We start from the raw sequence: 1,144,470 nt of genomic DNA, 5'->3' as shown, positions 1-1,144,470 counted from the left end.
CCTCCCCTCCTCCAGCAGACAGGGATAGAAGTTCTCTCTCTGCAGGATGCCACCAGTGCCAGAACCAGCATGTGTGGGACACAGAAGGAGGCCAAGCCGTCACATCCCTCTCCTGCCCACAGGCTCCTTGCTTGACTGGCACCTTCCCATGCTTGCTTATACCCATTACGTGGGTGTAGCAATGCTCCCCTGGGACATCCGTGCCCGCTGTCTATGCAACAGATGGCACATTGCACAGATCAATGCACATTGCCATTGTCTGAACCGAGACCTTCAGTGTTGGCTCAGAGATTAGGGCTACGTTTCATGCACAGGGTCTCCTGGGATGACTGCCCTTGTAACTTTTCCTTGTAACTTTTCTTCACAGGTGGGCCAGCTGCGAGCACAGCACATCCATCACCTCCCATGCCATCCTCCTGATTCCACGAGATCTGCCAGAGGAAGAGAACCTGCGAGAATCTGAGACAGGAACAGGCGGCCTGCCTCCACTCCCTCATCTAGGAGCTTGACGATGAGCTCCAGGAGGGGGCCACTGACCAGGAGGAGCACTGGGCTGACCAGGAGCAGCAGAAGGCCTCCTGAGACCAGCTGGTGAGCCAGCATGAGGCCATGTGCTCCTCCCTCACCGTGGTGATGGAGTGCATGGAGCGGGTCACCAGCCACCTCTCCTAATCTCCCCCTGCCCAGGGTTCCCCTTCCCTCCGGCTTCTCTTCCAGCCCTACCAGGGGCCACTAGGGCCCCCCAAAATGGGGCAGTGGGACCTCGAGGACAGCCAAAGCTTCTAGAGCTGAATGGGACAGGTTCTACTCACAGCCCCATCCATGAGCCCTCCTCCTCGCCTCTCTCCCCTACCCCATTCCAGGTTCTTTCTAGGAATGAAAGAATAGTGTAGTCAATTAACCGATTATCCAATAAGCAAAAGCTTATCAGTTAATGCTATAGACCACATGCATTCCTCCCTGCCTTGCTAATACATTTTTTAGCAGGCTCAGTCCTGTCTCACACCGGGTCCGGGACCTACCCCCACTGCAACTCTGTATTTAAAGGATGTTAGGAGAGCTCAGTTCTGGCTCTTGCTGGGTCAGGGAGCTCAGATGCCCCCTAGACAGTGGCTCCTACCTGTGGAAATCCTTAATCAGATAAGGAGGGGAGGGGGAAGAGGACTTGGATGAAATAATTAGCAAGATCATGCAAGCCAGTGCTACACAGTACTGTAAAAAGAGGGCCTGGAGAATGAATATTGCAGACTATATGGAAAAGAACATAGACAGAAAAAAGGTGCAGGAAAATGAAAGGAAGGTGCAGCCATTCTTGTGGGTGTGGGAGAGGAGAATAAAAAAAAAAGTCAGCTACCACAGTAGCATTTACTTCAAAAGGGGGAACTATACAACAAAAAAGCTAGTAAAAGAGAAAAACAATGGTTCTTTATGGCTGGAACATTCTGATGGGGGTTGCTTTGACACATTTGGTGCCGAGGGTGGTCTTGTCAGTGCTGATCTCTTTAGAGACATTATAGTCTTTTGTCCTTATCCCTGGTAGGCAGTGCTGTTGCTTCCAAGCCTCTACCCATTGGGTCTTCAGGTGCTATTGCAGAAACCGTTATAGAGGACCCCTCATGCCTATAGTACCATAGTTTGGAGCTGTCCATGCTATTGGCACGAAGGGGACCAAGCATGCTGGGGATCTCCTCTGGCTCATGAAGTACTCTGTTAGAGGGCTTAGAACCCTTTTTCTAGAGGATTTATGGTAGGAGTCAACTGACTTTTTCTGCAATTTCACTCCTCTGGAGGTTGAAGTCTCTGGGAACTATCTGCATCCTTGAGGGGCGTTAGAACTGGGATCAGTCAGAAGCTTAAATATACTTTCTATGAGGAAGTTTTACCTTCAGCTTCCAGTTCTTATGCAATCTCACCTTTAGCTGTGGGCAGAAGGTGCACTTGTGAAGACTATGTGGCTCGCCAAAGCACCACATGCAACAAGAAGTATTGGAATTGCCTCCTTTCAGGAGCGGCACCTCTTGAAGCCGAGGAAACCAGGCATGCCTTTGTGAGGGTAATCCTCCCAACAAAAGGTGGGAAACAGTGAAAGAAGCACTTGATGTTTTAAAAAACTGGAAAACAAAACCTTTAAACTACAAAAGAAATGGAAATTTTAAGAATAGCTACTACTTCTACTGAATACGGTCACTGTAGAAAAGGAAGAACCTGCTGCTCATTCTGTTCAAGGCCACAAGCAGTCAAGAAGGAACAGAGGCAAACCATGAGGGAGAGTGCATGTTGGGCCAAATGGACACTGCCCCAATGTTCTCTGATGAAAAGTGAAGGTGCCTAGATACAATGGATGCTATCAAAGAAATACTTGTTCATACATTGGTCAATCAACCTGTGGAATACATCTCTAAGATATATTTTGAAGTACAAAAGTGTATCTGGGTTAAAAAAGAATAGGATACATTCATGGAAGATTGGTCCATCAATGGCTATAGGCCAAGGACAATAGGGACACAACCTGATACTCAGGATCTTCCTAATCTCTGACAGACAGATGCTGGAACTGGATGAGAGAGAATGGATCACTCAGTAGTTTATCTGCTCTTTACATTCCCTCAGAAGCATCTGGCTTCTAGCACATCTATTGGAAGACAGGATACTAGTCTAGATGAACCATTAATCTGAACCAATATGGGCACTCTTACATAGAACATACTGGGACTTCCTGGGCAGTAAACACAGATCATAGAATCATATAATCATAGGACTGGAAGGGCCCTCGAGAGGTCATCGAGTCCAGCCCCCCGCCCTCAATGCAGGACCAAGCTCCATCTACACCATCCCTGACAGATGTCTATCTAACCTGTTCTTAAATATCTCCAGAGAGGGAGATTCCACCACCTCCCTTGGCAATTTATTCCAATATTTGACCACCCTGACAGTTAGGAATTTTTTCCTAATGTCCAATCTAAACCTCCCCTGCTGCACTTTAAGCCCATTACTCCTTGTCCTGTCCTCAGAAACCAAGAGGAAGAAATTTTCTCCTTCCTCCTTGTGACACCCTTTTAGATATTTGAAAACCGCTATCATGTCCCCCCTTAATCTTCTTTTTTCCAAACTAAACAAGCCCAGTTCATGAAGCCTGGCTTCATAGGTCATGTTCTCTAGACCTTTAATCATTCTTGTCGCTCTTCTCTGTACCCTTTCCAATTTCTCCACATCTTTCTTGAAATGTGGCGCCCAGAACTGGACAAAGTACTCCAGCTGAGGCCTAACTAGTGCAGAGTAGAGCAGCAGAATGACTTCACGAGTTTTGCTTACAACACACCTGTTGATACAACCTAGAATCATATTTGCTTTTTTTGCAACAGCATCACACTGTTGACTCATATTCAACTTGTGGTCCACTATGACCTCTAGATCCCTTTCCGCCATGCTCCTTCCTAGACAGTCGCTTCCCATCTTGTATGTATGGAACTGATTGTTCCTTCCTAAGTGGAGCACTTTGCATTTCTCTTTATTAAACTTCATCCTGTTTACCTCTGACCATTTCTCTGACTTGCAAAGGTCATTTTGAATTATGTCCCTATCCTCCAAAGAAGTGGCAACCCCACCCAGTTTGGTATCATCTGCAAACTTAATAAGCGTACTCTCTATCCCAATATCTACGTCATTGATGAAGATATTGAACAGTACGGGTCCCAAAACAGACCCTTGCGGAACTCCACTTGTTATCCCTTTCCAGCAGGATTTAGCACCGTTAACAACAACTCTCTGACTACGGTTATTCAGCCAATTATGCATCCACCTTATCGTGGCCCTATCTAAGTTATATTTGCCTAGTTTATCAATAAGAATATCATGCGAGACCGTATCAAATGCCTTACTAAAGTCTAGGTATATGACATCCACCGCTTCTCCCTTATCCACAAGGCTCGTTATCCTACCAAAGAAAGCTATCAGATTAGTTTCGCATTACTTGTTCTTCACAAACCCATGCTGGCTATTCCTTATCACTTTATTACCTTCCAAGTGTTTGCATATGATTTCCTTAATTACCTGCTCCATTATCTTCCCTGGGACAGACGTTAAACTGACCGGTCTGTAGTTTCCTGGGTTGTTCTTATTCCCCTTTTTATAGATGGGCACAATATTTGCCCTTTTCCAGTCTTCTGGAATCTCCCGTCTTCCATGATTTTTCAAAGATCATAGCTAAAGGCTCAGATACCTCCTCTATCAGCTCCTTGAGTATCCTGGGATGCATTTCATCAGGACCTGGTGACTTGCTGACATCTAACTTTCCTAAGTGATTTTTAACTTGTTCTTTGTGTATCCTATCTTCTAAACTTACCCTCTCTCTGCTTGTATTCACTGTGTTAGGCACACCTCCAGGCTTCTCGGTGAAGACCGAAACAAAGAAGTCATTGAGCATCTCTGCCATTTCCAAGTTTCCTGTTACTGCTTCTCCCTCCTCACTAAGCAGTGGGCCTACCCTGTCCTTGGTCTTCCTCTTGCTTTTAATGTATTTATAAAAGGTCTTCTTGTTTCCCTTTATGCCTGTAGCTAGTTTGATCTCATTTTGTGCCTTTGCCTTTCTAATCTTGCCCCTGCATTCCCGTGTTGCTTGCCTATATTCATCCTTTGTTATTTGTCCAAGTTTCCATTTTTTATATGACTCCTTTTTTATTTTGAGATCATGCAAGATCTCCTTGTTAAGCCAAGCTGGTCTTTTGCCATATTTTCTATCTTTCCTACACAGCAGAATTGTTTGCTTTTGGGCCCTTAACAACGTCCCTTTGAAATACTTCCAACTCTCCTCAGTTGTTTTTCCCTTCAGTCTTGCTTCCCATGGGACCTTACCTACATGTTCTCTGAGCTTATCAAAATCTGCCTTCCTGAAATCCATTACCTCAATTGTGCTGGTCTCCCTTCTACCTTTCCTTAAGATCATGAACTCTATTATTTCATGATCACTGTCCCCCATACTGTCTTCCACTTTCAAGTTCTCAACTAGTTCCTCCCTATTTGTTAAAATCAAATCCAGAACAGCTTCTCCTCTGGTAGCTTTTTCAACCTTCTGAAACAGAAAGTTGTCTCCAATGCAGTCCAGAAACTTATTGGATAGCCTGTGCCCCGCTGTGTTAGTTTCCCAACATATGTCTGGATAGTTGAAGTCCTCCATCACCACCAAATCTTGGGCTTTGGATAGTTTTTTTAATTGTTTAAAAAAGGCCTCATCCACCTCTTCCACCTGGCTAGGTGGCCTGTAGTAGACTCCTAGCATGACATCACCCTCATTTTTTACCCCTTTTAGCTTAACCCAGAGACTCTCTACACAGCTATCTCCTATGTTCATCTCCACTTCAGTCCAAGTGTGTACATTTTTAATATACAAGGCAACCCCTCCTCCCTTTTTCCCTGTCTGTCCTTCCTGAGCAAGCCGTACCCTTCCATACCAACATTCCAATCATGCGTCCCATCCCACCAGGTTTCTGTAATACCAATGATATCATAGTTGTATTTATTTGTTAGCAATTCCAGTTCTTTCTGCTTATTACCCATACTTCTCGCATTTGTATATAGGCATCTAAGATACTGATTTGATCTTACCTCCCTGTTGTGCCCTGACCCTTCTTTCTCCTTGCCATTATAGGCCATAGTCCCCCCCATTTCCAACCCATCTCCCAGTCCCGCACATTCAGCACTTACCTGTGGGCTTTGCTCACCTGTCCCCGTCAAACCTAGTTTAAAGCCCTCCTCACAAGGTTAGCCAGTCTGTGTCCAAACAAGGCCTTCCCGCTCCTGGAAAGGTGAACACCATCTCTGCCAAGCAGTCCTTCCTGGAAGAGCACCCCGTGGTCAAGGAAGCCGAAGCCCTCCTGGCGACAGCATCTTCACAGTCAGGCATTCACCTCCAGGATGCACCTCTCTCTGCCCGGGCCCCTACCTTTGATAGGAAGGATCGAAGAGAATACCACCTGCGCCCCAAACTCCCTCACCTGTACTCCCAAAGCCCTGTAGTCACGCAAATTGTTACTGCAATGCTGCAAATTGTTGTGGACATACAGTTTCTAGAATCACACACTTGCCTCCCTTGGCAGTCCATAGAGAACTCCACTATAGCACTTCTTTACACCTCTTATCAACAGTCCACCCTCTAACATTCCACATTGGGGGAGACTAGGACAGCCACAGGTTTACATCCACTGATCTGCGAAAGCTGTGTGTAGCTAAAAGGGACTTAAATGTTCTTTCCTCTTTTAAAAATCTGGGCCATTAATTTATACGTTTTTAATGTTTTTGCTTTTAAAATTAGTTTTCTTTACAATGGTTTTGTTATAAAATTCTATTACTTGAAAAACAATTCATCTTTATTAGTTCACAACATGTGCTGCAGAGTGCCTGGCTGTACAAAATCCACCCACTCACTTGTTATTGTACATTGTGACACAACTCATAGGATCAATGATAAAAATAGTGTAATAATAATAAATGCATAGCAAGCAAAACAAAATTAATTAATGTGCTGTCAGTGTTATAGTCATAGTTAAGCACTAAGTACCATATAATTCCTAACAAGCTCCAAAACAGCAGGGCCAGCACAGTACAACACATTACTGTGTCTTGCTTTTGAAGTGCTCTTTCAGATCTCCTTGAACTGCATAGCTCCACATTGTGCCCTTGTTAGAGTTCTTCTCTCTGGGTGTTCATACTAAGCACACAGCCACTCCACTTCTACTCTGGTAGAAGCTTTTCCCTCTTTGCTTCATAGATACTTTGCAGGACGGAGCAGGCAGATATAACCATTGGAATCTCAGAGGGAAAATCCCAATCTTGTGAGTAAATGGGATCAGTGCGACTTTACTTTAACAAAACCATATTCAGTTGTCACTCTGCACTTGCTGAGCTGGTAATTGACTCTTTGTTTGGCGTGTCGAGGTAGCCAGTGTACAGCATCATGAGCTAGGAAAACAGGGAGTAGGTTGGATCTCTTAGAATTACTAGTGGCATTTCAGCATTGTTAATATTAATCTAATCTACCATCATTAATGGTAAATGGTGAGGAAACAAAGTCCTTGCTTGTAACTTTATGAACAGTCCTGTGTTTTTAAAAATGAGAGCTTCATGAACCTTCCCTGACTCACCCACACTGATGTCAGTGAAGCATCCCTGGTTGTCCGCCAATGTTTGTATAACAATAGAAAAATAGACATTCCCATTGATGGCAAATTAGGGATATTCATGTTATCACTCCAACACAGTTCAGGAACACTGTCGCAAATCCATCCACTATGTCTTGCATGTTGCAGAGAAGCACAGTCCTGCATAGCAGGACATGATTGATGGTACTGCACACTTACATTACAACAGCCCACACAATTAAGAGCTCCAGTTAACTCTGCAGTGAAGACATACTCACAGAAGTAGCACTGATTTATCTTAAATTGGTTTAATTAAACCCATGCAACTTGTGTGGGGGCTTTCATACCAGTTTCAAACTTGTTATTTCAGTCTAGTGTGGGCCTGTAAGTTTACTAAAGCAAGGTAAAAAAATATAAACCAATTTTAAACTGGTTTAAGTAAATTGATATAAAAATCGCTCCTTTATTTAAAACAGTACAATGATGTATACAAACCAAGCCTAAAAGAGGATGTTGTGGGCACTGACAATAAGAGGCACATAGTCAAGTAAAAGTCTCCAAATGATGTCTGTCTGAAAATCTGACAGCAGGGAACCAAATGCTGTAAGCTTGTAAATTACGAAGGTATTATCTCTAGCCAGCTGCACCATATAAATGCACTTTTTATACTAAGTGTGTTTGGGCATGTGTTCCCTGTGGTATTGTATGTTATGGGATCTGATCTCTATATTCTTGCCATCCAAATATTTATTACAGCACACATTCTTTATGTGGTTGTCTTGATCCCAAATATGAACTGACCATAGACTGCAGTAAAAATAAGCACATTCATTTTAAAGATAAATTTCATGAGCTAGCCATAGTAAATAATGCATGAATCAGGCCTCTGTTTGGTGGGTTATGTTTTATGATGATAGATAGGTAGATAGATAGATTAAATAACTATGTATTTGAGAAAGTTTGTGAGCGAGCGAGTCTGTCTGTTTGTTCAAGAACTTCTAAATGGTAAGAGCTAGGACCACCAAATTTGGTATGTGGCTTCCTCTTATAACTTCAAGCAAGTTAAGAGTTTGGTTGTATGCATATGGCAGGAGGAGAGGGGCCTGAAGCTGCCCTCCCCTTCCACCTCTCTGATTCATATGGAGATGCATAAAAAGAATTCCCCCTCTCCAATGCAAATGGGAACACGAAAAAACATACAGAAGAGAGACAGAATCACCAGGAAGTTGAAAGAGGCTGACTGTGGATGCACCCTCCCCCCATGTGGGACTGCCCTGCCCCAAACGTCCAACCCCTCACGGACCCTATAGGGAGGGCGGGGGGTGCTGCAGCTCCCTCCTCCCATTCATATGGGAACATTGTTGGCTGTTCCCCTTCATCAGGGATCTTGGGGAAAGAGCATAGTTTGCTTTATTCCTCAATCTGGCTGGCGAGTGCGGGGAGCAGATGAACCTGGACCTGCACCAGCTGGGGAACATTCACCCATCCCCAGCTGTGCCCACTGAAGCCATGGCCATGGTGAGGTGCTTCTCACTTAACCCTTAGCAGCTGAGGTAAGAAAGTGCTGGGTTGTCCTTGTTCCATAGGGTATGTCTAGAGAGCAGTGCTATTTTGGAATATGTCCAGTATCCCATAATAGCATTTTCTGCATCTTAGCAATGAGCCCGTTATTTCAAAATATATTCAAAATAACGAGCTTGCTAGTCCAACATCCTGATAGCTGCCCAGGATATCTTTCATCCTGAACCTCTCATTCAGAGCCCCACGCCAGAGAAATAATTTAAATGAAAAAAAAATTAATTGATGTAAGGACCCAAACAATGCCAGGTAAATCTTCGTGTGTGTGTGTGTGTGTGGGTATGGGTATGTCTACACTACAGAGTTAGTTCGAACTAACTTTCATAGGCGCTACACTAGCGCTCCGCTAGTTCGAACTTAATTCGAACTAGCGGAGCGCTTAGTTCAAACTAGGAAAACCTCATTCTACGAGGATTAAGCCTAGTTCGAACTAGCTAGTTCGAATTAAGGGGTGTGTAGCCCCTTAATTCGAACTAGTGGGAGGCTAGCCCTCCCCAGGTTTCCCTGGTGGCCACTCTGGCCAACACCAGGGAAACTCCTCTGCCCCATCCCGGCCCCGGCCCCCTTAAAGGGGCACAGGCTGGCTACGGTGCCCATGCCAGGTGCAAGCCTGCCAGCACCCAGCCAGCAAACCCTGCACCTGGAACGGCTCGAGCCACCCACCCGATGCCCCCCAGCCCTCCTCCTCTTCCCGGGACCAGGCTGGCGGCTCCCGGGAGCTTGCCCGGGACCGCAAGAGGCGGGCACCTGCCTGGTCTAGAGCGGACATCGTGGACCTCGTCCACGATCTCTGCACTAGGCACAGGAAAGTGGCCGTCTAGGGCAGGAGAGCTGCCATCCTGGCCACCCAGGAGCAGGTGTGCATGAAAATCAAGGGGGTCCACTGAGACCCCCGCCCCTGAGCCCTGAGCTTACAATGGCCATCCTGGGTCAGCCCAAAGGTCCATCTAGCCCTGTAGCCTGTCTGCCGACAGTGGCCAACCCTAGGGACCCTGGAGGGGATGGACCGAAGACAGTGACCAAGCCATTTGTCTTGTGCCATCCCTCTCCAGCCTTCCACAAACCTTGGGCAGGGACACCACTCCTACCCCCTGGCTAATAGCACTCCATGGACCCAACCTCCATGACTTGATCTCACGTCCCTTTAAACTCTGTTCTAGTTGTAGCCTTCACAGCCTCCTGCAGCAAGGAGTTCCACAGGTTGACTCTGTGCTTTGTGAAGAACAACTTTCTGTTACTAGTTTGAAGCCTGCTACCCATTCCTTTCCTTTGGTGTCCTCTAGTCCTTCTTTATGGGAACTAATGAAGAACTTTTCTGTATGCACCCTCTCCACCCAACTCCTGCTTTTAGAGACCTCTATCCTGTCCCCCCCTCCGTCTCCTCTTTTCTAAGCTGAAAAGTCCCAGTCTCTTTAGTCTCTCTTTATATGGGACCTGTTCCCAACCTCTGATCATTGTAGTTGCCCTCCCCTCTCCCAGCCTCTCTCTTCCCCTCTCCCACCTCCTTTTCCCAGTCTCCCCTAGTTTTGTTTAATAAAGACAGATTCCATTTTGGAAGACACGTTATCTTTATTTTGTACATCAAGAAGAGGGGCTAGGGAAGGGTAAGTGGAAGGAGGTGAGGGCGGAATGGGGTACGAGCCCCCGATGGGGAGGACTGGGCTGGCTCTGTGGGCTTCTGGGGGTGGAAGCTCTCCTGCAGTCCCCCAATTGCCCCCTCTCCCCAGATGGCAGCCTGCGGCAAGTGCAGCCGGGCTGATGGCCGAGTGCTGTGATGTGCCCAGTGTGGGTACTCCGGGCACTCTAAGCCAGGACGGCTTTGCAAGCGGGGCACCCCTGAGAACTGTCTGTCCGGGGTGGGGGTCGGGACCCTTTAAGCACAGCCCTCGGCTAGCCTGAGAAAGCATCTCCACGCTCTAAGTCCTCCTCTGATGCCTGCCGGCACTGCTTCCGGCCATCCTTAAGCCCGGTTCAGGGTCCACTTAATGTGGACATGCTAGTTCGAATTAGCAAAACTCTAATTCGAACTAGTTTTTAGTTCTAGACGCGTTAGTTCGGATTAGCTTAGTTCGAATTAGCGCTGTAGTGTAGACGTACCCATAGTGAATGGTAGTGGAAATGGGGCAGGTTTAGAAGTTAAAATAGGAAAATAAGTTAAATTCTTAGAAAAGTTAGATGCCTTCAAGACACCAGGGCCTGATGAAATATATTCTAAACTACTCAAGGAGCTAATAGAGGAGGTATCTAAGCCTTTAGCTAACATCTTTGAAACATCATCACAGGGAGAGATTTAACTCCAGTGGCAGGGAAGATAATGGAGCAAGTAATTAAGAAATTCATCTGCAAACATCTGGAAGTTAATAAAGTGATAGGCAATAGCCAGCATGGATTTGTAAAGAACAAAACATGCCAAACCGATCTGATAGCTTTTTTTGATAGGATAACAAGTCTTGTGGATAAGGGGGAAGTGGTGGACGTCATATACTTGGACTTCAGTAAGGCATTTGACACAGTCTCACATGACCTTCTTATCAATAAACTAGGGAAATGAAACCTAGATTGCACTGCTATAAGGAAGATGCATAACTGGTGGACAACCATTCTCAGATAGTAGTTATTAACAGTTCACAATCATTCTGCAAGGGCACAACAAATGGGCTTCTGCAGGGTTCTTTTTTGGGACTGGATATGTGCAGTATCCTCATCAATGATTTAGATGATGGCATAGAGAGGATGATTGTTAAGTTTGCAGATGCTTTGGAGGATAGGGTCATAACTCAAAATGATCTAGACAAACTGGAGAAATGGTCTGAGGTAAACAGGATGAAGTTTAATAAGGACAAATACAAAGCACTCTACTTAGGAAGGAACAATCGGTTTCACTCAGAATGGGAAGTGACTGTCTAGGAAGGAGTACTGCTGAAAGGGATTTAGGGGTTATAGTGGACAACAAGTTAAACATGAGTCAGCAGTGTGACACTGTTGCAAAAAAAGCAAACATTATTCTTGGATGCATTAACATGAGTCTTGTGAGCAAGATATGATAAATAATTTTTCTGCTCTACTGTGCACTGATTAGGCCTCAGTTGGAGTATTGTGTCCTGTTCTGGGCACCACATTTCAAGAAAGATGTGGAAAAATTTGAGAAGGTCCAGAGAAGAGCAACAAGAATGATTAAAGGTTTAGAAAGCATAACCTGAAAGAATTGGGCTTGTTTAGGTTAGAAAAAAGAGGACTGAGAGGGGACATGATAACTGTTTTCAAGTATCTAAAAGGGTGTTACAAAGAGGAGGGAGATGATCTAGACAGTGCTGCCGTGAGGGCAGGGGACTGGACTTGGAACCTCTTGAGGTCCCTTCCAGTTCTATGATTCTATTATGCACCCACCTTAGAGTAGCTCCATTTCGGTTGTATTTCCCCAGTTTGTTAATGAGAAGGACATGTGAGACTATATCAAAAGCCTTAATAAAGTCTAGCTACACTACATCTGCCACTCACCCCTTCCACAAAGCTTGTTGCCCTGTCAATGAAAGCTGTTAGGTTGGTTTGACAGGATTTGTTCTTGATAAATCCATGGTGACTATTACCTATTATCTTATTATCTTTTAGATATTTGCAAATTGATGGTTGAATTATTTGTTCCATTACCTTTCCTGGTACAGAAGTTAAACTCACTGGTCTGTAATTCCCGGGGTTGTCCTTATTTCCCTTTTTGTAGATGGGTACCATATTTGTCCTTTTTGGAATTTCTTCTGTCTTCCATGACTTTTCAAAGATAATAGCTAATGGCTCAGATATCTCCTCAATCAGCATCTTGAGTATTCTAGGTTACAATTCATCAGGCCCTTGTAACTTGAAGGCATCTATCTTGCCTAAGTAAGTTTAACTCTTCTATTTTATTTCCTGAACCTACCGCATTTTCCCTGGTATTCACTATGGGCTCGTTTAGACTACATTCGTCTGTCAAAAGAGGAATGTAAATGAGCCCGATTGAAAGTGCAAATGAAGCACAGATTTAAATATCCCGTGCTTCATTTGCATATTCGTGTCTGATCGCTGTTTCGAAAAAAGGTTTTTTGAAAGTGAAACCACAGCCTAGACATCGTTCTTTCAGAAAAAAAAAACCCTTTTCAAAAGAACCCGTAATCCTTATTTTTTCAGGAATACGGGCTCTTTCAAAAAAGGGGTTTTTTTTTTTCGAAAGAACCGCATATAGACTGTGTGAAGTATCCTGGAAAAGCTCTGCAGTGTAGACATACCCATATATCTGTATTATTCTGCTGGGGGTCTGTTGGGGAGACCAGAGCTTCTGACTCAGCAGAACAGGGTGGTAGAGCATCCCAGATGCTATCCTGTCACCATCAATCTCCTTGCTGAAAACCAAAACCGAGAAGTCATTAAGCACCTCTGTCATTTCCAAGTTTCCTGTTATTGTTTTTCCCTCTTCACTGAGCAATGGGCCTACCCTGTCCTTGGTCTTCCTCTTGCTCCTAATATACTTGTAGAACATCTTCTTCTTACCCTTTATGCCCCTAGCTAAGTTTAGCTCGTTTTGTGCCTTTTGCCTTTCTAATCTTGCCCCTGCATACCTGAGTTGTTATATTTGTCCTTTGTAATTTGCCCTAGTTTCCACTTTGTATATGACTCCTTTATGATTTTTAGATTATGCAAGATCTCCTGGTTAAGCCAAGGTGGTCTTTTGCCATACTTTCTATCTTTCCTGCACAGCGGAATAGCCTGCTTTGGGGCCCTTAATAATGTCCCTTTGAAAAACTGCCAACTCTCTTCAGTTGTTTTTCCTCTTAGTCTTGCTTCCCATTGGACCTTACCTAATAGCTCTCTGAGTTTACTAAAATCTGCCTTCTTGAAATCCATTGTCTCTATTTTGCTGTTCTCCTTTCTGCCATTCCTTAGAACCATGATTTCATGGTCATTTTCACCCAAGCTTCCTTCCACTTTCAAATTTTCAACAGGATAGATAACCATTCACAGAGAGTACAGGCAGTCCCCGAGTTACGCAGATCCGACTTATGTTGGATCCGCAGTTATGAACGGGGCTTTTCTCGCCCCGGAGGACGGGAGCGGCGGGACGCCCAGATGCGCCGCGGTCCTGCCGCCCGCGTCCTCCGGGGTGAGAAAAGCTGTTCCACGTCTCCCTGGTCTGCTGGGGGGGAGCTGTCTGCGGCTGTCCCACTGCCGGCGTCCTCCGAGGCTTTGCTCCACGTCTCCCTGGTCTGCTGGGGGGAGCTCCCCCCAGCAGACTAGGGAGACGTGGAGCAAAGCCGTGGAGGATGTGGGCGGGACCACCCCCCCAGCTAGTGCGCCCCCCCCCCCAGAAGACCAGGCTTTTCTCCCCGACGACGACTGGGGTAGAGCAGCTGGGGCGCTGCTGGGTTGGTCCCGCAGCGCCGCTTCTCGGCGCTACTGGACCAACCCGGCAGCACCCCAGCTGCTCTGCCCCAGGTGTCCCCAAGTCAGCCGCTGCTGAAACTGACCAGAGGCTGACTTCAGGAAGCCCGAGGCAGAGTTGCTCTGCCCCGGGCTTCCTGGAATCAGCCGCTGATCAGTTTCAGCAGCGGCTGACTTGGGGGCACCTGGGGTAGAGCAGCTGGGGTGGTGCCAGATTGATCCCCACAGCGCTGAGGTGTGGCGCTGCGGGGACCTACCCGGCAGCGCCCCAGCTGCTTTGTCCCAGGCATCCAAATTCAGCCGCTGTTGAAACTGATCAGCGGCTGATTCCAGGAAGCCCAGGGCAGAGCAACTCTGCCTTGGGCTTCCTGTAGTCAGCTGCTGGTCAGTTTCAGCAGCGGCTGAATCTGGACGCCAGTTCCGACTTACAGACAAATTCAACTTAAGAACAAACCTACAGTCCCTATCTTGTACGTAACCCGGGGACTGCCTGTAGTAATCAATGGTTCACAGTCATGCTGGAATATTTTAAGTGGGGTTCCATAGGGATCACTTCTGGGTCCAGTTCTCTTCAATCTTCAGTTCTTCATCAATGATTTAGATAATGTCTTAGCACAATTATAAAGTTTGTGAAGGAGGGGTTTCAACTGGTAAGTAGTTAGAAGTGCTTTGGAGGATAGGATTATAATTTAAAATGATCTGGGCAAACTTGAAAAATGAACTGACACAGATAAGATGAAATTCAATAAGGACAAATGCAAAGTACTCCATTTAGGTATCTTCAGAGGGGTAGCCGAGTTAGTCTGTAACTGAAAAAAACTTAAAAACAACAAATAGTCTTGCAGCACCTTAAAGACTAACAAAACATGTATATGGTATCAGGAGCTTTTGTGGGCACAACCCACTTCTTTAGATAAATGGACATGTGAAGAAGTGGGTTGTGCCCATGAAAGCTCATGATACCATTCACATGATTGGAATGTTGGTATGGAAGGGTACAGCTTGCTCAGGAAGGATAGACAGGGAAAAAATGGAGGCGGTGTTGCCTTATATATTAAAAATGTACACACTTGGATGGAGGCAGAGATGGACATAGGAAATGGAAGTGTTGAGAGTCTCTGGGTTAGGCTAAAAGGGGTAAAAGAAAAGGGTGATGTCATGCTAGGAGTCTACTACAGGCCACCTAGCCAGGTGGAAGAGGTGGATGAGACTTTTTTTAAACAACTAAAAAAATCATCCAAAGCCCAAGATTTGGTGGTGATGGGGGACTTCAACTATCCAGATATATGCTGGGAAAATAACACAGTGGGGCACAAACTATCCAATAAGTTCTTGGACTGCATTGGAGACAACTTTTTATTTCAGAAGGTTGAAAAAGCTACTGGATGGAAGCTGTTCTAGATTTGATTTTAACAAATAGGGAGGAACTGGATGAGAATTTGAAAGTGGAAGGCAGCTTGGGTGAAAGTGATCATGAAATCATAGAGTTCGCAATTCTAAGGAAGAGAAGAAGGGAGAACAGCAAAATAGAGACAATGGATTTCGGGAAGGCGGATTTTGGTAAGCTCAGAGAGCTGATAGGTAAGGTCCTATGGGAATCAAGACTGAGGGGAAAAACAACTGAGGAGAGTTGGCAGTTTTTCAAAGGGACATTATTAAGGGTCCAAAAGCAAGCTATTCAGCTGCATTGGAAAGATAGAAAATATGGCAAAAGACCGCCTTGGCTTAACCACGATATCTTGCGTGATCTAAAAATAAAAAAGGAGGCATATAAAAAATGGAAACTAGGACAAATTACAAAGGATGAATACAGGCAAACAACACAGGAATGCAGGGGCAAGATTAGAAAGGCAAAGGCACAAAATTAGCTCAAACTAGCTACAGGAATAAAGGGAAACAAGAAGACTTTTTATAAATACATTAGAAGCACAAGGAAAACCAAGGACACCCTGCTCAGTGACGAGGGTGAAACAATAACAGGAAACTTGGAAATGGCAGTGATGCTTAATGACTCCTTTGTTTTGGTCTTCACCGAGAAGTCTAAAGAAATGCCTAAGATAGTGAATGCTAGTGGGTACGTTTAGAAGATAAAATAAAAAAAGAACAAGTTAAAAATCACCTAGAAAAGTTAGATGCCTGCAAGTCACCAGGGCCTGATGAAATTCACCCTATTAATATTCAAGGAGCTGATAGAAGAGGTATCTGAGCTTATAGCTATCATCTTTGGAAAATCATGGGAGACAGGAGAGATTCCAGAAGACTGGAAAAGGGCAAATATAGTGCCCATCTATAAAAAGGGAAACAAGAACAACCCGGGAAACTACGGACCAGTTAATTTAACTTCTGTGCCAGGGAAGATAATGGAGCAAGTAATTAAGGAAATAATCTGCAAACATTTGGAAGGTAGTAAGGTGATAGGGAACAGCCAGCATGGATTTGTAAAGAACAAATCATGTCAAAAAAATCAGATATCTTTCTTTGATAGGATAACAAGTCTTTTGGATAAGGGAGAAGTGGTGGATATGGTATACCTGGACTTCAGTAAGGCATTTGATATGGTCTTGCATGATATTCTTATCAATAAACTAGGCAAATACAACTTACATGGGGCTACTATAAGATGGGTGCATAACTGGCTGGACAACCATACTCAGAGAGTAGTTATTAATGGTTCACAATCCTGCTGGAAAGCTATAACAAGTAAGGTTCCGCAGTGGTCTGTTTTGGGACCGACTCAGTTCAATATCTTCATCGACAATTTAGATATTGGCATAGAAAGTACGCTTATTAAGTTTGCAGATGATACCAAGCTGGGAGGGGTTGTGACTGCTTTGGAGGATAGGGTCATAATTCAAAATGATCTGGACTAATTGGAGAAATGGTCTGAGGTAAACAGAATGAGGTTTAATAAAGACAAATGCAAAGTGCTCCACTTAGGAAGGAACAATCAGTGTCACACATACAGAATGGGAAGTGACTGTCTAGGAAGGGGTACGGCAGAAAGGGATCTAGGGGTTATAGTGGACCACAAGCTAAATATGAGTCAACAGTGTGATGCTATTGCAAAAAAAGCAATCATGATTCTTGGATGCATTAACAGGAGTCTTGTGAGCAAGATATGATAAATAATTCTTCTGCTCTACTGTGCACTGATTAGGCCTCAATTGGAGTATTGTGTCCTGTTCTGGGCACCACATTTCATCTATGCCTTTGAGGATAGAAGAAGAAGCAATAGGCTTAAACTGCAGCATGGGAGGTTTAGGTTGGACATTAGGAAAAAGTTCCTGTCAGGGTGGTCAAACACTGGAATAAATTAACCAGGGAGGTTGTGGAATCTCCATCTCTGGAGATATTTAAGAGAAGGTTAGATAAATGTCTATCAGGGATGATCTAGTCAGTACTTGATCCTGCCATGAGGGAAAGGGACTGGACTCGATGACTTCTTGAGGTCCCTTCCAGTCCTAATATTCTACGATTCTATGTTTTGTTAGTCTTTAAGGTGCTGCTAGACTATTTGTTGTTTTTTAAGTTTTTCCATTTAGGAAGGTCAATCAGTCACACATATGCAATGTGGGAAATGACTGCCTAGAAGGAGTACTATGGAAAAGGATGTAGGAGGTCATATTAGACCATAAGCTAAATATGTGTCAATAGTATAACTCTGTTAAAAAAAGAGCAAACATTATTCTGCGATGAGTAGGAGGGTTGTTAGCAAGATATGAGAAGTAATTATTTTGCTCTACTCTGTAATGTTTAGGCATCAGATAGAGTATTGTGTCCGTTTCAGGAAAGATGTGGATAAATTGGAGTAAGTCCAGAGAAGAGCAACAGAAGTGATCCAAGGTCTGGGAAACATGACCTAAGAGGCAAGGTTGAAAAAATGGTTTTGTTCAGTCTGGAAAAAAAAAAAGACTGAGAAGGGACATGATAGCCAAAGACATAAAGAATACATAAATATCTATTATAAGAAGGAGGGAACAAATTGTTGTTCTTCTTAACCTCCGAGGATAGGCTTTACTTGCAGCAGGGTTGGACATTAGGAAAAGCTTCCTAACCGTCAAAGTAGTTAAGCACTGAAATAAATTGCCTAGAGAGGTTGTGGAATTTCCATTATTAGAGAGTCATAAGAGTAAGCCAGACAAACACCTGTCAGGAATGGTCTAGATCAGAGCGGCGAAAACTACAGCCCATGATCCACATCTGGCCCATCAGACCCTTCAGTCTGGCCTCAGAACCTCCGCTGTGGAGCGGGGTCAGGGCTGTCTTATCAGGAGGAGTCAACCTAACTCCTGGGAAGTGTGGTGAGCAGGGGTAACCAGCTCCCAAGTCTTTCCCCTTCTATTCTCCCTCCCCCACAGCCACAGGTCCCTCAGTGTCTGGGCAGCACTGTCACTACACTGCTGGACAACACAGTCACGGGATGAGGAGAAGGTGGGTTGGATAGGGATGGAGGATGGGCTACACCTGGCTTTTTGTAGAGGCACTGCCTTCTCCAGGCCTACCCAGACCTCCATACAATTTCCATACCCAGTGTGACCATTAGGACAAAAAGTTTGCCTGGTCTAGATTATATTTAGTCCTGCCACGAGTGCTGGGGATTGGACTAGACAACCTCTTGAAGTCCACTGTGGTCCTATGATTTTGACTCATTAAATTAAATCTGACATTTGGATCCAATGCTTTGAAAAGGGTTTCATTCTTAAATGCAGTACACTAGGTTTATTGTACCAACCATCATCAAAAATTGCTTTGCTTAACATGCGTTCTCCATTGCAAAGTCAAAATAGTCATCCAGAACAAAGATGTTCATCCAAATGAAGATGCTCATCCAGAAGTTTAACATGAGCAACCTTTTGCAGTTGTTAGCATGTCAACAAAGTCTTTTTGGTGTGCCTACTCAGAACACCTACCACACTGATGAGAAATTTGCAACAATTTAAGAGATTGGTTACAGTTTGCTACAAAACTTCTAAAGAATTTCAAGCCAGGTGATGACTCACAAAGTGACACAAAAACTGATTGATGATGATGATGAAGAAGACAGGAATGGTGCTTTTGAACTCTTTGGGAAGTATAATTTCTGTGCCTGAAGCCAAGAACATGATTAAAGGCACAAAAACATTTGCCACTCAAAAATGCAACAACCAATTTTTAGAGCTGTTCAATGACCCAGAAAAAGTGACAGACATGTTTCGATTGTCATAGAGACAGATGAGAATTAATGACTATTTTGATAAATACGAGCTCCGGTAGACTGAAACCAGATATTTTTGATAACAGAAGTAATTATTTAAAAAGTATTTTGGATTCAGTCTAGAAAATAAGCATTTGTATCAGCACGCTGAGTTCCCTTTTTGGAATTGCATAAACATAGATAGCACTACTGTATTAATAAATACAAGAGATTTTAAATACAGTACTTCCATAACATTTTGCTTTAGCTTCACTAAAGAGAGGATTCAAACAAGATCTCCCCCAAGATGTACAATGGAATTAAGCAGTTGATTCTTCTGAAATGTTTATTAAAAACTAGCCTACTCTGCTGCCAGTTTCTGAAGAAAATCATGACAAAATAGATGGACTATCACAGGCAAATAGTCAACATTGGGCTAAAGAGAAATGTGGATGATAAGCTGAATATTCTGAAACCTATTTCCATAGTATTGGACAAACTGCAGAAAGATTACTGCTATATTGTTGATGCTGTTGAAATATGGAAAGAATGTCAAGAGATGATAAAGGAAGAAATATCCCGCAATAAAAATAAACTGTAGGCAATAAAGAAGTGCATGGATGATGCATTTACTTCGCCTGGTTTTCTTGCTAGCATTTTCAAACCAAATACCATTGTAGATGCTTAATTGCTGAAAAAACTGCTGCTGTGTTATGAGGTCTACTAATTTGAAAAGTTTGACGAACAGGATAAGTAAAATAGGAGACAGTTGTCTCATTTTCAAGAGACTATGGCAAATAGTAACTCAGTTCTAGTTATTTTCATTAGACATATTTGAAAATTTCTAAAGCTGACCTGAAATCAGTTTAATTAACCAACTACAATCAATCCCTCTGTTTCTTTACGAAATCATTTACTTGGAAATGCAAAACACATTTCATAAGAGAAGTTTAGATGTCAAAACATTTAAGGTTGTTTTGTTTTAAAAAAATGAATTTTACATGTTGTTTTGTGAGTTTAATTACATCCAGTAGACATCCTAAAACAGCTTTACACAAAGCACAAGCAAAAGGTTAATCATGTAGAAAATAAGTCATATATCAATCACCATTTTCTAACATACTAAAATGTATAACTATTAAGAATCTGAAAGTATTAATCTATATTATTTCTTAAATAAATGTACATAGTTATATTTACCCTTCTGCTAGCTATAAGATGTACTAAATTTAGCATAAAGGCTCTATTTAGTTGTAAATTAACATGTTTTAATAGTTAAAATCAATGACTTTAACTTTGATTAAAACTGATGATTTAACTCAAAACTTTTCATTGGTGATTTCAATTGCCTTGATTTAAATTATTCCACCCTGTTTTAAGAGAACTATTTTTTCTCTGAGTGATTTTTTAAAGTTCTATGGAATAGGAACATATTTCCACTGTTGCTTAATAGATTTCATATTAAGCTTTCTCTATTTCCTTCAGTCACATCAGAAGGGTTTAAAAAAAGAGCACAGTATAGATTGCTGATGTGGAATTGGTCTTATGGTTTATTTATTAAAGCCAGCTAAATATTTAGATAACCACTGCAGTCAGAGTACAACTGATCTGAGGCTAGCATAGATCTATAACATTTCTTTTTTATAATTTTATTTTAGCTAGTTACGGGTTTCTGTTATTCATTACTTTAATATGCTGATGGTAATGAATTCAATGATATGGTGTTCATAAACTGTTTATGCATTCAAAATGTAGATTGTTTCTTGTGTAAATTGGGAAAAGAACACTTTTAGTATTGTTCATACAAGTTTTTTATTCTTCATGGCAAGTGTGGCAATTTTGGTTTCTACTATGAATAATTAATGAATAGTAATGACTAGAGAAACATTTTCTGTTGGTGGATTTGAGATATATATATATATATATACATATATATATATATAATTAATTAATTATATGAAATACAAAGAAGCCAAAGAGGTTATGCATGAAAATAATTGCTATTTTTATTCTAAATATATAGAAACATGTATTATTCAATACAGCAATTAGCTTTCTATCCATATGTGCAATGTTGAAAGTAAACCAGAGGCCTGTTGTTCAGTTTCAGTGCTGCAATAAATATTTGAATTATTTCTTGCTATTGGTAATTGCTGAGAATATAACATTTTTTCTGGTAAATAACTGTTTACAAACTGATCCTGATAAAATGTGTTCAATATTCTAAAGTATTTCCTAAATACTTTAGACAAATAAATGCCAGCAAAGGTGATTTGCGAACTTATTCATTTCAACCAATTTGCTGTTTGTGGTGTCTGAGTGCGGTCACCTAATCACACAGGAGTGTTTCTGCCCATCATTGGGTGAATTAAGTTAATAAACAATGGCAAATTATTATTTATTATTTGTTTTAGTATACCAGCTAAGACCCCATTGTGGTAGGTGCTGAGAGTAATCAGAACAAAGAAGATATTCCTAGCCCCAGTAAGTTTACAATCCAAATCTTAGACAGGAGACAAGAGGGATATAGACCAGTGGTCCCCAACCTTTTGGATTTGCCGGGTGCCCGGGGGCGGGGCCGCTCATGCGCCGCACATCTGGAGGCGGGGCTGTACATGTGCCACGTGCCCGGGGCCGGCACCACACATGTGCTGTGTGGCCGGGGGCAGGGCCACTCATGCGCCATGCGCCCAGGGCTGGCACCACTCATGCGCCGTGCGCCAGGGACGGGGCCAGCCCAGATCGTTCGGCGGGCACACATAAATGCCCCAGCAAATGCCATGGTGCCCACGGGCACCACGTTGGGGATCATTGATATAGACAAACTTAAAAGGTAGTACAAGGAAACAATGAGACAGTATTGGTCAGCTCAATAGAAAGTCATCTCAGCATACCAGTATCCTAGATTTGTCAAGGTTTCTGTAGGCCTCACAGAAAACAAATAGGCCTGTGGAATAAAATCTTACAGGAACCAACAACCATCACAACCTGCTCACTTTCTGTACCCACTCCAAATCACATTTTTGTGACCTTGCCTTATATAATGTAGACACAGAGAATATGCACATAAATGCCCAAAACAACCTAAAAACCCAAAGCACTCTGCTGCACACATAACTTTCCTTCTGGGGAGATGATGAGAGCAAAAACAAATCACATCTGACAGATATTAGTGATGTTACTTTAATGTACCACTAGAAAGTGTTCAGATCCCATAACTGTGTTATATGAACATATACAGACTAGAATACAAATACTGAATAACAAATAACCAAACAATTTCTAGCAAGAAATTCTGGCTGAATAATTCGAAAGATAGCTACATTTAATGTTTATTATACAGCTAAATCGTCTATTCTTCCATGTACAGTACGGCCAAATTTCACTGTGAAAAGAAGCTGGTTTAAAAAACAGTTCTAAAAAGTTGCAAACTAAGTGTCAGCATCAAGAATACAACCACATTTCTAAATTAGTGTCTATCACACAAAGACATAAAGCTTCCCAGTCAAGCCACTGAATAGCTATGTCGTTACCCCAAGTGAAAAAATTTGGCTCATGACAAGGCTTTTCATTCTTATAATGCTTGTACTTGCATTGATCTCAAGACACTTTATAAAGATAGACAAGAGCATCTTTAGCCCAGTTTCATATTTTGCTTATTTACACGTATTTGAAGCTAAGTGACAGGGTCATCCCTAACAATGCTGGTGTCCTACACAGCCCAGCACCTGCACACACACCCATAGGGGGCTGTTTCATGGGGGGGCAGACCTGGCCCCTCTCTGGGGAGCAGTGAAGGCAGAAGCCGTGGGGCACAGAAACACTGCAAAGCAGGGAGGCTCACCTGCAGCCTCAGAGAAGCAGGCAGAAGGCATGGGTGGTGGTAGGCGGCGTGAACTTGTAGGCTGGAGGACTGAGGAGCAGTGGATGTCTGTGCCTCCAGCTGCAGAGAAGTGGTGGTTTCCCGCAGAAGGGGAAGTGTCACTTTTCTCTGGCAAGTAGTGCCACCACCCGCCACTCCTGGCTCCTCCATTCTGTAAGCTCACGCTGGTTGCCAATGCCTGGTAAGTGCATAACCCACAGGGAGTTGGCTGGACAGGGGATGGGACTGGCCACTGGAGCTAATATGAGCATGCAGCTGATAGAGCACTGCAAAATTTGGGGCAATTTGGTGCCTCAAATTTTGTGATGCCCTACACATCTGAGTAGTTTACATTCTGGTACAGACAGCTGTACTCAGTGGGGGTATGTCTACACTACCACCGTAGTTCGAAGTAGGGTGGTAGTATAGACATACCCTGGGCAACAAGGAAAGTGGCCTAACAGATACAATATGGTCTATCACCTTGAGGTCAGGATTCTGTTCTTGGCTCATGATGTCATCTTTTGGCAGGTCACTGATAGTCTTTGTTCTTCAGCTATCCCATCTGGAAAATGGTCCTATGCTTGCGGTGCACAATCATTTTTGATGGGCGGGCGGCACTCCAAGAATTTGGTAAGTGGTTAAGGGCTGCATTCTTCTATGACATTAATGGAGAATGTGGTGTCTGAAATGGAGGTTGAGTGTGGAAGGGAGCTCAGGGTAGGGGAATGGGAGTGTGGGGGAAAGAGGAGTGTGGGGTCTGGGAGGGAGTTTGGGTAAAGGACAGGATTGTGTCTTAGGGCAGGAGATTGCGGTGCAGGAGATGCAGGTTCCAGGAGGGATGCAGGTTCTGGTAGTGAGTATGGGTGCTGGAGAGGATTCATACTAGGGGGAGGAACCTAGAAGGGGCTGCAGGGGCGGGGGCAGTTGTGAGCAGGGGCTGGGATGCAGGAGGGGATGCAGAGTATTTGGATTGTGATCTGATGCTGAGAGTTGGGTTGCAGGATGGGTGGGGTGTCAGGTGCAGGCTGTGACTGAAAGGCGCTTATCCTAAGCAGCTCCCAGCCAGCAGACCAATGGGACCCTTGGGCAGGCTCCCTGCCTGCTACACCCCCACATACAAAGCCATCTCTAACATTAGTGACTAAACACACTTCTGTGCTCACCATCACAGCACTTTTTCAGATTGCACAGGGATAAAGACCTGACCAAAGAAAAGGAGAGAGCTGTGAGTTGGTTTGAGGGGTAATGATTCCTATTGATGGATTGTATTAATTACAATTTCCACTTGTCTCATCCAGAGATAGGGCAAATAAAGTAGAGAAGGCAAAAGAGGAGGAGAAGAAGAGACATAAAAGAGGGGAAAAGAGAAGGAAAATAGAAATAACAGGAAGTTGAAAAGAAAGGATCAAGGGAGTATAAAGAGAAATGGAAAGGAAACAATAAATGGAGAAGAGAAACCATGGATTAAGAAGTACTTATAGACAACAGAAGAGGGAAAAAAAGAAGCAAAAGAAATAGGATGGTGGAGAAAAAAGAAGAGAAAATTAGGAGAAAAATCCTCCGGAAATCATGTGGAAGGGAAAAACAATAAAGAAGTAAAAAATGATAGAAACAAGATAAGAAGCACTAATGAAGCCAATTTATTATTCAGAAGTACTGGAGCTTTTGGGGATTAGAGACACTCAAGCACCTGAGAAAGAAGGATGTAATGACACTTTGGTTTCTGCTTTAGAAAAAATGTCCTGGGAACAGTGCCCTGGACTTAAACCATAAGGAGTCATCTTTGGTCACAAGATGCCAGTGTGTAAGTATCTTCTTCCCATAACTCAAATTCTTCGCCTGAACAAAATAACTAGTAAGAAATGAAAGAGGAGACCCTGGGTTCAATTCCCAATAGCAAAATATATTCAGTAACTGATTCCTTTAGATATATATAAAAAGCAGATTGTTGATTTAATATCTCCAAAACCTTCACCTCCATACAGCTGTAAATTAGTGTTTGTCTACTAAAAGTACATTAGTGTAGTCGCTATTGGTAAGGCTTATAATTGAAAATCAAAATTCTGTGATAGACAGCCAACTGTATGTACATTGTTTTGGAAAACAAACCAATATATTTAACAAAGTTGCCATTTACACCCACTTCTGTATCTCAATTGATTGTCTCATCCCTGTATTACATTCCTGTTGTCATTCATCAGCATGGAAGCACCATTCTTACAAATCTGCTGTTGCTCTGCCCTTGCCTACTAGTTTCTGGGTTTGTAGAAGGGAAAGCAGAAACACAGTCATATGGACATTAGCAGAGGAGGGAGGGAGGGAGGGAGGGAGTGGGTGGGCATGCAGGTATAGTGTTTCCTTGTAGGTTGAAGCTGCCAGTGTCTGGGAGGCTGTACATTCTTTCTTCCCCCTCCCAAAGAAGGGGAGTTCTCAGGGCCAGCACATGCTCATTCCTTCCCTAGCCACAAAAATTGAGAGGGGCACTCAGTAGCAGATTTTGATAGTTTCTGTTGTGTTGGGGTTTTGTGATTAAGGATGTAAGTAGATAAAATTCATGTCTGCATAATCAAGGAGATCAACTACTAATAGGTATTAGTTATTCAGTAAAGTGTTTAGAAGATTAAAATTATACTTTCATAGATTATAAAGCCAAAAGGGACTATTGTGATAATCTTGTCTCACTTCCTATATAGCACAGATCATAAAACATCCCTGAATTAGTTTATTTTTATACTGGTGATCCCTCCCCGACATTAGCTCTCATAGTAGATTTTCTGATTTTAAGCTAGTACCCTGCTGACAAGCAGGTATGTTATTGCCCACAGTGGCTACGTCTACACTGCAGTGCTATTTTGGGATACTGGAGGTATTCCATGTCTTTTGAGCATGCTCATTATTTCAAAATATAACAGGCTCGCTATTCCAACTTCCCTGTAAACCTCTTTCCATGAGGAGTAAGGAACATTTCGGAATAGCAATTTATTTAAAAATAAGTGCTGTGTAGACAGCACCAAATTTCAAAATGTGTAGCTTATTTCAAGCTCCAGGTGAAGTGTAGACACTCCCAGAGTGATGAAGGGGAAGTTCTCAATCTCCTTTGATGGTGCTAATGTAAAGGCCAGCACAGATTGTGTTCCAGAGTGCCTTCCTCATTCTGTAGTTCTGCAGCCAAAAGTTGGTTTTCCCAAGCCTCAAGAACAACTCGTTTCCCTTAGTCCGTAACCCTGGTGGTGCGGGCTGCTTGCCTCAACCTCTGCCATACTTGTACTGCTACACTGCAGCTGCCTCCTGATGGCTTTTCAAAAGCTTCAGCAGAAACTTTTCTTCTGGGAGCTGTGCCAGAAAGTGTGAGCTAGCCCTAGGAGGGCAGTGAAACTGCAACAGTTCAGAATATAAATCACAGTACTGCAGACTTTTAGCATTCAAAAAAAACCACCACAACTCAGGCCACCAAAATTATAAGATAAGCCTAAAAATAATGAGTTTTCCAAAATAACAAATGCTGGTTTTGTTTGCTGTTTTTTTAGTCTTTAGAGAAAGCCAACCTCACAACCCAAAGTCTATGTAATAATTTCAAGGTCAAAATTCGATCTGAAATGTACATTAAAATATATCAGCCTCAGTCGGTCTTGTGATGACCCTCCCCCTCTGTGACTAAAGAGGGAGTAGGGCCGATTTTATGAGAGAGAAAAGGCCTTAAAAGCCAAAGACTCAGTGAGCAGGGGACCACAAACAGGTAAGTTTGTGAGAGGGAGTCCTAAATCTGACCATGGATGAGAGTATTCATATGGAGACATCCAAGGCTGAGGAAGCTATCCAGCTACGAAGGACTGCTGTCATAGCACTGGGGGAGGAGGATTTGTCATAGGGAGGACTCTGGCCGCTGATTACTTGTGGCAGCAGGCAGTGCACCACCCCTAGTCTTAACTCACACAACAAATGGTGGAGAACCATTATGCTACCTTGGCAAAGAGAGGTGAAGCATGGCTCCCTAAGGTGGTGGAGGAGAAGCCATGTACTCTGAAGACTAGGAGGTTTGCAGCCAGCACTCTCAGGAGGAAACATAGGGTAGTGGTAGTTGGAGACCTTCTGAGGGGAACAAAGGCATCCATCTGTCCCCTTGTCATGGCATCCTGGGAGGTATGTTGTCTGCCAGGGTCCATATCTGAGACAATACAAAGGAATTGTTGAGGATCATCTGGTCCTCTATTACCCCATGATAATCATCCACATGGGCATAAATGATACTGTAAAGTATGACATTCAGCAGATTGGAAGTGACTACAGGGTTCTGGGACTATTGGTGAAGAAGTTCTGAGCTCAGTGGTGTTCTTTTTGATCTTCTGGTCAAGAGTAGAGGCCAGGCAGAGACAGATGCATCCCGGAGGTGAATGCCTGACTGCAAAGATGGTATTGCCAAGAGGGCTTTGGTTTCCCTGACTATGGGATCCTGTTCCAAGTAGGGATGTTAAATACTGGGTGACTGACTAATCAAACAGTCAATGCATTTTGCATCGACTATTTGATTAGTTGATAGGGCACCTTTGCCTTTGAAGTGTAGCTACTGCTTGGTTGAAGGAATGAGGTGACCAAAGCCCAAATGTAAGTCAAAATCATGAAGACCTGGGAGAAGAGTCAGAAATTGGGGGGAGCATGCACTGTATAAAGGAGCAACAAAGCAAACCTGGGGGAGGGATTCAAATCAGTATCTTAGACATATGCATACTAATGCAAATGGCATGAGGAATAAAACGACTTCAATCTCACTGAGACTTGGTGGAATAATAGGAATGATTGAAATATTGGTATAGGAATATTTAGGCTCAGGAAGGACAGGCAGGGAAAAAAGAGAAGAGGTGTTGCCTTATATACTAAAAAGAGTATACACTTAGGCTTCGTCTAGACTGGCCGCTTGATTTTGCGCAAAAAGCACTGACGTTCTACTGTCCGAAATCTACTTGCGTAAATGCTTTGACGTTCCCGTTCGGGCAAAAGCCCTTTTCCGGAAATGTTTTTGCGCAAGAGGGCCAGTGTAGACAGCTAAAAGCTGTTTTGCGCAAAAAAGCCTTGATGGCAAAAATGGCGATCGGGGCTTTCTTGCGGAAAAGAGCATCTAGATTGGCATGGACGCTTTTCCACAAAAAGTGCTTTTGCGGAAAAGCGTCCGTGCCAATCTAGACGCTCTTTTCCGCAAATGCTTTTAACAGAAAAACTTTTCAGTTAAAAGCATTTGTGGAAAATCATGCCAGTCTCGACGTAGCCGTAGGGTACATCTACGCTGCAAGCTTCTTTCAGAATAAGCTATTCCGGAAGATATCTTCTGGAAAACCTTAGTTTGAAATAGAGTGTCCACCCTACTGGGAAGCCTCAAAATTAGGTCGAAGCAGGTTGCCTTAATGTGGATGCATTATCTCGATTTAGAGCCCCAGGAGGCACTGATGAGGAATAACTTTAGAATGGCCCCGGTGAGGAACTATTTCGACATAGCAGCAGTAGAACGTCCACATGAAAAAGTTTTTTCAGAAGAGGTGTTATTCCTTGTGGAATGGGGTTTACCAACATCGGAAAAAGCCCTCCATTATTTCAATTTTCTTTCAAGATAACGCAATTGCTGTGTGGATGCTAGTATTGTTTTTCCGGAATAACAGCCATTATTCCAGAAAAACAGTGCAGTGTAAACACACCATTAGACTGAGGCTGAGATGGAAAAAAGAGACAGGCTTGTTGAAAGTCTTTGGGCAAAGATAAAAGGGATACAAACCAAAAGTGATATCATGGCAGGGGTCTACTATAGAACATGTAACCAGGAAGAGGTGGATGAAGATTTTTTTAAAGAACAAAATCATCCAAAGCACAGATCCTGGTGGTGATGGGGGGCTTCAACTACCCAGACATCTGTTGGGAAAATAAAATGGTAGGGCATGGATTATCCAACAAGTTCTTGGAATGTATTAGAGACATTTTTTGTAACAAAAGGTAGACAAAGTTACTAGGGAAGAGGCTCTTCTAGATTTGATTTTCACAAATAGGGAGGATCTGTGTGAGAATTTGAAAGTGGAAGGCAGCCTGAGTGAAAGTAATAATGAAATAGTACAGTTCATAATTCTAAAAAATAGTAGAAAGAACAGCAAAATAAAGACCGTGGACTTCAAGAAAGCTGGTGTTGGTGACTGCAGGGGAGAGGCAGTGCAGACTCCTGCTGCTGACACAAGTTCCATAACCCCATTAGTCCCCTAGGCTGCCTCAGCTGTGGCAAGAGGCAGAGTTTGGTGAAGCAAGTGCAGAGCAAGGGTGAAGGCAGAGCAGGGGTGGGGAAAGGTGGGGATTGAGGCAGAAGGGGTTGTCCTGGCCACTCCCTGGGTTGCGGGCAGGGGGGGAAGGGGCACGCCATTGCCAATGTCCTCCATCTCTTGTCACCACTCACATCTGACCAGGAGAAACCTATATGTTGTGCTGCTAATCAGCTGGGTGGCATTAGAATCTCATCTGAGCGGCTGCACAAGCACACAGCTTACAGGTAACAGGTGAGGGGGTGTAGATCCTAGCTGGGGCCAGTAACCAACAGTTCAGGGTTAGGAGAGAGCTGCAAGCTGGGGCAAGGGTGTTGCAGGTATGTATGTGGGGGGGGGGGCAGGCTCCAGAAGGGATGTTAAGACTTTGGGCTGGGGCAGCAGATTGGGGTTCATGCGTGGGTTAAGGGTGCAAGGTCCTGGTGACACTTAGTACGGCTCTCAGTAAGCTCCCGCCAGCTCCTTGCATCCCGTAGGTGCACGGGTAGCCCGGAGGAGGCTCTGAGTGCTGCCCTCACGCCTGCAGGTATCGCTCCCGCATCCCCCACTGGTTGCAGTTCTCAGCCAATGGGAGCTGCAGAGACGGCACTAGGGGCAGAAGCAGGACACGGAGCCTCCCGGGCCACCCCTGAACCCTGAGGCCGCAGGGCCCTGCTGGTCACTTTTGGGAGCCACACGGCGCTAGGGCAGGCAGGGAGCCTGCGTCAGCCCTGGGCCCCGCTGCGCCCTTTTTGTCCGGACCCTCTCGCCGAAATCCGGACGCGCGGCACCACGACCCGGGCCCTGAGCCGCAGCCGGGAGCCCCGCCCGCCGCGGAGCTGGGGCCCGGCGGGGATCACCCAGAGCCCGACGTGCTTCCCGCTTCGAGAGCCGAAGAACGCGGCGCCGGAGCCCCCTCTCCTCATTGGCAGCTGCCGCAGTGACGTGCACCTCGCAGCCATGCGCCTTGAGGGTGTTTAGCGGTTTCCATAGTAACTGGCCGAGCCCCGCCCCTTTAAATAGCTCCTCCCCGCGCAGGGCGGCGTTGGCGCTGTTGCCGGAAGTGAAGATGGCGGCGGCCTCTTCGGAGCTGCTCACGGGCTGGTGCCTCTTCGGCCTTTCGCTGCTGGTAGGCGGAGGCGGCGCGGCTCCATTGGAGCCATTCCCCGGGCTGTCCGGCCGAGGCTCCGTGCGGCTCCTCCCTCCCCTCCCCCCCCTCCGTGCAGTCTCTGGGGCAAAGGGCCGAGCGCTCCCCGCCTCCGCCCTGCTCGGGGGCTGTGTAGTGTCCGGGCTAATGGACTCCCCCAGTCTCTTCCCTCCTTGCTGCTTGTGGGGTAACTAACGGGGTGTCGGCCCCTCCCCCATGGGGGTAACGGAGGCGGTGCACATCCCCTTCGCGTCTGCGGCTACAGGCTGGGCTCCTACACCTCTCTTCCTGGAGTCTCGGGATAGCTGGTCGAGCAGTGGCCACCTACCAGCAATAGATCAGGATCTACCCCTAGATCTTGGAGCCTCTGACAGTTGATCCTACCTGGTTTGGCCAGGAAGCTCTCATACTGCTTCTGTTTGCTGTGCAAGGTGTGGGAGGGATGAAGGGGGTGCTGATGTCAGGGTGTCTGCCCCCACTTCTGAACCTACTTCCACACAGAAGGAGATGGAGAGAGCTTGGCAAGGCAAATCTCAGCCTGACAAACACACACTGTCCTTCGCTCCCATCTCCTGACATAACAGAAATGTGGGTGGTGGTGGTTACTTCTGTTACTGCCTGTGAAGTGTGTTGTTTTTGGTTTCTGACTGGTCTGTGCATTTCATAATTTTCATTTCTCTCTTATGCTTAAATTTAATTATTTGATTAGTGAGTTCCAAAAATGACTAACCTGATGTGGCTGGAGTAATTTATCCACATAGTAACTGCTGCTCCTGGAAGTGGCTGGCATGTCCCTGCAGCTCCTGAGAGAGGTGGAGCAGGGGGTCTCCACATGTTCTCCTTGCCTGTAGACACCACTCCTGCTGCTCCCATTGCTCAATAATGGGAAACTGTGGCCAGTAGAAGCTGTGGGCTCAGTGCTTGTATATGAGGGGCTGCACATGGCACCATGGAGCCATTGCTGTACATGCCAGCTGCTTTCAGGAGTGATGCAGGATCAGCCTGAAAAGCAGCCTGCGGTAGTGTAGTTGCAGACCATACCATAAGGCACTGTCTTGAGGTTTGACAGTAGTCCTAGTTCCAGCACATCCTAACTTCTGAATGCCTGACTTAGCTTATCCTACTGTTGCTTGTCTTGGGTGTAATTTCATACCTTTTTTTAAAGGAGAAACTGGAACCATATTGGCCATCAGTTTATCAGTCGGGTTTTGACTCCTAGGTCCTGCCACACAGGCCTTTGACACTTGAAATAATAGAGTGAACGGTAGCCATGTTATTAGGCTGCCCTCCTTTGAAGTAGAGAGAAAAAACTAGCCATCGTTACTAGGTTGTTAGCATTTGATTGTCTTGGCTGATGACTTATGAATTTGCCACTTGCCAGAAAAACAATTTTAATTTGTTTTTTTCATGAATCTGAATAGGATGGAAAGGCTCACCTAGACTATTCTAGAGTATCGAAAGAGTAAATGCAAATTCCGCAGGTTAATGTTTCTAGTTAAAGATAGTGTTCCTCCTGTAGTTTAAATAATAGATCACTACTAAATACTGTTGAAAATACAGCATCTGTCTGCCCACCAGTATACAATCACATGGTGAGTGTATGTGTGTGAGAGGATCTCAGTAATGCAAGAGTGAGATATGAGATGTTATCAATCTTACTACCATAAATACTATACATGGCTGTTGAAGGGGGGTGGTAGAGGTTGCTTTGTGATTGTGGGTGTGGTGTGTGCCATATTTTTTTGCATTTCAAAGAGGGAAATCCAACCTGTACCAGATGTTAATCATGTTTAATACATAGCCAGAAGATGCTGTCATGATGAGAGCAATCAAGTATCTATACAGAGTAGAAATACATTTTAACTTGAATGATATTTGATATTTTTGCTCAGTTGATTCTCTTTTGTATTTCAGGCTATTCTGGCTTTCTGCTGGGTTTATGTGCGCAAATACCAGAGTCGTCGAGAAAGTGAAGTAATTTCTACCATAACAGCTATTTTTGCATTGGCAATTGCACTTATCACATCAGCACTTCTGCCAGTGGACATTTTTCTGGTTTCATATATGAAAAATCAAAATGGCACATTTAAGGTATGGTCTACTTGCAAATCTTATTGAATGCCAATATCTGGTCCCATAATTGTTTTATCATATGTTTTCTCCTCTCCCTTTTCATTATCTCTTCATTCTGAGTTATTAAACTATAGAACTAATGTTTTAGCAATTATGTTTCATTGCTGGAATTTTTTGTCTTGAAAGAACCATTAGTATTATAAACTAATGGGCCTTGTCATTTATTCCTAAAATAGACTTTATCCTCATAACCTGGTAATGTAAACCTGCTGTTCTCTCATAAAATATGAATATTGAAAACTCTTTTATAACATATACAAGAATTATCTTGTGTGTGGGGGGGGGGGGGAGGAGGGGTTGTTCATTTAATCCTGCATTAACAGAAATGAGGAGAGACTTCTAAAATACAGAAAATATTTATAGTATGAACTATCTTGTCATCTTTATATAAGGTTATAAATATACCCAAAGAACAGAACAAGATGCATCTGTTCTAATGAGCTCTGAATCCCAAGGTCTGCTCTACACTTAAACATTAGATCAATTTGCCTACCCTGAAAATTTTGTCTACCCTGTGAAACTTATCTTCCATGGGTGTCATTGTTAAATTGAACTAACCATTGATAGATGTGGTTAGGTTGATGGAAGAATTCAGTAAAACTTACACAAGTTCCTTCCATTGATGTAAGAAACGTTATCTTGATGGTGCTACAACTGCACAAATGTATCAAGAAACATTTTAAAGTTTTATTCTTAAATTAAAAAATAGGATTAAAATAAAACTATCTTTTTGCTTGCTGATTTCGTAATTTACTTTTTAATTGACAGTTTTAATTGTGACTTAAATCACTTCCCTGCTGCTACAAAGATTGCTTATGTACATTGCCTTACCATGGCTGTCCACACATTTGTGTTTAATCTCAAACACATGCACTTGCATGCATTAGGAACAATCAGATTGAAGGTTAAGTCAGACGCTTTACACACTTAAAGGGTGGATTATTTGCATCCATGCTACTGTTTCTTGGTGAATCAGATACAATGCGTAATGTTCAGATTTTAAACTGGATGAACCTTAAGATTTTTCTTGTCAATGTGAAAAATCTTCCACCTTTGAGCATATGGATTTTTATTTTTATTAAGAATCAACAAACTTTTCTTCTGCTTTGCATCTTCTTCAAGCGTGTTCCTGTAGCCTCTAACTTGAATAGGGAAACTACTTCCTCATTATGTATGTTTCTGTTCCTGTCAGTTTAGTCACACTATGCATCTTCTAAAGTCTACAACAAAATGTGCAAAAGTGTGGTGTTACAGCATCTGAAGTTATGGTTTGATTATATGAAAAGCAGATTTTCATATAATACTGTAAGTCTGTCATAAAACTTAAACCAGTTCAAAGTGTCGGACTCTTTGTCACTTAAGTATCATTTTATTGTAAAACTGGCTTTTTTCCCCCCCCCCTGGAATTAGCAGCTCAAACTGTACCGTGTCATATCATTGGTTTAATAATTTTTGGTTTAGATAAACTAGTCCTTATTTCTGCGCTGCTGTTGGTGGATGTTCTGACTTCAGAGCTAGATTCTTGGCCAGCAGTTACTGCTCTCCAGACTGCTACAGTTCAGCACTATGAGATTTCAGATTTAAATATCTGAAATATGAAATTGAGGATATCTTTAAAATTTTGACTGAAAATGACCAAAATGGACCGTGAATTGGGTAGGGCCCTAATCCAAGAACAAAGAAATTTTCAAGGAAATGGAAATAATACACACATTTATTAGCAATCAAAAACTTTTACTATTCATATAATATTCCCTACATACTTTTCTTCCTGTATGTAACTTGCATTTTAAAAATAATTAACAATTGACAAAGCAAACTTTCTGTTACGTCCTGCTGTTGGTACATTTCACGTGGCTGCTGCTGTTCCTGTTGCTCCTCTTTAGCAACTGCTACATATGAAGTTTATTTGGTACACAGATATCAAACTCTACTTTGTCTCTTTTTGAAAAAAAAGTGGCATGCAATTCTGTTGCAGTCGTCTTAATTCCTGGCATCACTCTTTCAGGGTTTTTCAATAGCTTTAACTGATGGCTAAGAGTAGTGCTTTGTGGCTAAATCAATGCCAGGCTAATGAGCTGCTTGCTATTGTGTCCCTATGACTGTATGTCTAAAGACAATATGAAATACTACTTTTGACACGACCTTTTTTCAGAGCAAAGAAGTTTCACTGTGACCATATGTTTAAGTTAACACCATCTCCCATAAAGTCTACATAATTAAAAGGACTGCATTCATTTTTAATACTTGCTATGGGGGGGGGGGGGGGGGGTAGAACCCCTCCTACCATGTATGAGAACTCTTCTGTCAAAATTATTTCCTTATTCTCTTCATATAAATCTGTTCCAAAATCCTGTCTCTGAAGTGTTGCTTAGAAATGGCTACTGTAGCGTGGGTTGAGCACAAGCTAAATCTTTTTCCACCTAAATTCTCCATTTTATTGCCTCCCTGAGAAGCACTTAACATAGGAATGTGCTCTTCTTAATCTTCCAGAACCCATATCTGCTAAGCTTTGCAGCATATGTGAAAGTTTCTTATTTTCTTCCATCTTGGGAAGAGAATGGATAGAAATATAATGGGTAATCAGATCCTGCTCCAAACTTGGTTATGATTGTGAGGCAATGAACTTCACAAAGTTTTTGTCTTACTGTGAACTTGATGATTCATAAAGGGTATACAATATGGAATAGATGTTTATTTGACAAATAGGTGTCAGGAATAGACTTGCACTTGGAGAGCAGTTTAAGTTGCTGGAGTACACTATTTGTTTTTTTTCCTGTTACTAACTCGGCTACCCCTCTGAAGCTTATCTACTCATTGTCTTTCTTCTTCCTCCCCTCCCCCTTTTTTTTCTTTTTTTTTTTCCTTCTCCTCTTCTCCCTTTCCCCTTCCCTTATTTATTTTTTGTATCTGGACTTCTAGCATTCCTGTCATCTGAAGAAGTGGGCTGTGCCCATGAAAGCTTATGATACCATCTCCATGTTTTGTTAGTCTTTAAGGTGCTACTAGTCTATTTAAGTTTTTCCTGTTACTTAATCTTCAGAGGGGTAGCCAAGTTAGTCTGTATGTCATCTCTGGGCCAAGAGAGACTAATACACAGACACTCTTAATTATTTTAAAAAACCTACTAGATTTACTTGGGTCCTAAACTCAATTATGTACTTTAAAAAAAATGCTTCATTGCTGTAGGGTGCAGCTGAGGATGAGGGGTTCAGTATGCAGGCTGCCCTGGGTGGAGAGGACAACCTGAGTTGTCTTTCACTGCAGCAGCTTGGGGCCAGATGAGAAGCCATGGAGATATGCTTCTCATGGAGATGGACCTTTTGGTCTGACCCAGTATGGCTGTTTTTATGGCCTTTGCTGCTCCAGCAGGCACAGTTGGGGCAAGATGTATGTCTGGGGAGCACAGGGAGCAGATGAACCTGGACGGAGTTAGGAATGCAGCAAGTTGTACATTTCCCCTTGCTCCCTGATGAAGTGAAGCAGCCAGCAGTGTTCCCATATGACTCGTGGGAAGGGGAGTGCTTCAGCCCATTTTGCCTTTCTTAAAGTGTGCTTGGGGAAATTGAGGCTCTGGGAGTAGTCATGGCATAGGGTGTAATGCACTCTCAACCAGCCCCCTTTACCTGCCTGGTGATTCTGTCTCTTTTTTTCTGTATGGTTTTCTGAGACCGTGTCTTTCTAGACACAGCCCATTTTCCTGGCACAACCTAACCTTTGCCTTGCTTTAAGTTATGATAAAAGGAAGCTCCATACCAAATAGACCCTATCAGGAGCACTACCACAGATTGAAGAGGGTGGTGTGGGGCTTACAGCTCCCCTGTGTTTTGCCTCCCTGCTCCCAGTTGTAGATGCAGGGGTAGCACCCATTTGGGCTTCATGGTTCCCTGAGTGGGGAGCATACAGGCAGCAGCTAAGTGGGGAGCCTGAGACAACTGTGCTCAAGCAGCATAGCTTCCTTGTCTCTTTTATGGATCCGGCATGAAGCATGAAATTGACAAGACAGCCAATGTGAATAACTCTGTGTCCATACAGACACCAGTTCACCATAACTACACCAACATAAGTGTTTCTCATGGAGGTAAAGTTATGTCAGTGTAGCAGGACACTAATGGTACAAGGCTGTAGTGTACCCACTTACATAATTTGGTCTGAGAGCTGCCTTACATTGACCTAACTATTGCGTGTAGGCCAGGTTGGAATGTAAGAAGTTAGCATACACCTGCCTACATGATCAACCTACTATGACTTCTTAAGCAGGCTTTGAATCCACCTAATACAGTGCTTCTCAAATGCCTGTACTGGTGGTGATCCCTTTCACACATCCAGCCTATGGAATGATCCCCACTTATCAATTAAAAAATATTTAACACCATTTAAGTGCTGGAGGCAAAGCTTGGTTTGGAGGTGGAGGCTTTCAGCTTGCATCCCCAGAGGAGTCATGATCCCCAGTTAGAAAATCCCTGACCTATTATTTATATATTCAGCATCTTATTTGGAAAGTTTTTTTTAATGTACATACCTCATTTGGACATACTCTCTCAAGACTGAACAATAATAAACCCTAGTAGCCAGTGCAGTGGGGGCTGTCTGTTCATATGTATTTCTTCCAAAATTACTTGTCATATTTGTATGGTAATAGTGCAAGTATACTATGGTAATAACTATCAGATCTATTTAAATGCTCTTTATTAAGTTTTCAATCATAAATAACTTGTTTTATTGATATTTGTCTTTAATTTTGATCCAAGAGTTGTTCCATGCTGGCTATTATAGATGACATTCTTGCATTTAAATATTATGAAACTGAATGATCAAAACAAATACAACCTCCTAGTTATTAATATCAGTGCTTCAGTAATTAAGAATAATTACACAGCCTTTTTACCACACCCATGCTGTTTTTATTCAGAATGATACATCTGAGTCTTAATTCATACACTTCTGGAAGAAAAATTGACTAACTTCATGTAAACCACCAAGAACAAAATCTCATGTTTCCTAGTTTAAACGTTTGACAATAGGAACTTATTTGCAAACTAAAAAATGTTCTATATAGATTGCAAGAATAGCTGTTGTGAAATAAGTATTGCATAATTTTTCTCTTCAATCTTACTAGGAGTGGGCTGATGCTAATGTTACAAGACAAATTGAGGACACAGTACTATATGGATATTACAGTGAGTATTTTTGAAACAATTTCTAAAATTAGGATTTTCTTCGAGTCTGGATTATGCATTTATACTTTCCAATAAAAGTATTGTATTGTAAGATTTTTAGGACACTATAATTAGTGATGTAAGCAGCTAGTCAACTAGCGTCAGCTATCCTGGTAAACTTTTGCTTTTTGGATAGTCGACTAGTCACTTCCCTCCCCACCTCTCTCCTGCTGCTTCTATCACAAAGAGGCAGCAAGGAGGGAGAAAAACAGGGGGTAATGGAAGGAGCCGGCTTAAAAGCTGGTTTCCCCCAGCTCCATGGGAGGGGGCAGGAGCACAGTGGCCACCAACTTGGAAATGTAGAAGAGTCCCCACTGGGGCTTTTGTACATTTCAAAGCGTAAGTGCCCACATGGACCCCAGGGTCAGTTGGATGCCTCGCTGGCTCTGGGCTCCATAAAGCATTTAAATCTTTGAAATGTACTAGCGCCCCTACTGGGGCTCTTGTACATTTGAAACGTGTAATGGGGTAGTTTTTATCAACTAATCAGATAGTCAATGAGATTCCACTGACTATTTGATTTAGTCAATTAATTGAAATTTAACATCCCTAGTTATAACTCAGCATGAGTTTTCATATTCTGTCTACAATAAAAGCTTTTAATACATTTAAATAAATCAATGCTTAAAACTTGGCTAATGTGTTTGGGCATGCAGACATATACTACACGGTTTACACTATGGTTAATAGACATTAATGAGTTCCTTAGGGAATTTCTTGCCCTACTCTTGTCACCTTTTTAACATGTAGCAGGGTATGTTGAGGTTTTCTCCATTAAGGTAATGAAAGGTATTGCTACTGTACCTAACTCAGTGCAATTTTCTTTAAATTGTAATACTTATGGTAGGTAAGACCATTCATTGTTCAGACACTGCATGAGGACTATATTCACACTAGTAAATGAGCTTAATGGAACATACAGGTAATTAGCCTAAGCAAAACAAAAGGAAGAAAACCAGATTAGAGTAACTTCCAATTCACTTCAAAAATGTGGTTTTCTGTGGCTTTTAAACTATTTTTTTCTAGAAAGTGTTGAACCCATCTCTGCAATCTGTCCATTCTAAATAAAACATTATTTGTAATAGAGGATACTAACAGAAATACCTGGCATAAAAGGTGTGATGAATGAACTATGTCAGTTACATTAACATAGCATATTTTATTGAAAACATTTCTTAAAAGTAATATATCAGAGAAAAGTAAACATAGCTAGTGATGTGCTTACAAAATGATAAATCCCATAGTGATAGAAATGTAGCCGTGTTAGTCTGGGGTAGTTGAAGCAAAATGCAGGACAATGTAGCACTTTAAAGACTAACAAGATGGTTTATTAGATGATGAGCTTTCATGGGCCAGACCCACTTCCTCAGATCAGGTTGACCTGAGGAAGTGGGTCTGGCCCACAAAAGCTCATCATCTAATAAACCATCTTGTTAGTCTTTAAAGTGCTACATTGTCCTGCATAAATCCCATAGGATCTCTTTTCTCAATCCCCACAAATCAGGAAGGCCCATCTTCTCTAAAGACTCTATGCAAATCAATGCCTGCAGCCTCCTTGCCAGAAACCCTGACAAATGGAGGGGATGTCTCCTGGGCTCTACAGCAGCATCAAATCACTGCTCCCCAAGTAGCCACTCCCCCAGTGCCTTCAGTGCATGCTCCATGGGGCAACCTGAATGGACTTCCTAGCGGCAGCTGGACCGGTTGCATTGATAAGACAAAGTGAAATGCCTTCAGACCAGATGCAGTTAGTGATATCTAGATGATCAGAACATGCAGCACCTGAACATACCTATACTAATGAGAGAAGGCTGTTCTGAGTGTACTGTGTCCTCCTCAAAGTCCACTGTGCTCAAAACCTTCTCCTCCTATTCACCTCCTCTTTGTACTGTGAGCTGAATCCTGCAAAGTGCATAATGCCCATGGCACTTGCTGATAATGCACACAGCCCTGCTAGGAGAATGCATGCAGCCCAAAGGAGGGCGAGTGATGGGATGGCTTGTTTGGGTGTGTGGGGAGGGAAGCAACTTTAGTTTCCAGAAGGGGTTCAGTCGGAGCCCAGCTGCGTGAAGATGTTGAGAGGCTGTGATAGCTGGAGGCTTCTCTCAGCCACAATTAGCAAGGCTAGACCCCAGCCAGCATTAGCCATATTTGGGTCTGTCTTGGAGACCAGCTGGTGCACTAGTATAGGGGAGGTTTCTGATTCTTTGCTTCACTGTAGCCTCTCCTCCATGGGCTTTCCCTTGATGGTGCTGCAGGTGCCCACATGCTTTATCCTCTAGGATCTCATAGTTGCAGTTTGTGACGTGCTTAACAGAAGAGTCCAACAAATGTCTATGATCAGGTGCTACTAAAAGCTAATTATCAGAGGGCCCAGTTGGGACTCTGGGGGAACCGGGGGAACTGATTTTGAGATATAGCCAATGCAGTTACTGAAGTTAAGAAATCAGTAGTATCTGTTCAAAATTTGGTGTTTCTAGCTCTTACCGTTTTGGAGATCTGTCAGAATTATCAGTGGGCGTAATTGGGGCTCTGGGGAAACAGATTTCGAGATATAACCAATCCTGATTTCCTAACTTAAATAACTGTAGTATCTCTGCAAAATTTGTCACATGATTAATGTTTTAATCACACTATTAATACCTCATTAAATATTTGTGAATGTTTTCTACATTTTCAAATGCATTTCATTTATAACACAATGCAAAGTGTACGTTGCTTACTTTATTTTTGGTTTCAGATATTTGCTTGGTAACCAAAAAATAGTATTTTAATTCATCTAATGCAAGTACTATAGTTCAATCTCATCATCAAAGTTGAACTTAAAATGTAGAATTATGTACAAATCCCCTTTTTAAATGAAATATAAAACTTCAGAGCTTTCAAGTCCATTCAGTCCTACTTCTTGTGTCTTAGTGATGGGCTGCACAAGTTTGTTTACATTTATGGGAGATATCGTCCACTTCCATATTTACAATGTTGCTAAAAAAGTGACAAGGGGCCTTCACATGGTACTTCTGTAGGTGGCACAGCATAGCATGTACATTCCAGATATGCTAAATATTTCTATGCATCTTCATGCTTTGGCCACCATTCCAGAGGACATGCTTCCATGCTGATGACACTCACTTCAAAAAATTGTGTCAATTAATTTGACTGAACTACTTGGAGAGAGAACATGTACATATCCAGCTTTTGTTACCAGTATTCTTCCATATGTTTCATGTTATATTGGTCTCAGATAATGACTCAGCACATGTTTTAAGAATAGTTTTACTGCAGATTTCACAAAATACAAAAGGCACCAGTGTGAGACTTCTAAACGATAGCTAGCACTCAATCCAAGGTGACACAATCTAAAGTGCTTTCCAAAATTTGAGAGGGACAAACGCGTAGCACATCCTTTCAGAAGTCTTAAGAGCAACACTCTGATGTGGGAACTACAGAATTGGAAACAGCAAAAAGGAAATGAATCTTCTGCTGGTAGCATCTGATTCAGATGACAAAAAAGTAATATTCATCGGTCCACAGTGCTTTGGATCATTATCGAGCAGAGCCTGTCATCAGCGTGGACATGTCCCCTATAGAATGGTGGTTGAAGTTTGATGGGACATTTAGCGCATCTGGCACTTAAGATTCATATTTTGCAAGGCCAGCTAATACAGTACCATCTGAATGTCTGGTCTCACTTTTCAGGTGATGCTATAAATAAGCAGGCAGCATTATCTCCTACAATTTGTAACTAAACTCGTTTCTCTCCTTAGCTGAACAAGGACTGAGTAGACTTGCAATGCAAATATTTGTAACTAAAAAATAATGTGAGCAGTGCAACCTTTATATTATTGAAATCAATTAGGGCTGTCAATTGACGTGTTAACGCCTGCGATTAATGAAGGACTCTACAAAATGATCATGTGGTAGGAGCATGAATATGTTGAATTATGTAATACATTTTAATGATGAATAATACATATTGAAGGCTAAACACATTCAGGAAAAGGGAAACTTTTTTGTGATACGGGAAAAAATGTGTGGTCTTTTAAACCCGCCCCCCCCACCCCCCCAAAAGAAGACCTACTTAATTTGAATTTCTCTTCTGGAGGAGAGAATACTCTTGAAGCAATGTTGGCATAAATTGTGCTAGATGTACCTGGTAACTGTATTATCATACTCTGCTTTAAAGTGGAACCTAAAGACCTAAAGCATGTGTATAGTGCCTTTCAAATTTGAAAGTACAGACATTCATTCATGTTTTGGAACAAGGGGCCTATTTTACAGTGAAGATTCCAGAAAAAATTAAAATGCCTAGTCCCAAGCTGCAGTCCTAGAATTCATCTGACTTACTAAATGCTGTCTTTATTGTGGCTTGTATTGATAGTACTGCTACAAAAGCGGCAATCAACATTTATTTAAAAATACGTCATCCCCTGTGTTGGTTTGTCATTACTCTGTACCTGATTTAGTGTCAAGGTTGCACTGGAGTTTGCTTTCTTGGCTGCATCTTCCTACTGGGTCAGTAATTACATTTTCTCCTCAAACAGTGATGTATTCTGATTCCTGAGGGTACTATAAAATATGAGAAATATCTTTATGAAGAAATGTTCTTGCATTTTGGCCTATTAATTCTTTGTATCAGAATTTCACCAATAACCATAGGAAGAGGGACCACTTGAGAATATTACTAACTTAAAATGTTACCAAACTTTCATCCTGGTGACTATAGGTACGTGTCAAGTTCCTTTTAACTATATATATTCTGGGGTTGTATTATCAATTCTTTTCAGTAATGGGTATAAATAGGAAAAAAATGTTCAACTAAATAGATGTGAACATTTTTTTAAAAAAAAACATGTGTGGCTTGGAAGAGAGCCCTCACTGCTGATATTACCATTAGATTGGGAATTGGATTGAAGTTCTGCATAGGGCCAAATGGAAAACAAGAATTGTTCTGCATAAAATTTCAGTATTTTGGTTTTGTTCCATGTGGGGATGAAATACAGCTTTTGAAACCTTTTACCAAAACATTTACCTTCCCAAATAGCTAGTAGCTTAGTGCTTTAAGCTGACTGAAAGCCTGGACTTAAACTTGGGTCTCCCACATCCCAGATGAGCAGCCTAACATACTGCAATATTTTTGGTTTTATGCTTGGGATTTGTTTGGTTTTGATAAGAAATTCTATCCTGGTCCTGAGAATGCTTCATACAGTTTCAATTTTTAAACAGTTGGTATCTTTCAACAAAAGAAATAATTGAAAATTTCCCAAAAGCTTTAGTGCACAGCATTGAACCCAAAGGTGCTAGACCTCAGCAAAAAAGTTCTTAAAAGTATATTAGGGTGGTAACTTTGCCTACCCACTCAGGTTGGATTGTCTAGACTTGAGACACGCAAGGGCTTTTTGGATTCACTTCATCTGCTCTTGATACTTGCATAAAAGAGGACTTCTTCTTTTAAATGGCTAAATTATTCATGTTGTTCCTCCCTAAACTGAGACTCTCTGGTCTATGGAACAGCCATGGTCCAGATGTTGCCAGACCAGAGAGCCCAGGGGCAGGGAAGCCAGTGGTGGGTAGAGAGCTCAGGCAATGTGGGGAGTACAGCGCCAGAGGGCTTAAGCAGCATGGTGAATCTGTAATGCAGCTGCGAGCCCTGCGGCAGAGGACCTTCCTGTTCAGGGAGCTCTAGTGGAGTAGCCAGAGATCCTGTGGGAGGTACTCAGGCAGTGCAGGGAATTCCATGGCACGGGGAGCTCTGGTGGGTTGTACAGAACTGCTCCCTGTAGTGATGTCTTACTTAGGGTTGTACCAGTAGCCCATCTACAGGGAACAGGTCTGTATGAGGCACTGGTGGTGCATGCAGGAAGAGCGGCAGGGGCTCAGGTGGTGTGGGGAGTCCTGCAGTGCATGGGGGTGCCCCATGACAGGGTTCTGGCAGCATAAAGGAGCCCTCATCTATTGTGGAGAGCTCTAGTGGTGTATCCAGGAGCCCTATGGCAGGGGATCAGGTGGTACAGAGAGCCCTGTGGTAGATCTAGGAACCCTGTAGCAGGGGGCTCAGGCAGCATGCGGAGCTCTGGTGGCACGGCTAGGAGTGCAGCAGGGGCTTAGGCAGCTCACTTGGGAGTTCCAGGGCTGAGGGGTTTAGCCTGGGTTGGCAGCACAGTTGGCTGAAGCCAGTGGGGCAGGCTGGAGCCAGAAGCGGAGTCCACTGGTGCCTGGGAGATCAGTGACAGGGGACTTCCCCTGGTTGGCAAATTCCCTTGTTTGGGACCTACCAGGCCCCAAGGGTGCCAGACCACAAATGTCCAACCTGTGATGGTATAATGTCAGGTACTGCAGGTATGTTGCATTCCCCCTAACAATTCTTGTGGTCTTAGTTAAGTTTTCATTAAATTCTCTGGACAAATAAGTGTTGAGGGAGATCTTAGTAATTTGCTCTATGAGGAAATGATTTGATTAACTGTGTACAGTTGTTGGATTCTCTGAATTGATGATTCTCAAACTTATTTGATTTGGCCACACTTCTGTGTCAACAATCATTTACTTTCCTAACCCTTGGTGTGTATATATAACGTTATCCAACTCTGAAGGCAAAGGAGAAAGCAGCTGCTCCTTCTGGCCAGGCTGCTTGCTCTGGAGACTGCACTGAGCCAGCAGTGGCATGGAAGTAAGGATGACAATGTGAAAAGTCATATTTATCACTTCTCACTGCAGACTTACCACCTCATTGAAACACTAAGCTCTGAGCTTCTGCTGCTGCCATCTCTGGACTGACAGCAGGAGATGGAACAGGGGAAAAGGAGAGCTTGAGTTGAGGTGGCGAGGCTCCGTCTATCCTCTATCCCTAATTCCTAGGTGTATGTGGCCTTTCTGCATGAGCCCCTACTGCCTAGGGCAGACCAACAGAGCTCCTAAAATAAAGTGAAAGCACATAGTTTGAGCATCCCTCCCCATAGTTTGAGAAATTATGCTCTAGTGTTTTCATTTGCCTCCTTGGGGTGCATCTACATAGCACTCTTACTTTGAAATAAGCTACATAATTTGAGGTAATTTTGAAATAGCTTACTTCAAAATGTCCATTAACCCTCGTACAATGAGGTTTACAGGGATGTTGGAATAGCGAGCCCATTATATTTTGATAACGGGTTTGCTCTTAAGATGCGGAATATCTATTTCAGGATACCAGAAGGATCTCAAAATATCTCTACAGTGTAGACATAGCCTTACTGAGTAGTAAGACCTAACAGACCTAAAAATGTTAGACTAAATTGAATGCACATTAATTTCACAAGGAAACAATATTGTGTGGGATACATTGTTTGTTTTTGACGAGTTTTTTCAGACAGGAAAGCAAAAATTCCACATTTACAGCTATTGGACTATAATAAAGGGATGTAAAACCATAGTTCATTTAGTGGTATACATAGAATGGGAGACTTCAAACTGTATAATAGATTTTCATTGATTAATTTTGAAGAAATAATGCTTCATTCTCAGCAAAAAATAAGTGTGAAAAACAATATTAAAAGAATTTTAAAGGGTAATTTGAGGAAAGTTCAGCACCACTAAAAATGGAGGCTGAGCTACTTTTTCAAAAAGTTGTGATAGCTTTAGCTTAAATATCATGTGTTTGAGGTATCAACTTGATTACACTTAATTTAATATACTGTTCACATTTTTAATGCCATAACACAGTTCTGCCTCCAGATGGTGGTAGAGGTTTATGTATTGAACTAACAGTATTGGTCTGCCTTTTGCTATTTTGCATTTAGTCAGTTTGATAAGGAATTAGGAAATAATACATGTTTTATACTGTATCCAACAATAATACATAGTTTCTAAGTAATTTTTAGCAAAATTTATGCACACACTATAAAAGTATAGATAGTCAAATTGTTTGACCATTACCCTGATGTGCAGTCAAGAGCACCAGAAAAGGTAATAGCCTTTATAAGACTCACAACATTCTTGAATAGACTTTCACAAAACGCAGTTTAACAAATGAGTGTATGCCTGTTAATCTGTGTCCTGTTGTGGTGGTTTCCCAATAAATGCCTGGGTAGCTGAAATCCCCTGTCACCACCAAGTCCTATGCTTTGGACCTTTTTTTAACAATTAAAAACAATCCCCATCCATCTGTTCCTGATTAGAGGGTCTGTAGTAGACCACATGCCCTGATCTCATTCATGGTATTTTATCCATGTCCTTAGCCAGAGATGTTTAATAAGTCTGTCTCCTAATTCTATCTGAACCTCAGTCCAAATATATACCGTTTAATATGTAAAGTAACACCACTCCCCTGTTTTCCCTGCTAGCCCTTCCTGACCAATATTCCAGTCATGCATATTCTCAAAGTAGCAGAGGGGACCATAGAAATATTTAATTCATGAGAATTCAATATTTTGTCTTTAAACATTTCTCCTTCTTTCTTTATGTCCCTAAAGAAAATTACAGGTACTTATGTAATATGAACATTTTTGAAGCATGTTGTAAGCAAATATAATTGTATAAAAACATTTCCTTCAGTATAGAATCCCTATGTCCTCCAGGTTATTGATCTCCAAAGTCAAATGAAAGGCCAGCAGTTTCTGAAACTGTAGTCTTTCTGAAAGACTAAATAAAACTTTCAGCAACTGAATTCTCTACAGTTGGGTCAGAATTGCAGCTTGAAAGAGTAATGGCCTTCAGACATAATGGAGAGGAAAGACAGTCAGGTTAACTCCTCAAGAAAACAGTAATCCATATTCAATCAAGGACTACTAAATTATTGCTTTATAATCCTAGTCCCCATTTGCTACCATGTTAAAGGAAAATAGTTTTACAACCTTTTCCTATCTAGCAACGAAGAAAGGGAAGAGTATTCTAGACTAGAAGCTGAAAATGTATGTCATAGCTTTCAAGGTCCCTTCAGGTTCACTCTTAATTACAACAAAATGACATTCAGAGTATTTTTTCACTCAGTCTTACCAAGTGAAGCCAAGGACTGTTTGTTCAGTGAACATTGATTGTATTCCATTACTTTGGGGTTGGCATAAATTTAATGAGGAAAATGTGTTTATGGTAAACATGACATATTAATTGCATTTACAAAAGAGTCTATTGATCAACTTGTTATGCTGATTGGCTGCCAGTTGTCAATTGAATAAGTGGCGATGTAAAAATCATTGTCCTGTCTTGTATTACAGAATGAATAAATGTCCTATAGTAAAAAAAATTTAGTGAGGACCAAAAAGGTGCCGCACAAGTGAAACAACAAAGTAAATGAAGCAGTTAGAGGCCCTCTTTGAAAAGTGGAAGTTTAAATCCTGTAGAGGAAATAGGAAAAATAACAAACTCTGGCATGTGAAGTATTACATTATAAGTAGGAGAGTTTAAAAATTTAGATAGCCAAAGGCTCGGTAATGGCACAATATTTTGCTTACATCAGAAGCAGGAGGTTTGTTAAAAAAATCCGTGGGGCTACTGGCCAACAGAGATGCAAAAGGATCACCCAAAGAAGAAAAAGGCCATTGTGGAGAAACTAAATCAATTCTTAATGTTGGTTCTTGCAGCTTGGAGTCATTGTGGATAGATCTCTGAAAATATCCACTCATATGCAGCTGCATTTAAAAAGGTAAACCACCATGGGAGTCATCAAGGAAGGGATATATATATAAAAAGCAGACTATCATGTTACTTTTCTATATCCATGGTATGTACACATTTTTTGAATACCATGTGCAGATGCGGCATCCCGATTTCAAAAAAGGTTTATTGGCATTGGGAAAGGTACAGTAATGGGCAACAAAAAACTATTAGGGGTTTGGAATGGCTGCCATCTGAGATGAATAGGACTGGAACTTTTCAGCTTAGAAAAGACATGACTGAGGAGATATGATAGTTGCATAAAATCATGTCTGGTGTTAAGATAGAGTAAGCACTTTATTTGCTATCTCAACACAAAAACTAGGTCACCAAACAAAATTAACAGGGAGCAAGAAGGAAGTATTTCTTCACTCAGTGCACTGTCAATGTGGGGAACTTTGCTGGAAGAGGTTGTGAAGACCAGTTTAGAAAGGAATGTGTCCTTCATGAATTTATCTAGTTCATCAATGGCTATTAACCAGGTTGGGAAGGGATGCAATCCAAGTTTGAGTATCTCACCTCTGTTTGTAAGAAGCTGAAAATAGTCAACCCCGGATGGTCTGTTCTGCTCATTCCTGCCGAAGCAGCTGACATTGGCCACTATTGAAAAACAAGATATTGATCCACATGGTGCATTGCTTAAATTCTGTGAATAGAGGTGAGATTTGAGATTCTTTGGTCTGTGCTTCCTAATCAAGAGAAGTTGTACAGTTATTGGCTGGAAGTACTCTATTTAATATTAAGCTAGCCTCTTTTGCCTACTTTGAGCTATTCAACTCAATCACCACACTTAATGTAAAACTTACAAAATTAGGTCATTGTGATTAAATTTGTGGTTGTTGAAACACTATGTATGATAAGAACATAAGAACGGCCGTACTGGGTCAGACCAAAGGTCCATCTAGCCCAGTATTCTGTCTGCTGACAGTGGCCAGCACCAGGTGCCCCAGAGAGGGTGGACCGAAGACAATGATCAAGCGATTTGTCTTCTGCCATCCCTCTCCAGCCTCTGACAAACACAGGCCAAGGACACCATTTTATCCCCTGGCTAATAGCCTTTTATGGACCTAACCTCCATGAAATTATCTAGCTTCTCTTTAAACTCTATTATAGTCCTTGCCTTCACAGCCTCCTCTGGCAAGGAGTTCCACAGGTTGACTACACGCTGTGTGAAGAAGAACTTTCTTGTATTGGTTTTAAACCTGCTCCCCATTAATTTCATTTGGTGTCCTCTAGTTCTTCTATTTAGGGAACTAATAAATAACTTGTCTTTATCGGCCCTCTCCACACCACTCATAATTTTATATACCTCTATCATATCCTCCCCAGTCTCCTCTTTTCTAAACTGAAAAGTCCCAGTCGCTATAACCTCTCCCCATATAGGACCCATTCCAAACCCCTAATCATTTTAGTTGCCCTTTTCTGATGTGTGTTTTCTCACTTAAGTTAGGCAGTAGCAGAAGATTCGCTTGGCTGTTATATACCTCTTTTGGCACATAGAATAGACATCCATCTTGGTTCCTCTCATGGTATCAATATCAGTCATCAGAAATTACTAGTTGCTTTTCCAAATTTAGGCCACAAAGTCTTCGATTCTACATGCTGTCTGATAGTGTTACCAGGAACAAATACTTGGAAGTCCCCTTGCTTCTGCAAGAGGTAGTATGGGAATGTTTAGGTTCTTAAATTCATCAGTTGCACCTTTTAAAATTCCGTCTTGTTTGACTTTGACTTCAACTCTGTAAACCTTCTGTAAAAGTGTACCACCTTTGTGTATTGGACATAACCCCTCCATTATAACCATCTTATTCTCTACTGGTGTAACATAGACAATCCTGGCAAAATGCAGTCTTGTGCTTTGAGACAAGTCAAATTTACAGATGTTAATGTGCCATAAGTTTTGATACTGTAAATAATTCATTTAACAGCCACGTTTCTGTATCGTATTTCAGATCTTTATCCTGAGACCTTTGAAGATGCTGAAATGTGGTCATAGATGCAAATCTGATCCATGTGTAATTTTTTTCTTCAGATAAAGAATTTTCTGGCCTCAGACTAACCAGATAGGCAGGCCGTTTGCTTCAGTTTCATTAGAGGTGTGAATGCTTTGGTTTTTATCACACTTGATCTTAAATCTCCTAGATTATGCAGTTTTTCACAGTTCTTCCAACATTAGTGATAATTAGTCAGTCTATCCAAGTAAACTAGTACCATCCACATACCCAAGATCATCTAAAACCAAAGTTTTAAATTTTACGTCATGTTTTAGCTTTAATGAGACTTGTCATCTGATAATCATTAGAATAAATAACATAGGTGAGAGAATGTACTCAAATTCTACTGAAAACCAGTGTAATATGACCATTAATACGAACACAAACTTTTCTACTATACACTTTCTCCACTAGGCACCCAGTCCTCAAGTCTCCCTACCTCCACGGTGTTAAAGGGTGCATTGAGAGAAAAGGAATAATCTGTTTAATATGAAGCCTTCTTTAACTTGAACACTTCATATTTGTTTAGGTGCCAAAAAGCATTGTGAGATCGAATCACTGCTGTTCTGAAATGTCTTAAGTGATAATGTCTACAAAGAAATAACAACTTTTAGTATTGTAAGTTTGTGAATCACTTATAACAAAACCACGAGAATTTTTTAAAAAGTGTATTAGGACAGATGCCTGGACTTCATCCATACCAAAGATAGTATTTTTAAACCTCAGATTATGCTGATTAGATGCTCAGGCTGTTGAACTTCTCTATAGATGGAATGTAGAGTGGGTGTGGGCTCTTTGTTTTGTTTTCCTTTTTAATACTGGAACAAGTCAAAGCAACTTACACAGGCATAATAATAAAAAACATTGGGACAGTCTGAGGAGTCTGAATTCGTTGAAAGAAGGTTTAAATGTTTAGCATAAAATTTAATTTGGTTATTCTTGCCTCATTAAATTCTTTAGTCTTACTGGCTAACTAAAATACTTTTGACATGTTTACAGTGCAAATATTTGTAGTCAGAAATATGAAGTGAGCACTGCACACTTTATATTGTGTTGTAGTAGTGTAGTAATCCAGGTATTTGAAGATAGGGTTGCCAGATGGTTTAACAACAAAAACTGAACACCCCCTCCAAAAAAAAGCACTGGGGAAAAAATTCTGTCCGGGGGAGGGAGGGAGGAGACCAAAGTTATTAACTCCCTTCCTCCCCCCTCCCCCCCAAAAAAAGTGTCAAGCAAGTTGTACCATTCTTCAGTTTAGGACCACACAATAACCACCAATGCACCCACCTTCCCCAGTCTCCCCATCCCAATGCACACACCCCTGCCTCAGAGCATCCCGCCCCGAGCATCCCGCCATCCCAGTGCACTCCCCCTCCACCTGAAGCAGGCATCCCCAGCCTTGGGAAGCCCCCACTCCAATCAAATCTCTCCCCTCCTGCCCCCTGCAGATCCAGGCACAGAGGAATAATCTGACTTTTAAAGTGTCTGCTCCTCCCACCTGGCCTGGCTGCCTCATCTCGCATTGTAGAGAGGGAGCCATTGCGTGGCCAGTTCCTGATCTCTGCTGGTCACGTGGGCCAGAGCAGCATGCACTCCGCTCCCACCCCAACCCAGTCCCCCCTAGCGAGGCGCCCGGCAATTATCCCCTCCTACTCCCCCTTCATTTGGCGCACTCCTCACTCCCCCACCCCTGCCAGATGAAAATTGTCCCCACTGGGCTTCTGTCCCAGGGAAACAGGAAATACCAGACATTGCACATGTCTGGTATTTCCTATGTTTTTACCAGATGGAGCCCACAAATACTGGACTGTCTGGGTGAAAACCGGATGCCTTGCAACCCGACTTGAAAATGTAGGTAACAATCCAAAATTTAATAAATTTAAATTGGTATTCTATTGTTTAACATTGTGATTAATCATAATTTGTTCTGAGTTAATTGCATGAATTTTGATCCAAATGTATTAAGGCACTAGTGGATTTTGCAGTATAGTGATGTAAAGCATTCAGATTTTTAGAAGTAGGACATCGGGGTGGGGAACCTCAGGCCAGATGCATCCAGGCTTGCCTGTATCCAGACCCCAAAGCTTAGGGCTCTCCCCCAGTGTTGAGGAGCCTGTGATAGTGCTCCAGCCCTCCTCCTCTCCCTCCCCCTCCCCAGTGGGGCTGGATCATACAAAATTTACTAGCTTGACCTGCCCTTCCGTCCCCTAACCCCCAGGCTCTGCCTCGTGAGCAGAATGTGGAGTGTCTGTCACCTTCTCAGGCTGGGGCCACATCAGTGAAGGCTTGTTTTTGCTTTTCACTTGTGTATAGCCCATGACTGAATTTTTATTTTTTCCTCTGTGGGTCAGAAGCACCCAACCCTAAAAAGGTTCATCAGTTCTGCTTTAAATGTATGGTACTCATGATCATTCTTCAATTTTGAAGGTAGCCTGGGAAACAAGGAGCAGATTACAGCTGGTCCCAGAGTTGTGAATGGTCGAGTTACGACCGTTTGCATTTACGACCAAAGCTCCCATGGAGTGGTCGTAAAGGCGGTCCAAGAGTTATGAATGCAACCCGTGCTTACGAACAGTGCAGTCGTTATGTAACTCAGTGGTGTCTGAGTTACTAACAAATCGAATTGCGACCAAGTATTTGGTGCATAATTCGTTCTTAACTCGTGGAGAGGCTGTAACAGGCACTGAGTTAACACTGAGAAACTGCTGGAATAGTTCTTTTCTGTAAGATTTTTGCCCTGTTTGTGTTTGTGCTTCTGACCAATGAAAGTTTAAACAGATTACCAACAATTACCTATTTTTAAATGTTTTGTTATGATTTAATATATTAACATCTATTCAGAAATTCTACTTTTAATGTTATAAAACTCAACCTTGAGGGCATTACAGGGTACAACATTTATTTTCATAATGCCAATACACTTAAATCTTTTTTTAGAGTGTTATGAGGGCTAATTCTGACTTGTGTATTTCTTTTGTATTAAGTTTTGGTTAAGGTAGCTATGTTCAGCTTTCTCCACTTCACACTAAATTTAAACATATGTGTAAGTTGCATGCAATTTTTTATGCTGCATGGTGCTTTGAAGAGACAAACCCAGCTCATTTCTAATGAAGAAAATGATCTAGTGTCAGAATAGCTTGTCAAGGGGAAACTGTGTACAATAATCAATATTTTAAAACCTAGAATACTCCAGCAGAATTACATTGCATAGTACTTTATTCTTAAAGACATTAAAAGCACATCAGATTGATTTTATTAGTTTGGTCAAAATACAGGCAGTCCCTGGGTTACGTACAAGATAGGGACTGTAGGTTTGTTCTTAAGTTGCAATTGTATGTAAGTCGGAACTGGTACATATTGTAGGGGAAACTCTAGCCAAACATTTCTCCAGAGCTCAGTTTTATTCTCCCACACCTCACTTCCCTCAGTCCTTTATTCTCAAGCTGAGGTGTCTGCTGAGAAAAGCTGCTCCTCGTCTCCCTGGTCTGCTGGGGGGGCACTGAACAGCCTTATCTTTTTCTAGCTTCATGTTTGAGAAGAGTTTTCTTAAACTAAATTTGGTCATTCTCAGTCTGTGAATCCAAGATGAAGGCTATTTTCAATGTCACCAACCTCTAGACCTCCAACCTGGCTTCTTGACAATACTACCAGAGACCCAAGTAAAATCCAAGAGTTTGTGGTCTAAATTTGGAAAAGGGAGTAGTAGTTTCTGGTGACCAATTTGATGCCTTTAGAGGAACCTGATATATAAGAAATGCTTATTTCCCATCATGTACCTGGATAATAATGTAGAAGAAAAATTGCCTGAGATTTTTCAAGAAGTACTCATACATAGGGCTTACTTCAGCAGTGTCCTAGAGAAAAGCCTGTCTCTTCATGCCCAGAAGTCATTGGTAGTCTGCTTGGAATTAGGCTCTAGACTTGCTTTTACATATGGCCCTTCAGCTCCACCATAACTACTAAACCCCATTGTTTTAAGACTATTCAAATTAACTGGCTAATCGAATAGTCGATGCAGTTTGCATTGACTATTTGATTAGTCGATAAGCCTCCGCCTTTGAAGAGTAGCAACAGAGCTGTTGCTATGCTTAAAAGGCGAAAGTGCTGTGGGGAGTATAGGACCAGCAGGGGTCTCTCTTAGTGGGGGAGTCCCCAGCTGACCCTGGGCTCTGCGGTGCTGCTGCTTTGAAATGCCCCCATTCCACTTTTGCTGCCTCCCTCTGCTAGAGGAAGAAAGGAGTGTGTGTGGCGGAGACGGGGTGGGGGGAACTAGAACTAGTCGACTATCTGATAAACATTTGCTTATTGGATGGAGGATTAGTCAACATCCCAAATTAAAAATTTCCTTCAGCTTTTGATGAAGGAAATGGTCTAGTGATTGTGGGCTGTACCTTGTTGGGAGTGGGGAGGAGGGAACAATGTAGATAAATCTATGCAACATTGTGCAAATAAACTGCAAGTTAATTTAAAGTAAGTTGATTAAGATGACCATCCAAAACACTCTTCACTAAGCAAGCTGTCAGTTTTCCAGACACAGCATTTTCTTGGGCTGAGATGAATTTCTATTTCACTTGTAAATCCAATTAGCATTACATTTCTTAGAATGAATATGAGTAGTATGAAGGGTTTAGCTTAAATGGCCTATCTTAAATTTTGTCATTTTATATTCAGATGTGCTAATATTTACTCTAATCAGAGTGCTGCTCATTACTTCATTTTTGAGAACATTTAGAATTTTGTGCACAGGAATTGCACATTGCATTCTATACATTTAGTGAAGGAGAGAAGAGAAGACTGTAAGGAGGCAATCTGAGTGAAGACAACTTTCAGAGAACTTTATTTCATAAACTTAATATTGTTTCACGTACTTTGTAAACGAATGAACTCTGCTATTTAATCTTCCCCTTGTCATCTTATATATATTGTGCTCTTCTCTGTTCATTCCTACTCGGTCGCTATCACGACTGAAAGTGTTCGGGTGGGTGGGTCTCAGCTGGTCACAACTTTGAAGTATAAGGCATGCTGCAGCGGTAAGGGTGTGTCATTAGAACATCTTCCTGACAATTAGAGGAAAGCTCAACTTTTCCTACGGATGCCGGGAATCTGGTAATTAGCGATAGCTCCCCTCTCTGAGATGAATGGCACATCTCTTCCTTGTCTTCCTAACTGTGTGAAAAGTGAGCCAGCAACTAATTTTAATTTTTTGGCTATTGGTGGATTTTTCCTTCACCCTTTACTCCTCCCCCTTTGTTGGAAGGGCTCAGTCTCAGTGATAGAATTTATTTTGTGGTTTCAAGTGTTGAGGCATGAAAGGGTCCTGGCTATTGAAATACTTTGTTCTACAGCTTTCTTCCCTAATAATGCCTGACAGCTTATTGGCAATAATATTAATTGATGGTTGGAGTCCAACTTATTTGTACATGAAACATAGATTCAATAATTATTGATGGCTTATTGTGTAGAAAAAAATCATGACATATCTCTAAAGATCACATGACTGACAACATATGTAGGAATAATAGCAGAGATAATTTGATCACATAATTGCATGTCATTTGAAAAATTGCATTACCAGTTATGCCTTACTGTTGAAACTTGACAGGTTCATCTTAATGGTTGATGCATAGTAAATGTTTTATCTGACCAGCAAAGAAATAGACTCACTGCAATCATGCCTCACTTGCCCTAGAGAGAGAGAGAGAGAGAGACTCACAATGACACCTTTTTTTAGTTGATGAGAGGAAATGGTGATCTAAGATTTTGATTATTCTACCAGTTAACTTTTAGCTTTTGCTATGTAACAATTAAGTCAAAACAACTTAATCCTTCTGCTTTTTTTCCCCTCAGCTTTGTATTCCATCATACTGTTCTCTGTGTTTTTGTGGATCCCTTTTGTTTATTTCTATTACGAGGAGAAGGATGAGGATGATACCAACACATGCTCAGTAAGTTCAGTTATGCTACACCTAGCTTTGTCTCTTCTTAAGGTATGAATTCAGTAGTCAAATAAGAATGAAGTTTAACAGCTGCCCTATTTCAACTGTTCAAAGCAACATTGTTGAACCATTATGTGATCTTAATTTTAAACAAAAACCTACATTGATGTTCTAACATTCGAGTCTAATTTGAATAAACTGATGTTTACTTTTGTTATAAAGAAACTCAGCAGACTGCTTTAGAGTAAGTTTACTTTCAGAGATATGAGTTGCAATATGAATACTTAGCTTAATATTAAGCTATTCATGACATGCCCTCTTTAATGCTCCATTGTAGGAGTCAGTTTTTAGCAGAATCTGGCAGGAGTAGTTTTCTTGATTCCCAACACTCCCTTTACTCAGAGTGTAAATACTATTGTGATGGGGCGCAGTAGCAGAAATCCCCTTGGGATTATTCCCCAGTGTGTTGTTGATGCCACTGACTCCTGTCTTGTTGCTCTCTGCTCTCCACCACCCTCTTCTGATGGCCAGATCATCTGGTCTCCCTCTTCTTGCTCCTTCCTGACAAGGCACAGAGTTGGAGTAAATGCCCTCTGCAGAGCAATACAGCACTGAACCACTTCAGCTCTGAAAGGGTGCAATTCAGAGTCCCAGCACCCAGGAAACCAACCTCCAAAAGGGATTAGAATGCCTAAATCAGTCTGTCTGTGTGTAAAACTGTTATACCACAACTGAAAGCTCAAAGTCAGCACTTTTTATCAGTGAAAGGTATGCACAGTAGTTGCTCCCCCCCAGGTAACTATTTACACTGGGCCTGATAGTAAACATTTTTATTAATTACAAACAGTAGGATTTCAATAGCTGCAAGTGAAAACAAACAGATCAAAGTAAGTCTCTAAATTAAAATGAATAGGGAATGCATAGGTAGTTCTAATTCACTATGAAACTTGTTGCATGCAAATTCTTACCCTAAACAGCTGTTCTTATTTCACATAAAAAGCTTCAAATCAAATTTGATCTTTTACTCTGACTTTGGTCTCCAGCTCTTGAAGGTTCTGTTTAGGGATGATAAATTTTGTTGAATCGACTAGTCGATGGAATTTCCATTGACTAGTTGATGCGTCAATAAGGGGAAAAACTTCAGAGTCACAGTGGGGTTAGCTCTTAGCTCCTAGACTAACCAAACTTTCTCTCCAGGGTGGGAATCCTTTATTTTTACATTTTATGCGCCCCTTCCATGGAAAAATATCAAGTTCAAAATGGATTTCAGTACCAGGTGATACGGTCACACGTCTTTCTAGCACCAACTGCTGCTTGGGATTACAGGATTAACAAGGCTGTTTTCAAGTTGAGTTGATCACCGAGCCATTAGGCTTCAGGAACGTCAGTAATGGCTCTCAATAGCATAACTAAAATTATAAACAACTTCACAGTTCATATTTGTAACTTCACAAACAAGAATGATACATGCACAAATTAGGATATACAGATCCAGCACATTGTAATAGACTATGTACTTCATGTAACCTAAAACATCTGAGTTATGCATATTTATATTCACAAGCAAATTTTTCATAAAGCATGGGGGTGGAGAAGACCATCACAACTGTACCCTATAACAATCTCAGGTTTTTTGGGGGGGAACCCTGTTCTTGACTGGACTCTGAAGTAAAGTACATGAACGCAAAGCCATTGTTATCAGAAAACTAGCAACTACTTCTTAGGAGGGACATTTATCTTTCGTCATGTAACAAGAGTGCCATTAAATGAAAACAAGCAGCAGTGCTGTCCTGAAATTGTAACTTATTCTGTTTACCACGTTAAGAGAATAATTAATTTAATGAAATTGTCAAAATCGAATTCCACATAGTAGCACTACAGAGTTCAGATTAGGGCATGTTACAGATATATGTATGCTTGTATTTGTCACTCTACAAGCAGACTGCAGAAGAAAGTTGTGATTACTTAGTATTGTGCCTTTATCTGTTGACTAACACACCCAAGATGTTCAAGAAAATTAAAAGCCAGAGCAGCTTGCCCAAGCATACATTGTGTGATAGCTTCATTTTAAGAGGTAATAAAAGTATATGAAATACCTATCAACTAGTTAGAGCTAAGGCAGCAGTTGGCATAATTCTAGTTTTTTGTTAAACAGTATCATTTTTATAGAAAACATGTCCCAATAAATAGCCTATTATGTGCTGTATTGGTTAACCTAGAAATAGGCAGATGTTTTTATTATATTCAATATATTAATACTGTTAATTTTGAATGCAGCAGGTTCAAACTGCACTCAAGTACACTTTGGGATTCCTCATGGTTTGCACAGTTCTTCTTATAATTGGGTAAGTTTGTGTATTGAAATGAAGGTAAAGGAAAAAAAAATTGTATTAATGAACAACTGAAGCGGTTAAGTGAAAAATAGATAAAAGAAAAATCCCTGTAACAATTCTTATACCCAGAATCGCTAGAGCAAAACTAGGGTAGGTTATAATAACATCACACCCATAACTGTTTTTTCCTGTTTGGTTTTTTAATTCTTCATGTGCAGCTCTAGAGGAGAGACTTGTAAATCCCTGTGTCTTGGGTATCCCTAACATTAGAATCCATTTTTATACTTGAGGAAAACTATACAGTGTGTCATATTGCTTGCTTTATTTTGATGCATATACATAAGAGGCAGAATTAAAGTTATGCATGCAGCTTTAACTTTGGATTTTTTACTTTTCATGCTTTACTCTTTATATTTGTATGAAATACACTTATTAGTCTGTTATATCTTAATATAAACTTCAGCCCACATAATGCATATCTTAACTTTCTGATTTCTTTAGTCTGTGAAACTAGTTTGTACATTATTGCTTCCTGATTTAGGGCGTTGTACATAAGTTGGCTGAGGGTTTTTTATGCTTTCTGAATGGGGTCTAATAGTTCAGTAGAGGTTTATATTTATGTACATACATACTTGACTTTGAAGGATTTTTTTAGTTTTAGTTTGGAATATATTACTCACTCAAGGGAATAAGATTTTTTTTTTCTTTATAAATAGCGTTCTGCAGAAATTTAAGCATTATTTCATGTCCTGCTTCAGATTTAATTAGGTGTATATCCATACTTGATGAGAAAACATGCCTAGGTATATGAATTAGCTAGTGTTTAAATTAGGGCTGTCAATCAGTTAACTCATATGATTAACTCAAAAATTAATAGTGAATAATTGTACTGTTAATAGAATATAAAAATTGAAATCAAAGTTTGGATGTTTTTTTAAATTTTGAAATGTTTTCTATTGCAGCAGTATTAATTAAATATTTCAATTACTTGCACTGTAGAATTGATAAACAAAAGACATAGTAGCTTTCAATGTACCTCATACAAATATTGTAGTGCTTTATTATGAAAGTTGAGCTTACAAATATAGATTTGGGTACAGAAAATAACCACATTCAAAAATAATGATGTACAACTTTAGAGCTTGCAAGTCTACTCAGTCTTATTTCCTGTTCAGTAAATCGCTCAGACAAAAACTGAGTTATGTGTACAGGAGATAATTCTGTCTGCTTGTTGAAAATGCCACTGAAAGTGAAAACAGGTTTTTACATAGCATTTTTGCAGCTGGAGTCGCAAGGTGTTTGTTCCAGTTGTGCTGAAGATTCGCCTGTCTTTGTGCTTCAAACACCATTCCAGAGGACATGACTGGTTCTGCTTGATGATGATTCAGAGCAGACCATCGTGTGTATATTTTTACCATCTGAGTCAGACGCTACCAGCAGAAGGTTGGTTGGGTGTTGTGTTTTTGTGGTTTGAGTTCTTAGTTTCCACATTGGAGTGTTGCTTTTTTAAGACTTCTTAAAGCATACTCCACACCTTGTCCCCCTCCTATTTTGAAAGGCACATCAGATTCTTAAACCTTGGGTAAAGTGCTGTTGCTGTTTTTAGAAGTCTCAGTGGTAGCTTCTTTGTGTTTTGCCACATCTACAGTAAGTGTTCTTGAAATGAACATGTGCTGGGTCATCACATGACTGCTGCAACATGAAATATATGGCAAAATGCAGATAAAACAGAGCCAGAGACATATAGTTCTCTCCTAACTAGTTCAGGCACAAATCTAATTAATGCATTAATTTTTAATGTCATCAGCATGGAAACATGTTCCCTGCAATGGTGTCAGAAATATAAAGAGGTAATGAATATTTAGCATATATGGCATATAAATACCTTGCCGTGCCGGCTTCAAGGTGACATGCAAATTCTCCATATCCTGGCCACTTTCAGGTGAAATTGAACAGGTGGGCAGCATTGTCTCTCTTAGAAATGCAAACAAAATTGCTTTTCTTAGTTATTGGCTGAACAAGAAGTAGGACTGAGTGGACTTCTATGTGCTAAAGTTTTTACTGGTTTGTTTGAATGCAATTAACAATCTACATCTGTGAAAATGCAATTTAGAGTGCACTGTAGTACTTTTTATAAAGAACACTGAAATATTTCATTTTTACAGTAGAATTATGTAGTGAGTAATCTACACTTTTCTGTGTAATAGGAACTTGTATTTGAAAATGTGGAACTATACAAGATTAATTGAACTTAAATGTTCTTGAATTGTTTAACAGTGAAACTTTTAAAAACTGAATGTTGCAAGTAATTTGAGTTAATCACATGAGTTAATTGGAATTAATCAGTGGCCCTATTCATGATTGCTCCATGCCTGTACCTACTTACTTTACCTGCATGCCTAAATTTTAAAGCCTATTCCTAGATGACAGTTAATGATTTGTTGAGGCATCCCTACAGAATAATATCTCAGTACTCTATAGTATAAAATATAATTTAAGGCTTTACTGTAATGCTTATAGCCAAAAGTTCATTATCATTTTATCAGGTGTAAAGTACTAAAAGGGAATTTAGAATAGTCTGAGTAGAATTTGTATAATTTCTACTCAGCGTATTTTACGTTTCCTTTCAGTGTAATTTTTAAAAATCTTACGTATATAGTTTTAATATTAGTCTCTAAACAAAATGTTTAAGTTGAATTTCAGTAGCTTCTAGAATTGTCAAAGACTACAATTCAATTTTGATCTTCAAACATGAAAGATTTAAACTACTTCTTTATATAAACTTGAAATTAGAACTGATTACAGCAGTGTCAAGTGTACCCTTCAGTTTTCTTCCAAGCTTTGCTTCTCTTGTGCACTTATTACTCCTGTGGGAATTCTGTGCCACTTCACACGTGCAGATTTTATGTTCTCTGCAAATTTATTTGCTTCTCTGTGGAAAAATGACTTCATTGGAGAAATCTCTCTACCCAATCTCTGATCCAGGCACACAGTCCAAGTCAGTGTCTTCACTGCCAAGTTCTCCTCATGCCAAAACTGCAAAGAGGAGTTTATCAGTGCCACATGGAGACCTCAGCCTAAAGAAACGATCTGCCTCATTGGCTCAACATTTGACGCACTGAGCATCTCTGGCACCTCATGTACCATGGCTTTGTCCAGCACCTGCTTTGGCACCAAGCCGAATGGGTCTAAACCACCTGCTTCAAAGTCTGCACTGGCAACTCTTCCACAAACTTTGGCAATGATGGTCACTGCCCACTCACCAGCTGACTATTATAACAGCACTAATCACACCAGTACCACTGATGGCACCATTGCAACTAGCAACACCAACCACCTTCGCACCAATACCATTTATGTGCCATGCTGACCTAACGGTGACCTTGACATCAATTGCTACTCTTCAGCACTGACCTCTCTGAGCTTTGGCATAGCAATATTTGGCAGTCACATTTTTCCAGTGGTGAGGGTGATGGTGTCCAGGATGTATTTTCACCGCACCGTGCTTCTTGTTAGAAACCCATCTCCACAGCCATAGTTGACTCCTAGAGCATATTATTATAGGGAGATGCCACGATGGTATGAACACACAGGGTTGCCACAAACAATGCCACATTCTGACCATTGGACTTACTGGAGCCCAAGGAGGTGTTATAGGAGACCTCACAGCATGCAATCCAGTCTTCAAATAGGTCAGTTCCTATATGTCCCCTTCCCCTGCCACACTGCTTCTCCTGTTCATCAGCTGGAAGCCACAGAGGAACAGCAGATGGAAGTTCTGAAGGACCTGGTCCTGATGTCTCTCGTCCAACTAATTCCTTGTCTTTGCCAGAAGAGGCAGTCCTGCCCCCCACCAACACCATCAACGGCTGACTTTTCATATTTTCAGGAATTGTTTAAGCGGGTGGCAACAGAGCTTAAGATCACCATGGCAGGGTTGTCAAAGACTCAACATAAATTAACTGGCATACTACAAGCATCACCCTCCATCAAGATAGTGCTTCCTTTCAGTGCTGCTATTATGGATCCTTTCAATACAGTATGTCAGACCCTAGCCTTCATGCCACCTACATGCCAGAGGTCAGATAGAAAGTACTACAACCTATGTATAGGCTCTGAATTTCTCTTTACTCATTCTACCCCTGATTTCCTTGTGGTCGAAGCAGTGCACCAGCATGCCAAATATTGCTTCCATTCCATCCCACCGGACTAGGACAGCAAAAGGCTAGACCACTTTGGTCGTAAGGTGTATCCATCTTCCAATTCAGCATCTCTAATTACTCAGACCTTACCACCAAATAAGGCAACACAAATGACTCCAACTTCCAGCTGTGGATAGTGGTCCCTGTAAACTTAAATACTGGTTCTTTGCACAGACGGGCTCCAGCCTGCTCCCCCGAGCAGAAAGAAGCTGTGCTGGCATCCCATAGAGCAGCCTCTGTCCACAGTGAGCCTGGGCCCACTGAAGACAGAGGCTGCTTTGCAGCAATGTCCCCTCTCCCCCTGCCCCTCACTGCTGCCTCTAAGAGGCAGTGGGGGAGGGGGTAGTAAGCGGCTCCACTGATTCAGTCTTATGCCAAGCCACCTTAAAGCTGACTCCCCATGGCACTGGGTCCTCCCCTCCCCCTTGCTGCCTTTAATATCCCTACTAGGGATATCCTGTCTTAAATGTATAGACAGGATGAATCCACTGGCTGCTGAGGGCCACCAGTTGTTAATCCAACATCCTATAACCAACATTAGAGCTGTGTCTTTCTCAACAGTGACGGATTAGTCACCATCTGCCTCCCCTAACTCTTGCCAAGGAAGAATGCAAGTTGGACATAACTGGAAGAATATTGATTTGACTTTCTTGGCATAGGGTACCCAATTACATAACTATATAATATCCCACTACCTTTTGGAATGCCATGAGTCATGGAATGCCATGGGCTTCGTTCCAGAGGAGCAAAAGCAAACTGCAAAAAAAGAGGATCGAATCTTGACCAAGAGCTGCCTGTGATTCTTGTGGCTCAAGTGGTGATTATGGCTGTGGAGTGAGTCTTTTCCAAGATACTTCTAGTTGTGATTTGATGTCAAGCCAGATAATCCTAAGGCAAGATTGAAGATCTTCCGCTTTGAGTGTATTCGGCAATAAAGCCGGCAAGGTCTGGAATTTTAGTCTGACACAGATCTCCTCCGTATATCCCTCTTCTTCTGGCATTAGAGGGAAACACACTCAGCATTAGTAGTCAGGTCAAACCACAGCTGTGATAGTAGCCCATGATAGTAGCAGTCCCGGCTCGCATCAAGTCCCAGATCTACCCCTGCTGCATCGCTGTAGTTTGAATGTAGTAGAAGCCAGGCATGCAGGCAGCCAATTTCCTACTACATTCAAACTGCAGAGAAGCAGAAGGGGTTGATCTGGGACTTGGTGCAAGCTGGGACCGCTTCATTCTAGCTTGTGCTGGCTCCCACACTGTGCCTCTGCCTTTTAAATCTAGTATGAGTTGGGAGGCTCTGCATATATTTAAAAGGCAGAACTGTAGCGCTGCTGTCCCTCTGCCTCTCTTGCTGCCTCCCCACGCCCCCCCGAACTGTGGAGATGGTGCTGGGATGAACTGACTTTTAAGTGGGTCCCCCCCAGCACTGGCTACTGCTCCCTTCTCTGATATAAAGGTGGGGGCAGAAGGAGGAGAGTGGGAAATGCTAGTAGTCAACTAATTGACTACAGTTTAACAACTCTACCCCAAAGTGGTAAGACTTGTGACAGTCATGGAGCAGTTTTTATAGGGTTGCTTGGTTGCTTTTAGATGGTCTGGCTAATCACTAGGAGTGGGGAAAAAACTGTTAGGATTTGCTGTACCAGAGGGGTGGGGCTTTGAGAAAAGGAAAATGCTGGGAGAAGGAAAACTGTTCCCTCTGACATTAATTGTATCTCAAATGTGTATATGAAACGCATTTTGGTGTATATGTAACCCACACACCTAGATTTATAATCAACACTGAACATCCCTTGCCCCCCCACCCCCAAAAAAAATGCCACAATAGCTTTTAGAGCTTTTGGATCACTCCTAAAATTGTATTTACTGGTTTGTCCAATAATATCTGGGATTATTCCAGTTATAAGCAGATTCCTTGTAGTTTAGCCATATTGTTTGAACTTACTTATAGTTAACAGTTTTTAATCTCCTTTTCCTCTGCCCTAGAACAGAAAAGATGAACTTGGAAAGGGTGTATTGATATACTTTTCTCAAATATATCTTCCTTTATGTGCTTATTTTTGTAGTAATGCTATTCCAGGTTATCTGAGTAAACAGTTGCACTACAGCACAATCCATATAATATTAGTATCTAGATAGTTTCACTGAAGGGGTTGAGGTGGAGAGAAATATTTTGCAGCATTTCTTTGTTTTGAAAAATGTCATCCACTCCATATATAATTGTATGATTTATCAAAGTAGCAACTCAAAACTTTCCATATTAAAGTAAAACTCAATTGGTCCAGCATCCAATGCTCCAGCACTCCTGATGGTCCGGCACCATTGGGAACCCGGAAGTGCTCTGGGCTGCCGAACAATTGGAGCTTCTCTGTGCCCAGCTTCCCTGATTCAGCCGCTGCTGAAACTGACCAGCAGGTGAATTGGGGACGCCTGGGGCAAAGCCGGACTATCGGAAGGGGGGGGCTATGAGGGGTCTGGGTGACATCCCCCCACCCCAAGACACCTCATAGCCCCCTCTTCCGATAGTCCAGCATATCTGATAATCCAGCACCCCCTGGGTACTAAAGGCGATGGATTATCGGAAGTTTATTGTACTTCGTTAGGTTTATCTTTTTTAGGTAAGGAGGTGGTCTCAATCTTGGTTGGGCCACGCACATATTGTGTGTTTGCCAACAATGCTGGAGTACAATAATGGAGGTTAGAATTACACAATGCTTGAATTTCTTATGAGATCTCTTGGTGTGAGGAAACATGTTCTTGGGCCATAGAGCCAGCTAAATGATAGAGCATGACACTTTAACTTCAAGAATAAATTGGAAACAGCTGGACTTTTTAAACTAGTTTTTTTCAGACTTGTTGAGTAACTATTGTGCAAATTAGCATTAAATATTCAAATTAGACAGATATATAATGGAGATAGTTTAGCTTAGTTTAGCAGGCATTTTCTACAGCAGTATAAAAAGGGTGTTGCACAGCACTAACATGGAATAGATAACTGAAGTGCTTAAGTCCCACTCTTAACTGTGCAGATGGCCAGTGCTGCTACAGCTGATAACATGTCTTCCATTATTTTCTATGCATGAAGAACCCAGAGCTGTACACTGAAATAAACTACCTGTCTAGAATCTCTATCTTAACTGAAGAGAGGGCTATTAAATACATAACTTACAGGCAGAATATTTGTAACGTTGGAAACTATGCAAAAGTAGAGCTAGTATGAAGGGAATATGAATTGAAATGGAAAATTGCTTGGGAAGAAAATATTCTCTGTGTATATATGCATGTATAATATATAATGTATGAAAATCCCAGCTTGCTGCAGATTTTTCTGTGGGGGTAGATGGAGCTGCCTATGGAATTTCAAAAGCTGTAATGACTATTTAAAAATAAAGTAACTTATTTTCTTGTTACAGTGCCTTTGTTCCATTGGCGATTCCTCAGAAGAGAAATTCCACTGAGTGGGAGAAAGTGAAATTTCTGTTTGAGGAACTTGGAAGCAGTCGTAAGTTCTTTCAAGAAGTTTGTGTTTTGAGCTAGGCATGAAACAGTTAATTATACTTCTCTTACAGAGTTATTTTTACACTAACGTCTCTCTAGACATCCTTGTTACCCATGTAAAGATTCAGTTATTTTCTTTCTCTCTTACAAAGACCTACTAAGAAATTGTTTAAGATCTTAAATTATATTCTGAATATGGTCTTAACATCACACAGAATTATAACCAAGTATTTGAAAACCTTGCACTATTAGGGCCTGGAATTAGTTTTCCTTCTATATTTTGCAGCAGACAGTATCACACTCTTTTGCAGAATAGGGAGGTGATATCAAATTTGCTTGATGGGGGCCAGATATACCTCAAATTCCATAACCCTGGTCTACAATAGGGGATAAGTTCAAATTAAGATAAGCAACTTTAGCTATGTTAATGCATAGCTTAAGTTGAAGTATCTTAACTTGAATTTTGGCGCTGTTCACACTGTGGGAAGTAGGAGAGCACAGTCTCCCTTCAACTTCTCTTACTCGTCCTAGAAGCAGGACTACTGGCATCAAAGGAAGTGCCCTTTTATGCTAATTTTAACTGTCTTCACTAGACTTGCTAATTCAAACCACAGAAGATCAACTGCAGCTGCTTCAATCTTACCTGTAGTGTAGACATGGCCGTAGTGTAGAAGGCTGCTTGAGTTTGCCTCTTCTCCAATGAAGAAGACATTTGAGGGATATTAAGGAGGAGCAGCAGGGATCTGTATAAAGAATAGAATAGTCTATTCTTAGAAGACTATGATGACAATATTAAAAAAAATTGAATGGTGTTGACAATTTCTAAAATCTAATTTAACACAGGTAATAAAGTAGCATAATTGTGATTACTGAAGAGGGGAATTAAACTACTCAATCCTTAATGTTTTAAGGAAAAATTGTATATGAAAACGTGATAGACTACCGTTCAGCACTAAGCAGTAGGCAAAGGGTGCTGAGAAGCATTGAAAATAGAATAATTCTGAGGAATACAAAATGATATTAGAGACACTTTTACTTTTTTTTTAATTCAAAGCTCTTGGTAATGTTACTCGCAAGGTGATGTCAAGAAATGAATAGAGCCATGGCTGTTCAATCACTCTCACTTAAAACTATATTTTACTTAAGTCCCAAGCACTTACATGCATCTACAACTAGTTATTAAAACACCCGCCTCCCCCAAATCCCAGATACCTCCATAAGATCCTGGGTAAATATGCCTTAAGGAGATCACTGCAGATATCCAATGGCTGGCCAGTCATTGGGAGAGGAACTAGAGGTGGTCAAATGTCCATCAAGCACAGATTTCTTCCTTTATATCCAATTTGCCCCACTGCCCTACCATCCCTGCAGAATTCCCTGCTGCTGGCCATTCACCTGGACTCTGGTCCTGTAACATCCCTGCCCACACCATGCATGTTGCCAGATCAGAGAGTCCCGGTTTATGGCATTTTAACCTGTACAGTAATTCCTCACTTAACACGTGCCCATTTAACACGTTTTCACGATAGCATGATTTTTTTTTTAGGGAACATTTTTCAAACATGACCTCATCCCCGCAATAACATGACTTTCCCTGGCAGCTGTGTAAGGCTTCCCCTGCCTCTCTGCAAAGCGCAGAGGTTTGCCACTCACAACGCCATTCCCCCGTGATCCCCTCCGGCCGAATGCAAGGCATCTGGCCAGAGGGGATCACCAGGGAACTGTGCGGTGAGTGACAAACCTCTTCTGCTTTGTAAGGAGGCAGGGGAAGCCCCAGGCAGCTGCCGGTGACTGGCCAGCTGGGGAAACCCAGCCTCCAGCTGCAAGCCCCTTCGCCTGTCCTTCCCTTCCCTTCTCCAGAACCAAACACCTCCCCTCCCTGTTATAACCCAGTCCCCTTTCTCCCCCAACCTTATGTCCCAGTCCCAGCTGCTAACCAGTGCAGGCTGGAGCTGCCAGTGCACATGTGCTTGAAATGCAACCCCTACCTTTTCCATTATTGTCAATGGGAAAATTGACCCCGCATAACACACTTTCACTTAGCACGATCTTTTTCTGAAACGTATCTACTGTGTTAAATGAGGAATTACTGTATTAGCATTTTTAAACGTCTAGGCTTGGGAATTTGGTATACAACCTATTAAGTCAAACTTTTAAGGCTTAGCATCCTCACTAGTAACTATTCTGTAGTCATCGTATTAATACAAGCCAGAATAGATTCCAGCTTGTTCTTATAATTATATTTGCTGTGTGGGGCGAATAGGAATAAGAACTTAGATTAGTCAAGCAGTTTTGTTAGACTAAATCAAAGAAAATTTGATGCTTAGCCAATAAAGAATAGTGTTGGTTCTTAGTATGTTCCCATTGGATGAAGGCGACTGTATATCATCAGTAAGAAGGTGTTGTTTTTACAGTCTCTGTGCTTTTAAACTGTTGGTCTTGCATCATAGAAATCGCCAAACCTTCAATGGAATTTCAACTCTTGTAATAGAATTTTTCTGTTAAGTTACAGATGATTGCTTTCTGTCAAAACACAGAATTAGAAAACCTAGAATGATAGCTTGCAAACCAAAGAACATGGAGTTGTGAAAGTGCTACTAGCAGTTGTGAAGTGATTTTTTTTAAAGGATTTGCATTTACACTGAAATGAAATGCATCAATCATCATTCTAATATGCTAGTTTTCAGATTTGAGTGGTGGAGAATTACAAATAAACAAATTGCATTTCTTGCAGAAGGGATCCATAAAAATGGCCAAAAAAACACCTTTGGGTGTGTACATTTTATATTTAGGGTGTTTTTATACTGGGAAAATTATCTGTTGCTGACAACAAATGAATCTGAACAAGTATTGAATGTTTAAGTGTGTAGCTGTTACTACTGTAGTATCATAAAAATAAACTTTTAAAATCTAAAATAGAATACTTAAAATTATATCCAACTTTGATATTCCAGAAAAATAACTGAAGTGGTTATAATGCTGCTGGCTGACTTGACACTGAATCCTACCCTCAGAAAAATAATTTTATATGAAAGTGAATTATTTGTTTAGGAAAATGTGGCATATTTTCTTTGTTCTATACAAGGCCCTGTTAAATCAGTTTTGTAATGCACTGTGGGGAAGTAGAACTGGTGAACAGCCCTTTCTTGGTGCCCAAGAGTTCTGGCAGCCCTCATCCACAGACAAGCTTGGTGAGGAAGTGATTTCCCATTGCTTGACTCCTATGCTAGTACTTCAGCTTTGAGACTTATTTCTTAGCTTAGTCTGTGCATCTCAACAGAGGATCAGTGTGAGCATATGTGAGGGAGATTCCTCTGAATACCTCAGAGATCACCCTAGGGAGGGAGAGTTCTAGAGCTAGATGAAGGGAAGATAAAGCTTGGTTTCCTTACCAGATACAGAGTGACAGCAGTTCCAATAAAATGGAGAGGCTTGATTACTGTATTGCCTTTTTAAATAAGGTGCATTTCTTTTATAAAGTGAGATTAAATATGCAGTGACAATCAGTGGGCCAACTGTTAATGAGGTTGGGCAATATGTACTTGGAATCCAAGGGCTTAGATGGGGCTGGATAAAGGCTACATTGAAAGGGACTGGCAGGCAGTCATGTGGCTTTGGCAAGGTATTGTCTCTCAAGAATCCACTTATGTTCTCATATTCTGTGGGATTTTACAGTAAATATAGGTATTGTTTATATGCATATATTGCCACCTTTAAATAACTTGCTCTGACATTTATGTATTAAGGCAGTCTACGTTAAAAGATTTAATTAATGGAAATAATTGAGTTGAAAAGTGTCATAATAACGTTGTAAGAACAGAGCTATAATCCAAATTCTTGCGTGTCGCATTAATCTTTCACTAACCTTGCACTACAAATAATCAACCAAAATCTATGTAAATGCCCACAACATAACCTAGCTTCTTGCCACCATATTAGTCAGTGGATCCCCTCTCCAAATATCTGGAAGGAAGAGCTTTTCATCATACCTAGAAATTATTTCTGGATGGCAAAGGACCTTGAGTGGAAGCAAAAGTTAAAAGAACCCTCTCAAGGAACACCCTGCCCCCAAAACCTCCCTTCTTAAATGTGGGCTGCCATCTTTGAGTAAGTGTCTGATAGTAGTAGTGTGAGGTGAAAGGCAATCTTTCAGAAAACCAGGTTCTTAAAATACGGTCCGCATCTAGTTTAAAACTAATACTGAACTCCATCCAGAGGCTGATAGTCCACCCGTTCCTATTGTGAGGTAATAGTAACGTGGCATTTACATGACTTACAAATTTTACTGCAGACAATGGCTGCTACATTTATGAAAACTTCAGCTTCTGAGTGATCCCCAGAAATAGCCCCACCTACTTCTGTAGACTAATCTAATCTTGGTTTAGGTATATATGCATAATTGTGACCGGACTTGGCTTCACTTTTTCTAAGGCCCAAAGGAGAAGAATTCAAGTCATAGCTGCTACATGGGCATAGCAAGATAAAGAGTAGGAGGGAGGAATTTAATCTGTAAGGAAACTGAACAGCATGGTGCTTTCAAGCATTGTTATGTATCCTTGTTCTTGGTTTTTCTGTGGAGTTACGTTGGAAGAGGGGATTAGTTGAGAAGAAAAATGAAAGGTAAGGGGAAGGAAATGTGAAGGGATAAAGAAAGGAGCATAGACATCAGATAAAACAAGGTTCAAGTAAAAAAACTGAGGGAGCAAATTGATTATTAGAGGGGAAAATGTCCAGATTAAAAGCTTTCAAAAACTAGTGGATGCAAATGACATCTGAGTCTTCAGGCTTCTGCTTTCAACTAATATTGTCTGCTCTAACTGGTTCAGTTTCTGTCTGGCTCCTCCAGTAATGTTTTTAGTTCCTGAGATCAGATGTCTGGGGATGAGGTGAGGTCACGTGGGTCATGGAGGTGCCCCCAGAATAGGAGACTTCTCTGCACAATTCTAGTTCTTGGCTGGGGGGGGAGGGGGCATTGGCCTCGATTGGGTTTTAGTATTCCCTTCTAACCAATGGTACAGTTATACTTCCGTTTTGCTGAAGTTTCTACTAGGGCTTGATAGCTTGAAGTTGGAAGACTATTAAACTGCACTGTTCTTGATGGATAATTAAATCAGAGCACTTGTACTTACATTTTGTTTCAACAAACACTTTGCAGGCACATTGTGGTTTTTAGACTCTTGTGGCTTAGCATATCTTGTTAACCAAATGTGCATTCTTTTGTGGAATTAATATAATGGGTTTATGTATAAGCAAAAAATCTAAAGAAAAATCACAAACTTACTATGCAACAGAAGATAACTTTGATACTTATGAAATAGAATTCCTGGGTTTTTTTCAGGTTTTGTTTTTGCATAGGAAAGAATATTGAATTGCAGTTTTCACCCCTGTCCAGCCTAGGTAGAGAACAAGAATATTTAAACATAGACAGTCATGGCTTTCTGCACTCAGGTATGTAGTCCTGGAACTAAAGAAGAAATAATACCCTTGCTTGAGTGTGCCATTCAGAAGTGTGACTTTAGGTAACTGATGAAAGACTAAACTTATAGAGACTGTGCCTGACACCATAGTTTTTTTACTTGTAATTTTTTTTACCCTTTATTAGAAAAATTAATATGGCAGATGAAATAGTGCGTCTTATGTTTGTAGATTGGCTTAAGTTTTTGATGGGACATGTTCAAATAAAATTACTTCCATTTTTCACTGAAGGAAAAGAAATGAAACTTTTTGTTCTCAGTCATGCCAAAATAGTAATTGGAATTGAAAATAGTAATGTAGTGGTTTGGGCTGTTGGCATGGATTTAATGAATGGCTCTTATCTGATGTACAAAGTTGTTAGAGTTCTAGTTGGTATGTATTTTAAAAGAATCACAGATGTTGCTGGACCAGAGAGCCCTGGCACCTGGGAATGCAAGCCAGTCAGGTAGTTCAGCACAGGAAAGCCCACCATCAGGGCAGAGAGCCCTGGCCAGGCAGGGCAGCAGTCTTTTTCCATAAGAATATAAATTACTAATTCAAAAATAGTTATTTTCTAACATAGTATCTTCAGTCAACTTCTCTGTGTACTGTTTTTTTCTCCAGCATTGACTAATACAGCCTTGTCTCACTTATCCACTGAAAACATCATGCTGTAGATCATTTTGACCGTATCATGCCTCTTTGTATCCTTCCATTGGCTTCCCCTGTCTAGAACATCAAGCACTACTTGTTCATCTTTATTAAAGGACTTCATGGATTAATATCTGTGCTACCTTTTTATACACTGTTACCATGTTAAAACTTCTTTCTCCCTTTCAGTGATACCTCACTCATTTGTTCAATTTTCAAATTGCCATTCTTTCTCCTATGTTTTATGTATAATATGGTTTTTTCATATGCTTTACTTGGATTTATATGCCTATGTATTGGTAATTAAACTAACATAACATTGTTTTAACTAATTGTTATGGTTGGCTAACCTTTTAAATCAATCTAGTTTAATGAAGACATTTTTTAACTTTAGGAAAGCAATCCATTTTTCATTCAGGATCATGTCTCGTATATCCATTTTTAGCAGGTTTTTCTCTGCTTTTCTATTACAGATGGTTTGGCTGCTCTATCATTTTCCATTAGTTCCTTGACCTTGATTGGAATGTTGGCAGCTGTTACGTACACAGTAAGTCTCCATCTTCTGTACACACCTTTAATTCTGCCTTGTGTTACTATTTGTTGATATGGACTTGCAATTTTCATGATTTACTAGTCTCAGGAAGAAATATTTTCTTATTCAAGGCAAATCTAGAAGATACTAGTGGGTTATAAGAGGCTGCTTGTTACTTAGTTCCACAGCATTATAGTTCAAGCAAGTACAGGATGAACCTCCCTGGTCTGGCACCTTCGGGTCCTGACCAGTCTCGAATGAGGGAACTTGATGGATCAGGGGAGTTCCCTGCCACTGGTCTCCCAGGATACTGCCTCTTCCTCTGGCTGGCTCTGCTCCAGACCCACTTCCACTGGGCTCCAGCCCTGCTGCAACAGGCACTCGGCACGCTGCCACCATCTGGTTGGGGCTCTCTGGGGATGGAGCTCCCTAGCCACCATGGCCCCGCTTCTGCCTCACTCGAGGCTTCTCAGGGACTGGGCTCAACAGATGCCTTACTTTTGTCCCTTCTCCCCCCCCCCCAAGTGCTTCCCAGGGACTAGGCCAGTGGTCCCCGCGGGCATCATGACTCCCACAAGGGCATTTATGTGCGCCCGCCTAGTCGGGCTCGTGACACGGGATGTCCGGCAGAGGACGAGCCTCACGCTCTGCGGGGCCAAACTCGCGCTATGACGGGGCGTGGGAAAGCACCGGCGGCGGGAGAACCTTCCGGGGAGCACCACAGGGAAGCCGCAGGAGCAGAGCGGCCGGTCCGGAGCGGTGAAATGGCCGCGGTGTGGGGTCTGGTGCCAGCCCAGGCGCACTTGGCATGGGTGACACAGCAGGATGACGTCACCCACCGATGTGGCGCCTGCCACACAAAGTTTGGGGACCACTGGACTAAGCTCTGCCGCTGCCCTGCTGCTGTGGAACTCTGCCAGTGTTTCCCAGGAACAGGACTCTGGCTGCCCCCTGCTGCTGTTGCCCCACTTATTGGGGCTCCCTGGGGATGGAGCTCACCGGTCCCACTGCTGCCTCGCCCAGCCGGGGCTCCCCGAAGCTGGGGCTCAGTGGTGGCCCTGCTGCTGCTGTGCCAGGAATGGGGCTTGCTGGTCCCGCAGCTGCCCTGCCTGGCCAGGCTCTCCAGAGATGGGGCTCACTGCTCTGATGGTCGGGTTTCCCTCTGCTGAACTCCCTGACTGACTCGCATTCCTGGGTGCCGGGGCGCTCTGGTCCAGCAACATCCATGATCCTGCTGGACCACAGATGTTGCTGTACCAAAGTGTCCTGGATTTAAGAAGTTCAACCTGTACAATTATCAGACAATACTGTCAATCTTATACTGAAAGTCAGACAAGAATAACTCAAGCGCTTTTAATACACCTTTTAATCCACTTAATATAACATTTGTATGAAGTAGGGCTAAATGATTCCCTCTTGGAGGGAAACCCAAGGATGGGCTACCAAAAATCAGAATAACCTCTTCTATATTATGTGAGCAGGCCACTAACCTGCCTTTTCTCCTCAGTAGACTTTCTGGGCTTTCCCCTTTTCACTGCAGATGAAAGGATGCAAAAAAGAAAATAGAATTCTAGAACACCAAACTAAATTTTAAAGTCCGTTCAATAATACTATATAGAATGTAGTCAACACAACTTTATTGATAGAAGGTGCTAATTTATTTTCTTAATATTGGTAACTGAAATACTTTTCTTGGCATTCTAGCCAAAATTGAGTTTTGCAGAAAAATTTCACTCACTTTTTAATACATGTTTCCAAGCATCTGTACTAGAGAATTGAGTTATGCATGTCAGTGCGAAGAAGTGCACCTTTTTATAGCAGTAGTGGTATTTCAAATAGAGTGAATTGTTTTCATGGGTAATGTGTCAAGGCTATCTTTTTCTTTCTTTTACATATCAAAGTAATTCTTTCATCCACATTTCCAACTGTTAATTCAAATATTTGAGAAGAGTTTTGTATAGATTCCTTCAGTTTTCAGTATATTATAAAGGAGTTGCTGCTGCTAGTTTTTGCGCACTTATTAAAGGCATATTCATGAGATTACTGTTGCAGTTCTGTGTAAACTAAGTTTTGCGCTCTTAATCTAGCTTCTTGATTGCAGCCCAATATTTGGTTCATTATTGGTTTTGCTACCTTTCCCCATTCTGGATGCAACCAAGCAGTTCATCTGATCAGAGACTGGATTTCTTGGCTGCAGCCCCCCTGGTAATTAGCTGCAGTAACTAGCTGAATTGGTTTGTCACCCATAAGTCTTTCATTTTGGGAGCCTTTGACAGTGTCTGAGAGACTCAGCTTTTTTAAAACAAAACATTATTTATTTCTTCACCCAAAGGAAAATGGCACACAGAGCAAAAGGCAAAAAACAAACACGTGCATTGTTCTTTTATGTACATCTTAATCTGTTCTTGTAAACCTCTTCCTTCACTTCATCTCTGGGCTTGGTGCATCAGACTGTCCTCCTGTAGTTTCCACTTCTCCCTTCGTGTTAATCAACATGCTCACCAGCCGTTTGCCTTCCATTCCTGCCTATCCTAGCATCTTTTCGGTTTTTTCTACACCCTTTGATCATAAGGTTGGTGGGAGAGTAAATGTTGCCAGCCTATGGCAGGTGCCAGACTGGTGGTTATTTTCCACATAATACATTGCCCATTGTTTATCATTGGCATTCTCTGTGGTAGACCCTTTTATTTGCCTGTTCATCTTTTTCCAGATTTTTGTGGTGTGTTGAATTGATTTGCATGTAAAAGTCTATTTCAGCCAGCAGTCAATTAACACTGCCTCTACAGACTATCCTTGTAATACTTCATGTGCCAACAGAAAATTATGCAACTTTTCATATTTAATTTAGGTTAATTTGGGAATATTGACAATGAACTAAAAGCAAGACATTTTGCTAGTTTTTAATCCAGTCTGCATTTTATTACCAAGATAGGCCTTTGAGGACTTTATTTGACCCTCTTCTACTTCTATGAACATGTCTTTCCCAAGTTCAGGAGAGAAATAGCAGTGGCACGCCTCAAATTTTTAAGAACATTTCAGTTGTGTTCATAGTGACAGTTACTAAATACTTAGATTCAAGGAGTCCTAATGTAGATAATTCTGGATTATACTGCCCACATGGAAAGTAAAGATTCTTAACTTCCATCAGATGTTGGCCTAGACACATTTAAGTCCTCTAAAATTGACATGCTTAAATTTTTCAGGTGTGTGCATGGTAGGAGTAGTAACCTAAAGTTACCCAAACTTAGCCCACAGGTTCCAGATCTATAAGCCCACCCCAAAATTTCTAGATTTAAGTGAGTTTTTTATGGTGCCTCTGGTGGCTGGATATGGAGCCTCGGAGTCCCTTCTGGTCCTGTCTCGCTCTCTGTTTCCATTTGTTTTTTATTAATCTCATTCTCAGGCCTTCAGATTGTGGAGGCCAAAAAGAAAATCTCACACCACTCCCCCCCCCTCAATAAATACTGGGGGGGGAGGGGCCTTGCTTCCTTTGAAGAATACAATATAGTCATCCCTGGAGATGCACATCAGACCTGAATTGGTACTCTGAGGGAAGGGGGGCGGGGGAGAAAAACTGTTCTCAAATACTTGGCTGTTTGGTCTGTCTTGCTCAGAATCCAACTGTTTTGATTGCCATATTCAGGATTGGGATAGAATTTTCCCCAAGTTAGATTGTTTGGGGCTTTAAGAGTTTTTTGTCTTCCTCTTCCTTAAAACACTGGTAGTTTACGAGGATTATCTAGGTATTTCTCATTATATCAGTTCCCTGCCATTACAGGCATTGGGGCACATTGGCCCCTTCTGTTCTCTGTACTTGGCACTCAGTAATTTAGACCTCTGAGCATTATGTTACTTAAGTTACATCAGTTACTGCTGTATTACTTAGTGGTACGTGATGTGCAGAAGGTCTTAGTAGATGACTATGTGACTTCTTCGGTCATTGAACTGATTGAGACCTCCTCTTGGTGGATGATTATTTTTATTAGTGAGGTGCTGGATGTCATTTTCAATGCAGGTTGAACTGCTCTAGTCTGTCACACTCTGGTCTGGAAATATCCATGGTCTGGCATGATTTTAGTTTGTCAGATGCCCACTTAAAATGGGTGTGGTCAAGTTTTCCATGATTCCATAAAACTTTACAGCCACCAGTGCTGGCTTTCAGTGTTCTGTGCTGTAATTTAGCTCTAATTTACCCCTAAATGTTTCCTACGAACCCAGCAAGCAGTAGGAGTGTAGGTAATTGACCTCCCATGAATTGGCAAATTCTCTGGTTTGGCACCAGTCTGGTTCCGAGATTGTCAGACTAGAGAGGTTCAGTTTGTAGTATCCAGTTCTGCACCTGACTGCCTTACAACCTTCTTTCTCCATCCCAGTTCTGGGATCTCTCTCACTTTGCATGGTACTTTTGTGAATTCCTTTCTCAAAGGACACTCCAAAGCACCGCTAAGGACAAGGCTTTTATTCCCTCTATTCCTGATGCCTAACAGGAGCAACAATCTGTAGGTCCCTTCTGGAATTCAAAACCTGAATAGGTCCCTAAGGATTGAGGTTAATGATCACTGTCCCTTCTTTCCATAACACATTACACTAGAAGTCAGAGTAGATTATAAGGCCAGAAGGAATCACTGATAAAAGAACTTCTTATCCCAGGGAGATTGTCATGCAGTTTAAAGGATGCTTACATTTATGTGGCACTGATGCACAGTTCATGTGCTTTATGGGCAAAAGATCTAGTCAAGCTTTCCTTCATTTTGAATTTCCATAAGCCCTTGAACTATGACACAGAGTACCTCAGTCTGGTGGCTGCATATCTCAAATGTCTATCTGTATCTAGATTTAAAGGTTCATCTTCATCTGAGTGGTTGTCGGTTACATTCAGCCCATTGCCTTTCTCCCAGAAGAGAAGTTTGAAAAATAAAGGGTCCCTGATTACTCTCCATGATCAATATGTACACCCACACATTTTTCCTATAACTGATAGATGAGTACACACTCTTTTCTGAAAGGCCTGACTAAACATTCAGTGTTTACTAGCAAAGGATACTGACTATCCTTTCTCAAGTGCTCCAGCTTGCTTTGATGAGAAAACTGGGATATTTTCATTCAGAGGCATATGCTTGGGGAGGGAGGAGAGCTGCTCTGTCTGGATGATGCTTACTTGGTAACCAGTTAACCCTTTACATTTCCTAATGGAGATGTACTCTCTATACCATAATGTGTTCTGGATCTGTGCCCAAGTAGCTCCTTGCTTTTCATGAACCTCATATCGGACTGATTTCAGTTCAGAGCTGAAGGGAAAACAGTAATTAGCTTAAGCATCCACCCTACCATATTGGGCAGCTATAATGACATTCACCATCATATTGAGGTACTCTGAAAGAATATCTGAGCTTGTATTGGATAGAAGTATTCTACCTCCCAAGAATAAGAAATGCCCTCGTACTGTTCCGGGGGGAGATCGGACAGAACTCCATGGGACAAGTTGCCTTTTAGGCGTTTTCTCCATTCCCTCGGAGTCAAAGTCCTATTAAAAGTGATTTCTGATTGCTCCCACCTGGCCCAGGCAGAATGGCATCTTTACCTGTCACAGATGACAGTGTCCACTGATCACTTCTTGCAATTATGCCATACCTGCTATAACAGGATAAGGAATGCACACCCCATCCCAACCTGTGGATTCTGACACACAGCCTGTTTCCTTCATGGTGCCAATACATAGACATTTTGCTGTGAAAAGGACAGGAGGGGTTACATACTAAGAAAGGAGCCACTCATACTTAACTACCACAGTGGAAAAGATTTCAAATCTGGCATCAGCCCAAAGGCCTCACGCTGGATGTGACCACAATACAGGCAGTCCTAGATTTCATGTTGCTATTCAAATTGAATATCCGCTTACTAAAGTTTCACTTAGCAGCAGTTGCAGCCTTCTACCAGCAGGTAGAACGATGCTCATTTTTTTCCATCTGACCACAAAGAGGTTTCTCTACAGCATAGCAAATCTCTCTTCCCAACCCAGACTTCCATCTTCTCAATGGGATGTCAACCTGGTGTTAAAAGAATTGACTAGACTGCCATTTGAGTGCATGGCCACTTGTTCATGAACTCACCTTTCAATGAGGACATTGCCATTACATCAACAAGATAGGTAGGGCAAATAGCTGTCCTATTGACATATCCCTTTTGCTGTGTTCTTCCCTGGCAAATCACTTAAATAACATTTAAGGTTCACTTCCAATAAGACTTCTGATTTTTCATATAAATCCATTTATTCAACTACCAATCTTTTATCTCAGACATCAGGGTAATAGGAAGCAATCTTTCATACATTCTACATGAGGAAAGTCTTGCTTGGCTTGTGAGATTGTTTGAGATTCTTCTGTTGCAGATGGTAAAAAAGGTTACAGCTATTTCAATTCAGATTCTCCAGATGGGTCACAAACTATATCAGGCTCTGTTATCAGATGTGTAATGTAGAACTCCCATCTTCAACCTAGTCATTAGCACAACTCAGAGTGTAGAAGTAGGTTATGTTGACAAAGAAGAGTCTCTGCCAGCATTACTTATTTTAGTTGCCAAATTGGTGTAAGCTATATTGACAAAATGTTAACTGGATTAACTTAGTTTATTTTCCTTGCTTATATTTTAGCTATTTTAGAATAGATTTTCATACAATTTCTTTGTAATGACAATAGCAACAGTGAAACTAAAGCCTTTTGTTTATTGATTTTTTTATTAGTTTCTTCCCATGCAAATATATCATATTAGAAACTACTTATCGAGTGCAATCTTGTGCTCAAATACCATTTGTATATGTATGTACAGGTTGGACCTCCCTGGTCCGGCACCCTGGGGATTTCACTGGTCCCATGAAGGATTTTGCCAGATCAAGTAAGGCCATTTCTGGCCCTGGTCACAACCTTACTCCTCCTGGCCCAGCTGCTGGATCCCCCTATTCCCTGGTCCCGCCAGTAGCCCACTGATGTGAGGCACCTGGTCCTACCACCACTGCCATGGCAGCTTGCAGGCCCACCTCCAGGACTCCCAGCCTGTAGCCTATCAAGTTACTTGCCTATCCTACTAATAATATGTTTTGTGTTAACTATTACCTAATAAACCTAAATTAAGAGCTATAATGCAAAAAATCTTGCTGAAGGCTGCTCTGCAGCACAATGTGCTCTGCCTGCCCAGTGCCTCAGACTGGAGCAACTGGGGCGTGTGAGACACATCTACCTGGCCAGAGGGTAACACTCAGAGTGGGAGGCAGGCATTGCAAAGCTGCTCTCAGCGTTTCCACAGGCCCTTTGTGTTAGCTTGACTGATGTCTGGGTTCATTTGTAATACACTAGGACTTATGTCTGCCATAGCAGTTTGTGAACACCCACTAAATACTAGCACAGCAGCACTCCCACCTTGGAAGGGCTTTGCTATTGACCCGCCTTGGCTGGGGCCAGGGCATGTTTGTAACTAAGTCTAGCAAGAGCCCCAAATTAGTGGTCTTGGTGCTTGTACCTGTCTCTGTGCGTATGCTGCTTGCCCTCCCTCTGCCCCCTAAGCCAGCCACAAGCCTCTCTCTCCCTGCATCCTCCCCCAGTCAACCACAAACCTGTTGGTGCCATGCACTGACTGGGCTGTGTGGCAGTCCAGATGCCATTAGGCATAGGAGCAGCATGGGTGCAGTACAGCCCAGGCCAATGTTTGACTGGTGAATCGGGTTCCCTTGTGGTGCAGTGGTTCCTGCTCGAAAGTATAACAAAATGGCTCAGCCTCTGAATGCACTTTCCAATGAGTGCCATATCAGCATTACAGCTAATTAGAGGGCAGGGTTGCACTTGAATGAAAAAACACACATAAGCTCACAGTTCAGGTGAAGTAATATGGGGCTATATTTTATCTTTTATCCATGCTGTAACTGGCCACTTGCAAGATCAGCAGAAGCTAAGGTTAGCAGATTTCCATGCTTGAGACATGGTCTTACCCAGATACAGATCATAGCTTATTTATGGTTTCCTGGAACTTAAGTCTGGGACCTTTCACCTACATAGGATGGAAGGAAAAATACCCTCAAACTTAGCAGGTGCATCACTATATAAAAATCCCAAAATAATTAGTTCAGGCTGAGTCGAGTAATGAGGACACAGGATGTGATAGATGACCACAAAAGCCCATGGTAATGTATTGACTTATATGATAAGTTGAGAACAATGATACACTGACCTATAGGAAAAGAACACTTCAACATTAGAAACATCCCCTAATGAATGTGCATCAAACATGTTATCACATAGTTTCAAAGTAGGACCCCAGGTGAGAGGGGAGAAGATGTAGTCCTTGGAAGGGCCAGTATGATGGATTCTGGTTATGGGAATGGTAAAGATAATGAGAGATGATAGGCTATCACCTAAGATTGTTCTAGAAGGAATGATGTAAGTATATGATATGGATATACATTCCCTATCTGATGAAATTGAGGGGTTTGTGTCTGTGCTAACTGTATTAATAAACTACATTTGTAAATATACAAGAGTTTGTATAGTGTGAGTGTTGCAACTGTGCACATCAGGGTTCCCAGTCATAGGATGATTTAATCCTGATCCTGGGACACCAAACCTGTCAACCCTATTGGTGGGAAATTAAAAATTTAAACGTAATCTTAGATTAGGCAACAAGCTCCACCGTGGCTGACCGGGCCCCACCAGTCCTTCTGCCGCAGCCTGTGGTCCTGATCCAGGGGCTCCCAGCCCACCTGGCTGACGACTGCCCCATCACTGGTGCTCCATTTGGGCAGACCCTGGCCTGCCAGCAGCCCATTGGCACTCCTACCACAGGCTCATCAGGGCTTCAGGCTACTGGCCCCCCCCCTGCAGCTATCCTGCCTGGGCTCTTGGCCCCTGCAAGGCTCTTGCATTTGGCCTTCCATGAGGACTTTCTGGTCCAACAACCAGAGAGTCCCAGTTTAGAGTGTTTCAATCTGTACTTAAAGTTTTTTTCCGTGCCTTAATTAGAGAAACGTCTGTAGAAAATAAAATAGTTAGTCTTTGCAGTTTACGAGAGAACATGTAACTTGCACTGGAATCCTTAATAAATTCAGACTGGCAAAATTAAATAAAGGGTCAGGGACTTTGTGGAAGAGTACATTAGTAAAGCTGTCTTCTTACATTAAGGTCAGAAGTATTAGAAGTAAAATGGTTTGTCTTAACTCAGTTTCCAGTAGACATCTCCATGCTAAACCATTCTATTTTACTTGTGAGATACTCTAAACCTTCTGAGGGTAGTTGGTGACTCTCATGATTGGTACGGCAGGGAGCCAACCCCCCATCTTTATGGTCCACCTTATCCCTCCTATGAAGGAGTGGTTGGTGAAGTCCCAGTAATGGATCTGTTGAAGGGACATGGATGGGGTAAAGAGGGTGGCGGGGTAGTTAGTAAAAGCAGTCATTCCCCTCTTCCCCCCCCCCCCATTTAACCCTCCTTTGTTTTCTCCAATAATTATCTGTATGGGTTACCTGCAGCGTAGTTCTAGACACTTAATAAAGTTGTGGCCTGATCAAACCTATATCAAATGTCTCCTATCCTCCTTGCAGCATAGCCACACTATTTTACTTTTGTCTTTCCTCTTCTCCATGTCCACAACAACTATTTCTCAATCTTATAAGTGTTTTGTCTTTAGTTATAGTTAGCCAAAATAATGTTCAGATGTGCACTGAGAAAGGGGAAGGGTTTATTTGAAAATGGATTTGATATCTGATTATATGGAGTATTCCATTTAACATTTTCTCTTTGAGCTAATGACACAATTAGAGAATGAATGGTTTACGAGTAAAAGTTACTTTGGGTGTAAAGCACAAATTGATGCAGATATAATGAACTGAAATTATTTTAATATATTAAATTCTTAGATCTCAAATCTGTTCTTAGAATAGATGTGTAACATTTAAAATGCAAGTACTTCATAAAAACTATACAAAGGATTTTTAACTGATTCAGATTATGGCTCCATGTTTATTCCTCCAAAGTTGAATTTGACATGTCTAGCAGTTAAAGTGTCAAATTATGGTGCTAAGTCTCCTGGGAAAATGAATATACCCAGAGGTGGGGAACTTTTTTCGGGTTGGGGGCGTCATGCAAGTGAGAAGCAAAAAAACACAAACACACTCACTGACATGGCGGCCACTGACTGAGAAGCAGAAAGATGCTCCCCACGTTCCTCTTGCATGCCAGAGTCTAGGTATGGTTGCCAGGTGTCCAGTTTTGAACTGGATAGTCCAGTATATGAGCTTTTTGTTCAGGAAACAAATTGAAAAATATAAATGTCCAGTATTTTCTAAATAAGATGTAATATAGATTGTGATGTAATGTCAAGTGTTTGGTTTTTTTTGTTGAAACTATCTGGCAACCCTAAATCTAGGGAGGCCCAGGCTAACATTTTTTTGTGTGTGCCCCAGCCCGACAGAGTTCCCCAATACGGGGGGGAGGGGGGCAGCCCTGAATCTCAGGGGGCCAGATCTGGGGAAACTCGGGATCCTCACCTGTTCCTCACTCTTACTTTAACTCTAGGCTTTCTCAGTTCTGTCATACTAGCAGATAACTGGTGCCTAGCCTCATGCTTTGAATCGTATTTAATTTATTCCCATAATAGCATTTACATGTTTTTCTCCATTGTACTTCAAAAGCTCAGTTCGAGTTGCATTCTTAGCAGAAGTATAAAATATAAGCTTCCCAGGTTGTCTTTTATGTTTGGAACTGGAATAATTTTGTAACTAATACCTGCAATTCCAATATTGATAAAAGGATATCCATACAATGAAAGCATATAACAATTAAAATGTTATTGCCTTGTACTTTCTAAGAACTGATAAAATAAATGTAATCTTCATTGGGAGTGGCTCTTGTGTATGGTTTTTGGTTTTTTTTAGAATTCTACCTACTAAAGACTTTCCTCTTATGTTGTGAATTAATACTGTAGCATTACATTTTACTTTAAAAGTTTTTGGTAATTTGAACTAATGGTCCTCGTAGGGCTTTAGAATTCCATGATCTTGATTTATGCTGTCAACTTTAACTTGCTGTAAACATGGAGACTAATAATAAAATGATAAATTACAACTGGAATGCTTTGTTTGAAGCTGTTTTCACAGATGATATAGTTTGCATCTATACTTTCATTAATGTGCTCTGCATTGAAATGATTTTATATAGCCTCAGGTGTATTAATACAATAGTTGTAGTCAACTTTAAGTTGCTGTTTGATTTAAGGCAGAATAATATATTACTCATACTATGATAGGCAGATTAATTTGAGTGATATTTTGTGCATCTCATTTAGCATGTCCTTGAAAGATGAATATAATTAGTTTTATAATTTTTCCAAAACATTGAGCAAGAATTATTTGATGTTCTTTGCATCTTCTGTATGTAACTTACAAAATGACTGTTTCTCATGTCTTGAAAGGGAAAAAAAAAAGCATTACAAACCCTGAAATAGGTGTGGTTATGGGGTTTTTGTCTAGAAAGCTTCAATTATTGGTAAACTTGAACAATCACATTTTTTTTGTCCATAGTGCAACTTATTTTCAAATGCAAAGAATCATGTATTAATCTTTCACCCACTGAAATAAATCCTTTTATAAGTTTGCTGACTTTTTGAAGATCACTAGTTAACTTTCAGATTCATCTTTGTATTTCACAGTATGCAGTTATTAGGGAAACTACTTAAGAATATTAACATTAAAGATGACCAGATGATCATGGAATACCTTAATTCTCTAATTTTAAAATCACAGTCACTTCTTGGTAAACTAAAAGTTGAAAAGTGATCTTTAATTTTGGTGACTTGTCACTAATTTGGTTACCTTGTGTTAGCAAAGTACAATACTTAAGTTCATGGGTGCTTTAGAGTTTAATATGAAGGAAAACTAAAATTACGTCAAATCTGAGGCAAGGCAGTAACCTATATTCAATGTTCCTCTCTAATAAATTCTAATTTTGCTGCCAAGTTCCTGAATAGTGTGTTGCCAAGATAATGAGCTTTCGTGGATAAAACCCACTTCATCAAATGAGCTGGAGTAGAAAAAACAGACTCCAAGACACTCTATTTTTTAATTAGATCTAGAACTAAAAACAGTAAAAGCAATTTCCTGTCAATTGCGGGACCCGTGTTACTGATGCTAACTAAATGGGCAGGGTGTCCCCCATTAATGGACACATATACCCATTGAAGGAGACCCGTTTCAACAATTTCCACCTTGCTATCCACATCAGCCTGGGCCAGTCTATGCAAGAGACCCACTTCCTTAACACTACAGTAAAAATAAATGATGGTTGCAAAACCATCCTATACTGGAAGCCTACTGATCACTATTCTTACCTATGTTCCTCTAGCTTCCAACAAGGACACACCCCATGATCCATTGTCTACAGCTGAGCCCTAACATACAGCTGGATTTGCTCTAATCCCACAAACACCTACAGACTGCACTTGAAAGAGAATCCTCTGAACTGTTCTTCATGCTAAAATTCGACACTTTACACCTAAGTCTGAACAAAGGATCTAGTTATCTTACCCATTACAAAGATAGCTTCCCCAATTATCACCTCTAATATCATTAGCTCACAGACATTTACCTTCTTTTCCCCCCCCCCCCCCCCATCCCCCTTCTGTTCTGAAATTTGATTTGTCCTTTTCATGTGTTTATTTTTTTAATTGTATCCTTTGGTATATGGTTGTAACAATTTTCTTCCACTATTTGATCTGAGGAAGTGGGTCTGACCCACGAAAGCTCATCATCTAACAAGATGGTTTATTAGTCTTTAAAGTGCTACATAGTCCTGTATTTTGTTTCAATGACACCAGACTAACACTGTTACATTTCTATCAGGATCTTTATCAAGCATTCTTAAAATTTAAATACTGACCTGGGGAAGAGAGGAAACAGATTGCCAGAGCCAGACAGATATCCAGAAGTTAACTACTTTAAAATAGGCCTAACAAGGAAAATAACACACCACCTACAGCCACCCTACTTAAACTCCTCCAGCACATCATTGACAAGCTATAATCTATCTTGGAAAATGATCCCTCACTCACAGGCACTGGGAGACAGGCCAATCCTTTCCTACAGCCAACCCCCAATCTGAAGCAAATCCTTTTCAGCAATTACACATCACACCATAGATACGCTCACTCAACAAACTAACCCCATTGCCAACTCTGTCCACATATCTACACAAGTGACACCATCAGCGGTCCAAACTACATAAGCCACAACATCAGGGGGCTCATACAACTACACCTCCTCTAATGATATATGCCATCAAGTGCTAGCAATGATCTCTGCAATAAAGGATAAATGGACACAAGTAAGACATAAAGAATGGTAACACCCATAAACATGTAGGGGAACACTTTAATCTACCTTTACACTCAGCCATGGGGATTTAAAAGTAGCTATTCTTCTACAAAAGAATTTCATTTGCCTATTAGAGACTGCCGAATTAAAATTCATCTGTAAGTTTGACACTGCTACCTTGGGCTTGAATAAAGACGCTCACTGGTTGAATGCACTACAAAGCCAATTTCCCCTGCCTTTGATATATACGTTTTTACATCAAAAGCTATAATGGTACACATCCAGTCCAATGAATTAGCTTCATTAACACGGGTCCTATAGTTGACAGGTAACTGCTTTTGCTGTTATATCTTGGATTTTGTTATTTCCACTTCGACTCATCTGAAGTAAGTTTTACCCATGAAAGCTGATGATCCTATAAACTTAAGTCCCTCTAAGGTGCTACAGGACTACTCATTTTTAAGCTTACAGACTAACATGGCTTCTGAGACTTTTTAACTCAAGTTTTTACTGTTTCATGCTTTTCTGCAGTTATACCTTGTTAGTGTTTCCTCATTGCTTTCCACTGGTGCTTCATACTTCTCATGCTGCCTGTCATTGCTTGAGGAAGTGCTTGAGAACCTACTGGGCAGCTGTGACCATTAGGCGCCTCAGTCATAAGATTTACTATTCCACCCCCTGGAGGATGCTGGTGTCCCTCTTTCTTCCTTTCTCCTCTTGAACCTTCCCCCTTAGAAACTATTACAGATTGACAGATTTAATCCAGTGTCCATGGTGAAATGATTGATATAAATCATGATTTAACTCACCAAGTAGAAAGCCTAGGTTTAAATCATTGTTTTAATCAACTTTTCTGTTTGTACATCAGTTTATTTTCTAAAGATGCAGTCTTATTGAGTCATACAACCATTAAAACATGTTGATTTACAGCTAAATAGAACCTTTTCACTAGATTTGATAGAACTTTTTGCAATGTAGGAGAGAGCACCAAACTCTTTAAGCAATTACATGACTTAATATTTTAAGATTCTTATTGTTTTTCGTACATTAGAAAATTGTGTATATTGCTTATTTACTTTATACTCATAACTTTAATCAAGATGTAGTAAGATAAAAACTAGAATTTAAATACTGAATAGTATATAAAATTATTTGCTGAAACCACCATAAATGTTTTGGATACATACACTTCTGTTATCAAAAGATGTTTCACATTTACAGCTAAATGATTGATTTACTTATGGACCATAGGGATTAGGGTAGTTAGCACATTAAAGATTATTTCAGGTCAGCCTGGAAAAATTTTCAAATATGGTAGAGTGAATGTGACTGGAGCAAAGTTCCTACTCACTGAAGTCTTTTGAAAATGAGACAGTCTCCTAAGTTACTTTGGTTGTCCTTGGAACTTTTAAAACTAGTAAATCTCATTCCTTCCTTTCTCTTTGTATTTATAGTCTGGAAGCAACAAGTTTTCTTTTTTCCAGTACTCAGTTTCTCAACTTTGAGTAATTCAATGAAAGAAAATGTTTGTTTTTTTCCCTGTTCCAGTAAAAGAGGCTACTGCTGTCACAAGCTGGTTTAGGATTTCAGCAGTGTGCTAAACTAGGGATTTTACCTAGTGATTTGAACCAGCTCAATTGTGTATTCTTTTTATCACACCAGTTTGTAGACAGCTACCTATGCAAGTTGCTGTAGGAGACCTTGGGGGAGGGTGGGTGGGGGTGTGTGTGTGTGTGTGTGTGTGTGTGTGTGTGTGTGTGGAGACTTAATGTGTCGGTAGTAAATGAGGGGTATGTACTGTAGTGAGGCATTGTGTCTGAGGTGATTGTGTATTCATGATTGTGTTGAAGGTGAAGAACTAATAGCAATCTCCCTCTGTACAATGAAATGCACATGCAGACTAGATGTACACTAAGTGTGGTTATTGGTTGATTGAGACTGTCTATTAAATGAGTCTGACTCTTGAATCATTCCTTGCAGAATTGTGTAATTGGGTAGCAAATTGCAAGACAGAAGGTTTTAGAGTTAAGGCAGGAGACTGGTACCCAGGAGGATGAGGTTCTATACATGACTCCATCATAGAATTCTTATTTAATGTAGGTTAGTCTCTTAAACTAGAGTTCACAGTTGTGAGCTGAGTGTGCTCCCCCTGACAGCTAAGAACTCACTTGGAAATTTCTGTGCTTTCATAATAAGAGCTCTTAGGATTTTCAGAAATACGAACCCTGGTCCTCACTGTCGAGTGCGACAATCAGTGGACACTGGTGACAATTTGTCTAAATCATTCTTCTGTAAATGTGGCCAATACTTTGTTTTGGGGTACTATTGTTATAATGATGTAATGTTTGTGAGGCACTCAGAAAATCCTATTGTGCTCATCACCGTAATATCGATCAGGAAAAAATATATTCAGTCCAACATTTGTATTGTGTGCCATAAGCAAGATAGGAAGCCCCGTATATCGAGTGAGGAGGAAAAATTTTTCAACAATTGCTTCACTTACCAGCACTAAAAGTCTGAGAGGGGTAGCTGTGTTAATCTGTAGCTTAATTTAAAAGGATGAGTGGTCCTGTAGCACCTTAGACTAACAAATGTATATGGTGGTATGAGCTTACATGGGCACAACACTCTTCATATCAGTGGAGCAAAAAGGTTACTGAGGACTGTTAATCCTGTGTCCCGAGAGAGGCATGGGTTGTGTGGAAAAATGTAGCTTTGTAACTACTAATTGTGCACATGCACAGTGCAGAAAGTGATAGAATTCACATTACACAGGTGATCTTAATTCTGCTCTTCTCCAACATGTGCATGCTTGGGTTTTAAGGTTGTGGGGGTGGTGCTGGTGGTGGGTTATTTTAACAATTGCATAACTGTAAGGAATAATGGAGGGAATCAATCATTAGCAATGGCAGTGATCCTTTGCATTGGTTGTCAATAAGATTGCAGCCTAGAAGCTTCAGATACATGTTTAAAAACCTCTGTCATTGAAACTTAAACCCTGTTAATTTAATATTGTTGTAATTCTATATCTGGACCTGTTGCTAAGAGATGTCACAAGCTGTTATTGGGTTACCCCACCATTTTCTTGATATCTGTAGCATCCTGGGAATTGAGATTTCTAAGTTCTGTTCTAGATTCTTGAAAGTAGTATGGTCTGCCAGCTAGGCGATGAAACTCAAGCCAGGTCTACACTAGACCTGGCAGCTCAGCTTAAAGTACAGAACTCTAGCTACATAGTATATGTAGCTGCAGTTGGTTTACCTTAAGCTAAGCTTGATGACATCCTCACTGCGGCAGGCCAACCTGAGCAAACGCATCCATGGGCTTCCTTTACTTCTCTCAATAGGCATGCTAGCTGTCAGTGGAAGTACCCTCTGAAATTAGATTTAGCGAGTCTTAACTATTTTTGCTAAATCAAACCCTGGAATATTGATCATGATGGCATTGATCTTCTATGTAGTCAAGACAAGCCCTAAGTTAGTTTCGGTACTTTTTGGTTTTAGTGATTTACATGATCATGGTATAGCTATCTGAATGAGACTTCAGTCTGCCATATTAGGAATCACCTTCTATTCCTGTCTAAGAGATTATCTTCACATTTTAAATTAATTCATGGAAGAGGACAAATTATATTTGTGAATATCCAAAGTTAGAGATGAAACCTGTGTACTTCATAACTCTTACATGAGAGAGAACACTTCCTATTTTCTAGGATGTAGCTCCATTAAATAGTTTAATGAGTAGTTGATGCCTGAGTAGGATTTGTTTCCTTAGTGTCCCATCTGGAGTGTTAGTTCTGCCTTTCAGATGGTATGATGCTGAAGGTTCAGTGTGGCTTAAGTGTGTGCACTGTGAGATCACAGCAGAACCCTTGAAATAATAAACAAGTATAAAACTAGTAGTAAAGTTCACAAATGAACAGCAGTCTTTTGAGTAAATCTGGTAGAATTTCCACAGACACTTAATCACCTCTTTGACCTCTGGACTACTCATCTTCAGTTCTGATCTATATGAACATTCTAGTTGATAAATCAGACTTCTTTTAAAAACTTGTACAAGACTACCCGATTTTTTTATTTGAAAATACAGTTAGTGGAAAAAGAGAATTGTTTCTTTTGAAAAGTTTTAAAAATCATCCTATTGCAGCAGAAATTTTTGATGGTTCATGTACACTGGTCTTATTTTAAAGACATCACAGTTATGAGTAGCTGTAAATAAAGGGTTTTATTGGAAAGTGGTAGGCATCATTTCTTTTCTAGCTTGAGAAGAAAGTGTGGAAAAGTGGGAGCTGCATTATGCTACAACAAGTCATTGGGCAAGAGAAAAAATATTTTTGCAGCGTTTCTACTCTACTTTCTCGGTCACTTTAGATTATAAGCTCTCTAGGCAGAGATGTCTGACTCTCTCCAGTGTGAGGTAGGGAGGGCACTGGCTCCCGCCCCCCCGCCCCATTGCTCATTCTGATAATGGGAGCAAGGGGGGGATACATGATTAACAGATAAGTCTTATCAGTTAATCGCGTAGCTAGCCACACGTTGACATCCCTACTACACACTTGAGTTCGGAATGTACTAAACTTAAAAAAAAAAAAAGTTTGACTTTAAAATGTGTATCTGCTTTAGAAGAAAAATTTTGAATATATACATTTTGACTGTAGAATTCTGTTTTACATGTGGGCTACAAGGTGGCCCAACATATTTATATCAAAAGTGTATACATCTGCGACAAAAACACGTAAACTTGTTAACAGATGTAATACTATTCACATGTTTAAAACATATTTTTAATTTTCTCAGACTTACTTCGCTATTTTTGAAAACTGTTTGTTCATCAAAGTTTGTTTTATGTCTATACTTCAAGGTTATTTTTAACGAATATTCCCTGCTGCACTTCTCCATTTCAGCTTATACTTAGCCACTTTATGTGTAATTTCACTAGAGGGCAGTACTATGCAAAAAAAGCAATGTTAAGCACTATTTCTTTCTGACAAATCTTTTTCACAAGAATAAGAATATCACATTTTTCTAAAACAAAGTTAAGAAAACTAGTATTTAAAAGCTGCAGTCAGTTTGCTTTATGGAACCTGAACATTCATAAAGACTGACTTCTCATATAGAAATTACATTTGAAATTAAAGCTTTTTTTAAAAAAATTGGCATTTTTAACTCCCTTATAACAATTACAATACTGCTGCAAAGTAGTGGGGAAAGTTTCATTTGTGTCATCAGTTAGATTGCAATAATAAGAAATAGCTGCATAAATTCTGTCCTACTGTACTTTAATACTGGATATACAGCCAGAAGAGAATTTTACTGTTTAAATGTGGCACTTTAATTGATAAATCAAAACATTCTCAAATGGTAGCTGCCAGTAAGTGGCTAAAATGCCAAATTTAATTAATTTTAAATGCATTTAACTATAAATGGTTAGTATTTCTGATAAAATACATAACAGGCTTGGTGCAATAGTTGTTAAATGACTTTTAATCCATTTAACTACAGGCATTAGTTCTCCAAAGACACTTTTGCTATAATTGATTCACACAGCTTTTTGTCTGCTCTCTGCATTTCTCCTCTTTGCAAGCTCTGAGTTCTGATATGTTACACTGCCTCACTTGTGGCTGATGTGTGCACTGGCTTTTTTGAGTCAAACTGCAGCTTACACCAAATATAATTTTCCTCCTCTTTTAAACCCTTCATTTGTTTTTGTTTTTCAGTCATTCCACTCATGTTAAGGGCAGTGATTATCTTTTTGTACATGTGTGTACAGTATAGGGTTGTCCTAGTGTAATTGATTAACCAATAAGCAAAAGCTTATAGGTTAATGCTATAGACTACATGCATTTCCCTTCCTTCCCCTTGCCAGTAAATGTTTAGCAGGCTGTCAAGCAGTACGGCTCAGTTCCAGCTCACACCAGATCTAGAAGCACAAACTTCTACCCCCACCTCTCAGACAGGGTCTACTGCCACCTTGCACTGCTACCTCTCTATCAGAGGCAGCAGCACAGGATGACAGCCAGTCCATGAGGGGAGCTGGCTTTTAAACTGGCTCTCCTCGCAGACCAGCTCCCGCCTGGCACCTCACACTGCTACCTCTGATACAGAGGTGGCAGCATAGAGTGGCAGGGGGCTACTCAGGAGTGGGGCCAGAATAGTCAACTAACTGATAAGAATTCATGAGGTTACTTGACTATTCAATTAACAGATATTTAACATCCCTAGTACAGTGCCTAATATGATGGCATTGTGATCTTGTGATCTAAACCTATCAAGCTTCCAGCTTTCTGCAGACTTCAAGGTTTTCAGACTTAGATGTGATGGAATCCCCCTGGCTATCTTATCAAACCTCATGGAGATGATAGTCAAAGACCTGCTGCATGTAATGAGGGATAACTTGGTTCTTCAACAGGTGTACACAGCTACTTCTCTCTCTTCCCTCCTTTTTGTTGTCCTACTCAGTCCAGTGTTTCTCCACTGTTTGGCCACCAAGAGTGGTTCTTCTAGACATAGCCTCCTTGGCAGTGATGTGGTCCAGAGAAAACTGTATCCTCTACCCACTTTTGAGAAGTAAATGAGAAGTAAATGGAGGAGTAGGGCAACTAGTGAGTTCCCCTCTTTTCTGGAGGTAGTAGGATTGAGCTTCAGTCCTGGGAAGGCAGGTGGCAGACTCCAGACCAAGGTTTTGGCCCTAGTCCCCAGATTGACCTTGGGGCTTGGTGATCTGTCTCCAGGGTCCCAGGCAAATAGCAATAGATTCCAGCCCTTAGCTTGCCCCCACTACCATGGACCCTACTGCCCCAAGTTCTCCATCTGCATCTTCCTGCATCATCCTGGGGCCCTCAGTGCCTCCCTCTCCAGTTCCCCGTTCAGAGATTAATTTGTCCCTGAGGCTTGCCAGGTCTGAGTAGTCTGCTTTGAAAAGTGATATTTGTATCTGTTAATACCACTTTTTACAGCAGACTTAGTAGCTAGCTGGAGGCTGTGAAAAATGATATTAACGTACAAGTATCACTTCTCATAGCAGCAGACTTACTACCTAGAAAGTCTAAAAAAGTAACCAGAAAAGAAAAGGAAACAGCAAAAAAGACAAAGTGCAAAGCACCTTTTTTGTGTTTTTGTTTGTCTTCTAAAAAATAGAGGTGATCTGTATTTCTGCATATTTTTTTCATAGGGCTAATTACTTTTTTTTTAGGATGCCATGAGCAAGAGTTGGTGGACGCAATCTGAAGCCACTAAAAATGTTGGGAGAAACCTTGCCCTAAAGAGGAGCACAGCAAGTTGGCATAGTTGATAAGCAGGGGTCAGGTAGGGAATAGGACCAGCACATACCATCCAGCGAGGTATTTGGAGGTGTGGGGGTGGGGCGTGATTAATGTTGGGCCTATATCGCAAACAGAATAAATGTGGCAAGATTGTGGAGGAGAGTCTCAAAAGGGTATAGAGTTTATTGGGCGTGTTAGATGGAGCAGAATTATATGGGAAAACGGGGGGGAAGTACATTTTTGAAGGAGTAGAATGAATGTGTGTGGGGGGAGGGGGTTGTTTGGAGGCATTGTAGAAGGGGAATATAGAATTACTTGGGTTGAGAATTGATTTTGGGTGGGAAGAGGGATAGAGGGAATGGTGGTGGAAGTAAAGGAATCTCTCCCATCTAAAATTCAGTCTCTTCTTTGTGGGGAATTTTTCTTCAGAACAGTTGAAAAGAGCTAAATGGGGAACAGAAGAGAGCATCCCACAACCTCACCCAAGGGGAGAGACGTCAGCAAGAATTTTTCTATTAACACAAATTGGAATTACAGTGGAGTCCGGATTATCTGACTCCTGGTAATCCGACACTCCACTTTATCTGACCCTGCAGCTCCCGGGGACAAAGTCCCCGGGAGCTGTAGGGTCAGATACAGCGTGGGCGGGGACAATGGCCCCGCTTGCTGCCACGTCGCTCTCTTGGAGCAGCTGCTGCTGCTCCTGCCCGGGACAACGGGGCAGCGAGAGGGGGCGTTCTCCGGCTCCTGCCAGGGCTGCTTCTTTCCCAGCCGTGGTGGCAGCAGCAGCAGCTGTCCCCATGCTCTCTAGGAGCAGTTGATGGGGCTCCTGCCAGGGCCGTGTCTTCCTCAGTAGCAGCGCATCAGCTGCTCCTAGAGAGCAGGGGGACAGCTGCTGCTGCTGCCGCCAATGCTGGGGAGGAAGCGGCCCTGGCAGCAGCAGCTGTCCCCGTGCTCTCTAGGAGCAGCTGATGGGGCTCCTGCCGGGGCCGTGTCTTCCCCGGCAGCAGTCCCTATCATCCGACATATTCGGTAATCTGACCATGTGTCAGTTCCATTTACATTGGATGATAGGGACTCTACTGTATTGTACTTTGTGATGGTGCAGTCTTCCAGCTTCTCTCCCTTAGTGTGACCGTAGGGACCCCAGTCATATTTGGAGCAGTGAGAATGAAGTTGATATGTACTTCCCAAAACACAGGTTGTCAGATGAGCTACAAAGTTGTATATAGTCACCAATGACTTTTATCCATTATTGATTTATGTAAATTTGAGTCTGAGTTTAGGTTAGCTGAAGCTGACTCTCTTTCTGATCGGAATACTCTAGACATTGCTATAAAATGTGAGGCTCGTACAGGCGTTTCATGCTTTGCTTGACTTTTTGGCAGACATTCACTTTTCAACTCCATTTTTTGTCTTGTGTACCTTTATTTGGTCCTCTTATCTCCTTTTTCTGTATTGTAATAGAAGCATTGTGGTTTTAAGATGCGCATTGAGTGTGAATGCAAGATATCCCTTCTGGATGGGCACAATTACTATGTTTCACCTCTCGGCAGACTGTGGAACATCTGAATGCAGCATCTGTTGTAGGATGACACACCTTTAGTTTGCAATTACTGGATAATCCCTTTGGACTTTTTCAGCATATACTGAGATCAGATTTAGATTTCACAATCTGTTTCAGGGCCGAGTACCCCAACTTTCCTAATTACAACTTCTATGTATAGTTGTAGTGCCGTTGTTTGTTCTGTTGGGTATGATGCAGAGTGATATTTAATTTCTTAACTGTACTTATGCCCTCTTATGTCCCCAAATCTTTGTTTCAAAGGATAACATTTATATCTTCACAAAGCCAGATTATCTGAGCTTTCTGTGGGATGATTACGGGATTTTGGTTGAGAGGATGGAATTCACTTGCCAGCTTGCAGGTATTCTATATGCTAGAGTGTTGCTGCTCTACAGCCCTTAAACTGGTCTTATTGGGGGTGTCTACTCTCCTTCCTGTGCACAGACCACTGGGAACACTAATCACAGATATGTCCTTTCCCTAACTTTCTCACTATGCATCTATTTGTTCTGAGACTAATGTGGCACATCTTTCCAAACCATAAAGGTGTGGACCCTACTTTAATGAGTAGTGTGCCCACTGTCACCATATCCATCATATGAAATGAAGGGACTTAAGCAAGTTGTCTGTACAATAAGGTTGCCGTCTCTCTTAAAACCAAAGTAAGGAATTTTTACAAGAAAATGTTGACTTGAAATTATTTCAGAAAGTGATAATAGCTATTTGCATTACTACCCTCATTTGCAATTTGGGGCTTCTGGGTTCATTTCATTATGACTCTGTTTCCTGATAAACTGACAAAACAACCACTTATTTGGTTCACATATCTTATCCATATCTAATTTATGCCTGCTCTTTACTGGGAAAGTGTTAAACAACTTGAAGATGAGCTTGTGAAATTCTGAAGCCTTGTACAATATGCATAAATCTAAATAAGGGGATAAATTACTCCTGATTGATTTGGAAGAATAAATAATGTTCCAACCCTATGGTGAGAACAGAGGCAAGGGCAAAACTAAATGCACCTGAACCCAAAGAAGCAAAAGAAAAGGGTATTTTGAGGAAAAGGGTGCTTCTAGACATCCATGGTGGAGCCATCTCATGAACAACTGTTATCCTTCTGTATGTTATTTGAAACTTAGTTATTTTTCTATGAATAAATGTTACTATTTTTGGTGAACCTCTGAGATTGCCAATACAAATCAATTTGAAGGAGATTCTCTATGGATAATAAGCCATCTTGTTAGTTTTTAAAGTGCTACATAGTCCTGTCTTTTGTTTCAGCTAGACCAGACTAACATGGCTCCATCTATGTATGGTATTCATGTGGACTGGGGGAAGGAAGCTTGTGTGGAACAACTCAATACGAAAATGTTGAGTTGCAATTATATTTGAAAATCAGCCTAAAAGACCTTTGTGGTTTACAAAGGACAGTGTGGTTTTTTTTTTTTTTGTTCTTTGAATCTGGCACACTGAATTACCACCTGAATGACCAAGAGAAGGACAATACTGGCAAAAGGGACAAAAATCTACAGCTGATCACCACTGGCGTGAGGAGTCCGATAAAAGAACCTCAATTAATTATGCAATTTATTAGCATAAGTAAGCTTAGATTCTTGTCTGTCTTGCCAATATTGCTAAAAATATTGTTAGAAACATGCCTGCTTTCTTCTGTACAGTATTTTATTAAATGTTTTTACATGGGTTGTCTTAAAGTAAACTTTTATAATCACTTGTCATACAATTTGAGACCTCAGTTATTTCCTGTTTTGTCTGAGAGTATCGTCTGATTGTAGATGCAAGTTTTGTTCTCCCTGGTAGTCTCTGAAAAGAAACTTCCTTACCCTGGAAATTTTACAAGCTAAGTCAGGACAAGAGAAGAACTTGTAGTTATTTTTAACTTTGTGGGTAAAGGAGAACATGTGTTTGCAGTAAGATACTATGGCTGATGAAGTTAGTGTTGCGTGTTTACTGAATGTTTTGCAATTATTTGAGGGGAGAGACATTTAGTTCGGGGGGGGGGGAACATTAGCATTTATATTGTATTAAAATTAAGAGAAATACAAATATACTAGTTTTAAACAAATTGATTATGGCAAGAGTTTATATTGTGTGCGTGGGGGGGGGGGGCAGAAGTGCGGAGTTGGGATAAAGATCCCTTAGCTGTGTCCTTATTGTAGGACGTAGGGATAACAAACTGAACTTTCAGACAAAGCATGAATGGCTTATAACCCACGAGGGGTTACAGAGATGATCAGAATATGAAGACCTTCTAGGTGTTAAGCATGGTTACTCCTCTCCCTGCCACTTCCTCTCCTCCCCTGGATGGTCAGACTTTTATCCCTGAACAATAGCTTCTTTACTATAAAACTTTCATAGAATCATAGGACTGGAAGGGACCTCGAGAGGTCATCGAGTCCAGCCCCCCGCCCTCAAGGCAGGACCAAGCTCCGTCTACACCATCCCTGACAGATGTCTATCTAACCTGTTCTTAAATATTTCCAGAGAGGAAGATTCCTCCACCTCCCTTGGCAATTTATTCCAATATTTGACCACCCTGACAGGAATTTTTTCCTAATGTCCAATCTAAACCTTCCTTGCTGCACTTTAAACCCATTACTCCTTGTCCTGTCCTCAGAAACCAAGAGGAACAAATTTTCTCCTTCCTCCTTGTGACACCCTTTTAGATATTTGAAAACCGCTATCATGTCCCCCCTTAATCTTCTTTTTTTCCAAACTAAACAAGCCCAGTTCATGAAGCCTGGCTTCATAGGTCATGTTCTCTAGACCTTTAATCATTCTTGTCGCTCTTCTCTTTACCCTTTCCAATTTCTCCACATCTTTCTTGAAATGTGGCGCCCAGAACTGGACACAGTACTCCAGCTGAGGCCTAACTGGTACAGAGTAGAGCGGCAGAATGACTTCACGAGTTTTGCTTACAACACACCTGTTGATACAACCTAGAATCATATTTGCTTTTTTTGCAACAGCATCACACTGTTGACTCCTATTCAACTTGTGGTCCACTATGATCCCTAGATCCCTTTCCGCCATACTCCTTCCTAGACAGTCGCTTCCCATTTTGTATGTATGGAACTGATTGTTCCTTCCTAAGTGGAGCACTTTGCGTTTCTCTTTATTAAACTTCATCCTGTTTACCTCTGACCATTTCTCTAACTTGCTACGGTCATTTTGAATTATGTCCCTATCCTCCAAAGAAGTTGCAACCCCACCCAGTTTGGTATCATCTGCAAACTTAATAAGCGTACTCTCTATCCCAATATCTACATCATTGATGAAGATATTGAACAGTACAGGTCCCAAAACAGACCCTTGTGGAACTCCAAGTCTTTGACCCTAAAGACTAGGGATATTAGTGTATAATTGGTTAAACAATTAACTGATAAACCTGGGCTCATCAGGTGATCCAAATGACTACCCCTTCTTTGCTACTGCTGTATTTTAAGCTGTCTCTCCCAAGCACCAGACCCTGTGGAGCTGCCTCTGCTCCCTGCACTCCCACGTTGCTGCCTCTCTGACAAGGGCAGGCAGGAGCCAGTACACATAGGAAGCTGGCTCCCTGTGCATATTGGCTTCTGTGGAGCTGCTTGTCCCCCTCTCCCACGCTGTTGCCTGTGAGAGGCAGCAACATAGGGTGGGGGGGGCAAGCGGGATGCCAGAGCAGCCCTGGTTTGTGAGGAGTACAGACTCCCCGTGGACAGAAGTGCTGTTGTAGAGCAGCCTCTGTCTGCAGCAGGTCTGGGCTCGCTGTGCATGGAGGCTGCTCCATGGGATGGCAGATCAACCTCTGTCTGTGGGGAGCTTGGGCTTCCCACGGACAGAGGCAGCTACTGTCCCACACTGCTGCCTTTGTATCAGGGGCAGCAGGTGGGAACTGGTTTTAAACCAGCTTCCCTTGTGGACTGGCTCCTGCCTGCGATCTCATGCTGTTGCTTCTGATACAAACCAGCAGTGCACAGTGCCAGGGGGCTCCATGGGAGTGGGACCGGGAGTGCACTGGCTGCTGGCCCCATCCCCAGGGACCATCAGATAATTGTGAAACGGCTAAGATTTAGTGTGGTTAAAGACAGAAAATGAATATTATCTGTGTTGAGACGTAAATTAAGTGGGTGTGCCTTTGCAGTCAGTATATAGTGATAGTAATTGGTTAACATTTGTAGTGTTATTGGAAATAGTCAAAAGGTGCTACTGCAGATGGTTTTATTAACACATGTATAAGCCATCTTTGTGGGGGAAGGAGGAGGAGAGGTTTGTCAACTGTGATGTCTTTTTAAATTCTGAGCAAAGTACTTTTATTAGCCTGTTCTAGTTGCTAAGAATCCTTTTGTAACATGTAGCTTCTGCCTACAGGTTCTATGAATGCAAGTAAAAAAATATGTGATGTGATGCTAGTGGAATTGTCAGATCAGGCTGATTAACATTATTCTACAATTTAGTTAAATGTATTTGCTATGCTTAAGGACATGGTTGGGTTCATCCATTTTGCCTTTAAAAATGCATTTAACATTTTGTAACATGTCACTCAGAACAGAAGTCACTCGGGTTCCTTGAAGCCTGGCATATTAACTCAAATTAGTTTTGAAACCAAAGTGTTCAGTGCTAATAAGTTGCTCTTGGAAAAACTTCAGTGTTGTGAAATTAGGTTCCTTTTGGTTAGACTTTTTGAAGTTAGTTCTGAATCTGGCTATTTTCCCAACTACTCAGTGAAATCTGGAATGACTTAAGTTGTGAAGGTTTTAACAAACTAAGCAAACCTCTTTCTGTCCCTGCAGCGACATGTTGAAATAGAAATATTGCTAGCCTTCCGGCTATCTAATGTTAACACAATATAAGTTAACCACAGGAAGAATAGGCTTTGAAATTGGCTTGTATGAGAGCCTGCGGGGACCTCTCCTGATTTGTCACAACTATTTTGCCTTCTGGCTTTTTACATGTGTTGATGTATGTACATTTATATGTCAAATCTTGTCTCCTAGCGGGCAACTACATTTACAGCAGTGCGTTGAGTATAGACATAGCACACCCACCTAGAACTTCTATGAATAATACTGTCTATACAGTGATGCATGGCTTAGGGGAGCAGCATTATCTGAACCCCCATATTTATGCCCTACACAACTCTGTCAAAGCAGTGCTTTGCAAATTTACAGTGTTTTTAAAATTGTAGTGTTCCTATGCAGCAGTGAATATCTCCAGCATGTAACTACATACTGCAGCGAAAAAAGTGGACGCAGCCTGCCTTTCATTATATTATGTGACTACACATGTGGTGCCTGGATTTTTCCATGCCGCTGTAAGTGTAGACGTAGAACTAACGTGCAAACCATTACCTCCGTAGATAACACTGCCTTGTAGCATGTTGAAAACTCTAGAAAATGAGCCATGTTAAGTCTAGCTAGTACACAGTGGTTCCAAGCCTTGGTTAAAATTCCAGTCTAGGAGATTGTCACATCACTTCTTTCAAGAATAAGATAGTAGCTAAATTACTGGGATAGCATTAATATCACCTGAATACCACTGTAAACTAAGTACAATGAAACCTTTGTTATCAGGCACTCTGTTAACCAGAAAACTTTGTTAACTGTCATTGCCCCCAATCACAATTCTGTCATATCTCCAGGCCTAGCTTGGTTTCCCATGATTGGCTTAACAATTTTTTATTTAAGAAGTACTAATCTTTAACTCAGAATAGAAATGAGAGACCAACTGTCTCACTACAAAACTACCAATATTAAAAACTTGAGTTTTACTATTATTGTCCATTGGTTTTTCCTAGGTTGATGGGATCCTCAGGTAACAGTAATGCCCTAATCCCCGAGCATGCCGGATTACACAGGTTTTACTGGTTATGATAATTTGTAGTTTTCATATGTACATATGACAGCTGCTCGATCACTCCTTATTGGCTCAACAATTCTTACATGGAGAAAAATGACTTTCTTTTGAAGTCAGAAGGCATTCTGAAATACATACCGTATATCTAGTCATAAGATGGTTTTTTATTGTAAAATCAGATATTTCCTTTTCAGACTTGAGATAAGCAAAAAATTTTGTCTGCCCACTTAGAAAGAAAATAAATCTGTATTTAAAGAAATAATTAACATAATAGAATCTCTAAGTTGTGAGTATCAGTACATCATATTTCTGGATTATCTACCTTTAGTTCAGGCTTTTATTTTTACAAGTAACAGAAATGGGCAACTACCAAAAGGGACTGTTCCTTGTTTTATTTTGGTTTGTTTTTGCACTTTTATAATTCTATTTTATCCTAATATTTCAATGAACGTTAGTTAAACCCCATATCCTTTTGGGGTAGAAAGGGAATTCCTGTTCTGGTGATACCATATTTTGGTAATAGGATTTGGAAAATGTAATTTATGACAGGAAACAGGATAACCGCTTGAGATCATAGTGAATTCTCAGTTAAGTGGATAGTACTGATATAAATATGTAGTGTTAATTTTTAAAGTGGTTCTGCTGCTTCCTCTGATTAATAGGGAGACCAGAACAATATAAACTGTCTTCTACATCCTGTTGGAAGGACTGTTTTCTATGTTTCTTTAATCTTTAACATATTGAATTCCACTGAAAAAAATAAATGAATGGTGAGGAAAAGGAGGACCTGGAGTTTTATGAATGTGACATGCAGAACAGCTGAGAGAACATTTATAGCAAATGTTTTAAATTTATTTTGTGTATTTGTTTTAGGCTTATGGTATGTCTGCTTTGCCTCTAAACTTGATAAAAGGAACTCGAAGTCCTGTTTATGAACGTTTGGAGAACACTGAAGATATTGAAGAAGTAGAACAACATATACTAAGGATTAAATCAAAGGTTTGGTGTTTGTTACCTAGCATTTAAAACTCCTTCTGTTTATGTTATTCCTGTTGCTCTGCACTTTTTTGGTTTAATGTTTGGATTGTTGCTCATTTGTACAATAACGGGGACAGAAGTAAATATTCTCCATACTTACAAAGTTAGATTCTCCCAATTTCCTATTCCTCTTAGTCCTTCCATTTTTTTGGATTTTGTTGGGTCAAACATCCTGTACTGTAGCAGACAATGGACTGTTAAACTTTTGCGCTAATGGAGGCCTCTCTTCACAGGAAGTAACCTAACAAAAATGACCTTGAAAGTTGCTAAAAAAATAAGTCAAATTGTGTTGATCAAAGAACAAAATAAATATTATAGAACAAATGAAGTATAAACTAAATACAGGCAGTCCCCGAGTTACGTGGATCTGACTTATGTCGGATCCGCAGTTACGAACGGGGCAGTTTCTCTGGTCTCCAGCAGACCAGGGAGAGGAAGCAAAGCGGCGGAGCACGCGGGCAGCGGACAGCCCAGACGTGTCTGGGCTGTCCGCTACCCGCGTGTTCCGTCACTTTGCTCCCCGTCCCCCTGGTCTGCAGACCAGGGAGAGGGGGAGCAAAGCAGAGCAAAGCCGCGGAGCCCGAGGGCAGCAGGACAGCCATGGCGCGTCTGGGCTGTCCTGCTGCCCCCGTGCTCTGCGGCTTTGCTCCGGACGCCTGTGGTACAGCAGCTGGGGCGCTGCCGGTTGGTCCCGTAGCGCCGCTCTGGGTGCTACTGGACCAACCCGGCAGCTACCAGCTGCTCTGCCCCGGGCGTTCTGATTCAGCCACTGCTGGTCAGTTTCAGCAGCGGCTGAATCTGGACGCCAGTTCCGACTTACATACAGATTCAACTTAAGAACAAACCTACAGTCCCTATCTTGTACGTAACCCGGGGACTGCCTGTATATACTAATTATCAATTGTGTTTTCTGGATGGAGTGCTATAAAACTTTTTGTAGGAAAATAGAACTTTGTAGGAAAATAGAACTCTGTAACCCTCTCCACCACTGTGCCTCTAAAAGAGGCACTATTTTGTTATAGTGTAGTTTACTGTGAATCCATATTCCTTGATATTTATTGATGGCTGGGATTTTTCCTCTAGTTTTGCTTAATTAAAAATTTTGGTTCCTTCCCATTATATTTTACATGAAACTGTGTAGATAATGATATCCAATGAGAATGCTGAAAATTAACACTTGTAGCAGCAAACAGGTATGTGGTCTTATGCACAGACTTGATTTTTATTTTACTTTTTTTGGTAAGACCAAATCTTGTCGTGTAGACTTTGCCAAAACAGTGTCAGTGATGTAATCTCAAAAATAAAATAAAATACATGATTCAGTGGACATAGAAGTTGAACTGTCGTTTCCCCTACAAGTGATCTTTCTAGGTCAGAGCTGAGGTATGTTGGTGGAACAGTTCTGAATACTATCTCTTACACATAACCTAATAGGTTGAGATCTCCTTTTTAAGAGCACTAAATTTCCTTTTAAAGACACTTGGTTTAAATTTCTTAGCAGAAAATTATGAATTGTGAAGAAAATTATAAGAGATGTTGCAAATCATTTTTAAGGTTTCCATTATTTTAAAAATCTGTGAATGGAAAAATACTTTTCATACAAAAATTAAAATGTATGTTTATAGTGGCATATTCATTTAAGTTTTGCCTTAAGCTATAATTGTAGTAAGACACTGGCTATCTGATGTTAAAATGAGCCTTCTGGTTGAATCATATGTTACCGAATATTTTTTTGTAGCATATTCCTTAAGGTATGCATGCAACTCATTACTGTGTAGTCTCAAGTAAAAAAAAAAAAAACTGTATATTTAGCTTAGTTAGCTCCTTCAGTGTATTACATATACTCAAATAGGTAGAATAAACCTGTTTGTTTTTTTTGAAGATGAAAGGAGTGAAATATTTTCCAGAATGTTAGATAATTCTGAATTTTGTGCCTGTGCTGCTCTAGAATGTATCTGTAAAGGTGTGAAATATAACTGACTTTATATTGACTAGAATAAAAAATGGAGAGATGGAAAGTATTAAGAATAGAAATGGGCTAGATTGAAATTACTCTTTTAAAAACTAGATTTCAGTATGGTACACAATTCTGACTTCATTAAGCTGCCAGGACTTGTTATTCAAATGCTAAATTTTATTATTCTTTCAGACATATGTTCACCAACTGTTTTCATTGTTTTCACACTTCAATTTTTGATTATCAGTGTAAAGATGGTCGGCCTTTACCAACAAAGGACAGACGGACCTTACATCAACTTGAAGAGAGGCTAAGGACACTTCGAAGGAGAGAGAGACATCTAGAATTTATTGAGAAAAGCTGCTGGACAAAGTTCTGCGGAGCCATGCGCCCTCTAAAAGTAAAAAGCAAAACATCTTTCATTTTATACCTTCTTCACTGTAGAATTTCTGGCATTTTCTTTGCCATTTTACTGCCCTGATGTAAGACTATTCTATGAAATAAGTCTGGTAACATTAGATATTTTTTCCCCTTTTTTCCAAATGTCTTCTGAAAACATGATAAAATGACTTGAAGCCTCTTATGTGGCTGTTATACATATCAGTTTGTCTGAAGCGATAGCCTGTTACTTTTAATCAGTAAATTGCTTTCTTGAAAGATATCATGTATATATTTAACTAAAAATAGCTTACATCACTAATTGGATAAGCATGCCTTCATTATCTCTAAGGGTATTCTGATATAGAAACTAGTAGTTGTACTTAGTTTTGTGAGCCTTATATGTAGGTATTATATTGGCTAATGTGAAAATAAGACACTGTTAACAGTTAGGAGTGATTACAAAGTCAGTATTGGATTACTTAAGTAGTATTATGAACTAGTTATGGGTCTGATTTGGATATGTATATTATCAACTTCAAGGTCAACTCGTTGTTTAGTATATAAACATTTCTGCCTATAATAAGGGTTGTAAATACATAAATATGTGCACTATGTAAATTAATTACCAGTAATGTGTATCTCAAATTACTGATATTTAATCTTTAGACTCTTATGTTGATTAACATGAAGAAATCGTCATCAGTGTTTTTATTCAAGCATAAAGACCAGGTACATATGGAATCCCTAGCATATTAGAAACCTCCTAAATTAAGAGTTTCAGACATCAGCTGCAAAGAGAACAGTGTCCTCGCAACAAGATATTATGGCTCATGATGCCAAGAAGCAAGGAAGAAAAGAACTGAGTCAGTGCCTCGATGTTTCAGTCTTTGTCAGTTTTCTTGCTGGATGTGTGGATTCCATTTGTCGTCTTTCCTTCTAATTATCTCTTCCCCCTAGGCCTGAAGACATCAGAAAAACAGACGTTACAACAAAGTCCCTTACTAGCCCCATATGAGAATTCCATGTATCTAGAGCCCTATCAAACGTACGGCCATTCAAAATGCATCCCAGACTGTGAAATCTGGTTTCCTATTGTGAGCTTTTACTATTCTGGACAGATTTTATAGGGGAGAACAGTGTTTCTTAAATTGGGGATCCTAACCCAAAAGGGAATTGCAGAGGACTGGGGGGTGTCTCATGGAGCCCAGATATTTCAGGGGTATGGCAAAAAACTAAAATAAATTAAGACTAGAAAGGCAGTGTTTTTCCCTCCTAATGTGTCAAGCTTTCATGTCACATACCCAGACTAAGGCATCAGACAAAAGCATAACAGAGAAATGGGAACTAGATAGTCATCGAAGTTTTCTTTAATCTGTACTCCTGGAGAAAATTTTTTTTCAGACGTACTTGTTGGTAGGTATTTTGAAATAAAATACCAAAATAATTGTATTTTGACAAATATGCAGAATTTTAACATTATTTTTGCAGAATTTGTAATTTTGACACAGGAATAATCATAATGAGCACACCCATTTATCTCTAATACAAAATCCTCAATTGAGCTTGTATCAAACTAGAGCTATTAAAAGTCATAGAAAACTAAGAGGTCACAGTGTCAAAAATAAGAGTGAACTTTGCTGATGTCCATTTGTTGTATCTCTTAGCAAACTAAAGATATGTACTGATTTTATTGTGGAAACCTTTTTGATAGATGGGACAGACTCAAACCATTCTACTTCGCTTTTTCTTTCTTATAAGCGTTTTCTATAAAGTTTAGGTATAATTTGATATTATGAAGGTATCGTCTAGGGAAAATAATTTAAACATGAGTGGATTCCTTTGTTTGTCTGGATTACTTAAAGATGGAGGCTCCAAAATAGTATTTGTTTCCAGTTTAATAGATGTTACTCAGTGAAAAGAACTATTCTGTACTAAATATTTGATTTGTATTTGAGTGTGGATAAGTTAGTGATTTTAAAAATGATTTTTTATATAAATCAGATTTTTTATTAAAGTTTTTTATCCTTAAAAAGGATATCTAAAGATATTTTGAGCTATAATGTATCTTAATTAAAACTATCTCATAATGGAATAGGGATTATACATTCTAAGTCTACTATGGGGCAATATATTAATGTAATGATCAGGAATATTTTTGTAAATGAGTTCCAATAATTCATGGATTAGGGACCCATTTTATCTAATGGCAGCAGGTCATAAGAGACCCAGTTCAGGAATATTTTAATGAAGTTCCTCTACCCATGGGTAAGATTGGCATGCGTGCCAAATGCAAACAGTGCAGCAAAGAAATGCGAGGCCTGGTTGTCCAAATAAACAACATTATGATAAGTAGTCCTTCTCAGGAGGAAGCTGTGTTGAAGATTTTGAAAGTGATGTGTCTACAGGATCTTTAGGTTGGTAAGCTTTATTTCATATTTCTTAAGGATTGCTTGTCTTCTCTATCGACTCTTCTTGAATTCTCATGTTTAAGCCAAAAAAAGTTGTTGTTCTATGGTTCTATTTACTATTTATGATACTTGATACAGTTGTGATAAAAATAAATAGATGAAATAGTAAAAGGAATATCTGCCTATTTCACTTTCAAAATAGTACTGTGTGTCAATAAAATAGTTTATTCGGCATAGGCAAAGAAGCAGGGATTTAAATAGTCCCCACTTCATTCAAATAAAAATGGCCGCCACGCTGTGCTGACGCTCAACTGATCCAGCACAGCAGGGCAGTCTAGACGCACTGTGGTTGACAAGAGAAGCCTTTGTCAACCACTCCGGTAAACCTCATTTTCGTGCAGATATTCTCAGTACTCCGTATGAGGGTCAAACATTAACTTCTGAAGAGGAGTTGGCTTTGACACAGGCATCCAGCAATCATACCTCCATAATGCCAGCTATAATAAACTTCAGAACTAAGGGCAAACCATTCAACAGGAGAAACCTAAAATATTGGCTTCAGCAGCTAACTCATTTTCACCTTTATTTTTCTGTTTGTTATAATCTGGGGGGGGGGGGGGCAACTTTGCTGCTTTTTCAGGTCCCATACGATTTTTCAATTTGGAATAGATTAGTCAAAAGGAAGAAAATATTATTTCTATACCAGCAGAGGCAACTACTGCTGTTAAAAGTACAATTATCGCTTCATCAGCTTCTGGATCTAAATGCTTAAGTGACTTCCACCAGTTCACTAAGTGTGACTTTCTTTCCAACACCATCAGCAAAGTAGGGGAAACGACAGTTCAAGGTAGGGATGCCAAAATAAATGCTTCACAAACATCCTCAAGATAAGATATGGCCCTGACACTGACAGACAACAGCCCAAGATAGGCATGACTAAACACTCATAACCCCCCCCCCACACACACACCTTTTTCCGGTGTCATATAGTAAGTGGAGTCCAACCCTGACTGCCACACCACCTGTAATGTCCATGGCTCAAGGATCAGATTCCTGAATTAGGAAAGGACTAACAAAGTAAAACCTGTGAAAGATCATTTGACACTGAAGGACCACCACCATCTGGATAAACCATTGTAAAACAGCATCTAGTTACTTAAATATCTGTAGATTTAGCAAGCATAAACTAGATTGTTTAGTAGAGGAAACTCGTAAGAGCTTTGCAATCATACTAATGAAGGTTTACAATACAGCAGAAAGACAAGTTAACAGATTTCTCCTACCCTAAGGAAACTGGACTGTTTGCCTTTTTCTTATGGTAAATCACGGTCTTCCTCCATTCCAGAACTGTTGTGTTCACATCCTGAACTGAAGGGACCGTTTACTTTGGTTTTGCTCTTAAGACCTTTGGGAGGAAATGACTATATTTGATAAATCTCTCAAGAAACCCCAGAGTGTCAGATAATATCCTAGACTGGCTGTGATCTTATTTTGGATTTTCAGGATGTTTCCCCATTAACGAATAATATTTTATACCACAGAAAATAGATTTTACAATTTATGCCTGGGGTAGGCAATAATTTAAGGGGGACCACTTCACAAATTTCAGAGTGGTTGAAGGCCACCCCAGAAGGGGCAGGGTCTGGGTGGAAGGGTGGGGTTGGGAGATAGCCTACCCCGAGTCTTGCTTGCCCTGGGGTTCCTGCCCCCTGAGTTCTGGATAATGGAAGGGGCAGAACCTGGAGCAGATTGGACAACGCTGGAGGCTAGCCTAGGATGGGGTGTTGTCTGGGGTGGAGGCTGGAAATTCACACTAAAGGGCTTACAGTTCCAGCCCCCACTGTTAATCCGTTTCCTGGGAGCTGCAAGCCAGCAGCCCTTTTAATTGCTGCTATTTAAAGGGTTCCTGGCTCACAGCTCCAGGTGATGGTGAGGAAATGCATTAGTGGTGAAGGCAGGAGTGGACATGGACTGGATTAAAGTGCTAGACAGACCAGATCCAGCCCACTGACAACCTCTTGCCCAGCCCGGATTTAAACCCAATTTCTGAACTGTGTTCAATGGATGGTACCGAAATTAATTTCATCACACTGTCTCCAGATGTTTCGGCTGGCGCACATAAATGCTCCGGCTTGCGCCATGGCGCCCATGGGCACCGTGTTGGGGGCCACTGATTTAGAAGCTTTTGGTAGTGTCCTATAGGGATATAAGCAACTAGTTGAGTAGCTGACTACCCAATAACCCTAGCCTAGGCTTACCAGGTAGTAGAGTCACTACTTGACTGTTTCACCCACCCCCTTGGTGCCTCTTAAGAACACAAGAATAGCCATATGGTCCATCCAGCCCAGTACCCTGTCTGCCAACAGTGGCCAATGCCAGGTGTCCCAGAGGAAATGAATCAAACAGGTAATGATCAAGCGATCTCTCTCCTGCCATCCATCTCCACCCTCTGACAGAGGCTAGGGACACCATTCCTTACCCATACTGGCTAATAGCCATTGCTGGACTTAACCTCCATGGACTTATCTAGTTCTCTTTTAAACCCTGTTATAGTCCTAGCCTTCACAACATCCTCAGGCAAGGAGTTCCACAAATAGACTATACACTGTGTGAAGAACTTCTTCTTTTTATTTGTGTTAAACCTGCTGCCATTAGTTTCATTTGGTGGCCCTTAGTTCTTATATTATGGGAACAAGTATATAACTTTTCCTTATTCACTTTCTCCATACCACTCATGATTTTATAGATCTCTATCCTATCCTCCCTTAGTCTTCTCTTTTCCAAGCTGAAAAGTCCCAGTGTCTTCAATCTCTCTTCATATGGGACCTGTTCCAAACCCCTTATCATTTTACTTGCCTTTCTCTGAACCTTTTCTAATACCAGTATATCTTTTTTGAGATGAGGAGACCACATCTGTTCGCAGTATTCAAGATGTGGGCGTACAATGTATTTATATAAGGGCAATAAGATGTTCTCATTGTATTTTCTGTTCCATTTTTAATGATGCCTAATATTCTGTTTGCTTTTTTGACCACCACTGCACACTGCGTGGACGTCTTTAGAGAACTACCCATGATGACGCCAAGATCTTTCCTGATTAGTTTAGCTAAATTAGCCCCCATCATATATGTATAGCTGGGGTTATTTTTTCCAATGTGTGTTACTTTACATTTATCCACATAAAATTTCATTTGCCATTTTGTTGCCCAGTCACTTAGTTTGGTGAGATCTTTTTGAAGTTCTTCAGTCTGCTTTGGTCTTAGCTACCTTGAGCAGTTTAGTGTTGTCTGCAAACTTTGCCACCTCACTGTCTATCCCTTTCTCCAGATCATTTATGAATAAGTTGAATAGGATTGGTCCTAGGACTGACACTTGGGGAACACCACTTGTTACCCATCTCCATTCTCAAAATTTACCATTAATTCCTACCCTTTGTTTCCTGTATTTTAACCAGTTCTCAGTCTATGAAAGGGTCTTCCTTCTTATCCCATAACTTAATTTACATAAGAGCCTTTGGTGAGGGATCTTGTCAAAAGCTTTCTGGAAATCTAAGTACACTATATCGCTTGGATCCCTCTTGTCCACATGTTTGTTGACCCCTTCAGAGAACTCTAATAGATTAGTAAGACATGATTTCTCTTTACAGAAACCATGTTGACTTTTGCCCAACAAATTATGTTCTATGTGTCTGAATTTTATTCTTTACTATTGTTTCAGCTCATTTGCCCGGTACTGACGTTAGACTTACCGGTCTATAACTGCCGGGATTGCCTCTAGAGCCCTCTTTAAATATTGGCATTAGATTAGTTGTCTTCCAGTCACTGCGTAGAGGAGCTGATTTAAAGGATAGGTTACATACCATAGTTAATAGTTCCGCAATTTCACATTTGAGTTTTCAGAACTCTTGGGTGACTGCTGTCTGGTCCCGGTGACTTGTTACAGTTAAAATGATCAATTAATTCCAAAACATCCTCTAATGACACTTCAATCTGTGACAAGTCCTCTAGATTTGTCACCGACAAAGGACGGGTCAGGCATGGGAATCTCCCTAACATCCTCAGCCATGAAGACTGAAGCAAAGAATTAATTTAGTTTCTCTCCAATGACTTTATCGTCTTTAAGTGCTCCTTTTGTATTTGAATCTTAAAAGCTGATTTCTTTTGGCCAATGCCAGGTGCTCCAGAGGGAATGACCAGAACAGGTAATGGAAGTGATCCCTTTTCTGTCATCTATTTCCAGCACCTGACAGAGGCTAGGGACACTATTTCTGCCCACTTTGGCTAAAGTATTGATGGACCTAATTTTCATGAATTTATCTAGTTTTTTTTTTAACCCTTTTAAAGTCCTGGTCTTTACAACATCCTCTAGCATGGAGTTTTACTGATTGATTGTGCGCTGAGTGAAGAAAAACGTCCTTTTGTCTCTTTTAAACCTTCTTTCTATTAATGTCATTTGGTGACTCCTACTTATGTTACAGAAACAAGTACATTTTTCCGTATTCACTTTCTCCATACCCATCTTGATTTTATAGACCTTTATCCTATCCCATCTCCCACCCTTTTCTTCCACTCCCCCCCTCCTCTTTTCTAAGTTAAAAAAATCCATCTTTTTAGTCTCTCTTCATATAGATATAGATGATGATGATATAAGGTGATCCCATCTGTATTCAATATTCAAGATGTGGGCATACCATGGAGATATACACAGGCAATAAAATATGCATACAGTCAGTTTTTCGTTGAGGAGTCTTTGGACTTTCATTTGATGCACTGCCGATGGAAGTCTTTGGATGTTGTATGGCCATCTGTGTGACTTGAATGCTTTGTATGTTTTACCTAGGACTGAGTGCACTAAGTGATGGTTAGTCCTCCAATCATTGACTTCTCTCATGACAGAAGATTGAACATCTTAAATGCATTAGGATCTCTGCCAACTCTTGCATTAAAGCCCCTTAAAATGATTGTTTTATCTGTTCTGGAATGGATAGCAGAATTTTATCAAGGTCTATGTAGAAAGGTTTTTTTCTGTTCAGCGGCAGGTATTGATGCATATGCGTTCATGATGGTGGCAAATGACTTACTGACCAGTTGGATGCAGAGGTCTTAAGTTGCTCATTGATACTAATGGGGAGTGCCGTCACATGGCTGATTCCAAAGCCAGCACCATGTATTTTCCTGTGTCTTCTGGAAAGTAAAACCTGCAAGTAAGTGTAATTGCTGACCTCTTGCCTCGAGTGGCATTTGCACTTCTTGTCTTGCTGAGAGCAGTGATGTTGATGATGTACCTTGGAAAGTTCTTTAGCAAAATTGCTGTTCTGCATTTTGGTTTTTCAATTTTTGTCTGGTATAGAGCAAACATTTCAAGTTGCAAGAAATATTTTTGTTTTTCAACTGCATTGGGAGTGATCCCTAGGGATGTGATTATCCAGTTAGGCTATTCCACCATACTCATGCTTAGGGCATCTTTTCTAGTACTTCCCTATATGAACAGAGGGGCCTGAAAAGGCCTGTTCATTCATGACTGCAGATGGTGAACATGTCCTCCCCCCTCCCCCCATCCCACTCCAGGGGTACATGATGACCATCCTGCTGTCACTGCCTGCCTGTGCATCTGTGGCTAGGGACTTCTGTTGATCACTGCACTTGTCCCCATCACCATTTGCCTAGCTCCACAGGTCTTCCATGGGTTAGAAATAAAGTGGTTTTTTTCCTTCTGAGAAGGTCTGCTCATGAGTAGTTTAATGTGGGGTGGCTATTGCACACTAGCAGACATACATTGGCAGAAGAGGCACCTGTATACAGTGGCAAGGAGGTCCAAGGATGCTTCCCTGTTCTTCATCCACCTTTAAAGCTGTTTAGAGGTGCTCCTCCTTCATCCATTTGTTCAGATTTTATATTGGGTTGTGTTGGACTGCACTTTGTCTGGTACTTCACCTTTGACACTACTGCCAGGGGTGACTCTGCCCAGGTATACAGACTCCCCGATGGCATCACTTAGTCATAGACTTATCTCAACCATGTCAAGGTGGCAACCCTAGGAGAGTTCAGTATGGCTTGCATAAGATGAGTAGTGTTGTCTCTAAGAATGTTAAAAGCCAAGTTATAGGCACAAAGTATACCAAACAAAACCAAAATACATTTTCTCCTCCTCCTCCTCCCCCACCTGCCCCCCCCCTCAAAAAAAGCTGAATTAAAACAATATACCTTTCATTCTGCCCTAGCTTGATGCAAAACCTGAGCTCCAGGATATAATCTAGTGGAGATAGAAGTAAGGATTTGAAAGTTCCTCTTCTGAAGGGAATCTTCTACTGGTCTTAAAATGTATCCATAAATGCATCAATAGCAACACAGCTGACCTTTCCTATTGGAGTGGTGTATAGGCTAAGGGGCAATTTTTCAGATAACTAGATTCTTTTAAAATCACAAAATTCACATTAAGCTACATTATTTTCATAATGTGACTTAAGTACTTCTGCATGAATTTTATTTTTCAGAGTTTTACAAAAGTTTCAACGAGTATGTATCTTCCTTGGTCAGATAACATTAGTATTTTTGTAAAGTGGTTGGCAAATTCTAGCGTAAGAAACCCTTTACAACTGTTGCTTTCTTTGTATCTGTGATGTGATATGTAAATCTTGAAAATGAGTCCACAGTAGGCCTGTCAGCCCTACTTTGCTACATCTGAAGTAAGCAACAAACTTGGAGTGGGTAGGTTAAGTGTAGAGAGCTGCTCACTGAGGGGCTGAGAGGGGAGTGCAGAAACCCAGCTGTTAGTCTCCAAGGGGCCTGGCTGGGGCAGGAACTACTTGACATTTCTGCCTGCCAGTGACTCAGTGCGGGAAGGTAGGCTTTATGTGGGACCATTTGATTTGTCACTAGTGATGTATCTGCTTCAAGAGCTGTACCTGAAGGGGATTACAGCTAAATAAGATTTTTTTGTTTCCTTATGCAGAAGTGGGAATATAGTGGTGGCTTCTCCAAAGACCATAAGTTTACCAGGTCATATTTCATGAGTATAAAGGTGAGATGTTTTCTATCAATTGAACAAAGGGGCAGGCATTTGTATGGCTCTATTGAAGTAAATGTGATGAATAAGTTGTTAGAGAAAGGAGCATGATGTAATTAACTAAGAAAGAGATGGAAATAGTGAAGCATTCTTACTATAGCTAAGTTAGACTAGTTGATAAAATAATTCCAATAGTTTCATTATTTTGTGATTTAAAGGCCTGTTATAGGATTATAAACTGTTTAGAAGTATCTTAAAAGGGAATTTTGTTTTATGTATGTCATTCTCTTGGGAACCTCTAGAGCTTTGACAGCTCCCCCCCATCATCAGGATCATTGAATTGTGTGGTGGTGGTGGTTATTCCAGAATGTGCTTGCTTTGTAGAAGCAAACACCATATGCAAGCCTGCCAGAGGATCAGAACAGTCCTAATCAAGATGGTCCCTAATGTTTTATTTTTCCTGCATGGCATAGCTCTTTTTTTACTGAAAGACCTGATCTAGGAGCAGGTCTCTTCTGTGAAAGCCCTGTAACCATTAGATTATCAAGCTAGTCTGACTTAGTTCCTACAAGTCTGTCAGCAAAAGGATGGGTGGATGGGAGAGTCTAAGTAACTTAGGTCTTTAAAATTATTTCAAGAAAATTCATTTTATCTAAATATAGATTAATCATCATGTGGGTTGTAAAATGGGTAAAAATTAACTTAAGTTTTTCTGTAGAGCATAATTATAATTGAGTTTTCACCAGTTTATTCTTTTAACAGTCTTATTGTGAAAGTTTCAAAACTGCCTTTTGGTGACACAATAAGAGCGTCTACTCTGCAATATGACTTGTAGGGAAAAACACCCCATTTTGGTGACGCAAAACTTCCACCCTGTGGGAGACTTCCCCCCCCCCCCCTTATCATCAGAGAGCCAGAATAGACACTGTTTTGTCAAAAACTGGCTTCTGCCAGTATCCGAAAATACCTCTGTGTGATCTCTGCTGTCCTGCCAGCATGCACTCCTCCCCTGTCAAAGCTCGGGGAAGTATCTGACAGCTAAGATAGCTATTCGGTTTGGGGAACAAACAAAAACCAAATAATTGGAATACTTCTGTTCTACAGCAGGAGGGAGGTAGGGGCTAGAAAGACTACTGTGCTGCTTTTGACATTCCTTAGCATGGAAACTCTGAGCTACCAGGGAATCCCAAGAAGCAAAAGGATCAGCTGCGCCTTCCTACAATATTACCCATGTTGCTTTGCTCGTATGTTGTCAGGGTGGTAACAATGTGGACCTGAAATGTCGACAATGGAAAACAGAAAAATTGATTTGACCAGTTTTCACTTTTGGTGACTTTCGCATGTCAACAGCACTTCTGTTGCCAAACCTTTCATCGTAGACCCTAGATAACCTTTGAAAAGTTAAACACATGTTAAGATGAGGCATACAAATCAAAGACAATATATCACTAAAAAGCATTACTTCTGTAACAAAGAAGCAGCAGAATCAGTGTCTCTCTCAAAGGTGAAAAGGTAGATGGAGAATTTGCTCTGTTAATATACATTTAACTTGTAATTAGCATTACATTAATGTAAGTAACAAGCAGCATGAGACACAGGCTTTCCGAGAATGATCCGTGTTGTGAAAAGTCACTGGCTGAAACCCAACTTAATCAGCACTTTTACTCTTGAAAGTGCAGATGTAGTTTGGCACCTTGTGATTAATCCAATTTGTTTTCTGTTAAGAGTATCTTGGGGGAAAAAACAGTGATGTGGATTGAATGGAAGAATCCTTGCTAGAGATTGTTACCTAATAAACAAGCATGTGTTATAAGAAACCACAAACTAGTTAGAACTCTATCTAAGGAATAAACTAATATAGTGGAAAATGCACAACAGAGCCAAGTTTTGGTTACTTTTAATTTCTAATGGCACATTTCTCTATGCCCAATTTAATTTGTACGCAAGGCTGTATTGATAGTAATTACATCGTTTTTGGCACTGTGTATTCTCAGCTTTTTAGATCTGTAACTCCATGTACTACAGTATGCCCATTATTTAACTTAAGACTTGGAGAATTCAGCTTTCAGTCGAACTGTAATTCTGAAACTCACTGAAAAAATATTCCCACTAAAAAAAAATTAAACTAGTTTTCCTATCAGTGGCTTCAATACTATAAAATATTAAACTAAATCTTAAATTGATTCATTGTTTATCTTCATTTCTCACAGCTTGTACAATTTAACAGCAATTAAGTTTGATTTCAAGTTTGCAAGACTTTTGGTTGTGGACACTGCAGTGGAATGTTTGTTTCTGATTTTTAAAAACTTAGTACTTTTTGTTTTTAATCAAATAGTTAAGGAAAACTTTATTGACCTGATCTAAATGAATTTTGGGACACTTTCCTTCTAAACTGCATCTCAAATTTAGTACTACTTGAATCCTTTTCTTTTGTGAGTTCTGGGATTTTGTAGGACTAGTTAATTTTTCTTGTGCTAGTGTTATATTGTCATTTCATGACTGATGTGATATACTTTTGCATTGTCTGTTCCTCCCTCTACCAGGCTACCCCTTAAATTAATTCAGATATTGGCAGTCACACTATGTAACTCTTGATTTATGGAGTAGTGCTTTACATAGAACATATTGCCCTAGTCTCTTATGTACCTGAAAACTACTACTTCCATGCTGTGGAAGACCATGGCAATTAGTCATTGGAAATGCTTGAGCTAAGTGCTCCTGGGTTAAAAAAGTGGACCTTCTGGCAAGTCCTTCTCTCAAATTTTTTCTACTAGGGAATATTTTTTTTTCCATTGATGTTATAGAGCATGACTTTATTCAAGGCATGTCACAGGGCTTGTGTTTACCTGAGATTTTCTCAAGGAAAGGTTAAGGAGTTGGGTAGGATTGAGAAACATTAGTTTCAATACTTGAAATGGTTGCAATTATGAGACTCAGTTATGATACGTTTTGACATTACTCTCAATAGTAAAATTTATTTGTATGAAGATTTTTTTAAAAATATTTCTATAAATGCCAATGATTCATATAGTAGCGTTTACAATCAGAAATAAATGCATTTTATAGCTTATAGCTTTGTGTAAAGTTTATCTGATTAGTAAACTGCATCAAAACTCTGGGAAGTTAGATCTTTCTGTAATTGCTTTCATAGTTGTCACATTGTAGTGTGTTTGTGCAATATTTTAATGCTGAAGAAAAATATTCTTTTTCTGTGGGGATATTCTCTATATAGCTCACTTACATACTATGTTTTCCTTGGGTGCAAAATATGTTAAAGCAAGTTTCTTGGCACGCATTAGTACAAATATTCAGTTGTAGGCACTAAATAAGGTCCAACTTCATATCTAATTAGAAGAATGAGAAGTTTTTTCCCAAAGATTTGAATTAAATAAATAGAAACAAAGCTAATTTTTTTTACAAAAATTGAATTAAGTCAAACATGTAGCCATAATAGAAACTTTACACTGTAGTTGGTTCTTTGGGGAGGAAGGGGTTAAATACAACCAGAAAAACTTTACATTTTCCTCTGCAAAGAGGCAATTGCACAGAACCTTTGTAGATGTGAATAAATAGGGAAACTGAGACCAGTGCATTTTACTTGTACTTTGGCTTATGATTTTGAAGGTTGATGTTTTGGGTTTTATCAAATTAGCTATTTATTTTAGTCAGTTTCACAGTCACAGGATTTTAAAAATAATAGATTTCATTATTTCAGCTATTTAAACCCCTATAAGTATAGGTGTCCTGATCAAAAAAGTAATTGGGGAGGAAGGGAGGGTTACAAGGTTATTGGAGGGGTAGCATAGTGCTGCCTTCAGAGCTGGGCATCTGGAGAGAGTGGTGATTGCTGGCAGGGAGTCCAACTCTGGATATAGAGCCACCACTAGGAACAGAGCAGATGTAAGTTTGGCATGGCATGGTGTTACCATACTTACTTCTGCACTGATGTCTGCAGAGCTGGGCCCCAATCAGCCACCGCTCTCTGGCCACTGAACTCTGAAGGCATCAGCACCATAATAGTAAAGATATGGTATGGTATGCTCTTTGTGCTGGCAAGCCGCTGCCTTTAGAGCCGGACACCAAGCCAATTGCCACTTCATTCTGACCTCCCAGCTCTGAAGGCAGTGCAGATATAAGGGTTGCAATACAATGCCCCCTATAAATAACCTTTTGACTCCCCTGCAACTCTTTTGGATCATGGATTTCCCCCATGAAATCAGTGTAGTATAGGGTAAAAACACATTGTGCAGGGTGCTGCACAAAAAAGGCCTCATTGCACAGTGTGCTACACAAACAAGTATTTAAGTCTGACTCTAGGACACAGCTTATAGTTGCATACACCTGATGCATGTATCGGTAACCAGTGATAGGTTCTTTAAAGGATTTAAAACTACAGAGGAGTACTTCCTTTTAGGGTTAACCAAGGAATTTCTATTTCTATTTATAATTAATTTTTCATTTAAATCAATTCACTATCTTTAATTATTTTAAGACAGCGTAACGTACAAATAAAGAATAGAAAAAAAATAACCCCTCCTACAGCTATACCCTCCAAAGTTACCTTTGAACCGTTTGTAAAGTTATCAAACATACCAATAAAATACTTACAGTAAGACGGATCGAAGCATTGTTTAGATTCAGGAGATTTTTTTTTTGTCATAGTTTTTTTTGGAGACTCTTTTCCTAACATAATAGCACTAAAGGACTACTGGAACTATAATCACCATGTGGCATCAGTATTGGAATGCAGAATAATGTGACATACATGCCAAGCAATCTTTTTTTGACCTTTATTTTAAGAATTTGGGAATCCTTTCATATACCATATGTTTTCAACAATAAGATGGCAGCTCCAAATTCAAGCAACGGTAAACCTGCACTGGAAGTGTATTGTGTGCTCCACAATAGGATGTACACTGCAAAATGAAAAGGACAAATGATACACTTGCAGGTACTATCTCTGAGAGAAGTAAGATAACTAATGCACCTTCATTTCTTCTCTCTGGAGACTGGCACTCAGTTGCATTTCATAATCAGAAATTATACACTAAGCCCCTAATTTGGGGTCCACATTTAGAACCCTCATTCAAGAGAGCTAGCCAACCTACTTAATCATAAGTAAAGTCCTACCAAATTCAGTCACACAACACATTATGGACTATGAAATCTGGTCTGTGTGCTTTTCTCCTATACTATATGGATTTCATGGGGGAGATCAGAGTTTTTCAAATTTAGCATCCTGACTCCGAGGAGATTGTGCGGGGAGGGAGGAGAGGAGGAAGAGGTTGCTATTGTCCTTATTTGTGCTCTTTCTTCATAGCTGGGGGCCGGAGAGCGGCAGCTGTAAGTTGGACTCCCAGTTCTGAAGGCAGTGCCCTGCCAGCAGGAGCACAGACGTAAGGATGGAAGTACCATACCATGGCACCCTTAATTCTGCATTGCTGTCTGCAGACTGGGTGACTGAAGAGTGCTGGCTGCTGACTGAGGGCCCAGCTCTGCAGAGAGCAGCACAGAACAACAATACCATTCCATGCCATCCTTGCTTCAGACCTCAGCCCCCAGCCAGCAGCCACCACTCTCCAGCTGCCCAGTTTTGAAGGCCACCAGCAGAAGCACAGAAGTAGGAAGCACACAACCCACTCAACAATAACCATGCAACCCTTCCACAGCTACTTGACATTTTAGATTTAAATGCCTGAAAGCATTTGTGGGTTTTTTTTAAAATCCTATGACTGAAATTGACCAAAATAGGGGACGAATTTGGTAGGGCCGTAATCAGGAGGAGACCCTGGAAAACAGTGCGATAGGGCTAGGATGAGGCCCTGACTGCTCATCCTGTGTCTTCATTGGCTTCAATAGATGGATATTCTAGTGCTATCCTGTGACCAAACTTGCTTCCAAGAGTGATGCTACTCCTTTGGGCAGCCAGCACATATAAGGAAAGAATGTTCCGTGATGGAGTGTGAATAGTATGTCTGTTTAAAACTTTTTTCTAGGAACAGTGAAGAAAATTCAAGGACTGCTAGATTATAGGCACTGGCAGTTTGTCCTTGGCTCAGGAAAATGGCATCCCAAGAAACAATGTATACAATATGGCAATATAAAAGTGTCTCTGTTGGCAATTACAATGGTCTGTGGGCAGACCATCACCCTCACTATGGCTGGAGATTTGAGATATCAAAAGTAAGAGATTGTCCATTTTGGGCAAGTGGTGATTGAGCTGACTGGCCCCAGAATGAGGGACTGGGCCAATCCCTTTTCACAGAAGTGAGCCTAGCAGGACTCTGGGAACAAGAATATCCACAGGAGGGTACCTTAAGAGTATCTGAAATCCAGAGCTGGAGAAGGGGATTATATTTAGCACATAATATATAAAGCACAAGTGATTCCTTTTTTTCCTATATAGTTTCTGTAACTTTTTTCTGATAGCAGTTGCAGTGTTTAAATCCTTTCACCATCCATCTAACACATTAGATTTGTCTTAGTTCTTGATTTTAATCTAGGGCTTTGATTCTCCATCCTGTGTAAGCACAGTCTGAAAAGTGGTAGAGTGCAGGGAGCTGATTATGCGCACTGATTACTTTTCACTAAGCAAGAGAACCATATGCAGGGAGACTTACCTCTGGCTGTTTGTAGCTTCTATAAGGCCACTCTGCTTATGTAACACAACATAGGCTTAATGTTCTGGAGAATACAGTCCTTAAACGTTAGTTATAAGGGTATCAAAGTGTTTGTCTAAAATGATTGGTCAAATTCTAGCACATTTTTTAATAAAAGTATAGAATTGATTATTTTATTTCCTTCAGGTGTTGAAGGTTTACCAATGTCTGTATCTATTCTTCTGAGAATGCTTGTAATATGTATTCCAGTTGAGGTATGTGTACCAGAAAGCTTTTCCCTAGCTGCTACCTTTGGGTTAGTTGTGGAGCCTCCTGAAGTGGCACTGTTGTGGCACTCTATATATGATCCTGCCGACCCAACCATCCCTAAGTTCCTTCTGATTGCAAGTGACAGCTGTTGGGTCTTGTGGCTCTCTTGCTTTGCAAGTGCCTTGAAGAGCTAGTGCTCTCTCTGTCTCTCTCTGTCTCTCTCTGTACTTAGCACCATTCATGTCTGTGTTCCCTTCAGCGCGTGGGCCATGCCAAACCCACCAGGTCTATGCCAATGAGTGACCCCCATGACTTGACTCCAGTGCCTGGGAGAAGCCTACCAGACTGACAAGTACAAGATCTGTAAGGTCTTCAAACCATGCATCAGAAAGGAGCAGGACGTTCACTTGAAACAGCTCCTTATGGAATGCATTCTGTGACCTCAGACACAGGATCCAGCACCAAGTAATTGGATGCACAGTATGCTGCCTTCAGATCTAAGACCAACACTGAAAAAGGGGACCTCTTGGCACTGTTGCTTCCCTGAGGGGTCTGCCTGGCATGACTTGCACTCCCCAGTGTGACCTTTCAAAGCAGCCAAGTCCTGAGCAATGTGCATCCAGCACTGACCACTCTCTCCTCACCTCTGACATTGGCAGACCCTGAGAGCTCCTGACACATGGCACTGAACCACCATGCCCTTCCTGTGCACAGAATCCCATTCTTTCAGATTCTCTCCAAGGGGTGACCCATTGGTGATGGGCTTATCTTTCACACTGAACACCTTCAAAGCTGCATGGGGCCTCATTGAGATGATACAATCCCCATCGCAGGATAAGGCCTCCACTTCCTACTAGCCTTCCTGGGGGAAGCTGGCCATGATGTGGCCTACCAATTCCAGAGCTGCTTAGTCCTGGCATGATCACAGCTGGTCTGACTTGCAGTGTCGGTCATGCTCACAGCACAACTTTCACAGCCAGCCTCTTGGAATCATTCCTATTCGAGGGCTTCTATGGAGAGCACACTTTGGTGTGCTTTGGAGTCTTCACAATACTTCAGTTTCTGTGGCTGACAACAAAAGATCTCACAGCATTGGGGGTCCCGACACTGCTCGAGTTCTTCCTCATCTAGGAATCAACAACATTCTCCTTCATCTCGCATCATTCTACAGCTCAGAGGGGTTCTTCCTGGCACGTTGCAGATGTCCAGCAGCACTCTTTGGAATATGGGCCTTCATCACATGGCTCACATCTGGTGAAATGGAAGTGTTTCTTTTGTTGGTGCATCCAGCATAACCCAGTGCCATTGTCAGCCACATTCTCCAGGTGCTGGAGTACCCAGTAATGAAACATCAGAACGTGGCTCTCTCCTTATTGAAGGTTCACCTGACAGCTATTTCGGCCTTTCTTCTCGTGTGTGAGGCTGGCTGCTCTGTCTTGGGATCACAACCTGATCCTCTCTGGGCTAATGGATCTCACCTTTTGAGCTGTTAACATGTTTGTTACTTTACCTTTCATGTTATGGAAAGTAGCATTCCTCATGATGGGTGTCTTAACTCCACACCCTCATATCAGAGCCTCCATACACTGTCTTCTATAAAGACAAGGTTCAGCTTTGCTCTTACCTGGCTTTTCTCCTGAAAAGTGGTCCTTACATTCTATACCGGTCAAGAGATTTTCCTTCTGGTTTTCTATTCTAAACCTCACCAGAGCTCGCAAGAACAAAGATTGCACTCGTTGGATGTCAGGCAAGCTCTCAAATTCTACATGGACGGGACTAAGCCCTTTCGTAAGTCCTCGAGCTGTTCATAATAGTGGTTTACCATAGGAAGGGGCTGCCAGTTCCATCACTGCACATCATCTCCTGGATCATGGTGTACATCCATATGTGTTATGACCTCTCTAAAGTTTCCCCACCACCCCTTGTGGCACACTCCATACAGGTGCCGGCCTCATTGGCTGCTTTTCTGGCCCATGTTCCTCTCCAGGAATGTTTCTACAAATCTCTTTCTGTGTAACATGAGTTCTGATTTTTTTTCCTCTTTCTCTCCCTCCCCCCCCCCCCCCCCCCCCGATGGATCTTTTTTTTTATCCTGACTTCAACTGACTAATTTTAAGTGATGGTCAGGTGTAGATTGAGATGAATTGAGCTGCTTCTCAAAGCTTTAAATGCATGATATAATTGATTCCAAACAAAATTTAGGTGTAATTATTTTTTCAGTACAAGGTATTTGTTGGTTAATTTTAGTCTCTAGCACTCTAGCAACAGGAAATTGTGAATGGGGATTGTAGTAGAATTATTTCCTTGCACTTTGTATCATGAAGATGTTGAAGTGGATTATTTTTTTAAAATGCCAAAAACCTCCCAGCCTTGTTTGACTTCTGCTTTGGAGCAGCATAAGAACAAGAACTAGGACTGGTGCCACTGTAAGTGAAAGAATAAGGTGAAAAAGATGTCCAGAGCAACAACTCTAACATTTTTGCAGCCAGTGTTCTTTTTTTAAAGACTTAGATCTATGAAGACTCCAGAAGGAAGGCTCCCATGCCCCCAAGCAAGTGAGATTAATATATAACTGTCAAAAGGACTCTATCTCCTGCAGTTGTATACAACCATATAGTGTGAAGAGTAAAAATACAAGCACCTTAAAATACCATTTTTTTGTTAACATTATTCATGCAGAAAACAAAGCATAAACACACAAACTTATAAACAGGAAAAAGAGATATCCCAGTGCTGAGTCTTATACCACATAATGGGATAATGTTTACCTGTAGGGCCTATGACCTCCAGCCAGGTTACTGGCAGGCCAGTGGTTTTACATACTAAAACAAAATAATTTGAAAAGCCATTGTTTCTCTTCCTATCTGTTTAAACCAGAGTCTTTTGTTTGGCCTGCAGCATTTAACAGTGTTGTAACACAGTGCAGAGAACGTTTATCTAGATGATTGGCATCCTAAATTTGTGTCTTGTCAGAAATGCATAAAGGAGGAAATTATATTCCGCTGTTTTGTTTTTAAAATGTGATCATTTTAACTTAAGTTGCAGCAGTGTTCCCTTTAACCTATGCGCTTGTGCAGCTGCTCAGAAATTCAAATGTCACCCAGCTGGTTAACAGACCACTCAGTTAGGTTTTTGTCTCTATTGGTGGTGCATATTCACACATGCCTGAGTGCACATAAATCATTTATTCTGCACAGGGATGGAAAAAGTCCTCACATCAGTGAGAGAGATTTAGAGGTAACGTTGCTCTGCAGATAAATATCCTTTTACTGGTTTGGTATCTAATACAGACTACATGTTAAAAATGTAGTACTTTACATTTAAAATGAATAACATATACTATCAATACTTTTCCAAAAATAATCGTAGATGAGCCTAACATTATTTCATGCTCTGTGTATACCTAATTTCTCTATTGTTTTAGTCATCTTTTCCCACCTTCCTGATGCACACTGTACTTTCTCTTTCATATAATTCCATGCCACTGTCAGGTTTTGTTGCTTGATATTTTCTGTAAATTCTGTTGCATTATGTTTACTACCACCTCTTATTTTATCTCCCGTTCCCTTTCACCTTTCCATGTTAAACTCATTTTGCCACTTGTCCATCTTAAATGTCTTCATGCTATCCTCCAAATCTGTGATTTTGTTTACTATTTCTTCAATTTTGTCAGTAAATTCAGAGTTCGGGTCTCGTTCTTTCAGATTAGTTTATATAGATTCTCAACAGGATTTACCCTCGTGCCAGATCTTAGGGGACTTTGCTTGTTTTCCAAAATACCCCTTAAAATATTTATTAGATAACTTTGTACCATGATCTCCCAGATTTTATTCAGTTAATTCTCTTGATATGCATTCCCAAATAACTAACTGTAACTTTTTATAGCCATTATCAAATTCAGTGCTTTTAATACCCTGAATCTACTTTGCTTTCTTCATCAAAGGATTCCTTACGTCTGATATCAATGTTTCTGCCTACTCACACTAATAACTATACTACTTAGGAATTTTCTATGAATCACTGTGAAAGGTTTCCTGAAACCATGGTGAGACTCACTAGTTATTCTTGATGTACTTAAACTCCATATGACATCATATATCAGCCTTCCTCCATTTGTTAGGGCTCTCCTAGTATGGAGAGAAATCTCAAAATCTGTCTCAGGTCACAATGGCTCCTTACTTTAGACTGTGCACACTACAACTTGCATAGGGACTGGTAGCGGTTATTAAGAACTAGTTGGGCGATTTCTGACAGGTGTTTGTCTATTTGCTGCTTAGCCCTTCCTTGAGGGCAGGAGACTGAACTAGATGACTTACTGAAGTCCCTTCCAATTTTGTACTTCTGTAATTTAGAAGTACAGGCAGTCCCCGACTTACGCGGATCCGACTTATGCAGACCAGGAAGACGCAGAGCAAAGCCGCAGAGGCACTCGGGCAGCCCAGGAGTGCCTGGGCTGCCTGAGCGCGCCCCCCCCCCCCCCGCGGCTTTGCAAAGCTGCGGGGAAGCCGGCAGCGGGACAGCCCAGATGCCCCGTGGCTGTCCCGCTGCCGGCGTCCTCAGAGGCTTTGCTCCCCGTCTCCCTGGTCTGCTGGTCTCCAGCAGACCAGGGAGACTGGGAGCAAAGCTGCGGAGGACCCAGGCGGCAGGACCGCGGTGCGTCTCGGTCTGCCGCCCGTGTCTTCCTGGTCTGCTGGGGTGGGGGGGCGCAGCTAGTATTGCCCCCCCCCCAGCAGACTAGGCTTTTCTCCGGACGCCTGTGGCAGAGCAGCTGGGGGTGCTGCCGGTTGGTCCCGCAGCGCCGCTCTGGGCGCTACTGGTCCAACCCAGCAGCACCCTAGCTGCTCTGGTCCTGATTCAGCCGCTGCTGGTCAGTTTCAGCAGCGGCTCAATCAGGACGCCTGGGGCAGAGCAGATGGGCTGCTGCTGGGTTGGTCCAGTAGTGCCGAGGAGCGGCGCAACTGGAGCAACCCAGCAGCACCCCAGCTGCTCTGCCCCAGGCGTCCTGATTTAGCCGCTGCTAAAACTGACCAGCGCTGACTACAGGAAGCCCGAGGCAGAGTTGCTCTGCCCCGGGCTTCCTGGAATCAGCTGCTGATCAGTTTTAGCAGCAGCTGACTTGGGGACGCCTGGGGTTCTTAAGTTGATTCTGTATGTAAGTCAGAACTGGCGGTCAGTTTCAGCAGCGGCTGAATCTGGGTGCCAGTTCCGACTTACATACAGATTCAACTTAAGAACAAACCTACAGTCCCTATCTTGTACGTAACCCGGGGACTGCCTGTAAATCAGAACTTCAGGGAAGCAGACTTTGACTCTCTCATGGAACTGATGGTCAAGATCCTCTGGGAGGCTAATACTAGAGGAGAAGTAATCCAAGAGAGTTGGCTTCTTTAAACCACAGCCTTATCGAGGGAGCAGGAACAAACTATTCCAATGTGCAGAAAGAAAAGTGCAGAAAAGAAGCGAAGCTGGTTGTCTGCCATATTCGCTAAACAGAGAAATCTTTGAGCTTAAACACAAAAAAAATCTTATAAGAAGTAGACACTGGGAATCATGACTAGGAAGAAATATAACAATATTGCTTAAGCATGCAGAGATGTAATTAGGAAGGCCAGAGTGCAATTGGATTTGCAACAAAGGATGTAAAGGATAATGCGAGGCTTCTACACGTATGTTAGCAACAAGAAGGTAGATGGGAGAAGATGTGGGAACCTTACTGAATGGGGAAGACCACCTAATAACAATTGTGGTCGGGGAAAAAAGAAACTAAGTACTGAATGCTTTTAATTGCCTTAGTCTTTACAGACTAGATCAGCTTCCAGATTGCTGCCCTGACTGTTTGCAACAGCTGGCCATGCACATGTCTGTCTATCTATCAGCTCTAATGCATCAGAGGATACTGAGAGGATTGGTTGGTTAATCGTACAGCCATTGGTCATTATCTTGAAAACTTGGGGTGAACGGTAGATACCCCAGCCAATTGGAAAAAGGCAAATGTAATAACAATCTTAAAAAAAAAAAGGCAGAATCCAGGGAATTAGACCATTCAGACTTACCCCAGCCCCTGGAGAAATCATGCAGATGGTCCTCAAGGAATCAATTTTGAAACGCTTGGAGAGGAAGGTGATTAGGAAGAGTCAACATGGATTCACCAATGGCAAGTCATGCTTGACCAACCTAATTATTTTCTCACAGAAGGCAACTGACTCTCTGGTTCTGGGGAAAGAGTGTGGATGTGGTGTACTATGACTTGAGCAGAGCTTTTGATATAGTCACCCATAGTATTCCTGCCAGCAAGTTAAAGTAGTATAAGGTGCATGGAATGCTGCTAGATCATTGGGCCCAATGTGTAGTTATCAATGTCTTGATGTCTGGTTACAAGCTGGTATGAAGCAAAATGCTTTGGTGAACATTTACAAACATCACAAGAAGTAAATCAAGGTATATGTATAGAAGAGGCTAGTTACAGTTAGAGCTCCTGGTACTGTAGTGATACAACTAAAGTCAAGAAGATAGTTCACTTTTGGCTACAACAAATGGGATCTGGCATTCAGAACGTATGTTAGGAACCAGGTAATAGATAGAATGGTAAATGGAAGGGAGACACCACTGGGTTTAATTTGGTAGTCATATCTGTGGGTACCAATTATATTATGGGAGAAGAGGAGAAATAAGGGAAATGAGAAAAAGTAATGAACATCTAACAAAGCTGGAAGCTGCCTATTCACTTAGTCATAGAAATGAAAGAAGTGTTTTCCAACTGTAATGCCTCATAGGCTCTCTTATAGAGAGGAGACAAAATGTTTATCCTAATTGATACCAGTTGCTACAAATGAATCCAGTAAGGAGGATTAATAAAAACAGCAGCAATCTGATACTATGTATCAGTCAAGATGTCCATAATTTGCATTTTTTTTCCTGGGGAATGTCTGACCTAGATCAGTGCTGGATTCAAGGAGTTGGTTCCATAGGTACAATTTGCATTGAAATGGAATAAGTGAAATTTCCTTAAACATTAAAATAGGACAATCCAAAGATTTTGAAACAGACCTCATGCTAAGGGATTGAAGGCAGAATTTTTTAATTGCCTATTGCCAAATATCATCTACTACAATTTTTCCTGTTCAGAAATGTCAGTAGTACAGGTTGATGTTAATATTCAAAGCTCAAACTGTTTTGTCCAGCCATGCACTTAGAACTCAGTCCTTGGAAGTAAAATTTTTACTGTTTCTGTCTCCTTAAATTCATATTCAAGTTGACACTACAACTCTTTTTAATAGAATGCAGAGATTAGAATCTTTGGCTTATGATTTGATCCCTCCCTCTGGGGCACTTGGTATTGGGCACTGTTCGTAGACAGGATTCTGGGCTAGATAGACCTTTGGTCCGACCCAGTATGGCTGCTGTTATGACCACTTTTTTGCACAAGGAAGAGACATTAGTTTGTAAAAGCTAGTTAGCATTATAAATTATACATTCTTTCTAAAAATCTCAAATCCCAAACATAACATGAAGTTAAGTGTGGTTTTTTTTAGACTTTTAGGACAGTAGTATGGCTAAGTGGCTCTTTTCTAAGCTGTTCCTGAAACTCTAATTTCCATGTTTTCCCTTTTAGTAGGGATTCTATTGTGCATTTTGTTTATCTGGTGATTTTTTTTTTCCTAGTCAGTTCTGAAAAGTCTTTTGAATAATTTCAAAGACAAATTTCCTTACTTAGCTGTTTTAAGTTTCTGAGCTGAACAATATCGTTTTGAAAAAGGAAATCCTATGTAGCTTTAAAATACTAAACATAACTTTTGAAATTCTAAATCCTTCTTGGCTGATGGGAAAGCTGGAACTTTTTTCATTTTGCTAAAGCCTCTTTATTGAAAGCATACAGAATGGATATGTGGGCCAAATTACAATATTTCATTTATTCAACTTATCTACCGCAAATGAGTTTTTCGACAAGCAGGTCCTTTTGGCAGTTTTGTAAAAGAAGCTCTCGGTTTCTCTTCTAGTACTGTTTCCTCTTTAAACAATGGCTTGCCTGTTTTGATTTTTTTTTCTAGGAGAGGATAACATACAAAAGAATAGTTAAGTGATGGCATTCTTCATAGATCTCTTCTATATTGACCCAACATAGCAAGAGAGGAAATTAAATCTGTGCTTTAAGTTTTCTGCGTAGGTACATCCAAATCTTCATTTGGTACATAGTTTTAAAATTTTTCTATGATTTGTGCTATAGCAAGTATAGGCACGCATATTTTTAATGGTAAATTTTACACTTCTTTGAGGAGTGCCCCTGACAATATAGGTATCCTGGTGCTCCTGTGTTTATAATTGGAACTTTTTAACAGCAGTATCCCTCTTAGGTGCCAGCATGCATGTGCAGCACCTCTTGCACCACAGCAAATGTGCTGATGCGTGTGTGCCATCAATCATCCCTCAGTTCCTTCTCAATTGCTCCTGGCTTGGTTGGAAACTAGCAGCTCTCTGTGCTTGCTTCTTGTATAGTGTTGTTGTTAGTTAGATCTAATCCTGTCTAATAACTTTCTCTTGTTATATGGTTTGCTTCCCCTTCTTCCTCCTCTTCCCCCCCCCCCCCCCCCCGTGTGTGTTAGTTTAAAAATAATACTTTTCTCTTGTTAGTAGTTATTAGGGATAGAGTAGTCATGCCAGGCTCTCCTGGACATAAATGGTGCTGATATGCAGAATGTCTATTCCTGTCTCTGATGGGCATGCCAATCAGTTTGTTTGGGACAAGATCATTCTCTGAAGAGCTGCCATCACTGTAAGAAATTCTCTTTGAGGTTTGTGAAAGCAAGAAAGCTCCAGTTAAAACCCTCAGAGCTGGTATCCCAGGCCTCTGCAACCTGTACCTCACTGATGGTGGCTTCTGACCAAGGGTCTTCTGCATTGAGGGAGCCTCTGGCCAAGAAAACAGCTAAGAAGCACACCTGTCGTCCTTCAGATAGGCCACCCAAGAGGTTATCCCTTCAGCAGAGGCCTTCCGCGGCGCACAAGTTACAAGCTTCAGGGGTTGCGCAGGTACCAGGGAATTCTCCCTCCCTCTGCCCCCTCCCCCCGGGGCCAGCCAAATAGCTGACACAGGCTGCCACAGAGCTAGTAACCGCGTTAGGAAGGCAGGACCCAACACACACTTCCCACATTAGGAAGGCAGGATAAGGTATGCTCTTAAGGTAGGGAAGTGGGGTGGATTCTGGAGTAGCCTAGGCCCATGAGATAGAGCAAACTGTGAGGGGCAGTGTCCTCAACAGATACTGGCCCTGTGGTCTCAGTGCCAAAGACCGCCATCGGTACCAACAATATTGATACCAACGCAGTCAGTACCCAGACAGCCACATCCTACCACGGCTAAAGGCCAACTGGAACCACCGGTACAGACAAGAAGTCAGTACCGGCACCCCATACTGAAGTTTCCCTCATACTGATCACATCGAAGGCATGAGGCGATAAGGTACTGCAGCAAATCCAGCACTCCATACAGGTGGCATGGATCTTTCCTCCTCCAAGGCTGCTTACCACTCAAGACCTGGCAGTTCTGCTGGTACCAGGCCCAAAGTTATTTGGTACTGACGTCACACCTACATTAGAGGGACCAAGCAGACTAGCTGTTCCATCAAGCTCAGCTCCTCCATTCACTAACCGTGAGGATGAGGAAGAAATCTCCTTTCTTCCCCCCCCACCCCTAGTACTCATCCCCAGAACCATCCTCACAGTTGCAACAGATGGTTTGGGGGATGAATACTGTGGGTGGGAGGGATGAAAGGAGCCAACTCCAGATGTGGCAACCATTCCTATGGTTCTCTCCCATTCCACTCCCACAAACTTAGCAGGGAGGGATCCGTGGGGCTCCATTAAAGTTCAGACACCAGCACTGCAATTGACAGAGGTAGCGAGACCTCAGGCAGTGGTTCCCAAACCACCTGCATCTACCAAATCTAACATTACACAAGAGGAAATAGAAGATCTGGAGGAGACACAGGAGGAAGACACCTTGACTCCTTTACGTATATCTTTGTCTTCTCCCAATGAGTCAATGCCCCTCCAATGGCTGAAGACGACTTAAAGTCCTTTCTAGACCTATTCAAGAGTGTCCAATTCCCTTGACATCTCCTTGGTTCAAGGTTCATGATGTTCAACACAAGCTTCCCCATCTAAAATAGCCTTGCCAGTTATCGAGGCCCTATTGGACCCTGCAAAGATTTTGTGGCAGACACCACGATCAATTTCACCAACCTCAAAAAGAGCTGAAAGGAAGTAGTATGTTTCTACCAAAAAGGCTGAATTTTTACTTGCCCACCTGGCACCAAACTCCTGCATAGTGGATGCAGGCCCATATCGGAGGCAATCAGACCCACTGTATATCCATACCCTATGACAAAGAATGGAAATGACTGGACATTTTGGGTAAAAATCCTGCTCCTCAGCATCCCTTCAGATCGGGTTATCAAGCTAGTCAGCATAACTAGAAAAATACACATACCATTTTGAAATAATGAAAACCTTTATTGAACTGCTGCCTGAGGACTATAAATCTTCATTCAAGTGCAACAAAAGTTTGATATGGTCTCTCATCTCCTTATCAAACTTAAATGGAGCTACTGTAAGGTGGGTATATAACTGGCTGGATAACCGTTTCCAAAGAGTAGTTATTACCGTTCACAATCAGTAACATAACAGGGGTCCATTTTGGGACCAGTTCTGGAACTGCTCATGATATTAAAAAAAATCATCCTAGTTCAGTTTGAACAGTGCTTGACCAATAAAATGGAGCATAATGTTTTTGTGCTTTTAATATCAACTTCCGAGAGCTTTTAGCTTCATTATAATATATCTTTGTTTTAGATCATCTGGGGAGTGTTTTTCATCCTTGTGGCACTGTTGTTCACCATTTCTCTCTTCCTGTCAAAGTAAGTATATTTCAATGTCCATTTTGTAAATTCGTTGCAGATCATGCATTGATATTTTACCTAATTTAAAATCCATTTGTATGATCTTTTCATCTTAAGAGTTGTCTGCTTTACTTTAGTTGTTCTGTAGTGTTATACTTTTTTATTGAAAAATATTTGCCAAATTGCTGATAACTAATAGTATGTCTATCAATATTATACACCTAATCTCCGTTTGGATAAAGCTGAAGGAGAGGAATCAATACAATGTTAAATATTAGTCATTTTGTTTTTCTGCTTAATAATTCACTGTAAGAAAGTGAGCATTTTGCCACTGATGCAGCAAAGAAATTATAAATGTACATGTAGACAAATGCAAATAAAGGGACAACTTATGTGGCATAAAATAAGCATGGGCTTATGAGTGAAACCTTGTTCAACACTTGCACCTTTAATCTGCTTTCTGCATATTATTTTGGTCCTGGTTATTTCCATTTTTCATAAAGCTTATAGTGCTGTAGCCAACTGAAAATCGAAGTCTTAACTCACCTATCCCTGAGTACCCCGTGGAGGGATTTTTTGGGGGGTCAGGTGGGGTATAGTTGCATATAAGTATCACATTCCCTATTTTAAAAATATTCCTCATGTGAAATAACCATGCAAACATCTAAGAGAAACTAAGTAATAGATTGTCCAAAACATGTACATAGTCTCATTGACTTCACATGAATAACTTGACTTGCATGTTTGCAGGACCAGACTATAGCTGACGATACAGAGGAAGCTATGACATTCAAAAGCCGAGACTAAAGTTTTCAATTCTAACTTTTTTTGGTGTTTGCAACAGTTTCTAAAAAAGTTAAACTGAAGAGTGATTTTTTTTTTTTTTTTAAATCTGACATTCCTTTAAAAGAAACTGAATAAATTAGTTATATGGAGAGGAAAAAAGCCATCATAATTAACCAATTTTCTTTAATTATTGCAGCTTGGATAAAGCTCTACATTCTGCTGGCATCAACTCTGGATTTATAATTTTAGGAACTAACCTAACTAATCCATTGAATATGCTTTTACCTGTTCTACAAACTGTAAGTAAAACAATAACTGGTAAATAAATGTGTTTAATATAAACTAGGATCTAGGAGATCATTCTAAATTAAGAGATCTCTTGAGTCTGTAAGTTATCTAGTAATAGATAAATCAAAAATCCAAAAGTGTTTTCATTTTTAACATGTTTTGTTTTAATTTAACATTGGCCATTAAAGAGGTAAATATGCAGCAACAAATATGTTAATAGTAAGTCTTAATACAATACTTCATTATATAGCAGTCTCAAATATTCTCTTAGAGGTAGAATTAAACATTGTGAGAACTTTCAGTTTTGCAGATGAACACATTAAAACACTAAGGCCTTCTTGCACTGTATATGTTGTTGATTCATGGGATGATTCAAGTGGTTATCCAAATCGGTGTACCCTGAATATACGATCAGATTGCTTTGCAATAGCAGTGTACATTGTGGCTGTTCCTACACCCTGTTAGCACTTGTGACCACTGTAGTTGATGCTTTAAAGAGAGGGTTAGCCTCAGCACCCTTTCAGTTCCTTCTTAATGTTCATGTCTGCAAGACAGAACCTTGCAATGTCTCTCTCTTTAATATGAAAGAAATGCATTAGATATATTGCTTTTATAACTACTGTTAGACAAATATCTATTCATTTGGGGGGGATGGCCTTGTGAAAAAAGGGACTTGATAAAGTTTCCGATGCCCCTTTGTTCCCTCCTATTATTACTCTGTGCACAATCGTAAAATAGCCAGAAGCAAATCTCTGTGGTTCAAGATCTGTCCCTCATGTCATTCAGCAGTGCCAACTAATGATGACCATTCAAGAAAGGTGCCTCTTGGACTCTTCTTCTGAGCATGTTAGTTTGTTAGCTGCCTTGTGCCCTTTTTTTTAAGCAATTTCTTGAAAGTTACAAGGGCAGACTGAAGCTACATCATGAGACTTCAATTCAAGCATTCTCAGGTCTGGGTAAACAAATGGGGGCATATCCTTCCTTCCAGTCTCGTTCCTTTTGTCAGCTTTGATATGTTAATATTCTTCTCTTTTTAGGTTTTCCCACTTGATTATATCCTCATTACAACAATTATTTTGTATTTTATCTTCACTTCGATGGCAGGGATTCGAAACATGGGTATATGGTTCTTTTGGATAAGGGTAAATATTACTTATTTACTAAAGTTTAATATTTATAAATTACTGTATTAAAAATGTATGTAACAAGATCAAAAGGATATCACATAATTTTCTCTACCATGTTCTAAACGTTAAAATTGTGTGCAGCAATGATTCTTTAAACAATATAACCATAAATTGCTTTAGCAAGAGTCTAAAGGGTTTCTACAATGTTTTGAAATGCTAGTTGTCCTTTGAACAGGACATCAACCCACAATCCAAGTAGTTTCAACTAGACAAAATTTCAGAAACCAAGATGACCATTTGGAAGCTTTGTGGAAGCTGCACATTCAACATGTTTCCTACCCCAAGTATTCAATAGTGGAGGAGGAATGCTTGTGTGTGGGATGCGGGCAAGAGAGGGGTTGACTTCTGGGGGAGGTTGAGCTTTGAGGGTGGCAGTCGCCTGCCCCCAACCTATGTGAGCACTTCAAAATTCAACCTTTGAATGTTCCTGCAGCTACATAGACTCCATTGGCCCTCAGGGTATGTCTACACTACAGCACTAATTCGAACTAACTTAGTTCGAATTAGTTAATTTGAACCAACTTAGTTCGAATTAGTGCATCTAGACTTAAAAACTAGTTCAAATTAGCATTTTGCTAATTCGAACTAGCATGTCCACACCGAGGTTAAGGATGGCCGGAAGCAGTGCCGGCAGGGCATCAGGTTAGGACTTAGAGCATGGAGCTACTGCCTCAGGCTAGCTGAGGGCTGTGCTTAAAGGGTCCCGACCCCCACCCCGGACAGACTGTTCTCAGGGGTTCCCCGCTTGCAAAGGAGTCCTGGCTTGGAGTGCCCTGAGTGCCCACACTTGGCACATCACAGCACTCAGCCATCAGCCCGGCTGCACTTGCCGCAGGCTGCCATCCGGAGGGGTGGGTCAAACAAGGGGCTTCAGGAGAACTTGCACCCCGAGGAGCCTGCAGAGCCAGCCCAGTCCTCCCCATCGGGGGCTCGTACCCCATTCCTCCCTCACCTCCTTCCACTTACCCATCCCTACCCCCCCTTCCTGATGTACAAAATAAAGGACACATGTGTTCAAAAATAGAAACTCTTCATTGAACAAAACTGGGGGAGACTGGGAAAAGGAGGTGGGAGAGGGGAAGACAGAGGGTGGGAAAGGGGAGGGCAACTAAAATAATCAGGGGTTTGGAACAGGTCCCATAAGAGGGAGAGGCTAAAGAGACTGGGACTATTCAGCTTAGAAAAGAGAAGATGGAGGGAGGGTAAGATAGAGGTCTATAAAAACATGAGTGGTGTGGAGAGGGTGCATCAAGAAAAGTTCTTCATTAGTTCCCATAATAGAAGGACTAGAGGACACCAAATGAAATGAATGGGTAGCAGGCTTCAAACTAACAGAAAAGTTCTTCACAAAGCAAATAGTCAACCTGTGGAAATCCTTGCTGCAGGAGGCTGTGAAGGCTAGAACTAGAACAGAATTTAAAGAGAAGTTAGATAAAGTCATGGAGGTTGGGTCCATGGAGTGCTATTAGCCAGGGGGTAGAAATGGTGTCCCTGGCCTCTGTTTGGGGAAGGCTGGAGATGGATGGCACGAGACAAATGGCTTGGTCATTGTCTTGGGTCCATCCCCTCCAGGGTCCCTAGTGTTGGCCGCTGTTGACAGACAGGCTACTGGGCTAGATGGACCTTTGGTCTGACCCAGTACGGCCATTCTAAGCTCAGGGCTCAGGTTCGGGGGTCTCAGTGGACCACCTTGATTTTCATGCACACCTGCTCCAGGGTGGCCAGGCCGGCAACTATCCTGCCCTAGACGGCCACTTTCCTGTGCCTAGTGCGGAGGTCGTGGATGAGGTCCACGATGTCTGCACTAGACCAGGCAGGCGCCCGCCTCTTGTGGACCCGGGCAGGCTCCCGTGAGCCGCCAGCCTGGTCCCGGGAAGAGGCGGAGGGCTGGGTGGCAGCTGGTGGCTGGCTCGAGCTGTGCCAGGTGCAGGGTCTGCTGGCTGGGTGCTGGCAGGCTTGCACCTGGCACGGGCACCGTAGCCAGACCGTGCCCCTTTAAGGGCTCCGGGGCCGGGAGGGGGGCAGACGAGTTTCCCTGGTGGTGCCTAGAGTGGCCACCAGGGAAAGCTGGGGAGGGCTAGCCTCCCACTATTTCGAATTAAGTGGCTACACAGCCCTTAATTCGAACTAGGCGTTAGTCCTCGTAAAATGAGGTTTACCTAGTTCGAATTAAGTTTGAACTAGCGGTTTGCCTGTGTAGCGCCTATCAAAGTTAATTCGAACTAACGGCTGTTAGTTCGAATTAACTTTGTAGTGTAGACATACCCTCAAAGACTTTGCTTACCCTTTCCGAACCTCGAAAGTGGGCAACTCATCAGTCTGTCCTCACCCATTACCATTACCCTGTTTTCCCTCCTCATCTTTCACTTGTCCACTTGGTCTCCTCCTCCATAGTCTCTTGTCTACTGTCCTATATCTTCTCTTTAACTTTACATTGCCCTGTCTCCTCAATTTCCTGTCCTGCCAGTCTTAAAGTTTAGGAGGTGACCATCTTTAAGGGAAATCCCATTACCGTATATGAAGCCTGTAGGTAATGGCAGCCACCCTGAAAGAGGATAGTTTGGCGTTAGCCCCACAGAAAATAATAGAAGTTGGTGACAGTCATTTCTAATAAGGAAAACGAAATTTTGAAGAAAGGATGTTTGATCATACAGTATTTTGTAAAATGTTAATAGTGTTTATCAATGTGGAATATCTAGAGGCATTTACATTTCTGGAAGAGGGAGGGATAGTCTTTTTGAATATATTTGTCTCTTACAAGTAGTTTCAGGATGTATTTGGGAAAATAACCAATATAAGTATCTAGTACTTTAACAGACTTTAAGCTTGATAACCTAGAGAAACAATTATGGTCTAATATCTGTACATCTTTGTTTTAGTTGTATAAGATTAGAAGAGGTAAAACTCGGCCCCAAGCACTCTTATTTCTCTGTATGATCCTTCTGTTGATTGTTCTTCACACAAGCTACATGATCTACAGTCTTGCACCTCAGTATGTCATGTATGGAAGCCAAAAATACGTCATACAGGTGAGACTTTCCTTTTTTATGCATAAGGATATACATAGCTTGCTTTGTTTTAAAAAGATATAATAAAATTGCATATATGGGTTGAAGCAAAGCGCAGCTAGGCAGTATACCTTTTCTGAATGGATACAACCATAAGAAGCTCCTAGAATTATTGAAGCAAAATGCAGGACAATGTAGCACTTTAAAGACTAACAAGATGGTTTATTAGATGATGAGCTTTCGTGGGCCGGACCCACTTCCTCAGATTTGAGGAAGTGGGTCCGGCCCACGAAAGCTCATCATCTAATAAACCATCTTGTTAGTCTTTAAAGTGCTACATTGTCCTGCATTTTGCTTCAACTACCCCAGACTAACACGGCTACATTTCTATCCCTAGAATTATTGTGCCTCTGAATGTTTTAGAGTACAGTCCAAAGAAATTCTTTTGCGCCTTTTCACACAGTGCAACATGTAGTTTGTGTGTTCTCCTGATCTGTGTGGTATTGTATAGGGACATGGGCTTGCTCCCATATATAGAAGGTAATTGCATCTGTTGCTGCTAGCTTCCAGTATGCCTTATGTGCCCTCAGCACAGGAACGGCTTTTATTATTTTCATTGTATTCTGATAGTGGCCAGACTCCACAGTCAGAAATGGGTTCCCATTGTGGAAGTCTCTGTATAAACTCTTAACAGATAGTGTCCCAGACAGTTTGCTAATCTTTTTTTTTTTTTTTTTTTTTAAGTGGAAGGTGTCATAGGATACAGGATACAAAGTATTCCGAATAATAGAGGGAACATGCATTCATAGTTCTGTTTAAGAATATTTTAAACCTTTGTCTAATTTCTTTAAAATAATCCCAAATCCTAACTTTATCCCACAAATGAACTACATAACCTTAGCCTTTTTTTCCCTGTAGGATTAGTTGATAAATAACAGTACATCTTTCAGTTATTTTAATAGCTTCTGTTCACTCTTGCAACCCTGTATTATCATTAAGCTTTACTGTTTCTAGTCCATCCCCTACAGTATTCTAATAAGGTGAATTGAAAAATACTTTGTTTATAATTTTTACAGTGCAAATATTTGTAATAAAAATATACACTTTGATTTCAATTACACAGAATACAATACATATGGAAATGCAGAAAACATCCAAAACATTTAATATGTTTCAGTTGGTAGTCTGTTGTTTAATAGTGTTATTAAAACTGCAATTGTGATTAGTTTTTTTGAGTTAATCTAATGAATTAACTGCAATTTATAGCCTAATAGTAATATGTACAGGCAGTCCCCGGGTTACGTACAAGATAGGGACTGTAGGTTTGTTCTTAAGTTGAATTTGTATGTAAGTCGGAACTGGTACATATTGTAGGGGAAACTCTAGCCAAACATTTCTCCAGAGCTCAGTTGTATTCTCCCACACCTCACTTCCCTCAGTCCTTGATTCTCAAGCTGAGGTGTCTGCTGAGAAAAGCCGCTCTGCGTCTCCCTGGTCTGCTGGAGGGGGGCGCTTGCTTCGCGTCTCCCTGGTCTGCTGGGGGGAAGCAGCTAGTGCAGGGTTGCCTCTCCCCGTTTGTAAGTAGGGATCTGATGTAAGTCGGATCCATGTAACCTGGGGACTGCCTGTACTTGGTCTTTTAAAAGGCCTAGTTTCACAGAATTTAAAATAATTGAGCCAGACAGGCAGAGAGAATTTAAATACAAAAATGTGAGCAATTGGGAACCATACAAACATTTGACTAAATGCTTATAAGTCTCTCCCACAAATGAAAAAAAACATTACACTGCTTAAGGCAGACTTATTTAGGTGAAAGCAGCCTTTAAACAACATATATAATACAAAAGGAAATTGGGAGAAGTAAATGCATAGATGCACTTACCCACTTGCTTTAAATGGTTTCCATTATATCAAGGGATTGGTTTGGTTCAGTAGCTCTCCACGCTCTTGCTATACAAATTGTCCTGGGATAGGTGAGAGAGAGAACTATAAATGTTCAAAATTGGTAAGGGAAGCAAATAGACACTTAGGGGAAATCTGTGGCCTGCAAAGTTAAAGATGCTAAGGTATTACATATATTAGGTACAGATGGAATTCTAATAGAGTTGTCAAGACAAAGCAGAGGGGTGCATAAGTCTTTTCATAGTATTTAGAAAAGAGCCAAATCATCAATCATCATGTGATAAGAATATAATTATTTTCCTTCCAACTCAAGGGGATATTCAACAGTAGTTACTATAGCTTGATATTTTAAAATGAGCAGTTTCAGATAATTTGATCAGTGTCAGAGAGCTTTAAAAGAGCTGGCTGTGGAGCTCTCTGACAAATATTTATTTTCAATAAGCCTTGGAAACTAGAATATTTCAGAGGAATGGAAGAATGGTCCTATTGTGCCAGTATTTAAAGTGTAAATGAGGTGATCCAGGTAATTATAGGACTGCCAGCCTGATATAGAAATTCAGCAAAATATTAGAATAGCAGATACGGGTCTCAGTTTAATGAAGAATTGAGAATAATTGATGCCAATCAAAATGGGGTTTATGGGAAATGTAATCTGTCAAACTAACACGATACTTTTATTAACCCAGTCTCATGAAAAAGATAACAGTGCTGATATAAATTAAACAAATAGTAGTCTGGTAGCACTTTAGAGACTAACAAAACATGTAGATGGTATCATAAGCTTTCATGGGTTTGGCTTAACACTGCAGAACATTTAGATTCTAGTTTCTTGATACAAATCAACATGACCTGTTAAATGTATTGAAAACTGATAAATCTCGATATAATTCTAAGCTAGGAATCATTGTGTGATTTTTAATAGGGCCCCACAGGGATTGGTTACTGGTCCTATGCTACTTAACATTCTATCAATGACATGGAAGACAAACTCCATTGGAGTTAGCAGCCGACACAAAAATTGAGAAGATCATACGTGTAGAAGGAAAGAATGTAGACCTTGCTTACAGGATTGTAACATCTGTGCTGGGAAGGAGTGGCTTATAGAGATGATTTGGTGGTTCTTCGTCGAGTAGTGTCCCCGAGGGTGCTCCACTCGAGGTGCTCGGCTGGTCCTGGCGCCGCAAACGGAGAAACTTCCTTAGCAGTAGCCCTGCCGGCCCGTGCATGCGCTCCTGCTGCCTTGCGCCGTTCAAGCCGTTACAGCTGAGAGTGGGCCGGCTCGTCCGTTTCCTTTCAACCGTCCGTGGCCGCAGACGGACCTAGGGACGTGCTCCCTCTCTGGCCTGAGGAGAAAAGGGATTCTTATCTTAGACTTTTTAATTGCCACTTGGCAGTTTATAGTTAGTGTAGTTGTTAATAGTTAGTAGGTAGCTAGTTTCAAAATCTTTGTTTTTCGTCCTAATCTATAGTTTGTGTTTAGTAGCCTTAATAAAAAAAAAAGAAGGAAAAACTGTTTGTTGTTGCTTACAACCTACAAAGACTATGCTTGGCTTTAAGAAATGTTTACTATGTCAGGATGCAATGCCCGAATCAGACGGGCACTCGCACTGTGTCAAATGTCTGGGGGACGGGCACATTCCGATGAAGTGCCCTCACTGTATGAAACTGACAGCTCGCGCTAGGTGCGATCATTAAATGCGACTGAGTTATTTTTTTTTCAACAAAGCCCTCCAGTCTGAGTCGAGCGCGCCATCCCCGCTGCCCCTGGGACTCATTCAGCTCGTTCACCAACTAAGGAGCTCCATAAGTCTGGTGAGCTACCTCCGCGAAGGAGCGTGGGGGACAGACCGGGTACCTCTGGCTCCTTGCCGAGGCACCCGACAGAGAAGATGGGCAAGGGCCGTAGTGCCTCAGCCCCAAGTCTTGCCCGTTCCAAAGACCCGATGTGGCCTCTTTGTAAAGGGCTACGGGCGGAATCGGCACCGGCAACGGCTCTAACAGCCGTTTTACAGCCAGCAATGGCGGCCCCAGCACTGGCTGATGCCGCACATGTGCAGCCAATCTCAACCCTGCTGGCACCCATGCCAGCGGCGCCAGCTGCTGTGACCATGCTCTCCACGGTGCCGCAAGCAACAGCGCCAACTCCGGCACCGCAGGCAAGCATCAGAACCGCACCGCTTTCTGCACCGCAGCCTCCACCGGCACCGGCACAGCTTCCTGCTCTCGCGGCACCGCTGACTCATCTGCAGGGCAGCCATTCAACCGGGGCTACACCACTTCAAACTGCACCATCTTCCCCCATTGATCATTCGGTGCCGACTAAGGCTCTATATAAGTCAAGGCATGTTCAGACTCCTTCCCTCATGCCTGACCGAGCTGGATTCTCTCCGGGACCTTGGTCACCAGCTTCATCTTACTCGGGAGCATGGTGGTTGTCCCATTATGTCTCCACTAGGGATCACTACCATAGATCACCATCATACTGTCACTACCGCTGCCACAATGAACGGCGCTATTCTTGCTATTCTCGTTCTCCATCTCGTTTTTCTGGTAGATCTCTCTCACCAAGATCCTCGAGACGCTTAAGATATTCACACTGATGGGATGCGTCCAGAGCCTACTCTTCCAGGCGCTCCCCGACTCACCGTCGGAGATATGATCATTACTATGATGACTGCCTACCTTCTCATAGCACGCGATGCCCACGATCACAATCTCCACAACCCACTAGTCCAGTGTCTCCGCTTCACGCACCTTCGGCAACGGTTCCATCAGCGCCTGCGGAGGACACTCTCAGTTTCTAATCACGACAAGCATGAGGACAACTATACCCCGAACAGATGATGATGAATGGGTCTCCGGCTAGCCATTCATCATCATCTCTGGACGATGCTGTCTTCCCTGGAGAGCTATCTCCCATGGAAGATCATAAACAATTTCAAGAGCTTTTTGCCAGGGTTGCGCAATCTCAGGGTATTCAAACTACGGACATACAGCAAAAGCAACACCCTTTGCTAAAGAACTTGCAGTTGTCACAAAAATCGAAACTGACTTTGCCCTTTGACGCTATCCTGGAAATCGCAAATGATCTATAGCAGACTCCTGCTGCTGCTTTACTTACTGACAAGAGGTCGGATAAGATATTTCATAAACCAAAAGGGTATGGACTTTTTGTTTACACATCCCCAGCCCAACTCCCTCGTTATGGACGCCGCCCAATAGAGATCGAAGACGGCTCAAAATAGAAATACTGCAAGTGACAAAGGCTAAGCGCCTGGACATTTTAGGTAGAAAAGTATATTCTTCTGCCACTTCAATTCTCCGAATGTGTAATTACGCAGATCCCCTCGTGAATCATGACTTTGACAATTATTCGAAATTAGTCCCTCTTCTAGAACACCTACCAGACTTGAAGCATCAAATCTTAAGGGCAGTACAGGAGGGCTACGCGACGGCCAGAACAGCATTGCAGATCGCCCTGGACACAGCTGATGTAGCAACTAGGGCCACGGCTACTGCTGTAGTCATGGTTACACCAAGCTGCTGCTCTAAAAGAGTTGTTTAACAAGGTAGAAGACTTACTCTTTGATCGTCAGTCTCTCTTTGCCCAATCCACTGATCAAGTGTTCCACTCGGGCAAAGACTCCTGTACGACTCTTAGAACGCTTGGGATGTATACGCCTCCGTATAAGCGTAAGAGGTATATGCCCTATAACAGAGACCCTTCTCTTATGCAACATTCCGTGCCAAGCCATATGAGCAGCACAGGCCAAGACAACGCCAGCAGAAAAAAAGACAACAGCCTGTCAAAACAAATGCTCATCAGCAGGGCTGGCAACAAGTTTGTTGGCTCAGTCAAGGGACTGCGTACCACCCCTTTGTCGGGAGCATCACACAATCAGATAGCTTTATTCTATCATCGGCTGAGGCCTTATCAGCATCGCTGGTCTCTGATTTCCACTGACCGCTGGGTCAACAACATAGTTGTTTCATCCCTTTCCACTCAATTCCCCCCCCACTCCCCACCCTCCCATCCCTTTTCAGGGACCCTTCTCACAAGACTCTTCTACAGCAAGAGGTGTCTCGACTACTTACTATAGGAGCAGTGGAGAGGGTACCCATTCAGTTCCGGGGGAGAGGCTTCTACTCCCGGTATTTCCTCACCCAGAAGAAGTCAGGGGGTTGGAGGCCTATCCTGGATCTGCGTCGACTCAACCGTTACCTGCAGAAACAAATTCAAAATGGTCACGTTAGCATCTATCATTCCGGCTCTCGACAAAGGGGATTGGTTTGCATCCCTCGGCTTACAGGACGCCTATTTCCACATAGCGATCCATCTGGCCCACAGGTGATTCCTTCGTTTCGTAGTGGGTTCAGACCATTACCAGTACTGAGTGTTACCCTTCGGTCTGTCAGCAGCGCCACGGGTGTTTTCCAAAACCCTGGCGGTGGTAGCTGCCTACCTTCGACGCCTCAATATCACAATCTTCCCGTATCTCAACGATTGCCTACTGAAGGCCCCGACTCGCAAAGAGGCTACATGGGCAGTGACCACCACCACAGCAGTGTTCGAGGTGTTGGGCCTCAATCAACTTCGGCAAATCATCCCTGACACCGAGTCAGGACTTGGAATTTATTGGCGCAAGGCTCGATGCACTGAGTGCAAGAGTACTTACCTACAACAAGGTTCAAGTTGATTCAGGATCTGGTGCAGACTGTGTCAATTGCTCCCAGATCCTGCATACTTGTGTCTACAGCTGCTCAGACATATGGCTGCCACCACATATGTGGTGTCACATGCGAGACTTCACCTATGCAGCCTCCAGCATTGGCTTTTCACGGTGTATACTCCGGGGGTACACACCGTGAACAAAACAGTATCCATTCCCAAACACGTCAGGACTTCACTAGCATGGTGGGACAACCCCAAAAATTTGGTATCAGGGGTCCCCTTCCACGCACAAAGGCCCGCAGTGCAGATCACAACGGATGCTTCTTTAATCGGTTGTGGGGCCCATCTGCAAGAACATAGAGTTCAGGGGCTCTGGATGTCACAAGAGTCCCTTCAGCACATAAATTTCCTTGAGCTGCGAGCTGTATCCAACGCATGCAGGCACTTCCTCCAGAGGATCCGAGGTCTTGTAGTCCACATTCTCACCGACAACATATGCACGGTGTATTATATCAACAGGCAAGGCAGGGCGCATTCACGATCCCTTTGTGCGGAGGCTATATGGCTGTGTAACTGGGCAATCCATCACGATATAACCCTGACCACATCGTACCTTCCAGGCAAAGACAATGTCATAGCTGATGCCCTCAGCAGACACCTCCTTCCTCAGCACGAGTGGGAGTTACACAACAAAGTGGCTCGCGGTCTTTCCATCTCTGGGGGTTCCCGAGTATAGACCTCTTTGCCACGCGTCACAACAAAAAGTGTCGTCATTATTGCTCACGAGCGGGCATCGGCACAAATTCCTTGGGAGATGCTCTCCTGCTCAATTGGGGTCGTCACTAGTTACTCTATGCGTTTCCACCTTTTCCTCTCATTCCGAGGGCGCTGGAGAAGATGGCGATGGAGGGTGTAACAGTGATCTTCATAGCACCCTTTTGGCCCCGACAGACCTGGCTGACGCAACTGTCGAATGTTGGTCGCTTAGCCATGACGACTACCAGTGCTGCCCAATTTGCTTTCTCAACGGTACGGTTCGATGGTGCATCCGAGCATCGATCGCATGCACCTCACGGCATGGCTCCTAACTGGTTCCAGCCACCAGAAATTCTAAAGGGACTCTGGAATCTGTATCCGACCTACACAATCCCACCAGAGCCGTGGGACTTAGCCTTGGTACTGGACGCGCTAACTCGTCCACCCTTTGAGCCGTTAGCATCTTGCAACTTGCGCATATTCACGATGAAAGTGTCATTCCTTCGGGCAATCACGTCAGCATGTCGAGTTAGTGAATTGGCAGCTCTTCGGGCCGATCCACTGTACACATTATTTTCTAAACAGGGGGTTCTGCTTCGCATCCATCCCCCATTCCTTCCGAAGGTAAATTCTCCCTTCCATATAAACGAGCTCATAAGCCTGCCAACATTCTATCCAAAACCTCATTCTTCGCCAGAAGACTCACGTTTACATACCCTCAATGTCAGATGAGCACTGCCTTCTATTTGCATAGAACACGCGCCTTCAGGAAGTCTTAGCGTCTTTTTATAGCTACGGCGGAGCGTTCCAAAGGCCAACAGCTCCCCACACAATGTATTTCCAACTTGATCACCTCCTTTATCACACGTTATGCCCTACGGCATGAACCCTTACCAGGACGGCCTCGCACTCATTCCACCAGAGGCATGGCTGCATCTACTGTGTACTTTAGAGGGGTACCCTTGCAGGACATATGCCGTGCAGCAACTTGGTCATCTGCTCTTACCTTTGCCAAGCACTATGCCCTTGCGAAAATATTGAAGAATGATTCAGTGGTGGCGCAAGCAGTCTTGACCACAGCACAGAGACCATAAGTCCGAAGCACACCAATAGTGCTGGACTACTGCTGTGTACTCACCTCGAGTGGAGCACCCTCGGGGACACTACTCGACGAAGAAGAGAGTTACTCACCCTGTGCAGTAACGTCTGTTCTTCGAGATGTGTGTCCCCGTGGGTGCTCCACAACTCACCCTCCTCCCTGCTTTGGAGCTTCTGTTTTATTTTTCAGATGCTTCCCGTTGGGAGGAAACTGACGAGCTGGCCCGCGCTCAGCTGTAACGGCTTGAACAGCGCGAGGCAGCAGGAGTGCATGCGCGGGCCAGCAGGGCTACTGCTAAGGAAGTTTCTCCATTTGCGGCGCCGGGACGAGCCCAGCACCTCGAGTGGAGCACCCACGGGGACACACATCTCGAACAGACGTTACTGCACAGGGTGAGTAACTCTCTCTTATGAAGTATAATCCGTTAAACATAAGCTGCCAAACACTATGGCCAAAAGGATTGCACTACTTCTTGATATACAACAGGAGAATCTCCATGTGGGTATAGAGGCTGTATTTCTTTGTATTAGACTTCCTGGCAGACCCTCTTTCATGTATATGCTCTCTGAATTCCCCAGTCCAATATTGTTTTCAGAGTTCACCTGTACTCCTGCCTCGCCTCCAGTACAAGTACTGTCTGGATGCACAGTAGAGCCAATATCTAGTACCTTAGTGTCACATGGCAGATGTTCTGTAAGGCAGAAGACTAGGTCCTATTTTTGCTAGTGTTTGTTCATGCTACATGAAAGATACATTTGCAGATGGCCAGAGCTGCAGACAATGGGATCCATATACTGGTCACTGAAAGGCTTCAGATACATGTTCAGCAAATGTAGTTGTCTTATGAATCTATTTGCTAACAAAGAGCAACTCCCTGAGAGAGATTAGTTGTTTGATGCCTGAGTCTGACCCAAGTACTGGTTGAACCTCTCTAAACTAGTCCTCTGGTCCTGCAACATCCATGTTTTGGAAGGGCCATGGATGTGGATATTCTAGGACGATACTAGACATAAGTGTAACGTCAGTATTGGGCAAATTAGTGGATAAAGATTTGGAAGGATAGTCTTGTGGTTAAAGCAATGAACCTGGACTAAGCGAAAATATGTAAAATGGTTATACCGCTAAATAATGCTACTGTTGATAAATCAAGGAAGTTGAAAGGTTCCAGAATACCTGGAGAAAACTAAATGTAGCACTGATCTTCCAAAAATGAAGTGTAATTCTAGCAATTGCCACTTACCCTATTTTTCAATGCTGGGGAGGGGGGGACTAAACTTGTAGAAAATTGTTATGAAGTCTTCTATTTGGGCTCTCTCTCAGATCTATATTACCTTGGGGAAGAGATGGTAAGCCATGTGAATACCTGCTAGAGGCACGGATGCTCCAGTATGTTTCCAAAACATCTAGATCCTGGTATAGTCATTAGTCCATTACTTTAAGGTATTGATTTCCCACTGCTTAGTTTTCCACCCTTTCCTACCTGCACACTTCGCTGCTACCTGCTTCATTATCTCTGATTTTACCATGGTCTTTGGTTTACCCTAGGAAACATGTTTACCAACCCATCCCCTTCTAATAAAAAGAAACCACCTTTAAGCTTTCAATTAATTAAAAAAATCAACCAATTTATATCCTGTTTAACTGCGTCCCCTGCATTCTCTTCTCTTAATCTACACCCTTCCATATTTCTCTCTGCTTCTCCTGTTTTCATTGAGATTTAAGCTCTTCAGAGTGAGGACCACATCTATGTGTCTACTCAGTAAATAATGAAGAAAATCCTAGACAAACTGAAATCTTTGATAGAAATGCAAAATTGATGATGAAAAGTAGCATCTTTAATATACTTACATTTTACTGTGAAATAGAATTTGAACACTATTTTATGGAACTAAGACTTAGATGTATGACAGTTGACTAAAGGATAGTGAGCAAAATATTAATACAAATTGCAGTACAACTAGGGATAGTTTCTTGCAAGGCTATAGTTTGGTTCATTATTAAGCTTGGTCTGACATAATGAAATAAAATTAAGACCCTAAATTAGGAGTCTAGAAGAAATAATATAAATACAATGCATAAAAGCAAAGTAGAAGCTTCCCAGCACAGATAAAAAGATATGATCCATTCCTCAAGAAGCCTAATGAGGCAGTAATGGCTTTAGGGCAGGTATTTAAAGATTGGAGTAACATCTGTAAAAGAATGAATCTCTGCAGAAAGACCTAGCATGGTTTAAGAAAAGTAGAAAAATATGGCATACAGTCAACACAGCTTAGTTGGTTCTCATCTTGTAAGTGTTATGTGGACTGTTAGGAAACTACATAATCAGAAAAAGTATTGTCCTTGTGGATCAGCTCATGAATAGTGAGGAAGAACTGGACACCTGTCATTTGAGAGGAAGGTGGAATAATGGTGGAAAATACTCAGGCAAAATGTACTGGCAGGCTTCTATAACCAGCAAAGGAGGGCATTTTTCTTCTGTGCACATTAATCCATGTTTCTACTCTTCATCTTTGTAACTTGTAGTCTGAGGAAGTGCCTGGCTCCACTTTTGGGAGATGCTTCATTTGAGGCGTGGTGGGCTTGCAGGGGAAGTGTAATTTGAGATGTCTGATATAGAGGAGGGGTGTGTGCATACTGAGTTAAGTTGCTGTCTTTTACAGCTGAAAAGGGAACGATGTGATAGATGGAACAGTTTCAATGTAGAATGGCTGCAAGGGACAGCAAGAGGCCAGAGATAGGGTCCAGGACTGCTATAACCCCTTTCGGCTAGCAGGGGTGAAGAAAGGGACAGCTATCAACTATATATTTCAGAGAGCTTATCTGTGTGTCTGCCCCTGCCTCCCAGCTGGGGGACATACACCTCTCCCTTGGCTGTGCCCACTCCAGCAACCATGAACAGGCACTTCTCACGTGGCCCAGGCTGCTACCATAAGAGAGGGCCCTGGGGCACCTTGCATACCACGTAATCTCCATTTATGCCCCAGAACAATGATTTAAATGAAGAAAAACAAAACTTATTTGAATTTAGGACCCAAGCAACACCTGGTAAGTCTTCTAGTAAGCAAATAAAATTGAGCTTAAAAAAAGTAATTAATCTGAGGGAAAATAATTTGAAATATATTTATTTAATGAGCGGGAGAAATCTGGGAAATAAAGCTGAAAGCTCTAGTGGGCAGCAAATTAGATCCATGTTTGAGATGTCGTACAGCGCTGAAAAGAATACAATTTTATGCTGCATCGACAGGCATCATAGAGCTATACTGCTCTGGTGTACTTATGGCTAGAATATTGTATTCAATTCTGGCTATCTCATTACCAGAATGATATTGACAAATTGGAGGGAGTTCATGGAAAAGCAACAAAAATTAGCCAAAGGCTAAAGAGGTTTACAAGAAAGCAGTTAAGATTACATATTGCTCTGTTGAAGAGTTGTCTTCAAAGACATACTAGTCAATAGCTATCAGAAGGCTGTGCGATTGCCAAGGAGCAATTGGAATTTAAGTCAAAGTAGAACAAGGAATGATGGAATACATTTGAAGGTAGAATGTAGGCTGAATATCAAGGAAAATTTCCTGAAGTTGTAGTTTCTTAATCGGCTGAACATTCATCAAAGGAAGTGGTGAAATCCTGTTCCTATAAGGATGCTTACCACTAGGCTTGGCAAATAATTAGAAAATATTAGAGGAATAGTTCTCAACTGATTAATTAGATCCTATAATTGATTTGTCTCCAATTTTAATGTGTCGTGGTATGATATGCATTAGACTACGAATACTGGACAATTAGATAAAAAGGAATGATCTGTATTATAATTCAGAGCTAACAGTGTTTATCTGGATTTAAACAGGTAGTCAGGATTGAACCCAAAATGTAATGCTGTTTTCACATACAGGTTGGACCTCCCTCATCCGGTACCCTCGGGACCTGACCAGTCCCTAATGAGGGGATTTGCTAGACCAGAGGAGGTCCCTCCCAACATGGTCCGTGCTGAACTCCTGGCCCTTGTTAGGGCTCCAGCCCAACACCACTGCTGCCTGCCCAGCCATAGATCCCCATTCTGGAACTCCCAAGCTACTGTTGCTGGTCCCCGAGCTCCACGGCTGGAGCTCTGCAGCTTTTGCTGGACCTCAAGCTGTGCAGCCACTTCTGACCCCTGCTACAGGGGCAGAACTCTCTGCTGCACCGCCTCTCTCTCCACGTCCTCTCTCACCCCACATGGGGCTGCCAGCTAAGTCACCAGTCCCCCTGCCATACCCCTGTCCCACGGCCTGACCTCCTTATACCTGGGCTCTGTGGTTCAGGAACATCCCCGGTCCTGCTGGACCACAGATTTTGCCAGACTAGAGAGTCCTAGTTGAGGGAGGTACAATCTATATTAAGGTAGTATATATATTTCAATACTGCAAACTATGTAAGTATATTGTATCCCCTGACTTAATTTTTAAATTATATTGGCTATAGATCATAGTCACAGTAAGTATTTTGTGGTGAACACTCAAACTGCAGGAATCCACACTAAAAAACACAGCCCCAACATTTTCAAGTTTGTAGAACTATGTTAAGCTCCAAAATGCATATTTAGTAGCCTAACATAAGTGGTCTAAAATTTCAGTGATGGTGAATCTGTTCAATTCTAGTTGGCATTGCAGGATTTTGACGACGCTCAAAACTTCTGAAAATAAGCCTGTATGTGTAAAACTTGGCTTCAATGTCTGTGCAAGGCAGTAACCACTTGTGCAGAGCCTTGCTGAATTTTGCAATCCATCATGTACTTCAGCACTTGTTTTATCTTGTACAACTGTGTGTTTATTAGATCCTTGCGTGTGCAGTCAACTTGTTCAATATTTTTAAGAATTCAAATGTCATCAACTAAAGCTTAATTGTGAAAAAAATCTTGCAGCAATTTATGCTATTAAATTATTCTATAACTCTTCATAACCTGTAAATCTTGGAAAATAAACTGTAGAATGCCCAGATTTAAGATGCACTGTAAGGTTTTTTTCAATCACTTTTTGTCTTGTAAGGAGTATCTTGCAAATGAAATTTAAAACTTGTCTATAAAATAGAGCTTTGTCAGACCATCACATTGCATAGTGATATTGAACATGTTATTTTCTGACATGACATATTCTTCATGCAGCATAATAGAACACTTGTTGATGGCCAGCCGGGGAATGTTACAACATATGTGCCTAAAGACTGTGATGCAGACGCCCCAGAAGGTAAGAGGAAACTAAACTTTTTTAAAAAGGGCTCTACAGGTGATCCTGGCAATTAAAGACTTGCCTGTCAGTACCGAGCAAATTAGTTGAAATTATAGGAAAGAATAAAATAGATGAACATTTGTTGGTGAAATGTCAGCCTGGTTTCTGTAAAGGGAAATCTTGCCTTACTAATGTTCTAGGGTTCTTTAAGAGGGTCAGCAATCATGTGGACAGGGGGATCCAGTGGATATACTGTATTTAGATGTCCAGAAAGCCTTTGACAAGGTCTCTCACCAAAGGCTCTAAAGTAAGTTGTCATGGGATAAGAGGGAAAGTCCTTTCATGGATTGATAACTGGTTGAAAGACAGGAAACAAAGGGGAGGAATAAACGGTCGGTTTTCAGAGTGGAGAGAGGTAACTAGTGGAGTCCCCCAAGGGTCTGTCCTGGGACCAATTCTATTCAACTTATTTAGAAATGATCTAGACAAAGGGGTAAAAGGTGATGTGGCAAAATGTGCAGATACCAATCTACTGAAGATAGTTAAGACCAAAGAACACTGTGAAGAGCTTCAAAAAAACTCACCAAACTAAGTGATTGGGCAACAAAATGACACATGAAATTTAACGTTGATAAATGTAAAGTAATGCACATTGGAAAAAATAATCCCAGCTACATGTACAATGTGATGGGGAGTAATTTAGCTACAACTACTCGAGAGAGATCTTGGAGTCATTGTGGACAGTTCTCTGAAAACATCCTTTCAGTATGCAGCTGCAGTCAACAATGTTGGGAATAATTAAAAAAGGGACCGAGAATAAGACCGAGATAATCTTATTGCCTCTATGTAAAACCATGGAGCACCCACATCTTAAATACTGCATACAGATGTGGTCGCCTCATCTCAAAAAAGAGATATTGGCATTGGAAAAGGTTCAGAAAAGGCCAACAGAAATTATTAGGGGTTTGGAACAGGTCCCATATGAAGAGAGATTAAAAAGACCGGGACTTCTCATTTTAGAAAAGAGGAGACTAACTGGGTGGGAGGGGGGAAGAGGTGATATGATAGATGTCTATAAAATGACTGGCATGGAAAAAGTGAATTAGGAAATGTTTTTTACTTATTCCCACAATATAAGAACTAGGGGTCACCAAATGAAATTAATAGGAGCAGGTTTAAAACAAACAAAAGGAAGTTTTTCTTCACTCAGGGCACAGTCAACCTGTAGAACTCCTTGCCAGAGGATGTTGTGAAGATTAGGACTTTAACAAGGTTAAAAAAGAGCTAGGTAAATTCATGGAGGGTTAGGTCCATTGATGGCTATTAGCCAGGATGTGTGGAAATGGTGTGTCTAGCCTATGTTTGTCTTAAAATAGATGACAGGTGAGGGATCGCATGATTATTACCTATTGTGTTTACTCCCTTGGGGGCATCTCATTTTGGCTATTATCTGCAGACAGGATACTGGGCTAGGTGGACCTTTGGTCTGACCCAGTATGGCTTTTCTTATGTAGGTTTTTTGTTCCGTACTCCAGGCCCTTTAAAATGCTGCCGGCACACTGTAAGGCGCACTTTGGGTAGCACTGAGGAAAGCGTGGCACTCTCCAGGTAGCACTGAACACTGAGTTGCCTAGCCCCAACCCTACCCCTTCCTCCCAAAGGCCCACCTCTTCCGAAGGCAAGTTCCCCACCACTCCACCTTGCCCAGGGGCACACTGAGTCTGTCGGGCCCTGCTGGTTGTATCATGGAAAAGAATCAGTAACTTCATTATGTTTGTGTATACTGACACAAGAAATCACTGAAATTTTATTTTCTTAAAAATTTGAGCACTTGCTCAAGTTTTAGTGGTTATGTCCTTGGTTTTAGGATTGCTTACAGAAAGCAGAAATGTTGACAAATTGACAACATAGTAGGTTCTAATTTGTGGAAAGAAGTCTACTTTGTAGAATATGAATCCTAATGCAATGCATTTTAGTATAGACAGAAGCAGGGCTCGACAAATTATGGAAAACCCTACTCACCAGACAAAGGGACTCTCCACCCTCTCCCCCCCCCAAAAAGTGTTTGTTTAATGGCATAAATGCCTAATAAGAATAAGAACAGTTATTACTAATATGTTAAATATCACCCAAGTGATTAATAAATATCTTATAAACTTCTACCTTTCCCTCTGCTGCCATGTCTCCTCTCCTTTCTCCATCAGCTCCCCTGGTGGGTGCTGTCCCCCAACCCCTCATCCTCCTCTGCTGTCCTGACTCCTGCCCTTCTTGCTGCCCTTAGCCTTCCTGAGACCTGCCCCCCTTCATCAGCCCTTCTCTCCCCCCCTGTGCCCACTCCTCCAGTAGCCCAACTCTGATCAAGTGAGCTACCCCTCCTTATCCCTTCTCCTAACACCTCCCTCTACACACCTGCCCTGCCTCTCTCCTCTGATGCTGGTCCCTCCCCTGCAGGTGTCTGCCCTTCTGCTTCACCTCCGGAATCTCCTGGCACCTGTACCCTCCTGGTTCCTCCCCCTTCCCTCACTGCCCCTGCCCCTTTTGCCCTCTTTTTCCCTGATACCCACCCCCTCAGCACTCTTTCAAGCCTTCTCCCAGCACCTCCCCCCCCTCCTTCTAGCCCTTAGTGCCCTTAACCTCTCCTCTTCCAGCACCACCCTGTTTCTTCCCCCCACACTGACACCTTCCCTCCTGCCCTTTTCCTCATTGTCTGCACTTGGCCCCCTGGGTTTTCTCTCTCCTGCACCCCTGTCCCTTGGTGCTTTCCCCTTTCTTCTCCTCCTCCTCCCCTCCCCTCAGCACAAGCCCCTTCCCCCAGGGCCAAGCAAAACATCCCCCCCACACACACTTTTTTGTTGTCTTTTACACGTTTGTGTTTTGCAATGGGTTTTTTTTGTTTCTTTTCATTTTTGTCCCAGCATTTTAGCCCTATAAATAACCAGTAGCATTTTCATTCATTTTTTTCCATGAAGGCAAAGGCGCTTCAAGTGAACTTCCCCTTTTACTCGCTGCTGGGTCACAGCAGCCTTTTCCCTGCCCTGTCCAGCCCCTCCCTATGGACAAGCACTCTTCACTCCCAACCCACAGGGGAAACAGGGTGCAGGGACAGCACAGAGCCAGAGGGGTGCAGGGAACAGTGGGGGGAGATGACGGGTGGTGCGGGGAGCAGGAGGCACAGAGGCAGAGGGACACAGGGATCAGGGGGAGCAATGTGCGGGGTGCAGTGGAGGCACAGGGAATGGGATGCGGGGAACGGGAGGGGCAGAGGGATCAGGGTCTGGAGCAGTGCAGGGAACGGGCAGCACAGAGCGGGGGAGAGCAGGGATAGGGGAGAGCGGGGTGCAGGATGCAAGGGTGGCGCAGAGCCAGAGTGAGAGCCAGGGATCTGGGGTGCTGGGGCGGCATGGGGAATGGGCGGTGGGAGCCAGATGGGGTATGGGGCAGGCACAGCGAGCCGGGCAGTCGGCAGAGAGTGGTCTCTCGCCAGTGACGGGCTGGGGCCATGGCAGGGCCAGAGCCGGTGGTGCAGGGCCTGTTTCCGCCGTGCGCCACAGCCAGCTGCCGGGGACACGCAGCCAGAGCTAAGCTGCTGCGGCCCTTTAAAATCAGCGGGGCCACGTCATGCCAGCATCCTGGCATCTGCTGGCGCTCCGCCTCCTCACGCCGCAGCCCAGCTGAGAATCGCCGTGGTTCCCTCTCCCCAGCAGTGCTCTGCTCCTCCGCCGGCTGGCGGATTGGATGGGGCCGCACCGGCTGTAGTGTGGGCTTCAGCCAGCCCATTACAATGGCCCACCAGGCCAGTCTGTCTCTGCACTTGCCAGCTGGTAAAATTTACTTGTCACAGGCGAGTAATTTGTCGAGCCCTGGACATAAGGATCTAACTTAACAGCTGTCCAACTCATTTCAATAATATACCCTTTAGAAAACTTTTTTCAAGGTTTACATCAATTTCTGAAAGGGGATATGTAAATGACTGGGAGCAGGAGGAGAATGCAAGAACTGTAATGCTAGCAAATCTAAAGCACATTTTTTACAGTGAAAATATGATAGTCCTATAATTTCATAGGATTGTAATTGTAAATGTTTTCTAATTTAGCAAAAGTATGTATAAGCGATCTGAGAAATGTTAGAGCTGGAAAAAATGTCAGTCTGCTTTATAAAAAAATTCATGCCCCTTAAGCATTTTAGCAGAGATCCTGGTGGATTATACCTCACTAACAATTTATAGTATATACTGGATGTTTTTCTGATATATTCTAGAAATTATTTTAGGTGAGTTGTATGTGCTATGTTATATTGGACATCAGACTAGATTATCAGTGGTTCCTTCTGGCCTTGGAATCTATGAAAAACTCTGAAGTTTGAGTTCTTGAACAACTTGTTTTTGAGGCCACAGTTTTTGCACTTTGAAAAACCAATGACTTCATCAAAATCAGCAAAAATCTATTTATGGTCATCTAAAGTAATCCATGAATTTGCAGGAATTTGTGCTCTAATTTTAGAGTACTTTTTCTGTGATGTAAAAACTTGCACAGGTTGTTGACGAGAAGGTTGAACAAAGGGGGGGAAGTGTGTGTGTGTGTGTGTGGGGGGGGGGGGAATACTAAGCACAAAAAAGTATAAAGCTTGTCAATAATTGATAGAAAAGATATAGGTTTGCAATTTTCCATGTATAGTACTAACCTTCTTATCCAGCCCTTGAATATCCAGAAAACTAACTGGCATCTCCCGGTAGACGGCAGTACAGTTCCCTATTTGGTTAATGGAAAATATTCCAGTAGCCATCTGACACTGTTTTCTGGCACTTGAGGAAGTCTTATTTGTAAAGTTTCAGCAGTAAAGGCTGTACTTGTCCTACCTGTGAGTATAGTTCTGCTTCTGAGTACAGGCAGTCCCCGGGTTACGTACAAGATAGGGACTGTAGGTTTGTTCTTAAGTTGAATTTGTATGTAAGTCAGAACTGGTACATATTGTAGGGGAAACTCTAGCCAAACATTTCTCCAGAGCTCAGTTTTATTCTCCCACACCTCACTTCCCTCAGTCCTTTATTCTCAAGCTGAGGCGTCTGCTATGCTTTCTTCCCTAAGTCGATGTCCTGATGATCTGGCTTCCATTATCTTTTTGGATTTTTCATTATGATGGATCAGCTTAGACCAGTCCTCTTTAGCGACCTATTCAGTCTGCTCAGAGAGCTACGCAACACACATACGTTGACCCACCTGTGGCTGGGTCTGCACTACAGACCTACGTGAGTATAACTATGTCACTCTGGGATATGAAAACTATATCAAGCACCATATCAAGGGAAGACCTCCTCCCAACAGACATAGCTACTGCTTCTCTGGGAGGTGTATTAATTACACTGAGAGGAGAAGCTCTCCCATTATAGAAGGACCATCTTCAGTAAAATGCTACAGCTGTGCTTCAGTAGCACTGTACATGAAGACAAGCCCTACATCTCTTAGCCAGTCCTGAGAGCAAACCATGTTTTCCTCCCTGGGTAGCAACACAAAATATATGGGAAACTGAGGTAGATATAGGGTTCATAAAATTACCAAAATTTTCTACTTTGACACAGTCGTATTGCTTAATGCAGCACTACCAAGTGCTTGGATACCATGTTGATAAGCATAGTACGAGAACATATACAGAACTGGATATCAAAAGTTAACTATCAAAAACTGATTTTAATATCAAGATGATAGGACAGGACATTTAGCTGGCTTGCTTGAAAAAAATATGGCAAAGACATTTTTAATTAGTTGCTGCTGCTTATCAGACAGAAAATGAATGAGTCAGGATTAGTTGATAATGCTGTGGAAATGGCTAATTGTAACAAACTGTCCAGCATTTGGGCAATTGTCACTAGGACCAAGGGAAACCCACTTCTCACCTAAAACCAGATTTGAATATAACGTGTCCAAAGAAGATGAGATACTGACCCTCCTTCCAGCCGATAGCAGCGGGTGTTGGAGCTGCTCAGGGGCGTCCTCAGGACCAATGGACCCAAAGCTGGTGGGGCGGGGTGCCTCCCCCACTGTCGCCGCCTCCCGCGGCACGGGGTGCGCTTCCCCTGCGGCACTCGGGGAAGCGCCGGTTGAACCGCCTGTCAGGCGGCGTGTCTCGGCGGTCCCGCCGCCCACGTCCTCCGCGGCGAGAAAAGCCGCTCTGTGTCTCCCTGGTCTGCTGGGGGGGCACAGCTAGTGCGGGGTTGCCTCACCCTGTTCGTAACTAGGCATCCGACATAAGTCGGATTGACGTAACCCGGGGACTGCCTGTATAGCACTGTGGCTAGCAGTAAATCCGCTACAGGCAAAGGACAGAAAACTGGGTTCTGATCATAACCCAGAAATTGGTCCTAATTGGGCATCTTGAAAGCGAAGAAAACAGCAGCCAATTGATGCAAGAGTTTAGTGTTGGCGTCTCAATTATCTGATATTAAGGTGCAGAAGGAAGAACTCATGACATTTGTGTCAGGTGCTGAGATGAGCAAAGCAGTTGAGGAATGCAATACTTTATTCAAACCAATGTTGGAGCAATTAGACAACATGCTCTATGACTGGTTTTCCTTAAAGTAGTCTGAGGGAGCTCCAATTTCCCATCCAATGCTGACTGAAAGGACTTTTTTCAGCAGATGGAAATGACCAAGATCTGTGTTTTTTCTGATGGTTGGATAGCATGTTTTAAGATGCTAAGTGGTATTAGAAGGCTTGATTTCTGTTGAGAGAGATAGTCAGCTGATCATGAGGCTAGAGAAGAATATTGTATGTTGAATAAGCCGCTTTGGGAGTATGGCGTAACCTCAGAGAACCTCTACAATGCTGATGAGATGGGACCCTTTTTGGATTGCCTGCCATCTTCAACTCTTGCTGGTACAGGTGAGGTCCATGTGTCTGGATTCAAGAGGAACAAGGACCATATCACTCTGCTTATGTGTGCAAATGCTACTGGCGCACACACAATCAAGCTCCTAGTGGTTTCAAAATTCAAACAACCTAGAGTATGAAGAGTAATGCCCATCTACCAGTAGAGTACAAGGCCTAGCTTACTACATGGATGGACAAGGGCATATTTTTGTATTGATTTTATCATGTCTTTGTTCCTGCTATGGAAGAGCACCTTCAAGAACTTGGAGTGCCAGAAGACACACAAGTTATTCTGGTTTTAGATAACTGTCAAGCTCACCTTCCTGAAACAGAGCTCGCGTCTGGCAATATTTTCATGGTCTTCCTGCCTGCAGATGTCACCTCCCTTATTCAGTCAATGGATCAGGGAATTATTCAAAACCTGTAGTCCTCTACAGAAGGGATTTTGAGGAGCTTCTCAGCTCTGAAGGGATGAGCCTAGATATTCAGTCATAGTACAGCATCAAGGATGCTTCAATGTGGCATGTGCCTGGTCAGCTGTCAAGCCTACAACTTGAAAGAGCATGGAGAATATTGTGGGTGGAAGTGATATTTGTGGAGGGGGTCCTCTGATGAAGAATTTCAAGACTTCCACATCAGACTTAAAAAGGAGAGCACTATGAAAGTTACTTGATGATGTTCAAAATGGTGACTCCACAAATCCTTTTGAGTCTCATAAAATCTGTAGTAATTCTGATCCACTCATATGCATTGGGAAAAGAATGTAGAGAAATGCCAGAGCCCCGAACTTAGTGCTCAACTGATTTTTTTTTCTTTCTCTAATAGATGTTCCATCTTACTGATGGAAGAATTTTTATTTTAAATTGTATTGATTAAAAAATCAGAGCATTGACAACAGCTTACAAGTGTGTGACAGTTTTGGTACAAGTTGAACCTCTTTTAATCCAGAACCCTCGTGACCTGACTGGTGTTGCCGGACCACAGAAGGTCAATACTGTCTCGCAGCATTAATACTACCACTAATTGCTGGACTTTTAGAAGACAATTGGGGGTAAAGTAGAGCTATATATCAGCACAGAACACAGATCCAGGACTCGTGGCTGTAAACCAACTGTATGGGACCACAGGAAACTGGCCACACCCGTAAGTGGACATCTGGTTAACTAAAATGATGCTGGAGAATGGATATTTCCAGACCAGAGACTGCTGAATTAGAGATTCAACCTGTAGTTTAATTTCTGAAAACTACTTAATTAGAATCCCTGAGGATCTGCATAATTTTTTTAATAAATGGTTTATCCAAATAGTATTAATGTGGACCATAAACTAGAGATGTAGAAACATAAACGTGTAAAGTGTTACCTAATGAACCTGGGCTCATCAGTTAACTTTCTTGGTTACATGCCGTCTTCCCCAATCCCATGGGACTTGGTTTAAAAACTCGGTACCCAGAGTGCATCAACTCCAGGGGAGCCACCTTCCCTTCACCCCATGTGTAAACATGTAACTGCTGAAATTTTCAGCAATTACACATTTACCTGAATAAATACATTTTAATATGAATAAACAAAATAACACATCTCTCAAACATTTACATTTATCTTATATTTTGACATTGTCTTTTTAGATGCAAGTATTTTCTCCATAAACATTTCAAATTAGTATAGCATTTATAGTATTATTCATGTTTTTCTGCAAATACATAAGTGTATAGTGACCTACTCAATTATAACCACTATTCAGATGTACATGGGATGAAAGCCCTGCTGATTTTATTTCACTGAAATAGTATTTTTCTTCTCAGTAGAATGAGCAAAGAACAACCTGACACAGATCATGTTGTTATGGCAACTAATCTTTTTCTAAAAATAATTTCTATATTGTTAGAACTTTAGTTGCCTTTAATATGGAATTCAGTTTACATTTGTTTCTAACTAGTATTTTGCATGCTGAAAAGTACAGGTTGTTTATCCCATATTTATTTTAAAGATATAAATGTTAATACAGTCTGCAAAACTGTCAAATCTTTGTTAGGTTCAGAAGCTAATGGATAGATAATTTTAGCTTATACTGTATTTGAAAGCCTTATATGCTCAAGCAGTTGTCTGATGTATAGTCTGATAATTTCTAATACTCAAACTAAGTTAATTTATATGTCATAGGAAAAAAGGAAAGTTGAGGACAAGAGAAATATAATAAATGCAAAATTGTATATTCCATCAGGTAAGAGAATCTTGATCTGTACAAAAATTCCGTAGCACAAACATATACAGTGCATTAATGATCCATTTACTTGTTTAGCCTGAGAACAGACAATCATTAATTGTCTGTAAAACAAAGATTTTTTTTAATCTAAGATACATTTTAGTATCTTAGGGTATGTCTACACTACCCCGCTAGTTCGAACTAGCGGGGTAGTGTAGACATACCCTCAGTGTGTTTATAAGAGGGAAATATTAATGATAATGCTTCAGTAGAGTTTAGAGATAATTAAAGCAGTTGTCTGATTGTAGCTTTGATAGAATTTATACTTTTTAATGCAGTGGTAAATTAGAATATTAGGTCAGTCTATCTGTACTTCCTGTGATAATTTCTTGCTGCTGCAGTCTAGAGAGCAGTTTACTCTGTTTTTACAACTGTGTAATGTTGTTTCCTCTTCCTTGGTTTTAATGCATTAACCAAAATGTGTATTTTTCACCTTTTTGGTTGGAAATCTGGCCACTTAACATGCTACATTTTTTAGTAATCTGTGCAGCATTTATATAACTCCTGAGGAAATTCTGCGTGTGTGCGCACGCACGCACCCGCCTACCTGTGCACAATATTTTAAAATTGTTATTGGGATGGGATATGGAGCTTGAAGTGGAGAGAGAGCGCGAGCACACTGAGGTGAGAGGGGTGGTCTCTGGGAGGGAAGGTGCATGAGGGGGTTTGGGTGCCTACCTGACATCCTACTTCTAATGGCAAGTGGGGTTCACATCCCCCACGGCTCCCAGGCACCTCTTGCATTAGCCATGATTCGTGACCAATGGGAATACCAGGAGGAAAATCCTCCAGACAAGGGCTTTGCTGTGTTGCTGTTTTCCCAGCTTGAGAGGGTGAGAAGCAGCAGTGTGCAGAGCTACTTTCACCTTCCCCTGCCAGGCAGAGCCCATGGACTGAATCTAGCCTGTGGCTTTCCTGGATCCAACCCACAAGTCTCAGGACGCCACCTCCCCACCCCACTGCAGCGGGGAGCCAAGGCTGGCACTCTAGCCATGTGGGGGTCCGAATCCTGGCTGTTCCTGGATCAGACTCCTGTCTTAAGTAGGCTTCAGTGTAATAAATTCTGGTTCCCTCACATTCAATGGGAGTTTTGACTCCAATAGTATTTCACTGAATAGATATATTAACATAACACATGGAAATTATATTTGAGATACTGTACAGGCAGTCCCCGGGTTACGTACAAGATAGGGACTATAAGTTTGTTCTTAAGTTGAATTTGTATGCAAGTCGGAACTGGCTCCAGATTCAGCCGCTGCTGAAACTGATCAGCGGCTGACTACAGGAAGCCCTAGGGAGAGTTGCTCTGCCCCTGGCTTCCTGGAATCAGCCGCTGATCAGTTTCAACAGTGGCTGAATCTGGACTCCTGGGACAGAACAGCTGGGGCACTGCCGGGTAGGTCCCCGCAGGACCAACCCGGCAGCACCCCAGCTGCTCTACCCCAGGCGTCCCGCAACAAAAGCCTGGTCTGCTGGGAGGGCGGGTGGGCGCACTAGCTGCGCCCCCTCCCCCCACAGCAGATCAGGGAGACCCGAGCAAAGCCACGGAGGTGCGCAGAGGTCCCACCACCAGTGCGGCTTTGCTCCGGGGCAAAGGAGCAAAGCCGCATGGGCAGCGGGGTCCTGCCGCCTGTACGGCTTTGCTCGGGTCTCCCTGCTGTGCTGGGAGGGACTCCCCCCAGCACAGCAGGGAGACAGGAGCAAAGCCGCAGAGGCAGGGGGCCCCGCCGCCTGTGCAGCTTTGCTCCGGGGCAAAGGAGCAAAGCCGCACGGACGGCGGGGTCCCGCCGCCTGTGCGGCTTTGTTCAGGTCTCCCTGCTGTGCTGGGGAGTCCCCCCCAGCACACCAGGGAGACACGGAGAAGCTTTTTTTTGCCCCGGAGGACGTGGTGGCGGGACCGCTGCGCTCTGGGCGGTCCCGCTGCCCGCGAGCTCCGGGGCGAGAAAAGCCCCGTTCGTAAGTGCGGATCCGACATAAGTCGGATCCGCGTAAGTCGGGGACTGCCTGTAGTAGAATTTTTTTTTCCCACTGCTTTCTGCTCTATTACGACCTCATTCAAAGCCCAGTGAATACAGAGTAACTTTGGTAGTCTTCAATAGACTTTGCATTCAGCCCTTTAGAGGTCTTACCATCCTGCTTTCAAACCAGTGAGCAAAGTGACACTATTATTGCCTTACTGTAACTTCCTGTATTTTCTTCAACTTACAACTAATTTTCTCTATATTGTATTTGGGGATACTCTATAGATAATATAAAAGATTTTTTTAAAGACTGTACACTAGAATATTAGATTTTTCTACCTTTAAAAAGGTAGTGCAGTGCTTTACATATCTTACAAAAGGGCGTTATCTGTGTATTCTGCATGTACACGTGATATAGTTCAGTCACACTATAATAGAAATATAGGGCTGGAAGAGACATTAAGAATTCATTTACTCCATTCCCTCATGCTGAGGCAGATTCAAGAATATCTAGAGCATCTCTGGCAAGTGATTGTCTAACCTGTTCTTAAAAATTTCCATTGATAAGAATTCCACAACCTGCCTTGGTAAACTACTCTTATACATTACTGACCCCTGTGGAATCCTACTATATATGGGTATGTCTACACTACAAAGTTAGTTCGAACTAACGGACGTTAGTTCGAACTAACTTTAAAAGGTGCTACACTAGCGCTCCGCTAGTTCGAATTTGAATCGAACTAGCGGAGCGCTTAGTTCGAACTAGGTAAACCACATTTTACGAGGACTAACGCCTAGTTCGAACTAGCTAGTTCGAACTAAGGGCTGTGTAGCCCTTTAGTTCGAACTAGTGGGAGGCTAGCCCTCCCCAGGTTTCCCTGGTGGCCACTCTGGCCAACACCAGGGAAACTCTATGCCCCCCTCCCGGCCCCGGACCCCTTAAAGGGGCACGGGCTGGCTACAGTGCCCGTGCCAGGTGCAAGCCTGCCAGCACCCAGCTAGCAGACCCTGCACCTGGCACGGCACAGAGCCACCCACCCGATGCCCCCCAGCCCACCCCCTCTTGCCGGGACCAGGCTGGCGGCTCCCGGGAGCTTGCCCTGGACCGCAAGAGGCGGGCACCTTCCTGGGCTAGTGCGGACATCGTGGACCTCGTCCACGATCTCCGCACTAGGCACAGGAAAGTGGCCGTCTAGGGCAGGAGAGCTGCCAGCCTGGCCACCTAGGACCAGGTGTGCATGAAAATCAAGGGGGTCCACTGAGACCCCCGACACTGAGCCCTGAGCTTACAATGGCCGTACTGGGTCAGACCAAAGGTCCATCTAGCCCAGTAGCCTGTCTGCCAACAGCGGCCAACCCTAGGGACCCTGGAGGGGATGGACCGAAGACAATGACCAAGCCATTTGTCTCGTGCCATCCCTCTCCAGCCTTCCACAAACTTTGGGCAGGGACACCACTCCTACCCTCTGGCTAATAGGACTCCATGGACCCAACCTCCATGACTTGATCTCACTTCCCTTTAAACTCTGTTCTAGTTGTAGCCTTCACAGCCTCCTGCAGCAAGGAGTTCCACAGGTTAACTATTTGCTTTGTCAAGAACAACAACTTTCTCTTACTAGTTTGAAGCCTGCTACCCATTCCTTTCCTTTGGTGTCCTCTAGTCCTTCTTTATGGGAACTCAGGAAGAACTTTTCTGAATGCACCCTCTCCACCCAACCCCTGCTTTTAGAGACCTCTATCCTGTCCCCCCTCCGTCTCCTCTTTTCTAAGCTGAACAGTCCCAGTCTCTGTAGCCTTTCTTCATCTGGGACCTGTTCCCAACCCCTGATCATGTTAGTTGCCCTCCCCTCTCCCAGCCTTTCTCTTCCCCTCTCCCACCTCCTTTTCCCAGTCTCCCCCAGTTTTTTTCAATAAAGACAGAGTCAATGTTGGAAGAAATGTTATCTTTATTTTGTACATCAATAAGAAGGGGGGCTAGGGAAGGGTAAGTGGAAGGAGGTGAGGGAGGAATGGGGTACGAGCCCCCGATGGGGAGGACTGGGCTGGCTCTGCGGGCTTCTGGGGGTGGAAGCTCTCCTGCAGCCCCCCAATTACTCCCTCTCCCCAGATGGCAGCCTGCGGCAAGTGCAGCTGGGCTGATGGCCGAGTGGTGTGATGTGCCCAGTGTGGGCACTCAGGGCACTCCAAGCCAGAACTTCTTTGCAAGCGGGGCACCCCTTAGAACTGTGTGTCCGGGGTGGGGGTCGGGACCCTTTAAGCGCAGCCCTCGGCTAGCCTGAGACAGCATCTCCATGCTCTAAGTCCTCCTTTTATGCCCTGCCGGCACTGCTTCCGGCCATCCTTAAGCCCTGTTCAGAGTCCACTCAATGTGGACTTACTAGTTCGAACTAGCAAAACGCTAGTTCGAACTAGTTTTTAGTTCTAGATGCGTTAGTTCGAACTAGCTTAGTTCGAATTAACTAATTCGAACTAAGTTAGTTCGAACTAGCGCTGTAGTGTAGACGTACCCTATGTTATTCCACTTCGTTATCGAACCATTTGATGATTACTTTTTTAGGCAGATTTTTTAACCACAATATTCACTCACATAAGTAATTTAAACTAGATTACATTTCTCTGTTTTGCTTAGACGTTTTGTGGGACTGTCTCAAGAGTTTTACTGAAATCAAAATATATTACATCTACTGCTTCCTTGCTGCCACCACCATCCTCTAGGCATGTGATTCTACTAAGGGATGACTGTCATGTTGTTTTATAATCTATTGTATAGTTTAGAAACCTCATATCTGTCTGTTCAAGAACTCCTTTAAACAGGAAGATCTAAGACCACCAAATTTGGCACGCAGCTTCCTCTTATAACTAAAAGTAAGATAAGAGTTTTGTTGTGCCAGGATAATGGGATGTGCCTGGAATTTAATTTTCCTCATAAAATGCAAATGAAGGGGTCTGGTAAGAAAGCTGGTTATACTGTAAAATGACCATAGGGGCAGAAAGGGGCCAGAGGTGAGGACTGGGACAACTATAATGCCATGTGGTTGGCAAGAGTGAAGAAAGGGATAGCTATCTACTAAGTTTCCAAGTTTTTCTGTTTGCGTATCTCTGTGTCTGCCAGTTTTGTGCACTGCAGCTATAACTTCCAGGGACAGGCACTTCTCACCTGGCTCCAAGCTTCTGCATTGAGAGAGGGCTGCAGTTATCCTCTCTTCCCAGGGCAGCCAGCATACTGAATCCCTAATCCTCACCCCTACCCTATAACAATGATTTAAATGAAGAAAAATAAAATTTGAGTTGAGGACCTGAGTAATGTTGCATAAACCTTCTAATAGGTTATAAATATAAACAAGTTGTCCTAAGCAACAAGACAGTTTCTCTTTCTTATACTTGTACTCCTGCCTTGATATTGCAAAGTTATTACTAGTATTCTTGTATTTGATATATTTTAGAGACATTGAGGACAAATGTTTGGAATGAGATTTTTGAGCAAGACTTTGGAGTACTAGAAGCAATTTTTAATTCTTAAGATTCAACTTTTTAATCTTTGTCATCCCCTCATCCCCCGCCCAAAAAACCCACACCCCTAGGCTATGTCTAGACTGCAGGCTTCTTTCGAAAGAGGCTCTTTCGAAAGCCTCTTTCGAAAGATCGCGTCTAGACTGCAGGCGGATCTTTCGAAAGAGAAATCCGCTTTTTCGAAAGAGAGCACCCACCGAGTCTGGATGCTCTCTTTCGAAGACTGCCTCTTTACATTGAAGAACGCCTTCTTTCGAAAGAAGGCGTTCTTCCTCGTAAATTGAGGTTTACCGCCATCGAAAGAAAAGCCGCGTTCTTTCGAAATAATTTCGAAAGAACGTGGCTTGAGTCTGGACGCAGGGGAAGATTTTTCGGGAAAAGGCTACTTTTCCCGAAAAAACCCCTGAGTCTGGACACGGCCCTAGTGCTCACTACTGTACATACTGTCATAAGGTTTCTCAGCTTGTGAGCTATGACAACTTCCATGATTTTCCCTTTCTTATCCTTTCTATTAAAAACAATTCCCAGTTTCTGTCCCTCTTTGTCATAAAGATGGTATCAAATTTGAGAACGGAATATAAACAATGCAATGATGCCTGTCAGAGTCTGCAGGTTTACAATAGCACTGTGCTTTAGGTATGGCCCCATTCATCTCACTCAATTCAATACAGAGTCACATTCAATGGCATCTGGCATTTTCTTAAACAACCAGGCTTCCATTGTGTTTTCTCTATGTACTCTGTTGGTGCCTGACTTACAGCTACCTCTTGCTCTCCAGTTTTACCCTCAAAGGAAAGTTAATTGTATTAGTGTATACTCCCTGCATTTTTACACAGAGGCAGCAAGACAGTTGCAGATATTTTTCTTTTTGAGCACTCATTGCTTTCACCATGACTTTACTATCTGGTGGACTTGGACCAAACAACACAATGCTTGTCCTTACTTCAAAAGAAAGGAGAAGTTGGAATAAGTGGCAGAGAATTCAGGAACATGCATACTGCCATTAAAAAGAAGGGAGTTTTAAGCCATTTTAAGAGGCTGCAGTCATGCAGCAAAAGCTTGTGCATTCACTAAACTTTTTTGTTCATGTCAATTCTGTTAGTGTAAAAGCTCTGAGTACCAAACGTACTCTCAACACAAATAGTGAAAACCACCTCGCCTCATTATAATTGAAGAAACATTAATAGTACTGTCTCAAATCTTGTCAGTGTCATGTTGGAATCTCCTGCTGCTAGGAAATTGAATTATTTATAGTTGTTTATACTCAAGAAGAGCTCAGCAGACCCAGAAACTAGATGAAAGTTTAAGCATATGTTCTCTCAGGGAACATCTAAACTACAAGCCTCTTTCGAAAGAGGCTTTTTTGAAAGATTCTTTTGAAAAACCTTCTTTCAACAGAGAGTGTCTAGACTACAGCCAGTACTTTCGAAAAAGCCGCTTTTTTGAAAGAGCACCCAGGCAGTCTGGATGCTCTTTCGAAAAAGCACAGTTCACATTCAATAACACCTTTTTTTGAAAGAGCACTTTTGGAAAAAAAGGCTTTATTCCTCTTAAAATGAGGTTTTCTGCAATCAAAAAAAACTGCCACATTCTTTCAATTTACTTTTGAAAGAACGTGGCGGCAGTCTAGATGCAGAGGAAGCTTTTTTTGAAGAAACCTTGTAGTCTAGACACCCTCAACTTTTAATACTTGCTCAGTTTAAGTGGAATAGATACATGAGGACTGTATTTCCCTGTCTATTGACAGGGCCTCTTCAGGGTGAAAAAACTCTGAAGCTTAGCATCAAGAGCTGATTCTTGGAAAGCTGGACTGGAATTGACACTGTTCCTGCAGCTTGACAAACAAGCACCTTGTACTTATAACTAGAATCCACTCTGAATCCTGGAAGCAATTTGGACACAATGAAGTCAGTAGAAAGTTTTTGCAGCAAAGTGATGATGGTAAGATAAATAGAAAGTAACTTAAGGAAGATATGAAAATTGTAAGGCCTCCACTGCTTATGTGAAGAAAAGAGCATTCAGCACACAAATCCTTCTCTATATTGATGTTTGTTTTCCTAGATTCAAAGGTTCCACCCCCAGAAAGGACTATTGTGATCATCTAGTGCAGGGGTTCCCAACCTTTTTCAGTCTCCGTACCCCCTTGCTTTTAGTAAACCTTCCCGTACCCCATATTCAATATGAAAGGAAATAAATTCTAGACTCTAGAATCTACAACTTTTTTCACTAACACCACTACTTTTGGAATATTTCAGTTAGGATAATCTAGTTATTTACCAAATATTGCCCGTACCCCCTTGACAAGCTTCTCGTACCCCAGGTTGGGATCCCCTGATCTAGGGTAACACATACTATAGCCCATAAAACTTGACCAAAATAATTCCTAGTGTGCCTTTTTAGAGGGGAGGGGGGGGAAATCAAATCTTGATTTTAAAATTGTCAGTGATGGAGTTTCCACCATAACCCTTGGTAAATGTTCCAGTGATTAATTACTCCCACCATATTTGCAGTCTCAACTTGTCTAGCTTCAATTCCCAGCCATATTACAGTTCATTCTGCTGGATAAAAGAGCCTATTATTTGTTCCAACTTATATACATTTATGAACATTGATGAGAAGTACCTATAATTGAGTGTTTGAATACAGAGAGGAGGCAAAGTTTTTCTTTGCTGAATGTCGATTGGCCCTTGCTGAATATTTCAGTGATTTACAGATCCTCGATATGCTTCTCTCCAGCTGCAGACTAGGACATGAGTTCTCAATGGAAATACTGAAAACAAGTGTCAGGGTGTTGACAGTATCCTTCCATATTACTGTATAGAAGGGATATTTTGGGGAGAGGAAGTAGTCCCAGTATGTAAAAAATTAATAACCAATTCTGTACACAAACCCATAACAAGATTCTTCCTCCTTCTTTCAGCCACCTATGTTGCACAGGAAACACTGCAATGATTAACTTGATCTAATTGAGATGACCTATGCTTGCTCTGACTGTCTATTATATCATCCCTGTTTCAGAAGCGAGATACCACCAAGAAATCCGTATCTAATCACCGGTAGAATTATGAAAGAATAGACACTCTGAATTTGGGGCCAAACCATATATTGTAACAATTTAGATAGCATACACAGAAAGTGACAGGCACCTGGTGAACCACCCAAACCCAGAAAAGAAAGAAGATAGGAAAGTCCCTTAAACAATAGGAATATACTTTACAATCAGTCAGTTGATAATGCAGCCGTTGCTCATGACCTCTATACTTTGGCTATGGAAAGCCACAATGGAGGAACGGTGAGGAGATCCCTTGAGCTCAGTTACCAGGCCTTAAGATACCAGTCCGTCTTAGGATCCTCAGCTCCTCGGGTAGCAGTCACACACAGGAGTCACAGGAAGCGACTATTCAGCATGTCACGTAGTCCCAAAAGTGATGATAATGATGGTCTAGCCACCTCTATTCCTGGCCTAATTACCTCAACATGGGAATACACCATGCACAGGTGGCCCACAGAAATATAGCTAACTAACCACTTACTGCCATAATCCCAATGGTAACACATTAATAACCTCTCACACACTCATATCAAACAAGACAGACTTTGTTCGCCAAGAAACCTTGGCCGCAAGGAATCTCAACTGTCAGGCCTGTCCCCACACCCGCATCTATTATCGGGTTGTTAATAGCTTACTCCTAAAGGTAAGAAGACCAACCAAGAGTGGTAAACTAAAGGGAATTTATTAACAGGAAAAGGGAGATAAACAAGATATGACAGGTAAGTATTAACTATACAACTGCTGGACATACAGATCTATAAGGACCCCAGTGTTACAAAGAAATATAGGAAACAGAATACACTGAACTGAACTGTGACACAAGATAGATCCAAAAGGACAGAAAGGTGGCTAAATAGAGAGCCACCAACACTGTACCATGTCTTGTAGCTTTCTCCCTTGCTCTTACGACACAGTTCCGGATGGTCAGGAGGGGTCAGAACAAGGAGCAGCAGCAGCTGGAACGTGGCAGTGTCTAACCACCGCAGGCAATGACAAGCTTTGATTTATCCTACCCTACCCTACCCTACCCTGCGTAGTTGTGGCTGCAAGTATGCAAATGATAATAAGGAGCAGTGGATAGCCACCCGACTTCTTGCAAGTGAGCCTATTCCCACCCAGCTACCCTAGCTGGAGACTGGAGTACCCACTCTAATACAGCAGCAACACTCTGCCACTCAGGTGAGCAGCCCCAGGCTACACCAGAGGCAGCCCTATAAAATCTGTAGTTGTTGGGCAGATTTTGATGTAACCAGTGGACCCCCTGCCCATGTGATTTCAGTCACTGAGCAGATTATATCCATATGACTGCCAGGGTTTCCTGCCACCAGGTGGAAAGCATGGGAAAGGAGGGGGCAGAAGAGACACCAAGATGGATTCCTAGTTGGTTTATGAACCAAAATGGCATCTGTGACCAAAATGGCAGCTGCTAACTTACAATTTGGGTAAACAGACAAGACAACAAGCTGACTCCATATAATCTGGTAAGTACGTCTACAAGGGAAGAACCAACCCGAACCTCTCAAACCAAGGCGTTTTATTGCCTCACAGGTGGGAAAACCTGAGGAGAGCTGAGTGCACTTCTTTGTGCAGATTGAAGATGAGTCAGATTAGATGATCACAATGATGCCTTCTGGCCTTAAAAAAAAAATCTGTGGATCAGTTAATCACTTAAGAAATACAGAGCTCCTTAAAACAAGAAAATATGTAGGGTCCATTGTGCTGAATTCTTCTGTAAAACAAAGTATCTCTTGGGAAAGAATGGTGGACACCTCCTGTTTTGTTTTTTGTTAGTCCTTTCAACTAAAACTTAAGTTCAGAGGGGCCCATTTGGTCACTTAGTCTTTCTTCATGTGTGTTATAAGCCAGTGAATGTCACTCATTTGCCCTTTATTTCACCCAGTCATCTGTTTGAGTAAATGATATCTTCCAGAAAAGCATCTGGTCTTGATGTCAAAGCTTCAGATTAAGAATCCACCACTTGCCTTGGTGTTTCGTCTCCATGGTTAATTTTCCTCAGTCAAAAATGTCCCTAACTTCTAAATTCGAATTTGTCTGGCTTCAGTTGCCAATCATCTCTTGTTATGCATTTTTCTCATAGGTTAAAAAGAGCCCTTCAGTGTCCTGTACATCCTCCCCAAGGAGGTAGAGATGTGCTGTAATCAAATCATCTATGGTCTTTTTGATAAACTAAACAGATTGAGCATTTTAAGTCTCTCTGTAAAACTTTTTCTAGCCTCTGAATGCTTTGTGTGGTGTGCTCTAATTTTGACTAATTTTCAACATCTTTATTAGTAATACAATGTGAAGACATGAAATACACGGAGTATTCCAGTATCAGTATCATATTAAGATGTAAAATCCTCTTCCCATTCTTTGCTGGATCTATTAAGGAGAAGCAATCTCATTAGCCTTTTTTGGCACTGCCTCATACTGGGATCAAATTTTAAGCTGCTTGTCCACTATGACCCCCAGATCCTTTCAGTCATTGATCTTCAATTTCTATTCCCCTAGTCTGGAGATACGGATTGCATTTTTTTTTTTTTTTTTTTTTTTTTTTTGTTCCTAGGTGTACAACTTTGCATTTACCTTTTTAAAATATATTTTGCTTGTAGATCCATCTCACTAATGAACCCAGATGCCTTTCTGACTGCCCTTTCCTCCTCATTTGCCACTCCATCAATCTTTGTGCTATCCACAAATTTTATCAGCAGTGATTTTTGTATTGACTTTCAGATCCCTGATGAATGTTGAATAGCATCAGGCTGAGTACAGAATCTTGTGAAATGCCACTAGAAACAGCCATATTCAATGATTTTTCCTTTGACAACTACTTTTTGAGATCCGCCTCTTCCTGTATTAAAAGTATATCATTGTGTTTTTAATTGAAAACAAATATTTAATGAACAATTCTGCCTTTTCTGTATTAATAATTTTACTGTCAGTCTAGCAGTGAGTCTATTGCATGAAGATTTTTTTGTTCTTTATTATACTTAAACTGCTTACTGCCCTGAATGCTGTTCCTTGGCTTGTTGGGAATCTAGAGAAGTCCCAGTTTTTATTTGTACTGTTTTATCTGAATTTTTTTCTCTCAGTCAATAGTGTGTAATTTTCTTCAGTTTTTGGAACTTATAAAATCTATATAGTGCTTCACAGAGGCTAATCAAATATAATGTCTGTATAAAATTCAGTTTTATAGTACTGGCTATCACTGTTCTCGGTTTGCCCGTATTTAACATAAGCTGGTCATGATTATTGGTACCTTGACAAACACCAAATTCCAATCCAGCAATTGATCTTTCACAGTCATAACGAAATTCCAAATACTGATCTTGTTTAAAAAAAACCCACACCTTATCCTTTAATATATAATTAAAGTATCTACAAGTTACTACTGGGTGCATGGGACTTTCAATATACGGTAGATCAGGGTGGCCAATGCATTTAACAGAGCCAAAATACTGGCGGGGAAAAAATGTGAAGAGCCATACCAGAATTGTCAAGCAAAAAATAAAATAAAATAAAGCCCCCTAGAACAGAATTGTCGAGCAAACCCCCCAAAAATTAAACCGCAATTTTTGAAAAAGGAGGCTGTCCCTTTGACGGTCACCATTTTAAAAAACCCGCAGCGCTGACTTGGTAAGCACAGGGAAGCTGGAGGCTGGTGGGGGGCAGGGGGCAGTTAGGGAGGGGGGTGCAGGAGTGGCTTTGCGAGCTGCACTTTTAGGGGGCAAGAGCTGCATGTGTCTCATGAGCCATGGGCTGACCATGGCTGCAGTAGATCCTTTCATTAGAATTCCTGGCTATACCAAATAATTTGGATCCTCAAGGGTTCGTTCTATTGAAGATGTGCATTTCTCAAATGAAGTCCCCCCCCCCCCCCCCCCCCAACTGCAGTTTTTCTTTCTACTTTTAAAGATAATTGCTTATACAATAACTCATCTTGTTCTGGCTGATTGAGTGGTCTGCAACAGATGCCCACCAGTACCCCTTCTTGGCTTTATTAGTCAGCATGTTAATTCATGTGCATTCAAAAATCTCCAGTTCTGAGTTATCAGTAAATAAGTTAAATTAATGTAGTGTACATAATCTGGGAATAGTGGTACTGATCACAATCTCAATATGAGTCAGCAGTGCGATTTTTGCCAAAAAAGCACATGCCATTGTAGGTTGCATTAACAGGCACAGCACCCAAGTCATGAGAGGTGATAGTATTGCTCTGTTTAGTAGTGGCTAGGCCTTAGTTGGAATAGTCTGTCCAATTTTGGTCACCAGTGTGTAGAAAGAATGTAGAGAAACTGGAAAGTATCCACAGGCAAGTGACAAATGTGATCAAAGAGATGGGATGTAAACCATATGAGCAAATGCTAAAGGAAATTGATATGTTTAGTCTGGAGATAATCGGGGTCTTCAAATATTTGAAAGGATACAATAAATAAGATGGTGAAAAGTTCTCTTGCCACATAGGGCAGGGTATGAGGCAATGGGTTCTAACAATAGCACAGAAGATTTGGATTCTCAGGAACAACATTCTAATTGCAAGTAGGACAATGGAACAGATTGCTTTGTAGGTAGAGGAAGTGTCTTCAGTGAAGGTTTTCAAAAGTAGGCTGCATAGCCAATTGTCGTGGATGGTTTAGACACAACAAATCTTGGCAAAGGATTGGACTGGATGACCATTTCAGTCCCTTCTAACACTATATGATTCAATGATTCTACAATCCAACCAGGTGTCAGTAATACCTATTCCTGAATTTATCAGTGGGAATTTCCAGTTCTCACTACTTTTATTCAGATTCTTAATGTCCAATATGCAGGCAATTGAAACATTTATTGTCACATTGTTTGCCATGTCAGTTAAACTTAATTGTGCTGATTATGAGTTGCCTATATTTGCCTCCATGTTCTCCTCTTCCAATGTTAGTTCAATATAATCTTGGTTGTTCCCGTGAGTCTATATCTGAGAGGGGTTTTTTCTTTTCTTGAACCATTTCTAGGGTTGGTTTCTAAACTGTACATAATTTTCCCCTGCTTAATATATTTGAGACACAATTCTTTTGTATATATCTGTGAAGTATCATGGGTGTATGCATCTTAATATGGAGCTGGTGAGAAATTTTCCTTTTTTCTGTTAAAAAAAATTCTGATTCTTCAAAATGGAAACTTTGTATGGATATAATACCTTTGAGAGAAGCCAAACAAGTTTCCAGCAAATACTTAAAATCATAGGGTTGGAAGAGACCTCAGGAGGTCATACGAGTCCAACCCTTTGCCCAAAGCTTGACCAACTAAATAATCCTAGCCTGGGCTTTGTCAAGCTGGGACTTAAAAACCTCTAGGGATAGAGATTCTACCACCTCCCAATGTAACCCATTCTGGTGCTTCACCACCCTCCTAGTAAAATTGTTTTTTCCTCATAACCAACCTAGACTTCCCCCACTGCAACTTCAGATCACTGCTCCTCATTCTGTCATCTGTCACTACTGAGAACAGCCTCTCTCCATTCTCTTTGAATCCCCCTTTAGGTAATTGAAGGCTGCTATCAAATCCCCCCTCATTCTTCTCTTCTGTGGACGAAAGACCAAATCCCTCAGCCTCTCCTTGTAAATCATGTGTTCCAGCCCCCTAATCGCTTCTGTTGCCCTTCACTGGACTTTCTCCAGTGTGTCCATGTCCTTTCTATAATGAGGGGCCCAGAACTGGAAGTAGTTCTCCAGATGTGGCCTCACCAATGCCGAATAAAGGGGAATAATCTAGACAGACTGGTTTAGTCTGAGAACTTGCCAGAGTGTGTGGGCTCTGCAGCTCCTTGTCTGGTGGATTGCCTCTTGAAGACTCATCAGTAGCTCACTTCGTGGGCTGTCAGAGCTGAGAGCATTGGACTTCTCAGAATCCTGGCTCTTTGGCAGTCCTGGACTTCCAAGTGTCTAGGTTTTCAGCAGTCCACCTCCCATTTTCCTCTGAAAGCCTGATTTGAAAGGTCACTGATATCAATGGATAAACTTTAGTTGGCTTAAACTGGGGTTCAGACATGGTTCAGTCACCTACACTTGTCTCCATTGGTGTCTCTTCATTAATGTCATAATTTGGGGCTATAACAAAGACAGAAGTTAAACAGTAGCTTTGCCTTGCTTCATAGAATACTAGAATTGGAAGTGACCTCCAAGTCCAGTCCTCTGCTCTCATGCCAGGACCAAGCCAACATTTAGATCACCCTGTTAGATGTCTATCCCACCTGCTCTTAAATATCTCCAGTGATGAAGACGCCACAACTTCCCTTTGCAACTTATTTCAGTGTTTAACCACCCTGGCAGTTAGGAAGCTTTTCCTAATGTTCAACCAAAATGATTAGGGGGCTGGAGCATATGACCTATGAGGAGAGGCTGAGGGAGTTGGGTCAGTTTAGTCTGCAGAAATGAAGAGTGAGGGGGGTATTTGATAGCAGTCTTCAACTTCCTGAAGGGAGGTTCCAAAGAGATGGAGAAAGGCTGTTCTCAGTAGTGATAGATGGCAGAACAAGGATCAATGGTCTCAAGTTGTGGTGGGAGAGGTCCAGCTTGGACATTAGGGAAAACTATTTCACTAAGAGGGTAGTGAAGCACTGGAATGGGTTACCTAGGGAAGTAGTGGAGTCTCCATCCCTAGAGGTGTTAAGTCTCGGCTTCACAAAGCCCTGGCCGGGTTGATTTAGTTGGAATTAGTCCTGCCTAGAACAGGGGGCTGGACTTGATGATGACCCTCCGAGGTCACTTCAAGAACTATGATTCTATGAACCTAAACTCCCCCTTCCTGCAGTTTAAGCCTATTGCTTCTTATCCAATCATCAGAGGTCAAGGAGAACAATTTTTCTCCCTTCTCCTCGTAACTCCTTTTTAGATACTTGAAAACTACCATCATGTCCCCTCTGTCATATTTTCCTAAATTAAACAAGCCCAATTTTTTCAGTCTTCCCTCATAGGTCATTCTTTTTGGACCTTTAGTTCTTTTTGTTGCTCTTCCCTTTACCTTCTGCAATTTCTCCACATCTTTCTTGAAACATGCTGCCCAGAACTGGATACGTTACTCCATCTGAGGCTTAATCAGAGCAGAGTAGAGCAACAGAGTTATTTCTCTTGTCTTGCTCACAAAACTCCTGTTAATGCATCCCAGAATCATGTTTGCTTTTTTCAGCGGTATCTCACTGACTCATATTTAGCCTGTGGTCCACTATGAACTCTAGATCCCTTTCTGCAGTACTCCTCTCTAGACAGTCAATCCCCATTCTGTATGTGTGAAACTGATTGTTCTTTCCTAAATTGAGTACTTTGCATTTGTCCTTATTTAAGTTCATCCTATTTACCTCAGACCATTTTGAATTATAATCCTATCCTCCAAAGCACTTACAACACCTCTCAGCTTGATATCATTTTCAAACTTAATTGTATTCTCTATGCTAATATCTAAATAGTTGAAGATGTTGAACAGACCCCTACAGAACCCCACTTGTTATGCCCTGCCAGCATGACTATGGATCACTAATAACTACTCTGAGTGGTTATCCAGCCAGTTATTCACCCACCTTATAGTAGCTCCATCTAGGTTGTATTTCCCTAGTTTATTGATAAGATGGTCATGTGAGACCATATCAAATGCTTTACTAAAGTCTAGAAAAACCACGTCCACCACGTCTCCCTTATCCCCAGACTTGTTATCCTATCCAAGAAGGCTATCAGATTGGTTTGACATGATTTGTTCTTTACAAATCCATGCTGATTGTTACCTATCACCTTATTAGCTGCCAAATGTTTGCAGATTAATTCCTTAATTTTCTCCATCTTCCCTGGCTCAGAAGTTAATCTGACTGGTCTGTAGCTTCCTGGATTCTTTATTCCCTTTTTATAGATGTGCACTATATTTGCCTTCTCCCAGTCTTCTGGAATCTCTCCCAATTTCCATGACTTTCCAAAGATGATAGCTAGAGGCTCAGATACCTCCTCTATCAGCTCCTTGAGTATTCTATGATGCATTTCATCAGACCCTGGGGACTTGCAGACATCTAGCTTTTCTATCTAATTTTTAACTTCTAAACCTACCGCATTTCCACTGGCATTTAGTTAGGTATCCGGTCATCACCAATCCTGGTGAAAACTGAAACACAGGAGTCATTAAGCACCTCTGCCATTTCCAAACTTCCTGTTGTTTTTCCCTCTTCACTGAGCAGTGGGCCTACTCTATCTTTGGTCTTCCTCTTGCTTGTACTATATTTGTTTCACTTGGGTCTTTTAAATATTAAAAAAAATCCACTACTGAGACAGTGTCTAAAGTATACTATAATCCAAGTTAGGCTATTGGTAGGTAGTAAAGGAAAGGGTAAATGTAAACATTAAATAATTGTTTGTATCATGTGCATACCTTGGAAGCTTCTATTGGTTCCATTATCTGTTCCTTACTTTCAAAGTTAGGAATTCATTTTGAACTGTAGAATCTTTAAAACTGCCATAACATCTTAGTCTGCCCCTCTAGTATGAGCTGCATATGGTATGTTGTTCCAGCTTTCCATAAAATTTCCCAACATCTTTTTGTTGAGCTGCTATAAAATAGGTAAAGTGAAAGTTACCTTTGGGTTCTAAAATTCTACATCTCTAAGAAACCAAAGTAGCAACAATTTGCACGTCAGGGAAACTGTTGGAATTAGTTAGCAGCTGGTGGGAAAGGCGACTGGTATTTGAAATCATGGAAACTATAGGAACTGTAAAAGCTTTGAATAGCAGATGAATTTGGCTTGTGTAACTGGAGAAGCAGCAGCAGCAGTTTGGCTTTAAATGGAAAGAACAGCCTTAACAACTGATTGTTTATGTGCAATTTAATGCGCCAGACTCAATGTATTGCAATACAAAAAATTGCAGAGCTATTTTCAGGGAGTTTTCAAGAACCTAGCTTTAGTTCCAAAACTGCAGAATAACAGACAGCTAGAAACATAAACTGGAGAAAGTGGCTTGATTATGTGCAAAAAAGAGAAAGCAACTGAAATGCTCAAACTACTCAGCATGTCATGATGGCATATTTTGTGCAGCAAGGAGGCAGCTGTCAGTGCCACTCTATGAATTGCATTCTAGAGAATGCTGTAAAACTGATACACGAGGCATCTATCAGTTCCTTTATTTCTGCATGAGTTCTAAGGTTATTCCAGGACTTTTCCCCACTAGGCAGCTTAGGTAACACCAGGGCAGCTTAATATCTTTGTTGGGAAAATGTATGTAGAAAACATATTTGATATTTCTATTTCTAATATGCTTGATGGTATCTGAAGACATGTTATTTCTGAACCACCAATTTCAGTTTATGGCAAAAAATTAAGTTGAAGGAAACAATTACTTGTCCTGTGATGTTAAATTGTACTGCTTTGAAATCTGAAGCAGAGAAAATTCCTGTTTAATTTTTGCTATCTGCTGAAGATTCTTACTGATTTGTCTTACTTAAAGATTCCCTGATGGGGAGCAGCTACTTTCTTTCTCATCCCAGTCTGTATCTCTGCCTCCCTCTGGTGGTGCTACAAAAGAATTTCATTGACTTGATATGGAAGTGTCCAGGAAGAAGCACATACGTTATTTGACATCCGGCATTTAAGTAGACATAGAATGTATGTCTTATTTGTTGGGATGGGGGATCTTACTAAGTAATTTTCATCTGCCAGCTTTTTCCACATCCATAGTTAGAAAACACAGTATTAAGTTCCCATTAATTATTTACCCATATAACTATATCTTCCAACAATCTAATTACATGCCATCTGCATTTTCTGGGAATTCAGACGAGTGAGCACTTATGCCTCAGCCACTATCACTTGTAGTCCTGTATCATAGGACAGGTAACTTCCATAGTTACTTATTATATAGTCCTCTTCACAGTATTTTCAGATCCAAGGAGGTATGCTCTTTTTTTAAGTCTGAAAGGTTACCATGAGGGAGCATATTGTGTTACATTACTGTATTTTAGTTCTGAGATGACACTACCTGGCTACCAAATTTTCCTCACTCAGAAATCCTAGAAAAGAATTGGATATCCTGTCATTGTATTTGTGTTCCTTCACTCCAGAGATGTTTTGGCTAAAATAAGAGATGTTGCTTCAAAATTTCCATTTTTTGGCTGCATCAAAGCTTTATTGAAAGATATGATCAGGAACAGACAGCCAGTTACTACTACGCTGAGTGTTTGCTCATGTCCATTCTATGAAGCTACATGCTTCATCAGAAATTTTTACCTCAGTGGTATCCATTGGGCCAGTTCTAATGCTCTGTAGTTCTGCATGCATATGCACTGGTATAAGGGGCACTGCTAGCCGCAAATCCTCTCAGTTCCTTCTTGCTGCCTGAGATGATCACTAGAACAATTCCTGTTTGTTACACAGTCCCCCCGCCCTCAGCGGAGGGGGGAGAGGACGGTCCTGTTCTGCCCCTCTACCACCACTAATAGTCAAAAGTCCCCGCCTGATGCGGAATGGTCTTGGTCAAGTCCCTTGACCTTGTCCTGAGCCTCCTTCACATAGGGAGGGGAAGGCAGGCCTGGGCCCGCCCTCAGCCCAGGACTCTAAGAACAGGCACAGTCGCTACCTGTTCGGCTGGTGGGGTTGTTCGCCTTCCCTCTTCTCCCCCCCCCCCCAAGTCACCGGCCCGGGGGCTACCCTTCGCCTTTTCCTGGGCTACTTTCTCCCCCCCGCCGAGCCCTTAGGGATCTGGGATCTGTTCTGCTCCCATCCTCCTGCTGGTCAGTTTGCCCCCTCTCCCCCTCTGGCAGGCAAGCGTCCCACTTTTCAAAGCCGGCGCCCTCCAGCTGAGACGCAGGCGCACTCCCGCCGGTCATCTGGCTGCCTGTGGCGCTCCTGCACATGCGTGCTCCTGGCAGGCCGCTGGCAGATGCCCTGTGGCACCAGGGCCGGATGCCACTTTAGTGCATGGTGTGGGACCCTCGCCATGGGTCCCCAACACTTCGTCACACTCTTGTTTTGGCAAGATGGTTTCAGTGGGGATTTTTTTCAGCTTAGTTATCACTCTTAGTTCAGTAGTACTTTAAATAGTGCCAGTGTGTGTTTTTTGAACACTATTCTCCCCTCTCTGATACCAAGGGAAAAAAATCATGAGACAGTGATCTGAGAGTGTGCTGCCTTCTCCCGATTGTCCTTTCTTGGCGCAAAGCATGACCCATGCTGAACCAGTCTACCCTAAACTCCTGGTGACACCATTGACACCATTCTGTGGGTCACTGAGACCAGTGTGGGATACCCAACCAATGCCAGGAAATCATTATGGCCCATAATGATGGTGGCCTTTTTTTTCACTCCTGGTACTGAGGACCCTAGAGGTTCAATCACTGGCACCAATGATAGGGAGCATGGGGCTCTGAGCTCTTACCCAGCACTGGGCCCTCTTGCTAGCCAGTGGCAAATCATCTCTTCTGTCATCTGAGGGGGTTCCCAATCTGACCATGTTCCCCAGGCCATTGGCACCAGCTAGCAAAAATGAGAGATACTGTTTCTTCTGTGCTCACCTCCATCGGACTCTTATTCAGAGTCTGAGTTGGAATCCTGCCATCCCAAGAGCTGCTACTGTTGTCCATCCTGCTTTCTGTTAAGACTGTGTGGGTCCTCTCACTGGCATGTGGCTGGAAGGACAATGGCCAATGCAAGTCCACTGGCTGTTCTGGAATTCAGGGAGACTTCTATAGTACTGCAACCACCATCCCTTTGATGCTATTTAGCTCCATCTAACAGGTGGGCTTCTGCATGGCTCTATTCAGCACCTAATACCAACTGCAGTACTAAGCCTAGTACCAACATGCAAGACATGGGCCTACAGGGATATAATAGGGGCAGAGGAAGAAGAAGCTCCACCTCCAGTTCAGGCCTTTTTTCTCCACAGACAAAAGATATTTTGGGGCCAAAAGGCTCACTCCCATAAGCTGACTTTAGCACCCATCAAGAGTTTAAAGTGAGTAGATGCTATTCTAGGGTTAGAGTTTGAGGTACTCAAGGAGTTATTAGCCTCATTAGGTGGGGCTGCTGTAGCCAAAATGTTAGTGGCCCTACCCATCAAGGAGGCTCTTATAGGTCTTTTCAGAACCCTGCACCAGAACCATCTTCTCTCCCTTCAACTATGAAGAAGACAGAAAACAATTACATGCCAGGCGAGGAGTTTGAATACTTATATTCTTGCCCTCCAATGAGAGGGACAGACAAGGCCAGGCGGCAAGTGTTACCTCCAGACAGAATGATTCAAAATGGATTTGTTTTGCAGAAAAAAATTATTCAACAGGCAAACTAAAGCTCAATATTGCTTACCAACAAACTCTGCTTGGTTGGTACATCTACAATAGGTGAGATTCTATGGCAATTTAAAGACTAGCTGGCTAAGGACTCCAGGAAATATTTTTTTCTGCTTTTACAGCAGTGGTTTTCAGACTTTTAGGCCTGTGGCCCACCACCACACAACCACCCATGATGACAAAATGGGGTGCAAGAGGGAGTGGAGAAGTACAAAGGGGGTGGCAGTGTTAAGAAATAGGAAAGACCAAGCTAACAAAAGATTAAAACTAATCTGGTGATCTTACTCTGATTTTGCAGATTTCCAGTTCCAAAAAGGATTGTCACATCCTAGGGATTTATATTCCAACTTGAACTTGCTGTTTGCAGAGCATTGGTTTTCTTACACTGTTTAGCCTCCTAAAAAAAGAAAAAAAAAATCTAATAGGCATCCATCAACAGTTTAAAATGAGTAGATGCTAACGTAGGGTTAGAATTTGAGGTACTCAGGAAGTCCTTAAGTAGCCTCATTAACCTTTTGGCTACAACAGCCCCACCTAAAGTGGCCCTACTGATCAACAAAGTGCTGACCTCAGCTTCTTTTCTTTTAGCCAAAATTTCTGTTGCAGACTTGTCTACATAACTTTTTTTGTTTAAAATTTCCCACTGTGGCAGCAGTACTATTAACCTTGATGTAAGCTCTAGTGTAGACAAGAAATTGGTTGGCATATTTACTTTACACAATGTCATCTAGATTCCATTCCCTAAACCTTCCGAGTTGCAATTTGAATAGAAGAAATTTAAAGCATAAACCTTAGCTTTGCGTAATCCTTAATTATAACAAATCATATTTTATAAATAAACTATACTAAGGCACAGTTGAAGAACTTGAGCTCAGCAAGATTCTGGGGTTTTTTTCTACATGTAGTGCTAATACTCTAGCTCCATGGCAGCTTTGATAAACATTAACTTGTGGTTCTCTGTCTAGACTTTCTTATTTCCGTATTAGCTGTGGCAGTAGTGAAAATCCAAGTAAATTCAGGATGCCAGGAAATGTCCCTGGTTTCAACTACCTTTCCATCTAGTTAAGGTCTGAGGACAGTCAGACAACATGAGAATGCCAGCAGATAGTCTCTGCTAGAGGTGGAGTTCTACCAGTTGAAACTTGTAAGTCCAGTGTGGACATGATTTCAGCAGCTTCTAGGATAGAGAACAGAGACAACATGGTAGGTCTAATACTACCAGTAAGAGCTCACTTACTTTTATTCAATAGTGTTTATAAAACATCAATAAACAAAGCATTTGGTACTATTCAAGAAAAGTTGTCCAATAGTTAAGACTGATTTGGAACCATATATATTCCTTGCTCTCTCTTCATAACTCATTTTTCTTTGCTCTCTTTTTACATCATGACTTTATTCACATCAGTGAGTGCCGAGTATCCTCAGCTGCTAACAATGTATCCAGGAAAATGTTTTGTGCCTCCTTTCTTTCCCCTTGGTTCATTGTAGACATGAATTCCACTTACTATCTTTTTATGAAATTGGGTTGGTGCTTTCACACACAAATACACAATCCTAGGTCTAGTTTCTAGGAGGCATAGGAAGTATAACAATTTAGAAAGAAGCACTGTCTACTCTTATTGGCTCCCTAGACAGCATGGGAAAATATATTGAGGTTCTAAAGATGAGAAAATGCAGAATGAGAATTCATATGTGAAATTCCTGTTGAGTAATTTGCCCCTTGTCTGATGTCACACTAATAAGAAATTAACCTTTGGTGCACAGTGCAACATGGAGAACAAGAAAGTCAGCACACAGCATTTTTCTTTTGTACAATATATATATCAACTATTTTTTGAATGCAGATGTGTGGAGATTCCAAAGTTAATATTCCTATTGTTTTCCTTATTCCCATATTCTATTTTTTGGTGTCCTCTAAGAAAGCATATCTTTACTTATCTTGTTACCAGTTGTTAACTTTTTTCAGCCTGCTAACATTTTTCCTTTAAGATTTGTTTGAGAGTGTGGGGTGAGTGATAGGCTTATAACTTGGAACGTTCTAAGGATAGTTATGTGTTGGCAAGCAGATGCTTTTAGATCTGCAATAAAGCCTCATTATGCTAGTGCGTCAGTGACTCATTATTCATCCTGGACTTCCATTGGGAGGCATTGAAGAATTTTGTTGGACTATTTCCCTTTATATTTTAAAGGGGAAGGGGCCTGGAACGGTTTACTAACGATAATTTTTAAAAGACACAAACTTTAGAAAATATATTTCCAGGAAGGCAGGTTTCAAGGCTGTTCCCCACTCTACTACTCTGACCTGCAAGAGACTTGAAAATATCCTGTCACTAAAGGCTTCTGTTTAAAAACTTCCCAAGGTCATAGATTCCCTGCTTTTGTATTAGTATTTCTGCTATCATCCAAATGCAAAAACCCCTTTGAGAACTCACGTTCACAGATTTAGGAATTTCTTCCTGTAGGGTACCTCAAGTTCTTTAACCTGCCCTCTGGAGAGAATTTTTTTAAAAAAAGTAATATACCTGTATCTGAATAGTTGGTTTTTCAGTCAACTTTGTCATTGTAATATTTTGTCTAGTTGTGAAAATCCTCCTTTAAACGAGTATTAAACCTCAAGCCTAAATTCTGGCTTTAATTATGAAGGTGCAACTGTGACTTCATTGCAAGTTCATTTATTTATGGGTAAACTTGGACCCCTTTTTATCTAAACTTTAATATAGTAATACTTGTTTAAGTACAGTGAAATTTAAATCCTTATTTATATACACTTTTTTCTTACTGAATGGCTGACCAGCCTCAGTTTGATCAGAAGTTGTCTAGTAGTAGCATTCAGGTCACACATACGGATGAATGCCAACAAATATTTTCTTGCTCATATACTTCATATTATGTTAGAAGTAGTGTTAACTATACTTTTTCTTATAATTTTCATAGAGACTAAGTGCAGTACACAGTACTGCATCATGATATGTGTCTAAGATTGATGAGAAAATTGTATATTTGAGTAACAGTGTAATCAAACAGTACTGAAGTGAGGGTACACAAAAAAGAAAAGTCAGTTGGTTTGGGCAACTTTAATTTTCTTTTCTGACTTGATTGTTGAACCAGGCTGATTTTTACTTTTGAAAATGGTATTTCTTGTTTTTTTTCAAAGATGTCATATCCTCAATTTTGTGCACACAATCTGGATTTATTTGACTTGTTCATATTCTAAGATCTGGAGATAGGATATTGTCTCACTTTAAGAGTAGCAGAGAATCTGCTTTCCAGGCTTTTCCTGCCTGCCAAATCAAAGATCTTTATTTCAACAGCACTTCACATCATAGGCACTTTTTTCACTGACAATTCATCTGCAACTATGGAGACTTGTGATTGACAGGTGGTTTGGGGATGATAAAATTTAGGGAAACTTTTGAGGTTTAAGCCAAAATTGAAAATCACTTGCATGCCTGCCTTAACTGCCCACTTCAGCTTAGCATGAAAACTAATCAAAATCCATTTTATGTGCAAAGTGTTAATTTTAAATGGTCATACATTGGTAAGCTCATGACAAATTTTCTCCCGAAGACTTAAAAGTTCTTAACTTCAGTAAGAGCTATTTTATGTTGACCTTCAACTTTGTACTCCTTGTAGTTTTGGCTTTAGAACTGATTTTTTGTTTAGTTAAATAACTTGTAAAAAGAGGTGAATGTTTGTTTGTTCTGTTCCTTCCCTCACATTATAGACTTTTTGTTTAAACATAAAAATGGAGGGGTGAGAACCTGACAGTTTTAGACAATTTCTGCCTCTCTGATAGAGGCAGCAAAATGGGGGGAAGTGACTAGTCTAGTCACTAGTTGCTTACATCCATACCTCCCACAGAGGAAGCAAGGGGGGCAGGAGGAGGCAGGAGCCAGCTTAAAAGATGGTTTCCCCCAACCACTGGCTACAGAGTAGTCGTCCTCCCCCCCCCCCCCCCATGCTGATGTCTCTACGAGAGCAGCCTCTGTCCATAGGGTGCTGGGGGGGAGGGGGCTGAAGACAAGGGCTACTGCTGTCCCATGTTGCTGCCTCTGATAAAGGCAGCAGCATGGGGTAACAGGGCTCCCCAAGAGTGGAGCAGGGAGTACACTGGCTGCCAGCTGCCTCTAGGGAGCATTTTAGTAACTGAGTACCTGCTAAAAATTGTTGCCACTTACATGATTACTAAAATAACAAAAATCTAACATCCCTAGTTACCACTCAGACTGTAGTCTGGACTTTTCTTTGCTTTTCTGCAATTTTATGCAGAAACAGTGTGGCCATGAGGCAGGATGAACACATTAAAAGCTCCTGCTTAAAAATGGATTTGGTGGTGACCCAAACTAGGGCAATGACAAGGGATTTGGAACAGTGGAAAACAGGAAAACTCCTACTAGAGAGGAGAGGTGAAATATTGAATGGAATGTATGCCTATGGTAGGGGCATGTGATTAGGAAAAACCTTCTGACTTCACCCTTGGCTTTTTTCACCTAATTCAAATATATATAGTGCAAATAAATAAGAATGCAGATAATTCTAAATTCAATTAAATAGGAACTCATCAGAAATCACAATGTATATACTCGCATGGGGTATTCATCCTTGCAAGATAATGTAGCCAGCAGCATTTGCAGATGTGGCCAGGAGCATTTCTTCTTGGGTTTTTTTGTTTTTGTTTTCCAGGCATTTTGCAGAACTCTGCCTCAGTGTTTTCATCCTACTCAAGCCAAAACTTATCTTTCTCATTTTCCTTCTTCTGGGGGTCCTCCACAGTAGCATAAAAGTGTCCACTAGCATTGTTTGGGCCTCTCTAGACTGCAAACGTGCACTTCACTTCTTATAGACTAAGCTTTTGCTTATCAACTATACTGTTACATCCCTGTGTAGAACTGAAGAGATTTTACTACTTTATTAATAAACCTGTATCAGTACCAGTCTGCTATTGCTGCTGTTTCAGTTTTACTCCATTGGTGGGGATTTACTCTTGCAAAGAGAAATAACTATACCAAATGAATTAAGTTTGTGGTATAGAACAAGGCTTAGTGAAAATAAGAATAAGATTTCTATTTCATTATCTAAGGACTTGCTTACATTTAAAATGCTGCCGCATTTCAGTGAAGATATTAGAGTTTTCCCAGTAGCCTACATACTCTTCCTCCTCCAGAATTGTTTACTTTCTTTGTTCTCCTTAATGACCAGGATCATATGAAATCAACCTTCTTTGAGTTCAGTTTGCTGATCATTACCAAGCTTGTATATTTTTTCTGGGAATTTTTTTTTTTTTTTGCATTATGGTGTCTGAGTACAGTGCATGTTTTCTCTAAGAAGTACAGATTTGAACCTATAGAGTTTTAAATCCATACTCCCTTTCATTCATCTTCTAGATATGCAAAAAACTTTCCCTCTTACACTTTGGAAGATGATTTGTGTATTTTAAAGATAAAAGGGATTGTAATCTACTTTTATTAAGCATGTATCTTTCTGGAGTAAATGGAATCTTTACAGTGCATAAGGAAACACTTTTTTTTTAACAGACTTTGGTTTTGCAAGACCATAACATGGTGTTTTGTTAGTAGTTTTCCAATTATTTTTTAAGAAGTCCTGTTTTGAAATCATTATGGATAAATTAGTCTGACAGTTCAGTTAATTATAGTCATAAATATGGTAGGGATAAATTTTATCTGGCAATATTCATGCATCTTAAATCACAGACATGACATTAGGTGCCCTTTGAAAATTAAGAACTAGTCAGTTGTTTGGCCAATTCATCATTAGTTGCTAGACAACTTCAGGTTTAATGTTTGATAATTAAAAACAGCAAAGTGTAATTCAGTACCCTTTATCTATTGCACTAATGATTAAAGTACAGTGTCTTATGCAAACTGTAAAACATAAAGTAATATTGATCCATTTATCTGTAACTATTTTTTTATTAAGAGTAATTGGCTTTTTAGAGTGGCCTGAGTGTGCTGGAGTATTCATCTACTGCCTCAGTGTGCAACCCAAAACATCTTGCAATAATAATAGTTTTTAGACCTGCATTATGACCCAACAAGAATACTGTTTGCTGTGATGTTGGCAGTCCAATTTCACAGTAATTGTGGACTTCCAGCATGTTACAAAAGTGTATTTGTTGGAATGGCTGTCCTCATAAGTATTTCTGGTAGCTGATTCAATGACACAAATTGTCAACATAGCGAGTATTTACATGGTGTTTTATCTTTTTCAAAGAGCTGTTGTAAAATTAATGGCCAAGGAGCAGTTGGCTAGATGATGGGCACTTCAGCTGCTACTTTCTGAGGAAAAAAATTATTTAAAAAAATACCATAATTGGTTAACTTCACTCTTCCTCTCCATTTCTCCACCCTCAAAGGGGAAACTGTCATCCAAAAAGACAAAACCCCCTGATATTTCTTGAAAAACTATAACTTTACTGCTAAGTGTGGAAAATTTTCCTTCTTTTTCAACCTAGAGTCCTTATTATATTAGTTTCCTTTGAAAGTGAAATAGTTTCTTGTCCTTTTTAGTAATTTATCTTTCTTAAGTAACAGGCTAATTCACTTCTCTGAGGAAGCCCTTGGTTAAGAACATTGGTAAATTGAACCTGAAGACTGCTGCCTTGCCAAAATGAAAAATTTCCATCAGTGGACTGTGAATAAAGTACAGTTGGCTTTTCTGGTAATAGAAGCTATTAGAAACTGTCACTATCTTTTCTGGGGCCTCAATCATCCTTTTTTTTTTTTTTTTTTTTTTTTTTTTTTTTTAAAGCATATGTCTCGTCTTGTATCCCTGAAACTTCATTGATTTTAACTAAATAATACTGATAAAGGAAAAAAGAATATACTGCTTTAAGAGGTAGTATTTCCTTTAACACTCTCTGCTTGGGGGTATGTGGGTGTGTGTGTATATATAAAAATTATTTATAATATAAAACTATGTATTTGTTTCAGAGGACTCCAAATGTTATGAATAATACTCATGATAATTTCGTTCTGGGTAACAAGTGGTTATTCTAATTCAGATTAATGAAGTCATTATTCTCCCCCGTGTCAAAACTAATTTAGATAGACTACTTGTATAGCCTGTCTCTCACAGCATTGATGTAGTAACTTAGTGTTGTTTTATATGTGACTAAAATTTGCAAATTCGTGTTACTCAACTGCACCTCTAAAAATGTAGAATGTTCATGTCTTACTAAATTTTGGATAAATATATTAATACTAGCTGGACTTACCCAGTGTTGAGCAGGAAGCCAGAGGAACACAATTTAGAAAAACAGAAGCTGATCCTGACAGCCTCCAGCCACACCGCAGCTGCCCAGTGCCTGACATCTGGCCATTATGGCAGACCCCCATGCTTTTCTACTGCTGCATAAAGCAAAATCTCTGATTCAGAGGCATTGCAATGTTGAGAATCAGTGCTATTTGACTTGGCAAACTTAGATACAAAAGTCACAATAGAAATTATGCCTCTGTTTTCTTCCCATATCATGAGTCTTGGAGCCATTAAAAGCACAGGGGAAGGGAGAGCCCCCAGATCACCATGGCTTGTTTCCCCACCATTGCTGGAAGCATATGGAGGCCCCTCTTCAATAGTTCAATATAATGGACTAATTTTGAGTATAAATTTTGTGTAGTATTCTCACCAAATCAATAAATGTATGTAATTATCTTCTTGAGTTTATCATAAACAATTTGTACAGTTGAACTTCTGTCCTAGTTCATTAAAATACCTTTTGAAAGTCAACCTAGTCCAAAATACATACTGTAATTTGTTCAGCAGGAGTTTACCATAGAGAACCATGTGTAAGTCTTTTAGCAGTTCTATAATTCAGATGAACAGCAGGAGAACCGCAGAACGGTCTGGAGACTGTGCCTGTCTCCCATTCATTAAGTATTGTTTTTCTACTTTTCAAATATAAAGAGTAGGCAGTTAGACAGAGCACAACTGAACATTCCTTTTTTTATTGAATGGATTTGGTAAATTTTATATTTAAATTTTTCCAACGAATTATCAAGTTTAAACTCCTCAAACTCTAATAGACTTAATATAGAGCAACAGACTGCCCTCACATGGATGAGCCATACTGGTTCTAGCTGTGTTTGTCTGAGTTCACCTCAGACCTAGGGTCTTCATATTAGGTGGCACCTGGTATGTCAGCATCTTTTATTAGGAATAGATGAACAGATTCTTATAAAATAACTGTCTTGTTTTCCATAGTCAAACCAAGTCTCAAATCTTGTCTGACTTTCTGAATTGATTCCATTGAATTCCCATTTCTCCTATAACATCTTCATCTCGCTTTGGTTATAAGGCTTGTCTGTGTGTCAAGTTGGGCTCGCTGCTATGCCCTTTAATTTTCTGCAGGATTTACCTGTTTGTCATACCTCAAAGTATGCTTCAGACTCCAAAGCAAGATATAGAGAGCAATAGGGTTGCCAGGTGTCCGGTTTTGAACCGGACAGTGCAATATTTGTGTTTTCAGTTCAGGAAACAAATTGAGAAAATATAAATGTCTGGTATTTTCGAAATAATATGTAATGTAGATTGTGATGTAATGTCAAGTGTCTGGTATTTTTGTTGAAACCATCTGGCAACCCTAGAGCGCATTGAAGCTTCTAGTGTATTTTTAGCAATAAAGAAGAAAATATATTAAATGAAGTGAAGTAGAGCTTGGCAAAGAAGCTAGACTCACCCACTTCTGTCACCATATTTTACAGGGGGGAGAGGCCTGTAGAACCTATTGTGCAAGAATCTGTCACATAAAAAGGGCTGTAGAGTCCTTTGCAAAAATGAGGCTCCAATGTGTTCTCCAGAGAATCCTTATCAATAGAGGTGCTGGAGAGCCTCACTCCAAAGAGCCCTGCCACCGGAACAGTGATACTTCACAGACTTAATGGATTTCTTTAGTGTTTTATTTTCAGGTTTGAACTAGATAACTTTATTAAACTGAACAAAATGGACAAATTATTTTCATACAGAGTTAGAGGAGGAGCCCAATATACCAGAGAAGGGGTCCAGAGTTGGTAGAGAAAAGTAATGGGTTTTTTTTTACAAGCCAATAATATTTGTTAGTGAGGTTTAATATGAGAGTCTTTGCCTTCTAGTGCATCGTACTTCCTTTTCTGCCTTTGTTTTTGTTTTAGCTTTGTGGCTGTTTAAAGCTGCTGCTCTGTTTTAAAGCTATGTTTTCTCTACTATATTGAAGAGGCATTGTGATGAGACTCTATTTGCAGAAGTTTAATTCTCTTTTCCTACCTTATTGCTTCAGTGATTAGATTTAGAATTTACTGTAAATCTTTGTGTGTGAAGTTAATGGTTGCTGTTCTAAGGCTCTTTTTCCTGTAAAGAAGACGTGGAAGTGCAATTTGTAAACTTTCATCAGCAAATCTTTTTTGACTTTCCTATAAGTTAAATATATCTCCAAAATAATCTAGTTCCTTTTAAAGCAGACTGATGAAATAGCATAGCTTTGTAAATGCAGCACCAGCATTCTTTACAGTTTTGCCCTCACGAAAGAATGTTCCAGTTTGCCTATAGATGCAATAAAAAAGGAAGACCAATCCAGGGGAGTAATAAATGTATAGACTCCCCTATTCTCCTTCCGGTGATATCCCTATGGGTGCTCCACGTCCGGTGTAGGGACACCCTGGTGCCTTGGAGTGGAGCTTTTTCTAGCAGTGCCTGTGAGCTGTGCATGCGTGAGGAAAGCCTCACACCGTACTGTACTTGGCATCCTGTGCTGCTCACTCCCCCTCACCCCTTCAGTTCCTCTTCTCCCATCCTCAGCTTCGGATGAAGTTCTTTAATCTCTTCACTATTTCCCCAGGGTGGTGAGAAACCTCCCTGGTTTCTTTTCCCCAGTTCTCCCCTTGTGCCATTGTCATTGTTCTTCATCCCGAAAAAAAAAATTTGTCAGCGCGGACTGGCGTTGAGCGGCCACCTTTGGGCAACCTACAGACCTGCTGCTCCCGACTAAGCTCTATCCTTCAAAAAGAACAGGGGTAGATTATTTTAAAAAATAAGATAAATAAATAAACAAAGAACAACAGGAACTGCCAGCAGCAGTCTTCACGGAACACTGGCGGAAAGCCAGTCAGGAGCTGCAATGCCGGGCTCCTCTTGTTTTAAAAAATGTCAGAGCTGCCAGGAGCCTATGCTGGTCTCAGGGACACAGATTGCATCTGATGCCTTGGAGAGACACATGTCCCCCAGAAATGTGACCTCTGCCACTCTCTCACAGTGAGAGCCAGAAAAGATAGAGAGCTTCGCATCCGCATGCTGCTGCTGGATCAGGGAATGCAGCCGGAGGGCTCTACAGGATTTGCGGCCAGGAAAAAGGCAGCGTCACTGATTCCAATGGCTCGAGCAAAGACTGGGACGGTCACCTCCCAAGTCCCTGCCCCTAACTCCATCTCCCAGTGAGTTGGGGTTGGAAAAGGAGAGTACCCTCTGCACCGTGGAAGCCTTGGTGCCGGGAAGATCAGTCTTGGCACTGGAGAGCACTTCGAAATGCCCATGCGTGCTGGTGCCAGCAACATCAAACAACGTGGCACCGGGAATGACCCCGCGCACTGCCACACTACCCGCTTGAAAGGAGCGAGGTCCAGAGGCAAGCTTTTCAAGTTTCCAGCTCTATGATGCCCCCCAGAGACACTCTGATGCAGTCTCTCGAAGACGCAAATGATACCGGGAGACCACAGCTCTCACTTTCACACTCAAAACTGGCATTCCCCATGCAGTCTTCTCCAGGGTTCACTCCACGCTACCCAAGAACCCCAGCATTGCCTGAGTAAGAAGATATCAGACAAGGGGACCAATACAGCGTCTTCTCGTCACAACATTCATCCCCTACCGCAACATGTCAACCCTACTACTTCCAGGGTAGACCACCTTACTTACCCTGGAATCCAGAATACCCCTATCCTCCATCCTACTACCATCCTCACTGGGCGCTGTAGGACCATTGGGGTTTATTGAAGATACACCGGACATTGCCCTTTACCTCAAGCAGGCTACCTCCACCCTCTCTGTCTCAAACAGCACCATCAGCAGCAGATATGGATGAGGAAGAGCGTTAACTCTGAGCAGGCGGGGCTACAGATGACTTCAACCCCATGACAATGAAGCCTCACATTCACAGGAGGCGGTAATATTGGATGAGACCCAGTCACTGGACAACATACAACAATTCCATGAGCTATGTAAGAGGGTGGCAGCAACACAGGACTTCCACCTCCAAGGGGTACGGGAGAAGCAACACTGACTGTTGAACGTACATCCTGCTTCACAATCCAGAATTGTGCTTCCAATTGATGAGGCAATAATGGAAGCCTCCAACAAACTCTGGCAAACTCCTGTCTCAATCCAGCCAACTTGTAAGAGGTCTGATAGGAAGTACTTTGTACCCCAGAAAGATCTAGACTTTCTATTCTTGCACCCCCAGTCTAATTTCCTCATCAGGGATGCGGCTATTCAATGTGCAAAAGCCCCTCATCCCAAAACATGATCTTATGACAAAGACCACAAGAAGTTGGACTTAATTGAGGAAAAAGGTCTATTTATCAGCCACCCTTCATGTACGCGTAGCCAGTTACACAGCTTTGTTGGCAAACCATGTTTTTGACAACCATTCTAAACTGGCTGAACTGATGCAACATCTTCCTGACTTCCAAAGGCCCATCCTCAGAGGCATTATTCATCAAGGGGACACGATCGCTCCTACAGCTCTCCTTTCTGCCATAGATGTGGCCGACCCAGCGGCTAGGGCAACCACAACAGCTGTGGTCATGAGAAGAGCTTCTTGGCTCCTTGCAGCCAGGGTGCCCAAAGAGCTCCAGTCCAGGGTAGAAGACCTTCCCTTTGATAAGCTCAAGCTCTTTGCATCAACAACTGATGAGGTCCTACACGGTAGCAAGGATTCCCAAACCACCCTCCGCACACTAGGAATGTATACTCCACTCGATCGTTGGAGGCATTATACCCCATGTGATAAGACCAGGGATAGTTACTACAACCACACCCAACAAAGACAGTATGAGTACAAATTACTCCAGTGGAGAAGAGGAACTAAAGGGGCAGAGGAAAAATCCGTGCATGCTAGGTGCCAAGCAGAACGCAGCACAAGGTTCTCTTCACGTATGCGCGGCACATAGGCACTGCTAGTAAAAGCTCCACTCCGAGGTGCCACGAGGTCCCTACACCTGACATAGAGCACATACCAGGAGAGGAGAGGGAACACACCTCAAAGAACAGTCATTACTGCACGAGGTAACTCCCTTTTTCCTCAAAATAAAATTACTGACCAGTCATTACATTAGACTGCTCACTCTGGGCTTATCTGGCCCAAGCTGTGTTTCATACTGCTTGTTGTATTGTTTGGATTATTGTGCATGTAAATTTGACCATTGCTTTTCATTATTTGTCCCTTGAATAGCCTCTCTACAAATTTTCCAGAAAGGACAATGTTCTGGCAGATAGCATAAGCCAAAATTAATTTCCAACATGAATGATTTAAAAGGGCTGCTTACTTCAGAATCTTTCATAATTTCAGTATACATAAAAACTTGCATAGAGGTATATCTCTTCACAACAAATTAATCCTGGGGAAATTCTGCAGTTTTATTATGGCTCCTATGATGGGGTGTATCAACCCCTCCATTGAGTTGACCTGGCTGAGAGGATCCCACTCCCACAACCCTTTGGGGTATGCTCCAACTGGAAAATAACTATAAAAGCCTCTAGAGCGGCTCAATCAGGGGTGACTGCCACAGAGGAAGGAGGTGCTGCAGGAGCTCCTGGGGAGGAAGCACAACCAGACCAAACAGTAGCCAAACCGCGGGGGGAATAGCAGTAGAAGCCTCTGGACCAGAGGGTGAAGACAGAGAGGACGACTTATAAGAACTGGGTAGGAAGTAGCCAGGGCAGGGAATTGTTCCCCAAGAGCTCGGCATGTTGCGGTAGGATTCCCCGCTGAGCTAGCTGTGGACCCTGACACTGCCAACAGGGCCCTGGGCTGGACCCAGTAGAGAAGAAGGTCCCTCTACTTCCATCCTTAAATAAGCAAATCTCCCCTATGTGAGGGTAGTCTATATATGGATTCTGAAGCTGGTGGGCTGTACTTCCCTGATGTCAGAGGGACAGTGTGTAATCTCGGAGGCCGTTGGGGCACACACTGTATAGCGTCTCTGGTCATTGCTTTAGGGTAACAGAGCCCAAAGGGGAAATGTTTGGACTCTGTGGCCACTGGCCCATGCTGCCCTGAGCACAGATTGCAGTACATAAGTTCTTTTGGCTGATAGGGTGACCTGTCTAGAATAAGAGTCTGAAGGGCCATAGCAGACTTTCATTGCCCTTTCTGGTGGGTGGACAAGGTACCCCTTCACAGCTCCAAGTGCAACAATTGCAGAATTTCCTCAGGACTAACAAATAAAAATAACATGTCAAAATTGTGTTGTGGGGAAGAAGTGTTTTTGGTTTCCTGACCAAAGCAACTTCCCTAAACTATAAAATGGGCACTCTCCAACAGCCCCAATTTCAAGAGTCATAGGAAAAGAGAATAATACCAAACTTAGGTTCTAACTTCAGAATGATCCTTTCAGTTCTGGTGTTCAGGTCTTCTAGGTTTGGCAACAAAGCTCCCCCTTCAGCATCTAAACATATTTATCCAGCAGAAATTTGAATTGGACTTAGATTCCCTGTCTGCTTTTAGTGTGGGAGAGCTTGGGGTACTCCTGGGGGTGGTTTCAAGTGTTCACACCTGTTTTTAGGGATTAAAAAGTACTTAATAGTGGCAGCAAATTCCCCAAAATCTGGGATTTTGGAGGAAGTTTTTGTAATCAGTGCCTGTAGAGGCACGGTTTGGAGCTCTCTTGTGGGCCCCCACCTTCTGTATTCATAATGCCAGAGTGGGGCACAGCCTTGACAGGCTCTAGTTCCCTTTCCTATCAGTCATGGAAAGTCACCTTCCCCATGGCAGTGACATCGGTTAGACTAGTGTCAAAGATTAAAGTCTTGACATCAGAGCTGCTGTTTCTGGTGTTTCAGAAAGACTAGGTCCAACTGTGACCCCACTAGGTCTTTCTGCCATACATGGTCTCTTCCTTCCATATTAACCAAGACATCATCCTCCCTGTGTTTTTGTCCCAAGGTACACACCACAAGTAAGGGAAAGAGCTGCATGCCCTGCACCTCAGACATGCTCTGGCATTTTACCTGTATCACACCAGGCCTTTCTGCAGGTCAGCCCAACTCTTTATCCTAACAGCAGATAGAATGAAGGGCCTCCCCATGTTCTTACAGAGGATTTCGACCTGGATCACATCCTGCATTCACACATGTTATGATCTGACATCCCACTGATGCCATCATGAGGGCCCATCGACTAGAGCTCAGGAGTTCTTGGTGGCTTTCCTAGCTCATGTTTCCACCAAGGACATTTGCAGGGCCGCAACATGGTCTCAGTCTACACATTCATAGCACATTATGCCATAAACCAAGCCAAAGGTTCTGGGTTCGGCAGAGTTGTTACAAGCAACATGTCCATAAATTCCATCTGCCTCTGTAGATACTGCTTGGAAGTCACTTAACATGAAAAGGACATGAACAAGCACTTAGAGAAAAGGTAACCTGTCTTTTCTTTAACTGGTTTTAGCAATGTTGTTCCTGCCCATTCCATGATCCACTCTCCTTTCCTGGTGTCAGAGTTTACAGCAAGAAGGAACTTAGGGTCAGGGGAGCACGCAGTGTCTTGCGCTACTCCCCTATGGATACCTCTATAGGAAAATCTTCCAGCACTGGTGCATGTGCTGAGCGCGCACACCTAACATGGAATGGACATGAGCAACACATCTTTAAGCAAAGGTAACTGTCTTTTCTCATTTGGTGGAAGACACAGGAAGGTTGATATAGTTTGGCTGCCAAGAAAGGATAGCCATGGTAGGTTCTCTGTTTCAGCCTTGCTGTTTCCACCTTTAATCTTGCAGCTGGATTCTGGTGGTGCTAGAATCTAGGTTGATTACCAGTTTGGAAGAGATATTTCTGATATAGCAAAACCTGGAAGATCCATACAGCAATGTGCATCTTTCACTTGGCACCCAGTAGGCCTTTAATCTACATTTGGTAGATTCTAGTTCAATTGGTGAGTAAGCAGAGGTCCTTTTAAAATCCTTATAATCCTGTGGATCTATCTGCACATTGATCCTAAGCATGACATTGGATGGGGAGGAGGATTGTGTGTCTCTCATGCAGTCTATGGCTCCCCTCAACTTAGCTTTGTTACTCTGACATGGAGATGCGAAGCAGGTTGGGACTCTGCACCCAATCAAGGTCCCTTTGCAGGCCCAAAGTTGTAGAGGAGGTATGGCCTTCAGTCTTGCCCTTCAGTTTACAGTACATTGGGGCCATGGGTAACCATTAAGAACCACACTAGAATAAGCCTGCAAGTGCTTTAGGGTGATTATCTGTATTAGGTGAACTTTTAAAATAAAATAGTGGCTGATTTGGTTGACTAGGTCTCTCATTGGTTCTGCGTTAGTGTTTCATTTATTTAAAAAGGTTGAAACTTTTGCTAGTCCCAGGGAATGGACATGCAGAATGTCCTCATCTCTAGGAAATGTAATCCTGTTTAAAAATTATAATGCTGCAGTAGTATCAAGTATCTTTGAACAAATGTGTTTAGGGAACTACTTCATCCAAATGTCAGCTGCTGAAAATTTGGGAGTGCCCATTCACTTGGGCTTGGTGCTAAATCTATCTCTATATTTGAAATGTGCACCTGTCTGTCCATCTGTGAGTCCATTTGTTCAAGAACTCCTCCTGAACAGTAAAAGCTAGGACCACCAAATCTGGTATGCAGCTTTCTTATCCTTACTTAAAACAAGGTCAGGGTTTGATTGTCAGGACAATGGCTTGTGCCTGGAATTTTGATTTTTTTTCTCATAACAGGGAAAGGAAGGGGTCTAGTTAGAGGCAGTTACTCTATGTAATGACCACGGGGGAGCAGCAAGCACCCCACCAGGAAGCCACTGCTCAGCTTCCCCTTTCCTCCCAGCTGATCTCAAGGCAAAGCTGGTGGCTGGGATGTGCAGTCTCACCTGGGCCAGTCCAGGGGCAACGAAAACAGCAAGAGTACATGTCCTCCCCTCACCTCTGGCCAGCACCAAGAAGAAGCCAACAGCCAGGGTGCATATGCACAGCCCCAGTCCCACTCCCACTCCAAGCCAGATCCAGGCAATTCTGCACAAGTGCTTATATGAAAAGTGAATATTTTCATGACCTAATGGAAATATGATTTAAATAAACCTACAGCATTTTGGCACCAGTAAAAATTGGCAGGTCTATTAAGCAGTCACTTGTGAGCAATCCTATTAAGAATTAACACATTGTAAAACCAGAAAAATAAGATGTCTATTCCTCTTATGACTCATTCCTAGTACTGCATCTGCTATACACAGCTTAAGTAAACACTAGAGATGGTCACATTTTCACATCCATATAAATAGATATAATCCCAATTTGTTTTGCTTTTGCAGAAATGGCAAATCTTTATCCCTTAAGAATGAGTAGATTTAAGGAAGAACCTGTTTCACATGGGTTATTAGTTACCATTGTTCTACTATTTTGGTGTACAGCTCATCTCTGATATGCTAATATTCCAGAATAATGGGCACAGCTTAGTCATACTCTTTTTTTATTTTAAAGTGTATGTTGAATGTATGAGTGACTATACATAGAATATAATTAGAACTTCCATACTAGAAAGCAAGCAAATCTGGTTTCAGTTTTTCAGACAGATCTTGAAGCCAGTGCTGTAATACCTGACACTTTTTTCTCTGTGGTGTTCTTGACTCTCACTAATGTCTCTACATTAGTTCATGACCTACTTGTAAAAGTTCATAATTTGATTAAATGATATCTTCACTTGAAGCAAAAAATCTGTTTTCCTCATTTACTTGCAATATAGAGACTTTTTCCATCTTTTAGTTATTAGTAATAGTAATCACCCTGAAGAGTGATCATTCTGAGACCCCAATCACTCAGACACACATTGTCTGTGCATGTAAGTAGTTCCATTGATAATCAGTCGGCTTATTTGAATGAGTAAAGTTAAGCATATACCGAAATGTTGGCAGGAGTAGGTCTGAAGTTAAGACCTGATGTAGGAAGTTCATGCAACACAGATGTGAAGGAAGTACTCACAATGGGCTTTAGTTTCATGCACAGAAATAACTTGGAATTTTTAAAATCAACTTTGGCTTGAGCCTGCAAATATGCAGTTTCAACTAATAGATTTTTTTTTAGACAATTTTGTGTAACTGCCATTATTTTATTTGTAAGTACTGTTTTGCTGGAAGAAATTACTCTAACTATAACTGGATGGTATATCTTTAAAAGAAGACCATGTCTATTTTGAGTGGGGTAGTAGGTTTTTTTGCTATATTTTTATCAACAATTTTCTGTTAGTAACATTTTCCTGGTATAGTTGCAGTTCCAGAAATACACACATTGTAATAAACATCTTTTCTGCTTTATTTTAGATCAGTGCACCATTACAAGGACGTATCTTTTCCTTCATAAGTTTTGGTTCTTTAGTGCTGCCTATTACTTTGGGAATTGGGCATTCATTGCAGTAAGTAATCTGGTTAGAGATCATTATAAATCAAGTTGAATGTTTTAACGTAAATTGTAACTTCCAGGTATTTGCATCACAGCAGCATTTAACTTTAAAAGCATCACTTTTATATTCATTTTAAATAAGAATACAGTAATACATATTGCACTGATTTAATTCACAGGTCTTCTTAATCGGACTAATTGTGTCATGTTGCAAAGGGAAGAAATCAGTCATTGAAGGAGAAGTGGATGAAGATGATTCAGACATAAGTGATGATGAACCACATGTCTATTATGGTTGACAGGCTTTTGTCCTGAAGGGTAAAAAAAGTAATCTAAAATTGTCTGAACTTTATGCTTGTGTGGAATTTTAATCCAAATGCTAAGCAAATTCTCTGTGTAAAAATAAATTGAGAAAGTGTGAATAATAATTTAAAAGAGGTGGGGAAATTGAATATTTTTTGTTTTCTGAAGAATACATCACTGTATTATAGCAGAGCTATGGAAAATTGTTTGGAATATATTTAAAATATACTGGTTTTATGATGGGCTGCTTATGTAATACAATTTGATATTGTGATTGTAGTTGATAATTTGAGTTATTTTTGCCCCTGCCTTGACTAGTTTTTGGTTTCTTATACAAGTCAGACATGAAAGAAATTTTACTTTTGTATAGCAAGATTGAGTTTACAGGGAATTGCATTTAAAAGTCATATTGAAACAGTTGAACCATTATTGCTTGAAAGACTCAGCTAAAGTTGCTTCACTTTCAAGAAGTGTGGCAATTAATGTATAATTCTGCAATAATAATTTCACTGCCATTATTATATGTATATAAAGGAATAGTCCATGAGAGAGTTCCTAAAGACATTCCTGAAAGTCTAACAACTCAGAGTTAATTCCCAGTATGCCAGGAATAAACAAGTTGTGTAAAGTTGTGTTTCTGAAGTTTAGCCTGTACTATACTTCTATTTAATAGACCACTGGATTTTGGTGGCAACCGGGGCATAGCCTTTGCTCTGTTTTTTTACTCTGTGAGAAGCTAAAAATATTATTCTGTATTAACCATACTCTACATATCTTGGCAGTGTTGTTTTTTTAAATGGTATATCTAAAACTGTTTGATAAAATTCTTCATTGAGTAGTATTAATCACATGGATTAATTAAAACATGAGATTAATTATGGTAATTGTATTTGCTCACAATATATTAATAAATTTTTTTCTGGATTAAGGCTATTTTTCCCTATTTGAAATGTAGTCATTATAAACATTCAGTTTAGCAAGTCATTAAAAATGAAAGGCTTATATAATTGTAACAGTGTAAATGTTTAAAAGCTTAATTCTACTTTTTTATAAAATAAATGTACAATATCTTAAGTAAACATTGTTCTTGAGTTCTTCGTAAATCAAAAATTGTATTTGTGCTTCAGTGTCTTTTCATTGGTTGTTACTATTATTTAAGTGAAAAGTTGCCAATTCCTAAAAATATTGCAAGAGATAAAATTCATAAAATGTAAATATTTTTCATGTATATTAATGCCTAGAAATATAGTTCAGGTAATCTTTGTAAATTTCAATATAATTATTTAACAATTACTAATCTTACAAAGGTAATTTATTAACTTCCCCTCTAAAAGTTCTCATAGTATATTAGAAACTGACAGTTTCCTTTAATTACTCCAGAATGGGCTGCATATTTGTTACTGGAGCACTTCATCATACCTGGCCTTTTACAAAAACTTTTGAATTTTGGTTGGACAATAAAAATATTATTTGAGACTGTTAAGATGGGAACTGTATTAATCTTTCAAACAAAGAAATTTAATACCATAGAGTCTGGGAAATGTTAATTGATGTTCAAACACCAATCCATTCTAAACCTATGTCCCCATCGATGCTACACCAACTAAGAGGAAGATGTATTGGGAATGTGTTATGGCACATTCAGGACAGACCCTTGGGAACAAGCCATACTTGAGCAGATTTGAAAATCTTTTCATCTCATCATTGATGGCAAACTTGCCTTCTGTCAGTGAAACATTGAAAGAAGCAAAATTAAAGAAACTGGATGTTCTGTTTTATGGTGCTGTCTATGAGTTAAGTTGTATTAGAAAGTAGGTTGTTCAACCTTTCATTGGAAGCATTAATAGACTAGCACTGTCTCATAGGCAGATATGCAATCTACAAAGCATAGGAGCAATGTGTAGTGCAACTTCATTCCAATTCTGATTTCCCCTTTCCGAGTAACTGTAAGACACAAATATCTACAGACCACGACCCCTCCAACAGAGTGGAATAGGACATAGAATCTGATCATAGAACTGGAAGGCACTTCCAGTTGTTTAGACCAGTTCCCTACACTCCTGTTAGAACTAAGAATTATCTAGACTGTACCTGACAAATTCGTCTAACCTGCTCTTAGTTTTCCCATGATGGAAACTTCACAACCTCCCTAGGCAATTTATTCCAGTCCTTACCCACCCTGAGAGTTTGAATGTTAGGAGAAACTTATCTAAACCTCTTCCTGCAATTTAAACCCATTGGTTCTTGTCCCATCCTCAGAGGTTAAAACTTTTCTCCTTCCTCCTTGTAACAACCTTTTTATGTACTTGAAAAGTGTTATGTTCCCTCTCTTCTCTTTTTCAGACTAAACAACCCGTCTGTGTCTACACTGCACCCCTTTTCCGGAAAAGGGATGCAGATTAGACACTTCAAAATTGCAAATCCGTGGGGGATTTAAATATTCCCCGCGGCATTTGCATTTACATGGCTGCCGCTTTTTTCCGGCTTGGGGATAAGCCAGAGAAAAGCGCCAGTCTAGACGCAATTCTCCGGAAAATAAGCCCTTTTCCAGAGGATTTACTTTCAAGTAAGAATAAGAAATCCTCCGGAAAAAGGCTTATTTTCCGGAGAATCGCGTCTAGACTGGCGCTTTTCTCTGGCTTATCCCCAAGCCGGAAAAAAGCGGCAGCCATGTAAATGCAAATGCCACAGGGGATATTTAAATCCCCCACGGATTTGCAATTCCGAAATGTCTAATCTACACTGCACCCCTTTTCCGGAAAAGGGATGCAGACACAGCCCCCCATGCATTTTAATCTTCCCTCACAGATCATTTTTCCTAGACCTTTAATTTGTGTTGCTCTTTGTACTTTTTCCAATTTGTCCATATTTTGTGAAATGTGGTGCCCAGAACTGGCCACAATACTCCATCTAAGCCCTAATCAACATAAAGCAGAGCAGCATTACTTCTCCTTTCTTACATCCCAGAATGTTATTTCCCATTTTGTGTGCATGCAACTGATTGTTTCTTCCTAAGTGAAGTACTTTGCATTTGTCCTTTATTGAATTTCATTCTATAATTTCAGACCATTTCTCCAGTTTTTCATGATGATTTTGAATTATAATCCTATCCTCCAAAGCACTTGCAACCCCTAGAAGTATTCTCTACACCATTATTTAAATGATTGGTGAAAATATTTAACACAGCCAAATCCAGAACAGATCCCTGAAGGAACCCACAGCATGACTGTGAACCATTGATAACTGCTCTTGGGGAATGGTTACTCATCCTCCTTATAGTAGCTCTATCTAAGTTGTATTTCCTTAGGGTTTTTTTTTTTTTTGAGAGACAGTATCAAAAGCCTTATTACTGCCGGTCCCTGACTTACAAACAAGTTACTTACCAAACAGTAGGTCGTAACTCGATCTGTTTGTAAGTCAGATTACATTCTCTTACATTACAGCTGCGCTGTTCGTAAGTACGGATTTCGTTCATGACTCTAGTTCCGGCTGTATAGGAGGTTGGTCGTAAATACGAACGGTCGTAAGTTGATGCATTCGTAACTCGGGGACTGGATTTATAGTCAAGCTATACCACACTTCTTGCTTCCCCCCCCCATCAATAACACTTGTTGCCTTGTCAAAAACAGTTAAGTTGGTTTGACACAATTTATTCTTGACAAATCTATCCTGATGGTTACTTATCTTACCTTCTCATCATCATCATCATCCTTCACGCCCTCTTGCGTATACGGCAGCAACAAAGGTCCTCCACTTCTGTCTCTGGCTAGCCTCTCAATAGTGCCACAAGTGTAATTCATACTCTTCATACTTCAGCAGTTTGGCACCATGTTGTATCGGGTTTTCCTTGTTTCTGCTTCCCTTCAGGGGTACAGTGCACAGCAGTCTGTGATGGAGCTTCCATCTTTCCTAAGCACGTGCCCAATCCATCTCCAGCATCTTTTCGTAATGATGGTAGCCATGTAATCTTGTTTATACCGCGCAAGCAGGTTCTGATTTGAAATTATTCTTGGCCAAAAAGTATGGAGGATCCTCTCAAACTGCTTGTGTGAAAAGTCAACAATTTATCGAGGTTGTATTCTGTCATCTGCCAGCATTCTGATCCATATAATAGTATTGATAAAATACAGCTCTGATAAAAATTCAGTTTGGTATGGATACTGTACTGTGACTTCCTTTCAGCATTCAGACTCAAGACATTTTTGGCTTTACTGAGTCTGCTCTGGATATCACTTCTGATGCCTTCGTCTTGCCTGATAATACTACCCACGTATGTAAAGCTCTCTTGTACAGGTAGGTCGTGGCCATCAATCTTAACTGATGCTAGTGCCTCAGTATTTAGGGTCATGACTTCTGCCTAACTCTTAGTCCGACCTGTTTTCTGAAGGTGCAAAGTCAATTTGTCTTCTCTTGCATATGACAATGAGTATGGGAGGGCAGCATGAGGTCATCAGCAAAATCAAGTTCCTCTAATGTGGAGAAGACAGTCCATCTGATGCCTCTTGGCTCATCTTCTGTTGTACACCACATAACCCAATCTATGACTAAGTTAAAGAGCATTGGAGACCTGACGCATCCCTGCCTTACTCCAGTCTTAACTTCTAAGCGTAGATCATTGTTCCCCATGCTGAATGTGAAATTGTTATAAAAGCTCTTAATGAGCTGTACTACTTATTGTGGTTTTCCATATGCTCTCATACGCCAAAGACTATCCCTATGAATGCTTTCAAAGGCTTTTTTTAAATCAATAAAGTTGATGAACTGCCTCTGCCATTCATTCAACGCATTGCTCAATGATGTTACACAGTACAAAATTTGATGTACACAACCCCTTCCTTTACGAAAGCTATCTTACCTTCTAGATGTTTGCAAATTATTTGTTTCATTATCTTTCCAGGAACAGAAGTTGGGCTGACTGGCCTGCAATTCTCCAGATTGTCCTTATTTCCCTTTTTTATAGGTGGACAATATATTTGCCAAGTATCAGAGGGGTAGCCGTGTTAGTTTGTAAGGTGCCACAGGACTCCTCATTGCTTTTGCAGATTCAGACTAACAGATTTATTGGAGCATAAGCTTTCGTGGGCAAAGACCCACTTCGTCAGTGCAGGTAGTGGAAATTCCAGAGGTATGTATAAATATACAGGCATAAGAAAAGAGTACTACATGCATCTGATGAAGTGAGTCTTTGCCTATGAAAGCTTATGCTCCAATAAATCTGTTAATATATTTGCCCTTTTCTGGTCATCTGGAAATTATTATTTTAAACAGAGATAACTGTAGCAGTGAATTAGGATTCTCAAAATTGCTGACCCTAATCATACCTACAATTTAGTTGTTGGCATTTTTAGTAAGTCATGGACAGGTCATAGGCAATGAAGAAAACTCTTACAGCCCCTGATGTGTCCATATGTTGTCCTTTATAATACCTGTGACTAAAACTTGTGTGCTCTGTCGGGGCCCCCACAGCTACTGCTCAGAAAGGGGGGCTCCTGTAGCTGCTACTCTGTAGGTGGGAAACAGCAAAGGGCTGCATTGCTGCTGCTCCCAGACTGCTCCCTCAGGACAGCACCTGGGATTAGCTGCCTAAACTGCTCAGGGTGGCCTTGCAGTTGACTGCATGAACCACTGCAGAAGTCAGAGGTCCCTGCAAGAAACTCTATTTTTTGGAGCATTAGGGAAGCTTTTTTGCTTTTATAGAAGCTGTTAACCTTACACAGTGAGATTCCTATTTCCATTAATTTCTTTGAGGGTAGCAAGTGTGGTTGGGAGAATTGTCTGTCTAGGTATGTAGGTTCTTAAAAATAAAATCATCTCACCTTGAATGCTTCCAAAGTATTATATTAAACATAAATTATATAAAAAATATATTTAAAAACATTTCTCACTTTTTAGCCCCTAAAATAAACTATTTGTATAACTTAAGGAGGATGTATGCATATGGGTTTAAGGTGTGTTTACTGTTCTCTATGTATTTGAATATCTTATGTCTTAAAAGTAGTCAAAAAATGAGTTATGCATGCAGTTATTATTGGGATGCCACCTAGAGGCTCTAAGTTGATGGCCCTATTTTTTGGGCACTGTACAAACTTACTAAGAAATGGTCCTTACCCCCAATGAGCATATAGTCTTCTAAGTAGGCAAAATAAAGAGTGGGAGAAGGGGAGCTGAGGTTTAAAGCATTGAAGTAAACCTTCTCTCTCTCCTACAGTTTGTTGCCATTCTTTTTTTTTTTTCTTTTGGCTGGAGTATCTTCTGTAGTCCAGGTGCATGCTCTCAAAGTTCAGATCCTGCACTTGGCAGACAGTGCACTTTTTTCAGTTGAAAGCAGCTGTTCTGAAAGGCCATAGAGAGGAAATTTTCCAGGTAGCTACTGTCAGTCATCTGCAAGGGCTTTGAATATCAGAATGGATACCGTGAACTGGATTGTGTGCTGAGTGGAGCAATAGGGTAGTGTGTTTATCATGCCTTGTCTTACTATTCAGAAAGGCTGCTACATCTTGTACCTGTTGAAGCTTTCTTAGGGTATGTCACCTTACAAATGTGAACTGGCATGATCAAAACTGGTGCATGGGTTAGTACCTGTCGGATGGAATAGAGATCAAGCTTAAGGCCAGTCTTGGAAGACAATGGGTATTTTTGTTGCCATATCTGTAGAGGTAGCCACTAGCTTTGAAGTGTCCAGAAGGACCCCAGGGGAATAGACCAATATAATGGTCAAAAGGCACGGTATGTCTAGACAGCGAAGTTAGTTTGCAATAACAGCCGTTATTTCAAAATAACTTTACTAGCGTCTACACAAACCAACCACTATTTCGAAATTAATTTGAAATAGCGGAGGACTTATTTTGAACTTGCTAAACATCATTCCACGAGGAATAGCGTCTATTTTGAAATTGCTATTGCGGAATAGGGTCTAAATAGGGGGGCCTCCAGCCCTTCCCAGGGTGCCCTGCTGGTCACTCCGGCCCCAACCAGGAAAACCCCTCTCCTCCCCCTGTCTCCCGGAGCTCTTAAAGGGGTAGAGTCTGGCCACAGTGCCTGTGCCAGCTGAGTGCCTGCCAGCCCAGAGCCAGTACTCGGTGCCCCGACCAGCAGCCCTAACATGAGCCAGCCAGCCCTCCTCCACTCCCCAGGACCAGTCTTCTGGCTGGAAAAGGTAGGCACCTTCCTGGTCCAGTGCGGAGATCAGGGACCTCATTGGGGGGAAGCCTCCAAGTTCTATGATCTCCGCATTAGATGGAGGAATGCAGCCATGTACAGTCAGATGGCTGCCAGCCTTGTCATCAAAGTTCACATTCGAACCCAGGAACAGGTTCCGATGAAAATCCAGGAGCTGCAGCAGGTGTATGCCAGGGCCACAGGGGGTAGACCCAGACATGCCCCTGTTTTGATGCCCTGGACAGTATCCTGGGGGGCGGGAAAGTCTGTGCCCTCCCCCCCCGCCCGCTGGTCATCGACCTTGGGGCAGAGGGCCCTGATCAGGGCACGGAGGAGGAGGGTCAGGAGCCTGGACAGAGCATGCCACGCAGCCAGGACCCCCGAGCCGTCCCACCGAGCCTGTCGCCAGTGTTGTCTGCAGCCAGGGAGGCAACAACATGTGAGTGCTATCACTGTCCCCTTATGCAGGGGCAGGAGGAGAGGGAGACCAGGGACTGTGTGAATGGGCCTTGCTGACCACAGATCACACAGCAACTTGTGCATGTGCTGTGCCACCCCTGGGCATGTGGCCCCAGCTGGATGCCACACAGGGACCTTGGCCTGTTACCCCCACACATGTATCTATGAAGGCACATGATGTGCTCTTGACCCTAGGGTGGGACACAGCAGGATACCCTCCTTCCACAAGCTTTCTCTACACAGAGGCAGGAGACATCTCTCCCCCTTCCCCACACACAGACCCACACCACATACAGCATAGGGACATGGGTGCACTCCCGGGCTAGCTCCCACTTCCCAGGGATAGCAGGACATCCCGAACATGGCCTCTGTGCTAGCAGATCACAATCCCCTCTTGCCCAAGGTCACAACCCAAACCCCTGCAGCCTAATCCCCTAACTCAGGTCACAACTGCCTCTTTTACCCAAACTCCCTCTCAGACCCCACACTCTTTCCTGCACCCCAGTCCCTTACTGCAAGCTCTCTTCTGCACTCAACCTCCATTCCAGACCCCACTCCTCCTCCATTTATATGGAAGAGTGCAGCCCTTAGCCACTTCCAAAATTCTTGGAGTGCCCCCCATCAAAATTATTGCCCACCCCGCTGTACAGAGTATCATTAGTGTAAAGGAAATATAGGGCAGCATGATGCATTCTGTCTTTCCTATTATTAGCAAAGTCCTGCACGAAATCAACTAACACAGGAATGTCAGTGCAAGGGATCATTATTGTATTTCTTAATATGGAACATCCTTAGTCGAGGTAGTGGTTAGGAAAAATATATGATGTAATTTTCACTGGTAAGTTGCAAAACATACAAAGTCAATGGAACACTTTTTCTAATGGGGGTGATGAATGCCATTGAAGCAAACTCTAAACCCTGAATAGAATGGAAACCACATTTCTTCTTTGGTGGTGTCTTCACGGGTGCTCCACTTGAGGTGTCGGGCTCATCCCGGCACCGCAGGTCAGAGAGTCGTCAGCCGTGGTTCGGCTTCCCGCCAGTTCCTCCTTACCGTTCAACGGTCGCAGGCAGAGCAACTCCCTTCTCTTAATCTGTTTAAGAAATATTTGTGTAAATAGTTAGTCGGCCAATAGTTATTAGTTTCTAAGTTAGTTAGTGTTTGTTCAATAGTTATTTAAAAAAAAAAAACTTTTCCTCAGTTCATGATGTTGGCTCCCTCTGGCTTCAAAAAGTGCTCTCAGTGCCATGATGCAATGCCAGCGTCTGATGGGCACTCGTTCTATATAAAGTGTTTGGGCGAGAGGCATGTACCCCACAAATGCCCACACTGTCTGAAATTGACTGGCTGAGCGAGATGGGACCGTGAGATGCAGCTGAAGCTGCTCCTATACAGCAAGGCACTTCAGCTGCAGGATACTCAAGTGTGGAGGCAGTGAGCACAAAACATTCCGGCAGCAGTGAAAACCTCAATCGTCTCCACAAAAAGCAGGGGTCAAAAACCGACCAGGCTACAGCAGCAGGGCGAGAGGCAGGGAAAGAGCCACAGTATTTCCGAGTTTAGCCCCATCTCTAGCAGGGGGGCAGATCAGGCAATGTCTGTGCCTCCCAGACCGGAATCTGCACCGACTCTGAGTCACAGGCACTCTCACACACCCGCAGGTGTGGGTGCTTCAGCCCTAGCAGCTCTGACATCGGCCCCGGCATCAGCGGCACCGACCCTGCCTACGTTGGCTCCCACTACCTCCGCACCAGCTACTATGGCACCGAACCTGCCCAGGCCGGCTCCAACTGCCCCTGTGCCGGCAACTGTGGCACCGGCTGTCTCGGTGTGAGATCAGTACCCCTTCTCTCCAGCACTATCACCGGCTCTGAGCTCACTATCATCAGGTTCTTTGCCGGCACCGGCTTCAACAGTTGAATTGACAAGCACCGAAGCATGTATAAGCTTCCAGGGCTGCACTGTGCTGGCTCCCAGACCACTCACCGGCACCGTACAATCATGGCTCCCCCCCAACAGGGAATAAGCCATGTGAGTTGGATCTGCCTTGCAGGGAGAGGAAGTGGCTCTGCGCACTGTTGCTCCCCCCTCGCCCTGGCTGGCAGAATGGCAGTGCAGGAAACTGCTCATTTGCAGGCTTTCCCCACTGCTCCCATTGACCAGAATTATGGCCACTGGGAGCAGCTGGGGGCTGTGCCTGGGGAGAGGCAAGGTGCACAAAGCCAGGTAAGTGCCCCTCATTTTCCTCATGCCCAAACTTTGCTTGCCCATTGCCCTCATATACACACATCCTCCCATAGAGACCTGCACCCTCACCCTACTCCTGCACCCATCCTCCTGCCCAGACCTTGCAGCCACACCCCCACCCTCCTGCATCCAGACTCTACCCCAGCTCACTCCAGCACCCAACCTCCCAGCCTGACCCCCCAACCTTATGCCCTCCTGCATCCTATCACCTGCTCAGACCCTGCACCCCCATCCCACTCCCAAGCAGCCCCCTCCTGCACACTGAACCCCTCACTTTTGGCCCCATCCTAGATCATAAGGAAGCCCAAAAATGTACCAGACCCGAGACCCCAGAAGAGTTTAATCTGGTCTGTGGGAAGCCTTGAAACTTTGTCCTCCCTTCCCTCCTTCCACTCCCTTGGGGCAGAAGCACAAGGAGGGGGAAGTGCCTGTTGGGAGCAACATCAGTGAAGGTTGGGTTTTTGTTTTGTTGGGGATCTTTTCACTTGTGTGGCCTCTGACTGATTTTTTTTTCTGTCAGTGGCTCCTGACCCAAAAAGGTTCCCCACCCATGCCATAAATAGACAATGTTGAAACCTTTTGTTTTGAACATGAATTGATATTTTATATTTTTAAAAACTAAGTTTGGTAAATAACCTGCAAGTTAAAGTGCTTAATCTGTTTAATGATTTTGATTTTGTATAATAATATTTTTTCTTACTGATTATACATGCCCCTATATGTTATAGCTGCATAATTACATTTTATTCTCCAGTAGTCTAATATGCATAATTTAGTATTTAAGATTTTTTGGGCTACACAAAGGCATTTTGTCATCATGGGTGGCTGGCTTGTGGTCCATGGGAAGGTTTGCACTGAGCGGGGTGGACTGCATGTCAAAAAGTTTTTGAATCACTGGTCTAGACCTTAGTGGTTGAAATGATACTGCCTTCACCAGAGAATAATTCACCTGGAATGGCAGACTGCGTTCAAAACAAGCTCAGGGATAGAAGTGTAAGATTGATAGTGGTGCTAGAAATGTGTGTAGAATCTTGGCAGGGTGCCTAATTTTTTTCAGCCTACGTCTCAGTCTTGTCAAAAAGCACTGTCAGGTAAGAAAACTCTCACTGTTAGTAGATAAGCATTAGAATGTTAAGTCTAATACCTTTCAACCTTATTGTAAGTCAATGGGACTCAGATTCCTAAGTCGCTCAGGTGCTTTTTACCCCTAAGATTCTCTGTTAGGAGTGGTGAAAGCTGTTCATCTTCTTACATGTTTCCTATCCACTGGTCATCAATAACAGGTCACTGTGGAGCCATATCTGAGACGCTGCAGGAGTTCCTCAGACTTGGATTAAGCGAAAACTTTACTGCATGGTGTGTAACTCCTGGAATTTATGCCTTTTTGAATTCCATTTTATATAAAGTCTACTTTGTTGACCTATTTCCTTCTCGGAGCAAATGAGTGATCATTCACACAACAATCTAGTTAATTCTTGTACACACCATTGTATTCCCTCTCACTCCCAAAAGTTTTTATGTGTTAAGCAAGGAGGGGGAAACAATAGTCATTATTCTGTATGTGCCTCTTCACCAAAAGTACATTGTAGGGTTTCATATGTGGTGCTTAATGCCACAAATGGGGTGATGCAAGAAGAGATGCAGCTGGCACACTGAGCAACTCACATGTAAGTCTAAGAATTTAGCTCCTTAAATATGTTGATTATTTTATGGAGAACAGTATATTTTTATTATCTTATTTGCATAAGTTACTTGCATAATTAGTTATTTGCATACTAATTAATTAGTGGGCTCTTCAGAGATCTTAACTTGTTTCCATTGTCAATCAAAATTTATTCATATTCAATACCACTTGTCCTTTGTGTAGAGGTGACACTAGCAAAATAATCTACCATTGGCGCAGTTGTGACTGATTTCTATCATTCTCCTTGACATCCTTTGGAGAATTCCAAATAATTCTTTGTACAGATGGCTGGTACCTAAATATCAAAGGGACTTTTCGTCTATTCCTTCCAGTTGAGTCTTGGGCCTTGCAGTGCACGTGACTAGGACAATTTAAATAACAATATGAGCTCTGCTGTGGCTTTTTAGACTGTGGATATCACTAGTAAGAACACAGTCATATAACCAAGCTTCAAAATCCCACCTTAATCTCCTATCCATTGTCTTCTGTGTATGGAACAGGAGACAGATTATTTTTTATTATATTTTTCTTTCCAGGATTTTTTTCCTTGCTCTCTACTATTCTCCATATTCGGTGGTTGTATTATTGTTTTATCTGAAGTAAAGCTCTGCATCACACTATTTTAAATACCTGGGAGGAATTAGAAGATCTCACAAACAGGGTGGCTGGGAAACAAAATATTGTTTTTAAGGATGCTCATGCTAGTGGGATGTTCTGGGTGTTCTGCACTTCTGAAAAATCAAGCTGTATATTTGAGTGTCTAAAGTTTGGCACCAAAGTTTTGTAAATGTGATGAAATAGTATAAATGAAAATACTGACTGTGTATAAACATTATTTGTATTTTAACTGTGTTTTATCTTGATAAGCTTTAAAGTAACCTTTCTCCCATAGGTGACTCATGGTAGCATTTTGGGAGGTGCATTATGCCCCTGTGCCCCACCATAATTTTACTTGCTAAATGGGGTGCCTCCTCGTGGCCTTCTCTGCACTACCACCCCTGTAGACACCAGTCATCTATACTTCCTCCATAAGATGAACATTTCCAGAGAGAGAGAGAGCATGATTTACAACACACTTCTTAAAATATAAAAAATGGGAAACTGTCTTGTTTGCAACCAGTTTGGTCTACAATCCACATTTAAAAGGGGGTCTCGTTAATATTCAGGTAACTCATCAGATAGAAATATTGTATTACTGCTGCATATTAGGCATGTCTAGTGGTCATCACCAGGGTCAATATGTAGATGTTGGAAGTGGTACAGATTTTCTACATCACATAGGCACATCTATACTTACTGGAAGATCAATGCTCTGGAGGTCGAACTTCTAGGCTGTGTCTACACTGGCAAGTTATTCCGGAAAATCAGACACTTTTCCGGAAAAACTTGCCAGCTGTCTACACTGGCCGCTTGTATTTCCGGAAAAGCACTGACGATCTAATGTAAAATCATCAGTGCTTTTCCGGAAAAACTATGCTGCTCTCGTTCGGGCAAAAGTCTTTTTCTGGAAAACTGTTCTGGAAAAGGGCCAGTGTAGACAGCACAGTAGTTTTCCGCAAAAAAGCCCCGATCGCGAAAATGACGATCTGAGCTTTTTTGTGGAAAAGCGCGTCTAGATTGGCATGGACGCTTTTCCGGAAAAAGCCCCCTCTTAACTAACCCTTGAGTGTCACAACAAACTGTCCTCTAATCTATAGTATCTCTTTACTACCTTTTATTTTTCAGCCTCAGTGCTCCATCCTTATTCTCTTCTGCTCAAGCTCTGGTAAATATATGTAAGAGCAAAATTCATATAATCTGCTAGGAACTCTGTTCTTCCACTTCACCATCCTTTCACCTACTTCACTCTCCCCCTCCCCCCCCCCCCCCCCCCCGGCTTGCTTCTTCTAGTCTTCATTCCATCTGAGAGTATTTCTCTTTCTAGATAAATCTGATGCTATTGATTTCAATATATCCTACAAAACAAAGCACCTTTGACCTTGTCATTAAAAATGTAACATACCCAGAATATGCAAATCTAGGGCACCTCAGATTAGAATTGGTATCTTTAAGGTTGAAAGAAAACAGAGATGAATGCCCTTTGTTAAAATGTGAGTACACATTGCACCTCCCTTAACTGGTACTCTCTCAGCTCGCAACATCTGTGGTCCAGCATGACCACGGATGCTCCTGGATGAAAGAACCGTGGAGCAGGTGGGCCAGCAGCTGGGAGCCCCATGAGTCTGGTGGCAGTGGGGCAGCAGCAGCCAGGGAAGCGGTGGTACTAGGGTAGCCCGCACAATGGTGGAGTACTGTCTGAGCTGCCAGCAGTGGGGCCAAGACCATGGCTGTCCAGGAGGGGAAGCCTGACTGGGGCTGTGTCAGCCCAGGCAGTGGCGAGGCTGTAATATCCTGGGTGGTGGCAGCAGGTCTGCAGCAGCCTGGGCAGCAGCAGCATAATTGGGGATGCCTGCCTCGTGGCAGCAGGGCCGGGACTGCAGCTGCAGCAGCCTGGGAGGGGGAAGCCGGGCCAGGCTATGGCAGCCCAACAGAAGCAGTACAGCTGGGCTCATGTGCCACCCAACAGACAGCTGGAGCTGCAGACACAGCAGCCCGGGAGAGGAAATCTGGCCATAGCCATAGCAACCCAGAAGAAGCAGCGTGGCCCGCCACATGCCACCCAGCAGGTAGTGGAGCCACAGCTGTGGCTGGCCATCAGACACCTTGGCTGGATGGTAGGAATCAGTAGTGGGGAGGGACAGCGGGCTGAAAGACCAGTGTCAGGCGAGCTCCTGTTGTCCAACAAATTACCTCATCCAAAACTGGTCAGGTCCCAAGGATGTCAGACCACAGTAGTACAGTGGTTTCCTGCCAAAATGTACAATATTATTTTAGAATTGGATTGTAATATGTAAATACAAACTTGTGCTAAAGTGTCTATAGTACTAATGTACAAAAGCAAAACATTCGGAGGTGCAGCAGTTTTCTTAACTCATTCATATTGACCATGGTGCTTTGTGAAGCACAGATGGTCATCTGTTAAGGGAGTTCAGAAAAGTGGGTTACCTTATATCACATGTACGTTGTAATGCCCAGACGCAGCATGAGCGAGGTGCACATGCTGTGGCAGAACTAATGCATATTTTTGGTCCGCTTTCATGCTGCAGGTTTTAGGTCACAATCTTAATTATTTTACAGCAGTTTATAATTCATTCCCTTTGGCATTGTGAAAAATTGCAGTGAAATTTGCATTCATAGTATTTTCACTTTATTTGAGGTCATTAGAGGGCCCCATAAAATTTGCATGGAAATCACTTTACAGTTGTTGTTTGTCATTATTTTGGTATTATCCTGTTGCTGGCACAGATATGCATTAGTGTAATACATCATGTTGAAATGGTTTTGGAGTTTTAGTACATGTGCTTTAAAGTTATTTTGCCCTGAAAAAAAGATATAATTAAAATTGCTACAATTAGTCTGCCACCCGAGAACTCAGAATACTTCCTTCAAAATGTTCTGTCAGCCTTCATTCAATGTTCACTACCTCTGCACATGGAAGGGACCCAAAAAGAGTGAATGGATAATACAGGTCAAACCTCTGTAAACTGGGACAATCTGGTATGGCAACACCCGTGGTCCAGTAGGACCACAAATGTTCCAGGACCAGAGAATCCCAGTGAAGGGCTTAGGAGCCCTGAGGACTGGCAGAGTTGTGGGCTGCTGGCAGCAGGGCCAGGAGACTAAGAGTGTACCCCAGCGGGGCTGCCTGGTGGGATTGGGAGCCTGGTGCACCTCAGCAGGGCTGCTTGGCGGGGCGGGAGCCAAGCGTGCTGCAAGCTGGGTTTCCCAGCATGGCAGGCAATGCGGGGGGAGGGAGAGGGCAGCAGTGCAGTGGGGCCTGTGGCTGGTCTAGCACTGGGAGGGCTGATAGCAGTGGGGCCAGAAATAACGTCCCCTTATCCGGCAAATCCCTCATCTGGGACCACTTAGGTCCCTAGGGTGCCAGACGAAGGAGGTCCAACCTGTAACATGAAAATTCACTCCAAAAAAGACCTGGAGATTAGTTTTTAAATTTGTGGGGAAATTGCAAATCTGTTTCAAATAACAGTGAGTTGAGCAAAGTCTAGAACTTCTGTGAATATGTGGAGACTCAGATGCTCTCCATTAGCTTTGCACTCTTTAAAATGCCGTCTGTCTCATTCAGTAATAACACCAGTAATATTTGTAAATGATGCCACCAGATGAGATAATAGGTCACTCTTCCACCAGCTTCTTTTGCACCATTTTGCAAATATCACCAGGAGCTATAGTTACCATGGAAACTTGGAGTTACTCCAGGTTTATGCAGGTACAATCAGAGTTTATCCTAAACATGTTGGCCTTGGAGACAATGGAGATACCCCAAGCCTTTGTCACAGTAAGTGAAAGTAGAATGTAATCCCTTTACCTACAGAAGATAACTGAATGGTAGTATATTGAGCTATACAACTATTTTGCAAGAAATTAATGTGAATGAAGTTTTGTGATGAATCAGCACATCTGGCATCTGATGCATTATATTAATTGGTTGTTAGGAAACAGTAAAAAACATAAAAATCAAAACCCCTGAGCATGAGTAATATTGAAAACATGTTTAGGAGGTTTTATTAAATATAGTATATTATATACACCATATTTGTGGTATATAAAATAGATAAATTTATCATATGGGTAGAATGGTGTATGTAACCATAAACAAAAAATGCATACTCCAAGGACTACTATTAGGGCAAGGTAAGAGATTCAACCAATTAAAAAAAGTAACTTACAGGATTCTTTCAGAGAAAGGACACCAGCAAATAATCAGTATATGGCTAAGTAAGGAGCACTAAACTCATTCAGTTTTGCTGGAAAACCATTGCAATATATAAAATAATATATTGCTTGTTATCATTTATATTACAAATCAAATTTTCAGAAGAGTAGTGGGAATTGTCTAATCTTTGTGTGAATCGCTTAGTGAAAGTGTGAGTAGTTAATTCAGGAAAATCAAATGCCCCATTGGTATAAAAAACCATTCCTATTAGGCAGGCACTCAAGCACCATGGTGATGGGTGTGATATAAAATGAACTATGAACAGGAATGTCACAAAAAGCCATTGAAATTGCCAATAAATGGCAGCTTTTGTTAGCAGTCTCAGAAGAAAGGTCAAATACTGAGTTGACAAAGTCTCATCCTTAGAAAATGAAAATGACTTTGATAGATTTTCCTCCCTTTACCCTGTCCTTAAAGCCATTTGAATTCTATATTGTATTGCAGTTTTTTTAATTTACATTTGTTAAGTGCCTCTTATACTCAAGCCACTAATTTGAATGTAAGCAAGATAGATCATAAATTTATTACATGGTTCTGCCAATACACTATGTTTGCTATTTACCTTGTTGTAAAGCACTGAATATAGCTATGCTGCTTCAAAAATAAATTCAGAAACCAATTTTCTATCATCTCAACAGTGGCATTATTTGAAAATAATAAATCCAATCACATCTTTACTGTTCACAAATTGTCTATGAAGAGATCTCAACAAATGTGTTTGTGAAAATATTTTATAAGCCTTTTAAAAGCCTATGGCTTTTTCACAGATTACTCCTAGAGAGTATTCAGTCGATTATTGTCTAATATTCAGGATTCATTACTGGATCTATGTGACTAGTCACTTGGGCATACTAAGGTTATAAACTGGTTCGGCCTCCCCAAAATGTAATATTGTTACAAAATGAGTGGGAGATGTTTTGTTACCATGGTGATAATTCCAGTTGAAAAACATATTTTATTTCTTTACAAAATCAAATTTAGACTGCATGCCAGAAATTCACTTGCAATGAATATTTATATGAATAAAACATTGATGTATAAATGTCACGAAATCCAAATAGGGCATGAATGTGACAGAAATAAAATGGGATTCAGAATTTGAAAATACATGCTGAATACATTGCCCCTTGTTAGCCCTACTATATTAGTGAAGAACTCATAAATTAGCAGCCTACGGAAGAATTCGCTCTTGAAGTATTAAATTAATATAATACCATAGTAAGAGCTTCACACAAGATGGGCATGGAATCTGTATGGCTAGCCTGAGCTACCACTACTTGTATCATTGCAGCTACACTGCTATTTTAGTGTAGTGTAGTTGTCAGTGAGAGCTGCTTGCAAGTATCTCTACTCAAACTGGGAATCACGCATCAGCTCCATAAGCAGACGTAGCCATCCTGTGAATGTTCACTGAGAGCCACAGGAAGTGCTGTCCTCTTCCTCTCTCTCCAGCTCTTGAACTATAGCACATTGTTCCATGTGTTGTAATGGTATAGAATCTCTTGGGGTGCATTCATAATATGATGGTAATAGCAATTTTCTCAGAATCTGTGCATATATTAAAGTATTTTGATAATTGGAAAAGCTTAGACAAACAGGGTCAAAAAAGTATGCATGACTGCAGGGGTGACAAAGACCACTATCTGTCTATGCCCATGTCTGGTGTATGCCGTGTGTATGCTGCGAAGACTTGACACATCCACCCACTTCAGTGTGATCTCCACATCTTTTGTAGGTTGCGCAGCATCCACATTGCCTAAGACGTGCTCCATTTATAGAAAGACTGATAATCTTAGGGGTTATTTTCCCTTGCCTCCCAGTGTATTTATTTGAGTCCTACTTCTGAAATCTCAGCAAGGCCCAGAGGTAGAGACGGGATAATGGATATGCTAGGCTGAGTCTCAGGGGGGACAGGAAGGGGAGGAGGAAGATAGGGATAGTGGGCACTTCTCCATGTGCTTGGTGAGTAGTCCTTGCTTACATGCTCTGTGTCCAACAGATTGCCATATTGGAGGATGGGAAGAAATTTCCTCCTAGGTCAGATTGACCTTGGGATGGGCATGTGTGTGTTAAACTTCTGCAGCATGGAGTGCAGGTCTCTTTCTGGGATCATCTGGGCATGTCTTATTCTATCAGTTCTCTATTGCAGGACCTCAGGCAAATTTTGGCCGCTCCTGTTCTTTTCCTGTGGTTGCGTCTCCTTGAGGTCTGTAATACTTTGGTCTGGTTCTGGTTGCTGGGCTTTTGTGAGGATGGCCAAGTGGTGTTTTGCTGCCTGTGATATGCAGAATGTCAGGCTGCATGAGCTGATCTTAATCTCTATGACAGCTGTACAAGTCTTCTCCATTATGTTAAGCCAGTGAAAATTAGAAAAGGAAGGGAATCTTTGCTCTGTGCATTGCACCTAAGACTGCAAAGTGAGAAGCTTAACAAAATCCAAATTAAATATTCCAGCTAAAGTGCATTTCAAACTCAAAGATGTATACAGTGCCAGCAGCACAGATGCCCAGCAAAAATGAATCAGCTGAAATCTGCTAGCAGTGGTACACAAAGAGAGGCTTGAGAGGATTCCAAAACCAGAAGAGCAGCATGCCAGAGGGGACTGTGCAGGTGAGAAAGAGAACTAACTGATAACGTACTATTGCAAAAGGAAAGGTAAGTGAATGCAAGACAAAAAAAATATGTAACCCCTCCTGTTGGCTAGCCCAGTGGGAGGTTATTCAGCATAGGGGAAGCTTGTGACTTCTTACACCACTGTGGGGGGAGGGCTAGGCCTGAGGCTGCTTGGTGTGCTCTGCGTTGTGTACATGTGAGTGCACCTCAGACGAGACCCACTCCGACAAATCACCAGGAACAGGCTTTATTCTGTAAAAAACAGAACAGGAAAACAGTTCAGCAGCCCCTTCTCTCAGCATGCAGCCTGTGTGCTGCTTCTAGCACAGTCCTTGCTGAGACCCTGCTGGGGGCAGAGGGCACATCCTGGCAGGAAGTTCTCCCAACATGCCGCAGTTTGTAGTCCACAACTTGTAGTTCCCAGGGCTGCTGCTGAAACACACTGGACCTTGGGCTACAAATAGATGAGAGGTTATTTGGGAGAAAAGTGTTCAGGTGTATATGCATAAAGATCAGGGTGCTACTTTAACTAGGCAAACAATTGATTTTTTGGTTAATTGGCAATTCAAAAATATTTTAAAAAAACTGATATTTTTGGCATATTGAAAAGTCCAGAAACACTGTGTCAGGTCAAAGAAAAGGGTTCATGAGACCTGACACACAATGTGCTCAGTTTTTTTTTTATTTTAGCCATTTTAAGAAAATCAAAGGTGGGCTAGAGTGACAGATGGACCCCTCCCTTTAACTTCCATCCCACTAGCTAGAATGCTCCTCTGGTTAGTGGGAAACACCGGTTCAATTTTACCGCTTCCCTCCCCCCGTCTGATGTAGAGAAGGGACTTGTGATCCTGTCACAAATCTTGCAATGTCACAAAATTAGCCTTTCCAAGACTACTGAATGGTGAGAAGAACTTCAACTACCTGTGCTGTTTCCCCTTATTTATAATTTTCTTTCTCTAAATTAATGGCACATGGATGAGAAGCCCACTGTGTATTGGTGTGAATCTGCATTTCAGAGTCCTTACCAACTTCTGATTTCAGATAAGTTTAAATCAGCTTTCCTGCACCTCCTTTGGTAAGTAGTTCCCCAAATTCTCAGGTTAGCTTTGAAACAATCACATGTACTGAGTGGCTTGTTAGTGCTCTTGATTATCCATAGAAAAAAAGTTTCATTTGACATAAAATTTGAAGATAACCATTGTGTAAATTGGGCTCACACTGACATTTGAATAGTGACCACAATAGTGGAGCAAGCCAAAAATTCAGGATCTTGCAAGTTGTTCCAGCTGGGAGGAGAAACTGAAGGGGTCAAGAACCTTTGATGCAACCTTTTTTTGCATGGAAAGAATACACATATTCCTATTTTCCTGAACATAGAAGGAACCACACAGCAAAAGACCCTTGCTCTCAGCCTCCTGGTTCTTTTAGCCAGCACCCAGCCCAAATCCCTCTGTCTGGGTGTTTTTCAGGACTACATGCTCAGTGCTTGTTCAGGCTTCAGTTGTTGCTCCCTTGCTGCTTTCTCTCCTCACACACACTTACTCAAAGCAGTACCCAACAAAGCCCTCTTCTCACATAGCTCTAATTCGTGTGTGGATTCACATGTGCTAATGATTGACCCTTATGATGGAGCTTAACTGGTTCCTACTATTATCCTACATGAAGGGTGGAAGTTACAGCCACCAGCTTCAGGGACGTCCTGACAATCCACAGCAGTATAAATCAATTACTTGTACTGATAGAGTTATAACTGAAAGAGCAGACCGAAGCAAATTCCTAGGCAATAGCCTTATGTGAAATTTGACAAGCAAAGACACCCTGAGAATGAGAGCTGAATTCAGATAGCATACTATTAAAGTATAGCGACTTGTTAACATGATTTACAGGTTTTCTGAGACCAGATATTTGAGTAATCAGTGACCCCATGACAGAAGTTTTATGATCTGCAATTGCTAGATGTCAGCATGGTATATTGTGTGGATTTGTGAATGCTCATTTAGATGAGCTCGCCAATTTATATTATAGCTGACACCAAGTTTTTCCATACTATTTCTTGTTTACGCCTCAGATCTTATTTCAAATGTAGCCTACAAACCACAGTATTTAATTTGTTTAGAAAACTTAGCAGCAGAAACCAAGTGTGTTTGTGACTTATTTTCCCCACATACTGGAATCTGAAGACAGTTGTTATGGTCTCAAAGGATTCAGATTTCTGTAAAAACAAATAATATTATTTACTTCAGTTTTACTCCAATTTTATGCCTGTGTGACTATCCTGAAATCACTCTTTTTTAATTGAAATAAATGTTGTTATACTAGGATTAAGATAAATAAACTTATGCAGCAGAGAATCAAGCCCTATGTTTCATAGGAGTTATAACACAAAAATTTGCCATGTGTTTTTGTTTACAGTTCCAATAGTCCCACATGCTTTCAGTGCCAGGAGCCAATACAGACTGTGATACCTCCCCCACAACAATTCATACCTGTAAATTACATGGAGTAATTTCACACTCATATTCACCTTCTGTTGTTTGTTTTAAGATTGCTATAGTGAAATAAGCTAAAAAGAAACTTCTAAGGTAGATATTCTAAGCGCCTACCTTTTGTAATTCTCAGTTTTTATTTCACTTTTTAAAATTTTTAATGGCATGATTTATTTATAATTGTTAATATTTCATTTGATTTTTAAAATTCTCATGTTCTGTTTCTGTTTGGCCCTATTTTATTCTTAATGGGCTTACAGTGTATTTCTATTTTTGGCAACCAGCTAATAGCTTTTTTTAAATGTTAGGGTTACAAACTATATTTCATAAAACCTGGTATAAAGTTCAGACCATTAAATATGGGTTTTATTTATTCCAATTTCTGAAATGCAGCTATAGTTATCCAGAGCCCTGGATAGGCTCTACCTCATAATTTAAAATTGTAAAGAAAGGCCTGCCTATAAATGTAAACACTTTAGCCTTCTCTGCTGAGACCTGACTAAAAAAAGACGAGTTTTGTAGCACATGCAGAAAACTGACAGACCTGGGCTCCGGCAGACCAGGGGGTGGAAAATGTTCCAGAATTGAGGACACTTTGCTAGCAGAGGTTCCTCCTGTTGAACCCCTCTGCTGATCTTTACATGAACCCCTCTGCTGATCTTTAGTGTGGCAGTTAGGCATTTGAGAGCTGCGGGTGGGGGGAGAAGGTGATTTCACACATTACTAGATCCTAAACCATTAAGGATTGGAACAAACACCTGGAATTGCACCTCAAAGCTGATTGGGGGCCAAAGCTCAGATACAGGTATAACTTGTTTCCAATTCAGATTCTGAAGCATTTGACACTGGCTTTAGCTTACAGTTGGTCCTATAGTTCCAGTGTAACATATTAAAGCAATACAATCCTGTTGTGACAAAGCATGGCTAATTGTGGCAAAGTCCGTACTTGGATGAAAAGGTCTCACTTGTCTTGCTAGGAACAGATAGATAATAGCTCTCTTAGATATAACTGATGCCAAACTGAGGGCAGCCGGCTCAGTACAAACCAAGCAGCAAATCTAGGGGGCTACATGACCCCTTCACATCACTCAGGCAACCCAGAAGAGAGAGTTCTTAGGGCAGAATAACAACTGCCCACAACTCTGATTCATATCAGAAAGATAAGGATGAGCTGTGCAAGAGCTCCTGCCTGCAAATGAGTTAATTAAACCCCTCATTTTCACCAGAATCAAAGGCTGCCAACCAAGTAGAAGAATCAGCATGAATACTTTATCTTCATCCATTGTTAGGTAGAGATCATCAGTTAATGTGACCAGTGCAGTTTCTCTCCTATAACTGGACTGATCAGGGTCAGTTTATGTAAAAAATGAATGACGAGCATTTCTCCAGGAATGCTACATAAACTGACCTTCTTTTAAGGGAGGTTTGAAACGAAATGTATTGATGATGACTATTAAAACCCCTTTGAAAAAACAATACTGCAAAGAGAAATAGAAATTGAAAATGAGAAGTTGAAAAATATCTTTTCATTGCTCTACAGGTTGAACCTCTCTCGTACAGCACCTTCAGGACCTGACTGGTGCCGAACCAGAGAATTTGCCAGACCAAAGGAGGTCAATATTATCTAGCAGCAATGCCAACACTTTCACTGCTTACTGGGCTCATAGAAGACATTTAGGGGTAAATTAGAGCTAAAATAACAGCACAGAACACTGAGAGCCAGGACTGGTGTTGTAAACAAAATTTATCTGACCATGGGAAACTTGTCCACACCCATGATAAATGAACATGCCAGACCACCGATACTGCTAGACCAGAGAGTGCCAGACTAGAGAGGTTCAATTTGTACTTCTGACACTAAAAATAAAATCTTTACCTTATACTTGTTGAAGATTTGGCCAATTGATTACAAGATCACTGAAACAGCACGGAAAATTTAATAGAGCACATGTTCTCAGGCCTGTTAAAACAATATTTAGGAAGAATCCACCTCCTGTGGTGGAAAGAAAGGAAGAGGTATGCAAAGCAGCTGCCACATCATATTTGTAAGCTACACATAGTATCTATTGCCCCTGCTTATATAGATGTTTAGAAAAGACTCCTCTGCAATCCTTTCTCATGCTCAGCAGTGCCACATATGTATGCTCTTGTTCAGCCGTAAACCAAAAGCAATACCATTAAACTGGAAAAAGTTCCTCACCATATTTCAAATTCCAAACTCAATATGAGATTGAGATGCATCTGATTTTCTCAAGAAATTGGGCCTGCAGAGAACTTTCCTTCCCGGAATATCACATGCTCAGAACCTCAGGCCTGAAATTTGAGGGAATACTTGGTAATGCTAAAATACAGTACTCATCATCGGGGGGGGGGGGGGGGGAGGGGGGGAAGAATAAAACAAACAGGAAACATTTCTTATCAAAAGAGGGAATTGCCATTTTCAATAAAATGTCAAAGACACCTAGAAACCTTGGGATTATAAGCAATCTGCAATTTGATGAGTCTATTTCTGCACCTTCCATGGCCTCATTTCTCTTGGTAAACTTGAAACTGGTGTCACTCCCCAGGAGAGACAAGCTTGTAAATATGCCCACCAATCACTTCTTGTAATTGTAAGGCTGTGGCACTCTGTACCTAAAAGCAGCACCCATGAATCCCTGTATCCACCCTCATCACATAATTATGATATATTTCATACAAAGAGTGCCAGGAAAGATACCACATGAAAGATCATGATCGGTTGAAACCCATTGTTCTGTGCAAATATGTATATTGTTATTGTGTATGAAGTGAGAAGATTTTGCTGTATGTTTGTTACTGAAATATGTTGTAAGTTTTCAAAGGAGGCAACCATTAATCAGCAAGTGACTTGTAAATTTTATAATGCTGCAAGAGGGCTTTGCAAGCAGTACACAATGGGGGACTGGCCAAATCTGTGCCTTAGCAAAGCCCACCAGGGCATGTCTGGGCTGGTATTTTCCAGGCACATGGACTGAGAGTTTAAAATAAGGAACAGTGTCATTGTGCCTTGATCTGTCTCCTCCCCCACCTACGCTGTAAGCAACAGGAACACTGGGAAGACAAAGACTTCATCTGAGGAGACTGATTCCAGGCTTAACAGGGGAAGCCTGTGGCTTAAGATCGGTAACATCCAGTGGGAGTGAGAGAGCTGTTTGGTCTAAATACTGTCTAGTATTTAGATGGATTGTTTAAGATGGATTGTTGCTCACCATTTATTTTCTTTGGTAACTATCTTTGACCTTTGGTGCCTACAACTTATAATCACTTACAATCTATCTTTTGGTAGTTAATAAATCTGTTTCATATTGTACCTGAAACACTGTTTTGGCTGAAGTGCTTGGGAAATCTCAATTCAGATTACAAAGGCTAGTTTGTATACTCTTATACTGAGAAGAGGGGTGGACTGGGTAATGGCTTTTGACCAGGGCAAAAGGGTACAGTTCAGGCAAGGCTGGGAGCTTGAGGGTATGTCTAGACTACATGCCTCTGCCAACAGAGGCATGTAAAATAAGCTACCCGATATAGTCAATGAAGTGGAGATTTAAATATCCCTGGCTTCATTAAAATAAAAATGGCCGCCGTGCTGTGCCGGCTCAGCTGATCGTCGGCATAGTGCACAAGTCAAGATGTGGATCGGTCGACAAGGGAAGCTTTTGTCGGCCGCTCCATTATGCCTCATGAAACGAGGTTTACAGGGGTGGTCGACAAAGGCTTCCCTTGTCGACCAATCCGCATTTTGACTCGCGCGCTGTGCCGACGATCAGCTGAGCTGGCACAGCGCGGCGACCATTTTTATTTTAATGAAGCCAGGGATATTTAAATCCCCACTTCATTGACTATATCGGGTAGCTTATTTTACATGCCTCTGTTGGCAGAGGCATGTAGTCTAGACATACCCTGAGAGATTTGCTGGTGCCTTTCTTTGTATGATTACTTACATAAAGCAATATAAAAGCACCGACAGACCTACATACAATATAATTTTAAAAAGTCAGAGCAATTATAGCTCAAGGTGGAGAAGAGTTGGATATTTTTAATGTCGATCTAATTTTTGGACTTTATATTAAATTCAGGCTTATTTTTAAAAAAAATAAACCTATTTAACTTTAAATTTCAAATTGACAAACTGTGTACAGGTCTAAACTTATCTATTACAATAATTTAAATACAGAAATATTAGTACATATTTTGTACAATGGTTTAAAGAAAGTCAAATCACTGAACAGATGAAAGTTGCTACTAAGCATGTGGAATTTTTTCGCTGAAGTGCTAAATCAGATTTTGATAGCAAAATATTGTCCTCCATAAGTGTGGGAAGAATATTTTCTTCATTTCAGTTTATTTAACTAACTAAAATTGCAAAGTAAGCAATAGGAAAGATTGTGGTGTTCTTCCAAGTGTAAGAGGATGAGGTTTACTAGTTCTAAAATCTTAATGGACATAGTGACTAGAAATCATCAGTTCAGCTGACTAAAGATAGTAACTTGCTTTGTTAAATAAATCAGCTAGTTGCAAATGAAAAACAAGTTTCAATTAACTTTTTGATAAGTTTTCTTTTCCTTATATTTCCAGCACATAACAGGTAGTTTTATGTAATAATAATAATTAATAAATAATACTTTTATACGTTTTACTTGACTTTCCATCACTAAAACCAAAAGAAAAAAAATTAAACATGATCTGTTAAAGAAAAAAGGCAGCATTCCTCATTTTCTAAAATAATAAATGTAAACATTAATAATCTGGTAAATGTAAATTAATCTTTATACAGTAATTGCTTCAATAAATGTGTATCATGATGGTGTATTCTGGTTAGCAAAAGAAACACCTAATTTTATAACAAATGGTCCAGACCATTTGTTGTTTTTTTCTGTACAGATTAACTCGGCTACTTCCTGAAGCACCTAATTTTATGTAAAGGCTATATTTAGTTGTAAATCAGTGTGTTTTCTTGGTCAATGAGAATCAATCTTTCTTTAAAAAAGGAAGTATATAGTACAAATGGAAAACGTAATTAAAATTGATCATTTAAATCAACAATTCCTGCTTGTTGATTTAAATCATGATTAACATCAGTGATTTAAATTAATCCACTCTTCACTAGAGTATATAATCGATAAACATGATCAGCAAATGCATGTAACCCTTAACTATTCAGTTTGAGGATGGCATTGCATGGTGAAAGGAAGTTAATTGAGACTTAGGAAAGGAGCAGTGGTAGCTGTGTTGAACATCTTAACTGTGTATTGTCCCCCCCCCCCTTTTATAGTTTGTATTGATAAATCTGACATTTAGCAATTTTAACTCAGCTGACTAGCCTTATGGTGGGAGAATATATAACTCGTACAGGTTAACAAGATGACTTATTAAAAAATTAAATCTCAACTCCAAAGCAAATATTTTAAGTTTGGAAAGAATACACTGTGCCCTTTGTTCATAATAGAAGGAGTCAAATTTTTTTAACCAAAACCATTTTTGATGAAGAATAGCTTTTTGACTAAATGAAATCTTTATGCAGAAGATTTTAAGTTTAGTTGAATGTTTCAATTTTTCCACTGAAAATATTTTAGTACCTCCTCACATTCCTTTCTACACTTTCCTTCTTTCTCCTCTTCTCTCATCCCTCTTTTCAAGGTGGAAAGAGGAGGAGACTGGAAATTACAGTGAATTTTTTTAGTGTTAATTTTATTAAAAAATCATAGCTTGAAGAAAATGATTTTTTGCGTTTCACTTGAAACTTTTGGTGGAAGATGAATAGTAATTATTGAATACATAATAGAATAGAAAAAAAGTCTATTTCTGGCTTTAAATGTGAAACTCAAATCACCCTTAACTAAAGAGTCTAGAATATAGACAGCCACGCTTGATTAATTTCCTTTCTAACTTTATGCACCTGTCTTTTTTTATTCATAAATGTTAAGGCCAGAAAGGACTATTGTGATCATCTTGATTGACCTCTTGCTAACACAAACCAAAGAACCTCAATCAGTAATTTCTGAATCAAGCCCATAACTTCTGCTTGAGCAATAAAACCTCTTTTGGAGAGAGATTTACTCTTGATTCAAAGATTTCAAGTGATGGAGAATCTACCACACTCCTAAGTAAATAGCTTCAGTGCTTCCCTTACTGTGAAAAATGTATGTGCTGTATTTCTAGTCTGGTTTTGTTTATCTCAGAGTCCAATGGTTCTATTTCATTATGCTACTTTTTTCCACAGATTAAAGGGAACTCACCTACTAGCAATGTTTTCTCCATGCAGATCATGATAAAGTTACCTCTTAAATCTTTTCTGCAATAAACTAAAGAGGCTGAACTTGTTTAGTCTTTCACCATTAGGCACCTTTTCCCGACTTTGATTCATTCTTGTATCTGTATTCTGAACCATTTCTAATTTTTCAATCTCCTTTTTTTAAATGTGGACAGCAGAATTAGATAAGGTATTCCAAAAATGATCAGACACACGTGATAACCAGAGATATTAGCTTCTCCCTCCTCCTATTCTAGATTTCCATGCTTATACATCTTCGGGACGCATTTGCTGTATCTGATGCAACATCAAACAAGAAGTTCTTATTCAATTGGATCTCTGCCATCTCATTTATAACTAGGGCTGTCAAGCAATTGAATGTAATTGTGGTAATTATAATGGCACAATGTAATTATAAATGGCATTCTGTTATTGTTTTTTAAATATTTGTGGATGTTTTTACCTTTTGAAATATATTGATTTCAATTACAACACAAGATATATAGTCCATAGTGCTCATTTTATATTTATTTTTATTACAAATGTTTGTACTGTAAAAATTATTTTTCAATTCATTTCATGAAAGTACTGTAGGGCAATCTCTTTATCATAAATGTTGACCTTACAAATATAGAATTGTGTATAAAAAACCTGCATTCAAAAATAAAGCAATGTGAAACTTTAGAGCTTACAAATCCACTCAGTCCTACTTATTTGTTAGCTAAGCAAACAAGTTTGGTTATAATTTACAGGAGATAATGCTGCCTGATTATTGTTTACACTGGCACCTGAAAGTGAGAATAAGCATTCACATGGCATTGTTGTAGGCGGTATTGCAAGATGTTTTCATCCTAGATGAGATAAAGTTTCATATATCCCTCCATGCTTCAACCATCGTGGCAGAGGACATGTGTCTGTGCTGATGTTGGGTTCTGCCTGATAACAATCCAAAGCAGTGTGAGCTGATGCATGTTTATTTTCATCATCTGAGTTAGATGCCATCAGCAGAAGGTTGATTTTCTTTTTTGGTGGTTTAGTCGTTTCCACACCAGTGTGTTGCTCTTTTAAGAGTTCCAAAAGCACCACCCTCCATCTCATCCCTCTTATATTTTGGATGGCACTTCAGATTCTTAAAGCTTGGGTCAAGTGCTGTAGCTATTTTTACAAATCTCACATGGATACCTTCTTTGCATTTTGCCAAATGTGCTGTGAAAGACTTCTTAAAATGAATGTGTTCTGGATCATCATCTGAGACTGCTATAGCATGAAATATATGGAAGACTGTGGGTAAAACAGAGAAAGAGAGATACAGTTCTACCTCAAGGAGTTCAGTCACAAATTTAATTAATGCATTATTTTTAAAAAAAGCATCACCGGCATGTGCTGCAATAGTGGTTGAAGCATGAAGAGGCATACAAATGTTTAATATATCTGGCAGTAAATACCTTGCAATGCCAGCACAAACATGCCATGCGAATTTCTGTTCTCACTTTCTGGTGACATTGTAAATAAGAAGCAGACAGCTGTATGTGTGCAAACAAACATGTTTGTCGTAAGAGATCGACAGAACAAGAAGCAGGACTGAGTAGACTTGTATGAAGTGAATTGAAAAATATTATTTCTTTCATCATTTTTACAGGGCATATATTTGTAATAAAAAATATAGTGAGCACTGTACACTGTGTCCTGTACTGTAATTGAAATCAATATTGAAAATATTGATAAACATCCACAACTCTATTTAGTAAATTGCAGTTGGTATTCTATTGTCTAACAGTGCAATTAATCACAATTTTTAAAATCACAATTAATTTTTTGATTAAGTGCATAAGTTAACGGCAATTAATCCATAGCCCTATTTATAAACTTTGCTTCATTTAACTGCAGTTCCTATCAGGTTCTTATCAGCCTCTTTTACTATCTAGTCTTTAAAGTGCTAATAGACTGCTTGTTGTTTTTCAGAAGCTTCAGGGGGTAGCCAAGTTAATCTGTTACAGGAAAAAAAAATAAATGGTCTTGTAGCACTTTAAAGACTAACAAGATGGTTTATTAGATGATGAGCTTTCGTGGGCCAGACCCACTTCCTCAGATCAAATAGTGGAAGAAAATTGGCACAACCATATATACCAAAGTGATACAATCAAAAAAAAGTGAACGCATGTGAAATTGACCAATCAAATTTTAGAACAGAGTGGGGGTGAGGGGGGAAGGTAAATTTCTGTGAGGTAGTTACACAGGGGTGATAATAGGAGACGTTTCTGTGAAGCAATGACATTAGGGGTGATAATTGGGGAAGCTATCTTTGTAATGGGTGAGATAATGGGTGACTTTGTTTAAACCCATACATAAAGTGTCAAATTTAAGCATGAATGACAATTCTGAAGCTCGTTGAAGTCTGGAGTTAAAGTCTCTTTGAAGCAATATGCATGTTTTAAGGTCATTAAGTGAATGATCAGTCTGGCTGAAATGGCAATGGCTGACCTAGAACAACGTTTCCTCAACTCCCGTCCCCTTTTACCCCTTCTCTACTTACGCTACATCAATGACATCTTTATGATCTGGACGTATGGCCAAGAAACACTGGAAACATTCCACAGAGATTTCAACAACCTACACCCCACCATTAACCTCAGCCTGGACCATTCCACACAAGAGATCCATTTCCTGGACACCACAGTACAAATCAACAATGGAAAATTAGACACCACCCTCTACAGAAAACCCTCATACAGTTACCTACATGCTTCCAGCTCCCATCCAGCACACACCATACAATCCATCATCTATAGCCAAGCCCTTCATTACAACCGCATCAGCTCTAATCCCACAGACAGAGACCAGAAACTTCAGGATCTCTACCAAGCATTTATAAACCTCAACTACCCACCCGGAGAAATAAAAAAGCAAATTGAAAGAGCCAAACGAATACCTAGAAACTATCTACTACAAGACAGACCCAAGAAAACCAACAATAGAACACCAATTGTCATCACCTACAGCCCCCAACTTAAACCTGTCCAACACATTATCAATAAATTACAGCCTATACTGGAACAGGATACTAAACTCCAAGAAGCTCTGGGAGACAGACCCATAGTCTCCTATAGAACCACCTAACCTCATGATGATTCTTACCAACAACCACAGGACATACCACACTAATACCAACCCTGGAACCTTCCCTTGCAACAAACCCCGTTGCCAGCTTTGTCCACATATTCACTCTGCTGATACCATTATTGGGCCTAACCAAGTGAGTTATAAGATCAAGAATACATATTCCTGTGCATCCAGAAATAAAATTTATACTGTCATGTGCTGAAAGTGTCCGTCTGCTATGTACATTGGACAAACGTCTCAGACACTTCGCCAAAGGATCAATGCCAACAAAACAGATATCAGACAGGATCACAAAGAAAAAACAGTTTCTTGCCATTTCAACCAGAAAGGACACTGTCTCAATGACCTAATCACCTGCATCCTACTCCAGAAGATTTTCAAATCTGCACTTGAAAGGGAATCCTCTGAACTGTCATTCATGCTAAAATTCGACACTCACCGCAGGGGGCTCAACAAAGACACCAACTACCTTACCCATTACCAAGATAGCTTCCCCAATTATCACCTCTAATACCATTAGCTCACAGACATCTACTTTTCCCCACCTCTAATATCATTAACTCACAGACATTAACCTTCCTTCCCTCCCTCCCCAGTGTCCCCCTTCTGTTCTAAAATGTGATTTGTCCTTTTCATATGTGTTCATTTTTTTAAATTGTATCCTTTGGTATATATGGTTGTGACTATTTTCTTCCACTATTTGATCTGAGGAAGTGGGTCTGGCCCACGAAAGCTCATCATCTAATAAACCATCTTGTTAGTCTTTAAAGTGCTACATAGTCCTGTATTTTGTTTCAGCTTTCTCTCTGTGAGAGAGTCTTATGTCTGTTTTCTGTGCATTGATTCTTTGGCGAAGTGTAGGGAGAAGGAAGGAAGGAAGGAAACAAGCCCATTACCCCTGAAGTCATACTGCAGTGATTCCACGGTGTTCTGTTCATAAGGAAGGAGAAAGTTGAAAGGGAGAAACTTGGGAAGGGCAAGAGAGACTTTAAATGCAACCATCCTTGGGACAATAGGATGACTCAGAAAAACTTTAACAGATGAAGATGTAGGTGTAGCTGAAGATGTAGGAGTAGTGTTCCCTGGAAGCATCTAATTTTATGTAGAATACACTACTTGCCTGTGGCTGTAGAACAGCAATTAACTAAGCAACACTGAGCGTTACACAAAGAACAAGCTTAGCTGTTGCCCCCATCCTAATGCAGCAGGGTTCCCAGACAGTTAACTATTCCCTCCCTCACTTCAGCAAAAACATTTATCTGCTCTGCTGTCACAGAGGTGTACCTCAATGTCCCCGAATAAGTCAGGTATCAAACATAATCATGTTCAAATGTGGAAACCTCCTACTTCACGCAGCCTCTGGCCTTGTCAGTGCATGCAGGTCTGACAGACCTCTACCCTACCCTTTGGTTGCAACACTTCAGAGCAATTTATAATCAGCCCTGGACAAGGTACTGACTCTGCCCTATGTTTCTTTGCCTTAATGACTATGTCAGCCCCTTACAAATCATCTTCACTGAGGCATATAGTAATCATGTCAGGGGCCTGTCCAAGAATGGGAAAGAATCAGCTCCTGGTTTTAGAGCAGGCCTTTCCTGCCATTTCTGGCTTGTCTCACCACTTAGGCCTAGCTGAGAATCTTCAGGTAATGTGGCTTCTCCCCCTCCTCTCTACCTCCAAGTTCAGTGCACAATACTGTGCCCAAACTCTTTCCCTTGCTCCCAAGAGCAAGCACTTTCATCCATGCCAACACAGAGATTTCTCATCTCTGAGACCCAGCAATTGGTTTCCAAGGAGAACTGACCATTCTGTGGGCCAAGCAGCCAGTCACCAGTTCCTCTGCCCTATGCACTTAATGTTGGTGGAAGAGATAAACAGGAAGATTTTAGCAAACATAAACCCTAACCCAAGCTGCGTTATTTATATAACCACTCCTATTCTGAACAAATTCACCAGAGGAGTGTCAACAATTTGTGGTCTTTGACATGAACATGAACTGAAATTTCCTTTTCAACGGCAACCTTTTTCCCCACAAGGAAAGTGGGTTCTGACGCCAGCAGTGTCCATAGTAGGCCAGTCTGTACTGATTTGAGTGGGCCAATCCTGACCCTGAAATCCTACAGCATTATGACATTACTTTACCAGCCTTTTAGGGGTCTGCACCCCACCACAGATCCATAATCCCCTTCCCCCCAAGCCCTCTTTAAATCCTCCCTTGCTGACCATTGATGGAGACTGCCCCTCCAATAGCCCGAAGTAAAACCTGGTACCAGGGTCTGGTAACCAGATAGCCACTCATAAAATATGATGCTTGATAAATGACCCACATTAGCAAATACAGCTTTGAAATGAGTGTTGGCTGTGAGGTTCAAAGTGGCAATGGATGAGGTAGTTGGCATGGCAGCACCTGTCACCCCATCTGCCTTTTGTTCTTTCATGCCCCAGACGAAGACTCGCCTCATGCTGAAACACTCAACCTCCCAGGGACCCTGGCTCCAAACTCTTATACAGTGAAACAGCAGCATGGGTCCATCTGAAACCTCCAGGATCTACCCACACTAAACTTTAAACTTCAAAGAGGAGAGTCCACATTGACTCTCTGAGAGTGTAGGGGAGAATAGGTTAAGCTTTAAGCAGACTATTGCACTTTTCTGTGTGAGGGCTAACTGGAGGCTGCAATGTCTCCTACAGGTACTTGGGAGGTACTAGCTTATGTGAGGGCTCTGGAAAAGATATTCTAGATTGATGTTTAGTAATATTGCCTACTATGATAGATATTGTTGTTAATGGGGTTGAAAACTATAGAAAAGAAATGGGAGCTGCCCCTTTAAGAAAAACACAGGGCATAGTGCATGAGCTCCTTCAAGGGTGGGTCAGCAACCTATGGCTCTTGAGCCAAATATGGCTCAGTATGGAACCAAACATAGCTCTTTTGTAATTCCCAAAATATACACAACTTTTAAAATTAAAATTAAAAATTAATTCAAAATTTTAAAAATACATAATTACTCAAGCTAAGATGGTCTTTTTTTTTTTTTTTTTTTTTTCTATTTCACCCTAACCCCAGGTGCAAGTAAGGTGGTAAGAGCTGGTTGAACTCCGGCAAGAGCTGGCTGGGGCACACTGCTCGTTTAAAGGGCCAGCTGAGGGCATGTTGCAGAAGATGAGTGTGCACTCCCAGCCAGGATAGTGAGAGAGTGGCAGAATTCGTCCATCTGGCCACTGTGGCCCAGCTTCTGCCCCCATCTGACTGCCACAGTCTCTCCCCAGCTGCCATGCTCCTGGGACAGGCTTCGCGGCCCAGCCCCAGTGGCCCTGAAACTGCTGCAACAGCCCGACTATGGCAACCTGGCACAGGCTCCAGCCACAGCAGCCTAGCCAACAAGGCCCCAATCAGGACCCAGCCCATATCTGGCTGTAGTGTCCTGGCCTCAATCCTGATCCTGGGATAGGCACCCAGCTGCTGGAAGGGCTGGTGACATGGCCTTTCCCCCGCCATGTTATGGCACAGGTAGGAGGGGAGGCCATGATCCGACTGTGGCGATGTTGGCCCGGCTCCTCATCCAGCCACTGATGTCCAGGTGAACAGCTCAGTCCTGGCCAGGTAAGGTAATCTGTGCCCTGAAATCCCTCTCCACATACTCTACATTCCATCCTCTGAGCCCTGTCCTGACTCCTGCACCTCCCTCCCACACACCAATCCCCTGTCCTGAGCCCCTCATTCACTCCTGCACCCCCACATCCACAAACTGCACTCCCAGCAGCAGTGGAAATCCCATTAAATAAAGTCTGTCAGTTCATTTGTGCTATTATTAATCATCTTGTGAATTATCAATAATATTAAGTTGTATATTTTAAGTCATGAAAGTAGGCATTCTTATATGGCTCTTTGTTGACCACTTGTTCTGAATTTTGATTGAGTTTGGGTCTTTGGTTTGAAAAATTTGTCAACCCCGGGGCTAGAGTGTTCAGAGCCTAGTACATGTGGCTGTGCTGCTTGCTGAGAGGTGAGGCTGGCCTGCTTCTGTGTGCGGGGGAAGCCTCTGTCTGCAAGAAGCTGCTAAACCAAGAGGTTTGATTGAGAGGATAAACAAGGTTCTCTCTGAAAACCTGTGCTCTGTGAAGAAGTGAGCAGCCACACATCCTGCAAAACCTGCCAGGATTAATTGTTCTGGGCCCTTTAGAAGGAGTGCAGTTGTGCAGGCCACAAAATGGAGACTGAGAATTTGCTGCTTGAGATAGAAAACTGTCGGCCTCCAAGCAGAGCAAGACTTCCTGACTGGGACTGAACTGCTGAAAATTGCAGGGGATGATTGAATACATGGAAGGGGTGAAAATTGCAGAGGTTTGAATAAGTATATTCTGAAGCATTAAAAAAGTGAAACTTTTAGTTCCATGGAAGATGAGGAAATGTCCATATTACTCCATCTGAATGATCAAACTAAGGATGTGATCCAGAAGTGGAAAGGGCCAACCAGTGCAGGAAAAGACTTAACACATCACCCTATTCAGTAGTATAACGAAGCTTAATTAGTATGTTAGAACATGGAACAAGTTGTGCTGCAGTAACAAAAGAGGACAGGGCAATTTTAGAGATAAGCAGGTGAAAATTAAATCAGCACAGCCTACTGACAATGAAAGTAATAAGGGAACAGCTTCAGACCAATCAAAACCTACAATTGGTATTTAGGAATGATTTCAGAATTACAGAACAGACAGGTGATTCCACCAAGAAGACAAATTGTTTTAGTAGTCTGAAATAACAAATTGAAATGGATTAAATAAAGACTATCCATAGTTAGAAATACAGAAAGCATGATTTATGCAGCCAACCAAGATTAAAACTCCTAAATTATCTGGAAGGCAAGAGTGAGCTCATATTGCCCACAGATCCTACAAACAAATCAGAAAGAAGAAAACGCCACTGTCCTCTATCAGAAATTAATTAAGGCTGTTCAAAAATCCAAAGAAATTTCCCTGGATTATCTGAAGCATGCAGTGGAACTTCATATATAAAAAAATCTTTGCATCAGGCAAAAAGAGTGTTTTGCATTCATTTTCTACAGTCTATTTGGACTGGGCTGCACAATATGAATATTATAGCTGATCTTAAACTGAATTTACAGGATTTAAATGTAGCTGATGAACTTGTACCTATTCCAGCAAAAGTTAAGAGCATCAGAGTAACTAACGCCATTATAAAGAAAAGCTATGGTACCTGTTTTGAAAGAAAGAGAGACACCAAAGATCTCACCATGGTCAACGAACATTAAATTTCAAAACCAAATTCATTACATATTCGGGTGGAACAGAACAATGAAGCAATCTGACAAAAAGAACTTGAAATGTCTGCTTTCATAATGACCGGATTATGGGAAAACCTCAGGTAATTCCCCAGATTCTCCAAACTAAAAGGGACAAGTGGCAAAGAGTTACCAGAGATGCTGCCAATAGAAAAACTCAACTCACAGATATGTTTGCTTCTATAAGTGTGGTAGTAGTGGAAGATGAACAATATCAGCAACTGGAAAATGAGAGAGGTGTATGACCAGGCGCATATCAGCCCAAAATGGAAACCACAGTACACTTGCTCCTTTTGAAGGGCAAAAAAGGGAAATGAAGGACAATTTATGCAGTTCCTAGGGTCTCCCAATGAGAAGCTGGGTGTTGTGGTTTTTTTTTTTCCATGGTAGGCGTCAAGGCTTTTTACTAGCAGATCAGGCTTCTGTACCAGATCTGGTTGCAGAGAGCTTCCTTCCTATAGAGGCATACTAGATATGTTCACTATGAAATCCTTTACTATTCTGTTGGGACTGGCTGAGTTTAGCTTAAATAAGGCATGTAACACACAGTGATGACTAGTGGCTGAACATAGTACATTTTAGCATTCCATTCTGTCGGCAGCTCAACCTAGGTATCTGTCTTAACATAGAAATATTTTAAGGGAATGTTACTCTTCCATATTATTTTAAATTAATTCTGTTTTCTGTTTTCCTAGTTGTGTGCCTATCCTCTGTTCTTCCATTGTCATTTGGACTCTGGTATAAAGAGACCTGAACCAAACCTGAACACCAAACTCGAACACAGAGGCTTGAAATCTCTGTATTGCTAATAATTATTTTAAAATCACACTTCATGTCCTTAAAAATTACAAGACAATATCCATGCAGTAATGCATCTGGAGCTCCTTTTATTTGTCTTCTGGCTTTTTTAAACTTTAGAGTCACATTTTCAAGCTTTTCTCTGGAACCAGGAGAGCTAGAAGCTAAGAATTATTTTTAAAATTAATTCTGAGAGTCTGTAGTCGGGGCCTAAGGCCTTCAGAACACCAAACGGCATGAGATTGTGATTAAAATGAGATGAGTTGGCCACACTGAAATCTGGATCAAAATTTTGTGGTATTAGCCTATTTTTAGATATAACCTATATGGAAAGAGGGTATAAAGTTCCTTTTTTCTGTCTAAGCACAGTACTTGTTAGTTGACAGTTTGTTAAGCAAGTATTGCAGTAATTACTGGTTTTAGTATCTGCATTAAAATATAACTGAGGCTGGAAGGGAGCACATTTGCTGTGTCCCAGGGAAAAGTGAGTGGGGATGGTTTTGTGCTCCCAAAAGGTGAGGGGTTTCAAGTAGAAGGTGTAGGGGCTGGATGCAGCCAGAACTCAGTACTGCTCAGAGCATGCCACTCTGCACCCACCATCTCAGGCAGCTGTCAGAGCCACCCAGACTGCACTGTGCAGTGCTCCAACAGGGGTTTTAAGAGCCTGGGGTCCTGCTGCAATAGTGGTGGTGTCCAGAAGCCCCAGACCTTTTAGAAACTGCCTCCTTTGGCTATTTTTTACAGAAGAGGAAAACAACTATCAGTGAAGGGTTTCTACTGAAGTAGTAAACTGCAGCGTGCATTTCAAATTATTGATTTTCACTGAATTATTACTTGAAGCTTTATGCTTAGAGACATACATTCAGTGTTTGATGCCAAGGTGCAGGGAAGTATTTCTGACAGTGTTTTCCTCATGCCCTGCACTGACTGATCTAAATTTACAGTTGACCTTGCTGACAATAATTCTGTCAGTAGATAGGTCCTTCAGGCAAATTGCCAGTTCAGACATGAAACTCTGCAAATGGAAGAATGCAGCAAGTCTTTTACATTAAAACTGTAGTGTGACAGAAGATGTAAATTTTTCCTGACATAGCTGGCATTACAGTTCCTTTTGCAGCTCTCTCCTTTATCACTTTTCTTCCAAACAAAAGGAAAATGATTCATTTCCCTCCTGGGGAGAGTCCAACCATATTAAAATGCTGATTGAAAAATGCCAATTATTATTCTTGAAACTTTGGGCACATAAATGAAAATTTGTAGCCACTAAGAAAGTTTTACAGAGTTCCTCATTCTGTGCTCTGAAATAGCTTTTCTATTAAATACTAATGGAAGCATTTGAAATTGTTGAATAAGCAAGATTTTTTTCTTACTAATAATTTGCTGCAGGGGTGTTACTGACAATATGTATTCACTTTAATGTTTTATGTGTGTGTGTGTGTGTGTGTGTGTTTGGATGCATGCACATTCATGTTTGTGTAAATCATACATTTACAAACATTAATCTTACCAGGTTCATATTTTAAGTGAACTAGATAGTCACTGTTATGAGTTATAAAGAAATTTCTGACGAGGAAAATAAAAAAGAATTATAACTGTTCAGTAATAATACTTTGTTTTGTAAGATATTCTGTTTTGCTCTTACTTACAGAAAAGCAAAGCTTTCAGCATAAGTGTACTTAGATGAGTGTTTTGTGCCTCGCATCTGTTATTTACAGATACGTATGGTGTACGTAGGTGGTAAAATATCCTTGCCTGAATAAGCTTGTCTGAATTTCTAAAACACTTTTTGTATCTAGTCAATAAGCTATAGCTGACAAATAAGTGCTGCCAGTCATATAGCTTGATATAAAAATACAGTATTAAAATATGCTAGACATGTCCTTATCAATTAAATGAGAGAATATTTCCATAATTGCTGGATTTGAGTTATAGCTACAGCCATGCTGTCTTATATCATGATACCATCAGATCAGCCAGGTTGGGTCACATAATTAAAGCATTTCACATTGGTTTCCCATAAAGTATGGCAGAAAGTGGGTACAATGATTCACGACCAGAGACTTTTTACCCCCAATCTGGTACCAAGCACAGGGCTAGCAGGTACTGTGCTGCTTAAAATGCTCCCTTCTGCACTAGTTCTTGAACAAACATTAAATATCTGAGGTCACTTTCAGAGATTTAGGTGTAGCCCTAGTCCTAGATAAATGCCAACTTAGATAATTCTGTTCTGCTTTCCTCAGAGTCATCTTTAATATATCGAATGTGCAACCTGGAGGCACTGAGACCAGTAAGAAAGGAAGAGAGAAGTCTTCTCTACAGTCTTAGCTAAGAGCTAGTTGATTTTCAGCTCATGCTGCAGAGGCCCATGTCTTTAATCCCTACGGTCAAATATTCAGTCCTTCTGCTGATGACCTGAGTTGGCTGGCTTTACAAATGTTTACTTCTGGACCTATACTCTGTGCAAGATTGTCATCTGTTGTCACATAACTACTGCAGTTCCGTGTCTGGTACAATGTACACTGATTTGTATACAGATTACTTTTTTAAGGAGAGCCTTTGACATGAAAAGAACAATCTAAAAGTACTGTGGTGAGGACAATTTTAAGGTGCTAAAATGGAGATTCTCCAGACTTCCCCCATGGCCTTGGGCTAGTCACTTGATCTGTTTCATTTTCACATTTCTAAAATGTAATGATAATTGTTTCTTGTTTCAAACCAGATAACTTTCTGGACCATGGGAGGTCAATATTGTCTAGCAGCATTATCAACACTTCTATTACTTGCTGGGCTGTTAGAGGACATTAGAGCTAACTAATAGCACAGAGCACTGATAGCCAGGATTGGTGGCTATAAACAAACTCCCAGGTCCATGGGAAACCTGGCCACACTCATGAAAAAATGGACATCTGGCTAACTAAAATCATTCTGGACGACAAATGTTTCTGGACCAGAGAGTTCTGGATTAGCGAGGTTCAGCCTGAAATTAATAGCAATAATATAAATGTTATGTGTTGTTTACATCCAAATGGTTACACATTTTTTTTTTTTGTTAATTTGCTTATACATATAGAGCTGTCCCCTTAATAATAACAAGGAACTGTACAGGAGGACCAATATAAATTCAGGATTGACAAGTCAAATTATTTTGACAGAAGGAAAGTATGGGAAAATTACCATAAGAAATATATTATAAATAAGAAGAAAACATTGAGATGATTGTGGTGGACTCCCTTTAGTGTTAATTAAGAAAGCTAATAGGATAGACAGAAATATAAATGGGAGAGTGAAAAATCAAGAACTTAACAAGAATGATAACTATGAAGTCTGAAAATCTCCAAATGTTTGAGCATCAGAAGACCATGGTGCTAAACCTATTTTTCTCTGCCTCATTTCCTCTCATCCCATATACTCATAGTCATTAGTCATTAGACAGCTTCTCACTATGGAAAATATTTCACTGGTAATAAACAGATATAAGCCTGAATTTCACATTTCAGATGAATTCTGCTTTTGCACATCCTGGCTGTGTCTACATTGCACCCCTTTTCCGGAAAAGGGATGCAGATGAGACAAGTCGGAATTGCAAATGCAGTGGGGATTTAAATTTTCCCCACTGAATTTGCATGAACATGGCTGCCGCTTTTTTTTGCTCGGGGCTTTGCCGGAGAAAAGCGCCAATCTAGATGGGGATCTTTCGGAAAATAAAGCCTTTTCTGAAAGGTCCCTTATTCCTCTTAAAATCAGGAATAAGGGACCTTTCGGAAAAGGCTTTATTTTCCAAAAGATCCCCGTCTAGACTGGCGCTTTTCTCCGGCAAAGCCCCGAGCCGGAAAAAAGCGGCAGCCATGTTCATGCAAATGCCGCGGGGAAAATTTAAATCCCCGCTGCATTTGCAATTCCGACTTGTCTCATCTGCATCCCTTTTCTGGAAAAGGGGTGCAGTGTAGACACAGCCCCTGGGTTTTACTTCTGGACCATGTCTGATCTGACAGCAGCTCTATTAATTTTGATATTTAAATACTAGTAATCCTTATCTAAAACTTAAAATTGCTAATTACTGCTAAGTAATACATGCAAATTAATGTCCACAATATTAGTGTATAACACCCTTTTCCAGCCATGAGCATATTCACAAAAGGGATAGGAGATTCCTAGCCCCTTTAAATAAAAAAAAAAATCTCTTTAGTGTAATTGCTACTTCTTACCACTGGAGGACAAGTCAGTCCATTCAGTACACACCAGTTAGGTTCAGGAAGAGTTTTTCTCTTTATACCACTGTCATGGCTCCTTCCTCACTCTGGCATGATAAATGCAGAAGTGGGGGCCAGCAAGTGTACCCCAAAGCCTTATCTACCAGGCTTTGGTATAAAACTTCCCCCAAAATCTTAAAAACCTAGATCTTGGGAATAAAACTTCCGCTGCCACCACCCAAATGTTGATAAAGAAATCAGGGGAAAGATCATTTGGGAAATCTCACCCCTAAAATAAAAATCAGGGCACACAATTAACCAATGCCAGGTTAATAAAAAGAAAAGAAAGAACTGTTATTATTACAACAATATTCCTGTTGCAAGCATAAGGATCAGATGGAAAGGTAACAAAATATAGTCATGGAGAAACTCCATGGGCCTAGAACTTAGTTACAAAGAAAAGCCAAAACATCTTTTAAACAGTGCCAGATCTCAGATCCCATACCCAACCCTTAAAACAATAAAGCCTAACGAAACTACCTAAACTGTACTCTACTTACAGAAAATGAAGAATGGTGTCTTGGAGAGAGAGAGACATGCTTTTCCCTCTCTGTAGCTGCAGAGGACTCTCTGAGGGTACGTCTACACTGCATCCCTAGTTCGAACTAGGGATGCAAATGGAGACAATCGAAGTAGTTAATGAAGCGGGGATTTAAATATCCCGCACTCCATTAACATGATCTCGCCGGCGCGCTAGTTCGAATCACAGCTGATTCGAACCAGGAAGTGCGCGCCGGGACGCGTTAGTTCGGACTAAAGCCCTTAGTCCGAACTAATGTTACTCCTCAAAAAATGAGGAGTAACATTAGTTCGGACTAAGGGCTTTAGTCCGAACTAACGCGTCCCGGCGCGCACTTCCTGGTTTGAATCAGCTGTGATTCAAACTAGCGCGCCGGCGAGATCATGTTAATGGAGCGTGGGATATTTAAATCCCCGCTTCATTAACTACTTCGATTGTCTCCATTTGCATCCCTAGTTCGAACTAGGGATGCAGTGTAGACGTACCCTCAGAGACACAAAAGGAGAAAGGAAAACCCTCAAATTCCTTTGTCCCAGTTTGAAAGTCCCACCTACATTCCTACTGGTCATTCCACCTGGCTAGGTGTAGTTAACCCCTTAATCCCCAGGCTGCTGGCTAACCCTCATAATCATGACAACCACAGTGTTGCATAATGAGATGTATTGTGTTAAGGAAAGATTGTTAACAAGCAGCTAGAACTGGATCCTGGACAACGCTCCCTCCTCCCTCCCACAACCCCCCCCCCTCCCCCAACAATCCAGATAGTATTATTTAATTTTTACAGTAGAGTATGAGGACTAAGTTAGGCTCAGGCCGCATCTGTGCTTGATGTTGTGTAAAGAGAGATAGGATTGACCCCTCTTCTGGAGAGGAGAGTCACATAAGAGGTTTGTACTGGAGGAAAGCATTACAATAGGAAATTACACATACAGGTACATGCACATTTTGCTATTACACTATGACAACTGCCCTGCAGCCTAGTCAATAAACACTGGCTGATTTCTTGTAGGTATCAAAATAGATGTGATTTTGTAATGGGTTTCAAACAGTTTGGATCATTAAGCTGTTCTCAATATAATGAGAACATGTCATGTGTAGTGCCCTTTTAATGCTGACTGCAGCACTATTCAATGAGCTTTGTTTATACTTTCTTAAGAAACTTATTGCTACTCTTCTGCCACAAAGCATTTTTCCTTTAAAATACAGCTTAGGACATAGCTTTGGTCCCATCAACATTAATTATTAAATTTCCACTGAGTTTAGTGGGAACAGCTTCAGGTTCTAAGATATTGATCCAGCAAAGCACTTAAGTCCATACTTCCAAACTACTTTGAATTAGGGCTGCAGTCACTACCTTTCCGAGTTTCTTTTGAAAGAATTATAATTCCAACTACAAATAATACTGTAAAAAGGAATTATAAAAAACATACTCTCTATTTCTGACTTCAAAATGTAATATACTTTCTAGATCTTATTAAACTCTTGTATTGCTTACGTTGAATGCCCTGGATGATGTATTTCTCTTTATTTTTAATATGCTGGAATACCACTGAAGAATCACAACTAAGAACCCAAAAAAGCAGAGTTAAATGAAACTTATAGGGTACCAACCAATTTCCATCTATACTTACTCAACTACACAATGTAGTATTCATAAAGAACATTGGTACCACTCTGCTGTACCAGTACAATCCTATTCTATAACTAATATAAATTAACCAGGAGAAAGAGCCAACTTGGCTTCATCTATTCATTTCTGGTCAGTCTTGCCAAGCCAACTAGAAAGTGTATCTGTCTTAGTTCTTTGGCAAACTCTAGAAGACTCATGACCATGAACTACCCGTATCTTGATAAAATAATCTGCTCTTATGTACCAACAACAAAATCTTTGTTAATGGCTAAAAGATATATGAATGAGGTGTTAACCAGTAAATGAGATTCAGTTCAAATCCTGCTAATTTTGCTTATTCACATATCTTCATCAGTTTCAGTGGGACTGCTTATGTGAGTGAAACTATCAAGCTTTTTCTTGTAACAACCAATTTCCAAAGAATTAATCTCTCTCAAAAACAAAACTGAGACGTGCCCTTCACAGCAGGACCACTAAGAAGTTCATTAAAATATACTGGAACTTTGGACATGTCTTAACCTGGAAACTGTGGCTATGGGAAAAGTGTTTGCACCATGAGGGCACCAGGCAGTTATGCTATTCTAAGCTCGAGTGCTGTGAATCATGGGACCAAACGTGAAAACATTTTACATTTTTCATAGTAAGGAAGTAGAAGAAATAACATCTATTAAAATGTTTTATGGAATGTATTAGTAAAATATTTCAATAAAGAAAAGTAATCCAATGACATTCAAAACTCAATGGGACACAATCTGTGAAGAGTAGCCAAATCTTAATGTCTTTGCCCTCTCTCTGACTAGGGAGGGATGATGGGAAGTAAAATTATTTTGGGAACAACTGGAAAATTATTTTGGGCACAAAGCATGGTGGTGGGCACTTGCTGGGCTTCAGGGACTCCTGCACGCTAAGTGCACCCCACAGTGAGGTATGGCAGACACTGATGGAGAATGAGTTCCTGGAAATCTTGCAGGCTCAATCTCTCCTCCCAGTCACTTACAAGGATTAGCTTCTCTGGCTCAGCAGCTCCCTCGGCAGCAGCTAGAGGTGGCAGAAGAGGAAGTGGCAGTTCCTGGACAACTACTGTGGCCTGTCAACAGGCAGGCCCTAAATCATTCTGCTACTAGTCCATGAGCATCAGCATTAGAGAATTCTCCTATTCCCTGTCCAGCATACTGCTCCTTCAACCAGTTCATCAAAATCTTTTCCTGATGAAGAGCCTGATCCTGAAGAATCCTGAGGAATTCAGCCTGTTCTCTGTTACTCTTTCCATCCCTAGGAGCAGCTCTTCTAGAGGCCTCCTCCTCCAATCTGCTTTTGCTGTCCTTGGGATGCTGCTCCTGCCTCCCTGGTGAAAAGGTTTTGCTCTTGGAGCCAAGGTCCTGTCAGTTCAAAACAAAGATAGCATTTTTTTTTTCTTTTGGAAGAAGCCAAGAAATGTCACCACAAAACATAATTTTGTCATGGAAGGCCACAATTTTTATACTTTTCAGTATGCCAGGGATGTGAATGTTTGACTATTGTTGGCTCTCAGATAAACTTAATGCAGCCCCTAAGCATAGAGTAGAGGTTGATAATGTTAAGATCAATGCACTAATGCTTTTTACACATCGGAAGTTTTCACAGTGTCTCAAGGGAAATGTCATTTTCACTCTAGGGGCTATGTTACCACTTTGCAATTTCTTCTTTAAATGCTGGTCAAGACTTGGAACACAGCCTTTCGTTAGGTGCCAGAAAAGAATGGAGATGTGGATTTCCAGTCCTGGAGCAGCGAACAGGGCAGCAGCCAACAGGGGAGTTTACCTGGGAAACATCCGAGAGGAGCTCAGGTAAGTGTGGCTTTTACCGGGCTGTGTTGTGAGCTGGTGAGTTGAGTATCAAAGTGTTTGTCTGTCTGTGAGCATTTGTTTGACTGTGTGTTTGGCAGTTTGAAAAGAGCATCAGCTGGAAAGTTTGAAACATGTGAATTGGGAATGCTTTGTTCCAGGTGGGCCTTCAGGGGCTGACTGGATTAGAGGCAAGGCTTTGAGACAAGCATAGTCTCAGCCTTATAAAAAGGCAGCCAGAGCAAATGCGATGAGCAGACAACAAGGGAGTTTGCCTGGGAGTTCCACAGTGTTTAGTGGTCTTTTCCTTGAATTTTTTTTTCTCTTCTGCTCTTCAAGGGGGCATTTAAAAACATCTGAGGAATCTCTCTGAAGGAAGGCAGGTATGGATAGCAATAGGTCTGCTGCTGTTACCTGCACAGCATGTGCCATGTTTGTCTTTCTCCCAGAAGATAAAAGAGATTTCATATGCACTAAGTGCAAGCTGGTCACCATTTTGAAAAAAAAAAATTAGAGGACTTGAGGCCCAAGTATCAACCCTACGTTCCATCAGAGAAGATGAAGACTGTAAGATGGATAGAAAGCTGGCTAGACTGTCAGGCCCAACAAGTAGTGATTAATGGCTCCATGTCAGGTTGGCGGTTAGTTTCTGGCCGAGTGCCACAAGGATTGGTTCTAAGGCTGCTTTTGTTCAACCCCTTTTATTAGTGACCTGGATGAGGTGATGGATTGCACCCTCAGCAAGTTTGCGGTTGACACTAAGCTAGGGGGAGAGGTAGATAGGGTGCATAGTGACCCAGACGTATTGGGCCAAAAGAAATCTGATGAGGTTCAACAAGGACAAGTGTAGAGTCCTGCACTTGGGACGGAAGAATCCCAAGCATTGTTACAGGCTGGGGACCGAATGGCTAGGTAGCAGTTTGGTAGAAAAGGACCTGGGGATTACTATGGATGAGAAGTTGGATATGAGTCAACAGTGTGCCCTTGTAGCCAAGAAGGCAAATGGAATATTAGGTTGCACTAGGAAGAGCATTTCCAGCAGATCTAGAGAAGTGATTATTCCCCTTTATTCAGTTCTAGTGAGACCACAACTGGAGTATTACAACATCCAGTTCTGGGCCCCACACTATAGAAAGGATGTGGACGCATTGGAGAGGATCAAGCAGAGGGGAACCAAAATGATTAGGGGGCTGGAGCACATGACCTATGAGGGGAGACTGAGATATTGGGTCTTATTTAGTCTGCAGAAGAGAAGAGTGAGGGGCGATTTGATAGCAGCCTTCATCTTCCTGAACGGAGGTTCCAAAGAGAATGGGAAGAGGCTATTCTCAGTAGTGACAGATAGCAGAAGAAGGAGCAATGGCCTCAAGTTACAGTGGGGGAAGTCTAGGTTGGATATTAGGAAAAACTATTTCACTAAGAAGGTGATGAAGTACTGGAATGGATTACCTAGGGAGGTGGTGGAATCTCCATCCCTAGAGGTTTTTAAGTCTCGGCTTGACAAAGCCTTGGCTGGGTTGATTTAGTTGGGATTGGTCCTGCCTTGGGCAGGGGGCTGGACTTGATGACCTCCTGCGGTCTCTTCAAGCACTGTGATTTTATGAGATTCAGCATCTATGCCAGAGAGATGTTCCTGCTAATGGTCACCCCTCCACATATTGCTGAACAGAGGGGCATGGTCCACTATGAAGGTGAACCAAGCAGATCTACACTGCTGTTGAACCTCCAGACCCTGCTGAAATATTCTTACAGTTCAGCTGCACACTAACTATAGTCTTAGCCAGCAGATGGCGATTTTGTGCAAAGCAGAATGAAACCTATGAAAGGCACCCTCTTCCCCCCATGTCACCAGAAAATCCTGTCCAGGTACCTCCCCACCAGTGGAGAAATGGAAAGGGAAAGAAAGAAACATCCTGCACTTTTATTTGATGGCCTGATGTTTCAGATCGGTTACGCAAGCCAGTCACCTATTCATTGGACAGGGACGCTGCTCTGTGTTTATTCAGCTGCCAGACCTGATCCTTCTCCCATCCCTCTAACCTGAAACTAGTGCAGCTTGGCTCAGTGTGGAGAGAGACCAGACATCAAGAACAATTTTACAATCCTCCATGGGAAAAGGACTGCTGTGATTAATTTTCCTTCAGACAGAAATATTCTGTGTTTCCTTTTCCTCTTAGATCTACTCTCCCCTCCACCTCCAGTCCTTTTCCCCTCTTCTCTACATTGCAAAGGGACAGTGCACTGTGCTTATCAAGCCGCAAGACCAGATCCTCCTCCCATGCATACATCCTCCTTTTTTGAACCCTGTTAAAGACCTGGCCTTCTCAACATCCTCTGTCAAGGAGTTCCACAGGTTGACTAGGTATTGTGTGAATGTAACCCACAAACTTAATGTTGTTCACTGTCTCATGCAGTGGCACCTAGACCAAGCAACAGATGGCTTTTAGCTCAAATGATACAGATGCCTATACTAAGCTCCAAAGATCCCAAGTTCAAATCTACCTGTTGGTGGTTACATGAAGAAACACTTTCTTTTGTTTTAAATCTGTTACCAATTAATTTAATTTGGGGACCCCTCATTCTTGTTCTAGTTATGCAAGTAAGTAAATACCTTTTCCTTATTTGCTTTCTTCGCTCCAGCCATGATTTTATAGACATTTATCATATCCCCCCTTAATCTCTTCTTTTCTAAAATGAAAAATCCCTGTTTTATTAATCTCTCCTCATATTGCAGCAATTCCAAACCCCTAGTAATTTTTATTGCCTTTTTCTGAATTTTTTCCAATGCCAAAATATCTTTTTTGAGATGAGACGACAACATGTGCATGCAGTATTCAAGATGTGGGTGTACCATGGACTTATATAGAGGCAATAAGATCTTCTCTTTCTTTATTTTCTATCCAGTTTTAAATGATTCCTTACATTCTGTTTGCTTTTTTGACTCCTGATACACGTTGAATGGATATTTTCAGAGAACTGTCCATATTAAGAAAGGGATAGAAAATAAGACACAGAATATCTTACTGCCCCTGTATAAAACTATGGTATGCCCACATCTTGAATACTGTGTACAGATGTGGTTTCCTCACCTCAAAAAAAGATATTTGGGCCTTGGAAAAGGTTCAGAAAAGGGCAACTAAAATGATTAGGGGGTATGGAAAGGGTCCCATATGAAGAGAGGTTAAAGCAACTGGGACTTTTCAGTTTAGAAAAGAGGAGACTGAGGGAGGATATGATAGAGGTATATAAAATCATACCTCTGATGGTGGGAATGGTGGGTGTGGAGAGGGTGGATAAAGAAAAGTTATTTATTAGTTCCCATAATAGAAGAACTAGAGGACACCAAATAAAATTAATGGGTAGCAGGTTTAAAACTAATAGAAGAAAGTTCTTCACACAGCATGTAGTCAACCTGTGGAACTCCTTGCCAGAGGAGCTGTGAAGGCTAGGACTATAACAGAGTTTAAAGTGAAGCTAGATAATTTCATGGAGGTTATATCCTTAAAAGGCTATTAGCCAGGGGATAGAAATGGTGTCCCTGGCCTCTGTCAGAGGCTGGAGAAAGATGGCAGGAGACAAATTGCTTGATCATTGTCTTTGGTCCACCCTCTCTGGGGCACCTAGTGCTGGCCACTGTCGGCAGACAGGATACTGGGCTAAATGGACCTGTGGTCTGACCCAGTATGGCTGTTCTTATCTTATAATGACTTAAAGATCTCTCTCTTTAGGAGTAACAGCTAATTTAGTCTCCATTTTATATGTACAGTTGGGATTGTTTTATACTTTGCATTTATCAACATTAAAATTCATCTGCCATTTTGTTGCACAGTCACCTCATTTTATGAAATCCTTTGAAATTTCTTCACTGTCTGCTTTAGTCTTAACTATCTTCAGCAATTTAGTATCATCTGCAAATTTTGCCACCTTCATTGTTTACCTCTTTCTCCAGATCACTTATGAATATGTTGAACAGACAGGCAAGTGTACATTTTCCTCACTTGCCTTATCCCCCACCAGGATCTTCTCCTCCCTTCTTTCTCCCATTCTGCTCAGCCCCAGGATCATCAAACATCACTGGCCGAGAAGTGCACAGACATGGGCACACCGTGCATTAATAATCTCTTTTTAGCACCCTGCTTCTGCCAAATGCCTAATAGTGTTTCATTGGAAATCAATATAATAATTGATTAACTGCTGTGTCTTGCTTGGGGAACATGTCAGCTTAGAGTGAAATGAGGGTTAGACTTAAAATTAGACCCAGCACTGAGCAAGAGGGGCATATTGGTGAGGAGGATGGAGGAGCCATAGTAATTTACCAGCCTGGGGTTCTAGTTCCTGGAAGTTTTTAAGTCCTGGCTTGACAAAGCCCTGGCTCACTGATTTAGTTGTGGTTGGACTCAGTGACCTCCCAAGGTCTAATCCTATGATTCTATGACTCCTGCTTTGGCTTGGTGCAGCTTACTACTACTGGCAAAAATGGAGGCTGAGGACTTTTAGAGACTGGATAAAGGTCAGGCACCATGGGAATGGACATGGAGGACTATTGAAAATCAAGATCTGGCACTTGCCCAAGATCTGACTGTACTACTGTCTGTACTGCAAACTGAGATGGAGAGGTGGGACATGCCACAGCCTGAGGTATGCATGGTAGCTTCAAACACATGGTGCTGAGGTCTTGATGCAGATAACAGAGGAGGGGTTCATATCACAGTCGTACACATTGACACGTGGACAGTCACTGGTGTAGAGGTACACGAAGACTCTGAATGGGTCTGGAAGAAGTTAGAAGTTCTAGCAGCTCAGATTACCATAGATTTACTTAAAATCACCTCTGAATCAGGCCCAATGAAAGGCAACTTTTAGTGAACCACATATTTAGTCTTGAAACACTTATGTAAACTTAACCACCTTTGATAGGAAGAGGCAGCAATATATTAATTTTTAAATTGGATTTTGTGTTCAGTGAAGGATTCTGCCAAAATCCTATTTAAAATGGAAATCTAAACAAGGTGTCAGAGTAAGAAACTAAATAGTCTGTCAGATAACTTTTACTACAGTTTATTACATAAAAAAGATTTCTGGTGATATTCTGTTCTGTGGAAGTCTACTTGAAAGCACTTCAGATAAAACAATAAAACATTAATTAGAATCAAATATGTATGTCTATATACAGCTCCTTTTAACTATATCTTTTAAATGAATAAAGATGGATACATACGTTAAAATCATCCCAAACCAGGATTTCTATTGCTGTGTGGAATTCTTAGTGCAAAGTCTCAAAATCACCATTCCAAGTATGAATTTAGAGACAATTTGAGCATGTTCACCTGGAATGAGTCTCTAGAAGCAGATGGGAATAGTAGTGGCATGCAGCTCTCACATGGTGTTTTGGTCCCATAAAGAGTTGGTGTAACCAAGGGTAATTTTAAGGATGACTTTCATGTTCAGGCAGAAGGTGGCCGATCAAGATTCTGTTTTTATAGCCATGATGCCCAATATGGGCCTATACTAGGAGGCATCTCACTCTGCATTTTACCAAGCACACATGCATGCTTGTTTCAGATGGCATTTCGTGATCGGAGAGCTGGGGAATAATACATTCCCCTATTATGATCAGACTGCTGTATCTTGTAATTTTAGATGTGAGTCTGCCTTTGCTTATACAAGTTGGACCTCCCTGGTCCAGCACCCTCGGGACCTGAGTCCCGAACCAGGGTGTTTGCTGCACTAGGAGAGAAGGCTCCCTTCCTGACCATCAGCCCATCTGGGGCACCAGTTCTGGCCACTGGGCTGCAACCCACAGATTTGCAGAATTTCCTGAAGGATTATAATTTTTAGGTATCTATCAGTGATTTCATAAGGCAGTATAACTATTGCTTGTTCTCAGCCAGTTATCTTAAATATCCTTTTGTATGTTTGTTCACACAATAATTAGGAGTTGTCTGTCCCTTTCCTAGAAAAGATCAGCTAGCTATTGTTTGAGTGGGAGTGTACAGATACACAATCTTCCTTAGGCTGAATTTAAGTCATTATTTCTCACTGAGAGGCAGCTCTTCAGTGGGTGTAAATTGGCATGGCTCCATTGGACCAACAGAGCTGTGGCAATTTAGGTTCCAGGCTTCAGTTTCTAGGTCTTTGGCAGTTTTGTCTGACTTTCCCTTCACAGCTGATTAAAATCAAGAGGCAATGAACTGACTTTACTGTTGGTTAAGAATGTTATGGCATCCCCGTTGGAGGGCAGGATGCTATCTTCCCTTAAGTACACATTTTTAGGCCTTTGTTCAAGAAACTGTTTCATGATGTTCGAGGTTTTGCTTGAACCAGCTGTGTGTTGGACAGAATGGTAAAGCTGTTGCATATTAGCACAAGTGCCTGGCAAATTCCTTTTGAGTGGCCTTTAATTCTGCTAGAAACATGTTGAATCTAGAAATAAAAGTGGATGAAAGCAGGAGGGAAAATACCAGTTTATGTGGGAAACATGTAAACAGCAAGAAAACGGAGAGGAAGGTACACAAGCGAATAATAGCTACAATCAGCATTCCCAAATATAACTGGGACATCTTTAGTGGTTATAATATATTTAGCCAGTTACCCAGATATCAAAGAAGAGAACAGTAATTGTCTAGAAACTTGGAAAAATGTTAGACACAGTAGTGGGCCTATTCAAAGAGCTTTTCCTCACCAGATATTCATATTTTGCCCTTGGCTATAGTTGTGCCAAAACAACAATGGATGAATCCAGGCTGATGCTTCATTTGTGCAGTTCATTCGGTAGTTTTACACAACCAGAGCTGACTGGTGTAGTGATGTGGAAGAAATGCAGTAATGGCAACAAGTTACATCAAATCAATCTTTTGCTTGTTAATAGTGGAGGCTGAGGACTGAGTTGCAAGGCTTACATTTTGGGGAAGGATGAAGGGTACTTTTATTTAAATATTTATTTGAATATTATTCCATTTCATGCTGCCCATTGAGCATATGCATATCCCCCCTTTCACTATCACCTGTGTTCTTCACACTCTTCCTTTTGGTGTCTACACAACATTATTATGAGCAATGGCTCAATGATTTACAATGGGAGAATGAGAACGCTGGCTGGTACTAAAAGGGGAGGTGCCCAGGGCATCAGTGTATTTTGGAGATGAGCTGCTTATAGCAGCTATAGTCACAATCCGGCAACGAGAGTTCATTTTGAATTTCTCAGTAGCCCCATTGACTTTCATGAGGTTAATCAAAGGCAGAAAGATAAGCATGTTTATAAGTGTTTCCAATGTTGGGGGCCACGTCAGAAGGTGAAATATTCCCTTGACAGGACTCACTGTGGAAACTTCATAGGCAAAAGGAATCATACTTAGCAGCATTTGTCATAGCACTAGGGACACTTCAAATTTGTATGTACATGTATAAGAATGATTTATAGACAGGATGGATTGTGCAGGGCATAGGGCACTAGTCTATCATTTAGGAGACCTGGGTTCTGTGTGGCCTTGAGCCCCTCACACAGCCTCTCCATCCCTCAGTTTTGCCACCTGTACAATGGGAACACTGACATTTCCCTGCCTCCCAGGGATGTTGTGAGGATAAAATATTAAAGACTATGTGATGTAAGTACCAAACAGAGATGAAAACAAGTTGGATATAATAATGGCTTCTTTAAAAAGTTGTGTTATACATAGTTAATCAAATGAAAATGGTATGAAGAAAAGATCTCTATGTTGCTGGTGTAGTTGACCTTTTTGACCTTTTTATGGTTCTAAGAAGCAGCATGTTCATGCAAGATATATATTGCATGCTGTTGCATATACCTATCATTTAAAAATTGCTTTTAGATGTTAATAGTGACATAGAACTTGAATAATAATACTTCACATGTAAATATTCCCTTCATTTAAAGATCTTAGTGCATTTTAATAAAAACAGTTTTAAGTTCTCACAAAAATCTGTGATACAACACTCACTATTGAAATATAAATATTTGCCAGTAATTGCCACATAGCAATGTGTGACAGTGAATGTGTTTCCTATTGGAATATAGCAAATACAGCATGTTCTGACCTCACAATGTGTTGAATATTGGTAACTGCTACACTGGAAAGGCATTATAGACAAATCCTAGTATCCTCATTAAATATGTTGAAAAATAAGTCTCTCAGAATTTGTATAACTTTTCTAAGAATAACATGAAAGGTCAATGATAGAACTTTCTCTGACTCGTCTATTTGATTTTAAGCTCATAGGGACAGGGGCCACCCTTGTTCATTGGATCATAATATAAATAATTAAGTAGGAATCAAACCCAGTATTCAGAATTTCCAACCCTAGGCCACATTTCTTCCCTAAAAAAAATCACACTATGTGACCAAACAATTGAAGTGTGAAGACAAGTTCTATCTTAGATCTTGGCCAAACTAAAATGAAATCCATTATAAAAGATGGAAACATAATTTTTTTATTAGCTCAACTCACATTTTATACAGAACACGTTCTTCTTTCGCCTTCTGTGATGTCAAAGAAGAAAAACCCATTTGAGAATGTCAAACTTTCCTTTTCAAATCTTTGCTAGTTACAGGGCTGAGCTCCAGAAGGCTACTAGAAAATTATAGCCAGAGACAATAAATAAATTACTCAAAGCTTTGGTGCTCTCTGACTGAAACGTGAACAGTTGGACTCATATACTGTTACCAGAAAGGATAGGGACAGAGGGTTGGGGTGCAAGGGCTCTGGCTGAGGGAGGGCATGCTTATCTTGCATTTAGTCCTTGAACAGACAGTATTGCTGTGTTCATATTGATTATTCCAGACAGCCTGTGAAATAGTTAAGTTGCCTCCACTGGGTGTTCTGAAAAGCCAGTAACAGAGCCAGGAGCTGCTTGGGGACAGGAACCATTGATGCATGTGGTTTGTTGTAATAGGTGAAGGGGTCGGGAGAACAGGTTACTAACCTGTAATTCTCCAAGTCTAAGTCTGAGAGTTGATTTACAGTCATATTCTGCTGCTGATTTACAGGGTTGGCTGAAAAGCGTTGTTGAATCAAAAGATGTCAGAAAGACAGCAAACACCTACGTCTAGAGAGAGAGAAAAGCTAGCAGTAGATTTGGATAAGAACATGGCAGATCCCATGCAGGTGCATGATGATTGTTTTTGGAAGCCTGAGAGCTATACCAGTCCTGGAATTTTCCTGCAGCTTTGAAAGCAGATGGTAGCATTAATGGCAGAAATACAGGAGTTAAAGAGAAAGAAAATTGAAAAAGACAAAATAATCCACACTGCAGGCCACTCAGGTAGCAGAAGCGGGAATGGGACAGTGAAAGAGAGAATAACAGAGCAGGAAGTGTCAGCATCAAACAATAGAAAACGGAGAGTGAAATTTCTGTTATAGCCTTACCAAAGGAATGCCAGGATGAAACCCAGGCAGACCTTGGGGAATGTAAGAGGGAGAGTTGTGCACTCAGACCCACGAGGGAAGAACAGGAGAAAATTGTGGTTATGATTCATGGGAGTCATAGCCTTAGAAATGGGGTTGAGTCACAAGTGGATCTCTCCTCATATCCTTTTCCTTCTCAGGATGAGGGGAGTGATCCCTATGAGCTTCCTTTTCCCATGGATTCTTATGGGCAGACCCTGTATGGTCCTTTGCTTGAGTTGCTGAAAGGTGCCCATAGGCACCATGGTAAGTGAGGTTGGTCCCCAATGGAGTAGCACAGCAGGGGAAGAATGGGCAGAGGTCAGGCTCTTCATCCCACCCAAGCTAAAACTGCAGGAAACTGGTTGGCCCATCAATCTGGAGCACAGCCTTGGGGAGTTTGCATCCTCAGTCTCACTTTATTGGACGTGGCAGCAATTTGCACTCTCCTTTCAGAGCTAGGGCAAGGTTTTGAGAGAGGATTCTCCAGGTGCTTGGGCCTGTAGAGCCCTACCAGTAGATTCATTGTTGCTATCTGTACTTTCCTCAGCTTAGGTTTTCCTTTCTCTCTAATTCATTCTTTTCTTCCACCTCCTCATCACCATTTCTTCGCTCCTCCTCCCTCTCTCTCTGCTTTTCCTGTCTCCACCTATTCTACCTCTCTTTCCTCCCCTCTCTCTGCCTTTTCTCTCTTCTTTCTCCCCTCTCCCACATTGAAAGTATTTGTTGTCTTTGAAGAGATGGTGGCCAGGCAATTACTGATTAGGCCCACAGGAAAAGAAATGTTAAGAGAAGCTGTAAATTAACGAAAGAAGGATCAAGCCCAAAGATTGGGAAGTTTGTGTCCACATGAAGCAGCCTTGTTTAAAGCATTTCCCCTTCTTAGATAACATTTTAAAGGTGGGCAAAAAGGGAAAGTGAATGAAAATAGACCCTTCAAAGCTCTTGATCCCTGGCGGGTGAAAATTTGGAGACAGCTTTTAAGGCTGGCCCACCCTGGAAGTTTTGTTAAGATTGACGCTAGTCATAGTTGCCATCCACCGAGCTTCTAATGAGATTAAAAGTGATTGAGAAGGTTAGCAGAGATTTGGAACAAAATGGGTGGGAGACATTGTCGGGATAGTCTACAACAACACTGGGGATTTTAATTTGGCCTTGTATGGAATGGTGATTCTAATATTTAAAGTGATATTGGTTGTTGTGCTCTTGGTACAGACATACTGGATTTGAAGGAAGATTGAACAGTGGCAAAGCCAGATGCTTTATAGACCATATGTATTCCCCGAAGATAAGTAGGTGAAGTCTGGTCCTTAACATGAGAAAGTCAGGAGTGAAACTGGAGAGTGCCAGTGGAAAAAATTCTTGCTTGGTCTCAGTCAAAAGTCTGAAGCCTACGGCTGGGCCTACAAAAGTAACTCAGTAAACTAATTTATATATATTAGGGTGTGTGTTATGTATGTATACACACTCCTTAAAATATTAAAGATATATGGCCTTTAACAAGGTATATTGATGAGGATTTGAGTGGTATGTAGACCCCAGAATGTGACCAAGCCAAATGCAAGATTATTATGTGCCACCCTGAATTACTTAAGTAGTATACCTCATAGTAAAGAGTTAATATGAAGACAGGCTCTGAGAAGCAAGATCAAAACTAGCAATAGTTGCTGCTAATCAGAATGGGAGGAGGGAACACAGAAGTAACTAAGACTGAAAGCCATGGTGGTTGGAAAGCATTGAAGGGCTATAAGTATAGGAGAGGCTTCTGGACTGGGACAGTGTGTAGAAGAGAGTGCAGGTGTAACCCACACACCTCGGCTACATCTACACTGGCCCCTTTTCCGGAAGGGGCATGTTAATTTCAGAAGCCGTAATAGGGAAATCCGCGGGGGATTTAAATATCCCCCGCGGCATTTAAATAAAAATGTCCGCCGCTTTTTTCCGGCTTTTAAAAAAGCCGGAAAAGAGCGTCTACACTGGCCCCGATCCTCCGGAAAAAGCGCCCTTTTCCGGAGGATCTTATTCCTACTTATTCCTAATTTAAATCCCCCGCGGATTTCCCTATTACGGCTTCTGAAATTAACATGCCCCTTCCGGAAAAGGGGCCAGTGTAGACGTAGCCCTAGTGTGATTCACTGACCCATGCAGTGGCACTTAGACCATAGCAACAGATAAGACCAAGAGACCTCTACAGCATGGGCTAGGAGCCAGTTGGCTTTTAGCTAAGAGGATAGAGGCTCCTATACTCAGCTCCAGAGGTCCCAGGTTCAAATGTGCCTTGTGGCGGTTACACAGGGTCTAGGAATGAATGGTACCTGTGATGGGGAAGAGGGTGGGTGCAGTGGGTTTGGGTGGTGATCTGGGACAGGATAAGGGTGGTGAACTGGGACATAAAGTTGTGGTATAGAAGAGGTTGGGTGCCAAATGCAGGTATGGATGGGGGGTGCTTACCTAGGTGGTTCCTGGCCAGCCACCCAGCAGGACCTTCAGGCAGGCTCCCTGCCTGCCACAGTCCCAGGCTACTTAATGCAGCCAGCTGCTTGGGACCATGAGTCTCTCTTACCATGTACCCAGGGGACAGATTTCATGCACTGCCCCCACACCCAGCACAATCCTAGCAGCTCCCATTGGCCTGTTTAGTTGCTCCTGCCACCCCTCAAGGAGCATGAGGCACCTAGAAGCATATGGCCCCAGAAGCTAGCTGCCTTGAGTGGCCTGGGGCTGTAGTAGACAGAGAGCCTGCCTGAGGATCCCTGTGGGCTGAATCCCATAGCTTGGTGGGCTCCTGGTTTAAATAGATATGATGAGGATGGCAGAAAATAATTATTGTCTATTGCTTGGACAATGTCACACAGGGAGTTTGTGACAGAGCAGGGAGAGGAACTGTGAGTTAGAGTCCAATGCCTTAAGAGTACAATGAAAGATTTCTTCCTCTTCATTTGTTCTGATCATTAGAAGCATGCTCACTTACCCTACACTCATACGTCAGCATTGAACCTCCATTACTTGTTAATATTCCTGCTATTATGTTGCTGTTGGTCGAGCATGATTCAATAAAGAGAAATAAAAATAACAATTGCTGTTTCCTCAAAGCCCTACCCCCCACGTCACTACTGCACCTGCACTCACTGCATTTGGTAATTGCTACAGATGGATATGTATTTTTGGCAGTATACTTTTAAGGCTCTTCAGCTGGTGCAGAAAGAGGATAGCTTCCATTATGGGAAGAAACATCAAGTGTGATATACAAATGATCTGAAATCCCATAAGTAGTGAGGGAAATAACAGGAACTCTGTCAATCAGCTAATGAAGCTGTGGGTGATGGAAAATATCAATAAAGAGTCAACAAAAGCTGATCTAAGCAATGAGCTAATATGCTCCAGTTTTATATGGCATTCAACTTTTTTTCTTTAAAAAGGGACTGTCAGATAAATATACCTCAATGTGATCTTCTATTAAAGTCATTTCAATGTTGTGGGCATGTCCTCTGGTGTTTAAATGTCTATTGTGTCTTTAAAATCCCTCACTCTGTGAGAAATACGAAAAAGAGAGTAACTGCTTAGACAGGATTTATGCATAAATAATATATTATACTCTTATTTCTGTTTAATGCCTCTGCAGCAGCCAAGAAATGTACCCACCGGATTAAAAATAACCCCACTATTCTTTGTCATTTAATTACTAATGGAAGCCAAATCAATTTACTGAGAATTAAATATGTTTGGAAAATCACTTGATGACAAATGGGACAGAGCCAAGACCACAAACCTGCAGCCCCTGCATTTGGGTTAGGTGGGAAGGAGATAGCATGCTACATAGAGGTTTTCAAAGCACTGAGAACCATGCTTTGATTCCAGCTTAGACAGGGCCTATTGCCTTAGATATACCCATTCTTGTGATATTTACTTATCCTCAGGTCGTAAGGCTCCATTTTTATCTCTAATTCCCCATTCTCATCCACTTTCACTGCTCTCCCCATCCTTATACATGCATCTCTTCCCAGTACTTCTACTCCTTTTTCAGCGGACTAAATCCCTGCCTGTAAATTCTTCCTTCCTGCATGGTCATAAGAAACACCCATGCTGCATGAACACTCTCCAGACACATATATCACTTGTTTAAGGAGCATAAGCCCCTAAAGCTGCAGAATGTTGGGTGTGGAATAGATCACCCAATCTTGAAGACATGCATTTGGGAGGTAGAAGGGAACCCTCACTTATTTGGTGGTCAGACATATGGAGCTACTTGTACAGGAGGGAAGGAATTATAAAAGAGCTTCTCCGGACAGCCCTACCAATCTTTTTTCCCCCTTCTGTTGGGACTGTGTAGAGAGCATCATTGCACCCATAGGATGTTAGTTATTCGCTTTCATGACTCCAAATGGGGAGTCAGTAGAGGTGGGGTCCAGGAGCTGATCTCCACCTGTTTAAAAACATTAATCTGCACATGATGAATGTGTGTCTCTTCTCTTTCTATTTATCAGTATGGCTGGGGGTGGGGAGAGAGCCTGGTTTAGCCTAATGAGTGTGAAGGAGCTCAGATTCCAGTGATGGGCAGGATAAAAGACCTTGATTAGTATAGCATATGTACTTTTCTTGAAAGGCAATGCATGTGCTCTGTGCCACTTCTTTTATCCTTCTTCAAGGACTAGAGGAGGTGTGTGTGTGTGTGTGTGTGTGTGATCCTTCTTCAAGGACCAGGTGTGTGTGTGTGTGATATTACACCCTTCCAAAAAGAGAGAAATGGGTCAGTCGTGTAGAAAGCAGCATTGGATTGTCCTCAAAGGCTCTGTAGAAACCTTCAGAACTCCCGTGGAAGCTTCATGAGGACCAGATTATGTCCATAATTATAAATTACCTTCAAGGGACAAATAAGTTAATGTTGGCATAGGAATCTTATCTCTAAATTTTGTGTTTAAAATCTTAAATGTAATGGCGCATTAACTCAATAACTAAAGTTGTAGTAAGCAATATGTTTCAAAGGCTCACGGGTATCTTACTTTGAAAGGCTCATAAATGGAATAGCTTCACTTCTGTGTGTTCAAACATTACTCTGAATTGAGCTTCCGTCTCCTAGACTTGTTGATTCATATATCAAAGCCTGACTTGGAGATAAGAGGTTTGACTGAAGACAAGCTCACTTGCTAACAAATTGGCTGAATCCTAAGCATCCTGCAAGCTGATTTAAGATTAGGATAATGGTGGTTAATAAATAGACAGACAGGCTGGACCAGCAGGCGATAAAGAGGAAAAAAACTTTAGCAGCACTAGAGAAGTCAGCTTTTTGTGACTATAAAGAGATTGCTCTTTTCCGCCTCTGGAGAGTCTGACTGATGAAGGGAGAGTTACCATGAGAATTCCAGCATCCCACATAATGTGTAAATAAACACACTGTTATTTCTGTAACAATATGAGGAGCAGAACTTATTTTCTGCATTTTTTAACTGATTTATGGAACTCACCATGATGATATAGATCAAGTGTAATAAGTCTCAGTTCTCAAATATCCATTGCACTCATCAGCAGTTCTCATTATGATAAATCTATCATTCAAGCCTTTTTAGTTCTACACTTGCTTTTAGCCTGCAAGGCATGTTACATTTGTTACAGACATCAACCTGGGTAGTAACATATATATGATAAATCCCAGCAGATTAAAATTATTTACTCGGACGAGAAATAATTCCACATTCTTAGAGGAGGAAAACTGACACCCTCTGATGAATGGCTTCCTTAGTCTGTTCCAGTCAGTGTGTTTGGAATGATTTGGAATGCTATGCCCTCTTTTTGTTTTCATCCAGTGTAGCTTTGCTCATTTTATAGAGAGAGTTAGAAAGTGGACATAATATTGCAAAAATGACTGAATAGTCACAGTCTGACTATCATAAAATAGGTTCACTTTTTATTTTTATCATTTATGATGAAATCCTGGTCCCTGATTAAAGTTGAAAGGCTTTGCACGGGTGACCAATGTGGGATTAAGAAGAAATCCTAAGAGATGGGCTGAGGTTAAGCAGTTATGTTTAGGTTTACCATGGAAGGACTTGAAGGGTTTTGCTCTGTAAGAGCAGTTTGCATATTGAAATTACATATTCCCAAACCTTTTGTTTGTTTCTCTGTCCTTAGCTCTTCGGGGCAGGGAATGTTTCTCCATATATGCTTACAAAGAGATTGGAGTGATCACAATACAAATATTAAATACTAATAAATTCTTTTGTAAGTGGCTGAAGTCATCAGTTTTTGAAAAATACCAGTAATTAATGGGCAATCATTGAAAAAAATGATTGGCTGACACAGCTTTAATTTAGTGCAGTAAAAATAATTATTGTAAGGTAGAAAAAATAAGTGAGATTTTAATGGAGCCATCAGATATGGCCTCTTTAAATGCCTATATTCTATTTTCCTGCTTGAGGCAATAACTAAACATTGATGGAACACACATGCTGTTTAGAAAACTGGGAATGCAATGTATAGTAGCAATTTGTATCTTTTAGTGCAGCTGCAGTCTGGAGTAACCATGAATAAATCAAAGCCGGAATGCTTGAAGTTGCTGTTAATATACATTACTATTTCTTTTTTAATGTACTCTACTCTGGTTTGTATTGAAAAAACATATCAGAGCATTTATTGTGTCACGTGAAAAATTCATTATACTCTAAATTCCAGGAATGTACCATAGAAAAAGAAGTTATACTGTATTGGACAAAGTCCTATCCCATCTCTATGCAAGTGTAGGCCTGTTCCTTAATGAAGTCTCACACAGTTTGGTTTTAAATATCCATCCCTCCCAAAATATGGGGGTCCATCATTTTTCTAGATATTCTATTTTACAGCCAAATAAGTTTCACTATCAGGGATATTTTCCTGGCATTTTCTAGATTACCATTTTTTACTTTACCCAGTTGCTCCTAGTTATATTCCCTTCTACTATCCTAAAGAATTAAGGCAGAGATTTGAAACTGAAACAGAGGACAAGAGCGTTAGCATTAAATGAGGCTATCTTGAGAATGGGCCATGCTATTGCCAGTTTAAGAGTAGATGGTCCATGTTCAGTCTCTAAGGAAACAGTAATTAACTCTGTTACTAGCATACCTATGTGCGGTTGCTAGGTTGTTCCTAACTCTTACCACTTTTCTGGAGGCAGGATTTCATTCGGGATTCATTCTATCACACAAATCTCCCTCAGTGCCTTCATTGGCATGCACTGTTGATGCAAATATCAGTCAGTGGCAGTACACTGTAAACCCCAGATACCTAAAAGGAACTTTACCTCTATGAGTCACAGTCTTTACTGTTTCTCCAGCCTCAGCTCCTTATTCCTGGATTAAAACAGTTTCTTTACACTGGGAAGTGTTTTATTCATAGTTTGGGAACAGCTCAGAGATCACAACTCAGGCTGTTTCCTAGGCTTGTCCCCCCGCCCTAAGACCAGCTGGTTGCCTTTATGTTCCCACAGAAGCCCATGCCTTTTGAAGCCCATGTAGTTCCTTCTTGTATGTCATTCCCCAGTTCTAGCCAGAGAACAGCTGGAAGCAGAAAGAAGAGGCAGGGATTGTTTGCCAGCTCTCCAGCCAATTTGGGTTGTGGGGTGAGAGGCCAGCTTCTCCAGGGTGCTTAGTCACAGGTATTTGGGCTCCAAAGGTAGAATCAACCTATCACTGCAGGGGATCTGAGGAGTAGGGTTTCCATACCAATCCTCAGGTTTTCAGCAGGCAGCACAAGCATAGCTCCATTTCACATTGGGGACTAGGGATTCCATTAGGGCATGGGACTTCCCTCAGTATTTGTGGTTTATTCCTAGATGGAATAAATTTACAAGGAGTCTTGATGAAACTGTTATGGGGGGAGAGGTACAAAACTTGTTGAAAGAACATAAAGTAATTACCAATGGTTTGCTGTCAATCTGGGGAAGGTACCTAGTGGAGACTAAGGTATAAAACCTTGAAAAATACTTTTTATTTATGTATATCCAAGATCTCCAGATATTCACAAAAATTTTGCGCATCTCCCCTGTAAAATAAGGGCTGAAATGTTATCCCAATTCTACAAGAGGGGAAAGGGCATGAGGGGAAGGGGTTGTAATGTGATTCATCCAGCATCACCCAGAAAACGTGTTGAAGAAGTAGGATTAGAACTCACGCTCAGTACTTTGATATTTACCACTTAGCCTTCCCTTTAGAAATAATTGTATACGCTGGGAGCACCTTCAGTATATAGGTCTGCTATAATACTTTTTGGGGAAAAATCTGTAAAAAGGGATTTGGTCCAGTATTGCAAGCCCTTGCAGCCATTTTTAATTCTGCTTTCAGTGACTGCTCTACAGAGAGCCTTCACAGGACATTTTAGATTTCTTCCTTTTAATTGGAACATTAATGTTCCCACGGTTTTTCTAGCTACAAACTAAGACTAGTTTTAATCCCCTGCCTCCTCTTAGTGAAGAAAGTGAAGACTTAGTATCCAGATGAGGTTCTGTGTGAAAAGATTTCTGAGGCACAAGAGAGCGGGCTGAGTATTTTACCTGTCAGATTTCTCATACGTACAGGTCCATGCAGAAAAATGTCACTATCTCTGCACCACAGTAGGAAGTATTTGCTTTGCTTCTTTTCTCCCCTCAGCAACATTAGCCTTGATTTTGAAGTGGAGGGAATTATATAACACAATCGTGTTTAAAAATGGTTGCAATGCAACAAAAGTTTACCTCTTCCATTTTTTAAAATCAAGCTGTGCAAATGAACATGTTGCCTAGCAACATGATACTGCAAGCTTGAACAACTGCTGGGGCCGTTGAAATTGACAAGGGAGCCATAGATGAGTGACTGAGCTCTACTACTTAATAATTCTGGCAATGAAATGGAAATAGAGAAAACAAGCAAAAAAATTGAAAATAAACAGATACAAAAGAGCACAACAAGAACCCAAGAAAAGAAAGAGCTGTCAATAGGCAGGAAATAGGAAAGGAGGAGGGAAAATATAAAGATTAAAAACAAAAAATAAGGTGGACAGGATCAAATTTAAAAAAAGTGGGGAAGTTATGAGGAGGTGATATACCCATCTATACATGCTAGATATTTTAAAGAACGTTGTTGTATTAATCAGATATGAAATTATGTGAATATGTGGGGCTGTGGGCACACATTTGCAGATGTGGTTGTGCCTTCACTCAGTTATATGATTCATGTCACATTTTTGTCTACAGGTCAAAGATTAGTAGTGATTTTTCCTCAGTACAATCTTTCAACAGTAAGTTGAATGCTCCTTGATGAAGTCATTAACCTGCACAAAGATTCAGTCTGACTCCTTCGCTGTGGCATGTAAGGAGCATGGATAGGGCAAGCTGGTACAGCTGGTGTTTCATGATAGAGTTCTGACTCCAGGTCCTTTCCTGGAGGCCACGGGCAGCCTGCCTCACCTAGTACAGCCTGCAGTAGGAATATGAAGTTGTATTAGTAACTGATTAATACATTTTCAAAGTAACAACTGAGTGAATCCGAGGCCTTAATTAGAGTTAATGTTACATGCTAAAACAAAATACAGGACTATGTAGCACTTTAAAGACTAACAAGATGGTTTATTAGATGATGAGCTTTCGTGGGCCAGACCCACTTCCTTAGATCAAATAGTGGAAGAAAATAGTCACAGCCATATATACCAAAGGATACAATTTAAAAAAAATGAACACATATGAAAAGGACAAATCGCATTTCAGAACAGAAGGGGGTCTGCGGGGTATGCTATCATGTGCCGAAAGTGTCCGTCTGCTATGTACATTGGACAAACGTCTCAGACACTTTGCCAAAGAATCAATGCCCACAAAACAGACATTAGACAGGATCACGAAGAAAAAACAGTTGCTTGTCATTGCAACCAAAAAGGACACTGTCTCAATGACCTGCTAACCTGCATCCTACTTCAGAAGACATTCAAATCTGCACTTGAAAGGGAATCCTCTGAACTGGCATTCATGCTAAAATTCGACACTCTCCTCAGGGGACTTAACAAAGACTCTAGCTATCTTACCCATTACAAAGATAGCTTCCCCAATTATCACCTCTAATACTATTAACTCACAGACATCTACCCTTCCCCACCTCTAATATCATTAACTCACTGGCATTCACCTTCCTTCTCCCCCCTCCCCCGCATCCCCCTTCTGTTCTGAAATGCAATTTGTCCTTTTCATATGTGTTCATTTTTTTAAATTGTATCCTTTGGTATATATGGCTGTGACTATTTTCTTCCACTATTTGATCTGAGGAAGTGGGTCTGGCCCACGAAAGCTCATCATCTAATAAACCATCTTGTTAGTCTTTAAAGTGCTACATAGTCCTGTATTTTGTTTCAGCTACACCAGACTAACACGGCTACATTTCTATCACTAGAATATGATAGAAAATGTTACATGCTAGACAGTTTTGAGTTGATGTGTCCGGTGTCACAGTGGCCAGGTATTTATTGCTTCAATGTACCACACGTTCTTGTCTTATTTCCTACAGTGAGGGCCAGAATTTTCTTCCTTGACAGTTGGGGTGTGTCTAGACTACATGCCTCCTTCGACGGAGGCATGTAGATTAGCCAGATCGGAAGAGGGAAATGAAGCCGCGATTAAAATAATCGCGGCTTCATTTAAATTTAAATGGCTGCCCCGATCTGCCGATCAGCTGTTTGTCGGCAGATCGGGGGAGTCTGGACGCGATGCCCCGACAAAGAAGCCTTTCTTCATCGACACAGGTAAGCCTGGTTTCACGAGGCTTACCTGTGTCGATGAAGAAAGGCTTCTTTGTCGGGGCATCGCGTCCAGACTCCCCCGATCTGCCGACAAACAGCTGATCGGCAGATCGGGGCAGCCATTTAAATTTAAATGAAGCCGCGATTATTTTAATCGCGGCTTCATTTCCCTCTTCCGATCTGGCTAATCTACATGCCTCCGTCGAAGGAGGCATGTAGTCTAGACACACCCTTGGAGACAGGATGTTTTATCTGACCCATGAGTCTCAAAAAAGATGATTTAGGTTAGATATTAGGATAAACTCTCTAGCTATATAGATGGGTAAGCATGGGAGTAGGCTGGCAAGGGAGGTTGTGGAATCTCTCTGATCTTAAAAACAGGTTAGAATAATGGGGTGGTGCATGCAGGAGGGGGGAACTAGGGCCCATATAATGCAAATAATGGGGGACTCTGCCCTCATGTCAATTCATGCTTGCCTGGGGAAAGGGAATGGAGGTGATAGTGGGACTCAGAGGGGGGAAAGTGGCTGCTGCAGGGCCTGAGAGTGGGATGGGAGCAGGATCTGGAGGGGCTGGAACAAATATTCAAAAAAGGAATCTTCTATCTTGCGGAGGAACATATACCATGATTCCAGGGTAGGAAGCCCATTCTAAACAAATTCAGACTGTCAAGAGGGCATACGTTTTGAACCATGAGGTTAATTAACCATCGGGACAATTTATCAAGAGAATTGTGGTGAATTTTCCATTAATTTTAAAATCAAGACTAGATGTTTTTCTAAAAGATAGTCTCCAGTTCAAAGAGGAATTATCTTAGGGAAGTTCTATGGCCCATGTGATACACACAGACTAGATGACCACATTCCAAGGCCAGAAGTGACCAATCTATGACTATATTCACCACTTTAAAAATAAATTAATAAGTGAATGGAACTGCTGAGGAGAGGGAAGAAAGTACATACTTGGCATCAACTATGTTATCCAGATACACTTCAGTGGAGATACAGTTTTAGAAAGCCACCCAAGTTTTAATCCAATGTGCTTAAAAAGGGGATGAGACATGCACCAGCCAGATTCCTTGCCTGTTTCTGGTGATTAGTCAAGTGGAAATTAAAAGGTCCCATAACACCCTTTGAAAAGAGTGGAGGGGTAACACAGATTTCCTGGCACACATTCCATCTCGCAATAAAAGAGGCTGTGGTGTCTAAAGCTGTGTATTAGTTACTGCTTGAGTGCACAATGCTACTGTGTTTGTCAAAATAGCCAGTACCCAACACTGGCATCTGATCTATTATTGTAAAGTCCTCGGGGATGTCTTCAGTAGGAAAAGCACCACTCAAATCCTCCTGTCATATATTAAAAATTAACAGCTTCACGTTGTTTTCAGAGAGCCTTTTTTATCCCCACTTTGACGCATCAACAAGTACTTAATTTGTACCAGGGTTAAGCCATGGTACCTTGAGAGTAGGCAATTCATAGCCTCAGTACCTCTGGGCTGGCAGCATCAGCTATGAATGTAAAAAAACAAAAAAAAACAAAAAGCAAAAACCTTGAACCCCAGCATCTAATTGCTTGAGACCTGGCCCCTATTTAATTACAAATTAAGCACTGACATTAACCATTTGTTTTTGTCTTAACCTCAATGTTCTTTCTGAGTATTAGTCCGAGGTATTTGTTGCTGCTTCTATGTCCCAAAGAAATGTTATACCTATCACAATAGCCACTGATAACCTGTAAAGAGAGGAGTCAGACACTCTTTCAGACCTCAAATTGCTACTCTACCCCCTACAGCTTTAAAAGATTGTGTTAAAACCTAAAGTAATTGCCAGTGAGATGCAACTCATCTGTCACTGATCATCTATTAAATAAAACCTTTTTAATCTTTCAGAAAGAGAATGTGAAGGATTGAAAAAATTGTGAAGAAATGTAATGGAAATGTGGCTGATAAAGATCAGTGTAACTAAGGATTAGAGACCAACGAGAACTAGACACAAGTAAATGATGCCATGTATTGTTTCCATCTAATAAAACCCAGTTCTGCTTTTGAATTTCTGTGTGAAAGTAGCATGCCTTCAAGAGAGAATGTATTCACAGCTTTCATACCAATCCCATCCTCTGTTAAATGTTCACCTTGACCTTCTGATACAATTACTTTAAATCTCCTGAATTAGGCCAGTTTTATTTCTTTCCTTGAATCTATTTTACCTTTGTGGACTCAAAAACCTTGCCTTCCATTTTTGTGTGGTTTAAATCTGTAAATTTATGAGACTGGATGCAAATACTTCCAGGCATCGCAACATTATTTCAGGATGGGATATGAAAGGGTTTTAGTTCTCTGGGGCTTAGGTAACTACTATACTGGATTAGACTGGCAGTCAACCTAGTTCAGTCAAGGGACTAACAGACTTTCTGGGTCGCTGGACAAGGTGGTGGGGAGGGTTGGCTCCGCACTCTTGGAAGGGGCAGGGCCTCAGGCATAAGGGACAAGTTGGGGCAGCTAGCTCTCAGTGTCTCCTGGAGTGTGCCAGAAAGCCCTCAGAATTGCCTGGAGTGTGCTGCACGATGCTCTTGTGCAGCAGCAATTTCAAGGGCCTGACACTCCAGCTGCCACTGTTATTTAAATCTGCAGGCCCAAGAGCAAAGTTCCCTGTAAACTGCATGGCAGCACAGCCCTGCAACTGCTTAATGAGCCCCACCCAGCCAGGGGCTCGGAGTTGCCACTCATAGAGCTGTCTGGTTGGGGGAGAGGCAATTCTCTCTCAGCTATAGCAGCAGCTCCCTGCTGAAGGCAGAGCAGTGAGTGTCTCCCAGCTAGTAGAGACACGTCCTCTCCTTACCAAGTTGGGAGAGAGTCGCTGCTCTGTCCTAAGCAGGGAGCTACTGCTGTCACTGAGGAGAAGTGCCCCTCCCCTAGCTCATCAGCCCTGAGCCCCTGGGCAGGGTTAATTAAACAGCTGCAGGGCCATGCTATTGCACAGCTTAGAGAGAACCTTGCCCTAGAGCACTTGTTCCCTTTACCTCCCGCCCCATTGGTGGGCCTCATCCAGTATCCTAAATAGTATCACAAAGCTCTATATTCTGCTGTTCAGCTACTCCGCCAATATTGCTACTCTGACACTGAAAGCAGTTAAACTCAGGAAGGATTGTCTAACCATTCTGTGAGAGCTGATTGAACATTTTACACTGAATACATGTATTCTGTGAATTATATTCATTTTTCTATTTGTAAACTGTCCGGCTGTGTCTAGACTGCATCCCTTTTCCGTAAAGGGGATCGAATTAGACACATCACAATTGCAAATGAAGCGGGGATTTAAATCCCCCCTGCTTCATTTGCATAAACATGGCTGCCGCTTTTTTCCGGCTTGGAGCTTTGCCGGAAAAGAGCGGCAGTCTAGACGGGGATCTTTCGGAAAATAAAGCCTTTTCTGAAAGATCCCTTATTCCTTATTTTAAGTTCCGTATCTTGCTGTTCTTATCTTTAAGTTGGATACAAGTATTCCACGTGCTGGGGGAGATGGTTTGAAGTAACTGGACAGGAAGACTGGGAATAACAGTATGTTTACCTGCTAATAAAAACCTTTGTCTGACCCATGCTGGGTGACTTGAACTCCCACAGCTTTTGCTACTAGTCTGTTTCATTGCAGTTTAGACTTCCTGCCTCCTACTTTGTGGGATCCTAGAACTCTGGCTCCAGTCTGATCCCAGATGCCTATACTGCAATGAAACAACAACCCCTAGCATGAGTTCCGAAGCCCTGAGTCAGCTTCCATGTGCCAGCAGGGGTTGTCTAATTGCAGTGTAGACAACCCTGAGAGTCAGTGATGATGGGGGCCTGGGTGGAGGGGGGGCATAGAAAAAAGGAAGGGGGAAGCTGGAAGGAGTGGGATGGACAGACTGGATGAGGATCTCTGAAGAAGGGAACTTGTCGAGCAAGAAGCCAGGGACTAGGATGAGAAGACTGAGATTGACTAGTTGTGGAAATGGGACTAGACTGAGGAGCCAGGTTTGGGGAAGAGATTGGAGTAGGACAGGACATTTTGTAGATGAAGGGGCTACATTTGAGAGAAATGCACAGAAATTTCACTTTCAGAACTTGGAATGAAATCCACTATTTGAGTTGCAACATTCCTCTGCTGTCAGCAGACATCTGTGGAACCCACTGGCAGAGTAGCTCTCTTACCCCCTTTTGTGCTGTTCCATGTAGAGCAGAAGCTATTATTCCTATCATTTGCTCTGTTAGCTCAAGTGTCACGTCCAGTGGATGCAAAAGATCCAGTACTGCTGGTGATCCATCTGGGAAATCATTATACATTAAAATATTATTAAAAGATGTGTGTGTGTCACATTCCAGCATTCAAAAGAAAGCAAATGCCACAATTAATGTCTGTGCAACCCTAATTCAGCATATGTACTATAAGACTACGTCTACACTGGTGGCTTCTTGTGCAAGAACTGTTTGGATGAAGAGTTCTTGTGCAAAAGGTCTTCCACAAGAGTGTGTCTACACTGGCATGTGCTTTTGTGCAAGAGACGTGCTTTTGCGCAAGAGCGTCTATGGCAGTATAGATGCTCTCTTGTTCAAGAAAGCGCTGATGGCCATTTTAGCCATTGGGGTTTCTTAAGCAAGAAATTCATGTTGCCTGTCTACACTGCCCTCTTGTGCAAGAGCTTTTGTGCAAGAGGGCTTATTCCTCATGGGGAGAGGAATAACTCTTCCGGAAGAAGCCCTGTTTTTGGACGCTGTGCTATAAATTTACTTGCACAAGAATGTGTATGAAGTGTAGACACCTGGAAAGCTTTTGTGCAAGAACAGCTGTTCTTGCGCAAGAAGCCGCCAGTGTGGACGTAGCCTAATAGTGTTTGACTTCTGTCTTACTCAGTATGCACAGTGAACAATGCCTACCTAATGAGAAGCTATTCAATATTTTGTTTTAGCTTCATTGCTTCATATATGGAAATATATTTCAGTATCTGCTAACACATAGGCTCAGTTGTATTCCAGTTGTAACCTGTTTATCAAGAAAATTAGAAAGAAATCAAAGTGAGGTAAAATGTATTTATGATGCTCTACCCCCATATTTTTATGAAACTGTGTTTTGGAATATGAAAATGCATAACTTGAATAAGTTTTATGCAAATTGTGGTATGTGACCTGTCATTTTAGAGTAATCCCTTGATTGTGTATATTCTATTTGCATGTATATATTATCATCATATGCAAAGTGAGAAATATGAAGTGGAATAATGTTTATTAATCTGAGTCATTTAGTGAAAGCCATTAGTGGCATCTGAGGAATGCAATGGCCTGGTGCTCAAGAAAATGATCTGTAAATAGTCTTATTTTTCCTGTAAGCCTGTATTATGGTTGGTCCTGTAAAGACATGTGACTATGCCACCTGGTGTTAGAAACCATTTTGAATTTTGTATTTTTCCTCAGCAGTGGGGAGAATGGAACAAAGGTTTCCCACTCTGAGGAAATTCTGTTTAAGGAATGGTATTATCTTCAGAATGGCTTCACAGACTGCTTCCCCTCACTAGAGGACACACAAAAGGACCTGGAAAGAAAAGAACTCTAATGACAGGAGAAGCTGCTAGACCCAGTCAGGAAAAAGATCAGCTCTGGCCTGAGAAGAACTTTACCTGAAATAAGAACTAAAAATTCGACTTTCTATACTTAATACAATCACTTTTGTTTATTATCAAACCCAGTGTAAATAATGTTTCCAGTGGGGGCAGGGAGGAGGGACAACAACAGCTATACATATCTTTCTTTCATTGATAAAGGGAGCAAACTTTCTCAATGTAAAAGTTATATACAGAGTAAGGTGGATTTATTTGGTGTTTTGGTCCCACTGAGGCTGTGTCCCTCCCTGGATTCTGTCAAGTTCCCGTGACTGAGCCTTCCCACAGCTGAGCTGTTCTCGGTGCATGGGCTCATCTAACAGATAATGGAGCAGGTAATTAAGGAAATCATATGCAAACACTTGGAAGGTAATAAAGTGATAGGGAATAGCCAGCATGGGTTTGTGAAGAACAAGTCATGCCAAACTAATTTGATAGCTTTCTTTGATAGGATAACGAGCCTTGTGGATAAGGGAGAAGCGGTGGATGTCATATACCTAGACTTTAGTAAGGCATTTGATACGGTCTCGCATGATATTCTTATTGATAAACTAGGCAAATATAACTTAGATAGGGCCACGATAAGGTGGGTGCATAATTGGCTGGATAACCGTAGTCAGAGAGTTGTTGTTAACGGTTCTAAATCCTGCTGGAAAGGGATAACAAGTGGAGTTCCTCAAGGATCTGTTTTGGGACCCGTACTGTTCAATATCTTCATCAATGATGTAGATATTGGGATAGAGAGTACGCTTATTAAGTTTGCAGATGATACCAAACTGGGTGGGGTTGCAACTTCTTTTGGGGATAGGGACATAATTCAAAATGACCTTAGCAAGTTAGAGAAATGGTCAGAGGTAAACAGGATGAGGTTTAATAAAGAGAAATGCAAAGTGCTCCACTTAGGAAGGAACAATCAGTTCCATACATACAAGATGGGAAGCGACTGTCTAGGAAGGAGCATGGCGAAAAGGGATCTAGGGGTCATAGTGGACCACAAGTTGAATATGAGTCAACAGTGTGATGCTGTTGCAAAAAAAGCAAATATGATTCTAGGTTGTATCAACAGGTGTGTTGTAAGCAAAACTCGTGAAGTCATTCTGCCGCTCTACTCTGCACTAGTTAGGCCTCAGCTGGAGTACTTTGTCCAGTTCTGGGCACCACATTTCAAGAAAGATGTGGAGAAATTGGAAAGGGTACAGAGAAGAGCAACAAGAATGATTAAAGGTTTAGAGAACATGACCTATGAAGCCAGGCTTCATGAACTGGGCTTGTTTAGTTTGGAAAAAAGAAGATTAAGGGGGGACATGATAGCGGTTTTCAAATATCTAAAAGGGTGTCACAAGGAGGAAGGCGAAAATTTGTTCCTCTTGGTTTCTGAGGACAGGACAAGGAGTAATGGGCTTAAAGTGCAGCAGGGGAGGTTTAGATTGGACATTAGGAAAAAATTCCTAACTGTCAGGGTGGTCAAATATTGGAATAAATTGCCAAGGGAGGTGGTGGAATCTCCCTCTCTGGAGATATTTAAGAACAGGTTAGATAGACATCTGTCAGGGATGGTGTAGACGGAGCTTGGTCCTGCCTTGAGGGCGGGGGGCTGGACTCGATGACCTCTTGAGGTCCCTTCCAGTCCTATTATTCTATGATTCTATAAACCACAGGAAAGATTCAAAAGAGGATATGCAATTTCTGCGGTATTTTGCATATCTTCTTCTGATTTTAGAAAGTGAGAGTAGTCTAGACGCGGGGTTTTTTTTTGCAACCCCCCCACTTTCAAAAAGCCACTTTTCCTCCGTGTTCAAAACTGAGATCGGAAGATAAGAATTTGCATATCCTCTTTTGAATCTTCCCCGTAGTCTAGCCATAGCCTATGTGTTGCTCTTCTGGGGGCTGTTACCTCAACTCTGTGCTTTGGCTGGAAGAGACAAGAGCTTCTGGATCAACAGGACAGGGTTGTGGGGCACCCCACAGAGAAGGTAGGTTGGCTCAGTGGTTTGATCAGCCCATCAGCAGACAGTCTGAATGGGAATTTTCTCTCTTTGTTCCTGCTGAAGTTCTTTCCAATAGAACAGAATTGTGTCCATAAAAAGCGAGGCTCTCTCAGCTGGGCTATCCTTCCCATGAGGAAGAATTATCATTGTAATAAAAGGTCACATTGCATGTGAGCACTTTCTCTTTAGTCAGTATTTGTTAAATATTTTATCTACTTTATTGAAAATATGCTTTAGTAAAGAGGAATCCCTTCTATAATTCTTCCCTGGAGTCTTCAAAATAGTGCTAATACCAGCTCTTAGTTCTTGTATTAACCCTCTATGACATGATCTAAGTTTTAAAATGGCAATATGGATATTTATTTCAAATTGTTGGTTCCTAATACACAGATACAGGTCTGTTCAATTTCTTGGGCTGTCTGTTACCTGCAATTTAATTACTGACCAATTCTAGCACGATCTTTTCACTTACTATTCATCAACTGCTCTCTTGTCAAAGCATTGCTGACTTTCAATAGTGAGTTATTTAACTTAATCCAAACCATTTTACAATGCTTATCACATGCAGTCTTTCCAACGGAGGATTTGTGAATTTGACCTAGTACATTTAGAAAGACATTGTCTTTTCTTGGAGCTGATTTCTGGAATAATGCTGCATCTCTGGGAGACAACAATATTCTCTAATGGTGCCTAAGTGCTTTCTTAAAGAGTGGATTGAATAAGTCTGGTGAAGAGTACCTAGTGCCTCTCATTGTGAATGATGGCCTTCTTCTGAGGAGCTGAATTGCATTAGTTTAAGGACTGCTTATTTTGATAAATATAATAGGCCAGAAGCTCAGACTGAGTAACTCCTATAAGTTAGTTTTAGTCAGTGAAGCAACATCAATTTACACCGCATGTGGTTCTGGCCTCATATTTTTTTTCTGTGTTGGTCATAACTATAGTATCTGGCCACCTCATATACCTCAATTGACTGAGCTTCGTAACACCCCAGTGAAATAGTAATGTACAGGTTGAACCCCTCTGGTCTGGATCTCTCTGGTCCAATAACATCTGTGGTCTGGCAGGACTATGAATGTTGCCAGACTCTAAAGCCTGAGAGAACCAGAGAGCTGGGATCAGCTGGGAGTATGGTGGCAGAGGCCCTGGCGGGTGAAGTACAGCCAGTCAGGCAGCTGGGGTTGGGAGCAGTGCCAATCTGGCAGCCTGAGACCAGAGTGGGGAACCTGACCAGGAGACTGGCAACCCCCTCGAGAGAGCCCAGAGTCCAGACCTCCACTGGTCCAGCAGACTGCCTCTTTTGGAACCGGTCAAGTCTCAAGGGTGCTGGACCAGGGAAGTCCAACTTGTATTCAAATCAGTTCTTAGTTGACCAACTGATTTTCAAAGGTAATTAGGAACCTAAAGATGCAGATTAGAGACAAGTGGAATTTTCAGAAGTGCCTACGTGCCTAATCTGACTGAACACTTTTTAAAATCTCACTAAGCACCTATCTGTATCTTTAGGCATTTAAATACCTTAAAAATCTGTCTCAATGAGATTAAATGATTTGCACAACATCTCACAGAAACTCTACAACAGAAAACTCAGAGTAGATTTTAAAGATAATTAGGGACCTAAGGATGCAGGTAGCTGCCTAGTAAGATTTTCAAAAATATCTAAATGCCTGATTGCCAGTGTAGTTAAAAAAAAAACCCATTAAATAATTCTCCCTTGACTCCCTTCTACTTCCTTAATCACAAGATATTCAAGGAAGTATGTAACTAGCTACCATTTACCACTGGCTATGGTACAAAACGCAAAGAGATGTTGATTACAAAATTTATTCAAGCTCAGGGATTTGTGTTTGAGGGCAGGAATACATATAGTGGTGTTCTTTGAAGGATGTGTAATGGTTGATGGTCTGACATTACTACTGACTACACTATAGCATTGTATTATAGTACTTGAAAGGCCTCTTGCAATGCAAATAGTTAACACAATTGATTTGTATACAAGTTGTTAATGGTTCAAATCTTTATTCATAGAAATACTTCTTGAAACGCAGTTGCATAAGACCTGTGAAACCTCTGGATGCTTCTTACTTTCCAGATAAATGTACTTTTTTATTAATAAATATTTTGTGTATAAGTTGTATTACTGTGATTCCTAGAAGGCCTAATCACAGAAGGCTGAATCATAATCTAGGACCCATGGTGCTAGGTACTATAGAAAGATCTGTTGTCAGCACAAATATAGTAGTTAAAATAGTGTTCACGGATGAGATTACCCAGTGTGGCAAGGGCCCCTCTTCTCCAAGCCACTACTAGGGTTTTGCAGCGGGTCTCAGTGGTAGGGAGCCCAAGCCAGGGGCCCACAGGCTCCCTCCCCTGCTGCCTTTACCTAATACTGGTCCAACTTGTTCTCTCCTTTTCTTCCTCTCTGCCTCTCTACCACCTTCCTTTCGTCCTCTCACTCCTCTCCCCAGCCTCCAACTGATGAGGCTTTTAAAGGCCCTCAGAGAGTCAGCAGAGAAGTCAGCTGGCCCCAATTTGCCTGAGCCAGCTCCCTCCCAGCTGCACCTAATTGTGCTGCAGTTCTCTGCTTTTCTAACAGGAGTTTTTCCCTTTTGGGCTGCCTTTTCTCCGGTCAGCTTCGGGCGGGGGGTGCGTCAGGGGTGTCCGCTGTCGGGCCAGCTGTACGCTCTGGCGATCGAGCCCTTCCTCTGTCTCCTCCGTAGGAGGTTGACGGGGTTGGTGCTTCGGGAGCCGGAGCTGCGGCTGGTCCTGTCGGCGTACGCCGATGACGTGCTCCTCGTAGTCCGGGACCCGGGCGACCTGGCGCGGGTGGAGGCTTGCCAAGCCGTCTACTCGGCGGCCTCCTCCGCCCGGGTCAACTGGGTCAAGAGCTCTGGCCTGGTGGTCGGGGACGGGTGGCGGGCCGGCTCCCTCCCACCCGCGCTTCAGGCCATCAGGTGGAGCGCGGGTCCGCTGCTCTATCTGGGCGTCTATTTATCCGCCACGCATCCTTCTCCGCCGGAAAACTGGCAAGGTTTGGAGGCCAGGGTGGGTGAGCGGCTGCGGAGATGGACAGGACTGCTCCGGTGCCTCTCCCTTCGTGGGAGGGCGCTGGTGCTCAATCAGCTGGTCCTGTCCATGCTCTGGCACCGGCTCAACACCCTGCGCCTGCACCCGGAGGTCCCGGCCAAGCTCCAGAGGGCAGCTTTGGGGTTCCTTTGGCCAGGACTGCACTGGGTCTCTGCAGGGGTCTTGTCCCTCCCCCTGGAGGAGGGGGGCCAGGGCCTGGTCTGCGTGCGCAGCCAGGTCCGGACCTTCCGCCTCCAGGCCCTGCAGAGACTCCTCTTTAGTGCAGGTAGTCCGGCATGGAGCATTTTGGGGCACGCCTTCCTCCGCCGCCTCCGAGGGCTCCGATACGACCGGCAGCTCTTTTTTATCCACCCGAGGGGTCTTCCGCGAGACCTCTCAGAACTGCCGGAATTCTACCAGGACCTCCTCCAGACCTGGAAGCTCTTCTCGGCGACCAGGTCCGTTGTGGCCTCCGAGGGAGCAGACCTCCTCGCGGAGCCCCTGCTCCACAATCCAGCCTTGTGCGTGCAGGTGGCGGAGTCTCCCTCGGTGCGCCGGAGGCTGATCCTGGCAGAAACCACCATGGTCGGGGACCTCCTGGACTACGACAGGGGGGACTGGGTGGATCCCCGAGCGCTCGCTCAACGCATGGGGCTCTCCACCCTTCGAACCCCCCTGCGCCTACTCCAGGAGGTGAAGGCGGCTTTGTCGCAGCCCGCTCGCGATCTCCTACAGAGAGCCCTGCGAGAGGGAACGCTCCGCCCCTCCCCTCCTGCAAAGCTTCCGTCCCTCTTTATTGGGCCCCTGTCCCGCGGGCCCCCCCGGCCTCCCCACCCTTGGACCCCCAGCCGGCTGCAAAATCTGCAGCCGGTCTGTTTCCGGACCGCGCCCAGGGAACAGCTGTACACGCTCGTGCTCCACGCTTTGCATTTCCCCACCCTCGTGTCCCGCCCCGATACAAAGTGGCGGGACTACCTCAGACCTATAGAGGGTGGGGAACCCCGATGGGCCAGCGTTTATTCGACCTTAATTCCGCGGCCCGTCGGGGACATCAGTTGGCGGCTCCTCCATGGAGCCGTGAGCACGGGCGTGTACTTGGCGCGGTTCACCCCTATCCCAGACACCTGCCCCTTTTGCGGCGTGAGGGAGAACCTGGCGCACGCCTACCTTGAATGCGCCAGGTTGCAGCCCCTATTCCGGCTCCTCCAGAACCTCTTATTGAGGTTCTGGCTGCACTTTTCCCCTCACCTTTTTATTTATGCACACCCAATCCGTGGCCCCACAAAGTCGCGAGACCTCCTCGTCAACCTCCTCCTGGCCTTGGCGAAAGTTGCCATTTACAACAGCAGGAGGAGGATGCTAGACGAGGGGGTTCTCTGCGACTGTGGGGCCTATTTCCGCTCCTCCCTCGTATCATGAATCCGGGCAGAGTTCCTCTGGGCGGCGTCCACTGGCTCCATCGACAGCTTTGAGGAGCAGTGGGCGCTGTCCGGGGTTCTCTGCTCGGTGTCCCCATCCGGCTCCCTTATTTTGAACCTCTAGCCCGCACTTCTTGATCCTTTAGTCATTATTTGTCCCAAGAAATCAATTGAACATGGGTCCAGTGTCCCTCCCATAAGGTTGGGGAGGGGCTTTTAGAAGGTGGGCGGGCTTCGCCCGCCCACCATCCCATGATTTCAAATAGGCCCTCTCTGCAGCAGCTCCCTGGCCTGACCCTGTCACACCAGAAATAAGGTATAGAGAGGAATGGGACCTGGCGAGGGAACCTAAGGTATGTCTACATGACAGGACAAAGTCGAGTAAAGATACGTAACTGCAGCTACGTTAATTGTGTGGCTGAAGTCAAAGTACTTTTACTCGACTTTTGGCACTGTCTGCACTTCAAGAAGTTGAAGGAAGAATACTGTTCCTTTAACTTCCCTTACTCCTCATGAAAGCAGGGTTACCAGCATCGACCGGAGTGCCCCTCTCACTTTGAATTAGCTGTCTTAACTAGGGATGTTACATTTAATCAACTAATTAACTAGTCGATTGGATTTTCCAAGTGAGGGAGCCACAGCGGGGTGAGCTTCCAGCCCCACCTTTTAAATGTATTAAAATCCAACAGCTCTTAATACATTTAAAAGGCTGAAGGGCAGCGGTGAGTTGAGAGGGGGTGGCATGAGCCGGGAATGCAGGGTACCCCCCACTGCACACCTTTCAAAATTTATAAAGAGCCTGCCAACTCTTGATACATTTAAAAATCTGGTGCATAGCAGGAGGTACCTGGCACAAGCCAGGAATTAGCTGTCCCAGCTTATACCAGGTCCCCCCTGCTGCACTCAGCAGCCAGCCCTTAATACATTTAAAAGGCAGATCCAGTGGGGTTAGCTCCTGGAGCTGGAGTAGCTGCCTGGCAGGCTCTTAATACATTTAAAAGGCTGAAGCATAGTGGGAGGACCCGGCACAAGTCAGGAATCAGTTGTCAGAGCTCACGCCGGGTCCCCTGCACTGTGCTTCTGCTTTTTAAATGTATTAAGAGCCAGTAGGCTCTTAATACATTTAAAAAGCAGAGGTGCAGTGTCTGGGACTGGGTGTGAACCAGAAATTAGTTGATTACCAGCTTGTGCCCGGTCCCCACTACCCCCAAATAACACATCTGCATTGTCTTATAGCAAACCCCACAATGGTAGAAGGTGGGACACTAGACTGGGTTACTACACAGTAATCTGGGTTACTTCACAGAATTATTTCCCAGGTGTCTAGCTGGTGGGTCTTTCTCAGTGATCTCTATAATTGGTGTTGGGAAAGAATTTTCTCCCAGATCTGATTGGCAGATACCCTGGGGTTATTTTACCTTTCTCTGTGGCATGAGGTATGGGTCACTTTCTGATTTAAACTAGCAGAAATGGTGGCTTCCCTGTAACTTGAAATCTTTAAATCATGATCTGAGGACTTCAGTGAGTTACCCAGAGGTAAGCTTAGAGTGAAAAGGACAGGTCATTGATACAAAGAAACCTGCATCACTTGATAAACTGGACACGAGCAAAAGTATGTTCTGTAATATGGCTAAATGCAATTATAGACATCTAAAAACAAAGAATATAAGCTATCCATACAAGATGGAAGACTCTATCCTGGGAAACAGTGACCTTGAAGAAGATTTTGGGGTCATAAAAGGATAATCAGTGAAAAAATGAGATCTCAGTGTGGGTGTGTGGCTAAAATTGTTAAACTGATCCTTGGATGTAGAAATAGGGTAAACTTCAGTAGGAATAATGGGGTTATTTTATTTCTTAGTCTAGCACTGGTGCAAGCACTTCTGGAACACTATGCCTAGCTCTGATGCCAACAAATCAAGTAGGTCTTGATATATTGGACAGGGTTCAGAGAAGAGCCACAAAAATGATTCAAGGACTAGAAAGCATCTTACAGTGATAGACTCAAGGAGCTCCGGCCTTTTAAATTACGAAAGAAAAAGTTAAGAGGTGAATTGATTACAGTCTCTAAGTACCTACCTAGAAAACAAATATTCCATAATGCGTTCTTCATTCTATGAAGGCATAACAGGAGCCAATGGCTGGAAATTTAAGCTAATTTCAAACAGAAAATAAAGCATACATTTTTAAAACTGAGGGTAATTACCTATTGGAACAATTTATCAAGTGGTGGATTCTCCATCACTGGCAGTTTTTAAATCAAGGTTGTATGTTTTATAAAAGCTGTGCTATAGGAATTATTTTGGGGGAGTTCTATAGCATGTTTTATACAAGAGGTTAGACTAGATGATCAATGGTCCCTCCTGGCTCTGTAATCTATAAATCTGTGAGTAAAGAGGTGATCTGAATGCTATAAGCAGCATTGGTGAAATTGATATTGGAATTCTGCATATAGCTCTGGTGGCTGAATTTCAAAAAGGATGTAGAAGAATTAGAGAAGGTGTGGAAAAGAGCCACAAAAGTTATGTGAGCTGAACAAAGTGCCTCACAATGTGACATTTAGAAGTTTCAGTCTGTGTAGTTTATCACAAAGAAGACTGAGAGGTGACTTGATCATAGTGTACAGGTTGGACCTCCCTGGTCCAGCAATCTTGGGTCCTGAATGAGGGAATTTTCCAGATCAGGGGAGGTCCCCTGCCACCGGCCTCCCAAGATATTGCCCCTCCCTCTGGTTGGTTCTGCTCCAGCCCTACTGCCACTGGGCTCCAGCCCTGCTGCAACAGGGTGTGGGTTCAGCACGCTGCCACCAGCTGGCTGGGACTATCTGGGAAATGAGCTTTCCAGCCGCCATGGCTCCACTTCTGCCCCACCCGGCAGAGGCTTCTCAAGGAGAGGGCTCTGAGGCTGTCCCGTTGCTGCTGCACCAGGACAAGGCTCCACAGGGATAGGGCTCACCAGTCCCATTGCTGCCCTGCCCAACCGGGGCTCCATGGATGCCCTGCTGCTGCCTTGCCTGGCCAGGGCTCTCTGGGGTTCACCAGTTTAATGGTCCCTTCTGGTGTAAAATCCCTGAGACTAAGAGCTTTTTATACTTATGAATTTGGAACATACTGTTGGAAGGGTTGTGAAAAGTGCCTAGAAAATTAAATGTGTTCTCTTTATACAAAACAAATCATGATGCAAAAATGTTGCCTGTGCATTTCACAGATTATTTTAGGGTTTCAACCCTCATTTCAAGTGTACAGCCTAGCTAATATCTAAACTATGGAGCTTCTTAGATAATTCCATTATTAACATGAGTTAAAACTGCAATATATGTTGAGATTTTTTTAACATTAAAGTATTTAGTTTGTACCGTACACCTTCACAGCATTTTAAAATTACATTATTGCCTATGCCTTTGACTGACTGACTTCTAGATTTCTGAATCAAATATTAATTGCATAATTAAAAAATGAAAACCTATATTTAGTTTTCATTGTTTTTCTCACTTAATTGTGGTATGAAATATTTGTGTGATAAAACCTAAAGTTCTCAGAACTGAAGGAAAATGTACAACATTAAACATTCTGTACAGCTCATTACACAGTTCTTTGCCCAAAAGTCTTGAGTTAGGTGAATAGCTGCTAAAGAAGACATACAAGGACAGCTCTCTTTAAAATGAACCTGAATGTTTCTTTTTGGAAAAATTTTGTTCTTGAAAGGGTATGGAAGATTAAACTTTTTCCATCACAAGCAAAGTAAGTCTGTTTGGAAATTCAAATTTTCTTACTGAGACATGAAATCAATGCTCTGTTTGATCTATATCTCAGCTGTGTTCCTGAGTTTTGGTCATGTCTATATGACAAAACTTGGAAAACGTATCACTTTTTTAAATTAACATAATCTGGAAAGCTGTCAGGACTTCTGTCATTGCCCACCTCTTAGAAGTCCCTCTTTCCTTGGTTTCTAAACAATTTCTGCTCTTTCCCAGTTTTGAAATTGTTCTTCTGCATTTTGTTAGAGATAATCTTCTCTTGCCTAACCCCAATTCTTCAAGTTTCATCTTCCAGGAACTCTGTGCTACATTTTATACCATGATTAACTTGGTAGTTTAATTTCCTCAGATCCAATTTTTTTCCAGGCACTATTACTGCAAATGTAGGGAGAAGGTTCATGTTCCAAGTTCAGTATTACTTTACACCTTGTAAAACTCCATTGATTTCAATAGTTGGAGGGACTATACAGAAGGATTTGTCAATGAAGGATTTGACCTATTGTGTGATTTTAAATTACTGAGCATTCCAAAATACAATAATAAAACATCTTGTCATAATCTTGTTATAGTTACTCTGGCCACAAACAAGCCAAACTTGCAAGTCACACTGGGTTTTTTTGGTGGCTATTGTGACTATTACAAAAACACAGGGCAAGATGTTATGAGTTGTGCAGAAGACATGTGTTATCACTCATGGTTCAATTCAGCAGGAGCTTGGAGACCTCAAATGTCCCAGATTCTATCAGGGAATATGTACAGGTTGGACCTCCCTGGTCCGACACTCTTGGGACCTGAGCAGACCCAAAGAAGGGGATTTGCTGGACCAAGGAAGTCCTGTGTCATTGTCCTCCAGCCTACTACCCTTCCCTATTGCTGGCTGCTTCCAGCCTGTGCCTGACCCCAGTGCTCCTAGGTGCAGACTCTGCCCTGAACCTGCTGGAGTTGGAGCTCCCTGCTCTGCTACTGCCTGCCTCCTGGGCCAAACCTCTCTGGCCACTAGAGCTAGAACTCCCTGCAGAGCCACCAGAACTGGAGCTCTCTGGTGGCCAGGGATGGAACTCCCCACTGCACCACCAGACCCCCTACCATGGGCATCCCCTGCTGTGCTCCTGGTCTTGCCACCAGAATTCCCTATCCCTGGGCTCTGTGGTCCAGCAACATCTGTGATCCTGCCAGATCATGGATGTTGCTGGGCTAGATAGTTCCAGTTTAGGGAGCTACAACCTGTATCTAGCACTCCGCATGAATTTATTGAAAGATTATTTACTCTTTTATTAATGACCTTATGGAGAGGGTTTTGCATATTTTCCCTTCTGTTTTGCATACAGAAAATGTCCACAGGATCTATTCAATTTAATAAAGAGACCTAATTTGCATTAAGATCTACAGCCTTGAAACCAGATATATGGTTAATTATCAGAAGTAACATAAACTTATTGACAACAGTTATCTTTATGTTTCCCCATTCATTCAACACCTGCTGTTTGCCATAATTCACCAATCTTTGTTAATGTAATGAAAAATGTTTCTCCTTTTAAATATGGGTTTTGTATTGCATCTCATCATGCCTCTTTCTCACATCCTCTCTAGTGGTTATGATAGCCTCTAACATCAGCATGCTGGGCCAGGCTATGAATCCTTTCTCAGATAGGGGAGCAGCAACTTGAATGAGTTTTCCTATTGACTTCAACCCATGAGATCAAATATGCAAGTAACTCCTCAGCAGTTGAAGTGTGAGGGTCACAGGTCTACCATTAATGTGTAAGTAGGTATAACAATTCTAAATGTAATGCAATGTTTCATGCAAGCCATTGGGAGAGATTCCAAGTTGTTTGTCAATAGATCTCCTGGTCCTGATTTTGTTCTTCCTCATACTTGTTTTGCATGATGCAACTCTGTCACAGATTTACAGGGTCTGTGCTATTCAAGGCCCCTAAGCGGTCCCTAGGAGTATCTCCCTAGTGCATCAGAACCCCAGGAGTCACACTTGTCTGCAAAATAGGCCACATGCCTTCCATGACTTATGGACTGAGCCTTTGACTTCCAACAACCCCTGTTAGGCACAGGACTGAGGCTAGCATGATTCTGTTCCCCCAGTCTACTACTAACCCTAGGTGTAAGAGTGAGTATGTGCCCCATCCTTTGTCTGTATTGTCTATTCATATAGGCTCTTCAGAACAGGGTCTGTCTCATCTGCGGTAAAGTTCAGCACCCAGTACAGGCAGTCCCCGACTTACATGGATCCGACTTATGTCGGATCCACAGTTATGAACGGGGCTCGCCCCGGAGGACATTGACTGTGGGACCTCGTGGTCCTGCTGCCCGTGTACTCCAGGGCTTTCTCTGCGTCTCCCTGGTCTGCAGACTAGGAAGACGTGGAGCAAAGCCGCGGAGAGGCTTGGGCAGCGGGGCAGCCCAGGCGCCCCGTGACTGTCCCGCTGCTGGCGTCCTCAGAGGCTTTGCTCCCCGTCTCCCTGGTGTGCTGGTCTGCAAACCAGGAAGACGCGGAGCAAAGCCGCAGAGGGGCTCGGGCAGCGGGGCAGCCCAGGCGCCCCGTGGCTGTCCCGCTGCTGGCGTCCTCAGAGGCTTTGCTCCCCATCTCCCTGGTCTGCAGACCAGGAAGACGCGGAGCAAAGCCACGGAGGGGCTCGGGCAGCAGGGCAGCCCAGGCGTGCCTGGGCTGCCCCACTGCCCAAGCCCCCCCGCGACTTTGCAAAGCCTCGGGGAAGCCGGCAGCGGAGCAGCCCAGGCGTGCCTGGGCTGCCTCGCTGCCCAAGCCCCCCCGCGGCTTTGAAAAGCCTCGGGGAAGCCGGCAGCGGGACAGCCCAGACGCCCCTCGGCTGTCCTGCTGCTGGTGTCCTCAGAGGCTTTGCTCCCCGTCTCCCTGGTCTGCTGGAGACCAGCAGACCAGGGAGACGGGGAGCAAAGCTGCGGAGGACCCAGGCGGCGGGACCGCGGTGCGTCTCGGTCCCCCGCCCGCGTCTTCCTGGTCTGCTAGGGTGGGGGGGGGCGCAGCTAGTACGCCCCCCCCAGCAGACTAGGCTTTTCTCCGGACGCCTGTGGCAGAGCAGCTGGGGCGCTGCCGGTTGGTCCCGCAGCGCTGCTCTGGGCGCTACTGGACCAACCCTGCAGCACCCCAGCTGCTCTGCCCCAGGCGTCCTGATTCAGCCGCTGCTGGTCAGTTTCAGCAGCGACTGAATCAGGATGCCTGGGGCAGAGCAGATGGGGTGCTGCTGGGTTGGTCCAGTAGCGCCGAGGAGCTGCGCTACTGGATCAACCCAGCAGCACCCCAGCGGCTCTGCCCCAGGCGTCCCCAAGTCAGCTGCTGCTGAAACTGACCAGCGCTGACTACAGGAAGCCCGAGGCAGAGTTGCTCTGCCCTGGGCTTCCTGGAATCAGCTGCTGATCAGTTTCAGCAGCAGCTGACTTGGGGACGCTTGGGGTTCTTAAGTTGATTCTGTATGTAAGTCGGAACTGGCGGTCAGTTTCAGCAGTGGCTGAATCTGGACACCAGTTCCGACTTACATACAGATTCAACTTAAGAACAAACCTACAGTCCCCATCTTGTACGTAACCCGGGGACTGTCTGTAAATTGGTCCCAACAGGGGTCTTTATGTTCCACTATAATGTAGGTCCCAACAGGCGTCTTTATCCACTGTAATGTAGATAATAATCAAATTGTTCTTGATTTACACCACTTTAAGTGGGATAAGAAAGCGTTCTCTTTTAGTAGAATTTATTATATCTATTGATGTAGCTCCCAAAGAGCCCAATCATTTTGCAAGATGATGTACAAAAACATATAGGAAGACACAGCCCCATCTCTCAAGAACTCACACTCTGGAAGTCACAAGAAAAGAATATGTCAAATGCCAAGCGGAGTTGTGGAGGGGGAGGATGGCTGTAATAGTAAAGTCATAGTCTGACCATGTTATCTTCTTGGTGGTTTGAAGTTATTTTAAAATGCTGATTTTTTTCCTCTTTTTAAATTAAATTATTTATATCTGCTATCTCTGATGGCTAGGTGTCACAGCAGATGTGGGTCTTGAAATAAAGGCTTTTGATGAAGAGATTGTATTTGTGTTAATTATTGCAAGAATTAATTGATTAAGTTAATAATAATGAACTTACACAATTGTGATCTCCAGCATACATAGCTCCTTGCAGTTAATGACTGTGTATTTAGCACTGCCCCAAATGTCTAACTCCCCCAGACAGTCTAACTCCCCCATTTAAACATGACTTAACCTGCCATTCTTCATTGTTTTTACATGTGCTCTTAGCAGATCTCTCAGCCTTTCAAAATTACTTGGTACAGAACCTTCTTCCAAGTATGGTTTGGAAGCACAGTGAGTGCACTCTATCGTCTTTCTTCAGAATAGTCTTTCTTCAGAAAACCTGGTGGTTTTCAGGATAACAACTGGCCATTAACTTTAATTGTGAAAGGATAGATGAGAAATTCCCCCAGCTCCTGGTATTTATTTTAATATGATGGAAAAAACATAGTGTGAAATTTTCTGTTTTAAATAATCTATGATGTTATAATTGAGAAAACAGCTGAGCACTAAAACTGCACTATGACAATCTTCCTCTGCTGTGTTTGTATGGTTAATAGAAACAGCTATTATAGCCATATAAACTGAATACAAGTACTGCATAAATTGTTTTAATTATTTTAAAAAGCAGAGTCAGATTCCAGCCCTTTCAGGGTAGATTTAAAAACAGTTTAGCATAATATTTGTTCAATTATATGACATCTGCAAATCTTCCAGAGAGTTCTGAATAGACAGACCATGCATGAAAGAATATATTCTCATTCTGAAGCAAACAAATTGAAGTCATTTCAATGGAGTTAAGCTTAGATGGTACGATAACATATTCAAAGGTCATTCTCAGTATTTGGTATGAGCGAGAAGGCACTATTCTTCTTATTTCTTTGCCAGCTCAGGGTCTACCAGTCAGGATATGTACCTCTGCATTTCCAACTAATGATCGGCAAATAATAAATATTTTCTTCTATTAAAGTGTTGTCCTTGTTTTTAAAGGATGGAAGCTGATCTTCTCCCACTGTTTTCACGTAATAACTCGGTAGGAATGTGGATGGCCTGTAATTCAGTAATATATTTAGAAGATGAGTTTGACTGCTTTGTGTTTGTCTGAATCCATATATCAATATCTTAGTCTCTTGGTGAAGGGTGAAGGAATAAGAAACAACTTATTTCTATGAACTGGATATTTCAATTCTGATCTCCAGAGGAAATGCGTTCAATATTTTATTTTTGTAAAGATTATAATTTTGCTGTATTTAACAATGCAGTTGAAATCTTTGGCAATCTTACCATGGGTCAGAATGAAGCAAAAAATATAATAAAATAAAATACAATTGATAGAAAGTGTTCTGCAATTATTTTAGAGAGCAATTCGGCACTGTGAGTTGAAACGATTAGGGAGAAAATATCAGCATCCAGGTTTGCATTTAAAATATTTATATTTTACAGATTGGAGAATGAAGAGTGAGTGTGGCAGAAAGAGTGTTGGTGATGCCAGGTGTGCATTTGCGTTGGCAAACTAAGTGCAGGCACTGCAAATCTCTTCACACCCAGCAAAATAACCAGTATTGATCTGCCAGGTGAATTGTGGGGCATACTTATAAATCATTGGAGTGTTCATGTTTTGCATCATTCTTCCACAGTAGTAAATTAGTAGTAACAGTCACATATAGTACAAGATCTGTTCTAGCTGCATTAGCATATTGTTCTACTCAGTGCTATTTTTGTAAAAACAAACAAAAAAAAAGTGCCCGTACTCCAGGGGAAAAGTTGTTGAGCTCTGACTGGAGGTGCTGGTACTGCATCCGGAGGTGCCGGCACTGCATACCGGGCAGTACTATCACAAAAAAAGCACTGGTTCTACTTATGTCCCTGGTTCCTATCATGTACTAACAATCTTCCATTACTTGTGTCTCTCCCAAAATTATACTTGAGACAGAAGCAGAGAAGATTAAAAATATGTATAGAATTGTATTAGTTGATTATCAGGAATCAAATTCTGTAACCCTACTTTTAGTGGAACTTTTCATTGAGACAATACATGGGAGTTTTATCTGAATAATAATGACTGCGGTAGCAGGATTTGTCCCCAGATGAGAAATTATATCTTATGGAGCTATGTTTAATCTTCCCTAAACATCCACTCAGAGTACTTATGCATCTGCAGTTATCTGTACAGTTATCATGTACTGCAATATACAGGCAGTCCCCGACTTACGTGGATCCGATTTATGTCGGATCCGCACTTACAAACGGGGCTTATCTCGCCCCAGAGCTCACGGGCGGCGGGTTGCCACCCGTGTCCTCCAGGGCGAGAAAAGCTTCTCCCGGTCTCCCTGGTCTGCTGGGGGGGTCCAGCGGCTTTTCTGGACCCCCCCCCCCCAGCAGACCAGGGGGACAGGAGCAAAGCCGCAGAGCACGCCCACAGTGGGACAGCCCGGGCGTGCCTGGGCTGTCCCGCTGCGGGCGTGCTCCAAGGCTTTGCTCCCCGTCTCCCTGCAGACCAGGGAGACGGGGAGCAAAGCCGCGGAGCACACCCGCAGGGGGACAGCTCAAGCGCGCCCGGGCTGTCCCGCTGCGGGCGTGCTCCGCGGCTTTGCTCCCTGTCTCCCTGGTCTGACCAGCAGACCAGGGAGATGGGGAGCAAAGCCGCGGAGCACGCCAGCAGTGGGACAGCCGCGGCGCGCCTGGACTGTCCCACTGCCCGCGTGCTCTGCAGCTTTGCTTCGCGTCTCCCAGGTCAGCATACCAGGGAGACGGAGCAAAGCCGTGGAGGACTTGGGCGGTCCTGCCACCTCCGTCTCCCTGGTCTGCTGGGGGGGGTACAACTAGTGCCCCCCCCAGCAGACCAGGCTTTTCTTGCCTACCCCTGGGGTAGAGCAGCTGGGGGCTGCCGGGTTGGTCCCGCAGCGCCGCTCCGGACCAACCCAGCAGCACCCCAGCTGCTCTGCCCTAGGTGTCCTGATTCAGCCGCTGCTGGTCAGTTTCAGCAGTGGCTGAATCAGGACGCCTGGGGCAGAGCAGCTGGGGTGCTGCTGGGTTGGTCCAATAGCGCCGAGGAGCCGCGCTACTGGAGCACCCCAGCTGCTCTGCCCCAGGCGTCCCCAAGTCAGCCGCTGCTGAAACTGACCATGCTTTCGCTAGCATTCCAATACTGAACCCTGCCTGAAGGCATTGCTCCCAGAGCTCCAATTGTCTACAGCTCCCAGGCAATGGGAGCTGCAGATTCATGGTTCAGGGTGGGGAAAGTGCATGGAGACCCTATTGCTCACCCAGGGACTGCAGAGATGTTGCAAGATGCTTCAGAAAGCATGGAACCAACTTTCCTGTTCCTTCCCTTCTCTTCGAGTGCCTCGTTTATGCTGAGATTCTCTGGAGTCAAGGAAGCAGGGGGAGAAGTTGAAGGAGGAAGCGGGAGGTGTTTTTCCTAAGGCCCCCCTGAAATACCCTTGGGGATCCAAAGTGGTCTGTGGACCCGAGGTTCAGAAATGCTGCCTTAAGCGATTCATTGATTTAAACCTGAAATCTAGGGGAATTAAAGGCCACTGTCCCAGTGGAGAATGTTGATTCTTCATAAGTCTGGCCGTGAGGTGTGATGCTTGAAAGCTGGAACCTGGTTTGCAATTACAGCTGAGCACTGACAAATTCAGTGCTAGACATTAGTCTTTTTTACCTGCTTGTTAGTATGGTTAAGATGAGTATGAAAGTTCTAATAAGGTGTTTAGTGTTTAGGCTTTATGAAATACTTGAATCATACTGCATACATTCATCTCACTTATTATAACTTTATAACTTGCTACAAGATAATATTTAAGTTTTTGCTTTATATCTGTAAAAAAATGTTTGTTCTGAAACTGTGTACCTGTCAGGAAGCCAAAAAAAAAAAAAAAAAAAAAAGGCCATTGTAGGACATGATAATTTAATTTTTTTAAATAACTGCTACTCACCTCTGAAACAACTATGTGCAAAATACACACTCAATTAGCTTGAATTCTGAAAGAAGGAAATAAAAACAGCCTATAAGAAAATTTTAGATCTGTCTCTGTTTTTTTTTTCCTCTGTTTGGACTCTGACAGGTTGTAATGCCTTAGTATGGCCTCCCACTGACCTGGAAGAGGAAGCCCTCCATAAGGCCCCCTGGTGGGTGGGGCCAGAGCCCCCCAGTTCCAGAAAGTGGAAGGGCGGGGCTGGGGCTATAAGGGCAGAGAGCTCAGTTAGAGCCCAGTGGGCGAGCAGGCCAGAAGCTCTCCCTGGCCTCCCCAGGAGTGAGGCACAGCAGCCCCGCCATTTGAGGGATGACTGGATTGGGCCCCCAGGACAGCTGTCCAACTCCGGGGATGCACCCCAGCTACCCCGACCACTGCCAGGCTCCAAGGATGGGTGGAGATGACCAGAGGCCATCTAAAATATATGCCATAGTTCAGGCAGAAACTATAGGTTTGGTGCAGAAATTGCTGGTTGAAGATACATATCCTGTGTTATTTAGGGAGATTAGACTCCATGATTATAAAGATCTCATCTGGATTTTGAATTGATCAATGGTATTGTATTGATTGTATCTGAGAGATAAGTTGCAATTTCTGCACTGTGGTTATGTGAAATGATATATAATTACATTACATACTAGGAACAACATTTATAGTTCATTTTTCATGTTTTCTAAGGTTTGGGGAAGGCTCTATTCCAATGTTTTGTCTAACATTTCTTTTCCTTTTTCATACCTCAGTTTACCTCTCTGTTGGGGTTCAGATCAGAGCTTAGTCTATACAGGATCTTGGTATATTTATAATACAGAGTTAAATCTCTGAAAGAAAAGAAGTGATACAAAAGCTCTAAAGGAAAGCTGTCTCTCTATTGCTCATCTCCATAACAGTTTACTTATAACCCATGAAATGATTGTGGCAGTTGTGAATAACAACACTTTTAAAGAAAACACTCTTAGGGGAGTTTCTACCACATGTTCAAACTCAAAATATAATTATGTATGCTCATATACAGACAATTCTTTAGGGATCTTCTCTGGGAAGATTTATTCTTCTCAGTCTCTGTGGAATGGCATTTAAACTCTCTGAAGAGCACATTAGCACCTTAAAATCTGGGGAAAAGTGACAGTCCCACAGCCTCCGACAAACTTCCCTCTAGTCTCTACAATATCAGTCTGCAATTTGCATGGTGTGCAGAAAATCATGCCCTCTTCTTATCCAGCAGGGTAAGAGAGTCTGTAATCTAAAGCCAACAATAATGGGAAAGTCTCTGGAACACAGCCCTTTCAGCAGAGCTTTCTCAGCATTGAAGAACTCAGTGTCAAAATTCTTCAATCTGGCTCCCACTTCTTTTATTTATAAACTCTTCTCCTTGAGTTCTCATTGGTTCCACTCTTAGGGTACGTCTAAACGGCATGGCTCCGTCAACGGAGCCATGTAGATTTGGTTGTTTGGCAAAGTCAAATGAAGCTGCGATTTAAATGATCGCGGCTTCATTTAAATTTACATGGCTGCCGCGCTGAGCCGACAAACAGCTGATCAGCTGTTTGTCCGCTCAGCGCGCTAGTCTGGACGATCCCCTGTCGACATCAAAGCCCTTTGTTGGCAGCCCCAGTAAACCTCATCCCACGAGGAATAACGGGGCTGCCGACAAAGGGCTTTGATGTCGGCAAGGGAGCATCCAGACTAGCGCGCTGAGTGGACAAACAGCTAATCAGCTGTTTGTCAGCTCAGCGCAGCAGCCATGTAAATTTATATGAAGTCGCGATCATTTAAATCGCGGCTTCATTTGACTTTGCCTATGTGTCTAATCTACATGCCTCTGCCGACAGAGGCATGTAGTCTAGACACAGCCTTAGAGAGTGATTCTGGGACTATGCTGCCACACTGCTTGCCCACCATGGAAATCACTCGAATAGCTTCATTCAGCTAAAAAGCACACCTAGTGCCTGCACTACCCAGTTTCTGGATAATTGTCACTCATCCAGCAGAATCACTCTGTCTGGCTTCGGAAAATGTGTAGGCACACAGAGTACCACAGAGCAAAACCATGAAATTATTTCTCCTTCTCACTGTTCCTTTGCTTATTTATGCTGAAATAAGCAAATGCTGAAATGGAAGCATGTTGGCTATTCAAGTACAAAGCAGACCCCTGACAGTGGCCTAAAGGCTAGTGAATCTGTACTCTAGCAGGAGGAGATTGAGCGAGGATATGTTGCAGGCTATGCACTGGCTGAAACTCTTGGAATTACATTTTATTTTAAATTATACCTCCATCTCTGCATTCTTGTGAAGAAAAAGCTGTCACAGCTGAGGTTTATTTAATTATTGGAGAATATTTAATTCCTGAGCCTGGTTCAGCATCCCACCTCCTTGCACTTCAAATCACTATTGCATTCTACATTTAAATGAAGTATACAAGAATATACCATGGCCATGACATATCATAATTCTCAGCTTTGGGACCAACAAGAGAAATACTGGGGACCAGCCGGTAGGTAATGAATCATAATCATTGATCTACAATAGTCCAAAATATATCCTCTTCCTCACAAATATGGTGTTGTACACAGTGCAGTCCTGTAAAATATATGGTGATAAATGTACTGCAGTCCAAGTGTACTTGCAGCCATATCCCTTAAATAACTGCTGGCTGAGCATGAGCAAAACTATGCTGTTTGCCATTGATAATACATACATGTGGGGTTAGGGGGCTGAGACTATCTGGGTGACCTGCCTACTCTCTACTGCTAGGGATTATAAATGGACCTAGTGGAAAGTCAGTTTCCTTTCCATGAGAAATTCCAAAATGCTGGAGAAAAAAACCTTCTTTTTCAGAACAGAAAGTGACTTTCCTAAATTTCCCACAGAAAGGAGAATTTGATAAAAATGTTAAAATATTTTAATTTTATTTGAAAATTTCTAAAAGTATTTGACCATGGGAACCCAATCTCCAAGGCACCCAGCTCAGCCATGACTCCCAGAGCTATTAGGCTTCTGACTCCCTCTAAATCAGTGGTGGGGAGGCGGGCAACCTGCAGACCTCTGGGGATCCATCTGTGGCCTGCTGCACCCTCTCAGTGCTTACCCCATGCACCCCTTGTGCACTAGGGCACTGGGACCCCACACTTCCTATTTGACTCCCTCCCTCCCTTTTAGACCACCATGAATCTACTGATTCATGCTCTGTCCCTTCTTCTAATCCTCCCTTCCAGAGCTGGAATGTCATTAATCAGCTGTTTGTGGCTGTTAAAGCTCTGGGAGGGAGAGACACGAGCAGGGAAGGAGGAAATTTGTGGCACTCCAAAAGTGATAAGAGGGTGGGGGAAGAATAAGAAGTGTGGTGCCCAAAGTGTCCCAGTGCAGGAGAGGCACATAGGGGAGGGTACAGTCAGAGGGTCAACAGGGCTACTGTTCTTGGTTGCTCATCACTGCTCCTTACTGTCTGACAGGGAGACAGAAGCCGAGATCCATAATGTAATAAAATTTAACATCCCTGTGGTGGGAAAAACACCTCAGCAGCCCAACACTATGGTATTTAATTTCAGAAAGTGAAACTACACAAAAATGAAGAAGTTAGTTAACAATAAATTAAAAGATAAAGTGACAAAAGTAAAATCTCTGCAAGCTGCATGGAAAATTTTCAAAGAGATTACCAAACTTGAGCCATTCTTTTTAGGTGACAAATCTGAGGAATTGTCCCAAACTGAGATGTCATTAGAGGAGGTTTTTGAAAAAATTGATAAACTTAATAGTAACAAGTCACCGGGACTAGATGGCATTCACCCATGAGTTCTGAAAGAACTCAAATGGGAAATTGCAGAACTATTAACTATGGTTTATTACCTATCCTTTAAATGAGCTTCAGTACCTAATGACTGGACGATAGCTAATACAATGCCAATATTTAAAAAGGGCTCTAGAGGTGATTCTGGAACTTATAGACTGATACATCTAACAACACTACCAGGTAAATTAGTTGAAACTATAGTAAAGACAAACAGATTAACATAATTTGTTGGGGGAAAGTCAACATGGTTTCTGTAAAGGGAAATCATGACTTACTAATCTACTAGAATTCCTTGAAGGGGTCAAAAAACGTGTGGACAAGGGGGATCCAGTGGCTATCGTATACTTAGATTTCCAGAAAGCCTTTGACAAGGTCCCTCACCAAAGGTTCTTAAGTCAAATAAGTTGTCATGGGCTAAGAGGGAAGGTCCTTTCATGGATTGATAACTGGTTGAAAGACAGGAAACAAAGGGGAAGAACACATGGTGGCTATGTCTAGACTGGCAAGATTTTCCGCAAATGCTTTTAAAGGAAAAGTTTCCCGTTAAAAGCATTTGTGGAAAAGAGCATCTAGATTGGCACGGACGCTTTTCTGCAAAAGCACTTTTGCGCAAAAGCATCCGTGGCCAATGTAGACGTGCTTTTGAGCAAAAAAGCCCCGATTGCCATTTTCGCGATCGGGGCTTTTTCGCACAAAACAAAGCTGAGCTGTCTACACTGGCCCTTTTGCGCAAATGCTTTTGTGCAAAAAGACTTTTGCCCAAACGGGAGCAGCATAGTATTTCCGCAAGAAGCACTGATTTCTTACATGAGATCGTCAGTGTTTTTGCGGAAATTCAAGCGGCTGCTTTTGCGGAAAAACTTTATAACCTGTGGAACTCCTTGTTAGAGGATGTAGTTAAGACTAGGACTTTAAGAAGGTTCAAAAAATAGCTACATAGATTCATGGAGGTTAGGTCCATCAATGGCTAATAGCTGGGATTGATAAGAATGGTGCCCTAGCCTCTGTTTATCTGTAAATGGGTAACGGGAGAGGGATCACATGAGGATTAACTGTGGACATCTGGCACTAGCCACTGTTGGCAGACAGGATACTGGGTCAGATGGACACTTTGTTCTGACCCAGTATGGCTGCTCTTATATGTCCTGAGTACCATTACTGATCTAGAACTTGAAATGTCAATAGCTGTCACCACAGCTGTCACCACGGTTGACTTGTCAATCACACACTGTTCATCCACACACTATCAGGGGGTGGGAGGGGGAGAGGGAGCAACATTCGAAGGGTGGTAGGAACATGTTTGCAGGCTGGTAATACCTTTTTCACTGGTCTGTTCTGATATTCTAGGGCTGGCACAAAGACTCCACACAGTTCCAAGAAAAGATCCTTACTCATACGTTACTTTTGGGTGTGTTGGTGGTAAACCCATATCTCCATGCCAGTGAAATCCTACCACTGTGTGCGAATAGGTCTGATTCATAGCTACCACTCAGAATAGGGCACTGATTCTGACATAAGAGCCTTTATACACAAGCTCCACAGATATTGGTGAGGCCTGTCCTCTAACTCCGCGTATAACTGACATACTCGCTATTTGACATCAAACCTCTGCATTTCTCAGGACAAGCCTTTGCAGCAACATCCATTGCCACCTTGTAGTGTTGCTGCTGGGACCTATCAACAAAATGTGCTGTTTTTAAATATGCCACTAGTGGGTTCAAGTCATTAGTGTATGTGAACATCAGGTCTTGACACTATTTGAAAGGCGTGGTATGAAGTATGAAATGAGGTACTGAAATGATCATTACTATGTGGAAGTATGTGAATTATGTGAATGCCTGATTTATAATCTTTCCACAGACAAGTTCACTCATACGGCTGCTCTGTTTCATTGGTTCTCTGAATCAGGACATACCCTCTTCAGAAAGCTTTTCACGTTACACAACTGAGTGTAGCACCAGTGTGGACACATGCAGTGCTAGCAAGCTTGTGGAAAAAGATTGTTGTTTTCAGTGTGGCCTTACTTTTTAGTGCTACCTTCATGGAAAAAAATTTACCAAGATGGACACAACACAGACATGGATTGTGACTTATTCTTGAGATGGGGACTTTTCTTAAACTGTCTGTAAATTATCAGGTCTATGAATCACCTGTGGTGCTGTAGAAATTATGAATAAATTAATAGTAATAAACTTACAAAAGTTTATTTCAGCTACTGTGCCTACACTCTAAGAAGAATGGAAAATTAAAACATAAGTCCATCATCATCATCATCAACAAATTGTGTATACAATTTCATGTATGCTTTGGCTCATGCAGTTTACTTCTCTCTGTGCTATTAACTTCATGTGCTGTACCTTTTATCATTGTGTCTAGGGCCCATGACAACATACTTTTTATTTTCCAATGAGTCTTGCATGCTGATTCCCTGTCAAAGGCACTCATTTCTTTTCTTGTTTCTCTGTGCTATTCTTAGCATATATCCTTTTAAATTTACCTCCAGTTAGTTGCAATTTCTTTCTTTCTTTCTTTCTTTCTTTCTTTCTTTCTTTCTTTCTTTCTTTCTTTCTTTCTTTCTTTCTTTCTTTCTTTCTTTCTTTCTTTCTTTCTTTCTTTCTTTCTTTCTTTCTTTCTTTCTTTCTTTTCATCCATGGTTCTAATCCATAAATCATTTCAGAAGGACACATTGATTGAAAACATTTCTTCAGGCAGTGGCAAATTGCTTTTTCAGGATGATTTAGATTTCTTGAAGTCTCCAATTTCACTAGGTCCACACTAAAAATAAAATAAAAATTATTAGCAGTAGGAAAACACTGGGGAAGTACAAATTTATTGTGCATGCATAACTTTAAATATAACTTTGCACAGGAGTAGAAAATAGTGCTTTCAGTGGCTGCATCATGGCAGTATTTATTGATAGAAGCAACAATTGTGATTGATCATTTGGGGGAATAAATAATAATAATAATGATAATAAAGACATTTTATCAGAAGTTTATTATGTAGCCAGAGTGGATTATGCCTAGCAAAGAAACTATTGTGTTATTCACAACCTTACTACTTTATACCCTTTGAATAGTTGGATATGAAAGGCTGGATGGCTCTTCTTTTTAACTTTCAGGTGATAACAGAAGGGGCATTTCAGGAACCAATGTAGAAAAGAAAGTGGCTGTTTCCTATGATGAAATCAGACTCTCATAGCTTCTCAGCATACAGAGGTAAGTAATTGATGATGGGATGTGGATCATTAGGCATATATATTTGAAAGAAAAGATATAGTCCATTTGGTTTATGCCTTTTCTGGGCCAGATTCTGTCCCCTTAGGCTGAGCTCTACTGTACTTACCAACTAGATGCACTGATTTCAATGGACTCAGTTCTTCTAGTCTTACTTAAGATACAGGTATTTTTAGTAAAAGTCACTGACAGGGTACAGGCAATAAACAAAAACCACTTTTACTAAAAACACTTTGGGGAGAAGGGAGGGATAAACAGAGCACTGTCGGAGCTTGCAGCTGCTACAATGCCATTGCTGCTGAAGCCCCAGTGGGGATATTAGCAGTCCTAGCCACTGAGGGCCATGGGGCTGCCTGCCAGTCAACTGTTCTGACAGCCATTGCTCCAGTAGCCCTGGGCTGATACCTGCTTCAGTACTGCCCCAGAAGAAGTCATGGAAGTCCCAGAAAGTTATGTGTCCATGTCCTCCATGACAACATTGTATGTTAGTCTTATTTGCCATAAGTGCCATAACTGACTTTGGGAGCATCACTGATTGCAGTGGCAAACTCCAATAGTAAGGTGCTACTTAATATGAGTAAGGGTAGCTAGGAGAAGTAAGGTACTAGCACTACACAACATGAGTAAGGTCCATTCCTCACCACTCTGGGTATGTTCATCCCTTCATTCTATTACTCATACAATACTGAAACTCTTCCATAAGCATAGTTACTTAGCACACATGCATGAACAGTATACTTTTTTATAAGGAAAATGATGTGTGTCTTGGTCACAGAGGACTCTACTCACAATATATGTATCTGCTCATACTCAGATGCCTGCAGAAGGCCATGTAACAGATTTTCACACAGAGCTCACTGACTCACATTTCTGTCTGGCAAGGCTTACATAGTGGCTACGTCTAGACTGGCCCCTATTACGAAATAGCCATGCTAATTTCCAACTTTGGAATAGGGAAATCCGCGGGGGATTTAAATATCCCCCGCGGGATTTAAATAAACATGTCTGCCACTTTTTTCCGCCTTGGGGAAGGAATAAGAGATCCTCCGGAAAAGGGCTTTATTCCGGAGGATCGCGCCAGTCTAGACGCTTTTTTCCGGCTTTTCCCCAAGCCGGAAAAAAAGTGGCGGACATGTTTATTTAAATCCCGCGGGGGATATTTAAATCCCCCGCGGATTTCCCTATTCCAAAGTTGGAAATTAGCATGGCTATTTTGTAATAGGGGCCAGTCTAGACATAGCCAGTATGTTTTGGCCTTTTCCCCAATGCCTTTCAATGAAGAGGCAAAAGAGTTGAAAACATGATTTTACTAACTCTATCCTCGTGACCATCATCTTCTTTAACAGGGTCAAATTCAATCTCCTTGCAGCTATGAAAGTTATTTTCCATTTTTAAAATTTACTACAATTTCTTGGAACCTTTCCTATCTCTACAAGACTTGGCACTCAGGACAGAGGGTTATTTCAAACATTGGGAATCACAACATTTGATGCATATAGTTATGTGGTGTTTCTTAGCCTCTTACACACATGCCAATCTGTTATGATGGCATACAGCCTACTTGCAAGTTGAGCAGACCCTTGCCCTAGAGAATTAAATAATTGACTAAGTTGGGCATAAAGCAGCATGCAGAATACTACCAAAACTCTGCTGTGCAGAACACTTCTTGTCTGTGGCAGCAGTATATTGGAGACATGTTGGGCTAACTTCTGTTCTGGTCTGTTTGGCTACGTCTAGACTGGCATGATTTTCCGGAAATGCTTTTAACGGAAAAGTTTTCCGTTAAAAGCATTTTCGGAAAAGAGCATCTAGATTGGCACGGATGCTTTTCCGCAAAAGCACTTATTGCAGAAAAGCGTTCGTGGCCAATCTAGACACGCTTTTGTGCAAAACAAATCTCAGCTGTCTACACTGGCCCTTTTGCGCAAAAGTTTTGCGCAAAAGGGACTTTTGCCCAAACGGGAGCAGCATAGTATTTCCGCAAAAAGCACTGATTTATTACAGTAGGAAGTCAGTGCTTTTGCGGAAATTCAAGCGGCCAGTGTAGACAGCTGGCAAGTTTTTCTGGAAAAGTGGCTGATTTTCCAGAAAAACTGGCCAGTCTAGACACAGCTTTTGTGTATAATTTGAGTAGCTCGTCATGTTTTACACTTGCTCACATCAATTGACACTCACATCCAGTCTGGCTTTTCAAAGGGATTGTTAAATAAAGCTGAAACCGCTCCATCTTGGTAAACAGTGAGTTCTGCTTCAGATCCGTGATCACTGAAATATGCAAAGGCTTACCAATTTTCTCTTTTTGCTGAGAATGAAGGAAATTGAGTTGTTATATTCATGGGCAGCCATTTTGTATTGGTTTGTGTGTTTCTACCTTTGCTTCATCAGCTGTGAGGAAGTAAATTCTCCACACCCAAAATCACAATGGGGCATTTTGAGACATGCTGTTTTTCCAACTTCTCTGATTTTTGAAATAAACTTCAGTGGCTGGAATAAAGAGATATTCGACTAAGAGTCTCAAAATTAGGTTCAGAGGTGCTGGCACAATTTTATAGTAGATGTGCTGAGAACTATTGAACCAAACTGTAAACTCTGTATATAACAAAAAGCCCTGTAAGCCAGGCGGTGCCATTGCATTCCCTGAAGTCATCATTCCAGCATATATGAATCCACTTTTGTCATTCATATCCAAAAGCACAGTGAGACCCACATAGCTATGTTAGAGAAAAAAAAATCTGAATAAGTGTAAGAAATAGGTAAAGCCTAAAACTCCAGGTAAGAGAAACTCCCCTTTTTAGAGAGCTAGAAGCGAAACTGTAAGTTCCAAACAAGAAAATTGCCTTTCATGGTTCCAGAGAGTAAGTATTCTCATGCAAAACATCTGGGAAGGCAGTAGATGTAAGAGGTCTCACTGTTTGGCTTCTCTCTCTGGTGCCTATTAACATCTTCCTCTGTCTATAAGGGCAGAAGAAAACAAAACGATTCAGGCATACAACAGAACAAGGAGCATGTGTATAAGAGGAAGAATTTATCCCATCTACATATATACCAGGAAATCTTTGTTTTCATTGAGGCAGGGAAAACTCCACTGTGCCAGTAGAATTATTCCAGATTTACATTACTATAACAAAGAACCACAATCTGATTCATGCCCTTTATATCCTCACATAAACTATTTTACCGACTGTTAACATAATTTCATTTGTAACATTCCTTCTACGCACTTAGGAATAAATCTACATTGTTCACATATGAGAAATAAATACCTCCTAGAATCTAAGATTTGGAGATTCCAGATTTTGCTTCTCCCTAACAGTGCTAAATGAAAGGCCCATCTCTGAACCAATGTGTTGCACAGAAGCAAATGTCACATCCTGTGCTGGCCAGAGCAGTTACTCATGCTCCCCTAATTGAGTGGATTCCATATTTTGCACATCAATACCAGTTTTTCCTATGTGAGATTTAATCCAGAATTTGATTTTATTAGACCTGACAGGCTTGCTGGACCCTCCAGCTGTCACAAAAATGGATTCTTTACCAGCCCTTCTGTCTTTCCAAACACTTCCTTAGAAAGCAGAAAATACATGTTTCTGGTTCATCTGTGATGTAATAGAGCAAAACAAGATAACAATAAATCTGAGGTTTTGTCTTCCCTGCCATGAGAAACTCATAGTTCGTTGGCTTTTCTCACATCCAGCATAACATCATTTTGCCAAAATCCATTACCATCATCCTGACCAAGTAGCATAAAGCAAAGCCTGCCAGCTTTGCAGATCGATCACTTGGTTTGTGAGAGGAATTGTCAGCTGAGGTTGGAGACTAATGTTTAGTAAAATATATTCACACCCCGGAAACAATTCTGTGCTTGGTTTTATTGGCTTTGATGAGGAGGCAGATCTTACCAGCGTGCCAGAATCTCTATCTTTAGAGACACTTGGGAAAGGCTAAGGCTGAGATTTATGGTTTTCAAGTCATGCTGAACTTACAGATGGCCTTCCCTAGAGCTTAGAAATCGCAGACTATAGTTTAATTCTTGAATGAGAAATCTTATAATCTAGTTCTGATCTGATCAATGCAAGAAAGTCTCAGTGACCAACACTTTCAAAAGCTTGAGTGCCCCCAAGTAGATTTTCCAAAAGTTTGTTTCATTGAGGGGAACACACCTCTCTTGTTAGTTTTCAGTAAAGTGTGTTAGTCTTCATCTCCCTTTCTGTGAGTCTGAAGCAGAGCGCAGAGCAAAAGCTTTGTCTGCTCAGTCTCCGTTCTCCCTGCTGTGGCCTAACGGCTTCCTCTCAGACTGCAGTAGGGAGAGGGAATGCAAAGGGTGCCCAGGTTGGATACCCTTACTCTTCAGCTACTTGCTGAAGGGACAGTGGCTTAAGTGATGCAAGTCTGAAAGAAGTACCTTCTCAGGCTTGTCTCCTGTTATTTCCAGATGTTGTCCTCATCACATGACTGGCTGAGGAAATACAAGGGCAGCCAGAGGACCTGTATGTCCCCAGGACTATCTCTGACATTTCCTCAAATATCTGAGGACTCCTTCATTAAGGGCTTTATAAACTAGCAACAAGCTTACCTCACTACATACAAGAAGGTGTTCTTACAGGAAATCTCCGAGGGCCAAATGCCTGAAAGATACACCACATACTTGTCTTGCTTACATTGGACAGGTACTAGATAATTGCTAGAGCCACACAATTTTGGGGATTTATTGATATAATCTCATGTATCACAGTCATAAAGGCTTAGTCAGTGCCATTGTTTTAGTAAAGTCTTTAGGCCAATACTGAAGCACAACACTCCCAACATGGTTGACAATACTCTGCTACCATTGGTTGTTTAGCAGCAGCATTCTTCATTTACCCTCTCCCCCCACCCTGCTTCCATGGATGTCACACACAGCAAGAAAGGAATCTTAATACTGAACACACACCATTAACTCTCTTAGGAAATGTTGAAAAATCAGTCCTTGCTCGAGAAAGTAGTTCCTTATTAAAATATGTTTTTGGTATATTGCATTTGTAAATTTAATTGACATTTTTTTCAAAGGGTATTCCCTGTTTAGAACAAAGGACTAATATCTAAAGATGGACCAGCCTGCACTGTTGAATTTCCAGATTCATGTTCAGTTTTGGACTTAGCTCTTAACACAAGAAAAAGCTATACATGTATTTTTCAAAAATATTTTTTCTCCCTTTTTTGGGTATCCCACTACATCTGATCTTCTCTGAGAGTAGCTTTTAAGATGTAATCTCTCTAACATAAGGCCCTTATCTCTGTTTGGATTTAGTATAGTGCCAAAGACACTGTAAGTGCTTTACATACTATTAATAAATACCAACATATTCCATTTTTTTATTACTGCTTGGCTCAGCTTGAGCTGCATCATTTGAAAATGACAGGGACTGAATACCCTCTAAAGCACTTGACTGTTTAAGGTAAGTCAGGCCTGTTTTAACATTAAGTCAAACAAATAAATAATGGAAAGCTTGGTGGTCTAGTTTGCTTTTAAAGCCTTTATAATTGTAAATATAAAATAATATTAATAAATAATATTGCCTATCAGACTGATTTGAGGGAGGTTAGTGCAGCTAATTAGTTCTGAATAGAGATGAGTCTACTAGTCTGTATTCCGGATTACAGCCTAGATATTACATCCCAGACTCATTCAAGGATAGGACAGTGGCTTGTGCCTGGATTCAATGGTATCAAAAATTTTCAGAGCTTGTTTTGAAAGTTGGAAATTTCACAAAATTTGCTTTTCTAGGGAGGCTTCCAGCATTTTGTAAGAATGTATAATTTCAGCAGCATCTGTACTCAAAGTAAAAAATAAATCCTTTCCGGTTTTGGATTTGATCCCATAAACAAAGAGGCAGGTTCATATTCAGAAATTTCAGCCCACTCACTGTTGGAAGGAGATTGTGTTTTTGGCTCATATTTAGGCCTGACCATAGTAATTTTATCAAATCATACAGGCAGGTTTGATAATCAGCACCTTCAATCTCTTCCTCTTGAGTAACTGTATAGTTGGATCCCTAAATTATATTCTCGATTTATAATGTGAAATGCATTAGCTTTTTTTTCTTTTGGCAAAGAAATGTGTTCCTGAGTTTTTGATCCTTTTTTAAGGGCATAAGTCTTTCTTGTTGTTTGTCCTGCAGCAACAAGAGGCAGCAAGTGGCTTTCTTCCTATTGTGTATAGGCACACAATTTAATTATTATAAATCAACATTTTCCTTGAGGCTTTGTGCATAATACCTTACTTGTTTTCTATTAGTTGTCTTTCCACAACAAGACAGAAAAACATAATACTTGCATAATAGAACAATTGTAGCAGTATTCTGACAAGGCCAATTTACATGGAACATTGTTTCCAAAGAATATCTTGGTAGAAAATACCGAACAGCTATACAAACCTACTATTACATTTGAAAATCATTAGCCTCAAAGGAATAATAACAGTGTGCTATTAAAACTCAGAATACATTTTCACTATTTGAGGTTTTAAAGAAAACTTTATAAATATGCAAATTGCAGATCAACAAATCCAAAATAAAATACACTAAACAACTGATATGTAGACAAAAGTTTATTTACACCATACAACATTTTAAATATTTTATACACAGCTGCAGCAGAGAAAGCTATTCTGAGCTTTCCAGAGAAAACTGCAATAATAAAGATGTGAAATATATTATTCATATAAAAGTGAGATTATTACTTTATTGCATTTAAAGCAATGAAGAATGTAGCTCAACAGACATTCATTTAATGACAAAAACTTTGCTTTTTTATATTATAAAGTAAAAAGTGTAGTAATGGCCAAACAGACTGTTATAAACTTTAAAAACTGCATAAATATATACATTGTGCTTCATGGTGAAGTTTTTTGAAAACTAAACCAAATGAAGCTGTTACAACATGAATCGTTGCTTGAGGTTTATCTATAAAGATTACCTTACAAATCCATTCCACGGGTACTTACAACACACGATGGTAAGAATTGTACACCTGGTTCTCCACTAACTTTACTAGTGGAATATATTGTACGAAAAAAAACCCACTGACATTTGGCACATGAAGATCCTGACATAAAGTAGTCACAATGTTCAGACACAAATGTCAGGCTTCCCAAGTCTCTTTAGTGTCAGTGCAATGAATTCATTTTTGTTTTTGTTTTTGTTTCAGTTCATTTTGATTTTGTTAAACTTCTGTTTGAAAGTCACCTTCCTGCACATCTAAAGGCAAGTTCAGACACTTCTCCCATTCTGCTGGTCTTAGTTCTAAAGCATCTTTTGCCTCTGTATCTAATACGTTTATTGTGGTATAATGTTGGTATTCATTCGTGGTTTTGAAAGTGTCCCATGGAGCCTTGTTTGGTGTTGGGTTTTCCTGAGGAGAGAAAAACAAAACAAAACAGGAAGAAAAAAATTTAAAGAAAGACATTTGTTTTTTCTGTGTATAATGTTGATCAGTGGGTAGCCTAATGGGGTACAGAAATGATTGATATGAAATGATTTTGAAGGGAGCTGAAGTGGTTTGTGTCCAACATCATCAGCATGTTGGAAGCCTCATCACCTGAGCTTCCAAATAAATCCCCTCCTTCTAGAAAGTGCCAATACTGAACAGAGAATGTCAAGGGACATGTGGGCAATCACTGAGAGCTGGTCTACACTAGACCAGGCAGGTCAGCTTAAAGTAAGTCACCAAAATGAGTAGCTGGATTTGGTTTACCTTAAACCGAGCTGCCACTGTGCTTACACTGAGGGAGGCTGGTGGGATCACACACTGCCTCTTGGCTTCCCTTACTCCTCACAGAATAAAGAGTACAGCAGGCCAGCAGGGGCTGCCCTCAGAGTTCAGTTTGGGGGGGGGTCTACACTAGACCTGCCAAATCAAACACTAGAAGATTACTCTCTGGAGGTTTGATCTTCTCTGTATTATAGACATGCTCCCAGGGCCATATTTAGTAACTATTTTATAGAAAAGCAGGAAGAAATGAAGGGATATTCTCTTGAGTTGTGGAATGATATATAATAGAGGTTGCTAGCTTAGTTATAAATTGGGATAACCTGATGATCTGCTTATGAAATAACAAAGTGGCCTAATATCAGCAGGGGCTGAGAGCCGTCAACTCCTGTTGAGTACAATGGGAATTGATGAGGCTCTCTATGGAGAAATGAATATTGCCTGAAGTTGAAGGCTGACTACTATAAATAATTCCCCAAATTCAGCATCATAATGATTTGAAGTCATTCCTGATATGATTACTGATAGCTAATGTCTAACAGATAGAGCATTCCCTTAATCTGTTTTCTGCTAACAAACAACATCCTTTGCTTGATTAGTGTTTTGGGAAAGTCTTAGAAGGTTCTACACTTAGAATCATAATGTTTGCTAATGCAAAGGTTTCATTTTTAAGGAAGCATTATAACAATTCAAATTTGATTTTTGTGTGTGTGTGTGCCAATATCTTGGTGAAGCTGCTGGATGACCAAGTTCAGCCCTGATGAGTGGAGGCTGTACGCGGTTGACTTGACTGGACTTGTTCCTTATTAAAATGGGGCAGAATATGGCTAGTAGGTTCTGTTCTCAGATATTCATGTGCTACTATCACTGGCATCAGTATGAACTCTGTGTGCGCATATGGGCCTTATCTAAGGATTTTTGAACATACAGAAAAATTTTGCAGTTATTTTAATAGGCTATTGACAAGGGCCAGTCTGAGACTAGAATTTAGCCAAAATACTTCACAATTTTAAGAAGAGTAGTAGTAGAACAAATAACCTAGCATGTTTGTGACATAACTGAGAATATTATTTGCCTGTTGCCCTGAGTATGGAAAAGAAGTGGTGAATGATAGCCATGAGCAAAATGAGCTTATTGAGTGATTTATCAAAAACAGCTGTGAATATTTTTGTAATATCTATTCTTTTTTTTCAATCCTTCTGGAAAGCTTGGAAATATGTTTCCCCTATCAATTTTGCATTTATTAACTTTTTAAATAAAATAGTGGTATTATTTTCTCATCAGTTTGAATGACCTTAAGACTGACTGCTATTTCTTCTGAAAAACAAAACCGTAAATTCTGTAAGCACTTAATGGATATATCAGTTCTAAGGGAATAACTTCAAAACATACATAGAACCTAGAAGTACTTTCTTTCCAGATTTTGTTCAGAAGGCAACATAATTCAAAGTTTTGGGTTTAAAAAGTGATTTGCACAGTGTCTTCCAGTGAGGGCCCAATGCCATATTCCTTGTGCATCTAAAACTCGCATTCTCTTCACACAAAGGCTGCATTATGGGGTCTTAAGGGATATCAAGTTAACATAAGAACATTAGAATGTCCATACTGGGTCAGACCAAAGGTCCATCTAGCCAGTACCCTGTCTGCCAACAGAGGCCAATACCAGATGCCCCAGAGGGAGGGAACACAACAGGTAATCCTCACATGATCCCTCTCCTGTCATCCATTTACAGACAGAGGCTAGGGCACCATTCTTACCCATCACAGTTAATAACCATTGATGCACCTAACCTCCATGAATCTATCTAGCTCTTTTTTGGACCCCGTTAAAGTCCTAGTCTTCACCACATCCTCTGACAAGGCGTTCCACAGGTTGATTGTGCAATGAGTGAAGAAAAACTTCCTTTTGTTTTAAACCTGCTGCCTATTAATTCCATTTGGTGACCCCTAGTTCTTATATTGTGGAAATAAGTAAATAACTTTTCCTTATTCACTTTTTCCACACCAGTCAAGATTTTATAAACCTCTATCATATTCCCACCTTATGCAATGTCTACACTGCCTCTTTTTTGCAGAAGAGGCAATGCAAATGAAGCACTCATCAGCAACTTCTCGCACTTCATGTGCATATTCTCTTTTGATGCTTTTTGCAGAAGAGGTTTCTGCACCAAAAAAAGCAGTGTAGATGGGTCCATTTTGCGCAAAACCCCCCTTTTGCTCAAGAAACCTTATTCCTCAAAAAATGAAGTTTATAGGTTCTTGCACAAAAGGTTTTTTTTTAGCAAAATGGACCCATCTACGCTTTTTTTTCGCAAAAATCTCTTCCACACAAAACATTGGAAGAGAATATGCAAATGAAGTGTGAGATGTCACTAATGAATGCTTTATTTGTATTGCCTCTTCCACAAAATAAAGGAAGCGCAGACGAGTGCTTTGTCTCCTCTTTTCTAAGCTGAAACGTCCAAGTCTTTTTTATCTCTCTTCATGTGGGACCCCTTTCAACCCTCTAAGCATTTTTGTTGCCCTTTTCTGAACCTTTTCCAATGCCAATATATCTTTTTGGAGATGAGGCAACCACATCTCTGCACAGTATTCAAGATGTGAGCGTATCGTGGTTTTATATAGAGCTAATAAGATGTTAGCTGTCTTATCTTTTATCTCTTTTCTAACATTCTGTTTGCTTTCTTGACTGCTGTTGCACATTGAATGGATGTTTCCAGAGAATTATCCACAATGACTTCAAGATCTCTCTCTTGAGTAGTTGTGGCTACAAAAGTTCCCTATAAATTTGTACGTATAACTGGAATTATATTTTCCAATGTGTATTACTTTACATTTATCCACATTAAATTTCATTTGCCATTTTGTTGCCCAATCACTTAGTTTGGTGAGATCTTTTTGAAGCTCTTCACAGTCTGCTTTGGTGTTAACTATCTTAAGCAGTTTGGTATCCTCTGCAAATTTTGCCACTTCATCATTTACCCCTTTCACTAGATCATTTATAAATAAGTTGAATAGGATTGGTCCCAGGACAGACCCTTGGGGGACTCCACTAGTTACCTCTCTCTACTCTGAAAACTGACCATGTATTCTTCCCCTTTATTTTCTGTCTTTCAACCAGTTATCATCAGTCCATGAGAGGGCCTTCCCTCTTATCCCATGAAAACTTACTTCACTTAAGAACCTTTGGTGAGGGACCTTGTCAAAGGCTTTCTGGAAATCTAAATATACTATATCCACTAGATACCCCTTCTCCACATGTTTTTTGACCTCCTCAGGGAACTCTAGTAGATTAGTAAGGCATGATATTCCTTTACAGAAACCATGCTGACTTTCCCCCAACAAATTATGTTTATCTGTGTGTCTGACAATTTTATTCTTCTGTTTTGAATAGTGCATCTTACAGTGTGGATTAAAAGATACAATATGTGTTTCTTTTGAAGATTTTGAGTTTAAATACAACATCTTCAGCATATAAACTCTCATTGTTTTCAGTAAGCTTTGGGTCAAGCCCTAAATATTCACCATTTGACCTCCATTTGGTTCCTGACAGAAATCGAAGGTCACGTGATTTTGCCTCTTGTGCCTCCTAGAACAACACTGCTTCTCTTGCTGCATTGCAAATTTGTTTTCTGAATTGCAGTCTGGATGATTGTTCTGGAAAATAAGTTTGGCCACAGAAATCATTTCTGAGAGATTTTGCTTTATAAAATGATAATCAGGCCAAGAAAGCACTATAATTTGGAAAGCAAAACCCAATAATTATTTATTTTAATTAATATAGATAAGTAAGGGTGCACTTAATATTCAGAAACAAATCCTCTAAAATATTAATTATAGTTAAAAGCATTGTGTACATAGGACATACAATCTTTTATTTTTATTATAGATGGCACTAGTAGAGCTGTGCAAAATGTTTACAATAAAATCCCAAACCATACAAATTTCATCTGATTGTACAAAAGACATATACACCAGATTTGTCCATTATATTTTTTAAAACTTTCAAGAAATCTTCAGCCAGTTGTATGGTTTGTATTACATATGTATGTTTAAATGGCACTGATGTGAAAGCAGATGAGATACAATGGTTTCAGCTAAAGTCTCCTTTGAGATTTTGAATTAATTCAATCTCCAAACATAAGGAAAAAACTTGGATGGGAAAAAGTTGGGAACTGGGTACAAATCCACATGGATTTTAAAGAAAATATTCAACAAACCACTGAAGAGCAAAAATTCAGGGCCAGATTCCAGCTGATATAAACTTGCATAGCTCCACTGGTTTCACACTGACTGAGCATCTGGCCCGCAGAATTGAAAATATATAAAGGGAAACATTTCTCACTCAAACAGTTTGTTTGCAATTTGCACATTTGAAACCATAATGATGCTATTTGTGATTAATAAACATGTCAAATTAAACTGTTTTAATGAAGGAGAATCAACTATTCTCTGTTTTCATTAAGTGTATTTAAATGAAGAATGATATTTTTGTTAGTTTTATTTTTGCTGTGCATGGACAATTAAGGTAACAGTCAACTGTGGATGACTGCATTTTTGATTTTCAAATGGTAAATGTTTATAAATCTATTACAGAAAAAGCACAATTCTACAGGACAATGTATATTCTCAGAAGCATGTAGGTCATTTTAGCTAAAGATACAAGAAATGATTTTGGCAAAGCAAGAATACATTATGGTAGCCAGAATGCACTGATGAGCCACTTTCTCAGTAGAAATTTTTTAGGTTTGGTAGATGTATACAGATATTAAATGTATTCCCTTCAATTCAATTACTTGCCAGCTATAATGATTTTGGTGAGTCGTTAGACTCTAGTTATGAAATCTAATGAGTCTTGTTAAAGTTAAGAATACTGCTGATATCTTTGGCTCTCTGTCCGAGGGCTATTTAAGATTAGCACAAAACAACATTAGCTTACCATAAAATGGTGTTACATAATCCATTTACTTGCTTGCTAAATTCCACAAATCAGTATATTTCCAGTTCATAAAAAGACAACAATATACTTACCATACTTCCTGATTTTGGTACATCCCGAAATCTGTCCAGAGTCTGAAATTTTTGATTTAATTCTTGAAACAATTCCATGTGCCTCTTCCTTGTATGCATGACCTTCTGTGAAATGGAACATAATTGGCTATAGTTGTAATTGAATCTGACCATTTTTTTTTAAAAGAACCATTATTTTCCCCAACATAATAAAGTAAATTGAATTTGGCAGGATCATCTTTTCTTGATAGTCTCTGTAAATGGAAATGAATTGCACTGAGCCTCCTATCTTCGGTTTAGAATGCACTTCCTGTATAAAAGTGTTGCTCTTACCCTTCCATCTATTGAACTGGTGAAATCAGGAGATTTTTTTTGGTGCTAGTCAGATATATTAAGACTGTGACAGCAGCCTCTGTGCAAGATCTTCCTGTCACAAGTTTGAACTGTTTTCTAGGTGTGCGTTCAGCATAGAATAAATTAATATCTTAATTTCAACATGAAAGAAACACTCAACCCTGAATGCATGTGAGTATGAGTTGCTAATGTTTGCCACCACCTCTGAGTCATGGTTATGGTCCCAAACTCTATGTCCCATTCTCTGCGGGTACAAAAGTAGCACAACTCCACTGACCTCAGTGCAGGAACACCAATTTGCACCAGTAGAGAGTAGCCATGGAGATATGGTATTCATGGAGGCAGAATTGCTGGAGAAAGAATGCTACTCATGTTCAGTAGGCAATTCTCCAAAAAATAGTAAACTCTTTAATTTTAGTTCTACAAAGTGTTAAGAGAGGTCGTTGAAAGTTTTGTGCTAGCAAAATTAAATTTTCTTTTAAAAGGAGTTTTTGTGTTAAAAAAGTGGAAAAGACTAATTTTTGCATATTAGGAATTGTACATGCCAAATGGTGATACCCCCTTATGAGGGAGAAGGAGCGCACATGTACACCTTGTGCCTCCAGTCTTTTATGTGACCCATACAAGTACCTTTCACAATAGTAGTCTCTACACTAGGAGGAAACTTCTCTAATCTTCTTATCTCCATGTGTGATTTTTCTACTCTCACTCACAATGGATAACCAAATTAAGCACAATAATACTCAATGGAATAATCCTTTAGATGTGTTTTAATTTTTTAATTTTGTGTTTTCATGTAGTGTTGGTTCCTGTCTTGTTAGCCTTGCATTTTTACCAATGCTACGTAACAACTGTATTATCTGTAACACAGCTACTCTGTAACTTCAACATTTGTTTGATGACAGCTCAAGGAGCCATCTGAGTCCTGAAAACTGGCAACATAATCCACAACAGGGATATGAGATATCACAAGCAATTAGAGAAAATTTTGCAAGATTCAGTGAGAAACATGTTGCAAAACATTATTTACCTAGAGATAGCTGACCTAAAGGGGTTCTCATTTAAGAGACTTGCTGGTGATTTTTGAAGACATGACTGCTATGGTAGACAAGGCAGCAGGTTCCAAACATGCAGAATTTCAAAAGGTAAGGTTCCAGTTTAAAGATTTTTTTATTGGCTAAAATAAGAAATCATAGTATAGGTAGTAAAACAAATTTTGCAGATTAAAAAACTGGCATTAAACTGGGAAATAGCATATGGTTGTGAAACAAATGATGCCAGCTGAAAACTTTATAATAGTGGAAAGGAAATGAAATGTACTCAGTCCTACCTATCTGATATTTGTCTAAATGTTTGTCTGAAGTATTTGTTAAATAGCAAATATGAATAAAACAAATGTGTCGCTTTACTGTATTACTCATGAAAAAAGCAGGTGGGTGAGGAAATTAATCATTTTCTGTGGAAATCTGGCAGGTAAATACCTGCCAATGTTTTCTGGATGACAAATAAATACTACCCACATAGCTGAAAACTAGGGGTGTTTTCTGTTTTGTAATTTATTGCTACCCTTTTTTATTCCCCTCTAGGTGATTTTTTATACTTTTAAGTGTGTAAAGGGTAATTTACACTGTAATCATTAAATAAATAAACTTGCCTCCATATTGGAAGAGAAGGTTAAAGCATGAGAAACCCAAGTATCTAACCTGTGTTGTGTCAGAAAAATGAAGACTTTCTGGATAATGGTTGGTATTGCAGCCACAGCATTCCAAAGAATCAGAGATGGAAGTTGATTGCAGACACAAAAATTGGCAGCATGTGACCCCCAGAAGAAAGAGAAGAACTCATCTTCACCCCATGAAAACAGAGGTAAGAAACCATTTTCAGGCTCTTTGCACAGGTACTACAGCAGAGAATGGTTTGGAAGAGTTACATGAAGGAAGGGATCAAAAGAAGACCACATTGAACAAAAGGCCTGGGATGCTTTGTCTTCCACGACCACCACTCCCAAGAAGAGGAGACAAATGGGGGTGGTCAGATGGATGACTCGTAAGGGGGTTGGACTCCTAAGGGGAACAGAAGCGGCGAGGAGTCCTGTGGCACCTTATAGACTAACTGAAGTGTTGGAGCATAAGCTTTCATGGGCAAAGACCCACCTCATCAGATGCAGATTCAGACTAACATGGCTACCCCTCTGATAAGGGGAACAGAGTCATCCATCTGCCATCCAGACTGGGAAACTTGAGAACTGTGTTGGTTGCCTGGAGCTGCATTTCAGGATGTGATAGAGTGTCTGGGGAAAATGATTCATCTATCGGACCACTACCCCTTCCTACTTTTTAATATTGGCACCAATGATACTGCTAAGAATGACCTTGAGCAGGTCACTGCAGACTAAGTGGCTCTGGGAAGAAGGATAAATGAGTTTGAGGCACAAGTTGTGTTTTTCTCCATTCTCTCTGTTGAATGAAAAGGCCCAGGTAGGGATCTTTGAATTGTGGAGGTAAATGCTTGGTTGTGTAGGTGGTGTCAGAAAAAGGGTTTGATCATGAGATGTTGTTCCAGCAAGGATGGCTAAGAAGAGATGGGATCTACCTAAGAAAGAAAGGGAAGAGTATGTTTGTAGGCAGACTTCCTAACCTACCGAGGAAGGTTTTAAAGTAAGTTTTTTGGGGGAAAGTGATATAAGCCCAGACCTGAGTGGGGAACTGGGATACTGGGAGGAAACACAAGGGGTGTGCAACATGATTCATATTGAGAAAGTAGGGCAACTGGATCTTACGTGCTTGTACATGAATGCAAGAAGCCTGGGAAACAAATAGGAAGATTTGAAAGTCTTATCACAGAAAAGGAAATACATGATTGGATATTTGGTGGCATAACTCACATAACTGGAGCACTGTCATGGATGAGTGAAAAGTGTTCGGGAAGAACAAGCTGGGGAGAAAACATATGAAAGAGAACAGTATGATTGCTCAGAGCACCAGCATGAAAAGCTAGAGAAAAGCCTGTTGAGATACTTTGGGTTAAGATTAGAAGTGAGAGCAACAAGGGTGATAGTGAGAAGGGCATCTGATACTGACCACCAGACCAGGAGGATGAGGTAGACAAGGCCTTCTTTAGACAACTAACAGAAGTTTCCAGATCCACAGGCCCTGGTTCTCACAGGGGACTTCAATTACTTTGACATCAGGTAGGAAAGCAAATACAGCAGTGCACAGACAATCCAGGAAGGTTTTGGAGAGTGTTTGGGGCAGCTTCTTGGTGGAAGTGTTGGAGGAACCAACTAAGGGTAACATTCCTCTGGCCTGTTGCTCAAAAACAGGGAAGAATTGGTAGTGGAAATAAAATAGGTGGCAACTTGGACAGCAGTGACCATGAGATGGTTAAATTCAGGATCCTACAAAAGGAAGAAAGGAGAGCAGCACAATATGGACACAGGACTTCAGAAAAGCAGACTTTGACTTCCTTAAGAACTGATGGGCAGGATCTTCTGGAAAGCTAATATTATAGGGAAAGGAGTCTAGGAGAGCTGGCTGAATTTTAAAGAAACCTTGTTGAGGCAACAGGAATAAACCATTCCAATATGCAGAAAGAATACCAAATATGGCAGGAGAACAGCTTGGCTTAACAGAGGAATTGTCAATGAGCTTAAACACAAAAAGGAAACTTATAATTAGTGGAAACTTGGACATATGACTAGGGAGGTGTATAAAAACATAGTTTGACCATGCAGGGGTGTAGTCAGGAAGGCCAAAGCATAACTGGAGTTGCCGCTAGCAAGGGATGTGAAGAATAATCTGAAGGGTTCCTATAGCTATGTTAGCAGAAGAAGGTAATCAGGGAAAGTGTGGGACCCTTACTGAACGGGGTAGAGAACCCAGTAACAGACGATGTAGAAAAAGCTGAAGTACTCAAGGTTTTTTTTTCCTTTGGCCTTCACTGACAAGATCAGCACTCAGGCAGACTGCTGCACTGTGCAGCTTAGTATGGGGGGAAAACTTGAGCAACTCACAGTAGTGAAACAACAGGTTAATAATTATTCTGGAATGCTGGACATACACAAGTCCATGGGGCCAGATCTAATGCATCTGAGGATGCTGAGAGTTGGCTGATGTGATTGCAGAGCCATTGGTCGTTCTCTTTGAAAACCCATGGTGGCCAGAGGAGATCTCAGATGATTGGGAAAAGACAAATAGTGCCCATCTTTTAAAAAGAGAAGAGTCTGTCAGCCTCACCTCAGTCCCTGGAAAAATCATGGAGCAGGTCCTCAAAGGTATCCATTTCAAAACACGTAGGCTGCGTCTAGACTGGCAAGTTTTTCCGCAAAAGCACTGTCTACACTGGCCACTTGAATTTGCGCAAGAACACTGACGATCTAATGCTAGATTGTCAGTGTTCTTGCGCAAATACTATGCTGCTCCCGTTCGGGAAAAAGCCCTCTTGCGCAAATGTATTTGCGCAAGAGGGCCTGTGTAGACAGCTAAAATAAGGGATTGTTGATTCCTATGTTCCACCTAGCAGTTCTTCCTGCTGTCACACAGTAGCTCCATTAAACTCATCATTTAGACTACTGTACAAATAACTTTCTCAGTTACTGCACAGTCCATTGCAAGATGCAGTATTATTGTGACATGTGCCACTTCCATTTACGTTAAATGATAATAAAATCATGATCTTCTGCTTAAAAAATTCATCCCCGTGTCTGTGTTTCATTCTCTTGTGTGTCCTCAGCAGTGAAAGAACCTTTCTCTCCATGGCACATCTATTATAAAGCTCGGGGAGGGGAGAGGGGTGAAAGCAATTCCAATGTAATCTCTGTGACCTGCATTTTTTTTGACACAATTAGAATTAATTTTATTTGAACTGACAACCATACACTGATACTAAAGTCTGAGTATAGGGGAAACTCGGAAAAAGTTTTAGGGGAAAGTTGGATATATGGCTAAACCGTGCCACACACCTAGGGGCACCACAGACTAGAAACGCTAAAGGGTTTTTTATTAACCAACAACATTTTAAAATGTCAAAATATATCTAGATCCTAATGAATGTCCTTTATAAAGCAATATTCTACTGGTTTGCTATGGAAACAAGTGTGATCTGTGACAGCAGCCAGAACGCAGACCAAATGCATAACTGGCTATGTGTGACTTTATTTCTAAATATAATACAAACACACCAGTCTCTACGGGCTGCATTCTGCCCTTGGTTCATAAATTTTCATATTGGAGGTTATGTATAGAAGGTGAGAGATTCAGTGGGAACCCTGAAGAGAAATTCTAACTGAGCCAGTGATAGTTGCAGAAAAGGACTGGGGAATGGGATGATACTATAGGGGTAAAAGCATCACCCTTGGCAAAAGGTCTGGATTTGCATGAGCTGATGAAAGGCCGAGCCACAGAAACTATCGTTTGTTGGCATGCTAAAGAGGGGTAAGCAGTATGTGCCTCAAATGCTGGCTCTTCTCCCTCCGCTGGTACACTAATGTATGGATTAGCCAAACATCTGGTCTCATTTGTTGTATTTGAGCCTGGTCGTGCTCCTATGTGAACCATGGATAAAATAGCCTGTGTAAAGGGTCTTTGGCACATGAAATAATGCTTTTTCCTCTCTGAAGGACTAAAAGAATAAAGTAGGATATTGTTATTATTTGCAGAGTAGTGAGTGATGAGGTTTTGAGATGCGAGGATGCATTAATGTGTCCAAACCCCAGAACTGACCACCACTGTCACCACCACTGACAGTTTGTGATGGAACTCCTTGGTCATACATTAGTGAGAGATACAGAGAACAGCTGTACAGCTACTGTAACTTGCGACTGATCATGCAGGCAGATTTCAGCATTCAAAGAGATGATGAAGTACTTTGTGAAAGCTAACAAAATCTAGCATGTATTTGGCAGTAATTCTTTCTGGACACCAAATGAAACCCATATGTTTCAGTCAGTGTTAGGTCTCCCATGTAAATAATACATTTAAGAACTATAAACTATTATATAATGCTAACAAGACACAATGGGCCCACTCCTTGAGTCTGACCTGGGTCCATTCAGTGCAGGGCCCAAGTGCAGAGTGTAGCAAAGGTAGTTCACAGCTACCTTTTTGTCCCCTCTGATCCTGGGAACACGTTTGGCTCTCAAAACCATTTAGGGCATCCTAGGGCTATTCTAATTAAAGTCAATTGCAGTGGCCTCGGAAAGCCATTCAGGCTGTAGGCATTAGTAGAATGCACCACCATTTTGGCTCACAACCCCAACCTACCTCATCCTTCTGTCTTAGACCTAGGACTGTAAATAGGGTTGGATGGCTTTGCCATGACTATGGGATTTCTCTATCAAGGAGAATCCTCAGCTTTCAGAGTGATGCAAAGCAAAGCTCACAATCTGCTCCAATACTGATAATGAAATCTCAACACAGAGAGAGGATCTCGTTCAGCACTTACACAGTACCTCAACCACTGCCACAATAGCATTGCTGTTGTTGTTATGATTATTTATACTGCAGTACAGAAATCCACAATGGCCTTCATTAGGATTGTTGTCACTTGACAAGAGCAATGTACACACACATAAGATGACATATTTTCCCTACTGATGTATATCCAATGCACATATATCCTACTGTATTTAACAAAACATCTAGGCAATGCAGCAAATGTAAACAAAACACACACAAAAAAGATAAAAGCATCATACATTCACCATGTGAGTCAATTGAAAATGCATTTTCAAGATAACTGATGCGTGAGAAGACAATGTGCATAGTATTGTCAGTCGTTATCCGGTGTTGGAACATGTTCCCTTGAGTGCTAGGATGGATGTCTTTGTAACTGTTGCCATAGAGAATGCTCTCAGAGAGAGCTGCACTGAATTCCTGACCTTTGAAATAGAATTGTGTGATTCAGTGATCTTTTCATTGCTGTGACTGTATAATTTCTGTTGTGCTGTTTTTATTTAATTTTAGAATTGCTTTTTGCCTCCTCAGATTGTGTTGTTGATGCATATTCTTCTTCCTTTTTTCATGTGGTTATCCTCAAGAATACTAATTGAGGCCCTTTAAATTTTATTCCATGTGTATGTGTATCCAGAAAAACATTATAATAGTTTAGTGCTAAATTTAAGAGGTATCTTAAGGGTAAAAAATACTACAGGAATGTTGAAATTATCCCCAAAATAATCATTAGAAATCGATGAAATTCAGAGTTACTATTAAACATCAAAGAACTTCAAACTTGCTAATGAATGCACAATTAAGGCACTCAGGCAATCTTAACTCTGTCAAATAGTGATACCACGAAATAACAATACAATTGTGATTTTTGTGTGTTGTGGTCCAAAATTAAATCAAACTGATTTATAAAGAGAGAGGTTTTTGTGTCTTTCATATTTCCCCCCTCATGATATCATGCCATCCAAGATATGCATTACTAGAAAAATCCACCACCAGGGTTTTCTATATAAACATAGACAATTATTTTTTAAGTAACAATCAATATGTGTATCTCAGTAGATATTAAAATTGGGTTCTAAGTACGTAACATTCTATGCGAACAGTGTGAGAAACATGTCATGAATGATATAAAATTATTAATATGCATGAACATGGTAGCTTATATAAAAACAAAAATCCATAAATCATTAATATTTGGTGGAATTATAGACTTTTACTACACAGAGTAGTCATTTAGAGCAGCCATACAAGTTAAACAACTTCACCAAAATGTTTGTGCCCATGAAAACCTTCATTAACAAAACAATTCGAGCCCACATTTCCACCAACAACTACAGATTTGTGTGTCTCACATTTTAGGTATCCAACCTGAGATGCCTAAGGGGCTTGATTTCAGAGTGCAGTTGCTCAGCATCTTTGAAAAGTCAGGCCCCTTTAAGGCATTTCAATGTAAGTACCCAAACTCACTAATTGGTTTTGAAAATGAACATCCCAGAAGCGTCCTAAAGAAACTGGAGATTGGAATGAATATAGAGAATTTGTGGAAGGAGGCAGACTTGCTGTGATAAAACCACTTATCAATCAAAAGAGACAAACTTTTTCCAATAGACAATCAGCATCTATGAGCACCAGGCAAATGAACAGATGAATAGAAAGGGAAAAAATGCATGCAATTGAAATGGAGGAGAACTTAGAGCAGAAGCCAAGATGGTTCTTTTATACCATGTGGTGGTTAGACATTAGAACATTTTACAAGTAATTTTCAGCAAAGTAGGTTTAGTGAAACTCCCATCATATATTATACAACATCCATTTAAACCCTCAGAGTCATATCTACTATATCAGGTGACAAACTAAAATTTCTTATTAACTTTATATGAATATAGTTTTAATAAACAGGAATAGTTTAAACTTACTTCAAAGTCAAGGTCCGAATAACGTGATTTTCTTCTCTATTAAGCATCAGAAAAGGAAAGAAAAGAATAGGTGCATTAACATGGGGTCTCGTCATACAATCATAGTCATTAGTTTAAATAACATTCCTGTTTCCTTTTGATTATTTATATTAAAGATTTCTTAAGGAAACTGTACCTTTTTGTTTTAACAATTAAAGCTTAATCTGTGATCTCATGCCCAGTTTGTTAGAAATGAGCTAGTTTTTCCTATGGAATAAGACAAAATTGCATTTCACACTGAGTTTTGCAGACAGGTCCCTCATTCAATAAGATTTGTCGCTGGACACCATGATCTCAATGAGGATCCTATCTCTTTGGGATCATATAGACATCCAAAATGTGGTTCTTTTCTCACACTAGACTGATTCCAATGTTTGTTATTCCAGATTTACACTGAGGGGACAGGGAGTGACAGTGAAATCAAGCCATTGGCAACTATATCCTCTATACAGGCTTCAGCTTGTTTGCAATGATATCTTCATTTGGAGAGAACAACGTTGAATTAGTTTCACATTTATGACAAAAATTAATCCAGGAATCTTCATGGAAAAGAAACTATTCTTCAATTGTGATAAATTTATAAATAAAACAAAATGTTATTTTCTACAAAACGCAACTCAGAATGCTTTATAGAATTTTTAAAACAGACAGCATTAAAGGGAAAGAGTAAATAACAGCAGAAGAGAAGGAAGTTTCAGCATGTAGAAATGGGATAAAATATCCAGCGTGGTGAGAAAAAGGGATACAGACAGAGCAGTAGCCAGCAGGAGTAGCTTAGGGGAAGGCTGTTGCTCCAAGGACGGGGACATTATCTGTACTGAAAGAGAAGAGGCCAGTGCGGGGAACGAGGGTGAAAGAAAGAATGCCTGATTCTATTGCTTGGATAATGATTGAAACTTGTGACTATGAAGAACATCTATTCATAGAAATAAAACATATCAACACAATAAACCTTATTTCAACTTTCCACCATTATGTAATCGACGCCCAAGCACTTATGTTAGTTAGGATGTGTCTGAGGGAGCATTATGTGATGGCTTATAAAACAAGCAGAACTTCTCATTCTTCCTGTACATGTTATTGGGTTGTACATCAGGCAAGAACTGTCATTCTGCACCAGACCACCACTGCAAAGCAGAACAGGCTCGGATTAAAGGGCTGTGGCCTCATGATGGCTAATGGGAGTAATTTGTGTTCTTCCAGGTAGGGAATTTCTCAGCATTTGGTATAAATCAAATTTCCCATGACTTACTCATTCTCCTCCTGAAATGCTTTCCTACTTTTCCCAATTTTATGCACTTTCATGGTTGTGGAGAATAGGAAGTGTAACATAGCTACAGAGACTATGCAAAATGAAGAATTTACTTTCTTCAGGTGAGGCAAGTTCCAAAGTCCTCTGAAGCTGACATAAAGATGCCCATTGACTTCCATGGAATCTAGATCAGGACCCTCCTTAGCCAGCTTGACCACTTACTGCACAGTTTGGTCCCTAATCACCCAGGCTAGGTCTACACTACAGCTTTTTCTGATTTTATTTTCTGAAGAGGCTTTTCCAAAATTTGGCCCATCTACACTGGGCCGAATTTTGGAAAATCCCCCTCTTTTGGAAGATCCCTTCTTCCTCATGAAATGAGGAAGACAGGGCTTCCAAAAGAGAGTGTTTGCACTTCCTCAAAAAAAAAAAAAAAAAAAAACCAACCCGTGTAAGATCAAAATGCATTCTCTGGATGCGGCGGAGTTTTTCTGGGATACCTCCTGCCGTCTAGCTGTACCCCTGGATAAGCAACGGTGTGTTTTGTAATAAGGCCCTGAAGTAGGTCAGCTGGAACAAATTCACTGAATTCTAAAAACACAGAGGGCAATTCTGAATTGACTGGCATGTGAGTGGAGATGAGTGAGGATAGAGATGATGTGGATGCGCTTCTTTCTAATAAAGCTGGCCAAGAAATTGTGTACAATTATCAAACATTATTTTTTGAAATTTTGCATTGAAATATTTTGTGATTTTTTTTTTTGCAATACAAACCTATATACTTTCAGTTAAAAATGAATTTTTCAAGTTGCTGAAGGGTTTTTTTCGCTTCTGTTTTTGGGGGGTTTTTTTAGATGAAAATAGAATTTTTTCTCCAAACATTTGGATTTAGTTAAAAACTATATTGGTGAAAATTTTTGACCACCTGCAAATGACTGATTTTGTAAATATGCAAAGGAGGTTACTGGTACAATATTCTGAATATGCTTAGATCTGAAGAGCTAGAAATCAGTCCATGAGCTTAAAAAATGTAAAATGTTGATAAGCCTCTCAATAGCTGTCTGGAAAAGTTCAGCTTTATTGCTCATGTTAACCATTTTATGTGAAGATTAATTGAAAAAAAAATGTCACATATAACAAAACAAAACAACAACAAAAAACTAACACCTCAAAACAGTAGTGGTAAAAAGAAGAAAATGAAGAGAGAAACTATAACATTCTACAATGAACTAGTACCTGAAGAGATTTATATCCCCCCACAACACAAAAAGAACTTTCAGTGACTTCTGCACACTCAAAATATTTAGTACACTATCAAGTTTGGCTGTGTGGTCACAAAAGAAAAAAGGCTAATTTCTGAGGTAAATTTTAGAGTAGTTATCCCTAAAAAAGGTTAGTTGTAAGACACAGTTCACTAATAAACCTGGTTTTACTGAATTGCCTGAATGAAAATGCTAAATCAAATGTGGTTTAGAAATCTGATTTGCAAGAAATCATGATTTAGAAAAATGGACTTTTTAACACCAATTTTGTCTGCAAGTCTGTTCATAGGCAGCACAGGTATTCCGGCATTACCTGTAATCTGAGATGGGTGTATAGATTTAACTCTGTGTTCACTTTAAACATGAGCAAAACATTGCACTATACTTTATGCAATATGATTGGCTAGATGTCACAGTTGCAAATTTGCTTTTTCATCACATCTCCTTGGCACTGTGACTCAGTAGGCTATTATGGGTGCATATCAAATAAAATTCTTCCGGAGACCAACCAGAATGAGGACATTTATTTTTAACTGTACATTCAAGAATATTAGTTTTGTGCTTTTACTTTATGTTTTTTAGGGCTGCATACAGTGTTCAGTCAAAGACTACTCCCCTGAAGGCATGATCTGCTGTCATAGGTCAGAGCAGGAATAGTGTTGTGCTTTGAGTTGAAATTCACTGGATTTCTGTCTATCACATCAGTAGGTACAGGGTTAGGTCCTATCAGCTGGCACTCTAATGTTTTTTGGTGCTGGCAAATACGTTTAAGGATCTGATCCAGTTTACACTGGATTGATCAGGAATCTTTACACTGACTCAGGAATTTGGACCATTCCCTAATATTCTATCTCAGAAGCTTTTATTTCTGGATGTTTCTATTCCCAATTTCATGTTCTCCTTGTTCTGTCATCTGTACCACTGAGAAAAGACTCTCCCCATCCTCTGTGGAACTGCCTCCCCTTCAGGTAGTTGAAGGCTGCTATCAAATACCCCCCTCACTCTTCTCTTCTGTAGACTAAATAAGTCCAAATCCCTCAGCCTCTCCCCATAGATCAGGTACTCCAAACCCCTAATCATTTTTGTTATCCTCCACTGGATGTTTTCCAATGAATATTGGAGGAATATACTGAAGAAAATATTCCTGTATTGTCAGGTCTTTTACATCTCTAATTTCTATAACTATCTGACTTGACAGATAAAACCCTCAACACAGGACAAAGAACTTATATTTAAACCAAAGTAAAAATCTGTGGAAAGGAAATTAGCAGAAGCAATTCATTTTAAATCAGTTGTGTGTTTTGTTCTAACTGTGTATAGTGTCTCTGAATAATTGCAGAACAACTTGAACTCTATTCACTGGTGAACAAAATAGAACAGTGCTGAAAGATAATTTCTATACACTAAAATATATTACTCTGCTGGCACCAGGAAGGAGCTGCTCCCACTAAATAACTAATATAATCCTTTTCCATCTGTGTAAAAGGATGAATTCCTGGTTTGCTCCTTATTCTATTCTCCATTATACTGCAATCTGATTAAATACATAAACTCCTGAAGATATATTATGCAGAGCAAAGTATAATTGAAACCAGAGATATAATAGTGAAGGCTATATCCATGTTTCCATTAATATAAATCCTTGTTATCAGCAGTTTATAATTCACTCTGAGATTAAACTTGACATATAACATTTTAGCCCAAGGGAGGATTCTTTCCCCTCTACAAAATTAAAGAAAAATCTCTTTTGGCATTTTGGAAATATAAAAGTGCAGCATGAATAGAAGCTTTGTTTTTTTTTTAAGATGCCCATTTTTGTTCAGGTAAGTGAAAAAAACCAACTTAGCTTCTTAATACAAGGTTGTATGGGCTATTAGTCTTTAATATAGGTGAGTCATGAGGCAGTAGGTTTGTGTAAAAAAACTGCATAACCACATTAAGCGTGGGAATTTTTGAGTGCTGAAAGTCTCCTAGCAATTTTAGCACATAACACACATGCAACACCCACAAGGCCACAGTTCACAGCTATTTTGAACTACTGGGCATAAGGCTCCTTTTTATAACAGCTCCTACATACACATTTACTCAATAGACAATAAATGCTTGTTTTGGAGCTGCTATGCTCTTTTAGGGTAAGGTGCAGGCATTTCTTAATTTAGTAAATTACCAAATATATATATTTTTCTTAAATATTACATGCAGCTAAAATGGGTACATGTAATATACTGTCGCAAATACTTGTTATTCTGCAGGGTATTGAGTAGAATTTCAGTTCAATATACCTTCAATTACTGCCCTCGCATTGCCTGGTTTAACCCTCTCCTTTATAAAGGTCATATAAAATGATGTAGTAGCAGTTTTGGAACTGAAAGAACTCAAGACCCACCCAAGAAATGAAATAAAGCGTGAGCTACAATGGGCTTGGGCTTTCATTAAGATTGAGAGTCACAGAACTGGCAAATGGCATTGCTTGGGCAGATGATTGAGAATGGAATGAGGAAAGAAAACAAAATCTATGTAAGGGGAATCCTAAAAAACGGATGGAATCTGGGTGTTTTTAAAAGCAGAAACTCCCATGGTGCTCATTTCTCTCTAATATCAATTTTAGCATCAGTTCTCATGTCAAAAGACCTTGAGACTACCTTAGTTCTCCTAAATTGCTGGATGACTGAGTCTTTGTTTGATGGGAAATAAGGTTTTGGTGCTGTATTTCTGCTCTCTCTCGCCCCTCTGGGCTACCATCCACGTTCTTAACCTTATTCTTTAATTTTGTTTTAATATTTGTTTCTGCCCCTTTAATTTTAAGCCTCTCTTGCACTTCCCTCTTTTTCTGATGTCTCTGACTTTGCCTTTTCTCTCTTTCCTCTTCTGCCTTTCCATTAATTACCCCCTTTCTTTTTGTTGTTAACTCGTTCACTATCTTTTCCTTTTTCTTATATTTCCCCACATCAGATCTTTGACTAAGGCGGTCTGTCAGGAGCTACCCTTTGGGATACGTTAATATCTCTTATTAATGAGTCAGAAGTTATTTTAGTGTTACAGCTAAGTGCCTCCCACTTATGACAGTGTGCCTGTCTCAATAGAAATCTCAGATTGGAAACTGGGACTTGAAAAATGCTGTGGAATGAAAGATTAGAAACTGAACTTCTGTCATTTATATGGACCAAGTAACCCCATTAGGTCTTCTTGTTTAGAAGAGAATATTGAAAACCAAATGTTGCAGACAAGGAAGAAACTGTTGTATTCTCTTTTCAATATACTCTTTTAAATTAGAGTGGCTCCATTTCTTTGATTGTTTATCCTATTGTCATCTTCCTGGCTACCACAGCAAATTCTTCTGGCCCTTTTAATGCAATCTCCTAATTCACTTTAGTTCACCTTTCGTTGTTGGTTTTTTTTAAAACATCACTTACTCTCCTTCATTTCTTTCTTTTGTTTACAACTTTGTTTTGTCTTCTTATTCTAAATATCCCTTTCCACTTTTCATTTGAAACAAATCAAGAACAATGTTTCTTTTCTTCTCCATATTCCCCTAAAACAACCAACCACTCTTGCTCGCTGGTACCTGTCCTCCCTGCATTTGGAGGAAGAAGGTGCTCTGCTTCTTGCACAGATATACTGCATTTAGACTTTCAGCCCTCTCCCTCTCCCTTTTGTAGAAGTAAATGGGAATGAACTGCCTCACTTCAAAGTAATTTAGTTTTAATGAGCACAGCACTTGGAGTGTGCACTTTCAAAACAAAAACCATTCCAAAAGAGGGCACTCACAGTGCTTTCTTCATTAAAACTAAAACACTTTGAACTGAAGAAGCACATTGAAAGCCACTTTGATGCCAAGATAGTACAGCAAACTGTACTCCATGCATATGAAGAAGGTGCAGGAGATTAGCCAGATGTTAAAATTATTCCCTGTAAGAACCACCATGCTGTAATAATATGCATGTGTGTGTCTATAATCACAACAATACTGCATGGAGCGTACAGAATAAAACCTCATGAGACTGCACCTTGGTAATGTGCAAACTCATACATGTATTTGTTTGCCTGGGTAATATTTGTACATAAACATAGCGTCTTCAAAGAACTATCCAACTAGAGAAGCAGATCTTCTCAATACAATAAAGCATTTTATTATTTTTCATAAAACATTGTTTCTTAAGAAAAAATTACTACCAAACAAAAACCAGAATTAAATCTTACACACACAGAGGAAAAAGTGAGAAAATTCTATCATGCCTGAATATTACAGCTATCTCCCAAAACTGTCATCGCACATCATGAAATGCCCAGGCATGAGCAAGTATACTAACGATTTTGCATCTCAGCCTTAATTTGACTGATTTATGATACAGATCTTGTAACCTTAATAAATAGAATCATAGAACTGGAAGGGACCTTGAGAGGTTATTGAGTCCAGTCCCCTACCCTCACAGCAGGATCAAGTACTATCCCTGACAGATTTGCTTCAGATCCCTAAGGGTGTGTCTAGACTATAGAGTTTTGTCGACAAAAGTGGACGTTTGTTGACAAAACTATACCTGCGTCTACACTACCGCTGAGTTCTGTCGACATAACGTCGACAGAACTCAGCAGTTTTGTCGACACTGGTAAACCTCATTTTACGAAGCATAATGCCTTTTGTTGACAGAGTTCTGTCGACAGAAGGTGTTATTGCATCTAGGATTGTGTCTAGACTACAGGGTTTTGTCGACAAAGCAGCTTGCTTTGTCGACAGAACTGGATGCAGTCTAGATGCTCTTTGTCGACAGAAGCTTTGTCGACAGTATCTGTTGACAAAACTTCTGTTGACAAAAGCCTGTAGTCTAGACGTACCCTAAATGGCCTCCTCAAGAATTGAATGCATAACCCTGGGTTTAGCAGGCCAATGCTCAAACCACTGAGCTATCCTTCCCCCCCCATGAAAAAGTAGCTACACCTTGGCTTACCTGCCAAGCCCAAAATTAAACTTCTTTTAATTTTTTTTAATTAATCTGAGTTTCTCAGGTAAGAGTTTGTGGGTAATACAAACATAACACAAGGAGTAAGAGAAATATTTTGTTTTCAAAGTTGTTGATGAGAAAAAGAAAATTCTGATTTCTAGCCCAAATTCTCTAGTTAACATACCCATTAAAAACTCCTACTGACCTTACCAGTCTCTTTGCATAAGTGAAGACTTGGTAAGAAGTGAACTACAGGTTGGACCTCCCTGGTCCTGCACCATTGGGACCTGAGTGGTCCTGAACCAGGGACTTTGTCAGACTAGGGGAGGTCAATGCTTCCCTGCTGGCTGCCCCACTCCCAGACTCTCAGGGGCTCCCACTTGCTGCTGCCAGGGGTTCCCCAGGTTCCCCTGATGGGGCCACCCGGATGCTGCAAGCCTTGTTCAGATGCCAATGCCCTGCTACTACTGGGGATACCCCAGGGCTCCCCAGCCAAGGCTCACCTGCTGCCGCTTGGCCCCATTACCACTGGGGTTCTCTGGTCAGGGTCACCCCAGCCCCACTGCCACTGGGAATTCCAGGGGTTGCCCAGCTGGGGCTCCCCAGATGCCTGGCCCTGCTGATGCCGGGGGGTTCCACAGCCCCACTGGGCTCCAATAATGCTGAGAAATTCCCTAGCTGGGGATGTCCGGCTGACACTGACCGCACTGCCGGGGCCACTCCTGCTCCTGCTAGGGGTTCCTCAGGACTGCCTGGCCATTTCCTGGCCCTGCTGCTGTAAGGGATTTCCCAGCCAGGGCAGGGGTTCCATATTCGCTGCCTGGCCCAAGTGACACCAGGGGTTCCCTGGCTGGAGCAGGGGCACACTGTTCACCACCTGGTCCTGCTGATGCCAGGGATTATCCAATGGGGGCAGGGCTCCTCCCCCACTCCCTCAACCCCACTGATGCTGGGGGTTCCCCTGCTGGGCTGGGGTTCTCTGGCTGCCAGTGCTCCCAGCCACTGCAAGCCCAGCCAAGAGTGCCCAGTCTTGAATTCTTCCAGCTGGCTCCCTTTCTCCACCTCTGGGGCTCTTTGGTCGAGCAACATCTGTGGCCCTGCTGGACCATGGATGTTGCTGGACCAGAGAGTCCTGGATTTGGGAGGGTCAACCTGTGTTTGATCCTTAGGTGTTAAATAAGCAAGCAAATGGTTTTCATATACAATTATCTATCATGTTTATATCCCGGAGACAGATTCCATTAAGGATTTCCAAAACAATTTCATAGCCAGAATGACATCTGAGATCTGTGCAAGAAATGCATCTACATCTGCTGCATGTGCAAATTCTACATATGTCCGCACAAACAGGCACCTGTCTATGCAAATTACAGCACTGCATGGACTACTATTTAGAAGAGTTACTCTGATTTATGCCAGTGTAGAATCAAGCCCATTGTCCTTAATTGCTGGTAAAGAATTATGAACATTTAATGAGGTAAATAAGTAATGAATAATGTACATTGTTTGAGGATGCAATTAAGGTCAGTGATTAAAAATGTTATCCTGTAAGAATGGGTTTTACTTTTTCACTGGAACTCAGAGTTATTTAATGGAATTCATCCTGCAGGTCAGGAAATACTTGGCAAAGCAGCTAGACTTTTGAAGTGCCAAGATTGTATCATTCCATCCTGAAGTGCTAATTCTTTAGAATTGAAATAAAAATCAAAGTAAACGTTTTCAGCATTGTTTTATAGGAATTGAACAAGCAAAGCACGATTCCAAACAGTAATTTAATCGTAATTAAGACATTAGCTGCACCCCTCAAACATAAACATTGGCTGTAGTCAAAGAGCCGTGACTTATTATATAATTAGAACAATAGAACATGTAATTTGCTTAAGCATCACTGACCTCTAAAGAACTCATTGATATTGTGGATCCAGTTTCGCTTCTTGCTAATCCTTGCTCATCCAACTCAGAGGCTATGAAGTTCTTTACTGCTGTGCGAGGCTCGAAAGGCAAATTCTGCATATGTTCCTGGGAGGGAAGATGTTGATCTAAATTGATATTGAATTGGTCCATTACAGAAGGATTCATGTTGAATTCTGGATTAACTTTATAGTGCAAAAGCCTTTCATGAGGCAAGGTATCCATGCCCATATTTAATTTGCTGTCATCTTTCAGTGATTGCTGGGTGTTTACTGAACCTCTGGGCATAACAATGTAGTCACTTTCCATCATCCGTTCTTGAGGATTAATGATGTCCATATCTGCACCTCTCAAGTTATCATCAGTGCATAAATACACAGTCCGCCGCAACTCACTGTTTTCTTTTTTTAAACACTGATTGGCCAGCTCACTCATGCTCATAGGCATGTGGAGGCCTCCAGGCTGCTGAATGATGACTTTGGAAATGATGCTTCCAGGCAATGTTGAATAGCTCATTCCTTCAGGGTTTGCTCCCTTTTCTTCTTCATCATCATTTAGTGAAATCCTAGAAAGTGTTCCTGTGATTGTAGCTGCTCTGCATGGTCCAATATCCTTATGTAGAACTGTGAATTACACAACAGGATTCTCATAACAAGGAGTTATGTTTGCCACGGTTTGATTTACATGTGTGGTAAATAAAAAAATAAAAAAACATGGTTTTGTTTACCTATGTTCTTTTCACTAGTGTATTTCCTTGTATCTTTTCCATTCCATTTAACAACTTTGTTTTATTTCCATAAACATTAGTTTGAATGGGGTTTTATTTAATCAGTTTCTTAGTATATAACTGATCTGGATCTCTCCCTTAGTCTAGATTATTTATATAAATTAAAAACAGGTCTTTATCCATTTCTATATACTATTATAGATCTTAGATAACCTAAGTAGAAGCCTATCATGTGGAATTTGATTAAGGGCTTCCAAACCCCCCAAATACTATAACCTCTGCATGGCTCTTTTCAACTTCTTATAACTTATTGGAAACTTCAAACAAATTGTGTGGCTAGCTCTTTCCATCAATCCATCCTAACAATCTCCTTAAGGCTATGTCTACACAGCAGCGTTATTTCAGAATAACTGACGCTATTCCAAAATAATAGAGCGTGTCTACACTGTAAGCCATTATGGTGAGCTGGAGGACTTCTTACTCTGATTCCTGTAACCCTCATTTCATGAGAAGTAAGGGAAGTCAAAGAAAGAATGTTCTTCCTTTGACTTGCTGCTGTGTAGACAGCGTCAAAAGCCAGTTTAAGCTATTGAGATGTAAGCTACGCAATTGACATAGCTCAAGTTGCGTAGCTTAATTTGACTTTTGCTCTGCTGTGTAGATGTGCCCTAACTGTGTAGAAAATTTGTAGAAAATAAACATGTTTTGTTGAAATTGAAGAGTCCATAGATTATATAAACATGGCTACTAAAATAGCCAGATTCTGTGGAGGAGTCTCCAGTTAGGAGAATAGAAAAGCCTCATAGTTGTTACTGACCTCAGCTCAGTTTTGTTTGTGAAAGAAAATAATTGGAAAAATAAGAAAGATAAATGTAAAATGCCCAACTGCCAAAATCTTTGACTCTAGACAAGTATAGCCATTTCCTCCATTTAAAGTATTTCTACACCATAGTGCTAGTATGTGCAGCACAACTAAGATTTTGTGAGTTAGACAAGAAGAGGTACATAAATACCCATAAGTGCATTTACTCCTTTTCTTATGTCGTGACACAATGGTGGCTCTAATATTACTGTGTGTATCAGTAAACTGATATATAGTAGTAATCAGCTCACTAAGGCATTAAGTCATTTGTGATTATCTCTATTTTTTCAATAGTTATTTTCTGTAAAGCAAGGAAATGTAGGTGAGAAATTGTGGTATTTCTACTACCCAATAGCATTACTTAGTGGCAATGAAAAAAATTAAAAAGCTCATTTTAGGAAAAGCAAGTGGTTATTAGATTGTTTCTGACCACACATGTCATGCCAGCTCACTTAGTCACCTTTTGCTAAATCTTTCATTATAGTAAATTAAATTTAAATCACTCATGTCTTCAATAAAAGTATCTTTCTTTAAGTGTGTCCTTGATATGACTTTATGTCCTATAAAGCTGATAAAGTGTTCAGCTTCATGGATTAAGTCTGAACTTATCCTTCCATTAGGAAGGTAGAAAGAATTTTTTTTTTAAATTCCATTGCCTTACCTCTTTCAAAACACATCAGCACTAATGAGTATTAGTTAATAATGAAGAGCTATTACTCTATTGCGAAAAAATAAATGGTCAGCCTCTAAATCTTAAAATTCCCAATGGGTTATAAAGACCCTTTATTTTTTATCATGCTTTATTTAAGTTACACTCGTTAAGTAAGTGCCTGAAGACAAGTATTTTTAAGTAGCAGAAGCAGACATAAATGGAGCCAGTTAAAGTACAGAGTACCAAAATAAAGTAAAAATGTGCACCTATAATGTGAAATTAAAATAAATGTTTATTTTTTGTTGAAGTACTGCTTAAACTACTGTAGACTTTAGTTAGATCCAGGGAAAATTCAGCCCCTTTAGATAACACACTGATTGTTTGGGTTACTATATATCATATGAGTATCTTCAAATACCCTATATCGAACCAAAAGGTGCCGTGCTATGTATGTTTCCTGGAAGGGGGGAGGGGGAATTCTGGTATGTGTTGCGTTGATTTTATCACAAAATCCATATGAAGAGTCCTGTGAGATACCTATTAACTATGAACCTTAGTCCTGTTAAGACACTTACAAAATTTTCTTTGATAATGAACTACAATTATCCATGTACCCGCTTGTCTTCTATCAGTGAAAGAAAATGGAAAAATATATTTTTCTGTAACCAGGTAAACCCTTATTGTTTTTCTGTTTCTTCCTTTTTTTTAAAAAAAGTTTTGATTTGGTTGATTACACATCCTTACCTGACCGACAAGCAATGTCCACATCTTTTTCAAAATCTGTCTGTAACAAGAAACAGTAAAACAAGACAACCATTATTAAATGAACACCAAAGCACAATACCTTTTGCCAACCAATGCTTCCAAAATGTCCTACTTACTGAATCACAGTCTCTTAAAAGTGGTTTCTTGTTGCTGAGAAGGTGGAGTTTATTGTTTTACAACAGCAGAGCAATACAATGTTTCCTAAAGTATAACTGGATTGTTTTCAAAGTATGCTGCCTGACCACAAAAAATAAAATAAAATAGATGGAAATATAGTATATAATTTTAATAACTTGGTACAGTATGTAATTTTATATTTATATGGAAGAATGACTCCTACATGTTGTAGAAAGTTTATTTTCAAAAAAAGCTTTTCACGGTGATTGCATAAACAGGATTACAGAAAATAGCCTGCAACACGCATTACCATGAATAACCTTAATCAAATTAGTTCACTTTATCTGAAACATTCTTATTAAATTTTGTATTTGTTATATAGCATTATGTGTATCTTTGCTTCTAATGCAACCAGAGTAAGTTCAGCAGGCCCCTTCACCCCCAAAACATGAAATTACCATTATTCAATTCAAAGTAGGGTAAAGAGGCTGTCGGGTTTAACAATGACGCTTTAACATTTAAGAATCTAAGGTCACTCCATCACAGTGAAAGAAACACTATTTAACTTGATGTAGAGCGCAAATGCATTTCAATTTTGCTTTCAGAGTTTCCTCACAGATTATTTACATGCATCTAATACAAGCAGAAAATTTTCTTTTTTTTACAGAAAGGGTCAATTTACCCTCTTTCTGAAATCTCATCATTGATTTTGCTCTGCTCAAAGAGCTCTTTCAAGGGCATATGCTTGATCTTGTTCCCACTGAAATCAACGGGATAAGTATTTGATTACTAAACTGCACCTAAAGATATTAGTAAATCCTAATACAGGTTGGACCTTCTTGAACTGGAACCCACAGGACCTGACTGGTCCCAGATGAGGGATTTTGTTGGAGTAGAGGTGTTCATGTCTGGTCCCTTTGCTACCCCCACCTCTCGGCCAGCCACAGGCCCCCTGTCCTGCCAGTCCCCACTCCTGGCCCCATCGGGCAGCCCAGCAGGGCCACTGATCTTGGCACTCCAGGCAGCCCTTCTGCGGTGCTCCAGGCTCCTGGGAGCTCTGGGCAGCCTTGCTGGGGCAAGCCAGATTCCCAGCCCCATCAAGCATCCCCAATGGGGCGTGCCCAGCTGCAGAGTTCTAGACTCCTGGCCAGGACCGGCTTAAGACTTTTAGAGGCCCTAAGCACTGAAAAGATTATGATGCCTCTCCCCCGCCCCCCCCATATGTAATTCAGAATAAAAACAATATTATACAATAAAATCTCTCTCTTTTTTTTTGGTGCCCCTGCTTTGCTGGTGCCCTAAGCATGTGCTTAGTCTGCCTATTGGGTAATCCAGCCCTACTCCTGGCCCTGTTGGCAGTTCACTGCCAGCAGCCTGCAACCTTGCCAGTCCACAGGGCTCCTAGGCACTAGCCCTCCACCAGGACTCTCTGGTCCAGCAACATACAGATGTTGCTGTACCAAAGAACCTGGGTTTAAAGAGGTTCAGCCTATACTTTAGGGTTGCCAACCATCCAGGCTTGATCTTTAATTAACTAAAGATTGATCTTTAATTAAAGATTGTCATGTGATGAAATCTCCTGGAATATGTCCAATCAAAATGGTCAAGCCTAACTTTCACTGAGTCCTTAACTTTTTCAACTTTTTTCAGTGTTTCCCCATTAATTAATTAAGTACCAAAAAATAGAAATCCATTTGCTTTGAAGCTGGGGATGCAGAACACTTCTTTAGTTCCCCAGTCTGCAGCACTGCTCTGCAAGCAGACATTAGGGGGTACACAAATTCAGTAAAAGTATGTTTCACACTTCACCACTCGTCCTTGAGACTTAAAACATCCTCTTGAACCTGGGTATTCAAAGATTCAGGATATGACAGCGCTATTCAACAGATCATTGAACCAACAAGCTGAACTTTTCTATGAAATTTCAGAAAACATGTAATGAGCTGAAATCAGATTTGTACTTAGCAACTGTATTAATATTATTTACTATAGTATTATTGTTTTAATATTAATACATAACTGTACTTGACTTGTACAGTAAGTTATGGGCATCTTTTTATTTTTGCTAGTGACTTTGAATTCGAAGTTCAGAATAAAATTAAAACTCACCATGATCTGAGCATGCCCATTAGGAAATGAACTTGAAGAATCTGCATTAATTGGATCTTGGCAGTTTCTTAATCGACATCTAAATGCATCTTGAACCTGTGAAAATAGTATCATGCATTGAGTCTTCTCTTCTGACATTTTTAATTCAGTTTAATTCATTTAATTCAGTTGTGGACAAAAATTAAAACTTTTTACGCTAGGATACTAAATACATCACAGTCAGTAAATGCACATGTTTATATCATCCGTTTCACACTCTTGCTATACCCTAGTGTTCATATAAAAGTCTGCCAATCTACCTGATCCAGTTTACAGAATTAAATTTGTCAAGGAACATAATTAATTAGCACTGGTGAGGGTTTATTCAATCCCAAACTGTCTTCTGTGGCAGTGTTTGGCTCTGCCCTCTAACTTAGTTTGACTTCAGCAGTAGGTCAGAAGGTATATTTATAAAAAGTACTTTATTCCCATAGCAAAATAAAATGTATGCCTGAAAAATATAAGGGTGTTGGAAGGTGACCCTTAACAGTTATTTGTATTAAAAGTGAAGTATTTTCCTAGTTGATTGCACTTTAAAAATATCCATTTTGCAGGATGTTACTGACTCACATTGTATTCTCTAGTTTTATATATGGGGAATATTTTTTAAACATTTTGCACCAGAAAAACATTTCAGAATAGACAAAACATATTATGTGTGAGCAAAATGACTAGGATAGTACTTCTTTTCACTACAGAGGTACAAGGTTTTATTATTTATCTCTCATGAAGAAGTTAGAGTTAAAATTGTCACCACTCATTATGAGAAGAAAGATTGATGTATAGAATTTATAAGAAAATATATATATGTATGTGTGTGTGTGCATGTGTGTGTGTATGTATGTATTTTCTTATAAATTCTATACAGGCAGTCCCCGGGTTATGTACAAGATAGGGACTGTAGGTTTGTTCTTAAGTTGAATCTGTATGTAAGTCGGAACTGGCGTCAGCCGCTGCTGAAACTGGTCAGTTTCAACCACGGCTGAATCTGGACGCCAGTTCTGCCTTACATACAGATTCAACTTAAGAAACCCAGGCGTCCCCAAGTCAGCTGCTGCTGAAACTGATCAGCGGCTGATTCCAGGAAGCCTGGGGCAGAGCAACTCTGCCTCGGGCTTCCTGTAGTCAGCCTCTGGTCAGTTTCAGCAGCGGCTGATTTGGGGACGCCTGGGGCAGAGCAGCTGGGGTGCTGCTGGGTTGCTCCAGTAGCGTGGCTCCTCGGCGCTACTGGAGCAACCCAGCAGCACCCAAGCTGCTCTGCCCCAGGTGTCCTGATTCAGCCGCTGCTGAAACTGACCAGCAGCGGCTGAATCAGGACGCCTGGGGCAGAGCAGCTGGGGTGCTGCCGGGTTGGTCCGGAGCGGTGCTGCGGGACCAACCCGGCATCCCCCAGCTGCTCTACCTCTGCGGTAGGCAAGAAAAGCCTGGTCTGCTGGGGGAGGGGCACTAGCTGCACCCCCCCCCAGCAGACCAGGGAGATGGGGGTGGCGGGACCGCCCAAGTCCTCCATGGCTTTGCTCCGTCTCCCTGGTCTGCTGACCTGGGAGATGCGGAGCAAAGCCGCAGAGCATGCGGGCAGCGGAACAGTCCAGGCGCGCCGCGGCTGTCCCACTGCTGGCGTGCTCTGAGGCTTTGCTCCCCATCTTCCTGGTCTGCTGGTCAGACCAGGGAGACGGGGAGCAAAGCCGCGGAGCACGCCTGCAGCGGGACAGCCCAGGCGCGCCGCGGTTGTCCCACTGCAGGCGTGCTCCAAGGCTTTGCTCCCCATCTCCCTGGTCTGCTGGTCGGGAGATGGGGAGCAAAGCCGCGGAGCACGCCTGCAGGGGGACAGCTCAAGCGCGCCCGGGCTGTCCCGCTGCGGGCGTGCTCCAAGGCTTTGCTCCCCGTCTCCCTGCAGACCAGGGAGACGGGGAGCAGCTTTTCTTGCCCCGGAGGATGGGGGCGGCGGACCGCGGCGCATCTGGGCGTCCCGCCGCTCCCATCCTCCGGGGTGAGAAAAGCCCCGTTCGTAACTGCGGATCCAACATAAGTCGGATCCGTGTAACAACTCGGGGACTGCCTGTATGTGTATATATATATATATATATATATATATATATATATATATATATATATATAAAGCAAGATAACAAGGAAAGAGATGTGTAAATATAAAGTAGCATCCAAAGGGTTAAAGCAGCAGTCCAGTGAATACCTTTTGCTGCCCTTATCAAAGATTAAATATGGAGGCATCAGAAAAATTGTTTCAAATGGAAAAGATATTTATAATTATCACTTTGGAAAAACACAAGAATATTTATTTGAATAATGATCATATTTGTTTCAGTTTTGCTTGTGAGTCTTTTGAATTCACTTGTCACAGACATTCTAGAAAACCAGTTTATTGGGAGGAATATTTCTATTCAGCAAAAAGAGAATTTAGCATTCATATTGGAAATCTGATTCTAAGAATTACCATCTTCCAATCTGAATACAGAAATTTGGCTATGGATGTAACCAGTGTCCTATCAAAACTAACCAACCATTTCTATGCTGAATATCAAGCACTCTCTGTAAACTTCCTGTGAGCATTCTAGAGACCATTCATTATTTGCAGAAATTATTTGGCTATTGCTTTAGAATAATCAAATAAGAAAAAATCATAAGCTACTCATGGACATTTTTGGAAACAGTAAAAGAGGCTAAATTAATCAACTGAAGCTTGAGCCCAGGGCCTTGCTTTCTGAATGCCATTATGTTGTGCTACAAATTCTTTGAGAGCTAGGACAGGCTTTCCCAGCAGGAAAAAAAAGCAGTTGGAAAAATGTGCCTTATTTTTATAATTAGAAAGCATTATCTTATCATCCTCAACCTTTAAATGAGTTAAACCACCCTTCATTTGCATAAAGCCAGGCGCCGCCATTTTTAAATGTCCGCTAGTGGGGACTCCGAGCCACGCGGCTACACGCAGCACGGACTAGGTAGTTCGGACTAGGCTTCCTTGTCCGAACTACCGTTACTCCTCGTGAAACGAGGCCTAGTCCAAACTACCTAGTCCGTGCTGCGTGTAGCCGCGCGGCACAGAGTCCGCACTAGCAGACATTTAAAAATGGCGGTGCCTGGCTTTATGCAAATGAAGCCCGGGAAATTCAAATCCCGGGCTTCATTTGCAACTCCGGTTGCCTACATTACCACCCTAGTTCGAACTAGGGTGGTAGTGTAGACATACCCTTTGTTATTTTCAAATAACGTCTGTTATTCTGAAACAACGCTGCTGTGTAGACATAGCCCTGGTGCCTAAGGCTTCCTTTGTGGATTCCACTAATTTAACTAAGTGCCTAAAACCAGGCATTGCAATGCTGAGTGTAGCAGTCCCTAATTATCTTTATGGATCAGGCCTTTACTGATGTGGAGGGATTTTGCCAAAATGATTAACTGACCAATTTATTGGTTTTCTATTCCATAGTATTAGTGCAGCAGAATCCTCAGACAATGCAACAAACAAAAGGGGCTTCTGAAATGTTCATTTGTTTTTCTCCACCACTCGTTCAGAATTGTTTTCTAATTTATTTCTCTTTTTAACATCAAGCTGAAAGGTTGTTTTAGAGCCAGGCAGACTGAGAGAGACAGAGACGATGAATGTGCAGGAACTAAAGAAGTGGTTTCCCTAGCAACAGTAACCACTTCAAGATGCTGATAACTTACCCTCTCTCCCTACTCATGCACTTTTTTCCCTCTTGCAATATAGAAATGTGGGTTGTAGATTTAGACACTAAACATGTATTTAATCCAAATGCATTTCAATCAGTAGGAGCAGGGAAAAAAGCAGAAAATACACATGGGTTCCTCCCATCACGACCAGCCTTTGTAGTTGTTCAGCATGACTCAAATTAGCTTCAGAGACTGTGTTCAAGCATGCATACTGTTCTGGTGTTCTGGTAAGGAAGACTATTAGCAGTAGGCTTTTCTACCATTCTCTATATTATGACACATACACACACATCACACTCTCTTTGTCTCATTAGTTAGTTTAACAGCAAGAAGACAAGACTGAATAGTGATATGATAGGGTAAGAATATTCCCATTCATCATCATGTTAAAAACAATAATACTTAGCTCTTTTATAGCCTTTTCCAACCATAGATCTCAAAGCATGAAGGAGAATAAAGTATCATATCCTAATTTTACAGATTGGGAACTGAGGCAGAGGGATGTGAAGTGACACTCTTAAAGTTACACACACAGCAGATTGGGAACAAAAGTCAGAGTCCCCACTCAAATGCCCTATTGAGCAGTCATACAGCCTTTTAAACAACTCAATTTCAGACAAAACTACTGATGGGTTTGGGACAGAAAGGGAATGTAGACACACATTTTTACATTTCCAGCTTTATGAAATGGACTTATGGACACAATTATAACTCAAAGATGCTTTGGGCAAATTGCTTCATGTAACCTATCAATCTTAATGTCTTACTCTGTTGGACCTGTTTATCTTATTTTGGTGTAAGTATCATTCTTGTGTGTAAAATTAGACATACAGAGTACGGAATGCTTTGTGGTTTTAAATGTGCAAAGGGAAGCCATCAAGGGTGTTTCCAGCGCTGGGATGCCTCAGTGTCTGGGAAAATCATATGTAAATAGAATTTTGTCCTGAAGTCTTAGCGGTGGTTGGGCTGAGGAAGTCACATGTCCATCAAAACTGCCAGGGTGGGATGCAGAAACAGAATTCCTACCCAAAGGGAATCTTTAAAAACAACAGGGAGCTAGCAGGTTTGAACTTTGGCTGGCTGGCATGGGCACACCCAAGAGAATAAACCAAAAAGACCCCAGGAAAGAGATTTCCCTGGTTTTGAATGATTAGCTTGGAAAGAAACTGTTTTAGGGTGAGTTTGTAATAAGTTTGTACTGAGGTTTTAGTGTAGCTAAGCGTTTTCTTTTATTTTAAGTTTGTAGTCTACTTTGCTCTCCGTGTTCTCACTTATAACCACTTAACTCCTACTGCTTATATTTAATAAAATCATTTTTATTTACTATCTAGCCCAGTGTAAATAATTGTTACCTAGGGGACACAAACAGTGTGTACATCCTCCTTTCATTGTTAAAGGGGACTTCCCTAAAACATTCATTTGGGGTTCTAATCCCATTTGGATAGTGGTATCCCATGAAGCTGGGCCCAAAACTGCATTTTTCTTGGACCTGAAGAGTTTCAGTGTCTGTATGGCTTCTCGGGGGTGGAGGAGAGGGAGGGAGCGGGCAATGATATCAGGTCTGTGCTGCGGCTGGGGGAGACCAGGGAGCTGGCCCTTGAAAGTAGGAATTCATACTTCCTTGAAAGTAGGAATAAGAGATCATCCAGAAAAAGATTTATTTTCCGGAGAATCACGTCTAGACTGGCACTTTTCTCCGGCTTATCTCCAAGCCGGAAAAAAGTGGCAGCCATGTTAATGCAAATACCGCGGGGGATATTTAAATCCCCCGCGGATTTGCCTATTCCAAAGTGCTACATTAGCATCCCTTTTCCGAAAGGGAGGCCAGTGTAGACACAGCCCCAGTGTTTATGTTCAAACCAATATGTCAAGTGTAATGGTAAAAAAAATGTATATATTTATATGAACAAGAATGCATTGTTTTTGGAAAATAGCAATAGTAAGGGTATAGTAAAGAAAGTCTGAATTTTTCTCTAATATTTTATTTGTGGTATGTAATTTGATTATCCAATTAATATTTGCTTATGCAGACATATTGTAAATATTAGCTGAATGTTCGGAAGTTATAATGAGGTGGCTTCATTACTTGTATGACAGTCATCACCAAGAATGACAAATAGATTGTTAAGATTTCAATGCCATGTGTGGGTACAGAGAAATGTCTTCTTTGGACTACATAAAGTAATGGACTACATTTTCAGGTAGAACATATTTTCTATAAATTGCTAAAATGTTCCCTGAAAATGTGCACATATGAGAGTCACTATATTAGCTGACACCAGTGACTGAACCACAGTCTTCCTGAGCTATATAAATGAGTCTCTATAGCTTGTATAAAGTACCAGAGTCTTAAATTCCTTAAGGCCATATGCACAGAATAGGGCATAATACAGCATGAATAATGGGTTACATCCCCCCTCTGTACAGAAGACATTCATCCAGAGGTTCTTTGCCCACACCATTTTGAATCTCAGATGAGTCCCACTGACACTACCTTTATGCAATCGAGACTCTCCAGAGCTAATGGTGCGAGTTTCCACACCATGAACTAAAGAACTCTTCAGCTGAAAGCTGTTGCAGACCCATAACCTCTCTGCACTGAGCACAGAAGGAATATAGCACACGCTGATCAGTGGATTTGTGATTTGTTAGATTAAAAGAAGCATTAATGCATATACTTGTGTAGGGAAACATGCATGTCCTTTCGTGTTTACCTACATAAGCATGTGTTTGCATATTATATAGATAGACTTTAGGCCTTTTTAAAATATGGATGCTAATGTATTATGAGAAAGCTGCTTTCATAAGTGACTTGCATCCTGTGACAATTAACTAACAGTATGAAAGAAAATTGCATCAATAGTTTATTATCTCTTTGATCCTTTTCCCATTAGGAAAAAAAATCCTAATTAGTTCCTCAATTTTTACTCCAGCCCTTGTCCAAGATCACACCGGGAATCTCTTATTTTAAGCTGTAGCCCACATTCCCCTCCATTTTCAAACTCCTCCCTGTCTCTAACTGAATGCTTTGGAGGTTCACAAAGTGACACACAAACAGACACACACACACACATGGTAGAATACAATGTTCACACAGATTAGAATACCACAGGGTGACTGAAGTAGAGTGGGTCACCACCCCGCATGCTGGTTTTAATGAATATACTGGTCCCATGAACTTAGGATGGTAAAAACTGGAGAGAAGAGACACTATGCATGAAGCCTCCACACTCACTTTAGGGAATACAACTTAAACATGACCTCAACGACCCTGTTATTTTAGCCGTGGAGCTCCTTTGAATAGATACTGCCAATCCCTGAGAATTGTACTAAACATGCTTTAGTGATGTGAATAAACATCCTAAGAGATAAAATGTAAGCTCCACACTCACTGTCACTTGTGACCTAATAAGATCTGAACTGATATGGAGTTGAAAGGCTTGTTCATAAAGCAACCATACTTCTTCCTCCTCTGTTTTTGTAAATTTTCAACATTTTTTGTATAGGATGGCATAGCGTAAATGAAAGCAATTTTTGTATTTGAACAAGTCTTTCTACAAGTGCAAAAACTCACATAATCTGTTCCTTTGGAAAAGGAATCGTTTGTCTGTACTCATTGTGCATAATCATAATATCAAAGATGCATAATTAGAAATAAATAAGACCTATTTGAACCAACTTAGTGATGACTTCTAATTAAGTGGACCCATTTTTTTCACTGAAATTAACTGTGCTGCATTTTTGCATCTGAAATCAAATAATCTTTTGTTAACCTCAAGTACATCCACTCTCCATTACTGTATTCACTCTTCCTATCTGTCCCTGTCTACTGAGTTTCTATATTTGGAGGCTTTTCTCTTTCGTCTACTGACTCATCTACCTGGAACTGTTTGAGATCCTTATTCACTTGCTTCTCTCTAAATCTCATCTCAAGAATTTCCTTTTTCTCTTTATGCCACTAAGTAAATTTCTGAAAAAATATATTTTATATAATATTAAACAGTATTGATTGAAAAATTATTCCTCACCTCCCTTCGGAGAATACAGTGGACCATGACAATAACAAAGCCTTGCAATGAATCAAATACTGCAAAGAGTATCTGAAATAATATTGATCTTTTGTCTGTCATAGCCAGAACTGCAGACATCCACGTCAGAGCCAGAAGAGGTAACACAACACAGGAACTCCAAAGGGATGCCCTTTTGAGAGAGAGAGAGGAAAAAAACAACATTATATAGCAGTATGTGGATAAATAAAGACCCACTACTAAAAAAATCTTTAAGAATGGCAACTTATTAGTTAATTTGAAAACCACAGACAAATATATAAAAATGTACTTTATGTTCTAAAGAGTATCCTGTATTCAGTTAATAAACACAGTTGCCAATTTTAACAAGAATATTTAAATATGTTCAGTGCTCTAGTATAGTGTTAGCAAACACAGTTTTCATCATCAAAGTATTTTCTCACATGCACTGTATAAGATTTGTAACAAGAAGATGTAAATGATTAGGACTAACATGGCATTACTGGCGGTGGTGGCTGACAAAGCTGTTGTTGAAACTACTCCACACTTGGCACATTTGAGCGTCAAACCGCTATGAGGCTCACTCATCTGACTGCAAACAAACAGAACACCCACAAAAAGAACAAAATATTGAATTTTCACTGAAAAACGTTGCTACTGAAATTTAGCTTTTAAATATGATGTCATGCAGAAAAATTAAGTAGACTTATTCAGGATGAATGCTTTAGGTTGTTGCAAAAGTGTATTGGTACTATACATTATTAACTTTTACTATTAAGGCTATGGGGCTTAATTTCATGCAGGTTCTATTTCTTCCATTTAAGCTAAAAAGGCCCCACTGTTCATAGATCAAGGTTGCTCAATACACAGAGGTAAACATAAGCACGTGCTAGTGTAGACACACACCGTGAAATCCCTCTATTCAGACCATTTACAACACTAATGCATCAATGCTCACTTACTCAAGAATGAGTACAGGACATACAAATGTGGAAAATAAAATATTTATTATTATATGAACATTAATAAAGGAAGAGACTTCCGAAATGTGCTCAAGTCATTCAGACAAGAAGGGCTTGTTGTACAGTAAGTTACTGTCTTAGTAAAACAGTTTGAGTGTGCTGGCTAAAAGCTGTAGACAGCAGTTTGCTTGTTCCCATTGTATAAAGGTCTGAATACAGAGGTTGAAATGTATGGTATTTGATGAAAAGAAATATTACTTGTGACTAAAAAGGGATGATATGTTATTCTACTCCAATAAAACACAGTACACAAGCATTAAGCTTAAAGCATTTTGTATTCACAGCTGTATTACAAAACTCATCAGAGTTGAAATATAAAAGCTGGTATTTGAATTTTTTTATATTTGTACAACATACATTCACATTCTGACATTTTGATTAAATAAACAACTTATTTGATATCTTATTTCTCACCTGCCACCAGAACCAGTGATTTCCATATCATACCAAGAAATTTATTACAATAGATAGAAAAGTATTTTACCCCATTGATAACTGGGAAAAAACAACAAAACCAATCAATTCTCCTCAAATCCCCTCCCCCCATTCATTGTAATGAAGAAGAAGAACATTTGGGGAAAATAAGTCTGAATATTTCATCGAACTGAACTCTCACTCTTCAACCTGTCATTTACCATCACAGATAAATGCTTGCTTCTGCTTTTATGCATAAGGCACAGAAACAAAGGGCCAGATTCTTGGCTTATGTAAAATGAAATCAGCTGCAGCGAAAATGATTTTCACTATCTAAGGGTGTAGCCAATAATTGGTGGAGACAGAAAGAAATACATGTTGGCCTTGATACTGCATCACTTACTCCCATGAAGAGTCTTATTATCACTGCAATATGCAAAACACATCTGAAGATTTATAGGGATAAAGCTATCCCTCAGATAACGTCAGAATACCTGTATGTTTATTACAAAAGAATGGAATGTCTTTCCCCAAACCTATGATAGGACTTTTCGAACAGGTCTTTTATAATCAAATATTTTGGGGGTAGATCCTCAGCTAAGGTATATTGGCATAGCTCCCCTGACTTTTCATCATATGTTAATTCATAGTAGTTCATGATCTAGCCTCTTATTTTCACCTGAAGAGTCACCATGGCTACGTCTAGACTGGCATGATTTTCCGCAAATGCTTTTAATGGGAAAGTTTTCCGTTAAAAGCATTTGTGGAAAAAAGCATCTAGATTGTCACGGACACTTTTCCACAAAAGCACTTTTTGTGGAAAAGCGTCCGTGCCAGTCTAGACGTGCTTTTGCACAAAAAAGCCCTGATCGCCATTTTTGTGATCGGGGCTTTTTTGCACAAATAAAATCTGAGCTGTCTACACTGGCCCTTTTGCGCAAAAGCTTTGCACAAAAGGACTTTTGCCCGAATGGGAGAGCATAGTATTGCCGCAAGAAGCACTGATTTCAGACTGTAGGAAGTCAGTGTGCTTGCGGAAATTCAAGCAGCCAGTGTAAACAGTTGGCAAGTTTTTCCGCAAAAGCGTTTGCTTTTGCGGAAAAACTTGCCAGTCTTGACACGGTGTTTTACTAAGATCAAAGTCTTTGGAGCTCCTCTATTTTGCATCTGTAAATGCTTTAGTCCCATTTAAATGTTTTTACTATGGAGCATTTCATGTGCCTAGATGGTAGATGTGGCTGGTAGGAAGACTTAACTAACGAGTGACCATACTTTTTTGATGAGGAGGGAGGAGGCTACACAATTTCCACTGCCTCAGAGTACGACTCAAAAATCTGAGTCTGCATCATTTCAGCAAGCAATGCTGAAGATAGATTGTTTTCATCTTTATTAAGGCATCTAGAACTTAGTCCATCCTCCTGGCACTGCAGGATTCTTACTGACAACATATTTCATGTGCTTTTTCCAATTTAGCTTTAAAAATAACATTTGTTTGATTTGCTGAGATACAAACGTTCAGAAAACATAGTATGTGGTTAATCAGAAAACTATAATCAACTAGATTTAAACAGTGTATAGTTGAGAAGCTAAAAAGCTATTCTGCAGTTTAACATGACTTCTTCTATCCTTTAAAAAGTATAGAAATATGTGCTATAGATCTACATAGTCAAAACTTCTTTGATTTTAAGTATTAAGAAAATACACACTGGTGCTGAAATAGTGTGTCTTATTTTATAATATGGCACATTTAATCAAAACACGAAGAATATACTGCAGCATTATAAAGAAAGATAGAAAGTTGTAGAAAAGGGTAGAATTAAGAAAAAAAATTTTAATAAGAAGGAAAAGAAAAAAGAACAAAAAGGGATTTGGGTGATGGTGGTGGCTGTTTTTGGCACAGAGCACTAAGAAGTGAAAACCAAAGAAGGTTTTAATACACTTCATTAAACTAACACTAAATGGCAATGTAAGCATACCAAACAGTATATGACATCAATATTCACATATAATCAATCAATCAAACATTAGGAACAATGCTAAGAGGAATGATCAGATAATTCAAAGTAAGGTTTTAAGAAAAGTTTATGAACAGCTGTAAACTATGCATGTAAAATTGAGAACCAACATCATTAGCAATGACAATTTTGGGGTAGCCTCCTACAAATGGTGCAGAAGAAAAGAATACGACAAGTGCAGAAGTAAAAATATACTGATTGCTTATCATTACATGAAGCATTAAAAGACACGTCATACATTCAGAAAGCTAAGATACATTTTTTAAATGTTTCTCTCTTATATGGACTCCATTCATATCCACTGCTACAGATCTTGCAACCCACCTGTACCTACTGAACTCAACAGCAAAATTATTGCTACCTTTTATTAGGACCTAAGATGCAGTTCCTCCCTCTTTTATCATTAGAAACTCAGAATTTCAATATAAAATTATAAGTAAATTAATGAAAGGAAATCATGGATACAAAAACAGAAAACTTTTCTATTTACATTTTTTGCTTTTTGAAATATGTGTAATTTACATTCAAATTCTGTTATGCTTATTTCAGAACACAAACACATATACATGTATCTATACAAACAGAGCTAAATTCTCCTCCTATCTCTCCTATTGGCTTCAGTGATGTTATACTGGTATAAAAGAAAGAAAGAAAGATTTTGGCTTTGTCTGCACACACATTTTATACAATTATATTCCTGATTTCAGGAATAAAAATGTATGAAATCCCTGCTCAGTTTTGTAAAGGCTTAATCCTCATTCTTATTAACTTAATACTGTTGTACTTGTGTTTTATTTTCAGTTTGCTCAGTCACTTTCCATCAGGGTAATGCAACTGCAACTTTTGCAATGAATGAAATCTGTTAGACACACTGTTACATTGAGAAAAAGTTCAAAGCACAATCAAATGCATTTTTTGGTGAATATCTGTAATTGAAAATATATATGATACATTTGCAATACGCTTTAAAATATCCCAATTGCTGCTTACCCCGCTCTGTGTTTGAGCTTTTTATCTAGGATCCCATCTCTGGAAACAAGTTTATTAAATACCAAAATGCCAATCACCATGTTGACCTGTCAAATAGAAACAAACATTTGATCTTTCGAAGGAAAATGCCTACACACATTATTACAGAAAATGGTCTCTTTTACATTTGCCAACCTGATTGAATTCCAAACTTAGACTATAGTTGTAGGATGATTTTTGAAAAATTTGGTCAGAGACTATGTACTGCACAAGTCTCAGGATGCACAAAGTGTACTTAATTTTAGCGCTAAATTCTGGCTTCCTGGGCAAATTCTCTAAAAGATAGAACAAATATATAAATCAACAGCTGTATTAATTAAAGCCTGACTTATGTCCTGTATCTGGCCACGTATTTGTCTGCCTGTTAATAAGCAAGTAGGTAGTTGTAATTCTAATAATCAATTAAACATAAACTTTAGTTGTAACAATGTAATTTGTTCCATGTAAGGGATAGAATATTTTATTTGACTTCTGTGTGCAAGACTAAAAATGATTGTGTATTATTTGTATTGCTATAGCAAGTAGGAGCCCCAGTCATGAATCAGAATCCCATTCCACTAGATATGGTATAAACATAGAATGAAGATAATCTTATCTGGTTATTTTAAATATATCTTGCTTTGAGTCCCAACTATGAATTTTTGCTGCAAGGTTTTCTCCCTAATGCAAAATCAGAATTTATGGTTTTCATTTGTTGGTTTTGTTTTCACAGATTGACAACTATCTTCTTCATTCCCAGCTTTCTCATATGTAGGATTGAAAGAATGTGATTTTTAAAAAAAATATATGGATAATAGCAATGTTTATTTTTAAGTATTTTTTATTTTTATTAACCAAAATTTCCACAAGTGAGAAATTGGTGTCTGTAGACAGTAGACCTTGAGATTCAAAAAATTAAAGCTTTATAACTTAAAATGCAAATTGTTAATATCACATGTCAAAAATATACAAAGTAAATATCCTTAAATAAAACTTTAATCAGTTCTCAAGCAGCATTTTTCTTTGCCTATCTGGAAATATTTACTTATTGATTTGTGTATGTAAAGTGAAATTGACATTTAATTACAAATATCTAAGCTTTCCAAGCCTATTCCTATGCCAAAATGTGATTTGGGTTAGCTATCTATAGGATAGTTTGCTTGCACTATTTTATGGACTAAATCTGGTATCAACTGATATCAATCCATAAATTAACAGAGTTATAAAGGTTTATACCAGCTGAGTAGTTGGCTCAAATAGCCATGTAGTTCTAAAGTCAGTATTTGGTCCTTAATACTTACTCTATGTAGAATACTATGCTTTTAATTTAGCCTTTAAATGGACCTGAGAAAAAAAATTAGTTTGGAAATGTTTTTAAAATGGACTTTTGAAAACTACATTAAACACTGATCATTTGCCAGTATATTCTGCCCACCGCCCAATTATTTTAGGCCTTTCTTAGTTTAAATTTATTTCAGTTTTTACATTTTTTCAGAGGAGATTTTTCTTCTAAATGGCTAGATGAAAAAGCTTCCTCCATACCTGCTAACTAGTGAGAGAGCAGACCATGTTTGTTGAATGTCAGACATCTCTGAATAAAGTTTGCTGGTTATACAGAGAATACACAGCTCCATGTGGAAATTATTATTAGCTTTTTATAAACATCCTTAGCTTGGACTGTGAGCTGTACAGAAGGTTCCTTGGCTTGATTCTATATGAAGATGAGACATGCTCTGTGGAAGTTGCAAACATTAACATGCCAGTAATATTTGTAGCTATATACCTCTCTCTCTGATAATTACAGATATTCCTTTTGATTTATGCCAATGCAAATCAGGACTAAGTCAGATGAAGTCCATAGAAGTACCCTGGTCTAAAAGTGATGTAAGGGTGAGAAGAATCAGATCAAAACACTGTAAACTCCTTGCTGAAATTATTACAAGGAGTCAGAGTAAGATGCTAGAGTATTTAGTAGATAGCAACGAAATTGGTTTCAGAAATAGGTTATTATTAGCTGATAATAATAGATGGCCCTAAAAATCATTGGTGTAGAAGAGGGACAAGTACTGTTAATGATGCCATTTTATTTGATGCCATTAAATCATTTGTTTAAGAGGACTCACCATCTTAATTTGTGGAACATTTTGGCTTCAGCAAAAACTGTATTTTCTGGGGTAGATTAGCCTATACTTCTCTAGAGGGTCAGTATGTAGAAAGGGAAGGTATTGTTTTGCCAGAGATCCTAAGAAAATGTTGTTTCTTTTATGGATTGTAATGAAAGAAGCATAAGAACAGAAGTTTAGGAGGATGAGATTATTTGTGGCATTGAAACTCAGCAGGATGGTTTGAAAACTAGAATTAATGCTGGGGATATTCAGGTGACTGAGTCTAATTCTCACTCTATCCTAAACCCCTTGCAACTTGTAAATAACAGCCGGGCTTTCTGTCAAGGCATTATATTTCAGGATACTTGGCATAATATTAGATGAGGAAATTTGGAAGAAATATTGTATTACATTGATAAAAGACTTGTAAGATAAACAAAAGTATTTTGGCAGTATTTTAAAGAAGCCTTGTTGAAGGCACAGAAAGAAACCATCCCGACGTGTAGCAAGAGAGGCAAACATGGTAAGAGACCGGACTGGCTTGCAGGGGAAATCCTTGGTGAACTTAAGCACAAAAAGGAAGCTTACAAAAAGTGGAAACTTGGACAAATGACCAGGGAGGGGTTTAAATATATAGCTCGAGAATGTCGGGGGGTTATCAGGAAGGCAAAAGCACAAATGGAATTGCGACTGGCTAAGGTTGTGAAGGATAGCAAGGTTTCTACAGGCATGTTAACAAGAAGAAGGTGATCAGAGAGGGTGTGCGGCCCCTATTGGATGAAGGAGGTAACCTAGTGACAGATGATGTGGGGAAAGCTGAAGTATTCAATGCTTTCTTTGCCTCTGTATTCACGGACAAGGTCGGCTCCTGGACTTCTGTGCTAAATGACGCAAGATGGGATGAAGATGGACAGCCTGTGGTGGGTAAAGAACAGGTTAGGAACTATTGGGATGTATTAGGTGATTTATTTCCAGAAGGGATAAGGAGGTGTTAGTGCCATTATACAAGGCATTGGTGAGACCCCATTTGGAATACTGTGTGCAGTTCTGGTCTCCCATGTTTAAGAAGGATGAATTCAAACTGGAACAGGTACAAAGAAGGGCCACTAGGATGATCCGAGGAATGGAAAACCTGTCTTATGAAAGGAGACTCAAGGAGCTTGGCTTGTTTACCTTAACCAAAAGAAGGCTGAGAGGGGACATGATTGCACTTTTTAAATATATTAGAGGGATAAATATCAGGGAGGGAGAGGAATTATTTAAGCTTAATACCAATGTGGACACAAGAACAAATGATATAAGCTGGCTAGTAGGAAGTTTAGGTTTGAGATTAGACGAAGGTTTCTAACCATTAGAGGAGTGAAGTTCTGGAACGGCCTTCCAAGGGAAGTAGTGGGGGCAAAAGATCTATCTGGTTTCAAGATTAAACTGATGGGTTTATGAAGGGGATGGTTTGATGAGATAACATGATCTTGGTAACTAATTGTCATTGTCCATTCATTATCAGTGGGACTAGGTCAATGGTGGGATGATAGGAGTTACTATAGAGAACTTTCTGGGTGTCTGGCTGATGAGTCTTGCCCACATGCTCAGGGTTTAGCTGATCGCCATATTTGGGGTCGGGAAGGAATTTTCCTCCAGGGTAGATTGGCAGAGGCCCTGGAGGTTTTTCGCCTTCCTCTGTAGCATGGGGTATACAGATCACAGCTAGAGGATTCTCTGCATCTTGTGGTCTTCAAAGTATTTGAAGGCTTCAATATCTGAGATATAAGTGAGAGGATTATTTTGGGAGGGGTGGGTGAGATTCTGTGGCCTGCACTGTGCAGGGGGTCAGACTAGATGATCATAATGGTCCCTTCTGACCTTAAAGTCTATGAGTCTATGAGTCTATTTAGAAAAGCTAAACGTACACAAATCCATGGGTCCAAACGTATTGCATCCGAGGGTACTGAGGGAGTTGGCAAATGTCATTGAGGAACCTTTGGCCATTATCTTTGAAAAGTCGTGGAGATCGGGAGAAATCCCAGATGATTGGAAAAAGGCAAATGTAGTGCCCATCTTCAAAAAAGGGAAGAAGGATGATCCAGAGAACTATAGGCCAGTCAGTCTTACCTCGGTTCCTGGAAAAATCATGGAAAGGATCCTTAAGGAATCCATTTTGAGGCACTTGGAAGAGAGGAAAAGTGATTAGGAATAGTCAGCATGGATTCACAAAGGGCAAGTCATGCCTGACCAATCTGATTAGCTTCTATGATGAGGTAACTGTCTCTGTGGACGTGGGAAAGTCAGTGGATGTGATATACTTTGATTTTAGCGAGGCTTTTGATACGGTCTCCCACAATATTCTTGCCAGCAAGTTAAAGGAATGTGGATTGGATAAATGGACAGTAAGATGGATAGAAAGATGGCTAGAAGGCTGGGCCCAGCAGGTAGTGATCAACGGCTTGATGTCAGGATGGCAGTCGGTTTCTAGCGGAGTGCCCCAAGGTTCGGTTTTAGGACCGGTTTTGTTCAATATCTTTATTAATGACCTGGATGAGTGGATGGATTGCACCCTCAAGAAGTTTGCAGATGATACTAAGCTAGGGGGAGAGGTAGATACACTTGAGGGCAGAGATAGGGTCCAGAGTGACTTAGAGAAATTGGAGGATTGGGCCACAAGAAATCTGATGAGGTTCAACAAGGACAAGTGCAGAGTCCTGCACTTGGGACGGAAGAATCCCAAGCATAGTTACAAGCTGGGGACCAACCGGTTAAGTAGTAGTTCTGCAGAAAAGGACCTGGGAGTTACAGTGGATGAGAAGCTGGATATGAGTCAACAGTGTGCCCTTGTAGCCAAAAAGGCTAATGGCATATTAGGTTCCATTAAGAGGAGCATTGGCAGCAGATCCAGAGATGTCATTATTCCCCTTTATTCAGCTTTGGTGAGGCCACATCTGGAGTATTGTGTCCAGTTCTGGGCCCCCCACTACCAAAAAGGATGTGGATGCATTGGAGAGGGTCCAGCGGACGGCAACCAAAATGATTAGGGGGCTGGAGCATATGACTTATGAGGAGAGGCTGAGGGAGTTGGGTCTGTTTAGTCTGCAGAAGTAAAGAGTGAGGGGGGATTTGATAGCAGCCTTCAACTTCCAGAAGGGAGGTTCCAAAGAGGATGGAGAGAGGCTGTTTTCAGTAGTGACAAATGGCAAAACAAGGATCAATGGTCTCAAGTTGTGGTGGGAGAGGTCCAGGTTGGATATTAGGAAAAACTATTTCACTAGTAGGGTAGTGAAGCACTGGAATGGGTTACCTAAGGAAGTAGTGGAGTCTCCATCCCTAGAGCTGTTTTAGTCTCGGCTTGACAAAGCCCTGGCCTGGTTGATTTAGTTGGGATTGGTCCTGCCTAGAGCAGGGGACTGGACTTGATGACCTTCTGAGGTCTCTTCCAGCTCTATGGTTCTATGATTTTATGTTCTATGAAAAGCTTCAGGGGGTAGCTGAATTAGTCTGTACAGGATAAACTTAAAGAACAAAAACTGGTCTGGTAGCACTTTATAGACTAACAAAACATGTAAGTGGTATCATTTCAACACTTCTTTGTTTATTTGACTCATAGAATTTGTTTCTGACAAGACTGCCACCCGGAGATCTTTTAAAGAGTGATTAGGTAGATTGAAGTGCTGTCCAACAGGTTTATGTATGTTCCCTTTACCTATATCTGATTTGTATCCATTGATCCTTTCTTGTAGGGACTGTCCAGTTTGTCCAATATATATAGCAGTGGGGCATTGCTGGCATTTAAGAACATAAGAACGGCCATACTGGGTCAGACCAAAGGTCCATCCACCCCAGTACCTTGTCTGCTGACAGTGGCCAATGCCAGGTGCCCCAGAGGGAGTGAATCAAACAAGTAATGATCAAGCGATCTCTCCTACAATCCATCTCCACTCTCTGACAAACAGAAGCTAGAGACACCATTCCTTACCTATACTGACTAATAGCCATTAATGGACTTAAACTCCATGAATTTATCTAGGTCTCTTTTAAACCCTGTTATAGTCCTAGCCTTCACAATCTTCTCAGGCAAGGAGTTCCACAGGTTGACTATGCACGGTGTGAAGAAGAACTTCCTTTTATTTGTTTTTAACCTGCTGCCCATAAATTTCATTTGGTGGCCCCTAGTTCTTATATTATGGGAACAAGTAAATAATTTTTCCTTAATCACTTTCTCTATACCACTCATGATTTTATATACCTCTACGATATCCCCCCCTTAATCTCTTCTTTTCAAAGCTGAAAAGCCCCAGTCTCTTTAATCTCTCCTCATATGGGACCCATTCCAAACCCCTAATCATTTTCGTTGCCCTTCTCTGAACCTTTTCTAATGCCAGTATATCTTTTTTGAGATGAGGAGACCACATCTGTATGCAGCATTCAAGATGTGGGTGTACCATGGATGGCATAGATCAAATTACTGGATGTAAAGCTGAACGATCTCTTGATTTGGTAGCTTATGTTGTTGGCTCCAGTGATGAATTTGCTTGTATAGATATGAGGGCAGAGTTGGCACCACTGCTAATTGCAGGGGTTCTTGGAGGCTTATGATGCGGTTGTGTAGCATGGTTACCGGAAATAATTTGTTTCAGGTTGGGGGGGGGGGGTTGTCTGTGAGGCCGTGTCCAGACTCAGGGGTTTTTTCGGGAAAAGTAGCCTTTTCCTGAAAAAACTTCCCCTGCGTCCAGACTCAAGCCACGTTCTTTCGAAATTATTTCGAAAGAACGCGGCTTTTCTTTCGATGGCGGTAAACCTCAATTTACGAGGAAGAACGCCTCCTTTCGAAAGTTCCTCTTTCGAAAGAAGGCGTTCTTCAATGTAAATAGGCCGTCTTCGAAAGAGAGCATCCAGACTCGCGGCATCTTTCTCTTTCGAAAGATCCGCCTGCAGTCTAGACGCGATCTTTCGAAAGAGGCTCTTTCGAAAGTTGCTTTCGAAAGAGCTTCTTTCGAAAGAAGCCTGCAGTCTAGACATAGCCTAAGTGAGAATAGGCTTTTCTCCAAAGATTTCTGCTTAGAGACAATCTCATGCTAATGGGCTCAATCATGATACAATCTACAAGATAAACTAATAATGTTACTTTATTTTGCTTTGTTAGATCTTTGTGTGGAACAGCTTCGTAACAAATAAATGTACAGTGGGTTGAGGATAGAGTCAATGCACTTCAAGAGAGCAAAATTAGGAGGAAAATTTACATTCATAAAGTTTCAAAAATCTACAATCTCCATAGAGTGTATATGGGGGGAGAGGGAGTGTTTGGTGTGAGGGTTGGTGTGATGGAAGGCTTCTAAATTTAAATTCCTATATTACCTCATACATTATGGCTACATGGAGAGGATGAAGAATTACTGATTGGCATGTTCCTTGTCAGGTGAATTACCCTATTCTTTCTAGCCTATTCTGGGTAAAGTGTATGTGCTATAGGACAAGGTTGGTAAATAATTACATAAAATACCAGAGCTATATGTACGAAGGGCCTTGGCTCCTGAAATTAGCATTCAGAGTCTGAAGAAGGAATTTCTAAATCAAATTTTCAAAAGGTATCTTTGCATGCAATTGCCCACTGTGTGGCATGATTCAGGTTTTTCATAAATGCAGCTCAGTTTCCAATATGCATACAAAACCTTACAGCAAACTCTGAGGTCTCATCTATACTATTGTGCTATACTGGCACAGCTGCACTGATGCAGCTGTAACCCTGTAGTGCATCTGGTGAACGCATGCTATGCCAAAGGGAAAGCACATTCCTGACAACACAATTACTCCACCACAATTAAGGTACATCTAGACTACAAGCCTCTTTCGAAAGAGGCTTTTTTGAAAGAATCTTTCGAAAAAGCCTCTTTCGAAAGAAAGCGTCTAGAGTGCAACCTCTTCTTTCGAAAAAGTGAGCCGCTTTTTCGAAAGAGAGCACCAAGGCAGTCTGGATGCGCTCTTTCGAAAAAGCCCTTTTTGCTTTCAAGAACGCCTTTTTTCGAAAGAGCACTTGTGAAATGAGGAGTACCGCCGTCGAAAGAAAAGCCGCTTTCTTTCGATTTAATTTCAAAAGAACGCGGCTGTAGTCTGGACGAAAGTGAAGTTTTTTCAAAAAAGCGGCTACTTTTTTAAAAAAAAAACCCTGAAGTCTAGACACAGCCTTAGAGGCAGAATACTTTTTCACACCCCTGAGCATCATAATTTACATCGATGTAAGTGGTAGAGCAAGTAAGCTCTAAGTCTTCTTAATATTCTGGAACTGACCAATGTAGAACCCTCGTCAACAGTACAGGATCAATAAACCCTGATCTTGGAACATTTTAACAAACATTGACATATGTTTTATTACCAATGAATTTATGGAGAACTTCATATTATTAGATAAAAATATAGGATTTCTCAGGTACCTAGACACATTTTCAAGGCTGTGGAATGAGGGCCAGAGCAAGAGGGATCTGGGGCCCAGGATAAATCAGACCCTGATGGTTGGGGGCCCTGCTATGCAGCAAATTCTGAGGTGTGGGAAGACCTTGCCAAATTTTGATCTCTTGCCAAATTCTGTTGTTGCTCCTAGAGAATTTCTTTTGAAGGTGTACAGATTACACCACACATAATATATATGTACTAATAACAATTTATATGATGAGACATTTGTGCAATACATACAGAAATATCTTTGGTTATGCTTGATGTTCACATGGCTTTGTGAAAATGATAACAGATGAAGTTTAGGTGTAAAATATATAATAAAATAAACTGAATCAGAAAAATAGCATATGCAATACATTGAGGGAATCTTAGACCATTTTTCTCGGGATATTGACAGTAAAATTAATACCACTACATAGTTAACCACTTTAATTCATGCAGAGTGTTACACCATTTCTAAGGAAAATTCTAAAAATAGTATGTTTACCAAGACAACAGCAGCCGCAGGTCCAACAAATGCATAGAGTAGTCCTCCTTCAAGAGATAGCCAGCAGCTGGAAAGAACATTAGAGGAAAAGAACTAACACAAATTAATAATATCTTTTATACCATGGAAGTGTAATGTGAAGAAATATATATAGTAACTATTCACTTGACATAGGGTTCAATCCTACATGGAGAGCTGTGTAAGCATAGAAAAAGAAGTGAAGTTATGCTGCTGATGCTGTACGCAGTTGATAAATGAGTTCATTATTAGGTCCCATTTTTATATTTCTGTAACTTTTCAAACAAGTTACACTTACACTGAAATTCCTTTTGCATATTTTGAGTCCACAGTTAAATATTTCTGTAAGGTTTTGTAGAATTCTATTTAGACATTTTTCAGTTAACTGAATGACAAAAAAAGATAATTTCCACCTATTAAGATTTTTTTTCCAAAAACTTATGTCCTCTCAGGCAATTCAAAATCTCTTTATTTTAAAATGTTGGACTTATAGTTAAATGCTCATTAAGGTCAAATGCCTATGACATTGTTGAATAAGCTAAATTAAAAACTATCATTCTTCATAAATCTTCACTGGATAATTTGGTAATTAATAGGATAAGGTCGTATGCATTTCACAGACATTAAAAAAGTTATTATATGTTAGATAAGCACTAAGGACCAATTGGTGTCTCTCAAATATTAAAAACATTAAAAAACTAATACTAGATATCTGAAGATTGTTCATGTCTCACATGCTATAGCCTATTACAGGTCCAATAACACAAGGCCTTTCTGTATGGCACTTTCATACAGATTTCCAGATTCATAGGGCTTGCAAAATTGAGTCCTAAACATTTAAGACACTCCAGTGCTGAGCTTAGATATAGAAACACTATCAGCAGCTTCACTTACGAAATAAATGCAGCTGTGTATGTCTGTTTAGAGATTATACATTCTTGGAAATGCATGTTTGAGTGTGCGATCACACATACATATGTATATGAGATATATGCAAGTAAATGCATTTATCTGGATCTCTCTCACAAATAAATTCACATAAAGGTATCTTTATCCTCTACCCCTATATTTATTTTCATTTGAAAACTAAATAAATACAAACACATCTTAATGTTACTTTTCTTTTATGGCTGAAGGTAAAAGGTAAAAACATCATTAAATGTAATTGTTTCCCACAGTAAAAACAAAACTGAACTTAGCCAGATGGATCCATTTCTGATATAGACATATAGTGATGTAAAATGTCAATATTTACCAATACAGGCAGGGTTACGTACAAGACAGGGACTATAGGTTTGTTCTTAAGTTGAATTTGTATGTAAGTCGGAACTGGCTCCAGATTCAGCCGCTGCTGCTGAAACGGACCAGGGACTGACTACAGGAAGCTGGAGGCAGAATTGCTCTGCCCCCAGCTTCCTGGAATCAGCCACTGATCAGTTTCAACAGCAGCTGAATCTCAAGCCTGGGACAGAACAGCTGGGCTGCCAGGTAGGTCCCTGCAGGACCAACCCGGCAGCACCCCAGGTGCTCTACCCCAGGGTCCACAACAAAAGCCTGGTCTGCTGGGGAGGGGGCGCACTAGCTGCGCCCCCCCCCCAGCAGACCAGGGACACGGGGAGTGCAGCGGTGGCGGGGTGCTGCGCCTCAGAGGCTTTGCCAGAGCAAAGTCTCAGAGGCGCAGGACTCCGCCGCCTCCCCGGCTTTGTTCCCGGTGTCCCTGGTCTGCTGGAGATGGTCCCCAGCAGACCAGGGACACCCGGAGCAAAGCCGGGGAGGTGGAGGGGTCCCTCTGAGGCTTTGCTCTGGCAAAGCCGGGGAGGCACGGGAACCCGCCGCTGCTGCGGCTTTGCTCCCGGTGCCTCTGGTCTGCTGGGGACCGTCTCCAGCAGACCAGGGACACCGGGAGCAAAGCCGCAGCAGAGGCGGAGTCCTGCGCCTCTGAGACTTTGCCAGAGCAAAGCCTCAGAGGCGTGGGACACCTCCATCTCCCCGGCTTTGCTCCAGGTGTCCCTGGTCTGCTGGAGACGGTCCCCAGCAGACCAGGGGCACCCGGAGCAGCTTTTCTCGCCTCGGAGGTCGAGGTGGCGGGACCGCTGCGCTCTGGGCGGTCCCGCTGCCTGCGAGCTCCGGGGCGAGAAAGCCCCGTTCGTAAGTGTGGATCCGACATAAGTCGGAACCATGTAAGTCGGGGACTGCCTGTACTTACCCTCTACCAAAAAACAATGATGAAATATCTCAGATAACATTGTATGGTTACCTTTTCATGGGTCTTTTAAAAAAAGGGGTGTGTAATTTTTTCTGGCTTATGGAACAGTTGAAAGTTGTCCACAAAGTTCTCATTAAAAGCTCTGAAGTATTCCCTGGCTTTTATGACCAGCGTACACTTAAATTGCAATAGAAATCTACTCTCAAATTATTGTCAACCACCTGCACTGGCTCTCCTATCCCCATGCAAGGAATCACAATTGTATTTGTTAGGTGGTCACATCAAAGGTATGACCCAAAAGCAGACTTTTATGAGAATGTTTCCATTGACTTCACTGGGCTTTAGTTTAGACCCTAAGCCTTAGGGTAAAATTTTCAAAATCTCTCAACTGATTGATCTTTCACTATTAAAAAGAACTCCGTTTCCCTCATGTCCTGGAACAGTTGCCACCAGATTTCTTTCTTTCAAAAATTTTTTGTTCTCTTGTGGTTTTCTTTCCTTGTTTCCGCACATAGTTGGAGATTGTATACTGTTTGGTGTGGGAAGCATGCACTCACAACTTCATGGGCGCAGTTCACATATTTTTAAAACTTAGCTGGGTGCTACATTGCTGCCTGTGCTTGCAGTCACATGAATCTAAGCTGCTTCTAATAGACACATTCACTGGCAGTTACCGTGGGCACAAGAAGAGAAGGCAAGCAGGTTTCAAGGAGTTATCAGCTGGTTTGTCCTTAACTTTGGGGTACATATGTATACACTGGGGAGACCAAATCAGGGTCATGCAATTTTCTGCATCCTCTCTGTTCTCTGTTCCATGAACCTCTCAGCTAATGCAAGGAAGACCTATGCAAGCAGGACCTATTCCCCCAATGGAAATCCTTTTACAATCTTAACTATGACTATTAAAGAATTAAAATGAATACATAGAGTTATCTGAACTATCCAGTTCTTCAATATATTGAGGATCAAGGGATAAATATAATTTGGAAATCCCTTGCTTTTGAAATAACAAAAATAAATAATGGAGTTTTTCATTTCAGATGTGTAATAGAAATAATTCAGGTTGCTGAGAACTAGAGCTATGTGAAAAATTCAGGCAGAAAGTTAGCTTCACCTGAAATGAACGTGAGTGCCCGGTCTAACCAAGCCGCTTGTATTGTTCCATGGGTCTCAGCTGCTCAGTCTAGCTTCCTCCTACCTACCCAGAGGTGTTTCTTAATTCCTTCTCCTAATCAGTTTCCTCCCTGACAGGTTCTAGGACCTCCCTCTTACCAAAAGATATCTTCATGGGGGACCAGGACTAACTCCCCTGTTTCTATTCATGGCTCTTTCAGTCTGGAAAAGGTCTGCTGGAAATGGCAGCCTACAACCTAGGAATAGCTGGCAACAAGTCTTGTTCCTGTTGCCAACACTAGTGGCAAACAGGGCTCCCAGATTTCTTAATACAGGATAGCTAAAGAACCCACAACGTTACCGTATCAACCATAATTTTGGTGGGATAGGACAGAATTACAACTGTACTGCTTTAGCTACACAGGGCTAAGGGTAAGGAGACACTGCCTATCATTGTTGAGTTCCAGAATGAGCCCTACAGATCCCGATGCCCCTTGTGAAATAGGGATGTTAAGGATAAGCAAATGCTTATTGGATAGTTGAGTCGACTAGTCGATTCCCCTCTTCCCCCACTTCGTCTATCAGCTGATCCCAGGCTCCATGTGGTGTTGCCACTTTGAAATGCCAAGTGGAGCCCAGGATCAGCTGGGAACTTCCCAGCTGATCCTGGGTTCTGTGGAAATGCTGAGTACAGCCCGGGATCCATCCCCAGCTGACCCGTGGCACCATGTGGCATTTCCACAGAACCCAGGATCAGCTGGGGACTCCCCAGCTGACCCCAGGTTCGGTGAAAATGCCAGGCGGAGTCCGGGGTCAGCTAGGGAATCCCGTCTTGTGCATTTCAAAGGGTAAGTAACCTTGTGGCCCTAGGTTTCATGCAGAGTTCCTCATTCCTCCTTTGAAATGTACAAGAGCCCCCAGTGGGGGCTATTGACTAGTGCCTATTGACTAGTCAAGTAGTCTATGCAAATTTCATCGACTACTCTACTAGTAAATTACTCATTAGTTAACATCCTTAGTGTGAAATGGAAATCGCCTCTCACCCTCGTCTATAGACTAGGGCATTAAGTGGACATTTTGAGTAGCTTTCAAAGACCTGCCTGTGCCCCACACCAGGTCTGATGCTGGATTGGTCAAACAAAAGGAAAATGTTTTTCTAAACATGTTTTGGAAGCCAGGTCCTGACTCCAGTGGTCCATATGCATGTCCTTTTGGGAGCTAGTTTTGTTCTTATGAATGTTTGGAGAGGAGCTGTCAGACACACAAATACCAGTATATCATTGTATTTAAGGCTATTCCTTAGTGATTTATTTCTCTTAATACTCTGATATTGTCTCTTTTTAAAAGTCCCAAGCATCTCAGCAGGAAGCAGGAAACATGTATTCAGCTGAAGTAACTACTCCCACATGAGTAATCTCAGCGGGCTAAATTCAGTCTACTAACAATGGGCTTCATCCTGCAAAGCACTCAGCATCCCCTGAGACAGTTTGCACCATCAGAGCTCACTGGGCATTGAATGTACTAAGAAGTTCACAGCTCTGAGTCCAACACTGGACTCTGATTCTCTTTTCATTCATTGTATAGGGACATTTGGTTTCTAGCAGTGTCCTGCCTATGAATGGACACACAATGGGCCCTTAGACTGTATTGTATAATCTCTAATGTATAATCTCTAATCACTTTTGTTAATCAAAAACATGATTTATCACCACAGACTGACTTACTAGTGAGGTGTTCCATAGCCTTTTGTCTTGGTAAAGCCTATCGATATTGCCACGACTAATGCTGGTAAACCTGGAAAAAAACAGCAATTGTTATTAAGGCTCAGCTAAATACCGGTGTGCTATTGGGTATGAAATGATGAGAGTGAACTACTTTCATCTAAAATGATCAATTTTAGATGGAATGAATCATTTAACAAAGCACTGCTTCTGTTGCAGCTTTTGTTTTTTTCCCAAGCACAAGGGAAGAGCTGGGTTTTCAGCCCAGTATGCATCACTTTCGTGTTGCTAAGTTACCAGTGTATTTGAAATAGTTTAAAGTGAGCTAATAATACAGAGATTCAGTGGCTTTTCAGTGAGGGCCTTTAGTCTGTATTACACTACTTTGCAGAAAAGCTAGTAAAATGAAGCTAAAGCATCATAGTCTAATAGAGTACTTTAACACTGGAATATTCATCAATTCTAACTTGAGCCAGATCAAGAGAATAAAATTATATGGGTGCTTGCAATAAAAAGGGAAATCATCTTATACTGGTTTTCTGTTTAATAAATATGCTATTGATAATCTGTCAGGATTATTCAAATAAATACCAATACACCCACCAGTGTCAATACATAACATTTAATTGTAATGATTCTAACAACATAATTTTTATGGACTTACCCCATCCAAGGCACAAAAAGCGTTTCCTTATAAGCCGTGTCCTAATTTTTCCAGTAACAGCCATATATGACTGCCACGCTTCTGTCAAAACCCAACAGAATGAAGCTAAGAAGAAGAAGTGTAAAAATGCGGTGGTCGTGGTACAGATGCCCTGCAGGGAGCAAAGAAAAGCTCATGCTGAATACTTAGGGACAATCATTTCTCCTTCACAGGGTTGTCATATTCTATTAGCTTGACCTTCAACCCAAACATCACACCTCAATATAGCACATTTCCCACAGAGACTTGGATAAGGTAGAACAGGATGAATCCTGTTCAGAAATACACAGACAGTTTTTATAGAAGCGATTTAAATATAGAATAGAGCAAGGTCTCTTACATCTTTACTTTGCTCACAGAACATTGCAAAAACCACTGCAGTGGTTACTTAGTTATTGAACACTACTATTTCACTATGCTGAACAGAGTGAATGTGGCAATACAAACAAACAAACAAACAAACAAACAAACCTAATTGCCATTTTTAAATGTTTTTTCCCTTCATGCAGACAAATCTTGACTATAAATCTGAACTCCAGGGGGCAGATTAAAGCTTCCTGCTTTATTTGATTTTTCATTTAACTCTTACAGAATATAACACCTCGGGAAGCTTTTGGCATACATGGCCTGACATTTTTTTAGTCGGGTTTAAGCAACATAACCTTAGCAATTATTTTTTGTTATTGTTTTTATGCATGTCACTCATTTGTCATCTGAAAAGTGCTCTGAACTCATCTAGCACTCGTTCTGCTCTGTTATTGTAGCCCTTAATTAAACTTGACATTTTGACTCTCATAAGTAAATTTGACTCTCCCTTGGAAGTAAATTATAATCCATCATTTAATGCTTTATTTTAGTATGGCATTCTATATACAGTAGAACCTAGAGTATTAAATGCAATATGTATAATTCTCCAGAAACAAAACCACATCAATACTATAAATATAAATCATATAAATCTTTATTACATTTTTAAATATAATCAGATTACCCTGCTAAAACAACAGATGTTAGCCACACAAGAACTTAATTTGATGTGGATTTAGAATTTTTTATTACTGTTATTATTATATATCTATCTAGCATACCTCTAATAAAAAGAAAAATTCTTCTCCAAATGAGTTTACTAATTAAGGCACCAGTTCAACAATACTTAAGCATGGAGATTATGGAAGAGTTAATATTATCCAGGTTTTCAAGTATTTTGCTATATCACGACTGAAATATATAAACTACAGGTAAGAATGGAAATGATACACCCCTTGATTTTTTTTTTTTTAGTTTGCCTTATATTTTTCAATAACTTCAATTACTTAACTTTACTTCTATATTGTAATTCGATTTGGTTTTTGACCACTCTGATTTTCTAAGTTCCTTACATAAAACAAATTACATTCCTTTAATATATTGCACATATTACTACTGTAGTTCTGTTGCTTCTTCAAGGTTCATTTTTATCTTTACTATTTCTCTCAAATGCCTGGTTCAGTTGATTTTTTTAATCCCCTAATTGCCAACAAAAATTTACATCCATTTCAAGAGTCCAGTAAAGAAATTGATGCATACGTTAATGTTATTAATTCAAAGATGTGAAAAATCATTAACTTTAATTGTGTATCAACTCAGCAATATAGGTATAAATGGTATTTGTTTAGAAACTTTTTAAGTAGTTATCTGTTACTTTTAAAAATTCAAGTTATTCAAAGCAATAAAACACCAAAGGATTGTCAATATATATTAGCCATTGAGAAGCTAAAAAAACTTAAAATATCTGTGAGATTTAAGAGACACTAGAAAAGTTACTTTATTAATGAGTCCAATCTTGTAGCTTTACCTTATCTGAATATTCCCTAGAAGCAATTCTGATTTCACACTTGTTTTCCACTAGTGTAACTCCACTGATTTCAGCAGAGACATTCCAGGTAAATGAGAAAGGAATGAAGCTTTAAAATTATGCAACCATGTATATTCTTTATTTTTAAATGAGTTTGCCATGCTACATTGAAAAAAATTCTTTTGACTCTCATAACATCCATGTGAGAACCATGGAAGCCTTTAGTTGCCACCATGATGTATGTGAAATGAAAAGCTTAGAGAAAAAGAGGTTGACATTTGAGGTTACATTGTAGACTGCTTGTGACCTAAACTCAGACTGAATCACATTGCTGAATTGGAACACAACTGCTCCTGTTTAAAACAACTAAGGTACTTCCATAGAAGCAAATAGCACAATTCCCTCTGACATCAGTGAGTGCTGTGCCCACTATATATACCAGAAAATATCATCGGGCAATAAAAGATACTGTAAACCTGGTCCATATAAAATTATTACATAAAGAACAAAACACTCTTTTTTATTCTGCTACTTCAAAATAAATCACAGGGTAAAGGCATATCATGAAACCTATATGACTAACAATTACAATCGGATGCTGGAACATTTTGTATTGTGGGAATACTGAGAGTCACTGAACCAAACTATAAAACCTGTGGTGGAAACTACTTCAAGGCAGGGAGTGCAACTGCACCCTCAGCACCCCTACTTCCAGCACCAACGATTACAAAGGATAGCCAGTGATCAAAATCTCAATGTATTACCATTAATTCTTAAATTTAGCTTTCCAAAACTATGTGAGCTCAAAAAATCAATCCTAATAGAGCTATAACAACAACATTATTACACTGAGTGGCCAAATAGACAGATGGATTTTCAGGAAGACAAAGAGTAACATCGTGGCCATATAAGCATACCAGAGGCATTAAGATTATGATGAACTAAAGTAATGCACATGTTAAATCCTGGATGTCTGTGCTTTCATTTCCTTTTATGCATTAAAGCACATACGATGTTTTCAAAAATCCTGACATTCTAATTCTAATTTCTATAAAATACATGCCTATATTTTGTCCTGTAAGTTAATTGGGGACAATATTGCAACAGAAAAGTTGTAAACTGTCCTCAATTAGTATTAATCTGATAATATTAATATGCAACATGACTATAAGCTCTCTGGAGTTCCATATAATAAACTAAAACCTAATGTCATTCACTTAACAAGGGTCTGGATTATTTTTCAGAACACTTACATCCAACCACTCTTATTCCATAGTTACAAGTCAACACCTACAGTATCTGGGTTATGACTATCCTTCCAGCAGCTTTTGCTAATGGTACATCATCTACAGTGTCATTTATACACAACTGCAAAACAAGCCTGTCCTTTTTTTCCCAGATAAAAAAAACCTTAGCCTTGCATTTAATTTCAGAGTTCCTTTAAAAATGTCAATAGAAGGACATAATACCTTTACAAAGTGTTGTGTAGGATTTCTTCCCCCTAATAGTGGTAAATTACTTGGCAGGAAGCATTTTCACAATATAAATTCTTATTAAAATAAAGAACATATAGAGAAATACACAGTAAACAAAATGACAGAAACACAAATTGATTGTATTCCTGTAATATCTGGCTCACATATTTTGAAGTCATACCAGAAAACTTTAATTTTCCTTCCTGTCAATCTTTTTGGGTGCATCTACACTGCACTGTTACCTCGAAATATGCTATGCAATTAGCATTAGGTAAATTGCATAGCTTATTTCGATCTAATTTTGAAATAACCGCTACTCCGAAACATCCCTTAACCCTCATGAAATGAGGTTTCAGGGACGCCGGAATAGCCCGCCCATTATTTCTAAATCTATTGCAAAATAAGTGGAATTCTCAAAAGATGCAGTATAACTATTTCGGGATACTTCCAGAATCCCAAAATAGCACTGCAGTCTAGATAACCTTTTTAAAAACTGAGAAATGTTTGCTGGAGCACAGATTTGCTCCTCAAAGATGTTTTTGTCAATGTAGAAGGTTTCAGAGAAAAAACTGCATATGTAACATAGAATATTATCTACCCTGAAAAAAAAATGAAAACAAAACCCCCACAAAACCCAAAACTTATTACTCTTAGTGTAATCAATTATTCCACATATAAATAATTCATATCAGGGCAAATCCTATTTTCTTTAGTCAAAGTAACTAATCACTGCTAGTGAAATTTTGACTGAGTATGGACTGCAGGGTTTGTCCCAAATTTATACTTGTATTAAAAGAAAGGTAGATGCTAATAATTTTCTGACATAAATATGAACTTCTGAAGCTTTCAACTGGCACACAGCAAACTATAAAGAGAAAATATTGCCTTGTGTTTAAGACATTGGAGTGGGGCTCGGGATATACATGTATTACCCTGGGAAAGTCTGTCAGTTACACATCTCTAAAATGGGAACAACACCACCATTTTTGCCTTTCCTATTTTCACTTTAAATTCATCAGGGAAAATAGCATCTCTTAATATATATGCATAATGGTGCTCCAACTCAGTCACAACCTCTATACACTACTGTAAAAAACTTACTAAGACATGGCAGAGTAACATAATAAATTCTGGAGTAACATTCCCTCACATTTTTGACAATCTTTCAGAGTCTGATATTGCCTCTCAGGAAATGCTCTTTTTAAAAAATGCAAAAATCACTTTATCAGATTTAAAGGATGAAAAATGTACTGGAAGTATAAGGCATGCTGTATTTTTTAAAAATGAAACTATTACTATCTTAAGGTTCTGAGAACTATAAACTGCAGAGAATTATAAGCTTCAGACTTTCTGGATTCTCTTCCAGAATTATGAACAATAATGGTTCAATAAACATGCTTGAAAGAACCCTTGCATTTTAAACCTTCCTTTCGTGGCTTTTGTTGGTTTATAGCACTTTTGATGTCAATCTAGTAAGGAAATTAGATCATATTTCTGAAGATGTTAAAGGCAGGGTTAATGTAGGTATGACAATTCTGTTTCAGTACAATGCTCAATAAGCTTTAAAATAACAGATATAAAATTGTCCTCTTTGGAAGTTTTACAGACAAACTTAGATTTTTGCAAAATTCAAGCAGCTTGCTTTTCAGGGTGAAGTGTAAAATGGCTTAATTTTAGTGAAGTATGTGCCAATATTCATATACCACACTTCATCTCATTTGAGAGTATTGGTGTTGATGTTGTAAAGCAGTGGTCCCCAACGTTTTGGGGCTGCCTGGTGCCTGGGGGCGGGGCTGCTCACGTGCTGCACATATGGGGGCGGGGCCGCTCACAGGCCACGTGACTGGGGGCGGGGCCAAGCATGTGCCGCGATCCTGGGCAGTGGCTGCCCAGGTTCCGCGGGGCCGGGGCCGGGGCCGGGGCCGGGGCCGGGGCCGGGGCCGGGGCCGGGGCCGGGGCCGGGGGCCGGGGCCGGGGCCGGGGCCGGGGCCGGGGCCGGGGCCAGCAAGGGCACGCGCGGCGCCCCCGGGGTCAGGGTCGGCACCGGCACACGCGGCGCAGCCGGGGCCGGCCATGCGCCCGGGGCTGCACCTGCCGCATGCCCAGGGGCGGGGCCAGCCCAGATTGCTCCGCGGGCGCATGTAAAGGGCCCGGCTGGCGCCATGGCGCCCGCGGTCACCGGGTTGGGGACCATGGTTGTAAAGAGACGTATAATAGGATGGACAGGGCAAGATCCTGGATTACTCATGAGAGTCCATATTTAATAAGCAGGAAGGACATTTCAGTATGTAAGATGGAGGATGCAAAGGCAAGGCCATTGCTACTGTCCAACGCTCTTAGAGTCAGTTGAAATAGCTATAACAAAACCATGGCCTTTGCAAGCAGAGAGAATGTGATAGCTGAAAGGACATCAGCAGCAAGTATGTTCCAATTGCAGGTACAGCTTTAACACCATCTCTTTTCTTTTCTAGAAAATGACAGTTCTAAACGGATGCTAAAAACCCCAAAGCAACCCCAATTTCTGTTTTGGGGATCAAATTTCTCCTCAAGTGGTCCATTACCATAGGCTATGTATAAACTACACCCCTCTGTCAGCAGAGGGATGTAAAGGAAGAACTTTGAAAGCGAAAATGAAGCAGGGATTTAAATATCCTATGCTTCCTTTGCATAATCATGTCATGGAACTGTTTTGAACAAGTGCCATTTCAAAACTGAAACTGTGGTTTAGACATGTTTTTTTCTACAATGGGGAGCTTTTTTGAAAGATCCTCTACTCCTTATTTTTTGAGGAGTACAGGATCTTGAGGAGTACAGGATCTTTTGAAAAAGCACCCTGTTATTGAAAAAACAGCTTCTAAACCACGGTTTCAGTTTCGAAATGGTGTTTGTTCGAAACAGCACCATGAAGCAATTATGCAAATGAAGTGTGGGATATTTAAATCCTCACTTCATTTTCACTTTCGAAGTGTTTCATTTACATCCCTCCACCAACAGAGGGGTGTAGCTTAGACACACCCATAAAGTGCTGGATCCTAGGATAGCAGGTAACAGCTATTGCCGTGAGTACATGCTCTCAGCCCCAAATATTCTGCGTCCCAGTCATGGAAGCAGTAAAGTGGCCTCCTAGTTGAAAGGCGAATAAGAGAATGTGTTCCTTTTTTTCAGCCGGATAAGGGGCTTTACTCTGAATATTTTCTTTCTCTAAACAACTTGATAGGTCACTACATCATACTCCCTGTACAGAAGGATTACATTTCTCACAGTGACTTTGAATGCCCTAATTCTTTCTCTGCTTCTTTTCGGCTGGTTTGTGCTTTCAGCCTGCAGGTTGCTTACCTCCACTTCTCATAAAGGGCATCTCACAGACAGTATCATGGTTCCAGCTGGGAGACAAACATTTTCAGTGTCATCTATTAATTTCAGTACTGAGGTATTACCAATTGGTAATTACAATAGGGTCAGCCAAATTTTTGGGTTACCAGGATGATAGCACAGTCACAGTGCTCACTGTGGTCTGCTAAATTATTCTGGTTTTCTAATATCCGGGCTCTTGCTTTTCTCATTTTATCTATCACTCTTCATCTTCTGTCCCAGATTTGTTCATGCAGTTTGAACTCAGAAAGCCTCACTGCAAAATTCTTGCAGTCCCATACATTTTTACAGGAAGAAAGTTTATTTTTTACAGCAGAAGCTTTTTCTTTTTTGTCTATTCGAGCTTCTCATCAAGTTCTAAACCCTCATTTTAAAGCATCCATCTTGGAGCACTTATGAAACTTTCACTGATGAGATTCAACTAGTGCTCATAATCCCACAAATTTCACTTGGAAGCTATTTATGCATATCACTTCCCTGTGAATGAGGTGTGCATGATAATTAATCCCATCCACTGACAAAGGAATTCAGTAAGACCTTCTTACACTTGCCCCACTCATGAAGAGCCCCACTCATTATGCTATACACATCCAAGCCAGTAGCAGCAAAGCAAAACAAGGTGATTCCCAGAATGTCTCCCTTTGCACAGAACTCTGGGATATCACGTCTGGAATCGTAGCACTAATGTCGCACACCCCAAAAAAGTAGTATGGACATGAGCATATGCCTGCGCACAGCATATAACCAATGTCCAGCATGGGATCTGTGGTCACTTGCTATGGTTATGGGGTACATGCTCCGTTAGTAGGCAAGTAACTGTGTCAACGTGCATGTGTAGATGACCCCCTTAAAGTGTTCTTTTTGCCCCATGAACGGTTAAACTGTGATTTGGTGCTATATGGTGGTTCTTTGGCCTCACTTATATCTCTTAAGAGCCAACCCTGGTATGAATCCAGACTAATCACCCTCTCTGTCAGAGAATCTCTGTCAGAGTCTTCTCCAGACCCTTATAAAATACTAGAGGAATTACCTGGTGTTGCCTGGTTCCTTCAGGACAAGGTGCTGGCAGTGTAGGGGGTGCAGGACTCACGGCAGGGTTTGGTGATGCGGGGAGTGCAGGCGGTGGTGGTTGGGTAGTGCCAGAGTGAGGGTTGGGATAAGGAGGGGCAGGGATCTCATTCAGCACTGGCCAGCAGGGCGTTTTCTGTCCCCTCAGCCAGCAGCGACATTTTTTTCCTCCTCCAAGGCCTCCAGGCTCTACAAGCCTTTTTTCTACAAGACCCCACCACCAACCTCCCCAGCTGCCAGAGGCCTTTTCTCTCCCCCAACCCTGGCTCTGCGGCCAAGGGTCAGGAGGGAAGGAAATGGTTTGGGGAAGGGGGGCTACTTATCCAGTTTTCTGGCAGGCAAAATGGCAGAGCCCCAGCCCTGCTGTCTACTCCCTTGGTGGTACGACTGCCCCCAGTAAACACTCTGCAGGATAGCTCTCCGTTGTGGGCTCACTGCCCCCCAGTGGCCACTCTTATATCCTACCCCTCTGAACTGCAGCCCCTCCCTTTGCATGTTATAGAAAACTGTCCTTTTCCTGGGGCTTTCAGTTGTCCTTTAAGTTAGGAGAAGAGGAATCTGCATACTAAATTTGGTGGCCCTAGCTCGTAGAGTTTAGGAGGAGTTCTTGAACAAATGGACTCAGAAAGACACACACTAAGGTAAAGATAGCGATAGAGACATGAAGATAGATAATGGACAACTTTGCTCCACAAACTGGATGTGAGATCAATGCTCATTTATTACTCAGATAGGACCAGCTATTTCCAGAAGTCAAACAGTTTTTTTGTTTTGCATTTGGAAAACATTTCTAGTTTTGTTTCTCATTACAGAGTGTCCAGCTAAGTTATTCATGATATTCAGAACTACTATTTACAGGCAGGGATTCAGGTCAGCAAGTACTTTAAATCCAACTCCCCGTGGTCTGAGACACCTTCAATATCATGGAAGCATCATATTCCATCTCAGATCTATAGCATATTACCCAGTATTGATCTCTTTATGCCAAGTTTACAGCAAATTGGAAGACATGCTGAGAAAAGTTGTCGTACAGTCCCCCTTTGTTTATACTCTTTTCAGCTTTTCTCCCAGTATAGATTGCCACTGCTGACTTATATTCAATTATGGAGAGCTTATGCAGGTGACATAATGGAAGAGAAAAGTGGGGAGAGTAGACTGCAGACCAATAACTCTGATCCTTCCTTCCTTCGTTCCCCTTGACAGTATGGATACGTCTAGACTGCAGGGGTTTTCTGGAATACCAGAGGTATCCTGGAAAAACTTGGCTGCATCCAGGGAATGTGTTTGCTCTTCCACTTTTTTTTGCGGAAAAGCAATCAGAAAAAGCTACGCAAATTGTGGAGCGCTATTTGCGTAGCTTTTTCTGAAAAAAGGCTATAGTGTGGACCTAGCCTCAGATAGGAAGTAAGGGAGGCGGATTCTGCAACTCCAACTCACTAAAGTCAACAGGAAGACTCCCATTGACTTCAATGGGCTTTGAATCAGGCCCTATAACCATAGTATAGATGATGAGAGGTGCATAAATGATGGCCCATGGCCTCCCCTTAGCCTAACTGTTTCCAATATTTCAGGAGTATCCATGGCAAGGCCACAGGGTTACATAAACCATTCCTATCCACTTTATGAATAATTTGTTTCACAAATATGGCTTCCATAGGACACATAATGAACTTTGCTCTGTTACTTTTGGCACCAGTTTTTTATACTTTAGACATGGGAAATGTCAAACCTGTCAAGACAAACCAACTTACAGAGCATCTTAACTCTGTTCTTACACGAGCATGTATGTTTCAAAGTGTATGCAGTACAGAGGAGTATACTTTTAGGGAGAACTGAGAAAAACAACAACTTCCACAGCTTGAAAGTGTAAACATGAATGCGAATGCCAGTTTTTAAAATATCTTTCTGCCTACGTACACACACACAAAGGTGTATCTTGCATTGTGACAGTGACGCTATCACTAACGCACAGATGATGCTTATTATTAACACTTTTATTTTTAGTTTCTTGATAACTTTGCTCAGAAAAAAATACCTTTTCGTGCTGAAATGACTCATTCTTGATCTGAGCACAAAGGTGAACACTGCAGGGATATTTCATAAAATCAGTTCATCGTGTGTGAATTATCTAAGCATGAGAAATAATTTTAAAATATTTAGTTTGTGTGGCTCTAAGCCAGAAAATGACTCTGCCAAATGGCTGTGTGGAATTTTCATGTTTACCATGTCTTTAAGATTCCTAGCTCATTTCTGAAGTAAAAAAAGATTAGTTTTTGAACTGACAGCCATGCAAAATCAATCCAGGCTCAGCAAGTCAAGCTGAATTCTTACCTTCTCACACATGACTGAAGGCTAATATTATTGCACAGGTGTTTCTAAAGGCATAATCTGAAGACATTGGGGCCTCACTGGCATAATTTGAAAGCATAATTTGGCCTGCAGAATCTTTGTTTCTGATTATGAGTCATGAGAAAGGAAACAACTTAGATTGACTGTCAGGATCAGTTTTCTGGGTTGGCAGTTAAAAACAATTATTTTCACTTAGAATCTGAGCCAATTAAGCTGGAAAACTTTGATGCACAATACATGGAATTCCACAATGTTATTTGCACAGTTGCTTTGCAAGGCAGGTTTGCATTTGAAGGAATTTTTCAAATGCTTTTTTGATGCTTAGAAAATCACAAATTAGTTTTTTTTTTTGAAACTTTGTGCATAAGCTATGCCAGATGCAAGCATGAATGCTCGTGAGGTTGGAAGATATCTTAAAGTGAAGCTTTGTAATTGAATAATGAAGCAAGAGCTTTTCTGACAACATTATATTGGACATGTGCTGTACATTAGTTTTAAATAATTTCATACAGAAACATCAGGATCCGGTGCTCCCCGCAAATATTCATAGGTAGAAATATTTGAACATATTATTATGCTCTCACATACAAAATATGAGAGAAGAAAGTGGGACACTGTAGAAAATAATAAATTAGAGTCGTGAATAAGCAATACTGGCGAGTGTTTCTAGAATTCTAAATCTTCCTAAGCGTCTTCGTTTAAAAATTCATTGTGGGGGCAGTGAGCCAGTATTGATAGTGAGGGGGTAGCTGAGCTAAGCACAGTGGTGATGAGTCAGCAATCACTGCAGCTAAGGAAGAAAGAGCACAGGTTAAAGAGTAGTTCAACAGGAGTTCCCTAGGAAGTTCTAAGAGAAGATGGCAGAAGTGTCTGGGTCCCAACAAATCCAAACAACAGAAGCAGTTCCCTTGAAGAAATCGTAATACAAGATGGGACGGAGGTAATCAGATGTGTGAGACTCTCATTTCCTGAAGGAGGAACAAAGGGGAATGTTTGCATCCACTCAAAGCCTATTTTCTGTCTGGAGGAGAAAGAGTCTAAGAGAAATCAAGGTAGGGTGGGTAGAGAATGTTGCTATGTGTTGCTCATCACTGCATTATGAAAGAAAACTATTCTTAGTGTATCTTTTGTGTCTCAAATAAAATGATTTTTCTTTCTGAAAATATGCTATCAGAAATTTCCTCTCTTTCATAATAAACAAAGTCATTTATTTGCCCTATTGTCAAATTTGATCTTAGTCTCAAATGTAGAAATTGTAGCAATTTTAGGGAGCTTCCACAGCATTCAAAAAGATGTCTGCAAGGAAAAGTTCAACAACATAGCCTAGAGTTGATTTGCACTTAGTTTGACTGTGCTGATTATAACCCAACCATATGAAAACATTCCATCTTTCTGTCCAAGGTACTGGTCTCAGCATTCAGCTGTAATAATTCCATTTCTTTCTAATATTGATTAAACCATGTCAAAGCAGTAGCAATGCAATTTTATTGCCTTGCTATCCACCATGGTATAAGATTATAATACTGTACTGATTAAATTGCTCAATACAATACTACTAAAATATGCTTATAAACATTTGTGAGTGTGAACAGGAACTGTCACAGTGTTTCTTAAACTTTTTAAGACTGAGGAACACCAAACAATAATTTTTTTTATGAGAAACACCAAGGATTTTTTGTTGAGGAAAAAAAGGTGCTTGTCTCTTTAAGGGTGGCCATTTTGAATTCTGTTGTTCTCCGTGGCACATCTCTGACCACCTCATAATACATAGCCCACATTTTCACATACATATATTTGAAGCATAACATGTCACAATGAGTTATTGGTTAGCGTTTAGGGCAGGGCTACTCAACACATGGCCTGGTGGCTGCATGCAGCCCACAGCCCATTTATTTGTGGCCCGCGGTGTGGTTTGGGTTTATGCGGGGCTCAGCATGTGGGCTGTGGGTGGGATCCTTTGAACATGGCCTCCACTGGGAACACACTACACAACAGCGAGTCAATATAATGGTCTTCTGTGGTATGTATTTTACTAGTTAAATTCCTGGACTGTCATTGCTCATTAAAAGTGCTGACATATGGGTGGAAATCAGGTAAATATTGCATTTTATTAATTTCAGCAGAACTGACTTAAATGGGGCCTAGTCTTGCCTTAATCTTTGTATTCATGCTCGTCAGAATGAAATAAACTATTTGCATATATATGCAACCACACTTAAGTTGCAGACCTCTGCATGTGCTGTGAGTATCATTATGGCCCCCGGGGCTTCCAAAGTTGAGCAGCGCTGGTCTAAGATCTTTAGTTTCATTTTCCATTGCTCCAGAAGTGTGCAAGAGCCTCAAAGTGCCACTGTATCATCAAAGAGGTGAGCGTAAGAATGAGAATAAAAGGGTTTTTTTGCATTAGCCTTCATACCCCTATGATATTGTTGAAACTTCAATACTTCACAGAGAAGGAAGATTCATCTTTAATGTACACATCAGCACACAGAGAATCAGAGAAAAAAAGGGTTAATAATCAGTATAAGAAGCCTAAGCAACTCTGAACTCAAGCATTACTTCAGAAGGCAAAAAGTGAGTCAATCCACATACTTCAGTAGCAATATACAAGCCAACAGAGATATCTGGAAGGAAATAATACCAATAAACTGGTGAGGCAGCAGCTGTGTTCTCCAGCTTAAACAAGATTTGTTCATTGAAAATCCACAATTTAAAGACCAAGCTGCTAATCTCCAACTCCAAATTTTATTTCCACTTCTACATATGGGTGCAAAAGCTGCAAGCCATCAAAGGTAGAGACAGATGTCTGTGTGCCTTTGAAAGCAAAATGCTTTCAGGGAAACGGTATTCAATAAAATGAATTTGAAATAAAGCCTGATATTCTTCAGAGTTCCACAACTCCTTGTCCCTAAAACAGCTACAAAAGATGATGGAATTTTTGGTATATGTATTAAGAATGAAGCCAGGGTGTCTGCTGGGGCAGGCAAGCCACTTGGCAGCTGGAGTACTACACAAACAGGGCTGACTAAAAGAATTGCTCCATCAAACATTACTCTAAGAGAAAGAACTTATGGAACTAAGCAACACACAAAAAGTATCCCAGAACAGAAAGGAATGGGCTTGTTCAAACCCAAAGCAACATCTGATCACACAGGAAGAATTCAGAATCACATTTCTGTATGGAAATCTGGGAGAAGAGTAGCACTTCCCTTGCTCCAGCTCCTTTCTTTCTCCACCCTGCTCCAATTAACACTATATTTGGATCTTCCTTATTACTGAGCCCCAGCAAAATAAGGTCAAGAATAAGGGAACTCACTCTTTCCCCATGCAGTCTCTGGGGAAGAGCTGTGCCATTATAGATATTTATGTAGCATTGATACTATAGGTAGGTGTATAATAGAAGCCTATGAAGACAGGGTCACGTTCCAGAGAGTTTACATACCTAAATATATGCTAACTATATTCTCTCCACAAAAACCCCTAACATTAAGATGCAGCCCAGGAGTCTCTCTGCTACCCCTTTTTCCAGGTGAGTTCCTGGCCTCACTACTAAGGATGCTTGCTATGGAGAACACGAAAGGTTGTAGAGCTCTCCCTTGACTATGGTTACTGGCAGGGTAAAGGCCATGTCGCCCTTCTAACAGTCGGATATTCCAAGGAGAGGGAAGATCAAAAGCATAGCTACACAGTCATAATGGAGAAACACATGTCTATTTCCAAGGAACAGACATGTGAGTATCAACAACAGGGAGACAGGGTACAACTTATACAATTCCTTTCTTAAAATTATTTTATTTTTGTGATCCATGTATTTTTCATATGGAGCAAGAGGACATTCTCCTACAGATGATACTTTACCTCCATTTAGGCTTTTTATCTTCTTTTGGATTCACAGTAGAGCACTTGCTATTTGCATATTCATGGGAAAGAGATAAATTCTTAATAGGAAAGTTTAATTTCCTAATGAGATCACGGTGTGAATGGAATATATGTCCCCTGTACTCGGCCTTTCAATAACCACCAAAGACAGAAGGTATTTAAATAAAATTAAATCATCATTGCTTCAAATTTAGAGTATCGATTTGTGTCTGATATGTGTCTGATTTAGACCGTAATCTCCTTGAGGAAGGAACCATTTCTTCCTCTGTCTTTGTACAGAACCGAGCAATCCAGCGACACTCAATAAATAAATAATACCATAATAAACATAGGAGATGCTTCACTAACAACTTAATTTCAACGTATTGTCTTCCCCAGGAGAGATTTAAAAAGCTTTGTGAAAATTCACATTTCCACTGAAGTCCAGGCACAGGTAAAGCAAGCATCTTTCTTGAAGGCTGCACAAATAAGCTAAGTTTACAAAACTACTAAATTAGCTCTACAACATATGTCAAAATAAGCAGTGAATGTTCAGTAGGTACTTTCCTGAATCTATTATTGCTTAATAAATTACTCATTTGTTTTTGACTGCCTCTTCTCATTGATTCAAGCTCTGCTTAGCTTTAAGTATGCTGTTGTTTCCTGGCTCTGACGTTCATTAATATTGCCTTCTCAATCTATGCTAGGCACACAGTTTCCTGGAGATAAATTGTTTTCAACCCTTCAAAGTGTTAACACTAGAACAGATTTATTGTTAGTCCTTGTTACTAATTGTTTTAGAACTAGGATTGCAGAAACTTGATGAGGCTGATGTTCTGCTGCTTCTCTCTCTCTATCTCCCTTCTATAATTAACCTGGCTATTCTAAGATACTACATATTTTGTATCCAGATTCTTGACTATTTTATTTTACATTTGATTGGCCAGTTATATGATGGGTTTTCAGATGTAGCATATCTTTGGGTGGTATAATTATTGAGAATGAATTTATTTTATATTATATTTATGCTTATGACATTCAAACCAGTTAATCAATTTAAACTCAATAATCAAATCTGCAACCTATCCTGGAAAACAATCTCTCACTCTCACAAGCTTTGGGAGACAGGCCAATTCCCTAGGAGCCATACACCACACCTCAGATACACTCACCCAGGAACCTATCCTTGAAACAAACCCATTGCCAACTCTTTCCACATATCTGTACAAGCGATACCATCACAGGACCTAACCACATAAGCCATACTAATGAGGAGCTCATACAACTGCACATCCTCTAACGTAGTATATGTCATCATGTGGCAGCAATCTCCCTCTGTCACGTATACTGGCCAAACTGAACTGTCTCTGTGACAAAGTATAAATGGACACAAACCAGACATCAGGACTGGTAACACACATAAATCTATAGGGGAACATTGTAACCTACCTGGTCACTCAGTCATGGATGTAAAAGTAGCCATTCTTCTACAAAGAAATTTCACCACCCAGTTATAGGGAAAGACTTCAGAACTGGAATTCATCTACAAATTTGACAGTTATCATGGGCTTGAATGAAGACATGAAATGGTTAATGCACTACAAAGCCAATTTCCCTTGCCTTTGACATTTGCATTTCCATACCAAAAGCTATGAATGGGACACATCCAGGCCACTTAATTAGCTTCATTAACACAGGTCCTACAAATGACAGGTACTTTTTTTGCTGTTATATATATCTATATATATAACATATATATATCTTGAATTCTGTTAGTTCCACTCCAACTCATTTGCTGAAGTGGGTCTTACCCACAGAAGTTCATGATACTATATATATATATTTGCTAGTCTCTTGGGGTATGTCTACACAGTAAAGTTATTTCAAAATAATAACTGTTATTTTGAAATAACTGTACTAGTGTCTACACAAGCCAACCTCTATTTTGAAATTAATTCAAAATAGCAGAGGGCTTATTTTGAAATTGGTAAACCTCATTCCATGGGTAATAGCACCTATTTCAAAATTGCTATAAGCGCTGTGTAGATGCTTATTTCGAAAAAGGGTGCCTCCAGCCCTTCCCAGAGTGCCCTGCTGGCCACTCTGGCCCCAACCAGGAAAACTCCTCTCCTCCCCCTGCTCCTCAGTACCCTTAAAGGGGTAGAGTCTGGCCATAGTGTCTGTGCCAACTCCAGGCCTGCCAGCCCAGAGCCAGCAGTCGCTGCCCCGATCCAGTGGCCCCAGCATAAGCCTGGCAGCCAGTGCCAGACAGCCCTCCACTGCTCCCCAGAACCAGTCTGCCAGCTCCCAGGAGCCTGCCAGAGGCCAGAAAAGGCAGGCTCCTGCCTGGTCCAGTGCGGAGATCAGGGACCTCATTGAGGTTTGGGGGGAGGCCTGCAATGTTGATGATCTCCACACTAGATGGAGGAATGTAGCCATCTACCGCCGTATGGCTGCCAGCCTGGCCACCAAAGGCCACATGCGAACCCAGGAGGAGGTTTGCATGAAAACCAAGGAGCTGTGGCAGGTGTCTGCCAGGGCCACAGGGGACAGCTCCCAACCAAGGGCAGACTCAGACACCTATTTTGATGCCCTGAACTGCATCCTTGGGGGTGGGACGGTCCATGCCCCCCCAGGTGGTCATTGACCCTGTGGCAGAGGGACCTGACCAGGGCATGGAGGAGGAGGAGGAGGATGGCCAGGAGCCACAGGAGCCTGGAGGGAGTATGCCACGCAGCCAGGGCCCCCGCGCCATCCCAGCGAGCATGCTGCTGGTGTTGTCTGAGGCTGGGGAAGCAACAAAATGTGCAATAACTGTCCCCTTATGCGTGGTGGGAGGGGAGGGAGACCAGGGACTGCTTGTGTGGTCCTTGCTGGCCACGGTTCACACAGGAACAGATGCATGTGCTGTGCCACCCCTGGGCACGTGGCACAAGCTGGCTGCCACACAGGGGCCTGTTACCCACACGCGTGTATTCATGAAGGCACATGACGTGCTTCTGACCCCAGGTTTACCTCTCTCCAACCCTAAGCCCTGAGCTTCTCCTCCCCCTTCCTCCCCTTTAGTCCTCCTCCGGGTGGAAGCTTTCCCGCAGGGCCTCCCAGATATGGACAGCCCACTGTTGGGACTCCCAGCTGGCTGCCATGTGGGGCTGTGTGTACAGGCTGGCCAAGTGCTCAGCCTCTGCCATCCAGACTGACAGGAAAGCCTCCCCCTTCCTCTCGTACAAATTGTGAAGCACACAGCATGCTGCCACCATGTGCAGAATATTCTGCTCGGAGAGGTCCAGGCAGCTGAGGGGGCATCTAAAATGGCTGGAGGCCCCTTCTACCATGATGCGGGCCCTGCCGAGCCTGGCATTAAATGCCTGTCCCATGTAGGTCTTCATGAGGTAGGATTGTAGGATATAGGTCACATCCCCCACCAGGCACACAGGCATGTCCACATCCCTGACCCTGATTTAGGTAGGGAAACAAAGTCCCAGCGAGCAGCCTCTGGCAAATGGAGGAGTTGCGGTACACACGTGCGGTGTGTGCTTTGCCGGACCACCCTACACTGATGTCCACAAAGTGGCCCTGGTGGTCAGACACAGCCTGCAGGATGAAGGAACAGTATCCCTTAGGGTATGTCTACACTAAGCTAATTCGAATTAGCGCATCTAGACTTAAAAACTAGTTCGAATTAGTGTTTTGCTAATTCAAACTAGCATGTCCACATTAAGTGGACCATGAACCGGGGTTAACGATGGCCGGAAGCAGTGCCAGCAGGGCATCAGATGATGGAACTCCTTGCTGCAGGAGGCTGTGAAGGCTAGAACTAGAACACAGTTTAAAGAGAAGTGAGATAAAGTGATGGAGGTTGGGTCCATGGAGTGGTATTAGCCAGGGGGTAGGAGTGGTGTCCCTGCCCAAAGTTTGTGGCAGGTTGGAGAGGGATGGAACGAGACAAATGGCTTGGTCACTGTCTTTGGTCCATCCCCTCCAGGGTCCCTAGGGTTGGCCGCTGTCGGCAGACAGGCTACTGGGCTAGATGGACCTTTGGTCTGACCCAGTAGGGCCATTGTAAGCTCACGGCTCAGGGTCGGGGTTCTCAGTGGACCACCTTGATTTACATGCACACCTGCTCCTGGGTGGCCAGGCTGGCAGTTCTCCTGCCCTAGACGGCCACCTTCCTGTGCCTAGTGTGGAGGTCTTGGATGAGGTCCACGATGTCCGCACTAGACCAGGCGGGTGCCCGCCTCTTGCGGTCCTGGGCAAGCTCCCGGGAGCCGCCAGCCTGGTCCCGGGAAGAGGGGGAGGGCTGGGGGGCATCGGGTGGCTGGCTCGAGCCGTGCCAGGTGCAGGGTCTGCTAGCTGGGTGCTGGCAGGCTTGCACCTGGCACGGGCACCGTAGCCAGCCCGTGCCCCTTTAAGGGGTCCGGGGCCGGGAGGGGGCCACCAGGGAAAGCTGGGGAGGGCTAGCCTCCCACTAGTTCGAATTAAGGGGCTACACACCCCTTAATTCGAACTAGTAAGTTCGAACTAGGCTTAGTCCTCGTAGAATGAGGTTTACCTAGTTCGAACTAAGCGCTCCGCTAGTTCGAATTAAGTTCGAACTAGCGGAGCGCTTGTGTAGCACCTATCAAAGTTAATTCAAACTAACGTCCATTAGTTCGAATTAACTTTGTAGTGTAGACATACCCTTGCAGTTGATATAGAGGGAGGCCTGGTATTCTAGAGCATGGATGGGGATATGCGTCCCGTCTATAGCGCCCCCCCCACAGTTGGGGAAGCCCAGGGCGCCAAACCCTCAATGACTGCGTTGACATTGGCAAGGAGGATGACTCTGCAAAGCAGCACTCTATAGATGGCCTTGACCACCTGCAGGGGGACACACAAAACAGAGAGTCACTGAGGTGCCAGGATGGCTGAGAGTGCTCCTTCTCCGCCACTGCCCCGTGCCCCCATTTCCTAGGAGTAACCCCCCCTGCAATCCTGGCCACCGGGGGCAGTCCTTAGTGTGAGAGGGACAGAATAAACCCTCCCATGGAGGGGGACATGCACCACCTCCCCGCCTTTTCCCAAGGCAGCCCATCCCCTCCTTATACCTCTCCTCCTGTCACAGTGGCTGGAGATTGCCATACCTGCATACTGCTCCAACAGTGGCTCTCCCCACGCCAAACTGGTTCCCCACGGATCGGTAGCTATCTGGCATGGAGCACTTCCAGGGAGCAATGGCCACATGCTTCTGGAGGGGAATAGCAGGCCTCATGTGCGTGTCCCGTCACTGCAGATCAGGGGCAAGCCACTCGCAGAGCTCCATGAAGGTGCTCTTCTTCATCCTAAAGTTCTGGGTCTATTGTTGGTCTCCTCAGCACTCCAGGATGATGTGGTCCCACCAGTCGCTGCTGGCATCCAGGAGCTGCAGCTGCTCCTCCACATACCCAGGAGGGTCTGGATGATGGCCTGGGGATTGGGCTGCAGCAGATGCTGCAAGGGAGCCTCCAGAAAGTGCTGCCAGGCTTGCACTTGCACACATCCAAAAGAAGCACCAGACTGCCCAGGGGAAGCTCTGGCTCCATGGTGCTGTGGTGTCCCGAGTGAAGGCAACCAGAGCATACAGAGAAAAAAATGCTTTGCTGTCACTCAGCGAGGTAGGCAAGCAAGCAGGGAAACCTGAGAACCAGCTGTCCAGGGGGGGGTCTCTTTAAGCACAGGCCTCAGATAGCCTCAGGTAGCAGCCACACAAAGTAACTCCTGACCAGATGCCCTGCCGGAACTGGTTTCAGCTGGTCTTAAATGCGATTCAGCATCCAATCAGTGTGGACATGCTATTACAAAATAGCAAAACGCTATTTCGAAATGCATTTTGTGTGCAGATGTGTTATTTCAAAATAAGATATTTCGCAATAACTATTTCGAAATTAAATATTTCGAAATAACACTGTAGTTAGACATACCCTAAGATGAAATAGGACAACTTGTTTTTATATTGGCAGATACATTTCAAACTGCCTTACAAGTGTTCTGGTCCCAAATCACAAATAACTCACTACTAAAGACTAAACTTTTAATTACAGGAATTCGAGGTTTTGGCAAATTCATAGTAGGTTTGCTGGCCACTAAAATAGTGTCTATATTCTGGATGAAATGCCACATAACACTTAGATACATATGACTGTGTTATGTCAATCATGTGTAATACATTAGAAAATGAGATGCAGCAGACCCCAATATAATTAGTCAGTGATGGATACAGATTAGGAAAAAATTAAAGACAAAATAACTTGCTTTCACTTCTCATGATGTTTTGTTTAAGTGCTTGTAGCTTTGAATATTAAAGCAAAGAACTTCAGTAATGAAGACAACAATCTCAATTTGCTTAGTATCCGAAGTAGGTAGGATCCTCTACAGACTATTTCAGCTTTATGTCTTTGGCACATGGTTTGAACTAGCAGCTATATGCTTTCTGGAATCTGTTGAACAGTCTCATCATTGCTTTGTTTAGTAAAGCCTATGGCTGCATCTAGACTGGCAAGTTTTTCCGCAAAAGCAGTTGCTTTTGCAGAAAAACTTGCCAGCTGTCTACACTGGCCACTTGAATTTCCGCAAGAACACTGACTTCCTATTGTCTGAAATCAGTTCTTCTTGCAGAAATGCTATGCTGCTCCCATTCGGGCAAAATCCCTCTTGCGCAAATGCTTTCGCGCAAGAGGGCCAGTGTAGACAACGCGGTATTGTTTTGTGCAAAAAAGCCCCGATCGTGAAAATGGCAATCGGGGCTTTCTTATGCAAAAACACGTCTAGATTGGCACGGACGCTTTTCCGCAAAAAGTGCTTTTGCGGAAAAGCGTCCGTGCCAATCTAGACTCTCTTTTCCGCAAATGCTTTTAATGGAAAACTTTTCCGTTAAAAGCATTTGCGGAAAATCATGCTAGTCTAGACGAAGCCTATGTGTAAGGTACAGACCTTTTGGGAACAGAAAGGTCAAATTGAAATAGGCTGTGGAACCTCTCTCAAACTCCATTGGTGCTAGTGGGTCTCTGTGACCAAAGAGCCATCTGTATGGATAGGCTGTACCTCTGACTGTACCCCTGTACAGTGAAGCTCCATACCAAAGCTCCCCTTAAGCACAGTTGCTCTAACAAATTCCCACAGAATATCAGTGACACAAATTATCCAGGTCAGTCTATATTATCCTTTCTGAGATATCTCCATGTGCATCTCCATCACATTACTCACTGCCTCACTCCATTGTGCAGCTCCCTTCATGAGGTCTCATAGAAGAAAAATGTTGCTGCGAAGGCAGCTAACCACCCTTGCTTTGGGTAAGGTTGGGAGCTAGAAAGGGGTTGCATCTATGGGAAGAAGTCTTCTCCGGATGCACATCCAATGCAAGAGAAGAGATCCTACCTTGACAGCACAAGTACCTGGCTCCACAGTGTAAAACTTCTGTATATGCAGCCCCCAAAAGCCCTGTTTTTATTGCCGCATCACACTGAAATCTTGTGTCTAATTCCATTAGCATCCCTTGGTCTTTATCAGAATTACTGTTGTCTTCCAACATTTGGGGACATGTGTTTCATACTTCCAATTCATACACATAACAGATTAATGTAACTGAATGAGATCAGAGAAATTAAAGTTCCTTTATTTGTGCACTTTATTTGCTTTGGGAAATTATCGGTATATTTTAGTACAGACAGTTTCACTGTTTTCAGCATATCATTATGTTTCCTTGAAGTTTTGTGGGTCTTTCACATAGCACAGCAATGGGAGGGAAAAAGCATCTAAAGAACAGGAATACTTTACTACAAGTCCACAAATTATGAAAGGAGGACTCATGGATATGTGTAGTATCAGAAACAATTTTTAGAGCAGGGTAGTGAGATTTTGTGAATAGGCTTTGTTTCTCTTCCCAGTTTGGGCTCTAAAATCCTAAATGATCCTGTGGAGGTCATTTTACTTGGCTACACTTCAACTCCCACAAATATATAGAATAATGATACATATTGTACTTTCTAAAACATTCAGATCTGCAGGTAATGAATGATATAATATATAACTAGATTTTAAACTGACTGCATTCCATTAAAAATATAAAGTTTCTCACAAGGACTGTTACACAAAGAGACCTTAGTGAATATATGCCTTGGAGATAGACTGGTTAAGTGCTGTGAAGGTCAAGAAAAAAACATCTCTCAGACGGTTAGACATGGACACTATCAGAAATGCATTTTTTGCTATATTTCAGTCAGCAAATGCCATGAAGACGAAGATATAGAGCTGCTTGAAAACAATCTAAATGGGCAAAAAAATGTTGCCATAGATACAGACTTGCACACTATGAACAGTGCTTCACATATTGTGGATACTGTTATTTTGATTTCTAGTGTTCTAGGTGACTGCAGCAGCCAACCTCAGCAGGAATTTTAAAATTATCAAAAGGACAGAAACAAATCCATGCAGGATATCAGAGGTTGCTTCAAAATAGCGGTTATCTGCCAATTTGTCTTAAAATTGTGATACAGTCAACCACTGGAAATCAGGCTTAGAAATTTTGACTCTCTCAAGCTGTTTCAATATGTACTGGCATCATATGAATAAGATGGATTCCTACATTTCAAAGTTAAGGGAAAACCAGAAAAAACAGTGTTTTTGTTCCTTGACTACTCTCCAGACTTCTAAGAGTCCAAAGCTGCTATTAGTTCTTTTTGAGGGCAGGAATTGTGATTTGAAAATAAACCAGTATTCATGGACTTTCTGAGTAGATATATACTTTTAATTGTATAGTGCTGGTTATATGTACGTACTCAATAAGAGATTTTGGATAGGAAATATTTCATTTCTGAGTTTGATAATCATGAAACAAATTATAGTTAAATGAACATTCTTAGAAATACTAGTTATCTACGCACATTTGATAATGAAACATAGGATTCAAGTCACGGACCACTTTTGGTATATACTGGACACAGTTCTTAGCAATTACAAAAATATTTGTTACAATATATTTAACAGGACAAATCAAGCCATGTTAGAAAAAGAATGGTTTAACCATATGAATGAAGCTGCTGTGTACGTAAAAAGTAAGGCACATAACTGCACAAAGCATAGTATACACAATTAAGGATGTTTCTATCCTACTTACTGTTCTTATCTATGGTTTAACTCCAGAAGGAAAGTAAGTCTGAATTATTCTTTATTTAACCTGACCATTTCAATGGCTATACTTTTCCCAAGGAGGCTGTTCTGCTAGGCACTGGTCTGAATTCCTCTTTCCCTGCACTTAATATAGCGCTTATAAGACATATCAAGGTTGAGCAGTCCTTTCATAACATTGCTCATATTGCAGGTGAAGGGTGTTAGATATATTTATTTTATGGCTTTAGAAAAGTAGTAAGAATTAACCAAATTATACTGCTGACAAAATCATGGTACATTTTAATAAAATAACATCCCCCAGCATAATGTGAACTCTTTGGGCCCACGGCCACACCATCATATGTATGCTTTGCACTGTGCAGGAGTACCTCAGCACAGGAAAATCCTTGGATGATACAGAACTCCTCCTCTTCCACCCATAATGCTGAGGTATGGCTGGGGACCAAAGACACCAACAGCCTCCATGGGCCCCTGGGCAAGGTATGTGAGAGGGTGGTGACTCCATACTCCCAGAAGAGGCAGGGCCTTGGTTGGAAGGGGTGGGCTGTGGCAGCTAGACTGAAGCACACCATGCCAGCCCCAGGCAACCCTCAGCACCACCTCACCACCTGGAGTACAGTGTGCCTTCTCCCTTCCCCTCCCCCCCCCGAGCCCGTAGGACTGCCCACAGTGCATGGCCTGGCATGGCACTCTGATGTCAATTTAAAAAGTTTGTGGCTCTGGCCATTGCCACTGTAGCAACAGCAGCGGCCAAGAGCCCTGAGCCATTTTGAATCACTGGGCCCCAGGGCAACTGTCCCACTTTGCCCTCTCCTGTTAGCTGAGTGATGGAGAGCCATGGCACTCCTGGAGAACTTCGTCTATGGGAATGAGCCTTTGAGCCCATTGCAGGTACAAGTTAGAATCCTCATTTGGTATTAGGGGGTTCCACGACCATCCCCCCAGGAGAAAAAATGGCTGGTGGTGGTAAGTGACTCCCTCCTAAGAGGGATAGAGTCATTCATCTGCTGTCCAAACCTGGAATCTCGAGAAGTGTGCTGCTTACCAGGGGCTAGAATTCAGGATGTGACCGAGAGTCTTCCAAAACTGATCAAACCTTTGGATTGCTACTCCTTTCTGCTTCTCCATGTAGGAACTAACGATATGGCCAAGAATGACCTTGAGCAAGTCACCATAGATTATGTAGCACTAGGAAGAAGGATCAAGAAATTTCAAGAGTAAGTGGTGTTCTCATCCATCCTCCCTGTTGAAGGAAAAGATCCAGGTAGGGATTGTCAAATCATGGAAGTAAATGCATATTTGTTCAGATGGTGTCGGAGAGAGGGCTTTGCTTTCTTTGACCATGGGACTCGTTTTGGGGCCAAGGATTGGCACAAGGAAGAGATGAGATCCACCTACCCAAGAGAGGAAAGAGCATCTGTGCAGGTAGGCTTGCAAACCTATTGAGGAGGGTTTTAAATTAGATTCATTGGGGGACGGTGATCTAAGCCCTGTGATGAGTGGGGAAGAAACACAAGGAGGAAGGAGCAACAAAGGTAGACCCCTGATTCGAATGGAGAAGGTAGGGCAATCAAATAGTTATCTAAGGTGTTTGTACAAAAACACAAGAAGCCTGGGAAACAAACAGAAACAATTAGAAACTCTGGCACAAAGAACTATGATTTGATTGGAATAATGGAGACTTGGTAGGATGACTTACATAATTGGAGCACTGTCATGGAAGGGTATAAACTGTTCAGGAAGAACAGGCAGGGGAGAAAAGGAGGAGGAATTGCACTGTGTGTAAGAGAGCAGTATGATTGCTCAGAACTCCACTATAAAATGGGAGAAAAGCTTACTGAGAGTCTTTGGGTTAAGCTTAGAGGTTAGAACAACACAGTGATGTTGTGTTTGGTGTTTGCTATAGACCACCAGATCAGGTGGATGAGGCAGATGAGGATTTCTTCAGATAACTAAGAGAAGCTTTCAGATCTCGGGCCCTGGTTCTCATGGGGGACTTCAATTAGCCTGGCATCCGTTGAGTGACCAGCACAGGAGTATACAGACAATCCAGAAAGTTTTTGGAGAATGTTGTGGATAACTTCCTGTTACAAGTATCAGAGGGGTAGCCGGGTTAGTTTGGATCTGCAAAAGTGACAAGGAGTCCTGTAGCACCTTATAGACTAACAGATGTATTGGAGCATAAGCTTTCTTGGGCAAACATCACTACGTCAGATGCATGTAGTGGAAATTTCCAGAGGCAGGTATAAATATGCAGGCAAGAATCAGGCTAGTGATAACGAGGTAAATTCAGTCAGGGAGGATGAGGCCCACTTCTAGCAGCTGATCTGGAAGTATGAACACCAAGAGAGGAGAAACTGCCTTTGTAATTGGCTAGCCATTCACAGACTTTGTTTAATCCTGAGCTGATGGTGTCATTTTTGCAGATGAACTGGTACAAGTGATGAAGGAACTGACCAGGAGACATGCACAGCTTGACCTGTTGCTCAGGAAGAAACTACTAGGGGGAAGTAGATGTAGGTGGCTACCTGGGCAGCAGTGATCATGAGATGATACATTTCAAGATCCTAACAAATGGAAAAAGGGAGAACAGCAAAATACACACCCCGGACTTCAGAAGAGGAGACTTTGACTCCCTCAGAGAACTGATGGGCAGGATTCCCTGGAATGCTAACAAGAAGGGAAAAGTTGTATAGGAGAGCTGGCAGTATTTTAAAGAAGTCTTATCGAAGCTTCTTTAATAAGCCTTATTTCACACAGTCAGCCTGTGAAACTCCTTGCCAGAGGATGCAGTGAAGGCTAGAACTTTAACAGGGTTCAAAAAAGAGCTAGATAGATTCATGGAGATTAGGTCCATCTATGGCTATTAGCCAGGATGGGTAGGAATGGTATCCCTAGCGTCTGTTTCTGTGCAAGTGGGTGACAGGGGAGGATCACATGGGGATTACCTGTTGTGATCCCTCCCTCTAGGACATCTGGTATTGGCCAAAGTCGGCAGACAGGATACTGGGCTAGATGGACCTTTGGTCTGACCCAGTATGGCCATCCTTATGTTCTTGTTCTTATGTTCTTAAGGCACAGGAACAAACCATCCCAATGCACAGTAAGAAAAGCAAATATGGTAGGTGACCTTATTGGCTTATCAGGGAAATTCTTGAGCTTAAACACAAAAAGGAAGCTTATAAGAAATGGAAACTTGGATAGATGACTAGGGAGGAGCATAAATATATTGCTCAAGAATGCAGGGTAGTAATCAGGAAGGCGAAAGCACAATTAGGAATTCTAGCTAGCAAGGGTTACAAAAAATGTTTTTACGGGCATGTTAGCATAAGAGGGTGATGAGGGAGGGTGTGAGGCCCTAACAGGATGAAGGAGCTAACCTAATGACAGATGATGTGGGAAAAGCTGAATTACTCAATGATCTTTTTGCCTCTGTCTTCACAAATAAGGTCAGCTCCCAGACTACTGCACTAGGCAACACAATATGGGAAGGAGGTAGGCAGCCCTGGGTGGAGAAAGAACAGGTTAAGAACTATTTAGAAAAGCTAGACATACACAAATCCATGAGTCCAGATTTAATGAATCCGAGGGTATTGAGGGAGTTGGCAAATGTCATTGCAAAGCCTTTGGCCATTGTCTTTGAAAACTCGTGGAGATCAGGAGAGGTCCCAGATGACTGGAAAAAGGCAAATTTGGCATCCAAATTAAAAAAAGGAAAGAAGGACCATACAGGGAACTACAGACCAGCCAGCCTTACTTCAATCCCCAGAAAAATAATGGAGGGGATCCTCAAATAATCCATTTTGAAGCACTTGGAAGAGGGGAAAGTGATCAGGAATAATCAACATGGATTCACCAAGGGCAAGTCATGCCTGACAAATATGATTAGCTTCTATAATGAGGCAACTGGCTCTGTGGACATGGAGAAGTTGGTGGATGTGATATACCTTGACTTTAGCAAAGCTTTTGATACAGTCTCCCACTATATTATTCCCATGAAGTTAAAGAAAAATGGATTGGATAAATGGACGATAATTGGATTGGACAAAAAGCTGGCTAGTTTGTTGGGCCCAATGGATAGTGATCAATGGCTCGATGTATGGTTGGCGGTGAGTTTCAAGTGGAGTGCCCTAAGGATCAGTTCTAGGGCCAGATTGGGTCCAGAGTGACCTAGACAAATTGGAGGATTGGGCCAAAAGAAATCTGATGAGGTTCAATGAGGAAAAGTGCAGAGTCCTCAGAAGAATCCCAAGCATTGTTACAGGATGGGGACCAACTGGTTAAATAGCAGTTCAGCATAAAAGGAGTTGGGGATTACTGTGGACGAGAAGCTTGATCTGAGTCAATAGTGTGCCCATGGAGCCAAGAAGGCTAATAGCATATTAGGGTGCATTAGGAGTAGCATTTCCAGGAAATCTAGAGAAGTTATTCCCCTTTATTCAACACTGTTGAGGCCACATTTAAAATACTGCATCCAGTTGTGGGCATCCCATTATAGAAAGGATGTGGACACATTGCAGAGGGTCCAGCAGAGGGCAACCAAAATGATTAGAGGGCTTGAGCACATGACCTATGAGGAGAGGCTGAGGGATTTGGTCTTATTTCATCTTCAGAAGAGAAGAGTGAGGGGGAATTTGACAGCAGCCTTCAACTTCCTGAAGGGAGGTTCCAAAGGGGATGGAGAGAGGCTGTTCTCAGTAGTGATGGATGGCAGAACAAGGAGCAATGGTCTCATATTGTAATGGATGAGGTTTAGGTTGGATATTAGGAAAAACTGTTTCACTAGGATGGTGGTGAAGTACTGGAATAGGTTACCTAGGGATGTGGTGGAATATCCATCCTTAGAGGTTTTTAAGTCCCATCTTGACAAAGCCCTGTCTGGGATGATTTAGTTAGGGTTGGTCCTGTTTTGGGTAGGGGGCTGGACTCAATGACTTCTTGAGGTCTCTTCCAGCCCTAGTATTCTATGATTCTATGATTAGAGTGTGGGGGCCATCAAGATTGATTCATGTGGGCTCAACCAGATATGGGATTTAGCTTAATATCTTGATAATAGGTAAGGGTCTTTGATATTCCTGGGAATGTACAGGCATTATTTGGCCACTGGAAGAGAAGTCCTATTTGTATAAATAAAATAGAAATATTACAACAATGCAGGAGAGAAAGAACAGCCCATAAGTTATGGATCTAATGTAGGGCTTGGAAGGTCTGAGCTCTGTTTCCTGATTTGCCACTGACTTCTGTGTGACATTTGACAAGTTTCCTATGTTTATTTGCCTAAATAGTGAGATTTTCAAAAGCATGTGGGCACCTCCTGCCTCTCTAATCATCTGTATCTTTAAGGCCCCTACATACCTTTACAAATTTGACCTTGTGTCAATTGGTACCTTAGTTTCCCCATCTTTAAAAAGAAAAGAGTACTTCTTTATCTCACAGGGAAGTTGTGAGGATAAATTCATTAAAAAACGTGAAATGAACAGATACTATGTAACAAGGGACATGCATGCCTTACATAAATGTCATGTATCAGAAAGATTTTTAAGAAATGAACAATGAATATTCCTGGGTTTTGTATCCATATGACTTCATACATAGGTCACTTATTAAAATACCCAAAATTACCCATCAGGTTCAATACTGTACAAATATTAATGCTCTTGTTCTAATTTGGATTAACATTGTCAATATGACTTTCAGCTAAAAGTATTTTAATGTTTGTTGTTCATAGGAACATTGGGGCTGTGTCTACATTGGCGTGATCTTGCGCAAATATTCTTTAACGCAAGAGTTCTTTTGTTAAAGTATTTGTGCAAGAGAGCGTCTACACAGGCATATGCCTTTGCACAAGAGATGTGCTTTTGTTCAAGAGCATCTGTGCCAGTGTAGATGCTCTCTTGTGCAAGAAAGCTCCGATGGCCATTTTATCCATAGGGCTTTCTTGAGCAAGAAATTCACGTTGCCTGTCTACACTGGCCTCTTGCGCAAGAACAGTTGCACAAGAGGGCTTATTCCTGAGTGGGAGCATCATAGTTCTTGCACAAGAAGCACTGATTTCACATATTAGAACGTCAGTGTTCTTGCGCAAGAACTCCCCACCAGCGTAGACAGGCAGTATGTTTTTGCGCAAAAGCGGCCACTCTGGTGCAAGATCGCGCCAATGTAGACACAGCCTGGAGCTTTGTGCATTAAAATACTGCTGTCTTGCTCTTTGTGCAGTTATTTACATCTGTGCAATCTGGAAATGAAACATTCAAGTGCTAACATTCCAGGCTGGTACCAGAAGTCAAATGCCACTATTCCGGACTGGTAGGTTTTGTACAGATGTAAGCTACTGCACAAGAGGAGTAGAGTATTAAACCTTTTATTTCATCATTCTAGGATGTATTAGGAAGAATGTTGTAAGCAAGACATGAGTAGTAATTCTTCTGCTCTAATCCATGCCGATAAACCACAGCTGGAGCGTTGCATCCAGTTCTGGGTGCCACATTTCAGGGACGATTTGGACTAATTGGAGAAAGTGCAGAGGAGAGAAACAAAAATGATTACAGATATAGAAAAGATGATCTATGAGGAAAGACCGAAAAATTGATTTGTTTGTGCTGGAGCAAAGACTGAAGCAGACATGATAATAGTTTTCAAGTGCATATGAAGTTGTTACAAGAAGTCATGTAAAAAATTGTTCCCATTGACCTCTGTGGATAGGACAAGAAGCAATTGGCTTAAATTTTAGTAAAGGAGGTGTAAGATGGACATTAGGAAAAACTTCCTGTCAGGTAAGGTAATCTCTGTCATTGAAAGTTTTTAGGAATAAGTTAGACAAACACCTGTCTGTAAAGGTCTAGTTATTACTTAGTCATGCTTGAGGGCAGGGGACCAAACTATACGACACATTGTGGTCCATTCCATTCCTACAATTTGATGATTCTATGACACAATATTTTCATCCATGATTTAGATAATGGCATAGAGTACACTTATATAGTCTATGGATGATACCACACAGGGAGGGGTTGCGAGTGCTTTGGAAGGTAGGATTATAAATCAAAATTATCTGGAAAACTGGAGAAATGCTGTGAGGTAAATGGGATGAAATTTAGTAAGGGCAAATGCAAAGTACTCCACTTAGGAAGGACCAATCAATTGTACACATACAAAATGGGAAATGACTAACTAGGAAGGAATACTGTGGACCACATTTTAAATATGAATCAACAGTGTGACACTTGCAAAAAAAGCAAAAATCGTTCTGTGATGTATTAACCGGAGTGTTATGAGCAAGACATGAGAAGTAATTCTTTAAGAAGAGCAACAAAAATGATTAAAGGTTTAGAAAGCATGGCCTATGTGGTAAGATTGAAAGACCTGGGTTTGTTTAATCTGGAAAAGAGATGACTGAGAGGGGACATAATAACAGCTTTCAAGTATCTAGGGGTATGTCTACACTACCCTCCTAGTTCGAACTAGGAGGGTAATGTAGGCATACCGCACTTGCAAATGAAGCCCGGGATTTGAATTTCCCAGGCTTCATTTGCATAAGCGGGGAGCCGCCATTTTTAAAACCCCGCAGGTTCGAACCCCCGTGCAGCACGGGGCACGAACTAGGTAGTTCGAACTAGGCTTCCTATTCCGAACTACCGTGGAACGAGGTGTACTGGTAGTTCAGAATAGGAAGCCTAGTTCGAACTACCTAGTTCGAGCCCCGTGTAGCTGCGCTGCACGGGGTTCGAACCAGCGGGGTTTTTAAAATGGTGGCTCCCTGCTTATGCAAATGAAGCCCTGGAAATTCAAATCCCAGGCTTCATTTGCAAGTGTGGTATGCCTACATTACCCCGCTAGTTCGAACTAGCGGGGTAGTGTAGACATACCCTAAGAGATTGTTACAAGGAGAAGGGAGAAACATTCTTCTTCTTAACTTCTGTTGATAAGACTAGGAGCAATATGCTTAAATTGCAGCCAGGGAAGTTGATGTTGTATATTAGAAAAAGCCTCCTGTCTGGACATTTGAGCACTGGAATAAATTGCCTAGGCAGGCTGTAGAATCTACATCACTGAGGAGTTTTAAGAGTAGTTTAAACAAACACCTGTCAAGGATGGTCTAGCTGGTGCTTTTTCCTGCCGGGAGAGCAGGGGACTGGACTTGATGACCTCTTGTGGTTCTGTCCAGACCTATGATTCTATGTTCTATGGATTTAACATTATTTTATGATAAATTATTCACAAGTATTACTATCTTCTAAAAGGTGCTGGATGTTCACAATGCAAATAGCAGATACCTGCTGTTGAACAAGATTGTTTTCCTGCACAATTCTGAGGGATCGCTTCAGAACTACACAGAGGCTAACTCCTTCAGTTTGATAGTCTTCACAGCTGCTGATATGAGCAAAAGGTTCATATTAAGGTACCAGCACTAAAGCAATTAAACTTGGCTGGTATGCAAAGGAGTGTTGACCTTTTCTATTAAAGCATCAGGGATCAATTATTCTCTTTAGTGAAAATAGTACAAAAATGTAGGTTACAGATGGGAAATATTGGGGAAAAAACTTTTGCCAATAGAACAAGCTTACAAGGGATATTGTGGAATTATCATTATTCAAGGCTGGATATTATTTCTATTAGTGATGCTATAGGAGTAATAAGATCAATCCTGGTACAGTGTGATGAAGAAGATATTAAATTTAAAAGGAAAATTAAGAGAAGTAATTATCCAGCAATTCCTATGGGTAGTACTTTAAAAGCCTCTTATATTCTGAAATAATCTAAGGTTTGACAGTGATTCCTCATGTATGAAATAGGGAATACTGCTGGAATCAGTAATAACTCTCATCCATTTTTTAGATAGAATTACCACTAATATATTAGGTAGTGACATATAGTGTTAAGAATTGAAAGTTGGTGAGTGGTATCAGGTAAAATTTCTTTTAATTTATGAAGAACCCTAGAAAGAATTTGTTACAAAACAGTAAGAATAATAAGTCCTCAGCCTGGCCATTGCTGACTCTTCTTATCTCCTGTGCTGCACTCTTATTTTTGTACCATGTGCATTCTGCACAGGTCCCTGTCTTTGTAATACACTATGAGGAGCACAGACATTTTCAGCTATAAGCAAAAGAGAGGCAGATTGTGGATCACGCTATCTCTGGTAATCCACCAGAAATGAGCTTCATTGTAAAAATTTCAAAGATGCCCAAGGCTTAGAGCCTCGAAAGATACTTAGGTACCTCACTTCCACTGACATCACTTTTAAATTATCTTTTAGGATCTGGGCCCAATGGGGATATAGGCAATTTTTAAAAATGACTTAGACTCTTATCATAAGATTTTCGAAAGCACAAATCTAATTTCCATATATTTCAATGACACTTATGTGCCTAAACTGCTTTGATGTTTCCAAAAATTCCCACTAGTAGGAGCTTATGTTTTACTGAAAATGAATGGGCTGTAGGTAACATACAGATGCAAACCAATGTCTAATGGGATTTTCAAAATCATCTAAGCATCTTTGTTATCTAACTCCTGTGTGGATCTTTAGATGACTAAATATTTTTGAAAATTGGGCCTGAAGTCACTTTTGAAAATGAAATTTAGGCTCTTAACTCATTTAGGTGACTTTCTCCCTTTTACAGAGACCATCAATAATTGCTTCAAACTATTTCATTGTACTTGAGTAATAAGCAGCAGCATTTTATATTTTCCATATGTATTGTGTAGCTTGAACCCAGATGCTGGTCTATTGTCATCATTCTTCAAAATGCATTTTACAGTTATAATAAAATAACTTTTAATGCAGAGTAATTGAAAATATATACCATTTATTAAAAATAAAAATCTCTAAAAAACACACTGGTCAAAGTCAAGAGACTATTGTTGGTTTTGGCCATATTATGCAGGTATTGTTCTACTGATCGTTCTGCTGACACAACTTCTCTTTCCTGTTTCCAGAATTTTACATTCTCACTTCCCCACTCTGTCTAGCTCAGAAGATACATATTATGCCTAATCTCTCAGTACAATGAAAAGTAATGTCTGACTTTACGTTATTTTTATACCTGTATGACTTTGGATGTTTAACTATATCTATCTAACACTATTTGTCTTTTACATCAGCATTACCATTTTAATTGTATTTTATGCTTTTTGTCTGATCTATTTTCTTAATTAAATTTGCTTTAATTTCCCAGTTTTAATTTCATTTTATAAATTGTCTTCATTTTTTTAGTTATAGATATACATTTTTCTGAACAGATTCTTCTTTGTTATTATCTCTTCCCTGCTCCCTCACCCTATCATCCTTTTAGTAGTTTCACAAGTCCCAGGCATCCTCATCTGTCACCCCCAAACAACTTTAAGAATGTGATGAAGAACTCTTACTCCCCTGATGCAATGACTGTGAGGTGAAAGGGAAGCTACTTGCAAATTTATCCACTGCTTCTTTCTGGGAAGTCATATTTCCCACCCATGCAATACTCTCAGTCCTCCTATTGCATGTGGCAGCTGTGACCATACATAACACATTCATGTAATTGATAAAGAAAATTAATTGCATAATTACCTATTCTCAGTCCAGGAAGCCTTGCATCTGCCTGACATTGTTTGCTGTCACCACTGTTAGCCTTAATTTGTAAGTGCATTAAGGTTGCTCTGGAATTCAGACATCATGAGTTGCCAGTGAAGCCCATTTGTTGATGTTTTGTGCTTTGTTTTGTTTGGCCCTCAATTTTTCTTTAGTTCCTCTTTATCCTCTACCATTTGAAACAATGTGTTCTCTATATCCCCATCCTCATTGATATTGTTAGCATCCTCAAGTAATTCATCACTTGTTGCCCATTCCCAGTTTGTGGAACCAGAGGGTAGGAACACTATCCCTGTCCATCCTGGCTCATAACCATTCATAGACATATCCTCTATGAAATTATCCAATTCTCTTTTGAACCCTGTTATAATTTTGGACTTCACAATATCCTCTGGCAAAGAGATCCACAGGTTCACTGCACTAAGTGAAGAAATACTTCCTTTTATTTTAAACCTGCTGCCTATTAATTTCATTGGGTGACCCTTAGTACTTGTGTTATAAGGAGGACTAAAGAACACATCCTTATTTGCTTTTTCCAGTTTAAACTTTGTGTTGTTGATGGAAAGTTGCACCTCCACACTAAAAGTTGTTTAATACTTTTTAGCTATCTGTGAGTTTAATATTTTTTATTTCATGCAGACAATACAAATAATTTAAAAAGAAAACCTCTGAGCATCTGAACACTGTACATAATACTGAATTTTTCCCTAAAGATTACTGTTGAAAGATATCACTATAATTGTAATTATTATTTACTATAGATTTGAAAGAGTTTGTGTGTCTGTCTGTCTGTCTGTTCAAGAGCTCCTCCTAAACAATGAGAACTAGGCCCTCAAAATTTGGTATGCAGATTCCTCTTATCATAACTTAAAGCAAGGTTTGTGGATGACACTAAGCTGGGGGGAAAGATAGATACGCTTAAGGGCAGAGATAGGGTACAGAATGACTTAGACAAATTGGAGGATTGGGCCACAAGAAATCTGATGAGGTTCAACAAGGACAAGTGTAGAGTCCTGCAGTTGGGACGGAAAAATCCCAAGCATAGTTACAAGCTGGGAACCAACCGGTTAAGTAGTAATTCTGCAGAAAAGGACCTGGGGGTTACAGTGGATGAGAAACTAGATATGAGTCAACAGTGTGCCCTTGTAGCCAAGAAGGCTAATGGCATATTAGGATGCATTAAGAGGAGCACTGGCAGCAGATCCAGAGATGTCATCATTCCCCTTTATTTGGCTTTGGTGAGGCCGCATCTGGAGCATTGTGTCCAGTTCTAGGCCCCCCACTACAAAAAGGATGTGGACGCATTGGAGAGGGTCCAGCGGAGGGCAACCAAAATGATTAGGGGGCTGGAGCATATGACTTATGAGGAGAGGCTGAGGGACTTGGGTCTGTTTAGTCTGCAGAAGCGAAGAGTGAGGGGGGATTTGATAGCAGCCTTCAACTTCCAGAAGGGAGGTTCCAAAGAGGATGGAGAGAGGCTGTTCTCAGTAGTGACAGATGGCAGAACAAGGAGCAATGGTCTCAAGTTGTGGTGGGAGAGGTCCAGGTTGGATATTAGGAAAAACTATTTCACTAGGAGGGTGGTGAAGCACTGGAATGGGTTACCTAGGGAAGTAGTGGAGTGTCCATCCCTAGAGGTGTTTAAGTCTCGGCTTGACAAAGCCCTGACCTGGTTGATTTAGTTGGAATTGGTCCTACCTAGAGCAGGGGCCTGGACTTGATGACCTTCTGAGGTCTCTTCCAGTTCTATGATTCTTTGATAAGGTCAGGGTTTGGTTGTGCCAGGACAATGGGATGTGCCTGGAATATGATTGTTTCTCATAAAACTGAAAGGGAGTGGTTTGCTGGCAGGGAGAGTTATACTGTAGAATGATCATAGGAAAGCAGGCACACCAGTAAGAGAATGGCTGGCTGAGGGAAGGCTCTGGATGTTTCTGGCCACTGTACCCCCAGCCAGGCAGTGGTTCCCTGGAGGTAGCTGGGGCATCAGGAGCCATGGTGGCTTAGTAGCAGCTCCCAGAGGTTGGCTAGGATGACTCTGGATATTGTGGTTTGAAATAGTAATGGAACTCCAAGAATTCATGAACAACCTCTGGATGTAAGATCATTGATGTGATAACAAAAAAGCTTAATTTTCTAGCTCAGGAATGGTTTTCCTCAGATGTTTTCAAGTGGTAACTATTAGTAATTATAATATTCTTATTTGGATTCAACAATTGTCTCAAATATGCAAATATTTCAATGCAAAGACTTGCTGACATAACTCCATGTTACTGAAATAATTTTTAACACAGTCAATCTGCATTTTTCTCATTAGGGGACCACTGCCCATGCATGAGGATCCTATAACTAAATATCCAGTTCTAAAAGATACTGTCTATATATGGTCTCTATTTCTGAAAATCACATTGAGGAGTTATTTCTTGGTCTACCCATTTAATTAAACTGCTGTGAGGCTGACTGAGTTGCTCTGTTCTCTAGATGACATTTTCTTTTTGACTAAGCTTTCATACTAATTACTTGGCAAACATATATATAAGAAAAAATCTTTGAAAAATCTATTAGTCAACCTTTTATGTATCTAAACCTGGGATCCCAAGGAGTATTTGGGTCTTACAAATGCAGTAGTACATAAAAATATCTCTCTTCTATGTGAACTTTGCTAGTTGAGATGAGTTTTCTTTAAATAACAAAGATGGCAACATGTTTGGTCTTCTGCTATTCATGTGTTGTAGAATAAATGTATGTGCTGTAGAATAAATAGGGTAGTTTCAAATGCAAAGAAAGTCAAAATACTCTAAATAGCAACTTATCCAACTACAAATGGATAGAAGACAAAACCTCCAAAAACTGTGTGTGTGAGATCACTACTTATTTTTTAAACTGACCATATAGACTTGCTTACAGTACAAACTCTTTTAAACTAACTTATTTAAAACATTTGCTGTTTTGAAGAAAGATAAAAATGAGGTTTGATATTGACTTTCATATGCCACATGTGCCGGTTATTACCCTAATTACTCAGCTAATGACTTTAAAGAATAGCATGATGAACAATAACAGTAGCAGAAGTTCCATTCATAGACAGGATTAAGACAGGGAAAATGATAAGAATGTGTACAGAATAAAGACTACTGCATACAATTAGTGGGCAATTCTACCCAGTAGTGATAGTTCATAAAAGAGTAACCACAAGCCTTGCTTCCCCATTACCAGAGCTAAAACCTAGGTTAGAAGGTTACCCAGAGAAACTTAACCTCATAATTCATTAAGGGCTTGATTTGAAGTGCTGAGTTCAAACAACAATCCCTGAAGTCAGTGGAATTGTAGGTACTTAGTACCTCTGAAAATGTTTTCCTTTGCCCTCCTACCATCTCTGAAGATGTCACCAATCTAGGAAATAGGCAGGTGTGAGTCCATTCTATTCCATGGAGCACTTCCTGTCACCTGTTCACAGAAAATGAAGTGCACAGTGGTAGAGACTGCAGCAACAGAAAGAAGACTATTGGTGGTAGAGAAACTGGCTTTCTTTAATCCAGATTTTGTTGAGAGGCAGAATGGAAAAGAGATTTGACCAGGGAAAGTGTTATGGGGGAAGGGGGAAGGGGGAAGGGGAAAAAAATCGAGTGAATAAAGATCAATTGCTGTTTTCTTTCCACTCTTATTAATATGCCATTAGGCAGGGATATACTTTTAAAGCCACCATTACCCAAGGAGGATTTTCAGTACATAAACATCCTAAGGTCTTTTAAGCAAAGTACTTTATGCTTGCAGGCCCTGACTGAAATACTTGATGGTTGTGTGAAGCACTCATCTACTTTTAAAAACCGCTACCTTACATGATATAAAAGAATTCAAAATCACCAGCAAGTATATCTAGTTTTATTTTTTTATTGAATTTAGTAGTGACTCTTACAAAGCCTATTTCTGATGAGTACTCAAGAGGGCAAGATCATTTTTGAAACAGGAGGAGATCCTTGCAGAGAATAGGGCACACACAGCATTACATTATCAAGTGTAGATGAGAAGGAAGAAAAATGAAGTTTGAATCTTGAAGTGAAAAGGTTGGCACAGTATTATCAAGATCAGGACAGGAGTATAACACAGCTAGAGATCTGTAGGTACAGAAGTACTCTTCTTACGGCAAGCTAACTCAATATCATCAATTCAGCATGAGCTCCTCTTTGAGTGGCTATGTTTAGTGTATAAAGATGGAGGCAGGGGCTGCAGAAACCAACCTCCGAGTGAGGCTCTGGACTTCAGGGGGCAGAAGAAGGCTCAGTTATTGTGTTAAAAGATATACAAAAACAAGTAATGTATTTGTTAAATACAAGTGGATTGTGTTTCAATAAGTTTCTATTACCCAAATATTACAGTGCTTTCTATTGTACAGGTTGAATCCCTCTAGTCAGGCACCTGACTGGTGCTGAACCAGAGAATTTAGTGAACCACTGAAGGTCAATATGGTCTAGCAGCATTACCAACACTTCCACTGCTTACTGAGCTCTTGGGAGACATTTAGGGGTAAATTAGAGCACAGAACACTGAGAGTCAGGACTGGTGGATGTAAAAAAATTAACGTGTCCGTGGAAAATGTTGGCTACCCCTATGATTATGTGGATATCCAGATAACTAAAATCATGTCAGAGCATGAATATTGCCAAACCAGGGAGTGCTGGTCTAGAGAGGTTCAATCTATATTTATTTTTCAATGTGAAGTTTTTTATAAGAGAGACTGAGAGTTTAAAATTTTGTAAACATGGCAGCCTGCCCCTCAGCTTTTAGCATGGTCAGGTGTTAATAATGCAGAAACTTTCAAGTCATATATTTAGTTCTGTGGAAGTCAACAACACAAATGAAGAGCTATGCAAGAAATGAAGAGATTCTAACTCTCTTCTTTTACAATAGGCCTTCTTTGTTACCCAAGCAACACAGAAATCAAGAGCCAGTTTTTGGCTGGCCTCTGGGCAGGTGCATAGAGGGGAAATACAAAGAGTTTCCATCTTTAAAGGCCCCAGCTAGAAGCATTATTTCAGCAATTGCCAGAGATTGGGAACTGATCCTTATATCTGTTCCACTTGGGTGCATGCTACCTCAAAAGGAGTGGAAGAAACAAGGAGGAGATAGCCAGCAGAACTAGCCAACTACTGTGCTAGAGCAGGGGTACAGCAGAGGCACTTCCTCCACATCAGAAAGGTCTGGGATCCATTACTTTTCCTGGAGCTCCCATGCGGCAGTGCAGTAAGGCTCACCTCCTAATTGTTCATTATTTATGAACTTGCCTCACTGGTACATCCTATTGCTAAATGTTTGTACCAAATATTTCATGTTTGACCCTTCTATAAAAGGAAAGCAAGAGTTTTTTGCTCCAGAAGGTAAAATGCTTCATTTGGGGTTTAACTTGAAATTGTGCGTGGAGACTGGAAATAAAATCTCATTACCCATCCAAACTTAGGTGTATAGGGTTGTCCACATTCATAGCACTCAGACAATCTTTATCAACTTCACCAGCACTGTCAGTCTCTGACTAGAGAACCAACGGAGCACAGGAAGCAGAAAGAAGAGGAAGGGATATACTAGACCTAATGCTCAGTTGTACTGTACTTGCATTTAGGGCAGCAGGGAAAAAGAGAAAGGAGAGCTGGTTTGAAGTACAGGAATGTTCTCCTGTACTGTGTTGCCAGCCTAGCGTAAAAGGACTCTAGCATATCTGGGAATCAGGCTCACTGTGTAACCAAGCAGGGAAAAGTTTTCAGCCATTTAGGATAAATCAATTTTGGGAGCCACATAAAAGTCACTCCTGAGTTCACCCCTTCTCATAATAAAAATACATGAGACTTGCCTGGAGGGAGGGTAGAACCCCTCACCACTAACTGATACATGTTGCTTGCACTCTCAGGGAAGCAGGGGTGCCGAGTGTGTCTAACATTAAGAGAATTGAACTAAAGGGCCAGAATAACATTGTGGTTGGATGTAAGAGAAGTGGTGCCAGCAAATACTTTTGTTGCAAGAACTGATCTGGTTAAATTTTAACATCCAACTCAAAAATCAAGTCCTGTTCCCTATTTTTGTTGTATTTTTTTATTCAGGCCAGGGTGTACAATTTTCTGCCCCTTGTTGCATTATCATTTATTTCTTACTTTAATAATGGCCATGGAATGGACTGTGTGTGCGTGTGTGTATGAAATCTCACTTCATTACTGGAGACAGCAAAGCCTTATAGCTATGAAGAGGAATTCAAAGACTGTCCTAAAAGGGCCTTATTTAGTCCCAAAATGATGAAAAAGTTTTGTCATAACAGTTATAGCAACATCCTCTCCAAACTTCAATGGTTTATTCCAGCACTAGCCTTGTGGCTAACCTGGGAAATATCCAAGCAGTGCTCGTTTTGTGAAAGGGATCCTCTATGTATATTTTCTCTTTAGATGTCAGAATGTTTTAATCTTTGTTATCATCATGCCAGGAGAAGATACAGCAAACCTAAGAGAATATCAAAATTGGTATTCTGACTGATTAACTTTGAGGGCAGGGGATACAAAATGACCTAGGAATATAAAACATGTGATGCTATGACTGAGCCTTTTAAAAATTGCTTTTCTAGCTTCTCAAACTCACCTAGTCTTGCAGACCCTTTAAATAATTCCTCCTAAAATGAATGTTAATGCAACCTTTAATGTTAGGCATGCTTGTAACAGGGTGTTGGGATCTTCTGCTGACCCACCCTGTTAGCAAGTGTTGAGCCCTAATAGAGATGTTATTGAGCCATCCACCTTGACACTTTAGATTGTTATATTGTTAACCCATACAAGGGAGGTAGAAATAGCCTCTCTTGTCAGAGAAATCTGGGGTTTGGTGCCAAATCCATAAGCTAGCTGAGGAAAAGGAAAAGTTTTGAAACATATTTTAGGTTATTTTTGTTTAACTTGTTAATAAAGGCAATTCCAAGGAAAGAGGTGAGTTTTGACCCAGAAAAGCATATACTCACTGAATTGAAGCAGGGTGGGAAGCTATCTGCTCAAAATCCTAAATTAGAACTCAGTTTTTAAACTCCCTTCAAAATCTATCCAAGTTATTCTCTCTCTCTTTCCATTCTCATTTAAAAGGATGTTTTTTAACAAAATTAATAAAATAAAGTGGCATTTAAAACTGAAATAAACAGAGTGTTGATTTTCATTGTGGTAGCTACAGATTTAACTCCAATAAAATGTTAATTTCCACTAACATTAAGGGATATAATAAAACAATATATCACAGTTGCTCAAAACACAAACATTTTTACTGTAAAAAATGTCAGCGCTCTGACATACTGATAAAGTGAACTTCGAGATTCTTATTAGACCCTGTAGGCTCTACCTGCACATTTTCATGTTATTGCTAGTGGCTTTTTGACAACTGAGTGAATATTGTTACTGATGAAGTTTATAAATTGTAAAAAACGCTGGAGGGAGACATAAGATGTGTGGGCCTAGTTCCTCTCACACAGTTCTGCCAATGCATATGCATAGTCAGTAGTCTAGGTGGTCTCCCTTTCTTGAGCTGACAATACCAATCATCTGATACAGAGGGTGGTCTTCTTGATGCAGCTAAGTTTGAAATTTATGACAATCTACTTTTCTGGAAATGAGAGACTCATGTATATACCCATTTCACCAGGTTTCTTCCCAGATGTTTCCGAATGCTTCCTGTACAGGCAGTCCCCGACTTACGCGGATCCGACTTATGTCGGAACCGCACTTACGAACGGTGCTTTTCTAGCCCCGGAGCTCGCGGGTGGCGGGACCGCCCAGAGCACAGCGGTCCCACCACCGCGACCTCTGGGGCGAGAAAAGCTGCTCCGGGTCTCCCTGGTGTCCTGGGGGGGACTCCCCAGCACAGCAGGGAGACCCGAGCAAAGCCGCACAGGCGGCAAGACCCCGCTGCCTGTGCGGTTTGCTCCTTTGCCCCGGAGCAAAGCCGCACAGGCGGCGGGGTCTTGCCGCCTGTGCGGCTTTGCTCGGGTCTCCCTGCTGTGCTGGGGAGTCCCCCCCAGGACACCAGGGAGACCCGGAGCAGCTTTTCTCGCCCCGGAGGACGCGGTGCGGCTTTGCGGCTTTGCTCGGGTCTCCCTGCTGTGCTGGGGGGGACTCCCCCAGCACAGCAGGGAGACAGGAGCAAAGCCACAGAGGCGGCGGGACCTCTGCGCCTCCGCGGCTTTGCTCGGGTCTCCCTGGTCTGCTGGGGGGGGGGGAGGGAGCGCAGCTAGTGCGCCTCTCCCCCCCCCCCAGCAGACCAGGCTTTTTTTGCGGGATGCCTGGGGTAGAGCAGCTGGGGTGCTGCCGGGTTGGTCCTGCGGGGACCTACCCGGCAGCGCCCCAGCTGTTCTGTCCCAGGAGTCCAGATTCAACCGCTGTTGAAACTGATCAGCGGCTGATTCCACGAAGCCGGAGGCAGAGCAGCTCTGCCTAGGGCTTCCTGTAGTCAGCCGCTGATCAGTTTCAGCAGCGGCTGAATCTGGAGCCAGTTCCGACTTACATACAAATTCAACTTAAGAACAAACCTATAGTCCCTATCTTGTACGTAACCCGGGGACTGCCTGTACTTGAATATGGGGTGGAAATCTGGTGTGTGGCTTCTGTTTCTGTCTTTCTGTCGGTCACCCTCTTTCTTTCCCTTTGAGAAATATTTTGAACCAGATTCTCAACTGGAATAAATCAGCCTAACTGCACTGAATTCAGTGGAGTGTCTCCAATTCACACTAGCTGAAAATCTACCTCTCTTCCTATTCATAGCTAGCTGTGATATCTGGATTCTACAACCTTCTTCTAGTCTAATTTCTATGCCCTTTACCAAATAATGTCTAACTTCTCTGTACATAATTCTCAGTTGTATTTGTCCTTTAATATACTGTATCATCTAAATGATTTCTTTTCTGGGGACCAAGGACATATAGTCATAGTAACATGTTGTGCATTACACAGTGAAGGTGCTATTTGGATTCCATAATTTAGGAAGCCATACAACAATGTCATCCGGAATTGTGTGTCCATGTAGTACCACTCTGCAGGTAGAGACTATTCATAAAGCTATACTAAAACAGCCTAGGCACATTCACCTCAGTATGAGATTCTCAATCCAAAGCAGAACAATCAGTGTAAGGGCTCTTTAGCCACACATCTTATCTGCTCCTGGCATAACAGGAAAAAAAGAGTGTGGTTGTAGAAGAGGAGGAGTAGTCTGCATGCCTTTATACTCTGAATCAAAGGATACATTTTTGTCCTGAAACCTTGGGCCATTGTAACAACATGAGGAAACAGCCATGTACAGACCAACAACAAAATTAGAATGGAAAGGAAAGTTTTAAGTCATCTTTGCACAAGACTCCAGCTTTTTCTCTGTGAACTTTGGCTGTACTTACAAAGCTGACCCTGAATATCTGAAAATTATTAAATTAAATCTGTACTTGATTCATGTGTTAAATTTATGGGCTGCCACTAATTGCAACCAATCCAAAGTTATTTGGGTGGTGAAAATCAAAAGCATACAGACCGGCGGGATGCTCTTTGTCAGACTAAATGAGATAAACCAAATTTGCCACTGTTGTAAACTAGCACTGTGTTCATTAAGTCAATGGAAGTATGCTTGCTTACACCAGTCATATAACTGGCCCAGTGCCTTCTGCCACTACCTTCTGGGACAATATAAAGCTACAGATTGCATTACATTAAAAAATAGAAGATCATTATTCAAAAGTAGAAAATATATACTGCTAAAACATGTTGTCACTGAATGGCATAGAAAACAGAAAAGAGAAAAAATATTTACATTGGTAACAATTGTTAAAATCAAACACACATTAGCATTCAAGATAACTGAAAAATAATTTCAATGGATTATAAGGTTGTCACAGAATAAGGGCCTCCCATTGCTAAATAAATCCTGAAGATATTTACTTTCAAAACAGGAGATATTTAACCCATAACAAAATACTTAATTCATTATTGGTTTCTTCTATACCAAGTAATTAATCAACAGTTAAACAGTGATTGGTAGATACCAATGCTGGAATGACACTTCGGGGGTTTTTATTACAAAGCCTCATATTATTTTGGCTTGGAGTTCAATCCTTACTCTGTTGAAGATTATGGCAACCTTGCCCTTGATTTGTAATCTAATAGGACCAGGCCATTATACAGTGTTTAAACAGATCAGAAAATAGCTTAGTTTTAGAAAGGAAAAACTGTTGAAGATGAAATTCAATAAAGACTAGTGCAAAGTGCTCCATTTTGGATGGAAAAATCGAATGCATAACTACAAAAATGGGGAATAACTGCTTCGTTAGTATTACTGTTGAAGAGGAGCCAGAAAGTCTATTATATCACGAATTGAATATGAATCAACAATGCAATACCACGTTAAAAAATGTAGTATCATTATTGGATGCATTAATAGGAATGTTGTACATAAGACACAGAAAATGATTTCTGAAGCACCAAGTAAATGCTTCTGTGTCCACATATATATATGCCTATTACCAAAGCTTCACTTTGAGCAAAATTCATAATTAAGTCAAAATCCAAGTTAGCAAAAAAAATAGTCTGAGAGAAATATTCTCTATCTTGTTATTGCCTTAACAATAGAATGTTCACTTAGCATTTAATGGACGATAGTACTTGACATTATGTACCAAAAGCTCTAATCATGAAAGCATGAGTAATCTAAAACCCATCCCTGACAAGATTTCACTGCTGGAAGTCTAATTTCAAAATGTCAGCCAAAGTGGTGGAGCCATATATTGCATGCTCATTAAATGTAATAAACCCATCACAAACTAAAAAAAAAAAAACCCAACTGCTGTAATCATGCCCACAACCCTAAAATGAATATGAGACTATGCAAAGATGAAAAAAGTTGCCTTTCAAATCATATGCTATATGAAAACGAGGCTTAATAAGGGTTACTTTTTTCATCTGCCTAATTGTATAGTCTATAACAAAGCTTTATCTGTTCATGAACTAAATGATACTTCAACAGTTAAAATTGCTGGAATTCTATAGGGCTTGAAGGCTTAAAATATAGCCTGCAAAATTTCACACGTATTCTAAACAATGTTTTTTTACCTCATACTCCGTATGTCACATGCACACACTACCAACAGGGAAACAGAGAAGACTCAGCATGACACAATATTTTAGAAGGAACTGAACATTGCTGTGACTTCCTTCTCTAATCAAAACACTACTTCATGCTGTAGCAAAGGAGCAAACAAATTATGTGTGTCATAACAGCAGATTTTTTTGAAGTATTTTAAAATAGACATAGAAAGTGGCTCCCTAAACTGCACATGCAAGCAGGCTTTTAAAGATACAAAAATGACTAGTGAATTAAAGCTATATCATGTTAGATTATATGTCCATGAAGGGGAGCAAGAAGAAGTAATATCAGCTGGGGTTACTCACACCTTGAATCCTGCATGCAGAAACAAGTGGATGCTGTGCACAAGCAGGCTCATATACAAGGTGGAGGTGTGAAGGGTGTGAATTCACCCCTCCATGGTCCACCTGCCCCATTCAACAGCACCACTCTGTGCCCAGCAATCACGACTCCACAGAGCTTGAGGACCCGCTCAGGGCACTCTGGCCTTTCCAGGCTGCAAAGTGGGGCACAGCACTGGGCCAGGGCACCAGGAGAGGGCCCCTTCTCCTCGGGTCTGCTCTGGGGCTCAGCAAAATCCCAAGGGGGCATCAGGGCTGGGATTACAGACCTTAGGTCCCTGCTCCCAAGCTGCACAATGCTCGGAGCAAAGGTTAACAGTTAGTGGGATCCAATATGGGTGGATGTGGCTGAGGCAGAAGAAGCTGCTACCTAGCTGGATTCGGCCTCCCCAGATAGGCCTTGCCACTGCCCCGGGGGAGGGGGATGAGCTCGTTTGGGCAGAGAACCAAAGGGAGACCTCCGGTGAATGCATGGGTCTGTGCCACTGAGCCAGGAATAGAGCTTAGACTTGTAGCCGCCCCACTGGTATCGAAGGGTATGTCTACACTAGCTTGTTAGTTCGAGCTAGGTAGGGTAATTAGGGCAAGCAGAGTTGCAAATGAAGCCCGGGATTGAAATATCCCGGGCTTCATTTGCATGTTCCCGGGCGCCACCATTTTTAAATCCTCCTTAGTCCGAACTCCATGCCCGCACCTACACGCGGCACGGAGTAGGTAGTTGGAATTAAAGATCCTAATTTGAACTACCATTACTCCTCATTCCATTAGGATCTTTAATTCAAACTACCTATTCCATGCCGCGTGTAGCCGTGGGCACCGAGTTCGGACTAAGGGGGGATTTAAAAATGGTGGCACCCAGGATTATTTCAATCCCGGGCTTCATTTGCAACTCTGCTTGCCCTAATTACCCTACCTAGCTCAAACTAACGAGCTAGTGTAGACGTACTCAAATATATCAAACAGGGCTGAGCTTGAGCAAAAAGCCACCAGATCTGGCGCACGAGAGCCTCAGCCCACTCTTTGCCTGCTCTGCCCCTGCTCGACACTCAGTGAAACCGGCTGCTGTAGGGCCAGTGCGTCTCTGAACACTGAGAGCCCAGGGGAGAGGGAAGAGGTTTCTTCCACTGCCCCCATAAGTTTCATTGGCCAATTTCTGGCCAATAGTAGCTGCCTGTTTGTAGGACAGGGAGCATGTGAAGTACCCCTTCCCCACCCCATGACCTGGGTTCACAGTGTTTGCAATAGTGAACATGGTCCCTATAGCTGTAGCGAGCAGTAAAGGGGCATGAAAAGCAGGGACCCCTGGTTAAGGAATCTGTTGGGCTGCTGTCTGGGAGCCATCCAGGTAAGGTCTTTCAGCCAGAGCCTACCTTTGGCACACCGGCCCCTCCCTCCTCTAAACCTCTGCCTCCCTCCTGCGCCCCTACCCCATTTAATCCAAACCTTCTACATCCCTGCTCCAGACCCCATACATCTTCCCAGACACTGCATCTCCTCCTCAGATCAAAACCTCCCCTCCCCGACCTTGCATCCCTCCTGAACTTCTTTCCCAGGTTACAACCCCCTCCTTGGCCCTGCACTCGCTCCTCCTACACTCCTATCCCAGGCCACAATCCTCTCCTGTACCCAAATCCCTCCCAGAATCTGCAACCCAGTCCCCTGTCCAAGGTCACCACCCAAGCCCTGCATCCCTACCCCAGGTCACACTCCCCTCCCAGACTCTGCACCCTCTCCTGTACCCCAGTTCACTGCCCCAGGTCACAATCTCCTCCTTCATCCAAACTCCCAGATCCCACACCCTAATCCCTTACCCCAGTCTCCCTCCTACACACAACCTCCATCCCAGATCCCTGCACCTCCTCCATTAATATAATGGAAAAGTGTAGCCCTCAGCCATTTACCTAATTTTTGGAGTGATCCCCACATAAAAAATTATTGCCCACCCCAATCTAAAATGTGCAAGTGATAAGGCTCCCCTCCCAGCTGGGCAGTTGGTAACAATCACTGACCCTTCCCAGCTCCCTCAAAATGTCTCCCACGGGATTTATAATCGATTGCTTCTCACATCCAAAGGTTTTGGCCAAAATGATAAAATATAATGATAATGATTTTAATTTATAAAACCTTTATTACTGTATAAATTTATAGTATGTTATAACAAAATCATTTTACCAGTATTTCTACTCAAATTTTTCATTAACCTCTCTTATGCATACTCATTGCATGACTATTTTGAACTTTATATTTAATAACATTCTAGTCTACAGTTACAAAAAGAGCAGCTCCCCCCTCTTCCCTCACAGAAATTCCTACATATCCTCCCCAGAGCAGATAAGTAGGATGGAGAGGTAGCAGAGCTTTCTCACAACTACATTGGCAAGCAAGGTTTTATAATTGTAGCAAGTTACTACCCAGCCCCAGATCAAGAGAGAAACAGGGAGAGGACTACTCTTCAAAGGCGTTTCTCTAAGGCTCAGTATCTCCCAGAGACATAGCTATCTATGGGTTCATTTTGAAATTCTATAGCAACATGATTATTCTCTATAACAATCTCTCAGAGTTTCCCATAAAAGAATATAGCTTAATTTTCAAATTTCTATGCATTCACGTGTGATGCCATTTAATCTTTGCAGACTATTAAAGTGTTATCACACAAATGTGATTTGGTTTCATATTGAAACTGGAGGAGAGGCATTTTATTAAAATTTAAATTATTATTTCAAAATGAATTGGACATAAGGAACTTTGTAAAAATGCTGACTGTTGCATTGGAATTGGAAGAAGAAACATAACTCTTAATCCCAGAATTTGTAGTCCTAGTGGTTAAAGCATAGAACTGGATATTGGGGGCTCATGATTCTTTTACTAGACCTGCCACTTGCATAAATTAGTCAAGTCTTTTTATATTGTCTTGGTGAAATCCTGCTCCATTTCAGGCAAAGACAAAATTCCCATTGATGTCAGTGAGACCAAGATTTTACCCTTCATGCCTGTACAATGGGGATAAATTTTACTTATCTCACAGGAGTGTAATTCATGAAGACTTATAAAGCACTTTCCGCTGAAAGACTTTGTGTATGATCAAAGTATCTCCATATGCGTCATACTAAGCTAGTGGAAATAACTAGAGTTGATGATAATTATACTTGTATGTTATGATTTTCCATTAAATGAAAAATGAAAAAATTATGAGTGTGTTGCTTCATCAATAAAGGCCTCCAGTTAAATACAAAAAAAATCATATTTATTAAATACAAACAAAATCTTTCTCCTTTAATGGTACAGAAAACATGGCAAATGAGGTTACGTTAATGACTTCTTTCTGGAGCATGAACTTTCACTAATGTCGTAAATAAGATCTGTAACTGCTGAAGAGTTGCGAAATTAAATCAGTTTAATGTTTCATAGCAAATCAATAGAAAGTTTGCATTCAAATAATAGATTGATCCAGGGGATCAAGAGGCCTGAGGATAAAGGACATAATCACTCTAGGGAGCCAAATCTGTCACAACTTTTTGTAACATGATTGAAAAACCCACAATGCATTTGGAGCCTATAGGCAAATCAACCCCTCTAGCAGCTTTAAAATGTTAACATGGCAGCCTTGTCAGTACTGTGATTGTTCACAGAAAAGCTTAATAGAAGGAGTAATAAATTCAGTTGGATATAATGTCATAACTACTTAATGTAAAGCATTATTTGACTCTCTCTCTCTTCTTATCCAGAACCAAACAGATTCATTGTGCAAAATAAGACCCAACTTGAGCCGTTTGCCAGCAGACACATAACATTTTCACTTTTTTTTGCATCAAAAACCTTAGATATTCACTTCTAACTAGGGATGTCAATTAATTGCAGAATAGTAATAGAAATGTAGCCGTGTTAGTCTGGTGTAGCTGAAGCAAAATGCAGGACTATGTAGCACTTTAAAGACTAACAAGATGGTTTATTAGATGATGAGATTTTGTGGGCCAGACCCACTTCCTCAGATCAAATAGTGGAAGAAAATCGTCACAACCATATATACCAAAGGATACAATTAAAAAATATGAACACATATGAAAAGGACAAATCACATTTCAGAACAGAAGTGGGATGCAGGGGGGGGGGGGGAGGAAGGTAAATGTCTGTGAGTTAATGATATTAGAGGTGGGGAAAGGTAGATGTCTGTGAGCTAATGGTATTAGAGGTGATAATTGGGGAAGCTATCTTTGTAATGGGTAAGGTAGCTGGAGTCCTTGTTCAATCCCCCCCGCCCCCCGGAGAGTGTCGAATTTTAGCATGATGGGCACTGATGTCAGTGTGTTCCTCTCCCCATGCCCATGTACCCAATTGCTGCTAAGCTAGGGTAAGGGAACAGGGAGAGCCCATCTACTGCTGCTGGCTCAGGAGCAGGGTTGGCCCTACGGGTAGGTGGGATGGGTCACAGCCCAGGCCACCATGCTGAGGTGGGTGTATGTAGAGCAGGGGTGCCCCTCCATTTCCCACTGCTATTCTCTGCTACCACCACTCCTCCTATCCCTTCTTCTCTCCACCTTGAGGCTGCCTCTGGCCAAGATGCTCAGGATTGGGCCTCCTGTCTGCTGTGGTGACTGATGTCCCTATTACCCCATACAAGTACATGGTCTCTGCTGAGCTGGGGTTGGGGGACTGAGAACTTATCTGCAATGCTGCCTCTAGGTTAGCAGTGGGATCTGCTTGCAGCTGCTACTATCTGAATAATTATACAGGCTGATGTGTGCTCTGCTTAAAGAGACAGCATGTTGAAATACTACAAACACACACACATACACACACACACACACACACACACACACACACACACACACTTCTCCTCAACATGCATCCACTTCTCCCCCAACATCCAAAAATATTTAAACAAATGATATTCTATTATTGTTTGATAATGCAATTAAAATGGCAATTAATCATGATTTTTAAAAAATTCATAATGAATTGCGATTAATTTCCTTCATTGTTTGACAGATTTACTTCTAATGTAGACTAAAATGCCATAACTATGAGACAAAGACAGAGGAAATAACATGATGTACAATACCAGATATTAAGTGTACAGGAAATTGTCCAACCTGCTGTTACATGAAACACTTTCCCTTCTAGGATTACTGTAGTTAAAAGACTAAATCTTACTTTTAAACCAGGCAGAATGGTTTTAAAGAGAAACAAGACACATGATTGACTGTACTGGCTTGATTAATAAACATTATTCTAATTAATTTTAAATGCCAGTACAGGAATAAATAAATGATAGTATTAGCCATTACAAGCTTAGAAGAAAAAAATATTTTCCTTAGTACATGTACTTTAATGTTCAGAAATATACAGCCCACTTTAATCAGTATTTTGAAAACTAGTCTTAAAAAATCTATCAGAAATGATTCATTGATTAAATGAGCTAAGTATTATACAAGAAGTTAGAGATGCTTTGCTGATTTACACTAGGCTAGGATCCTGTCTATTTTCTTTTGACTAATTTCATTATTTGTTAATGCCTGGATTGTATCAGGAGGGGTTTCCATTCTGATTTGTAACTGAATTTGACTGACGTTGTCTCAAGTGGACCAAATTCTGCCCTCTGATGCTCTCACAGCTCTAATTAAGGTAAATGGAAACCATATAAATGATGGCAAAACTTGACCCAATGCTGCTTCCAGTATGCAAAAATCCTATAGTATTAAATCAGTCTGGATCTATAGAAGTATAATAAGAGTCTATAGAAATCACTCTAGAAACCTCTGAAATGTAATATAGTGGTATCTTTTCCTTGGGTTTATTGAAACATCCTTCAACAATTTACAAGCTGGGATAATTTTTTCTATTCAAGTCTTAAGAGAATGGTTAAAAAATACTCATAATTTTACTACTAAATTTTATATGAATTTCCAATAATGGTATTTTGACACTTGAATCAGTAGGCACTGCTCAGTAATGATGACATAAGACTAACTTATTCACAGCTCTGTCTATTAATAACTGTTCTATCGTTTTACCAAGTCTTGCCACAAATCACACAGAACAAGGCCCCAAGAGCTGCTGTATTGAGCTCTGAACTTTTGTGGGGCACCAGTGAAGCCAATAGAGGACTGGAGCCAAAATCAAATGCAGTGATAATGTCATATCACAAAGTGTAGCAGCTTTGATTAAAGATCCTGTTTATTACATCTGTATAACATAAGGTTTTAGCTCTGCGTGTAAGTCCCCTTCATACTTCACACCACAATGACCACTTCATTAAGCAATTCAGACTTTTAAAAAAGTCATGGATAAGGACTACTGCATATAGTGGAAGAACTGAGCATCCCAATAAGTGAACAGATTAACACTGTGGCAAGTAAAAACTCCGCTTTTATCTTCAATCTGTCACAATTAAACTTTTAATAATGTTATATAAAATATGAAGTCATATGACTATGTGGTATTCTGCGCACAGTACTTAAAGTTAAGGGGCTCATCTTCAATAGGAGCTATATGGAATTAGTGGCCCATTTTCCATTAAGATTTCCTGGGGCCCTTTCCTACTCTGACTTCAACTCACAGTGCTAGAAATGTCTCTCTCATTTTCAAAATATTGCTGGGGCTTATGTTGTATTACCATTTTAATAAAGAGACATTTTCTGGTAAAAAACGTATGTAATGTTTGGAATATGCTAACCCTTGAATGTCCCTTAAATAACATTATTGAGGCCACAAATCTCAAGTTTTGAATTGTAATTACTAAAGAATTTAAAATCTAATGGAAAAGTGACTACTTTCCTAGCTTTTAGAAAAACAACTAGTTAGTGTAAATAAATAGGGCCAGATTCACCAGTTTGTTCTAGCTACTTTATGTTGTGTCAGTAACACAAAGCAGCTGTAAACTAGGTACTTAACCAGTGAAGGCAGTGAAGATGAGTTTATGGGTTCTTTGAATCACCAGAGCAGTGCAAAGCAGCTGAACTCTACTTAGAGCTTGATTTCTACTACCTTTACTTTGCATAGTCAGCCATACCTGTGCCAAGTGAATGCAAAAATACTACCATTCTACTATTGTTCTACAGCTGCTTTGCACAGGTATTAATGGATATACTAGGTACAAGGGGGGAGAGATCCAGCCCTTCTTAGGTTCTGTTTCAACGAAATTTTCAGTTGGATTTTAACAGGCAGGTGTTAATGCACATGTGCACTAGTTATAATGAAAAAGACAGACCAAGACCAGTGTAATGTTCCTAACCCCTAACAACCCAATATGTGAAAGCCTCAGGTCATTTTGAAAGCGGGTTTCCCATTATGACTGATTAACTCATCTAACTAGATTTAATGTTATTTGCTTTTTAAAAACATCATTGGGTATAACTGTTGAAAATTTGTTAAAAATAATAATCCATAAAGGCAGAATTTATTTAAAAAAGGCACCATCATAAATAATCAAAATGTTCCCATCTTAGTAAAAACTACCACTAAATATCTCAATATTTGATAAGCACAAGAGACACTTAATACCAGCTTTCTAAAATAGAAAAAAAATCTATAGAGCTGTATCTGGCATAGCAATAGGAAAGACAAATAAGTATAAATCAATTAAATTAAAGGATGGTCTTGTGAATAAGGTACAGAAGACTCAACAATCTGGGTTGAGTTCCCGGCTCTGCTGCAGACTTGCAGAAGCCAGTTTTTCTGTCTTCTTAATTCCCTACCAGAAAAATGTTGATAACAACACTTCCATACATCACAGAGGATAAACAAAGGCTTGTGATGCATTGACACACTGCAACAATGGGGGTTAAAACAGCATGTATATAGATGTTAGAATAAAATATTGGGTCAGTAAATTCTGAGGGTGAATCTCTCTCAAAAAAAAGATTTAATAATTCCATAAGAATTGAACAATGTTGCTCCCTGTTGTCTTTTAAAGCAATACTTTAATAAAAGGAAAACAAAGCTTTTCTCATAGGATAGCTCAGTGGCAGTGAACCACTCACTTACAATGAATGTACCTTTGGCGAGGAATCTGAGTTCTCCTGAGCTTGCACAGAAACTGATGGAGCCTCACCTATTCTATCTGGAAGTCAGAGCTAACATGGGCATATGCCTAGAAGGCTTGAAACGTACCCTTATTAGCAACTTGACATTTTGTAAAGAAGGACAGAAGAGGGGACAAATACCATTTTATGAGAGGAAAGCAGGAGTGAATTAGAAAGAGAAATCAAAACCAAAAAACAAAAAACAAAAAAAAAAGAGGAGAGAAAGGAACAGATTGACAAGTTTATTGAGCAAATGTTTGGGAACAAGTTTAAAGCACAAGTTTAACAGCAATGGAGTGCATAGGTTATCCGGGGACAGATTTTGGGGTTGGGGTGAGGGTGGGTACAGAGTTTACAATACAGTAATGTGGCGCCCAAGCCTGATGCACTAATTACACGCCCTTATACCACATTATGGCATGTACCCTGTGGGAGTGACCCACCCATACAATGAGCCTGCATAGCTCAAAATACACAAATAGTGCCCTATACATAGCTTGGGGGGTATATATGCAAATTCTGGTGGATGATGGGAGGGAGCAGGGAGTTACAACAGGTGGTTTTTTTTAAACATCCATAGTACATAGGGATGTAGGTGAGTGGTTGTTTATAGTAACCCAGCATATATTTAGTGAGGGCACTTTCCCTAAAGAGTAGGCATACCATTTTTAGTAACCCAGGATATACTATTAGGGTAAGTGTGTGCCCCACTGTGTGCCCTATTCCTATGTCCTAAGTAAATACAGAACCCCTCGGGAGATGAAGCCTTAGCTTTCCCCAAGTCTCACTCTTATCAGGGTGTCTGTGGAGCCCACGGCTGCTAGAGGTGTGAAGCTGGTGGCACCCTTGGCCATGTCCCACTAAGGTGGGTGTTTTATAGAGCCTCAAAGACATTATGATGGGGAAAGACCAATGCTTTCCCAGGTCTTCTGCGTCCCTCAGATAGTAAGGGGTAGAACAAATCATTTGGAACAACGAAATACTGGAGGCAGACAAGGAAAGAAAGGGTAGTTAAAAAAAAAGGACAAAGAAAAAAAGAATGGAGAAAGCAAGACCAAAAGGGGGAAAGGAAAAATTATATGAAAAAAAGATGAAAGGAAGGCACTGACTAAAAACAGAAGAAAAATGGAAGAGCTTGGGGGCAGAGATGGGGACTACAAGGAGAAAGCATAGTTTAAGACAGTTCCTTGATATTTAAAAAAATGAGATCAAAACCACTTTTCCCTCTCTGGGGCTGGAAAAGGAAGTCTCCATTCATTGTGAATGTCTCTCATATAAAAGGCCAATAAAGGAAAAGGCACCCATCAAAGCTAAGACTTTCACTTTTACCCCACAAGCAACTATCAGGTATAGGGACTGATCAAGTAAAGATGTGCCCAGTTCCAGTGAGGAGCAGAGGAAGGCAGGCCAAGTCTTGATTGCTGTCAGACTGAAAAGAATAGTTCATTTCCAACCAACCCAAGATTTGTATTTCAGCGTCAGATCTCTCTCACGGCATCCTACGAACATCAGGATAACTCCAGCCATAGAACTAAGGGGCCTCCCACATGCAAATGTGAGAAATTGGCTAATTTACCTTTCCCCAACAGGTCAATACTACAGCTCTGTCTGTTCACACAGTGGACTTTCCTTTAAAGCAGGTTTTGGAGTGGTTTTGTCCAGTGACTGACCTGGTCTCCAAAATAAGCTGGTCTGTTGCATACCTGTTATACTATCTGTAGTTTTGAAGGCCCTGGTAATTAAAATTACATGAACTCCAATTTTAGTAGAATACTATCACAGTTTTTAGTAATTTTCCCCCTTAGATAGAAATCATTAGCAAATTTAAATATTCTCTTTCTAGAGTGGTTTAATCTCTGGTCTAATTAGGATTTAGTTACTTTGAAAGATATATAATTATAAATATGATATAGAATTCAACCTTACACATAATACTTAAAGAAACAGGAAGGTCTACCAGACACCAAGAAAAAGTTTCAGATTTTAAAAAGCATGTACCACTGAATTGTTTTGATCTTGTGTGACATCATATTGCTCCTAAATAACACAATCATCATTGAGATTAGAGATTTTATTATGTACAAATTATGACTTATTAAATTATGCATTAAATGCATTGGTACAGATATATAATCCTTTCAGTTATTGTAAATGATTCATCACATAAAACCCTGGATAGCTGACTGTCTGGATTTCAGATAAAACCTGAGCCAAATATTGCCTGAAACTAGCCCCTAGAGAAAATCATCACATTTGTTTACCTCAGACATGCATAAAGGGGGCTGTAAACTGGGAAAAAATAATCACCATGCAAATCCCAATTTTAAAGAGGTTTCCCAGCTGGCACAGAGCTGTTAGGATAGTTCTATGCTGACTCTCTTTGCAGTCTATGAATTAGGGGCATGCTAGAGACAGGCAGGGGCTGGAGCGGGGGGAGGGAGGAGCTGAAAAAAGAAAAGAACATGGCCCAATGCATTTTGTCTATTCTCAACCTGCATATCATAAAGCATGGGTTCCCAAACTGGGGGGCATCCCCCCTGAGGGGGCATGAAGAAATTCCAGGGGGGGGCAAGAGGCGACCCAGTCACCCCCCCCATGAAGTTTTGCTGCCCCAGTCAGTTCCTTTTTTTTGTTTTTGCTCAACAGGTTTTGCTGTTTGGGGGGGAGGGAGCATGAGGGTTTTTCAAAAATCAAAAAGGCGGTGTGATGCCAAAAAATTTGGGAACCACTGTCCTAAAGGAAGCTGTTGCAGCCAGAGCTTCCAAAAAGGAGGTATACTGATCTTGCGGAAAAAGGGGGTTTTGCACAAAAAGAAAACATCCACAGTGCTTGTTTTTGCGCAAAAACCCCTAACGCAAAAAACAGATCAGCAGAAAATACGCAAATGGGATCGTGACTCATGCAAATGAGTCCCTCTTAGCATATTTTTGCTGAGAAAACTCGTAGTGTAGACGTAGCTTCCTAAGAAGGAAAATGTCCCTGGATTCCCATATAAATGCTGAGGCCAGTACTGCCTTTTTCCATCAGCATCTGGATGGAAGGTTATGGATTTTTATTGGAGCAGGGTCAGACACTTTCTTAGCAATACCAGCCCTATCATGCATTGGACACTTCTCAATAGATGATACTAGTTTCTATTCTACTGGTGGGTATGATTTAAGGTATATATTTTGATCTATAAAGCCTGACACAGTTTCAGTCCTAGTTACCTGGGAGACAGCCACTCCCCCTCTGTATTATTCAGTGATGGAATCAGCAGCAGTGCGGCACTTCAGTCAGTAGAGCTGAGGTGTTCAGCACTAGAGGAAGGCTGTTCCCTACATCTAGACTTCTTTCAGAAGAAGTGTTTTTGGAAGACATCTTCCAAAAAAACTTATTCTGAAAGAGAGCATATACACAGCAAAAGCGCATCGAAAAAGCAATCTGCTTTTTCAAAAGATAGCGTCCACATTAAATGGACGCTATCTTGCATTTGAGCTATGATTACTATGGACAAAGTGGCCACCAGGGCACCTGTGCTTTTTCCTCTTTCCTCTTCTTTCGAAAGAACTTCCTCTTCCCTGTCCACACACACCTTTTTGCAAAAGAGCACTTTCTTTCTTATAGAATGAGGATTACCAATACCAGAAAACCCCCTTTGTTCTTTTGATTTTCATGTGGAAGAACGCAATTGCAGTGTGGACGTTCTTCAAGTTTTTCTGACAAAACTCTGTAGTGTAGACATACCCTAACTGTCCTCCTTTCTTTCCATCCCCTCATGCTTCTATGAGAGCTGACAACACTCAAGGATGCTGACCTTGAGTGCACAATGCAAGGATAATGTATTTACCAAGGTGTTTCCCTAAGGGTATGAGTGTGAAAGGATTTGAGGCATTTTTTTATCTGTCAATACATTACATTAAAAGTGTGTTCAGTTGGCAATATTCCCAGAGCCTTGAGAATGGACTTCATTTTTATCAATAAAATAATTATTAATAATACAATTCTACAAACCTCTCAGAGGTATCTTATCAATAAAAATTAGTCAGCCTAAAATGCCCAGCTTTAAATTATGCATATCATAAATGTTTTTCCTCTTGCACAATCTTCAGAGTCACATCTACCCAATGTTTTCCATGCTGAAACAGACCAAATATCTTAAGCACCTTGACCATATTCTGCTCTATCCCTTAGTCTAGGCCAAAGGGGAGTCTTTGGGAGCCAGAGGGAATTTTTTTACATGAGGGACGGGGTCATGAGTTGAGCTCCTGTCCCCTTCATCTTCTGGGTGGACTATTAAAGGCCATGTTAAGCTAGGAAACCCTGAGGGTGAAATTCTGCATTGTTACCTGTGAGATCAGATGACTGCATTTGAGGAGTCCCACTGAAGTCAACTGGTTTCCACAGGGGCACAGAAATCCCCCTGTGCAGATCACAATGAAGAGTTGGATCTTTTTCTGGTGTCAGACTCTACTGCTAGAAGTCAGCATGGAATTACTGTATTACCTAAAGCTGCATGCCATTATAGGTCTGTTTTTGTGTCTTAATAGAAGCCATTGAAAACAAAATTCCATATTTAATTCCCCAAATAGAGAAACAGCTTGTCTCAGAAAAGCATTACCAGTATGAAATCAACAAAAAGGATGTAGAAGAAATTAACTAGAGACTGCCCTGAAAGGTGAGCTGTTTTGTGTACCCATAATCGGTCATTTTCAATAGCTTTATTTGCATCATCACTTAATGTTCCTACCAGATACTGCTAAGCTATTACCCAAGCTTTCATAATGTACTTGTAGGTTTCGGCTTGCTAGATTCTAAGGGACAACCATGGGAATCAAACAATCCTAAGTATTTGAGATACAATGGAAACGTGACAAAAGGGAAAAGCAGCTCTACTAGCTGAGAATTTGCAGAACCATTATGTCATTGAGGCTTCTTAAATTGTTATTTTTTTTCACTTTAATTAATTTTTCACTTCAATGTTATATAGCACTGAGAGGCCAACCAGGTCACAGACAGCAAATGGTACCTATGCAAACACACAGGAAACAGCTGTCTTTGCCCCAAAAGAGCTTCTTTGGCTCTTCCTCACTTTACACACATGTTCACTGACTTCTAAGTACTCCAGAGGAGTCATCCAACCTTCTATTTATTTTTGAAAAGGCATTTTGTCACTCATCAAAATGATGCACCAAAGTACTGACTTCTGTGGCCATTCAACCACAATTTGTCCAGGTCACACATTAATAACAATAGAAAACTCAGGAGACAACATACACTTGACAGCAGAACTATACCGTTTTGGGGAGGTTTCACATCCTGATAATGGCACTTCTTTGAAAATAATGAGCCTGTTCTAACAGATGTTCTCTTAGATATGAATGGATTAACACAGGGGTGGACAATAATTTTTGTCTGGGGGGCCACTTCAAAAAATATTTAAGTATCCCCAGGCCACCACAGAAGGGGCGTGGCCTAAATGGGAAGGGGTGAGGCTACCTCACCCTCAGACCATGATTGGAGCGGAGCACCTTTGCCCTCCCTTCCCACTAGGCACCCCTGCCCTGGAAGAGGTTTGGCACGCTCACCCACCCCCAGGCCAATCAGGACCTGGGAGTGGGGGAGCATGGGAAGCTTCCTCCCACCCTGCAAGGAGCACATGGCACTTTGAAGTGCCCTGGGCTCCCCACAGGGCCAGAGCTGGGGCAGGGAGAAGGAAGCTTCATGCAACTCCTGCACCCCCAGGTCCTAATTTGCCTGAGGGCAAGGGAGCAGCCTGGCCTCCGCGGGCTGGATCCATCCACTTGGTGGGCCGAATCCGGCCCGCAGAGGCCCTTTTGCCCACCCCTGGGTTAATAACTTACTGAAGTAACAAAAGAAAGCTCCCTGTCTTAAGCTAGGGAACATTTGTTAGCATTAAAAACAAATGTTTTATTAATACACAATAGAAAATTGTTTAGTCACTATTGCTTAATTAAGGCATACATATTGTCAAGGCATTTATGGAATCACATTCGTTTTTCTCTTTAGGGTTTACAAATCTGGTTAAAATACATTTCCATTGGTCTTCAACAATACTATGGCTATATCAGGACAGTACAGCTTTGTTGCCAAAATAAAAAAAAATTGAATAGGTTTATGGTGTAATGGGAAAAAAAGTCACTTGTTCAGTTTCTGAACTCCTGCAATAAGTACAAATATTGTGAAAATATACCAAAGAGCAAGGGAGTGCTATGATAATTTTTGTACTGCACTAATGCTGCCCCTAATATTGAGGTCTAAGGAAATGATTTCTAGCAAATTGACCTTGTCTTACATTGTGGCACAATTGGAAGGCCTTGTGAGATCACTCATTTCAGTGGCACATTATTACTATTCCGTATTTACTTTAAAAGATAAGAAATACCTAAATGAAGGTTTTACAGCAGTAATTAAATTGGTAACAGTCAAGCCTGAATTCTGATTGACATGACACAAGAGGATATGTAATAAAAGACAGAGACTTGAGAGCCCTCTTACATACAAGAAGTATAAAATTTCAATGCAAATAACAACAGATTATAAAATTAATCCCATCTTTTGAAAACCCAAGTTTCAGCAGCTGTAAATTCTGACATGTTGGGAATTGTTGACTTGTATGGCTCAGCTAAGCTTATTAAGGATACAATTTTCATTCTAAGCCCTTCCCTAACTTAAAATGGGATTTAAAGAATAACTAGGGGGCTGTGCCCCCTGCTCACTATGCTCACCAATCCCCCTCTCTGGCGGTAGCCAGTCCCAGCTCTCCCCCCAGCCTCCAGGGAGGGCCAGGCCAAGGCATTGTAGCCCTGGCTTGCTCTGTTTTTTTCCCTCTGCTGCCAGGCTCCCCCCTGAGGCCAGGCCAGCCCCAGCTCTCCCCACCAGCAGCTAGGGAGATGGGCCAGGCTGAGGCAGGCCCTGTTCTCTCCCAGGCTGTTGGGAGGGGCCATGCTGAAGCTATTCCCCTCCTCCCACCAGGGTGGGACCAAGGCCATCCCAGCTCTGGCTCTTCTCCCCTGCCCTGAGATTGCCCCGGTTCTTGCTCCCTCCCCCCCCAACCCCTTCTTCCTGGCCCTGGCTCTCCATCCCGAGGTGCCAGGGAGGGGGGCTGGTATGAGCTTGCGCCTGTCTCTCCCAGGCTCCACACTCTCCCCTCCCAGCCACTGGGGAGGGCCGCTCTGAGACCTTGCTGGGCCCTGCACTCTCCCCGTGGCTGTTGGGGGGAAAGGGAGACTACTTCAAATCCTTGCCGGGCCCTCTGCTCTCCCTCTTGACTCCCAGGGAAGGAGGATGGAGGCCTCAGCACAGCAGCTGAGCACTGGGGAAAGAAGAAGGAGGAGGGAGGGAGGAAGGAATCAGGGAAGTAGCTTTTTTTTGTATATATAGTGAGAGGGAGAAATCCACTTAGATTTTCTCCATTAAAGAAATTATTCAGCTACAGTATCTTTTGAAGATGTGATAGTTATGAAATACAAAGAGACACCATAAATTACATGCAGTTCCTCTAATGATTGCCAGTTATGTAATCAATGATTGGCAGAACAACATTGTGCTAACCTTATTCCAACTGCTGGACTCTTTATTCCACATTCACTTCAATTTTCTTCAGAACAAAAAGATATTAAAAATGTTTTTTCACCTGTTTTTAAATACACACAAAGCTAGTGCAGGCTGAACTTTCTGACATTACAGACATATTATCAGTTTTAACAGCTGGAGGCATTTTTATTGCAAAAAGATAAGTTTGCCTGCAGGGTTCTGAAAAGTCTCACCATTCTGTTCATTAAGAAAGGCCATGATTATACACAAATCCTGGGCTTCTTAACTTTATCTTAGAATTTCTCTTTCTCAATTATTGCTAGGACAATTTTCTATTCAGTTGTACAATGGCACATAATTATTTGCCCATAAAAGTTTACTTGGTTTATATTCTGAGGAAAAAAAAAACCCTGCTGGAAGATGAAATAAATAAATGAAAACACAGACACTGTCAAGTCATTTAGAGCCTAAACTGGACCTCCAGAGACTGATGATGATTTGGTGTAGAATTTCCTTCAGATCCTATCTATGACTTTGACTTCAATTAACCAATGTAATAAATAACACCAGCTATTTCAACACAAGGGAGGGTTATTTTATGACTGCTTGCTACAAGATTTCTTGTACCTTCCTCTAAAGCTGGTACAAGTTGAACTTCTTAATCCAGGACTCTCTGGTCAAGCAACATTTGTGGTCTGGAAGGATCACGGCTGTTGCTGGACCAGAGAGTCCCTGTGCCTGGAAATGTGAGCCAGTCAGGAAGGTCAGTGGAGGGGAGCTTCACTATCAGACCTGTCAACCCCATCTTCGGAGAGCTCTGGCTTATCAGAGCAGCAGTGGGACCAGTGAGCCCCATCCCTGTGGAGTCCCGTCCTGGCACAGCAGCAGTGGGGCAGCTTTGGAGCCCCATCCCCAGGGATCCCCAGCCAGGTGGTGTAGCAATGGGACCGGTGAGACCCCGTGTCTATGGAGCCACCTGCCAGAGGATCCCTGGTGGGGCTTGGCAGCAATGGGAAAGCCACAGAGCTTTGCCCCAGGAAGCCTCGGCTGGATGGGGCAGAAGCAGGGCTACAGCGGCTGGGGAGCTCCATCTCTGGAGAGCCCCAGCCAGCTGGTGGCAGTGTGCTAAGCCCATGCCCTGTAGCACCAGGGCTGGAGCCCAGTGGTAGCGGCTGGAGCAAAGCCAGCCAGAGGGAGGGGCAGTATCCTGGGAGTGCAGTGGCCAGAGACCTCCCCTGATCTGGCAAATTCCCTCATTCCGGACTGGTCAGGTCCTGAGGTTACTGAATCAGGGAGGTCCAACCTGTAGTAGCTATTATCAGAGAAAGGATTTGGACTAGACTGATTACTTATTTTGACTGAGTCTGAGAAATTCCTATGTATATTATCCTTAATTTGCCATAGCCAAAGAAAATTATCAGGCATAACAAGAACACTGATTAACTAGCAAGGTCTTTTTCCTGAACAGTAAACAAACTTTTGCACTATTGGCTTATGATCCATCTCTGTAGCTGATTCTGTCAACTTTATTCATATATAACCTCCACTATTTACATTATTCATGTGTATATGTATATCAGGATCCAGCCCTATATGTGTTAAATAGTAAAGGAAAAATGTATGAAGGAAATAATTATTATTTTAAGTTTTTAATCAGCCCTCTTGTGTAGGTATTGTCTATAAAAGTATTCCTAATAGCTTGACATCTGCAAGATTGGGCCTTAAAAAGCCATTACTTAGATAGAAGTGTGAAAACCTAAAATTTAAAATTATAAAAATGAACCTGGCAGTGTTTTTCAAGGTTGAAACTTACCATATGTTCTTGAACACATATAGAGACAATGAGGAACACTAAAGAAGTATGTAAGAAACCTATTCTAGTAAATGGATAACCTTATTGCACCACATTTTCATTTGGTGCTTTTCAATTATATTCTTTTAAAAGCATTTTGTATTTTTCTAACATGTTTTGGTTTGTACAAAGGACGAATACTGAATATCAATATAATATAAAATAATTGATTTATTATTATGTCCATTTGCTATTGTATTTAGTCCAGAATTTATTCTTTTACAATGTTTTATTTTACCAAAGGCTTTATTTTGTTTCTTTATCTGTTTTGATATGAGGATTGGTAATCTGTGCTGCCCATAGTGGAAGACTGACAAGCAAAATCTTGCCTCTCACAAAAATATGAAAATCATCAGATACTTGAATGTTGATTTATAATGATTAGTTATTATTATTATAGAGTCAATGGAGTCTGTTTCAGTCATAGCTGAGTTTAAAATTCTTGTTTCACATGTCTATTTAGGAGCCAAGTGCCTCTACCTGAAATGTGATGGTATATATCAAACACATGAGCATTTGAATTATGCAAGGCTTTATAGGTCTCATCTGCCTCCCATTGACTATTTTGCAATTTGAATTGTAATCCAATAAACAAACCTCATAAGACCAGAAAGAACATGTGAAGCCAAAAATAGGTAGCTTGAGTCATCAACATCTTGCCTGAAACTCCTCAAACAGGTGCTTGTGAGGGAATGAGGTATTTATCCTGAGGTTTGTGGGAGAGACTTCCAGAGGAGAGATAGAAATTAAAAACAGGCCCCAGTGTAAGGAAGGGAGAAACTCCATAAAGGGAGGAACATGATAAAATGTCCTCTGTGATGGAGCAACTGGGACTCTGAACCCTACAAGGATAAATCTCTGTAAAATATTAGAATGCTTGTAATAAGACTATTCCCCCGCCCTTTTGGGGGGTGGAGTAATGCTTTTTAAAAGAGTTTACCAGAGTTCATAACAAACATTTAAGTATTGCTGGTAGTATTTACACCTTTCTAATTTCTAAAAAAATCACTTTCTTGTGGCATTAAAAGTTGTTTGTTTACAGAATCCCAAACTAACTGCTACAGTTGTGACATTTTGAGAAAGAGAGTACCCAGTGCTTTCAAATAGCTTCTTTGCCTGGTCTCCTAGGCAGATATCAATAGTACGAGTGACAACCTGCCTACCGAGCTTCACTTAGGAGGCAGTAATGTAGGATCTGCTCCCCAGAGACACTGGTAAAATCTAAGAGCAATGCATAAATCCACTGGAAGTTAACAGGCTTTGTCAGAATTTGGCATGGGGAAGTAGCAGTGTTTAAAGAGGCCTAATACTTTAACAGGTATTCATTTTAAGTGAGCTGCACTTCAGTTAACAGGTTCTGTACTCTGGAGTGCACAGCACAAGGACATATGGGATGAAATACACTCTTTGTATTGGTCTTTGGAGAACAGACACTTTGCAATGACATGGCTATACCATTCCTTCAAAAACAGCCTCTTCATTCAAATTCCACACACAGGCAGAAGTGAGACTTAACAGTGAAGGGGTTAAAATGCTTTTCTAGTGTACACAAGAGTGGGAGCACCTATGTAGCCATAGTCTCAGCTGGAATTAATGGGTGATGTTCCACAGAAGTCACCAGTTTTGGCTCTGAGTTTACATTCTCAATGGCAAAATATATTCCCTATGCATTGTTTTCTAACTCAAGCACAGTGTTGTTTTTGCACTGTGTGTGTTCCAGCTCCCCTGGAGCTTCTGCCTGCTGTTTCTTAGCTGTGCTGCCACTGACTCCTTTGCCTCCACAATAACCCCTTCTATAAGGTGGCTGCAGGGAGGGGGCAACAGTTAACAGGGGCTAGAAGCAGAATTAAGGCCCGCTTGGATATCTGAGGGAAGCATGCCCCATGTAGTGCTGCTCCCTCCTTCCACCCCTCCCCAAAGACTCCGCAGCCCCTGGTGAACCCTAATTACACAGCAAGCTACCTCAGGGAGTAAGGAGGGAACATGCTACACTGACTTCTACTGCTTCTTGGCTTTTTCCACGGTTTTGTAATTTTATGGGTCCCTGGACTTGTGTCAGGGTGGAGGAGAGCATAAAGCATTTATTTTGTAAAAGGAAGTAACTGGAAAGTTAATTCTTTCCAAAACAGGCAAGAGATATAATCCAAATTATGGGATAATGATCTGCAACTCTTTAGGCATGTTTTATTTGGTTGCTACGCTATTTTTATTCCTAAAGCATTTATGCAAACTAATTCTTAGTTATTTTTATACTCTAGGTTGTCAAAGAGAATACATTCAAATCCCTTTTCCTACCCATCTACCCCAAAATATATCCTAAATTTCAGTACAGAGCAGACTTTATGGATGAGTTGTAAACCCATGTAAATAAGGGATTATCACCAAAATGCTGCAATAGTGAGCATCACAAATCCTAGGCTACAATAAGAAAACAAAACATTCCATGATCATCTAACTCACACTGTGCCCTAAAGGATGGACTCTTTCCTAGTTGGGCACACATACATCCTATTAACAGAATGGATAAGCATGCATGTAGGAAAGAGCAAAAACTCCTGAAAATACATCTATTTCTAAAAAGTCACGCCAACCCATTTGAGGCACTGATGCAGGGAACTCAGCACACTCTTAAACTTAATAGAAACCGGTAAGATGGAAAATAATTAATTTCCCTATGTGTAACATGCATTTTTACTGTTTTTCAAAATTTGTGTTTAGCACTGTGTTTTTCCTGGGGAAAACAGTGTTTGTTTATCTCAGACAACTAATGCTTTTTTATTTTCAAAACAACTCAGGAAACTACAGACGGGTCAGTTTAACGTCTGTCCCAGGGAAGATAATGAAGCAGGTAATTAAGGAAATCATATGCAAACACTTGGAAGGTAATAAAGTGATAGGGAATAGCCAGCATGGGTTTGTGAAGATCAAGTCATGCCAAACTAATCTGATAGCTTTCTTTGATAGGATAACGAGCCTTGTGGATAAGGGAGAAGCGGTGGATATCATATACCTAGACTTTAGTAAGGCATTTGATAAGAATATCATGCGAGACCCTATTGATAAACTAGGCAAATATAACTTAGATAGGGCCACGATAAGGTGGGTGCATAATTGGCTGGATAACCGTAGTTAGAGAGTTGTTGTTAACAGTGCTAAATCCTGCTGGAAAGGGATAACTAGTGGAGTTCCGCAAGGGTCTGTTTTGGGACCCGTACTGTTCAATATCTTCATCAATGACGTAGATATTGGGATAGAGAGTACGCTTATTAAGTTTGCAGATGATACCAAACTGGGTGGGGTTGCAACTTCTTTGGAGGATAGGGACATAATTCAAAATGACCTTAGCAAGTTAGAGAAATGGTCAGAGGTAAACAGGATGAAGTTTAATAAAGAGAAATGCAAAGTGCTCCACTTAAGAAGGAACAATCAGTTCCATACATACAAGATGGGAAGCGACTGTCTAGGAAGGAGCATGGCAGAAAGGGATCTAGGGGTCATAGTGGACCACAAGTTGAATATGAGTCAACAGTGTGATGCTGTTGCAAAAAAAGCAAATATGATTCTAGGTTGTATCAACAGGGGTGTTGTAAGCAAAACTCGTGAAGTCATTCTGCCGCTCTACTCTGCACTAGTTAGGCCTCAGCTGGAGTACTTTGTCCAGTTCTGGGCACCACATTTCAAGAAAGATGTGGAGAAATTGGAAAGGGTACAGAGAAGAGCGACAAGAATGATTAAAGGTCTAGAGAACATGTCCTATGAAGCCAGGCTTCATGAACTGGGCTTGTTTAGTTTGGAAAAAAGAAGATTAAGGGGGGACATAATAGCGGTTTTCAAATATCTAAAAGGGTGTCACAAGGAGGAAGGAGAAAATTTGTTCCTCTTGGTTTCTGAGGACAGGACAAGGAGTAATGGGCTTAAAGTGCAGCAGGGGAGGTTTAGATTGGACATTAGGAAAAAATTCCTAACTGTCAGGGTGGTCAAATATCAGAATAAATTGCCAAGGGAGGTGGTGGAATCTCCCTCTCTGGAGATATTTAAGAACAGGTTACATAGACATCTGTCAGGGATGGTGTAGATGGAGCTTGGTCCTGCCTTGAGGGCAGGGGGCTGGACTCGATGACCTCTCGAGGTCCCTTCCAGTCCTATGATTCTATGAATGATGTGGTTGGTGTCTGCTATAGACCACCAGATCAGTTGGATGAGTAGACAAGGCTTTCTTCAGACAACTAACAAAATCTTCCAGACCACAGGCCCTGGCTTTCGTGGGGATCTTAATCACCCTGACATCTGTTGGGAGACCAATATAGCAGTAAACAGACAATCAAGGAAATTTATAGAGAATGTTGGGGACAATTTCCTGGTAGAAGAACTGAAGGGATCAACCAGAGGCCATGCTGTGTTTCACCTGCTGCTCACACAAGGAGGGAAGTAGATCACAGAATCACAAAATCATAGAACCAGAAGGGACCTCAAGAGGTCATCAAGTCCAGTCCCCTGCCCACATGGCAGGACTAAGCACCATCTAGATCATCCCTGACAGGTGTCTGTCTAACCTGCTCTTACATATCTCCTGTGATGGAGATTCTGCAACCCCTTTAGGCAATTTTTCCCACTGTTCAACCAAAACCTCCTTTGCTGCAATTTAAGCCCATTGGTTCTTGTCTTATCCTCAGAGGCCAAGAAGAACAATTTTTCTCCCTCCTTGTAAACACCCTTTTAGATACCTGAAAACCGCTATCGTGTTACCTTTCAGTCTTTTCTTTTCTAAACTAAACAAGCCCAATTCTTTCAGTCCCCCCTCATAGCTCAGGTTTTCTAGACCTTTAATCATTTTTGTTGTTCTTCTCTGGACCTTCTCCAATTTCTCAACATCTTTCTTGAAATGTGGTGCCCAAAACTGATCACAATGCTTCAATTAAGGCCTAATCAGTGAAATCTTTGGCAAGTTTAAACATATAAAAGAAGCTTACAAGAAGTGGAAACTTAGATAGATTACTAGGGAAGAGTATAAATATATTGCTTGAGTATGCAGGGGTGTAATCAGGAAGGCCAAACTGCAATTGGAATTGCTGCTAGCAAGGGATGTAAAAGATAAAAAGAAAGAAGGTGGTCAGAAAAGGTGTGGGATCCTTACTGAATGATGTGGAAACTCAACATCAGCTCCCAGACTGCTACACTAGGCAGTATAGTATGGGAAAGAGGTGGGCAGCCCCTAGTGGAGAAAGAACAGGTTAAGAACTATTTAGAAAGCTGGACACATACACAGGGCTGAATCCAATGCATCTGAGGTGCTGAGGAAAATGGCTGATGGGATTGCAGTCACATTGGTCATTATCTTTGAAAAGTCATGATAATTGGGAGATGGTCTGGATGACTGGAAAAGGCAAATGTAGTGCCCATCTTTAGAAAAGGAAAGGAGAATGCAGGGAACTACAGACTGGTCATTCTCATCTCAGTCCCTGGAAAAATCATGGAAGAGCTCCTCAAAGGAATCCATTCTGAAGCACTTGGAAGAGAGGAAAGTGATCAGGTATAGTCAACATGGATTCACCAAGCGCATGTCTGCACATCATGATTGCCTTCTGTGATGAGGTAACTGGCTCTGTGCACATGGGAAGGTGGTAGATGTGATATACCTTGACTTTAGCAAACCTTTTGATACTGTCTCCCACAGTATTCATGCCATGAAGTTAAAGAAAAATTCATTGCATAAATGGACTGTAAGGTGGATAGAAAGCTTGTTAAATTATCAGGCTCAACAGGTAGCTCAATAGCTTGATGTCTGGCTGGCAGTCGGTATTAAGTGGAGAGCCCCAAGGGTCGGTTCTGGGGCTGGTTTTGTTCAACATCTTTATGAATGACCTGGATGAGGGGATGGATTGCACCCTCAGCAAGTTCGCAAATGACACTAGCCTACGGGGAGAGGTAGATACTTTGGAGGACAGAGATAGGTCCAGAATGACCTAGACGAATTGAAGGATTGGGCCAAAATAAATTTGATGACATTCAACAAGGACAAGTGTAAAATCCTGCACTTGGGACGGAAGAATCTCAAGCATAGCTACAGATTGCAGACTGACTAGCTAAGCTGTAGTTTGTCAGAAAAGGACCTGAGGATTATAATGGATAAGAAGCTGGATATGAGCCAACAATGTGCCCTTGTAGCCAGGAAGGCTAATGGCATATTGGGGTGCATTAGTAGAAACATTTCCAGCAGATCTAGAGAAGTGATTATTCCCCTTTATTTTGCACTGGTGAGGCCTCATCTGGAGTATTATATCCAATTCTTTCCCTCTGCCCCTATTGCAAAAAGGATTTGAATGCATGGGAGAAAGTCCAGCTTATGGCAACAAAAATGATGGCACACATGACTTATGAGGAGAGGCTGAGAGATGTGGAGTTATTTAATCTACACAAGAGAAAAGTGAGGGAGGATTTGATAGCATCCTTCAACTACTTGAAGGAGGGGTTCCAAAGAGGATGGTGAGAACATGGAGCAATGACAGAACAAGGAGTAATGATCTCGAGTTACAATGGGGGAGATCTAGGTTGGATTAGGAAAGACTATTTCACTAGGAGGGTGGTGAAGTACTGGAATGGTTTACTTAGGGAGGTGGTAGAATCTCCATCCCTACAGGTTTTTAAGTCCCAGCTTGACAAAACCTTGGCTGGGATGATTTAATTTAGCAGGGGGTTGGACTTGATAACCTCCTGAGGTCTCTTTCATCCCTATGAATCTATGATTCTCTCAGCACTCTACTGGGAGGGGAGAAAGCCCACCTGATAAGTCAGAGCTAGAGTATAATCAAGAGTTAGGTTACGACTACACTGCAATGCTATTTCAGGACATTGGAATATCCCAAAATAGCTATCCTGCATTTTAACAGCCAGCCCATTGTTTCTGGCTTGCTAGTCCAATGACCCTATACATCTCATTCCACGAGAAGTAAGGGGTGTTTCGAAATAATGACTTATTTCAAAATTTGGCGCTGTGTAGACAGTGCCAAATTACAAAATAAGCTATTTTGAAATAACATCAAAATAAGATACACAATTTACATAGCTCAAATTGCATATTTTATTTTGAACTACGGTGTAGCGTAAATACATCCTTATAGCTTTAAGGAGCAAAGTTCTTGCAGTGAAGAAATGCAGCTGTTTTCTTGATGGCAGGGAGAGCAACAGAAAGCAGATACTATGGAAGAAGTTACATGAAATAATCAAGCCTTCAAATCATTAGAAATATAGTTCCCAAAAGAAAAATGGCAGTCGCAACAAATTTTAGGGATATATTCTTGTATTTGACAAAGGATATCTATTTGTGCTATTATCTTATTCATTCAACATGGCATCTTTACTATTAATTTCAATGGATTCTGAATCAGGCCCTTAATTACAAATATTAATGAGTTTTAAATCAGAATTGAAAGGAGTATCTTCAGCACACAAATCATATCAGAAAGATCTCCATGTTTAAGTAATTTGCCTAATATTTTAGACACAACAAGTTTTACCTAAGAAAAGAAACCAAGAAGCAGAAAGAAGTATCAAAATGTTACAGTAAATTAACATGCTTCATATGTCCTTCCAAGTGCAACAATGATTTTATTTAAGCAGGATAATTAATCATGGACACTTTTAATCAAGCTTTATAGCCTTTGTGAAAATTCTGCCTCCAACAACCTTTTTTTTTTTTCAAAACAGGTGCTTGAAGGAACAGAAATCTCTACAGATGTCTTACGTGTTGTTTCAGAGACTTTTCTGGATTCGGAAACTTCTTTGGAAAACATATTGGCTGTGTCTACACTGCACCCCTTTTCCGGAAAAGGGATGCAGATTAGACATATCAGAATAGCAAAATCTGCGGGGGATTTAAATATCCCCAGCGGCATTTGCATTTACATGGCTGCCGCTTTTTTCCGGCTTGGGGATAAGCCGGAGAAAAGCGCCAGTCTAGACGTGATTCTCCGGAAAATATGTCCTTTTCTGGAGGATCTCTTATTCCTACTTTCAAGTTGTTGGAGGCAGATACTTTCAAGTAGGAATAAGAGATCCTCCAGAAAACGGCATATTTTCCAGAGAATCACGTCTAGACTGGCGCTTTTCTCCGGCTTATCCCCAAGCCGGAAAAAAGCGGCAGCCATGTAAATGCAAATGCCGCGGGGGATATTTAAATCCCCCATGGATTTTGCTATTCCGATGTGTCTAATTTGCATCCCTTTTCCGGAAAAGGGGTGCAGTGTAGACACAGCCATTGAGAATAGGTGACCAATACTCTCCTGTGTCCTCCAAGAAACTGCACAAATATGTTTCAGTATGAAGGGATCAAAGAAAAATGCTTCTCTGGTGAAAACAGCTACTCCAGCCCAAATCTTCCAACTACCATGATCCTCCTCTTCCTCTCCCATCTTAGCACAGGTGCGGAAAAAAACCCTCCATGGCCTACACGTAGGCCTAATGTCTGAACTTCAAGTTGAAAAACTTGAGAGGGAAGAACTTCTGCCTTTAAACATTAAGCATTTGAAATATAAAAACTTTGAAGAACTTAGACTACTTTTATATGGCCCTAGCAGTACACACTCTGTCCATTTCTCCCTGTGGGAAATATCATGACCCCTTTTTTACTTTAAAAAAGGACAGAACATACTTTTACAGAAAAGTAGAGCATTTCAGGCTCACTAAGGTTCATTAATTCTTCATATACAAAAGAAAGTGATGTCAAACCATGAAGAATACACTCAGTCTTAAAAGACAAATGACCAGTGTGTACAGAAATAACCCTACAAGTACAAGTCTCTTAAAGTTGGAACAGTTATTCAACAAATAAGATTGATTAATGAACAGAGAGGAATCTACAATCTGTAAGCCAGGACAACAACATACTGACTGTAATGATCATATCTTCATTTTGCTTAATTTACACACTGTTACAATTTACTGCTAGAACTGGGCCATGACCATATCTAAACTTATCCTAAATTCAGATCCAGTTCTAAATCCAATACAAAATTTAACAACTAGGCCTATATAATAGAACACCAAATGTGCACATCCTTGAACTATGTGGTATTAGTATTCAGATACTGATTAGTGCTAATCCGATGGTAGTGATACAAAAATGATAACTGGACACTATAGAATTCAAACTTGGCAAATCAGGTCTCTCATTCTTTACATAACATGAAGACAAGTCCTTTTCTATTTTAATGATTTAACTACTTCCTTGTCTGCTGAAGTACCAGAGTAGCAACACCTATTCTCCAAGAGCCAATTGCCTAGCAGTCTTTAGACAGTGAAAATTTCTGCTGATTTCAATTCAACCTTCACATGAGTAAAAAGTGCAGCATTTGGCCCACACACTATTAATAAACTCCAGAAATGGATCCTGTTTGTATCACTAGGGAATAGTACTAATATAACTTAAACAACAGATTTTTTTTCTCCTAAAGAATGGTTTAAACACAGATCTTCTCTATTTCTGCCACTTCCAGACCAAATTTTCTCAGTTAACAAGGCAAACTAAGATTATCCCTCCAGCTGTTGGCACAGAAATCTACATGGAGGTTCTTTTTCACATCACCATCGAAAGTAAAAATTCTAGTATTAAGGATTTAGACCTGGGATTCAGCAAACCACTTATATGATTTTCAGTATGTTTTTAAGTACATGCTTAAGTTTTTCTGACTTCAGTGGCTCTTAAGCATGTGACTAAAAGTTATGCTGAAACATATCATTAGCTTACAATCATTCAGATGATGCATGCATGCAAATGGTGGTCTTCTGGAGTAATGACACATTAGCTCTGCAGTGGACACAATAGTAAAATCCAGTTTGAATAAAAGAGAAACTTTTTCCTTTGGAAAGAAAGATCATATTCTGCCCTTGATCCATTTAAGATCTGGCCTCACTAATGTGGGGTTCTGCATATGTTTCAAGGACAACATATGGACTACAGAGAGTATATATAGACACAAAATATCCATTTTAGAGCAGTTTTTCACACCACAAAACACTGTAATATGCAGACATCATGACGTGCTCTTATTCGCTCACAAATTGCCTCAGAAGTTGTTCATTCTTAGGATCTCTTATTATCAAAAAAGAAGTTGAGGAAACATCCAAACACTTTCCTGGAACTCAGGAGCTAGAAATGAGAGGGCTGTTGATGCAATGAGTAGGGCTGTAGCTCTCAGAGGAGTAGAATTAAAGTTTGCCTTGGTTCCGGGATTCCCGAGATCCAAGCACACATATTCTGGATTGGGAATATCACTCTCTTAGCTAGAGATTCTCTCCATACCATGATGCTTACAATCTCTGGTCCAATCTCTGACAATAAGGGGTATGTTTTATTTTCCTGTCTCACTTCCTATTCTTTTTTCAGAACAGTGAAACCAAAGAAAAACTTCTGCAGAGGCAACACATTTGGGAATGCCAACTACTGGGGATAGCTCTTCTTTGAAACGAATGCAACTTAATGTATAATAAAATACGATATATCACTTTTCCAGTTTTTGTTCTGGACTAAAGTTTTCAAAAGTACTGAAATGACTTAAGAATCCAGATCCCACTTACTTCCAAGCGGACTCAAGCTCCTAAATCACTTGCACACTTTTGAAAAATTTAGTCATGGCCTTTAGATGCATAACTCCTCAATGAGATTCACTGGACATACTTCTGCAGTCTCAAATAGATACACTTATACAATATTATACAATACTCGTATACTATATTGTAAATTATTGTACAAATCTTTATTTTCAGGTACATTTTTTAGCCTGTTGCCATCTTCCTCTCATTGACTAAGTAGAGATGTTCAGATAAATTACTAAGCAATGATTTGAAAAGTGCATATGAATGACAGTAATAGATGAAGACAAGTACAATACTATCTAATATTTAGGTTAATTGTAAAAGAATACAGTATACTGTTTTTCTAAATCATCTGAACCAGTTTTATTTAATTTTAAACAACTTTCTGTTGCTTGGAAAAGCTGTTCAGTATCACTCAGAAAATTGTGATGACCCAGTAGTGGCTACATGTGATAAAGAGATCTCACTAACAATCTGAAACCAGATTCTGTTGAGATTAATATAAATCCTGCAATATATACATAAACAAAATGTACAAGCTTCTTACTATTCTATATCCGTTAGCAAGGAAAGGTTTAAATAGTTTAATAATTTATCTGGTACCCATACAGTCTTGCTACAGCATCTGAGTACATCTGCTTGTACACATTTTCAAGAGTAGTACTCTAACTTCCAAGCAATTCACACTTGCCTTAGAGTGTTAGTGTAGTAATAAAAAGACAAAAACATAAAAAAATAAAAACCCAACATTGTAGCACAATCCTATTACAACTATTATAATGAGCCAGAACTCTTGCTTTTGATGTGTTGTATGTCTTTGAACTATTTTAGCTTTGAAATTTTGTTACAAAACACACAAGACTACCACAGAGAACACAGCATATCTAAAGGGAATAATACCAAAAGGGATTTTTGAAGGAAAAAAATTAAGAAACATATTAAATCACTTCCTTTGCCTGTTAATATTTTACCAAAACCTCTCTACTCCTGTTAGAACTGGTTTGTATCCAAATTAAACACAAAAAGATAGATATTAAAATAAAAAGTCAATATAATCATTCATACCTTATTATGTGTCTGAGTTTGTCCTACCAGTATAAGAATATTTGATGAGATAATAGATAGGCAGAAATTAATTAGAATTATTGACCTCTCAGATCTGATGTACCTGTCCAAACAAATATAGAATAAAAGGTTTTAAAGCCATTGAAAATGAAAATATTAATATTATAACAGATAAGCAACCATAAATGCAATTCTTCAAAATTCTGGTGACATTTTAAAATGTAAGAGCTCTGTTACCAGAAAGGTAAAAGATATTTTTCTATTAAACTATTACATTATTCCTTGTTTGATACTGTCTACTAATATAAAATAGCATGCCAGTTAGAAAAGTTTTTGTTTCCATTATATATTCTATAATTTCCTCATGATGCCTCAAGACATTAGATTCTATCAGTGCTTCCATTATAAACCACTAGTATTATTGATATGACATCATATTGATAATAATGTGACTGCATAAATTCCAATCAATAGTAATATAATTTCTTTTGCTCTTTGCTCCTTTGGAATGTTCATAGAGAGAAATATCCACCGCTAGCATAATTTGAAATAGCTCCATTGAAGTAACTCACTTCAGTAGAACTATGCTGATTTACATTAGCTGAGAATAGTACCCACAATGTATAATTAAGATGCAGTAAAGTAGATGATAGCACGGAAGTGCATTCTTAAACACTCACATTATTAGGATAATTACAATACATAAGTTAATCTTGAAGTTTAAACTACACATACAAAATAATTCGCAGAAGCGATAATACAATAAATCCTTCATCTTCATATGACCAAATACTAAAGATAGCTGATCTTGGTACTATTAAATTATAACACAGAGTATCACAGACTCTCTGTTGCCAGCTTTTGTTATATTATTCATTTTACAAGTCTATTAGGAAAGTAGTTGATAGGATAACAAAATACAACTGTATCAAGCTAGTTACTTAATATGTAAATGTCCTCACTCTGCTACATAGTATTTTATATGCTGAAGCACACCAAAACAATGCTGACTATTTCAAGGAAGTGTATTATTGGCCTGGTATTATAGGTACTCTGCACCACCATTGACTTAAATCACCTGGGAGCTGTGGGTGTCAGGATTTTAAGAAAATCATGCAATTTATTAATACCTTTTACTTTGTTAGAGCTCAGTTGATATTACTGAGTGACTATTTTTTTCCACTATTTGATCTGAGGAAGTGGGTCTGGCCCACGAAAGCTCGTCATCTAATAAACCATCTTGTTAGTCTTTAAAGTGCTACATAGTCCTGTATTTTGAATGGGTCAGACATTCATGGGTTTAAATCCTATTGCCAGGTATTAGATGCATAACCATGGTTGACACTGTGTTTATTAAAGGTCCAGTTTCTAAATAAATAAGGGATGGGGTGGTGGAAGAAAACAGGAATAAAAGGGGAAAGAAATAATCCCTTGGAATGTCTATGGTACATGAAGCTGACAGAGAAGGTGCAAATTGTTCTTAAGTACTCATTGTTTGTTTTTATGTCATTAAAACCAAACAATGGGTGCTTAAGAACAATTTGCACCTTTTCTATTAGCTTCATGTAGCATGGACACTCTAATTGACTATTCCTTTCCCCTTTTTTCCTTCTCTCTCTCCTTCCCCATCCCCTATTTATTTAGAAAATGGACCTTTAATAAATCCATTCTTCTGAAGAAATAGGTTGTGCCTACAAAAGCTCATGATACCATCTACATGTTTTGTTAGTCTTTAAGGTGCTGAAAGACTATTTGTTATTTTTAAAGTTTTTGCTAATATGATAGCCAGTGTTCCTCCTATACATAAAATATATGATTCCCAAGGCTGTGTGTGACTCAGCTGATGAATACAAAAAGTCTAATGCATTTGCCTACACACCACTATTGTCTAACTCCTTACTAGTGATGTATCTAAACCAGATCCCAAAGCAAAATACTGTGCAACTATAAAGAAGCTCAGATGTAAACATGGGGTAAGAATGTGTGAGTAAATTTAGTACCTAGGAAGGTTAAAGGCCCATGACATTTCCCTGAGCAAGGCAGATGCTGTGCAAGCTTTCAGCTGCTCTGCTAATACACCTTTCTTCTGACCAAAATTCTTGGCCTCTTTTGAGCAGGTACTGCCAATCCAGTGATCCAAATTGTGGGAAGGGGGGTTCTGCTAACTACAAATATTTTTAAAAATGAGATAATCAAACCCACTGGAACCACGAATCCTAAAACCAGCCATACTGGGTCAGATCAATGGTCTATCTAGCCCGTATCCTTCTTCGGACAGAGGACACTACCAGGTGCCCCAGAGGCAATGAACAGAACAGGCAGTAATCAAGTGCTCCATCCCCTGTCACCCATTCCCAGCTTCTGAGAAACAGGAGTGGGGGACACCATTAATCACAAGAGGTAGTATAGGAAACCTTTATTAGATCCATTGCCTATCCTTCTCCCTATGCAAGACTGTTGACTAAAGGGTACGCCTGAGAAGTCTGTTCAGTCCAGCTTTAAATAACTCAAATGCTGTGACTTTCAAAAGTCACTCTACAGTTTAAAAAGCCTCCATTTTAGCACATACTTTCTGATATTTACCTAAATTGTCCTTTTTTAAAATTTCACCCAAAACCTATTTTAATGACTTTCAGGTCACATTAAACAATTCCTTTTTCAATTCAGAAGATGTTCTTCTGGAAAAGACATCTACTACAATCATACTCAGACAGGGTCTTCAACAATGCTAGAAACAGCAAAAGACATAGTAATAACCCTATAATTACCTGTCAAATTCTGAAGTTGGAGAATTGGGAACCTCTGCCTGAAGCCATAGTATACTCAGTGTATTATTTATTTATTTTGCATTTGCACATTAGCTGAGCCAAGCAATAGGGTCTTACAGTCAAATTGAGCTCCTGGAGGCCACTGCTGAATTTGGTCATTGGGCACTCCTCAACAATGTATATTATTGTTTAATTTGGGCCACAGCTGCATCTTGAGTAATCCTGAAGACCCAGCAGGGCTGGCTAGCTGCAGAAAAGCCTTGCCCAATCTGGAATTGGTTAAGAAGAGGCCACTGACAACATGGCAGATTGAAACTGGTCAGGGAGAGCTGTAGGGTCTGTGATGAGAAACTGATTGGTAGTCAGTGCTAATTCTTTAAAACATGATGGCTGATAATCCTTAATTTTTTTTTATCCTGGGCAGTGTAACCAGATTTTATATATTGTACATAAATGTCTAATCTCCTCCGTCTCACTCTCTCCATCTTTCTGTCTCTGTCTCTCTTGTGGAGAGAAATGTAGCTATTTATTTTGGTAATTAAGCTATTTATTTCAGTAATAACTTGTTGCAGCATATTCCATTGATTAATGATACATTACTTACAATTTATTCTATCCTTTTAGGTTTGTCGTATTTTAATTTCATTAAGTGCCCTTTTGTTTTTGTATTATGGAAAAAGGATAAATAGCTGTCCCTGGTTTGCTGGCTCTCTCACTCATCTTATATATTTTTCACTTTTCTTCTTCCACACTAACTAATCGTGTTATTTTAAATCCCACTTTATATTGAATTTCTCCTTGCACTTTTGATACTACATGTCCTTAAGGTATAAAGCAAGTTCATTATTAGACTGTGCCAAAAAGTCCCAACCAAACATGTTTTTGAAGGCATACTGCTTCACTCTGTGCCCTTCAATGAATGATGCAGCTGAAGTATGCACACTTAAGCATAGTAGTCTGACCCTGCAAAACCTGAAACTTCTTGTGACTTTGATGAACATTTTTTATTACACAAATACCTCATGTTCAAATGTAAATGGTGGAGAAGTGGGTCAGGAAATAGGCCATAAGCCTCACTTCAAAAATAAGAATCTATCTCTGGAGGAATGCTGTAAAGTGTTTATTAGCTGTCGGAATACTGCACTGAAAGGGTAATATCATTAATACTGGACAGGTTAGAGAAAATATGAACCATAATGTCACCAGCAGACCAAGACAGACAAGCAAATCCACTATACTAATCAGATTTTTGGCACAGCAATTACAACATGCACTAGATAGCTATTTTGTTTAAAATGCCTCCTTTTATGACATATAGAAGATAAGAACATGTCTAATGGTATTCTGAAATACTAATTTCATTCCAAACAACTGTGACTTTTCATTTAGCCATGTCCATTGATTACATACCTCCATAGTGCTGCATAGACAACTGCTAAGGTGATCAAGGCCAAGCATGAAAGACCACTGCCTACTATTAGTGTTACAGAGGGTGTGCCTGATGATTCCATGATCTGTAGGGTACAACAAATGACTGTGAGAGAAAACCACCTTTCAGGAATTAAAATGCCAGAAAAGAGCAATAAAAAGGAAAATACTTTAAACAGCTACTGTATCATAGCTAGCTTTGGTACTTATAAGTATGAAGCAGATATCCTCCTCCTAATTTAATTCCCATTTTGATTCATATACATCTCTGAAATCTCTTTAATTACTGATGTCATCCAGAGAGGCCTAAGAGCTTTAAAATGTTCTATTAAGCCCCTATATAATGTTTTGTAAAGTAAAGCAAATTGTGACATTACACATTAGTAGGACATCACAATAGTAATTTAGGTTTAAAAGGCACCCCAGTAGTTAACATAATTTAATTAATTGTTTTCCTTGAAAGGTCGAAATATTTGGCAAACAATGTGCTAAACAAATAGCTTGTTTTATTTACAGCTATTAAACATCCAATACTTTACCCATGACCTGACTTATGTTCATTGCAAAATTACCAAACTTTAGGACTTTTAATAACTTTGTCTAAAGTCTAGTATTTCCACACCCTTAATTTTCTTGGGCCTCTGATCATATAGAGGAAATGGCAACATAAAAGAACACAAAAAATGTATGCTTCTTCTGAAAATCTTGGAAATATAGAAATATTTAAACTGTGCTATTCTGACATAATAACAGTACAAAAAGAAAGATATGACCTTGAAAAATAAACCTGATTTTTTGTTGTAAATCAATTAGTCAGATATTAGTATTATGTAGTAGGGATTTCTTTTTATGCATTCTAAAATTAAAACAATATTGGCTAATATAAAATCAAAGATTTTGCCTAAAAGTTTGACAAGATATTCTATATGGTTTACCAATATGCTATTTAAAGGTTTCAATTATGCACTGCACATTACATTTTATCAGGATACCTTTGGTCAACCAAATAAGAGCTAAGATTAATGTATTTTTAGGCCAGATTTTATGCAGAAAGTCATGTTTTATCTCAACCACTTTGTTTCCGAACAGCTAAAGCTTACTATTCGACACAGTATCTGATCACACACTTCCAAAGAGAGGAAAACCAAATTATTGCCCTTTGAGTTCAACTTGAAATTGCACCTACAGTGGATGCTTATGCCTTTTATGTCACTCTTTTCTAATGCAAACTTTGTTATTTTTCTTAAAGACATCAACAGACAACACGGAAAACCAGTACTGAACACGTCCAATGCAGATCTGCAATCTGTTTAACTACCTTATCTAGGGTTTTAATTTTACTAACAGCAATAAAACCTTCTACATTCCTCTTGAAAGGTTTACATCCTTGAAAGGGGCTGTTAAGTTGACAATCGTTCAATATGAAAGTTTAGAACACATTTGCAATACAATTAGAAGGCTTTCCCTATAAAATCCAGAGATGGAAGCCCTCCGAAATTGACTAGGATTTAGTTATATCACAAGACTCTGGAATTCATGTATCTGAGCTACTGTATATAACAGGAGACTAACAACATTTGCCGACCTGCAGTATTTAAACAATTCTTCAACGCAAGCATCTGAAATCTACCTGACAGAGAAGCTTTTGCACCACAAATCTTCCTGCTTTTGCATTAAACCTGCCTTTTTGTCTTTGTTACTTACTATTTCTCTAGGTTGCTGAGCCAAAATGGCGAAGGTAGAGAGTCGATCACATAAGCATTTCGTATGGGATGCATCGGTAAGCACAGTTTTACATCCCTGGGTGGACCAGGTTCCCAAAGAGTCGTTCCTGCAAAGGAGAGAGAGAGAAATCGGGATAATTATGCCTGGCGGTCAATTCCATGAAGAGAAAATGCAGCTTAATTGAGAGGAGAGTCTAGTGTAATTCCCGGACAGCAGAGATCTACTTGTTGTTCAGTAGGACTTAATTTAGATGCATCTCCAGCTGTACAGTAATGCAAGGGGAGAGGGGGAGAAAAGGCAGGGAGGCAGCTATGCTGCGTGCAGTGAGCTGTCCAGCATTCTTCGTGCTGAAACCTCGCCTGGCTCTATAGAGCGCTCTTTCTAGCAGCAGCGGCAGCAGCTTTGTGCGCGGCCGGCCAGCCACTTCCTAGCCTCCTCAGACCCCTGCAAAAACTGATAGGGGGTACAGGAGGGTGTGGGGGAGACAGGCTTGTTTCTCTCTCTCCTACCAGCTCTGTCTGTCTCTTACTCCTTGTTTTGGGGTGGTCGTTAGTGCGGTGTGCGTGGGGAGTTTGAATGCAGATCGCTTGAAAATGTCTGTCTGGGTTACACTGGTTGCATTGGGAGACGCCGGATCTTCTGCACTGCTGGCTATTTGTGTGGAGGATTTTTTTTAAACGATCAGTCTTGGAAATTTCACCCTGGAAACGGCAGCATCAGATGCCTCCGACTATTGCCTGTGCCACTGCTTCAGGAGGGATGGATTTCAGCACAGCAGCCCACAACATCGCCAAAGAGACACGAGTTCACCCTCCAGACATCTCTCAGCCCGACTCACCTTCTCCTCTCTCCCTCCCCCTTTCTCCTGTTCTTTTTATGTGGGGCTACAGTAGTGGGGTAACCCCAAGCCCTGGGCGCCGTTATAATGGGACTTTCCGCCCTACGCCATTAAGAAAAAGAGTATCTAAAACAACCTCCAATTCAATTAGGCATCGAAAATGCTCAAGCGCGCTTTCAAACCTACCCCAGCAGAACAATAAAAATGGTATCGACCCACGTTTTCTTTGTGCGGAAAGCTAAAGAGGGGGGAACAACCCAGCTCCCCTGCCTCTGAAAGGCAGCACTGGGATCAATTCCACAGGAGAAAGGGGTCGGTTTCAAGGAAATCAAGCCTCTTACCTCTACACATGTCATATTTAGAGTATAACAATTGGATTCCCTGCCCCCCTACGTCTAGGGATCAAATGGAGGCACTGCTGTTAGTAACAGCATGTGTTGTCAATTCTTGTCAATTTCACTCTAGGTCTCTAAACAACTTGAAATGAGAAAAAGAAACAGTAAGACATGGGGAGGGGAATAACTACGTTTCATTTTTATTCATCAGGACCACTCTCCTGTTCACCTGTGCTGCCTCTGATAACCCACATCTGTGAGATTTCTCCAAGCTAGGGCCCTCAAAAAGTGTAAATCTGTAATCCCTAATACCTTTTCAAAGTACAATTCAGACTATTCCACATTGGCAGCTTACACTGCTAGCTTTTTCAGTACCCACCAAACACAACACTTGTATCATATTACCTTCATACCAGTTTCACATCAAAACTAAACACAGACACAACTGAGGAATCTTAGATGAAAGAAAAATCACCAAATCTCCAGCCACTAAAGCTTTCCTTTAGGAGCTTCTAGTCACACACTGTTCCTTGCACAAAACCAAACAATACTATGCCAACATCCACTTAAAAATACTCATATTTTATTTAAACTACAATAAATTCTGAAGCATATCTTCTGGTTCACCTTACAGTTTTATTGCTTTAGCTTTCCTTTTTCTTATCTTATTGTGACACAGTTAAGACCCAATGAAGTACATTTATCTGAGATGATTAAATATTTAAGACAAATGATAGCTTAAAAGAAATGGACAAGTTTAAAAATATAAGGACGGTATTATTCAGTCTGATTTTAATGCAACTCTGAATTAAGTACACTGAACATAACCTGTGTTGACAAGTATTGCATGCACAATGCATCCATTTAACTCTAAACCTTTCAAGATTGTGTCCAATGAATAGCTCGAGGTGGTGTAGATGGATATATAAACCAAGTCTATTTAAAACAAAGAGTCCTGATGACAATTAAACTAGTGTAAAACAGTACAGTCCGCTGATTCAGTGAGTCTGACTCTGCTCTCAGATATACTCATATAAATCAGGAGATAAAGTCACAGATGATTGCAAATGGCTACCAATACAAGCACTATGTCACATGACACCATCATATATCCATACATGCTACACATTTCACCAAACAACTACACTAGAAATACTTCAGACAGTTAGATGACTTTTTAAAAGTTCTCAGTGCTGGCTTAACTGCTTCTCTTGAACTCAAAAGAAAACTTCCTATTGATGTCAATGAGAGCACAGTCAGACCAATACTGAGCACTTTCAAAAAATACTATCCTTTATCCTCTCCCCCTTTGATGAAGGATAGTGAGATATTGACATTTAAATGATCACATATTCAATATTGCCCTTCTTTCACCTTTTTATTTTTAGAGGAGAAATTCTATTTTTGATGACAACAAGACATATTTCTGTGGCAGGTTCATTTTTAAATGATGGCTGGTTGAAACTGTTTAGATTGCCAGTCTAGTCCCTCAGGGTAGACAGAATATAATACACCAGAAACAATGTTATTTTTACTATGCAGTAACTTTCCATTAAATATTATGTGATACATTGAAAAATATTCTCATTAATACAAACAGTGGGACTAGTAACTTAGATTTTGAAATAGGACTTTGTACATTAAAATGTTCTGTAAGTGCACTTTTGTATAGTAAGATTAATTCTCAGAGGCAGAATTTCTAAAATTGATCACAGAATGATGACTGGGCCACATTTGATGCTCTACCAACAACATTTTCTTACCTGTATTTTTCTAGATAAGAAATATATCCACTTAAATTGTATATGTTTCATTGAAATGAATGGAATGTCCTATTAACTACAGTGCTCTTTTCTCTACATAAAAATAACGATTAATAAAATTCTGCAGTGGCACTACTGACTCACTTAACAATGCACTAGCCACATAAGTATACCAACTACCACATTATTCTACTCTGATTTCTAGCCAATAATACAAAATAAATTGGGTTTATTATGGGCCAGCTTGTTTACCACTGTCCAATGCTGCTAAATAGAGAGATCAATGGGAGTACCTATCTGGGTAACTGATCACCAATGTAAACAATGGGACTACAAGCTGGATGTGTGTGATATACTTTAGCAATGAGCTTGCTGGTGGATAGCTGTGCTTTATGGGAGGATGAGCATCCCTTTACATTATCACATAAAAATATCTAGGTTAGTTAAATAATATGGTTCACCACTGAGTTTTCAGAATTTAGGAAACTCCACAACTAAGGTAGCTGTGCCATCTTAATCCAGCTCTCTTATGCATATGTTTTATGATACAGTCTTTAATTACACAGTCACATACCATTTGTTCACTGCTCATACAGAGGCACATACTTTTCCTTCTTAGTTTTATAGTTAGATCCTCACAGCAGAAGAATGTTGGAACTCATGAGTTGGAACTCATTAATTCTATGTTCTGCAGGGAAAAGTGCTCTAGTAACTATAGTACCATTTCTATCTGTCCCCATCTACCCCTTCTCTGCCTCCTTGTGCATATATCTCTCCCTGAGTGCCTAACTCTGATCTCTCTGATTTTAGGTGTTACTGGGTTCTATGACCCTTCCTTCTCATCCCTGTTCTTAACTCCTTTGACTCAGACTCATAGACTTTAAGGTCAGAAGGGACCATTATGATCATCTAGTCTGACCCCCTGCACAGTGCAGGCCACAGAATCTCACCCACCCCTCCCAGAATAATCCTCTCACTTATATCTCAGATATTGAAGCCTTCAAATACTTTGAAGACCCCAAGATGCAGAGAATCCTCTAGCTGTGATCTGTACCCCATGCTACAGAGGAAGGCGAAAAACCTCCAGGGCCTCTGCCAATCTACCCTGGAGGAAAATTCCTTCCCGACCCCAAATATGGCGATCAGCTAAACCCTGAGCATGTGGGCAAGGCTCACCAGCCAGACACCCAGAAAGTTCTCTATAGTAACTCCTATCATCCCTCCATTGACCTATTCCCACTGATAATGAATGGACAATTAGTTACCAAGATCATGTTATCTCATCAAACCATCCCCTTCATAAACCCATCTAGTTTAATCTTGAAACCAGATAGATCTTTTGCCCCCACTACTTCCCTTGGAAGGCCATTCCAGAACCTCACTCCTCTAATGGTTAGAAACCTTTGTCTAATCTCAAGTCTAAACTTCCTACTAGCCAGCTTATATCCATTTGTTCTTGTGTCCACATTGGTATTAAGCTTAAATAATTCCTCTCCCTCCCTGGTATTTATCCCTCTAATATATTTAAAAAGTGCAATCGTCCCCTCTCAGCCTTCTTTTGGTTAAGGTAAACAAGCCAAGCTCCTTGAGTCTCCTTTCATAAGACAGGTTTTCCATTCCTCGGATCATCCTAGTGGCCCTTCTTTGTACCTGTTCCAGTTTGAATTCATCCTTCTTAAACATGGGAGACCAGAACTGTACACAGTATTCCAAATGGGGTCTCACCAATGCCTTGTATAATGGCACTAACACCTCCTTATCCCTTCTGGAAATACCTCGCCTAATACATCCCAAGATCGTATTAGCCTTTTTCACGGCCATGTCATAATGGCGGCTCATAGTCATTTTATAATCAACCAGGACTCCGAGGTCCTTCTCCTCCTCTGTTACTTCCAACTGATATGTCCCCCGCTTATAACTAAAATTCTTGTTATTAATCCCTAAATGCATAACCTTACACTTCTCACTATTAAATTTCATCCTATTGCTATCACTCCAATTTACAAGATCATCCAAATCTTCCTGTATGATATCCCGATCCTTTTCTGAATTGGCAATAGCTCCCATCTTTGTGTCATCCGCAAATTTTATTAGGACACTTCCACTTTTGGTGCCAAGATCAGCGATAAAAAGATTAAATAAAATTGGCCCCAAAACTGATCCCTGAGGAACTCCGCTAGTAACCTTCCTCCAACCTGACAGTTCACCTTTCATTATGACCCGCTGTAGTCTCCCCTTTAACCAGTTGCTTATCCACCTCTCATCTTTCATATTAATCCCTATCTTTTCCAATTTAACCAATAATTCCCCATGTGGTACTGTATCAAATGCCTTACTAAAGTCAAGGTAGATTAGATCCACTGCATTTCCTTTATCTAAGAAATCTGTTACTTTCTCAAAAAAGGAGATCAGGTTGGTTTGGCACGATCTACCTTTTGTAAAACCATGTTGTAATTTGTCCCAATTGCCATTAGCCTCAATGTCTCTAACTACTTTCTCCTTCAAAATTTTTTCCAGGATTTTACATACTACAGATATCAAACTAACAGGACTATAGTTTCCCGGGTCGCTTTTTTTCCCTTTCTTAAAAATCGGATCTATATTAGCAATTCTCCAGTCAAATAGTACAACCCCTGAGTTTAGAGATTTATTAAAAAATTTTGCTAATGGACTTTCAAGTTCATGTGCCAGTTCCTTCAATATTCTTGGATGAAGATTATCTGGGCCCCCCGATTTACTCCCATTAAGCTGTTCAAGTTTGGCTTTTATCTCGGATATGGTAATATCTACCTCCATATCTTTAGTCCCATTTGTTAAGTTACCATTATCCCTAAGCTCTTCATTAGCCTCATTAAAGACTGAAGCAAAGTATTTGTTCAAATATTATCCTAGATTATCCTTAACCTCCACTCCATCCTTAGTAATTAGCGGTCCTACTTCTTCTTTTTTTGTTTTTTTCCTATTGATATGGCTATAAAACCTTTTACTATTGGTTTTAATTCCCTTTGCAAGGTCCAACTCTACCTGACTTTTAGCCTTTCTCACTTTGTCCCTACATGCTCTAACCTCAATAAGGTAGCTTTCTTTACTGATTCCTCCCATTTTCCACTCCTTATATGCTTTCTGCTTTTTCTTAATCACCTCTCTGAGATGCTTGCTCATCCAACTTGGTCTAACACACCTGCCTATAATTTTTTTCCCTTTTCTAGGGATACAGGCTTCTGACAGCTTCTGCAACTTTAACTTAAAATAATTCCAGGCCTCCTCCACTTTAAGATCCATAATTTCTTTAGTCCAATCAACTTTCCTAACTAATTTCCTTAATTTACTAAAGTTAGCCCTTTTGAAATCAAAAACCCTAGTCTCAGATTTATTTTTGTTTATCCTTCCATTTAATTTGAACTGAATTAGCTCATGATCACTCGAGCCAAGGTTGTCTCCTACAACCATTTCATCTATGAGGTCCTCGCTGCTCACCAAAACCAAATCTAAAATAGCATCTCCCCTTGTTGGTTCAGCAACTACTTGATGAAGGAATTCATCAGCTAACACATCTAGGAAAATCTGAGCCCTATTATTACTACTAGCACTTGTTCTCCAGTCTGTATCTGGAAAGTTGAAATCTCCCATGATTACGCAGTTTCCATGAGTATTTACTTCATTAAAAACATTAAAGAGGTCTCTATCCATATCCAAATTGGATCCTGGTGGTCTATAATATACCCCAAGCACTATCCCAGGGGAGGATCTGATAGTTTTCTTCTCCAATGTGATTTTTGCCCGAACAGACTCTGTCTTCTCCATTCCATCACTTTTTCTTTCTTTACAATCTACCTCATCTTTAATATACAATGTGACTCCACCACCTTTACCCTTATTTCTGTCTTTCCTAAACAGCACATACCCTTCAATACCTGTACTCCAGTCATGCCTAGTATTTCACCATGTTTCTGTTATTCCTATAATATCTGGTTTCACTTCTTGGACCAATAGCTCTAGTTCCTCCTTTTTGTTACCTAGGCTCCTCGCATTGGTGTACAAACATCTTAATTTTTGCTGTTTGGCCTCATTCACATTCTTTACCCAATTTGGCACGGATGTTATACCTCCAATATGACCTATTAGACTAGTATCCACTCTACCCTTCCTCTTATGTCCATTCTCCTACCCCCAGTTATATCCTTTCTTACTTTTTCCTCCCTCTCAATGCTAAAATCCAGCATAGAGATTACCTGGTCATCTCCCAACCGTTTCCCCCAAATTCCTAGTTTAAAGCTCTCTTAATCAGTTGAGCCAGCCTCCATCCTAGAAGTCTATTTCCCTCCCTAATTAGGTGAAGTCCGTCCCTAGAGAACAGTCCTCTGTCCATAAATGCCTCCCAGTGACCATACATCCCAAAGCCCTCCTTATAGCACCACTGCCTAAGCCATCTATTGATCATCATAATCCTGTCACATCTTAGTTGCTCTTCTCTAGGAACAGGCAGAATCCCACTAAAGATCACCTGAGCCTCAATTTCCTTGAGCATCCTCCCCAGCCTAGCATAGTCTCCCTTAATTCGTTCCAGCGAGAATCTAGCCGTATCATTTGTTCCTACATCAAAGATGATCAATGGATTCCTTCCTGCTCCCTTAATAATCCTCTTCAACCTCAGTTCCACATCTCGTATCTTAGCACCTGGCAGACAGCACACCCTTCTATTCTCTGGATCATCTCTGGTAACAGGCCTATCTATTCTTCTCAATAAGGAGTCCCCAATCACACAGACCTGTCTTTTCCTAGGGACAGTGAAATTCTCTGGTCTATCTCTAGCTTCCTCTGGCTGCAAGTCCTTGCCATTCCTATTTTCCCTTGTAATCCTCTTTAACCCATCCAGTATCCTCCTAATGCTCATTATTGGTGTTGTCTCCATTAAGTCTTCCCCATTATCTATGGGACTAGCCACTCTTCTCTTCTTCCTCACCCTTCCATCTTCATTTTCTACCTGCTTTACCCCTTCTTCATTCTCCAGCTCCACATACCTGTTCTTGAGCTCTATTTTTCCTTCACTGACCCATCTTTTCCTCTGCCTGGTTCTCTGAGTCACATGCTTCCACTGTCCATTTTCTTCGCCCAGCAGTCCCCCCTCTGAGGCCCTTGATCCTGCTTCCATCTGCATATCTAAACTTTCCCCTTCAGCCACATCATGCCTTTGCCCCATCATCTGCTCAAACCCCCCTTCTAAACTCAACCAGAGTTTCCACCTGCATCTCCAGTCCTCGGATCTTTTCTTCCATCAGCTCGATAAGGCGGCACTTCATGCAAACAAAACTCCTTTCAGGTACCCCCTCCAGAATCATGTACATACCGCAGCTACCACATCCAATCATCCTCCTTGTGTTCTCTACTAGTTGGGCCATGGCCACTAATGCCTCTATGTTTTATCTACTTTCTCACCAAAATCCTATTAGTCTGGTGAACACAAAAACAAACCAAAACACCCCCTCCACAGCAAAAACAAACTCCAAACAAGTCCCACAATCCAAACTCCCTTTACAAACTCCCACTCAAACTCCCCTGTTTACAACTCTGTTTGCTGCTCCTGTGCCACTGCCTGACTAGAAGGCTACCTTTATAGGACCCTTAATCAGTGAAGCCCCGCCCCCTAATCAGGGCTCAGCTTCTCTCCCAGCATACTGCCCCTGTTTACAGTTCTGTTTGCTTGGCTCCTTTGCATTTGAGTCAGGCTGATTCCTCCTCCTCTATGCTACCTTGATACTATCAAGAGGAGCATTGACAGCACTGGAAAGAGAGTGTCCCTGCTTTCAATTCTGGTGTCCAGCACTATATTGGCCACTGAAAACCAAGAGGAGCAAGAATTGGGAAAGTCTTGCTCATTCCCTAGGATGGTGCATGCTCTGTCAGTTTGTGAACTGGAACAGGCTCATTCTGATTGACAAGGAGGCTGTGAAGGCTTGGACTATAACAGAGTTTAAAGAAAAGCTAGATAATTTCATGGAGGTTAGGTCTATAAAAGGCTATTAGCCAGGGGATAGAATTGGTGTCCCTGGCCTCTGTTTGTCAGAGGCTGGAGAAGGATGGCAGGAAACAAATTGCTTGATCATTGTCTTCAATCTACCTTCTCTGGGGCACCTGGTGCTGGCCACTGTCAGCAGTCAGGATACTGGGCTAGATGGACCTTTGGTCTGACCCAGTATGGCCGTTCTTATGTTCTTATGTTAAGTAGGAGTGTTACAGGATGGAGTATACTCAGGTCAAAACTAATGCTCAGAAAATAATGCTCAGAAAATAATGCTGCCAAACTCTAAATTCTTCTGAGCATGAGCAAACTATAGTCTTTAGAGGCTTGTCTCTTGGCCAAATTTAGGCAGAAGTTGAAGGATATGACAAAAGGCATACCCCTGACAGCAATGTCTTTTGCTAAATTTGTATTTCCTGCTTCAAAACATGGAGTCACTAGAGTTTCTCAGTGAAATAGTTTTAAGAAACTTTTAACATGGGGGGAAAAAAAACAACCACATATTTTTTTCTCAACTCATCTCCTTTTAACTCAGATATGGCTGGGCTGGTTTTGCTGAAATTGGAAAATGAAACATAAACAAATGCCACGTTGGCTTGAAGCAGACACTTGGCATAGAAAATTTCAGCCCAAATGGTTAAAGTTTGACAAAGGCATAAGCAAATGAAAACAGACTCTTAAGTTATGCCTACACTACAAAGAAGTCAGAAAAAGATACTCAACTTGTGGTTCTTCTGCTTTCCTTCTGAAAGAGGCTTTTCTGACATTTAGCCCGTCTACATGGGGCCAAATGTCAGGAAAAACCACTCTTTTGGAACATCCCTTCTTCCTTGTGAAATGAGGTTTACAGGGATGCCAACAAAACGCATCCGCTTTTCCAACTTTTTTTCTGAAAAGTGGACGCATTCCTTGGATGCGGCAGAGCTTTTATGGGATACTTCTGGAATCCCGAAAAGCTCTGTAGTCTAGACATACCCTTAGACCTTGTCTACACTGGCATGTTTTGTGGCCAAAAAGTGCCTTTTGTTGACAAACCAGTGAGAGCATTCACACTGCAATGAAAATTTTGTCAGGAAAATTGCCAAGTTTTGGCAACAAAAACCATCCACCTCTGTGAGACTTTTGTGGGATACTGGCAGAAGCTAGTTCTCTCAACAAAACAAACAGTGGAGGGGAAAAGACAATGTGCTCATTGTTTTGTGGTCTCTGCTGCCGGAAGGCATGCACCCTTCCCCTTTCAAAGCTCTGGGAAGTATCTGACAGCTAAGTGAGTTGCTCTAGTTGGGGAACAAAGAGCAAATCATTGGAATGCTCCAGCTCTTCTCTGTAGATATAGAAATACAGCAGCAGGCAGACTGCTGCTGAAGAAGGAAAGCTGAAGAGACTGCTATGCTGTTTTGACATTCCTCAGCACAGCCAACTCACAGAGCTACTCATAATGCTGCTCCCAGCAATTAAGAATGCTGTGGGAGAACTCGGAGAAAATCCCAAGAGGCGCATAAGAACATAAGAACGGCTGAACTGGGTCAGACCAAAGGTCCATCTAGCCCAGTAGCCTGTCTGCTGATGGTGGCCAGCACCAGGTGCCCCAGAGAGGGTGGACCGAAGACCATGATCAAGCAATTTGTCTCCTGCCATCCTTCTCTAGCCTCTGACAAACAGAGGCCAGGGATACCATTTCTATCCCCTGGCTAATAGCCTTTTATGGACCTAACCTCCATTAAATTATCTAGCTTCTTTTTAAACTCTGTTATAGTCCTAGCCTTCACAGCCTCCTCTGGCAAGGAGTTCCACAGATAGACTACATGGTGTGTGAAGAAGAACTTTCTTTTATTAGTTTTAAACCTGCTACCAATTAACTTCATTTGGTGTCTTCTAGTTCTTCTATTATGGTAACTAATAAATAACTTTTCTTTATCCGCTCTCTCCACACCTTTCATGATTTTATATACCTCTATCATATCCCCCCTTAGTCTTCTCTTTTCTAAACTGAAAAGTCCCAGCCGTTTTAACCTCTCTTCGTATGGGACCTGTTCCAAACCCCTAATAATTTTAGTTGCCCTTTTCTGAACCCTTTCCAAGACCAAAATATCTTTTTGAGGTGATCAGCAGGGATCAGCTCTGCCTTCCCACAACACTGCACTGTGGGATGCTTACCCACACTGCTTTACTCTTAGCTATTGACAGGGGTGGTACCAATGTGGTTATGAAATGTCAACAGTGGGAGGCAGAAAAATCAGTTTGACTGTTTTTCACTTTTGAGGACTTTGGCATGACAATAGCACTTTCATCACCAAACCGTTCCAATGTAGACATAGCCTTATAATGGAAAGTGTTGAACAATCTAAACTGCAGATGTTGCTACTAGTTCCACCTATAATATTATATTGTGCAATTGTTGTTTTTATTAATGTATGTAACTTTCACTGATCATTAGATGGGTGCCCCTGGAGGATTATAATTAAAATAAGGAAATATATTGCCTTTGATTTTTGCATCAACTTCTACTATCAACTAAGAACAGTGCACACAGAGACAAGGTAATATTTGGCTTTTGGGCTAGATTCAGTCTTTTCACTTTACTCTTCATAAAGTGGTATGAAGTTGTGAGAAGCATAGGGAAAGAAGCATACTTCAGAATTGCGATCCTTCCCCTTGCTCCAGAGGAGTAATAATCTGTTTATGGTCCTTACAAGTAGTGGATTACTGTTCCCTCAGATCTGTTCACTTCTGTTGGCTGGCACATTGGAATTGACTCCACTCAATCCCTAATACCTCCACATTCCCTACTGATTTAGGTGCAGAGAGTCATGTACTTCCCTTTACACCTCTGCATGTCTACACAGCATGGAGCATAAACTTAAAAATTCTTACTGTGATCAATCTTTTGAATATATGAATAGTGTACTGCAACCAACTGAGTCATCATTTTAGGTTTTGAAAACTGTGGAAAAAATTACAGAGGACAAAGGCTATATACAACAATATTACACAGAAATATTTTTGAAAAACTGTGGAAAAAGGTACATTATGAAAACGTGACTATGAAAGCAAATATATTGAACAAAAACATCTAATACCACACACTGCCAGCAACATGCCTACTGAGCTTGTGGGAGGCCAAAAATAAAAAAAATAGAACCCCCTGAGAATTTCATTTTCTCACTGATCTCTACATTGAAAATGAATCCTATTTAAATATTATTTTTTGCAAAACAAATGTGCATCTGGGCTGGAAACCAAGTTTTAGTCTAGTGTGATTTGAAACAGATGAGATATTAAACCCTGTAAAATAGGATTTATCAGAGCAACAATACTGTAATGAGTGTCTCTGGTGGTCGCACTCACACTGTTACAATTTCTGACCACCCTTTTGCACCAAATAAGCTCCTAAGTAAAACACAGTAACCATGAACATCCTTTCCACTACCATGCGAAAGTGTCAGTTTGGGTGCATCTAAGGGTGGAGCTATGGAAGAGGGGACTAATGCCTCCATGGCAAGCTCCGACTGATATACTTCTGTAGCTATAGCGCAAAGCTTGAGTGCAGCAGAAGAGAAAGGAATGAAGAGTGGATGACCATTCCTTCAGATTTCTTTGGGTGTGGAAAATGTAAGCTATTGCTGACCTTCTCAATACTATCTTCTTTTATTTGTCTATTTTCCAATCAATTCCCCAAGAAGGAGTTTGGAAGCAGAGCTCAATCATAATAAGGGAAAGATGGCTCTGGAATCAGCTGTGCTATCATGGAATGAGAAAGGGCTGACATGAGCAGCAGTGAAGAAGATTTGCCCAAATTTCGAGCCATGCATGGGATTTGAGAATCCATGTTACACATTATGGAGCAGATAACTCTTGCCATCTGATAGAATGACCTGAGGAAAAAAAGTAAAGGATTGAAACTCAAGCATTTTCCAAGTTCCCACTTGATAATTTCCATATGGTATGGGACAATAAAGTTCCATGTTTATACATAATGTCAACAAACTTTGGGACTGAACCTTCCTTCCCTACTGAAAATTTGATCCATAGTATTGTCTATTTTCCTTCTAGAAGCTCTTGTACAAGAATTCCAGAGAGACAGGTCCTCACACAAATTTGGGAACTGAAACATAAGAGCAGAAGACTAACTACTTTCCATGACTTCCTCTCTGGCTAATGTTATAAATTCCCCTCTAGAAAGTTGTCCTGGAATTAATTCTATGCCTTTCTGCTACATGCATTCTGGCAAGGGCAGGATGGCAACATGGAATTGCGTAGCCTTACATGTGAATTCTAGGGTTTCCTTTCCCCTTGGAATCCCAGGTTGAACAGAGGTGAAAGGCTTCTCTTCTTTTTGACTCCATTCTTTTCCCAACCAGTCCCCAGAGGGAATGCTGGCACAGATATTAGCGTTGGTCAAAAAGGCAGAAAATATTAGTAAAAATTATCTTTTTTTCATGGAAAAATATTTAAATTAAGTGTTTATTGGCTTCATGGCCAATTCCACAGAACATTGTTTATCCTCTTTCCTGCTTCCTATGTTTTCTTCACATGAGGGGGATGATCTGGACATGAGAATATCAGTTATTATTCTTTGCTCTGATTGTTGCTTCTGTTACAAAACTGTTTTGTTATGTTTGTTGAGAGTGAAAAGGAAAACACATAAAATAATGGATGATACTTAACATTGTGCTAAAGAATGAAGGTATAGGGAGATCAAATTACTACTTTGTAAACAAATGTTCTCTGACTGTGTTGACGCTAGGAGGTCAGCCTCTTCTGTGTGTATCTTTAGGACAGAGATTTTGCCTCTTATTTCTAACCAGGGTGGCAAACAATAAAAGTGTCATGTAAATGATCTTGCTGTGTTAAAAGGTATCATACTTTTATATTTTCAGTATTTAGTAGTGTTTTAGTTGAGATGGAAATAACACAATAATTGAAGTAATGCTAAAAAACCACCAAATGGTCTGGTAGCACTTTATAGACTAACAAAACATGTAGATGCTATATGTTAGCATTACAAGATTTTCAGTGGATGGCAAAAATATGATAGTAAATTATTAATAATACAATGTTCATGGGAAAATAATAGTGTTTATGGGCCTGAAAGGAATCACCTGGGTCATTGAGTCTAGTAACCACTTCAAATAATTCCTTGTATAAGAACATCAAGTTCTATCTAAAAACCTGTTAAGCCGTTAGCCCCCACTAATCCTATTGAAGACAGTTCCAGAACCTCATTCTGAAACCTGCCATTTCTAGCCAATATTTATTCATGATCAGTTCTCAGTTTATGTGAATTTGTTCTGTACACAGAGTTTGATGATCATTTTTATTAGCTTTACTCTGCACAAAAGAGGCATAATCTTTGGTAATCATTTCTTCAGGTAATATAAATAATTAGTACAGATGATTATGAATTTGGAGAAACTTTCTGAACTATATTTTCTCTGTAACCAACCTGAGCAATCTGTCAAATGTTACCATATTTAGAAGTATTCCTAGCAATAAGGCACCTTGTTAAAGAGCATATTGCCAGTGTGCAGTTATCTCAGCTCTGTGTCTCGTCTGGGGGAGACCAAGAGATCTGGTCCAGCAGGACAAGGTGATGAGGAGCCTAAGAGAGCAAGAAGGCGAGTGTCAGTGGCTTTGGCTATGTCTAGACTACAGCCTTCTTTGGGAAGAAGCTTTTTTTGGAAGAGATCTTCTGAAAAAAATTCTTCCAAAAAAGAGTGTCCACACTGACAAAGTGCATCAAAAAAGCGATCTACTTTGTCAAAAAAGAGCGTCCAGACTGAATGGATGCTATATCGCATTTAAGATGTAATTACTATGGATGGAGTGGCCACCAGGGCACCTGTGCTTTTTTCTCTTTCCTCTTCTTCCGAAAGATCTCCCTCTTCCCTGTCCACACACGCCTTTTTGCAAAAGAGCTCTTTCAGAAAAAGGCTTCTTCCTCGTAGAATGAGGATTACCAATGTAAGACAAACTCTTCTGTTCTTTTGATTTTCTTGCAGAAGAACACAATTGCAGTTTGGATGTTCTTCAAGTTTTGTAAAAAAAAAATTGGCCATTTTTCCAGCAAAATTCTGTAGTGTAGACATACTCTTTATCAGGACACTAGGAAGCAGCCCAAGGGGTTTTCTGTGACTGCACTCCATTACAAGCACTGTTTTGTCTAAACTAGACAGTTGGTGATATGGGAAAATGTCTCAATTAACATTAACATGTATCAACTCATATGATGGCTAAGCATATTTCATTTTTCTCGTCTAGACAAAGTGAGAGCGGGCAGTTTATCCCTGCAGCTCTATAGCTGGCAAGCTTCTCTGACCAGTATGTAGAGAGCGATGCTAATTCCCCACCTACTTTTCTCCTTTTCCTGCTTTCTTTTTAGAGAGGTGCTTCTGAGGGTAGCCCATTACATCTCAGGATGCATGTATTGTAATTCTGGGCATCTCTTCTGTGGGCTTAAAAAGAGGAGAGCTTCATTCTACTTGCCTTGCAAGGACGGGCAAAAAAAATAGCTCTAAATAATTCCTACTAATAATTTCACTTACATTATATAGCACCTTTTATTAGAAGATCTCAAAGCACTGTATAAAGGTGGGTAAGTAATTATTAATTTGGTTTTGAAGATGAGGGTCAGGGAAGCTAAGTGTCTTCTCTAAGGCCAAACTACAAGTGTGGGACAAAATAGACAGGCAGGTAGGTTTCTTCTTGTTTATACAATAGCATAACTATTTACATCCTAATTTTATATCCTCGGTGTGATTTCTGCAACTTCCAATAATACAGAACCTGCAAATATTATGCAGCTGATTATTATATATAGGAACATTATGCAATTTGTGGTATGGAGTCAGCTTTTCTCCCTGGAGTGAAAGACATATAACCAGATTACTTTTTGTCTGTGATATAGGCTCCTTAGATGTGGCCTGTTTCAGCTGAAAATTCAAAAGTCTGATATACCTTTCACTTCAGTGAGACATCATGCTACAAATAGAAATTGCTGCAACCTCCTTTTATGTCCTGTGAAAGTAATTTACATCCTCATGATACATGATGTTTTGAGAAGTGCAATAAAAAGATGAATACAATTAATTTATGTTAGGATACTTAAATTATATTTAGATTTCTGAATAAAGGATGTTTATCATCCAGGATGTATTTCCCAGAACCCACATAATGAGAAGCAGAATGCATTCATTGTCTATGTATATAGAGTATCCCAAGGAGTATCACAAATCCCCTATATGTCACTGTGCATTGTGCAGCTATTAACTTCAAAAGAGGTGCATCACTGTAGCTCACATCAGAATCTGGCACTATATTTTGATCTCTGAGACAGCTGAATGATATCTAAAAAAATCTCACATGAACAGGCATCTTTCTATTGATTATGCATCACAGGAGGCTTATGTTTATTTTTTCAAGAAGGCTAGGAATTGTATGAAGCACACAAAAGGTACATTAGTACATTAGTTTCAGATAGGAGTTTGCAAAAAACTGTTATGGAGATCTCAAAACTTCCAGTCAAATCAGACCTAGCTTTGATGCTTATGACAGAGTATGCAAACTCCACACTGGGCATCAAGGGGCTAAGGAGCTGCTCTGGGCTTAGCTAGCCTCATCCTGCCACACCTGCAAGAGAGGCACAGACTGAAAGAAGAGGTAAAAGGAATCAGAACAGATAACTTGGGGGCAGACCTGGGAAGAGAACAGATTTGCAACTTGCAGCTTGTAAGAAAAGAGATGAGGGGAGGCAGGGTCTCTGCCTGCAAGAGCTGAAGGGAATACGTGCTTCAGCTACACCCCGAGAATGAGGCATTCCACCTCTTTGGACTCACTTTGTGTTAATTCCCCTTATTTTGTCCATGGACCACCCTGGCGGGGGAAAGATAGGCCCAGGATCAAGCCATAGGAGAAGGCAGCTGCTGCTGTCCCAAGGGAGAAGCTACCATGCCACACATGGCCACAAGGGGATGCCAAGTGGTGACCTGACCCCCTGCACATCTCTTTCCCATAGATGGTAAACTTTGAACAATCATAGGGCGATAAGATGTGGCTCAGGGAGGACAGCCTTCAGGAGCCCCTTACTGTCAGAACTTTGATAGCCTTACAGGACTCTGGGCCAGAGCATGGTTGAGTGGGAATGTCCAATCTCCTGCATCGCATTTTGAAGGGCCTAATCTCTGACCATTAGGCAATGCTCTCCATGAGCGTAGTTCATTACAGTCTCAGCTTATGGATACTGGACATGTATATCTGAGCAGAACATGATTCCTGAAGGACAATCCTGCTGTTAGAACCACAGATTAATTTCCTACCACCCATCTTCAGAGATACATAGCAGTGAGGCCCAGATATACAAAGAGATGTAGGCACTTAAGGCATCACTGTGATCCACAAAATGCCAGCTCAGCTGTCACCTAGCTCTGTAGCACCTAACACTACTTGGTATCTAAATTTGCATTTCAGAAGTTCCCTAGGCATCTGTGTTTCTACCGCTGAGAGCACATGCTTCCAGTTACCTCATGCCTGAGTCCCAGTGTGATCCTCAGACCAGATGAAGTTAGGCAGGGAAACATCTGCCTTCTCTCCAAGGCCTGATCCACTAGTTTTAAACATCCTCAGCTCCACACAAAACATCCTCAGTTCTCCACACAAGAGAGCTTTCTTTATAACGTTTAACCCCATGAGGTTAGGGAACTCAGCCAGGATGTAGGAGAGCATGGTTCAGTTTGCCCCTGAGCCTGATGAGGAGAAGGGATTTAAACAGATGTGTGTCATTTTTCAGATGAGTGCCTCTGATGTGGGTTGCTCTCATTCTCTCTTGTTGGAGCCATTGCACTTTCAGTACATAAGTAAATGGCATTGAACCAGACAAGTAGTACAAATATTTACTTTGTGCAGTGAACAGGAAACTCAACTGAGAGGTGGGACATCCTTGTGAAGGCAGCAGGGCACATTGAACCAGGATCTCTTACGTCCTAACCAATGGGCTAAAGTCTGTCACGGTGATTGTCCTTCTCCTCCCACAAAAGTTTTGTGTGGACTTAGGTGCATGCTACTATTGTTCTTTCAAGAAAAGATATAGGTGCCTAATATGCCTGTTTCTAGCATAGGGTTTCCAACTGTGGAACCCACACACAGGCTATGTCTAGACTGCAGGCTTCTTTCGGAAGAAGCTTTTCTGGAAAAGATCTTCCAGAAAACCTCTTCTGAAAGAGACTATCCACATAGCAAAAGCGCATCAAAAAAGCGATCTGCTTTTTCCAAAGATAGCATCTACACTGAATGGATGCTCTCTCACATTTTAGCTGTGATTAGTATGGATGGAGTGGCCATAAGGGCATCTGTGCTTTTTCCTCTTTCCTCTTCTTTCGAAAGAACTCCTTCTTCCCCATCGACACATGCCTTTTTCCAAAAGAACTCTTTCGGAAAAAGGCTTCTTCCTCATAGAATGAGGATTACCAATGTAGGAAAAAACTCTCTGTTATTTCTATTTTTTTTTCAGAAGACCATGATTGTAGTGTGGACGTAATTGAAGTTTTTTCAGAACAACGACTGTTTTTCCAAAAAAAATCTGTAGTGTAGACATACCCACAGACAGGCTCCTCCCTCCAGATTGGGACTACATGCCTAACACTGCAAGGGCACTGGGTGTGTAATTTTTGGAGGAAAAGTCCATGATGGCATAGAGAAGAGGAAACACTTCTGTAAACATTTAATAGTTAACACTTTTTTGGGAATACCTCTCTCCTCAGCCTTTGCTATTGGTGAAACTACACCTTGTGTGCTGGCATTCATGGAGCCCATTCTTAGGTACTTATCTTCCCCTGGCATTGTACTGGTAACATAGGAATAGAATGCAGGTTATGTGGGTTCCACTCAGTAGCTATGGACCTAAAAGTTAGGACAGGTCAGAGATCTCTTCTGTCATCTTAATAATTTCACCTCTGTGAGAGGCAGTGGTTAAGTAAGAGGCAGTGGGAGGAGCTCTTCCACCAACATACCATTCTCTACATGGGCAGGAAGGTTTGCTATTGATATAAATACATTGTTTAGTGGTGTGGATGGTTCACACACTAGAGAGATATAGTTATACTGAAGTTAGTAGCCCCAGACATTGCAAGGTCTCAGCTTTTTTGTAGATCTGGGCTTAACCAGTTTTACTGTTTAAGTAAAGCATTTCTTGATTCCTTGGTTTTATAATGCAGGGATGGGATTTTCAAAAGCATTCAGTGATATCCCAACTCCCTTCGAAAGCAATGAGAACTTTAGCGTTGAGTTTAGTGGGAGTGGATTGATGCCAACATTGAGCATTTTTGAAAATCCAGGTTGATACTCTCAGCTAGATGCATTTTCTCTACCTTTTCTGAGTGGCTGTGTAAGGTGCTTTGTAATACACTTGTAGAATTATTTTCCCTAAGAGTGGCTGTGTTTCAAAGTCATTAATCCAGTACCACATAGTGACATTAAATCCCAGCCGTGCATAGGGATTGGTACAGCATTCTCCCATTGCAATGGGAGCTCAGAGAAGGTTAATGCTCCAGAGGGTTTGTCCGGGGAGCAGCAGGATGCATAAACATACATATTCTGTATGCATTATACCCTATACATAGAGGCAATAGCTATGTGCCAAATTGCTAGACCATGCGATGAATGAATCTGGGTTTTCTCTGCTCATTACAAACTAAATTATCTCCCTTAGAATAGCTCCTGACACCTTTAAAAATGTTAATTGTTTACAAAATTGTATCCTTCTTTCTGTAAATGGGGACATTTTTGCCTCAAATTACACCTTGCTGAGGTCCACAATGGCAACTTTTAATCCTGGCTCTGAAACATATTTTCTGTACCTAAAAATGCTACTGCTTTAAAGTCCCATACCTTTCAGTCCTGTGGGGTTGGGAGAAGTAGCTTTATAAAAGGAAAGTTCTCAACTTTCCATCACTTGCTTCTAACCCTGCAGGGCTACACAAGCAACTTTCAAGTCATGATATTTTAAAAAATCTCCATTAAGAAGCTATTTTATAGGAATATTTTTAGAGCATTTTCAGATTTTTTTTATCACTCTGTCCTGTTGGTAATGAGGGTATCTGGTTTTATAGATGCAGGGATACAAAAGAAGTCCCAGTAAAATGCTTAAATGTCTCTAATATATGCACAATAGATTCATGCAAAATTGTATAATCAATATAAAGTTAAAACTAAATAATCAAGAACTCAAGAGTCAGAAAATATGGATCCTTAAAATGTGGGGTCTCTCTAGGCCCATTCCATCTCCCATTAAAATCAATGGGTGACTCAGTTGATTTCAGCAGGAGTTGAATTATTTCACCATTTGCTGTAAGTTATGTCTTAATTAATACAATAATGTGATACAATACAAACTAGAATTCACACTTAGACATGGGAAGTATATACAGTATTCAGACAAGGATGTTAAATCTCCAGGAATTCTACCAAAGAATACAAATTTAATAAAACAGTTTAGTAATGTTAAAAGTAGAAATATTTAAAGTTGCCTGGTTGAGAATGTGAAACTTTCCCAAATTTAACATGAGTTAGACATTGAAATGAAATCTAGTTTGAGATGCTTCTGGGTTTGAGCTGGCCCCATGTTTGTAAACCATACACGATTAGCACTGATCCAAACAAACTGATTAAAACATTTACAACTCTCAGATTTCAACAAAAATAATATCTATTAAACTCATTTTCTCCAAACAGGGTAATCTTAACTCTGAGACAACTTTGCCTGTGAGACAGTTTCACTCCATAACTAACATTTTTAACTAATTAACAAAAAAAGGATCATACCACTGCTTTGCCTTTTGTAGGCTCTAGTTTAGCAAGGCATGTAAATATACACATCATTTTAAGGCTGTGAGTAGTCCCATCAGTTTTAGTGGGTTTACTTACATGCTGAAATTTAGCTACATGCTTAAGTACTTTGCTTCATCAGACCTATAAGGCCTTTCATCTGATCATCTGAAAATATTAATGAACTAACTCTCAAAATACTTCTTTGAAGTAAGTAAGGATCACATTAGCCATATTGAAAGGTGATAGAATTCCATGATGTAGATAATGCAGCAGATCAGACTAAATGATCATAATGGTCCCTTGCGGCTTAAAGTCCAGGTCTATGAAGCTAAGGCACAGAGAAGTTCATAGCAATATATTTACAAAACTGTACAGATACAAATGAATGTGAACTACCATAAGCAATATTGGTAATTGTTCCTTCAAATGGCCAGTTTTGTAGATCTCATTAATACGTAAAAAACCCAGACAAAATCTATGCTTGCTGTAATGTGATTTACTCAATGGAAGGTTACAGGAGACATTCCAGTTTGTAACATATGACATTCGCTGACAATTATAATGACATAAAGAGATTTATTTTCATTTGTGAGCTATTTGGGACTGGAATAGTGTCTTACTACTTGTATGTGTTTGTACAGCACCGAGCAAAATAGGGTACTACTTCAAATTGGGGCAGTTACAATTTTACTACGTGGTGCCATCCTTAAGAGGAGTTATCTGACGCTATCACTCTTTATCAAAGCCAGTGGACCCCCCTGCTATTGTTTGCTGACTAGGCAGGAGAATATCTCCTTTCATTTTTATTTGGCAAACATGTAGCAATAGGTAAGAAATATGAATGTTCATACCTGGTTAGTACCTACTTAACTAGTTAAGTTGCCACACTAAATATATCCCCTTTTAAGCATGCTAATACTATCCTACTTAATAAATAGTCATTATCACTATAATTGAGCTAAATTGGTATCCTGTGAGACATCCTGGCAAAGCCTCAGGCCTGACCAAGCATGTCCCAGTGAAGATTATACTCTAATATTTGCTATATGCATAGCATAATTCATACCCAAAAAGAGTCCACATTCTATACATGCAATAATAGACACCTGGAACAGCTGCAATAGATGTTGCCACACCAATAAAATTACAACCTACATCAGCAGTCAGTTGTGGTGTAGCTTCACCGGTGTTACCAATGGAATAAACACTACTGTGTAGCTACAATTCAGAGATTTTTACTACAAAAGCCAAAATAATGTTAAAAAAGTCTGGATCTGTATTATCTGACATATGTATTGCTATTTCAGTAGATGCGGCAGTAATATTTATACTAACTCTTCTAATGTAGCAACTAGTAGGTAGTTAGATACTACTGAATAATGGGATAGGTCTGTAAGGAGGAGAGGAGATTTTTGTGCTATGACAATACTTCATCTCTTAACAAATACATCACAGGTTCTTGTATGTCTTCATAATGAAGATAGAGCTTCACATTTTGCAAGTTTGGGAAAATTTTTCACAAGCACCTAGGTAATAGAGAACACATGCCTAAGTCACTTTTGAAAATGGGATTTAGGTGTTTTTTATATTATTACTTCTTGTCTGAAAAAGATAAATACTAAACACTGCATTACGGATAAAGGTTAAGTCAACTCCACCGACATAATATTGGCATGCGTATTAGTCAGGTTCAGTAATATATTTACGAGAGAGAGAGAGAGAGAGAGAGAGAGAGAGAGAGAGAGAGAGAGAGAGACAGACAGAGAGACAGAGAAGTCACCTAATGACCACCACTTTCTATATAGAAAGAGAAATGGGAGGAAAATCTATGTTTCCTCACATGATAGACTTGTTTAGATCAACCAAAGAATTGCTCACAAAACTGTAATCATACTTATTGTGGTTCATCATAGGGATGGCTCTTTATGGAGACATCACCAGCCTAACTGTAACATGCTCCAACAAAGGATATCTGGGAATAGTTATCTGGGAATAGTTAAACTTAAAAGTTTGTCTCTCTCACCAATAGAAGTTAAAAGATAGCTTCTCATCCACCTTGTCTCTCAGGTATTTAGGCAGATAACTATTCCCAGAGAGACAAACTTTTAAGTCATACCAAACTCTTCCTTAGGTCTTAACTTTTAGAGTTTTTCCTTATTGAATGCAAGCTCCTAGAAATATTTTGACTAATCCTTTTCTTAAAGCAATAAACCAAAATCACTGAAATGACAAACATGAGGGAGTGGAGGGAGGCGAAAGGGTGAGAGAAAGAAATTCCACTAATAGATTCTTCCTGGCAAGATAACACCTGTTCCTAAATTGAATATTCAAGACAGTTCAACCTTTTAAAAATGCCAAATCCTAGTTTAATCATAAAAATGTTAAAAACATTCTGTGGTCAATATGTGTTCTTGACAGAACTCTTTTTCAAAAGACAACAGAGATTATTTTTTAGAAAAATAGGATTTAAAAAGAAAAGTTGACTATGAAGCTACTTATAAGCAGGTGGCTAGAATGTGCCCAGAATATAACTGGTGAAAATCCAATGTGTGTATAGGGAAGCCTGCATTTTCCCTCATACAATATCTGATGTGTATGTTTACTATTGAATGGATTTTGTACTTAGTCAATAATGCAAAGGCACAACCTGCTTGTTACTGCATTACAAAGACTAAAAAAAAAAAAAGTGGTGACATAACTTTTGTTGTCTAATGCCAGCTTTCCATAATTTGATAAAGGAATTAATAAATCTAGGTATTTAAGACAAATGATTGTCTAATGAAATGAAGGCTGTATGAGGGAAATTGTTTTACTAAAACAGCAGTGAAAAAAAAAGCTACAAAACTTGGATCACACATTAGTAAAAGTGTGCTTCTTCTGAGAAGGTTCTTGGGAAAAAAAAAGGCAACATATCAAACATTGTTGCAAATAGATGTACTGTAATTACTTGTTTATCATTATAAGTAAATAGCTATTAAGGAAGGGAAAGGGCCGTTAGTGGTTTTGTGACTTCTGCACTTTTCCTTTTATCCACATTGAGTCTTTTCATGAATGAACACAATCTGTTTTATACACTGGAGTTCTGGAATCATTTTGCTATTTCTCCTTTCTCATTTTTGGTGAGTGAAAGGAGATAGATGGTTGTTTGCATGTAGAGAAGAAATAGTATAAAGAATTGCAAAAGCTTTCGTTTGGAAAAACAAATTCCTCACTATTTCCCAGTTGAATTATATAAAAAGCTCATGCAAACAGAGCATGTATCTTTTATGACTGAAGTTATCAAGATGTAGTGACACACTGTATTTCATTCCACATTTACTAGTAAATACAATTGCTATTCTTCTCAGCTAATCTTTTTATCCTTGTATTGCCTATTCAGGAATCTCATTAGATTAACAGGTCACTAAAATATTGTTTGATCATGAAGTTCAAACACCTTTTACAACCTGTAAGTCAACTTTGTAACATAAGAAAGCAAGATTATTTTTTGCCCTCACCATCTCTAACAAATTTTAACTATTTAACACTAAAAGATCTGCTCACTTCCACCTTCTCTCCTGTACTGCAAGATGATGTACTTCTCAATTTAAGGTTTATCTGAACAGTGTCAAATGCTGCCAAGATTTCAAAGCCATTAGCTGCTTTTGACTGACAGACGCATGTCAAAAGCTCTTTCCACTCAACTGTATTTTCTTAAGGAATCACAAAATTTAATCTCTAGAATAAAAAAAGATAAAACAGTCCTATAGAGGATTTAAAAAATAAAATAAATCACTCAGAATATTCCTGCTATAAATGTGAGAGAGAAATACAGTGAACACATCAATGGTTCCCTTTTCTTTGCAATATGATCTCCATTGAGCGGGGTGTATTTCTGTCCAGAAAATACTTTTTCATCTTACTTTACCATTAGTTATAGCTATAAAAAGCTTAGTGCTTTCAAGTGCGGAGCATTCCTGAAAAATACCAAAGTGCCTTTAATTCTCTCTGACTCTAATGGGAGCTAAGGCTACTCAGAAACTTGCAGAAATAAGCACAAAATTAGAACTTGAAATGACGCATTATTCAAGTGGCTCAGAGCTCTGTTTATTTGCTTTCTTAGGGTACATTTACCTTTTGAATTCTTTGAGTTAAACTTGCAAAACTGGGCAAAAATGTTATGAAAGAGCAAGTGTGAACACAGGCACTTAGTGCCTGATCCAAAGCCCATGGAAATCAGTGGCAATCTTTTAGTTCAGCTCAAGGGCTTTTGGATCACCTCCACAATGCCTTTTACTTTTCTGTGTATAGTTATTTGCTCTGTCTTTCTAAATGCAGCACTTTTACATATAATCCATGTAGGTTCTTTTTGAGCAAGACTTTTTGAGCTTATCACTTCTTTATCTATTAAGCATTTGAGTTGTGCTTCAATGACAGCATAATACAGAACACAAACCAGATGGTGGAATTATCAAAAAGGGGTGTAGAATTAAGGCTTTTAAAAGTTCATGTTTCATTTTTAGATGCTCATAATAGTCCATCTGAAACAACTGAAATTTTGTTAGCAGTTCAATGAAGCTAATTAGTCAACACTCTCAGAAATCCAAGTGGTAAAAAATACTCTAATCAAATGAGTGGTAAGAAATAATTTTGATGGCTTTTTAAATATTTTATTGTTCCATACTGGGACAAAGTAAACTTGCAGAAAACTGATTTTCTGTGAAAAGTTCCACAGCAATGTGTCATATTCACCAAGTTGGAAACCAATGGGATTTTAAAACAGAATTAATGAATGGTTCAGGAAACATTAACAAAATCTTTCCCCTGCACAGTTATACTCAGGCTTCTCATATGAAGAATAAAATGGGTCAAAGTTCTAATCACTGAATTTCTTATACTGATGTCTCTGTATAAGGGGCCTATTTGATAATGCAAGACGCAGAGCAGTGCATCGCCCTTTCAGGAGATGTTCTGAATCTCACTGAGGCAGGTTGTATGTGTTGTATATGCTATAAGTTTGAAAAACTTTGCAGTCATCTATCATCCTTCATTTGTGCATGCAACTCCTACTGACAGTGGAAGCTATGTTTGTGGATTGAGAGCACTATAGATAAATACTCTTATATCTCTATGGAACAAAGCCATTAGAAAGAACATTTTTTTTCTATCCAGGGTCACATCATACTCTGGAAAACAATGATGAGGAAAAGCATTCCAGAATTTCAGGACCTTCATGATTTGGATCCTATCTAGATCTATCATAGGAGCATTCAGTGGTTCCACTCCCTTCAGTTTCAGCATCGCAATTTTTGGGAACCTTATCAATCAGTTTGGGGCAAACTCCCTTAATCAACAGGGTAACTTCAGAACAGGTCTGATCCTTGAGATGGTCATTATTATGGTTATTACAATGATGAGTGGGCTACAGAAGACCATGAATTAATTAAAATATCTCTCTTGCCCATAAAATAACCCAGTTTTGCCTACATTTAATTTGTACTCAATTCCCATTGAGGTAGCAGGACAAGATGATGTCACTAAGTGGGGAAGACTGATTTAGGTATCCTTTGCATACTGATCATGTCGTACCTCTTATCATGATACTGTGTCACTTCTCCAAATATTCACAGTGCTCATGTTTGCTGTGACTTTGCAGTTGTACCCACTAAGCTCAAATAATGTAGGATGTAACACTTTATTTTTAATCAATATGTTTCCCATGGAGATTTTAAACCCACCTCCCACAGTTTTTTCATTGTGTCCCTATGTTGTTATTATTCTCGGCTCAATATTTTCTACTTCTTTCTGATATGAGTTCATCTTGAAGGTTTTTGTTTTGGCTGTTATGTGCATAATATATAACTTTACATTTTCTTTGACAGCAGTGCTTTTTAGTGCTTTTAAATCATGCACTTGTAAATTGATGAGCTCCAATTTTCTTTCAACACTTATTTTATTTTTTGTCATTTCAGTGGTTGCTGCATGATTTGAGTGGTGATGAATTGGTGTTTGGTGATTAGCTCACATATGGTCCAGCTGGAGTCTTTGCTTGACTCTGGAGTCACTTTAGAGGTTCACATTTATACTGCTGTCAAGGCTTCTTTTTGTCCCATCTACAAATGATATGTTGGTTTAAAAAACAGAACAGTATCAAATTACTGTCACACATATTAAATGAATTAAAAGTTGTCTTACCTCTAGGTCTCAACATGTAACTGTAAACAGGGAATCATCATTAAGAAGGTATGTTTCTCCCAAGGTCCTGCAGTGATCTGTTCTTGGTCATGTGCTATTTAATTATATTATTCATGACCAGGAAGAAAATATATAATCACAGGAACCGGGCATATAAACTGTACTTGTAGGATGGGGTACGTTATGTTGGGAAGCAGGAAAAAGATTTGGGGGACAAAGTGAATGATCAGCTAAACAATAGCTCCCAGTATGATGCTAAAAGGCTAATTTGATCCTCAGAAGTATTAACAGCAATCTTCAGTAGGTATAGAGAGGTTATTTGAACCTGTATTTGTCACTGGTACAAACTGCTGTTGGAATACTGTGTCTAGTTGTAGTATCCACCATTCAAGAAAGATGCTGATAAATTGGAGAGGGTTTAGAGAAGAGCCACAAGAATTATTAACAGGATTTGAAAACATGTCTTATTGGAATAGACTCCCAAAGCTCTATCTATTTAGTGTAACAAAGAGAACATTAATGAGTGACTTTATTATAGACTGTATATAGATACAGAATGGATATAGGATACACATTTTTCACAGTGAGAATAATTATCCATTGGAACAATTTATCAAAATTGTTGGTGGATTCACCATCACCATCATTAATCCCAACTCCTAAATTTGCTAGTTAATTTTTTTTGTACAATATTCCCTTTGTCACACACACTTTGCAGCTGAAATAGTATTTTTACAATTGCAACAATTAGCTGAATTTTGAAAAAAACAACCCTTAAATACACAATTGTTGGGTTGTATCTATAGGTTTTTGTTGTTTTTGTAGTACAAGCAAATTTCAGACACCCATTTTTCACTCAAGCTTCTCAAACATGTGGTTGTGACTCAAATTGTTGCCCATCTGGAACAAAATTGATGCTAAGAACATTTTCAATCTGTTTTTCAGGCTTCACATAGCAGTAAAACTGTTCTTTCAACAATAAAAAAATGGTCTGCTGGCAAAGTGAGACAAAGGCCCCTTATTCTTTAGAGCTTACTGCAACATTGGACTTTACAAACCATGAAATTTTAATTTGTAGAACTGAGACATGCATTGGAATTACTAGCACTACACTTGAATAGTTCTACTTTGATTTAGCATACTATAGATGGATTTTAATCATCAGGTAGTGTCATAGCTGTAGTATCCTCAGGGCTCAGTATTCATTCCTTTACATTTTGTGATCAATATGTCACCTCTGGATAGTTATTGGCCATCATGCTACAAATTTGCACATAGAATAATGTTTGCACTTTTAGGCATACACTAGTTTGTGCCTGAGATAATTTAATTATCTGCCACCATTGCCGTAGATCAGGACTACTCAACTTTGGAAGCCCCGGTGGCCACAATTATATTCATAGCACATGCTGAGCTCGGGCTGCAACTTAAGTATATGCAAATATATGCAAATAGCTTATTTCATACTGATGGGCATGAATACAAAGATTAAGGGAAGACTATACAACTCACAGGCCCCATTTAAGTCAGTTCTGATGATATTAATAAAATGCAATATTTACCCAATTTCTACCCATATGACAGTACTGTTAATGATCAATGACAGTCCAGGAATTTAACTACTAAAATGCATATCAACAGAAGACCATTATATTGACTATTTTTTTGTTTTGGCTCTCACCCAAGGGCCGCATGTTGAGCCTAACATAAACCCAAACTGCACTGTGGGCTGTGTCGTGTAGCAGATCCTTTTGACCACGGCCAAGCGCATATTGCCCATACTGCCACACTAGAGCCCCTCACAAGAAAAACACAGGCCACTGAGCCAGATCCAGAGACCGAGCTTGAAGTCCCTCAGCTGCTCAGCACAGTTCTCAGTAAATGGAACTTAACTTGGCAAGCCCCCGAGCCAGGGACCTTCAAGGCTCAGCACAGTTCACCTGGCAAGCACCTGGGCCAAAAAGATAAGAGTAGGGACACAAGCTGTCCCATACACTAAGTTAGCGAGCACTAAAAAACCAGGACAAGATAGGAATAAGAGAAATGGGCTGTCATATACATCAGTTAACAAGCACCTGGAGCAGGGAAGCAAAACATAGCTAGCTTTCACGTGTGCCAGTCATGTCTGCATCAGGCACTGACCACAATGCCTTGAGGCAGATGTCATATCACAAGGAAGGAATCCTAATATGGTACAGGATATCAAAATTATAGTATAAAGCACCCTGAGCTCTAAGGTCGGGAAGGTTCCGTATCAAGATAAAAGGCACATATCGTCCAGCCTGGCTAACGGGTTGAACACCCAAGGCCGCCTTCCACCCACTGAATCATGAAAGGGTGTATGAATCCGGAGCATGCTACGCGTTGGTTTTTGTCTGTGTATTGTAATTGTCACTGGGTTTGTAAGTATTGCTTAATATATTATTATCAGCTTAGCAATCGTTAGTTGTATTGTATTAACCATATTGTATAATGGTACCACACCTCGGTCTAAATAAGAACTAGGAGTAGAATTGAGGGGCTGTTAAGTGAATAGGCAAACTAATAACTAACTCTACCAGCTGTTCCAAGATAACCATAAAGGAACTGGCTGTAGGAGAAGTTTTTATTATTGTTGTACTAACTTTCTTTAATGTATGTTTTATTTGCATGCTACGTTGTCTTAAACAAATCAGAGACAGTGATTTAATATAATCAGATTGTAGTCAATAAAGTTCGGAATTTGTTAAGTACATTTAAGTTCGAGCTTTCCTCCTTCACGGCCCCAGTTCCTTGCCACAAACGCCACCTCTAGACAATCTTTTGAGCCTCTGGTTCATCATGCTACAAACAAATGGGCCGCTTGTTGAATAGCCGTGCCATAGATCAAGGTAACTCAAAAGTATGGCTTTGCTAACAGTCTGGAAGTGTGTCCCTCTGCAATTTCTTCCATTTGTGTGGAATCTGTCAATTTTGCTGTTGTAAATTAATGTTACAGGTTTTCCCACACACTCTTCTATTCTTGCATCCAGATTAACATTTTTTTTCCACAATTTCAAGAATAGTAGAGTCCCAGGTAGTCAACACACTGACTGCGAATGATAGCTAATAATAATGATAGTCTTTACATTTAGTACCTTGAATATTCAAAAGATCCCAAAGTACTTCCCAAACTTAAATTTAAACAAAGACTATCTAGTCTATTCACCATAGATGAAATGCAATCACCATTACATAAGTCCCTCACTAAACCCTTATCACTGGGAGAATCATTTAGAACCCATTCATTGTGTGCCATACTGACTTTTTCTTAGAAGCAAATTTAATGAGAACTGGTTACCTTTTATACTGATACCTACAAACATATACACTAGATTCTGAAATTCATGATCATTTAATTGTTAATTCCATATTTCTAGCTAGTGTTCTTGAGTTGACTGTAGCTAGCAAACTTTGTCAACTTTATATAACTACCTGTTCGTCTAGTCCTTCATCAAGTCCTAGTCTTTTTTTTTTCAGAGAATAATACCATTAGTTAAATTTCTTAGCAATCTCTTGTAAAAAGCCAGAAAGAAGAATTGTCTGCACTTAACCTCCTAGTCATTACAGCAGCTTTTGACATAAGTGGACACTTGATTTTCCACAAGTGACTTGAAAAAGTTGTTTTGACCTGATTTGGTGTTTCTTGGTTCTGCTTCATTCTGTCCACAGGAGAGTAATCCATGGCATGTGATTTGATTTTCTGCATACAATTTTTCTGGAGGTAGCACATAGATTTCTGTTCTCAGGCCTTTGATTTTTAATTTGTACATTCTACTCCTGAACTGTTAACATGGGCTTAACTTTCATTTATATGCTGATGACAAAGGAGATTACTTTTCTAAAATTAGCCCTTCATATTCCTTCTGCCACATCTGTACTACCTGCTTGACAAACTAATGATAAAGTTGGGAGGTATGGACATTTGCTACAATTTAATGCTACAGAATGGATATTGCTTGAGAGAAATACACACCACTTTAAAACCCTCCCATTCCATTCACTTTCTTTTGTTTGCTGTTTTAGAAATGTATTCAAATAGATAGAAGATTCATATTTTCACAGATTATAAGGCCAGAAGGGACCACAATGATCATCCAGTATGACATCCTGTATAATACTGGTCACAGGATTTTCCCAAAAGAATTCTTATTTGAACTGGAGAATATCTTTTAGAAAAAAAAAAATCTAGTCTTGTTTTTTAAATTTCCGGTGATGGAAAACCCACCATAAGACATGAAATTGTTTCAGTGGTTAATTCCCTCAGTTATTAAAAACTGATCCTTATTTCTAGTCTCAGTTTGTCTAGCTTCAGCTTTCAGCCATTGGATCTTATTACAGTAAAACGCGAATAATTACAATTGTACCGCACTCCTGATAGTCTGGCATCAAAATGGCAAGAGCCTATGGGTTGAGCTTCAGCAAAAAATGAGTCACAAGGCAGCAGAGAAAGCAGCTGAACCAAGAGAAACTGGACGGGACAGAATCAGTCTGCCACTGTCATTGTGTGACGCTGGACACAATGTAGCTTGTGCTACAATAAAAAGGGTTAAAAACACTTTATATACAGTGTGTGTGTATATATATATATATATATATATATAAAACCAGCTTATAGTACCTCCTGATAGTCCAGCATATCCGATAACCTGGCACCATTTAGGTCCCAAAGGTTCAGGAAGTCTACTGTATATCTTTGTCTGCTAGACTGAAGAGCCCACTGATAGGAAATTTGATCCCTGTGTAAGTAGATAGACTATGATCAAGTCAGCCCTTAACCGTTACTTTAGTGTGCTAAAGAGAGAGACCTCATTGAATCTACTCCTATAAAGCATATTTTCCAATCTTTAAGACTGCATATGATCTAACACTAGAATCATGTGTTTGTGCTGTGGCAAAATGTGCCCTCTTCCTGTGTGTAAGAATTGCTGGAGTACTTTCTAATTTTTCTTAGGTGTACGCAAAGGGCAGTGGATCATGCTTTTAAAGACAACTCAGCACTGTCATGTTGGTCTTTTATATGCTTTATTATCAGACAAAAGCTACACTAAAGGTAGGCTTAGACCATGATCTAGCCATGTATCCCAGTGGGAATATAATTCTGGTTGTGCCTCAGTTGCACTCCTTTTTAATAGAGACCTTTTAAATGCCTGCAGTGAAATTGGAAGCCAGGCGAACCTGCTGTGGTTCTATGATCACTATTCATCACAGGAAGAAGGGCTAGGGGTATTCTGCGTTCAGCCATAAGCCTTCTAGGCTGGCCTCAGAGTTGAGGGCTGAAGGATCTGGTGCATAGGAAAGGAAGCTTTTTCGTCCATTTTTGTGCATTCAAACCTTTTTCTCGTGGGTGTCCTCAGTAATGACAAATTTGAAGAAATGTTCCCGCCCACACAATTACAAAGATAAATGACTAATGATCAGCTAGTAGACATTCTTCCCACAGTACATTTTAGTAACTTCAGATACGCTAAATATTTTTCTTATATTGCTAGAGTGCTTCACTGCCTTCACAAACCTGGATGGATGAAATGAAGCCTTGCACTTTTAATATTTAGGAAGCTAGAAATGAAAAAAGTTGTTTCCAATAGTATCTTTCCTTAATAATATTTTATACTAATATAAGATGATAAAAATAATGACCCCTTATATGAGTGAGGGGCTGAATACACATGTAACAGAAAAAGATGATCCCTGCCCCAGGGAGCTGGAAGTATATGATCAGAGAGAATGTGTGAATACAACAAATAGGTAGAATACCAAGCAATAGCAAGATAGCTAATGATGATTGCAAAATTTTCAGAGAAAAGGTTGTGTGCGCTCTCTGGGGTTCTCTGCCTGTGCACGCTTAGGTAAATATGGACTGCCAAAAGCTAACTCTGATTTACTGCATGTGGACCACATGTTGGAAGTTCCCCACCCCGGATATATAACAATATGTTTTAACAGATCTGTGATTTTTTTTAAATATGGAAAATAAATAAGGTTTTCAGTGGCAACCTTCAACCCCAACCTTATCTCTGTCAAAAACAAATAGGAAAAAAAAAGAATAAGCCTACAAGTAGATAAGTCAAATAGGAATCAATATGTGTGGTCATATTTTCCTTTTCCTACAGTGTTATGCGGTTCACTGTTAAAACTTATTATTGTTATTCTTCTATATAACACATTTTGAGCTGTTTGTCTAATATGGTCTTGCTGGTTTGCACTGATCCAATGATGCAAAGAAGCCATACACTCAGTCTGAGTTGGTGGTTAAATTGGATGTAGGCCTACTTTGTGCCACTGAAATGTGATGGTGAATCTGGCACTCTCTTTCAAAAATCAACATCGTGTAAATAACTAGAGTAAACCACCCTTTCTTCCTTCTCCTACTATTCTTTTAAGAGGCCTATGTAAAATTTGTTACTCCTCACTTTGTGAATAAAGGAGCCAATAGTGTAATGTATCAGGTACACAACATAAATGTGTACAAAATGCAAATTCAGATGTGTCAATCCCACGAAAATTGCATCCAGATTTCAATCATCCCATAAGTTTCTGAACAGTGAAATGGAGGATTTTGGTTCAGTCAGTGGGATTAACCATGAAATGAAGACCTGAATTGGGATTCTGAACTCTTCTTTGATTCATATATGTTCAGGGGGCCATTGGTCTACCGCTTTGGTTTGGTGTGAAATATATTACGAATACTAATTCTTAGGAGGAAGGCAAGCAAAATTTCTCCCATTTTTCAGAAGAATTAACTGAGGGTCTGGTCTCTTCCAGAAAAGTTGGAAATAGAATATAGGTCAGCTTGGAAGGATTAGATTTGAATTGGTAAATGTTAGTAAACTTTGACTGAAACACACCCAAACCAATAAAAAAAGTCTCCACTGATGATATTCAAAATTTTCAGGTAAGCCAAGTAAGGCAAATGGTACTTGAGAATTAAGAGACTGTCCCTAAATAAGGATTGTCTGGTACCCCCCATAATATCCTGCCATTGTGAAAGTGTAAATGGATCGGAAGTAAAAAATACTGAAAAATAAACATCAATATTATCTATCAAAAGTCTTAATACATGTCATAGAATGTTCCTGTTACAATATTTCAGTGTGTTTATGAAAATACTAGTATCTGAATACAGGTTTATTGTATAACTAATAAGTGGCCAGGGAATATTTTGTAGTAAAATAGTCTAATGCCATCCCTGATGTTACCACCCCCAACCTATTTATTATATCCAAGCCAATGAATAATACACACATATTTATCTGGAGGGGGCATTTGAAGCAGGGAAGAAAATGATGGTGGTATCCCTTTCATAAAGAGAATTATTTGTTGTTTCAGCATAAAGCCCATTTTTCACAGTGCTTTGACAGTCACATAATTGAATAAAGAATTTTGAGAAACATAGAGTTAAAGATTCAAGCATTAATGTCTTAACACTAAAAACGTGGCTTGTTTTCATGTTCACATGTATTATTCAGGTTATAGATTTTTAATTAAATATTGATAAATAAATTGAAATGGAAATTCTGGCTATCCATCTGTTGTCTAATTTAGAATTTATTAGCACGTTTCAATTGTTTTATGTAAGCACTTCACTTTCGAAAGATTGGGGTTTAGGGTCTAGAGTATACAGCAATTTAAAGTTACTGAAGCGCTTCACAAATTGGAATTCCAATTTTGAAGAATGAAGGTCTCCTAAAAATATGAAGCACACCAATAATTTTAAATTATTTTATACTTTGCAAGCCCAGAACACTAGTCATTTACAAAGAGAGGCACTTATAAAACACTAAAGTGCTACAATAATTTCAAATCATTGTGTGTAATGTAGGGCAGGTTTTTTTCCTTTTCCTTTTTTTTAAAGAAGACCTTCAATTTGAAAGCAAGGAGTTTAAACTCTGCAGAGATTCAAGATATATTGAGTTGATTTGAAATGTAACTAAATACATATTACAAAAGAGTGCATATAGATTTCAACTGAAACTACATTGAAAATGTATGCATCTGTTTAGTTTCTTCTGAATTTCATATGCCCACTCTTTTCACCTTATTTTTATTATATTAGAATTCAGTTCAATAAATGGTTCCACTTTGTGATTTTTTTCTTTATGACTGAAAAAGTGTGCCTATATGTATGCCAGCATGTGGAAACACAAACATACTTTGTTTATGGACCTTGTTCTTACTGGAAATAAAAAGGGTCTGTAAAGAAACCAACCCCTGCATATTAAAGTACCACTAAGGTGACAAAGTGATCACAAATTAAAGAGCTCCACATGGTGCAGACAGATAACGAAAGTGACAACAAATAATTTAATATACAAGTTTCCTAATTTGCTTCATCTGAAAAAAATTTCCAATAGCTTTATCTCTCTCTGTCCACTTCCTCCTTACTGTAGAACCATTTCTGGCTTTGTTCCCTCCCTCAGTAAAAGCATTTTTCATTTTGACTTCCCTTTCAGTAGCCTGACTTTCTTCTTATATCACCTCATTACCCACTTCATCTCACCTGATCTTTCACACATTCAGTCAAAATTGCCACTATTACCTTACCTTGTGAAAACATCTCTATTGATACTTCCTTATATAGATGATCATGACATCAAGACGCACACCAAGATTGATATCTACAATGTTGTAATCATCCCAACATTGCTATATGGAACTATAGCCTAGACTTCATACAGATGTCAAATTAAAGACCTGGAAAAATTTCACCAAAGGTTCCTGAGGAGAATACTGGGCATCAAGTGGCATGAGAGATAGACAGAGGCTGATTCCTGAAGCATTGAGGCAATAATCATAAACAGATCTGGTCACATGGTCAGGATGCCCAACACGTTTGCCTCAACAGATTTTCTATGCTCAGCTGAGGACCAGGGTGAGACCTCATGGCAGGCAGAGGAAGCACTACGTAAACATCCTTAAGAACACTTTGGTAAAGTGCAACATTGACGCTGACACTGGGAGAGGCAGGTGGAGGATCGGGTAACCTGGAGGACCACCATCAAGAACAGTACCTGACATTTTGAGATCAAGCATGAGGAAAAGCAGAGAGCTGCCCAGGCCAGCATCGGCACCACTGATAGAGATAGAGGCCTCAAGTGCAGCCACTACCAGAGAATGTTTCTTGCCAGTATGGGGCCTAATTTCTCATTTTCACACTTATCAGTTTTAGGTGTCCAAGGGGAAATCTTACTCAATTCAAGGGATCCCAGAGAGAGAGATGACCAACAAGATGGCTACTAACCTCCCTTTCCTCAGTAAGGGTAACCTTCATGTCTCTCCTTCCTGCCTCACTCCTGCAACACAACCTGCCTTACTTCATTTGGTCTGTGTTTTAACTTTACTGAATCTTTGTCCTCAAGGTAGTTTATGATTTACCTCAGGTTTCTGAAACTAGATTTTTCTCAAGTCACTTCATTTGATATGTGCAGTTTTCAGTATTATTGAGCATCTAAAGCAAGAGGTCAGTGTCTTCAGTACCCTCATGTCCTGTGAATTGCATCTAACTGCTACTTTTGTGTGTGTGTGTAGAGGATGTATATGTTTGCCACATCTAATCTGAAAGCTCCTTCATGGTAGTCTTTTTACCCTCCTGTTTGAATGTACAATATAAAAAGTGAACATCACGTCCATCCAGCTGCACAATTCAGTATGTCCTTCAACTCAGTCTCTTTTGTCTCCATAGATTATCTCAGAGTAGATTCAGTTAAAGAAACAAAGAGCAAACAGTGGAAAACACTAGGCCATGAGACTCACTGAAGTCTATTGAAAGGATTAGCCCATAGTGATAGATACAACAACTGGCTTCATTTACAAAATGACACATTTCAACATTTTGTTTTGGAATTTCAATCAGTTAAATTTATTTTGTTTAAAGCAGGAAAAAAACCTCAAAATGAAACAAAAGGCTTTGTTTTCAGTCATACAAAATGTTTTGTTGACTCCCATTTTTTTAGGTTCTTCATTTCACCAGAAAACCTAATAACGTTTTGTTTCATTTTGACTTGAATCAAAGTTTTTTTTTCAATTTTATGATTTGGCCACCCAATTCAGACTAGGATTCTTGCCCGTGTTCTATGTCCACTGTTTCCTTCCAATGTTTAAATCCAATTACTCCTCTTCACTCCGTGGGTGGCTCTTCGTTACAGCTGCCTGGCTACTCATTCAGTTGACTTCTCTAGTCTTTTCTAGTTTTGTCCCTTCCCCTGTAATTCTTCACAACTAAGGGTGGTTCTTTCAGTTGTGCTGCCCCATCTGTCCAGACATTTATCTTCTTTCCTTCTAAACCATTTTTGTTCTTTTAAACTCATCCCACCTTTCCCTCCCTTCTTTTTACTTTTAACAGTAGATGAAGTCTATGTATTATATTTTGATGTCCCTTGGATATCATTACATAAAGAACAATTATTATGTGCTTGAAGCTTGTACAAGAATTGATGAAGACTGTCCTTGCTTCAAAAAACTTAGAATGTAAAAGACAAAAGCAAACCATTCTTTTCTAATATTTTAAAGTAATTACACTGATGTAATATTTGAATGTTCAAAATAAGTTCCTTTTGATGCACATCATGCTTAGTTTTACACTGAAATTTCCAGTGCTATGTGAATGAGATTTTCTTTCATGGGTATCCCTTGATCAATAGGCAGTATGGGGCAACTCTCTCACAAAGTCAAGTTCTCAGTCCTTAAGTATGCATATACACATTACCATCCTGTCAGATAGTGGGTTTCATGATGTATATATGGACACAGTACATCCTGGCTCCTTAATCTCAAGTCCACCCACTGCCTCACCCACGCATTCTGTTTCTTCCCTCTTCTCCTCTCATTCTCTCTTCCATAAGTTCCCAGTCAGAAGTTGTTCTTTCACTTCTATGACTCACTCTCTCCTCTATGCTGCATCTGTCCCTTAATCCCCACCTCTTAACATTTTTTGTCTTTACACTACTTTATCTTATATATGATTTTCTCAGTGCAATGGTTAATGATGCTTCTGAATGAAAGATATTACATACATTAATGTTTGTATTTCATCAGCCAAAACAGTTTTAGGTGCAGTTTTATCAAGCTTTAAATAACATTTGAATTAATTTTTAAAAGTACACAATGGGCCTGTTTACTCTGGAATGAAATAGGAGCAACTGTTACGAAATCAATGGCATATATTCAGAATAATGCCAAATACCTTTTTGGTTAATTTTTTACAAACAAGTTAGGCCTTTCCATTTTTTACAGCTTCAGAGATTCCAGATCTGTTTATTTTCAAGCTAACTGAACTTTACTTGAATGACTGTCAAATCTATTAGCTAGTGAAGTCCTGTTGATAAGCTAAAATGGTCAAACAAACAAAATCCAAAAGGCTCTACTCAACTTCTCTAGTCCCACAACAACAACAAGATCAAAGCATTATATTTCATGTTCAGAAAATCTATGTGGAGTGAACATGGAGCAAATCCACTGCTGCTATTGAAATAGTGAAATTCAAGTGTTTCCTCTCCTTTATAAAATAATTTCTCAAAGGCAGATAAACTAAGCATCTCTGTTCTGGAAGTTATAATATTTCCAAGAGACAGAAGGCACTTTGCAGTATTTGCAATTTGAGTGTTTTGCCAGGTTTGTTAAGGCAGAGAATATAATTGATTCATAATAATGAAGGGCTGGAAGGAATCTCAAGGTGGCATCTAGACCAGCCCTCTAGGCTGAGGGAGGACCAACCAAAGCTAGACCAAATTCTAATGTCAGTAAATCCACAACATCCTTTCAAAACCAATTCCAGCGACTAGCTAGGCATACAGTTACAAAACTCTTTCTTATATTCTAAACGAGAGCAAAATTGCTGCGGATTAAGCCCATTACCTCTTGTCCTCCCCTTCAGTGGAAATAGAGAGCAACTGATCATTGTCCTTTTTATAACCCCCCCTACACATATCTGAAAACTATTAATGCTTTCCTCCTCTCAATCTTCTTTTCTCCAAATTATGCATGGCCATTTAAAAAAAAATCTTTCCTCACACGTAAGGATAAGATTTTGTCATGGTGGTTATGGAAGTCATGGGACCTTCATGACTTTTACTACTTCAGCTTCACCCCATACCATGGGGAATAAAAGCAGAAATTGTCAGTTGCTTGGGGGTGACAGAGGCCAAAATCAGCCCTCTTTTATGTTTAGTGGAAGTCAGACAGGCCACAGGTTTCCATGAGTATTTGTTTATTGACCATGACTGGTCTGTGACTTATACTATGAAAAAATCTTAATCTTACTTAGAAATAATCTAAACTTTTTTCTAAACTTTTTATCATTTGTGTTGTCTCCAGTTTTTCCACATAGTTCTTGAAATATGATGTTCGGAAATAGACAAAGTGTTCCATCGTATACCTCCACAGCGCTGAATAGAGCAGGACAATTACCTTCCACAGCTTACACGTGACACTCCTGTTGATCCCACCACAGAAGCCTATTGACTTTTTTTTTTAAACTGCATCACACTTTTGACCACTTTTCTGTGGTACTACTGTCTATCTAGAGAGTTATTCACCTTTGTATATCCCTGTGTTTGATTGTTCTTCCTAAGTGAAGTACTTTACTTGTGCTAATTGGATTTCATCTTATTGTGTTCAGACCAATTCTCCACCTTGTCAAGGTTGTTTGGAATTCTAATCCTGTCCTTCAAAGTCCTTGCAACTCCTCCCAGATTGGTGTAATCCACATAGTTTATAAGCATGTCCTCCACTCCATTATCCAAATCATTAATGAAAATATTAAAAAGTGCTAGACTGAAACAGACCTCTGCAAAACTCATTCAATATGTCTTTAAAGTTTGATAGTGACTTGGAAGTGCAGTTATAACTACACTTTGAATATATTTTTTCAACCAGTTATGCACCCACATAATAGTATTTTCAGCTAGACTGCATTTCCTTAATTTTCCTATGAGACTGTCTTGTGGGACTGTGTCAAAAGCCTTATTAAATTAAGATATGTCACATTTATTACTTCTCTACTTCCACTATACCAGAAATCCCATGAAAGAAGGAAATTAGGCTGTTTTGACATGTTTTGGTTTTGACAAATCCATGATGGCCTTTATTTATTACTCTCAATATAGTTGTCGAGTTGCTTAAAAATCGAGCATTTAATAATTTGCTCCAGTATCTTTTCAGGAATCAAAGTTAGACTGACTAGTCTATAAATGTCAGGATCTTTTTGATCCCCCCTTTTTACAGATAAGTATTATGCTTGCCTTTCTCCAGTACTGTGGGACCAGATTCATCCTCCAGGAGCTCTTAATAATAACTGCTAACAATTCTGAAATTGTCTCAGCTAGTTCTTTAAGTGACCTAGGAAGAATTTCATCAGGTCCAGCTAAAATTAGATGCATTCAAATATTTAAATATTATTTACAATTTTCTTTCTCTATTTTGACCAGTGCTCCCTCACCTTGTTAATATTAATTGTGATGTATATCGGGTTACAGTTAACTTGGTTTTGTGAATTCAAAAGCAAAACTGTATTCAAACATGTCAGCCTTCTAGATGTCTATTATTAGTTCTCTTTCCCTGCTAAATTCTGAACCTTTCCTTCATCTTTCTCTTTCTCCTAATGTACTTATAGAACCTCTTCATGTACCCTTTTATGTTCCTTATCATGTATAACTCAGCTAGTGCTTTAGCCTTTTTTTATTTTTTCCCTGCAGTCTTGTGCTATTCTTTTGTACTCATCTATATGTATGTGTCCACATTTTTACTGTTGGTAGCTTCCTTATTGATTTTTAGGTCATAGAAGAGCTCCCGAAACAGTCATATTGGCCTCTTGCTATTGTTTCTTTAGCTCATTTACCATTATCTGGCATCTTGTGTATTAATTTACACCATTTGCAAAGTTGATGTAAAATGCTGCAATTCTGATCAGGTAGCATTTTACACCCATTACTGTTAATCAATACACAAGATTCAGGGCAATGATGAATCTGGGTACCACTAATTAGTAACATGAAAAATCATAAAGATGACTAGAAAAATAAATTATAGCTTACTGAAAGTGTGCAATGACATTAGCTGGAGTAAACATTTCACTCATCTTCTGAAACAGTTTAAAATAATGCACACTTCTGACAGTTGTGATTTAGTTACAACATATTCCAGATTATCATCTTGTCCTCCCAGCTGCTGAGGAAAGCACCCCTTTCACTATGAAGGTAGTTAAGTGTTTTCAATTTTTTTTTCAGAGCAGTTTCAGAACAGCATTCAGAATAGAAAGGAATACAATTTTGTGTTCAAAAGGCTTCAGAGAATGACATAAATTTAATGTTTTTCTATCCAGAAGTGCAGAAAGCTGTATATAACAAAAATAGAAAGTCATATTTTTCACACCCTTTCAGTGGTTTTACAGTTTTGGAAGGCTCGGACTTAAAATCGAAAGATGTTCGATTGTAAATTTTCTTTTACTAATGTGGATTGCCACCACACTATCTGTTTTTCTGCTTCTCTTTTGTGCAGCGTTAAACCCCCCTTTTTAATGAACTATAATTCTGTAGGAGAATATAACCTTCAGCCAACTGAGCTGTTGTAAATTATTGGATTAATCTGTGTTTGTATTTGTTAGTTCTTTTTTTCAAGCCGTTATTTAACCTTGATTATTTTGGTTGCAGCATTGTACAGAATTAGGAATTGCTTGACTTGACAGGGTTTATAACTTCAAAGTTTAATCACTTTGTTTAAATAGAATTACTCTGAATGGAAAAAGAGATAGGAGAAGTGTAATAAATGCCTGATGCTTTTTTGGAAACTTCACGATTAGACTTGATTACACATCATTCTGGGTGGGGGCATTAAGAAGAACCAGAACTTTAAAACAGTTTTAGATATTTTTCTACTTGGATTTAAAGGAGCTCAGATGTTTTATAAATGTATGGTAGTAAAGCAGAAAATATGGACGTAAGATTTCTATCAGTCAAGGGTCTGATTCTTTACTTCAGTAGGAACTTTGCCTGAAAAAATCCTGTCAGTTAGGGAACAGAATAGCAGTTATATTGGTCTGACAAGCTACTTACCCCACACAGTCAGAGGATGAACTGATACTTAAAAGGGAATATGGTTCACAGTAAAAAATATTGATGACCATAGTGGAGGGGAATTTCTTACCCCTGTACATGGTAACAAAAGCTATGTATAATGTCGAAATAATGTCGAGCTAGAGGACTTCTTACTCTGACTCCTGTAATCCTCATTTTACAAGGAGTAAGTGAAGTCAGAGGAAGAGTGCTCTAATTCAGACTTCCTGCTGTGTAGACAGAGCCAAAAGCCTAAATAAGCTATTTCGACTTAAGACAAGCAATAGATGTAGCTCAAGTTACATAGCTTATTTGGGCTTAGCCCTGCTGCAAAGCTGTGCCCTAAGAAAATAACACACAGTTGCTTGGAAAGTGAAGCATCTCTTGTGAGAAACCTGGACATGAGAAAAAAAATATGGTGTCTGCTTCTTTGTTGTTATTAGTAATAAGCTACACAATTTAATCATTATTATCCAAAGAAATTTCTCAGACATTTAAAGTTTCCAGTGAAGATGACTCGATCTTTGAAAAAGCATTTTTGCACTTTCAAATCAAAGAGCAATGTTTTGCTCTCCTAAAACAATCGACCAGTGAATTTATCCATTTGCAGAATTTGAAATTTTTATCATTAGGTAGTTTGGCCTTTCTATATGTCATGATTTGTAATCTCCCTGTTAATAACTATCAGATTAAAGGGAAAGATAAAAGTGCAGGATTCTAACTCTTCTTAAAACAAAATGGAGGATTTGAAGGAGTAGACAAAATTTAACAATAGCTAAAATAACCCAATGCTTTATTTATATGCTGTTGGATGGACTAGAATGAAAACTGGTAGGCCAATTTTTTAATCTCCCCATTTGGATGTTAACACTCCTTTAGAAGTTTTATATGTTGCTGAAACAAAGAGGTTAAGACCCATTTCTTGAAGTACCTCTCAACTGCGAGACTATTTTCTTCATTCAGCTACTGCTCACAGAAAATATTCCCCTTTTAGATATCAGTATCTGATTAAAACAGATATAGGCCACTCTCAGATACCAATTCAGTGATGACTCAATTTTCTCTTGGCATCTAATAACCTTCTTTTATAAACTGACAGTTTAATGTTTGTACGGTGAAGAGTTTATAAAGCACTTTGACCAAGCAGATATATTTATGAAACTTAATGACAGCATAACTTCAGTTGCTGCATCTTGTACAAAACCAATAAAGCCTCTTCAATGAGTACTAATATTTATTGTTTGTCAGGCAGAGCAAACAAATTTAAGTCTGCCTGGTAGCTGAGACGGCAGTGAATTAGGTTGAAATATGGAAGATGCAGGTCTGAAATCTATTCAGGATCTCCTACTCCATGGTTAATATAGATTAAGAGCTCTCTAAAGGTGACATGGGGCAACTGTTAAAAACATTTAATGGGCACTGCTCTTTAGCATCACTTACTGGCCACATTTCAGAATGACATTAATATTGGTTTCCAAAGAGACTGAATACTCTAAGCAATTGGCTGAGGGACATGGGCATAATTCTGGATGAATCACACAGCAGAACTGTAGAAGGTAGAGATGGAAAACAGATTAGTCATGCAATCCCCTTCTCTTCTTCTCCAGAATAGTTCTCTACATTAGATTGCAGAGTGCTTTGTTTCCTTTAGTTTTACAATATTATAACCAAAGATGCTTTTGTTTTGGTAGATTGTTCTTCTGCAGCTTGATAGTACAAGGAAGTTTTAATGTATCCTTAAATACATTAAATTGTAACCCAGATATGCAGCATGTAAATATTTCAGGTTATTTTTCTCCAGATGCATTAGATTCTGTTTTTCTAAGCTAAATAAAGCTTTTTCAGACAACGTTTCTAGTCTTTCTAGGCTTCTTTGCATTATATCTGTCTTCTATGATCATCATAACTTCTGTTGAGATATCGATATTCAGCTTATACTTTAAGAAATTAGGGGTATTCTTACAGGAGTATAAAAACACAGAATCAAAATCACAATTTATTTGTGTGTGATGGTCTGAGGCCTTGTTCTTGAGCTATGGCTTTTGGCCAAGCAGCAGGGGCATCCATAAGCTGGAAAATAGTCACGTCTCCACACATTCCAGCCAGTCACATTGAAATAGGCAATTTGGGTCGGTGCAATCTGCATTTTTTATTGTTTTGTTATTATGCTCCCCACCTCTCTATTATTTATCTGGATGGTTCTATCTGTTTCTTTGTTTCTATCTTCTGTATAATTAATTTTGCTGATTGTAAATCAATTAAGGTGGTGGGATATTATTGGTTAGATAATCATGTTACAATATGTTAGGATTGGTTAGTTAAATTTCAGAAGAATGATTGGTTAACAAATATATGAAAATATTACTGTATATATTAAGGACATTTTTTGAGGAATACAGGAACCGTCGAAAAAGGGTGTTATTTTATTTTTGACAGATCCATGTCTAGACTGCTGGGTTTTTTTTCAAAAAAACTCAATTTCGAAAAAAAGCGGAGGCCATGTTTATGCTAATGAAGCACGGGATATTTAAATCACTGCTTCATTAGCAATTTCGATGTGCCTAATCTACATCTCTCTGTTGAGAGAGAGGTGTGGTCTAGACACAGCCTGAGGTACCCCATAGAGTTCTCCTTTTAGCTTAATATATTGCTGTTTATTTATTTTAGGGTATGTCTACATTGCAACAGTATTTCGAAATAACTAATGCTGTTCTGAAATAACTTAATCCAAGTCTACACATCAAGCAGTTATTTCAAAATTGTGTCAAAATACTGTCAAGGTGGAGGACTTCTTACTCCAACTCCTTTAACCTCATTGTACGAGCTATAAAGGAAGTTGGAGGAAGAGTGCTCTATTTCAAAATAAGTGCTGTGTAGACACTCCCTATTTCAAAATAAGCAATTTTGAAATCATAGAATCATCGAATCATAGAACCATAGAGCTGAAAGAGACCTTAGAAGGACATCAAGTCCAGCCCCCTGCCCAAGGCAGGACCAGTCCCAATTAAATCAACCCAGCCAGGGCTTTGTCAAGCCGAGATTTAAACACCTCTAGGGATGGAGACTCCACTACTTCCTTAGGTAACACATTCCAGTGCTTCACCACCCTCCTAGTGAAATAGTTTTTCCTAATATCCAACCTGGACCTCTCCCACCACAACTTGAGACCACTATTCCTTGTTCTGCCATCCATCACTACTGTGAACAGCCTTTTTTCCAGACTCTTTGGAACCTCCCTTCAGGGAGTTGAAGGCTGCTATCAAATCCCCCCTCACTCTTCTCTTCTGCAGACTAAATAGACCCAACTCCCTCACCCTTGGGAGCCGAAGTTTGCCCGAAATTTTCATAGCTTAGTTCAAGTTAAGACCTGCAGTGTAGACACACCCTTGGTTGGCTAGTAAGTTTGTAGCCTGCACAGTTTTGTTTTTATGCAAGCCAGTCTGAATACAATTTTTAAAATGAGATTTCATGAGGTACCCTACTAAATGCCTCACTAAAATCTAAATATATCTACTTCTCTCCTCTCATCCATTAATTTTATAACTGTTTCCAAAAAGAAATTAAAAGTTTGACAGATTAGATTTATTCTTTATAAGCCTAGGATGTCTATTGTTCATGGCTCTGTTATTCTATTGACTAATGATGTAATATTTATTCACTGATTTCTAGGCATTGAAGTTAGATTTGTGGAATCCTAGTTATCAGGATCAATCTTTTGCTTTTTGAAAATCAGTACTATATTCATTTATCTTCATTCATCCATCCAATGCATGTCACTTATTCATTGTCAGCAGGATCAGTAAATTTAGTAATTCTTTTAATATCACTGAAAGCATGTACACACTCTTACCTATGAAGATTTTCCCTTGTTGAAGACAGATATTAAAAAAGGAGTTCAATATTTCAGCTATTTTGAGCTATTATTAATTTCATCCTCTTCTTCTGATAGTCCTGCTTTTTTCCTTCTATATTTTTACATCTTGATGTACTTGAAATAATTCCTTTTATTCTCCTATGAACAGTCAGCCATTGGTATTTTAGGAAATTAGCCTAAAAGAGTGAGATCTGAATTTGGGTATGCACACTATCTAATACATATCTCAACATTTATAAAACCTAATTTTTTATATTTTATTTTTGATATTTCCAACCCCGCTTGTGCATTTTGTGACGTGATTGTTTTGAAGAAGCCAACTACATGTAAGACATTTTAGAAACAACCAACATCAAACGGCTTCTTCACATCTGTCATTGGTAATCACCTTTATGGTGCCGCCTTTCTAGCTAGACCAGGACTGTATTGACTCTGTGGAACCCACTGGTAGCCACAAGTTTTTTTTTTCCAATGATTATGTTTAGACCCAGAAATTAAGATAAGCGAAAAGAAACAGAGTAACAGAAAGCTCCCAGGGTGCAGAGCCCTGTCCTTCTCCAATCTTGTACTCGCTTTGTCTTCCAAGCAGAGAATGTATAGTCTCTTTCCCTCAGTATGTATGCAAGGAGAGCGTGAATCTAAGTCCTTGATTCGCCACGGACAAAGTAGGACACTTGAACCCTATAGCAATGTTACTCCCTGAAAGTTAGGTTTCCCTTTCTTAAATCCTTGTTGTCTGTTTCTAAGCAGGATGTCCTTCTCTGACACAGAAGACTGCAAGATTGTTCAGAATGTTTCTCCCATAACTGAAGTAGGACCATGCGCCTGCCTCATCTCTTGATCCTCTTTTGAGTAACTATTATGTCTGTTTCTTTACAGCCCTAACAAATCTAGCCTATGATATAATCAGAGAACTTTTCAAATAGCAGCCATCAGTAATCACTGCCCTTATTTTTTTTAATCAGCTGATGTATGTTATCAGGACAATCCAATCTTTTCACAGCCAGTTCCACTGTTGTCTGCATATAATTAACTCTTCCCAACTCCCAACCTGAAAATATAATCATTAGTTTGTGGCAGCACTCCATTCTCTGTTTTTCTCTAGAAAGCACAAAAGTAAACTGCTTTAAAAAAATTAATCGGCCAGATTCTTAACTGATGTAAATCCATATAGCTTCACTAACATGCTCAAATGAATGGAATGACACCATTTTATACCAGCGGGGGAGATAGTCCCATTATTTTAGCTCCATGCCAAATACCTCACTACTCTACTATTTATAGAAGAAAACTTTTCTTCTTACCTTGTCTGTTGGAAAAATATTTGAAGAACTCTTCATTAGTTGAAATGCTCTCTGCAATTCATCATTAAGCATTTCTTTTCCTTTCCCTAATTAGCCTCTTAAACTGTTCCTGTTTGTAGTTATAGATCTCTTATCCTCCCACCCATGTAGCCTATAGTAATAAATCAATAATTTAGACAGATTGTTGATCTGTCTGAGTGGGAGTCAAAATGAATGTTACTTCATGACACCTCTTGGAGCCAAATTTTAGGGAGCCCTTTTTTAAAAAAAAAAAATCATTTTATTTGAGTGTTTTGTAGGAGTGCTTTTATCAAACCAATGATGTTAACAAAGGAAGATGATTTTATCTAGTTTTATTTAAAGCACTCTCAAACATATCTACTGTTTTCTCTTTTCTTTATAGAGAAAGTAATTGTAATTTAAAACCAAAATTAAATGCATAGGAATAACTCTATAAATTCATATCTTAGCCAAACAGTTAGCTCTTATCTACACTGGGGTATTGACCTACACTCGTTATGTCAAATTTATAAGTGGAGAGTCCACATTACCATGCCCATTTTTTTCAGAATATTGGGCTGCTTATTTTGAAATCTGTACTCCTTCTTTCCTTGGGGAATAATGCTAATTTCAAAATAGTTATTTCAAAATAATGCTAATTTTCAAAATAGTGTTAGTGTGGATGTTCTGGTGCTGCTATTTCGAAATAACTACTCCCCAGAGTACTTTCAATTAATTATTCCCCAGTGCTTCCTGGGGCTCTAAGTCAAAGTAGCATGTCCACATTAATGGAGATGGCCTCTGAGTAATTTCGAGGTTTCCCCATAATGGGGACACGCTGTTTCGATTTTTTTAAATCAGGATTTATTAAAGTCAAATTAAGTTATTTTGATATAATTTCTCAGTGTAGATATGTCCTTACAGCCAAATTTTCACAACTAGTTTATAATTTGTGCCTGAACTCTATACTGTGGCACCATTTTCCTGTGCTATCAGCTGTGAATATACATCATAAATTTAGACTTCTAACTACATGGTATATGTGGGTAATTGTTTGCCCATGCAAATCAGTTAGTTAGATGCCTAGGAAGAGACTCTGAGCTGGTATAAAACTCAGCTCGTCTAATCACGGCCAGAATCAGGGATGGGAACTTAAAGGAGTGTTCTTGATTAACAAGCTGAAAATCTGATTGCTCACCTAGAATGTATTCATGGAAACCAAACTTCCTTTGACTGTGGGTGTAAAATGAAAGGCAGGTGGTAAGGCCTCTTAAAAATGTGGCCTATAATGTTTGAAGAATAAAACTTATTTCACCCACCATTAAAGTAGCAGGTAACTATTAACAGCCAAATTCTATGGAATTCTCATGATGTCTAATGTAGTCCCATAGGCACATTTTAATTAGGTATTAAAAGATGGATGATGCTAGTTTAGGGGCCATGACAATGGGGATGCTACAAGTGACACCATGGATCAATACTGTCCTCACTTCTAGAAAAAAAAATTCCCAAATCCCTATGTTAAATAAAAATTTCAGTGCAGATGTACTCTGAAAAGTGACTGTAAAAAAGGGGGTGTCCATCCAAATATGGTGTTTCCATGATGTCATGTCAAATATTCTCCACTTACAGACTGAAAAGGTTGCACAAATATCATTGATGGCATATGGCCTGCAGCATCTTTATTACCAGTGATGTGAAAAAGTAAAGAACCCAGTTTCACTGTGGGAACCCAGGTTGAGTTTCAAAAGACAGACAAATGAAAAATGTCTACATTTATGAACTGGGTGAGTTGCTATGGAGTCAGTGATCAACAACAAACTTAGAATCCTACAGTATTATGTTGCAGAGTTAAGTTTCAGAAAAGCACTGCACGCTCACTGTAAATATAACTGATAGTTTTGATCACAGCAAGAAGTGATTCTCAGTATATGAATTTTCAGCACACAGTGCTGAACAAAATAGGTTTCTTTTAAAGCATTATGGAGCTCACAGTAAAACAACAGAATCTTCATGTACAGGTGTATTGAGACTATTTATTAAATGTCAGTTCTGATCTGATTATTTCCATATGCATTTGAAGTTACTCCACAATTACCTTTCTCAAATTATAAGTCAAAATTACTGGTGGCTATAGTTCGCAAAACCTATGTACAGTGAACACTTCTCAAATAGACATCTAGGGGTTGATTAGTTGATAAATTAGTTGATAAACGTGAACTGAAATACTTGAAGCAAACAAGCAAGAAAGCAAATACATAAATAAAAATAAAACCCATTGAAGATCTGAAATCTTTAACATAATGTGTGTAGGATTAATATATTGAACATAACTGAAAAAGAAACAAAAAGATTTTTTTTAACTTGCAGGAACATGAATCCAAGTTTCTGCTTCAGCACCCTGATACCCATTACCTTCCTCATGCATAATTTCTGCAGCACTCAAAACATCTAAACCAGTGACACTCAGTCTGAGGGTTGAAACCACAAGGGGCTCTTTATTGTATCCCCTGGCAGCAATTTGTAGCACATGATATTAATACACTGTATGATTTAATTCTTAACCAATTAGGATTCTTTTACTAGCAGGTCAATGAAAAAGGAAATGCTTTTAAAAATAAGGGCCAGGTGGATGCCAGCTGCTGATCTCAGAAATGTAGGTACATTGCTCCAGTGGTGAAAGTGGGGAAGATATTGTGGCAGTTGAAAATAGCTACAATAACCTCTTCCTTGTAGGCTCCTGCATAGCATGTACTGCCCCCCAAAAGTGGTAGGGTCAGATATGAGACAGATAACTATATAAAACTTCCTTTGCAATTCAGCAAATTGACCTCCCCAGATGCAAAGTTCTAAGGTAGCCCAGCATGAATCTCTCCTAGGCTATGTCTACATTCGCGGCTTCTTGCGCCAGAAATATGCAAATGAGGCTAAGCGTGGAATATCGCCGAGCCTCATTTGCATATCTAATAAGCCACCATTTTTTCAGAAGAGGCTCTTGCACCAGAAGGAGCTGTCCACACTGCCCCTTCTTGCGCAACAAAAATCCTCTTGCGCAATGCCATTACACCGATTACTTTTCAGAAGCCTCTTCTGCAAAAATGGCAGCTTATTAGGTATGCAAATGAGGTTCAGTGATATTCCACGCGTAGCCTCATTTGCATATTTCTGGTGCAAGAAGCCGTGAGTGTAGACATAGCCCTAGAGTATTGTGACTCAGTCTGCCAAAGCAGACACCTGACTCTTCCAGCCTCAGGGAATGTGATCCATTTTGTTTTAACCCTCTGTACACTGGACAATCCTAAAATGTGAGGGGTATTTACAAAAGGCAAAGCTTTTACTAAGGGCTGTCTGAAGCCACTTAGTGCAGGGAGGGAGCTACAGCACAAGGAGAGAGAATGTCTGTACTGCAAAGCAGGGCCCCATTGGATTTTTTTTCCTACTACAAAAGCAAGAGATTTTATGTCATCAACCCAAGTATCCTGACAGTGAAGTAGAGTACTGGAATGCTTCATATTAATTTATTTTAAAAGCAGTTCAGCTCCACTATATGATACTCACAAAGACAACAAATCCTCTTAACAGAAATTTAGAATCTATTAAATACATGAAAACCAACTTAGAAAGAAAATGTCACATTTCAATGTAAATCTAGGTTTGCTGAAAGCACTGGGAGAGGAGCATTGTACTAATAACATTAGGGTTCTGAAGTAGAGGGGATTGGCTAACATCAGAAAGGAGGGTGGACAGAGCAGTTCTGGCATGTAAATCCAGAACTTGAAAATAGCTTCTGCATAACATTGTAGATTAGCTGAACATGCTGCTAGCTGGGGTGCATCCAAGCAGGTAAATAATTAGCAAAGAACAGAATTTTCAACCCAAAAGCCACAAAATCAATTGTACCAATTCTCAGGAAATGTTCCCCTTATTGCTTTTAGATAAAGATATGTGCCAACTGTCATTGTAGAGCAGTGTTTCTCAAACTGTGGCTTGGGATCCCAAAATGAGTCATGATCCTGTTTTGATGGGGTCTCTAAGGTTGGCATTATACTTGCCGAAACCCTAGTCACACTGCCTGGGGCCAAAGCCTGAGCCTGACTATCTGGGGCAGCGGGGCTTGGGCATTGGCCCCCCAAACCCAGGGTTGTGGGGCTAGGCAGGCTCAGGCTTTGATCCCACTCTCCTGGGGTCATGTAGTAACATTTGTTGTCAGAAGGGGAGTTTCAGTGCAAGGAAGTTTGAGAATCTCTGCTCTAGAGCCAAATTCCTCAGAATGTAGAGTATGTATGGACCCAAGACAACAACACTGAATCCACCCAGATCTCCAGCCCCAAAAATTATAAATTCGGAGTTTGCAGATTGAAAAGGGGGAAATTGGATTCCTCTGATAATAACTTACTTTGTTTAAGGCCCCAATAATCAGCAGAACAAATTTGGTGATGAATCTTGGTCATGTGCATGTGCTTGGTCTGTAGCACATTGCATGTATGCTGACTCACTGTCACCTTCTCAGAGGTTAGACTGATAGCACTCCTCCACTCTCCAACTTTACCCATTTCTGCCAATGTTTTCAGGGAAGCACTGGCAGCCTGTTTTCTTTACTCTGCCTATCTATTAACTCCTTTTACTTCCCTTCTCTCTCCTCTCTTGTTTGCTCAGCCAGGTGCACCTTTTTGTTTTCTTCTTCCTTTTTTTCCTCCATGAATTTCCACTTGCCTCTTTTCCATGTTCCTTCTTTCATCTTTCATTCCCTTGTGCTTCTCTCTCCTTCCTTTTCCTAATGCAAAAGAACCTAATTTTACATTCTTTCTAAAGCACTTTGCAATCATTAGCCAATCCTCATAATACTTAAGGGAGCCAAATGTGTACTGACACTCTCATTTAAAAGAGGAGAACTGAGGCAGCCAGGTCAACTGCCTGATTGAAGGGCATGGTAGGCATCGGAAAATTTTGACTCCATTCCCTAGCTCAAACTCTTTTCCTCATACTTTACTATATTCAAAGTGTGGGTTGGTGACCAATCTGGGGAACGTATGCAGGGTTTGGCTACAGGATCTCCCAAAAAGGGCAGGGCCTCAGGTGGAGGGGGTGGGGCTAAGGGCAGCCAGCCCTCAGTGCCACCCGGACCACACTGCCCCCAGTGCCACCCAGACCACACCAAGTTGGGCTCCAGCTGTGATGTATAGAGCCTAAGGCTTCAGCTGCTGCTGCTGCCACAGTAGTGGCAGTAGTAAACCAGAGCCCTGGACCTCTTTAAATCATCAATCCTCAGGGGCAACTGCTCCCTTTGACTACCCCCACCACCATCAGCAGCCTCATTTACAGCTACTCTGTTCCTGCATTCTTCCCCTCGTTTCTTCTAATTGATTCCTTTTTTCTTCAGTATCCCTCCCTCATTCTGTTTCCCGCTTCTCCCTTTCCTTCCTGTTTCCATAACCTACTTGTCCATTACTTCTTGTTAAGTCCATCCTGCTCCATTTGAACTAACTGGACACACCAAGAAGCATCACCGTACAACAGGTAGTATGTACTGAAATGCTAATTCAGCTTTAGGAAGGAAGGATGGCCTGATACTGGCCCTAAGAGACTTAAAATAAAGGCAGTGTAAGCCTTTTTGTTTTTGTTTTAAATGATGCACAGCTATAATTACTGCAAGTCTTTCTACTGATGAGTGATAGTGATGCATGTGTGACTCACCACGTGTCCACAGCCACAGGTGTGTAGCCTCCCACGCATAGTAACTAGGACCCTTCATGTCCTTTACAAATGCTCTCAAGCGACACTGATTTGAACAACATGTACGTTTACCGTTTGAATAATGGTATGAGGAGGAAGTATTGCTACCACATTTACATTTTTATAGTATGGCTTGTTCTGGAAGTATTAGAGTAGATTGCATGGCTTAGAGCCTAGCTCAATGATTCCCTGCCGTTCCAACTGCCACATGGACTGCCAAGAAGCATAAAAGAGATTTCAGGAGCAATTCCATGATCACAGTCACTATACATTAAAGGCACAGAAGGACTATTGTAAATGATCTGAATGTTTTCTACATAATACATTATTTTCCTCAAGTCACAGATGACAGGCTTCCATAACAGCCCATTTTATTTAAATGCACGGCAATATTTTTAAACAAATGACTGCTAGCAGCAGAACCTCTGTGATCCTGGCTGTAGCTAATCGCATCTCTGCCATTAGCCTGCTGTGTGATCTCAAGTAAGCCACTTCCCTCTTTGTTGCCTTTGCTTGTCTTGTGTATTTAGATGGTAAACCCTTTAAAGCAGAGACTCATTATTTGCTTATACAGGGTTTAACACAATGAAGCCTCAATAGGACTGAGACCTGTAGGCACTAACAGGGTAAGATGCTAGGAAAACATGATTGCCAAGTAAAAGCAACACAGATTTTGACATGGAAGTATCTAGGTATCATTTATTTTCTTCTTTGCCCCCAAAAGAAGCTTTCACTACACTCAGAACCAAAGACTAGAGATACAACAGACATGAAATACCCCAAAAAACAGAACCACTGAGTCAGAATTTGTGTTCTGTGCTTTACAAATTAACAGTAAGGGTGACAGTGGGGGGAGAAAAGTGGCTTGAAGTCACTGTATCCCTATTTTCTGAGCTCAACCTTTTGAGAAAATTAGGACTACTTCAACACTGCTGTAATCTATGCACAGCTGGAATGCCTCACTTTCAGCCATTTAGCGGCTTAGAAAATGTATAATGCAGTATAGGTTATATATGCTGTCTTCCTCCCATATGCCTCCTATGCTTGGTGGCTGCAGCTAGGGCTGTTGTAGCAGCACTCTGATGCCTGGGGAATTCCCTTATACTCAAAACATTTTTCAGAGGCTGATCCCATGTAAAAAGGTCTTACTCAGGGTGGCAGGTATAATAGGTGGGTGGAAGGCATTGCCTTCCCAAATCACCAGTCTGGCTCCACCCAGAATCCGCCCCAGAATGCCTACCATAGGTGTACTGGGGTGGAGTATTGCTGACCTCATGTGCCTTCTCCATGCTGTGGGGTGGGCACAGGCTTTGAACATGAGTCAGGTGGGGGAAGGGGGCGAGGGCTTAGCACCCATGAGTAAAAGGGGCAAGTCTGGGGGTAGGTCTGGGGACTCGCCTCTCCCAGCCCTACCTTCACCCACCGCCATGGTCTTAGTTTATTGTGGAATCTAGCTTACTGTAAGTAACATGAACCTTAGCAACTAACTATATTTGGCAAAAAGCATGTATGAATTTGAAGGGGAACTTCCAGAGAAATGAATGAAGCCATATTGTCTTTTAGACTATCAAGAAATCATGACCACTATGCTGGTTACTAAGAAGAGAATTGAGGATTATTAATGTTAAGGATATTGAATTCCCAGAGTATGCACAGTTCATAAAGAATCTGATTTAGGCTCCAAGTGTGATAAGGAAGGCTGCCGTGAGTAAACAGATCACCAGCCATAAGTCTCTACTTGAAAGTCCCTCTCTCGCTCTCTCCCCCGGGTTGCAAATCAGGAATCCCCAGAATGAGGAACACACAACTGAATACACCTTTGAAAAGTCTGGGTCAAGTGACCTTCCGAGCATCAAATAATAACTATGTTGAACAGGTGGAGAGGGAATCCAGAAGACCAGAATATTGTTTGATTGCCTAAATCTTGAGACCATTCATTTTCTGCCTACTTTTACCCAGTTCATTATATATCTTCCAACTTCTGCTACAAATGAGAGTATGGACAACAATATCATGAATGACACAACACTGATTAATTCCCTGAGCATCATCCATTCTGTGCATTGTATAAGGCCAGAGGCGTGTGAAGGAAAGGGCACTGTTGGCCTAGGAAGCACACAGGGCTTTACGAGTGGTGAAGGAGGCAGGCAATGGAAAATGAAAGTCCAGCAGAAGGCTGTAAGTATTTTGATAACTGTGTGACCACCATTTCAATAATACTTCAGCACCCACTCAATGTCTGAACTTGTGAGGCAAAAATAATTACCCTTTTGTTTGCCTCTACTCCTTTCTAGAATGCAGGAAAGTGCCAGTTACTTGAGATGCAAATCCCCTGAAATATTAACTTCTCACATATCATTCCATCATTTTTGGTATCTTGAGAGAGAAGAACATTATGTATTGTTACTGGGTAATTAAAACAACTCTGAAAACTAGGCATATCTGAACTACAACAGGGTAACAACGATGATACTAGGTTTTTCTTCCATAATCTTTTGGATGGAGGACTGAGAAAACATATAAAGAATATCATGGCTCCACACATTCATAAAAATCTCAATGTTTTTTGTTGGAAGAGTAGTTGCAATAACTGGGATTCTTGGCTTTGCTAGTGATATAAACAGATTAATAAAGATGGATATTCCCATCAGTATATAAGGAACTGAGTTCCTGAATGAAGCTGCAGGAATTGGTTCATTTCCAATCCTTGCATGCCAAACCCACTGGGTTATATTTGTTAAACAAATCTATAACTGGTCAAGATCTTGCTTTTTATATTCTTTGCAAAAGACTTGTGTTTGGAAGGAATGTCTCTCCAGTGATCCTGAAAGACAAGGAGTTTATTCCTAGGAATTTTCTGAAATGTAGGGCAATTAAAAGGGAGAGACATGGATTACCCAGACCTGAATTTCAGGTGGGAGAGGAATGATATAGACCATGTGCCTAGAAATGAGTCCTATTGGGTTTACATGGAAAGAAAACATATCTGAATGTCTTAGAGAGCAAAACGCATTGGAAGACTTGGGATTCTCTGGGGCTATGTCTAGACTGCAGGCTTCTTTCGAAAGAGGCTCTTTTGAAAGCATCTTTCGAAAGAGCCTCTTTCAAAAGATCGAGTCTAGACTGCAGGCAGATCTTTCGAAAGAGAAATCCGCTTTTTCGAAAGAGAGCACCCAGCGAGTCTGGATGCTCTCTTTCGAAGACGGCCTCTTTACATTGAAGAACGCCTTCTTTCGAAAGAGGAGCTTTCGAAAGAAGGCGTTCTTCCTTGTAAATTGAGGTTTACCGCCATCGAAAGAAAAGCCGCGTTCTTTCGAAATAATTTCAAAAGAACGCGGCTTGAGTCTGGACGCAGGGGAAGTTTTTTCGGGAAAAGGCTACTTTTCCCGAAAAAAACCCTGAGTCTGGACACGGCCTGGATGAATGATCTGATACCCCTATAATCCTCAAGGGGTTTTCTTTTCTTTTTTCCTTCTGACTTTGTTTGAAAGTAAGCAAGAGCATGACAGAGAACAAGAAGAAGGTTAATACATACATAAACCATAGTTATGCATAGCTGATGATTTTCAGAAGAAATTAAAAAGCAGTTTAAAGTCAGAGTATGTATTTTGTGGTTTACAATTGATCACACAAATGTGTGGAAAAACCTGATTATGGCTTGTTTTTCTGGAAAAGTATTTTTGTTTTGAACTGTTTAAATTGTTTGAAATTCTAACTTCACAGCTAATTTTAATAACTCGGGCCCTGTAGCTCCTTTTATATTAATCTGCTGGAGCTTTACAGGCTGCTCCAGGTGGCCTCTCTCATCGGCTGCTTCCCCCACAGCCACTCTAGGCAGCCTGCAGGACTTCTCCTTTCTAGGACAGAGTGATATGACCCTGAAGCCTCCATCAAATTCATGTGAGCCTGGTATACCCCGACCCAGGTCTACTGAGATACTATTTGTAAGGCATTAATGAACTGAAAATCCCCCAGAAGTTATACTTTCATATGACATGGGAAAAACAAATCATCTACTAAACTATTGTAAAGGATGCAGTTTGTCATGCTGATTTTTCAGCATGTGGGACAACACTTCATATTTCCAACATCACCTATTGTGATTCATACTATTATAATGGAAATGAGATAAATGAGAAATGTATAAAACTGTTAATTTGCAGGAAGGAAGTTTCATGTATTCAGTTTCCTGGATAAAGTCTGTTATGCCAATGCTGATTAACTACGAGAGACATGGAATAGCAGATGTTGAAATCCTAGGAACTGCAACAGTTGATTTTCTCTTAAGCATACAAGACAAAGTTAGAAGTCCTGATTAAACTCTACTTTCCATAGAAGCTTTGGCAACTAGTGAAGGGACATATGGCAAAAAAGACTGCAAAAGTCACCTTCCAATTTGAGAAGTTAGGAACAGAAAAAGTGCATTTCTTACTTAATGAAGAGATTTCTATGGCACTGATACTGACTTTTCTTAGCCCCTGTTGAAGCGTAAGGAAGTAAATGTATAGACATTTGAGTCTGCATTACTGGACAGTAAGATGTCAAGTCAACAGTCACAAATAGATTCTACAGTAGTAGTTGAACAGATTCTCTGTAAGGAAATACCTATGGGTATGTCTACACTACCCTCCTAGTTCGAACTAGGAGGGTAATGTAGGCATACCGCACTTGCAAATGAAGCCCGGGATTTGAATTTCCCGGGCTTCATTTGCATAAGCGGGGAGCCGCCATTTTTAAAACCCCGCTGGTTCAAACCCCGTGCAGCGCAGCTACACGGGGCTCGAACTAGGTAGTTCGGACTAGGCTTCCTATTCCGAACTACCGGTTCACCTCGTGGAACCCTGCGCTGCACGGGGTTCGAACCAGCGGGGTTTTAAAAATGGCAGCTCCCCGCTTATGCAAATGAAGCCCGGGAAATTCAAATCCCGGGCTTCATTTGCAAGTGCGGTATGCCTACATTACCCTCCTAGTTTGAACTAGGAGGGTAGTGTAGACATACCCTATCATACCTCAAATGATACTTTTCTCTTTCTTTTCTTCCTCTCCTCTGTCTCATCTTCTCTTTAAACTCCCCATACACATTTTGAAAGAAACATTTCTTAGAGATATGATAGAGCAGGTAGTTGATTCCATGACTAGCTATATGAGAAGACGATGGAGCAACACTTACATAAAATTGGCACATGTGAGAGCACAATAAAGCCTGATGTCATTAACATTCTGGCTATGTCTAGACTGCAAGCCTCTTTCGAAAAAGGCTTTTTTGAAAGATATTTTCAAAAAAGCCTCTTTCAAAAAAGAACATCTAGACTACAACTAGTACTTTCGAAATAGCAAGCCGCTTTTTCGAAAGAGAGCACCCAGGCAGTCTGGATGCTCTCTTTTGAAAAAGCTCAGTTTGCATTACATAGCACCTTTTTTCAAAAGAGCACTTTTGAAAAAAGGCATTCTTCCTCGTAAAACGAGGTTTTCCACTGTCGAAAAAACTGCCGCCTTCTTTTGATTTACTTTCGAAAGAAGGCGACAGCAGTCTAGATGCAGGGGAAGTTTTTTCGGAAATAGGCTACTTTTTACCAAAAAAACCCCTGTACTCTAGACACACACTCCCATGATATATTTAATAAATGAATCCTAGTAATTCCCCTATGAAACACACTTGCATCTGCTATACAAAAACCTGCACCAAACACCCTGTTTTCTTGGGACTTTTAGGATGAAAACACTAAAGAAGAGTAGAGGTGCCCAGAAAATGCTTCTGTGAAAAAAGTGTAAGGTTTTATGAAAAAAACATTCATCCAGAATCAGACAAAAAAACCAAAACTTTAGCATTTTTAAAGGAAGTTAATCCACAATATTTCATTTAGAAAAACCAAAATAGTCCCACCACATAAACACTTTATTCAGAAACATAAAATGTTTCCCAAGTTACCAGAAACTTCGAAGTCCTAGCTCCCTGGCAGCCTCTCAAAGGCTAACCTGGTTGCTTGGGTGTCCCTGTTTTATAGCAGCCAGGTGGTGTACTGCTAGCAGCTCACCAGGCAATCAGCCAAGGGCCCTACTTACTTAAGAGCCTGGAACCCTGGAGACCAAAAATCACATTGGCTGCTGAAGAACTCAAGAAGCAGTGGGTGGATTATCAAGCAGGAAAGAAAACCTACTTTGTTTCCTTCAGAACCTTAGTCAAAATTGGTATGAACCCATAGAATGTTTATTTGCACTTGACATTCCATCAGAAAATTCCCAACTAACTCTACAACTGAGGTTTGCTAATGAACAGTGGTTTAAATTATATTGAGCCTTGGCCATAGCAATATTGTCAATGCTACATTTACTAAAAGGATATAAATATACTGAATATAGAAGACACACTTAAGCCATCCCATTTTTTCTTTCTGTCTAAAACACAGAGCTCTACAATGAAAAAATCTCATAAAGATCTTTCCTGTAGACAATTATGCAGCGATACTAAATAATTAACTAGATTCCTTCTGCAGACCACGGCAAAAATAGCTAAGTCTTTGCCCTTTTGGCATACAACCAAATATAAGTGAACTAATTTACTAAGCCTCATTGAGGTAGGGTTGGGCCCTAAATAAAGTGAGGGGAGCAAAGAAAATCAGGAAATATTACCTCAAATATTTAAATTACATTTTGGCATGTAGTATGTGATATTATAATTCTAATGTCACATAATCCATTATGTGATGCAGATTTATAATTTATAATCCATTATGTGATGCAGATACTTGTTATTCAAAATCTTTTGATTAATCAATATGCTTTCAAACAATATCATACTTCATGAAATTATTTTAGAGAGCAACCATTTCTTTGAAGATACAGAAACAACAAAGAAAATTGAATCTATATAAATAAGCTTATCCCAACATTAGCTTATTTTAAAAGATAATAGGATTTATTCTTTAATAACAAGAAATGCCAGAAAGCAATCTACAGCAGCTGGGAGTCTGCTGAACACTGTGGTGGGAATCAGGAGATGGATTTTATTGCTGCTTTGCCACTTCTCTGCTTTATTATCCTGTCAAGGTCAATTCACTTCTTTGTGGCTTTTTGTCCCATCCTGCCCTTTGTCTTTTTGGCTACAGTACTTAGTATGGGAAGTGGGCGAAGCTGCTGCTTGGTGAGGCAAGCTTCCCAGCCTATGGCTCTGCACATACTCCACCCTAGCTCTCCCCATATCTGCACCTCTTCCCACTGCCACCTTCTTTATGCTCACCCATACCAGCCAAATGCCATCTGGAAAAATAAAACACTATTCTAAAATTTCTTTCTAAACAGAATGAAGCACATTTTCCTCTACATGCCAGATTGTAAAGACTGGACATGCAGAAGGTAACTAATTAAAAGCACTAAATTTGGGGATAAAAAAATGTCAGTCACAAATTTTTTGATATACCCTGAAGTCTGTCAGAGATTTATTTGCAAAAATGTGTAGAAAGAGCAAGTCCACTGTCCTGCTGCATACAACATTAAATATTACAGAAAACTTGATGCAGCCCTTTTGTTTTACATTTTATTCATCAGTGTTTCGAAGCCGATTTTATATTTTAAATATACTCTTAAACCTTCATAAAGTAATCATTCCACATTACTACATCTTTAAAATCACTGAAACAAAGACATTATTTTAAATTAATCAGTCAGAGCAGTTTAGTGTGTTTATAATAAAGTTAATTGCTTTAGAAAAAGAAAACACTAATGTATTTTGTGTGATTTTCATAAGGTTTGTTTATGAAATTTCACTATGGCTGCGTCTACACTGGTATGATTTTGCACAAATACTTTTAACGGAAGAGTTTTTCCGTTAAAAGTATTTGCACAAGAGAGCGTCTGTACTGGCATGTGGCTACGTGCAAAAGGTTTGCTTTTGTACAAAAGCATCTGTGCCAGTGTAGCTGCAATCTTGCGCAAGAAAGCTCCAATGGCCATTTTAAACATCGAGCTTTCTTGCGCAAGTAATTCACGTTGCCTGTCTACAGTGGCCTCTTGCGCAAGAACACTTGCGCAAGAGGACTTATCCCTGAGTGGGAGCGTCAGAGTATTTGCACAAAAAACACTGATTTTGTACATTACAATGTCAGTGTTCTTGGGCAAATACTCACAGCCAGTGTAGACAGGCAGCAAGATTTTGCGCAAAAGCATTTGCTTTTGCACAAAATCTTACCAATATAGACACAGCCTATGTCTGCGTCTAGACTGGCATGATTTTGCGCAAATACTTTTAACGGAAAAGTTTTTCTGTTAAAAGTATTTGTGCAAGAGAGCGTCTATGCTGGCATGTGCCTTTGTGCAAAAGATTTGCTTTCGCGCAAAAGCATCAGTGCCAGTGTAGACGCTCTCTTGCGCAAGAAAGCTCCAATGGCCATTTAAGCCATCGGGCTCTCTTGCGCAAGAAATTAACTTGGCTGTCTACACTGGCTCGCTTGCGCAAGAATACTTGCGCAAGAGGGCTTATCCTTGAGCGGGAGCATCGGAGTATTTGCACAAGAACCACTGATTTTGTACAGTACAAAGTCAGTGTTCCTGCGCAAATACTCATGGCTAGTGTAGACAGGTGGGAAGATTTTGAGCAAAAGCAGGCGCTTTTGTGCAAAATCTTGCCAGTCTAGACGCACCCTATATGTTTATGTTAAAATATGTTTGTAAAGATGTTAGGTATAACAAAGGATTTTATATCTTATTAAGGTACTGATTTTGGTGGAGAGTTCTCTTAAACCTAGTTTATCAACTACTCAGAAGTAAAAGGGAAAACCATTTGTCCAGCTATCTGTAAGAAATGGAATTTTGTTCCTTTAGGCAAGTGAGTGTGTGTGTGTGTGTGTGTGTGTGTGTGTGTGTGTGTGTGTGTGAGAGAGAGAGAGAGAGAGAGAGAGAGAGAGAGACAGAGAGAGAGAGAGAGGAGAATAGGGATGGAAAAGAAGAATTTGGAAGCATGTTTTTGCACTATAGTAATTAAAATTAAAATGTGTATTTTGGGAAGAATTTATTAAAAGTCTATATGTCTGAAAATCCAGGCATTTAAAACTAAAGCTGAACACAGCTCGCACATCTAAATATCCATACAAGAATTTTTAAAGATGGGATTGTATATTCAGCAACTAATGCAATATTTAAAGCAAATTTTAAAATAAAGTCCTGTATACATAGAAATGTACAACTGGTTTCTTTTTCAGTACATTCAGGGTTGGCACATGCCTATTAAATGGTTACATTACCACTTAAAGGCTCTTTAACGGGTTCAATGTTATGCTAATAGATCTGGCAAGCTGGAAGGCTTTTATTTTTGAAGTTAACAGATCATCTTCAGGGGAAGAGTCTCAGGGTACTTCTTGACAGTGGAGCTATTTCAGAATATCAGAGGTATCCTGAAATAGCTATTCTGTGTCTTTTACATGCACCTATTATTTCAAAATAAATTCTGAAACAATGGGTGTGCTATTCTGGCATCCCTGTAATCCTCGTTCCATGAGAGTTAAGGGATGTCTCAGAATAGTGTGCTATTTCGAAATTTGATGCTGTGTAGAAAGTGCCAAATTTTGAAATAAGCTATTTCAAAATACATTTGAAATAAGCTACACAATTTGCACAGAGCAAATTACTTCGTTTATTCAAGATAAGGGTGCTGTCTAGATGCCCCCTCAGAGGGGTAGCCTTATTACTGATAGCCTTTATCTGCAAATACAAGGAGTCCTGTGGCACCTTAATGACTAATAGATTTATGAGGGCATATGCTTTTGTGGGTAAACCCACTTCATCAGCTGAACTGGAGTGAAAATTATAGAAGTGGGAGTGTACTCAAGGAAAATGTTGCTCGTGTTCATGAAGCTAACCAAGTCAGTGTGGAAATCAAAATGGAATATTTCATTATGACTCATTTCTTTACATTCCAACTCCATTTTTGTTTGTTTAGACTTTCCTGTTTCATTTTGTTTTTACTACTATAACATTTCAATATTATCTCTCTTCATAAGTATGTTTTGCTATTTCTTAAATGAAATATTTTGAGATTATAACTGAAAGTTTCAAAATTCCTCATAAGATGGAAATTCCATTCCCCTGTCCCCCCAGCTCTCTTTATTGAATAAAGCAAACACTTCTAAAACTTACAATTTAACTTTTCATAGCTAGATACAGTTCTGGATAGGATGCTTTATAGCTGTGATGACTATTAAAAATCCTTTTAAAATTGAGTTGTTCAAAATAAACAATGCCAGCGAGGACAGGAGGCACCAAAAGGGAAGGAAAGAACTTTTTTGCAGTATCAATGACCTACAATCACACCACCATGTTATCCAAAGGTAGCCACAGGAGATTAGTGGTTTTGATATTACCTCTTGTTCTTTAAAGTATTTAAGTCTCTGACATAGCTGCTGTTTGACATTTAATTGCATTGACAGCATTGTTTTGATTGTACAATAATTACCAATTATCATCATTCACTCATAATTTTTTATAACTCAAGCACTAATTAGTAAACTATTTGTTAGTAAATTCTATCTAAAAATTTGTAGGAAGGTTCTGACAGTGTATTAAGTCATGTTTATGAATTGCCTATTCATCCCAGCCATGTAATGATCTACTCTACACAGTTATAAGCAGCATCAAAAAATCCTAGACAGATTATTCTACCCATATTTCAGTTTTTTGATGACTTTCGAAACAGGTAACTATTCCCCAGGGTCTCATTATGTGTATTTGCCTTACAGTGATGTCTTTAAAACCAGCCCAACATTATTTCAAAACTGGATGTTTGTTTAAATATAAAATCAAATGGTCAAGATTCATTTAAAACTTTATCACAATTAAAAGATTATTTGAACATTTTCTAAATGCTAATTTCTACCAGCAAACAAAAATAATGTATTAGCATTAAGAGTATCAGTTATCATATTGAATGACAGAGATTTCTTTGCAAACTGTCTTTGATTTCAAGTCCAGATGCTACTGCATAAATATACTCAGCTGTCAGATAGTTGTTGCCTTAGAAATTGTGTTATTTAAAGACTTACTTGAGCCAACTATCTATTTTGCCTCTGTAAACTACGTTTCCTGCGTATATTACTGGTTAATGGTTACCTGCTGAAGAAATCAAAACCTGCAAGAGTAAGGGGGATAGTTACATCAAACATCAGTTTTTCCAAAATTATACAGAAGAGAAAAAGTGCTCCTGGAAACTCACAGAATAAAAGAGAAGGAAATGGTGCTGTGCCCACAAAAGCTCATGATTCCATCTATATGTTTTGTTAGTCTATAAAATGCTACCAGACCAGTTTTTGTTTTTGTTTTTTAAGTTTTGTTTTTAAGGACATACAACCTAGATGGAACTATTGTAAGGTGGGTGCATAACTGGTTGCATAACTATTCCCAAAGACATTAACTGGTTACTGTAGTACAACACCAATTTTCCCTGCCTTTGACATCTGCATTTTCACATCAAAAGCTATGAATGGGACATGGCCAGTCCACTTGATTAGCTTCATTAACATGAGTCCTACAATCAACAGGTACTTCTTTTCTTGTTATATAGATCTTGGATTCTGTTATTTTCACTCCAACTCATCAGATGAAATGAGTCTTACCCATGAAAGCTCGCAAGCCTATATTTTTTTGTTAGTCTCTAAGGGTATGTCTACACTACCACCCTAGTTCGAACTAGGGTGGCAATGTAGGCAACCAGAGTTGCAAATGAAACCCAGGATTTGAATTTCCCTGGCTTCATTTGCATAAATCCGGGCGCCGCCATTTTTAAATGTCCGCTAGTGCGGACTCCGTGCCGTGCGGCTACACGCGACACAGACTAGGTAGTTCGGACTAGACTTCCTAGTCCGAACTACCATTACTCCTCATGAAATGAGGCCTAGTCCGAACTACCTAGTCCATGCTGCGTGTAGCCGCGCGGCACGGAGTCCACAGTAGCGGACATTTAAAAATGGCGGCGCCCGGCTTTATGCAAATGAAGCCCAGGAAATTCAAATCCAGGGCTTCATTTGCAACTCCGGTTGCCTACATTACCACCCTAGTTCGAACTAGGGTGGTAGTGTAGACATACTCTAAGGTGCCACAGGACTACTAATTGTTTATAAAGTTACAGACTAATACGGCTACCCCTCTAAGACCATTCCCAGAGTGTAGTTGTCAGTGGTTGTCAATCATGCTAGAAGCAGGTAATTAGTGGGGTCCCAGAGGAATCTATTCTGGGTCCATTTCTGTCCAATATTTTCATCAATGATTTAGATAATGGCATAGAGAGTATACTTATAAAGTTTGCAGATGATATCAACCTGGGAGGGGTTGTAAATGAGTGCTTTGGAAGACAGGCTTATTGTGTAAATAGACATTTGAAGTTACATCTTTGCCCCATTAAAAAATTTTCTTTGGGCTCCTAATTGGAATATGTGTGGCCTTTACGGTCAAACAGTACAAACATCTCTAACATTCAAGGATGAGTTAAAGAAGATGATATCCAGGGGCACAAAACAGCATCAGCAATCATGCAGCAGACTGACCCTGGAACAGTCCCAGAAGTAGCCTCACAATTATCAACACATCCATTAATGGAACCAGACACAGAGCCAAATACTAGAAAAAAACATCTTCTGAAGTGTTGCCTTTGGACTTTGAAATATCAATCATGTCCTGAGTATGACCTTGTGTACAGACTATGCTTGTGGAAATGATAAACAAAAAGATGAAATAAAAAGAAAAGAAAGGGAGCACCATGATGAGTTTCAGCAGGAGATAACAGCATGATCAAGGCAAGCAATACTGATCTTGCCTTTATTTACTTAGCAACTATGATAGAAATGTATAATGGGGGTGTGCATATGTGGAGATTTACAAATATACTGAGGGTGTAATGGAGAAGAAATGGTCTCCATAGAGATTCATGCACACTTGAAAGCTCAGCTAATTGAATCTAGTTAAATAAAAATGTTCATTTCAAATAAAGGAAGATAGACATGGAAAACCTGCTTTTGCTCCCAGGCACTTTATTTTACCCATGTTTATAAGCTGTCTCTTGGAAGCATACCTAAAATGAAAAATTAAAGAACCCAGTTCACTCATATTGCTAGACTCATTCTACGGTCTTAGCTTATAGAAATCATACCTGTGTTTTTAAGTACTGCCAGCAGAAAATGGAGTAAATATACTGGAATAGACCTTTTTTTTCCAGAGGAAAGGGGGTTTAGCTAAAGCAGATAACTCCTTCCTCCCATACCCCGTCCTTGTCTCAGAACACTCTATGCATTGATTTGTATTTGGGGTGGATGTATTTGGGGTGGATGGGGAAATTGAAGGATCTAGAGAAAACTACATCTATCACATCATATTTATCAAATCAAAGCTAATTTTGTTGTATTTATGATGCAACATTTATGGTACATTTATCTTGCATTTATGATAAATTATAAAGATTATAATAATATGATAAATTATAAATGAATTAAAAAGTGGCATAGAGCATCTTCTTTATATAATCACTGATTCATAGAAGCACTTAAGTACATATTTCAGTCTATCCCTCTTCAGAACAGTATTGAAGCACACACTTAATTTTAAGCCTATGCTTAAGACCTATTGACTTATAGTGACTTCTCTGCTATTTTCTAGTCCTCTAATGTTAAAAACTCAAGGAATGATCTGCCCATTCACTATCTCAACACAGCACCAGGATAAGTTTGACAACTGAGTATATCAAGCATTACAATTTTTCATTCTTGGGGTTAATTGTGTCCCAACATGTGGTAGGAAAAATTCACTATGGTCTGGACACAGCAGACCTGGTTCCTTCAGCGGCAGGAACTTTTTTTTGCTGTCTTCACTATTCTTCCCTGCATCAGGACCAAGCGTGAGCTTGCTCTGAATTATATACGTTTTAACTTAACTATAGAATTGTACTACTGTTTCAATTACTGATGTGTTTTGATATAGTGAATAAATTTGGTGTTCACCATAGTGGAAACTTGATAGATAAATATTACTACTGATAGAGACAATATAACAGAGAACTTAGGGAAGTTAATGCATTTGGGGAGCAACATGACATATGATCTAGACTGTAAGAAGGAAATAGCGACTAGAATAGTGAAAGCAAGAGTGAGTTTGAAGGGGATGAATAAGATCTGGAAAACTAAAGCGATTAGCTTAGGAACGAAGCTGAGTGTCTTGAAAACGTGTGTATTTAGCAGCATGTTGTATGGATGTGAGACATGGGTGATAATGAAAGATTTGAAGAGAAGGATATTGGCATTCAAGAGGAGTTGTTATAGAAAGATCCTGAGAATAGGATGGATGCAGAAGGTCACCAACAAGGAATTATATAGGAAGATACAGCCGAAAGAGAATCTACTGGAAAAGGTTATACAATGGAAGTTACAGCTATTCAAGCATATCTGCAGAATGAATGACAAGCAAAAAGTTAAGACCTTGGTATTGGGCATAATGGATGGTCTGAATAGGAGAGGCAGACCAGACAGAGAATTGGTAGATGATATGTTAGAGTATGTCTACACTGCCACCCTAGTTTGAACTAGGGTGGCTAATGTAGTCATTCGAACTTACAAATGAAGCCTGGAATTTAAATATCCCGGGCTTCATTTGCATGTTCCCGGGCGCTGCCATTTTTAAACGCCCAGTAGTTTGAACTACCTGCCCGTGGCTACACGCGGCATGAGCTAGGTAGTTTGAATTAAAACTCCTGCAATAAGGAGTAACAGTAGTTCGAACTAGGAGCTTTAATTTGAACTACCTACCCTGTGCTGCGTGTAGCTGCGGGCAGGTAGTTCGAACTACTGAGCATTTAAAAATGGCGGCGCCCAGGAACATGCAAATGAAGCCCGGGATATTTAAATTCCAAGCTTCATTTGCAAGTTCGAATGACTACATTAGCCACCCTAGTTTGAACTAGGGTGGCTAGTGTAGACATACCCTTAGATTGGTGCGGAGCTAGTCTACAGAAATTAAGCCACTCCACACTGGAGAGGGAGAGATGGAAGGAAATAGTGAGGGAGGCATTGGACATCAATAGGCATTGAGCCCATGGTTGTTAATGATGATGCTCAAAATGTCCAATAGCTGAATAGTAACTTATAACAGGAAATACAGAAGATATTTATTCTCTGAGTACCATAGAACTAATATTTAGAATCATCACACAATCATAGAATCCTAGGGCTGGAAGAAACTTCAAGAAGTCATCGAGTCCAGGCCCCAACCCAAAGCGGGACCAACCCTAACTAAATCATCCCAGCCAGGACTTTGTCAAGCTGGGACTTAAAACCCTCTAGGGATGAAGATTCCACCGCCTCCCTAGCTAACCCATTCCAGTACTTCACCACCCTCCTAGTGAAATAGTTTTTCCTAATATCCAACCTAGACCTCCCCCACTGAAACTTGAGACCATTGTTCCTTCTTCTGCCATCTGTCACTACTGAGAACAGTCTCTCTCCATCCTCTTTGGAACTTCAGTTCAGGAAGTTGAAGGCTGCTATCAAATCTCCCCTCACTCTTCTTTTTTGCACACTACATAATCACAAATCCTTAAGCCTCTCCTTGTAGATCATGTTATCCATCCCTCTAATCATTTTGGTTGTCCTCCGTTGGACCCTCTCCAATGTCTCCACATCCTTTCTATAGTGGGGAGCCCAGAACTGGATGCAATACTCCAGATGGGGCCTCACCAGTGCCAAATAATGGGTATTAATAACTTATCTAGATCTGCTGGAAATACTCATCCAACCCACCCTAATATGCCATTAGCCCTGTTGGCTACAAGGGCACACTGTTGATTGATATCCAGCTTCTCACCCACTGTAATCCCCAGGTCATTTTCTTCAGAACTGATACTTAGCCAGTAGGTCCCCATCCTACAACAGTGCTTGGGATTCTTTCATCCCAAGTGCAGAACTCTGCACTTGCCCTTGTTGAACCTTATTAGATCTCTTTTCACCTAATACTCCAATTCATCTAGGTCACTCTGAACCCTATCTCTGCCCTCCACCGTATCTACCTCTTCCCCTAGTTTAATGTCATCTGTGAACTTGCTGAGTATGCAATCCATCCCCTCATCCAGGTAATTAATAAAGATCTTGAACAAAACCAGCCCTAGAACCAAACGTTGGGACACTCCACTTGAAACAGACCACCAACTAGACATCGAGCCATTGATCACTACCCATTGGGCCCAACAAACTAGCCAACTTTCTATCCACCTTACAGTCCATTTATCCAATCCATACTTCCTTAACTTGCTGGCAAGAGTATTGTGGGAGACCGTATCCAAAGCTTTGCTAAAGTCAAAGCATATCACATCCACTGACTTCCCCATGTCCACAGTTACCTCATCATAGAAGCTAATCAGATTGGTCAGGCATGACTTGCCCTTGGTGAATCCATGTTGACTATTCCTAATCACTTTCTCCTCTTCCAAGTGCTTCAAAATGGATTCCTTGAGGATCCCCTCCATGATTTTTCTGGGATGAGGTATTACTGATTGGTCTGTAGTTCCCTGGGTTTTCCTTCTTCCCTTTTTTAAAGATGGGCACTACATTTGCCTTTTTCCAGTCATCTGGGACCTTTACTGATCTGAAAGATAAAGGCTCTGCAATGGCATTTGCCAATTCCCTCAGTATCCTCAGATATATACAAATCCATAGGTCCAGATTTAATGTGTCTATCTCAATTAGCATGGCTAATTGACACTAATGGTTCTCTAAACTAGATCAGAAACAACTTTAGTTCAAATATTTAATTTCTGAAATTATAAATAAGAAAAGACATATTACATAAGAACATAAGAACCTCCGTACTGGGTCAGACCAAAGGTCCATCTAGCCCAGTATCCTGTCTACCGACAGTGGCCAGCACCAGGTGCCCCAGAGAGGGTGGACCGAAGACAATGATCAAGCGATTTGTCTCCTGCCATCCCTCTCCAGCCTCTGACAAACAGAGGCCAAGGACACCATTTTATCCCCTGGCTAATAGCCTTTTATGGACCTAACCTCCATGAATTTATCCAGCTTCTCTTTAAACTCTATTATAGTCCTAGCCTTCACAGCCTCTTCTGGCAAGGAGTTCCACAGGTTGACAACACGCTGTGTGAAGAACTTCCTTTTATTAGTTTTAAACCTGCTACCCATTAATTTCATTTGGTGTCCTCTAGTTCTTTTATTATGGGAGATTAATATTAATTTCTATTTCTATTTCTATTTCTATTTCTATTTCTATTTCTATTTCTATTTCTATTAATTTCTAATTAAACTCTATTAATACAAATATATCCCAATTACTCTGGAAAAATGTTAGGAAGAAATGGCTTAATAGAAAAAAAAAGCTATTGTGGAACTTTACTAACAGAAGATTTACTCATAGGGAGAAAATAATTTGCCATAGTCTCACACACAACCATGTCCCACCCCCTTGCATATAGTCATTTCTGAAACGCAGCTAAAGACATTTGGAAAACACTGCACTTGAATAAATCTGTTAGTAAATTTAGCACTATAATGTAAATATTTTCTTTCCATATAGAATAAAAGCTATGCTAAGCAATTCTTGCACCATATGAGCAATGGAAATGGCTTGCAACTATGTTCTCTATTATGGTATTTCTCTCATTATAACTTGCTCTGAATAAGTCTTGAATGTCAGTGAAAGCGTGAAATTGAGCTATGCAAATTGAAGAAGCACTTTTTTCTGTGTGAAGTACAGTAGATGAGAGAGAAACACAGACTAGTAAGTGAAAGACTGCTTTTGTGTTTTATATGAGAAAGGGAGAAAACATCATTTTGCTGAAGTTATATACAGAAAGTTTAAGGAAAACAACATGAACTGAAATATCAGAAAAAAAAACCACATTGCTTATAGCAGCTTTTGCTGACCAAAAAGAACCAAATGCTTATTTTGTACCTGCACCAGACTGAAACAAATGGCTTTTTAAAGAATTTGATGACTCAAAATATTTTGTCTGCCTGAAAGTCCATATATATGCAAGTCTGCTGCCTGAAATTCTACAAAAGGGTTGCACTGAAAGATTTAAAAGGATGTCAGTAGTATGAAAAAGGGAAAATAACCTGAAGTATTCACGGATACACAGATTCCAAGACCAGAAGAGAACAGTGTGATGATTATTAAGTATGACCTCCTGTATTAAGAAATCATAGAAATCAACAGATAAACTCCTACTAACTTCAGTAGTTCATGAGCAGGCCCTGAAGAGCAATAGATTCTTAACTTTGGTGGGTTTGACTTTTAGATCTTTTATTTTTTTAACCAGGAGCTAAGGGAAAATTCTCAAAGGCTACATGCAACAGATGAAACCAGGACTAAAGTGATTGTTCATAACTTCTTTATAGTAATACTCTTTCTTTCCTTGTGACATGGTCCAGAAACTTTGGTTTATGACCTGAGGGCAGAAAATTAGACAAAAAAGCCAACTGAATATTTGATTCAAATCATTCCATGCCATAAAATGTGTGCCTTAATTTATATAAGGCTTGTCTAGTCCAGTCTTTCTCAACCCGTGGTATGAATACCCTTAGGGGTACTTGAGAGAAGTCTAGGGGGTACGTCAACACAACTGAAATTTGGAAAAAAACCTGATTTTTTTATTTAAATTTTACAGCGCTTTATTATTTTTGTTCTTTTTACACCCAAAAATGTCATTGCCCACCAGGGTATGATTAAGTTGTTTAAACAAATGTGTTGCAATGGTGGAAAAAAATATTGTGTTTCTGAAAACTGTAGATACTGGGGGTATTTACATTTTTTTAAAGGGGTACTTTATAAGAAAAGGTTGAGAAACACTGGTCTAGTCAAACAGTTGTTGCATGATAATCTGCAACTCACTTGTGGGCTACTCATTAATGGTCTTTGTGGCTCCCATACACTAAGTTACACTTTGTGGCTCATACACTTTGTGGCTCCCATACACTAACCCTGCTACCATACACTAAGTTCCCTGATGCACACTGACTTACTCCATGCACAGTCCAAACAGCATGTCTGAGTATGTCTACACTGCATTGTAAACCCTGGCCTGGGATCTGGGCTAGTGGACTTGGTATTTCCAAGACTATGCTTGAGTATCCACATTGTACTGTAACACTGGTACCTGCAACTCACATCCATTCTGACACATACTTACTGCATTACACAGACCTTCTGACTTGGGACTGCAGCTTGTTCTACAACTACTCTGCAAAACAACAGGACTTGAACTCAAGACACACTGGGACTTTGCAAAAGCGGCGAGGAGTCCTGTGGCACTTTATAGACTAACTGAAATGTAGGAACATAAGCTTTCGTGGGCAAAGACCCACTTCGTCAGATGCATGTAGTGGAAATTTCCAGAGGCAGGTATAAATATGCAGGCCAGAATCAGGCTGGAGATGACAAGGTGGATCCAATCAAGGAGGATGAGGCCCACTTCAAGTAGCTGATCTGGAGGTGTGAATTCCAAGAGAGCAGAAGCTGCTTTTGTAGTTAGCAAACCATTCACAGTCTTTGTTTAATCCAGAGTTGATTGTGTCAAACTTGAAGATGAACTGTAGCTCAGCAGTTTCTCTTTGAAGTCTGGTCCTGAAGTTTTTTTGCTGCAGGATGGCTACCTTGAGATCTGCAATTGTGTGTCCAGGAAGATTGAAGTGTTCCCCTACAGGTTTTTGTATGTTGCCATTCCTAATATCAGATTTGTGTCCATTGATTCTTTTACGTAGGGACTGTCCAGTTTGGCCGATGTATATAGCAGTTGGGCATTGTTGGCACATGATGGCATATATAACGTTAGTAGATGTGCAGGAGAATGTACCAGTGACAGTATGGCTGATCTGGTTAGGTCCTGTGATGGTGTTGCTGGTGTATATATGTGGGCAGAGTTGGCACCAAGGTTTGTTGCAAAGATTGGTTCCTGAGTTCGAGTTATTATGGTGTGGTGTATAGTTGCTGGTGAGAGTATGCTTCAGGTTGGCGGGTTGTCTGAGGGCGAGGACTTCAAAGAGACTCTTCAGGACCAGACTTCAAAGAGAAACTGTTGAGCTACAGTTCATCTTCAAGTTTGACACAATCAACTCTGGATTAAACAAAGACTGTGAATGGTTTGCTAACTACAAAAGCAGCTTCTGCTCTCTTGGAATTCACACCTCCAGATCAGCTACTTGAAGTGGACCTCATCCTCCTTGATTGGATCCACCTTGTCATCTCCAGCCTGATTCTGACCTGCATATTTATACCTGCCTCTGGAAATTTCCACTACATGCATCTGACGAAGTGGGTCTTTGCCCACAAAAGCTTATGCTCCTACACTTCAGTTAGTCTATAATGTGCCACAGGACTCCTCGCTGCTTTTGCAGATTCAGACTAACACGGCTACCCCTCTGATACTGGGACTTTGGGCTCTGACAGTCCCTCCCCAAAAGGGTCCAAGGATCTTATTCTGAGTGCTTGCTAGTCTGAGTCAGACTGATCTGTATGGGTACAGAATCACAGCCTAGGTTTAGTTTTCAGTGTGGACATGTCCTGGAAGTGCGGTGTAGCACTGTAATTTGCCATGCTTTGTCTGTTCATCCAAACAAACTGACTATCTAATTTAAAAAGACATTAAAGTGATTATGAAACATAGAATCAGTGTAATATTTTTCCTACTTTTTATTATTCTGGATAGTTGTTAGCCATGAGAAATGTAAAAAAAGTTATAAAAATAGTTAATATAAATCACTCTGTCATGATTGGGAACAAGTAACTTTATATCACTACACTAAGGTAGTGTAAAAGTTGGAGTATGCCTAGATGTATGCAAACAATAAACACTTTAATCAATGTAATCTTCAAGACAAAAACTGTGTTATTCCAGACTACAGTACAAAGCCAACTTTGGAATGGCCTGTAATATCTTCCCACAAAGTACTCTTTTGCTTTCATTCTGGCACTGTTTTAAAGCTATAAAGATATCTGAGTTACTCAGTCTCTTCTCCCAGAAATAACGGGTAGTTAGGTCTATGAAAAGCTCATAATTGCTGAGGTTAGCATGTACCTTGGTCAAAATATATTTCTCCCCATGGAAACATGACAGTGTATAGTCTGTTAAAACGGTATTGTCTTAACACAGAAATTTATTATATCAGGAGTCAATCCTATAGATTTTAGCCAGGAAAAAAACTCCAACTGAATGAAAAGGGAGCATTCCTAAAGTAAGGACTAAAGCTGCAAGATTTTGATTTTACTTATTCCATTACAGAGATTTTAATTCAAAGAACAAACATTTATATTGGTTATGAATACATTGTAGACTCATTACATTAAAACCAAAGACCCTGGTATCAACTGAAAGTGATAAATAAGAAGAAGAACATAAGAACATCAGACCAAATGTCCATCTAGCCCAGTAGCCTATCTGCTGACAGTGGCCAGCACCAAGTGCCCCAGAGAGGGTGGACCGAAGACAATGGTCAAGCGATTTGTCTCTTGCCATCCTTCTCCAGCCTCTGACAAACAGAGGCCAGGGACACCATTTCTATCCCCTGGTTAATAGCCTTTTATGGACCTAACCTCCATGAAATTATCTAGCTTCTCTTTAAACTCTATTATAGTCCTAGCCTTCACAGCCTCTTCTGGCAAGGAGTTCCACAGGTTGACTACACGCTGTGTGAAGAAGAAATTTCTTTTATTAGTTTTAAACCTGCTACCCATTAATTTCATTTGATGTCCTCTAGTTCTTCCATTATGAGAACTAATAAATAACTTTTCTTTATTTACTCTCTCCACACTACTTATGATTTCATATACCTCTATCATATCACACTGCCGTATATTCCATATATGACATACAGGTATCCCATATGCTTTATGGATGCTTTAGAGCATTTAAAAAAACAGGTGCCTTAGACCCTGAGTCAGCAAGGTTCTTAATCATGTGACACAAAAAGTCTCACTGAATTAGAGCTGGTGGAATATGAAAAAAAAAAGACACTAACATTTCTAGAATTCAAAGTTGTTTCCATTGTGCACATTTCAAAAGGGAGTTTTTCAGATAAAAAATCCTGATATTTCTGTTAAATATTTCAGAATTACTTGTTTAGCAATTTTCAGTAAAAGGAAAAAAGCCACCAGTTTGAGAATAATTTTAACACAAATGTTTATTAAAAAGGTCACATCTTTTTAAACAAAACAATTGCTAACCCTCAAATTTTCATTGAAAAAAGAGCCTTTTGGTGAAAAAGCTAATTGTTTGAAACAATTTGACTAAGGGAAAATTTGTGTTCCGACTTTGTCTAGTTAATACTTAGTGCTAATTCTGGACTAAACAATCACTCAACGTCCCTTCCTGTCATATGAGTCTATGAATTTGGGGCTATTGTTACCATGAGCCAAATCCCACATACATTGAATTCAAAGGATCTAAGTTAGGGTTCCATGTTTTTGATTTTATAGAGTTCAGACTAAGTTACCGTATTTTCCGGCGTATAAGACGACTTTTGATGTTAAAAAACATCCCCCCAAAATCAGGGGTCGTCTTATACGCCGGGTATACAGCTTTGCGGCTTTGCAAAGCCTCGGGGGAAGCCAGCGGAAGGGCTCCGGCGGCGGGGCAGCCCAGGTGTGGCCCGCTGCCAGGGCCTCCTCAGATCATATATCATATCATATATCATAAAAAATGCTTTCCGTTAAAAGCATTTCCAGAAAATCATGCCAGTGTAGACGCAGCCTGTATGTTTGTATACTGTCTGTACATTTATATGCAATCCCAATCACACTGAGAATGTTTCTTTTTTTATTTTTTATGGCTATAAAACAGAAAGTCTGTTGCACTCTTGATTCACAGAGAATAGTCTAGATTTATATGAATGTGAGCTTAAACAGGGGAAAAAATAAGCACCTTGGAATGAAAATTAACTATTTGCATAAAGTAATACTATAATTTTAACCACAGAAAAATTAGACCTGTCTTCAAATGGAATAGGAGTTAGCCAAGTAACACTAGTTTCTGCAGAATTTGAAAGCTATTTTCTCTTTAAAATCATATTCCTTCAGAAATGACATACATCTGCAGTGATACTTGAAATATTATGATCAATGTCACAGTACACTGGAAATGAAAATCAGGGAACCAGAAATAGCAAAATGTGGGATGCATCTTGGTAAATGTTAATTTGCAAACCATCACAAGTAGAACACTGAAATGTTGCCATTAGCCACATATTCACATTGCCATTTTATACATTCAAGAAAGACATTAAATATAAAAAATGGCAGCAATTTTGGGACTTAAATATGAAGGCTTTATTTTTGCTTTCTCAAAATATTTGTATACAAAATAATCATAGAAATTGAGCACTGTACACTATGTATTCTGTGTTGCAATTGAAATCAATATATTTGAAAATGTATGAAACAGTCAAAACATTTATAATAATTTAAATTAATATTCTATTATTGTTTTGCAGTGTAATCAAAACTGTGATTAATAACAATTATTTTTTAATTAAGTTAATTTGTGTTGAGTTAATTGCTTTGGTTACTGTGTTTAATTGACTGCCCTAGTTTACGCACATACTTAACCATATTGTCAGTTGCTCCATTGACTTAAATGGGACAACTGACAGTGTATAAATGTAAGTATGTTTACTCTAAAATCTTAGGGCAGTCTAAAATCTCAAGAGCTATTTTGATGGAAGGAAAAACAAATTTCAGAAGTTCCCCATTGGTGAATTAGAAATATTGAAATGCTTTTATACGGTCCTGAGGACTTTTAAAAGGCATTAAATAACTTGTGGAGACCTAAGGACGTGGCTCAAACTATTCATTGGCTTTATTCCTAATTTACATCAAGATAACTGACAATAGAATCAGGTAGCAAATCTCTAGCAAAGACAGCCTTCAAAATATAAATTTGTTACTAGTCACAGTGATTCTTCAGAAAGCAGAAAAGGGAACAAAAGTGTAATGCAAAAGCAAGACCTGCTCCCAGCAACCAAATTAGCTATGCTCTAATCAACTACCCCTTAGCCACCTCAAACTCCTTATTTACACACTGGCTCCTGGAATCTTTTCCTTCTTTGTATAGCTTGCCAATGGGATGGAAATCAATGGAATGACTGTTGCCTTGGTACGCTACATAGCTATATGCTTTTAACTTCAATGGCTATGGCAACATTGTGATTAGTAGAAACTGTTTGAACTTTTGTTTAAGCATCTGGGCCAATATTGCTTGCTCCCATTTTAATCTAGAGAAATGAAGTCCCACTATTTAAAAATCATGGTCCTGCTGGTCACATATAACTAGAAAGATGATTTCGTATTGATGCTACAACATATTCAAGTGAATAGCGTGGACATATAGACATCATCAGCAGTGCATCAGCAAGGACCCAAAGCAGGAAGATGGACTAACATTTCCCTGCACTTGTCCTAATGTCCTGGGGAATTAGTTGAGAAAACTAGTTCCTTGTCTTGTGTGGTCACCAATGCCAGAGGTAATAAAGTTTCAATTTTTCTTTAAAAAGACCTGGCAATAACTTTGCTTAAATTGGAAATACATTTAAGAGTAACATAAGCATAAAACAAAGAAATAAGTCCTCAAGTCTCTGCCCTCCCCCCTCCATTTACAAGAACATTATTACCATTAAAAATCTCTCCAAAATCTCTTTACTTAGCCACCCAGGAAACTAGCAAATGTTTAATAATGTTCATTAAGGCCTCATTCAGAGAAGTAGTTAAGTTCATCCTTATTCAGAAAAGCACTTAAGCACATGCTTGATAAATAAAGGTGCTTTTCTGAACTGAGGCCTAAGGTTTTGTATGCCACCAGTACTACAAATATAACTTAAAGATCTTGAATACCTACATGTACAAACCTAAGCCTGCATCATGACATTCCAACATTTACTTGAAAACTGCTAAGGTTATGGTGATGATGAAACATCATACTTAGTATCTGTAGCTATGAAACTAATTATAAAACTGACGGGCCATATGAACTTTTTCAGTACTTCATCTGCAAGCTGTATAAATACAACTTCTCTAAATCCGAGATGTCCTTATGCACAGCCTGCAGAGTATGCAAAGTCCTTGAGAAGAACAATGATGAAGGGAAGATGAGAGAAGGTGAGAGTACTGGCAATGTGGCAGTACAGAGATTTTTCCAAACTCTAAAGCAGGGGTGGGGAACCACAGGCCTAGGGGCCAGATGCAGCTACAAGATCTTCCCTTGTAGGTCCTTTGACCTTGGAAGTGGCAGTCAAAAAAGCAAACATGATGTTAGGAATCATTAAAATCATTAAAAAAAGGGATAGAAAATAAGATGGAGAATATCTTATTGCCCTTATATAATCCATGGTATGCCCACATCTGGAATACTGCGTACAGATGTGGTCTCCTCATCTCAAAAAAGATGTACTGGCATTAGAAAAGGTTCAGAGAAGGGCAACCAAAATGATTAGCGGGTTGGAATGGGCCCCATATGAGGAGAGATTAAAGACACTGGGACTTTTCAGCTTGAAAAGAGGAGACTATGATAGAGGTATATGAAATCATGAGTGGTATGGAGAAAGTGATTAAGGAAAAGTTCTTCGCTTGTTCCCATATTATAAGAACTAGGGGCCACCAAATGAAATTAATGGGCAGCAGGTTTAAAACAAATAAAAGGAAGTTCTTCTTCACACAGCGCATAGTCAATCTGTGGAACTCCTTGCCTGAGGAGGCTGTGAAGGCTAGGACTATATAACAGGGTTTAAAAGAGAACTAGATAAATTCACAGAGCTTAAATCCATAAATTGCTATTAGCCAATATGGGTAAAGAATGGTGTCCCCAGCCTTTGTTTGTCAGAGGCTGGAGATGGATGGTAGGAGAGAGATCGCTTGATCATTACCTGTTTGATTCACTCCCTCTGGGGCACTTGGCATTGGCAACTGTTGGCAGACAGAGTACTGGGTGGATGGACCTTTGGTCTGACCCAGTATGGCCGTTCTTATGTTCTTAAGCTTACCTGTATCCGGCTCCTGAGCTCAGAGGCCCCCAGAATTGGGGAGCCTGCACTGGTGCTCCAGACCTCCTGCTAACCCACCGCAGGGCTGGAGCATACAAAAATCTACTAGGCTGATTCCCCCCTAGGCTCTGGTGGACAAGGGGAGTATGGAGAATATCTTTCCCCTCAGTTGGGGGCCACATCAGTGAGCGTTTTTTTGTTTTTTGTTTCTCACTTGTGGGCAGCCCCTGACTGATTTTTCTGTGAGTCAGCAGCTCTAAATCCCAAAATGATTCCTCATCCCTGCTCTGAAGCCCTTTGAAAAAGTCGCTAGAGTAGTATGCTGGACAATATTCTCAGCAGATCTTCTTTTCAAATTATTCTAGTTAACTGATTGTAATGATGGGTTGATTTCCTTGACATCTATAGAATCCTCCCTCTTTTTGGATATTGGATATAGTCTTCTATGGATCATATATATTTTTTTAAAACCATTATAGAGCACCAAATTGTAACAAGCATCAAATAATTAGAGAAAATATTTTGGGGATCCCAGGCACATAAAATCCTCCCATGAGAGCTCTACTCCCTTCCATCATTTCAAACTGATCCGCAGTGAAAATTAAACTTTACGATCAATGTATACTAGTTTTCAGTATTAAAGTGTACCAACAAATATGTATTTATCAAAAAATATATGCTCCAATATAATATAATTGCACTAGTGGTATTAGCTTTTGGTCATACTTTGTGAAAACAATCAATGTGAACATAGGAAATATTAGAGACAGACACAATAATATGGTTAAACACAAGAGGCAACAACATTATTTAAAATAATTTTCCAAAGAACTGGGCAGGACAGTTCAAGTAAAGACCTCAAGTGGTACCAATAGCTTTGGTGTACTAGAATCCTGATGTTGTGTGTAGGACCTTGAGTGGAAGCCAGAGTCCCATCCCCCATACATAAAATACAAGACGTGAAATAAGGGGAACCAAAAACCATGCAAGACACAAAGAAAAACTCAGTCCTCCTGCAGTGGGTGTGTCCAGGAGAAATCTCAAGCAGCCAACTGTATTATAGTTTTGCTGAAATGGGGAAGCAAATGCATACATTCTCTGAATATCACTCCTTTTTCTTTTTATGCTAACATTATTCAGATGCACTTGAAAGCCTTTGCTTCAGCTGAATTAAGTTTTCTGCCTGGGATATGGGTATTTACATCTACAAAATGCAGATGCAGCTGCAAATAAAGCAATAGAGCTGATTACTTGAAAAGGGGGAACCACTTTTGCTGCAAAAACAAGGTACGAGAAGTTACAGTTGCTGTTACTACTATGATTGTGAAATATTTACATTGCTGTGGTACCTAGAGGTCAAGCAGGTTGGAACTTCATTGTGCTAGACAGAAAATGCAACAAAAAATGGCAGTCCTTGCCTGAAGTGGTTAACATGTCAAAGACAAGTCATAATAGGTGGACAAGACAAAGGGCTTCTCTATTTGGTGCACTAGCTCACACCCAAGAAGGGTAAATTTTAATCTGCATAAGCATGACATGCTTAACTGGCTCATAGGGACTGTAGTCAAACAGGAATATGTTAATACATTAGGGAACTTTCACAATGTATGCTGTCAGGGTCTAATGTAGACTGAAATTTACCCTCCTTTAGTATGAACTAAGGAACCATGTAGACAATCCCAAATAAGTGGATCAGGGAGAGGAAAGAGAGAGAGAGGATAATTTTAAATGAAGAAGGAGAATTAATCTCAACTTATCACTTGTCTTGCTGATACCAGAATGCAATTTAGGGTTTAGTAGAGATGTATTTTAAAGTGGGATTTGAAAGATTTTGAAGGAGCACAAGAAGGTAGCTTTATAGATGTTCTTCTGGAAATTTGTCTACTGATAAGGCTGAAAATGCTTATTGGAGAAATGGAGAGTCAAGTTCTTGAGGATGGCATCATCGTATCAGGAGCTGGTCTTGTCAGAAGTTAAAAGGTCTGCTAGACAGGAAGGAATTATGGCGTCATTTCAAATTTTGGTAGGGAGGGAAACTCTAACCATGATTCTATTGCAGAGGCTACTTAATTTAATCAATAGGATTAACCTAGGTTTATCAGTTAATCACTTACTCCATTACACACTAAAATCTCTATTTAGAATCTCTTTACTTCTGAATCACATGATGCAGCGACAGAAAAGTGCATCCCCAAACCTCTGTAGGATTAAGAGTAAAGTTAAGAATAGATAGCTGATTGGAAAATATTACTCAATATTTCTTTACTCACCAGATCTATAACCTACATTTGTACCTTGCTAGCATCAAAGACAAAGCAGTGTGTTCCAAGAGACAGGCACTGGAACTGGGAGTCACGAGGCCTATATTCCATTCTCAGCTCTGCCACTAATTTATGACACAAGGGAAGTCATATGAGTGAGTCTGTATCTCATTGTAAAATGGAGATGATGGTGATACTTACCTTTATTACATATTCTAAGATCCACAGGTGAAAAGCATGAATATTGTTGTTTTTACTCCTATTAGAACTGAAGAGCACATACAGCTAAAGGAGAGTGAACTGGACAGCAGTAGGTGCAGACTTGTATAATTCTGTTCCAAAAGAAGACTCTACCTCAATATCTACATGTGCAACTTTGCCAACTGTATGGCACATGTCAATCAAGACAGAATTATTGGTGACCCTCACACAGCTTAACTTTCCCCTTGCAGGCTGATTTTTGCAACTGGTAGGTAGAAGCAATAATATTTTACTTATAAAGTAAGCCAATGTGAAATGGAAGGCATGGAAAGACAATAAATATGGAACCTCAGGATGCCACTTTCATGATTCCTTTTCACGGAACTGAACTCCAAGTCTTTCTATTTTGCATAATTTTCCCCCACTGATGAAATAGAAAATAGGTTCTATGATAGACAATGGAACTATAAAGCTAGAATATTATTTATTTACCCACAAAAGCAAATCTCAACTCTAGAATCAACACATAAACTTAAGAATATATGTAATATATTTTAACATTGTTGTGTATTTTCTTTCATTTGCATTTTAGTATATATGTCTCCATTTGGGAATAATTATAATGTCAAGAAACAGAGATATAAGGTAAATTACTCTGTCCTGATTTGGGACTCCATTTTTTCACCCTGTGGTCAAAAATGGGTACTCTCTAATATTGGGTTCATTGTTGATCTAAAAAATTTCCTCCAGTGTAGTGACCTGTGTTAACTGCCTCCCGGAGCTAAGAATCTTTTGGTAGATAAATGAGAACTGAAGCCCCAGCTGAGCAATTTAGGTGCTTAGCTAGACTCATGGATGTCTAACTTAATATCCAAAGTCAAAATAATTAAATATTGACATATTTGGTTACCAGTACAGGTTTCTGAAAAATAAATATTATCTTTACATGTGATTCATTGCCTTGTTACTACTCAAGCAGCTGTTTGGGAGTTTCCACATGTTTCACTGATTATATTATTGTAAAGGGCAAAATATCCCTCAACCTAAAATTTCATCATTTTTATACATCCTTCTGGAAAGGCTTCATAAAATGTAATAAAAAAGAAAAAATGTGATTTAATGATGATCAGAATTCATGCCCTCTTTCTCTGCTGTACACCAAAAAGAGGCTACAATGTGAGATTTAAAGGAGAGCTGAAATGCGACCAACCACGAAACAAACTTCATAGTGCATGGAATTATTCTGTGCATGGCACAGAAAAACAGAATTTGAATATTTATAAGGCACAATTCATGAAAGTCTTGTTATACTGCTTCTGATAATGTTTTATTGTTAATTAGTTTTCTTGCTATGTAGTCCTGTTGGCTAACACAGGTAATCCTTGCAAATAGGATGTTAGCGCCTTAATGGGTTCGACTCTGTGTGTGTGAGTGCTATCTGTCTTGTTAAATTAAAGTTAATAAAGGTGCCAGAGAAAAGGTGGTAGAGAAAAAAGAAGAATCTGAGACATTCAGTTCTAGTTCTTCATAAGTTTCAGAATTTATTATTCAATCAAATAAAGAAAAATAGATAGCAGAAAGGCTACTTTTGAATTTTTAGGCATTTTCAGGATGATTTGAGAGATAATCAGAAATATTGTGATTCAGATATTATGAATAAATCTCAGAAGGTTGGTCTTTGTTTTTGTCACAAAGCAGAATGAGACTGGATTTTCTGTTTTTCTGTTTCACAAATTTCAGATCACCTCATTATTAAGAAAATATGGCAGGGGAGCAATAAAGCCAGAATATTTACACTGATAAATGGCTCACACTTATTATGACAGATTTTGAACTCTATGAAAAACAACAGTGTTTAAAAGATCATGCAAAATGGTGTTATGAAAAATTCTCCGATATCTTTTCCTCATGATGGAGATTGAATCTGTGTGTGTGTCAGTGGTATAGAATATAGTATCAACATCTGCTTTTAAATTTAACTTGCGATCTTAGTTCAATCCAAAGTATAGTGGTTGTGGAGGACCACAAAATTACAGTCCTTGGAATGTCATGAAAATGAAATAATATCAGACCACTTTATGTTCTCGTTACAATTGTTGTCATGAGACTGGATTGACAGTGTACTATTTTTTACTTTTGTTACAATCTCTGCTCTGCAACAAGAATGACATAATATAAGGACGATATATATATATTATATTCTAAGTTCTATAATGATTCTGCCCCATGACAAAGCTTGTAATGAGAAGAAAAATTGCACAAAATTTAATCTGGTGACAATTTGAAGATTTAAAGTGACCAGCTAATGCGACACACTTGTCCAACTGTGTAACGTATTATTCTAAGAATGGAGAAATGGATACAACTGGTAGATAATTTGCCATTTTTTAATATTTTGTTGCTGAGTGGAACCACACATTTTCATGCCCAAGGAAGCTCTAAAAGAGACATACTAACTAATCTCAATGAATTATAGCCATTCTGTTCTATATTTGATCTTTCTTGGTCCTGTTTAATAAATTGTCTGTTGCTTTCTGACTACATACTAAGATTTTATTTTTTGTATTCTGAGAATAATTTCATGATGGAGTTCTCAGTATTCACTATGCCATGCAAAAAGAAATTTCTGAGGATCCATCTGAACTTATTCTTCTGCATCAGTTCAATTTATCTGTTTGCTATTTATAATATTTTATTATTTTTAATTCCTACCTGTAAAGTTAGAATTTTCCATGGAACCAAAATTCCATTTCCCAACCAGCTCTAGCACCCTGTGCTCTAATCTTAGAAGAACCACCAAATCACTGTGATATCTGTCAATCTCCATCCATGAGCTGGATGGAAAAAATTCTAATACAAGCATACCTTGCGAACTGAAAGGTTGCATCTTATGTAAGATTTATTGTGTAAATCAGTTACAAAATCTGACAAAGAAATTGCTTGTTCCAAACAAGCAGTAACAAAAATATCCCAAACAATTTACAGTACAAGACAGCAATGAATCGTAGGAACTTGTATTTAGTATGGGACATTCTCCCCCTACATTCACAGTGAAATAGAAATAACGGAATTCACATGGGTGTGTGTTATTTCAAGATGTCAGTCTGTTCCTTAATGTTATTTAACTTCCTGTGAAGAATATGTACCACCTGTTATATATTACACAAAGCTGACTGTGTCTTGCTATGGAGAAGCAAAGTAAACACAAGCGTAACATCCATATTACAATGACACTTACTGCTACTGTTGTAGGACTTACATAATTTTTACATCCTTCTTTTTATTACTTTTCAATAAACTACTTATGTATGTGGGAACATTTTATATTCTAGATATATGCTTTCTGCTACCTTGCTGATTGACACCGGTCATTTCCAGAACCACAGAACTTCAGACACCTAACTGACAGGTGTCCACACAATGAAAGGAGGGAGGAAAAAGGGTTTTAGAAAGAAAGACTTACATGAAAAAGGAACATATTTTTTTTCTGCATACTGCACATGCTGCAAAGTATCGTTCACCTAGATAGCGATTAAAAGTACTTCATGAACACACACCATTATATTTTTTCAGGTTGAATTCCTTATACTACTTGCTACATGACAGTGAGTTGCTTTAATGAGGAAAAAAGTTGCTCAAATCAATTTTTTTTACCTTCATGCTTTTATAATATTATGCTGGGGGTTCTGTATTTGACTAATTTGTATTTTACATTATGTCAAAAATACCTAGAGAAAAAAAAAGACAGGTGTTCTTTTATTCTGAGTAAATCTAGAGAAATATAATTTTGATCAAATGACTCTCCTGCTTTCCAAACAGGCTTTTTCATAGTAGATTAGCTCTAATTTTGTCACAGATCAGACGATCATTATGAACCTGATTCTGCTTTGTTTATTCAAAACTAGAATAATACTTTGCTCCACATGTGATCTGTTAAGTAGTGCTATTAAAATGGATGCACCTACCTATGGAGTAAGATAATAATCCATGTCATTATGGATGGACAGAATGTACACCTATCCAGTAATTTTAGGCATGTGCCTAATTTTGAGCATATGTGTTGTCCCAGTGACATGGCATGCTTAAAGTTTGGCATATACCTATGTATGTTATTGAATAAAGGATTGTGAGAGGGATTTTTTATGCTTTTGAGATGTGCATGAACAAATCAGTAACTTAAAAGATAAACATTTTACCTTTCTCTCGTAGAATAGTGGAGGACAGAGGGGAATATCATTGCTACAGATTGTACTATTTGAGTAACAGATGTAATGAGACCCATAAACATTGCATGTGGAATTTAGAATTATAATACCATTTTCTCCATTACTCAGAATAATAGAATGGATTGTAAGATGTCATACTTTAGTTCATGTGTATATTATATTTAACTAAATAGCCATATAGGAAATCTATCTTACTCAACATTATCAAAGATGATGATGATGACATTAAAAAATCATCACAAATATACAATGTTTTAGCTAAAAATCTATTGAATCATAATCTGGAAGCTATTCAACAAAGTACATATTTAGTGAAATTGCTTTTCTTGAAGCTATTCATCTTGCATATTACCTTCCATTTAAACATATTTAAATCCTGAGAGATATTTGTATTATTCTGATTAAGTCTGCAGAGCTTAAGTTTAAGAAAAAAAATCTTCTAATCACATTACAGCAGTAAGTACCATAAACGTTGTCCTTCAAAAATATTGTCTTTAAAATATTCAGAACTCAATAAAAATAAATCAGTTATTTTAAATATTTAATTCTTGTTGCCAGCTATTTTAAGTTTTTGTAGTATCGTGAAGATGCTTTCATGGTAAGTATGTTCCTACAGTTAAATGCTAAAGGACATAACAGTGGTCTCTCACATTTATCTTTGAAAGGAATTCAATCAGACAAATGCATACTGAGAATGTGAAGTGTTTTTTTTTAAAGAATTCAATGCAAATTGTATCAATAACTCCCGGAAGGCAGGCCCAGTCTACATTCAACTGCAACATGGTACTCGGTAAAGCTAAGAGACAATATAATCCTAAATAACTGGAAAATAAATGTATTTGCAACAAGATAAAAGAGAAATGGAATAAATGCTGCTTCTTTATTTGTACAGAATAAACTAATCTTATAAGAAACAAGAGTGTATAACTTTGGGGCCTTGGTGGATTTGAAGATACTCTGGGTGACTGGGAATTAGAAGCAAAAAATGGTAGGCAGTAAGATGAATTAAAATGTCTTTGAACATCTTACGTTAAAGTTATCAAGACTAATCTCTTTCATCCATCTCTCATCTATAGGGGAGTGTTTTGTGCAATAAAAGAAGCCCATTGTGAATTAAGTGAGTTAATATTCTGCTGACCAAAATCTACAGAACAGGTTTTACACTCATGACAACAAACTGGAATACATAGAAGTACTGATATAGAGGCCAGATTCCCACACTTTCACTCTGAATACGGCCTCATCAGTTGCTGGGTATATACTTGGGAATACAAGTAATGATAGCCAAAGGCTAGTCACTGGGTAAGACATGATGAAATTCATGTAAGGATAGCAAAAGCTAGCTAACAGTCTTTATATATATTAATACATACAAGTATTGTCACTCCAGCACCAGTGTTTTTATGGATTTTACACTACTAGTCTGAATGTCCAAATACATCAAAACAAGTCCATTTTTGAAACAGATTCTCTATCCAACTGGAACCATGTGCCCAATAGTTATAATGTGAGACATCAAATCTGGAATCAAGCAAATAGCCCTTATTCTCTCAAGCATACCTTCTGAAGACAGTGGGTATTCCCATATGCACACATCACTTCTAATGTGAACAAGGGCTTGCCAGATTCTTTTTCAAAATATTAGTTTGGTGAAGTTTGTAAATATTTGGTACTTATAGAAGTGAGAATGTAAAGACAGCAGGGTAAAGGTCATGTATAACTCTGAATAGGAACATCTAGGTAATTGCCTTTTTTCTAGTGGCTGATCCACATAAAAGGTTCAATGGGTCTTTCATGGCTTCCCATAGGAGCTTGTCTACATAGTGCCATAATGCACACCTTCAGGATGTAAATACTAATGTGTACTAGCATACTGTGCACTAAGATGTAGGCCATGCTGCTGCACACTGAAAGTTCTCTAGTGTATATTAACAGACACTGTTTGAAGTGGACCTACATTAATGCACACTAGGGAAATTTTAGTGCATTCCTGCAGCACCCACTTGGGCCAGTTAGTAGGCAATATGCTGGAATGCATTAGAATTTACACCCCTGCTGGTGCAGTTTAAAGCACCATTTAGACAAACTGGAGAATATAGGCCTCGATTCACCTTATAGGCTGTGAGTCACCAAAGCACTTAAATATCCGCCTAGGTCTCAGTGAAGTAAAGGGGAATTAATTATATGTTTAAAGGCAAATATATGCTTAAATACTTTCCTCAATACAGATGGACTTAAAGTTAAGCAAGTGCTTAAGTGCTTTGCTGGGGCCTGAGGCCTGGTCTACACTGTCACATAAGTTGATGTAAGTTACGTTACTCAGGGAGTGAAAAAATCACCACCACAAGCAACATAGCTTACATCAACCTCATGCGGTGTCTACATCATGCTGTGTCAGTAGGGCATGTTCTCTAGATGACTTGCCTTCTACCTTTTGGGGAAGTGGAGGACTGACATCAATGGAAGAGTGCTCCCCTTTAACTCGTCATGCCTGCTCCAGATCTGCTAAATCAACACCAGTATGGATTTAGCATATAGTATAGGCAAGACTTTAGTTCTTTCACTGAAATAGAGGTACAGTTTTAGCACTGAAGGTCCTAAGTTCACTTTACAAGAGGGTTAGTTATACATGGAGGTATTATATAAAGTGCACTTCAAAGCTCTTTCAGTAAACTTTAACCACTTTAATCATTCATGCTATGCTAATCCTAGACTTTTAGATAAACTGTGATTTTGTAATGTGGAATAAGGAGCATCTTACTTCACTACACACTCAACTACATTTGGACCTACAGCTCTGGAAGTGAAAAAATATAACCCAGGAAGCTTTATACAATACCACTCTCCATACGTCTGACAAATTAATATATTTTGCTAGCTGAAATCTTGTCTATGTTCTGGTGGAGTGCAGTACAATAAGATAAGAATTGCAGTGCAACATTGAGCATAATTTCACTTATTTATAAAAAAATTTTCATGCTTTGTAATCCAGCTCCTTTCAGTTCCATTTTCAAGTTTGAAACAAAAACAAGCAATCTGCAATCCTTCCCTTTTTGTCTATGAATGATCATCATAAACATTAGTTACAATGATGATGAGGAAACTGAAATTGCAAACCAAATATGCTTCCTAGCCTAATAAAACAAATACAACTTTAAAATGCAATATATTTTCTGTTAAATAATATTGATTTTGTGGAACAGAGATTTGCTTTTCCAATGTTAGTAAATATAGTAATATCACTAAGCAGACAGCTCGGTATTAACAAACAAACTGTATTGGTATCATGATGTTCCTTAGCAGGTTGTTTATTATACAACCACTTATAATTTAGACTTTAGTTTTCTGTTAAAACCATCTGGTTTAGACATAGGTGCTATAAAGGATGTTTTCTTAGATTTCTATATTTTGTTCAAGATCATAATGTTTTGTTCACATAGAAAAGTCTTGAAACTGGACTGGATTACAAAAAATTCAGAAAAGGGCAACAAAATTAATTAGGGGTATGGAAGAGCTGCCAAATGCGGAGAGATGAAGTGACCAATACTGCAAACAGTATTCAAAATGTGGGTGTACCATGGCTTTATATAGAAGCAATAAATTATTCTCTGTCTTATTCTTTATCCCTTTCTTAATGAATTCTCTATCCCTTTTTAAATGATGTTTCTATATGTTCTTTAAACTATCCTATAGAAATACAACACATTTATATCTCATCTACAGAATTCAAGAGGATGGCTAAAAAAATCTATTGACAATTCAAATTTTATTACATTGTCATAGAATTCATAATTTGATTATATTAGAACTCTGTTACTTTCTTTCCAGTTAAATTTTATAGGACATATTCATAGGGTTGGTAATCAGACTTTCAGTTCCAATTTATGGGTCCAAAAACAGTAGCAGAGACTAACTCCCAGATCCGAGAATTATGTACATGCATGTATATTTTAAGTATGTGAATATTCTCATTACCATCTATGGGGCCATTGATGTCCTCAAAATTGTGCACGTGCTTACATACTTTAATATGCTAGGCTAGCTAGGTCCATTTCTGAACTCACATATACAAGTGTAATACTTATATACTGTTCTGACTTCATTGGCAATACTCCTAATTTTACAACACTATACATGATAGGAAATTCCATCTTTTAATACGTGTATATGATTCCTAGGCAGCATTTACACTCCACTGGTTCCAGCATTTACAACTCACAATTAAAAGAAGGCAGCATCCACACTGTGGTGTGTCAGTGAAAAGCTCTGCCAATGCTTTCCCACTGTCTGAGTCTTTGTCTGCAGTGAAAAGGGATTCAGTGTTGGAGAACTGACAAAGCCTTTCATGGTGGCTGGAACCCCACTGCCTTCCCCTTACCTATTCCCTTCTGAGGGAGTCTTTTCCTGCAGAGAAGAAAGGCTCCAAAAGCAGGGAAGTATAGGACACGACACTGCTAAAATCAGCAATGTAGTTGGGGAAGTAAGTAGGGAGCATTTATGGCATGTACTCACTTCAGAGTCTTTTATCTACTTGACTAAGCCATGCCTCATCAGATACATGACTATTTACACTCATGTTAGGGGGTTATCTGGTTGTGTACTGTACACATGACCAAAAAAAGCATGCAGTACAGATGTACCCCTGCACTAGGACTGGATCCGGTCTGTGAGTGTTAGCTCCTGGTGGACCTTCCTCACTATATTTACTGGTGATAGCTGCTACTACCATTGATCTCAGCTCCCATTAGCCATGGCTCACTGTTTCCACCCAATGGGAGGTAAGAAGTGGTGTCCTGGTCCACAGCCAATGGGAACTGTGATTGCCAATACCTGTGGCTGTGCAGGTAAATATAGCAGCAGCTGCCTCTAGGGGCTAACTCTGGTGAACTGCCAACGTGTTATCACTTCCCCACACCCCACTGTTTTTTCAGATAGGACATTGTGCACATATTCTGAAGGCAGAAGTTTACCTTGGAAGTTCTTAATGTATGTTAGCCATTCACTGTCCTATAAGAAGTGAGTTGGTGATCTCAGACCAGCATAAATAGTGCAGGCACTGAAATGTTAGGATTAGAATATGAGATTGTTACTGACAGAATTGGTCCTAATCAATACCTTTGTTTGAAAAATCTCACAAATATCTCATGGAAATGAATGTTGAGCTAACCTCTCTCCATTACTGGCAGTCCTTTAGAAAGATAAGTCTATGGTATGTTGGTGTGGCAGCATTAGAGGTTAATATAAGGAGGCCTGGACTGGATAGGCAGTGATCTCCCACAGATCCCCCTTCTCTTTAACTGACGAGCACTGCTTGATGCTAATATTCCTATTTCAATCTGGTATCAAGGAAAACTGTACAGTTCCACTGCCTCTGCTACACTACTGTGAATAACTATGTGAACGACAATCTCCAGGGTGACCATTTTAATAACTTTCATGTTAAAAAAAAATAGAGAAATGGCAGAAATTGCATTATTATAAAATTCTGAAATATCCAGGCATCTATTTTTGTTGTGAATGAATAAAAGGCAATGTGGGCAAAATAATCTAGGCAATGCAGCCTAATAGAGCAGGAAATGAAGACGTGGTTGTAGTCCCAGCTCTTCCATTGGCTTTCTGTGTGACTTTAGGCAAGTCACTTTGCCTCAGTTTCCCCATCTATAAAATGGGAATAAAGATACTAATCTCCATTATAAATTTCTTTGTGATCTAAAGAGATATTATATAAATTATTATAATCTGTATCTAGGTAGGGGATGTTCTATAGGTGTTCTGTAGAACGCTTATTTCCTAGAAAAGGGGTGGGCAATAATTTTAGCAAGGGGACCACTTCAGAAATTTTTGAAGTGGCCCTGGGCCACCCCAGAAGGGGCAGGGCCTCAAGCAGAAAGGGGAACTTCCATGTTTCCCTGCCCATATACCCTGATTGGCCTGTGAAGTCATTGCTCCTGCCCCCCATCCCACGAGAGAACTGCCAGATCTTCTGAACAGCTGGAGGTTCCCTGTAGGCCAGTGGTCTCCAATCTTTTTAATCACAAGGTCACTTTTTTCAATTTAAGTGCGATGTAAGATCTACCTCAAACCCAAATCCCTTGCCCCACTTCCTTTCTGCCCCTTCCCTGAGGCTTTATCCTGCTTACTCCATCCCCCTTCGTCCCCCATCCTCACTCACTATCACCAGGCTGGGGTAGGGAGCTGGGGTGCAGGGTCTGGTCTTGGGCCAAAAGTTTCAGAGTGTGGGAGGGGCTCCGGGCTTAGACCTGGGTGGGAGATTCGAGTCCAGGAGGGTGCAAGCTCTAGGAAGGAGTTTAGGTGCAGGGAGACTCAGGATGAATGCAGGAAGGGGTTCAGGATTGGAACAGGAGTTCAGGAAGCAGGCCCTGGATGAGCATCACTTAACTGAGAAGGCTTCCGGGTGGGAGAGCAGTGGAGTTAAGACAGGCTTACTTCTGCCCTGGCCCTGCACCACTCCTGAAAGCAGCCGGCATGAACAGCAATGGCTCCATGGCACCATGTGCTGCCCCCTCATCTACAGGCATTGAGCCCACAGCTTTTACTGGCCACAGCTCCCCATTACTGATCAATGGGAGCTGCAAGAGTGATGTCTGCAGGCAAAGACAGCATGGGGAGATCCGCTGCTCTGTCTCTCTCAGGGGCTGCAGGGAAATGCCAGCCACTTCCAGGAGCAGCAATTACCACAGGGATAATTACTCCAGCCATGACAGGTTAGGCATCTGAGACCTGGATATTAATTGGAGTAAAAACAAAACTTTTCACATCATGAATTCTGAACACACTAAGGGCTCTAGCATATTAATGGGACAAAATACAGAAGAGATTTCTTGGGATTTCAGCAACGGAGTGCCTATTGTTGATAATATGGGTGACTTTAAAAAAGAATTTAAAGTCCCGACTGTGAAAGCATCTTCAGTAATTGAGTGCTTCATCAAGAATGCCGTTCACTAACTAAATACCCTGATAAGTAGAGCGATGAGGCTTGGGGTATATAAAGTTTTGAAGTTCAATATTTTGACCTGTGGGGACTGAAATATGGCCTCTCATTGTCAAGATTGAAAAGAAGTTGGACATAATTTAGATTAAACATCACTGAGTGAACAAAAACATCAAATGGTATGCATTCAAGTTCAATGAAGAGATCAGTATTCTAACTAACTGGTCTCACTCTCTTAAAAAGCCACCCAATGTTCTTCATGAGATATGGACTTCTGCTCTGAATACCTACTACTTCTGTGTGAGAATCTTCAACTTTAACCAAAGAAAGAAGTTTGGAAAAGTCTCCCTAGAACACTTAAAATACAATGGCTGGGCAGTGCTAACAGACTCTTTCCCCTGCCCCGCAAGCACCCTACCTTGGAAGGTGCCAGATTTGACTGAGAACTGAATATCATAGAGGCACCTAGTGCATTTTGATGGTTCAAGTAAAAGCACAAGAACTAATTCCCACATATAAGAACAGTATCATAACATTATCAGAAGAGCTCTTTGTTGAGTTTTACCAGAGATATATGTATTTGACAGTTTCAATCAAACTCCAAGATCAGGTAGGAGACATAGATGCTGTACCCACAGCATGCCACAGGGACCATTAATATGTAAAATTAGGACTCTAATTGAAACTTATCTCCCATCTCTCTTGGTTAAATTCATGAATTCAGCCTTTCCATTTTTATTAAAAACACAGATGGTATAATTAAATTATGATACATTTCTGTCATGTCCTCATCCTTAATCAAACAGATTGGACTATTATCTTCTGTTCTCATATTGCACTATAATCCCACCAACAGATTAAAGTCAAGTAAGGATGTTGAGCTTCAAGTAAGGATGTTGAGCTTCAAAATCTAAGATTATATTTCAGTCTTTAAAACTTGAGAGCCACCCTGCACCAACTAACCTTTTTATATCTGCATTCTAAAACTGCAATTGCCTGGCACCTCAAAAACATTATTTTTAGTTTCCCAAAAATAATACATGTATACACAAGCAATAAATAGCACTTAGCAGCAGTAATTAAAAATTATCATCAATGATGAAATTAATTTCCTCTTTTAGCTGTAATTCTTAGCAGGCAATGCATCTCCCTATTCAGGGACGTGTAGGTGTTACTGAAAGGCTGTGTGACAATAAGTGCCTGAATTATTAATTCCTCCCATATAAACTTATTCATTTTATAATGATTTAAATCAAAAAGTTTTCTCTCTCCTTTTTTTAAAAAATAGAAATCCCCTCAATATTCTCTAATAAAATATGTGAAGAATGTTAGTGGAATAAGTACATCTGCATCACAGTATATTATCAATCATCACAATCAAGTTTTTAAAAATAACCTTAGGAAGTAAAATATTGCACCCTCATCCCTGAACATTGAATTGTAATTTACTGCCTGATCCAATCCCACTCAAATAAATGGCAGCCTTTTTATTAATGTCTGTTGACTTTGTGTCAGACATTTTACTCCACAAGTAGCTGCACACTGAAGTTAGAAGGGCTACTTGCAGAGTGTGTTACTCCTGAGAACTAGGACTGTTAGTTGAGCACTGTTCTGCAGGACACTAAGGCTGTGTCTACACTGGGCCACTTATTCTGCTTTTCTGGAATAACTTGCCAGCTGTCTACACTGGCCGCTTGCTTTTCTGGAAAAGCAATGATGATCTACTGTAAAATTGTCAGTGTTTTTCCGGAAAAACTATGCTGCTCCTGTTCAGGCAAAAAACTGTTCCGGAAAAGGACCAGTGTAGACAGCACAGTAGTCTTTTCCGCAAAAAAGCCCCGATCGCGAAAATGACTATCAGGGCTTTTTTGCGGAAAAGCGTGTCTACATTGGCCACAGACGCTTTTCCAGAAAAAGTGCTTTTCCGGAAAAGCATCCTGCCAATGTATACGCGCTTTTTCCGGAAATACTTATAACGGAAAATTGTTCCGTTTTAAGCATTTCCGGAAAAGGGTGCCAGTGTAGATGTAGCCTAAGGGAACATCTACACAGTAGTGCTAAACTAGAAATAAGCTATGATACCTGAGCTATGGTAATTGTGTAGCTTCAGTCAAAATAGCTCATTTTGAAATTGGGCACATCTGCACAGCACTTATTTCAAAATAGAGTGCTCTTTTCCCAAATTCCCTTATTCCTTGTAAAATGAGGGTTACAGGACTCAGAGCAAGAAGCCCTCTGACTGGACATTATTTCAACATTATGTCAAAATAACTGCTTGTGTGAAGATGTGAACTTTGTTATTTCAAAAAAACATCAGTAATTCTGAAATAACGGTGCTGTGTAGACATGCCCTAACAAACTTCAAATTATGTACTGTGATATTTACAGATTCATCCATACAAATATCTATAAAGCTATTTATAAAGATAGTTTTATGTGAAACAATTAAGTAAGGAACATTTATAGTTAACTTGGCCATGGAGAATTCATAATCACAAATACATAAGATTTACATCTGGGATTGAATGTGGGATTGAATACCTCATAAAGAAGGCATTTTATTCTCTGGGCTGGAAGCTAAAATATTTTAAATTCAGCTATTTTTTTTGAAAGCCACTCAGCTCAAGACATCAAGAGCCCATGTAACCCTTCTGCCAGGACAAGTTAATTGCAGCAAGGGCTGGGTTCAATATCTAGGGGTCTCCTCCCAACAACATCATACAATACCAGCTCGAGCCCGCACCCAGCGACTTGGGAAATCTTATACACACCCCTGGGTGCCTCAGAGAGGCAATTCTTCCCCTCTCACAAGCACAGAGCCTCGGTATAGCAGCAAATCTTTAACAACACAAGGTACCTGACATCAGCATTGAAGTGGGAAAACACCACAACTCAGATTCATAAACCATACATGAGCAAAGACCCACAAATCACCCAAGGTCCCCAGAAGTCCGACACCCCAAAAGTCTCTGCCCTGGGTCAGTGCCACCCCAGGGTTCAAAAGTTCACCTGGCAGGGTTTTACCATCCCAACCCGGGTGCAATGGAGGGGGTAGGGATTGATACACCTTACGCGGTCCACCAGTGGCTCCGCCTCTCCATAGGTTTCTGCTGCCGCCGTTGATGCAAATCACTCCACCACACTCCACCTGCTGTCCTGTGAGCTGCTCCAGCCATTCCACAGAGCAGTGTCTGCTCCGTCAGCCTGTCTCAGTCCATGCTCCCTGGCCACCAGCTGGTAGGTCCCGCAGCTGCTCCACTGGCTGCCCGTCAGTCATCCCCACCAGCCGCTCGCCTGCATCTACCAGTTGCCCCTGCAAACTGCTCCACTAGTTGTCCCACAATCTGCTCTGCTAGTAGCTCAGCAACAGTGATTTCAGCTCTTCAGCAGTATGACACCAGGCTCCCCTCAGTACACAGTGATTTCAGCTCTTCAGTAAGTTCAGCTCATAGTAGAAGAACCTCAGTGCAAGTGCACCATTGGCCCACAGTGAAGCCAACAAGAGAGAAGTAAGTGTAATCAGTGTGTTTTGAACCCTCAGACAGGGCCCCCGCCCCCACAAAGTACAAAGCCAGCCAGCCAGCCACTCTCTCAGTCTGACTAGGTTTGGAACCCATGTCCCTTGTCTAGCGAGTACTACTTAGTTTATGGTGAAACAGTTCCACTATTTGATTCACATAATCAGCGTAACAACACTTTATTCCCCCTGCCGCAATAACAGAGAAACTTGAGATCCCACAGTGGCCAAAGTGACCATTTGGCTGCTGAGAGCACATACTTGGCAGGGTGGGTGTGCCTATGCAAATGAATCAGCCCCTGATGTCTTTTTGCATCACTTACCACAGTTCACCCCCAGATGTCAGGGTAGGGCTTATCCTGACCCTGACTTGCCACAGTTCACTAACAGGTGTCAGGGTAGAGCTTATCCTGACCCTGCTTACACCTAATTTTCCTAAAAGTTGGGCACACATTACTCCAGCTGAAATTAATGTAACTAGCAAAACTTTTATAGATGGTGAAAACTCTTATAGCTTCATGGAAATCAATTATATTCATTTTTGTACACTTTTGTCATTTTCAATAAGTTTTTATTCATTTTTATAAATATAGTCCTGTTTTACTGGCCTTTTGGCCTGAATAATATCACTAAGGCTACATCTACACATCAGAGCTATTTTGGGATACTGCTGGTATCCCAAAATAGTTATTCTGTGTCTATAAGCGTGCCCGTTATTTCAAAATATATTTTGAAATAATGGGCATGCTATTTCATAATCCCTGTAACCCTCATTCCACGAGGGATAAGGGATCTGTTGAAATAGCACTTTATTTCAAAATAACCTTGAAATAAGCTATGCAATTTGTGTGGCGCAAATTGCATAGCTTATTTCAAGGTAAGGGTGCTGTTCAGATGCACACTTTGAAAGAACTTTACCTTGATTTTCAAAGTCTCTTTCAGAATATTTTCACAGGGTGACAAAACTGGTCTGAAAGTAAAGTACAAAAAGTGATTTAGACTCACTATCACCCCTATTGTAAAGAACAAAGAGAGGAGGAGGGTGAGGCAGATCAATATTTCATTTCAATTACAGCAAAATTAATACATGAAATTAAAATTATCATACAAATAGGCTGTAAGTCTGTGGGCACAGTAGAGTTACAAGAAACCATTTATGTTGAAGTAAAATTGTGGGAAAATCATATTTTCACTATAAGATATTTTTCTAAAAGGAGCTCTTTTCACTGCAGAAAGTGGCAAAGTGAAACCATGCATAAATATGAAAAAAGACCAGTTGTGCTTGGAGGTTTTTTTTTTTTAATCATGAATATATTCTTATTGGCAGAAACAATAAAATGTTGGACTGCAGTGAATTCCTGAAGTTTTGTAAAATCTCTCAGTTCATTTTTGCCTACAGATATTCATATTTCTCACACATTTAGGGGAAAGGGATGTCAGTATAAATTAAAAATGGGAGAATCTGATTGGAAAAAGAAAATAGATCAAAATAGGCCAAATTCTTTTGGATGGAACCTCATTATTTCCTTTCCGTAATATTTGAGATCATTGACAAACTTGAGGCGGCCATTCTTATGTTAGCAATGCATCATGTAACATTCATCCATGTTGGATGTCATTCTGGGACATCTCTTTGCTGAGCAATTAGTTAGATGTAATTAATTAACCTCCCCATTATCTGCAGAAGAACCTGCACCACTCAGTCCAGGGCTATAGTAGGGGCTAAGTTTGAATTAAGATACGCAACTCCAGCCATGTTAATTGCACAGCTGGTATCAACGTACCTTGATTCAGATTTTGATGCCATCCCCACAGTGGGAAGTTATCATGAGTAGGAATATCACCATTGACAGATGTGCCCTCAGTGTTCAATTTAGCAGGCCCTTATTAGACTCGCTAAATCAAATGCTAAAAGCTTGACCTTTGAAGTGTCAATCCATGGGTAAATATAGATGTGGCCTCTGTTGCACATTGGGTTGAGAAGTTATATTGGAGCCAGCATGAACACTACAGTATCTGGCAGAAGAAGATGTGTATTACACCAGGGAAGTAGTGCCAATTTGAAGACAGTAAAATAATAGAGATGTGCACAGATCTTTGGGGAATGAGTCCTATATAAGTACTACCTTATAAGACACATAAAATTAACCAAAATGATATTTATTAGTGCTGTAAAAAATATCAGACATGAAGTTCAAATTACTGAATTTTTTCTGAAAAAGAATATCTTTCCAAATGCATTATATAGGTTAAACCTGTCTAGTCCAGAACTCTCTGGTCTAGAAACATCTGTTGTCCAGAATGATTTTCGTTAAATGGATGTCCACTTTTCATGGGTGTAGCCAAGTTTCCTACAGTCCCATAAAGTTTGTTTACTGTCACCAGTCCTAGCTCTCAGTGTTTTGTGTTGTTATTTAGCTCTAATTTACCCTAAATATCCTCTAACAATCCAGTAAACAGTAGAAGTGTTGGTAATGCCGCTATACAATATTGACCTCCTGTGGGTACTGGACTAAAGAGGTTCTACCTGTATTAAAAATGTATTGTCAATTTTTGTCATTTTTTGTTATTGCATATTTACATGAAGTTTTTTGTGTGCTATTCCTTAGTTTTGAGCTGGGCTGGTTGCGTTTTGTCACATTTCCCCTGGTTCCTTGATTGACATGACACAGCCAATATTCTCAGGAGTATTCTCAGCAGAAAACATTTATATTAGTATTGCCAAGCCCTGCCCCACCTATGCAAAACTTCCCAAAGGCCAATCTCACTGGCTAGAGAAGAAGTTTTTCAGCACAGGGGAATCCAGAACACTAAGAGCAGAAAGTTTCCCATGATGTTTTGGGGCTGGACTTGATGACCTCCTGAGGTCTTTTCCAGTTCTATGATTCTGTGATGTTATCCCTCTCTACAGCAATCACTAGGGTATGTTTGGAACATTCTTCAGAGAGTCCCAGAAGTTATAGTGGAGACCTGTCAGTGGAGACTATACCTATACAGGATGGCCCCAGCACTGGAGGAGTGCAAAAGCCATGAAGCTAGCCTCACCTAGACATACCAGGATTCAACCTTAGTACCTGTTCCTTTTCCAGTATATGAAATTCCACATTTACCATTTCTAGTTCAGAAAGGGAACCTGGTCTCTTCCAGAAAGATCAGAAATTTCTTCTATTCTCTTGGGCTGTGTCTAGACTGGCAAGTTTTTCCGCAAAAGCAGCTGCTTTTGTGGAAAAACTTGCCAGCTGTCTACACTGGCCACTTGAATTTTTGCAAGAACACTGACTTCCTACTGTCTGAAATCAGTGTTTCTTGCGGAAATACTACGCTGCTCCCATTCAGGCAAAAGTCCTTTTGTGAAAAGCTTTTGCACAAAAGGGCCAGTGTAGACAGCTCAGATTTGTTTTGCGCAAAAAAGCCCCGATCGTGAAAATGGCAATCGGGGCTTTTTTTTTTTGCACAAAAGTGCGTCTAGATTGGCACAGACGCTTTTCCATAAAAAGTGCTTTGCGGAAAAGCGTCCGTGCCAATCTAGACGCTCTTTTCCGTAAATGCTTTTAACGGAAAACTTTTCTGTTAAAAGCATTTGCCGAAAATCATGCCAGTCTAGACGTAGCCCTGCAGTATCAGAGGATTTCCACACAAAATGGAGAGTTGGCAACAGTATCATGTTATGTAAAATGTAAAATCAGGAGCAGGAAGTTTCCCAATCAAGCTATCTCTATCAATGATGCTTTGAGACAGGGACAGGGATCATAGCAGAGTTCCTGCAACACTGGTCATCTCTGACCTAGGCAATTTTATGTATAGACCCCAGCAAACTGATATGCAAAACTTTAGCTCTAATTTACCAAATACATTCAGGAAGGGTGAACAATTAGGAAATCAGATATCTGAATTAGAGGATAAACTTCTAGTTGTACTAATTTGAAGAGGAAAATTCTGATGTAATTTAATCTGGGAGCATGTAACTCCATTAAAAGTTGGAAGAAATAGGATAAAAAAATGAATTGTGGTGGAGCAATATCAGTGGTCGGGATGGCTTGACTATCAGTGGAGAAACAGTATCATGCAAGTGCCTTGAACATTCAGAAGATAGGGAAATAGTGGCAGCATCAATATTGAATACATCAGATTGTTTCTGTAGCTGTTATTTCTTTCCTTCCCCCAGCCTCTTTATCATTACTGATGTTACAACACAAATTTAGGAGGGGTGGCAAGTGCTTTGGAGAATAGGATTAAAATTCAAAATGATCTAGACAAACTTTAGAAATGACTTGAAGTAAATAGGATGAAATTCAAGAAGGGCAGATGCAAAGTACTCCACTTAGGAAGGCACAACCAGTTGTGCATATACAAAATGGGAAATGACTGCCTAGGAAGACTATCACAAGCTAAATCTGAAACAACAGCATAACAGTGTTGAAAAAAAAATTGAACATCATTCTGGGATGTATTCGCAGGAGTGTTATAATCAAGACAAATACAGTAATTCTTCTTCTCAACTATGTACTGATAAGGCCTCAGCTGGAGTATTGTATCCAATTCTAGATACCACATTTCAGGAAAGATGCATACAAACTACAGAAAGTCCAAAGGAGAGCAACAAAAACAATTAAAAGGCTAGAAAACCTTTAGGAAGGACTGAAAAGACTGAAAGACTGAAAAAATTGGGTTTGATTATTCTGGAGAAGAGAAGACTGAACGGGGGCATGATAACATTTTTAAAGAACATAAAAGTTTGTTAACAAGAAGGAGGGAGAAATATTGTTCTCTTTAACCTCTGAAAATATGATAAGGAGTTTTAAGTGCAGCAAGGTTGGTTTAGGTTGGACATGAGAAAAGCTTTCTAAGTGCCAGGGTATATAGCACTGGAACAAATTGCCTAGGGAGGTTGTCAAAAGTCTATCATTAGAGTTTATTAAGAATAGGTTAAACATACACCTGTGAGGAATAGTGTAGTTATTACTTAGTCCTGAATTGAGTGCAGGGAAGTGGACTAGATGGTATATTTTGAGCTCCCTTCCAGTCCTACTTACATGTTTCTGAGCATTATTAAACCACTAACTGAAAATAAGAAACATTGCCTTTGGTCAGATCAGTAAAAGATTATGAACATATCCTTTCTGGACAGTTTTTCTATTAATATCACTGTTGGCTTTCTTGCACTTTCTTCTGAAGGCCAGTGCCAGACAGATCACTGGTCTAATTTGGTTGGCAATTCTTTTTTGAATGAATTTGCTGACCACTGATACTGCATCTGTGAATGGCACTGCCACAGAGATGTGAGCAGGGTGCCCTGATTGTAGTAGTATTCAGCCACGTGTCATATTGTACAAATTCAGCTTTCCAAAATCACACACTGCACACTATGCAGGATATAAGATGATGGATGGGTAGTTGACCGGTTCCTCTCCCCCACAGCGTTTTGGATTAATATATTATGGGTCCTATGTACAGCATGCAGTTCATGACAGTGGTTATTTTAAATCTTTCTTTGCTCATGTTAAATAATTTGGTTATGAGGAAAGGATTTCTTTTTCAAAAGCTTTTGGACAGTGGACCAATTCAGCCCAGAATTTCAATCAAAACACCTTATGTTTTTTCACATGGAAAAATATTCAGGATTCCAAAAATGTACGGACGGCCAAAATTGGAATGAAATTGAGACATTAAAATGGTAAAATAAATTCCTGAGCGAGGAAAAATAACCTGTCCACTATCATACATTCTGCTGTTGATGCTATTTAGCTAATCATTTAGGAAAATGGAGAGTATGACAGAATAGCTGAAACTCTAAAGAACCCCATTTTAAATCAGCATAACAGAAGTACTGCATTTTTGGAAGTGTTAGCTGAAATGAATGCTGCACCACTATAAATAATTGTATTTTATCATATATAAGCCATACTACGATCCTTAATGTAGTTAGTTTTACCTGTCTTAATATTGTACAAAAAACAATAACTAGATGCAGGTAGACACAGAACAAATCTGCCAGCCTGATAGAAAGATAAAAGGAAAACTTTCTAAAAAGTTACCTAATTAAAGAAAGTTATATAATTCCACTCCAGAGATAGGAATGAAATAGAAAATACGTTCTCCAAACAATTAGACATGTGCACACCCACATAACAAGAACAGAAGAAAGATGAACCATAAAAATGCAACAAGAGGGCAGAGCCAGACACCATCAAACAGCTCACAGTATATATTCAGAGGATTCTCTATGAATGTATGAAGGAAGAGCTATCAATCATTGAACAATAGCCTGTGAAGAATATTTAAATTCCAGGAAGAGAAAGTTTCCCACACTAGTGCTGGAGTATGCATTAATCTGAGAACATCACCAGAGAAACATATAATTTATCTCATGTGGAATTGTAGTGCACTGAGATTAAGGTCTGGGAGACTTGCCAGGAAGGTGGTCAAAAACTATAGCAGTTATAGCTAACGACAAACATTTACTGTACCCGAAAAGCACTTCATTTAAAGCACCTTTTTTTTTCCTGCGGAGCAGTAATTAGCTAAACACCTTCTACTAAAGGCTGACTACTTTATTGTTGGATTTATCCTCCAAATTTTTGTGAATTGTGTGTTGTAAAGAACTCAGCCATTTTTTAAGGATGTGAGCACAACAGAGCTCCACAGGATATGCACCACTAAATTAGGTCATTAATCCATTATATCTGGTCTCTGGCTTCTGGCAATTGCAAATTTCTATGATTTAGAGGAAAGTGAACACAAAACAAAACAACAGAAAACAAAAGAAGTCAACAACCCAGTGCACCCAGCTCACTGCATAATGCTGTACATATTTATTGATTTAGATTGATAAATTATAAGAATCTGTCCAGTGTGCTAGGAGCTTTTGCATTTATTCAAATCTCAGAATATTAGAATGCACATTCCACAGTATAATCAATTGGACTCAAATAAAATGCCCCCAAATCCAAGTAATTACCAGGATAAAATAAAATGCCCTCACAATTAATATTAAGTCCCCAGATCCCCACCTTTTCCTAAAAAGACCGGGAAAAAAGTTTGGAGAAATATAGGACAAATGAATGTTTTCTGGACCTCTGGTGAGTAATGAGTTTAAATGCAGAAGCAAGATAAAAAGCACTCATCTCATAAAAGTGTGTCTATATACAGTACATACATACCAGATGGTGGTGAAATCCGTGTGATAAATCACAGAGCCATAATAAATTATACTTCTCATGACTCTTTGATGGTCCCACCTACTCACTGATGACTAATATATCTCCCACTATTCCCAATATTTCAAACCTTTCAGCAGCTTCAGCAACTACCACTCAAAAATAAAAATCCCTAGGGAAATCTTTTCTCCTTCCTCCCAAATGTGGAATTCTCCCTTCCCACCCCATAGCTATCTAATGTATTTTTTAAAGGTTTCAAAAAAACTGTATTATTGATATTTTATCTTTCCTGATATGTTCTGCCACTTGTTTTTATATGCAGATTTATACCAAAAATGGTATCCAATCTCTGTAAATAATTTCTAAATCAAACAACATATACAGAACAGAAGACTACAGAATATGGGCATTTCTTTGGGATGGCTTCACCACTTGTAATTAATATTCTTAATTCAAATTCCCGAAGAAAACCTTTGTACCATGCTGTCATGATTTTTTTCATGTGTGCATGTGTGTGTATTTATTTTTTCCCATTTTGAAAATATGTGGATCTATTTCATGAAAATTTCCCGCTAAAATCTGGGTATCTGTGTGCTGTACTGAAATTGGAATGTTGACAAAGGTAATGGTAATGACAAAGGTATACATAATAATTAGAGCAATGCGTCTGTAGAGTACTGGTAACAGAAGCATTGTAGTGTCATTGCACTGTGTGAGTATGATACAGTATTAGAAAGAGAATTGAAGAATGTGTGATGCAATGCTTTAATAAATGCATAAAATATTATATAATAGTATATGAAATTAAATATATTATACGCTATACTACATATATTTTACTTGAACATTAACAAGTCACCTGCAAATAAATGATCCAATCTTGTAAGCCCTTCCTTACATGAGTAGTCCATGTTAATATTTGTGGGAGGAAAATTATTCATATATGGAAAGCTTTCCTTGATCTAGTCTATCGTTTCTCACTTGCATATTTTCATGCTATCAATATATCAATTGAAATCTAGTTTAAGGGATAAAATCAGTTATATTTTACAAAAGGCATACAGTTATAACACTATAATACATAAAATATAAGGCTTACAGTATAATACATATGTTCAAAGAACTATAGAAGAATATATGCACAGTACATGTGGTTGAAATGTACTGCACTCTTTTTTAAAAAATAAATATAGTAATCACCGAGCACAATCCAAAAATCCTTAGTCAGTCATTAGACAAAATCCTCCTTAACTGTAATGGAAGACAACTTGACTATTTTTTAAAACAATTATGAAAAAAATAAATATAGCATATTACCCACAGGTGAATCAGAACCTGGAACATCTAATGTGCTCTTCTGTTTTCTTTGAGCTGACACCTTTCCTTATGTTTTTTCTTCATTGGAAAAGGAGGCACACACCACAAACTACCACTAGCGCAGTGGTCTCCCACATTTTTAAGCATGAGATCACTTTTTGAATATAAGTGCAATCCAAGATCTACCTCAAACCGACATACCTTTGCCCTGCCTTCTTTGACCCCGTTCTCCTGCTCACTCCACCTTCCCTTTTCCCTCCCTCCCCCATCCTCCCTCACTTTCACCATAAAATATAAGGCTTACAATAAATATGTTCAAAGAACTATAGAAGAATATATTCACAGTATATGTGGTTGAAGTGTACTGCACTGTTTTTTTGGGGCAGTGGTTTGGGGTACAGATTCTGGACACTAGCAAAGCGAGGAGCCAACCAAGCAGGGAGAGTGCAAAGGAGGAAGGAGGGCAGCAAGGAGGAAGCCCACTTTGTCCACCCTCAGCCAAGGTGCAGGGAGGGAGATTGGAGGGTTGAGGGACCAAGCAGGGTGGGAGATGACAAGGGGAAGAAACTGGCAAGCAGCAGGACCACAGTAAACTGCATGGGATGATTTCTGCAGAGCAGGGCTGTCATTCCTCCTGGAGATGGTGGTTGGAGAGAAATGTAAGCTGAGAGCTATGTGGCTGTAATCCAAGCCTTATGTATGTTCGATACAGGTTCAGGGACCAGATGCTGAAGATGTTCCCTGCTACTTTGCCTTCCCAGGCGTCCTGGAACTTGCCTGAACCACAGTAACAACATTCCACAGCAACAACATATAGAAGTTTGAGGCAGGGAGGAGAGGGAGAGGGCCAGGGCCAGGGCCAGGGCCAGGGCCAGGGCCAGGGCCAGTACAACCACAACATTGGGTAGGCAGAGCCTCCCTTTGCATTACAGACCTGCCACCCATGCTTCTAATTTAGAATTAGTAACAGAAAAAAACAAGCTGACTTTCAAACCTATATTACAATGTCACCGCAGTGTAAAAAAAGGAAACAATTTCACATTGTGGATAGCACATTTTCTGTGCCTTTAGAATGACCCTGGTGGACTGTCTGGTAACTTAAATATAGGTATGTGTTTTGGAATATTTAATCCATAGCAATGGAAGCAAACATCTGCCACTTACGTTCTTGATTCATCCCAGAGCACACAATAGGGATTCAATGTACCCTAAAAAACAAACAAAAACACACCATTAGTTTCTGATGTACATAACCAACAAGGGGTTCAATACCTCAGTCCTTGTTGAGGGCCTGATCTTAAAAGAGCAAAGGGTTTTGAAGTCAATGGGAGTCAAATACAAATTAAGGTCAGTGAGAGGTGAAAGTACTTAGCACTGCACAAAAGGCATTCAACACCTTGTAATACTGAACTCAGGACGAAACCAGCTGGAGTTTTTACTAGAAAAGGACTGTGGTGCTGGATTCAAATGTACCAGTTACCTTAACGTGGAGCCTATCCAGTTCATATTCTTTAAATCAGGGTTGGAGAACCTCCGGCACACCAGCCACACACAGTTCATCAGTGTTAACTATCAGTGTTAACATCAGCCTAACAAACTATATGTGGCTGCCATGCCATAGATTCCCCACCCCTGCTTTAAGTAATTTCATTTTTTCCCCTGGATCCAACTCCCAAAAGAAGGAATAAAAGGCTCTCAAAATGCTGCCCAAACACATTAACCGATGGAGTACATTATATATTCTCACTAGCCCGCCTCCCCGCAAAAAATCATATAACTACTAGGCTATTTTGAAATAACTACAATACATCCTCATGTCCAATTCTGTGTCAAATAAATATATGTACATTGTATTTGAGAAGTATAATAACGTAAGTTGTTAAAATACATGTTTTAAAGTCCAGAAGCTGGATGGTAAACATAAGTCCCTGTCTCTCTTTAGTACCTGCAAATATTATATTACTTTACTTCAGCCAGAGAAACTGCATTACCATTTCACACCATTTCCACTTCAATTAAAATCTTGGCCAAGTCCATTTAAAAAGGTTGTACAGTGCCAGAGAAGGAAAACATGGGAGGTACCAAATGGACCAAAGTCAGAATTTTAGGTCTTGTCTGCACCTAAAGGAGTTAATTATTTACCAGAATAGGTGAAGCAACTTATGCGGCTAAGTTGTTGCATTCCATTTTTTAAGATGCTCCTAATTTTATTTCAGAGTATACACATGAGCGGACTCAGTCAATTTATCTACATTCGTTTCTAAACTTTTTTGTTAAATCAGTAGCATATTGGTGTGTAGACAAGGCCTTAACTGTGCCTAAATCGAGTCCCCAGTATGCTGGTCTAAGAACTGATGCCAGTTCTTGGACCAGCATACTTTAAAGAAACACAGCTCTCAATAGACCATTCACCAGTGAAGAATATCTGGAGCACAGTAACACTTTGGCCACATTTCCTTCTTGCCCCTTACAAGGGCCCAATGCCAAGGCTGCAGGGGGAGAAGTTCAGTTTAGAAATCAGCTAAGGTGGCAGACTATTTAAAAAAGGGAAAAAGCTAATGACCTTCTGTCTCTTTTGTACCAGTAGCTGTAAAAGGACTAAATTATAGCACAAATATTCTTTTTTGAGCTCATTGTGGACCCAGCTCAACTCCCATTGACTTTTGTGGGAGCGTGGGTCCTAAATCTCAGTTTCTTACACATCAAGTGTATTCACCTTTCACCGCTGGAACAAAGCATTCTGAAGCTTTAGTAGAAAAGGTGGTAGAAAAATTAGAATTGGCAACAACAGGAAAATTAGAGTAAACAGAGTTCTGTAGCTTGAACGTGTCTTGAGTCTTGAAGTAATCTACCTAGAATCATCTTCATGAAGTCATAATCATACTTAAAGTCTATGCCTAAAACAGATACCCTTATACATTCACATACTTGTTATTTTTTTTCTGGTGATGAACAGCCCATACAACTTATTTTTACATTGCAAGGAGAAAAAGTATCTGCATCTGATGAAGTGGGTTTTTACCCACACAAGCTTATGTCCAAATTAATCGGTTAGTCTTTAAGGTGCCACAGGACTCCTTGTTTTTACAGATACAGAGTAGCACAGCTAGCCCTTTAAGATTTTTTTAAAAAAGAGACTGTTCAGACTTTGCAAAAAGAATGATTTTATAACAGAAAATTTCAAGCAATGCGACTCTGCGGGAAGGTATAAGGAAGTGATAAATCCATATCATTTTCAGGTCAGAAATTTGTGGCCCTTTTGGAGCTGATTCACATGTAGAGGTGAATATGTTGAGTCATCATAAAAATGAATGGGAGATGAAGCTCTAACACTGAAATCATCATAAATGTCATTTATATTCATCAAAAGGACCTTGACGCATCAACAATAGAAATGACGCGCAAAACTTTTAATATTCAAGCCATGGATCACAATTGTGCAAGCTATGTAGGCCCACAATTGGAAGTCATGGTTTCAGTGGAAGTAGTTGCAACCTAAAGCTTTAACTCCCTTAATATTACTAGATTGTCACTGCATTGTCCATTGATATAAGACCTGGGGTGCTACAAAGATACAAAGTGATATGTCTTATTGTTTCTGGAAAGAAGGCCATGATATTGATGCCCTTTTCAGCATAATTAGTAGAAAAATGTTACAGTCATGGTCATTTTGCTCATATAATCCAGTGATCATACTGGATGGCACTAAATACTGTGTACCATGAGCAACACTGTAAGCTATGTAAGACATGATCATGTCTTTTTTACAATTTCTTATGTATGTTTATGCTAGGAGGCCTTTTACATGTGTATACATAATACAATTTCTTTTAAACTATAAGAGGATAAATAAATTAATAAAAGTAATCATTAGCAAAATGTAACTACACTGACAGATACATGAGGATATTTTAGATGCCATTAGTTAATCCTTAACCAATTCAACAATAGACTTCTTAGATTCGTATAGTATAGATATTACTAAAAGAGCCGAGGTTTGGAAAGAACAGCAACAACACAAAGAAAAATTGTAGAAAAGATTAATTGGAATAAAATGTCCAGGTTTTAATTCTAATTTAATTTTTAATTTAATTAATTTAATAATTAGCCTGCTTAATTGTCATTATGATTTATCTCTGAGTCATTAATGTACAACATTCCAAGTCTAGAGATGAAATAAAACCATTTGTACCTTAATTACTGCATGTGATGTACAAAGTTCAAAGACAGATTATGGTATATTAAGACATTATAATTAGAGAAGATTAGATTCTAATTTTTAACTGAGGTAATTTCTAATAATGAAAATGAAGATCACTCGGTCTAAAAATGCAAAAGACACAAATCAGAGAATGTGCCACTGCATCTCTAACCATGCTTTTTTATATAAAATCTCATCTTGGAAACTATCATGAACAGAAAACCATTAAACATTAAAGCCATTTAAAACTGTGAAATCAGTTTCTGTCCCCAAATTTTAAGGCCATGATTCTGCCTACATTTGGCACAGATAACTCCTATGTTCATGAAGTGCCACCGTGAGCTCAGTTAGACTGCATATGACGACAGGGTCTGGAGGTATAGTTTAGAGAAAACTTTCAGATATTTTAAATAATATATTATTGAGCTAGAACTGAGCCAGAAGAAAACAGTGCCAAATCTATAACATTATTGACAAGGTGACTATCCTTCTGCCTTGTCAGCACTTCTAGTCTTCCGCTAATACAGTAGTCATTAATATCCTGTTACAAAAAGGTAGACAATGCCAGATCACAATTGATACCCTGAACTTTCCATTGCCAAAATGAACCTTTTTAAATAACTAGTAAATAGGCACAAGCTTTGTCTGTACATTTTAAAAAAATAATAAAACCAACCAGCTGAGGAAACAAGTCTTGCTTTAATGTATTTTCTAGAAATCAGCTTGTAAAGACATTCATTTAACCTTCCTTTAGCCTTGCTTATATCATGCCATTTTAATGGCTTGTTATCAGATGACTTCAACACTGATAAAGGACTTTCTGATGTTACTTTGATTATTTCTCACCTCTTATAGCTATGACAAAGTCATTACAAACTTTTCATTTCTTTTCCCTGTCTACAAGGGATATTGCCCTGTGACAAATCATACATGTTCCCACATATATAATGGTTCTTAAATATTCCTTAGTTATGAGCTGTAAAATAATGCCACAACTAATAAATAATAAAAAAATATACATAAACAAAAATCAAAGATCTAGAAGTATCTTGAGCTGGTCAGAAGATCCCTGTGATCTGAATACATCCCTGTGATCTAAATGCATTAAGGGAAATGTTTTCCCCAAGCTATCCAGCTTTACTGATAGACATGAAGTACTAAGATCAATCTTCCATGTTCCTTTGTGTTCTATGCTTCAAAACAGTCTGACTGAATAAAACCCACTATATTTGTTAGTGAAATTTCTGTTCATGACAGTGCTGGAGAAAAAAAATTCCCATCCCTCCCCTTCTGTTAATCCATAGAAAAGGTAGCACATTGACTGCAAGAGTGTAAACTCTTCCCCACAATGCCACATCAATATGTCTCAACCCTCACTTTAGAGCACCATCTCTTTGTTTCAGAAGGTAGTTCAGATTCTACGCTTGTTCCATATTCTGAAGTTTGCTAAACCTGATGACCAAAAGGATGTCCTTTGTACTGTACTACCTGATCAACAGGAATTGGATGACACCATAAATTTCATTTCATACCAGATACTGAATAGTCAGTAGATAGTAATAATATTCTGTCACCTCCAGCTTGGGCAGAATGTAAACCAAAGATCTAGATTTCAATAGGTCAGATAGTCTCATACATTCCTATAGCCATTCAGTTTCCCACAGAGTCGTTGAATCAAATTCACTGCAGGCTGACTGCAACTCCATTAATTTTAGTGAAATTGCACTTGAATATGCCAATGGAGAACTTGCTCTATTAAGTTTAACAAAATGCCATTAACTTTGAAGTCTTTTATGTTAATAAATTAGTTTTATAATGTATGTCTTACTTAAATGTCCCTTTCCTCCTTGACTCAATATAACAGCTAACTCCTCATTAGCAATGTAAAAAGTCAAGCAGAAATCCTGCATACTATAATGTCTCAGACAACAGTAGCAATATCAATAGGCCATGTTCCTATCTGGAAGTCTAACTTCCAATAACTTTTCTCTAAAAGTTTCCTTTGCTGTAAGTAGGTAGCTGAATACAGCAGGAAGAAGTTCTCCGATGCTACTGTGCAACTATAGCCACCCTCTTTACCATGCAATTAAATTTAGAGGTATTAGTTTTTTGGCTTTAAACTCTTTAACATAAGATTGCATGACAAAAAAAAAAAAAAAAAAAAAAAAAAAAAAACAGTAGAACAATCAACTTCAGTAAAGATCCTGTGAATTTGTACAACTTGCAAACTGGAGTGAGGCTGCATTTTCATATTCTGCTAGTGTAAGTCAAGTATGAATCGACCTTTCATGTATCACATAAAGGCAAAGAAAAAAAAGTAAGAAAAGGCTTGAAGCATGCATTTCATTATGGGTCTTATCTGATAACAAAAAGGAAACCAATGGTCAAATACTATATTTTCCATTATATATATATATCAAAAACAATTAATGTAGAGCTCCCAATGAAAATTTCAGTATAAATGAAAACCCTAAGAATAACAAAACAAATTCTCAGACAGTTCTATACATACAAGCATACAAAACTCACTCTATTCAGAGTGGGCTGTGAATCTCTGTACTTTATTTTATCAGGCAAATTAGTCTTTTTTTTAAAAGACAAACACAACTGGAAATAAAAATTCGCTGCAGCAATACTTACATTAGCCAGATGTGCTAACTCTATCTCTAGAAATGAATCCGCTGTTTTGGGTTCAGGCCTTATAGTGACAACAATGATTTTGGAATTAACAACAGTAAAATTTCTGAAAAATATTAATTAGAAAGAAAAGATTTAGTTAATATTAACAGTCACTTCTAACATTAACAATTTAAAAGAAAGATTCTTTGGATATTTTCACGTGGTTTCTATACCTAAGAATTAGGCTAGAAAATAAGTTTGTTTTTGACCAGTAAGTATAAATCACTCAAGTTACTAATCATTACCAGACATTGTAAAGATTGGGGAATCATGTCAACAGTGTGACTGCCCCCCACACCTGATTCTTGTGTGTAAAGTTAGATATATGGAATATGAAATGCTTTATGGTTTTAAATGTGCAAATGAAAGTCATCAAGGGTGTTTACAATGCTGGGATGCCTCCATATCTGGGTAATTACCTGTAAACAGTCTCTTTTGTCCTTCCAATCCAAACAGTGGTTGGTCTTAGGAAGTCACGTGACCACCCCAAGTGGTGGGGTCTGACCAAGTAACTTTCCATGTAAGTGTGGAATGTAGAAACAGAATTCCTGCCTAAAGTGGGAATGTATTAAACAATAGGAAGCTAGAAGTTTCTTTTTCTTTGGCATGGCACATCCAAGAGGATGAACCAAAGATCCCAGGGACAAGGATTTTCTCTGGCTTGGTGGTTTAGCTGAAATAAGAACAGTTTTAGGGTAAATTTGTACTGAAGTTTTAGTTTCAGAATAAGCTATACATTTTTTGTTATTTTTCAATTTGTAATTCACTTTGCTCTTCCTGTTTTTACTTACAACTACTTAAATAGAAGACAGACTTGTTGAGAGTCTTTGGGTTAGGTTAAAAAGGATAAAAAATAAGGGTGATGTCATGGTAGGGGTCTGCTACAGTCCACCTACCTGGGCAGAAGAGGTGGATGAGGCTTTTTTTAAACAACTAACAAAATCATCCAAAGCGCAGGATTTGGTGGTGTTGGGGGACTTCAACTATCTAGACATATGTTGGAAAACTAACACAGCGGGGCATAGATTATCCAACAAGTTCTTAGACTGCATTGGAGACAATTTTTTATTTCAGAAGGTAGAGAAAGCTACTAGGAAGGAGGCTGTTTTGGAGGATAGGGTCAAAATGCACAATGATCCGGACAAACTCAAGAAATGGTCTGAGGTAAACAGCATGAAGTTTAATAGGGACAAATGCAAAGTACTCCACTTAGGAAGGAACGATCAATTTCACACATACAGAATGGGAAGTGATTGTCTCGGAAGGGATTTGAGGTGAAAGGGATCTAGGGGTCATAGTGGACCACAAGCTAAATATGAGTCAACAGTCTGATGCTATTGCAAAAAAAGCAAACATGATTCAGGGATGTATTAATAGGAGTGTTGTAAACAAGACATGTAAAATCATTCGTCCATTCTACTCTGTGCTGATTAGGCCTCAGTAGGAGTATTGTGTCTAGTTCTAAACACCACATTTCAAGAAATGCCGAGAAATTGGAGAAGGTCCAGAGAAGAGCAACAAAAATGATTAAAGGTCTAGAGAACATGAGCTATGAGGGAAGACTGAAAGAACTGAGCTTGTTTAGTTTAGAAAAGAGAAGCTTGAGAAGGGACATGATAGCAGTTTTCAAGTGTCTAAAAGGGTGTTATAGGGAAGAGGGAGAAAAATTGTTCTCTTGGCCTCTGATGATAGGACAAGAAGCAATGGACTTAAATTGCAGCAAGGGAGGTTTAGGTTGGACATCAAGAAAAACTTCCTGAATATCACAATGGTTAAACACTGGAATAAATTGCTTAGGGGAATTGTTGTGGAATCTCCATCACTGGAGATATTTAAGAACAGGTCAGGGATGATCTAGACAGTGCTTGGTCCTGCCATGAGGGAAGGGGACTGGACTTGATGACCTCTCGAGGTCCCTTCCAGTTTTAGTGTTCTATAATTCTTTGATTCTACAAAATCCTATTGCTGGTACTTAATAAAATCACTTTTATTTACTATCCAGCCCAGTGTAAATAATTGTTACCTGGGGGAGCAATCAGTGTGTATATTCTTCCTTTCATGGCTAAAGGGGGTTACCTAAATAATTCATTTGGGGTTCTGATCCCATTTGTGGTGTGGTATCCCTAGAACCTGGGCTCCAAATTGCATTTTCCTCAGACCTGGAGTGCTCCCATGTCTATACTGCTCCTCAGGCAGGTGGTGATCTCAGCTCTATGACTTGGCTGGAAACAGACCAGCTGAGCTGGCCCAGCAGGACAGGGCGATGAGAAGCCCCATTGTGCAAGAAGACGAGTGTCAGTGGCTTTGTCAGTACTCTGGAAAGAACTCCCAGGGGTTTTCTGTGATCGCACTCCATCACAAGGAGCATAATTTCTTAAGTATGATTCACTGATTAGACAGATAAACTGGCAATCCAAGAATGTCTAGATGATCTTTAAACACATATCATTTGTTTGTCTTCAGGTGGAAACAGAATATTTACCATTAAAAGTGCTGTCTGCACCTTTTATTCCCCAACTATGACCTTTACAAATAATGACACTGCATAAGTGGATGTGTCCCTCTTTCTAGGGTAAGAATGGCATGGAGTGATTTTTACAGCAGCTGTGGAGCAGGTCAGCATGGGGGACACTGAACCATCCCTCCCTCCCCATAGGTAACCAGAAGAGAATGAGTACAATAAAACCTCAGGTTGCATCTAGACTGGCAAGATTTTGCGCAAAAGCTTTTGTGCAAAATCTTGCCACCTGTCTACACTGGCTGCGAGTATTTGCGCAAGAACACTGACTTTTTACTGTATAAAATCAGTGGTTCTTGCGCAAATTCTCCGCCGCTCCTGTTCAGGGATAAGCCCTCTTGCGCAAATATTCTTGCGCAAGAAGGCCAGTGTAGACAGCCAAGTTGATTTCTTGCACAAGAAAGCCCGATGGCTAAAATGGCCATCAGAGCTTTCTTGCGCAAGAGAGCGTCTGCACTGGCATGGATGCTTTTGCGCAAAAGCAAATCTTTTGTGCAAAGGCACATTCCAGTATAGACGCTCTCTTGCGTAAATACTTTTAACAGAAAAACTTTTCCGTTAAAAGTATTTGCACAAAATCATGCCAGTCTAGACGCAGTCTCAGAGTTACAAAAACCTGAGGGATGAAGGTTGTTCATAACTCTGAAAAATTCATAACTGTAAACAAGCATTATGTGAACAAGCGTTACGGTTCTTTCAAAAGTTTACAAATGAATGTTGATTTAATATAGCTTTGAAACTTTACTATGCAGAAGAAAAAAGGCTATTTGTAATCATTGCAAATGAAACAAGCATAGAAACAGTTTCTTTACCTTGTCAATTTTTTTTAACTTTCCCCTTTTTATTTAGTTTAACACAGTACAGGCAGTCCCCGGGTTACATACAAGATAGGGACTGTAGGTTTGTTCTTAAGTTGAATTTGTATGTAAGTCGGAACTGGTACATATTGTAGGGGAAACTCTAGCCAAACATTTCTCCAGAGTTCAGTTTTATTCTCCCACACCTCACTTCCCTCAGTCCTTTATTCTCAAGCTGAGGTGTCTGCTGAGAAAAGCTGCTCCGCGTCTCCCTAGTCTGCTGGGAGGGCGCTAGCTTCGCATCTCCCTGGTCTGCTGGGGGGAAGCAGCTAGTGCGGGGTTGCCTCACCCCATTTGTAAGTAGGGATCTGATGTAAGTCGGATCCATGTAACCCGGGGACTGCCTGTACTGTACTGCATTTGCTTTTTTTTTTTTTTTTTTGTTTTGTTTTTTTTTATTAATCTCCGCTGATGCCTGATTGCTTACTTCCAACTCCAAATAAGCTTTGTGGCCTTATACCCATGAGGTTCTACTAATAATAGGTAGGTACACACCAGACAGGCAAAGGCCTTTTTTTTCCCTCCTGGACCAGGAAGACTGGTGAAATATCAGGTTGTCTGGAATTGCTGTGGGCATTTTCACTAGTCAATTCTTTCGTGGGTAGTGGGGAAAGATTTTTTTTTCCTCACCATCAAGATCGGCTGAGGTGAAGTGAAGGGTTTTTTGATTTTTTGCCTTCCACATGGGATTTTGGAGGGCTAAGCTGGGGCATCCATGGAATGGGCATTAAGCTATGATATTGCATCTCATTCTGTAAACATGGAGCAGATAGCCACTGCAGGTGCTCTGTATGGATAGGATACAGAGAAAATGGATTGGAAAAGGATTTAAGGCAGTATTAATTGAGAGAGAGAAAACAGCAGGTAAGTGAGGTGGGGAGAAGTTTGAGGCTCCTATGACATCCTTTCCTGCATTTTTTTAGTGTTCTTTTTTCCTCATCCCCACTCACTGTAACAATGAGCACAAGTGTTCACAGGAGCACGTATTAATAGGGCAGACTTTACCATCTATTACAGAAAAGTCTAGTCCATCTAGATTTTGTTACAATAACATGACATTGCAAATCTTCAATGTTTTTTATTTTCCCTAAGGGAGCAGTGTTGGGAGAGGATTCCATTTTTTTCTGGAGCACTGAGATATGAAATGCCATTTCCACAATATTAGAAACATAGCTCAACTGACAGCACAAGGAACCAATCCATTCTTTCTGAAGCAGGACATGAATTCTAAAGTCTAATTTACTCAGCCATGTCATACAACAAGAACTCAAATATTTAATTCTTATATAAGTAGTGGAACCTATTTAAACAGTTTTTAAACTAATCTCCTATTTTCCACTTTTTAGAGTTGGTAACATTCTAAATTAAAACTACTACATATTCCTTTTGGCAGTAATGTACTTCTGCAGCAGACTCTTAACCACATAAGCAGATTTTCAATATAATATGTAGAACTACAGTTGTGAAACAACCATTAACATTAATGTAAAAACTACCTAGTTTCCCATGTGTTGAGCAGAAAATATCCCCATGCATGCTTTAATAGTATAGCACCTTTTAAAAGAAGCAAAACCAACTAAAAATACAGTACAGATCATACAGGAAGCATTTGAATTGTATTTACATTAATTTTGTCCAATTTTACAAGTGAACGATTAACACTTTGTGAGCCATGTCAGACTTAGTGCTGAATCCAACATTTTTTGGATGTACCCAAATTGCAGCTCAGAATCTAAGGAATCTAGGCATTACAACAATGTACTTAAAAGTATGGAACTCATCGCTGTTTCTAAATAGACTGACATTATAGTTGTTCTCTAAATGTTTTTGTTTAATGAACGCTTACTTATTGTTTATGATTTTGTGAAGCTCCTCAAGACACTTCTGGCATGAAAGGTACATTAAACAGAAATCAAGGCAGAGTTAACGATGCATTGATAGGTACAAAGCATGCTATGTATTGCTCTTTTCAAGAATATCCAAAGTTGTCTTGTTGTAGGGAAACATATTTACTGGTGATAAAGGTCCAATTGACAGGGGTCAAATCCTGAAATCATTTACTCAGACAAAAGTTTTGTTAATTTCAAGGAGAATTTTTCCTGAGTTGCGGCTTCAAAATTCAGAGCAATGAGTGTTTTGGCTACACGAGAAATCCATTTCCTGGACACCACAGTACAAATCAACAGTGGAAGATTAGACACCACTGTCTACAGAAAACCCACTGACTCATACAGTTACCTACATGCTTCCAGCTCCCATCCAGAACACACCATACGATCCATCATCTATAGCCAAGCCCTTCGATACAACCGCATCTGCTCTAATCCCACTGACAGAGACCAGAAACTTCAGGATCTCTACCAAGCATTTATAAACCTCAACTACCCACCCGGATAAATAAAAAAGCAAATTGAAAGAGCCAGACGAATATCTAGAAACCATCTACTTCAAGACAGACCCAAGAAAACCAATGATAGAACGTCCAACACATTATCAATAAACTACAGCCTATACTGGAACAGGATACCAAATTCCAAGAGGCTCTGGGAGACAGACCCATAGTCTCCTATAGTCAACCACCTAACCTCAAGATGATTCTTACCAACAACCACAGGACATACCACACTAATACCAACCCTGGTACCTTCCCTTGCAACAAACCCCGTTGCCAGCTTTGTCCACATATTCACTCTGCTGATATCATTATTGGACCTAACCAAGTGAGTTATAAGATCAAGAACACATATTCCTGCGCATCCAGAAATATAATTTATATATTTATAATTTATGCTATCATGTGCCAAAAGTGTCCGTCTGCTATGTACATTGGACAAACGTCTCAGACACTTCACCAAAGGATCAATGCCCACAAAACAGATATTAGACAGGATCACAAAGAAAAAACAGTTTCTTGCCATTTCAGCCAGAAAGGACATTGTCTCAACGACTTAACTACCTGCATCCTGCTTCAAAGACATTTTAAATCTGCACTTGAAAGGGAATCCTCTGAACTGTCATTCATGCTAAAATTCGACACTTTACGCGTGGGTCTCAAAAAATACTCTAGTTATCTTACCCATTACAAAGATAGCTTCCCCAATTATCACCTCTAATATCATTAGCCCACAGACATTTACCTTCCCGCCCCCCCCCCCCCCCCGCATCCTCCTTCTGTTCTGAAATTTGATTTGTCCTTTTCATATGTGTTCATTTTTTTTAAATTGTATCCTTTGGTATATATGGTTGTGACTATTTTCTTCCACTATTTGATCTGAGGAAGTGGGTCTGGCCCACGAAAGCTCATCATCTAATAAACCATCTTGTTAGTCTTTAAAGTGCTACATAGTCCTGTATTTTGTTTTGGCTAAGTGAGGACTCAGTAGGCTAACCATATGTCCCTATGCTGAATATGGGACAGCTCGGAAAATTACTCATATTCAAGAGAGTTCAACAGCAATCAATGGTACAAACATTCAAATTAACATCAAGTTGATTGAGCTGACCCCCTTTAAAAAAAGGAATACTGCATAGTTGGATTCTTTCCATTTATCTTCTTATCTTTAGGGTTTTAGGGTTTAAAGGGGGAGACCTCTCTCACTCTCACACTCTCTGTCACACACCACCTCGTACATCTCTCACACATGGGTTGGTGACTGACTGACCAAGTCTTCTTGCCCGACACTCTTTATCCTCCATGGCTAGTTGGGCCCTTGAGACCTGCCTTTCCTGGTTCTTGGTACAGAATCCTCCTGGGGTAACATATTGGAGGGCATGCAGGGTCACATGCTCCCCTCCCCATATTTCTGCCAGGGTTCACACCAGACCATGGCCAGCAGCAGCCTTTTGTCATTGTGTGGGGCGGGGGGGGGAGGGAGGACTGGACAGGAGCTGCTTCTAGAACTGGCACAGCTCAACTCTTTCCTCCCCCACATTGCTCCTGTGTGGCTAGAAGCAGCTTGTCCTTTCCCACTTTAAAAGGCAGCTAAAATTTACAGGCTGCTCTTGGTCATCAACATAACTCAATTGCCTCCTATTCCCTGGCTACATCATGGGCAGAAAGGGGTTAAGCTCTAAGAATGAATTGTGCCCAGGGCCCAGGGAACCTGACTGCAGGGGCTTCAAGAAATCCCACCAGAGAGGTGACTCAGCAGGAGGGTGTTTAGGGAGAGATGCCCCACATTTCCTAGGAGCAGGACCCAGGAGTGGCGGGGATGGGTGGGTAAAGAGGGTGCTAAGGGGCCCTGCCCCAGGGGCTGCTTTGGAGTCTGCAAGCTTGGAGTGTTAATAGGCTGAAAATTGCTTCCACACTCCCTTTGCTACTCTACAACTTAGCTGAGGGGCAGACAGTCTTCCCTGGGACAGTGGTGTGTGGGCTCATGAAGGATTCTAATGTTCCTGGCCAGCACAGCAGGCTAGAGGGCCTCATGCTTTTCCCCGGGTGCCAACCCAGTCAGAGGCAGTGTGGGGAGGAAGGAGATTGCTGGTCAGGCTGTTGGTGATCTCAGTGCTCCAATGAAAGGATGGTTCTCCACGCAACGCTGGGAGTGGGACATGCCCAGCCAGGGAAAATATGAAGGAGCAGCATGGAAGGGAGGAGGGATTGAACGAGCATTCCACAAGGAGTAACAGTTAATCCGAACTAAGGACTTAGTTCTGATTAACTTTAAACTGCCGCGTGTAGCCGCGGGCAGTTCCTTTGGACTAAGGGGGATTTAAAAACAGCGGCCGGATGGGAACATGCAAATAAAGCCCTGGATATTTAAATCCCTGACTTCATTTGCAACCCCAGTTCCCTGATTTGCCTACCTAGCTCGAATTAACGAGCTAGTGTAGACGTACCCATAGAGATTTCATGGTGGTGTAATGTGAAATATAGGAGGTGGGGTGGGGGTAAGAATTAATTTAGTTTAGCCACATTACTCAGGAGAGGCAGAGCTCTGATAGGTGGTAACCTAAAGTGAATGCGTATAAATTCTTTGTATCACATCAAGCCCACAGGTATTGTGTAAATGTCATAAATTACAGGAAAAATAATTAGAAAAGTCATTGGCCTACATCCTACAACATAGTAAGTGTTCTGTCCCCAATTCAACAAAGCATTTGTTGAAGATGATGAGACTTTTTTGGATTGGGGCCAGAGTTATCAGCTTGTGAGGAGGAGAGCTGAGAAGAATGGGTAATATGTGAGCGAGTACATTTCAGTCCAGTTACAACAATATGAAGATGTGCATGTAAACTGAATGGGGGGGAAAAATAGCTTTGCTAACTGCAAAATCATCTCCATTGGAGCCGTTATTATTTTATGTGGGCAAAACTTTAAAAAACTCTTTTATGTATAGCATTATGCCATGTGTTCCTTCATAGTACCCAAGAGGGGAATTATACATAATGTTGTTTAGAAAATTATTGTGCTGAAAATCAATTTTCTGAGAACCTAACAACAATATGCATGTTCACAGACCCCAGGGCCTACACCACAGCTGTGGAAACATAATTCAGTGTATATAATATTGAATGAGGCCCTAGAAATTTCAATAAATTATTAGGAAAACAAAGTCTTGCACTTGATAGTACAAAAGTATTGCATACAATATTGCAAATTATGTGTTTACTAAATGAAAATGAGATATTTTCTCTCTACTTGTGCATGAAATGGTAATAATTCTTATTTGGGGAAAAATATCTGTTGTGTCTCTTTATTAAAAAAACATACTCCCAAGTCATCATAAAGTGGATTGAACAACACACATGCAATAACATACATCATGTGCTTATTTGCTTTGTTCAAAAGGGTATTTAAAGAACAAATACATATTAGGCCCAATTCTTTTCTCTCTCAGAGGATTTATAGGATTTATCAATGTTAATGAAGTTATCCTCAGTGTAAATCAGAGTAAAATCAGTCTTTAACTTTCACAATTTGCCTTAATTTTCTAACAGGAGTTTGTGAAAGGCAACACTGGATAATGAAATACTCAATTTATGACCAACTGTAGAAGTGGGAAATAGCTTCCTACTGGGAACTGGAACAACTGCAGTTCATTTCACAAATACTACTGGCACATAGTGATAAAATTCAGCCACTACAAGATGGGTCCTTCTTCACACTATCTGTCAGATTAACAGACGGATGTGGAAACATACCTTCTAATTCAGGTGTCCAAATCTAAAATGGGGAGCCTTATAACTCCCACTTAGTTGCCTAATCCTTTTAGGTGTCTAAATCCCTGCTGGTGCACGAGTGCAAAATTGCCTCAATTTGGTCACCAGCATCTAGTTCACACCCAAACCTTGTAGTGATTCCCAAACTCGGTATCCCAGGCCTGCCTAGCCTGTGGGATCCAATCCAGTACATATTCCCTGAGCACATTTAGGGTTCATCTACACTTCAGGGCTTAACTCGAAATAAGCTACACAAATTGAACTACATCAATTGTGTATCTTATTTCAAAATAGGGAGCATTTATACAGCACTTATTTAGAAACAGAGCACTCTTCCTCTGACATTCCTTATTCCTCATACAATGAGGGTTACAGGAGTCAGAGTAAGAAGTCCTCCAGCTTGACAGTATTTTTATACTATTTTGAAATAACTGCCTGCTGTGTAGATGCGGACTAAATTATTTCAGAATAGTGGTAGTTATTTTGAAATAGTGTTGCAGTGTAGACATACCCGTAGTCTATGTCTACACAGCATCCTTATTCCGAAATAACATACTGTGTGTGTCTCCACTGCAAGCCTTTATTTTGAAATAATATCAAGCTGGAGGACTTCTTACTCCAACTCCTGTAACCCTCATTTCATAAAGAATAAGGGAAGTCAAAGGGAGAGTGTCCTTCCTTCAACTTCCTACTGTGTAGACAGTGCCACAAGACGAATTAAGTTATTTTGACTTCAGCAATGCAATTGACATAGCTGAAGCTGTATAGCTTAATTTGACTTTTTCCCAGCTGTATAGACATACCCTTACTCTTACTCAAGACAGCAGTAGGAAGCGATCGTTGTTGTGCCCTATTTATTCCCAAAGCCCACCACTTAGAGAACTCATTCAGGATGTTCAAACACTCAATCCTAGGTGAATGCCCTAATCATGGGATGTAGAGTCTTTCTAACTCTCTCTGGTCCAATGAATATTTAATTATTTATACAAAGAGGAAAAGCTGTACAGGAAAGTCTCAGAGAGACCCACCCCAGAATACTCTATAGCTCAGTGATTGGGACATTCACATGGTTGACCTTTATTCAACTGCTGACAGCACATCAGGCAGAGTAGGGATTTTAACTTCATGTTTAGCATCTTGGGTGAATGATTTACCTAGTGGCTGTGTCTAGACTGGCAAGTTTTTCCACAAAAGCAGATGATTTTGTGGAAAAACTTGCCAGCTGTCTACACTGGCCGCTTGAATTTCCGCAAAAGCACTGACGATCTCATGTAAGATTGTCAGTGCTTTTCTGGAAATACTATGCTGCTCCCGTTCGGGCAAAAGTCTTTTCCTGAAAGACTTTTGTGCAAAAGGGCCAGTGTAGACAGCACAGTAGTGTTTTCCGCAAAAAAGCCCCAATTGCGAAAATGGCGAAATGGGGCTTTTTTGTGGAAAAGCGCATCTAGATTGGCCACGGACACTTTTCCACAAAAGTGCTTTTGTGGAAAAGCATCCTGCCAATTTAGACGTGCTTTTCCAAAAATGCTTTTAACAGAAAAGTTTTCCGTTAAAAGCATTTTCGGAAAATCATGCCAGTGTAGACGTAGCCAGTGAGTAAAAGGGAAGGACCTCTTTCTCCTTGAATCTTCACCCCCCAAGAAATAATTGGCATCACTTATGCATCTAACTCTAAAAGAAATTTCATGGCTGTGAATCCTACCCTTTGAGGGCTTAGTCTCCCCATTTCCTATCGGTGTGTTTAGGTCACTCTCCACTCAGCATGCTGACTTCTGTGATTCCCATTCGTAGGCACCTAATCCACCCAATGCCTTGTACAGGGAACCTGGATGCATAACTTGATTTGATTTGGTGGCAGGACACCTAAAAATTAAGTGCTGCAATGCTGAGTCAAAGTGCCCTTTGTGGCTCTAACCGCAAGAGTCTATAGATGAAAGGTTCTGTTCCCCATTACCAGTCTAACCAACTTGCCAATTTCCTTCTAACACCTAGCTGCATTGTATATGACAAAAAAGGTGTTTTATAAATTATGATTTTAGCATTAAGCCTGTTAGTAAAGAATGCAAATGTTGCATCTATCTGTCATTGCATAAAACTTTAAAAATGTATCCCCAATATAAAATATTTTTTCTTTTTTTTCAAAAGCTCAAAGTAATTATCTTATGGCAATCCAGAGATTTACAGACCTTTCAAAGCCAGTTTTAAGGAGTGCCACTTTTACTACTAAAGTAAAATAGATTTAACACAATTAAGTATTTATTTTCCTCTCATCCTATCTCTTGTCATAGCTGGGACTGAATTCTGTAGAGCCAGTGGCAAAGCTTTTTAAATTGCTAGCATGCACCAGTCAAAGTCACTTGATTTTTTAGGTTGCTCAGAGCCCAAATTCCATGGCTACCAGCACACAAGGAATCTTGATTTGGCTTAGCTATGGGCTCCTTACTTTGTTTTACTTTCTTTCACTACTTAGTTGTTAATATATTTCTGGCAGCAGTGTTGGCCATTTATTTAGTGCAACATATGCTTATCCACTGCCATTTCTAATTTTTGTACATTGTGTCTAGTTATCACACTTACAGGAGTTATTCACTTTACTGCAAGAGTAGTGCCATTGTAGCCAGTTAGAACATCCAGCATGAAATAATGTGATTAGATTTTTTTTGCTAAATAAAGTAACACCCTCTTCCCATCACCACCAAGTATTCAGAAGATTGTAACTTTTTCTTTATTAAATATTGGTTAAATGCAAAGAGTACAGCTTGTTTGGAGGATGAATATATTAGTAGGGGAACGGAATCCTCCACAACTTCCTGGAGGTAATAACCAGGTCCTCATAAATTAGCACCATTGAAATCAATACAAATCATTCTTGTTTTTTGTTCTAAATTAATGTATGTTTCAGTTCATATTTCTGGAAAGAGTCTAGTGAATACAGTTATTTAGTGTAAAACATCTGAGTTTTTCGAATTCAGTGTTGTATCTGAATGAACATTACATTAGGATGATTTAGAGCTCTAGTGCCTTTGTTGTCTTTGTTTGAGATCTTGAGATCAAATTATGAATGTTGTTGCTTTAGGCAATGAAAACTAACACACTCCATTACCTTATTAGCCGATGGATATAAATTGTATATGTATCAGCATTCTAATTTCTGTATAAATATTGAGGAAGTGCAACAATGTACGTAAGATTTGAATACCCTCATTCAGAGGGGCTTGTATAAACATGAGGTTTTTATAAACAAGTGGCAAGTTCTGGTTCGCACACACAAACATAACTCACTATCATATTTACAGAATATGTATCACAATATGGACATCTTGAAAGCTGTTTCCATTTTATGGAACACACTGAGGGGCACAGGTAGATAGTTGTATCTTCTCATCCACAGTTTTAAAGGCTTTAATTTATAAATAAAGACACCTAGAGTATGAAGCCACAGAGACCTGGAAGCTCACATAACCACTCTTTTATGGAAGGCTGAGTAGTTCAGAGGAGAGGTCAGCTTGCTGTGGAAGCCAAGAATCAGTTGTAAGTACTTGAGTCCATGGCAAAGATGTCATGCAGAAGAGTTGTACTCCTTTCAAGAATCACAATGTGCTATTCACTTCATATTTAGGACTCAATCACTCATCAAAGAAGTCTAGCAGTTTAGGATTTTTGCCATTAATCCCGAAGGGGGAAGAAAAGAGTCATTGAAACATATCCATCTAGAGTACCAAATAAATGTCCCAAATAGCTTTGAATATGCAGATGGATGGATTTAGTAGTCCAGACTTGTTCTCTATAAATTAAAATTAAGAAGGTAGGAGTGCTGACAGGGCATAGCCATTGATAGCTCTTTATAAAATAAAGGTTTGAATGATTCATTGCCATCTTGATGCTCTTCCATAGCTGGCAGCCTTTCCTTAAGGTCTTCCAGAGACAGGCTAAATACAAGAGTCATTTAGCTCTAAAACTCAGTGTGTGTGATAATAAAGAGAATGTACTACCATAAACATCTCTTCCTGGCTTCTTTCCTGATTTCAGGAATTAGTATGCCAACCAGAAAAATGCTGATGAAATTGTGAGGCAGTATTTAATTATTTATTTATTGCAGTACCATACATGTGAGTGGTTCCTTAAAAGTACATCTCTAAATAGCAATGTCCCGTCATTTGAGGCAGACCTTTAATTAAATTAAGCAATGGAGTGGCCAGGGGACTGGTGCATTATGTAGAGATTTCTACCCAAAAAAGTAGTGGCTAGCCACTGCAGGTGCAGAATACATTAGAACTTAATTGGCAAGCTATTTTCTTCTGGACTGAAGCCAAGAAGAGATGTTTTCTTATTATATTTTTTCCAGATGATAATTGACAAAAAAAATCTGCATATTCTTCTCCTATCACCTTTGGTCACAATTTTACTCCAACTCTGGACAAGGGAGAGAAACACTTCTTGGTTTCTTCTTCACTAATGACTATTATGACACAACATTCAATGACTGATTGTGAAACAGGAAAGATACCAATAGTAGCTACTGAACATAAGACTGAATAAAATCCATGAAACATGGAATTATTTGACTTAATGGGATGGGAATAAAAGAATATTAGTTTCTATTCTTAATGGGATGGGAATAAAAGAATATTAGGTTGTATGAGCTCTTCCTTTCTCTTTAGGTACATCTGCAGCTCTCAGGCTACTTCTACAGTACAATCCGATTCGATGCTCTGATCCACCAATGGTAGTGAAGACCTGATAAATTGACTGCCGATCATTCTCCTATTGACCCTGTTACTCTACCTCAGATGAGAAGAGTAAGGTTAGTCAACAGGAGAGTTTCTCCTGAAGACCCCCCCTACCCCTGCAGTGTAGGCCCCATGGTAATTTAATTTCAGGTATGTCTAATCCAGCTAGGTTATTCATATAGCTAGACTTGCTTATCTTAAGTCAGCTTTCTGCTGTAGTGTAGATGAAACCTCAGAATGGAAGTATTTGAGCTCTGCAAAGGTATACACTTCTTCTGTTCAAAAAAGTTCCTTCATATAACCCTGTGAAAATGAGGCCAGGCACAATCAATTTATCAGGTGATTATGTCCTTGCTAGAGCACTTATAACTAAACTAATGAGCATCAGCTATAAGTACAAGTACACGAAGCCTGAATATTTTTATACAATTACCCATCACCTTTTAATAGCGGCGGGCAACCTGTGGACCACAGGCTATGGGAGATATTTTGTTTACCATTGCTCACAGAAGGATTACCAGTTTCCACCCATGTTTTTTTTTTCCCTACTGGTATTACTAAAGTGACATGCACATAAAGCAAGGGCATATGAAGTGATGTATATGCTGATTGCATATAACATTGACTGTGAGAACCATTCACTCCCTCTACAGCCAATCAAAGTGCTGCTATCATTCAATCTGCAAAATCCACAAATTCTAGGTACACAAGCGCTGTTAAAAAAAACTACTCTATCCCAGGAGACCACCTTGGTTACAATTGTCTTGCAGCCCACTGAGATGAAGAAGGACTACTGAGAAGGGCTACTGATGTGGCCTGTTCAGTAGCCTAGGTTTCCCATCAATGGCTTACATACTTACAAAGGGAACTTCCTTCATCCACTCTCACCCCTCAGATAATGTTCAGATTAAACAATATTTACTATAATTAAATTGATTAACAGGTCACTAACATAATATACACTATCATGCATTAACAAAAGATAATTTTATTTTTTTAAATAATAGTTGTAAAAAGTTGACAGTATACTATAAAGTCCTGTATACATTAACATGGTCCTTGCTGACTGATCTCACCTCAAGATGTCCCGCAGTCATGTCCCTGAAGTAATATTATTATGTTACATGACTTAATAGTTTCTTACCTTAAAGTGGGCAAAATAAGTTCTAAATTTTTGTACAGCACTGCTCCAAGCACAAATACAGTGGATTCATCTAGTTCTAAAAAAGAAAAGAAAAAAGAAAAAAGAAAAGTTAACGATACTGTTTTCCCCATACCTTAGTCAGCACATGCCTTTATTGTAGGGCTATTCAACATGTGCAGCCTGTTTGTTTGCAGCCCACAGTGCGGTTTGGGATTATGCAGGGTTCAACACATGGCCCGCAGGTGGGATCCTTTGAACATGGCCTATACTGGGAACATGCTTCACAATAGCGAAGCATCTCCCAGGAAGGGTGAGCACTGAAAGACGCAAGGGTACAGGGTGTTGGCATTTCTAGCTCCCAGGGAGGAGGTGGTGGGAGCACTGGGGCATTGTGGAAAGTGCTTTGTATCATGCCCATCAGTATGAAAGAAGCTATTTGCATATATTTGCATATATATGTGCAACCACACTTAAGTTGCAGCCCTCGGCATGTGCTGTGAGTATCATTGTGGTCCCCAAGGCTTCCAAAGTTGAGTAGCCCTGATTTATGGATAGTGTTTATCATCCAATAGAAGTTTTATTTGTAAAGAAATCATCCTCATTAAATATATTATGCACAACTTTGTTCATAATATTAGAACATTTCAGATATAAGAACATAAAAATGGTCATTGTGGCTTAGACCAAAAGTCCATGAGCCCCGAATCCTGTCCTCTGACGGTTACCTGTGCCCAATGCTACAGAGGAAATGAACAGAACAGGTAATCGTCAAGTGATCCATCCTGTTGTCCACTTAGAATTGTTCTTTGTTAAGATCCATCAATAGATACTAAACTATGTCAGTGTTCTTTAATACATTTATTTTTATTCTGAAATATCCAGAGGAACTATCTTTAAAGGGCATTTTTTTTAATATGAAGGAGGCAGATGTTCCAATGTGAATTATGTGCACTGCACCATTAGTTTATATTGGCCCTAAAACCTGTGTAACTATTCGGGGGAGGATTAGCCAGTGCAAGTCAGATCAGCGTTTAAGATGTTGTAATATTGTAGAGGGAAGCTTCCTCTGCTATTGCAGCTATTGTAGGACTTTGTAATCTATATGTTACATTTCCAAGGAGAACTTTGCTCAGAATAGCTGGTTCTGAAGATTTTACCTGAGATGTGTTAACATTGACAAATATTAGCAATACAATGAAGCAAATGCTTTGCACTTCTACAAGACCTTTTCTCCAAAAATATGAAAGTTCTTTAGCTACATTAATTAAGATTCACCACATATGTTTAAGGCTGGATAAGTAATTTTATTATTATTACAATACTCATTTTAAAGATGGTTAGCAAAAGCACTGGTACATTAAGTAATAGCCAGATGACTGTATGATTCCCAGTTTCCGCAGTCTAGCTATTAAATAAACACTTATCCTCTAATAAAATGTAATACCTGAATGCTTCTTTACCTGATGACATAGGGGTGAAGATATTTTTTGGAATGACAACCCGGTCTTCTGAGTTTCGTGCCCAGTCAACCATTCCTTTCCTTCCTTTCATTGGGAAATTGATGTCTGTTAGAACAGATGCTGCAGGAAGCTTCTGAATGCTAGCCACTATTAAGAGACATCATAAAATCAAATAAAATTTGTGTTTTACACTTCAAAGCATTATTAAGAGGTCATAATAGTAAAGTAGTAACAAAAATGCACAATCATGTATTTCAAATAAAATGAAAATGTATAAGGATATTAACTAGGACCACATACTTTATTTTCTATCTCAAATAATTCTACTTTGGATTAATGGTATGGCATTGATTCTATCACTTGCCAACCAGGTTTATGCTAACTCTCTTAACAAGGATTATTGAATGCGCTGGCTCATACCCTGAAATTCACATGTAAGCACATATCTGAGCTGGGACTTCAGAGCAAATTCTGAAATTATTAAATGTGACAGTACAAGGAAGAGGATGTTGCAAATTGCTTTGGGAGAAATAACTACTAGAATCAGTATAATGAAACAATAACAGCTCTGCTGTCTCCTGCACAGACACAAAAATATCTTGAGACAGACCCATTAAAGAGACTCACATGCTGAAAGCCAGTGTTATTTCCATACAAAACAGAACAACAAAATATACCACATGATCGCTTTCCCTTAAAACAACAGTTCCTCCCTATGAAATATTTATTATATGGGGTTTTAAACTAAAAAAATCAACAACTAAATATACACAACACCACTGAGCTGAACAGACGGAAAGACAAAAAAGGTATCAAACCTTATAATAGGCAATCTGGAATTTTGTTTACCTCTCTTAGCTTTCTTTCTGTTTTTAACTCAGCTTTTATCTAGAAATTGTTTTTATCTTTGCCTTGAAATCTGAGTGTGACTCCATGGCAACACTGCCACTGTCTAGTAAGATTCAGGCTACTTTTAATCAGCTGACAGGGATGAAAGTCTTTCTGCTTATTCAGAGAGGTGATAAGCACTCTGTTTGAAGGTACCAGAATTCCTAATGTAAACTATGTTGACAATCATTTCTTGTGCAATGCTTTTCCTAATTAATTTATGATAAGGATAATATAGTAGGTTCAATTTGCACATTGGGTCAATACTGTCATTTGCATAATGATATCACTCCAAGGCTATGTCTAGACTGCAAGCCTCTTTCAAAAGAGGCTTTTTCGAAAGTATCTTTCGAAAAAGCCTCTTTCGAAAAAGAGCGTCTAGACTGCAAGCAGTACTTTCAAAAAAGCAAGCCGCTTTTTCGAAAGAAAGCAGCGAGTGAGTATGGATGCTCTCTTTCTAAAAAGCCCTGTTGGCATTCAAGAATGCCTTTTTTCGAAAGAGCACTTTCGAAAAAAGGCGTTCTTCCTCGTGAAATGAGGTTTACCGCCGTCGAAAGAAAAGTTGCGTTCTTTCGATTTAATTTTGAAAGAATGTGGCTGCAGTCTAGACGCAGGTGAAGTTTTTTCGAAAAAAGGCTACTTTTTTCAAAAAAAAAACCTGAGTCTGGACACAGCCCAAGTATTCCATAAAGGGGTAAAAAGAAAGACAATCAGAGCAGCAAAATTAGAGTAGGAAACTATTAGGCATCTCATAAGTGGATTTCATTTTAAAGGGAAACAAGTTAACAACACTTGCTCCACAAATGTATTATTTGACAACTGGCTATTAGTTCCAAATTAGAGTGATTTTGTATTATAGCATCACATTAGTGTAGTTGTACTCAAGGCTCTTCTGGGCTCCCTGTTACAAAACTATCACCAGAGGTTTATTGAGACAGTTAAAATCCTCTCTAGGATACAATTTGGCATATAAATTCACAGCCCTAGAGGAATGTTTTTCCTTGTAAAATTTTGGATGGCATGTGTGTTTGTGTGTAGGGAGAAGAAAGAGTTCAGGTGTTTCAGAATTATTGGAGCATAAAACGGATTATATGTTTTTCACATGCTTTTAACATTCCAATATTAAATACATTAATCTTTTCCCTCATTATTGCAGTCTACTTAGACAGTTTTACTTGCAAGACAATTTCAAACCATGTTTACTTAGTTTCCAAAAGTAAATACAGATTAACTTCTTCAGAATGCATAATACAGTCTTTTTGTGTGTATCTATTACTCCAAAGTTATACTATTTCATATTTACATGAGGAAGACAGTTCCTAATTTTTCCGAAAAACAAAACAAAACAGGAAATTAATGTTATTCAATGGAATTCATTTTGTAGGACAATAATTTTAGAAATGGTGATATGTTAAGGGTATAGGATTGTATTTCTCTGGATTCTGTCTCTCTCTCTCTCTCTCTCTCTCTCTCTCTCTCTCTCTATATATATATATATATATAAAAAAACCTCAGTCCATTATTATGATACCTAAGCACTTCTCAGACATGCAGGGTCCAAAACAGCCATTAAGGATAAGTGGTTAATAATAAGTAAAAATTTAGTTAATGGCTTTTATAATACAAAATATTCCTATGTATGGTTTAGATAGAGCATTTATTCTTTACCTAAAAATAAAACCCAACCATACAAAAAGCTCTCAATTTAATCTTGTGACCATTACCAGATATTTACTTTGAGAATGAAATTCTCTGCTTACCCAGAAAGCAGGCAACAGTCATGCAAGCTCATCTGTGAACAGCCCTCAGCCCTGTTCTGAAATGATTACTTCTAAGGATTAGTGTTGATGATCAAATCAAACCAAACCCTGCCATTCTTTAGCCACTTTGCTGAGACTGCTAACAATGTGTGTCTCTATGACAATAGAGAGATGGGAACATAGTTCGTTAGACTCTTGACAGAGACCATAGTTCATAGATACCTATTAAGGTATCAGCAGAATATACAAAGGGGCATCACTTTCTCTACAGTAATATATCTTTAGCACTGCGGCGAATCATACTTCAGTTCTGAAACTAAATTTCATTCACACTGAATATTAATATGTGACTCATCACAAAGATCTTGGATCATGACCAGCTGCATTTCCATTGTGAAATGATGCTTCAGTATTCTCAAACTCAGTTTTAATCTGCAGCATGTTTATTGTGATGTAAGTGCTGAAATCAGAGGTGCATTTAGGGAAGCCTGTATGCAATTCAGGTGCCAGGTCATTCACATGCCAGGAAATCAATTGCCATTTCCTTATATAAGTATCCTACACAGAGAATAAAACAGAACGACATTTTATTTACTCTGTATTTTATCGTGTTTTCGGTATGCTATATTTGCATTAGGAATGATGCTTGAGCTACTGAATTTTTTAGTGATGCAATTACTGCATACTTTTATATCCACATTTTCTTACTTCAGCACTCTGTTCAGTACAAACAAAAACAAGATGCATTTTTAATCACAAAAACAAAACCTCACCATCTGAATGCTAAGCTTATAAAACAAAACAGACACCAAAAGAAAATTCCTAGACACGGTTGGGTATTTTGCTTGCCCTTATATAGAGTGGTGAAATGTACATATAATCACATGTAATACAATAACAATTATATACAGTCCCAAAGAGCTATAATATTCAATATAAAGTTTCGTAAAAATTATATAACACATATGGAAAAACAAATGAAAAGGAGGAAGAGAAAAGAAAAAAAAAGATTTGGGCTCAAGAAGAACAGAAGTATGGGAGCGCTAGTTTCAGTACAAATAATTTAACTTACAATATGAAAAATCCTTATATATAGTTTATCCAATGTTATCCTAATCGACAACATGCATTGCTGGCTCACACAGATTTTTCTGTTAATGATGTTGGCCAGTCTTTTACAATAATTTCATTCCCAGTGCTTTAACATTATTTTCATTTGTAAACATAATACTTACAATACCCAGGTTACATAGCATTTTTAGGTGAGTACATAATTGGTACAGATAAGCTGTTCCTCTGTTGCTTCTACTTGTACAATCATGACTACACTGGTAATTATACATGCAGTATCTTAATGAGAACTATTTATGTATGTAAGTGAGCGGGGAACCAAATTCTTAGCTCATACTATACAGATAGTCTAAGGAATTCTGCTCATGGACCCAAACTATGATCTCACTTTCACCAGCAGAATTCAGAATCTAAACCTGGATCCAGATCAAAATTTCAAAATTGGTCCATAGCTCTACCAGGGGCTGAAACAAAGCCTCAGATCTAAATACCTTTATATAAGATATTTGACATATCGTTCTGAATTCTGCAGTGTTATTACTTATAAACATACTAAAGAACCTTTGGACCTGAGTTTCTTCTCTATTCCACTGATTTATATAGGAATAAATTGTAAAAGAACATAAGAATGGCCATACTAGGTCAGAACAAAGGTCCATCTAGCTCAGTATCCAGTCTTCCAACTGTGGACAATGACAAGTTATCTCAGCCCTGGTCTACACTAGGACTTTTTTTTGAAATAACTCCCCTTATTTCCAAATAACAAGCACAGCATCCACACTACCAAGCCTGTTATTTCAAAATAAGGAGCTGGTTATTTAAAAATAATTACTCCTGCTTTCCAAGAGGAATAATGCTTATTTTGAAATAGTTATTTTTAAACAGTGGTAGTGAGAATGATTTATTGCTGCTATTTTTAAATAACTACTCTCCAAAGTCATTCAAAGTAATTACTCCCCAGTGATTCCTGGGGCTCTAAGTTGACATAGTGTGGCCACATTATAGAAGCCTGCCTCAGGCTAATTTGAAGGCTTCCCTGTAGTGTGGACACATTATTTAAAATAATTATTTCAGGAGTTATTATTTCAAAATAAATTAATTTTAAAATAACTTCCTAGTGTAGACATGACCTCAGAGGAAATGATCAGAACAGGTAACCATCAAATGATCTATTCCCTTTAGTCCATTTCCAGTTTCTGGCAAAGTGAGACTTGGGACATCATCCCTGCCCATCTTGGCTAACAGCTGTTGCTGGATCTATCTGTCACAAACTTACCTAGTTCTTTTTGACCTCTGTATGGTCTTGTCCTCATCACTCGACAATGCATTGATAGATTATCACAGGATATTTAATGAAGGAAATGTCTAGGTAAATTTTACTGATGTGTAGAAGGCCAGCACGAGGCCTGAAGAACTCTTAAATTCTCTTTATCTTCCGAATCAGAGCTTGAGAGATTTAGTAGTGCACAGCTCTTGGGGCCTGACCTAAACATAGGTGTGAATTTCACCCACAGGGAGCAGCGTTTGTTTTACAAAACTATTATAAATAGATGAGCACAATCAAAAATAAACAATGGTAACAATATATATAAAGCATATATATGTCCTGTAAATATTGAAAAGAAGATTATGTCCTTCCAAGTATATTGCTTTAAATTAGTGCCAAATTCATCTGATCTTTGAGTACAAAACTAGTTCTCACTCTAGATCTTTCTTGGGCTTTTGCCTGGGAGTAGCAATTTGAGAACCAAACTTTTCAGGAAAGGTTTCTGCATTTTGTTTTTAGGAATACACACATCTGGAAGGAAGAGTTGTGTATAATTCTATTGTCATTAGTCTTTTCTGTCCTTTTCTGACTTGTTCGACTACTGTATTATATATATATATAAAGAGAGAGAGAGAGAGAGAGAGAGTTCTGAGTTCAAATAACCTGATTTGATAATACCTATTGGCTTTGATACCTCATTTCACAAGTGTTGCTCCCTCTAAGTATCCATGAATATTTTCCAAGGAAAAAAAATTAATAGAACTCCCATCAACACATGTTCAGAATATAATATATAAAAACACTATTACATTACATTTTAGAACACCAAATGTGTATATTTCCTTAAGGATTTTTTCATGTAAATTGAATATCTGTGTTAGAAATAAATATGCCTCAGAAACATATTAATAAAATTTAGAATTATTCTGCCGATCTCTCTTGTAAGCTCTTACATCCTTTGCTGAATAAATAATCTCATTCCACTCAGCTCTCCCTAGATATACAGGAAGCAAAGTCCTCTTTAGCACATCAAAAAGCCAGATGGATATGTTAAAGATGATATTCATAGCAGATTTACATTATCCACTTATTCTGCCCCCAACCTTTCATTTTAAAAGCATTCTGTGATGGTGAAATCCTCTTCCTGGGGAAACCCCTTTGTGGATCTCTAGATTTGCTATGGATCTCCGCGTACCAATCATCTTGGTGATTACCTTCAAAATCTTCCATTATGTACTTGTCACATACTTTATTCATGTTGTTTTGCTTGTGGGAGGGCTTAATGCCTTGACATGATTTGTATGTAACTCATAATTACGGAGTGTAACATATTTGGGGTACTTTTGCATATTTGTGTGTTCAGAAGTGATGGAATGGGACAGGTCCTGGCCCTCTGCTGGAGACCATGTGGTCCTGCCACCCCCAATACAGAAAGATAACAGAGAGATAGATCCTCTAAGCCCGTGGTCCCCAACACGGTGCCTGCAGGCGCCATGGCGCCCGCGGGGGCACTTGCATGCGCCCGCCAGGTGCTCGGGGCTGGCCTGGCCCCAGGCACATGGCGCGGTGCTTGCGGGGAGCGTTGGCCCCGGGCACGCAGCACTTGCGGGGGGAGTGCCGGCCCCGGGCGCGCGGCGCTTGCAGGGGGGAGGGGGAAGCACTGGCCCCGGCCCCAGCCCCGGGTGCGCGGCGCTTGCAGGGGGAGGGGGAAGCGCCGGCCCCGGGCGCATGGCACTTGCGGGGTGCTTGCAGGGGGGGGCCCCGGCCCCGGGCGCGTGGCTATGGGGGGGCCCCGGCCCCGGGCAAGCGGCTATGGGGGGGCCGCCCCAGGGCGCGCAAGTGTACCCGCCCCCTGGCGCCCGACAACCTCAAAAGGTTGGGGACCACTGCTCTAAGCAGTCTAGCGTGACTGCAGGAGAAGCAGCCAATCAGGGGCCAGGAAGACCCTTTAAAAGGAGCTGCAGGACTGAGCAGAAATCTTCCTCAGGAGATCTCAAGGTGTGCAGACCAGGACTCTTGTTGGCTGAGAGAGTGGTAACACAGTGGAGAGCTCCATGTGGAGAGCTTATTTGAGACTGATGGACTATGCTGGGACTCTGAAATATAGCCCTGAGATAAGGGTAAGGACGCCACTTCCAGGAGGGGAAGTCTTGGGGGCACTACTCTCTGCCAGAGTGGGGAACAGATGGAGGTAAATGGACTCAGAGACACTAAAGAGGGGACATTGAGATGGACTCCTGTTAAATGTGTACCGCAGAAGGGGTTTGTGTACTTTGCACACAGTGTGTGTGACTAAGCCAGAGCGCTGAGTTGCCAAAGAGGCTTTTAAATAGAAGAGAGTGCAGACACACACACTAGGCCAAAGGAGGCATTCACAAGAGGTGAGTGTCACTCTACTACATCATGCTTCACAAATGATTCACCAGATGAACTCTTTCATACTCCATCTGTTCACATGTAATATAATAACATAGTAACAAGGCTCACTAGCCATGTACCTGGCATGTGTGTAGTTTCCTCTTTATCCTATTCACAGATCCCATCTCAGCTTAACTGACACTGAAAATTGTTTGAATCCTCCCATTCCATTCCCAGCCCAGTTAAGCTGCATGTCCGATTCCTCCTCATCCTTTGCAGCCCAGCTGAGTTGTGTGTAGACTTCCTCCCTCCCTTACAGCAGAGCCATGTGCCCCCCTTGCACCCCAACTGAGCCACATGCCAGCTCCCAGGCTCCCACCTCTCTGCAGCACTCCGGGACTCTCTGGTCCTGGAACATCTGTGGTCATGCCAGAGCATGGACTTTGCTGGACCAAAGGATCCTGGATTTTAGAGATGCAACCTATAGTATGGCAGTGGAAAATTCAGGGTAACAAGGTTTAGTCCAGTCAACTATTCCACAGTTGGAACATCCACCACTACAAGGTGATGATCCATGGAAGGACAATGGAACCATTATAAGGATGGAGTTAAAGGATAATTTAAAGAAGTGCAACATTGGTGTTGATGCACAGAAGACACTCACCCAGGATCACTCAAAATGGAGACAAGTTGTATGCAATGGCTCCCTGCATTTGGAATTTGCCTCAGACAAGCTGAAGAGGTGAAGAGGTGCAGGAGGAAGGAGACACTGGCTTCTAGTCATGGTCAGTAGCCTCCTGCTGTATCTGGAAACATCTGTCCTCACAGTAATAGAACTTTTGGTTCAAAGATTGGCCTTATCAGCCACCTTATGGTCCATAGCTCCCATGGAAGGTGATCACACTCAGCAACGAGTGATCGCACATCATCATCATGCCACAGTTGTTTCTCTCAGAAATCTTTAGCTAATTCATGAGTTATCTAGATCCGTATTTCTGAACCAGTGGTATGAGTACCCTTAGAGGTACTTGAGAGAAGTCTGGCGAGGGGGGGAGTACATCAATACAACTGAAATTTGGAGAAAACTGAATTTTTGTTTTAAGTTTTACATCACTTTATTATTTTTGTACTCTTTACATTAAAAAATTTCATCGCCTGCTCATTTACAATTAAATTGTTTCAACAAATGTGTTGCAATGGTAGAAAAAATGTGCGTATCTGAAAACTGTAGATACAGGGTGTACTTATAATTTTTTTTTTTTAAAAAGGGGTGCTTTATAAAAAAAAGGGTTGAGAAACACTGATCTAGACTATGATTTTTGTCTGTTCGAATTCTGTACCACCAATGACTGAGGACCGAAGTCAGAAACTAAGTTTCACTAAGAACTGAATATCACAAAGATAATTCCTCCTGAGAATGCCCCAAAAAGATCATGAATATTGCAGAGGGATTGAATTGTGATGAAACCCAGTGCTTGATTGTACCTATGTAAAATCACCTTATGGAATATTCACTCATAGAACAATGTTCCCAGGATGAAATCTAATGGTTGTATACAGTAATACAATGTAGTATACCATCTGGTAGTTAAGGTTAGACTCTTTGCTGACCATAAATAACGTAAAAGAATCACTTTGCTTTCCAACAGCTCTACTCATATTTATGAGTATCCACACATAGTTTGCCTCTAAAATAAGAAGACATGACCTGTTGTTCCATGAGTATGCAAGGAAGAGAAAGCACAAAGAGATCATTGCTCATTTCTGGTATCTGTGAACAACAGTGCATCACAAATGTTAACCTTTACTGAAACCCTTCAAACAAGACATCAAAGACCTGAGTAGGTGTAGACAGTAATCAGAGCCAATGTCCTTCATCCCTGTGCACTGGGGGACTAAGCATGAGGATGGAATCCTGTTGAGTTCTGGAGAATTCTGGGAGGAATTCTATTTCAGGGACTGGATAGCCAATACACAGCTGTGCTATAAATGCCATATCGAACTCTTCATGACTAAAAATAGTGTTTTCAACTTTTTATTGCTGTTAGTGCTGAATAGTCAATACCGCTATGGGAGACTGTAATTTTATTCTGGTGAAAACATCAGCAGGATGGTTAACTACATCCTAATCAAAGAAATCTTTGTAAGAAAGCATTGTACATGCAGTCAGTGAATACTTCCATATTAAGCTCTCTAGAGAGTAATTATGATGGGGATGAAAGAAGCCTTACATTCACCCAACAACATACATATCACAGAGATGAGAACTATAGACATGGAAAGCTCAGTTTTACTTCGTACTTGCACACTGTTATATTTCTTTAAAAATATGAGAAGAATAATTAACACACATGAAAGGTCACAGAGTTGCCCACAGCTAAACATCACTATAAAAATGTCAGCAATAAACTGGTGCAGTGATACTATGACAAATATAACTTGTTCAGGTTAAAAGACAATACTACTTAAGGCAGTGATCAGGACACATTTAACGTATGCTACAATCTTTGCTATTGTTCATGTAATTAACTAAATACATTTTCACAAGCTATAAGGCAAGGATTTCCCTTTCTTTTTACGTGTGCTTTAGGCATACAACAGAATTGAGCTATGCTATTCTATTCTACTCATATTCCATAGAAATTACTCAGAAATGCACTAATTTGAGAAGATTTGTGAATTGTCAGTCTGTTGTAGCTGCATTCTCTTAGGGTACATCTACACTGCATAGCTCTTTTGGGATACTGGAGGTATCCTGAAGTAGCTAACCTGCATCTACACAAGCCACCTGTTATTTCAAAATATTTTTCAAAATAATGAGCACTTTATTTCACCATCCCGATAAACCTCGTTGCACGAGGGATAAGGGATGACTGGAAATAGCGCGTTATTTTGAAATTTGTTGCTGTGTAGAGGTGCCAAATTTCAAGATAAGCTACTTCAAAATAGTTTCAAAATAAGATATGTGCCCTTAGTGTTTAAAGATCCCACATTTGTTCTGATAAAAAAATTGAGTTAAAAAATAAGGATTTCAGGTTGCAATATCACTTGGGCAAAATTATAAATCCTCTGTTTCTTTCCAAATCTTTTATCTTGTTCAAAACATGGAAAACAAAGTGGAAAATTAAAGATTTGGCTTAGCTAAGAATTAAATTATGTATAGGCATAGTTTGTTGTAAGATAACACAATTCTTATTTCTGAAAAATAAAAGATGATCTCAAAAGATAGAAACTATTACAGTTCCATCTTTGGGGAAGAGTCAGTGCTGTCATGGCACCGCTGCTAAATCTCTCGTTTTAGATGCTGCCAAGGTAGTTCACTTTAGCTCACTTCAGATTCTTGGAAAAATAAAAATGAAGATTTGAATAGCTGTTTACATCTGGTCACGGTGACATACATAAAACATGGGTTTTTCAACTCAGACATTTAAGGCATAATTGTGAAGCATACACAGGACAATAAACTCATTACATATAATCAAGTTCTATGCAGACAATCCCAGAGGAGTTAATGCTGTTGGGACTGCTGGGGTGATGGGGATGGACAGCATTCTTTTCTACTTTAATAATGAAATACTTTATATTTGCATAGTACCAGCAATCCTATGATCTCAAAGCACATTCAATAAAACAGTTAATAAAAACATAGAGTCCCTGCAAGACAGGTAATTATCACTCTTATTGTACTGATGGGTAAATCAAAGCACAGAAAGATAAATTGACTCGGTCAAGTTCACATACAAATCTTTGTCAGCTCTATGAAGAGAAACACGGATCTTCTCAGTCTTGCTCCTGTTTCAAACCCCAACTGTATCCTGCCTCCCACACATTTATAACAAATATTTTTTTGTTTATCTGGAGACACATCTAACTTGAATGTTTTCAAGAGGGGAGATAAAATGGATTAAGATTCACTTAAGGGATTCTCAATAAATTTTTTTCCTCAGGCATTGGAACGTCTAATTTCCAAGGTAATGCACATTGTTTATTTAGATTATTTGTGTAGTGCATAGCACAGCGGAGTCCTACTCCCTAATTGGGACATCTAGGCACTTCCACAATACAAATAGTAAATAATAGTATTTAGGAAGAATAATTTGTACACATTACTGGGTTCTAAATTAACTAACTACAAAAGAAAAAGATGTTAAGTGTTATTATGTACAATTTAATAAAACAACTGCACAGTGCACAGGATGGTAAAATAGGCTAATTAGACATTTGGACCAACAGAGAAGGAGAATACCATTTGTCATCATAAATGTCAGTGGTACAATCTCACTTTGAATACTATGTCCTGGTCACCTCTGATCAGCCCATCCCCAAAAAGAGAGAAAAAACAAAAACCGAAGGTGGTCAATATAAAGTAAAGTTACATAAACTATTTTATAGAGAAGAGATAAGGGAAGAGTTATGGCCGAAGTACTATTTTGATAAATTTTTTCTTATATCAACAAAATATTTAAATAAAAATGACGACATGGCATTTTATACCAATGCTGTGTTATCAGTGCCCATGCTTCTGATTCTCAATTGCTCTGTTTGTATTATTAATGAAGTGCTGCAATTCTAAATATTATTCTGTGATTCAAATAATCTCCAAGTTGAATCTCTTCAATACACTGTTGTGAGAGTAATGATAATGTGAGAGTCCTTTAGCTTTGCAAAAGACACAGTATACAGAATGAACCTGTCACAAATTGCTATCTCAGATTTCAGTTCTTAATTGCCAATGTTTTACTTTTCAACCTTTCCATTAGCAGAGATATGCACAGCATACATACATAATATGCCCATTCACCATTTCTTCAGTCTCTCAGCTTTTAATGGAACTACTATCCATTATGGCTATTCCAACACAGAGATTCCTTTTTTTTAAATTTTTGCTTTCTTTTTTGGAATTTGGCATATTCTATGTCAGTTACATCTGTTACATATTGAAAATATGAGTTCACTGAAAGAAAAAAGTGTTATTTCTCAGAAATATTGCTCCCAAAGTGAATGTGTTGCTCAGACAGAGCTAATCCATTTCTAGAATATGGAATGTTCTAGAGAAGGAAAATGTCTGTAGTGAAACCAAGTGAGGTAACCATTTACACAGCACAGCTGAGGCAAACACTTCACCCAAGTCATTTATCCATGAAATTTTGCAAAATGTTATTTCCCAAAATACCTATTTTATATGGTCAGTCTACAAGTTTTTCCTGATGTCTGGCATGCTAGAGCACAACAAGGGAGGGCTAGCTTAATATTATTAAAAGTTTGAAAAATGGACGTTGGAAACAGTTAATTTACTGAAAGCTTCAGTCAGGTTTATTGAAAAATAACCCACATTTTTGCCCCGAAAAATAAAACATCAAATCTAAACCTGAGCCCAGTTTTACTAACATGACAGCTTTGCAATCTCTACCATCATCTACATTGTCAGCACTTTTATGCAGCAAAGATGAATGAGTTTATGCCAGTCCACAGTATTTGACCATTTGCCAATTAAATCCACAATCCAGGTGGCTTTCCTAGTATAAATCATCCCCTTTGAGATTGGACAATCAAACAGCAGGTGGCTTTTCTAATACAAATAATTCCCCTTGGAACAGGACAATCAAAAAGTGTCATCATAATTTGTCTTTTTCCCCCCATTACATCTTGATTATAGTATTGCTACCTAATAAACAGGATTTTACAGAATGTTGAAACGAAATTGCTTCTGAGTCGTAAGTCGCTTTTTTCCCTTTGGTTCTCAGTTATATGTAGTTTTTACTGTACTATTGCTTTTATACAATATTTTTCACATGCTAAATTGTTTTTTGTTTCTAATCTCAAAGCATCTAAATGGTACTTTATTGGAAACTAAACTTAACTGCACTCCAGTGGCAAACATTCATAAAAAATGACTAGACTGAACAAAGGTATAAAATTAAGGGTCAGTGTTAGTCACCCAGCTATCTGATATTATTCCAAAGCAATGTCTTTTTGCAATATCAGAAGTCCTTGCCATCGTACATGGGGTATAGCCCAATCCTGAAATAAATTATACCTGCTAATTAAATCTTGATGATTTAAATATTTGAGTTCTATAAATCATACTATGTAACTTGCACATGGACTGATTCTATTTGCATGGTAATGAAGCATTCTCAAAAGATGCTGAATGTCTTCTGTAAATGAGACTTAATGTGTATGTCCTAAGACAACATGCTGCGTACATTCCTTAGAGCAAAGAATTAATTGGAAGTAGACAAAAACTTTCTTTTCATAATGCACACCAACATCTACAAAAACATGAACATAGAAGAGACAAGAACCTAGTATCAGCAAATATAAGGAAGAAAAATATTTTGTACAAGAGCTAATCTAATCAAGCTTGGTTTTTTGTAACAAAAAAGTAATAAACTGCAATACTCTGGACTGGCTCAAGTTAAGGGTCATTTCATCAGTGTACCAAATTAGGTAAAACTCTCATCTAACACAAAGAAAGATGCAGTAGTGCTGTAAAAAGGTTTACAATGGAATGCTTGAGGCAGAAATCATGTATTTGGGTTGTTATTATGCCTTCAAGTCAGAGGGTATGGCTATAGCTCCAGCACTTTTTGAAAGATGATGCTTTCTAGATTCTGATCTAACCTACATACACCACCTGCTGGACAGAAGTTGAATTTGGTGGACTGCATAGAAAATAACACTAGGGGTAGAAAATGGGAGTTACCAGAAATGACTAGCCGTCGAGTAATGTGTTCATTTGCTATTTCTCCCTTAGCATAAATACTAATCAAGAATTTCCATCTCTTTCTATTTCTCCTATTGAACAGCTGTGCTAAGAGGCTAAATTAGTTTAGAATTGGAACTCTTTATCCTGTTGATGTACAGTCAAGATCACTCAAGTTTATATCAGAGTTGATAGCTATTCTTCTCACATCTGAAAATGAACTCTAAACAGAACGAATGGGTAGTCTTGTGGCACCTTAGAAACTAGCAAATATATATATACTAGAAGGTGAGGCCCGTCGTTGACCAAACAAAGTTGTTTTGCATAGATTACACTTATAGGAAAGTTCAAGAAATTAAATATATGTAAAAGTAATTTTTCTTAATTTGCTTGCAAAAGGGAAGTAAAATAACAGTTTTAAATGTGTAGGATTTCAATGTCAAACATTATTCATTTTATTGAATGATTACTATATATAGTAAATTTGAATCATAAACTCATAAAACCCCCATTACTGTTTCCATAACTAATTTGAATTATTTTGTGATTTGTTACAGTAAAAAATTTCTTTGTGCTAAAATGACAGTTAAATAGGTGACTCCATTTTAATTTTGTTAGCAAATATTGTTATGAACTCTAATCATAATAGTCATGACTTTTTTCCGATGAAAACAAACAAAAAATTATTTAAACTTTTCACCCAGCATATTCCTGTGTAAAAAGTAGTGCATTCAGCTAATTTAAGTGGCAGTATTGTTTATGCAAAATTTGGTATCTGTAGGTAATCATGAGTATGACTTGATTTTGCATATCTTGAGCTTTTATGGTCAAAACCCACTTCAGATGAGATGATCTTGAGTGGACACTGTGCAAATGCAGATCAGAGGCCACTCGTCTGTTAATTCATCCCAGACACTTTAAATTCCCAAAGGAGACTCAGGCAATGGAAAAGTCCAAGGGGGTTTCCCTTATAGAATTTCTCTTGGAGTTTTCCATGAGGAGAGGGGGCTGTATTAAGCTTTAGCTCCATTTCACAAATCCTCATCTGAGCTCAGGCCCCTTTATGCTGAAAACAGAACATTTTTAAAGTCTTACAAGTCCTAGTTTTGGCTGACAGAAATAAACATGAGGTAAGTTTGCTGAAGGGGGCTGGAAACCAGAAGACAAAGAAAAAGAACCCATATTTATATATTTAAATCTCATGATTTGTAAAACCAGGGGCAGATGACCATTTTGCGGGGTCCCGGGCAGCATAATGACACCATGCGCATGTGCAGCGGCGCCACAGCGCATGCGCGGGGCTTTCTGAAGTGCGGGGCCCGGGGAGGCCGCCCTGTTCAGCCTGCCCTATATCCGCCCCTGTGTAAAACAATGATTTTTGGATGCCTGACTCAATATTGGGATTGGCAATATTGCATATTATTCCCTCAGGGTATGTCTACACTGGGAAATTATTTCAAAATAAGTTATTTTGAAGTAACTCCCCAAATAACTATTTCAAAATAGTGTGTCCACACTACAAGGCATAATCAAAATAGCATAGAATTATATTAAAATACTACATCCATACTGATTGGAGTCTGACTTGCATTTAAAGCCTCAAGTAGCACTCTGCAGCGGGCATCAAGAGAGCAGTCACTTCCTGTAGCTGCTTCCTGAGGCTAGCTGAGACTTGAGCTTAAAGGGGCCCCTCTCTACAGCTACATCTCACATTCTACTTCTCCACTGACTACCCCTTCAAGGGACATCAAACTCACACTGCATGCTCTGGTTGCCCTTGCGGATGCCACAGCACTCTCGTCATGGAGCAAAGCAGTGTCAGGGTCTTGCGCTTCCTGCTGTGCTTCATGGTGCAGTTCATGCGGACTTCACACATAGTGCTGCAGGAATACAATGACCAGAATGGACTGGGGGACCTCTTGACCCAGGCCCTGGTGCTCCTCATGTATCAAATTCCCCTCTATCCTCTCCTGCACACTGTGGAATGCTGCTTCTGGAGGAGAGAGACCAGTTCTGACTGGTGGGACTGCATCGTCATGCAGCAGTGTGACGACCAGTAGTGGGTCCAGAACTTTCACATGCAGAAGTCCACTTTCCTGGAGCATTGCAAATAGCTCTCCCTTGCCCACTGGAGATAGGACACCTGACTGCAAACCGCCATCCCCCTGTAGAAGCACATCTCCATCGTGCTCTGTGAGCTCACTATGCAGACAGCTACCACTCTCTTGGGAACCAGTTTGGCATGGGGAGATGCATTTACTATTTCACTAGAAGGGTGGTGAAATACTGGAATGGGTTCCCTAGGGAGATGGTGGAATCTCCATTCCCAGGGTTTTTTAAGTCCGGGATTGACAAAGCCCTGGCTGGGATGGTTTAGTTGGGGTTGGTCCTGCTTTGAGAAGGAGGTTTGGACTCAGTGACCTCCTGAAATCTCCTCCAAACTTATCATTATATATTTATATGATTCTATACATGGTCAAGGCCATCAACTGCCCAATGCTGCAGAAGGCAACATGGACCCTATTGTTGGTTTTGCTGCCATGGGCTTTCCTATCTGAGGGGGAGGATGCCATTGACAGCACCCATATCCCCATCCTAGGCCCTGCTCACCACGCATCTGATTACATCAACAGAAAAGGGTACTTTTTGGCTGCAGGCCCTTGTCAACCACAAGGGACGGTTCATGGACATTTACATCGGGTGGTCGGGGAAGGTGCCTGTATCTTCTGGAACTTGAGCCTCTTCCACAGTATGCCCACTTTTTTTCCTGACCTCACAATCAGGGTTGGGGATGGCCTCATGCCCATGTGCATCCTGGGCAACGCAGCCTAACCTTTGGTCCCCTGGCTGATGAAGTCCAACATGGGCAACCTGGACCCCACCAAAAAGAACTGCAACACCAGGCTCACCAGGTGCCGCATAGTGGTAGAGGCTGCCTTCTGCCACCTTAAAGGGAGGTTCAGGAGTCTACTCACTAACCTGGATCTCAGCCCTTGGAATGTCCCCCAGATGGTGGCGGCTTGCTGTGTGCTCCACAACATATGTGAGAGAAAGAGGGAGACTTTCCTGCCTTGGTGGGAGTCAGGGGCTGAGTGGCTGGCCAGGGCATATGAGCAGCTGAACTTCACTGCCATTCACTGAGCCCATCAGAAGGCTGTGCTCATCTGGGAGGTCTTGAAGGAGAGTTTCAGCCAAGGTCACGTGTAAGAGTTTCAGTCAAGGCCCCTGGACCTCCCCACAAGGGGTCTCTGCATTTCTCCAGTGTTCCTTTCCTCCCACACTTCTTCCCTGCCCTCCTTTGCAACCTTTTCCCCTCCCCTGCATACCAAATAAAAGAACACTGTCATTTTTTATTAGGAGAATATACAACAGGGGAGGAACTGGGGAAAGAACCTGGTATGCAGGAGGTGGGTGAGGAGAGAAGTGGGAAGGGGAGTCAGGAATCGGTCTGGGACTGGTGCTTGCTTCGGGTACCTTGGGAGGCTTTAGCTGTCTATGAGATCTCACCACCACATGTTTGCAGTCCCCAGTAGCTCCCAGGAGGTGGCTAGGAGGAGAGGCAAGAGGGGCAGGTGTAGGCACTAGGTGTTGGGGGACTGGGGGTGGGGACATGGCTGGGGTGGGGACATGCTCCATAAGTGTGACCATGTGCTCCATGTCATGGAGGAGCATATGGTGTGCTGGTCTTCCCACATGGTCTTCCTCCACTTCTGGCAGTCCTCACTGAAGCTCCAACTGAGGGAATGGAGTCAGTCCAGGTGTCCCAGCACCAGGTCCTGGCAGATTTGCCTCCGCCTGCAGATCTCTCAGGTTTGGGAAAATGGTATGGGAGATGGTGGGAGGACATGCCAGGCTCACAGCTGGCTCAGCTGTGAACACAAGTGACAAGGGCAGTCATCTCAGGAGACCGTGTGCATAAAGCCTAGCCCTACCTGACACCAAAGTCTCAGTTCAGACGATGGTCATGTGCTTCAAGCAAAGCCATCTGTTGCCTAGACAGCAGGCACTTTCCTGCAATGGCACAGATGTTCCAGGGCAGCCCCATTACCCCCATGTTCTGAGGTTAAGCAGGCATGAGAAGATATCAGTTAGGCAAGGAGCCTGCGGGTGGGAAGGGCGGCCAGGGCAGCTTGGCTTCTTACCTGCCAGCAGGTGAGGCAGTGGTGGAGCTGGAGGAGAGGGGAAAAGGTGCTGGGGGAGGTATATGTGAGCTGCTTGCCAAAGAGCGTGGTACCGAGGTCCCCTTCTTTTCCTCTCCCCGGCAGATTCCCATGCAGGAGATCGGTTTCCTGCATATTGTCACACTGGACCAGGACTGGATGCTGCCCATTAGTGCAGGCATGAGTCTGTGCTGTGTGTGGCACTGCTATGTGGTTCTATGATCCCAGCTTCCTTAGTGGTGGCTTGTCGTAGGAAGGTGGCCCACCACAGAGTTTGGAGTAAGGCAGGCCTGTGCAGGAACCTAGTGAGATGGAGCAAAGGATTCCTCTGTGAAAGTGTCATGGAGCTGAGTGCTCCAGAGTGGCGCTCCATGTATATCCATGTGCACAAGCTGTTGTGTGAGCCCCAGACCCTTTACCACCTGCTGCTGCGACTGTATAGGGAAAGTGATGATACTCACCTGAACTGCTTTCTTCGGGTTCATATGAGCCCTGGGGTTGTTCTCCTCATCCCCAACCCTGTCCTTGTTGAGTGTAATGATTGGTTTGTCCTGTCTGGGATTGGCAATGGGCGGGGGGAGTAGTGACCAGCTCCCCTTGAAGGATGCCATCCAGCTGCACATCATAGTAGTACATTTGAGGTGCTGCCCCAGTGCTGGAACTTTCCTCCCTGGCCTTGATTTAGGTCTGGTGGAGCTCTCTTATTTTCATCCACACCTGGTCCAGGGTGCAGTTCTGCCCCTTCTGGGCCAGGCTGGCAGCCATCTGGTCAGACTTCTCCATTCCTCCTCTTGGTGCGGAGATCCTGGATATTCATCTTCTTGCCCCAGATCTTGATGTGATCCAGGATTTTCACATCATTCCAGGCTGGTGTCCTCTTTCGACCCTGGCCAGGGGATTCAGAGGTGGCTGCAGGTATGCTGGCAGCCATGGGAGCCTCAGAGGGAGTGCTGGGGTCTGTTATGGCTCCACAAAAGGAGGGTGCTATGTAGCACAGGGCTGACATGACTAGAGTGGTTCCATAAGCCCTTTCCCTTCTGCCTGCAGTTTTAAAATCTGCAGGAGAAGGGGAACAGTGGAGTTGTCAGGTGTGTGGCAGAGTAGTCACAATGGCAGCCGTGAGAAGCCTCTGTAGGGCAACTATTTCAAAATAACAGCAGCTGAACATCCACACTAATGTTATTTTGAAAAACAATTTTGAAATAAGTGTTTTTCCTCTTCACAAGCAGGAGTTATTATTTCAAAATAACAAGCCCATTATTTTGAAATAACGGGCTTGGTCCTTTAGATGCTCACCTTGCACAGATGCACTCAGTCATGGTTACATCTGAGCAACTTTCCCAATTCCTGTTAATCTCAATAGGTGTATGTGAGATCAGAATTTATCCCAGGATAATTCCTGAAAATAAACTCAGAACCCAAATATTCACACTGAAAAAAAGGAGTCTCTCTCTCCTTCTCTAATTTGATTTAAGAGTCAAAATATTTATAGATATGTTTAGATTCTGCAGTTTGAAAGAGCGAAACAAGAAAAATGCAGCCATTTGTGATTAAAATCTGCAGTCGTCACAGAGGATATAATGAACTAAAAAGTACGTTTTGTTCACTAGCAGTTGGTCATTTTATCTTTTCTACTGGAAGGATTTTAATTAATTTTTAACAGAATATGATGTAAAAGTAACGACTTCAACAGATGGCATGTCACAGCTACAAATGAATGTAAATCACACATAGCACCACCCTGATTTCAATGGATCTATACTGAACTATACCAGTTGAGGATCTGGCTTGGCATGTTTACAATACATATTGTTTCCTGCTATCTACGGGAAGAACTTCACTACTATATTTTTCATTCATTAAACAGTACCTCATTTAATTTGATATGCAAATGTTCAAATTAATTTGATATAAAATTTTGACATTAAAATGTTCAAATGAATCTTCTTTGTATTAGTAATGTATGGCTTGTCTGATTCATAACTTTATCTAATTTCTTAAATAATCTCCCATATATTTTAGAGAGTTGGTTAATTGGCCTCTCTGTGTGTTCATCTGTCTATATATCTGTGAGTCCTCCTAAACAACAACAAAAATTCCTCCTGAGTCGTGAGAGCTAGGACCACCATATTTGGAATGCAGCTTCGTCTTATCATAACTTAAAGCAAGGTAATGTAAATGGAATGTGATTGTTTTGCATCAAATGGAAAGGGAGGGATGTGATAGGAGGGATGGTTATACTCATGAATGACCTCAGTGGGGCAGGACATGCCCTGAGCCTCAGGAGCAACTGCTGTATAGCAGCATAGCCCCTGCCAGCCTGTCCTGTCCTGGACAGAAGCGGCCAGCCTCCACATGGCTCCTGCCACCCTGGGCTGCCCCAGGAAGAAGCCAGAAGGCAGGCTACACACCCCAATACCTACTCCAGACTGGCCCCAACAAGAAGCTGGCATGTGGACTGCATGGTCCCTGCTGCCCTTGGCAAGCCCTGGACCCAGGCAACACTCAGGAAGTCTTCTAGTAGTTCTATATTTAAGTTGATGTACATTATTAAATGCAATGCCCCTATCCATTAAGGAACTGGTGCTTAGTGTTGATCTTGAGTTAGATTCTTAGCTAATGTCGACTGATATCAATCCACCGACTTCAGTTGAACTCTGCTAATTGACAAAAGCTGGGAATCTTAGCCTTCATGCAATGAGGAGTAACAGTTAATCTGAGGGAAGGGGTTTCTTTCAGAATACTGCGTCTACACGTGGCGAGTTAATTCGGACTAGTGGATTTTTAAAGTGGTGACTGGATGCGAATATGCTAATCAAGAGCAGGATATTTAAATCCCATGCTTTATTAACGACTTCAGTATGCTACATTTGCATCCCTAGTTTGGACTAGGGAGCAAGTGTAGACATATCAAAAACTCCCCATATACTATTTATTCAAAAATATTGATAATTTCGTTGAACCAAATTATTCCATGTCTCCTGTTTCTCAGACTAATAAGTGTCTAGCTCTAATATCATAGATATGCCTAGAAACTGTAGTGGTAGGTGAATTAGAAGTACAGAGAAACACAGAATGGGAGATTTATGAACGGTTCTAAACCATTTTATATAGGAGCAAAGGGATTTTACATTAAAAACGGTGTTACAAGCAGGAGGGAGACAAATTGTTCTCCTTGGCCTCTGATGATAGGACAAGAAACAATGGGCTTAAATTGCAGCATAGGAGGTTTAGGCTGGCCATTAGGAAATGCTTCCTAACTATCAGGGTGGTTAAGCACTGGAATAAATTGCCTCCAGAGATTGTGGAATCTCCATCATTGGAGATATTTAAGAACAGATTAGACAAATATGTCAAGGATGATCTAGCAGGTGCTTGTTCCTTCTGTGAGTTCAGGGGACTCGACCTGATGACCCTTTGAGGTCCCTTCCAGTCCTAGTATTCTATGATTCTATTATATGAACAATGATTCAACAGATTTTATTAAAGCAGTAACTTAAGGAATGATATGAAGAAATTTAAACAGATATCTCCAGGTAATATAAGTGGTTATTAACATTAATACCCTGCAGATATCGTCTTCTATCATAAGATCAGCTATTTTTTAGACAAAATGCCAGATGTCTTCATTTTTATAGTTGCCAATTTTTAAAATTTCTTTAGAATTCTTTATTTCACTGAAAATTAATTTTTAGTAGAAGTATAGGACTGGAAGGAAACTGGAGAGGTCATAAAGTCCAGTCCCTGCACTCATAGCAGGAACAAGAACAATCTATACCACATTTGACAGGTGTTCATTTAATCTGCTTTTCAAAATAGCCAATGATGGAAATTCCACAAACTCTCTAAGCAGTTTATTCCAGTGCTTAACTACCTTAAAGTCCAACCTAAACCTCCCTTGCTTCAGTTTAAGCTCATTGATTCTTATCCTATCATTAGGTTGAGGAGAATCATTTTTCTGCCTCCTCATTACAACTTTTAGGTACTTGAAAACTATTAGAGAAAGATAACATCTATTATATTATTTAAGCACAGTGGTTTTCAAACTTTTTTCTTCTGATCCAGTTGAAGAAAATTGTTAATTCTTGTGACCCAAAATAATTTGACTAGAGCATGGGCTCCAGAGTGGGGCTAAGGATGAGAGCTTTGGGTTGTAGCAGAAGGCTCCAGTTGGGGATATCAGGGCTGGGGCCAGAAGTCTTACCTTGAGTAGCTCCTGATCAGTGGTGCAGCAGAGGTGCTAAAGCAGGCTTCCTGCCTCTGTTCATGCTGCAACCCAGAAGCAGCCAGCAGAAGGTTCTTGGTCAATGAGCGTATGGAGCTAGTGCTCAGGGCAGGTGCAGTGCACAGAGCCCTGTGCAATCTCTACCCCGCGCATCCCCTACACCCTCCCTACACATCTAGGAGCCAGATCTGCTCCTGGGGCACAGCAAGTCTGTGGTGCAAGGACAGGCAGGTAGCCTGCCTGAGTACCCCTCCCCCAGTCATCTGATCACCCTGCAGCAAGAAGACCCAGTGCTTGATATTTCACAACCTAGTATTAAGCCACAGCCCATCGTTTGAAAACCAATGCTTTAAGCTTTGTATGGAAGCCATCTTAAAATACTGAGAGGTTAGCTTTTTAGATTCTGCTCTTAGCCTTTGCTGCACTGTTTAGTATTTTGGCTAACTGCTGAATTGCATCCATTACATGATACAGAGTGGCAGAACTATTTTTTAAATCTCTGCAATTGTCATGGTTGTTTCTTTAATATTACCATAGTGATTTCCTTAGCTTCAGACATTCTTTCTTTCCAGCCATGGTAGGTTTTTCTCTCCACTACTCTAAAAGTCTTATTTTTTCAGGATCACAGATCATACGGTTTTAGAAAAGTGGAGGGTAAAACCCACCCCATAGACACTGTTAGCAACTGAGATCTCAGGTAAATGAGTCATTTTTAATGTGAAAATTTGACACTAGAAAGAAAACCTAATAGGATTTAAATCGATTGTTTAAATGGTCAAATTTGATCAAAGCTCAGGGGATGAATATATAACCCATTGCTTAATACGTAGCTATATTGCTACTGGTAAAAGAAAGAAGCATCTTAAGAAGAATATAAATATTCTAGCCTGGGAAGAGGATTGGTATTTTTATGCTTGGCTGTGCAATAAATATTCTCACTACATAACTATGCAACATTTCCACCTTATTTTTTTCTGCAGAAATGCTTTGATGAGTAAAATGAGTGTGATGATGCTAATGATTCTGGAATAATGAGTATCTGAATGCATAAACACTTAACATAGGAAATGATTACAGTTTGCTATATCAAAAACCCACCACAGTGCTTAGTAAAAGCTAAACCCCTTAACTTCTGATTTCTGCAAAACACACAGGGGAAATACATGACAGTAGATTTTTCTGAGATAACTTCCATGGTTCTGAGACTAGTAGTATTGGTAGAGGTTATTTTTATAGTGGACATAGCATTGTTACATTGGAATTTGAAACCCTATGGAACTTCAGGAAATGTGATGCATGATGATACATGGTCAAAAGTGTCTGTCTTAATTGCATAGTATGATTTGTATGCAGACCGTAATTTATATGCTTGAGGTCTAAAATTGCATGTTGAACTAACAAAGGGAGCTAATTATACTTAAGATAATTTTCAACAAGCCTTACCTACAGGAAAGAGATATCTGCCAGGGTAATGATTATAACCCATTGAAACGGAATGAATCTAAATATTCCATACAGTGAAGCAGACATTATGAGGGCAATTATTCCGGATATCCTGATTGATGCTCTGTCTGACTATGTGAAAAAAGAGAGGCCATCAGCATGGTAGGTGTATGGCCACTTAGCCCACATGGACCCTGGGGAGGTACCTGGCCACTTAGCCCACTCTGAAGCCTGCACTGCCCTGTCTTCACTGCTATTGTTCCATGTGCTTGTAGGACTAAAGTTAGCATGAGTAGGATAGCCTGTGACAGGATGTAATATAACAATTTGACTTAAAGAACAGCAAATCTTTGAGCCTCGTACACCCCATTCTGGATTAATCGTTCTGGTGACCTATGTGAACTACAGAAATGAGGGAAGACTGAAGGAATTGGGTTTGTTTAGTTTAGAAAAGAGAAGATTTAATGGGGACATGATAGCAGTTTTCAGGTATCTAAAAGGGTGTCATAAGGAGGAAGGAGAAAACTTGTTCATCTTGGCCTCTGAGGATAGAACAAGAAGCAATGGGCTTAAACTGCAGCAAGGGAGGTTTAGGTTGGACATTAGGATAAAGTTCCTAAGTGTCAGGGTAGTTAAACACTGGAATAAATTGCCCAGGGAGGTTGTGGAATCTCCATCTCTGGAGATATTTAAGAGTAGGTTAGATAAATGTTTAACAGGGATGGTCTAGACAGTATTTGGTCTTGCCAAGGGGAAAGGGGACTGGACTCAATGACCTCTCGAGATCCCTTCCAGTCCTAGTATTCTATGATTCTATGGAATGAAAAAAAAATCTGTTCATTATGAACCTAGTGCAAAATCATACAGAGTTAGAACATAAGGTTATAAAGGACCACAGGATTATCTAATATGACCTCTTCCTGTATGATGTCATGGCCTCCAACACCAACCCACTCTCCCACACAAAACTCAACAATTTAAACCAACACTCCCACTAATTGTAGTCAATATGCACTTTGTATACTGGTCAATATGCACTTTATATCCTGCTTATGTAGCCCCCATGATCTTTTCTCTTATTCAGAACTATGAGCAGTGCAGTGAAGCTCCAAAAAACTGTTTTTCCTACAAAATTTATTAATCTGATCTTGTAAAAATTATGATCAATGTTTTATCAAGTGCTGACTCTTTTCTTAAATGACCATTTATTGGTGAGTATAAGACAACGACCAACACTCTCAGAAATGGCTTAGTATTTTATATGATTAGAAACTTTTTGCTGCTTCCAGTAGTTCTACAGAAATTTTACTCCTATTTACTGTTTTGAGCATGACTGTTGAAATTATATCTGTTGAATTTCTGCTAAACTCAAAAATTCATTAGAGAGATATTATTTTATTTCACCATGGCTCAGGTTAGGGATATGTCAATAATGTAATTACAAGCTAAATGTGAGAGTATGTGTGCTACTAAAACTATAAGTTGTTTTCCTGACTGAAAGTTTGGGGCCATTAATTTATATACCGTGGAAGAAATGAACATCTTACTTGTTTTTATAACTTTATTTTTCCATTTGTCAAAAAATAGACCAAAATACAAGAATGTTTCCTAAAAGCAACTCAGTTTTTTAGTGCATTTATAGATCTGCACATTATTTATGGTATGTGATTGAACAACCCTGAAGTGCTGACATTAAGAGACACAGCTTTAAATCTCACATCAATGTAACAGATAGACTTGGTCAGACACCATTAGGATAAACAAACGCTCTACAGAAAGAAGAAAAGTTGTCAGAAAGGACTGGAATTAGTGAGATAGATGGTCAGAATTGAATCTCTCTTTGTATTAGAAACTCTGCAGAACTATTCTTATTTTTCACCAGCACTAGGTTCTCAGATACAATAGTGACCAGGAGCCATATAAGCAGATATAGGCTGCATCTAGACTGGCATGATTTTGCACAAAAGCGATTGCTTTTGCGCAAAATCTTGCCACCTGTCTACACTGGCCACGAGTATTTGCGCAAGAACACTGACTTTGTAATGTACAAAATCAGTGGTTCTTGCGCAAATACTCTGATGCTCCCACTCAGGGATAAGCCCTCTTGCACAAGTATTCTTGCACAAAAGGGCCAGTGTAGACAGCAACGTTAATTTCTTGTGCAAGAAAGCCCCCTGGCTAAAATGGCCATCAGAGCTTTCTTGCACAAGAGAGTGTCTATACTGTCACAGATGCTTTTGCGGAAAAGCAAATCTTTTGCACAAAGGCACATGCCAGTATAGACGCTCTCTTGTGCAAATACTTTTAACGGAAAATCTTTTCCATTAAAAGTATTTGTGCAAAATCATGCTAGTCTAAACACAGCCATATAGTATTAATAACCTAGTTATTTAGAAACAAATTTTGTAATAAGGGACATCCTTGATGCAATTTCCCTAAGCTTCATGGCCTGTCACTTGTGGCTGTATAACACCAATATGGCCAACTAACTGAAAAGCCTTACTAGGGGTGGAATCACTCATTCTGATTGTGATTTATTAGATATTCTAGAAGATGATGTCAGGTAAGATAACATCCTAGCTGGGAATGAGTCTGTGGTTTTCCTAGCTATGGGTACATCTACACCAGCCCCCTAGTTCGAACAAGGGAGGCTAATGAGGGTGACCGAAGTTGCTAATGAAGCACGGGATTTAAATATCCCATGCTTGATTAGTATAATCCCGGCTGGTCGCCATTTTGGAAACTGACTTGTCTGAAGTAACTACCCGCATTTATACACTGCAGAGAAGTGGGATTCTAAGATAAACCCCTTAATTTGAATTAACTGTTACTCATGGAATAAGGAATAACATGTAGATGGTCTCATGAGCTTTGCATTCCAGAGGACCAGAAAGTTATTAGACCTGCCAGCTGTACCTTACAGCAATCTTCATAGATGTGGGCAAGAATAGGGTGGGGAAGGGAGAGAAGAGATAGTATAGAACTGGAGGGAGAAGTTCCTTTTGTGAAGATGCATTGAGGCTTAAAACCTGTCTTAAATGAGGCATTTATGAGTCTAACAGAATAGAAGAATCCTCATGATGTATAGCTAGCATAATCTGTTCTGTGCCTGCCTCTCCTGACCTTCAGGGTGTAAAGGGTATATGGGTGGGAAAGATAAGGGACTTCTGGACACCAGAGGGACCAAATTGGCTCAAATTGGAATGACCTTCACCACAGCGAAAGCTTTACACACCATCACAAGCTGGTGTAAGTTAAAATAATGCTTAAACTAAACCATTGATTTGTGCCATGTTAGCTAGCTACAGGATCAGAAGAAGAAAGGATGCTTATAGCTACTTGTACTTCCACATACTCTGTATGCACAGCATGAGGCAACAGATTATGCATGAAAGATATTTGGTTGAAACTTAAATCTTAGGTGAAATCCTGGCTTCACTGTAAACAATGGCAAAACTCATAGGATTTTACCCAAGATCCAGAAATATTGCGTACATATTTATGGTGATTTTTCAGTTTTTGCTAAAGAGAAACAGTTCAAAGCGTTGGGAATATCTACCATATATTTTAATGAGTTTTTCTGTTTGTTTGATCAAGAACTCCTCTTAAACAGTAAGAGCTAGGATCACCAAATTTGGTATGGAGCTTCTTCTTATCATAACTTAAATTGAGAAAATGGCTTGGTTGTGCCAGGAAAATGGGATGAGCTTGAAATGAAATTGCTTCTCATAAAACCAAACAGAAAAGAGACAAAATCACCAAATTAAATGAGTGAATGTTGAAAAAGAATGAACCAAGATGATCTAGGAAAATAGGTCGAACCTGTCATAGAATTGCATCTCAATAAACTTTACAGAAAAATGATAAAATGGAATAATTTTGAATAGTGCTAAATGAATACTTAAGATTTGAAAACTAGAAGATAATGAGACTGGATACCAAATTGACTATAGCCTTTCGTATTAAATCATAGTGAATGATAAGAGTTGATAGGGATTAAGTAAAAATACACTTGATGGAAATCACATTTAAAAAAAATTACAAAAATTAAACTGAAAAATTTTAAAAATCCCCTTTTTAAAGAAATCCAAAATAAAAATTAACTTCATAAAAATAACACTGTATTTATGAAAAATACACTCATTGAAATAAAGCATGTACATTTTCCTTTTATTTAAAAAAAAATTGACTGATCTAAGAATCCGAGCAATGAGGAGTAAATCTGCTAGTTGGTCATAAATATAGATAAGGAAGGATTATCCAATTCTCTGTGTAATCATTTCTCTCCCATCAATGTTTTATTTAAATAAAGAAGTATAAATCTGATTTGTCAGAAGCTGAAATAACAGCCATGTAATTATTCATTCATCAGTCTTTATAGCATACCTTGACCAGCATTATAGCGTACTTTGACCAGCATTGTATCATACTGTGAGTGTCTTGTACCTTTCTCTTCTTTCCCTTGTAGACTGAAATAATTACTCTGTGAATTATGTAGCTCTTAACTGCCAACCATGGTTCTACTCTGGAAAGTAACTCTCTGAAAGTGGTATAAACGGGTTCCTTATTTTTTCATCTTAATGATTCCAGAGCAAATGTGATCTGTTATAAGTAAAATATGTTTTTCTTAGTAGCATTTGCTTCTGAAAGTAGCAACGTCTGTGTCAAGAATATGACTTGGATTTCAATGGTGAAAAAAAAATCCATGCACTGATTTGGCTTAAATAGAGATGGAAGATATAGCTATAAATGCTGGAAGAAACTAAAACCAAAAGAGGAGGCAACCGAAGATAGTCACGGTAATGGGAATCATTTAGAAAGAAAAATACTAGCCTGGAAGCTTAGCAAAGGAAGATCAAATCAGCTTTTGCAGCATAGTTGATTAAGTGATTTCAAGGGAAAAATCAGCTGGAAATAAAAGACAAACTGTAAGATCTGTACAAACTATAAGGTAAGACAGAGAATCACTGTTCAGAAATGACCACACTGGTGTGGAAAAACAGATAGAAGATTAAGCATCCATTTGCTGAGTGTGAACCATAATGTTTAATGAAAACATATGAGGAAACTGGGACTAACCACAAACTTGTTAATAGAGAGGAAATGTAGAGATGATTTAAGGAACATGAGAAGGATATAGGTGAAAATATCTGAACTTAATGTCTAGAATGAGAAAAAAGAGGGTATGAATATAGCAATCAATGCAGATTTGGCTGATCAGATCAGACCAGCCTGTTTATTTTTAGTGCCTGTCCCTCTCTGATAAGAAACACTTCCAGATGCTTCAGATGGAGAAGATTGTCTACCTTGGCACAGATTCCTGTAGAGATTAGTGAAGATGCTACGTATGCCAATGAGAAAGCTTCTCCTATTGGTGTAGGTAGCCCACCTCCCTGAAAGGTGGTACTTTTGTCAATGGGAGAAGCCCTCCTGTTAACATAGCTCTGTCCACACTGGGATGTAGGTGAATATAACTTTTAGGTCAGGGGTATGAATTTTTCCAAACTAACCATTTATACCTACCCTTTGTTTCCTATCTTTGAACCAGTTACCAATCCATGAGAGGACCTTCCCTCTTATCCCATGACAGCTTCCTTTGCTTAAAAGTCTTTGGTGAGGGACCTTGTCAAAGGCTTTCTGGAAATTTAAGTTCACTCCCTTGTCCACATGCCTGTTGACTCCCCTTCCCCCTCAAAGAATTCTAGTAGATTGGTAAGGCATGATTTTCCTTTACAAAAAAACATGTTGACTCTTCCTCAACAATTTTTTTTCAACTATATGTCTGACATTTTTTCTTTATTATAATGTCAAAAAATTTGTCTGAAGTCAGGCTTACTGGCATATAATTACCAGGGTCACCGCTGGAGCCTTTTTTTTTTATAATTGGCATCATGTTAGATGTATTACAGTAATTTGACATAGAAGCTGATTTAAATTATATGTTATGGATTGCAATTAATAGTTCTGTAACCTATTGTGTGCTACTGTGATTGTTCCCACTATTCATATCAATGACTGTCCTGGGGCTCTTATTACACTGGGACCTCCTGTTGGCCATTTCAGGAATTAGCTCTGATCAGCGGGTATGCCTTGTGGTGGTGGTGGATCTCCCCTCCTCATCTCCACCTGCAGACCTGCTTTATTTCCAGTCCACTGCCTCTTCTTCTTGGCACAACCTTTTGGCCATGTCACAATCTGGGTACCCCTTTTCAGCAGCGGCTGCTGCTCCATAGCCTGGCTGCTTCTTCAGTGCTGGAGCGACATTCTGCTCATCTGAGGAAGTAAGTTTTGCCCATGAAAGCTCGTACTATATATAATATATATATTTGTTAGTCTTTGAGGGTATGTCTACACTACAAAGTTAATTCGAACTAACAGACGTTAGTTCGAATTAACTTTGATAGGCGCTACACAGGCAAACCACTAGTTCGAACTTAATTTGAACTAGCGGAGTGCTTAATTCGAACTAGGTGAACCTCATTCTACGAGGACTAACGCCTAGTGCGAATTAAGTAGTTTGAATTAAGGGCTGTGTAGCCACTTAATTCGAACTAGTGGGAGGCTAGCCCTCCCCAGCTTTCCCTGGTGGCCATTCTGGGTACCACCAGGGAAACTCGTCTGCCCCCCTCCTGGCCCCAGAGCCCTTAAAGGGGCATGGTCTGGCTACGATGCCCGTGCCAGGTGCAAGCCTGCCAGTACACAGCCAGCAGACCCTGCACCTGGCACGGCATGAGCCAGCCACTCGCTGCCACCCAGCCCTCCGCCTCTTCCCGGGACCAGGCTGGCGGCTCCCGGGAGCCTTCCCAGGTCCGCAAGAGGTGGGTGCCCACGTGGTCTAGTGCGGAGATCGTGGACCTCATCCACAACCTCCGCACTAGGCACAGGAAAGTGGCCGTCTAGGGCAGGATAGCTGCCAGCCTGGCCACCCAGGAGCAGGTTTGCATGAAAATCAGGGTGGTCCAGTGAGACCCCCCGACCCTGACCTTAGAATGGCTGTACGGGGTGAGACCAAAGGTCCATCTAGCCCAGTAGCCTGTCTGCTGACAGCGGCCAATACTAGGGACCCTGGAGGGGATGGACCGAAGACAATAACCAAGCCATTTGTCTCATGCCATCCATCTCCAGCCTTCCACAAACAGAGACCAGGGACACCATTTCTACCCCCTGGCTAATAGCACTCCATGGACCCAACCTCCATGAATTTATCTAACTTCTTTTTAAACTCTGTTATAGTTCTAGCCTTCACAGCCTCCTGCAGCAAGGAGTTCCACAGGTTGACTATTTGCTTTGTGAAGAACTTTCTGTTATTAGTTTGAAGCCTGCTACCCATTCATTTCATTTGGTATCCTCTAGTCCTTCTGTTATGGGAACTAATGAAGAACTTTTCTTTATGCACCCTCTCCACACCACTCGTGCTTTTATAGACCTCTATCATATCCCTCCTCAGTCTCCTCTTTTCTAAGCTGAAAGGTGCCAGTCTCTGTAGCCTCTCTTCATATGGGACCTGTTCCAAACCCCTGATCATTTTAGTTGCCCTCTCCTCTCCTAGCCTCTCTCTTCCCCTCTCCCACCTCCTTTTCCCAGTCTCCCCGAGTTTTATTCAATAAAGAGAGTTCCTATTTTTGAACACACGTGTCCTTTATTTTGTACATCAGGAAGGGGGGCTAGGGAGGGGTAAGTGGAAGGAGGTGAGGAAAGAATGGGGTACGAGCCCCAGATGGGGAGGACTGGGGTGGCTCTGTGGGCTCCTCGGGGTGAAAGCTCTCCTGCAGCCCCCTGATTGACCCCCCCCCCGGATGGCAGCCTGTGGTAAGTGCAGCCGGGCTGATGGCCAAGTGCTGTGATGTGCCAAGTGTGGGCACTCAGGGCACTCCAAGCCAGGACTGCTTTGCAAGCGGGGAACCCCTGAGAACTGTCTGTCCAGGGTGGGGGTCGGGTCCCTTTAAGCACAGCCCTGGGCTAGCCTGAGACAGCAGCTCTAAGTCCTAATCTGATGCCCTGCCGGCAGTGCTTCCGGCCAGCCTTAACCTTGGTTCGGGGTTCGAATGCTAATTCGAACTAGTTTTTAGTCTAGATGCACTAGTTCGAATTAGCTTAGTTTAAATTAACTAATTCCAATTAAGTGAGTTCGAATTAGTGCTGTAGTGTAGACATACCCTAAGGTGCTACAGGAATACTCATTGTTTTTATGTTTATTTTCTGTGCCTTAGCCAGCTTCTATCAAGAACAGTACCTTTCACATCAGCTTTACTTGGTTTCCTTAATAGCATCTTGTAAGAGACATTACTGAAAGTTCCAAGAAAATTAGAGAAACAAGGTAGATGAGAAACTTAAAAAACACCAACTAGTCTAGAAGCACCTTAAAAACTGCAAAAACATGTCGATGGTATCATGAGCTTTCATGGACACAACTCACTTCTTCAGATGAATGGAGTATTAAAAGTCCAGTTTAAAAAAAATAGTAGGGGATGGGGGGGGGGGGAGAGAAGAAAGGGAAAAGGGGGGAAAAAGTCATTTAGAGTGTTCATGTTACATGCAGCTGACAGAGAAGGTGCAAATTAAGTACCCACTGTTTGTTTTTGTAAGTCATTAGGGTGTAGAAGGTAGTGTGGAACCAGGTAATGTCTTTTTCATACCTTTGTGAGGGTTCCCAAACCTGTAAATGAAGTTAAGTTTCAAGGCTTCACTGTTTATTTGGCTTTTGACAACTTCCACCCCACCATCAACCTCGGCTTAGATCAATCCACATAAGAGATCCACTTCCTTGGCACTACAGTACAATTACATGACGGACATATTTCCATCACCTTATATTGGAAAACTACCAACCGCTACACTTACCTTCATACTTCTGGCTTCCATCCAAGACACATTTCTCAATCTATTGTTTACAGCCACGCCCTAAGATACAACTGGATTTTCTCCAGTCCCATAGACAGAGACAAACACCTACTGGATCTATATAGAACATTCTTAAAACTGAAATACCCTCAGAAGTGAAAAAAACACATCAGCAGAGCCAAAAGAGTACCCAGACATGAACTACTTCAAGACAGGCTAAGAGGAGAAAACAACTTGTCATCACCTACAGCCCACAACTTAAACTCCTCAATCACATTGTCAACAGTCTACAACCTATCTTGAAAAATAACCCCTCAGGCTATGGGGAAAAGGCTAATCATCACCTACAGACAACCCCCTAACATTAAAAAAATTCTTTCCAGTAACCACACAGCACACCTGCATCATAATCACCTAAGAACCCATCCCTGCAATCAGCCCTGGTGCCATTTCTGTCCACACATCTACACAAGTGATTTCATCACTGGACTCAACCACATCAGCCACCACATCATAGGCTCATTTAACTGCACATTCATGAACATGATCTATGCCATCAAATGCCAGCAATGCCCCTCTGCCATGTATATTGGCCAAACTGGACAGCCTCTATGGGAAAGAATTAATGGACACAAATAACTTTAACCTTCCAGCACACTCATTAATGGATCTCAAATTCACCCTGTTGTTTCAGGCCAATTTCATAAGCCAAATACAGAGGCAAGCCTCTGGAACTTAACTTCATTTACAGGTTTGGCACCCATCACAAAAGGTTTGACTAAAGACATTTCTATCACGGTATGACTAAAGACATTGCCAGGCTAGCATACTACATTCCACATCCTAATGACTAAAAACCCAAAAAGAATGGGTATTTAAGAACAATTTGAATCTTCTCTATCAGCTTTATGTAACATGAACGCTCCAACTGACTTTCTCCCCCTTTTACCTTCCTTTTCTCCTCCCCCCACCTCTACTACTTATTTTGGAACTGGAGTTTTAATATTCCATTCATCTGAAGAAGTAGGTTGTGCCCACGAAAGCTCATGATACCATTTACATGTTTTGTTAGTCTTTAAGGTGCTGCTAGACTATTTGTTTTTTTAAAAGCTTTTCTGGTTACCGACTAACTCAGCTACCCCTCTGAAGGTTGCTGAGGTAATATCTTTTATTGGATCAACTTCTGTTATGAAGGGCTGTCAAACTACACAGAACTTTTATCTCATTTGGTGAAAAAAGCTGGACAAATAAAAGATATTACCTCTCTCTAAGGGCAGGTCTATGTTATGAGTATGTTTAGAGTACAATCCTCTTTCAAAAGAGGCTTTTTTGAAAGAATCTTTCGAAAAAGCTTCTTTTGAAAGAGATCGTCTAGACAGCCACAACTTTTTCAACAAAGCGATCTGCTTTTTCAAAAGAGAGTGCCCAGGCAATCTGGATGTTCTCTTTTGAAAAAGCCCTGTTTGCGGTCAAGAATGCGTTTTTTCGAAAGAGCTAAAAAAAGGCATTCTTCCTCGTAAAATGAGGTTTACCACTGTTGAAAAAAACGCCATGTTCTTTCAATTTAATTTCAAAAGAATGCGGCAGCAGTCTAGACGCAGGTGAAGTTTTTTTTAAAAAGGCTACTTTTTTTTGAAAAAAACCTGTAGTCTAGACATAGCCTAGGAGGATAAAGGCAAACTGAGATATGCAACTCCAGCTACATGGATAGCTGCAGAAGGTCAGTAGGAGAAACTCTCCAGTTGACTTCCCTTACTCTTTGTGACCCAGTGAAGCATCCGAGTCATCTGGGATGTGACCAGTGGTTGATTTAAGGGGTCTTTATTAGACCTGTTAAATTGAACCCCCAGTAGATCAATCTCTGCAGTGTGAGTCTACTTGAGATCAGAGATCCAATATTCCTTTACAGAAGAATCCTAATCTGTCCTACCCATATAAGTTTCTATCTTTCATTATTGTTTGAAGCAGTTTAGTTAGTTTTCAAATAAATCTCACTGTTTCATAATTTTCAGGTCCAGCTGATCACTTTTTAAAGAGAGGTACAACATTTTCTGCACCCCAAACCCTCCAGTCCAACAATTGATTTTAATGGAATTGAAAATTGCTTGTTAGTAGCTTTGCCACATTATTGAAAACTCTTGATGGAAAACTATTGTTTCTGGAGGCTTGTTGCTATTTAATTTTTTAATTTGTTCCAGAACCTCCTTCTTTGTCTGAAAAAAGAATAGAGAGTGAGGCTAGATGTAGCTGCTCTGATTATGCTGCAACATTCAAACCTAGAGAAAAAAATATATGATTTTTGGGGGGATTTATAATTACCCTTTCATGCATGGTTCAGAATCAGCATTAAATTGAGTTAAACAGATATCACCTAAGGATCAGTAAGGAAAATGATACTCAATCTGTAGAAGATCTGAGGAGATTGACTTGTCTGTCAAACCTGATTACAAGTGTGGAAGTCCAAGATAAATGATCTATGCATTAGTTTACTTCTTTTCAATTGGACCTGGACACACAAATTAAAATCAGCTAATGAAAAGCAAGGACACTTGAGGCTGTAAAATTTGCTACAGCACTGGAATCTTTTTATTTCATAGCACATTAGAAAAAGCAGTTCAGTGTAAGTCAAAATCTTGTTCCTCTGTTTATGTGGAAAAGGATTCTAAAAGGATGTATCAAAAGATCTGAAGGGATTGAAAATTATTAAATTAGGTTTTTGCAAAGAAGAACATGACAATAACTATAACACAGTTCTGCTCAATTAATTATGTGTAAAAATGGCCCCTGTTTTCTGCATAGATCTTCTTACTATATTCAATATATTTGCTTACTTTAGTTACAAAAATAATATTTACTACTTTTTATGCTAGTTAGCACTACAGAAGTTATGCAGTTAAGAAAGCAAGAGCTGGATGTTTTCATTCTCAAGTAATAGTAACAAAATTCGTTCCAATTACATGGTCAATCAATCACACTTGTGTAACTCCAATGACGGCAGCTTTGTTGCACTGAGGGTATAATTTGGGGACAGTGGAATTGACAGCTTAATACATGAAAGTATTTGTTGTGACTAACTTTTATTACTGTTGCAACAAGAGAAAACACAGCTTGATTCTTGTGTTATATTTACATTTTGAGCTGGAAGTGTAAACGTGAGCTTGAGGAGACATACCTAATCAGAAAACTTAAAGTACTATTCTGTAGCACTTTAGAGACTAACAAAAAATGTAGATGGTATCATGAGCTTTCGTATTAGCAAATGAAGAAAAGAATGTAGCTGTAGCAGTGCGAGTGGTGAGAGGGCCTAGCCTCCCCAAGCATACCCTAGTCCAAAATGCTAGGTGCATACTAGGGGCAGGTGGTCCCTCGTGCTACTCCCACCACTGTGGATACATTCTAGTTTTTAGCCCACTAACTTGATTAAAAGTAGCATGTGTATGTCTCCTCAAGCTAAAATTTACATTTACAGCTCAAAGCGTGGACATATCTATAAATCCTGGGGTGAGTTTGCAGGATTGGCAGTAGAAGTCATCTGCATTTTTAAATTATTATTTATTGGTATTGCTTCAGCAGCTAGAGGCTTTAATTAACCTGAATTTAGGAACAGCCTTGAATACAAGTTTATGTGTAAGATTGACCAAAACAGAAACAGACCCAGAAGGAATTGTGACTCAGAAATGCCCCGCTCCTTGTTCTTGCAGGCATAGTAATTTTCAAACAGACTAATAGCAAATGATTCCTTCCTCCTCATGCCACACCAACTACTCTGGCCAGTGAGAGGAGGTGGTGGAGACAAAGCTACCCATTTCCTGTCTCTCCTTGCCATCCAGTTCCAGCAAGGAATAATGCAGATGGATAGCCCATTTGCTCCAATATACCAGGATCCAAGGTCCAGCTAGCAGGCAAAGTTGTATAAATTTCTCTTTATTTTCTTAATCCCTTTCATTTGCTGGCAAGGGCACATAGTCCAAGTAAGACTCTAGTCCTAAGGGTTTAAAAAATATTAGATGGGAGAGGGAGGAGGATGATCATAGAAAGTTTACTAAATATATCATTATCACAGAATCATAGAATCATAGAATCATAGGACTGGAAGGGACCTCGAGAGGTCATCGAGTCCAGCCCCCCGCCCTCAAAGCAGGACCAAGTTCCGTCTACACCATCCCTGACAGATGTCTATCTAACCTGTTCTTAAATATCTCCAGAGAGGGAGATTCCACTACCTCCCTTGGCAATTTATTCCAATATTTGACCACTCTGATCAATGGCCATTGGTGTCCGATGCCTCTCTCATTATTTCCTTCAATCTTTCCCTGCCCAGTGCGGAGTGACTTAATTTCTGTAGACTAGCTCTGCATCAATCTACTATATCATCTACCCATTCTCTGTGGGGTCTGCCTCTCCTATTTGGACCATCGATTATACTGAATGCCAAGGTCTTAACTATTCGCTCATCGTTAATTCTGCACATATGCCTGAATAGCTGTAACTTCTGTTGTATAACCTTCTGCAGTTGGTTCTCTTTCAGCTGTATCTTCCTATATAATTCCTCATTGGAGACCTTCTGCATCCATCCTATTCTCAGGATCTTTCTATAACTCCAATATCCTTCTCTTTGAATCTATCACCCATGTCTCACATCTGTACAACATGCTGCTAAGCACACACATTTTCAAGATGCTGAGCTTCATTCCTAAGCTAATTGCTTTACTTTTCCAGATCTTATCCATCGCCTTCAAACTTGCTCTTGCTTTTGCTATTCTAGTCACTATTTCCTTCTTACAGTCTAGCTCGTACATCATACATGAACTTCTCTACGTTCTCTAGTTCTATCCCATGTACACTGATCTATCTTCCTATTTCCTTTTCTCGTAATACCATTGTCTTCATTTTATTGATATTCATAATCAGTCCATACCGCTTCCATTCCTCATTTAGCACCTGCACCAACTTAGGTGGTGAACACCAAAATTTCTGAGTCAGAAGGAAAGTTGTTATTTGATCAGGACTGTTATAGAAGCTATACATACAGGGCCCCTTCATGCCATTTTTACAGACTCTTTTCTGAGTATGAATGTTTGGGCTGCAGTCAAACATTCCAAAATGCATGGGTTGTGTTGAGTTAATCAACAAATCTTTGATTTTGCCATAAGAATCAAGTTTAATACTTGTTCAATGGCAGAGGGACTGTCTTTCTGTGTGTACATGGCCTAGCACATAGGGCTTAGACTGAAGCTCCTAGATGCTCAGGCAATACAAATTATAGATAATATAAATAACTTCTGTTTGGAGTCTCAAAGTGCTATCACAATACAAATATTAAATGACACTACTTCCAGCACGCCACACTCATTAATAGCCAAAACCCGTCAGATTTATTAACATTTTAAACATTCTGAGGCATAGCAAGTCCCTTTGGATGCTTGCCCTAGAACTTCCCCAATATCATTGATTATTTACTGTTCAAGAGTTCACCCAACACTCAAGCTGGGCTAATTATTTAAAGAAATATTTAATGAATAGTTGACTGGTAAAAATGGACAGTCTACACTATCACTAAATCAATCTACTTTATGTTACCCAGGGCTGCAAAAGACATCCTCCTCCCAAACTGATGCAAGTCACAGAAATGTAATCCCTGTCCACACTGGTGCTACATAGTCAGTATATGTTCTCTCACCAATACAATTTCTACTTCTCATGGAGGTGGAATAATTATGCTGATGAGAGAGCACTTTCCTGTCAGCATAGAACATCTTCACCAGACATTCTACAGTGCTTCTAGTGTGGCCTATGTCATTGGCTGGGTAAATTATTCAACAAATATTATCAAACAGTGCTGATCATCAAGGCAGTGATTTACATTGGTCATAAATGAGGAATATTGGCACAATAAGTCAAATATTTGTATCTGCACACCAGTATAATTATTCTGCTTATAAATTTGGTTCTTCATTAGATATGCTTTGAACATTTTGTATAATGTTTTCAAAATGAACTAATTCTTAAATCATAGTGTGACCAGTTGTTCTGCCTCATTTAAAGAAAATACTGATTTCTGATAAGACAAGGTGGGGTAGGTAATATATTTTATTGAATGACCTTCTGTTGGTAAGAGAGGCAAGTTTACATAGAGCTCTTCTTCAGACCTGAGAAACTTACTCAGACCTGGTCAGCACTACATGGTTCTGTTGATAAAACTTGCCTTGTGTTTACCTAGGTGTAGAACTGTTTACACTTAAATTTGGCTTCTGCTGATGTAAGTGCTTCGGTATTCTGATTTAGTAACATCACTTTCCCAAACAGCACAGAGAATGGGTAAATGTAATTAGGTTGACACACAATCAGTTAGACGATACTTAACTTACCTCAATTGTTATTGGTTTTCAGGAGCTGTCCCACAATGCCCCACACTGACAATATAATTGATGCAAGTGCTCCTAATGAGAACACACACCAAAGACACAAAGATCCTAGTGTGCACACACAAGCAATTTAATATCTGTGCGGACTGTAAGATGATGTAAGTTAGGCCAACATAATTTTGTGGTATAGACATGGCCTTAGAAAGGCATCAGTAGTTACAAAATGGAGTAGACTATTTAGCATCAGTAGTTAAAGCATATTTCAAGACTATTCAAGATGAAGTGGCCCATTAATACCCTTGTAGTCACAGCGTGGAAAAGAAATGGGGCGGGGTGGGGGGGAAGATGTTGATAGTGAGTTATGGATTGTTGCAATAAGTCATAAATCAAATGTCTCTATTCAGTCCATGATTTTAGTATCTAGCAAGTTATGAATTTAAGCTCCCACACTGTCTTTTCAAAGTGCTGTGTAGGGTCTTTTTGAAGATGAAGACTGCTAGGTCAGTCAGAGTGATCATTTTGTGAAAAGTCTGAGTGGGGTAGCTGAAGAAGTGGGTTGTGCCCACAAAAGCTCATGATTCCATCTATATTTTTGTTAGTCTATAAGTGCTGTAGGACCATCCTTGTTCTTCTTCTTCTGTGTGTGTGTGTGTGTGTGTGTGTGTGTGTGTGAAAAGTGTTTTTTCTGTGTAAATTTATTAGAGAGCATAGTTATTGCATATTTTCACTCACACAATTGCTATTGAGACATTTAGTAAACAGGACAGAGCACATCACATGGTGTGATAGGCACGGATATTGAAAGATATGTTGCAAGGAATCTTGATAATTAAAGCAGTTGATATATGTCTGGAGGGTTCTAATGTAGGATGGTAGGTGACAGCTAGGGGTGTGCTATCGGGGGAGGGGGGGTCATACCTGCTTCAAACAAAAATAAAAACCCCTCCAACCACACACCTCTAGTTATCATAGAGTTTAAGCTTGTAAGAATGTGTTCAGTGGCTGGACTTTTCGAAATTCTTGTGAGTTGCATTAATCATCTCACTTACCTATTATAAGGTAATATTTATGTGTTTGCTTTGTACTGATACTCCCATAGTCAAGAAAGAAGCATTAGCAAGAGTGAAAAACCAGTTTACACAAGAAGTGTCATCTCCTGTCCAAAAGAAGGAGGCATATAGATGCCAGGCAAACCATCATGGAACATCAGTTGACAAAAGACTGTTGATTGCTCCACCCACACCCATGAGAAGAGGATGTGCACATAATCATGCTTCACAGTTTGAAATCTGGGTAAAAGTAATACAAATCTCTGACCAGAGACATCTATATCTGTCTTAGAATATGGAAAGGTCACTATTCTAAGGTTAAGCAAGGATCCCCAGGCTGCTTAGTTTTGGTTAGCTCTGAAGGAGCTATTGAGCTTGCACATTACAAAAGCTGCAGTTATTTTTGGAGCCTAAGACTAACTCATTTGTGTATGTGTTTACCTGATGTAACTTTAAAAAAAGCTCTCATTTCTTTATCCTAGTTAATGTGTGTTAACTAACACTGTAGTTAGCTTTTTATATGATTGACTTCAAGAATTGTCTTTGATGTGAGATCTAGCATGCACCTGACTTGTGGTAAGTGACTGCTCCTTTGAACAAGGAGTAATCTGGATATTATTATGATTATTGGTGTAAGGTACCATCTATCACAAAGGCAGGCTTTCCTGAGTGGCAAAGTAGAGTCTAGAATGTGTCTGAGGTGGACTGTCTGTGACTCCATGTTAAAGCTATTAAGTGTTTGATACTTGGTTGGTGAAATCTAATTATAAAAAACACAACCAGTTTAGGGTTTGTGTCCTGATTTGTAACAGTCTGCCCTGAGGTTGGCATCCATGAATCATTAGCCACTCTAGGCAGCTTGACAGTAGCCACTGCAAATTATGGAAACAAGATAAAAAATACTCAAAATTGCCTTACAATTTGGGTCATTTCAAATGCATTAGTCCTCCATGACCCAGATGTACTGATATTTCAGAGATAATTACAGCCCCTAATGGGTTGAGTCCAGGTTGATGACATCTTTTATATTTTCTGTCTGTTATTTTATTATACAGCCTTGGTCTTTCCTGGCATTAAGAATGCTGTTCAGCTGCTTGAACAAGGGATTTTTTAAATCAAAATAATAATAATAAAAATAATAATAATACATTTTGAACACACACACAGAGATACAGAGAACCTAAGTAACCAAACTTTTAATAAATTTTGTTTTTTATAATGACAACTGAAGTTTAGGTTTTATTAATAGTATTTGTTGAGGCTGATTACGATCATACTATAATATGCAAAATCAGGTGAAATATGAATAAAAATAATATAAATATTGTCAACAAAATCAACATTTATCCAATGAATTAAACAATTTATTATAATGTATATATGCATGTAATAGAAGCCTGTTAATATACGCAATGATTCACATAGTAATTTGATAATATTATTAATTACATTTCAAATTGCTATTTGATTCATTGTGTATACTGGCAGGCTTCTATTATGTACATAGCATAACATGGATTACTTTTTGGATTTATTTTAGGACCTTATAATTTATATTCAGATAGCGTTACCATATTTGAACTTTCAAAAAAGAGGACACCCCTGAAAGGGAGGAATGTATCTGTATCACAATCTACCAAATCACTTTGTATTAACATGTTTACATGAGTTGGTAGATTCTGATACAGATACACTTCCTCTCAGGGTTGTCCTCTTTTGAAAGTTCAAATAAGGTAACCCTAATTCAGGTTTTGAAAGATGAGAAGGTAGAAGATTCACTACTTAAAGCATTCATGTTAAAATAGCATAATAGACTAGACAATAGATGACTGAACGCCAAATTTTGAAGAATATTCCAAGCACATAGACAGCAGATAAATATATATACTTGCATTTTTTGAATTTCAAATATTTGATAAAAGAAATTCCTATTTCTTACCTACATTTCCAGTCATTAGGTATGAATTCTGAAAGTCCATCATCCCCATTCCAACAATGTGTATAAAGTCTTCAATCACCTGCATTAGCTCCACTGATCCTGGATAGATCTAATAAATGAAGGTCAGACACAATAACTGCAACACCTTCACAAACTCCGTAGCACTCACATAAAATACTAACCAAGAATAATAAAATGAGATGTGACACTCAAAAACTAAATTGTCCTTGTGTTTCAATGTCTGAAGTTTTAAGTTACAACAAAACAATTCTTTAGTCTTTAATCCATCATTTACCCCCAGGTGAGCAGACAAGATCTCCCACATTAACATTCAAAAGCAGCTTTGCCCAGGAACCCTGGGATGTTTCCTCATAAATTAATGAACCTATTAAAATAGGATTCAAATTCTTTGCTTATATTCCCCCAAAATAATTTAAACAAATGTTGCCTTCAAAGCTGTGCAGACAACCTCCGACAACGTTGAAAGGAGTTGGGTATGTATATCAAGACTAAATTATAAAACTATAAAATGTATTTTTGAATTTGCATGTATGCATTTTAACACTATTATTACTGTTGCCACAGAGATAAAACTAGTAAGCTAAAGGCATCCATACTGATCTCTGCAACAGCAGAATCAGGCCTTTTATGGTTGCCAAATGGGTAAGGACTAGTCCATTTGCAAGAAAGCATCATTCATTTTCATAGTCCTGAGAGAGCATTAGAAGAAAAATATATATTCATTATGCAATGATATCAAGAGATTAGAGTCCAGTATATTTATTAGCAAATTGAGTGGATAAACTGATATCATATACAGCGTAGACATCAGTAAATCATTTAAGGAATTACTGTCTGTCTCATGGACAAGGAATATTTTCCTGTAAAATGAACATTTATATTTAAAAAAATGGGCATCCCACTGTACACAGTACATTTTTTCTCCTCCCACATACAGGATGTTCAAAATACAAAATGTAAATGATATTCACTGTATATTGTTCTGTATCTGTAAATTCAGCCACTCTCTTTTTTAATATGCATGTATTGCTTTTGGAGACTTCAAGTCCCAACAGCCATTATTACTTCTTGCTATTTGATGTGTCTAACTCCAGAGCCTCTCAGATCAAGATGGACAATTACTTGCTGGGCTCTGTAGGTTATGCAGGCTGTTATATTAAATCTTTGGGCAGAAATAACCTATTTTCTTTTATACAAATTAATTGTGATGTTCAAGATTCTGGCAAGGTGCTAATGCTGCCCTGAGTGATGCAGATTTAAAATGACTCACTGTAAGGTAACAAATGTTTCAATATCAATATCATCCACACACCAAACAACGAGTACATTCTCCTGCCTGAGTACCGGGACTGCAATTCAGTCAAAAGGTTCTTTTGCCACTATTCACACCGGTTATAATTCCATAGCAAATGATTATAGGAGAAACAGTTGAAACATAGGTGTTACTTTGGTGCTCTGTATCTGTGAATATGTGAAGTATGTTGTAAATACATAAAGTGTCAGGAAATGGCAATGAAGACTGTGCAAAAATGTTGAGTTTTGCAAGCCCAATAAAAATATATTATTGTAGACTGCAAATGGCATCCTCGTAGCAGCTCTTTATATCAGCTCTTAGCAGAAGGCATGTATGAAAGTGGCTGCTGTATATTTGTATTCCGTATAATACATAATTAATGGTTTCTAATGCTGGCAGTTAATTTAGAAAAAGGATGTTGAGCTGCTGCAGCTATATTCTGATAGAAAATTCAGCAGTTTATTGAGAGTAATGTAAGCTTTCTTTCTACCAGAAATAAGAACACAGAGGACAATCTAAGGAATCCAAACTAGTGTCAAGTTCATTCAGTTATGCTCAGTGAAAATAATCTTATCTGGCAGGAAAAAATAGTGAAAATTTTCTTGAGCTAAAAATCTTAACTCTGTTCTCATTAAAAACAACACAAGATTAGATTGCTTAGCACTGGAAAGAGAATTCTCTCTCTAGCTAGTTAATGCTCTTTATGATGAGTGAAATATTCATCTCATATAATGAAATATGCATGTATTTTTCATGATTATTTGATGTGATGAGCTGAGAATAAGAACTTTAAAATGCTTTAACACAGAATTTATTAGTTGCAGATGCTTTTGTTTCTCTCTCATAAAATACTATTTTATTTTAACTGTAACTTAGCATGCTTTCATTGTATAAAATGTTTACTCTAATGACTATTTCATGAACAGAAAAAGAAAATTACAACAAACATTAAAGAAGGACTCATCACTGCCTCAAAAATAAACAACTACATATATAAATAAATAGGATAGGATTTGAGAATACTACCAGGACTGTGTCTAGACTACAAAGTTCTATCGGAAAAAGTTGCGCAAATTGCAAACTGCAATTTGTGTATCTTTTTCCACTTTTCTTCTGAAAGAGGCTTTTCCAACAATTGGCCAGTCTACACTGGGCCAAATGTTGGGAATAAAGCCTCTTTCAGAGCATCCCTTCTTCTTCATAGAACAAGGTTTACAGGGATGCTGAAAAAAAGTCTGCTTTTCCGATTTTTTTTCTGGAAAAGTAGATGTGTTCCTTGGACGTGGTAGAGGTTTTCTGGGATACCAGAGGTATCCCGGAAAAACTCTGCAGTCTAGATGTACCCTGAGCCATAGTTAGGGCTAAATGTGAAACTTGTACTTTGGTCATTTTTTATTCTAAATAGCAAAATAGGCAAATCTTACCTGCTGTGCATCTTCCCATTTCTCTTTGTTCTCTTCATCTAGGAGGTTGCTAACTATCTGAAAGAAGTTCTGCAAAATTCAAATAAAAGAAAGCAAAGTAAAATGAAATTCAGGAATATAACAAATGCTCATGTCATTAAGTTATGATTAAGACCAATTTTGTATTGTTGCGACAGAGGCCCATTGGTGGTTCATGACTCTGTTTCAGCTGCTCTTGTTAGGCCTGATATCTCACTACACCTTACAGACTGATGCTAGGATATTTAATTAAAAGGTGACATGAAATATATCATTTTAAATCTAATAACTCATTAACATAACTACAATTTTTGTAACAATGTGGTGTCCAGGAGTCTATAAGCAGCCAAAGGTGGCAAAACTAGTTTCCAATGCATAAAGATGCTTGGTCCAGGAAAACCGTAACTTAATGACAGTGAGATTAAGCAAAGTGTGATAAAAAACAATGGAAGTTCCATTAAGACAGAAATCAAGAGGGGAATGGGAAGCTCGTTGAAAAGGAAAACAGCACGAGGTAATCCTGCTTTTTGAAGCAAGGTCATTGAACTTTGGAAGATATAACCAACGACGATGCCATCTTGGGCATCCATCACTAGACATATACAAGAATACAGAACTCTTCTAAGCCAAGAAAGAAAGGATTGAAGTCCCTGGGAACTGAATGCAAACATCTTTCACAGAGATGGATAAGGGAAGCCAGCACATTGTACATTTGTAGAGGGTGCTGGCTGAGGAAAAGTCAGTTATGGCTGAGAAGTTGGAAGATAGGTGAGAGAAACCATCTTGAACACAACCTGTACTTTGCTAGTTTTAGTTTTAGACTTTTAAATGGATGTTTGCACTTTGATATGTCTTTTAGTCAGCATCACTTAACCTATGTCCTATGTTTAATATGTGTGTTTTATTTTTACAGTAAACCAACTCAGTGTTGCATTTGAGGGGAAGGGTGTTTTGACTCCTGTTACTTTAAAAAGATGTGAGTATTTTTCTCTCTCTTGGAGGAACAAACAATCCTTCTTATTTCTCTAAACTGTCCAGGAAAGGACTTGATTTAGCAAAGCACATGGACTAGAGAAAATTCAGGCTGGGCAAGTGCTGGGATCACCCTGGTGGTTGTAATTGAGGAAGGTAGAAGCCAGTGTGGGGCTATAAACGGGATGCTCAGAGGCAGAAATATTGAACTAGTGCTATTCATCACAACAGCTAGTTGTGAAAATCCCAAGCTACAGCAGCAAAGCATTGTGAGGCACCTAGAGTTGATGGCAAATAGTGACACAATTTCTTGCTGGTTTGATTGCACCCTAAGCCCATAACACTGATGCATGTTTGTAGTTTATTTCCTGTCACCAGTATAAGAGATCAAACAGAAAGTACATTACAACCCGGAATGGCAGTGTCCAGTTTGCCGGAGAGTCTTAGACCAGAAAATTACCATGTCCAGCTGTAAGTCATAGGCACAGTATTACCAGTTTTTACCAATAATAAAAAACAACCCAGCTATTTTCAGTATTCCAAATGTGTGTTCAACTTCCAATTTTTCCTGCATCTCTGCATTTCCTGGTTTCAGTGAGCACAAGATTAAAAAAAATACTGAAATAATTTGACTAGGCTAGTCATATTTTCACTCCAGCAAAAATCTGGAAGTACTGGAAACCTGAGGGGAAAACAGCCATATTACTAGATCCTAACCATTCACGTTTGCACATTGTCCATTAATATTAGCAAGGATTCCACTTCACTTGCCATGGATTTTTTCCCCCATTAGACAGATAAATCTAGGAAATAGAAAAAAAAATATCTCCTTGCACCAAAGCAAAAGTTCCATTGACTGATGAAGAATTTTGCTTGAGGATTTTTGGACTGGGTTCTTTGTGGTGCACATGATAAGGCGGAATTCAGTGAATCAATTTTATTTTGGATAAATATTGTCCAACTCTAGGGCCAAGCCTGTATATCCACATCCTCAGCATTAGTACCATCATTAACATACTTCAGAGGGGTACCCGAGTTAGTCTGTAACAGGAAAAACTTAAAAAACAACAAATAATCTAGTAGCCCCTTAAAGACTAATAAAACACGTACATGTATCTTGAGCTTTTGTGGGCAAAACCCACTTCTTTAGATGACGAAAGCTCATGATACCATCTCCATGTTTTTTTAGTCTTGAAGGTGCTACTAGACTATTTGTTATAATTAATATAGTCTTTAAAATAATGCAGTATGTGAATATAGTCTTTGCATGCATACAGCAATTTAACTGTACCATTATAGTTCAGGTGATACAAGCTACTAGTGTGGATACAATTGCATTTGTATAGAGATGTGTGTGTGTGTGTGTGTGTGTGTGTGTGTGTGTGTGTGTGTGTGAGAGAGAGAGAGAGAGAGAGAGAGAGGCTATGTCTACACTACAAGTTTTCTCAGCAAAAATATGCAAACGAGGGGCTAATTTGTATCAGTCACAATCTAATTTGCATACTTTCTGCCAATCCGTTTTTGTGCTGGGATTTTTGCACAAAAACAAGCAGTGTGGATGTTTTCTTTTTGCTCAAAACCCCGTTATTCCACAAGATCCATATACCTCCAAAAAGGAGGTTTACTGATCTTGGGGGAAAAACAGTTTTTGCACAAAAAGAAAATATCCACGTTGCTTGTTTTTGTGCAGAAATCCTAGTGCAAAAATGGATTGGTAGAAAATATGCAGATGAGATTGCAACTCATGCAAATGAGTCCCTCATTTGCATATTTTTTGCCGAGAAAACTCGTAGTATAGACGTAGCCAAAGAGAGAGAGAGAGAGAGAGATGGGGAAAGACACCAAACTGAATACTCAATAATCCTCTCTACTCTACTCCTGAGTACTGGGCAGTGGTTGTGAGATATGGAAGATATTGCTTTAGTGGGAAGTACTTTGAGAGAAAATTGCTATATTCTTTCAACTTGTTTTTAGCTATATTATTATGAAAGTATCTGTCAGTAAAATATTGTAATAGGTTGCCTTTAGGGGCTTTGAAGCAGTCACCTCACCTCAGAAACTGGTAAAGGAAACTGGGTTTAATTCAGACTCCTGAGGCAGGGAACGCTTAATGATTTTCTTTTGCATACAACAATGGCACAAAGGGTTAGTGATGGTTCATGAGAATATTCTCTTGAGAATATGTGGTCCTATGGCATTTTGGAATAGAGAGTTTTCCTCGGTGCAAATTCAGGGGTTGTGAGATGAAACAAAGTGCTGTGTATTAAGCAGAAGTATTAGCTATAAGGATACCTGGAAAAATTCAGAGCAAAAAGGCTGTTTATTATTAGGACAGGGTAAAAGGACCTTAGTAGGCTTAAACAGAAAATACATAATTTCCTCTAATTTTTTGGCTTCTAGCTTCTACCTACTATATCTGGTAGTCTTATTTATTGGATGCCTTTAAGGAAATCATATAAATGACATCTAAAGTAACAATCATCTTTAAAAACTAGACAGCTTTTAAATCACACTTTTTAAATAAAAATAAAATACATGTCTTTCAAATGTTTTTCAGAACTTTCTTTTTTATTTCTATTAGTTCCATCCTCCCTGACTTTTATTTACAATTTCTTTTGTCTGTAAGAGTTCAGATTTTTGGTGCAGGGACTATTCAACTCAAATCTGAATCATTTTCTTGCATTCATACAATTTTGTCTGCAGTCCGTTAATTATCTAACGATTTTTATGTGTATTTATAGAAGATTTCTGCAGCTGTCATTAACTTCAGTTAAAGTAATGGGTACTCTGAACCTCTGAAAAACAGATCAGGAGTGACTTACTCAAAGTCACAAAGGAAGTCACTTCAGAAATTGAATTAAAGGTCACATGCACGCCTTTCTCCTAGGCCATTTAGTTTTAATTCCCCTGACTGGGATGATGTAAAGAATAATTGAGTAGAATTTTTAAAGTGACATTTACTGTAAGTACAAAGTATTAAAGCTAGTCAGAGACTAGTTGAAAACAGAGCCAGTTGTTCCTGACTCTAACCTCTCCGGTCAATGTACTAACTACAGCAGTGATACTCACTCCTAAGATGTAAAAGCTAGAATCACCACATTTGGTATTCATAACTTAAAACAAGGTAAGGGTTTTATTGTGCCAGGACAATGAGATGTGCATGGCATATGATTGTTTGTCATAAAACCAAAAGGGACGGCTCTGGTAGTAGAGCCAGTTATGCATAATGATTACAGGAGGCAGCATGGGGCCAGAGATAGAGACCAGGGCAGCTGTAACCCCTTGGGGAAGCAGGTGACAGGAGTGGAGAAAGGGACAACTATCTACCATATATTAGTCTCTGTCTATGGGTCTTTCTGTCCTCCATCTGGGAGACCTGCAACCCTCCTTTAGGTGTGCCCGCTGCAGCGCAGTGGCCATGGACAGGTGCTTCTCACCTGTCCCCAACCTGCTGCAGTGAGAGACAGCTGAGGTTGTCCTCTCTCCCTGGGGTAGCCTGCATACTGAACCCCACATTCTCAACTGCACTACAGAGCAATGATTTAAATGAAAAACAAATATTAAAGACCCAAGCAATGGCTGATAAAATCTCTAGTAAATATATATATGGAACAATAAATTCATACTACTGTTCCTCTTTTGGGCAATGCTGATCGTAATTTGGGTCCTGAACCACTTTTGTCTGAGTATCACTGAATTACACCATGCTTCCTCTTTGGAATATTCCCATTCTCTGTAAAAATATTGCACATGAGATTTTGTGAATAAAATTGATTTTTAAGAATGTTTCAGTACCACCATTTTCATGACTGGAAATCAACATTTGGGGAACTTAAAACTGCAAAACTGGAAAACATTTTCACAGGATAAAATGTTCACCAATTTAACCCATCTCCTAAAGCAGAGTTGGGGGCTGCTGACTCAGAGAAAAATCAGTCATGGGCTGCACAGAAGTGAGAAGTGGGAAAAAAACCCTCACTATGGCCCCCAAATGAGAAGAAGAAAGACACTTCCCATATTCCCCTTGCACACCAAAGCCGGGGGTAGGGGGCAGCTTAGTAGATTTTGTGTGCTTCAGTACCCTGGGGTGACAGTGGGGGGGACTGGAGCAACCCAAAGCATATCAGTCTTCCCACATAAGTCATGTCTCCTAGGAAGGGAAAATTGGGGATCAATGGAGTAATGAAAGCAGAGAGGCCAAATGGAGAGAGCAGAGTAATGAAAGCAGAGAAGCCAAAGCGCAGGTTTCCCAATGCTGGGGGTGGAACTGAGCCTCAGGGGTCAGATCCAGGCAAGCCAAGGACCACATCCAGCGCCTCAAGTTTGAGGTCACCCACCACTCAGTTGGTAGTGTAGACCAAAGACTTAGGCTCACACTGCTCCAAAGGAGGAAGCTAATGATTCTATTTAAGGTGTAAGAATTACAGTGCCAAATATTTACACTGCTAATAGTGAGTCAGCAAAACACTTCAGTGTGTGCTTGAGGGCTTTGCTGAAGGGGTGCAAAAGAGACTAAAAAAAGACAACGTAAATTAGGGCATGATCTTTCTCCCATTGAAGTCCATGGCAAAAATTGCATTGGGTGTTAGGAATGCAGAGAATCATAGACTCATAGAATGCTAGAACTGGAAGGTACCTCAAGAGGTCATCAGGTCCAGTTCCCAGCCCTGACAATAGGACCAAGCACTATCAACATCATCCCTGATAGATGTCTAACTAACCTGTTCTTAAATATCTCCAATGATGTAGATTCCACAGCCTTCCTAGGCAATTTATTCCAGTGTTTAACCACTCTGACAGTTAGGAAGCTTTTCCTAATGTCCAGCCTAAACCTCCCTTGCTGCAATTTGAACCTATTGCTTCTTGTCCTATCATCAGAGGCCAAGGAGAACAATTTTTCTCCCCCTTTTTGTAACACCCTTGTAGGCACTTTAAAACTGTCCCCTCTCAGTCTTCTCTTTTCCAAACTAAACAAACCTAAGTATATCAGTCTTCCCACATAGGTCATGTCTCCTAGGAAGGGAACATTGGGGATCAATGGAGTAATGAAAGCAGAGAACCCAAATGGATTGATCCAGTGCCCACTGACATCATTGCAAATCTGTTCACTAAGTTTAATGGGTCCTAGATATGGCCCTTGGTATTTATCTCCTCAAGTACTCGGAGTATCCATTCCTATTCAATACTGCATTCAGAGGACTATAAATCCATCATAAAATATACTCTGCAAATTAAATGTCAAGTTATTTAACCTACAACATTCTTTCCAAAGGAGATTCTTCAGCTCTCAGAATTTTACCCTTTCAGCTCTCAAGATATGTAAAAGGATGCAAGGCTCACATGGATGTTTCCAAATGTCTCTACACTTCAGAAAGGTTAATTAAGGGCCATGCAAACAGATTTTCATGTAAAAAATGCCCATAGAGATTTATTGGTTGACTAGCACAATGTAAGACACCGAGAAGCCATATCATCGTTTAGTTAACATATGCCATGTTTTTCCCCAATCAAATTTATATTCCAAATTCTAAATAATATTCTTTTTTCCTTTTTAAGTAAGAACCATTTCAATTTGATGCTTCCCACCTGATTAGGGAGGTATTAGATTCCTATATGTTCTATACAGGAATAAGCCCAATCCTTAACTTTATAGAAGCTTTAGGAGTTCATTATTAATGCTGGTTTGGGCTCTTAGATCTCTTGCCTGTATGTAAAATCCATATTAGTGACCAAGTTATGTGCTAATTTTCACCATGAACACCACCACTGGCAGAAGTGCCATTGCACAAAATTTAGGTCATCAAACTATTTGTCCCTATGCCACAATTCATATCTAAAACTATACATGACTACACTACAGAAAATGAAGAGTGCCTGGTGTCAAAGGTGTCTTGTCTATGGAAGGAAAAGATTGCTAGAATGACTTGTCAAAATATGACAGCACTTGACAATATTATCTTTCAGTCTTTCTGAGACTCTCTGCCACTTTAAACTTCTGGTCTTTTTCTATCTCTTTTTATACTTCTGTATTTGTACTAGCTCTCTCTTCATGTTCTTGAGTCTACTGGGTGGTGTCATGCTTGTTTTGTAACTGCTTGTTGCATATTGGTTTATAATGTGCATACTCTTCTCTCCTGCTTTAGACACATTTGTGTTTCATTATTGGCAGAGACTGTATTTTTATGCAGGTCTCTTTTTTTAAAAAAATTTGAAGAGAATTAGTATACATGTTAAATTTAAAATAAATTTGCTTATAGTATGTGTTACTTTATAATTCATATGGACTTGCCTATGGGCTGGGCTGGTTTTCATTTGTAGTTAGTTCCTTTTAGACCAGACGGGAAGTTTAAAAGGGACTTATAGTAGGAGTAAATCACATTTGCATTGCTAAGATCATATGAAGGAGAATCAGGTCCTATAACTATAACAACAGATAGCTAGACAGATATAGATGGAGGTACACACATTTTAGCTTAACAAATCTATTAAGAACATTGATTCTTGTTAATCAAAGTTAACTACTAACTTGCAGTACTAATCTAACATTTTTATAGTACTAGGTACACAATTAAAGGGATATTTTATTAAATACATATTAAAGGGATAGTTTATTAATACACAATTAAAGGGATAGTTTATTAAATACATACAGTGCTCGTGCCCAGATTAACAATTCTGTCCTGACAAAAGTGTATGAATATAATTTGAGGTGTTATATTTTAACTTTGTTATGCAGCCGTATTATGTATGGCTGTTCTTGTCGATGTGCAAGAGAAAAAAATCTCTCAGTTCCTCAGAGTAGCAGTAGCAAACAACTGCGATCCCAGTACATGCTGGTGTACAGACACTCCTCCTTCTTTGCATTGTTGGCACATATTACTCATATTTATGATTTTTTTTTTACTGAGGATTAGTTTAATTAGTTCTTTTTATAATAAAACTATTTATTAATTGTAGCATATGTTAGGTTTTTGTCAGGGCTTCAGAGAGAATTGTTCAGTTCCTGGAAACAGTGGGGTGGGGGATCAGCTGTGGGCCCCCACAAGGGGTTCAGCTTTAGAAAAGGAGATACTAGGGATAGCTTCCCCCAGGCAGCAGTTCAGCCCTGCCCGTCCCACACTGTCTGTGGCTCTGGCTGTGTTTTAAAGAGACCAGGCCTCCAGCTGTTGCTGCTGTCATAGTAGCCATGGTGGCAGACAGGAGCCATAAGCCTTTTTAAATTGCCAGGAACTGGGGCAGCTGCCCTCCTTTTCCCCATCAGTGGCCGCAGTTTTTCTCAAGATTATCTAGTCAAGCCTGATAAGATAATAAGACTAGAATCCGGGTCTGATTTAACATACATTTCTACTTTCCTATAAGTCATGCTATGATGCAGGTGACAAGAATATCTAGCTTCTTTAGTCAAGTTACAGTACTTCTGTTTTCCCTCTATTTCCATCCTTTTTCTATGCCCCTTAAATAGGAGCCATGGAAGCTGAAATGCATGGATATTTTCAAATTGCAGATACCAGTAGCATGTAATTTCAAGAGAAGAGCAGGTTGATAAGAACATAAGAACATGTCTTCCATCTGTGATGAATGCTAGGTGGAAATGAACAGAAACAGTAATCATAAAGTGATCCATCACCTCTTGCCAATTCCCAGCGATTGCAAGGTTAGGGACACCATAGTCATTGTTGGACCTTATCCTTCATGAATATATTAATTCTCTTATAGCTTTGGCTTTCACAACATCCTCTGACAAGGAGTCCCATAGGTTGACTGTGCCTTGTGTGAAAAAATGCTTCCTTTGTTTGTTTCAAACTTGCTACCTACTAATTTCATTTGGTAATCCCTAGTTATTGTGTTATGGAAGGGGTGATGAGACAGTGAGGCTTGAACAATTCTTACAGTGGAGGTGCTGAAAGACAGTGTGTCCCAGACTTTTTCCCTGGCACCCTCCCTTATCCTGAGATTCCCACAAAACGTGGGAGTGCTCTTTCAACCTCTGCAACTCTAATTCCTGCACCTCTTCAAAGAGGCTCAGGGCTTCCCCATCTGTGGTGGCATGAATTAGTGCTTGTGGTTCCAGCCTTGTGGTAGAAGGTATGCCATGGGCTACAGGTTCTCTACACTGATTTATCCCCTACTTTGTGATTTCTAATGTTCTTTTAGCTTTATTGACTGTTGTGGCACATTGAGTGGATATCTTCAGAGAACTATCTACAATGACTCCAGGATTTCCCCCTTGAGTGGTAACAGCTAATTTAGACCACACTTATAGTTGGGAATTTTCTCTGCCATTTCTTGCCCAGTCACACAGTTTTGTAGCGCTTTATGATGTGGTTTTGCTGTTTAAATTATGAAATATGAAATGAGCACTAAGATAAGCTTAACATTATTTCTGTCATTTCTCTAAGAGTCCTACCAATATATCTGCTATTCCTTATGTCACAAAACATAGAATATACATATCAAAAGGCATTTCACAGGACACATATATAGGGAGAGACAGTGACTGATAGGGAGCTAAATTTTGAAGAGGTGGTGAACAGATATGATCCAGTCCTTTGAAGTGCTGGATGTTCTTGTGGAGCTGAGCTCCTTCATTTTCTATCACTGCTTAGATATGAGAGGGATGGACTTGCTAGAAGACTCTACTTTAGCGAGATGGAAATTGTGAGGTCCTTAATTTTAATTCACTCCAACTGCAGTCATTTTTGGATAATTTAAATGAATTCCTTTCAAATATTTTCTTGCTGTCAATATCTCAGTGTTTTCTCAGGCCAATCTGGCTTTTTTGCACCACTATGGAGATTTAAAGTTACTATAATTCCCATTACATGGTTAAGGTAGGATTTCCTCCAAGCCCCCGAACAAATTGAATCCCCGAGTGGCACAGAGGCTCCAGAATTACCTCTGCTTTTGCATTTAATCTGAGCATGGGGCATGCCCTGAGGAAATGTGGGGACAGTCCCAGGTGCTCTTGATTTCTGGCTACAGCAAGGAGTGAAATCCAACCCCCGTCTCCCCATGAAATCAGTAGCAAAACCTGCATTTACTTCACTGTTTAGGGTTTTTCACCATTTATCATTAAAATCAAAGAGAGAATTATTATTTAACATCCTAAGCAAAATACGGTGAGTACTTTCATTCTTTCTTTATATGCTTTCTAATATGTATTTATTAATGAGTGTTAAGTTTCATATTTTTATAAATTTACTAAATTTTACTCAAAAAACGAGGAGTAATGTTAGATCGAACCTAGAGGTTTGATTCAAACTAACGCGGCCCGGAGAGCACTTCCTGGTTCAAATCAGCTGGCGATCGGAATAGCGCGTGGGCGAGATTATGCTAATGAAGCATGGGATATTTAAATCCCTGCTTTATTAGCAATTTAGGTCACCTACATTTGCATCCCCAGTTCAAACTAGGGTGCAATTGTTTACGTACCCATAGTTTCCTTTAAATAACCCACCCTAAAAGGTTACTGAAGAGTCAAAAGAAATGACTATCAGAGGGGTAGCCATGTTAGTCTGAATCTGCAAAAACAACAAAAAGTCCTGTGGCACCTTATAGACTAACAGATTTATTGGAGCATAAGCTTTTGTGGGCAAAGACCCACTTTATCACCTGCATGCTGATGAAGAAATGAGAAATGTAGTAAATTTATAAAAATATGAAACTTAACACTCATTAATGAATACATACTAGAAAGCATACAAAGAAAGAGTGAAAGTACTCACAGTATTTTTGCTAAGGATGTTAAGTAATAATTCTCTCATTGGTTTTAATGATAAATGGTGAAAAACCCTAAACCAATGAAGTAAATGCAGGTTTTGCTACTGATTTCATGGGGGGGGGGGGGGGAGAGAGGTTGAATTTCACCCCTTCTGTGTGTTCCCTAAATCCAGATATCATATCTCATATGGTTTTCCCTACCACACATTTTTGTACATTCTAATTTATGGCTTCTGCATAAAATCGTAATGAAACCGCAATGAAAGCTCAAAAGATATTTTTATAATTTAAACAATTCTTCTGTTTTTCTTGAGGAAAATAAATGTGGATCTTTCATTAAATCCTCAAATCTTGACTCATCTTCCTGAGAGGAAGTAAATAAAGAACTGTGTTTTTTGAGGAGTAACATTAGTTCGAACCAAGGGGTTTGATTCGAACTAACACAGCCCGGAGCACACTTCCTGGTTCGAATTAGCTGGCGATCAGAATAGGGCGTGGGTGGGATTATGCTAATGAAGTATGGGATATTTAAATCCCCACTTCATTAGCAATTTAGGTCACCTACATTTGCATCCCTAGTTCGAACTAGGGATGCAAATGTAGATGTACCCTATAGATGTTAGGCATCCAACTTCCACTGAAGTGCACTGATCCTTTTCTTTGAACAATAGTATTAAGTATATTATTTTTCCTTATAGAAATATGTTTACAACATGAACTATAGTTTAACAATATTTTTTTCTCCTTCACTTCCATGGTCCTTGTTCTCAAAATATCTCTAAGTTTCTAAAAGCAAAATAACAACAACAAAATTTAGCGTGGTATTATTTAGTTTCTCCTGGCTAGCTCAACTAATTATTAGGAATAAGTTGTGCCTCATTTATATCAACAGTATCAATTTTGCCATTGACAATAATGGAAACAGAATCAAGTTCTTACTAATGTTGGTAAGCTGAGTATGCTAAGTCTATAAACAGAACCCACTTATATTAAGCAATTTCTCAAGGTTGTTTCTACCAAAGTTTTTGTAGTGTCTGTGAGCACTGCAAAGGCCACTGGGTTGTTAAAAGACTGTTGACTGAATGAATAATTTGTAGCAAAACAACTTCCTATTTAAGCAGTCACCCATTTCTAATAATAATCAAAGGCACTAACTTTAATGGAATAAAAGAAAAAAATGAAATTTTCAGTTCATATTTTTTTTGACACACTTTGTGCCAATTTTCCTCTACAAATTAAAAAAATATATTGTTTTTCTAAATTCTATATTTTAACACTTCTGTGTTCAATTCACCTCAAATTGGGACGCATGTTCCTCCATGGAATGAGATCCCACTTAATAAGTCTTAGGCAGACTGCTTTAATTTGAGAAAAGAGATTTGTGTATGTGGGAAAAATAGAAAAAGACAGAAGAATGGGAGTATAATGGAAAACTGAAATGGAAATCTTAACTCTGGCAAAATTACTGTCTTTCTAAAATATATCACATATTTTCAACTATATTTGCATACACACATATATATTTGAGCTGTGTATTAATCACATCAGGATAATTTTATGAATTATCCTAGACCCCGCCATTTAATAGTGAAATATTGCTATACACTTTTTTAAACATCTTCCTTAAAATAAATGTATATTCTGAGAAAAGTACATATAAAATTCCCAGATGAGTTAAAAAAAAAACCACTAGCTCATCTGGGAGTCCTGCCAAACCTTTATTTTTAAGAACTTTATATACTAAGACAGGCCATGCATTCTGCTGAAATAAAAGAGTGGACAATGGTACAGAAAGAGTTAATACAAAATACAAAATTCACATCATATTTCACTTTAATTATTTGAATTGCAGAAACAATGGCAGAATGAGGTAAGTATCTTAAACATCCTGGGTAGATTTTGAAATGAAATTAACTAGAATAAACAATGCTGCAGAATTATTTGATGTTTAAAAATACTCTGGAATGGAAAGTTACTCGAATAATCATTGTAAAAAGAATTTTGTATTTTTGAGACATTATATTGTTCTAAGACATCTGTTCACTTAAGTATAGCTGGGTCCTTTTGCCCTATCACACTTCACCATATTCATAAGTCATGTTTACAATGCTTCTATTTCATCTATTGAGCACATTTAATTGTTCTTGGAGCAAATAGATGATGCCAAGTATGGACCAAATATTGCAGCTGAATCATTGCTCTGTTCTATAAAATTTCTCTTACCTGGACACCATCAGATGCAGGGATATAACTTGCCCTTTTAAACGTATCGGTCACATTTCTGAGAATTTCAACTGAAATCAGAAGATCTCCTGCATAAAAATTTTTCCTCTGAGTTAAATCCAACAGTGTTTTGGTCACCTGGGACATTCCATCACCAGCCAGCATCCTCTGTCCTTTGGCAAGATGTTCTTTAATCTGTGCCAATCAGAAGAGTGAAATAAATATCAGAACCTCTTTTACTGAATTTAAGAATGTCTCAACCACAATAAACATAATATAATCCAAACATCCTTAAGGAACTTCAGGAATCCACAGCTGTAACAACCAGTGTATTTGCTTTTAATAAGGATGAATCCAAATAACTTTAGAACAGAATAAAATGAGAAGTATGTGATTTCACATTAACCATTAATCTGACATAATTTAATCTGACATTCTTTATATCATAGGCCATTATATTTCACACCGTAACCTGTGCATTGAGCCCAAAGATTTTCAATGCTCGTGTTCCCCCTCTCCCCCCAAAAATCGGGGCAGATTGTTTAACCTGCTGGCCACCATATAATTATGTAGAGCCATTGTGATTGATTCAGATACAATGGTTCAGGAGCCATGTGGGAGCAAAGAAAAGGAACCCCAGTGGTATTCTTTAAAGGCTTGGAGTTCATTCTTCAGACATGCCAGCCCATGTTGGCCAATTGGTTGGCCAATTTGGAAAGGGAGGCAGTCATTCACCATCCTGTCCCTTATAAGGACACTAACATTATTAGAGGTACAATTCTGGAACACTCCTTGTACTCATGAAGTTAAAAACTGGGAACTGTGAATAGCTCCTGTGCAGCAATCAAGTAGTAGAAGACCTATTTTGCCCACTCACCCCCCTGTAGATCTGTTCAGGGCCAGTGAAAAACCTCACCCATGTGCATAGAGATAGAAGAATGTCTCAACCCTTATTTGGAAGCTGAACTTGTGAATTTCAATTATTTCTAAAGTCAACTCAATATTTAAGTAAGATGTGCAGCATACCACAAAGAGGGATGTCATAAGGCCAACATATGCTGAAAAAGAATGCATAGGTTTTAAAAAACCTGATCTTTGTACCAGATAAAAGTATAAGTTCCTCTGAATCCAAGATAAGTTGAAAGAAGATAAAGTATCCCAGACAGACCTTCGCTCTATCCAAGATAGCTACAGAGGGAACTTAAAAGCTAGCAACCAAACTGACTGACACCAACTCTGAGAATGTATTTCCAATTGCTTTTTATCTTGGCCTGATTACTGGCATCCAAAGGAAAGACGACTGATGTAATGCAATGTGATGGGGGCATAGAATGAATGCAAGCAATGCACCCTACATTATCTTCCTCTGCTACCTCTGGTTTTGTTATGTTTTAAATTTCAAAGAAGAAAAACAATTGTAGCGAACATTTTTTAAAAAATGAAAAAAAAAGTTTTAAGGAAACTGATATATAAAGGGCAGGCACATTCTGACCCACAAAATTTAAATATTATTTTTCACAATATAGTATCATTCAGACTATCCCCTTAAATCCTATGCAGATACACTTGCATAGCTGGGCATTGGATGTGCAAACATGATTAACTCTAAGTCTCTCTGGGTATGTCTACACTGCCACCCTAGTTCGAACTAGGGTGGCTAATGTAGGCATTCGAAGTTGCAAATGAAGCCCGGGATTTAAATATCCCGGGCTTCATTTGCATCTTGCCGGGCGTCGCCATTTTTAAATCCCCCTTAGTGTGGACTCCATGCCTGTGGCTACATGCGACACGGAGTAGGTAGTTCTAATTAGGCTCTCTAATTCAAACTACAGTTACTCCTCGTGTAGACATACCTCTGTGGCTTTATATTTCTGGGACAAAACCCAGCATAACTTAAAGCAGCTACAGGCTGCTCCAAGTTACGTCCAGCCCATAGGAAACTTTTCAGTATCGGGAGATTTCCAGAGTGCAGCAAAGCCCTGACAATGAACCAAGAATATTTTGGATATAGAGGCAGCTCTAAACCAGCAAAGATTTCCCCTGTCTGTGGGGAGTCTCCTCAGCAGTGTGCATCTCCCAGATTATGAGCTGCTTTCAGGCAGAACAGGGCAAACAACTGATCCTATCTCTTAACTACAGGAATGAGAAGACAAAAGCACTATTATTCAGTTTCAACAAACAATTATTTATAATATTAATGTAGGCAAATGAATTCTTTAGACAAATGTTTCAGAAGAATGCCTCCTTCAGTGTACAGAAAACTGAAAAAGGGTAATTAGGCGAGAAACTTGTTTACAGAATTCATTTTCTTCAGTTTGCCTCAGATTTAACAGAGTGTTCTTAAAGTGAGCTTGCAAGAGAAGAAATAGTATGAAATGGATAGGAGTGAAGCCCTTGTGGTTTAGGCACTGGACTGGTGAGCTCTGGCTTCAATTTCTGTCAATGCCAGTCTTCCTAAGACACTTCGAATGAGTTATTTCATCGCTGTCCTTCAGTGCCTTGTCTCTAATCTTGGGGCAAGTGAACTTCTCTTCTCCATTGGGGTGATGTGGAATCCATCCATTAAAGGTTACAAATGCAATGCTCATGGAGACCGTATAAGCATCTAGACAGATACTTGCACATATTGGGATAGATCAGATTGGCCAAAAATACCAGAGAGGTAATGTGATTTTTGTGCTCAAGACAAAAAGTATGGAGCAGAGACACTGCTCTATCCCTCAGTTTGTTTATTACTGTCTGACCTGCACATCTATAAATTCACAATAACTTCTTTTCAATAAAACAAACACTGTGAATCCAAATACAAACTCAAGAAACCTTGTCCGTGGCCACGTCTTCCTTTCCCCTTTTATATTCTATAGTTCTGTTCTTGACTCTAGGCCTGACTGTTGCCATGGACAAGTAAGTTAACTTTGCTGTACTCAGCATCTCCACCACTAAAGCACCAGTAATACTTATCTACTTATCTACATAACTGAGGGATGGGGTTTTCAGTATTAATCAGTTAAAGCCTACCCAGGGTGGGGCAAATGGCACAATTGCCCTGGAGATTCAAAAGGGCCCAGGGCTCCCAGCTTTGGTGGTCAGGCTGGCAGCTATCCTGCCATAGACAGCCGCATTCCTCCATCTAGTGCAGAGATCATGGATGTTGGGGGCATCCCCCCCCCTCAGTCCTGAATAAAGTCCATGATCTCCATCCTGGTCCAGGAAGGCGCCCACCCTCTCCGGTCCCTGGCAGGCTCCTGGGAGCTGACAGACTGCTCCTGGGGAGCGGTGGAGGGCTGCTGCAAGTGGCTTGCTGGCTCATGTTTTGGGGCCACTGGGTCAGGGGGAGCGACTGCTGGCTCTTGGCTGGCAGGCTTGAGGCTGGCACAGGCACTGTGGCCAGAGTCTACCTCTTTAAAGGCTCCGGGGAGGGGGGAAGGAAGAGCAGTGTTCTTTGTTGAGGCTGGAATGGCCACCAGGGCACCCTGGGAAGGCTGGAGGCCCCCTATTTCAAAATAAGTGTCTACACAGCACTTATTTTGAAATAGCTATTTTGCATTTGGAGTTATTCCTTGTAGAATGAGGTTCACCAAATTCGAAATAAGGCTCTGCTATTTCGAATTTATTTCAAAATAGCAGTTTGGTTGTATAGACGCTAGGAAAGTTATTTCAAAATAAGGGCTGTTATTTTGAAATAACTTTGCTGTGTAGACATACCCAGAGAGTAAAAACCTAGATATGGTTACTTCCTTTTAGAAACAGACAAGAAATGAGTAGGAAGGATGCCAGATAGGGGGAGCCTTGTCTCAAGCCCACCTATGTACAGGAACTGATATAAAATAACACTTCCCCAGGAGCAGGGGAAAGCAGAGAGGGAACTGTGGCTATAGTCCCTCCATTGACTCCTCCCAGTCTAGAGTCTTGCAAACAACATTATAGGCTGTATTCTTGTGACAAACTGACCCCTTTTGACAAATGTAGCAGTGGTTCCTAGCAGCCTAACCATATTATGTTTTTTGTAGTCTTCACAAGAGAAGAGAGTTTTAAGGAGGGATTTGTAGGAAGACAGTGGGATAGCTTTGAGAACCCTGCAAACATCTACAGAGCCACTTCCTCCTTTGTCTTGATGCCTGCAAAATACACAACAGTGGTTAGCTGCGACCATTGCTTATCATACTGGCCACTACTGTCTTACTGTTTTCTTGTGCTCCCCCCCATTCATTTAGCTACTTGTAACCTTTCATCTTAGACTTCTTGAGTGTTCAGCACATAGAACAATAGGGTCTTAATCCACGACTAGGGTCTTTCATTGCTACCATAGCACAAATAAAAAACACGAATGTCCTTAGTGCTTTTAAAGCTCTTGAACACATCAGGCACTAGACAGTATGTGTACATGATCAAACTGTGCAAACGTGTAGCTGTACCAGGTGGACCGTTGGCACAGACATAGATCCCACAGCAAGAAAGACACATTTTTGCTACATGCTGACAAAAATGGCCCAGCAGCAAGAGTTCCCACCCTCATGTACCCACAGGCATGGGGATTTTAAAATGGTGTTGTTAGATTTTGGGGGACAATCCTGGAGTGGCATTAATGGTGGAGGAAGTTACAATATGCAAGTGGGTGCAAATGAATGAAAGTTGATGGAAGGGTGTGGTGGAAGCCAGAATAACAATCAGCAGGAGGAAACAGGGAGGTCTAATATACCACCAACACTGTATCTATGTGAGGACAATATAATTTATGCTATAATTTACATCACCCGTGACCAGGCTACATAGCAAATGTGGTGTGTGTCTGCATGCGGTACAGAAAATGGTGCAAGATTGCACTTTGTCTTTGGTCTCCTACAGTAGTATGGTTCACGAACCCCCCTTTTATCCCATGGAATTGCAGTGCTGTTGTGTTAAAAAACCTGATCATATTTGCACAATACTGCAAGAACTGCAGACAAATACTTTCAATTGATTACAAATATTTAGCATGCTGCTGCTGCACACAACTTTAATCACAGGCTAGATCCTCAGCTGGTGTAGAACAGCTGGTGTAAAACGTTCTATTACCTTTAATGGAGTCATATACATTTAGGCTACCTGAGGATCTGGCCTCTTATGACTAGTATTCTGCAAATGACAGAATAAATGGGAGTTAGATATGCCTACTTACATCACTCAGGTCTGTGAAAAATCTCGCACCATGATTAAGCTCACCTAATCCTCTGCAGAAAGGTGGATTAATGTAATCAACCTAAAGAAAAACCTCTTCTGCAGACACAGCCTCAGGATGAGGCTGTAGATTGTTCTCACCAGAAGTCCAAGACAATAAAAGTTTATATTTTGCTCTACATCCTGGTTATTGTCGATGCCACAGGATGATATGTTACATAATACACTGCCTTCCATTGCCCAAGAAAGTTACGCTGGACACCATTCAAGGTCTTTCTAGCATTCTGTGGAGGTCATTTTTTAGTAGTCTTCCAGGCAAGCTCATTGAAAATAAAGTTTATGAGCCGAGAGATGGTGAAATGAAGCAGCTGTTAAAGTGATACTTCAATTGTCAGCCTTGCCTCTAGCAGCACGTATGGCATATCTACATACTTGAAAAAATTACTGAAATGTTTAGCTGGACATTGACTCAGAGTTCAACGTGTCTGAATCCCATGATTTGTCAGCATCTATGACCCATTTAATGTGCTTAAAAGTTAACATTGACAATGTCAAATCTAGGCTGCTTGTATCCCACTTATAATTTATATATAGTACTGTAGTTACAGAAAATCTGAACAGCTATCCTCAGTCTGCAAAGACTCTAGTCTAAACAAATATTCCAACAAACAATAAAAGATTCTTAAAGATGATCAGTTTAAAGAATCACTAAGAACATTCCCATATTTTATTTGTTTTGCAATTGGATGGCTTGAGTTAATAGTTTGGTATCAATAATACCATTGATGTGTTTTAATGTAGAACATTTATTTAAAAATAAATTACTTGAAAGCAAAATATATTCTAAAATATTCTTTCTGATCTGCAAGGACTTTGTTTTATATCTTCATACCTCAGCTAGTCCTAAATGATAAATTAATTTCAACACACTTAGGATACATTTACACTGCATTTAGACACCCGTGGCTGGCCTGTGCCAGATGATTTGGACTTGTAGGGCTCAGGCTAAGGAGCTGTTTAATTGCCTTGTAGACATTTGAATGTCTACCCCATAATTAAACAGTCCTTTAGACCAAATCCCTCAGCCCCAATCAGCTGGATCGAGCGAGCCATGTGTTTTTAATTGCAGTGGAGACATATCATTAACAAACATTACTTAATTAATTATCCCCAAAACATTCCTGGCATATCATTATCATGATACCAATCTTATGTCTAGAAGGAATTGAGGCTCAGCGTTTTTATCCAAAATGATGAAATATGATTATCTATATGAAAATTAGGCACCTATGCAATGACCTGAAAATATATCCATGTCTTATGGACCTGTTGTAGTATAAACAGCTGCCATTTTTTGCTACATTGAACTAATTCAGCATTGCAGTGTTTAACCTTTAACTCAGTGTCTCTGTAAGGAATTGGTCCCTTTGGGTGTCTCTACACAGCACCTTAAATTTGAAATAAGATACAAAATGTGCATTATGCAAATTGTGTATCTTAAATCTATTTCAAAATAGCTTATTTTGAAATCTGGTGCATCTACACAGTGCCAAATTTTGAAATAATGTTCTATTTCAAGTCATCCCTTATCGCTTGATGTTTACCGGGATGGTGAAATGGCATCCTTGTTATTTTGAAAAATATTTTGAAATAACAGGTGGCTTGTTTAGATGTGGGGTATGCAGTGGTGTTCTTGGGGTACATCCCTTGGGGATATGCAGTGGTTTTCTAGGAGTACATCAACTTATCTAGTTTTACAACAGGCTGGTGATGCTAGTTCTAACTAAATTTCATACAGACGATGACTTGTTTAAACTGTTCTATACACTGAAAGGTAAATATGGTATTTCTATTCCAATTGATTTATTTTGGTAGAAATGAAAAATTAACCTTTTTTCAGTAATAGTGTGCTTTTGTATTTTTATGCCTGTTTTTTTAAAGCAAATGGATTTTAAGTGAGGTGAAATTTGGGGATACTCAAGCCAAATCAGACTCCTGAAAGGGGTACAGTAGTCTGGAAAGATTGAGAGCCACTACTCTAGATGTGGTTCCTCCTGGTTCTGACTGAAGGCTCATTGGGAAAACAATGTAGGAACTGCAATTGAACTTATTTTGTGGAATTACTGGATTCTCCTCTCGCATGTACCAGGTTATATAAGGCAGTGGGCAAGCGACCAAGGAGCTTGCAAACAGGTGAGTGCTAACAGGGAGTTTAGAGAGGGAGTTCTCCAGGTAAAGGAGAAGCAGATACAGGACTCTTGAGGGAAGTGTGTGTTGTGTTTGGGGCTTTCTTGCTGTGTGGTGAGCTTGTGTTTGTGAGTGAGGGTTGGTGTGTGTGCTTTTTTGTTTTTTTGTTTATTTATTTATTTATTTTCCCCTGTGTTTGAGAGAGAGCTTTTTTTTTTCTTCCCACTTCCCCTTTGCCCTCTCCCTCCCCTTGATGGAGATTGTGCTGTGATTGGCTATGATTGGTAGTGGCTGTGATTGGCAGGTGGAAACTGTTGGCTTCTAATTAAAGTTTGAATTCTAGAAGCCTCTGCTGATTGGCTGAGCCTTGGTAGGGGGAGGGGCTTTATAAGGCAGTGGGCAAGCGACCAAGGAGCTTGCGAACAGGTGAGTGCTAACAGGGAGTTTAGAGAGGGAGTTGGGAAGGGTGGGAGGGTCTCTTGCCTTTCTTTTAAATCCCTTCTCCAGGACAGCAGTGATGGATGGTGATTGGTCTGCTGCTGTTACCTGCACAGCGTGTGCCATGTTTGTCTTCCTCCTGGAAGACAGAACAGATTTCATCTGCATGAAGTGCAAGCTGGTTGACATTTTGGAAGAAAAAATTAGAGGACTGGAGGCCCAAGTGTCGACCCTGTGCTCGATCAGAGAGGATGAAGACTTCCTCGATAGAAGGCAGCGTTTAATCCTTCAAGCACGGAAGGCAGAGGAACCAGAGAGGGCAGTACGTGACCACGAAGAGAATTGGCAGCATGTAACTTCTAGAAGGGGAAAAAGGCCAGCATGGGAATCCCCCGATGCTACAGAGGTAAGTAATCGCTTTCAAGCTCTCTCCACAGGCTCTGCAGAGGTGAATTCTTTGGAAGGGACCTCAGAAGGAAGAAACCAGAAGTGAACACCATCTACTGGAAGGCATGGGATGCGTAGTCCTAGGGATGGGGGTTCCACAGCCACCACCCCCAAAAGAAAACGACAGGTGGTGGTGGTCGGGGACTCCCTCCTAACCATCTGAACCATCCCTCTGCTGTCCGGACCTGGAATCTCAAGAGGTGTGCTGCTTACCGGGAGCTCGCATTCAGGATGTGACTGAGAGGCTTACCAAACTGATCAAACCTTCCGATTGCTACCCCTTCTCGCTTCTCCACGTAGAAACTAATGATACAGCCAAGAATGACCTTGAGCAGGTTACTGTAGATTATGTAGTGCTGGGAAGAAGGATCCAAGAATTTGGAGCGCAAGTGGTGTTCTCGTCCATCCTCCCTGTTGAAGGGAAAGGACTGGGCAGGGATCGTCGAATTGAGGACGTAAATGCGTGGTTGCGCAGGTGGTGTCGCAGAGAGGGCTTTGGTATCTTCGACCATGGGACTCTGTTCCGGGCACAAGGATTGTTAGGAAGAGGTGGGATCCACCTAACAAAGAGAGGAAGGAGCATATTCGCGGGAAGGCTTGCAAACCTAGTGAGGAGAGCTTTAAACTAGGTTCGTCGGGGGACGGTGACCAAAACCCTGAGGGGAGAGGGAAAGTCCGATACCGGGAAGAAATGCAGAGAGGAAGGAGCAAGAAAGGAGGACCCCTGTCTCGAATGGAGAAGCTAGGGCAATCAACTGGTTACCTGAAGTGTTTGTACACTAATGCGAGAAGCCTGGGCAACAAACAGGAAGAACTGGAGGCCCTGGCCCAGTCTAAGAAATATGACTTAATTGGGATAACAGAGACTTGGTGGGATGACTCGCATGACTGGAGCGCTGTCATGGAAGGGTATAGACCGTTCAGGAAGAACAGGCAGGGGAGAAAAGGAGGAGGAGTTGCGCTATATGTAAGAGAGCACTGCGATTGCTCTGAATTCCAGTATAAAGAGGGAGAAAAACCTGTTGAGAGTCTATGGGTTAAGTTTAAAGGAGCAAACAACAGCAGTGATGTTGTGGTTGGTGTCTGCTATAGGCCACTGAATCAGGTGGATGAGGTAGATGAGGTTTTCTTTGGACAACTGAGCGAAGCTGCCAGATCGCAGGCCCTGGTTCTCGTGGGGGACTTTAATCACCCTGACAGCTGTTGGGAAACCAATGCGGCAGTACATAGGCAATCCAGGAAGTTTTTGGAGAATGTTGGGGATAACTTCTTGACACAAGTGCTGAAGGATCCTGTAACGAGCGAGCCCGTCCGGCTCCCCGCTGTCTCTGCTTCCCCCCCTTCTACGTAGTCCCCGTCACGCCTTGTGCTACCCCACTTCCCTCCTTCCTGTGCTGCGTGCCTCTCCTTCTGTGTTCCGTGCCTCCTTCTTCCGTTGTTCTCTCCTCCTCCTCTATTCTTCCCTCCTCCTCCTTCTCTGCTCCTTCCTCCTCCGTTCGCTCTCTGTCTCCCTCCTTCCTCCTCCTTGCTCCTTCGTCCTCCTCCCCCGTCTTTCCCTGTTCCCCTTTTTTAAATCCCCCGCCGGCGTCCGGTTCTGGTGACGTAAGACGCCACGTCACCAGGTCCCTCCCCCGCCGTGCGTCCGGGTCTGCTGATGTCAGACGCCGCGTTGCCAGGCTCCGCCCCTGCCTCACGTGGACGTCCTGGCGACGCCCCGCCCCCGCTGCACCGCCCGTTATCCGAGCTGCGGCAGAGGAGCAGGCCCTGCAGGGTTGCCGCACTCCCTGGGTGGCGCCCAGGAGAGCCAGCGCGATCGCGGGCTGAGTGCGGGGCGGGCCGCCGGGTGGGGTGTGGGGGCGGCGCGACCCGTCACAGATGCGAACAGGGGCCGTGCACAGCTTGACCTTCTGCTCACAAACAGGGAGGAACTAATAGGGGAAGTAGAGGTGGGTGACAACCTGGGAAGCAGTGATCATGAGATGGTAGATTTCAGGATCCTGACCAAAGAAAGAAAAGAGAGTAGTAAAATACACACGTTGGACTTCAGAAAAGCAGATTTTGACTCCCTCAGAGATCTGATGGGCAGAATCCGATGGGATGCTAACATGTAGGGGAAAGGAGTCCAAGACAGCTGGCAGTATTTTAAAGAAGCCTTATTGAAGGCACAGAAAGAAACCATCCTGACGCGTAGCAAGAGGCAAACATGGTAGGAGACCAGATTGGCTTACAGGGGAAATCCTTGGTGAACTTAAGCACAAAAAGGAGCTTACAAAAAGTGGAAACTTGGACAAATGACCAGGGAAGAGTTTAAAGGTATAGCTCGAGAATGCCGGGGGGTTATCAGGAAGGCGAAAGCGCAAATGGAATTGCGACTGGCTAAGGATGTCAAGGATAACAAGAAAGGTTTCTACAGGCATGTTAACAAGAAGAAGGTGATCAGAGAGGGTGTGCAGCCCCTAATGGATGAAGGAGGTAACCTAGTGACAGATGATGTGGGGAAAGCTGAAGTACTCAATGCTTTCTTTGCCTCTGTATTCCCGGACAAGGTCGGTTCCTGGACTTCTGCGCTGACGCAAGATGGGATGAAGATGGACAGCCTTTGGTGGGTAAAGAACAGGTTAGGAACTATTTAGAAAAGCTAAACGTACATAAATCCATTGGTCCGGACTTAGTGCACCCGAGAGTACTGAGGGAGTTGGCAAATGTCATTGAGGAGCCTTTGGCTATTATTTTTGAAAAGTCGTGGAGATCGGGAGAAATCCCGGATGATTGGAAAAAGGCAAATGTAGTTCCCATCTTCAAAAAAGGGAAGAAGGACGATCCAGGGAACAATAGGCCTGTCAGTTTTACCTCGGTTCCTGTATAAATCATGGAAGGGATCCTTAAGGAATCCATTTTAAGGCACTTGGATGAGAGGAAAGTGATTAGGAATAGTCAGCATGGATTCACAAAGGGAAAGTCGTGCCTGACCAATCTGATTAGCTTCTATGATGAGGTAACTGGCTCGTGGACATGGGGAAGTCAGTATATGTTATATACCTTGACTTTAGCAAGGCTTTTGATACGGTCTCCCATAATATTCTTGCCAGTAAGTTAAGGGAATGTGGATTGGATAAATGGATGGTAAGATGGATAGAAAGATGGCTAGAAGGCCGGGCCCAGTGGGTAGTGATCAATGGCTCGATGTCAGGATGGCGGTCAGTTTCCAGTGGAGTGCCCCAGGGTTTGGTTCTGGGACCGGTTTTGTTCAATATAATTAATGATCTGGATGAGGGGATGGATTGAACCCTCAGCAAGTTTGCAGATGACACTAAGCTGGGGGGAGAGGTAGATACGCTTGAGGGCAGAGATAGGGTCCAGAGTGACTTAGACAAATTGGAGGATTGGGTCACAAGAAATCTGACGAGGTTCAACAAGGACAAGTGTAGAGTTCTGCACTTGGGACGGAAGAATCCCAAGCATAGTTACAAGCTGGGGACCAACCAGCTAAGTAGTAGTTCTGCAGAAAAGGACCTGGGGTTTACAGTAGATGAGAAGCTGGATATGAGTCAACAGTGTGCCCTTGTAGCTAAGAAAGCTAATGGCATATTAGGTTGCATTAAGAGGAGCATTGCCAGCAGATCCAGAGATGTCATTAGTCCTCTTTATTCGGCATTGGTGAGGCCACATCTGGAGTATTGTGTCCAGTTCTGGGCCCCCCACGACAAAAAGGATGTGGACACATTGGAGAGGGTCCAGCGGAGGGCAACCAAAATGATTAGGGGGCTGGAGCGCATGACTTATGAGGAGAGGCTGAGGGAGTTGGGTCTGTTTAGTCTGGAGAAGCGAAGAGTGAGGGGGGATATGATAGCAGCCTTCAACTTCCTGAAGGGAGGTTCCAAAGAGGATGGAGAGAGGCTGTTCTCAGTAGTGACAGATGGCAGAACAAGGAGCAATGGTCCCAAGTTATGGTGGGAGAGGTCCAGGTTGGATATTAGGAAAAACTATTTCACTAGGAGGGTGGTGAAGCACTGGAATGGGTTACCTAGGGAAGTAGTGGAGTCTCCATCCCTAGAGGTGTTTAAGTCCCGGCTTGACAAAGCCCTGCATGGGTTGATTTAGATGGGATTGGTCCTGCCTAGAGCAGGAGCCTGGACTTGATGACCTTCTGATGTCTCTTCCAGTTCTATGATAAGGGGATGGTTTGAGAACATGATCTTGGTAACTAATTGACCATTCATTATCAGTGGGAAATAGGTCAATGGAGTTACTATAGAGAACTTTCTGGGTGTCTGGCTGGTGAGTCTTGACCACATGCTCAGGGTTTAGCTGATCGCCATATTTGGGGTTGGGAAGGAATTCTCCTCCAGGGTAGATTGGCAGAGGCCCTGGAGGTTTTTTGCCTTCCTCTGTAGCATGGGGCACAGATCACAGCTGTAGGATTCTCTGCATCTTGGGGCCTTCAAAGTATTTGAAGGCTTCAATATCTGAGACATAGGTGAGAGGATTATTCTAAGAGGAGTGGGTGAGATTCTGTGGCCTGCACTGTGCAGGGGGTCAGACTAGATGATCATAATGGTCCCTTCTCACCTTAGGGTCTATGAGTCAATAAGAGGTTTAGATCAGTGCAATTCTATGTCTTTAGTGAACTTGCTCTTGATTTACACTGGTATAAGTGAGGGTACGTCTACACTACAGCGCTAGTTCGAACTAACTTAGTTCGAATTAGTTAATTCGAACTAAGCTAATTCGAACTAACACGTCTAGAACTAAAAACTAGTTCGAATTAGCGTTTTGCTAATTCGAACTAGCAAGTCCACATTGAGTGGACTCTGAACAGGGCTTAAGGATGGCTGGAAGCAGTGCCGGCAGGGCATAAGAGGAGGACTTAGAGCGTGGAGATGCTGTCTCAGGCTAGCCGAGGGCTGCGCTTAAAGGGTCCCGACCCCCACCCCGGACACACAATTCTAAGGGGTGCCCCGCTTGCAAAGAAGTTCTGTCTTGGAGTGCCCGGAGTACCCACACTGGGCACATAACACCACTCGGCCATCAGCCCGGCTGCACTTTCCGCAGGCTGCCATCTGGGGAGAGGGGGCAATTGGGGGGCTGCAGGAGAGCTTCCACCCCCAGAAGCCCGCAGAGCCAGCCCAGTCCTCCCCATCGGGGGCTCGTACCCCAGTCCTCCATCACCTCCTTCCACTTACCCCTCCCTAGCCCCCCTTCTTATTGATGTACAAAATAAAGATAACGTTTCTTCCAACATTGACTCTGTCTTTATTGAACAAAACTGGGGGAGACTGGGAAAAGGAGGTGGGAGAGGGGAAGAGAAAGGCTGGGAGAGGGGAGGGCAACTAACATGATCAGGGGTTGGGAACAGGTCCCAGATGAAGAAAGGCTACAGAGACTGGGACTGTTCAGCTTAGAAAAGAGGAGACGGAGGGGGGACAGGATAGAGGTCTCTAAAAGCAGGGGTTGGGTGGAGAGGGTGCATTCAGAAAAGTTCTTCCTGAGTTCCCATAAAGAAGGACTAGAGGACACCAAAGGAAAGGAATGGGTAGCAGGCTTGAAACTAGTAAGAGAAAGTTGTTCTTCTTCACAAAGCAAATAGTTAACCTGTGGAACTCCTTGCTGCAGGAGGCTATGAAGGCTACAACTAGAACAGAGTTTAAAGGGAAGTGAGATCAAGTCATGGAGGTTGGGTCCATGGAGTGGACTTAGCCAGGGGGTAGGAGTGGTGTCCCTGCCCAAAGTTTGTGGAAGGCTGGAGAGGGATGGCATGAGACAAATGGCTTGGTCACTGTCTTCGGTCCATCCCCTCCAGGGTCCCTAGGGTTGGCCACTGTCAGCAGACAGGCTACTGGGCTAGATGGACCTTTGGTCTGACCCAGGACGGCCATTGTAAGCTCAGGGCTCAGGGTCGGGGGTCTCAGTGGACCCCTTTGATTTTCATGCACACCTGCTCCTGGGTGGCCAGGCTGGCAGCTCTCCTGCCCTAGCCGGCCACTTTCCTGTGCTAGTGCGGAGATCGTGGACAAGATCCACGATGTCCGCACTAGCCCAGGAAGGTGCCCACCTCTTGCGGTCCAGGGCAAGCTCCCGGGAGCCGCCAGCCTGGTCCCGGGAAGAGGGGGTGGGCTGGGGGACATCGGGTGGGTGGCTCTGTGCTGTGCCAGGTGCAGGGTCTGCTGGCTGGGTGCTGGCAGGCTTGCACCTGGCACGGGCACCGTAGCCAGCCCGTGCCCCTTTAAGGGGTCCGGGGCCGGGAGGGGGCAGTAGAGTTTCCCTGGTGTTGGCCAGAGTGGCCACCAGGGAAACCTGGGGAGGGCTAGCCTCCCACTAGTTCAAATTAAGGGGCTACACACCCCTTAATTCGAACTAGCTAGTTCGAACTAGGCTTAATCCTCGTAAAATGAGGTTTACCTAGTTCGAACTAAGCGCTCCGCTAGTTCGATTCAAATTCGAACTAGCGGAGCGCTAGTGTAGCGCCTATGAATGTTAGTTCGAACTAACGTCCGTTAGTTCGAACTAATTTTGTAGTGTAGACATACCCAGAGAGAAGAATTGTGTTCACCAAATATTGCATTTCTGCCCCTGAGGTCATTCAGTTACCCTAATAGTGTATTGAAAGGAAAAGAGGTGTGTCAGCTTGCATGCCCACACACAGCATATGTAATACTACACTGGCAAACTTTTTACAGGAGCCACACAAACTATGTTTTCGTCCCTTATAGTAAAGTGTGTGTTGCAGAAAATCTCAGAAAATCAGCCGCTGCAGAAGCTGCTCTTTTATATTTTTAGATTAAGAATGAGAATTGGTCGGAGGGCTCCTACAATTCTTTATTGCCCTTTCTTTCACCCAATATTCAACTATTACCCTCATGAAGTTTTTACTACTCTCGTCCATTCCACAGTCTTCTTTTTAATATTACTATTATTAATTGCTTTATGTCTACAAATTCCAGCCCTAGAGCTTTGGCTACCAAAGAAGCATCATGTAAAACTGCATTCCCCTAGGATTGATTCTGACTGCTAGATACAGTTGCACAAATATAGTAATTGACTTTTAGGGGAGGGGGATATGCATTGATTCATCTTTTAGTAGATTAAGCACCTACATGTAAGTTCTCTCGCCAAATTTATGAATAGGAGGGTTGTAGATTTTTTCTCCATTTCTGGAAGAAATGGCTTTGGGATACATAATCACAAAACGAACTTCCATTTCTTTTGTTTTATTTTTTCTCCTTGCTGAATTTGTCACTGAGTTTGTTGAACAGGGTTTATATTTTAAGTACTGCCACTTAGTGCTGCAATTATCTGTGATTAATTCAGCTCACATTGGAATGCTGTGTGAGAGGTGGTTGGTGTTTTTTTTATTTTAACCGGAGGGCATGTCTTTAAGTTTTTGCATTATCCATGTATAATGCAAGTTGACAGGAGCAGGAATTAAGGGGAAAGGAATGAGGAGACTTAAGGCTGTTTTTTGTTTGATGACAGAAATAGCATTGCTTGAGGGATAAGTCTCTCATGGCTCTCCAAAGTGAGGGAACTGCCAAAAGCTGCGGGGTATAAAGAGGGCACATACTTCAAATAATTTGTCTTTCTTTTTATACAGTATGTCCTGTTTATCAGGGGTCCTCCTTAAACACCCACTCTCGCTCTCTCTCCTTCACATTATTATAGGGAATTTATGCATTAATTTGATTATATATTGACATGTGGTGATTGAAATCCTAGTCACCTTGTTTATGTATACAAGGTAATGAGAATGTGGCCTCATTTGAGTATTTGAGAATTATATTACAGTAGTGTCCAGAGACCATAAATCATAGATTGGGGCTCCATCAAGGCACATTGCAAGCCCAGCAAAAACACGGTGCCTGCTTCAAAGAATTTACAATCTAAGCACAAAATGAGCAAACAGGTGGGGAGAGCAATAGGTAACAGAGTGATGATTATGTTAAGCATAATTTACTGTAACCATTGTTTTCCAAGAGTGCAGCCAAATTCCTGAAATCATTCTGCAAGGTATATTACTGTGAACTCTTTTACAGTGGTGAGAGGCTTTAAGGAACAACTGCATGAGTGCTTTCTTTATCTAGTTCTTAAATGGCCTTCATCTTTCTTTTCCCCACTGTAGTTGAGTTCACCTGTTGGCTGCAGTGTTGGTTGGCTCAGAATATCAATGTGACCAGGGAACACTCAGAGCTGATCACTGCTGTAACATAACTCAGCATTAGGGAGCAGCGGCAGAAACAACAGGAGAAAAGTTCACTTTATTTCCCCCCCCTTTTCTTTTTTTTGGAAAGCAGACCTGGAATTAAAAAAGGCAAGGCACAGAAAGGCAGGGTTTTTGGTAACTTAATCCAACTTTGCATAACTCTTCATTCTGGCTGCCCTAGGCACTGAAGAGGTGCCTGTTGCAATACAGAAGCCCATGGAGCCTGTCTAAGGGTATGTCTAGACTACATGGCTCCATCGACAGAGCCATGTAGATGAGACAGAATGACAAAGGGAAACGAAGAGGCGATTTAAATAATCGCCGTTTCATTTAAATCAAAATGGCCACTGCACTGTGCCAATCACCTGTTTGTTGGCACAGCGAGGCAGTCTAGATGGGGATCTGCTGACCCCAGAACCCTTCTTTGGCAGATTCTTTATGCCTCGTGAAACGAGGCTTACAGGATTTGCTGACGAAGAGTTCTGGGGTCAGCAGATCCCTGTCTAGACCACTGCGCTGTGCCAACAAACAGCTGATTGGCACAGCGCGGCGGCCATTTTGATTTAAATGAAACTGCGATTATTTAAATCGCTGCTTCATTTCCCTTTGTCGAGTAAACTAATATACATGGCTCCGTTGATGGGAGCCATGTAGTTTAGACGTACCCTCAGATATAGACAGGGCCACCCAGTGTCTCATCATAGCACACCTGAACTTGTGAGGGGGTCCTCTTAAGGGAGCTTAATGGGTATCTCCCAAAATACCTGCCCTGGGAAAACTTCCCACAGCCAGAAGTAGGGTTCTTTTATGTCGCTCTTGTCCTTTCATATGGCCTGCTCAGGGGCCAGAGCAGTGGGTCAGGATCCTTAATAAGAACATAAGAATGGCCATACTGGGTCAGACCATAGGTCCATCTAGCCCAGTATCCTGTCTGCCAACAGTGGCCAATACCAGATGCCACAGATGGAGGGAACACAACACGTAATCCTCATGTGATCCTTCCCTTCTCATCCATTTCCAGACAGAGGCTGGGGAGACCATTCCTACCCATCTTGGCTAATAGCCATTGATGGACTTAACCTCCATGAATCTATCTAGTGCTTTTTCGAACTCAAGTCTTTTTTTATTTTAAGATAGGATTTCTAGAGGACAAAGGTGAAATAGAGTTTGGAGGGGAAGAGGGAACATTTACTTTTACTAAGCTGAATGTATTAGAGGGATTGAACAAGGCTTCAAAAGGGATACTTTCCAAGAAATAGGAGGAACTCATCTTTACATTTCTCTGTAGTAGATCCTGAAGCTCTCCATCAGTACTTTACTCTGCCAAGAAATGGTGAAAATGCTGGACTTCTCCATGCTTTTTTAAAGTCCATTCCTATTTCAGGATGGGACTGGGGAGAAAGAGAGAATTCTCCGCTGCAGGTTTGCTCTCTGAATATTTGTAGCTGCTAAATGGTAGCCAGTAATTACTTGTTTGTTTTCTTGATCCTTTTTCTTTCTTTACTTACTGGCTGCTTCCTCATTTCAGTCAACACAATGGGAAGCCGGAAACAGGAAATGAAGGGAAGCAAAATGTGCAACCAGGGAAAGGAGGAACATTGATGTCACTGATCAGGTATTTTGAGAGACGAGGGAAAAATAGTTTGCTGCAACCTCTTGCTAAGCTATGAAGGTGACAAAACAAGGCTTAGTGCTGCAACTTCCCCAGCCCAGTGTCCTATGAATATGAAAATGATTCAACATGAATTAAAGTACAGGTGGGACAAGACAGCAATAGGGAGTTTCTGGTGGGGAATACAAATGCAAATTGCTGCAAAAATAACTGAGTCTGCTCTACCTTACAATCCTGTAAAAAGAGATGAACCAGTAAACTTGCAGAGGAGGCAATTCATTGTTGGAAAGCAAGGCTTACATTCCCACGAGTGGAGCAGTCATTTCATCGAGGAATACACTGACTGGCTGATAAGCTGCCCTTGTAATATAATTTGGAAAAATGAAATCAGTTCTAATGAGCTGCAGCTGAGACAAATCATTATTCACCTCAGAGTTTGTTTGATCAAATTATATTTGAGCCTACCAATTGCAATATAGTGAAAAATATTGCTGCGCAGAGAGTGAAGCAAAGTTATGGCCTGATCTAGGAGTAGAAAAAAAGCAATTTTATGGGATATGTTATCATTTTCATATGCAAAAATTCATCGGCATAAATTCCAATACAATAGGATGAGAATATACTCATCTATGTAGACTTGGGAAACATGTTCTAGATGAAAGCACTACATAATATATTCATAACTCTTTGAAAGACCATACTCCTTAAGTAATTATCAATGGTTCAATATCAAACTCACAGAATAGATCCATTAGGGTTCTGCAGAAGTCTTTACTATTCAAAATTTTCATTCATGACATCTAGAATGATGTGGAAAATATGACTATAAAATGTGTGAATAACACCAAACTGGGAGGGATTGCAAGCATTTTGATGGATTCAACCTTGACAAATTGGAGAACTGGTCTATAATCAACAAGACGAAATTCAACAAAGACAAGTGCAGAGTACTATGCTTAGGAAGGAAAAAAATCAAAATGGGGAATAACTGGTTCAGTGATAGTTCTGGTAAAAAGATATGGTAGTTATAATGGATCACAGATGTGAGTCAATATTGTGGTGCAGTCACAAAAAAGATTAATATAACTCTGGAGTATTATTACCAGGAACATAGTGGCTGTGTCTAGACTGCCCACTTTTTCTGGAAAAGCAGCCGTTTTTCCGGAAAAACTTGCCAGCTATCTACACTGGCCACTTGAATTTCCACAAAAGCACTGACTATCTCTTGTAAGATTGTCACTGCTTTTGTGGAAATACTATGCTGCTCCTGTTCTGGCAAAAGTCTTTTTCCGAAAAACTTTTGCGCAAAAGGGCCAGTGTAGACATCAGAGATTTATTTTCCGCAAAAAAAGCCCCGATCGCGAAAATGGCGATCAGGGCTTTTTTGCGGAAAAGCGCGTCTAGATTGGCCATGGACGCTTTTCAGCAAAAAGTGCTTTTGCGGAAAAGCATCCTGCCAATCTAGATGCGCTTTTCTGAAAATGCTTTTAACAGAAAACTTTTCCGTTAAAAGCATTTCCGGAAAATCATGCCAGTGTAGTCGTAGCCAGTATGTTTTAAAAATAAAAAAAGGGGGAGGCTCTAATCTACCAGGTATTGGTGAAACCTCACATGTAGTATTTTTGCCCACCTTCTTGCAGCACAGTTTAAGATGTGCATAAATTGAAGAGTGTTCAGATGAAAGCAATAAAAATAGTTTAAAAAAAGTTTACAAAACCTGACCTATGAGGACAGGTTAAAAATAATGGATGGACTTAGTCGTAAGAAAAGAAGACAGAAAAAGTATCTGATAACAGTCTTGATATATGATAAAGAGGATGGTGATCAACTGTTCTCTATTTTTGAAGGTAAGACAAGGAGCAATCAAATTAATCTGTAGCAAGGGAGATTTAGGTTATGTATTAGGGAAAATATCTAATTAAAAGGGTAGTAAAGCATTGAAATAGGAAGTTCTTAATAACAGATTAGACAATCACATGTCATGGATGGTGTAGGTAGTTTTGGTCTTGCCTCCGCACAGGGGTCTGGTTTAGATGACCTTTCAAGATTTCTTTTGGTCTTAAATTAATCACTTGACACTAGTTAGTTATTTCACATCTTTACTCCCAAATTCCCATGTGTGACTTCCATGTGTGCATGATTGATTAAAGATATAGATTACCCAAGTTGGCATAAAGTACTAGTGGTTGGTGTCTCAGTGCCCTGAGAATCCCAAGCCTGGGGACTGACTGGCTAAGTAGCACTTCAGCAGAAAAGGACCTGGGGATTACAGTGGGGGCTCGTCTACACTGGCCCCTTTTCCGGAAGGGGCATGTTAATTTCAGAGATCGTAATAGGGAAATCCGCGGGGGATTTAAATATCCCCCGCGGCATTTAAATAAAAATGTCTGCCGCTTTTTTCCGGCTTTTAGAAAAGCCGGAAAAGAGCGTCTACACTGGCCCCGATCCTCCGGAAAAAGTGCCCTTTTCTGGAGGATCTTATTCCTACTTCGAAGTAGGAATAAGATCCTCCAGAAAAGGGCACTTTTTCCGGAGGATCGGGGCCAGTGTAGACGCTCTTTTCCGGCTTTTCTAAAAGCCGGAAAAAAGCGGCAGACATTTTTATTTAAATGCCGCGGGGGATATTTAAATCCCCCGCGGATTTCCCTATTACGATCTCTGAAATTAACATGCCCCTTCCGGAAAAAGGGCCAGTGTAGACGTAGCCTGAGTGAGAAACTGGATATGAGTCAACAATTTGCCCTTGTAGCCACGAAGGCTAATGGCATATTAGGTTTCATTAGGAGGAGCATTGCCAGCAGATCTAGAGAAGTGATTATTCCCCTTTATTCGTCTCTGGTGAGGCCACATCTGGAGTATTGTGTCCAGTTCTGGGCCCCCCACTATAGAAAGGATGTGGATGCATTGGAGAGGATTCAGCGGAGGGCAACCAAAACGATGAGGGGGCTGGAGCACATGACCTATGAGGAAAGACTGAGGGATTTGACTGAAGAAGAGAAGAGTGAGGGGGGATTTGATAGAAGCCTTCAACTTCCAGAAGGGGGTTCAAAAGAGGATGGAGAAAGGCTATTCAGAGTAGTGACGGAGGTCAGAAGAAGGAGCAATGGTCTCAAGTTACAGTGGGGGAGGTCTAGGTTGGATATTAGGAAAAACTATTTCACTAGGGGTATGTCTACACTACCCTCCTAGTTCGAACTAGGAGGGTAATGTAGGCATACCACACTTGCAAATGAAGCCCGGGATTTGAATTTCCCGGGCTTCATTTGCATAAGCGGGGAGCCGCCATTTTTAAAACCCCGCTGGTTCGAACCTCGTGCAGCGCGGCTACACGGGGCTCGAACTAGGTAGTTCGGACTAGGCTTCCTATTCCAAACTACCAGTACACCTCGTGGAACTGGTAGTTCGGAAAACGAGGTGTACCGGTAGTTCGGAATAGGAAGCCTAGTCCAAACTACCTAGTTCGAGCCCCATGTAGCCGCGCTGCACGGGGTTCGAACCAGCGGGGTTTTAAAAATGGCGGCTCCCTGCTTATGCAAATGAAGCCCGGGAAATTCAAATCCCGGGCTTCATTTGCAAGTGCGGTATGCCTACATTACCCTGCTAGTTCGAACTAGTGGGGTAGTGTAGACATACCCTTCGAGGGTAGTGAAGTACTGGAATGGGTTACCTAAGGAGGTGGTGGAATATCGATCCCTAGAGGTTTTTAAGTCTCAGCTTGGCAAAGCCCTGGCTGGGTTGATTTAGATGGGATTGGTCCTGTCTTGGGTAGGGGGCTGGACTTGATGACCTCCTGAGGTCTCTTCCAGCTCTATGATTCTATGGTCCTTTGAATAGGGAATTTTAGTCATTTAAATCTGAACATCTGGCTCCATTCATTCTTTAAGTTATATTTAGAAAATAAGAGGTGAAATGGAGAGATCGGAGAGAAGTTTTTAAATCTCCTGGTTGGTGAACAACGTTTAATTTGAACTGAGTGTAAATGATTCTGTGTAACCTGATACTATGGACAGTTGGAAACAACAAATCAGAGTGTGAACTGCCTGACACCTAGTTGTGATCATTAAAGTTCCAGTTCTTATGCCCAGTGATGGCACTTCAAAGTCATCATTAACAATATCATGGTTGATTGTTCTAGAGGGTTTCACTTTACAGCACGCTAAGGTAGGAGCTATAGTCCTATTTGGTTTTAATGTTAGTACAAGGATTTTATCCTACAGATGAATTCCTGACCTTGCTGAAGTCATCATGAGTTTTGTCATTGACATCCATGGGCCACGATTTCATCATGAAGCTACATTTATATTAGAGCTGGTAGATGAGATTCCCAGCGTACGCAGCTATATTCATAAGCGACAAGGACATGCATCTGATGAAGTGGGTCTTTGCCCACGAAAGTTTATGCTCCAATACATCTGTTAGTCTACAAGGTGTTACAGGACTCCTTGTTGCTTTTGCAGATCCAGACTAATACGGCTACCCCTTTGACACTTGACAGCCATATTCATGTGGGCTCTGCTTGAGCTAACGAGATAGCATGCCCAAACTACTGCCTCTGCTTCTCCAGCTACACTGCTGTATTTAACAGCCCACCTCGAGCACAGCTAGCACAAGTAGATCTGCACAAAAATCACATTTCCCAACTCAAAATATAGACAGTAATAATGTGTGCAAACTATTGTTCATATACTGCATTTACATTGCAGTAACTCTACTGCGAAAATGTCATACTTTTTCAGACCGGTGTAACTGTTCTTATTTTGTACATTTAGGACCTGATTTTTTTAAAGGGATTCAGCTCTGTCACAGATTTTGAGGATGCAGTTCATAACACTTGAGTGTGTAATGAACTGCTATTGTTTGTAAATGAATATGACTGGTAAGTTGAGCACACTACAATATTTCATAAATCCATCTGTAAGTGTCTATGTGTATTATAGCAATATCAGAATTTTCCTTACAATTCCCTGTTTTCAGGGATCCCAGTACAAACATATGTATCCGAGGGAGGGGACAATCCTTCACTCACAAGGGGATGTACTTGAAGATTTTATAGGGTTTTTCCATATCTATAGCCCTTGATTCAGTAGTACTTAACATTCAGTAGTACTTTGAGAAGCACCATGGAGTGTGAATTTAGTGCTAAAATAAGATGCTTTTCAGATGTCTATGTAACTCAAAATAAGATTTAATTCTTTTTAAAATGTTCTTTGTTGAAACATTATTTCCCAATATGAACTAATTGTTTTTAATATTTTGAAAAAGAAAATCTGTTCTGGGGGAGGAAGAGATTTGTGGTATTTAACAATGACACCTTTTTGCAAAGAAAGATTTTCTGGGACTCTATAAACTATTGGGACCTTTTTCTCCTGAGCCTGATAAATCACGTGGTTGAAAAGTGATGTGAGCCCTGGTAGTCCTCTAATGTTCTTCCCATGATTCCCTCTGAAAGAGCAGATGAGTTTCCACAAGAATCCTAGAGCAGCTCAGTATAAAGAACCATGGGATATGCCCCTACACCCACCCACACATACGTAAATGAAGACACAGAAAAGATGCTATAATAGGAAGGATGGACAGTATGGCAGGGAGTTTTGGTCCCAGCTGGTCCCTGGCTATGGCTGTGAACCTTTGGTCCAGCAAATTCCCTCCTTCAGGGCCAGTTAGGTTCCAAGGGTTCCAGATCAGCATTGTCCAACCTGTATTTAAAATTACAAAAGTGAAGTTCTGGCCCCACTGAAGTTAATTGCAAAACTTCTTAAGCCTTCAGTGGAGCCAGGGTTTCACCACAGAGTCAGAATGAGAACTGATATGAAAATGCTAAATAATTTAGTTTTTTCTGATCTGAGTTATTTTCATAGCAAGAGATATTTGTAACACTGTATACCACTGTGAAAGTTATTAAAACCTGGAAATTCATCACCCTTAGTTGTTACATATACAGTATTATAGTATTTCCCATTTTAAGAAGAAGCAATATATAAATATCACTGCACTTGTCCATTTGTAATGGAAATCACTTTAAAGTGTGTCTAAATTGCAATATGGTAATAGGAAAAGAGCAAAGAAACTAATGCACTTGCAACAAATTATATATCTACTGGGGGAATTACTAATAAGATATTTTATACCAAAAGATACATGATTAAATCATAGCACTTAGCCAGGGTATGCTGTCGGGGTCATGTAGAGCCATTCCACCCCCAGGGAGGCATTTTACCTTAAAGGGAAACTTCCTAATTGTGCAGGAGGAGGCTGTAATTTCTGATATCCCTTTAAAAGGGTGCAGCATACCTAGTGCTTTGAGAGGGAGAGGAACATCTCTGCTGACTTTGTGCCTCTCCCTACCAACTTTCCATTGAGGTGCTTAATGGCTCCCCCATGCTTGGTGAAAATTGGCTTACAAATATGAATATGCATAACTGGTCATGTTATATATTAATTTTATAATTACAATCTACCAAATGTGTAGATCTTATTTTTGTGCACATAATCATTCTTGCATGGGAGGTTAGAAATATGAAATGTTGGACTGTTTATAGTTCTAAATGTGCTAATGAGGGCAATTACTATGTATTGGAAACTTAATGGCTCAGTGATCAAATCAACCATTTTTGAATGGCCTTGTTTGTGAAGTGGGTTTTACCCACAAAAGCTTATGCCCTAGTAAATCAATCTCTAAGGTGCCACAGGACTCCTCATTGTTTTTGTTTGTTCTGTGGTTGGTCCTAGAAAGATCATACCACCTATTACTAGAATCCATGTTGGGCCTGGTAATTTCCCATGGGGATGAGAGATGCAAAACAAAGAATTCCTGTCCTGGGGGAAAATTATTTGAGCGATGGGAAGCAATCTGTCTATGTCTTCAGCTGGCTTTTGAAATTGCCTGGAAGACCCTAAGAAGAAACAAAGAACTTTGAGGAAGCTGTAGGCTCAAGTCAAAGTAAAAGGTCAACTCTGATATGAAGCTTTTACCTTAAATAAGCTGTTTAGGGTAAGTATTTGCATGTAACAAGTTTCTTAGTGGATTTATTAAATAAATATTTGTTATCTGGGGGGAGCGACCACTGTGAATATCTCTCTTTCATTGATAAAGAGGGCTGACCTTATGAGCCTTCTCTGTGTAAAACTTTTAAACATATTAAGATGGATTTGTTTGGGGTTTTGACCCTTTAGGGGGCTTGAATTCCTCACACTAAGCCCTTAGTCCTAATCCCCCTGGATCTGAACTGTTTCAACATCTTTGCTGCTCTGCAGAGTGAGGAGAGGGGTAATAATCCCATCTCTGTGCCTTGTCTAGGGGAGATCAGAGGATCTGACCCAGCAGGACAGGTTGGTGAGGAGCCCCAGAGAGTAGGAAAGAGGATGTCAGTGACATGATCAACCCTCAGGGAGACAACCTGAGGGGACTTCTGCAATTGCACCCTATCATAGGTGCGCCCAAGTGAAAGTAACTAAGTACTATCTCTTCTGCTTCTCCAAGCACAGAGGCTGCAATTCTGGGCATCTTTCCCCTGATCATGGATGAAAGAGGCCTAGAGACTCCTTACTCCATTGTGCCACTTGGGTGCTGCCATGTAAGGTCTAGCTACAGTCCTTTCTTTCAAAAAGTGTTCCAAATCTTGTTCCCAAAATACAGTTTGAATAATTTTAATAGACTTTCCAAGATCCTGTCTCTATTACTTTGAGACTATATTTTTGAGTCTCATTTGCACTGGGTTTGAACTGATTTGCACAGCACATATTCATATTATTTGCCAGATTATTTTAAAGTAAACATAAAACACATTCCATTAAAAAAAAATTAAAAGTACCTATTTATGGTCATATTGTCTTCCCTACTCTCCTGAATGAAAGGCTGAGGGTACTAAAACTCTCAGCCAGGTGCATAAAGAAGAGGGGAGGTCTGGTCTAGCCCCGCTGCTTTCTCCTTGTCTGAGTTTAAAAAATACTGCTTTTGTTGGCTACTGCTGAAACTGCATCCCTGGTCTCAATTAAGCTGGAGTCTAATGAAACAGAAAGAATGCTGAGGGGAATTCATCACAATCTCCTCCAGGTGGGAAATATTCAACTACTAGAGATTGCTAAGCACATTCTGTGAGTGTGGTGCTTGGTTGAGAGGCTGGGAAGTAGTCAAACACACAGCTGTTAGTGCTCCTCTATTGAATGATTAATGGAGCAGCATTAACGATGACCTTTCAAAGAGGAGGGGGAGTAATAAGGGTGTCAGGAAAATATATCTTGTGAAGAAAAAAAAATGAGAGTCCATGAGAATTTTATAATGGGCTCTGCCCGCACTGGAATGACCTGACATAGTTCTCAACTGGAAAAACAGAATTTAAAAAATATATTTAGAAAGACATTGTTAATATATTTACACATTATATCTTATTAAGAAATCTGCCCATATCCTATTGCTCCACAGAGTTTTTGCTTTGTTTTTAATCTAGCTTAGTAAATTTTACTCTGCATTCAGTCTTCCTTTTATTTCTGAATTTGATATCGCAGAGGCATCATCGTTCCTCATGTGCTAGGCTGCATTTAACAAATGTAAAGCATAATAAAGATTCCTGTAAATCTCATTTTTTTTCCCATCTCATTTGCTAATAAGCCAAAAATATGTGCCTTTATCCCAGGCCCTCAATAAAAAAAAATTAAACAATGAAGAATTCAAAAGGGATCCTACATCATTCTTTTCACTGCTATGGTGAGACAAAGGACTCTTTCATTCAAACAGTAGCAGATATATAGGATTACAATATATACACTGAATATAAATGATCCTCTCTCAGGTCTTTTTCCCCCCTAGTATTTTTCATCAGAAGTCTGACTGGAAGGTAAACAGTTAAATTCTTATATGGCGATGCGATGCGTAGCAAAGAATAAACAGAGCAAGTACTAAAGCTGGCTTTGCACCTACTGAATGCTGCAAGTGTCTGTACTCATTTGATATGCATCTAGCAAAGCTTGGATGTTCCCAGAAGGCCACTCCATGAACACTGAGAGAGCAGCGTCTGCTAGTGGTGCCTGTGAGTCACAAAGAACAGAGAAAATATTTATATAACTGAGAATAGTCAACGTGAACAAAGCCTAAGTAAGACACAGTCTATATTATTTTAGAGCACACACAGAAACAATTTCATGCAAATGGGCATCATCAGCATTCAAATAGCAATACATATTTCTGTAACTGATTTGCTGTGTCATGTAATTCGCATTAGGACGTTTTAGTTAGACATCTTTATGATCAGCTTGATTTTCAGCAAACTGACTGATACATCCTAGCAATTAATTATTACTCATTATATTATATATTTCACAGTTGTATCTGGGCAATGATTAGATGTGTTTGAACTCAGGTGTAAGGACATTTTCAACAAAAAATAAAACAGATTTTTCCCTCTATCGTCAGCATGTAAATGTGATGTAGTACCATACCTGTGGCATTGAGAGGACATCGATTGAATGCCATGTCACCAGCTGGGGTCCTTTTCCACACCATTGACATCAAATAATCTTCAGGACATATTTCATAAGGCGCTGTTATTGGAAAAATGAGTTTCTGAATATAGACTTCTGTAAAATGTATACATTGCATATCAGAAAAATATATCCTCAGTCTTAACCCTACTCACTGAGAAATGCAGATTGTTGTCTTTAGAGGCTCATTAGTGCTTTAGTATATAAATGTAAGATCCCTTTTGTCTCTCTTCCTGCTGGGCTTTCATTTCACAATCTGTTGCAGTTACTTACTGGTATACATACACACAGTATGCAATATTAACTCTTTTAAACATGAACCACATTATACTAGTTTCTACTTAAAATATTTCATCTGTTTTAGACAAATGTTGCTTAACAGGCACAAATAATGCAGAAAACTGGCTGAGGCTTTTCTGATTTGTTTTTTCAACTTTAGTTGCCCCCAGAGCAATTATTTTAAAGCCATCGCTGAAACATTAAATGTAATAAGCATGTCAATTGTGAAGCAGATATTTGGGAAACAAGAGAGTAGATCACTACTTATTTTGAAATGGCTTTTCTCACAATTGTGTTGTTAGCAAGTGAAGCCAATAATGTGAAGAAGAGTGGTTATAAGCCAAAATGACCTTTACTGATTATCACAAAAAAGTTTTTAAAAGGAAAGGAAATTACTTTCACATTCCCATAGTAACAGACTCCCACTAGCAAATATGGACAAGGTAAAAGACAACTACAAATAGCATTTTCACATAATCAAGACCTCTAGATTCCTTTTGTTGTTCAATGTTTTTTCTGTAGTTTCCCTGTTTGAATTTTTTAAATTTATTAACTCTAAAACATCCCAGTCTTGACACACATGTCTAACCATGTGAAGTGTTGTAAAACACCAGCAGTTCTAATCATTTCAAGAATAGCAGAGAAAAATGGGGAATATTTTACTTCTATTATTGACTGTTTTAGAGTAGAAACTATGGCCCTTAATACTAAATGCGGTATATACTCAGGCTATGTCTTTGCTGCAGGCTTCTTCTGCAAAAGCTTATGCAAATGAAGCATGGAGTAGACTATGGCAGCACTTCATTTGCATAATTAATTAGCAGACGGTTTTGTGCGAGAAACTTTTGTGCAAAAAGAAGCTGTGTAGATTACTCCTTTTTGCACAAAAAACCCTACTTGCACAAGAGCCGTTCTTCCTCATTTTTTCATTTTGCCTCTTGCGCAAAAACAGCTGCAAATTAATTATGCAAATGAAGCACGATATTCTATTCCGTGCTTCATTTGCATAACTTTTGTGGAAGAAGGCTGCAGTATAGACGCAGCCTCATAGTAAGAAATTGTCTGTTCCTCAAAGTGCTTGCTAGAGAAGATGAAGGGTGAGAGAAACAAAGTATTATTGTCACCACTTTCCAGACAGGGAGGGATTAAAGGACTCATCATGATTATACAGGAAAATTATGGCAGAGGCAGGAATTTATCCCCAGTGCGTTCAGTTCAGTACCTAGTTCTTTTCCATAAGGACCCTTCCCCTCTTTTCCTGTACTTCCACTGATAAAACTATACACACTTCTGCATCAAGTACTCAACTGTGTCTTTGTGGATGACAAAAAGCTCCTTGCAGATGGCTCAGTGATACTAATATGAATCACAGTCATTCAGAAAATTGCTTGCTAAATTTGCCTCCGCATCAGCACTCCTGAATTGTATGTCAGGAAAGCTGATGATGCTAGTGAAGCAAGAATATCCCTTAATGGCAAAACCCTACAAAAGTGAGCTGTCTCACTTATCCAGAATGCTAATTTGCTTCAGATAAGGAAGTCTAAAACTGAACTCATGAGGCCAATGTTCTAATGGGGGAAAACAAGGGATGCATGATAAATGGGGAACATCTGGTGACATAAGCATGTCCAAATTACTGTCACACTTTGACCTTGTAAAAAAAAAAGAATGTTAATTGATGGTCTTTGTACACTGAAGACTGATGCAGCCTGCCCAGGTGCTGACTTACAACTGACTTTCTTTTTTCTTAGGGGTCCTTTCCATTGATATTGGCTACATCATGTCTAATTTGTTTTTATAAGTTTGCTCAATGTTTTATCCCAAATCAGTCTTCATGGAATGCTCAGGCCTAATCCACACTAGGATCTTAGTCCTAAACTATCCCTTTAAGTTCCAATTAGTAAGTGGTGGGTTCACACTACCAAGCCTGTTGTTCTGGAATGAGGGGCCATGGAATTTGAACTCTGTAGTCCTGCTTTTCATGAGGAATAACATTAATTCCAAACTTACATAGAAAAGTTGTCAGAGTGTCATTAACTCCTGCTTCTTCGGGGCTCTTGGTTGATGGACATTTTGTGGGAAATTTCATATCTGGGAGTGAAGTAGTAAATATATCTCTAGAAGATTATTATAAAGCAGTGGCTGTTTGACAATTACATAATTCTGCAATTTATCACATGGCTCTAAAATATATCACATGGATTATGCCACATATGCATAAATGATATGTGATAAATTATAGAGCCCATCGATAAATGAATTGATCATACATGTCAGACCACCTCATACAGCCTATGTTCACTAATGTATCATCTCAGGACTTATTTTCACAGTCCCGAACTCCTCTTTCCAAATATTATTTTTTTACGTATTTGTGGCCAAGTGCAGTTTACACCTTTTATTTGAAAGAGTTGTAGGTAAAAATGTGTGGAGACCTTTCAACTATTTGGAAGTGTGCCAGGTACTGCATTTCAAGTAGGAAGTAAGGCAGGTTGTTAACAGTGCTTACCTATTTTGGTTCCAGTTGTAGTAGCTAAATTGTCTGTGTGTCTGTGTGTCTGTGTGAAAGAGAGAGATTGATTATGTGTATGTGTTTTACTTTCTGCAGTGATAGGATCTACTCCTCAGTTTGGGGGAGCATAAAGTAACTCAAGATCAGGGGGTGGACAGATGGCTTTTTGCTCTTTTGATTCTCCAATCTGAGTGCTAGTTAATTGACACTGTTGTAGTAGAAAAAACTTAAAAAACCAACAATGGCCCTGTAGCACCTCAGTGACTAACAACAATTTATAAATAGTATAATGAGCTTTCATGGGCACAACTCACTTCTTCAGATGACAAATATGTAGCAAGGGGCCCAGAGTTTGAAATAAAAAGCAGAAAAAGAGGGGTGAGGGTGAGGCGAAAGAAAGGTAAAAAAGGGGAAAAAGGGGAAAAAACATGGCAGTTAAAGTGGCCATGCTAAATGAGTCTAACAGAGTAAGCGGTAAGTGGCTGATACTTAGTTTTTGATGACATTTGGGTGTGGAATATATATCCATCCAGTTCACATATTTGTTCATGAACTGTTGTAATAACTGAGGATTACCAGGATGCTGGTCAGTACACCACTTGAGTTTATTTGTAAAAGAGGATGTCACAGAGGTCTTTCCCAGTCCTCTATTAACTTCTGTTTCAGATAATAACCTTGAAGTTCCATGCATTTTCCCCACTCTGCCTATGATTACTGATGATACAATACTGTATTACAATGTGCCATTTTGGCCTCAAGATATAAACTTATTAAATTCTGACATTAAGAAGTTGGAGGCATGGTTTTTCCTTAATGGGTTGATTTAAAATTAAATTAAAACCAAAAGCATGGATTTGCATTCACCTCCCAGGTTACAGAAACTGAGTAGCTCATTAATGATTAAATCAACAATGGGTAATGACATTAAGTGAGATGTCAGGTAACCAATTTAAATACCTTTAAATTTGAATAACTCCCTTTCTTCTAGTTTAGCAAACATGGATAGTATCTACAAATGTACCATCTGATGAGCACAGTATACATAAGAAGCAGAATATTCTCGTTGCTAACATCTCATCTGTGACCTTCTATGTCAAACTGAAGATGAGGAAGGGCAACTGAAGATGAGGAAGGGGCCAGAAGAAACTAATAAAGAGCAGCTTTTTGGAGTAGTTCTGACTCAAGACAGGTCTACACTATGGGGCAATGTCAAAGTACATGAATACGTAGCTGGTGTTGATGTACCTTAGGTCAAGCTGTTGCAGGGTCTCCCATACAGGGGCTCAATGGGAGAAACTCTCCTGTCAACTTTTCTTACTTTTCTTGCTCTGGTGAAATACCAAAGTTAACAAAAGAGCATTCTGCAGTTGATTTAGCAGGTTGTGTCTTCACAAGACCCACTAAATCAACCCCCTAGGGGTTGATTACTGTAATTCCAATCTTAGAAGGCTGTCAGAGGTTGACAATCACAGTGACCTTCCATGTCACCTTGTGGGTTACATGTGGGATTGAATTTGTATTGTTCTGTTTGCATGTTATATGTTATTATTACTGTAATTTAAAAATATTTGTTAACATGGCCAATCAATATAATCTTTTGACTAGTTTATTGCTATACATTAGCGAGTGCGTGGTATTTTCAGAGAAAATAACAATCTCTTTCTAATCTAAGGCAGAGACACAGGACCATAAACCAGGATCAAGGAGATTAAGTCATCGGGGCAAATTAAGCAAACCATTTGTATTGCACATTATGTCCTTCCCTTAAATTATTCCCTTACAGGACAAATTTTGCTTCCTGCACATAATCTCAGAAAGAAAGTGGGTCACAATGGGAATTGTGGAGATGGAGGAGGGAAAATTCTTCCATTTAGGGCACTCTGGGGCTGCTGTTTTCTTTCCACCAAATACTGTGGATGTTCAGCAGGTGGGATATTCATAGCTGCCGCAACCCATAAAATACTTCTAGGTCCTTCTGCAGAGGGTGCTTGCTGAAGCACAGGTCTGTGGCATGCATTTATGTTCTCTCAGGAGCCAGCCTCATATTTCTAGCTGGAAGTTCAGTTGCTAATTGGGCACTGTCCTCTAAAAGAAAACAAGGTCCAGGGCACTTGAACTCATTACTGGCTGCCCAATAGGACTTGAGGGATGGCAACTGAGCTTTACCACAGTGTCTGTGATTGGGAGATCCCAGAAGACACCAAAGGAAGTAAGGAGTTGCGTGCAGGGCCCTGTGTCAGAAGGAGGAAGGTAACAGCTGGAATGGCTTCTGGAGATGGCTGCACTCCAGGCATGAGGTGAACAGAAAAACAGACCCAGGATAGGGAATGTGCACAGCTTTGGATGTAGGTGAATGCACCCAGCTGAATCTAGGATGAAGACTTTGTAAGTTTGAGTTTTCTTTTAAAATACTTTGTGCATGTTTTAATGAAATGAACCCCAGAAGAGTAGATGTGTTGAATATCTCTCCAGTATGGACTTTTTCAGGGAGACTGAGTAAAGAGAAAAGTGAGACAGGCCTCAGCAAAGACGTATTATCCTGCAGGACATGCTGTAGGACCAGCATGTCCTTTGACAGACACCCAGAGAGGGGGCAGGAGGAAGAAATAGCATTTGCATTAGTATGAAGTATCTCTAACTAAGGCTAGATCTACACTGCAATGTTAAATAGGAAAAAGAAACACAATTTGTGGTATGCAAATTGCATATCTTTTTCCGATTTACTTTTAAAAACTGTAATTAAGGCATGGGAGTTACATATAAACTAGTATCTACATTATTTAATCAGGGATAACTTTTAATCCTACATTTTAATAAGCCCTTCCTTTAAAATTAACTAAAACAGTGACTGATCAGTTTGAGTTCCATTGAGTCCTAAGTATTATTTTGTTAATAATGTTCTGAAGTTTACTGGAATAAGAATCTATGGGTGTGTCTAGACTATACACCTCTGTTGGCAGAGGGATATAAATGAAGCATTTGGAAAGTGGAAATGAAGCCAGGATTTAAATATTCCATGCTTCATTTGCATAATCATATAATGGTGCTCTTTTGAAAAAGAGTTATTTTGAAATTGAAACCACAGTCTAGACATGGTTCTTTCAAAAATGTGGCACTTTTTCAAAAGATCCTGTAAGCCTCAAAAAATGAGGTTTACAGGATCTTTCAAAAAAGCGCCCCATTTTCAAACTGCATCTAGACTATGGTTTCAATTCCGAAACAGTGCTTTTTTGAAAGAGCGCCATTACATGATTATGCAAAGGAAAGGCAGGATATTAAAATCCCGGCTTCATTTGCACTTTCGTAGCACTTCATTTACATCCCTCTGCCAACAGAGGGGTGTAGTTTAGATGTAGCCTATGTGTGTTGTTCCTCTAAGATGAATATGAGTTCTTTCATGCCTAGTGAGCGCAATATAAATTAACAAAACGTTAGCAAATAAGACTACAAACTGAATATACTGAAATAAAAATACCATTGGTGCTTCTTAATATGGAATGCCATGAAAGTATGTGAATGATTCTCTACACATTTTGATAGCATCTCAGAATGTGTAACATTAATTCACAATTGAAATGAAATAGTGAAAATCATTCACATACTTCTCTAGCATTCAGAACACAATTCTGTGCTTGAAAAAGCACATACTGGCAACATTCATATTCTGCATGTTTGCTCCCATTTACGTTCCAGATCTAATGCCTTCAAATGTGTTTACAATTTTTCCCTTTTGTGAGATGTATTGGTCAGAAATTAATTAAAATGGGACAAATATTGTGTTCAGGAAATTTGCACTGATAGCAAACCCCATGAAAAAACATTTTTTAGATGGCCTCTTTGAAGACAATACGTTCATTTCCTGATCCCACATTGGCACAAATGTACTGGAATTGTTTGTTAGGGGATGTTGTGAAAGCTAAAACTACCACTGGGTGCAGAAGAGAATTAGAGTAATTCATGGACAAAAAGTCCATCAAAGGCTATAAACCATGACGGGCAGAGACACAACCAGATGTTCTTTGTGCCTTTTAATCTGTGACTGTCAAAATCTGGAACTGGACAACAGAGGAAAATTGCCCCATTGTGTTCATTGCTTCTGAAGCATCCGGGCTAGATGGACCATAGATATGACCTATTATGTTGTTTTTATGTTCCCTCCTCTAAATCAGGCAATGCCTTAGCCACCAGCCTGTTTGTATTTTGGAGTGGGCGGATCTCTCTTCTTGACCTGAAAGTCTATCCTGGATCTGAGAAATCTTCCCAACATCTTTTTTTATCAAAACAATTCTGTTTAATAGAAAAAAAATCTTCATGAAATTCCCAACCAGATCTACTAATTACATGAGTTTTACAAGTGTTGCTTATCCAGCAATTATTTTTGTAACTATATAATATAATTTTCAAAGTATTCTACAAACGCTGTTCAATATTTTACATGGTACAGTAGAAATTATTATAACAGTTTACTGTGGTATTGGTTTTTTTGTGAATATCCAAAGTCTTTTTTCAAAACTAATGTGAATCTACACTTATTTATGTATTGATACTTTGCATCACCTTCAAACTTGGTTTGGAATTTTGCCTGCTGACTTCAGTGGAAGTTGATCAAGTCCTGTATCTTCATTTCTAAATTTGGATGACTTAAAACCATTTGTGGATCATTAAAGTCAAGAACTAGAACCCAAGCTTACCTATTTATAATTTTATCCATTTTTATTCTTCTGATCATATTGACAGTGGTATACTTTGGTTCATTATTATTTTAAGAGTAGTTTTATAGCAACATCAAAAGGCACTAGTCAAAATTGCAGCCCCATTGTGCTAGGTGCTTTACACACATGCCGTAATTTCTTACTTCAAAGAATTTACAATCTAAATAGGCAAAACAGACAAAGTGTGGGAAGGGAAAACAGGGTACATAGAGCTGATATGACTTGCCTAAGATCACACAGCAGATCAGTGATAGAGCTTAGACTAGAACCCAAGTATCCAGAGTCCTGATCCAGTAAGCTATCCTCTAACAAGATGAACTAAACTTAACTAACTAGTTAAGTTAACTATAACTTAAACCTCCCTTCCCCCAAAACTGGCTGAACATAAGATATCATAAAAAAGGGAATTATAGTTTTCAAGGCAAATTTATGGAAGATTCATTATTTATAAAGATCATTTGAAAATGGGCTCTTATGACCTGGAGGATATTTTGTTATTACCTGACCAAAGACTCGCTTCTGAAATGTGTTAACAAAATATCGAGATATTATTCATCCATGCTTGATGTGCAGGAAAGGAACTTTTACTGGACTGGGAGATGAGGCATCCATATAAGCCTGGCCAGCATGGTGGAGAGGTGTCCCCCTTCCCACCGCTTCTCATGACAAAGGCATTGGGTAATAGTGAAGGTTTTGACCTACCCTCTCACTCCCAATGGCAATGGTGGACAAGGTTCCCTCCAACTTGCGCAGCAGCATAGCCCTGCAGCTGCTTAATCAGCCCTGCCCAGCCAGGAAGCTCCGTGTGTGGAGCCCTGAACCCCTGACTACCTGGGGCTGATTAAGCAGAAGTGGGGCTGTGCGGCCATGCAGCTAAAAGGGAACCCGGATGGTGGGCTCATTTGAAGGGCCCTTCTTGTTGAATTGGTTCAATCATGTGGCTGCAAATCTGCATAAAGATCCTTAGGGAATTGGCTGCCACTTTACTGTTGCTCTGCTGTTCTTCCCTCTCTTCTCAGATCCTTAGCTTGTGTAAACTGGTTAAAACTATATACAAAAGTGGAGGATCTGGCTGTTACACTGCCATAAAACTAATGACAATAACTGACCAATCAGACATTTTCCATCTGTCAGATGCTTGATAATCCCTTATCATAAAAAGAGAGACTAATTAGATGCAAATATTTTGGTGCTGTTTTTCTGAATAATGTTTCCAGACTATGAAATAAAAGTAAATCAAGAAAACCGATAAATTAGGATGATGAATACTTCAGGATCTTGGCAACTTTTTCAATGTGCATTTCAAAATGTCTGAAGGGAAAAAGAGCCAGGTAAGTGTAGAGTCATTCTCACAATGAGCACTTAACTTTTATTTTTGTAAAGTGTTGTTTTTACACACACACACACACACACAGTACTTTGCTTAAATTTTAGCTATACTTGAAATGAAGAGTAACTTTTCCTCAAAAGAGTTAAGTCAAAATTTTCATTTTAACTTCTAACATGTATGTATAATTTCCGGCATAATAATTATCATTGGATAAAGAATGTATGTTATGACAATTCCTGTTAGCAAGCTGATTGTGGTGTCGTATGAATCAAATCAGTAAACAAATTTAGTGAACAGCACATAATGGTCTAAGTGCATTTGACTTGTAAATGCATTTGTAAAATATTTTATTAACAGCAGGTGGCAACCTTTGAAAATTGGATTGCAGCAGTATGGTTTTACCTCTAACTCCACAAATACAAATGATTTAAAGAATATTTAGTAGGTCAAGACTGGTTTATCTGAATGTCTGCTTATTCCGATGATTCACATTAATCCTGTTTTAGAGTACTGTACTGTGCAGCATTAGTATGGAAAAAATACAATTTGTGCCAAAATTTTTATTTCTGTATTATTCCTACACAGATAGTTAGTTTTTATTCTTTTTCAAGTAATGTAGATTATATTGAAATGATACACTGAAAAAATTGTTTACATGCAATTAATTACTCTGAAATATAAAGATTTGTAACTACAGTTACTCCTTTGTTGCTCTTGGAGCATGTTGCTATAGCTCATAGTTTTACCTTAATATTTTGAGTTCAGTTCTTGGGGATTGGATTAGTGTCAGGGGACAGATTTTGCTGCTTATGAATATATGGGTTTGAGAACATAGATTCTAGACTTGTAAGCTCCCCAAATCCTGACCTGCATGGGCCCTACCATTCAAGTGCTATCTTTTAAGAGACTAGAATGCAAGCCGTGAAAGATGAAAAGGAATTTTTCAGAGGTTAGTGAAACTGCTTCATTGCCCTATTCAGAATTTAGAACAAAAGACTCTCAGCATGAAGGATTAGCACATAAAATCAGTATAACACCTAGCCCCTATTTGTGTTAGTCTAATAATGATTATTCTGCTTCAGGTCAATGTTTCAACACAAATAAATACAGTATTCACCAACTGCTTTTGCTTAGCCATCACTTTATTAGGAGCCCAAATTTATTCTTAAGTGTCACTCAGAAAAACTTAAGTCTGTGGGCAGGATAACACAAAATGTACTGCAAAGAAATGCAGTATTGTGAAACTGGAAATATATATGACTTTTCATTTTAACTCCTTGCTTTTTATGAGTCATTGTTCACATACAATATTCTTTCAGTCTATACATTACATTAGGGTTCATTCTCCTTCCCCCCCCCCTTATCTTCATTCCTTTTGGTTGCCCCAGATGCATGACATAGAGGTCTTTTGTATAGAGGATAAAATGAGAAGGCTGATTCCATGATTTACAAAACATGTAGTAGACAGACCCATAGGGATAGCTGCGTGGGTTGAGCATTAGCCTGCTTAATGCAGGGTTGTGAGTTCAATCCTTATGGTGGCTGTTTATGTATCTTGGGCAAATCTGTCTCAGGATGGTATGTGGTCCTGCCATGAGGGCAGGCAACTGGACTCAATAACCTCTCAAGGTCCCTTCCAGTTCTATGAGGTAGATATATATCTCCATACAAAAGAGCCATAATTTTCTCAGAAGCTGTATAGTCAGGGATGTTTTCTACATTATCCTCACAAGATAATGAAGTTGGACTTAGATAATGAAATGCTTTTCCGAGAGCTTCAATTTTTTTATTGTAATTTTATTTAAAAATTGTTTCATGCTTTGAGCACCCATTGGGCTATACAGCATCTACAGTCATTGACAGAAATAGCAATTGCTTATCTGGGTCAAAGGCATGGTAGAACCTTTTAAGAAGAATTGCTTTTTATATATTTATTCTATCTCAAATATAATGATTTCTGTCACTGAGCCACTGAATTACATAAAATAATAGTATTGATATTTGCTTCTCACCTGGGCATCTCTGTTCACTGCATCGTCTGATCTCTTCACCAGTTCCTTCACATTGTTGCCCTGTCACAGCTGCACCTTGACAAATCCTTATTCGCCTTTCCCAGCCACCATCGCATGACTTGGAACATCCACTCCAGTGACCCCATTGGTTCCATTGACCATTAGCTGTTTGGAGGAATGACATTATTCGAATTGTAACAAACTGCATGGCTAAGAAATTATTAAGGCCAGAAATTTCAAATTTGTTCACTGTATAGAGGCCTCTAACATTTTTCATGCATGTGAATAAAAGTGAAGTCAGTGGTAGACGTAACCACTTGCCATCTCTGAGAATTAGGTTTCTTCTGTTTATTCCTAACTAAGGATTGTGGGTTGCCCTTTGCAAAATCAGACCTCGCTGCATCACATCTCAAGTTTAAAAAAAAAATCTCTGACTTTGACTTTGAGTTAAGTTACTGCTCTTGAAGCCTGAACATGGATATTGTCACCTTTGTATTTTTTCTTTTCTCTGTACTTACTGTATTTTGTTATTGTGTACATATCTATGGAATGCATAGCACAATAAAATGCTTTAAAATTAAAAAGCATCCCTCATATGTTATTTAAAGCCAGATTTTACATGCTCTAGCAGTGTAAAGCGGCCTTTAAATTAAATGTGATTATAATTTACTCACATTTTGATGCCAGTTTGCAGTGCCAGAGCTGAGTGAAAGTGAGAATTAGTTTCTTCATATAAAATTTAATTTGTTTCTTGAAATACATTGTTTTCTAGTCCTCAACTTTTTATTTCTAAACATAATTGTTTTTAAAGAAGTACTAATAACACTAACAAATTGGAATGTCAGTTTTTCAGAGACCAGTGTTTTCACGTTACTCACACAGTCCCACTGTCCTCAACAGGCTTTTTGTGAGAGTCAGGATATAGGCCCTAATTCTGGAACTAAATCAGTGCATGAGCCTGAGGGCTGTCTATAGGATCCAGACAGGCACAGGGTCAACCCATACAATGCAGAATTAGAACTTAAATGATGCAGGCCACCAAAATGGGGCCCTTACATCACTTTTTAACCACAAATGAATGGCATGAGTTTTGCACCATTCTGAAATTTTCTACGTGAATTATTTTAGCAGAGAGGATCCTACTTACCTGTACATTCTTGGTTATGGCACTCCCTGCTTTCAGCCCAAGGACCTCTGCATTCAGAACCTCCATGAGCAGCTGCAGTGCACTGTCGACTTCTCTGCTGGGTGCCATTAGAACAGGTCACTGAGCACTGACTCCATGCACTCCACTCTTGCCACTGCCCATCAACTACCACAACACAAAAAAAGCATAAGCGCCAACATTATCTTCCAATCTATGCAAGAGTAGAATAATGTTTTATCTGAATCAGTATCCTCTGAAAGCATCACTTCCAACTTTTTACAACAATGATAGTTACATTGTTGGTCTTTTCTTTGTTTGCAGTTCAATTTATTATTGTTTCATTTGTTTGTTTGTTTTGGTACAATCTATCTCTGATACACTGGATAACAATTGCAAAGTTGGTGATTTGACTAAATGTACACGCAGTCACTACACCAATCAAAACACAAACAGGAATTACTCTTTGTGCACACCATTACCTGATATGAAATCACAAATTTAGCTGGCAATAGATGGTTATTTACCTATTATTATTCTTTGAAAAGTTGGCCTTATAAGTACACTTACACTTAAAAACAGCATAACTGAAAATCAGTAACTTTTACTGCTCATCCTAACTGCAAGAATCGGCATTTCCCTTCTCTGAGATAGAGAAATTACACAAATAATGCAGTGCTGGGATGGTAACACAGTGCTTTAGCGGTCTGTGGTCCCAACAGTTAGAGAAAGCAGAATTCTTGAACAAAATTACTGAAAATCCAATCACTAAGTTAAAACAAAATATAGCTGTACTTCTCTCCACAATGAATAAAAAAAAAAGAGAGAGACTAAAAGTCAACCTTTGTCAGTCAGTCATGTAGAGGCATCTGAGACACCACAGTTTTCCCAGGACCTCAAAGTAAAAATAATTACAAATCTATCAGCTATCACTTGTGAATAGTTTTGTAAAGTAGGACTTTCTCTATTTTTTTGGTAAAGTTTTATTTTCAGAGTTCTTTTAACAGAAAGGCACTGTATCACTTCTATGGACAGTCTCTGTCCAGTCCTAGAGCCTGACAACCTATTCAGCAGAAAACTGAAGCCTCTGCAGGCATGGAAACTGTTTTTATTCATTTATTATAAGGCCTTATGCATAAAGGAAAAATGATGGGAACTACATTTTAATGTGTCTCTCTTTATTGTTACTCATTCATGCCTAACACTATTATTTATGGCAGGCAGGTGAAATAATGATGATAAATTACAGATTTTGAGTGAAACTGAACCCCCTTGAAATCCATGAGAATAGAAGCTACTGAGCCCCATACAGGTCAGGCCCCTATCCTTTGTATTTGGTGGTGTACCTCCTTCATTTGCTCCTCTTAACCTAGGACAAATAGAAACACATGACTGTAAACTCACCTTCTGATGCACCATCAAATAGCTATGTGGAGAGCCAGGCATGTTGATTCAGACTGTGGCACTGAATATCATTCAAGAACTTTATGATTACTGTTTAAGACTTTAACTTATAACCAGTCGCCACTTTTAAATTTTACATTGTTATCTCAGGAAAGGCAAATTATACAGCATGTAATTGCTGTGGGTGAAATTCACAGCTGAACAGAGAGACTGCAAAAATCCTATGCACTACTTGGAACCAACATAAACATTATGACAGTTTAAGTGTTTTGTGTTGAAGGAAGAGGTACATTCCTTGTGCTTTCTCCCAGCATAGCGGTGAAGTTCACACTCTAGTAGCATCTTTTCTACTTCTATTTGGCATTCTTCAGCTCCTCAGTTTCAGCTAAGGTTCGTATATGATTTTGTGTATTTTTCTGGAGGGCCATGTAAATGTGTTAAGGTAGCATTGCTCCTACACAAATTGTTCTGGTTTTTTTAAAATGGTGATGTAGGCATGCAACATTTACAATGGCAGTGAGCGCTTGTGTGTCTTCCAATAAGCTCTTCCAAATACCCAAGTGATCAGAAACTGAATGTGTGAAAAAACTGAACACAATTAAATAAATCCAATTTGTTACAGTGGCACTAACGATTGAACTTGTCACAGGTCGGGTCCTCAGAGAATCTAATGTTCTAATTCTCCTGATGCCCCAGACTTTGATTTCTGTCTTGTGCATTTGTGAAAGCTACAGTCACAAAAGTTATCATTGTCTGAGCAGCAACCAATATTCCCTGTAAGCTGTGTGCTTAAATTGCCAGCCAGGAGAGGTTAGCTGAGCATTCATAGACACCACAGCCAGAAGCATGTGTTTCTATTGGTGTAGCACATTTGCACATACACATAACAAGTTATTCCACTTGTGGAAGGAAAGAGTTAGAGGGAACATTGGTGACAACACAATGTTTTCTTCACAATTTTCTTTCTTTCTTTCTTTTTAAATTTGCAAATAAATTTCCATTTTCACTACCAAAATATGGTGGCCTGAAAATCAAATATTTCAAACAAATGATGAAACGGCTGTATCCATAACATTTGGTTGTGCTGAAGAAAACCAAAATAAATGATTTTCCATTTGTCTTGTCTCAGGAAATTCCCATGAATGAAAATTACAAAATGAGGTCAGAGCATAAAAGAGATCTGTTGACTCCTAGTTATCAGGTCACAGGTTCTGTTGCTGACAAAGGAAGCTGATGTATACCATCTCTTGAATTTTCAACATCAATAAGCCTAATGCAGACATCAGTGCCTTTTGAAGAGAAGTTTCCATGTATGGACATAGATGTGATATTGCTACTAGTCTCACGCTAGTCACGAAACCTTTCTCAATGTCTGGATTCAATTAATCATGTCTGTACAGCAAATTTATCTAAGAGCAGCAATGTTGCACTCTCTGCCACTCAAAGCTCATGACCTGAACTGTATGCATGACAGTGACTCCATTTCCCTTTAATAGTTCTATTAAGCTGAAGGCCCTAATGTTTTAAACTGATTTAGAAAAAGCGTAAGAGAGAATGAAATCTCATGGAATTATTTAGATAATTTTGAAAATTCATTTACAGATGTAAAGAGTAAAAATACTAATTAAAATAATCACAGTTGTTCAACAGACATTTAAAACTGCATGACGAAAGCAGCTTGTATTAAAGTCAGTTATTTTCCATCTCAATCAGTGACACACACCTTATTGTGAAGGACCAATTTAATGCTTTTATACAATTTAAGCACTTAAGTCTCAATGGCATTAAAATGGTGCATAAATATGTACTGGTCCTCCTTTTGCACAAGTGAATAAACTAGTATAAATGATTAGAATAATTTAGTCTCCTATTTATGAATTATTATTAAGCTCACCTAGCAAAGTATATTTAAAATATACATAACAGTAACATCTGTAATGTTTCTCCTTTTCCCTGCCTTTGGTATATTGGTTGTCTTGTTAGGTATCTCTCCTGTATTGGGATCCTCCTCCCAAACTCCCCAGGCACAGAATCTAACCCCATCTGTTTGAAATCAGTGGGATTCCACATGGATAAAGAGGGGTTGATAACACATCCCAATATAGGATGAGATTACATTGTAAATTTTTTGTAAAACTTCTCTTCCTATATATCTGTATAGCATCTAACACCATCGGTGTAATCCTGATAAAATTTGCTCACGAAATATTCAAGTGCATGATACATTATAATGCAAATCACAAATAAGCTACACTAAATTACTCTAATTGAACAAATAGTTACTATATAAGCTCACCAGGGCAAAGAGCAATATTGCAAGGTTTATGTTGTGTTTCGGGTCCATCACATGATCTTCCCCCGTACTGCGGAGGTATACATGACCTAGTTCTTGTTCTTTGGCCTCGACCACATGTGAATGAACACAAACTCCAAGGTGACCACTCCTCCCAAACTCCATGTACTGTAACAAAGCAAACAGGACACCAGTAATATAGAAGATTCAAAATAAATGCAACAATATCATAAAAGGGACAATTTTGCCAACATCAGGGGGAAAAACAGCTTTCACAAGTTTGCAGCATTAGCCTATAAATATTAGCATTAAAAATTCAGTTGACTGCAATAAGGTCTTATTCTCCATATACTGCCTTGAACTTTGGAAAATTTTAATTAATCTATTATGAATTAGTCTAATCTCAATATATTTTTTCTTTAGTTTAATTGTAAGTAATATGGGCTACATTAAAGTGACTAGTGATTTTAGGTGCCAAGTTAGAAATATTGTAAAGGGGTCTCAGTTTCTGTGAACAGGTAGTCAGCAAAAAAATATATCAGATCAATTTTGGGTGTTTCAAGATGGGCACAAAGTTGAGAAAACCAAAATCACTAGTCTTCTCTGAAAGCAGACCTAGGTTTGTAATTTCTCATACTCTCAAGGGTGCATCTACACTGCACGATAGGTCAAAATAAGATACACAATTTGAGCTATGCAAATTGCATATGTTATTTTGATGTTATTTTGAAATAGCTTATTTTGAAATTTTGGCACGGTCTACACAGCACTTATTTTGAAATATATAGCTATTCTGAAATGTCCCTTATTCCTCACAGAATGAAGTTTACAGGGACATTGGAATAGCGAGCCCATTATATCTTGAAATAATGGGTGTGCTCAAAAGATATGGAATAGCTATTTTGGGATACCTTTGGTATCTCGAAATATCGCTGCAGTGTAGACAAAGCCTGACTCTGGTACATTAAGGGCTTTATCTTGCAAGTATAATTTATTTCAATGAAATCATGACAGGGTATTGTCCTAATGTTTATCTTCAGGTTAACCTCGGTTTTGCATTATTTCCTTATATGACAATATGCATGGAATTGTCTCCCTACATCTGTGGACCAGAACAGCTAAGTTACTTTCTGAGATTATAATATGATATAAACACATACACATAAATATTTTATATAAACAATGACTTCACAAAACAAATAAGGAATGTTATAGCAAGCCTTCTTCTCTGTTCATTTCAGTGTAGAAAAAACTAACATAGACCATACTGTATCCTTATATTGCATTTTCTTTTCAAGAAGAATTGGAGTCAGATTTAAACAATGTATTAAAAATAATTAACACAATTATGTAAAGCTTTAATTCCAGGGCAATAACCTCTTTAAAAAGAGAAATCTTGCAAAGAATGTTTCAGTTATATTCTAGTAAATCTAAGAATATTAAGGACAAAATTAAAGGCCCTACCACCCATCCTGAACAGCAAACTTGGTGTTCAGACACCTCAGTTGTCTCTGCAGGGAATACGCCTTAAAAGGCTAGGAGTGTCTGGAGAGATGGAGTGGCATGCTACAGCCCTAACACATCCATTACATGAAGCTGATGTTCAGCTGGGACAGATTCTTTTTTTTGTCCTACTTTCCATTGAGCATTGCCCATAAAGAACCTCTTTCTGTCAGGGAGTTGCACATCCCTGCACACCCTTAGGGTGCGTCTAGACTGGCAAGATTTTGTGCAAATACTTTTAACAGAAAAACATTTCCATTAAAAGTATTTGCGCAAAATCATGCCAGTCTAGACGCAGCCATAGGCAAATTCTTTGTGTTCTTGTGCAGCAAAAGCTCCACCAGCAAAAGCAAAGTTCCACCACCAGGTGACTTTCAGTGGAATAAACTCTGGATTTGACCTGGGGGACATAATCATGAAATGATATGCATTTTCAATGGGAATTCTATACATGGAGAGCCAGAATTTCATTCTCTTAGGAAGACAGTAAGTTGTCTTTTTAGACGATAGATTGAATTGGAACATTTTGAAGATAACTTCAGAGAAGACCATTTCTGATAAGAAATGTAAGTCAGATGGGCAAATACCAGCCTGTGGGCCAGATCCAGGCTCCTACACTGTCATATTTACCTGCACCTCCTGTTGACGGTGGAACACCATTCCCAGCCAATGGGAGCTAGTATTACCTGTACTTGCAGAGGTGCAGGTAAATATAGAGGCAGTGGCCCACCAGGGTCTAACTCCGGTGAATCACTGCCATTTTATTGCCCCTCCATGAATTAAGTGGCTATTTTACTTCCTTTCATCAACATGAATCCCTTATTGCTGAAAGCTTATTGAGTTGGCCAGACACGAAAGGTCTACAAAATACCATTATTATTTCACACCCTATGTTTCAAGTTCCTAGCTTCATTAACTTTCTCTTCTAAATATTACATCAATATGCATTGCATTAACAGAAAAATAGGAGCATTCTCAGTGAATATTAAATTGATAGATTTTAGTCTATTAATCTTAAAAACCTTGATTAACCTTGACAACTTAGTTAAATGAGGAAATCCAAAGCTTCTGAAAATGAATAAGCTGATAAATATATTTTTGCCTAAGCCTTTATATTGCGTCTGACTACAACAGGCACTGTTCATGGAGAAATATTATGACTCAACCATAGCATTTAAAGCACTTTTTCACTGGCAATGCCTTACTTTTTCAATCCAGCCCTGACTCTAAGGTTCAACATTCTTTTGATCAGGAGAATGTGAAAAAACTATTTGTTGGTTCATGTTCCACAGGGCTATTCGGAATAACCAGGGAATAATTTCATTTACTGCAATTATAGTTGAAAAGGAGGCTCAAATTGAAATGATCACTTCAAAAAAATACAAAAATTAAAGCCAAATTTTTTTCATGTCCAGTCAAGAATAAATGATCATTTTTTATCACATTGAAAAAGATATGAAATGAGAAAGTTCTTGATATTAAATACACATGGGCAAAGAGGATGTATTTAGTTCTGGATACAGAATAGGATTAGGGCTAGTGTTTGTCTTCATAGGCAAAGATTTGATTATGTCAGAATGCTGTAAATTGTTCCCATAACATTTCATTTCCAAAATCGCAGAATTCTCATGAGCTGTTCTTCAAAGGCATTTTAGGGCAAAAAAATCTTACAAAATGTTTCTTGTAAGTTTATTACTAACCAAGCCATAACCTGAAAATAGTTTTCTTATGGTTTGGAGTCTGACCAAGAGCCGGAAGAATAGATGAGTCTGGAGCTGAGGGTTCCATTCTGGTTTAGATACCTCTCCAATATCAAATAAATGGTGGGTTCAAAACAAGTCTTCCATGAAAAAACCAGATCCCTATAATATTTCTTTGTCTGGGATCCAGTCTCCCACCAAAATACAGAGCAACAGTTAACAGTCTTATTTCTTATATGCAAATGACATATGAAAATTTAACTACAGGGTAATTAGTGAAATTAGGGATGGAAAAGGCCTGAAGCAACAGCACATCTAATTCTATTATAATAACAAAAGCAGGTTTCATCTTTATTTTATATCATCACCACCATTCTCCAGATCAATTTTAAATGCCCCCCAAATGGAATTTCTAATGTCTAATAATCCTTATCTTCAGAAAATACATTCTGAGACTTCATTTATATTTCCATTACTTAATGACATTCACAAAGTGCAAAGAACTCAGCTAAAATATGATGAAAGCGTTAAGGGCCGGAAAGCTATGTCAGTCTATAACAGCTGGGGGTCCACAGAGGAGTTAATGTTTTCTGTAATACAGTTTCAGATGTGAAATTCATTATTTGGGATTAAAAAGACAGTTCAAGTTATTGCAAATATTTTTGTGAAAAACATTGTTAGCAAGGCTAGTCAGCATCATTGCTTTAATTAATTATTGACAGGAAGAAAATTGTTTATTTTGGGAATTCTCCATAGTAGTTCTTACTAAACTTAAATATCTAATAATATTGGTTTGCATTCACTATACAATTATTCCTATGAAAGCTTTTAAAACTGTTTTATGAAACAAGGCTGCTAATGACTCTCTTATACTCACTCTCATGGAGGTTAAACATCACAGACACTAATTGTTGACAGGGTCAGTGTTGATTTATGTGGGTATTTCCCTCATGGCTTGGCTGAGAAAATATTTCATGCAAAGTGACTATTCCCTAGTCTCACCATCTCCTGGCTCTAAACATGCTGCAGTACAAATTCACAGTGTTCACACTGAACAACTTGTGCAAGATTAGCATTGATTATCAGGCTACCCCAATTACCCTTCTTCCAAGAGATTTTAGGAGTTTTTGTTGGCACTTAAGATGCTTTCATTTACTCTGTGTTGAAAGAAGACAAGATAATTTGGCCAAAGATGTTCAGTGATATGCAGCTTAACACTGTCATGTAATGAAATAAGAACACTCTGAAATTTAGGACAACATTTTTGAACATGACTAGAGATTTTGGGCACTCAAGTCCCTTTAAGGTGACCCATATTCACTTTTGAAAATCTTGCTTTAATTGACTTTAGCTCATTCACCAAATTTTGCAACCTGCACCTTTTATCTACAGAGTTTCCTATACCTCACTGGATAGACTCTACTTCTATTCTCCCAAGATAGTTTGTCTTTCTGCTTCTTTGGTTTTATCTTCCACCCAAGTGAAGGTTTGATCAAGCAGGTTGCTGAAAGCCAATGATAAAGTTCCAGAAAGGCAAAGTGATAGTGCTAATCTTTTGAACTTGTGGATATAATATGCTTGTAGTGATGCTTAGTGTGGAAAAATATGCCCCTCCCTCAGTAAATGTGTAGGGCACGGGGGAGTAGCAGGAAATACTATGTAATAAGTGGGAGCAGTAGAATTTGCTGTGGTCCTGAGTGGGCTAAGTGCTCTTCTGCACCCACAAAATATTTAATTAATTTCAGACATTCCTGATGACACTCTGGAGTGATGCTATACCTAAGAGTCTAAAGAAAAATGAACTTTGACTCAATTTTCTACACTGTATACAAGCATTCCCAACTCAATGCTAGTGTTAGTATAAAAAATGTAAACAGACTTTGTCCTCTGTAAGAAAATGAAAACAAAAACTGCAGGAGGCCACTCATAATGTGCTTCCAATAATTCCCAAGACATACTATCTCTAAGAACCTGATGATCAGTGTTTGTTAGTATAGACTGTCCATATGTTCTTTCTGGCCCATCAGTTTACAGGCACAGCATCACATATTGGAAGTTTCAAATGAAAATTTTGAACAGGTTCTTTCTAAATATTTCAGCCACACAACCATAATAGTGGGCAGAAATGTGAACTCTGGGCTATGTGTATATTAAGAAAAGTTCTTACAAAATATATATGGTCTATTTGTTCTATCTTAATCTCTCCTGCAAAGAATGGCTATTCTTGTGTGAACACATTTCAAATGGCCAGTCCATTCATGCTATGTGATAAAATATTATGCTATTTATACAGAATTTTTCATCTAGAGTATAATGTAAAAGTATCAGCACTCAGCAATAGTTTCCATAAATTAGTTGTTTACTGTACAAGATGTTTTGTGCCTTTAAAATGCCTCTCATCTCAAAAGTTCCCAAAATGTTTTAGAAATGTATATACAAACTGTTAAATATAACAACCATGGACATCTCTCCTCTATCAGGGTGAAAGAGAAACTCTTTAACGTAAGGTAACTGCAGGAGACTTCAGTCTACAAATCATTATTCAGTTAAGTAGGGCCCTGGTATGCTGTGTGCTTGGATTTCTCCCACCTGCCTACTTGTAAATGAAGAATCAATTGTGTTCCTCATAACCTGCAGTCAGACCGTTGTCCTGGACTCCTATGTTGCAGGATGGTTAGAGAATGCATCTACCTGGTGGAAAGCACATATTCTTAAACTGCAGAGATTTCATAGGCAAACCAATACAGTCAAAGTTTCTGTTCCTTTTCTGCTGCATTCCAGCCCTTATAAGCAGACCCAAAAGGCAGTGTCAGCTAATCGATCAGGAGTATCTCAGAAGAAAGTACTGAACTGTACTGAACACATAAGGCCTCTATCCAGATGGCCATATGCTGTATACTAATGGATGCAAGGGGACATATTGGCTAGACCGATGTTCTTATTTTTTCCTATGATGGGCAAATCTTACACCTCTTTGACAGAAGGTAGAGGAAATTCCACAAGGGGCATTCTCATGATCTAGCCCATCATTCAGGCCACAGAAAACTAAATTGCTAAACAGTTGCAGTGTCAAATGATATGTTAACTTCACCACCACTGCTGATCAATGGCATTGACATACAGTTGGCAATCACGATTTCTTCCCCTAAAAGTGCAATCTGTATTATGCCTTCTCCCCACCACCCTTTATCTAGAATTCAGAAAACCTAAAGAAAAAACAAGGGGGGAGGGAAAAAGAGGGGGAGAAAGGACAATACAAGAATTTTTTAAAAATCTGGATTGACAGGAAAAAAAGCATTGTTCTTCAGTTCATTGACTGTTCCAAAGCAGGAAATAATCACAACATAAATGTTCACAGACAAATAAGTACAATTTCCATTCTAATTAATGTGCTTCTACTCAATTCATGTTTAAAGAAAAAAGATATAGTTTGAAATTTTTAGCATTATACAGTTCAATAACATCCACAATTTTATTCATTGGCTGCTAACACTACCTGGACAGAGGGCAGTGTTATTGCAAACCCTTGATTCTCTTAAAGGGCCGCTGCAGTGTGTCCCGTAAGGTGATACACAAGTTCTGGTTCGCACCTGCGACCCTTGCCCACAAGTAACTGAACATGTGCTCCACTGGGCCCACTCTTCAACACCAGATTCACCTGTATTCAAGACAACAAACAAACATGAATACGGTCATGAGTATTAATAAAATTTTTGTTTGTCAAAGTTTATTATGGCATGCAGGTATATTTTAAAGACAAATAAACTAAAATAAACTTAAATGTTCATGGAAAGAGAGCACCTTGGAAAAATATGCCGTGAACAAAACAAAACAAAAAATAACCACATTTAAAAGCTGGAGACAGACCAATCTGACCACTTGGCATCATTTATAGCTTTCTTAGTACTACTGTCTTTCAACATTCCAGAAACAACAGTGTCCCTAGGACACTAAAACAATAGAGAAGTCTAGTTGTTTATAGCGAAGAATGATTTATTTTGTCTGGTTATATTTATCATTCCAAAATGAAGGCTAGATGATATTTTAAAAAATGAAGACATCAGAGTCAAACTTTAAAAACAAAACAAATTATTATATGTCCTTTGGGTGTGTGTGAGAGTGGCATTTGAGATAAGATTACAGATCCTTTGATTTTACCCATAAAAAAAAAGAGAAACTCTATGGAGTTTACAGCAGCTACACAGACTATTATTTAAATGATAGGCTAAGAACTTTGATTTAACATTTCACTATAATGTCTCATTACAGAGCTTTGATATGCGGATGACCTAAACTGTTTGCTGCGCTAGACACTGTTAATGCAAACAGTAATTACTCCTATTTTCAATGGAGTTGCTATTCAGCTGTAACATAATAGAATAAATATTTTACATTGAATAACTTAGCCCACAAATATATCTTCTATTTTTGCTCACAGAATATATGTAAGAAGATTGCAGTATCCGCAAATGTATTTGTTATTTTAAAATATCTGACGGTTTCTTTATTCTATTCACTGAAAAGAAGATTCTCCCACTCTCACTCATAACATGTATTACCTTAGTCTTGGTGCAATCATACCGAAATGAATAGAATTACTTAGCCCAAGGTAGCACACAATATGAGAATATGTTACAAAATCAGCTCTGATTCCTGAATATTTGCTATTTGAGCTGAGCCAGTTTGTTATTAGTGGTATGAACCTGGCTGAAGCAAATTCATTGAAAAATCTGTGTTAATAATCATGGAAACTATTTACCTACACCCATTACAGTCAATGTGAAATACAGTGTCATCAGGCCATTGATTTTAAACCTAAGTCCCTTCTGAAGCAAACCAGAACTCAGGTTTAAAATCAATATAATTCATGATCTTTTATCTTTAAGTAATTATTAAAAATTAAAAATATTGTTTGCATCCCTGTACCTCAATCTTTTTCCCCAGAACCTTTTGCCCACAGTAGCAATTATAGAAATCTCTGCAGCCAGGAAGACATAGGTAGAATCTTCCTTGAGTATTATTGTAAATGCCATAGAGAAACTGTGTTCTTCTATTAGGGCATCTGCCCTGCTTCTTCCTTTCCACAAGATAAGCACATCACTTTTGGCATAGTCTCCACTAGTACATTAAACATGAATCCTAAGGATATTCCAAGCCTCCCAGTAACTATGCAGAGCACAATGTGCTACTTAATCAGTATCAAGTCAGGACACTTTATAATTAAAACATACAAATCCTGTAGCCTTTTACAAAATTGTAAAACACTACAATAACATCTATGAGGAATGACAATAGCTTAAAATGTATTAAGGTGTGAAAGCTCACAAAATGTGAATCTTGCAAGCTTTACCCTCATTTGTTACAAGGCTGAAGGAGAAAAATAAACATGTTTATTGTTTAATAATCTCTCTTTTGTGTAATTTATTATTTTGATTAGCCAGTTACGTGACTTGCATTGAGATCGGAGGGAGTAATGTAGTAGGTGTGAGTATTCTATGAGCAACCAGTAACTGTCATAGTTAGTATTATACAATATATACTATAGTTCCTGTGAAGAATGCATTAAAGAACTTATTGTAGTAGCATCTGCACTTCTATTGCAGGCAAATCCTTCATTTTAGATTCTTTTCCTACAGCTTTGACACTTGACTTTGCCTTTGTAAAAGTGGTTTAGATGAAAGGTCAAACAGTACAAAAAGTCAAAGCAATGCTTCTCAATTTGTTCCTCATTATGTAAAACAGACTTATATATTGAATGCAAATTACCCATTATCCCACACAGACCTGGTGACAGTGCACTGCTATTAAAATGCAGAATGCAATATTAAAAAAATTAAACTGTTGGATAACAAAGTGGAAAAAGTTGTTTTTAACCTTCAGAATGTAATGAAGAAAAGTAGTAGTTTAGTATTGAGATGAAAACTGTTTACTGAAAGCTTTGGAGAATTGATGTACCATACAACTGTATATGTGGGCCCCAATCTAGAAAAAACTTAAGCAGGTTCTGAATTTTAGATGTGTCAGTAGACCCCTTAGGGCAATGGGACTACTCAGATGTTCAAAGTTTAGCATACGCTTAAGTACTTGTTGGATTGAAGCCTTAAGAAATGACATGGTATTCCATATGCAAGGAATGGTAATATTTTGTGAAATTAAGAAAAATAAAGAATGGATTTGTCTCACAAAATATTCAATTCCTTTTGCACAATCATATTATTTTTACTAAGACTTGCTCAAATAAAATGATTTAATTGATGTTCAGAGGGGGAAGACACACTTTTCAATTGTTATTGAATTTGTGTTTTATATCACCAAATATAGATTAAAGATTTTTTTCTAGATTAAGCATAGATTTTGACTGCTTAATACCAGATTGCATTTCCTATTTTTTCTGTTTCCCCTCTGAATATTACAAAAAAGACTATGCTTCATGCTCTCTTTAGCTGTTAGTTACTTTATACCTACCTATTATCTCAAATTAGGTGGGAACAAGCTAACTATCTCTCTTTTTCACCAATTGCTAAACTAGTAGGAAGAAACTCTGTCTGGAATGTTTCAATGATCTGTGTAACATTTACCTGCATTTATACATTCTACATTTCATAACATCCAAGGAAGGCTAATTTCAGGAACATACACAAAAAAATATGGGATAATTAAATTATGACATTATATATTTGAAAATTTGTATTTTGTACTGCCTGGTATCATTCGTAGATATACTACATATTTTTTCTTTTAATACTGAGTATTAGGTCTAATCCATCTCTATTAGTGTCACAGGGACTAGAGCCCATCTTCTTAAAAAGTGTTGAGATTTTCTCATACTTATTTTCCAGGACAATATTAAATTCCTAGAATGCAATTTGTGCTTCTGCATTTTCCTTGCAATGCATGACAAAGGTATGTTTATGGTTTTACTATAGTTATTTTAAAATATTCTTTATTGCATAAAGGAAATAATTAAACAGACTAAAATGACAAGACATTAAATCAATCCAAAGACACCTATATGATTTTCATTTTCAAAATTCCATTAGTTTTCTTACTGTATGAATACACCTATAAAGTATATTAAAAAAAATCTCTGTGGTTCTGTATAAGAAGATATCACATTAGTTTTTCACATTATTACTGTGAAAAGATGAAATGAACACTACAAAGGAAATAAAAAAAGATGAAAATTAGTAACACTGTTCTAAAAAAGAACATAGTATTATTTAAAATAAGTTATCTGACACTATGATATGTCCTTAAAATTAGGCATATGAATTTGTATGCTTTGCACATGTGCGCATGCTCTCACACCTACACGCACACGCACACACATTCTTAAAACAGGAGTTTGCAAGCCATGCTTGTATAATTCTGAACTTCTATCTCCCATTTCATTGTCACAGTATTTCCAGAATAGAATGGTATTGGTGATACATTTAAAATACGGTTCCCTAAAAATCACCCTAAATGTACTACAGATGGATGTTTAGATACTGTTTGGTAATAGGTATGCAGTTAGTTTATATATATAGCTAAAATGGATTCTGATAATTTTACAGTAATTAGAAGAATTCAAGATACAGCATTGAATTACAAGTGTTATTCTATGTAATAAGCAACTGACATCAGTCTGAACTAAATATGTGAGTAATAAATTCCCATTTTGCCTAAACAATAAAATGTATGAAACTGAAGAACTTCTGGAATAATTTCTTCCATTTATGTCCAATATGTAAGTGCAGGCATCTTCCAGTATTGTCCAGTGGGTTTATGCTAGAAGAAGTTCCAGATAATGCTGAGAGGACAGAACCCTTTGTCTTCTAATATCTTCATAAAAACAGATTACTAATGATTTTTACACATATATGCTCACATTACTTAATATATGTCTTCTGTAAACCTGTTAAATGTGTAAAACACTCTACATCTAAGAAAGTCAACATGCTACTTAACTAAATGCAATTAAAGCTCATTTACTAAAATTAATATAAAATGGAGGCAGTATGTATGAAAGAGGCAGACAATCTTCTAGGTTAGTACCTATGAAATAGAGAAGGAATTGTTTCAAATCCATACAATACTTCTTTGGCACAAGTTTCTGATGCAGTAATTTATTTGAATGCAGTGAAGTGGGTAATATTAAAGAGTCAGCAAATACCATTGTTACCACACTGTGGCATCTGAAATACACTGTTATTACCCTATACTTAGAACAGGTCAGGACTTCAGTATCTTAACACCGGATCCATCCTCCTTTACTGCAGTATATGGGAGCCTTTCTGTTGACCTCAAAGGCCACGTCTAGGCAGTGGGGCCATTCCAGGATACTGGAAATATCCCAAAATAGCAATTCCAATTTTTTACATGCGCCTGTTATTTTGAAATAGATTTCAAAATAACGGTCATACTATTCTGGCATCCCTTTAATCCTCATTTCACGAGAGTTAAGAGCCTTGTCAGAATAGTGCTTTATTTCAAAATTTGGTGCTGTGTAAACAGTGCCACATTTCAAAATAAGCTATTTTAAGGTAAGGGTGCAATGTAGATGCACCCAAAGTGAGCTGGATTGGATCCATAGAAACTATTGCGTGGTAATTATTGGTAAATGCTGACTTTTTAGAGACAAGAGCTGGGTGCAGATTCTTTATTTAATATTTTGGTATCTTTATCTAAATTAGCTGCAGTTGTTAAAATAATTTTGGAAAAGATGTTTTAGACATAAAGCTGTTAGATAATTTGCACATCCAGTTCATACCTATTTATATTTAACAATTACAGCATGAATCCAGAATATAGAGAGTAGAGTATTATTTTGTGCCAAGGACACAAAGTGTTGAATACATGCATATTAAAGTCTTCTAATAATTAATTAATATGATGAATGTCAAAAGCAGGGATTAGATTTCAGTCATCCTATTTATATTAAAATTCTAAAGCACTTCCTTAACATTTATTTAAATGTTGATAGATGGTCACTGTAAACTACAGTTAAACTCAAAACTGGACTATGTCTTTCATGTATTAGCCTGCTTTAATTATTAAAGAAACTCATGTTTATACTAAATCATTCAGTATCCACATTCACAGTGATGTTTTTATATGTTCCACCCAATTCTTAGCTACTTTATTTATGGACTTCAACTGGTGGAAAAAATAAATAAATGGTTTAAAAATATCAGCTTGGAAAACTGACAGATATGCAGAAAAAGATTATGGAACATGCAGTGGCTTTGCTAAAATTAACAACAGTAAATAGAAAAATGTAACTAATGTATTACCAGTTTGTGCCATAAATTTAGCAGCATCAGCTTGTTCCTGAGGGACACTTTTCTCATGAACAGATCGAGGTCGCTGACTTTTAATTGTATGATCTCCCATCATTCCAAATTCTAAAGACAGAATAAAGGTTTATGAAAGCTTGTGTGTAGACATTTCTCAAAGGTACATACTGTCTCATGCAATATGTTCCTAAACATATCTGGACATTGCTGGTAAAGTTCAAATGATTATGGCAGTTTTCAGTTTATTTTGCTACACTCATCTTTTAGAAACTTTACTTAAATTCATGTATGCAGAACTTTAAACATGACTTTATTGTAAGAAACAATAAAAACATTCAATGTAGTGACACTTGTACTGTAAATCAGCTGCATGTTACAAGACAAAAACAATAGAGCAAATGGAGACATTATAATCTTATATTTTAAATCATTGAATAAACACCAGAAAATCACCATTAGTCTTAATTATTGCTGTTCTGTGACAGAGCCCAGTTTCTTGTGCAGAGAATTCCCAGTCCTGTAGTCATCCTTCAGACTGATGAACTGGCAAGCAGCCTTCCATAAGAATGGTGCCAATACACATAATAAATTGGCCATAAATTGCTTACTGTACAGACTGAATTCAACAACAGCAGTGTTGGTTCCCTTCATTGGTTTGGAAAACACTCAGATATAAAGACGCTGTGGATATGTCTACATTGCAGCTGGGAGATTCCTCCTGGCACAGATAAACAAATGCTGCTCCAGCTAACACACTCAAAATAGCAATGTGGACACTATGGAACAGGTTAGCCACATGAGCGTGAATGCAAAGAGCAAGGCAGGCTTGTACTTAGGCAGCTAGTTGCAGCATCCACAGTGATCCCTGATTATGGCAAACAGGCATGCACTAAGTCTGCTTCAGTTAGAGTGACTCTATCTGCACAGTTCAGAATTATGCTCCTAGCTGCAGTGTGGACTTACCTGAGGTCCAAAGCTACATCTTGCCATCAATTTCTAAACAGATCTCCTCATTTACATTAAAGGGGAAATCTGCATCACAACAGCGGGATAATATGAGCTTGAATGTTAAAGTCAACAGTTCTTGATTTTTTTCATCTCAGCTCTGCCAAGAGTTTCCTCTCTGGCCTTGGACAAATTCATTCACTTCATGGTCCACTGCTCTCTCTGTGTTTGCATGTGCCACACAAGTTGGATTTGTACCTCTGGAACACGTTCCCCTCGTTTCCTCACAATTGTATAGAAAACCCTTCAGATCTCCAATGTGCTGCACTCAAACTCAGAGTGGGTTGGGAGGAAAGGGGCATCCACAGGTGATACATGAGACAGGAGGCAATACTGAGATGTGAGAATGTGTCTGAATTTCTAGAAGTTTAAAAATTCAGAGTTGCTTCTCTGAGGGAAGATTACTTGCAGAAAGAGAGAGATTGGAAACATAAGTCTCCTCATCTATAAAATAGGGAAGATGGCCATACTTACCTTCCTGCCTGAAAAAGGTGTGAATGAGTCTTTTACAGAGTGAAATGTCTGCAAAACACCACATACGAACTAGATACTATTATCAAACAGATTATTTTAATATAATTGTTTAAAACATAACCTCATTCTCATACCAAGAGTCTCTGAATTTTTACTGTTAAGAAAACTAATAAACCACAAACATACAATTCCAACAGCCAATCAGCAAAAAAGATGGGTATTTTTTGCTGCCTTTTCTAATGATTATCAAGGCAGCATTTCAAAATCAGTATTTGTCTCTGTAAATATTCTTGTATTAGCGTCTTTTAAATTAAAAATAACTACTCATATGCGAATAATAGCATTTTTTCATTCTAAAGAGAATGTTTGAAAATTGAATTAATAAAATATTTTGTAAATTATATATAATATGGCAAAAACCTAGAAAAATGTATGACAGGTAATTAAATTGTTTAATATGTTTCAAATGCCGCCAATTTTAGGAAGTTTTCCTTCTGGATCATCACATTTATCACTTTATGATTTGTATTTTCTAAAATAAATTAACATTGAAATCTTTATTAAAACAAGTTGGTGAGATGCAGTCTAGCTGGCCATTTAAACTGAAATAAACAGCAGAAACTTAGTGGCAGGAGATCTGCAGTATAACTCTCAGCCGCTTCTAAGGGCCTCAGCAAGAAGAGTACATGTAACCTGCAAATTAGCTGGAGAAAGGTTTTCTTCTTGAGCACTTCTAGCTTGCCAGTGCATTGCATAACACTGGCACCATTCTTGCAGAATGCTGCTTACCCTCTTTCAAGCTGCCAAATGAGCACAACAATGGGAATCCTTTGCAAGAAGAGGTATACAGGCAGTGCTTTGGCCTCAGGTCTGCAAAGGCTGAGCACTGTTCAGAGTTACAAATACAGATTTCTGAGCACCTCTGGGAGTGGTTGCTCAGCACCTATCAGGATTAAGTCCTAATGAAGAGATAAGAGAACATTAAGAAGAACAGGCTTCGACCTTGACTTTTTTACAGCAGCATTAAGTAGGAGTGATTGTGTTCATGTAAATGACCTGTTATGCATTCATAGCCAGGCATGACAACAGAGAACTAAACCACAAAATATTCATTTTATTTTATAGATTAATGCACATTAGCCAGTTGTGACCATCTTTAAAGCACATTTTAAACTCATCTAATCCCAATATGTTGTGTATTTATACAGCTCCAATCATACTCAGTACAGGTTGAATCTCTTCACTCCACTTTCTGGTTTGGCAACATCTGTGCTTGGGCCTTATTTTAGTAAGCTGGATGTACACTTATCATGGGTATCGCCAAGTTTCCCATAAAGTTTGTTTGAAGCCCACAGTCCTGGCTCTCAGTGTTCTGTGTTATTTAACTCTACTTTACCCCTAAATGTCTTCTAAAAGCCCTGTAACTAGGGAAGTGTTGGTAAAGACAATATTAGTAAATTCTCTAATTCAGCACTGGGCAGGTCCTGAGGTGCTGGAATAGAGAGTTTCAAGCTGTTGTATCTCTTGTAGCGAATATATTTTCTATATATCTTGTCAATAATATAGCAAGGTTATGTAGTCTTCCCATTTTGCATATTTAGTTGGGGTATTTAACCAAATACTGCATATGAACAACATACGGTAACAGAAAGTATATTGTACTATTCTCAATGAGAACTTAAAAGCCAAAATCGAATCACTAAAACTCAGAAAATCAGGGAAAAGTACATTTTCTTAATGAGATACAACAAGTTTATATGTATATCTATATTTAAATTACAATTGAGTTTTTTAGCCAAAAGCTTGTTAAAAATTCTATTTTGCTAAAAGTACGTCTGGAATTACACAACAAATGCTAAGATAAAATGGATTCCATTCATTTCCAGTTTCCATCTAAATATCTAATTTTAAAAGCTGAACAGTCATGTTTCCCCTCCCCTCCAATAGTTTATAGGAAATTAAATTTGTAAGTAAATAACTTTTAATACTCTGTGTGTTGCTAAAATATTACCAAATCTCACCTTAGCCTGAGGGACCTATATGTGGGGAACTGAGAATGGTGCTAGAGTGGTACCAAATTGCTAGACATTGTCTGGAACACAGGTATTCTATAGTTACTGATCAAGATGGTTTAATACCGAGTGCTGCAATATGTTCCTGATGCTCTTAATCACATTTATGGGCAAGGAAAGTTGACTCATTCTTGCTTTGCTTGGCTAAATCTTATTGCTAAGAGGGAAGATATGCCCCTTAATTCAGAAACATGAATCGTTGGGGATATAGGTTTCTGACCAGTTCTTCAGCTTGTTATACCTCCTAATGTTCTCGAGTGGTATGGAGAGATCTTTTTCTCCTCTTACCATATGTCATAATTTATTAATTTGAATTAAAATACTGCATTAAACAGTTGCCTCATATCATACACTATGCTTTCTTTTATCCAAGAGGTGAGATATGTAGTCTTTTTCAGAGCCCACTGAAGTTATTGAGAATCTTTCTACTGACTTCAATTGGTTTTGAATTAAACTCATGATATATAAATAACCAAAAACACTTTGATGTTTGCACTGTAATGGTAATATACTCCCATGTTCTGTCTGGAACAAACCTCTTATAGAAACACCTACACACTTTACATATACAGGAGTAGAACCTGTGTGTGTTGGAGAATAGTATAAATACCAGGTTAGGAAGGGTAAATGTATAAATACATAGCCCATATTTACTAAATCCTAGTCCACATAGCATAGCATACTCCAGGCTTCTGTTAAGTGTCATGTTAGTCTGAATCTGCAAAAGCAGTGAGGAGTCCTGTGGCACCTTATAGACTAACTGAAGTGTTGGAGCATAAGCTGGGAGTCTTTGCCCACGAAAGCTTATGCTCCAACACTTCAGTTAGTCTACAACGTGCCACAGGACTCCTCGCTGCTTTTGCAGGCTTCTGTTGTAGAAGTTCCAAAGGAATGGCCAATCTATAGTATTTCACATTGCTTGCATTCGTTTTTTTCAAGTGCATTGGTATTTAAATAGCTCCTGGCAATGTAATACCATTTTGATTACAAATAAAAAGGCTAGGAATTAGCTCAAGTCAAATCCAAACTTCAGTGGTTGGTAACATAGTCCCATGTCTTTTGATAGTGAAAAATTATCACTGTAGCTTTTGAAAATGGGAACACTTCAGAGTGGGTTTACTTTAACATGGTTTATCTGCAGCCTCATTGGTGTTGCCTTTACATTTCATGATATCTTTTGTGAGTTTTTATCCCTATTTAGTAATCTTTTTATTTCATTTTTTAAAGTGAGACGCTAAAATCTTGACGTCAGTGTAGGCATTTATAGGAGAGGTGCCATGTGCTCTCTGTAGGAACAAAGAAAAAAAATCTGTTAATAGTACAAAAATACAAAGAAGGAAAACTGTACAATATAGAACTAGATAGCAGTTTTGCAAAAATTCTACTCACCAATGGCTAGTATTTTTCTTCTATCTGGTGGATAATATATAATGAGTTTTTTTATATCCCTATCAAAATTAAGAGATAGGATAACAAAGTAGATTTTATGCCTGCGCTTCTTAAGCAGTTTTGCAAGAAGGGTAGATCACATAACAAATCACTTGAACTTGGTGCTCATGAATTCCACAAAGTCATTAGAACTCCAAAATACAGATTTATTTCTCACTGTTATCTGCATGCTACAGTTTAGATTATACGAATCGTGGCATTGTTCAATGGACAGCTTACAATGGCATAACAAAAGATAATGCAGCATTGTTCAATGCAATTGCTGCGGCTCCAGTATAAAAGATCTGGTGAGTAAGTGATGCAAAGAACTCTAGTGATACTCTTTTTAGGACCAGTTCCTGTGAGGTACCAAAGCAAACCTCATCTCCTTTGGACTCAAGTAGAAGTAGAAGGTATGCTGCAAATCTCAGGAAGAGATCAGCATCTCAGAAATAAGGGGCCTGTAGCCTTCACAGGCAATCTGTCATTTCTTTTTCGTGGCCATGGTATTCTATTGTGACCTCCAGGGTATTCCTTATGTTATTTCTTTATGATCCTAAAATTTAAATAAATGCAATTACTGTTTCCTCTTTAGTATGGACTAGAGGCAAAATGCTTGCTGCTAGGGTTTACATGTACTAACTTAATACAAAACCCACCTCCAAATTCCATGCACGAAGAGCTTAGTATTCAGCCCATACCAGCATAAATATGATCTTACTCAGAAGATGCACAAAATAACTTCAAACATCTCAAAATAGGATGTGAGGTGAAGAAATGTGGAAGGAGTCAGGATAAAAAGTCATAATGCACCCTGAACTTTCCAGCAGAACAACTCATTTAATTTTTAGAGCCCTGCATTGATATAAAATTAGTGTCAGCATCTGAGCTGTGATCTACAAACATGACCCATGGATATTCACAGACATGAAGTGGCTATCTATAGATTTACAAGGCCCTATTTATTTCAGTAGATTCAGTCTATTTTAGTCTGAAAGCAGTTCTGAAAAGCTGTGTTTATCTCCTTCTTCTGTAGCTCCCTCTTCAGCTTCTCCCATAGGTACAGCAGTGCATTGTTCAGCATTTGCAGGTTTGGGCATGAGATTAATCTCTGAAATGTGTGTTTCTAATTACACCCATGGCTGCTGGTCAATGCAAACTTTTTTTTCTCTTGTCACTAGATGGCAGGATGTGTATTTATTTACACAGCAACATTTTGCAATATATCAGAGAGTTGTAGCTCTTTCCACTGCTTTTTTTTTGCTACAAAAAGACCCTCTGGTCTTGCTAAAGCAAAATACCCATTAATGTCAAAGAGGTTTCACTCAAATAAGGACTGATTAAAATCTCTAGAGCACCAATTCTAACTTCCACTCCATCACATTGAGGTTTTATTGGAGCCAGGGATGTCAGAGACTCCTCTCATGCCTTTATTTGTGAATATTATAAAGGAGGATTTTAACATATGGCATTAATAAATAATAATAATGATAACAACAACAACAAGAAGAAAGCAATGATCAGTAATGGAGTTCTGTGTGAATCTGTTTAACCAGTTTGGGGACAATATTTATCTCTCATATGATACCGCCTCTGCACTTCACAAGTAGTCCCTGTCTCCTCCCTGTACAGGGCTGGACTCAAAGAGTCTTCTGTGTGCTCCCAAGAAAGCCATGGAGGTACTAATTGGATGTGTGACATCCTCACAAGGAATGCCCCCTTTAGGCACAGAGCTTCAGCAGCTCTATGGGGCTCTGAATGAAAGATTTCAGGATTTGGCTCAGTATGTACACACTCCCATTATGGACCAGCCTATGTTGTGGAGTTTCGTTTAGGTCTGTAGAGAAGCTAACAGAACTGATATCTTAGCCATCCTCCTGGAGGTTAGCATGGCTTCTGATGTTACTAGTGTATGATATCACAGCCCTAAGAACAACTCCCTTCCTTCACAACATTCTCACGCACAACTATATACACCTTCCTCTCCTAACAAAGATCGGAAAGCTGTAGTTAGGGTTTTATTTTCTCATTTTTTTCATATTTTACTTTAAAACTGAATTTACAGTTTATTAAAGAGATTTGCATTAAAAGAACTAGAGACTCTATTTTTATCCCAAACATAAGTTCTACACAGGCAGAAGGATAAGGTTCTCTGCACTAGTCTGCCAAGTGCCTGAACTCTGATCTGGAGGAATCCAATTAAGGTATACCCATTAAATCTCTTGTGGGGTTTGGGGCTTCAAGTGCTTGTGGTATTTATTTATTTTTGTGATGCTTCCTTTACTTCTGAGAGCTAAATGTTGAATAGAATATGTTCTATCACTAAAGCACAGTATTAGATTAAGATAGTGAAGGAAGATTCTCTTGAGCTGTATTTATGGACATAATAGGAGAAAGATACCTTATTATTTATGTCTACACAAAAAAGACCTTAATGATAGTGAAAATATGGACTATGGGCACTTTTGGAATACTCTCCTTCTCCCCAAAACTAAATAAAATGCACAGTTAGATAATCACTTACAAACAGATTTCTATCCTTAGAATTCAGTGGTATCATATTATTTTATGTTATAAATATAATGATCAGAAATGGGAAGCCAACATCTGTTAAGACATGACCTAACTTCATATGGAGAATACTCAGATATTGTTAAATTGGCTGAAGTAGTTATACCATCTCTTCAAATTTACAAAATAGCCTGAAGAAACCTGAAGAAAAGCTGTTTAGCTCAAAAAGCTTGTCATTTTCACCAATAAAAATTAGCCCAATTAAAAATATTATCTCACCTACTTTGAAACCAATGTAGCTACAACAACACTGCAAACCAAATATACTAGAGTTTCTCTGAACTAAGATATCAGAAGTTAGAAATAGACAAAAGACAAAAAGAGTACAAGTTTCAAAAATACCTAAGTGGCTTAGGGATATAATTCCCATTTCAAAAGCCACTGATGTTCACGTCCATTTTTTAACAGGGAACTTAACTTCTTATGACACAAACAATTTTTAAAATTTTATACAATTCTTTCACTGATGTTAAAAGCAAAGCACTCTATGAAAAGTTTGTGTGCAATAGGAAGTTATTCCTGAAACCTATTCACGAAGCATTTGGATATTTTTCAGTTTAAATTGTAAGGTATAGCCTATATTTTGTGTATTATACTATGCCTCCACTTTTAAGGAATGTCAGGATGGTTCATGTACTGGTTTTTGAGACAATCAAATATCCACATTTGTTTAAGGATTTATATATTCTCTATGTATGCTTTCAGATTGGGAATTTTATTTTTAATTCCATACACAGTGCTTGACTTCAACTCCAGTTAGCATTACTGTACTTGGATGTGTGCAATCATAATTTAGTGTTTTTTAAAAAAATTGTAGACTATACTCTAATATTTTAATCTCAGATACAACCTTGTATTTTGATCAAGGGGGAAAAAAACCTCCTGGATTAAAATGCATAAATAATTAGAGACCACAACAAGACTTTTAATCATGCTCCTCACACAAAGACACAGAAAAAGAGATCTTTTTCTCTTAGCAAATTAAGGAACAACTATATGGGCTATGCATTATATTGGGTACCCATTCATCTTATGCTAGTAACTAGTGCAACAGCTCACAAATTTATATATCTCGAATAACATGGTGAATCAGTGTAGGTATATTTCCAAAACGTTTAAAAGGACATTAGAGCTGGCCCAATCTCTCCTTTCCCACCAAAGCATGGGGTTAGCCTAAGCTGCTTGCTCAAACCCCCCATAGTGGGTAGACAGGGCTTGAATGAGCAGGAATGAACATATTAGATAGGATGACTGTATTTCCCAAAGGTTGGGGCTGGCATGGCTGCTCATTCAAAACTGGATGTCTCCATCAGGGCCCTTCCTCTTCCCTTGTGCAGGGCTGGCATTACCAGTCATCCCTCCCCTCCTGATGTTCCACACTCCAGAGTTTTGTTTTGTTTTGACAAAATTGGGCCTCTCTTTCTCATATTGGCAAGAGCAGACAGGACAAATGCCCACTTTTGCCAAAGTAAGTCAAAACGGCTGGGACAGGACTTAAAAAGGGGACTACCATGGCCAAAAATGGATGTATGGTAACTCTGTGTTGAACCCATTATCTCTTAGGGTATGTCTACACTTGCACCCTAGTTCAAACTAGGGATGCAGATGCAAGCATTCAAAATAGTCAATGAAGCAGGGATTTAAATATCCCGCACTTCATTAGCATGATCTTGCCGGCACACTAGTTCGAATCACAGCTGATTCGAACCAGGAAGTGCGCACTGGTAATTTGAACCAAAGCCCTTGGTTCGAAATAATGTTACTCCTCATTTTTTTAATGTAAAATGAAAAATGAGGAGTAACATTAGTTCAAACCAAGGGCTTTGGTTCGAACTATCGTGTCCTGGTGTGCACTTCCTGGTTTGAATCAGCTGTGATTCAGACTAGCATACCAGCGAGATCATGCTAATGAAGCATGGGATATTTAAATCCCCGCTTCATCATCAATTTTGGTCGCCGACATTTGCATCCCTATCTCGACATAGGGAGCAAGTGTAGACGTACCCTTAGATACTTCTAAGGGCACAATACTACCACTGTTGCCACTGCAGATCTGTTTAAGAAATTAAATATTGTTGAATTATAAAACCAAGTATTATACAGATCCAGGTGAACCATATATTCTCTGGACAAGGCCATCTGACAAATGTATCAATGAAGTCATACAATGAAGTGTGAAGTCTGAAATCATAGAATCATAGGACTGGAAGGGACCTCAAGAGGTCATCGAGTCCAGCCCCCCGCCCTCAAGGCAGGACCAAGCTCCGTCTACTCCATCCCTGACAGATGTCTATCTAACCTGTTCTTAAATATTTCCAGAGAGGGAGATTCCACCACCTCCCTTGGCAATTTATTCTGATATTTGACTACCCTGACAGTTAGGAATTTTTTCCTAATGTCCAATCTAAATCTCCCTTGCTGCACTTTAAGCCCATTACTCCTTGTCCTGTCCTCAGAAACCAAGAGGAACAAATTTTCTCCTTCCTCCTTGTGACACCCTTTTAGATATTTGAAAACCGCTATCATGTCCCCCCTTAATCTTCTTTTTTCCAAACTAAACAAGCCCAGTTCATGAAGCCTGGCTTCATAGGTCATGTTCTCTAAACCTTTAATCATTCTTGTCGCTCTTCTCTGTACCCTTTCCAATTTCTCCACATCTTTCTTGAAATGTGGCGCCCAGAACTGGACACAGTACTCCAGCTGAGGCCTAACTAGTGCAGAGTAGAGCGGCAGAATGACTTCATGAGTTTTGCTTACAACACACCTGTTGATACAACCTAGAATCATATTTGCTTTTTTTGCAACAGCATCACACTGTTGACTCATATTCAACTTGTGGTCCACTATGACCCCTAGATCCCTTTCCGCCATTCTCCTTCCTAGACAGTCGTTTCCCATCTTGTATGTATGGAACTGATTGTTCCTTCCTAAATGGAGCACTTTGCATTTCTCTTTATTAAACTTCATCCTGTTTACCGCTGACCATTTCTCTAACTTGCTAAGGTCATTTTGAATTATGTCCCTATCCTCCAAAGAAGTTGCAACCCCACCCAGTTTGGTATCATCTGCAAATTATGGGTATGAGGGAGAGCAAAGAGATAACTGGTAAAGTTCAGTGTTCTGGCCAAACACATGGAAACTAAGGCTAATCACAGTGAGTTGTCTTAGTAAATAAATTTTAAGAAAAAAAAGCCTTCTGGACATTTTAAAATTAGGAGCAACAGCACTTGTAATTTCAAACTGACTTCAATCATACCTACATAGCAAATTATAAGTCAGTTACAAAAATAATGTTTATAAAATACAATTTGGGTTTAAAAAATAGCTACTTGCTTGACATATTGCCATTAAATTTCACTACAAACCAATGTTTGATTACTTTTAATACCACATTTCTAACTATTGCTGCAGCAGGCCAGCTAAGCCTGAATTAACTTGTATAGTCTCTGCCAGCACTGAGCCATTACACCCTCAGACACAGCTGTTTGCATCCCAGGATCATAGCAGAGCATTCACATCAGATATGGATATATGAATGACCACATTCCTAGCCAACACATGGTGAAATGAGTGAATGTGATCTAACTCTGGGAAATAGTTGGTGTAACAAGGCTGCACATCCTTAAGGTTTAGGACACAGAACACATATATCTATTTGTGGCTTTAGAAAGAAGATATGCAAATTCAGCTCAAATTTGCATATCTTCTTCTGTTTTTTCCCCGGAAAAAGCTTTTCCGTCTACACACGGACAAATATTGGAAAAAAACCCTCTCTCGAAAACCCCCTTAATTTCTAAATCTTGATTATTGGAAATTCTCAAGGGACATTAAAAGATAATTTTTATATAACAGATGCCTTCCAAGGGCATGTCTAGACTGCCCGCAGCTTTCGAAAGATATGCAAATTCATGCCGAATTTGCATATGTTCTTCTGATCCCATTTTCAGAATTTTTTTTTGGAAAAAAGCAGTCTAGATGCAGTCTAGATGAAAAAATGAGGTGTTCAGGGTTCTTTTGAAAAAGGTTTTTTTTTAAAAGAACCACATCTAGACTGGTTTTTTTTTTCCGAAAAAACTCTTCTGAAAATGGGATCAGAAGAAGATATGTAAATTCACACAGAATTTGCATATCTTCTTTCGAAAGCTGTAGGCAGTCTAGATGTGCCCTAAAAATTACCTAAAAGCATAAAGCATAAAAACATTATAATATTAATTAGCATAAATAACTATGCACTTTTTTATTCAATATGTCACACAACTGTTTATCCCCATCACTATAGCAGACACGTTATTTCCCTAGCCAGCTTCCTAACCCCTTTATTTAACCTTCAGAAAAAGATACAAATAGCTTAATTTCACTTATTACAATTAAATCAAAAGAAATGTCTAGAAGGATTTTTTTCTAAAAATTTGTTCTCTGAGACAACTCACTGTGATTAGCCTTGGTTTCCATGGTTTTGGCCAAAATAACTGGAATGTGTAAAGTGTCTGTAAGTGAAAGAAGAATGATACCAGAATGTTTAATCCAGGATTCATTCTGTGGCACACAGTGAATCAAATGGCAGAGTTAGAATTATAACTTAGGAGGGTCTGTCTCCTAACCTCATGGCCCATCAGAATGAATTGCTGCTCATTTATAGCCACAAATTTACATCTATCTTTTAGGTTTTTGAACTATAATACCTTGTTCACAATGGGATTCCATTGTCTAGACTGCAGTTGCAGTCTAGACGCAGGTGACGTTTTTTCGAAAAAAAGCTTTTTTTGAAAAAACCCTGTAGTCTAGTGAAAACAGTAACCCAGGATTATAAAACAGGCAGTAAGTAACCTGAGGGTTGAAGGAGCATAGACATGAAAACTCAGTTGAGAGAGTTACACAACAAGGATCCAGGAAAAGCTTTCAAAATAGAGTGCTTCCAAGGGAATTTGAGTAACATTTGACTGTGAAATGGAAAAAAGTAAAAGTTTCTTGTATGTTGATTTTACGTGTGATTTAAGAGTGTTTGCTTTATGCTGTTAATCTCAGTAGCTGTACCATTGGGTAAAACACAGCAGTTATATGTATGGAAAAGTGTATCAAATTATATACATTAATTTGAATAAGACTGACATTGTTAATACAAGGGATTAGCTCCTAGAGTCTGGTAAGTGTACACCCAGGCTCTGCTGACATGTGGGAATTCAGGAGCCATAATCTACCAACCACTATAGATTTGTACATCAAGACTAACAGTGCAGACAATTGATAAAGAATACATAAGAGACACACCATGTTTTCACCCCTACTCTCAAAGTGCTTTACAGTATAGGAGAAATACTGAACCTTTGTCCTCAGTTCTTTGCTGTGGAAACTGAGGAAGAGAGAAGTTTAACTACTGCAATAAAATGGTTGAGAGTAGAAACTAACACATCTGAACCCCAGTCCTGTGTCTCATTAACCAGACTTTCCAGGGCTCATTGCCTCACGTAATTTCTATCAAATATTGGTGTCCTTTCCAAATCTATTTGTTTATACCAAAATGCGGCCGCACTCTAGTCATTTTTGTTAGTGCTAACAAGAGGGCTTTCTAATAACTTATTTAGTCACCGCTAAGTGACTAAGGTCTATAACTAAGGCCAGAATAAATGCTGAAGTATTTAGTACAGGTTGCACATCTAATATCCAGAATTCTCTGGTCCGGCCACATCTGTGGTCTGTCATGACCATAGATGTTCCAGAATCAAAGAGTCCTGGTGCCCTGCAAGAGGATGGGGGCTGGGAGACAATGCATGGCTTAGTTGGTCCATGATGGGGGGTGCGCAGGAGCCAGCACGTGGCTCAGCTGTGCTGCAGGGAGAGCTAGAAAGTCCGAAGGGGGAGCACCAGAGGGGTGCCAGCAGGAGGGGCCCTGAAATGACCTCCACTGATCCAAATAAATCCCTCGTCTGGGACCAGTCAGGTCCCAAGGGTACTGGACCAGGGAGGTCCAACCTGTAGAGAGGAGAGAAAATTCTTCCCCAGAAAGGATCACTGAGGAATTTAAGAATAAAATATTGATGGGTGCAATGTTCTACAGTTTCAAAGGCACACAAATTAAATCTCATTCAAGAAATATCTACTATCCAGTGAAATATGTTGGCAAGCTGTAAGAGGCTCTTTGATGGTCTCCTGAGTCTCTTTGCAGCACGTGATATTAAAACACTGTAATTTAAAATTTTAACTAATTTAAGTTATTAACCAGTCAGCATGCTTTTAATATGTTATAATAAATTGTATCTCATAAAACAATAATATTGGTCAGTCATTTTTTGTGAGAGTTGTAGATATAAAATAGATGATACAATGAATTCATACAAGTGTTTCTCTTTTGAGTAATGTTAATCACTAATTTGGTTCCTGAACTACTGATGTCTAAGCATTACTAGGTTAGCAGATAATTTCATAAGAGGCAGGGAAATCACATACAAACTCAATCGGCCTGATCCTCAGAATTTAGCCAAGCTCTATTCACTGTAGATACTAGGAGACTGGAGGACAAGTCCTAGTAAGCACTAGTGCGTTATTTTGAAATAAATCCCCTTATTTCAAAATAAGAAGCAAAGCATCCACACTACCAAGACTGTTATTTTGTGCTGGTTATTATGAAATAACTCCTGCTTTCCATGAGGAATAAGGCTTATTTAAAATAGTTATTTCAAAATAGTGGTAGTGTGGATGCTCATCTGCTGCTATTTCGAAATAACTACACCCCAGGGTCATTCAAAGTAATTATTCCCCAGTGCTTCTTAGGGGTCTAAGTTGAGGTAAGCACGTCCACATTAAGGGAACCTGCTGTGGACTAATTTTCAGGCTTCCCTGTACTGTGGATAAAATAGTTATTTTGGGAGTTATTATTTTGAAATAAGTTATTTCAAAATAATTTCCTAGTGTAGATATGTCCCAAAGGTTCCCTAATCTCATCTAGTTTCTAGTACACTTCAGAGCAGCCTAACAGTTGACCATAAGAACAGTTTTTAATTAGTCTAGCTAAAATTCAAAGGAGTTGTGCATGGATTTGTTTTTTCTTTACATTAAGATACTGTTATTTTCATTTTGTGTAAACTGATTTTAATTCTAGTAGATCAGGAAATCTTAAATAATACTTGCACACTTGTTATAAAAAATGATAGCAAAATACCTGTTATGTTTGGATTAAATCAGGTATGAAACCACTAAATAGATACTGTGGGTATGTCTACACTTGCTCCCTATTGTTCTCTGAGGAAAAAAACCTTTCAGTATGTGCCAGATGTTCTAAAGTTTAATAAATTAAGACACAGGAAGGTGTTCCTAGCCTGGAGGCTCAGAGTAAAAACCCATTATTCTGCTGTGCACTTGGCATACTGCTTTTTGTCTCGTGAATTCTGATCAATTAAGATCTATTGATACTGCTCTCTGTCAGTAGCAATTTCTTACCAGACTAAAAGGTGCTACAACTGATAACAGCACCAATAGAAATTTATGACTATCCAATTACTGAAGTTCAAAAACTGTTGCAGTGAATTAATGTAAAGAACTGATGTATCTCTGATCACGTGTGTTTTAGATCATGTGTGCAAAAGTGAAACTAAATCTTTATATCATGACTCAGAATTATCAGAATGTTAAATGTACATCTGTACATGACTTTTAAGTAATATGACATGACCTATGAAATCTGATGTTCTGTTTATGCCCAGCCCGGTGAAGTAAATAGGTATACTTATTACCTTCTGCAATTTCAGTGACCATGTTTCTTTTTTATTTGCTCAGAATCTTATTACCAGCTACTATGATAACTTTATGACTCATGCCAGGTGATTTCGGGCACGAGGCATAAAGTTATCTGATGACTGAGTATAAGACTTCTCTAAGGGAAAATGTTCTACAGCTGGAGATCCACTCCACTGGCATTCTAAGATCACTGATATAGTGTTTCCTAAGGATCATCTATCTCTATATTAAACATCCAAATAACCTGGCATAGGAAGCCTGTACACAGTGGCTGGCATTCCAGGGGTGATGTCTTACTCTAAGATTGATTGATTCAGTATAGAGTTTTTAAAGTTTAGTGCATGGCAGGGTGGACCATTTGTTTTAGAAAAGTTTCGCCCAGTGATAAGCATTTCAGATCACAGAAAGCTTGGTGAATCCTGGTTATCTTCACTTGAAGAAAATCATACTTTTTCATATTTTGGCGAATTTTTGACCTAGTGATATCTGATTTTGCAAGGACAAAAGCAGGACTCTTTCTCAAACTACCCATTTGGCTATCTGAGGTATAGAAGCTTTGTGGGAGAAAAAAGACATGCAACATGCTCATTGACCTAAGCCTCTCAGGGATAATAAAGGCAACTGTGAGATATTGGGTACACAGAATACAAGATTGTTAATATCTCCCTGTGAAACTGCAGAGTCCTCGTTTCTCCAAACAAGTGTTTATTCATCCTTTCTTTTCATGGAAGATTACTGAGGTGATGGCAAAAAGGCTTCTTGTAGGTCATTTGGAGTTTCTATATTTCCAGCATCCCTTTTACTCTGGTGTAGGGTGTAGTAGTAGGTAGAGAGTGCACAGAAGTCACCAGGTGGATGATATTTTAGTAGATGAAGTGAAGGTGTTCAGAGCTATTCATTTAGGTTATGATATATTTGAACATTATCATCTTACCAACCCATGCTGGAACAGTTTCATTTTCTCCCTATGAGAAATCCCAGAAAGTATATTTGGAAATTTCTCATCTACCAATATGTTTAACCATGTAGGATTTTTTCCATGTTTTTAAGATAACATTACTCCCCACTTATCAAGCATGTAAGTGGTAGATAATGAGAGATTTTGGTTTGTATTGTCATCTGTATCTCCTCACCCCCTATTTTCATCATAACCAGGTGAAAATTAGGTGCATGTTATGAATACTATAAAATATAAACACATTAAACAAAATCTTTCCTGATTTGATTTGAAATTTGCTCAAAGATGGTTTTCATAGATACATAGAGTTTAAGTATAGAAAGGACCATTATACCATCTAATCTGACCTCCTCTATATTGCTGACCTTTACATTTCACTCAGCTACCACCATACTGAGCTAAATAACTTCTGTATTTCTAAAGTATATGTGGCCCTCTCTGCTTGGTGTGGCTTTCTATACTTCTCTGCTGACACTTAGACCACCTGCTATCACCTTAGTTAAGGGGATTTAGCTCAAATGGTAGAGATTCACACAGTTAGCCCCAGATTCACACAGCTGTTCAATCCTACCCACTGACAGCTGAGATTTGTCAACATTACACATATCTTGGTAGTTTGTTCCAATGATAAATCTCCCTTTCTATTACAATTTATGCCTTATTTCTAATTTTAATTTGCCTGGCTTCAGTTTCCAACTATTGTTAATCCTGTTAATCCTTTCTCTGTTAAATTAAAGAACCCTTTAGTACCCACTATTTTCTCCATGTGAAGGTGCACATGTTTGCTAAATTCCCTTATATTGGCAATCAGAATTAGACTTGATCATTATTTTCTTCCTGTCAAGATAGCTAGTCAGTGCATCCAGTTATCTCTTAACCTTCTGTTTGAGAAACTAACAGAGTGAACGCTAAGACTTTCATTGTAAGATGCTTTTTTTTTCCAGTCCCTAAATAATTTCTGTGGCTTTTGTCTGCATCCTCTTCAATTCTGAAAAATATGAATACTAGAATTCTATGTGATATTCCAGTATTCATAACAATAATGCCATTTACAGAGGTAAAAGCACCTTCATACAGCTATTCACTGCTACTCTGTTTACACATCCTAAGATTCAATTAGCCCTTTTTGACACATTATATTGTGAGCTCATGCTCAATTACTTGTCCGCTATGATCCTATAAATCCCTTACACTGTCACTGCTTTCCAAGATACAATTCTCCCACTCCCATGTTGTTGGTATGGTCTCTTTTCCTTGTCCCTGGAGGCATAAATTGGCATTTGGCTGCATTAAAATGCATTTTGTGCAAAGGAGCCCAATTTACAAAGTCATCCAGATCACTCGAGATGATTTCCCTTCCAGCTCATTGAATTACTACTCCAACAATCCTTGTATTATCCTCATATTTTATGTGAAGTGATTTTATATTTACTTCCAGATTACTGGTGCAAATGTTGAATGGCATCTGATTTAGTACCAATCCCTGAAGAACCCAGATAGAAACTTCGCCCATTTGATCATAATTCTCCATTTACTTACATTGTGAGGTCTGTTGGACAGCTGATTATTATTCCATTTAATGTGGGCTCAATTGATATTGTATAGTGTTAATTTTTCAATCAGAATGTCATGTAAGTACTAAGACAAATGCCCTACCAAAGCCTCCGTCTATCATATCTATGCAGAGAGACACTTTTAACAATCAAACTTGTAATCTCATTATGGAATGAAATCATGTTTGTTTGACTTGACCTAATTTCCATAAAATGGCATCGACTAGCATTAATTATATTCATAAGGAGAAAGCAATATTAGGCAACCCAAGATAGAACATCAGTTTCTATAAGATTCCAAACCTCTTGAAAACATTACCTTTCCAAGAATGGTTTACATGACTGCTTATCAAATCCAGACAAACATTTGAAATGTCTAATTACTGAATATTAAATATTTTAGAAAAATGCTAATGTTAATTTATAGAATCATAGAATCCTAGGGCTGGAAGAGACCTCAGGAAGTCACCGAGTCCAGCCCCCTACCCAAAGCAGAACCAATCCTCACTAAATCATCCCGGACAGGGCTTTGTCAACTTAAAAACCTCTAGGGATGGAGATTTCACCACCTCCCTAGGTAAACCATTCCAGTACTTCACCACCCTCCCAGTGAAATAGTTTTTCCTAATATCCATCCTTGACCTCTCCCACTGTAACTTGAGACCATTGCTCCTTCTTCTACCATCTGTAACTAATGAGAATAGCCTTTCTCCATCCTCTCTGGAACCCCCTTCAGGAAGTTGAAGGCTGCTATCAAATCCCCCCTCACTCTTCTCTTTTGCAGGCTAAATAAGCCCAAATCCCTCAGCATCTCCTCATAGGTCATGTGGACCAGCCCCCTAATCATTTTTGTTGCCCTCCTTTGGACCCTCTCCAATGTGTCCACATCCTTTCTATAGTGGGGGGCCAAGAATTGGACGCAATACTCCAGATGTGGCCTCACCAGTGCTGAATAAAGGGGAACAATAACTATTCTAGATCTCCTGGAAATGCTCCTCCTAATGCACTCTAATATACCATTAGCCTTCTTGGCTACAAGGACACACTGTTGACTCATATCCAGCTTCTCATCAACTGTAATCCCCAGGTCCTTTTCTGTTGAACTGCTACTTAGGCAGTCCATCCCCAGCCTGTAACAATGCTTGGGATTCTTTCGTCCTAAGTACAGGACTCTGCACTTCTCTTTGTTGAACCTCATCAGATTTCTTTTGGCGAATCCTCTAATTTGTCTAGGTCACTCTGGATGCTATCTCTGCCCTCCAATGTATCTACCTCTCCCACTAGCTTAGTGTCATCTGCAAACTTGTCGAGGATGCAATCCATCCCCTCATCCAGGTCATTAAGAAAGATATTGAACAAAACAAAGTCAAGGTATATCACATGCACTGACTTCCTCATGTCCACAAAACAGTTACCTCATCAAGGAAGCTAATCAGGTTGGTCAGGCATGACTTGCCTTTGGTGAATCCATGTTGACTATTCCTGATCACTTTACCCTTTTCCAAGTACTTCAAAATGGATTCCTTGAGGATTCCCACCATGATTTTTCTGGGGACTGAGATATGGCTGACTGGTCTATTGTTCCCTGGATTGTCCTTCTTTCCTTTTTAAAGATGGACACTACATTTGCCTTTTTCCAGTCATCCGGGACCTCTCCCAATCTCCACAATTTTTTAATGGCCAAAGGCTCTGCAATGACATTTACCAACTCCTTCAGATGCATTAAATCTGGACCCATGGATTTGTGTATGTCTAGCTTTTCTAAATAGTTCTTAACCTGTTCTTTCTCCACTGAGGGCTGTCCACCTCTTTCCCATACTGCGTTGCCTAGTGCAGTAGTCTGGAAGCTGATCTTGTCTGTGTTGACAGAGTCAAAAAAGCATTGAGTACTTCAGCTTTTCTCACATCATCTGTTACGTCCGTCATCCAGTAAGGGCCCCACACCCTCTCTGGTCACACTGTTATTATTAATATGACAGTAGAAACCATTTTTTGTTACCCTTTCGCATTCTTTGCTAGCTGCAATTCCAGTTGTGCTTTTGCCTTCCTGATTACTCCCCTGCATTCTCAAGCAAAATATATTTATACTCCTCCCTAGTCAATTTATACTTATAATTCCCATCACATTTTCCCCAGTTTTGTTCCAGACTGTTCCTTGGTTGTTAATGCTATAAATACAGTACTTGTATGTATATAAGCCTATCTATATCTATATCTAGATGAGACTGGCGTCAGATCAGATAATCAAAAATTCGGATAATCCAGAGAATGGGAAAGTGTGAGTCTGCAGTGCCATCTAGTATCCAGAAGAGAGAGAACCGTCTTTTGGACCTGTGTGCGCTGATTTTTTATTAAAAGAGAGAATCAAATCATGGGAGGGTTGGCTAACAAGGTTCTACTGTATTTCATTAGATATATACTTGTGGTTCTCTTGATGCATTTTTTGTTTGAGTGTATATAATGGGTTTTTTTTAACTGCACAATCTTTCAGACTTTGGAGGTATGCAAATTTTCTGCACCTCATCCTAATTCTAAAATATAACACCACTAGATTATACAACTGCATTCTATAACAGTAATTTGAAGGAAAGCTTTTTCTCTTTGTGTATGCCAATAGTGTTGTTTACTATACATATATAGTCATGGGGAAAAATTCTGTCCACATAAAATGTATAATGTTTAGTATAGAATGAGACCATTCCACTTTGTGAGGTATTATAGATAGATACATAGATAGATAGCTATATAGATAATATATATGTACACATGTATGTGTATAAATACACAAATACATATATATGACTGGAATTTTACTTTAACATATTGTCCTGAAAAATAGTCCACTTCTGAAACATTTGCTATAGTAGCTATTCTACTTAGGCAACTTGTCAAAGCACTTTCATTTATCATTCCACAGTGCAAGGACAATCCAGATGAATATGTTGCTTTTCAGACAAAAGGAATACATTCTAATTTTTGCTTCAAAATGAAAAATTGGTACCTAAGTTTACACTGAAGTACAAACTAAAGATGGACCCATGTGAATGGTCTGCAGACATAAGGGTATATCTACACAGCAATATTATTTCAAAATAATATAGTCCGAGTTTACACAGCAGGCAGTTATTTTGAAATAATGTCAAAATACTGTTATTCTGGAGGACTTCTTACTCCACCTCTTGTACAAAGAGTAAGGGAAGTTGGAGGAAGAGTTATCTATTTAGAAAAAAAGTGCTATGTAGATGCCCTCAATTTTGCAATAAGCTACGCAATTCATGTAGCTCAATTTGTGTAGCTTCTTTTGAGTTAAGCCCTGCTATGTAGATGCACCCTAACAGGCAAGAGAAGGCAATTCCTCCCCTGGGTCTTAGTGATCAAACTCTCCCTTTTCCTATCCCTATTCTGAAGATTCTGCCGGCTTCCACAGCAAGCTTTTGCAGAGTGATGACCCTTTCCCTGAAGAGGATCAGTTAAGTTATAAGTGAAAGCTTCCATCTTGCCAGACTTATTATCATAACATTGAATCTGTGAAATATCCATTAAGTGGTAACCATTTAACAGGCATATGCCAACCCTGACTTTATTGAAAAAACAGTTATGCATTACTATGTCAACAGTATCTTAGTTTAAAATTTGCTTGAAATATTTCATTAGTTTGTTGCTGAAGATTACACAATAACATCTTTAAAAAAATCCTTGTGTAGATATTTAGATGCATAATCTGAGTAGTAGGCTTTTAGCATTAAATGCTTCAGACATCAGTTTTTAATAAATTCTTCAACAGAGCACTTTTATCTAAAATATACATTTTAATTTTAATTAATATAGTACAAAAACTTGCTTCCAAGGGCATCCCTACTCTTCTCTATTTTTCTCTCACACACTATCCTTAAAGGGACAACATTCCTTTTCTTTCAGATAGCTGGACAATGAGTTTCCCTTTTACTTCTGATCTTTTTATGAACTAGTTTTAAGAGAAACTGTGTCAAAATCAGTACCTTACTAAGATATAAAATACTTTGTTATGCCTAACATCTTTGGAAACATATTTTAAGATAAACATACAGTGAATTTCCAAAAATATGTCTTGTTATGAAAATCATACAAAATAAATTAGTGTTCCCTTTTTCTAAAAGCAATGAACTTTGTTATGAACACTCTGAACTGCTCTGATTAATTTAAAATAATTTGTTTCGTTTATTTTAAATATGTAGTAATCTGGAATGCTTACTTTATGAAGGTTTAAGAGTATATTTAACATTTAAAATCAGCTTAGAAATACTGTACTGATGAATAAAATTTAAAACAGAGAAGGGCTGAATCATGTCTCCCATAACATTTAATGTTGTATTCAGCAGGATAACTTGCTTGCCCTTATAATAAAGTTTTTGCAAATAAATCTCTGACAGACTTCAAGGTACAGGCAGTCCCCGGGTTACATACAAGATAGGGACTGTAGGTTTGTTCTTAAGTTGAATTTGTATGTAAGTCGGAACTGGTACATATTGTAGGGGAAACTCTAGCCAAACATTTCTCCAGAGCTCAGTTTTATTCTCCCACACCTCACTTCCCTCAGTCCTTTATTCTCAAGCTGAGGTGTCTGCTGAGAAAAGCCGCTCCGCATCTCCCTGGTCTGCTGGGGGTGGGGGGCAGGGGGCGCTAGCTTTGCGTCTCCCTGGTCTGCTGGGGGGAAGCAGCTAGTGCAGGGTTGCCTCACCCCGTTTGTAAGTAGGGATCCGATGTAAGTCGGATCCATGTAACCCGGGGACTGCCTGTATATCAAAACATCTATGACTGACATTTTTTATTCCCAAATTTAGTTCAGTGGAAAACATGCTCCATTTTGTTCAGAAAAAAAATAGATTTTTTTTCCAGATGGCATTTGCTATATTTGAGTTCAGAGATTTGGCTGGAATTGGTGAGCACAGCGAAAAGGAGACAGTGGGAAGGGAGTAGGGTCTGGGCACAGAAGAGGTGTAGTATAGGCAGGGCCAAAGGCTGAGGAGCTTCTTCCCCAAGCAGTTCCTTCACCCACTGCCCATGCCAATGTGTCTATTCTTAGTTATAATTTGTTTATGTACTCAAATGCCTTTTGATAATTCTGTATATTTTAATTACTCAGAAAGAATTAACTAGTCCAAACTCCTATCTTTTGTTTTGGTTTTGGAAGAAAACACATGAATGAAACAACTGAAAAAACAAATAAAAGGACTTCATTGGCTATATTAAAAGAAGAACATGAATATTACCTGTCTGGGCTGGCAAATGAAAAAGGGTCAATCATATATTGGTTACTTAAACCATGTAAGGTGAGGAAGAGAGAGAGGGTTCGTTATTAATGGAATTAAAAATTGAGGAAGAAAACATTTCTCTTTTACCTTGTATATAAATGTGGTGGAAATCCCCAGTGCTAGGCAGATTTAGAATCCATGAAATGTAATTCAATCTCAAATTATTACATATGCAAACTCCAGACATTCTATACTTACAGCAGACGAAATTTTCAGGAAATTTATTACTGAAATATTTGTTAATATAGCAACATGCAAATGAAAATTAAGTCATACTCTTATCAAATATATTCTTATTTTTCAAGGATCTTTTCCACAAAGACTTCTTGTAACCTCCCAAACAGCAAAGGAAAGGCAACCGTCAGTTGTAATTCACCTAATTCTTTAGGCTTCAGAAAGCAAAATAAATCCTCACATTATGTATCCAGTAAATCTCTATAATTAGGTGTGTATATGAACATATAAATATAAAAATAGTCCTAATTTTCAACCTACATCAACAAGTTCTGTATTTGCAAACAGGCTTCCTTCTTATGGTCACATAACTGAATCAAAATTCTACACCCGCCTCCTTTGTGAATTCACTTATTTGGTCTAATTCTTTACTTACATTTTGTCAGCAGTAAACTGCTCTTATTTTTTTTAGAAATGTATCTCAATATGATATAGATGACATATAAAGTAGGCAATCCTAAGCCACTAAACTTAAATGGGATTTCCCACATATAACATGAAAATGGGGCAAACACAGAACTAGCTGTAGAACAAAGATGAATGCAGCTTTAAAATCATCTCAACTCTCCAAGCAAAAAGAGCCAAATTATGCTCTCAGATGTGCCCACAAGGCAACCACTGAAGAGAATGAGTCACAAGCACACATCAGAGGAGAGAACTGAACCTGTAATCAGTATTTCTACTGCTTCTGATTAAGATGTGTGTCTAAAAGAAGGGGGAAACAAGTAGCCTTCCCATTCTTTCTATTATGCTGCAAATAGTGTAAATAAGTAAAATCTACTACGTTAACAAAGCAGAAGAGACAAAAGACAGAAAGAGGATACTGGGTACATCATCAGAGACAAAGATCTATCTGAGAGGAGTAACTTGGATCAATACTGAAGCAATAACAGTCAAATGAAAATGGACTGCATTAAACTTAAAATGACCTTTTCCTATATAGGCCTGGTAAACCAGATAAATGTAGGTTATTAGAAGACATTGAATGTTGTCAGCTCTGCAGTCCCAACTTGTATGTCTGTTTCCTTTACCAATCTACGCCATTCAAGACTGCTTTACAGAGAGGAGCCATCTCCTGACAGCAAAGTTGTCAGTTCACAAAACTGATTGGTTTTATTTCATCCATTTTGGTCTTCCCTTTATGACATTTTAGTTAAAACCAAAAGAGAAGCAATAAAATATCAGTTCACTATCACACATGCACTACATGCACACAAACACGTGGATATTTTCTACATTGATGTTCATTCTAATTTTTTGTTAATAAAAGAATATCAACCCTAAGAGAAATTGTGTCTCATCCATTGCTTAAGGCTTCTTATTCAGCTTCATCATTGTCTTGTTAACCTTTCTATAGATAAATCTTTTACAATAGAGGAATAGCCTTTTTAATGTCACACATTGAGAAACAGTCATGAAACTACACACACCTGTCAAACTTTCCCAGAAACAAGCTGTAATGTGCCCTTCTTCAAGTCTCATATGGGAATTCAAACCTTAATTTTAAAAATCCACAAATCATTTTATTTAATATGATTTTTGCAGCATATTTTGAGATTTGGAAGGAAGGATCTCTCATATGGTCTTCAAAGGTAGCTGCTATCACCTGCAATAGGAGGGCATTGCTTTATGAATAAGATCAATGCTCTGTAATGAATAATTAAAACACCCTTTATTTAAGACTAAACTCAAAATATATGTACCGCAGAGTCAACCAACATTGATTACTCAGGATAGCAACAACTAGCTGAGGGCAGATATGTCAACTGTGTAGATAATCAGCATGAGATTCATATTTTGCAACAATAGGTTTTTTCTTCTGGAATTCCCATCCTCATGCTGTAGAAATGCCTCTTATTCTTATATATTTCATCACAGTTTGTGGCAGCATTTGCACACAGATTACAGGTTCATCTACATGCCAGTCCTCTCTAATCTTTCTACAAATGTGGCACTTTGGATAAATAGATCAGCCTCTCAGTAACAGAGAAGTAACAAATGATGCTTTCATCTGTTAACTTCTAAACACCGAAGGCTTGTCTCTTTCTTCCTTCCTTCCGAATGCCCACACTTCTGACAATGACTGTTGTAGTGCCGATAATGGTGGCTACAGCAAACGCCTCTGGGATGGATGGCACTGCTACTCTGCTGATGCTGGCGGCTGGTCTGGTATTGGACTCCCTGTGAATTGGGTGGAGTCATCAGTACTCTCCCTTGCTTTTTTTCAAAGTAACTCCACTGACTCCAATATGTTAATTTGGATTTAGAGTGGCATTAGTGAAGAATCATAAAGATTACGCTGGCATTGGGCGCATTGTTCACAGCATTTACTTCTTTATACGAAACATTGTTCATTACAAACCCTCTCTGTTAATTTCTGTTTAAATTTACAGAGGAAGTTAAGGTACTGAATAATCTATCTGACAAAGAAGTCATCAGTGTCAGACTCCAAATATCTATGATTTCAATTAACAGGCAACATCAACATATTTATATCTGAAGTGTGGTGTGGCTAAGTGTCTTGTGAGAAAGGTTATGTATTGGCATCCCAATATGTATGCAGCTCTGATTCTGTGTCTCACAATGTATGTTTGTATCTCTGTTTACCTTCACCTCCACACATTTTTTCCTACATAAATAATTCCACATTCCTCTATGTGCCCCGGCGGAGATTGACATTAGAGAGATTGTGAAGTACTCAAATTAATGCTATAAAATGTTGGTTGTTAAAACTGTATTATTTTTTCACTTTCTGTGTGCATTAGATTCCTTCAGTGACTGTTAGATTTAATTTATCACATGTTCAGTATATCAGATGTTAACCGTGTGGGAAAATTATCAAAAGATAATCAAAGATAATCAAAACTTCACTGAAATGGTGTGCATGGTTTGTGAATATAGGTGAAAGAAGAGAAACAAAACATATCTCATATTATCTAAATTTAAAGAACCTCTCACACACATTTTCCCATTAAATAATCCAGATGCTAGGCTCAGGAAATCTCACCCTTAGCTACCAAAGCAGCTCTGCTTCCATGTATGAAATATTGCAATCATGGCTAGAACATTTTGCCCATTTTGTATGAGTTTATTTTATATGCTCTTTTTCACTCTTTTGTGGGGGCACAGATCAGCATTCATGTTGCCCTCTCCATCAATACCCAGACCAGGCCAGAGAAGCCAATGATTCAACTTGCAAACCAAATTTGTGAATCTTGATCTCATGCGACCTGAGTCATTTTGTACATAGAGTAAAAAGACTCCTTTTCTTTTTTGTCTTTGATTTTATATTGAAAGCTTTGTCTATGCAGGGACATTATGAATATGTCTAGACTGCATCCCGTCTCGGCAGAGGGATGCAGATTAGGCAGGTTGACATTGCAAATGAGGCAGGGATTTAAATATCACATGACTAATTTGTATAAAATGGCCACTGCATTTTGCTGACTAAGTGCTGAGTCAGCTGAGTCGGCAAAAAGTGGCAGTCTAGAGGGGGATCTGTTGAGAAAGAAAGCCTTTTTTGACATATCCCTTATGCCTCCTGCAAGGAGGTTTACAGGATCTGTCGAAAAAGGCTTTCTTTCTTGACAGATTCTCCTCTAGACTACCACTTTTTGTTGACAAAGTGCTGAGTCTACAAAATGTGGTGGCCATTTGTATGCAAATTAGACACAGGATATTTAAATCCCTGCCTCATTTGCAATGCTGACCCACCTAATCTGCATCCATCTTCTGACAGAAGGATGCAGTCTAGACATACCCTATGGGTTTGTCTACACTATGGAGCCTATGCTGGCATAGTCCAATAATGTTGACACAGATTATCTTGAGAAGCAAAGTTTTTTGGTGAATGTAAGAACATCTCGTCTCCAAATCACATCAGGCCTGATCTACAGTTGTCATTAGACAGATCTAGTAATAAAACTTCATATCCTGAGCTTCATCATTTCTTCAACCTAACCCCCAGCATAGAGACAGATAGGTAGATGGAAGAATTCTGCTGTTAATTTAGTTACTGCTTCTTGGAGAAACAGAACAACTATACTGGTGGAAAACAACAAGGAGCCCTGTGACACCATAGGGTACAACTGCACAGCACTGTTATTTTGGAATAACTGACGTTATTTCAAAACAACAAAATATGCGTCTACAGAGGAAGCCATTATTTTGGAGGACTTCTTACTCTGACTCTGTAACCTTCATTTCGACTTCAGCTACTCAGTTGACGTAGCTGAAGTTGCATATCTTAATTCAACTTTTATCCTGCTGTGTAGATGTACTCTTAGAAACTAAAAAATATATTAGATCATGAGCTTTTTGGGGTAAAACCTATTTCATCAAATGAGCAGAAAAAATGACGACAATTTTTTAAGAGTGTCCCAGGAAACAATCTGATTTAAGAAAATATGTGGATTTAAAACAGACTAGTTAAATCATACTAACTCTCTGTATACACACTGTTCTTCAAAATTAAAGAGGCCTTAATTAAGTTTGATTTACTTACATAAGAACACAAGAACATAAGAACGGCCGTACTGGGTCAGACCAAAGGTCCATCTAGCCCAGTAGCCTGTCTGCTGACAATGGCCAGCACCAGTTGCCCCAGAAGGGTGGACCGAATGATCAAGCGATTTGTCTCCTGCCATCCTTCTCCAGCCTCTGACAGAGGCTAGGGACACCATTTCTATCTCCTGGCTAATTGCCTTTTATGGACCTAACCTCCAGGAAATTATCTAGCTTCACTTTAAACTCTGTTATAGTCCTAGCCTTCACAGCCTCCTCTGGCAAGGAGTTCCACAGGTTGACTACACGCTGTGTGAAGAAGAACTTTCTTTTATTAGTTTTAAACCTGCTACCCATTAACTTCATTTGGTGTCCTCTAGTTCTTCTATTATGGGAACTAATAAATAACTTTTCTTTATTCGCCCTCTCCACACCACTCATGATTTTATATACCTCTATCATATCCCCCCTCAGTCTCCTCTTTTCTAAACTGAAAAGTCCCAGTCGTTTTAACCTTTCTTCATATGGGACCTGTTCCAACCCCTAATCATTGTAGTTGCCCTTTTCTGAACCCTTTCCAAGGCCAAAATATCTTTTTTGAGGTGAGGAGACCACATCTGTACACAGTATTCAAGATATGGGCATACCATAGTTTTATACAGGGGCAGTAAGATATTCTGAGTCTTATTTTCTATCCCTTTCTTAATAATTCCTAACATCCTATTTGCCTTTTTGACCGCCGCTGCACACTGTGTAGAAGTTTTCAGAGAACTATCCACGATAACTCCAAGATCTCTTTCCTGATTTGTCGTAGCCAAATTAGCCCCCATCATACTGTACTTATAGTTGGGGTTATTTTTCCCGATGTGCATTACTTTACACTTATCCACATTAAATTTCATTTGCCATTTTATTGCCCAATCACTCAGTTTGGTGAGATCTTTTTGGAGTCCCTCACAGTCTGCTTCTGTCTTGACTATCCTAAACAGTTTGGTATCATCTGCAAACTTTACCACCTCACTGATTACCCCTTTCTCCAGATCACTTATGAATAAGTTGAACAGGATTGGTCCCAGGACTGACCCTTGGGGGACACCACTAGTTACCCCTCTCCATTCTGAAAATTTACCATTTATTCCTACCCTTTGTTTCCTGTCTTTTAACCAGTTCTCAGTCTGTGAAAGGACCTTCCCTCTTATCCCATGGCAATGTAATTTACACAAGAGTTTTTGGTGAGGGACCTTGTCAAAGGCTTTCTGAAAATCTAAGTATACTATATCTACTGGGTCCGCCTTGTCTGCATGTTTGTTAACCCCTTCAAAGAACTTTAATAGATTAGTAAGACATGATGAAAAGAATATGTACTCCTGTTGACCTCTCACTATGTGGAGAGCCTAAGAATATGACTGAGGGTATGACTGCAAGCTTCTTTTGAAAGAGAGCATTCACACCTCAAAACCAGATCAAAAAAGTGATCTGCTTTTTCAAAAGAGAGCATCCCTACTGCATGGACACTCTCTTGAAAGAAAGCCCCGATTGCTATTCTCAGAATGGCCACCAAGGCACCTGTGCTTTTTTGGATTGCCTCTTTTTTCAAAAAATGTCCTTGTTCTGCATCTACACACGCCTTTTTTTGAAAGAGCTCTCTCAAAAAAGGCATTCTTTCTAAGAATTTGAGGTTTACCAATGTCAACTCCCCTCCCCCCATGCGTTCTTTCAATTTAATTTTGAAAGAACACAAGTGCAGTGTGGACACGGGTGAAGCTTTTTTTAAAAAAAGGGCAGTTTTTTCTAAAACACAATGTTGTCTAGACATACCTATTAGATGTGTCGACTCCAGCTATGTAATTAAAGCTTATCTTAAGTTAACTTTCCTGTTTAGTGAAGACCAGGCCTTGGTGAATTCAAAATGAGGGCCTTCATCTGCATCCTCCCATTCAATTTTTAGTAGGCATCCAAATTGCTACGACCAGTTTGAAGCTATACCTGCACAGCCTCTTCACCTCACAGGCCCAGCAGATCCAATATATCCTGTCTATTCCAGGCAGGATCACATCCAGTGCATGGAACCAGCATAGTCAGCAGAGCATGCATACTACGAGCAGAAGGTGCTAGGTGTGCCTGTCAAGCTGGGCAATCAGAAAAAGACATTTAAAATATATGAGGATTTTTAAAAGGGGCAGTGATTTCCAGTCTCCAAGCATTCTGGACATTGGAACTCACAGTTGTGACAAGAGCAGTCATTGTCAGGCACTGTGGGACAATTTAAAATCAAGATTGTGCATTTAAAGTTATTCTTTAGGAAATTATGGTCTAATGATCACAAGGGTTCCTTCTTGCCATGCAATTCCCGAATCTATGAAAAAAAGTTATATTCAGCAGAGCAAATACCAAGATGCAGATATGCATTTTCTAGTAGGTGTTTGTTTTCTACATTGTTTAACAGAGGATAGGCAACATGTAGTGCTATGATCTTTAATTTAGGATCCCAGTGGATTTAATTTCCTTTTAAAAGTATCTCCTTTGAATTTACAAATTTCATGTTGTTCCTGTAGTTTTATATCAGAGCCAGAGTTATGAACACCTCAGGAACATCTCTGTTGACCTACTGATTCTGTAAGTCCAGTTCCATATATGGGGTAGTGGTCCAGTTAGGTGATAACTTTGGTGTCTGTAACACTGAGGCATCATCAAGTCTCCAGTATTAGATTCAAATCTCACGACAATGTTGGCATTAGTTCTTGAACCCTTGTATCTAAGGAGAATGGGACAAATTATCTTTAGTTTAATTGAATGGCTCAGAGAGAATCAAGCAGGGATGAATATAGCTGAAAGAATTGGGTTTGTTTCATTTAGAAAAGAGATGACTGAGGGGGGACATGATAGCTGTTTTCAGGTATCTAAAAGGGTGTCATAAGGAAGAGGGAGAAAACTTGTTCATCTTGGCCTCTGAAGATAGAACAAGAAGCAATGGGCTTAAACTGCAGCAGGGGAGGTTTAGGTTGGACATTAGGAAAAAATTCCTAACTGTCAGGGTAGAAAAAAAATGAAATAAATTGCCCATGGAGGTTGTGGAATCCCCATCTCTGGAGATATTTAAGAATAGGTTAGATAAATGTCTATCAGAGATGGTCTAGACAGTATTTGGTCCTGCCATAAGGGCAGGGGACTGGACTTGATGACCTCTCGAGGTCCCTTCCAGTCCTAGTATTCTATGATTCTAAATAAATTTACATGATAATGGCATTTCTTCCACTTATTTACAAACCTGAAATATTAAGACATAAGTGGGAGGGATCCTTGGTGCTGCTAGCTCATTTTAAAAGTATGTAGGTTTTCATAACTTTGAAGAATAAAAACATCTGGATGGTATTTTGGCACATTGAAATAGGGCATCATTTGCAGCATTATGTGCAAATGTGATTCTTTTGAATTATATACACCTGTATTCTGAATATGTATGGCCAGTAGTGCCTTTTAATGTAGTTCACAGAACAGAACATTTTGGAAAACAACAAGTGAGAACTCAGGGGAGGATATGATCCATAAGTTGAATTTGCAGCATGCAACATTAAGAGAATCTCACACTTAAATCTCCAAGTTAACTCACTTAAATCCTTTCACATGCTTCTGAACAAACTTTGAAGAAAACTGCATAATGAACAGAGTTCCTGTGTGGTTTGTTCTTACAGCCATTTACAATTTTTTGCCCATAACATGTTTTCCAGATGGTGGCAACCTCAAATAGACAACTGTTCTCAAATGCTGCCACCTAAAGGCTAAGATAGAGTACAAGCATGGAAATGTGATTATAGAAAAAGAGGAGAGCAAAAGAGATATGATTCAGAGACATCCAAGATTAGTGAGATTAACCCCCCCACCCACCCACCAGACCTGCTGTTTCAGCTCTCACACATCAAATTCAGTCAAAACTAAGCTCATATTTCTTATTCAGCTACTGTTTTTGTATATATTTCAGTACAAAGATAGTTTAGTATTTGATATTTCAGCATTAGCAGCCATATTATTGATTTTGGCATTAAGTCAAGTTAAATACATCTCAGTGATGAGAAGGCTAACCCATGAACTTAATGTTCATAACTGGTAGGTTTAAGATATCTTTTAACAATATCTGTTTACCGATTGAGAGAGATTACAAACTTCTAATTACAAATATGGTCCCTCTTTTATCTGAGCAGGTTTGTCATGTTACCTCTTTAACAAACATTAAATGTATAAAATACAAGTTGCTTGGACATATGTGATGCTGACCACTTTATAAATACATAAGAAAAACAAGATAAACAACAACGCTTAAGAAAGATTACTTTTACAAATATTAATCTAATTTCATTTTCTAATAAAAAAATCAAATCTGGTCAGAGCTTGCTATTTTTCAAATGACTTGATTCTTAAGAGACAAGCTTTAAATATAGTAGGTAAATTGATAGTTATTTTGGGATCTTTTCATCGCCTTGATAAATTGCCTGAAATTTTTATAGTATAGTAAAAGAACCTTCTTAGTAATGTAATGTCCATTAAATAGATATCTGCCAGCTTTATAGTACTTAGAACTATTTTTAAAAATGAATAATAATTTGCTTTACTGAAACAGATTTTAGTTTGAAATTGCTGGATTTCTTGGTATGAGGAAAACTGCTGAATGATTTTTGTGGGTGTAAGATAGGAATAAGGGAGTTTTTGGGGTGGGGTGGGACTTTAGATTTCAGATTTTATACCAACATTTTTGTATTTTTCAGTGAATTTTTCTACTGCTCCTGATCTGACCACCCCAAACATTGGTTTTTTTCCTATTTCCCAATGTGAAATTGATCAGAAACAGGAAAAGTAGAGATAAGGAGTGGTGCAAAACCATTTGCTGGGTTTTTTTCTCTTCCTTTTTAGAACTTGTAAGTGAATTTAATATTCATGAGAGTGGAGAGCTAAAATGGACCTGACAAGTGAATAGGCTTCACAGAAATTTATGAAAAAGGAAAGAAAAAAAAACTTGTGAAATACCTCACTCCTGACCTGAAATAACTCTGATCTCTGTATTGGACCTCCCAAGACGAGACTGTAAATGTATATAATTTTGCCACATCAAATGCTAGTTTTTTTAATGTAATTTAGGCAGAACACCATCAGATGTATTTACTTGTGAATTAAACCAACATATGAAAAATAGGTGTGCAGAGATGAAAAATGAGTATAAAAATTCACTATCTCCACTCTTTCATTTCCATGTGTCCTAGCCTTAATTTCAATAGGCTTATCCTTTACAGTATGTTAAAATAGCAATGAAGTACAACAGCTATTAAACTATACCTAATAATCAATCATTACAAAACACTGTGAATTGGTTATTGCTCAGAAGAATAAGTATAATTAGTATAATTCATAATTGGTTTTACATCACTAGAAAATTATTTTCTCTAAACTTAAATGTTAATTTTGCATGGTTGCACATTCATGAAATTTCCGCTGGGAAATTGCTGTAGCAACTAAAGACTCAAAAATAACCTCAAATCCCTTATATATTATCTATATTACTAGTATGGTTTCTTTAACAAAAGGCTGGCAATAAAAAAAGTCTTATTTTTATTTCACATCTATTCTTTTCTGGTCTAAAACCCAGCATTTTCTCCAGATTGGATGTTCTCTGAGAAAAAGAAAAATTCTAGTGAAGTTTAAGGCTGTTTAGTCATCTGCAATGCAGTGGTACTGATTGGAATGAAGATAATCTGTAAAAGAAGTTAGTTCTGACAAAATGGGGTGAAACCTACTGAACAGAATTCAAGAAAGGGAACATTAAAAAAGATTATCACTGTATAGTATATCCCAGGAGATAAGATATTTAGGCATTGATTCATATAAGAAAATAAGGTTTAGGCAATAGATTATATTTGATACCATTTTGCCTTTCAGCATTTAGAATTACTTTGCTTAAATGCCAGCCACTTTCATGTCTCTTAGAAATGATGTTACATTAAAAGTGCTGTAGTAACACAGCATATCACTTAAACTGCAATGCTATGTTCTAAAGCTAGCATTTAAGGGATTTAATATGAAGATACAGACTCTGTTTCCTGAATCTTTCAATCACAATAACTGTGCTTTAATTATTCTAAATTTTAGAACCACAAAGTTACAGTTCATTCAAAATGTAGTTTCCTGAGTCATATGCAAATATTTGTAGTTACTGGACCTACATCAGTATGGGCACAATACAATAAAGTTATACTCTTACCTGTATTACAGTGAAACGTGTAATTCCGTGGACTTTATAGAACTCCTAGGCTACGTCTAGACTGGCCACAAATTCCGGAAAAGGGATGCAAATCAGGTAAGTCAGCATAGGGAAATCCGCAGAGGATTTAAATATCCCCCACGGATTTAAATAAACATGTCCGCCAGGCTTTATTCCGGAGGATCGCGCCAGTCTAGACGCTTTTTTTCCGGCTTTTCCCCAAGCTGGAAAAAAAGCGGCGGACATGTTTATTTAAATCCGTGGGGGATATTTAAATCCCCCGCGGATTTCCCTATGCTGATTTACCTGATTTGCATCCCTTTTCCGGAATTTGTGGCCAGTCTAGACGTAGCCCTATTGTTTAGACTACATACTGTGGAAAATGAGATAATAAGCATTCTCAGTGTTTTATGGTGCAATCCTTATTCCAGATGAGTAAAGAATAATACCTTTCAGGTCATTCGTATTGAACACATATGTCTACTACATTGTACATGTAAATGTATTTCATTTAAATTTTTAGAAAGCCATACAATACCCCTTAGCTGAAGGAAGGAAGAATGGTTAATCACAGATAAGGACAATCCAGGATAAATACAGGGTTTTCTTATCATATCCTATCACTCAAGGCTGCCATTTCTACACTTTCAGATGTCCATTTTTGTCTGCTAATCCAGAAAATTCAACATGGTGGTGGCAAGTACTGCATCTGCTGAATTAAAAGTCTCAGCTACCGTACTCTATCATGGATCAAAATGGTTAAAATCCAAAATTATGTCAGGGCCAGAAGAAGTAGTAAACCAATGTCTTGCTCAAATTGAAGCTCCAAGTGTACTATGATACTAGACAATTCTTTTTGCTTAATCTTTTTAGCAGTAGTTTTTAGTGCATTTGCAATAAAAAAGGAAGTGTTAGCAAACTTTTCAACTTCTCAAAAATTTTGACATGATTTTATTAGATTAGAGCCTGAACCCAGAATCACTCCAGTGTCACGTTGTGCAAAGACTGGAAATTATGTTTCAGAAGGATCTATTGACTTCAAAATCCAACTTTGTTCTGAATTGGAATGAAAACTGATCATTTCTTAATTCTCTACAAATGAAAATTCCAAAAACATATTTATTTTGGTTCAGTCAAAAATTTGTTCTTATGAAAAAAAGATGTTTTGATTTTTTTCAATTGTATTATATTGAAATATGTACTAAAAAAGAAAGAATTAATCAAAATTGTTTAAAAATAAATTTTCATTCTGAAAATGGGATGCTTCAACATTGTCCGATCCTTTTTCTGTGTAGGGGAGAGGTGGATCTTCCAAAATGAAATTTTGGCAAAATCAACCTGATTTCACAAAATGTTTTTATTTTGAAAGAGCTGCATAATTTCTCCAGATATTGTTCTGCTGAAATTTCTCTGATCAGCTTTATTCCAGGCCTTTGTGAAGTTCAGATTTCTTACCAAACTTTATAGAGAACAAAGACAAGTCAAAATTCTGGATCTAAATATCCTACACTTCGGTAAATTAAGACCCATATCTGAACTTAACAGCTTGAAACCATGTCTCATTATGATACTATAAGAAATTCAATTTCAAATAAATGCTGACAACATCTATAGTACCTGCCTATTTCTCTTGACACAGGGAGCCTTTTATGAAAATATCTTAAAACAAAAAGAAACCTTAATTAAACTTTTCCTATCTGGAAATCAGTTTTTAGGGCTTCTGGGTTTTTTTACCACTTCTAAGGCAACACATAATTACTGTGATATTTGATATTCAGTTACCTGATATATTAATATGACTGACATAGCTACACATGTCTCATATCAAGTCTTTATTGATCTAGACATTTTATAAAATGTGATTCTCAGAAGAATTATTAAATATTTCCTCAATTGCATCTTTTTTTTTTTTACCAAAAAATGATAGATTTTCTTATTATAATCAGGTCCATTTTGTTATTGGTGAGTAGGGTGACTGAATAAAGATGGCTTACTTAGAAGTTAGTTACTGGGGCAAATTCTCTTCTCAGTGATATATCTGCATTTCACTGATATAAGAGTGCAAAAGGGGGCTCTACCCTTTTATTTTAAAACAGGGCTCTGCTCAAAATTGGAAAGGAGGGCTAACATTAACACTGTTTCTAGTCAGACATGCAATTGGTTATTACAGTTATGGCAAACATTAACTAATGATTTGGCTTGGATAGCAGCTATTGAGATTTTTAATTGATGTAAACATGAACATTAGGGAAGGATAAACAGGTTCAAAGAAAATACATGACTGATCTGCAACTTGAGCTTAATATTAAAGTTCAGAATTTCATTAAACATACATTAACACTTTTAAATTATTGCCTGTTTTTATCTTCCTAGTTTCAGTCACAACCTGAAACAAGTAGGAAACCCATGACAAATATTATTCACATTCTGGAAACTTTACAAAGAAATACATTATCACAAGGTTTCCAATGCCATTGCAAGTCCAAAGAGCTTGTAATATATTTCAGATAATCATATCAATGAAGTTTTAGAGACCAGGCTGAAAATAAGCTCTTAACTGTTAAAAATATCAGAAGTAGTGCTAAGACTTACTTTGATCCCTCCATATCAAAATTTCCTAATGATAAAATTCTTGATCACATCACTAGCAGCAAAGATAACAAAAAGAAAATAACTGCCTTAGGGCTCTCTTCATATATACATAGTTTCCTATGGACAGAGAAAAAATATAATTTAACATGCTTTTGCATCATTTTTGTTGGCATTTACTGCTGATATATTAATATTAAATTGTGCCAAATTGAGAAGAGACATAAAAGGAATCTTAATTGCATTCCCTCTCCCCACCCAAAGCCATTCTGCTGCTTTAAACTCATGTTCCAAGTACACGTTAGTGGCTGTGTGGGAGGAAATGGTTATTAGATTGAAGCTGCAAGTAGAAATGCTATTGAGAACAAGAGAAACAGAGGAATTTTTAAACACCAAGGCTATGTCTACACTCGCGGCTTCTTGCGCGAGTAATATGCAAATGAGGCTAAGCGTGGAATATCGCTGAGCCTCATTTGCATACCTAATGGCCAGGGCTCGATATATAATGCAATCTACTCACTCATAGCAAGTAGATTGCAACCCAGAAGAGTAGGGTTTGGGTGATCTGCGCATGCACAGATTGCCGGACAGCGCAGCTGGCGAGCAGGGCTCGCCGTGGTTCGGCGAGCCCTGCTAATGAGCCACCATTTTTTTCAGAAGAGGCTCTTGCACAAGAAGGAGAATCTACACTGCCCCTTCTTGTGCAAGAAAAACCCTCTTGCGCAATGTCGTTCTTCCTGAAAAGTAATAGGTGTAACGGCATTGAGCAAGAGGGTTTTTCTTGCGCAAGAAGGGGCAGTGTAGACGCTCTTTCTTGTGCAAGGGCCTCTTTTGAAAAAAATGGTGGCTCATTAGGTGTGCAAATGAAGCTCGGCGATATTCCATGCTTAGCCTCATTTGCATATTACTCACGCAAGAAGCCGCGAGTGTAGACATAGACCAAGAGTCAGGAAACACCAGAGGCCCAAGTTGAAGGAAGAAAGGAGCTGGCCACCAACAGAGAAACAGGAAGTCAGACAACAGGCTTTGCAGTTTGTAACCCACCCAAGGTAAGAGATCACATTGGTATTCTTTAGGACTGGATACAGATTAGGATGTACAGGCTGCTGTCACTAGATTAAAGTGAATCAGGAGAAATTCCACATGGTTAGAAGTTTCTGATTCATAGTAGGTTCTCAGTATGGAAACTGTGGATGATAATTCAAGATTCAGCTGGTGCAATCAAATAGAGAGATTTTAAGGGACAGACCTTTGGATGGTAGCTTGGCCCAACCTGTAAGGAAAGCAAGAATCCCCAGAAATAGTTCTCCCACTGTTTAAGGATGATGGATGATCATTGTTGGGGATTCAATATTTACAAGAACAGAACAATCATTCTGTAAAGGATTAGCAGACTTCGGGTACACAAGGAACAAAAAAGGAAACGAGGAGAAATCTATGGCCAGGAGAGTTAAGGGATATTAAAAAGGTGTTTTTAAAGTACATTAGGAACAAAAATAATATAGATAATGGTATTGATCCATTACGAAATGGAAATGGTAGAATGATCAGCAATAATGTAGAAATGACAGAAATGTTCAATGAGTATTTCTTTTCTATAACTGAGGAAAAACAGAAGATGTTGTCTCATCATATGATGATGATGATACTTTTTCCATTCCACTAATATTTAATGAAGATATTGCTCTGCAGCTGCTGAAACTAGACATTTTAATCAAATGGATCAGATCACTTGCATACCAGAGTTTTAAAAGACCAGGCTGAGTTGATCAAAGAACCATTAATGTTCATTTTCAGTAAGTCTGGGGACACTGATGAAGTTGCAGAAGATTGGGTAAAAGCTAATGTGCTAATATTTTTTAAAAAGGTACATAGGATGCCTTAGGGAATTATAAACACGTATAGTCTGACATCCATCCTTGGCAAGACAATGGCACAATAATAATTAATGCAAATGAACACGGGTTTATGGAAAGTAGATTTGGACAAACCAACCTGGCATCTCTTATGATGAGATTATAAATTTGGTAGATAAAATTAATAGTGTTGATATGACATGATATTTTGATTAATAAACCAGAATGATATGAAATTAATATGGCACACATTACACATTAAAAGCTGACTGGCAGAGTGATTTCAAAATGTAATTTTAAATGGGGAATCATCAGCAAAAGAAGGTGCATTTTTAGTGGGTACCACAACAATAAGTTCTTGGCCCTATGCTAATTAACATTTTTATTAATGATCTGGAGGAAAACATAGACTCATCAATGTTAATGTTTGCAGATTACACAAATTGGAGGAGTCACTGATACAACACAACCACATGCCTTAGTACGTGACATGTATGCAAACAATATGTATTTCAATAAATGAAAACATACATTTACAGATCTAAGAGCAAAGAATATTGCAATATTACATAATGGTGGTCTCTAGGGTTCAGCCCTGAAAAATATTTGAAAATGCTGAAAATGAAGTCCCAGTGTGTCAAAAAGGTTAATGTAATCTTTGGATACATAAACTGGGAAATCTTAAGCAGGAGCAGAGAGATTGTTTTACTTCTATATTTGGCACAGATACAACCACTACTGGAAAACTGAGTCCAGTTCTGGTGTCTACAATCCAAGAAGGTTGTTGATAAGTTATAGAGAGTACAGAGGAAATCCATGAGAATTAAATAAGTTGAAAACATGGCTTTTAGTGATAAACTACATAGATTGAACAATGTGTGTCTAACAAAGAGAAGACTAACAGATGACTTGATTACAGTCTATATATCTACATCAGGAAGAAATATTTAATAATTGGCTCTTCAGTCTTCAGGGAAAAGTGTAACATGATACGACTAGAAGTTGAAGCATGATTAATTCAGTCTGGAAACAAACTATAAACTTTTAACAGTGAGAATAATTAACTATTGGAACAATGTAACAAGTTTTTTGATGGATTTTTCCATATTGAATATTTTTAAATCCAGACTGGATGTTTTTCTAAAAGACATGCTCTAGGAATTATTTTGTGGAAGTTCACTAGTGAAATTGGCCATCAGACTAGATAATCACAATGGTGCCTTCTGGCCTTGGAATCTATGAAAACATGAAACTTACAGGGATAAATAGTTCTGTCTCTGGAGCTCTAAACAATATCACCATGTAGCACTTCTCTAACAGTTTTCATGCATAAATCTCAAAGCAGTGTAGCAAAGGAGGTAAATATCTTTGTCCCCATTTTATAGATAGGAAACTGAAGCACAGAGCAAGAGTTCAATTTGCTCGAAGTTAGCCAGCAAGCCAGGGGACATCACTAGGAATAGACTGAAGTTCATGGGCAATTGAGATTGCCAAAATAACTGGCTGATTTGCAGCAGGTGCTTTACTGACTCATGATGGCCTCCTGACCGTGCCAAAATGCCTTTGAATGCCAGTCAAATACCCTATCCACCAAGCCACACTTTCATGGAATAATGGGTAATATGGTGATGTAAGCCATCTGCACACCAGACTAAATAGTAATTAGAACTGGTCAGAGAAATACAGAAGCAGCAGAGACAGGTCACCACTTGCTGGGAAATGTCTGAGGTAAGTGCTATCTGGTGCTGGCCAGCTGAAGCCCCTTCTCTTCCCAACATCCTGCCCAATGCCTTTCCCACCTTCTGAACCCCTCAGAACTATTCCTCCACATAGGAAAAGCAGGAACATGAGAGCAACATAGAGCCAGGTAGGGAGCTTTCTGGCTCTATGCCAACCAGACTATATGAAGATTAGAAATGTTGGCTTATACAGTTTCTGGTAGGTACAGGACTGGACAACACAGCTTTTGCTGTATTACTCTCTACTCCTCTTCAAGGCTTACAGATCCATTATGCAGCAGTCAGAAAGAAACACTCTGTTTGATATGCATAGCCCCTTTCAAGTTCCCTCAACAAGAGTGTTAGTGCAAGCACCATGCAAGCTCAATAAATCTGTCCTTTGGCACTGGCTGACATTCACTCAGACACTCTACTTCTTAATAAGGAGGGGGATTAGATGGCTACATAGGGGCTACATGACTACATGTGAGAAGCTCTGATTTGCTTCATGATGCAGATGCACATTGAGCCAAATCTTGTCCATCAGAGTTGATAAGCAGGATTAGAAGTAGTACATCTAATAGTAATAGAGGCACAGGCATTTTTGTACAGGAATTGTGTTCTGAATTCTCACAATGGATGCATATACATGGTATCTGTAGTCTCCCTTCTTGCTTATCTCATCAGAAGGCATGGTGCTTGTTTTCAAAATCATCAGACCCTTGCCTTAGGGTAGAGGTTTCAAACAATGAAAGGTAACTACTTAGATGACAACAAGTATTAAATTAGATGGAAAACATTTCAAGTAAGGTGAAGAACTTGAAGAATTTTACTCTTGTTTTCCTTGAAGTGGAAGTAGTTTAAGTTACTAATTAATTCTGATATTTCCCAGAAATATTAGAACATTTGCCAATATATTATGAATTATATATGGAGTCTATTCCAGCAAATCTTCTAATTTAGAAAACATTCCCCAAGAGGTTGTTTTTTTTTGTTCCTGAAGTAAACCTTTAAATCTCTCTCAGTGCCTCTCTCTTAAAAACAAACAAACAAACAAACAAACAAACCCCACACCTCTGCTTTCACCATTAAGCACTGTGCTTCCCCTTTCTCTACACTCTATTTTTCATTCCCTCGTTATTTTTTCTGATGTCTCTCCCCATCTGATGAATCCTGTCATCTCCCCTAAGCCATTTCACATCTCATTCTTTATTTGTTTCTCTTCTCACTTAATGTTTTCTTTTCTAGTCATTCACATCATCCTTCACATCCATTTTTTCCCATGCTAGAAGAAATATAGATGTTTGTCACTAGAAATACTATGGAGCTGTTCCCTTGGTGTTTCATGAAATTAGCATCACATTCAGTGCTCTTCCAGCAGTTTTTCTGTTAATCCATGTTCATCTTATTTTTTAGAACCCAGGAGAGTGGGAAGAAAACAGCAGCAGTAGTAGTAGTGAATCTGATTCTATTAAAAAAAACCACTCACCCCTGCAAAAATACCATTTCTCTTTGCAAAAGGCCCTTCCTTTGTGAAGTATTTAAGCATTTACACTACATGCCTGCTCATCACATTTAATCACACCTGTTGACAGTTATGTGCCAAGAAATAATAACATGAAGAAAAAGAGAACTGAAGTTCATGGGCAATTGAGATTGCCAAAATAACTGGCTGATTTGCAGCAGGTGCTTTACTGACTCATGATGGCCTCCTGACCGTGCCAAAATGCTTGTAGCATTGTGTCTTCTGTGGAACTAGCCTCCCTGCAGATAATGACATAAGCAGACAAAATGAACCACAAAGGATTAAATCTACCAGAACTCAAGCAACAGATTGTTCTCTTCTCTGGAAAAGTACATAAGCATGTTAGGGATGGAGAGCCTGTGACTGGGGGCTAAGCAGAAAGACTGAAGAATCAGCCCCCTGCCACACCAACTCCATTGAGATGAATAAAGTGGAGCTGGCTGGAAAGAACCTGTCCTATTTGGGGAATGACAGTCAGCTTCCAGCCCAGTTAGTCCAGGGCTATAACAGGCTGGGAAAAAAAGGAAGCCAGTGAGATGGAGGCCAGTGAAGGAGTGAAGGAAAGCAAGCAAGGAGAAAGTCGTTTCCTCCTTGGTTCAGATACTGTATTGTGAAAAGTGGTGGGAGCACAAAATTGTAAATAAAAGCACCAGTGATTACAGAACCCCCCAGTGACTTCATCTGAACTAGCAGAGGCAGGAGCCAAGAAGGCCAAATCCAGGTTACAAAGAAGTTGGTGGCAAAATTTCCACCACCTCAGTGGGGCCAGGCTTTGGTTTATAATTGCTGATATCTGTCAAACAGGTGACACATGTGAACACTCCTCCCTCTGGCTGTGTGACCTGCAAGGAGGAGTCAGAAAGAGACTGAAACCAGTTCCAAAAGCAGTTCAAGTATGAACACTGATGATGTCATCAGACTGTGTTCTGCAGTTTACACTCTGAACATCCCCCACCAGGTGCTGACTGGCTGCTTCCTCAAACCCTCTTCTGCCCCTTCCCTCCTTTTGTCTTTCCACCTAGCTAATCCCCATCTAAAATAACCCAACTGAAACAATTTAAATGACAAGATAACAACAAAGAGCTCAGAGAACAAACATGATGCTTACGGCCAACATATCATTTACTCTGCATGCCAGGGTCACAGCCCTCAGCCCTCATCTGGGGGCCCTGATGGTGCCCAGGGCCCTGACTGCCAGCTCCATGGGGTCCTAGCTGCTGGCCCTGCTGCCTCCAGGGGTCCTGGCTGCTGAACCCATAGCCTCCACCTATTGCCACCCAGGCAGGCCTCGGGGCTCTGACTGTCAGCCCTGTGCCCAAGGCTCTGCAGCTGCCCTCAGCTCTGACTCCAGCGTGGGGGGGATGAGGAGCATGGATGGAGTGGAGGGGGACACAGCCTATCACTACAAAACTAAGAATTATTCCAGCACCGCTGTCAACAAGAAAAATACTGTGTAACTTGTTCTTGATTCCTCAAACCACAGAACTTATAAAGAGACCACTGAATCTATAAAAGCCCTTTAGTTACTGCTATGATTGTCTACATTTCTAAAATGGTTATTTTTAAGCAAGTTTCTGAAATGGCTGTATTATCTCCACCTTTACTTGAAGATTTTCCCCGGCTAATAATGTATTGCAGTAAGGAGCACTGACTTTTGCATTTTAGCAGTACCCTATTCAAGTGAGCCAAAATAATCACTAAAACACAGCAATATTGTCCTCTCTGATCCTCACTGAAGATCTTAGAATTGATATTATGGCCTTTAAACTTCTATTAAAATACATTGAACTCTGAATGCAGAGAGATCAAGGCTGGTGATAAGAGATTCACTGTGTGGCTTTGAGTGGGAATAAATTTTTGCACCTAGTAATGACTGAGGTTAATGAAGTACTAACTGCAGACTTCATGGTACAGTTCTGTACATGATAAAGGATTTTAAAATGTACACATGTAGAGGACATTAAACCAGTGCACTCCAAGATAACCAGAGAAAAAGGAATCAAGATCCAGAGGAGATTTCTCTTTAAAAATAAAAAACAATTTTACCCTCATTTACAATATTTATGAACTGAGCTGTCAAACTGTTTTTGCTATGCAAATTTTGTTTACTCTGTCATTGTTACCCTTAGTTCCTATCAGCATAAGTTAAACTTTTAAAAATGAGCTCTAAAGCTTTTGAACAAATGCTAAATATGTTTCTCTTGCTAAAAAATCCAAGGCTACTTGCCACTAATTACTGCTGTTAATGTGTATTTTTTCAAGCAGTACTGGAAAAAAAGTCCCTTCTGTATATCACCCATCAAAACTGTAATGAATATTATCTTTTCATATCTTTGATCAAGAATCTGATTATACAAAGAAAACCAACAGCCCATCAAGTAAATTTAATTTAGCAACCATCTGTGTGACTGCAGATACTGTATCAACATTTCAAATATGGTTTCTCTATGAGAGAAAACAACAACAACAAAACTTTGAGAAGGGCATTACATATACTCTCTTATTCTTGTATGAATATATTGAAAAATGAGTGAGATTACTGATTCCACTGACAGAAACCTAAGACTAATAGAATAGCAAACTTCCTGAAATCACTTTCTAATGTGCTTTTGCTCCAGGAAACTAATTTATCCACAGCAAAGACTCAGGGTATGTCTACACTGCAGAGTTTTTTTGGAAAAACAGCCGTTTTTCTGAAAAGAACTCCAGTTACATTTTTTTGAAAAAAACTACAATTGCGTTCTTTTGAAAAAAAATCTAAAGAACAGAGGGCTTTTTCTGACATTGGTAAACATCTTTCTATGAGGAAGAAGGCTTATTCTAAAACAGCTCTTTCGGAAAAAGGCATGTATGGACGGGGAAGAGGAAGTTCATTCGAAAGAAGAGAAAAGAGGAAAAAACACAAGTGTCCTGGTGGCGACTCCATCCATAGTAATCACAGCTTAAATGCCCACATCCCCATTCAGTGTGGACACTCTCTTTGGAAGAAGTTTTTTCGGAAGATCTCTTCCGGAAAAGCTTCTTCTGAAAGAAGCCTGCAGTCTAGACGTAGCCTCGGAAGATAGGTTTAATTTGTTTCTACCTGTGCAAACTTAGTGTGAAAAACTACCAACTCAGAATTCTCCACTCATTAGAGTAGCCTTTTCTGTTAATTATGCATGAATATTAAAACAAAACAAAATACTGTATAAGGGACAGGGCAGTGGAGAAAACAGTTTCTATGTATCTCAGCTGTATCTGTTCTTCATCCTGCAAAAGGTACAACTGGCAAAAAAAAAATCAATTTTGTATAATGGGAAGTAGCAAGCAGCATATGGCCTGACTTATGAAGGAGACACCACTGGAAAGAGCAAGACCTGGTAGCAACATTCACAAATTACAACCTTAATGATTAAAAATATTAAGCATTTTGGGAGGCATTTACAAAGGCACAAATGAGTGTCCAGCTCTTACCATCCAGCTGCTCATTATGCCTTTAAAATAGGGTTGTTGACTGAAGCTCCAGGAGATTTTTTTTCCCCAGTAAAACATGTCATTTTCTCAAAATATCCTATGAAAATCTCCCAGATTGCCTTCAATAGACCCTGATTGCTCAAAGCTAATTCTGGGAGACTCCAGGCCAATCCAGGAGGGTTCACAGCTATACCTTAAAAACCTCCCCAATATGTTTACAGGCAGTCCCCGGGTTACGTACAAGATAGGGACTGTAGGTTTGTTCTTAAGTTGAATTTGTACGTAAGTCGGAACTGGCATTCAGATTCAGCCGCTGCTGAAACTGACCAGCGGCTGACTACAGGAAGCCCGAGGCAGAGTTTCTGTAGTCAGCCGCTGGTCAGTTTCAGCAGCGGCTGACTTGGGGATGCCTGGGGCAGAGCAGCTGGGGTGCTGCTGGGTTGGTCCAGTAGCCTCAGCGCTACTGGACCGACCCAGCAGCACCCCAGCTGCTCTGCCCCAGGAATCCTGATTCAGCCACTGCTGAAACTGACCAGCAGTGGCTGAATCAGGATGCCTGGGGCAGAGCAGCTGGGGTGCTGCCGGGTTGGTTCAGTAGAGCCAAGGAGCGGCGCTGCGGGACCAACCCGGCAGCACCCCAGCTGCTCTACCCCAGGCGTCCGTGAGAAAAGCCTGGTCTGCTGCGGGGGGGGGGGGGGGGGCACTAGCTGCACCCCCCCCTCCCAGCAGACCAGGGAGATGCGGGCGGCGGGACTGCCCAAATGTGCCGCGGTCCCGCCGCCCACATCCTCCGCAGCTTTGCTCCGCGTCTCCCTGGTCTGCTGGGGGGCAGAAATGATGACAGAAAATACTGTGTAGTTTACTAAACAAGCTACATTAATGAACCTCTATTCCTCTGTGTAGCTTCTAATCACTGTAGATCAGTAATTTAAATATGAATGTTACTATAAGTGTGATAAATACAGTTTAGTGAATACAAGAGAAAAAGCATGCATGAGTGTTCCTTTATAAATAAAACCTGCCAAATTAGTTTCACAGGTATTCATGATCTCCCCTTCCCCCCCACCCCCCGCTCCACATGCACACGCTTATTTATGAGCATTAAGTTAGCAAGCTTTTATTCAGAAGAGTATTTGTAGATACCAAAAATACCTCAACAAATATTTATACTAGTATTTGTACTAGGTGTTATCTAGCCACCATTTTCCACAATAAATTCATTAGATAATTAGGAATAGTAAATTAATTTACAATCAGAAAAAGGAGACCTGTCTTATTTATGAAGCTAAGAGGACATCACTTCCAGTCATAGAAAGAAAAAAATGCCATGTAACTCAGATGGCCAATTATATGGTGTGAATAATTAGCAGAAAATAAAGTGCCTTGTTTGTGAACATGTCATAATTTTTGTCTTATGAGTTCTTTGTGGAACAGTAATTCAGAAACAAAGAAAAAGGATAAAGTATTCATAAACAGTAACAATAATTGGACCATCTTTAGTTCTTTAGATTGAACTCACAGCCGTATACAGTACCGCACCACAGTTCAAAATCCAGTGTCATCCTAAACACTTAAGCTAAATGAGTAAAAAATCTCAGAGTGATAGCAGTTTTAGTCTGTAAATTTATAAACAAAGAGCAGTCCTGTGGCAGAGATTAATAAATAGATTGTATCATGAGCTTTTGTGGGTAAAGTGTTAAATTTTACATAGTGCTGAGCACACCTGTGAGGTGCTCATTGCCACTAGTAGGAGCTGAAGCCACCTAGGACATCATATGAGTGTCTAAGCACCTTGCAAAATTGAGCCCTAACTGTGCTAGCTGCTAGTGTGTCTTGATCTACACTAGAACCTTATTCTGAATTAACCCCCAACTTCGAATTTATAAGAGATGTGTCCACACTACCAAGCCCATTATTTCAAAATAACAGACTGTGGAATTCGAACTCTCTACTTCTGCTTTTCACAAGGAATAAATCTAATACCAAAATAGTAATTTTGAAAAACGCTAGTGTGGATGCTCCATTGCCATTAATTTGAACTTATTGACCTCTGGGAGGCCTCCCACAGCTTCTCAGAGTGCTTCCTGGGGCTCTAAGTCCAAGGTAGCATGTCCATATTAACAAAGCCTCCATCAGGCTAATTTCAATGCTTCCTAATAGTGAGGACACACTAGTTTGAATTTGATAAATCGGGAGTTCTTAAGTTGAATTTAGTAATTTCAAAATAGTTTCCTAGTGAACATGGCCTGAGGGCATATGTAGCAAGCAAGCATTTATCCTTGGTGGGGCCAACCACCAGTGGGAGCTATGAGATCACATATTCAGCCAGTATATTATATAAGGCATCTATTGTTGTATTATCTCGGTAGACGGCTCATTGTAAAATGATAATGCTAGATGTTTATATTCAGCACATATTCATCAGTTTCTGAATCTTTACCTGAAGTAACTGCTATTTTATGATCATATGGTTACATTCTGAAAAACTCACAGATGGGATTTTTCTTTTCATGTGAACTGATAAGGTTATTTCTTAGTCAACATATTCCACTGCTTTCTAGATTTATTTTTGCCTAGTCTTGCTTACATTTTAAAACATTTTAGTTCTTCTTTTAGTTCTTCAGTTGGGCACTTTTGTTGGGTTATACAATTTCATAAAAAGTATCAAATACCATACTTTCAAGTAGGAATAGAATAAGAGATCCTCAGGAAAAGGGTTTATTTTCCGGAGAATCACGTCTAGACTGGCGCTTTTCTCCGGCTTATCCCCAAGCCGGAAAAAAGCGGCAGCCATGTAAATGCAAATGCCGCGGGGGATATTTAAATCCCCCGCGGATTTGCAATTGCGATGTGTCTCATTAGCATCCCTTTTCCGGAAAGGGATGCCAATGTAGACACAGCCTAAAAGTGTTATGGGAATGCTTAATATTAACATGTAAAACTTTAAAGAACAAATTACAGTGGACAGAAGATTTCACTACAATAATACTATCTGTTCTCTTCAGTGCACAAGCTACAGCCCTATTCACTTATGAATGTGATTGACTTTACGTGAGAAATCAAAACAAGTCAATGTGATAATTGATGTCAATACTATTGATGGAACTTGTTGGCAACCACGTCCCAAACTGTGACCAATGTGAGCTGCGGATAGCCATACCTGAAAATGCAAGGTAAGCAACCTCTCTGCCTGCCTGCCAGATGCTTACCTTGATGAACCATGTGTGGTGCTTTGAAGAGAGCACTAGCAGTAGAATATGGAGAGGATCCAGGATGGAACTATAGGAAAGGCATTTGTAGTGGGGTATATATGCCAACCTTGCCCTAAAGGGGTTAATGTAGAGTGAGAAAGAGGCTAATTAACCCACAGCTAAGGACAATCAGGTGGCTAAGTAATTCCCTGACTGAGAAAAACCTAGCTGAGGAGGATCAAGCTGGTCAGGATTTATAAGGACAGTCACTGACTGCTGAAGTGGCAGCCCCTGAGCTGGAACCTGTATTAAAGGGTGGGCCTAGGTACCCATAACAGCTACTGGGCATGAAAAAATTGTCGAAAGTGAATCATCTGTGCCATACCCAAAAAGGAGGAAATGGACTGAGTGACCTGGCTGGAAGGCCAAGTCTAGAAGAGGAAGCAGAAGCTCCTGGAGCAAAAAGAAAGGCTTTAGTCTTAAGAGAGATGGCATTCAACCATGGAAAGTGGTGTTGACTTCCCAAGAACAGCCATGAGGTGGCGCCATCCTACCAGTGAGATAAGCACCTTGTCACAACACTACAGAGAGCATTTGCACATGGTGCATTTAGTGAATTTGGAAATGATGAGGATAGGATAACTGAAGGGTCAAGATGGGCAAGAAAATGTCCTTTATTGGATCAAATTCTACTAGTGAAAGACAAGTTTTCTGGATACACAAAGATCTTCTTCAATTATTCCTGTGGTACTTTTACTTTATCCTCATTGTTGCCCCCATCCCCATCACCAACATTGAGATTTCCCATCTGCTCTCCACTCTCTCTTTCTCACTAATCTCTCCCTCTCCTCCAGCTCAGTGGAGATCTTTTAAAATGATAGTGGAGAATCAAGAATATTTGTGCTGCAAAGTGAATGAGTCACACAGGTTCAGGAGAAAAGGAGAGTTGAGAGATGAGAAATCTTTATTGCTAATGAAGGAAAAGGAAGAAGATAAGGTTATCTTATCTCCCAAGTGAATGCCCTCACCAATGGTTTATGGTATCCTTCAGGGTACAGGTCTCTCTCTGTATCTCCTGTTGTGGTCATTGCCTTTTATATAATGAGTAATTGGACCAGAGGAAGAGTAAACTTGACTAATAACCTTCTAGATATCTTAGGATGCTTCCTACTCTGGCGTAACTCTCCCCCTCTATTGAACAGAAATCCAGGGTATCGTCTCCAGGGTATGAATTTCATTTGGTGGCAGGGTGCCTAAAAGTTAGGCTAAGCAATATAGTACCTAAGTCCACTCTAAGATCCCACCCCATCTCTTGGAACTCTCACAGCTGGTTTATATGTGAGAAAATCATCTAATTTTTTACTGTACTTTTGAATATAATAAGAACCAGTACATCATCATCAGTAACCATCACAGCACACTTGGGGGCAGTTGCTAGGTGTGTGATGTAGGATATTGTCATGAGCTGTAATTTACACAACTTGTTTAATGATGTGCCCGGAGCATAATGAACAACAGTGTCCAATAGCCCAAACTAAATTGCATTCTGCAGGGCAGTCTCCGGAAAGGTTCTTCCAAGCAATTCCATAATTTCATAGCCTTGTAGAGTAGTATAGGGTCTGAATCAAAGAACAACCATTCTGAACCACAGAAGTTATGTATTTTCTACATTTTGGATCTTCTCCAACATAATTGCATAGCCTAAGCTCTCCAGTTCATAAAGCACCACCACAAGCTGTAAAAAGAATCGGTAAAATAACTGGATTTATTATTGAATCTGGAATTGCACATGAACTACATGTTATGATAGAAATTTAAATGTTGACTCTCCCAGGTTAGCAAAGATGTGCTGGCTCCAATAGCATTACTACAGTATGATGAATGGTTGTGTTTTGTATCAGAGGGATAGCCGTGTTAGTCTGAATCTGCAAAAGCGACGAGGAGTCCTGTGGCACCTTATAGACTAACTGAAGTGTAGGAGCATAAGCTATCGTGGGCAAAGACCCACTTCGTCAGATGCATGTAGTGGTTGTGTTTTGCATCATGTCAGTTAATGTTGCACATAGAGCATGCAGTCCCTCGGGCTCTTCTTAATTGGGGCTTTGTCTTGTGTATATTAGGTGCAAAATTTGGTTTAAAATTGTTCTAATTAAAATATGTGGTTTAAAAATATGACACTTTTCTTATTGTAGGCATACTCTAAGCCCTAAGGCTACGTCTATACTGCACAGTTATTTTGGAATAAGGTATTCCGGAATTTTTATTCTGAAATAGCACATTTCGAAATAGCACATAGGCTGTAGAGAAGCCTCAAAATTAATCCAAGGCAGGCTTCCCTAATGTAGACATGTTATCTCTATTTAGAGCCCCAGGAGGAATAACTTAGAATGGCCCTAGTGAGGTGCTATTTCTAAATAGCAGAAGTGGAGCATCTACACATACTCTATTCCAAAATCACTATTTTGGAATAGGCATTATTCTTCATAGAATGAGGTTTACAGAAGTTATAATAAGCCGTCTTTTATTTTGAAATATTTGGAATTGCTGTGTAGTTGCTCACATAGGGTATGTCTACACTACCCCACTAGTTCAAACTAGGGGGGGTAATGTAGTCATATGAAGTTGCAAATGAAGCCTGGGATTTGAATTTCCCGGGCTTCATTTGCATAAAGCCGGCCGGCGCCATTTTTAAATGCCGGCTAATTCGGACCCCGTGCCGCGCGGCTACACACGGCATGGACTAGCTAGTTCAGATTAGGTGTACAGCTAGTTCCACGAGGTGTACAGCTAGTTCGGATAGGAAGCCTAATCCGAACTAGCTAGTCCGTGCCGCGTGTAGCCGCGCGGCACGGGGTCCGAACTAGCCGGCATTTAAAAATGGCGCCGGCTGGCTTTATGCAAATGAAGCCCAGGAAATTCAAATCCCGGGCTTCATTTGCAACTCCGTATGACTACATTACCCCCCCTAGTTCGAACTAGGGGGGTAGTGTAGACATACCCATAGTTATTTTGGAATAACGACCGTTATTCCGAAATAACTTTACAGTGTAGACACACACTAAGTGTCCAGGCAATGCAATAAAAATACATAATACTTTACACTTATAAAATGCTTTTCATATAAGGCTGAAAAGTGCTTTACAGGCATTAATTAAGCCTCAACATCAGTGGGCATATACAAACATAACCTGAACTTAGAGCGCCCAAAGGATAGTACTGGGCAATTGCTCAACAAGATGAAAGACACTTTTAAGGAGTACCACAGGATACTTTCTTGTCCACATGTTTTTTCAATTTACATTTGAAATAAGTTAGTGAGGTCTATTATGCCTGAGAGTTCTCCCTCTTTCTATTTCATTGTATCCATTGTTTCACATATCTGTCCCCCCCAAAAAAACACCCCCAGATCTGTCAATGGCTCTCTGCGTGCGTGTATTTGCATGCACTGGTGGGTACATGTGAGGCCAGGTCAGTGTGCCATTACAATCCTTTTATAAACTTGTTGTATACATTGCCAAGTGTGCTTGTATCCCAGTTATCCAGCCCCATGTTACAACACTGAGGAAAACTGATTTTGCCCCTTGGTACACTCACTTTTAAGAGGGGTGTTTATTTTTCCTTGCTGTTCCATGAGGTTCCCACTGCCAGATGGGAAATTCAAGGACTCTTTTCCAGAAGCTGTCTTTGGCACAGATACTTTCCTATCATTTCTTGGCTGCACATCCTCATGCTTCTGCTTTTTGATCCAAACAGACTGTCCTCTAATTTTTGCAGTGAATGCTGTTGTCATTTGCAGAATTTGACTGTTGAGCTGCCCTGAAGGACCAAAAATGATCAACACTTTTATCTAACCCAAATGAAGCTGGAAGTAGCCTCAAGTCAGGCACTATAGCAGGGGCTTCAAAGACTCACCTTCCTTTGGCTCAACATACAGCAATACGGAGCCCCATTTCCTGCCCCCTATGACTGGCTCAAAAGACACAGACCCTCTGTACCACACCAATGCAATCCTCTCCCAACCTGTCCACGCACTGTGATACTGACATGATATGTGAGATTAGATGGTGAGTTCTGATGCGAGGCCTCAGATGTTCTGTCAACTCTAGGTTGCGCATTTATAATAGTCAGCTTTTACAAGCAGCTGGCTCTTCTCCAAGCAGCTCCCTCCCCCTCACTGCTGTAGCTCAAGGCTTTTGCCTCTTTGTTTGCTCTCTGAATTTTCCTGGTCTGGTCCATCATCCTGCATCCCATCTGCTTTTTCACTCAAACTCTCCTGAGAATCAGTTATTTCAATGCCCTTGTTTTGGAGCAGCACTTTCCCACAGCCAATCAGTTTTGTGCAGAATGTCAGGGAGTGGGAGAAATGGGAGAAAAAGTCGGAAGAAGGGGACCTCTCAACAGCTCCATAAGTTCATCAATATGCACAATGCTTCATTCACTCAGTTGCCTTCACTACAGAGAATAAAGGACTTGGTCCTCAGTATCAAGGTTGTTTTAGGATATTTGATTTATATTCAGCTACAGTTTTACAGAGCTCTTCTGAAATCTGAAGCATATAGTAAAGATTTTCCTGGAACATTTTAATGCACTTCACATAGCATATAATTATCCTTATGCCATTATAAAGGTCTTCTTTATCTCATCAGATATAACTATCTCATTTTTATGCCTTTGGTTTCTTTTACTATTCCTTTTAATTTTTATTAGAAAATTGATTTTATCAAATACATCCAGCTAAATGCCTCTTACAGATTGAGAGTATTATTAATAATTAGGTTAACATTTTAGGTTTACTAAGAACTGTCTCTCTCTTCCCAGAATTCTGGTGTGAGGAGAATAGCTTATTTGCATATATTTTCTCTCACAACTCTTATTTATCTGGCAGACCTGGCAGTCACTGCAAGATGTTCACTTGTCATTATTTAGTAACTCAGAAAAAATACAGGTATATTCTGTTCTTCATGTGTACTTTGTGTAACTTACACTATTAATAATGGGTTCCACATCTATATATAAAAGAAGATAGATCCTTTAAAATACAATATTTCTCCCATAAATAAATGCATACTAATGACTAACTGCTTTCAAATGGTTATTTTGAAGGACTAACTATACATTATATAGTAAGTAAGTAAAGTACAACAAGCTTTCTTTAAGTTCTTTCCCTGATATCACCTTTCTGCTTTCCTCTGTGTTTTAAAAAAATAAAATAAAATAAACCTGAAAAAATCCCAAAGTTAATATATCTCAAAAAGGGAGTTCATTGTTAAGTTCCATAGACCCAGTATTTTTTTCTTTTATTTCATGGAAAATTGCTGAACTGACAGCCTTGGACAGTGAAGCTATTTTATTTATCAGCAGAAACTGTGGCAGCATAAAATTCTCCACTAATACAATTCAAATCCTGACGAGGAAAGTTCACACTGAGTAGTACAATGGAAGTTCATTTTTAGTGTCCATCCAGTACTTTAGCCATTTGCTAAGAGTACCATTTTGGTATAGTTAAGGCAGCATGGAAACAGTTACATTTGTAGAAATGAGTTTATGCTGTTATCACTATTCCCCTATGGGAAGCATATACAATATAATCATATAGTTGCATCCACATTAGGAATTATATTGTTTTAACTATATTCAACTAAAATAAACAAAATAAAATAAAAAAATACAACCCACACATAGCTATCCAAATTAGTTATTCTGGTGTGATGACCAGCTCTTACTTATATGCATAATTCTATTGATTTAAATTGGATTATTTGAGCAAGAACTACGTGGATGATTAGGGTTGAAGAATGAAGGATAGCACACAAAGAATGCAAATGAATTTCACATATGACTTCCATAGAAACAGAATGGTAACATCCTGCAGTCAAAAACAGTGAATCCCTCAGAGCTGAATTCAAACTTTTAAAATAGACATGAAAGGCTCAATCTATTATTATATATCTCTTGAGCCATCCAAGCTATATCCATCTTTAGGTATTTATATGCCCTCCCTAATGTATTTTCCGAGCACCTTCAAATCTTTAATGCATTTATTCTTACTAAGTAATATTATCCCCTTTTTATTGAAAGGGAATTGAAAGACAGACCAAAGCCCAGATTTTGAAGGGTATTTAGATGGTGGCAGGTGCATAGTAGGATTTTCCAAAGTGCCTAGGAAGCACTCATGGATTTCAATGGAAGTTAGGTCTCCAGGTGCTTTGGTAAAGCCTGGTAGGTGCCCAACTGCATAAATAGGCACCTAAATATATTTGAAAGACAATGGGATTTAGGTTCCTAGAGAATAGCTTTACTGAATTTAAAGGCTTGTCTTTTTTACCAAGAGCAGTTAGTCCAACAAAAATACTATCCTAGCCCCTTTGTCTCTTTCATATCCTAGGACCAACCTGGCTACACTACTGCAAACAGTAATAATTACATTGGTAGAGGCAACTGTTTTCTCATTTGTATCAATGGTCTTTCAGGAACATGATGGAGAGAGGTGGGTATCTGTTCCGTGGATAAATACAATATAAAGTTACCGTTATCAGTGCTCACACCTTTCTAAATTCACTTGGGAAGAAAAATCATGCCCTGAAGTGTCAACAAGGTCACATACTTTGTTGACATTAGTATCTATGGAACAATATGAAAAAAATATAGCTTCTGAATAAAACTTTCAATATATCATTTTATTTCTTCATTGTTAAGAACAGTTTTTTTTTGGTACAGTACTTGAATGTTGTCACTGCAAATGACAAAATTGTTGAGCACCTAATATATAGTAAAGTAACATTCCAATAATAATAAAGGGGAAAGATTATGTGAATGCTCTGAGAAAAAATATGAACACTACCGAAACACGGTATTGTGGACTTGATCTTTCTCAATGTGGTTAATAAAAAATGTTTACAATCTAATTACAATTATTTGAAAAGTCTTTAAAAGGTTAGGTTTGGAAGGTGCATAAAAAGTATTTAGTGTGCCTACTCTCATGATTTAAACTCATATTCAGTTTTGATAATTTAAAAAAATTAAATGGTTAAATTAATCTTTCATGCATTTTGGAATAATTCCTGTTTAGTAACAAAGTATGAAACCTAAACTTATCTGTATTAGTAAAAGGTGGGTTTTTTGTTTAACTCAGGGCAAAAGTCGAATTAGATACACAACTTCATCTATTGCATAATTCAGCCAATTGAGTAGCTGAAGTTGAAATAGCTTAATTCATCTTGGCACTGTCTACACAGCAGGAAGCCAAAGGAAAAACATTCTTCCTTCGACTTCCCTTACTCCTTATAAAATGAGGTTTGGAGTAAAAAGTCCTTCAGCTTGACACTATTTTGAAATAATGGCTTGCTGTGTAGAAGTGCAATTTGTTATTTTGAAATAACATCAGTTGTTCCGAAATAATGCTGCTATATAGACATGCCCACAGGGTTCTCAATCCTGCACTGCAGGATCATGCACTTAGTCAATTTCAGTGGTTACTAGTTTGTTCTACTCAACAGAGAATACAGAGTGTGCAACCACTAAAATGTTTAATATTAAACACCAAAGACTTGACACTGCAGTAATCAGTGGGGAGCAACAGACCACACAATAAAAGAAATCCATGGTACAAAAGAACAAAGTGGGAGTAGAAAAGTGCAAACATTTAAAATCTCATATTTAGCAAAACAGCTGAATTAGAAAAAGATTAGCTGTCCAAATTGTCATAAAAATAAAGCACAATTAGAGCTAACTGAATTCTCTGCCTCAATTCAGACTGTCTAAATCTGGATTTATGAATGCTCTTTGTGGGCTGAGTTATCCTCTGATATTGTCTTGATAAAAATTGACATTTATTTAGTACATAAAAGTGCTGGACAAACTTCAAAAACTGATTATAAATTATGAGTCAGATCCTCTGGCAGAATGCTCTGCATTACCAAAATAATCTGCCCTTAACTCTGATTTAAGCAATACAGAGGATCACCCTAATATACCCAGATGGCACAGACCATCTGAAGGGTCTTTTATGCTACTTACACTCATTGCACATATGAGTAGGAAAGAAGGCACACAAGAAGGCACAGCTAGTATGCCCCTGTACTACACCAATCCTTGAATGAATTTTTGGCATCCCACAGTTCTTGCCTCTATGGAAGATCTTGTCTCAGAACACTGATAGATCAGCTCCACACAGAATAGGACCACGATTAGGGATGAGCAAAGGTGAGCTTTAAATCACTATATATAAATGTGTGAGCACACCACGTACATGCACACAAACATACCTATTACCTACCTCAAGTAGCATTCTGAGCAGATTAGCTTCACTCCAGGATCTGCCTGAGCATATTTGGGAATATCTACAACAATGGCTATGGAGAATAGCAGTACCCCTTAACCTGCACACAGCAGCAATTGAAAAGGGAAGACTACCTCCTCTATCTCAAGCTGAAAGAGGGAATTTTAGAAAGGTACTATGGGTCAGTTTTTAAAGATAATGCCTATTGGGATTATGTGCCTAACTCCCATTGAAATGGGAACCTATCTATAGATGCATCTACACAGCCCCCTAGACTTGAAATATGATATGCAATTTGTTGTATGCAAATTGCATATCTTATTTCAATTCTATTTCAAAATAGCTTAGTTTGAAATTTGGCACATCTACACAGCACCAAATTTCAAAATAACATACTATTTCAAGACATCCCTTAACCCTTGTGGAATGGCGGCTACAGGGATGCCAAAATAGCACATGAATTATTTCAAAAAATACTTTGGGCAGCTTGTTAATACGCAGGGTTATTTGGAATAGCACTTTATTTAGAAATTTGGTGCTGTGTAGACAGCGCTAAATGATGAAATAAGCTATTTTGAAATAGCATCGAAATAAGATATGCAATATGAGTAGCTCAAATCTTATTTTGAGTTACAGTGCTGTGTAGATGCACTCCTGATGTCCTGGCTAAATTTCAGTTGGTATTTATTTATAGTGGGCCATAGAATGAGGTTTACCAGAACATCAGAATAGTGAGCCCAAATTAACAGGCTTGCTGTGAAGACACAGGATAGATACTTCAGGGTGCTCTGGTATCCTGAAAAAGCGTTGCAGTATAGATGTGCCCCAGAAGAACTTTAATTTCTGACAAACTGATTATGAGTTTTATTAAAACTTTGAAAGAAAGGAACTTTGAAAAATATATTTTTCACAATTTATATTTCTACCAGCTCTAGCTGTAATAACCTGTGAAGCACACTATTTTATTTGCTTTCTGTTTCCCATAATTACTCTAAAGTGTTAGGTGTAAAAATTTTAAGGTTGACAATGGTTTTAATGTTTTTTTAAATGAGTTTGGTAAAATAACCAGTTCAGAAAAGGTGTAATAAACAAGTAGGCATGTTATTGCTTCTGATGGTTGGCAGCTTATGACACCTTCCAAATGATCTGCTACACAAAATAATTGATACATTATACCCCTTCACATTTCAAGCTGAAACTGATCTAGCACTCTAAGCCACATTGTGAAAAAGAATGGATGAAGCTATCTCGTACTTTCAGGTAAAAAGAATTCCTATTAATTTTATCAGAGTTTTTATGATACACACAGCTCTAAAGTGGAACACTAGCCAGAACATTATTGAACATATTAAAATAACAGGTAAAGGGAAGAACATAATAATTCTTACAGCAAGAACTCCAAACATGGAGCGCTTATGGCTCCATCCCTACAGAGGCTGGGGGTTTGTGGCCTGCACCATGGAGACATGGCACAGGCTGGATGAAATGACACAGTGGCCAGATCTGGCCTTCAAGCTGCAAATTCCTCATCCCTGATTTTACAGCTTTTCTCTCCAAGCATCATTTTTAGTACCTAAGCAAATTAGATAGATGTAAAGGTTCCTCCATTAGTTCCATGGACAACATAGCCATCCAAGATACCAAGTCCTTGCTGATTGTCCAGTTCCTATGAGGTGAGGAAAGGCTAAGCTAGGACTGATACAAAAATAGAATTTAAACAGATTTGTGCAAATAGAATGCTTAGTGGTTATGCTTCAGAAGTACACATCAGTACAGGGAAGGGAAGAACTTCCCAACAGAGATACAGGCAAAGGAGAAAAACTGCCCCATGTTACCCAGTATTGCAACATTTAAACCAGAGGTAGAGATCCCTTTTTCTGTCAGGAGCCACTGACCCACAGAAAAGAATCAGTCATGGGCCACACATAGCTCTGCGTGGGAGGAAGAGGAAGGAACGGAGGCTCAGGGCTTCCCTGGGTCAGAGGGGCTGAAGTGTGAAAGACAATGAGGGCCCTGGCTAAGGGTGTGGGTTCTGGGGCAAGGCTTGGGTTAAGGGGTTTGGAGTGGTGGGGAGGTTCAGGGCTGAGACAAGGAGTTGAGATGTGGGAAGGAGTGAACATTTGGCTTGTGAGTGTGGGCTCTGGAGCGGAGCCGAAGATAGGTTGGGGAATGGGAAGATGTTCAAGGTGTAAGCTCTAGGAAGAGTCTGGGTGGTGGAGGAGGATCAGGATTAACATGAAGGATATGGAAGGTAGTGAAGGTGCAGGTGGGATTCCGATTTGGGCAGAAGGTTGGGGTATAGTAGAGAGTTTGGTGTGTACACTGTGGCCCAGGCCACATTTACCTCATGTAGCTCCTGGCCAGCTGCACAGTGGAGATAAGGCAGATCCTGGCCCTCTGCAGAGTAAACCTATCCCCTCAGGCATGGCCTCTGCTGTTCCCACTGTCAGCCATTGAGAGCTCCAGAAGTAGCACTGGAGGTGGGGGCAGCATGCAGAGCTTCCCTAATCACCTCTCTGCCTCTGCTTAGAGTCTGCAGTAATGCCACTCCAGCCCTACAGAGCTGAGGCTCAAAGGGGAGACATGAAGTAGCAGCTCAAATCTGGCCTGCAAGCTGAAGGTTGCCCACCCTTATTTAAAGGGCTATATCCAGGTCAAAGCAGACCAGCTGGGAACACTTATCATCCCTTAGGACAACTCATCAATCCAGACCACCTGCAACCAGAACCATATGTCAACTGCAGTTTATTCAGGAATCAGAGAATGTTTTAAAGGAGAAAATGGAATCTGAAGACCCTCCACAAAATGTTAATGACAGTCCAATTAATTTGTTCTTGGTTCCATCAAATAATCCACATGGATGCCTCCTACGGTGACTTTTCTTAATAAGCACAAGTTTCAATACCTGATAAACATGCTCATTATTCCCCCCACAGGATTGAATCACGTATGTAATGCAGCCCACCAGGCTTGTCACTTGATATCCCAGTCACCTTGGGGACATGGCTTCCTGTTCTTGGCATCTCAGCCTGTTGAGCCAAAAGTAGTAACTCTTATTATTCTACACTCAAAGCCAGCAGTTTCCACTTGAGAAACAATTCCAACAAAATTAATGTCAGATGAGGAAAGCATTAATTCATTTTCCAAGTAAATTGGTTATCTAGTGTTTGACAGCTTGCATTGTTCCAGTGTGCAATGCTGCAGGCAACAGAGTTTTTAAAAGTGAAAAAAAAAGGCAAGGGAACTTTTTTTACTATTATAATATGCATAGACAGCACTACAGGCAGAGCAATGTACTTTAAAAAGATGTCAGAGTTGATTTTTTTGGCATCAGTCCTAGAACAAGTGGATTTTAACCACATTTCAAATTTTATTAAAAGAAAATCCATACCATTCACTTTGGATGAAGGTTTAAATACATTTATTTAATTCCAATCACATTGAATCCCTGGTAGATGTTGTGAGATTCCTCTAGCAAACAAGTACAAATTAAGATTTCCTCTCCATTCATACCTTAAACTAAAATTTTTAAAATGGACAGAGGAATGGTATTTAATAAGTACTAATTCTCCCAAATTCATACAATCAACATTCTGCTTGCTTAGCCTGAAATTTCTCAACCTTATCTTTCCCATCATTGATATCTCAAAGGTTTTTTGCAGATTTTTATTCAGAGTAATTGTTCACCTTTCTCAATCAGAGGGATATATATTCTTTTATTTATTCCCTCAAGAGCACATTGGTGGGAAATAAACAATGAGATTTTTACACAGTTCAAATGAATGTGCTGCAAAAATATGACAGTCTAATGTGAAGGGAATCGGTTACAAGAATGTCTTCAATAATATTTGCTGTTTTATTTTTATCTCAAAGATTTCTTATGGAGCAAGCTATTGAAATGATATGTAATAGCAATCTGGCCTAAAAATATTTAAGTATAGCTTTGGAACTCAAACACCCCACTGAAACAGTCTACATAAGACTACATGAAAAAGTAAAGTTATGGTGCTACCATTTGAAGGCACAGGTGTTAAAATGAAGAATGTATTAGGACGTATGTGGCACTGACTGATTATAACAAGCAGAAAGCCAAATAATCTACTTTTCTTATATTTTCTCCCTTATGTCTCAGTTAACTCATTGAATAATGGGGAAAATAACAAAACCTCAATGTAAATGAGCTGCCACATTTGAGGTGAACTTTCCTAAGTAACTAAATAAAAATCTGAATGCGGACAAATCACATTGGTCCAGGTACTCTTATTAGTCTATTGAAAGAAGCAGGGTAAGGTTTAACCCATAATGTAATGTGGGACCTGGGGGAACAGCTAAATTTTATACAAAAGAGTATGGTTAATGTCTCTCAATATATCAGAGGGGTAGCCGTGTTAGTCTGAATCTGCAAAAGCGACGAGGAGTCCTGTGGCACCTTATAGACTAACTGAAGTGTAGGAGCATAAGCTTTCGTGGGCAAAGACCCACTTCGTCAGATGCATCTGACGAAGTGGGTCTTTGCCCACGAAAGCTTATGCTCCTACACTTCAGTTAGTCTATAAGGTGCCACAGGACTCTTCGTCGTCTCTCAATATAGAACTTTTCTCTCCAATTTAATAACAAACGAATGCACCAGTACCATGTTAAGGGCAAATAAAACCAGGATGGGGGGAAAAACCCCTAGAGGGTTCTTAATTAAAATTGTATGGTACATTTTACATAAATAAGAGTTAGCTGTAGTTTGTTGGTTAAATTCCTACACAGCTAACATCTGCTTATATAAATAAATTCTGTACATTTCTGATGAATAATGCAATTTTCGTTTCTCCCAAGGAAAAGTTGTTCTGCTAAGTGAAAAAAAATGGCTGATGTTTGCAGTTTAGTCATCACTAACGATTCTACTCTCTCAGTTCCTCTGGTGAAGTTACAGTCTTTGTCACAGGTGGGGAAGCTGAGGCAGAAGGTTAAGTGACATGCCTTAGGCCATACAACATGTAATGACAAGTCAGGATTTGTACATTTTGAAAGCTGAGATCACAAGCTCCAAACTTGCAGATGTATATAAGTAGTTATTAGCACTACCATGAGTCGAAATATACTTTATTCAAATCATGACAGTATTGAATTAGAACAAAATAAGATAGTAATCTTAATTATGGGTAGTTAAGGTCTAGAATAAAAACTAACTGCCAGGGCAAAAAATTAAAGTTATATATTACTAGAGATCCAGAAATCCTTACTTACTAATACATTATTTGTTTAAGAACATAAGAACAGCCATACTGGGTCAGACAAATGGTCCATCCATCCCAATATCCTGTCTGCTGACAGTGGCCAATATCAGATGCCCCAGAGGGAGGGAACACAACAGGTAATCCTCACATGATCCCTCCAGAGAAACAGAGGCTAGGGATACTATTCCTACCCATCCTGGCTAATAGCCATTGATGGACCAAACCTTCATGAATCTATCTAGCTCTTTTTTGAACCTTGCTAAAGTCCTAGCCTTCATCACATCCTCTGGCAAGGAGTTCCATGGGTTGATTGTGTGTTGAGAGAAAAAAAACCTTTCTTTTGTTTGTTTTAAACCTGCTGCCTAATAATTTCATCTGGTGACCCCTAGTTCTTATATTGCTGGAATAAGTAAATAACTTTTTCTCATTCACTTTTTCCACACAAGTCATGATTTTATAGACCTTTATCTTATCCTTCCTTAATCTCCTCTTTTCTAAGATGAAAAGTCCAAGTCTTTTTAATCTCTCTTCATATGGGAGTATTCCAAACCCCTAATAATTCAAAATAGTCAGTGAAGTGGGGATTTAAATATCCCGCGCTTCATTAGCATGATCTCGCCGACGCGCTACTCTGATCAACAGCTGTTTCAAAAGTGAAAGTGCGCGCCAGGACACATTAGTTCAAATCAAACCTCTTTGAACCAAGGTGCAAGTGTAGACATACCCTTAGTCTATAAAGTGTCACAGGACTTCTCATTGTATTTGCCATTTTGTTGCCCAATCACTTAGTTTGGTGAGATCTTTTTGAAGCTCTTCACATTCTGCTTTGGTCTTAACTATCTTGAACAGTTTGGTATCTTCTGCAAATTTTGCCACGTCCTATCTCCAGACCATTTATAAATAAATTGAACATGATTGGTCCCAGGACAGACCCTTAGGGGACTCCACTAGTTACCTCTCTCCATTCCTACCCTTTGTGTCCTGTCTTTTAACCAGTTATCAATCCATGAAAGGACATTCCCTTTTATCCCATGATAACTTAGTTTGCTTAAGAGCCTTTGGTGAGGGACCTTGTTAAATGCTTTCTGGAAATCTAAGTACACTATATCCACCGGAGCCCCCTTGTCCACTTGTTTGTTGATCCCCTCAAAGAACTCTAGCAGATTAGTAAATCATGATTTCCCTTTACAGAATCCATGCTGACGTTCCCCCAAACAATTTATGTTCATTTATGTGTTTGACAATTTTATTCTTTACTATAGTTTCAACTAATTTGCCTAGGAATGACGTTAGACTTACCAGTCTGTAATTGCCATGATCACCTCTACAGTCCTTTTTAAATATTGATGCCAGGTTAGCTATCTTGCAGTCATTAGGTACAGAGGCTGATTTAAAAGTTAGGTTACAAATCACAGTTAATAGCTCTGCAATTTCCCATTTGAGTTCTTTCAGAACTCCTGGATGAATGCTATCTGGTCCTGGTGACTTGTTGCTATTAAGTTTCTCAATTTGTTCCAAAACCTCCTCTAATGACACCTCAATCTGAGACAATTCCTCAGATTTGTAACCTAAAAAGAATGGCTCAGGATCGGGAATCTCCCCAATATCCTCAGCCCGGAAGACTGAAGCAAAGAATTCTTATAGCTTCTCTGCAATGACTTTATCATCTTTGAATGGTCCTTTAGCATCCAAGGGCCCCAATGGTTATTTAGCCAGCTTCCTGATTCTGGTGCACTTAAAAAACATTTTGCTATTACTTTTAGAGTTTTTGGCTAGCTGTTCTTCAAACTCCTTTTTGGCTTTTCTTATTATATTTTTACACTTAATTTGACAAAATGTATGGTCCTTTCTATTTTCCTCACTAGGATTTTGGATTCCACTTTTTAAAATATCTTTTTATCTCTCTCTGCTTCTTTTACTTTGTTGTTAAGCCACGGTGGCACTTTTTTGCTTCCCTTACTATGTTTTCTAATTTGGGGTATACATTTAAGTTGGACCTCTATTATGGTGTCTTTGAAAAGTTTCTATACAGCTTGCAGAGATTTTACTTTTGTCATTTTACCTTTTAATTTCTGTTTAACTAACTTCCTCATTTTTGTGTAGCTCTCCTTTTAGAAATTAAATGCTACAGTGTTGAGCTGCTGAGGTATTTGTACCACCACAGGGATGTTAAATTTTATTACATTATGGTCACTATTTCCTAGTGGTCCAGTTATATTTACCTCTTGAAGCAGATCCTGCGCGCCACTTAAGTCTAAATCAAGAATAGCCTCTCCTCTTATCATTTAAGGTATCAAGAAATTTTATCTCTGTCCCCTGAGCCGGGGAACCAGTCAACATGGGAATAGTTGAAATCCCCCATTCTTACTGAGTTCTTTATTTTGATAGCCTCTCTAATCTCCCTTAGCCTTTCATAGTCACTATCACTGTCCTATACCACTGTCAATAATATATCCCTACTGCTATATTCTTATTATTGGAGCAGGGAATTACTATTCATAGATATTCTATGCAACTTTTAGGATCATTTAAGATTTTTACTTAATTTGATTCTACTTTTCTTTCACGTCTAGTGCCACTCCCCCACTAGCACAGCCTGTTCTATGCTTCCGATATATTTTGTACCCTGGTATGATTGTGTCCCATTGATTATCCTCATTCCACCAAGTTTCCGTGATGCCTATTATATCAATATCCTCCTTTAAAACTAGGCATTCTAGTTCACACATTTTATTATTTAGACTTCTAGCATTTGTGTATAAGCACTTTAAAAATGTATCACTATTTATCTGTCTGCTATTTCCTGATGTGTTAGACTCTTTTTCATTTGATTGTGACTCATCTGATCTGACACATACTTCCATCCTCTCCTGACTAGAACAGAGAGCATCTCTATTAATAGATACTCCCGTAAGAGATTTCTCTGTCCGATCCATGTGCTCCTCTGCACCCATTAGCTTTCCCCCAGCCCTTAGTTTAAAATCTGTTCTACAACCTTTTTGATGTTAAGTACCAGCAATCTGGTTCCATTTTGGTTTAGGTGGAGCCCATCCTTCCTATATAGGCTCCCCGTATCCCAAAAGTTTCCCCAGTTCCTAATAAACTTAAACTCCTCCTCTCTACACTATCTCATCCATGCATTGAGACTCCAAAGCTCTGCCTGCCTACCTGGCCCTGAGCATGGAACTGGAAGCACTTCAGAGAATGCTACTATAGAGGTCTTGGATTTCAATCTCTTTCCTAGCAGTCTAAATTTGGCCTCCAGAACCTCTCTCCTACTCTTCCCTATGTCATCGGTACCTATATGTACCACCAGCTCCTCCCCAGCACTATACACAAATCTATCTAGATGTCACAAGGGACCCACAATCTTCGCACCAGGCAGACAAATCACTAGACAGTTCTCCTAGCAATCACAAACCCAGCTATCTATGTTTCTAATGATTGAATCCCCCCATTACTAACATGTGCCTTTTCCTAATGACTGGAGTTCCCTCCCATGGAGATGTATCCTCAGTGCGAGAGGATACCATAACATCCTCTGGAAGGAGAGTTCCAACTATGGGATCATTTCCCTCTGCTCCAGTTGAATGTTCTCCTTCCCTGAATCTTTCATCCTCCTTAACAGCACAGGGATTGTCTAACTGGAGGTCAGTTCTACAATGTCCTGGAAAGCCTCATCTACATACCTCTCGGCTTCTGTTAGCTCCTCCAGTTCCGCCACCCTGGCCTCCAAAGTCCCTACACGGTCTCTGAGGGCCAGGAGTTCCTTGCACCGAATGCACACATACGCCACCCGCCCATAGGACAGGTAAACATACATGCCACATTGGGTGAAATAAACAGGATAGCCCCCACTCTGCTGCTGGGCTTCTGCCTGCATTCTCTCTTACAGCTATTTAGGTTATTGAAAGGGTTTTTCTTTAAATTAGGTAGTTTTGGTTTTAGTGTATTTTAAAAGTTTTAAGGAAGGGCAAGTGTACCTCGCCCCCTTCCAACTCCCCTTCTAAACTCCCTCATGAAACTCCCTGTTAGCTGCCCCTGCTTGCAAAGCTCCAAGGCTCTCTTCAATATTTTGAATCCTAAACGTGTCATAGTCTCCCAGCTCTTTGGCAGTTGGCTATGACTGAATATTGTAAGCTAATGTGGTTTCAAACCATACCATCTTAGCACAACATTGTACATGAATACAAAGGAGATAGCTGAGAGTTTTTTATGTTCTCAGGCTAGGTCTAGACAGTGGCATTTTTGCGGAAAAAGCTACACAAAAAATACTGGAAATAGAAATAGAAAAAGTGAAGTACTAAAAATACAAAAAATACTAAGACTGAAAAATATACTTTTTCAAAGATACCATTTGAAAAGAAAAATATCTGAAATTTTTCTCTTTGAAGGTCACATTAACATGTGAAACATCTGGGGATAAACACTGTACTGATTATGCCAGTTATTGGATTGATCCTGCATGGAAATTGTCTTTATTCAAGTAAGAAGTCTCATTGACATAATAAAGCCTGATTATATGGGGATTACTCATAGATATAGGTTTGGCAGGTCATGACCCAAACTGCTATGAGATTGTCACACAGCAGTCCTTACGGCTGCCAATTTTGTTTGGATGTATTCCTGAAAGTTTTATCACATGACATGATTTTAATTAAAGATTAATCTTTAATTTCTTAAGTCTCCAGGACAGTCTTGGAGAACTGGCAACCCTATGTTGTCAACTTTCATGTATTTGGCATTTTTTCTTAAATCCACAGTTCCTGAAACTATTTGCCTACATGAGACTTTCAGATATCAATTGAAAAAAAAAAAACGTTTATAGTCCTCATGGCTGTGGGAAAAACCTGAAATTGTGACCCAAGCATACTCTAAAGTTCTAAAACCTGAAGGAAATAAACTCCAAATGTATATTTGTTTTATAATTCCCATGAGGTTTTAGTTACTCTCATGGGCTATATCTACACTGCAGCACTATTTTGGGATACTGGAAGAATCCGAAACAGCTATTCCACATCTTTTGAGCACATCCATTATTTCAAAATAGAGATCAAAATAATTGGAACACTATTCCAGCATTCCTGTAACCCTTGTTCCAAGAGGGTTAAGGGACATTTCAGAATAGCACTTTATTTTGCTATTTGGAGCTGTGTAAACAGCACCAAATTTTGAAATCATCTATTTCAAAATTAGCAGCTTATATCAAGGTAAGGGTGCAGTGTGGACACACCTATAATGTTTGAAGGCCAGATTCATTATTTTCAATGCTTAGGATTGACAATATTACAGTCTAGCCTACCAACGTGTCTATCTCATTTAAAATTAAATTCTTGAGCTGGCAGCAAAGACTGAAGCTTCCCTTTGGTCAAGAATAATGCCAACAAAAATACACTTCCGAAACTTATTAAATCAGAAGAAAGAAGAACTCAAGTCTGCAGCACATGTCCTGAATTTGGTTTCCACCTTTCCTCTTCCACTAGAAGTTTAGAAAATTGTAACTACTCAGATTACACCAACATTCATCCCTGGAGCATCCTCTTTGACAATAATAAAGCACCCAGTTACCCAGATATAACACAATTTCTGCACAGACACATTCATAAAAAAATGAGAGGTATGTAGCAGAAACAATGATTTACAAAACACACAATGGTCTTTCCCCAGTAGGACCATGTGCATTTGAGGGTTAATAAATTATGTCAAAGCTTTTGGCAGCTGAGATATGCATATCATAAAGGAAGCTGTGTATCTAGCATACTATAAATTATCTAGCACACTGATGAGCATATACAATTAAGAGCAGTTATAATAGACTCTAAGGAAAAGAGCATCTCTGCTGTGCACTGAACTGAAAGCACTTTATTAATAAAATGCAAAGGCAGCTGGATTAACACAAGCCTTGTATGAACTTCTAAAAGAAATTTGATACTGATCACAACCGGCAAAGTTATCAAAAGATCGAGGTCCCTTCAGGCTCAAAGCTAAACATCACATATTAAAAAGACAGTAAGAGACTTATACGCCTCTTAATTCCACAAGTGAATCTTGAAAAGCAAAAAGGTGATTAAAGGTGAATTATTTCCTAAGATGTCAGAAACTCTCTTTCAACTGATAGGCAAAGAAGTGATGAGAAAGCATGTGGCAGCATGTAATCATGAGACAGAATATATGATTTGTGACTTGACTGAATATTAACACTGCAACATACAACAGTAATGTAGGAAAGACCTATTTTCATGCTTTTAGCAACTGAGAGAGACAATTCTGACAATCTTCAGATAATTCTAATAAAATATATGTCAAATAATGCCTTTCCTAAAATTCTAATGCATTACCTGCTCAAACTGAAAGATATATGAAAAAGTGAAGTGTTACACTATGGTTTCTTATAAGTGTAGACGAAAGCTTTACTAAAAAGAAAAAAATAGGAGGAATTCAACAATAAATCACTGGTTAAGCTTAACATGCTGACCAATCTTGAGGATGCTAACTTTAAATACTCACAGCTGAAAAGAGACTTGGAGACAAAAAAGCAATTACAGATGGGAGTGGTTTGAATGAGCTGTGGGCAAAGACCAGCTGAAGATCATTTTTGCACAGACATACTACTTTGCTGACATACCTACTTTGTGAAAATGCTCAATTTTGGATGTTTTGAGTTAAAACTCACTGAAGTATTGGATGCAGGAGTAATGAAACCTCATCTTTAGTCTATGATTAAAGGGCAGCAGAATAGTATTTAATATGCTCTCATTGAGGGATGGGATGTTGCTATAAATGTAATCTCACTCAGTGCGTCTATACTAGAGGGCTAAACTCGAAATAAGCTACACAAATTGTGCTATGTCAATTGCGTAGCTTATTTCAAAATAGCTTATTTTGAAGCATCCACAAAGTACTTACCGTATTTTCCGGCGTATAAGATGACTTTTTATGCTAAAAAAATTCCCCCAAAATCGGGGGTCGTCTTATACGCCGGGTATACAGGCAGTCCCCGACTTGCAGGTACGAACGGGGCTTTTCTCGCCCCAGAGGACACAGACTGCGGGACCTCGCGGTCCCACCGCCCGTGTACTCCAGGGTGAGAAAAGCTGCTCCGCGTCTCCCTGGTCTGCAGACCAGGAAGACGCGGAGCAAAGCTGCGGAGGGGCTCCAGCAGCGGGGCAGCCCAGACGCGCCGCGGCTGTCCCGCTGCCAGCATCCTCAGAGGCTTTGCTCCCGGTGCCTCTGGTCTGCTGGGGACTGTCTCCAGCAGACCAGGGACACCGGGAGCAAAGCCGGGGAGGCGGAGGGGCGCTGAGGCGCTGCCGGTTGGCCTCTTAAGGGGGGGTAGTCTTATACGGCGCGTATAAGACGAAAACCTATCTTTTAACTACAAAATTAGGGGGTCGTCTTATATGCCCAGTCGCCTTATACGCCGGAAAATACGGTATTTTGAAATTGAGCACTCTTCCTTCCACTTCCCTTACTCCTCATACAATGATAGTTACAGGAGTAGGAGTAAGAAGTCCTCCTGCTTGATAGTATTTTGATACTATTTCAAAATAACTGCCTGCTGTGTAGATGCAGTTATCTTGAAATAGTGCTGGTTATTTCAAAATAGTATTGTAGTGTAGACGTACCCTCACTGACTATGAGGTAGTGAAGCCAAACTGAAGTGCAGAACAGAATGTTTAGCCCTCTTCCTCCAAGGCATAAAGATAGAGCTGACTAGACTTCACTGAGCTAGAGAAATCATTAGAGCAGAAATCACTCGTAGGCCAGCCTTGGGGGGCTTCCTTTACACCTGGAATGGGGACAAAGTAACAGTGAAAAATTGTGCAGAGAAGGCAGCAACCGTAAGGTTCCCCACTTCTCCCAGTGACATCACTGAGGACTAAAATCATTAAGAAAAGTGCTGGGTGTGGGAACCTCAAAACCCAGCATGGAAGATAAAGGAAGTGGCAGAGGAGGAAAAAGGGGAATGGTGTGTGAAAGGGACATTTGTCTATAGGAAGCTCAGGGAAAGGCCATTGCCCAAGATCCTATCGAGTAGGTGTTTATGTAGTGTTTCCATACTTTTTAATCACTATAGTGTTTTCTCATATTAATTCTGTATTTCCTTCCGTCTTGATAAAAGTTTTCAGAGTCAGTGCTAGGAAGTGGGAAAGTATTGCCTCATAGGGCATGTCTAGACTACACCGCTCCGTCGACGGAGCCATGTAAAATAATTTACTCAGCATAGTCAAAGAAGATTTAAATAATCCCCGCTTCATTAAAATAAAAATGGCCTCCGCACTGTGCCGACGATCAGCTGAGCTGACACAGCGTGACAGTCTAGACGCAGCGTGGTTGACAAGGGAACCCTTTGTCGACCGGTATGCCTCGTGAAACTATGTTTACCGGAGCGGTCGACAAAGACTTCCCTTGTAGACTGCACTGCGTCTAGACTGCCGTGCTGTGCCAGATCAGCTGATCGTCAGCACGCTGCTGAGGCAATTTTTATTTTACTGAAGTGGGGATTATTTAAATCCCTGCTTCTTTGGCTATGCCAAGTAAACTATTTTACATGGCTCCGTCGACGGAGCCATGTAGTCTAGACGTAGCCTTAGAGACAACCAAGGGTGATGTTTACTTTTCTGGTGGAGTCTTGAGATGGTTTCATTTTGTAACCCCCCAAATATGAACTCCACCATTTTTCTGCTGACGCAGAAGGGTTACACAAACTACTGCCATTGGAAGAAATTACATTATTTAAGGCCCACATTCGTTTTCGGTCTACACTTTTTTTTCAAGAACTATGTATTTCTCAGTCTCAAAACCCAGGTAGCTGGATTTAGAGCTACAGGGTTCCATTGAACCTTGCTTCTACTTAAACAGTCCTTTCACAAATGGTCTCATGACTTCCTGAGCTTGATTATGGTACAGTGCAAACATAATATTTATCAATCATGTAGCCAGTTATCTATAGAAATTTCTCCTTTGATCTCCTACAGATCTCAGTGATAACCTTTTTCTTTATTGAGGAGAAAAATCAAAGATCTGCCCACTGGTGCTTAGAATGGTCTCTTATTAAATTAGCTTGTTCAGCAATGGACTTAGAGATAATCTGCATTGCTAGTGTACCTCATGCAAGAAATATATCTCATGTTAAAAAAGGACTGGCTTCCCTTAGTTAAAATAAAATTCTGACATGTATCAATATGAAAACAAAATTGAATGTTGAAAAGAAATTAGATATACTTTTGTTAAAAAGAAAGTGGTGTTCATATATTGGGATACTTTTCTCCATTTAGATCCAGTGTTACATTTATAGGTCAAAATAATCTCCATTATAAATACCTACTTTCATGTTGGTTTCAGAATTTGAATTTCTAAAGCATGTCAGGAACACATTTATGGAAAATGAAGAGTTCTTGAAATATATGGCTGCAAAACATCAATAACACCAGATGTTTTCCAGAAAAAAATGCACAATAGACAGCAAAGTATTAGAAATAAACAAACAAAAAAAGGTACCATTTGATTTCTATTGTTGTAACATCTGTATAATAATTTTTCATATAAAAGATTCCAAACTAGTTGTTTCTAGTTATGTATCAAGGCAAAATATTATATAAAAAGGATTATTTTGGACATTTGATGGGATTGCCCATAGTACAATAGTCCTGGGACATGATGTGAGAGAGATTAAGTACTCTATTATATTTGGCAATGATAAAGTTCTAGGCTGTGTACAGAATAAATTTCCAGTTGCTAAATCACAGTCAGTTCTCAACTTCTAGGCACTGGAAGTTAGTATTACAAAAGCAGTATACAAGACAAGTTTTATATCATACCTTGTTGATCTATAGTTCTCCAACACTGTTGGATCTAAAGTTAGATCTCACAACATCTCTGCAGATATGCTGATCCCTATTTTAAAACTGGTAAAAATAAGACAGAGAGGGCTTACCACAAGGAAAGTCTCATGGAACTCTTATGGAAATCAAATGGAGTTTTGAGAGAGCAATGTCTTTGGACTGGGGCCATTGAGGTTATGCGATTAGAATAAGGCTAGATCTATACCTACCCCAAGATTGATGCTCCAGAGTTTGATCTTCTGAGGTTTGATTTAGTGGGTCTAGTCAGGACCCACTTAATTAACCACTGATGGCATCCCTATTGACTCAGGTACTCCACAGGGTCTCAAGGAGTACAGACAGCTGATGGGAGAGTTTCTCCCACTGACCTCCTACAAAGGGGATACTGCAGAAATTCTACTTTAAGTACATTGACTCCCGCTATGCTATTCTTGTAGCTGGAATTCAGTATCTTAAGTCATTTTTCTCACATAGTGTAGACTTAGCCTAAGAGAAAGGGCTATTATACGATACACATTTGTGTTTAGAGTCAATGGATAAAATGAATTGGTGCTTCCATGTTATGACATATAAGAACTAATCCAACATCATAAATTTAATTTCATTGCTAAGTCTTATACAAGAATATTATCAGTGCATCAAAAGTGAAATGATCTTAATGAAAAATAAATACCATATACCACTCCAAAATGGAAGAGGGCAATTTCCTGTGTAGGTGGATCCAGATCTGAACATTTCAGTTCTCCATAAAACTGCAGAGAAGCTGCTAGTGTTTATCAGCACTTTGAGCAGATTTTGAACCACTGAAAGCTAAAATTCAAGTCATTTAAGTGGGAAATGTATTGAATATTACTTATGAAGTGAACTTATCTGGTTCTGTAAAATTCTAAGTAAAAATGAAATTCATTTCATTTTTTTCCTAGGAAGTACAAATCACACTTAGGTTATCTATAAACCTTCACTACTCTGTAATACTTTGAGCATAAGTATCTCACATATCCTAAATGAGATAAGCAGGTCATTACCCTGTTTTATAACACCAACTTGGATTCCTCCTAATGCATTGTGATAGATCTAAGGGAGGATGACTGAAACCTTGAGTAAAAATGATGAGATGTCACAAATATTTGATGTCAACCAAAATAATTTAAAATGATGAAGGACATATAACAACATTTTATTGACTGCCACTAACCCTTCCTCATAGGCATGTCCCTTTTGTAGGCCCATGCCCCTAATTTTATTAGATTATATGACTTCAGAAATTAATGGATTTCCCCCTCAGATATCCTTTCCCATCATCTGGCAGATGTGCATGATCCACATAGTGAAAAACACTGGGGATCTTTATTTAATTATCTGTTTACTTTCTTTCCCATATCTCTTCTCCAGTATTGCCTATTTTTTTATTAGGCCCCTAATCAGCCCCCTGTTAACTACAAATTTCATTATTTTTGTGAGTTGATGAAAACCTCTCAATTAATGAAATATTTTTGTTTTTTTGGGCCTGGGTTCAGGACAAGCATGTACATCCATTCATATTTTACTTACTGAGTGAACAGTGTCGTATTTTTACTACTAACTTGGAACAAATAGCTCAATCACTTTTGAAAATAGGATTTTAAGTTAAATAGATTTCTAAAGTATGTAGGTAAGGAAAATACAAATGAAATAAGCATATGAATACTTCCTATAATATACTTATATTTAATATTCAATATACTTTGCATTAAACATGTTCAGTCTAAGAAGGTTTTATTCAATAAAATCTATATCCCAAAGTCTCTGTTCTTACTGGGATTACACTCCTGTTCAACGCAAATTCCTAGGCCTCAAATAAACATACAGGCACTGAACATTAAGCCTGTGCAAGGGGCTCAAAAGACTTGCTGGGCCCCTGGGCAAGGGGGGTCGGGCAGAGTGTCAGTTGGAAAGGGTGTGGGTGGGGGAGCCAATCCTAAACGCAGCCTGGAGTGTGGCACACTTTCCACTCTCCCCCTCCCCCCACCAATCCTGAGAGCCACCCAGAGCACAGAGCACACTACGTGGCATTCTGGTAGTGATTTAAAGGGCTTGAGGTTATTGCTGCCACCACTTCTGCAGTAGCAGTGGTAGCCAGAAGCCCCAGGTCCTTTTTCATCATCAGGCCCAGGGGCAGCTGCCTCCTTTGCTGTCCCCATACCAGTAGGTCTGAGCATGTGAGAAGCTCCACTCAAGTCAATGACTTCTCACATACTTGAAATTATTAATTTAAGTGTATGCAGAACTGGGCTTTCACAATCTATTTTTTTCAAGAGTGAGATGATGTAAAAAGTGTAGCAACCTGATGGACCATGGACAGAGGACAACAAGTTGCAGAGGAAAGATTTTGCAGTCTGCACCAGGAATTAATCTGTAAGCACCTGGATTAAATGTTAGTTACAGTTGCAGCTCCTCTGTAAATAGTTCTCCTAATAAAGAGACAGTTTAGTTTTATAAGCCTGGAGTGTTCTTGTGTTATTAAACACCATGATACAATAATTACACTGATTTTTACCCATTCATTCCAAACACATGTTTAAATCATTTTTTACAATACAGGGCAATTATTCACTATACTCTAATTATTTTTCATTCTTGCTACTTTAATAAAATGTGGTTATTTAGAGGTCTTTTTAAAAAAACTTACTGTCCAGACACTATCACATTTAAATTTGCTTTGCCATGGTTCCATGACGGAGTAATTTCTTACATGAAAAATTAATTTCATGAAAGGGAAAAATATCAGTCCAAAGTAAAGAGGCTTGCTAAGAATACTCAACCCATTAATCTGACATGCAATCACAACAAGATTAAAGCCTTCTTAGAGCACCGTAGTCCACATTGCTCATAACTTAACACAAACTAGAAACTTGTAATAATGGCTAGCCTGGAGTCCTAAATGCAGTTATGTTCCCACCAAATAGTAGCTTTACCTAGTTTGTATTCTCTATTATGCTGCTAATTGTGTACTTATGCATCTCTACCATCTATATGTTACAAACTCACTCTTCCTCCCTGACTAACACTACAGAGAGAACAAATATAAGAGTAGGTGCAGCTGTCTCCATTGGAGAGGAAGTTGGCTTTAAAGTTATACCAATAATTCCTTGAACCCTCAAATTGTGGAGTAATAGCTTTGATTTCATGAGCCACTTAGTACAGGTTCATGGCTGGGCCAGCTGCAACAGGCTCTTGGGGATTGCTAGAATGTAACACTCTGACCTGCCCATTTCTCCGAGCCCTGGCATGCTGGGAGATGGCAGCTGGAAGGGATGGTATGGAGCTAACCTTTTCCACATCAGGAGAACCCTCAAGCAGACAGCTAAAAAGACTTCACAATTGCTTTGCCATGATGAACTGATGCAAAGCAACAACAGCCAAGCCTGAGCTGGCTCATAGGTTTGCGGCCAAAATCCAAATTCTCATTATACCATGTTTTTAATGTTCACTTTCAGTGCATTTCTACTCATTTTATGGATCTAGTGTGTTTAAGCCACAGTAAGCCCGAGGAAGGAAATGGTCTGTTCTTTCTTTTGATGGAACAGCAGAGATTGAACATGCTACAAATTTTAGGGTTAGAGGTGGAAGTGGGGGGTAAAAAAGAAAAATAGGTCAGAAATAAGAGATATTAGCAGATTCAGCAATATCTATAGCCCATAAAACCGTCATCATTCTTGCTTGTTTTGTTTCATTTAAATTGTTTATCTTACTCTGTTTTTTAAATAATGAATTTTCTTTCACATGGATGCATGTGGCTTCATTAATTTATTTTTAATCTTCTGATTTATTTAAATTGTTACTGATGCATCATATGCTCCACCATATGTCAATAAGTTTCCACCATGCTTTGTGAGTGTGGTTGGTCAGTGGAGGCTTGCAGCAGTCATATTATGCAAGTCTTAGATGTCTCTGCCTGCTGAGATGACTGCTGACTCAAGCAGTTGATATTTCTGAAATAACATTCTGCATCAAACTGCATTCTGGAACTTATTCTCCATTTGTGAGCATCTGCTGATGTACATGGGCATCAGGATTAATAGTCTCAATGGGCCACTGGGCAGGATGGGAGGGGGACTGGCACTATGCTCCTGGAAGGGGTGTGGCCTCAGGCAAAAGAAGGGCTGGGGCAGCTAATCCTTAGTGCCACTGCAGTGCACTCCAGCAGTGATTTAAAAGGCCCAGGGCAATTGCCCCTTGCACCTCCTCCCCTGTTGGCAGCCCTACGCATTGGGTATCTCACCTTCACATCTAATCAATTAAAATCTGCTAGAGACTTGAAACCGTATGACCAGGGTATGTTGAATTATGAGACCAAGAAGTACACAAAATGTAGGCTCTATCATGACATTTTCTTCCTGGGGGGGGGGGGTGCATTCAGTATTTGCTAAGATGTGAGCTCACACATTTGCCTCAGTACCAGGCAGTACCTAGTTGGTTTCAAAAAGTGATGTGGGTTCCCTCAGCTCAAAGGTATCACTGTTGTGAATATTCAGCTATCTGCATGAAAGCAAACTGATCAATTTCACTGGTTAGAGCAGGGGTGAGCAAAAGAGCCTCTGTGAGTCGTATCTGGCCCACCAAGCAGATTGATGCAGCCCACAGAGGCCCCACTGCTCCCCCGCCCCCAGGCCAATTAGGGCTTAGGAGTGGGAGGAAGTGCACGAAGTTTCCTCCACCCTGCCAGGAGCATACAGCACTTAGAAGCGCCACATGCTCCTGGCAGGGCGAGAGGAGACTTTGCATGCTCTCCACCCTCAAGCCAATCAGGTGGGGGTTGGAGGAGCCTGGGGGCGGGAGGACCGCACAAAGTTTCTTTTGCCTTGTCCCCACCCTGCAAGGAGAGCACAGTGCTTAGAAGTGCCATGTGCTCCTGGCAGGGCGGGAGGAAATTTTGTGAGCTCCCCTACCCCTAAGCCCTGATTGGCCTGGGGGCAGAAGGCGAGTGTATGAAGTCTCTTCTCACCACTAGGGGACTAGGCACCTTAAGGGAACCTGGGGGGAGGGGAGGACAAAACCTCATGCACTCCCCCTCCTCCAGACCAATCATGGTGTGTGGGTGGGGAAGCAGGGAAGTATCCTGGCTCCACCCATTCAGCTTAAGGCTCTGCCCCTTCTGGTGTGGCCCAGGGCCATTTCACAAATTTCTGAAGTGGCCCCTGGCAAAAAATTATTACCCACCCCTGAGTAAGAGTGACCAAAAACGTTTTACGGTATGTTGGGTGCAGAAGAAAACTGTTGGGGGGGAGTTATTATATCTGTACCTTCTCTTGCCTCTTTTTTTTTTTTGCATATTTATCTTCATTTTTTCCCCAAAATAATTTTGCCATGGCAGGTAGGAGTAGCTCAGTTTTATTGTCAATAAATACCTTGATTTTCTGCCATTACTGTTTCTCTAGCATGCTGACTATCTAGAACTAAAGAGGGTGATGAAAATAAAAGAGAATTTCGACATATGGGAAAAATCAGTTGTGACCTGCTGAAAGACGTGTGTATTTGGGACTCTGGTTGGGAACAATCTGTTCTGTGTCTAATCTCTGCTGTCAGCTGAGTGTACCCCTTCTGACTCTGCACCCTAAAATAGTTTGCCCATATTTGATCAGAGAAATAATGTGGAGAGTAGCTTATAGACTCTGTTCCATCAGAACTCTCTCTTGCCCCAGTTAGGACTCACTTGCCTCACTAATGTGCATGAAAAACCTGCAGCCAGAACGATCCCTTTTGCTCTTCTCGTACTTTCCCCTTTGAGGTCAGAATTGTTATCTAAACTATGGTCTTAATTCTCCCCATCCCTACATGGCTAAAAATGGGTGAATGCACATAGTGGGTGCTTTCTTTTCCTCTGAACCTGCGAAGCAGGTACAAAAATAGTTCTTGCAGTCACTTGAGTACAAGGGCTTAGGTCCCTTATCTACTGCTAATACTAGCTTCTCCACTCAACTGTATAGATATTTAATGTTTCTCTGCAGGTTTCAAACCTATTGGGGAGAGCATGTTTGCATCAGAAGTCTACAGTGACAGAGCAGCCATAGGACAAGAAGCAATGGGCTTAAATTGCAACAAGGGAGGTTTATGTTGGACATTAGGAAAAACTTCCTAACTGTCAGGGTGGTTAAGCTCTGGAATTAATTGCCTAGGGGGTTTGCAGAATCTCATCACTGGAGATATTTAAGAGCAGGTTAGAAAGATACCTATCAGGAATGACTTAGACAAAGCTTGGTCCTGCCATGAGGGCAGGAGACAGGACTTGATGACTTCTCAAGGTCCCTTACAGTTCAAGTGTTCTATGATTCTATATTCAACATTTCTAGAGTTAAAATGTAGTTCTTACAGATGTGGTGACTTTAAATGAGCACTCTATGATAGTGGAGCCTAGTTTGAAATGATTATCTATTTACCTAGGTTCTTTTCAGGTGCCCTTAATGGTAATGTCTCAGTGTCTCCCACAAGGAAATGAACATAGGGTGATCTCCAATATTAGTAGTTTATATCATCCTTCTAGGAAGATGGAATTACTCTTCCTTCTCTTCTTTCAAAGAGTGTTTGTGCATGTACAGTACACACATATTTGCATATGTTTAAACACCTCCCTTCTATATTCATTTTCTTTGTTGTTTTCACAGTTGTAAAGGCAAAGTAACAATGCAGAGTAACATTCAGGGTATGTGACAAGGACCAGGCCAGCCCTCATGAGGGGCAGAGAAAGAGCTTCACCAGCCCCACTCTGCCCCCAGCCCCAGCCTCGATCACATCCCTGCTCCTGGCCCTCGTTCTGAGAGAAGAGGGTGGAGTTTGCAGATTGCATTAGAATTAAGGGGGAGTATGACTTTGAGACCCACTGATATAAGCTCATTTACAATGGCTTGAATGTCTTGTAATTGTTCAAGTGTTTCTTTTCTTTTTTTAGTAGGAAGAAGAGTGTACAATAACGTTTCTTCACATCTTCTCTCTGGTGACAGTGTGTTTCCTATGTGCTTTGGGAGTCTACTCTAATAGACCTAACTTAGGAAAATTTAGTATGCATGGAAAGAAAAAAGTCTTTGTTCTTGTTTCATTACTTCTAATTACACGTCCCTGGACAGATACAAGTAGTCTTTTATGTCCTTCAAATACTTTCAGATGGTTAAATTATTTAAGAATTAAGAAAAAAATCAAAATTATGCTAACTGTGATGAAAAATTGGCATTGCAGTTAGAAAAACTTTTCCTATGGCCAACTTTATTTAGTAATTTTTCATGAAATGATGTCTTTTATCTAAAGCACCTTATACTGACCACTGCTGGAAGCAGATTACCAAAATAAACATGGAGCACTGGGTTATAAGTTCCCCTGTTTCTTCATTTGCCTCTGTCTGTACTATGCTAGACAATAGCCGACTGCTTAGGGAGGGAGAAGCCCCCAGGTCTGGCTCATGAATTCCCTCAAAGTAATGGCGTGGAACAATTAAGCATCCTATAAGAAGAGAAATAGTTCAGGGGCTTTCTTTTTGGGAAGGCTTGCTAACTTATGAGCCAGCAATGGGAACTGTTTGTTAACCAACAGAAAGAAAGTTAGGACAGAAGTATTTGTTTCCCCCCTTTAAAAAAATCTGAGGACTGACAGCTTGATGTATAGTTGTTTAATGTCATCTTGAAGACAAGAAAACTGGAGCTTCTCCTTTTAATCCTTTCCCAATGTTCTAAGAATGTACTGTTTCTTTGACTAATTAGACTGATTGGTGCCATGTAGTACAAATTAACATAGTTGCAGTCACCTCATATCAAATGTGGTACAACAACCTGCTCACTCCTATAAGCCACGAGACACAACTGATTTATAAAGCCAACAATAGAAACTAATTAAACACTTCTAAGCTGGTAAGGTTAAGTCTTTATTCATCTGCTGAAGTGCAAATTAACTATATTTTAAGAGAAAAAAACCCCAAAACAAAATAAAACATGGTGAATTCCAGTTCTGTCAATTTATCAGTGAAGCTACTCCTTATATATATATATATAAAAGATACTGAAAATTCAACTCTTATTACTTTCTTTTTATTGGAGTAGATAGCGTGCCCAAAATTCCAACTTTTGTGATCTTTCTTTGCTTTTCCTTGTTGTATTCAACATTTTCTCATCTAATTGTGATTTGTTCTGCGAGTAAAATAAAAATAGCACTTTTACTAATTCTACAACAAAGACATGTGCCTTCATTTTTTCTGAAGTTAAATTTTGTTGGGGATATAAAAACTGAAAGAACTAACAGATACACTTCTTGAAATCAAAATGCTTAAATGCTTAACTGCATAGTGAAATACAGTCACCCATTTAAAAAAAACCACACACCTCAAATCCCATTGACTATATTTAAGTGACTAAAATCTTTAGATCTGGATTGATAGCTCTGGGCTTCAAAACACCTTTGTGTGTATTTTAATAGCTTAAAACACTTACTGATAAATCAACACTTCAATAGGAAGAGCAAGAAGTGCATTTCAGTGAGGTTAATTCATTTGTTTATTTTAAGTCACTTTTTATAGATTTTTTTTACTTTGATATTTTGTTCTTCAGATGGCAGTAAAGGACAAGGTCTTTTCAATTCTCATTGATATCATGCTAGTCCTGGAAATGTCAAAAATAACGTTGCCTAATGGAGACTGCTAACTGATGCTGATTATGATAATACATCTGATTCGTAACAAATCAAGTCTTTCATTATAAATAAAAGCCTCATCTGTCACTATTCTTTTTGAAGGACAAAATTTAAGTGGTTTTAAACACAGCTGCTTTTATAATATGCATCTCAGAAACTACTATGTTGTTCATATCTTGTCCTTGAGCAAGGTATAATTTTCCCAAAACAACCTTTTGGACCAAGTATATAATATAACAGTGTGTATTCCAAGATAGTAAAATAGCTACATAGCAATATTACTTCTGATACAATATAATTTGACTTCATCTTTCATTTATGGTGAATCCCATTCTAAAATGGGGCTTTCTATTTTTCCCAGCACAGTTTCAAGGCAAGGCTGTTTTTTCAGGATACAATAGTTAAAAATGACTCATATATGGGAAGCATAATGCAATTTTTTACAGTAAGGGTAAAGCTCATTTATCTGTGCAAGATACAGAGCTCTCTCAGGCACTTATCCATGACACTGGAACAAATTTACACAGCAACTAAGAACCATCACAAGTCTCATCATATTCCAATCTACATGCACATTTCTTTGACCTTGCCTTTTCTAACATAATCATGAAGCAACAAGTGAGTGTATATGTATTGTTAAATAAATTCCAAAACAAAACACTTGACTGCACACACTTTTTTCCCTGCAGAGAGGATGACAGAACAGATGACAGACACTAGTCATGTTGCTTAATGCAGTACTGGAAGGTGCTCAGATACTATGATTGATGAATATGGTGTAAGAACTGATATGGATTGGAGAAGAAAAGAAAACCAACATTCAGAAATATTTCTAATTTAAGTATTTTTACTGAAAGCTGTCTAGCACAAAGCTGAGCAGTATCTTATAGGTTTTAGCCAATAATTCCTTTTATTAAAGATAGGCATTACTGTACTGCACCTTTCTCTTAGCAAGTTTATATATTATTTCATACCATGAGTCACGCTGTCTGTATCTGGCAGTAGGAGACAAAATATTCTGAAAATATCCTCTAACTGCTCTTTCCTCCTTCTCACCATTTGAGATTCATTCTGTAGCACACAAAACAACCCTGTTGTGGATTTTCTTTTCTATTTTTAATCTCTTTCATAACAATCTTTCAAATGAGAGAAAAGTGTGACAACTTTGTAAATGCCCTGGAGAAGGGACTAAGTTCATGATTAGTTGTTTGTAGAGTGCTGAGTGCTGATCCTTCATTGAAGCTCCTCTGCAGTATCAAATTACAGTAAAAGCAGAGACAACCTTCATTACTAATGTTAATGTTACTGCCATAAAAACATTATACAGTGTCTACAGACAGTCAAAGAATGGGTTTTTCCTCATGGAAAATGTCAATTTTTGGCAAAAAAATGGAAAGTAAATATTATGGCCATAACCATATTTTAAAATAACAAATCTATTTTATAAAGGAAGAGTATATTTGTCAGTGAAGCACTCTACGGAAAGTATTTTCCTTCAAACTGAATTGCCAAGCTTCACAATTTTTCAAACACACTTTATTACTCAGGGTTAATGGGAGCAAAACTCAGGTAAGCTACTTGGTTCAGAAACTGCTGATGCTTCAAACCATATATCCTGTTTTCTTTTTGGTGTTTTAACAATGTCTGGCCATACTGGCATGTCATCGGCCATACCGATGGGTTTAATCGGGCTGCAACTTTATTATTTGATGCCTGGGACTACCTGGCAGATAACAGTATACAGTGCAGGTAGCCCCATATTTATTCCATAATTACCCAAGGGGGGGGGGACTATTGCCAGTTCCCTCTCTTTTCTATCCCTGTCCCTTCAGAAAATTCATTGCCAGGACTTTACCTGTCCTCTTAGTGAGGGCCTTCTGCCCACTCCCCCTCTTTTTTCGACATGGTCCCTCCAACAGATCCATTGCCAAAATCGTACCATCCATCCCCCCCTCGTATGAGAGGTTAATGTGGGCTTTAAGAATTGGGGGATTGGCTCACTGCTGTACCAACCACAGGCATTCCCCAACCATACCCCATTGGTTCCTTTAATGAACACCTCTTTTAAGTCCTTTTCCAAACCATTGATCTGATCACTGCATAGTACTTGCTACACTCCAGTACTATGGAGTACCTGCATTGGTCATCTGCCTCAAGGAGGCACCAGCAATTAGCTAATCCTGCTTTCTCTTTGGTGATTGAACATTCATTCAATTTAGATTAGGCAGTATCACTGACATTCTAATGATATCTTCTTCACCTCCAATTATTAAACAATCACCACTATTTCGACAGCAATTTATTTCGGTTCTCACTCTAGTTTCACCACAGTCCGATATTATCCCACATTATACCAGCAATTAGAGTTAGGAAGGCTACTTCCAGTTCTACTACTCCTCACAAACTCCCTCAATTTTTTTCCCCAAAACTTTTTTTTAATCCTTGAAGTTTGTTTTATTTCCTTCAATTTCTTTTACTGGTTCTATCTACTTACTTTATACAGTGGTACAATACCACATCAGTATAGTGCCTAAGCATTTCCTAGGTACTAAGAAACTCTGTAAATCCTTCTTGTTATTGTAGGAGAGATTCTTCATATAAAAAAGGATGAACTTGCACTTCTTTCTAAGAATGAGTTTTAGGTTAATTTAATTTTGGTTAAACTCTAAACTAAAATTTTGAGTTAAACTAGTGTCCTTGAGTACTTCATTCAATAGTGAAACTCTTGGCTAAGAGTGCTTTTTTTCTATTCTTTTGCACTTTGAGTTTCATTTTTGGAGCATAGATGAATCTGGAATACAGATGCACTGAGAGATGGAGTTGTGTTCTAACCTTCTTATAGCCTTGAAAATCTGTACTAGGGGCCCTCAGTGGGCAATGTGAACGTACTTTTTACACCTCATATGAGCGTGCCAAATATTCTCTCAGTAGTACTCTACCTACAGTGCCTACAGGTTGCACCACAAGCACATGAAGAGACCTTGGCAGAAAAATCCTTTCTTTGACTACTCATTTGAATAAAGCAATCATCACAGTGTGAATACTTCCCAACAACATAGCACTAAGTGTCACAACAACATAATTCTCCATAATAGCTAGACTCTCAGTGCTGAAAAAACTGCTATGTGGCACTGCCACTGAAATTCAAACCTGTGAAAACACATATAAAAGGTCATGCTAGAGACTGTCATTTAGCCCGCAAAACTTCTTGGTACTAAAAGAGCAAACACCTCAAGAAACAAATGTATAGGATAAACAAACATATATGGGACAAAAAAGTCAGCTTTTTTAAGTGGAGAGAAGCTTTTTCAAATAAGAAGCATAAAATGTACCAGCTTTTTGCACCATCCATAATCTTAATAACCTAATATACTATCTTATAATAAGCTCTTCCCCACATTATTCTAGTACAGTTTGATTCAGTCAGTTTTGGAAATAGGAATTAAATATCATATATAGATAAGCTCAAACAATTTCCATCCCATTACTACAATAGTCTGGACAAGAAGCTTATAAATCAGTGCTCTTTGAAGCTTATATTAGTTATCTGCAATAGAGCTGAGGGGAACAGCTTGATCTTTTCAAAATATTGCAAAATTTTACCTTTCCAAACTGAAAAATGAAAACTGACTATTTTTGGAGTGTGTCAAAATGTGTTGTTTGAATAATTTTGAACATTTCAATTTAGATTCATCCTTTTTTATAATTTATGAGAAATAGCTGAAATTTCTAAAAGTTCATTTCAAACTGGAAAACTAAAACAAGTTTTAATTATTTTGTTCAAAAAATATGTTTAGAGAAAAACAATTTATAAAAACCGATCCTTTACAATGAAAAATTTCTGTTTGAATGAATCAGCATTTTCTGACAGAAAGATGTTTAGTCCAAAGATTCTCAGCCAGCTCTAAGCAGAAGCAATCTTTACTGAATTCTGCATCTGACAAAGAAAGCCCATGTCAGGGTGGGGTTTTTTTTTATAGAGAAAAATCACTGTGAACCAAGCTGCTTTTCTCAGTAAGATTTGCTGCTTTGCTAGAATTAATTCTTGGGGCATGTATATTTAGATTGTAGAATCGTGATATCTATTTCATTTTAGTAATATGGACGTTAAAAATGGTTAGACTTTTCTTGTTGGATCCTAAGAAAACAAATGTTTTGAGACAGTCCTGATAAATGAGCTAGAAAATTTTCCAAGCTCAAAATAACCAGAGTATGCAGCTTCAACTCTGAAGAATTACAGGGCTTCAGGATTTCTTTTAAAATTAGATGGAAATTTGTGTTCTCTTCATTTACAACAGTATTATTATAATTTCATCTGTGTAGGAGACAACACAAAATACAGGTTTGATTAGTAAAAGAGACTTGCAACTCACTGGCAGTCAAGGTTGAGAAAATTACTACAAATTTTAAAGCTTAGAAATTCACTTAATGCAGAATTAAGCATCCTAAATGAAGATCCAGAAGAGGTTTGTGGAAAATATTTAAATCCCAAGAGAACTGAAGTCCTGGGTTCAATGACTCAAGTTAGAAACAGCTTTAACAGAACATATTAAGCTAAATAAATGGAAGGAATCTGACCTATTTTATTGGTGTGTGATGAAACTGCTTTTCCTTTGATATTTTAATAAAAGAAACTGCTTTTCCTGTTCCTTTCATGGGGATGACATTTCAAATTTTCTCCTATTCTAACGAGAATTGCAGAACCAGTAGACCACTAATAAGGCATCTTAAGACCGGAACATAGGAATGGCTCCATTGGGTCACACCAAAGATTCCTCTAAGTCTGATATTCTGTATTTGTCAGTAGCGATTATCAGATAGAATTTTAGAGGATGATTTAAAACCCTAGCTACTAAAACTTTGTCCAGCTATACCAAAAAGAGGCATTTGGTATCGTTTTAATCAGGCAACAACTTTATTATTAGATGCCTGGGACCATCCAGCAGATAAAAGTCCACAGGGTAGGTAATCCCATTTTCATTCAATAATCACCAAGGGCCTTCTGCCAGCTCCCCATTTTTTCCATCCAGGTCCCCTCACACTATTGCTGTGACCTTATCATCCATCCCTGCTTGCAGGAGGGCTAAGGTGGGCTATAGGAAAGGGGATATGGCTCTTTGCCAGATCATTCCTAGGAGCCCCAAGATGTCCTTCTATTCTGTTCCTTTCATTAACATCTTTTAAAGACTTTTTCAAAGCCATTTTTCTGGTTACTGGGTTACCTTCCTCATGAGTATCAGCACTTGACATCTGTCATACACTTATCTGAGCGGCAACAGATAGCTTATCTTTCTTCACGCTACATGTCAGCAATCTTTGCCTGAACTCACTGTGGGGAAGGTGAAAAACCTCAACTCTATGTAAGCCAACCTGGTGGTCTAGTACCATGCCCACAGCAGGTTTTGACCAAACCTAGTATTTTACCACCTACACGGGAGAAAGAGTGTATGTTGCCTCAGCCTGCTCCATGTAAAAGGGGTCTTCTCACACAGGGCTGCCCATTGAAACCTTTCTGTCATCCAGTCCCCAGGGGATGAACCAGTGTTACCATGCTGGCCTCTTGACTTACTTTGCAACAGCTTGAGCTCTCCCATAATGCACTGTTCCCTTTACTCCTAGGGGATGAATCAGTGTCACCACACTGGACCCTTGTCCCCTCCAATCCATAAAACATTGTTCCCTTCATTTGGTCAGCCATAAAAATTCCCCCTCGTCCCCCCAGGGAAGATTGAGGTTTGAGTCCCTATTCTGCCTGATTCAGATGTAGTCAGTCTCTCCTTTACAAGTTGTACCACTCTCTAAATAATTCACTTATTTACTGGGTGAAAGAGAGAGGCAGTGATTAGAGCCCGGGATGTAGGATATATTGGGGAAAAAAACAACAAAAAAAGATTCAAGTCCCTGCTTCCCTTGATCCAGGACAAAAAAATTCAAAACCTCAATATTTCTGTGAAAACTAGAATTGATGTTTTCCAGCTGGCCCTAATCTTGGGCTTTAGGAAGAACAGAACAAAGAGGGGTCTGGAAGGTGTATACAACATGGGAGAGGTAATCTAGGATCTACAGAAAGAATGGGAGGAGGCAGGCATCCCAGGCAGAATCCTCTACCTTAAGCAAGCAGCAGGGAGTATTCTAAGGTTGTGTGGAGTTTAGGAGATTATCATATTAAAAAGAAAAGGAGAGATGGATAGTAGAAAACACAGTGAAAAGTGGGAAAGAAAGCAATAGGGAAAGAGGAAGAAAAGATGAGGAAAGAAGAGGGAGTGGAACTACCAATGTTTCATGTGTTAGTGTGGAGAAAAGAGGGAAAAGTTTGTTTAAGGAAGCATGCTAGAGCATTGGAGGAAAGGAAAGGACTATAAGGTAAATAAAAGAAAATGTATACTGAAGAAAAACAAAAAGATTAGAGTGAAAATAAAGGAAAGAATGGAGAACAGAGAGAAAGTAATAAAGAAAATTAAGGAAAACAACAACAGAGGAAAACAGAAAGGCGATTATAAGAATGGAGTTGGACAACATAAAGACCAATTCAGACATCTGTAAATAATTTTTAGTAAAAAAAAAAAAAACGAAGAAAAATATACAAAAGACAAAAAATGCAAAAGAGAAAAAATTTAAAAATGGGACTGTGATGCAACACCTGCCCCACACTGGGCTCTCAAACAGCTAATAAAGCCTTGACAATGCTGTGCAGGAAAAGCAGCCAATCACAGAAGGACTGATAGGTGCAACCAAAGAGAGTTGGTCTGGCCTATATAAGATAAGCTGCAGGACTGTGCAGCACCCGTCATTCCATGGAGCTTGAGGAGAGAGGACTGGCTATCTTGCAAGCTGATGGTAACAAGCACCCTGGACAGAGCAGTTCTGCAGGCAGAGACCTGGGGAGGTAAGATTCAAAGTCTGAGGTCTTGAGACTAGGACAAAAAAGGTGCTGGGGTGAGGGGTAAAGTGGGCCAGTGTAGGGGCACTACAAATAGTAGCCCCTGGCTCTTGGGCTGGGACCTGAAGTAGTGGGTGGGCCTGGGTTTCCTCCCATGCCACTAAAAAAGCAGCTGGCTAGCAGACGGCAGCTCACCGGGAAGAGGGAAGCATTCAGTGTAGCACAGCCAAAGGGATGCATCTTAAAGAGGACTCTATGGTCCTTGGAGTGATGTGGGTGCAAAAGTAGAAGTGACAGCAGTGAGGCACCAGCACAAGAGGGCACTACTGAACTGAGCTAATCCCCAGGCAGCAGGCAGTAATGAATCATACCTCATCACAGGGGAATTTGGCAGTGTTTAAAAGAAAATTAAATGAAAATTATCATAATTATGTGTGGGGCAGAACTGCTTCATATCACAATTTTGACTTTTCCACCATGCACTTTATTTCTTCTTTCTGTTTCTAAGATATGTTTTGATCTCATTAGCCTCTGATATTGTTCCGGCCCCTCTTTTCATTAATTATGTTTATAGGATTACTGATATTACATTGCAATTTGACTACTGAGAAATCAGAATGCTTTAAATATTGGATCTCTTAAGTAGTTGTACTAGTAAAAAGCTTCCATCATTTTCTAGTCAATATTTTTCTGAAAGTATTTGGGAAAGAGATGGAGAAGTGAATGTCAGACTTTGTTTTCCTATTCTGAAAAGATATTAATTTTAGTGTATGTTATCCATTACAATTGTTACCAAATCTAAAAGTATTTATATATTATGTGAACTCTATCAAAAAGCTGAATCCCTGTTAAAAAGACCAGTTTGTCACAGTAGGTAACCTGCTCCAACCCCCAAAGCAATGTTTTACCAAACAGACGATCATATCACATCCTATATTGGCAACCAATATGATTCATGAGCTCAGACAAGTTTGGAGTTCCTAGATACAACAGGTGACAGCTATAAATTGCAAACTACATAAATACCAGTCTTATAGATTTCTCCATTTAGCTCAAATGATCTTTAGATTGAAAAATCAATCTTCCAGCTAGCCTTTAGTCTTCCTTGACTTCTCTGATCTGCAAGAAAGAGAAGTTTCAGAAGACTGAATTACTAGCTGGAGGAGTGAACCAAACTACTGGGGAAAGTGTTATATAGTTCTCAACAACTGGACTTTTGCGGCCTGAAAAGCATGTCTTACTTCCATTTGTATGCATCCTCTTGAATGGATGTAGGACTGAGAAGCTGTGTATTTGACAACATTTTCTAATGGATAATTGTCTTTAAAGATTACATTCAATTTATGGCTTGCTTTAGGAGAGACCAAGTTTCTAGGTCATTGCTCATTTATAATTCCCTCCCACACTAACTAACATTATGGGACTGATTTTATAATCAAATTGGTGCAGTGATTATTTTTTATTTATATTCTTTAACTGAGATACTTTTATTTTGAATGTTTATGTGGGAAATTAATGAGATTCTTCCATACAAACTATCATTTTATACTAGAACTGTATGTTTACTGCTCTGGGATGGACAAATAAATCTTCCTAAGGGGTGAACACAAAGAATAGCTTTGTAGAAATCTTTTGGTAATTACACAAGTTTAATTGGATGAATACTAATCATGTGTTTGAGCAGTGATGATCTGAAACATCTTTCACATCTGATCAGCACTGCAAACTTTTATTGTAGACAAAGCAATGACTCATGGAGAGACAACTGCAGACTATATGGACATGTACTCAGAATTCTCTAATAATAAAATCAAGTCTCATTTTATTGACTTCATTGATATTCTGGAAATGATTTTTAATGACACATACTTATTTTAAAAGACAATTGTTTATAGATAAGTTAAATTTGTGATCTAAAGTAATATTTATTGCACATGATAGAAAATGGGCTCTTCAGTTAATCTTTGTGATTCCTATTTAATTTATCCCTCCAAAATCAAATAAGATACAACAGCCACATAGAGCAATAAATGTATCGGGTTGATAGATTTATATTTCTAAGGTCAATCATATGGAAAAGAAGCACTCATTCTAAAAATTATACAGTATACCATATTGAGTGCTAAAGGTTTTCTATGTTGAGTTTGAGACCAAAACAAACAAATGAACAAAAAACCAAAAACCCAACCCTACAACAGTTTTCCTTTAAGCTTTAATTTTAAATATATATCAACACATTTTTCTTATTCTTTAATTTAAAATGTTTATTGGAAAAGATGTTTTGTATAACACACACACACACACATCATGCAGATCAAATTTAAGCTCTGTTCTCTAGCTAGATGGAAATTCATTGAAAATTGAAATATAGGATTAAAGCGTATGACTTCATTCTGCTTCCACTAAAATGAATGGCAAAATTCTCACTGACTTCAGTGGGAGAAATATCAGGTCCTTAAATATTACCAGGAACAATGAATGGCCCAATTACTAACACTATCACAATTTATAATATTAATCTCCAAAATAAGACAAAAAATTATGTATTTTTAAAGGTCCCCTAAATATTAAAAATGCATTTGCAGGACAAAGAAAACTACTTTGCATTTGATCAACATTAAATTTTATTTGCTATTGTTGTGTTGCCCAGTCATCTAATTTTGTGATATCCTTTTGAAGTTCTTGCAGTATTCTTTGGACTACACTATCTTAGGTTATTTTGTATCATCTGCAAATTTTGCCACCTCACAGTTTATCCCATTTTCCCAGACAATTTATGAGTACATTAAGTAGGACTGGTCATGGTACAGATTCCTGGGGGAGACCACTGTATATATCTCCCTGTTCTGAAAACTTAGCGTTTATTCCTACCCTTTGTTTCCTAACTTTTAACCAGTTACCAATCCATTAAAAGACCTTTCCTTTTGTCACAGGAAAGTTTATTGTGCTTAAGTCCCTTTTGTGAGAGACCATGTCAGAGGCTTTCTGGAAATCTAAGTATACCATATCCACTGAATTCTTCTGGTCCACATGCTTGTTTACCTCCTCAAAGAATTCTAGTAGACTCATGTGTCATGATTTCTCTTTCCAAAAATATGTTATCTCTCCCCACAAAAAAAAAAAAAAAAAAAAGATTATCACCTATGTGTCTGACATTTTTGTTCTTTTACTATAGTTTCAGTTTGCAGGTACTGTACTGACATTAGTCTTACTGGGCTGTAATTGCGAGGATCATCTCTAGAGCCCTTTTTAAAAAGTGGCATAATATTATCTATCCCCCAGTCATTTGGCATAAGTTTATTTAAAGGATAGGTTATAAACTACAGTAAGCAGTTCTGCAATTTTACATTTGAGTTCATTCAGAAGCCTTGGATAAAAGAAAACACAACTGAGAAGAAACAAAAATGAATATGGCTTGTATTTTAGGGGTGATTGATGTATAAATGCAGAATCATAGAATCATAGAATACTAGAACTGGAAGGGATCTTGAGAGATCATCAAGTCTAGTACCCTGCCTTCACAGCAGGACCAAGCACTGTCTAGATCATTCTTAATAGATGTTCGTCTAACCTGCTCTTAAATATGTCCAGTGATGAAGATTTCACAACTTCCACGGGCAATTTATTCCAGTGTTTAACCACCCTGACAGGTAGGAAGTTTTTCCTAATGTCCAACCTAAGCCTCGCTTACTGCAGTTTAAGCCCATTGCTTCTTGTCCTATCATCAAAGGCCAAGGAGAACAAATTCCTCCCCTCCTCCCTGTGACACCCTTTTAGATACCTGAAAACTGCTATCATGTCCTCTCTCAGTTTTCTCTTTTCTAAACTAAACAAGCTCTATTCTTTCAGTCTGCTCTCATAGCTCATATTTTCTAGGCCTTTAATCATTTTTGTTGCTCTTCTCTGGACCTTCTCCAATTTCTCAACATCTTTCTTGAAATGTGGTGCCTAGAACTGGACACAGTACTCCAATTGAGGCCTAATCTGAATAGAATGAAAATCTCTGCTAAAAGAATTAAAGATAACATGCAGCAACCTCTCTCAGAGTCATGGAAAGGCATTACCTGGGCTAAATCTTGCTTCTTTATCCAGGTCATGAGACCGGTTTCAGCTTCATTTGTGTTGCAAAACAAGTACTCACAAGAAGCCTTAATGGCAAAGCTTCTGTGCTGGCAATGAAGTCTGAGGGAAGCCTGGGACAAAGGGCTTCTTAGGTGTAAAAGTGCAGGGACTGAAGGAAGAAAAGGGGTAGTGGTACAGTGTGTTTTTAAGCAGTTGGATATGTCTGAGATTGGTGCGAGTTCTTGAGTGAGACAGCATTCCATGGCAGCTATTTCTTGGGAATGAGCTGTTGTATCTGACCTGAAGATTCTGCAAATGGGAGTTGCTCGTGTGCAGTTTACCACCCTTACTCCAGGAAACAGGGTTTGTTTGAAAATAAACATATTACACTAAGAGACATGGTGGGTATGGAAATATCTTTCATTAAATTGTCTCTTTCACCAGCAGAGTTGGTCCAATAAAACATTACCTCACTCATCTTTTCTCTCTAATTTCCCGGCATGTCAACAACTACACTACATATTACAAGTCTAAGCCAGCATCACTGATTTCTGCTCCAAATTGGAAACTGGCCCATCAGTTCCCAAAATCTGCTAGCAGCTGGCAACAGGAAGAAAATTTGATAAAGAAAAAGCTTGTTCATATCCAAATACAAAGAATGCAAAGCATTTATTAATTATTCGTCTATAAATTTAGATTGTAAGGTCCCCCTGAGAAAAGAAACTGCCTCTTTCTCTGTGCATTTGGCACCGAGTTCTGACATAGGCAGTGTATCTGTGTAGCTCAATGGGGCTCTGATGTAGGTTGGGCATCTAGGCACAACTTTAATACAAATAAATAAAAATTTACTGGAACACTAGGTTTCATGAATAACTGGTAATGGAATCACATTTTATAAAATTAAATTAATGTGAATTGACCAGATGGCCCAAATCCTGGGATGTTCTGCCGCTGCTTTGTATTGCACACACGGGACAGAGTAGCTGTAAAGTGCGCATCCAGTGTCGGCACTGAGTGCCTGGAAGAAGGGACTTCAGGATCAGGACTTCACTGCACGCTTCTAATTTCCTGCTGAGTCTGGGATAAATTAGGGAAGGCAGCATAGAATTGGGACAGCAGAAAGGTATTTTAAAGCCTCATACACACACACACTCCAGAATGTGCTATGAAGATTCTAACTGCATTTGAAGAGCTGGGCAAATGCCAATTAAATCCCTCCCTAATACAGAGAGAGGAGATATATTCCAATCTTTTATTAAAAGCTTTTTCCTCACCCTTCTTGAAAAGACTGACAACATACATAAGTTGTGGCAGTTCTGTCCGTAAGGTTCTGAAGAAAAAAGTAAAAATTGGCCTACAAATTGGTTTAAAAAAAAAGAGGTCATCATATTACTATTAACTATTCTGCTGGAGGTAAAGGAAACTAACCTTAACTTTACTTGTATCAAGCGAAACAGTGTACCTGAAAAGCTCAGTAGGTCCACTAAGCTTGCCTGGGTCCTAAATAAACATTCTTTTACCCAAGAGAAATTATGGGCCATTAAAGTAAAAGAGAAATCCTTTTCTACAATCATCAGAATTGTTTGATTGAAAATTGGAGCTTAAGAAAAAAAAAGTATGTTAAAATGAACTTTTCAGCATTGCAATAAAACTCCATGGAAAGAAAAAAAAATATTAAAAGACAAAAATAAATATACTGACTTGATAAACCAGACTTGATAAACCAAAAAAACTAGAGCAAGGAAAGAAGTAGCCTGTCTAATTTTGTCCTTAATTAATTCAGTAGGCATTATTCTTGCACTCCTGTAGAGTTAATTATGAATCAGTTTGGCATAATTAGATAGTAATATCCTCAGTAATGTTTTCTAATAATGCTTACGTTAACAGTCATTGCTGAACAGAGACTTTTAATCACCATGGGCCAGAGTCTGCAACCCTTATTTGCCTTGAGGAGCGCACGGGAGTATTTGCTTAAGGTGTTATTCATTCACAATCTGGCCTTAACTTCTGAAAATATAATGGCATGACTTTTTTTATTTTATTGGAATAAGCCTTGTGGTCATCTAATGCTAATTGAGAATTTGAAGTGCTATAAAAGAGACATTTCAGAATCAATCCAAACTTTTCCAAATTTAGAACAGAATGTTATTTTTATCCTTATATTTACTAATCTATAGCAAGATATTAAATACAGACCAGTTTCATCATAACAGACTTTTGACATTAAGGTTTTACAGAATATGTCCCAGATATTTGATTTATTTATTTTCATTTATTAAAAGATTACCTCTAATAGGTACACAGAACATATCATCTTGATCCTGTTAATTTAATTTTTTTTCTCCTACAGGAAATTGAATGGGCAAATAGTCCTATAATTACTAGTGATAGATGTATCTCTGCCTTTACAAATAAAAAATAGGTATATATTGGGTATTAATAGCTTGAAAAACAAAGTATTTTGCAACATCAGATAAGACATGGTGAAATATCCTTACTTCATGTTCTATTGCAAATGCTATAGAAAGTCACCAATTACTTTACAGGTTATACAAAGTGCTGTGGTGTTTAAAGGAAAAAATAAAGAAAGGAAAAGCCACTATATAGAGTAGTTATATGTATAAACTGGGAAACAAGTTAACATGTATAAAAGTTTCAGTAATCAATAATATATCCTTGCAAAACCATATGAACAATATAATTGAGAATAAGATAGTTAGAAATCAAAATTCAACTGAGTCCAAAGAAGGACCCATGCTACCAAGAAACAACTCTTTAAAAAAATTCTTACCCCAACCCCAGTACATTAGGGGATTCATAGAAACATGGATAAGAAGACCAGAAGGGGTCCCTTCATCTAATATCATCTAAGTCTTATCCCTTATATAGCACAAGACATAAAATGTTGCTCAATCATTCTTACAGTGGAGGGAAATATTCTTCTCTACTATATCACAAACAATGTCAAACCTAAGAAACGGGGGTGAACTAAATCATACATGTTATAAACATCCCCTATCAGACCTAAGAAGATTCCAAGAGATGATTAGAGTAACTTCCTTTAGTAACCTGTTCTATTGGTTAATCAACTTCACTTACTCCTAGCTACACTAGGGGATAAGTTCGAATTAAGATACACCACGTCAGTTATGATAATTGTATAGCTTACGTTGAAGTATCTTAACTCGAATTTTGGCACCGTCCACACTGCAGGAAGGAGCACCCCCTACCCCCATCGACTTCCCTTACTTTTCATAGAAGCATGACTACTAGCATCAACAGGAGCACCCTCTCAGTTTGAATTAGTGTGTCTTCACTAGACCCACAAATTTAAACCCCAGAAGATCGACTGCGGCTACTTCAATCTTATCTGTAGTATAGACATGGCCTTAAAGACCTCTTCCAATTTCAGTTACATTTGGTTTTGATTTGCAGCCATGAATCAAATCTTCCTATATATAATTCCATTAGATTCTATATTGCTGTGCATTCTCAGGTTTTAAAAGAAAATATACATATAAACTTGGTGCTACCACTTTAAACCCTAAACCATAGACTGTGTAGACAAATTCTAACTCTTGCATTGCTTTTCATTCCAGCATGTATTGTTCCTGGTTCTGATGTAACCCTGGTTTTGCACCCATTAAATTACTAACTTTGATGAAACTACTGGTGATTTACACTCGTGTGAATGAGAGAAGAGACATGCTCAAAGTGAGTTGATGCACACTATTGGGAAATTCTAAGAATACTCCCATTATGTTCTATTAATGAAGATATTTACAAACTCTTTTGGTGATGTTCCCAAGGCTATGGTTGTCCTTGTCAGATTCTTCTTGCAATTTAATTGAAACATTGTATTCTTCACATTCTGTTCTCAAATTTTTGCATAGTGTCACTGTATACTGTTAAACAAATGTTATCCTCCAAATGTTTCTATTTCCATTGTGGACAATGGGATTCCTTTTTATATATGTATAAGGCACTTTGAGAACCTATAAGTTCATTAGTGCTGCCCAACTGCATCAGACAGCCATGGCTTGTCTTGCCCCGTATGCTGTCTTCAAGAGTGGCCCATACCAAAGCTTTCAGGGGAATTGTAAAGGGCAGGGCAATTGTAGAATGGTCCACTCACATTTCATACCTTATTTGTGGCAGTCAGAAGATTGGGTTTCCCCAGGCACGTGGTTTAATCCCTGATCATCTTCAATAACAGCTGTTGATTGGCCTATCCTTCATGAATTAATCCAATTCTTTTTTGAATCCAGATATACATTGTTCAGGATGAACTGTATTTCAGTTACTGTTTCTTTAACTAACTGCAGTGGAGTTACTCTTGATTGGTAACAATAAGAAAGCAAAAAGCACCCCCCAATATTTCTATATTACTACACAAACATTGCACTTGATCATAATTAATTCTGTCACATTTAATATCATTAAAGTTGAAGGCAATATAATGTAATGTCTGATATCCTACCTGGAAGGAGGCACTTTAAGACAAAAAATTAAGCAGAAATTGTGTTAGGTTCATCTTTCCCCTAATATAGCCTTGCAAAACCATAGTAAATATCGTTAGGTTCATATTGCCCCAATATTCAGTATAAATATTAACATCTAACATATTTTAGAACTTAATTTCCAATCCCACTTTATCATCATCTTACAGATATTCAGTTTTAAATGGTATAAATTTATCCTAGAAAAATCCAGTGTTTGTTATTTATTTTATGAAGCTTTTAATTGTAAGTTATTCACAGCTCCAAATAGGCATTATTTTGCATTTTAGTACTTTTATAGTTTTGGGTCAGTTCTTTTGATAGACAGCCTTTTAGACAATAATAAAATAAAAGTTAACATGCTCCAGGTTTACAGAAGATAATCTGACCATCAAAAAAAGATTAAGGTTCAAAATAAAGTTTAATACCGTAGTATAATTTAACAATAAATAAAACAAAGCAAGTTGTGTTAAAACAAAAACCAGACTATGTAGCACTTTAAAGAATAACAAGATGGTTTATTAGGTGATGAGCTTTCGTGGGCCAGACCCACTTCCTCAGATCAAATAGTAGAAGAAAATTGTCACAACCATATATACCAAAGGACACATTTTAAAAAAATGAACACATATGAACAGGACAAATCAAATTTCAGAACAGAAGGGGGTAGGGAGTGGGGAGGTAAATGTCTGTGAGCTAATGATATTAGAGGTGATAATTGGGGAAGCTATCTTTGTAATGGGTAAGGTAATTAGAGTCATTATTCAAACTTAAGTGTAAATTGATGAATTTGAGCATGAATGACAGTTCAGAGGATTCTCTTTCAAGTGTAGTCTTAAAAGGCCTTTGAAGCAGGATGCAGGTAATCAAGTTGCTGAGACAATGTCCTTTCTGGTTGAAATGGCAAGAAACTGTTTTTTCTTTGTGATCCTGTCTAATATCTGTTTTGTGGGCATTGATCCTTTGACGAAGTGTCTCAGACATTTGTCCAATGTACACGGCAGATGGACACTTTCGGCACATGGTGAAGTTTTTTTGAAAAAAGGCTACTTTTTTTAAAAAAAAAACCCGAGTCTGGGCACAGCCTTGGTTAGGTCCAATAATGGTATCAGCAGAGTGAATTTGTGGACAAAGCTGGCAACGGTGTTTGTTGCAAGGGAAGGTACCAGGGTTGGTATTAGTGTGGTATGCCCTGTGGTTGTTGGTAAGAATCATATTGAGGTTAGGTTGTCTATAGGGGTATGTCTACACTACCCCCCTAGTTCGAACTAGGAGGGGTAATGTAGTCATACGGAGTTGCAAATGAAGCCCGGGATTTGAATTTCACGGGCTTCATTTGCATAAAGCCGGCCGGCGCCATTTTTAAATGCCGGCTAGTTCGGACCCCGTGCTGCGCGGCTACACGTGGCACAGACTAGCTAGTTCGGCTTAGGCTTCCTAATCTCAGGCTTCCTAATCCGAACTAGCTAGTCCATGCCACGTGTAGCCGTGCGGCACGGGGTCCGAACTAGCCGGCATTTAAAAATGGCGCCGGCCGGCTTTATGCAAATGAAGCCCGGGAAATTCAAATCCCGGGCTTCATTTGCAACTCCATATGACTACATTACCCCCCCCCCCCGTTTGAACTAGGGGGGTAGTGTAGACATACCCTCTGAGACTATGGGTCTTTCTCCCAGAGCCTCTCGGAGTTTAGTATCCTGTTCCAGTATAGGCTGTAGTTTATTGATAATGTGTTGGACAGGTTTAAGTTGGGAGCTGTAGGTGATGACAAGTGCATGGCTGTGTCTACACTGGCCCCTTCTTTGGAATAGCCATGCTAATTTAGAACTTTGGAATAGGGAAATGCGCGGGGAATTTAAATATCCCCCGCGGGATTTAAATAAACATGGCCGCTGCTTTTTTCCCGGCTTGGGGAAAAGCCGGAAAAGAGCGTCCAGACTGGTGCGATCCTCCGGAATAAAGCCTTTCAAGTAGGAATAAGAGATCCTCCGGAACAGGGCTTTATTTCGGAGGATTGTGCCAGTCTGAACGCTCTTTTCCAGCTTTTCCCCAAGCCGGAAAAAAAGCGACGGCCATGTTTATTTAAATCCTGCGGGGGATATTTAAATCCCCCGCGCATTTCCCTATTCCAAAGTTCTAAATTAGCATGGCTATTCCGAAAAAGGGGCCAGTGTAGACACAGCCGTGGTGTTCTATTGTTGGTTTTCTTGGGTCTGTCTTGAAGTAGATGGTTTCTAGGTATTCGTCTGGCTCTCTGAATTTGTTTTTTTATTTCTCTAGGTGGGTAGTTTACGTTTATAAATGCTTGGGTCTGATGCTTTTTCACACTCAAATAATATGATATTGCACCTGTTCATCTCAATTTTTATATGATTCTCAGTAGGCATACATAGCATGGTGCGCTTTTTGGATTAGTTCAGAGAAGTAATATTTTCTCTCTTTGGTAAAATGCTGTGAGATCATAGGATGGATGGTATAATAGTACAGTTCTAGTGTAAAGTATGAAATTATGCACAATTATGGAATTCCACAATACAATTCGAATTCTAAACTATGGAATTGCAAAGCATTAATTTTATTGAAATCTGTGAATTTTATTAATAGGATACTCTTTTGACCGAGACAATATCTACTTTTATATTTATATGTAACATGAAACAACAGGATACTAATCATATTCACTGAGCAGTACTATAAAATAAATGTAATAAGAAGAAAGCAATCCTAATTTTATAGACTTATGCTATCTGGTGATAGGGTTGCATGACTTATCATAAGAAACACAAGAAGAGCTCCAAAATATTCCATAAAGTATAATAACTGTTTGGATGCTGTTTTTAAGTTACCCTAGTGAGGAAACTGCCCTGAACTGGAATATTGCTTTTTTTCTATCCATTAAGGAAAAAAATAAAAAATAGTTTAAGAATTATATAAATAGTTCTTAAAGTTTGCTTCTTGACTGTAATTCTATTGTAAATCTACATGTTATAATTCCATAGATTCAAGGCTCACTTCTAGGGGCAAAATAAAAACATAGATCTTCTTCCAAAAACACATATTTTGGCTCACAGCTAAGACTGATGTATGCCTTGGTAGTGATACAGAAGATGGGACTGATAGTATGAAGGTTCTTTTCCCAGATCTCTGTTAAGAGATTTCCAAATTCCATAACAAATGCCTTGAAAGTGCATGAGGAGTTTGGGATGTAAATGTCAGCCTTTTTGGCCATGAAACTGGAGGACAAAATATGATAATGCATGGAAACTGAAGGGAGAAGGCAACTATAATTGGAAAAAATAGTGCTACGAAAGTTAATGACAAACTAGTAAAAAGCTTGAAATTAATTACTGTGAGGAAGGGAAATCTCCCATGGCATAGGGTTTAGCCATGACCTCACTAAATACCCACATTCTGATGCCTTGGGCCCCATTGCTTCAAAGAAATTGAACTTTTACTAAAAAATTTATGCTAAAATATGAATTTTCTGACATTATACTTTCAGAGCTTGGAAAGAATTGACCAGATTTACATAACATTCTTGTTCTGAGAATAAGACTTTTTAAAACACACCCAGCATTATAAGGTGTTTTTGGAAATGGGCACTATGTTAGCTCTTTCAGTTTGTAGCACAGTTTCTGAAAGCTTATTTTAAACTAAGCTGAATCTTTTCATTAATCTGTAAGCACAAGAGGAAAGAGGTTTTTATAAATACAAATTGCAAAAATATCTGCCGTCTTTTGGGATGGTAATCTTCTGGGGAATTCTTTTTTCAAATTACTTCTCAAAAATTACAAAAGTTGCCAACATTAAAACAGGTTTTATCTTCAGTTCATTATATTCAGCGACTCAATGAAGACATATTTATCTTTTTTACTCCAAGAATTGTTTTCTTAAATACTGGTAAAGAAAAGGGAAGAAAATAAAATTTAAAAAATTTATACAACTCAACAGTTCATCATCACATAAGTTCTCTTTGAACAACATGCTGACACCCGTATGTATCAGTCCAATTTTCATGAAATAAATATAATCATACTTATCATTTACATAGTGGTATCCATTTATACATGAATATGCTGATTTTTTGTATAATTATCCTGATTTTTAAAAGATGGGAAATTGAAGTTGAGGTATATATCAAGATCACAGAGTGAGTCAGTGATGAAGTAGGAATAGAACCTTCAGGCCAGTTAGTTTAACTTCTGTGCCAGGGAAGATAATGGAGCAAGTAATTAAGGAAATCATCTGTAAACACTTGGAAAGAGGCAAGATGATAGGAAACAGCCAGCATGGATTTATAAAGAACAAATCATATCAAACCAATCTGATAGCTTTCTTTAATAGGATAACGAGTCTTGTGGATAAGGGAGAAGCAGTGGATGTGGTATACCTAGACTGTAGTAAGGCATTTGATACGGTCTCACATGATATTCTTATCAATAAACTAGGTAAATACAACTTAGATGGGGCTACTGTAAGGTGGATGCATAACTGGCTGGATAACCGTACTCAGAGAGTAGTTATTAATGGTTCACAATCCTGCTGGAAAGGCATAACAAGTGGAGTTCCGCAGGGGTCTGTTTTGGGACCGGCTCTGTTCAATATCTTCATCAATGATATAGATATTGGTATAGAAAGTACGCTTATTAAGTTTGCAGATGATACCAAGCTGGGAGGGATTGCGACTAATCTGGAGGATAGGGTCATAATTCAAAATGACTTGGACAAATTGGAGAACTGGTCTGAGATAAATAGGATGAAGTTTAATAAAGACAAATGCAAAGTGCTCCACTTAGGAAGGAACAATCAGTTTCACACATACAGAATGGGAAGCGAATACCTAGGAAGGAGTATGGCAGAAAGGGATCTAGGGGTTATAGTGGACAACAAGTTAAATATGAGTCAGCGGTGTGATGCTGTTGCAAAGAAAGCAAATATGACTCTGGGATATATTAACAGGTGTGTTGTGAGCAAGACACGAGAAGTCATTCTTCCGCTCTACTCTGCACTGGTTAGGCCTCAGTTGGAGTATTGTGTCCAGTTCTGGGCAATGCATTTTAAGAAAGATGTGGGAAAATTGGAAAGAGTCCAGAGAAGAGCAACGAGAATTATTAAATGTCTAGAGAACATGACCTATGAGGGAAGGCTGAAGGAACTGGGTTTGTTTAGTTTAGAAAAGAGAAGATTGAGGGGGGACATGACAGCAGTTTTCAGATATCTAAAAGGGTGTCATAAGGAGCAGGGAGAAAACTTGTTCATCTTGGCCTCTGAGGATAGAACAAGAAGCAATGGGCTTAAACTGCAGCAAGGTTGGACATTAGGAAAAAGTTCCTAACTGTCAGGGTGGTCAAACACTGGAATAAATTGCTCAGGGAGGTTGTGGAATCCCCATCTCTGGAGATATTTAAGAATAGGTTAGATAAATGTCTATCAGGGATGGTCTAGACAGTATTTGGCCCTGCCATGAGGGCAGGGTACTTGACTCGATGACCTCTCGAGGTACCTTCCAGTCCTATGATTCTATGATAACTGTCAGGGTACGTCTACACAGCAGCATTATTTCAGAAGAAAATGTGCATCTATACTACAAGCCTTTATTCCGAAATAATGTCAAGCTGGAGGACTTGTTACTTTGTTACTTTGAATCATGGTAAACCTCATTGCACGAGGAGTAAGGGAAGTCAAAGAGAGAGTATTCTTTCTTTGTCTTCCTGCTATGTAGACAGCGCCAAGGGCCAAATTTATCTATTTAGACTTAAGCTACTCAATTGATATAGCTGAAGTTGCATAGCTTAATTCAGCTTTAGTCCTGCTGTGTAGATATACCCTCAGTGAGGTGCATTAATTAGGTGACCATCTGAATAGACTAGTTGCCTCCTTGCCAGAACATAAAACACACATGAAGATTTATCTACATTTTATTTAATGTTATTATTCAAATATTGATTGAAAGCTTTCTGATTTATTACTTCTGGGCAATGATATTATATGGCCAATCTTTACAAAAGGATACAATGAACTTGAAAAGTCCTTTCAGTGTATTAACATGCACATTTGCCTTAGTATATCATAGGCACCTTCTTGTTTGACTTATCTTTTAAGTCAAGAAACATTTATTGTGAGAGATTCAGCAGTAAGCTTGAAACCAGCACTTTGGTCCTGGAGTTAAGAAGCAGCTCCATCCATTATAACATATAGTATGATGAAACATAGAAGTCCCAATCAAAATTCTGTTCAACATAAATTCTTGCATCTTTTTTTTATCTGAACACCTATAAATAGAGCATTGCACTAACATTTGCCAAGTATGGTTCTCTATCTCTCTCTCATTTTCTCCCCATGAAAATAATTAAGTGCAGTGTAATATTTTGCTTTTGGTAGTGGTTCTGGTTGTTTTTTTCATGTTGCTACATGTGTATTGTACATATTAAAGAAAGGTCAAGGAAATGTGCTGCATTTGATTTATAATGTCTCTTAGTTTCTATGGAAGTTCATTCCACATTCTTGGACTGCCCTCTGGAAAATTTTTGTATATCAAAGAGATAAGCTTTACCTTTGTATAGCTGGCTATTGAATATAATGAAGATATGGACAGAAACCTTAAACTTGACTGAATATTCTATGGGAAGCCATTGTACAGAGCATAGAATCATATAACCATTACAAAAATATCCAACTCTTCAGAATACAAGGCAAATTATTCTGCACTCATCTACTATGGGGTTACTTGCACATTTCTCTGATGCAGTTGATAGAGATCATTATCAGAGACAGAATACAAGACTAGATGAATCACTGTTCTGAGTCAGTTTCACAGTTCCTAGGCTCCTGTTTTATTTGATTGTACATATTTCCTTTATATATCATCTGATGTCCAATTTAATATAGCATACTACTCAAAAAATTATCTTTCCTTGTGAATTTGTAGCAGGAGAAATTTTGTTTTGGATCATCAGAAAGTACAACTTTTTACAGCAATGTAGAAATCAGTTGGTTCTTTTAAACTTGCCTCATCAAAAGATTTCTCTGGCATCTTAATAATTTGAAAATCCTTCTCACTTAATTCTCCATGATATGCCAGCACACCATCATGTGCCAACAATGCCCCTCTGCTATATACATCAGCCAAACTGGACAGTCCCTATGTAAAAGAATAAATGGACACAAATCAGATACTAGGAATGGCAATATACAAAAACCTGTAGGACAACACTTCAGTCTCCCTGGACATACAGTAGCAGATTTAAAGGTAGCCATCCTGCAACAAAAAAACTTCAAGACCAGACTTCAAAGAGAAACTGCTGAGCTACAGTTCATCTACAAATTTGACTCCATCATTTTAGGATTAAACAAAGACTGTGAATGGCTAGCCAACTACAAAAGCTGTTTCTTCTCTCTTGGTGTTCACACCTCCAGATCAGCTGCTAGAAGTGGGCCTCAACCTCCCTGATTGAATTAACCTCATTATCTCTAGCCTTATTCTAGCCTGCATATTTATACCTGCCTCTGGAAATTTCATCTACATGCATCTGACTAAGTGGGTCTTTGCCCGCGAAAGCTTATGATCCAATACATCCGTTAGTCTATAAGGTGCCACAGGACTCCTTGTCGCTTTTGCAAATCCAGACTAACATGGCTACCCTTCTGATATTTAATTCTCTGTAATTGTTTAAATGTATTGGGTGCTAAAGTTCCCAGAATAGTTAGCATTGTTCTAGGTTCAGTCTCACCAGTGCTGTATCACCAACTCGTGTAATGTTGCCTAAAAATAAAAACTTGATATTATATTGAATTTTACATGATCATATTGCATTGTTTGTACTAATTAGTGAATCTCAAAAGTTTAGAAGGGCATGTTAAGTTCAGACAAGAACCTGAGTTTCAAATATTTTAAGGACCACTATCCCACATCACTAATTTATAACATGGAAAATATACAGTTAGAGTAAAAGAAGATTTGAGTAAATGGTCCAAAATAGACATCGTTGTCAAACAACTCTCACCTCTACTATAGGCATTGCCATTCTGAGGAGTTTGGGGTACAACTCAGAGATCACGTATCAACACAGTACAGAATCTAGATTTTGCTGTTAACATAGCTCTAAGTGTCAAAAACTGAATAACTATCCACCATCACTTAAAAGATGTGTGATTCTATAATAATCAATTAAGAGAAAACAAATATAATGATAACACTAGCAATGTCATTACTTTTGAAAGCAAAGGAATGCAGTAGAAGTCAATTTTTAAATCTTGGCAATAATATGCATGATAAAGAAGATGTCCAGTAGGAAATAATGTCACACATTATCAAGGCAGAACCTATATTTAGCAACTCAAAGAAGATTTGGTCATCAAAATTGTTCAGCTTAAAGACTAATATATCAATGACCAAATCAAAGACTATTTTCATCTTAATATAAGGATGTGAAAGCTGGAAAACCAAAAAAGATAAAGATTTTCAAATGCCTTCGAAAAATATTAGGTATTAAATGGAACAAGCAACAAATGTCAAGATTTTTCAGATAATTCAATTATCACCAACTTTAAAAGTTATTCAGAAAATAAGTTGGAAATATCTCTGATATATATTAACAATGAAGCTTGTAATTCAGGCAACAGCATCCTTTGAGAATGTCAGCTTCCTTACAGCATACCACTGGAACTTCAGAACCAGAGGTTATATGTTCTCCTCTTCCCCATTAGAAGTTTTCATATGCTGCCCTGTTTACCAGTAATATATTTGTTGTGGGAAATGTATCAGATAGACTGCCTAAACAATTCACCACAGCACCAATTAGAATAGTATGGGACAGAACGGAAAGGATATGGATTTTTTTCTGTGATGAGTCCTACTAATGGACAGTAGCAAACAAAATGTCCCAGAGATGAGGCACAATACTCCAACTGAGGCATAATCAGTGCAGAGTAGAGTGGAAGAATGACTTCTCGTGTCTTGCCCACAACACACCTGTTAATGCATCCCAGAATCATGTTTGCTTTTTTTGCAACAGCATCACACTGTTGACTCATATTTAGCTCGTGGTCCACTATAACCCCTAGATCCCTTTCTGCCGTACTCCTTCCTAGGCATTTGCTTCCCATTCTGTATGTGTGAAGCTGATTGCTCCTTCCTAAGTGAAATACTTTGTATTTCTCTTTATTAAACTTCATCCTGTTTACCTCAGACCATTTCTCCAATTTGTCCAGATTATTTTGAATTATGACTCTATCGTCCAAAGCAGTCACAACCCCTCCCAGCTTGGTATCATCTGCAAACTTAATAAGCATACTTTCTAGGCCAATATCTAAATCGTTGATGAAGATATTGAACAGAGCAGGTCCCAAAATAGACCCCTGTGGAACCCCACTTGTTATACCTTTCCAGCAGGATTGAGAACCATTAATAACAACTCTCTGAGTATGGTTAGCCAGCCAGTTATGCACCCACCTTATGTAGCCCCATCTAAGTTGTATTTGCCTAGTTTATTGATAAGACTATCATGCGAGACCGTATCAAATGCCTTACTAAAGCCTAGGTATACCACATCCACCACTTCTCCCTTATCCACAAGACTCGTTATCCTATTAAAGAAAGGTATCAGATTGGTTTGACATGATTTGTTCTTTACAATTCCATACTGGCTGTTCCCTATCACCTTACCACCTTCCAAGTGTTTGCAGATGATTTCCTTAATTACTTGCTCCATTATCTTCCCTGGCACAGAAGTTAAACTAACTGGTCTGTAGTTTCCTGGGTTGTTCTTATTTCCCTTTTTATAGATGGGCACTATATTTGGCCTTTTCCAGTCTTCTGGAATCTCTCCTGTCTCCCGTGATTTTCCAAAGATGATAGCTAGAGACTCAGATACCTCCTATATCAGCTCTTCGAGTATTCTAGGATGCATTTCATCAGGCTCTGGTGACTTGCGGGCATCTAACTTTTCTAAGTGATTTTTAACTTGTTCTTTTTTTATTTTATCTTCTAAACCTACTATCTTCCCACCAGCATTCACTATGTTAGGCATTCCTTCATCAGACTTCTCAGTGAAGACCGAAACAAAGAAGTCATTAAGCATCTCTGCTATTTCCTCCTCACTGACCAGTGGGCCTACCCTGTCCTTGGTCTTCCTCTTGCTTCTAATGTATTTATAAAAAAGTGTTCTTGTTTTCCTTTATTCCTGTAGCTAGTTTGAGCTAATTTTGTGCCTTTGCCTTTCTAATCTTGCCCCTGCATTCCTGCGTTATTTGCCTATATTCATCCTTTGTAATTTGTCCTAGTTTCATTTTTTATAGAAATCCTTTTTTATTTTTAAATCATGCAAGATCTCGTGGTTAAGCCAAGGCGGTCTTTTGCCATATTTTCTATCTTTCCTATGCAGTGGAATAGCTTGCTTTTGGGCCCTTAACAATGTCCCTTTGAAAAACTGCCAACTCTCCTCAGTTGTTTTTCCCCTCAGTCTTGATTCCCATGGGACCTTACCTATTAGCTCTGGGTATGTCTACACTACCCCGCTAGTTCGAACTAGCGGGGTAATTTAGGTATACCGCACTTGCAAATGAAGCCCGGGATTTGACTTTCCCGGGCTTCATTTGCATAAGCCGAGCGCCACCATTTTTAAATCCCGGCTAGTTCGAACCCCGTGCCGCGCGGCTACACGCGGCACGGAGTAGCTAGTTCAGATTAGGCTTCCTCATTCCACGAGGAGTACAGCTAGTTCAGACTAGAAGCCTAATCCGAACTAGCTACTCCGTGCCGCGTGTAGCTGTGCGGCACGGGGTTCGAACTAGCCGGGATTTAAAAATGGCGGCACCCGGCTTATGAAAATGAAGCCCGGGAAATTCAAATCCCGGGCTTCATTTGCAAGTGTGGTATGCCTACATTACCCTCCTAGTTCGAATTAGGAGGGTAGTGTAGACATACCCTCTCTGAGCTTACCAAAATCTGCCTTCCCGAAATCCATTGTCTCTATTTGCTGTTCTCCCTTCTTCCCTTCCTTAGAATTGTGAACTCTATTATTTTATGATCACTTTCTCCCAAGCTGCCTTCCACTTTCAAATTCTCAACCAGTTCCTCCCTATTTGTTAAAATCAAATCTAGAGCTGCTTCCCCTCTGGTAGCTTTATCAACCTTCTGAAATAAAAAGTTGTCACCAATGCAGTACAAGAACTTATTGGATTGTCTGTGCCCCACTGTGTTATTTTCATAACATATATCTGGATATTTGAAGTCCCCCATCACCACCAAATCTTGGGCTTTGGATTATTTTGCTAATTGTTTAAAAAAAGCCTCACCCACCTCTTCCACCTGGGTACATGGCCTGTAGTAGACTCCTAGCATGACATCACCCTTTTTTTTACCCCTTTTAGCTTAACCCAGAGACTCTCAACACTTCCGTCTCCAACGTCCATCTCCCCCTCTGTCCAAGTGTGTACATTTTTAATATATGTCAACACTTCCTCCCTTTTTTCCCTGTCTATACTTCCTGAGCAAGCTGTACCCTTCCATTTCAACATTCCAATCATGTGTAGTATCCCACCAAGTTTCTGTGAAGCCAACAATGTCATAGTTGTATTTATTTATTAGCACTTCCAGTCTTCCTTCTTATTATCCATACTTCTCACATTTGTACATAGGCATCTAAGATTCTGATTTGATCTTGTCTCCCAGTTTTGCCCTGACCATCCTCTCTCTCTGCCATTGTAGTCCATGCTCCCTCCCATATCCAACCCATCTCCCAGGTCTCCATGTTCTTCACTTACCCGTGGGCTTTGCTCACCTGTCCCCATCAAACCATATATGTGAGTTACAAGGGCATCATAAAAAAAAAAGACCTTTCTCATGAGGAGTGTAGTCTGATTCATTAATAGAAGATATGTCAGGATCAGCTTAACAACTGACAGTTCCTAAAATAGATTATGCTTAAACTCTGATTGGTATCTAGCAGCGTGCCAATGCATGATAGGAATTTGAAAGAATCAAGATTTACTACCTTCTAAAAGTATCAGTTCTACTAAACCAAGCCTCTTTTCAATTAGGTAAATGATCAGTACAATATTATCCTATAACTTCATTTTCTGTTTTTATTTTGTTTATAGCTTGCTGGAAATGTATCAGTGTTTATTACTAAAACTAAAAAATGGCTAAATATCAGTGCAATAAATTAACTTCACAGTTTTCTGTGTAAATATCAGGGTTAACACAGCAAATACTCTGACACTTAAATCATTATGCTATCTCTGAGCTTTGAAAAGAGATGGAGTCTTGGTAACAAAGATGCCATGGAAGAGGAAGCTGGGTCTGGTGATTAGCCTCAACTTTCTATGAACAGATTAGGAACTTGGAAGGAAATACATAAAACAGGTTATATTCTATTTGTTGGTTAAGCTTCTCAAATGTGTATTCACTCGTTTCAAATGCACAGCTACCATTGACTTTAAGTTTTTTGTGTGTCTTTTCTCATTTAAAATTCTGTTCTCAATTCCTCATAATTAGTACTTCACCATCTGAAAACCAGTCACTATTTTCCTGAACTTTAGTGTTTTTGTTTGGTTGTTCTTATCTTCAATTTTGACAACACAAAACCCTTCTGCTGAAACTTGTTACTTCATCTTGCGCTCAGAAATCTATGCAACATATTGTCTGGCTCATGCCAAAAGGACAGGAGACATTTTATATGGGTTTAATCAGGCCATAAAGAAGGCACCAGAGCTCTATGGGTGTGTCTAGACTACATCCCTATTTTGACAGAGGATGTAAATTAGATACTTCAAAATTGCAAAGGAAGCCGGGATTTGAATTTCCCGTGCTTCATTTGCATATTTGAGTCCTGGCGCTCTTTCAAAAAAGCGCTACTTCTAAAGTGAAACCACTTTAGAAGTGGTTTCTTTTGTGGTTCTTTCAAAAATAGAAGCTTTTTTCAAAAGATCCTGTAAACCTCAAAAAACGAGGTTTCAGCCACCATGTTGACCACTTTTTCAGTAGTTTTACATTTCCATCTCCCCTCCTTCTGCCAATCCATAAAGCATTGTTCTCACCCAGCCAGCTAATTATCACCCTACTCAAGGTGTGGGGCAGTGATATATCTCAATCTATAGATTCTGAGCTTTTCAGGTGGGAAATTACCATGGTTATTATTACCTTACCTGACTTTCTCCATAGGGTAAACCATATTATTTCACCCAGTAATTCTTGTGTTAAATCTAACAAAAAGGGGATTTCTTTTTGTTAATCATTTACATTATAGTAGCACCCTAAGATTCTAGTCAGCATCAGGGAGCCACTGTATGGTCAGTTGTAAAAATATAGATAAAAACAGCCGCTGGCTAACAGAGCTTTTCCAAACACTATTCCCATCAGAGCTAATAAAAGTGCCATCTCTTATAACACATGACCTTGACCCATGGCATACAACATGGCTTTTGCAGCTTGTTTTACTGATGTGTCAACACTTCAGGAATATGTAAATAACTTATCTCTAATACCATTGCATTGTAAAGAAAGAATTTCATATTACAATAATATATATGTCCCCATGACCTACACTCAAAGTAGTGGCATGACTCACACATATACATGGTAAGAAAAATTACAGAAAGCTCAAACTAAATGGCATTATTAAGGACATATTTTATTTAAATTATTTGGGCAGTATTTAATTCTAAACAGTGCTAATTAAATCCTAATTTTAAAAGAAAATCCTTTATATCATGAGTTCATCAGGTAGCCATAGCTTGCAAGTAGAAAACTTCCAGACAGAGTTTATCCAGGCCTATGTGATTTTTCAGAAGTCTGTATTGTAAACACCAGGCTTAGCATGCTATAGCTAGTTAGTTTCAGCAGCGGAATGGAGATCCGCAGACTTTCTGCAACATTTTTTCTAACACAAACAGCTTAAGTGGGTTACTTTATCTCATTAGTCTATGGGCCCAAAGGCCATTTAAAATGAGACTTAATTTGAGCATGGTATATAGCTCTTTAATCTTACTCCTACATATTTGTATTAGTCACAGAGGAAAGCAAAATAATTTCTTTGTGATTAGAAAGTATTGGAATTTACAGGAAAATCAATGCACTTTAACAGATCTGGCATTCAGCATAACTTTAAAGAATATGGTGTGCACTTGTAGAAGACTTTTCATTGTCATGCTAGATAACGTGGGGTTTTTTTCAGTTTTGTTCCTTTTCCATTCTTTACAATTAGCTCTGTTAATTTGACTTAGGTGGTTTAGTTAGTATTGTCATTAGAGATCCAATCTAACTCCCTTGGAGATTGATGAGAGCCTTTCCATTCACTTCCATGGAGTTTGGATCTGAGTGTAGCCTGCACATTGTGTGAAGTACTTCCTTTGGTTAAAGAAAACAAGTATTGCTTCACAAAATGCATAGTTAAACTGCTGAATCCTTGGCCAGATTATGTCACGAAGGCCAAAACTATAGCAGGATTCAAAAAAGAACTAGATACATTCATGGAGAGTAAGTCCATCCAATGGCTGTTTACCAGGATGGGCAGGGACACAATAACATGTTCTGAGTAGCTCTAGCCTCTGTTTGTGAGGTTGTTCTGAGTAGCTCTAGCCTCTGAGGATGGATCACTTGATGATTTCCTGTTCTGTTCATTCCCTCTGAAGCAATTGGCATGGGCCTCTGTCAAAAGACAGGTTACTGGGCTATATCCACCACTGATATGATCCAGTATCGCTGGTCTTATGGATTGAAATGCAGGAATGAACATGACTGAAGTGTCCCTGAATAGCTGAAATACACCATTAGAAATAAAGACATCTCAAAGATCATTGTTAACTGTAACTGCAGTGCCAATTCACTACCTTCTTCCTTCAAGTTACAAAAGGAGGAGAGGAGGGCATATTTCCATCTCACCAATGGTGAAGTTCCACATGCAAATATTCAAGCACTGAAACGAGGATAGCAATCTATATCAAGTATGCAACTCTTGTCAGTGCAGGTAAATCTGAACCCAAGGTATTTTAGTTAAATTACATAAATCAGTTGCTGGAACAACAGATAAGTTAAATCCATAATTAAAACCACAGGGATTATCCTACTGAGAAACTGGAGGGCATCATTTTTTCCATACTTGAACTAAAATAATTTTAAGTAGAACACCAGTATGAAAAGGCAGCCCAGATTCATCCTGACATAGTGGGTGGCTGAAAGCATATTGTACTTGCTTGGATTAGCATTGAAAGAGAGCACCCTAATCCTAGGCAATATGAACACATGGATTTCTGTACTTTAAGAAATAAAACCGTGACTCAAAACAAGCATACTCAGCTATCTGAAGAATTAAAAAGTTATATCACACAATAGGAAGTGGAAGGAGATAAACTGCCTTACAATAATTCTGGAAGTATTTATTACCAGGATTCAGTGGATCTTGGAATGTACTTTCTTCATTCTGTTGACTTTTTAATGGAGTATCATAGCATCGTAAAAATAAGAAGAAATAAAATCAATGCAAATAACATGTGTGTAACTGAATATTTTAGGACAATGTTCTTATCTCTGTAATTATTAAATCCCCTTGGGAGATATATTTCTAAGAGTCTTAACTGAAACATAAAAACACACGTGGGTTTTTAAATGATTAGTAACTAATCTTTACTAAATAAGACAACTTTATAGGCCTATATTCTCACACATAGAATATTGGCATAAGATGCCACTATTTAAAACTAACTTTATAATTATTACATTAGTTCCAAGGCAGAAATTGTACTGGTATGTAATAAATAAAGACAAGACTATAAACCTAGTGATGCACAAAATGAAACAATATGAAATTACAAAATGCAAGTAGACGAGCTATATTTACTTTAGAAATCTCTGAGTTCATAACTATAGGCAAGCGGGGGTGAGAGAATGAAAGTGTGACATTGCACCCCATATTCTTGATGTAAATATGCTTATGAATGTGAACATACATAACTGGAAGATGCTTTATGCAAAATGCATGTAGTAACATGTCATTAAAAAGTTATAATCTGTTGAATGAGTATCTTCTATTCATGTGCTTGTATCTGAAGTGTTTGAAGTCAGAATATGAAATATAAACCTGTTTATTAATCTAGATGTTCTAAGTGAGGGCCATTAGTAGTACTTAAGGAATTTAATGGTTAGGTAACCAGGACAATGATCTGTGAATAGTCCTGCTTTTCTGTAAGCCTGGACTATGGTTGGTCTTGCCATGACATGTGGCCAGATCACCTGATGCTTGAACCCATTTTGGATGCTGTACTTTTCCACCAGAAGTGTGAAAAGTTTAAACTGAACAAAAAGGATTCTCGCTTTTGGCAAAAGAGATAAAAAGGTGGGAAACCAAACAATAAGGCCAAACGACAGTTTACCTCTGCTTACCACCCAAGATGACTTCTGGAAACATCTAAGAGTGAACAGGGAAAAGGATCCTGCCCAAGTTGAAAGGCTACCCAACTGTGAGAAAAGATTATTAGAACTAGATTAGCATAATTATATGGTTGGAAGAGACCTAAGAAGGACATCAAGTCCAACCCCCTGACAAAGCAGGACCAACGATAACTAAATCATCCCAGTCAGGGCTTTAAGCTGAGACTTAAAAACTTCTAGGGATGGAGATTCTACCACCTCCCTAGGTTGCCCATTCCAGTGCTTCACCACCCTCGTAGTACAGGTTTAATCTCCAAAATCCAGGCCTCTCTGGTCCGGCAACATCCATGATCCAGCAAGGCTACAGATGTTACTGGACCAAAGAGCCCCAGGAGATGAAGCCAGCTGGGAGAATCTGGGGTCCAGGCTGGGCCAACAGCAGCTAGGCAGGGGAATCCCGGCATCAGCAGGGCCAGGCAGCATCAGGGAGCCTCCATCCTGGCCAGGAAACCCCCATGTAAGTGGTGTCAGGTGGCCAGAGAGACCTTGGTAGCTGGGCCAGCAGCAGCTGGGCTGCCTTGGCCAGGGAATACTGGGAATCCCCTGGCAGCAGAGGGGCTGTGATGGCCGGGCAGCCCTGACTGTGAACCCCCCAGTGGCAGCAGTGCCAGTCAGCAGCCCAGGAGTGCTGGCAGCAGGGTGAGGAGTCCCAGTCTTGAAAGCCCCCTGGAGAGGAGCTGCCAGTGGGGCAGACAACAAGGGAGCATTGACCTCCCCTGGTCCGGCAAACTCCCTGGTCTGGAACAGCTCAGGTCCCGAGGGTGCTGGACCAGGGAGGTCCAACTTATAAAATAGTTTTTCCTAATATCCAACCTGGATCTTCCTACTTCAACTTGGGACCATTGCTGCTCCTTCTTCCATCTGTCACTACTGAGAACACCCTCGCTCCATCCCTTTTGGAACCCCCCTGCAGGTAGCTAAAGGCTGCAATCAAATCCTCCTCTCTCTTCTCTTCTGTAGACTAAATAAGCCTCTTATCATAAGTCATGTACTCCAGACCTCTATTCATTTTTGTAGCCCTCCACTGGACTTTCTTCAGTGCATTCACATCTTTTCTGTAATGGGGAGCCCAGAATTGGACACAATACTCTAGGGCTACGTCTACACTGGCCCCTTTTCCGGAAGGGGCATGTTAATTTCAGAAGCCGTAATAGGGAAATCCGCGGGGGATTTAAATATCCCCCGCGGCATTTAAATAAAAATGTCCGCCGCTTTTTTCCGGCTTTTAAAAAAGCAGGAAAAGAGCGTCTACACTGGCCTACTCCTTTGAAGTAGGAATAAGATCCTCCGGAAAAGGGCTTTTTTTCCCGAGGATCGGGGCCAGTGTAGATGCTCTTTTCCGGCTTTTTTAAAAGCCGGAAAAAAGCGGCGGACATTTTTATTTAAATGCTGCGGGGGATATTTAAATCCCCCGCGGATTTCCCTATTACGGCTTCTGAAATTAACATGCCCCTTCCGGAAAAGGGGCCAGTGTAGATGTAGACAAGATGTGGACTCACCAGTGCCAAATAAAGGAGAATAATCACTTCCCTATATTTGTTGTCAATGCTCCTCCTAATTCACCCTAATCTGCTGTTAGCCTTCTTGGCTATAAGGGCACTCAGACTCATATCTAACTTCTCATCCACTGTAATATCCAAGTCCTTTTCTGCTGAAGTGCTACTTAGCCAATCAATCCCCAGCCTGTACAGTGCTTGGGATTCTTCTTTCCCAAGTGCAGGACTCTGCACTTATCCTTGTTGAACTTCATCTGATTTCTTTTAGCCCAATCCTCCAATTTGTCTAGGTCACTCTGGACCCTAGCCATACCCTCCAATGTACGTACCTCTCCCCTTCACTTAGTGTCATTTGCAAACTTGCTGATGGTGCAATCATTCCCTTCATCCAGGTCATTAATAAAGATGTTGAACAAAACCAGCCCTAGAACCAACCCGTGGGGCATTCTGCTTGATACGGACCGCCAACCAGACTTTGATCTGTTGATAACTACCCACTGAGCATGACAATCCAGCCAGCTTTCTATCCATCTTACAGTACATTTATCCAATCCATACTTCCTTAACGTGCTGGAAAGAATACTGTTGGAGACTGTATCAAAAGCTTTGCTAAAGTCAAGGTATATCATGTCCACCACCTTCCCCATGTCCACAAAGCCAGTTACCTTATCATGGAAGCTAACCAGATTTGTCAGGCATGACTTGCCCTTGGTGAATCCATGCTGACTGTTTCTGATCACTTTTCTCTCTTCCAAGTGCTTCAAAGTGGATTCCTTGAGGATTCTCCCCACCACCCAAGATTTTTCTGGGGACTGAACTGAGGCTGACCAGTCTATAATTCCCTGAAATGTCCTCCTTCCCTTTTTAAAAGATGGGCACTACATTTACCTTTTTCCAATCATCCTGGAACTTCTCCATTCACCACGAGTTTTTCAAAGATAATGGCTAGTGGCTCTGCAATCACATCAGCCAATTTCCTCAGCACCCTCAGATGCATTAGATCCAGCCCTAGAGATTTGTTTATGTCCAACTTTTCTAAATAGTTCTTAACCTTTTCTTTCTCTGCTGTGGACTACCCATTTGCTTCCCATAGGGTAAGTCTACACTACCACCCTAGTTCGAACTAGGGTGGTTAATGTAGTCATTCGAAGTTGCAAATAAAGCCTGGGATTTAAATATCCCGGGCTTCATTTGCATTTTGCCGGGCGCCGCCATTTTTAAATCCCCGTTAGTGTGGACTCCGTGCCCACGGCTACATGCGGCATGGAGTAGGTAGTTTGAATTAGGCTTTCTAATTCGAACTACCGTTACTCCTCGTGGAACGAGATGCACTAACGGGGATTTAAAAATGGCGGCGCCCGGCAAAATGCAAATGAAGCCCGGGATATTTAAATCCCGGGCTTCATTTGCAACTTCGAATTACTACATTAACCACCCTAGTTTGAACTAGGGTGGTAATGTAGACATACCCATACTGTGTTGCTAGTACAGAAGTCTGGGAGCTGACCTTGCCTGTGAAAACAGAGGCAAAAAAAGCATTGAGTACTTCAGCTTTTCCCACATCATATGTCACTAGGTTGCCTCCCTCATCCAGTAAGAGTCACATACCTTCCCTGAGCACCCTCTTATTGTTAACCTGTCTGTAGAAATCTTACTTGCTACCCTGTTAGGGTAAGACACCACATCATGTAACAAGTTGTGTAGAGTATTAGGCTTAGCTGGCATGTTTTGTTTTGATCTGCCTGCTGTTCCTTGCAAGTACTTAAATCCTACCTTTTATACTTAATAAATCCCTTTTATTTATGATTAACCCAGTGTAAATTACTGTTACCTGGGTAGGGGAAAGCTGTACATATCTCTTTCATTGACAAAAGGGGCAAATATTTTATTAGCTTACTCGTGTAAATCTTTACAGCGTAAGACAGATTTATCTGAGGTTCTGTTCCCATTGGGGCTGTGCGTATAAGAATGCATGTAAGATATCACATGAAAGGTCATGAGCTGCTGGACCTTGTTGTTCTGACAAGATATGTGTATCATCTGTGTGTATGAAATTTTGCTATAGTCTGGTTGCTGAAATATGTTGCACCTTTGAGAGTCTACACTGCTAATTGTCCAGTGATAAGAAAGAAGTTGGCCCACTCCCAGGAGGGTGTTAAATGACCATTAATCAGCAGGAGAGTTGTAATCAAGGTATTTACAATGCTATAAAAGGACTGCACAAGCATCACACAGTGAGGGATTGCTCAACTCAGTGACTCTGCAAAGTCCACAAGGACATGTCTGGGTTACAGTTTTCCAACACAACAACAGAAGGGTAGTTAAGGGGGGCACAGGAGTACCGGGGTTCCAAGTTACATCCTAGGGATCCCTTCACCGTATGTCACTTTGTGCACTGACATTGCTAAAACTCCAGAATCACTACTAAATTAGGAGAAGCCAGTTTGGTTCTGCTAGGTCACAGTGACCTCTGTGCAGCACTAAGTTTTCAAAAACTGTTTTGTGGGAACTCAAGGAAGGCACGCTTCCTTCTAAGTAATATTGAGCAGGGACCCAAACACATTAGATATTGGAAGTATCATCCATCAAATGAGACATATTGTTAAACTATTCTGGCACTCATAGAACTACATTATAATGTTCTAATCTTGAAGTCATAATTGCATTCTTAGGAAATCCATACAGGCTAGCTTACCCTTATTTCCCCTGTAATTTATTAAGAACACATTTCATGTCCCTTATTTCAAACACAAATGGTGTGTAGTATGAAGTCACACAAAGGGATGCCTGCATTTTAATGGCTAGGAAGTGATTCAGCAGTGTCAGCCGCTATGAAATAATGACATTCATCATTATAAAGGCAATGCAGATGCTTGCTATAATCTCCAGTGCCAGATACTTAAAGAGGATGCAGCATTTTACACCAGCTAAGGATGTGTCTAATTTCAGTGGGTTTGGTGAACAATAATCTTGTCATTGTAACAAAGTGTTTCTCTAATGCAATTTGAGTGACTGTCACCAATGGCAGACAATCTATTGATTGCAGAAAAACAGCAAGATCAGACGTGAGTCTGTATGAAATTACCGAAGTGTGTGTCCTGGGAGCTGAGAGGGGAAAAAAATGAAAATCCTTCTAACTCATTTCTACCTACTTGGGGCAGAAATTCAGCAGCAGGAACTGGTTATGGAGCTTCACTGTGCCTGGTGATCCTGGGCTGATCAATGTCCACAGGCCAAAATAAAAGTTGCAGCAAGGACTGACTCCAGCAATCAGAATGTGGCAGACCATCCTTAAGGTGCTTGGGGTGCAAATTCAGCAGCAGGTCATAGGATGTGAAAGCAAAAAACTTGGCAATTTTTTTCTATTCTCCCTGGAGTATTGTGTCCAAAAGTATCTTAAGGAAGCTGGCAAGTAAGAACAATGGGAAAATCCTTATTCACCTCTTTCTGTTTATTTTAATCCTCTAAGAGTATGCTTCCCAGATCTGAAATCCCAGGTTTCTCAGCTTACCTTTTGTAGAGAACTGCAACATTTTTTATTTTGTTTCCAAATCAGAATTAAACTAAAATGTCAATATATCTAACTTCTTTGAGATCTACCATTACCTTTTTTACCACAGTTCTATTTCTAGCCTAACATCCTATTTTCTGGCCCCTTTTAAGTTAGCAAGGTCTAATCCAGCCTGCCATTTTTAATGGCTCCTACCAATACCTTTTCTTGGCAGTGCAACAGAGAAGCCTACAGCAGATTGCCAGACTTGGAATGTGAGCGCTCACAACTTCAGATATCTAATGATTAAAACTGCCTACATTTCAGCAAAAGAGAAGCCCCTAGGTCAACTGACTAAACAGACATCAGTTGGATGAATGAGAATAACATCATTGACATCTCAAGAAATTCACAGAAATGTAATGGCTCAGGAACCTACAGTATCTCTTGTTTTCTGCATTATGTGCACTTCCTAGATTTGAAGAAGACTTGTATTCCATGATCTTGTCAAGCTCCCAGACCTGACTTTTGGCCCAGGAACCTGAGCAGTTTTTCACATTTTAGAGCATAAATATTCAGGAAAGATTGAGGGCTTCCTGCTCAGATTCATAAACTTTCCACCAATCTACTTATTTCAAGAGATTCTGAGACCTTGATTCTAATAGTGCTCGTGACAGAACAGATATTTTGTCTCACATCCAGAATATGTTGAAGTTTCTTCTGCATGAGCTCTTGATTGAATCTGAGTCTACTGATTGCAAGTTGTGGTGTTATTACCATATAGGCTATTCCTTCCATTTCTAGCCCTGTTTTGCAACATCTCCTCATTTCTCAACTCTTTACAACACCTCTGAAGGTGTGCTTTCAAGAGACTGACAAAGTGACTTGATGCTTCAGGTAATGAAACTTGTTTTTGAATACATGGATGAGTCTTTCCTAAACTTTCGATTAAATATTTTTCAGTTAGCAATAGCAATTTCAATTACATTTGCCAGGAGAGTTTATAAGCTTGGGTGCATTATCCATATAGAATCCTTCCATGCATTTTTTCCCCAGTTGAAACAATTCTCAGGCCTGTACCAGACTTTGTTTTCTCCCAAAACAATGGCTTTTACATGAACTATTTTATTTTCCTTCCTTGTTTTGTGAAGCCTCTCCACAAGCAGAAGAGTCAACTGTACACTTTAAATGTGCCCAATATACTGAAATTCTATTTTGTCTAAAGAAAGCCTCAAAGAAAAATCAGACCATTTTTGTTTTTTGTTTATAGGAGGGACCAAAGATTGGGCATAAAGCATCTACTCTTTCCAGATAGACACATGCAAGAGTTTGCTAGGCTTACAAATAGTTAACGACAGATCTCCATTCGTCTGTGAAGACTCACACAATTAACCAGGGGACCCTTTCCAGAGCATAACAGAAAACTCAATCAAATAACTTTGCTATCAGTCTTTCTTCAGTGAATTCTGCTACTTACCACTTTAAAACAAGTGTGATCTTTGCCTAACCCGATTTTCAGACAAAAAGATTCTTCTTTTTCTCCTTGTTTTCTTTCATCAAAACTTCTCATGTGGTGAGGAGAAAAAAAAGTGAAGAGACAAAAACAAAAAAACAAAAAAAAAACCCAACCAAGCAGAAAAAATCGGTCAGAAATTAAAATGTTTTTCCTCTTGAATGAATTTTCTTGATGTCTTCAGTTTCCATTGCATTTGGGAAGATTTTGGACTACTGGCTGCTTCCTTGTTGTAACAGGTCACAAAGACCAGGTGGCCCAGAGTTAGAAAAGTATAATTGTCTTATTTATCAATATTTTCTCCTTTTCTGAAGTGTTCCCTTGGTGCTTTATGAGGCCCTACTTAGGGAGACACCTAGGGTACGTCTAGACTACAGGCTTCTGTCGACAGAAGTTTTGTCGACAGATACTGTCGACAAAACTTCTGTCGACAAAGAGCGTCTAGACTACATTGAGTTCTGTCGACAAAGCAAGCTGCTTTGTCGACATGGTAGTATAGACGCAAAGGACAGTTTACATGCAATAACACCTTCTGTCGACAGAAACTCTGTCGACAGAAGGCGTTATGCCTCGTAAAATGAGGTTTACCAGCGTCGACAAAACTGAGTTCTGTCGACATTATGTCGACAGAACTCAGCGGTAGTGTGGACGCAGGTATAGTTTTGTCGACAAAAGCCCACTTTTGTCGACGAAACCCTGTAGTCTAGACACACCCCTAATGTGCACTAAATGTAAGCTGGATGGGGAAATACATCAATTCTCTATTTATCCTTTATGGAACAGTCTTGAAGAGAGAGAGATGAGGGAAAAATTATAGGCAGAAAAGGAAAAATTATAGGCAGGCAAATAAATTTTACCTTTTCTTCTCAGGTAGAAAGTGATGTCAGAGAAAAGAGAGAAAGTTAGACAAAAAAAGAATAATACAGAAAAATATCCCAATCTACACAGTTTCATGACCAGACATCTATATGCCTATCAAACTATTAACTACTGGCACCACAGTCATGCAATCCCTAAAATACTCCTAAGAATAGTTACAGCAGTGGCCACCAACCAATAGATAGGGATCTACCCATAGATCTTCAAGCTTCTCATGGGTGATCCTGACTAGTTTGGCCAGGAAGCTATCAAGTGCTGACACTTCATTTGCCCTTCCACTCACTGTCATGCTGCTCCTGCCCTCTGCCTTGGAGCTGCCCCCCGGGAGCCTCCTTTTTGCTGTGTAAGGTGTGGGATGGAGACGAGGTGGCGCTGATGTCAGGGTGTCCCTCCTGCCCCCACTCCTGTACCTTATCTCCACATGAAGAGAAGGGGATGCAGGGAGGCTGGCAAATCAAATCTCTGTCATTCTCACACAGTGTGTGTGTGTCTGTCATTCTCACAAACACACACCATCCTTCACTCTCATCTCCTGACTCAACATACACATGGAGGTTGTTACTTCTTTTACTGCTTGCAAAGTGGGTTAGTTTTGGTATTTGATTGGTCTGTGCATTTCATAATGTTCATTTCTCTATTAAACTTAAATGTAATTCTTTGAGTAGTGAATTCTAAAATGCCTAATCTGTCAGGCTGGAGTAATTATCCCTGTGGTAATTGCTGATCCTGGAAGTAGCTGACATGTCTCTGCAGCCCCTGAGAAAGGCAGAGCAGGAAGTCTCCGCATGCTTTCCTTGTGTGTAGACACCACTCCTCCAGCTCCCCTTGATCAATAATTGGAAACTGTGGCCGGTAGAAGCTGTGGGATCAGTGTCTGTAGATGAGAGGCAGCACATGGCACCACAGAGCCATTGCTGTACATGCCAGCTGCTTTCAGGAGAGGTGCAGGCCCAATGCAGGAGTAAGCCTGCCTTAACCCCACTGCTCCACTACCCAGAAGCTGTCTCAGTTAAACAGTGCCCAGCCCGTACCTGCTTCCTGAACTCCTCTCTCAGCCCCAAACCTCCTCCTGCCCCCAACCTCCTTCCCAGAGCTTGCATCCCAAAACACCTCCTGGACCCCAATCTACCACCCTGGGCTAAGCCCAGAGCCCCTCCCATACCCCAAACTCCTTGGCCAAAGACCAGCTCCTGCACCCTAACCCCCTACTCCAGCCTGGTGAAAGTAAGTGAGGATGGAGGAGGAAGGGGGTGGAATGAGTAGGGTGAGGCCTCGGAGAAGGGGTGGAGCAGGGGCAGGGCCTCAAAGAAAGGGCAGGAAGGAAATGGGGCAATGGTTTGGATTTGAGGTAGATCTTACATTGTACTTCAATCGAAAAAGCGATCTTGTGGTTAAAAAGGTTGGAGACCACTGAGTTACAGGCTACACTTAAGGCTGCAGTTTTACATTTAATTTTATTTCTTAAGAAAATTGTGAATTTTAGCATCCGAAAAAAATGTAAGCTGTCCTGGAAATAAATCAGATTTATTGAAATGTCATTATGAAAAAATCCTTTGTATAACTGAATCACAAAATTAGAGCAACAGAAAACTTCATGTAATACAGAAACAATATGCTCTATTTTGTGTTAGCAGTATATTGAAAACTGCAGTTATTTGCTACTGGGAAAGGAATAGCTAGAAGCAAATGCATTTTATTATAAATAAATGAATAAATAAAAAAGTCATACAAAGATAGAAGTACTATTGAAAATGCATTTAATAAAACTGCAGTTAGAGAGCACAGATTTCAAGGCCAGAATGAACCACTGTGATCACCTAGTCCACTATTTCTCAAAGAAGTCCACAAAACCATCTTGATAGACTTGCGATCTGGCCAGGCCAGTTTATTTACTTAACAGTTCTGTGGCCATGGCTTCCCTTAGCTTCCCATGGCTCCCTTTGGCTGCAAACAATGAACTGGAGTCAATGAGAGCTGCGAGGCTCTATGGCTGCAGCGCCGGTAAGTAAACAAACTGGCGTGAACAGTTAGCACGTTTCTCAAAGTGGCTTCACAGACCACTTTGAGAAACGCTGAAGTCTGATCTCTTGTATAACACAGGTCTCAGAATATCCTCAAAATAATTCTTTAGGGAATAAAACCACTTTAGTAAAACATCCGATTTTGATTTAAAAATTGCCAGAAGCATCTTGGTAAATTTCTTCAAATGTTAATTTCAATTTTCTAAAAATATATTTTATTATTTCCAATACATATTTATCAAGCTTTTGGCTTGTGTTATGCTAATTTTTGCAAGACTAAAAAGAAGATTATCCAATAGTTGTTCCAGATGCAGGTACTTATAGACTGTCATCAAATCACCCCTTAACCTTTTCTTTGTTAAGCTAAATATGTTGTCCTTCTTGAGTCCATCACTGTAAAGCCTGTTTTCTAATCCTTTAATCATTCTCAGAATCCTCTCCGATTATCTATATACTTTTTGATTTGCTTACACCAGAACTGGACGTCATATTACAGCATCAGTCAAACACTTGCCAAACACAAAAGTAAAATAATTTCTCTACTCCTGCTTGAGATTCCCCTGTTTATGCCTCAGAATCACATTAGCTCTTTTGGCCACAGCACTGCAGTGGGAGCTTATATTTAACTGCTTATCCTTGACTCACAATATTTTTTCAGAGTCCCTGCTTTCCAGAATAGAATCTCCTCTCTTGCAAATATGCTCATTGTTCCTTGATGTATAAATTTACATTTAGACACATTACAACACATATTGCTTGCTTTTTCCCAGCTTACCAATCACACCAACCATCTGTATCAATGGTCTATCCACTAAAACTGTTAGCAAATACCTTCTTGAAGAATGATGAGGTTATTTACATTTATTAAACCTTTTGTCTTCAGAGTAACTATTTGGGAAATACTCAAAAAGTTATTACCCCTGTTCTTGAATAATTCCAAGAAGTTCTTCATCTGCTTACTGCAATGATGGGCAACCCACATGGCCTTCAGGATCATTCACTGGTGGTCTATGAGATATTTTGCTGATGTTGACCATCTACAGGTACGGCCCTCCACAGTTTGCAGTGGCTTTTGTTTGCTGCTCCTAGCCAATAAGAGCTGCAGGATGTGGTGACCATCCACAAGGACCATCCACATCCTTGTAGCCTGCCACTTGCCACAGCTTCCTCATTCCAGAAGTGGTGAACCACGAACACTGCAGGCATCTGTGCTTGTGGATGCTCAATGTCAGCAAGATGTCTCAGGGCCTGCCAGCAGATTACCCTGTTGAGCCACATGTGCTCTAACTCAGGGGTTGGCACCTTTTCTGAAGTGACATGATTTAACCCTCCTGCCTTGGCCTGTACTCTCATGAATGGCTGGCTCTCTCACTGTGTGCCCTAGTTGGTCTCCTGGCCTGGGCTCCACTCTGACTTTTTCTGTGGGGTGGGGAGGAGCAGTGTACGCGTGCTTCCCTGGAAGCCAGGAGCGGCACAGAGCCCTGGGGCTTCCCCTGACAAGCAGGAAGCTGGCGTTGGTTCTAGTCTTGGGGGGTGGGGGGAAGAGGAGCATGATGCTGGATTGCCAGCATGGGATGGAGACAGGATGGCTGGGAATGGCAGGGAAATGGACAAGACAGGAGTTGCTGATCCCAGGGTGTCCAGCCCTGATGGGGGCGAGGTCCATGGTACCTTTGCCTTCCTGCCATGAATCTAGGGGCCAACATGACTTTGGGGATGACATTTTCCTCTCCCCTCAGCTGCCAGCCCCAGAGCTGCAGCCCAGGCAGCACTCACCCTCACTCACTCCAGCACTCGCACCCCAGAGAGAGCTTCTCACCTCCCCACAACAGCTGCACCCCAACCTAGCTTCAGCATGCCCCCAGCAGCTGACTTGGGGCACCCACTCCCCTTGCAGCCTAGCCACCCCTGGAGCAGCCCTGCTTTACCATATGGCCTGGACTCCCCCAGAGCAGCCAAAACCCCCAAAGCAACTGACGGACATGCAGCCCCGCTGTCTGGGCCACATGGCTGCTACAGAGCAGAATCCTGAGTTGTGGTGAGAATGCTCCAACAGGGACAGTCTCACTGCAACCCAGCTCAAGCTGCAGCATGTGGGGCAGCCACTGACCACGCAGCCCCACCGGCAAGGCAACATGCCATTCAAACTTGCCTCGCATGCCACTTATGGCACACGTGCTGTATATTGCCAACCGCTGCTCTAGCCTAATATGCCCTAGCACAGCCCATGGAATTGTGAGTAGCACATGGGGCCTCTCAAACTCCTCCCACTGGTAACAAGTCCTAAGAGATCATACCTCAGTTAAAAATTGTTGGATATAATAAACTATGGCTAGGTCTCTCCCAAGCAACTTGAGTATTCCTAGGCAGTACAGAAGGTGGACACATCAGCTCTATGCCATCTAAAAATCCCCTCGATGCTGGAGGAATTCTCAGTTCTCAAGAGCTGGATGCTTTCTGGCATTCTTGTACTTCTCTAGTCTGCAGGAAAACGTCTAGCTGTAGAGCAATTATTTATTAAGTATGCACTCGAGGACTGCAAATCTCAGACTCACTGCTCAGTCTTGAATATAACAAACCCACAGACAATAGTCAAATCATCTGGGCTAACATGTGTGTGTATAATGCATAATTTTGTATGAGGCTAGAAAGGCTAATGTAATACTTGGATGTATAAATAGGGGAACACCAAAGAGAAGCAGTGTAATTATCCCTGTATATAGAAGTGATAATATCAGTTTTGGAACAGCGTATGCAGCTTATGCAGTGTATGCAGAGTGACCAGATGTCCAGATTTCATAGGTACAGTCCTGATATTTGGAGTTTTTTCTTAAATAGATGCCTATTGCTCCCCGCTCCTGTCCCAATTTTTGCTATCATGTCACCCTAGTTCAGTTCTGATTACTACATTTTAAAACAGAGATCTAAAATTGGAGAGCATTGAAAGAAAAGCCACAAGAATGATTCTAGAATGTATAGCATAAAACAGATCTGAGGAGTCAAAGGAAATTTCAAAGGTTACTTGATCATAGTCTGCAAGTGCCAACAAAGGAAGATGAGATATTAGAGGACTCTTTTATCTAGTACTACAATAATAATATACAATGACTAGAAGTAGAAAATAAGGCACAAATTGTAATATGTAATTAATCAATGGAACAGCTCACCTAGAGATGAGTTGGATTCTTCCTCTGAAGTTTTTAAATCAAGATTAGATTTATTTAAAAAAAATTTACTCTTCTAAACCACAAATAATTAGGCTTAACGCTGAAACAAATTCCATTGATTACATTATGCTCGACGTACACAATTGAACATAATAGCCCCCCCAGCCTTAAAAATCTATGAAACTGCTTTATTTTATAAGTTTATAATATTAAAAATGGAAATATGAAGATCTATGTATCTACTATGGCAAATTTACAGTTGCAATTACACTATGAACCTAATATATTCTGTGCATACAATGTTTCAGGGTATCTTCTGGGGCTGATGGAAAAATGTCAGTGTGTTTTTCGTCAATTTCAAAACTATCATAAAATTAAATTAAAATTTCAGTTTTCACAAAATCTGTGCATTGTTTTATGACCAACTACAGAATCTTCAGATTGCAGTCAATTCTAGTTACAGATTGTCTCACTTTCCAAATTGTGATGTCCTCATAACTTGCGAACCATAGCTCTTAATTCCTCTTTTGTTTCTATGTAGTTTTATGATATGTGGTCAAAGAATTTTAGAAGACAAAATTCTGAACAGGCACATTTAATATATTAAAATAGAAATGCATCTTTCATAAACCAGAGATGGCAAGAAAATATGTGATATAAAGATGGTACAGCATGTCCATTTATGCAACATCAGAACAGTCTTGTGGAATGTTTGATCATTTGAACAACTACTCTCCTGGCTGAAGAAATGGAAAGGTTGTATTCTGATATATGTGGCCTGCCAGGTACATGATAGAACCTGAACACCAATAGCACAGCTCTGATTTGTGGCAGTCAGACCATTTGATTCTTGCATGCATATAATGCATGGTGTTCAGATTTTAACAGGTCTCCAGCATATGCGGTAATGATGAAAACTTGCTATGTAGAGCAGAAACATGGCTGTATAAAACAGCTGAAAAGAAACTAAAAAGTCACAAGTGTAAACATTTATGACTTATACTTAACATCCATTGGTTTGATTTTGTCACAAATTAGAAGATATTTAGATGAGCCTGGCAAACTAGAGTGTTGCACCAGCTGACAAAAGATGAGTGCTTTGATGGTAATTGTGAGGTCAAGTCCAACATGAAGAAGAGATACACTTTTACAAAAGGTTTATAGAGCTGAGGTAGAAGGAAGTAATTCATGAGGCCAAGCATGAAAGAGGTTGGAAGCTGCAACTTCACCTATGTTTCCTCTGACAATTTTATTTTTTATTCTAGTTTCAACTAATTTACCCAGTACTGACAGTGGACTTCCTGGTCTGTAATTGCCAGGATCACCTCTAGAGCCCTTTATAAATATTAGTATCACATTAACTATCCTCCAGTCATTAGGTACAGAAGCTGATTTAAAGGATAGGTGACAAACCACAATTGTTAGTTCCTCAATTTCATAAGAGTTCTTTCAGAACTCTTGGGTGAATGCCATCTGGTCCTGGTGACTTGTTACTGTTAAGTATGTCAATTTGTTCTAATACCTCCACCAATAACACCTCAATCTGGAACAATACCTCAGATTTGTAACATAAAAAGAACAGCTGAGGTTTGGGAATCTCCCTCACATCCTCAACTGTAAAGATTGAAGCACAGAATTTATTTAGTCTCTCCACAATTCATTTATTGTCTTTGAGTGCCCCTTTAGCACCTTGATGGTTTTTTAGCAGGCTTCCCGCTTCTGGTGTACTTTAAAACATTTTGCTATTACTTTTATGTGGCTTTGGCTAGCCATTCTTGAAACTCATTTTTGGCTTTTCTTATATTTTTATACTTAACAGAGTTTATATTCCTTTCTATTTTCCTCAGTAGGATTTAACCCCCACTTTTTAAACTATTCCTTTTTATCTCTCACTGCTTTTACTTAGCTGTTAAGCCATGGTAGTATTTTTTTCTCTTACTGTGTTTTTTAATTTCAGGTATACATTTAAGTTGGGCTTTATTAAAATGTCTTTGAAAAGTCTCCATGCAGATTGCTGAGATTTTACTTTTGTCAATGTACCTTTTAATTTCTTTTTAACTTACCTCCTCACTTTTGTGTAGCTCCCCTTTCTGAAATTAAATGCCACAGTGTTGGGCTGCTGAGGTATTTTCCCCACCATAGAGATGTTAAATTTTATTACATTATGGTCACATTTATGGTTACAATTATTCCTTTGGGATAAAAAAAAACACTTAAAATGTAAGATAGTATTTCTTGTTTAACTTGTCAAAACTAATTCTCTCTTCATTCCAATCCCGCTGTAAAACTCACTTCAGCGAAGCCTGCTAATGCTAACTCACTATAATTAAAATGCTATTGCTTTCCCAGCACCTTTATATTACCTAGCAATTCTAATACAGACCCTGCATGCATCTGAGTCACTGCGGTCTTCTTCCCTGTGGTAGCAGTTCTGTTTCAGGATATGTGCTTCTTTCTGCAAGTGTCATATTCTGAGTTAAGCACGTGCACTATTTTATATTTTATATTTATCTACGAATTCCCTGTGGATCAAAAATACATATTTTTGTGTCTGTTTTTCCATATTAGATCTTGTGCCCTAAGCCTTGAAAGGGACCTCCTCATCATGAAGCAATTATCTGGAGATGAATAAAATAAAAGATTTTGGAAAATACCGATATTTATCAGGCTTAAAGAAATAATAATATCAATCCAGTTCCCTAACCATTTTTTTCAGTTTGGAGTATTATCCACCTCAAGTTGCTCAACCAAAACTACAGGGTACTGAGCACATTTAAAACAAAGTTTCCTCTCTGTCCTTATAGCCATGTCTCCATTTAATCTTCATTCATTTGGCAAGGAAGTGAACTAACTGACTAACCTTTTGAAGGCTTTATGTTCAACATTGATGGTGTTTCTCTGTTGGCCTCTCTAGAATGCTTTTGAATGCAGCATCTGATACAAAATTTCAGGCAATATTCTAGACATCAATAGCCAGAATTCTTTTGTTTTGGGGGGGATAGCGGAAAAAAAGGGGGGAAATGGACACATGAAGTCTCTGCTCTTTAGCATGGTCAGAGCCTCAAGCATCTCTGCAAAAAAGTGGTTGCTAGCACTCAGTATCTTACAACATAACAAAACCCCATCTCATTGCTGGGGATCATCCCAATAGAGTTTATCATGGTGATACCTCGAATAACTTCTCTGTGGGGACAGAAAGCATGCACACAGCCACAGGCCAAAATGGAGAGAGGAGGGAACCTGGTATGGTTACAAAGGGAATGGAGTATACATAACCCTTTGCAATGAAGGATATTGGGAAATATCGGTATGGTAAGAAGGGCGGAAAGAGGCATAGACAAAGCCCTTGTCACAGAGGAAGATTGTGGGTAAACCCTTATAGGAAAGAGGAGGAGGAATGTATTAGGGACCACACAGGGTCCCTAGCATGGAGGAAAGAGGAAATGGATGTGCACATAGAGTTAATGGTATGGAGTGAGAACTAGGAATTCTGATATGGTAGACGGGAAACACGAGCTATGCCAAGTCCTCAGCAGGAGAAATACGAGGGGAGTTTCTGTAAAACAGGGGCATTGGCAGAGGAGAATTGAGGGATGAGAAAAGCCTCTGGTGTGTGTATGTGTGTGTACAGTTGCCTCGTTAGATATAGATATAGATATAGCTATAGATAGTAATGCTATTTTCAAATCTTTTACATAAATGAACACTCTGTGAAGCTTACCATGGCATAGAACAGGGAAGGGCAATGATTTCTGATGGGGGTATACTGCAAGAATTTAGAAAGTGCTCTAGGGCTGCACTTTTCCATGATATTAATGGAGCAAGTGTGGGGTCTGAGAAGGAAGTTGGGTGCAGAAGGGAGTTTGGGATAAGTGTGTAGGAGGGAGTGTGGGATCTGGGAGGGAGTTTGGGTGAAGAAGGGGGTTGTGCCCTATGGCACAAAATAGGCGTACAGGAGGGAATGCAGGGTACAGAAGGGGGTATGGATGCAAGAGAGGATTCTGACCTGAAGGAGAGGTGTAGGAGGGGAATCTCCCAGGGCCTGGAAGGGGGTTGTGACCTGTGGAAGGAGTGCAGGAGAAAATTAAGGGAATTGGGTTGTGACCAGGTTAAGGAGATTGAGGTTAAGTGTCTGAGATGGGGTATAGGTGCAGGAGCAAGGGTGCAGAAGTTTTGGGTTACATGGAGTAGGGATGCAGAAGGGGTGCAGAGGGTTAGGGTGGGTGGGGCTAGAGTGCCACAGGGAAGCTCTGGTTAGTAGGTGCTTATCTGGGTGGCTTCAGGCCAGGAGCTATGCCTAGCAGGTTCCTCAGCTAGGCGATAGCCATGTGTATTGCTCTGAATGCTTCTAGTCCAGGGGAGAAGGGAGGGATGCTTTGTGCATTGCCAGTCCTGTCGACAGGCAGCTCCCATTGGCCAGAAACCAGCCAATGAGGGCTGAAATATTATGCTGGGGGCAGGGACAGCGTGTGAAGCCCCTTCTCTCCTCCCCTCAGGCTATCAACATTCAGCGAGCTACTCTGATTAATGTGCAGAGACTGGGCAGAAAGGAAGCTGTGCTGAGGCTCCCATAGGCTGGATCTGGAAGCATGGCAGGCCAGATCAAATACTTGGGCCGTACTTTGCCCACCTCTGGCACAGAGGATCTGTACAAGATGTTCTGTTCCACTTAAGTCCTATATTGGGCTTTAGAACCATGGGGAGAGCTGTTGTGCAACCATGGTCTCTGCAGCTTGTGGGGCATGAAGGTGCCATGGGGGGGGGGGGGGCGGGGCTCTAAGAGAGGAACTATAACATGCAGTGCCTTCGTATCTCATGTAAGTGGTATAGTGGGTCTGCTAGGGTAGTCTTATGGGACTAGTGATGCCACTCTGCATTCTGACCCCAGATTTCAGGGAGAAAAATAAATGACTCTGAAGATGATGTAAAAATGTGTTTTTATATATATTTATATAAAGTGTACTGATCTGATCTTAGCAACATGGTGTACTTTTTGTATTCCAATAAAGTCTTAGTCTGGTAGCTGAAGATATCCCAAACTGTTATTTACAATTTTTTTAAACCTTCTACATTTAGAAATCAGATTTCCAAAATGTCTTCATTTTAGAAAAAAAAATTGCATTAATATCCTGGCCTAATGATTTTATTGATAAAAATGCAAGTCGTGGCTGAAAAGCAGCTTTAATAATATGATCTCAAAATATTTCAGAATTCAAATCAATAACTTGTATTTAAAAACTTCCTAGGTATGTGGCACCACAAGAGCAATAACCCATAGTTCCTTAAAGATTGATTTTTCTTTAATTAATAGCGCAGCTTAACTTGAAGGGGGAAGAAATCACCTAATGCTGAATTCTCCTTAATAAAGGACCATCCCAACACTCCAAGCATGAAACAGTGAATTAAAAAATATTTTACTTAACCTCTCAATTTCCTGTCTTTTGCAGGCTTAACCAAGGCCCTTAATGTTACTTTAATGTAGTTTTTGGTGGCATAATTCTCTTTAATTCTGTCCATTGCAGTCCTTTGATACTTTATGAATTACTTATCTCACATTAATAAGGCTTAACATGGAGTATTAACCTCCTATACATTCCTAATTAGTTTTTAATGAATTTTAGCTTCCTTGTTAGAAAAAGAGCTAGCTAGCTAACTACCACAAATTTAATCTCCATTACTGAAGCATAAGACAACCACCCCTGGGGATGCATGTCCTTGAGTTTTTTGTGTTAAACTGGCAGCTTTATAAAAGAGTCAAACAAACGAATATGCATCTCAGCTTATGCCGTCAACTAAGATCATATAATGAATTCCAAACTATTTATATCTAATGACACAATACACCAGATTATCTTCAATATATATAAAAATGATGTTCAGATACTGCAAGAAAGTCAAAGAGGCCATATCCTTTTGCAAGAAAAAAAAGGGGGGAAAAGAAACAAATTACATTTTCTAATGTCAGCTCTTTTACATAAATAATAACAGTTGCTTCCACCAAAGATATCAAAGTGCTTAGATATTAGGGAATATTTTTTTCTTTTTTGACATGTCTCTGATTATATTTTCGCCTACATAATAAGCTTGTTTATGTATGTGTTTAAATCAGATAATATATGAATTTCAATTTAAAAAAATATTTACCAGTCACCATTTTCTTGATAAGCTGCAGGAAAATAGGATATCAAAACTGCATGATTTGATATAAAAATAAATAAGAATATACTGTAACATCTAAAATGCTGGGTACATAAATACTTTAAAATAGAGATCAACATATGGATCATAGTAGTAGTTCAAAGAGCTAATGGCTGGTTGGGACTGCAGAACAGAGATTGCTGTAGAGACAAGTCTCAATATGAAATAACAATTTGCATTAACAGACATAAATCCAACTGACCTTCTGGTTCAGTTGTAAGGGTGCTGCAAGTAAGACATTTTCAGTGCTGAATCTTAGATTTAAGATTCTGATTTCCTTGGTAGTTCACCAAACATACACACTTACGAATTCAAGACCCATTTCTTATTCCCTTAGGCTTTTCCCAAGTGGGAGGGATAAGTGGATTGCTGTGGTTAGCGAAGGAGGGTTTAGTCTGTCAAACATTGGTCCTATTTTTGTACTGAGTGCACTGATATACAGAACACTGCATTTTTTTATAAACAGAAAGAAAAAAATCTGTAGAGCTGTAGGTTTAGTGAATATATCTGATCATAATGAAGTGATAGGATCATTTGTATGTATAGATGGATAGCAAATGAACCTATTCAATGTAGAATAGCTATCATTTTAAAATTCAACAACATTAAATAGCAAAGTGATAAACTATATAGGAAAGAATTTCTCTGGATGTAACAGCATATGGTCTGCATAATTGTCTTGACTGAATTTGTCTAATTCCTTTAGAACACCACAAATTGTATTTGGTTCATTTCACTTTATCAACAATTAGAAGGGGAAAAAAAGAAATAATGATGCCCTAGACAGGAAAATTAATACTTGCGTTAATATATTCAATAAAAATATTTTAAATGAAAACAACTCTCAAAATAAAGCCCAATAGAATTTTATTTAAGTAAAATCATGCTGCATTTTTATACCCACTTCCTACTGGTTGTACATTTTTATAAACAGTTGGATGAACATTATAAATATATGAAATTCATTATTCATGTTGTATGAAATTCACTCCTCCTAGGCAATGCCTGAATACTCGTATAGATTCAGTTCCCAAATCAAAAGGCAAGCCTCCCAGAAACTCAATGTACCTTTTCTTACTTGCTACTCCCAAGTCATAAAAGATCCACTACACAAGGGGATAGTGATGTATAAACCATATGTAGTCAGACTCAATGACTAGTTTATGCATAGACAGCATTGAATTCTTAACAGAACACAGGACTTCCCCTGCACAGCTGTTCAGTCAATGTAGCCCAGACATGCTGATGGCCTTAAGTGGCACAGACAGCTAATACAAAGGAGCTCTGCATTACCAGTGAATTTCACCCATTAATCTTTTTCTTATAAACTATGGTGATAAAAACAATGGGTTTATAGTACAGTCATTAATCACTCTGTGCATTACACTGTACATGATGAGACCCATTTGTGTGGCGGCTGATGAAAGTCTAGGCATAAATGAAAGTCTCTCTTTGAATGCTAGAGGCAACTTAGTCACTACAGGTAATAATAAAAATCCTGCGTTTGAATTCCATGCTACAGAAGACTCTGCAAAGCTACAAGGGTTCTGATTATTATTCTATTGTTTGTTGTAACAAAAAAATTGGCCTAGATTGAAGAGCTCATCTGCACAAGAGGGGAAAATATGAATGCAAATCAGTGAGTGGGCATCAATTAAATTACATCTTAGTTTAAGTTGATCTTTATTCTATTTTTTATTCTGTTGTCAAAATATTCCCAGTTTCAGAAGTTGAGGAAGACTGTTTAATCAATATCTAGTTTCTCTCTCACACATACATGTACACAGACAAATACCTCTTGGAACACAAACACACACACACACACACAAAGTGAAACAGCACAAATGTCATTTACTTCTCTATCTCTTGCCTGGTTCATAACATGCCAGTTATGATGAAAATGTTAACTTTTTTGTCATTAATAATGCTCTTATTGCTGTTTAATGTTACAAGAAGATGGCATATGTATCAGTAATCTGGACAGTATTTTATAATTGCCTATCTAGCTCTAATTAACATCTAAAACTGGAACCAGAAATTCTACAATCTTCAAAGAGTAAATAGTTGTAGAAACTGATCTCTAGAGTAGACCATCTGAAGTCTTCTTTCCTCTTACTCCCCTTTCCTCTTTGCTATGAATATCAAATACTGTGTCACCCTGCTCTGGAACATTACTAGGACCATTCCCAGCTCAGCTGTTATATGTGATGTCTCCACAGGGTTGATTTTTTCTCTAGCTCAGTCAGTCAAGAAAAAGTTTTCAAAGGGACAGCATGGTCTAAAGACTGCTCCCTGGCTGAGAACTCAATTCTAGAATTCAACCAGAAGGGAAGAAGTGCCTACAAGTCTGGAGTTTCATTTCAACTTCTCTGCCACAACAAATGGTCATGGAAGATAGAGAGATCCCCATTAATGGGGGTAGGAGAGGAAGTTTTGTTAATAATGTTTTTTTTAATTAATGATTAAAATATTTTCCATATTTCTCCAGCTTGATGAGAATTAATTCTTTTCTTTTGATGATATGGAGTCTTACTTTAAAGTTCTAGTGAATCTCTCTGATCATTGCTTCACCTGAAAATGGACAATGACAATGACATGGATTGTCCTAAAACTAAAATGTCTGAGAACCAAATGAGCTGCTTCAAGACTTCCTAACTTTGTATTCCAGCTTCCAGCTCTTCTGAAGAAGCGGCTTTTGCCCAGAAAGCTCATGATACAATACATTTTTTTTGTTAGTCTCTATAGGTATGTCTAAACTTGTACCCTAGTTCGAACTAGGGATGCAAATGCACGCATTCAAAATAGTCAATGAAGTAGGGATTCAAATATCCTGTGCTTCATTAGCATGATCTCGCCGGTGCGTTACTCTGAATGCCAGCTTTTCGAAAGTGAAAGTACGCGCTGGGATGCATTAGTTCGAACCAAGCCCCTTGGTTCGAACTAACACGTCCTGGCACACACTTTCACTTTCAAAAAGCTGGCATTTAGAGTAACACGCCAGTGAGATCGTGCTAATGAAGCACGGGATATTTAAATACCCGCTTCATTGATTATTTTGAATGCCTGCATTTGCATCCCTAGTTCGAACTAGGGTGCAAATGTAGACATACCCTAAGGTACCACAGGACTATTCCTTGTTTTGTATTTCCAGTCACACCACTGTTACTATGAAAAAACACAATGAATCATTGTTTAGTTCAATGTTGTAACCTATATGATCACTTTTACTAGCCACAACCCTGATTTTACATAAAAGTTCTAATACATTTAACACTTTTGTATGATCCTTAGTAGACCAGTGCTGAATCTTAAATACCTTATTTTTAAAGAATGCAGTACCTGTGACATTATCATTTCTGCAAAAATCATGCTAACTTACCATAGTGATTACACTGCAATGATATATTATATTTTTTACATTATTTTTTTCTTAGCTGTCACAGCTAAAGTGACCAAATTCACATTATTACAAAACTGAATCATGATGTAGGCAAACCACTTTCATTTGGTACAATAGTATTTCATGAATATGTACAGAGCATTGCCAATAACATTTAAATACTAGAAATTCTGAATGATGCCAAATGGCAGTAAAAATCCTGAATGTTCTCTGTAGCCAGTGCAACTTTTCATTGGCTAGCCTTGAACATTTTAGATTTTATCGGCCATCTGTAGCCAGACAGAGCCCCCTCGTCACATTCATCTTGCTTGCCCCTCTAAGATGCCTGGAGCACACAGGACACAGAGAGCAATAAAATCAGCATAGTCTTTGATGCCTTGACAGAGGCCCGGATAAGCTGGCTCATCGTGACCCTGGATAACTGTAAACATAGATAAGAGGTTGATCAAGCCAGTCGTCGACTAAGAGGCCGCAGAAACTGCCCTTGGCTAACACCGATGTTGATACGATCACACAACCATCCTGGGGGAGGAATCTCCTGTTGAGTAAAGAATGTCCAGTACTCCCAGTTTAGTTATCTTTCTCTTACAAGTGTAAATTACTTTCACAACTCCCTTGTAAGAACTGGGGTCACAAAGATGAACCAGCACAATTTGGCACCTTAGATAAGAAAGAGAATACATGACCCCATGGGTATAAAGATGGGCCCAGCAGCACACTCACTTTGAGTATCAATCCATCAGCTGCCTGCTGGTCAGGCTAGGTGATTGACTCCCGAGATCCACATGGGGACGCCCAGCCTCGAATTCGTCTTTCCGAGGAATTGAGTGACCAATCCTGGCCTGACACGCTGGAATCGAGAGACGTAGAAGGGGGAAAAAATTGTACCTATATGTGTCCTTTTGTCTTAGTGCATGCATAGAATTAGAGCTCTATAAAGATTAAGCTGTCACTTGGTACTGTTATTTTTATCTTCCTTTTCCTTTGTAACCATTTTAAGACCTGTATTTGCTAGCAGTTAAGAAGTAGAACAATAGCCACTGTAACCATATTCTTTATAAGTCTCTTTAATAAACCTGTAACTGTTTAAGCTTTACCCTGACTCTTTCTGTTGCTGTAACAGAACCAGACACAATTAAAAGAACTAGCTGGTCAGGGGTAGACGCAGTAAGAGCTGGGCGTTGGGTTCTGCCGCCTCCATGGGGCAGAACCTTGGGGCACCCGTCAGTTTCCCCTGGCTGCCCGCTGAGAAGGGACCCTGTCCTAGCAAGTAAAGACTCGGATATAATAAGCTCTCCCTGCAAACTCTTGGGGCACCCGTCAGCCTCCCTTGACTGCCCGCTGTGAAGGAACCCTGTCCTAACAGCTAAAGACTCGGGTGTAAAACTTTGGGGCACCCGTCAGCCTTCCTGGCTGCTCGCTGCGAAGGGACCCTGTCCTAGCAGTTGAAGACTTGGGTGTTTAATAGGGATCACAGACCACTCACTGCCTCGACCACTGGCTGGCACCATCACAATTGCCCTTCTACTTTATATTTCAATTATTCTCCCTCCCTTCAATATATATATCACAAAACTTAAAAAATGGTGGTTTTCTTTTATTTTAATGTTAGACTATTAACCTATAGGTGAGATTGAAATAATATAATAAAAAGAACAAGCAAAAAAAGCAGAGGAGGCCATGTCACCAGAAAGTCAGATAAATTAGTTTGGATGAAATTAGAACCTTTGCCTTTATCCAAGCAAAAGACAGGGAGATCTGTGTAGGCTGTTGTGAAAAATTACAAATATACCGGTGACACCATGTCACCAGAAAGAATCAAGGATTGAATTAGAACATCATTGAGAGACTGGGAAGAAGTAAAGAGGAATGGGAAGGAAGGAAAGGCAATAAGTATCATACTTATAAGGCAAATGACTAGAATATATAGCTAGTCAACAGGGGGAAAGAATGTTAAGGGTAAAAATCTATAGATGGAAGCTTGATGATATCGGTTTGCAAGTATCCCTGCTCCAGCTGCTTATGTGTCTATGCCCCAAACTGGTTCTGCTCTGAAGTTTTGCTCCTCCTCCTACCTCCCAAGCTCAGGATGACTGCAAATAAGCTTTCACAAATGGAGATTTCACTTTGATTTGCAGATGTTCTCTTGACTCATCTTGAAATCACTGTTTTACAGATCTGAAGGCCAAATAGAATAAGTTATCATCTAGTCCAGGGGTGGGCAATAAGTCAGAGGTGGTTCACAAGTGTTAGCCATTTTCTATATTTGTGCCTCTGCAGACACAGCTCCTTGAACTTCCCATTGGCTGTGAGTGGATTTGCATTTTGGGCCAATGGGAGTAGTGGAAAGTGGCAGATCAGGATGCCGCTTCCCACAGCTCCCATTCAGTGGGCACAGCAATCCACATCCAATGGGAGCTTCGAGTAACTATACCTGTGGAGGAGTAGGTAAATAGAGTGGCGGCGGCCCACTAGAGGCTAACCCTGGTGAATCATCACCAGCCTGTTTGTCAGTTACTACCCACTGATGATCTAGTCTGACTTGTATAGCATAAACTACTGAACTTCCTCTCAAAAAATTCTAGAGTAGATCTTTTAGAAAATAATATCCCATCTGGACTGAAAAATAGTGAATTGTTCTAATGATTAATTAGTTTCACCATTAAAAATGTATTCCTATATCCACTCTGATACTGTGTAGCCTCAGCTTCCAGACATTGAACTGTATTATATCATTCTCTCTTAGATTGCAGAACCCTTTGTAGTACATTTGTTTTCCACATAGATATTTGTAGAATAATCAAGTCACCCTTTAACCTTTTCTTTAGTAAGTTAAATAGATTGTGCTCTTGGAGTCTTACACAGGTTTTCTAAACCTTTCGTCATTCTTGTGGCTCTCCTCTGAGCCCCCTCCAACTTATTGCCCTTCTTTAATTGTGGATATCAGAACTCTCCACAGTATTCCAGCAGCAGTCACGCCTACTTGAGATTCCCCTGCTTACATGAATATCCCAGCATTAGATTTGTGTTTTTGGCCCTGTGACGGGGAAGCCAATCCCTGCACTCAACTCAGCTGGTCGGCGGGTGCCGACAGCTGGGGAGGACTGAAGGCGACCGTAGCGGGGGCCCGGCTGACAGGGGACCGAGCCCCGACGAGTCTCGGCAGCTCGCTGTTGCCCACCGCAGGCGGGACTCCGGGCGGGAGGGTGTTAGGACCCAGGAGGGGCACCCCGGCACAGTGAGCGCAGGAGGGTGGGGCACCACCCGGGAAGCCCAAAAGGGCGAGCTTGGGAACCAGGAGGGGGGGGGGAGAGCAGGAGCTGGCTATGCTCTCAACCCCCGCAGGTGGAGATGAGGCGAGCGGAGGATGGGAGAAGCCCCGAACGGCAGTTCCCCAGGATGCCGCAACTGACTCCAGCGGGAGGCTCGGCATATACGGGCGGAGCCCAGCGGCAGCAAGCACCCAACCTGGACGGGCCCGGCGCCAGCTGGTAACAAGCGGAGGCCATGGGCACGACCGGCAACCCGAGACGTCGGGCATGAGGCGGGCCTTTGAGGGGAAAGACTAAGAGATGGGGGGTGCCGTAGGGACAGAGGGTCCAGACTTCATCACAGGCCCCAAGATCACACTGGGAGCTCATATTCAGCTGAATATCCACCATGACTGCCTCAGACCACTACTCTTCAAGAGTTTTGAACTCAGGATTGTCAGATCATGAGGCTGATAGGCTGTTAATTGTACTAAGGAAACACCTTTGAGTGATTTGAGTTAATTCCTGTGAGTGAAAGTCAGATGAGGTTTTGACATAAGACTTGAATTCCCATGAGGGATATGTAGGCTTAAAAAATTCAGTTTTCAGCTTGTAGCTTGCCTTTACTATATTCATTACCTTGTCTTCATTATGGTTAGCTGCTTTCATTATATTGAACTGTAACACCAGAAATCTACAATCCTGTAAGATATTGGCAAAAGCATAAGTTAGTATGAGGGCTATTAAGTGAGCCGTAAACCTTTGACATGGATTAATGGTGCCCTTTAGATTTTGAGTACTAAGAACAGCTTGCTGTAGGAGGTAGAATGTTCCAGTAAGTCCTACGGCAAAAAACATGGAGGAATTAGCCTAAGCAAGGGTGACAGACATGTCTGTGAGCTGAAAAAAGTTACACATACTAACCTGTAGAAGGACACCTCAATATTAGTAGACTGAAGAAATAAAATAAGGAAGAGGGGAAATACCCCTACTAAATATGCATTAGACATAGTGGTATCAGTGTAACATATTATAAAAGTTACGACCTAGTCTGTTTGCAGTATAAGGGCATGTCTACACTACATCCCTCTTTCAAAAGAGGGATGTAAATTAGACAGATTGAAATTGCAAATGAAGCCGGGATTTGAATTTCCTGTACTTTATTTGCATAATGGCAGCCACGCGTTCTTTCAAAAACGGGTATTTCAAAAGTGAAACCGCTGTCTAGACACGGTTCTTTTGAAAAAAAAAACCATTTTGAAAGATCCTGTAAACCTCATTTTAACCATTTAAAAAACCTGTCTAGACAGCGGTTTCACTTTCGAAATATCCATTTTCAAAAGAACACATGGCCGCCATTATGCAAATGAAACACGGAAAATCAAATCCTAGCTTCATTTGCAATTTTGAACTGTCTTATTTACATCCCTCTTTCAAAAGAGAGATGTAATCTAGACATAGCCTGAAAGAGACAGAGAGAAGCACTGAGAGGTGTCAGAATGGCCACTAGTGAGAAAGTGATGGTGCTGATGAGGAAAATAGCTCTCATTTCAAGGGATTGAGTGAGTATACAGGTGTTTAAATATACATTCTGTACTCTCTATTTTACTGAGTTAGCATGTTTGAGACTGCTATATATATTAATCAACTATTTGTAAATATAAAAGAGTTCCTATTCTGTTGCAACTATGCACACCAGCATTCCCATCTACACAGTAAATATAATCATACTGGGCCTCAGCTTGGGACAAGGACCTGTCAACCCTCAAAGTGATAAGTGGGAATTCTTAAGAAATCAATATAATTATCATATAATCTGTAGATCAAGTTAAAATCTTTAGTGTCAGAGCTTCCTATTGGTAGACAGTCTTTCATTGTATCTCTCTGTTCCCAGAAATGTGATCTTTTGATATTTGTCCTCAGAATGAACCACAGGAAGGAAGGCTGCAAACATTTGTAACATGGACAGATTTGTTTTCATCAGTAATTTTGAACATATGAACTAATCTGAGTTACAAGTGCACTTTTTTCTTGGTGCCATAACAATCATTACCATAATATCATACCTGTAAAGCTGGAGGAGAGATTATACTAATCAAAAGGGAGAGATGCTGCTTGAATTCAAAGTGTAAATGCCCATCAGTAATCCTCAAGAATTTTTGACCACACTGGCTAATGGAGAAGAGAGATGCATTTTTGAGTTCAAGAAATACAGTTTAACAAGCAGGGATGCAAAGCAGGTAAGTCAGCATAGGGAAATCCGCGGGGGAAGAGCTGGAAAAAAAGTGTCTAGACTGGCGCGATCCTCCGGAATAAAGCCCTTTTCCGGAGGATCTCTTATTCCCGCGGATTTCCCTATGCTGACTTACCTGCTTTGCATCCCTTTTCCGGAATTTGGGGCCAGTCTAGACGTAGCCCCAATGTTTGATGCTAGATTATGTCTTCCCAACTCCACTGTGAGGCTTTGACACTGAGGAGATGCTGAACACTCAGAAATATATTTTTGTGAAAGGCAATGTTTTCTTTATTTTGCCAGTGACGCTGGCAAATTGTTCTTACATCAAATGTAGAACAGGAAGAAAGAAAGATTGGATTGAAAATAAACACAGAGAAAACAAAGTTTATGAAGATAGGAAACTGGACAACTGATGCAAAGTTGTACATGGATGGAAATAAAATCAAGCAGGCAGAGAAGTTCTGCTATCTGGGGAGTGTGATGACATTTGAACTTGGCTGAGATAAAGAAATTCATATGAGATTTGGAAAAGCAAATGCCTCTTTTGGAAGGATGAGCAACATCTGGTTGAACAGAGGTCTCCACAACAAACTAAAGGTCAGATTATAACACGTGATTGCACTAAGTACATACTGTATGGAGAAGAGACTTGGCCAATGACAATAGCTAGTTGAAAGTTTGTTTATCACACAGTTTGGTTCAATAAAGGATATTGCTTCATCCGCCTTGTCTCTCTTTTGGTTAACAAAGAGAAATTGGAGGGGGCCCATCACAGATGGCTGAGAAAGATGCTACACGTTTCATGGGAAGACAAAACATTTTAGAAAATATCGAAGAAAGAAGGCTTAGGTAGTTGAGACATGTACACCATATGGAAGACATGCTAAACATGATTAAACATTGTGACATGTATTCAGTCTTTGATTGAAAAAAACGAATTTCCCCTCCACCTGTGTTCTCTCAAGTCCTACCACATCTGAGACTTTTGAGAAAGATGATGAATAGCCAGAATTATTCCTGACTGGATTTCCAGTGTCCTTGGTGTGGCTCAGACTGGAACCAAAGATATAAAAAAGAATATTGCTGTTGAAGTATAAGAGGGTTTTGTTTTGTTTGTTTTATTATTTTAGCCAGGTAAAGGAAAAATTGCAAATGCAGAAATGTGGTATGTATCTCAAGGAAGAGGCCAAATAAGATAAGGGACTTGAGCTGAGGCATTTGGGAACTGAAAATACATCAACAGACTTTGCTCTCAGAAGTCTCCTTAAAAGAACAGTGCTTCAATTAATTTTGAAGTGGGAAGATGTGCCAGAAGAGTGATTAGGGACTCCTGGGGCAAAGAGAGAGACAGACTCCTTTATCATGTATTTTCAATTCCTGACATAGATGTAATAGTATCTGAAGCACGTATCAATACGAGTCCAAAGCTCTGGAGAAACTTGATTGAAGAAATCAGAGGAAGGAATGGCCTTCATCTTTTCATGATTTAGCCTGTGAAATACCTTTCCTTCCTTAGAACGCTTTACATGACAGGATTGTCATTTGTTTACAAAAGATAACAGGAAAGAATTGCTGTAGTGTGTTACTCACAAAAATTTCTATATTTAGCAGCATTATTTTCATTTTGAACTCTATTCTAAGTACCTGTGGGGCACCACTAAGGGTAACAAGAATCTGTCTCGTATTTAATTCATGTGACATGTGAGTCTATTGCATAGTCTGTTGTTTTATTATCATAATGGAAAGCTTAATGGATGTATAGAATGCAACCTAAAACAAAAGAGATATGGCAATAATGTAAAATGATTGCAAATAAATTTCCTATTGAATCCTATGGACTGGTTAATAACTGTTTTTAACAAATTCCAGATGATCTTTTTGTGTATCCCTTGTCTGGTTTTGAGTTATCTTTAGCATTCTCAGAAAAAAAGGGGGGAAAAAACTAGAGTCAAGGAAAGGGAAAGCTTTGGGTGATTCATTTCTGTGATTCATTTCTTTAACCAGTGGGCTCCACTTACTGAGCTATAGTCATATCAGCTAAAAACTTTTCCCTTTTTCAAAAATGTGTTCTTCTATGAATTATTTATAAAACATAGCCTTAATACTCATAGCTTGAACTGATTTTTTCAAAGTTCAACTATATGACAAACAATATTTGAAACATTATGGGCAACACATTTTAGGGCCCAATCCACTCAAATATATACATAATTTTCTGACCCACATGCATCTGACGAAGTGGGTCTTTGCCCACGAAAGCTTATGCTCCTACACTTCAGTTAGTCTATAAGGTGCCACAGGACTCCTCGTCGCTTTTGCATAATTTTCTGAGTTATACAAGCCCTTGAACACCACTGCAAAGGCTAGCTCCACAGCAGGTCAATGTATTCAAACAAAACATCAGAATATTACCTCAAAACAATTTAATTCTTTTTTTTAAGAGCAAGCCATTTCAGAGTGAGTGAGTTGTTGTTAGTCTTTAAACAACTGTCTACCACTGCGATCACTCCCCTTCCATTCCAGCAGAAGGGTGAGCAGTGAGTGCTGCTGTGCCTCTCTTCAAATGATGTGGGCTGACCTAAAATTTTTAATGTGTGGCCATGCAGATGCACAGCTTAGATGGAACACTGTTTCCAGTGCTTCCTGGGGCTCTGTAGCCAGACAGGAGGGGTAGTTACAGATGATCACAGTGGGGCTAGAGGAGGAGTAGGCACAGGGGGAAGAGATGGGCAGATGCAGGCGTGAAGGAGGATGGGGAGGGGGCAGGTCCTGAAAGAGATGAGAGGAGTGAGATGGGCAGGATCCAGGACAGCAGAAGAGGGTGAAAGGAGGGAGGGAGGCAGCAACAAACACCAGGGGAACAGACGGGACAAGGAGAGGATGGGAAACATGTCAGCAGAGAGGAAAAGGGAGAGGTTTATAAGATAGGGTATGTCTACACTACGAAGTTAATTCGAACTAACGAACGTTAGTTCGAATTAACTTTGATAGGCGCTACACTAGCGCTCCGCTAGTTCGAACTTAATTCGAACTAGTGGAGCGCTTAGTTCGAATTAGGTAAACCTCATTTTATGAGGACTAAGCCTAGTTCGAACTTACTAGTTTGAATTAAGGGGTGTGTAGCCCCTTAATTCGAACTAGTGGGAGACTAGCTCTCCCCAGCTTGCCCTGGTGGCCACTCTGGACAATACCAGGGAAACTCGTATGCCCCCCTCCCGGCCCTGGAGCCCTTAAAGGGGTACGGGCTGGCTACGGTGCCCGTGCCAGGTGCAAGCCTGCCAGCACCCAGCCAGCAGACCCTGCACCTGGCACACCATGAGCCAGTCACCCGATGCCCCTCAGCCCTCTGCCTCTTCCCGGGACCAGGCTGGCGGCTCTCGGGAGCCTGGCCAGGACCGCAAGAGGCGGGCACCCGCCTGCTCTAGTGCAGACATCGTGGACCTCGTCCATGACCTCCGCACTAGGCACAGGAAAGTGGCCGTCTAGAGCAGGAGAGCTGCCAGCCTGGCCACCCAGGAGCAGGTTTGCATGAAAATCAAGGTGGTCCACTGAGACCCCCAACCCTGAGTCCTGAGCTTAGAATGGCTGTACTGGGTCAGACCAAAGCTCCATCTAGTCCAGTAACCTATCTGCCGACAGCAGCCAACCCTAGGTACCCTGGAGGGGATGGATCAAAGACAGTGACCAAGCCATTTGTCCCATGCCATCCATCTCCAGCCTTCCACAAACTTTGGGCAGGGACACCATTTCTACCCCCTGGCTAATACCACTCCATGGACCCAACCTCCATGACTTGATCTAACTTCTCTTTAAACACTGTTCTAGTTCTAGCCTTCACAGCCTCCTGCAGCAAGAAGTTCCACAGGTTGACTCTTTGCTTTGTGAAGAAGAACTTTCTGTTACTAGTTTGAAGCCTGCTACCCATTCCTTTCCTTTGGTGTCCTCTAGGCCTTCTATTATGGGAACTAATGGAGAACTTTTCTTTATGCACCCTCTCCACACCACTCTTGCTTTTATAGACCTCTATCATATCCCCCCTCCGTCTCCTCTTCTCTAAGCTGAAAAGTCCCAGTCTCTTTAGCCTCTCTTCATATGGGACCTGTTCCAAACCCCTGATCATTTTAGTTGCCCTCCCCTCTCCCAGCCTCTCTCTTCCCCTCTCCCACCTCTTTTTCCCAGTCTCCCCCAGTTTTGTTCAATAAAGAAAGATTCTATTTTTGAACACACGTTTTCTTTATTTTGTACATCAGGAAGGGGGGCTAGGGAAGGGTAAGTGGAAGGAGGTGAGGGAGGAATGGGGTACGCGCCCCCGATGGGGAGGATTGAGTTGGCTCTGTGGGCTTCTCGGGGTGGAAGCTCTCCTGCAGCCCCCCGATTGCCCTCTGCCCCCGGATGGCAGCCTGTGGCAAGTGCAGCCGGGGTGATGGCCGAGTACTGTGATGTTCCGCATGTGGGCACTCAGGGCACTCCAAGCCAGGACTGCTTTACAAGCAGGGAACCCTGAGAATTGTCTGTCCGGGGTGGGGGTCGGGTCCCTTTAAGCACAGCCCTCAGCTAGCCTGAGACAGCAGCTCCACGCTTTAAGTCCTCATCTGATGCCCTGCTGGCACTGCTTCCGGCTATCCTTAACCTCGGTTCAGGGTCCACTCTGTGTGGACATGCTAGTTCGAATTAGCAAAACGCTAATTCAAACTAGTTTTTAAGTCTAGCTGCGCTAATTCGAATTAGCTTAGTTCGAATTAGCTTAGTTCGAATAAGTTAGTTCGAATTAGCGCTGTAGTGTAGACATACCCATATTTACTAATAATTTGGGTGCCACAGTGGCACACATCCAAACAAGAGCGTATACATTCAATACTAGTGCAAAAGACAAAACTCACTCTGCTCATAGGTGGAAAATCTTAGGTTATGTGTACACCACAGAGCTTTTCTGGGGTATCGGAGGTATCCCAGAAAAGCTCAGCCATGTCCAAGGAACTCATTCTGCTTTTCCAAAAAATATTTCAGCAAAGCAGATGCATTTTTTGACATCCCTGTAAACTTCATTTATGAGGAAGAAGAGATGTTCCAAAAGAGGTTTTTATTCTGACATTTGGCCCCATATAGACTAGACCTGTCTAGTTTTCCTTGCTAAACCAAATGTATATTTGTTTCCTCTATATAATTCAGTGTAGGTAACAAACTGAATATGCAGATCCTGGGAAACTGGCTTTATAAGGCCAAGAAAATGTTTACATTTGACCCAGCACCAACCAAAAAGAATAATAATGTTATAAGGATAATAGAAAGGATTAGGAAGCAATCCCATATCATTGACTAGGAAGTCAAAGGAATAGATGGATTTTGAATTAAAAGAGAAGAGATTACTAAAGGGAACAATTGCCGACATTCACTGATAAATAATATCTCTTGTTTAAAGAGAAATCGCAATATACTTTTAATCTATTATATGTTTGAAAGAGTTTGTCTGTCTGTCTGTTCATTTGTTCAAGAACTCATCCAAAACAGTAAAAGCTAGGACCACCAAATTCAATATACAGCTTCTTCTTATCATAACTTAAAGAACGGTAAGGGGTTCATTGTGCCAGTAAAATGGGATGTGCCCAGAGTGGGACTGCTTCTCATAAAAGCATATAGAAAAGAGGCAGAATCACCAGAAGAGTGTTGTCTGGGAGTGCACCCCCCAATGTCCATCTGGGATGCCCCAGTCCTGAGCTCCAACTCTCCCAGTCATCCTTTAAGGAGGGGGGCAGGCTGAAGTTAGGGATGTTACAATTAGATTAATCAACGAATTGAATAGTCGATGGAATTTCCATCGACTATTTGATTAGTCAATAAGGGTACTTCCGCGGTGGAAGATAGCAAGAGCCCACCAGACTGTGGCTACATGTTAAAGGCAGAAGTGCCATGTGATGTTCCACCTTTGAAATACATAAGAGCCCCTGCTGCGGTTCTTATACATTTCAAAGTGGAAGCTCCACATGGATCCTGAGGCCAGCGGGGCACTGAGTTCCCCTATGGCCCTAGGCTCCATGCAGCATTTCAATCTTTGAAATGTACAAGAGCCCCGCCTTACATACCCATTGCCCATGCTCCCCTGCTGGCTGCCCCACTGCCAGCTCCTCTCTCTGAGGCTCTCAAGGTTGGGATTCCCTGCCTTGCTGCCACCGCTGCCACCAGTGGTTCCCAGGAGTTCCTCAGTCAGGGCTGCCAGTCAAGCTATCTCTGGGAGGTCCTCAGGGTTTCCTGGCCCCGGGCCTCCTGGATGCCACCAGCTTTGCTGCTGTGGCCTGGCCCCACTGCTGCTGGAGTTTTTTCTGGGCCTCCCAAGGTTTCCCCAGCCAGGTTAGCCACCAGGGAGTCCCCTGCTGGGACTGGTATTTCCCAGATGAAGCCTGGCTCCACTGCTGCCGCGGGGTTTCCCAGCCATCACAGCCCAGTTGCCAGGGGCTCTCCAGCCACCTGACCCCATTAATGCAGGAGATTCCTCAGCAGGAGCAGAGGCTCCCCAATGCTACCTGGCCCACTGACACCAAGGTTCCCCTACCTAGCCACTGCTGGCCCAGCCAGGACTCCACAAACCTCATGTTCTCCTGGCTGGCTCCTGCTCCTGGGGCTCTTTGGTCCAGAAACAACCATGGCCTTGCTGGACCATGGATTTTGCCAGACAAGAGAGACCCAGATTTGGGAGTTTCAACCTGTATTATTAATAATAATCATCTGATGAAAATATTCCTACCATATACAACAAAATCAGTGCAGTCATATGTGGCACAGACAGATCTGCTCCAAACTGTTATAGTAATTTGATTAGTGCATCACAAGCTGTCATGAAAGTCAATCTGGTGGCTCAATATACAGCAATTACAGGATGAAGATACATGAGCACAGCTTTGTGGTAACTTTACGGCAACCTGCTGGCTTGACTACTGGTGCTAATGTAAATAGTGAGTGGGTAATTTTTCACATCACTGTATACCAAATTGCTCTCACAACTTTGGCTAAAGCAATATTCATTTGATGACAGTTAATCCAGAAATTCAACTGCTACCTGACTAAAACACATGGGATGCATTCTCATATTGTGTCCTATGTCCCTCTAAGCAGAGTTATAACATAGAGAAATCTATGTCATGACAGGACAACCTAAGCTTACAGGCATGGTAGAATGTCATGGCAGATGAAATCTAAGGCTATGTCAACTGTGATGAGACCAAAGAGCTCTATGCTGCTCTGAAAAACATATATGGTCCCATACATATCACTACTACAGCACCTTCGAAGAGTGTGGATGCCCTAACATTGACCACTGTGAAATTCTTCAGAGGTGATGACAGCATATCATTGATCTTTCAACACACTAACATCACAGATGAGGAACTTGTAAGACCACCAGATCAGTTAACATGTAATGACATCATGGATGCAGCCCCATCCTCTGATGAAATCAGCACTAGAATCAGTGCCATGAAGAATTGTATAACTCCCAGATTTGATGACATTCTTGCAGAAATCATAGAAAATTAGGGTTAGACGAGACCTCAAAGCAGGAATAACCCCAGTTATATCATCCCAGTCAGGGCTCTCTCGAGTCTGGCCTTCAATCCTCTATGGATAGAGCTTCCACTACCTCCCTAGGAAACCCATTTCAGTGACTCATCACCCTGCCAGTGAAATAGTTTTCCCTAATATCCAACCCTGAGCTCCACACTGAAATTTGGAATCATCATCTGACACCACTGAGCACAGCTCTCTCCATCCTTCTTGGAACCCCCTTCAAGTAGTTGAATGGTGCTATCAAATCTACTCTCACTCTTTTCTTCTCCAGACCAAGTAAGCCCAGTTTTCTCAGCCTCATCTCATAAGTTATGTGACTCAGCCCTCAAACAATGTTCACTGTCCTCTGCTGGACTTTCTCCAATTTGTCCACATCCTTTGTGTAGAGGTGGTGGTGGTGTGTGTGTGAAACTGGATGTGATACACCAGATGTGGCCTCACCAGTGCCAAATGCAGAGAAAAATAATCACTTCCCTCAATCTGCTGGCAATTCAAATAGTCAAGTATGGAGGTGAGATCCTGCTGAGATGACTGCATGGATTATTCATAATATGTGGAGTAATGGAAATATACCACAAGACTATGTTAACTAGTGTGGCATTTTGTTACTGCCCATCATTGGAAAGGTTCTGACCGGAGTAATCTCTGAACATCTGTTATCCAGCATTGCTAATCAGAATCATAATGTCATTTTAGGACAACACAAAAAATGGCAAATATGCTATTTTTAGCCCAACAACATGTCTATGCTGTTTTACTGACTTGGCTAAAGCATTTAACATCATCATTAGACCAGGGCTTTGGCAATTATTATTAGGGTTCCATGGTTGTCACAGGTCACCAAAATCATAGATTCTATGACTTCCCATGATTTCTATGACTTCTGCAGCATTCAAAGTGGCAGATTCCAGGAATACACTAGCAGCTGGCTCTAAAGCCAGTTGTTCAGGTGGCCCCACAGACAGCCATTCTGGCTGTTGCCTGGGGCAATCTGCACTGGATGCTGCTTGGTCTATCCCAGCAGCCATCCCAGAGCAGTAGCAGCTGATATTGCTGTCACCTGCTTCCCATTAGTGTCCCCCGGCAGCTGGAGTAGTCTCTAGCTCTGTCTCGTCTACAGCATTCCTTCAGCAGCAGCCCCCCCAAGATTTAGACAGGGGTTTATATAGTTTATAGTTTATATAGGTCATGGTCAATGAATATTTGTTTATTGCCTGGGATCTGTCCATGCCTTTATTAAAAATACTTCTGACTAAATCATAGCCATAATTATTATGTAAGCTTGGTTTTGCAGAAAACTTAAACATTCTGAGGCTATTTCATAATGGAATGCAAAGATGAGTCTGCACAGATGGTATTCTGTCTGACCCATTTTCTATCACTAATGGATTAAGCAGCATTGTGTAATTGGTCCACTTTTGTTTAATCTCTTCTATACGACAATACTTGATGATGCTACAGGAGACTGAATGTTCGTACCAGGACACATTTCACATTCTGTAGAAAACTATTTACCCTAAGCAGGCTGCAATATTCCCTGTAGTTGCTCACGAGCTGCTCTATGCCAAAGGTACCTATTCTAGAAGAGATACAGCTGATTTCAGACAGATTCACAGAGTCTGGAGAAAGGTACAGACTGACAATGTGAAAAAAGGCATAGGTTATCTATCAATCTAGGCAGGGAAACCCTACTGAAAACCAAAATTCACCACCAGCAACACACAACTGAATGCTTTTACAGACTTCCACTATCTTGGTGGTATATTATCAAATGATGAGCCCTGAGCCTCAGCTGCCCTAAAACAGTGGAGTCCCAGTGACCCTTGAGCCACTGAACCCCAGGGCAGCAGTGCCCTGGCAGCCCCCGGGCAGTGGAACTCCAGTGGCCCCAGACCCGTGTATCCCAGGCCACCCTGGGACTCTGGTGGCCCTGGGATAGTGGAGCCCCGGCATCCCCAGCACAGCTGAGCCCCAAAGGCCCAGGCAGCCCTGAAGCTACTGAGACCTAGCTGTCCCAAGGCAGCAGAGTCCTAGCAGCCCCAGGTCTTTATAGCCCCAGCAGCCCTGGGGCAGTGGGGCCTGAGCAGCAGAGCTTTAGTGACCCTAGCTGCCCCTGAGATGCAGACCTCTGGAGGCTCTGCAAGTGTGGGGCCCTGGCAGCCCTGGGTCAGTGGAGCCCCAGCAGCCCCATGGTCACTGAACCCAGGTGGCCCTGGTAGCTCTGGAGTAGGAGGGGAGCCAGACCAGCTGGCAGCAGGGTCAGATGAGGAGCTTTGTGGGGCCTAATGATAGACCCTGGGAGAGCCCAGAGTCCATCAGCAGAGCAGCCGGCGTTGATCTCCCCTGGCCCAGCAAAATTCCTTGTTAGGGACTGGTCAGGTCTTGAGGGTGCCAAACCAGAGAGGTCCCACCTGTACCTTTACAAATAGTAAACTGCAGTTATTAAAAATCATGCCCATTTTATCTATAGGGCAACAAAGAAATGTTACGTAACATTTTATGAAAGGTATGTCTGATTGTAACGGCTCTGTATTCTTATCTTGACCATTGACTAAAGCATTACAACAAGAAGAAATAAATCCAAATGTCAGTGCAGGATTGTTTCAAGTCACCTATATATTATGAGAATTCTCGGTGATCTGTTATAGTAACTTACCAATTTCCTATACACTTGGAAGTAAACTAAACTTCCTGTCACATAAAACGTGCACAGTAAATGAAGTTCTATGACTAGTGTACTTTGGCTTTCTATTTGGGTCTTAATGGTTTCAAAATAACTAACTAAATGCTAAATAAACTTGCTGTTTCAACAGAGCTAATGTAACAGGGTAGGTTACCATTTAAACAATGTGCTTATAAGTATATTACTTATGCCAGTTCCTTCCTATTTACTCTCATTGGTAGCCTAGGTTTCATACAGAGATCCAGTTTACTTACTGTAACAGGATGTTCTTCAAGGTGTCACTTCCCTTTCTGTATTCTGCATGTAGATACACACATGAATTGTGCCTAAGTCCAGTTCCTTTTCTTATTGCAATCTAAGGGATCCAAAGTAGAGCGGGCAGGGTGGTGGATAGTGCAATATAGATAGGAAGCACATATCTCAAAAATGCTGAGATGCCAAAAAGTCCAGCGTGGGTCTCCACCCAGTCTTTTTTGGGGGGATTAGGAAATACAAGAAGTAGAATCCTTTAGCATGATAATGAAGTGAAACATGCTCAAGTGCCTCTTGGTAATGCCACTTTCTATTGAAGAATTTCTTGAAGAATTCCTTGAAGAGTGACCAAAAGGAGTTTTATGAGATAGATAATCTCTGGGACCCAGTTGTATACTGATCTTGTTCCAGTTGTGGACAAAGAGACCAAGACAGCCCCCAAAGGTTACAAGGGATGAGACTGCTGGCATGAGTGGTAGTATGAGGCTCTCAAATATTATGTCAAGATTGGCTCTTGGCTGGTGATTAAGAGTGAGTAGAGGCTGTGGAAGTAGCAGGGTCTGAAAAGCATAAGAACAGCTATACTGGGTCAGACCAAAGGTCCATTTAGCCCATCTAGTATCCTCTCTTCCAACAGTGGCCAATGCCAGATGCTCCAGAGGAAGTGAACAGAAGAGGCAATTATAAAGTGATCTCTCTCCTGTCATCCATTTCCAGACTCTGACAAAAAGAGGCGAGGGACACCATTCTTACCCATCATAGCTAATAGCCATCAATGGACTTAACCCTCAAGAATATATCTAATTCTTTCCTGAACCCTGTTAAAGTCCTGATCTTCACAACCTCCTCTGGCAAGAAGTTTCACAGGCTGACTGTGCACTGTTTGAAGAAATACTTCCTTTTGTTTGTTTTAAATCTGCTATCTATTAATTTCATTTGGTGACCTTTAGGCTTTGGAATCTTTAACATTTTCTCCATGTCTCCACTGTGCATTAGTAATGAGGTACATTCAAAGGGGGTCAGAATATAAATGTCCAGGAATACAGAGATGATTTTGTCTTTTAGTGAATGCAAGGACTCATTTTCTCACTCACGAGTTTTGGAACATCAAATGGGATAGTGTCCCTCCTTGTGACTAGAACAGTGGCCAAATTTATGGAAGCTGTCTCCTGCATCTACTGCACCCTAGAAAGCTTCCATTGCCACTAGCTTCCCTTACTCTAAGAGGGTATGTCTACACTACAAAGTTAGTTCGAACTAACTTTCATAGGCGCTACACTAGCGCTCCATTAGTTCGAATTTAATTCGAACTAATGGAGCGCTTAGTTCGAACTAGGTAATCCTCATTTTACGAGGATTAAGCCTAGTTCGAACTAGCTAGTTCGAATTAAGGGCTGTGTAGCCCCTTAATTCGAACTAGTGGGAGGCTAGCCCTCCCCAGGTTTCCCTGGTGGGCACTCTGGCCAACACCAGGGAAACTCGTATGATCCCCTCCCGGCCCCGGATCCCTTAAAAGGGCACGGGCTGGCTACGATGCCCGTGCCAGGTGCAAGCCTGCCAGCACCCAGCCAGCAGACCCTGCACCTGGCACGGCACGAGCCAGCCACCCTCTGCCACCCAGCCCTCCGCCTCTTCCCGGGACCAGGCTGGCGGCTCCCGGGAGCTTGCCCGGGACCGCAAGAGGTGGGCATCCGCCTGGGCTAGTGCGGACATCGTGGACTTTGAAGCCTGCTACCCATTCCTTTCCTTTGGTGTCCTCTAGTCCTTCTTTATGGGAACTAATGAAGAACTTTTCTGTATGCACCCTCTCCACCCAACTCCTGCTTTTAGAGACCTCTATCCTGTTCCCCCTCCGTCTCCTCTTTTCTAAGCTGAAAAGTCCCAGTCTCTTTAGCCTCTCTTCATCTGGGACCTGTTCCCAACCCCTGATCATTTTAGTTGCCCTCCCCTCTCCCAGCCTCTCTCTTCCCCTCTCCCACCTCCTTTTCCCAGTCTCCCCCAGTTTTGTTCAATAAAGACAGATTCCATTTTTGAACACAGTTGTCCTTTATTTTGTACATCAAGAAGAGGGGCTAGGGAAGGGTAAGTGGAAGGAGGTGAGGGAGGAATGGGGTACGCACCCCCAACGGGGAGGACTGGTCTGGCTCTGCGGGCTTCTGGGGGTGGAAGTTCTGCAGCCCCCCAATTGTCCCCTCTCCCCAGATGGAAGCCTGCAGCAAGTGCAGCCGGTCTGATGGCTGAGTGCTGTGATGTGCCCAGTGTGGGTACTCTGGGCAATCCAAGCCAGGACTGCTTTGCAAGCGGGACACCCCTGAGAACTGTCTGTCCGGGGTGTGGGTCGGGACCCTTTAAGCACAGCCCTCGGCTAGCCTGAGACAGCATCTCCATGCTCTAAGTCCCCCTCTGATGCCCTGCCGGCACTGCTTCCGGCCATCCTTAAGCCTGGTTCAGGGTCCACTTAATGTGGACATGCTAGTTCGAATTAGCAAAACGCTAATTCGAACTAGTTTTTTAGTCTGGATCCGTTAGTTCGAATTAGCTTAGTTCGAATTAACTAATTCGAACTAAGTTAGTTCGAATTAACGTTGTAGTGTAGACGTACCCAGAGAGACTGAAATTGAGCCACTGTCACCTGTGCAAAGCTTCCTGAAATCTGCCATCCTGGAACAGGTATTAAAATTGTGTTTCACTAACAGCTCTTGGTAGTTAGAAACATCAAATTGTAGGCCTGTGGAGAAGGGCCTTTACCTGTCATGGTGGCCGTTGGACAGAGTAATCTGGTCCTTTCATCAGTTTGCCTGTACCAGCAGTGAGTTGGGGGTAGGATGGGGCATGAGTCACTTGTAGATTTAAACTAGTGGAAATAGTGGATACTCTGTAACTTGAAATAATGAATTCATGATTTCAGTACCACAGTTTCTCCAGCCAGATGTTAGGTGCTTATTACAGGAGTGGGTTGGTGAGGTTCTGTGCCTTGTAGTGTGCAGGAGGTCAGTCACTCTAAATGATCACGACTGACACTTCTGACCATAAAGACAAAGAGAGGCCAACAATATAAAAGAACTGAAAATAACAAATATTCCAAATAAATCTTTATGGCAACAATAAAGTCATAACCTCATCCCAATGCTGTTATGACCAACTATTCTGTTATTTTATGATATTCAAAATACCTCTGCTTTAGGGATTTTTTATATGTATATAACATGCATAATACCAATTCACTCGGTCTGGGAGCTGACCTAATTTAATAAATTGTAAATGCTGTAGAACTTATGAAGAGTAAGGACTTCAGTAATTATGAGGTCCCAGAGCAATCTATCCAGCACTGACTATGGGTCAGAGAAAACAGTAGAGCCACATTAATATTTAGCTAGCTGAAAAACCTCTGTCACAGGTTAGTAATGAATGGTGAAAAATGGGTAACCAGAAATTGATCGAGTGGAGAAAGGAAGGAAATCCCGGAAGGGAGAAAGAAAATTATTTGAGCACTGCAATGGGATTATTATTTCTGTCTCAGACGCCAAGTTGTATTATTCTGATTATCCTTAAGGCTGAGGGTTATTATATGGCTCTTTGGCAGGGAACCTGCCTGCAGAACCTCTGACATTCAAGTCTCTGAAATCTCATGGAGAATGTTTGAATCCATTAACCTTAAAATAAAACTTTTATCAATCTCTGAATTAAAACAAAAACAAAAAGGCAGAGATATCCTAATCAGTAAGAGATTAAACTATAAAATGAAAGACAAAACATTGAATTAAGCAATAAGAGTTAGTAATAAAAACAAATTGACAACTTATTGAAGACGTTTTTAAATCTCACGTGGTGGAAATAAAATAAAAACAATGAATCACAGGCCAACAAGCATTTGGCATGTACTGCAATATGTTTTAAGCTAATATTTTTCTTCTTTCTTGTGATGTTTTTCCATACACAAAAAGCATATGTTTAAATCTGAACTACTGGTTTTAGATTAAGGGAAACAATCAAACAAGAAATCTCTCTGAGAGAGGGCATAGTATGGAATATGAAGCATTAATTTTCTTCTGAAATGGCAGCTGCCACTGCAGACCAGGAGATTCTTGGAAATGTAAAGGTGAACAACAAAGATGACACTCATACCATTTACACATTGCTACAGTCATCAGGATTTCAACTCCACAAAATTTAGTTGGTCACTTCCTGCTTCACTTTTGTACCCAAAATAGATCATATTGAATACCTCTGGCATCTAGCCATACCACATTGTTGAAATTTCCCTATAACAACTGCTGTGAGACCTAAAGCTGATCTTTGGAGACTCAGGTAACTGAAAGCTTTTCTTTACATAGTGCAGTTTTTCAAAGTATTAAATTAAAAATTTTGTTTCAGAACCGTTTTAAATAAGTAAATCCAGCATTAGAAACTAATTGCATTCACAACAAAAAACTTTTTATAAGCCTATTACATGCTCCAGTATATCTTTGATGGTAATTATGAAGTCACAGAATGATGCATTGTGTAATGTCATAGCCAACTGCACTATACAGAAAAAAGCTTAATGAAAGGAATAAAGGTTGGTTTAAAATTAGTTGTGTGCAAAATGTCCCATTTGCAGTTTTTATTTGGGGATTTCAGCTCATCATAATACATATAACACTAATGAAAATAGTTATTTGCACTTACATAATGTTAATAGGGAATGTTCTAAATGCTTTGTATATATAAGCTACCTTCAAGATGAGTAAACCAGACTACATTAATAGATAGTTTATATTATGTGGTGAAAAGAGGTATGCAGATATCTGAATTATCAAAGGTCAAATAGTTCAAAAATGAAAGAGGAGGAAAGACACTCCAAGACTCCTTACTCCCAACACCTGACTCTGACCTCAAAATGCTACCATATAATGCTCCAATATCTTTAATTCAACATTAGTAACTCTATTATATCCTTCATTTTCCTAATTCATCTTAGGTTAGTATTGGCAAATGTAGAGACTGGCAAAGTTGTATATGTCTCAGAATATGTATGCTTTTGATGTTCACATAAAAAGCAATTCCCCTGACTTGCCACAAAGTGTTTTCCTTGTTTCACATGTTATTCATCTGGAAATTATTTCTTGGGCTAAAAGTATGGCTTGTTTAAAGGAGTCGTCTTAGGAGCAATGGGGTTGACCAGGGCTGAATGCTAGTTAGACTGAAATGCAGTCCATTGTCAGTGGCTACTGAGCAGCTGTACTAGGACTTCCCTTCTATTTAACAAACAGTTAAATTCATGAAAATTTACGAACTTTTTCTTATAATTGATTAGTATCTTTCAGTTTTCTAATATTTTGTATTGTGTTATTTTATGATCATTTGATTTTCATATTTTTGGAAACAAAAATACTAAAAAATTTAAGTGGTTTAGTTCAGAATTCACTCATTTATTAATTCCATCTCCATAAAGGTCATGCAATGGGTACTGAAAGTGAAATATGTGAATGACACTGACTTTCAATAGTGGCAATATCCAAAGAATTAGAATTGGAACAGCATATGGAAAAAGCAGTTCTATCTCTCATTTTCAGTTAACCCCAGTAATTCTGTGCACTCCAGACTGGCAAATCATGCTTCTCTGTGATAGATCCCTAAAAATCAGCATTTGAACATATCCTAAAAACTCAACCTTTACTGCAGCCCCATTCTCTAAGCATAAGATTTAAGAAACTCCTGCAGCTGGAGAATAGGGCCCTCTGTGACTAACGTGAAGATTGCATTTGTATGTGCATGTGCCCCTAGGTAAAATATGCTCATTGTACAGTTTGATAAAACTGCCTGTCTGTGCATGTTTTATTAATTTACCAATATATTCCTAGCTAGCAAAATTAAGGAAATGGAGGCAGAAGACAAATTAAACTCTCTGCTAAGTGAGAGGTATCACCATGTTCACCCTTATTGAGCCACAATGCTTAGATTATTCTTATAGTGTAACTGGATTATAATCTGAAAGCAAATTCAGTACAATATGTGAGTATGTCATTTATATTGTGCCACACACATGAGGTGATTAAGTACCCAATCTGAATTTCTTTTTGATAGTTACCAGACTGCCCATTAGTTAAAACACTGTAAGTTGTCCAGTTTGTTGTTAATATACTATGTGTACATCTGGAATTTAAACATGAGGACTATGTCTACACTGGCCCCTTTTTCGGAAGGGGCATGCTAATTTTGAAAGTGGGAATAGGGAAATCCGCGGTGGATTTAAATATCCCCCGTGGATTTAAATAAACATGTCCGCCGCTTTTTTTCCGGCTTGGGAAAAAGCGTCTTGACTGGCCCGATCCTCCGGAATAAAGCCCTATTCCAGAGGATCTCTTATTCCTACTTCAAAGTAGGAAGAAGATATCCTCTGGAATAGGGCTTTATTCCGGAGGATCGGGCCAGTCTAGACGCTTTTTTTCCGGCTTTTCCCCAAGCCGGAAAAAAAGTGGCGGACATGTTTATTTAAATTCGCGGGGGATATTTAAATCCCCCATGGATTTCCCTATTCCCACTTTCAAAATTAGCATGCCCCTTCCGAAAAAGGGGCCAGTGTAGACGTAGCCGAGCTATATCAGAGGGGTAGCCGTGTTAGTCTGGATCTGCAAAAGCGATAAGGAGTCCTTTGGCACCTTATACACTAACAGATGTATTGAAGCATAAGCTTTCATGGGCAAAGACCCACTTTGTCAGATGACTCTTACTACAGTAGATAGATACAAAGAAAAATCCTCTTGTTCTTTTTTTTACAAATAAAAAAGCACTTCCCTTATCTGTGTATAGTCTACTGCTAGATGTCAGTCAGTATTATCTTTTGACACTCAGGACATTACTGGTTAGTATGAAAAGGAAAAAAATGCAAGAGACGATTATATGGACAATAGACCCACTTCATCATCTGACAAAGTGGGTCTTTGCCCACGAAAGCTTATGCTCCAGAACAACATGAGCTGTGTAATGATAAAAACTTCTACAAACATTGATTTTATGACAGAATACCTTTGGGAAAGTCAAATACTTTAGTCATACTATATAGCATTCTGTTAAACATATATCACATTACTGAAAATCCCTTATGTATTGTCCATATAATCGTCTCTTGCATTTTTTCCTTTTCATACCAACCAATAATGCTGTGAGTGTCAAAATATAATACTGATTGACATCTAGCAGTAGACTACACACAGATAAGGGAAGTGTTTTATTATTTGGGAAAAAAAGTGCAAGAGGATTTTTCTTTGTATCTATCTCTGTACTGTAGCAAGAGTTAAGCAACCAAACTTATAACAAGTTATCATTTAAAATCAGGCATTTTAAGATAGCACTGTTTTTAAATCAACCTATCAAACTACATCATACAAATTGTTCCTAGGACACACGTAAATCAGTGTGAGATGCTTTGAAGATGCTCTTATACTATAGTAAGGAGTAGCACATTAGGAGCCTTGTAATCCATTTCCCATGGAAAAATAGATATTTTTGATATTGAAAGGCAATCTTTAGTTTTTATATTTGGTGGAAAAATAAAAACATATGCAGTAGACTCCCCCGTTTAACTACACATCCATAACACAGCTCTCTGTGGGTATGTCTACACTACAGTGCTATTTCGAAATATCTAATTTTGAAATAGTTATTTCAAAATACCTTATTTCGAAATAATGCGTCTACACACAAAATGCATTTCAAAATAGCTTTCTGCTATTTCGAAATAGTGTGTCCACACTGATTGAATGCTGAATCATATTTAAGGCCATCCAGAACTGGTTCCGGCAGGGCATCAGGTCAGAAGTTACCTTGTGGTGAGGGTGGCCAGTAGGGCACCCTGGGAAGGGCCGGAGGCCCCCTATTTTGAAATAAGCATCTACACAACACTTATTTCGAAATAGCAATTTCAAAATTGGTGCTATTCCTCGTGGAATGAGGCTTATCAATTTCTAAATAAGCCCTCTGGTATTTCAAATTAATTTCAAAATAGCAGTTGGCTTGTATAGACACTAGGGGTATGTCTACACTACAGCGCTAATTCGAACTAACTTAGTTCGAATTAGTTAATTCGAACTAAGCTAATTCAAATTAGCGCATCCAGACTTAAAAACTAGTTCGAATTAGCATTTTGCTAATTCGAACTAGCATGTCCACACTGAGTGGACCCTGAACCGAGGTTAAGGATGGCCGGAAGCAGTGCCGGCAGGGCATCAGAGTAGGACTTAGAGCATGGAGCTGCTGTCTCAGGCTAGCTGAGGGCTGTGCTTAAAGGGACCCGACTCCCACCCCGGACAGACAGTTCTCAGGGGTGTCCCACTTGCAAAGCAGTCCTGGCTTGGAGTGCCCTGAGTGCCCACACTCGGCACATCACAGCACTCGGCCATCAGCCCGGCTGCACTTGCCGCAGGCTGCCATCCGGGGGGAGTCAATCGGGGCGCTGCAGGAGAGCTTCCACCCCGAGGAGCCCGCAGAACCACCCCAGTCCTCCCCATTGGGGGCTCCTACCCCATTCCTCCCTCACCCCCTTCCACTTACCCTCCCTAGCCCCCCTTCTTGATGTACAAAATAAAGGACATGTGTGTTCAAAAATAGAAACTCTCTTTATTGAACAAAACTCGGGGAGACTGGGAAAAGGAGGCGGAGAGGGGAAGAGAGAGGGTGGGAGAGGGGAGGGCAACTAAAATGATCAGGGGTTTGGAACAGGTCCCATATGAAGAGAGGCTAAAGAGACTGGGACTTCTCAGCTTAGAAAAGAGGAGACTGGGGGGGGGGGGGGGGATATGATAGAGGTCTATAAAAGCATGAGTGGTGTGGAGAGGGTGCATAAAGGAAAGTTCTTCATTAGTTCCCATAATAGAAGGACTAGAGGACACCAAAGGAAATGAATGGGTAGCAGGCTTCAAACTAATAACAGAAAGTTCTTCTTCACAAAGCAAATAGTCAACCGGTAGAACTCCTTGCTGCAGGAGGCTGCGAAGCCTAGAACTAGAACAGAGTTTAAAGAGAAGTGAGATAAAGTCATGGAGGTTGGGTCCATGGAGTGCTATTAGCCAGGGGGTAGAAATGGTGTCCCTGGCCTCTGTTTGTGGAAGGCTGGAGATGGATGGTACGAGACAAATGGCTTGGTCATTGTTTCGGTCCATCCCCTCCAGGGTCCCTAGTGTTGGCCACTGTCAGCAGACAGGCTATTGGGCTAGATGGACCTTTGGTCAGACCCAGTACGGCCTTTCTAAGCTCAGGGCTCAGGTTCGGGGGTCTCACTGGACCACCCTGATTTTAATGCACACCTGCTCCTGGGTGGCCAGGCTGGCAGCTATCCTGCCCTAGATGGCCACTTTCCTGTGCCTAGTGCGGAGGTCATGGATGAAGTCCACAATGTCCGCAGTAGACCAGGTGGGCGGGAGGGGGGCAGAAGAGTTTCCCTGGTGGTGCCCAGAGTGGCCACCAGGGAAAGCTGGGGAAGGTTAGCCTCCCACTAGTTTGAATTAAGTGGCTACACAGCCCTTAATTCGAACTACTTAATTTGAACTAGGCATTAGTCCTCGTAGAATGAAGTTTACCTAGTTCGAATTAAACGCACCGCTAGTTCAAATTAAGTTCGAACTAGTGGTTTGCATGTATAGCGCCTATCAAAGTTAATTCGAACCAATGTCTGTTAGTTCGAATTAACTTTGTAGTGTAGACGTACCATAGGAAAGTTATTTTGGAATAATGGCTGTTATTTTGAAATAACTTTGCTGTGTAGATATACTGCGTTAATTGAATGAGGGCTTGACAATCTGACCCCTAGAGCTCTCGTAATCAGCTGAACTGAAAGTCTGTTAATTTTATTTCATTATAATGATTGATTGCACTGGTAAACTTCAACCTTGCTTAAAAGTTGTAAATATAACAATAAAATATTGTGTTCAAATGATAGCTATATATGTTGTGGCTAGGGAAGCTAAATTCAGCATTTTATTTTAATCATGGAAAGATGTGGATTTTAATGTATTTTTATTGGTAAATGTCGTTGTTTTTGATCACAGAAACCTGGGATCTCTGCTAATGACTATAAGTAAGCAGTCATAACATGATTAGACTATAAATTTATCCAAATTTGTCTCTGTATTACATTCCACTTCAGGTAAAATGTGTATGTATGAATAGCTAAGCAACAAATCTCTCAGAAGTAGAGAGATCATACAGTTCCAAGCGAACCCTGGAAATAAAATATGGCACACTATAAGTGATTAATAATACAGCAATTTCAGGGGTCAGAACATTTCCATCTAACAGTCTCTATAGGCAGTTTTAGTCTAACATGTATTAGGAAGTTATTAGTATTCAATATTGTAATTCAACTGAAAAAAATTCAGTGTGACCAATGGAAATGGTATTTGCTTTTAACTAGCCGAGACAGCAGCAGGTCTAAACTGTCTGCATCTCATTTTGGATTTAATTATTGCAATAACATCTCATTTGCTTCAAGGTATTAAAATTACCTTCTCATTTAAATAGAGAGGTATTTTATTATGAATGCAGTTAATGAGGCAAGAGGTTGAAAATGTCCTCAGAACCAAGTTTTGAAGTAAAATAAACTACCTATTAAATTGGTCTTCCGAACAAGTTAATGCATTTTTATTCTCTCAAATGCTTAGTATACACCCAAGTGATTTATAATGATTCTTACAAATCACAATGGTGTTAAGTGAAAGATTATGTAAAACAAAAACTAGATAACAAATACTGCCATGAATAATTTTTTTAAACTTTGCCTGTCAGACTGTGTCAAGCCACAATTTTAAAATGTAAGTCCTTCGTTTTAAAAAAATACAAATCTAAGCAAGCCTGAGCAAAACTTGATATTTATTGCATATAAACAACCATATTGGCATATTAATAAATTCCTCTGACCAAAATGTAACCTACAAAAACACTACTAATTCTTTCACTCATACTGTGCATGAAAATTAATATTTTAATTCCTTTTATAATTAACTTGTATTACAACATTTGTGTCCAAAGCACGTACAATTTAAAAATTGCAACTAAATGTTTGTGTTTCATAATTTTATAATCAAAATATATAAGGGGAGAGACATTCCTTAGCAAAACAAAATATTGACTTCTATGCAGACTCTTCTTCTATAATTAATAAATAAGCCACATCCTATTCAGATATGTTACATATTACTGAAAAGGTCCTTTTACGAGAAAGCAAAGCTGAACAATACTGACTGGCTGTGTCTAGACTGGCATGATTTTCCGCAAATGCTTTTAACTGAAAAGTTTTCCATTAAAAACATTTGTGGAAAAGAGCATCTAGATTGGCACGGATGCTTTTCTGCAAAGGCACTTTTTGCAGAAAAGCGTCCGTGCCGATCTAGACGCGGTTATGCGCAAGAAAGCCCCGATCACTATTTTCACAATCAGGTCTTTTTTGCGCAAAACAATACTGCGTTGTCTACACTGGCCCTCTTGCGCAAAAGCAAGAAAGGGCTTTTGCGCGAGAGGGCTTTTGCCTGAACGGGAGCAGCATAGCATTTCCGCAAGAACACTGACAATCTTACATGAGATCGTCAGTGTTCTTGCAGAAATTCAAGAGGCCAGTGTAGACAGCTGGCAAGCTTTTCCACAAAAGCAGCTGCTTTTGCGGAAAAACTTGCCGGTCTAGACGCAGCCACTCAGTTTTAACACTACAGTTAAATCTTAGCATTTTTCACGTCCAGTTTCTACCCAGCAATTAGAACTACTCAGGATTTCCAGAATTTTGACTACAAAATGAGATGCATTTTCCATTAAAAGTTTTCTCATTTTTAAAATTAGCACTAATGGTACTATACATCAAATGATTAATTACTCAGGCTTACCCAGAAAGTGCTATAATCTTTGCTTCATTAGCAATATGTGGTGCAACATAGACTTACAGTCTGACCTCCCTTATCCAGCACCCTCAGAACCTGATCAGTCCCAAATGGGGGCATTTGCCAGACCATGCGAGGGGAAATCAATCCCAGCCCTTCTGAAGCTGGCCTCCAGCTCCCCTGGGAAGAGGGCTGCCAGCCTCTCAGCTGGGCTTCCCCCCAGGCTACTGTCCCTGGCTCCCAGGTTCCCTTCCTGGCTGCTGATCCCACTGTTGGTCTCAGCCACCAGCCTCCACTCTGAGATGCTGGCTCCTTGCCCCCTGGCCTGGCTCCACTCCTAGCCTCGACCTTGGCCAGACTTCATTCCCATCTCTAGTCCAACTGCATTCCTGGCTCTGAACAAGCTCTCATCTGCCAACTCCTCTTCCACTGAATTCTGAGCTGGCCTCTACTCCTAGCTGCAGGGCTCTCAAGTCCAGTAACATCTGTGGTCATCTGTGCCCACAGATGTTGCCTGACCAGAGAGTCCTGGACTAGATAGGTTCAATGGTATTAAAAAGGGGGCTTTTTAAAATACACTCTGGGGCAAACATTGAATATGTAAAACCCAGGCATACAGCCCTTCACTTTCAACTTCAATCTTTCCCCAAATCTGATCATTCTTCTTCAGTCCTTCTCACTGCACAACATTCACATTTGAACAAATAGTTTAATTTCCATCCCTACACGGCATCTATTATTCCAGCTAGTAACTTCTGGATTAAGTCTTTACTAAGAACTCAAGTAGTTGCATATACTATATAATATTTTAGTTTACTTAGTGGGCAAATGGAGCTGAACTGCACTATTTTTAACTGTCACTAATTCTGTATCTAGCAACCCGTTTCTTTCTAGAGTTTCTTTCCACTCTTGTGTATTAGCTTCAATATTATTATACCTCAGTGTCATGCTTAGAATCTAAGATGATTCTCAATGAGTGATTTCTCATTCTTCATCCTCAGGGCCAGATTATGACATTCTGAGTTCTGAAACTATATCAAGTATAAGAGGCCCTATGTCATAAAAATGAATGTATTATTTTCACAGAAAGGACATTGAATATATAAACATGAAAGCTTTATTTTCTCATGGGGAAAACAGGAGAGGCTATATAATGGTTTTACCCCATGAATAAGGAAAAAAATCATTTTTTTCTGAATAAATGAAGAAATATTTGATTATTTCTGTTAGGAAAATATAGGCTGCGTCTAGACTGGCATGATTTTGCGCAAATACTTTTAACAGAAAAGTTTTTCCGTTAAAAGTATTTGCACAAGAGAGCATCTATTCTGGCAAGTGCCTTTGTGCAAAAGATTTGCTTTTGCACAAAAGCATCCGTGCCAGTATAGATGGTCTCTTGCGCAAGAAAGTTCCGATAGCCATTTTAGCCAGGGGGCTTTCTTGCACAAGAAATTAACGTTGCTGTCTACACTGGCCCTCTTGCACAAGAATACTTGCGCAAGAGGTCTTATCCCTGAGCGGGAGTGTCAGAGTATTTGCGCAAGAACCACTGATTTTGTACATTACAAAGTCAGTGTTCTTGCGCAAATACTCGTGGCCAGTGTAGACAGGCGGCAAGATTTTGCACAAAAGCGGCTGCTTTTGTGCAAAATCATTCCAGTCTAGATGCAGTCCTAAAGTTTATCCAGACCATATATAAACTATATTTACAAATGTTTATTCTAATTTAGTTTTTGTTATGAAACAATTCATTTGGGGGATTTTTCTTTTGACATATTATTAAAAATACAGTGAAGTTTCCTGAAACTGACTGAGGGAAGCTTACACAAATTTATCCTCATGATCTACTCAATCCAAGTCTTTAAGATGATCAACTGCAAACTCAATAATGTGAAGTGTGGACAGCATATGAAGCAGAAATGACATGCTCACTGATATACAAAACTGTAAATAAAGACAGATTAAAAGAAATAAAGAACATACTAACACTTAAGAAAATTAAGAAAAACAGGGGCAAAGGCACTATACAATTAAAAATTCTGGACAGCAAACAAAAGATGGTGGCCTTTTGTCTTTTACCAACCAAGGGAGACAATATACATGATACTACTCTTAGGATGAGTCCCATATGAGTATGAGTTTGAAGGATTGTTTCACAACACTGCTGTCTCCAACCTCAGATTTTCTCCAGTTTTATTGGCAGTGAGGTTATTTATTTAAATAAGTTATGAAGACACAGTCAGAATTCTACCAGTAGCAGTTGACCAATAAAACACTGCATTAGGAGACTGATAATAGACTTATTCATACAAACACTAATTTTACAAGTATAATTTTTTCTCAGACTCAGGTAGGATAAGGATATTTGTGTAGCCATATTGTGTATGCTTTTATAATATATGAATGAAAATATCTATATTTAGAGAGATTCTTCTTCTTCCTGTATCTCTTTTTATCAATGGATTTTGATAACATTTGATAAAATCTTAAATGGAGTCAGTTTTGTTCTTTTTTTAGAGGCCCTTCATATTGTGAGGCCCTAAACCATCTTATACTTTAATCTGTCACTGTTCCTCCTGCTCACTTACAGATGCCTGTGGCTTCTGCATACTGCATGTCTCTTCTGAGTGATCACCTCATAAAATCTAGGTGTCACCACCCTATTAACCAGTTATTTAATAAGCTTTATTGATTTCTTCAGGCTAGATGTACAATAAGGTGCATGTTTTCAGAGCAAGCAGATGTTTGGTTGACATGCTGCAATCATTCCTGTTTGTTGGTACTTCAATTTCCCTACTACTTCTGACTGTTGCAGGTCTCTCTTGGTCAATATGTTTTTTTCCTGCACTGAGAAACCACAAAACCTGCCAACCTTACCTGCCATTTCCCCATAAAGGAATGACACATACATTCATGCTAAGTCAATAATCGCATTCCTGAGGCTGTCATCACAACTGTTTTTATGAAAGCATGACATGCATTTTTTGTTACCTCCTTGATCAAGGTGGCCAAAGTTATAGATTTCTGTTCTAAAAATGAAAATGTTTCAATATACTCATCTCCCTGGAGCTTTTGTCCATTGGCTGCCCATCTTTTATCAACATATTGACCACCTTATCTTTGTGTCTTATTCCATTTGGTTTCCTTCTGCCTTGATGCTGGAATTGACAGATTATGCAGCATGTGAATTGACCCAATCTTCTGACATCCTTGCACCAACTCACCAATGTCTCATAAATGTGTCCTATTCATGATGTGGAGCAACAATAATCATAGGCCATATCTATTCTAAATGGAGTATTGATGCTTGGAGATCGATCTTCCTGCGTTGGATTTAGCAACACTATTAAGGACTCAATCAAACACTGAGGGTGCCCCCCTCATCAAACTCCAGAACTTCTCATGGTTGGGAGGAGTAAGGGAATTCAATGGGAGAGTTTCTCCCATCAATCTCCCCCTGTAGGGCCACCCGAAAAATTTGGCTTAAGGTAAGTCGACTCCTGATACATTATTTACAAAGGCGGAGTTGTGTATCTTAAACCGATCTTCCTATTCAGTATAGACCTGACACACAGCACAGTATCTGATCAATTACTCTAGCAGCTAAAAGGGCATCAACATGCTGTGCAATGTCATTGGAGGCCAAAAAGGTGCTTAGTCATAATGGTCTTTAGTGATTTGTGTTCTGATTTTACCAGTACATGGTAACCATTGGTATATTGGTGGAATCACTTTAATCAAAACAAAACAGAGTTATTTTTCTTGTTGGGCATAGTCACACACAGTCAGGAGCCAGTGTTACTCTGCTTATGTAAATCTGTTGGCTGTTCCTGTAATGAAGCTGCTCTCCAAAATTTTTATCCTTACAATGTAATGAATTGGAGAAGTAGATCCCCCAGTTTACTCTTAGACTCTGCACTAAACACTTTAAAAATCTACACATAATGTTTAAAACTCTGCAAATTTTATTTTTTAAAAGTAAGACTAACTTTGCCAGTTTCAATTATTTTGGTAATTTATTTCTGTCAAGTGTGTCTGTAACAATACAGATACACAGATTTCCCCAGGAATGGAGAACTAAAGAACTCATTTCCTATTTCTCTGCCCCTCTCCTCCCCAAGCCCAACCAGGAGGGTCAGACTCCCATAACCCCTCCCCCAAGAGCCTATTGCCCCCCTTCCCCCACCCAGATACCCACCCTTCCACCCCTGAGAACACAGCCACTCCCCTGCCTTCCAGACAAGAGACCTGAACTCTCTGGTCACCCAGTCCAGTTGTGGCCCTTCTGCTTAAACAACTTCCCCCCCTTCTGCACCAGAGCCCAGGGATCCAGCTTGATATTGGGCTTTCATGGAGTTTCCCGCACACTACTCTCTCCTTCCTTCAGAGCATGCTGAGAACTGTATTTGCCAAGAACACTCTAACTCCCCCCTCTTCCCTCCAGCCATGGCTTGTGCATGTGAGCAGGGATCCGCTGAGTTTAAGGGTGCCTAGTGGTGGCCCATCTCTGCGGGGGGCAAAGGAAAACCTGCATGCACAATGTTAATTTCTGCAAAATTCTGTATTGGGCAGTGGCACAGAATTCCCCCAGGAGGTCGCATTATAACATCAGTAGCTTTATAACAGAGCAATCCATAATAAGCTAATTTGCTGCTTCAAATGCATAATGCTATGGCACTGCATTGTGCCATTTCATATTCTTCCTCGTATACTAGCATATGTGTTCGGCTAATGCTCCCAAATCAGGCCAGAAATTGACAGGAAATGTATGATCCTGCTGAAGTGCTTCCTAACATTGACTTTACTGGGGCAGACATGTCCTTGATTGCCCTGTCATTACTGCAATCTATCTTCGGCTCCTTCACTATGAACAAACCACCTATGACTTTAAGGTGCGACTAGATTATTTGTTTTAGTTTTTTTTAAACTTTGTTGTGTGACTTTTTGGTGGCGGATGGGAGGGCAGAAAAGAAGAGGTGTTCACTTTACGTTTATGTCTTTTCATTTTTGCAAGAAATCCTGCAATTTGCCATCATGAACTATTTTCTGCCTCTGTGCTGCTGTTTTCACCTGCAATGAGGATGTTGGCTGCAATTATTTTCTCAACATGCAACCTCTCAAATACCTAGGTCATTATTCTCTGAATAATGCTAAACTTTTAAATGCTAAACTGAGTGCTAAACTTTTCCTCAATGGGCATGAGCAGCCACCTGTAGTGACAAAAAAAATGATATTGCAAAAATCGCCAGCTTTCTGAACACTTCATCCATCTTTACGTGCAAGTCCCCAAATGTTAAATTCTTGACATCACAGAGAATAAATATTCTTTCTCTGGAAAAATCTGCCAGAAATGTCATAATATATAAAGTAGAATGTGACATCTTCTCAGCACCCATTATGATACCTTTCAGTCTTTAATTCTTTCCTGATAGTTGTTTTACACCACCATGCTGGTTAGTTAGGCGGTAATGTTATCTTCTCATTTTATGTTCTCTCTTGCTTTGCTTCAATCCACTGCTTTTCTTCTGAACAGTCATCATCTTTGAAAGTACTATGTACTCTCCTAGGACCTCTTTTTATTCATAGGACTAACAGCATGATTATCCCTGACTTCTTGTATTGTGCATAGAAAGTCCAGGAGCTGTACCCGATCAGATAGATGTCTTGAAAAAGATATTTCCTAATGGAATCTCTAGAATTTGCCATTAAAACCACATGATTTTCTTACTTGGACTGAATTCTAATTGAAATTGTATATTACTACAGTGTACATTATCAAAGAGTGATTTCTTTAAAGATTTGTGTCTGGATTCATTTCACCCTTGGGAATTACAGTGGATTGTCTAACTGATATCTTACTAGATGGCTTCCTACCAATAGTGTTCATGCACCGATGCTGGTTTTGTGTCCAATTGTTTTTCCATCCAGAGTATCTGACCCTTACGTGCTATAGGACTCAGGCCACTGTCTGATCATCTTTAACAATTCTGGCAAAATCCTTCCCTGGCCTCTTACATTGTGACTAAAGTAATCTGTTTTCCAGACTCATTGCAACTGTCCAAGTTCAGGACACTTCTCCCATCTGTTTATGCCATCTGCCACAGTAAATGTAACTTACTCTTGGTATGAATTCCTGATTATACAAGTCTGCTTTCACCGTGCATACTATGAAATACTACACAGATAGTGTTGTGGACATTCTGGATTTCCATCTTGCTCCTCCTGTACGCCTATATGTAGTAGCAATCTATTTAAGCTAAAATTCCCTTTCTGGAGCACTTTTAATGCTGGTAGCTGTCCCTAATGCACATTTATTCAGATTTCCAAAATTACATGACACCATCACTATTCACAAGGACCTATCCCTTCTCCCTTGTACTGGATCCTCAAAGAACTTGTACCAGGACACAGTTTTGCTGTGTTTTAGAATACATAAAAAGACCCTTAAATAGCAAATTGCCAATGCTATATTTGGCGAGGCGAATCATTCTTTATCCTGCTCCCCAGTGAAACAAAATAATAGTTCTTGCACTGCAACGGACGTGTGAGCTCTCAACTTTTACTTTCAAGGCTGTGCCTTGGCTGCATTTTTTTTTTTCAGCAAAATCCAAAGTAGTTCAGGGCATCAGGCTATGTTCCATGGCTCATGTTGATAGCTGCTGCCTTCTGGGGTACCTTATAGCCATCTTTCAGCTGACCACATTTTATTTGCAGTTAGTGATATAAAACTAGAGTTGTAAGTAACAGAGATTTAATATGCATTCTGTATGGTCCATATTACATACTAAGTATCTGCTGTCTCTTTCCACATCACACCTACAAACAACCCTAATTACACTTCTAGTCCCTCAGCAATAAATGTCCTTCCTGAAATCTGAATCCTCTTTTTCCAAGTTGAATACTCTTTTTCATTAATGATTTCTTCCCACACAAAAACTACTTATGGTGAGAACAAAGGATGAGAATACAAATCAGCAACATCATACAACATATACTTAGTCATCTACATTGTTGTTTGTTATTGATTGCGTTAAAGAACATGATTTCTTTCTAAAGGAAATATTATATCAGAGAGTAGAAACATCATCTGCTTCTTACACATGCAATATGTCTTCCTTCCTTCCTTTTCTCTCTCTCACCTTTGAATGAGCAGAAAGATTAAACTTTTTGAGTTGGAAAATATTGGTAATTCTCTCATACAAAGGAGGCTGCATGAAACAGCCAAGAGAAACTTCTAGTAGAAATTATTTAAGGTCACAGATAACTTGGGAGGAGGAAGAATTCTGGCAATAATAGTAAATCCTGGGCTAAGAAATGTAATGCATTTTTGTTCCGCAGACTGGTAGGTAACTCCTCAAATAGAATCATAATAGCTTATTTTTGCATTTTGGTATTTTTCCATTTATTTAATGTTCCATATGAAGTAGTTTTTCCATAATCCCTCTGTGGCTTTTCAATGACATATCCCAACCTCCTTCACTGCCACCATCCCTTCATATAAACTACTCACAAGCTGTCCAAGGGCTGTAACTCCTGTGGGCTGTTTCTCCACAGTGGATGGGCAGAACGAGTATAACAGAATGAGCGTGGGAAGCTCTTGTTTGCCTGAGTTCTTTTCTGGACAGTTCTAAAGCACCCCTTCTCACTGCATTTCTTTGGCTTTGTTTTGTTTCTTTTTTGCTTTTCATTATATGCCAAATTCTCCTCTTTGCATAGAAAGGCTATGGGTGTATTATGTTGGATCTGGCAGTTTGAGTGTAAAAAAATATAAAAAGGATTTTGTTCTTTAATAGGAAACCTCTATCAAATCATATCTTGTATATAAATTACTACCCATGATGCAAGCACCAGTTGGGAGAAGTGCTAATATACAGATGATCCAAAGCCAAAAGGGGAACTCATGTGCTTCAGGCCTTGCTTATCTCTTTGTTTAAATTTAGGATTTTAAAACTCATGTTTTGTCCCTTTAAGCAAACTTTTTTATAATAGAGTTACATCAAGCAGACATTTCAGGTTTTCTGGCATTATGTTAAAGAGGTACAGTTAGGGCTGCCAGGCTTAAAGTTAGCTTAGAAGCTTTGGTGTGGATCAAGAGTATTACAGTGTCTTTCCAACCTACCTACTTGTTCTGTTATAGGGTATTAGGGTATGTCTACACATCAAAGTTAATTCAAAATAACAGCCATTATTTCAAATTAACTTTGCTAGTGTCTACGCAGCCAAACTGCTATTTTGAAATAAATTTGAAATAGTGGAGCACTTATTTCGAATTTGGTAAACCTCATTCTATGAGGAATAACACCAAATTCGAAATAGCTAATTTGAAATAAGTGCTGTGTAGACACTTATTTCGAAATAGGGGGCCGCCAGCCTTACCAGGGTGCCCTGGTGGCCACTCCAGCCTCAAACAAGAACACTCCTCTCCCTCCCCCCTCCCCGGAGCCCTTAAAGGGGTTGACTCTGGCCACAGTGCCTGTGCCAGCTCCAAGCCTGTCAGCCCAGAGCCAGCAGTCACTGCCCCTGACCCAGTGGCCCCAAAACTGAGCCAGCAACCCAGTGCCAGCCAGCCCTCCACTGCTCCCCAGGAGCAGCCTGCCAGCTCCCAGGAGCCTGACAGGGCCTGGAGAAGGCAGGTGCCTTCCTGGTCCAGGGTGGAGATAAGGGTGGACCTTTCTCAGGTTTGGGAGGGATGTCCCCAACATCCATGATCTCCACACTAGATGGAGAAACTCGTCCATCTATGGTACGATGGCTGCCAGCTGGCCACCAAAGGCCACATGCAAACCCAGGAGCAGGTTCGCATGAAAATCAAATTGGTCCAGCAAGACCCCCAACCCTGAGCCCTGAGCTTCTTCTCCCCCTTCTTCCCCTTGCTTCTCCCTTCCACCTCCCTCCTCCCAGGTTTCCCACTCCCATCTCCCACCTCCATTCTCCAGTGTCACCAGTTTCATCCTCCCCTCACCGCCAGTTTTGTTAAATAAAGAGAGTTTGTATTCATGAAAATATGTGTATTTTATTTGACATCAGGAAGGGGGGCTGAGAGGGTAAGTGGAATGATGTGAGGGAGGAATGAGGCACAAGCCCCCAGTGGGGAAGACCAGGGAGTCTTTTAGTGCTCCTCAGGGTGGAAGCTCTCCTGCTAGGCCTCCTGGATACTGTCAGCTCCCTGATGGACCTCCCAGATGGCAGCCTGCAGAAAGTGCAGACAGGCTCACAGCAATGCGTTCACGAGAAGCACCAGAGTGCCCAGGGGCCACTCCGGCTCTATATTGCAGAGTGCTGTGGTGTCCCGAGTGAGGGCAACCAGAACTTGCCGAGACACAAATGCTTTGCTGTCCTTCAGTGAGGTAGGCAAGCAAGCAGGGAAAGCTTAGAACCAGCTGCCTGGGGTGGAGGTAAACACAAACCTCAAATAGCCTCAGGCAGCAGTCACAGAAATAAGCTCCCAACCTGATGCCCTGCTGGACCTGGTTCCGGCCAGCCTTCAATGCAATTCAGTGTCCACTCAGTGTGGACACACTATTTCTAAATAGCAAAACGCTATTTCGAAATGCATTTTGTGTATAGATGTGTAATTTTGAAATAAGCCATTTCGAATTAATTATTTCAAAATAAGGTATTTCGAAATAACACTGTAGTGTAGACATACCCTTACAGAAATCTCGCTTTTTCACAAGAAGAAGGCAGGTGAAGCAGACAAGTCAGAGTAACATGCGTATTCCAGCATGAGAGTCTGCTGCAAAGAAGACCATCCAAAGAAAATAAAAAAGGTTTCTCCACATTATGAAATATCAAATGTCATTATTATACTATATAATAAAATGAATACACATAAAATAAAATAATCCAGGCTTTAGTTGGCAAGCTAATTTCTTAAGGCCTGCTTGTCCTTATCTCTTTTGCAAATGGGGGCTGTAACAGTTGTCACTGGAATCTACTGCTATTGGTCCCATCTGAGGATAAGGGCATTAAACAAGAAAAGTAAGTAATCGGAAAGTCCAATGGGAAATTCCAGTATTTCAAAATTAAGTTTCATCCCAAAATAGTATGAAAAATCGGAATTTTTCACGCAACAGAAAGTTCTGACAAATTTTATCTGGAAATGGTACAATGCATCATTTTATATTTTTCATGAAAGTTAAACATTTCTATAGTCTCAAATCAAAATGTTTCATTTCAACTAAGTTTCATTCAACATCAAACTGCATCCACCTGAGCTATATAGTGCTTCATGCCTTCTTTTCCTCTGTGGGCCAGGCTCCTGAACCAACAAATATCCCAAGATGTGTAATAGACTCCCGCAAATGCATAACAGTGACTCAATCAGGTAGGACATAGTGATGCATCCTGAAAGAGGTAATCTGGACAGAGAGCCCAGCTCAATGAGGAGACTGTGGCATGAGGCATCCAAACTACCACTGTCATCAAGCCCCATAGAATTTCTGGTAGATGCAGATTAGTGCCCAACTGATGTAAAAGAAAATATTTAACTTCAGTCTGGCAAACTCAAATGTTTTCCTTTGAGCTGACCCAGTTTAAAATAAAATTTTAATTTTCATGTTATAGAAAATTTAAATATTTCAGCAAAATCAATTTTTTCCATTTTTTTAAATCAGTAGATCCCAGACAAATATCAGTTAACTAGAGTCAAGAAACAAAGGTCTTTCTTTTACCAGCATTCTTGTGTATCTCATCTTTATTACAAGATGGCAGGAAAAAAATAAATTGTTTGGCAAAAATTGAATAAAAAAGTTACTTCAAACCCAGCAAGGGACTAACTATAAAATTGTACTTTCGGATCTATCTTCTTGCTAATTAATTATGTTTTTCCAGAAGGACCTGACCAATACCCACCAGAAGCTATACTCAGTTTAAAAGCAAAAGGCTGGCAATTATTTTTAATTACAAGCAAGTTCCTGAACTTCTTTATGAGCATCACAATCAAGTGAGATAGATCATAAACTGTTGGAAACCATCTTACAGAAATGACTGTACAAAATATCACACAGACTTCAGAAAGGCACTTATTCTAATGTTTAAAAGTGTACCTATATGTAGTTACAAGCACAATGCTAACAGAAGAGGACAAGTTTGAAGGAGATATGAACTCAAATATTGTCTGTTTTGGAAACAAGTTCAAATTTAGAAATACAAGATGAAGCAAACTTACAACAGCCTGAGATAGTAATTGCAGAAGGATGGTCAATAGAAGTAGCTCAAGACAGATGTTCAGCCAGAGGCAGATTAATTCTCTAATCTGTCAGGAGGTTTGGGTCATTTAGCTTGACCTCTATCCTAAGTGTCTATTTTATTAACAAGCTGAATCAGCTTGTAGCTAGTTTTGTTCACTTTATGTGTTATTTGCATTTGTGTGTGTGTGTGGAGGGGGGTTAAAGAAAGGGGAGAGATGGAGACATAGACAAAAGGATCCTTATCCCTGACAGCTCACCTTTCATAAATATATGACTTCAGCCAGGAAATAATGATCAATTTCTTACCAGCACTTCTGTATATCAAACCTTTATTACACCCTGATGTCCAGGCAGGAAAGTAACTTTTTCTTTATTGACTAACTCTACAGAACATTTCTGGCTAACTGACAGGAGCTTGGTGCACAAAGATGAACTTGCCTGACTGACAGCTCCATTATGGAATCTTAGTTCTAGAATGATTGCTACAGCACGTGTGGCTCTAGCAGAGGTAAAGGACCTGAATGTAAATAAGGATTAACAATATATGGAGGGTAGGTAGTTTTGATGCTCAAAGCTACAATGTTCTTTCTTTTCCCTAACTCTCCCTCTACTTTTGTTCATTTGCTGTGACGCTGAGCCAACATTTCCTCTGAGTAGGTCAATCCTCTGAGCCGCCCTCATTTACAATCTCCTCAACTGTGCTCAGCCCCCAAAAAAGCCATTTATTGTTTAGACTGAATAGGATCTTAAAGGAGCTGTTGCTTACCACAATATAATCAAAACAGGGCTATTACAAGTAAAATTTAGAAGTTCAATTGCTTTGCTGCTAGTAATTAAAACAAAAATAAAAACATAATCCCGTCTTGAATACATATTCATTACTAAGGCAGCAAGGTTCTAGCATTTTCTATAGACTCTCTCCTTCTCTTAATATAATCTTTTCTGATGGTTCTCCCACTTTTTCTCTTTTTGACTAAACTGAGTCTTCACTTTGCCTCAAGAGACCATCTCCAAGAGAATATTGCTCTTTGGGTAATTTTGAAAATTTTCCCTAATTGATTATTTTCATTTCAGAGGCAGACATAAACAAGGGCTGTACGTAGCTGTTCCTAAGTCAGATATTGTAAGAATAAACAAAATGGCTATTCCATGCATTTCTTGCTCTGTTTTGTATCCTATACAAAGTAAATAAATAAATGTATATGTTCAAAGTAATATACAGTACAAGAAAATAACAAATTGATGTGCTAAACACGAAAGTTAAGTATGTTAGTTTTTATTTGAAAACTAAATGAAATATTATGTTCACTCCATTATAGCCATATGGAGATGACAGTGGACCACATTCTACCCGGTTTCACAGAACTCCCATTTACTTCAGTGTTCTGTATGTGAATTGAGGATAGAATGTAGTTATTATACTTTTTTACATAGCAAAATTCATTTAATATAAAGATCTCAGATAGAGAACATATTAGATATTAAACTGACAAACAGGCTGGTTTATTGTATACTATTCCAGGTAGTCATACAATGCTAATGTAGATTTAAATTAATGAGATATGTTTATAGCAGGCCAACATAATCCAACAATACTTTGTATAATTAAAAATAACTTCCTTTGAAAATGGAAATGGTTATGAAAAATATTTGCATTCTCAATTTTTTTTATTAAACTAAAAACAATGTTTGCTTTTTTTAATGGTTCTTGAGAGTGTTCTACCCTCCTATTGACCAACTCACTTTTCTCATAGTTTTCTCTCAGTGCCAAAAACAAAAAGAAACTAAGGGAGACAAATCAGGGAGAATATGAAAGTGAAAACAAACCCTAAATATTTAATAAAAATTTCTTACAATTTGAGCAAAATACCAAAAATCGTTTTCAAATGTTTAGAATGAAAAATGTAAATTGTCCCCTTCCAAACAAAACCTCTTTGTTGTTTCTGCTCAGTGGTTAAACATTGATCTTCATTCTCCCAGATTGTCAAAGTGGCATCTTTCATGGTTTCTAAATTTACTTTTTTCTTTTAAAAAACTGTTTTAAAGTCACTGCTTAGGTTTTTTTTTTAATACAATGAATTTGAGATACCACAGAACATACCCTGTGTAATCCCTGTGCCTCAAATGACTAGGATTTTAATGTAATTTAAATGAAAATGAGTACAAAGTGGTCTCCTGTTTGAACAAAACAATGGTGGCATTAGTCCTTCTAGAATGTTGTGCAGACTGTGAAAATCTTCCAAAATGTGTATGACTAGATATAGGTAAAGAGCAAAAACAACATACATTGCAAATGGAGAAAAAAAAAACCTGGAGAATGGAATTATCCCAACAAATCTACTTATACATATTTCCTTTCTAATATTTTAGAAATCTTTGGAATAGTCTGTGCATATTTTAAGCTACAGGAGGTCTGCTGCAGGCAGCTTTAATGTGCATGATTTGCTCTTACACAGCAGATTACTCTAGGTCTCATTGACCTTGGCAGCTATATGGGGGTCATATTTGCATACAGATGACATATTCCTGAGCAATTTCTGCAATTAGACACAAAGTGATTTCTTTTGTATTATATATGCATGTATTTACTAGTTTTTTCCCCTTTCAATAAATAAGGTTTTAAGTGTACAAAGGAAACACTCTTCTGTATTGAGATTTGGGTCTCTGTTTCTGTTAATTATTTTTGCACACTGTATATTTTCAGGTTTTAGCATAGGATGTATTTTGGACACTTCACTCCATTGTTACATCATCCAACATAAGCTAGATTTGTTATGAGACTTAGAGTAATTATTTTGGCATGTAGAGATCCATTGCATGCTCCTTTCCCTGTGGATTATCAGCAGCAGACAACATGGATGTCGTATGCTTCAGGCATTAAAAGTGCCAGCAGCGCCTACAACAGACACCTATTTTCCAATTAATTCAAACAGTTTCTGTACACTACCCACTGATCACATCTGTTATGTTTTGGCTGAGTAACATGTTCCCCTAGAAAAAAAATAATAATTCTGTACATAAATGGCATTGTATTGACAATAAAACATGACAGATTTTCAATGTGCTAAAAGACAATTTTCTATCACTAAAAGACAATTGTGTGAGTAATACTAATTTTAGGACCAAAACCGCAATAGGACTTAAGAAAACAGGGACAGCTTGTTTCAAAAGATCATAGAATCATAGCATTGGAAGAGACCTCGGGAGACCACCAAGTCCAACCCCCTGTCCAAAAGCAGGACCAACCCAAACTAAATTATCCTAGCCAAGGCTTTGTCAAGCTGGGACTTAAAAGACTGTAAGGATGGAGATTCTATCACCTCCCTAGGTAACTCATTTCAGTGCTTGACAACCCTCCTAGGCTACGTCTAGACTGGCCCCTTCTTCGGAAGAGGCATGCTAATTTCTAACTTTGGAATAGGGAAATCCGCGGGGGATTTAAATATCCCCCGCGGGATTTAAATAAACATGGCCACCGCTTTTTTTCCGGCTTGGGGAAAAGCTGGAAAAGAGTGTCCAGACTGGCGTGATCCTCCGGAATAAAGCCCTTTTCCTTGCAAGTAGGAATAAGAGATCCTCCGGAAAAGGGCTTTATTCCGGAGGATCGTGCCAGTCTGGATGCTCTTTTCCGGCTTTTCCCCAAGCCAGAAAAAAAGCGGCGGCCATGTTTATTTAAATCCCGCGGGGGATATTTAAATCCCCCGCGGATTTCCCTATTCCAAAGTTAGAAATTAGCATGACTCTTCCGAAGAAGGGGCCAGTGTAGACGTAGTCCTAGAGAAATAGTTTTTTTTGATATCCAGTGTAGACCTCTCCCACTGCAACTTGAGACCATGGCTTCTCATTCTGCCATCTGTCACTACTGAGAACAGCCTCTCTCCATCCTCTTTGGAATCTCCCTGCAGAAAGTTGAAAGCTGCTATCAAATCCCACCTCATCCTTCTCTTCTGTAGACTAAACAAACCCAACTCCCTCAGCTTCTCCTGTAGGTCATGTGCTCCAGCCCCCTAATCACTTTTGTTGTCCTCTGCTGGGCTTTTTCCAATGTTTCCACATCCTTCCTGTAATGGGGGCCCCAGAATTGGATGCAATACTCCAGATGTGGCCTCACCAGTGCCAAATAAAGGGGAATAATCAGTTCCCTAAATCTGCTGGCAATGCTCCTCCTAATGTACCCAAATATGCCATTAGCCTTATTGGCTACAAGGGCACAGTGTTGGCTCATATCCAGTTTCTCATCCACTGTAATCCCCAGATGGTGAAACTCTTAACAGTGGATCTACAAAATAGGTAGAATGAATACTGTAGCCACAGAAAGTATATCTATACTGCAGTTAGACACCCATAGCTGGCCCATTCTTTAGCTTGGGCTAAGGGGCTGTTTAATTGCTGTGTAAACATTTGGGGTCAGGAAACAATCCAAGTTCTGGGACCCTCCCATCTCACAAGGACTCTGAGCCCAGACTCTAGCATGAGACCAAACATATATATATAGCAATTAAACAAGCCCCCCCCCCCCAAGTCCAAGCCCCTGGATTAGCTCGCATGGTCTATCCATTGGATTTTAAATTGTTGTGTACACGCACAGTGAGAGAACTAGTCAGACAATAGAAGTTTAAGTGCCAATAGCATTCAGGACCACAAACATTGTGTCAAACATTCATCATCATCCCCCAGTTTTCTCAATACCTAGGTGAAAATCAGCACCTGGATCAATATCAGCCAGCTCAGCTGAAGCCAAGTAAGACAGATGTGAGGCTGGGAGAAATTGGCAAGTGATACAAAACACTTAGAATCATAGGATTGGAAGAGACCTCAGGAGGTTATTGAGTCCAACAAACTGCTAATAGCAGGACCAATCCAAACTAAATCATCCCAGCCAGACTTAATCATCCCAGACTTTCTCAAAATTCCCGTTATTGGGGAACTTTTAACCTAAACGATGAAATGATTGTTAACACTTGGAATCCTCATTGGCATTGGGGACTCAAATAGAAATGTTAGTGAAAACATCCCTCTTTCCTCTGTGATTGGCCAGAGGATTATACTCCTACTTATCGGACACACACCCAAGATAGACGATAAATGCATTCATGCCTCAAGGCTTGATTGTTGCTACTTATATTCAGGAATAAAGGCAAATTTTCTGACAAAACTCCAGTTACTACTAACCACCTGTCTGTCTGCATATCAAAATAGGTTTCCATGGACAAATCACTTCAGTGTTGTCCTGTTTTAGAGTAGAGGAATATAGAGTAAAGTTCAAAGTCTATGTCCGGTTAGGCATAGCACTTCATGGGATTTCTTTTCGCTACTTGGAAGATTATCACCCTCTTTCCGCAACCATGACTTCCAGGGATAACTGCATTGAATTGCAACACTGAAAAATTTTCCACAAACAGGGGAAAGCTGATGAGTGCAGGAAACAACTGTCTCAAGGGCTGATGCTATACTTTGGAGCTTATTCCTACAATGGTGATAATGGGCACCCCACTGTTCCAAGTAAACATAGAACTCTTTTATTTCACTTATCTTTTGTTGCAATAAGTGGGCTTACAAATCTATACTGAATGTAGCTCATCTGTGAAAAGTGAGGGAAAGAATAGTCAAAATAATTTAGAACAACAAATGTGGGTGGGAAAAATGATTAAAAGGTGAGATCAAATTAAGTCAAACAAAAAATCTTATTGAAGTAATTCAAGAAATGTTGGAACATCATTCCTGGTAAACAAGAACTGCATGACTCACAAAATCAGTTGATGGACAAAATAGCAAGGGAATGAGCTGTTCCTGCTATAACTCCCTCTTGGTGTCCTTAAAAAGACAGGAGAAGGTGGCTACTGGCACATTGGCTGACAAGGACGAGTGAATGGGAAGGAGCATGCTTCAACATCATGGCTGTCACCTTCACCATATCCTGGGACTCGATACCATAATTGTTCATATGAATCCTATAAGGTGTCCTGATCAGACCAAGCCAAAGAGAAGACCCCAGATAAAACTGCTACCTCCAGGTAAATCCTGACTACCACTTAGGTCTCCTCTCCTCTTTTTCTCCTCCTCAAAAAATTAATCTTTTTCATTCCCTACCTTATTTCTTCTGCTTTCTATTGCTCTCCTTTTTCCTTTTGTCTAATGAAAGTCTGGCCTGGTCAGTCAAGATTGTCTGTTTTGAAACACTGCTCTAAGTATTCATCAAAAAGGCATATAAATGCAATGCCTAAACAGTCTGATGCTGACTCAATTTTGCCAGGTCTCAAAATAAATTGTAAGACCATGTACTATGCTTGTATTTTTTTCCCCAACAGACAGGGTGCAAGTAAGAGTCAACACCAGATACAGAATTTTAATTTTCTGTCCTGGCTATCTTTTCTCCCCCTTTTGTATGGGTATTTTGTTTTGTTTTCTAGACAACATGATGTACTTAATCACAATAGTGCCATGTGAACTAACTTCTTCTTTTTCCCAAAAGGATAGTTATTACTGTCTTTAATAACACTCAAAAGACTGTCAAACAAGGTTTATTTTCTGTATAAAAGCCTCTCTTTAGCTAAAGGAAGCAAGAGATGTTATTAAAATAAAAGCTTTATTTTATACTTTACATGTCAAATGATTTAAAATTATACTACCCCCTTTTCAATATTTTTTAATAAAAGGTAAAAAGGATTTTATTAGCATGTTTGTCATGGTATTAAGCAGGCTATGATCTGAGTACACTAAATCTTATTTAAAGCTATTTAATATTGAACAGTTATAGGGTCATGAACTTTGACTCATTGGGACTATTTATTACATCTAAATTAATACAAAAACTTTTAATACTACAGTGATGGGACCATTTTAGTGCCCAGATAATATTACACATTCAGAAATGAATTTTCTAATAAATTCTTTATATCTAAAGGGTCATTCTGGTCTAGACACTGCAGGCAACAGAAATCAGCAACAATAAAAATGACAAAATAAAACACAGCACAAAGGACTAACATAATCCATACTAGTTGCTATCTCTCACAGTTAAATTAGCAGAAAAAGCCCTTGTATTGTTCAGAAGGCACTATATTAAAGATGCAAATTGATGATCAATAAGACTAAAGCTGTTACATAGGAGAATATTTAGTACTCCATAAAAGGATATTATAAAACTATGATATTTTTCTCCCAAATTAAAACAAAATTGTACATATTCCAGATATATGCATTTAGTAAGCTGTCTTGAGCATTATCAGGTGAATATTTATTTCCTAACCCTTAAATACCTCTGCTTGAAAAAGAAACATTGATGGTGTCTAAGGGTATGTCTACACTACCTTCCTAGTTCGAACTAGGAGGGTAATGTAGGCATACCGCACTTGCAAATGAAGCCCGGGATTTGTGGAATGAGGAGTAACAGTTGTTCGGACTAGGAAGCCTAGTCCAAACTACAGCATGGGGTTTGAACGAGCCGGGATTTAAAAATGGCGGCGCCCGGTTTATGCAAATGAAGCCCGGGAAATTCAAATCCCGGGCTTCATTTGCAAGTGCGGTATGCCTACATTACCCCGCTAGTTCGAACTAGGAGGGTAGTGTAGACATACCCTAAGGGAATAGGACTTAGCCTTCAGCAGTCAGATGTGTTGTTGGGCCAACTGAGAACTCAAAACAGGTGAATAGAAGGTATGTGAAAGATTTGCCCAGAGGAATAATATATTTTTATATTCCAGGTACTTTTTCACAAATGGAGATAAAACACTAGTCTGGGAGTAGCTCATAAATCCATAAAGTTTGGACCAACTGTGGATAACACCACCAAAGCGTAAGAGGAGGAGATAACATTCCTGTCCTGCCAATGCAATAAACAAGTTCCAGGAAGAAAACAGGAGATTAGTCTTGAGCATCATTGCTTCTGGGACACAGAATATTCAATAAATATCAGCTTTTAGTTCACCAGTTCTTCTAGTTCATTTTATACTGTTGACCAGCACTTTGAAAATTATGAATTTACAGTCTTACAATATTAGATTTTTTTTGTCTTAAAGCTATAGGGGTCCAGAAGTTGAGAGAACATGAAAATCTCCTCTTTCAGTTAAAACAAAGTAAGTTTCTTAGCACTTGTAATTATGGAAACAGCTTGTAACTGTGAATCCTAAAGACTCAAAAAATAGCTGTCACATAAAAGAAATCCAACATGTGTTATGAGATTTTAAAAATAATTTTAAATCAATTTTATTTGAAGAGTCCCAATTCAATTTTCACTAATTAGGTCCTGCTTGGTTTAGACTTGCAACCCCAAAAGGCCACAGAGATCACATGATTTGTTGAGATACTCCTCTTTAGCATTCAATTCTTGTCATTACAAATACTTCTCAGTCTTTTCATTCATTGGCCATTCTAAGTAGTGACTTACGACACATTTAGAACAGGTGTACTCCACTAGTGAGTGGTGATACAGGTTTCCCCCTGTGCCTGATCTTCAGAGGATATAGGATTCTGTAGTGCCCTGCAAATCTCACATATCCCTGGGTATCCATATCTAAGAATATGGATGTGAATATATATGGCTCGTTTTTGAGGATACTGGTGTGGATGTGGACACACATTTTGTATTTGGAATCCTGCACATTTATGAATATCTGCTTTGTATCCATGGGTATCTGCCTCCAAAGATGTGAATGAAGACGTCTGCAGAACATTTTTGCAAATGTGAATGCAGATACAGATACAAATTTGTATTCACACAGGACTTTACATGTCTTTTGCAGCATCAGTTACAAAGTGTTGGCTCATTAGCTTAATAAGTAGCAATGCTTTTAGCCCTGGAACACCTTGATTCAAGTCCTGGTATGCTGGTGGGGATAACAGCTGTCAGGAAAGCATGGCTTGAGAGCTGCATTTGGAAATAGACTCTTGATAGAGAAAGTGTTAGCACAGGAGCCCAAACACATATGTTAGCCCTTAATTTAACATTCTTTTAAAAACATACACAATTTTACATACATTTCTGTCTTATAATAATGACTATTTAAAAGCTTTGGGCAATTTCTACCTATTTATAAGCAAGTATGATGTCACAGAAATGCTATTTGACCCTTTCATATCATCACTCAATAGGCCCATGGCCTGATTTCCTTTACTTTATAATTATTAATGCATTGGAGTGTTAACACTATCTTTGAGAAAAAATGTTTGTTCCTGTACAGGAGAGATGGTTAGAGCAGTTTTGATAGAACTGTAGTCTGTTGGAATGCATGACTATCAAAATCAAAATATTCTGCAAGATCAGCTCAATTTCATTAGAATTTTGTTTTAGAAGAAAACAAGAAAAAGTTCTAAGAATGTTAAAAAGGAATGCTTTGAAAGGCCTGGAATGGAATGCTTGGATATATTCATTTTGAAATTACTTGTTTTCAGTGTTTGTATTTTGTATTACAGCATGGTACAAAAAGTGAATGCAATATGACACAAAAAAGTGAAAATCAAATTAAATGTTTTCATTTTGTCAGAATAAAACTTCTCAATTGACCACAGTTAGTCTGTTTGTTTAATTTTCCCGTGGAGAATTTCAATGGTTTGGGGTATGAAAAAATCAAAATTTAAAAATCTCAAAATCCTTTGAGAAATAGAAATTCTGCCCTCTGAATAGCTCTCATATGTTGTCCAGGGATTAGGGGGGAGTGATGGAAATCAGCCAAGGGACTCATATTTGGAACATACACATATGCATTTTATAAAGATTTCCAACTGAATTACATGTGGGTAAGTACAAATATTTAACTTCTTGAACAATACATTGCTAGATTAGAGTTATTCTTGCTTAAATTACAAACTGAACTGAAATTTGTAGCCTACTGTATTTGCTTGCAGAAGCACTAACACATGAGTGAACTGCATAATCACATACAAAGCCATAACATTTCTAGGCCAGTTGACAATTGTATTTGGATGCACAGGAGTCCCAAGGAATATCTGAAAGTCATAACTGGCAACAGCTACCTCTTCAGTATCTCAGTATTTCACTTAAGGGGCTGTGATTCATTCATTCAGCAATCTACCAATCAACCCAATGCCAAGTCATTATTGTATGTCTCTGGACTCTCCACACAGATGTGACCCTTGCAAATTCAGAACAATTTTTTAGATGTTAAAACGAGTGCAATTGAGAGCACTATTAGCATTTGTCAAACCTGAGGCAGACACCGAATAGAGAAATAAAAAACATCTATGTAAACATTCTAGAAAACTAAAAACACAGCAAAGGGAAATCAATTCTGAGATATGGAATAAATGTAATCCTTTACTAGATGTATTGCACCAAAATACCTAATATTAATTAATAACTAGTCTCAATGTCTGAAAATTTTTAGGCCTAATTCCCTTCTCATTTCTGCCTTTTGTACCTCCATTTTCTTCTTTCATGTTGCTCCTAATTTACTTTAGGTAAAATAAGAAGATAGTCAGATCCCTTGTTTTTATTTGAACATGATGGAAAAGGCTCAGAAACTCAGACTCAAGGAGGTGTAAATTATTCTATAGGACTATGGATTGGTACATGCTTTCACCACCATTCTTATTCCAGGATTTCCTCTGCAAGGGAGGGGAGCAAAGTTTACTCGCACTAGAGCACTTTCAACAGAAGCCACTAAGTAAGTAGAAAGGAAAGGAATTTGAAGGAAATATGGACAAAAATACTATTTAGATGAGAAACAAGCTCAAACAAGAAATCCAAGATAATTCCAATTTACAACATTGTGAAATAATAATCCTAAAAAATGTCCACCCCTGCTGGGAGGAGTGAGGGTAAGTACTTTGCATTGCTTCAACTTAATCCTCTGTTAGGCTTTTCATCATCATGGACCTCTGCTAAGATTGATGTCAACGTAAAATGACAAAAAATTGAGTTATCTTGTAAAATACAGCACAACTGCTGTAGTTGTTTGCTACTATATTTTATTTCACTATTCTTAATGGGCATCTGCCGCTTGTGGATGAAAAATCCAGCTGATTTATGTACATTTCTTGTAATCTCTAGTGCCTAGCCAGCCATTTGCTTTAAACCTGTATAAGATGAAGAGACATCTACATGAACACTTCCTGTACAGAAAACTGGCATGTAAATTTACAGTGCTCTAGTCTAACAGGCACTACTGCCTATCTGGACTCAATTGCTGCACATTCACAAATTCCCTAATATGCACTGATGAACTTCAGTTAGAAAAAAATAAGGCCATGTCTATTCTAGGAAACTATTTCAAAATGACTAATTTCAACTTAATAACTCCTAATTTAACAAACGAAGTAGTGTGTCCTCACTACAAGGAAGTAACAAAATTGGTCCAAGGCAGACTCTGTTAATGTGGATGTGCTACCTCAGACTTAGAACCCCAGGAAGCACTGGGCAGTAACTAGTTTAATTTACTATGGGGATAATAATTTCAAAATAGCAGCACCGGAGCGTCCATACTGCAGTTATTTTGAAATAATTATTTTAGAATTAGCATTACTCCTGATAAAAAGCAGGAGTATAGATTTCTAATTCTGTGGCCCCTTACCTTGAAATAACCGGCTTGGTAGTATGGACAGTCTACTTATAAATTCAATAAAGTCCTAGGGCTACGTCTACACTGGCATGATTTTCCAGAAATGCTTTTAATGGAAAAGCACTTTTTGCGGAAAAGCATCTGTAGCCAATCTAGACGTGCTTTTCCGCAAAAAAGCCCCGATCGCCATTTTCGCAATCGGGGCTTTTTTGTGGAAAACAAATCTCTGCTGTCTACACTGGCCCTTTTGCGCAAAAGTTTTTCGGAAAAAGACTTTTGCCCAAACAGGAGCATCATAGTATTTCCGCAAAAGCACTGACAATCGTACATGAGATCGTCAGTGCTTTTGCGGAAATTCAAGCGGCCAGTGTAGACAGCTGGCAAGTTTTTCCGCAAAAGCAGATGATTTTGCAGAAAAACTTGCCAGTCTAAAAACAGCCCTAGTGTAGACCAGAGCTATGAGGGGGGAGAAACTACATGAAGCCCAGAAATGAGTCATGGCCAAGTCATTGCCCTGTTCAAACTTCTCTTGCTCACCAGCAAAACAATGAGAGAAAAACGGATGCTTGTTCATTTGAAAGGGTGCAAGTGCTGCTATGATAGAGGGGATAAATATTGGAAAAATAATACCGTAGGTAGGCTTGAAACTGAGAGAACTAAATTAAATAACCATGGAAGTTAATCACTGGAAAGGTAAAACATGTACTGGGAGAAGAAATAAAGAGAAGACAGACAAATAGAGCTGCTACAAACTCAACTTGATTTAATGTACCCTTCCTTCTATTCCCTGCAGTGAATAAATTATACCAACTGAATTGACTTCAGTGGAGGTACACCAGCATAAGTGGAAACAAAATCTAGACTGCACAGCACTTACTGACTTTCAGGTAAATTACATATGGAAATTAGCAGCAGTCTTCTGGGTCTTGTGCAAGTATGGATTAGAAAATAGTAGAAATCTGGACCTTTTTTTCATTTCTTTAATTTTTATTCTGCAGAGAGAATGTGTGCTATACAATGTGAGTACACTGTTGATAGGTCAAGTTATAGGGGTCAGACTTCAGATCTGCATTTGTAATAGCTCGTGGAAAACCAGTGGCCATGCTCACTTTAAAAGTCAGTTTTAAAATAATACAAATCTCACAATTTTTTTTAAAAATGAGTATAATTCCATGCTTGCTTGTTCTGCAGCTTAATTGAGAAATGAAATATTATTTCTGTGAGGTTTCATTTTAAAAGATATTAGTAAAAAAAGTTATATTAATATTTTAGAACTTCTTATACAAAAATAGCCTTCAGACAATGTGGCTGTGTCTAGACTACATGCCTCTGTCGGCAGAGGCATGTAGATTAGACACATAGGCAAAGTCAAATGAAGCCGCGATTTAAATGATCGCGGCTTCATTTAAATTTACATGGCTGCCGCGCTGAGCCAACAAACAGCTGATCAGCTGTTTGTCCGCTCAGCGCGCTAGTCTGGACGCTCCCCTGCTGACACCAAAGCCCTTTGTCGGCAGCCTCGTTATTCCTCGTGGGATGAGGTTTACCGGGGCTGCCGACACAGGGCTTTGATGTCGGCAGGGGAGTGTCCAGACTAGCGCGCTGAGCTGACAAACAGCTGATCAGCTGTTTGTCGGCTTAGCGTGGCAGCCATGTAAATTTAAATGAAGCCGCGATCATTTAAATCGCGGCTTCATTTGACTTTGCCAAAACAACAAATATACATGACTCCGTCGACGGAGCCATGTAGTTTAGACGTACCCAGTAAGTACAATAATGTCTGGCTGTTTAAATGAGTATTCTATGAATTCTAATATCCTAACAAGGTTTTGCACACAAATTCCATAAATCATAATATAACGTAGGCTGTTAAGTTGGCAACTTTAGAAATACTCTCCTATTGAGCGCTTAGATGAGATAGAAGATATTACACAATAGATTTCACAGCAGCATGGATGGCTATAAACCAAAATAGAATAGACTCTTTGAGGGTGTCTACAATGCAGATCTTAACTCAAAATAAGTTTCACAAATTGAGCTACATCAATTGCTTATGTCAAAATAGCTTATTTCAAAATAAATTAATTTGAAATAGGGAGCGTCTACACAGCACATATTTCGAAAGAGAACATGCTTCCTCTGACTTCCCTTATTCCTCATACAATGAGGATTACAGGAGTCAGAGTAATAAATCCTCCAGCTTGACAGTATTTTGACACTATTTCAAAATAACTGCTTCCTGTGTAGATGTGGACTAAGTTATTTCAGAATAGCGCTAGTTATTTCAAAATAGTGTTGCAGTGTAGACATACCCTTTCTTCTACTGTTGTTTTTAGGCAATTAACTCTATATTTTGGTTTTCATGCAAAGACATTTTAAGTATTTATATGTCTTCCTTATTGGAATCCTTCATAGTTTAAAGAGCCAATAGCTACTCTCTCTCCCAATGCTCATCCTGCAATGTCTACTCTATAATCACTGAGCTCCTATTCTGCAGATCATACCTGGGGGTAACTTTCATAGTGCCAGCAGGAAACATACTGTTGAAACCCTAAGTGACAAGGAAGTTAAGGCAAAGGAGGTCCTGAAAAGAAGCCCTACAAATACCAAAGTGAAAGGAAAGAATTCAATATAATGATGTGTTGGAGCTATAATAAGACTAAACCTTAAAGAGGGATCGAGTCTGAACCCTAATATAGCATCGATGTGCTCTTTGAAGGCTGGGTCAAAGGATGCTGTGAGCCCATAATAAATAACATTGAATGTTCTGCAAAATTGCCAAGTAATTTAACCTTCCATCACAGAAAGGGAAGTCTTAAATCTAAAGTAATTCCTGACTTCGTTAATTCTTCAAGACTGAATCATATATTTGCAAATATAGAGGGATACAATCTCTTAATGGAAGCAAAGAAATGAAGGTAAAATATATTCTGCATAAGTCATTCCTGTCTCAAATTTCATCTGCTTATAAAAATGAAATTTAGAGCTGCAAATACTTCAAAAGGCCTGACCAGGAAGTAAGCCCCTTTTTAAGCTCACTGCACTGCATTTTTTAATCCATGGGATTTTTTGACATTTTACTAAAATAAAACATACATAGAGGTGAAGACTCAACAACATAGAATTAAAGGGAAAAAACCTGCGAATTCAGATGAAAGTTTAGGCAGACAGCCACTCTTAGCTATGTTGAAAACTTAAGATTGTTTTTCTTGTGCATTAAAACATCATTAAGAAAACTGAAGTAAATGGCATTTATACAGGATGAATTTATGATCTAACCCTTACTGCTGACTGGCTGCTAATTAGGCAAAATCATCAAATATTAATGATTACTTATTTGTTTCTGATAGTTCCCATAATCTACATCCTTGAAAAGATCCAGAAGCTGGTTTGGTTCAGATTTTGAAAAGCTATCTCCTGATGACTGATAGGATAACAGTAGAGATTTGACCTGACTACCACTTTAATAATGAAGTTTCTTTCCTCAAAGAGAAATTAACTTTGAGAGCTGTATTGCTTTTTTATTTTGACAGAGTAATGCAAGATGACATGTGTTTCCAAATCTAGTCACCAGGACAAAAAATAGAAAAGGAGTTATAAAATGGAAATGTTTGTCTTACAATATGAATTCTTTGCTAAAGTACAGAATTGTGTGAGTTTCATGAAACTAAGGCACTAGGACAACACATTCCATAAGTGAGAATGACATCTCAGCCAAAGTAGAAAGCAGACTGCTATTTTTACTTTGATACCTATTTCGTTTCCATCTTTTTCTCTATATATGCTCTGGGATGTATAATATGTATTGTAGTTTTGTTGTATATCTAAGACTGCTCTTTTAACAAATCAAAATACTTGAATTGCCCTTATGAAACATTTATTAATGCTTGAAATGGAACTCTGACTCTCAGATTTATTATTAGTCATAGAGAGTAACTCATGCATACCTTGTACATCAGATTATAATCTTCATGCAGAGCATATCTAGAGGGAAGTCTTAAACTGTTTCACACATTATACACTTCTGTGACCCAGGGACCAAATGCCAAATGGGGAAGCCCAGTGTTTTACAGGTACCCTCTGGATCAGATGTACGCATAATAATTCATTAAAGTATGACATGTGAGCTCTCTACTTGTCATCATGATAACTGTGAAAAATATATATGCCTAATGTATGAAGAATTACATGTCTATACTGAACATTATGTTCTTAAGCCAGGTAACCAGAAAGTGACATTTTCTCCGACGGGTTTCTTTCAGGCAGGGATAATAGAGATAATGCTTACCTCTCTATATGGTTATTGTGTGTATTTCACAATGTATGTTTATTTATATATTGAGCCAGATTCTGATTTAAGAAAATTGTAAGAAAGCCGTATGGGAGAGATGGGAGAGAAATCAAGCAGCAGCGAGGTCAATGAACACCCTGAGTATTTCACTGAGGAGGCAAGATGAGAGTGTAATTTGTCTCATGAACAGGTGATCACAGCCAAGTGAATACCAAGAGTTTGGGGTGACCATTGCTCTGTAAATCAAGAAAATATTTATTTAAGTATATCTATTTAAGTACATCTAATTTCTAGAATGCATGTTGTTATTTTATATGTAGCCACTTGTTTTCAGTATCCCACTTGCTATATCTCAAGTCTCAATTGTTTGTTAAATAAACTTTTACTAATTTTCTCTGTAAACATATCTAAGTGGTGGTGTTAAGCAAAGTAGTGATCCAAGGTGAAACTGGTAACACAGGCTGTGTTCCTTCCTTGAAAGCAAAACATTTGTAAATATTGTGTGTCCAATGAACAGTTATTTAAAAATTCAAGCTTCCGATGTTTACTCATATAGCTAAATATTTAAACAATGAAAGCTAGCAGGCTTGAGAATTGGAGTATGCCCATGTAACCTGTATAAATGAGGTTATGTCTACACTAGCTCGATAGTTCGAGCTAGGTAGACAAATGAGGGCAACCGGAGTTGCAAATGAAGCCCAGGATTTAAATATCCCTTGCTTCATTTGCATCTTCCCGGATTCCGCCATTTTTAAATCCCCTTTAGTCCGAACTCCATGCCCGCGGCTACACGCAGCACGGAGTAGGTAGTTCGAATTAGGATCTCTAATTCGAACTACTGTTACTCCTCATGGAATGAGGTGTACAGGTAGTTCAAATTAGAGATCCTAATTCGAACTAGCTACTCCGTGCCGCATGTAGCCGCAGGCACGGAGTTCGGACTAAGGGGGATTTAAAAATGGCGGCGCCTGGAAAGTTGCAAATGAAACAAGGGATATTTAAATCCCGGGCTTCATTTGCAACTCTGGTTGCCCTCATTTGCCTACCTAGCTCGAACTACCGAGTTAGTGTAGACATACCCTTACAGAGCCTCTATAGCAGTGGTGCACAACCCATGGGTAGTGACCCCCAAGGGGGTCACAGATGTATTCCTGGGGGTCATGGCGCTTGGATCTGGCCGGCCAGTGGCTGGGACCAGCAATTGGCAGCCTCCGTGGTGCGGCGCATAGGTCTGGTCGGCCGGGGTCTGGGCCGGGCAGTTGGAAGACCCTGCAGCACGGGGGTTGCAGATAAAAAAAGGTAGTGCACCACTGCTCTATAGGCCTTTCCGGGCATGTCTACACTAGGAAATTATTTCAGAATAACTTATTTCAAAATAATAACTCCCAAATTAACTGTTTTAAAATAGCATGTCCACACTACAGGAAATTTTTGACATTAGTCCAAAGCAGGTTCCCTTAATATGGATGCTCTACCTCGACTTAGAGCCCCAGGAAGTACTGGGGAGTAACTACACCCCTGAGTCAAAGTAATTATTTTGAAATAGCAGCAGCTGAGCATCCACACTACCACTATATCAAAATAACTATTTCAAAATAAGTTTTATTCTTCATAGAAAGCAGGAGTTATTATTTCAAAATGACGAGCCCCTTATTTCAAAATAATGGACTTGCTAGTGTGGACACTCCACTTGTTATTTTGAAATAAGGGGATTTATTAGTGTAGACAAGGGCTATGTGTCTAGGTTGCCCCTAGCTTGTGGAGTTGGGGAGCCTACCTAAAGGAAACACAGACAATGCCTCCTCATGCTAAGGAGAAGTAGTAGTGAAGTGCCTCACAAATCTAGATGCCCTCCCTCTTGGAAGTACCACAACTACATTGATGATTAACACATTCCAGATATTTCCTTCTACTGCATTTGTCTGCCTGTCACCAGTGAGTTATGGTTAAAATGCATTAATGGATATGTTAGGAGAAAAAACTCTTAATGACTATGTTATTAAAAAATATAGCTGCAGAGTCATCAACTGCCACATCTTCCTCCAGAATATCTTTCATATTTCTCACTGTGATTAACTCCCTGGCTCAGAACTCAGCCTTTTAATAGTCAACATCAATTATATTGCTCAGACACCAGGGGAGAAAAACACCAATCAACTAAAATTGTGTCATTTACTTTAGTAACATTTCAAGCAATGGATCAACAAAAAGCATTCTGACACACAACTCTGAAGGACAAACTACATTAGTATACAATCTTCTTACAATGAAGCAATATTAGCTGCTGTGCAAAAAACAAATGCTAGAAAAAAATCTTCCAAAAATTGTATTTTTGGGCAAAGCATTTTTATGGATTTTATTAATCTTGTATATTGAGTAACTAGTCAAATATGCAAAGAAGGGTTAATTTTTAGGATGCATCCTGAGATCTCCACTCTGATGAACTCCATTGGAGTCTATGAGACTTTGTTTAAATAAAGATTGAATAAAAAGATCTCAGGATATAGCATTAATGTCTGGTACTTTCGTAATATCTTCATGAGTAAGGATGCAATAGTTCAGGAGTTAGCAATAATTATTGTGGGCTATTCACAATACATATTTTCAGCAATTTAGCATTTCCAAATAAAGGTGTCAAAATCATAAGCTTTTAGAACTAATGCCAAGACAACAAATTCAGCTTGGGTTTGTGCTGGCTTCACATATTGCCACCCATCAGTAGGATTCATGAGAAGGTTATAGTAGCAAAAGGCATGAGCTTCCATCACTTGGGGTTTGACTTGTAAATGGGTGCTAAAATGAATAAGTACTTGTATGTTAACTTTCTGCTGATAAGTATCAGAGGGGTAGCCGTGTTAGTCTGAATCTGCAAAAACAATGACAAGTTCTGTGGCACCTTATAGACTAACAGATTTCTTGGAGCATAAGCTTTCATGGGCATTTGCCCACAAAAGCTTATGCTCCAAGAAATCTGTTAATCTATAAGGTGCCACAGGATTTGTCGTTGTTTCTGCTGATAGCCATTTTTATTCCCAACTTATTTACAAACCTCTGAAAATAGCTGTTATAAGTGTAATCAGCACTCTCATGAGTCTACGAGGAAGAATTTGTCATCTATTAATGATGATTCTACTTCTTATAGTTTTCTTTACAGCATTAATATACATATATGATTCCATCACAATAGGATCTGCCACTTCCCATGCATTTATGCAGGTATCCTTAGAATTTGCCTTTTAGGTAAAATATTATCCCATCTTACTGTTGGGAAACCAAAGTAGAAATAGAATAAGCAAGTTGTCAAAGACTGCAAATCCTGAGCTAGATCTCTAAAGTCTCAACACCTTTACCACAAAAGCATAATTCTACCAATAGCCATTTTATAATTCCATGAGTAAATCAAATTTCAGTACTTGGGCAATGAAAATGACTTTTAAAAAATAATTGAAGGTGGATACCGTTCCTACTATGTTCTGCTCTACAAAACATTAAAAACAACATATAGAGAATAATTCCTCATGGGTGGGAATGTGATTAATCACGCTTCACTAGTTTTTTTTTTCCCATTTCTAATAGATATGATCCTAGAAATTATATTACACTAGTTTCACAAAATTTAAAAAGTAAAAATATAATGAAAAAAGTTATAAAAAAGGTTATAAGGGCAATTCTGTTCCACTAGAATTAAATCAGACTTGTTTTATAACTCCATAAGAAACAACACAACATAAGATAGCCATCTTGGAATTAATGTACATTGATTTGAGGGCATACTAATCAATTTAAATTAACATAAATTAATGAAATAATGGTATTAGATTTCTTTTATATTTTTCTTTTGTTTTGATAAACCTTTAATTTCATATTTATAATTTATTATAATTATATATAGATTTATACACACACACACATATTAGGTTTCTGATGTTAACTCAGACAACTAAATATTTAAAGAGATCCTCTGTTAATATCTTTTTAATTCCTCTAAATAATTTGGACTTGTAGTGTACCTTCCACATCTATAAAGCGTTTCAGATTCTTTGACTAAACAATTAAATAAATGTAGCTTTTCAGATGGTATAAAATGAGCTTAAGCTCCCCTAAATCAGAAGAACTATACCAATTTATACCAGATCATCTTACCCTGCCCATACTATTAACATGTGACCTAACATAGCTGATAAATACTCAATAATACTCCTTAACCATCCTTGGCCAGTAGATTGTCTTTTTACCATTCTCAATTCATTCTGACAGATTTGCTACTCAAAAAAATGGCATGAGAATTTCTATTTCGAGAACCATAGACAATTAGCAAATGGGATGTGAGATAAACAGTATGGTTACCTTCTAGCTGTATACTTTCATATTACTATTGGGAATAAGTCAAGTCCAGATGAGGGATTGAAGCAGATTGCCTCCTAGCCCTGAGGAAAGAGTTATATGTATGAGCATGGCTCAGCTGGTAGCTATTCTACTATAGACCAACCAACAAGGGATTGAATTGTGATAAAAATATAAGTACTCTGTTCTCATTAAAAAATGAGCATGCTGTGGAAGACTTTTACCTCTCATTCTACAAGTGCCCACTATGAAATACTAAAGAGATAATGAATATGTAATCTGAATAAATGTTTTATAGAAAAACCAATGCTTTGACCAGTTGCAGCACAATGGGAGGAATCCAACAGTAGCTGTAATTTTCCTCTCCAGTTCTCCTAGCTATAATTTTCAAGGAGTTAGTTTGTATGGTGCCTTTTTTTTCAAGTATTTGCCGGTATGCATTGTTGGGTTTTTACACACACACACAGTGTTGAATTTATATTCAGATCACACTTTGTATGTGATAGTGATTTCTATGTGATACATTTAACAAGGACCCACTTACTGCAGCCTATCAACTACTTCATCCCTGTAGATGAATTCTAAAACTCAATACCTCTGAGCAGCTTCTAAAAAAGGCTACATTTTAGGGGAAAAGTGACAAAATATTTCATTCTCTCTCACAGCCTATGGAATTTCCCCCAGAAAAGTTTCATTAGCCTAATATGCAGAAGTGGAAAGTATTCACACCTTATCCAGGGACAGATCTGAGATTTCTTGGCCCTTCAAGGTTTGAATAGGAGCATTCAATCATTCCCAGCTTCCCAATGGGAAACACAGTATTTGCTTCCAGTACTGAAAATTCTGAAATATCAGATCTTGAAACTATGAAATGTTCTATGCTCCATAAATGATTTTATGGTTTTCTCTGAGCCCTATACAGTTTACTTTGTGGTAACTGAGGAATCTGACACATTATAGAAGCCAGATAAATAAAGTTGCCCCAGGTACAGTTTTTAAAGTGTGTTTGTAAAATAGTCTCTCCATAACGTAAGTGTCATAAACAGAATACATGATGGAATGGATGAAATATTAAAGCTTTTGCCACTGAGTCTGGGTGATTCAACCATCCTAATTTCATGCTAATAAAAGCTACACCACTCTATATAAGTATTTATAGCCACCCTTTCCAACAGAGTTACACCAGGATTTGAGTTCTGCTTTAGTAGTTCAGAAATAAATGACATGTAGTAATGATAACACAGTTCCCAGAGTAAAATAGATCTTAATTTTCACCTCTGAAATCATCCAAATGAGAGCTCCAGTTTTACTGGGCAATAAAGCTGGACACTGTTGAAGAAGAACCAAACAATGTGATGCTCTCAACAATAGCTTTGTTATACTTAAAACAAAATTTGTTTTAAAAATTAAAAAATATCAATAAGAGTCAGCTTGTCTCCTTTGTGGGCCATCACACAAAATTCACATGTAGAGGAAGTCAGTGAAGACACAAAACTAACAAAATCTATTAGAGGAAAAATATAGTTTGCTCCCAGCTCAACAGGAAAAAATGTCTTTCAAAATTAGTGGCTATTGCCATCAAATGAAATTAGTTCTGCATAACTAATTTTTCCAACTCTAAATGGGACAGAAATTATATATTAAGTGGTCTTGGGGAAATATGGAACTGAACTCAGAAGTAGTAGATTAATTTTGGAAAGAAAAAGTATATGTTTGTTAAGTATATTCAGACTTATGACATTCACACACTCCATTTATTTTCTCATTGATATAACTATAAAGAATTCAGTTTTAAAACACAGAGCAGGTTTAGGAGTTAATCATATGGTCTTGGCACGGATCTCATACTATATTATCCTTTATGTTTGGCTAAACCCTCTTTGTTCAGAACCAATTCGCGTTCTTCAATTTAAAAATTCCTAAGTGCCCTTTCCTCTCCAATCTTTGTCTTGAGGAGCAGCTAGTAGCTAGACAGAACTTTTATTGTAGCTATGAGGAAAAATACTTAACATTTTACTTTCATCAGTCTTAAGATTATTTCAAATGTTGTATCTGTAAACACAACAAAAATGTTATATGATGCATGGTTAAAACTAATAAAAACAATAAATATTATTAATGTCATTGGCCTGGAAGATGGCTAGCCCTAAAGTGGCTTCAAGTCAATGGGAATAGAGAAAGAAACTTCTTCCCTTTCTGAAACCTGATAAAGGAAATACAGAATCACTGTACCTGCTTTTGAGAGAACTAGGACTACTAACAAGAGATCTCGTAAATTTCTCTCTTCAAACTGCAATTAGGGAGCTCCAGGAGGTATTGTGCCTCTCAGAGCAGAATGACATGTTATGCTTTGAATAGTACAACTCTGCACATTTTCAAATACAGGGATGTGGCAAGGTGCTAAAGTTTAGCTCACAGTAATCTGTATAAATCCTTCTGAAGGAAAAAAACCAGCACTATTCTATTATGGATACAATTTTCAGAACCTTAAAATTGACTTTGGCACGTAAGTCCACTTTCAAAAGCATCTGAGTTATTTAGGAGCCTACATGCAGCTAAAAGCCAGCATGTCCTGGGCACTTTTTAAATTTTACCTGATATGAATGTTATTTACATCTTATATATTTCTATCAGGGGAGCCATATATTTCTATACTTTGAATTAAATATTGATTCTGTGAAGTCTTTGAAATTTCAAGGTGACCACAGTCTCAGACTGGTGCTATTTAATGTTTTATAAATCAAAATAAACCAATGTTTGTGACTGTCTTTATTCTTGGGATGTATAAACTAAAACCTAGGTTTTTATATAAGGATGAGACACTGCATTAATAACTGCTAGCAGCAGTACCCTGATCACTGAGATTACAGCAGTATTATAAAAAAGTGCTATATATTCAGCTGTGAGTTTCAGCTGAGTATTATGAGCACCTGCATGGTAATTACTGGGTTAATGATGTAATTGGAACCATACAAGTAGAAAGAACAGGAAGCAAAGGAGAAACTCAGAAGACATGTGTTGAAGCAGGAGGCTACCTGGAAAACACTTCCTACAAGATATCTGTGTTATGTTGTGTGTGTAAAACAGCAAATGAATAAAATGGACACACGGTGAATGGAAAACAGCCTGAGTGTGTTTGTGACCAGGAGATGACATAGAAACAGGCAAACCAGGTAGATGATCGATCCATTGTGCATCATCAAATTTTAGAAAGTGCTCTGTTCTGCTAGGTTCAAGGTACCCTCAGCTCCCTCCCAATGATAGTGGAAGGTATTCAAAAACTCTCAAGAGGTATTTAGGCCCTTATTACAGCAATCCTAAAGGGTCAATCCAGCTACTACAGAAATAAATGGATGGATTGTGATTATCTTGAATAGGTGTTGGGTCGGGCTCAAAATAAACCTTATTAAGAAAATCTAAATTCATTACACTTTGAAAAGCTATGGTTAGGACAACAGCAATTTACTTTTCCCATCTTAGCTCACCTGCCTTAAAAATGAGTTAAGTTAAAGAGATGTTTATTATTATTTGTCGGTCCTTTATATAATAGAATCCTAGAATACTAGAAATGGAAGGGACCTCAAGAGATCATCAAGTACAGTCCCCTGCCCTAACAGCAGGACCAGGCACCATCTAAATTATCTGTGATAGATGCCTACCAACCTGCTTTTAAATATCTCCAGTGAAGAAGATTCCACAACCTCCCTATCAATACTCTTGGTGTATGATAACTTAATCTAACGCCACAAAGCCAAATGTACAATACTATACATGGTATTGTAAACGTGAAGAATGTTTTGAAGCATCAATAACATCATAGCTTAGAGAAGAATCAAATATTAGCTTCTGGATTTGCTGTGATGAGAGAGAGAGAGAGAGAGAGAGTGCACCTCCAAAGTTATTTTTATTGGTGTTAGATGAAGTTTAATTGGAAGTCCTAACAGAGGGTAGTAAGTACTGCAAAATGAATGAAATTATTTTCTTTACCCATGTCAGAACTGTGTGAAACATAAAGTAATTGAACCTGATTGGGCAGATATATATTTATTGGGAAAGATGCTAAAATAAGAAAGCTGAAAGCAAAGGCCAGAAATTTTTATTTATTCCTAAATTAACGGACACCCCCCAACATTTAACAAAATGGGATAATGAAGTGTTTGTTAGAATGATTATTAGACAAGGATTATTGACTGTCAGTTTTTATAACCTCAGCAGTGTTAAATTATAGAATTTTCATAGACTATTATCATTGGTTGAATTACCTCCATACTTTTGAAGTTGAGAGTCCTGAAAGGCCATGGGAAACTATTTTGAAATTAGTACATTTGACTTAATTACTCCTGCTGTAACAAAATCATATTAGCATGTCCACACTTCAGAGAAGCCTCAAAATGAGACCGAGGCAGCCTCTGTTACTATGGATACCCTACCTCGGACTTAGAGCCCCAGAAAGCACTGAGGAGTAATTAATTCAAATCATTCTGGGGAGTAGTTATTTTGAAAGAGCAGCACCAGAGCATCCACATTATTGTTATTTCAAAATAATTATTTTGGAATTAGTGTTACTCCTGATGAAAAATTAAGTGGCCCATTATTTTGAAATAATGGGTGTGGTAGTGTGGATGATGTGCTTATAAATTCAACCTTAGGGGGGTTATTTCAAAATAAAGTCCTAGTGTAGACCAGAGCAGAGACTATAGAATAGTCTTAGAAGTTAGAGGTTGTAGAGGAACACAATTCACGGGATATTGTTTAATCTTGGTATATAATCTGCATATTATAAAATAAGTTAGACATAACTAGAATTTATTTTTTTTAAATCAGGAAGATTAAGTACTATCTTTGATATTCTTTCATCACAAGCTTCTAATGATGTAATGTTTATGGAATATTAGGTATTACAGCTGATCAAATGGAAGAAAGATTAAAGTAATAAAAGGAACATATGTAGGCCACAGTGAATAAAAATATAGAACACAAAGTCTAGAAAAATAATCAGACATAACATATTTTAAACAAATGTAATCAAAAGTTTAAACAAACATGAAAATCTGTCTCAAACACAATTAGAAAACCTCTTGAGAACACACATTCTTAAAGACCACAGAACAAAATTATCATTTTAGTTATTAGGGAGACAGTTCTTTTCTTCTATCTAGTAAATGAACACAATTATCTTTCAAAAAAAACAACCCAAAACACAGAACAACAACACAAAAATCTGGTGTTGGCAAGATATGCTTATTAATGAAACACAACTATATATCCCCTAGGAAAAGAAATGTTAATTCAAATCATTTTAAAGATGAGGGAAGCTTTCAAATGAGAGAGCAGTATACAATACAAATGAAATGCTTGCACATTACATCTAGTATTTACATTGAAATATAATTGAAGCACCCTCAAAAGTGCATTTGTCAGAGAATTCATCAGTAAGAAATCTCATTAAATTTGGTAACTGGCATTAGATATATTATACCTTGGTCTATTTTGCATTTACTTCTATATTAAAACACTGGTTATAAAAACACGAGTACACAAGGAAAAGACATAAAGAATGTTTCTCAGTGTGTATAACCCACATGCCAGGCAGCAGCAGCCTTTCTTTATGTGAAGATGGAAAGTCCTCCTATTTCGAAAGCACCTCAAAATGCCCCTTTAAGAGGATTATCTCCTCCCTTCCCCCCTTCAGTCAACTGTTTCATGGAGTTGTCAGCCAGCAGAAGGAAAGCTACCTATTTATTTAATGTTTCCTGGAAAATGACAATCAAAAGGAAAGAAACAAATGGGAGCCTAAAACTTAGATTAGACAAAGTTGATTAAAAGCATGTTGCCTTGTACTCCCCTTTTTTCTAGCTGATTACAGAACATCAGTGTTAAAACTTATTTTTTTTATATAAAGCTTTAACTCGTAGAAACAACTGTTTGAGAAAGACTCTCAGCTGTCATTTCAAAGTAAGTTTCCTGCAATCTTCTGGCTACAGAGACAAGCTTAAAATGTGTCCCAAATGCATCTTAAGGTCTCCAAACCAGCAGGCAAGTAAGAAACCAACCTAATTTGTATCTCAATTTTTAGGCCAAATTCTTGGCTTTTGAGGACTGACTCATGATAGTTTAATTGTGGATTGGTAAAAAAGCTCTCAAAAGTGTGACACAGAATAATCTGGGGGAGGAAAAAAAGCCTCAAATTACTGGGTACACTCTGACATCTAATGATTCACACTGTTCTCTAACCACAGCACTTGTCCTTAGTGGAAAGTACTGAAAACCCAGAAGAAGATTAGAGAAACACAGGATTTTTCATATCAGATCAAACCAGTGGTCAATCTACTTTAGTATCCTGTCTGCTGATAAACAATACTAGATGCTTCAAAGGAAAGTGTAAGAAACCTCATGTAGTTTTAAGAAAAAGTTTCTTTCTAACTCTCTCCACCTAACATTGGGGTTTAAACTTGAAGCATGAGCACTTACATATCATTATAATTCAACTATGGAAGTTGATTTTTTTCATATACATATCTAATCACCTAATCCTTCCATCATGCTGTCCATGTCTTTTTTCTTAAGTGACCACAATTAATTCAGAATATAACAAAGAGCACTAATAGTTCAAACTATTCCTTCCAGTATTCATTAGTTTTTGTCAGGAATGAATATAATTTGCTGTCATGTATATTCAAATACATTTAAATCCCTCTAAAGATCCTCAGATTCTTCCCTTGTTTTGACTAACTGAAATTATTGGGCCACCCCTCACTATTCAAGGATGCACGTGAGAGTTCTGGCAACTGTATGCAAATGATGGAATCTCTTCATTTTCATGTTTGATGAAGATGTATTATATCATTTATTCTGATTACCAAAATGCAAGCATCATAGACTAGTCTGAAGTTTTCTGCAAGCCAAGGGACATGCCCTGTGATGTAATTAATTTTAATCTTCACCTGATCTCTATTTTTGCAGTAAACAGTCCTATATTTTTAATTCAAAATGTGCTCTATCTCCTCCTCCCTCACACAATTCACTCTCCATTCTTTCCTTGGAAATTTCAAAATTCTACCAATCAAATTCATGTTATCCACTAGTCCGTCCACATCTTCTTTTTCTCCTCTTCCCTCTCCTTAGTTCCATCTTCCCACTAGAGAGTACTCATAACCTAACTCTTGGCCTTTTCCTCTTCTCCTCCTCATTGTCTCTGCCCCCAGAATAGCAGTATGTATGTCCTTTGAGCTTTGGTGTAGAGGTAAAGGGTCTTCTTCCTGCCTGTAGGAAGCTAGAATCTTATGTCCTCTGCAGCCTACTGTGGATAGACTCCTGCTGGCCAGCTGCCTAGAAAACAAATTTCATCTGTTCTGCCAGCCAAGACTCAACAATTGATTAACAGAGATTTTCAGGGGGCAAATCACTGCAATAGTTCTCAGCTTGTTTTAGGGACCCTGTCTCATGCCAAGAAAGCTGACCTGAAGCACAGGCAAGAACAACCAAATGTGGGGGACTTTTGGATAAAGGAGAAGACTCAGCAGGCAAAATTCACAGGTAATCATGATATCTCACTTTCCTTTCCATTTTCCTGATCACCTATAAAGTGGTGGTTTTCAAACTTTTTTTCATTTGTGGACCCCTAAAACTTTTTAAATGGAGATGTGGATCCTTTTGGAACTCTTAGACATAGTCTGTGGATTCCACTCTCCCCCCCCCCCCCAGGGTGCACTGCATTAAAATACTGGGTTTAGCCCAACCTCGATTAACCCCTTGTTCTTACTCTGTTTTCTCTCACCTTATAAATTAAAACAAATCTTTACATTTAATCCCATTCTTCCAGGTAAAACTTTATAACCCTGAAGTGCCTCACAAACTCAATAGAACAGAGACTTTTCCTGGTTCACAGGTTGAAAAAGAGATAATTGAGAGAAGATTCATGACGTCACCATATCATAGGGTTTGCATATGTTCTGATGCAGTTAACATGAGGATTGCTAAAAATTACTAAATTTAATTAGACCTATTGGATAGCTGATTAGGTGCTTCTCCTTGCTTGCTTTCCCCAATTGCTAGGGAACTGGAAACAGAGAACACATTTGAACAACTATCCTTGGCAGAGGTAAACTAATGAAGTTTAGGGCAGGGGTGAGAAACCTCTAGCACACTGGCTACATGTGGTACATAAGGGTTAGCTGCTGGTGGGCTGCAACACCATTTGTTTAAATTATTTTACACAGAGCCCCACAGATCTCTGTGGCCATGGTTCACCACTCCCAGCCAATGGGAGCTGTAGGAAGTGGCATAGACCAGGCTACCACTTCCTGCAGCTCCCACTGGATATAAAAAGTGAACCACCGCTACTGAGAGCTAGGTGTTCAGATAAACAAATAATCTGGCGGCCCACCAGTGGCTAACCCTGACAGACCACACACTGCCTGGTAGTTTCCCATCCTTGGATTAGGGGATTCACTGGTTAGTATTTCTTTTGTAAAATAAAAATATCCTTTTCTGATGTTGTATTTAAAGCTCTAACATTTCTCTTATGGTGAGTGAAATGGCATGGTTAGCTGAAAATTTTGCCTATTAAGTCTTCTTTATCCAGAATTGTTTGTTCTTACCAAACCCAAACAGATGCCATTTTTGTACCCGTGATGGTTACACCATTTCCAAAGAAAACACTATCAATTCAGGAAGCAGAGTTCAAAGAAAGAGCATAGTACACACCAGCTAATTTCCCAGAGATGAGAATTTGCAACTGCCATTAAAACCAGGGAGAGTTCCTCATTACTTCTGAGGATTTGTCCTCAAACCAGGAAAGCCATTTCATCAGTACATCTCCCAGTGAAAAGGTTTAAACCTAATGATATAATAGGAACTGATTAATATGGATGTTAATTCAATTTAATAGCAATACCTTTCGGTGATTCAGTGGTGCTGAAGTTTTCTAGTTTTATACTGATTTCATCTGTTTGCTTCTCTGAAAACAGCTTCCATAGCTGTGATTCAAACTAGTAGTATATAAATTATTTTACCACTGCTTGTATTAAACTTAGTTTGTTATTGCTAGGCCAGTTGTTATATGGTAGGTTACATGAATCTTGCAGCAGTCCCCTCCACACACACAGCCTATGTCTACACTCGCAGCTTCTTGTGCGAGTAATATGCAAATGAGGCTAAGTGTGGAACATTGCCGAGCCTCATTTGCATACCTAATGAGCCACCATTTTTTTCAGAACAGGCTCTTGCACAAGGAGTGTCTACACTGCCCTTTCTTGTGCAAGAAAAACCCTCTTGCGCAATGCCGTCCTTCCTGAAAAGTAATAGGTGTAACGGCATTGCGCAAGAGGGTTTTTCTTGCACAAGAAGGGGCAGTGTAGACGCTCTTTCTTGCACAAGATCCTCTTCTGAAAAAAATGGTGGCTCATTAGGTATACAAATGAGGCTCAGCGATATTCCACACTTAGCCTCATTTGCATATTACTCACGCAAGAAGCCACGAGTGTAGACATAGCCACACTGCTTCTGCCACTTGGTAGGTAGCCAACACAAGTCCTTATCAATGCATACAGTGCCTCTTTCAAAATCCAGAAGCCTCACCACAAATCTGCAGCTCCTTGTGCAGCAGGAATAGTGTTAAAATGCTGTCGTCTTGTTAATCAGAAAGCCCTGACAAAAAGTGTCCCAATTAAACATGGCTTTCCAATTAGGACCAAAGTGATAACTGCCGTATTTCTCATCTGTACAGAGTTAGAGAACAAAGCTTTGGAAATTATCCCACTGCAGCCTAGGATAGTTTAAAGCAGATAAGGGCATGGAAGAACAGCACAAAAGAAGGTTAAACCCTTTTATATACCACATTTTATTCCGTAAAGAGGCTGCCATTAAAAAGTCAGCTTTTATCAAAAGTTATCCCTTGCAGTATCTGATATACCACTATCTCCAGTACTTTAATACAAAAAAAAAGAAAGGTTGAATTTTCAGTGGCAGTCACAGCATTATATTAGTGGGGTTTAAAAACTTAATTTATAAAGATGGTTAGGCAGTATTCTGAGGTAGTGAGAACACACTAACACCACATGAGGATTTTTTTCTTGGCAAAATTGAAAATATATAAAAATGGGTCTTATTGTTAGTCCTTGCATTTTCTGTGTTCAGTACTTTAACAAATTAGGCCACATTACCAGAATTCTTACTTATTTTTTTTGTGCATCATCTGTTATTTTTGCTTCATTCTTCCACAATCCTTTTATCTCCTGAAATGATTTTTTGTGCAAAAAAACTTACTGACAGTGCAACTTTTCTATTTACTTTTATGCTTTCAGAGAAAATTAAATTACATTGAAAACTCTCTACTGAAGATATTTTATTCAGGCTGCTTTGTAATTTATAAAAAAAATATTATGTATGGAAGATAAAATAGGTCACAATACACTAAAATCTTTTTTTAACTTTTATTACATTTTATTTGTAGATTTAACAATGACACTACTAGATGCACACAAGAGGATGCAATTAATTAAATTTCTGAATTCCCTTTTGGACGAGTTAAATGCATCTTGGCACAACTGGCTGTCATGGAAGTAATATTGTCTTCCCTCCTTTTATGGTTCTGAAAAGAGGGAAGGTAGTGATAGAGCGTAGGCTAGGCTGGAGTGGGAGAGTGCAGTATTTTAAAGAAGCCTTATCAAATGCACAGAAAGGAGCCATCCCGATGCGTAGCACGAGAGGCAAACTTGGTAGGAGACCAGATTGGCTTACAGGGGAAATCCTTGGTGAACTTAAGCACAAAAGGGGAACTTACAAAAAGTGGAAACTTGGACAAATGACCAGGGAGGGGTTTAAATGTATAGCTCGAGAATGCCGGGGGATTATCAGGAAGGCGAAAGCACAGTCAGAATTACGACTGGTAAAGGATGTGAAGGATAACAAGAAAGGTTTCTACAGGCATGTTAGCAAGAAGAAGGTGATCAGAGAGGGTGTGGGGCCCCTACTGGATGAAGGAGGTAACTTGGTGACAGATGATGTGGGGAAAACTGAAGTACTCAATGCTTTCTTTGCCTCTGTCTTCATGGACAAGGTCAGCTCCCAGACTAATGCGCTAAGTGATGCAAGATGGGATGAAGATGGACAGCACTTGGTGGATAAAGAACAGGTTAGGAACTATTTAGAAAAGCTAAACGTACACAAATCCATGGGTCTGAACTTAATACATCTGAGGGTACTAAAGGAGTTGGCAAATGTCATTGAGGAGCCTTTGGCTATTAGCTTTGAAAGTCGTGGAGATCGGGCAAGATCGCTGATGATTGGAAAAAGGCAAATGTAGTGCCCATCTTCAAAAAAGGGAAGAAGGACAATCCAGGGAACTATAGGCCAGTCAGTCTTACCTCGGTCCCTGGAAAAATCATGGAAGGGATCCTTAAGGAATCTATTTTGAGGCATTTGGAAGAGGGGAAAGTGATCAAGAATAGTCAGCATGGATTCACAAAGGGCAAGTCATACCTAACCAATCTGATTAGCTTCTATGATGAGGTAAATGGCTCTGTAGACATGGGAAAGTCAGTGGATGTGATATACCTTGACTTTAGCAAGGCTTTTGATACAGTCTCCCACAATATTCTTGCCAGGAAGTTAAGGGAATGTGGATTGGATAAATGGACGGTAAGATGGATGGAAGGTCAGGCTCAGCGGGTAGTGATCAACAGCTCGATGTCAGGATGACAGTCGGTTCCTAGCGGAGTGCCCCAAAGTTTGGTTCTAGGACCGGTTTTGTTCAACATCTTTATTAATGACCTGGATGAGGGGATGGATTGCACCCTCAGCAAGTTTGCAGATTACACTAAGCTAGGAGGAGAGGTAGATAGACTCGAGGGCAGAGATAGGGCCAAAAGTGACTTAGACACATTGGAGGATTGGGCCACAAGAAATCTAATGAGGTTCAACAAGGACAAGTGCAGAGTCCTGAACTTGGGACGGAAGAATCCAAACATTGTTACAGGCTGGGGACCAACCAGCTAAGTAGTAGTTCTGCAGAAAAGGATCTGGGGATTACAGTGGATGAAAAGCTGGACATGAGTCAACAACATGCTCTTGTAGCCAAGAAGGCTAATGGCATATTAGGTTGCATTAGGAGGAGCATGGCCAGAAGATCCAGAGATGTGATTATTCCCCTTTATTCGGCTCTTGTGAGGCCACATCTGGAGTATTTTGTCCAGTTCTGGGTCCCCCACTACAAAAAGGATGTGGACACATTGGAGAGGATCCAGCGGAGGGCAACCAAAATGATTAGGGGGCTGGAGCATATGACCTACGAGGAGAGGCTGAGGGAGTTGGGTCTGTTTAGTCTGCAGAAGAGAAGAGTGAGGGGGGATTTGATAGCAGCCTTCAACTTCCTGAAGGGAGGTTCCAAAGAGGCTGGAGAAGGGCTGTTCTCAGTAGTGATGGATGGCAGAACAAGGAACAATGGTCTCAAGTTGTGGTGGGAGAGGTCCAGGCTGGATATTAGGAAAAACTATTTCACTAAAAGAAGCACTGGAATGGGTTACCTAGGGAAATAGTGGAGTCTCCATCCCTAGAGATTTTTAAATCTCAGCTTGACAAAGCCCTGGCTGGGGTTGATTTAGTTGGGATTGGTCCTGCCTAGGGCAGGAGGCAGGACTTGATGACCTTCTGAGGTCTCTTACAGCTGTATGGTTCTATGATTCTATGAACCACCAGATAGCCTCTTCATCCTCCTGGTTAAGAACAATGGTTTTCAACTGACTTGACTTATCAAACACCTATTACAATGTATTTGCCTAATCTATTATATATTTGAGAGAGTCTGTCTGTCTGTCTTTTTATTTAAGTACTCCTCCAAAACAGTAATAGCTAGAATTTTTCCAAGCTTGTTCCCCCAATAAATTAAAGCATAGAAGTGCTGTACATGATTAATAATATTCCTCCATTTGTCAGGTAGTCCCTCCCATGCTGTTATAGGTCAGATAGTGTGACAGACCCAGAGCAGTTGGCTACAGTAGCTTGATATAAAGCAAATATACTTACTGGTGACTGGATAGTTTTCTGTTCCTTAGATGACCAGGGCAGGCGTTACTGCAGAGCAGTCAGGAGGATCTTGGAGCCAAGGAAGAGCATGCCAGAAGCAAGAAAGAGCCAGGCTTAATAAGAATACCTGCATCCCATTAAGGACCTGGTGGGGCTTGTTTAAAAGGTTCTCCTTCAGAAAGGGCAGGAGGCCAAAGACTAGGAGTGAGGAGGTCCTCTGGGGAGAAGCATGAGGGACATGGTCAGGTGCAGGGAAGGGTAATTTGGGGAAGTGGCTCAGGGAAGGGCTTCATCTCTGCTGGTGTTGCCACTGCCATGAGGGTCCCTAGGCCAGAAACTGGTGTAGAGGCTGGGCCTGAATTGAACCCCCCCCCCCCCCAAACTCCCAACATCATTACAGAGGAGAGGTTGGGACTAAGGAGGGGTTTCCCAAATCCATTGACTGTCCTGTGATGAAGGTTGCTCAGTCGACTGTGACCCCTTGTCTCTAGTAAAGTGTGAGAGGCCATGTTAAGGGTCACAATGAGCATCTGAGGCAAATGCTAAATGACAGGAAGTACAGGACCCTTGAGGCAAAGCCGGAGCTCTTCCATAACAGGTTATAAGCAACTTCTAGAAAGAGCTGAATTTCAGTAGTACCTGAGGGTGCACTGCAATTCCCAAGACTCAAGCTACTACAAGGCCAATTTCAATATGCCTGTCTAATTTTCTGGGAAAAAAATATTTTGCATAAATTTCTTCATATGCAGCCTTTATCAAGATTGCTTTTTAAAAAATGATTTAAGGTTACCTGGACATGTCATTTAAATTTATGAAGCTCTGGAAATATGAATTTCCTTTTTGAGAACTCTTGCTTTTAAAATAAACTCATAACTCGCCTGCTATAAAAGCTTCCAAGTTGTTTTATACCATAATCATCAATGACTAGGGCATAGGACTATTTTTACCAAATTGAAATGAGAAATGTTATAGCTGTTAAATGATAGATTTATTTTGATCCTCTTTCTTTCATTATAAATTCCATGGAATGTCCAGCAAAAGTCACTAGCTTTGTTAGTGTGACCCAAATTTGAAATATAAAAAGGTGTTTTTAAACTTTTCTAAGAAACAACTAGTTTTCAGAGCGTAAATCAATCAGGAGATCTGTAATTTTCTTTCAATAAATTATCTAAACAATTATCCATCACCTCAGATTTTAGCCAGTCACAGTCATCTACCTGAATCTGCAAAGAGCCTGTAACCAATAATTCAGAGAGGCACTAATTGCCTTTTTTTTTAGCTCAGTGAGGTGTTAAGTCTGATACCCAGTAATGATAATCTAAATGTCAGCATTATTAATTATTTCACTGCTCAAGTAATAAAGAGCAAGGGTCACAGATCTGCATGTTTTCTGTGGCAGAAATTGAGATGTTCACAAAGGGGTGGCATTTGGGAGATGCCTCCACTTATTTGCCCCCTTCAACCCATGAAGTTAAGCTGAAGGAGGTCAGAATACACAATGGTACTGGCCCCACTGTGAATGTGCAACTCAAGTGGCCCAGAGGAATTTGGAAATCATGTATGATTAGATTATAAAATTGTGAGCAGTATATTTCTTTGGTGACTTTCAATGGTAGAACTCATGTTGTGGGTAGCATATGGAAGACTAGCATAACCATTTTATCACAAAGTTTGTCCTGTGCTCATAAGTATTTAGTTAGCACTTTTCAGAAATTAAATTTAGTCTTTTTAGATTTTTTTGCAAACTATTTTTCCCTTTTCTTTTCCCAATTCATTATTCAAAAGGAGTGGCGGGTCCCATTGCATTGGTTCTGCTTCTTGACAGAATTACTGAAATTTTCCCATAGAAGAACAAAGAGGGTGCAATAAAATTTCAGTATATAATAACAAATTAACAGAAACCATCTGATTCAAAATTATAAATAGAGATGATTCTATAATATGTTTCACTGAAAATAGAAGATAATCATAAAAGCTGAAACAATACATATATTACAGTATAACTGGGGCTATTTCACTGTTCTGAAATTAATAACAGACTAATTGTGACTTATCACAAGAGTAGCAGTATGACAAATGAATACCCATCATACAAACATACAGTTATACAAGACATAGTTGATAAGACTTCCTCTTTCTTAAAATTCAACCTATATTATTAAATAGCATGCTATTTCTCTTATTTAATTGGTATGCCATTCTACTTCATGTATTTAACTTCACTAACTGTTATGATCAAGGGTCTGGGGTAGCTTTTCAAACTGATAACAATTAAGAGTTCCAAAACATAGCCAGTTCTCTGTAAGATGATTATGTACCCTCCACCAACAGAAACAAAGCCAGCTGTTCCATTTGTCAGCTACATTTATTGAATGATATCTTTAAAACAACTGCAGTGTTTCCTATGGCATTTTTGTACTCTAAGGGAATGTCTACACTAGGAAATTATTTTGAAATAATTTATTTCAAAATAATAAATTCTGAAATAACTATTACAAAATAACGTGTCCCCACTTCAGGGAAGCCTCAAAACTAGTCTGAGGCAGGCTCCGTTAATGTGGATACACTAGCTCAACTTAGAGCCCCATGAAGCACTGGGGAATTAATTACTTTGAATGAGTCTGGGGAGTAGTTATTTCAAAATAGCATCAGTGGAGCATTGTAGCCAGACAGCCCCCCCCCCCTCCATCTCATCCATCTTATTTTGCCTCTCTGAGGTTCCTGAAGCATACAGGACAGAGAAGGAGCAATAAAATCAGCATAGTCTATGCTGGCTCATCTGATCCTGAGAAGCTGAAAACATAGATATGAGGAGAGAACGATTAAGGCAATAAGCTGGCCTCGAGGCTGAGAGAAGTACCCGGCTGGCACCCATGTTGATACGAACACACAGTCCCTGGAAGAGGAATTTCCCACTGAGAAAAGAATGCCCAGTACTTCCAATTTAGTTATCTCTCTTACAAGTGTAAAGTTCACAACTCCCTTGTAAGAACTGGTCTCACAAAAGGCAGAGCAGCACCATTTGGCATCACAGATAAGAAAGAGAAATACGTGACCCCATGGGTATAAAGATGGGGACAGCAGCACACTCACTTTTGAGTGTCATTCTACCTTCTACCTGCTGGTCGGGTTAGGTGTTTGACCTCCCGAGGTTCTATGGGGACGCCCACCTCGTATTTTCATCTTTCCTAGGAATTGAGGGACCGGCCCTGGCCTGACACCCTGGAGTCGAGAGACACAGAAGGGGGTAAAAATTGTACCTGGATGTGGTCCTCTGTCTTAAGTGTACACAGACTTAGAGCTCTTTAAAGATTAAGCTGTTTCTTGGTACTATTATTTCTGTTTTCCTATCTTTATCTTCTTTGTAACCATTTTTAAGATCTATATTTTGCTAGCAGTTAAGAAATAGAACAATAGCCATTGCAACCATATGATTTATAAGCTTCCTCAATAAACCTGTAACTGTTTAAGCTTTAACCTGACTCCTTCAGTTGCTGTAACAGAACCAGGCACAATTTAAAAGAACTTCAGCCGGTCTTAAGGGACAGATATAGGGAGAGCTTGGGCGTTTGGATTTGTGTCACTCCCAGGTGGCAGATCCGTTGGGGCACTTCTCAGCCTCCCCCAGGCTGCCCGCTGCAAAGGAATCACAGATTCTAGCAGCTATAATCTGAAGTGTAATAAGCTCTCCCTGCAAACTTATTGGGGAGCTCGTCAACCTCCTCCAGGTTGCCCGCTGCAATGGACCCCGGTCTCAGCAGTTGAAGTCTCGGGTGTATAGCACACACACACACACACCACTCATTGCCCTGACCGTCGGCTGACAAGCATCCACACTACTGCTAATTCAAAATAGCTATTTGAAATAACTATTTTGAAATAAGTATTATTCCTCGTGGAAAGCAGGAGTTATTTCAAAATAAACAGACCCTTATTTCAAAATAACAGGCTTGGTAGTGTGGACGCTCCACTTGTTATTTCGAAATAAGGGCAATTATTTCAAATTAGTGTAGTCCAGGGCTAAGATCCCTAATGTAGACCAGGATTAAGATCTCTCTGAATTGGGAAAATGGAGCAAGAAAACGTACAACATGTGAATTCACATTTTACTGTTTACCACATAAAACAAGAGAGGACTTCTATTAATACAATTGTCAGTAGAGTTTTCTGTATTTACATTTTATATAGATATAAATGTACAGTATTCCAGAGAAAAGAAGTCTATTAGGTGTTCACTTTATCTGTGTTTATTCCCAACATGGCTGGCTAAGTCTGCAGCAAAAGCAGAACTAAAAATATTATAAATTTTGCATCACCCAGAGATTTTCTCATTTCTCAGCAACGAAGTTGTAGATTTGAATTATATATACAAATACATCAACACATATTTTCATAGAAGACATGGGCCAAACAAATATGAAGGTATGAACACTTAAAGTAATTAATACTCTTTTACAAAATTATTTTAAATTAAATTCCTTTTTTGGGTTCTATATCAGTAAAAAAAACCCAGAAAATGTTAAGCTTCCTTTCCTCCCCCCCTGGTTTTTTTAAACATGAAAAAACTAGACTACAGTCACAGAAGAAAACACTATACAGGACTGGGTCCACAATGACCCCATATTTCTAGGTGTCTAAACAAGATATTAAATACTGATCTACTGAAAACAGGGACACACATGTCATATCGGGGCGAGTAGATTTTAAGCTGGCATGGTGCCACAGCGCGGTCTGCGCATGCGCAGCGTGCCAAACCAAGCAGCTGGCAAGCAAGGCTCACCGCCGCTTGTCAAGCCCTGTAGATATACATATACTAGCTGGTGTAGTTTTCTAAATAAAGATCAGTTACAGATACAGAGAACTCAATGGAATAAAACTGAATTTAAAAGGAGTGAGGGATCTGAAGAACTGTATTGTGACCTCACTCTAAAAAAGAATTAAAGTTGATCTATAGGATTTTCTTCTCTCATCACCACTCTCCAATCAGTTGGACAGAATGACAGCCTTGAGACCTCACTTCTATAGCTTCAAATAAATAAAAGCTGAGGACTACAAACAGAAATGAAAGCTGAGTGTAAATAACAAACACATTCATTCAATAGGTGTTCCACAGGTTCTTTTATGAAACGATAAAAGTTGCTTTTTGTTTCAGTAGTGTTAAGCTTTTTTAACTTTTGGAAAAATATCAATCTGACTAATTCCTTATTTTGAAGCCAGGCACAGATTTCACTTTACAAGCCTCCGGTGATTTTGTCACTAGTACTTAACTCCAGCACAGTATTTCAAATTATTAAAGCCACGATTAGTTTATTTACAGACTGCTAGATTTTCATTCTATACCAGTAGCAAGAGAAATTCCTTTCAAAGCCAAATACTGACTCAAATCTTCTCATTTAAACAGAAAGGGCTAAACAATTAGTGCAGCTCGATTGACTTCTGTTTAAACTCATATGGGCAATTATGTGTATTGGACATTTCCAATATCACCCATGCAGGGAACAGAAAAAAAATACCACAACACCTGACCAGTTACCGCTAATCAACAAAATTCAATTTTTGAATATTTGTAATCAGTCCAAAGAGTGAAAAATTGAAAACCTAGTCATCCAATATATATGGATGTATTCATTTAAGAAAATCATGATCACCATGGGGGCTTTGGATCTCTGGACCATGGGATGTTACAGACAGGAGAGCTCCTTGAAGCAAGGGGATTCGTCAGACCAAGAAAGGGAAAAGCATCGTCATGCACCCACTCACCAGCCTACTGAGGAGGACTTTAAACTAGGTTCAGAGGGGCAGGTAAAAAAACACATAAGGGTAAGCATAAAAAGGATAACCTTAACAGATGGCTAACTGTTGGCAGGAAGGAGGAGACATGGAAAATAATAGTTGTGTCATAGCAGCAACAAGATAGATATCAATGGGGAAATCTGTCCATACACAAATACAAAAAGAGTATACAAACAGAGTGTCCTCTGGGATGAGAAAAGCTTCTCCCGGTCTCCCTGGTCTGCTGGGGGGGTCCAGCAAAGTCGCTGGACCCCCCCAGCAGACCAGGGACACCCGAGCAAAGCCGCCGCATGGGCGGCTTTGCTCCGGTGTCCCTGGTCTGCTGAGGGGGTCCAGCGGCTTTGCTAGACCCCCCCAGCAGACCAGGGGGACAGGAGCAAAGCCTTGGAGCACGCCCGCAGCGGGACAGCCCAAGCGCGCCCGGGCTGTCCCACTGCAGGCGTGCTCCGCGGCTTTGCTCCCCGTCTCCCTGGTCTGCTGGGGGGGGGGTGCAGCTAGTGCCCCCCCCCCGCAGACCAGGCTTTTCTTGCCTACCCCTGGGGTAGAGCTACTGGGGTGCTGCTGGGTTGCTCCCGTAGCGCGGAGGAGCCGCGCTACTGGAGCAACCCAGCAGCACCCCAGCTGCTCTGCCCCAGGGGTCCCCAAGTCAGCCGCTGCTGACACTGACCAGTGGCTGACTACAGGAAGCCCGAGGCAGAGTTGCTCTGCCCCAGGCTTCCTGGAATCAGCCGCTGATCAGTTTCAGCAGCAGCTGACTTGGGGACGCCTGGGTTTCTTAAGTTGAATCTGTATGTAAGTCAGAACTGGCATCCAGATTCAGCCGCGGTTGAAACTGATCAGTTTCAGCAGCGGCTGACGCCAGTTCCGACTTACATACAGATTCAACTTAAGAACAAACCTACAGTCCCTATCTTGTACGTAACCCGGGAACTGCCTGTACCTTTTCAGCGATGCCTTAGGTTTATTTGGTCTTGCCTCAGTGTGGGGATAGGAGCAAACTAGACAATCTCCTGATGTCCCTTCTAGCCCTACATTTCATAATCTGCTCATAGCTATTCTTTGAGGAGAAAAAGTGGTTAAGTTAAACAAAGAAGCTATTCATTGGAAGTTATTCATTCAGACTTGCTAATAAATATAATTTAGGAAGGTAGTAGGTGTTATAATAATGTTAACATGTTATAATATCCAAATCACATAACACATCAGCTTTGTACAGAAGCTTCTGAGAGGAATGGCCAGTCTATAATAGCCTTGGGATTTATTCAGAAGAATGAACTTATTTCTTCTGAAAATTTTATAACATTTCAGAAAACATGATTCATAAACTACTGAGTAATTTTCCATCAACAGTTTATGAATCAAATGCTGGCATGAAATGATCATTTACAAATATATTCAATAAAAACTTCATCCGGAAATAAATGATGAAAACAGATATATAAATCATATGACCTTACAATCTCTGTTTTCATTATCTTGATGACCAATTTGTGGTTTATCTACTGTGCTTTGTAATCTTCAATATTTTTTAAATCCATCCACCTTCTCTAACAGGAATTTATGCAACTTCAATCATATATTTCAGATCCTACTTAGTTTTGAGTATCTATTGAAATAGCTCAGTATTTTTATTGAAATGGACCATTTCAGACACTGTTCTAGAAGTCGAATACAGGTTGTACCTCCGAAAACAAGCATTCTCTGGTCTGGCAACAACTGTAGTCTGGGAAAACCATGCATGTTCCTGGATCAGATTCCCCAGGATCCTAAGAGCAGGAAGGGCAGCTGGGGCTAGGGACAGCACAAGACAGAGTTCCACAGCAGCTTCCAGCAGCCTCTGGGAGCTTGGGGCTGAAGCTGGAGCCCCATAGGAGCATGGGGCCAGAGTCTCCTGGCATCCTCCCCACCCCCAGAAGCACAGGACTGAGGCACCATGGTAGCCCCCGGTAACATGGGTCTGAAGTCAAGCCCCACAGCACTGTGGAGCCGGAGCCCCGCAGCAACCCACCAGAGTACACAGATGGGGCCAGAGCCCCATGGCTGCCCCTGGATGCTCAAGGCTGCAGCTATGTGACTGGAGTTGGAACCTGTGCTGACTAGGGAGCTGACAGCAGCTGGACAAGTAGCCCAGCCATATTGGGAGTGTGTGAGGGGGAGGAAGCAAGCAATGAGCTTAGGACCCGGTGGCAGGAGACCTCCCCTGGTCCAGCAAATTCTCTTGTTCAGGACCAGTCAGGCCTTGATGGTACTGGACCAGAGAGGTCCAACCTGTTTTTCTTGTGCAAAAGTGCATCCAGACTTCAAAGCGCATCGCAAAAGCAATGTGCTCTTGCACAAGAGAGTATCCATACTGCATGAACACTCTTGTGTAAGGAAGCGCTGATGGCCATTCATAGAATGGCCATCAGAGCACCTGTGCTTTTTCAGATAGAGGTTTCTTGTGCAAGAAACCACTACGGAGCATCCACACTTGCCTTTTTGAGTGAGAATTCTTGCACAAAAAGGAGTTATTCCTTGTGGGGAGAAGAATAACTGTACCGCCAAAAGCCTTCTCTTCTGCCGATTTACTTGAGCAAAAGTGTGCTTGAAGTGTGGACACTCCGCTGGTTTTTGTGCAAAAACCTTGTAGTGTAGACATAGCCTAAAGGTACGTCTACACTGCATGGCCATTTCGGGGATACTGGAGGTATCTGGAAATAGCTACCCCATGACTACACAAGTTGCCCGTTATTTCAAAAATGTTTGAAATAATGGGCACACTATTTTGCCATCCTGGTAAATCTTGTTATACAAGGGATAAGGGATGGTTTGAAATAGTGCGTTGTTTTGAAATTTGGCTGTGTAGATGAGCCAAATTTCGAAATAAGCTATTTTGAAATAGATTTGAGATAAAATACGCAATTTGCAATACGCAAATTTCGTATCTTATTTTGAGTTTAGGGTGCTATGTAGACGCACCTTAAAAGATGCAAAGCTAAGCATGTTGAGGTAAGAGAGTTTGCAAGGCTATTAGCATTTAAAAATGAAAGGAAGAATTCAATGGTAGATATAACACTGAGGTGAGTCATTTGTCCCTGACCTTACATGGTCATGCTTGGAGAAATCTTATCAGTTATCTCAATGAAGAAGTGGAGTTTGAGCAACCCACAATCCTCCAAGTACTCAGAAAAATAAAGATGGCAATTTTAAGAACTGGAAGGAAAGTCTGAGAAGATGGGCAACCCTGATTTCCCTGAAACACACTTAATGATGGTTAACTGGGAAAAGAACAAGTTAATTACTTTTTGTGGATAACTTTGGAGTTCTGTATATTCATTTTCCTATATATATGCTGTGCATGGCAGTTTGTTATTACCATTTCTAGAATTTTATTTTTTACATTTATTTTCTCATTCACTGAAATATATTCTCACTGTTCATAAAGATTTATTTTTGGCTTCACCTTACCTTTGTGAGTTGTTACATTTAGATGTAATGGGAATATGCAATGAGACCAACCAATTATACTCTTGTGTACAATTAAATATTATATACATGAAGAATTGCAGCATTTCTACAGTGACCTAAACAATTAATTATAGGCTTAAGATAGTGGCAATATGAACAATAATTTTCTTAACAATACTCTTATGGTCCCATGGTAGAGAGACCTATGACATCTATCTAAAGTGGCAACACTTGAAAATGTTTTTTCTTTGATTCTGCAGTCTCTATACAGTTCCATTCAACAAAACACAGCAGTAAACAATTTATTTTAATGTGGATTTCCTTGATTTTCAGCCTACTCTTGCAAATTCCTTCAGGCACAGAGTTCATTTTTAAGTATCTCTGTGGTAAATTACTGTGCAAATGGCTCCAGTGTTTTCTTGGGGGGAAAAACCAGCATTGCTTGTTTGTTTTTTGTATATAAGTAAGCTGAAAATTATGCAGGCCCTTAGAACACTGTGCTGTAAAAATAACTACGGAATTAAAATTTTTCCACAGAAAACACCTCTCACTATGCTTAAAATAGCAGAATAGCTTCTTTTCTAAGACTTATTCTTTCATCCTTTTATCCCTCTTTAATGTCAAAGGCCCTTCTGTCTTCATAAATGGTATTCCACAATTCCTTTAAAAAGCACTTAATGCCAAATACATGAATTTAATGTATTGCAGTCTTTTTTCTAGTAAAGATTTCTTTTCCCTCTAATATAGCTTTATAAACATTGATTCATTGAAACATTGGGGCTGTGTCTACATTGGCCCCTATTCCGTAATAGGGATGCAAATGTAGCACTTTGGAATAGGCAAATCCACAGGGGATTTAAATATCTCCCGCGGAATTTGCATTAACATGGCTGCCGCTTTTTTCCGGCTTGTAGATAAGCCGGAGAAAAGCGCCAGTCTGGACGCGATCCGCCGGAAAATAAGCTCTTTTCCGGAGGATCTCTTATTCCTACTTTCAAGTATTCCTCAATAAGAGATCCTCCGGAAAAGAGCTTATTTTCCGGAGGATCGCGTCCAGACTGGCGCTTTTCTCCGGCTTATCTACAAGCCAGAAAAAAGCGGCAGCCATGTTAATGCAAATGCCGTGGGGGATATTTAAATCCCCTGCGGATTTGCCTATTCCAAAGTGCTACATTTGCATCCCTATTACGGAATAGGGGCCAATGCAGACATAGCCTGGAAGTTCATATCAGATCTAACTGATGGTATCAATAATTCAGCATCATTAGTTTTGTCTTGACTAGGATTTAATGATATTTTCAAGTACTAGTTAACACCTTCCGATTACTAAATTCTAAAATATCTAATTTTGGATATTAACATATGCTAACCAGGAGCAGGAATAACCCCCATCACAGCTCATTTAGCATACAATGAAATCTACATTGCCTTATCTACTCAAGAGTCTTACAGCATTGGTTATAAACTGGGGATCTGCAGGCAGGTGTCAGGGGATCCACTAAGGACTAGGCTTCAGCCTTAAGCCCTGGGGCTTAGGAAAGATGCTCCATCTCCTTCCCAGTTCACCTCACTGGATCACCCAGTCTGACTGGGTTGAGGAGGTGCAACCAAAAATTTCAGCATCAGTGCAGAACAGAGATCTCCTCCTCCCATTAGGCAGGGTTCCTCGCAGCCATTGGCTAGCTGCTGCCTCTTCCTGGAGTTAAGGAAAACACTTCTCCTCTGCTCTGCTACAACAACAATTCATGGTGCAGAGCAAAATTGGAGGTAAATTCAGGAAGGGGAAGAGACCCACGTGTTCCTGAATATGTTGTCTGTTGGAGTGGTTCCACAGTTGTCTATTTTAGTTTAGGGGTCCCTGAATATATAAAAGGTGAACCACAGTTTTAGAGTATGATAGGTAATACTTCCTAAAATATACCCTTACTTTAGGTATATCAAGAGATTAAAAAAAATCACTATTAATTGCATGATTAAAAATAGTCAAGTCAAGGCTATTGGGCTCCGGGAAGCTCCCCACAGTTCCCTGCCCTGACTGTTCTGGCTAGAACTTGCACCTCTACTGCTCTCCAGGTGAGCACAAAAAGCCCTAGGAAAACACCGAATTTCCTCTTCCATGTGGCCAACATGATGAACACATCTGAGAATGAGCAGTACATCATGCCACATATGGACGCGACTTCGACCAATTCTGGTAACACTGCAGCAAGTTTGAATATTTCTGCTCTTATGGTCTCCAGTTCCCAAAGGTGCAGAAGAGTGCCAGTGTGGAGTGTCTACGAGATCTTGGACCCCATCGAAGCATGGGGAGATTAATCCATTCTTTCTGAGCTCTGAACTAGCAAAAGGAATGCCCACACTTACGGAAAGATTGAAAGTTGCCTGGTGGCTAATGGCTAGTCCAGGGGTGCCCAGTAGTGCCAAAAAAAAAAATCAAGGAGCTAAGACAGCCCTAACACAAGATGAAGAAGGTGACGGGACAGTCTGTTGCAGTGCTTCACACATACCGCTATTATGAGCAGCTGGACACCATTCTCTGGAGGGGAGGTAGCCTGTTTCCCCAGCATCATCACAGAGTTCAGCCAAGACAGACCTGGAGGACAATATGGTGGAGTAGGAGAAGAAGGATCCAGGAGCTGTTCATGACACTGGAACCAGTTGAGCACTGATCCTGGGAATAGCACTTCCTGTGAGTTCACAAACTTTTTAAAACTATGAGTGGGTTAAGGCAATGGGTGTGATGTGTGTCATGCTCTGTGCCTACACAGCTCAGGAGGAATGGAACAGCTTGTTAATGTGCCTGCAGATGGAGCGGGAGTCTTGCCATGAAGCTCTCAGATCGGAACTCTTTAATCCTTCTCATAAGGTTTTTGGGCAGGCCGGCCGTCCTTACTCTGTCCTCCATGGTAAGATATCTTTCCAGGCCAAGCCACCAGTAAGTGGTCTGGCATCATTGTCCCACAAAGCAGTGCAGCATAAGGCTTGCGTTTCTGGCCACATTTGGGCTGCATCTGCCCCCAGTCACTCTGTTTGATTTGGAAAAGACTAATAGCTTGCATGGCAACCTGGAAGAAGGAGGAGGGATGTAGAGAATCAACAAGTATAGTGCTTTGGCCGCATGACAGGGCATCCCAAGGACAAAACCAAGAAAAGCTGCAGACCTTGGAGGACGATCTGAGAGTCAGCGGGAACGCGTGTAATCAAGAGTCCTGAGCCAACAATAACAACATCTGCCCGAGTCAACGACCTTTGAGAATGCTGTGTTGGGACTGTGAAAAAGCACAGTTTGTGAAAAGCAGGATGTGGACTTGTGGGAAGTTGAGAGGGTATAAAGATAGTTGTAATCTTGCAATAAAATGATTTCGTGCTTGCACCGGCCGGAGTCCGTGCCTTCATACACCACAAATGGCGCCCGAACAGGGTGATTCGAACCGGTGGTGTATCCGCGGCTGAACAGAGGATAAGCTGTTGAGAGGAGCTCCTGAAATTACTGACATCACCATTCGCAGGACGAACAGGTGAGCAGCCGCGGACAGAATAACAGTATGGGGCAGTCTGCCACGAAAGAGCAAAAACTGCAGCTTGAGATCTTGCAGCGCATTGTGAAGGAACAGGGGTTTAAGGTTCCCCCTGTACAGCTGGTTCAGCTGTTGGTTTGGATACGAGACCATTGCCCATGGTTCCCGGAAGGGGGTTCTTATGATTTGACCTTCTGGGAGAAGGTGGGCAAGGAATTGAGAACCTCTGAACATCTTGCATTATCCCTCCCAAAAGGGATCATAGTAACGTGGCGAACTGTTTATACAGCCCCATTGCAACTGTTTATACAGCCATTGGCCTCAGCATTGCATCCCGCTGAGCGGGTCCTGAAGGAAGCGTCAGCAACATTTGATCCCAGGCCATATCAGGACCCAGAGGATCCCTCATCCCCTCCTCTGAAAGCCCCCGGGGAGGATTGTGAGCCAGTGTACGCCACGGTCCCGGTCTCCCCGGAGCTTGAGGACTTGTGCCCCGGCCCTGAGGACAGTGAATCTGAGGATGGTGGGCTTGAGGACCCCTTTGACACAGGGACGACGACGGCTGGCGTAGGGGGACCCGAAGGCAATCAGAGCTTCTTGCGGCCTTATGTACTGGCAGTGCCTTGCACCTCATGGGGACGGGACCTTTTGTCCCAGTAGAACGTCACTCTCTCAACAAATTTATAGCACGGGCCACTGACGTACAGCCTCATCTCAAACTGACTTGGAAAACCGACAAACCTGTTTGGGTTAATCAGTGGCCCCTGAAGGGTGAGAGGCAAGTGCAAAAACTTGTGAAGGAGCAATTGGCCTTGGGACACATTGTCCCTTCCACCAGCCCATGGAACACTCCTATTTTTACCATCCCCCAAAAATCGGGGAAGTGGAGATTGTTACAAGATCTCAGAGCGATTAATGCCGTTATGGAGCAAATGGGGCCCCTTCAGCTGGGGGTCCCTTCTCCTTCCATGATACCTGAGCAGTGGTATATGAAGGTGATTGATTTAAAGGACTGCTTTTTTACCATACCACTCCATCCTGATGATTGTTTGCATTTTGCCTTTTCCGTACCCACGGTTAATAACGAGGGCCCGATGCAACGATATCATTGGGTTGTTCTGCCCCAAGGCATGATGAATAGCCCCACCATTTGCCAGACTGTGGTGGATTCAGCGCTGACCGAAGCCCGGACACGCCACCAACAGGCCATTATATACCATTATATGGATGACATTCTTTTTGCCACCACTGATCAAGCGGCCCTCCAGGCTTTATATGATTTGGCTTCTCGACTGTTGCGACGATATGGATTGTGTATTGATGAGGAGAAAGTTCAAGCTGTGCCCCCTTGGAGATATCTGGGGTTGAAACTTTATGTGTCTGAGATCCGCCCGCAGCCGTTGAAAATTGCCACGTCCATCACCACTTTAAATGATCTACAGAAACTTTTAGGTACCATCAATTGGATTCAGCCAACCTTGGGGGTCACTACAGAAGAATTGTCTCCATTGTTCCAACTTTTGAGGGGCGACTCTGATTTGTCCTCGCCTCATGCTTTAACACCCAAAGCTGTGGCTGTGTTACAGCGCGTAGCGGAAAAAATACAGACGGCCATTGGTCACCGCCGAGATGCGTACCTTCCAATTCGACTGTTTTTAATCTACCACACGTTTCAGCCTTATGCATTGATTGGCCAGTGGGACAACAGTCCCGTGTCCCGAAACTTATCTTTGCGCACCTTGGAGTGGCTTTTTCTTCTGCACTCCTTTTCAAAAATGGTTACCATGGCAACGGATATGCAGGCTCGTCTAATCTCTCAGAGTCATGTCCGTTGCCAACAACTCACCGGAGTGGATCCTTCTGCACTTCATATTCCTGTGACACGCACTGATTTTGATTTTTGGCTGTCTCAAAGCTTTAGTTTACAGATTGCGCTGGCCGATTACTTGGGGCGGATCGAGTACACATTGCCATGCCATCGGCTATTACAATCTTTGCCACAACTGCCTCTGCAGCCCCGGACCATGCTTTCTTACATCCCCCTCCCTGGCATACGCACTGTATTTGTTGATGGCTCAGGGAACACAGGCAAGGACGTAGTTGTGTGGAGGGACGGCAATGATGCCCCCTGGAACTCGGACGTTTTCCGTGTGCAAGGCTCAACCCAAATTGTTGAGCTCGCCATGGCTGTGCGTGCTTTTGAACTATTTTCGGAGGAACAGTTAAATCTTGTTGTAGACTCGGCATATGTGTCTGGTATAGTACAGCATTTGGAGAGCTCCTTTCTCAAGGAGGTCAATAATCGCCTCCTCTTTCAGCTCCTTTTGCAATTGTCACACTTTTTATTGGCTCGGACACACCTGGAATTTGTGGTCCATATTCGCTCACATACCACTTTACCGGGGCCCATCACGGAGGGTAATGCTGTGGCTGATGCCCTGACTATGCCAGTTGTCCGGCCCAATGTGTTACAACAAGCACGACTTTCACATGATTTTTTTCACCAGAATGCTAGATCATTAGCTCAACAATTTTCCCTTACTAAACAGCAGGCGCAAGATATAGTTCGCACCTTCCGGTTTGCCAGTGTCTATCCGCCATACCGGTACCTAGCGGTGTTAACCCGCGAGGCCTACGGGCCAATGAACTTTGGCAGTCTGATGTGATCCATTTTTCCAAATTTGGCAGATTGCGCTATGTACATGTTACTGTTGACACCTTTTCCCACCTTATTGTTGCTACTGCCCATGCGGGAGAAAAGGCTCGTGATGTTGTTCGGCATTGGTTACATTGTTTTGCTGTTATGGGTGCTCTAGTTTCTGTTAAAACTGATAATGGTCCCGTTTATATCTCCCACAAAGTTCAGTCCTTTTTGCAGGATTGGGGTGTAAGCCACACCACAGGAATTCCACACTCCCCCGTATTCAGGCCTGTGATGTGGTGGGATCCCTCGGTAACAATGGTACATACAGCTCAATTCAACCCTTATTCAAAAGATGCTACACAAAAGACAGAGGTATTATATTGGGTATATCAGTGAGCCGTAGGGAAGTACTATTATTTCAGTATACATTATTGGTGAGACCATTACTAGAATAGTGTACTCTGTCCACTTCTGATGTCCGTATTTTTAAAACAAAGTGGAAAGGGCTCGGAAGAGAGCTACAAGAATGATTTGATTTTGGAAAAAATACCTGAGCGAATGACTGAAAAACCCTAATCAATTTTGTTTATCCAACGGAAAGCTACAAATATCTACTTAGGAAAGATGGTTCATAGAAAATATTTCTTTAATCCAACAGGAGGATAAAAAATAAGGATATCTAATAGTTGGTAGCTGAAAATAGACAAGTTCAGACTAGAAATAAGGGGAAGTTTGTTTTGTTTATTTTAAAATAGTGAGGGTAATTAATTATTTGAATAATTAAGGATGTTTTGGATTTTATGTTAATTGAGTTCTTGACATCAGGATTGAATCTTCTTCTAAAAGTTATGCTTTAGCTTAAAAAAGAAGTGAAGGATGTGATGCCAAAGTTATTGGGAAAGCACTTTTGTGTCCAGTGTTATTGAGGAAGGTCAGATTACATCCTAATGATCCTTTTCTGTTTTTTTATTTAACTATCAATCTGTAAGACACATTCTACTCTGTCAATGTATATCTGCATATAATCAATAATGCTGAAAAAAACCCACTTGTTCAGACTAATCCAGAACTTCTGGGTTTGGTCCATTTTATTCAGCATAATTTTTTTGGCCATTATATTGACTACATGTTTGGATTTTAGGTGTGTATTCCTTAATGTTTTAATTTCTAAACACAATTGTATACACTGTAAAAATATTGGATTTTAAACTCCTTGGAAGGAGACAATTTTGTAGGTTTCTGTAGCTCTGGTCTCCTGTAGGTTTTGAGCAGCATTTGACATTCATCCAAAACAAATAATAAAAATGATCCTGCATAGAATATAGTGTTTAGTCCAGACATCGTTATTATAGCAGAAGATAGTCTTGATTATATTTACTTGCAGTTTCTATGTGATGTTTCTAACACTTCTAGATATACACTTATGTACCACAGAAATTAGAAGTGGAAAGGATCTGAGAGATCATGCAGTTCCTCTTTGGACAGATATGGCAATTTCCTGCAGAATCCTTGACGAGTCTTAATAAATTAAATTAAACTTTACTGAACTAAAATTAAGTATTTTAGCACCTCATCATATTGAAAATACAAATGTTTACTGTGAGACTGCATAGATCTTCTTTAAAGAAGAGGGAGGACTAATGTAACTATAAAACAGGAGTGGGCAATAATTTTTGAAGGGGGGGCCACTTAACAAATTTTGGAAGTGGCCTCAGGCCAACCTGGAGAGGGCACTTCGGGTGGATCCGTGAGGCAGTTCCAGGCCCCTTTCCCTAATGCATTGCCTTGGAGCAAGAGAGGGGCTCAAGCCCTTCTAACTGCTTTTATTTAAAGGGCTCAGGTCTTCCCAATACCTTGCCTAGCAGCTGCAGGGAAGGCACAAGCACTTTATATAGAAATAATTGAAAGAGCTTGTGTCTCTGATCAGGAGCAGCCCTAGACGAACTGCCAGCAACTGGTGCCCTAGGCAAAATGCACGATCAGCGCCCCCTGCCTCCAAAACCCTCAATGGCCGTTTATCTTGGCGCCCTAGGCAACTGCCTAGTTCACCTGCATTGATGGGCTGCCACTGTCTCTGATTCCCTATCAACACACTAGAGGTGCAGGGAGCTGTGAGCCCTTTCAAGCGCTTCTATTCAAAGGCTGGCACCTTTCCTGGCCTATCAGACAATGCCTAGCAACTGCAGGGGACACAAGAGCCCTTTAAATAGAAACAGCTAAAAGGGCATGCAGTTCCCTGTACCTCTAGTGTGTTGCCGGAGACACGTGAGCCTTTTCAGCTGTTTCTATTTAAAGGGCTTACACCTTCCCCCATGGTTGCTAGGCAAGGCGTGGGGAAGAGGTGAGCTCTTTAAATAGAAACAGAAGGGCTTGTGCCCCTCTCCCACTTCAAAGCAATGCAGCAGAGGGCGGGGCTTGGAACTACCTCACGGGCCGTGTCAAAGCCCTAGGTGGGCCAGATCCTAGGTTTTGCCCACCCTTGCTCTCGAAAGAACTATGAGCTTCAAAGAACTCTTAAAATAACGTGCCAGACAAAACTGAACTTGTAGTTGAGTGGGTTTCCTTGAAGATACCTACAGAAGGAAAATGCAAATTATCCATCCTTTTGAAGCTGTGATCTAAGAAAACTTATTATCTGCTGATCACTTGTTAAAGGAGAATAATCCCAGAGAGCCAAATTGGCCAAAAGAAAAACTCTCATAGATTAATGGGTGTTCTTGTTCTGAGCTGCTATGAACTTATGACCATAAGTGGGAAAAAAACACTTTGGTGGGATTTGAAAGATTATTCACCAGCCAAGTGCTATGATGGAGTTCAGGTGATCTCTAGTAAGCTTATTAGCATTCAACGTTTTTATTGTTTGAATATGTTATCTCTGTAATGCTTAAAAATAGGCATACTTTCTTAGCTATCTGATAACTTCCAATTGTGATAATTACACTGTTTATGATTTCTGAGGAGAAAAGCAGAGCACACCAGTTTATGTAGTCTGTGAATTCTCCGGAAAAGGCAATGTACACAAGGAATTGTGCAGCCTTAGAAATACTTTTGGAGTCAGAAAGAGACAGAGAGAAAGAGAGAGACAGATGGTTTGGCCCAGGAGAGGTATCTGCTCGGGAAACTGAAGCCTGAGAGTGAGTGCCCTTGTTGGATCACAGAAAAGGACTACAGGTGCAATCATCTTAAATGGTGACACCTCTTACAATCGAGCCCAGATTATAATACATTTCCCCATGTCATGACTGAAGATATTTACCACTTCAGTAAAACACACAAACACACATACACACACACACACAAATCCTTGAAAACAGCATGCTAAACTTTACCATTCAGACACTGCTTTTCAATTCCATCTCTCCTCACAGAAGCACAGAGTAAACTCTATGGCTGTGTCCAGACTCAGGGTTTTTTTCGAAAAAAGTAGCCTTTTTTCGAAAAAACTTCACCTGCGTCTAGACTGCAGCCGTGTTCTTCCTTTTCTTTCGACAGTGGTAAACCTCATTTCACGAAGAAGAATGCCTTTTTTCGAAAGTACTCTTGCAAAAAAAGACGTTCTTGAATGCCAACAGGGCTTTGTAGAAAGAGAGCATCCAGACTCACTCGCTGCTTTCTTTCGAAAAAGCGGCTTGCTTTTTCGATAGTACTGCTTGCAGTCTAGACGCTCTTTTTCGAAAGATACTTTCGAAAAAGCCTCTTTCGAAAGAGGCTTGCAGTCTAGACATAGCCTATGAGGCAAGGTTCTTTCCTTTCTACTCTCCCTTCCTAAATACTTAGCCCACTGCTGGCATTACACAGATAATGAATAATAAATGGACCTAGTGATGTGATTTCCACCATTCCCTTAGGCAACTATAGCACATCCTGATAAATCTTAATGTCAGGAAGTTTTTCCTGATATTTAGCCTACATTTTCTTATAATTTCATTTTATTACTCCTAGTTTTAGCCCTTTGAACCATGATAGATATTTCTTCTCCATTCTTGATCCCAAAACCTTTAAAATATTTCTGGATTTACCATTTATCCTCCTTAGATATCTCTTACTCAAAATGCACTCACCTACTCACTGGCCATCATTTTTAATTTTTCCTTATAAAGCATTCACTTTAACCTAAAATGACCAGATACCACATGGGAAAAATCCAAGTGGGGGTGGGAGATAACTGATGCTTATTCAAGACAAAACCCCAAATATTGGAACCACCTCTATAAAAATTGGGGTATCTGATCACCTTATTTAGGCTCCTCTTCATTTTTGTTGTCTCTTCTGAATTTCCTCCACTAATCAATATATTTCTAGTAACTAGTTGTTCAGAACTAAACTTCCAAGAAAGGCTACATCAAAGATATTTAAGATGCCATATTACCTTCCTGTTACATGATGGCATTCATTACCACCACTTTCCAGGTTTCTTCATGCTGGAATATTTTATATTGTTTCCCACAAATATATTACCTAACATTCTTCCAAGGGGATTCTCATTTTATTTTCTGCCCATGTTCCTAATCTTTCTAGGCCCTTTGGTATTATCTCTTTATCCTTCTTGGTGTGTGCATTATTAGCTGTGAGTTTAATTACAAAGTGGATTATTTTCTTTCTAGAGTATTACTGAAGATGTAAGATCAAACCAGAAATCAATTTCTGCCTGGTTCCAGAATTCAACATCTTTTCTCTTTAGAACTCAATCAAAAAGTCCATACACAATCATAAAATTTGAAATAAGCTTCAAAGCAGGATTTTAATGGGACTCTTTACTACAAGTTTCACTAAAATGCATATTAGATTTACTGAATTCACTTCTCCCACTCTTTTTGTAATTCCATAAAAAAAAGTTTGTCAGGCAATATATATAGTTTCAGAATAAATTTTTTGAATATGGAAGCTAATGTTGACTATGAAATAGTTTTGTTTTCCTCGGGTATAGTATTCTGAATGCTTTTCCATAATTTGATTAGTATCAGAAATTAGAATAATGGAACAGTCAGTGCAAATATCACTATTCTTTCCTTTGTTTAAAAAAATCTACTATATTAGCTCTTTCTGTAGTTTTCCAGTTCCATGAAGTTACACAAAATTTTGTCAAATAGCATTATTTGATACAGTTCTTATTTTAGCCACTTCTCCTAATGCCCTAGGATGTATATCATTAGAACCATTTGATTTGTGTATATTCAAATTTACCAAGTGTTTCCTTATTTGCTCTTGATCAGTCTTGCTTACTTCTTAATTTATTCTAACTGTTTACCTCTTAATTGTTTCTTTTGTTTTCTTAATTTTAAGAACAGAGTTTAATATCCATTTTATCATTAATTTTATCCCCCTTCATCTCTGCAATTTTATTTTTTCTTTGGATATTTATTATTAAAACTAATTTTATCTTAACCCCTTTGGCTAGCGTGAACTCATTTTTCTGTTTTTCTGCCTTATCATTCACCTGAAAACCTTCATTGACTCTGAATATTATTGCTTGGTTATCTCCTTGTTTTCATTTCCACAATAATATTTCAGAAAAGTGATTTCTTTTCTTGCCTCAGTGCCATGAGCTACCAAGGTATGGCACAGCCTGGGTGACATATCAGAGGCAAGAAATGCAGAAATACAAAATGCTTTTCACTTCACTTACGTGAATGACATAACATTGCAGAAACTACCGCTTTTACCTAGCCTTTTGGTAATAAATATCATGACTTAATGGAAGTTTTTAGCAAGACAGTTATAAAATCCACATCCTGTGCTTGATATATATATCTCTACTACTTTTGAAGATCTTTGCCTAGAATAATCCATTATGATTATGTAACAATTTTTCAGATCAACTGTTATGAGCCTGGTCTCCCAGCATAACTGATGTATTTAAAATAATTTTAATCCCAGTTAGGATATTGTATCCTAAAGCAGGTCATAGAATAATTAAAGACTCTTTTATGTGATTCAAGCTGCTGAAAACACACACACTTAAAGATAGCTTCAGCTGTGGGTTTAACTATTGGCTGAATGCGCTCGGATGATTATGATCTTGAACCCCCCCCACCTCCATGTCCCAAAGACTAGACTGCAACTCAAAACTACAACTTCTGAATAATTTCTAGTGCCCTCGTTTTGCACAGGCATCAGAAACATTTGGGAGATCCACCCACACAAATCATTCTGAAGGTAGATTTTATCCTTAAGATATTACAATTTTTGAAAACAACATTTACTTATGACCTGGCACTAAGCAAAGTTTGAAACTCATGCTGTTATGTTCCTGTGATAGTAGTTTAACATACAATTTAAAGAATAAGACAAACTCATCCATAAATAACAATGCAGTCAGTGGAATTACATAAAGTATGAATTTAGGATTGTATTGAATTCATAAAGTAACAGACATAGTAAATATTGATATATGTAAACTAAGCTGCTAAATAATATAAATGAAGATAAATGAAATAAAATATAGATGGCGCAAAGACAGAAAGGGATTCCATAAAGCACTGCCAGTCAAAAGTGAAACCACCTAACAATCACCCCTGAAAAGTGCATCTGATTTTTTAGTACAGGTTGGACTTCCCTGATCCAGCACCCTTGGCACCTGAGTGGTCCTGAACCACAGAGATTGCTGGACCAGAGGAGGTCAAGGCTCTTCTCTGGGCTCTGGGCATCCTCAGATCCTCAGCTTCCATCCCTGCAGTTGGCCCTATGCCATGGCTTCCAAGGTCAGCCTCCTCAGGCTGGGATTCCTCACAGTGGCCATTGGCCCCTCTCTACTGGGGTCCCTAGCTGGGTTAGGGCTTCCCTATGGCCCCGCTGCCACTGGAGTTCAAGTCTGGGGCCAGGGTCAGGTCTTCCCTCGGGCTGCCACTGGCTCTGCTCCAACTGGGGTTCCCCCCCGACCACTGCTGGCCCCGCTTCCACCGGGGTTCCTGGCTAGGGACTCCTAGTACCCACCGCTGGATCAGCTGCCACCTGCATTCCCAGTCAGGGCCAGGGATTCCTCCCAGCCAGCGCTAGCCCCACTGCCACCAGAATTCCCAGCCAGACTGGAGATTCCTTCCAGCTGGCGCAGGGTCTCTCAGGCCTGGGGCGTCTCAGGGCTAGACTCCCCACTCACCATTGGATGAGCCCCTGCCAGCCTACCTGTGGCTCCCCAGCACCCACGGGACTCCCAGCTGACTCGTGCTCCTGCCTCAGGGGTTCTCTCGTCCAGCACCATCAGTGGTCCTTCCTTCCGGACTATAGATGTTGCCAGACCAGAGAGTCCCAGATTTGAGAGGTTCAACCTGTAGAGAGATGTGGCAACCAATCCACACTGATTACTTCTTCATATTTACCATTCTATAATCTCCAAATCAAATAGGATTGACCCTGTAAAACTATACATACGATTCCTTGTTATTAGAAATGCATTGTGGGGGATGGATAGCTCAGTGGTTTGAGCATTGGCCTGCTAAACCCAGGTGTGTGAGTTCAATCCTTGCAGAGCCAATTTGGGGCAAAAATTTGTCAAGGATGGTACTTGGTCCTGCTGTGAAGAAAATAAAGTTCAGAAAAAGACCCATTTCTCCAGTGGTGCATCCAGTCATATCAAGAAATTGAACCGTCACTGCTAGAAAGACTCCATTTTTTAAAAGAGCTTGGTACTACCCAGTATGTTCAAAAATCACTTATTCCTCTCATCCTGCAGAAAAATAGAAAACTAATTACCAAGGGCTGCTACATTGTATCTTAATTTTGCAAATATAAATATAGGTATACCATTCTACACAATAGGCGAGAGTGATGCTGAGGGCGAGACATTTTTTTTTAATGATCCTTTTCTCTGGTAAACTGATCATGTTGATTCCTACAGGGAAATGTTAAAAAATGTCTAATTAACTAATATTGCAGTAACAACAATGTTGTTTATGAAGATTCAGACTAACATAACTACCCCTCTGATACTAATATTGCAGTGTTCATAATTTCTGTAATGTTTGTTGCCTTCCCAGATAACTTCAAATCTATAAAACATTGTATTTATAATGCTTTACTGTTAATAAAGTATGACATTATTCTAATATTGCTTTTCTATATTGAACATTTTAAAATATAGGATGGTTAAATGTCATGTTATATGCCTGATTCTGCAAACGTACATGTAAGTCACTTTATTTATATGAAGAACCTAACTGATTTCAATGAGATTACTCATGTGTTTAATGGTCCTCTTGTCTGTAAGAGTCAGGGCTTAACTCGAAATAAACTACATCATTGGAGTAGCTTATTTAGAAATAGGGAGCATCTATACAGCACTTATTTTGAAATAGAGCATTCTTCCTCTGACTTCCCTTATTCCTCATACAATGAGGGTTACAGGAGTCAGAGTAAGAAGACCTCCAGTTTGACAGTATTCCAACATCATTTCAAAATAACTGTCTGCTGTGTAGATGCGGACTATGTTATTTTGAAATGACGCTAGTTATTTTGAAATAATGTTGCTATGTAGACATAGCCTAAGTGACTGAAAGACCCAGATCTTCTCATTTGAGAAAAGAAGACATTAAGGATATATATTCACATGCTTGGATTTCCCACATGCACATTTTTAATGAGGAGGGACTGCTGTATTTTGAACACAGTATATGTACTAAATGAACAGAACAAAACCCACAGTTAGTGACAGTTAAGATTTCATCAGTATACATTCAGCCCACCCGAAATTTTAAAGCCGTGAAAACAATAAAGTAGGAGAAAATCTTGTACATTCCTTTCCACCTATATCTTGCCTTCATAAATACACTCTTATAATACACTCCATAAATCTTTCACTTCTATCTCCAGGAGACACCCAGTGGCAGGTTGAGCATGCCCCATACTGGGTCTGTAATGGATGGGAGGGGCACTAGCCCTTTCTACATGCCACAGCCATTCGGTTAATTAAAGGGTTAAATGCAAAGACAGTAGGTATCCAGGAAGTGTTGGCAGGGAGCTAGGAGAGCCAATGGGAGGAGAGTGAGAGATTTGAATTGAAACAGGTTCTGCCTTCTTCAGTCATTGTGTGAGTTTAGAGCAAGAGCTGTGGGAGAGATGGACTGAGCCAAGAATAAGGGATGGATTTTCCAATGATATCCATGCCTAAGGAAATAAACTTAAACCTTGGAACAACAGAGATGTAAGTAGAACAGGGAATGTTTAGTTAGACATATTCAGTTGTTTTCTTTGTTATCTGGTTTGTGAACTCCTCTGTGTTGAACCCATGTAACCCTCCTCCTTACACTGTAACAGAAATGGAATCACAGGGAAGAATGCTTTATGCTTTTAATTTGCCTTTTTTCAGTTGCTCTGTAACACCTAACAACAAAATATGCTTTACCAAATATGCCTTTTTTTAAAATAAAACAACCTTTTTAAGACTACAATCTGATTCTGATGTTTTAGAAGGTGTATAATCAAATAAAGTAAAAATCTGAAATGAACCAAATTATTGCATAGAATCTTTATAGATAGTAATTCCATGCTCTAATAATGTGAATATGACAGTGGGGATATATTATTGACCACCTGATCAGGATGGTGATAATTACTGTGAAATGCTAAGGGATATTAGACTATAAAAAACCCTCAATAATAATGAATTCAATTATCCCCATATTGACTGGGTATATATTAACTTCTGTAGCAGGTAAATTGGTTGAAATTTTAGTAAAGAACAAAATTGTCAAAACATAGGCCAACATAGGTGAACATAATTTGTTGGGGACAAGTCAAAATGGTTTCAAATCATGCTTCACCAGCTAGTAGAATTATTGCATGGAGTCAAACAAGTATGTGTAAAAGGGGGATCAGTGGATATTGTATACTTAGATTTCTAGAAAGCCTTTGACAATGTCCCTCACAGAAGGCTCTTAAGCAAAATAAGTTACTGAAGAGGGAAGGATAAAAAATAGAAAAGAAAAGGTAAGAATAAATAGTCATCTTTCAGAATGAAAAAAGGTAAGTAGTGGTGTCCCCAATGGGTTAGCCTTGGGACCAATCCTATTCAATATATTCATAAATGAGTAAGGGGTAAACCTGAGAGATGGTAACATTTGCAGATGACACAAAACTGCTTAAAACAGTTAAGTCCAAAGCAGATGGTGAAGAGCTTCAGAAGGATCTCACAAAACTAGGTGACTGGGCAACAAAATGGCAGGTGAATTTTAATGTTGATAAATGCAAAGTATTGCATATTGGAAAACATAATCTCAATTATACAGATAAAATGATGGGGAATAAATTAGCTGTTCCCACTCAAGTGTGAGATCTTGGAGTCATTGTGGAGTCTTTGAAAACATTCACTCAGTGTGCAGCACTAGTCAAAAAAGCAAACGGAATATTGGGAATCGTTAAGAAAAAGATGGAGAATAAAACAAAGAATATCTATTCCCTCTATAAATTCAAGATATGCCCACATCTTGAATACTGTGTGTAGATGTGCTCACCTCATCTCAAAAAAATATATTTTAGCACTGGAAAAAGTTCAGAAAATAACAACAAAAATGTTTAGGGATATGGAATGACTACCATATGAGGAGAGGTAATTAACACTGAGACTTTTCTACTTGGAAAAGAGATGAATTAGGGGGAATATAATAAAGGTCTATTAAATCATTACTGGCATGGAAAAAATGAATAAAGAAGAGTTATTTACTTCTTCCAATAGAACAATAGCCAGGGGGTCACAGAATAAAATTAATAGGCAGCAGTTTAAAGCAAACAAAAGGAAGTACTTCTTCACACAACACACAATGAACCTGTGGAACTCCTTGCTGGAGGATGTTGTAAATTCCAAGACTATAAGAGGGTTCAAAAAAGGACTAGATAAATTCATGGAGGATAGATTCATTAATAGCTATGAGCCAGGATGGGCAGGGATTGTGTCCCTTACCTCTGTTTGTCAGAAGCTGGGTATGGGCAATCGATCACTTGATGTTTTCCTGTTTAGTTCATTGACTCTGGGGTACCTGTTATTAGCCACTATTGGAAAACAGGATACTGAGCTAAATGACCATTTAGTCTGACTCAGCATGGCCATTCTTATGCAGTATCTGCACATCTTGCAATCTTGAATGTATTTATCTTCACACTATCCCTGTGAGGCAAGGAAGCACTTTCTTTTTGATGGTTCACTTTAGGATTTAGGACTAGATTAACAAAGGGGACATAGGCTGAGAATTACAAAGCCTAATTTTAGGCACTCATTGCCTCTTAACAGAATTGTTATCCCTGAGTTAAGTACTGAGGTAGCCTATGCACTGCACTGGAAGAATTAGGTGCCTAAGAATGGGACTGAAACCCTCCCCCCCCCCCCACACACACACACACGCATGCTGAGTTGGGAGCTGTTAGCAGTAGAAAAAGACAAGGGCAGGGAGATGGCCTAAACTTTGCACCTCAAAAGGACTTAGATGCCTAAATCTAGACCAGAGGAAGGCATCCATTCAGTATATACAGCTGTGACTTCTCTCTTGAAGTTGGGTGCCTAAGCTATTTCTTGCAAAAAAAAAACCATTAGGGCTGCATCTAGACTGGCAAGTTTTTCCGCAAAAGCAATTGCTTTTGCGGAAAAACTTGCCAGCTGTCTACACTGGCCGCTTGAATTTGTGTTCAAGAACACTGACGATCTAATGTAAGATTGTCAGTGTTCTTGCACAAATACTGTGATGCTCCAGCTCAGGGATAAGCCCTCTTGTGCAAATGCTTTTTCACAAGAGGGCCAGTGCAGACAGGTAAAAACTGTTTTGCGCAAAAAAGCCCTGATGGCGAAAATGGCGATCGGGGCTTTCTTGCGCAAAACTGCGTCTAGATTTGCATGGACGCTTTTGCGCAAAAGTTTCCGTGCCAATCTAGACGCTCTTTTCCGCAAATGCTTTTAATGGAAAAACTTTTCTGTTAAAAGCATTTGCGGAAAATCATTCCATTCTAGACGCAGCCTAGTTGTATTGGTGCTGTTCCATTATAATTTTCAGCCTAGTGGCCAGGTAAGAGCACTCCAGGATGCAGCAGAATCAGTTTCAAATCCCTCTGATGGTTTCAGAGTAGGAATTTTAACCCACTTCTTACAAGTGGCAAACCCAAACTAGAGGGGTATAGGATATTCTAGAGTGGGGCTCTCTCAGTCCTTGGAGCTGAAGCTGTCCTGCTGAATATAAATAACGAAATAGTCATTGAGCCAGATGAGTCTTTATCCTCTGGGTACTCCCTTGGGATATGTGAGATCCAAGTTCCTGTCACTGTTCCTATATATATAAACTGGATCAATTTAAAATGAGAGAGATCCACCTCAGAATATCCCAGAGCACAGTTCTCAGGATCTTAAAACTCTTCGTCAAGCCATGTAGAAGGGAAATTTGAAACTGGCTCTCCTACACCTTAGTTAAGCATGTTAACCAGTCTAACACTAGTACCAATTTCTGTTTTAGATAGCCTCTGAAAACACCTGGGCATGAGCTGTGCATCAGGACTTGGGTGGCTTGAACACTATACACTGGTTAATTGTTAGACACTTAGTATCAGTGGAAACTTAGGCACCTAATTTCCTCTCATGGGATTCTAGAAATTGCATACAGATAAGAACTAATACAGAAGTTTTACATGCCTTTATGATACAAACTGTTGTGATTATTACACTCTTCCTTCCTCTGGATTCTCCTCTCCTGTCAGTATCAGTGTGAAAAAAAATGCAAGTATAATGGCTACCATCTTAGCCAATGCCTTGGTTTGACCCTGTGAGCTTCAAAGGTAAAAGCACAAGTCTTTACACTTGTTCCAACAAGCCAAGATCACAAGATGACAGCTGTAAAGACTCACATTTCCTGTGGATTGGGCACATAGGGAAATGCATAAATTGCACAGACCATCAGATTACACAAGTTAAATGCATACAGATTGATGCAAAGATTAACTTTGGTGACATCAAAACTGACAAACTATCATAGCTTTGAAATACAAATGTATTAGAAAGGAATCTTCTCATTACATGAATCACATGATTCTCCTCACATTAACTTGCATCAGGTTCAGGACCCACTGTAACTTCACATCCCTAAGTTATTTACTATTTCATCTAAAGGACTAATTAGTAGCTGTTTCATTAACCAGTGATTGGAAGCAGTTTAACACACTTCCACAGAGCTATAGAATGGTGTTGATCAGGAATTGTGCACTATATCCCAGGTTGTGGAGGATGAGTGTGGTTCATAATAGTTAAAGACAGAATAACAAAAACTGGTTTAGTCACTTTGAAAGGCAGTGGGTATGACTAACTGCTAACTAATTTAAAATATGAAGAGTTTTTCAGCAGCTCTTCCCTAGAGCTTTCTCGGCTGGAGCTAATAGCCTTAGTCAATAATAATTTATACCACACTTAGATGAAAGAAGATTTGAACTCCTATTCTCTTTTCTTTACACTTCAGGGAGCTTTCCTGGAAGCTGCAGAGAGCATTTGATAACAGCGCCTCTCTGACTTTCTTCCCCTCACCCCTCCATCCATGAGTGAGGCATTCTCACAATACCAGATGGCTGTGTCTAGAATGGCAAGTTTTTCCGCAAAATCCTCTGCTTTTGCGGAAAAACTTGACAGCTGTCTACACTGTCCACTTGAATTTCCGCAAAAGCACTGACGATCTCATGTAAGATTGTCAGTGCTTTTGCGGAAATACTATGCTGCTCCCGTTTGGACAAAAGTCTTTTTCCAAAAAACATTTGCGCAAAATGGCCAGTGTAGACAGCAGAGATTTGTTTTACGCAAAAAAGCCCCGATCGCGAAAATGGCGATCGGGGCTTTTTTGCGGAAAAGCGCGTCTAGATTGGCCACGGACGCTTTTCAGCAAAAAGTGCTTTTGTGGAAAAACGTCCTGCCAATCTAGACGCTTTTTTCCGAAAGTGCTTTTAACGGAAAACTTTTCAGTTAAAAGCATTTCCAGAAAATCATGCCAGTGTAGACGTAGCCAATTTGTTGTCAAATTCATTGGGTTTAGCTTATTGTATAATTTTTCAGTATTTCAGTTATAAAATACACTCTAATCACTATCCTTGAGTAACTGACAACTGAGCAATTAACACATCAAGAGTATTAATGTGGTAAAGAATAAATCCCAGAGTGGTTTAGATTCCTTAAAGAAAAAATAGTGAGACCAACCAATGAAAAATTACCCAAAGGGGTGATTTTTAAAACTCTCATTAGCCTCCCTGAATGTATTCATTTTTTTCTCCATCAATCACCATGAAAAATTCAAATAATCCTCAAAGTTTATATCCTATAGTTTGTTTTTCTGCCATATCAAAGATCTGTACAATAAGTTTAAAGCTCTCTACTAACTAAACTCTCAAGTGTAATTAACTTAAAATGACCCACGTGTAAACTTTCACTGTACACATTTGGAAGTCTGTTAAAGAAATAGCTATGGTCTCATTTATGCAATTTACCTTGCAATGTTCTGAATTGTGCATTAATGTAAACATTAAAGAAAACCCACCAGTATGAATGGCTGTATTTATATTATGGCCTGCCTTCTCAAGATCAAGAAAGGCGTAAGTAGGGGGAAACATAAGAGAGGCTAAAAAAAGTACCTACCTGCTGAAAGACAGGCAGATACGCCAGGTATTAATCAGTTACAAAATGGCTATTTCAGGGCTGCAGTAGGTTTGTTTTGCTAAATGTATATGATAAGATCTAAAAAGGAAGTCTGGGAAAAAGTTCTTGTGAAATCGCAGTTCCTATTAAACTTGTCCATGGTGTGAAATCATGCACTCCTGGCAAAGAGATTGTGCAGTATGTATTGTGTCTGCTTTATAAAACTCTTACTGGTAGAGGTAGCCAAAGTATGAATTGCTGCACCAGTGAAGAAAGAGTGAAGTGGGGCCCAGCACCTCCTGGATCCAGAATTGTGAAGAGATTTCCCACCTTCTCTGGGAAAGCAAGCTACTTCTTTGTCATAAAGCTTTGGGGGAAAATTATAGAAATGAACCAGCCAGAGTTTCCATCTGGAGGAGTAGCTGCAAAAGATGCCAGAGGTTAGAAATGGGGTGGGATCACTTGAGGATTACCTGTTCTGCTCATTAGCTCCGAGGGCACTTAGTATTGGAAAGCAGGATTCTGGGCTAAATGGACCTTTGGTTTGGCCCAGTATGGCTGTTCTTATGTTCTAAAGGTTTATGGAAATTAAGAGAATTTTCTACATTTTGACAAGACATTCTCTGTACAGGACTATTTGGCTGTTTGTTCCAATGTCATCCTTCTTTTTCTCTCACAGTCTCTTCACTTGAGCTTCACTCTATACCCACCTCGGTTCTCTCCTCTTGATTTATCCCCACACCGACAAATTACCATCAATGTCTCCTTGTGAACCTCTTGGTGCCAACTGACAGAAGACACAGGGTTGCATGGAGGAAGTGAGCTACAGGGATCCAGCTGGATATCTACATGTTGGTTTTTTTAAGTGTGCCATGTAAGGTCTCCCCTTAAAACCTGTATCATGCTAGCTCTTATAATCACTGCTAAATTAATGTATGAATGATATTTACAGAGTTATAACATATATACTGAAAATTATATTCTTAAAATTTGTGAATTGAGACTGAATACCAAAAAGGTGGGAAAGCAGCAGGGCCGGCCCACAACAATTTGGCACCTGAGGTGGGGAGCTCAAATGATATCCCCATGCCCCCTTGCTTGGGCCAAAACTTTGAAAGGTCTCAATTCTCTGGGTCCTAGTGGCACCCCCCCTCACACACACAATAGTCTGGCACCTGAGGCTATGACCAGCCCTGGAAAGCAGGTAAGACCAGCCCTGGAAAGCAGGTTTCTTTCAGGTAACAGATATTTAGCTGTCTGTCAATATGTAAACTGAACACTGTAGAGCTCACAATGGATATGTGTGTATAGTCTGAACAAAATGGTGTTCAAGCGACTGCAAATTCTCTAAGGGGCTCTGAACCAGCAAACAGAAGCAGCAGTGGTTATACTGTTTTCAAGTGCAGACAGTGGCTTTTTGGACTATACCTATGAGAAAAACTCTGGATTTTTCCATTGAGGAAGCAAGAGGACCGTGCAGGTTTACTTATGAACAGAAGATCACAGCCCAGAGTCGCTGTAATATGTTAGAAGGATTTGCAGGGAGCTCTTTTGCTTTATGTGACATGACAATAGTGTGTTAATTTTGTTTAGGCTCTAGAAAGTGTATGATGATTTTATTTAATATGTAACCATTTGTTTCTATTAATGCTACTTGAATCTCTTTGTTCAATAAATTTCCTCATGCTTCTACTATTAACAAATCTAAGGGTATGTCTAGACTGCAAATTTCTTTTGAAAGAAGCTTTTTCAGAGGAGATATTCCAAAAAAATCTTCTTTCAAAAGAGAAAGTGCATTGAAACAGATCTGCTTTTTCAAAAGATAGTGTCCACACTGAATGGATGCTATCTCACATTTAAACTGTGATTACTATGGATGGAGTGGCCACCAGGGCACCTGTGCTTTTTCCTCTTCTCTCTTCTTTTGAAAAAAACTCCCTCTACCACATCCACACACCTCTTTTTTCTGAAAGAGCTCTTCATTGGAATGAGATTTACCAATGTCAGAAAAACCCCTGTGTTCTTTCAATTTTATTCTGAAAGAACACAATAGCAATGTGGACGTAAGTGAAGGGATTTTTTGGAAAAACAATCATTTTTCCAAAAAAACACAAACCCTGCAGTCTAGACATTCTAAGGTATAACAGGTAAACTGTGGTATACCATTCTTTTGGGAATAGAGGATTGGGGAATATACTAAGGCCATGTCTACACAGCAGGGCTAAAGCCTAACTAAGCTATGCTACTTCAGCTACATCAATTGTGTAGCTTAAGTTAAAATAACTTATTTCATTTTTGACACTATCTACACAGCAGGAAGTCCAAGGAAGAGCACTCTTCCTCCAACTTCCCTTACTCCTCATAAAATGAGGGTTCCAGGAGCTGGAGTAAGATGTCCTTCCGCTCACCATTATTTTGACATGACGTCAAAATAACTGCTTGTAATGTAGGCACAGACTATGTTATTTTAGAATAGTATCAGTTATTTTGAGATAACACTGCTGTGTAGACATACCCTGAGTGTCCAGTGGATCAGAGGCTAGACCAAAGGTGGGCAACAAGCAGCCCATGGGTTGGATGTGGTTTGCCAGGATTAGTTTATTGCCCTCCCCTGGACTAGATACACCAGTGAGATGCTCAGAAGGCTTGTGGGATTGGACTGTGCCTAATGCTAACCTGCAGAGGGACAGTGGAGCTTATGTGGGCTGAGAAAGAAATGCTTATGGCTGAAAGCATTAAGCTAATATGACATTTGATGCCATCACATTATTCTTTCTGCCTGTGTATTATGCCCCCTGCCCTGTCTACCTGATCTGTTCCAATTGTAAGCGCTTTGGGACTTGGACGATTTAGAATTCTGTACTTGAGCAGTTCCTAGAAAAAGGGACTTGATTCCTGTCTGGTCCCTAGACACTACTGTAATAAACATAAATAATAAATAATAATTATTATTATGTCCTTATTCAGAAAAGATTCTTCCTGACAGTAGTGAGAATTTGTCTTGAGTAAAAACTATAATATTGATCTCAAAATTTAGAACCAATACCCATCTTATATACTGTTTATTGTGTAAGTGGTTTCCATTAATTCTAATATTTACTCAATCAGAAAATTGTATTATTTTCACATGAAGTTTATTTATAGCGCCTCAAATAGTTTAACAAAACTGAATACGAGCCTGAAAATCCTATTGTCTTCTCCCATGAGACTTAACTAAAAACAAAAAGGGTTCAGAGACTGAAATATCATAACTCAATTATGCATACTTTGTAAACTTGTACAATATCTCATATACAACTTTGTCTGTCCTAAAGAGTGTTTTATATTTCTTGTTAACAGAGAATGTAAATGAATCTCAGAGGAATGCTACAGTGACCTTTGTTTTATTACAATTACTGCATATTTATAGATGAACAGCTAAACTTAAGTGTGAAATTTCAGAGCCACGAAAACTTTGAGTTTGAATTCTTTGATAAAGCCCATAACGTGATTGAATAAACTTCATCAAATTAATTCCCCAAGAAGAAAGAGCTTCTCAGAATAAATTGCTTTGTGCATACTGAAATGTTAAATAGACAAGCGTATGTATTTTTACAAATTATAAATTAAACAAAACTGCAATACTGATAGACTTCAAGATGGAATAATAAAACATTTTAAAATAACTAGCGAGAGAATTAAGTAAGGGTATGTCTACACTACAAAGTTAATTCGAACTAACAGATGTTAATTCAAATTAACTTTCATAGGCGCTACACTAGCGCTCCGCTAGTTCGAACTTAATTCGAACTAGCGGAGCACTTAGTTCAAACTAGGTAAACCTCATTGCACGAGGACTAAGCCTAGTTCGAACTTACTAGTTCGAATTAAGGGCTGTGTAGCCCCTTAATTCGAACTAGTGGGAGGCTAGCCCTTCCCAGCTTTCCCTGGTGGCCACTCTGGGCACCACCAGGGAAATTCTATTGCCCCCCCTCCCGGCCCCGGAGCCCTTAAAGGGGAACGTGCTGGCTACGGTGCCCGTGCCTGGTGCAAGCCTGCCAGCACCCAGCCAGCAGACCCTGCACCTGGCACGCCATGAGCCAGCCACCCCCCAGCCCTCCGCCACTTCCCGGGACCAGGCTGGCGGCTCTCGGGAGCCTGGCCAGGACCGCAAGAGGCGGGCACCCGCCTGGTCTAGTGCAGACATCGTGGACCTCGTCCATGAACTCTGCACTAGGCACAGGAAAGTGGCCGTCCAGAGCAGGAGAGCTGCCAGCCTGGCCACCCAGGAGCAGGTGTGCAAGAGAATCAAGGGGGTCCACTGAGACCCCCGACCCTGAGCCCTGAGCTTAGAATGGCCGTACTGGGTCAGACCAAAGGTCCATCTAGTCCAGTAGCCTGTCTGCCGACAGCGGCGAACCCTAGATACCCTGGAGGGGATGGACCAAAAACAGTGACCAAGCAATTTGTCTCTTGCTATCCATCTCCAGCCTTCCACAAACTTTGGGCAGGGACACCATTTCTACCCCCTGGCTAATACCACTCCATGGACCCAACCTCCATGACTTGATCTAACTTCTCTTTAAACTCTGTTCTAGTTCTAGCCTTCACAGCCTCCTGCAGCAAGGAGTTCCTCAGGTTGACTCTTTGCTTTGTGAAGAAGAACTTTCTGTTACTAGTTTGAACCTGCTACCCATTCCTTTCCTTTGGTGTCCTCTAGTCCTTCTATTATGGGAACTAATGGAGAACTATTCTTTATGCACCCTCTCCACTCCACTCTTGCTTTTATAGACCTCTCTCATATCCCCCCTCAGTCTCCTCTTCTCTAAGCTGAAAAGTCCCAGTCTCTTTAGCCTCTCTTCATATGGGACCTGTTCCAAACCCCTCATCATTTTAGTTGCCCTCCCCTCTCCCAGCTTCTCTCTTCCCCTCTCCCACCTCTTTTTCCCAGTCTCCCCCAGTTTTGTTCAATAAAGAAAGATTCTATTTTTGAACACACGTTTTCTTTTTTTTGTACATCAGGAAGGGGGGCTAGCGAAGGGTAAGTGGAAGGAGGTGAGGGAGGAATGGGGTACGCGCCCCCGATGGGGAGGACTGGGCTGGCTCTGTGGGCTTCTCGGGGTGGAAGCTCTCCTGCAGTCCCCCAATTGTCCCGTCCCACCGGATGGCAGCCTGTGGTAAGTGCAGCCGGGGTGATGGCTGAGTGCTGTGATGTTCTGTGTGTGGGCACTCAGGGCACTCCAAGCCAGGACTGCTTTGCAAGCGGGGAACCCTGAGAACTGTCTGTCCGGGGTGGGGGTCGGGTCCCTTTAAGCACAGCCCTCGGCTAGCCTGAGACAGCAGCTCCACGCTCTAAGTCCTCATCTGATGCCCTGCCAGCACTGCTTCCGGCCATCCTTAACCTCTGTTCAGGGTCTACTCTGTGTGGACATGCTAGTTCGAATTAGCAAAACGCTAATTCGAACTAGTTTTTAAGTCTAGCTGCACTAATTCGAATTAGCTTAGTTCGAATTAGCGCTGTAGTGTAGACATACCCTAAGACTCCATGACTAGTCTGAAATACAAAAATGTACGGTAGTAGAGGCAGTATTGTCTACTGAGGAGGTTGCTAGATTAGGAGCTAAAAGACTTGAGTTTTATTCATGCCTCTGCCTCTGCTCCACTGTGTAACTTGGCCAAGATGCCTGACCTCTTCGGGGTTGCTTCCTTTTCTACCATTTTGTCTATCTTTTCTGTTGAGACTGTTATCCTTTGAGGTTAAGGATGTCTCTTATGTGTCCCAGTCAGAGTTGTACTACTGATGTATAAATCAATACATAATTTTGTTTTGATTCAAGCAAAAAACTGATGGGTGTAGCTGCTGAGGCAAATCACAGATGCCAATTTTAAGAAGCTGTACAGGTGTAGTAGACCAAATTGCCTTGTACTGTGTTTACTGGGCACACCAAATCCACTTTAATTAACTTATCAAAAGACTAAAAGATTCAAGTATTGTACAGTAATATACACCTGATTCTGCTTTCATTGAAATTCCATTAAGTTTAACAGGAGGAATGAACCTAAAGATACTATATCCTGCCGATCTTGTTCACATGAGCATTGCCAAACAAGACACAAAATTGAATCTCTGCCACCATGAACTTGGTATTCAGATTCAGATACAACTAGTAATTAATTAATTACTCATAAAATTGCAGTGCATTTCACGAGGAGTAACGGTAGTTCGAACTAGGAAGCCTAGTTCGAACTACCTAGTTCGTGCCCCGTGTAGCCGCGCTGCACGGGGTTCGAACCAGCGGGGTTTTAAAAATGGCGGCTTCCCGCTTATGCAAATGAAGCCCGGGAAATTCAAATCCCGGGCTTCATTTGCAAGTGCAGTATGCCTACATTACCCTCCTAGTTCGAACTAGGAGGATAGTGTAGACATACCCACAGATTCTGATCACTAAAGTGTTACTTTCATAGAGCTATCATTTGTGTCAAAGAATATCTGAAATCAAACTTTCAAGGCTTTTATGCTGGATATGACCATGGATGCAGCATGACCTAAGCATCAATTGAAATCATAAGGAGTTTAGTGTGTTATCACCTCCTAATGATATAACTCATAATAGGCCTGATCTAAAGCCTATTGAAGTCAACAGGCACTTTTTAATTGACTTGTGTGCTTTGGACCAGACCAAGTGAGCAAAACAATGCATGTCATTAATTTTTGAAAAAAACAACATTTTATGCTTATTTTATCAAGAATCATCATCGCATATAAAACAATCCCCATCTTTCTTTGTATTTTATATTCTTGGTGAGATTAAGCTACTTACAAACAGCAACATGCCAGATCAGTGTTTTGTTGTTCTTTTTTAAAGATTATCTTGTATCACATTAGACACAAATGTTTATTTAATTATTTTAGTATCCAGATATGTAAAGCTGAAAACTGTAGTGTTCCATCCACGCTTATCTTCCCATTTCCACTTTCATATTCAGGTCATGGATAAAAGAACTACTGTATCCATATGCACACAAACATTTTCTTCCTATAAAAGTTTTCTAAGTAGTTCTTTGTTGATTCATTGCTTTAGAAGACAAAATTAGTTATCTTAGTTCTTTCTAAATGTCAATGTAGAGTGGAATACTAGTTGCACATCAAATATTTCATATCAAAATATAAATACATTATGCTCTATTCTGCCTTTTTTCTCCTGCATGGGCATATTTTCTCTTCTACACACAGTTTGTATACTATAACTTTATATTTCAATTCTCTGATAAAGCCTTATTATGATATAACACATCATAATTGATAGCAATTGATAGCAATCTTGTATGGTCCTTGAGGCAGGTCTGGCCAGTGCTATATATCATTTATTTCTAAAATATGAGCACAAAATGCTGTCATAGATGAAAGGGTATATAAATGTGTAAATACATTATATAAACCTTACAAGTAATTTGCATGCTTACTTTTTACCATTGAATAATATGTAACAAATGTGGGAATTTAAGGGCAAGTACAGTACAGTTGGCGTCTTCATGTCTGAAATTAAAAAAGAGCCTGTCACTGACGTATTCAGATGCCAGTGCATACACTGCTGGAATTTGTGACAAAGAGGCCAACTCTACATTTCCTGTGTACTCAGAAATCCCATTGAAATCAGTTCACTGTGTATGGGCCTGTAATGCAAAATCAGGCCAAAGGGCAACCCTGGATTGCCAGTTGCTGAGACCCAATTAATCTGAATTTCTCATCAGTCCCCTCTCTCCCCCCCCCCCCCCCCCTTAACTACAGTTATTTTGGAGAAGAGCAATAAATGCCTATAGCTGTTCGATGGTAGTGGAGTACTGAAGGGAATTATTTGTAATAAAATAAGAATGTGGAATAAGATTGTAAACTTTAGTTACTGTCTCATAAGTATTATAAAACACAAAATAAGGTTATGATTACTACATGAAAACATTATGAGTATAGTCCTGAGCCTGTCAGTGTTATTCATGCAAGTTATTCCTGGTGAATTTATGCATGAAACAATTTTGGAATTAGGCCCTATGTTTGTTGACTAAAAATTGCATGAGAAAACTTGGATGTATATCATACGAGATCAAGAGGTATGATCCTTTTAGTCCTTTAGCTCAGTTCCCTTCTGGTCAGGATTGTTATATACAATATATTTGCTAGTTCTTTGTCCAGTCTAAATCATAGTAGTGTTACTTCTCAAAAGTAGGGATGTAACAGTTAAGCATCCCCTTAGAGGGTGATGCTTTCTGTGGTCCGGCCAGGCTGAAAGGTCCTTTCTCCCATCCACGGGATCCTTACTCAAAAGTGGTACTGAAGAAAAGCCTGATTGAACAGTATACACATTCAAATACACTTTCATCTTAACAAATGTTCATGTTACTATGATCAGTGACACCAGAGAAGATCTATGTGTTGTAGAATTATTGGTAACACTAAGTATTGCCAGAAGTATATTGTTTGCTTCTTTGTTTGAGCTAGTTCCTCCTATTGTTGAACATTTCCCGCTCACCCTTCCCACTTTTGGACATACAACTAACCATTTTGTGGTTGTCAGGTAAAATACACCAAGCTGTAAGAGGGTAAAATTCTGACTTTAATCTCTTTTAGCACTTTCAAAGAAGCGAAAAACTTCCACAGTAGAAAGGGAAAAGATTGTAAATGGAGATTTAAAAGATTGTAAAGTTGCATTCTTTTCTATGTGCTTCTAAATGGAGAATACAATATGCTTCTATATTGAGGACAGGTCCCTCACAGGCTATTTGCCATAATGAGCAGAGATGATGGGATGGATCACTCAGCGATGAACTGTTCTGTTCATTCCCTCTGAGGCACTTGGCACAGGGCATTGCTGGAAGACACAATACGGGCTGGATAGTCCATTGGTATTAGCAAGTGTGGCAGTTCTCATGTTCTAAAGGACATATCTTGGAGGAAGCTTATCACCTCATATAGTCAAGCACAGGAAGGTGATTCTAAGGAACATGAGAATACTTATTACACTGCAAGAGGCTATCAGACCTCTGTAAAATCTGTCTTCAAAAGTCACCATTGACAAATTTTAGCATACTTCAGAAGTTTATAATAGTGCTACGAGACAAGATCCTCAAAAGGTATTTAGTATCCTCACTACCACTGAAATGATTCCAATGGAAATGAGGTGTTTAAATTCCTTTGAGGACTAAGGCCTTGAAGCCCAATCCTGCAAGGGTCTGACCTCATCCCAAGAACTGCTGATCACCCTCAACTCCCACTTGTTCCAAGTCACACTTACTAAACTATTCTGAGTATTGTCTTACTGCTAGTTGCCAGTAGTGTTTCCCTTTGTCTGGGTTGTTGAACATAAATATTTTAACTATGTTGGTCTAACCTAAATCAGTACACCTGCAGAAACATATTTCACATCATATGTATAGATGTTTTCGGATATAAAGTGACAAAAATCATAATCTTCAAGCAAAAAAAAATTACATTTTGAATCTTACGTTAATATCACACAACGCCTGTCACACAGCACCTATCACTATTTTAGATACTAATATATCTAAGTGACAAACTTAACTCAGTGATAAATCATCATTACAACTGCTATGTACAGTTTCTATGTGGATAAAATAGAGCCATAATACCTCTAGTGTAGATAATTTATCCTTGGGAAAATCTGATAAACAAATCTGTAAACTGAATGTAAAATAAGCCGTTTACTGCAGTTAAAAGTTAATTCAAAGCTTTAATTTTGTAGTTGGTAAAATACTTTACAACTTTAAGAGAACAGAGAATCAAATCAAATTGTATGAAAGTAATTCAATTATAATAAATTTTATTATTCTGTGAAATATCCCACCAACATAAAGTAAACAAGCTGCCACAGACAGCGGCATGAACAATAATTCTCTTTCTACAAATCATTTAGGGATTTTCACCCTTTAATAATAATGCTTATCCTACTAATATGATGCAGCTATGACACAAACAGGGTAAGGATTAAAATAAAACAGGATTGAAATTGAAAGACATTTTGGGACTTGTTATAGATATTCATATTCCAAGATGCAGTAATAAAACTTGGTTGTCCCTAGCTTTTTCCTCTTCAGCCCACCTTACACCCTTTGTCAAACATCTTTGTTGAGTAGGTTACACATGCATTCCTCAGAGTTTTCGAAATATTTCTAACACCAATTGACATATTTTGCAAATATGATTTTGACATCTCTACACCTACATTTCTTACCTCTCTATCACATGATATGCAGCTCTCAAAAGATTGTAAGACACAGGAAGTGTCATCTGGTTCGCAATTAAAATGTAATTATGTGCAAAATGCAGCAGCTGAGAAATGATAGCACAAATGCTCTTCTTGCTGACCCCTTCAGTTAGCTTATTGCTCCTGTCTCAAAAACCTGCCTTTCACAGGTAGGAAGCCACAGCCTTGGAGCCATGTTTGCCATTTGATTAGCCTGAAATGGTCTTTTCCCACTGACATTTAAATTTGACTTGTTTAGATCCACTAAAAGGTGGGCAACCTTAACACCAGCTCTACTATTTATAGCCCCCCCCCCCTCTTTAGCCCAGCATTTTTATTGCAGTATCTTTTATTTTCTTACGGAGAGGGAGAGAAAGAGAGAGAGAGAGAGAGAGCGCGCGCAAACCCATCTTTTGAAGTGGATTATACAGTTATTATTCGTTTAGAAAACACGCTGGAAGCCCAGTTACAGCCCCTGTAAATCCTAGCACAATTTTCGTGCGTCCCTCAGCATCATGACAAGCAAATTCTCAATAAATCACTCCCATTGCGCAGGCAGCAACTTTGCCTGCCAGCTGCTGCCTTTGGAGAAGCTCAGTGGGCAAACTGTACGCAGGGGGCTTGTTCAGCCGCTCGCAGGAGTGGGTTAAAGCCCTCAATGCTCCCAACAATTAACGCCTGGAAACGTTAATAGGCTCCCCAGCCCCCGCGCAGAGAGAAGCCGAGACTCTTTCTGTGGCTTAATTGTCTTTAATAGTCAGCTTCCAACATCACATTGTTGGGGAAGTTTCTGATTCTAAGGGACACTAATTAGCTTTAAATGATGCTAAATACCATCCCTACAGTTGCAAGGGCTTCTCTGGGACTTTTACAAGAGACAAGCATTCCGGTAATTTAAAATCACTTTGTTTTCTTCTCCCAGCTGTTACCCGTTTGGAGAAATACTGACCCGTAGGACAACCACAGGAGAACCTCGCTCCGCCCCTCACCCCTATCCCTTCAAAGTGCCTTTGGCAGTGCAGAACTTGAAGCAAGTTCAGCTTTTCTTCTCCCACACCACTCAGGCTTGGCTGCCCTTAAAGAAAATCCTCTCCTAACAACGTGTCAATGTTACATTCCTCCACAAAGGCAACTTCTATTAGAGGGGCTGGGAGCTTGGCTCCCAGACAGGGAGCTTTGTGGCCATACAGAAACCAGGGAGAGAGGAAACATTTCCTGCATTAAAATGCAATAGCCTGGCTCGGTGACTCATGCCTGTGCAGGGGGCAAATTCAGCCCCTCTCAAGTAGCTGCTCCCGAACTCCAATTCCCAAACAGACGGCGGCTTTTCTCCTTTGTTTCTGGAGATCTCAATGTTTTGCATTTATCATTTGATAACTATTTTGACCTGACGTCTTCCTTTCCCTGCAGCTCCCAAATCGTGGTTTGCCCCCTGGCAGTGGCACGCTCTATAATAAATCAGCCTGCCCTTCCCAAGAACTGATGGGACAAAAGCATCAGGTACGAAGTACGACGAAATTGAAATCTCGACCCTATTTATTATATGGAATTGGTGGCTTATCTGATGGCCATATCCACAGACTCAGGGAACCTTCCATACGCTCCTGCTTTTTCCAAACTCAGGTTATTAAGTTAGAGGCCCCGTGTTATTAGCACACATATAAGACCATCTTCTCGGAAGTGGGGACCGCCCACGTGCCTCTCCACTGACCAAGGGAGCACGTGGGTGACATTGCAGGGCGCAATAGGTCTCCCGGGGCCGCACATTGAGACAGGATTTCCTCCTATTCGCTAGTTATGATGTCAGACCTCTTTTAGAGTCCTGGTCGTTTGTAATTCTCGGCACTTTAGTCGGGTTGCCCACATGCCTTTGGAAATCTTTTCCTCGCAAAGTCAAGGAGTAGCAGCATCAAAGGAAGTAAGGTTTAATTGTTGGCTGGTTGCAACAAAAAAGAGAGACCTGGCTCCCCAGCGTGTCTGCATTATTATAAGCGAGGGCTGAGAACAGCGACAGCTTAAGTCCCCAGTGAAGCACAGAGTATCTCTTAGTAGGAATCAGAACTGTATGCTGAAGATTATATTAATTTTAAAATGACAACCTTCTTATGGAAATGGCTTGGAGGATGTGGTCTGCAACTCCCCTAGCCCTTTCATGGGGGTTAGAGATCAACAGACCCCCCCACAGCTGGTGTGGCGTGCACATCAGATACAGTTAGCTATCAACGAGAAGCGAGAACAGGATCTTACACATTGCTTTGAAACGGCAATAGACCTTTGACCCCCCCATTAGAAACACCTACCTTCTTTTGGCGGCCGTTTAGCTTCTTTGCTAAGGTTGCAGACTTGGGTAGTTTGAAGCTCCTGGGTCAGACATCCCTCCGTCTGCTCATTAAGGGGCAGCACCACATTGCTGAGCAACACCAGGGACTGGTCATCTATTCCCCATTCTCCCAAATGCTGAGGGCAGGTGCATTTTGTATACATGATCCCACAGGATTCGGTTCTCCCGTTCTCGGATTTCAGACAGTTCTCTAACCAAGTGCATAATACATGGCAACCAAACTGGCTCGGGCTCACCTTATTCAACACCAAAAACTCAAAGAAGGATTTTTGATCTTCTTCCTTTTTGTGTAATCCTGGGAAATCGATGGGATAAACCCGGCGTATCTGAATAAAATTCTTATCATACTGCAGAAATACAAAAGCATTCTTGGAATTGCAGAGCTGCATTATAGAATGATTATTTTTTAAAAGATCCTTTATTTTTTCATGGGAAAAATGATCAAACTGATAAGCCAAAAGGGAAAAGTCGGAGCAGCTGAAGTCCTTTTTGGAAAATTTCAGGTAAATACTATATTTGGTCGGATCTGGATTTTCCAGCGTCCAAGTGCAGTTTGTAAAGTTTTTAGGAAACATTTCACTTAGAGAATACGATCCATAAATGACCCCCTTCACCAACGTGGAACACCAGAAGTCTTGGGCAGCATTAAATCCAAACATAACCAGTAGATAGGTGGAAAATATATAAATCAGCAAATTACGAACAGCCTTCATCCTATGTCATTTGGCCTGTAGAAAATGAAATGAAATAAAAATGCAAGTAGAATTCTTCACGCATTGAAAATCAAACTCCTTCCAATATTCCAGCCAGCTGTTTTCAAGATTCTAGTTAGAACCCTTTTCAAAAAGAAGGGCAAGTAATTTTTATTTTATAACACAACGAGATTGTTTGATGCCGTGGGAACAGCGCCATCACGTGGCCATCACAACAGTCAAGTTCCCTAAATTCAATTTTTAAAAATATCATTTATTTGATTATTAATTGAAATGCCCTCGCTTGTCTACCATGTATTCTGAGTTATCTGGAACTATTAAATTGAAATAAAAGTCAGAAACTTTCATATGGTGGACCTGAAGGACTATTTATTTAATTATTTTTAAAAAGTGTGTGTGTGTGTGTGTGTGTGTGTGTGTCTGTGTGTAAAAAATTCAATAAACAGATCAGAAAAGCTGGTAACAGCTGTTGTTACATATTATTTTTTCTATTATGCCTGAGAAGTAATTGTGATGAATTACACCCATAATTTAAAAATGCACAAATTATTATTTGGTACAGATGGAACATTATCTCCCATATGTCTACGTGCCTCTGCAGTGGCCACCTGGTACTAAAAGGTCTCTGTAAAAAGAAAATCTGGAGAGAAAACACTGAGACTGATATGTATTAATCAAATCTTGAAACTGTTATCTGGGAAAGAAATATAGATGATTAGATAGATGGATATTGTGGTTGCCTGACTCTGCCATTGAGACCCATAATTTTAAAGACAATCATTTCAATATGATTGAACCTCTTGGGGTAGATAATATGGATAAGTATATTAGTATTTTTAGCCAAGGGAGCTGTATAGAGATCACTGCTATAATAGGACCTGTGTAACTGTCTCTAAATTGTCCTTGTATTAAGAATGTTTTGTATAGTATGGTTTATCTACTGTATTTTGCAGATGTGCTCTTGACAGATTACATTTTCTCTGTTAGTGTCTCCAACTAAAGCTCTTTTATTGGCCCCCTCGGCGGATATAGCCTTTACATCTTCTGTTCTCTAACAGTGGCCTAGGATAATAAACGAACCTTTGGTTATATTTACCTCTGTTATCCAAAAAATAAAACTTGAATTTTTCAGCTTTAACCTTTGAGAAGTTGCTTATGTCTTATCAATGGGTGGTTTTTCGCTTTCTGTTTACAAGTGAGCAGACAAAAGTGATGCCAAGTTAATTTAAAAACTCTTTAGATTGTAGCCTCTTCCAATGTTGCTCTGTAAACAGAGACAGACATACAGACACATACACAGTTACTTAAGTTTTGACGTGTGTCTTTGCCTAGCTTTCATCTCCCCAACTTAATGGCAAGGCATCTTTCGCCCCCTATTGCATAACACAGAACAAATCGGCGGATTTAATTCCCTGGAAGAGATTTTTGTATTTCCCAGATTATAATTCAAACTCTAAATCTTGAAATGGACAAAGCAGCACCAACTCTAACCCTCTTTACAGCTGCGGTTTAAAACAAAACCAGAGCTGCCGCCGGATGATTTATCCAAACCATTGGATTTTCCCTTTTCCGAAAGGAGGAATAAATTTCTCCTTCTCGAAATAAGACGGAGGGCGTTTAGACTTTTAAAAAATAGAAATTTATAGGTAGTCCTGGAAATAATTTCTTCTCTACAAAATTTGCTGTAGCACTTTGCAGTCAATGCAGCCCTGCGCAGTGTTATTCAGGATGGTGTAGGCGCTGAAAACCAATGTGACAATAAGTGTCTAAATTAAGAATTCTATGCATGAAAAAGGATTCATTTTATAGTCTGGAGAGCAAAGAGAGTTATTCCTTAATTATTTAAAAATAAAAGACCTTGACTTTTCCCCCTGTGCAATACTTGCACTAGAAAAATAAAGACGTCCGCAGTGCTAGGCTGTTTTCCATGAGGAAACCAATTCTAACAGCCATCATTTTAGTTGCTTTTGTTCATGCAAACCTATTGAAACAATTCGCTTCTTTAAATTATCGCTTTGTGCATGAATAGGCAGGGTTTCATCTCGTTCACAATAGTGCTAAATACAAAAGTGAAGCTGCTCAGGGAAAGGATCAGACACTCAGATTAAAGAGATCTTTCTTTTCGGGGGATGGGGGTGGGGGGGAAGAGGGGAGTGTTAAAAAACGGCCACCAAGGTTTAAGGTTGCCCATTTTAGAAGAAATCTCTTCTGCTGAAAAGCAAACAGGCATTTAGTTTGGATATTCCCCAACTGATTTTCTAGGTGACACTGTAGTTGGGTCGAACATAGACGGCGCCATCACTCCACTTATTTTTCCCCAACAGAAGACCCACTGACTTCCCTTATTTTAACTTCCTATTAACCTAAGATTCCCCCCTCCCCATCAAATTACCCCAGCCATGCACAAACCTCAGGTTTTCTTGGTCTCGCTGGAAATTACTCTCAGGGAAGCAGACCTGTCGCAAACCAGACTTCTCTAACTTTTAAACTGCAGGGTAGCACTAAATGCAGAGATAATTCGGTATGTGTAGGCTCTCTTTATCGTTCAGCAACAGCCTGTCCTCCTCCTCCTCCGCCGCCGCCGCCTCCTCCCCGGAATCCCGAGCTAAACGCTCTACAGTCATAATCCCTGGGAATGGGGACTGGAAAAAGCCCCTGGACACCCTTACCTTCCACTCCGAAAGCTGTCAGGCTATTTCTCTAAAACACTAGCACCACAGGCACACGTCCCAACACCAGTGATGGAGAGATTCCCCTTCTGTCGGAAGCACCGTTTCCCATTTTCCCAGGCTCAGGTTCAAAGCCAAGATTTAAAGGAGAGAAGAACAAACAAACAAACAAAAAAACAGGCAGAGAGGAAACCCCAGCACGCCCAACGCTGTGGCTCCGGATCCACCAAATCCAACCATAGGAAGAGAAAGAAAAAGCCCTAAACCAGCGAGAGGGGGACTGTAGCGGGAAGGGGGAATGGACCTGGCTGAAGAGCGACGATTTTTTTTTTAACTTGAAACAAAGTCTAGCCCAAGAAACCGAGCCGCGGAGACAGCAGGCGAGCGATGAGCTGAGAGGAGACCTACAGGCTACGGCTGCCCTAGCGCAGATGTGGAGCTGGGTTGGGGTGGTTGTTGTTATTATGAATATACTTATTCCTCCTTTCTCCCTGCTCCTCCTCCCCCCTCAGGTACTGATGGACGGGCAGCGGCAGGGGGGAAAAATCCGTGGCTGGTGATGTCGGCAAGCGGCGTGGATGCCGGGCGAGGAGGGAGAACAGCGGGAGAGAGAGATAGTAAAGCTGTGTGCGTGTGTGTGTGTGTGTGTTAGAAAGGGAGCGAGACAGTCAGCGTGTGTGTGTGTGTGTGTGTGTGTGTGCGCGCGCTCCCGTGTGCGCCTGTGCGCTCGGCTCCCCCTCCGAGCCTCTCCGGTGGGGTGTGCGCTGTGCGCGCCCCGCGACCTCTCCGCCGCGCGCGTGGGTGCTGCGCGCGCCCCGCTCTCCTATCCGGGCGGGGCGGGAGGAGGGGGAGGTGATGTGCGTGCGCGCGCGCTGCCCTGCTCTCCCGCTCCAGCCTCTGGCGCCTGTGCGCGCCCCGCTCTCCCGCTCCAGCCCGTGCGCAGCCCTGCGCTCCGCGCTCCTCCCTCCGTGGTGTGTGAGCCAGAGACTCCCCTCTCGGCGCCCGGTGCACTCGGCACGTCACGGCTACTCAACGCCCAGCACGTCCGGAAGACGCTATTTTCTCGCGGCCGGGAGGTTTTTCCAGCAGCCTCAGTTCCCACCGCTGCGGCTGGGTGTCCGAGAAACTCCCGAGCTGGCGGAGCACAGCCAGCCCCTCGTCGCCTTGCCCTTGTTCTGCCTGTGAAAGCCCCCTGCCCCCAGCTGCCCCTGTGCCGCGCGCTGCAGTGGCAGGGACACGTACAGCCCTGCGAGGGAAACGCGGCTCCTCGCTTTCGAGCCGCCGCTCGCCTCGCCTTGGAACAACAGCAATTTTCGCAGCGAGGCTGCAATTAGCACCTTATTTGTTCCCCGCTAGGGCCAGGGCGCCGGGCTGCAGCGTGGCTGAGTCTCCGAGGCTGGAGCCATTACATGGCTCGGCAGGGCGAGTGACTAGCAGTCGGCTGCGCGGTTCAGTTCCATCCTAGCGCAACCGGGTTGTGCCCGGGGCTGCGGTTCATTGGCGAAGCCCGGCTGCCGGGGGGATGTCTCCGTCCGTCTGCTTCAGTGTGGGGCGCGCAGCCAAATGTCCTCGCAGCTCCATACTTCGCTTCCCCTTGGCTCGTGCTGGAGTTGGGGAGTCAAGTGCCCCAGGAGTACAATGGCGGGGGAGGGCTGTGATCACCCAAAGTAACACCTGTTTGGTTTTTTTGGTGTAGCTAAGTAGAGTTGAATAGCAGTTTCCCTCTCCTCTTGTTTCTCTCCCATTGCCTGTGAGTGCGCTGGTTATCTTTTGGCTAGTGCGTGGGTGATTTCTGCCCTGTATTCGACATCGGATATATGGTATGATAAAAGGAGGTTACATTTAAATCCGTTTTAACACCAGCCCTTTGCTTGACTACTTGTTCTGTAGCTAAAACACACCACACATCCTGCAAAGGGAAATAAAGCGTCTCTCGAAACAGTGAGGTCCTTTTACATGTTACATTCCCACTCAGTTTGAAAGCGCATTTGGAAAACGCCTGGTTTTAGATGTACTCTCCGCCCCCTCCCCCGCCCATGGAAGGAACATGAACAGAAGTTTAAAATTCTGGACACCATCCAAGCCAATCAGTTCTTAAAGCAAACAGGTTTTTCTTCTCCACTCTCAAAAGGCTTGGATTCAAATAATACAGAGGTAGTATATGACTACCTCATGCTCATTCTTGTAAAAAAAAAGTGAAAGGTTAGCACAATCTACTCCTTTTTATGTATATTTGTATTGCTTTTTCCAAATGCAAGAAATATACCAAATTAGCAGATTCATCATAACACACGAAGAAAAGAAAGATGGTAAGACAAAAGGAGGAAAGAGGAAGGGACATGTCTATTCTCAGGGTCTCCATTTATCATAGCTCTCTAAAAAGTCAACCCAAATTGCTTTGAAAATTTTGGGCAGTGTCTTTCTGCAGAGTGCTAGCCATTCATTACCTACAGGGTCAGCCCTATCAGTGAGCTATGCCTCAATATTTGGTGGGGATAGATTTTTCCATTTTTGTAAGATTAGTTTTTAGCAACCAAAAATGCATGTTGGAAGCACCCAGTCCTGCTACCAAGTAATTGCCAGGTATTAGGGTTATTTATCCACAAATTAAACACAAGGAGAGGGGCCTCCAACTTATTTTGGCCAACCTCTAACAAAGTTTTGAAGAATCTACTACTATCAAACCTAGTAAAAGGGAAATAAGAATATTGCTGGGTTAGAAAAAGTCATACTCCTTGCACTCCATATTTTTCCGTGGACAGTGACCATCATAATGTTTTGAAATTCTTCCGGAATGGCTTTGTTCTCTGTCATGATGACCCAAATGTAACAATCACAGAGGTGCATGTAAAAGGAAGTCATCTTTAATTCATTTTTTCCTCATTTACATTAGAGGTGGGACATGATAGGTCAAAAAAGCAAGCCACCACTAATGAACGAGTTCATTTTCTACACTGATTCCTGTGGCCTTTGCAATTTGCAGTTCCCTTGATTATGAATGGAGTGGAGGTGTATATAACACTATTTATAAATATGTAGTGGATAAGCCATTAGTCTCTAGAAACCCCCTATTTATTACAGGCCTGTAATTAATTTCCACAAACAAGTCAGCTTTGAAACCTCTGAGTGAATAATCAATAACAAACAACTGATGAAGATTAAGGTCAAGTGAAGATATGGTTGAGCTGGAGAGGAAACTATGAGGGAAGCTCTTCCTGTGTTTCCTGTGTACAACTCCAAGGGAAGGAAGAATGTTATAGAAGTAATGCGGAGGTTAATTTAAAGAACAGAAGGCCTGGATGCCAGTGCATAATATTATGCATTCTCTTTTGGGAGGTTCAATATGGTCAGGTTTTGAATGATCCAGTTATTAATTACTAGAACATATTCTAAAGAATCATATTGTGCTCTTTGTTAATGCATAGATATCAAGTAATCACGTGTATGTGCTATCTGAAAGAATTGCTTAGAATTGCAAAGACCTTCCTACTATATCTCAGATTAATTAAAAGAGAAATTGGATAACTGAAACCTCAAGGTTTAACACAATAGAAATTAGGATATGTTTGTTATTGCAAACTTTTCTCTGTCAGCCAAAAATAAAGACTCATTAAGCCACCACGGGCTGATCTATTATTAAAGCTTTTAAGATTGCACCTGGAAAAGTGTGATTTTGAGTGTTAGAGTACAGCAACAGAAGTGAATACAAGTCACTGTTGTGCATTTGTAGAATGAGTATCTACATATTATCTAATCTGGATATTTTCATTGTATATTTGAGGAATGAGATGCTAGCTGCAATCTCACTTAAAAAAACAAAACAGATTTTCTATCAATTTTCTCAGAGACACATGATTTTATCTATATTGCAGACAATTTAGTTTATAAACATCATTAATGAGGTGTTATGTGGCACAGTCATACTCTAGTAGGACAACTGCACTGCACTGAAAGCAGGGGGAGGTTGTTTCAGTTTGACAGAGGAAGGGTAACATTGGTTCATGGGTGGGGGAAGGGAGGAGGTCAAAAGCTGCTGCAAAAAGTGTTGGGGATGAGTATGGCAATGCTAACTCATCCTCTGGGCATGTAAAGTATGGAGGGGCTTTAAAGGTGTTAGAAGCTCATTCTCCAGGAAGCAGGCAAACCAGCACCCAACTACTTTTGAGGTGGTGTAAACCAAGTTTTGGTTAGGACTTTCTATGGACATTGAACTAGTTCTTCCTTTTTAGGGCTGGGAAGGAATTTTCCCCTCACCACCATATTGGCCTAAACGGAATGAAGGGTTTGTTTCATCCTTCCCACAACAGGGAGGTCTTATTTTGGTGAGTAGGAAAAGTGGTTAGGCTATATGTTGCAATTAATTTTGTAAGTGGGAGGAAGATGTTCAGTGTAGACTCTCCATAGGAAAGGCATTCAGTGACTCAATAAATGGCTTCATAAAGAATTTATAAGGGAAAGGTTGGTTAAAAGAACAGAAGTGGGGGAAGGGTTTGGAGCTCCTATATTTGGTATGGCAGGGGCACAACTCTCTTTTTTATAGCACATTTTAACCCTTCTAGGAGGGGAGAGGTAGATGGTAAGCAGTCATTCATGGGTACCCGAGTGGAAATGAGGGGGGACTTGCAGAAGCCTTCCTCCCACCCCCACCCGGGAGGTCTGATTGAACATGGAGTTGCCTCTGCCATACACTTTTGTCTAATGGATAGCCCCAGACATCTAATAATTAAGTTGTGTCTTGATTAAATCAGTATGAAGTGTCCCCTGTACTTTCTTGGTAGCCAGACAATGGACACCATTTAATTAACATTGTATTTAAGACACAGCTTTCTGTATTTGACAGAACCCTTTGAACTAAGTCATGCCACATTCAAACGGGGGAGGGGAGCAGAGGGGGAGAAGGGGAACCCAGAGGAAAGGGGAGAGGCAGGGACAATTTTTTAAAATATGGTTCCTGTAATGGTGAGAGAGAAGAATATACTTCATCCATCAGATGAAGCTTTATGTATGAATAGATAAAGTACTTTTTTCTAACTGTAACACTTAAAAAGTCTTTAATGATAATGGTGATGTGAGTTGGGTAATTTAAGTCCAGTTGTTAGTATACAAAAGCCCCCTTAGTGAACTCACTATATCTGTAATTGATATTGGCACTCTCATTGCCAGTTTAAGCATAGAGGTAAAAATTAGATCCAGAGGTAATCTATCCAAGTCAAGGTTGATGCACATTGGAACTTGTTACAACCTGTTCTGTCTCTGCTGTATACAAATGGAAGACTATAGAGCACAAGCTGTCTGGAAGGTACTCAAGAAAGTAGCTTTCATCAGCGATGGATGCCCATTGTTTAGGGTGTTTTCCCTGATGTTTTTTCAATTCGTTTTCTTGAAAATTAATTTTGAAAATTACTGTTAATTTGAGCTATGAAAATTGTGTAGCTTATTTCAAGTTAATTTCAAAATAGCTTATTTTGAAATTTGGCACTGTCTACACAGCACTATTCCAAAACGTCTCTTACTCCTCATGGAATGAGGTTACAGGGATGTCAGAATAGCGAGCCCATTATATTTCAACATAATGGGTATGCTCAAAGGCTACGTCTAGACTGGTATGATTTTCCGCAAATACTTTTGACAGAAAAGTTTTCTGTTAAAAGCATTTGCGGAAAAGAGCATCTAGATTGGCACGGACACTTTTCCGCAAAAGTACTTTTTGCAGAAAAGCATCCATACCAATCTAGACGCGCTTTTGCGCAAAAAAGCCCCAATCACCATTTTTGTGATTGGGGCTTTTTGGCGCAAAACAAATATCAGCTGTCTACACTGGCCCTTTTGTGCAAAAGCTTTACGCAAAAGGACTTTTGCCCGAATGGGAGCAGCATAGTATTTCCGCAAGAAGCACTGATTTCAGACAGTAGGAAGTCAGTGTTCTTGCGGAAATTCAAGCAGCCAGTGTAGACAGCTGGCAAGTTTTTCTGGAAAAGCGGCTGATTTTCCAGAAAAACTGGCCAGTCTAGACACAGCCAAAAGATGCGGAATAGCTATTTTGAGATACCAGAGGTATCCGAAATAGTGCTGCAGTGTAGACATAGCCTTGGTGGCCTGATTTCCAGAGATGCCAGGGAGAACCACTTATACTGACTTCAGTGGCATCTGTAGGGAGAAATCAGGCCATGAAAGACTTCCTGGCACTTTCTAGTTCTGCAGCACCAGCCTAATATCATCACCACACTAATGTATGGCTCAAGAACCATCCCCATCATGCTTAAATCTGACAAGAATCACCAACAACACATTCAGACATGGCTCTAGAACAACCATCACAATATTCAAGTACTGGTCTAGAAACTGTGTCCACTTGTTTTCTCTCAGTCCTGAACAGATTGCCTTTCACACTGTAAATGCTAATGCAGTATTTATTGTAATTATATAATAGTCTAGTATTTTTGTGAGTGTTATAAGAATGACTACTATGATCCTGCATCTTCATACCTTTTTATTATGCTTCATATTTTCAAACATTTAAAGGTGAACTGTTTGTTTTCACTTCCAAGAATAACACGGAATGCCCCCAATAGCCAGGCCAATAGGCAACAAGATAGCCTCATGGTAAGAGTATTATTAAAACCTCAATACAGGAAAGAAAGATAAGAAAAATAAACAGATTCAGCAACTTATAATTAATTATTCCAAACCTCTGGCTCTACTGATTCCCTCCATTAGCCAGGAGGGCAGGGTTCAAAACCATGCTCTGAAGTGCTCCTAGCCTCTATTTGCCAGAAGCTGATAATGGAAAACAGAAGGATCATTTAATTTCCTGTTCTGTTCATTCCTTCGAAAGCAGTGGCATTGGTAGCTGTCAGCAGATAGGATACTGAGCTAGATAGACCAATGGTCTGACCCAGTATGGCCATTCTTATGCTCACATATATATGCCACCTAGTATACACAACAATGGAAGTATACAAGAGTACACATAAGTGCTACTTTTTCTTAGCCAGTTTGTTCAAGTATTGGTGGTACTGACATTTTATTCATTGCATTATGTGCTGCTCTGCATACATGACCATGCACAGATAATTGTGGCTCTTTTAAATTCTACATTATTTATTCAATTGGGTGAATTCCACTGAATAATACTGAATTCTTATAAAAGCAGGACAAGGGAAATTTTAAAAATAATTTGAATTATTCTAAACTAAATTCAAAACTCCTTTGCTAATTTTAACTTTAACTTAAATTATTGGACATAAAATGATTATCAGCAACTTAATTACAATTGCAAAATTTGATAGTAAACATTTAAGAGGAAAGTTTTTTGAAACGTGTCATCTTGTCTTTTTAAAATTTGTCGTTGTCTACACAGCACTTATTTCAAAATAAATTGCTATTCAAAAACGTCCCTTATTCCTCGTGGAATGAGATTTTGTTAGGTATTCAGGAAATAGTCCCTTTCCCACTTACGTTAATCTGTTTGGTCTATAGAACTTGTAGGTTACATTTCTCTTTCTAATCATGGGAGAATATGAATTTATAAAATCAGTTATATTGTGCCAACCCCATTTTCAATATCTTTTCAAACAGGAGGATTTCTGGTGGCATTTGATATATGTCACAAGAATGCTCTATATCTATATATTTATATATAGTAAGCAGATAAAGTGTCAGCAGATGGAACATATGAAGCATGGTTCCAACACAGGGCTTGCTGAAAGTTTTTCATCCAAACTTTTTTTGTCCCCAAAAGATTATTAAGTTTTTGATTAAATAAAATCTTTCATAGAAAGTATCTGTTTTCCTCCAGAAAAATAGATTAATCATGGGGAAAAATAAAATTTTCAACGAGAAACTTTTTTTTGTTTGCTCTGGAAAGTTTTAGCCAAAAAATTGGGGAGGTATTTTTTTAATGAAAAGTCAAAAGTTTTCAGCTGAAAATTTCAGTTTTTGTTTATGTCAACATTTTAATTGAAAACCATTCCCTTCATTTTCTGACCACCTCTATTCCTGGATGCTGTAGGAATGGTTAATATTGTGCCCCACAAATGCCTTCAGCTTGTTACTTAGAGTGATTAATAAGCTCTACCAGTTTACGTGATGTTCTCTAGTTCCATTACAAGTTGTTGGGCTAGATGCAGGAATCATTGGAGGAAGTTCAGAGGCCTAAATAATTTAGGAAGTTATGCTAGGAACACAGACATTGTTATGCTGGAGCAGACCCAGGACCATCTAATACACTTATTTCTAACTGTGGTAATCAGAAGATGCTTCTGCGGACAGTGTAAAGAAACCTCATAATGAGAAGATGTGGGCTAATTTGGTCAATATGGGTATGTCTACACTACAGTGCTATTTTGGAATACTTCCAGTACCCTGAAATAGCTATTCCATGTCTTTTGAACAAGCCTGTTATTTCAAAATATCTTTAATTTTTTGAGGAGTAACATTAGTTCGAACCAAGGAGTTTGTCTCAAACGAACGCAGCCCGGAGCTCACTTCCTTGTTTGAAACAGCTGAGTTCTGAAACAGCGCACGGGCAAGATTATGCTAATGAAGCATGAGATATTTAAATCCCCACTTCATTTACTATTTCAGTCACCTACATTTGCATCCCTAGTTTGAACTAGGGTGCAAGTGTAGACGTACCCTTAAAGAGGTTGCTTTAAACCCTGGATATGAGATTTTATTTTTCTTCCAATACTTTTAGCTAGCTTTAACTGTTATGACTCTGCATTTATTTTCATAATCAATGTAGTCATCCAGGGCATGTCTACACAGCAGGGCAAAAGTCAAATTAAAATACACAACTTCAACTACGTCAATTGCATAGTTGAAGTTGAAATAGCTAAATTTGGCTTTTGGCACTGTCTACACAGCTGGAAGTCAAAAGAAGAACACTCTTCCTTTGACTTCCCTTATTCCTTGTGAAATGAGGGTTACAGGAGTCAGAGTAAGAAGTCATCCATCTCAACATTATTTTGAAATAATGGTTTGCTGTATAGATGCACACTTTATTTCAAATTAATGTCAGCTAATCCAAAATAATGCTGCTGTCTAGACAAACCCCAATCTCTCTGAATCTTAATCTGCTTTGCCCTCAATGGCATTGTGTGATAATGAGCCCTAAGGTCCAATTACACATAGCATGAAAAAGAACTCCCTATAACTATTTTTGAATTTTCCACCTTTCAATTTAATTGACTGTCTCCTTTTAAGAACATAAGAACGGTCATCCTGGGTCAGACCAAAGGTCCATCTTGCCCAGTATTCTGTCTTTGTCAGTGGCCAATACCAGATGCCCCAGAGGGAATGAACAGAATAGGTAATAATTAAGTGATCCCATCAGAGGCTGTGATCTGTCAGAGGCTGGAAAGGGATGGCAGGAGACAAATCGCTTGATCATTGTCTTCGGTCCACCCTCTCTGGGGCACCTGGTGCTGGCCACTGTTGGTAGACAGGATACTGGGCTAGATGGACCTCTGGTCTGACCCAGTACGGCCGTTCTTATGTTCTTATGTTCTAATCCCTGTCACCCACTCCCAACCTCTGACAAACAGAGGCTAAAGATATCATTCCTGCTCATCCTGGCTAATAAATATTGATGGACCTATCTACCATGTATTTATCTAATTCTTTTATTCTTGAGTTATGAGACATGGAAGAAAATAAAAGCTCCTGATTTACCTTTTACAATCTATTCATTATTCTATTTATATATTCTTATGTTCCCTTTTGTTTCCTTTGGAAAATAATCCCATCTTTTCAATCAGTCTCCATATAAGGCTGCATCTACACAGCAGGGCTTAGCTAGAAATAAACTACACAAATTGAGCTACGTCAATTGTGTAGCTTATTTCAAAATTGGGAGCGTCTACACATCACTTATTTTGAAACAGAGCACTCTTCCTCCAACTACCCTTATTCCTCATACAATGTCGCTGTGTCTAGACTGGCCACTTTTTCCGGAAAATCAGCCGCTTTTCTGGAAAAACTTGCCAGCTGTCTACACTGGCCGCTTGAATTTCCGCAAAAGCACTGACTTCCTACTGTAAGAAACCAGTGCTTTTTGCGGAAATACTATGCTGCTCCCATTCGGGCAAAAGTCCCTTTGACAAAACTTTTGCGCAAAAGGGACAGTGTAGACAGCTGAGATTTGTTTTGCGCAAAAAAGCCCTGATCATGAAAATGGTGATTGGGGCTTTTTTGTGCAAAAGCGCGTCTAGATTGGCCACGGACACTTTTCCGCAAAAAGTGCTTTTGCGGAAAAGCATCCATGCCAATCTAGAAGCTCTTTTCCAAAAATGCTTTTAACGGAAAACTTTTCAGTTAAAAGCATTTCCGGAAAATCATGCCAGTCTAGATGTAGCCTGTGGGTTACAGAAGTCGGAGTAAGAAGTCCTCCAGCTTGACAGTATTTTGACACTATTTCGAAATAACTGCCTCTGTGTAGATGCAGACTAAATTATTTTGGAATAGCACTAGTTATTTCAAAATAGGGTTGCAGTGTAGACATACCCTAAGAGTCATTCAACACCCTCAAGTCATTCTTGTCTTTTTTTGCATTGTCTCTAATTTTACAATATCCTTGGAGAGATGGGATGACCAAAACTGTGCACAGTATTCTCTACCTTGGCAAAGCCCTCCTCTATATTCATTATGCTCCCCAGTGTCACAACCGTCCATAGTAGAAGGGTATTGATTGCTTTGTCTATTTGGATCACAACAGTCCCCACTATAGATTTCCTGATTCCAAATTGATTCCCAACTTACTAGTAGCTGTCTGTCATTGTAAACTTCCATAGGGCAATTGCCACTCACTTCTCCACTGTCAGAGCAGGTCTCATTCTGGCATTCCTGTGAGTTAGGGCAGGAGAAAGCAATTCACAAACTTCCATGAAAGTTACCTTGTGCATATAGAAGTTTTACATCCACTGCTGATTTTCCCATACCTGAATCACAATAAAATTCCACCAGTCTGTGTTTGTCTCACGGCATCAGAACTGGTGTTCCACTGTATATAGAGAATCGAATGCTGGCATTTGCAATTTGCTCAACTCAAGTGCTTCACAAATCAGTATATTCATGGCCTACTGAGATTCTCTCTCATTCCAGTTGACCCTGGATACACCCTGGACTTACCCCAGCCTTAAGTGCACCAAGGTTAACATCAGCATCATAAAATTTTGATGATGAAAAAGATCCACAATGGGGTCCATGCTCATGCTGCTACGGTGCCTCCATGGATAACAAACAAGAGAAATGTGGGTTTAAATAGACAGTTTGCTATTGCAGGGGAGGGAAGAGAGGAAACAAGTGCATTATGGGTTGCTGGCGACATGTACCCAGAATACCCGCCGCACAGTTTAATCCCGGTGTGCACTGGGAGCATAACCCAGAATGCAAAGGGGTGCAGGCGCTGTGGGATAGCTACCCATAGTACATCACTCTCAAAGTTATTGGTAGCCACTATACTGAGGATCTACTTTTCAATTATGCTGTTAGTTGCTTTTAAGGACTACACGTTGGGCATACCTACTCAGTTTCGAATAGATGGCAGTATTTTCAATCTCTGGAGACTTCAGGCTCACACTAAAGTGGTTACTACAACTATTTGTGACCTTCTGTTTGCTGATGACTGTGCATTGCTGGCTCATTCAGTGAAGGGTGCACAGGAGCTTTTTGATCGCTCTGTTACTTCTGCTCATTGTTTTGGACTCACAGTAAGCCTAAAGAAGACAGAAGTTTTACCTTAGCCTGTCTGGAAAGAGCCAAGCACTCCAGTGATCACTACTGCTGGTACAGTCCTTAAGGCTGTTGACAAGTTATGCTACCTGGGAAGTATACTATCTTCTAGCATAAACGTAGATCATGATGTATCTGTTCAACTAGCCAAAGCCAGCGCTGCTTTTGGAAAATTGACCAAACTACTATGGAATGACTATGGTATTAAACGCCATACCAAGATAGCGGTTTATCAGGCAGTTGTCCTGAATGTCCTGGACAATATATCGTTGCCATGTTTTGAAGCTCAATCAATTCCATATGCATTGTCGGAGGAAGATTGCCCATGTGAATTGGTGGGACAAAATTCCTAATATGGAGGTTCTTAAGCTATGTGGTGTCAAGGACATGAAAGCAATGCTTATGAACCAACAGTTTCACTGGATTGGTCCTGTTATGAAGATAGATGATACATGGATACCAAGTATGGTCTTCTATGGCCAGCTTGCTCATGGAAAGCGCTCTATCGGTGATCAGTTTAAGTGCTATAAAGGCATCTTAAAGGCCAATATGAAGTCATGCGGCATATCTCCCAATGATCTGGAAACTCTAGTTCAGGACAGTGTGTCCTGTTGACAAATCATTGTACAGGCTCTTAATTGCTTTGCGAGTCAGCGTATCCAGGCATTGAAGGAAAAGTGCAGGATCTGAAAAGAACATACAGCGCCTGCAGTTGGTGGCTTTTTATGTGAAATCTGTAATCGGCTCAACAACAGCATCATAGAAGATGAGATCCGTTGATCAACGGCTGAGTCCAAGACTGAGGATGCAATACTTTGAACTATGTCAAATTCTTGAGCATGGTGGGGACATGCACCTTCGATTTTACAAAATCAGCTGCTAAAAAGTAGACCTTAATACATTCAACCTTATCTTATAATGTAGACATGGCCTTAGCTATGTCCTTATCTTCCATAATTACTTCCTTTATACCCTCATATCTACTGATTCTTTTGCTGACTTCCTGATTCTGATATAATTAAAGAATTTAAGAATATAAGCACATAAGAATGGCCTCCTCCCCCACTGCACTCTATCCCCAAACTCATTGGGGGGAGGAGTAGAAGGCACTGGGAGATAGGTTGGAGCTTGGCTGCCAGTGGGTGCTGGAGTACCTAGACAATTGGTGCCTATCTATCTAGCCCTCTATCTTACCTTCCTCCAGTAACTCCATGCTAGATGCTTCAGAATAGTGCAATTTTTAAATGATCTATTCCCTATCATTCGGTCCCAGCTTCAGGGTATGTCTACACATACGAGGTGTACCGGTAGTTTGAATCAGAGAGCCTACTTCGAACTACCTACTCCATGCCGCGTGTAGCCACAGGCATGGAGTCCGCACTAATGGGGATTTAAAAATGGCGGCGCCCTGCAAGATGCAAATGAAGCCCGGGATACTTAAATCCCGGGCTTCATTTGCAACTTCGAATGCCTACATTAGCCACCCTAGTTCAAACTAGGGTGGCAGTGTAGACATACTCTCAGTCAGTAAAAAATGTAGTGACACCCAAAGCATGGGATTGTAACCTTGACCATCTTGGCTAATAGTCATTGATAGACCTATCCTCTGTGAAAGTGTTCCATTAGTTTTTGAGCCTAATTAGACTTCAGTCATTTACTGCATCTCATAACAATATGCTATGAGTTACTTGGTTTTCAAAAATCCCTTTTAGCCCTCTCAATTTCCCCCTAGTCTGTGGTAATTTATATTCATTTTTACTGATTTCATTAGAGCAAATTTCCAGATTCTCTGTTTGACTCTCTAATCATACTGATTTGCTTCTTGCCCTCCTGATTCCCTTCCTTTACTTTTGGCTTTATAACCTTTGTGACCTGCTTCCTCATTTTTTGAAATATCTTTTTCTAAAATTTAGTGCCAATATGTTAATTTTTGGTACCTTACCTCTTGGTAGGAAGTTGAATCTAATTATGTTATGGTCACTATTACTTAGTGATGCAGCTACTGTTAAAACTTGAATTGACTTCTATTTATTATTATTAAGCTGAAAATTGTCTCTCCTCTTGTGTATTCTAGAATTCACTGTCCCAATAAGCAATTATTTCAAGTTTTGAGCAATTACCTCTTTAAAATGCTGTACTGTTGCATCATTTTATATGCATGTAGTTCAAGTCCCTGTTATCATTTTGTTACATTTTGCTGCCTCTGTCTTTTCTGTCAACAGTGTGCTCTAAATCAGTTTCTTGATTCAGAAGCTAGTAGAATAGTCTTAATAATATATTTACATTCGCAAGGGGTTGCAATTATTTTTATAGATTCAACCGTGTTGTCCTCTCTACCGAGAAATTTAATCTCCCTAGATTCTATGGAATCTTGTACATACAGTGCATACATACATGTTTGGTTTAGACCCTTTTTTATTGGGGTTGCAAGGGCTGGCATCAGATTTGCTGAGGCAAAGTATGAGCCCCATTGGGTTTTGCTCTCCCCCCATTTCCACCCCAGACAGGAGCGTTTGGTAGGCTTATGCTTTGGTACCCTGTCCTACGGTCATGTACTATAGGTTGAATCTCTAAAATCCAGGGTTTTCTGGTCCGGCAACATCCGTGGCCTGTCAGAACAATGGATATTGCTGGACAAGAGAGCCCCAGCTGGTCAGGTTCTGAAGCGCAGTCTGGGCTGAGCGGTAAAGAGCATAACCCCAGCTGGGACTAGAGGCAGCAGGGCCAATGGCCAGGAGTGCAGCCCTGGTTGGGGCTGGCACAGTGGGAAACACAGCCTTGACTGGGGCTGGTGCAGTGGTGGGGGGAGGAGAGGCAGGGGCACAGCCCCAGCTGGGGCTGCAGGCATCAGGGCCAGAAGCGCAGTCCTAGTTGGAACTGGTGGCAGGGAGCACAGCTCTGGCCAGGGCTGGAGTCAGAAGGTCCAGCAGCTGGGTACGTAGCCTGATCTAGTGCCATGGGGGTGCAGCACCAGCCGGGGCTGGCACAGTGGGGAACTAGAGTCAGTGGAGAAGCAGGGAATACAGCCCCAGCCAGGACCAGCGCTGACAGCCAAGTAGGGAGGTTTGACCTCCCCTTGTCTGGCAAACTCCATGGTTCGGGACCACTCAGGTCTCGAGGGAGCCGGATAAGGGAGGTTAGTCCTGTAATTTTTGTTGTCAGAAGAGAGTCATAGTACAATGAAATATGAGAACCCCTGGGTAGCCCGGGAGGTACTCACTGCTGTGGTGCTTTCTCCTGGACACTCTGGCTGTGTCTAAACTGGAATGATTTTGCGCAAATACTTTTAACGGAAAAGCGCATAAGCATCCGTGCCAGGGTAGGCGCTCTCTTGCGCAAGAAAGCTCCGATGGCCATTTTAGCTTTCTTGTGCAAGAAATTGACGTTGCCTGTCTACACTGGCCTCTTGCGCAAGAACACTTACACAAGAGGACTTACCCCTGAGTGGGAGCGTCAGAGTATTTGCACAAGAAGCACTGATTTCATACAGTAGAACATCAGTGTTCTTGTGCAAATACTCATGGCCAGTGTAGACCTTTTGCGCAAAATCTTGCCGATGTAGACACAGCCTCAGGGAATTAGCTCTGTAGCCATGGAGCACCCCCTTTAGGCTGGTATCTCACCCACTGTTACCTCTTTTTTTCCTCCACCTCTGGGTTAGGTTCCACAGCCATCCCAGACCGTGGCATCCTCCCACCTGGGTACTGCCCTACCACAGCGCCTCTGAACTCTGAGGTCCTTCCTCACTTGGAAGTCTTAACCCTCTTTGCCCACCTTGGCTCAGTGACCCTGCTGCCAATCTTTATCTAGCCCCTGCCGTGGGGCAAACTGCAGTGTGAAATGGCCACTCATCATTGGCAAGGGGGTATGGACCTGCTGCCTTTGCCTACTCTGGGTGCCTCTCAGCAGCCCTAGTAGCTTCTGGCTTTGCTTCAGGCCCTGCAGTCTGGGAGCTTGCCTGGCCAGAGCTTCCCCAGCCATGCTCCAAGTCAGGAAGCCTCTGGCTTATCTGGCAGATAAGTCCCTCCTGCTCCACCTCTGGAGCAAGAGTGAATCTGACCTTCCTTGCCTCCAGGAGCCTGTATTTATACTGTCTTCAGCTGGATTCTAACTGGCTCGTACCTGCCACAGCTGCTGGCTTCACAGTTCCACCGCTCCATCCCTCTCCCAGGGCTTGGTTATAATCCTTGAAGGGCCAATGTGGGGCAGATGCCCCATCACACCTGGTTTAGACTTGCTGTTTGATATAGTTTATAACTAATTATCCCCTTATCTCATTGATTTTTATTATTTCAGAAATACCCACTATATCAACATCCTGTTACATTGCATGGCATTATAATTCACCTATATTTGTTTTTAAGTTTATTGAAATTATATATAAATATTTATAGTTATTTTGACAAAGTGTCTATTTTTATTTACCTTCTTAATACGACATCTGTGCTGATTTCAATTATATTTCCCTTCTGATCTTTTCCTGTTGTAGAATTCATTTGTGTTTTTCATCATATTTTTCACTGGATTCTTGAATACCTTTGTACACTAAAGGCCGTAAGAAATATCTCTGTCATATATGTTCTTCAGCTCCTGTCTATTAGATGATTATAACAATCCCTTCTGGCCTTAAAATCTGTGTTTTCAGTACCCGTGCTTCTCTCAATTAACCATTTAAGCTACTGTATCAAGGTGTCTAAAATTAAGTTAGCACATTCTCCAGTAATGAGAGTCCAACTAGCTACTGTCTTCATGCTCACATGAATCTGCAGATTGTCAGTTCACAGTTATTAGATGTGAGGTGTGCCTTAAACCTTACCAAATTAATTGAAGAACATTTATGCATAGTTACAAAATAAAAGCATGCCACTATTTGTATGCTAATTAACGGAATGCATCAAAATCCTCTTTATAATAGGACGGCTAATTTTTAAAAATGCCCTTTCATCTCTGATTTTATTAATCTCTTCTGAAACCTTGCCCAGCCATTAATCAAATAATAAATACTGCCCCCTGTACCTATGTTAATTTGGTCCACTCCAACAAAAGATGAGAAAAGTAGAGTTAATGCTGAGTCTGTCTTTAAGTCCCTTCATTTTAGTTATGTACTGCGGAAGATTGATGAGAAAGTGGTTTTACACACTGTGGCTCACATTTCTAATCACAATAGGCAGTATTAAAGATGGAGTTTCAGAATAGCCAGTAGCCTGGTAGCTAGCATTTTTAAAAGATACATAGGAAAGAAAAAAGTTTAAGTTTTTGTTTTTCCTGATTTGGAACAGGGATTTGACCTGGATATAATCACGGGGCTATGTACTATTCTGTGTTCAATTTATCCATTTTAAATTTCCAGTCCTTGGATCTTGTTATGCCTTTGTCTGGAAGACAGAAAAACCCTCCACTATGAGATATCTTTTTCATGTATCTACACGTAGTGATCAAGTAACCTCCTCAACCTGCTCTTTGAAAAATTGAATAAGTTGAGCTCCCTAAGCCTTACATCATAAAACTTGCTTTACAGCCCTGGATCATTTTTCTGGTCCTCCTTTGAGCTATTTCCCCAACTTTTTAAAAATGTGGACATCAACACTAAAGATAATATTCTAACAGAAGTCTTGCAATGATGGAAAGAAAAACAGGAACACTTTTCTAATTGTCCTGTTTATAAAACCTAGGATTTGGATGCATGCCTTGCATTGGGCTTTATAAAATTAATTTTGTTGGATTGTAATAATTTAACCAGGTAGGTTAAACCACTCTGTACTAAGAAGTTATCCACCTCATTATTTATTACCTCACCAATCATTATCAGCTGCAAACTTTATCAGCAAATATCTATACCATTATTAGATCATTGATAAAAAACATTAAGTAGCAGAGGGCTATCAACTGATCTCAGGAGGACTTCTCTGGAAATGGCCCTGCTCACTGATATTTCCCCATTAACAGCTATTCTTTGAGATCTGTCAGTGAGCTAGTTTTTAATCCATCTAATGTGTGTTCTGTTAATTCCATATACTCTAATGAAAGTTTTTAAATAAATATGTCATGTGGTACTAACTAAAATGCGTTGGAGATATTCAAGGATAGTACAACACAGTTGTCCTTATCAAGTAGACAAGCAATACTCCCAAAATGAGACAAGTTAGTGACCTACCTTCCATGAAACCATATAGACCAGTATAAAAACTATATTTTTAACTTTTACATCTTTGTTGATAAAGTCCTTATTTTATTGTGATTGATAGTAGGTTAATCAGTCTGTAGTTCCCTGGCACATCCTTTTTATCATTTTAACATACTGGAACTTCATTGGTAGTTATCCAAACCTTTAAGAATTTCCAAGTTTTCCAAGATTCCGTAAAAATTAATATTAGTAATTCAGAGAGCTCCTTAGCACCCTTTAACATTCTTGGGTGCAAGTTATCAGGGCCATTTGATTTGAAAGCATTTAATTTTACCACAGGCCTTATACCTTGCCTCGTTACACCTACATTGCTGCAGTCATTTCTATTCCTCCTCCTATTTCTAGCACTTATTACTTCTAACTTTTGTCATTTCTTTCTCTCTCTTGGCTTGAAACTTTCAGGTATGCTACCTAATATACCTGGGGCACTTTTCCTATCTTCATCTAGTAGATGCTATTTTCCAACCACTCATTACTTCTTGTCAAGTATCAGAGGGGTAGCCGTGTTAGTTTGAATCTGCAAAAGTGGTGAGGAGTCCTGTGGCACATTATAGACTAACTGAAGTGTAGGAGCATAAGCTATCGTGAGCAAAGACCCACTTCATCAGATGCATGTAGTGGAAATTTCCAGAGGCAGGTATAAATATGCAGGCCAGGATCAGGCTGGAGATGACGAGGTGGATCCAATCAAGGAGGATGAGGCCCACTTGTAGCAACTGATCTGGAGGTGTGAATTCCAAGAGAGCAAAAGCTGCTTTTGTAGTTAGCAAGCCATTCACAGTCTTTGTTTAATCCAGAGTTGATTGTGTCAAACTTGAAGATGAACTGTAGCTCAGCAGTTTCTCTTTGAAGTCTGGTCCTGAAGTTTTTTTGCTGCAGCATGGCTACCTTTAGATCTGCAATTGTGTGTCCAGGAAAATTGAAGTGTTTCCCTACAGGTTTTTGTATGTTGCCATTCCTAATATCAGATTTGTGTCCATTGATTTTTTTATGTAGGGACTGTCCAGTTTGGCAGATGTATATAGCAGTTGGGCATTGTTGGCACATGATGGCATATATTACGTTGGTAGATGTGCAGGAGAACGTACCAGTGATGGTGTGGCTGAATCTGGTTAGGTCCTGTGATGGTGTCATTGGTGTAGATATGAGGGCAGAGTTGGCACCAAGATTTGTTGCATAGATTGGTTCCTGAGTTAGAGTTATTGTGGTGCGGTGTATAGTTGCTGGTGAGAATTTGCTTCAGGTTGGTGGGTTGTCTGTGGGCAAGGACCGGCCTACCTCCCAAGGCCTGTGAAAGTGAGGGATCATTGTCCCGGATGGGTTGTAATGATGCGTTGGAGAGGTTTTAGCTAGGGACTGTAGGTGATGGCCAGTGGTGTTCTGTTGGTTTCTTTCTTGGGCTTGTCCCGTAGCAGGAGGCTTCTGGGTACACATCTGGCTCTGTCAATCTGTCTCCTCACTTCCTCATGTGGGTATCGCAGTTTACAGAATGCTTGTTGAAGATCTTGTAGGTGTAGATCTCTGTCTGAGGGTTTGGAGCATATGCGGTTGTACCTCAGTGCTTGGCTATAAACAATGGATCGTGTGGTGTGTCCAGGATGGAAGCTGGAGGCATGCAGGTAAGTGTAGAGGTCAGTAGGTTTTCGGTATAGGGTGGTATTGATGTGACCGTCACTTATTTGTACCATAGTGTCCAGGAAATGGACCTCCCGTGTAGATTGATCCATGCTGAGGTTGATGGTGGGGTGGAAGCTGTTGAAATCATGGTGAAATTCTTCCAGAGTCTCCTTCCCATGGGTCCAGATGATGAAAATGTCATCGATGTAGCGTAGGTAGAGAAGGGGTGTAAGTGGACAGGAGCTGAGGAAGCGTTGTTCCAGGTCAACCATAAAAATGTTGGCGTATTGTGGGGCCATGCGGGTGCCCATAGCAGTGCCACTGGTCTGAAGGTATATGTTGTCACCAAATCTGAAATAGTTGTGTGTGAGGATAAATTCACAGAGTTCAGCCACCAGTTGTGCTGTGGCATCATCAGGGATACTGTTCCTGACAGCTTGTACTCCATCTTCATGTGGGATGTTTGTGTAGATAGCCTCTACATCCATGGTGGCTAGGATGGTGTTTTCTGGAAGATCACCTATGCATTGTAGTTTTCTCAGGAAATCCGTAGTGTCACGGAGGTAATTGGGAGTGCTGGTGGTGTAGGGTCTGAGCAGAGAGTCCACATAGCCAGACAGTCCTTCAGTGAGAGTGCCAATGCCCGAGATGATGGGGCGTCCGGGATTTCCAGGTTTGTGGATCTTGGGTAATAGATAGAACAACCCTGGTCGGGGCTCTAAGGGTGTGTCTTTTTGTTCCTGTGCTTGTGTAGGGAGTGTCCTGAGCAGATGGTGCAGTTTCTTAAATCACAGATCCTCTGTACTTGTCTTCATTTATATGACCCATCCTTTTTCTCTCCGGAAGTGCTGACCACTCATTTGTTTTGTGATTTCTCTTTTAATCTATAAGCCCTTTGAGAAAAGAGACATATATTGTTTTCCTTTTGCATGCTCAAAAGAAGTGATTTTTGCCATCCTAAAATAAATTCAAAATATTAATGAAATAAACTAAAATTCTGCACTCAACATTTGTTCATTTTTGCAAATGTTGGGCTGGGGTCATAATCAGGCTCTGTACTTGTAGGTTAAAGTGTATTAGCTGCAAAAGTCTAGCCTTCTAACAATACATTTTAATTATATGCGATAATTTTGAAACTATAAATTTAATTTGTAGAAGGTAGAAACTTTGAAATAAAGCCCTGGTTATGCTCTTTTAAATCTTTTGTTTATGACATGATGGTTGGTATTGACATATGGGTTTTTTGTATATTAGTTTGTTTCCTTGGAATTTCCATTTTTCTTGAATCTCATCTTTATTATTTAAAACTCATTTGAAAATATAATACTAATATAACATATTGTATGGGGCATTTAAAAGTAAGAATATAGGTGGGTTATATAAATGAAATATTGTATGCGATATCCCTGACCCTTAAATACCAGTCTGAGCTTTTTTTCATTAAATTAATACTTCCGTGATTTTAATATGGTATTAATGTTACCAATAAAAATAATCACATACATTTTCTATTACAACTTAGTGTGTATTAAAATCTATTAAAATGTATAAAGCGTATTATTACAGTACAAGGCCATTACATAAAATACATATTTTTCTATAATGCAAAAGTGCCATAACTTGCTGCAATACACTTCAGTTATTTCACATTTAAAGTATTTTGCTTTTTTAACATAATCTGTTTGGATGTTTGTTTTATAATATTTTAGAACAAAGCATTTTTCACATTCCTGTCATCATTTATACCAGTGACTCTCAACCTTTCCAGAATACCATATCCCTTTGAGGAATTTGTTTTGTTTTTCATACACCCAAATTTCACCTAATTTAAAATTACTTTCTTACAAAATCAGATATAAATATAAAGTTGTTGCAGCATACAACATTTAAAAATGGCTTAGTTTCTTATTTTTTCGTATAATTATAAAATAAAACAATTGGAATATAAATATTATAATTATGCTTTAGTTTATAGTTTTTAGAACAACATAAACAAGACTTTGTATAAAATTTTACTTTGAATGGATTCAGCTAGTCATTTTTATATAGCCTGTTGTAAAACTAGACAAATATCTAAATGAATTGATGTACCCTAATGACCTCTGAGTACCACTTGTTGAGAACCGCTGATTTAATACCAACTGCCCATTTGATTATCATTCAACCTAGCTGGTTGACAGTAAAGTACAAACAAGAGCAAGAGCAAAATCTAAGCAAGTCTTTGAAACTGGATTCTGCAAAATTTTCATGGAATATGCCCACCTTCCTAGTGTTCCCAGTCAAACTGAAAGAGGGTGCCAGTCTGGTGGAATAGGATGTAATGATTGGTTTTAGGATAGATCAGAATAATTTCACCAAGGGAACAATGACTGGACTTCCCTGCTCCCTTCCCAAGTCCTGCAAAGGCAGACTACAATTGAAAACTGAAAATTGCCCATTCAAGCCACATCATGGAATTAGCAGGCTATTGTACTTCACTGTGTGATTTGCCACCTGCTGTGTGACTATGCTATAGCAGTAGAAAGGTAAATTGGCACCTGTTGGATACATAGGGATTTTTGAACTGTAGAACTCACAAGGGAGGATGCCACATGTCCAGCTATACATACATACAGGTAATGTAGTATAGTGCCCATTCCAATAGCAATGTACAATAAGACCATTTAGAACATTTGCACCTTATTACAGATGAAAAAGCCTTCCAAGGAATTGCTAGTGCCTGTGAAAATGTTAACATAACTTCAGGACTGCACTGTTCACTGTTGTAATGGGGCATGACTGAGTATAGCGGAGTATTCTGCCGGTTGTTCTGGGAATTAGCTCAAGTTCTCCAACAGGACACTCTCCTCCGAAGTCTCGCTCACCATTACTCCCTCTTTCTCCTCTATGCTGGGACCTCTGTTGCTCCCCAGACCATGGCATCCTCTTTTGGTCATGTCCATTATCTCCCCACTTCTCGGGGAAAAACACTCTATAGTCCTGTGCCATTCCTCAGTAGCCTGCTGCAGTCACCAGTCTAGTCCCTTACTCTAACAAACTGCAGTCTGTACTGGCAACTTCCTTCAGGGTAAGTGGGGGAAAAAAGGGGTGATTCAGGCCTGTGTGCTACTCTGGGTCACAATCCAGGGACCCTATAGCTAGTAGCCACTCACTGCTTCTTTTCCATCTCCTCTGCTGCCTCTTTTATCCTGGGTCATTCTCCCCTAGCCTTCACACCTTATTTGCTTCCAGGGCCTCATTTTAGTAGCAGTAAGACAGAAGTTCTTACTGCTCTACTACCCTGGTCAGCACTGCTCCAGCTATGGTGCTTCTTGGCAGCCAGTCCATCTCTCTACCAGGCCAGGAAGGGACTTCCCTCTGATCTGTTGAGCAGCCCTTTCTAAATATGGCTACATCCTGATTGGATCACATACTGAGCCCTTATCTGACTGGAGCCCTTATTCTGTGTAGGCTCTCTCTGGTCTGATTTAACTCCTACTCTTCTCAATGTGGGGCAATCACCTGACTACACAGACCTTTACTCTACTGGTAGCCCCCATGACATATCATGTGAACTATTGTTGCATGTAAGAAATTGGAAATCTAGCTCGAAGTAGAAGAGCTACTTTTACAGCAAATTCTGCTGGTATACCTCAACCTAACATATCGATCAGTATTGTTACTCTGAATTCCCCCACTAGTACGTCTGTATCTATCTTTTGTCTTTTACTTAGATTGTAAGTTCTTTGGGAATGTTTTGTTCTGTCTGCATAGCACCCAACCCAATGGAGTTGCTTCTAAGTGCAGGGCTTCTAAGTGCAATAATAATACAAATAATAAACAATAAAATAATGGAAGTTTTCTTAGGCTGCCTCACCAAAGTGCATACATCCTTGATCTGGAAAAAATTGCCATTAAGTGTGAGTGAAGAACTTGTTCTCCATATCTACTAGGTATTTACCATTTGTGAGCTCCTGCCAGCAGGACTAGCAGATATTCTAACTGGTTTGTCATGTTAAATGGCAAATGACACAGACCACAGACTCTTCTTGGTGAATACAGCCATATAAGTTATGGATCTGATCAAAGTGCATGATCAGAATTTTATAGCTGCAGTTCAAACAAAAAATGGGGAGTCCCTTGAACAATAAAGAAAATTTTAAAAGCTTATGAGGATGTTTTCATGGATGATGGGTGTCTTTAAGGAAAGCTGTGACCAGAAATAGATCCTACAGTGAAATAGTGTGCTTACCGGGAAGGAAATACACCAGTGGCATTATATTATCCAGTATACAAGGAGCTCAGGAGTCTGCAGAACAGGGGTATCATAGTATCTGCAGGGATCAGTACAATCTTAGTAAGCCACATGGTGATGACAAAGATAATCAGGAACATTATAAATCTCCACACACACAAAGCCACTGTTCAGGGCATTGAAAAGATGCCACTATCCACCACCCACAACTGATGGTGTCTTGTCAAAATTTTCCAAAGCCAGAATCTGTGGGATCTATAATGTGTGGAATGGGATTTTGCTATAGAAGTCTGGATAAAGAATCCAGAATGCTGACAACTTTGCAACACCATTTGGTCATTACAGATGGCTGTGTGTGCTGATGGGCATAAGCTCAGCACCATAGGTGCTCTAGAGAAGACTGATGTAAGCTCTGGAAGGGCTGCCTAGTGTGGAAATACAATATATAAATACCTACCTAGGGAGTAAATATTTGACAACTGGATCTGCAGTCTGGTGGAGAAAAGTATATTACATGATACAATGGCTGGATGTTGAAGCTAGACAAATTCAGACTGAGTAAGGTGTATTTTTTTATATTTTTAACAGCAAGGGTAATTAACCTTTGGAGCAACTTACTCCAAATGATCAGAGGGGTAGCCGTGTTAGTCTGAATCTGCAAAAGCGGCGAGGAGTTCTGTGGCACCTTAGAGACTAACTGAAGTATTGGAGCATAAGCTTTCATGGGCAAAGACCCACTTCGTCAGATGCATGTAGTGGAAATTTCCAGAGACAGGTATAAATATGCAGGCCAGAATCAGGCTGGAGATGACGAGGTGGATCCAATCAGGGAGGATGAGGCCCACTTCTAGTAGCTGATCTGGAGGTGTGAATTCCAAGAGAGGACAAAAGCAGCTACTAGAAGTGGGCCTCATCCTCCCTGATTGGATCCACCTCGTCATCTCCAGCCTGATTCTGGCCTACATATTTATACCTGCCTCTGGAAATTTCCACTACATGCATCTGACGAAGTGGGTCTTTGCCCATGAAAGCTTATGCTCCAATACTTCAGTTAGTCTATAAGGTGCCACAGGATTCCTCGCCGCTTTTTCTTCAAACTGTGGTGGATTGTTCATCACTAGACATTTTGAAATCAAGATTGGATGTTTTCTAGAAGATATACTCTAGGAAATTATTTTGGCGTTCTACAATCAGTGTTCTACAGGAGGCCAGACTAGGTGATCAGAATGAGGTAACATATATTGGACATTTGCTCATAGCAGAGGGGCTGAAAGCAGATCCCCAAAAATTCAAGGCTGTCAATGACATGCAGACTCCAGTGGGTGTGAAAAGGGTACAGTACTTCATAAATTTTCTGTCAAAGTATTTTCCATGTCTGACTAGTAGTGAGACCTATATGTCAGCTCATAAGGAAAGATGTTGAATGAGCCTGAGCAGTCTCCGACAGGAAATATCTGACGTGCTGAAACACATCATAGCAGATTCACTTATCCTGAAGTATTACTCACCAATGTGATGTATCAGAGAAATCACTGGATCTTTTTTAGGAGCAGCTCTGTCAGAGGCTGAATAGCGATATGCCAAAATCAAAATGATTTTCTGGGTGTGGGATTTGGAGTGCACTAAGACCACTCAATAATAGTGCATTCAAACCACTAACCCGGCCTAGAGACAATCAGAGCAAAGCCCTTAAATGTTTCAATCATATTGCAGCATATGTTGATGTATTTTCAGCACTACCAGATAGAGATAAGATTTTGTCCAGAATGATTACTGATGTCAATTGAAACCATAAGCTTATACATCAGCATCATTGAGTTTGGGTTAGTGAAGGACAATAACATGTTGCGCTATCTTCCCGGTTCAACAGCAAAGCTGAAGGAAATAAATAGGCTACAGACAGAAATATTCAGCTACAGGCAGTCAAGACAACAATAGTAGCACATAGTTGCCTGAAGACAAAAGCCAAGTACCAAGAGGAGTAGAACCATATTTTCAAATAAAAGATGAGCTGAGTGTGTGGGATGGATCCATATTTCAAGAGCAGAGAGCTGTTGTCTCCACATCATGGTGGAAGACTATCATGCAAAAAGCACATACTTCATACCTATGCTTTGGCAGCTGTGTTAGATGGGGTTCTATTCATTTTGTCTGAGAATAAATACACAACCTTGTTCCTTGGTAGAAGGGTGTAAAACCTGCTGGTTGTGTGGTAACTGTCAGCAGAAACAGATTTTGCTATCACTGGACTTCAGAAAAAGGTGGGAGCATCTCATCCATAGAATAATGGTAAGGTGTATTTTACCTGAGGCAGTAGAAGGTTCCTCGATGAGCCTAGATTCATGAGATTCCATGCTCATTCCTTGCTGATCATAGCCCTACTCTTACCATGTTGATTTGTTTTGTATTCTATTGATGGTCTTTAAAACAAGGTAAAAACTCCTTATATGTGAAAAATAGATATCACAGTCAGAGAAACAAAAGAGATTGGAAAAACTTTTGTAAAACAGCAATAACACATTTCATATACCTCTAGATCATAAATCTAAAATTAAATTCCAGATTGTCTATACTTATGCAAATGTAACCACCACCAGCCAGATTTGAGCGTAGGATCTCTAGAGCTTAGTGTAAGAGCCTCTACAGCTTGGGCTATAAAGCAAGCTGGCGCTTAGCTAGGGCTGTAGAGCTCCCTTGCTCTTCTCTCTCACTGTAAGTGGTCTAAGTGCCACTACTTGGGACAGTGAACCACACTAGGTGTATGGGTTACACAAAATCAATATGACTGGTAGCTTTTGCAAAAATCAAAGCCCAAAATATCCCCATTTTGCTTAGTTCTAATATTATCCCCAAAAGACTCACATTTTCTGTTTCTTCGCTAGCTACAGTTTTGTTCTATTACAGTCACTTTGGTACTTTTGTCTTAAATTGGTGGTGTGTCAAACTTCTCTCTCACCAACCTCCTCCACACTAATGGGATCTCTTGTGGTTTGGTCCAGTTTCTCTAACATTACAACATTGTCTGTCCAGAACCAGTTATTTTGCTTGCCCTGTACAGAAGTCAATGAAAGGGTTACTGTAAATAATATTATTTAACACATTTAGCATACTTTTAGTTTATGAAATATCCTACAGATTGATGATGAACAGCTAGTCAAGGGCATGATCAGCAGAATGATTAAAAAGTCACCATTGTCTAGCTGGTTGGCAATGAGATTTTAATTTTGTATAAATCATCTATATGGGAGATTTGAGAGGATATTAAGTAAGAGACTAAATCTCAGGTCTGGAATATCTTGACTTTTAGAAATAAAAGTTCAAGGCCCTGGAGTCATCTCAACCTTGTATGCTTTTAGAGTAGATAAATGGAATGCAATTTAGTTTATTATGTGTGGGCCGTTTGCATAAAGCCTTAAAAAACGGAGAACCTGTTTGCTTTATGTATAGCAATTTAATTTGCTGTGCTTGACTAAAAAATTCCTAATATCTCCACTATTGTGCAGCATGTTTTGCACTTACTGTCTGCCCCAGAGATGGCTGTACAGTTTGGATCTCTATAAACTGGACTTCTCTCATCTGGCAACATTCCTGGTCCAGCGATCTATGAGTTCTCTGGAGCAGTCACAGGAAAAAACGAGGGTTCTTACATGCAGTAATCCCTCCCCTAACTTTCCAGAGCTTCTAGTGCACCTCAAATATCTCATGTGCAGTGATCAAGCTCAGGGAGGAAGGAGAAGAAAAGGGGAGGTTCTTGGGGAAAGAGGAAGGACACCTGCAGAGTCCCACAACTGGCAGGGAAACCAGAAGCATAGCCCAAAGGCCGAGACCCAGGAGTAGCTTGCCCTGCCTTTTCCCTCAAGCACATCCCTTTTCCCTCAAGCACATCCCTTTTTCCGCTCTGCCAACAATGGCTCCTCTGTTGCTAGAGTGGGGCCCTGTAGTCAGCGGCAGCATTGATCTCCCGTAGGGTGGCAAATTTCTTGGTTCTGGACTAGTTAGGTCCAGAAGGGCCAGGCCAGGGATGGTCAACCTGTATTTTTTATGGGGCTGTTTTTGAAGGGTGTTGGGATTCTACACATTGAGATTATCCTTATGATCAATTAATATGAATTTTGAATAATAGGGCTGATTTAGTGGAATGGAGGACCTGGCCCTATATTTGTCACTGTTTGGTGCCCTTAATATTTTCTGTTTGGCTGTGTCCAGACTCAGGGTTTTTTTCGAAAAAAGTAACCTTTTTTCAAAAAAACTTCCCCTGCGTCCAGACTCAAGCCGCGTTCTTTCGAAATTAAATCGAAGGAACGCGGCTTTTCTTTCGACGGCGGTACACCTAATTCTACGAGGAAGAACGCCTTTTTCGAGGGAGATCCGTCGAAAGTAAGTGAGTGTGGACGGGGGGAGCCCTTTTTTTTGAAAGTATTGGCTTCCAGGAAGAAGCCCTGGTGGACAATCTGGGCCATGGGTTGCATGTCTCTGGTTCCTGGCTGCAGCCATTCCTTAAAGGGACAGGCACCCTCACAGCCACTTGTTGCAGAGAAGGAGCCAGAGCACACGGCTACTTTGCTGCAGCATGTCCCAGCCCCAAGACCATCCTGGCCCTTCCACAGAGCCTTCTGGGGACCCAGCCAAGGGCTCCAAACGCCGGGCACCATCCTGGTCTGGCCCAGAGATCAAGAGCCTGCTGGAGCTCTGGGGAGAGGAGGAGGCCTTACAGGCCCTCAAAAGCCGGCGGCGAAATGCCGATATTTATGGCCGCATGGCTGAAGCCCTGGCCCAGAAGGGCCACTACCCCCGCACCCAGGACCAGGTGCGGTCCAAAGTAAAAGAGCTGCACCAGGGGTACGTCAAGGCCAGGGAGGAGAGCTCCCATTCTGGGGCAGCCCCCTACTACTGCCCCTACTACACCGAGCTGGACCAGATCCTGGGTGGCAGTGGTGAAGCACGCACACTACGGCGGTTCGTCCAGTCTGGACTGGCAGACCCCGTGGTGGACGCTCCCGAGCAGGACCCAGAGCAGTCTGGAGACGGGGACATGGTGCCAGAGGAGGAGGACAGTGAGGAGACGGCGACCCTCACCCTGGAGCCAGTCACCCAGACCCCAGAGGCCTCCCAGGCGTCATCTGGCGCAGGAGAGGAAGCAGCAGGTGAGTACAGTGAGGTTGTGTAACACCCGGGGGGGGGGGGGAGGTAGGTGGGTGCACAGTGGGTGATGCACAAGGGAAACCTGTCATGCTCAGGCTGATGCCCAGGTCACACACACTGTAACCTTCAGAATGTCTGATTCCCCTGTCTCAAGGGAGAGGGCATGCCCTTTTGGACAGCTGTTGCACACATGACTGCTTGTGATAGAAATGTAGCCGTGTTACTCTGATCTGAGGAAGTGGGTCTGGCCCAGGAAAGCTCATCCCCTAATAAACCATCCTGTTAGTATTTTAAGTGCTACAGAGTCCAGTTTATAGGACTGATTGTGTCTTCTTCTTTTCCTCCACAGCCGGACCAGCCGTGGAAGAGGGCCGCAGCACCCCAGCCCCACCTCCATCTCCATCTCGGGGACATGGGAGCCGCAGACACAGGCGTGTCTATGCGGACATCCTCAGGCAGCACGTGGAGGCCGTGCAGGAGCTCAACTCCATCCTCAGAGAGAGGGCGGAGGCAGAGGATCACTGGAGTGAGCGGCTCATGGACGAGCTGGTCCTGCAGCGCACGTCCCTGTGTGCCACTCTCAGGGAGGTCTGCGGCTTGCCTGCTCCTGTGCCTGGTCCTGCTCCTCCAGCACCCCATGACCCCACCCCACCAAACCCCCCTTCCACAACAGCATCCCTTTCCCCCCTTGGACCTCCCTCTCCCCCAGCCCCCCCAGTTCCCCAGCCCCTCTCTCCCCCTGGCCCTCCTCTCCCCCAGGCCTCCATGTCCCAAGAGCACCCCAGCCAGCCAACCGACAGGTGCACCACCCGATCCCGTAGCCATGGAGCACCCCGAACACGAGGCCCAGGCAGGAGAGGGAAATCAGGCAAGCACCGTGCAACCTGATCCCCTTCCCCCCTCCAGGTTTCCAGTCCCCTTCCCCCCTCCAGGTTTCCAGTCCCCTTCCCCCCTCCAGGTTTCAAGCACCCCCATCACCCCAGTTAAAGCACAAAGAAAGGGTTCAACAAAATGTTTGTTTATTGTAAATAGTTTTTTCAACAACAAAATGAAAAAAAAATTTGTTATGTTTGCTACATGTATATTATTTTTTGAGAATATGTAAAAAAATTAAACAGAACATTTTATTTTGCAACACACCCTGGTGTTACTGATGTGTCCAAACAGGGTCAGGAGATGGGTTGTGGAGGGAAGCTTCTATTGGGCCAGGGCCCAGTCCCCAGGCAGAAGCCCCTCACTACAGTCAGAGGCCTCCACAGGAGAATTGCTCCCGGAGGGCCTCCCGTATGCCAACAGCAGACCGGTGAGCCTGGCGGATGGCAGCTGTCCGGGGCTGGGCAAAGTGCCTCTCCTGGCCATCAACACCTCTACCCCACCCTGATAGGAAGGCCTCCCCTTTCCTCTCCACTAGGTTATGGAGAACGCAACACGCGGTCGCCACCTCAGGGATGTTGCTCTCCCCCATGTCTAGGCGTGTGAGCAAGCACCGGAATCTGCCTTTTAAACGTCCGAACGCACATTCCACCTGGTTGCGAGCCTGGTTAAGGTGAGCATTAAACCGCTCCTTGCTCGCATCCAGGTGGCCGGTGTAGGGCTTCATCAGCCACGGCATCAGGGGATAGGCGGCATCAGCCATTATGCACACCGGCATGTGCACATCCCCAACCGCAAACTCGCGATGCGGGAAAAATGTTCCTGCCTGAAGCCTCCAGTAGAGGTACAAGTTCCTGAAGATGCGGGCATCGTGTGCCCGCCCTGACCACCGAACACAAATGTCCGAAAACTGGCCACGATGGTCGACCAGGGCCTGGAGGACCATAGAAAAGTAGCCCTTTCTGTTTATGAATTGGGCTGCTCGATGGGGCGGTGCACGGATTGCAATGTGTGTCCCATCGAGTGCTCCTCCACAATTCGGGAAGCCAAGGGCAGCAAAGCCGGCCATGACGTTGTCCAGATCTGGTAGACAGATGAGCCTGTTGAGCAGCTCTGAATTGATGGCCCTCACCACCTGCAGAACGAGATAGACAACAAAATGTTAGAAGGGGTGCCTTATCTCTTAGGAGGAGAACCCACCGCCCACCTTCCCTCTCAAACACCCCGGGAATCCCCTCCTCAGAACCCCCCCCCCAACAATTCAGGGTGAGTGGAGGAGCTCCCTCCCACTCCCACTCCACTTGGCCCTTCCTGACAGTCTCCCTTCCCCCCAACCCAAACTGTGACTGTCCCCAGACAATGACTTACCTCCATCAGGATGGATCCTACGGTAGACCTGCCCACTCCAAATTGGTGTCGGGGGTTGCCAGCTTCCAGAGGGCAATGGCGACCCTCTTTTCCAGGGGGATGGCGGGCCGCAGGTGGGTGTCTTGCCGTTGCAGAGCAGGGGCGAGCCAGGTACACAGCTCCTGGAAAGTGGTCTTTCGCATCCTGAAGTTGCGTAGCCAGTCTTGGTCATCCCAGATCTCCATCACGAGCCGGTCCCACCAGTCAGAGCTCGTGTCAAACCTCCAAACACGCCTGTCCACAAAAAAGTTTGGAGGCAAGGGCAGTGTGGCTGCTTGACGGAGGAGCCCCTCGTACCTCTGGTCTGGCTCCAGCTCGGGAAGTAGCCTCATGACTGTGTCATGCAGATGCAGCAACAGCTGCAGTATGGTGGTGTGAGGCCATTGCCTGCCCAGGGGCAGCTCTGGCTCCATGCCACAAAAATGGGTCTAAACCAGAAAAACCTCCCGAGAAAAAAGCTGCTGGGGTGTCCCAGGAAGCTGAGCACTCCAAACCAGCACTGCAATGCCTTGCTTACTTCCTCGAGGGACAGCAAAGGCAGCTGCAGGAGCAGAGCAACGGGTGTTCAGGAGTGTCCCTTTCACCACGCGTCTTTGCAAAGGGCAGGCAGGCAGCACCCGGAAGGAAATGCTGCCCCCATGCCCTGGCAGAAGCAGTTCCGGGTGGCTTTCAATTTCGAAAGAGCGTCCAGCAGTCAGGACGCTCTTTTTCAAAAAAGTGGATCGATTTTTCGATCCGCGTATTGTAGTCTAGACGCGCTCTTTCGAAAGAGGCTCTTTCGAAAGTATCTTTCGAAAGCGCCTCTTTCGAAAGAAGCCTGCAGTCTAGACATAGCCTTTATCTCCATTAAAATAGATCATCTCTAGTTTTGCACACTCTTTTCTTTGTAACACTTCAGTACAGAGCAGCAGAATCATACCAATCAGTTTCCATTTTCCAATGTGTACAGCTTGACACTTTCTTATAATTTCTCTTAAAGATAAGCTTTAGATAGGTACGTAGATAGATTTGTTATTTTAACTAAGAATTCTAGACTTTGTATGGTTAGTTGCTTCCTTGTAATACCTTTAACTAGACACTTATTTTGTACATCTATGATTTTTTATACCTGTAAACTCATGTCAGCCATTTTTATTCTATTTGGCACTTTGGTGGATGTCAGTTATTCTTGGAGGAAGGAGATGGAAGATATTGTTTATATTATTAATAGAAAGGCATAATTTTTACCTTTTTTCTTGCTTTATTTGGGCAAGATCATGTATGCTAGGCATAACACATAGTAAGGAATGGTCCAGAGTGGTGCTACCTCAGGGAAAGCATTAGCAGGCATTCTGGGTCAGAATGGGAGAACACCCACTGCTTCAAGTCTTTGGTTCTCCCTCACCTCTGGTCCTGATCTATTGACGACTGATGTAGAGGAGGGTGAGACAATGAGTAAAATCCTTAACCCAATGAAATCAATGAGTATTTTTACATGGGCTTCAAAGGGACCAAGATTTCTCAACATTGTCCAGTTCTTCCCCATGCTCTGTTTCCCCTTTGGAAGTAGGGAATTGCAGTTCATTTCCTTCCTCTAGTGCAGGGACTGCAATCCTGCCAGGATTTTAAGGGGCCTATGAAAGATGGGCAGGAGGATTCTATGGTGCACTTGCATAAAGGACAGGCAGAATGTTATTTTGTTTGCATGTGTGAGCATGCCTTTGTTTTCTACATCTGGGTATGTCTATACTGCCACCCTAGTTCGAACTAGGGTGGCTAATGTAGGCATTCAAACTTGCAAATGAAGTCCGGGATTTAAATATCCCGGGCTTCATTTGAATGTTCCCGGGCACCGACATTTTTAAATGCCCCGTAGTTCGAACTACCTGCCCACAGCTACACGCGGCACGGACTAGGTAGTTCGAATTAAAGCTACTAATTCAAACTACCATTAAACCTCCTTGAAGGTTATTTAAATCCTGGGCATCATTTGCAAGTTCGAATGCCTACCTTAGCCACCCTAGTTCGAACCAGGGTGGCAGTGTAGACATACCCTCAGAGACTACCTGTATCATGTTTCCTCACTTTTTCATTTTACAGTATTATTTTCCAAATGGGACAAGACTTTTTTTATCTCCACCATTACTTTTGCACACACATATGCTGCTTTTAGAGACTGGGTGCTAAACCTTAATGAGAATATGATTCCCTCATTTCAGTTCTGTACATCTACTCTTTGAAGATGGCCTTGGCTACAGACAAGTGTGATTCAAAATGTGTTGTGAGGCAGGAAAGCTCAAGGACTATGTTAAAAGGATTTTTAAACCACTTGAACCAGAGTGATTATCCAAAGAGGTTTTAGAAATCACTTAACATAAGATATTTTTTCTGTTCTCACTGGACCTATAAAATCAAATGAAAACACAAAGTAATTATGGAACACAAAGTTATGATGTTCAGTTTATTCACAATATTAATGAATGATTAAAGTATAGTAGCTGAAACAGGTAAAAATAACAGATGAAATAAACGTGGGCATTTCATTTTTCAGCAGAAAGGAGAGTCTTTAAAATGTTGTGGATAGAGTTGTGCAGGAAATGGATTTTTAATTTCAGAGTGAGTTTCACAATCAGTTTTGGAAAGGAATGAAACAACAGGAACAACAAAAAGAAATTTCCTGGGAACAGGGAGTCTGAAAAAAATTGGTTGATCAAAATGTTTTCTTTTGACAAAATCTAAGCATTTTGTTCTGATTTAAAATATATATAGTCTTTACATTATATTTCATAATATAAAATAAAAATTGAAATGAAAACCAGAATGTTTTATTCCCCAAAAAAGTCAAGTTGGAACATTTTAACATTATTAAAATATGTTTTTCAATTTGTATACTGGGAGATTTCTATTCAATTTTACTAAACCAATGATGTTGCCTTAAATACTACCTTTAATATAAAACTTTACTGTTAACTTATCTAAAGCGGGAACCAAGGTAGTGTCCTGGCTTAAAATAATTGCCAAGGAAACAGATACAGCCCTTCAATCAAGAGGAGAAAATCAAGCAGTAGATCTTCAAAAACAAAAATAATATTTATTTAGAAGTGAGCAGTTACAGTAAAATAATACAGATAGATAATCTATGGTTACAGTTAAAAAAGGAATGAAGCATCGGAATAAATAAAGATGCAAAACCATTAACATATGAGATTATTTCAAAGGCCCTACTGCTCTGACAGAGGCTTGTGAGCATTGTGTTGTGATGGTCAGCTATCTGCTGTGCTGTGCAGGTGATCGCAGTGTTGTTCCGCTGCCTGCTCCTGAGATAAAGTGGCTCCTCAGGTTGAAGGAGCTGCCTGCTCAGTTGGTGGCCTGATGCTGGCTGGGTGGAAGTAATAAACACTTCCTAGGAAAACCTCAGAACCCTGGAGTTGCTGCTACTACTGCTACTGTGCTAGCTACTGCTTGTGGCTGCCTGTGTAAAAGTGCTATTAGCTGAGCTACCCACGAAAGCTGTTGCTGTGGTGACTGTAGAATTCTGCGGTGCTGTTTAGATGACTTCTGATACTTCTGAGCATTGACTGATGCTAGTGATTATGAGTTACTAGCTGCTCTGCTTCTGTAAAGCATTCTTACATTTCATTAGTGTTCTTACTGAGCAGGGCTTTGGGTTAACCTTTTTATCCAGCAGGGTTTGTTAATGCTGTTGCTGCTGTTTGGAAGCGTCTTCTTCTTTCCAGGTGTCTGTGGCATGTTCTTTCTTCAAGGTCCCTGAACCCTTTAGCCTGCTGGTTGTTACCCTTATATATGATTTTCATCTCATTAAATATAATGTATGATAATAATTCAATCAGTCAGCATTCAGAGATTAGCATATGCTAATTTGTGTCATGTGGCACTCAGTATTAACCATTCAGTTTCCAAGAATTAACATATGCCAATTATACACTAATTAATTGAGTGCACAAGTAGTTCCACATAGTTCTATGGGCTGAATGTATTCCTATGGAGTTTCCCAACTGTCCCTTGGATGAATGCTAGTTACTTCCTATTTGGAAGTACTTCTAAACAGTACATACTTCCTATGTATTTCTATGGGCTACAATGTATTTCTATGAGATTTTGCTGGAGATGCAATTTACCATTATGGCAGAAGAATTGGATTTATTGCATGCAATATTACTGTACATCAAACTTATAGCTGACATTACTGGATTTTCTGAATTTAAACTATTATAAATTTCTCTTTAATTAAGCTATGATTTTAAAACTAGGTACTGGGATAGACATCCTAAAGAGTCCAGCCATCACCAACACTCCTATGTCCATTTAACCCCCTTTCTGAGGTTTTTTTTTCTGCATTCCTTTAAGGTTTAATAAAGCTTTTCAAACAGCTAAAGTAAAAAAATCTTTCACTACATTTGGTTCCAAATCATAGAGTGATAGAATACTAGAATTGGACGGGACCTCAAGAAGTCACTAAGTCCAGTCCCCTGCTCTCATGGCAGGACCAAGTACCATCTAGATCATCCCTGACAGATGTCTGTTTAACCTGCTCTTAAATATCTCCAGTGATGGAGATTCCACAACCTCCTTAGCAATTTATTCCAGTGCTTAACCACCCTGACAGTTAGGAAGTTTTTCTAATGTCCAACCTAAACCTCCTTTACTGCAATTTAAGTCCAATGATTCTTGTCGTATCAGCAGAGGTTAAGGAGAATAATTTTTCTTCATCATCCTTGTAACACACGTTTAGGTACTTGAAATCTACTCATGTCCTCACTGTCTTCTCTTTTCCAAACTAAACAAACCCAATTCTTTCAAAAGCAGCAAGGAGTCCTGTGGCACCTTATAGACTAACCGAAGTGTTGAAGCATAAGCTTTTGTGGGCAAAGACCCACTTTGTCAGATGCATGTCCACTCCATACAGCTAAATGCAGTGCCTTGCATGGTGTCAAGTACCTGACGAAGTGGGTCTTTGCCCACAGAAGCTTAAGCTCCAACACTTCGGTTAGTCTATAAGGTGCCACAGGACTCCTTGCTGCTTTTGCAGATTCAGACCAACACGGCTACCCCTCTGATACTCGACACCAATTCTTTCAGTCTTCCCTCAGGCTACGTCTACAATACAGAGTTTTTGTGCAAAAACCAGCCATTTTTCTGCAAAAACTCACGGAGTGTCCACACCTCAAGTGCATTTTTGCACTAGTAAAATGAAAGAACAAAGGGTTTTCTCCAGTGTAGGTATTCCTCCTTCTACGAGGAGTAACTCCTTTTTGCACAAGAGATCTTGCACAAAAAGATGTGGGTGGATGGGGAACAGGGTTTTTTTGCACAGAAGGAGGCAATCGAAAAAAGCACAGGTGCCCTGGTGGCCATTCTGTAAATAGCAATTAGAGTTTCCTTTCAAGAGAGCATCCTTGCAGTCTGGATGCTCTCTTGTACAAAAGTACATCACTTTTTTGATGCGCTTTTTCAGTGTGGACGTGATCTGGTGCAAGAAGCTTCTTGTGCAAGAAGCCTGTATTGCAGACATAGCCTCATAGATCATGTTTTCTGGATCTTTAATCATTTGGCTGCTCTTCTCTGGACCTTTCACCATATCTTCCCTGAAATGTGGTGTGCGGAATTAGACACTATACTTCAGTAGAGGCCTAATCAGTGCAGAGTAGATTGGAAAATTACTTTTCATGTCTTACTCAAAACACTCTGGCTGTGTCTAGACTGGCAAGTTTTTCCGCGAAATCATCTGCTTTTGCGGAAAAACTTGCCAGCTGTCTACACTGGCCGCTTGAATTTCCGCAAAAGCACTGATGATCTCATGTAAGATTGTCAGTGCTTTTGTGGAAATACTATGCTGCTCCTGTTGGGGCAAAAGTATTTTTCTGAAAAATTTTTGTGCAAAAGGGCCAGTGTAGACAGCAGAGATTTCTTTTTGCAATCGGGGCTTTTTTGTGGAAAAGCGCATCTAGATTGGCCACGGATGCTTTTCCTCAAAAAGTGCTTTTGCGGAAAAGCGTCCTGCCAATCTAGACACACTTTTCCAAAAATGCTTTTAATGGAAAACTTTTCCGTTAAAAGCATTTCCGGAAAATCATACCAGTGTAGACGTAGCCTCTTGTTAATGTATTCCAGAATCATGTTTGGGTTTTTTTCGTTTGGTTTTTGGAATTTTTTTTTGCAGCATTGTCACACTGGTATATCATATATAGCTTGTGGTCTACTATGATCCCTGTATTGCTTTCTGCAGTGCTCCTTCCTAGACAGTCATTTCCTGTTTTGTAACTGTTTGCTCCATTCTAAGTGGAGTACTTTGCATTTGTCCTTATTGAATTTCACCCCATTTACTGCAGACCGTTTCTCCAGTTTCTCCAGACCATTTTGAATTATGACCCTATCCTCCAAAGCATTTGTAACCCCTCCCAGCTTGATATCATCTGCAAACTTAATAAGCATAATCTCTATGCCAATATCTAAATAATTGATGAAGATATTGAATTGAATCAGTCCCAAAACTGATCCCTACAGAGCCCCCCTTATTATGACCTTCCAGCATGACGGTGAATAATTGATAACTACTCTCTGAGGGTACATCTTCACTTGCTCCCTATCTCAAGATAGAGATGCAAATGTAGTGTACAGAAATTGCTAATGAAGAGCGGGATTTAAATATCCTGTGTTTCATTAGCAATTTTGGTACACTACATTTGCATCCCTATCTTGAGATAGGGAGCAAGTGTAAACATACCTTGAGAATGGTTATCCAACCTATTATGCACCCACCTTATAGTAGCCCCATCTAGTTTGTATTTCCCTAGTTTATTGATTAGGAATAGGAAGTCATGCAAGACTGTATCAAATGATTTACTAAAGTCTAGTATACCACATCTACCACTTCCCCCTTATCCACAAGAATTGTTATCCTCTCAAAGAAAGCTATCACATTGGTTTGACGTGATTTGTTCTTGACAAATTCAAACTGGCTGTTACTTACCACCTTACTATATTCCAGATGTTTGCAGATGGATTCCTTAACTATTTGCTCCATTATCTTTCGTGGCACAGAAGTTAAGTTGATTGGTCTGTAGTTACCTGGATTGTAAAATGAATTTTCATAGAGGTGACACATTTCTGGTAAATATTTTCTGTTGACTAATCGGCATTTTCTGATGGAAAAAACCCCTTTTATTGGAAAATTTCCAAATAACTATTTATGAGCCTAATTCTGATGTCACTGATGCTGATTTTGCACTTTAACGTTCTTGACTTCAGTGGAGATCATTGTGATTTACCACAAAGTAAATGAGATGAGAACTGGAACCTATTTTTCAAATGTATAAGCACAAGTTTTAGTGAGATTTATGCATCAAAACTGAAAATCCACTCAATAAACATGATGACAAAATCATACGAGAGAAGAAAAGTGACATGAGTGAGTGATACATTGCAGATACAATGGAATGTTAATTATCCTATTTAACTGGGATTGGAACAAGATCAGATAACCAAAAATCAAAATAAATTAGAGAATGGGTGGGGCTCCTACTGTCAGAGTGTATAGTGGAGCTCTTGCTGTTAGCCCTGTGTGGCAGGACTCTAGGGGTGCGTCTAGACTGGCAAGATTTTGTGCAAAAGCAGTTGCTTTTGCGAAAAAACTTGCCACCTGTCTACACTGGCTGCGAGAATTTGCACAAGAGCACTGACATTCTAGTGTAGACAGGCACCTTAATTTCATGTGCAAGAAAGCCTGATGGCTAAAATGGCCATTGGAGCTTTCTTGCGCAAAAGCGCGTCTATACTGGGCACAGATGCTTTTGCGCAAAAGCAAATCTTTTGTGCAAAGGCACTTGTCAATATAGACACTCTCTTGCACAAATACTTTTAACGGAAAAACTTTTCCATTAAAAGTATTTGCATGATATCATGCCAGTCTAGACATAGCCTAGGGGTATATCTACACTTGCCCCCTAGTTCAAACTAGGGAGGCAAATGAAGCATACCGAAGTTGCTAATGAAGCGTGGGATATTTAAATCCTGTGCTTCATTAGCAACTTCTGTATGTTTCATTTGCCTCCCTAGTTCAAACTAGGGGACAAGTGTAGACATACCCTAGGTGCCGGTCCTGCATTCTCAACTAGCAGTAGGAGCCCTCTCTATGTGGAACTGACAACCTGAGCCACGACCACCTGGGGCTGACTGCCCGAGCCACAGCCACCCACTGCTAGCAACCTGATCTCCAGATATCTGAGGCATGCCATGGTCAGCCCTGTGAGCTTGAGGCTTGGTTAAATGAGATTCTATTGTAATAAATTAATCAAATTTCACACATTTCTCTCCTTGCATAGTGTTGGTAACAGTTCTCTAATTTGTTTGTTTTTGTACATTATTCAATTGTTTAACACATGGATTGCTCTCAGTTTTGGATGAGTATTCAATAAACAATTCAAAAATAAGATGTTTGATTTATTTAGAGAACAAAATGGTATATTTTCTGTTCTCTTATTAAATGACCCCAAATCTTGTGAACTGGTCCTCAATAAGTCACTGGAAATATGATTTTTCTCTGGGTCAGTGCATTTTTGAAAGAGGTAGCAAGAGGTAATGTCAATAGTTGAATGTTTATGTAAGAGCCCAGTCCTAGTTGAGAAAGGTCTGTTAAAGAATTAGTTGCAGGTCTCTATCCAGGAGTTTGTGATACATTGTAAGATAGTTCCCTTGCTCATGTAGGGTTGTGTTCCAGATGCTTTGAATTTAGTGGAGATCTAATTTTCTGTTTTCATCATGATGGTTATTGGCACAAAGTAACTGCACAGTTACTTCATGTCTTCATTGAAAATGGTTGGTCTGATCATAGAAATCAGAGCCAGGGTTTTGTTATTCATGTTTGGAGAACATTCATAACAAGAATTTGCCACTGCAGTGTTAATAAAAGTTGCTTATGTCTATATAAAATATACCTATGGTGCTTCATTTACTGGCTTTTGTATTTTTATCCATGTATCCCATTTCATTAGGGTCATTGACATAGTAAGTGTAATTTAGACTGTAAATATGTGCAGTACTATTTTGAAAGATGCCACCAGATCCCTATAATTATACCTCTGCCAAGCCAATGGAGTTGAACAAGTCCATTTACTATGCTTAAGCTGTGTCCACTATTAAGTGCCTTTACGTGTCCTCAACATACATAGTGCTTGATCGAAAGATTATTAGAAACTGTCACTACTGTCAGCTGTGCCCTTCCTGTGAGTACTGACTTCAATCTCCAAGATTTTAGATCAGGTGCATAATTAACTTTTGCTAAAATGTGCAAGCAAAGCAAAATACATAAAAGAACATGAGTTCAGCTAAAGAAAATTCAGTTCATAATTCATTCTAATATATGTGGAACTTTTATTTTGTATAGCCCTACCTCTAATAATTGCTAAGGGTTTATCTAGACTATGCTAAAGTGTTAAAAAAAGATATGCAAATTCCACAAGATCTCCTTTTTTGAAAAGCTGTGTAAAACTAATTTTTTGAGGAAGAGCGGCTTTTCGAAAAAGGGGAAGGGGTCACCAAAAAGCCACTTCCAAACTACTTTCAGTTTTGAAAGCTCCGCTTTCGAAAGTGAGATCGGAAGACAAGATGCAAATTCCTCTTTCGACACTTTAGCGTAGCCTAGTGTTCAGAGACACTAAATGTTCAGAGACCAAACCTTCTTTAACCCCCAGACTCCTACACTGCTGCAGAAGAATCCAGCACAGTAAGAACACATTGTCTAATCAAGCTAGGATGCTAAGAACCTGTATGGGAGACTCCCAATGTCCTACACACCTCAAAGCAAAATTCTACTTGCACTGTTGAAATGCAAAGAGGAAATTGTCAGAAGGCTGACATTGTGAATGTACTGTAGTGAGGCTTCATAAGTCCCACCTTCATACATGCAGACAAGGGGATCACTCTTGCTTAGATCTAGCAGAGCTTTAAAATAATAATACATTGAAAAAAAATTCAAAACTTAATTGCAAATTACTGCTTGCCCCAAAATTCATAAAAACTATGCATTACTTGGTCTCCTGTTTGGAAAATATCAGTCATCCAACTGGGAGCAGAACCAGAGACAATATCATGTGACTTAGGTGACCAACTGCACAACACTAGCAACAAATAGTGGGAGTAAGCAGTTTGTGAACAATCGATCTAGTCTGAAAATAACCCATACAAACAACAGGGGGAATTCTTTTGCATAATATATAAGAACATCAGGAACATCTTATGAATAATTCACTAACCAACACAGCAGCAAAATCCAGGGCAAATATTACCATAACAAGCAGTTCAACTCGCTCAAACTATACTTTTCAAGATGGCATCTAAATGCAGGGCTGAAGAATGAACATTGACTCTAAAATACCAGCTCCCAGGTCATTAGGAAGGAGAAGATAAAATTCCACACCAAATTCCTTAGGATGGTAGGTTGTAGACAAAGAGGTGCCTTTTGTCTCTGTCTTTTCTTTTTCTCTCATTTCTTGATATAACCTATGCATCCTAAACCTCAAAAATAAAGACTCTCAGGAAAAACTTGCTTGGTGAAAGTTTTTCTTTTGTACTACTAGAAATAGATGGTTCACTACTACTTACTCTGTACAACTCAGAACATTTCTTTATCTGAGATGTCATAGACCATCACACAACTTTGATTAGCATTATATCACATGTAAACAGGGCTCAACGAGGACTATCTGACCCAAACAACTCAGCCAATATGTTTTACAAGGAAATGTAAACCTTTCCTCAAACCTGTTTTTTGGTTATTTCAGTCACAATGATATATATAACACAACAGTACAATTTGCCTGGCTATTATATGTTAAGTTCACAAAGGAGACTTAGATGTTGCAATGCTTAACTTTCGGTGATCTGTTGCCTAGTGGAATTCAGAGCCCCAAGTTAGGTATCCAGGCTCTGGGGGAAGTTAAGTGCCTAAGAATGGGATTCACAGAAGCCAACATGCTGTCTAGATTAGCCTAACCACAGAAAAAAACACAATAAGACCCATCCAAGGGAATTAAGCAGATAAGTCTGGGCTGGAAGGAGGCAACTATCTCTCCTTAGGACTGACAGCTGTGAACACTCTCCTGTAGTTAGGCATTTAAGCCATGTCTCTGGTTTGTGAAGAAAGACCAAATGGAGGGTGCCTGGTAATTGTTAGCCCATTGAATAGAACACTCACCAAGGATGTTGGAGACCTAGGTGCAGTTCCCTTTTCTGCCTGGAGAGGAGAAGGGAGTTGAATGTGAGTCTCCCACCTTATAGAAGAGGTCATAACCACAGGGGTCTGGAGTGTCCTGTGGCAGGTATCACTCCTGATTGTTCAACTTTGTGTAAGTGGTAAAACCATCACCGAAGGTGGGCCACTGGAATCAGAGTCTCCTACATGCCTGGTGAGTGATTTAGCCACTGGGCTATACAGTCATTCATGGTCTCTCTGGCCCAATGAATAATCACTTATACACTGTGGAACAGCTTCAGCAGGAACTATTAAGAGAAAACTGTCCAGAATACCATATGGTTCAATGGTTAAGGCATAGTATTAGGATGTCTTAGGCAAGATATTTCAAGCTGCGAAAAATACGAATGCCATTGTGAGGCCTGCTGATGGAAGAGGAAGGGGGGCAATTATTCAGGGTCTTAGGCCATGTGCTGCCAGCAGCACATCAAGGCTGGCTTATAGACCAGTATCATATCCCCCCTTAATCTCCTCTTTTCTAAGATGAAAAGTCCTAGTCTTTTAAATCTCTTTTCACACGGGACCCATTCCAACCTTCTAATCATGTTTGCTGCCCTTTTCCCAACCTTTTCCAATGTCAATATATCTTTTCTGAGATGAAGCAACCACATCTGTACGCAGTATTCAAGATGTGTGCGTACCATGGTTTTATATAGAGGCAATAAGATGTTCTCTGTATTATTCTCTGTCCCTTTTTAAATGATTCTTAACATTGTTGGCTTGTTTGAGCGCCGCTGCACACTGAGTGGATGTTTTCAGAGAACTATCCGCAATGACTTCAAGATCTCTCTCTTGAGTGGTTAAAGCTAAATTAGTACCCATCATATTGTATGTATAGTTGGGATTATTTTTTCCAATGTGCATTACTTTACATTTATCATCATTACATTTCATTTGCCCAGTCACTTAGTTTTGTGAGATCTTTTAGAAGATCTTCACAGTCTGCTTTGGTCTTAACTATTTTGAGCTGTTTAGTATCATCTGCAATGTCCCAGTGGCATGCAGAGGCTCCTCTGCCTCCCTACCTAGGACTTGTTGCCAGAGAGTTATGATAGTTGCTTTTGGGAGCCACCCATGGTAACACTGACCCTCTCCCAAATCTGATAGAAGTGAGTGAGAACAGCGAGCTGATGGGGACAGCGAGCATGGGGTGGGGGTATGGTGTGACCAGGTGGTGGGGCCTCAGAGAAGGGGCAGGGTAGGAATGTGGCCTCAGGGAAGGGCATGGCAGGGGTTGGGCCAGGGTCTTTGCATTTGCATGATTAGATAATTGGCATTGCTACCAGGTGGGCATGTGGAAGCAGCTTGCTAGGCACCAACTAGCACAGGTGTGGCTCTGCCCAAATTTCAGGCAGACGTCATCTGCGATGGTGCAGCATGTGCATGCATAGGGGCCTGTTATCTCTTGTTCCCCTGGGAACTGCTGGAATTGCTGTCAGCAGACAGACATTGTACAAGATATTTGCACTCTTCTGTAGAACTCTGGTAATCCATGCTCAAAAATGATTAATTTAAACTCTAGCAGGGGAAGAGAGGTTAGGGTGATCAGTGGAAAGAAGGTCCTGTCTTATAAGAGGAGACTGGAAAAGGCTGGCTTGTTTCGACCAACAAAAAGAAATCTGGATGGAGTAAACACCTGTCTGGGTGAAGAAATATGTAAGCTAACAGACAGTGTTGGCTCAATAACAAATGCATAGAAACTAACCACAAATAAAAGGGTGCCTAACCATCAACCAGGTGAAGTTCTGGAACAGTATCCCAACAGGAATTATGGGAGAAAATTTAATTAGTTATAAGCAAGACAAGTTTATGGGTGTAGTTCTATACAGGGTTGATAGTTATAGCAGAAGGCAGGTCTGCACCATCCTGAGGCTTACTTCACTTTTATCTTCTAATCTGAAAACTCATGCTGTGGGGTGTCAGTTAGCTACCAGCAAGGATCTGTAAGTGACAATTTTTCTCTCAGTGTATTCCGAAAGGGTTTTTTTATCTTCTTCCTCAGAAGCATTAGGGAGAATAATAATTGGAGATGGGACAATACGCAAGGTAGCCAAGGATCATTTCTCCCAAGTGCTTGGCTGACTGGGTTTTGCTCACATACTCGGGGTTTAACTAATCATCAAATGTGGGGCTGGGACATGTTTGCTTTCATTTTTAGTGTGTGGGTGCTGGTCACTTGCCTTGATTATCTAAGTATATCTCATGTAACCATTTCCTTGCTACTATAGAGTCCTTAAGGATTAATGTACCTCCATGCCTCCTGTTCTCTGCATATGGCACAAAATAAGACTTTTGCATGTCTCGTATACTAGCCAAATGGGACAGTCTCCACGGAAAGAATTAATGGTCACAAATAAGATATCCAAAAATGCAATATACAAAAACCTGTTGGAGAACACTTTAATCTGCCTGGACACTCATTAATGGATCTCCAAGTCACCATGTTGTTTCAGGTCAATTACACAAGCCAAATACACGGGGAAGGATTGGAACATAACTTCATTTACAAGTTTAATTCTTATGCAAATTGTATGAACAGGGACATCTGCTGGCTCCCACACTACCTTCCACATCCTAATGACTTAACCAACCAAACAATAGGGATTCTAATTGTTCTTTTAAGCTTCTGGTAAAACTCCTTGAACTATCTATTTGCTCTCTCTCTCTCTCTTTTTCTCCCCCGCTTCATTTTTCTCTCTCCCCCCTTCCTTTATTTACTTTTGGATGTGGACTTCTAATACTCTAGTCATCTGAAGAAGTGGGTTGCTCCCACAAGATCTCATGATACCATTTACATGTTTTGTTAGTCTTTAAGGTATTACTACACTATTTGTTGTTTTTTAAGTTTTTTCATTTATTTTAGTCTCTCTTCCACTATTACTTTTAATATGTGGTGCTGGGTGGTAGTGGTTGACTATTATACAGAGGAGCTCAGAGCATATAATCTATTGGTCTCTTCTGGCCTTGACTGTTATGACTGTGAGAAGTAGTTGACACAAGTTCAAAACCCTACTCTCTATCAGGTGGCATTGAAGAAGGGGAGCTGATCCTGGGTGTACCTGGGTGTAATAACTGCGCTAAAACTTATTAGAACATGAGGCTTCACCCCACCTTCCAACTGTGTTCTGTTTAGCCCTTCATCTGTAAGGGGCCCTCTGAGAAGTCATTCAATGGGTGACTCCCTTTGGGTGAAGTCTTTTGGAGCTTAAGTGTGAATGAGGCCTAAGCTTCTGGGGACTGTCAGGCCTGAAGTGGCAGTGTGCGTGCCTAGCTGCTGAAATTTAGGCACCTCAGGGGCTTTACGGGTGGAAACATAGGCTCTTAAGGACCTGAGGCACCTACCCAGCTAGGTGTCAGCAGAGATGGGGTTTTGTGAATGCCAGTGGCACCTAAACATTAGACTTAGGCTCCTGAAGAAAGAACCTTAGTCCTCTTGTGACTATTTGTTTCATTCCTTTTTCTACATGCAATAATTTATAATTCATTGTTTTCACTTGCAGCATTTTTCCTGGCTTCTTCAGAATATGAAACAATATTTTAGTGTATAATGAATAATTTGCATTCAGTTATACTATATTTACTTATTAAATAAAGATTATTGTACTTTAATATGGAGAGTCTGTATTGTATCTGTCACAAATGAACAAATTACAGTCATGGTTCATTGCAACCCTTCATTGGTCCATGGATCCCAAAGTTTTGCAGGCAATATGACAAATCCACATTATGTCCCTGAGTGATAGATTCTGCATTTGTGGCTCTAATTTAGTTGAAAGAAGTGATCTTAAAACAAAAACAAAACAAACAAACAAAAAAACCCTCGTAGCCTTCTAGCAACTATAGCTACATATCTGAGAAATCTCAGGAGCATATTGTTGGCAGTAATTTACACTCAGTAAATTGGTTTGAAATCTGTTTGTTTCAGATGCTATCACAAGAACAGGATTTTATGCTAAATTCACTTATCTTTGGCCAAACTATGCTCCTTTTAGGAGATTTGCCGTTACAAAATCAGTTGACATGGAGATAAAGAGACTCTTTTGTTCTCTGGCGCATGACAGAATGTGGTGGATTAACAGTTAAGCATGGTAGCTTCTGTCAGCTCAAACACAAAACTTTTTTCCAGATTTGGAAATGAGATGTGAGTGTTGATGGCAGAATCATGATGTCAGGATATAATGTTCTCAATAAAACATAACTAGATAATCCAGACTAAGCAATACAAAACAAAGCATCTATGACAGAAAATGCATTGACTTTAGCAGTATGCTGTGTGATCTAAGAGGCAGGAATCAGTTCTAAATAAAGATGAAGGTTACACACCTTCATTTTGGTTAGTCCCTTAGCATTTTGCACATGCTGATGTGCTTTGTTGGACTGGAGCCTGTAATGAGGTGCAGTAGCCTCTAACTGAGCAAGAGTGAGAGGAGCAACTCTGTGATCTTTGGTGGGTGGATCCAATCTGGGCTCACCTTTTCTCATAGAAGCTAAGGGAATGTCTACACTACAGTGTTATTTTGAAATAGCTTATTTCGAAATAACGCATCTACACACAAAATGCATTTCGAAATAGCTTTTTGCTATTTCGAAATAGTGTGTCCACACTGAGCGGATGCTGAATTGCATTTAAGGCTGGCTGGAACCAGATCTGGCAGGGCATCAGGTCAGGAGTTACTTTGTATGGCTGCTGCCTAGGGCTATCTGAGGCCTGTGCTTAAAGGGACCCCCCCCCCCGCCCCCAGACAGCCAGTTCTCAGCTTTCCCTGCTTGCTTGCCTACCTCGATGAGGGACAGCAAAGCATTTTGTGTCTGCGTGCTCTGATTGCCCCCACTGGGGACACTACAGCACTATGCAACATAGAGCTGGAGTGGCCGCTGGGCGCCCTGGTGCTTCTTGTGGACGCATTGCTGTGAGCCTGGCTGGACTTTCTGCAGGCTGCCATCTGGGAGGTCCATCAGGGGGGCTGTCAGTATCCAGGAGATCCTGTGGGAGAGTTGCCACCCCGAGGAGCACTAAGAGCCTCCCTGGTCTACCCCACTGGGAGCTTGTGCCTTTTTCCACCCTCACGTCCTTCCACTTACCCCTCCCTAACCCCTCCTCCTGATGTAAATAAAATACATGTATTTTCATGAACACAAACTCTATTTAACATAACTGGGTGGGGGGAATAAAACTCTGGTGAGACTGGGGAAAGGAGGCGGGAGCAGGGAGGAAAGAGGTAGGGAGAGGGGAGAGGAAAACCTGGGAGGAGGGAGCTGGAAGGGAGAATTAATGGGAAGAAGGGGGAGGGGAAGCTCAGGCCTCAGAGTTGGGGGTCTTGCTGGACCAATTTGATTTTCATACAAACCTGCTCCTGGGTTCGCATGTGGCCTTTCGTGGTCAGGCTGGCAGCTATCCTGCCATAGATAGCCACGTTCCTCCATCTAGTGCAGAGATCGAAATAACAGCTGTTATTTCGAAATAACATTGCTGTGTAAACATACCCTAAGGGATGGGATGGGAAGTATAAAAAGTGGAGCTTCTAATACAGTTGTATATGAAACAGGGAAAGGAGAAGTGTTTCCAGGCTTCTGAAGATCCCTGGAGCAGAACCCGCTCTGCACCACACCTTGATCCATGGAGGAGACTGACCAAGGATAAGAGCTTGTCACACAGGGTATGTCTACACTACAAAGTTAATTTGAACTAACAGCTGTTAGTTTGAATTAACGTTAATAGGGGCTACACATACAAACTGCTAGTTCAAATTTAAATCGAGCTAGCGGAGCGCTTAATTCGAACTAGGTAAACCTCATTCTATGAGGAGTAACAGCAGTTCGAATTAAGTAGTTTGAATTAAGGGCTGTGTAGCCATTTAATTCAAACTAGTTGGAGGCTAGCCCTTCCCAGGTTGCCCTGGTGGCCACTTTGGACACAACCAGGGAAACTCTTCTGCTCCCCCGCCCCCGGCCCTGGAGCCCTTAAAGGGGCACGGTCTGGCTACAGTGCTTGTGCCAGTTGCAAGCCTGCCAGCACCCAGCCAGCAGACTCTGCACCTGGCAAAGCATGAGCCAGACACCTGCTGCCACCCAGCCCTCCGCCTCTTCCCAGGACCAGGCTGGTGGCTCACAGGAGCCTGCGCAGGGCCGCAAGAGGCAGGCGCCCGCCTGGCCTAGTGCGGAGATCGTGGACCTCATCGAGGTTTGGGGGGAGGCCTCCAATATCCACTATCTACGCCCTACGCACAGGAAAGTGGCTGTCTAGGGCAGGATAGTTGCCAGTCTGGCCACCAAAGGCCACATGCGAACCCAGGAGCAGGTTTGCATGAAAATCAAGTTGTTCCAGTGAGATCCCTGACCCTGAGCCCTGAGCTTAGAACATAAGAATGGCCGTACTGAGTCAGACCAAAGGTCCATCTAGCCCAGTAACCTGTCTGCCGACAGCGGCCGACACTAGGTAACCTGGAGGGGATGGACCGAAGACAATGACCAAGCCATTTGTCTCGTGCCATCCATCTCCAGCCTTCCATAAACAGAGTCCAGGGACACCATTCCTATCCCCTGGCTAATAGCACTCCATGGTTCCAACCTCCATGAATTTATCTAACTTCTCTTTTAACTCTGTTATAGTTCTAGCCTTCACAGCCTCCTATGGCAAGGTTGACTATGTGCTGTGTGAAGAACAACATTCGCATATTAGTTTTAAATCTGCTGCCCATTAATTTCATTTGGTGTCCTCTAGTCCTTATATTATGGGAACTAATGAAGAACTTTTCTTTATTCACCCTCTCCACACCACTCATGATTTTATATATCTCTATCATATCATCCCTCAGTCTCCTCTTTTTTAAGCTGAAAAGTCCTAGTCTCTTTAGCCTCTCTTCATATGGGACCTGTTCCAAACCCCTAATCATTTTAGTTGCCCTTTTCTGAACTCTTTCCAAGGCCAAAATATCTTTTTTGAGGTGAGGAGACCACATCTGTACACAGTACTGGAGATATGGCATAACATAGTTTTATACTTCCCCTCCTCCTTCTTCCCCTGGCTTCCCCCTTCCAGCTTCATCCTCCCAGGTTTCCCCTTCTCCTCTCCCACCCTCTCTCTTTCCCGCTCCCACTTCCTTTTCCCAGTCTCCCCAGAGGTTAATACCCCCTCCCCCAGTTTTGTTAAATAAAGAGAGTTTCTATTTTTGAACACACATGTCCTTTATTTTTTACATCAGAAAGTGGGGCTAGGGAGGGGTAATTGGAAGGAGGTGAGGGAGGAATGGGGCACGAGACCCTGATGGGGAGGACTGGGGTGGCTCTGCGGGCTCCTTAAGTTGGAAGCTCTCCTGCAGGGCCTCCTGGATCCTGACAGGCCCCGATTGACACCCCTCCACAGATGGCAGCCTGTGGCAAGTGCAGCCGGGCTGATGGCCAAGTGCTGTGATGTGCCGAGAGTGGGCACTCAGGGCACTCCAAGACAGGGCTGCTTTGCTATCCCTCATCGAGATAGACTAGCAAGCCGGGAACCCTGAGAACTGTCTGTCTGGGGTGGGGTTTGGGTCCCTTTAAGCACAGCCCTCGGCGAGCCTAAGGCAGCAGCTCCACACTCTTAAGTCCTAATCTGATGCCCTGATGACACTGGTTCCGGCCAGCCTTAACTTCGGTTCAGGGTCCACTCAATGTGGACATGCTATTTCGAATTAGCAAAACGCTAATTCAAATTAGTTTTTAGGTCTAGATGAACTAATTCGAATTAGCTTATTTCGAATTAACTAATTCGAATTAAGTTAGTTCAAATTAGTGCTGTAGTGTAGACATACCCACACTCTGAAGAAATGGGGAATTACCCTTAACTGATGATAGTGTGAGTGCAGGAAGTAGCACAGGGACAGTTGACTTTATTCTAGTTGTGATGCAGCATGAAACCAGGTCAGTGTGTTGCGTCTGGAATCCCACTGGCCACTGTTGGGGTCTTGGGCTGGGACCTGGTGGAGAATGATGTATGTTGGTCCCTGTACCTCCTATTGCCAACCCCACCTTGGGGTGATAGCCTCCCCATCCTTGACGAAGGGGCCTGAATTTGTCTGCTGTCTCCCAGAGATAGGATAACAGACCTCTAGACATCTAGTGCAGCACACAGGCTACATGTAGGCCACCATGGTTCTATATGTCACTCACAGGACATTTTGCCCTGTAAAAGGTTTCCAGATGGCACTGATTTCCACCTACAGATTTTTCCCACCAGTATTACTAAAGTCACATGAATGTAAAGCAAGGGCACATCAAGTGAGGTACAAGCTGACTGCACACAACATTCACTGTGAGAGTCATGCACTCCCTCTGAAGCTAATCAAAGTGTTGCTATGGGTCAATCAACACATGCCACAAATTCTAGGTGTGTAAATGCACTTAGAAAAACTACTCTATGTTGGGAGATGATTTTGGTTATGACAATCTTTTGGCCCATTGAGATGATGGAGGGCCACTCATGTGGCCCATTCACTAACCTATTTTGACCACTGCTGCCCTAGATTGTTTGATGTTCCGCCCTGGCTGAGAGCTGCTTGCTGTTCCATTCTGCTTGAGGGCCTGAGCTCATAGACTGCTTGTGACTCTGCTCTGATCAAGGGTCTGAACCCTAAGACAGGTTGCTCTTTCCTTCCTGTGGATCTGAGCTGCAAGACTCTTTGATTCCTCTTCTACGGCCCCTCTACTCTATCATGTCAAAGCTGCCTCAACCCCAGCATTTGAATCACTACTCTCCTGAAACAGGATGGCGTGCTTGTGAAGTAGGGTATGAAGCACAGTGGCCTTGATGGAGACGGATATGTCCTAAAGATATGTAGGTACGATTGCTAATGCACTATAGGGCCATACAGAATGGATTGGGGCCATAGTTCTTATATAGTGAATTAATTTGAGTCATTAATTATTAGGTTTACTAAAGGATGATCCTTACTGTCTGCTAGGCTATGAGGGCAAATTCCTAGAAGGAGGAAATATTATTTGAGATGGTAACAAAAGGGATTAAAAGGAGTGATAGTATGAAAATAAGAGAAGGAAAAATTAAACTGAATAGGAGGAATAGCTTTTTCAAGTCATGGTGATATCTACTAGTTTGTGGATGACTCATTTCTTGAATACTTTTGAACTAGGAATACTTTTGGACAAAATACTAGAAAATATACTGTTAATAATAATCTTGCACTTTCAAAAGATGATTTAATAGTTCTTTTCTATTTCTAGTTTCACTGATTCCATTAGTCTGCGAATGGGTGTAATTTTAGGAGACTCAAAGAAACCATGATAGAAATGTAGACGTGTTAGTCTGGTGTAGCTGAAACAAAATATCTCCGCCTCCTAGAATATTTCCAAACCACCAATGAACATCAGTCTGACCTACCAGATCCCCCCGATCAACAACAAAGGAAAATAATTCTATATGGACTCCCCCTGATGGTCAGAATTACAATCTGGATTTCTATAAAGTGCTACATAGTCCTGTATTTTGTTTCAAAGGAACCATGTCTCTTTAAAATGGTGAGCATGTGTGTGAAAGAGGTGGGAGATGATGACACACCAACATTCAGATTGTTATGGAGTAACATGAGGAAAGAAGTCATCAGGGGTGAAAGTTGTTCAATAGAGAGGCTAAGGGGAATCAGTTGATTCTCTGACTAACATCAGAGTATTTGTGTAGGAGCACCTCTAATTTTTGCCACTGATATAAAGTCCTTCAAAGACTTTTCATCAATGGATAACTGGAAATATCTGCATTCTTTCCCCTCCCTCTCCTCTTGTATTTAAGGTGGCAATAGGGTGACTGATTCAGGAGAGGCTAAGTTGCTTTCACCAGCTTTATACACTATTGGAATTCTTTGCTCACCACCTCTGGCTTACATGACACAAAATAGTTTTAATTGACTAGAGAATCTCACCCTCTGTCTATAAAAAATCCTGAAAATATGTAAAATCCAAACATACTTACTGTTCATACTATCTACATGCTATATTTCCTTGGTATAACTTAAATTTAAACAAACTTCATGAACTGTTCTGTATCACTGACAATGATTTTGTTTATGGTGACTTTTTCTCTTTTCTCCCATAGCAGTTTGATAAGATTCATTTCTTGCATCTGTTTTTCCCCCTTTTTGCACAAAAGATATGAATTTGAATTTATTTTTCTTTTTATTCATATCACAGCATTGCACATAGAGCTTCATTTCTTGAAATGCTTCTCAAATGAACATTAAGGCTATGTCTACACTGCACATTTATTTCAAAATAAGCCATTTCAGAAGAGACATTATTCCTCATAGAATGAGGTTTGCCAACACTGATATAAGCCGACCATTATTTTGAAATAATGCTATTGCTGTGTAGTCACTTACATAGTTATTTTGGAATACTGGACATTACTCCGAAATAACTTTGCTGTGTAGACATACCTTAACTGTACAGTATTAGACAGATCTGTGTAAAAGACCCTGCCTGCTAAAACAAAACTAACCCAATGTTCCTTTATACATATACATGAAAACTCCAGTGATATGTAAAGATATTGAACTAATATAGAAGCAGAATATGAAACTTCTTTGTTACTGTGTATGTATATGTGACATGGAAAATCTATTTTTACATGTTATCATTTTTGTTTTCATTTTCAAACATCAGTTTTTTGAAAATTCTAAATTAGCTATTACATTGTTCTGGGAGTTGAAATTGCTAATATTTTTATTATGATTTTACAAAATGGAAGAAAAAGCGTGAAACCAGAATTTCATTAAAACAAAATTAAACATCCGTGACAAACCCACAAAAAATATTAGCCATTTTTTGTTGTCATAGACAAATTTAAAAATATATATTTTCATGAAATTTTTAGTATATATAAAGAGAGTAAAAGTAAATCTTATGATTAGAATGGTACAGCCAAGAAGAAATAACTGAAAAATTAAATGTAAAAGGGTCAAACACTGCAGTTATTTGGAGAACATGACAACCAATTTAAGTTTAAAAGGGTAGTTATAGACATTCTTCCAGGTACTCTGTAAATGATCTTGCCACATATAAGATATATATTGAAATGGCTGAGAAGATGTTGAAAATATATAGGTTTATTTCTAGTGCTACCCACCTGTTTATTTATGGTGTCCTGAGGCATAGCATTACCCTTAATGGACAGGATTTATTGAAACGGTTTGCCACTGCTACATTTACCAGCAGTGCTCGGGCACCATAGCATTTATTTAGCTGCTGGCATCTTATATAATATTCTTCTGTTGACAGAGAAGACACAGTGGAGTGTTGCCACAGCAAAGGGATGTCTCAGTCGAATTTTCAATGAAGGGTAGAGGGCAATGGAGTTCACATTTTTGCTTACTATCATGATGGATAAGCAAAGACTTGCTTCTTTCAACAGTGGTCAAAGTGGAGGGAAGAGAGGACAGTTTCATAGTTTTGTTATATTGCTTTATAGAAATTTATCTAGGGCTTTCAGCAAATCTACTTTAAAGACTTTGTTTAATAATGTGGATTTGGTTGTATCTTTGATTTTGAGGGCTCTGCTATTCAGTATTAGTGAGGAGTTTCTGAGTGGAACTCTGGATCTGATTTCAATTAAATCTTTGTGAGATTAGATAGGATCGGGGAGAGGGCTTAAGGAGCTTTTGCATCTAAAGCAGTCACACACACACACACACACACACACACACACACACACACACACACACACATATTTTATACGGAATGTGACTTTTGGGATTTCTGAACTAGGTCTAAAATGAAATGAGTCCTTAGCAATAATAGCTTCCATATCTTGGTCAAGGACACCCACATGCCTCAGTGTCCAAAAAATTAACATCCTGATCTTAAACATGAGTAATGTGTTACTCTGGTTCTTTTAAATCTGAATAGAAAGGGAATTAAAAATTTTAGCCAGATTGAATTTGTGACCTGGCTCTTTGCAAAACATACTTGTGGAAAAGCAATATATCTATAGCTATATATGTTGCTAAACATTCTGGTTGGAGAAATGGTTTTTGCTTCCACAAACCAAGGATAAAGAAATCTACACATAAGCTGGGTATTGACTTTTATCATCTCTTACAAGGTAAGTAAGAACTGGTTAAGAAATATTTAAAATAGTTAAATTTTCAGTTGAAAATTCTTTGCCTCCATATCTGGCTGTTCATCATCCAGGTCTTAGGAGCATTAACTTCTACCCAAGTCCTTCAGTTTATACTATCTATAACCAGAACATTATGAAATTTCCATATAGTGCTCAAAAATTCTGGCTCTAGAGGCACAGAGCCATGCCACTTGAATTTTAGGAGATTCTCCACTAGCTACTATCATGATAGCCTAGGAATACTGAATTCTTTTTGCACAAGGAAGCAGCATACATTCCCACTAACCAATACATTATATATTACCAAAACTGTAAGAGAAACCAACACAATAAACATAGTTAACTGATTAGTGTGTATGTATATTCCAACACTTTTCTTCTCCTGTCCTTTATCTGTATTATGAATATTTAGACTGTAAACTCTGGAGTGCAGCATCTTTGTCTTCAACATATTTGTATAAGTGCCAGACATAATAATAATAATAATGATACATAACCCTATGCTCAGTTTCATAAAGTGTCTTAATAAATGTAATTAAGAAGAGCCTATTAGAGAGCATCGTACTAGCAGGATTATTATAAGGTCAGATTTATTTTTAAACTAGTTAGTCAGGAACTGCAGTGCTGCATCTGTTTTCAAAATTAAATATTTTTTTTCTAATTTAGTGCCAAATTATTTTTCCCTTACTGTGACTAGTTTTGCTGTCATCAGTGAGCCAGCTCAGGTTATAAGGTGATCAACCTTTCATTCTTGTGACTTGCAAGGCCACAACATAAAGGTGAAAACCAGTGTAGAGCTCCTTAACAGTTTATAATTAATCCAAGAAGTTTGTAAATAACAAATAATAACAATAATTAGTATAAAGGCCACAGGAATATGAGTGTGTTACAAGGAGAGGGCTCAAAGTGGCTTTAAATTTGCAAGAATTTATTTTTGTGCTTGTAATAATTTAGTGCTCTCTACGTTTTTTCTTCATATATCTTGGGGATTTTAAAGACACAATTTACATACATTGAAGCACTCTTGAGTTGCAATAGGTATGACCTATTTTGCTATTGTGTTATGTCTGTGTTGTTCCATTTTATCATTAGAGCACATAATTATAATTAGAAGTTTGATTTTGATTAAAGAAAATTGTTAAATTGAAAATCAACTCAAATAATAACCAGACCTTTGAAAATTTTCCTGCTCTTATTTATAAAATAGTTATAGTTAGGAAGGGCAAATAGAATGATGAAAAAAACCACACATTTTTAAACTATTTTGTGTGTGATGACTTGCATACAAATTTTCTCTTGAGGTACCTATTTCTCTAACTTCTGTCTACCAGTTTGTTTTACATTTTGAGATCTTGGGATAGGGACCATTCTCTACTGACTGTGTGGAAAGTATTTTAGTGCACTGTGGAGCCCTCTATAAAATATTGAGACATAAATAGCCATAGTAACAATAATAACATAAGATACAATAGAAACAATTACACTTTTCCAGCCTATGTATATGAAATGATACATTCTTTTCTGCCTACACATAACAGATATGTCTGTAGTTTGTGTATGCATCATTAGTTAACCGTATGCAAGTCTGAGAGTAGCAGAAGACTAATAGGAAGCTGTGAAAGGTCATAAGAGATTTACAGTGAAATCCTACAAATATTTTTTTTCAGAAGCCATATAAAGTTTATTTAAAGACAGGTATCAGATCATACTCACTGCTGACACAACTCCATTCATATCAATAAAACTTCTGGCCTAGAGATTTTATATTCTAAATGAAATGATCTCATAAATAATTGTTTGTTTCCTCACATGGTCACAGGGTCAACATATTAGCAGATTTAAGTTTTCTTACCTTTGTAGTACAGTTCTCTTACTCCCACCCCTGACTTCTTCTATGTCTTAAAACAACATGTAGAATAAGGAAAAACATATGCAATCAAGATTTTTAGTAACTGCTCCTTTCTGCATTCACTTATTAATTAAGGTCTCTTCTCACATGTCTAACACATGTCTAAATATCTGGTTTAATCTGGACTTTCATCGCTAAAGGCCCACCCCAGTCCAAAGTGCCTCTTGAAAGATGTTTGAACAGTCAGTGACTTACAGGAGAGTTGAAAATGCAGATGATTTTGCAAGAGGGGTTGAGGATTCCTTCTCTTCCCACTATCACAACCCACAGTGTCACTACTGCTGGTGCAAATACCTCCTCTGAATCTCCTGCCAATTAGAATAGCTTACTTATTTCTCTCTAACTTAGACTCTCCAGATCTTAAAAACATATTTCTTCTCTATATTTTGCTGTTAGTTTTTAACAGTGAAATGGCTGAGGACCAAACCCTGCAACATAAAAGGAAGTCAGTGGCAAACTCTTATTAATTTCAATGGTGATCAGCCCGTAATTTTTCCTCATACAATGAATTTCCACAATTTATAATATATTTAGGAAAGTGGTTTCATGTATTAAAATGTTTTATCATGAGTCTCTGAAACCCAGATCATCTTCATTCCTACCACAAAGGTCGCAGCTTTATTTTAATAGAGTATATTAAAGCATTATCAGGGATCCGTCTTTGTTAATGATTCATAATGTCAAGAAAAAAGAAACGAGCACAAAACACTCAAGTTTTACCATAATATGGAAATATAAAGGCAGCTGGAGAAAGAAAGTGTTAAATTGTAATTGCTAGGTTGAGAAACCAGCATCAGGCTTGCCCTAAAGAGATGGTAAAAGCATGTTGACAAAATGTCTTGTAATTTCTTATTTATTGAACTCCCATAAAAGAGATAGGATTCTACAATGTGCATAAAATAAAATATTTCACAAAATTATCATTTTGTTGCAGTTTATTATTGTGTGGAGAATTCAATTTTCCCACCGTGAACACTTTTCCTGTAGAAAGTCTAAACATATATGCAAAGAGGAGAGCTGCTTAGGAATTGCTGCAGATTTCTTGGCAATAGTCTGATGTACATGTAGGCACAATATTTACAGCTCTGCCAGCCACTTAGCCCACTCTGGCTAATTTCTTTTCACAATTACCCATATCCCTTATGCTAAATGGGTTAGCCAGATAAACAATCACCAAAATTAAAGAATGTATGCACATATTAAAAATCTTTCAGTTTTATTTAGTACACTGGGTTAATGCAGCTCAAAATTACAATGCAAATTATTGGATTACAATGTAAAAAATCCCACAATGGGCTAGAATCAGCAACTTTCCTTAGCAAAGCCAATTTTGTTCTATGATAGAGAAAAAATACTGATTGTGAATATTGGGAGATCAGCACTGAAATGTAATATCTATTTTCAAGCAAGGTTTAGAGCAGTCTCACACCATTACTTTCACAGGTTATGAGTCTATTACATGTCCATTAGGGCACTTACCAAAGACAAAACAAGGAATTATTTCCACCATTCATTCCTGTAACGTATGAGAACTCAGCAAGATGTCCTAGAGAATGAATAAGGAACCTGTGAAAGAAAAAAAAATATTTTGAGCATATAGAAACTTTTAGTTATTGCCAATTTATACCTCAGTAAGTCTATACATTACTAGGCAAAATTCAAGGTGTATCTTAGAACATGTTGTTATATGACGATGGTGGGTCAAAATATCTTAATATACTCGATTTCAAGACATTTCACCTTCTTCATGCTCACTAACTTGGGAAGTGACTCTTTCTTTCTATAAAACCATTCAAAGACTATTTTGTAATACACCAGTGGCAATTTCTGTGGAAATGTCAGGGAAATTATAAGGCCGTTTTTTATAGATGGATGCTATGCTATTTGTATGGTTTATATGTTAGTTCCAAAATGTGAAAAATTATTTTCCTATTTTGAAAATGTAAAATGGAAGAAAAAAATCAAATAAGTCTCTTTAATCTCAGTTTCCCATCTAACACATTGACGTATTACCCTTTATGTATTACTTACTGCAATTTTGGTCACTGGGAATGCAGGAAGGAATCACTAAGTAAACAGCTGATTAGGGTAAGAAGTGATAGTTTATTACCAGATCTATAACTCTTCAGTGCTGTCTTAAAAGGATGAGAACTAAATGTATTGAGGATCAAATACATGTGGAGGGCTCTAAACACAGAAGACATGTCTATATCACAACACTATTTTGAAATAACTAGAGCCATTCCGAAATAACTTTGTCCGCATCTACACAGTAGGCAGTTATTTCGAAATAGTGTCAAAACACTGCCAAGCTGGAGGACTTCGTACTCCAACTCCTGTAACCCTCGTTGTATGAAAAATAAGGGAAGTTGGAAGAAGAGTGCTCTATTTCGAAATAAGCTATTTCGAAATAAGATACTCAATTGACATAGCTCAAGTTGCATAGCTTTTTTCAAGTTAAGCTCTGCAGTGCAGACACACCCTGGCTGTGTCTAGACTGGCAAGGTTTTCTGCAAAAGAGGCTGCTTTTGAGGAAAAACTTGCGAGCTGTCTACACTGTCCGCTTGAATTTGCGCAAGAACTCTGATGATCTAATGTAAGATTGTCAGTGTTCTTGTGCAAATACTATGATGCTCCCGCTCAGGGATAAGCCCTATTAAGCAAATGCTTTTGAGCAAGGGGGCCAGTGTAGACAGGTAAAAACTGTTTTTCACAAAAAAGCCCCAATGGCGAAAATGGCGATCGGGGCTTTCTTGCGCAAAACCGTGTCTAGATTGGCACAGACGCTTTTCCGCAAAAAGTGCTTTTGCACAAAAGCGTCCATGCCAATCTAGATGCTCTTTTCTGCAAATGCTTTTAACAGAAAAACTTTTCTGTTAAAAGCATTTGCAGAAAATCATGCCAGTCTAGACATAGCCCCTGAGTGTAGTTCTGCCATGCAGATTATGGTGATTTTGTACAGTTTGTCTCAATTTAAGAACATAGAAGTCACTATACTGGGTCAGACTAGTGGTTCATATATCTCAGTATCCTGTCTTCCAAAAGTGGTTATTGCAAGATGCTTCAAAGGGAATTAGCAGAACACGACAACTATCAAGTGATACACTGTTGTCCATTCCTGGCATCTGGCAGAGATTTAGGGATACCAAAAGGGGCTGCATCCCTGACCCTCTTAGCTATTAGCCGTTTATGTATCAATCATCATGAACTTATCTAATTCTTTTTTAACCCAATTATAGTTTTGGCCTTCACAACATTCCTTGGCAATGAGTTCCACTGATTTACTTCGTATTGTGTGAAGAAGTTAAAAAAGAAAAAGAAGGCAAGCACTAGCAGCAGATGGTTGCAGGATATGAAGCTCAGCTACAAAGTCTCCCTGCAGACTGTGAAGCTCAGCATAGCAGTGTCTTAAGGTAAAGTTTTTGGGGAATAACAAAGACAGTATCTCTATTATTCCCCACAGATAAGTGGTTGGACATATTACAAATTTGGGGCTTCAGTAGTAATTGCAGAGAACATTCCTTTTCCCTGCAGCCCTTGAAGAATTTTCTGTGCCTCACTTGGATACTTACATAACCTGAACTCTTGTGTATCTTAGCTTTTGAATGCTTTGCTGTTCATGTTAAATGTTCTAGTAACATATTTCTGATGGTTTATTCAAATATTTATAACTTTAAAGTACTGAACGGAAGTGATCTACCGTTTGATGTCCAACCTTTGACTCATCTCTTTAATTCTACATTTTTATTATTCAAATTCATCATTCTGTTTCCAAGAAATGAAATAAAAAAATCATAATCAACTATTTTTCTGTTGTAGTTGAACAAAAAGTGTTTCCTTCAGAACTGTGCACAAACCTACTGATACCATGATTGATGCTAGTGCACAGAGAAGGAAGTCACCAGCTGTCAAAATGTTTTGGCTTGGTCACTGAACATAGGACTTCTGGAGCTATAGGACCTCTGGCTCTAAATGCAAGATTGTCTACTATTTGAATAGGACCAGGACTGCTGGCATGTAGATAGTAGCTAATTCATAAACAACTTTTTTTTTATGATCCAGGAAGTGGAAGAGGACAAAAATCCACACTAGGCACTTGTTAGTGCAACATTAGAAATATAACAAAATAAAATGCTTCCTAAGCAATGAAGGATAAGGAGAGATGTTGTTATGCTTCTGAGTTGTTACAAAATTCAGCAAGCAAAATGCATGTGATCTGACCCTCTAATTCATACATGCGGTATATGGCTTTATCATAGGAATTACAGAACAAGGTCTGCAAGGTCATATCTGGACTCCGTCTCCTTTACAATATATTATCTACATAAGTGTAGTTCAGTTTTAAATAGCTCAAGAAAAGGCCAGGCAGCATTTCCTTGGGGACACTTTTCCATAATTGAATAGATATCGCTCAGAGAGTCACTGGAACATATTTATAGAGTCCCTCTAGTAAAACAACTTATCAGACTCAAACTGATTCAGAAAAGGTTAAATTTTCTCTCCTGCTATATCACACTTGTCATTCTGTTCATTATTACTATAATTTCATCTCTCTAAATATGCTAAGGCTGGTTGTTTCACAGAATATAGAGCAAGACATAGTCCCTATCTGAAGGCGCTTACAAACTAAGTTTTATGCAGTATGACAATTGAGCGTAACTAACTGTGTGTATGTGAGATTGGGGAAGTATGAGGATTATAGCAATATAAGAAAGCAGTTATTTAGTTTATGCATGTGCATGTCTTAGTGGCTGTTAAATTTTGTTTTTTAATGTGTAAAATTAAGGCAGATAAAGAGATAAGATAGATTTCTTCAGTGCTATGAAATATCATGCTACCTGCTGTTACAGACTAATTGCTTGCAATCAAAGAACTCTTATCTTTGTAGAATTATTGGTGTTATTTGGTTATTAATGTAACTTCGGACTAGATTTTTTAGACTTCAACATAAGAAGTTTAATTTATTTTACAGGGAAAATTACTTAATTGAAATTTATTACCAATATTCTTGCACATTATATACATGCTATCTTACAAAGACAATTTTAGTGTGCTTGCAAAATAATGGAAAACCATTTTAAGGGTTATATTCTCAGGAGGAAAGAAGATGAGACTTAAAACAGTGGTCAACTCTTATACTCTATATACTCTTCCATCATCTGTAGCATCATATTCTTGATTTTAATCTGTATTTCTTTCTCTCTGTTTCAGAACCTTCCATTACTGATTACTATCCTATTATATTCAACTTTCACTCTTGCTAAACCAACACTCCCTTTTATGTGAACTTCCTATCATTCCCTAAAACAGATGGCTTCTTTGGTTCTAACACAAAATCAGGTTTTACTTTTTCTTTATGTAAAAGTTGTAATGGATTCAATCTATGAAAAGAATATGAGGCATCCATCATTAGTCCTTCTGCCCCTCTACTCTTACCCTTGTGTCATCACATGTATGAAGCTATCCCATTTTCTCTTTCATTTAAAAACATCATAAAAAACCTACCTGAGTTTCAAACTTTGTAACTAAAACTTTAACATCTCCAGCCTGACTTTTAAAAACAATGTGTAGAAAAAGTGTAACTACTGTGGAGCTTGTCCTCCACAGATACCAGAGAAGAAGGCTTATATACATATTGGGGAAATAGTCACTGAAATTCCCCCTCCCAAAATTATGATTGATCGCAGGATGATATCTGCAAAGACCAAATACAATTTTATGTGGAGATAGTAACAATATATTGGATATTTGAGGCCAATTTCTTGGGAAATTGGAGAAAGGGGGGGAAAGTTCTTTAAAAGTAATATATGCAATACAAGAACTGACAATTCCCTTGCTAGGGCTGCCAGCAATACAAGGACTACACCTAATACAGAAACTGTAATGTATTAACACTAAAAGCAAACTAAGCAAGAGTTGTATCTTCTTATTTTCACAAGGCAAGAAAAGCTGTCTAGGAAGAACAAAATAAAACTGGGGTCATTAGCTACTCCCTCTGTCCTCATAGTTCTAGATGCATCCAAATACCTTTACTAGGGAAAGTCAAAGGAGAAGTAAAGAGAATAGAAGAAATGGGAGTAATTATTAGATAGAAGACTCCACAGACTGGTTCACAGGGATGGTTGTAGTACCAAAGGCCACAGACAAAACCTTGATTTGTATAGGCATTACACAACTTAGTAAAAACATGCAGAGAAAGACACATGCTCCTGCAGCTGACTAGACATTAGCTCAATTACAGATGCCAAAGTCTTCTCAAAGTTAGATGTTACAGCAGACTTTTGGCAAATCCACTTTGCTAAAGAATCTGCACCATTAACTATGTTTATCACCCTATTTGGAAGGTACTATTTCTGCCATCTGCCTTTTGGAATATCCTCAGCACCAGAACATTTCCAAAAAATATATCTCTGAGTATGTCAGGTGTACTTGGGCTCTTTTGCCAAGCAGATGACACATTGGTATATGGCAGAAATAAAAATGAAGCCAATGAGTGACTATGTGTAGTTTTGAGAGACTGCCAACAAGACAGCCTCACTGTATGAGAAATGTGATTTTTGGAAAGGAGTAGATAAAATTTGTAGGACACATAATTAGAAAAAAAAAGAAATTCAGCTATATTGAGATAAACTGAAGTCATTACTTGCCTGACCTGAACCTTGAAAAATGTCCATGGAAACACAATTCTGGGGCATGGCAAATCATGATGAGAAATTCTTACCAATTTGTCTTATCTAACAAAACTCTTTAGAGATCTATTTAATGATCACAATATGTGGATCTGTGGTTGTCCATAACAAAATGCATTTAATAAAATGAAAGAATTCTATCTACCTGTTTGGGCACAATAATCGTTACACTGTCCAATAACAGTAGTAGTAGAAGATGATTTTTCATATAGTTTAGAATCAGTGCTTTCACCAAAGCATTCAGGAGACCAGATATCTGTTGCATTCAGATCAAGAAGTCTCACGGAAACTGAGCAGCATAATTCTCAAATGGAAAAAAGAAGGTTTATCAGTCATGTAGGCCTATGAACAGCTCAGTGCATATCTCTTTGACTTGAATTTCAATGTAGAAAGAGATTGAAACTCTCTTTCTACAAACTATTAATGGCATTATTGGATTCAAAACCACTGGATGATCTTCCATACTCAAAATCTTTCAAAGATTTTGAGTATAGCTAATGTGATTTTCTTTTCACTTTGAACACACAATTAGGGAAAGCATTCATAGTAGCTTTCTTGACTATCTAGAACCCCAGTTGAGCAACCACAAATGGAAGAGCAAAAGGCTTCTGTAGTGGGGCGGAGTGTCTGCCCACTGATCCGAAGGTGGAGGAGCCCCTCTGGGAGCCATTTTGGGTTGAGCCTAACCCTCCCAGTCTCCTGACTGGAAGCCAGGAGGTGTGGCCAGGACTATAAAAGCCCAGACTGAGAGCTCAGTCTAGGCCCAGCAGGAACCGGAGGTCCACCCAGCACTGCGTGCCTGGGAGGCTGAGGTTTGGCCTGGACCACCAGATGTGCTTGACCTGGAAAACGGACCTGAACCCCTATGCTTGCCCACCCTTGAGGACCAGTCTGGATCTTCAGCTGTGCTTGACCCAGAGGTCTGTCCTGAATGCCTGCACTGGCCTGCATCTGGGGACTGGCTGTGACCACCGGACCTACAAGGGCCTGAGGACTGGCCTGTACTGCCAGCCGTGTCTGACCCAGAGGACCGGCCTGAAAACCTGCACAAACCTGCACCTAAGGACTGGTGGAACCGATGGACCTGAAAGCAGCTGAGGACTGGCCTGAACCACCCATATCCCAGCTGGACCTGGCAACCCATGAACTCCCGAGAGACTGACCTGAAGCCCAGGTATGCACTGAGGGGGAGAAGAGAAGTAGCCCAGGGAACATTGCTGACAATTGAACACCAGGGTCAGTTTGTTTTGGGCTGCAGCCCTACTGACCCAGCAGCAGACCACGATGGAGGACTTCTTACTCTGACTCCTGTAACCCTCGTTTTATGAGGAATAAGGGAAATTGGAGGAAGAGTGTTCTAACTCAGACATCCTGCTGTGTAGACAGCGCCAAAGGCTGAAATAAGCTCTTTTGACTTAAGCTACACAGTTGACATATATTAAGTAGCATAGCTTATTTCAGCTTCAGCCCTGCTTTTTCTCAAAAGGACACATCTACATAGTTGATTATTTCTCCAGATATAGTGAATAGGTTATAGTCATAGACATTCCTAGCATTAGCACAGGGTTTTGATTTTGAACAGCACACTAGTGGTCCACATTTTCCCCTGAGCAATAGGAATAAGGAGAGAGCAGTATAGGCTGTAAAAAGACGTCTGTAAAAGTTAGTGGACTCATGTAAAGCACCTTTAGATTATGAGTCAACATTCCTTGTGTCTGGACTATCTCCAGTAAATTTTCTGATGGGAATAGAACTTAAAAAAAACAACAATGGTCCTATAGCACGTTAGAAACCAACCAAAAATATATACAGATAGTATCATGAGCTTTCAAGGGCACAATGCACTTGCACTATGTACCATCTGAAGAAGTGGGTTGTACCCATGAAAGCTCATGATACTATCTATCTATACATTTTTGGTTAGTCTCTAAGGGTATGTCTACACTACAAAGTTAATTCGAACTAACAGACGTTAGTTCGAATTAACTTTGATAGGCGCTACACAAGCGCTCCGCTAGTTCGAACTAGGTAAACCTCATTCTATGAGGACTAAGCCTAGTTCGAACTTACTAGTTCGAATTAAGGGCTGTGTAGCCCCTTAATTCGAACTAGTGGAAGGCTAGCCCTCCCTAGCTTTCCCTGGTGGCCACTCTGGCCAACACCAGGGAAACTTGCATGCCCCCCTCCCGGCCCCGGAGTCCTTAAAGGGGCATGGGCTGGCTACGGTGCCCGTACCAGGTGCAAGCCTGCCAGCAACCAGCTAGCAGACCCTGCAACTGGCACGGCTCGAGCCAGCCACCCGATGCCCCCCAGCCCTCCCCCTCTTCCCGGGACCAGGCTGGCGGCTCATTGGAGCTTGCCCGGGACCGCAAGAGGCGGGCACCCGCCTGGTCTAGTGCGGACATCGTGGACCTCGTCCATGACCTCCGCACGAGGCACAGGAAAGTGGCCATCTAGGGCAGGAGAGCTGCCAGCCTGGCCACCCAGGAGCAGGTGTGCATGAAAATCAAGGTGGTCCACTGAGACCTCCGACCCTGAGCCCTGAGCTTACAATGGCTGTCCTGGGTCAGACCAAAGGTCCATCTAGCCCAGTAGCCTGTCTGCCGACAGCGGCCAACCCTAGGGACCCTGGTGGGGATGGACCAAAGACAGTGACCAAGCCATTTGTCTCGTGCCATCCCTCTAGCCTGCCACAAACTTTGGGCAGGGACACCACTCCTACCCCCTGGCTAATACCACTCCATGGACCCAACCTCCATGACTTTATCTCACTTCTCTTTAAACTCTGTTCTAGTTCTAGCCTTCACAGCCTCCTTCAGCAAGGAGTTCCACAGGTTGACTCTTTGCTTTGTGAAGAAGAACTTTCTGTTACTAGTTTGAAGCCTGCTACCCATTCCTTTCCTTTGGTGTCCTCTAGTCCTTCTATTATGGGATCTAATGAAGAACTTTTCTGTATGCACCCTCTCCACCTCACTAATGCTTTTATAGACCTCTATCATATCCCCCCTCCATCTCCTCTTTTCTAAGCTGAAAAGTCCCAGTCTCTTTAGCCTCTCTTCATATGGGACCTGTTCCAAACCCCTGATCATTGTAGTTGCCCTCCCCTCTCCCACCCTCTCTCTTCCCCTCTCCCACCTCCTTTTCCCAGTCTCCCCCAGTTTTGTTCAATACAGAGAGATTCTATTTTTGAACACAATTGTCCTTTATTTAGTACATCAGGAAGGGGGGCTAGGGAGGGGTAGTGGAAGGAGGTGAGGGAGGAATGGGGTACGAGCCCCCAATGGGGAGGACTGGGGTGGTTCTGCGGGCTCCTCGGGGTGGAAGCTCTCCTGCAGCCCCCCAATTGCCCCCTCTCCCCAGATGGCAGCCTGTGGCAAGTGCAGCCGGTCTGATGGCCGAGTGCTGTGATGTGCCCAGTGTGGGTACTCCGGGCACTCCAAGCCAGGACTGCTTTGCAAGCGGGGCACCCCGAGAACTGTCTGTCCGGAGTGGGGTTCGGGACCCTTTAAGCACAGCCCTCGGCTAGCCTGAGACAGCATCTCCATGCTCTAAGTCTTCCTCTGATGCCCTGCCAACACTCTTCCTTCAACTTCCCTTACTCATCATGAAATGAGGGTTATAGGAGTCAGTGTAAGAAGTCCTCCATCTCAAAATTTTGAAATAACAGCATGCTGGGTACATGTGTATTAGCATCTTGTTTGTTCAGTGGCTCCATTGGTTGTTTAGCAGGTTTCTTGCTTCTGAGGTACTTAAAATTGTTTGCTCTTTTTGCTGGACCATGAATGTTGCTAGACCAAAGAGTTCCAGGCCAGAGAGGTTCAACTGTATATCCGTATTGCTATGTGTTTATTATTCAAGCAATATTTTGACAATGACAGTAGTTCCTTCTTTTACAATCTTGTTAAATCCAGGTTTTCCAAGATACAATCCAGAAAAGCGCATAGGACTCAAAATGTGTCTGGTTCTCAAACAAATACACCTCATCATTGCCATGTAATTTGTACTTGAGCAGTACAGACAGTGCTTCATCCATGCAGCCTGAAAGTGTACTTTGTCTCAAAGGGAGCAGAAGAAAATGACATGACATGGATGCTGTAACAATGTTGCTGGGGGTACTGCAGCACACCATGGGTTAAAGTGGATTCCATCATATACAGAATTTACAGTTTGGTTGCATTTCTGTCAGCACCCTTATTATACAAATTGTTCCGGCACGCACAGATAAGAGGAAGTAATTTGTTCAGAATGCCCCCTCCCAGCAGATACTATATACAAGGAAGGTTGGGACTAGATTGTGCATGCAAACTTCATGTAACTTCTATGAGGTTTAGAGTCAACAGATCGGTGTCAATTCATATTCCATCACTCTGCCATCTTGCCCACTCACTCCTCTCTCAATTGACTGGGGTAAGATTGGTGCAGACCCATTTTTATTACAATTTAGGGAAGGGCAGGCAATATGGACCTTAAATGTTTTGGAAAGTCTTGTTCTGGATTTTCACTCCACTATGGTGAAATTCACCCCAGACACATTAGCACATATTGGCTATGTCTAGACTCCAGAGTTTTTCCGGGATACCACCAGTATCCTGGAAAAGCTCTGCCACGTCCAGTGAATGCATCCACTTTTTTGGGCCAAATTTTGGAAAGTTTCAGAAAATTTATGGGCCAAATTTTGGAAAAGCCTGTTCCAAAAGAGAAAGTGGTAAAAGATACGCAAATTGCTATTCGCAATTTGCATATCTCTTTCCGATAAAACTGCAGTCTAGATGTAGCCATTGTTATATAGCAGTGGACATAGTTTTCTGGAGATAAAGTTTTATGAGAGGATGCATCTACACATCAGAGTTTAACTCGAAATAAGCTACACAAATTGAGCTACATCAATTACGTAATTTATTTTGAAATAGCTTATTTCGAAATTGGGAGCATCTACACAGCACTTATTTAGAAATAGAGCACTCTTTCTCTAACTTCCCTTACTCCTTATACAATGAGGGTTACAGGAGTCAGAGAAAGAAGTCTTCCAGCTTGACAATATTCTGACATTATTTCAAAATACCTGCCTCTGTGTAGATACCGACTAAGTTATTTCAGAATAATGTTTTTGTGTAGACATACCCAGACTGCTATGATGGTATGTGGTACATCAGTGATTGACAATAGCAAAATCCCCAGTGGTTGGATACAAAAACACTAGATGGCGAAGGCTCTAAGGTACTATAGATAATTATTTCCCAGGTATAGTAAACTTCCAATAATCCGGCACCTTTCGGACGCAGGAGGTGCCGGATTATCAGATATGCCGGACTATCGGAAGGGGGGCTATGAGGGGTCTGGAGTGGAGTGGAGTGGGAAGGGATGCACCCCTCAGCGCTGTGGGACCAACTTGGCAGAACCCCAGTTGTTCTGCTCCAGACTTCCCCAAGTCAGCCGCTGCTAAAACTGACCAGCGACTGACTCCGGGAAGCCTGGGACAGAGCAGCTGATTGCTGCCGGGTTGGTCCCCCAGCACCGAGGGGTGGCACTAGGGGACCAACCTGGCAGCATCCCAGCTGCTCTGCTCCAGGTGTCCCCAAGTCAGCCGCTGCTGAAACTGACCAGCGGCTGACTCGAGGAAGCCGGGGGCAGAGCTGCTCTAATTGTCCTGCTGCCCGGAGCGCTTCCAGGTTCCAGATGCTGCTGGACCACCAGGAATGCCGGACCATTAGATGCCAGACCACTGGAGTTTTACTGTATGTCCATAGTGGGTCTTCCTCAGGATCTAACTGATATTTGGGGTCTGAAAAAAATCCTCCCTACCCCTGCAGGTAAGAGTGGCATGTCACTTAAGTAATGCCAGTAAGAAAAACCTGACAAAGTCAGAAATCTGTGGAATCTGTCAACTCTGCATGGGAATAATGGTATACAAAATGTCTCGTGGCTCACACATAGAACCCTGATGGCCTTATTGGCTGTTGTGCCACAGGTTTCCAATCACTGCCTTAAACCATATTTGAGGATCTTAGTTACTCAGAGAGATGTTAGGGGTTTATTTCAGAAATGGGTGGGAGGGATTTTATGGCCTGCAATATATAGGAGGTCAAACTAGAAGATAATGATGGTCCTTTCTGATCTTAAGTCTATGAGGTAATATTTAGCTGAAGCTGGAAAATTTGTTCTCCATCAGAATTTCTAACAACACACTGCAAGATAGCTACCTCTAACTGCCCCAACTGTGTTAGCAGTCACATTGCTTGTAATGGCATGTCTTCTTTGGGGAAGATTACAGGCACACTGCAGACAAGAGGCAACAGATTGGCAAGAGTGCATACAATTTTCAAATTGCTAGCTTCACTCTGCCACATAATGTATTTTTCTCACACTAGAACATTTTTCATAACTCACACATCACTCTTAAAGCATCACTCATTGGTTCTCACTGACCCATTCAAGATTGAAAACAGAAGTTACTCAGCTATTTGCAGTGGTAAAATGTATTAAAAACAAAACAAAATAAAACATCACAACCAATTTTTCACATAGATTGTATGCTCTCATATTCTCTATTTTTCATGCAATCTATATTTATGGATCAGAGATTTTTTTTCAACAGCGAACAAAACATAAGCCATACCTTTTCAATATTTTACAAGAAGCATGGTATTTACAGAAAGTTATCACACTGTACAACCCAGACATAGAGGAGAAAAAAAAAACTCTAATTGAGTAAAGAAAACACACTTATGTTTCTAGCAACCTATTCTTTCATTTCACAGTGATAATAATGCACATTATTTCAAGAGCATTTTACCAAATTCAATAGATAAATAAATGAATAAGTGGATTAAATAAATAAAGGAAATATTTGTTTTTGTTATGAAATAAGCAGTTGAAAATGTTCTGTAGGTGGCTCAAGATACACTTACTTGTTCGGAGTAATCTTTGCTATAATTTATATTGGTATAGTAACTACAGACCTCAATTGATATCGAGCACATAATAAGCACATAGTAAGAGGCAGATTCCGTCTTCAAGAGCTTACAATTTAAGCTAACAAGGAATAAAACATATGGCAAAAAAAAAGATTATTATTACTTTTCCTATTTCATTGCTAAATGGGGAATGGAAAAGAAATCGATTAAGTAATTTGACAAAAGTAATCCAGAAAGTCAGAGGCAGAGTTCAAAATTGACTCCAGATATTCTCAGGCTTAACTTTCTGCCTTAATAAAAAGCCCACATCTATCCATCTCTACAGACATTACTCACTAACCCCTCCCCCCCACAAAACCCCTATTTGTCTTCACACCACAAAGGATTCCATAATCCTTAAACCAGGAGTGGGGAATCTAAGGCCCAGAGGCCCAGCTGTGGTCCCCTGCTTGCCTGGATCTGACCCCCAGGGTTCAAGGCTCCTTCCCCCAAGCACTGGGGAGCCCATGCTGTCACTTCAGCCCCCACTATCCCTGGTCAGACTGATTTTATTGTGGGTCAGTGGCTCCCAACCCAAAATGGGTTCCCCTCCCATGCCTCAAACCAATAAAAATATGTTTAATTTTAGGTTTTTCATTAGCTGATATTTGCCTTTGTGGATTCATTTAGTTTCAAAGAAAATACTAAATAAGGGTATGTCTACACTACAAAGTTAATACGAACTAACAGACGTTAGTTCGAATTAACTTTCATAGGCGCTACACTAGCGCTCCACTAGTTCGAACTTAATTCGAACTAGTGGAGCGCTTAGTTTGAACTAGGTAAACCTCATTCTATGAGGACTAAGCCTAGTTCGAACTTACTAGTTCGAATTAAGGGGTGTGTAGCCCCTTAATTCGAACTAGTGAGAGGCTAGCCCTCCCCAGCTTTCCCTGGTGGCCACTCTGGGAACCACCAGGGAAACTCATATGTCCCCCTACCGGCCCTGGGGGGCATCGGGTGGCTGGCTACGGTGCCCGTGCCAGGTGCAAGCCTGCCAGCACCCAGTCAGCAGACCCTGCACCTGGCACGCCATGAGCCAGCCACCTGATGCCCCCCAGCCCTGTTCAGCGTCCACTCTGTGTGGACATGCTAGTTCGAATTAGCAAAACCGCTAATTCGAACTAGTTTTTAAGTCTAGCTGAGCTAATTCGAATTAGCTTAGTTCGAATGAACTAATTCGAACTAAGTTAGTTTGAATTAGCACTGTAGTGTAGACATACCCAGATATATTAGAGCATAAGCTTTCGTGGGCAAAGACCCACTTCATCAGATGCATGTCAGTTATCAAGAACTTTAAAATAATAATGATAAAAAAATTAGTCTAGACCATGAAATGGTAACAGCAAACCAGGACATTACCTCACTATTGCTTTAATTATTTACATAAAAGAGAAATGAAGTTGCTGGATTTTGTGCTCATAAAAATTGTGATATTTAACATTATTATCACCCCAAGAAATAAACAATAGTTTAAGGAAATGTGTGATAGCTGGTCTCACTGCTACAGTGCTGAGTCAATCAAGCAGAACTAATTTCCTGGCTGTATCTGAATTCACATAAAGCTGCTCTGTAGCTGCTACTGACAATGAACTAGTGACTGAAAAAAGGAATCTTAAACACAGTCACATCTCCTGACTGTTAAAATCCTTTTCACAAAGAATACTGATCTAAATTACCATCCTATACTCATTGCCGTTTTTTTTAAAGGAGTGGCAGTGGGAAAAGTTTTAATATTTGTTATCTCTTGCAGTAGTTGCTAGGTAACCAAATGCTCTTTAAAGGACTCTTTGTTATTAATAATGTTATATTATTGACACTTTTTTCTTTTAGTGACTTGCTGTATGTTTAAAATGAAACATACAGCACTTTGCAATGTATAATAGAGACCAGAGAAAATGTCATGGATATCTGAACATGTTCTGCTAGTGTAGGACAACCACATACCAGAAGTTTCATAAGAAAGGTATTTCTATTAGGGCTGAATTTGACTAATAAAGTCATGAAATATTTTAAGACCAAAAGGATAAACTAAACAGAGCTAAGCTGACATTATAAAATCACATTTCTTTTGTATCTTTGGTTGAATAATATAGTTCATGAGAAAAAGCCCTTTCAGGACATGAAAAACTTTTAAAAAATGGTTCACTGACATGATTTTTCTTCATAAATAAAATTAATTAAATGAAGTGCTATCTAGCACAAAAGAGCAAGTAGCCTAGGTTAGCAAAATAAAGTTACTTCAGGGTTTTAATACATAGATTAATGCAGACATTTAGGAGCGTAGGAGTTGACATAAAGCCTCAAGAGACCTTCTCATGTCATACAGATATATGGTTCTCTCTGAGATAAACCTTAATAGTTGATAGAAGAGAAAGATCAGAAGAAAGAGTTCCCAGGTCCAAGTGTGTATTTTTATAGCCCCTAAAAAGATGCAAATGAAGATTTGGACATGATCTGCACAGTGGAAGAGAAGATTTTACTGCCTTCTAGTAAACTGTGGCAACAAAAATGTCTCTTAAAAGGTACAGAGGGGTAACTGAGTTAGTCTGTAACAGGAAAAACTTAAAAAAACCCAGAAAAATCTAGTAGCACCTTAAAGACTAACAAAACATGTAGATGGTATGATGAAAGCTCATGATACCATCTACATGTTTTGTTAGTCTTTAAGGTGCTACTACACTTTTCATGTTTTTAAAAAAAATTTCTTAAAAGGTAGGCAGCCAGAGTAAACCTAATCCATAATTGTAGCTGCAAATTCTACATGTATTCCTCCTGGAATGTAATCTGTTTTGTTTCCGTATGCAAAGAACCAAACACACGCTTTCCGATTAAAGAAAACAATAAAACATAAAAGAAATGTCTCTCGGACTGTATCTGCACTTACAAATGTGATGCCATTTTTTTTCAGCACTGATGCTAGTAGCTTTGTAATTGATAGTGTATTCTGTGATGGAATGGAATTTTGATAACATGGTGATCAAAATGCCTGAGCACTATGTACATAAGAACATAAGAACGGCTGTACTGGGTTAGACCAAAGGTCCATCTAGCCCAGTAGCCTGTCTGCTGACAGTGGCCAGCACCAGATGCCCCAGAAAGGGTGGACCAAAGACAATGATCAAGCGATTTGTCTCCTGCCATCCTTCTCCAGCCTCTGACAAACAGAGGCTAGGGACACCGTATCCATCCCCTGGCTAATAGCCTTTTATGAACCTAACTTCCATGAAATCATCAAGCTTCTCTTTAAACTCTGTTATAGTCCCCTGGCAGTTCGCAGCCTCCTCTGTCAAGGAGTTCCACAGGTTGACTACACACTATGTGAAGAACTTTCTTTTATTAGTTTTAAACCTGCTACCCATTAACTTCATGTGGTGTCCTCTAGTTCTTCTATTATGGGAACTAATAAATAATTTTACTTTATTCGTCCTCTCCACACCACTCATGATTTTATATACCTCTATCATATCCCCTCTCAGTCTCCTCTTTTCTAATCTGAAAAGTCCCAGTTGCTTTAACCTCTCTTCATATGGGACCTGTTCCAAACCCCTAATCATTTTTGTTGCCCTTTTCTGAGCTCTCTCCAAGGCCAAAATATCTGTTTTGAGGTGAGGAGACCACATCTGTACACAGTATTCAAGATGTGGGCGTACCATAGTTTTATACAGGGGCAGTAAGATATTCTGGATCTTATTTTCTATCCCTTTCTTAATAATTCCTAGCATCCTATTTGCCTTTTTGACCGCCACTACACACTGTGTGGAAGTTTTCAGAGAACTATCCACGATAAATCCAAGATCTCTTTCCTAATTTGTCATAGCCAAATCAGCCCCCATCATACTGTACGTATAGTTGGGGTTATTTTTCCCCAATGTGCATCCACATTCAATTTTATTTGCCATTTTGTTGACCAATCACTCAGTTTGGTGAGATCTTTTTGGAGTCCCTCACAGTCTGCTTCTGTCTTGACTATCCTAAACAGTTTGGTATCATCATATTCTGTATATACCAATAGTCATGCACAGGATTGTACACCGTAATACAATGTGTTAGTTGCATATTGGAGTGTGTCACAAAAAAAACACTGAAAAGATGCCCTTAAAAATAAACTTTCTTCTATAATTTCCAAGTTGTCCTTTATTTAAAACAAAAAGGGGCTTTCTCTGGGTGGGAGGGAGACTACCATAGCCAGAGCACATCAACTGAGCATCGTTATTTCGGAATAACATCGTTTTTTCCAAAATAACAAAGAGAGTGTCTACATAGCAAGCCATTATTTTGAAATAATGGTGAGCTTGAAGACTTCTTACTCCAACTCCTGTAACCCTTACTTTATGAGGAAGTAAGGGAAGTCAAAGAGAGAGAGTTCTTAGTTCGACTTCCTCCTGTGTAGACAGTGCCAAAAGCCAAATTAAACTATTTCGATTTCAGCTACGCAATTGATGTAGCTGAAGTGATGTATCTGAATTAGACTTTTGCCCTGCAGTGTAGATGTGCCCCCCAGGGATTAGCTCTTCTGTTTCAGGAGCATCAGCCCCAGTGAAGCAAAGCATTCCCTGTTGCCAGGCTACTTTTGTGTTGCCTATGGAGCTGGCATCTTCTGATCATATGACCAACTTACTTTTTGCAGTTTGCAGCTGGCACCCAGCAGTGCAAAGTGCCAGGCTTTGTGCACAGCAATGTCTTGCTGCTGTCAGACCTGGGTGGGTTTCAGTAGCCACCCTAATGGCAGCGGCCAAACCAGGTCCTGGGCACTGCCAGAGACAGGCATAGACACGCCCCAAACCACACTAGTTGACATGCACCGCCTGCAGAGAGGGACTGGCCTGCACAGCCACCTAGGCTAGCAGCTGCTGTGCCCCACTTGCTGGGAGGGGGTGTGGCTGGCAAGGTGTGTTAACACAGCAACTAAAACTGGCCATCCTAGTGCCATACTAGGAGAAAGCCAAAAATTCTGTCTAGCTTGGTACTTCATTTTGGCTACAAAAATAAATATACATTAAAATGTACGAATTAACTATTGTTGTAATGGAGTATGCTATACAGTTATTCTTTTGTATATGTTAACTACCATTATATGTATTGAGCAGCAGGGTTTCCAGCACTAATTTTTCTACTTAATAAAAAAAAAAAGAGTAGTCCTGTAGCACCTTAGGCTGTGTCTAGACTACACCTCTCTGTCGACAGAGAGATGTAGATTAGGCACGTCAAAATTGCTAATGAAGCAGGGATTAAAATATTCCGCACTTCATTAGCATAAACATTTTTATGAGGTATACAGACTCTTTCGAAAAAGGGTTTATTTTCGACAGATCTGCGTCTAGACTGACTTTTTTTTCAAAAAACTTCATTAAAAAAAGTGGTGGCCATGATTATGCTAATGAAGCATGGGATATTTAAATCCCTGCTTCATTAGCAATTTTTCGACGTGACTGATCTACATCTCTGTCGACAAAGAGGTGTAGTCTTGACATAGTCTCAGAGACTAACGTTAAATGTTCACTAGGTAAAAAAGTCTCAGAGGGGTAGCCGTGTTAGTCTGTAACTTTAAAAAAAGAATAGTACTAATATATATTGTTAGTCTCTAAGACGCAACAGGACTACTCTTTTTTTTTAAAGTTACAGACTAACACTAGGGTTACCAGGTGTTTGGTTTTGAACTGGACAGTCCAGTATTTGAGCTTTCTGTTTGGGAAACAAATTGAGAAAATATAAATGTCCAGTATTTTCTAAAGATGTAATGTAGATTGTGATGTAATGTCAAGTATGTCCGGTATTTTTGTTGAAACCATCTGGCAACCCTAACTAACACGGCTACCATTCTGAGAATTTTTTACCTAGTGAATATTTACTTTGAGTTTTTTAATATATATCCTTATGATTTAATGTCTTCAATCAATATATATATCCTCTTTGGTGCTTTCTTCCCTACTTATCAAACTGGCTGTTTTTCTAAATTTTTTTTCATTTTGTGATTTTTTTGTAACAGAAAAAATTATCTTAAAAAAAGGAAGGGCCAATGAAGGCAGTGATCATCCTGTGTCCACATTCTTTAGAAGGTATAAAAACTTGCTGTGTATTTATGAGCTTGTTGAAAAGCTGCCTGGATGAAATCACCCTAACCTCTTTACCTCCCTCTTTTCCCACACACTGTAAAATCAGTAGCATCAATAAGAATGATTAAATCGGTGTAGCTATGAACATTACAACAGGCATACTCCAACAAACATGAGATGCATGAGTGTTTGGTGTACATTAGGATATCTGTCACTATGAACAATCAAAGGTGACACAGCTAAATAGACCAAGGAATTCAAATGTTAACTGACTTCCAAACAAAATATTTTCAAAATTCTCATGATTATTTTTTATTGAAGATTAGCTACATGAAAAATAAGACACTTTAAAAAGAAAAACACTTTTGACTGGTGACAGGGCAAATAACTATAAGAAAGGGACAGAAACATGACAATTTTTCACAACCCAAATCATTTTGCTGGAACTTTCAAGAACAACTCAGGAAGAAAGCATTTTTTAGATGGAAATGAGTAAGAGAAATCCCAAAATGAAGTAGAGGCTAGAATAGAAAGACTTCTCATTACAGCTGCTCTATATCCTCAGAGAAAGACTACGGGATTATGAATGCTTCAAATTATGGTTTTACAGAGCTGTTGTAACTTTAGAGCATAGTACGAAGTCCATTTACTTAAGTAGGCCTTTGCCTTAGAGATGATAAAGTGTATTTGTGTTTACGTAAGGGTTTATTCCATTAACCCAAAAGGTGAAAATATAACATAGAAAGTATCTTTGTCACTTGCATGTAGCTCAGTAAGTATATGATAGAAGAAAGCAATGACTATCCTTCTATCACTTAGTTTATTTTAAAATAGGCATTTGTAAATTATCTTTCCAATTTTATACTCGGGGTCTTCTATTTTATGCTGCATTTTGGATTAACGCATTAACTTTAAAATTAGTGGTCAGAATGTGCAAAGCAATGGAAAGAGATATGGGTTTGAACATAATAGGCTTTACATTAAACTCCACATGGATTAGCCTAACGATGGAATTATGCCTAATACTCTTTAGGGAGCTTAGTGATCAAACACAGAGTAGATGACAATAAGGCTAACATCTGAGATACAGTTAGGAGATCTGGCTACATCTACATTGAGCATTCTTGTGCAAGAAGATATGTAGATGAGGTGCGGCAATGACTATCGCCGTGCCTCATTTGCATACCTAATGAACTGCCATTTTTGTGCAAGGGGCTTTTGCACAAGAAGGAGCAGTCTGCACTGAAAATAAGCAGTAGAATGGCTCTTGTGGAAGAGGGGTTTTTTGTACAAGAAGGAGCAATGTAGACTGCTCCTTCTTGTGCAACAATGGTGGCTCATTAGGTATGCAAATGAGGCATGGCAATATTCATCGCTGCACCTCATTTACATATCTTCTTGCACAAGAATGCACAATGTAGACATAGCCAGAGTGTTGGATCCTCTCAAAGTATGTCTACACTGCAATAAAACATCTGCAACTGACATCTGGGTCAGCTGATTCTGGCTTGTGGGACATGGACTGCAGGACTGTAAAATTGTGGTATAGATGTTTGGGAGTGAGCTGAAGCTCAGGATCTGGGACCCTCCGTCTTCTAGGATACACATCACTCAAATTACTGTACAATGTAAGTTACATCTCCTCTTTCTTCAAGCAATAGTCTCTCTGGGTATTCCAATCAGGTGATTCCCTACCAGTATCTACTGCACAGAGAGGAGGAAGAGTTCTTTTTAAAGTAGACCACAGCACAGTCAATCCCTCCATGGAATCTCTCTCTAGAAATTTGTATGAGAACACAGGGTTTGGTAAATATATGAATTGATGCCCAAGAAGCCACCTCCACAATGGGAAACTTGAAAGGCAAGTTGTACTTTTGTCAAATGTCCTCTAATATAAAATGGTAAGTCTACTTTCAAAAGCTTGTACAATGCCTGGAAGAAGCATCCTACAATCCAATATGTGAAGAGATTGGAGACACTCCCCTGTTTTTTTTTTTTTTCAACTTAAAGTCTTTGGGACTTTCTGAAGCATTAGGTCTTCTCCTAGCATCTGATATACATACTCCACCCTCTCCTGCATTGACTTTTGAGATTTGGAGGAAAATACTGGGAGATAGATTACATGATTAATATGAAATCCCATGACTACTGTGGAAATACATCTGTGTTGAATCTCCTGCATTCCTTTATCTTGATGGAATATCATATAAGGAACTATCCATAAGTGCCCCCACAGTTCTTTCAACCTCCTAGCAACTATTGTTGCCACAAAAAAAGGAGACTTTCACAGACGGATGTTTTATAGAACAGGTGAAATGGGTTTAATTGGAACTGGTGAGACATTGAATTTCCATGTCTGTGGAGGATTTTTTTTTACATGAGATTATGCCTTTCAGGCATCTAGATGTAAGTGGATTTGCAAAGCCTCTACTAGAAGATGGACAGTACTAATTGTTATGTGGACTCAGTGAATTTATTGATAAGCCTGATGACAGTTCCCGTGAGTAGTCTGATGTGTGGTAATGGAGAGACCCATGTAGCAATTCCCTTTATTGATATCTGTGACAGGGCGCTTGCCCTGCACTGGCCCTTTATGGGCAAACCCCAGCCCGGAGCAGGGCCTGAGATTTTAGCCCCAGCTGAGGCCACGTTAGCTGATTAGGGCCCAGATGGGAACCATATAAGAGGATGGGCTGCTGCTCCTGGAGGAGGTCAGTGAGAGCATGGCTGCTGGGGAGTAGGAGGCTCCCTGGAGCTAGGGCAGGGCTGGGGAGGCAAGGCAGGGCTAGGGGAGCTCTGGCCAAGCAAACCCCCAGACTGCAGGGCCTGAAGCATGGCCTACTGAAGAAACAACAACCCCTGGAAGGGGGGCTCAGAGACTGACGTGGGTACTGCCGGAGGGCAGTGTCCTGAAGAGGACACTATGGCCCGGAGGAAAGAGGGGAGACACCACCTGAGGGAAGGCACCCAGCCGTCCAGAAGGAGCTAATTCCTAGGACAGACGGCAGGGGGTGCTGTGGTGGTGAGCGAACCCCCTCACAATATCAAAAAATCTAGTCTATTTGTGAATATATTTTTTTTTAGCGGATAATTTTCTGTTATGCAGCAGAACACTTGCATATCTTACTAGCACCTTTCTTCTAATGTTGTTAGCCATCTAGTAGCCTAGCTATTAAGTGCAGGAAGATAAATTTTCAATGGAGAGTGTACCCTTCATCCTGGATCAAGAAGTTGGGAATGAGTGGCAGGCGGATTGATGGGCAGACCAAGAAATGAAAATCATCTGGACTGGAAATCATATTTCCCTGAAGAAGAATGAGATTATTAGCACTACTAATGACTTGCCTTATTTTATCTTCTTCAGTATTCTGAAGACAATACAGGTAGAAAGGTGAAAAGTAGTGTCTTTATCCATGTAATAAGAAGTGCATATCTCAGAGAATCCTGAGCCAGGTCTCCAGTGGATCAACAGACTTTAGTGTTCTTTTTGTTGATAACCACATTTCTTGAAAATCCTCTGAAGCACAATATTTTGAATCTGTCATTTGTGGTCCACAGAGAATACTGTTTATCAGTATTTTCGGCAGACATTGGCATTAGTATAATAAATTGCCACCTTATTGTCTGTCATACTTTTGATAGTCTGACCTTTGATTACTAGAAAAATTTGAAAGCATGCATCCCTCATCAGTCTCAGCTCCAATACACTGATATTTCTTGGAGGGCCATCTACCCCGAATTAAATTGTTGTATAGATGTGCCTCACAACTCATCAGTTATGAATCATGACTATGGCCTTTGTTGGCGGAGCAATGGCATACTCACACAAACCTTATCATCCTTTTCCCAAAAGACTGAATTATCTTCTGGGGAATTGACACTAGCATATCCAAATGATGCCTTCTGGAAATGTAAACTGACTTGATACAAGCTTGAAAGGACTTCAGGTGTGGCTTGGAGTAATGTACAAGAGTCTGTGTAGTCTAGAAACTGGGGGGAATAATCATTGTTATACTTGGAATTGTCTAAAGAAGTGAGATGAAGTGAGAGATGGTCTTAAATCTGTCTCTCGTTAAGTAGGCTTTAGCTGCCCTGGAATCAGAGACCACCCCTTATACATTATACTTGTTGAACCAGGTACACGTGTGGCAATGTCACTTTGTTTATGTTTATTCTCAACTATAGCCTGACAAATAGGTTCAGTGCAATCCCTATTTAATTCTCTACTTCTCATTATGTATGACACATCAGCCAATCAAAATATGGGAAAATTCCACATAAGCTTGGATTTGTAGGTACATGTTAACGAGCATTTTAGTATGCATTGAAATTTGGATACTTTGGAAAATCTGGCCCAGACTTTAAAAATATGCTAACAAAAAGCAATAGAAATAGAAAACATGTTTTTCTTTATGAGGGATGTGAGTAGTATAGAGGAAGAGGAGCAAAGAGAGCATTTGTACAGTAATAAACCTAAATATTCAGTGCTAAATAATACAAAAAGATAATAATCAGATCATTCCACTGACTGAATTGAAGGTTGCCTTCTACTGGATGCTGGCCCCTAAGGCTACATTTACACCACAGAGTTTTATCAGAAAAAGACGTGCAAATTACAAACTGCAATTTGCATATCTTTTTCTGCTTTTGTTTTTGGAAGAGCCTTTTCCGAAATTTGGCCTGTCTACACAGGGCCAAATTTCAGAAAAAAACCTCCTCTTTTGACACATCCTTTCTTCCTCGTACAACAAAGTTTACAGGGATGCTGAAAGAATGCACCTGCTTTTTGGACTCTGTTCAGAAAAAGTGTACGTGTTCCCTGGACATGGAAGAGCCTAAGACTGCATTGTTTCTCTTCTTGGTCCTGTTGTGGGGTCTGGAATATAGTTTAGGGAAAGCAGCATATATGTTTACTGTAAAGCACCAACAGGTTTTCCAAATTCATATGTGCTTTACAATATGTTTTTAGGCATGCTTTTGAGTATTCTAAAGCACTTTCGTTTAGTATTATGAGATTTCTAAGAATTGTTCACCTGTGGTTTAAGATATCTAGCATTATCCAAATGGTTCACAAGAGCACATTATCAACCTAAACAATGCAAGCAAGAGTGAGACTTATAAATAGATCAAACAATACATTAAAATGAAAATGCTATTTCACTTTCAATAATTGGCAATTATTTACACTGATCTTTTGCCCAATGGAATGTTGAAACATGGAATTGTAAAGTGTGTGACTTATGGGTGGATCCTAAAGGCTGTTACATAATTGACTTTATCTTAATATCTCAGGCTACATCTACACTACAAAGAAAAGTCGGAAAAATATATGTGAAGTGCAATTTGTGTATCTTTTTCTGCTTTTATTTTGAAAGAGGCTTTTCTGAAATTTGGCATACCTACACGGGGCCAAATTTTGGAAAAACCTCCAATTTTGACACATCCCTTCTTCCTTGCACAACGAGATTTACAGGTATGATGAAAGAACATGTCCACTTTTCTGAATTTTTTTTTAAAGTGGACACGTTCCTTGGATTTTATGGGATACCTTTAGGAGATGTAGATGTAGTCTTAGTTGTGTTAAATTTTCCAGTGCATATTAATATCTCATCCCGAATTCAATCTCTTCATAGAATGTCATGCTTTCTGACACAAAAATCAGGAAGAATATAACATGCTCACAAATGATTTACTAATTGCAACTTTGCGTACATAGAATCATAGAATACTAGGACTGGAAGGGACCTCGAGAGGTCATCGAGTCCTGTCCTCTGCCCTCATGGCAGGACCAAGTACTGTCTAGACCATCCCTGATAGACATTTATCTAACCTACTCCTAAATATGTCCACAGATGGAGATTCCACAACTTCCCTGGGCAATTTATTTCAGTATTTAATCACCCTGACAATTAGGAACTTTTTCCTAACATCCAACCTAAACCTCCCTTGCTGTAGTTTAAGCCCATTGCTTCTTGTTCTATCCTCAGAGGCCAAGATGAACAAGTTTTCTCCCTCCTCCTTATAGATGTTTAATATTTTTAGTATAAGTGATATTATATATTTGGTAATAAAAATTTTACATGGTAATTACAATTTAATGCCCTGATTTATCCATACCATCCCCATTAATAATCAGTGAGAGTGGTCAGGTGGATGGATGCATGCTACAGCTCTACTAGAAGATAGCCAAATTTATGAGGGACAATAATTGAGACAATAAACTAAAACAGCATTTGTTTTTGGAATATAAAACATTGACTCCACTATCTAATATCAGTGGTGGTATATTACTTGTACTGTTTTGCCAATTTCAGGAACTATTCCCTTGTGGACTGTAGTACTTTGGATTATCCCAATAAGATAACTAAAAAAAAAAAAAAAACCAGTCAAGGGAGGCCATAACTAAGGACTTAGAACTCGTTTAGACAGACAGACAAGACAGTTTTCCCTCTTTAAGATAATTTTCCATTCTTTTTAGTAACTTTCCAAATCTGAATATCAGAAAAGTAAAATGCCATTTCTGATTCTCATTTTGACAGTTATTACTATTTTTGTCTCAAAGTTTGATTTCAACAGTGCTTTTGCATTGGTTGTTTTGCAATTAGGTGCAATTGAAAGAGAAGTGCTATCAAAATGTTAACAAAGATAGTCATCAATCTTTGTCAGCTTTATAAAAAACCAAATACATTTACACGTTCCTTCATCTATCTAGGTCAAGTAATGATATTCCTGACTTGCTTTCCATACATCAGTTATTATATAGGCAAAATGACATGGAACACAAGTCTTCAGTTTTGTTAGTTCTTTACTCACCAACGAGATCATGACTCTGCACTCTATGAAGCTTGATATAGCTATTTTTTTACTTCTTAGTGTAGTGTATGTGAAATATTTCAGGAAATGTAATATTTCATTATTTATACTTCATCAAAACTTGAAATTCTAATGTTTCTATTGAAAGCAATGCAAATTTTCCATAAAATGAAATTTCCCCCAAAATTATTTCAGATATATCAAAATATTATCAAAGTACTTACTTCTGATAAGCTCAGAACACTTCATTTCAAGTTTTAGATCTTATATTGTAATACTAGTCAAAAATTTTGAAAGCTTACTTTATTTGCATTAGAGCTAGTGAAATGGATCTTCTGAATTGAATACCATGAACAATTGCTAGAACTCTTTTACAGTGAATACTATACACCTAATTACAATGCAAAATTTAGAATGTATAGAGCCTAGAATACACAGCAAAAATGACTTGAACTTGTTAGCCCTAAATCAACATTTGAAAAAAAATCCATGGAGATTTTCCCTTAAATTGGCTCAATGATTGGAAACTAGCTTTTAGCTATCTTTCTGTTCTGCTAATTATCCCTTGGTGTAACTTGGAGCCTAAGATCTATTCTAAATTATGTTAACTATAGTGGTCTCACTGGAACCGTTGTGCCAGGTACCAGGGAAGGGTCCATGCATCTTGCCTACCCCTAGGTTTATCCTAATCTTACTCTTAGTTTTCTGCACCACTGTGCAACTCAAAGATGGGTGAACTGTGCCAAACAAAGTTTCAGTCCCAAAGGGCTTATAGAAAGGGGAATCAAAGTTGATAGAAGATAGATGAAAATACTAGCAGGTAGAGTCTTTGTGGATGGAAGTCTTTTACCAACAAGAAGAGGTTTTGAAGGAATAGAATAAAGGGACTTGTTATAACCTGGTTGTGAAGCTCCTCTATCTGGACATGTGCAGATGAGAGGGGAGGGTCAAAAGAACTAAGGGAGTAATCAGTAAAGAAACTTGAGTGAAATAAAAAGACTTGGAAACAGACTTCTAGAAGAGTGCTGATGTTCAAGGCTTGCTGATGGTAAATCACGTCAAAGGGAAGAAACACTAAAAACATTAATGAATTTGTTTTCAGTTAATTAGTTTGTCCTGAATTTGAATTGTTCATGAGAACAAAGGATTTATTTCAATAAAATTCATGGCCAGCTTCTGCAGTGAGAAAACTGGCTGCTCTGTAACTGAACTGGGCTCCACATTTGCAGCTTGGCGTAGAGGCAAGTGTTTTATTCTGATGTTTGATTCTTTAGACAGTAATGTTTCTCGATCATAGAATTCAGCACAATGCACCATTTAAAGAAGAATGTTAAAAACATCTTATTGCTGGCTTGAAGGCTATATAATGCAATAGTTTTTACTGATCATGTCTGAACAGATCTACATTTAATGTTGGTGAAGCTGGTCTATGACTGCACAAGAATAACAGCTAACACCTGTGGGTAAAAACTGCCAACATCAGGGCATAAAGGGGACAATCCTAAGACTCCTGATGTAAAGCAATATTTAGGGTACCCATTATCAAAGAATAATATGAAGAAAATCAGAGGGAAAAGCAATGCCAAAAAGGTTTATTTGCTTTATCCTCATCATTCTGCTCCTATCCAAACTGGCAAGCAGGAAATGGAAGTTGCCAAATACATTTGATTTTTAAATCCTTTATTCACTGGCAATGTTACATGTTGCAGCAAACATCATAAATATGCTTCACAATTTCAGTAAGATTTTCCAGCCCATCATACCTCACATACAGACTGTTCTTACACTTCCTGTATCTTTGTGGGCTTATTGGATTTCACTGCTAACCGCTCTACTAGAAACTTAGTATGTACTCCATATGGTAAACCAACAATACTGAAATAACAGGAGTATCCAAATGAACCAAGTGAGATCACATTGTCTTGAAATCCAACAATCTTTTACTGATTCAGAGATGGTGACACACAACAATACTTATTTAATAGAATCATAGAATACTAGAAATTGAAGGGCTCTTGAGAGGTCGTCATGTCTAGTCCCATGTACTCATGTCAGGACCAAGCACCATCCAGATCATCCTTGTTAGATGTTTATCTAACCCGTTCATAAATATCTCCAAAGATGGAGATTCTACAATCTCCCTAGACCGTTTACTCCAGTGTTTAACCAGCCTGACAGTTAGGAAGTTTTTCCTAATGTCCAAACTAAATCTTTCTTGTTACAATTTAAACCCCTTGATTTTTGTCCTATCATCAACTGTTAAGGAGGATAGTTTTACCTCCCTTCCCCTTGTAACATCCTTTTAGGTACTTGAAAGCTATGATGTCCCCTCTCAGTCTTCTCTTTTCCAAACTAAAACAAACCCCATTTTTTTCCAATCTCCCTTCATAGGTCATGTTTTTTAGGCCTTTAATTGGTTTTGTTGTTCTTCTCTGGACCTTCTCCATTTTTTTCCACATCTTTCCTGAAATATGGAGCCCAGAAGTGTGTTGCCTGAGTAGCCGTTGCTTTTCAAAATGGAGTCTCTTCAGATTCCATCTTGTTTCTGTCCTTCTTTCTTCTTCCTTTATCACTCCTTTCCCGCCAAAACATTAAGTGCACACCGCCTGATGCTATGTGCACCCCTCCCCATGCACTTAGTTCAAAACTGTGCACTAGGCACTCAAATGAGCTGCACACCACCCAGAAACTGTGCACTCCTCCCTCCTAGAACGTTGCACACAGCACCATTCTGTGCACCCCGCCCTTACTACTCTTTCCCGCCTTGAAGGATTTATAAGCCCTGTCCAAAGAGAGTTTCGGGTTCGCCACTGTCCATCTGTACTACTGTCTGTCAGTCACTGTCTGCTGTTTAGAGTCCTGTCAGTGTTTGTCTGTTTCCTGTGGTGCTCCATTTTGGTTCGTGGATACTGGTATAAGGATTCAGCTCAAGTTGTGGGAGATAGCCACCATGAGTGTGGGAATACCCCACTGCATTGGGTGCAAGCTTCTGCTACGTGGACTTGGATTGTATTACCATCACCTTACCTACTGGATTGGACTGTGGGTCGAAGGACTACCGAGTGCCAACCCCTGAGGGAATTTACCTTATCCACCGGAGGCAAGGGCCCATCTACAGGAGGACCATTCAACTGGACCATTCCCTGTCAGTGAGGGACGCCCTGCCGTCCTCCCCTAAGGCTTCACATTAGCCACAGGGTAGAAGGTCGCAGGTCTCAATCGCTGCCTCTGACATTGTAAAGTATACCCCCTTGTGTATTCGGGACTTATCTATCTTCTTTCTCTTCTGGGATAGGGTAGGTTTATACTGTTGTTGTTGTTGTTGTGTGTTTTACTGTTCAAAATATATGGTTTGGCCCTAAACATTGGTCTTTCGCCTTATTTGTGGTTACCCAATCCAACGGTGACTACATACGTAACACCAGGCCGAATCTGGCTTCTGGGGGGGGCAACCTGCCTTTGGCTTCCACAGTAATTGTTTACCTAAGTCCCCCAGGTAACAAGTGGAACACAATATGCCAGTTGAAGCCTAATTGGCACAGAGTAGAGAGAAAGAATTAGTTCTCATGTCTTGCTTACAAACACTCCTCTTAATACATAGCAGAATTTTCTCTAGAGGTGGTGACAGGCATCAATTCAAATACATTTTCTTTTTCACATTCCATTCCTTGAATACCTTTTCAGCCCTATCCACTTGGAACTCAACTAGTGAGGAAAGGAAAGCAATTATAGCCTGGCCATGTATATTAAGATTCAGCTTTCTAATTAGAGTAGTTTATATAAATTCATTTACTATTAGGTATTGGGCAATGTCTGGCACTATTCTGTGGCTAACAGCTCAATTGAGTGCAAACTTAAATTGTGGAACTGAATCGCATTCAATTAAAGCTCAGAGCCAATCACTAACATTTAAGAGGAAGAAATAGGTGCAGTAATTTTGCTAGACAATGTTGTCAGATGTAGGGAGGGCCATTGCATCACAGTACAATCAAGTGCGACTGCCACTGAAATGCTGAACTAAATTTCTGAAAAGATTAGCATGTAAACAGTTCTCCATTATGTGCCTCATTGAGTGTGCAATTCCACATGTACCATATCCTATTCAAAGGTGTGTGCGGTTATTTGTATTACAGATGTTCTTAAAAAGTGTCATGTGTTATATAGACACAAGTCAGAAATTATTCCTCCTATTGGTCCTAGCCCTGAAGAGCTATTTTCCTAAATGAGAGCAGGGTGTTGGGGAAAGAGTGGTCATTTATTAAAATAATAGAAAAGTACAAAATGAAGAATCAAGTCTACTGCCATTGCTGCTGCCCAGAGGCTGAAGGAGGCATTTGAAGAAGGTGGTGGAAAGAATGGCTTAAACTTCTTTTGAGAGCTTGTGTCTTATCCAGGTGGTGCAGATTTTTTGGATTTTACTTAGAGCCATTGCCATCCCTTGTCCACAGATTTCAATGATGATAATGTAGCCTGTAGGCAAATTTATAAGTTAAGGCATTAATACAATGAGCCTACAAGATTCCTGGCTTGTTAAACAATAGCTGAGTTAAACTAATCAAGGCATAACTTCTCTCCCCATCCATTCTCCCCCCCCCCCAAAAAAAAGGCTCAGCATAAGGAACAACCATGTACGACAAGACCGAATTCTGTAATTAAAAATAAAAAGCTATGAATAACCTGCTGATAAGCTGCCAGTTGATATCAGTTTTAGATGTTTTAAGTTAGGAACACTCGCAGATGTCTGAGCATGAGAATGCCATGGTAACTAACTGATATAGAGACTAAGGAGCTTGAGGTAAAAAGCCTAATAACTTACATGAGAAGGGTTCACCAACATTTGGAGGGTGAGGAAACATAGAGAATGCATCAGTGTAATACATTATAAAAGCTGTTTCCTAGCCTGCATACCTTGAGAGATACCAGGATGTTGTCCACTAGTGGTCAAGATGAGAAGGAGGATGATTAATCACTTCGGATTTTTCTGCAAGAGCTGGAGTGAGTATATGAGGATAGGTCTACACCTTTTTCTGATTTTTTTTTTTTGGAAGATGCTTTCCCAAATTTTGGCCCGTATACACTGGGCCAAGATTCAGAAAATCCTCCTCTTTCAGAAGATCCCTTCTTCCTCAAAGAACGAGGAAAACAGAGCTTCTGAAAAGTGTGTTTACTCTTCCACAAAAAGAAGTGGAAGAGCAAACACTTTCCCTGGACGCAGAAGAATTTTTCCAGGATACCTCTAGTATCCTGAAAAAACTGCACAGTCTAGACAAACCCTCTATGATCAAATGTGGGATGATTTGACAGCCTTATATAATTTATATACTTTCCTGCACTGAAGTGTTTATGATTTGCCTAATGGCACTCATAAATAGATTACAAGAGCAGAATACCTTAACTACATGTAATTTTCGCCTTTGTAGCCAATGATTTTAGTGTGTTGTTCATTTATTGTATGGTTATGAGTAATGTTATATTACATATATTCATAGTACGTTAATGAGAATTAATGTATAGGGATTATAGGAGTATAACATTGATCAGTATTTAGAAGACTCATATATTAGACAAAAGTAAGACAAGTTCAAATGCAAGAACCTGTAGGACGAAGTTTGCAAGAGTGTGTCTAGACTATGAAGTTTTTTTGAAAAAAGGGGCCTTTGTTTGAAAAAACTTCACCTGCATCTAGACTGCCATCACAATCTTTCGAAATTAAATTGAATGAACACGGTGGGTTTTTTCAATATTGGTAAACCTACTTTTACAAGGAAGAACGCCTTTTTTCAAAAACACTCTTCTTTTTACTTCTCTGACTTCTCATGAAATGAAAGTTACAGGAGTCAAAGTAAGAAGTCCTTCATCTTGACATTATTTCAAAATAAAGGCTTGCTGTGTAGACATACATTTTGTTATTTTGAAATAATGTCAGTTATTCCAAAATAACACTGCTATGTAGATGTACCCTCTGAAAAGATTGTGGAATCATGCTGGAGAACCATCTTCAGGAGCAGCTGGAGTATTTTTATAAGCTGAAGCATCCATGCCAGATATTAAAGTAGAATTATAGGGCATATGGAATTCCAGAAAACTTCAATAAAAAGTATATATTCTTAACATCTAATATATACTGATGCTCTCATAACAGCCAAGGCACATTCTGATGTTTTGACTCTTTCTGGCTACATCAGATGCTGTAAAGTGCTGAGAAGAAACAATCCAAAAATAACCAAGAGTTAACCATGCAGCAAGAGCCTTGTTTTGATTCCAAAAAGTTCACTCCTGGTTATATTAAGGCAATTCTTGTAATTTCTAAGCTTTGAGATACACATGGAAAATTACAATTATTTGATATTTAAAATAGTGTTCAGTTTTATTTTTCACATTGACTGAACAAAAGAATAAAGCTTTTATACCATGGGACAGTGGTCCCCAACCTTTCGAGGTTGTCGGACGCCAGCGGGCGTGGCCGTTCACCCGCCGGGTGCCAGGGGGCAGGGACACTTGCGCCCCGGGGGCGGCCCCCGCCATGCGCCGCGCGCCCGGGGCCGGCGCTCCCCCCCGCCATGCGCCGCGCGCCCGGGGCCGGCGCTTCCCCCGCCATGCACCCAGAGCCAGGCCAGCCCCGAGCACCTGGCGGGCGCATGGAAATGCCCCCACGGGCACCATGGCACCCGCGGGCACTGTGTTGGGGACCACGGCCATGGGAGATCTGTATTATATTAAACATTATTAATTGTAGAAACAGAAAGTATGCCTAGAAGAATAGTTTGCAAGAGTTTGGGTGTGTCTAGACTACGAAGCTTTTTTTGAAAAAAGGGGCCTTTTTTTGAAAAAATTCACTTGCATCTAGACTGCCGTCACATTCTTTCAAAATTAAATTGAAATAACACGGTGGGTTTTTTTCAATATTGGTAAATCTACTTTTACAAGGAAGAATGCCTTTTTTCAAAAACACTCTTCCTTTGACTTCCCTTATTTCTCATGAAATGAAGGTTACAGGAGTCAAAGTAAGAAGTCCTTCCTCTTGATATTATTTCAAATCTGTTCTCTCACCAAAGCATCATCAAGGCTTTTCTTGACAAATTGGAACTCTGGATCGTAAGAGTTGAGGGCAATAATTTGGTTCAATTTCCATATGTGGATGCAATGCTCGGGAAAAAGGAAGACATTTGGATGCAAATTCTCGATCATTTACAGACGCTACGAGACGAATTCCAACGATACTTTCTGGAAGTGGACAGGACAAGGGATGGATTATCTTTCCATCAGGAATCCATGTACAACAGATTTTAATAGTGTTCCAGAGGATCTTCAGGAGGAATTCTTGGATCTGAAAAATGATTTTGTGGCTCAAGATGTGTACCAGCAGTCTACCATGGAGAAATTTTGGGCCAGCGTGACCGGGAGTTACCCAAATCTGTCAGCACACACAGTCAGATTTCTTTTGCCATTTGCATCAACTTATATGTGTGAGACTGGATTTTTGTGTTTGTTGTATGTTAAGTCCAAACAGAGGAATCGGCTTCCAGTGGAAAGCGATATTCATTGTGCATTATCAAGTACCACTCCAAACACTGAAAAGCTTGTCAGGGAGAAGAGAATCCAAAAATTTGTTAATAAGAAATACATTTCAAACTAAAATGTTTGTTGTCTGCTCTTTTTTATCATGTCTCAAAAAGGAGGTGGTCCACGACAATTTTTGGATTGGCCTGGTGGTCCGTGGACTGAAACAAGTTGAGAACCACTGACCTAAAGCCCTTAAATCTGCAGTCACTGGGGAAAAGGCTTGTAGCACAAAGCAGGCCCTGCTTGCACTGGGCCACACAGCAGAGCCCTGACTGCTTTTGCTGCTGCCATGGCAGATTCCCGTGCTTCCTCCGAGCCCCACATAGCTGCAAGGGAGCAGGCAGCCACCTTCCAAGTCCCTGCCCAGGGGCAAAAGAGGAGGGCGCCCTTGTGGACTGATGAGGAGATCCCGGATCTCATTGAGATCTGGGGGTACACTCCAAAATCCAGGATCTCCATGCATATGGCAAAATGTGGATGTCTGTGGTCAGATGGCTGACAGACTGGTCCAGAGGTGGCATAGCTACACTGTGGAGCAGATGCGAATGAAAACAGAAGAACTCTAGCAGGCCTATGTCAAGGCCAGGGAGAGAAGTTCCCAATTGTTAGTGGAACCCCAGACTTGCTGCTTCTTCACCCAGCCAGATGGCATCCTTAGAGAAGCAGGTCACCTCTTCTGCCCTCGTCAACTCCAGCCAGAACACCGCCTGTCGTATGCTTCCCGGAGGGTTTGGCTGCGGATAAGGATGACAAGGACAATGTGGAGGAAGAGGTGGCCAGCACAGACATCATGCCTACCAGCAATTACCCCCCTTCCTGGGAGATTACCTAGGGTTCAGATGAGGCCAGGGAAGGCCCATCAGGTGAGTTGCATTACTTTCCCTGGACACATGTGGGGGGAGGTGGTGAGGGGCTGCACTCTTCCAGTATGTCTACACTACCACCCTAGTTCGAGCATTTTCAGAGCTCCCAGGCTCTGCAGGCACAACATTTATCTTCCCCTGGTTTGAGAATGGTGCTGACGCTTCAATTTGAAATAGTCAAGAAACTGGAAAGCTACCATAGCAATGTGTGCACTCAGAGGTATGAACCTAAGAACTTCTACAGTGAATCTTTAGGCATAGAATGAATTGAGACAGTGTCAGACATAAGGATTTTGTGGCTCCCAGTGGAGTCAATATGTGGGACTAAAACTCCTAATCTATTTAGGGATTAGAGTTTGTCACAAAAATGTGGTATCAGAATACTGAAGATGAAAACCTGTGCCCACTGAAGTCAATGGAAATGTTGCTATCACAGGAGCCAGCGCATGCCCAAAATTGAGTTGAGCATCTAGTGCAGTGCCCATATCACTCTGATCATAGAATTGTCGAGTCCAACCCCCTGGCCAAAGCAGGACCAAACCCACTAAAATCATCCTACCCAGGCAATCTGGTTTTGTCAAGTCTGAACTTAAAAGCCTCTAGGGATGGAGATTCCACCACTTCCATAGGTAACCCATTCCAGTGCTTCACCACCTTCCTAGGAAAGCAGTTTTTCCTAATATCCAACCTTAACCTCCCCAACCGCAGCTTGAGATCATTGCTCCTCATTCTGTCATCTGTCAGTACTGAGAACAACCTCTCTTCATCCTCTTTGCAACTCCCCTTCAAATAGTTGAAGGTTGTTTTTAAATCCCCCCACTCTTCTCTTCCGTAGGCTAAATAAACTCAAATTCATCACTTGCTCCTCATAAGCATGTGCTCCAGCCCCCTAATGATTTTTGTTGCCTTCTTCTGGACTTTCTGCAGTGTGTACACATCCTTTCTGTAATGGGGGCCCCAGAATTGGACACAATACTCCAGATGTGGCCTTACCAGTGCCACATAAAGAGGAATAATCATATTTCTAGATCTGCTGTCAATGCTCCTATTAATGCACCCTAATATGCCACTAGCCTTCTTGGAGACAAGGCTGTTGACTCATATCTATCTTGTCATCCACTGTAATCCCTGGGGGTACGTCTACACTACAGCGCTAGTTCGAACTAACTTAGTTCGAATTAGTTAATTCGAACTAAGCTAGTTCGAACTAACGCATCTAGAACTAAAAACTAGTTCGAACTAGCGTTTTGCTAATTCGAACTAGCAAGTCCACATTGAGTGGACTCTGAACAGGGCTTAAGGATGGCCGGAAGCAGTGCTGGCAGGGCATCAGAGGAGGACTTAGAGCGTGGAGATGCTGTCTCAGGCTAGCCGAGGGCTGCGCTTAAAGGGTCCCGACCCCCACCCCGGACAGACAGTTCTCAGGGGTGCCCCGCTTACAAACCAGTCCTGGCTTGGAGTGCCCGAAGTACCCACACTGGGCACATCACACCACTCGGCCATCAGACCGGCTGCACTTGCCGCATGCTGCCATCTGGGGAGAGGGGACAATCGGGGGGCTGCAGGAGAGCTTCCACCCCCAGAACCCGCAGAGCCAGCCCAGTCCTCCCCATCGGGGGCTCGTGCCCCATTCCTCCCTCACCTCCTTCCACTTACCCTTCCCTAGCCCCCCTTCTTATTGATGTACAAAATAAAGGACACATGTGTTCAAAAATAGAAACTCTGTTTATTTAACAAAACTCGGGGAAACTGGGAAAAGGAGGTGGGAGAGGGGAAGAGAGAGGCTGGGAGAGGGGAGGGGGAAAACTGGGAGGAGGGAGCTGAAAGGGGGAAGCAAGGGAAAGGAGGGGGTGGGGAAACTGAAGGATCAGGGGTGGGGGTCTCGCCGGGCCGACCGCCTCCCAGTACAGCGAGGGAGGGGGCCTCGGCGTCCCCGGGGCGATGGGGTGGAGGGTGCGGAGGTTGAGGTGGGGGGTGTGGACATTGAGGAAGAGGTTGTGGGGGTTGAGGAGGGAGAGGTGGGAGGGGGAGCAGGAGTGGGAGGAGGGACAGCAGTTGGGGGGACAGCTGGTGCAGGATCAGCACGGGGCACCATGCTCTGCAGCAGGAGCTGCAGGTTGGTGCTCAGCCCTCGGACCTCAGACAGCAGCTCGTGGCGGACCTGCAGGTCTTCCTGCATCCATGACCGCAGTGTGCGGTGCACGGCTTGCAGGGCCCCAAGGTGCTGGTCCCAGTATTCCTGCTCCGTGCTGGCAGTCCGGAGCAGGCCGCGGGTGCGGGAGCATGTCCCAGGCGGGGTGGTGCGCCCTGCACGAGCAGCTGGTGCAGCTGTAGAGAAAGAAGAGAAGGGGTCAGTTCTCCCTGGGGACGCAGAGGATGATGCCCAGCCCCCTCCCCAACTCCGCAACGTGAGGGTGACCATGTCCTGCACCGTCACAGCCGCTGTGCTTGTACAGAGGCCATGGTCAGGATGTCTGGCTCTCCCCGGGACTGGAAGCTGCCCCAAGACCGCACCCATGTCCCTGTGCCATGTATAGTGTGGCCGGGGCGGTGGGGGGAAAGGGGAGATGTCCCCTGCCTCCGTGTAGAGGGGACATGTGAAGGGAAATCATCCTGCTGGGTCCTGCCCCGGGGTCGGGAGCATGTCACGTCTCTTTGCACAAGCATGTGCCTATTGGGCAATGGCCCCTGGGTGTCACGCAGCTGGAGCCACCTGCCCAAGGGTGGCATGGCACGTGCTCGCACGTGTACAGGTGTCTGCGTGATCCGTGGAAGGCATGGCCCACGCGCGCGGTCCCTGGTCTCCCTGCCACCTCCCCCCCCGAACTACTTAATTCAAACTACTTACCCGGTACGGTCTCCCTGGACGACCCTGCCGACTCCGGTGCTGGGACATCCTGCGGTGGCCCCTCCGGTGTGCCCGGGTCAGGGCCCTCCAGTCCCGGCTCGCTGTCCCCCAGGCTGGCACGGACCGCCCTGCCCCCCAAGAGTCGGTTGAGGGCAGAGAAGTAGGGGCAGGTGGCAGCCCCTGCTGTGGCGCCACCCCTGGTGGCCCTGGCGTACGCCTGGCGCAGCTTTTTAATTTTAATGCGCACCTGCTCCTGGGTGCGCCTGTGTCCCCTGGTGGCCATGGCGGCTGCTATGCGCCCATAGACGGCCGCATTCCTCCTCCTAGTGCGGAGATCATGGACGTTGGGGGCCTGCCCCCAAACCTCAATGAGGTCCATGACCTCCGCACTAGTCCAGGAGGCCGCGCGCCGTCTACGGCCCCTGGCTGGCCCCTGGGTGCTGGGGGACTGGGCAGGGGACATGTCACTCCCACTGGCTGCCTGGCTCATGGTGGGGCCACTGGTTCGGGGCAGAGACTCCTGGCAGGGCTGGCTGACTCCAGTGCCGTCTGGCCAGAGTCTACCCCTTTAAGGGCCCGGGGCTGGGGGAGAGGAGAAGAGTTTTCCTGGTTGTGCCCAGAGAGGCCACCAGGGGGAACCTGGGAAGGGCTAGCCTCCCACTAGTTCGAACTAAAGGGCTACACAGCCCTTAGTTCGAACTAGCTAGTTCGAACTAGGCGTTAGTCCTCGTAAAATGAGGTTTACCTAGTTCGAACTAAGCGCTCCCCTAGTTCGATTCAAATTCGAACTAGCGGAGCGCTAGTGTAGCACCTATTAAAGTTAGTTCGAACTAACGTCCGTTAGTTCGAACTAACTTTGTAGTGTAGACATACCCTGGGTCTTTTTCTGCTGAACTGCTGGTTAGACAGTTGTTCCCCAGCCTGTAACAGTGCTTGGGATTCTTCCATCCTAAGTGCAGGACTCTGCACTTGTTGAACCTCATGAGATTTATTTTTTGGCCCAATCCTCCAATTTGTCTAGGTCACTCTGAACCCTATCCCTACACTTCAATGTGTCTACTTCTCCCTCTAACTTAGTGCCAACTGCGAACTTGTTGAGGGTGTAATCCATCCCATCATCCAGTCATTAATAAAGATGTTGAGCAAAACCAGCCCTAGAACCTACCTTTGGCACATTTGGTTTGATACCAACCACCAACCAGATATCGAGTCATTGATCACTATCCATTCAGTCCAACAATCTAGCCAGCTTTCTATCCACCTTAGGGTATGTCTACACAGCCAAACCGCTATTTCGAAATTAAATCAAAATAACGGAACACTTATTTTGAATTTGATAAACCTCATTCTATGAGGAATAACACCAAATTCGAAATACCTAATTCGAAATAAGTGCTGTGTAGATGCTTATTTAGAAATAGGGGGCCTCCAGCCCTTCCTAGGGTGCCCTGGTGGCCACTCTGGGCACAACCAGGAAAACGTCCTCTCGTCTCCACCAGCCCCAGAGCCCTTGAAGGGGTAGACTCTGGCCACAGTGCCTGTGCCAGCTCCAGACCTGCCAGCACAGAGCCAGCAGTCACTGCCCCTGACCCAGTGGCCCCACCATGAGCCACGCAGCCACTGCCAGCCAGCCAGCCCTCCACTGCTTCCCGGGCCCAGTCCCCCAGCTTCCAAGAGCCTGCCAGGGACTGGAGAAGGCAGGCACCTTCCTGGTCTAGTGTGGAGATCGTGGACCTCATTGAGGTTTGGGGGGAGGCCTCCAATGTTCATGATCTCCACACTAGACAGATGAACGTGGCCGTCTACAGACGGATGGCTGACAGCCTGGCCACCAAAGGCCACATGTGCACCCAAGAGCTGGTGAGCATGAAAATAAAGGAGCTGCGGCAGGCCTATGACAGGGCCACAGGGGGAAGCTCCCAAAGAGGGGCAGACACCTGCCCCTATTTTGACACCCTAGACTGCATCCTGGGAGGTGGGACAGTCTGTGCCACCCTGGGGTCCTCGGTCCTGGAGCAGAGGGCCTTGACCAGGGCATGGAGCAGGAGTGCCAGGAGCTGCAGGAGCCCAGAGGGAGCGTGCCACACAGCCAGGACTCCTGCTGTCCCAGCAGACCCGTCACCAGTGTCATCCGGGGAGGTAACAACATGTGAGTGCCATCACTGTCCCCTTATTGGGGGGTGGGAAGGGAGACCAGGGACCGTGCGCATGGGCCTTGCTTACTACATGAATGCAGCAACCTGTGCACATGCAAGCATGTGCCTTGCCACCCCTGGGCATGTGGTCTCAGCTGGCTGCCACACCAGGGCCTTGGTCTGTTAGCCACACGCGTGCGTGAAGAGACATGAAGTGCTCCTGACCCTGGGGTGGGACACAGAAGGATGCCCTCCCTTCACAAGGCCATTCTACACAGAGGCAGGGGACATCTCACCCCCACCTCACCCACACTATACACAGCACAGGGGCATGGGTGCGATCTTGGTGCAGCTCCCACTCCCAGGGATAGCAGGACATTCTGAACATGGCTTGTGTGCAAGCACATCGGCTCTGATGGTGCCGGGAATGGTCAACCTCACCTTGCACAGGGGTGCTGGGCTTCACCCACTGTGTCCTCAGAGATAACTGACCACTTCTCTTGTTGCTCCTGAGGGGGAAATCTCGCTCCCCTGGGGTACAGAGCCCCCAGAAGGGTCCGAGGCTGGAGGTCAAATCAGTGAGGCAGGAAAGAAACCTAGAAGAGAAAACTTTATGATGCATGCATGCAGGCTGTCACTTCCAAGAGTGAAGCAGCAGCCCTGACAGACAGATTCAGGTATCCTTTATACAGAATGCTTAGACAGCTCAGTTGTGGATTGTTCTTCTTTAACATATCAAAGTCTCAGCAGAAGTACTTTGAGACTTCTGTTCACCCCAGGAGTGCTAGAAGTAAGTTTTTACAGTACACAAAGCCACATGAGAACTTGAGTGGAGGAGTCTACAAGGCAAACTGTGACAAAGATAAGGGTTTACATGACAAATTGTGACAGACTAGGAGTATCCATGAATTTGAGATAGTCATTTGTAAGGGTCTTTGATTAGAGTTAATTTGATTCTCTCTGTTACAGGAAGAGAGGCCTGGAAAACTTTTTAACCCTTACAGCAGTTTTCTTTAGAGAGTTTTGATTTTTGCACAGTCCCCCCTTTAGACACAATTGGAGTTATTGGATTTTCCCCACAATTCCCCCCTTTAATACTCCTATTGGAGTATTACTTAAAGTTATTCTAGACATTCTTAGGTATTTTTCTTTTGCTGGGATGAATTCTTATCTTAGAGGGAGGTTTTCTTTATCAGTTGGGTAAATGATCCACTGCCCATTCACCCCCAGATCTTTACCAGTGCCAATATTGCTTTTAAAACATAAGGGAAACATAAGGGAAGCATTCCCTGATGGATGTAATGCTTGAGTAAGGGGAATCTCTGAGGCAATTAGATTTTTATGCCAAATCTGCCTGTTCCCCCCCATGACTATGTACTTCTGGCACAGTGTTATCATTCTGGGCATCTACCCACTCCCGCTCTCCTGTAGAGTACTGACTACCAGTAGATCTGAATTTTTAGGGGTCTGGTCCACAGGGAGGCAGGAGTTGGGATAAACTGTAATGGTAAAAGGCCTTCAGAGCCTTCTATAAGCTGTTCACATATCCAACAGTCACTTGTATCACTTGTATTGGTGAGGGACACAACCTTTTGCAGGGCTTCCCAATAAGGGTGGGGAAAGTTATATACTAAGGCTATTCTGACTACTAAAAGAAGGAAAACAATCCCCATCTTATTATAGTATCTTAAGTCTCTAAAGTAGAAAGGATAATAATAATAATATAGTAATTATCTAGCAACTAGCAAAGCAGTCTTTTAACTAAACTTAATCAGTTAGTATTGTTTGGCTTGCCTCTGCAGGCACTCTTCGAGATTTCGTAGTCTTTTAGTTCACTCAGTACTGGAATGGCTTCCCCTTTGTGAGAGCTATGGGGCACCAGGCTCACCTGGAGGTCTTTGCTGGCACAGTCCTACCTCTCAGGTTGTACCTCGAAGCTCCTGGTGGAGGCCGGTTTGGTAACAGTCTGGTTTGAGAGTCTGCCGCCTCGGTCCGCTGAACCTCGTCCTCAGGTGATTCCTCCGGGGAGGGGTCCTGGGTGACGGGGTCAATCAGCTCTGTGGGATCTGCAGTTCGGCGTACATGACTTGCGTGGATCCACGAGGGGCCCTTCTTCACCTTTACTGCTGTGTGGGTGATGAGCAGCAATTGGAACGGTCCTTCCCACCGGGCTGTTAGGGAATTCTTTCTGCGATGTTCCTTCACGAACACATAGTCGCCTGGTTGGATGTTGTGGCACGGTACATCAGTAGGTACTGGGAGGGCTTCCTTTACCCGCAGGTGCAAGCTCTCCTAACTGCATTTTATGTCTAGGTTTCTTCTTTCTGTGTGGCTGCTAGCCTGTGGGCCTCCTGCAACATTAAACTGCTTACAAATCACACATGAATTAGATATTCTTGAGAGCTTCTAGGTGCACGCCTGGGGCGTACCATTGTTTTGGGATTTGTGAGGCCACCCCCCTTTTGCTTATGTGTGTCATTTGATGAGACACCTGAGCAAGCTGCCATGTGAGAGATTTTTGGGGCGACTGGGCAGCCATCAGGTGCACCCATTATCCCAGCTGGGGATAAGGAGCAGCCTGCTTTCTCCCAAAGGTTTCTCTCTTCAGGTTGAGCAGCTTGCTGTAGTTCTATCAGGTCCTGCAAAGAAAAAGGGAGGGAAAGAGAGACCAGAATCTGAAAGGGAGTCAGAGGTCCATGTGCTGCTGCATGTCTGGCAGTTGCATCAGCACTCCCATTACCCAGAGAAACAGGATCAGTGGCACCTGTGTGGGCCGGGCAATGGGTAATAGAGAGGGATGTGGGTAGCTGAATAGCATCAAGGAGTTGGGAGATAAGGGGACCATGAGAGATAGCAGAGCCAGAAGAGGTAAGGAAACCTCGTTGTTTCCAAATTTGTCCTGTGGCATGACAGACAGAGAAAGCATACTTTGAGTTAGTATAAATGGCAGCAGACTGTCCGGAAGCTAAAGGCAAGCACGAATTAAAGCGATGAGCTCAGCAGCCTGAGCTGATTTGATTCCTGGAAGAGAAAAAAACCTCTAAAACATTATTATCTGAGACCACTGCATATCCAGCCTTTAGTTTACCAACTGCATTTCTTTTACATGAGCTATCAGTATACAATACAAGAACTGCATTTTCCAGCAGTTGAGCAGACAAATCTTGGGGAGGCTTTACACAGTGCTCAAGCAATTCTTCACAGTTATGGGTATGTGCTTTACCATTAGAGGGTAAAGGAGAAAAAGTAGCTGGGTTAAGTACATTACATCTTTGAATTACCACATTTGGGGAAGAGAGGATAACATTCTCATACAGGGTTTGTCTCTGAACAGATATGTGCTGGGTGCGGTGTCGCTGTAAGAGAGCAGAGACAGCATGAGGGACCTGTAAGATAATGCTGTGGCCTAATGTGACAGGTTGGGCCTTTTTCAAGTAATTCAGCAGTAGCTGCAACTGCCCTCAGACAAAGTGGGAACCCACGGGCTACTGAGTCCAGTGTTGCAGAAAAATAAGCTACTGGACGAGGTGTGGGTCCAAGGGGTTGACAGAGAGCTCCAGCTGCAATTTTATCCTGTTCATGACAAAACAGAGTAAAAGGCTTGCTATATTTAGGTAAGCCCACTGTGCAGAAGAGTTTTAAGGGAAAGGAAAGCAGATTCACATTCTGGGGACCAGGTCACTGGGTCAGGAGCTAAGATTAAGAGTAGAATAGTAAGGGGCCTGCTGAGTCCAGAAAAATTAGGAATCTATTGTCTGCAATATCCTGCTGTACCCAGAAATTTGTATACCTGACTTTGGTGAAAGGGTGAGGAATGAAAAAAAAACTTGTGAGATTCACTCAGGTGTTAACTGGCGGCCATCTCCTGAAAGTAAATGTCCTTAAGTACTGAACTCTTTGTTTTACAAATTGCAATTTGGCTTTGGAAGCCTTGTGACCCTTATTAGCAAGACACTTTAACACATATGAGGTATCAGTTTTACATCTTTCCTTAGTTTTACTAGCAATTAGCACATCATCAACATACTGAACTAACACAGAACTGCAGGGAAGAGAGAGAGAATTAAGGTCAGTTTTTTTAAAAACCTGAGAAAACAAAGTAGGGCTTTTACAATAACTTTACAAAAACATGTCCAGGTTAATTGATGACCCTGAAAGGAAAAGGCAAAGAGAAATTGGGAATTCTTATGCACTGGAATAGAAAAGAAGGCAGAACATAAATCTATTACAGAAAACCAGGTTAGTTACTACTGGAAATCTAGGGATTACAAACTTATTAATGGCTCTTAAGTCTTCTACAAATCTATAGATTTGCTTTTTCACAGGTAGTATAGGTGTATTACATGGTGAAGTTGTATAAACATGTATCCCTTGTTTAAGGAGGGAGAGATTACAGGCTTAATGCCCTCTTGTGCCTCCCTAGCCAATAGATACAGGGCTACCCTTGGGAAAGGCTTGTTGTGTCTGTATGTTATTTGCACTGGTGTTGCAGAGGCTAGCAACCCCACTTCATTCACATGGGCTGCCCACAATGTCTCTGGGACATCTGAGAGGTCCAGGAGGGGTGTATGTCCTGAGGTCTCATCAGATTCCTCTGAGAGTAGTAATGCCATCAAATTTGGAGCCTGATAGGGGGGAAGGTTAACAAAGATCCCTTCCTCTCTACAGAGAAGGTTTGCACCCAATTTACACAACAAGTCAGGTCCCATAAGGTTTACAAGAGAAAAGGGAGATAACAGGAAAGAATGTTCAGCTGACAAGGGTCCAAAGCGGGTGGGGGTGCAGATGGCACATCTGGGGAATCAAGCTGTTTCTTTAGAGTAGCCAATTCTTGCTGCAGCTTTTCAATAGAATCTTTTTTTGCTAGCCATAATGCTCTGATTCTTTTATTTTTTTTACTGCCACATCCTCCCAGAGGCACCAATATTCCATCTGGTTAGGATGTTTTTCCTCGAGGAAAACTCTAAGATAAGCAAGCTTTTGTAAGTCAAAGTTCTAATTGTCATGTATTCTGGGAATTCCCCTGAGTATAGCCATTCCAAATGCTCAATAATTCCTTAAGTCTCCTTAGTTTCAAACCTGCAGGCAATACCTAGCTGACTGATCATCTGAGACAAGGGAGTCCCAGGCTGTGAGAAACCTTTTCTCTCAGTAGGAGACAGACTTGAGGGAGCAATCTTATCCATGTTAGCACTGTCTTGTCCAAGGACAGCACAGGAGCCCAACAGTACTACCCTCTCCAAGGATAGCACAGGCGTCCAGCAACACTACCCTCTCCAAGGATAGTGTGGGAGTCCACACAAACTGTCAGCTTCACTCACACTCCTTATGTGCCGGGGGAAACCGCCCTTGCTTTCAGCAGCTGTGCAGTGACACTGACAGCACTGGTGTGGCTGCAGTCCCCCTCCGGACTTCACTCACTCAAAACCATGCGCTTGGACTCGCCACCAATCAGTCAGCAACAACAACAACAACAACAAAATCCAACCCCTATTTGGCTATACCCAGTGTTTTCGTTTTAAATTTCCCTCAAGCCTCTTAACCAAAAATTTTAAGTAAAAGATGACTCTTACCGCCAGCCGGTCCAGCTGGTGACGAGAACAGGGAGGCGGACCGGGGGATTTTAAATGGATCCCTTACCCTCCAGATGCGCGCTGTAGTCCGTTCCCATTCCCCGTCATCAGCCTTTCCAACTGGAGTTCCAAGCCATCCCACTTCTGACACCAAATTGAGGGGGAAATCTCGCTCCCCTGGGGTACAGAGCCCCCAGAAGGGTCCGAGGCTGGAGGTCAAATCAGTGAGGCAGGAAAGAAACCTAGAAGAGAAAACTTTATGATGCATGCATGCAGGCTGTCACTTCCAAGAGTGAAGCAGCAGCCCTGACAGACAGATTCAGGTATCCTTTATACAGAATGCTTAGACAGCTCAGTTGTGGATTGTTCTTCTTTAACATATCAAAGTCTCAGCAGAAGTACTTTGAGACTTCTGTTCACCCCAGGAGTGCTAGAAGTAAGTTTTTACAGTACACAAAGCCACATGAGAACTTGAGTGGAGGAGTCTACAAGGCAAACTGTGACAAAGATAAGGGTTTACATGACAAATTGTGACAGACTAGGAGTATCCATGAATTTGAGATAGTCATTTGTAAGGGTCTTTGATTAGAGTTAATTTGATTCTCTCTGTTACAGGAAGAGAGGCCTGGAAAACTTTTTAACCCTTACAGCAGTTTTCTTTTAGAAAGTTATGATTTCTGCACAGTCTCCCCTTAGACACAATTGGAGTTATTTGATTTTTCTCCCACACTCCGCAGCCATACCAGCTGTGCGTGCAGGGTGCACCACCCTGCCTGGGACATGCTCCCACACCCGAGGACTCTGCAGGACCACCCATTCAGTGCAGAGGTACCAACAGCAGCACCTAGGGGCACTGCGAGCCCCACACTGCACCCTCCTGAACTGGGTGCAAGAAGACCTGGAGCTCTGGGCAGGAGCAGCTTACCCAGGGCCGTGCCATCTACCAACACCTGCAGGCCCTGGTGCAGAGCATGCTGCCTCCAGCCACTTCAACACCTGCTGCCTCCCCAGCTACCGCTCCTCCTCCCACTCCTTCTCCCCCTCTCGCTTCTCCCTCCACACCATCCATCCCCTCCATCCCCTCCACACCCTCCATCCCCATCCCCCTGAGGATGCCGAGGCCCCTGCATCTGTGGTGCTAGGAGACTGTTGGCTCGGCGAGAACCCCACCCCTGAGTCCTGAGCTTCCCATCCCCCTTCTTCCCCTTGCTTCCCCCTTCCAGCTTCCTCCTTCCAGGTTTCCCCATCCCCTCTCCCACCCTCTCTTCTCCCCTCTCCTTCCTCCTTTCCCCAGTCTCACCAGAGTTTCATTCTCCCCTCCCCCCCCATTTTGTTATATAAAGACAATTTTTGTTTATGAAAAAACGTGTATTTTATTTGACATCATTGAGGTAGACAAGCAAGCAGGGAAACCTGAGAACTAGCTGTCCTGGATGGTGGCTTTAAGCACAGACCTCAGTTAGCCTCAGGCAACAGCCACACAAGGTAAGTCCTGACCTAGTGCCCTGGTTCTGGCCAGCCTTAAATGCGATTCACAGTCCACTAAGGATATGTCTAGACTACATTCCTCTGTCACCAGAGGAATGTAAATTAGACATACCGACATTGCAAATGAAACGGGGACTTAAATCTCCTGCGATTCATTTGAATAAAAATGGCTGCTGCGTTTTGCAGAGTCAGCAGTTTGCTGGCAAAAAGTGGCTGTCAAGATGGGGATCAGGCAACAAAGAAAGCCTTTGTTGGCCGATCCCGTAAACCTCATTTTACAGGCGGTATTACATATTTCGAAATAATGCTGTAGTGTAGACATACCCTTACAGTCCATTTATCTAATCTTTATTGCCTTAATTTGCTGGCAAGAATACTGTGGGAGACTGTATCAGAAATTTTGCTACAGTCAAGGTATATCACATTTACCACCTTCCCCATATCCACAGAACCAGTTATCATGTCATAGAAGGCAATCAGGTTGGTCAGGCATGACTTGCCCTTGTTGATTATTCCTGATCACTTTCCTCTCTTCAGTATTTCAAAATTGATTCCTTGAGATGGATTCCTTGAGGATCCCCTCCATGATTTTTCCAGAGACTGAGGTGAGTATACCAGTCTGCATTTTTTTTTGCTGGATTTTCCTTCCTTTTTTTAAAAGATGGGCACTACGTTTACATTTTTGCAATTGTCTGGGACCTCCCCTGATTGCCTCGGGTTTTCAAAGATAATGGGCAATGGCTCTGAAATCTCTGATCTTTCTTTCCATTCTTGAAGCTAGTTAACCATTACAAATTAGGTGGCTAAATCCATACTACTGAAGTCAGTTTAAGTTTTCCTATTGCTCTTTCCTATTCACCAGCAGTTGAGATGTGTGCAGCTCCAAGGATGAAGTAAGTATATGCCTCTTTAACCTCAATTGCTGCACTTGTTAGTTCTTTTGCCTGATTTGATGTGTATTATAGAAGTACTTTTGAGGTGCATGCCTGTGTGTTTCTAGTAAAGCAATGAACAAAATCTTGTGGCCATTCACTTTTTTATGGTACACTTTGATGGAGATTATTTGAAGATTTCCGCTCCACATTAACTTTTCAACTTATAAATTAAATGTTTTACTTAGTCATTAATATGGCAGATACCTGTGCTCTTAATCTGTTCTGCAAGTTCATCAGCCAATTTTTCTTCTTTTTTTTTTAACAAAAAACAAAACAAAACCCACCAACTGACAATTGCTCTTGAATTTTCCTAACAGAACTTTCTCTTACAATCAGTTTTCATTTAAGGGATTTGTGTCCAGAATACTTTAAAAAACCTTAATTCTAAATATAATTTATTAATCCTTTTCTTTTAAAGAATGTGGTTTAATAGGCTTTTAAAACACACAAGAGTCACATAAAATAAAACCATCACCATCATCATCATCATCATCATCTATATTTAAATGTAAATCAGATCATAAGGAAAAGCAGATTTCATTCACAAATAACCCATGAATTTGTTTTCAATATATTAGTTGTTTTTTATGCAAATCTCATTCTATAAAAGAAATACAGAAAGGTGCATCTGTTTTCACCATCACAGGGTCAAGGCCTAGGATCCAATGATGTGGAGAACATTTAAAACAATTTTAATATTAAAATCCTTACTGGACAGGTGTCACAGCTGTGTTTTCCCTTTTCTTCATATGGGTTATCTTTCATCCTCTACTTCTATATAATTGAAATGGAGTATCATAGTCATGACAGCATAGATTAGTAAAAGTGGCCTTTGATGTTACAACTTGACAGGAGTTTTAAATCTTTATCTCACAAAATGGCAAAAAAATCAAAACTAACAAATGCAAACTTTCAGTGCTATTTGGCTTTTTGATGATATAATGAAAATGTATTGACCCAAAGGCAACAACAATCCAAATCATCCCTTTTTGTAATTTTTCCTCAAATTGTTTCATTTTTTTTTATCCCTTTTATAAGAAATCTGAAACACTCTGGCATCTGTATTTTGTACCACTTTGCTGTTCCTCATTCTGCCAAGATCAGTTAGACCTAGGTAGCATTTATCTAAAGAGTATGCTATTATATTTAAGAGGTAACTGCTGAGATGAGCACCCAGACAAACCCACTGCATTTAGCAGTGAGGATGGGGGCAAGCAGATCCACTTCTATTAATGCCCAACTGACTCACTGTAACTGATTCTGGAAGCATACTCTTCGTATAAAGGTGAATGAAAGCGAGGAAAGGAATGAATGCAGACACATAACAGTTTCCCAAACCCTGTACAGCTATTAGCACACTTTTGCTTCACCTTTGCCGCAGGACTCTTCTATGTTCATACATAGCAACTAGTGAAAAACATTTTCTTACTCCCTGGATCCCTGACCATTGAGCTGTCTATGGTGCTGCACTGCTCTTTGGCCAGCTAGGAACATCATCAGCATTCCTTCGGCTCTGACAAGGAACTGACTACAGGTTGCATTGAAGCTCCTTTTATACTATCCAGCAATTCTCTGATTGATTGCTTCTCCTGCAGCCACAGTAGGCTGCTTAGAGGATTCCTTTCTTGGTCCTTTCCTGGGACGAGTGTGGCAGTACCCTCGGCATCCAGCAGGAGGTCTCAGGGCTGAGTTCACCTTATCACAGGGCTAATATAATATTGTAGATATCCCCTTGAATTCAAGCTCGTGCTTTGAGCTCCACCCCTTTGCCAGGTTTCAGGGCTCAGGCTCCTGTCTGAATGGGAATATCTAAACTGCTATTTTTAGCCCTTGGCATGAGTTTCATGAGCCCAAGCCAGTTGACCCAGGCGCTAAGACTTGCCAATGCATTTTTTGCAGTGTTGACATACCCTTAGAGTCTCCTTTGCCTAGTGCCAAATGAGATGAACCACTTTACCCACTGCTGTCTGTCTATAGCAATTTCAATCTACCACAAGTTGTCTCCATGGTGGCAACATACTTTTAAATTGTCCTGAGATACATCATTTGTCCTCCACAACTTCTTTTCTCTTCAAGTTGAATCCAATGCAATAAATACCTTGTGGGTAGCCCAATGGCATGGCCAAATCCCAGTAGCCATCTGTCAGATTGATTTCTGTGTGCTGTCCCATGTGGAACAACATTTCCACATGGTTTCATGATCTAATCAATAAATCTGAAGATTATTTCTAAATAAGGCTGTTAAAATACATTCAGCATTCTGATGCATACTTCCACTTTCTGCCCTGTTTCTGATTCAGTGTTGGAAGGGCAATACCTTATATAATTTCATTTTAGTGAGTAGATGTATCTTTTTACTTTTCCAGATGTCTGACACTGAGAAAACCATTTATTAATTTTATTGTTTCTTGACTTCAGCTCTTTAATTGAGCTAGCCATTATCAAACATTGTACTTTCAAGATAAACAAAGTTATCAAATCTCTTTTCACTCTTCTCCTTCAGTCACACGTTCTCTAATGTTGACAGCATTCTCTCTGATCTCAGTAATTTTGGTCTTCCGCTTAATCTTTTCCTTTTATCCCTAGCTTGCAACAAGAATGACTAAATCATCCGCAAAATGTAATTCTTGTATTTAATCTCTTTCCCAGATAATAGCAATGATCTTGGCAGCAGATGGAATTCTTCTCATCACAAAGAAGAGAAGTAGGGATAGCACACAGATTTGCCTTTCAGCAGTAAGAATCTGAAACTAATCCATGTCTCCTCTCTGAGTCCTGACACAAAACATGAACTTGTCATACAACACTGTTTTCAAATCAACAACTTTTCTTTGAATTCCACAATGTCTCAAGATCAGGTGTTCCAGAGGGCTTCTCTGTGGACACCATCAAAAGCTGTCATAAAAACACTGAAGTTAAAAATGATCTGCTGCTTACCTAAGCACTTTGTCAACAGTGAAGACTAGATAGAGCTTTAACAGTGTTCAGAAAAATAAATTCATGCAAGTTAGGTCCATCAATGGCTTATTAGCCAAGATGGGTAGGAATGGTGTCCCTAGCCTCTCTTTGGGTACGTCTAGACTACAAGCTTCTTTCAAAAGAGGCTTTTTTGAAAGAGCTTTTTTGAAAAAGTCTCTTTGGAAAGAGATCATCTAGACATCCACAGGACTTTTGAAAAAGTGATTCACCTATTTGAAAGAGAGCACTCAGGCAATCTGGACCCTCTCTTTTGAAAAAGCCCTACTTCTGTTCAAGAATGCCTTTTTTTCGAAAGAGCTTTCAAAAAAGGCATTCTTCCTCGTAAAATGAGGTTTAATGCTATCAAAGAAACTGCTGTGTTCTTTCGTTTTAATTTTGAAAGAATGCTGTAGCAGTCTAGACGTAGGTGACATTTTTTTCAAAAAAAAGTCTGTGTAATCCAGATGAGCCGACTGTCTGGAAATGAATGACAGGAAAGGTATCGCGTGATGATTACCTGTTGTGTTGACATATGCCCTGGAGGAAGTAATTGGCTACTGTCAGCAGATAGGATACTGGGCTAGATGGACCTTTGGTCTGACCCAGTATGACCGCTCTTATGTAACAGCAGTGTTCATTCTATTCAAGTAGTGCACAACTCTTTTCCAGGTAGAGATAGGAATGTCATCCTTCTTTGGTTATCATTAATAATTATCTTATGGATAATTCATCTCCAGTCTTTAGAACAAATCTCCTTTTCCCCAAGCCATTCTACATTGCCTGCATGTGCAAATCACCCTCACTTACCTTTAACCTTCAACATTTCAGCATATCTTGTCACAGCCTGGTACTTTAGAACTTTGCTGTTTATGGCATTAGTTACTTCCTTAAAGGCAATTACTTCTAATGATATAAATAAAGCTACTAATACTTTTAATTTCTGATGGGTTGAGGACAGAGTGGAAATATTATATCCAACAGATTCTCTGTTCTTCCTTTGTGGTTAAAATCGTACCATCTTAAGCCTTCATAGAGCCAACATCATTCAAAAATTGTAATGTCAGTGGTTTGGATACTGGAAGAAACTTTTTAGGATCACCTCTCTTTATGCATCCTTATCTTGTCTTACTTTATTTTCCATCCATTCTTTCTTCTCTTCTGGCTGATCTTTTAAATTCCTTGTCTTTGTCTACATATTATTGTTCAAGAATAGTTTGTTTAATGCTGACTTATTCTTGTTGATTTTTTTCTTTAGTTCTTTCCTCTATTCAACAAATCTGCCTGAATTTGATTTGAACTATTTTTTTCTTAGAACTTCTCACTATAGTGAGGCTCGCTACATTAACACTTGCTTCTTTGAAAAATTGACATTATTCTTCTGTCTTATCTGTCAGTATCTAACTATTCTAGTCTATAAAAGTTGCAGCATAAAATGTGCCTTTATTGCTGGATTTGCTAATTTACTAGTATCATACATACCCTCTGCTTTACATGGTGTTGCCTTCCTTAGTTTTATTTTGACTATCCAGCTAAGAAGGTGTTAGTTGCCTTAGACATCAGCACTCATATACACTCAAACATCTAACATTGATTTTCTCCAGAACCTAGTAATGGCAATATGGTCAAATTATTTATGGATGAAACCATAACTTGATCTCAGTTAGTTCATGGCTTTCCCTGTATGGAAATAGTATTCTCAAAATTCACTTGGGCCACCAAGTGCAACAAAATGTTCTTCACTCAGCCTGTTTTCAGATGCCCATGCCAGCAAATAATATGTTTGTATCTCATAATCTCACAAACTAATAATATGTTTGTATCACCAACCTGTGCATTTAGGTCTCACATAGGTTGTCTGTCTCTGGGTTGTTTCTGTAATACACATTTTTTTTACATGACTTACAAACCCTTACATGTGGGCTGCATTTAGTCTGGCTACTATCCTTTAACTTGATTAGCTTGAGCGAACCTACTAGGAATTATACCTGAGCCAGCATAGCTCTCAGGGTCACCGAATCATGCAAATTCTACCACATCAAGACATAGTCCCTGGGTAAGTTCCCTAACTTTGAACTCCTTTAAATCACTACCATAAGAAGTCTCCCAATATTCATGTTTTCCTCACACATGACGGAGGAGATATGGAAACAGGATGAAGAAAAGCCCTATTGTGGAAATTTTAAGGGACTTTTTGACAGATTTATAGATTTCCATAGTCAAAAGGGATGGTGTGATCATCTCCTCCTGCGTAACGCAGCCTAGAAAGCTTTGAGCTCCTTTTGCTGAAGCTGCAAACCTTCTGAGACAGCACTATAAGGTTTGGCAACCTGCTGCAACTAATCCCAGGATCAATACAGTAACATCACACAGAGAGGGTCAGTGAGAATGTATGAATAAGATTAATTATCTGGAACTGTACTGGGCACACAGAAAATGGCTCTGCTATGTTCCCAGTACTTTTCTCCATCTCCCGAGAGGCAAGGTTGTACAGAAAGGCATAACTGAAGACTATTTCCTGGGATCCAAAGGTTTATATTTGGGCACTCTCCACACCTGAAAAGAGAACAGTATGCCTACCTTATCTATTCGTTAACAAAGATTTTTTTGCAGTTAATTATAACAGAAGTGCAGTCTTCATAATAGTTATCTGATAAGCGTATTATAATATTTTGTGCCTAATTGGCTGTGTTAAAATAAAAATGTTGTAAAATAGTATAAGAGTTTGATCTGCTCTGTTGGGAATGATGTAAAGAGGCAAAAGGGCCTACAGTGTCTGTTATCAGCAGAATAGTGATAGAAATGTATCAGCAGGGCACTGTCTTCCATGGTGGTCAAGAAAGCAGCAACTGTCATATGTGACTAGCACACTGATCCATACACTGAAGCTCCCTTTACAGCCAGCTAATATGTACGTTGGAGTTTAGCATGTGCTTCTCAGTAGTAACGTTTCTCCTTTTCACAACAGCAATAAATCATTTCATTGTGAATTTCTCAGTGGCCACTTGGGGTAGGGATTTTACCCTAGTTGGCAATAAGCATGAATGTGTCTGTTAGCAACCCTTCCTTTCCCTTTCCAGCTCAGGATTTCTTCTCAAACCCTTGCATGAGTGACCACATTATTTGACACAAAGTTAACAACTCTTCACTAGCAGTGAGAACAATGGAGACATAACCTCTCAATGGTCTGTTTTTCCTCTAAATTGTTGTATCTGATTGATTATCCTCAAAGTTTTTCCTTCTTGAATTTAAGTGATGAAAAATTCGAAAGCATTACATGTCAAACTGTTTAACTGAGACAGTAATACTACAATTAAAACATGATCAGATCAATTAAAAATGGGGGGTCAGAAACAAGGTTTGGACTTCTGTGTTTTCTACGGGTAGGGAAAAACTTAGCAACAATGTTCTGAGGTCATGAGTAATAAGTTCTGTCTAAGGTCATGATGAAGACAGAGACAGATAGCAAGAGAAGACAAAAAGTTAACAGTAATATATAGCTATAAAACGTACTTCTGTTTTAGGGTTAAAATAAGCAAAGAAAAACATTTTGCATTTACATGAAAATCTCAATAACAAAACATTATCTCTGTTTAAAAATATTTTTGGTTTTGCAGATGTTAACTTTCCATGTACTGCCTTTCAGCCATGTGGGAATAGAGTAAATGAGAAAGTAAATGAAAATGCAGTATAATCAAAAACTAAATTCTGCACCACATTACTGTAATTCCCATATTTTACAGTACTTTATACTCTGCAAACTCATAAGAATTTTAATGAGAAAAGAAAATGACATTTAATATATTCAGATGGCAAAGGTTGTTATAAGAAATGAAAAACTGCACAATATTGACCCATTCACTGCACAAATGAGAAATAGCACAGATACAGTATGTTCTAGGTGTGATTTAGTCACCACACTGCCAGTTTTATAGGATTCAATAATCTAGTTCATTTTTAGAGCAGCTTATGATTTTCTACTGAAGCTGATGCCAAGCCTGGATGTTCCATTCCTGGTGGTGATATACTGTAGAGAATAGAACATTGTTAACTTAAACATGCACAATGTGAACCAATCATTCCACATTATAGCTGCTCAGCAAGCAAAATGTTGTCTCAGGGTATCTTGTTCAAACCATTTCTGGGCCTTAACTCAGGGGAAAAAGAGTCTGTTTATATGAATTTCACTGTCTACTTGGTTTGCCAATAAACTTGGATTTTGCCAAAGTCTTCTAAAATGTTCTGACTCCAGTGAGTTTGATCCCAAAACTGTTGGCTCAAATACCAATAATGACTGGTAAAACTAAAATCTGCTGCACTGTAGATAAGACTTCATCACAATAACCATAAGCTTACAATGCAAAAGCAAAAAACAAATGTTTTATAAAACAATAATGATCTGAACGTAAATATTGAAAGCAGCAGGGAATGCTTTTCCACAGACTATAAAACTGAAAGTAATATTAGAATGGTTTCTGTGGTATACCCACAAATGTTATATCTTTGGCTAGTTTATTTGCCTCAAAATATGGAGCATAATATTGTTTTAATGTTTAAAGATACAATATCTCAAGAAGTTTTTTTCCTATATCCAGCCTGTTATGTAAGATAAACATTTTAGAACAGAAACACTCTAATTTACTGAAGAGAAATATAGGATGATTCTTTATATAGAGAACAAGTGTATGCATAAGTGTGAAAATATTTTTAAAGTCTACTTTCAAATTTAATCAATTTAATACATCTATTGATTTAAGTTTGTGTGCATCATTATGAAAAAGTGAGTCTGGTTCTTTGAACAGAGAACTGAGAATCAATAATGATGGGTTTTATTCCTCACTTTATCCTTAATTTGCTATGACTCTGGGCAAATTATTTTACAACATGTCCCTTCAGATTTTTTTTTAACCTGCAAAATGATTTATTACATGAATCATGAGGTAATTTAAGACTTATATGTTTGTAAAGTTATTTCGGATCCACAGATTAAAAGATACTAAACAAAAGTGTTTGGTTTTATGGTTATGACTTGTTGCCATGCCCATCCATTAAAAAAATGTACATTAGTAGCTGGGCCAAGTTTTGGATGTGGCATGCATCTTTTAAACGAAATAAGATGGCATGACTATTTTACCAGACTAAGTTTGGCTCTCCCCAAAAGTAGCTGAGAGGTCTTTCTGGAGGTTGGGGGGGGGGGGGAGAGGTGGGGAGGGGTACAGTTGCCAGGACACATTCTGGAATGAGGCTGAGGCCAAACTTCCTAGTGTGTGTTTGTCCACTATGTCCCTATCTCAGTAATGGCAATTAGAGGTACCCTTGTGCAATCTATTAATGCTCCAAGCAAAAATATTCCTCTCAATGAGAGGTGGTGGGAGGGAGTACTACCAGCCAGAGAACAAGTAGTATGACATTCTGCTTTTGTATTTTAATATGTATTTCTCCAATAGACTAAAATTTGGCCACAAAGTAAATTATTTGTGACCATTTTCCTTGCCATATCTGCTACAAAAACATAGGGACACAATTCCCATGTAATTTGAAACCTGAATATCTGGGATGCTTGACAGGAACTGCACTTTGTGTCTTCTCACTGCCTGACATGCAGATAAAGCAAAGTCCTACAAAAGCAAGTAGAAGGAAAGAACTGGAGAAGATGGCAAACCCTCATTCTAAGCCACTACTGCAAAAGTCCCATTGAGTTAAGAAAAGCACAAAAAGAAATCAGGCAGTGAATTTTAGGCTATTTGCACACCAATTCCCTTCATTCCAACCACACACACATACACACACACAGCTCCCTGCCATTAGTCATGAGGTTTCTAAGGCTCTGTCTAAACTACACCCGTCTGTTAGCAGGTGGATGTAAATTTGACATATCGAAAGTGCAAATGAAGCTGTGATTTAAATATCCCATGCTTCATTTGCATAATAGCAGCCATCGCTTTTTTTCAAAACAGGGCTTTTTGAAAAAAAAAACGGCAGCTTAGGCAGGGCATTTTCGACAGAAATGCCCCGTTTTGAAAGATCCTGTACTCCTTATTTTTTGAGGAGTACACGATCTTTAGAAACAGGGCATTTCTGTCTAAAATGCCCCACCTAAATTGCCATTTTTTTTTTAAAAAGCCCCATTTTGAAAAAAAAAGCAGAAGCTGCTGTTATGCAAATGAAGCACGGGATATTTAAATCATGGCTTCATTTGCACTTTCAATACGTCTAACTTACATCCCTCTGCCAACAGAGTGTTATTTAGATGTAGCCTAACCCAGGGATAAAGAGATCCTCTCGTGACTTGTGCTAAGATACTTACTTTGAATGAGCGAGATGAAAGCAACAGAGCAAGGGAAAGAGGAAGTGTGAGAAGAGAACGTCAAAGTTGTTTAGGAGAATGATTTATTTAATTGATTTAGTTGGGGTTGGTCCTACTTTGGGCAGGAGCTTGAACTCGACCTCCTGAGGCCTCTTCCAGCCCTATGATTCTATGTTTATATGAATTTTTGTTTGTTGAGCCTTTCAGAATATCATGGTCCTATATGGCTGTCTAGACTACAGGGTTTTTTCGAAAAAAAAGTCATTTTTTTCAGAAAAACTTCACCTGTGTCTAGATTGCCACCACGTTCTTTTGAAATTAAATCAAAAGAATGTGGCATTTTTTTTGACAGTGGTAAACCTCATTTTACGAAAGAGCTCCTGTGAAAAAAGGTGTTCTTGACTGCCAACAGTGCTTTTTCTGAAGAGAGCATCCAGATTGCCTAGGTGCTCACTTTCGAAAGAAGTGTGTAGTCTAGACATACCCTATGAGAAAACAAACGAAACAATCCCCACTACACTATAAGACTACGTCTACACTGGCCCCTTTTCCGGAAGGGGCATGTAAATTTCACCAGTCGTCGTAGCGAAATCCGCGGGGGATTTAAATATCCCCCGCGGCATTTAAATAAAAATGTCCGCCGCTTTTTTCCGGCTTTTAAAAAAGCCGGAAAAGAGCGTCTACACTGGCCCCGATCCTCTGGAAAAAGTGCCCTTTTCCGGAGGGTCTTATTCCTACTTTGAAGTAGAATTCCTTCAAAGTAGGAATAAGACCCTCCGGAAAAGGGCACTTTTTCCAGAGGATCGGGGCCAGTGTAGACGCTCTTTTCCGGCTTTTTTAAAAGCCGGAAAAAAGCGGCGGACATTTTTATTTAAATGCCGCGGGGGATATTTAAATCCCCCGCGGATTTCCCTACGATGACTGGTGAAATTTACATGCCCCTTCCGGAAAAGGGGCCAGTGTAGACGTAGCCTAACAGTGAATGAATCTATTACCTAATCAGGGATAAAAGTTTTTCCCACTATAAAAAAATCCTTCTTTTAAAGGTAGTCCTACTTAACTGCAACAAAATTTGGGAGACTGCAAAATTTTGTCTAGTGTAAGTTGGAGCATAAAGTATATTTTGCTGAGGAAGTCATCTCAAATGGAAGCACACTTTTGACCCAAGAGATTATTTAATTTAAAAATATTGATGTACTTTGCTTAAAGATGACACCTTTTCTAGGAAAGAACATTAAGAACCTTATTCATCAATATTTGACATAACTGCCTGTATTTCTATTTCTCTGCAAGTTTGCTACATGGATGAATAGGTGTGTTAGTTGTAATGCAAAAGGATACCTGGAATATTGGTCAGTTTTACTGGAATCTGGACTGAGAGGGAGTGGGTGATTTGATGACCATCTATTTTATTAAAGATATTACATAAGATAGATAAAAAGAGATATTTCTTATCTTTGGACTGGATGAGAAAACTGAGCAAATTTCCTTACCATTGTTTAATTTTTAGAAAAGTGGAATTTCTACTAACTGCAAAATGTACAGGTTGATTTCATCATCACAGAATGTGGAAAAACTGCCAGACAATAGACATGGACATTTAAGATTTCCCAATCTTTGCTGCCTCTATATCCATTGATGTAATGGAAATGTTGTATATTTATTGTCATATAATGAAATTAACATGGAATGCAGTGAGGTAGGCAGAATTTATACAGTCTGCCAAAGAATCTAGCATTAGTAAAAATCAGACACAGAATTATACACCAAAATGGAACATTGGTCCCAGAGTATGGTCATTTGTACTTTCTTAAAACAACAAATTAGATGGAGCTTCATTTTCCATTTTTATAGATAATCTCATAAAGTAATAGGGAATCAGATAAATAGGATGGCATGGAAATTGCTCTAAAATCTATGGAAAGACAAAGACTTTGATATATGTGCACTATAAGACTATATACAGAGTAATAATATAGCTCAGTAAAATGGACCACAGGAAAAAGCAGAACATCAAAATATGGCATGAAGTATCTTTGGGATCACAGGGTGACAATGGAGACATTACAGAAGAGAAGAAAGCAATCAAAGATAAAGTTATTTTGAAGACTGTAGAAAATGATATTGCAAGTCTTTTTTATAAACTTAGAAAATGGACTATATCTCATATACAATAGATAAAGTAGCCTATAGATGAATGAATGAAAAATGAATGGATTTTGAAGAAATGTGCGTTAGTAGCAAGCATGGTCAGCACAATCAAACTGAGAACTTTGTCATGGACAAAGTATCAGTGTGATTATTGTAATTTAATATTGGTTTGAAGAGGTCTTTTCCTTTGAGACACTTAACTCTGTCTTCATTTCTTAAGTTATTTTGTTATCCTTCCCCCCCAACACATACACACACGCTATTCTTGTGTATGCCTTTGGGCTGCAATTTTGGGATGCAGTTCAATGCATTGTTACATGAGGAATCTGTGTTGGTGAATATTAATTTTAAGTTACATGAAAAAAATACCTAATGTGCATTTAAGTCACATGCTCAATAATTTTAGATATAATGTGAGATTTTTATGGTGAAATCCTGAAATAGTAAAATAACTGATTTTGGATTTTCACTCTACACAGTTAAGTTTTTTGAAAATATGTTTAAAGTATAAACTTTTGTATATTACTGAAAAGGCTACATGAAAAGAACATTGGGGTTTCAAACTCAAATACTGAGATGTTTGGAAATTCTGTAATTAAGGTTGTTTATGCCATTCCCTGCTCCCTTGTATATATGCATGTTGATAATTTTTAAATATGTGATCATGAACTGTTTTTTCCTCATGACCTCATTGAATGGATGGTGCACACATAATAATAACCAATTCAATATTTTGTGTCAACAGAGCATAAAGTATGTGAGGGCATTCATGTGGTACCAAAGGTTGGTGAGAAAGTATCTGTGAATGAGACAATACTGGTGGATATTAGGATCTGTCTCTGGTTGGAATCCATTGAGGGGGTGGATGGGGAAGGATACTGATATATGACCTTCTTATCAATAAACTAGAGAAATACAACCTAGATAGGGTAACTAAAAGGTGAGTGCAAAACTGGCAGAATAACCATTCTCAGAGAGTAGTTATTAATGGTTTACAGTCATGCTGGAAGGGCAGAACAAGCGGGGTTCTGCAGGGGTCAGTCTGGGGATCAGTTCTGTTCAATATCTTCATCACCAATTTAGATATTGGCACAGAGAGTACAATTATTAAGGAGTGTTGTGAGCAAGACATGAGAAGTAATTCTTCTTCTCTACTCTGCACCGATTAGGCCTCAGTTGGAGTATTGCATCCAGTTCTGGGCACAGTATTTCAAGAAAAATGTGGAGAAATTGGAGAAGGTCCAGAGAGGAGCAAAAATGATTAAAGGTCTAGAAAACGTGAGCTATGAGGGAAGGCTGAAAGAATTGAGCTAGTTTAGTTTAGAAAAGAGAAGACTGAGAGGGGACATAATAGCAGTTTACAAGTATCTAAAAGGGTGTTACAAAGAGGAGGAAGAAAATGTATTCTCCTTGGCCTCTGATGATAGGACAAGAAGCAATAGGCTTAAACTGCAGCAAGGCAGGGTTGGACATTAGGAAAAACTTCCTAACTAACTGTAAGGATGGTTAAACACTGGAATAAATTGCCTAGGGGAGTTGTGGAATCTCTATCACTGGAGATATTTAAGAGGAGGTTGGATAGGTGTCTATCGAGGAAGATATAGATCAGCAGTTCCCAAATACCAGTCCGCAGACCAGTGCTGGGCTGTGAATTGCTGGCTGCTGAGCCTTGGTGGCTGCCAAAGCTGAAGCCAGCTGTTCGCGGTGGCTCATCATCGCACATCAGCCTCCTTCAGCTATGGCATTGTAGAGGCTGATTTTGCCTGGCAGTGGCACTGGGGCTGAGGTGTAGCACGAGGTACCTCCTTCCTTCCTCTCCCCTCCCACCCAAGTAAATTGGCAGCCTGGTCGGTGCTCAGCGCTTCCCCTATCCCCTACCTCTACTCATGGGGGCACAAGATGCACTTGGGGAGGGAGGGAGCATGAAGGAGGAGGGAGCATATGGACTGCCAACAGCCACTGCCCCTGCCCACAGAGCAGTAACAGCCATGCTCATTAGAGGGGGCAGCCTCACTCTGGGGAGTGTGGGATCAAAGGGCAAAAGGGTGTTGGGTGAAGGTGTGGTGGGGTCACGGGGCAAGAGGGTGTTGACATGGGCTGTAGGTATCAAAGGTTCAAAGGGCACAAGGCCTAGGGGTGGGAGTGAAAGGGTTTTAGGCACTGAGGAACAAGGGCCTGGGTTGGGGCTAGAAGTTAAGGGGGGGAGCCTGAGGCTGAGCGACAGCATGGGTTAGAGGCCAAAGGGAAAAGGGGGGCGGGTTGCAGTGGGTCAGTGATTATGGAGCCAGGTGTGATGCAGTTCATGCTTCTGTCTTGGGGTCAGTAGATTGGAGGGTAACTGAGAAGGGTCGATGGGCCTCAGAACTTGTAGAACAGGTAGTTGCAGGGTCATTGGGGGGAGGGGCAGGGTTTGGCACAACAGGCAGTCATGGAGTTTGTGAAGCAAGAGGCAACAAGGGTAATAGGGCAGGATCAGGGAGCACTAGGAGTAGTCAGGCAGGATCCAGGGAAATGGGAGATGGTCAATTTAAGTCAGGGGTTGCTGGGACACAGGGGTGCCTAGTTTGGTAGTGACAGCAGATGCAGGACAGGCAGGCAAGACAGAGGCGATTGACAAAAGGAAGTTATCAGCAGGGAGTGTTGGGAAGTGGGATACGGTGGACATTGGGGTGACAAGCTTGGCAAGACAGACTTGCGAGGTAATGGGGTTAATGTAATTTAGGGGATATCAGATGATGGGTTTGGCAGGTTTAATTATACAGATACACCAAGTACCAGGATTGGCTGGACGAGGTCAGAGGGTTCTGGGGTTGGAAGTAGAGGGATGTGAAGTGACAAGATGGGGTCAGCAGGTAAGTGGATTGGTGGAGAGGTAACATTTTATTTGCATATTTATTGTATTAATTCATTGCATAATAAATATGCAAAGATGCAAATTAAATGCTACCAGTCCACCAAAAGTTTGTGAATGGGTTTGCCGGTCTGCGGTATAAAAAAGGTTGGGAACCACTGATCTAAATGATGCTTGGTCCTGCCATGAGGGCAGGGGACTGGACTTGATGACCTTCAAGGTCCCTTCCAGTTCTAGTATTCTGTGTTTCTATATAGTCATAGCTCCTGGCCCTAGGTCATCTGTTATAAATTCTTCAGAATCTTAGCTCATGGAGTGTGGTGCTAAGGTGCTGAAAAAGAGCCCTACTAATACCTATGCTGAGTCAAAAAAAAGTGTCATTCCTTAGGCTGAAGCAGGGGAGCATCGGACATTGGTGGTTGTACTGAAGGCTGGAGGGGTGAGCAGGATTCAGTCTAGGAGGATTGTGGCTGGAGGTGTCTGACAAGTATAATGGAAGGACCCTTCACAGAGGACTATTCTAGTGGAGATGTCACTACCTCTAATATAAAAGTCCTCTGGGAAAAGTAGTTGAGAGAATGTTGGAGGGCTATGATATCCGGAAGACTGAGTTGCAAGCATGGCTTGGAGAAAGGTCATTGCCAAGATAATGAAGGAGGTGCTGGTAAGGCTTATAGAGAAGCTTCTCTAACCCGGGAGCCCCAGTGCAAGGAAGATGGTGGTAACAGAGCATGTGTAGGAAGTCTGTCTGGAAGTGTCAGTCAATACTGAGGCAATTACTGTGCTCTGATAGAAGACTCTTCCCTCACTGCTTCGTGTGTGGTACTGGTGGTTCAATACTAGGATTTGATGGTGCTTAAGATGTACCCTTGAGTGAACAAAATGTCCTTAAAGTGTGATTTATGGATGACTTATGCCCTACTAGTTTATCTGGAAGGAGAAAGAGTCCCTTTCTTTTTAGCCTTTGAAAGTTCTGCTGGAGCTGCTGTAACCTGGGATGTTGATAGTGATGTTCAGAGGAGAAAGTGGATGCTGCTGGGGCTAGTGAAAGGTTGGAAGGAGCTTCAGACTAACTTCTGTCTTTTCTTACCTATAAAGACCATACAGACCTTAGCCTGAGATAGAATATCACTGTCTACAAAGCAGCAAAGGCTTCTCAAGTCTCTATGGGGAAAAAAAAGACATCTGGCAAGGCTTAAACTCTAGGTCTTCCTCATAATTTGCAGTGATAATAAACCAAAGGCAGAAGGGGCATGAGAGAAGCACTTCTCTTCTAAACACAAAGGTGGTAAAAATAATAAAATATAATATTTAAAGAAAATAAATGAAAACATTTAAGAATAAAATGGTATAACAAGGAAGACAGGAAGCTAAGAACCAGAGGACATGCAACCACTCCATTTTGAGTTGCAGGAGGCTGAAAAGAAACTGAGAAGTAATGGGTTCACTCCTTACATGCCCTCATTTGGAGGCACAAGGTACTGCTTTGTGCAGACATAGGCTCATAGACAATGGTTTGCATTCTCCTGTTGAGGGTGTATATTTGGGCTGATTTTCAGGGAATGGCAAAAGACACATTCCAGCTACCAAGCCCATCCCTTTAAAAAATTTCAGGTCTCTTCACCAAATCATGGGGACATACAGAGAGTTTCAATGAGAAGTTGGCAAGATTTTTTTTTAAACTCAGGTAAAACAATATTATTACCTAAACTAATTCTCAAAAACAGCAGAACAATTTTGGGTGAAATTTCCCAAAAATATTTAGTAAAAGGCAGACACCTAATACATAGAATTTCAGTGGAAGATGTTAATGTTTGGCAAAGTTTAATAGAGTTATACAGTGGGAAGTGTCAGGCAACCTTAATAATAGGCATTTTTACCAGTCCATACTACCTATTTCAAACAAGCAAAAACAAACAAAAGTGAGGTGATTATTTTCCTTTCCACTTTGTTTCTAAATGTCAATTAAAGTGTCTCTGTATTGTGATATTCCATACAGAATATATACACAACTACACATTTACCTTAGATATATTGCCTTTTAGAATTCTAATATCTGTGCACAGAACACAGTAATGAAAAGAATACCCCTTTGACCACACATTTTAAATTGGGCAGAAAGAATGTCATTAGGTTCAGGTAAACATGAAGAATAGGCAAAATTGCCACATTTTATATATACTGTATATTGTTTTTCTTAGTTGCTAAGAGATTATTTCATGCCTTAAGATGTCAGAGTACAGGTCTATGTTCAAAGTTGAAATACGACATAAAATAGGTCCTATGCTTTTCCCCTGGAAAAACTCCAAAATAAGTTTGCTCTAAATAAATAACATTAATTTCAGTCCTGATCCTACATATAGTTATGAGTAATCCTATTCCTGCTCATTCAGATATTGAAATGCAGTCTATTAGAAATACAAGAAATATTTTAGATACAGTGGTACTCATTTCAGTTAGGTAAATATCTGGGTTTTTTTAAGAAGAGTATTCCCTCATTCCATGACTTTCTGCAGCTGCATTGTTTCCTGAAACTTATTTTTGTAATGTCATTATATAAACACAAAATAGTCACACAAAATATGCCTGACAAAAGTTCTGAAAAAATACACATATTTATAGGAAGAATGAGACATTGTTTGACAGCTACCTAATTTGCACTTTTAAAAAGCATTGCCAATTAACCTTTGTAAAATTAGTGTTCATGTCTTATTTTAATCTTTGATCATGCAGTAAAATGAATGCTAATAACTTCAGCACCGTGAAATGTTTGTAAATCTGTAATGCAACTGAACTGCTCCACAACTGCTTTATGCCTGCCACAATTAAGTTTAAAGTGGCTTCAGTCAGATCATTGTAGATATTTGTTTCCTCACTTCTCTGGCCCACCCTGTTGCCTGAGAGTATAGGGCAGCTGTACAATTCTCAACTGTCTAAAAGTAACAGTTGGGCCACCTGCTACATTTGGAATTTTAAAGAGTTTGGCTGCTCAAAGAGAAAATTGTCCCATCACAAGATCGGTGAAAGCCCACATGGGAGCTTGTATACATGACATCAAAATAATCTTTTGTGACTGGTAACGGTATTATTCAATGGCATTACACTAAGGCCCACAGTGCTCCTTCTAGAATGTATTCTTTATGGGTATGTCTACACTACAAAGTTAATTCGAACTAATGGACGTTAGTTCGAATTAACTTTGATAGGCGCTACACTAGCGCTCCGCTAGTTCGAACTTAAGTTGAACTAGTGGAGCGCTTAGTTCGAACTAGGTAAACCTCATTCCACGAGGACTAAGCCTAGTTCGAACTTACTAGTTCGAATTAAGGGGTGTGTAACCCCTTAATTCGAACTAGTGGGAGGCTAGCTCTGGCCAACACCAGGGAAACTCGTCTGCCTCCCTCCCGGCCCCGGACCCCTTAAAGGGGCAAGGGTTGGTTACGGTGCCCGTGCCAGGTGCAAGCCTGCCAGCACCCAGCCAGCAGACCCTGCACCTGGCACGGCTCGAGCCAGCCACCCGATGCCCCCCAGCCCTCCCCCTCTTCCCGGGACCAGGCTGGTGGCTCCCAGGAGCTTGCCCGGGACCGCAAGAGGCGGGCACCCGCCTGGTCTAGTGCGGACATCGTGGACCTCATCCATGAACTCCGTACTAGGCACAGGAAAGTGGCCGTCTAGGGCAGGAGAGCTGCCAGCCTGGCCACCCAGGAGCAGGTGTGCATGAAAATCAAGGTGGTCCACTGAGACCCCCGACCCTGAGCCCTGAGCTTACAATGGCCGTCCTGGGTCAGACCAAAGGTCCATCTAGCCCAGTAGCCTGTCTGCTGACAGCGGCCAACCCTAGGAACCCTGGAGGGGATGGACCGAAGACAGTGACCAAGCCATTTGTCTCGTGCCATCCCTCTCCAGCCTTCCACAAACTTTGGGCAGGGACATGATTTCTACCCCCTGGCTAATACCTCTCCATTGACCCAACCTCCATGAATTGATCTAACTTCTCTTTAAACTCTGTTCTAGTTCTAGCCTTCACAGCCTCCTGCAGCAAGGAGTTCCACAGGTTGTCTCTTTGCTTTGTGAAGAAGAACTTTCTGTTACTAGTTTGAAGGCTGCTACCCATTCCTTTCCTTTGGTGTCCTCTAGTCCTTCTATTATGGGAACTAATGAAGAACTTTTCTGGATGCACCCTCTCCACCCCAGTCATGCTTTTATAGACCTCTATCCTATCCCCCCTCAGTCTCCTCTTTTCTAAACTGAAAAGTCCCAGTCTCTGTAGCCTCTCTTCATATGGGACCTGTTCCAAACCCCTCATCATTGTAGTTGCCCTCCCCTCTCCCACCCTCTCTCTTCCCCTCTCCCACCTTCTTTTCCCAGTCTCCCCATGTTTTGTTCAATAAAGAGAGATTCTATTTTTGAACACAATTGTCCTTTATTTTGTACATCAGGAAGGGGGGCTAGGGAAGGGTAAGCGGAAGGAGGTGAGGGAGGAATGGGGCACGAGCCCCCGATGGGGAGGACTGGGCTGGCTCTGTGGGCTTCTGGGGGTGGAAGCTCTCCTGCAGCCTCCCAATTGCCCCCTCTCCCCAGATGGCAGCCTGCGGCAAGAGCAGCCGGTCTGATGGCTGAGTGCTGTGATGTGCCCAGTGTGGGTACTCCGGGCAATCCAAGCCAGGACTGCTTTGCAAGCGGGGTACCCCTGAGAACTGTCTGTCCTGGGTGGGGGTTTGGTCCCTTTAAGCACAGTCCTCGGCTACCCTGAGACAGCAGCTCCACGCTCTAAGTCCTCATCTGATGCCCTGCCGGCACTGCTTCCGGCCATCCTTAACCCTGGTTCAGGGTCCACTCTGTGTGGACATGCTAGTTCAAATTAGCAAAATGCTAATTCGAACTAGTTTTTTAGTCTGGATGCACTAGTTCGAATTAGCTTGGTTCGAATTAGCGCTGTAGTGTAGACATACCCTATCAGATAGAAAGACAACACAGAGTTGAGTTCCTGGAGCACTAAGGCTTTCTGAAGGAGCATCAACGCATGGCGTTACTGTAGCTAACCAGGTATAACAGTGTTACAACAGTTGGCTGGAGAGCACTGCACTAGGAACATAGTTATTAGTAAAAAGGCTCAGCTTCTCAAGCCTATATGAAACCATTTTTCTGGGACCCATTGCCATTCTGCTCCTGAGTGAGATTTTGTCAGAGGAGGTTGTGATGACCAGAACTTTAACAGGGTTGAAGAAAGAACTAGATAAATTCATGGAGATTAAGTCCAACAATGGCTATGAGATGGGTAGGAATGGTGTCCCTAGCCTCTGTCAGAGGCAAGGAATGGGTGACAGGAGAGGGATTGCTTGATGATTTTCTGTTCTGTTCACTCATTTCAGGGCATCTGACATAGAGCACTGTCAGATGACAGGATACTGGGCTAGATTTTTGGTCAGACCCAGTATGGCTGTTCTTATGGTTTATATACTTCCTAATCTTTTAAGGTGCCTTGTCCCACCCCTGAAGAACTCTCTAAAAGCCCAGCACAGAACTATCCTGAAACAGCATTATTCTTTACTTTCACCTGTTCCAGGGAATCCTGGTCTTGGGCTCTGAATGCAAAGTCAAAAAGATTGAGAATAGTACACTCTGTGGAGGATGCACACCCTGAAAATGAATAGAAAGAAAATGAAATTCTGCAGGAGTAATACACATGGAAGTACACCAGCATGGTATAGGAAGGTCTGCAGGGCCACTGACAGGAAGGGGAACAAAAAGGGCAGCTGTCCTGGGCCCCATGATTGAAATGGGCCTGGGGCTCCCAGGTGCTGCTATCAAAGCAGTGGCAGTGGCCAGATCACTGGGCCCTTTAAATCAATGCTTGAGACCCTGGCTGTGTGGTCTGGGAAGCATAAGATTGGCATAGGAGCTAACCCTAGTCCACTTCTTCCACCCAAAAGCCACCCTCATGTTTCACAGTGGCCCATAATTTCTGTCCTCATTCCTGGAAGGCTGTGTTGGAATTGCAAGCTACTACTTTAAGAAGAATGACCTGGTATATTTTTCAGGTCCTGCTTGCAGGTTAGAGGGTTCTAGTAGCAAAGTGTGTGCAGTGGGAGGAGGGGATTGCTCTGCTTCTATATCTTATGGAGCAGCCTGTTCTTCTGTTTCCTGAATTAAAAGCAATGCAGTAGTGTTACATTGCAACCTTCCATCAAGTCTATTCTATATTTGTAGGTTATGAAACAAAAGTGATAATGGAATATTCTAAAAACCACTCCTACTTGAAGATGGATTGAAGGATCTACTAGCACCTGCTGTAAACAAAGAGGGTAGGGGAGAAGGAGTGGCAGAGAGGTGGGAATTCAGCCAGGTGCCTCATGTTGAGGGTGGGGTGGGTGGCACAGCAGGAGTTCAGGCCCCTGCAGGTGGGTGGTAGTGGGGGCCAGCAGTGGCTGCAGAACTCTGGCCCCAGACGTGGAGCTTGAGGGCTGGCTGCAGCAGCTGCGGAGCTCCAGCTCAGGGAGCCATGACTAGGTAGTTAGCAGTAGGACTGGGTTGGAGTCCTAGCTAGGGGCAGTACAGACCATATTGGGAGGGACCTCGACCAGTCCAGTTCTGAGGGTGCTGGAGGAGGGTGGTCCAACCTGTATGACATTTAGCATTACAACGGCTAACTCCTTTCATGCATTTACACCTAAATCCTTTTAATGTCAAATCCACAAATTCCAGCATAATTATTTTTAGCCCTAGTTAGTCCCCACGAGGTAGCGCCTTCTGGTTTGGGACCCCCTTCTTCCTCCCTCCAAAGAATCACTTTTGCTTGCTAGATGTAATATTACATCTCAGAAGATGGCTTTCATATCACAATCGACCACCATTAAAGTTTATAGCAACTTAGAACAATAAAACATAACAGAAGCTGAGTCAAAGACTGTACTTTCTCTCAATATGATTTAAATAGGTCAGTAATAAGAATCAAATTATATTAGCTGATAAAAGTAATCTCCCATAGTTTACGAGCTGGTTTTGTTGTCAAAAGGAGTCTCAAAATAGGTAAACAGACACACAAATTTAAGAGAAGAGAAACCTTCTAGTGGAACCATTCAATTATTTTCTCTTTAAGGTTAACAAAACAAAATATATATCTTAAAATCCCCTACAGCACAGATATAGTTCTCCCAAAACTTGTTAAAAAAAAAAAAAAAGGAGTGGGGGAAATTATTTTTTTAACTGTATGAATATTTTCAAGACTTCAATTTTTCCGTGTCTCAGTCTGGGATGAAAAGCTGAAATGTCAATATTATTTGCAAATTGAAAATCTGAATTTTTTAGTTTGGGGTAAATCAAAACACTTTCTTTATATGCTTTCAACATTTCATCTTAGTTTTTATCTTTGTTCTTTTATTTTTTCCATTCTATTTGGCTTAAATTTTGAAGAGAAAATTCATTTCAAACTCAAAAACCCAGACTTTTCTGATGAAATAAAACATTTCAATGATTTTCCAACTTTGTTGTTCTCAACATTTTTTTGAGTCAGGAAATTCACAACATAGTATCCACAATTTAAATTTGTTAATGAAAATTGATTTGTCAAAAAAATTCCTGACCTCCTCTAGGTAACTAAGAAATGTAGGCCCCAGGTTTCCCTCAGAGATGAATTCATACAGGGTACAACAAAAATATATCTCTCCTAACATTCTTATAGAGGAACTAGAGAATAGCACCTTCACAACCCTTATCCAAGTCACCACAGTGCAATAAGGTGAGAAATCTGCTGCCAGGTTACCAGGCAAGTACTCCTGGTATCTGGATCTGGAATACTGGAATAATCAGTACAATCTAAGCTGTATTACTTTTATAAGGCTCTCTTCCAACGCGTACACAATGAAGCCTCCTTGAAAAGAAGATTCTAAGGGCAAGTCTTTGAAAGCCTCATGCTGACAAAAAGAGAACAGGGAGCTGGGAACCAAAATGGACATACAGCCTGAGTATTGATGGCCATAACTTCTTAGAGTGTCAGACCTTATGCTTCTTTCAGAAGAGCATTGAGAAATATTGGCAAAAATCCTCATTTTCTCACCCTGCTACAGAAAAAAACAAACAAAACAAAACAAAACAACCCCATGGGAGGTGACCTGGGGTGAGGTGAGAGAAAGGGCACTTGAATCTTTGTTCTCAACTAATGTTTGAAGCAGAGTACTGGCTCCAGTACAATACCAAATGTAAACCTGGAATACATGGCACAATGGTAACATATCAATGTCTGGATTCCACGTTGGTTGCCATGCAAATTTGTCCAATTTTATAACAAAGAACCTTAATAAAATCCACCTTTTCTCATGGTAGCTTTGTGTTACTTTATTCCTAAATAATCATGGACATTCCTTCCTCAAAAGATTAGAAGTAAATGCAGTAAAGATTGCATCCAGTAAAAACTGCACGTTATTTATGATCATAATAACCAACAATAAATTATACCCGCACTAACTTTATTATGAAAGAGAATAAAATATTTTTGTTTACAACATTAAAATGAAAATATGGAATCCTTCCTGAGTGCCAACTGTTATCAAGAATTAGTGATTTATAAAAACCAAGAAACACTTTCTGACCTCATTACAATAACAAAGCTTTCTAATTCTTTTACAAGTTTGTGTGCCAGAATGTAATTTGGCTGTCTTTAATATTCTAAGATAAAAAGGTTTAATATCTTAGTAAACAGCTTAGAAATGATATCAAAGAATCAGCTAGGAGTTTTACAATATGCTTTGTTGATTTGTCTTCTACTCTTTCCTCACAGAAGAAATTACGCCCATTCCTTAACAGAATGTTTTACTCTTTTAGCAAAATAGTAGATACGTAAAATTTTGTTCTGCTTACTTTGTTTAAGAAATATATGGTGAGAAAGTGTTACAAAATTATATACAGTGCAAATTTTCTACCCCTGCAATCCACAGTGCCATTCCTTTAAAATCACAATAATCCCATGTCCTCTTTCTATAACAATTCAGATCCTCTTTCATCATTTTCTACATTAGCCAAGAAATGAAGGACGGGATCATTCTATTTGCATATAACTCTTAAGTGGTACATAGCATGATGCAACAAATGAATCACATGTGTGACATTACAGGATTTTTTATGTCAATGGAAAGAACATTGAGCATAACATAAGAACATAAGAATGGCCGTACTGGGTCAGACCAAAGGTCCATCTAGCCCAGTATCCTGTCTACCGACAGTGGCCAGCACCAGGTGCCCCAGAGAGGGTGGACCGAAGACAATGATCAAGCGATTTGTCTCCTGCCATCCCTCTCCAGCCTCTGACAGACAGAGGCCAAGGACATCATTTTATCCCCTGGCTAATAGCCTTTTATGGACCTAACCTCCATGAAATTATCTAGCTTCTCTTTAAACTCTATTATAGTCCTAGCCTTCACAGCCTCCTCTGGCAAGGAGTTCCACAGGTTGACTACACGCTGTGTGAAGAAGAACTTCCTTTTATTAGTTTTAAACCTGCTCCCCATTAATTTCATTTGGTGTCCTCTAGTTCTTCTATTTAGGGAACTAATAAATAACTTTTCTTTATCGGCCTTCTCCACACCATTCATGATTTTATATACCTCTATCATATCCCCCCCTCAGTCTCCTCTTTTCTAAACTGAAAAATCCCAGTCACTTTAATCTCTCCTCATATGGGACCCATTCCAAACCCTAATTGTTTTAGTTGCCCTTTTCTGAACCCTTTCCAAGGCCAAACTATCTTTTTTGAGGTGAGGAGACCACATCTGTACACAGTATTCAAGATGTGGGCGTACCATAGTTTTATACAGGGGCAGTAAGATATTCTGGATCTTATTTTCTATCCCTTTCCTAATAATTCCTAGCATCCTATTTGTCTTTTTGACCACCACTGAACACTGTGTGGATGTTTTCAGAGAACTTTCCACGATAACTCCAAGATATCTTTCCTGATTTGTCGTAGCCAAATTAGCCCCCATCATACTGTACGTATAGATGGGGTTATTTTTCCTGATATGCATTACTTTACATTTATCCACATTAAATTTCATTTGCCATTTTGTTGCCCAATCACTCAGTGTGGTGAGATCTTCTTGGAGTCCCTTACAGTCTACTTCTGTCTTGACTATCCTAAACAGTTTTGTATCATCTGCAAACTTTACTACCTCACTGCTTACCCCTTTCTCCAGATCATTTATGAATAAGTTGAAAAGGATTGGTCCCAGGACTCACCCTTGGGGTACACCACTAGTTACCCCTCTCCAATCTGAAAATTTACCATTTATTTCTACCCTTTGTTTCCTGTCTTTTAACCAGTTCTCAATCCAAGAAAGGACCTTCCCTCTTATCCCATGGCCATGTAATTTACACAAGAGCCTTTGGTGAGGGACCTTGTCAAAGGCTTTCTGAAAATCCAAGTATACTATATCTACTGGATCCCCCTTGTCCGCATGTTTGTTAACCCCTTCAAAGAACTCTAACAAATTAGTAAGACAGGATTTCCCTTTACAGAAACCATGTTGACTTTTGTCCAACAAATTATGTTCTTCTACATGCTTCACAATTTTATTCTTTACTGTTGTTTCAACTAATATGCCCGATACGGAAGTTAGATCGCCTCTACAGCCCTTTTTAAATATTGGTGTCACGTTGGCTACCTTCCAGTCATTAGGTACGGAAGCCGATTTAAAGGATAGGTTACAAACCACAGATAATAGCTCAGCAATTTCCAATTTGAGTTCTTTTAGAACCTTTGGATGAATGCCATCCGGTCCCGGAGATTTGTTAACATTAAGTTTTTCTATTTGTTCCAAAACCTCCTCTAATGACACTTCAATCCGGGACAGTTCCTCAGATTCATCACCCACAAAGGACGGTGCAGATTCAGGAATCTCCCCAACGTCCTCAGCCATGAAGACTGAAGCAAAGAAATCATTTAGTTTCTCCGCAATGGCTTTATCATCCTTGATTGCTCCTTTTATAGCTCGATCATCTAGTGGACCCACAGGTTTTTTAGCAGGCTTCCTGCTTGTAATGTACTTAAAAAACATTTTGTTATTTCTTTTTGAGTTTTTGGCTAGCTGTTCCTCAAAATCTTTTTTTGCTTTTCTTATTACCTGTTTACACTTGATTTGACAGTGTTTATCTTCTTTTCTATTTATCTCACTAGGATTGGACTTCCACTTCTTAAAAGATACCTTTCTGTCCCTCACTGCTTCTTTTACATGGTGGTTAAGCCACGGTGACTCTTTTTTAGGTCTCTTGCTATGTTTTTTAATTTGGGATATACATTTAAGTTGTGCCTCTATTATGGTGTCTTTAAAAAGTTTCCATGCAGCTTTCAGGGATTTGGCTCTAGTCACTGTGCCTTTTAATTTCTGTTTAACTAACCTCCTCATTTTTGTGTAATTCCCCTTTTTGAAATTAAATGCCAGGTTGCTGGACTGCTGAGGTGTTCTTCCCACCACAGGAATGTTGAATGTTATTGTTTCACCCACTGCTGCATGCTTGCCTCAAATTTTGTACAAAGTGGGCCAATGAAGTCTCTGTTGAAAGCTTATGCTTTGCTGATCCTGTTTATACTATTCATGTGCTTGTATAAATTTTTGTATGTGAAATTATGAGTACTACCAATGTACCTGTAATTTAAATGTTTGCTTCTAAGAGATATCAGTAGGCCTCCTACACCCCTTGTGAAAGGGTATATATCAAGTAAAGAGTAGTACTTGCCTGACTACAAACCTTAAGTGTTACCAACACACATCTAAGGAATTCTGCTGTAAACCTGTAGTCAAGCAGGCACGCCATGAATGATTGTCTAAAAAAACATGGACAGGTGACTTGCTCATGTGACAAACTCCCTTTTGGGAGGTACCGTCACACACTGACAACAATGGAATTCCCTCCACATGGGCAAGATTACAGCATAGACCCTGAGGGTACATCTAAACTACATCCCTTTTTTCGATAAAGGGATGTAAATTAGACATATCAAAATTGTAAATGAAGCCGGGATGTGAATTTCCCGTGCTTCATTTACATAATGGCGGCCATGGCTTTTTTTCGAAAAGCAGCTTTTCGAAAAAAACCACAGTCAAGATGGGGATCGTTTGACAGAAATGCCCCATTTCAAAAGATCCTGTAACCCGCCACTGTGTAAATGAAGCAGGGGAAATTCAAATCTTGGCTTCATTTACAATTTACAATTTATCGAAAAAGGGATGTACCCTAGGGGTTCCTCCATCTTTGTCTTCATATCAGTTAATCACTTCAGAAGCATTTTTGCTTTGAATTATGACCCATCTTAACAAAGAATGTATTCTAGAGATAGCAGACTTTTCTACCTTTGCCACAAGCCTACACCAGGAACTTTGTAATTGGTGCATGCAATTCTGTTATTTTTAACAATTCTACCCTTAACCTTTTCTTTCAATAAACCTTTCGATTTTAAATTCCAAAGGACTGACATAGTGATCTTTTGGGTAAGATCTGAGGGTATGTCTACACTGCCACCCTAGTTTGAACTAGAGTGGCTAATGTAGGCATTCGAAGTTGCAAATGAAGCCCAGGATTTAAATATCCTGAGCTTCATTTGCATCTTGCCGGGCGCCACCATTTTTAAATCCCCGTTAGTGCGGACTCCGTGCCCACGGCTACACGCGGCACGGAGTAGGTAGTTCGAATTAGGCACTCTAATTCGAACTACCGGTACACCTAGTTCCACGAGGAGTAACGGTAGTTCGAATTAGATAGTCTAATTCAAACTACCTACTCCGTGCTGCGCGTAGCCGCGGGCACGGAGTCCTCACTAACGGGGATTTAAAAATGACGGTGCCCAGCAAGATGCAAATGAAGCCCGGGATATTTAAATTCCGGGCTTCATTTGCAACTTTGAATGCCTACATTAGCCAACCTAGTTCGAACTAGGGTGGCAGTGTAGACATACCCTGAGATATAAATTGACCTGGGAATATGGCTGGTCCTTTGGGATTGGAAGAACCTGTTAGGATTTCGTGAGCTTGTTTTTCATACTCTCTCATCTATGCAACGTGGATAAAGGTCGTAGCAGAAGAAAAAATGGAGTGTTTGAGGAAATTGTTTGTGTGACTTCTTGGTGACCAGTGTGGCAGACAGAAGTGCTTTTTGTAACTGATTTGATGTGCCTTAAAGTGGAGGGCCCCCAGTCTTGAGCTGTAAGTAGCCCTGTTTCTTAGCAATTTTCCCTGATTTGACTCTTTCAGAGGTACCCCCAGAACACCACTCATAGTTACAATACCTCCCAGAATTCCTCATCTTAATTGTTTTGGAGCACACTGTGCAAAAAGACATCACAGTTCACAGGCATATTCCCTTAAACATATATTTTTAGAAATGAACTCACAACCTACTATTTAAGAGGCCACAATCTGCAATAGGATCTACATGGTTATACAGATTTGCAGCCTCACTGGAAGTCAGTGGAACCATGTGGGTCACAGTATCGAGCTTCTGGAACTGGTTCTTTGAAACATGGTTTATGTTATTATTGTAAACTGTAGCTCAGTACAGATAAATAAGCCCTAGTCATGGACCATGAGCCTATTCTGCTGAGGACCATACAAAAACAGAACAAAGATGTCCCCTGCTCCAAAGAGGTTATAATCTAACTATAACACAATAGACATCAGATAGGGACAGACAAGCATTAGAGTTCAATATATCTATTAGACGATATTGATCATCCCGATAAGCAGAGGTCTCACCACGCCAGGTGTCCCTAACCATTGTAAAGACTTTTTAATCAACATCATGAATAGTTTTTAAGTTAGTCATTTTCAAAAGGTTTCAGTTAACAATAGAATCTCTTCAGTAATCTGCATGCTCTAAAACACTCATACAAGAAAAATTGGAAAAATTGCAATTCTTTCATAGTATGGATCAGCACTTTACTGAAAATAGACTTTTTTTCTTTGACTTAGCCACAGGGTAGCAGATGAGTAAGTAAGGCGGGATAATAACCTCACTGTGGTGTCAAAATTCTCTTATTTATAGTAAGTATTGCTTTAATCTCAGCCTTTTTTGGCAGTAAGCTTTCTAGAAATTGATTTGTAAACAAAATGAAAGCACTATCATCCTTATTTCTCTAATGCATCTGTGCACACACTCTCATAGGCATCAGACCCAAGCCAACACCTATTGATGGCAATGGGAATCTTTCCACTGATTTCAATGGGAGTCATTCCACTATTTTACTGAATTCATGGACCATAAACTACACATAAAAAAATATCAGGGTAGAAAACAGCAATGAAAGAACTAATTCAAAATAAATAAGAAGGGAAATAGATTACAGTGGGAGTTCTATTTGAGTAAAGATTTCAAGCCCCGGCCCACAAAGCTGTTTTAAAATACATAAAGTAAGTTCAATTCTAATGCATTATTTTTATGACTCTCTGAGGTAAACTAACAGGTAGAATCACTTATGTTAGTCCATTACATATGCCTCTTTCAAGTGAAAGAGTGCACAGCATAATAAAACAATCACATTTTAGTGTACATGCCAAGCAGCCATACAAATGTGCAGTGCAATCAGTCAGTCCCTGAAATAATCAGAAATAAATATTTTAAGTAATTCCACTCTAAATCTCAAAGATTATAGGGATTTGGGATATACTACAGCTAACTAAAAGTGCAGTAGTGTCTGACTAACTCTTGTTCTGCTCAACAGGGAAATCAGGATGCTGAGTGCAGTTGGATTCATTAATTAAGTTTTATTTCCCCATTTCTTCCATTTCCCCATTAGAAATATGGAGGATGCATTTATTATAACTTGTTTTAGTTTAATTTTGATCAGAGATTTTTTTTTCTTTTTTTTTCTGAAGTGCCTTAGTGGTAAAGAAGAAAGTAGCTTAGTAAACTTCACCTTGTCATTTCATTCTGAGGATGCAGATGCCATCTTCTCAGATAGTTTGTTTTTTAGAGGAGTATCTGAAAAACTAAGATGAGAGGGAAACTAGAGCAATCTTCTATAACATCTGGACATATGTGACAGTCTCTTTGCCACTTGGGCTTTCCTGTTATCCATTCATTTAATTATTTATGTAACCAGATATCAGTGCCAGCAGTAGACAGTGAGAGCTAGTGGTTGAAACAGTGGAGGTCAGGCATGGTGAGTGTGCTGGGGAGAAGCCAGAAGCCAGAGCAGGAATGAAAAAAGGGGGGGGGAAGTATTGGAGCAGGAGCACTCTGTCAGAAGCACCAAGCAGCAGGGGATACTCCAGGTGAAATAGCCACTTTGAGCAGATTGCAGTGACTGCACTTATGGGGACCTATATCTCTAGCATGGAGGGGGTCTCTTGGTTAAACCTTGACCTGTGCATTGCCTCAGAACTGGTAGATTGATGTAGAGACTTCAGGTAATCAGACTCAGTTGACTCATTACAGAGAAGACAAAAATCCACCTTCTAAGGTTTTGGCAGCCCATCCAGCTGCAGTAGAGTGGCTATGCCAGCAAAGGGATTGGAATAGTGACTGCTACCTTATGTGTCCCCTTATAACTGAGAAGAGGTCCAGTAGCCCGTCTCAATGGCATTTAATAGGCCTCACTGGCCTGCCTATATAATAGAACTGGCCAATGTGGAACTCTGCTGCCTGTGGGGCTGAATGCCGAGAGGCCTCTTATACAGCTATGCTTGCTGTATTACCTATCCCAGGGGAAGTGTAGCGTAGGAAGTTCCATGAAAGGCCTTCTAAGGCACTGGGATAACTCCATCTATGTATTTTGCTTGGTCACCTAAACTGTTTTAAGATTTTTCCCTACTAATAATAGATATATTTCTCCATAAATGGTGGCTTTCATTGAAATGTATATGGAATAGTATTGTCTGTTATGGTAACACACAGAGGCCTAGATCTGGGCATCATTACGAGAGGCACTGTGGATACACACCATAAACTAGTCAGACACTTTCCCAGCTTGCTTACCATTTATGCATATGACAAGACAAGAAGTTGATGCAATATTAATGGAGAAGGAGGGAAAGGTAAAAAGCAGATTAATCCTAATCTGGTTAATAAGGAGCATCAGTGGCAGCTCAGTCACCCGTGATGTACTTATGCCAGGGCAAAGATGCAAAAAACAATTAAAATGATTGATATTAGAATAATAATACCACCCTAAAATCCCCAATGTGTTTATCCTAGAGATAGGAATAATAGCACTTTTCTCTAATTCTACTAGAGATACTTCCATCACTTTCAATAACATATTTCTTTATACATTCAATTATAACTCATTTTGCTGGATGATTAAAATGTGGAGTATTAAACTGGCATCAGTTCAATCCTCACAGAACATTAAATTACTCAGGAGATCAGGGACTGCAGTTGGGAAGGCCCACGTGGTACAATGAAATGTTCTATTCATCAAATTTTACCCTGGTGTGATAGCCATTTTATAGTAAAAACTTTATTTTCTCCACCTATGTCCTCTGTTATTAAGGAGATAAAAATATAGCCAGGGTCTGATCTGTATGAGTATATGATCAATAAATGATGACCAATACAGGTAAGGAATGCCTGGGCAAAAAAAACTGGAGACTCGCATTTTTTATTAAAGAGCTGAATATTATATATGTTTGTTCCACTTGTTTCCTAGGCTTACCATGCATTTAATTTTGCTTATGTTGAATCAAGTGCTAAAATGTGGAGTATAAGAAATATAATTTCTTAATGGTATGCAAACAGGAGTTTCAATGAAGCCTCTTTGATATGTTTTGTTCAGCCTTTTCTCACAGGATTTTGTCTTGATAACTGAATGGGGTCAGGACGCTGAAAAAAACCATGACTTTGCCACAAGCTCCAAGCAAATGTCAGCACACAGAAACAGGCCAGGAAACAGATTGTGGGATTGAAAGCCACAGTCTGGTTCCAGTTTCCTCTTGCTCCAGGAGGTGGTAATCTGCACAGGCCAGTACCTGGAACAGATTGGTTCTCTGGTCTGCCAGCTCAGCTCAACTAAGCTGGATGGCACATTAAGAGGTAGAGCCAAGCTTTGTTCACTTCTTGCCCATCTATATCTATATCAAAGTAATAGCAGCCCTGTGGGGATGACTCTCCTAATGATGTGGGAAGCCTGCCCAGGAGACCTTTAAAATGTCTTACGCTTATGATCAGGTACATAATATGGCTTATAAATAAGGTTTCAATTAAAAGCTTATTTGTTTATTCTTCACAAATTCTATCTTGTAATCAAAGTTTTGTAATGATATTTTCTGCTCTAAAATGCCTGCACCCCTATGAACTGACATGGAATGCAAATAGAGGTACTTTCTTGATTTTGCATCAGGATTACCTATTGCTCATAAATGTTTGGCTGGCATAGAAAATATTTTACCAAGGAACAAATATGGATATAAATTACTCCCTCCATACTCTGTCTTCTTTGAAAAATGAGAGTAAAGAGTGACAAACATACAAGTTACAGCTTTGGTGGAGGATATTAGTATAGAGGTCAGGAAGCAAAAACCTCAGATACTCTTAGACAAATAAAGCTGTCCATGTATTCCATTAGCAACCAGAGGACCCCTGAGAGCAGGAAAAACATGAATGTCATTTTAGAGAGAGAGAGAGATTAGGAACTAAAAACACTTTTATAATGTGTGTATCAGATCTGTATTATTGTCAGCAATGGACTGACTGATCATCTCTGTGTCACACTGAATTTGAATCAAAGGAACTGTAAAGCCTTAAGTTAGTATTCTCTGGTGATAGGCACATCTTCTGATAAATGAACTAGAACTATTAGCAAGGACAAATTAATAAAAATTACATTTGCTGGCACTGAATCAGTGCATTTTTATGGTTTTTATATACCAAACACTATAAAGAGCTGTACAGATCTAAGTCACAGCAAAGCTTATATTAAGCTTCTAAGAAATGCACATTATAATGTCCCTGCACACTCTATTTTCTATATAATATTGATAAAGGGAAAATTAAAATGAATATATGAATGCAATAAGAAGAGAACATCAAATTATATGAAAACTCAATGAAACACACAAGCCAGAGATGAAAAATGAGCCTGCATATACTTTGATCACAAATATGAACTTTATTTACAGAGGCAGAGGGCTGAATCTTAAAATGGAAGCATACTATACCATAATTACATTTATATTATAATAGTGCTTAGACCTCAGTCTAGCTCAAAGCTCCACTGATTTATAATGCTTGTGCATAACCACGATAAGAGAGAGACTCTGCCCCCCACCCTCCAAAATGTATATTCTAAACAACAAAATAGGCAAAGAGTGTGAAAAAGAAAGTACAGGTTGAACTTCTCAGGACCTGACCAGTGCTGGACTAGAACATTTGCCAAACTATGGGATGTCAAACATAGCCCTCAGGCTGTGATGTCAGCTCCATGGTCCCAGCCACTAGTCCTCACCTGAGGTCCCAGCTATAGGACCCAGGTGCTGCCTCCTAGGGTCCCAGCTGCTGTCCTGGGGCTTTGCAGCTACCCCAGATGTGGTCCTAGCCTGGGACAAAGAAAGGTGTGGACAGAGGTGAGGAGGGGGCACAGGAATCTTGGCCTCACCAATAATTAACGGACATTCTGCTTACTAAAATCATGCTAGACCATGGATGTTGGTGGATCTAGAGATACAGGACTATAGAGGTTCAACCTCTATTATCCCTTTTTTATGGCATGGAAGGGGGGCATAAAGAAGTTAATGAAAGACTCACTGAAGATTATATTGGAAACCTTTGGCAGAGTCAGGAATTAAATCCGGATCTCCTGGTTCCCAATCCAGCTTCAAAATTCCATATACTTTCTATCTCTTCCTGCATACTGAGCTGCTCTCAAATCAGATGGAACCTTGAGTGAATTTGAGAAATGGAAGAAGAGTCTTTTACTCATCCTCACTCTCCAAACAATGCCTATTTTGGTAACCATATGGCTATAATTGAAAAAAACCCACCTTTATATTTTAGCTATAAAAATGCAGTACAAAAGTTTGGCATCAGTTAGACAAGAGACAAGCCAAAACTTCTCCTTTATTTTTTTTGCAGAACTCTTTTCATTCTGTTAATTCATTTCCTCCCCTTCCCTGCATCATTTGTTTTGTCCAGCTCTCATGTCCTGTTTGATACCTACATGGTTATGTTTGCCCTCCAGGATTGTCCTGGAGTTTCCCAGAATTGGCATCAATGTTCCAATGACTACTGAAAGCAATCCTGGAGATTTTAATAAGATATTTTAAGAAAATCCATGTTGGAAAAGAAATCTTCTAGAATATCTTCAGAGTGGGAAATCCTATAGATCATTGTAATATTGGGGCGGGGTTGGAGACTCTAAAGTGCAATTAGTTGAATATAATATGATTACACAGAACCATATTTGGTTCTCAGTTACACCAGTGTAAGTTCACCTGACTTCAGAGTACATATGAATTAATTCAAGTGAAAGTAGTATGTAACCAAAATTAGCCATGTCAGTAAAGTAATTTATATGCTGGTATTTAGCCACCAGGCCTATGACATGGTAGAAATTTGTCATGTTAGCACAACTGTAAAAATGTTCATAAATGTTCATAAAATGTCAACAACAAATCTTGATGGGAAAAGGTATGAAGGGGAGACAGAAAAACTGAATTAGCTCCCCTCCTCCCCCCCCCCGAAGAAAAAAGTACCTAATGTTACAACTCAAGGACTGTGTTAAGATAGTGCTTCATAAATAAGAAAAGTGTGAAACAAAAAAAATCAATGAACTAAATTGGCATGCTGAAACCAGGCCTGTGTGATGGACAAAATAATAAAAGGCTGGGATATTCCATCCATTAGTTCCTTTTGAATTCCTTACAAGCAGAGACTTTGGGAAAAAATGCCTTCTGAAGCAGTTTTACCATCATGATTGTCACCCTCGTCATCTTCTGGGACTCTGGCTGTCCTACTTCTGAGAGAGATCCTGATAAGATTGGGCTATAGAAAAGGGATGCACACAATATTGCCACCTCTGCTAGCTCTAGCTGAATCCCAGACACCACCTGGGATAAAACAAGATCGGATTTAAACAACAGTAGCAGTGATAGCCTTTCCAGCCCATATTAATTAGCTTCTCTTTTCCTCAAAAAGACAATTATCACAGTCTATGATGCCATGTAAGAGACTGTTAAACAAGGGAATGCTCCTTCTAAAAACTCTCCAATTACAGGCAAAGGAAACAAAGGATGTTTTTAAATGAACGCCTTATTTAATATGATATTCAAATTAATGCAACAGCTGCCATAGACCAAATCCGGTTCACTTTTGAATTGCTAGGCCCCTGGGCAGTTGCCCTTCCCCACCGCCCATCTGTAGGCCTCATCTTGCCTGTTGTCAAAACAGCTCTAATGCTAGTTATTCAGTTAATTCTTGGGGACATTATTCCATTGCCTATTTGATTCATTTGTTAGAAAAAGAAGTTTTCCAAATGACTAGCTTGGATTTTTTTCTTTTTTGAGATTCAAGCCATTACTTTGCTATATCACTCTTAACAACCTTAAATAATGTTTCCCCATTGGTGACCACATTGCCAGAAGAACAGAGAACAGGTGGTCATAGATAGTCTTAGGTTTAATGCCAAAGCTTAGAAAGTTCAATAGAGATGCTAAGTGGAAAATTAAATGCATGGGATTCTGCAGTGATGTGAACAATCCTCTACAGAAGAGCAATTGACCAGCAATGGAATGAAAAGCTTAAAATGTTGATGGCACTTGCACATAAATGCTCAATAATATAATGTATAAAGAGGTGTGACAGTTTTAAGAAAAATTAACCCCTGAATTTCCATACTCCATTTGCTACCCATCATGTGCTATTTTTTTAAGATAGGTTCTTTGTAATTAGTAGTGCCAATACACTGAGAGAGTAGGACTGCTTTTCAGCTCATTGAACAGAGAATTAGTTGCAAAAATTCTGTTAATAGCAACACTGGTTATTCAACTGATTTGCTACACACAGCAAAATAAATTTACCCATCCTCTGCATTTTCAAATCTACATATAAAGATGTAATTAAATAATTCTTATGAGCCACTCATCCTTTTGCTACCATATGCAATGAGTGCCTCAGAGTTAATATCAATGGAAGCAATAAGGCTAAATTCCCAAAAGTGTTTTGTAAATGTACCATATCAGTACTGGCAATTCATGGCATTAATATGTACTTCCAAAAAGGCTGGAAGACGTTTCTAATAACAAATCTGTAATAACAGCTAGTCATACTAATGCATATATATTGCAGAGTTTTTCTGTCCGTCTGTCATCTGCTTAAGAACTTCTCCTAAACAGTAAGAGCTGGGACTGCCAAATTTGGTGTTCTGCTTCCTCTTATCATAACTTAAAGCAAAGTAAAGGGTGGTTGTGCCAGGAAAATGAGATGAGCTGGGAATGGGATTCTTTCTCAGAAAACCATAGACAATTGAGACAGACTCACCAGACAGGTGAAAGAGGATGTCTGGTGTTGTGCCCCCACCCAGCCCCAAGCCTCCAATTCCCCAGGCACTCTTTATTATACCTAAACCAAGAAACATCTAAGGGTATGTCTACACTAGCTCGTTAATTTGAGCTAGGTAGGCAAATGAGGTGACTGGAGTTGCAAATGAAGCCCGGAATTTAAATATCCTGGGCTTTATTTGCATATTCCCGTCCGGTCGCCATTTTGAAATTTCACTAGCCCGAACTCACTGCGCGAGGCTACTAAGTCCTTAGTTTGAATTAACTGTTACTCCTCGTGGCAGTGAAATGTTAATTCAAATTAAGCCCTTAGTTCAAATTAACTATTACTCCTCATTCCACGAAGAGTAACAGTTAATTCGAAGTAAGGACTTAGTTCGAATTAACGTTTCACTGCCGCGTGTAGTGAGTTCGGGCTAGTGAAATTTCAAAATGGCGACCAGATGGGAACATGCAAATAAAGTCCAGGATATTTAAATCCCGGGCTTCATTTGCAACTCTGGTCGCCTCATTTGCCTACCTAGCTTGACTTAGACATACCCTAATATATTAATAAGACCTAGTATTTAGAGCAGGAGTTTTAGAGTTCTGCAAGTTTTCAGACTTTTCCTAATTCTACAATTGACCCATTTTTTTATCTTGGCCCTCAGTTTACCTAGCTATATATTTAGGAGCTATGATGTAGGGATAAACTAATTAATTCTTATGAAGTGCTTTGAGGGTCTCATATGAACAATTTGGTTTAAATAAAAGTTTTACTTAAGAGGTATCAAGTAAATGTTATTTTATTAATGTAGCAAATCAATCTGGTATATTGAGATTTGTATTGCAGTCACACACATTTGAAATGATAGTACCAGAGATTATTAGAACTGCCCACAGTTTTCTTGAAGGGCAATAATTTATATAAACAATACCTCATAAATAAGTGGTACTACTTTTCTTAACAGAGGGCACTATCAGTGTTCCCTCTAATCTGGGAGGTAGTACAGCTTCACGGGTAATTAATCAGTCCTGCCCAGTTGATCACCTCCCCTCTCACAGCCCTGAGCCTCTGACTGGGTGGGGCTGATTAATCACCTGTGAAACTGTGCTGCTACCCAGATTAGAGGGAACACTGGTCACCATAGTTCTGACCTCTCAAAAGTCAATATGAACGCCTTCGGTGAAATGCCCAATAACGTTCAAGTCAGATTTCTCAGTGCCATGGGATGCACTGCTCACCACTTGTTTGGTACTTGCTCCTAGCTGCCCTGGGAATTATCTAATCAAGTCACTACCCTGTGGCTGCATGCTGTGGCTTTGTCTCTTTCTGGTCTTTAGCCCTTCTCTCACTCCAGGAACCACAGAGTTCTCCACTTTGGGGGTATGACAAAGTCTTTCTTTCAGCAGTTGTAAGCAGTTTTTCCACTCACTTCCTCAGGTGCCACTCCTTCAGTGACTAGTAGGGGAATACAGGCCTACCCATTATTCTGGGTTCCAGTCCAGGAGACCTCATTACAGCTGTCCTGAGCTTCTGCTCTCCCAGCCCTTACTGCTTCTTCCCTGAACTTCTTCCTGTCACTCCTAGTTCACCTATTTACCCAGATTACCAGCTCCAATCTGCAGCCACAAAAAGACTCCTCCTTCCTCCCAAGAAGTGTCTGTTGACAGCTTCCTAGCTTTACAGGCCTTGACTACCTCAACACAGCTGAACTTGCTTGCAGGCAATTCTCTGCTTCTTAGTTCTTCCTCCAGATGCAGCCTGTGAAATTAATAAGCCTAACTAGCCACCTTAACCCCTTCAGTCCTGTGTGGGTTGGATGCCCTATCACACCTATAAATGACTATTACCAATTAATTGTCTTTAATCACATCTGCCTGGCACTTCCTGGTGATGAAATACCTGCTAACCAACCCTGTTTGTTGTCTAATTAACTTTCAGGTTACTGCTACTAATATTAAGAGCACACAAAGTTCTAAAAAAACCCCCACAGTCACACTTTCATATTATAGCCTGTTCCCACAACAAAGTTGTCTTTCAGTGCTTTACACCTCATAGAAAACTAGGCAGGGACATCTGTTAGCAGAACCCGCAAAGAATTACTTAAATAACTTTCTGTAAAGAAGTATAGACAATTCTCATTTAATGTACAAAATCTTGATCCTCATCTATTGGCAGGACCATCCCTAGAGGTGTAGAGGGCTCCAAAAAGATTATTAACTTATGAAAACTTTTCAAAAATCAACTGTTCACAGGGAAAAAGATAGTAGACAGCCTTTACTACAATAAAGCCTTTAATCTTTATTCCTTTATGGCATCACACTTAGTATAATATGTTTAATTAATTGAACAGTTATGAAAAATAGAGTGTGGACTGATTTTCAATAAGGATCTTAAATATCAAATTGCAAAAAGAAGGGGAAAAGCCAGTTTCTTTAACTAGCTTTTAATCAATGAGTTAATGGTAATATCACTTACTATTAACAAAAATTGTTGAAGAGAAAAAGTAATTGCAGAAAACAAGAAAAGGACGTTCACACAAATCAGTATTAAGTGGTTGCTTATGTGAATTATGCATCTTCTTAAAGAAGTATACAGGATATGAAAGACTTAATATAAGATGTGTAGAACAAATGATCTGACACTTTGTACAGCAATCTAATAATTTGAATAATTAAAAATGTAACAACTTTTTTGCATCTTTTTTTTTTAATAATTCCACAATTTAGCATTGTGGTAAAGAGAGCAATTAAGCCCTAGTCATTTGCATTTACACGGTTGTTTTCATCTACAGATCTCAGAGTACTTTCAAAGATCATTACACATTACCATCTCAATTTCATAGATTGGAAAAATGAGTCATAGAAAATTTAACTGAGTTCTCTCAACTCAAAGTGAGTTAATGTCAGAGTCAGAAATAGAACCAGTTTCTCCTGATTCCCAATCCTATGCACAGTCCGCAGGTGACATCCAAAACTATTTCCTGTAATTTTTTACCTTGTATTTATTACAGTAAGTCAGTACGTACACAATGAAGGTTGAGTGCAACTTGTACCCTTACATTCTTCTTCTGTAGCTCATAGTTTCCCTGAACAAATTTCAAAGTTTGTTCTCAGATCATAGGTGATTTTTGACCCACTGGGAAATGTTTGGGAATATGGGCTTGTCAAATTTTAATTTATGTCAACATGAAAACTACTCCCTTTCTTCATATGTTCTGATTAGAAATTTTGCACTCTGATAGTTAGCGAGATTAAATTAGAAAACTTAAATTTGGTTTTCAGGAATAATTTTCTTTGAGATCTAATGTCCATGTCATGCAAAATAAAGTAGAGTTTAAAACTTTTGAGCTAAGTTACCATGTTTTATCATGGTTACTTATGTTATTAGGTGAGGCTTTAATTTTTTATATTTTTAAATTTGTGTGGAATTTGGAACAATTCCAGTTTATTGTTTTTAAAGGTTTGTAATTTTTAAAATGGTCTAAATTTCCCTCCAGACTTGTTTGCTTTTAAATCTCAATTACATTGATAACACAAGCCAAGTTTTGTAATGAACATATTAAATCAGAAAATTAGTCTCCAACTTATAAAACCTTAACAAATTGATCCAGAAAATTTCAGGAAGGATCAGGGTTTGGGACAGCCAAAGAATTAATGAGAAGACAATAGGGTTCCAAATGGGAGCAGGAGTCAGCCAATGCAGTTTAGGGAAAGGACTTATATATAAACTCTGGGCTATGTAACTAGAGAAATCTGTTCACCTACAATTTCAATACAGCCACTTCCAAGGTAAAAAACATTAATTTGTGTACATTTTCTACACAACCACTCGGGACAGCATGTATAGAAAATGCTATATTTAGTGACTTTCATGTTACGAAAATGTAATTATTACACTGGCAATTGAATGAGACTCTAATATTAACGCCTTCACTTTAGTGAGACTGGAATTGTTCAATGATCATGAACACTTATTAGTGTTACTGTACATATCATTAATACATTTACACTTTTCAATCGTGTTGATTCAAGACTGACATGGAGATAAGACAAGGTGGGTGAGATAATATCTTGTATTGGATTATTTTATTCCAATTTGTAAGCTTGTCTCTGCCTCCAACAAAAGTTGGTCCAATTAAAGGTATTGCATCATCCACTTTGTCCTATCCTGGGACGAACAAAGTCATAACAACACTGTATACACAAAGAAGAGTAACACCAGTTGAATCCATTGCAAAAGTTACTGTAGTACTTTGAAGCTGATTTTTTTTAGAGCTCTCTTCCTAATACTGATTTGGTCCAAACCTGCTTATCTTGTGTAATTTAACAAAATTACAGCCTCCGGTTGAATGACCATAGGCCATAACAGACACAACTTTGGCTAGTTCTGCAAAGCTCAACACTGAAGTTCCTAACTTTAGCTCTTTGCCCTTGAATGGAATCCTCACTTCTGAGTTATGTGTCCAGATACCTTATACAGTGTGTGTGGGAGAGGCCAAGCCTCAAAGAATGGGATTTACAAATGAGTTGGGGAGCCAAGGAGAGTGGTTCATCCTAAGCCCCACCATTTTAAAAGAGTAGGGCACCTAAGTTTGGGTTGGAGGGAGGCACCTATTTTCACCTGGGATTCAGCACTGTAAACTCCTGGAGCTAGGCCACATTAGCTTCTTTCACACAAAAAACTGAGAAGAACTTCTTGTACTGTATAACCCAATGGTTAGAGTGCACACAGGCCACAGAGTAAGTCAATGTTTCCAAGGGTGTGGGAAATGCATATCTAAATTACCTCTCAGCCTGATTTGGACTAGTGATTGAACCATCTTCTCCAACCTCACGCAATCCTTAGCATAGGTGTATAGGGTATTCTGGGGTGGCACAGTCTCTCTTGTTGAAAATTGTTCCACTTTGTATGAACTACTTAAATATTCAGTGAAGCAGAAACTGGAGCCTTGGTCTTCAATGTAAGTGTCCTCACACCACAGGGCTATAAAGTTACTCTCATTCTTCTTCTAGAAGAATATCTAAGCACAGTGGAACAGTGCTACCTCCTTCACTAGCTGTGTTTTGTGCATGGTCAAATCTGATGAGCATACTGTTAGACAGCCTCTGAGCATCACTACTGGCTCATGGCCTGCTGCCAAGATAAGGAGGAATGTCTACCTTGAGGACAGTGGCAGCAGAACTTAGGTAGCTTTGGGCATGCCCACCAGCCGTAATTTAGGCACATAGAGGCCATATCTATAATAAAAGGAAGATCGCCACTGCCATGATCTATCTTCCGAAGTTTGATTTAGTGAGTCTAGTTTAGATTCGCTAAATTGAACTCAGAGGGCACTCACGCTGGCTGTCAGTGCTCTTGTTTGTTTGAGGAGTAAGGGAAGCCAATGGAAGCATTTGCTTCTGTTGGCCTCCCGCTGTGGGGATGGTGAGGACATGAAAAACAAGATGCATCAACTCCAGCTATGTAATTAATGTAGCTGAAGTTGAGTATCTTGCTTCAATATTCCCTATGAATGTAGATCTAGCCAGAATCTTTACAGAATTAGGTAGTGAATGAGAAAGGGTTTTGATTATCAAAATTTTGGAGGCACATGCATAAAATGATGCCTAGATCTCTTTGTGCACCTTTACATTTCTATTTCACATAGAACAGCTTAACTGGGTTGGGTGTCAGTCATATAAGACAAATGTTTTTCTTGTTTAATATACGTCATTTATATCAGAGTACTCTTAACATCTTTACATTGAGAACAGAATAATAGATAATTGAATGATGAGAAGCCAAGTTGAGTCATAATATTTGCAATGAAGTAGGTGTACCTGAACTGGCCTGGTTTCCAAAAATCCTTTTATTTGCTGACTGATCACTAAAAGCTGCAGTTAGGAGTAGAAAAGGGCAAATGCAACCACTTTCCTGTTGGAATCCTTGAGGTGGAAGTAGTTTGCTAATTAGACAAAAACAAGTTGACAAAACTTTACACGTGAGTAACTGAAAATATGCTTGTTTCGTGTCACAGGGCTTTTTTACAAGTTCTTGACACTGAGAAGTGCTGACAGATGGATGACATATAAATTAGTGTTATAAAGGCAAAGAAGCAATAAAAATCAGGCTGACTAGATGTTATCTACATTAAAGTTTTTTTGATACCCTATTATTATGTATTGACTTTGCCATCAGTGGTGTCACTATAAGCAATCTGATTCCAACTCAGTCTCCGTGGAAAGTGAATTTACGTAACTATTACATTTAAGGAGTGTTCTCAATCATAGTCCACACTTGTAGAATCCAGAAGATATCTACCTACCTAAATCAGCTGATTAATGGTTGTAGTAATGATTGCTGCAAGATATATTCCATTTTCTTATGCAAGATTAGATTATATTTGTTGCCTTATCCACTACTTTTTAAAAGGTGTCAGCATTGACTGATTGCTATAGGGCTACCATGATGGTGCAGTTGTGGTTCAGTGGGGCTCTCATTATAGGCTATTGTTTTCAGGTGCTTATAACTTTCTGAGGAAAAATATTTTCTGAAATATTCAGAAATTTCTCATACTTATACTCATCCTACAGGTTATTATATATTCCTATACATTGTGGGCTCGTCTACACTGGCCCCTTTTCCGGAAGGGGCATGTAAATTTCATGAGTCGTACTAGGGAAATGCGCGGGGGATTTAAATATCCCCTGCGGCATTTAAATAAAAATGTCCACCGCTTTTTTCCGGCTTTTAAAAAAGCCGGAAAAGAGCGTCTACACTGGCCCCAATCCTCCAGAAAAAGTGCCCTTTGAAGTAGGAATAAGACCCTCCGGAAAAGGGCACTTTTTCCGGAGGATCGGGGCCAGTGTAGACGCTCTTTTCCGGCTTTTTTAAAAGCCGGAAAAAAGCGGCGGACATTTTTATTTAAATGCCGCGGGGGATATTTAAATCCCCCGCGCATTTCCCTACTACGACTCATGAAATTTACATGCCCCTTCCGGAAAAGGGGCCAGTGTAGACGAGCCCTGTTTGTTTTCTTCTGAATTACCTAAATAATTTTAAAAAAAAGATTGGGTTTTGCATATTGAGATGAGGACTAACAGGAAATAAATTCCTTGATATTCCCCAACAATAATTTCATCCAACTTTTAATTTTGAGAGGTAAGAAATAGGATAGAATCCGTGTGGATTCCCCCAAACTGTAAATATCTGGGAACCTCCTAAAGACAACTGATCATGAATGTGGGGCATTTGTGCCTGTGATCAACTGCCACTTTTCATTTCTATCTTTTTGGCAGCATGGTCCACACTGTAAGGAAATCTTTCATAAGCAGCTATCACAGCATGTAGATAGCTCTGTTAAAAAGTTAAGAGATATTACCATTACATTGCCTTTTGTGCAACTTCATTTTGAAGTTTGAAGAGGATGATGCATTCCTCCCCTCCTTCTGACCCTATGCATACACAGTGAAGTACGGAGCTCCTGATTATATATGCCACAATATACAGAACTGCACCTTTATATAATGCATGTATAGAATCTATGCAACTCCTAGTGACTTCTGTGGGAGCTAGATAAGGCCGTATATGAGTATCACTTTAAATAAACACATGAAAATACATTACATTTTTATATCCCATAAAAATAAATGTATACCGTTGGCCTATTTCAGTATGACAAATTCAAAAATATTTAACATTTTTAGCTTTCCTTATGTGATAAAAGCAATACACAGTCATGCACCGATAAATTCTCAACAGCTCTCTGAGGTAGTGGGATGAACATTATTATTCCTATTTGACAGGGGAAATAGAGAAAGAAAGATGAAGTGATTTGTCGAAGGCCATACAGAGAGTCCATGGCAGTGTCAGAATTGCCTGACTCTCAAGACGTACTCATATAGTCAATGTGCCTTTCATAAACACAGATTCAGCTTTTCTAAATAGTTCCTAACTTGTTCTTTCCCCACCAAGGGCTGTCCACCTCCTTCCCATGCTGTATTGCCTAGTGCATTTGTCTGGGAGCTGACCTTGTCCATGAAGACAGAGGCAAAGAAAACATTGAATACTTCAGCTTTTCCCACATCATCTGTCACTAGGTTACCTCCCTCATCCAGTAAGGGCTCCACACCCTCTCTGATCACCTTCTTGCTAACATGCCTGTAGAAACCTTTCTTGTTATGCTCCACATTCCTTGTAGGCTGCAATTCCACTTGCATTTTCACCTTCCTGATAACTTCCCTGCATTCTTGAGGAATATATTTATACTCCTCCCTAGTCATCTGTCCAAGTTTCCACTTCTTGTAGGCTTCCATTTTGTGTTTAAGCTCACCAAGGATGTCCCCGGTAAGCCAATCTGGTTGCCTAACTTATTTGCTTTTCTTGCTGTGCATCAGGATGGTTTCTTTCTGTTCCTTTAATAAGGCTACTTTACAATACTGCCAACTCTCCTGGATTCTTTTCCCTTTCATGTAAGCATCCCAGAGAATCCTGCCCATCAGTTCTCTGAGGGAGTCAAAGTCTGCTCTTCTGAAGTCCAGGGTATGTATTTTGCTACTCTCCTTTCTTCCTTTGGTCAGGATCCTGAAATCTACCATCTCATGATCACTGCTTCCAAGGTTGTTACCCACCTCTACTTCCCCTACTAGTTCCTCCCTGTTTGTGAACAGGAGGTCAAGCTGCCCATGGCCCCTGCTCAGTTCCTTCCGCACTTGTACCAAGAATTTATCCCCAACATCCTCCAAAAACTTCCTGGATTGTCTGTGTATTGCTGTATTGGTCTCCCAATAGATGTCAGGATGATTAAAGCCCCCCATGAGAACCAGGTCTTGCGATCTGGAAGCTTCTCTCAGTTGTCCAAAGAAAGCTTCGTCTACCCCATCCACCTGATCTGGCGGTCTATAGCAGACACCAACCCCAACATCAACCCTGTTGCTTCCACCTATAAACTTAACCCATAGACTCTCAACAGTCTTTTCTCCCTCTAAGTACTAGAGTTCCAAGCAATCATACTGCTCTCTTACATACAATGCAACTCCTCCTCCTTTTCACCCCCTCCTGTTCTTCCTGAACAGTTTATACCCTTCCATTACAGTGCTCCAGTCTTTCGAGTCATTCCACCACGTCTCCAATTATTCCAATCAAATCATAGTTCTTCGACTGGGCCAGGGCTTCTACTTCTTCTTGTTTGTTTCCCAGGCTTCTCGCATTGGTGTACAAACTCCTTAGATTACCAGTTGATCACCCTGCCTTCTCCATCTGAATCAGGGGTCCTCCTTTGTTGCTAGTTCCTCCTTGTGATTCTTCCTGGTGTCCAACTTCCTCATTTACCTCAGGGCGTTGTTCACCATCCCCCAGCGAACCTAAAGCCCTCTTCACTAGGTTTGCAAGCCTGCCTCAGAAGATGCTCTTTCCTCTCTTCGTTAGGGGATCCCATCTCTTTCTCACAATCCTTGTGCCTGAAACAGAGTCCCATGGTCAAAGAAACCAAATCCCTCTCTCCAACACCATCTGCGCAACCACGCATTTACTTCCTCAATTCGACAATCCCTACCCGGACCTTTTTCTTCAACCAGAAGGATAGACGAGAACACCACTTGCGCTTCAAATTCCTTGATCCTCCTTCCCAGCGCTACATAATCTGCTGTGACCCTCTCAAGGTCATTCTTGGCTCTATCATTAGTTCCTACATGGAGAAGCAGGAAGGGGCTTAATCACTTTCGGAAGACTCTTTGTCATATCCTGAATGCGAGCTCTCAGTAAGCAGCACACTTCTCGAGATTGCAGGTCTGGACGGCAGATGGATAACTCAGTCCCTCTTAGAAGCGAGTCCCCAACCACCCACCGCCCATCTTCTTTTGGTGGTGGTGAACTTGGAACCCCCATCCCTAGGACTACTCATCCCATGCCTTCTGGTAGATGGTGTTCCCTTCTGATTTCTAATCTGAGAGGTCCCTGCCAAAGCATCCTCCACCACAGTGCATGTGGAGAGAGCCTGAAATGGTTACTTACCTCTACAGGAATGGGGGATACCTGAGTTGCCCTTCTTCTCCTAGAGGTTACATGCTGCCAGTTTTCTTCATTGTCCTGTACTGCCTTGACTGGCTCGTCCTCCTGTTGTGCCTGTAGGATTAAATGCTGCCTTCTATCGAGGAAGTCTTCATCATCATCATCTCTGATAGAATGTAGAGTTGATATTTGGGCCTCCAGTCCTCTGATTTTTTCTCCCAAGGACCCTTTCACTGACATCAATGTGGGATGGTCAGGAAAGGTGCATGACACATGCATCTTTAGGAAATCCTGCCTCTACAAAAGTCTGAAAGCTGGAACATTCTCCCCAGACTGAAATATTCACATAGGAGCTGTTGAAATGCCAATAGTGACCAATGGAGACCCAGCCTGCTCCCTGCTCCTTGAATCATGAATCTGTACACAGGAAGCCTGGACTGCAGTAAGGAGCAGTTCAACTACAGGCTGAGCAAGTGCAGAATGGTAGTACAGTAAACTTCTGATAATCTGGCACCTTTAGGACCCAGGGGGTGCCAGATTATCAGATATGCTGGACTATCAGAAGGGGGGGCTATGAGGAGGTCTGGGGTGGGGTGGGGGGGATGCCACCCCAGACTCCTCATAGCCCCCCCTTCCAATAGTCTGACTCTGCCCCAGGCATCCCTGATTCAGCTGCTGCTGGTCAATTGCAGCAGCAGCTGAATCGGGGATGCCTGCAGCAGAGCAGCTGGGATGCTGCCGGGTTGGTCCCATAGCGCCACCCCTTGGCGCTGCGGGACCAACCCGGCAGCACTCCAGCTGTTCTGCTCCAGGCATCCCCAAGAGCAGCTGGGGTGCTGCCGGGTTGGTCCCGCAGCCCCGAGAGGCAGCGCAATGGGACCAACCCGGCAGCATCTCAGCTGCTCTGCCCATGGATTCCCTGATTCAGCTGCTGGTCAGTTTCAGGAGCTGCTGAATTGGGGAAGCCGGGCGCAGAGCAGCTCCAATTGTCCAGCTGCCTGAGCACTTCTGGGTTCCTGATGGTGCCAGACCATCAGGAGTGCCGGAGCATTGGATGCTGGACTAATGGAGTTTTACTGTAGAATGTGCTTTTGGGCATTTAAAGGGAAGATATTGGAATCTACTGACTAGGTGAGACCTCAGCAAAAGCAACATTCCTATTGTTGTTGCAGACTCCTGTGTGCTCCATAATATTTATGGGTATGTCTACACTACCCTCCTAGTTCGCACTAGGAGGGTAATGTAGGCATACCGCACTTGCAAGTGAAGCCCGGGATTTGAATTTCCCGGGCTTCATTTCCATAAGCGGGGAGCCGCCATTTTTAAAACCCCGCTGGTTCGAACCCCGTGCAGCGCGGCTACACGGGGCGCGAACTAGGTAGTTCGAACTAGACATACCCTTTGAGAGTAAGGAGGAAAGTTATATGGCGAGGTGGAGGGCAGAGGCGAAGCTCCTAGCCAGTGATTATGAGCAGCCAGGGAAATAAGGAGAGGACAGCAAGGAGCATTGCAAAACAGAAGGGCTGAATGGTCAGATGGATGGCCATTTTTGAGAGTCATACATGTTGCTCTTAATTAGATGCCCCTCCATTTTATGAGCTTCAGGTAAACTCTGTAAATCCCTGCTCCCTTCCACACAAGCAATAAAGAGACTGTTGTTCAGAAATCATCCATTTTTTTATTAAAGGATCACAGCAGAGCAGAAAAGGAGTCCAGAGTGGGAGCTGTGGGGTGGAGGAGGGGGTGATTACAATTGCAAGGACAGCCTTTTGCTTCATGTCACATTCCTCGGGGATGAGTGTGAGGCTTCCTCCCAATCTTCTAGGGACCATGGGAGCAGAGGCTATAGAATTCAGTGAGGGGTGAATGTTGATCCACAAGGGCTGGAGGGGTTGCCAGTTTCCTGCTTGCTCTTTTGTTCTCATGGTCCAAATGCATCTCCTCTAGCAGCATATTCCTCCACTCACTTAAGTGCCTAGTGGTTGGATTGCACTTGCTCTTTGAACATGTCACCCTTAGTCTATTTTTGCATGCGAATTTGTGCCAGCCTTATAGCTAGGGGAACTGGTGGAGTGCACAGCAGGCTTACTAGGTAGTAGAGTAGGGCAGGGGCTCATATGGCACCTGTGTGTTCAGCAACCACCCCTTTGCTGGGAAAGTGCAACTTTCCCTTCCAGCAAGAGCATGCAGTTGGGAAGTGGGGAGGGGCTAGGTATGGTAGTAGGGCAGGAGCTCTCGCAGTGCCCATGTGTTCAGCATCCCCATTTGCCAAGAGAGTGCAGCTTTCTCTTCCTGTAGGAGTGGGAAGTTGTGAGAGGGAAAGGGATCCAACTGTGGCAGCAGGGCAGGGACTCATGTGGTGCCCATGTGTTTGGAAGCCCCCATTTGCCAGGAGAATGTCCCTTTCTGCAGGAGTGGGTGGATGGGGGGGAGTCTAGGTATGATGGCAGGGCAGAGATTCATGCAGCACCTATGTGTTTGGTACTTCCTATCCCATTTGTCGGGATAGTGAAACTCTCCCTTTCTGCAGGAAAGTTTACTACAGAAGCATCATATAATAGCTTCCCCTGCTTCATCCAGGTTGCCATGCATGGTATCACTCTTCTCCAAATCACACGGAGTGACAGGGAGTAGACGATGACTGAATGTGGAGAGAAACCTGGGCCTTATGCTGCAATGATGCCAGATCATTTACTACTGGCTTGGTATGGGAAGGTGTCCTACTGGGGAATATGGAGTAAGGCAGGCCACCCCAGAAACCTTGTGGAAGGATTAAAGAGATCTTCTATGAGAGCTTTATGGAGATGTGCAGGGAGGATTCCCTTTTCATCTCTAGACATGTTAAAAAGCTGTTCCAGAGACCCCCTGCTGTTTAAGGCACAGTGGCCACCACAGATCAAACCCAATTTCCTTAACCCACTTTTAGCATGAAAAAAAATATGAACGCACCAGAAGTGCCCATCCTGCCCAACTGTGAGATATCCTGATAGGAGAGAATTATCTCCAAACTTATAAACAGTTCTTGGCTCTCAATGACAATGGTTGTACAACACACCTGCTGTCCATTCTCTCCCTCCTCCTCCTTCTCTTTCTTATACACTGCTGCCTGAGGCTGCGGGAGGAATATCTTGGGAGGACTCCACAGACTGTTTAGGAAAGCTGGCTAGTTCCTCCCACCAATGATTGCATGCAGCTGCCCAGGGAAGCTGATTGTTTGTGGCAATGATCCAGACAGTTCATTTGCCTGTTTTGTCTTTGGTATGACTGCCTCATCTCTCTCGTTTTCACTGCTGGGCATTCCTAGCTTATTCTTTCTCTTCCAGGCCCTTTGTGATTTTGGCATAGATGTGTCTTTGTTTCTTTTGCTGGTTCATAGTTCTATGAGAATAGATTCCTTTCCCCACACAGCAATGAGGTCCCGGATCTCCTGCATGCTTCATGCTGGTGCTTGTCTGTGACCCTGGGAACTCATGGTCAGGTGTACTGCTCAGTTGTGCCGCCTTCTCTGAGGTCTGCTCACCATGCTGGCCACACATGAAATGTAATTCAGAATTTCTCAAGGTTTCTCCTGTTCACCCGAGAGCGGTAGAGTTGAAAATCCTGGTCAGAGCAGTCACAGCAGAGCATTGTGAGACACAGCCAGGAGGCCAAGTACACTGACTTTCACAGTCCCATGTCTGGACTACTGTAAAGTTGACTGTGCAAGGTCAAATTTAGTGTTATTCCTCATGAAAGCAGAATTACCAAAATTGACTTTAATGGCCCTTATAGTCAATGAAATGAGCTTGGTGGTATGGACTCATTGTTTAGAAAATCTAATGCAGCTAAGTTCAACCTTAACTTCCACTGTAGACTTGGACTAACTGGTGCTATAATTATTTTTTTCTTTGTTGCAGAAACTCTGACCATGCTAGAAGTTACTATTGGGGTCTGCCTCTGCAAACACGGTTGCCTCAGATTACTAAATAGTCAATGTTTATGGTTTTAGTGATGTTTATCTGAACCAGCTAATCACATGATATCATGTTACATCCTCTGCTTCCCTTCAGAGCATCTCTTTCCCCACCCAACCCTTTCTGTTTTCTTCCAAGGGCCGCAGGTCTTGGTTTCATCTGTGACTATAGACACTAGTCACCTCATGTTGTAATCACTGTAGTCTTCTGTTTTATGCTTTTTGTAAATCCCTATTTTTTACAGTCCAGTAAGTCCATATTACCATGACCAGACTATTTGCTCACATCAAAGAAATGAAACCAAATTTCCTGCCATGTTTCTTGGCTTTCTATTCTTTCTAACCATACCAAAAATCAACTAATCATTAATTCTTGATTTTCAATGCATCCATGAGGTTGTTACTCCTCTTTTTTTTAAATCATAGATAACATACCTATTTTACCTACTCTGTTTATTCAGTTTTAACTTCCTTTCTCATTCCTTCTTTTAATAAAATCTCAGTTGGGTAACACTATTTTAGAACAGCTGCCCCTTCTCTTTATAATATTTCCCTTTCCAATTTCTGAGCCACTGAACTCCCCTCTCTTTAAATCTCACATTAAGACTTTTTTCTTCAGAATCATTGTTTCCCTCTGTGTGTTTTGTGCTAACATTTACAGATGCTACTATATAAAAATTGTGGTGCACTGTATTTATTAATTACTATCATATGTGTGTTTCATTTTGAGAAAACATGCAATAGTTTGGATCATGAGCTTTTCCTTTTGCTATGAGTACAGCTTGTCAAAAATTATTATGACTGTGATTATGATTATTAATAACTGTTCACTTCAATACCAATAAGTATTGGCTCTGATCACATTCATGTTCCTTTGAGTTTGGCTCCTGTGTCCAATCAGAAATAAGAAACAATTCAAAATTCACACATTGGATGTTGAACAGCAAGACAAAATAAACAAAATGCACAAATGATTTAATCCAATTTAGATAATTAATAATTGTGAGAAAACTACAGAATCCTGAGGATCTTCATTGGCTGTTAGTTCTAAAGTACAACTACCACACCATAATAGCAAGAAAAGTAATGCCAATATAAAATAAGTCTGGAATTTCCAAAGCATGTTGGGACCCTATTAGATAAATGACACTATACCATCACGCAAACATCCTGACTATAGAAGCTAGGTAGTTACAACCTTCCCAAGATCATGTACTTCATATGCAAGACAAATAAAGTGTCCTTATTGTTGGCATGTATACCAACTCACTTGCCAACTCTCACTATTTTTTTTATACCGTAAGTCTGGCTTGTCCTGAGTAATTGGACATGGATGAGGACTCATTTTTTGGGAGACAGGATTAGGGAAGTAAATAGAGGAGTATTGCCCTTGTACTTCCTCATGCTCAGAAATTTCTTTAATCAAAAACCAAAACAACAGTTTCTCATAAATCCCATTTCTCAGAATCTCCATAAATAAGGATATTTCACCTCTACATTTATCAGCCCTATTCTAAATGATCTGTCACTGTCCAAGCAGGTTTTAGATATTTCTCTAACATACTTCTCTCTATAGGCATATGGCTATAATTTCAATTTTCTTTGAAGGCTTCTTCTGTGGTTTGTATAGGCAATTTACTATCCCTCTGTTTTGAAGCACACTTTCTCATATATCAGTGTCTATAAATCCCATTTTGATATAATTTCATTTCCACATGTTCTTTTACTTCTTTGTCATCCAATCAGCTATTCATATTTCATTCTCCTTTTTCTTCTCAGTGTATTAATATTAATACTTAGAATTCACCTAGCTCTTTTCTTTGATGTCAAAGTGCTTTCCGAAGGATGTTAAGTATAATTATTTCCATTTACAGATAAGGGAGACAAAGTTAAAGAGAGACAAAGTAATTTTCCAAAGGTCACACAGTGAATCAGTGTCAGAGCTGGGAGCTGAAACCAGATTTCATGACTCTCTATCTAGTACCCAATCTACTGAATCATGTAGCTTTTCACATCTGATTCTTTTTACTCCAAACCCTAATAGAAACTGCTCCTCCGTTAGCAAATTATGTCTTATTTTTTCTGCTAGAATAGCATCATCTCCTTTGTTAAGCTTTAACAAGTCTCATCAGTAAAAGAACTCTAATGATATCTAACACCCCACACAAGTGTACTTCAACCTGTCATACTGTCACTCAAATGACTCATCCAGATTTCTAATACATGTTTGCCTGTCTGGTTCCTCAGCAAGTCACATTATAGCTTGAAAGGCAAAAAATATTCTAGAATTTTTGTTACTGAGGTGCCTTATCCTGTAAATTTGTTTTCTAGACATGCAGTCCATTTCTTTAAAAATAAATAAATGAATATGCTGATGCAGAATGCACCTTCTCAGCTCCTGGTACGAGTTTGTTCATATTTAATGATAAATGCTTTTTAGAGAGACAATTATAAGGACATGCACTCACCGTGAGAGCACTCCCTGGTGTCAGAATGTGACGTTTTAGGGATCTTCACCCCAACTCTATCTGGTGGCTGCTTCTTTGGGCCAGTGATTGCCTGTCTCTATATTCTATAGGGTGGCTAGGACACTTGAAAAGTCCAACCCCTACTGTGTTAACATAGGTCAAACTATACATTCAAATCAGTGCAAACTAATAATACTTCTTTACCTCTTGGGGACTATTGTAGAGTCTTCTGCATTTGCAGTCACACCTGGGCCATACTGAGTTTCTCTTATACAACTTCTTCCCCAGCAGGATTCCCCCAGTGCCTTTCCCCCCCAGGGATTCTGGCACATTTACATAAAGGAATTCCTGCTCCCTATCTGAGGGCTGCCCCAAATGAAGATTCCTGTGGGTCTCTTCCAGTTTGAATTTCCCAGATCCTTGCAAGGGAAGGAAGTCCCTTTGCCCTTCTCTGGTCTCCTTCCTTACAACTGAGTTCACAGCTTTTTTTCAGTAGTTTTTTCTTTCCTCCCCTGCAGCTGGGGACAGTCATTGTAATTAAGATGCCATTATACTCAGCTGGGGTATAGCTGGTTGGTCACGCAAAAGAATGAACCTGGTTTACTGTAAAGGGCCAACTAGTGTGTGACAACACCCAAGAGGTCAAGAACTGGTTGAGATACAATTGTATGAAGTACTGGCTGTATACCCTATTCGGCATTCATCGCTATCATTAGCATGCTTCTTCTATTTCTTATGAATCTTCTTGATCACCTTCATACGTCCTGCAACCCTCATATAGATTGCACCAATGACAACATGCTGTTTCTTCTTGCCAATCACTTAGCTGGTTTGGCAGGCACTGAGACTAGCTTGAGATGCAGGTACATCTGCACATCAGTGCATATAATATATAGTCTGCAGTTGGATTGTTACTTCCTATAGAATATTGCATCATCTTCCTTTGTTGTTCACTTCATCTCCTGGCTAATGTTGTTTTAGCAAATGTAACATATGTTACAAAGCAGCACTAATCCTTTTAGCAAACTGTGAAAACCCTTATTGAATATGCATTTTACTTCCCTGCAAACCAAAAAGCAGTTTTACTTGGAATAGCTTTTTGTTTTGTTTTGTTTCCTTTTCCAAAAGGCAGCAGCAAACAACAAAAGGAGAAAGTAATTTTACTCATAGCAAATATGAACCAAGTGAGAATGAATACTAAAAATGTAATATAAGGAACAAACCAGCAATACAAAATAGACCACAATCTTCAAAATCAGTCATGCAAAGACTGAATTAAGGAACAGACATCCAAAGAAGAAAATCTCTTATATGGTATGTCATATCTCATATTGAAATACATACAAAGACAAGCTTTACCTTTCAGACAGGATGTATCCTATAAACCTATAATGTGGATTTTAAGAACAACAGAATTGTCATATCATACCAGATTGGTGCACCATACATACTGGAAAATTCTTCAGAAAAATCTTACAATGGATAAATCTGGAATAACCTGTCGGTAGGGAAAGTTCCTTCCTAATCTTCTGGGCATTTAGTTCCTTCTTTATGCTTTGAAGTATGGGTTTATTTCTTATAATATACTTGTGAATATTGTTACTGTTCTACAGAATTTGTGCTCTGACCAAATTCTTTTTTTTTTTACCTAAAACTCTCACTGTAGCCAGAGAGCTAAACAGTTCTATTTCCCTCTATCTTGAATGTTAGGGAATTAAATGGGTGGAAAGAAGATGGTTGTGATAGAGTTAAGTTGAAGTAACTTGAATCCTTCTCCAGACTTGGGAGAGGACAATCCCTTGTTCTCCATTTATTCATCTCATTAGTATGCAGGAATTCAATATTTGAAACTAAGGGCCAATTCTTCAGTCCACTTGCTTGGATTTGGCACTTCATTTAGTATTTGGGAGTTAGTTTCATTATATTTTCAGTACTGAATTATCTTTATCTTTTATAAATAGATTTAATCTAATACAAATATTTGAACAACACTTAAATAGAATAGATGCGTAAATAGAAAACACTCATATTTATATCCAATATTCAGGAAAGTTTATGTGCATATAGGTCTTCATGTGAACTACAGTACTTAATGTACTTGGTGTGAATTTCACAGTCCTTAAATTAAATGATGCATGTCAGTTTTAGTTACAGAGTCTGATAGTCTAGCTCATATGAAGTTACAACTTACTTCCATGATAGTCTCCCTGAAGTGAATGGAATTACTTGGGGAATAGGCTGTTACCCAACTTTCATAAAGGCTTATTATTTGGCTTTTGACAGATTTTCAATAAATAAGTGAAAACACAGGAGCTATATGTGGAGGGAAATAATATCTCAAAGTTAAATTTGCAGAAAACTATGTAACTTAGTATACCATGGACCAAGTTAATCCTAATTTACCTTTGTTTAATCCACTACAAGATTGCCATGCATAAAGAAGGAAAGGTTACTCACCTTATGCAGTAACTAGAGGTCTTTCAGATATCTGTCCACTTCCAGTGCTCCACTTCAAGACCACATGTGTCCCTGCACCTTTGATTGAACATTTTAAGTAACATCCATTCTACAGGCACATATGCCTTACACAGCCTCATACAGCAGACTTCCGATAATCTGGCACCTTTGGGACCCAAGGGATGCCGGATTATTGGATATGCTGGAGTATCAGGAGGTACTCCGGCAGGGGGGCTGTGACGGGTCTGGGGAGGGGGGGAAGGTGCGGGCGGGGAACAGCATGGCATGGGGTGAAGCAGGTGCTGGTGAGAGGCAGCACTGTGGGATCAACTCAGCAGCACCCCAACTGCTCTGCTCCGCACTGCTTCCCCAGGTCTGTAGCTGGTCAGTTTCAGCAGTGGCAGCAGCGGACTTGAGGAAGTGGCGCAGACCAGCTCCAATTGTCCGGCTGGCTGGAGCTCTTCCAGGTTCCAGTTGGTGCCAGACTATTGGGAGTGCTGGACCACTGGATGCCAGACAATTTGAGTTTTACTGTATTATGTTTCAAGGATATATAGGGCTGCTCAGGCAAATCACCCTCAATTCTCCCTTTATTGCAAAGCAAATTTCAAAGTAGAGAGGAAGGAGGGCCAATAGTAGAGCATACAGAAGGGGATCTATAGTGAACCCCAATTATTGTACAAGCTCAGTAACTGCTCCCTCTTTACAGAGTATTGCTATAAGTTCTACTCTTCAGGTGAGTTCCAAGCAGTATCCCCACAGTGAGAAGGGAGCTTTGGAGGAAGTCTAACACTGATGACAGAAATGCATTATGAATTTCAACATCTCATCTAGACTGGCATGACCCACAGCATAGTCTTTAGAGAAAGTATGTGTTAAAGTCCAGATTGTAGTTCCGCAAATTCCAGTGAGTAGAAGTAGAGATCTTGTCAGGCCTGCCAATGGGGGAGAGAGCAAGGGAAGCAACAGCCCTAGGGCCCAGTGATTCAAAAGAGCCTGGGGGTTCCCAGCTGATGCTGCTTCATCTACAGAGACCAAAGTCCCAGTCCCTTTAAATTGCCACTGGAGCCCCAGGTGGTGTGCTCTGGGCTGTGCCCAAGATTGATAGAAAAGGCAATATGCCAGGTTTACTGAGACTTCACTGGGCACAGAAGTGGGTGGATGAATCAATAGCAGGAAAGTAGCTGAATTTTACAAGTTAACTGAAATACTAAGTGAAGCTCTTAAATCCGACACAGGAACTAAAGCTGCGCTTCACATGACATTGCTAGTGAATCAAGTTTTGTAAAAAACAGGAATTGATTTTTCAGGACAATGAAAGCCAAAAAGTTCTGAAAAAATTATATTGAGACATAATCAGTAGTAGTTTAAATTAGGAAAACATCACATTAGTTGGTCTAATGAGCCTTAGGAATGCATGTTTGAATTTAATTATAGAAAAGAATGTCTATAGTGGATAAACTACCTCCGATCATAAAACAACCTTCTCCCTCCTTGAGTGCTCATGAACTTGGCTGGTTTTGCTTTTCTTGGCACATAGTTAGGGGTCATAAAAAATGGATGTGAAATTTTCATTACTACTAGAATTCTCTCTATGTGTACCAATATCATATGGATCTATATTTGATTTGACAAATGAAAAAAGGGACTTTGCTGTTATTGAGGTGTAAATATATGTTAGTTTTAAGGAGAAGTATATGGGTAGATGTTAACCCATGCTATTAATTTAATATTTTGAAGCAACATATTCACCAATTTAATTATTTAATATCTTGCACTGCTAGGTAAGGCAAAGATTGATTCTAATGTTATCCATTAAAAAAATTATTGGATAAAGCCTAGGCCTTGGTATGCCCTGCCATACCTGTGTGCCTGGCAAAATGGCCCCATGACTGCTCTAACTTTTGCTGAGGATCAGTTTGGTTTCCTGTCTGGCTCAGGATTGGGATAAGCATAATGATGTGTTAGGACCACTTGCAACTCCATGTGATGTGCTCCTGTGCTTTAGGAATATATGCTTTGATTATAAATATGTACAACTGGAAAATGGTTTGTGCACTACTCATCTTGTAAGGTATCATTTAAAAAGTTATAATCTGCTGAATGTTCATGTTCTATTCATGTGTTTGTATCATTCCTCTATCATTAGAATATGAAGTATAAACCTGTTTTACTAATCTAGACATGCTAAGTGTCGATCCTTGATAGTACTCAAGTAACTTAATGGCCCATTACTTTGGACAATGAGCTGAGAATAGCATTTTTCCTATAAGCCTGAATTATTCTTGATCCTGCCAAGACAACTGGCCAGGTCACCTGATGCTGGAATCCTTTTGGATGTTGTACTTTTCCACTGGAAGCATGAAAAAGATTAAACTGAACACAAAGGCTTTCCACAACTTTGCCTTTGGAAAATGAGAAATAAAGGAAGGAAACTAAACAATAGAATGCTTGCAGATACCAGAACACCCCAGTTTACCATCTAATATGGTGCTTGCAAACACCTGGAACTGAACAATAAGAAGGATTGGGCCCATGCAGGGAAGGCTACCCAGTTTGTGAAAGAAGCTAATTGAAAGAACTTAAGTATGGGATTTTACATGTAACAAGTTTCTTAGTGTATTAACCTTAGCTGGTGTGTTTTGTTTTATTTTGCTTAGTAACTTACTTTGAGCTCCCTGCTACCACTTGCAACTATTTAAATCCTACTTTTTATACTTAATAAAATAATTTTTTTTAATATATCCGGTTCAAAGAATTGTTACCTTTGGGGGTGGAACAGCTGTGCACATATCTCTTTCATTGATAAAGAGGACAAATATTTGATGAGCTTGCTCTGAATAAAACATTACAAAGAGTAAAACAGATTTATCTGGGGTTCTGGTCCCATTGGGACTATGCATCTTGGTGCTGTGTTAAGTCGCTCTTACTGATCCTTCCAGACCTGGTCTGATCTCAGTGTCTGTATTACTCTGCTATGACCCCAACTCTATGCAATTCTGGAGAAGACCAGAGGGCTTGGCTCAACAGAACAGGGTGGCGGGGTGCACCAAAGGGCAGATAGGCTGACTCACTGGTATTTCAGCACATCAAGTGACAGTCTCAAGGGGATCTCTGTGACCAAACCTATCACACTTCCCTCTGCTACTGCTGCACTGGGTATGCAGTAATTAAAGTAATACAACATAGTGGTATATGTGCTACTTCAGTTACTTCCCATTAAAATGCTGTGGTATTTTAGGTAACTGCTGACGGCAGTTGACTTTTTCATTGATGGTCATTGTTCTTGTGATGTTTTAATATTCTATGTTGTTTAAAGCAATGTTTGCATAAACTGAAGTAACACTGTAAATAGATTTTATGGAGGCAAACATCATGTTCCTGACTTAACAAGGTCTCATTGAAATACCACACATTAATTTAAACTCAACATATGATCATTAACAAAATAAACCTTCTTGGATTAAGAACAGGTATTCAGAAAAGTAAGAAATTAATTAAATGTATCTTCATTGGTTCTTTTGGGTATGTCTACACTACCACCCTAGTTCGAACTAGGGTGGTTAATGTAGGCAACCAAAGTTGCAAATGAAGCCCGTGATTTAAATATCTCGGGCTTCATTTGCATCTTGCCGGGCGCCGCCATTTTTAAAGCCCCGGTAGTTCGGACTCCGTGCCCGCAGCTACACGTGGCATGGAGTAGGTAGTTCGGATTAGGCTCTCTAATCCGAACTACTGTTACTCCTCATGGAACGAGGTGTAAATAGACCTCTCAAAGACCTCAGACATTAAAAGTCACTTGAATGAAAACCATTTAATCACAAGACCACATGGCATCATGCAAAATACTGAAACATAATGATCCAACAAACATACTGAACATTTAAATGCCAGGTACTAAGACTGTAGTCTATTTAAAGTAAAAAATGAGTACTAACTTTAAAAGCTAATGAAATCAGAAATGAGTTTCTGCATGCAATAGATCCAATTTTAGTTTGTTGTATATCATTATTACCTTAATTAGTTCTATAACATGTATTCACTTCCCAACAGTAATGGGAAACCAGCAAAATCAAGATCAAATGCCAGCAATGCCCCACTGCAATGTATATTGGCCAAACTGGACAATCTCTACGGGAAAGAATTAAAGGAAGAGTGTTCTTCCTTTAACTTCCTGCTGTGTAGACAGTCCCAAAAGCCAAAATAAGCTATTTTCTATTTTTGAGTTGCATAGCTTAATTTGACTTTAGCCCTGCTGTATAGATGTACCCATAGACCTATTAACAAAAGAGGTAAGTAATATCCTCAGACTCCAGAATATTTGTCATCTGAAGAAATGGGTTGTGCCCATGAAAGCTCATAATATTATTTATATATTTTTGGTAGTCTCCACAAGACCATTGTATTTTTTTAAGTTTTTGTTTTGTTCTGTTTTGTTTTTTTAGTTACAGATTAACATGGCTGTACCTCTGAGATTCCTGGATGACATTTTAGGTGCACTGAAGTCAATGGAATTTTTTCAATTTATCTCAGTACATCTAGCTATCCTGCAGTAAAAACCGCAGGACATATAATTAAGAAACAAGACACAAACCCAAAATTGGTTGAGAGTTCTGCACACACACTTCATCAATGAATTGTCAATTGTAAACTCTGCAGACACTATAACAGCCTTAATGGAGTCTCAGGCAACTCCTTTAGTTACTCTGATCTCTCTTGCCACAAATGTAAGCTTACTGTTGTGATGCATGGTCCCTAGAACCACAGATCACAGTGATATTCAGATTGGTCCCAGTCCCAAAGGACCAGTCCCTTACCCCAGGAATCCTAGTCACTTAGGGTGCATCTATACAGCACTCTTACCTTGAAATAAGCTACAGAATTTGCACTACACAAATGTTCGATGTTATTTTGAAATAGCTAAATAAGACACTATCCAAAATGCCCATTATCCCTCATGCAATGAGCTTTACAGGGACATCAGAATAGCGAGCCCGTTATATTTCGATATTATGGGCTTGCTCTTAAGATGCAGAACAGCTATTTCATGATAGTGGAAGTATCCCAAAATAGCTCCACTGTGTAGATGTAGCCTTAGATTTCACACTAAAGAACGTATTTGTAGTCAATCTATAATAAAGTTTAAAGATTTATGATAGGGTTATTTAGAAAGTTTGAGTAGGTAAAGATATATACAAACACATTAATTCCAATCTTAAGTTTCAAAAAGTAATAGAAGCTTCTGTGATAAGCAAGGTCTACATGTTCTTTAGGGCTATCATAAGTTAAGCAGCTGAAGATCCCTTGCTTACGCTGAGAAATCTTGCTCTCCAGAGTCCAACTTCCTCCTTGTTACAGATTTTATTGCTTACTCACTTCTGCTTTAAATGGCAAACTTAGGTGATGGGAGGAATTAACCTGTACATCTCAGGAATGGTCTAGATAATACTTAGGCTTGGTTTGCACTTTTAAAATTAATGAGTAATGTTAGTTCGAACCAAGGTTTTCATTCCACGAGGAGTAACGGTAGTTCGAACTAGGAAGCCTAGTTCGAACTACCTAGTTCGTGCCCCGTGTAGCCGCGCTGCACGGGGTTCGAACGAGCGGGGTTTTAAAAATGGCGGCGCCCCGCTTATGCAAATGAAGCCCGGGAAATTCAAATCCCGGGCTTCATTTGCAAGTGCGATATGCCTACATTACCCTCCTAGGTCGAACTAGGGGGTAGTATAGACATACCCACAGAGTTCATAACCAAACCACGAGTAAACGTCTCAGCTCAAGTGGGTTGAGCAATGTCTTGTGTCTCTCAGGCTCACAAGTCCAGAAATGTAAGTGTCCAATTCACATGCCCAACCTTTCTCCGTACCCCACTCACCGTTGCAGTCCTTGGTCATGGCAGACCAGAGCTCAGAGGTGATTTTCAGGTGATTATCCTGGGCGGGGGGGAAAGAAGGGGAGAGGGATAGGAGGTGTGCCACCCACTCCATTGGCCATTTGCTGCTGCTTCTGCCAGCCTTTCCCACCTGCCACCTGCCAGCTGCTTCCTCCTGATGACCGCCATTATGGCAGCCTGCTGCTGCTTTCACTGGCCACTTGTCCCACCAGCCACCTGCTGGTCATTCCCGCCAGCCAGTCACCTGTTCTTGCCAGACACCCTTCTGGCTCCCTGTTGCTGCGTCTGTGATGGGTCTGGCTCTGGGCCAAACCTAGTGATTTCAGCTCTTTGTGATAGCAGTTTCTCGGTGATTTCAGCTCTTGGCCCACCACATACGCTGGCTAAAAGATTCCCTTCCACTGGAATAACATTTTAAAATAATGAAGAGACCTCCCTCCCCTTATAAAGTCTATTTTAGTTGTATTCTTACAATGGGGAGAGAGAGGGGGGAGACAGGTTGAACCAATCTTTCAGATCACATCTGGAGGACATATAGCCTGCTGGTTCAATATCCTTCTCCCCCAATCCAATCCATTTGAGTCTGGAAGGGAAAGGCTTGCCTATCCGAGACTCTTTACAATGACAGTGTCTCTCCTGCAATCACTGGTTGTCATATTCTACAATTCATACATCTAGGGTTAACATGGTTTGTGACCCCTCATCAGCCAAATTAGTTACAACAGGTAGAATACTATTTTAACAATTGACCATACCTCAGGCCTATAGCACTGGCTGAACTGGATTTACATAACCGCACCCAGGATTTCTTTCCCATTCCAGCATGAGCTGTATTTTTATATCAACAGTTGAATACCTTGCAGGGCTAAACCACGGAGTGAGCATAACCACACTTAGGACTCCTTTCCCCTTTCACCTGGCTGCACTGGAAGCAGTGGTTCAGACCTGGCTTACAGTTGCCAGTGAAAATGGATACAGCAAAGTAAATTGTAGAATTAAAATTAAAAGAAAACACATAGCTAGTTCTAATTCTGTAAAAAACTTATAACAAGCAGCCCCTTACACTGAAGAGCTTGTTCTTATTTCAGGCCAGTATACAAGTCAAAAGATAATCATTTACTCTCACTTGGGTCTCCTGTGGTTCCCTATTATTTCTTTTGTATCTTAGGGTACGTCTACACAGCAGCATTACTTTGGAATAACTGATGTTATTCCAAAATAACATAGTGTGTGGCTACACTACCAGCTTTTATTTCAAAATAATGTTGAGCTGGAGGACTTCTTACTCTGATTCATAGTAACCCTCATTTCACGAGGAGTAAGGGAAGTTGAAGGAAGCGTCTTCTTCCTTCAACTTCCCACTGTGTAAACAGCATCAAAAGTTGAATTAAGCCATACCCTTCCGTAGACCAGTCAAAGACAAAAGGACATACAGCTTCCCATTATATTTATGTAGATTCACTTTGGATGCGAATGTTTTGTTCTCTACCCCCACCTTCCCTGGAAAATTACCTGGTTAAACTAGTACCCTGCTACCAGCTGGTATCGTCACATGTCTTTGTAAGATCAGCTACTGTTTAGACATAAAGGACAAAGAAGGCTATTCTCAAGTTGTTAAATTAATAACCAAGTCATTAAAGCTTCTGGGAGCACCATTAAGGGCTCACCTTTGCATATTTAAAACCATAAACTATTTCATACCTCATATTTCTAACTTTTCATTCAAGAATAATACATGCACCCAAATAAGATATAGAGATCCACCAGTCTGTAACATTAAAATCGATAAGTTACATGAGGTATTTTGTCCAAAGCATCTTTCAGTTATGCATATTTATATTCATAAGTTAATTTCATAAAGTATAGGGTGGGAATCCCCACACACACTTTTATCATGATAATACCTATTTTAACAATTCTAATAGAAAGGGGAACTGTACTAATTCCAGCTATGTATTTTTCAGTATCCAAGTGAGACCTGGGTACCTTGGCAAAAGCTGACATCTGGATTGTCAGCCTCACACTGTAGACCAAGATTTCATTCCCAGATTTTTATTTGGTTTAGTATGTTAGCATAAGAATTTTTGCAGGCTGTTCCAATAGAAAGATAAGCTGCAATTTATATATTTAGTGTATTTACAGGTGCAAAAACATCCAAATGCTGCTTTCCTTTGCAGAGGCTGTATTGTGTTTTGCGACATATGGTCCCATAATATTATTAGACCCGCCTTATGCTTTAATTTCTAAAATTTTCTGTTCATAATTTGATTTGATTTGCTATTTCTGGATACAGTTTGTTTACTATTATGTTTTGTATGCAAATATCAAAGTAACTGCAGAGTCCCCACAAATTTCCAATGACTGGCAAGTTATCTATAAGCCTCTCAAGAAGCTAAGTATTTTTGGTAGAATAGCTAGTTTTAAGATCTGGATATTTCAGCCTGAATTTCCCTATTTCTTCATAATCACTTTCTAGCGTAACTATGATATGAATGGGTTTCCACTGATATATTTTCCCAAGAGTTCATAACTTATTTGAGCCTCTGTCTACCTGTGCTTTTCAGTCTTCACTCTGGCTGGAATTCACTCTAGGTTCTCAAGTAAAAGAAATAAAAACACAAAATATAGCAAATGATAAGTGCACACTTCCCATCAATTGTTTTTTTTCTGGTCAGCCTCTCTCAACGTACCCTATTGTTATTCTTAGTAAGTTCACATTTTCATCTTAGGTCAGATGATACAAATTAAGAGGTCCTTACAGTAATTACATTTATGAATACATCTGTCAATAATGTACAGCTTGCATAGAATCCTTTAAAAAAATCTAAAAATATGTTTATAAGATTAAATCTAAAGGACCTTTAAAAAGGCAAGTGGAAATTGTGTGGGTGTACTTAAATGTAACAAAAGTCACCTCAGGTATATATAACTCATTTTGCAATTCAAGTTAATATAAATTATGAAGGTTAGAAATGCAAGTAATTTTCAGGATAACTACTGATCACCCATGTCAGTGAAGAATTATGCCCCTTTGAATGATTTTTTCCATAGAGATTTGTATTTGTCCAATATTTTCTTAAATATCTCCAGTGGTTGGAGCATCCAAAACATCTCTTCAGAAACTATTCCACGTTCTAATAGATTTTAGTTTAAAGCAGTTTTTAATTATATTCATCCTAAATTTTCTTCTTCCCAATTTCATCTCATTTCTTTTAGTTACACTCCATTATACTTAGGGGTAGGTCAAATGAGAAGATTGAACCAATTACAATTGCATAGAGGCAGAGGCCTAATAGATACCACACTTGGGGGAGGGAGGGGAGTCACTCCCACCAGCTGGGAAAGTGTTTTAAAACTCAGTGCTTTCCAGCTGGGCGGATAACAGGGAATGCAGAAAAAAGATTCCAGTTCAATTAATGATACTGACCTATTTTCCTTCTCCTACCATTGTTCCTTTTGTCCACTAATATTGTGGGTTGGGTTGGAGGCAGAAGCTCAATGCCATATGTTGCTTAGTCAACTGCGAGCTGACTGCCCATGTTGCTGCCCACCTTCTGTCCTCTGTTTCCTAGGCCACACAATTGTATATTAGAAGCTTTGCCACTCAAGTATATGGACTAGCTTGGAACCATCTATCCCATGGGGGAGGGGGGGGGAGCGAGGCCACCAGGGACCATGGAGATAAAAGGACTCCAGACAAGCAGGTATTCAGATTAGCAAGATCAAGAGATTTTAGCCCATGATGATAGAAATTTTATAGGAAATCCAAACTCATGAGATTCCTCCTTCCAGAATGATGTAAGATCACAAGATCAACTGATGTGATCAATTTCTGCTCTTTGGGGGAAAATCTGTCAAGAAAGCTGAAAAAGTTTTGAATCTATTAACTCTTGAACATTAGCCTTAAATTCAAATGCTAGTCCTGATTCAGCTTCAAACTGGCAATCCAAATAATTGCGTATCCTATGTGGACCTACATTCAAAAACTGCCTTCATAATCCATCTGTAATTCATATTCTGAACAAAAACAAAAATCTCCTTTGGAAGATTTATACAGTAGTCACATTCATATCACTTTCATTAGCATCATTTAACACAGACAGCACTAGAATAATAGTGAGATAAATTAATATTCTTAATAAGTTTAAATCCACTTGCTATTCCTTTGTCATCAACTTAATTGTTACATAATACCCGAATGACAAAAAACAAATGAATCTATGATGCAATAATCTAAATACCTAAGTTGTATCATGTGAAATTTGCAGGTAATTGTTACATCAGATGATGAATTATATGACACCATAAATTCATTACATTGTATCATTTAATTATTTGCATGAATACATAATCAATGTGAAAATCACATTTTTGCATGGAAAATTTACAGCTATATTGGAGCCCAGACCAAAGTTCATTGAATTAAAAAACTTTCATCAACTTTAATGGGGCCTGAATTACAAACAATCCCTAAGATTACTAAAACTGGAAGAGTTAATAACAATACACATTTTTTCTGTTTTTTTTCCCAGTTTATTTGTGTGGTTTCATTGTGTAATTAATCAATCAGTTTCTTCATTTGTAAAAAAAAAATATATGAACATCAGCAGAGGAGTTGAACAAAACCTAACTTTATTAAATTAAAATATTCAAACATTCAAAACATGCTATTTAAAGGGTGCTCAATGAGAAAATGTGTGTTTTTTTTAATATCCAGATGGGAAAATTCAAGTTGAGACTATCCCTTTAAAAGTAGGCTAACCAAAGCAAGGGAGAACACACTATAGGGAATAATTGTGCACTGGGATTGGGTAGATGATTTAATACTGTAGGTTTCTCCAAGCCATAATTTCTGGTGGGCAGACTGAATCTTGCCTGTGCAAATGCAGGGCGGACTTAAGGAATTTTCTTTTCCCTGCTTTTCTGTTTAGTACAGAGGTGGGCAGCTGCCGTTTGTATCCTATCTGGACTTCAGGGATTTACTCTGTGCTGTGCAAGACTCGCTCAAAGGAAGGAAGAAAAGTGGGGAAGAGGAAGAGCTCCAGTCCTGCCTCCCTAGGTACTGTGCGAAGGGGCTGACTGGGAATGCAGGATATAATACTTTGCACCATCAGAGGGGTATAACAGCCATATAATCTTCCATATGACACAAAGAGCTATGAAATAGCTCCTTGCAAATTCTGTCCAAAGCTCATCCAGCACAGGAAGTGTGACTAAAGCAGGACTATGATTTAAAAGCAGAATATAACCTCTAAATTGTCTGAATTGGGATTAGCATCTGAGATGACCTACTAGAAAAATATATGTAAAACCCTTGGTGGATACATGTTGCTGGGATCCAAAATAAGCTGATCCCCATTTTTTTTAAAGTTACATTTTCTGTCCAATTTTTGGGATTTTCTTCTGCCATTTAATCTGTGCAAACTTGGAAATCTGCAAACTTCTAAATTTTACTTGGTAAGAGAGATGATGCTAGTTTTTCCAATGAGCTGCCAGCTGTGAGGCACCCTCATGTTATGTGTGCTTCTTGCCTCTAAAAACAGCTCTACAACCTACACCTTATAGAGAGATCTATTTTCCTGAGATTCAATAAGGAAATGCAATTAGCAATGTTTTAACCCACTAGGCTAATTAAAATGCTCCAAATTACTCAGCAGTAGTTCAGATAGTTGAAAAGCTGGTAGAAAGCACTAATTACCCATCCATGGCATATTTCTGATTCTAGTGCAAAAATATGGTTGTTGAACTTGCATTGCTTCACTTGCAATTATGTAGCTTTCCAGGAGGTTACATTGATCTCATCTCCTATATATGAAGAGATGCTACAAATTGCAATTATTTTTTTAAAAGATTTTTTTTCTGGGTAGAAGTTGTTTGGAATATCCTTATAATGTGGATACTCATATTTTGATGCAGAAGGATCAGCCTTCTCAATACATGGAGGTTTATCAAAGAGAAAAAGTAATGTTCAGCAATTTGCACTTTTGTTGTGGATATCACTTCTTGAATAAACATGTGGGCATAAGTCCAAACAAATAAAAAAGTAATTCTATGTGTATCATTGTGATGCTCTCTGATTGAAATATTACATATCTCATTAAAATGTGGCACATGACCAGAAAAGATTAGCCAGCTCATAGACTGACTGACTGAGGGTCAAGTTTGAAAGACTAGTTGAGAATAATATGATAGTTGGGCTGTTACATGCAGTTAGAGTAGAACTTTGAAATGCAAACCTGTATTGTTAGAGCTTAAATGCTCATGGGGAAAGATACAACAGGACTCCACATTGTTTTTGCAGATATAGACTAACACAGCTATCTCTCTGAGGGTATATCTACACTGCAGGACAAAAGTCAAATTAATCTATACATCAATTGCGTAGCTGAAGCTGAAATAACTTAATTTGACTTTTGGCACTGTCTACATAGCAGGAAGTTGAAGGAAGAACACTTTTCCTTCAACTTCCCTTACTCCTCGTGAGATGAAGGTTACCATGAGTTACAGTAAGAAGTCCTTCAGCTTGACATTATTTTGAAATAATGGCTTGTAGTGTAGATACACTCTTTGTTTTTTCAGAATAATGTTAGTTGCTCTGAAATGACACTGTTGAATAGACGTATCCTGAGAATTTTCACTGGATTTATGTATAAGGAGGGCATATTCTCACCTTTTTATAAGAGAAGGCAGACTTGATTTTGGTGCCTTAGTCTAAGAGTTGGTAGTGTGAATTCTGTGTGGAGGGAGGCACTTACTGATGAGCAAATCAGTTTCAAGATAAAACCTTTGTTAAGAATGGAAACTGAACAGAAACACTGTTTGTTGTAGTTCAGAACAATGAGTGTCAACCTAATCTTTATGGTCTTTGCTTCTGTTTCATAGCTCTAGCCTTGTGAGACTCTAAAGAGCAAAAGAGATTCATTCTTTTTCTTGTTAGCTGTTTTCATTTCCTTTTTCCAGAATTCAGGCTGGTGGGAATATCCCCTTTCTGGGTGTGCAGAGGCAGCTATCAAAGTCTTGGCATTGTAATGTTACCCAATAGCTCATTTAATTTTGATTAATCTTCCTTATGGGTAAAAGTCAATACCGTTCAGACGGATTTAGCATTTTGGATAATATTTAATTTTTGTTCTTGTTTGTTGAGTTATGCAGTTCAAAATAAACATTTTACAGCTATACAGAATACAATTAAGTCTTACCTTATAACATGGGGAACAGTCATTATAAGCAGGAAAAATACATATAGCAATTTACAGGCATTTCATAAAATCTAAACTGTTATAAGTCCAATACTCATCTGAACCATAATAACACAAAGGTGAACTGGGTTGGTTTCCATCAATGAATTTGTCAATGCTCATCTGAGGCCAAAAGCTTTGGCAAGAGCTGGCACCCAGTCTGCCAGCATCACAAATCCTTCTAGCTACTCTCCATTATTTCAAATTGACATTTGGCCTTGTTCACTATAAGGTTATTAGGTTGTACAATTTCCATTATTCTCCCCACTTGTTCCTGTTGTTCTATGGTGGTATCGTGCCAAATTATGTCATCTATGTGCACTATTTGCTCCTACTAGACCGTCTAACATCTGTCTCATTGCACGGTGAAATACTTCTCGAGCTGAACATGTTCCAGGAAGCAGTCTTAGGAAACAGTATGTGCCAAATGGTGTGTTGAAAGTGTAGATCTTGGAGCCCTCTGGGTCCAAGGATATCTGCCAAAATCCTGCCAATGCATTTAATTTGTTGGGAATTTGGCTCCTGTCATCTCAGACAATATTTTATTGATTGTATGCAAGTGGAAATACACTCTTTATATTTTTGCTATGCCCCTGAAAGTCCACACACAACCATACTCTTGCTTTTTCTTTTGATTTCCAAGAAGTGAATCCAATCTGTTGGTTCTCCTATTCTCCAGATTATCTCACCTGCGTTCATATTTCAGTCCTTCTTCTAGTATCTTTCTTAAAATGTAGAATAGTGATAGACAAACTTCTCAGACATTTCGCCAAAGAATCAATGCACTTAAAACAGACATGAAACTCTCTCACAGAGAGAAAGCTGTTGCTTGCCATTTCAGCCAGACTGACCATTCTCTCAATGACCGTAAAACATGCATATTGCTTCAGAGCGATTTTAATTCCAGACTTCAAAGAGAAGCTTCAGAATTGTCATTCATTCTTAAATTTGACACTTTATGTATGGGTCTCAATAAAGATGCTAATTATCTCATTCATTACAAAGATAGCTTCCCCAATTATCACCCCTAATGTCACTACCTCACATACACTAACCTTCCTCCCCCCCCCCCCCCCCCCCCCCCGTTCTTGAATCTGTTTCATCATTTTTATATGTGTTCACTTTTTTTTTATTGTATCACTTTGGTATATATGGTTGTACCAATTTTCTTCCACATATTGATCTGAGGAAGTGGGTCTGGCCCATGAAAGCTCATCACCTAATAAACCATCTTGTTAGTCTTTAAAGTTCTATATAGTTCTGTCTTTTGTTTCTTAAAATGTGTGGAACTTTCCATGTAGCATATGCTAGTGGTTCTGTATCTGTCATGTTACTAGGAGATACCATTTCTTGGGAATACATCTTCATCTGATGGTACAACTACTTTTATATCTGATTCCACTGTCCTTCTAATTCTCTATGATAAATATCCTCTTGACTATACCAAGTACCTCAAGGACTGGCTGCTTGCCTCTGCAAGCCATCACAAAATCTTGTGGTTTTTTTTTTATCATTTTTCCCTTTGTGTTTACGTGTCAGTGTGGAATGAGAACACTGGAATTCTTCTTCCACTGTAAACTTTTAGACTCTTTTCACTCTTCCATTTTTAGGTTCTCCTCTTACTATGTATGTTATTACATTTATTTTCTTCTAAGGCTATGTCTGCACTATTAGGTTATTTTGAAATAAATTATTTTGAAATCATAACTCCCAAAATAACTATTTCAAAATAAGCTTATTCCTCTTCACAAACAGGAATTATTATTTCAAAATAACAAGTCCCTAAGGGTGAGCCAACACTGCACCCTTAGCTCGAAATAAGCTACACAATTTGAGCTATGCAAATTGCGTAGCTTATTTCAAGAGTATTTTGAAATAGCTTTTTCCATAATTTGGCGCTGTCTACACAGCACAAAATTTCAAAACAAACTGCTATTCCAAAATGTCCCTTAATCCTCATGGAACTAGGTTTACAGAGACATTGGGACAGCAAGCCTGTTATATTTCAAAATAAAGGATGTGCTGTCAAGACATGGAATAACTATTTTGGGATACAGGAAGTATCTTTTAATGGTGCCGCAGCATACCCTTATTTCAAAATAACAAACTTGGTAGTGTAGACACTCACCTTGCTATTCAAAATAAGGGAAGTTATTTCAAAATAACTTCCTGGTATAGACATGCGTAAGTGCATAATTTGTATACCACATAATTGCCATTTGTGCATATTTATTTAGACAGTCTTTTGAGTTTTTAGGCTCTGCCATTATTGCTTTTAAAAATTTCGGCTCTTAATACATACACTTTCCCACTTACTTTACACATTTAGCTTAATGATTTAGTTCATTACTATTTCTATATATTTGCCTAAATGCTGGGCATTTCTGTCTCATGCTGATTAACACATCACAAGCACTGTTCACTGCTTTTCATGTTTCAGTCCTTACTGTGATAACCAGGAGTATGTCTACACAATGAGCTTATTTCGAAAAAAGCTATTTCAGAATAATAACTCCCCAAATCTATTTTGAAATAGCTCACCCACACAAATTCCCATCAAAATAGCACACAGCTATATTGAAATAGTACATCCACACTGATTGGAGCCTGAATCACTTTTAAGGTCCCCTGGAAGCACTCCAGTCAGGGCATTGAGACAGCAGTCACTTCCTGTAGCTGCTGCCTGAGGTCAGCTCAGGCTCGTGCTTAAAGGGGCTACCCTCTACAGCCATGTCTCAGGCTCTTCACCTTTGCCTACCTCCTCAAAGTCACCTCACTGTGTGCTCTGGTTGCCCTTACAGGCACCACAGCACTCCAGCCATGGATCTGGACCTGCTGCAAAGCACTCACTGGCTCTTAGACCTCATGCCACACCCCTGGTGCAGTAACTGCCAAGTAACACTGCAGGAACAGGACCCACAGCTCACTGGGGGGCACCTCCTCACTTCACTTGCAGACTTGTTTGCAGGCTCACTTGCGGCTCTGGAGGACTCAGTGTGAGAAAGGGAGTCTTCCATGGAAGCAGGGAAGGAAGAGCAGGGTGCTGAGGTGCCGCACAGGGCTTGCTTTGTGCCACAAACTGTTTCCCCTGTGGCTGTAACCTTAAAGGCTACGGGCCAAAGGGAATTGCAGAGTTGTGGTGAGTGTGGACAGAGTGGCCACCAGAGCCGCTATGAGAAGCCCTGGAGGCCAGTTATTTCAAAATCACCACAGCTGAACCATCTATACACACCCTATTTCTAAATAACTACTTCAAAATAGGCATTATTCCGCATGAAATGAGAGTTTATTATGTTGGAATAAGAAGCCCATTATCTTGAAATTATTTTGAAATAATAGGCTTGCTGTGTAGCTGCTCATCTTGTTATTTCAAAATAACATTAGCAATTTCAAAATAACATTGTAGTATAAATGTGTCCCAGTTTTCCTGATTTTATAGGGGAAGTCCTGATATTTGGAGCATTGATGTATGTAGCAGAGGGGCATTGCTGGCACATGACGGTGTATACTATATTGGTAGATGTGCAGGTGAAAGTGCACTTCCTGGACACCATGGTGCAAATAAGTGACAGTCACATAAACACCACCCTATACCAGAAACCTACCGACCACTATGCCTACCTTAATGCCTCCAGCTTTCATCCTGGACACACCACACAATCCATTATCTACAGCCAAGCACTAAGGTACAACAGCATCTGCTCCAACCCCTCAGACAGAGACAAACACCTACAAGGTCTCCACCAAGCATTCTTGAAACTACGATACCTGCACAAGGAAGTGAGGAAACAGATTAAGAGAGCCAGACATGTATCCAGAAGCTACTACAAGACAAGCCCAAGAAAGAAACCAACAGAACATCACTGGCCATCACCTACAGTTTTCAGCTAAAACCTCTCCAATGCATCATCAGTGATCTACAACCCATCCTGGATAATGATCCCTCACTTTCACAGACCTTGGGAAGCATGCCTGTCCTTGCCCACAGACAACCCACCAACCTGAAGCAAATTCTCACCAGCAACTATACACCGCACCACAATAACTCTAACTCAGGAACCAATCCATGCAACAAATCTTGGTGCCAACTCTGCCCTCATACCTACACCAATGACACCATCACAGGACCTAACAAGATTCAGCCACACCATCACTGGTTCATTCACCTGCACATCTACCAATATAATATACGCCATCATGTGCCTGCAATGCCCCTCTGCTACATATATCAGCCAAACTGGACAGTCCCTATGTAAAAGAATAAATGGACACAAATCAGATATTAGGAATGGCAATATACAAAAACCTGTAGGAGAACACTTCAATCTCCCTGGACACACAGTAGCAAATTTAAAGGTAGCCATCCTGCAGCAAAAAAGCTTCAGGACCAGACTTCAAAGAGAAACTGCTGAGCTACAGTTCATCTTCAAGTTTGACACAATAATTCAGAATTAAACAAAGACTGTGAATGGCTCGCTATCTACAAAAGCAGCTTCTCTTCTCTTGGAATTCACACCTCCAGATCAGCTACTAGAAGTGGGCCTCATCCTCCCTGATTGCATTCACCTTGTCATCTCCAGTCTGATTCTGGCCTGCATATTTATACCTGCCTCTGGAAATTTCCACTACATGAATCTGATGAAGTGGGTCTTTGCCCACGAAAGCTTATGCTCCAATACACCTGTTTATAAGGTGCCACAGGACTCTTTGTCGCTTTTGCGGATCCAGACTAACACGGCTACCCCTCTGATACTTGACTTATATAGAATCCTATAACCTGCCACCTGCAGTCCTGATGTTTCACACTTCCTTATCTGGTCACCCCAGTCCTTACCAATTTCATTTCTGCAATTTTTCCTTGTTAGTTTAAAGGTATGGCACTAATAATTATATGCTCAATACTTTTCTGCATGAGTTTTATTTGTTTGTTGATTCTCCTCCATGGCATATCCATATTGCCCTGCATAGTGTCAGATCCCTTCCCCTGAATAACTGTAAACTTTTTTATTGTTACTCCCCAGTAAAGCTGATATTTAATGAGAGAGTTTTTTAATGTTCCCTCTCTGTAGTAATGACCAGTTTTATGTATGTGGCATAATATTCATTCCCCTTCATTCTGTACTCTTATCTTGAACTTATATTTTTCAAAAATAATATTTTTCTAGGAATACAATGATCCTTAAACATTTTAATTATTTCTGTGAAGCTTTCCTCTCGGTCTCCACAACAACCTATAGGGAATATTGTGCACATTTAGGCCTTCTCTGTATGCCACTGTTAAGAGCAATCTTTTGCTTAGTCAGTGCTTCCCCCCCCCTGGCTTTCATATACAATGGATACAATGCCACTCTCACGCATATTCAGCATTTTCCTGTTGCATAGGCACAGTAGCCATCATTGCAATGTTACTTTTCTCAATACATCTTTTACTCTGCTCTGCCTTCTACTTCTGGCACTACATAGTATTTTATTGAAGATCAGGTTCCAAGGTAAACACATAAGTAATCATATAAACTATGTATAGAAATAAGGTAAAAACATTCTCTATTGGTAGCCTGTGACTGCACTGTCTTGGGCTCCTTTGTTTCTGCTTCCAACCAGATACAAGTAGTATGTCACAAGAAAACCAAAGAATGCACTCAGAGTGTACAGGAAGTGTGCATCTCTCATCTTCATCTCACAGAGCGGTGTCTCTCTCTGTCCCGGAGTGAGTTACCCCTCTCCACAGTATTTTAGATGACCCCCTACTCAGTGTGCTGGCTTTTATGACTCTCATTTGTAGGGATCTCTCTCTCCCCATAACTGTATGGAGAATCTGGGTGTTTAACTCAGGGCAGTGGGTTCTGACAGGTGGCATCTAACATTAGATACTGCATCTAACATTAGGTAGTATTAATTCCCCCGTGTGGATCAAACTCTAAGGCTATGTCTATACTGCAATACTATTTTGGAATCTGGAGTATCCCGAAAGATATATCCTGCATCTTCACAGTAAGCCCATTATTTCAGGCTTGCTATTGTGATGTCTTTGTAAACCTCATTCTATGAGGAGTAAGGGATGTTTTGGAATAGTGCTTTATTTCAAAATTTGGCACTGTGTAGAGAGCACCAAATGATGAAACAAGCTATTTTGAAATGGCATCACATTAAGTTATGCAACTTGTGTAGCTCAAATTGCATATCCTATTTCAAATTATGGTGCAGTGTAGATGCACCCCAAGTGTTCATATATGGTGTCTATTTCCAAAGTATGGAAAGATCTATTTGATTATTTCATTGTACGGGAACAGTTCAAAAATAAAAACCAGGTGCCTAATTCTGATTTCACTTATACCAGTGAAGACAGGGAGTAATCTCATTGAATAAAACAGGTGTAAATGAGATGAGGATATTTTTTTCAAAATGCAGCACAAATTCCATCTATAATTTTGCTCTCTGTTCTTATCACAGCATGGGGCATAAATTCTTCTTGTATGGATTATTTATGGATTTGTTATGATTATTTATTATTGATGTAGCAAAAGGATTGTGCTTGGTGCTTTACTGATAAATATAGCAAGATCTCTCAATTGAAGAGTGACTCTGTAAGGGGCATTGGCTCAGTATACTGACATAGAATAATGGTGCAACTGAACAGGCCTTTTAAGGCTTAGGAAGGCCACAGCTGTGAGAATAACTTTTTATTTATTAATTTTTGGATGATTGGTAATTTATAGACTTACAGTTATTATGAATCTCAGACAGCATGTATTGGAAAGTGGGAACCAAATGGTATACATTTTGACTATGTAAAATCTTAGTACATTGATGCTAACCTGTGTATCCATTTTTGTAAATTTTCCAACTAGCACTTATGTGTGGATTGAGTCCTAAAAATACTGGGCTACAAACCTCATCCAGGTTATGTCGGAATAGCTCTGTTGAAGTCAATTAATCTATGTTGTTTTATACTAACTGAAGATCTGAGATATTAACCCTCTGCTCATGATGAACACAGTTCACAGTTTCTCAAAGAAAACCTAAGTAGAAATATTCTTTAAAATACAGAAGATGTACTGTGCTGCTATGTGGAAGACACTCAATAGATTTTAGGTCTGATCCAAATTTTGTTGAAGTCAATGATTTGACTTCAGTGGGAGTTGACTGGGCTTGTTCTGAGGATTGATTCATGTACATGAAATAAGAGTTCTCCTATGCTCTCTCTTTCTAAATGCAAAAGAATAATAGAATCAGATACAGAGCATTTAGGAGAACTTTTATTTGTTTTAGAATTGCTCTATATGTACAAAAGAAATACAGCATGGACTGACTTCTTCACGCTATCATGCCTATACATCTTAGCTTACTTTAGAGGTGAAAGATCATGAATCTTGAATTCATTTTATTACACACATTATTTCTGGATATTTCTTATACTGTAACTTTCTTAACATCTTCATGTAAGGATTTTTTTTATTTATTAGTTGAGGCTCTCTGGTGTAATCAGGGTTGATGTTGTCTATCTACTTTTGAGTCAAATACAGTACAGTCATTTCCCAAAACTGTAAATTAGCTTGGAATGTATCTTTAGATGACAGATCTGCTTACCCACTTCCCGTTGTCACCAGCCTACGCTGCATTTTATGAATACGGCTCTTTGGCATAAAAGCCAGTCTGAATGAATAGGTCCTTTGATTAATGGAGATCATACTCTAAACAAATACCAATTTCCTAAGTCTAGTTTTTGGATAAATAAAAAGTAAATAGTTGACTAGACTCTATTCTCTCTACCCATCACAATTAACTTTAATCTTCATGTTTTTGTCTACTTAAACTCCCTGCTTTTAGGATTGTAGTTATCTTACTAAACCTGGATAGATTTTTGGATTCTTCACTTAATGCTGATTTGACCATACACATATTTAATTATACCTTAAAGGTTGTGAGGTCCCAGCTGTTCTAAACCTCTCACTGAAGTGTGACTGTAATGTTGCACAGCAATGTCTATTTTTCATTAGTTGATACATTTTATGGATGAATAACAGAATGTCATTCAAATAAATTGTTTCACTTAGAATGTTAAGCTGCAGGAATGAATTGCTTTTGTACACCATTATATAAAGCACAGGATATACATTTCAGAAACATTCTTAAATTTAAAAAGTTATCAGATGTTACAAAAGCACAATAATTACTTTGCATAAAAAGGAACCTATTGCCTGGAAACAGTGTGCACATTGTGTGTGATTATTTATAAAACTCAGGATAAAATGAACTTTTCTAAGCCACGAGGCACATGCATTAAAAGAAAGTCCATTTTTATGGGTAATGACTGCAGCTTTATTATAGGTGCCTCAAAACTATAATACTGGATGAATTAAACATGTATTTGCTTAGATTTGTAAGAAAAAAAAAGCTCTCAGCACATATAGTTTGTGTTTTCAAAAACACATGGTAAAAACATTAGGTTAAACCAATAGCAATATAAATACATGCTAACACAGAAAAAAATCACATTCTCAACTATATACTGAGTAAAGGCCTGGAGGAATAGGTTTTGCATGCATCTGTCAGACCAAAGGAGGGGAATACATTTCAGAGTCAAGGGCTTTCCAAGGAGAATGTCTTGTTCCCAGCATATCCCAGAGTAATACATCTAGGTACTGAGGTAAAGCAGAAATGGGGGGAGGGAAAGTGGGATTTCAAGTGCCTAAGAAATGTAGAAGCCAATGTTCCAATGAACGTCAATGAGACCTGTACTCTGAAGTAATGTAAGCACTTTTGAAGAGCCCACTCACATTCTCTAAGATACAGAAGACATAAGCTACAAACTGCTGCAAAACAACTCTAATGAAAAATTGGCTGGAGGGAAGCTGAGACTATTGTAAAATGTTTCATTTTTCTGTGACCTCACCCTTTTAAATCTCTATTTTTATAGTTTCTTTAAAGCTGCAGCCTGTGCGTGCAAGGGCCCAAATCCACTATCTTCTTTGAAAGTGGGGACTCTCTTCCCTCTGCCAGCTCACATTGACCTGCCACTATCCCTAACACAATCATCTCTGGTGCTGTTTTCCCACCAGGTTTTCAGTAGTCTAATCCATCTGCCAAACGTTGTTGAAGGAAAAAAAAAAGGCTGGGTTCAGTTTTCAAGAAATTCTTCCTGAAATCTTAAACACCAGCAATGAATACATCAACAATATCTAATCAGTTAGACTCCCAACCCCACAGGATGTCTTAAAAATAGTCCCAACCTCCAGCAGTTGTGACTGGGTAATACATTCTTTATATTCCATTTTCTTCAGCTGTTTCCTCTGGATTCATTGTCCTGGACTGGTGAAGTATAAGGATTCCACCAGGTCAGTGCTGCTAAGGTTGGCTGGAGGGCTGTGCCACTTGAAGTGATTTAAGCTATGGTTTCTAGATCTGCACCAGAGTCCCTAACACAGACTTCTTCTCTTTCTTGTAGATGTTTGGCCAGGTCAGCTTTTTAGAGAGTGATTGGTGTTATCTAAGACCCTTATCAGAGTCCTTTCCACTAGTGATATAGTCTTAACAAAAGCTGTCTTATTAGCTCTTCCCCAGGCTGTGCCTGACTGATGTCTCAGAGGACAGAGGAATGTTTAATATGAATGTCTTGTTCCTCCTTTCCAAAAGAGGGTCAATGGCCATTTATTGTCCCCCAAACTCAAATTCTTAACTGTAGTTTAACAAAAATGATCACACTGTCACAAACTGAAATGGACCCATTCGGTCCATTCTCTTTTCTCTTCAGCTGTTGCTAGCAGAGCATTTCCCTCTTCAGTTCAGCCTCTGCCTTCCAGGAGTTCTCAAGCAGCTCTGTGATGCTCTTTCGATTTCACTGTCAGATGTCAATACTGAGCTTCCTACTTTTTCGGGCTTGATGATAAGATGCTAGTGGTGGGGGTTAGGCTGCAAGAGGAATGCAGGCATGCCTTCTGTGGCAAGCACTCTCAGGTTCTTAGCATGGTCTCTGAAGTGTTATTCTCATACTACAAGCATTGCTTTTACTTTTTATAGTTGAATTTCAGCTTATTTCATCCAGGTGGCTTGTCCCATGCGGGTACTGTGACTCCTGTGTGGCAGCATTGATTGCATCATCTAGGAATGAGATATAAAGCTGGGTATCATCAGCATATCAATAAACAGAATGTGAGCTGAATAGCCAAGACACATATATTAAGTACTGCTTCATGTAACATGGGAGCAGGCAGAAGTCTGGGCCCATGAAACAGCTATTGGAAAAGGATTTTAACTCTTGTTTTCCTATAAACTAGCAGCCAGCTCCCTTAGATTGCCACCAGTTATTGTGAAAATGTGGTTGGGGGTTGGGAGGAAAATGAAAAACAATAGTAAAGAGGTTTTATGAATATTCATAACCTAGATTTTTAATGGTTTACCACAATTTACCACATATCCATGTATGCACCTGGCATCCAGCTTACCGTCTTTCTTCTTCACTCTACTTACTTGTTCCCTTCCATTGGAGAACACTTACTGCAATTTAGCCACACCGATTTATTTTTCAAAAACACCTGACTGACTTAAGAGCCTGAGTCCTAATTTGAAGGTTGGTCTGAGCATGTAGATATTGCTGTGATCAATGTTATAACGCCTAATTCTCAGTGCCCTATCATCTAGGGAAATCAGGGCCTCAAGAGGACCACTGGGCCAAGGAAAAAAGATTTTCAGAACCCAGCATGCTGAACAGAGAGCCACCACTTCACCCAACCAGCAGTGCAGTGCAGAGAAGGAAGGACAGATCTGTAGTGGGTATTTAAGCAACAACACTTCCATCTATCTAGTCTTAGGTGCCTGACTAATCCTGAATGGAGGGAATCTCAGCTGTGAATCTTCTCCTGAGTTAGGCATCTAAACTAGGTTAATCTTTTCTTGGGGGGGGGGGGAAGACAACCCCTCCTCCTTCAGTAATTAAATGGTTAAGGCACTCCGTTAGGATGGGAGAAACTCACATTCAAATTGCTGCTCGGCATGATGTAGAGCTGCAAGTTAAACCCAGGTCTCCAATGTTCCAGGTGTTTCCCGAACTACAAGGCTCTTGGGTATTCTAGAGTGAGTTTTCCCTCAATCTCTCTTCTAGTTCAGTTGTTTAATTTTGTATAAAGGATTAAATATGCATTCGGGCAGAGCAAGCTTGTCAACAGCTAAGTGACACTGCCTGTATTCCTTGCTTCTCAGTGTAGCAGAAGTCAACACCCTCCTAAGATATACCTCTACTTTATGCACTCATGTGTATTTTCTAAATCATAATGGCTTTTCACATGTCCTGTCTTCTTTTTAAAACTTTTCTTGAACTTCCCTAAAAAAGATTGAACTATTTTCACTTCATTAACAATTTCTTTCTTTCTTTCTTTCTTTCTTTCTTTCTTTCTTTCTTTCTTTCTTTCTTTCTTTCTTTCTTTCTTTCTTTCTTTCTTTCTTTCTTTCTTTCTTTCTTTCTTTCTTTCTTGCAAATCATCACTATCAATTTCTGAACTTTCTGCAAGCAGCACGAGATGGCACTTAAAGCAAGAAAGTGCATGAGCACATTGGAAATTTAACAGCAGTGAATGAGGGGAAGGGGATGAGTCAGTGATTTATAAGAGTTTATAAATGTTTTATCACCCTTGTCATCTTGCAATGGTGCGTTAACCCTATTACATTTGACAACTTAGGAATGATCACACAATTAGTTATTTAATTTATACTTGCATTTGTGTCTAGCCTGCAACTGGAGGCGGGTATTTCTTAAATAATCATTTTGAATATTAGCAAGAGAAAACAAGAATATGTTTCAGAACTGTCATTCGTGCAAAATAATAATAAGAAAAACAAGTACAATAGGCACATTTACTATTGTATTATATTATTACAATTTAAGCTCAATTAAAGTCAAAGATTTTTATAACTGCAATAAAATATTTAGAGGGCCACAATACTTTTCACATTACTTTTCATCTATGAGCTATCAAAGCATGTCACAAACATTAATACATGATGCTTTGCAAGAGGAAGGTATTATTTCCATATTCCATCCAGAATTGTGGCTTGTCTAAAGTTATGAAGAAAGAGCTGTGAACTGAGAACAAATCTCCTACTCCAAATCCAGTGCTTTAACCACAAAATCACCATAAATCTACCTGTCAATATAGCTTTTTTCCCCAAAATTTGAACAAATTTATGTGTAAGCAAAATGATGTGACTATATCAGACCATTTTGTCGTGTATGACCAAACAGCACTAATATAAATTATTACGACACAAACGTTAGAATGCTTATTTATTAGATGGTCATTCAAAATGGTGTCAGTATGCTGTATATATGGATTTATAAAGATTAATACACAAATGAATGTATTATTATTTATTTTGTCATGTCACGGTAACATATGCTGTGGTTTTATATGTAAAATTAGAGCTCATCTTTGGAAAATATATCATTTATTTTGAATGATAGCTATTTCACAATATCATCTGTTCTAATGAGGTTTGGCATCTCTGACAGAAGCCATTTGTTTTGGGAACAGATTTGAGAAAAAACCAGAGACCTATGGGGTGGATTCAGATCCAGAAATATGACTCCAAATCATACCTACATTCAGAGAAGTTTTCAATGAAGTTCAAAGTTGGGTCTATCTCTGGGTTAGGAACTTTGGTTATATCCACAGCTACACTTACAGCATGTAGGATGGCAATGCACTCACATACCACAGGGATGTGAGAACAATAGAAGAGAGTGGCATGAGTGGCAGAATGGAAAGCAAGGTCTGTTCATTGATCATGTGGGGAAAAGCATCCATAGGTGTAAGAAAAGGGGAAACAAGGATTCAATGTGACCAAGAAAGTTGAGCTGAAGAAGATGGCCAAGGAGGTGATAAAAACTACTTTTATTTCATTAAGAAGATAAATGTATATTCCTGAAAAACAGTAAGGCACTCACATAGAAAAGTAAGTTCAGTAAAACACCATCAGCTTTCATGATCTACCCCCTGGAAATATTGCTTCCAGAACTTCGTATGCAATGAAGCCAACAACCACCTTTGATCCCAGGATGAGTTGTCTGGGGGCCCAGCTCTGCACCCTTAAAAGGTGCATGGCCTCAGAGAGAAGAGGTGGGGCCGGAAGTAGCAGCCCTCCCCAGACCTCAGAGCTGCACAAAGCAGCCGGTGTGTCACTCAGGCAATAATCCAAAGGGACCCAGCTCTCCAGCCTTCTCTGCTGCCATAGTAGCAACAGTGGTGGACGGGAGCATAGGGTCGCTTTGAATTGCCAGGCCCTGGGGCAATTGTCTCCTTTGCCTGTGCATCAGTGGGCCTATTCATATGGAAAGTTGCTGCCGTTAAATACTAACCAGTTCAACTGGGGAAATGTGGGGGAGTGATGGCCCATGACAATATTTGGTTGAATAAGGTTTTGTACTGACTGCCTATAAAACATAATGGCTGAGATTCATCTTCACTTTGGATAGGAACAAAGGTTCTACCTCATTCTGGGACATGTTGGTTGCCTGCTTAAGTTGTGCTGGTGTGTATTAGCCTAGTATTGGTCATTACATTACAAAAGAGCCACAGCGCACTACACTGACCATATACCTCACCAGCTCCCGAGACAGAAAAGGGAGGTCAGAATAGAGCCATTATACTGTCAGTATTTGTCTGGAAGACCCTTCAAAACCTGGAGTTATTGGAATAGTTTGTAACAGAATAACTTTGTAATAATCCTTAATGTGTACACTAAGAAGTGTGATTTTGAAGTTTTGGGAGTTCAGGGCGTGTGTGGTTTCATCTATTATCTACTTATTTTTAGGCATTTCATAAAACTAAAAACTGTAGCATCTGCCACATAGAAGACATCGTGATAGCTCTGCAACTCTGAAAAGCTTCTTGACCTTTACAGTCACCTAGAGTGAGTCATTCCATCTTAGCAGACGTCAGTGGGAGTAAGCGTCGCTAAAGAGGACAATCAGATTTTGCACAAGTTAGACACATGCACCAAATTAGCTAACCTAAAGATCAGTTAATAGCTAAAGAGTTAGGGAACAACTTGAATTATGCTAGATAGTTTGTAAGGGGATTTAAGACATGAGTGTTCAAGGTACTGTCTGACAGCACCAGTGATTTGATGATAGTATAGACAGTGAATAAGAACACATCAAAATTACCTCCTTATAGTCTAGGTGCTGGCGTCTTTTGGATCTTTGGAGCCTCAGGGTAATCTGTTGGCAAGCCACAAGACATTTAGCTCAAGTTGACTGTCTGTGGACATAGCTCCCTGCAGCTCCCAGTGGCTATTGTATGCTGTTTCTGGTCCATGCAAGCTATAAGAAGTGGTATGGGCTGCAGTGGTGTGCTGGCCTATCTGAACTGCTTGAACCAATATGAAAGGCTTCTCCCTATAGACCAATGATTCAACCAGGATATGGGAAATTGAAGTTCATAGTCCAGTCTGCCTGATGTGAAGTGAAGACTTAAACACAGGCCTCCCTCCTCCTAGAGAGAGCCCTAACTACTGGACTGTAAGACAGTATTCTAGGAAGATGTTGTAAGCAATATTTAAATAGTCATTGGGTTAACAGGAGAATAAGTATGACTCCATAGCCCAGTGGTTAGTGCACTCAGGTGGGAGACCTGGTTTTAAGTCCTTGCTCCACTTCTGGGGATCTGGATGTGGATCTTCTACCGTTACTCCTCGTGGAATGAGGAGTAAAGGTAGTTCGAACTAGGAAGCCTAGTTCGAACTACCTAGTTCGTGCCGCGTGTAGCCGCGCGGCACAGGGTTCGAACGAGCGGGGATTTAAAAATGGCGGAGCCCCGCTTATGCAAATGAAGCCCGGGAAATTCAAATCCCGGGCTTCATTTGCAAGTGCGGTATGCCTACATTACCCTCCTAGTTCGAACTAGGAGGGTAGTGTAGACATACCCTTCCTTCCTTCCTTCCTTCCTTCCTTCCTTCCTTCCTTCCTTCCTACCATTGTTAAACCAATCATTTCAATCAGACTAGTGACACTTTGTATTCACCATCTGTCAGCCAAATTCCCTTTCCTACTCTTCACATCAACAAACATAGAGGGGCACTGCTTAAGCAGAGTTTAAGTATCAAGATGATTTGGTTGTATTTTACGTTCTGAACTCTGTGCTCTGGTGGGGGGGGAGGAATTTTTCGTGACACATTCCTACCAACTTTGTTTGTGCTGATTATTTTGATTTATATAAGGACCCCAAATCAGAACTCCAGGGCACTCTGACAAAACTTAAATTTTAACAATTCATACAAAAATGGCAAAATAATAATAAAAAAAGCAATAAATAACCCAAACAACTCAACAAGTTAGCACAATAAATAACCAATCAATTATACTGAATGAAAAATATTGACTTTCTCAAATCTCCCCTGCCAGTCAGCATTCTTCAAACTTTACCTCAGATAAGCCAGTTTTTTGGAGCAGGTTTCATGCCTTCTTTATGCATGTAAACTGTGTACCATAACCAGAAAAAAAGATATTATTATAGTCTAAAATTTTAAAAAGTAAATAGTTTGCCTCATGTTTTGGGTGACTAAGTAGCAATATCTTAAAAAGCCTGATTCTCAGTAAACTTTCAGAAAATTAGGTCTCTTAAGTTTTCTGAGGGTATGTCTATACTAACAACTAAATCGATGGGCAGCAATTGATCTAGGTAGGGTTGATTTATCAGATGCAATACATCGACCACTGATCACTCTCCTGTCAACTCCGGTTCTCCACCAGAATGAGAAGTGCAAGGGAAATCAATGGGAGAGCATCTCTTTTTGATGAACTGCAGTGAATATGCTGTGATCAGTACACCTAAGTATGTCAACTTCAGCCACACTATTCATGTAGCTGAAGTTGTGTAACTTACTTCAATCTCCCCCTGTAGCATAGACCAGGCCTCAAATTGGACACCCAAAAATGGAGACACTATAAAATGGACACTTTGAAAATCTTGGTTAGCACTATATTATTTCTTATTAATATTAGATGTTTCTATAGTGACCATCATCATAGTATCAAATCATATCTGTAGTTTTGCTTAATTAAATATAATCATGTCTGATATCGCAGGGTATGAAGTAATCCCTACATGAGTTGAGAAATTTTTTTCTCCATGGACAATGCACAGTTTCACTGTGTTTGTATTTTTAAGCTACCTCTAATGGTGAGTGATCACTACAGTGTACAGAACGCTGGTTTTAATAAATTAAAATGTGATGCAGTAGAACAAATTTAACATTGTTTCAATATTTGTGTCAACTGCATTACAGTAAATAGTTTATTGGAATAAGTGAAAATCCAGTGATACCCTCTAGAGATGAGGGTTTGTCCATGTTACAAAATTCATGTTATTGTGCAGCTCAAAGTCTAGTTGTAGATATTACATGGTGCATATCCCCTTTTACATTCTTGTGACATATACACATATTTTATAGAGTTCAACATTTTTCCAGGGGAACATTTTGTCATTGGAAAATGCCAATTTGGTGAACTCAAAACTTTTTGTGGTAATTTGTTGGTTTCAATGACACGGTGTTTAAAAAAAAACAGAAAATAAGTATTTTGTTAAAGTCAGCTTTTCTGGAGTAAAAGATTTCCATGTTTTGTGTCAAAATAACTTTTCATTTTAAACCATATTATATTATATTATATTATATTATATTATATTATATTATATTATATTATATTATATTATATTATATATTGTAATCTAATATACAAAGAAAAAATGTCAAATGGTCCAAAATTGCATTAAAAGAGTTTGTGTCATGGTACATAAAGCTTTATTTTTCTTCCAATTCCAAATTAAACAAATTTGAAATTGTTGAAATTCTTGCTAAATTAACATTGTCATTTATGTATAGCTTTAGCTAGATGGTATGTTTTTTTGACCACATACTCTGACCTCAGGTACAATGCAGATCACAGAATTTCACCTGATAATTTCTACTTCAGGCAAATAATTTTTTATTGAGCCACAACATATCTTAATCTTTATTGGACACCTTTATTGAAATAACCTGTCTGAGATTGCAGAATGAGCTCCCACAGAATCTAATTCTAAAACTCCTCAGGATTTTTTTGATGCAATGCTTTTTCATGAAAAAAGCTGATTTCTTGAAAATGAAGCTGTACATGGGAACACATCAGTTTCAATGAAAATAAAGTTGGGGAAAGGTTCACTGATTCTAGATGGAATTTCTGGCACTCACCTGAGATGCAGGAAAATCTGGTGCTAAGTCCCTGCTCTGCCTGATTTAGAAACTGCCTATAGAGTCTCTTTCCCTTTCTCCTATAGGAGCTGTTCCACTTTGTATGAAAAATTAAATGTTAATTAGACCATAGGAAGAAAGAGACAAATTGGCTGTACCTTGGCCAGATCCTGAGGATACTGGACCTGGAAGGTCCAACCTATATTTCCTCATCTAAAGGGAATGGAAGGTGGGTGCTGCCTCAGTTTCTTCATGTAAAAGAGTGTTCCTCCTCCCCTCTGAGACAGCCTTGGGTCTTTTTGTACTTTCTGGCTTTTCACAAGCTAACTCTAAGTATTGGAAGGCAGAATATGATTTTAAATAAATAAGAAAGGTTCACTATAGTCTGAAACTGCACCTCCTTCTATTCCAAACAAAAAGTGAACTTCTTTGACCTTTCTTCTTTACTAGAAACACTCAATTGTATGTATATAACAAATAAGAAAATAATACCCTACCAAATGAAAACACTACACTTGCTACACTTGCTAACTTCTGCTGGGTTAATTGTGTTAGTATGATCCATTGACTCTCTAAGTAAGCAGCCTAAAGTGCAGGTTTTGAAAAATCGGTTGGTAACTAATCTCCTGAAGGGAATAGAATAAATGTTTGTCTCTAGCCCATGTGTCTGGAATCCAAATAATGTTCCTGGTAACAGCAAACCAAAAAGATCAGAGAGTCAAAAGAAGGTAGGGGAGGCTTGGATCCATGACTGCCTAGAACTGGCTTGCTTTAGGCAGGTGATCTCCAGGACCATAGTTAGCTGCAAATAAAATTTTAAGTTCAATTCTGTCATTAGTGTTGATGATATTTTCTCCCTCTTCTTACTTGCAAAATGGCATCCTGATGGCTAGTCCCAAACCTGGAGCCTGGTCTGACCCCGCACAAAAACAACATCACAGTGGCTGCCTTCAAGATAGATAGTAACCAACTGGAGGGTGAGCAGAGCTTATATAAGCTCAAGTACATAAAGGTTCTGTTGGAGCTTCCAGCCAGATAGGTACCTTCCAGCCAGATAGAACCAATCTGTTCCAGAACTATACGACCTCTAGGTTTGCAATCTTTGAGTTAGGAATTCTCTTACATGTGAATAAGATGGAGTTTAAGACTCCATATTGGATTCCTATAAATAAATATTATAATAGTATTTAAAATACAACATTATAGCCACAATTATGCCACAGACTGAACACGATTCCCTCCCTGGGAAGAGAATGAGGGCCTGTTTACTTACACAGTGCATAAGTCTATAGGAGAAGAGTATAAATTTCAGTATGAATTACTATGTTATACACTACCTGGCCTATGTAGCCCTCTTTCAAAGGTATTACACTAATGTGGAGAACTTTAAATGCTCACCAGCAAGTTCAATGTGGGCCACTTTGGCTGCATCTACACTGCACCGTTATTTCAAGATAACTAGTGTTATTTCAAAATAACAGTGCAAGAGTCTACACAGCCATTCTGTTATTTTGAAATGATTTCAAAATAATGGAAGGCTTATTCTGAAATCTGTAAACCTCATTTAATAAGAAATAATGCCTATTCTGAAATAGCTATTTTGAAATAAGGTGTGTGTAGACACTGCACTACTGCTATTTCAAAATAGTCCCTTACCAGGGACATTCTAAGTTATCCCTCCCCAGTGCCCTTTAGGGCTCTAAATCGAGATAGTACATCTACACTAGGGAAGCCTGCTTCAGACTAATTTTTAGGCTTTTCTTCTGTGTAGATATGCAATTTCAAAAAAGTTATTTTGGAATAGCTATCCTGGAACAGCTTTTTTCTAAATTAGTGCGCAGTGTAGACATGCCCTTAGTGCGCAAGACATTAGTATACATTATAGTTCACACCTTTCTTGTGCAGACTAAAGCACCTTGCAGACAAGCCCTGAGAGAAAGGATGGATCGTATATCATGTCATATTTTACAACAGGGTGAAATTTTCTGGACGAGTATTTTATTTGTCAGAAATGCAACTTTGGATCAACCAAAACTAATTGCAAGTTTGTGTCAAGTTCACTGAACTATTTTTACTGAATAGAAAGTTAAAAAATGTCAACAATGTTGAAACAAAGTTTTTAATTTTGTTTCATCCCAGTCATCTAAAATAAATGAGAAACTTCTCTCTGCCTGATTTGGAAAAAATGATTTGAACTTGGCGCTTCCACATTGTAGAAAAGGACTCTAGCTACTGGGCTTAGATTTATTCTGGTATGATACTTTCTGCCTCTCATTTTGAAGCTGTTCCACATTTTTAAAATAATTAAATAGTCATCAGTGCAGGTGTGAGTATGTGGGTTTCTAATCTCCTAGGTGACCTTAATCATGAATGTCTGAATTGAAAATATGAATGACAATGTATTATCAATGGCTTTTGGAAAAAAAGTCCATGAGACTGATGCTAGAGCCTCATAGGCAGGAACTCACACAGAATGTGGGAGATGCATGCTCAAATCACTGCTTCTCCTCCTATGGCTGGCTTGTGAATTCTTTCCTTTACTTTGGTCTCAATGCTTGAAAGTAGAAACAAAATTTCTTAGGATAAAAATGAAACAATTTGTTTTGACATTACCAGCTTAATTCAATTTGTTTTGATGCTAGCTTTTTCTTTTGACATTTTTGAAATGTCACTTTTGTTTTGACCCAAAATAAAAGGTTTGACCCAAAATAAAGGTTTTTTTTCCTGCTTTTCAGAATTGCCAGCAAACTGAAAAATCCATTAATGCCCCAGCTCTAATCATGTTATTTAATACACTTTGGAAGGCACTTAGGGTATGTCTACACAGCAAAGTTATTTTGAAATAACAGCCCTCATTTCGAAATAACGTTCCTAGCATCTACACAGCCAAACTGCTATTTCAAAATAAATTTGAAATAGCAGAGCATGTATCCTCACTCTATGAGGAATAACACCAAATTCAAAATAGCTATTTCAAAATAAGTGCTCTGTAGACACTTATTTTAAAATAGGGGGCCTCCAGTCTTCCCAAGATGACTTGGTGGCCACTTCAGCCTCAAACAAAAACACTCCTCGCCCTCCCCACCTCCCCAGAGTCCTTGAAGGGGTTGACTCTGGCCACAGTGCCTGTGCCAGATCCAAATCTGCCAGCCCAGAGCCAGCAGTCACTGCCCCTGACCCAGTGGCCCCAAAACATGAGCCAGCAAACCACTGGCAGCCAGCCCTCCACCACTCCACAGGAACAGTCTGCCAGCTCCCAGGAGCCTGCCAGGGCCCTGAGAAGACGGGTGCCTTTCTGGTCCAGGGTGGAGATCATGGACCTTATTCAGGTTTGGGAGGGATGCCCCCAACGTCCATGATCTCCACACTGGATGGAGGAACGTTGTCATCTATGGCAGGATAGCTTCCAGCCTGGCCACTGAAGGCTGCATGTGAACCCAGGAGTAGGTTTGCATGACAATCAAGTTGGTCCAGCGAGACCCCACCCAACCCAAAGCCCTGAGCTTCCCCTCCTCCTTCTTCTCCTTACTTCCTCCTTCCAGCTCCTTCCTCAAAGGTTTTCCCCCTCCCCTCTCCCACTCTCTCTTCTTTCCTCTCCTGCCTCCTTTCCCCAGTCTCATCCGAGTTTCATTCCCTCCCCTTCAGTTTTGTTAAATAGAGTTTGTGTTCATGAAAATACATGTTTTTTATTTGACATCAGGAAGGGGGGTAAGGGAGAGGTAAGTGGAAGGATGTGAGGGAGGAATGAGGCACAGTCCCCCAGTGGGGCAGACCAGGGAGGCTCTTACTGCTCCTCAGGGTGGCAGCTCTCGTGCTGGGCCTCATGGATACCGAAAGCCCTCCAAGGGACCGCCCAGATGGCAGCCTTCAGAAAGTGCAGCCAGGCTCACAGCAACGCATCCAAGAAAAGCACCAGAGTGCCCAGGCTCAGCTCTGGTTCCATGTTGCAGAGTGCTATAGGGTCTCCAGTGAGGGCAACCAGAGCATGCAGAGACAAAACGCTTCGCTGTCCCTCATCGAGGTAGGCAAGCAAGCAGGGAAACCTGAGAACTGGCTGTCTGGGAGGTCCCTTTAAGCACAGACCTCAGATAGCCTCAGGCAGCAGCCCCACGCAGTAAGTTCTGACCTGGTGCCCTGCTGGAACTGGTTCTGGCCAGCCTTAAATGCGATTCAGAGTCCACTCAATGTGGACGTGCTATTTTGAAATAGCAAAATGCTATTTTGAAATGCATTTTGTATGTAGACTTTAAAGATATTTTGAAATAATGCTGTAGTGTAGACATACCCTTAGATATTGTTGGTGATGGCAAAGGAACCTACACAGAACAGAATTTTAGGGAGGAGTCAGTTTATGTTTAAACGTTGAGAGAGAACGTGTTATGTCTCACATTGGTTGTTCCAATAATTAATTACACTTTCTATTAACAATTCACAGATGTTTTCCTGTTTGAAACTGTAACTTCAGCATCTAGTCATTGGCTGTTGTTCTGTTTATGTTTGCTAAGTTAAAGAGTCCTCTAGAATCAGAAGTCTTCTCATGTATTTATACTTCATGATAATTATATATCTTTTCAGGTATTTATATGATATGTTCAAGCCATTTCTTGACATTTTCTTCAATAATATAAACTGATTGAATTTATTGAGTTTCTCATTCTAAGGTAGGTTTCCCAAACCATTCTTGAGTGTCTTTGCTGAATTTTCATTTGAGTTTGGCATGAATAGACTGAGGAAGGATGGGAACAAGGATTTTCTGATATGTAAATCCTCTCTTCCCAATTATCACACATGCACAGGGCAGGGTAAGGAAGAAGAAAAGTTCTACATAGATTGCAGTAGCCATTAGACTAGAAGAACCTTCATGAGGTAGTTTCACAGCATTCTGCATACTGAGTAGTTATGAGCATTCATCTATACCATACATTTTCCCAGAACTCATCCCCCTCACTTGTAGCAAAATGCAGGACAATGTAGCACTTTAAAGACTAACAAGATGGTTTATTAGATGATGAGCTTTCGTGTGCCAGACCCACTTCCTCAGATCAAATAGTGGAAGAAAGTAGTCACAACCATATATACCAAAGGATACAATTAAAAAAAATGAACAAATATGAAAAGGACAAATATGAAAAGGACAAATCACATTGCAGAACAGAAAGGGGATGCGGGGGGGGGGGGGGGGGTGGGAAGGGGGAGGAAGGAAGGTAAGTGTCTGTGAATTGCTGATATTAAAGGTAGGGAGAGTGGGAATTCGACAGTTGCCAACAAGGACTTAACAAGACTTTGAACTTTCTCACCCATTACCAAGACAGTTTCCCCAATTATCACCTGTAATACCATTAACTCACAAACATCCCACTCTCCCTACCTTTAATATCAGCAATTCACAGACACTTACCTTCCTTCCTCCCCCTTCCCACCCCCCCGCATCCCCCTTCTGTTCTGCAATGTGATTTGTCCTTTTCATATTTGTTCATTTTTTTTAATTGTATCCTTTGGTATATATGGTTGTGACTACTTTCTTCCACTATTTGATCTGAGGAAGTGGGTCTGGCCCACGAAAGCTCATCATCTAATAAACCATCTTGTTAGTCTTTAAAGTGCTACATTGTCCTGCATTTTGCTTCAACTACCCCAGACTAACACGGCTACATTTCTATCACTTCCCTCACTTGTAGACACTGAGCTCAGGATCTGAGCCTTAATTCATAGAGTATATACAAATGTTCTTGTTCATTATTATAATCCTTGCTTTTAATCAATTACTAATAAAAATATTGTTGTTATCTTCCCAGTGTTACTTGGTTTCCACAGCCGTTTTTGTCTTTTCTGAAACTTAGTGGTACAGACTGAAGAAAGTTCTTTTGTCTAGAATCATACATACATACCTCATTTACCTTCCACAGAGAGAAGGTAAATGAGGTAATATCTTTTCTTTGACAAACATCTGTTGGTGAAAGAGACAAGCTCTCATACTTCACAGCTTCTCTTCAGGTGAAGTACTGAAAAGGAGCTCTGTGAAGATTGAGAGCTTGTCTTTTTCACCACCAAAAGTTAGTCCAAGAAAAGATATTACTTCATTCTCTTACTTGCTCTCATATTCTGAGATCAATGCAACCATAACACCACTGTCATCTATAGATTCAGTCACAGAACTAATTTCTGTTGATAATTCTTAATCTCTATGCAGGGGTACATCTGTACATCACCTTTAAATAATATTATCTTGTATTATATTGAATGTTCTGTTCAAAAGTGCGCACATAATTGGGAGCAGTAATCTGTTCTCAAGTATGTATTTCAGGATTAGTTTTAGAAGTGTGCATTCAAATACAGTATATAGTATTAAATAGAGTAGGACCACACTTCAGTACTCCTATTTCTTATCCATTCCATAGCCTTTGGCAGTTGATTGTGAAATCCTACTGACTTGCATACATGAAACAGGGCAGATGCACAAATACCAGATTAATCTACAACAGGACCAGAGTGTGATGATACATAACTTCTTCTCTCCAATGTTCCCCCTTATGCTTTGATACTTTTCACTAGTTTTGAGTCCATTTCTACCATCCTTTCAAAGCTTTGGACCATCATGCTCATCAGCGGATCAGGAATCATATGTATCAGCAACAATATTCCCAATCAGATCCAGATCCACTTAGTGAGCTTGTTTCCTCTAGGATTATGCATAATAGGATTATTTAGCTCCAGATAAAGCATGTGAAAGTTGGAGTTAAACCATTCTCAGTCAATGGGGTTAGGAAATGCAAAAAGATTCCATTTGAACTAAAAATCTCATCTCACCGTCTTTACATCACATGGTAATACATGTCTTTGAATCATAATTAGCACAATTATAGATTGTATACACAGACACAGACATACACAAAAGATATATTATTTTTACATCTATTGCTGCAGTGCCTCCAAATCCTGATAGGGAATCATGGTCCCATTCTGCTAAGCACTAGGTATGCATATAATAAAAAATAAAAAAGATAACTTATTTATCTTTTGAGCAGTGACTGACATTCAAGTCATCCTGAAAGTTGCATCAATTTCCTGTTGGAGAAGGAAATATTTGATTGGAATTAGGAGTTAGGTTGTGGGGAAATACAGCTGTATAGGTGTTCTACAGAGGATTGAGGGGGTTTGGCTGTTTTGTGAACACCTGCAAGTTCACACCTTTAATTACTCAGGGCTGTGGATTACATCTTTTATGTATGTAGATTATATGTGTACAAAACAAAGCCTGCTGAACTAGGGGAGGAAGGAGAGCAAAAACATGCACTAGGGACTGGTTTCTGTGCATTTATATTACCTGGAGAGAGTTGTGCTGCTATGGTGATGGATATTATAGAATCCCAGAAGTAGCTAGAAACAAATTGTTAATCCATTATCTATAAGGGTACATCTACACTACAGCATTATTTCGGAATAACTGACAATAATCCAAAATAACATAGTGCCTTAAGGTGCCTTAGGATTGCTCGTTGTTTTTACAATAGATATACTCCATTTTGGGTGGCTAATTGCAGAAAACATGTTTTTCCCTTTTTGAATTCAGACATAAATTAATTTAAAGTTGACATTCATTTCGGTATGCAGGGATTTGCATATTTAACTCCTGTTAACATTATGAGGTACTCCATACATAAATCCTTGTGCATTGTGAGATCAGAATATGGAAATCATTTATCTCAAATGTTATGCTGTTTGTTCTGAAATGCTCCAATTTACAAAGGATTTTTTTCATTCATTTTTATAAATAAATGTCTAACTTTATTTACAGCAGAAATGCTGAGTCAGAACCAGTGGTAGCAACTCTCCAAGCACAGGCAGAGACTCAGGCTTGAAGGCAGTGCTTTGAAGTCTGCTGACCTGGGCTCAAAGGCTCACTGCTGCTGACTATCTAGATGTACCCTTAGGTTACGTCTAGACTGGCATGATTTTCCGCAAATACTTTTAACGGAAAATCTTGACAGTCTAGACGCAGCCTTAGAGTATAGAAAATTATATTTATATAAAGGTAATCTAGTCCCCAATATTTTAAGGTTCCTAAGTAAGTATTTTTCTTGCTTGTCTCATTTTTGGTCATTGCTGATATTGGGAACAATCCTTTTTCACTGAAGCCAATATAAATCTTTTCATTGGATTTATTAGACTAGATTATGCTGTAATATACTATGTTCTAAATCTGGACTAGCTACATTGTCTCTGGAGTCATTCTAGATTTACAATGGTATGACTGAGCAAAACTTTGCCCAATGGGAGCAGGACTGGACAGTGTAGGCCAAATTTTGCCTGTGGCATTTTGATATGCATGCCTTACACACCAGAATATGGAAGAATATTCATGACTTAATTTTAATAGTACATGTGCATTTCTGGCAGATGAAATTAACTGTCTCTCTAAATGACCAATGTCTGCTTTCTTGTGTATCTCTCTATGTTCTACCTGTATCTTTGGTTAAAGTTCAGGGGGTGATCTTGCATACAGATGGGTGTGTGGTGGATGGCCAAGTACAATGGGAGACATCTGAGTCTGCTCCTAAAGCACAAGACAGGAAACTGAGCCACCATGGTAAAGAATTGTAAAGGGCTTTATTATAGGTAAAGAGTTTCATTAATGAATTGCAGACTCAATTGCTTGATCACACTTTGGTTCATTATGGAATATATTCAAGAGACCAAATAATCAATATCAGAAAGGTTTATTGCTAAAAGTAAAAAATAGCACAGTATAGAAATAAAATTCAGTATGATACCAGTTTCTGGGTATCTGTCTTGTGCAAGGTTGTTACAGTCACCTTACAGAGCAAATACACTGCTAATGTAAACGAGGATATTTATAGGATGATTTTACCAGTTACAATACTTTCTTTACATTTCATTAAAATTCATCCAATTTGTTTGTCCAATCCCTTTATTTGTTGCTCTGTACCTTTACCTTCCTTACTTTTGGTTTAGATACTAGCTTTCCAGGTATTGCTCCACGAAGGTACTTTGGACGAAACTTGATTTTGACAAGTTTCTGGCTTGTTATGCCAAGTTCTGAGTTATAGTATTATGGAATGTTGTGGGATAAATTGAACACAATTCTGGGAGAAAAAGCATAGGCCAATTCCTCTTTTATAACTGCCAGACATTCATATAATGTGGTATATACTCACATAGATGTGTTGGCTAACAGTTGGCACAGGTTACATTTCCCCATGCAGCAAGGGAGAAACTAACATATTGTGATTAACTGAATTAGTCCCTGATTAGCAGGGCCAGCAGTTTAATATGATCTTTTATTCAAGGAAGGTTATTAACTCAAAATATATCCCTGTGAAGATCCCTTCGGAGGCTTCAAACCCTCTGTTTTCACACTTTATCTGAATATCTGATGACCATCACTAACACTAATTATCTCAAGATTCAAGAACTATTTTCACAAACAAACAAATTAAATAGAGAGGAGGTGGAGAAATTTAGTGAGAACAGTGAATCTAGATTGAGCCCAGATCATAACAAAAGAGTGAGAAAAAGTACTACTAGCAACTAAAGCTGACTACAGTAATTATTTTCTGAAATAAGAGTAAAAGCCCTTTTAAGCAATGAGGGCTTGGTCCTGTGCCCACTGAAATCAATAGTAAAGCTTCAGTTGACTTCATCAGGGCAGAATAAGGCACTACAAGTTCAGACATTCATAAAAAACTGATGGCAATTAAAAGTAAATTAGAATGTATTAACTATTAATACCAAAATATATAAAGAAAGCACAGAGCTGAAAAAACCCTCCTACATAAAAGATCTCCAAAAATTCACTTCAAAGGAATGCAGGAAGAATATTTTAATTGCATATGGCTAGATCAACTTTTTTGTTAGATTGGTTAGGTTAAAAAAAAGAAGGGATATTTTTCTACATACAAAAATGCAGATAAATGACCAAATTAATATAAAACAGCAGCTATATCACACTTACAGAGATAGATACCATGTTCCAGGATTGTTGTGCGCTGTGGAGGTGGACACAGTGCAATAATAGATTGAGAATAATAAGAGAATAACAATGAACTCAATATATGTCCATACCAAAATTGTAAATGTTGTTTAAATTGTTCATGCCATTTAATACATTCAAGGAAGGGAATGTCATTAGAAATGGAAGAATTTAAATAGCAGATTAAGTTCCTTGTATATTAGAATGCAGGTGAACAAGGAACCAAGTATTTATTCTCATATATTGTTATTAAGAGTGAAAGAAGACCTTAGAAAGAAAAAAACTAGTATTATAAACAAAAAAGTAACAAATAGGCATGACCCTCATAAGGGCCTTTAAATAACAAAAACGTATAAGGATTGTTCATAGGTTTAGATCACACCACAGTTAATATTGTGAATAAAAATTAAGAGAATTCTGAACAAAAACCTAGAAGACTTAACTGACTTCTATTGCTAGTCCATGAAATAATTGAATTATTTAATTGAAATCTTAGTCAATACTTTGGAAAGACTGATACAGAATATATACAAAGAAGATTATGATATGAAAGCAGTTATGAAAAGGAATTTTATTAACTTCAAAAAGAGACACTGTAGCACAAGTTGTAACTAGAACAAACAGTTGCTAAATTAGAAATAATCCATAACAGATTTAAAATTCTAAAAGGATTTATAAATGAGCCAAACTAATTACCTTATACATATAACAGAAAAAGCTCTAAGATGTACAGAAATTGGAATAAATGAGATACCAATAGCTAGAAAATTAAATTTAAGTTTTTCTGCCAGAACAGGATGAACAAGGCCAAATTATGACTCACCCTTGCAAAACCAGAGAAGTATTTGATGACTTTTATAGTACTTTATGTAACAAAGCCCACAAACAGATATGTAGAATGCTTCTACATCAAACTTGCAGAAATTTTAAGAAAGATCAAGCAGTACTAGAAGATAAAAAAGCTGTAAATATTATGAGAAATGCTGGGGGGAAAAACCCTTGGATCTGGTGGCTGACCAGTGGAATACAGCAAAATGTTGAAAGCAGAGTAAATAGGCCTTCATGCTGACATATTCAATGCATTCCTTATTAAATGGGGAAGAATTATCTTCAGTTTGAAACATAGTATCCTAAGCACTGTCAAAGCTATACCTGCAAAGAACCTACTATTATAATAATCTTACTTTTCTCTGTGTAGGTGGTCTATCCACCTTTAAATTCTGAGAAAGCCTTTGAGTGGATTGAGTATAGATCTTTGAAAACAACTTCATCAACATTTGAGATAGGCTAATAATTTATTATTTGGGTGAAAGCTATTTGCTAGCATTCTTGGACAGTCACTTTCATCCTTTTAAATATCAGAGGGAATCTAGACCAGGATGTACAGTTTTGCTAGAACCATGTTTGTGATACCTTTAGACCTATAAAATACAAAAATTAATTATTGTGAACAAAAGAACAATACACACCAGGTCCATATTCTAATAACATCATTTTATAATGGAGTAGAGCTGGGGTCAGAAAACTTCCACACAGCCCATGAGGGTAATCCACTGGTGACCATGAGGCATTTTTTTCCCTGTGGCCTGCACCCCTTCTCATACCTCCCATTGACTAGGAACAGCAAACTGCATTTATTGGGAGTTCAGTGGGAAGGGCAAGCCTGAAGACAGTCAGTGTAGCTAAAATGTCTTACAGACCACCAGCAGGTTACCCTGATTTGCCACGTACCAAAAGTTGTCAACCCCTAGTGTAGAGCATAATTGATTCATACTTAATTTTCAACTGAATATCTACTTAAAGCTCGATTTTATCTCTCTATTCTAAAATTGACAAAAAAAGACACGCTGGCATAAAATCTTTTAGTTAAGGTTTGGGCCTGCGGTGGAATATTTTCAATAAAAGTGATGGCAATTTAATAAAAGTTATGCCATGGATCAGTAACTGGTTAAAAGATAGGGAACAAAGAGTAGAAGTAAGGGTATGTCTACACTACACTCCTAGTTCGAACTAGGATGGTAATGTAGGCATACCGCACTTGCAAATGAAGCCCGGGATTTGAATTTCCCGGGCTTCATTTGCATAAGCGGGCAGCTGCCATTTTTAAAACCCCACTGGTTCGAACCCCATGCAGCGCGGCTACACGGGGCACGAACTAGTAGTTTGAACTAGGCTTCCTAGTTCGAACTACCGTTACTCCTTGTGAAATGAGGAGTAACGGTAGTTCGTGCCCCATGTAGCCGCACTGCACGGGGTTCGAACCAGCGGGGTTTTAAAAATGGTGGCTCCCCGCTTATGCAAATGAAGCCTGGGAAATTCAAATCCCGGGCTTCATTTGCAAGTGCGGTATGCCTACATTACCCCGCTAGTTCGAACTAGCGGGGTAGTGTAGACATACCCAAAGTGGTCAATTTTCACAGTGATGAATGGTCTGAGAAAAGGAGTAAACAGCACAATAGCAAAATTTGCAGTTGATACAAACTACATCAAAATTGGTTCACTGAAGACTTTGAAGAGTTACACAGGAATCTCGCCAAATTGGTTGACTAAGCAGGAAAACGAAAAACGAAATTCAGTGTTGGTAAATGCAAAGTAATGCACATTGGAAAACAATCCCAGCTGTATATATATAAAATGATGGGATCTAAATTACCTATTGCCACCCAAAAAAAGTCTTAGAGTCATCATGGACAGTTCTTTGAAAACATCAGCTCAATGTGCATCTATAGTCAAAAAAGCTAATGGATCTTAGAGTGCGTCTACACTGCATTGTTATTCCGGAATAACAAGATGCTGTTCCGGAAAAACAATACTAGCTTCCACACGGCAATTGCATTATTTTGAAAGAAAATCAAAATAATGTAGGGCTTTTTCCAACCTTGGTAAACCTCATTCCACAAGGAATAATGCCTCTTCTGAAAAAACTCTTTTGGAAGAGGGTGTGTGTAGACACTCCACTGCTATGTCGAAATAGTGCCTCACCAGGGAGTTATTCTAAGTTATTCGTCTTCAGTGCTTCCTTGGGCTCTAAATCAAGATAGCGCATTCACATTAGGGGATTCTGCTTTGGAATAATTTGGAGGCTTCCCTGCAGTGTGGATGATCTATTTCAAAATAAGCTATTCCTGAAGAAATCTTCTAGAATAACTTTCTTCCAAAATAAGCTTGCAGTATAGACGTACCCTTGATAACCATTAGAAAATGTCATAATACCACTATGTAGTAAGTCAGAGTGGCCTCCCACTTACCCACAGGAGGAAACTCCCACAAAAAACCCTTGTTAGGCAGTGCCAGAACCACTGGGGGAATAAAAAGAGGAGCTCCAAGCTCAGTTAGGGTATGTCTACACTACAAAGTTAATTCGAACTAACGGACGTTAGTTTGAATTAACTTTGATAGGCGCTACACTAGCGCTCCGCTAGTTCGAACTTAATTCGAACTAGCGGAGCGCTTAGTTCGAACTAGGTAAACCTCATTCTATGAGGACTAAGCCTAGTTCGAACTTACTAGTTCGAATTAAGGGGTGTGTAGCCCCTTAATTCAAACTAGTGGGAGGCTAGCCCTCCCCAGCTTTCCCTGGTGGCCACTCTGGCCAACACCAGGGAAACCTGTCTGCCCCCCTCCCGGCTCCGGACCCCTTAAAGGGGCATGGGCTGGCTACAGTGCCCGTGCCAGGTGCAAGCCTGCCAGCACCCAGCCAGCAGACCCTGCACCTGGCACGGCTCGAGCCAGCCACCCGATGCCCCCCAGCCCTCTGCCTCTTCCCGGGACCAGGCTGGCGGCTCCCGGGAGCTTGCCCGGAACCACACGAGGTGGGCACCCGCCTGTTCTAGTGCGGACATCATGGACCTCGTCCACGACCTCCGCACTAGGCACAGGAAAGTGGCCGTCTAGGGTAGGAGAGCTGCCAGCCTGGCTACCCAGGAGCAGGTTGGCATGAAAATCAAGGTGGTCCACTGAGACCCCCGATCCTGAGCTTACAATGTCCATACTGGGTCAGACCAAAGGTCCATCTAGCCCAGTAGCCTGTCTGCCGACAGCGGCCAACCCTAGGGACCCTGGAGGGGATGGACCGAAGACAGTGACCAAGCCATTTGTCTCGTGCCATCCATCTCCAGCCTTCCACAAATTTTGGGGAGGGACACCACTCCTACCCCCTAGCTAATACCACTCCATGGACCCAACCTCCATGAATTGATCTCACTTCTCTTTAAACTCTGTTCTAGTTCTAGCCTTCACAGCCTCCTGCAGCAAGGAGTTCCACAGGTTGACTCTTTGCTTTGTGAAGAAGAACTTTCTGTTACTAGTTGGAAGCCTGCTACCCATTCCTTTCCTTTGGTGTCCTCTAGTCCTTCTATTATGGGAACTAATGAAGAACTTTTCTTGATGCACCCTCTCCACCCCATTCATGCTTTTATAGACCTCTATCATATCCCCCCTCAGTCTCCTCTTTTCTAAACTGAAAAGTCCCAGTTTCTGTAGCCTCTCTTCATATGGGACCTGTTCCAAACCTCTGATCATTTTAGTTGCCCTCCCCTCTCCCAGCCTCTCTCTTCCCCTCTCCCACCTCCTTTTCCCAGTCTCCCCGAGTTTTGTTCAATAAAGAGAGATTCTATTTTTGAGCACACGTTTTCTTTATTTTGTACATCAGGAAGGGGGGCTAGGGAAGGGTAAGTGGAAGGAGGTGAGGGAGGAATGGGATACAAGCCCCCGATGGGGAGGACTGGGCTGGCTCTGTGGGCTTCTGGGGGTGGAAGCTCTCCTGCAGCCCCCCAATTATCCCCTCTCCCCAGATGGCAGCCTGCGGCAAGAGCAGCTGGTCTGATGGCCAAGTGCTGTGATGTGCCCAGTGTGGGCACTCAGGGCACTCTAAGTCAGGACTGCTTTGCAAGTGGGGAACTCCTGAGAACTGTCTGTCCTGGGTGGGTGTCGGGACCCTTTAAGGACAACCCTCGGCTAGCCTGAGGAAGCAGCTCCATGCTCTACGTCCTCATCTGATGCCCTGCCGGCACTGCTTCCAGCCATCCTTAAGCCCAGTTCAGGGTCCACTTAATGTGGACATGCTAGTTCGAATTAGCAAAACGCTAATTCGAACTAGTTTTTTAGTCTGGATCCGTTAGTTCGAATTAGCTTAGTTCGAATTAACTAATTCGAACTAAGTTAGTTCGAATTAGCGCTGTAGTGTAGACATACCCTTAGAGCTCAGCTGCTGAGCAGAGTAGAGGTCCTTCTCCAGCCCCAGTGGAAGAAGGCCCTGCCATGCTGCCCTCAGAGGGAGGATTGGGTTGGGCCACCTGGGCCACTGCTGGGCCCTGAGCACTGGTCTAGACTGCTTTGGCCACCGCTGGACCCGGATAACTGGAAAGGGCTGTGGAAGCCATTGCCTGGGCCCACAGATCTACCAGGACCCCCAGGGTCTAATTAACTAACATCATTGGGTTCAACATATGGTGAGTATCTGATGAAATTCAATGTCCGTGTTACAATTTAGGTGAGACTAGATGACCTAATGGCCCTTTCAGGCCTTCAGCTGTCTCAAAACTAAAAAAGCAACAAAAGGACAGAAAAAGAGAATGAAACGGTGCAAAAAATATTTTAAAGGAATGTGTGATCAGGAATACTAAACACTTAATCTGATGATTGCCTTGTGCCAGCCTGTGGTAACATGGTTGCATTGGAGGGATTATAACTCTTTTGTTCCACCTGTTTATCTCAGACCTTTGTGTAGGGTTCCTGTGGTTTTGGGGACATATCTAAACTGCAAAGAAAAACCAATGGTGCTGAGTCTTAAAGCCTGGGTCAATTGACTTGGGTTCCAGGACTCGGGCTCAGGGCTATAAGTATCACTGTATACGTTTTCGTTTGGGTTGGATCCCAGGCTCTGATACTCAGCATGGGGTTGGATCTCACAACAAGGCTCCACTTTGAGTGGGAATGTCTACATTACTATTTTTAGCCCCACAGGAGAAACTGAAGGCAACTGATCTATCTTCTGACAGCTAGTGCATGTCTTTGCAATGTGAACTACCCTAAGTGAAGGTCTGCTAGTGACACCGTAGAAGCCTTTCCTATGTGGTTCTCTTTCTTCATATAATCACATATTATGTATTCCTCTAGAACTTTCCAGTGGTTTCCATAGCTACATGTTAACTTAGTAAAGTCTGTTAGAATTTGTTTATCCATTTTAGCTGGTTATTTTTAGACAAGACAATCTTTGACGGCAATCATTTCCCACTCCATATGAGCTTGTCTATGTAAGCATCTTTACAACAATATAGCCTCAGTTCTTTAACATCATGCATCAGCTTTCAACTATTAAGCTTAAATTAAAGTTCTAAAGCAATACACAATTCTTTCCCCATGGATCAGCATCTGATTATTTTTTTAACTTGGGCCATAAATAACAATTAAAAAAATACAGCAGTGTCCATTTACTATTGTGGCTGTGAAGCGTTAATTAATATCTGCAAATCCCATTCTTTCATTACAACAAAAGTGCATAGCAGTGTTTGTTTCCATCATGCATCTATCCAAGCCTTCTGAGGCTGCTCTACAAATCTATGCCCTACGTTGGATAAGCTTCTCTCATTAAGATCATAGAAACCAGATATCAGATAAGCCTTTTAACTTAAATTATTAACCTGTTTTTATACATACTCAACCAGTGAAAATCAAAGCATGCTGTTTTTATGGAGCAGAAATGTGGAAAGAAAAACATATGCTTCAGTTGCTTAAGAAACTAAACTTTTCAAGTTCTTTTTAGGATTTGTAGGTTTGTGAAATGTGTTCCTATAGTAATGCAACAAGAGATTGATAAGATATTCATGAAAACAAAATGAGTCTCTGAAAGTTCAATTAAGAATGTTTTGATTTATTTTGACTAAAACTTCTTAAAATATATTGGCCAGATTCTAACCTCACTTATACAGACGTAAATCTAGTAATTCTGTTGAAAACTGTTACTCTGAAATACTGTAGAACACTTTAACCTTTTTTTAAGTAGAAAAGCACAAATTTAGTGTTGTTACTTCTCTGAATGATGAAAAATTAATATTACAAAACAATGGGCCAAATTATACTTTATTATGCTCATTCTGTCTTTTTGGACTCAGTAGGGTTTTATGTGTCATTTGAGAAAAAAATCGGTCTTTGGTAATTATTAGCTAAAGGTAGAAGAGCTAAGAACTAAGAAAGCCTGTGTTTATTAATGGATGTAATTCTGAAGAATATTTAAAAGTTTTTCATATGTGACATTCCCTCTGAATGGCCTATCTCCCCCAGGGAAAATAACAAAACTGACAATTTATGTGAATATTAGAGGAAATGTATTAAAGTGTAAAATATAAAATAGAATTTATTGACTAAGAAAATATGGATAAGAAACTGCAAGTTTTAGGAAAGTAATCAGCATCAGCAAGACAAAAGTTTCTTTTGAATATGAATTTTTTTCTTTCAAAATCATTTTTTATATCTGATTGTATTAAATGCAATATTTTTTGAGGAAGAATGACTCTTGTGCAAAAGGGGTTTTTTTGTGCAAAAAGGCACCATCTACACAGCGCTTTTTTGCACAAAAACCTCTTGCACAAAAGGGAAAGGAGGAGGAAATGCAAATGAGAACATGCCAAATGGTCACTCCATTTGCATTTGCTCTTCCACAAGAGGCTTGTGGTGTAGACATAGCCTCAGTCTAGGGCAAGGATACTGGGCAAATATTGCCCTGCTTTGTAGATGTGCCCTGAAAGTCCCACAAAAAAGTGGAAAGTAAGGCTATGTCTAGACTGCAGGCTTCTTTTGGAAGAACCTTTTTTCTTCTGAAAAAAACTTCTTCCAAAAGCACACTGAAAAAGTGATATACTTTTTTGAAAGATGGCGTCCACATTGAATGGATGCTATCTCACATTTAAGCTGTGATTTCTATGGATGGAGTGGCCACCAGGGCACCTGTGCTTTTTTCTTTTTCCTCTTCTTGTGAAAAAACTCCTTCTTCCCCATCCACACACACCTTTTCCCAAAAGAGCTCTTTTGGAAAAAGTCTTTTTCCTCATAGAAAGAGGATTACCAATGCCAGAAAAAACCCTCTGTTCTTTTGATTTACTTTTGGAAAAACGTGATTGCAGTGTGGACGTAACTCAAGTTTTTTTTGGAAAAACAGTCATTTTTCCTACAAAACTCTGTAGTGTAGAAATACCCTCAGTCAGATTACAAAGGATGAATATAAACATGTAACTCAAGTAAGGAGCAAGGAGCAAATTTAGAGAAGCAAAAGCATAAAATAAGCTCAATCTAGCTAGAGACATAAAGGGTAACAAGAAAACATTTTATAAATACATTAGGAGCAAGAGGAAGACCAAGGACAAGTTAGACCTGTTACTCAATGAAAGGGAGAAACAATAATAGATAATGTGTCAGTGGCATTGGTGCTTAATAGCTTCTTTGGTTTGGTTTTCACCAAAAAGATTGGTGATGATTAGCTACTTAAAATAGTGAATGCCTGTGAAAATGGGCATTCACTAGCTAAATTAGGGAAAGAACAAGTTAAAAATTACTTAGAAATGTTCGATGTCTTCAAGTCACTGGTACCTGATTAAATGCAGTCTAGAATGCTGAAGAAGTTGACTGAGGAAGTGAGCTATTAGCTATTATATTTGAAAAGTCATGGAAGATGGGGAAGATTCCAATAGACTGAAATTGGGCACATATAGTTTCCATCCATGAAAAAGGGAAAAAAGGGAAACCCAGGGAATTACAGATCAGTTAGCTTATCTTCTTTATCAGGAAAGATAACAGAGAAAGCAATTAAAGAATCAGTTTGCGAACATATGGAAGATAATAAGGTGGTAAGTAATAGTCAGCATGAATTTGTCAAGAACAAATCTCATGCCAACCTGGTAACTTTTTGGAGAGAATAAGAAGTCTTGTGGACAGTGGAAAGCGGAAGATGTGGTATATCTAGATTTTAGTAAAGCTTTTTATACAGTGTCACATAATGTTCTCATTAACAAAATAAATAAATACAACCTAGATGAAGCTACTATTAAATGGATACATAACTGGCTGGATAATCATTGCAGAGAGTATTTATCTATTGTTCACAGTCATGTTGGAAGGCCATAACAAGCAGGGTTCTGTAGGGATCAGTACAAGGGCTAGTTCTGTTCAATATCTTCATCAATGATTTAGATAATGACATGGAGATTGCGCTTATAAAGTTTGTGGATGATATCAAGCTGGGGTGTAGGAGTTCCACGTTCTTTCGTGAATAGGATGGAAATTCAAAATGATCTGGACAAACTGGAAAAAGTGGTCTGGGGCAAAAAGGATGACATTCAATGAGGACAAATGTAAAGTATTCCACTTATGTAGAAACAAACCATTACACACATAAAAAATGGGAAATAACTGCCTGATAAAGAGTACTGCAGAAAGTGATCTCAGGCTCATAAGCTAACTGTATGCGGGGGAATGGTCCTGCTATTGTGGGGAACTTTCCTGGCTTCTATACTACCCTGGTGAAATGGACCAGCAAAAGGATCTGAGTCCCCGCTCCCACTTCTTTTATCCAAAGACCTACCTGACCCTGAGGGCTTCCCTTCCACTCTTCTGAGTAGCTGAGTCCTCAAAATCCCAACAAGGCTGGGCTCAGGTTTCCTGGGGCTTAACCCCCAACCTTGTAGTCACTTAGGGCAGGGGCTAAGGTGTCCCCACTCCGGGGTGCTCTCTTCACACTGGATGCTTTCTTGACCCAGTGATCACTACATATAGTTCAAAACAAATACAATTTATTAATCAGCAGTTGGACACACTTGCTCTGGCAGTGACCACAGGATTTCAGGCTCTAGGTGGCAGGGCCCCTCTCCCAGATGGAGTTATAATCCCTCTTGGAGTCTGGCCTGCAGGGCCTCTTGGCTGGTGGCGTCTCCCTGCCCAGAGCCTCTTTCCCCCCCTTTGCTGATTCCAGCTGATCCTCACCACACCCAGCTGCAGATTATGTTGCTTTGCCAGCCTCCAGCTCCTAGCATTGCTCCTCCGAACCCTTTGGCTCTGGTTACTGTAGGTCTGCCTCTCAGCACAGCTTGCATTCCTTGGGCTGTGTGTGTCTGACTCTGGTCACTGCAGGTCTACTTCTTAGCACAGGGTCTGTCACTGCAGATCTGCTCCTCAGTACAGCCTGGACCCCCTGCTACTCTTCTTAGCTCTCTCCCCCTTTGACTCAGACCCAGAAAATCCCAGCACACACGGAGGATGGGACCTGGCCTCCTAATTCCACCATTGGCCTGTCCAATCTGTCAATCAGGCTGACCTGGAGTGTTGGCTTCTTCCCATTGTCCCTGGTGTCTGTCTGTCTCAGGGCTCTGATTTCTCATGGACCCTTCCCCTTTTGGTACAGGGAGCTGGCCAACCAAAAACTCCCACTGAGTTTTAGTAAGGGGCTAACAGTCCACTTACATAACTATGGGTCAACAGTGCAATACTATTGCAAAAAAAGTGAACATCGTTTTGTTATGTATTAGCAGGTGTTATCCAGGGAATAAAGTAATGTTAATTTGGAAGGTAATTAGACTCGCTCTGACTAGCTGTTAATGATCCTTGAACCAGAAGCGAGGTATGCCTGGTAATCCATATCTCTATCACCGGCAATTAAATGATGCAATAATCAAGCACACACAAGGTTTAGGGCCAAACCATGTATTAAATTTAAATAGCAAAAACAGGAATAAGAACTCGACCTACCCTATCCTCAGACACAAAGAAGATAGAAAAGACCCATACATACAAAAGGTAATACTTTACAAAATGTCAGACGATCGGCGCTTGTGACCTGTAACTTCTAAGCTAATTTAAAGCCTCGAAGGAGGACCTGCGAGGAGATCCCTTGATGGAATGATCCCTGCCTGTTGGCTTAGGGCTGCCAGAAGAACCTCAACCGTCTAGGATAATGGCTTTCCCTGAATACGGTTCTGGTTGTCTCTTCAGCGAAACTGTCCAATCCAGAAGGCAAGTGGGATGATGATAAAGTCCAAGTCCAAAAGTAATATGACTCCAGCCCAAAAACCCTTACATGGGATGTTTCTACATGTGGATGGTACGTGAGTCAAAAACAAAAGACTTCACCACAGTCCATTAATCCGTAGATGTTATAGGGTACATGTACACTTGCTCCCTCGTTCGAACTAGGGATGCAAATGTAGCCGACCAAAATTGCTAATGAAGTGAGGATTTAAATATCCCATGCTTCATTAGCATAATCTCGCCCGTGTGCTATTCCACTCACCAGCTGATTCGAACCAGGAAGTGCACTCTGGGACGTGTTAGTTCAAATCAAACCCTTTGGTTTGAACTAACGTTACTCCTCAAAAAATGAGGAGTAATGTAAGTTCGAACCAATGGGGAGCACGTCCTGGAGCGCGCTTCCTGGTTCAAATCAGCTGATGAACAGAATAACGCGCGGGCAAGATTATGCTAATGAAGCACAGGATATTTAAATCCCGGCTTCATTAGCAATTTCTGTCGGCTACATTTGCATCCCTAGTTCAAACTAGGGATGCAAGTGTAGACGTACCCATACTGAATAGACACGAACACAAAAAGGTATGGTACCTAAGGAACCCAAAGAACCAGAGGACCCGAATTCTCCTCAGCCCAGACCTTTTATTGGCCTTGAGGCGGGAAAAGGGGTTGACGTGCTGAGTGCAATATTTGGGGCTGTGTGCAGCTAATTTGAGGGATGAGTGCAACTTTGGTGAGGGGTGAAGCACTGTAGGGATGAGTGCACATGACTTTGAGATGAGTGCATAGATAGAGGGTCATGTGCATTTCTGACCCTTTTGGCAGAAATCTACATTTGTGGTAAAGACACTCTCCTTCAAAATGGAAGCTTCACAGGCTCCATTTTGTATACTCTATACTTACATTATACATATTGGGGGTAACACAGGAGTGTTGTATGTAAGGCAGAAGAAGTAATTTTTCTACTCTACTCCACACTGATTAGCCCTCAACTGGAGTATTGCATCCAGTTCTGGGAATTACTCTTCAGGAAAGAGGTGGACAAATTGGAGAAAGTCCAAAAATAGCAAGAAAAATTATTAAAGGTCTAGAAAACTTGACATATGAGGCAAGATTGAAAGAAGTCTGGTTATTTAGTTTGGAAAAAAAACTAAGAGGGAACATTATAAAAAAATTCGAGTATTTAAAAGGTTGCCACAAGAAGGAGGGTGAAAAATTATTCTCCCCAGCTTATAAGAATAGGACAAGAAGCAATGAGTGTATATTGCAGCATGGGAGGTTTAGGTTGGACAGTAGGGAAAAACTTCCTGTCAGAATGGTTAAGCACTGGAATAAATTGCCTAGGGAGGTTGTAAATGTGCATCATTGGGGATTTTTAAGAACAGGTTAGACAAACACCTGAAGCAAGTGTTTTACAAATTATAAGCCTGTAGCTTCCTTGCATTAATGCTGAACATAACTAAGATAATAAAGACAAGCTAGCCTTTTTAACTAGAGTACTGAGATTTAAAAAAATACTTACATAAATGAAATAATTTACTTTACTTTTCTCAATCATAAGATTATTTTTTTTGTAAAATGTATATTTCTATAGTAGCTTTTCCCAACAAACATTTATAATTTTCAGAAAAAATATAAACTAAGTTTCAAAGATGCAAGATGTTTCTTGGTGGTGATTTTGTACTAATGACAGACACATTTTTAAAGAACTTTTTTTTTCTCTTGAAAGGGTAAGAATCAGTAGATGAAAGACAAATATTTTATTTTGCCTTTTTTGCAGTGCATTCTTCCCTTTGAGTGTGGGACATTTCTCAAATTTCTTTTGTATAAGGATTTTATGATTTGCAGACTTCAACTATTTTACAACTCATTAAATTTATTGTCTGTGTTGATAGACAAATCTATCATAGTAACAAACTATTTGCTTATCCAATAATAAATATTATTATTGTTAATAATAATTTTACTATTTCATTATGTTGTAGATAGCTTATAATAAAAACTTGATTTTCTGCAGTGACTTAATAGGTTAAGCAAACACATCTCAGTGCTAAACTGCTTGGTAGCACTATTCACAGCTGAGTAGAGGCAGCTGCAAAATAAGTACTAAGAGCAGTTCCCATCCTGCTTTAAAGTATACAGGAGCTTGTAATGATTCTAAAGGGCCATTAAATTGGTTGCGTTCCTGACACATCCGTGGAATATCTCCAATATTTTCTCTCTTCCACCTTGTAGGCCTCCTACATAAGATGTAGAACCAGCTTTGTGCCCATGTCTAGGAACACTTCAAGCACAGCCAAAATGGCTTCCCAAAATGGTTTGTTGTACATCAATATTTAAACAATAATTTTCTTCCCTTCTTCTGGCTTTTGAACACAGGGGTTGGCAACCTTCAGTTTGCAGCCCTTTCAGTGGCTGCAGCTTGACATTTTTGGCCAATGGGAGCAGCAGGAAGCAGCAGCCAGCAAATCTCTTCAGCCCGTGCCACTTCCTACGGCTCTCATTGGTCAGGAACAGCAAATAATAGCCCCAGGGAGCTGCGGGGGGGGAAGGAAGGAGGAAGAGGAGGAGGAGGAGGGGTAGGTAGAGTGCAAGGGACTGCCAGTGGATTATCCTGATGAGACGCATTCCTGCCAAAGGTTACTGAGTCCTGCTGTAAAATTATCAGCCATTTATGTTTTAACACTTGCTGATACATGTGACTAGACAGATACTTAATTAACTAGTTTTACTAACCTAAAGTTTCAGTTTAAAATGTGTTTACAGAAGTGTCTTCAACTGCAACATTGTCTCAGAAACATGTGCTTCAAGATTAAAAACCGCTGCTGATCTTATTTTTGAACTTTGATGTGGATATATTGCATTGTTTCAGAGTGAAAATAAAACATATTTATGC

The 1,144,470-nt window shown here is 40.2% G+C and overlaps 2 protein-coding genes and 1 long non-coding RNA gene across 6 annotated transcripts; 1 reads left to right on the top strand and 2 right to left on the bottom strand.

Annotated features, from left to right (window-relative positions):
- The first annotated feature begins 30,422 nt into the window (after positions 1-30,422).
- Positions 30,423-198,582, top strand: LMBRD1 (LMBR1 domain containing 1). The gene is made up of 16 exons (XM_006127231.4): positions 30,423-30,556; positions 32,489-32,665; positions 37,827-37,887; positions 55,389-55,486; positions 57,755-57,822; positions 65,426-65,514; positions 72,089-72,162; positions 101,054-101,179; positions 103,423-103,575; positions 130,687-130,751; positions 131,716-131,818; positions 132,845-132,949; positions 135,874-136,023; positions 149,572-149,653; positions 197,118-197,209; positions 197,376-198,582. Exons 1-16 carry the CDS (start codon positions 30,497-30,499, stop codon positions 197,493-197,495), a joined length of 1,623 nt encoding a protein of 540 aa, XP_006127293.1. The 5' UTR covers positions 30,423-30,496; the 3' UTR covers positions 197,496-198,582.
- Positions 198,583-300,313: 101,731 nt separating this feature from the next.
- On the bottom strand, positions 300,314-933,289 carry ADGRB3 (adhesion G protein-coupled receptor B3). 4 transcript variants are annotated; one of them, XM_075923697.1, is made up of 34 exons: positions 931,270-933,289; positions 931,010-931,101; positions 929,697-929,864; positions 927,847-928,615; positions 678,711-678,821; positions 672,932-673,093; positions 666,236-666,400; positions 662,539-662,703; positions 661,392-661,556; positions 650,505-650,606; positions 649,987-650,093; positions 623,032-623,226; positions 610,099-610,167; positions 607,360-607,468; positions 565,288-565,434; positions 563,828-563,903; positions 548,378-548,480; positions 542,701-542,744; positions 436,960-437,086; positions 435,238-435,341; positions 431,060-431,162; positions 356,816-356,966; positions 356,155-356,224; positions 351,094-351,160; positions 342,043-342,128; positions 338,095-338,193; positions 337,602-337,773; positions 329,845-329,940; positions 327,598-327,637; positions 324,595-325,235; positions 315,209-315,244; positions 306,511-306,615; positions 305,005-305,136; positions 300,314-301,122 (listed from the first exon to the last, which is right to left on the bottom strand). In XM_075923697.1, the coding sequence occupies exons 4-34, from the start codon at positions 928,598-928,600 to the stop codon at positions 300,934-300,936; spliced, it is 4,692 nt and encodes a 1,563-aa protein (XP_075779812.1). In that variant the 5' UTR covers positions 928,601-928,615; positions 929,697-929,864; positions 931,010-931,101; positions 931,270-933,289; the 3' UTR covers positions 300,314-300,933. The 4 variants fall into 4 exon arrangements, with proteins under 4 accessions (XP_075779812.1, XP_075779813.1, XP_014431066.1 ...); XM_075923698.1 differs by lacking the exon at positions 929,697-929,864; XM_014575580.3 differs by lacking the exon at positions 931,010-931,101.
- Positions 933,290-1,018,502: 85,213 nt separating this feature from the next.
- LOC142827590 (uncharacterized) lies at positions 1,018,503-1,052,786 on the bottom strand. Its single transcript, XR_012902271.1, has 3 exons — positions 1,052,657-1,052,786; positions 1,040,418-1,040,462; positions 1,018,503-1,018,697 (listed from the first exon to the last, which is right to left on the bottom strand). It is a non-coding gene; the product is annotated as an uncharacterized LOC142827590 (long non-coding RNA).
- Between the last annotated feature and the right edge of the window lie 91,684 nt (positions 1,052,787-1,144,470).

This window comes from Pelodiscus sinensis, chromosome 3, assembly GCF_049634645.1.
Source record: "Pelodiscus sinensis isolate JC-2024 chromosome 3, ASM4963464v1, whole genome shotgun sequence".
NCBI classification, from domain to species: Eukaryota; Metazoa; Chordata; order Testudines; family Trionychidae; genus Pelodiscus; species Pelodiscus sinensis.
The sequence above is the reverse complement of the archived record's forward strand: the minus strand, read 5'-3'. Positions and strand labels throughout refer to the sequence as shown.

Bases quoted from the DNA above. Each gene is read 5' to 3' on its own strand.
- LMBRD1 (XM_006127231.4), top strand. From the start codon at position 30,497: ATGGCGGCGGCCTCTTCGGAGCTGCTCACGGGCTGGTGCCTCTTCGGC. The intron at 57,823-65,425 runs GTAAGTTTGTGT...TTCTTGTTACAG, and splicing joins ACAGTTCTTCTTATAATTGG to TGCCTTTGTTCCATTGGCGA. The intron at 132,950-135,873 runs GTAAATATTACT...TCTTTGTTTTAG, and splicing joins TATGGTTCTTTTGGATAAGG to TTGTATAAGATTAGAAGAGG.
- ADGRB3 (XM_075923697.1), bottom strand. From the start codon at position 928,600: ATGAAGGCTGTTCGTAATTTGCTGATTTATATATTTTCCACCTATCTA. The intron at 673,094-678,710 runs GTAATACATTAG...TCTTGAATACAG, and splicing joins TAAATTTATGGCACAAACTG to GTGAATCTGGTGTTGAAGAG. The intron at 337,774-338,094 runs GTTAGTCCTAAT...CTCTCTCAAAAG, and splicing joins ACCACCGCCAGTAATGCCAT to GGCATCCCTTTGGAGTTCCT.